Source organism: Microtus oregoni, unplaced genomic scaffold (genome assembly GCF_018167655.1).
Source record: "Microtus oregoni isolate MIOR12 unplaced genomic scaffold, Mior012 000017F_ref0000208, whole genome shotgun sequence".
In the NCBI taxonomy this organism is placed as follows: domain Eukaryota; kingdom Metazoa; phylum Chordata; class Mammalia; order Rodentia; family Cricetidae; genus Microtus; species Microtus oregoni.
In genome coordinates this window covers 41682873-42836305 of record NW_024543076.1, presented here as the reverse complement: position 1 = coordinate 42836305, position 1153433 = coordinate 41682873, and the positions used below count along the sequence as shown (strand labels likewise).

Sequence of the window (1153433 nt, the reverse complement as noted above, 5' to 3'; positions counted from 1 at the left end):
CTTACATGGGTGTTGTCCTCAGTGATGGGACCTTCCCATTAGTTCGTGGGAGCAACCTATGAACCAGAAAACAACCTGGGATGTTTGAGGATTTCCATGTGAGCCTTTGGTGAACAATTCAATTGTATGTAACCTAGTTCCAATGTTGGAATCTTTGTTTGATGACAAAAGATGACCAGCTGGAACTCAGTCTTTCACATTACTTGGATTCTTTGTTAAGATTGCCCTCATATATTTTAGAAAGTTTCTACTGCTCTATATTTCTATTCCATCCCTCTAAGGGCCCTCAATTCTGTCTTTACATGCTTTCCCTCATTCAGTTCCATCTACCTTCTTCCTCCATACCAGATCCTCTGATTCCCATCCCCTCACCCTCACCTCACCCATAAAATCTATTATATTTTACTTTCTCAGGGTAATACTGTATCCTCACAAGACCATTTATCTACACCTAAAATCTGTGGATTTATGGATTATAGATTATTTATAATTTATATCCATATTTATCTTGTTTACCAGTCTACATGGCAGCCTGAACTGGTGAGGTTAGGGCCTAAAAAAGTGACTTTATTTAGAACATCAAACATTTTATACTCTGATGGTTAATAACTGTCACCTGAGTAAAGTATATAATCATGAAGCCAAGCAACATGTGGCAAAAACATGCTTTTTAGTAAAGGAAAATGAATAACAAGAGCTGAAGTAAACTCCCTCCCTCCCACTACACCTGTAAGGAGCAAGAAAGCACATTACAGGCAAATTTGGTGTTTTTAAGAAACTGAGGTCCTCAGACTCCTATCTTATTTATTTATTTTCTTAGAGTATTGTCACAAGCACTCAGAATTCTAACATGACTCCATTCTTGAACTGTATTATGACAATAAGTGAATACATACCATATTTATCTTTCTTGGCCTGGGTCACCTCACTCAAAATGAGATTTTCTAGTTTCATCCATTTGCCTGCAAATTTTCAAATTCTGTTTTTAATCACAGAGTATTACTACATTGTATAAATGCACCACATTGCAGTTTCATTATCTATTCTTCTATTGAGAAACATCTAGCTTGTGTCAAAATTTGGCTACTGTAACTAGAGTACTGTGTCTAGACTTCCTAATTAGCTACTGACCAATCAGAGCTTTTTAAACCAATTCGAGTGATGTCTTTATAGTGTAAAAGAGAATTATTCCACAGCAGTGCTCACCAAAAATGTGATGGAAGAAGGTCATTGGCTAATAAAGGAACTGCCTTGGCCCATTTTATTGGTTAGAGGATAGGTGGGAGGAGTAGACAGAACAGAACGCTGGGAGGAAGAGGAAGTGAGCTCAGACTCAACAGCTCTGCTCGCTGGAGCAGAGATGCCATGCCCCACTCCCGGGATGAAGCTCCGAACCAGGATGGACATAGGCTAGAATCTCCCTGGTAAACGCACCTTGGGGTGCTACACACAGATGATTAGAAATGGGCTAAATTAATATGTGAGAATTAGCCTAGAAGAGAATGGGCCAAGCAGTGTTTAAAAGAATACAGTGTCCGTGTAATTATTTCGGGGCATAAGCTAGCCGAGCAGGCACCCGGGGTGCTGGGGATGCAGCCCCACCGCTCCTATTACTACAAAAATGAGCAAATGTTCTTGTGATAGGAAGAAGCATTCTTTGAGTTTATGTGCAAGAGTAGTATAGGTGGATTTGAGGTGGACCAATTTCCACCTTTTGGAGGACCCATATTGATTTCCATAGCAACTGTACAAATTTTTGCTCCTATTTCAATGAATGAGTCTTTCCCTTGTTCTACATCCTTTCCAGCAGGAGCTATTAATTTTGTTATGACCTTAGACATTCTGACAGGAGTACATCTATCTCTAAGTAGTTTTGATGTGCATTTCCCTGATGGTTAAGGATATAAAATATTTTTTTAAAAAAATATCTCATCCATTTAAGAATTCACTTTTCATATCTGTGTCCAGTTTTTAGTTGTTTTTTTTTAAATATCTAGATTCTTGAGTTCTTTTGTAAATTTTGGATATTAGTCCTCTATTGTATATTTAGTTGGTAAGAATCTTCCCCCACTCTATAGGCTGATTCTTTGTCCAAATGATGATGTCCTGTAATCAGATGCTATCTCCCGCCCTTCTGTTGCCAAATACCTGGCAACTACTTCCCAAATAATTGACTCGAGGTTTAATATTACTTATAAATGCTCAGCCAATAATTCAGGCTTGGTATGAAATAACTCTTACATTTTAAATTAATGCATATTCTTTATTTATTTTCTGCCATATTGTAGTACCTTTATTATAAAGGCATGTCTATCTCCTATTCCCTCTGTGTCTTCTGGTGACTCCTAGCTCTACCCTTTTACTTCCCATCATTCTTAGTTTGATTGCCCTATCTATACTTCCTGCTTTTTAAACCAATTTGAGTGATGTCTTTACAGTGTAAAAGAGAATTGTTCCACAGCAGTGCCCTTCAGCTCACAAAAGTGTTCTTTGTTGAGGCCCACTCATTAATTTTGATCTCAGTGCTTGTGCTAATGGTGTTCTGTTCAGAAAGTCTTATCTGCCTACATATTCAAGGATATTCTCCATTTTTCCCTGTCAAGTTCAGTGTATCTGGTTTTGTGTTGAGTTCTGAGATACCTTTGGAGTTTTGTGCAAGGTGATTAATATATACCTATTTGCATGCTCTAAGCATAGACATCCTCTTTGGTCAGTACCGTTTGGTGGAGGAATTGTCCTTTTCCTAGTGTTTATTATTTCTGAATTATTTATCAAAAATCAGGTATACACAGGCATGTGGATTTATGTCTGGGTCTTCAATTTGATTCTTTTGATGTGTCTGTTTTTATGCTATTATCATGCTGTTTTGATTGATATAGCATTGAAGTACAACTTGAGATTCCTTCAGCATCCATTTATTTATTAGAAATATTTTTATCTATCTTTGCCTTTTCATTTCCATATGAAGCTGAGTATTGTTCTTTCAAGATCTGTGAATAATTGTGTTGTAATTTTGATGGGAAATTGAATTAAATTGCAGATTGTTTTTTGTAGGATTGCCGTTTTTACTTTGTTACTGCTAGCAATCCTAACCTTCATTCATCTTTTAATTTCTTTTTTTTCTTAAACCCATTTGGTAGCTTAGGCACAAAGGGAAAACCATGACTAATTGTCTGTTGACAGTATTGCAAAACACATATAAATTGTTATGAAAGACAAGATCAGTAAAACCCCAAAACTAAAGAGCTACAAGTTCTTGATTGGTCAAAGGGTATGCACACATAATAAAATTAGTGATGAAATGAATCTGAACTTAAATCTGAATAAAAGCAAAATGATACTGCAGATATAGTGATGAATTTCATATTTGAATTTTTAAGAAAATTGTATATAGACCTTCTTGCCAGCACAAGTACAATATTGCTATTTTCAGGGAAGATTAATATTGAAAAACGTTTAGGAAGCAGATTTCTCTCCATAATGAAGAACCTATCCAGAGAGAGAGAGATTAAAAGATAGAAGCAAAGAATGAGAAATTGTGGAAAATGCAGATTGTCTTCTACTTTCTCTCAACCAAATAAAAAATTTGCAGCAGGTACAGAATTTCTAAAACTTAACATATAAACTTTTGAGTGATGTTTAGTGTAACCATGAAATCAATCTTTACTATTTTTTTCTTATTGCAATGATGAATTCAAGAATTCTGTGGCTTTCATAAGATAATTTCATTTGGAGTAGTATTTGACCTGAAAATCTGGGTTCCCTTGCTGGGGGTTTGCTAGGAAGAACTGAGATTTGGCTTTTTGCTCTGATCTTAAATATGAGTAAAATTGTGCTGGGACAATGGTCAGCAAGTGTTTTTGTCTTACCTTCAGAGCACATTTTCATTACCCTCCATATATTACTGAATGTGGATCAAGGTCGTAAGCGTTAAGAATTTTCTATTTTACCTCAACTTCTTTCATACTAACAGTGACTCAAGATCAAGAAAAAAAGAGTTACAATGGGAAAAGCTTTGGAAATCAAATGTTCCTAGCTAGAACCTTAATTTAAACTATTCTAATAACTTCCTTACAGAACACAGGTGCGCAAACTGAACAGAAATACAAGCTGGAGCAATAAATTTTTAGTAAAAACAACAGCACCAATGTTAACATCAATGTCCTTCTGAATAAGTCATGATTTGTCAGCCTAACATTAATTTCTATGTAAAGTAACAAACATACGAGGACATCAAGAAAAGCAGATGCACTCTAGAGAGAACTGAAAGATGATATCTTTAAGCATGCACTTCAAAGCAAAAATGTTTTTAAAAATGATTTTTTCCAAATAAAAAGAGAATGTTCACCCTTTTGTCAGAAGGTATGTGACTATGTCAGGGAACAAGGCCTGAGAGTTTCACAAATGACTCTCCTGATGGCAAGAAACAGGAGATCTTGTCCCACTTGGCAAAGACCTGTGAACAATTCACTGTATTATTCACAGAATGACTCTGAGAACAAATGTGGTATGTATTCTCCTTGATTTCAAAATGCTATATTTACTGCTGTTCTGAATGTGTCACAGTAGGCCATGAAGTTTAATATTACATATCTCCATAACTGTTCTGGAAAGAATGGTTTTAATCTGTTTGGACCAAGGCTTACAACACCTTAGTGTGTAGAAAAATCAAAAGTGAGCTTTAATTTTAGCCTACCAAAACCACAGTAAAGCATTGCCTGCTATGATAATGAGATGTTTACATCTTCTTTCTAGGACCAGCTTAATATGAAATGAAAATATCAGAAATACCAAAGATGCCTGTGTATGAAACACAGATTGTTTGGGTGGAGTGAAAGAAGAAGGTAAAAGAGATTAATACAAATAACAAAGGAGCAAATGCATAATCTATTAGGTTGTATTTTAGTTTAGAATGTTGACAGAAACCTGTGAGGAACAATGACAGAATTTGCATTATCCAAATTGGATTGCTCAATTGAGTGGAGAAAGTCTTCTAACAAGCTACAATTTAACTTTATATTGTATCCGTTTTGTTCTCACATATTTACACAGTAGATCTTTATTAGGCATCTGTTCTTTGTTAGATGAGGATATAGTAAGAATACAAATAGGCAAAAATTAACACCTTCATGAAAAAATAATTTTAGAGTTCTAGTTCCCTGTTGACCAACCTATGCAACATAAAACAAGAGAAAAAAATAATAGAGTAATCAAGAAGTGCTTGGAAGTATTCAAAGAGAATCTGGGTAACTATGGTCTTTATTTTCAGAGAGCTAGGGTTCTTTGGGTGTTCGATTTTAGATGTTTGTTTTATTTCTATATGATGTGGGATTCCTCTCTGTATATTTTATTGCCCTTGGTTAATAAAGAAGCTGCTTTTGGCCAATGGCTTTGCAGAATATAGCCAGGCTGGAAAAGATAGATAAAAAAAAATAAATAAGCAGAGTCAGTGAGAAGCCATGTAGCTGCATCAGGAGACAGAGGGCTTCATTGGAGCCCACATAAAATTTTACTCGTAGGCCATGATGTCATATTGATGCACAGATTAATGGGGGGATTAGTTTAGTATATAGGAGCTAGCTAGAAAATATGCTTGAGCTACTGGCCAAATAAAATTGCCAATAATATAGGTCCTATGTGATTATTTTTGGTCAGAGTGGCCGGGAATGAACAAGACAGATCCACTAACATCTATACTCTTTCTTTATTACCTTTATGTGTTTTATAAATGTTTATATTTTATTAACATGCATTTATGAAGTTTATGTTTAATTTAGCATTGTGTTGCTCAGACTTGATTTCTCTAGAGAGTAAAATAATGAAGCCAATGATGACACTTCTAATATTACAGAGGACAACTGACAGTGTGAGCATAATCATGAAAATGGAGCACTGACTATGTTTACTTTAGCATGGAATTTAAAGGTGACACAAAACTCATTCTAAGTAATTGAAATGAAGTAATAGATATAATGGAAAATCAAGTGTGGATTTTGTAGTTAGAAGAACTGAGTTGCCATTTTAATTTTGACTTGATAAAATTTGGAGAAGTACAAATTGCTAATATTTAAGCATTTCAAAGTTTAACCTACACAATAGATAAAGATTAATGTGGATTTACTTGGCATTTTAGTTGTGACTCTAGTTTTCAACAGCTGATCCATCTTTCCACCCCCTTAGGTGGAGTAATGATGCACAGTGAATAAATCAATCTATAGTGAGAATGGTAGGTAGAAAATACAATGATAAAATTGTTCTCTTTAGCAAAAATACAGAAAAACACTGCACTAAAATATTGGTAATTAATATGGCAATTAGTTAAGTAGTAGCTAATAACAGCAAATATTAAATTTGATATGCTCACTCATGTCTTACTAAAAAAAGTTATCCATGTAAGCCACAGATAAAAGAATACAGATAGTCTAATTTTTAGTAGGCAGTGTTGGACTTCTACTGCCTTACCATAGATAGTATTGATAGTATAGTCAATCCACTATTGTGTGTCTGTATTTGTCCTCAATGAAATAATGCCAGAATAGTTACTATCATCCAGTCAATATGGAAAAAAGATTACTATAATATGCATCATAAATATGTATTGAACTGAAATAACTATTTCATAATAGTGATAGTAACATGATTTAGATAACATTACATATTCAAGGAAGCAGTTTCTCATTATCAGTGGTGTGTGTGCTTCTTGACCAAGCAATTTTGTTGTTGAGTACATATGCAAATAAAAAGAGTACTCACATTGGCCAGTAAAACACAGAAGAATGTACACTGAATTCTTACCTGTCTATGTTTCTTTGGCATTAAGAGTAAATGAAATTATAAGTGTATAAAATGGAATACTGTTTACCATACAATACTATGTGTTTAATACAGTATTAATAAATATAAAAAAATAGTTCCACTGAAATAATCCAGTCATAAGTTCTGAAAATATAAAAAGATTACTAGATATTATTGATAATTATGACTTGAATCCTTTAAGATTTTCCAATGGGTAAGGGTACCTGACATCTCAGATCCATCCCTGTGACCTACATGGTAGAACACAATAACTGATTTCTGCAAATTGCCTTTTGAACCCCACAGGCATGCTGTGGCATTTGATGAAACAATTAATATAAGAACATGAGTAAATAAATTAAAGTAAGAAAGAAGTAAAAAAAGAAGGAAACAGATTTGGCAACAATCACACAGAGAACCTGATAATGCTCTTTATTTTAACCATGGTCATCACACAAGAAAGCACATGCTGTGAAAATACATTGACTATATGCACTTATATGCATATAAAATGTATGCATTCTATAAAATGTTCATACCAGAAATGCTAAAAGATAAAATATAAGATATCATAATTCTAGAGGATACAATCCCTATAATCTTGCTAAACACTAACTACTATCATCTAAAGAGAAAGTCTTAGAACTTGCAAGCAGATAAGCGATATAGTACAGCTCACACATGGAAGATATCTTAGGAACTGCCAGATGCCATGCGATGGATGAGGCCTGGGTCTGCAGAGGACTATGGGGAAGAAGCCTCATGATGGGAAGAGAAAAATATGTAGGTTTAATAGCCAAGGGATTTTAGAATGGGCACAGTACAGTCCTCAGCCAAACAAACTTCAGGCATGATAAATAAAAACAGAATCTGAATTCATATGATCAAAGTAAAACTGCCAAATAGCAGAAAGAGAGTTCTTAGAATCATCCTGGAAAGAGAGAGAGAAATGGCCCACTAAGTAGGGATATCAATTGGCACAATGCCAGAAGAGGTTTGATTCATAGCCTCCCAACAGACGAGAAAGAAGATGTCTACTGAAATCTCCACAACTAATGCAAACCCTCTCCCAAGAAGGTGTTTAGGGCATACATATTGCTCTACAATGGAAGAAGGAGCTGTCAGCACTCTAATCCACCGTCAGTCTCAGCTCTGGGAGCACAACTTCTGGATATTCATATCTCTGAAAAGTAGAATGATAAACTTCTTAAGAGCAACAGTGAAAGCCTGACTCAAAGATATTAAGTCTTTATTATCTATGAATAAAAAGAAAGAAAGAAAAAAGGAAGGATCAATGCAAGAAACATTCCAAGGGACAATTTGAAAAATCCAGGAATACTATATACTACCAACAAAGCCGGGTAAAACTAAAGGATGCAAAGTGCCACACCCGATACATTAAATGTTCCCCGGTTTGTTCTGGTTTAGGAAAAGTATAGATAAAGAGTATGTTTCAAAAATTTGAAAACTGAACATAAAATGATGAATAGTTTACATGAGGAAGTGTTTTAATTCTAAAAAATGCCAAACCACAATTTGGCTATTGGAAAAATATGCTTAATTGATAAATAAGTGCCTAAAAGTTATAAAAAAATTCCAGTGAGAGAAATCAAAGCCAGAGCCCAATGTGTGCCAGGCATGTACTGAGCTTTGTTTCCAGCTCTCAAGTTTATGAAACAAGGTCTCATATTTCTCAGATTAGCCTTGAATTAACTACTGTGAATCTCAGTATAGCCTTGCACTTGTGATCCTCCTGTCTCACTCTTAATGGAAGAATTATAAGCTTGTTCCATCACTACTTGTATAAGAAAACAAAAAAAAATACCTTTATTATTTATTGATTTTTATTGAGCCCCACATTTTTCTCTTCTCCCCTCCTTCCTCTCCCCTCCCCTTCAACCCTCTCCCAAAACCACCTTTTAAAAATTAGTGTGTCTGTGAAGACTGTGTGAGTGCACATGTATATGTCACAGCACTCATTTAATGCCAGAGTCCAAATTTCTTGAATGGGTTCCATCTTCACAGCATGGAGTCCACGGATCCTAAAAGGTCATCCACCCAGCACAGCATTTATTTTTACCTCAGAGCCACTTTGAAGTTCTTCCCATACATTTTAAAAGAAAGTAATTTCCCCTCTAGACAAATAATATGAAGCTTTAAATTATCAGTATATTTCCCAGGAATATCTACGTAGTGCATATTTTGATAAGACTACAATTTGAGACACTAATTTGTCTTCCTCTTTTTCTTGTCCCTGAATGTTGAAATACGGGCAGCGGGGCTGCATTCCCAGCACCCCAGCCACCCACACGGCTAGCTTTACCCAAAATAACAACACACAAACTGTATTCATTTAAACACTGCTTGGCCTTTAGCTCTAGCCCTTACTGGCAAATTCTGATATCCCGATCAACCCATCTCTAATAATCTGTGAGCACCGGTCTTACCGGGAAGATTATAGGTCCATCCTGGGTCAGAGCTGAATTGCATCTGCCCGGGAGAGCAGAGCATGGCGTCTCTCTGAGGCGTCTGCTCCCGAGAGGAGAGCTGTGGAGTCTGAGCTCACTTCCTCTTCATCCCAGTGTTCTGTTCTGTTTACTCCTCCCACCTATCTTCTAATCAGTGAGGGCCAAGCAGTTTCTTTTTATTTAACCAATGACCTTCCTCCATCATTTCCCCTTTTTCGGTTTAAACAAAAAAAAAAAAAAGGCTTTAACTTTAACATAGCAAAATTACATATAACGAAACAGTTATCAAGTAAAAGTTACAATAATCTTTATCATAACTAAGGAAAACTATAACTATAACTATCTATTCTTAACTCCATCAAAGACTCCAGAAAGATACAATACTACCTAAGCAAACAAGAAAAAAGCAACTTTTAAAACTCTAGAAATGACAGAGACATCTCGCTGCCTGGACAGTCACCCAAAGTTCCTCTGTACCGTTGGGGCATCCATCTTCAGCCTTCAGGCCCATGGTATCCAGCAGACATTTCCATAAAGCAGGAAAATTCAAAGTCAGTTCAGTCACTATCTGTTGTGTCCTGCAGAATGTCTCGCAGACTCTTTCATGAATCAGAAACCCCGAAGGATCATCTCACCTTAGACAAGTTCAGTAGTCCTCTCTCTGTGGGTTCTCTGTGTCCAGTTTATGCAATAGTCCAGGCAAGAGCAGTTTCTTGCCCAAATGGCTATCAAACTCCATAACGAGCCTCTTCGATGCCCATCTACCTCTTGAAGTAGATTGGTGCTGCCAGGAGCAGAATGTCCCATTGTCATGAAAAGTCCTAAGTTATTAAAACATTAAATAGCATATTCCGTAGTCTTTGAAAGATATGGAGAATTCCTATCTAACTGAAATATATATCTATATATCTAGAAAATCTAACTAATATGACTACAAACTTGACTATTATCGATGATTATCCATTCACAACCTATATACATTACATTTTTAAATGAACTACACAATCACAATACCTTAATACAAATCAGAAATACATATACATATAACAAAACTGACCTTAAATCTCTATCAATAAAGCAAAATCTATACTAATGCAAATTATTCATATCTATATCATATCCCCCTTTAAATGTAAAAGAACGTTTATAAACCATATTTGGGAACATGGGTGCAGTTTTTTCTCTCCAAACTGCTTCCTGCTCAATGGGGGCGCTGTTAATCAGATCATTTAGGGTGTAACCTGTGTGCCAGGTTTATCTCAGTTGGCAGTTGAGTGAAGTAATTTTTTGAGTGTGTTTTCAGCACCCCTTCAAGAGGGCGTGGTCCATCATACCATATCGGAATAGAAACAATCCACAGACTCTCACCCTCTGTGAAAACAAAATAAGAAACTCCTTTCCAAAGCATCATGTCCTTAGATCCAAATTTTAAAGTCAAGGCATTTTCAAAATATCTATGTTGGATTAGTTCAGCAGCATTTATAAATAAATATCTTTTAGCATCTGTTGCTCCTTCCTCAGCATTTAAATAATTTAAAGAGAGCATAATAGCATACAGTATCAAAATTCTCTGTGTATTTTCCATCTTTGTGCAGCTTTGTTTTAACCTCTATTTTGTTTATTTTTACTTTTAACTCTTTGCTTTTTGAGACAGGTTCTCTGTATCTTTGACCTGAAGTAACTCTGTGGACCAGGCTGTCCTTGAACTCTCAGAGATCTGCCTGTCTCTGCCTCCCAGGCATTGGGATTAAAGGTGTACACTACAGCACCTTGAACTCACAGAGAACTGTTTGTCTCTGCCTTCTAGGCACTGGGATTACAGGCGTGTGCTACCACACCTTGAAGTCACAGAGATCAATCTTCCTCTGCCTTTCAAGTGTTGGGATTAAAGGTGTGTACTACCGCACACAACAACTCTCTTCCTTTTTTTTTGTTTTTTATTTTAAGATTTTAACTTTTGGTCTGCATATATTTTTAACACGCTGTAAATCATTTAAAAATTTTCTTTGTCTTTGACGCTCTCTTTATTGTATCTCTCTCTGTTTTTCTGAACACATGAGTCTTTAATTTACCAAGCAATCTCAGTAGGACTAAAGCCGTGGCTTTGAGGGCTGGATCCAGCCCATTCCTTAGCTTTCCAGCCTCATGGCTGAGGTACTGGCTGTTGCCATGTTTACTGCCACAACTCTATGGCATTTCAAGGTCCCTGCCAGCAAGCGAGCTTCAGCAGCCTGTGCTTGCAAACCGCATGAACCGCCTACGTAAAAGAGTTAGAGTTTGCCCTGGCAGGACAGCCCAGAAAGCCAGTATTTTTAAACGGCACAGCTTTTTTCCTGCTAAGGCTGAAGACCGAAAAGCATGCGTTCAGCTTTTCGTCAACTCCATTTTAGTGTTTCGTGGCAGGACCTCTTAATGAGCTGCAGGGTTTTGCAGCTAAAGCTGAGTCAGGAAGCTTCTCTTAGATGAGAGCGCTTACTTGCCTCTAGCAAGCAGAGTGCCACAAATGCTTTAATGCCAGAGTTCACGCTGGCAGCACAGCCCCAAGAAGCTGTGCTTTAAAATGACACAGCGTTTTTTCTGCTGCTGTTGCCGAATCAGGAAATCTCTCTACAGCACGCCACCAACAAACAGCAAAAATCTGTGTTAAACTCTCTCTCCCTTATATTTAAGCCCTCTCAGGTTTTTTAAGTGGGTTTAGTCTATCACGTCAGGCACTGTTTGTAGTAATATGAGCGGCGGGGCTGTGTCCCCAACACCCCAACAGCCTGCGAGCTTATGCCCGAAATAACAATACACAAACTGTATGCATTTAATCACTGCTTGGCCCATTTCTATCTAGCCTCTTCTGGGCTAATTCCCACATATTAATTTAGCCCATTTCTAATCATCTGTGTAGCACCCCTAGGTGTGCTTACTGGGAAGATTCTAGCCTATGTCCATCCTGGGTCAGAGCTTCATCACGTGCGTCTGCCTGGGAGCTGGGAGCATGGCATCTCTCTGAGGCGTCTGCTCCCGAGAGGAGAGCTGTGGAGTCTGAGTTCACTTCCTCTTCCTCCCAGTGTTCTGTTCTGTTTACCCCTCCCACCTATCTTCTAACCAATGAGGGCCAAGCAGTTTCTTTTTATTTAACCAATGACCTTCCTCCATCACCTGAATCAAAAATCTAGTAGTAGTGTCTGTATTACAGACCTAAGAATTAGAAAGAATGATCAGTGATCTGTATTGAAAGACATTCTGTAGCCTATTTTATCTTTCAGGCTAATTAAAGTTCTCCCAATTTTTTTTGTAGAGGCTTAATTTCTCATCTGTATACAGATACTGTAATCTTACTTATACGTTATTTTATTCCTGATAAGATCGAACATGTTCAAGGTGGTAGTCCCAATGACAAGTTATTTTATTTCTAACCTGTAATAGATTAATATTATTGCAGAAAATCAAAAAAGGTTCAGAAAAATAAAAATAAAGTTTGAAATTACAAATAGTGGTACTCATTTCAGGACATAGCTGAACTGCCTTGCATGGTTAGACACACTTAAGTACTATTTTTTGTTACATGTATTTTTAAACTTTTCAAATTGAATAATTTTTACATTATTTACCAATCCTTTTCTTCACTACACAAGCTATATTTTTGAGAGCTACACTATGAGAGATGGTTTAAGTGATTGTGCAGCTATAGCAAATATTTTTACAGGAGCAGAACAGATTATTTAATAGTGAGAAACTTGGCAACAGTGAACTTTTTGAGCTTGGAAAGACAAGACTTGAGAATTGAGCAGACCTTGCCTTTTGAGAAACCTGTACCAATATGCATTTTGATAATGAGTGCCAAGGCAAGAGGATGTCAGGGCAGTTCATGTCTGTATGTGTTAAATGGAACAGAGATTCTTTGTAGAGATATGTAAATGAGATATAAAATTAATAGATCAAATGGTTAAGGAATGGATGTGTTGGGGATAGATCTAGAAGTCTCTGAAGTTATATAGGTCAGACTGTAGAAGGCTTTCTGAGACCCACTGTAGGTACCTACCTTATAAAATCTAAATCTGGTCCATCAGATAAGGACAGAGTAGAGAAAGTTCTTAAGAATAGTAACATTGCTGGTTCCTATGGGGAAAAGAAGGACCAAGTGAATCCACTTGAACTCATTTTGAAGGAGCAAAGGTGACATCACAGCAGAGACAGGGTTCTCCATAGCAGGATGTGATTGCAGCCCAAGTCACAGTGGCATTCTTTGTAAATAGATCAGTGTACATCACACACTCAGAGAAGAGGCCCATTGTGCCTGTACATGACAGGGCAATGGCCTTCCTAAAATGAAGATAAAATGAGAAAGACAGGTTTGCTGAGGAAGATTTTACAGGTGTAGGACATCCTCTTGCAAGTGAAGCAGAAATAGGATGTTGCAAGACTGAAAATGTTTTCTGACTAGCAATAGGGCAATCTGTTTGCTTAGTCTAATCCCATCCTCAAACAATCACAGAAACACAGTATGTTCTGAATGCATAATGAGGGAGATAGTGTAAAAGAACCTTATCCATAGGCCACCTTCTTGGTGAGTTTCCTTAGTTTGGCAATGAAGCCTTTACAATCCTATTCTGTAAATACTTTCCCTGTGTGGAGAGTAAAAATGCATATCACTGTTGTGCATTTGGGGAAGATGCTGGATGATCTTCAACTTCTAGCTTTATAAATGCTAGCAATACCACAAGACTGGCTTAACTGTGTAGCTCCACATCTTCAATATGCACTTGAGTTTTTCCCAAAATTTTGGGATATTGGTTCATTGAACAGTCTCCTTCAGTATCCTTGAGCTCTACTCTGTGTCAGCCCATCAGTGTCCTTGCATATACCAAGTGAGCACTGGCACACTTAAACCTCTCAAGTTTTATCTTGTTCCCATCTATTTCTATTACCATATCTCTGTGTGATGTGGCTCAGTTCAGATATTGGACACTCATGACTACTTGAATCTCTTCCACTCCCTCCCTTTCCAGTTTTCTATGAAATTATCAAAACTGTGAATTGGGGTGTTGAAACCTTCTTTGTTTATATCCATGTACACAAATAGTACAGAAAGAAAACACACAGAAATCTGAAACCACTGAAGTTAACTATCTTTTTAACCTAAAATGAGTAATGTTTGTAATTATTTTCAGGATATTTTTCATAGATCAGAACTGTCTGGAAAATCAGTATATATTCACTCTAACTATGAACAGCAAAAGAAAAACCTCAATGAATTTACAATATCAAAAGCCTCAGTGAGGATCAAGAAATAACAGATAAATATGAGATAAATGCATTAAGATAAGTCTTAGTCAAAAGTAAAGTTTGCTGGAAATAAATTTATAACACTACAAATGGATATATTACTTCTTTCCAGAATATATTATATCACCAATCAATGCAGAAGATAGGGGTAAATTTTCCTACACTGAAATATGTGAAAAAATATTTCACCATCATCTTCAGCTGAGTATTTCAAGTCTCATTGGTCTACCATCCAATAACTCTAAGATAATATTTCCAATTATACTTACATATCTATAAAGCAGGAAATATAAATTAAAGTATTTAGCAATCTTATTAGCAATAACAACTTACTATTAGATGATCTTTACAACAGTAGAGTAGGCATGTAAATTATACCTAAATTAAAATATATAATATAAAATGACTTGTATAATATAAAATATATGACATAAAATGATATGTTAATTATGTACAGATAAGAGAAACATTACAAGGAAGTCAGATCATAAAGTATATGTTCCCGCCTGGCTATTTCCATAAATATGTCATACTTCTAGATAAAAAAAAGATAAAGGAAACTAAAACATAGAGTAGGAATTATCCAGGATTACTGGAAGTTAGACAAGAGATGAAGACTGCCCAACGACCTTGGCAGCTCTGGGCTGCTGAGTCTATGTATTAATGTAAGAAGTGGTTAAAATAAAATGCTTTACAATTTTTAGCATATCAAAACCTTAACTTTAATGTTTTCTCTCCTAATAATTTACATTAAAATGAAAAAATTAAAGATTTTAGAACTTTCAGCATGGTGGTAGAACCACATGCCTGTAATCTGAGCACTTGGGAGGTAGAAGCAAGTGCATCTCTATGAGTCTGAGAACAGAATGATCTACAGAGTGGGTTCTAGGACACCCAGGACTGTTTCACAGAGAAACACTGTTTCAACTTTTTATGGTATGTATTTTTAAGATAAATCACTTTTATTCTTTTTAAGTTAAAAATAAATTCTTCTTTTGTGCAAGACATCCTCATCACTTACCCACTTCTCCCAGCTCTCCACATCTCCCCTCTCCCCCATATCCACTTATCCTCCTTGTCCCTTCAGAAAAGAGCAGGCCTCTGAGAGACAACAACCAAGGACAATAAAACAAAATAAACTGGGAAGACAAGGTGAAAGCCTTCACACAGATTCTGGATGAGGCTACTCAACAGGTGGAAGCAGAGCCAGGCAGAAAAGTCAGAGAAATAGCCACTCCCATTATTAGGAGTCCAATATAACACCAAACTAATATCCACAACATATACACTGAGGACATGGTGTAGAATCTTGCAGGCTTCTTGCATGTTCTTTCACTCTTTATGAGTCTATGTGCACCCTGCTTAGTTGATTCAGTGAAACATGTTATCCTGTTGTTCTGAACACCCTATAATATTTATGTACCCCTTTTTATGGGATTCCTCAAGTTCTGAAGAAAGGAATCATTTGAATACCTCCAAATTAGACTTCTTCTACGTAATGTCTGGCTGTGGGTCTCTGCACCTGCTCCCACCTGCTCCCAGAGGTATCTTGTCTGGTGATAAGTGAAAAGGGCACCAGTCTATGAGAAGAATATCATTAGGACACATTTCATCAACCTTTTTTTTTTAATGCCAGTCATATTTGGTTCTAAATTAGGTCTCTGGTCCCAGGTCATCCAGGCAGTGTAGTAGGTGCACTCCCTCTCATGGGTTGGGCCTCAAGTTAAATTAGTCATTGGTTGACCACTTCCCCAAGCTCTGTACCAACATTGTACCAATGCATATTGCAGGTATGACAGAAAATAGGTCAAAAGTATGGTGGCTGATTTTGCATCCATGTTTCTATTTTGATACTTCCCTGAACCAAAGAGAATAGAAGGTTAGGGTTCAGACTCTTTGATGGCAGCAGTTCCTACTCTCCACCTTTTTATATGCCATGTGAATGTTGTCCTCAGGAATGGGGCCCTATTGTCAGTTTGCAAAGGGAAATCTTCTGTTGCTGTGGGAACTCCTTCAGCCAAAAATCTAAAAGATACCAGCCCACTTTGGAATGATTTCATATACAATAAATGCAGATAAAAAGTGTGTACAGGCTCCTTGGCTGCTAGATTCTGTTTCATTTAAACACTCACAGAGAGGACTACCCATCTGTGATTCTACTCCTAAATAAATAAACCTTTATTATACTCCATTCTAGGCTAGGGTGGGAATCTTTTATTATAAATTGCAACAGATTGGCAGTCACGTGGAGCATAAGTACATGCTTACCAGGACGTGCCCAGAAAAGTCTGCAGCCTTCTCCCACCCCTGCCCACATGACTTTATCTGAACCATTAAGCAGTTTTTTGCAGAAACTCCTCTGCATCTTCTCTGGATTCAGCCTTTTATAATCAGGCTTAGCTCTCTCTCCAGGGAGAGGCCTCTGGCTTGCATTCCCAATTTGGATCTGTGAATATCTGAGCCACGAGTTTGTGGCTCGTGAATACCTACAAGTTCTACATTCCACTCAGACCTTCTCCGTATGCAGAATTGATTTAATTGCTCTTAATCTGTTAGTATATTTCTTAGTATTTAAGTGACCACCAGCACAGGACCCCGTTCATGTCTTCCTACCCCACGCCCATAACCATGACACCTACTGGCCAATGAGGATAATTACACCTACAATGATTTTCTGAAAACTATAACAGAGGTAAGTCAATTTGATTAATCAATAAGTAAATATGTTTGAAAATTGCAAACTAACCCAAGATAATCTCAGACAATATCAAAATGCAGGAATTTAACAACCTTTTTATTTCTACTGTGGATGGAATTCTGCAAGGATTTTATGAGATTCCTAGTACATACATTTTTGTAATCATGGGGCTGGTTTTATTTTATATCCTTAAAGAAATTATTTGATAACAGAGTTAAGGATAATAAACTTGTAGACTTGTTACTGTTGTTACAGGTTGATAAAGAAAAGCTATCTGAAAGAAGTCATAACTTTGAAAATGAGAAGTTAGCTGAAAAGATCATATAACTGAAAAGGATAAACTTAATTTAATCAACAAAGTTCAATTCATGTTAATGGATTATGAATACCTTACAAAAGGGTACTGAGAGATTATCTTAAGTGATTCATATTGTTGAAATTGATTATCAAATTCTGTTTTAAAATTATGAATAGATAGCAAATAGAACTTTCTCCAGGAATGAAATCTGCATGCCATCCAAAATTAAAAGTCATTATTAATGGAAAAATTAATACTTTGGCATTACATGTGCAGAATGAGGACCAGAAATTATTTGATTTGATGAAATCATTAGAAATATTCACAAGTCAAAGATTCTTGTTTTAGAAAAGATAACGATGTAAAGACCTGAATCAGTTGAGGAAATTGTCAGAAATGATAAGTGAGGAAAAAAAGTACAGGCAAAAGATTTAGCATCATCAAAGAAGTCAGGACCACAAGGGGTGCACCCACCCACGGAGACAGTGGGACTGATCTATTCGGAGCTCACCAAGGCCAGCTGGACTGTGCCTGAAAAAGCATGAGATAAAACCGGACTCTCTGAACATGGTGGACAATGAGGGCTGCTGAGAAGTCAAGGACAATGGCACTGGGTTTTGATCCTACTTCATGTTCTGGCTTTGTGGGAGCCTAGCCAGTTTGCATGTTCATCTTCCTAGACCAGGATGGAGAGGGGAGGACTTTGGACTTTCCACAGGGCAGGAAACCCTGACTGCTCTTCAGACTGGAGAGGGAGGGGGAGAGAAGTGGGGGTAGGGGGAGAGGAGTGGGAGGAGGGGGATGGAAATGGGAGGCTGGGAGGAGGTTGGAAATTTTTTTTTCTCAATAAAAAAAAAAAAGATTTAGCATCACCTTTACCTCTCAGAGTCAGAGATGACTTACTTAGAGTTTTAGTTTCTTTTCCTGTTATTACCTCTGAAAAGCCAGCAAATACTGAATATCCAAATGGATACAAAGTATGTAAATGGAAAATAAGTATAAACGCTATAAAAGAAATTAAGCAAGCAGTAGTATCTTCATTTATTAATTCACGATTTTTAAGGGAGATGGTGAAGTCATTGACTTCAAGCAATAAGGTTACTCCATGTGATTGGCTACAATTAGTCTCAGCAGTCCTTAAAGATGGGCCACAATTATACTAGAAGTGCTATTTGGAGAAAAAAAAGGCCTTAGAATAGCAAGGAAAGTTCAAAGGATTTGAACCTTCTCAAGATAATTTTTTTTTTTTTTTTTGGTTTTTTGAGACAGGGTTTCTCTGTAGCTTTGGTGCTGGTCCCGGAACTAGCTCTTGTAGACCAGGCTGGCCTCGAACTCACAGAGATCCGCCTGCCTCTGCCTCCTGAGTGCTGGGATTAAAGGCATGCGCCACCACCGCCCGGCTAAGATAAAATTCTTGGTGAGGGCTTTCATACACAGAGTCACAATATATATAATTAACACAACTTGTCCCTGTGTCATACAGCAGTCTTTAATGCTTGATACAGGATTCAAGAACCAGGAAGTATTCAACTATATATGAAGGTTAAACAAGGCCCAAGAGAAATACTTAGTGACTTTTTACAAAGATTAACTAAAACTGTAAAAGTAGGGGTAACATATGCAGAACCATGATGAGTCCTTATTGAATCTCTTGCTCTTGAAAATGCCAACTTTGAAGGCCATACAATAATTAGGCCTTTAAAGGTCGGATGATGATCAATGGATGAATGGATCCTGTACACAGTAAATGCTAAGTCATTTGATTATAATATTGAGGCTTGTGTAGGAGAAATGAATTCCAAACGTATGAAGAGACAACAAAATACCAAATGTTTTAGTTGTGATAGAATAGGACGTCTGATAAGGGATGGCAGACAAGGCATTCCTACAAAAATGTTTCTTCAGGTAATAACAAAAATAGAAGGTGTCAGTATTCTGGATTATGTAGAAGATGTGGCAAAGGCCAATATTGGACCAATGAATGTAGATCAACAAGAGACAGACAAGGTAATCTGTTACCATCGGGAAACTCCTTGGGGTGCTACTCACAGGCCCCCAAGTCAAACATGGTCCAGTCATTCCCAATAGATGAGGAAGATAGGTCTTCCCAGGAAAATTTAAAAATCCAATACATTTTGTAAAAAGCCATACTGTTCTGGATGATGGAATAAACATGGAGAACTAGTTACAAATTCCAATAGAAAACAGAAAACATGTATTTTGACAGACTTCTTTAAATGATCAAAGATAAAAGCTGAGAATTCAAATAAACATCACTGTAATGTTAGGATTACTTGACATGGATGTGGCTGTGACTATTATTACTCTAGAATCTTGGGATCCAAAATGGCTTCTTCAGTTTGCAGGTGTTCAGTTGCTAGGAATTGGGACCCTATCTCAAGTAAAACAAAGCATGAGATGGGTTGAATGCATAGAAGGAAGAGGGGAATGATAAGGCCATATGTGGCCAATATAACAGTAAATCTGTTGTTGCAATGAAATAGTCATTCACCTTTCCTTGGAAAATAAGTCTAAAGATCCTGGCAACTGGTGCTTCAACATGGTGCTCAGCTGAGCGGTGATTCAAGGGGAGTTGGGCACCATGATATTACCTATCATGTCAATGTCACACAAAAATGACCCAGTGCTTAAGTCTACTTTTCCTAGGCTTGGAATTGTCAGACCACAATGCTATCCAGGCATGGGAGGATATAATTACCCTGGACCCTAAGTACCCACTGGGATATTTTTCTCATGGGACGCATAGAACTGGATAGAGACTCTGGTATACCCCCACCATTAGGATTCTATCGAACAATTATGGCTCTTAAGGCATGTTTTCACTCTGCTGCTCTGCCTCCCCCAATGGCAGGTAACGGAAATGTCAGAGACCAGGAGCTCTCTAAAGAATCTGAAAATAACCAACTGGCTAGAAGAGCAAGAAAGGAGACAGGCGAGGAGTAGGAAATGGTCAATTATCAGGTGAGGTCTGAAGAATCCAAAAGTAACCAATTAACCAAAAGAACAGTAGAAAATAAGGCAGATGAGGGTGAAGATCAAAAATGAGCACAATTTTCTGAAGAGTGGTCCCAGGGGGAAAGACAAAAAGAAAAGTAGATATTGCCTGTGACAAAGAGTGGGTGCCTCCTTATGTCCCTATCTGCCCTGAAAAGAATAAAATGGGAGAGGGGAATGGGACAAATAAAGGGGCTCCATCATTTCCAGGAGGAAATGCAATGTTCAGCCTCCAGGAGAAACAGCAAAGTTGAGAATCTCACGCAGACGAACATGGGGTGGAACCGCCTGGGGATCCTAACCCTACTTATGCTGAGGACTATAGAGCGTAGGTTTACAAACCCCAAGCTTTCCTGGTCAATGTTGCCCCTGGCCCTAATTGTGCCTAGCCTAGTATCCTTGCGAATCTAAGGACCTAAAAGAATTGAGGAAGGCAGTGAACCAGGATGGCCCCAACTCTCCTTGGGCCATAACCCTCCAGGAGGTAGCCTAACACCTTGTGTCCCCAAGGACTGGAATAATTTGGCTAAAGGCGCCCTAAGGGGATCCCAATATGTAAAATGTACAGTTTTCTTTAAAGAGGCCTGTCGCACTCAGGCAGAGTTCAATAGAGTGGCAGACCCCCCCCCCCCCAATTTCCATCACTTTTCTGATGCTAACTGGTACAGGGGAATGCTTTTCCACTGGGGTCCAACAAGCTGCAATTGCTGCTCCATATTGGGATCAAGTAAGATAAGCTGTCCTGGACGCTTGGGCTAAGCTAGAGGAGGGACCCACAGAATCACCTATAGCTGGCACGGTGCAAGGACCAGGGGAGCCACTTCCAGACTTTATCGTCCATGTGCAGATCAGTCTTGAGAGGAAATTGCTCCCCGCCCCCGTGGCCTTAGAGACCAATTTAATAAACTCCTAGTCTTGGAAGGTATGAACCAAGATACTAGGATGGCTTGTGCTGGCCTTAGGGAAGTATTCATAAGTTGATGGGTTGTGGCATAGAAGAATGTTGGGACCCAGTCACATACCAACCAGACTCTTGTGGCAACACTGCAGGCCCAACCGCAAATTCTATTAGTCAAGCCCTGGAGGCTGGACAACAAAAGCAAAACCTGGGAAATGTTTCCTATGCTGTCAAATGGGGCGTTTTAAGAGGGATTTCCCACAAAAAGGCAATAAGACCCAGGTGCTGAAGGTACCCTCACCATCTCCCTGGCTTTGTTGCCATAAGGAGTACCACTGGGGCTCAGAATGCCCCTCCAAATTTGATATAAATGGGAAACCCATCGCAAATCAACCTTTAAACTGGATGGGAGGGGGCGACTTCCAGCCCCCTTAACCAAAGGAAGGAAAGATGCACCTTCAGTTAACTGGACCATTCCAATGATAGAGGAGTTCTCACCCAATATGTCTATGATCTTTGGGGGACAAAGATTCCAATGCCTGATAGATACTGGAACTGACAGGACAGTCCTCAGCAAAAAGACGTATCAGAAAAAAAAAAAAAAGAGGTACCGACCATCTGGGTTCTCATAACCGGTCCACCTATCACAGGAGTTGGGGGCGTCCCATAATATTGGTTGGGCCAGAAGGAGACAAAGGAGAGTTCAGGTCTCTGATCCTCCTGAGGTTTTCTGCAAACCTCCTGGGACAAGATTTGTTAGGACAAATGGATGCAGTTATTAACACTGACTACTAGCCTTTTGTGATGATAAAATTGAGCAAGGTGTCATCATGCAGAACCTTAACACCTGGATTCACACCCAAAAGTAGAGGCCACTGTCTCCAGGGTCCCCCCATTTGGTGGGCACCTGGTAAGGTTGGACAGTGGCCATTACCTGAACTTAAACTTAAGATGCTCAAGGAAATCACCAGGAATCTGCTTAAAGAAGGATAGATAAGGCCCTCAAAGAACCCCTGGAATAGCACTGTGTTCGTGATACATAAGCCTAATGGGACCTGAATAATGTTACAGGACCTAGGAACAATCAATGCCCATATGGAGCTAGTAGGGGCACCTTTATGGGGCTTACCTTGGGTCCCAGCAATCCCCTTCCAGTTTTACCTCATTGTAAGCAATCTAAAGGACTGCTTCTTCTCAATTCCTCTTCATGAGGAGGATTGTGAAAAGTTCGCCTTTTCCATTCCTACTGTTATCTTCCCTCTACCTGACAAGAGATACTAATGAGCTATTCTCTCACAGGGGATGGTCAATAGTCTGACCTTTTGCCAACATTATTTGTTTAGTATCCTCTCTACTTATTTTGACAAAGATAATACCCTCCTATATACATATATGGATGATCTAATCATTGGACATTTGGAAGAATCAGGGCTAGCTTCCTGGGTAACCACTGTTGTTTATATCTTCCAACAACATGACTTTAATATAGCTCTACATAAGATATGAAAGGTATCCCAATTTCATATATTGGTATCCCAATTAACACTCACTCAAGCTAAAGTGAATAAACCCCAATTAATCCTGCCTGAGCCTCTTACTTTATCAGGGTTACAAAAGATACTTGGGGAAAAAGAACTGAGTAAGTTCCTGGGTTCCTGTAGAAACTGGGAGACTAGGTGTGTTATATGAGCTCCTAAGGGGGGGGCAACCTTAAGAGATGATATTTCTTGCCCCCTGAGGGCCATCCTGCACTCACTGAAATTGTCAAGGATCTCCATCAGGCTTCGTGGTGAGATATAATCCTAGCATTCCAATCTAAGGATGGATATTATTAGGTAAAAAGGCCATGCTGGCTGCCATTGTTCACCAGCCACAACCACTAGAATGGGTACACACCACCCTAGGTGACACTCCCAGAGTATACTCACTAATTGATCAAATAGCTGATATGGTCATAAAAATCAGGCTCACATCCCTCTGACATTGTGGACAAGATCTCTCTAAATTAATAGCTCCATTCAAAATTAAGGATTTATAAAGGGCAGCCAGACATTGTTCTTGATTGAGCTTTGCCCTGGAAGGATTTCTGGGGACTCCCACTTCCAGGAGTCCCAGTTAGTGAGGCTATAGTAAGTCTCTGGTGAGCTACCCTTAGTCTTTTCTTTTAGGCTCCTGCCCCAAGCATTCACAATTTGCACAGATGGCTGGAAGAATGTGGCCACCTTTGTAGTTTTCCCTGCATACCAAGACAGAACTTACCAAAATTTTCCCTTGTGTGGGATCTGCTCAATATAAGGAAATGATGGCAGATATATTGCCCTACAAGTGGTCCCAGAACACTGCAACCTCTATTCAGACAGCTCTTATGTGGTGAACCTACTGCCACACTTACCCTATGCCTGTATCAGATTGGATGCTAATCCTATTTCTGTCTTGATGATACAACTCCGTTCGCTCTTAGAAGGTAGAAAAAAAAAAACATATATATTCAACATATCAGAGGACACCAAAACCTCCCTGACCTCCTTTCCCAAGGGAATGCTGCTGTGAATGCCACAGCTTCAGGGGCCTGTCTTAAAGAGGTCTCAAATCTGTCCATACAAAATGCTACCCAAATGCATGATTTAACTCATGTCAACTAGAGAGGACTCAAATACCAATAACCCCAGATTCCTGCAAAAGATTTAAATAGAATTATTCATGCATACAAGACTTGCTAACAGTTTCTCTGTACCTACCGTTTACAAGGGCAGGGGGTAAACCCATGAGGGTCAAGACCCAATATCATCTGGCAAACAGATGGAACGAATTACCCTCCATTTGGGAAATTAAAATATATGTTTATGACCATAAACACATACTTTAAGGTATCCCGGGCTACTGCCCACTCAGGGGAAAAGACAACTCATACCAAAGGACACTTCTTCCAATATTTTGCTACATCGGGACAACCACAACAGATCAAGACTGAGCTAAGTCCCTGTTTTGTAAGTAAAACATTAAAAAAATTTCTTCCAGAGAAGGAATATATATCCTATACCACCAGGATCTCATGCAACCCTCTGGGTCAAACTATTGTCAAAAGACATCACCAATATTTCAAAGAGGTCCTTATAAAATGAAAAAAAGGAGAAGTTTCTCTCCATCTGCAGCTGTGAAAGGCATTATTAATTTTAAAAAATTAGATGAACAAAATAGATTCCAGAAACATTGGGAATCCCTACCAATGAGGCTCTGCCTAAAGGTTATGTGGAAGGATCCTCTCACTAATCAATGGAGGGGCCCAGATCCCTTGTTGACACAGGGCCAAGGATATGGATGCGTCTTCCCAAACAGAGGGGAAATGCCTATAGGGCTACTTGCTCCTATCTTAAAATTTCTCCCCTTCACCCAGGACAATAGGGAATGCCAAGATGACCAATAAAATAGAAAGAGATTATGAACCTTAAATTCAAACACAAGAAAAGAAAAACAACCACTGCCCAAGGGAGATTAATCCCTGAGGAGATTGTTGACTGTTTATCCATTTCAGTCATCCCTCCTTGTGATAATCATGTTAATTCTTCTCATGGAAACCAAGGTCCAGATGGTAATGTGGATCTTGTCCAGTGCTGGCACTGGAGGGATCCAAAACCTCCAACTTCTCAGATGACAACATCCTGGACATGGTGGCCTGACCTGATGTTTGACCTCTGTGATCTGGGAGTGGGACCTGGGATGTGGGAGACTGAATTCCAGGGATCAAATGGAGGCTCTCAGGGGTGCACCCTACCCCAAGCATCTTACCCTAATGAGCCTTGGAGTTCTCATGTCTTTAGGATACATGTATCCTGCAGACACACCCTTTTATGTATGCCCAGGAAGCAACTGGATTGCCTCCCCTATTAGAAATTGTGGGGAGAGGGGCTCTTGATTACTATTGTTCTTCCTGGGGATGTGAGCAGACTGGTGCTGGACATTGGATAAAACAACATGAAGATAAAATGATCTCCAGAGTCTCCTAGGTACCTTTATTCTAGAACCCCTATATGGAAGCTGTACTCAATTTAGATGTAACCCTCTGATATTAAGGTTTACAGATCAGGGGAAGAAAAGGGACCTATCCTGGTTATCTGGGAAGATGTGGGAATTAAGGCTATATCAAAAGGGATATGATCATGGCCTTATACTCACGGTTTGTATGGAGATACTTCCTGAGGACACACTTCAGATGCTGGGGTCTGCATCCAAGCTAATGTCCATGGGAAACATATCTGTATATACCCCAACTTTGCATGCCCAACTTCCCTCCCATCATCTAAGCCTAATTTATCCTACACCAAGCCACCTGGAGATATAGGGAGATTAGAAGCCTTACCATATTTGATGGAGACCATTAAGATGGCTTTTATGGCTTTAAACCTTACCCACCCTGAAGCCACTGAGACCTATTGGCTTTGCTTACAGCCACTATTACCCTACTTTGAAGCCTTTTTGGTAAATTGTTCTCATGTGATACTAGATAAAGCCGATATTTGTAGATAAAAGAACCCCAAAATGGGAGAGATGTTGGGACTAACTATCCCCCTTCCTCAGATGTCAAAACAACTTGTGTCTCGTATGCCAGACACTCCCTTTGTAACATCACTTGTGATGTGGCTAATGGGTCTATAGCTCCATGGATGGTGCCCCAGATCATGGGTATTTTCTGATCTGCCAAGAGACAGGGGTTTCTCCTTGCCTTCTGACACAGTCATTCAGCATAATGATACTTGTCTGCTTGCATTAATTTTCCCTCACACGCTTTACCATACACAAGAAGAATTTCTGGCCTGAAGGCATAAAACAGAGCCCATAAAGGTCCTGGCTGTCACCACATTGGTTGGGCTAGGCATGGTTAGGACTGCCCTGGGAACCTTATCCCTGGTAATTTTACAAGAAATGGGAATAATTTGCTCACAATTGACAGTGACCTTAGAAAAGACAGAGACTGCATTACATTATTTACAAAGTCCTTGGATTCCTTAGCAAGGGTAACCTTACAAAAGAGTAGAGGCTTGGACTTGTTGTTTGTGGAACAGGGAGAAATTTGCAGGGCACTCGGGAAAGAATGTTGCTTTTTTGAGGACTATCCCAGCATAGTTACAAGACCTGTAGATAACTTAAGAAAAGATATTGATTTGTTTAAGACAAGGATCCCTATGAGACTTGGTTTAATTGGTCCCCATGGCTTACCACATTCATCTCTTCCATAATTGCGCCGATGACTATTTGTTTATTGATTTTTTGGTCCATGCATTCTCCAAAGGCTGAAACAAGCATCCCTAAAACAGATACAACAGGTACAACTCATGGCCCTCCTAGTACATTAATATAGACTCGAAACATTTCACTTCATGGATAAACTCTCAGTATGAGGGTATCCAGGCTGAAACAAGAATGGGGTGGCTCTGACCTGTACTTTCTCTTTAGTGGGCTATTCTGGCTTGGTGACTGGGGTAGGGAGTGAAATATAAAACAAGAAATGGGGAGATTTTGGGCCAAAATTATCTTAGGGCCTGTACCTTGGGGCCTATAGGACAGAGAAAAGCCTGGATCAAGTTTGAAGGATAGTCTCAAACCAATTGAGTGAGTATGAGATAGCAAAATTTAGGTAGATGCCCCACCAGCCAGAGGGAGGGCTTAATTGTCTCATTGGTTGAAGGTACCACTACATCACATTATGTCACTTAACCTATATAAGCTGACAGTCACAGTAATAAATTGAGTTTCTACTTTGACTTGACTCCCTACTGTGTCTGATTGTCCTTCATCAATAAGCTGTGGATCTGATTGTCCTGCATCATGGGGCTGTGGAATGGACAGATAACATATTCACCCTTCCCTTGGCAATAAGGCAGTAAGGCCTGGCATTGTATATTGATACAAAATCAAATTATAAAATTTGTGGACCAATTCAAAACTATTTTGTCATATTGTATGCAAGCATGTTTCTATCTATGCTTAAGATATTTTGTATTGGCTGGGCGGTGGTGGTGCACGCCTTTAATCCCAGCACTTGGGAGGCAGAGGCAGGCGGATCTCTGTGAGTTCGAGACCAGCCTGGTCTACAGAGCTAGTTCCAGGACAGGTTCCAAAGCCACAAAGAAACCCTGTCTCGAAAAACCAAAAAAAAAAAAAAAAAAGATATTTTGTATTTTGATTCAATTTTAAGATATATTTATCATATTGCACAATATATTTCTATCTATGATCAAGATACTTATATATACTGACTACATTTTGAGGTCATTTGCAGCACAGTTATTTAAAATTTGTTTAGTATTTATTATGATGTGTAGAAGGAGCAGTGGGCTGCGTTCCTGCTGTCCAGCTTCTGGCTGCCTGGCTGGCTTATGCCCTGAAATAACACACAAATTGTATTCATTTAAACACTGTTTGGCCCATTAGCTCTATCCTCTTACTGGCTAACTCTCACATCTTGATTAACCCATTTCTATTAATGTGTGTAGCACCACGAGGTGGTGACTTACCGGGAAGATTCTAGCCTACATCCATCTTGGGTTGGAGCGTCATCGCGTCTGACTTCAATTCCTTCTACCCAGCATCCTGTTCTGTTTACTCTGCCTACCTAATTTTCTGTCCTATCAAAGGGCTAAGGCAGTCTCTTTATTAACCAATGGAATCAACACAAATTGAAGATCCTCCACTTTAATGAAGTCTTAGTCTTTAAGGTATATGGGTATTAGAATTATAGGTCAGTAGTAATCCATGTTTGTAATATTTATAGTTACACTAATCAGTTTCTTTAGATACATAGAGATTCCATTCCACATAGATAGCTAATCTTCAACTACACCAAAGAACTATAAAATATTGCATTTAAATAATTTAGGATTCTGTTGACATGAGACACTATTGCTCCTGGCAGCACTGATCTATTCCCAAGAGAATGTTGGGTACTGAAGACACTCCATTTGGAGCTTATTTTCTTCTTGACAAAATTGACCATTGGGCAAAGAACTGCTCCTGCCTTGACCACTGACAAGATGCACAGTGTCCATACTGGGCAAGAAGGATATCAGAAAAAAGACTGTAATACCATGCCAAAACAAGGTAAGATGGTTTTGAAAATTTTTCCACCTCTAAAAATGGTCTGTCTTTTACTCTTGGCCTTAGCCAAAGTTGGTTATCCCAACATTGGAAATGAGATTTTAGGTGATGGCCCTGGTAACTGGTTATCTCTGTCATTTCTTACACATTTTAGAAATTGCTTGATTGTGCTTCCTGTTTGTTCAAGTAATATTATTTCAAATCTCAGGTGGATAATGGGGTTGAAGACTAGATAGTTACTCTCCTTTCATTGACATAGTCAAGATATTTTTAATATGAGATTTGACTCCTCAGATATGATAACTATTGAAACAGCATATATATTTTTGCTTGATATTCTTAATGTTGGTTGTAATTCTAATTTTTAAATAGGCTATTGCCTCTTCTTTTCCCTGGACAATATTTAATATTTGTTCTTATTGTGTATAGTCTTTTTTTTTTTGTTTTTGTTATTTCAAGACAGGGTTTCTCTGTGGCTTTGGTGCTTGTCCTGGAACTAGCTCTTGTAGACCAGGCTAGCCTTGAACTCACGAGATCTGCTTACCTCTGCCTCCCAAGTGCTGGGATTAAAGGCATGTGCAACCACCGCCCAGCTTGTGTATAGTCTTGTATTAGACTTAGAACTTTCTGATTTAGACAAAAGGGGGAGGTGCTGCGGGAGCTCCTTCAGCCAATAACCTTTAAGATACAAGCCCAATTTGAGTGTGGTATCATGTACTATAAATGTAGAGGAAAAGTATGCATAGCCCCTTGGCTGCCAGATTCTGCTCCAGTTTCCCTCTCACAAAGAGGATTGCTGACCACTGCTTTCTCTGTGAGTTTACTCCTAAATAAATAAAACTTTATTTTACTCCATTCTTGGCTAGTATGGAACTTTTTTATTATATATTGCAATACTCTATTTTATCATCATTGTGATTTGTTTTGGGATGTTCATGGGACCCCTTTGGACAGCAGTCATCACAATGAAACCCTGTCCCACCATTGTAAGCCTTGCCTGGATAAAGAGAATGTCAGATCAGATTCTGTATCTGCTTTTACTAGTAGTTCTCATTACATTCTCCTTCATATATTCCCAGAGTTTTCTCTGAACTCTGTTTCCATACCACCCTGGGAAGAGGTGGAAAGAGACGACATGGAGCCACCACCACCAGAGATAGACATGCTGAAGATTTGCCTATAGGCCTTGCCCTTGTGGTGATGCACAGATTAATGGAGATGGGTTAAATTAAGATGAAAGAGTTAGCCAATAAGAAGTTAGAGCTAATGGGCCAAGCAGTGTTTTAATTAATACAGTTTCTGTGTGATTATTTGGGTGTAAGCTAGCCAGGCAGCAGAGAAGAACAATTTCCCTGATGGCCAAAGATATTGAATATTTCTTTATGTGTTTCTCAGCCATTTGAGATTTCTCTACTGAGATTTCTGTTTAAATCTGTACCACATTTTTAATTGTATATATTTTTTATTTCTAGCTTATCAAGTTCTTTATATATTTTGGATATTATCCTTCTATCAGATGTGTGGTTGGGGAAAATTCTTTTCCCATTCTGTAAATTGTCTCTTTGATTTATTTATGGTACCCTTTACCATACAGAAGCTTTTTTAGTTTCATGAGTTCCAATTTTTTAATTGTTGGTCTTAGTGTTTGCACTACTGATTTTCTGCTCAGAAAGTTTTATGTGCCAATTATTTCCAGGCTTTTCCTACTTTTCCTTTTAACAGATTCAGTGTGTTTACATGTTGATGGCTTTAATCCACTTGGCCTTGAGTTTTGTGCAATATGATGAATATGAATCTATATTTTTTACATGAAGTGATCCATTTTTGACTGGTACTATTTGTTGAAGATTCTGACTTTTATTCCAATGTGGTCCTTGTCTTCTGATGAAAAATAAGTTTTCTGTAAGTGTAAGGATATATATCCGGGTCTTCAAATCAATTCCATTGATTAAAATGTCTGTTTTTGTGCTAAATTTTTAAAAATATATCTCTGTACTACAACTTGAAATCAAGGATGGTGATACCACCAACATATCTTTTATTATTCAAGACTGTTTTGACTATAATGAATAATAATAATAATAATAATAATAATTATTATTATTATTATTATTATTATTATTTTGCATTTTTACATACTGCTAAGAATTGTCCTTCAAAGTTTTCTAAAGAATTATATTGCAATTTACTCTCTGATCTTCAGGCAAGCTTTATTTATTAAAATACAAAATAAAATATCACTACATAACTATTTCTGTTTTGATGAAGTGATCTGTTTTTTTATTTAATCTTGATATAACTTGAGTAAGAGGTACCTATCAAGAATATTGTCCATTTCTTTTAGCTTTTCCAATTTCATGGAGTACCAGTTTTTGAAGTAAGTCCTATGATTCCCTGGCTTTCCTTGATGTCTATAATTATTGCTTCCTTTTCATTTCTGATTTTGTCAATTTGAATATTTTTTTCCTTTCAGTTAGCTTGGATAAGGCTTTGTCTAGCCCGTTGACGTTCTCAAAGATCTAATTATTTGTTTCACTATTGTTCTCTCTGATTCTATTTTAATGATTTCAGTCTTCAGTTTAATTATTTCTTGCTGTCTACTCCTCTTGTGTGTACTTACTAGTATTGTTGCTGTTGTTGTTTTTCTAGAGATTTCAAATGTACTGTTCAGTTGCTAGTATATGGGATTCACAAGAGGCATAGATGAGGGTTTAGGGAGGCTGCAACTGCTATTCTCTTGCAGCACTGGGGATTACTATGAGTGATTTGGTCTGGGAAAACAGAGAGTTACAAGCAACATACCTGGTCTTATGATATGTGGTTGAACAGTGGGTGTCCAACAAAGTTGGAGGCTAGGACACAGCAACTAGTTGAGAAAAAATTCCAGGAATGAAAAGTCTATTGAATCCTGAACTTGGGGCAGGATGGCTACAGCTGGTGTTTTATTTCAGTACTAGGGACAACTCTGAGTATCATATCTAGGGAAACAGCGAAATGAGAGAATAGAGAATCTGTCTAGAGCAATGTGGTATGGTTGTTTGTTTAGTTTGTGATCTTTAAAGATTTGCTTTTTTGGGGGTCATGATATGAAAAGAAAACTCTGTCAGAACATTTTTTAACTGGAATAACTCAGAAGTGGCCACTATGCCTCAGAATGAAAATATCAAATATAAAGAAAATAAACCTCGCAGTATCACAGTTTTAAAATGTAAGAAACATCGAGTTAAATAGAAGTATGAAATTATCAATAGTGAATGTGACAAACACCATACAACATTACATATTTTAGTCAGAATTATTGATAATCAAAATATGAAATTAGGGATAGTGGGAGAATCGGGGTTTAAAGGCTTTTTGTTATCAAATTCTCTTACTCAAGTTTTGTCTTTGGAAATCACACATCAGAAGAGAAACAGCCACTGAAATATTATTCTATTATATTCACATATATGTAGATACACACCAAATACACATACACATATACATGTATATACAGACACACATACACATTATATATATATACATATATATACAATTATTCATAGACATATAATAAACATTATCCTACCTGAAAAATGTTTTTAAAAAGTAGGAAATTACATTTTCACATTAGTTTGGTAGTTTTTATATTACATATTGTGCAACACTATAAAAAAGCCTACTCAGAAGAACAATATCCTTTGTAAATGAAAAATTAGGAATAGCCTTACTTAGGCTTTCTATGGCTGTGATGAATCACCATGATCACAGCAACGCCTACAGAAAAAAATGTTTAATTGTGGTGGCTCTATTCCTGTTCAGAGGTCGAGTCCATTATCATTATGGTGGGACATGGCAGCATACAGGCAAACATGGTGCAAGAAAGGTATTGAGAGTTTTACATATTGCAGGCAAAAGGAAGTAAGCTGTCACACTAGGTGGTATCTTGAGCATGTATAAGATCTCAAAGTTGCCTCTACAGTGAAATACTTTCTCAAACAAGGCCATATCTGCTCCAATAAAACCATACCTCCTAATATTGCTACTCCATTTGATGGCCATATTTTTCAAACTACCACAAGAATTATTTTTGAAATGGATGTATTAATCTATTTAACATAGGAAGTTGTTTTTTTTACATCCGAGAAGAAGTGTGGCTCTTATAAAACCTAAAGATCATGTAGTTCTAGATTCTTAAAGGGTGCAAAAATATCTTACCAGGACTCTGACATATATTTGTCTTTCTAATTATTCAATCAACATATGATACCAAAATATGGGATTAGAACTTCTCTTGCTCCAGATCAGTTATTGAATATTTTTAATCCTGCAATTGTCAAAAAATTGTAGCTTGTGCTTTCTGTGAAGGCTCTCTAATTGAGAAACAGTATTCTAGATGTCATGTCTATTCACTGAACTAGACTATTCACAAGGTATGCCAAAGCTGATGAAAATCAGTGCTGATCCTCCCCATATATTAGGGATGTGGTAACATGGTAGGAATATGAAATGACTGGTCCCAGTAGTAAATTTTTCTCATGAGTTTCAGAGATTTCCACTTGTTTACAATCTGGTAATATATGCAGTTAATTTTCTATCAAATGATAAAGTAACATTGCAGAAATAAGCAGTGTATGTTTAAATAGGTAATGGTAACATGACAAAAAAAGCAGAAAATAAATAATAAAGCCATGCTGATGCCATCTCCAAAATAGCTCATTATTAATTCCCCATGACCCTGAAGATACACACAGGTTACAGAATATAACAAATCTGTAAGCATGTAATAAAATATTACCTCTTGGCTTCTAAATATTTCCTCCTTTATACCACAAGTTTCTCATTTATTATATTGCGAGTGAATTCTTTATTTTCAACATGGTTATTAAAACATGCTCATATAATACAGAACTCCTTATTACTGGAAAATTTTAAAAACTCTAAAAATTTCCTCCTCTACATGTAGACAGCAAATAGAGTTGGACAGTAAATTTCTCATCTACCTCCTATTGTAGAAAATCATACTCTTAAGTAAAAAAATGCATGCGTTAAGTGCTCTTATGGTCAAACTGCATACTGTTAGAGTGGACTGTGGAACTTATTACAGAGAGAAGATGTTAAAGTGGTCACTGTGTTGCACTAGTTAGTCTGATATAAAAGATATTTCTTTGTCATCTGTGAACTTTAGGTTTTTTATTTCTATTTATTTAAAATCCATTCTTTTCTCACTTAATACATCCTGATTATGGTTTCTCCTAACTCTCCTTCTCCCAAGTTCTTCCCCACATCTCCTCCCATCTAGATCCATTTCCTTTCTGTCTTTCTTTAGAAAAGAACAAGCTTCTAAGATAAAATAAAATACAGCAAAATAAAAGGTAATAAGAAAAAGCAAAAACAATCACATCAAAGCTAAACAAATAAAACCAATAGAAAGGAAAAGAGCACAAGAAAAACTAAACAAATCAGAGATCAATGTATACAGCACCATGACCTCTTTCTTGGCACCTTCTGTCTAGTCTGATCATCTATCTAGGATAGAAAGTGATGCTTTGCATATACCTGGACTGGAATATATATATATTCCTTCCATGTGTCTTCAGACTCTGAGAACATATCAAGGAATTAAGAAACCATATTAAGAGTTGCTGAGGAATCCCATCTGGACGGGTGAGTGTGTTCTATCCAGGGGCGGACTGTCCCAGAAGAGAGCACAAACCCCCCTCCGCCCGAACCTTCTGCAGGGCTGTCTTTCTTTCGCACGACCCAGCCCCCCAGCACCCCTCCCCAACCCTGCCCTGCTGTATGCTAGGACCAGTGCTCAAGAACAGTTTTAAGCTCCTACACTAAGGCTACCTACCCACCCAGAGTGGTGAGTGCCTGCCTACCAGGCAGGCCTCAGGGTCCCCTGTTAGGGAGCCTGGGCACCTTCAGCTCGGAGCCAGGCTTCCTGTGTGCTCCTGGATTACCCCCCCATCCCCCTTGCTCCATTCAACCGTTTGGCCCTGGATCATTGGGCTACCTGCGGCCCTGTTTAGTTGCTGAGGAATCCCATCTGGACGGGTGAATGTGTGCTATCCAGGGACGGACTGTCCCAGAAGAGAGCACAAACCCCCCTCCCCCAGCTCCTTCTGCAGGACTGTCTTTCTTTCGCACGACCGATCCCCCCAGTACGACCGACCCCCCCAGCACGCCTCCCCAACCCTTCCCTGCTGTATGCTAGGACCAGTGCTCAAGAACAGTTTTAAGCTCCTACACTAAGGCTACCCACCCAGGGCGGTGAGTGCCTGGATACTGGGCAGGCCTCAGGGTCCCCTGTAAGGGAGCCCGGGCACCTTCAGCTTGTGCGCCAGGCTTCCTGTGCGCACCTGGATACCCCCCCCCCCCCCCCTTGCTCCATTCATCCTTTTGGCCCTGGAGCATTGGGCTACCGGTGGCCCTGTTTAGTTGCTGAGGAATCCCATTTGGACGTGTGAGTGTGTGCTATCCAGGGGCACACACATCCCGGAAGAGAGCACAAATCCCCCTCCCCCAGCTCCTTCTGCAGGGCTGTCTCTTTAGCATGACCCAGCCCCCCAGCACCCCTCCCCAACCCCGCCCTGCTGTATGCTAGGACCAGTGCTCAAGAACAGTTTTAAGCTCCTACACTAAGGCTACCCACCCAAAGCGGTGAGTGCCTGCCTACTGGGCAGGCCTCAGGGTCCCCTGTTAGGGAGCCTGGGCACCTTCAGCTCTTGAGCCAGGCTTCCTGTGCTCTTCTGGATACCATTAGTTTTCTTTCAAACCGCACACACTAATAGTAGGAGACTTCAACACTCCTCTCTCACCAATGTAGAGGTCAATCAAACAGAAACCTAACAGAGAAATTAGTGAATTAATGGATGTAATGAAGCAAGTGGACTTAACAGACATCTATAGATTATTCCACCCAAATAGGAGAGAATATACCTTCTTCTCTGCAGCTCATGGAACCTTCTCGAAAATTGACCACATACTCGGTAACAAAGCTAACTTACACAGTTACAAAAAAATATTAGCAACCACATGTGTCTTATCAGAACACCATGGATTAAAGTTAGAATTCAACAACAATGCTACCCCCAGAAAGCCTATAAATTCATGGAAACTGAACAGTCAACTACTGAACCATACCTGGATTAAGGAAGAAATAAAGAAAGAAATTAAAGTCTTCCTTGAATTCAATGAAAATAAAGAAACAACATACTCGAACTTATGGGACACTATGAAAGCAGTGCTAAGAGGAAAGTTCATCGCACTAAGTGCCCACTTAAAGAAAACAGAGAAAACACATATTGGAGACTTAACAGTCCACCTGAAAGCTCTAGAAAAAAAAAAAAAAGAAGCAGACTCACCTAGGAGGAGTAGAAGACTGGAAATAATCAAACTGAGTGCTGAAATCAAAGTAGAAAATAAAAATTCTGACATGGCAATATACTTAAGTAAATGCAACTTAAACTACAAAAATGTGAGAAAATAAATCATAGGACGAAAATACCAGATTTTGTCCAGGAGAAGTAGGCAAAATGAGCCCCACTCTGTCTATTAAATGGAATAGTTAGAAAGCAAAATAAAATGCTTTTATGAGGAAATCCCCAACATCATATATTTTGCTCTAAAAGTGTGAGAGGAAATATGCAAAATTACATAGAACCCCCAAAAGACAACAGTTTGATTAATACAACTAGTACCCTAAAACCTGCAAGGTAAAATAACATTTCTTCTAAATGTTACTAAATTTTAGTAACATATTTTACCAGATTAAATGGTTGTTTGTTCTTGCTTTATTTTTTTAAGACTGTGAACAACCCAAAGAGGGAATGTTTTGCTTTCTTTCATGAATATAATTGGTAGAGTTTGATAACCACGCATAAAAGAGCTTTGTAAAAAATTTCTAGGCACATTCCACTTTGCTGTATTTCTTTAGAGTTTTCAGCTACATTCCAAGGGGAATAAAAAGATGTCCTGCCTCATTTGCATAATGGAAGCAAGGAGTCAGCATAGCTATTGCTCTAGCTATCCTGTCACTGAGAGTTTTAGAGCTTCAACAGAGGTTTAAGAAGAGATCTTAAATGCATTCAAATCAGTTCACTGTAGACATTTAAAAAATTTTCAAATAACAGCCCAATGTTTGAGGTAAATTGATTTCTAGCCCAAGCTAACTTGTTTAAATTGATTGAACCGAAGAAACATGTTGCATGCATCATATTTATTTCAGCCTTTTGCTCAGTTTGAAGGATAGTTTTATAATAAAAATTTTGTTAATATGGAAAAATGCAACATCTCTGCATAAATTTGACCCCAGTCAGTACGGAAAGGGAAATAACTATGTGAATATGCTTATGACAAATTCATTTGCTTAAAAGACTTTGAGAAAAAAAAATGAACAGGCTTAAACTCCCAATATGAAAGGGAAGATGACTCTAAATTCTCATTAAAACCAAGCTTTCTGAAAGTATTTATGAGTTATAGAAGTTCAATGGTAGAAATTTTGGGATTGCTTATGTAAACTATTTTATCATCAGCAAACAGTGAGAGTTTCACTTCTTTTTACCTATTTGTATCCCTTTGATCTCCATTTGTTGTCTTATTCCTCTAGCTAGGACCTCAAGAACTATATCGAATAGATATTGAGAGAATGGACAACATTGTCTTTTTCCTTATTTCAGTGTAATCACTGGGAGTTTCTCTCCATTTAGTTTGATGTTGGCTGTTGGCTTGCTATATATTACCTTTATTATGTTTAGGTATGTTCCTTGTATCCCTGCTCTCTTCAAGACCTTTATTATAAAGGGATGTTGTATTTTGTCAAAAGATTTTTTGACATCTAATAAGATGATAAAGTGGTTTATGTTTTAATTTTGTTTATATGGTGGATTACATTGGCAGATTTTTGTATGTTGAACCATCCCTGCATCGCTGGGATCAAAGTGGATGATGGTTCTGATGTGTTCTTGTAATTGATTTGCCAGTATTTTATTCAGTATTTTTGTATCAATGTTTATGAGTGAGATTGGTCTGTAGTTCTCTTTCTTAGTAATGCCTTTCTGTGGTTTGAGTATCAGGGTACTTGTAACCTCAAAAAAAAAAAGAGTTTGCAAATGTTCCTTCTGTTTCTATTGTGTGGAATAATTTGATGAGTATTGGTATTAGTTCTTTGAAAGTCTTGTAAAATTCAGAGCTGAAACCATCTGGTGCTGGGCTTTTTTTGGTTGGGAGAATTTTGATGAGTGTTTCTATTTCTTCTGCAGTTATAGGTCTGTTCAATTTGATTATATGGTCTTGATTTAATTTTGGAAAATGATCTTTATTCAGAAAGTTGTCCATTTCCTTTAAGTTGTCCAATTTTGTGGAGTACAGGTTTTTGAAATATACCTGGTGATTCTCTGTATATAATTTACATTTGATACCACACACTACTTGATTGTCAGTTAATCATTTTTTATGAAGATATACATAGCCAACTTCCTGGTCATTCATAATTTATCTCTACTGAAAAATAATTTGTCTTCAATTACCTTTAAAAATTGTGAATACTTTCTTGAAACATTTTTAAATTAGTTTCCATGCATTGTTATTTTTATTAAAACTTTAACTTATATTGTGTACATGTGTATGTGAGCATGGAAAAGTCTGCAGAAATTTATAGAAGGTTTTCTGTTCTCCCACTCAGAACTCAGGTCATCTACCTTGGCAGTAAGAAACATTACAGGCTGAGTCATCTCATTGGCTCTGTGTTGGTGTTTATATATTTATTTGTGAATATTTTCTTAAACAGTTTCTTGAAGAAGAATTCTCTTCTCAGTTTCTTTTTATATTAACAATTATTATCAAATAGAAAAAATGGATTAAGATTTGTCTCCAAATTTGTTATTATAGGGAAGAATGACTTTAATAAAGTAAACATTTTGAACTTTAGACTATAAATACTTGTATCATTGTATGTTTGTTATTTACATTTGAATGTACTCTAAAGAATTGAAGGTAGAAGCTAATATATTAGGTTAAAATATAGTTGTCAACAATGACAGTGACATTAATTCAAATATAGAATAGCTATATAGTTTAGTAACATAAAAGATCCAAATAATGAACTTTTATGAAGTAGAATTAATTTTATATGTCTATTTTATAACTCAATTATGCCTAAAACTTTAAATTAATAAAACCAGTGTCGCTGTATATACTAGAATCATAAGCTGAAAGGGCTAAGACACTGAATTTTGGTAGTGTAGTGAAGTTACCTTGATTCAAGAAATAGCCAGGTTAGCTAAATGATAAACAATTATATTTTTGTTTATTATAAAAGGAAAACTCATGAAACTGGAAAGAGAAGTTTAAGCACAGCTGTGTGGCAAGGGAACCACAGAGAGAGCAAACTTGGCCATGTGCCTATTTTTCTCTCGGTCCCAGAAAGCCATAACCTAACTTGGTTCCACCTCTTAAAGATAATTGGTTAACAAGGCTTCACCATCACCCACTCTTTTGTCTAATCAAGAGTAATCCAAACCTAATGCAAAACTATATATAATAGGAACAGATATTAAGTATGAAATTATAAACTACACAAACAATATCAAGCAACACATGACAAATGTTTTAATAAACATTTTACTTTAAAGAGTCTAAGTCTTGGATCAGAAATAAACTTGGCTAAATTATAAGAGAAAGGTAACTATGACTGTCTTATCTTCAACCCCATTGAATACATACAAAGGGAGATAATATTACTTGAGTAGGCAGGAAGTGCAGTCAAGCAGCTTCCAAAGCAAGCAGTATATGATGGAGACAATTGGCAACCTGAGAAATTATCCAAAGTCTCAATTGCAACTCTGAAGCAATCAACTTTGGCTAAAGCCTAGCATAACTGACAGATCATTTTTAGAGGCAGGATTTTTTTTTTTTAGAACCATATTACCCTGTTTTTGCAAGGTTTGACAGTCTTTTTCCTTGCATCCTAATTATCCAGTCCAGATACCAAGTACTTTGTCAGTGGTTGAGAGATGGGCAGTTTCTTGCCCAAAGGTCAATTGTGCCAAGAGGAAAACAAACTCCAAGTGGAGTGTCTTTGGTGCTCAACATTCTCTTGGGAATAGATTGGTATTGTCAGGAGCAATTATGTCCCATGTTAAGAGAACCCTAAATTATTTAAATGCCATATTCTACAGATCCTTGAAGTGGTTGAATATTACCTATCTAGGCAGAATACAATCTCTATGTATCTAAAGAACCTAATCAATCTGACTATATCTATAACAAACATGAATGACTATTGACCTATAATATTCAATACCTGTATAAATTAAAGACTAAGACTTCATGTCAGAATATTAAATAATCTGTATACAAATGTAAAGCAAATGAGGACAATGACCTCAAAATGTAAACAAGGTATAAGTATCTTGATCAAAAGTAACAATAATATATTATGCAATAAGAAAATATATCTTAAAGTTGCATCAATATACAAAATGTCATAAACAGAGTTAGAAACATGCATGTATACAACTGACAGAATAACTTTGCATAGATGTACAAAGATTATAAACAGAAATAACAAATATAATTTGAGCTTGTATCAATATACCAAATTTTATACCAATGTAAATATCTATAAATAAGAGCTCACAAGTATTCACTATATTATCCACTATTATGATTCTTTTTTTTTTTTGAGAGACATTTTATCAGTCAGTCTACTACAACCCTTTGGCAGAGTCTGATTAATATATTTAACAGTAATAGTTGTTTTATATAGTGTTTCAGCACCCTCTGTCCTTGACTGTGTTTTGTTTGTCAAATTAGCTGTATCCTTTTACAGAGTGCTTAATTTTCCTGTTACTTGATCATTAGTGTCTGTAAAGAATGGATCATTTTTAAAAGTGCCTCATTTGACTAGGTTTTGTTTATCAAATTGGATATATCATTCTCCAGAGTGCTGAATTTCCCTTTGAGTTGGTCATTATCAGATTGTAAAGACTATGTAGTGATAAGGCGATCAGGCATGCTTTTCATCCCACCCAGCTTCCACATGGCTAGCTTTACACCTGAAATTACAACACACAAATTGTATTCACTTAAACACTGCCTGGCCCATTAGTTCTAGCCTCTTATTGGCTAACTCTCACATCTTGATTAACCCATTTCTATTAATGTGTATCACCACTTGACTGTGGCTTACCGGCATGAGTCTAACCACTGTCCATCTTGGGTAGGAGAAGCATGGCATCTGCTTGACTCTGCTTCTTTCTCCCAGCATTCTGTTCTGTCTGTTCTGCCTAGCTAAGCTGCTTTCCTATCAAAGGCCAAGGCAGTCTCTCTATTTGACCAATGAAAGTAACACATAGTCGGAAGACCAACCTACACCAACTGTATCATTTCTAAAAGTGTCTCATTCTTGGACCTATTATCAAACCATGATTTTAAGGAAAAAAATATGAATGAAGGACAAAGCTAATTCTGAGAATCAAATAGCAGGATGTAGGAGGAAAATCATATAAACCTTGCATAATATTGTACATGGTATAAGTAAAAAGGGTAGTGAATTCCTGGATGGTTATGTTGTCCATCATCTTGCCCTGTTAAACTATAATTTATAATTTATATTTAAATTTTAAATCTTACCTGTGGTTGAGTTTGAGCTGGAATAGGTGCCATAACCTTTACCTGCCAGTAGGTGTCACGACACACATAGAGCCAAGTGGCTGATTTGAACCTGAATTTTAGCATTAAAACTAAAAGATATGCTTAGATTAAAAACAGTTATTTAGTGTAAATCATGGACTGTGTGCTCCACGGCGGTCCCTGATTAGTCAGCAACCACATGAGCGTAATGCCAAACAGAGAAAACTGCCTGAGCATCTGCAAGCACTGGAAAACTGAACCCAATAGCCAATTGAGACATTTAATTAGAAAATAGGATGGATCACATCTGACGGCTACTCAGCGCTGCTGCATGGAAGTTCTATACCCAAATGAAGGGCGTGGAGCATGACAGTGACTAGCTAGAGCCACTGGAGACCCACACCCCACTTTGGGCACCAACTGTAGAAGTTAACTTGATTCAGGAAATAACCAGGCTAGCTAAAAGATAAAAAACTATAATTTTATTGACTATAAGGGAAAAACTCACAAAACTAAAATGAGAAGTCCAAACTTAGCTGTGCACTGAGGGAACCACATAGAGCACACCTGAGCCATGTGCCCAGTTTTCTTCAGGTCCCAGAAAGCCAAACTCTAACTTTGTCCCACCTCTTAAGGATAATTTATTAACAAGGCTTCACCATCAATGTAGGCAATGTGTGTGTGTGTGTGTGTGTGTGTGTGTGTGTGTTTGTATATAAAACTATGTTAATAAATAGCTGGAGTTAAACAAAATAAAGGGCAATAACTATCCATGTCGTTAAAATTAAAGCATTTTCTTTTTTTTACAACCATATGCTTTTCCATAGAGACAGCATAGGAATATTGGATTTCTAAGGTTATTGTTATAGTAAACACGCTTCAGACACTGATAGCTTACAAAATACAAATGTGAAAACAGAAATTCAACTATTACAAACACATGTAATGTGACAAGTTTTCACTTATAGTTACATTTTTAATCCTGACTATCACTTTCTTCTATTCATCACTAAATAGAAATACACCATTGTGTTGCACTGTGCTTGCCATTTCTTCTGCTTGGTAATAATGTAAATCCCAGAGAGTTTAGGTTCTGCCTCTGCCACTGGTGGAGGACCATCCTACCCACAGTCTAGTACTGCTCCCAAGGAATCCTGTAGGAAGGCGCTATCCTCCATTGGTGTTCCTCACAATGTGTGCTTGTCCTCTGTTGCTGTGTATAGACAAGTTATGTAAATCTTTTAGTACCATAAGCATTTTCCTCTTCTACACCCTAACCACAAGTCTTCCATTTTCTTAGGGTTTATTGTTTCTCTCTCATTGTTTTGAAAAATATTACAACCCTTCTGTTTATTCCCCTATCACTCACTTTAGATCACAATATTCAGTGAAGGCTGACCTATTATTTTTTGACAACCCAGACTTCTCCATTCTTCTAGAATATCCATTTATCCATTGATCTATTGTGAATGTCTGAAAATCTCAATTCTCACTTTAAGAAGTCAGATCTTAGTCCTAGATTAAATGTTGTCCCCAAATGATCCTGGGATTTCTGTGTTTAAACAATGCTTCAGTTCCTCAGATACATACAAACAAATAAAATCAGGACACAGTACTCCCCAAACAGCTACAAATTACTGCTCTTTATAAGTGTTCTTCAAGTTTTTTTCATCCATGTTTAAAAATACTTTATACTTTTCTCTTGATTTGATATTTGGATCCCAAACTGCAAAATTTAATTTTGTTAGCTCAAAGTCAAAATTTATTGGAATTAATTGTTTTGAGAAATTCTTGTAAGTGTATGCCCTTGCAGTCAAATTTGAAATTGCATTTCAAGACATTTTCTGCCCTGGTACTCAGCAATTTCATATGGTTTCTAATTAGATTCTTTTTTAATTCTTTGCTCCCCAGAGAAATGAGACTTTTTCCCTTCTGGTCAGTTATTAGTTGAAGAAAGATTACATGAAGGAATTTAATTACAAAACAGAAAAATAGTACACATGCAGGTGTCAATTAGAACATGCAATTTTGCTAAGTGAAATGACTATATTTGATTTAAAAACCAGAATACTAAAAGTGCACATTTTTTTTGCAATGTAGTCATTTTTTTCCTATCAAAAAAAGTGACAAAGCACAGGTGATTAAGAAAGCAGAATTGTCAGTAATTGTTGTCACACCTCAAAACGTAAGAAGTTCTGACTTGCAGTGAAATGGTAGGGACTCTTATGGCTTACCCAAATAAGAGCTAACAATTTAGAGACCTGTGATCTACTTAATGTCATCAGGTGGATGATCTTAAGAATATAGGAAGTGAGCTAAAGTATTTTAAGTATTTTTTGTAGATCATCTCAGCAGGAGCAATCTATTTCTAAATAATGAAGAAAGAACCATTTTATTTGATACTTTAGCACTGTATCTATGTTTTAAATGTTCAGAGCCTTCAGTGGTTTTGAACTATAAGTATGTTATTTACTATATATAATAGAAGACAAATGCAGAACAATTGCTATCTCAATAATCATGAACATTGACACTGAATACTGTCATTATCATACACAGAGATTCCCATGCCCTGACCTTATCACAGAATATACAGTCTTAGGAGGTATCTAGTTATTTTTCTATTGAATCTCAATATACTCAGTTACTCTCCCCTATGTCCAGATATCATTTAAAAAAAAAACTGTATGCCTTTTTTCTTTATCTGAATATTTCAGCAGAAAGTGAGTCTTCCTTAGCTTTTTCTCTTCATGGTGGATAGTTTCTCTAATGTAGGTGTTGACACTTATCAGGGCACCATTTTTAAAGCCTCACAAGTGGTCAGGACTTAGTACGGAATCTTATCACTTGGGACGTTCTTGTGATCATTCTCCATGGTAACTTCTTTATAGAATCTATTTTCAAGAGAAACACACTTCATGTGCCGTTTTGCATTATTTCATAAATTAAGTGTGCTTATCTTTGAGATTTTATGAATATAAATGAACCACAAAAACATCTGTCTCTAAAGAAAAGTGCATTTCCACCATGTGCAAGGTAAAAGCAGTCTCTCATAGCCCTTCCTTCCTGTGGCTTTGTTTTATATATTACCAGAATCTCTTGAAATGACTATGTAGCAATGATGTGAAAGTCAGACCTTGCTGAATTTGTGGTCACTGTCCTCTTATTTCTTTCCTTACCTTATCCACATTACTTCAAGACATAAGCAATATGTATGTCAATGGTGTTCAATTTTATGCCCACAGCTTAACAACTCCTCTTAATTGTAATGTGAGGTATCTAACAGTCTGTTATCACTACCTTATATTTTATATAAAATCTGAATTTATGTATATGTGTGTATGAATATTAAGAAGAATCATTCATATTTTTCCTTTTCCTCTGAGAACAAACAAAACTTTAGTAAACTAACATCTTTCTCTTATGTAACTGACACCACCCTTCTTTGTTTTATATGGCTCAGCCCTTGATGACGACTTCATTTCTGTCACATTACAGTATATTCATTAGTCAGCATGGTTTATTTGGTTTATTTTACCTAACTCAAGTCAAGTTTCATAGCTCACCTAATCAATTCCATACCTCTTCATCTTGTTAACTAATAGAATTGTGTTAGATACCTTCCTTCTTTTCAGTCTAATCTGTGACTTTCTTTTCTATACATAATAAAAAACGGCCCTTCAAATGCATTGATGAACTCAATCTTGTTTTTTCCTCTTTATTCACTCCAGCTATACTGTAATCTTTGTCAGTGTTCAACACCAAGTAGTACTAGTTTGTTCATTGCGCTTCTTTTTTCACAGACTGATTTCCTCTTAGCTATCTTCATAACTAATTCTTCCTTTGTTCCCTGGCTAAAATATTTTGCTTTAAATCATTGAAGTTGTATATGTTTATTACATTCTAATGAATACCATATTTGTACACAATATTTCTAAAAGCTATGGATTTCTCTCAACAAATCTATTGTGGCTAACTTAGAAGAACTTTAATTCTTATAACATACATGACTGTGAAAATATTATATGACTAATTGAATCATAGAAATAGATGAGTACCAGTGAAATGGGAGAAGTAGCAAGTTCTATCCACTGTATAGCAGATATAAGTATTAATGAATTTCATCAATTTTAAGGACAATTAATTTTACAACAGAAGACAAAGAAAAACTCTGAAGTTATTTGAAATTAGATGCTTAACCATGACTTTTTAAAAGATGACTACAGCATTACAATTATTTTGTGAACTTTAGTAATCACTCAAAAAGTTCATGTAAATTTTATGATACACTTGTCTTTTACCATCAGGGTTATTAATGAAAAATACAATTATCTTAACCAAGATACAAAATCTATGAAAAAAGATGGCTACATTTCACCTGCAAAGTTATGTAAACAATGGACTTTTTGTAGCATATGTTAGTGAAACAAAAATGATAACTCAGGGGATTAATGATCAACAACAGATTTAAGCAACCATTTGTGATATTGTAAGAACCAAATGAGATGAACACGGATTCATATGACTTAGTTAACAGGTATACAATTTTATTTAATTTACACTAGATTATCATTTTTTATGTTTTATACCAAAATGAACACAATGGAGTTCAAAGCATATAGCTAATATATTGACACATAAAATTACAAATGGTGGATTAATTTTTCTTGTGCATTTGAATTTCAGTGTTAGCATTAAGCCTGTATCCAGGACAAATTGATTCAAAAATCAAAGACTGAGATTTTCTTTGGTTTTCATGGTTGTATTATTGACCATTTAAAGTATGGCCAATGATACTGTACTTTTAGACTAATGTTGATTGGAATTCATTCTCTAATTCCATTTGTATAAGGAAATAATTATAATGAACATTAAAATTAGTAAATTAAATGACACATTGACAAGGAAATAAAGAAACCTTGGTACATTACCCTTATTCTTTTGGAATCCCTTTTTTATCACTCAGTATGTTTTGGATATTCTTAGAACTGCATATTTAAATTTAAATCAAGGCTACTCTTGACTGTCTAGAAAACCATAAAAAATTATTATAAGCCATAAATGTCAGTATTTTCAACAAATTGTCAAAGTTTGTATTTAGTTTAAAATACTTTTGAATATCTGCCAATCAATGGAATTAGAAAGAAGTAGTTCATATGTCAAATTTGCTTTTATTTGTGTTAACAGGATATGGTTTTCTGTTTTCTTATAAACAAATTTTAGAGTATTTTCTGTTTAATGTGGAGACCATAAGTACTTAACTATCTTTGGGTTCCATTTAATATACTAATTGAAATTTGGTTTGGGCATGAATCTTATTCTTGAGTAACTGCAAGGTATCATTTTTTTTTTCTGTTTACAAATGGAGATTTATTTCTTCATCAACAATTGCAATATGTTTCTTCATTAGACAATTTGCTAACCCAGTAGTCTTGTTTGAAATTTCAATCACGGGATGTTGCTGTAGGCTCTGTGGGTTCAAAGATGAGAGAAGTCCAGCACAGTGCGAACCCCCCAAGACTCTTCCACGCAGGCAAACACCAAATACCTAGATACACAAGCATTTAACCAAAGAGTTATAAAAAAAGAAATGCAAATGTATGTTCTGGAGAATTGGTGAGAGAAGGATTTCTGGAGGCAGTGATTTTCTGGTAAGCTGAACGCCTAGTAAGAATTGGCAGGTGAAGAGGGTGGTGGGAAGAGCGGCAAGCAAATGCCTACTGAGAACTCAAGAACAATGGCAGTGGGTTTTTTTTTTTTTTTTTTTTTTTTTTTTTTTTTTTTTTTTGATTTTTCGAGACAGGGTTTCTCCGTAGCTTTTGGTTCCTGTCCTGGAACTAGCTCTTGTAGGCCAGGCTGGCCTCGAACTCACAGAGATCCGCCTGCCTCTGCCTCCCGAGTGCTGGGATTAAAGGCGTGCGCCACCACCGCCCGGCTTGGCAGTGGGTTTTTGATCCTACTGCAGGTACTGGCTTTGTGGGAGCCTAGGCAGTTTGGATGCTCACCTTACTAGACCTGGATGGAGGTGGGTGGTCCTTGGACTTCCCACAGGGCAGGGAACCCTGATTGCTCTTTGGGCTGATGAGGAATGGGGACTTGGTTGGGGGAGGGGGAGGGAAATGGGAGGTGGTGGTGGGGAAGAGACAGAAATCTTAAATAAATAAATAAATAAATAAATAAATAAGAAAAAAAAGAAACTGCAAGGTATCTTAAGACTCCTTCCAGGTTTGATTAAGAGCACCACACGCACACACATACACACACATGCACACAAATACACACACACCCATACAGAAAGAGAGAGAGAGATTTAAACAGGATGGCTATGAATTCATAATTTTATTTTTAATAAATGACTATCAAATCTGAGGATATCATTTAATGTGAGAATATTTGTTTAGCATGCAAAAGTCACTGGGTTCAATAAAAATGTACTTTACTAACTAAAATGATTACTCTAAAGTGAACTTCAACAAATTGCATGACACTTGTCTGGTGTTTTCATCATTCCATAAACTATCCTAGTTGCCATTCTCTGACTAAAAAGACAATGTTATAAAAGGAATCAAGCATTCAGATACATTATTCTCTTTTAATATTAATGTGAAGTATTAAAAGTAATGACTTCTTAAATATATGCACTTGACTTCACATATCAGTAATTTAATCATATACTCTTAGTCATCATGATGCATACATAGCATGTAAACCATATGAGTTTACAATGGGTGTCACAGATGATATCCTAAATGTCTTAATTCTGATTCTGATATATTTTCTATAAGTAAACATGAGATTCAGGAACAAATTATCAATTCTAGTTTGGCAAAAGTAGTTGAAAGATATTTAAGGTACAGCATTTTGAGAGTGCTTGGACCATAGAATTAATGTACGTATTAATCTGTTATGTCAACTTCATGTTTAAATGGACAAGTAGAAGGTAGGGCCATTTTGAAGGAAGAAGGTTATTATCCTAACTTAGAAAGGCATAGCTTGTGTTGTACCCTTTCTCCTTGTTTTGTTTCTTGTGTTGAACTGCTTTGCTCAGTACATTCTTCTGGCATTGCACACTGCTTTACCACAGTCCAGACATAATGTAGCCAATATACAGTCTACTGATACCGCAAGTTAAACCACTACACTTCTTTAATGTTCTCAGGTGTATCTTCATGGTGAGAAAACATTGACTAAATCTATGCTAGAATTTAAAGTACCAGCTTAGAAAAATTTATCATGGCAGTCATCTTAGACTCCTAGACTACTATCAACCTAGTGCATTTGTGGTAGAGTCCTCAAGGGTGTGTGCCACTACTATCTGGCAAACAATATATTTTTTATGTTATATTTATTTGCCCAATAACTGGATGGTACACTCTACTTTCAAAGATTAAATTATACTTCAGTACACTGTCCCATGTACTAGTCATCCATGCAACCTCCCTTGTGTGTATTATATATTTGGCTGCTCCTGTAACTCACAAACATCAGAATCCAGATTCTTCATTATTCAACCTTGGGTCCAGGACACTTCCATGTTAGTCTTGTTCTTATCATTCTGAAGAGACGTGACTGATACGATGGGATTCCAAAGTAGAGCCAACTAATGTACACACTCAATGTCAACTTATCAGGTTTCTAACAACTATTTTAAGGCAAAATATTATCTATAATCCAGCATTCTTACCCTCTACTAGAAAAATATGCATAATTTAAGTATCTTACTTAATATTCATTCCATTAATAGCTGATAATAGTTTGTCAAATTTGACCAAAATTTTCTCGCATATAGAACTCAATTCTATAACTATAACTATAATTCTGACTATAACTAGCCAGTCTTTCCTACTGAATGAGCATGTTAGTTATACGTAAGTATATAAACAAATATGAATAGTTCCTAAAAATTTCTTTGTGTTTTGTAGAACTGTAAAAATTAACTGTTAAATATAGTCACCCAAATAATACTGTCTGAGAGGAAAAAAAGATAGATCATATTTGACTTTTGGTAGACTGCAAAGGGCTAAGGAATAAAGGGCTTCCTGCAGACATGGATACCCTGATGAAAGCTACCACACATCACAGGTCCTGAAGTTCTTACTACACATCCTGAAATAACTGATAATGTCCCACTCTTCAAAACGGTTTAGTGGGGGCTCTTATCATTGTTGTGGTTTCTCAAACTATGAGCTTTGGATCAATTATCAACAGCTTTTCAGAGTCTATATATTTTCAATAACCTAGAATAAAATTCTATGCTAATTTGGAAAAAAATCATTCCACTTAATTTTTAAAAGCAGATGATTGATTATTATAATCATTATTGATTTATTCTACTGGGCTGAGATAATTCTAAAGTCATGCATTTTTATTTAAGACATAAGTTTTCATAAAGATACCACAAACTTTGAATACAAAGCTTTCCTATCATTGTGAATGTAAGCAATATATTCAAGTATCACACTAAGTACAAAAACAGTGAAATGAGCAAGGAAGTGAAAATGTAGTCTGCATACTAAATCCTTTATTGTTTTATTACAGTTAGAGACTCATGTTTATTCAGGGTAATTTGCTTTAAAGCTTATAGAACTGAGAACTGAACTAATTCCCCTTGGGTTGTTTGTTTTTCAGTAATTAAGTATTAGTATTTTAGCCCTGCAATAGAAACATATAATCAATTCACCTTTAAAATGAAACTGCTTCACTATGTAATATTTCAAAGAAATAAAAATATTACTAAAGGATTAAAATCTTATATAAAAATTATTCTATTAGAATTAGCTATATTGACATTGACCTCTGTGCCTCTGTGTATCCACAAGAATGCCAACATCATGGTTATGCAAGCCTAGCTCTTTTAACTGACTCATTTTATTTTAATCCTAAAGCCATTCTATAAACATGACTGTTAAAATGTATTTCTTTCTCGCTCTTGTCTGCTTCAGAGTGAAAACTGCATTGTTAACATTGTAGTCAAATGTTTTCTAATCTTATTCTAGGCATTTGAAAATTGACTGGTATAAGAATAAAGAAATGAGTTGAAAATTTGTCTTAAAACTGTGAGGTAACTTACTTTCTTAACCTTGTTTTTCCACACAGTACGCTTAACCATCTCAGCATACAAGTGAAGTATGATAATTACTTTTCTTTCTTAGCTTTGTCTTTGATATTCTTGAACTCTTCCAAAGATCCTATGTAGCCAAAGCATTTTTGAGGAAAAAAATGATGTAAAAACCATCAAAATACTTGATTTCAAAATATGCATCAGATTATCCTTATTTTAAAAGTATAACATTAACTTAAAACAAATACATAGAGGCTAATTTTAATACACAGAATGCAAGAGAATAGATAATCCAACAAAAATTTACCCAGCTACACTCTTCTTATTCTCTATAAGTTGGTAAAATATTTTATTAGAGAAAGATCACCTCTTTAATACATGGATCTGAGAAAACTAGCTAAGCATATGTAAAGAATGATATATGTCTCCCAGTATAAATGTCAAATCAAATGTGTTTATGTGAATATATATATATATATATTCATAATTTAGTATATATATATGTATACATATATTAAAACTTGGAAATTACTAAAAAATGAAAAGAAATAATTTCAAGGTAATACTAATGATTGATTTTCTGAATGTGACTAAAGAAATGAGAACAAGAATATACAAACAAAATGTGTTTAGAATTAAAAAATTCTATACAACAAAGTAATCAATAAATGAATATAACAGCATACAAGTTTCAGAAAATGTTTTTCTGTTCTTTATCTGATAGAGTTTCAGCATCTAGAATACATAAACATCGTGGAAAAGTTAACAACAAAAAAATAACAAGGAATACAGTCAATAAATGGACCAATGACCTAAACACACATTTCTCAAAAGAATGAAAAAAACAAACTGGTAAATAGAGGAGATGGTTCTCAATGCCTTTATTTCTAAGCTTTACCATTAAAGAACTATGTTTCTCTAAAAACAAAACACAAAAATAAACAAATAAACACAACAAAACCCTTTCATTTTGAATTAAGATTTCAAAGAATGACAGATAATAGTGGGGGGTGGAGGATGAGGAGCAATGGGTAATACAGAAGTTTGATATAATTTTAGCATCAGATGAGCATTTGTGTAAGTACTGCAGTGCAACATATTAATAAGTACTACTACAGTGACTTGGTCATTAAGAAGCTAAATAATTTGTCTGTTATAATTTTTATTTTAGTTCTTTAAGAAATTTTTATATTAATAAGAAGAAACTTCTTTTATATGACATGTTTAATGCATTTGTTATGGCAAAATCCAAAAGAATCTATACTTTAAGATATTGGAAATATAAGAAAATCATTATTTTATGCTTAATTTAATAAAGAACATTTTATCCTAGTTAATGTTATAAATTAGTATAATTAATATTTATAAATTATCATAATTTTTATTTGTATAAAGTATAAACAAATATTCACAATAATAAAAACATAATTACTTTAAAAGACATAATCATTATTAGCAGTATTAGTTTTATGTCCTTTAATCCATAGGTAAGAATAATATTTGCCATGACAGAACCAGAGATATATCCAACTCGAATTGACACACTGTATTTTACATACACTTTTCACACGTATCCCCACTAAGATTAATTCAGGATGCTTTTGTTTTATTTCATGGCTAATGAAGGAAGAAATAACAGAAACCACTTTTGAAAATTACTGATTAGCATCAACTTGGTTATATAAAGTCACAACTAGATAAGGAAAGCATGCCTGTAGATCTGTTCATGAAGCCAATTCCTTTGACTACTGACTGACTTTGCTAGGTGCCTTTCATAATCCACAGGTCAAAAGGGATAACAAGATAAAGGGACAGTGCTCTTGAAACTACATAGTGCCATGCACCAGGTCTGCTGCTGCTCTGCTTCTTGTCAGACATGAGGACAAGAAACCCCTTAACTATGTGAGCCTAACAACATGATGTTTCTCCAACATCCAAGGGCTAAAACGCTCAAGGACTGTACTTTCTATAAGTGTAGTCTATAACAACAATTTCCTAATTGTATTTAATTCCAAACATTTCATCAGAGCTGGAAGAAAACTAGAATGAAGTGAATTACCTGGACTAACCTTAATCAGACCTCTAAAGCCTTTGAAATTAGTTTGAGAGAAATTTCAAGGAGTTAGAGAATGAGGCAAAATGAAGCTTAGAAAGTTCCAAGAGGAGCATAGTTGGTGAATATGGTGTGGAAAATATCTTCAGTACTAAAGATGATGAAGTGTTAAAAAAATGAGGGCTAACTTGGGAGTTGGACTGCATATTACCGATACTACAACACAAAAAAGAACTTGTCTAAATTATGTTAATGTCCTGAGGCTTTGATTTGAATCAAAAAGTAACGAACCAATTAATTTAACAAGCAACTTGAAAAAAAACAAACATCCGGCTTTGTTTTCCTCTACTGTTTGTTTTGATCTAGGATTGTAATAAAAATTTGTATACCACTAAGGAAAATTTCAGAATAGATGTAAATATTAAATGTGCCATCACACCTGACAAGAAAAATGAAGAATTTTTATGCGTTGTAAAGTGAAATGTATATCTCACTTTTCACAATATTTTGGTTTCCCGGGCAATGAAATGAATGCAAAAACAAAAAAAGGAGCTGAGCAGTGGTGGAGCATACCTTTAATCCCAGAAGTTGGGAGAAAGAGGTAGGCAATTCTCGGTGAGCTTGAGCCCAGCTTGGTCTGCAAGATGTTGTTCCAGGACAGTAAAAGATATTGCACAGAAAAAAACATGTCTTGAAAAACTAAAAAAAAAAAAGGAATATATTAATAAAGTGTTACTAGTAATATTTCAACTAAATGTTTTCAATTTCACACTGTCCTTTATTATTTAAATATCTGTATATTCTTCATTTGTAGCCAGAAGTAATATGGAAAGTATATTACTCTTATAAAAATAAAAGCATTTAATATTGTATGGAATCTTTTACTATATCATAATTTATATCTTCTCAGATCAAACCCAGTCATAGCTTCTGGCTCCTGTGTCACCATGTCCTGATGTTTTCCATAGCAAAGTCTCTTATTCAAAGAGAAAAAGTTTGAGTCCTATAGCCATTAGCTCAAAATGGTAAAGTAAAAGAAAAGAATGCAATTTCTGTTGGGTAGTAGTCAAATAATCTAAGCTATATTTTAATGTAAACATGAATCCTGGGGAAGTTTGTCAGCATTTAATCTTAAAATTAAGTGTATTTGTTGAATCTTAGAGTAAATGTTACCATATTTACTTTTATATGTGTTTGCTTTTTTACTCATGTTTTTATGCATATGAAGACTACGCCAACATTAATGTGCACCACCTCTGTTCCTGGGCCTATTAGCTCTCAGAAGTAGGATGCAGATTCTTCAGATTGGAAGTATGGAGAGCTCTTCACCACTAGGCGGATTCTGGGGAATAAACCAGGATCCTCTGTGAGAATAAGTGCTTTAGACTGCTGAGCTATCTCTCTAGCCCTTGTGGTTACTATTTACCCACATTTTTTTCTTTTTCTTAGGGAAGCAAAATAATGGAAAGCTTTCATTAGGTCATAGCTGGATCTTTTATTCTGAGTAACTTAACTTAAATATAAATCTCTTTAAATAAATTTCTTTAATGAAACTTTCCATAGGACTATATATAATAAAAACTGTTTTTATTTTATTTATCCTTGTTAAAGAATGTTTTTATTTATATTCTAAATCACTTACCTTTTTCCTTTTCATTTTTCTACAATAATATAAATAAATGAGAGGTATAATGGCTACTATCTATTCCCAAACCCTAACAGATTTTACTGACCAAATTTAAGGGAAAGAGGCCTCAAAGCAAATTCTGCCTTATACATACTATCTCAAGAAAACAAACTTCAGAGAATATTTTTCTCATACTCACTTTTGAATTTTTTCTTTAATCTGTAACCATTATTTGAATTAAAATGAATCTCCATGCATTTCTTTCAAACTAGCTTCATAGTTATTCTACTGTAAGTTATATTGACTAATAGGTTTAGTAATGGCCAGTTTTTAGTGTAGAAATTTTCTTTAGATCTCATATTATTTATTTATTTATTATTTATTTATTTAAGATTTCTGTCTCTTCCCCACCACTGCCTCCCATACCCATCCCCCTCCCCCAAACAACTCCCCCTCTCTCATCAGCCCAAAGAGAAGACCGGGTTCTCTGCCCTATGGGTAGTCCAAGGACCCCCTACCTTCTTCTAGGTCTAGTAAGGTGAACATCCAAACAGCCTAGGCTCCCACAAAGCCAGTACGTGCAGTAGGATCAAAATCCAGTGCCACTGTTCTTGACTTCTCAGCAGTCCTCATTGTCTGCTATGTTCAGCGAGTCCGCTTTTATCCCAGGCTTTTTCAGACCCAGTCCAGCTGGCATTGGTGAGTTCCTGAAAGAGCATCTCCATTGTCTCAGTGTGTGGGTGCACCCCTCATGGCCCTGAGTTCCTTGGTCCTGCTCTCTCTCCTTCTGCTCCTGATTTGGACCTTGGGGTTGTAGTCTGGTGCTCCAATGTGGGACTCTGTCTCTGTCTCCTTTCATCGCCTGATGAAGGTTAATATCCAGGAGGATGTCTATGTTTTTCTTTGGGTTCACCTTCTTATTTAGCTTCTCTATTATCACGAGTTATAGACTCATTGTCTTTTATTTATGGCTAGAAAGCATATATGAGTGAGTACATTCCATGTTCCTCTTTTTGGGTCTGGCTTACCTCACTCAGGATAGTGTTTTCTATTTCCGTCCATTTGCATGCAAAATTCAAGAGTCATTGTTTTTTACTGCTGAGTAGTACTCTAATATGTATACATTCCACACTTCCTTCATCCATTCTTCTATTGAAGGGCATCTAGGCTGTTTCCAGGTTCTGGCTATTACAAACAATGCTGCTGTGAACATAGTTGAACATATACTTTTGTTGCATGATAGGGCATCTCTTGGGTATATTCCCAAGAGTGGTATTGCTGGGTCCAGGAGTAGGTTGATCCCGAATTACCTGAGAAACCGCCACACTGCTTTCCAAAGTGGTTGCACAAGTTTGCATTCCCACCAAAAATGGGTGAGTGTACCCCTTTCTCCACAACCTCTCCAGCAAAGGCTATCATTGGTGTTTTTGATTTTAGCCATTCTGACAGGTGAAGGATGTTATATTAAAGTTGTCTTGATTTGCATTTCCCTGATCGCTAAGGAAGTTGAGCATGACCTTAAGTGTCTTTTGGCCATTTGAACTTCTTCTGTTGGGAATTCTCTGTTCAGCTCATTGCCTCATTTTATAATTAGGTTGATTAGCCTTTTACGGTCTAGTTTCTTGAGTTCTTTATATATTTTGGAGATCGGACCTTTGTCAGTTGCAGGGTTGGTGAAGATCTACTCCCAGTCAGTGGGTTGCCTTTTTGTCTTAGTGACTGTGTCCTTTGCCTTACAGAAGCTTCTCAGTCTTAGGAGGTCCCATTTATTCAATGTTGCCCTTAATGTCTGTGCTGCTGGGGTGTCCTCTTCAATTTCTTTCTTCAATGCCTTAAAGTTCTTTTCAAATAGATCTTTCACTTGCTTGGTTAGAGTTACGCCAAGATAATTTATGCTATTTGTGGCTATCATAAAAGATGAAGTTTCTCTGAATTCCCTCTCTGCTTCTCTATCCTTTCTGTATATGAGGGCTACTGATTTTTTTTTTTGAGTTGATCTTGTAGCCTGCCACTTCACTGAAGTTATTTATCAGCTCTCTGAGTTCTTTGGTGGAGTTTATGGGTATCACTAATGTACACTATCATATTATCTGCAAATAACGAAAGTTTGACTTCTTCCTTTCCGATTCGTATCCCCTTGATCACCTGATGTTGTTTTACTGTTATTGTTAGAACTTCAAGAACTATGTTGAAGAGATATGTTGAGAGTGGACAGAAAGAGAATTACAGACCAATCTCACTCATGAACATTGATGCAAAAATTCTCAATAAAATTTTGGCAAATAGGATCCAAGAACACATTAAAAATATTATTCATTATGATCAAGTAGGCTTCATCCCAGAGATGCAGGGCTGGTTCAACACACAAAAATCTATCAATGAAATCCATCATATAAATAAACTGAAAGAAAAAAAACATATGATTATTTCATTAGATGCGGAAAAAGCATTTGACAAAATTCAACATTCTTTTATGATAAAGGTTTTGGAGAGGTTAGGGATACAAGGATCATACCTAAATATAATAAAAGGAATATATAGCAAGCCAACAGCTAATATCAAATTAAATGGAGAGAAACTCAAAGCCATTCCACTAAATTCAGGAATAAGACAAGGCTGTCCACTCTAAAAGCTTTTTTTTTTAAATTTATTTATTTATTAAGGATTTCTGCCTCGTCCCCAAAACCACTTCCCATTTCCCTCCCCCTCCCCCGATCAAGTCCCCCCCCCCATCTGCTCAAAGAGCAATCAGGGTTCCCTGACCTTTGGGAAGGCCAAGGACTGCCCACCTCTATCCAGGTCTCGTAAGGTGAGCATTCAAACTGCCTAGGCTCCCACAAAGCCAGTACGTGCAGTAGGATCAAAAACCCACTGCAATTGTTCTTGAATTCTCAGTATTCCTCATTGTCCGCTATGTTCAGCTAGTCCGGATTTATCCCATGCTTTTTCAGACCTAGGCCAAAATCCCATCAAAATTCTTCACAGATCTGGAGAAGACAATAATCAACTTTATATGGAAAAACAAAAAACCCAGGATAGCCAAAACAATCTTATACAATAAAGGATTGTCTGGAGGCATTACCATCCCTGACTTCAAACTCTATTACAGAGCTACAGTATTGAAAACAGCTTGATATTGGCATAAAAACAGAGAAGTCGACCAATGGAATCGAATAGAAGACCCTGACATTAACCCACAAACCTATGAACACCTGATCTTCGATAAAGGAGCTAAAAGTATACAATGGAAAAAAGAGAGCATCTTCAACAAATGGTGCTGGCACAACTGGATGTCAATCTGTAGAAGAATGAAAATAGATCCATATCTATCACCATGCACAAAACTCAAATCCAAATGGATTAAAGACCTCAATATCAGTCCGAACACACTGAACCTGATAGAAGAGAAAGTGGGAAGTACTCTACAGCACATGGGCACAGGAGACCACTTCCTATGTATAACCCCAGCAGCACAGACACTGAGGGCATCATTGAATAAATGGGACTTCCTGAGGCTGAGAAGCTTCTGTAAAGCAAAGGACACTATCACTAAGACAAAAAGACAACCCACTGACTGGGAGAAGATCTTCACCAACTCTAAAAGCTTTTTAAAAGCATTGCCATTGTCATTGTGTCTCTTCACAGGAATAGAAAATTGGCTAAGACAACTTTTATGTGAAAACTTAAGTAACTTGGGTTAAAAATATACTACATTGTAGTATTTTATGAAAACTCTGCAATACTCAAAGTAATTTGGCTATTATTTACTTTGATCCCTCAGTACTCATTATTTTCCCCTGCTCTAGGAATTCTTTACATATTTGGAGATCAGACCTTTCTCTGTTGCAGGGTTGGTGAAGATCTACTCCCGTTCAGTAGGTTGCCCTTTTGTCTTAATGACAGTGTCCTTTGCTTTACAGAAGCTTCTCAGTTTTAAGAGGACCCATTTATTCAATGTTGCTCTTATTGTCTGTGCTACGGGGGTCATATGCAGGAAGTGGTCTCCTGTGCCCATGTGTTGTAGAGTACTTCCCACTTTCTCTTCTAACAGGTTCAGTGTGTTCAGATTGATAGTGAGGTCTTTAATCCATTTGGACTTGAGTTTTGTGCATGGTGATAGATGTGGATCTATTTTCATTCTTCAACAGATTGACATCGAGTTATGCCAGCACCTTTTTTTGAAGATGCTTTCTTTCTTCCATTGTATACTTTTAGCTCCTTTGTCAAATATTAGGTGTTCATAGGTTTGTGGGTTAATATCCGTGTCTTCTATTTGATTATATTGGTCAACTTTTCTGTTTTTATGCCAATACCAAGTTGTTTTCATTACTGTAGCTCTGTAATAGAGTTTGAAGTCAGGGATGGTAATGCCTCCAGATGTTCCTTTATTGTATAAGATTGTTTTGGCGATTCTGGGTTTTTTGTTTTTCCATTTAAAGTTGATTATTGTTCTCTCAAGGTCTGTGAAGAATTTTGTTGGGATTTTAATCAACATTGATGGTAGGCCCAAAAGGATAGAAGAAGGTATATGGAAACTTATAGGAATGAATGCTCTAAAAGAAGTTAAGCAAAATATTGTAACTTACAGCTTGCATTCTGCATTTGTTAAGGAGATGGTAAAGACATGGGAGTTTAGAAATAAATGTTTTGTCAGAGTAGATTACAAAGTAGGAAACTAACACCCTGGATAAGTCATTTTTGACAGCTACCATCAATGTTGATTCTTGTCCTTGTACCTTCTTTCCCTGCTCATCAGCTCCAATAAATTTCTCATTTTTTTTTCAAATTTTTTCACTATTGTGTTTTCAATATTTACAGATGATATGATAGTGTAGCACATCTTTTGGCTTTTATTGTGAGGGATGAAGTCTTGCAGAATGATGTGTTCCACTTTGCAGAATTTGGAAAATTAAAATATGTACTCCACACCATTGACACTCAGGTTTTCAGTGGGCAACTGCTTTAAGCTAAGAAAAGACTGATTCAGTAATCACACATTTATTAGAAGTTATGGCCATCATGGGTATACCTACATGAATAAAGACAGATAATGGCCCAGCATATATCACTAAGAAAATAAAACAGTTTTTTGCTTATTATAATATAAAGCACATTACTGGTATACAACACATTCCTACAGGTCAGACAGTTATAGAAAGATCAAATTGTACTATAGAGGATATATTAAACAAACAGAAAGTGATAGAAAATACTCACAGAAAGAGATTACATAATGTTTTATTAACCTTAAATTATCTGGACGCTAATGAGAAAGAGACAACAGCAGCAGAAACATTGGATAATAGAAAAGTCTTCTGAATTAAATCAGCTGGTATATTTAAAAAATGTGTTGACCTCACAATAAAAGCCAGAAGATGTGCTACATTGCAAAGGGATTTTACTCTTGTTTCCACGGAAGGTTAAAATTATGGATACCATCAAAATTAATAAGTATTCACTTTAAGAAAGAGAAATCTCTTGAGAAAGAGAAATCACAGCTCATCTACAATGGTGACATCCATACTGGTAGTAAAAACAGCATGTGTGGTTGGGGCAGGGTTCTGCTCTTTTCTTTACAGGAAAATGCAAATTTTCAAAAATTCAAGAGACCTTGGATGTTTGGATACTGACAGAAAGAAAAATAACTACCCAAATAAGTATCATCAAAAGGAACATGACCTGTAAGGACAGGTAATCAAAATATATACATTTAAATATCTATCTCTATCACTATCCACATCTATATCTATACACACATTTTATAAATATATAGAGCTGGTTTTGGAGTTGGACAACAACTCTGTTCTTCTCTAAATCCAAGCATGTTGTTTAAAGAAAAATTCAGGTATGTAACAAGTATTAAGATTCATAGGTCAGTAGTCATCCATGTTTGCCATACATATGTTAGACTAATAAGGTTCTTTAGATACACAGAGATTGTATCCTGCATAGATAGCTAATCTTTAACCATTTCAAAGAGTTGTAGAATATGGCAATTAAACAACTTAGGGTTTTGTTGACATAAGACGTGAGACACGATTGCTCCTACTAGAACCTATCTATTCCCGAGAGAATATTTAGGACCAAAGACACTCCACTTGGAGATTCTTTTCTTCTTGGAAAACTGGCCTTTGGGCATGTATTGACCATTGACAAAATGCACGATGTCCTAACAGGACTAGCAGGATACAAGAAAAAAGACTGTTAACTCTTGCCAAGACAGAGTAAGATGGTTTTGAAATATTTCCTGCCTCTTAAAACGGTCTGTCAGTTACTCTAAGCTTTAGACAACGTTGGCTGCTCCAACATTTCAAATGAGACTTGAGTGATTTCCCAGAAAGCCAGTTGTTGTATTAGCTGCGGGCCTGCTTTTTGTCACGCCCAGCTCTGGCACGGCTAGTTTTACACCAGAAATAACAACACACAAATTGTATTCTTTTAAATACTGCTTGGCCCATTATATCTAGCCTCTTCTCAGCCAACGCTCGCACCTCGACTAGCCCATTTTTAATAATGTGTGTAGCACCCCAAGGTGCGCTTACCTGGAAGATTCAAGCCTACATCCATCCTGGATAGGAGCTTCATCAATCGCGTCTGCCCGGGAAAGGGGAGCAAGGCCTCTGAGCTCACTTCCTCTTCCTCTCAGCATTCTGTTCTGTTTACTCCACCCACCTATGTTCTAACCAATAAAATGGGCCAAGGCAGTTTCTTTATTTTTTAACCAATGACCTTCCTCCATCATTTCCCCTTTTTCTGTTCAAACAAAAAACAAAAAACAAAAAAAAAAAAAGGAAGGCTTTGAGGCCAGCCAGGCAGTGGTGGCGCACACTCGCCAGATTTATAGGCAAACATTAGCCCGAGGTGAACACACCCCCTAAGGGGCTGGACTTATCCCTACAGCCAGTTGTCTCTGTCATATGTTGCACATTTTGGAAGTTGCTTGATTGCACTTCCTGCTTACTGAAGTAATGTTATTTCCCTTCTTCGATCTTTGTTGGGGTTGAAGACTAGATAATTGTAGTTAGTTTTCTCTCATGACTTGGCAAAGTTATTTATTATACGACTTAAAATCATTAGGATAGAATAATTATTGAAACATTTATTACATATTTCTTGCTTCATATTGATTATACTGATTGTAATTTTAATTTTATTTATTTATTTATTTATTTATTTATTTATTTATTATTTTTTGGTTTTTCGAGACAGGGTTTCTCTGTGGTTTTGGAGCCTGTCCTGGAACTAGCTCTTATAGACCAGGCTGGCCGCGAACTCACAGAGATCCGCCTGCCTCTGCCTCCAGAGTGCTGGGATTAAAGGCGTGCGCCACCATTGCCCGGCTGTAATTTTAATTTTTATACCTAATATTTGGGCTTATGATATATAACTTTGTATTAGGTTTAGAACTTTCTTATTTAAACAAGAGAAAAGGTACTGTAGGAATTCCTTCTGCCAGTAGTCTTTAAGTTACCCGACCACTTGGGTGTGGCCTCTTACACTATATATGGCAATGTAAAGCACATGCACAACCTCTTTTCTGGCTGTGGGATTCAGTTGCTGTTCTCCGTTGTGACAGAGAATTGTGATCTGTGAGTCTACACCTAAATAAATAAGTGTCTATAATATTCAATTGTGAGTTACCATGGGGTTACTTTAAGTATGCTTCTTCATTCCCCATTCAGTTAATACACTTTAGCCATGTGTGCATACCCTGTAATTTGGTAAACCTTTTACTTACTTTTATCTTCTGGGAAAGTTTCCCATTTATCATTCTTGTTTGTTTTATTTCTAGTTTTGTATAGTTATGATCATGTTTTTAAAATCTCTTCTGTAAGGTAAATTTATGAAAACAAAGTAATATAAAACCTCACATCCCACCGTCATATACCCATTTTGTGAAACTGTTGTATTCTGAAAAAGCATGTGCTTCTTCAATTTTACTTTTATCCCTTACCTCATTAAGATTATCTTTTTAAGGATATGCACACACAGGGTTTATAATTTTTATTTTTATTGTTTTTTATTGAGCTATACATTTTTTTCTTTGCTTCCTTTTCTTTTGCCTCTCTCCAATTCTTTTCTCTTCTGTGACTCCCATGTTTCAAATTTTCTCAGTAAATCTTGTATTTTTTTCTTCCTATGTAGATCCATGTATGTTTTTCTTAGGATCCTCTTTGTTGTCTAAGTTCTATGTAGTTTTCGACTGTAGGGTGGATTTTCTTTTCTTTATTTATAAATGTCACTAATGAGTGAATACATACTATATGTGTCTTTCTAGGTCTGGGATACTCAAATTTCAAGATGTCATATTTTAGTGTTGAGTAATACTCTATTGTGTAAATGTACCACATTTTCTTTACTTATTCTTTAATTAAGGAACAGCTAGAATGTTTCCAGGTTCTGACTGTTTTGAATAATGCTACTATGAACATAACTGAGCACATGGACTTATGGTATGATTGAGCATTCTTTGGGTACAACTCAAAAGTGGTATTGCTAGGTTTTGAGGTTGACTGTTTCCTAATTTTCTGAAAAATCACCATACTGACTTCCAAAGCAGTTGTACAAATTTACACTCCTCCCTGCAATGAAGAAGTGTTCCCTTTACTCCATATTCTCTTCAGCATAGGCTGTCATCAGTGTATTTGATCTTGGCTATTCTGACAGGTATAAGATAGTATCTCAGAGTTGTTTAGATTCACATTTCTCTGATGGCTAAGGATATTCAGCATTTTCTTAAGTGTCTTTTAGTCATTTGAGATTTTCCTGTTGATAATTCTCTGTTTAGTTCTGTACACCATTTTTTATTGAATTATTGGTTCTTTTGATGTCAAGTCTCTTGAGTTCTTGTATAGTTTAAAAATCAGTCTGATGTGGAGTTGGTGAAGATCTTTTCCCATTCTGAAGCCTACTGTTTTGCCTTGTTTACCATGCCCTTTGGTTTAGAGAAGCTTCTCAGTTTCAGGAGACCTCATTTATTTATTGTTGAATTCAGTATGCTATTGTTATTATAAAGAAGTGGTTTCCTCAGTCAATGCATTCAAATGTTCTTGCAACTTTCTCTTCTATGAGTTCAAGTGTGGTTAGTTTCATGTTGAGGTCTTTAATCCATCTCGTCTTGAGTGTTATGCATGACAATAGATATGGATCTATTTTCATTCTTCCACATATTGATATCCAGTTATGCCAGCACCATTTGTTGAATATGCTTCCTTTTTCCATTTTATAATTTTAGCTGGTTTGTCAAAAATAAGGTGTTTGTAGGTGTGTGGATTAATAACTGTGTCTTTGATTAGAGACCATTCATCTGCTTCTTTGTTTTTATGCCAAGGTTTACAATCCTTAAAAACAGCTTTAATTGCTCAATAGATTACTGTGAAATGACTTTATTCATAAATATAAATAGCTTTAATAATATTGATAATGCTAAAATTATTAGACAGTGATACATACACACACACATATATTTAATATTCTGAAGATAAGAGGCTCAACAGTTTGCCTTTATTACAGAGAACCTGAATTTCATATATAAGTCCCACAAATTAGAATAAAAAATGTTCTGACATTAACATTTATTCCTTGGCAATAAAATACACAGTGTGTATACATGTGCACACACACACATGTGCACGCACACACACATACACAAAAGAAAAATAAATTGTTTAAAATTAATGTGGAGGTAAACATAATATAACTAAATCATGAGGTCCTGTCCCCTGCTAAGTAACCTAAATCCATCATTTTGGGAATAATATCAGTATGGGAATGGATTCCTTCAAAAACTATTTTGAGAGCCTGTTTTGCTACTCTTACAATCACATGCATGTTTGTGCATCAGTGTGGTAAGAAGAATGTTTTTGAGTTATGGTTCACAAATTATACAACTGAAAAGAAAAAAAAATTCTGTTGTTTATAAATTATCCAGCCTGACCATGTTATTATAGCAGCAAAACTTAAATGAACTATCTATAATACATAACTAAATACTAGTATATAAAAATATATTCATATCAAGACATAATATTTGTTTCAAATTGGAAATACTTGTATATAACTCAACTCAGCATTTTGAGTATGTAATTAGCTTGTACAGGATTGCCATTAACTTGATGACTACCTTAGTATATATAGAGATTTTTGTTATGTTGTTATTGTGTTGCATTATCCTTGTTAATGTCTATTTCCACCAGTCAAAACAATATCAAATTCAGCTATAGGATATTAATAACCACTAGCACACTTACTTGCATGTGATATTTTTATTTTAATAAACAGACCTTTTATTTTTACTACATTTAGGAAGAACTACTAATAATAAATAGAACATATCTTTGAAGGCTGAAAGTATTAAAATTTCTTGGAGGGATATTCATTTCCTGAATGAAAAATTAAGGGAACATTAGCTTACAATCTATGCTGATGCACAGTTTTGGGCAACAATAAAGAGAGTCATTAAAGTAGATGCAATGTGTAAGTTGATACCCTCAATGACTAATCTTCATAATAATAAGCAATAATAAAAGCTCCCAAACAGAAGCTCCCCAAAAACCAATATCATCATTTGCATCTCTAGTGTCTACTCACAAGGATAAACATTAATATCTGACCTTAAACTTATGGGTTTGCTATTTTAATTTCCTCTTTGGCAAAGTCCACTAAATGTTAGACATAGAAATGAGAATGAATGTTATAAACTAGATTCATAAAAATCTTCTATCTGTAAAGAAGCAAAAAAGAAAAAGCTATGTGAAAAATACGCAAAGAAATAAGGCAAAATAATAGAAGACATATATACACAAATGAAAAGTGATAATGAAAATGAGTCTGAAGTTGCTTCATGATAAAAACTAGACTATATATATATATATATATATATATATATATATATATATATCATTATATCATCCTTATTAACTTTAAAATATATTGAAGGAAACTAGTTTCAGGTGTTTCAAAATTACACTTTTCTGAAGAAATTCTACCTATCTTCCTGGAACAATCTGTGAACAATATGTTCATTGTTCTAGACACTAGGGATGAAATTTATGTTCTACTGAAAAGATAAATAAAATCAAACATACAACAGAGAAAATAATTTCTGCTAAGCATAAATGTTTTGAAAATAAGAGAGTTGCAAATAGAATTCTTAGTAGAATACTGGATAAGTATGTTTTACTTTGGTTGCTCAGGAAACATTTGTAAAAAGTAACTTCCAATAAATGCCTGAATTGTAAGAGATTATCAGGGAAAGAAATGTCAGAGAGGACATTTCTTAAAAGTGATAATCATATAAATGCCAGAAGTATTATATAATTGGTTTTAAAACCAGGCATATACCTGTATTTTTATTTGATCGTTTTTCATATGCTGACACAAGCAGCACCCGTGCTTATAAATATAAAAAATATAAACAAAAACATTCCCAAAGAAATTATCACTGTGTGTATCATTTGGTAGTGATGTAAATGCCTGCATTATTTTCTTTCATCATTAATTGTTAAAATAAGACTAACCTGCTGTAATGTGTTTTAATTTAAATATATTTTTATCAGTTTTACATTGTCATTTCCTCCTTCCAGGCCCTTCTGGCTACCCTCACTCAAATGCTTCTTATATCTGCCACTCTCATGTGTAAAGACTCTTTCTCTTTCATTATTATTGTTATATCTATGTGTGTAGGTATAACACATATATAAATATTATATAATGTAATGTCACACACAACCTTCTGAGGATTTTAGTTTCTATGTGATTTCAGAGCTGAATTGTCTGCATTTGAAAACTAATAAGGAAGCACATCCCTGAGAGAAGTTAATTTTCCTTTCCCCAGAAGACACTAATTTCCTGTTGCTCTTCACCTAAGGGTGGGACCCTACAGATCTTACCCCTTCCACATTCACATGTCCCATTTATTAATATTGCATTTGCTCTGGTATTGCTTATTGAGTGATTTCTAGGAAAAATGTTTCAAAGCAGACTTCCTGGTATTACAGCTCTTACAATCATTCCAGGGCATCCTTCTGTTCATGTTCCCTGAGCTTTAGATGCAGGATCTGTGATGTAGATATATCTTCTTGGGCTTGGCTCCCAATAATTTCTTGCTATATACATAATATTCAGGTGTGGTTTTATGTGCTGGTCTCTCCATGTTGTAAAGAGAGACTATTTTGATGAGAGGTGGTAGTTATACTACTCTGTGGGTATAAAAATAGGATTTAAAGAGCAATAATAAATCTTGTTTGTCTAGATAATTAGCAGTAGTAGAATTTTTTCCATAATGCCCATGACTTCACAAGCACTAAAAAGCTGGAAAGGTTTCCATACCTACATTATTTCCATCACATTGAGTTAGCTTTAAGTCCAATTAGAATGAGACAACAGTTGTTTTCAACGACATGTGGGTTCAATTCTTACACCTTTTCAAATACTGGTAACTGTCGTGGCTATAATATTGTGTTTTAATCCTTCAAATAACCAAGTACTTTGAATAAGCTCTTTGAAGCTTCTATGCTAGATTTATTATAATAATCCTGCTTTTTGAAAAAAAAATTCTGATGAATCCCCATAATAAGTTATGTCACATTTTGAAAACCATTTTTGTGTCTTTAAAGCATAAAGAGTGGAAGTACATTGCTCAGATTAAGTAAAACAATACAGACAAATACAAAGCACAAAGTATAAACAAAGTTTTCAATTAATATTGATATTAATTTAAGCCTCTCTCCTTAATAGGTATGTGTACAAATAAAATTTGTACATATGCAAACGGATAAGATTTCTGAATATAGCATATTCATGAAAAATGGGTAATGAATTTAAAATAATAGATTTGATCTGGTTATTTCTCATTAGTTTATCATTAGGCAGGGACACTTGTCTTATTCATTTTATTTTCAGATGCTTGGTATTGGCATTTAAGAAGAATGAAAATGTTTGACAGGAAGGGTGGTTGTTAATTAAATAAAATGCTATAAGTAGAATAGCTGGCATATTTTCTAATGTATTTACATCTAAGAGTCATAAAGATTCTTTTTAAATTTAAGAATCACTTGCACTCAAAATAAGATAAAAAACTCAGGGTAAAGATTTCTTTAAAAAATAGTTGTTAGTTTTCATTATCTAATACTTAGAGGTGAGGTAAACACCATGCCCTTTAACACAGAAATAGTACTAGATACTCTTTTGGTTCATATGGTGGCATACGTAATCATAGGTTCTTTTTCTTGTTAACAGGACTGAGTATGGGTTTCATTTTGTCTCCTAGACTTTAAATCAAACAATAAACCCGTGGGTTACTCCCAAAACAAAACTGCAAATTTTAGTCAGTAAGAATACAGCTTGCAGGTTTATCTCAGCTTTATTTTTATATTACCCTCTGACTACAGTATGTGGTGTCTTCGGCAATAGGGTCTTACTGTCAATTTCTGGAGGGTAACTAAAAGCAATAATAAAATTTATAAAGTTTGGAGTTATCTATGAGATCCCACTGGTCAATAATTTTTTTAAAGGCAAATCATTCCTGGCACAGGGATATTTGTCTGATAACAATAGTGGTTGACAGAGGTATTCTCCTTGTTTTTATGTAAGTTCACTTAATACATTCAAACTGTTACTTATTGGTGTGTGTGTGTGTGTGTATGTGTGTGTGTGTGTGTGTGTGTGTGTGCATGTGCACATGTGTGTGTGGGTGCTTCTGCAGTAGGAAATTGCCATGTGGCATTTTCAAAGTCTTTCATGATATTTATCCTTTCCCATCTCCCAACAAATTGCCTTTTCCTCCTCTGTTATTCCCTCTTTCCATATTGTATAACCTTGCATTCTAGTCCACTCTCTTAAGATCCCATTATGGGCCCTCACAAGTTTGCTGACCTCTATGACATGTAAACTGTTGCATTCTTTCAGCCCCTCTCTTCTGATGTTTCCTGAACTGTACAGGGTGGCATAATTGCCTTGTTTCAAGTCATCCCCTAACCAGTATTTATCCTTGAAATGCCTTAAGTCCCTTTATTCACTACAAAGAAGCTTATCTCTTAAGGCCAGAGTAATCTTTGCATATTGATACAATTATTGATATATATATATATGTATGTATATATATATATATATATGTATGAGGCTATGCCAGTTTAACTAAACAGAAGAAAGATTCTTTTTAAGACATAGAGCTTTGCTAGCCATGTGACTTTATGCACATGGTACTGACATAAGTTCTTGAGTATCATGTATGGCTTCTTTTCTGTGAATAAACGCTCAAATCCAATCATTGAGTGGTTGGTTATACCCATTATCATCCATGGCACTGTTGTCCAAGCGGTCACATACTACTGAATTCACAACTGAGTAAAGCCACTGGTACCTTTTATCCCCTCAGAGCTGTGAAAGCTACCCAGTAGGAAATGAGTCTTCATGCCCATTTAATCTTGTTTTTTTTTCTATATCTTGCAACCAAAGTTTGTTTTGTGTTCAGCAATAGACCTTATTATAACTTCCAAAGTCCACTTCAATTTGCCTTGACGTTTTGACAGTTAGATTAAGTAAATTATAGCTATTATGGAGTGAACAAACACATCTAACAATGTTCTTTTCCTATACTTCCTTTGAACCACAGTGACCACTATGCCAAGCTATTTGAAAAAAATATATGTAAATTATATGTTGGATAGAGTTGCCATTCTGATTCTTTGTATTCTAGTGAACATCCTGAGTCATACGTTTCTTGCTGATTCAGCCAAGGAAAACATAGTATTTGTCAAAAAGTTTCTTAGCAGTGCTCTCTGGGTTCCTAATATTCTCTACTTCCCACTGGCTTCCTAATCTCTCCAGTAACTGACTTTACATGGAAAAATCACATGAAAGAGTAAATAGAATTGTTCAAATTTTCAAGACGTGCAGAAATTATATATGCTAAATCACTGGTGTCTTACAATTCAATAACATGTTTTACTTCAGGATGTTTCTTTTAAATATCCTAGAAATTGTGGCCATTTATTGATAATATTTTTGCCTAAATTAGAACATGGTAAAGTTTGCTGGAATTTTATTTAGAGAATATGCATAATTTAGGTGCATATTGAGTAATGAAAAACTCACAGTCATCTCAAAACAGCTAAGGTACTTTCATGAATTGAAAAGAGATTGTGTTTTGGGGATAGTGAGGACCAGTGAGGGCCATTAAAGATAATTACTTCCATCAAATTTTACATTAAAAAATCCTTGAAGTGAAACTGCTTTCAAATTTTAAAAGAAATCTCCAACAATAAACACATTGGTACCATGCACTGAAAACTAAAAAAAAAAAAAAAAAAAAAAAAAAAAAAAAAAAAGCAAAAAAGAAATATTTAGAAGATGAATTGTTTGTTTGAGATCAGATGGAATGGTGAAAGCCTTTTTCTTCAGAACACTGTGAGGTAGCTCTCTATGTAGTCAAGGATGTTTGGCTTATAGAAATAGTTCTAGGACAGTGAGAGCTAAATAGAGACACCCTGTCTTTAAAAATTTCCAATAATGTTCCAATTCTGGCTGGACTGTGGTGGCAATACCTTTTATCCAAGCACTTGGATAGGAGAGGCAAGTGGATCTCTGGGATTCAAGTCCAGCCTGATCTACAGAGTGAGTTCCAGAACAACCAGGGCTGTTAAAGAGGAAAACCCTGCCTGTGTTGAAAAAACAAAACAAAACAAATAAATGTTCCTGTTTAAACAGAGTATTAATAAGTTACTTACTTAGCATTATAAATTAAATTTATTTGATCTACCTGTTAACCAGAAATAGAAATCACTCTTTTAGGAAAAAGATACAGATTATTAACTAAATAATATGGTTGGTATAGAAAGGAAGAGTTAAAATTTATCACCTTTGAAACCCCATATGCTTTCATACATGGAATATGTACACTGTAGAAAAACAATAATGTTAATATCTAAAGTAATTGTCAGGAACAAGCTTTGAAAAGTACACCACTTATCAGGGTAGGGGCATGGAAATTAGAAAAGTTAGTTAAAAGAATGAGGACATGAGTGAAAATAATAAAACAGAAACACAGTATAGGAGGGAGAGTTCCAGTGAATACTGAAGGTGCCCACATTTAATTTTCCATACACTTTTATACTCCAATACAATGGGCGGGGGGGGGGGGGAGACTGCCTTAACATGATACCAAAGAAAACTAGAAGAGTTACTTGCTTTACTACTTTGAGACATTAAGCCATTAATTCATGAGAAAAGTTTTTGTTGTTTAGGCAGTTAACCCATACTAGAACAAGTATCCAGAAGGCAACCACTTCCTAAATCAAAGCTCTTGATTCAAAAGAAGAGCAGAAGTATGCTAGAATTCTCTAACCTTTTATCAGGGTGGAATGAATATACCTGTATGGATGACATTAATATGCAAAACACCAAGTAACCACTCCCTATATCAGGGAGTTTAGCCACAGTTGTTGTCAACAACTTCGAGCAACCTCAAACACTCTTACCCTCAGACAAACTAGAAATAGGCTCACATTTTTGTATTGCAGCATGTAATTATATTAGAAAGAATCCTGAGAAATAAAAAACATATTGATGTTCACAAGACAATGACATTAATAAAACATCATTTGTCTATTTTATATATGTGCATATACATACAGGTAAGAGTGAGCAAATGATAAATATGTGAAACAAAAGCATTATTTGATAGCACAAAATTAACATATTTGCTTCTGTAAAAGAATCATTAAACTGAGGAGAAATCTATAATCATGACCCAATGACTATAATACATAATATTTAATAAACGATAATTAAAATTTAATAAATAGCTATTCTTAAGCTTTTTCAATGCTCAAGAGTACTATTACCAACTAACTTTCATTCAGTAATAAAATTAAAATAGGTAACTTTCTTAAATTCAAGGAGTACTTTAAATATAGTTAATGCAAGTTGATATAAAAATTTAAAATAACTGCAAAGCTGTAAATATCTCCATTTTATGGAAGTAAAACTTGAAATTTAGAATATCTAAATGGGTTGATTTTTCCATGGTGAGGGAGCTTGAAATTGACACTGAAATTACCTGATGTGAGTAAGGAGGAAACACGGAACATGCAACAATTCGGCGTAGGAGTTTATTAGAGTGAGCATGTACAGGTCTGGGGAAGTCAGTGTGGAGAGAGAGAGAGAGAGAGAGAGAGAGAGAGAGAGAGAGAGAGAGAAGATGGCACACCCAGTTTTTAAAAGCTGTGTAGTCCACTGTGAAAACTTGCAAAAATGGGGCTACCACAATGCCTATGGGGAGACATTTCCCCTCTTTAGGGGGGTGTAAATAGGCAGTAAATACCACAGTACTTGTAGGAGAGCTTTCTCTGCCTACTGATGAGGTGCTAATAACACCTGCCTGGATCCAGTTGGGGTGACTCAGAAGCCAAAGAGGCCAGAGGCTGCTCTGAGCAGCCATTCTTGGTGTATGTGGGGGGGGGGAAGAAAAAGAAAAAAAGAAAGAAAAAATCTATGGGAACCTGGGACCCCAGTTGTGGGAGGACTGAACCCAAGTGGTCCAAACATAATTTTAGCTAAGGGAAGCAATCCAGAGGTGAATGTCAGCAAAGGGCTCAACAGTAGCCATAAGGACTGTGGTTGGGAACTGCCCCCCCCCCCCTCCAATTCTAGGAACACCAGAAGATTTCCAGGAGTTCAATGGTCAATTCATTGTGTTCAGAGAAATGGTTAAGCTGACCAGAATGGGGGAAACTCACCAACTGAAGCCAGTGGTGTCCATAGAAATTGTGCTTAGGCAAATAGAGCATGTGGTTGTTGTGGAAAAAATTCCCAGTTCTGGATCCCGACCCCAGGAGAGGACCTTGGGACAGGAGAGCCTCCCAAGTCTCATGGCACGAGTGAGAAGGAAACACGGAACATGCAACAAACCTGCTTAAGAATTTATTAGAGAGGGCATGTACAGGCCTGGGAAAGTGAGTGTGCACAGAGATAGAGAGGGGAAGATGGTGCATCCAGCTTTTAAAAGCTACCTAGCTCTTATGCACATGGGATTGATGTGGCTATGTCATATGCAGAAGACAGGATTCACGCATGCATGCAAGTGATTAGCTGAGTCATACATGGATGATATAATTCATGCTGCAGGGCTCTTTAACATCCCCAGGGACCATTAGACACATCTGCCTGAGGACTTGTCTGAATATCCATGGTCCCTAGAACCTGGAAGTATCAGCCTTCTTGTGGCTGAAATCATTACAGATACTTTTCTCAATTATAATGTGTTATTCTCATAGCTTAGGTTTCAGAAGAGTAAGTATCTTTGGTATGCTACAGTAATGACTATGACATAAAACCATCTTCCTGACATGAGACCAGTTCAGCTTCTGATTTAACCTCTTTAATTGCCTCTGTGTCATAATTCATATATAGTTTTGTCCTGAACCATGGCTGTTTCCTAAAATTATATTTGTTATCCAGTCATTTATTTCCTCCTAAAATTGAAAAACATATCCACTTACTCACTATCCTTGCTTAGATATAGGGATAATTGGCTCAGTATTTTAAAGAATGCAAATAAAAGAACCTATCTATCTGTTTATATCCATATTCTAAAGTAAAATTCCTTGATTCTATCAGAAAGAAAAGCTGTGAGAATAAGTCTAACAGTATATACATGCATCAATACAAACATGTAGCAAATCATGGTCATGTATATTACTTCTCATTAACTCTGGGATTTTTTTAATACTTTTTATTAAATCCTATAAAATTTTTATTTTTTGTGTATTCATTCCTCAGTTTTCCATATTTACTCACTCTCTTCCACCATCCTACTCATTCTCAACCCAGCTGTAAGATTACTTTCCTTATTTTTCCAACACAGAGTCCAATTTGTATTGCCTAACTAATTATGGGAAAAGAAACGAGACTGTCTGATGTATGTTCAGCCTATCCCTACAAGAAATTAAGTCTTCTTCCAGTAGCTTATCACATGACAATAGCTCTAATCTTGGATTGGTCTCTATTGTAATGATAAAACATTATGACCAAAAGCATTTACAGTAGGAAAAGTTTTTTCACTTATTTGTCCCAATTTTCATCCATTGTGAATATAAGTCGTGGCAGGAACTAAAATCAGCAAACTGGAGGAATAAACTGAGAAGAGTATGTGACAAACTTACTCACCATGGCTTGTTTCATTGATTATACAATTCAAGGGCACCTGCCCATGGATGGCACCAAACCCCTAGTCTGTGATCTTTCACAGCAATAATTAGTCAAGAAAACCCCATAAAAAATTTCCTATAGACAATATGATGGCAATATTCTCGTAGTGGAGGTACCTCTTTCAGGATAACTAGCTTGTATAAAGTTGACACAAATAAAAAAAATCAATCAATAAAAATTAAGTCAACTAGGATAGTTCCTTGGCTAATAGTAGGATTACAATCCTCCTCTATGCTTAGGTTTTGTTTGATTGCAACTTGAAAAGGTCTTGGGCACACTCTTATAACTGCTGTGGATTCAATGTTGTGTCTGGAAAATACTGTTTCTTTGACATTATCCTACAATAATGTGGGCCCTGACAAAATATGCCATTAGTGTAATGTATTGTAGTAACCAACAACTTTCAGATGGGATCAGACCTCCTCTCCTGAAACAAAGCCTGTACCTTGCAAGAGGCAAGGACCTGTGGCTCGACAGGGCTTAGGCTCTGGAGGAAAATTTGATGCAGTTTTTCTCCCAAATTGACATAGTATTCAAAATTATTCCTGTTGACTTACAGTTATACCCATACACCAGAACATCTCTCAAAACTTTTCAGAAAAGTTTCTTCTTACAATAATTTGCAATTAACACACAGTCTCCCACTGAAACAAGCACCAGAACTGACCAATATTCAGAGAACAAAATATTGTAGATTGTTTAGCACTAAGGCATTTATATCAAACCTCTCCTTGTAAGGGTCAGAAATCTTTGTAGGAAAGGGGACAGAAGTTTGTAAGAACTAAAACGTGCTTTTATGTATCAAATAAAAATCTTTTTATACAGTTTCTCTCATTTTCAAAGGTAGTGGTGAAATTTTTCATTCTTTTAGATAAGGATGATATAGAACATACAATCTTGCCTTTATACCACAAGTGAAGAAATTACAGATAACTGCTACCATGTTTGGTTCATGTAGTGATAGGTATCAAACCCAGGAGTTTGTGCATAATAAGCAAGCATTTTATCAATTTATCTAGACACGTGTTTGTCAGCTTTCCCAATTCTATGACCCTTTAATACAATTAATTACTCATGTTGTGGTGTCTCTGAACCATAACATTTTCATCGCTACTTTATAACTGTAATTTTTATAAAGTAATGTAAAAACTTTTAGGAATTATAATGTAATTATCTGACATCTGACATGCAGTATGTATGCTATATGAACACCCCAAAGGGTCATGGCCCACAGGTTGAGAATCTCTGATCTGTCCACTCTCCTCAAATTTAAGAAATAGAGCATGAAGAAATAAATTTTACCTGAAAATATAAATAACTATATCAATATAAATTAGAAATACAGTTGAAATGCTTAGAATTATGTTGAAAAACATATTCAAACATATGATCACCTGTAAAATTATTAATGCATCGATAGCTATTAAAGAATATCATGTGGGCTAAATAAATATTACATGAAAACTGGAAAGAACCTGTTTCAAACCTTGGAACAAGTGAGATAAAGCTATTAAGATGAAAATGGGGCCAGAGTTAGGGGGATAAAACAGATTGAAGTGAAGAGTTACAGAAGGAATAAAGGATTGATGCTGTAGATTAAACCTATTCTTTGGCATGAAATTAAAGATCAGATGGTTTATTAGAAGATGTAAAATGTTGAGCAGTATCTGACATTGTTGGGGTCCTATAACCTGAGTTGTACCTAGAAAGCTTAGTGTGGAACCAGCATAATGATGAAGGGAAAACCTATGGCTACTGAAAAGATGCTTACTCCTGTGCTCGATATAGAATAGAGATCCAGGAACAAAAAGTTTTCAAGGATCGGCATAGAACTCGGGAGATGGCTCTTTTCAGCAAAGTGCTTGACCTGATTTGAGATCTTTAGAATTAACGTAGTAACCTACCCTGACTATGTGGGCCTGTAACTCTGCTTTGGGGGAGAGCAAGCACAGGTAGTTGCCTTGAACTCACTGGCCACCAACCCTAAATGAAGCTATGAATTTTGGGTTCAATGTTTCAAAATATAAAGGTGGAAAATATCTTGGGTCTCTAACCTACAAAAATGTGGACATCTCCCACACATGCGTGCATACACACACACACACACACACACACACACACACAACACACTATTAAAAATCACTTTAAAAATATTAAAGTGTGTCTTGATTTAGGTTCATTTCCCAGTAGGTTAGTTGGTGGAAGGATGGGCTCTCTTTGTAACTATTCTTCCTACCCTGTCCCAAGTCCTCCTGCTAACTCTCTCTGCCTTTTTGCTGTCTTTTACAAACAGATCTGCCCAGTCTTTACACTCCCAACTATACAATTTCATCAGAATCAATGAAGGGATTTTATAGTTTCCTAAGAGGAGATTTTCTGTTTCATTTTATTTTGTATTGTTTTTCTTCCTAATTAATAACTTTGGATCTGATTTGAAAAAAGGTAAATATTTGGTGTTAGAAGTAACTGAACCACAAGGGACTATTACCAAATACATTAAGAAAAGTACATGAAGTAAACACCATCTCTGGTGTAAAAAAATCTCAGCTGTTACTTATATAGAGAGGTATGCTTTTGAGCTACAATAAATTTGGAAAAATGGACTTTTCTAACTTTGCTGCTGAGGTGAAGTAAGTACAGTCAGTAATTCATCAATGGTCTCCTGTGTTTTTCTGATACCCAGTTCACCTTCCCTTCGGAAGCTTTAATCTTAGATCTTCTGGAGAGCTGCCTCATCCTGGGGCACATAATCAGAAAAACAGCAGGTGAAAAGTCTATCCTACAGGCAGTCAAAACATTTCTGTTTCTCCTAACACATTCCGCATCTCCAATTCAGCATGAATAAATATATGGCTTTGAGACAGGGAGGGGAAAGGGAAATCACAGAAGATAAGTAAAATGATTCCACCTGAGAAAATGTCCTTAAGGGTCATTATGTTTAAAAAGACTTGAGCAAAGGAATGAGTCAAGGCAGGCATGATGATAAAAAGTTCCAGTGCCAAGTTCCCAAGTTTCACCTTAATAGAAAATAAAAGAAAATAGAGTATAATCATGTCTAATTGTTCTTGCAGGATCTAAGAGGCAAAATGCGGTATCTAAGAGATGACAAAAATGAGGGGATTGTGGTGTCATCAATCACTGGCAGCACACCCATTCTGAGGAGTAAAGGGAAATTAAAAAGAGAAATGTCTAGACCATACTACTGAATGAACCCATGTGGCAAACAAGATACACACAAAATCTTATGTGTGTATGTGTGTGTGTGTGTGTAATATACATATAGATATCACATGCATCTGTATTTAACACTAATTAAAGAAAAATAAAAAAGTATCATTAATTTGAAAGAGATGAAGGAGTAGAGAACTTAAGGGAGAGTTTAGATGGAGGAATGAGAAAGAGAAATGTTGTAATTATATCATAATCTTCATAATCTCAATTTTATTGAAACCCTAAGCTATGGGTAGGAGAATGTTTCAGCACAATTTGACATTTTCCACAAATAAAGATGTTTTTAGTGCTGCATTGTTCAATTACTCAAAGATACTCAGAGAATGATGTGTTTTGATATTTCTTTGCACTAAGTCTGAGTTCAACAAAGTAGACTAGAGTCTAGGGAACTCACAGACTGATTAGGAGATATACAACAGTGATTGGGAGGTGGGATTTTTAGTCACAAAGAACCAGTGGCAAAGCAGCAGTTGGGGATGTGTAGACAAAGGGATGTTAAAATCAAGTTGCCTTCAGCATTTTTCCAATTCCACCTTCAGCAACTTTTCTACCTTTATTGTTTATATCTTTTCTTTACATTTTATTTTATATTATCTTCTTCTACTTTGCTAATTGATTTCTTTGTCATAATAAAATCTCATGTACCAAATTATATTTCTGTTGTGTCAATATGAGATGAAAGATAAAGAAAATCTCTAAATAAAAGTGCTAGGTCATAGAAATTGAAATATCATTAATAGTGTAAATAATGATAGTAATTAGTATTGGCTGGTATGGTCTATGAAATAGAGTCTAAGAATTGGATCTCAGGGCTAATCACTTTGTGCACTGTAGTCCTTGGTGTTGGAACACATATGTCACAAAAGAACTATTATTATCTTCAATTACATAACCAAGGACACCACTGGCTTTCCGGGATAATCATAGGGTAGTTTTAAGTGGTGAAAGCACCATTCAAACCAAAGTATTTGTACTCATATAGATTAAACTTCTATGCTCTTCTGCTTGCATGAGTACAGACCCTGTCCATTATCACCTTAATCCTTATTCACAGGCAGAAAGCACATGAAAAATAAGCAATCAAGAGAATTACATACAATTTAAATGATTTTCATTAATATAACTTAAGTTAAAGCATATAACTTCAAAATATAATGAAATTTCATAACAGTATTTATGTACTCATTAAGGCTTTTCAGTATTTTGAGCATGTTAGCATGCTTACTGTTTTGTATACTCACTTAGCATTTTTTTCTAGTTGAAGCATTTATTAGGATGATATGAAGACTTTAGAACATTTCTTTAAAGGTATTGTGTCTCCTGTAGGAAATCTCCTAGAAGAAGTCACAACTCCTCTTTACAGTGTCTCCCACTGCACATTTCTCTAAGTGACAGAATTAAAAAAGGAAAACTGTTGTATTATTCCTATTTTGAGAATAAGAATGATAAAACAAACATAAAGCATCCTCAGAAAGACAGAACACAAAATGTGTGCATATAGATCCTGTGGTGTTTACAGTGAACTTTAGAAACAGATCAGCATGATACAAGTTGTTTTGAAGACACTATTTTGTTGGGTAAGTCATCACTTAGTGTTTTTACAATTTTATTGTACTTCATTTTACCTTTTTTATATCATATAAGCTAGGAAACATTATCAAAATTTTGCTGATAAGAAAAATAAATATTCAACATTTGAATATTAAAAGTATTTTTAAGAAATTAATATCAATATTTTAATACATGTAAACCTGATATACTTCTCCATTGACTATTTTATATAAATTGAGATAACTCTAAGCAATATTATTCAAAATACGACAATTAACTCACTCTTTCGTTAATAGCAGAAATGAAAGTTATCCCTGCCACTTTCTGCCAGGAGGAACTCTGATTTAACAGGTTAAGGTCTGCTATTATATCACTTTCTCCAATTTTCTTCCCATATCTGAGAAAACATCTTTTACCATTGGTATCTTAGAGCTTATTTTTTTAGTTCCATGTTAATTCAATAGATATAATGAGAATAGAGAATATATTAAACTTTGAAAAGAAATTCTCTAGTGGCATAGCCCCTCCTGTGAGTTCTATGCCAGCTAGCACAGTTCGTCTCCCAAATATCCTTGCCTCCTGGCTTCCACTTTCTCAACTTGTCCGCCTGGGAGGAGATTTTGTATCTGTTCTTAATACAGTGTAATAGTTTTTTACCATGCTGTTAATCTGATCACTGCTCTTATTGATGGATTAAGTCAACATTTAAAGAGTTCCACAAAAGAAGAAAACACAGGCTCACCTCCAGCCACTTACAATGAGACGCTGTTGTAACAGAAACAAATATCTCCTAAGCGATCCACAAGGAACTGCAATGTTATCAACAACCATGTTACCTCAGTGGAGATGTTACCTTGGTTCATCATTCACAGGTCATCATTCTGAATAAATCATGATTCAATCTATAGTGAGAAATCACGAAGACAGAACCACCCAAACTGTATATTGTTTTTTTGTCTTGATTTTGTTTAGCTTGCTTTGTTATTTAAAGAGACTATACGTAGTGGCCTCCAAGTCATAATCTTACTACTTTATAATCCTATGTGCAGGAATTTTTTTACAGGTATATGTCATCAAGCAAGCACTAATTTACTCCAAACTGTGGAAGCTATGATATATGCCATTTTATGTCAATATGTATGTGGCATTCTACTGCTCAAGAGGAGATAACAAATAGAGGTGTAACCTGTAATAGCCCATTATGATTTTTCTGGCATCCTTAAACTTGAAATTATTATAAGGAGCTAATTTCAATATGCTTGAGTAAACAAGTACCAGCATTTGAAAAAAAAACATAGTTGCTCTACAAGACCATTTATATGATTGTCTAGTCTGATTTTTATAAACCTGACAGATGTTGATTTGCAATGTGTAAAAGAAATATATGATGCAACTGTGCAAAAACAAATTGTTTGGTTCCAGGACTTATTCTATATCCTACAATTTCCCAAGAAGCAGGTCCTTCTCTTTGAAAGATTTTCACCTTAACATGTTCTTCAACTATAAATAGCCACTTCCACTTCTTCTTCAGTGCATCTTTGATATTTCTTTTCTCAAAATATTTCTTTAGTGATGTTTCTGTTCACAGAAACACCTACTACACACCATCTTTGAAAATTCATAGATACTAATTTCATTTAGTGCCTACATACTGAACCCAAATTCCAAGTATACATTTGTCAGTACAAAAGGTCAAGGATCCTGTGCTATCTAAATGACTTTACTGGTGTGAAACTGAATGTATTTCTTTGTTTCTAGTAAGAAATTGGTTTCCAATATGGGCAAGTTGGGTTTATTTCTTCCAATTGAGTGTGAGGACTGCTTTAGTTACTTTTTAAAGACATGGTGTTCTAGTCCTTAATAAAGACATTCCTGGATTTTAAATCTGGCAAGACATTTTATACTTATTTTTTTTCAAATAAATACTTTTAGGAGATGGTCTATCTAAAGAGTAATGAAGAAGTTTATCTAAAATTTATTCAAGTTGATGAGATATTAAGTTATATGGCTTGGGAGTTGTGTCTATTTAGCTTGGCTTTCAAACTCCTTGCTTTTGCTGGACCCACTACAATGAAAATTACTCACAGCTTTTCTCAATGTAAAGGAACTGCAGAAAAAAGAGCCTCTTGTTTTACTCCAATAATCTGTGAACACAGAAACTTCATCCTCAAGTCTTCCAAACAGGACCAGCAGTCTGTCAAAAGCAGAGAACAACTAAACTTCCTAGAAGAAATAGATCAACTGAATTGACTGGAGATGTTCAGACCGTCTGAACCATCTGGACAGAATACTCTAAACAGTTGAGTTGCTACAAGCTGTACAGTGTGTTCCAGGTGCCAAACTATTATAGTCTGTCAACCATTCTGGGATAGGCTTTGGTGATGCAGCTGTCTTTGAGTCATTCCTGATCATGTAAGCAACCTATCACTAGTATTCCTGGAAGTAACCCCATTAAAACTGATTGTTTTAACAAGTTAGACTTTGATGTATCTGTACTCTAGTGAGTTGTGAGCATCTGGCCTGGAGACAGTAAATATGTATTTTTTTTCCAAAAACAAAAATCTGACACATAACATTTTGTCTAATTTTAGGAAAGCACATTGTCAAGTACTGTAGTCTTTAGTATAGTTCAATAACATTGGAACTTGGAAGGGAAGACTTCTATTTCTTTACAGAAAATAGTTTTGATGAATAAATATATGACAAGGATGTATAAACCTAAGCAGCAATGCTTGAATAGTATGTGGATAAGACACAACAGGAATCTAATTGTATACAAGAACTGTAGTTTGGGGGCAAGCAGGCCTGTTTGTCCCAACCGGCTCCCGTATGGCTAGCTTAGCCCCAGAATAATTACAGGGAAACTGTATTCATTTAAACACTGCTTGTCCCATTAGCTCTAACCTCTTGCTGGCTAACTCTCACATCTTGATTAACCCATTTATATTAATGCCAGGAAGATTATAACCTGTGTCTATCTCAGAGAGGAGAGCTATGGCATCTGACTCACTTCCTTTCTTCCCAGCATTCTGTTCTGTCTACACTACCCACCTATGTTTTGACCTATCAGACCAAGCAGTTTCTTTATTAATTAACCAATAAAAGCAAAACATAGAAAGAAGGTCCACCTACATCAAAGAATAAAGCATTTGCAAAAATTAATAGCAATATAATAAGTACAATATGTGTACTATATGTGAAATATGCCTTTGCACTCTAAAAATATGACAAATCTAATACTTTTAGGGTACATATTCTTTAAAAGTTTTATTTCATATACTACAATAGGCTAAGGCTAAGAAAACAAAATCTAACCATGACAGTTTCTGATATTGTGTTTCTCATATAACATCCTCATATAGAGTCCTTTGTCTTATCTATAAACACTCCCTGGAAATTTACATGCCACAAAGGTCATGAAATCAGGTAGGTTATTTTCATTCTTTCTCCTTCTCTTCAATTCTGATACACAGTCTCACCCAGACTTTGAAGACTACCATTTGTGTCCTCTGTGTTCTCTCTTTGTACATCCCCAGAGGTAAATAAAGATGCTAGTAGCACATCCTACTTTTGTTACTATTGTGCACTCCCTCAACTGACCCCTTCTAGCCCATCTCCATTCCAAAGTTTCAGAGCTTCTAATATCTAGAAGTACATTCCAAAATTAACCCACAGTGGGAAAAATGTGAGACTCAGAAGCATTCTCCACTAGACAAATCTCAGCAACCACACTCTCCTAGGGAAAAAAAAGGCAATAGAAACCAAGGAAAAAAACACCCACCCAACAAACATAGGACAAGATATCAGCACATATGGTGTGGGAAGTTCTTCTGTCTATGTGTTGCTTTTGTTGATTAATGAATAAATCTGTTTTGGCCAGTGGCCTAACAGAATAGAGCTAGGTGGGAAAACTAAACTGAATGCTGATAAAAAGAAGGTGGTGCCAGGGAGAAATCATGTAGCCCCACTGGAAACAGATGCCAGATGTTGGATGAAACTTTACCTGGTAAGCCACAACCACATGGCAATATGCAGATTAATAGAAATGGGTTAAATTAAGATTTAAGAGTTAGCCAGAAATATGCTGAACCTACCGGCCAAACAATATTGCAAATAATATAGTCTCTGTGTGATTATTTCAGGAGTCTGGGTAGCCAGGAAATGAACAAGCAGTATCTACTCAACACTATATTACTTTGGTAATATGGTAGTTGTAAGCTGTCCTCTAGAGCCCATGACCTCTCTAGTCACAGGTTATTGGCTAAGCTTACAGTATTTGTCATGAATTCTCAATTCTCTCCAGTTAACTGGACTATATGTACAATTAGATAGAAGTTGGCTATCCCAAGTTAAAAATGCCACTATTGCTCCAATGAGGATATATTGCATATACCATCATTGTAGTGGTTCATAGGTTTTACAACTGGTAGGTTATTAAGTTAGAGCTGTTATCCTTAAGTGTGAGTATCTCTGGTACAGGAAGGTACTGTATACACAACCAAAGAAAAAACATAAACACCAACCCAGATTCAAACCCTTTATCTACAATGCTGCCAAACCTGCAAGATATGCTAGGGTAATGGGGGCACAAATCTTGTAGGAATAACGAACAAATATCAGATTGGATTTAAGGTCAACTCTATGAGATGAAATCCAGATCTGAAAGTACTTATATAAACAAGGACCAGAAACAAGACAGTTCAGGGATCTATGGTAAACCAAAAAAACAACAACAAAAAAAACAAACAAACAAACAAACAAACAAAAACCCAAAAATCCACTTTTCAGAAAAGGTAGGTCGAAAATCACCCTTAATGACGTAGTTCAATGACATGCTCAAGCATCATCAGAGAAGCTTCCTTCTCCAGCAGATGTAATGAAATAGAGACTCATGGCCAGACAATATGTACAAGGTGAGAGACCTTGAAACATTCAGCTCTAATGGATTTCTCCATCAAATCCCTATTCACAGAGCCTAGGAAACCTTTTTGAGGAAGAAAAAGAAAGAACATAAGAACCAGAAGGGATGGAGGACACCAAGAAAGCAAGACCCTTTAAATCCACATGAACAAAGCTCATATGAACTCACAGAAACTGAAGCAGTATGCACAGAGCCTACACAGGTTTGCACCAAGTCCTCTGTGTATATATTATGGCTTCTAATATAGTGTGTTTATTGTACTCATGAGCGATGTAATGAGTGGGTCTGTGAGTGGGTACTTTCCCTTGAGTCTTTGTCTTTTGTTGGTCTGTCTTGTCTAACTTCAATGTAATAGTTTTGGTTTTATCTTATTATATTTTTATTTTGTGATATTTACAAAAAAATGAATACATGAATGAAAACTTAGCCTCTATGGTAAAGGTTAAGATTGGCCTGGTATTTATACCTGCTAGAAGTGAGAAAATACATTTTCTCCAGTGGAGAAACACTGGGTATATCAATCATTCCAGGACTGACATTATGTTCAAGAGAAGTGAGCCAAAATACAATGAATTCAAGTTTGTTTGTGTATCTTTATTTGATTGCAGATTGGTGTGGCTTATTTGTTGGCTTGTGTTTTTCCTTTGGGGTATTATTTTATTTTGTTTTCTTATTTGTGTGTTTTTGTTGTTATATTGAGGTATTTTGTTTGTTTGTTTTGAGAAAGAAGTTAAAGGTGTGTAGGTAGTGCATAGGAGGGGATCTGGAAGGATTTGAGAGAGGAAAATAATTTAAATTCAGATATTGTTTTAAATAATAAAAATATAATAAAAAACAAGGTTAATATAAGATTTTAAACTTATTTATGAAACAAGGTAAATGAATCACTTGGCAGCATCATTTTAATCATGATTGCAATAGTGTTCAAGCTAACTGATGAGAAGTTCTTAAGACTGAGGAGTCTACTTTTTCAGGGACCTCCCCAGCACACACACTGTATGTGTGTGATGTATGTTTATAATGAAAACACACTTGTGGAATGGTGTGCATTGATCCAGTCCTGTCATGTTTTTATAGCAACATTCCTATAGGCTTTAAAAGAAGCCACCTTTTATTACAAACAGAAGGCCACACATGCATACTGAAAACCAAAGTTTACACAATTTATGCTGTGTCTTCACTTCAAGATACATATTTTATTTATTCAGCAAAATATCAGATAATTATAGTTCTGGAGAGTCCTTACTCCCTATATGTGTATGGAAATTGGTACTAAAATAGAAATAGGTTTGAAATTTAAGCTTATTAAATTTAAATGTGCTCTCCAATATGACTAAGGCTTTTAATATCTAAGACTTTAGTACCTACAGTATTTGTAGATATAAACATGTGGGATGAAGCAAGGACATGACTAAAGAATATTTTAGCATTTAACACTGGCTAACACAAAAAAAGTGCCCCAAAACCAACGTGATAGAAACACTGTACATCTTCATATGTGAAACTGAGTTGTCAGAGTATCTAGCATAAAAAAAAAAAAAAGACCACATTCATGACTAGGCAGATGGCATGTAGACACCACACATACTCACACAAGTAGACATGTACACAGCAATAAATATACATATAATCATAATCATATAAAGCACACATATGCATTCATACACACAAATATATATACACATATACTCGAGTAAAATAGACACATAGCTTCATGTGCACACATAATTGGTATTATGTGGAAGAAAGTTATCTATATGATAAAACACTTGAACTAAATAATAATGTATTTTCCTCCTCTAAATAATATTATGAAATCAAAATATTAACTGCTTTACAAGTTTATTGGAATGATTTTTATAATTTGAGATTTCTTTGGTAACTATTCTTTGACAGTAAACTATTTCAATATTTTACAGACATGAAAAGGCTGAAGATGAATAGTTATCATATTTAAATATCTTAATCCCAAAACGCTTTCCTAGAGCTCCCTGTGGAAATCACACAAGAGTGCATGATTTCCCAAAGGGTCTAGACCCATTTTCAGTCACCCAAGGATCCTTTTCTAAGTCCCTGTATTCTCAACATTCAACATTATCATTGTTTCTGCTTCATGAAATTCTAGTCATCTTTTTGTACCTACCATTACCTACTTTTTGTTTCCAGTTTCGGACAAACTTTTATCTTTTTATTACATTATAAATAATACCAATCAAAATTTCCATGTCCTCCCCTCCTCCCACTTCCCCCCACTCCCCCACAAACCCTACCCTCTCCCATTCAGTCCTAAGAGAGGACAAGGTACCCTGCCCCATGGGAAGTCCAAGGCCCTCCTCCTTACATCCAGGCATAGGAAGGTATGTATCCGAATAGAACAGGATTCCCAAAGGCCAATACATGTAGTAGAGACAAATCCCAGTACCATTATCATTGACTTATCAATTTGCACCAATTGTCAGCCACATTCAGAGGGTCCAGTTTGATCCCATGCTTGTTCAGTCCTAGTCAAGCGGGATTTGGTGAGATCCCATTAGCTCAGGCACACTGTCTCAGTGGAACCCTTCGTGGTCCTGACTTCCTTGCTCATACTCTCCCTCCTTCTGCTCTTCAACTGGACCTTGGGAGCTTAGTCCAATGCTCCAATGTGGGTCATTGTCTCTATCTGTTGCCTGAAGAATGTTCTCTGGTGATATTTAAGAGAGTCATCAGTCTGACTATGGAACAAGGCCAGTTCAGACACCCTCTCCTCCATTTCCCAGGGTCCTAGCTGGGTCATCCCCATGGACTCCTGGGAACCCCTCCAGAGCCAAGCCTCTTACCAACACCAAAATGGCTTCCTTAATTAAGATATCTTCTTCACAATGTCAAGTGGTCTTTGACTAGTCAGTAGAAGCAGGGTTATCCTTGCTATGAGTTTGTCTGTGGTGCCCGGACTTCACTACCAGCAGTCCTGGTACTGTGTGTTTTGTCTCTTTCTTCTATTATCGCATGTACTGACACTGGTATTCTTTTCGTTTGTTTGGGTTTTGTTTGTTTTTAAGATCAGGGTTTCTCAGTGGAAGCCTGGCTGTCCTGATATTCAATAGTGCTGGGATTAAAAGTGCCACCACCTCTGGCATATGGTAGTTCTTAAATCCGCATCTGGCCAGATAAGGATGTTAATCCACATCTTAGGTATTGTGAGGCTACTCCACAGAAGAAGGCACATTCAGCTAAGCCCAATTATCTGAGTTCATACCCTGAAACTCACTTGGTAAGATGAGAGAACTAACTCCTCCAAGATTTCCTGTGACCTCCATGCCCACAAATAAATAAATAAATAAATAAATAAATAAATAAATAAAGTGTAAGAAAGGTTTTTAAATGTTCAAAAAAAAAAAACTCAAACAAACAAACAAAAATACCTACCATTATCTTCTACAGAAAATTCCTTTCACTCCATGTGATTGATTACAATATTTGCCCTGATGCTGTACTTAGTGTGGTAGGGGTTAATGAATATTGGATTTATAGATAGATCCATTAAATCATCCTATTTATGATATGAATAGAAACTTGAAAAAGTATGTTATTATTTCTAATGTATTTCTTCACTATGTGTAATGAATTCTGAGCATGCCTAGGGTTGAGAAGGTGGGCACATCCTTAGTTTGTTTCCTTCATATTTATTAATGCCCAGTGAAATGTGCCAGAAACTCCCTGTAGGCTGATAATAGCCTTGCTTTATGATTAGTCATGCTATTTAATTTTTGGAAGTAGCACTGGTATTTTCAATGTGATCTTAAAATCACAAGAAAGTTTTTTTTTTTATTTCTTATTCTACTCTAAAATTCTTTGGACCTGCATTGTTGTAGCTTTATTTGTATTACTTTTGAAACTGTAAAAATTCTAGAAATCTGGTCACACAACTGCTATTCTACTTTTCATTCTAAAATTTTGAAACTTTTAAGCTAATAACCGACTCGTTATGTTATAATATGTTTAAATTCTTGTTAAAGCAATTCAGAATCTACAATATGATAAAGGTTTAACATTTTAATTGATCTACAATATGCTTCTGTAGCAGCCTTGATGGAAACAATGATGCATGGAACAACCATATTAGAAAATTGATCATTAGTAGAAATAATAACCTTCTGAGAGAGAAAACAAAAAGCTGATAGACCAGGAATAAGGTCTTCAATTGTATATTGAGAACTGTTGAATTTTATTTAAAGATGGCATATATTGTCATTAACAGATCATTGGAAAGATAGAGAAAATAAATAGGGAGGAAGATAGATGAATAGATGGATGAGTGTATGGGTGTGTGAGTGAGTAGATAGGCATATATATGTACGTATATATATATATATATATGTGTATATATATACATATATATATGGATAATGACAAACCACAGTATCATATAAGATAATTTTAATAGCTCTACATCTGTCTAAATGTAGAGTGTAACACCATCCATACTGGTCACATTTCCTAAAACAACTCTCAGCTTTCCAAATATACTATCTGGAAAATTTTATAATCAATCTATCATCAACATACCAATCTATATTCACTTTTTATTTATTTTTTTATCATCTACCTATTGATCTCTTCTTGATCCTTTGCCATTTTTAGAAAAAAAAACATTCAGGACTCAATTTATAATTGAAAGAAAATTTACCTCCTGTCACTTCCAGCTCATTCCTGCTATTATACCTTTTCTGTGTTTTCTGCCTCTTAAGGGAGTTTCTATTATATTATCAATGCTCTGCTATTGTAGTTACATGCATTGTTGTTTCTATGACACACATCTTAAAAAATATTTTGTAGATCTATCATGGTATTAAACTTTTATCATAACATATTTATCATGAAAAACATGCTTATTTTCAAATTTAAGTCTTATCAGTTTAGTGAGATATGGGATTCTTGCTATTGCCCTAAGCTTCTGATGTTCAGTTTTTCTTTTGCTTCTCATCATAAGTATCTCTATTATGACAAGTATATCTAGTTGTTTATACTGGAGATACTATCTGGATCTCCTTGGACACATAGTAATGCTGACTGTAGAAGAATATGTAAAGTTGTAAATCATCTTAAAATGTAATGAAAATGTTGTATTCAAGAAAAAGTTTACATGTGATATCTTTGCTACTTTTTGTAAATTAACCTTGGCATTACTACTTTTCTCTATGTATTTTAAAGCAGTTCTACTTAGCATACCATGGTAATAACAGCTGTTCAATTCTCTATTTAAAAAGTATTTTGTGGGGCTGAAGAAATGGCTCAGAAGTTAAAGGTGCTCTTGCAAAGGACTGAAGTTTGATTCCCAGCACCCATATACAGATTCCTGTGGGATCGGATGCATTCTTGTGACCTCTACAGGTGCTACACACATACATGGTAAATAGACAGGTACTCAGGCAAAATGTGTTCATACAATATGAATTTTAAAAGGTAGAAAAACTTAAAAACTAAAATAAATATTTATAATACATATTTGGACCCATGAGTTCGCTCTGTAGATAAAGAAGATGGTGCACTGTTGGGATAATCATTTTTGTTTAACTTGAGATGATGCCTCTGTTTAACCAAGCCCACCAGAGGCACTTTCTGATTAGTTTAATAAAGAGCTTAATGGCTAAATGCTAGGCAGGAGAGGATAGGCAGGAATTCTGGGTAGAGATAAGAACTCTGAAAAAGAATGTAGATTAATACAAATGGGTTAATTTAAGCTTTAAGAGATAGTTTGAAATAATACTAAACTAAGGCCAAGGTTTCATAATCAGTATATAGCCTCCATGTCATTATTTGGGAGCTGACATTCCAAAGCAAGACATGGCATAGTGCAAAGTTCTCCATACCTAAGTTAAAAACATAAAAACTATGAGATGGCAAGAAAAAAGAAACACTAGAGAGTTGACCTTTAACTTCTATTTTGGTGTCCCATCACATGTGTTCCTACAATCACCATAGCACATTTGCAAATACTTAAAATCCTTGGTATATCAGTGAGTTAGTTTTCATGCATAAAACTATCCAACACATGTCATAGGCTTTTAGCAATATTTTTTCTTTCAAATAGAATTCATTCAGTAAATGTAATAATCATGTGGATAAAATACAAAACAGAACACAGGAATAAAGCCCTATTGGTAATATTTTTAGTATTTTTTGAAATTATACTATGGTAATTAAAGATTGATAGGTAGTATGGGGGCAGAATTGGTAATTCTGCCTCTATAATTGGGCAAATTTTCTGCTTTTCCTGTAAAAGGTAAGAAAGAAATGAGTGTAAGTAAATATACACTTGGATAAGGAAAATAATTATATGGATGAATGTATTGCTAAACTTCAGACTTAGTTAAGTTTCAAATTTTTGGTATCAAATTGAATAAGGCTCTCATAAAAGTGGAGGTGGGATTTTAACTCTTTCGCTATATCATATTTTCATCTCTGTTGTAGAACAATGTCTTTTTGGCCTGGCATGGTAATTATCATATTGAATGTCTATGAAGAGAAGGTGTCCTCATATTTCTTAGAGCAAGAATCATGCATTATGCTGGGACAGTGAACTCCACGGGAGCGGGAGAAGATTCAGACCAGGGTCATTTGTGGAAACAAGACTGGGTCAGGAACATAGGCCAGAGCAGGCCTGAGGTGGCAAGCCCCATGGCAATGGAACTGAGTCAGGTATCTAGGCCTAAACGGGCCTGAGATGGAGAGCTCCACAGGAGCTGGAGCGGATCCAGACCAGGGACAATTGTGGAGAAAGGACTAAGCCAGAAACCTGGGTCAGAGCCGACTTGAGACAGCAAACTCCACACTAGAAGTTACAGGGGAACAACTGCTGAGGAAATGGGCCAGAGCCAAAGACCACGGTGGGTCTGGGTGTGAATCTTGGAACTTTGAGGGAGTAGACCTGAGCCAGGATCCTCTGGGTCTGAGCATGAGTCTAGAATCTCCGAGGTACTAGTCCTGAGCCAGGACCTCTGCAAGTCTGGACATGAGTTTGGGACTGCCTAGGGATTATGCAGGAACCAGAGATCTCTGTGGGTCAAGGTGTGAGTCTGGGACCTCTGACAGAGTAGTTCTGAGCCAGGACCTCTGTGGGTCTGGGCATTGGTCTGGTATGTCATAGGGAGTAGGCAGAAACCAGAAACATCTGGAGGTCCAGGTGTGAGTCTAGGACCTCTGAGGGAGTAGGTCTTAGCCAGGTCCTCTATGTGTCTGGGTGTCCTCCAATCTGGGAAGTCTGAGGGAAAAGATCAGAGCCAGAGACCTTGCAGGAACAACCCCAAGGAACAGACCTCTGCAGGAGTAGATCCAGATGAGTTAGATTTACAGAAACACGTCTGAGCCAACAACCTAGGACAGAACAGGCCTGAAACAACAAACTCCATGGGAGCAGAGGAAAGCCTGGGAGTGCTTACTGACTTCCAGGATCACGAAAAGACCAACAGGGTAACTAGAACTGTGATACTGACTGTACCATGAGGAAAAACCATCTGAGCCATAGGTTCACTGGCACCTAGAAGATTAATCACCAGAATCACAACCTCAACCACAACAATTAGAGGAAAAGATGTGTAGACAAGGTAAGAATACACACAATACCACCAAAAGAAACAGGAAATCAGTAAAATTAAGAGACCATACAACAGCAAGACTTAAACAAACAAATATAAATGAAGCAGAAGAAAATAACCTAAAAAAATAACTTCAGGAGAATATTTGAAACACTTACAGCAGAAATGAGAAATTCCCTTAAAGAAATGGAGAAAAATACAAACAAAAATTTGGAAGACATCAGCAAATCCCTTAAAGAAAACCAAGAAAAAGCAATCAAACATATAAAGAAACTATTCAAGACTTGAAAACTGAAATAGAGACAATAAAGAAAATACAAGCTGGGGGAATTATAGAAACAGAAATCATGAGAAAATGATCAAACAAGCATAAAGAGAAGAATACAACATATGGAAGATAGAATCTCAAGTGCTGAAGAGACAACAGAGGAAATAAACTCATCAGTCAAAGAAAACATTAAATATAAGAAGAGCTTAACCCAAAATATCTAGGAATTATGGGACACCATGAAATAAAACAAACCTAAGAATATAGAAGTTCAACTCAAAAACACACAAAATATATTTAACAAAATCATAAAAGAAAACTTTCCCAACATAAAGATGTGCCTATGAAGATACAAAAAGCACAAAGAACATCAAGCAGACTTGATAAAAAAAAAAGTCCTCTTGCCACATATAATCAAAGCACTAAACATAGAGAATAAAGAAAGAATATTAAGAGCTCCAAAAGAAAAAGGCCAAGTAACTTATAAAGGCAAACCTATCAGAATTACACTTAACATCTAACTGGAGAAAATGAAAGCTAGAAGGTCATGGCCAAGCATTTATACAGACATTAAAAGACCACAGACAGCAGCCCAGACTATTATACCCAGCAAAACTTTCAATCACCATAGGCCAAAACAAGATATTTTATGATAAAACCATATTTAATCAATACCTAGCCACAACTTCTCCCTACACAAAATACTAGAAGAAAAACTCCAACCTAAGGAAGCTGGCTACATCAACAAAACCACAGACAATAGATAATCTCATAGCAGCAAATCCCAAAGAAGGAAGAAACAAGCAAATTAACATCACCAAAATGAAAATATTAATTAATAAGAGATAGAAATCACTTGTCATTAATATCCCTTAATATAAATGGACTCAACTAACCTATAAAAAAGCCCAGGCTAACAGATTACATACAAAAACAGAATCCATCCTTCTGCATAAAATAAACACACCTAAACCTCAAAGACAGACATCATCTCAGAGTAAAGGGTTGGAAAAAATATACCAATCAAATGGACCTAAGAAACAAGCTGGTGTAGCTACCAATCATCCACCATGATCAAGCTAGCTTCATCACAGAGATTCAAGGATGGTTCAACATTCGAAAATTTGTCAACATAGTCCACCATATAAACAATCTGAAAAATAAAAACCACATGCTCATCTCATTAGATGCTCAAAAGCTTTTGACAAAATACAACATCCCTTCATGATAAAGGTCTTGGACAGAGCAAGGATACAAGGAATATTCCTAAACATAATAAAAACTATATTAAGCCAAAAGCCAACATCAAACTAAATGGAGAGAAACTCCCAGCGATCCTACTGAAATCAGAAATAAGACAATGTTGTCCACTCTTTCCATATATATTTAGTATAGTTATTGAGATCCTAGCTAGAGCAATAGACACCAAAAGGAGATCAAGGGGATACACAGAAAAGAAGTTAAACTCTCACTATTTGCTGATGATATAATAGTTTACATAAGCGAACACAAAAATTCTATCAAGGAACTTTTATAACTCATAAACACGTTCAGTAATGTAGTGGGATACAAGATTAACTTAAAAAAATCAATAGCCCTTCTGTACACAGATGATAAAATGGCTAAGAAAGAAATCATAAAAACATCATCCTTCACAATAGACACAAAGAGCATAAAATATCTCAGAGCACCTCTAACCGAACAAGTGGAAGACTAGTCTGACAAGAACTTTAAATCTTTGAAGAAAGAAAAAGAAAACACCAGAATGTGGAAAGAACTCCCATGCTCTTGGGTAGGTAGAATAAACATAGTAGAAATGGCAATCTTACCAAAAGCAATCTATAGATTCAATGCAATACCTATAAAATTCCCAGCAAAAATTTTCACAGACCTCAAAAAAATGGTACTCAACATCATATGGAAAAGCAAAAAACCTAGGATAGCCAAAACAATCATGTACAATAAAAGAACTTCTGGAAGCATCACAATCCCTAACTTCAAGCTCTACTACAGAGTTACAGTACTGAAGAAAGTCTGTTCTTGGCATAAAAACAGACAGGAGGACCAATGGAACTAAATAAAAGACCCAGATATTAATTCACTCACCTTTGAACACCTGATTTTTGACAAATAAACAAAACATATAAAATGGAAAAAAGAAAGCATATTTAACAAATGGTGCTGGCATAACTGGATATCAACAGGTGGAAGAATAAAAATAGATCCATATCTATTGCCATGCTTAAATCTCAAGTCCAAATGGATCAAAGACCTCAACATAAAGCCAGCCACACTGACCCTCACAGAGAGAAAGTGGGAAGTACACTTGAACTCATTGGCAGAAAAGACTACTTCCTAAATATATTCCCAGTAGCACAGACACTGAGAAAACAATTAACAAATTGGACTTTCTGAAACTGGAGAGCTTCTGTAAAACAAAGGATGCGGTCAACAAGACAAAATGACAGCCTACAGAGTGGGAAAAAATCTTCATCAGTCCCACATCAGACAGAGGTCTGATCACCAAAATATCTATTAAAAAAAAAAAACTCAAGAAGTTGGTCATCAAAAGAACAAATAATACAATAGAAATATTGAGTGCAAACTTAAACACAGAATTCTAAACAGAGGAATCTGAAGTGGCTGAAAGACACTTAAGGAAATGCTCAGCATCCTTAGTCATCATAGAAATGCATATCAAAACAACTCTGAGATTCCATCTTACACCTGTAAGTTTGGCCAAAGTCAACAAACAATGATGACAACTTATGCTAGAGAGGTTATAGACTAAAGGGAACTGCCCTGAATTGCTGATGGGAGTGTAAGTTGGTACAGTTCCTTTAGATGTCAGTGTGGTGATTTCTCGAAAAATTATAAAACAACTTTCCTCAAGGCCACTTTTGAGTATCTATCCAGTGGATACTCAATTAAGCCACAAGGACTTAAGAACAATCATGTTCATAGCAGCACTGTTTGTCATAGCCAGAACCTTGAAACAACCTAAATGCCCCTCAACTGAAGAATAGATAAAAAAAAAATGTGGTAAATTTACAAAATGTAGTAGCACATAAAAGAAAAAAAATAACATATTGGATTTTGCAGGCAAATGGATGGAGCCAGAAAACATCATTTTGAATGAGGTAACCCAGACCCCAAAAGACAATTATCACACGAACTCAAACATAAGTGGTTTTTAAACATAAAGCAAGGAAAACTAGTCTGCAAATCACAATCCTAGAGAACCTAGACTGGTGTGGGACAAATGTGTATATTCTGTCAATTATATTTTAAATAAATGCTGAATGGCCAGTAGCCAGGCAGGAAGTATATGTAGGACAACCAGACAGGAAGTAGAGGTGGGTCAAGGAGAAGAGGAGAATTCTGGGAAGAAGGAAGCCCATTCCTTTGCAATCCTGGCCCAGCCAGAGAGAAAGCAAGATGTGACTGCCTTGTTGAAAAATTACTGAGCCATGTGGCTAACACAGATAAGAATAATGGGCTAATATAAGTTGTAAGATTTAATAAGAAGCCTGAGATACTAGACCAATAAGTCCAATAAGTTTATAACTAATGTTGACTTCTTGTGTGATTTCTTTGGGACTTAATGACTGAGGGAACAGGGAAAGACAGAAACTCAGACAACACTAAACAACAATGAGGCCCCTAAAAGAGACAAACATAGATCTAATCTACATGGGAAATTTTCTCAATCTGTCCCAAGTAAAGTGGGAACATGAGGACCTTGGGCGAGGGTAGAAGGGGAGGGGAAAGGCAGGGATGGGAGCAGAGAAAAATGTACAGCTAAATAAAAACCAATATAATTTTAAAAAGAACCATCTATCATGACACAGGCCCTCAGAAACCTGAAAACAAGTTGCACACAGGTTGCATAAGGTTTTATCCATCCCAGGATATATAAAAAAATTGTTAATTTCTGAAGAAGGAGGCTCTTCCTTTTAGTGTGCTGACTGTAAGTTGCTCATGCTGTTATAGGCAATGTTCCTGTAAACAACCTAAGCCAAACTCATTAACTCACCCAGAAAATCTTAGAATGAAATTTGAACTTATCACCTCAGGAAAAATTTCCAAAAATATTAAATAAATATTTTACTTTAAAATATTTTAAAGAACTTGAGATATACTTTCTGACATCTTTAATTATCGACACAATGCCCTACAAACCAATAAAAAAAACCATAACAATTCACCTTAAACCAAAAAGTGAAAATGAACAACTGAGAGGCGATATACGTCTAATGTTTGTATGTAAGACTAAACAGGCTTAGAATTTCCTTCAATTTTTAGTTAATGGAAACAGAGAAGTCAGATACTGGACACAAGGCTCTCTGAAATACAGGCTTTCTCCTTTCAGAGTCACCATGTGCATAAACATTCTACTGTAAGTAGTAAATGCACAATTTTCTAGATATAAACATGCATATTTTTAGCAAGTGTTGGCATTATCACTTAAGCCTACACTGATTGCTTTCATTTTTGTAACATCATAGCTCAATTTTTAACAAGTGTAGTAGGAGGAATGGGTAGATATGTTTTAAAACATATACAACTGTTCAATAACCCCTATGAATTACAAATGACACAATATTTTCCCCTTATGGTAACACTCCTTCATTGTTGGTGGGAATGAAAACTTGTACAACCACTCTCCAAATCAGTATGGGGGTTTCACAGAAAAATGGAAATCAACCTACCTCAAGATCCAGAAATATCATTCTTGGGCATACACCCAAAAGATGATAAATTACACTACAAGGACATTTGTTCAGCTATGTTCATAGCAGCATTATTTGTGAAACTCAGAACCTGGAAACTTCCCTGATGCCCCTCAACTGAAGAATGGGTAAAGGAAATGTGGTACATTAACACAATAGGGTACTACTCAGTGGCAGACTGTGGGGTCACTGGCAGTTGCACCAGGATTTATCCCTACTGATAGTACTGGCTTTTGGAAACCTATTCTCTTTGGGTGGATACCTTGATCAGCATAGATATGGTATGGAGGGCGTTGGATTTTCTCCAAATAAATGAGCCTTTCAGTCTCTGAGGAGTAGATGGGGATGGGGTGGGGGTGTAGAACAAGGGAATGGGAGGAGGGAATGGAGTGTGAGGAAGAAAGGGAATGGAAACTGGAATTGGTATATAAAATGAAAGAAAATAGCTTTTTTCTTTTTTAAATAAATAAATAAATACAATTAAATTAAAAAATAAATTATTTATTACTTATTGAAAATAGATTTATTTTTCTCATATAACATTTCTTGATTATGGTTTCAGCTTCTTCTACTTTTCCTGGTTCCTCTTCCCCTTCCCTTTCCTCCCCGGTCATCTATATCCATTCCCTTGCTGTCTCTCATTAAAGAAACATATTTAAGGGATAACAAAAAAATAAAATGCAATTAGATGAAACAAAAACTAATACTTTGGAATTGCTCAAAACAAACAAACTGAAGGAAACAGAGCCCAAAAGAAAGTATGTAATACAGAGACCCACTTGGGAATATATAAAAACATTAAACTGGAAAAAAATGAACAAAGAGGAAGATAAAATAAAATAATAAAATGAATGAAGGGAAAATATTATGAGACATGGAATCTTACAACATGCCATTGGGATTTTTTTTCTGTTGGCTGTCTTCTTCTGGAATACATATAAGTGTAGTTTGTTTTGTCAATGGGATTCCCTTGAAGGAACTAAATGTAAGACATTATCAATTGGAGATAACTTCTGAATTAGGGATGAGGACATTTCTACTTTTCAGATCTAGAACTCCATCTACTGCAAATACTTGCAAGCCCTGTGTATCCAGTCTCAGTTTCTGTGAGTTCATATGTTATTTAATCCTGTTGATTTAGAGGGCCTTGATTTCCTGGTGTTCTCCATCCCCTTCAGGCTCATATACTCTTTTCACCTCCTCTGCCTAAGAATTCTCTGAGTTCTGGGGAGGGCTGTGTGTGTGTGTGTGTGTGTGTGTGTGTGTGTGTGTGTGAGAGAGAGAGAGAGAGAGAGAGAGAGAGACAGACAGACAGACAGAGACAGAGAGAGACAGAGAAAGAGAGAGAGAGGGGTAATTGTCAAAGAAAATGAGTTTTTTAATTAGAGAGGTAGGGGAAATAGGAGGTGTCCAGAAATACTATCTGAGTAGAGGAAATAAAGTGGAAATGTGAAATAGATGTGATTCTATTTCAACTAAAACCATTAAAATACACAACCCAGGAACCACAAATAAAGAAAACAAAATGCAACAATGAAAACATGTCTTAGTTCCTTTCCTGTTGCTAGCAAGATACATCTTGACTAAAGCAATTTATAAGAGAAGTAATTAAATTAGGGGGCTTACTTACAGTTCTATTGGATAAATCAATGACCATTGTCGTGGAGAATTTGGCAGTATGAAGTCATTTTCCTGGATTGGTACTTGAGAGCTTACTTATTATTTACAAAGTAGAGGCGGGAGGGAGGCAGGTGGAGAAAGTGAATGTGTGTGTGTGTGTGTGTGTGTGTGTGTGTGTGTGTGTGTATCTGCCTGTCTTTCAGTCTGCTTGCCTGGGCCTTATGTGAGATTTTGGAAACCTCAAAGTAAACCACTAATGGCACAAAACCTTCAACAAGGTCACACCTTCACATCCTTCCAAACATTTTTCTAACAACTAAGGAACAAGCATTCAAACATAAGAGCCTATAGACATCATTTTCATTCAATCTACCACAACATACAAGACTTTCTTCCTTTCTACATTTAATATATACTAAAAAAAATGATAATTGGTTGGAGGGCTCATTTGAGAAATTGCTTGCCTTATAAGCTTGAAGAACAGAGTTCAAATCTTGATAATTCAGGTAAGGAAAACTGTATCTGTGTTATCCAACTGGAATCCAGCAATCATTTTTATTTTTATTTAATCATAAGTAACAATCAGTAATTTGAGAACCTCATGCATGGGTTTATATCAATATCACTTCTATTACTTATTACCCACCTCAAACTTCTCACTGCCACCTCCTTACTTCTACTGTATTGCACAAAGACATTCACAGAGCACAGGGTCTGTGATTTATACTAAAAAAAATTCTTGATTTGTGTATGTTTTTAGTATTTCACTTAAATTCAGACCTAAAACCAAGCGCATGGATTCAGGTGCACCCCGACACATACTGGCAGGCAATGGTTATTGCACCTACTCCAGCTGATTGAATCACAAGTCACATTTATTATTTTGAATACAATTAATATGTTCCTGATTTAAAAAGGGCAATATGTCAGACAATCTAACCATCCAAGATTTCCATAGCCTTTTCACTTAAACCATATGTGAGATCTTACAAGATGAATATGCTATTTCTAGGGTTCACATTTTTTCCTGTACTCTGTATCTTTTTCTTAAAAATATGGTTTAACAATAGGAAAATGATGCAGTTTTATAGACTGAATCCAGGCTTCTTAGAAAAGAAGTTGGAAATCTAAAAAAGGACATGACCATCTTAACTAATAATTTTCACTTGGCTGAGGTACTTTTAAACACAATACAGATTGATACCAAACTTATCAAAAAAGAGATTGAAGGAGGACACTAGGACTTGATTGAATACAACTCGGTCAACTGAGTTATTTTTGGAAAAGGTACAGTCTAATAGTAATTCATTTAAGGAGAGATTCAACATTCTGAAGAAGGAAATGGCTGATTTGGCACATAAAACCCAGTCCATGACAGTGGGTGCTGAAACATTATTTGAGAGGATTCACACTGTTTAATGTATCAATTGGATGCTGTCAAAGGAGTATGACAGATTGACTGATAGAATGTTTCTCCAAGAAGGTAATTTGCATGCCATGAAGATTATGTCCAAGGGTGAGACATTATCTCTAATGGACAGACTTCATAATTTTGAATCTTCATTAGAGCAGAATACTGGACAGGAGATCCAGACCTTGCAGAACGCAATGGTAAACAGATTTGAAAAGACTGAGGAAATTATCGACTTTGATGACCAGGAGCAAAAGGTAAGGAGGTAAAATTTAAGTTTTTCAGTATGTAAAACTCTCCAGGATAGCTTCCCCAGAGTTCCGCCCGCCTTTCCAGTAATAACATAAGAAAAAGTATCTGACTCCAAATACCCTAAGGTTATCAAGGAATATACATGGGAGCCCATATGTATGAGTGATTTCAAAGAAATCAAACAAGTAATTGTGACTTAAGGACTACATTCATTCTTTGTTAGAGAGATGGTCAAAACCTGGGCTTTCAGAAACAAAGCCCCACCTCACAATTTGGCTCAGTTAATCTCAGCTGTCCTAGAAAGTAGACCTCATCTGCACTGAGGATGCTTTCTTAAAGAGGAAGCAAGAATTTTAAAGCAACAGCAAAGAGCAAAAGGAACTGAGATTTCTCTAGGTTAAATTCCAAGTGACAGACTTTGCTCTGATCCTAAGGACAAGCTCATTATGATGACCACACCCTGTCCATATGTACCACAGCATTTTTAAAGGCTTGGGAAAAGGTTCATAAATCAGGACAGAGAATTGAATCATATCTCAGGGTTAAACAGTGTCAGAGAGAACCTTTTAGTGACTTTTTGCAAAGACTAACTAGGACTGTACGAATAGGGATAACTGTTCCAGAAGCTAAACATGTAATAATTTAATCTTTCGCTTATGAGAATGCCAACATGGAGTGTGAAAGGATCCTGGGGCCTTTAAAGACCAGATCAGCACCCATGGATGAATGGGTCTTGCATACAGTGAATGTTGAGACACTTGACTATGGTACTGAAGTGTGCGTAGAAGAAACAATTTCCAATGGTAAGAGAAGACGCCAAAATATCAAATGTTTTAATTGTGGTAGAAGGGGACATATGAGACGGGATTGTAGACAATGGATTTCCAGGAATAATGCCTCTTCTAGGAATGACAAGAATAGGAGGATTCAGCCTTCAGGTTTATGTAGGAGGTGTGGCAAAGGCTGACATTGGACCAATGAATGTAAGTCAACAAAAGATAGACAAGGCAACCCGATACCATTGGGAAATGCCATGGGCAGCCTCTCACAGGCCCCCATGATGAATGTGGTTCAGTCATTCCCAGTTACTGTGGAGAATGTGTCTCGTCAGGAAAATTAAAAGGTCCCATGCCTGCTGTCAAAAGCAATAAAGGGCTGAATGATGAAATAAATATGGAGAATGAGTCAAGGACTCTGGTGGGACAGAAGAAACATATATTCTGTCAGACTTCAATAAATGAACAAAGACCAAAGCTAAGAGTGTGTATAAATGACATTTTTATTGAAGGCTTATTAGACATGGGTGTGGATGTAAGTATCATTACTCCAGAATCTTGGCATCAAAATTGGCCTCCTCAGGAGGTAGATGTTCAGTTTATGGGAATTGGAACCCTATCTCGGGTAAAACAGAGCACAGGATGGGTTGAATGCATAGGGCCAGAAGGGCAAGTGGGAAAACTAAGGCCATATATAGCCAATATTTCAGTGAATTTGTGGGGTTGTGACCCATTGCAGCAATGAAATACCCAGGCTAACATTCCTGTAGCCCCTAAAGCTTATGTTTCTGAGGAAAATATCAGAAGATATTACAGAACACTGGCCATTCAGGCTGTACAAGAGCACAAAGCAATTGATAACCCTTCAGATATATCAACATCCCTGCATTTAAAATGGTTGACTGAGAAACCAATATGGGTTAAGCAATGGCCCATAACTGAGGAAGAGTTGCAGGCTTTAGAACAGCTGGTATAAGAGCAATTAGATGCTCGACATATAGAAGAATCTACCAGCCCTTGGAATTCTCCTGTATTTGTTGTTAAGAAAAAATCTGGAAAATGGAGAATGGTAACAGATCTTAGAATGTCAACAAGGCTATTCAACCTATGTACCCTCTGAAATCTGGAATTCCTCTGCCCTCTCTGTTACTAAAGGCATGGCCTCTTATAGTTATTGACTTGAATGATTGCTTCTTCACTAGACCTTTACATAAAAATGATAGAGAAAAGTTTGCCTTCACAGTGCCTACTTATAATAATTCTCAGCCTACTAGGAGGTACCAATGGACTATCCTCCCACATGGAATGCTCAATAGCCCACCCTGTTTCAATATTTTGTAAGTCAATCATTGGAAATAATTTGTAAGCTATTTCCTAAGTCTATAATTTACTATTACATGAATAAAGATTTTGCTATCTGATTCAAACATAGATACCTTAGAAAGACTGAAGAAGTAAAGATGGTTTTACCTAAATGGGGATTACAAATTACTCCTGAAAAAAATACAGAAAGGAGATTCCATCAGTTATCTAGGTTATAAAATAGGTTTACAAAAAATTAGGACACAGAAGGCACAAATTAGGAGAGATCAGTTACATAATATTAATGGCTTTCAAAGATTGTTAGGAGACATCTCTAGCCTATGACCAGATGTTGGGATAACACCTAATCTAATAATTCATTTAAACAAAATGTTAGATGGTGATAAAGATTTGAATAGTCCCAGAAAATTAAAAGCTGAAGCAGAAAAGGAAATGACAATGGTTGAGGAAAAATTACAGGAGGCACATGTGGATTGGATGAATCCAAAGCTTAGTTGTATTCTCATCATATTGCCTTCCAGAATTTCTCCTACAGGAATTTTAATGCAGAGGGATGATATTATCTTAGAATGGATCTTTTAACCACATAAACCAAGTAAAAAAATTAAAAACTTATGTGGAAATGGTCTCTGAATTAATTATAAAACGTAAGTTGAGACTTCGTCAACTAGCAGGCATAAACCCAGAAAAAGTTACAGTGTCTTTCACTATGATGAGATAAGAAAGTTATGGGAAGAGAAAGAGCTTGTGCTAATTTTGGGAAAAGAAATTAATAGGAACTATCCCAAAAGCAAATAGGCTTAACCTTATAAAGAAAACTCCTTGGATGCTTCCTGAAGTCATATAACTTCAATTACTGGAGCCTATATATTTTATACTGATGCCAATAAATCAGGGAAGGCAGGTTACAAATCAGATGAATTGAGTAAGGTGGAACAAAACCCTTATAATTCTGTCCAGAAGGTAGAATTATATGCCATTCTTATGGTGCTGAGGGATTTTAAAGAACCTCTTAATATAGTTACTGACTCACAATATGCAGAAAGAGTTATCTTGCACATTGAAACTGTTGAATTTATACCAGATGATACAGAACTGATTTCATTGTTTATCCAGGTGCAAGACATGATCAGGAATAGGCTTTGTCTGATGTACATAACACACATCCGATCCCATATGGTCTGCCAGGTCCTCTAGCACAAGATAATGCAGAAATTGATCAATTATTGATTGGAAATGTGCTGAAGGCCTCTGAATTTCATAAAAAAAGCCATCACATCAATAGCAAAGGTTTAAAGAAAGAGTTTTCTTTAACATTGCAACAAGCTAAGATTATATAGAGATGCCCTACTTGCTTTTTCTATAACCAAAAACCACTACCTACTGGGACTACCCCAAAGGGTACTCAAAGGAATGAAATATAGCAGATGGAAGTGTTCCACTTTGCAGAATTTGGCAAATTAAAATATGTACACTACACCATTGACACTTTTTCAGGTTTTCAGTGGCCAACTGCTTTAAGCTCAAAGAAACCATCTATGCCAGGATGTGGCCAGTGCCTAGCCTTCTCAAGTTCCTTCCCCAAAGACAACACCCACAAATAAGCTGGAAGCAGTCTTGAAAATCTGCCACCCCAATTCCTTCAACCTGTGATGCCTATCCCTTGCTTATTATTATAAAAAAAAGCTGGGAATGTACCGACTATTCTGTCTCTTTAAGAGACAAGCCATACCCACTCCCTTCCTGCTTGCAGCCTCAGGCCCCTACTTTCTCTTTTCCTGCCCCCTTTTTTGGAGAGGCAGCCTCTCTCCCTCTCTCTCTTTTTCTCTTTTTGCTCTTTCTTTTTTCTTTCTCTCTCTCTCTTCCTTCCTTCTCTCCTTTTTCCTTCCCCTCTATAATCTACCTAATATCTAACTTTACTTTGAATGGTATGTTTTTCTGTCTCGCCCACCAGCCACAGTCACATGGAGACTTGCTGCTTGGTCTTGTGTGTCATCCTTGGTACTTGCTGCTTTGGGGACCCTGGCAGCAAACCCATCTGCATGGTGTGCCTATCTGTCTGCCCCTTGCCCACCCACTGCTCACATGGCTAGCTGCTGGGGATGCCGGGGGACCATTCACCTTTGGAGATCTGCTGTGTTGTGTGCCTGGGCCCTGACTGAGACTGGCTGCTCTCGGGACCCGCTGCCCTTTCTGCTCTTGGGACCTGCTGGTCCCTGCCTGCAGGACAGCTGCAAATCCATAACAATGGCTATCATGGGTATACCTGCACTAATAAAAACAGATACTAGTCCAGCTTATATCTCTAAGAAAATGAAATGGTTTTTGCCTATTATACTATTAAACATGTTACAGGTATACCACACAATCCTACAGGTCAAGCAGTTATAGAAAGATCCAATTGAACTATAAAGGATATGTTAAATAAACAGAAATGGGTGGAAAATAGATTACATAATGCTTTATTAACCTTGAATTTTCTTAATGCTAATGAGAAAGGGACAATGGCAGCAGAAAGACACTAGATAATGGAAAAGTCTGCTGAATTAAATCAACTGGTTTATTTCAAGGATGTGCTGACCTTGCAATGGAAGCCAGGAGATGTGTTGCGTTGGGTAAGGGGTTTTGCTCTTGTTTCCACAGGAGAAGAAAAAATGTGGATACCATCAAAATTAATAAAGGTTCGGTTTAAAGAGGAGGAACTCCTTGGAAAGGAGAAATGTCAGCTCATGTGTAATTATGATAATCATACAGGTGGTAAGAAAAACATATAGGATGGGGGCTGCGTTCTGTTTTTATCTCCGCAGGAAAACACATAACTTCCAAAAAATTCTAGGGACCCTGAATGTTTTAATACTGACAGATGGAAACAATTTACAACCCAATAACGATAAGCAAGAAAATCGAATAGGTTCCATAAGTGAAAATATTCAACACACACACATATTTGTATATGTATGTATGTATTTATATTTATAAATATATAGAGCTGGTTTTGGAGTTGGATGCTGGCTCAGTCCCTCTCTAATTCTAAGCCTGTTGTTAAGAGAAAACCCAGAGTTTCTGTCTCATGCCAAGAGCCATGATATGGGACAGAAGAAGGGAAATTAATTTATAAAACTTCCCTTCCTTTTTTCATATTTATTTTTTCTCTTTATCATACCTTTTATTGAATATATATGTCTGTATATGTCTATATAGATAATGCTTAAGTTTTCCATAATGAACAATTAATTTTCCTGCTGTAATCTTTAAAGTTTCCCGGAAGAAGACAGGGCCCCAGAAAAACAACTCCACTTAGTTGATATAATGTCATGATATTGATAGCGCTACTACAAGATCTTTCTTGGGTACCTGTTGCACAAGATGGTTCCAACTTGGCTAGCTGAAATAGTGCACATCTTTTAAATATTCTAGCCAGATCTCCACAAAATACTCAGAGACTATTGCAATTTTACCAGACATTAATCTTGGAACTTAGCCATCATTTTACTTTCACAGGATCCCCTAGAAAGAACGTCACCCCCATGACAGCTGGAAGAAATTTTAGAGGACAATATCCCCTCTCCCAGCAAAGTTTGCCCTCAGGCTTAGGGACATCATTTAGGGGTTGATTATAATTGGTATACGGTTGAGGGATGGGGGAGGAATTTTATAGGCTCGGGGATCTTTTTGGAAAAAAAGAGATAATTGGATGATGGGATAATAGATTGGTATTTTTGAGTTATTATTTTTAGACAATTATATTGATATAGATTCTTGTATATTGATAGAAAGTTAAATTATATTGAACATTTATGCATGTGTGCTTCTACCTCTGTTTAAAACAGTGTTAATGTGTGTATATATATATATATATATTTACCATATTGCAGTGTACATTTCTACCTCTGATTAAGATACTTATACATTGTTTACATTTGGATGTCATTGTCCTCATTTATTGCACAGTTGTTTATTGTCTTAGTCTTTAAGTTAGATAGGTATTGAGAATTATAGATCAATAGTCATCTGTGTTTGTAATGTTTATAATTAGACTAATCAGATTCTTTAGATACATAGAGATTATATTTAGTATAAATAGATAATCTTCAACCTCTTCAAAGAGTTGTAGAAAATGGCATTTAATCTAACTTTAAATTCCGTGGTAGTGAGAAACAATTGCTCCTGGCAACACCGATCTATTCTGGAGAGAATGTTGAGCACCAAAAACACTCCACCTGGAGCTTTTCTTCTTGGCATAACTGGCCTTCGGGCAAAGAAAGTCTCATATCTCAACCACTGACAGAGCTACATAGTGTCCGTAAATGGATAAAACAGGACTGTCATATCCTGCCAAGAGAGGGTAAGATGGTTTTGAAAAGTTTATTGCCTTTGAAAATGGTTACCTTAGGCCTAAGCCAAAGTTGGTTGCTTCAACATTGCAAATGAGACTTTGGGTAGCCAAGTAGCCAGTTGTCTCTGTCATTTGTTGAACATTTTGGAAGTTGCTCGATTGCACTTCCTCTTTACTCAAGTAATATTGTTTCTCTTCTCAGATCTTTGATGGATTTGAAGATTAGATAATAGTTACCTTCCTCATGATTTAGCCAAGCTTAATTGCAATGCAATATTTAGACTCCTTGAAATAGAATGTTTAGTAAAACTTTTGTTATGCGTTCCTTCCTTAATATTAATGTTAATATTGCTTATAATTTTATATTTCGCATCTGTTCCTATAGTATATAGTTGAATTGGGTTTGAATTGCTCTTGTTTAGACAAAAGAGGGAAATGATGGGGAAATTCTGTCAACCAGTCACATCTAGTTAAGAAGTGGCTACCTGGAGCCCAGGAAGAAAAACTCCGAGGAACCAGGTGTAAGCGCTCTCTCTGCGTGAATCCTGCCAGGCAGATAGGAAGTCGCACCTACTACTCTTGTAGCATGAGTTTCCCCTTATAAACATTAAAAATATAATTGTTATCCTTGAGCTGGCCTGGTTATTTATTGTGCTGACCTAATTCGTGACAGAGGTAGTCTGAAGTATTGGATTTAGAGGAATTTTCACTACATGAAGAGGATTTGCAAGCTTTTATTTTCTTTAAAATTTTACTGGGGTCACATGAGAAAAAGAAACTAAATTCTTTTACCCTCTTTCTTTGAACAAATTTTAAAGAAATACAACCACATAAAATTAAAAAAAAAGAATTATGTACTACTATTGCATTGATATTGTTATGTTTGGATTGGTTTCAGAACTGAGTAAAAAAATAAAATAATGAAAAACAATAAAAACTATACAAACTTTCATCATCTTTTTTGAAGTATATTTTATATTACACAAACATAGTGATATTAATTATACAAACAATGTTGCAGTAGTTAATGAAATTTATTCTACAAAGATCACACGCATACATTTTTTAGGGAAGCCAAGTAAAGACTTCAAAGAATGGGTCTGAACCCAGACGCTCTTGGGGTTAAGAACTGGCATTTCTTCTATAGTGTTTATTTTTTTTTTAATTTTTATTTTTGGCTATATAAAAGCACACCGAGTAAAGAGAAAAATGAGTATTCTACTTGTAGCTTTAGAGAAGCTGGTGATTCTAGGACAATATATATCAGATCAACTAGATTTCAGAAAATATAAGCACTTGAGGGGCATACCGGACAGGAAAATAGTCTATTGAGGTCTACTGACTCTTCCTCCTGGAGGTCAAAGAGCAAAGAATTGTTAGAACTGGAACAATGGGAGCAGTGTACAAGGTCTGGATTTCCGGACTGCAAACAATCACAAATTTCAGACAGGACAAAGGAGGTGGTGGACTATGATAAAAGATGAGTGAACTTTACACAGAGTAGAGTAAACAAATTTATTTAGGACACCAGAAGGACATTGGGCTGGGATACAGCGAGAGAACCATCTGCTGTGTATGGCTTCAGAGGGGAATTTCTTTTTTCTTGAAGCCCTTTAGCAGTTAGGATAAGTTACTTTGTATACAGATTCTGAGAATATATTTACTACCCTGTGAATAAGAGCATTTTATATTGGTTAGTATTCTCCTAATCAGCTTAGACCATTTAACCCAATATGGACAAGGTCAACAGAACTGCCATAAACAAGTTGACTATGTGTGCTTCATCGTTGCAAGGGCATACATTTCATTCATGTAAATGACAATATTCAGTTTTGGGAATTGGATGTTTGTTTGAAGCACTACAGATCTCTGATATCAAATAAATCATGCAAAACAGGAATATGCAAATAGTGGCAGTTCAGGTTAATTCCTGGTGGCCCTGGGAAGCAGAGTTGCCATTCTGTGGTGTCAGATGACAAGTACCAGGCTCAAAGTCGGGGCTGGAAGCAATGATTTTTTGTTTGTGATATCTGAACAAGTTTGTGATACCTTATTAATGGAAAGTCATTCTATTTTTCTTATGCTGTACAACCTTTACTATACAATTATCAAAGCTTCAGATTCTAGCTTCTGGAAGCAGTATGAAGAAAGGGTTATAGATTATTGATGGAAAGGCATTTTATTTTTCTTATGCTATACAAACTATACTATACAATGATCAAAGCTTCAGATACTTTATGGAGCCTAGCTTCTGGAAGCAGTATGAAGAAAGGGTTAATTACATCCATTATAAAATTCCACAATGAAAAATGGAAAACCACCATAGAAGGGGTTGTATCATTACAGAAGCTAAAAAAATATGTTATCAATAAAATAGGTACAAAAAGTCACTCACCTTAAAATATAGAGGAAATTTATCAAATCTTAATCATCCATTTTTCAGTTTAAAAGATCTATTTATTTTTCAGTTTCTTGCCTATTGTAAATAGATCAGCAGTATAGATGAATGAACAGGTATCTTTATAAGAGGATATAGAATATTTTGTAATATACTCAAGTGATCTAACAGATACTGTAGATCTATTTTTTGATTTTTGTTTTGAGGAACTTCTATACTAATTTTCATAGTGGCTACACTAGTTTGCTTGTACATCAGGAGTTAGTAAGCCTTTCCCATTTTCTGTATCCACCTCAGTTCTTACCAGATATTATTTTTAAAATCCTAGTTATTATGACCTAGATAAGATGAACCACAAAGTCATTTTAATTTGCTTCTCTGGTGGAAAAGTATGCTGAACATATTTCTCAGCCATGTGTAGGCAGAACTCTCTGTTTAGTATCATTTAATAACTGACTGTTATTCAGGAATTAAAAATGAAATTATGACATTCATATATAAATGTACAGACCTGGAAAACCATCAGTATTTGTGATGTAGTCAGGACCCATAAAGTGACATGCTTGCACTCACCAGTATATTTTGGCTTTGAATCTTCAGATATGCATTTCATTTGATTCGTACAGAGTGACCAATAAATTACTGAGAAAGAATGGAGTAGATAGAATGCACTGCTATAAAGAATTAATGGGCAGTAGTTGGATAGTAAGATTTAAACTGGGTGGAGAAGGGGAGGGAAGGATACAGAAATAAATATGGAAAAAGATAAAAGAACAACACAAAGACCATTCAAAAAAGTCATATGATAACCGCTGTTATAGAATTTTATAGGTATATAAATACATATTTATATATGTATATATACAAGTGTGTGTGGGTTTTTTGTGTGTATACCCTGCCTACATATATGCACATATATAATGGCTAATACAAAAACCAAAAACTTGATAAACTGTTGGGGTGGAGATAGTAACTTTTCTCTAAGATTAAAATATTACCCTCACCATGTTCTAGTGAAAGATTTCAAAATTAAGAATATATGTCCAGCATACATTGGACTCAGTGGGCTTAAACTAAAAGAAAAGAAATAAAAGTGGAGTTCATTGGGAAGACAAAATGGATCAGATGGATCTTGGAGATTCAGGGTGGTATGAATATGAAATTTGTAGTGAAAAAGAGGTAAATAGATAGATAGATAGATAGATGATAGATAGATAGATAGATAGATAGATAGATAGATAGATAGACAGACAGACATATAAGGAGTGAGAGACAGAGAGAGAAGGTGGAAGGGAGGGAGAGGAGCTTACAATTAAGCACATGGAAGATATCATCAAGATATCACTCTGATTCTTTGGTTCCCTGTTGTGACAGTGTTGAACAAGTGCACATAAAGTACTCAGATTGCAGCTGAATTTGTTATAGTGCCAAGTGCAGCAGCTTATGGACAATAGCCAAGGGTACCATTTTGTTGCTCTATAAGGCAGGTTTCTTACTAGTTACTATTACTTTGATGATAGTGTTTTATTAGCTTTAGGGTTTCCCTGAAGTAGCCATTGAGGTCTTTTACATAAAGGAGCATATCACTAATAAGCGAAGATGCTTTTGTTTCTTTCAGATTTGTATCTCTTTTATGTCTTCTCTCATTGCTGTAACTACAACTTCAACATCTATATTGAATAGAAATTGCAAAAATAGGCACTCCTGTCTTCTAGATATCAGTGAGAATTAATCCAGTTTTTCTTCCATTTATTGTAAAGGGCTTATTATAGGCAGCCTTTATTATGCTGAAATATGTTCTGTTCATCCCTAAATCTCCATGTTTTATTCCAAAGACTACTGTAGATTGCTATTTTAACTAATCAAAGATGTGCTACATTTGTTTATGCTGTGGGATATTATTTTAACTGTGTAAAGCTGTGTTACTTTGATTTATGCTGCATTTGTTTAATGATGTAAGGATGTGTGTTTAATTATGTAAAGATGTGTTCCATTTGCTTCACTTTGCATGCACAGTGGACCTGAATGGTCAAACAGAGAACTGCCTGGCAAATAGCTAGGCAGGGCTGGTGGGCAGAAAGAAGAAATAGAAGAAATCTCAGGTCAAGAGAAATAAGAAGGAGGAGGAGAGTATGAGGGAGAGAGGGACATGCCCAAGATCAGAAGCCAGGCTGCTGCCAGACCGACAGACACACACACATGCACACGCACACACACACACACACACACACACACAAACAGTAAAAGTAAGATATTCAAAAGAAAAGACAGGTAAAAATCCTTGAGGCAAATGGTACACAAAGAGAAACAGGATAATATAAGTTAACGGAAAACAATCTAGTCAGAAATGAACCTAGGCTAGACTGAGCATTCATAACTAATAAGTCTCCATGTCATGATTTCAGAGCTAGTTTATGGCCCAAAAGAAAAAGCCTGGTGCAAAAGACATAGTTTTAGTCTTAAAATTCATTCATATTTGGAATGGAGAAAGTGGCAATGTGCCCATGATATTAGGTATTCATGGATGCCAGAATATTCAAATCCCTGGGAGCTAGAATTACAGGCAGTCCTTGGCAAGAGCTGTACAAACTCTTAACCCCTTCATCTCTGGCCAGAGTTTTAGTCATTCAGGTGTGTTCAAAGTGCTACATCAATTGAAATTGCCATGAACCTTCTATCATTGGATCTGCCAATGTGATTCATTACATCTATCATCTATCTATCTATCTATCTATCTATCTATCTATCTATCTATCTATCATCTATCTATCTATCTATCTATCTATCTATCTATCTATCATCTATCTATCTATCATCTATCTATCTATCATTAGCTGTTTATCTTTCTGTCTGTATTAGGCTTTTCTTCTTCTTCTTCTTTTTTTTTTTTTGCTATGAAGAGACACGATAACCATTCTACTATTAAAAAGAAAGCATTTACTTGAGGTGGTGATTATAGTTTCAGAGGTTCAGTCCATTATTAGCATGATGGGGAGTATGGCAGTATGGAAGTAGATGGTGTGCTGGCTACATCTTGACCAGAAGGCAACAAAATGTCTACTGACTGTCACATTGTGGAAAGCTTGAACAAAAGAGTCCTCACAACCCACCCTCACATTGATATATTTCTTCTACAAGGCCATATGTCCTAATTGTGCCCCTCCCTTTAGGAGTCATTTTCTTCCAAATCACCATTCTATCTACATAGAGTATGTATGTATCAGTGTTATACTGTGTCCCTTAAAGAGGCCAACTTAATCATAATGAATGATCATTTAGATGTGCTCTTGAATACATTTTGCCTGAAGTTTTGCTGAGAAATTCTATGGTCATCAGGAAAGTTTGGAATATATTTCTACCTTTGTTAGATTTTAATTTTTTTTTTAGTATAATAGTAACACTGGCTTCTTAAGAAAAATTTGGAAGTATAACTTTGATTTATATGTAATAGAATAATTTGAGTGGTGTTGCTGTGTTTGTTGCTGTATGCGGCCCTAGTAAAATCAATCACTGAATGCACCTGGCCATAGGCTCTTTAGTAAGATAATTAATTACTCCATCTCCCATTGTTGTTAAAGATCTGTTTAAATTATTTATTTCATTTGGTTTACCTTATATAGGCCATGAGATCTATAAATCCATCTATTTATTTTAGATATTTGAATTTCATTTAATTCAAAATACTAAATTGTGTTCTCATAATTCTTTGGTATATGTTGTAATTTCTCCCTTTATTATTTTAAATTTTTAAATTTTCTTTCAAAATTTTATAAATGAGTATTAAATTTATATTAGTCTATTACTCTTCCTCCAAATAATCCTGGTTCGTCTCACTTGCTCTCAAGTCATAAACTTTTCTTATTATTCATTATTGATTCATTATTGATTGACACACATACATATAACCTACTGACCCATTTAATATTGCTCTCTCTCTCTCTCTCTCTCTCTCTCTCTCTCTCTCACACACACACACACACACACACATATATATATATATATATATATATATATATATATATATATATATGTATATATGTATGTATGGCTAACACTGAGGATCTTATAACCTGTAAGGGGCCTTATCACAGGAGAATGCTGATTCTCCCTCTCTCAGAAGTCGTTGATGTATATAACTAGGAGTGAAGGCCAATGAAATTCCCATATTCCCCTCAATTCTCTTTATTTTTGTTAATTTGACAAAAATTTGTCAATTCTTGTTTATCTTCTAAAGGAATCCACTCCTTGTTTTTATTTTTATTTTTCTTTATTTGTATCCTAATCAATTTTTAATCTATCTACTCTTTGGGGAATTGGTTAGTTCTTGTTTTGCCAGTACGTAGTTGAATTGCAAGGTTATTTATTTAAAGTCCCTATTTCTTAGTGTATTTAAAGGTATAAAATCTTATCCTGTCTTAGTTTTATCCAATATAAAACATATATTAGTGTGCATTGCAGACTGATTTAATTATTTAATTCAAACTGATTTAGATATTTAATTTGAAAAATGTGACTTTTCTTCTTTATATCTTAAATGAACCACTCATCAGGACCAATTTTTCTGACTTCCAATAACTCCTGTAGTTCCTTTCTTATTTTTTCCAGGCCATTACTTATGAGGCAACAGGAATTATGTCCTATAAAGCTGGTAATATGTAACTAGCTACTTAACAAAACGACTACTATGAAAACAAAAGAAATAAAAATTGTGATTAGAAATATATCTAGGCAATAAGAAATAAACAATAATATGCATACTTCAAAAGTGATTTTATTCTATTTATAAATACTTAGTGACCACTAGAAGAGTTAAGATGAAAAAAAAAATTGATGCAGTTATTTAAAGAAGAAGAAAGGGTCCTTGAAGAATATGTTTCTTAAAGAAATGATGAGCAAATAGGGAATATGTATGTAAATCTAGTAGTAATTTTACCAATAGAAATTGTTAATAAGAAGAATATTAGCAAAATAATAATGCTTCAAATTATGGGACATTAAAGATGAAGCAAAATGCCCAATTTTTGCAGACTACAGAATGCAAGTTAGCCTCTTTGGCAGATAATTTTTTGCATACTTGGTATTTTGTAAGAAAAAAAAACATGATTTTCAAATGGAAAAACAAACAATAATTGGAAAGCTAAAACATCAGAGTCTCATCATGTGAATGTCTAAGACATTCTTTCTTAGGGTGATGTTTCAACTGCATATTTGTGCAAAGTAGACTCAGCTTCCAAATTCATATTTAATATTTGAACTAAGATTTCAAGCACAAACTTCTAGATAAATACCTGGTTAGAAGAGATTTCTGCTAGTGCTTATTTATTGTTTATGAGTTATAATATAGGCAGTCATTTTTCTTTTTGACAAGGTAAACAAATCTATCTCATAAATAAGGATTAGTTATACAGTGTGTGCCAAATTTTTGCCAGTGGTATAGTGATCAAAACATTAGAATACCATTCCTTAATTTTTTTTTAACTCCAGTATTGTGTCTGTATCCTTTTCACACTTTATCAAATATTAATCCTCAAAATTTGTAGCCACAATATGATCAAAGAACTTAGTATACATCTTCAAATAATGGGATCTTACTATAACTAGGTTAAAGTACAGTTATAGGAGGAATATTATTTAAAGCATTTGAGGTTGAATACAGATTTTTTTAAAGTCTGCAATAAAATGACATAGTTTAGCAATTTAATCAATGGAAAAATAAGAAAATAAATTATTGAATTTTGTTGGGGGTTTTGCTAAATATTTTATTATGTTATTTGATGTAAGTTATTCTGAATCAGTTTGAAATCTAGCTTAAAAATTCTTTTCCCTTTGATAAATTTACATTTATTTTGGTTTGATTACAAATATGCCTTGCATAAGTATACATTTGTTTAATGATAAAATCATATGTGTGATGAACCAATATATGCTTGAATAGACATCTTTTGTGTTAATTAATAATGATTATAAAAATAATAAAACAGTTAGCAGTTGAAGAGCATAAATTATCTTCAGGGTTGACAGCATCATTTTACACAAAAAAAAAATTGTCGTCTTACTCATATATGTTTATATTGAGAAAATGATGACTGAGGGGTATTAAAATATATGTGAAAAAAATGAAAAAAAAATCTATGATATACATATAAATTATTTTGTCCAACATTAGTGTTAATTTCCATGGATAATTATTACACTGAAATGCTGCATATAGAGAATATTTATTAAATTATGTACTTTTGTAAAGTAAATTGATATTGTTAATCCATGAGTATAAATAAAAGGCTCACAGGAAAGGAAATTTTAAAAATAATGCAGTTATTTTTTTGTAAACATTTGTTTATCTTCTATTTATTTATTATTCATTCATTGTGTGTGTGCACTCTCATCATTGCACACATGGATATGGATTTGAGAGGACAAACTGTAAGAACTGGTGTTGGTTTGGGGGCTGGAGATAGTTAACTGAATGTACTGCTCTTCCAGAGCACTAGAGTTTGGTTCTCAGCACCCGTGTTGGGGATACCATTCTCATTTCTTTCCTACATGGACTACTGTGTACAAACCCTGAACTCAGATATACACAGATAAGCATAGTTAAAATGTAAAGTAGTTTTTCCTTCTACTGTGGGCCTGGCCTTACTCACCCTTCCCCACTGAACTATATTCCTGGTTCAAGGAATGGACTTTGAAAGTAAAAATCTTAGTTTTGTTTTGTACTTGTTTCTAAGATCTTGTTAATGAAAAATGAAAATAGAGCTAAAGAGCTATAACAAGATAAGGCCTAACAGAACAAAAGGAGTCAACCTGGAGATTGCCGGATGCTGGCCATGCCTAGCCAATAAGGAGCAGCCAAGCTATGTTTCCTGAGCACGTAGCAACATTAGCTGTCATACATCCTGATTATCCTTAGCCAATGAGAAACAAGCATTAGTTGTCAACTGCCAATGGATGAGAACTCCTGATTGCTGGGAGGGTATATAAGTTTTTCCCTGTTGTTAAATAAAAGAGTCTGCTATAAATCTGCCTGACTCCACGGGTCTGTGGATATTGGCCTTGCTAACACATATCTTAATGTAACCAATTTCTAGTAATCTGTATATTGCCATGTGGCTGTGACTTACTGGGTAAAATTCCCAGTGTCTGTTTTCACTGGGCTACATGGCTTTTTCCTGACTCTGCCTCTTTTCTCCCAGCATTCAGCTTAGTTTTCCCTACCTACCTAAGTTCTGCCCTATTAACAGGCCAAGGCACTTTCTTTATTCACCATGAAATTCACAGAGGGGAATTCCACATCACCTCCCCATTTATGTTTAAATAAAAAAGGAAAATTTTAACTTTAACATAGTAAAATTACATGTACCAAAACAGGTATCAAGTAAGAATCATAAGTTACAATATTTATATGTATTTTATCTTTTATCATAACTAAGGAAACTATATTATTACTATCTACTCTTCAACTCCACCAAAGACTCTAGAAAGATATAATATTATGTAAGTAAACAGGAAGTACATTTTAAGCAACTTCCAAAAGTCTAGAAATAACAGAAACATCTTGCAAACTGGACAATCACTTAAAGGTCTTCTGTATCTTTGGAGCATCCATCTTCAGCCTACAGGCCCATAGTATCCAGCAGACTTTCCCAAGAAGTAGGAAATTTAAAGATCTATTCTGCTTATAATGGCAAAGTCCATCAGTTGCTTTCTTCTGTGTCCTGCAGAATGTCTGGCAGATTTTTTCATGGATCATGAAACCTGAAGGACAGTCTCACCTTAAGGCAAGTTCACCCATATTTCTTTGTGTGTCCTGCCTATCCAGTTGACCCAACATACCATCAAGCAGTCCACACAAGAGTGGTTTCTTGCCCAAATAGCTAACAAACTCTATAAAAAGCCTCTTCAGTGTCCATCATGTTCTTGAAGTAGAGTGGTACTCCCAGGATATATGTGTCTCACTATTATAAAAAATCTTAAGCTCCTAAAACATTTTAAATGCCATATTCTGAAGGTCTCTGAAAGATTTGAAGAATGCCTATTCATCTGAAATATATCTATGTACCATCTACAAAATCTAACTAACATGACTACAAGCTTGACTGTTTTTTTTTAACATCTGTTTTTTTAATTTATTTATTTATTAAGGATTTCTGCCTCGTCCCCACAACCGCTTCCCATTTCCCTCCCCCTCCCCCAATCAAGTCCCCCCCCCCATCTGCTCGAAGAGCAATCAGGGTTCCCTGACCTGTGGGAAGCCCAAGGACTGCCCACCTCTGTATAGATGATTTTCTATTAACCTATATTTCTTTCTTTCTTTCTTTCTTTTTTTTTTTTTTTTTTTTTTTTTTTTTTTTTTTTTTTGGTTTTTCGAGACAGGGTTTCTCTGTGGTTTTGGAGCCAGTCCTGGAACTAGCTCTTGTAGACCAGGCTGGGCTCGAACTCACAGAGATCCATCTGCCTCTGCCTCCCAAGTGCTGGGATTAAAGGCGTGTGCCACCACCACCCGGCTAACCTATATTTCTTAATTATACATTACTTTTTTATTGAGCTGGACAAACACAATAACATAAGCAAGATTAGAAATTATATATATATATATATCAAAATTTTGATTTATATATCAAAATTGATCTTAAATTTGTATCAATAGACAAAAATCTAGACCAATGCAAATCTCTATAGCATACCCCCTTTAAATATAAACAAACATTTATAAACAATTATTTAGGGGATTTTAGCATAAATCTCTCCAACTGCTTCCTGCTGTTTATTGGGTAAAGTAATTTTTTGAAGTGTGTTCAAGGCAACCTTTCTGAGGGTTTTGGTCCATCAAATCACATTAGCCTAGATTAATTCCATAGGTTCTCATTTTCTATGGAAACAAAAGAACGTTTTTTCCAAAGCAACATATCATTAGACTCAAATTTTGAAATCAAGATACCTTTAAAGTGTATATGTTGTTTACTTAGCTCCTTTACAGTCAAAAAATTTAAAGAGAACACAATAATATATATAGCCCAGACTTTCTGTGTATTTTCCAACTTTTCGTGGTTTTATTCATTTTAATCTATGACTGTCTGTACTCTGTCTCTTTAAAGACTTTGTTTCATTTTTTTAAAATTTACTTCTTTTTCAACTCGCTATACTCTTTTCTATTCTCCTCAAGCCTATGTACATTTATCCAACACTGTGACCCATTTAGAGGTCTTTTCCATCTGAATTTGTCATTATAGTATATCTGTAATTCTTTACTGATCAGTGCGGCTTCTTAAAATGCTAAGTGCTTCTTAAAAACTTAAGTTGGATCATTTCTAGAGTAAATATGGCCCTGCCTGCTTGCTCTTCACAGTCCTTGGAATTCTCCCGTGTTTGTTGTAAAAAAGAAATCTGGTAAAAGGAGAATGGTGACAGATCTAAGAGCTGTCAACAAAGTAATTCAACCTATGGGCCAACTACAATCTGGAATTCCTTTGCCTTCTCTGTTACCAAAAGGATGGCCTCTTATAGATATTGATTTGAAAGATTGTTTTTTTCACTATAACATTACAAGAAAAGGATAGAGAAAAATTTGCCTTCACAGTGCCTACTTACAATAATTCTCAGCCTAATAGGAGATATCAATGGACTGTCCTCCCACAGAGTATGCTCAATAGTCCTACATTGTGCCAATATTTTGTAAGTAAGCCATTGGAAATAATTCATAAACAATTCCCCAAGTCCATAATTTATCATTACATGGATGACATCTTGTTATCTGATTCAAATAAAGATACTTTAGAAAGGATGTTTGAAGAAGTAAAGAAAGTCTTGCCTAGGTGGGGATTACAAATTGCCCCTGAAAAGATTCAAAGAGGAAATTCTATTAATTATCTAGGTTACAGAATAGGGTTAGAGAAAATTAAAACACAAAAGGCACAAATTAGGAGAGACCAGGTAAAGACTCTTAATGACTTCCAAAGATTGTTAGGAGATATTTCCAGTCTATGACCAGCTGTTGGGATAACACCTGATCTAATAGTTCATTTAAACAAAACCTTAGATGGTGATAAAGATTTGAATAGTCCAAGAAAACTGACAGCTGAAGCAGAAAAGGAACTGACAATGATTGAGGAAAAATTACAGGATGCACATGTGGATAGGGTGAACCCAAATCTTAGCTGCATCCTAGTCATATTGCCTTCCAGAATTTCTCCTACAGGGATTCTAATGCAGAGGGAAGATATTATTTTAGAGTGGATATTTATACCTAATAAACCAAGTAAAAAATTAAAAACTTATGTGGAAAAAGTCTCTGAATTAATTATAAAAGGTAAGCTGAGACTTTGTCAACTAGCAGGTATCAACCCAGCAGAAATTATAGTGCCTTTTACTACTGAAGAAATAAAAAAGTTATGGGAAGACAATGAACCGTGGCAAAGAGCTTGTGCTAATTTTTTGGGAGAAATTAGTAGCAACTATCCCAAAAGTGGTAGACTTAACCTGATAAAAAGAACTTCTTGGATTCTTCCTAGAATTGTACGTGATGCTCCAATAACTGGAGCTCGTACATTCTATACTGATGCAAATAAATCAGGGAAAGCAGGTTACAAGTCAGATGAATTGAGTAAGGTGGAACAAAACCCTTATAATTCTGTCCAGAAGGCAGAATTATATGCCATTCTTATGGTGCTAAGGGATTTTAAAGAACCTCTTAATATAGTTACAGATTCACAATATGCAGAAAGAGTTATCTTGCATATTGAAACCGCTGAATTTATACCAGATGACACAGAGTTGACCTCATTGTTTATCCAGGTACAAGACATAATCAGGAACAGGCTTTGTCTGATGTACATAACGCACATCCGGTCCCATACAGGTCTGCCTGGTCCTCTAGCCTAAGGCAATGCTGAGATTGATCAATTATTGATTGGAAATGTGTTGCAGGCCTCAGAATTTCATAAGAAGCATCATGTCAATAGTAAAGGTCTAAAGAAAGAATTTTCCATTACTTGGCAACAAGCTAAGGACATAATAAAGAGATGACCTACTTGTTCTTTCTATAAGCAAACACCATTGCTTGCAGGGATTAACACAAAGGGTACTAAGAGAAATGAAATCTGGCCTATGGATGTGTTCCACTTTATGGAATTTGGTAAATTAAAATATGTACACCACACCATAGACACGTATTCAGATTTTCAATGGGCTACTGCCCTGAGATCAGAAAAGGCTGATTCAGTAATCACATATTTATTGGAAGTTATGGCAATCATGGGTATACCTGCGCAAATAAAGACAGGTAATGGTCCAGCATATGTATCTAAGAAAATGAAACGCTTTTTTGATTATTATAATATAAAACACATTACAGGTATACCAAATAATCCTACAGGTCAGGCAGTTATAGAAAGATCAAATCGTACTATAAAGGATATGCTGAACAAACAGAAAGGGACCGAAAATACCCTCAGAAATAGATTACATAATGATTTATTAACCTTGAATTTTCTTAACGCTAATGAGAAAGGAACGGCAGCAGCAGAAAGACATTGGATAATGGAAAAGTCTGCTGAACTAAATCAACCGATTTATTTCAAAGATGTGCTGACCTCTCAGTTGAAGCCAGGAGATGTGCTACGTTGGGGAAGGGGTTTTGCTCTTGTTTCCACAGGAGAAGAAAAATTGTGGATACCATCAAAATTAATAAAGATTCGATTTGAAGAGGAGAAACCTCTTGGAAAGGAGAAATGACAACTCATCCACAATGATGATATTCATACAGGTGGTAAGAAAAACATATAGAATGGGGGCAGGGTTCTGTTCTTATCTCCACAGGAAAACACTCATCTTTGAGAAATTCAAGGGACCCTGGATGTTTGGATACTGACAGATGGAAAAGTACCTGCCCAATAGGAAATATCAAGAAAACTGAATGGGTTGTGTAAGTAATATTAAACCATATTTTTAAATTTATAAAGCTGGTTTTGAAGTTGGACTCTGGCTCAGTCCCTCTCCAATTCCAAGCCTGTTAGTAAGAGAAAAACCCAGAGTTTCTGGAGTTTCTGTCTCATGTCAAGAGCCATGATGTGGGACAGAAAGAAATATGAGTTTAGAAAACATCTTTGCTTTTCTTCATATCTATCATACTTTTCATTGAATATATCTATCATGTCTTTATATATATATATATATATATATATGTCTATATGATTAATGTTTAAGTTTTTCATAATGAACAATGAGTTTTTCCTGAAGTGACATTTGAAGTTTCCAGGAAGAAGATGGGGCCCCATAACAACAACTCCACCTGGTTGATATGACGTCATGATACTGATAGAGCTACTACAAGACCTGCTTTGGGTACCAGCTGCACAAGACAGTTCCAACTTGGTTAGCTGAAATGGTGCACATCTTATAAACATTTTGGCCAGACTTGCACAAAATACTCAGAGAATATTGGCAATTTTAAAAGACATTGATCTTGAAATTTAACTATCATTTTACTTTCAAAGGATCCCCCAGAAAGAACATCGCCCCCATGACAGCTGGAAGTAATTCTAGAGGACGATGTCTCCTCTCCCAGTAAAGTTTGCCCTTGGGTTTAGGGACATCATTTAGGGGTTGGTTATAATTAGTATATGATTGAGGGTTGGGGGAGGAATTTTATAAGCTCAGGGATCATTTTGAAAAAAAAAGAGGGATGATGGGATAATAGATTTGTAATTGTGAGTTACTGTTTTTAGACAAATATATTGGTATAGATTCTTGTATATTGATACAAAGTTAAATTATATTGACTATTGTATGCATGCATGTTTCTACCTCTGTTTAAAACATTTTTATGTATTGACATATATTGTATTGATATATATATATATATATAGTATATATTTACCATATTGCAGTGTACATTTCTACCTCTGATTAAGATACTTATATAATGTTTGTGTATTGATATATATTTACCTACTGCAATGTATATTTCTACATTGTTTATATTTGGAGGTCATTGTCCTCATTTGTTTCACGGTCGTTTATTGTCTTAGTCTTTAAGTTAGATAGATATTGAGAATTATATAGACTAATAGTCATCTAAGTTTGTCATTTATAATTAGACTAATCTGGTTCTTTAGATATATAGAGTTTATGCTCAGTATAGATAGATAATCTTCAACTTCTTCAAAGAGCTGTAGAAAATGGCCTTTAATGTAACTCAGAGTTTTGTGGTAGTGAGACACAATTGCTCCTGGCAACACCACTCTATTCCCGAGAGAATGTTGAGCACCAAAGACACTCCACCTGGAGCCTTTCTATTTGGCAGAACTGGCCTTGGGGCAAAGAAATGCCCATACCTCAACCACTGACAAAGATACAGAGCGTGCATCAATGAATAAAACAGGGCTGTCATATCCTGCCAAGACAGGGTAAGATAGTTTTGAAAAGTTGCTTCCCTTTGAAAATGGTATGTCAGTTATGTTAGGCCTTAGCCAAAGTTGGTTGCTTCAACGCTGCTAATGTGACTTTGGGTGATTGTCTAGGGAGCTAGTTGTCTCTGTGATTTGTTGCATGTTTTGGAAGTTGTTTTACTGAACTTCCTAATTACCCAGGTAACATTATTTCCCTTCTCAGATCTTCGATGGGGTTGAAGACTATATAAATGTAGTTACTTTCTCTCATGACTTGGCCAAGTTATTTATTATACAAGACCTAAGCTAGTTAGAATAGGATATTTGTACTTATTGTATCTAATTTCATAGTAGGTTTAGAACTCTCTTATTTAAACAAAAGGGGGAGGTGTTACGGGAGGTCCTCCCACTCCTCCAGCCTATCATTGCTGAGATACCAGCCCAGTGGGGCATGGTCTCTCTCCCTTTAAAAAAAGCGGCCACTTCCCTCTCCTCTCTCTCTTCACTTCCTGCTCTGCCAGCGACTAGACTCCCTTCCTGGTTGTGCAGAGGGCTGACAGTGATCTGTAAGTTTTTTCCCCTTTAAATAAATACCACCCTATTAATCATAATTCCAAACTGGTGTGGCATTGTTTATGACTTATGCCTTCAGAGATGGGTTAAACTAATATGTGACAGTTAGCCAATAAGAACCTAGAGATAATGGTCCAGGCAGTATTTGAATGAATACAGTTTCTTTGAGGTTATTTTGGGTATAAGCTAGCTGGGCGGTAAGATGCAGCCCACTTCTCCTACTGCACTCTTTTTGCCTCTTTTCTCCAATCATTCAGCTTAATTTTCCCTGACTACCTAAGTTTTGACCTATCAACAGGCCAAGACACTTTATTTACCAGTGGTATTCACAACATACAGACAGGAATTCCACATCATCCCTGAAGTAAATGGTTTATCAGAAACCTTAATTTTGGATATAATATCAAACAATCATTTGCCATAAAACAAGATCTTAGCATGGCTCCCTACATATCTAATAAAAATATGGTCCCAGGAAGCCCCCTCTTCTGCTCCCATCCCTCACATCATACAGGACTTTTCAAATTACAATAAAAGTTCAGAGAACTGTGCAGTGGCACCTATCACATATTAGATTTCACTACCTAAACACCTATGTCTTTAATTCTCAGAAAAGTTGTTGTCCCAATTCAATTAAAAATCAAAGCTGGCTTTGGAGTTGAAGTGTGGCTCTCTCCTTCTCTAAATGAAAGCACATAGTTAGAAGAAAATTCCAGAGTTCTGTCTCAGATCCGATGAGCCACCTGGCGTGGGATAGAAGAAAAGTAAAAATCTAGAGACTGTTGTCAAAACTCAGTTATCTCCATAAATTTCTATTTCTCTCTCTTTTTATTGATTCTTTAATACGTTTATTTGGCTAATCAACTTAAATATATATATTGACAAACTGACAGGTCATAAATAGGTCAATAAAAATAGGTATATAGATGATAGAAAATAGATAGATGATAGCTATATAGATAGATTGATGATTGATGGTAGACAGATATAGATAGGTAAATAATAGATGATAGTAGATGTGACATATTGATTCAGTAGAATATTATTGCATTTTAACATATTCATTGATGGAGGAGGATCATTTGTCTATGTGTTACTTTCATTGGTTAGTAAAGAAAATGCCTTGGCCCTTTGATAGGACAGAAAATTAGGTAGGTTGAGTAGACAGACAGAGTGCTGGGAAGAAGGCAATGAGGCAGACGCTACAGCTCTCCTCTACAAGATGAACGCAGGTTATGATCCTTCTCGGTAAGCCACCACCTCGTGGTGCTACATACATTATTAGAAATGGGTTAATCAAGATGTGAAAGTTAGCTAGTAAGAGGCTAGAGCTAATGGGCCAAGTAGTATTTAAAAGAATACAATTTGTGTGTTGTTATTTTGGGTATAAAGCTAGCCATGCGGGAGCCAGGCCGCAGCCCACCACTGCTCTTATCACTACAATTCATCTTATTTTTAATTATTTGTAAGTATTTATATGTCTGTGTGTTTGCATATTCCTGCCTATTCCTCTCAGCAATTCCATGACTTTCTGGGCTCTTGGAAGATTTTCCATAACACTGACATACCCTAAAATTCACAGGGACAAGCCATTGTGGAAAGGACCAACAGAGCTCTTATGAGGCTTTTGGCCAGGACTATCTTACCAGAGGTTAGAAGATATCCTCATCTGGTCTTAACAGAGGTCCTTTTCCATATGGACTTCCTCAGTTTTGATGATAAGGAGCTCAGCCCAGATTACAAGCACTGGGAATCCCTGCCAAAGAACACATCCATGCCCCTGGTGAGATAGAGAGACTCTATATCCCTCCAAATGCAGCTGCCAGCCTGCTTGCTAACTCATGGGAGACAGTATGCTTGTGTTTTTCCTCAGACTGCCACAGCACCAATGTGCGTTCCAGTGAGAGATGTATGTATAGCCATGGATCAGCCCACTTCCACCAAGGAGGGAATAACCCAGGATAGGTAGTATATATACTACCAGTTCTTGCTCATATTGGCCCCTAACAAATTGATTAATTGAGGACAGAGATTATGGCCTTTGACTTCTCATTTTTTGAAAAAGTTTGGCATAATATAAAAAGACAATTGTATCCCTCCTGGATGCTCACATATGCATTGATTGGTTGGGTGGTTTTGTTAACCCTTTTTCTCCTTAAATATCTCATGCAGTAGACCTGACACTAGTAGACAGTAACTAAGGCAACACTTCAGGTAATCATGGTTCTTAGGCAACCTTCTTGCAGTCTTCCACAGGAGGTCATGCATGCCTGGTAATTGTAATTCAGAAGACTACTGTCTAGAACCCCTGCCCTGGCAGTTCTCCAGGACTGAATACTCTTTGAGAGGCATTAGTCAAAAGATGGGTACGAACTTGTTTGGCAGGCCAACCTAAGGCAGGCACAGTCCAGTTGCTGAATCATTCTGAGGCTGGGTCAACAAGGCCTGAGCAAAGAACTCTGGCTCCCATTGAGCATCCTATGCGATAAATAAAAAAAAGGTAGATATGTAAATAAGTCTTACCAGAACAAAAGGAGCCACCCTGGAGTTTGCTTTCTACCTGACTCCCAGCATCTGTTGTTGTTGACATTGTGCTTTTTTTCCCTCTTCTATGAGGAAGTTATTAGTCAATGTAACAAAGAACATTGACTTATTTTTTCTAACAGTAACACATTTGTCTAAGCAGTCTTACTAGGAAAAGAAAACAAAAAAAATGTTTTCTTAAGCTGCTAAAGTCTCCTATTATCCCTCTCTTGATTCTGTAGTGTTTAAAGTCAAAGGTTAATTGTCTAGTTTGCTCTAACTCTCCAGTTTTTTCTCTAAAGTCTGAATAGTGTTCCAGCAGAAATTTTAACTTTCCCTAAACTTGGGAGAACTGTGAAGTAACATAATGTTTGTATGGTTCTCATGTATAGGCTTCTATGAATTCATGGGTCTTTCATAGTTTGCTCTTGATGGGTTCTCACCATAGATACAAATACTACTTTTTAGCTATGGCTCTGGCTGGTAATGTCTTAAGGCAAGTTAAAGTTAAATTAATACACTTTTTCTCTTTCTTTTTTTGGTATAGTTTTCTTTTCATTGTATGTAAGTACATCCCCACATTTCTCCTTTCCTCTCCTCTTTTGCTCTTATCCCTGAGTCTTTGTTCATCAAACAATGCACAGACAGCACAATAGTGGTATGCTAAGAACAGATAATATGTGCAACTCTGAGTTAAGAGACAGTAGTTCATTGCTAGTGGAACCCACTGTCTTCCTGAGGTGATATCTAGGGTTTGTTTGTTTTTTTTGTAATGAAGTAAAATTTGTTCTCAATATGCTTTTGTTGTAGAAAGACTAGAATAGCACAGTGGCCTTGGGGTTGTGATATCAATTTGACAGATGTTTTTGGTATTTTGTAAATCAAGAAATATTGAATATTTCACCCAAATAATTTTGCTACTGAACATATCTATGTAACAATTACAGTATCATTCTTAATAATGAATTTAGTTTTATATAATTAAAATAGAACAGGAAATAATAATAGAAAAAAGTAGCATACTGTTGAGCAAATCCCTCATTTTTATAAATTTTGCAAAAAAAATTATAGTCTTTATTGCTTTATGACTATGAAGAAACCTAATGCATGGTTAGGGAAAAATTGTTAGATTCCATATAAATGACTTTTTATATTCTGGAAATGTTTTTCAAAAGCCAGGGAATTACTAAGTGGTAAATGGTAAAATGTGATCAAAAACAGGTTAATGGATGCTACGTAAATAAAGTATGTTACAAAATATGATGTATACAGTCTGCACACATTTGCCATTTCTTTGCCTTGAAAATGAGAAAATATTGACTACCTTCATATGTTCTACATCACTTGCCAATTTTTTGGGGGGGCAGTGTTTCAAGACAGGGTTTCACTGTAGTTTTAGAGCCTGTTTTGGAAGTAGCTCTTGTAGACCATGCTGACCTCGATCTCACAGAAATTTGCCTGCCTCTGCCTCCTGAGTGCTGGGATTAAAGGTATATGCTACCACCGTTCAGCTACATAATTTTTAAACTAAAATAAATTATAAATAATTTTCATACTGCCTAAAGTAAGCATAAACTCATGTTACTCTCTCTGTTTCCAAATTTTACCTTTATTTAATTCTAAATTGAAGAATTTTTTCATTCTAAAGCAAAAACTTCTTAAAAGTTGTAACACTGTGTCTTTGAAATTACATAGAGGGTTATATGTGCCTGTAGTGAGAGCTATCTTTCTATATTGTGTTTAAACCTAAAAAATGACCTACTCAAATGCAAAGACAATGGTGTTGGCTCCTTTTTATACCAAGATTTAATATCTATGGTGTTGTTTATGTCAATTTTTTTTAACTCATCAATGTCTTAAAACAGCTGAGAGTTGGGAATTTTTGTGACTTTTAACATTTCTATATATCTTATATTACCTTCAAGTTAGCTGAATTTTTTTAAATATTTGATAATACAAATGGATTCAGCTTTCCTGTTTGCCAAGTAATTACTTAAGGGACAGTATCAGTACAATAAGCATTTCATTCCATTCACACATTATTTGTAATATAAGCTTCTTACAGTTACAGTCCTTACATCAGCAGTTAATTCTGATGTGTTATTTCCATAGCACTGAGAATTATCTCCATATCTCACTGCACTTCTGACCCTACCAAAGAGTTTCATCCTAATAGTTCAAAACAACAGTTTCTAGAAGGGGCTTCTAAGATTCCTGCTTTTAGGATGTGGCCCCAGAACTATGAGTACCATGGCTTACACTTTTTTCAGACAGAGTCTACTTATTAAGTTAGTTCAAGCTATGACAATAAGTCTAGCCAGAAGCATTCTAAAATACCACTCTGAAGAACCACATGTCCAAGTCAAACTCTTTGTGCTGTATCAGGACTGCGGAATGAGCTTTGGATGGAAATGTGCTACTTGCTGCCAAACAGACCTAATTAACTATGACTCTTCTGTGTTTTGACATCTGGTAAGAACAACCTCTGCTTGGTTCTTCCAGGGGTGTATTTATTTTGGCTGCACTCCATATTTGCTCCGTCATAGAAGTTTAGAGTCAGGATAACAGAAAATTAATTGTTTCTTGTTATATTTTCATCAATAAACAAGCTATTTAGATCTATGATATGCTTTATTTGTACTCATCAAATGCATATAACTATATTGAACTCATATTTGCAGCTTTCCCATAGTGTGGCCTCTTCTGTCCTTGTTTGTCTTAGTTTATTTTTTCCTTAAGCTATCTTAACTTCTGAAGTCACACATTAACTTCCACTAATGTATAATGATATTTTATTTATGTTTTAATAAATAAAGCTTGCCTAAAATCAGAAGGGTAAAGCTAAGTCACCAGAGGTCAGACAGTGGTGGCCAATACCTTTAATCCCAGGATATGGGAGACAGAGGCAGATGGAGCACTGTGAGTGAAAGGCCACCCTGGACAACAAAGATCAATGTTGAAATAAATCCAAGTGGTGGTGCCTCATACCTTTATTCCCAGTACTAGGGGAAATATAAAATGGGAAGAGAGGCTCAGTCTGCTTTAGTCTGCTTAATCTGTGGTTACCCGTCCTCGGCAGAGGTAAGAATTCTCTAGTGGCTTGCTTGCTTTGATTTTCTGATTTTTGACCTGAATCTCAATATCTGTCTCTTAGTTTTTACTATTTGTGCTGTATTACTGTGATTTTCATTAGCAGATATTGTCAAAATTCATGACAGTTATTGGTATTTGACATTCTTATAGAAATTACTGTTAAAATTCTATTTCCTAATACTTCAATGTTAACAACAAAGCAAAGCTGGTTTTCCCCTTCTCTGATTTCTGTTTTCCTTCTTTTGCAAGGGCAACCAAGGAAAAACTTGGTTTTTTAAGAAGGTCTCTGCTATGTTAGTACTTTTTAAATTGTAGATAAATATCATTTATATTTTCTAACTAGTTTACCTCTAACTTTAGAGGTAGATTGTTGTTGTTTTGGGTCAATAATCTCATGTTGATTTTAAATTTACTATGTTTGGAAGGTGACTTTGAGCTCCAGATCCTTCTGTATTACGTCCTAATTGCTGGGATGAGGGATATGGACCACTTTATTGAAACACTTTTTAGAAAACTACAAAGTATGGCCTAACATTATAACTTTTTCACAACTCTTAATATGACCATTGCTTCTTTTTTAACTTATTATTTGAGAATTTCATTCATGGAAATATTACATTTTGATTAAATATAAATTTTATCATATTTCATATTAATTAAAAATTAAAATATAACTCATGATTTAGAACCTAATTTCCAATATGTGAGAAAAGTGATATAGGTTTTACAATATGATTAATTGTATGTATTAGCATTTTATTTAGTATTATTTGAAGAATCTTAAAGAACTCATTCTTATAGTCTAAGAAAATAAATTTCTTTTTCTAGCATGTGCTTGTAACATAGCATGTGGTGCACATATGCATTGATGTGTATGCTGACACAGAATTATTTTTTAAGAGTAAATTTCAAAAGACAAAATAGGTATTGATAAAGCATTAAAAGCTGGCTTCTACATGGAAAATAGGCCAGATATGGATGATGGCTAAAAGTTGATAAGAAAACCAACATAGCACAAGCAAATAGCTTATGTAGACAAAAAAAAAGTTCCCTTGACATTTCATCCAAAAGAAAACAGCAGCATCACTGCATATAACTTTTATCTGCATAATTGAAACACTAAAATATAAACAAATAAAATAAATTAAATATGCATGCATGGATTCACACAGGGTGGCAGCAAATATGAGAGGTAGAGCAAGCACATGAATTGAAGGGTTCTGATGCCTCTTACATGCTTAATTTAAATTGACTTCATTTCAAGTACTAACAGAAATTTAGATGAAAGTGATTGTATTGCCACTGGACTTAGTAGGACTTGTCAAAGCAAGAATTCACCTCAAACAAATAACCCTACTCTATCTATTTAACTTACTTATTCCTGGTGATGTGAGCCTTTCGATGATCAACATAAGGGTATGACATCTATACAAATGCCTGATGCATTGCTTAATCTACAGATCACCTAAGGTCTAGGAGATACAATATATCTCATATTCCATTTGCATAAATGGAACTAAATAGCTCAATAGCTCAGTTATAATTCTATATCTAAAAAGTGAATCTGAATGCCAACACATTTTTCCTTCTAATCAGTTACCTTCAGTGATGTAGATTTAGTATAAAATTTTAGTGCAATGTAAGAACAAAGCATAAAATGACTACTTTCCTGAATCTACAATTTTGTGACAAAATATAACAGAGTATGGTATAGGAGAAAATTGCAAATTCAATTGGAATATTTTTCCTCAGAATGCATGTATCTTAGGAGAATGGCTGTGTTTGGAATCTTATCTTCTAAACAAGTGTTCATGTGAACTCTGTGATCTTTTCCATTATGTAGAATAATTTATGTACCATGAAGGCAATTCATTCTATATACTGGTTTGATCAAAATGGCAACCTTAATATACAGTATGTCTAATATGTCATTTGAAAGAATCACTTTCTGGTTTGTATCATTGTTTTCTGATTGTCCTTGTTATGGTTTGCTGTGAAGCAACCCCATGACCATGACAACTCTGTAAAGGAAACATTCGACTATGTTAGCTCACTTACAGTTTAGAGGATTAGTTCATCATGGCACGAAGCATGGCAGCATGAATTCAGATGAGATGCTGGAGATAAGAGTCCTATATCTACTGACTATCACACAGGGTGAATCTTGAGAAAAAGACCTCAAAGTCCACCCCCAGAGTGACACATTTCAAATAAAAGGTGTGGCCAAGATTAAAGGTGTGTACTCCAACCTACATGCTTTGGGTATCAAATACATTCAAACTACAACACTCATATTTTACTAACTTCTTTTTGAATTTTTAAAAATTTATTTGGATCATATTTATTCATTCACTGATGTGGGAGTGATTTTTTTATTAATAAAGAAACTGCCTAGACCCATTTGATAGGCAAACCCTTAGGTAGGCGGAGAAAACAGAACAGAATGCTGGGAGAAAGAAGCTGAATCAGAGTCGCTAAGATTCTCCCACTCCAGGCAGACACAGGTTAAGATCATTCCTGGTAAGCCACCTCGTGGGCTACACAGATTATTAGAAATGGGTTAGGTCAATATGTAAGAGCTAGCCAATAAGAGCCTGGAACTAATGGGCCAAGCATTGTTTAAAAGAATACAGTTTCCGTGTAATTATTTCAGGGCATAAGCTAGCCATGTGGGTGGCCGGGTGCCAGGGACACAGCCCCGCTGCTCTTATCTCAACAATTCACCTACTTCTCTTCTGTCCCTTCCTTTTTTTCCTACTCACCTAACATTGTGCCATAACTTTTGTTTTTAATAACAAGTACAGTTTATGCTGCTCATGTGCTCTCAGGTATGTGATCTTCATTGAAATGTGTTCAATCCACCAGGGCTCCTTTCTTAAAAAGAGTTCACTCTCCCTGTCCAAACTGGTATATCTTGTCAACATCTCCTTAGCAATGGGTAGGACATCTTGCATACCTCCCCTCAACAAAGTCTGAATTTATTTTGGCTTGAACTCAAATTGGGCTTCTGTGTTCTGTCTCAATTGCTGAGAGTTCAAATTCCAGTTTTCCTGTTGTACAGAAAATATCGATTCCTTTGGAGTCATCCACTGTCTTGGCTCCTCCAATCTTTGTGAGCCCTTTTCAGCAATGATCCCTGAACCTTTGCTTGAAAAATTGTAGGTCTTTGTGTTAATTATTTTCTGTTCTAAAAGGAAACTTCTTAGATGAAAGTTTTCATATGCACTAATCTGGGTTCATGGTAGACATGGAACATACCAGAATTGCCTGGAGGTGGAGAATATTCTTTTGTTTTCTGGCCACTCAGGCCAGAAATCACACAAAAAGTATATTAATTACATCACTGTTTGGCTCAGCCATATGCTTATCTAGCTCTTAAATTTTAAATGAACTCATTTCTGTGGCTGTGGCTTACTGGCAAGTTTCTGGCATCTTTTTTCTTCAACAGCTATCTCTGAATTCACCTGCTTTCCTTCTCTACCTCTGCTTGAAATTCCTGCCTTGTTATATTCTGCCTTATCATAGATTAAAATAGCTTCTTTATTAACCAAGATAGAAAACTTATTCGCTACATATAGAGCAGAATCCCACATCAATTGCCTACCTGTTTCTCTCTCTTAATTTTCCCTTCCTATTTCAATGACAATATTTTTATTACAAATATAACAAATTACACATAATTGATAAGCAAGAACTGTTAAAAAATTTGTGTGAGATTACATTTTTCAGTCATTTAATGTACATTACAATCTTAACATAATTAATAATTACTGATATAGTTACTTAGTATTATTTCAACTATTTACTTTAATTTTTTTCTTAATTATTTATTTTATTGTTGCATAATTGGCAGCCATTGTTTTCAGTGTTAAATGCCTTATTTTACACTTCTAAAGTTTTAAGTATCTGATAATGTGAAACTTTAGTATATCTTTATCAATTTTATTTTAACTTGCTATTGAATGGGAATTATAGTTTTGAGAATATAATATAATTACATTTCTTCTTTCCCTATTCCCCTTCCAAACCTTTCCATATAGCCTTCTCCACTCTAATTCAATTTAAAATCCATGTCCTATTTTTTGGTCATTGCTATTGCTTGTATATGTATATATGTATTTAATATATACATATTCTTAAACATGACCTATTCAATCCTTATTATCTTACTGCTATGTATGTATTCCAGACCTGTTATTTGGCACTGAGTAAATAATTAATATGATCTTTCTTTAGAAAAATCTTCTTTCCCACTTCCAGTTGCCAATAGTTTTTTGTAGGGCTGAGACCTGTATCATGTTCTTGGTGTAATCGTCATTCAGATCACATTTGAACACTTACTTTCATGATACCAGAAGTCAGCATGCAATCTTCTGAAGGAGGGAGGAAAGCAGCAGTCCTAACTAACTATGATATCTATAAATCACATCAACAGCTAGCATGGCACGGTAATCCCAAGGGTGAGACAGCAGCTTTCATAGCTTGTCTCTGATAGCACCTGAACTCACCAAAAGGGAAAATACGTCTGATACTGGAAACACACTTAACTACTCAGTGCTAAGGAAGTCATGGCTACTGGAGAAGAGCTCACAACTGTTAATTTCCTGGTATATTTCCAGCATACTTCCCAACAACAATCTATAACAATTTGCCTGTATACCTACAGATAAGTACATCCTTTTCCTCTCATGAAAGGGACTTTTCTTTGTAATAGGCAAAGACAGTTACAGAATACCACATCTAGTCATTAATCAAAATGTCGAAGGTCTGAAACCTAGTCCCAGTAGATGCACTTACAAAACACTTCCAAGTCGAAAGCTCATGGAACATTGTAAGTAAGGAGCAACAAAACAAGAGTCAGAGGATCACAGAATTCCCTCTGATATCATGATTCTAATAATATAAGAAGGTATACCCATGAAATTTTAAGTTGTAATTTTGACAAATTTGTTGAGGCTTAGCTCTTGTGTTTTGCTATTATTTTGTTTTTATTTTTAATTTGAATTTTTAGTATATTTTTACTCTGTGGAATATTTAGTTATCTTTAACACTTTTAATATTAATTTTTCTTTGTGGTGTCTTAAGAGAAGCACATGCATGCCATAGCTTGTGTATGGAAGGTCACAGGACAATTTTGTGGAAACAATTATTTATTTCTACTCTTAAAAATGTTCCAGGATAGAGTGCATATTTCAGAATCAGCAGCTATGCCTTTACCAATTATCCATTTTGCCAGGATTCTTATTTTATTTGTTGTTTATAGAGACAATGTTCAATAGAACTTGCTGAGAAATTGGAGGAATTATTTACTAACACAAGTATAATTTAATACTAATCAATATTTTATTTAATATAATATTAATCAATACTTTTGTTTTATTTAATATTAGTTTAAAAGTTATTGTGCTCTTTTCTCTACTTAATCTGCCAACTAAATTAAACATTGAGCAATTTCAGAAAATGTTATTTTAATGTCAATTTAAATTTCTCAAATATACTTAATTTTCTAGTTTTTGTTTTTTTGTTCATTTTAAAATATTTTTAGAAATTAACTAATATGTTTCTCATTTGCTTTAAATATTAGTCAGGGATGTACTTTGTAGTCTGATCTTTTTAAAGATTTATTGATTTATTATGATTACAGTGCTCTGTCTGCATATATGCCTTCAGGCCAGAATAGGAGGACACTAGATCTCATTATATATGGTTGTGAGACACAATGTGGTTGCTGGAAATTGAACTCAGGACCTCTGGGAGAATAGCCAGGGCTCTTAATCTTGTTTGATATTTTTTGCAGCTTATTTTTTTCCTAATTTTTTCTTCCTATGTTTTTTGTGATATTTGGGTTTGAAACCAGCATAGCAATTGAACACTCAGTAAGACACAGTGAAAAGTTTGTTTTTTTTCTAAAAAATATTTACCCTCCCACATTACCTTTTATTTATATATATATATTTTTTTAGATTATAGAGGTACCAATATATGAAGATGTCATATACTCTCCCATTTATTTTGAGGTTTATGCTTTGACTATCAACCCCTTAGATTCAAATTGTTCCACGTTATATAAAGAACTGTGTCTCAGACAGAAGGATGGTGACCTGCTACTTGAAGTTGTACATTTTGTCCTGTAGCTGCAATTTCTTTCTTTATCAAAAATAGGAACATCATTCACTAGATACAAATAAAAGAGTTCTCCACAGTCTTACAACATTTACTCATTCATTGGCTCTTTTCAGGGGCATTGATTTTTATATTCTGTTCAGAGTTCAAAGCTGAAATCTATGAAAATAATAGTTTCTTAGAAAGCTATTCTTTTTTTAAAGTAGGCCTTTCTGTGATGGAGGAAGGTCATTGGTTAAATAAAGAAACTGCCTTGGCCCTGATAGGATGGAAAATTAGATAGGCGGAGTAAACAGAACATTATGCTGGGAAGAAGGGAAGTGAGCTCAGATGCCATTTCCTCCTCTTTCTGGGGCAGACTCGATGAAGCTCTGACCCAGAATGGATGTAGGCTAGAATCTTCCTGGTAAGCACACCTTTGGGGTGCTACACACATTAATAGAAATGGGTAATCAAGATGTAAGAATTAGCCAGTAAGAAGCTAGAGCTAATGGGCCAGACAGTGTTTAAATGAATACAATTTCTGTGTTGTTATTTTGGGTAAAGCTAGCTGGTGGCTGGGAGCCAGGTGGCAGGAATGCAGCCCGCAGCTCCCACTACATTTCTGGTTATAGTTTTTGATGGAATAGTAATATAGCTGGCATCTAGAAGTATGTATTAGACAAAACATAAATTGAAAATTTAGAGATGTCTAAAATATGAAGAAAATTTCAAGTGTATTTATGATAAATTAATATACTTGAAGGGGAATGTGCTACAGTTATAGAATTGAAGAGATATCCTGACTTATGGAGGAAGCCAGGCTATACTTAGAACCACAATAGGACAACTCTGGAGGATGGAGCCACAATAGGATAGCTCAGCCCTGGAAGACACATGAACTGACTATTGTGAAGTCAGGCTACTGGAAGCTGGGTGGGGTGGGGAATGGTATCCTGGTAGGATATAACAATCATGATCTTCTTCGGGAGAGTCACTACACCTGAATTCTGCTTTGTTCCCTTAAGGGAACTTAATAGCAGTGCTAGCAGCTTCTCCCCCCACCAAGATGTTTCTTCCTGTGACAACACTCTGCTACCTGAAACCCCTGCAGAAATGTAGCTATCTCCTCTGGCTACAATGAAAAGTTGCTGTTTTTTTCTGCTCCACATTGCTTAGCATGGTTCTTCTGTTCTGATCTGCCTTGATGAGGTCCTTTAATGGAGCATCTCAGCAAGGTTTTACAGCTCATTCCCCTTAGGGACATCCCAGCCAGTTCTATTCTGCACTGACGAGTGAAGATTGTCACCCAAGACTCTTTTGAGAAATAGGTTTATTTGGGAAGGAGGAGTCCAGGAGAGTGTCTGCCTCTGCCAAGGAGGGAAAAATGATGGCCTCTAACTTAATGGGCAGAAAGGCTTAGCTTCTTAGGCATGGAGTTTTTCCTGGGAGAACAGGGATTGGTTAGTTTTTCCCTGCTCAGGGATTGATCAGTTTAGTTGGTCAGGGGCAGAGATGACTTTGACTTTATGGCCAAATTGTATTTCTTTCTCTGGTCGTTTTTACCTTTTTGACTCTAATCTTAGGACCAGGACATAATTCTTTCACTGGCTCTGAATGTGGGAACAAAGTGTGTTTCTTTGACAATAGTTTCAGAATCAGGGCACTTGAATTTAGTCCTGGGTTCCTTTCCCTAATCCGGGTCTGAGATCCAAGGTGTGTTATTTCAAAGGCTCAGGGTTCAGAGTCAGTGACTGGTTAGTTTCCTGCTATAGTTGTTCCTTTTATCCTACAATACTAGAACTATTTTTCTAAAGTTTTTATTGATTCTTTATGAATTTCACATCAAGCATTCCAACCCCTCTTATCTTCCTGTCCCTTTGCACCTGACCTTTGCCACTGAAAGTTTTCAAACAAAGCAAATAAAATGAAGAATAAAAGAGAAAAATTCTCACTGTGAGAGTTGCAGTGTGACATAGTAAGTACACAGTACATCCCGATGTCCATAGTGCAATGAGTATTTGGTCTGGTCCTAGGTCTCTGTCTTCTGCTTATCCTTCATTGGGACTCTTCTTGGGCATTCTGCTCTGTCATGCAGATACTCTGTCTTTGGTTCTGCAAGACTGGCCCCTTCACTTGCTCCAGCATATGATAGGTGGAGGAGATGTTAGATTGGGCCAACTCAGAGCCCTGGTTTCATATATGGGTGTTTGACAGATTTGATCGCTCCCCTGCTCTCCCTCATCACCACCACAGGCTCTTCAGCATCACCTCAGCTAGCTCACGCTTTGGAGCAACCAGAAAGGAGTGGGACATTTCTCCTGCTCATTTTTCAAGCCCTCAGGTCTGGGTCACCCACAGCCACACCACCAAATCCAGCTCTATTTTCTTGCCTAGCAAAGTTCAAAAACTTCCCTTCCAAGTGCTGCACTTGGTGAGAGGAAGGGAGGGTTCTCCTACTCACATGCCAACAAGGTCAGATCTCCAGCCTTCTAGGAAGATAGAAGAAAAAGGGTGAGGGCTTCTTTCATTCACCCTCGTCACCGCATGGCAGACGAAGGTGTTAAGGCCAGCTCTCCCCATTTCTTGTTCTCAGCATCAACTTACCTCCATCCAGCTAACAGAGACATCTCTACTCTGTTGCCCAAGTGAGGTACAGAGCCTGTTCTCCCATTTTCATTACCTCAGAGCTGGCTCTCCCACTTGCCACAGGTGGTAAGGTAATGTGGGGAGGGTACCTCTTCCTTGCCCATATTACAGTATGGCAGGTGAGAGGCAGGGAAAGCACTCCCATTCCCAAACTCTCTGGGCTCTCATTCTCACCCTGGCAACAGGGTCATCTCTACTGTGCTGCTGCCCAGCAAGGCATAAGACCTGTTCTCCTGAGTATTGCAGTCTGTGAGGGTCTAGACCTGCTGTACTGCTTTATTGACCTTGGGGCCAATTTTTCTGCCTGCATCAGGCGGCAAGAGCTGCAGGTAAGGGGTAAGGGTGAGGTGTGAGTGGAGCATCTCTCCCTCAACCACATCACTGCCTGCCAGAGGAGTAGTGGAGTCAGCTTCTCCAATTCACTTTCTCAGAGTCTGATCACCTATGCTGCTGTCCCTGTCAACCACAAACTACCAATCAATTTATATCTTAAAGTACCACATATATTAAAATATTATGAAATGTATTTAGAACAAATTATAATTTAATACATGGGGTTACCAAAAATTGCCAACATATTTCTTCATAATTAGTGCATAACCAGAAACAGTCAAAAAGATTGCTTATACAGTTAATAATTTGTAGGAGTCATAGAAATGTATGAGGAATGGATATTTTTGAGAAATGAGATGTATGAGGAATGAATTACAATGTATAAGGAAGAGAACTATCATAATGAACTTAGTACTCCAAAGCACAAAACCAAATATGAACAAGAGTGATTGGGAATAAAAATATAATGGGAAATGGTGAGAATATGGAATGATTCAAATGAGAATGCAACATTAGTGCAGTTGATTTACGGTTGCTATCAAAGCTAATTCAAGGGAGGGACAGACGATTCCATAGTTAAAACACATGCCACTGTAGCTAGGGAACCCGATATGGCTCCTAGTACCAATGTGACCACTGAGAACAATTCCAGAATTCGCTTTGATCCCAAACTATAGTTTCAGGAGATATGTATGACATACTCTCTGATCTCTATTAGCAACCGGCATGAGTGTGGAACACATACATATATAGAAGTGAATACGCTTACTCACAAAATAACATAGGTATGTGTGGTGTTATACACCTTAAGTCTCATAAATCGGGAGTTGGAACTCTATGAGATCAAGATCAACTTTATCTACAAATATGCCAGGAATACACAGTAAGAACCTGTCTCAATGAATAAACCAACAAATAAATAAATATACTTTAAAAGAAGGTAATTCAAATTTTAATGAAACAATGTATATTCTACTTTTATAGGCTAATATCTAACTGGACTAAGATAGATCAAGAAAATGTTAATTTTTTTCAAATTATTTTTTAATTAATGCAAATGATGTCAACACTTAACTGATAAAAGACAACAAATACAACTAATTTTTTAAAACATATATATTTGACAACTACTCACAGAATACACTACAAATGTGTGGATTTCAAGTGTTCTTAACATCATTCAAACATCATCCTCTTTCATTTCTCCAATCATTCATTCCATTCATACTCCATAACAATGTACTAATTGTTATGGAATTTTAATCATAATCTAAATAAAATCTTGAGACATTTAATTACAGTTCAATTAATATTGGCTGTGATGTACTATTTTAAATTGATCATTAATAATGATTAAATAGCCTTCCATTTTTCTTTGGAATTAAATTATAATCAGAATTTTTGAAAAACTTTTTGATCTTATGACCCTGTACCTTTACTTCCTTTGGAAAAAAAATCAAAAGTAACAATTTAATATTTAAGAATGAAGAGAATGTCTCCATTTTAATTATCATTTGGTAATGTCAAATAACATTTGAATTCATTAAACTTAAGATGAATTTAGGGAGGAAATATATAATCTAAACTCATATTATCACAGCATCACACGCCAAGGCTCATAAATTAAAAACTTGTAGGCATGCACCTCTCGCACTCCTGACCTCTTTGCTCATGTTCTCCCTCCTTCTGCTCCTCATTTGGATCTTGGGAGCTCAGTTCATTGCTCCAATGTGGATCTCAGTCTCTATCTCCATCCATCGCTGGATGAAGGTTCTATGGTGATATGCAAGATATTCATCAGTGTGGCTATAGGAAAAGGCCAGTTCAGGTGCCCTCTCCGCTGCTGCCCACGGACCTAGTTGGGGAAATCCCCTTGGACACCTGGGAACCCTTCTATAGCCAAGACTCTATCCAACCCTAAAATGGCTCCCTTGGTTAGGATCACTTCTTCCCTGCTCCCATATCCACCCTTTCTCCATCTCAATTATGCCATTCCTCCAAGCTCTCCCCATCCTCCCCTTCTCCCTTCTCTCTCCCCATCTCCTGTTCCCCCCAATCCACCCCCACCCCCTGCTCCCAACTTTTGCCCGACGATTTTGTCACTGAGACAATGGGACTGATCTAATGGGAGCTCACCAAGGCCAGCTGGACTAGGACTGATGGAGCATGTGATCAAACTGGACTCTCTGAATGTGGCTGACAATGAGGGCTGACTGAGAAACCAAGGACAATGGCACTGGGTTTTGATTCTACTACATGGACTGTCGCTGTGGGAGCCTAGTTTGTTTGGATGCACACCTTCCTGGGCCTGGGTGGAGGGGGAGGACCTTGGATTTCCCACAGGGCAGGGAACCCTGACTGCTCTTAGGACTGGAGAAGGAGGGGAAGAGGGAGTGGGGGGACTGGAAGGAAAATGGGAGGAGGTGAAAATTTTTAATAAACAAAACAAACTCGTAAGTAAAATAAATGAGTAACAAATCATTACTGTTTTTCATGTCTATTATGGCCAAATATATGATTAAGACATTTGAAGAGATTTTTTTTTCTTATCTCAGGAATTTGCCCAGTCTTGCATCCTTTCTGTTTCAGATTCCAATGTTATTTTCATGTCATTATTGTAAAATAAACTCACAAAAGCTGTTTTTCACATAGTCTATTCTCTTCAACATAAAGATAAAAATATTGCAAAATTATATATCTCAATGTCTAGTTGTTCCCTATTTTCTTATTCATATTACCAGAGATAAAATGAAAACATTGGTCTACATACTCTTTTGAACTATTTTTAATAATTAGGTTATAAACACACCCAATTATTCTGTCATTTTTAGTATTCAATCAGTGAAATATATTTATAATCTTCTATTTAAAGATTGCAGCCAAGATTATCTTAACAGGTATAAAATAGTTCCCATATTTTTCAAAAGGCTTTAAGCTTGTTGCTGAGGAATCCCATCTGGACAGGTGAGTGTTTGCTATCCAGGGGCGGATTGTCCCAGAGGAGAGCACAAACCCCAGCTCCTTCTGCAGGGCTGTCTTTCTTTTGCACGACCCAACCCCCCAGCACCCCTCCCCAACCCTGCCCTGCTGTATGCTCGGACCAGTGCTCAAGAACAGTTTTAAGCTCCTACACTAAGGCTACCCACCCAGAGTGGTGAGTGCCTGCCTACCGGACAGGCCTCAGGGACAGGCCTGTAAGGGAGCCCGGGCACCTTCAGCTTGTGCGCCAGGCTTCCTGTGCTCTTCTGGATACCCTCCCCCACTTGCTCCTTTCATCCTTTTGACCCCGGATCATTGGGCTACCAGACGGCCCTGTTTAGTTGCTGAGGAATCCCATCTGGACAGGTGGGTGTGTGCTATCCAGGGGCGGATTTTCCCGGAAGAGAGCACAAACCCCCCTCCTCCAGCTCCTTCTGCAGGGCTGTCTTTCTTACACACGACCCCCACCCCCCCAAGTCTTCGTTTTCTGCAAGGTCCTTTGCTCAGGAACAGTTTCCTGCTCCTACACTTAGGCTACCCACCCAGAGCGGTGAGAGCCTACCTAAGGGGCAGGCCTCAAGGACCCCCAGTAAGGGAGCACATGCACCTTCAGCCTGTGTGGCAGGGTGTCCTGTGTTCTACTCGTCCCCACCCTGCCCCCCAAGCTCCCCCTTTTGTCCTTGGGTCATTGGACAAAACAGGCGTCCATGTTTTGTGTTGAGGAGTTCACCTGGACGGGAACGGTTCCTGCTTCTACACTGAAGAGATACACCCAGAGAATCAATCACAGCAAAGACTGGAGCAAGACACCAGGCCTCTCCTGGCTCCATTTGAAGGAAGAGATGGGAAGGCACCAACGCAAGAATTCCTCCAACAACCTGAAAGGCAACATGACACCACCAGAATCCAGGGATCCCGAAATAAGAAGAATTGTACACCCTACTACAGAAGAATTAGAAGAAACCGACTCAAAAGTGAACTATATGAAAATAATAGAGGACCATAAACAGGAGGTGAAAAACTGCCATAAACAATTAGAGATTATAGCCGGGCGGTGGTGGCACACGCCTTTAATCCCAGCACTCGGGAGGCAGAGGCAGGCGGATCTCTGTGAGTTCGAGGCCAGCCTGGTCTACAAGAGTACAAGAGCTAGTTTCAGGGCAGGAACCAAAAGCTAAGGAGAAACCCTGTCTCAAAAAAATCAAAAAAAAAAAAAAAAAAAAAAAAAAAACCAATTAGAGATTACAAACAAAAAGGTAGAGGAAATGAATAAATCGCTCAAAGACATGCAAGGAAACCAAGAGAAACAAGAAAAAGCAATCAAACAGGTTAGGGAAGCGGTTCAAGACTTGAAGAGTTAAATGAAAGCAATGAAATAAGCACAAACCGAGGGAAGGATGGAGATGGAAAATCTGGGTAAACGAACAGGAACTACAGAGACAAGTACTAACAACAGATTACAAGAGATAGAAGAAAGAATGTCAGACACTGAAGATATCATAGGGAAAATAAACACACTGATCAAAGAAAACAGCAAAACCAACAAATTTTCATCACAAAACATTCAGGAAATCTGGGACACAATAAAAAGACCAAACCTAAGAATAATTGGGATAGAAGAAGGGGAAGAAGTACAGCTCAACGGTCCAGAAAATATATTTAATAAAATTATAGAAGAAAACTTTCCCAGCCTAAAGAAAGATATTCCTTTGAAGATTCAAGAAGCATACAGAACACCAAATAGACTGGACCAAAAAAAAAAAAAAATCTCCATGCCATATAATAATCAAAACACAAAACATACAGAATAAAGAAAGAATATTAAGAGCTGCGAAGGAAAAGGGTCAAGTTACTTGTAAGGGTAAACCTATCAGACTTACACCTGACTTCTCTATGGAAACCATGAAAGCCAGAAGGTACTGGGTAGATGTACTTCAGAAACTAAGAGACCATGGATGCAAGCCCAGACTACTATACCCAGCCAAGCTTTCATTCACTATAAATAAACAAAATCTTCCAGGATAAAAACAAATTTAAACAATACATAGCCACAAATCCAGCATTACAGAAAGTAATAGAAGGAAAATTACAAACCAAGGAGTCCAACAATGACCACAATAACTCAAACATCTAGAGACCCTTCACCAGCACAACTCAAAGAAGGGAAACACACAAACTCTATGACTAAAAAAGAGACCGGAGTTAACAACCACTGGTCATTAATATCACTTAATGTCAATGGACTCAACTCACCAATAAAAAGGCATAGGCTAAAAGATTGGATAAGAAAACAGGATCCAACATTCTGCTGTTTACAAGAAACACACCTCAACCACAAAGACAGGCACCTACTCAGAGTAAAGGGCTGGGAAAAGGCTATTCAAGCAAATGGACCCAAGAAACAAGCAGGTGTGGCCATACTAATTTCTAACAAAGTTGACTTCAAACTTAAATCAATCAGACAAGATAGAGAGGGACATTTTTTACTCATAACAGGAACAATTCATCAGGATGAAGTCTCAATCCTGAATATCTATGCCCCTAATATAAAAGCACCAATGTACGTAAAAGAAACATTACTAAAACACAAGGCTGCCATCAAACCGCACACACTAATAGTAGGAGACTTCAACACTCCCCTCTCACCAATGGACAGGTCAATCAGACAGAAACCTAACAGAGAAATAAGAGAATTAATGGAGGTAATGAATCACATAGACTTAACAGAAATCTATGGAACATTCCACCCAAATAGGAAAGAATATACCTTCTTCTCTGCAGCTCATGGAACGTTCTCCAAAACTGACCACATACTCGGTAACAAAGCAAACTTCCACAGTAACAAAAAAATATTTGTAACCTCCTGCATCTTATCAGACCACCATGGATTAAAGTTAGAATTCAACAACAATGCTACCCACAGAAAGCCTACAAACTCATGGAAACTGAACAGTCAACTTCTGAACCACACTTGGATCAAGAAAGTTATTAGAAAGAAATCAAAGTCTTCCTTGAATTCAATGAAAATAAAGAAACAACCTATTCAAACTTATGGGACACTATGAAAGCAGTCCTGAGAGGAAAGTTCATAGCACTAAGTGCCCACTTAAAGAAAACAGAGAAAGCACACACTGAAGACTTAACAGCCCACCTAACAGCTCTAGAAAAAAAGAAGCAGACTCACCTAGGAGGAGTAGAAGACTGGAAATAATCAAACTGACGGCTGAAATCAACAAAATAGAAACACAGAAAACAATACAAAGGATAAATGAAACAAAAAGCTGGTTCCTGGAGAAAATCAACAAGATTGATAAACCCCTATCCAAACTAATCAAAAGGCAGAGAGAGAATACCCAAATTAATAAGATCAGAAATGAAAAGGGGGACATAACCACAGACACAGAGGAAATTCAGAGAATCATTAGATCTTATTACAAAAGCCTGTATAACACAAACTGGAAAATGTAAAGGAAATGGACACTTTTTTAGATAAATACCATATACCAAAGTTACACCAGGACCAGGTGAACAATCAAAAGAGAACTGTTGGTCGCGAAGAATTAGAAGATGTTATCAAAAACCTCCTCACCAAAAAAAGCCCAGGACCAGATGGTTTCAATGCGGAATTCTACCAGATCTTCCAAGAAGAGCTAATACCTATACTCCTTAATGTATTCCACAATATAGAAACAGAAGGGTCATTACCTAATTCCTTTTATGAAGCTACAGTTACTCTGATACCAAAACCACACAAAGACTCAACCAGGAAAGAGAATTACAGGCCAATCCAATCTCCCTCATGAACATCGACACAAAAATCTTCAACAAAATACTGGCAAACCGTATCCAAGAACACATTAGAAAAACTATCCATTATGATCAAGTAGGCTTCCTCCCAGAGATGCAGGGCTGGTTCAACATAGGAAATTCTATCAATGTAATCCATCATATAAATAAACTGAAAGAAAAAAATCATATGATCATCTCATTAGATGCTGAAAAAGCTTTTGACAAAATTCAACATCCCTTTATGATAAAAGTATTGGAGAGATTAGGGATACAAAGGCTATACCTAAATATAATAAAAGCTATTTACAGCAAACCGACAGCTAACATCAAACTAAACAGAGAGAAACTCAAAGCCATCCCACTAAAATCAGGAACACGGCAAGGCTGTCCACTCTCTCCATACCTCTTCAATATAGTGCTTGAAGTTTTAGCAATAGCAATAAGACAACATAAGGGGATCAAGAGGATTCGAATTTGGAAGGAAGAGGTTAAACTTTCATTATTTGCAGATGATATGATAGTGTACATAAGCAAACCCAAAAACTCCACCAAAGAACTCCTAAAGCTGATAAACAGCTTAGTAATGTGGCAGGATACAAGAACAACTCCAAAAAATCAGTCGCCCTCCTATACACAAAGGATATGGAAGCAGAGAGGGAAATCAGAGAAGAGTCACCTTTCATGATAGCCACAAATAGCATAAAATATCTTGGGGTAACTCTAACCAAGGAAGTGAAAGATCTATTTGACAAGAACTTTAAGGAATTGAAGAAAGAAATTGAAGAGGATACCAGAAAGTGGAAAGATCTCCCTTGCTCTTGGATTGGGAGGATTAACATAGTAAAAATGGCAATTCTACCAAAGGCAATTTATAAATCCAATGCAATCCACATCTAGGTCCCATCAAAATTCTTCACAGATCAACTTTATATGGAAAAACAAAAAACCCAGGAGAGCCAAAACAGTCTTATATAATAAAGGAACTTCTGGAGGCATTACCATCCCTGACTTCAAACTCTTATACAGAGCTACAGTATTGAAAACAGCTTGGTATTGGTATAAAAACAGAGAAGTCGACCAATGGAATCGTATAGAAGACCCAGATTCTAACCCACAAACCTATGAACACCTCATTTTCGATAAAGGAGCTAAAAGTATACAATGGAAGAAAGAAAGCATCTTCAACAAATGGTGCTGGCACAACTGGATGTCAACCTGTAGAAGAATGAAAATTGACCCATATCTATCACCATGCACAAAACTCAAGTCCAAATGGATCAAAGACCTCATTATCAGTCCGAGCACACTGAACCTGATAGAAGAGAAATTGGGAGGTACCCTATGACAGATGGGCACAGGCGATCGCTTCCTATATATAACCCCAGCAGCACAGACATTAAGGGCAACATTGAATAAATGTGACCTACTAAAACTGAGAAGCTTCTGTAAAGCAAAGGACACTGTCACTAAGACAAAAAGGCAACCCACTGACTGGGAACGATCTTCTCCAACCCCGCAACAGACAAAGGTCTGATCTTCAAAATATATAAAAAACTCAAGAAACTAGACTTTAAAATGCTAATTAACCCAATTAAAAAATGGGGCACTGAACTGAACAGAGAATTCTCAACAGAAGATGTTCAAATGGCCAAAAGACACTTAAGGTCATGCTCAACCTCCTTAGCAATCAGGGAAATGCAAATCAAAACAACTTTGAGATATCATCTTACACCTGTCAGAATTGCTAAAATCAAAAACACCAATGATAGCCTCTGCTGGTGGGAATGCAATCTTGTGCAACCACTTTGGAAATCAGTGTTTCAGTTTCTCAGGAAATTCGGGAACAACCTACCCCTGGACCGAGCAATACCACTCTTGGGAATATACCCAAGTGAGGCCCAATCATATAACAAGGGCATTTGTTCAACTATGTTCATAGCAGCATTATTTGTAATAGCCAGAACCTGGAAACAACCTAGATGTCCTTCAATGGAAGAATGGATGAAGAAAGTGTGGAATATATACACATTAGAGTACTACTCAGCGGTAAAAAAACAATGACTTCTCAAATTTTGCATGCAAATGGATGGAAATAGAAAATACTATCTTGAGTGAGGTAACCCAGACCCAAAAAGATGAACATGGGAAGTACTCACTCATAATTGGTTTCTAGCCATAAATAAAGGTCAGTGAGTCTATAATTTGATATCATAATGAAGCTAAATAAGAAGGTGAACCCAAGGAAAAACATATAGCTATCCTCCTGGTAGGGGAAGTAGACAAGATTGCCTGGCAAAAAAATGGGATCTTAAGGGTGGGGTGGGAGGGGGGTAAGGGGAGATGGGGAGAGAAAAGTGAGAAGGGTAGGATGGGGAGAACTTGGGGCAACGGGATGATTGGGATAAAGGAAGGTTGGATAGGGGAGCTGGGAAGCACATATCTTAATTAAGGGAGCCATCTTAGGGTTGGGAAGAGACTTGGACCTAGAGGGGCTTCCAGGTGCCCAAGGCCAGGTCCCCAGTTAGTTCCTGGGGCAACTGAAGATAGGGAACCTGAAATGATCCTATCCTATAGTAATACTGATGAATATTTTGCATATCACCATAGAACCTTCATCTGGCGATGGATGGAGATAGAGACAGAGACCCACACTGGAGCACCAGACTGAGCTCCCAAAGTCCCAATGAGGAACAGAAGGAGGGAGAAGATGAGCAAGGAAGTAAGGACCAAGTGGGGTGCACCCACCAACGGAGACAGTGGGGCTGATCTATTGGGAGCTCACCAAGGCCAGCTGGACTGGGACTGAAAAAGCAGGGGATCAAACCAGACTCTCTGAATATGGCGGAAAATGAGGGCTGCTGAGAAGCCAAGGACAATGGCACTGGGTTTTTATCCTACTACATGTTCTGGCTTTGTGGGAGCCTAGCCAGTTTGGATGTTCACCTTCCTAGACCAGGACGGAGTGGGGAGGTCTTTGGACTTTCCACAGGGCAGGGAACCCTGACTGCTCTTCAGACTTGAGAGGGAGGGGGAGAGGAGTGGCGGGGTGGCGGAGAGGAGTGGGGTGGACCTGGAGAGGAGTGGGGGGAGGGGGGAGGAGTGGGAGGCTGGGAGGAGGCGGAATTTTTTTTTCTCAATAAAAATAAATAAATAAATAAATAAAACACACACAAAAAACTTACTAACAACAGCAACAACAACAAAAGGCTTTAAGCTTAACATGAACTTAGGGGTTGTATCTTGATATTCTGAGGGTTACTCAGAATTTAAAATTAGGAGGGAGAATGAAAAAAAAAACATGGAGATACCTTTAAATTAAAATATCTAAATAGTAGCCAGTACGTTATCTAGGAATTGAAACCCCACAGAAAATCCATCTAATATTGTCACTTTTTAGATTTGTGTTATCAAAAGCAGTTCAAATGCACTGTCCTACTCCTGGAACGACACATACTCCTGGACAGTGTTTTAAACTGATTTTATAAATTATTAGCCCTCTTCTTATAGCTTTGTTGTTCTTGTGAATTTCAAGACTATTAGTCATCTCATGGTCAGCACAGCATTCATTTTTACATACTTCTGTATTAATCTGTTCTTCCTCTATGCTGAATCTTTTCAGCATAGTTTTTAAAAATAATTATAAAGCTATATACATCCTTGAAATTTCCACTTTAATAAAGCGACAACCTTGTATCTTTGCAGTATTATTCCCCTTGGACCAATAACATAAAATATTGTAATTAATGTCTTTAATTGTTAGTAATTTTCACCATCTACATACACTTACCTTAAACATTAACTCTCTGAAACACATTTTCTTGAAGTAATGTTAAAAAGTAATTTTAAAATTCAACTATTTTTCCTAGAAAATCACCACATCAAGGTTTTAATTGTCACTGTCTTTGGAGAAAAAATATTTCACAAAACACACTACAATTCTAATAACTAAACTTATTTTTATTTTCAGTTTTAGATTGGATCAAGAATACAATGATCATTAGGTTCACCTATTGTAGACTCCGTGACCCTTATTTATGGCTAGAAACCAATTATGAGCGAGTACATCCTATGTTCATCTTTTTAGGTCTGGGACACCTCACTCAGGATAGAGTTTTCTATTTCCATCCATTTGCATGCAAAATTCGCGAAGTCATTGTTTTTTTACCGCAGCGTAGTACTCTAGTGTGTATATATTCCATACTTTCTTCATCCATTCTTCCATTGAAGGGCATCTAGGTTGTTTCCAGGTTCTGGCTATTACAAATAATACTGCTATGAACATAGTTGAACAAATGCTTTTGTCATATGATGGAGCATCTCTTGGGTATATTCCCAAGAGTGTTATTGCTGGGTCCAGGGTGAACCTAAAGAAGCAAAGTAAAAAGGTGAACTCAAGGAAAAACATATAGTTATTCTCTTGGCTAAGAGAAGTAGACCAAATTGCCGGGGATAAAATTGGGATCTTGGGGGTGGGGTGGGATGGGGGTAAGGGGAGATGGGGAGAGAAAAGGTAGAAGGGAAGGAGGGGGGACTTGGGGAAACAGGAGGATTGGGATAAAGGAAGGGTGGATAGGGGAGCACGGAACCACAATTCTTAGTTAAGGGAGCCACTTTAGGGTGGGCAAGAGACTTGACCCTAGAGGGGCTCCCAAGAGCCCAAGATGAGGTTCCCAGTTAGTTCCTTGGACAGCTGAGGATAGGGAACCTGAAATGACCCTATCCTAGAGCAATACTGATGAATATCTTGCATATCATCATAGAACCTTCATGTGGTGATGGATGGAGAAAGAGACAGAGACCCACACTGGAGCACTAGACTGAGCTCCCAAGGTCCCAATGAGGAGCAGAAGGAGGGAGAACATGAGCAAAGAAGTCGGGACCACGAGGGGTGCACCCACCCACTGAGACAGTGGAGCTGATCTACTGGGAGCTCACCAAGGCCAGCTGGACTGTGACAGAAAAACCATGGGATAAAACCGGACTCTCTGAACATGGCGAACTATGAGGGCTGATGAGACGCCAAGGACAATGGCACGGGGTTTTGATCCTACTTAATGTGCTGGCTTTGTGGGAGCCTAGCCAGTCTGGATGTTCACCTTCCTAGATATGGACGGAGAGGGGAGGACCTAGGACATACCACAGGGCAGGGAACCCAGACTGCTCTGTGGACTGGAGAGGGAGTGGGAGAGGAGTGGGGGGAGGGGGAGAAGGGTGGGGGGAGGGGGAGAAGGGTGGGAGGAGGGGGAGGGAAATGGGAGGCTGGGAGGAGGTGGAAACTTGTTTTTTTGTTTATGTTTTTTTCTCCTTTTCTCATTAAAAAAATTAAATAAAAAAAAGAATACAATGATCATATATTTTAATTTCTAATTACCTCAGTTCATAGCTCTCAAGGAGATTTTCATAGGCAACAAAGCAAAAAGAAATGTCTTTATTTTCAAGGAAGATAATATTATTAGTTCATGTATGTGAAAATATTGAAATATTCTTCTCCTGTAAGTTTAAATATATAAATATGCCATTATGAAATTAATCATAAATGAGAGGACACCAGCACAATTTATGAAAAACTATCGATTTTTGCACAAATATTAAGCATCATATATGATTTGAACATGTTTGTTGTCAAATAAAAGAAGCATTATATAAATCAATATTTGTTCAAAATACAGTAACTAACTAGGTAACTATGATTTACTTTGAAAATAATCTTCCTAATGTGCAGACCAATGATTGTCTGTTAGATCAGTCAAAACAAGCTTTCCGATGCTTTGATATAAAAATTTGTGGATGATTATCGTATGATTAATATAGTAGCAATGCTCACTATATTGAAATATTTCGTTTTACAGTTTTGCCTCGGTGTTTTACAACAGTATGTTTACAGGTTTGCCTCGGTGTTTTACAACAGTATGTTTATGTAGCAGTTATCCATGCCTTGTGGTGTCTCCATTATTAACCTGATACATTTTATTTGTTTTTCAAAAGACATAGTTCTTCTTTGTGACACATTTTCAGTGACCCATTAATTCAAATTACTAAAGATAGTCAACTGACACTTTTTATGCTTTAAGGCGATTTTATTTAACCTTTTAGTAAATAGTAAGAATTATTTCTTTGCAACTATTTGGATTAGGCAAATATTTTTCTAAGAATATTTATTCTTCCTTAATTAAATTTATGTTATATTTATATTCTTTCCTTCTCAATAAGAAGTTTTAGAATAACAAGACCATCTCTCTAAGCTCTCTTGCCCATGTCTCCTTTCGATTAGCTTTAAATGCTTCATGAATGACCAATTGCTTTCAGTTGATCTTCTTGACTGCAGCAGAACTGTTGTCACTGCAATCAGAAACTTTACTTCACTACTCTCTTAGAAATACCACAGTGCAAGTTCATCCTGAAGTGCAAAGCTAATGAAACTGCTGACAGTTTTACGGAGATGGAAACAGTATCTCTGTATCACTAGAGTATGATCTGATACACCTACTACTTTTCCATATATTTTCTCAAAACTGTGTTATTCTAAGTGAATCTTCGTATATTACTTTCAACTTTTTCCTTTTGCTATGCTCTGTTTTTTAATACACATGCAACAATCCAAAGTTTTCCAATTTTCAATTAACTAGTTGGCTACTTTCTTAAGTTATTTTTGATTACTTTGAAGTCTTTCTTTCCATTCTATTCTCTTATGACTCCACCACAAATGTGTTCTGTTTTGTCCTTTTGCAGTGCTTGCAATGGAACCCAGGGATTCACCTATTTGAGGCAATGAAGTGAGTTACAACTGCAGCTCCTCCATTTTCAGGCTTAGCGTTGGCAAGACTAGTACAGCATACTCCTGCACAACACAATTAGACATAAATTTCATTCTGAATTTTTTGAAGTTACTAACATGGGATGTCTCTCTCAGATTTCTCTACATATTTAGTGAACAAACATTTTTAAATCTATGAAACCTTAACTTAATGCTTGTTTCATTTATTAAAAATATTTTAAACAAAAATTTATACTGTTTACTAAGTTGTTGACATGTGTATAATTGAAAATCAAAATAACCTTTAAATGTTTAGAAATAATGTATCACATCACTGTATATGGAGGAGGAAGAATGCATAAGAAAATACATTCAAGTGTGCAGAGTCTACTATGGTAGCATTTACTAAAGTTTAAATGCCATGGATTCTTCAGTTGCCAAAGAAAAACTGCACCAGATGGAATTAAACAGAAAAGGGAGACTTTATTCAAGAGACATGCAGTAGTGTAGAGCAACTAAATTAAATTCCACTGCAAAAAAAAAAAAATGATGGAAACTTTTTACGCTCAGATGAGCTAATGGAAAAGTACCAGAGAACACTAGAAAAGAGGGTGGTCAGTGTAAGCAGACCACAGGGTTTTCTTACTGTCCTCAAACCTCTATACAGTCTGGGACATTTGGATATGATCTGTAGAGACAATTGCGTTTCAACAAGAAGGCCTAGAAAAAAAAAGAACATTTCAGGATTGCAGAATTGACAAAAGACTTGGAGATTTATATCTTGAAGATGCAGAGGAAGAATTTGTCATTGAAAGCTTTCTTTTTTTAATGTGGATCAAAAATAACTCTAATATATATATATATATATATATATATATATATATGCATGCAGTGGAAATTAAAACACACTTGCCACAAAATTGGATATCATGCTTTTCTCCGAATGTTAGAAAAATGTGCAGGCATTAATTTTATCTACATGAGCATTAGAGTAGAACGAAATGCACCCATAGACAGAATAACCCATTCTGTTCCTGGGGCTTACCGAATTTGTGTTTCTCTCTTCACTCCATAGACACAATAACCCATTCTGTTCCTGGGGCTTACCGAATTTGTGTTTCTCTCTTCACTTCCATCATCTAGAATGCTTAGAATAGAGCTTTTCTTCTGACCACGACAGCGACTTCTAGCTAATTTCTAAAGTCAATATCCTTTTCTTCTTGGAGCAGAGCTCGCTACACTATCCAGCAGCTGTCGTGTGTGTTCAACGTAAAAGGAATAATAAAAGCAATTTCTAGGCCTAGTCAGAAAGATGTCTCAACAGACTGAGCTCTCTCATACTTCAGCAGCTTCATGAGAATAAGAAGAGTAAAAGAATAGCAAATCAAAGTGTAACTTTTTGGTGTGGGTGGTGGATCATCCATGAGACAGCCATTGAGCCTTGAATCAAGTTTTCTAAGTTAAATCTTCAAAGAAAAGGAACTCGGAACCTATACTCGGGAAGAAAACAGCCTCGGGTGGGGGAAATCTGGGGGGGGGGAGCATAGAACTCTAATTGGAATGTACATTGAAATATTGAAGATTAATTCCTAAGAAAATATAAATAATCTTAATCTGTACTCTAGTAAGGTCAGAGTGCACTATGCAGTCACCCACACATTTTATACTAACTTTAGCCCCGCTACCTGTCAGAATTTGATGTGGACACAGGTCTTTTATTTAACCTAGTCTGGTACAGGAAGTTACCACTTAGAATTTGCAAAATATCATTGCATTTTATGCTTCATAGTCATTCAGTCATTCAACTGTCAACTGAGCAAAGGAAACATTTTGTTTTGAGGATGTGTGGTAAGCAGTTCAAGTTGCAATCTGCAACACTACATAATTTTCCAATAATTCAAAAGCTGAAAATAGCCTAAGAAATGCTATCCTTGAGCTATTTATGTCTTTGGCAAAGAAAGTTCTTTTAATGTAATTACCTATTTTCTACATTTTTGCATGGAAAATGGTGTTAAATTCCAAAATGATGTCTCTAAGCAGTAAATTCTAAATTACAGCAAGTAGGTCATTTTGAGAGCTTAGAAAACACTCTTGAGGCCAGCATCAGGCTCTGGGCTACCAGTCATTATTACATATCAGTCCTTCATTCTCTTAATAGTAAGGTATAGAAAGTCTGTAAGATGGATTCCTTGAGAGACTGAGGCAATACTGAAACAATTTCTTCAGAGAGCAGAGTTTAGGATTTCAATGTGCAATCAGTTTTATAAGAGAGAATGTTGTGATATTTGACTATAAATATGTCAAAATTATTTTGAAAAATATACTTTGCAGTGAAAATAACATTGAATTCTCTAGACTAATAATCTTTCAAAGTAAAATTTAAAGTACTGAAACTTATTCTGTTTTTTTTTTTGTGGGGGGGGAAGGGTAGAGGCCTAGCTAAAACTAATTTAACACAGAAAATAAAAAAAAAAAACACAAGCAAATACCACAGGGGAAGGGGCATGCGTGTGTGATATTTGCTTGCATGTGTGATCATGATTTCAATGAAGACCAGAAATACACATTCTATGTCTTCCTCCATCACTCTTTGCCTTAGTTTCTGAGACAGTCTTTCTCACAGAATATGAATCTCAACAATTTGGCTAAGCTGGCCAAGCCCAGGATTTACCTGGCTCTTGATCCCACACTCAGAGATTAGTTTCATGTGGTGTTAGCTATACAAACTCAAATCCCCCTGCTTGTGGTGCAAGTACTGTACCACTACGTCACGTCTAGTGGCCTTGTCAAACTAATATTGATCCCAAGAACAGTAAAGGTAAGCAAACATACATGTATACAAGCTAATGAGAACACGTGTGCACATAAAGTGTGGGAAGCAGGTTTGTTTCAAATCATATATAGTTCTTATAAATAGATCAACCATTTCTATACTGATCTCTACAAGGAGAATTTACTATTTATACTAAAAATGTAAATTATTGGCATGTATTCTCTGGGTGGCTATAAGAATGAATACAGAGCCCTTTATCTCCTGTTTCCAGTATTCCCATTCCTTTATACCTGAGAAAGACAAAATCATTTACAACTCCCTGTAATTATTTGACTAAGAATGGACAACCGTCAAATGCTATAAAAATATCTCAATGTTAAGGACAGGCACTCATTGAAAGTAATCATTTCAAAACTTATTTTCTCTTTACTTTTTGCTGTTTTCCTTCAATTAGCCAAGACAATTGGGGCTACAAAGATTTGACTCCCTCTTTCATAGTGGCTTGCCCCCTGCCTAGTTTCTGATTATTTGTCATGGGACTGTAGGCCAAGGGACATCAGATTTTTGTAGCTATCTGGTCCTCACTCTTAGTCGTTTCGCAGCTGTGTGTAGGATGTAGATGTCTTGAAGATTCAGGACAGCTACCACATGTGCTTGATGCTGAAGCATAAATCTTGCTTCAGAAACCATTGTTCCAGTTACAACTGTTTCAAACACCTTGGACCCAATTTTATTACATCTATTGGCAGACATTCCCATCTATGTTAGAAGGGAGCATTTCCCTCGGTGGTACAGCAGCAACAGCTGACTACTAATTTAACAATAACTGACTTCTATATAAAATGCTGCATTGTGACTAAAACTATCACTCTTGTCACATAACTCTACTCACTTTTGGATACAGCTGAGGCTGGGCACACCCCCTCTTTGCTGTCTTTCCAGAGTCAAGAGTCCTGATTTTTTTTAAATTTCTTCTCTAGAGAATTATTTTACCCCTCACCAAATTTTCATCATCAACATCAGCAGAGAGGAAATTTGAAAAGGAAATGGTGGTGGAAGCAGTGGAGTGGCAGCAGTAGCAAATGTGCAGTAACTGTAATCCTAGTGATTGCAGCAATGGTTTTGCTCAAAGCAGCAGCAGCAGCAGGAGGAAGAGAAGGTGGAGGTGGTGGTGGTGGTGGAAGAGGAGGAGGAGGAGAAGAAGAAGGAGGAGGAGGAGGAGGTGAAGAAGAAGAAGAAGAAGAAGAAGAAGAAGAAGAAGAAGAAGAAGAAGAAGAAGAAGAAGAAGAAGAAGGGCACCTAAAAAGTTACAAATAATAGTTATAGTCTAAAAAGATGGAGGACAGAGAAAAGAGACTGTGCGGTATGTGTTTCAGAAGAATCTTAAGGGCCAAGGATCCATAGGTTCACCTTATACTTGATGTTGAGGTACAGACTTTGCAAGAGGCAAAGGATTCTAACACACTTATCTAACATCTGTGACTCTTGCAACTATAGGAACTGAGGGTCCTACGGAGACTTACCCATGAGTTTTAACACAGGTAGGCATTTACTCCCTCTGCATTTCACTGTTGCTAAAAAACTGATAATTCCAGGCAGACCCCTGGTGGTTAATATCTGGAGCAATAAGACTTCAGCCTGAATAATTGGTGCTATATAATTCTGGTTTCCATTGCAGCCTTAGGTCTCAAAACTTAGAACATGGTGAGTCTGGCTTTGCTGGTCCAGTCCTTAAGCTTCTGCTCACTGATTAATAATTGCTTCCCAGGTAGAATAAAAGTAAATAAAATAAAATAAAACTGATAGTCAAATTGCCTCCTCTACTTTACCTTGCTACCATGTAAGTGGATTATAAATATATCAAACACATCATCTCCAAAGGGCAATGTAGAAAAATCAAATAGAGTTCAAAATAAACATCATAACGGAGTTTTGTAAAACTCGCAACATAGTTTGTTATTAAAATGTGATGAAAGCATAGGAATTGATTAGAAACTGAAAAATATATACTACAGATTTAAGTCTTCGTTGAGATTAAAAATTTTTATTTCTTTATGTTGAGCTGTATTCAATTCAATGCAGATAATGCAGTTCAGTTACGGAACATTTCTATTTTAATTTGATTTTTAAAATTTGTTACTAATTTAGAGATTGTTAGATTTTCTTAAGAATATGAGTGATATTTATACAATGAAATCAGTTTCCACTAAGTTTCTCACATGGTTAGTATTTTTCCACACCTTTGAAGAACGGGTATACGTAACCAGAAGAAACATTGCATGGTAAATTGTATCACAATATTTGTCATGTGCAAGTTATTTTAGAGGTCGTGATTGATGCTGCAGATGGATTTAGAGACAATAAATAAATAAATTACTTGGTTTAGTATTTACATATGATAACATATACTATCAAGTCAAACAAATCAGTGTATATACATGTAGACATTATGACAGCAGTATGTACAGCTGAGATACCTTACTTACTTTATCCCAGCAGAACAGGAAGCAGAATATGGGCGGAAAGTAGAGACAGGATACCAAATCTCAATGGCTCTTCTTAGTCACCCTCCTACTCCAGGGAGGGTCTGTGTCCTAAAAGTTCAACCTCCCAAAGCAGCTCCACCAGAAGGAGACCTAATTTTCAAACACTTGACTCTATGTGTCCATTTACTGTTAAAACAACAATATAAAAGATGAATGGAATGCTGAGAACACTCTGGAAAGACTCACTTTACAGTACAAATCACTTGCAAAAGTTGAGATAAAAAATAACTTAGTTGCACAGCACATTTAAGAGGAAACATTGGACATCTGGGAAGATGATAGAATTTTATGGACTGGAAAAAGTTCAATCTCAAGAATTTCCAACAGAGAAAATATATAAAGATCTGGATGTTTAGAATAAAGGCTTGATGCTCTTAGTCACAGCTATTTCTTATGGAGATTATGGGAGATCTGATGACAGTTAATTTAGACAGCTGGAGACTATGATGCTTGTCAAAGAATTTGTGATGTACCCCAAGGAGTTTGGGCCTTTTAATATTAAAAAGAGATAATTGCTGAATAATGTGAACATCAGATTAATATTAAAAATATAAAGAAAAACAGTTAAATGCTTTAGCAGCAGTTATAGACACTAGGGAAGTTTCAAAATAACCATACATATATTATGTGAAACATGTCTGTTTCACAGATTCCATAAATTAACTGTAGATTGAACAATGGAGTTTAGAGAAAACTAATTCTCATCCATGGAATTATTAACCTGCCAGTTAAAAGGCATTGCATAAGTGGCTAACTCTTTTATGCTGGGAAGATGATTCTGGATGTGCCTGCTTGACCAAAGTAATTGCAAGATTCCTTACAGCAGAAAGACAAGAAAATTGGAGCTGACAAAAGCAAGCTTGTGTTGAAAGAATCCATGGTAGAATTGTGTAGGATGAAACAGGAAGGGGGTTTCATATTAAATAAGTAACTGTGGCCTATAACTATACTCAATTTAAAATGGCTAAAATAAAGTATTATTTACAAAAAAAGAAAAAGAAAAAAAACTTCTTTTAGATTGATAAAGACTTCTAAATATGGCTACTGGTTAACACACCACTTAAAATATGTAATTATACATGCAAAGAAAAAAAAAACGCTGAAAGCCAGAAACTGCTGAGACTGTGAATTCAATCAGTTTGCATTTGGGATAGCAGATTGTGAAAGTGTGGGTGGAATCAAAGTCTCTTGAAGTAATTTGTATCTCTGATCTATAATCCCTTAAAGGGAACAAAGAATGTGAAAAACACTACCTTTTAAATGAGTTGTAAATTTGAACTATTGAAAAAAAAAACATTAGAACAAAGAACATTTTCACTGTGATCCAAATGTACAGTATGCACCAAAATTTATTATTTTGCACATCACAGAACCATTAACAATTAAATGTTTTATCAAATACTGAAGCCACAAGTTAACAATAATACAAAATAATTTATGACCATATGGGTATAACAAATGTTAAAACACTATTTGAAATTATTAATGTTGAAGGAGACATCTAAACATTAAAGAGTATAACTATACATGTCAGGTATTGTTGAGCTAGCAAAATAAAATATAAAATACTATAGTGCTGTGAAAACATGGGTCTTGTTGTGAACTTAAGATGGTTTTCTAAAAAGAACAGGATTTAAGTATCACCTACTTTGGAAATATTTTTATAGATATAATCAAGATTAGAATTTTGAGACAAGTTTATCCCATATTATGTAGACATCTTCTCAATGGTGTCCTTTGCCTTCTTGGTGAAAACTCCTAGTTATTATGTATTTTAGTACATATTTTGTGTTTAGGTGGGTAATCAATACATAACATGTAAATGATCATAGATAAAACTATTAAAATATGCAATATCAATTCGTAATATTGATATAAGAAAAAGAAAACCATTGATATGTTGCCAGGTCACAAAATTTATCGTATTTTAGATAGATAATAAAGTGATCTATATACCTGAGAACGTGGTTTTATTGGTTTTTATAAAATTGACATTGACTACTTCATATGCACAGTAAATCCATATTTTAATTAAACGTGTTCCACAAATGATTTCCTAATAACTCTATTTATAAGAACTAGAAACTACTAAATGTCAACTCTCCTTAAATTGGAGAGGTGATGCAGCAGTTAGCAGCAATTGCCTCTCCTGTGGAGGGACCTGGTTCTTTGCCTAGTACTCACCTGGTGGTTCATATCTCTAACTTCAATTTGAGGAGATCTGAAGCCCTCTTCTGGTATCCAGAGGCCCTTGATCCATGCAACGCAGAGATATATGTGCACGGAAAACACAGAAAGTACAGAAAGTAAAGTCCGCTAACCAGAGAAATAAGTGACATATTATTATGCATGAGGTTTTGTTGTGTGTGTGTGTGTGTGTGTGTGTGTGTGTGTGTGTGTATGGCTGCAGAATGACTGAATCCCAGATACACTGAATACAAAATATCTGGAGGGAAAAGGCACATGTAATATGTGCTTTTTTTACAACCTCCAAACAAGGATTGAAGAAAACAGTAAACATTGCAATAGAAAGACAATCTTCTCTAAGATGATGAAATTAAACACAGCAACAACTCTATTTCACTGAATATTCCTTTTGCTTCCTGTGGTGATTTGATTAAGAATTAAGAAATTTAATTAAGAAATTAAGAATTCTTGGAGAGGTATTATAAAGTGTGGCCTTGTTGTAAGAAAGTTTTCACTGGTGGCAGAGGGGTGGTCTTTGGGGTTTCAAAAGTTCAAGTCAGTGTTGGTGTCTCACTCTTCCTGCTGCCTGTGGGTCCGGATGTAGAACTCTCAGCTACTTCTCCAGTACCATGTCTACCGACATTCCACCATGCTTTCTGTTATGATGACAATACACTAAATCTCTGAAAATGTAAGGAAGCTCCAATTGTATGTTTTCCATTGTGAGTTGAGTTACTGTGGTCATAGTGTATCTTCACAGAGTTAGAAGACTGAGTAAGATACTTCCCATGCAGCTCTATCTGAAAACTGCTGCTTTCTCTTTCTTCCAGGCTCACAGTTGTTAGCAACATGGACTGAAATTGAATTAATTTTTTTGTCTGCTTTATCATACCACTGTTTTTGGATGTTATTACATGACTCACAGTCATGATTATTGCAAGAAGATGCCTTTGTGGAAGTTTTTACATTCTCATTTCCATTTAAGACCTAAAATTATGATTTTTACCATTTGCAATTTTTGCTTTATGGACTAAGTGCTTCAGGAAACGAGATATTATTATTTTATAGATTCATCTACAATGAAAGTAGATTTTTTTAAACATTCCATATTTATGATACATAGTGAAATCATATATACCAGTCTTGGAATGCAGCAAATGAATAAATCTGTGGTTAGAGAAATATGAAATTAACACTTTAATTTATTTGAGCTGTAATGAGTAGTCTGTTTCTGGCCTTTTTCCCATTTTAAATTCAATGGCTCTTAGCTTAATAATATGATATAAAACCTGGGCTTTTTATCTGTCTTTGGGGCTTTTCTGTTATAGTCCATCCATGAAGTGCTACTGCTCAGCCTCTGTGTAATGGCATTCACTACTCTCACTTTTAAAGCACCAGTTGGCAATGATTCTATATCAAAGCAGATCATGAAAACCAATTATTAAAGGGAAATTCCACTATTCCACTACGTAATATGTGTAACTGATGGCACTGGAAAACTAGCAAGACTATTTTATATTGATATAGTATGTTGATAGACAGACAAGCAATGTTGTTATACAATATCAGTTACAGTCCTCAAAAACTTTGCAAGAGCAGTTAAAAACCATATTAAAAATGCATAATGAAATACCTCAAACATCCAAACACCTTGTTCTCAGAATAGTTATGCAGGTATAATCACTGTATTATTTGTATAAACCCAATCTATTTGAAAAAGGTTTTTAACAGCATATTTATAGCATGATCGCAAAACAAATATTTCTGTTTTTAAAAGGTTCATTGATTTTGTGCTCAGAGTTGAAATGATTATCTTATTTATAAGATTTTTGTAATTTTCCAAAAGATTATTCAATTAGATATTTTGAATGTAGCTAAACTGTATTGACCTTAACATAACTTTATTTACATTTAGCATGTTAAGAAATCTAGTAGTATTTTATTGTTTTTTTTGCACATTAAATTGCTAATTAAATTCTGGTTTTATTTTATTTATTTATTTATTTATTTATTTATTTATTTGAGACAGGGTTTCTCTGTGTTTCTTTGGAGCCAGTCTTAGAACTAGCTCTTATAGACTAGGCTGGCCCCAAACTCACAGAGATCTGCCTGCCTTTCCCTCCTGAATGCTGGGATTAAAGGCATGTGCAACCACTGCCCAGCCACAAAAATTCAGGTTTTACCACATATTTTATTAAGATTATTAAGAATCCCAATGTGTTTAAATTATATTGAAAATAGTTTATCAAGAATTACAAGATACAAGCCACCAGTCAAAAGTCTGTGATTAGTAAGTTACCCTAACAACCTTTAACAACTAAAATAGAGACCACCATGCAAGGGTCATCAAGAAGATACATGTTTATAAGTAAAAATCTTCCTTTGTCAATACTCTTGTAAGAGGCCTAAAATTTAAACACTCAGAAATGATGTTAAACTCAAAGCACACTTGCCTTTTGACTGGTAGCAAAACTTAAAAGTTTTCTTTATTTTTGATAATTTTACACAAAAATGCAATAAAATATGATTATATCTGCTCTGTATTTTCAAATACCTGTATATCCTGAACAGCATATCCCTGGGCAAACTTCACTTTTTGCTTGTTTGATAACTAATTTCAATTGTTGTAGCTCACTGGGTCATGGCAACCTTCCAGTTGTCACATTCTCTAAAAAAATGAAGGACACTCCCTTGGCAATTGTCAATTGACAATAGGTACTCAGTAAAGAGTGGGGACTACAAATCATCTACTTCATGTACTGTGGTATTTTTGACAGGTTTGATATTGGCCAGATCTTATGCTGACAAGTACTGTCACTATGAGTTCATGATTATGATAACTAGATCCATAGGACAGTACTTTACACACTCCATCCAATTCTTTTATATTCTCTTTGTCTCTTCTTTAGTGATGTTCCCCAAGCCTTAGTGGTAAAGAGATCAATATAGATGTCTATTTAGGACTAAGAACTCAGTCGCTTATTCTCAGTACTTTGATAAGTTATGCATCTCTCTGCTGATTACTGCCAATTACAAAAATGTGTTACTCTGACCAATATAGAGAGCAGTCTAGAATTTTTAGCATAAACCTAAATATTTGGAAGGTAATTTGACAGTGTGCCAGTTTTACAATAAAAATACTATGTTAAATACTAGTGTCTTATGACCTCAAGAGCCACAGACTTTTTACTAGAATTGTGGTAGCAAGCTTGAAATCTCTCTTTGTGGAGTAGGTTTCCATTCCAAATAGAAAGAAGTACCCACTGTAATACTAATTATATTACTCCAGTGATAATATCTTGACTGCCAGTTCCAGTCCTGGGTAAAACCCACTGGTTTCTTTTCTTCCACGCTGGTCTACATGCTACTTTCAGGTAATATGAAAGCTAAACAGTAAGGAGGCAGCTTCCCAGTTACTTTGATACTAATTTCTTTGTGCCCTTCAACCAAAGGTTGTAGTATCTTCAACAATATGGTCTTATGTATTTCAGGAGGGTAAAAAAATGGAAATAGTGATATAGAATGTTGAATTGTAGACTTGTATTATAGTTTTCATTTAATAACTTATGTTTCTGGGAGCATCATTGTCCATCTGTGAACTCTTTTGTTTTACGTTTTACTTTGTTTTTATTTTATTTAGATTATAATTACAATATTCTCCTTTTCTTTCATTATTACAAACCCTTTCCTATACTTCTTCCAACTCTCCTTCAAATTATTAGCCTCTTTTTAAAAATATTTGCTATTGCATGCATATATATGTATATGTGTATATAAAAATAGGTATATGAATGTATATATATATATATATATATCCTTCTAAGTATGCAAAATGTTACTTGTATTTATATTTTCAAGGCTGATATCTTGGTGCTAGACAATTAATTGTGTTTTAAGCTTTCAGGGGTTTAAAGCAAAGAGAGCAATGACACTAAGAAGAAGTGGACATAGTGTCCCTTCTCTAACAATGAAGCTGTTTGCAATGATACCACCAAGCAAAGGGAAAATTATTTTCTCTAATGGTGTGTCATTGATTACATCAACCATACTCCAAGGCAAGTCCCATGTCCACAAGTAGTTGACATACACAAAATGAGCACCATGTGGGTTTTTTATTGTTGTTTGTTTGCTTACTTTGTTGTTTGTGTTCATTCACATCTTTGTTTTAGCATCTAGTTGTTGTGCTGGACTTTGCAAATTTATTTTAATTTTTGTACTTGCATTATGGACATTTGTTTATTTTCTACAGAGATAAAGTTAGGGGGTAGTAAGATAAAGAAGATGATCTGGGATGAGTTGAAGGAGGGCAATGAACATGGTTGAAAAACACTATATGTTCTCCCTCCTTCTGCTCCTCATTGGGACCGTGGGAGATCAGTCGAGTGCTCCAGTGTGGGTCCCTGTCTCTATCTCCATCCATCACCAGATGAAGGTTCTATGATGATATGCAAGATATTCGTCAGTATTGCTATAGGATAGGGTCATTTCAGGTTCCCTAGGATGGAGATAGAGACAGAGACCCACACTGGAGCACTAGACTGAGCTCCCAAGGTCCCAATGAGGAGCAGAAGGAGGGAGAACATGAGCAAAGAATTCGGGACCACGAGGAGTGCACCCACCCACTGAGACAGTGGAGGTGATCTATTGGGAGCTCACCAAGGCCAGCTGGACTGTGACTGAAAAAGCATGGGATAAAACTGGACTCTCTGAGCATGGCGAACAATGAGGGCTGATGAGAAGCCAAGGACAATGGCACGGGGTTTTGAACCTACGTAATGTGCTGGCTTTGTGGGAGCCTAGCCAGTTTGGATGTTCACCTTCCTAGAAATGGACTGAGAGGGGAGGACGTAGGACTTACCACAGGGCAGGGAACCCTGACTGCTCTTTGGACTGGAGAGGGAGAGGGAGAGGAGTGGGTGGAGAGGGAGAAGGGTGGGAGGAGGGGGAGAATGGTGGGAGGAGGGAAATGGGAGGCTTGGAGGAGGTGGAAACTTGTTTTTTTTTCTCCTTTTCTTAATAAAAAAATGGAAAAAAAAGAAAAAAACTATATGAAATAAAGGAATTGAATTAAGAAGGAAAATCTCAAAAAATGTTAATTGATGGGCTCTTCTGGTACATGTGAAATAAAAGAAGAGGAGACATACTGGAGATTAAGGGAATCAATTCACTTTTGAACAGCAATTAATAAAGCACATTGCTTAGTAATTTTCTTTTTGTAAATTTTTTTCTCTTGTAAAATTTCCATTAATGGTCCTATACAGGTTTGTCTGCTATCAGTCCAGAGTCAGTGAGCTCACACAAGTTCAGCTCAGCTGTTTCTGTGGGTACCACCATCATGGTATTGACCCCTTTGCTCATATTATCTCTCCTCCCTCTCTTGGACTGGTCTCAGGTAGTTCAACCCAGTACTTCACTCTTGGTCTCTGTATCTGCTTCCATCAGTTGCTGGTTGAAGGTTCTATAATGACAATTAACATAGTCATCAGTCTTTTACAGGGGAAAGCCAATTTTCTCTCCTCTGTTGCTTAGAGCCTTACCTGTGGTCATCCTTGAATCTTGGGAATTTTCTCAATAGCCCTTTAATGGCTCCTTCAATCAGGCTATATCTTTCCATTCTTTCCCTCATTGTCCTTTCCCTTTTGATGTGGGAGTGTCATATATCAATCTGTTGATTTCATTGGTTAAGCAATAAAGAAACTGCTTGGCCCTCATAGGTTAAAACATAGGTGGGCGGAGAAAACAGAACAGAAGGCTGGGAGAAAGAGTCAGGGAGTCGCCATGATTCTCCCACTCCAGGCAGACGCAGGTTAAGATCATTCCTGGTAAGCCAGCTCGTGGGCTACACAAATTATAAGAAATGGGCTAGTCCAGATGCGAGAATTAGCCTAGAAGAGGCTAGATAGAAATGGACCAAGCAGTGTTTAAAAGAATACAGTTTCTATGTAATTATTTCGGGCATAAGCTAGAGCTAGCCATGTGGGCCGCCGGGTGCTGGAGATGCAGCCTCGCCGCTCCTATTACAACACCTTTTCTTGAATATTCCACTCCATTGTGTTCTCTTTATCCCTCCCCTTCTCTCCTCCATCTTACTTTCTATCCCTTCCCCCACTCCAATTTTTCTCAGGAGGTCTTGTCTGTTTCTCCTTCCCAGGAGGAGTGATGTATGTGTCCCTTAGGGATCTTCTTGTTACCTAGCTTCACTGGGTTTGTGCACTGTAGGCTGGTTATCCTTTGCATTACATCTAGTATGCACTTACCAGTGGGTACATACCAAATTAGTCCCACTGAATGTGGAGAAAGTTGTGAGACTCGGTCTGTGGGTCCAGTGACTCACAGTGGGCCCAGGATTTATTCCTAGTGCTTAAACTGGTATCTAGGAGCATATTCTTTTAGGAGGGAGACCCTGTTCAGCCTAGATATGGGGAAGATGGCCTTGGTCTTGTCAAAAAGTGAAGTGTCAGACTTTGTTGACTCCTGAGGGAAGCGTTTCCTTTTCTGAGAATCGGATGAGGTGGTGGGGTGGGGAGAAGGTGGAAGAAGCAAAAGGAGGGGGAGAGAGTGGATAGCCATGTAAAATGAGAAATAATTGTGTTTAAAAATTCTTAATAAAATTCCATTAATGGATTCTGTAAAGTGTCCTTCATTACTTTCCCATGAGATGTGTTCTGCAGTATTAAATCACTACAGATGAAAACCATTCTTTATGGATAACAAGCAGGACAGATAGAATAGACAAATAAAATAGACTACAGACTGGGCAGTAATCACAGATAGAAGGAAGAAACAAATAAAGAAGTAGATAATTTAAATTTGTGTTTACTCTTTGTCATATTAATACAAGAGGAAGTGATGTATGTATTGTCTTTCTTTAATGTGATTTCAACATATTTCACCATTCTCTAATGTTATCTCTAACATGTTAATGGATACATGTATACACATACACACATATACACAATTTAAAAATACTTCCCATGCCAGGCAGTGATGATGCATAGCTTTAATCTGAGCACTTACGAGGCAGAGGCAAGAGAATCTCTGAGTTTGAAGGCAGTCTAATCTACAGGATAAAAATTCTAAGTCAGCTAGGATAAATAAAGAAATCCTGTTTCAAAGAAAAAACACACTTAATATGATAAAGTAGCATTATATTTATAATTAACAAGCAACACATCACCAATTTAAATAATTATTTATTATAAAAAGTAAAATCGTAAAAAATATGTATATTTTTCAAAATCTTTATATTCCAGAGATAGTATGGCCTACAAAAATAAGATAAAATTCTTTTCAGCTATTTTATTAATTTCTGTATTTTCTTTAAAATATATTTGTAGATAACAAGTTGAAACAATTAAAATGTTTTGTGATCACATATCACTAAATTGTTTGATCTTTGTAAAGTGTTATGACAAAATACAGTATAATCTCCCAAATTCTTTTGAATAAAAATTAATTAGAAACCTTTTATTTGTTTTTACTTAATTTTGCCTACATTCTCAAACCAGTGAGTAAGCAATTATTCTTATAAGCATCACTAAACCCAATGCTAGAAGTTCAAATGAAACTTTTATTCAATAAAAATTTTCATAAGGAAAGAGCATTTATTTCTTATCCCTTTGTTTTTGAATCTCTGTAGGACATGTGAGAAGTCTGAAGTTTCATCTGCCAAAAGAGAAATCTGAGCATAAAGAAAAGCCAGTCATTGCACATGGTCTGAAAAGGGTGTATGATAAAAACTTCAATAACAGAAAGTACATCTTGAAAAGTTACAAAGATTGACAAAATTAAAGTGCCACGGCCTAGTGTTGTCTTCCACATTCCAGGAACATAATTTAAAGCTTTAAGATAACTTAGATGCACAGATTTCATTTGGAATTATTTTTATTTTTATTATGCCAAGCATATTTAAATGTTAAAACAAATTCAGAACTTATAAAGACATTTGCCTCTTTTGGAAAGTTCATCTTGTCATTATTTTTAGCTTGATTATGTACATCCTAAGCTCTAAATAGAATTTTGGTTTTCATGTGAATATCTTTATCTCAAAAGGCAATACTAATGGAAAGCTGTATCTGGAATTCAGCTGGATATACTAAAAGTCTAGAAGTTGTTAGGGATGTCCTTCACCCCTGGAGTTCCACTGTAACTATCAGTCCTAAGACTCAGAGTGTTTTCCTACCTTAACTTGAGAAATACTTCAGACTACCTTCTCTCCTGTTCATTGCTGCAGTGTAGGTAGTAATATTTTATTATCCTGGCTTTTAGTAAGAATTTATTAAATATTAATTCTTCATTTTACATTTAAACAATGCTTCCAAATGTTATTCATTTATTTTTCAGAGTACTTCAATGTTTATAATTGGTTTTGCAATAAACTCAATGTCAATTACCTTGCTCTGCCAACCTCTGCATTATATGACCTTCTCATTCTGACCTGGATGAGAATGAAGAATGGCATACAATCTCAGTAGTACTACATTCTATCTGGTAACTCAAATCTGCTATTTTTCATAGGCCTTCTTGCTGGGCTATATACATTCTGTGATTTGCTCACTCATCTGAGTGTTTTCTATTACTCTCATTAAATCTAAAATGAGAAAAAAGCAGTGTCAACTATGTAACCAAACAATACTATATCTTGATGGTAAAGGTATATGCAGCTGCCCCAGAAAACTTCCGTGGATAGCAATTCCTCTATCCCAGTTCTGCAGTTGACAAAGTTCAGCACTGAATTATAGTAACAGAGTGTCTGAGGGGGACTCTTTCTTGATCCACTGGATATTCTTTCTTCAGCTCCCTTCACTTAGTGTGATGCAGGAACCAGAAAAAAGATCATTTTCATATAAGAACACTAATATCTTTCATGAAGCTTCTACCACCTAAATATTATCTCCTCTTTACTAGCTCTTCTGCTAATAGCAACATATTGGGGAGTAATAATATATGATTTTTTGAGTGCACAGCATCATTCGATAGTAGTAGAGTGCCATTCACTAATTACTTTTTATGTACTATCTGTATTATATATATATAAGATCTACATACTTTATTATTTTATAAAACCAATATAGTTAATTCTTTTCTATGTTTTTTAAGATTTTATTGATTTCATAGAGCTACACATTTTTCTCTGCTCCCCTCCCCTCATCTACCCTCCCCTTCAACCCTCTTCCAAGTTCCCCATTCTCCCAATTAACTAAGGAGATTTTGGCTTTTTCTATTTTCCATGTAGATTAGATCCATGTATGTCTCTTGTAGAGTCCTCATTTTCTAGGTTCTTTGGGATTGTGAATTGTAGGCTGGTTTTCTTTACTGTATGTCTACAAGCTGCATATGAGTGAGTACATATGACATTTGTCTTTCTGGTTCTGAATTATCTCACTCATTATAATATTTTCTAGATACATCCATTTGCCTGCAAATTTTGGGATTCATTTTTTTTTCTGTGTAGTACTCCATTACGTAAATACACCTTATTTTCCTTATCCATTCTTTAGTCAAGGGCCATTTAGGCTGCTTCCAAGTTCTGGCTATGAGATAAAACTTTGCTATGAACATAGTCGAGCACATGTCTTTGTGCTATGAATGAGCATCCTTTGTGTCTATACCCAAAAGTGTTGTTGCTGGTTCTTGAGAAAGGTTGTTTCCTAATTTTCTGAGAAATCACCGTACTGTTATCCAAAAAAGCAGCTGTACCAGCTTGCATTCCTACCAGCAATGCATAAGTGTTCCATTTACCCCACAACCTCTCTAGCATAAGTTGTCATCAGTGTTTTGATCTTGGCCATTCTAACAGGTCTAAGATAGAATCTCAGAGTTGTTTTGATTTATATTTCTCTGATGGCTAAGGATGTTGAGCATTTCCTTAAGTGTCTTTCAGCTATTTTAGATTTCTTTGTTGAAAGTTCTCTGTTTAGGTCTGTACTCCATTTTTTTTTAAATTGGATTATTAGAATAAGTCAAGCTCTATTTGCTGAAGATATAATAGTTTACATAAGCAACACCAAGAATTCTACCAAGGAAGTTCTACAACTCATAAGCACTTTCAGTAATGTATCAGAATACAAGATTAACAAAAAAAAAAAACCCCACAAAACAGTGGCCCTCCTTTACACGGGTAGTAAATAGGCTGAGAAAGAAATTCGAGAAACAACACCCTTCATGATAGCCACAAATAGAATATAAAATCTTGAAGTAACTCTAACCAAACTAGTGGAATACCTGTTTAACAAGAACTTTAAATCTTTGAAGAAAGAAATTAATGAAAACACAAGAAAATGATAAGATCTCCCATGCTCTTGGGTAGGCAGAATTAACATAGTAAAAATGGCAATCTTACCAAAAGTCATCTGCAAATTCAATGCAGTGACCATCAAAATCCCATCAAAATTCTTCACAGAGCTCAAAAGATCAGTACTCAATATTATAAGGAAAAGAAAAAAAAACAGGATAGCCAAAATAATCCTGTACAATAAAGGAACTTCTGGAGGCATCACAATTCCTGACTTCAAACTCTACTACAGAGCTACAGTACTGAAAAATGCCTGGTATTGGCAAAAAAAAAAAAAATGGAATTGAATCGAAGACCCAGGTATTAATCCACACACCTGATTTAAAATATATATATATATATATATATATATATATATATATATGAACAAACAAAGCATATTTAACAAATGGTGCTGGCATAAGTGGATATCAACATGCAGAAGAATGAAAATAGATCCATATCTATCACCATGCACAAAACTCAAGTCCAAATGGAACAAAGACCTCAACATAATGCCAAACACACTGAACTTCTTAGAAGAGAAAGTGTACACTTGAACGCATAGGCACAAAACACCACTTTCTAAATATAATCCAGTAGCACTGACACTGAGAAAAGCAGTTAATAAATAGGACCTCCTGAAACTGAAAAGCTTTTGTAAAGCAAAGGATATGGTCAACAAGACAAAACAGAAGCCTACAGAATTGGAAAAGATCTTCAACAACCCCACATCAGACAGAGGAAAACAAGTTGTTTACAAGAAATTCAGGATCTTGGGTTCACTGCTCCCAACAGATTATGAAATTGTTTATTACTTATAAAACAACTCAAAATGATAAGTGAATATAACAAAATGAAGAAAAAAAGAAATTAGGAATAAAAAATAATACACACTAAATAATGTGACTATAAGTCAAAATATCATTCTGTGTATGTATGTATATGTGTATGTGTATGCTTTTTAGGTACTGACTAAACATTTATTTTTTTCATTTCCTGCCTAGTATTTGTATATCTAAATTTCTGAGATAAATAGCCTCAATGTTTTTTCTTTCCCTCTATGATCATCTCATGATTGTTTAATGAAATTGTAGAACTCTCAAAACTATTTGTGTACTGTGATATTTTAGAATCCCATTCAATCTTAAGTTCATACACATAACTACCTTTCTTAGCATTTATGTAAAAACCAGGGCACAGTCTTAGTATATATGTAACCCTATGTTGTAGGGCAGAAAGAGATGAATGCAGAGCACTAACTCGCCAGTCTATCTAGCTGAAACAGAAAACTATAGCTGTAATGTAAACCCTTTCTCAAAATCAATGTTTTATGACAAGAAATTGAAGAAGATTGGCCGGGCGGTGGTGGCGCACGCCTTTAATCCCAGCACTCGGGAGGCAGAGACAGGCGGATCTCTGTGAGTTCGAGACCAGCCTGGTCTACAAGAGCTAGTTCCAGGACAGGCTCCAAAACCACAGAGAAACCCTGTCTCGAAAAACCAAAAAAAAAAAAAAAAAAGAAATTGAAGAAGACATGCAGACATCAGCTATTGGTATCCAAATACATCACTATAGGTGAGTACACATGCACATCTTTACATATCACACACACACACACACACACATGAAATCACTTACATACACAATTACATACATACATACACACAGTCACATTCATACACACATGCAAGCATATGCACACAATTTTTATATTCTCTCTCTCATACACACATGCACACACACACACACACACACACATACACACACACACACACACACACACACAATTTAACAGGTAGACATCATCACGTTTCCCTTTTGGCTTCTGGTACCAAATTCAGTAGTAGGCATGATTCTCTGTTCTACATGAGATGGGAAGTCCAGTTACTAATCGTTCACAGACAATTCTTCTGGCACAGACAAAAAATTGTTGATTTCTACTGTTGTTGAGTTCTGTTTATTTGTTTGCTTTTTGTTTCTTTTTTTTTTCTTCTGGGGCCTGAACCTAAAGCTTCCTGCTGTTCTGTGTTCAAGTACTAAAACTTCTGCCATTGACCTATCCATTTAGCATTTAAATCATTTTTCATCTTCAATTTTTGTTCATTTGTTTGCTTGTTCATTTCTTTGAGGCAGGACCTTAACAAACTTTTGCAGCTGTCACCTTCCAGCTTCCTAAGGAAATAGGATCATGGAAAGATATTTTTGAGGATGATGAAGGACAATCCAGATTTCCAAGAGTTGACACATGAGTAAGCAGCCCAACTTTCCCTACTAATCAATCAAACAAAAATATTTTAACTGAATTATGTCAAGTTTGTCTCTTTTTTCCAAGCAGTAAATATGTTTCCAAAGGAAAATAAAAGTAGGTATTGGGGCAATGAGTTGAATTTTTAAGAGTTTTTCTGTTTGTAATATCAGCTGTGTCTACAGGAGAGCCGAATACAATCTACTTTAGAGTTCAGTCACGTAAAATTTTGTAAATTGGGTTGTTTAGTTTTACAAAATCTTACTCACATAGTATCAAACAAAATGCTCCAATAGTTCCTATCATTAATTAAATATGTCAATAATCCTTGGTGCTTGGTTCTTTCCTCGAATCGCGCAATCAGCTTGTTCTTTCACTAGTACATTTATGTAATTGTTTTAGTTAAAAGCCAGGGATTTATAGTGTAGACAGTTAAATGGCATAAAGATGGATTGCCCTGAACTGACATTCACAGCAACTGAAGTGGTATCATTTACAACATGGTCAGAGTATTGCACAACTCTGAGCCCTGGGAACACAACCCCTTCTTCATCCCTTGTAGACAAATTACCTGACTCCTCAGAATATACTGCGCTTTCTATACTATCTGGTGATTTTCATTTTCTGTGAAAGCATGATGAATGCTTTATGTATTAATTCTCACTCCTTCTAGTAAATGCAGGGCATAGCCATTAATTAAAATGTGACCATTCAAGTCTATAAAACATAGCTTCAACCAAACTGGCAGCTGTTAACTTTGTCTCATTTCTCTTTGTTCCAGAAGGCAGCAAGAAGTATAATTAACCTTTATGTCAATGCATCCACAGAATTTTGTATTTCTTTTATAATTTACCACTCATTCTCACACACGTGCTCTGCCAAAAAAAATGCTGGTATTATGTGATTCATATGATCTTTACAGGAAAATGTGTATTTTATTTAATGAATATAATATATGTTTTATTAAATTCTGTGTATTTAAAAATGTAATATTTTGACCAAAATATTTTCAAATATATGAAATCTGTTACTTTTGTTTAATAAACTGAGTCAGTGCAATGCTATGACAGGTGGCAAAAATATGTAGAGGCAAGAAAACTCATCTACCAGAAGGATATTTGATCAACTATGACTATAGAGCCTTTATTCATAATAGCAAGAAACTGGAAATAACCTAGATGTCTCTCAACCAAAGAAAGGATAAAGAAAACATTGTATACTTACACAATGGATTATTATTCAGCTGTTTGAAAAAAATGATTCCATGAAATTTGCAGACAAATGAATGGAAGTAGAAAAAACCATTATGAGGTAGGTAACTCAGATACAGAAAGACAAAGATGTTATGCACTCATTTACAAGTAAATATTATATGTAAATTAAAAGACAATATTGCTATAAGCTACGGACCAAGAGAGCCTAAGTAACAAGAAATGTTCAAGTGGAGACACATGGATCTCTCTGGGAAGGAGAAATAGAATAGATTTTGTGGCAGACTGGATGTCAGTGGAGAAAGGAGCAGGAGGGATCAGATGGGAAAAGGAGAGCAGATGAAGAGAGTAGCTGGCAAGACAAATGGAATAGGGGGCATTCAGGGTACAGTGTGGAAACTTAGTGCAGTGTAAAATTCCTGGAGCCTATGAGGATAGCCTTAGCAGGACTCCTAGAAATGGAGGATATGGAGCCTGAACCAGTCAGATTCTGTAACAAGGCTAGGCTTCCAGGGTTGGACTGGTACATCAAACTTGACACAAAACCTACAACCCACAAAATGCCTTGCCTTCAAGATGAGGTGGGGCAATGGCAGTGCAAGGCCTGTGGATGTGGTCAAGAAATGATTGACTTAAATTGAGACATAAGCAAGAAGAGGAAGACCATGCCTGACCTTTCTTGCCATAAACCCGAGCCTAGATGGCTCCGAGACCTTAGTTAGAACCAAACTCTACTGATAAAAAAAAATAAATAAATGAAATTATTACTAACAAAATTCTACTCTATTTATAGATCAGTGCCTAGCCCAGTTGTCATCAGAGATGCTTCTTCCAGCAGGTGATGGGAGTAGATACTGAGATTCACAGCCAAACTTTAGGTGGAACTCATAGACCCACTGAAGAGGGGAGGAAGTATTATAGGACACACAGGGGTGTAGAACACCTGGAGAAGTTCGCCTGATGTAGGAGGGTCTTCTTTCTATCTGTTGTTTCATTGTTTAATTAATAAAGAAAACTGTTTGGCCTGATAGGTCAGAACATAGGTAGGGGGGAAAGACCGAACAGAATGCTGGGAGGAAGAAGGCAGCGAGGCAGACGCCATAGCTTTCCTCTCTGAGATGGATACAGGTTAGAATCTTCCCGGTAAGCCACCACCTCTTGGTGCTACACACATTAATAGAAATGGGTTAATCAAGATGTGAGAGTTAGCCAATAAGAGGCTACAGATAATGGACCAGGCAGTATTTAAAATAATACAGTTTCCGTGTATTTATGTTGGCTAAAGCTAGCAGGGAGCCACTCCTTCTACATTGGCCCACAGAATCAACTAATCATAGGGGTTCATGGAGACTTTAACTGCAACCTCAGAGTATGTGTGGCTCTGTAATAGGTCTTCTGCACACATGCTGTGTTTGTTAGCTTGTCATTTTGTTGGACTCCTAACAGTGAAAATGGGGGTGGGGTATGCCTCTTCACTTTTGGCCTGCTCTTCCAGCCTTGATATGAGGATTTGTGCCAACTCCTATCGCATCTTTTTATGTCATCTTTGGTTGTTTTAATTGGAAGGAGGCCTGATCTTCTGTGCAGAGAACTGGAATAACAATATATCTTGGGCAAAGAGGAGGTGAGGTAACCTGGAGGAGTGGGGAGAGGGAAGTCTGAAATCAATATGTGCTTTATGAGAGAATAAATTAAAAAAAGAAAATGCCTTCATAAGATTGGGCTACAGGCAAGCCTGCAGAGCCTTAATGATTGATGAGGGAGGACCCAGGCCATTGTGGCTCATGCCATCACTGGGCTGGTAGAACTGGGTTCTAAAAAATAATGCGGTGGTGGCGCACGCCTTTAATACCAGCACTCGGGAGGCAGAGGCAGGAAGATCTCTGTGAGTTCGAGACCAACCTGGTCTACAAGAGCTAGTTCCAGGACAGGCTCCAAAACCACAGAGAAACCCTGTCTCGAAAAAATCAAAAAAAAAAAAAAATAGGCTGAGCAACCATAAGGTGCAAGTCAGTAAATAACATTCTTCCAAACTGGAGATAGCATCCTCTCCTGTCTTCAGTCTCCTGTCTTGCTTGAATTTCTGTCTTGGCTTCCTTTGATGATGAACTATTATGTGGAAATGTAAACTGAATAAACTCTTTACCCTCCATAAAAACTTGAAATTAATTTTTAAAAGTTAAAGAAATCTTAAGTATGTATGTATGAAATCTAGATAATTACATATGTGTACAATTTATTTTCAGGTCTAGGATCAGATAAACTGCAATGGATTCTTTGTTGTAATTTGAACAGTGATTTCACACACATTATTTACAAACTAGTAAAAGATTTGTACTATATGTTACTACAACAGGGGAATTCCTATGACAAAACAGGATTGACTTTCTTTTAAGCTTTTCACTTTGGTTCCTTGTTTATTTTGATACAGGCTCTTATGAAATTTTAGAAGTTGGCTATGTATTTGCAATACTCCTGCCTCCACATTCCAACAACTTGGATTAAGGGTATGTGTTATCACATCTGAATTTAAAGATTTTTACATCAAAAATATTATTCATGACTTTTATATAAACAGTTATGACTAACTTTATAATTACTGACAAATAAGAACTATTTAACACAAGAGAATATAAAATGAATTTGATCCTTTGATACTCGTTATTGTACTTCTAATAGAAATGGACAAAATAAAATTTTGATCAAAAAGTTCTACAACTTTTATAGAATTTTTCATCTTCTTTTATTTCTCCTTAAAAAAAGCTCAATCATTTTAAAAATTCACTAGGAAATTTGGCAGAATATCTGACAGAAGTCTTAAATCAATCATAATATTTCATATTATCCTATATATAACATGAGTCTAGATGGTATTTCATTTGTCTATAAATATAAGTATTAATTATTAAATGGCACTGATCTTACTGAACTTTTTAGTTTAGCTTCCTGTGTACTGGAAGGGAGAAATTTTAAGTACTTACTACCAATGAAGAAAATCACTAATGCAAATTACCTAACAATTAAATAATAATTATATGACTCCTTTTGAAATAGTCTTAAAATGCCCAAAACAACAATGCTGACTATAGAATCATATGTTAGAATATGACTGCCTCTGGAAATGTCAGTTCCCTCAATGGGTCAATCCAGGGTAAGAGATGCATCAATAATTAATGTCTCAGACTTTATCTGACTGACATTTTACAGAGATTTTGTAATTTTACAAAATAAATAATAATCCAGTTTTATTTTTATTTGCATGACTGTCTTAAATTATACAGGTGTATCTTTATTATGCTGTTTTACCAACTTTCTTCCAGTGTTCAAGAATCTGAAACCCCCAATTTTGACTTTCACATGAGGTAGGTACAACTTACAAGTAGTTCCAATTCAAATACTCTTTCCTAAGAAATGACAAAAAGATCTTGAATATGCACACAGAGCCATTCTCTTTCTTGCTTGCTACAGAATACTCTGTTTTCTTACAATCATTCTATTGAACAACTCTCACCTCCATCATCTTGCTAGCATACTCATAATACTGAGCCTGCCTCACAACTGACATCATAGAAACACTCTGAATCATAGGAGGGATTAAAATCTATGTGTATTAGAAGGTTTGGTGAACTGAAACAACTTTATGAGAAAGAATAAACCATGAAGAAGGAGACAATATAGGAAAAAATCTAGAACCAGACATCCTTATTGCTAAATAATACAAATGTTTTACAGTGGTGTGTTTGTGAGTGTGTGTACATTTCATTTATAAGCTGAAAAACTAGACATCAGGATCAGCTAAGCTCTTGTACACATTTGGAATACATTTATTTTGGAAATGAAACACTGTCATCAGTTCATAGTGAAAACAGTATTGGAAGCATGCCATTTGTAACATTCTCCTACTTTATGTGTCTCTTCCTTTGATTAAATTTATATCTACATTTTCTTGTAAAAGAAAAACACCGTGAGGAAAACATAACATATAATATCTAGACAGTGTAATAGAAAATAGATCAAACCAACTTCAATTGAAAGATTTCATGAGATGAAGATAAGAATCAAGCAATATATTAGCATATTTGTTTGGGAAGAGAATACATTTTACTTTGCAATGTGTTATTTAAGACATTCATCAGATATTCTTAAATTTTATGTCTGATTAGATGATGATAAATATGTTGTCATTCTTAGTAAGTTTAAGTAACTGCTTCTCTGATGATTAAAAACTATTGGTTACAGGAAGATTTGGAAAACTTAGTGTGTGTACTTGACCCAAAAGAGAATAACTTTAAAATGTCTGTATTAGCCTCTGTGAAATGGGAGAGGCTTTGCAATAATTACAAACTATTTTTATTATGGGAATATAAAGGAAATGGGATTCAAAGGGAAAACACAAACTCACTGAACCCCAGACAAGGGGGAAACCCCAGTTTCCAACTGCTCTGCCTCAGTGAGATGTGAACAAGCTTGCATCTGCTCCAATCTCCTGAAAGAATGAGCATACATCTCATCTTTCCACTTATCAGTACACACATAGCACCTCAGGCCATGCCCAAAGGGCTGGTGTTGCCAAGGTTTCTATCCTGCCAGGTTCCAGCAATCGTTAAGTCCCAAACAAATCACACAGAGTCTACAATAATGATGGAGGAAGGTCATTGGTTAAGTAATAAAGAAACTGCTTGGCCTCATAGGTTAAAACATAGGTGGGAGGATTAAACAGACAGAATGTTGGGAGCAATAGGAAGTGAGGTAGATGCCTCAGACAGACGCCGTAGCTCAGCTCTCGGAGATGCATGCGATGAAGCAAGCCATCAGGTCAGACATGCTGAATCTTTCCCGATAAGACAGGTGCTACACAGCTTATTAGAGATGGGTTGATCTGGATATCAGAATTAGCCAGGAAGGGCTAGAGCTAATGGGCCAAGCAGTGTTTAAAAGAATACAGTTTGTATGTTGTTATTTTGGGTAAAGTTAGCCAGTGGTGGGAGTCGGGTGGTGGAACACAGCCCACAGCTCCTATTACTACACATTAGGTATAAACTGATTGACCCATTAGCTCAGGCTTCTTATTAACTCTTATAACTTACATTAGCCTATTAGTCTTATCTGTATTAGCTACATGGCTTAGTACCTCTTTCAATGAGGCAGTCACATCTTGCTTCTTCTTTGGCTGGGCTAGGACTGCCGACCAATCTTTCCTCTTCCCAGAATTCTCCTGTTCTCATTGACTCACCTCTACTTCCTGTCTGGTTGTCCTGCCTATACTTTGTTGCCTGATAACTGGCCAATTAGCATATATTTAAAATATAATTGGCAAAATACAGACAATTGTCCCACAGCAGGCTGATACCCTGAAAACTATTGGCTGAATGAATTCCCACAGTTTCCCCTTTTGTATAAATAATAGGGTTGTAAACCTAATATGTACTATATTCATAAGAAAAAAAAATCAAGTATTGTCCAGGAGAAATGAAGGGTAAAAATAAACACAAAAATAAAGCTGCAATTATCATGAACTACATCAAGCAAGAAACATATCCAAATGTCCAGTATATAGGTAATTAGCAAACAACAGATTACTTCAATAGATTTCAAACTTGTGGAGTGTAAGTCTTGTACCTAAAACATCTTAGTTAAGTTATGAGAGGAAATTAACTGTGACTATCTAGTTTTCAAACCTATCAAAGATCTGAGAAGGAAAATAATAAATACTATTACCCATATAAGCAGAAAATTCAACCTAGCAATTTCCAAAAGATACAAGAAATGAGTGAAACAGTTGGCTACCAGGACAGTTACACCAAGTCTCATTTGCAACTTTGGGGCAAACAACTTTGGCTAAGGCCTAGAATATCTAACAGGTCATTTTTAGAAGCTGCAAAATATGAAAGACTGTCCTACTATGTCTTGGCACGTTTCAACAGATGCTTTTCTGCTTCTTCACTTTGGACATCATACATATAGTCAGTAGTTGAGGAAAGAGCAGTTTTTGGTGTGGAGTGACTTCACTGCCCAATATTCTCTTGGGAATAGATCAGTACTGCCAAGAACAACTGTCTCTCTTGTCAACACAATCATGAGTTATTTAAATGTCATCTTCTACAGGTCTTTGATGTATTTGAAGATTATGTATAATGTTGTCCTACTGCTCTGCCTCAGGAAGATGTAAACAAGTTGCCTTAGCAAACGTGAGCAACAGTTTGAGAGTCAATGGTCCTGCTGGCCTTGCCTGGACAGGATTCACCCCCCCATCAGATAATCACTCCTCTGGTAGGTTGATATCTGAATACTAGTTGTCATCTGCTGTAACTCTCTCCCCAGGCTTTCATTAATTTTTCATGATATTATTGCAGTTCTTGTTTTGGTTTTGGACATATTAGGAACCAACACTGTTATTCTTAGGATATTGAAAAAGCTGTATTGGAATTAAATACATTTTCCCTTTGTGTTACTTACTTTTTAATGTTACAGTGGTATTATAAAATATGTGGGTCAGGTGGGTGGTGGTGGCGCATGCCTTTAATTCCAGCACTCAGGAGGCAGAGGCAGGAACTCTGTGAGTTCAAGGCTAGCTTGGTATACAAGATATAGTTCCAGGAAAGGCTCAAAAGCTACAGAGAAGCCCTGTCTCGAAAAAACACACAAAAAAATGTGGGTTACAGTTTCTGAAGAATTTTTTCGATTGTGAGTAAACACTAGATTGATAAAAGTGATTTTAAAAATTGTCTGACTCTTGCTCTTAGAAAGAGTATAGGACTTGTAGTTTCTTCAATGTGGCCTTTCTGTGTTTGGGGATTGTACAGGAAGTTTATACTACTTCACACAAAGACAATGGGCCATGACTAAAATTAAACACTGTATCCTTTAAATTGTTCATCAGAGATATTTGACACAGGGATATAAAAATGACTAACATACAGAGGGATCACCATTTCAATTGCTTTGAAGTTATTTATTTATTTCCTGAACCCAAAATAAAAACACATAAAGCAAACGTGTTTTATCCATTTAATTTTTATTTATCTAAGTATTTATTTTAATGCCTGCAGCTTATGTGTAATTTTAAATATAATAAACCTAAATTGAAATTTCAAATATCTTATTAAATATTACCCAAAACTTCTTCTTATGATTCTTATAGCTATCTTTTCTGGTGTAGGAAGACCTTCTGTATATGTGTTGCTTTAGTTTGTTAATGAATAAAGAAACTTTCTTGGCCTATGATAGGGCAGAATAGAGCTAGGTGGGGAATACTAAACTGAATGCTGGGAGAAAGAAGGCAGAGTCAGTGAGACACCATGAAGCTGCCAGAGGGGAAAGATGCTAGCTGCCAGTTGGAACCTTGCTGGTAGGCCAGAAGCCTCATGGTAATATATAAAATAATGGAAATGGGCAGAATTAATATGTAAGAGCTAGCCCAAAAAAGCTAGAGCTAATAGGCCAAGCAATTATTTAATTAATACAGTTACTGTGTGGTTATGTCGGGAGTCCTGGCAGCTGGAAAATGAAAAAGCACTTTTCTGTTTTTGTCTTGTAGGAAACTCGTTTAGAAATGTAACTATGAGTGTAATGAAAAGCAAGGGAGATCCCTTAAGGGTTCATAAGGTCATAAAAACGTCTACAAGAACCTATGGGCTTAATGCCTCAATTCAAGTTTTTGAAACAGGGCTCCCTTCCTGGATTTTCCCATTGCCCACAAATTACAATGATCCAGCAATATGCCTGTTCCCAGGTGTTCCATCCTTGATCGTAGCCAGCTGACTTCCACAATTCTGAACCCATATACTTTTGTTCATAATAGACTACTCAGTCTCAGGTTGTGAAACAGAGCAGCCCAAAATGGACTATGAAACTTGAGACAACATGGCATGATGCCCTTTTTTAGGAGTTTTCCTTGGTTCTCGCCTTTTTTATTGTAGAATACATTCTAAATTGCTTAGAATAAATGTAAAGTACTTTTTATAATACTTCAGAGTGTTCCTCTTTAAGATGACTGGGAGGTGTGTGGAATAAAGTAAGAAAAAACAAAGAATAACTGGAATTAATCTCATTTACCATGGGCAGAGAAATGAGGTGACATTGGTCATCCTTAGGATTTGTTGACTGTCCTTAACGTCATTAGTTAAATCGAAGTAAGCACTCAAACCCCAAGTAGAAATCTAGGGAAAATTGGATATCTCAGGTGCTCACATTTTTGATTGACAAATGTTAAGGGGACTCCAGACTGCAAGGCCTAAAACAATCATTAATTGTTTTTATACCAACAGTATAACTAAAATTGTACATAAATTTGTGGAAACAAAGCAGGAGTACTCAAATCTCAGCCAAAGAATTGCCCCAATGACATGTGTTTTTAAGTGCATTATTGTCAAGAGCTTTATTTTATTGAAAAAAATTGCTTTGGTTACAAGATAATATAATAAAAAATATGGCTAAAACATTGTTCTTTGAAATTTTGATCTAAAGCAACTTGAAAAAAATTATGGACATTATCAGTTGTAATTTTTCTGAACTAAATACATGAAGATAAACCCTCTTAAATACAGATCTGTTCATGTTTCAGAATCCAACTCCAGATTTTTGGGTATCATCAAGCTGTGTTTGTCTTTACTCCCCTAAGTAATAACATAGCACAGTTAAGATCATAAATATCTATAAGAAGACTAAGTGATGTGAAATTTTCCTCTGTATACTGTGAATATCTTTTATTACTATTGGTTAATAAAGAAACTGCTTTGGCCTACGGCAGGGCAGAATATCACAAGGCAGAAAATTCAAGCAGAGATAGAAGAATTAAGAAGAAAGAGTAAGGAAGATGTCACGAAGGAAAAAGATGCCAGAAGCTTACCAGTAGGCCACAACCTCATTGTGATACATAACTTAATAGAAATGAGTCAATTTAAGATGTATGGGCTAGCACGAAATGCACCTGAACCATCAGCCAGACAGTATTTTAATTAATATAGTTACTGTGTGATAATTTTTGTCGGGGAGGCCTGGAAATAAAAGTGCAGACTCTACCAACAAATTTTGCCCAATATGGGGTATAGATCCCTATAAGACCTAAAAAAGGTTAAGAAAAAAGGAAGGCTTCTAGACCCACAAAAATGGAAGCAAAGTGCAGCTTCTTAATATCCACAATGTGTGTGTATATATATATATATATATATATATATATATATATATATATATATACTTTTTGAGATAGACTCTGATTGCTAGTGGTGAGATATGAGTTAGAGGCTGGCTGGAATCTATAAGGGCAACTTTGGAACCTGCTAGGAATTTAAGAGTGTGGAATGCAGTGAGAGATTTTAAAATTTTTGTGGACTGTTACTGAAGAGGCTTATGAGGGTCTATTCTCTTCCCACTCTTTACTTTGTGGTCACCAGGTGAACAGATTTTTTTTCTCTAAAATTAATTCCATGAGAATATGCTAACTCACTAGGGTCCCAAAGCAAAGGGCAGACCAATTGTAGACCTGAACACCAAAAACTGAAATATAATAGATGTTTAAAGACAGATGATTGCCTATGTTATAAAATGGTAGCTTATTATAATTCAGTTACCACTCATAAATTCTGTGCTACACACACACACACACACACACACACACACTTTCTAAAACACATCTGTGACAAGGTACAGATTGTATAATTTTACTTTGATATGTGTTAGAACATAATAGACACTGAATAAATTTGGTTGACTGCCAAATGAATGATTAGAACATAGCTATACTTTCCAATTTAATTTCAGTATTTTCTTTTAAAATATTCAGCACCCCATATCACAGTATGCCAATTCATCTTCTGAGACAGTTTCTTCTAATCTTAATCCTTCATAAGGGCAATCCTGATTAAATAGGCCAAACCAAATTTTGAAGCAGTTTATTGAGTAGTTAGATAAGAGTAAGTATTGTTTTATTTTGTCATATATTTGCTATTATTTTGAGATAGCAAGAAAACAGTTAAATAGCTCTATGAGAAAAAAAACATGAAAAATGTTCAAGTCTGGAATTTCTACTATGATGGTGCTTTCCAATAACTGATTTTTTATGCCATGTATACAATTTGAGTATCAATACTTAGGTAAAATGAGGAATATAGCACCATTAATTTGTGTATACTTTAAAAATTATTAATTGTACTAAAAGGTAGTAATGCATAGTGATGAAAACTGGTTGATAAGAATATAATTTTAACCTCTGGAAGTGATTTGACTGATGCACAGTTTTTGTCACATAGGAAAACCTTCTAGTAAATGATGAGCAAGGCCAACAGTATGAATGGAGTGTAGGTCACCTACCATTTTGTTTCACCCTTAATTTACATTTAGTCAAATGCTAAATGTTGAAGAGAAAATAGAAATAGTTGTGAATTTTAGAAATATTTAGGATTTGATATTCTTAACTAAAAGCCTGTGGTGGAAAATTGAAAGTATTTACACTTCTGCATATACAGGCTCAATATCCATGTGAGTAAACTTTTCTTTTGAAAGCAATATTGCCATTGTCAACAATAACCACAGCTAGCTATTCATTGCAGTACTCCAATGTGATTGTATCATTGTTTGGAAATATGTTTCTGTCCTTGTGTACATTTCTTTTGTTTTCATTATGAAGAAGCAAACATTGTTTGAATGGCCTTTTACAATGGTCATTTATATCACATAGACACAGGCCTTTAGAGACAACACGTGTTTCAAACTGCCATAGAGAGGGAAGCAATTTCCTAATCTCATAAAGAGTTCTGTATTTTCAAGGACAATCAGATAAAATACTTCTGACCTTCCATTTTTAGTTTTTAAAATGAACCATGATTGAAACGTTTATATATAATACATACTTTATAAAAGACCTTCCTGATAACTGGGTTTCAAAAATTGATGTTTTGAATAAAAACTAGGTTGCCCTTCACTTTCTAACTTTTCAATTCTTTTGAAAGGAAATATTTGGAAAACTTTTATAAACTGCATTTAACAGATCACATGTTTACTAAGTGTATCATCATATTACAATAACTTTGCTGGATAGAAGTAATGCTTGCTCAGTATTGGCAGGTACTGTTAAGCTCAGTAAAAATAGTTATCATGGACAAAATAGGCACAAAGTCAAGCTTTGAGAATACATTGACACACAACTCCTGCCAGTTACTATAGTAGAGCCATAGCTGATTGGCAAGTGACAAGAGAGAATGGAGGATGTTGACTTTGGAGGAAACAAGAACCAGGTTAGATTATTTTACATGAAAAGCATACTTTGAGCAACCAAATGTCTGTAAGACAAGAAAAAAAAAGATGAATCACATTAGTACTCAGGATGAGAGAACTTTTGGTCATGTCCATCAGCATGACCAACCTTCAAAATTACCTTATGTTAATGGGTGGAGGAGCATATAAGTGAGGCTGGAGAGATGAATGAATGGTTAAGATCACTGGTTGCCCTTTTTTAGAACTGACATTTGGTTTTAGCACCCACATGATCACTCACAGTCATCTATAATTTAGGTCATGGAGCTCCAGTGACCTTTTCTGACATCCATAGGCAATTTGTGCAGATATAAAAATTCAGGCAAAATGCTCATGTATGAAAGCTAAAATAAACAAATGTATAAATATAAAGTTAATTATTAGACTAAACTTAGATGTGGAAAACTGACTCTTAAACCTACTTTTCAAGAATCAAAGAACTCATTCACAGTAGTATAGAAAACTGTATCTAGCATAACTATTAGTCATGAACAATGGAACACGTGCTAAGTTCCTAACTTTAGTTGTTCCGCAAGACTATGGTTTTATTGCTAACCATTTTATGATATTGTGTTTGAATACTTCATTTGGTCTTAGACCCATTTTAGCAACTATCATTATAGTATCCCATAGGAAGAAATTTTCCAGAACATAGCTTGGATCTAAGGAAGAATTTCTTGGGTTAGATGTAGCAAGTGGTTTAATCAAATGGGTCAGCCATGATGGCAACAGTTGAATGAGTCTTCAACAGCCACCAATTCAGGGTAGAATATGTGGGTCTGACAAGGGCTGACCAAAACTGTTTTATAAGAAATTTGTCAAGTAGGGATAATAATTTCTTCTAAGAAAGCCTGATTCTCTGCAATTTGAACTATAGGTGTGATAAAAATGGTTTTGTTTAACGGTGAGGATAGTTCTGAGTAAGCAGGGGTGATTAAGCTGTAAGAATATAGTTGTAAGAGCAGACTAGGTAGCATATCTTTCTCTTTTATTCTAATTTTTTTAAATTTATTTTTCATACCAAACACAGTTCCCCCTCGTTTACATCCTCCAGTTTACTTTCCAACTCCCCACAACCCATGTTGGAGCCCACAGTTGTAGATTCATTAACCTTGACCAAAGTTCAGAGAATTCAAGCTTATTCTTGCTTCTTCAAGGTTATTGACATGAGGTTCAATCCAAGGTGTGGTTACTAACAGGATGTTTTGACCTAGGATGGCTCCTTGATGTTTTGGGTGTTTGAGAAGATCATCACATTGGTTTGTTCCTTGCATTTTGGTCTTCCCCCTCCTCTTTGGATTTGAGTATAAAGCCTTTGAAATATAAACATGGGCAGATTCATTATTCACAGGATTGTCCTCCAGACTCTGTACCATGTCTCTGTCTTTTCTTTTGGATCTCTGTTTTTTTTTTTCCTCTGCCTAATATTTCTAGTCCACACACTCTTACCCTGGAATGTACAAACCAATCAAGGAGAACCCTGATACCTCAGAAAAGGTAAGGCCTCCCATGGGGAGTCAATAAAACCTGACATATTGAGACAAGACTTGTCGAGACCACCTCGACCAGCAAGGAAGACACAACACCGGACTCTTCTTTGAGCAGTTTATTCAGGAACCTTGAACATTCTTCTAATACCGGGGAAAGCCAACCAACAGCTGAAGTAGCCCCTGGTTAGCCAGCCCCAGCAAGCTACGTGGAAAGTGTGGATAGGTCTAGGTACACGGAAGCAAGCCACATTCTCAGTTTAGGCCATATATGGGATGGTATGTGACTTAGACCATCTTCTCAGTCTTAGCCATATATGGGATAGTACGTGACTTAGAACACATTCTCATGAGGGGGTGATGGGCGGAAACTAGCGCCACCCTCATGGCACTGCACAATGCAGCTCTCTACAAAGACTAAGTCCCTTCCCTGAATATCAAAGCAGAGCAAGACATCACATCATAGTAAATGGGCCCCAGAGAGTCAGCTCAGGTACACAGGTTAGATACCGGTCCCATATTCAGAGACCCAAACAATCCAAGCTACACAACTGTCACCAACATGCAGAGGGCCTAGTTTGGTCCAATGCTGCCTTCTCAGCTGTTGATCTAGAGTCCTTGAGCTCCCACGAGCCCACATCAGCTGTCTCTGTGATCATGATCTCTGTCTCTCCATCATGATCTTGACCCCCCTTGCTCAGTGAGAGAAGATATCTGTTTGATTTGGTGAAAATATAATGCAGACCATGAATACTTTTTGAAATTATTTAGCATTTTAAAAATATTCATGTTATTATTGTTTGTTGCTTTTCTGTTTGTTTTAATAAAATCAGACTCCAGCATTCTTATTTCATTTGCTGTCATTTGTGCAGTTGTTTTAACTTATCATGTTTTTTATATAGTGAGTAGTGAATAGTAGTCAATCAACCTCTCAATTATATTTTTGTCTTGTTTTGCAAAGCAGGATTTCTCTGTAGCTTTGGATCCTGTCCTGCAACTAGCTCTTGTAGACCAGGCTGACAGTGAACTCACAGAGATCTGCCTGTCTTTACCTCCTGAGTGCCAGAATTAAAGACATGCACCACCAATACCTGGCTCAACATCTCAATTACTAAACTGCTAAACAGTTAAAGGTAAAATGAAAATTTAATTGTTATAGAATTATAAATATTTTATTTTAGATTATAATTTAATTACAAAATTTCCCCTTCTCTTTTCTTTCTCCAAATCCTTCCTTAAACCCATTTCTAGTCTCCTTCAAATTCTTGAAGTTTTAAAATACTAATTGTTATTGTATGCAAATTTGTAGATTAATGCACATGCATATTTCTTCCTCAATTTTATCTGTGGAATCTGTATAATACTACCTGAAGGTGTAGTTTCAAGCCTTGCGATTTAACACTAGAAACAAATTGGTATGCTCTTGGTGGGACAATGGTAAAGGCCACAGACTCAGGGCTATGAGATTGTCTCTCCTAGTAATAGTAAAAGCTTACCCATAACATCTCACCAACATGACTACACAAGCAAGAGCTGAACAAGGATGACAACAATAAACAAGTCGTTGATTATTTTTAAATTTCCCTTTGTTCAGTATCACACTTCTGTGTTGACAGGAGCAAGACCACTACTTCCTCAAAAATAGACAAAATAATCAAAAACATATTTTTTAAAAGTAACAATTGGGGCCGGGCGGTGGTGGCGCACGCCTTTAATCCCAGCACTCGGGAGGTAGAGGCAGAGGCAGGCGGATCTCTGTGAGTTCGAGACCAGCCTGGTCTACAAGAGCTAGTTTCAGGACAGGCTCCAAAACCACAGAGAAACCCTGTCTCGAAAAGCCAAAAAAAAAAAAAAGTAACAATTGGGATTATATGCAGAGTTTATGAAGTAAAATCTAAATGCTGTTTATTACTGAAATATGATAATTTTTATAAGATAAATTATCTATATATCTACCTATCTATTATCTATCTATCTATCTATCTATCTATCTATCTATCATCTATCTATCTATCTATCACCATCTACTTATTCATCTATTTACATTTATAATTTAACCAGGAATGACTATCATTTAGTTAGGATTTCATTTATGTACTTCCTGATTTCCCTCAACTTGTTCTTATGAACTTAATTTTCTTAGTAATCTCAGTGCACAAAGATTGGAATACTTGGAAACATAGATGATTATTAAAAAAAAAACGGACATGGGTATGGATGAGAAAAGAAGGGATTAAGTGGAGGTGGGAGAAGGATAGAGGAAGGGAGTGCTGGGAATGATCATACTAACTGAGGTACATTTGAAAGTGATATAGAAACATAGTGTAGTATAAACCCTGGAATCTATGATCGTGACCATAACAAAGCCTAATAGTAGGACACAGACCCTGAATGGCCATTTTCTGTAACAAAACAAGACTCCCAGTGATGGGACATGACCATTCACCCAACCATATGCCTACAATCTATAATTTGTCTTGTGCTGGGGTAACAGTGGTAGAGAACTGGTGATAGTGGCCAATCAATGCCTCTTCCATCTTGAGGACCACACCAGGAGAGCAAGCCCATGCTTGCCTGTCATAAAAACTTTGATGTTTTTAACTGCTTTGCTGTATTTTCAAATGTAAGATTTCTCTTGTGATCATCAGTAAGAAATAACAGAGTTAGTAATTGTAAGTCTACTAAATACAAACTGTGTTTCCTGTGTTATATTAGTAAAGTTCTTGCTTCCTAGACATGGATGGAGGGGGGAGGACCTTGGACTTTCCACAGAGCGGGGAACCCTGACTGCTCTTTGGACTGGAGAGGGAGGGGGAGAGGAGTGGGGGGAAGGGAAGAAGGGTGGGAGGAGGGGGAGGGAAATGGGAGGCTGGGAGGAGGCTGAAACTTTTTTTTCCTTTTCTCAATAAAAAAAAAATAAAGTTCTTCAACGGTGTTTCATACAGTGCACTCTTGAGTAACACAGATAAATGTCTTTTGTTCCCAATGTATCCATGTTTGGGTGTGCTTTAAATACAGAAAATGGGTACACACAAAAGCTAAAAGAACAACAGAAAACAGAACAGTAAAGGCTTCATCTGCAGTACTCCATAAAATTTTCATGGCTTTCATTTACTAGTCAAGTCTGAGATAATTTTGAATTTGTAGCTGTGTCAGTGAATTATCCAGCCAAGGAACTGTAAACCAAATGAAATCACCAATAATACCATTCCATCAGAGAATTAGCAGTTAGTGCATATTGCTCCCATTTTTCGTGGATACAGAAACCTCACCTATAGGGAGAAAGACGTCTTCTGCTACAGGGAAGTCACATTAATTGATTATATAGACTAATCAAATCTGAAAAGGAATTTATAAATTTTCTTTGACTTAGGATTTATATCATTTAGATACTACACTGACTGGGGTGTCATCATTAGCATACAGGAAGATCTGAGCTGCAATAACTTATATTAAGCTGAAGATTGAAAAGTGTATGTTATAACCACCTATGGAAAGTCGTTTCATACATGAGTGACTATTTCAATGAGGATTATAATCCTTAAAACATTTCCAATAGAAACAAACTCCTTTCAGCATTACCTAAGAGTGTGGAGTGTTTTTGTATAAAAATACTCATGATGGGGACACCCACCGAAACTCACCAAGCACAGCAGGGCAGTGAAGAAACCAGCATAGGACCAAACTAGATCCTCTGAATGTGGGTGACAATGGTATGGCTAGGGCAGACTGTGAGACCACTGCAAGCTGCACCAGGATTTATCCCTACTGGCTTTTTGGGAACTCATTCTCATGGATGCCTTGCTCAGCCTAGATATAATAGGGAGGGCCGTGGACCTGCCCCGAAGCAGTGTGTCTTACCCTCTCTGTGAAGTATATGGGGAGTGGAATGTGGGTATAGGTAAAGAAAATGAAAGGAGGGGGAAGATTGAGAACTGAGATTTTTATGTAAAAAGGAAAAAAAAAAGACAGTATGTTTTCTTTTAAGAAATAAAAAAAACTATAAAAGAGGCAGGCGGATCTCTGTGAGTTCGAGACCAGCCTGGTCTACAAGAGCTAGTTCCAGGAGAGGCTCCAAAACCACAGAGAAACCCTGTCTCGAAAAACCAAAATAAATAAATAAATAAATAAAATAAATAAATAAATAAATAAACTATAAAGCTACTCTATTTACATTTTTTTGATTTTGGTAAATGCTGGGTTTTATCAATTACATCACACTCAACATGTGCATTAAGATTCCAGATATAATGTGGTGGTATCACAGATGAGTATCACATAGACGTTCTTTATAACTCTTTGGAGGCCTGCCACTCAGCTCCCAGGTAAATACACAGGGAAATTTTTCTTACTTATCAATGTCCTGTTAGCTCTGCTTTTTTCTAGCAGGCTCTTCTATCTTAAATCAACCCATTTCTCTTCTATGTTTTGCCTCTGGGATTCTTGCCTCTCTATATATCTTACTTTCCTTTTTTTTTTTTTTTTTTTTTACTTTGGGGCTGTGTGAGTGGCTAGCCCTTGGAATCCTCCTCTCCTCATTTTCTTGCTCCTTGCTCCAATCTCTTCTTCCTATATTTTCCCTCTGTATTCCAGACCCACCTGTTCTCTCTCCCCCATCTAGCTACTGGTCATTAAGCTCTTTATTAGACCAATCAGGTGTTTCACACAGGCAAACTAACACAGTTTAGCAGAGTTAAACAAATGTAACATAAAAGAATGCAACATATCTTTGCATCATTAAACAAGTACTCCACAGCATAAATGAATATACCAAATTTAAAACTAATATTCAATAACTGTTTCATACGAGTTTCTTTAATTAATCATTCACTGATATACAAGGCTAGTGTTAATACATGCAGAAGGATTTCACATCTTCTTTTTTGATTTCTTCTGTGTAATCAGGCAATTTGCTATTGTTTTTCTCACAACTTTGGAATTTTCAGTTAGAATTATGTGTTAGATTTTGAAGGCTTTTGGTTTGGATACTAAGGTATTGAGTAGAAAATAAGGTCGGCCTGCAGATGCTAGTGTATCCTTTTATCCATTGACAAAGTACATAAATTGCCAGTTTTGAAATAATATAATATATATCATATAGACAAAATGAACCTATTTTATTAAAACTATACATGCGTATAATTTATGTATTTGACTATAATTATAATTTAAATATTTATTTGTAATTTTTAAATTTCATCTTCATTGACACATGATAATTAGTTCATTCTTCTAGAAGATGAATTGTCTGTCTTTTTTTATTCATTACTACTTTTAAAAGCAGAATTAAAAATGCAAAAACAACTCTATGAGGAGTTGTATCTGTTCAGGTGGTTTAAGATTATGGAGATGGTTTGCAAGTTCAATCTGTGATAGACTAATTTTAATCTGCAAAGTTTACTGACCTTGATTTATATTTTCCATTTGATTTATTCACTTTTTTCTGTCTACTCTCTATATTTATTTTTTTCTCAGACCACCCTTTATGCAACTTTCTGTCAATTACTTCTACTTAACATAGTTTATTCCTATTTTTCTCCATGATATAGAATATATTTTTGTCAATACACTTTTGTCAGCGTTGTAATAATGTAATTTTCCCCTTATTGCCAGGTTTGATACTGGTATATTTTCATATGCTTTTGTGTGCTTGTAGTTCCATCTTTGAACAACTTATTACTACCTATGTACTGATGTGGGATTTCCCTCTGTATGCTGTGAAGACCATTAGTTAATAAGGAAACTGTCTTGGCCTGTGATAGGGCAAGAGAAGAACTACGTAGGGGAAACTAAACTGAACGCTGGGATAAGGAAGACAGAGTTTACAGATGCCATGTAACCATCACTGGGAACAGATATTCCAGAAACTTACCGATAAGCCAAAGCCATATGACAATACACAGATTAATAAAAATGGGTTAAATTAAGATGTAAGAGTTAGCCAATAAAAAGCTAGAGCTATTGGTCAAACAGCGAATTAAATATTATAGTTTCTGTGTGATTATTTTAAGTCTGGACAACCAAGAAACAAACAAGTGGCCTTATACAACAAGTTGGCATACCAATGTGTATAGCCACAGCCACATGGCAAAGTACAAATTAATAAAATGGGATAAATTGAAATGTAGGCATTAACCAATAAAAGGCTGCAGCTATTGGCCAAACAATGATTTAAATAATATAGTTTCTGTGTGATTATTGCAAGTCTGGGTAGCCAAAATCAAACAAGCAACCTGATACAACAATGTACAACAACAAAAAGCCACAAAACTATTCCATGATTATAGCTCTTCAGTTGTGGAATTGTAAGAAATGTTTATTCAATGTCTGCTTCAAACTTTTATTCCCATGAAACTTATCAAGAAAAATCTGTGTTGTTGACAAGAATACAAATAATCTTAATTATTAGCATCACATTCCATTGTAATTTGATAATTACCTAAAGAATCCAACTCTACCTATTTTTAAAGGGCTGCAAAATTGGAAGATAGAGAACTGAGAAGGTTAACTGAATCCACAGGATACAATCCGCCATAATTATTGTCCAGTTCACCTTTCCATACTATGCCTAAGATGCCTTCAGTTTTTCCAACACTCAGGACTTGATGACTGTTACTTTGTTCTATCTTTCTGTATTTTATTTAATTTACCACATGTAGTATGACACACATAGGAGGTATTTTTTCATGCCTCACAATTTCTCTGAAGATCAAATCCCATGGCTACATCTATCTTTAAATTGTAGATTTTCTTTCTTTCTGAAGCATAAATAAAGTTATTCCATGTATATACATTCTAAATTGCCTATAGCATGACACTTGTTTGCAGAGCACTCAAAATGCTTTCATATACATGGTCAGTATAGTTATGCCATACACAGAGGACAACAATTTTCCCTCAGTCACATTGATTTCTTATCCTATAGGCTTACGTTGCTAGATGATATGAAATAACTGCTTTAAGTTTTTAGGACTCTTTGATATTGTGTTGTTTACAGATTATGAGGTACAAGGTATACTATGGTGGTTGAGTCATCTGCCACTGCTGTGCAATGTGAAATGCTGGTGATTTTAAAGGAGATTTGAGACATGGTCAAGATCTCAATGGCAGCCTGAGAAAGGCTCCAGAGAGAGAGAGAGAGAGAGAGAGAGAGAGAGAGAGAAAGAGAGAGAGAGAGAGAGAGAGAGAGAGAGAGAGAGAGAGAGAAAATACAAAATTGATCTGTGGGCTGTGAATGCAAAATAACTTACACTGACTTACACTGACAATACCTCAGGTGTTGGTTGTGTGAGCCAACTGCACACACAGCCCAGGACAGAAGCAGTTTTAAAGTTAGGCATGCACCAGAGGGCTGCTCCCTTTCTAAATGGGAACTGTGTGTGCACCTAGGAGGATAGCAGCATTAACAGGAGGCACAACTTCTTTTCTATGCACTTTCAATATATATATATATATATATATATATATATATATATATATATATATGATACTTGTATGTCAACCCCAAATGTGAGCTACACTGATAAAGCAGAAACCTTCATTTTCCATAAAAGCTTTAAAAAACTGTTTGGACAATAAATATTTTGTTATTAAAATTTTTAAATAAACTAAGCCTAAGAAAATAAAAATGACATTCTTAAGTCTCTATAGAGCAAAATCAATAAAAATTTATTGAAATATTTTAATATTTCATGGAATGATAAACTCAAAGTTGTGAGTTGATTCCATTTATAGTTTAATCATTATTAATAGCTCAAAACATTTTTAAAAATTTATTGGAGAATATGGCCCATTTAATCAACCAAGCAGTGCTCATGTGCCTCACAGAGACTGAAGTGTCAAACACGTGCCTGTTGTGGTCTGTACTAGGTCTTCTGCATATATATTATGGTAGTTAGATTGTTTATGTTGTTGTTGTTGTTGTTGTTGTTGTTGTTGGAGTCCTAACAGTGGAAACAGGTGTTTCTCTGACTTTTTTTTTGTCTGCTTTTCAGGTCTTTTGTCTTTTATTGGATTGCCTTATCCAGCTTGGATATGTGGAATTTTGCATTGTCTTATTTGACATATTTGGTTGTTGTCTTTTGGAAGCCTGCTCTTCTCTGGAGTGAGTAAGAAGGGCAACGGATTGGGGAAGAGGGAAAGTCTGGGGATCTATAAAGACAGGAGGGAAAGGCAACAGTTGTCCGGATGTACTATATGAGATAATATATTTTAACTTAAAAATATTAATTTTAATAAAATTATGTTCATGGTGATGGAATAAAATATATTGTCTAGAATTCTAATGGAATAGCTGTTAGAATTATATACCATACCAGAGATCTTACTTTCTATTGCATTCTCTATGATAGACAGTGGAGACTCCAGAGAAAGTCATAAAAATATAGAAATTAAAAAATTTTCATGGACTGAGAGGACCCAGATTGTGTTTCCAGATCCCATGTTGTCTTACTGTCTGTTAATTCAGTTCAGGGAATTTGATGAAATTCTTTGCCCTTCCTGAGCACCAGGCATGCAATGGTGCACTTAAATATATGCAAGCATGATGGAGGAAGGTCATTGGTTAAGTAATAAAGAAACTGCTTGGCCTCATAGGTTAAAACATAGGTGGGAGGAGTAAGCAGAACAGAATGCTGGGAGAAAGAAGCTGAGACAGGGAGTCACCATGATTCTCCTACCAGACACAGATGCAGGTTAAGATCTTCCCTGGTAAGACACCTCGTGATGTTGCAGGGATATTAGAAATGGGTTAGATCGATATGTAAGAGCTAGCCAATAAGAGGCCAGGCGGTGTTTAAAAGAATACAGTTTCCGTGTAATTATTTCGGGTAAAGCTAGCCAGGTGGCGGGAAGCACCCCGCCGCTCTTATTACAACACAGGCAAAATATTTATTCACATAAACATAAATAAATATAAAAATATTTTCTTTTATTATGAGCAACCATTATATTACATTACAAAGATTTTAGGTAGATTTTTCAATGTCTTGAAACTTCATGTCAGGTTGCTTACGAACCACATGTCCTTAAGACAGATACTCTTAGCACTATAGTTGCATTCTGTATTTGAACTTCATTTTCAGTGGGCACAACCATTTGTAATTAGCTACAGTGCTGTAAAAATGTATATTGTTATAAAAATAATATACAACTTATGTAAAATTTTAATACTCAATATGTACTGTTTCTGATTATTAAAAATCAATGAGAAAACAAACAAAAATCTTCATTCTATGCCTGTAAGTCAAATCAGATATTGAAGGTGACCTTTAAAACATATTTCAATCATTTTCATTCTTGATATTTATTCAAGCAAATCCTCAAGCACAAAGTCTGTTATACTAGTTTTTAATCAAATAGCACTCACTCTCAAGATTCCATTAGCAGAAATAATAATATTAATTTTATATTTAATTGATATGCATCTTTCTGGGGAAAGAATATTTTCTCCCACATTGGTATTAGTTTATTTTTTGAAAGAACAATTTAATATAATTGGTATATTCAAACACATTATCATGAGATAACTAATATTTTAGATAATTTTCACTTTATTAATTTGAAGTAGTAGGGTAAATTTTTCACATTACAAGATATGATATTAAAACATGAATAGCATATTAATGATAATCATAATAATAGCACATTCTCTCATTTAGTATCCCCACATCCCTTTTTCTACTTGCTATAGTCTTTCTCAAGGGGCATATTTTCTATATACCTATTTGTCTATTATTCATCTATCATTATCAGTTTCTCTATCATATACATATCATTTATCTATACAAAATGCTATATTTCTAAGTCTTATCCAAACTTTTACAGAAGACATCTATAGTAGTGTCTCAGATATGAGATTTATAAAACTATTTTGATAAATTAATATTTTAATTAAAATGCTATGCTATTAATATGTGTAATGGTTTTATACTCAAAGTTATTTCCCTTTAAATTGAACTTTGTTTTAAAATACATTAGTATAATGTTTATAATACTTTATATGTTGGTGTCACAATTATGCTTAAGAATTTTGTAAAAAGTATTTTATCTTTCAATTGTGAACTAGACTTGAGGTGATGAAATTGGAACTAGTGTACAGTTTGTCAGTTTTGGTCTGAAAGACTCCTGGGAACCACACTGAAAGCACTAGAAAAGAATAAAAATCTTGAACTCTAAATTTCCCGGAAAATATCTGGAAGAAAGAAACAAAAAATTCCTAATCTGAGACAGAATTAAGTATTACTTAAAAGAAGAAAAGGAATTATTCTTGCTGTCAGGACCATAAAATTATAGTTCATCATCTGTCTACCTATCTAGCTATCATTCTTCTATCTCTCTCTATTTACTTACTTACTTATCTATCTCCCTATCTATATTCCAATCATCTGTTTATCTATCCATCCATCTATCTATCTATCTATCATCTTCTATCTCTGTCTATCTAATAAGCCTACATATGTATCTTTTATCTACTCAAATGTCTACCTGCCTATCATTTAGTTGTCAGTGCATCAGTCTATTTGCTTGTCTTTTATCTTCAATCTATTATTTCTTGTCTTTTTGTATACTGGCCTGTCATATCATACATCAATCTATTGTATACTTCTGTTTACTTAAGATACTAATCTATTTATTTATCACTTACATATCATGTGTTTCTTATCTATCATCTATCCATTTCATCAATAAGTGCTCATACATTTTTGAGTAGCTCTCAAATAACAAAATGCATCCTGAAATAATCACAACCATGCTGTCAGGTCTGCCCAGTCATCTTGTCAGGAGATTTGAAGGAGATGCTCAGTGCTGTGTGTGAACAATCTAACGCTTTCTTCAGCCAAATAATTACCTAACTTAATGAGAGGACTCTTTTCTCTCAGAGTTCTCCGGTTTTGTCAAATATACTATGTGTCTTATAAAGTTTACAGCTTCACTTTCCAGTTTTGCTGATGATTTTTCCAGGGAGGATAGAAATTTAAAGACTGGTGGAAAATGGACTTCCAGATTTCCTTCCTCAGTGTTTTATGACGTGTCCACAGCTGTCCTCAGCTCTCTGGATTTCTGTGTAAACTGAACAGTCTGTGCTACTCCCTAGCCACCTACTACTCAAGGACAAACATTTCTCTTCCCTTTAAAGACTTTCGTTGCACTTGGCTAAAACTTCTGCATGAGAGTGTGAAATTCTGTTCATCTTCAGAGTTATCGCTACCAAGAAAAGAGGCTTTACTCTTTCCCAACAGAAATGAAGCAAAATCCCTCTTGCGGAGAATATTGTAGATAATTTCTTATCCTCTGCTCATTTTAGAGTAAAGTTCCTTTTTCGTTTAGGTTAAAATATGTGTATGGGATACCAGTTACCATTCACTTGACTCCAGTATGAGAATACATGCCTTATGCTTTGGATTTCCTGTCTCTGGCCACTTAGTTGTCTTGAATTACTATTATTGTACCTACCTCAAATATTATGACACACTCTTGAAACCAGAAAATATTTTATACTTCCTTGTTTTACAAGCACTGTCCCAGGTAATCTCACTTGTTTTTATTTCTATTACTAACACACTTTCTTTTTAAAAAATAAAAAGAATATCAGTTATTTGTTAATGTTTTAACTTTCATTAAACCCACTTGATCAATATTTTTTTCACAACAGGGCTTCACTATATAGCTATGGCTATCCTGAAACTTACTGTATAAATCAAGCTGTTTATGAATCACTATACTCCGAACTTGTTTGTATAGACCACATGGATTTTTGGATTATATTCTCACAATTTACTCCTTTACCAAGCTTTCACATTAACAGCAAACTGCTTTTTTTTAAAATTTGTCTGTTGAGCTAAAGATTTATGTGGTTATCTTAGATGAGTATGTTAATTATCTCCTGATTAAGTATAATGGAACAACTTTCAGAACATTTCAAGAATTTGAAATCTCATTATGTTACCATAATAACACATCTTCTCTTCTATGTTATTATGATATTCTTCTAATTTTTTACACATCTCTACATATAATCATGTGATCATATTATGTTATTCTAAAGGTTTGTTTATGTGTGTGCATGTAAAGAGTCACACACAATATATAACTGCCTAAAACAATGACAGGTATATAGTATTTCACATCCCTCTTAAAATCTTATTTTTTATTTCTCTCAAAATAAAATCCAATGTCCTTAATATGACCGGGCTCCATCATGTTGCTAATATTTTTTCTTCTATACTCTGATTAGCTGACTTATTTCAAGCCAATCACACAGATATCCTGATATAATTAAATAGAGGAAACACACTAGGGATTTTTATTGCTTCTGTCTTTAGTTTTAAAGGTCATCCTTAGATATCCTCATGACTCAGGCCTCCTCAGTTCTTCCAGATCTTTGTTCAAATGTTAAATTATTGGAAAGGTCTTTCTTCCCTGACTGCTGAATACTATCTTGAAAACAGAATGTCCTGCACCTTCTGACACGTTGTCTTTTTTCTTGGAAACATACGATTTGCTATTTCTGGCTAGGCTATGAAATAGAAATCTTTCCCTGTTTACTTTTTCCATAGAGGAACCCATTGCAAAGATACAGTCTACAAACACATTTTAAAGAATAAATAAATATAGATGACAATGTCAACATTTTCTGTGAATGATGATGCCAAGTCTGCAAGGTTCTAGATCACATTGGATAGTGGAATTATAGGATTGTAAAGAGGAGGCTTCAATAAAGACTCAATGGTGGGTGTGGGAGGTACTCTCAGAGCCGGTTTTGGCACTGTGGATCTGCGATTTATAGCTGAACAGTTGCCACGTTCTTGCTACAGTGACTTCTGATCACAATTATTTGATTATATATTCAAAAGCCATATAGAAAATCAATCACATTGGAATCTACTAAATACTCCAAATCTGGCATGGGTCATGTTTAAAATCATGTTTTTACACTAGAGACAGTAATTGTGATGTGTATCCTATTTATTCAGATGGCATTAAAAGGAGCTACGTGGGCTATTCTTAAGCAAGATGTGTAGCAAGCTAATAATTAATTCACTCACCTAAATTTCTTAAATATCTAACTTTGTGTTCCTATATTTATTAAGCACAGTACACAAAGAGAAACATAAAATAATCAAATATTTATATTTGTAAATATATAAATTCATATATATTGGTTAAAAATTGAAAAATAAGCAAAAATAATAAAAATACAATGTATTTACAAAAGTCAAATGAAGAACTGTCAATAATATTATATCAAAAATCAAAATTGAATCATAAGACACTAAACAAATTTTTCTCAAAAAGCTGCTCAAAGGAGATATAATAACAGATTAGCCATTGTTTTTAAATGATAATATAATAGCAAATATATGTATATAGTAAACTAAGTGAAGAGAACACAGGGAGTAAATAAAAAAGAAATTGACATCTGGGTTAGTTTTACTCTGGGAAGTATACTGATATTGAGTTTCCAAATTTATTCTATAATTTCTGATGTTCACAGAGGAAATGAAATATAACTTTTATTCAATATGACATATTTCAAAAAAGTACCTTAACATTCAGAATTTAACTAAATTTTTTGTTTCATATTTTTATTTGCTGATTAATAATACTTTGTGTAATTGCCACATTTTCCTTGTCGTTTCACCCACTAACAATAGCTCAGTTGCTTCAAAGTTCTGAAAATTAGGACTGGAAAAGCAGTGAGCAAGTTTGTGCAAGGGTTTCTCTGGTAGGATAAAGGATTCTTTGGCTACATGACCAATAGTGTTACAGCTCGATCTTGTGATAGTTGGTTGGCATCTTCCTGTGAAAGCACCACATCAATCTCCATAGTGGTTGTACAGGTTTGCAGTTCCACCTGCAGTGGGGGAGTATCCACCTTACTCCACATAATCACCAGCATGGTCTGCCAGTTGTTTTTTTGATCTTAGATATTTCAGCTGGTTTAAGGAAATCTCAAATAGTCATCTTGATCTGCGTTTCCCTGAAGTCTAAGGATGTTGCACATTTCCTTATGTGTTTCTCAGACATTTGAGTTTATTCTTTTGAGAATTTTGTTTGGATTTGTATCTCATTTTTAAATTGAATTGTTTTCTTAATATCCAGGTTATTAAACCCTTATATACTTTGGATACTAGTTGTCTGTCAGATGTAAAGTTGGTAAAAATCTTTTCCCATTCTGTAGGCTGCTCCTTTGTTTGAATACGTGTCAAGCTTTTCAGTTTCTTTAGACTCTTTTTTTCTTTTTTTATATATTGATTTTTATTGAGCTCTACATTTTCTCTGTTCCCCTCCCTGACTGGATCTGTATTAAGCTAATTCATATCCATATGCACTCATACAGCAGTGGTTTGTAAATGCAATTTTGGTATCCACTGTTGATATTTTCCTTTTAGGATTCTGAAAATACCACTTTTAGCAAGTAGAAAAGAAAATTTCTAAAGAAATTGTCAGATAAAACAAATTATCATCTTTATACATTCTTAAATAATCAAAAACCAAAACTACAATAACAATGATCTCTTCCTTCTTTAACCACCTGAACTTTCATAAAGATCCATTATATTGCAAACTAAAGTTCTGCTTTTAACTCTTTATATTTTGTCAGTAATGCTATGCTAGTTCTAGAGCTTTTCTTCCTTTACATTCTGTCGAGTTTCATTGATCTTCTAGAAACTCTACCCTCCTCTACTTCATGAGTTTAGTTCACTATATCTTTCTCTAATGTTTTCTTTTACAAGTACCTATTTTATTTTTCTGTATGTGAGTATTATCTAGGAGATGTCCTTACAACATTCTCTTCATTTTCCTGTGTTCTCTGTATATGCATACGTAATTTTGACCTGTGCCATTTACTAGTATTTTCTTTTTTTAACAAGAATAATGTTCATATTTAAGGGAAACCTTAAAAATCAGAAAGTTCCATTACATTATTATCACTTAATTTCTTTTTAATCTGTTCATATATTCATCATCCTTCCCTAATGCTACTGAAAAATCTATATTTGATCAAACATGTAGTAAATTTCCATTTAAAGTATTAGAATAATGTTCAAATTAACAGGATACTTAACTCTTTTTCAGAGAGTGTTATACTCACTGAATGGAATCAATATCTTTCATTTTTTTATTTTCTAGGTATAATCATTAGTTTGTAAAATACCCTCTCTTCATTTTTATTTCCAAGTTTTAGTTTGCTTTTTCTCCCTAATGATTATCTCTGTGTGAGTGTATATGTATGTGTGTGTGTGGGGGGGGGGTTTAAATACATACAAATATAAGCATCTATTCCTCTCTTATTATTTTCTGATAAAAAGTACTCATTCTCAGCCAGCAGTTAATTAAAAGCACATGCTTTTAATTCTAGCACTCAGAGGCACGCAAATCTCTGTGAGTGGGAGGCCAACCTCATTGACAAAGTGAGTTCCAAGACATTCCGGGCTATACAGAGAAGACTTGTCTAAGAAACAAAAGAAAAGAAAAGCAAACAAAATGAAACACACTGCTCATTTTCTTAATCAATTTCCCACTATTGTCAATGTACTTTCAATTTTGTTAATGACAGATGCACAAAGCAATTGACAATCTTTTTTATTCTGAGGTGAAATAATCTCTAGAAACTTTTCCTTTCATTGAGCTGAGCACATAACTATGAAATATACAAATAATGACATCAATATTGTAGGAGTGCTTTATTTTCTTACATGATTCTTCAACACACTGCAAGACTATTTAATCAGACATTTAAAAGGGTCAACTGGAAAGGATAGTAATAAAAACACATCAGGATCTTTTGACTCAAGCAATAAATAAATTCACATGGAAGACTGTAAAATTTACAATGGGGCTGAAGCAGAGGAAGCATGCATGAGTGATATACAGGCTATAGGGAGAATCAGGGATAAAATTTTAACTACATTTTGAGGTAGATATTGCAATCTAGGGAGCTCATGTAAAAAACTCAATTTACTTTTGTAAATTGAGCTTCCTGTAAAGGAAAATAGGAGATATGAAAAGATTTCCAGACAAGAGATGCTAGAATCAGCAACACAGTATAAAAATGAGGAAATTCTAAAATTATTTATTTAGGTCAAAGGGCTGAAAAATATCTCAGATTTTCAAATCAGGAATTCAGTGCTTAGGTTGATTCTCAGAACAGAACAGCATGTACCCTGCGGAGTGAGAAACTTCTGGGAAATAAATAGTGAAACAGAAATAAAATTATGCTTTATCAAATGAAACAAGAAAGAGCATAATTGAACTCTTGCAATAGTTAAATATTTCTGGAAGCCAAGCTTTGTGGAAGGTTCCAAAGCTATAAGCATTCTTTTCTAATTATCCACATTTTAGACAAGGGAGAATAGAAATACAGTTAATGGAAGTTGTATTTCCAATGTTGTTTTCAAATTTCCATGCATATATGTTTGTTATTTATGTGCGTGTTGATACACAGAAAACATATGGATGCGTATTAGCTATTTACTAGTGTGTGACTTCATGTATTGTGAAGACAGTAAATATCACAAAGTTTACTATTTGTCCATTTATTTATTTATTATTTATTTTTAATCTTGATTTTGAGACATAGACATCCTATCCATCCCAGATAGTTTGGGAACATGATCTCCTTCTGGCAGTATCTTGGATGCTGGCATCACAGGAATGAACCAGAGGGCACAGACTATCATAATATGATTGTTTACGACAATTAAAACAGGCCCCTATAAAAACAAGGTAGTGAGGTTATTTTGATCCCAACTGAACATATTTCTTTTTCTTTTAAGTAGTTGTGTTTCTGAATATATGTTCTGATGAGCTTTAATACAAACTCAGAACTTCTACAGTTTGTAACTTTTAACTTGTTAGCTATTTGAAACTGAAGTCATAACACAATATCATTATTAAATAATTGGACTAATCTCTTATGGTTCTTCTTTTTTAATAAAAAATGCATACGTAAAGTATATACTTACCTAACATACAATTTAAATTCAAGATTAGGATAGTTGTAGAATCCCACAAGTGAGACTAGAAGAAATGCCAATGGAATAACAGTTGAAAGATGAAATAGATTCAGAAACAAATCTCTCTTTCAAAAGACACCACAAACTAAAATTTAAGATTGGGATACTTTATGAGAAACAGAGTTGAATTTACATTCTCTAGAACTACAAACAGTTTTTATAGGGACCTGGTAAGTGTGGGAGAGAAAAGAAGAAATTGTGTGAGGGAATTGTATCAGACTCTAGGACATGTTGGGTGGCAGGAAAGATGGAGGAGTGAAAAGATTTTGAGGTTTTATTGTTGCTGCTGCTGTTGCTTTGTTTTGTTCTTTTGTGGTTTTGTTTTGTTTTTCCTTTCTGTTTTTTGTTTGCTTGGTTGGTTTGGTTTGTTTTGGTTTCGTTATTTTTTAAATTTTCTTTTGGTGTATCTGCTGCAGGGGAAAAGAGGGACAGAAAAGTGAGAGAAATTAGTTTGAATGAAGTGAAATACCCAAAGATTCAGTAAAGAGAACATGAGCAAAGAAGTCGGGACCACGAGGGGTGCACCCACCCACTGAGACAGTGGAGATGATCTATTGGGAGCTCACCAAGGCCAGCTGGACTGTGACTGAAAAAGCATGGGATAAAACTGGACTCTCTGAGCATGGCGAACAATGAGGGCTGATGAGAAGCCAAGGACAATGGCACAGGGTTTTGATCCTACGTAATGTGCTGGCTTTGTGGGAGCCTAGCCAGTTTGGATGTTCACCTTCTTAGAAATGGACGGAGAGGGGAGGACCTAGGACTTACCACAGGGCAGGGAACCCTGACTGCTCTTTGGACTGGAGAGGGAGAGGGAGAGGAGTGGGGGGAGAGGGAGAAGGGTGGGAGGAGGGGGAGAAGGGTGGGAGGAGGGGGAGGGAAATGGGAGGCTGGGAGGAGGTGGAAACTTGTTTTTTTTTCTCCTTTTCTCAATAAAAAATGGAAAAAAAATGTTAAATAGTAAAATATTGAATTGAAAGAATCAAAAAATTGTAGTGAGAATTGCATATTTCATTGGGTTATGTAAAATTACTGAAACTTAACTGTACTGAACTATGACTATAATTTCATATTATCAGACTATGAATATACAAGATGTTTATAAGAAGTCAGGATGAAACCTGGAAGAATAAAATCTTTAACTATCAGAGTAATAAATTTGAATGTTCTTGCCATTGTTTTCATGAGATGAAGTCCGTAAATAGAAAACATACATGACAGAATATTTGAAATTCATCGTTTTCTGAAAATTTGCATATTGTTTTTTCAAAATCAAGACACTTGTGGGCTGAGTCAAGCACATAGGAGGCTGGAGTGGCCAAGTTGGTGCCAAAAGCTTAACAGGTAAAAAAAAAAGGGGGGGGGGGGGTGAAATTCAAAAACAGTGATGTCACAAAGCCCACAAAAAATATTTCCAGCCAAGATGGCACTGAAGGGGAGCAAGGGGGGATGAGAGACTTTTGTTTACAAAAAAGATAATTGGAGTTAAAGATGGGGTATGATGACTTAAAGTGCCTGATGCCCTCGTGATCTCCCTTAGGGACTATAGGAGCCCTGTCTCATGTGGATGTGATTGCTAATGTGACTGGCTAATTCCCCTTCCACTTCTGGGATTTGTGGGTTTTGCTTTGTAAGTTGCATGCTCTAAGGAAATAAATGACTTTCTGCTTGACCCAGCTCCCGGCTGTGTCTAATTGTCTCAAAACAAGGACTTGGGACTGGGGGCAAGCTGCACATTTCCCCTCCTTAGCCAGGGCCAATCCCGGAAGATTGGCTCAATTCTTTTGCAGGGTTTATAGAGCGACCCCGCAGATACCATATTCCTATTTATCCTCAGACCCGAAAGGCACTGTGTCTACCATACTATACACAGTATTTTAGACAAAATTTGTTTAAGTATTGCTTTTATGTAAATTATATTAACAAGTAATATTATGTTCCTTCAATAACAACTTCTAGAAGAAGCATAACGAGGCTCAGATCAAATATACAGAAGTGAGTTTCATGAGGATGGTTGGCATCATGTGAATTAAACTCATAGAGCAGCCACTTCCTGTGAACATCATCATCTAAGCAAGCAGCCCACAATAACCACACAAGACACTTACAACATCAGGCCTGCTAGCATGGGATAAACTGTAAGAGTTAGGAGACCTTAACTAGGTTCACAAAATCACTGTGAGATTCATCCTCTCTTTGACATTCCAATTGCTACTGTACAGACAGAGGTTAATATGGACCTGTGGGGAAGACTGTTATTGTTTTCCTTAAGTAACCACAAGAATTTTTTTGGTGATATTCCTTCATTCCTTCCTTCTTTCCTTCTCTTTCTTTGCTTTCTCATTTTTTCCTTCCTTTTTTTATTTGTTTGCTTCCTACTTTCTTTTCTCCCTTCTTTCCTCCCTCCCTCCCTCCCTCCCTCCCTCCCTCTTTCTTTCCTTTCCTCCCCTCCCTTGTTTTCTTTTTTTCTTTATTTCTTTCCTCAGTTTCAAGAAACAGATTCTCGGCTTGAGCACCTGGGAGCCCCGCTAGGGTCAGGTCTCTTGCCAACCCTAAAGTGGTTCCCTTAACTAAGAATTGTGGTTCCGTGCTCCCCTGTCCAACCTTCCATTATCCCAATCCTCCTGTTTTCCCAAGGCCCGACCTCCTTCCCTTCTAACTTTTCTCTCCCCATCTCCCCTTACCCCCATCCCACCCCACCCCCAAGATCCCAATTTTCTCCCCGGCAATTTTGTCTACTTCCCTTAGCCAAGAGGACAAGCCGAGGTCCCCAGTTAGTTCCTTGGGCAGTTGAGGATAGGGAACCTGAAATGACCCTATCCTAGAGCAATACTGACGAATATCTTGCATATCATCATAGAACCTTCATCTGGTGATGGATGGAGATAGAGACAGAGACCCACACTGGAGCACTGGACTGAGCTCCCAAGGTCCCAATGAGGAGCGGAAGGAAGGAGAAGATGAGCAAGGAAGTCAGGACCACGAGGGGTGCACCCACCCACTGAGACAGTGAGGCTGATCTATTGGGAGCTCACCAAGGCCAGCTGGACTGTGACTGAAAAAGCATGGGATAAAACCGGACTCTCTGAACATGGCGAACAATGATGGCTGATGAGATGCAAAGGACAATGGCACAGGGGTTTGATCCTACTTAATGTGCTGGCTTTGTTGGAGCCTAGCCAGTTTGGATGTTCACCTTCCTAGATATTGACGGAGGGGGAGGTCCTAGGTCTTACCACAGGGCAGAAAACCCTGACTGCTCTTTGGACTGGAGAGGGAGGGGGAAAGGAGTGGGTGAAGGGGGAGAAGGGTGGGAGGAGGGGGCGTAGGGTGGGAGGAGGGGGAGGGAAATGGGAGGCTGGGAGGAGGTGGAAACTTATTTTTTTTTCTTTTTTCTCCTTTTCTCAATAAAAAAATGACAAAGAAAACAAAAAAAAAAAGAAAGAAACAGATTCTCACTATAGCCCTTCAAAGGAAGGGTTTCTGAATGCAAATTCTATTTAAAAAATGCGTATACACACAAACATTAGTAATGATTAATAGAAACTGAAAAGAGAAAGAGAAAATCAGAATGGTAGCCAAGGATGTTACAGTGGAGATAGGTAATTAACTTTGTAATCTTTTTATATTCCCATTTTATCCTATTTAATGTGTTGACTTTACAACTCGATTTATAATCTTAACAGATTTCATTTTGTATCAGTTCTCTAATTTCTGCAGGAGAAAATGCAAAGAGCTAAACGATGAAGGTTTCAAGTTTCTGACAGATTTGTAAACTTTTAGATCAAGAAAAAAGGTAATTTTAGAATGTCCAAAGAGTTTATCTCTATTTTACAAAAAAAAAAAAAAAAAAAAAAAAAAAAAAAAACCACTGGTCTACTACTTTAAAAAGATATTAAACTGGATATAAGATTTGCTTAATCATTGCCAATTAAGAATGAGTTTAATGATGAAAGACTCATAACCAAAATAAAGATATTTTAAAATAATTACTAAAAACAGGACTTAGTGGCTTATGCTACTGAACTTGAAAAAGCTATAAATACTAATTGTGTTACTCCTGGGCAAAGTAAATCAAATGTTTTCTTTGAGACATGGTCACCTGACCAGTGATAATGAAAGAAGTATCAGTAGAGGAAATAGTTTATCTTCTGTTATATTTCATTATTTTCACAATAAAATAAATTTATAGATGGTAGATGACAAAGACACATATAAAAGAAAGGAAACATCTAATGCCTTGGTAATTACAATAAAATGTGCACTATTCTGTGAGACTAAACCATCCTTTGATAAAGTCAAAGGTAGCTATTTTCATTATATAAAAACTTGCACCTCAAACATTTTAGACAACATTTAATGAGATTTTTTTCCTCATCTAGTTCAAGCCTAAAATACTATTAATTGTATCAGTGTTTCAATTTTATCTTTCCATGTTAATTGAATATTAATTTACAGTATAAATATAACTTTTCTAGGTTATCAGTCTTTTGTACTATTAATTCAAGGCCAATTTTTGCAGAAAACATAATAGCTCTTTTGCTATAAATAAACAAAGCTAACTTGGGTACATCTGAATTAATCACCATGGGTATTTCACTTTAGAAGATAGTAGCAAATGTCATGGGAATGTGCTGTAAACATATTTTGAATATCTTTTTATTAATTCAATAAAGATCTTTGAAGTCTGTATTTATATTTTCTGTTAAAAACTTGCCAATGTAAAAATTCTAAAATAACAGAGTAAAAAAATCTTCTGAAAAAATTAATTTATATGTTTTACATTAAGGGTGGATTACAAATAAAAGGATTAAATATTTGGAAAATATGTTTGTATTTTGCACATCTACTATCTTGTGTTCTTTTTGCTCTCTTGCATATCACCTCCTTCAATGAAAATGAAGTAGATTTTCATACAAAAACATTCAGAGGTGAATGAAGTGGTTTAGAATTTTGTTCAGATACTGACTGAAAAATATTACATTGTATTTTCTTCCTGTGAAAAGTAATGTATGGAAAGTGTTCAATATTTGTTACAAATAAATTAATGTTAAGTTTTTCAAAATATTTTTATTTTCCTCCAGGCTTTGGAATTTCTAGAAGTTTTTATCTTACTTAATTTTTTCTTGTGGAAGTAAGCAGAACTAATCGGAATTCATGAGTACATCAGCAAAGTTACATCTAGAAATCATCATTTTGCCACATCATCCATCATCTCAGTATCTTACATTAGTTTCTTTCTTTTCTTGAAACATTCCCTGTATATTGTGGATAGAAAAGCAGATTACTTTATATTTTTCTACAAAGATGAAGAATTGTAGCCATTTATTCTCAGCACTTTGAGAATATGTTACAGAATAATCCCAAACTAGTTCAGAATTACATATAAAAAAGGTTATTTATTTAGGGGTAGACTCACAGATCACAGTCCTCGATCACAGTCTTCTGCATGAATGAGGAACCAGAACCAAATCCAGCAGCCAGAAGGAAGAGAGTGGGGGCACGTTTTATAGCTGTGTTTTATAGTGTAAGAGTTTATAGTATTTATAGGATAAAAGACAACACCCAAGTGGGCTGGTATCTTAAAAGCTATTGGCTGAAGGAACTTCCACAGCACCTTTCCCTTTTGTTTAAATGAAAGAGTTCCAAACCTAATACAAAACTATGTGTACTAGGAACACATTTCAAGTATTAAATTACAGTTACAACCAGCATAAACAATATTAAGCCAGGAACATATGTTAAATGTTTTAATGAACATTCTATTCTAAGAAGTCAAAGTCTTGTATTGGACATGGCTTGACTAGATCATAAGAGGATGATAAATATGACTCTCTAATCTTCAACCATAACAAAGGCTTTTAGGAGGGAGAAGATATTACTTGACTAGGCAAGAAGTGCAATCAAGCAGCTTCCAAAATGTGCAATAGATGACAGAGGAAACTGGCTGCCTGAGCAAACATCAAATGTCTCTTTCACAATGAAGGAAACAACTTTGGCTATGGCCTACAGTAACTGACAAATCATTTTCAGAGGCAAGAAAAATTTCAGAACTGTCTTATCCTGTCTTGGCAAGGTTTGACAGTCTTTTTTCTTATATCTTGCTTGTTCAGTCCAGATATTGTACACTTTGTCAATGGTCAATGCATGACCAGTTTCTTGCCAAAATGCTAGTTGTGCCAAGAAGAAAACAAATTGCAAGTGGAGTGTCTTTGGTGCTCAATGCTTTCTCAGGAATAGATCAGTGCTGTGAGGATCAATCATGTCTAACATCAACAGAATCCTAACTTATTTAAATGCCATGTTTTACAGATCATTGAAATGGTTGAAGATTATCTATCTATGCAGAATACAATCTCTATGTATCTAAAGAACCTAATTATTCTGACTAAAATATAATAAACATGACTATTGACCTATATAATATTTAATACCTATATAACTTAAAGGTTAAGACTTCATATCAGAATAATAAACAATCTTTAAACAACTGTGCAGCAAAGGAAGACAATGACCTCAAAATTTAAGCAATGTGTAAGGATCTTGATCAGATGTAGAAAAATATATGCAATATAATAAATATATCCCCAAATTGTTTCAATACACAAAATGTTTGAACAGATGTAGAAACATGCATGCATACAATCTGACAAGATTAATTTGCATAGGTGTACAAATATTGTAAACAGAAATAGAACATTAAACTTGTGTCAATATACAAAAATCTATACAAATATAAATTGTTCATAAATGATAGCTCACAAGTATTCACTCTATTACTATTATTATTGCTACTGTGAGTAAGTTCACAATAATATACCTATTTTCCCATACAGTTTTCCCTTTTTTGAGATCTCTGGGCTTACATAATTTCTACCCCAACCCTATAACAATTATAATCAACTTCTAAAGATGTCCCTAACCCCAAGGACAAATATTGTTGGGAGAGGATACATCATCTTATAGAATTGCTTCTAGCTGTCACGGGGGCAATGTTCTTTCTATGGGATCCTGTAAAAGTATGATGGTTAAGCTTCAAGATCACTATTTTGTATAATAAATGCAAATAGTCTCTGAATAGTCAATAGGGTTTTTCTGAAACTCTTATTTGGAGTTCTGGCCAGAATGTTTTAAGAAGGTGCTTCATTTCCATAGCTGGTACCCAAAATCTGGTCTCATAGTAGCATGAATCAGCATCATGACATCATATCAACCAGGTGGAATCATTGTTGTGGGGCCTCATCTTCTTCCTGGAAACTTTAAAGGATACTGCAGGCAAATCTACTGTTCATTGTGGAAAACTTAAACATTATTTATATAGACATATATTCCACAAAAGGTATGATATAAACAAAAAAAAACATTTCCTTAAAATCTATCTTCTTTCTGTCCCATACCAGATGGCTCCTAATATAAGACAGAAATTCTGAATTTTCCATTTAGCAATACGCATGTATTTAGAGAAGGATAGCCGTTGTCCAACTCCAAAGTCAGTTCTGATTTTTAAGTAGAGATATATACATATCCAAATAATCAAATTTTACCATGCAGATGATACAGCATCATAAGTCAGATTTCTCTTTGCTTGATGATTCTTTCTCGATATTTAGGTAGATGGCCAAGATCTCTTGACTCTTTAAAAATAAATATTTTTCTGCATAGACAAAAACAGAACCCTGACCCAACCCTTATAATATTTTCTTCCCATCTGTATGATCGTCACTTCTGTAAATGAGCCGTCATTTCTCTTTCTCAAAAGATTTCTTTTTGTCAAACCAAATCTTTGTTAATTTTGATGGTATCCATACTTTTCCTTTCTTGTGGAAACAAGTGCAAAATGCCTTCTCCAATGTAGCACATCTCCTGGTTTTTATTGTGAGCTCAACACATCCTTGAAATATACCAGCTTATTTAGTTCAGAAGGTTTATTTTTTTCTATTATCCAATGTCTCTCTGCTGCTGTTGTTCCTTTCTCATTAGCATTAAAAATATTCAAGGTTAATATCACATTATCAAATCTATTTCTGGGAGAAATTCCCATCAATTTCTGTTCTTTTAAGCATATCCTTTATAGTTTGATTAGATCTTTCTCTAGATGCCTGACCTGTAGGATTGTTTGGTATACCTATAGCATGAATTGTATTTTCATAAGCAAAAATAATTCATTTTCTTAGACACATATGCTGCACCATTGTCTGGCTTTATTTATGCTGCTATACCCATGATGGCCATAATTTCTAATAAATATGTGATTACTGACTCTGCCTTTTCTGAGCTCAAGGTAGTTGCCCTGTGAAAACCTGAATAAGTCTCAATCTACATCTAACCAGTACAATGTTGCATCATCTATTGACCTGGCCTTGAACACTTCTGGGATAGAATCAAGTGCAGAAACAGGCAAAGAACATGTGAGGCATTAGTAAAGGGATTTATGTGATGATGAATACCAAAAGCAGATGTGACTGGTGAAGAATGAACCTAATTAATATGCATAGGACACAAAAAGCATTTTAAAATTAATTGAAGTTCGTTAAGTGGTGCTCTATTAAGGAAAATTAAAGCCTGGAACAATATACATAACCATATTTTTCATTTTGCGATTTAACTAGATTTTGTTGTTGCTGCTGGTTTTTTGTTGCTTTTGTTTTATTTTCTTTTTGGGTGGTTCTGAATAAACCAGGTTCTTTATACCTTTCATGGTGAGAAAATTCTATTAGATGTCTTTTTTTTGGAAAATACATACTAGCATCTTGATGTTAAGGTGTGAGAGTAGATGTTTTTTACAGCTGTTAATATCTGGAATCCCAAAAAAGATAATGGATGAGACATACATCTTAAATGTCACCGTGATGAATCATTACAAAGCGAACATTGCATATGTAATTAGCATTCTATCAAGAAACTCAGCATTTAGGACCAAAGTTTAGAAAATCCTCTTTACACTTTAGAATAGAAGAAAAAAAAATAGGATAAACTTCATCTTTTTAGAAAGTAGTGTTTATCAGATGGAGGGGAGACTAAGTGGTGGATCATTCTAGGTACAGATAATAAAATGAGGTTATGATATGAAAATGAATTCTCAGAAGAAGGAACTGTAAATCTATCCAACTTTTTTAGTAGGTGAAGGAGCTCTGTGCTTTAAAAATCAAAGCTATCTTTCATTTGCTTTCAAATTTTTATATTATGTTTGATATGGTATACTAAGAGCAATTTCAAAAGAATTTTATGTAGGAAAAAGAATTTCTGTAAGTGATGTGCAAGAAAAAATGAAGAATAAGTTGTTTAGAAATATTATGCAGACAACATAATATTCGTACAAGTGCAGTAGGTTGATGCTTTCTGATATTCAACTAGATCATGTGGGTAATTTGCATTTTATGTATTAATATCTATGGCGTATGATACCCTATAAGAGAACTTTTATGCTCTAGCTTTTCTAAATGATCCTATTCAAAATAAAGAATATGTGTGCATGTATTTGGGATTCACTAAGGTTTGAAACAAAACAGATTCTAAGAGGAGTTCACAATAAGTCAATATATGATTCATATATAAATATTAATAAAACTGTTGTGAGAGGTCCTTCCGCTCCTCCAGCCTATAGCTGCTGAGATACCAGCCCATTGGGGCGTGGTCTCTCTCCCTTTAAAAAAGCGGCCACTTCCCTCTCCTCTCTCTCTTCACTTCCTGCTCCACCGGTGACTAGACTCCCTTCCTGGTTGCGCAGAGGGCTGTTGTCTGGGAAGGTTATCTGTAAGTTTTTTCCCCTTTAAATAAATACCACCCTATTAATCATAATTCCAAGCTGGAATTATGTGGCATTGTTTTTTACTTACGCCTTCATAAAACCGTGTGAACAAAGAAGTACTTTATAAATATGTCTTGTATGTTTATAACAAGCAAAACATTTTACCTAAAAGAATTACTCAGACAGACCAACAGTAAGAGCAGGTGCCAAAGTCTATTTTATTTATTTATTTATCTATTGTTTTTCAAGACAGGGTGTCTCTGTAGCTTTGGAGCCTGCCCTGAAACTAGCTCTTGTAGATTAGGCTGGCCTTGAACTCACAGAGATTTTCCTGCCTCTGCCTTCATGCACCACCACTGCCTGGCTGCCAAAATCTTTTTATGTAGTCTTCTGTGTTTTGCTTCATTCTCCTACAGATCAAACTAGAGGCAAATATCTAGATATACTTTAAGAAGTTGAAGAAGTCACTGGAAGAAAGATCCTCATGTGAATCAATTATATTAGATGTAGAGTTTCCATATGCTTGCTTACATTGATTTTGCTGTGCCTGAAAGGGGTAATATGTGTACCTTTTGAAGTAACAGGAACTACCTTGGGATGGAGGTGAAACAAACATATTTCTTCTGTTATGAGTCAGCTTAGTGACTTATCCACCACAATGGGTGGTAAGAATGTTTAGGTTTGGGTTAATTTGTTCAGAAAGAAAATGACTTTGAAGCATCTGTCCACTTGACCTCTAAATTTAAGACATATTTGTAATAAATGGGGTTCAATTACCACATGCCTTTAGGTTTATAAAAATTCTTTGTTAGAGTAGACTATAAATATCCAAAGATATCTGCACTAAACCCAGTATAATAGATCTGATTTTACTGTCTAATATTTTGTGACTACTGTTTGGATTTACCTTCAAGTTATCACAAAACAAGGATATTAACAATGCAAATTCAACTGTAAGATCTTAATATAGAAATTTTTAAAAATCCCCATATCTTAAATGGATACTTCAAACATTTTTAAAATTTTTGTGCATATACATTTTTAAGTAAGAACAAGCACATATTCTGAGACAAAGATTTGGTCTTCAATTTCTTAATAAGGGAACTTTAAAAATTGTCCTATATCTATTTAAAGCAATAAAACAAACACAAGCATTTTACAACACCATCTTCTTTTCTAAACCTCGCTAGAGTTAAGCTCAGTGAGTTAAATCCCACACATTTCCCTCATGATGACCAATGTAAAGATTGTGTCAGAATACCTTTGTAACCAGCAATCCTATTCCTCCTTGTGTCCACCTTCATGGTCCAGTGACCAGAATTCCTTGACAATTTATGAGTTGATGGATACTTTCTTAGATTGCTGTTTTTTTTTTCAAAGAATAGAAGTGCTTCTTGGACTGAAAATGGAATTAAATAAGGTTTCTTGACAAGATAAATATGCAAGTTTCAGCTTTTTGTGTAAAATAATGCAGATCAATTCAACCTAACATTTTCCCCTATAAATGCTGTGAAATGTAATTTTACACTGCTGAGTAAAATCTTATTGGAACACTAAGATCTTAACTGTATAATTTGATTGAATTCTTTTAGAAATTATTAAGCAGAAGTTCAAGAAATGAGTTATTTTGAATATGCATTATAAACAACATAAAACAATAAAGTAGCATGAGGTCCAGATGAGGCTTGAGTTTTTCAGAACATCCTGTGAGCTCTTACTCATCAGTTTCACATTGAGATTTGAAAAACACTTTCAGAATAAGCTGTATTTAGAGATAAAGTAGGCTTCACAAGATTTGAGCACTAAATAGGCTTATTTAGCATTCATGTATATGAGAAATAAAAAGTGTTTTATTACAACTAGAGAAAAAGTTACCATTTAAAATTTTAAGAAGTGGTTGTTGTTTTATTTAATTTTTTATTTATATAAGAGAGGAAAATCTTACAGAAATTTCACATTTACAAGGTGACTGAAGATGAGGTTTGACTTGCTGGATATATTCAGGTAACTTAACAGAAAGCATCTGATATATTAAATAGAATAATCACTGAGTACTGATAAACTACACAATTGTTTAAAAATCTATCTTGAACTACTATGTTGTACCCTTCCACTAGATAAACTAATGTTCATCAATACAGTTTTGTTATACATGTCATGAGCTGTGAAGTTCATGTGCCTTGCAGTGACCTAAAGCAACTGGACAATGTCTAATTTCCTCTTGTGTTTAGGGAGGGTGTAAAGAATGTCTTAGAATCTGAGCTCCATGCAGCAAGTTTATCTTAGCATCGAAGCATTTTTGTCTGGAGGGATTCAAACTTTTCCATTTGAAGGTTCTGTAGGCTACAAAATTGAAATGCCAGTACAAATATGGATAGAGTATATGCAACATAAGTTTATAAGTATATTTAAAAAGGTAGGAGAGACAGCTTAGTATTGTCATAGTAAAAGAAGCATCATGATTACTTTGTTCACTAAACTTTGGGGCAGCTCTGACATTCTAAGACTAATGTGGGTGGCTAAAGTCTAACACAATTGAACATTTTTACTTGTATTTCTAGTACATACAGAAAAAGATACAAGTTGCTTCACATACTTTTTTTGATTTTCTTTTTTTGAGACAGGGTTTCTCTGTGAAATAGTCCTGGCTATCCTGGAACTCACTCTGTAGACCTGGATGACTTCAAACTCAAAGAGATCCACCTGCTTCTGCCTCCTGAGTACTGGGATTAAAGTGTGCACCACCACCACCCAGTCACATACTTTTTATATGTCAAAACATTTTAAACTTTATTGTTTTCTTTTCCCTTTTTAAACATATTTTTCTTTAGTTTTTGAGATTATAGTATAATTACATCACTTATCACATCCATTTTTTCTCTCACTAACCTTTCCATGCACTCCTCCTTGTTCTCTTTCAAATTTATGGACTTTTTTTCATTAACTGTTGTTACCTGCATGTACATACATACATACGTACATAATACATACATTCCCTCTTAAAAGCAGCCTGTTCAGTCTGTATAATGTTACTTGCATTTATGTTTTCAGGGTAGACAAGAGAAAGAAAGGTACATAGTACACTCACTTCAATAAAGTTAGGTAATATTTATGCAAAACATGGAAAACTGTATTGTTTAGGTATAAAATGTTTCTCATGGTCTTTTGTTCTATTCTCATGTTACCCGAGAAGTGATGCTGTACTGTGAGACTATCCAAAATTTCTGAAGTCACTAGAGATGTGACTTTGACACTAATATGCAAACTCTTGATTCTAGCTGCTATTTGTTTCCTGGTCCACAATACTGTAAAGATTCTCTACCACATCATTGACCACTATATATTTTCGCATGCCTTCTCTTACTGGGCTGATCCAAAATACACACTTCTCCCCTTAAATTTTTTAGTCAGGATTTAGTTCATAGTGATAGGAATACAAGTAGAACACAGATGGAAAGTGATTTTCTTCTTGCTGGTAGGAGAAGCCAACTGAGTCCTCATCAGGAATAATTTTCAATAATGTCCATAAGTCAGAACACTCTGATATGCTCTGAGTTATCTACAATACAATGATGCATAATCTAAGAGGGAAGCTATAGAATAATCCTTAAGGGTATGCTATACAAGTTCTATTTTCCATGAGAAACATCTTGTAATCTTTTATTTACCTTTCAATTTTTGATACAACCTCCCTTTATGGAAAAATAATTCAATGAAAGTGAGTTTTTGAATAAAGGCTAAATTTTATCTAATTAGGTTTGCCTTTTTGTGTTTCTCCTGATTGAATCAGATAACTTACTTAGCCAATGTGATTCCTTAAATTTCTTGGCTAAAATATATCTAAAAATTATACAGTTCTTACACACTTTTATAGGCTTCAAATGTTTTTTATATTGATCCCATAATTAAGGAGACTTCTAACTAAAATGTGTATCTACCAGAATTATCTATTTTTACTCCATAGTTTGTGATCTAAGGATGAAGCTCAGTCTGCACATTTCCTGTCACAAATCACCTGAGTTTGGACACAGAGCGTGCCTATAAAGAGTCAAGTGAGACAACATGCATCTCTGATCCCAACACCAGGGATAAGAACAGGAAGGGACCGAGACCTGTTGACCAATAAACTACCTGCTAATCAGTAGGCTCATGGTTTAGTGTGATGTGGGAGTCTTCTGTTTTGTGTTGATTTCATTGATTAAATAAAGAAACTGCCTTAGCACTTTAATAGGACAGAAAATTAGGTAGGCGGAGTAGACAGAACAGAATGCTGGGAGAAAGAAGCCGAGTCAGGCAGTCTTCATGATTCTCCCACTCCAGAGAGATGCAAGATAAGATCTTTCCTGGTAAGCCAGCCTCATGGTGTTATACAGAATATTAGAAATTGGTTAGGTCAATATATAAGAGCTAGACAATAAGAGGCTAGAGCTAATGGGCCAGGCAGTGTTTAAAAGAATACAGTTTCTGTGTAATTATTTTGGGTAAAGCTAGCTGGGTGGCAGGCCGCAGCCCTCCGCTGCCCCTCCGCCGCTCCTTCAACAGAGTGGTGCCCAACGTGATGAACTAAATCCACTTAAAAACCTGAGAGGGCTTTAAAAATAAAGGAGAGAGAGAGAATTTAACACAGCTTTTTGCTGTTTGTGGGTTGTGTGCCACAAAGAAATTGTCCTGACTCAGCAGAAGGAAAAAACTGGCTATTTTAAAATGCTGGCTTTCTGGGCTGTGCCGCCATCACGATCTCTGTCTGGCTCCTGCGGGAGACAGAGCTTTTGAATGGAGCACTTGGAGTAAAGAGTTACGATTTGTTTGATGGCACCTAGACTCACTGTGTGCCTAAAAGGAAGTCATTGCGTGTTGTGGCTCAGAGGCACAAGCAGCTCCACCATGATACTGGTGCAATGTGCAAGGATCAAAGGCACAAGCGGCTCCGCCATGTTGGACCGGGCGGGGCAAGCAGGCAGTACCTGTTTTTGACCTAGGAATGTCACAACTTAGATTCTTAAGTGCTTAGTGATTTAAAGGCTCAAATCAAAAGTGCTTCTGGATAGTAAAAAAAAAAAAATACAGATTCACAATAGGACAGATTCAGACCACCAAATGGATCACAATGTTGGATGAATGTACGTAGGCTTGAGAGAGAGAAAAAAAATATAGAGAATCAAGTTAATGCCTTAAAAAAAAAAGGTAAAGTCTTTAAGGAGACATAATAAAGTGATAGAGTAAAAATAAGCCACGTAAAAATGGAAAATTCACAGAGAGTCTGGATTCTTTGTATTACTGTGTTTTCTTTAAAATTTTTGACAGTGAAGTAGCTAAGCACAGAGAGACATTTCATTAAATGGGCTGCCAAGCTAAAGCAGAATGGATTTCATGAGGGTATTATGACTTCAGAATTTTGGTCTAAGGATATGATGCTTTGGAGAGAGTCTTCTTTTGTTTTCACAGAGGATGACACCCTGTGGATTGCTTCTATCCCAATATGGTATGATAGACCACGCCCTTCTGAAAGGTCACTGTGAACACCCTCAAAAAATTACCAAAAAAAAAATTACTTCACTCAACTGCCAACTGAGATAAAACTGGCACACAGGTTACACCCTAAATGATATGATTAACAGCACCCTCATTCAGCTCGAAGCAGTTTGGAGAGAAATAACTATGCCCATGTTCCCAAATATGGTTTATAAATGTTCTTTTACATTTAAAGGGGGATATGATCTAGATATGAATGATTTGCATTGGTATGGATTTTAAGGTCAATTTTGTTATATGTATATGTATTTCTGATCTTGATTAAGGTATTGTGATTGTGTAGTTCATTTTAAAATGTAATGTTTAATTATGAAATATAGGTTGTTAATAGATAATCATCGATATTAGTAAAGCTTGTAGTCATGTTAGTTAGATTTTCTAGATATATAGAGATATATTTCAGTTAGATAGACATTCTTTATATCTTTCAAAGACTGCAGAATATGGCATTTAAAATGTTTTAATAATTTAGGGCTTTTCATGACAATGAGACACATCTGCTCCTGGCAGCACCAATCTAATTCAAGAGGAAGATGGGCATCGAAGAGGCTCGTTATGGAGTTTGATAGCCATTTCAGCAAGAAACTGCTCTTGCCTGGACTGATGCATAAACTGGACACAAAGAACACAGAGAGAGAGGACTGCTGAACTTGCCAAAAGGTGAGATGGTCCTTTGGGGTTCCTGACTCATGAAAGAGTCTGCGAGACATTCTGCAGAACACAGCAGAAAGTGACTGAACTGTCTTTGGAATTTCCTGCTTGATGAAAATATCTGCTGGATACTATGAGCCTGAAGGCTAAAGATGGATGCCCCAACGGTACAAAAGAACTTTGGGTGACTGTCCAGGCAGTGAGATGTCTCTGTCATTTCTAAAGTTTAAAGTTTCTTATTTCTTGTTTACTTAGATAATATTATATCCTTTTGGAATCTTTGATGGAATTGAAGAATGGATAGTTAGTTATAGTTTTCCTTAGTTATGATAAAGGTTAAAATAGGTATAAAGATTGTAACTGTAATTCTTGCTTGATAACTGTTTTGTTATACGTAATCTTACTATGTTAAAGTTAAAGCCTTTCTTTTTTGTTTAAACAGAAAAAGGGGAAATGATGTGGGAGTCTTCTGTTTTGTGTTGATTTCATTGGTTAAATAAAGAAACTGCCTTAGCACTTTAATAGGACAGAAAATTATGTAGGCGGAGTAGACAGAACAGAATGCTGGGAGAAAGAAGCTGAGTCAGGCAGTCTTCATGATTCTCCCACTCCAGAGAGATGCAAGATAAGATCTTTCCTGGTAAGCCAGCCTCATGGTGTTACAAGGAATATTAGAAATGCGTTAAATCAATATGTAAGAGCTAGCCAATAAGAGGCTAGAGCTAATGGGCCAGGCATTGTTTAAAAGAATACAGTTTCCATGTAATTATTTTGTGTAATGCTAGCTGGGTGGCGGGCCACAGCCCGCCGCCGCTCCTTCAACATTAGTGAGAGACTCTGTCTCAAAAGATGAGGTAGGAAGTAACTGATGAGCATTCCCCAAGGCTCTACATGGACTTTCTGGACTCTACATACACATTTGCACATGCATAAGGACATTTGAATCTATAAACGTGCACATACATACAAACTTATAAAGACATGCATGATAAAACAAAATAAACCAAAACTTACAAAGTGAATGTTAAATGTCACAAATGACTAATGTGTTAGAGTACTGGTTTGCATGTAAACATATCTACATACAAAAAATAATAACATAAAACTTCTAGTGTGATTGTTATATGTTTCCAAAGATCAAAGTATTAGAGGATTGACCCAGAGTCATAATTGGGAACATTTGAAATGGTACAGTCTAGTTAGGGGGTTTTACAAAAATGGACAAGTGCCTATGTATGAGCTTATAAGAAATCAGCCCCTCTTTTTGGGCTCTGTTTGAAAAAGTTCTCTATATGATACATCCCTATAAAGATCAACCACCATCACTGGCTCAGTGCTATAGGGTCTACTGACCATAATCCAAGTCTTCAAAACCTGTAAGTCAAAATAAATGTTTGCTTTTAGGGAAATGTTTGCTCTTTGGGGTTGTAATAGTAATAGGAAGCTGGCTATAATAGTACCCATGAATTTATAATAAAACACCATGACCAAGTAAACTTCTAGAGGAGTTTTGTTTTTTTTTTTTTTTTTTTTTTTTTTGGCTTATAGATCCAGAGTCATCAATGGCAGTCTCAAAGTGGTAAAAGGCAGCTGGAACAGGAACAGACAAATTATATATTCAAATATTCACAGAAAACAGAGAACAAAATGACAGAAAAGTGAAGCTACATGCTCTTAAAGTCTATCCCCACTGACATACTCCCTTCAGCAAGGCTGAATCTCCTGTGCTTCTTCAATTGCCCTCATTGGTGTTGCTGGAGGCTGCTCATTTGTTTCTTGCCACACAGACTCAAAATAACCACACATAGACTGTATAAATTACAATTCTGCTTGGTCTATTAATCGATACATATTTCTAACTAGTTCTTACATATTAAATTAACCCATTTCTATTAATCAGAGTATTGCCATGTGGTTGTGTCCTACTAGTAAGTTTCTGTCCACTGTCTTTCTCCTGCATCTGTCTCCTGTGGTGGCTCCATGACTTCTCATTGACTCTGCCTTCTCTTTCCCAGAATTCAGTTTAGTTTTCCTGCCTAGCTCTATTCTTCCCTGTCATAGGCCAAAGTAGCTTCTTTGTTCATTATTCAATAAAAGCAATACATTTACAGAAAGAATTCCCACATCACACAACGCATCGTATATTAAAATGCACTCCAGGAGGAGGTGGCACACTCCTTTATTCCCAGCACTCGAGAGGCAGAGGCAGGCAGATTTCTGTGAGTTCTAGGCCAGCCTGGTATACAAGAGCTAGTGCCAGGACAGGCTCCAAAGCTACAGAGAAACCCTGTCTCGAAAAACAATACATATATACACACACACACAAACCTATGTTGGGGGAGGCTGCCTGTTAACTTCCCAGCCACCCAGACTTCTGAAATAATCACACAGAAACTATATCATTTAAATCATTTTTTGGCTAGTCAATTAAGTGTATTGCGAACTAGCTCTTATATATTTGGGATATTTCTCATTAAAACCACCAAATTTCATTCCCTGGCACCAAAGGCTCATGGCAAGGTCAAAATGTAAAATGCATATAGTCCAACATAAAAACCAGCATGATGGAGTCTGGAACCACCTGATCAAGGATTTTTGCAGGTCTAGGCACATACAAGTCTGGGACCTCTGAGAGAGTAGACCAGAGCCAGAGACCTTTGAGGGACCAAGTCCAAGCTAGGGACCTATATAGGAGCAGACCCAGACCAGGAAAATTCCATAAGAAACACAACTAAGCCAGTGACTTAGGCCAGAGCGGACCTGAGACTATGGACTTCATAGGAGTAGGTACAAAGGAACAACTGTTGAGGAAGTTGGCTGGATTCAGAGACCATTGCAGGTCAGGGCATGAGTCTGGGACTTCTGAGGGAGTAGGCCTGAGTCAGGAATTTTGCAGGTCTAGGCATGAATTTGGGACACCTGGGAAGTAGACTAGAGCCAAGATCTGATATGAGATTACCCTCTGTCTGTTGTGAATACCATTGATAAATAAAGAAACTGACTTGACCTGTTGATATAGCAGAAAAGAGGTTGATGGGGAAAATGAAACTGAATGCTAAGAGAAAGAAGGGTGGAGTCAAAGAGAAGATATGTAGCCCCACCAGGATCAGACAGAACTTTAACTGGTAAGCCACAGCTTCGTGGCGATACACAGATTAATAGAAATGGATTAAGTTAATATGTAAGAGTCAGCCAATAAGAAGCTAGAGCTAATGGGCCAAGCAGTGATTTAATTAATACAGTTTCTGTGTGATTATTTCAGGTCTGAGGTGCAAAGAGACAAACAAGAGGGTTCTTAAAACAAACTGGCACAAATGTGGTTGACTACATCCAAGTAAAACCTAGGAAAGATTAAAAGGGAAACCTAGACACAAAAGAACAGTGTTAAGCATGGTTTCAGAGTGGCATTTTCTTGTGTGGGCTCTGTTTGCTTGAAAGAGGCATAGGCATGTCTCCTTCAAGAGAAATTTCCCTAATTCAGTGGTAGCAGAAGAAAAGCCCCACCATTTTGAAATGCAGCCTTTTGGGGCCATGCTGCCAGCACAAACTGACTCTTTCAAGAAGCTGAGCATTAAAATGGGATGTGTTACATAATGCTTAATGGCTTGACACAGATCTGCTGCATATTTGGAACTGGGGCAGTGTACATGGCTCAGAGGTAGTGAATGGTCCTCTTCCACCATATGTTGCTTTGGAAAAGATGTTTGCTTTTGTTTCCACAGACGATGAGAACCTGTGGAATACTTCCAGGCTAATATGGTTTGATGCACCAAGACCATCTGAAAGGTCACTGTGAACACACCCCCAAAAATTACTTCATGCAATTATTGACTTAGATGAACCTAGCATGAAATCCCTGATAAACCACACCCAAATCAGCAGGAAGTAGTCTAGAGAACAATACCCATATTTCCAAATATTGTTTAGAAGTGTTTATTTATATTTAAAGGGTAATATGCTATAGAAAAGGATACTCTGAATTGGTAAGGATCTTAGTTTATTGACCCAAATATAAGGTCAATTTTGTTATATGTATATCTCTGTTCTTGATTAAAGTATTGTGTTTATGCACCTCATTTAAAAATATAAAATATAATTAAGAAATAATGGTTTATAGATAGACATCTGTAATAGTCAACCTTGTAGTCAGATTAGTTAGATTTTCTAGATGTACAGAGATTTATTTCAGATGGATAAGAATTCTTCAAATCGTTCAAAGACTACAGAATATGGCATTTAAAGTGTTTTAAGAATTTAGGACTTTTCTTGACAATGAGACACATCTGTTCCTGACTGTACCAATCTATTACAAGAGGATGATGGGCATTAAAGAGGCTCCTTATAAAGTTTGTTAGCCATTTGGGCATTAAACTTCTCTTGCCTGAACTGTTTCATGGCATGCTATGTGAACTGGTCATGCAGTCCTCACAGAGAAATGACTGCTTAACTTGCCTAAAGGTGAGACAATCATTTGGGGTTCCTGCTTCATGGAAGAGTATGATAGACATTCTTCTGGATACAGAAGAAAGTGACTGAAAAACTGCCAATATAGGCAGAACTGTCTTTGAAATTTCCTGCTTCATGAAATAGTCTATGTATACTATGGGCCTATAGGCTGGAAATTAATGTTCCAATGGTACAAAGAACTTTGAGTGACCATCCAGGTAGCAATATGTCTCTGTAAATTCTAGAGTTTTGGAAGTTGCTTACAATGAACTTCCTGTTTACTTAGGTAATATATCTCTCTGGAGTCTTTGGTGGAGATGAATAAAAGATAGTTATTATACAGTTTTCCTTAGTTATGTTAAAAGATAAAGTAGATATAAATATTATAATTGCAATTCTTGCTTGATACCTGTTTTGTTATATATAATATGACTATGTTAAAGTTAAAACATTCCTTTTTGTTTAAACAGTAAAGCAGAGGCAATGTGGAGTTCCCATTTGTATGTTGTGAATACCATTGGTGAATAAAGAAACTTCCTTGGCCTGTTGATAGGGCAGAATAGAGGTAGGCAGAGAAAACTAATCTGAATTCTTGTAGAAAGAAAAGTATAGTCAGAGAGAAGCCACATAGCCCTGCCAGAGCCAGACAAAACTTTAGCCAAAAAGCCACAACCTCATGGTGATACACATTTTATTACAAATGGGTTAAATTGATATGTAAGAGTTAGCCAATAAGAGCCTAGAGCTAATGGGCCAAGAAGGGATTTAATTAATACAGTTTCTGTGTGATTATTTTGGGACTGAGCTGCAACGAAACAAACAAGCAGACTTATACAACAAGAATCTTTGCAGGTCAGGGTGTGAGTCTGGGACCTCCGAGGAAGTCTGAGCCAGGACCTCTGTTGGTCTGAGCATGAGTCTGGGACCTCCAAGGAAGTATGTCTGAGCCAGGACCTCTGTGGGTCCAGAGCACAAATCTGGAACTGCACAGAGAGAGTAGGCCTAAGCCAGGACCTGTCTCAGAGCAAGCCCAAGGCAGCAACCTCAGCAGAAAGAGCTCCAAGCAAGCAATCTCTGTAAGAGCAGGCCTGAACTACCCCTGGTATTATAGAGCAAACCCTGAGAGCATGAAGTAACCTCCAGGAACAAAGATTGATCAACAGGGTGATGGAACCATAGACTTGACTGCACCATGAGGAGCAACCATCTGAGCCTTAGATCCATTGTCACCTGGGAGAATGATTACCAGAGTCACAGACAGTCCCAACTACACCAATCAGAGGAAAAGATGGGTAGACAATGTAAAAACAACTGCAAACCACAAAGAGCAGCATGACACCAGTAAAAAGTAGTGACCCTACAACAGCAAGACTTGACCAACCAAATGAATATAGATGAAGCAGAAGAAAATGACATAAAAATAACTTTAGGAGAATATTGGAGGCCCTTAAAGAAGAAATAAAATATTTCCTCAAAAAAATGGAGGAAAAGACAAACAAAAAATTAGAAGATATCAACAAATCCCTTTTAAAAAACATGAAAAAGCAATCAATCATATGAAAGAAATTATTCAAGTCTTAAAAAATTGAAATAGAGTCAATAAAAAGCACAAACCAAAAGAATTATAGAAACAGAAATCATGAGAATATGATCACAAATTCAAGCATAAACTGCAGAATATAAGAGATGCAAGAGAGAATCTCAAACACTGAAGATACACTAGAGGAAGTAGACTCATCAGTCAAAGAAAACATTACATCTAACAAAAGGTTAACAAAATATCCAGGAAATATGGGATAACATGAAAAGACCAAACCTAAAAATTATAGGTATAGAAGAAGAAGTTCAACTCAAAAGAACAGAAAATATATTAAAAACATCATAGAAGAAAACGTTCCCAACTTAAAGAAAGATATGCTGATGAAGATACAAGAAGCTTACTGAACACCAAATATACTGGATAGAAACACACATTCCCTTGCCACATAACAATCAAAGCACTAAACATACAGAATAAAGAAAGAATATTAAGAACTGCAAAGGAAAAATCCAAGTAACACATAAAGGAAGCTCTATCAGAATTACACCTGATTTCTCCATGAAAACAATGGAAGCTAGAAGGTTCTGGTGAAACATTATGCAGACATTAAGAAACCATGGATGCCAGCACAGACTACTATACCCAACAAAACTTTCAGTCACCATAGAACTATAAAACAAGATATCAATGACAAAACCAGATTTAACCAATACCTGGCCACGAACCCCGCCCTACACAAAATACTAGAAGGAAAACACCAACCCAATAAACACAACAAAGGAAATCATACTAAATGGAGAGAAACTCCAAGTGATCCCACTGAAATCAGGAAAAAGAGAAGCTTACCCACTCTCTCCATATCTATTCTATATAGTTCTTGAGGTCATAACTAGAGCAATAAGACATCAAAAGGAGATCTGGGGGATACAAATTGGGGGAAAAAAAGAAGTCAAACTCTCACTATTTGCTGATTATATGATAGTTTACATAAGCAACCTCAAAAATTCTACCTAGGAACTTCTACAACACATAAATACTTTCAGTAATGTAGCTCAATACAAGATTAATTAAAAAATGTCAGTAGCCCTCCTTTACAAAGAATGAATGCACTGAGAATGAAATCAAAGAAATATCACTTTTCACAATAGCCACAAATAGCATGAAATATCCCAGAGTACCTCTTACCAAACAAGTGGTAGACTTGTATGACAGTAACCTTAAATCTTTGAGGAGAGAAATTGAAGGAAATACCAGAAAGGAGAAAGATCTCCCATGCTCTTGGGTAGGTAGAATTAACATAGTAAAAATGGTAATCTTACTAAAGTCAATCTACAGATTCAATGCAATGCCCAGCAAAAAATTCTTTACAAAGCTCAATAGAATGGTAATCAACTTCATACAAAAAAGCAAAATACCCAGGTTAGCCAAAACAATCCTGTACAATATAGGAACTTCTGGAGGTATCACAATCCCTGAACGCAAACCTTACTACAGATCTACAGTACTAAAAATATCCTGATATTGGCAAAAAAAAAAAAAAAAAAAAAAAAAAAAAAAAAAAAAAACAGATAGGAGGACCAATAGATCTGAATGAAAGACCAAGATATTAAACTACATACCTATGAACACCTGAATTTTGACAAAGAAGCCAAAAACATAAAATGGACAAAAAAAGCATATTTAAAAAATGGTGCTGCATAACTGGATATCAACATGTAGAAAAATAAAAATAGATCCATATTTATCACCATGCACAAAACTCAAGTCGAAATGGATCAAAAATCTCAACATAAAACCAGACACACTAACCTCATAGAAGAGAAAATGGGAAGTACACTTGAATGCATTGACACAATAGGCCACTTCCAAAATATAACCCCAGTAGAACAGTGAGAGGAAAAATTAATAAATGTGACCTCCTAAACTGAAAAGCTTCTGTAAAACAAAGGATATGGTCAACAAGACAAAAGAACAGCCTACAGAATGGGAAAAGATCTTCACCAACCCCATATCAGAGGACTGATCTCTAAAATACACAAAGAACTCAAGAAATTGGCCAACAAAAGAACAAATAATCAAATTAAAAAATGGAGTATAGACTTAAACAGAGAACTCTCAATAGAGAAACCTAAAATGTCTGAAAGATACTTAAGGAAATACTCAACATTTTTTGCCATCAGAGAAATGCATATCAAAACAACTCTGAGATTTCATTTTATAAGTGTAATTATGGCCAAGATCAAAAACACTGATGACAAATGCTGGAGAGAATGTGTGGTAGGAGAACATTCCTGCATTACTGGTGGGAGTCCAAGCTGGTATAACCTCTTTGAATATCAGTATATCAATTTCTCAGAAAATTAGGAAACAATCTTTCTGGAGACCCAGGAATACCAATTTTGGGAATATACCTAAAGGATGCTCAATCATATCACAAAGACATGTGCTCTACTATGTCAGTGGCAGCATTGTTTGACATAACAAGAAATCTGAAAACAACCTACATGCCCCTTGACCAAACAATGGATAAGGAAAATGTGGTACTTTTATACAATGGAGTACTATATAGCAGAAAAAAATAATGACATCTTGAAATTTGCAGGTAAATGAATGGAACAAGAAAACATTACATTTCCTGAGGTAACCCAGACCCAGAAACACAAAAATCATATGTAATCACTTATAAGTGGTTTTTAGACATAAAGCAAAAAATAAAATAAAATCTTACAAATCACCATCCCAGAGAACCTAGACAACAATGAGAGCCCTAAGAGGACATACATGGATCTAATCGACAAGAATCAACAAGGGAAATATAAAAGGACAAGATTTTCTGATTAAATTGGGAGCATGGGGACTATGGGTGAGGGTTGAAGGATGTTGGGCCTTATGAGACCCCGCATGAGGCCCAGTGTAACGTCCTAAGCCTAATATGAGTTGGCGTTAGGCCTAGTGTAACTTCTGATCCTAGCTCGAGTTTGGAGACCTGTCTCTGGCTACCTGTCCTTTTCCTCCCTGTGCTCACCCACCACTAACATGACAGAATATTATTGGCCCTAGTTCCTTGCTCTGCCATGACCCGTTCCAGAATTCACACCACCTATCTCAACCTACATAAGTTCCTGCCTGATGCAATTAATGAGATCCTGCTTCAACAGACTCCCGATTCAGTGGGTGTGTTTCTCCCCAGTGGCCAGGGAAAGGGCTGTGTTGTGCAGCATTCAACATCCCTCTCAGCCCCAGGGAGAGTCCTTTGGGTCCAGCTCTGCCCCTGCTCTTTCTGCCAGAAAGGGAGGGGAGCAGAGAAAAATGTATACCTCAATAAAATCATTAAAAAAAAAAAGCCCACCATAATCTTTAAAATTTTTAATACTTTTTAAACATTTAAAGCCTAAAATCTCTTAGAAGACTTATGGCTATGTCTTGAATATGATTTCCTGTAACTGCAAAACAAATTTACTTATTCCAGCCATGTATAGGGATAAAGTATGTATCACCATTCCCAGCAGGAAGAAAGAGCTCATAGTAAGAAAATGCTAGACAAAAGTTGGATGACATGGTTTGAATACCCAGAAATCACATTGTGGAAGGAGAAAACTGACTCCCCCGAGTGTCTGCTGATTTTCATGTGCTTTCCAAGCATTAATAAGTTAATCAACCAATTAAAATTGGAAAGAAACACTGAAATACAAATTCATACACAAATAAAGAAGGACATAGAAAGCTAGAGAATATGATTTTGTAATCAACCTCCCATTTTCAGGAAAAATGCCTCCTAAGGGCTGAGATTAAAGGCATACACCACCTCCACCTGGCTCCACTTAACTCAATTAACATAGAATCTAAGTAGATAAACAGATGTCAATCAGCACTGTCAACAGTAAGGCATAAATTATCAGATGCAGATTATCAAAATATAAACAGACAATGTAGAGAATGGAAAAAGCAAGTTTAAATCTCTGTACTGGGAGATTTAACCACACACAGAAAACATGCCTTAGCAGTTCCAGTTTGGATGAGGAGTCCTAAGCCCTACAGCATGCTGTTTCTCCATTTCTCCTTGAATTAATAGGCCATAATATTGGAAAATATTCCAATCAAGTAATATCTTTTTCTAAAGTAAAGTTATAACATTAAAATACCCTAAAATATCCAGAGTTGTAGAGCTCAGTCCCAATAAATACATCTACAAAACACTCCAGAATCTAAGGCTTAGCAACCAAGGTGGAAGGAGGCAGAGGATCAGCGAACTTGCTCTTAAGGTGACATATCCTAGTGTCTTAAGAAGCTCCACGCATGAAGTCTCACCAACATGATGCTCACAAATGTGAGCTGAAAAGGATGAGGCAAATGCATGACAAACTGGATGGGGGAAAAGTCCATAAGGACATATCCCCACTGGAAGCACTAGAGGCAACTGAGGAAAGCTAGGAATAGGACAGATCTTCTTTACTAGGGAAGAGCACACCAACTGGCTGTTCAGTGCCAAACTGTCAGTCATGAGAATATATGCAAGGAAATGGACTGAACAGATTTTATTCAGGAATGTAAATATGTGTATACATTTACATATCCACATGCAATAACAGTTTAGTGGAAAAGGAAGACATACATTTGAAGAACAGAGAACATTATAAGAGATGGTTTAAAGGAAAGAAAGGAAAAATGTACTTATAATGTAGAAAGTAAAAAATACGTATACATTTGAAATCTTCTTAATAAGAAAATTGAAGGATATATCCAAAGGTAAAAATGTTTATTAAATTCAAATTTAGTACTTTTGAAAATAGATTATATTGCAGCATTCCATATTAATATTTTATTTTTAATGGATCTTGAAAATTAGTTTTTTTTTCTATTTCTAAGCTTCTAGTTTAGTCCAGTACATTCTTTTGGGATAGTTTTATATATTTTTTGTTTTGCTTTGTTGTTATTTTTGTGAATCTATATATGTTTGATAATATTTTATTATCACTTGTTACAATATTCATGATGGTGATCAAATTAATGTAGGTTTTAAAGTTTTTGACATATTTTATATTCTAGATTCCAGTTAATATGATTATAGCAAAAAGCTTTAGGCATAACTTCTAGCTTATTTTATTCTATGGGACTTTTGTGTATGAGTACTGTATTCTCACCATTTTTGAACCCTCTGACTCTTAACTCCAATTCCCTCCTTAAATTTATTACCTCTTTTTTGTTATTGTTATATAACCGACTACATAACCTACTAAGTCCTTTTACTATTTATATATGTGTGTTTAGGACTAATCACTTGAGTTTGGATACCTATCTGTGGGCTCATCCTTAGAGAACACTGACTCTCCATCTGACTTTCTTAACAGGGGTTGATTAAGAGAAAGCAAAGAAAGATTGTTAGCAAGATGTGCTGGGTTTTCAAGCTGGCCACTTGGCTCTGTCCATATCATTACTCGTTAATCTAGACATTAGGGACTCTATCCAGAACAAACTCTTAGAATTCTCTCCTTATTGCCTATAGAGTCCTCTCCACTCTGGAGAGATGCAAGACTCCTGGTTTCCCAGTCATTTAGGGTCATGCCTTTGTTCTGCTAAGTAGGAAGGAAGCAGAGAAAGAAAAATGGAAAAGACAATTTCACAGTATGCCTCAAAGACACAATATCAGCTAGATCAATTATAGAAAGAGTTCATACAAAAGTTAATGATATGGGTACTGATTGCTTTAAAAATATTGAGTGCCTAAAAATCTTGCTGAATTTCTTTAAGTAGCCTCGGGGGTTCATGTTCTCCAGTTAGAAAACACTCTTTAATGTTTTGCAGGAAAACACAAGGCCAGAGAAATTCCTTGAACTCATTTGATTGTTAGGTCTACAAGCGCTATGGATGGAATATTAATTTTGTTTGTAAGTTTTTTTTTATGAAATTTTGAGAATCAGTAGATTTTGCTTTGTATATGTTTTCTAGCCATTCATTATTTTTACTGTCATTTAATATCCAGCTTCAATTGAGGAAATTTAATATATAAATTTACACTCTTCAAACAGCCTAATAGTTTGATAAGATTTGAGCATTTATTTTGAAGAGTACAATTTTATTTTATAAGATTTCTCTAAACATATCAGTGTAATTAAAGACATGGAAATTACTGAGAAGAGTCTTATAAAGATGATTTTCCAGAGATGGCCCTGATACATATTTTGAGTAGATTCTATTTCAGATGTTTGGAAATTTGTAGAATTATTTCAAACCATGTATAAGAAGTAAAACACTGGAACCAAGGGCAAGAATGAAGCCTAAGGAAAAATACAAAATTAAGTGAAGAAACTGGCTAAGTATAATGAAGAGAAATGTATTACTCCTTTTTAAGAAGTTGAAAATGCTTTCTAAATTGCTATAATTTCTATTGAATTCAAGTAGTAATGGTTTGAAAAAGATAGTTTGAATCTAATTAAATGTGCTATGTACTTTTCAAAAGTGAATATATTCTGAAATGAAATAATTATGGTTAACATTTTTAAAGACTGACCTTAAAATATCATTTCCTTTACTTCTAGTCATCCAAAATGGCAAACTATGCTAGAATGAAAACCACACTTATTAATTACACAGACAGATTCCTTTGAGATGGTACTCATTATTTTCTCCAGTTAATTTATTTCACATGAAAGTCTTTCTGTTTATGTTGATAACACTCAGGGATGTCTATTTGATTCCAGCACATAGAGTCTGTTAGAATGTGAGGTGTTTTGCTGCTGGTTCTTCTTACAGGAGCCTTAAAGGATATTTTACGGGAAAGAGTGGGAATTTAACATAGGAAACACAATATGAAAAGAAATAAGTATATCATTTAGAATACTAGAAATACTGTACGTTACTTAAACACATTTCCAAAAACTTATAATCCTATCACATCTTCATTTTGCAGTTTCAAAGATCATGTCAATGTTTGTCTAACAAAGAAGAACTTACACTTTGCATTCTTAGTTCCTACAATTATCTATTTTCAGTAATGGATTTCTGTCTGCCCTGAATAAATCACTAAGCTAGAGGGACCAGTAAGCCCCTGATTATTCTGAAATTGCTGCAGTAATTGTGTAATTTTCTTCTGAATTAGAAAAATAAGCATTACTGAATCATGATATTCTTCTAAATTGAACATTAGAAACTGTATGTGTATATATATATATATATATATATATATATATATATGTATATATATGTGTGTGTGTGTGTACACACACACTTCATTTCTCCAAGAAATACTCAAATATAATGAAATAGGAAACATTATATGTCTTTAGAATTTATTATAACTAACTAAAGACTCTATTATACTAGATATTATTTTCTACAATAACTTCTGGGTTTCCTCATTTCCATTTGCATTCTGGAAAGCACACTGGTTATAATAACCTATTGTCTATACCATTCTATCTCTTCCCATCAGCAATGAAATAGACATTTTTGTCTTTGAATCACTGATCTTTTAAAACAGCTTTACTTGAGCTTTTGCTTCCTTATCTGTTGCTATTATTCTATTAGCTATGTTCCTCTTCCATTCATTTTATCTCACATATATTATTTTCTTTTATAGTTATTATATTTACATAAATTATCTTTCAAGCATAATGACTGCTTTAGCTTTATGTAAACAGTGACATCACTAAATAATACTTTATAGTAAAACATTAGAAAGATGAAAAAATAAATATAAAAAATGTATATTCATTTCTCTTATTTCATTAATTTTCCTATATTTATCCCACAAATTTCTACCATTTTTAAAGGTTTTTGTAACAAAAATGAAAAGAAGCAATCAAACAATAATTGCTAGGACAGTAAGAGGAAACTGCAATTGAGTGAAATATTGTCACATTTAAAGTCTAGGCTCACTTAAGAACATCCAAAGCATCTACAGTAAGTAATCTTAACTTTATTTGTTCTTTCAACTTGGGTTTAAAATGATATTTACAGAGCTCTAATAAAATGACAGCTGTATCATAAAGCTGAATAAAAATGTTGAAAATGTGATCCATAAAAGGGCAGCTGGAAGATTAAAAATTATAGACAACATCAGAGTTATTATTTTTAGCCTATAATTTGTGTCCAAATGTACACAAAGACCAACTTACTATATCCAGCTAATTAGGTTACTGTTAATCAAATTTGTTAACTATGAAATAGCAACAGTGTTGACTAAATTAATTTCAGTAATAAGTCAATTATAAAATATAGGAAAGCTCTGACAAACTTTTAAGATTTTTGATGGATGAGAAAAAAAGGAGGGAAATGCAGGACTTTCCTTTAACATTTCTCGCTCATACACTGTAAACAAAAAATAAATGGGCTAGATGATTGCTACAGTTTACATAGCCAGATCTTAGTCAGCTGTATCATTTACAAGAGACATTTCTTGATCTTTTAAATTCTGAAACGGAAAATTTTTATCTACCAAAGAAGCTTATTGCAGATCTAGTTAATAAAATCTACATTGGGTGATGCCTGAGGAGTAGTATGCTTGGACTTGTGACAAAATCTTTAGGTGTGCAACCTATTTGTATATTTTTATTTTATTTTGGATCAAATTGTGAATATCACATGTCATAGATATCATAAGAAGTTTATATAATCTATCTCTTAATTTAGTCTAGAAGAATAATATTCTCAGTATGATTAAAGTAACCAGGTGAACTTTGTAAAGCATTGTTTTTACTGCTGCCTTTGAAAATGAAGCCTCTAGAATTGAGTAGAAGGGCAAAACATTATGCCTGGGATCACAGAAGCTTAGAAGGGAACATAGGCTTCTGTGATATCAGGACTTGCTTTTATTTAAGGCTTCTGTGATCTTATGTAACACAGCCAGTTAATCTTAACCTCGACTTTTGACCCACAGAACATTGATAGAATAAACGATAATTGTGGTGATTTTTTAAGTAGCATGGAGATGGATGTATAAAAATATCCCTACCCCAATAAGACTATTACCATTGCTCTTGTTTGCTACCAGTAAATTGAAGGTGTATTCCTACTGCTGAAGAAGATACCACGCACTTTGAACATAGGACTTGGAGGATTCGAGATTCATCTCACCTGATTGCCTCCTTCCTGAGGACTAACTTTTTTTTTTAAATGTTTATTTACTATGTATACAATATTCTGTCTGCGTGTATGCCTGCAGGTCAGAAGAGGGCATCAGACCTCATTACAGATGGTTGTGAGCCACCACGTGTTTGCTGGGAATTGAACTAAGGAACTTTGGAAGAGCAGGCGATGCTCTTAACCACTGAGCCATCTCTCCAACCAAGGACTAACTTTCATAATTCTGGAAGTTGCTATGCAACTTGCCAAGGGAAGAAAGGAAACAATCAATTCTTCTACCCAGCTGTAAAAAACTATGAACTACCTCAGTGACCACTATCTCAAGATAACCCTAAAGGAATAGTAGTGGCACTTATATTCTAGCAATAGCCAACAGTTGTCTAATTAGGCTTAACAATTTCTCAACAGTAGGGACTTCATGTCTGGGATTGGAACTCGGAGCTCATGTGATCTTGTATCTCAGAGGGAATCTACCATTACTACTTTCTGGGGGAAAGGTGTATTTTTAATTGCATTCTAAATGTAGCTTATTTTTATACCTATAGAATAGTGTAGCTCTCATCTCTCATGAAAAAGAAAATCATCTCTTGTCAACAGACAGATATCACTACAGAAAGATAAAACTGCTCAGGAGGCAAAGATCAACCGATCACAAGGCACCAATCCCCAATAGACACACTACATAGCCTCTATTGCTAAGGCTTGCAGCATCACAGGAGAGGGCTTCAAAGACTGTAAGAGCCATAGAACCAGAAAATCTCCTTCAAGATCGTGTTTTCTATAAATGACAGAGAAACTATGTATATGGTACAATATATCTTCTTAAGGCAACATTGAACTATGATGACACCCACAGACACACTAATGTGTAGAGGAACCCACGTTTAGGCAAGAGCTACTGGATAATGACCACTGAGAGAGAGATAAATTGTAGGTTTTATGTTTACTGAGAAAGAAAGGTTTTATTTTGAACCCCTTTATAGAAAATATATTCTTTCCTAATACAATATATCCTAATTACAAATTGCCCTCCCTGTATTGCTATGAGTTCCTCCCTGTGTCCCCTTCCACATGAACTCACTACCTTTCTGTCTCTCCTTACAAAAGAACAGGCTTCTAAGAGGAAACAACAAAATATAACAAAATGAGATTTAACGAAATAAAACAAAAGCCATCAAGTTGAAGTTGGACAGGACAATACAACACAGGGGAAAATGCCCCAAGAAAAGATACAAGAATCAGAGTTCCACCATAGTACTTTCAAGAGTCCCATAAAAGTACTGAACAGAAAGCTGTAATATATGAGAGGAACCTGGTGCACACTTGTGTAGGCCCTGTGCTTGCTGATTTATTCTCTGTGAGTTCACATGAGCTGTCCCCCCAATGATTTAGAGATCCTTGTTTTCCTAATACTCTCTATGCCCTCTGGTTCTTACTCTCTTTCCACCACTTTCACCACAGGGTTCTGAGCCCTGGGTAAAGGATTTGGCATTATACATTTTATGACTTACTCTTGACAGTAATGGCATGGATTATTTGCAAGTTAACCCACACTGCTTTAAAAAAATATTAAGCATTAACATCATTGAGTTTGATATAGCTGCTCACATTGTGTCTATAAAGAGAGAGGGAAAAGTGATGAATGATTGTGCTTTGATATTTTCCTACTTTTGTATGCATTCTAAAAGACAGTAAGCTTAGGAAATGGTGTCACCCAACTTATTAACCTATTCAAAATTAGGTTAACTACCTCCCAGACATGCCAAGAGGCATTTCTCTTGCTTAATTCTACATCCTGCTGACAAGCAATATTAACCATAGCATCTGCATTTTCATATTATTTATTTTCTGCTTTCTTTTTACTTACTATATGAGTAGATTATTTTCTGATTATTTCTCCTGTTCTCAGAAAAATCACTCACTTTGTCTAAAATTATTTTTTACATAAGACAATACAAAATTAAGTATTCTAAACTCTTTCATAATTTTCTCCCAACTTTTTAATTTGAAGTATGATTAATAAAAGCTCATGGTCAGAATGAGACTGTGTGTTGAGAGCTGTTTCCTTTCATTATATAATCCCTCTAGAGCTTGAATTAAAGTTGTGCACCACCTTGATTAAAGGCATGCACTGCATGGTTTCTATGGCTACTAGTGTGTCTACTGGGATTAAAGGTGTGTGTCATTGTAGCTACTGGGATTAAAGGTGTGCGTTATTATCACCTGATCTATAAGGCTGACCAGAAGGACTGTTTTATTTTCATATCATCGGACTGTCTTTTATTTATTAAAATACAATTGAAATGCTACAACATTAATTATTTGATTCATTTCTTTTTGTAACAAAAACAATCTCATAGCATTTATCGTCACCAGATAATAGCATAAGTAACAAACTAGTAAGAATAAATTATTCAAATAGTGATTTCAGGAAAAGACACCTTTAAATAAAAACAGTGGGTTGCCTTCTTAACTTACCCTGTCCTGCATCATTTTTAATAGAAAATAGTTTGTAACAGAAATTTATCACATTTTTGCATGACCCTTTCCAATTTTTTTTTAATCTTTTAGCGAGAATCTTTTCTGTTTTAACTAATGTGAGGTCTATGTACTCATCAAAGACATAAACACAACTCCATCTGGATAGTCACTTGTTCATACAGGAGCACCTGGATTTAGAATTATCTTGAATGCATCTGAAGTTGAAGCTGATAGGCAGCACCATTACTATTTGCACCTTCGACTTCTGGCGAGGGTATGCCTATGGTGGAGTCACAAAGAACTACCTTGATTTACTCTTTAATGACATTTTTCACTACAAGTCATTCCAGAATAGGGACTGGAATTTCTCAAGTGCACACCCTTAGTGATAAACAAATGTCCATGGGAGCTGGCTGCTGTTTAACAGGTTCTCCAAAAGTTTGCTAAGTGTACCATTTGTTACTTTTGTTTGTTTTAAAATAATTTATTCCCTTAGGCCCTAACTTCCAGTAGAGAGCTTTCCTTTACCTATTAGTATGTTAATAGGACTGCAGGATGTCCCCTCCAGACTGAAGAAGAGGAGGAACAAATCTCTCTATGGGAGAACAAAAGGAATTAAGAGTAGAAGTTTTCCACCCATTACCCTAGAAAAACCCAGTGTCTGTGGCTCCTTAGGAATGTGGGTACTGCTTTTCTGTGAAGCACAGTGGTCTCCACCCAATTTTCCCAAGCCTGGAGTTGAATAAAGTTACCACCCCCAAGGATCTGTCTTCTGGGTTGTAAAAGCGCTTAAAATAAGCCTAAAACTCAACACTTGCCCAAACTACAAATAAATTTTCCCCGTCAATAAATAAATAAATAAAATAAATTATTTCTTGTTGACTGTAAAATAAATCTTTTTTCAATTCCAGAATTTTATTGCAGCCTTATATAAATGATGATATATGTTTGTGTACTTGACATTTTTCAAAGTACTCACTATACACATTTGATTGTATATTTTTAATAAGCCTATGGAAGTTTTAGTATCATTATCCAGTTTTGCTTTGTTTTTTTTTTTTGGCACAAGATTGAAAAACAAGGATAACAGGTATCTGAAAAATGAGCAAGGATGTAAGCACTATGATTTTTTTTAAATTCAAAAATAAATATTGTCTTTTTGTTTGAAAGCTATTTTTTGTATGGCTAAATAGCATAAATGAGATATTTCATTTCTATTTCTTACTTCACTAAAAGGTTTGCTGCAGAAAGTGCTACAGCATGGGAATTGTATTAGTCTTCTTAACAACTATTGAACTTGTCACCCACCATTCAACCATCACAATTACAAAATTTTGCATTAGATAAAACAATGAATAGAGAAATTACAGAATATAACTTACATTTTAAAGTAATATAAACCATGTAATTTATTTAACACCACTTATTTCTTACAGATAATTTGGGGTTTCATTAAAGAAATGGAAATAAGTTGGGAACATAGAACATAAGGTGATTTCTTGCATAAAATCTTGCAATTATCAAACCAGGATGAATGAAAATGGCAAGACCTATAAATAATGATTAAGAAAATATACATACAAAATGAGTGTCTTCATTTAGGCAAATGGTACTGAGATTTCTTCATACAAAAGAAAAGAAAATATATCAGCAAATACACATTGAACATAATTCATTTTCAAAGTTCAAATTTTATATTTTATTACTTTTTTAAAATATTTTGTACAAAATATATAGAGAACTCAAGAAACTAGACTTTAAAATGCTAATTAACCCAATTAAAAAATGGGGCACTGAACTGAACAGAGAATTCTCAACAGAAGAAGTTCAAATGGCCAAAAGACACTTAAGGTCGTGCTCAACTTCCTTAGCAATCAGGGAAATGCAAATCAAAACAACTTTGAGATATCATCTTACACATGCCAGAATGGCTAAACTCAAAAACACCAAGGATAACCTTTGCTGGAGAGGCTGTGGAAGAACGGGTACCCGCATCCATTGCTGGTGGGAATGCAATCTTGTGCAACCACTGTGGAAGTCAGTGTTTCGGTTTCTCAGGAAATTCGGGATCAACTTACCCCTGGACCCAGCAATACCACTCTTGGGAATATACCCAAGAGATGCTCTATCAAATGACAAAAGCATTTGTTCAACTATGTTCATAGCAGTATTATTTGTAATAGCCAGAACCTGGAAACAACCTAGATGCCCTTCAACGGAAGAATGGATGAAGAAAGTATGGAATATATACACGCTAGAGTACTACGCTGCGGTAAAAAACAATGACTTCTCGAATTTTGCATGCAAATGGATAGAAATAGAAAACACTATCCTGAGTGAGGTGTCCCAGACCCAAAAAGATGAATATGGGATGTACTCACTCATAATTGGTTTCTAGCCATAAATAAGGACCACGGAGTCTACAATAGGTGAACCTAAAGAAGCTAAGGAAGAAAGGGAACCCAAGGAAAAACATATAGTTGTCCTCTTGGCTAAGGGAAGTAGACCAAATTTCCGGGGAGAAAATGGGATCTTGGGGGGGGGGTGGGATGGGGGTAAGGGGAGATGGGGAGAGAAAAGGTAGAAGGGAAGGAGGGGGGACCTGGGAAACAGGAGAATTGGGATAAAGGAAAGGTGGATAGGGGAGCACGGAACCACAATTCTTAGTTAAGGGAGCCACTTTAGGGTGGGCAAGCGACTTGACCCTAGAGGGGCTCCCTAGTGCCCAAGATGAGGTTCCCAGTTAGTTCCTTGGGCAGCTGAGGATTGGGAACCTGAAATGACCCTATCCTAGAGCAATACTGACGAATATCTTCCATATCATCATAGAATCTTCATCTGGTGATGGATAGAGATAGAGACAGAGACCCACACAGGAGCACTGGACTGAGCTCCCAAGGTCCCAAGGAAGAGCAGAAGGAGGGAGAACATGAGCAAAGAATTCGGGACCACGAGGCATGCATCCACCCACTGAGACAGTGGAGCTGATCTACGGGGAGCTCACCAAGGCCAGCTGGACTGTGACCGAAAAAGCATGGGATAAAACCGGACTCTCTGAACATGGCGAACAATGAGGGCTGATGAGACACCAAGGACAATGGCAGGGGGTTTTGATCCTACTTAATGTGCTGGCTTTGTGGGAGCCTAGCCAGTTTGGATGTTCAACTTCCTAGATATGGACGGAGGGGGGAGGACCTAGGACTTACCACAGGGCAGGGAACCCGGACTGCTCTGTGGACTGGAGAGGGAGGGGGAGAGGAATGGGGGGAGGGGGAGAAGGGTGGGAGGAGGGGGAGAAGGTTGGGAGGAGGGGGAGAAGGGTGGGAGGAGGGGAAGGGAAATGGGAGGCTGGGAGGAGGTGGAAACTTGTTTTTTGTTTATGTTTTTTTTTTCTTTTCGCAATAAAAAAAAATAAAATAAAATATTTTGTACAAATTTAACTCTGATCAGGGAAACAGGTAGGCTAACTTTAGATATTCAGTCTCTCTGAGTGCCTCCAAATTTAGTATCCAGTCTTATTTCCAGCTCTCCAGCAGAACACCTGTTGCAGGCTCCCTTGACCCCTGCACCCATCTCCAGTAGATCACAGAAATCTTCCCCTACAAGCTTACTTTTCCCTCCCCCTTGCTTTGTCCCAGCCTCCAATTCCATCTGGAACTTCCTGGGAATCCACAGGCAACTCGGGCCAGAAACAGAAAGGATAACTGCAGATATTCCACTCTCCTCTGATCCTTCAAATTCAGCCCAGCAGTCTTATTGCCACTTGCATAAAGACATTCTCTTGTGGCTTCCCCTCAATTTCTCCTCCACTCCCCAGGGGAATAACTAAGCAAAATGTGGTGAAAAACTATTCTTTCATTTCATTTGAGGACACCTTCACTCATACCCCAGTCTAAGGGTTGGCACCCAATACCCAGAAAAAAAATTTATCTGCAACTACACCCCTTAGAACAATTTCTTATCAGGCTATATACAGCCATGGAACTCTAAGCAAACCAGATAGAAAACAGAAACCAAGAAATAAAATAGCTACCCAACAAAGACAATACCAGATACTAACACCTAGAATTACAACATTCCAATCCCAAATGCTTAGACACTAGTATAAAAACACATGAATAATAATAGCCAGGATAATTAGTGTCCACTAAGGTTTGGCAATCCTACAACATCAAACCCTGAATATTACAACATAGCTGAGGTACAAGAAAATATTTCTTAAAATAACCTTTATGATTATGATTGATATCCTTAAAAAGAAAAGGAATAAACACCTTAAACAAATCTATGAACACACAAACAGTAGCAAGCAATGAATAAAACTTATCAAGACATGAAAATGTAAATAGAATCAATAGAGAAAACTCTGACTGAGAGAAGTCTGAAAAAGAAAAATAACAGGAACCACGGATATAAAGGCAGATATATTAAAATGACACCTAGTTTCTCAATTGAGACTATAAAGCCAAAAGGCTTGAATAGATGTATTACAAGTTCTAAGAAGCAACAGATACCATGCCAGACTACTATATCCAACAAAAATTTCAATGACCATAGTTGGAAATAATGAGGTATTTTACAGTCAAATTTAAGCAATATTTATCTATTAATCCAGTCTTACAGAGGTGCCAACAGAAAATCTCCAAACTTAGGAGATGATACAGTGATAAAAATATAACCCATAAAAAGCATCATATTATAAATCAAAAGTAGACACACACATACACACACAAGCAGATACTACCATCATAGTAAACACTGAGAGCAACCTCTCAGGGATGATAAAAACCCACGACTGCTTTCTCTCAATATCAATTATTTACATTCCCCAATAAAACGAGACAGTCTAAAATAAACAAAAAGAATGAAAAAAAAAAAACGAGATCCACCTTTCTGTTGCATCCAAGAAATGTTCTTCAACATTGAGGTTAAATATTATTCAGGGTAAAGGGTTGTAAAAACACAGTATAAGAAAAGGAACCTAAGAAGCATGTTAATATAGCTATTTTAATATCTAACAAATGACACTTCAAGCAAAAACAAATCAGAAGTGATATGAAAGAAAACAACATGTTTATCAAAGAAAAAATTCACAAAATATCATTTTAATGTTTAGCATCTATGTTCCAAATGTAAAAAGTTCTACAGTTTATAAAACAAACATTACTGTAACTAATTCCTGTATGGTCCCTCATACACAGATGATGGAAGACTTAAAATATATAACGACTAAAGAAGTAAATGTATTTACAGACCAATTTTCCTTATAAACATAGATACAAAAATTCTAAATGAAATACTTGCAAACTGAATTCCAGAACACACCTGAAATATCAACCACCATGATCAAGTAGGCTTCATCACATAGATATAAGAATGACTCATTATATGAAATTGAAAAGTAATCCTTTTTATAAGCAACTGAAAGACTAAAAACCACATGGTCATCTCAATGGATCTAGAAAATGCCTTTGACAAAATTTAACACCCGGTTGTGATAGATGTCCTGGAAAATTAATGATACAAGAGATGTACACCAACATATAAATACAATTTATAGATATCCCATAGCTAAAATCAACATAAAGTGAGAGGACCTCAAAGCAATTCCACTGCTTTGGAACAAGCAGTTCCACAATCAGGAACAAGTCAACATTCTCCTTACCTACTCAATATAGTACTGTAAGTTTTAGCTAGAACAAGAAGAAATCTCGAGGAAATCAAAGAATTACAAATTGGAAAAAAAAGAATTCAAGGTATAATTATAGGATAGTATAAATATGTGACCTGAAAAATTCCACTTGTGAATTCCTACAGCTACAGCAGATAAGCACTTTCAGAAAAGTAGCTGGATACAAAATAATCTCACAAATATTAGTGGTCTTCCTATATACAAATGAAAAATAGACTGAAATAGAAATCAGGGAAATAGATCAGACCCTGCAAGCTACATGTCCCACTTTGCCCTGAAACTCTCTTACCCACCACAACCTCAGTGAAACTCTGAAACACACCTGGTTACTACACAGAGATTACCACCAGAGAGAAACAAGAGAGGAACTCTGAAACACATGCCTGTGACTACACAGAGTTGATCAATAGAGTGAACCAAGAGAGTAGGCCATAACAGCAGGCCAAGAGAGACATCAGTCTCTCAATGAGACACAGACAGTGACAGTACAGAGCATACAAAGAAAAGTTCCCAAAGATACAGATAGGCACTACAAATATTGTGCCAACAAGTAAAGACACTACCAGTATCAATTGGAGGAAGAGATGGTTAGATGCCAATGCAAGAATTCATTCAACAACCTAAAAAGCAACATGGTAACACCAGAAACCAGTGGTCATACAACAGGAAGACTTGATAATCCTAACACAGATGAAGTAGAAGAAAATGATATGAAATGTAACTTTATGAGGATGGTGGAGATCTTTAAAGAGAAAATTTTTAAAAATCCCTAAACAAATGGAGGAAAGACAAATGAAAAATTAAAAGAACTCAATAAATCTCTCAAATAAAGCCAATAAAAGACAATCAAAGAGACGAAGAAAACAATTCAAGACCTGAAGACTAAAAATAGAAGCAATAAAAAGAATACAAACCAAGGGAATTCTGGTAATGGAAAATCTGTATAAACAAATAGAAATTACAGAGGTAAGCATAACCAACAGAGTAAAAGACATAGAAGAGAGAATCTCAGGTGTTGAAGATACAACACAGACAATTGATTCATTGGTCAAAGAAAACATTAAATCAACAAATTCTTAACACAAAACATCCAGGAAATCTGGGATACCGTGGAAAGAACAAACTTATAATTTTGAATAATAGGGTAAGAAGAAGGAGAACTCCAGCTCAAAGGCACAGAAAATATATTCAAAAAAATAATAGAAGAAAACTTTACCAACCTAAAGAGGGATATCCCTATGAAGGTACAAGAAGCAAACAGAAAACCAAATGGATTAGACCAAAAAAAGTCCCCTTGCCAAATAATAATCAAGATGTAAAACATACAGAATAAAGAAAGATGATTAAGAGCTGCAAAAAATAAAGGTCAAATAACATATAAAGGCAGACCTATCAGAATTACACCTTAGTTTAACAAAACAAGAAAGCCAGAAAGTCCTGGAAGAATATGCTGCAGCCTCTAAGAGAACACTGATGCAAGCTCAGACTATTATATTCAGCAAAACTTTCAATCATCATCGATGGAGAAAACAAGATATTCCATGACAACACCAGATTTAAACAATACCTATCCACAAATCCAGCCTGGCATAAAGTACTGTAAGGAAAACTCTAACGCAGGGAAGGTAACTGCATCCACAAAAACACAGGTAACAAATAACGTCATACCAGCAAACCCTAAAGAAAAGAACCACACAAACACTACCACCAAAAAATAACAGGAATTAATCTTCACTGGTCATTAATATCTCTTAAAATCAATAGACTCAATTCACCTATAAAAAGAAAACATAGGCTAAGAGAATGGATATGAAAGCAGAATCCATCATTCTGCTGTACACAAGAAACACACCTCAACCTCAAAGACAAACACTGTCTCAGAGTAAAGGGTTGGGAAAAGATTTTTTCTATCAAATGGACCTAAGAAATGAGTGCAACCATCCTAATTGCTAACAAAATAGACTTCAAACTAAAATCAATCAGAAGAAATAAAGAACACTTTATACTCATTATAGGAAAATCCATCAAGATGAAGTCTCAGTCCTGAAAAGCTATGCCCCAAACACAAGAGTACTGACATATATGAAATAAACATTACTAAAGCTTAAATCACATATCAAACCACACACACCAATAGTAGAAAACTTCAACAGCACATTCTTCATGATGTACAGGTCAACCAGATAGAAACTTTACAGACCAATAAGAGAACTAACAGTCGTTATGACTAAAATAGACTTGACAAGCATCTATAGAACATTCCAGCCAAACACAAAAGAATATATCTTCTTCTCAGCACCTCAAGGAACATTCTCGAAAACTGCCCAAATATTTAGTAACAAAGCAAACCTCAACAGGTACAAAAAATTGGAATAACCCCCTGTACTTTATCAGATTACCATGATTTAAAGTTAGAGTTTAACAACAACACTAATTTTAGAAAGCCTACAAACTCATGGAAATTGAACTGTGCTCAACTGAACCACCTCTGTGTCAAGGAAGGAATAAAGAAAGAAATTAAAGACTTCCTAGAATTCAACAAAAATGAAAGCACAATGTACTCAAACCTATGGTATACTATGAAAACAGTGCTAAGAAGACAGTTCATATTTTAAGTGCCCACATAAAGAAAGTAAAGAAATTTCAAACTAGTAACAATATGGCACTTGAAATACTGAGATCAAAGGGTAGCAGACTTACCAAGGAGGAGTAGATGGCAGGAAATAATCAAATAAAGGGCTGAAATAAGAAAAAAATATAAACAAAGATAACAATACAAAGAATCAATGAAACAAATACTTGGATCTTTGAGAAAATCAGTAAGATAGACAAACACTGATCCAAACTAATCAAGAGGCAGAGAGAACACTAAAATTAACAAAATCAGAAATGAAAAAGGGGGCATAACAACTGACTCTAAGAAAATCCAGAGAATATTTAGGTCATACTACAAAATCCTGTACTCAACAAAATTGGATAATAAAAAAGAAATGGGGAATTTTCTGGATAGGTACCACATACCAAAATTGAACCAAGACCAAGTGAAAAACTGCAAGGGAATCGAAGGAGTCATGAAAAGCCTCAAAACCAAATAAAGCCCAAGGACAGATGGGCTCAGTGCAGAATTCTACCAGAACTTCAAAGAAAAGCTAATACGTGTATGCCTCAAAGTGTTCCACATAATAGAAACAGAAGGAACATTGCCAAACTCTTTTTTATGAGGCTACAGTTACCCTGATGCCAAACCACCAAAAGACTCAACCAAGAAAGAGAATTACAGACCAATCTTACTCATGAATATAGATGCAAACATAATAAAATACTGGCAAACCAAATTCAGAACACATTAAAAAATTATTCACTATGATGAAGTTGACTTCATATCAGTAATGTAGGGACTGCTCAACATATGAAAAATCTATCCATATAGTCCACTTATATAATAAAAACAGAAAGAAAAATTAAACCAAATAATCATCTAATTATATGTTGAAAAAGACAAAATCCAGCACCCCTAAATTATAAAGGTCTTGGAGAGATCAGGGATGCAAGGAACATATCTAAACATAATAAAGGAAATATAAAACAAGATGACAGACAACATCAAATCAATTGAAAAGAAACTCAAAGTGACTTCACTAAAATCAGGAAAAAATCATGACTGTTCATGCACTCAATAGTACTCCCCATTCTTTTTTTTTTTTTTTTTTTTTTTTTGGACTTTCGAGACAGGGTTTCTCTGTAGCTTTTGGTTCCTGTCCTGGAACTAGCTCTTGTAGACCAGGCTGGCCTCGAACTCACAGAGATCCGCCTGCCTCTGCCTCCCGAGTGCTGGGATTAAAGGCGTGTGCCCCCACCGCCCGGCCAGTACTCCACATTCTGACTAGAGCAATAAGACAACAAAAGGAGACCAAGGAGATTCAAATTGGAAAGCAAGAAGTTAAACTTACACTGTTTATAGATAATATGATAGTCTACATAAATGACCTCAAAACTCTGCAAGGGAACTCCCACAGCAGATAAATACCTCTAATAATGTGACAGGATACAAGATCAACTCAAAAATATCAGTAGCCCTCCTACATACAAATGATAAGCTAAGAAAGGAATTAGAGAAACATCACCATTCACAACAGCCACAATTAACCATAAATATCTTGGGGTTAACACTAACCAAAGAAGTAAAAACCTTGGTCGACAAGAACCTTAAGTCTTTGAAGAAAGAAATTGAAGAAGATACCAGAAAATAGAATGATCTTGGAAAAGTAGGATCAACATAAGAGAAATGACAATGCCACGAGAAGCAATCTATAGATTCAATGCAATCCCCACAAAAATCCAAAAAAGGTTTTCAGGAAACTTGAAAGAACAATATCCAACTTCATATAAAAATGCAAAACCCAGGATAGCCAAAACAATCCTGTGCAATAAAGGAACGTCTGGAGGCACCCCCATCTCTGACATCAAGCTATACTGTAGAGATACAGTAATAAAAACTGATTGATATTGGCATAAAAACAGATAGATTGACCAATGGAATCTAACTGATCCCAGATATATATCCACACACCTATAAACACTCGATTTCTGACAAAGGAACTAAAATTATACAATGGAAAAAAGAAAGCATCTTTAACAAATGGTGCTGGCTTAACTGGAGGATATCAATATGTAGAAAATGAAAATAGATCCATATCTATCCCATGTACAAACTCAACTCCAAATGGATTAAAGACCTCAAAATAAATCCAACCACGTTGAACCTAATAAAAGAGTCATTGGGAAGTATCCTTCAATGCCTAGGCACAGAGACCACTGTCTATATAAAATACTAGTTGCACAGATACTGAGAGAAATAATAAAGAAATGGGACCTCATAAAATTGAGAAGCTTCTGTAAATCAACGGACAATGTCAATAAGAGAAAAATGCAGCCTACTGAATTGGAAAAAAAATCTTCACCAACCGCACATAAGACAGAGGACTGATCTCCAAAATATATAAAGAATCCAAGAAATTAGACACCAAAGTATTAAATGATCCAATTAAAAATGGGGTACAGATCTAAACAAAATTCTCAACAGAAGAATCTCAAATGGCTGAAAGACATTTAAGGAAATGTTCAACATTCTAATCAATAAGAAAATGCAAATCAAAATGACTCTGAGATACCACCTTACACTAGTCAGAATGACTAAGATCAAAAGCAGTAGTGATAGCTTGTGCTGGAGAGGATGCCGAGTAAGGGGAATGCAAACTAATGTACTCCTCTGAAATTCAGTATTGTGGTTTCTCAGATAATTGGAAATCAACCTATCACAGAATCCCACCTTTGGGCATATAACTGAAGGATGTTTAATCATATTACAAGAATATTTGTTCAAATATGTTCATAGCCACAGTATTAGTAATAGCCAGATCCTGGAAACAATCTAGATGCCCCTCAATTGAAGAATGAATGAAGAAACTGTGGTACATAAACACAATGAGGTACTACTCAGTAGTAACAATGACATCTTGATATTTGAATGCAAATGGATGAAACTAGAAAAACCATACTGAGTGAGATAATCTAGATCCAGAAATATGAACATGATATGTACTCACTCATAAGTGGATACTAATTGTAAATCAAAGGATAATGAATCTGTAGCCCATTATCCTAAAGAAGTTAAGTAGCAAGGTGAACCCTAAGAAAAACTTACATTGCCCAACCAGGAAAGGGGAAAAAAAGATAAGATCCCCTAAATCAACAGGACAAAATTCATATACACTCAGAAACCAATTCAACATGGAATGGATGTATGGGTCTGAATGAAAACCTCTGCATATATTCCAGTTTCATAATTTTAAGGAATTCCTGTGTATACAAAATGATGTTTCTCTGAATCTTGTGCTTTGTCTTGTACTTTTTTTCCTCTGTTTATCTTGTCAAACTTCTATGCCATAGTTTTTGTTTCATTATATCTTATTTTATTATTTTCCTTTAGAAGCTCTTGTCTCTCTCTAATGAGAGACAGAATAGGAGTAAATCCAGATGTAAGGCAAGTTTGGGAAGAACTGGGAACAATAGGGTAAGGAGAAGCTTTAATTTGGATATATTATGTGAGGGGAAAATGTAGTGTTTTTGCTCCACTTGGGTTATATGACCCAATAGACATGGTACTTCTTCTCTGCCAACAGACAGAGAAGACAACTCTTTCCCTTTAAAGGAAAGAGTGGGGCAGTAGGCAGTAGTTCCCTCTCTTGCTCTTACGCTACCTTAGATCCTAAGAGTGAAGCAGGATGCTTGTTGTTGTTGCTCTTTCCTCTTAAGCAAAACAGCCACTACAGCATCTAACCTGACCTGTATCAGTGAGTGTTCACCACTATTATACATCTAAATAAATGTTTTGGACTTCTCCCAGGCTCTCATGCTACAGAGAAAACCTATTTTCAATAAAAAGAGAAAATTTAAAAATAAAACTATATCTGGCAATTTCTCCTGAGTCTCCCCAGATCCATATCCTTGACTACCCAAATATGTGTCATCTTAATTTTCCTAAACTCATCAAGACAAAACTTTACTGCCCACATATACCCTTGTGTGTGCCCTAGTAGAAGCCATATTCTTTTTGTTTGTTTGTTTGTTTGTTTTTCTTTTGGTTTTTCAAGACAGAGTTTCTCTGTGTAACGGCTCAGGTTGTCCTGAAACTAGCTCTTATAGACCAAGCTGGCCTCAACCTCACAGAGTTCCTCTGGCATTTGCCTCCCAAGAGCTGGAATAAGAAGTGTGTGCCATCACCACTCAGCCTTGGAGTCATATTCTTAAAGAAAATGGACTCTTCCTATCCCAGTGTATGTCAAATGTTTGTTGCTACTCAGTTAAGTATTAGACTCCACGTTTACCTTCTCTTTCTGTGTTTGGAACTGTTCCGGTTTGAGCTGGTAAAAGTTATGTGTATGCCATCACAACTTCTGCAAGTTCATATGTGCAACTCTCCTGCTCTTTACAGAAAATACCCTTATCTGCTATTCATCCACTACCTCTGAATCTTACAGTTTCTCACACTTTCTTCCAAAAGGATTCCTGAACCTTGTTTGGTAGAGGGCATGATAAATGTATCTAATTTCAGGCTAAATTTACTACTTTTTTTCACTTTGACAGTTACAGGTCTCTGGGTTAATCACCATTTATTGTAGATAAAAGTTTTTCTGATGAGAGATGTTGTAATCTATGAGTCTAATAGCAAATCATTAGTAATTGGCTTAATACCATGTTCAATTTTTAAAATAATATTAGTAATTCTCCCATAAGGCCTATAACCTATCTAGCACAAAACATTAGTACCAACACTGGTCCCATTTATGAGTTCTATCTTGTGGAGTGGTCCTGAAATCTTACCATAAAGTAGTTGGTTACTAACATAACATTTATGCCAGTATCCTACCAGTGGGCATATATTGCCTGGTCAGTCAAAGGTAGGTTACATTGATGATTACTTTTCTTCTCTACCATCATGAATTGCAGCTCCAAGAACAATGAAAGCTATCCAATAGGTATAAAGCTTCCATGTCAGTATGTTTTCCCCATTTTCTTATATTGATAGGTGATAGTGCAGGTATTGGCATTAAGATCAAGAATAAATTGAACTACATGGAGATAAAATACTCCTGTTCAGTATTCTATCGTTTGAATGAAAAACAATCCCACTAAAAGGTAAAACAACTTTACCAGTTATATATCTAACAGAGGTTTAGAATCTAAATTATGCAAATAACTAAAAATACTCTAAACATCTACAAGATAGAATTTAAATTTTACTTTAAAAATGTTCTCTACTACTGTCTCACTTTTAGCTCTGCTTTTTTGTTGCATCAAAGTGTAAAACACGGTTAGACCTCACTTTATACCTTTTTCATATATAGTTGATACATAGGCAGAGAAAATAATGTCTTCATTCTGGAAGTGAACACAATATGAAGATTTTGGTTGAAAAACTAATCCCAGGTGATCTTTTCAGAGTTATTCATTGTTAGCTGTTCCTATCTGCAATCACTCTTCAACCCTGTTTTCATCTCATCCTTTCTGTCTTACAGTCACTTCCCCATCATTTTTCTTTAATACCATGTGCATCTTATCCCCCTTTCTTTGAACCACAACATGGTCTCTAATGCTTTCCTAACAACTACAGGCACTACAGTTTAAACACTAATACTGAAAGACTCACAGTTAGAGTTCACAAATGAGTAAGACTATATGTTGTTAAGTTTTTTGGCCCTGAGTTACTTAAATTCAAAATAATTTCAAGTACCATCCATTTACCTAAGAATTTTATTTTTCTTGTAGTTATATACTCTTGCATTGTATATTAAGCAGTATATTGCATATTTTAGTGTCTATTGACCACATTTTCATTATAAACTCATCAGTTGATGGTTTTCTAAGCTGTTTTCCTTCCCTGGTCACTGTGAATAAAGCATCAATGAAAATGAATGAAAAAGGATCTCTGTAGTAGAACATAGAGTCTGTTGGCAATATTTCCTGCATGGTACAGACGGGTCAGATAGAGTGCTTTTAGAAATCTATACTAAATCTTCTGTAATTTCTCAGTATATTTTAAACCATTATCCCAATATATATTAATATTATTTTTGAATTGCAAAGTACAAATAAAAAGACTGAAATTTATATTCACATTTTAAAAAATTTATATCACAGTTGATCAGATCTTTACTTTGTGCAACTGACAGAAAAATACAAAGATTTGGAAAAGACTTATAAATCTGTTACATTGATTTCAGGAAAGCATTGAATAGCATTTGGATGAAAGGACTTTGGGAAACAATGAGGTTCTACAGAGAAAAACATAAGAATACTAGAAAATGCATCAGTCAAACTCTGTGAAGAAATAACTCATCAGTTTTAGACAATCGTAGGTCTGTTGCAGGGATGTGCCTTGTCACCACTACTCTTTAATGTATTCCTGGAATAATTTCTACAGCCCTGGAGAAGGAGGAGATAGCTTTTCAGATAGGTGGTGTGTGTATCAATAATTTGTATTTCACCAATGATACAGCACTACTTGTTGAAAGTCCAAATGAGTTTCAGACCATGGTAAATAGAGTGGTGGAAGTAAGTGAATATTTTGGTATGAAAGTAAACATGGAGAAGACTGAGATACGACACAAGGGAAAAGCACACAAGGATTTTAACATTGTAATAAAGGATTAGAATCTCAAGCAAACCGTCAACATTGTCGATCTGGGAGGAATCCTCAGTTCAACGGAGGGAACTATTTCAGACATCAAAAGACAGATAGGAATAGAGAGGGCTGCATTCCATGTACTAGGAAAGGTTTGGTTGGCAAGAGACATAACGACAACAACAAAATCACAAGTACTGAGACACTTGTCTTGGGCTGCCTTCTTTACAACTCTGAAACATGGACAATGAAATGTCCCTCAGAACAGTGTTTGAATATGTTTGAGATGTCATGTCTCAGGATTCTAGGTATCACATGAAGAGATAGGCTGTGCATTGATGACATTTGAAACATCTTCATCTACAGAAAGAAGTAAACTACAGAATACATCAATGGTGTTTGAGATACTTCGGCCATGTTATCAGACTGAATGATGGCAGATACCAAATGATGGCACTGTTTAGGAAAATGCACAGAATAAGGCAAAGAGGAAGGACCAAAAAATGCTGATAGACAGTGTAAAGGAAGATTGTAGAAAACTGAGTGTGACAATAACACAAGCATTTAGGACAGCCCAGGATGGGAACAACTGAAGAACCAACATAAATGAGCTGCCCATGCATGCTTAGCATTGCCGGGACATATACAAATAAGTGAATAAATGAATGAATGAATGAATGATCAGTTTTCAAATATATGTCATTGTATAAACTAGCAACAATTATGTATCATGCTTACATACAGACTTTTTTTTTAACTGCTGTTTACTTTATGGTTTCTGGAGCACTGAAACATATTTTTTTTGTTTGTTTGTGATAGGTTTTATCTCTCTGAGGCTGGCCTTGGACAATTTACCTAGCCAATAGCCATGAAACTCTAACTCTACTATAAGTGCTACAGCAGTGTTGATATTACCAGGCTTTCCTACCATTCACTGTAATTGGTTCTAAAGATCAAATGCAGAGTCAGTACATGCTAGGCAGGCATTTTACCAGATGAGCTAAATCCGAAATAAACGACATCTTTCATCCATTGTGCTGTCACATTTCTTCTATTTGGAATCCATAGTAGTATTAATTACATTATTAAACCAGCAACAATTGCATTGTCAACAAAAAAAATTGAAAATTTCTTGTGAAATTTTTTTGCTTTTATTTTCTTGTTGCTTTTGGTAATTAAGTGTACCTCATAGAAAGAGGATTTAAGAGCATGCTACTAAACAACCAAATGTCTATTTACTAGTTTTACCAGCCTTTAATAATTTTTTTTGCTTAAAACTTGTACTCTTGTGGTGGTAAGCAAAAAATTATTTCATAATTCTTAATTGTTTTATGTTTTATATTTTACTGAAGAAGTTTTATTCTCTTTTATATATTTTATATTTATCTTTTACTTTTTGTAGACATTTAATGATTAAAAATACATTATTATATTAGCACTAAATTTGTTGATGCTTGTGAAGTAAAATACTAAATTATAGCATATGTTAGTGATAAAATATTAGTATGTCAGATGATTGCCAAGAGTATACATACAATATTATCATTGCAAGTATAAATCTTTTCTACTCTCAATAAATTATTAAACTTTTAGCATCTATGAAACAAACAAGAATACAATTTAAAACAATGTTTTGATTAAAAACATTTTTTATAAATCTTTCTGAGTGATGTATCCCAGACCAATAAAAACAAGCAAAATATGTGCTCACTCATAAGTAAAAAATAGCAATAAATTAAAGGATAACTATGCTACAATTCATAAATTTACAGAGACTAGATAACAAGGACAGTTTATGTGGGAAGACACAGATCGTTTTTGGAGGGGAAAATAGAGATTTTATGAGGGGACTGAGAGTAGGTGGGAATAGATCATGAATGATCAGGTTAAAGGGAGGGGTAAGAAGGGGAAGAGTTCTGAGTTGATCTCTATCAGCCAGTCCAGCAGAAGCCTGAAGCAGGGAACTTTACCAAGAAACTATGGGGAGGACTCCAGCTTAGACTCCTAGCAGTAGTGGATAAGTAACCAGAAATGGCTATCTACTGTGACCAGAATTGGTGCCTGGCCAAATTGTCATAAGAGAGGCATCATCCCACAACTGATGAAGCAGATGCAGAGACTCAGAGCTAAACATTACTCAGAATTCCGGAATTCTGCAAGGAGGTGAAAAAAAGAGTGTAGAGGCCAAAGGGGTTAAAGACACCACAGGAAGGCTCACACAATCATTTATCCTGGATTCATAGGGGCTCACAGAGATTGGACAGATAACCAAGAATTGTAGGCTGAAAAAAGATGCCCTATCAATGCAGAGGAACTTTGGATGACTGTGCAGGCAGCCAGATGTTTCTGTCATTTCTAACATTTTTTGGAAATCACTTGCTCACACTTTTTTCTTACTCAGTTAATATTTCTTGTTGGCAGAACCTGCTAGCTCATGTCCCAACTGCCCTAACTCAAAATAATCACACAGAAATTAAATTATTTACAATACTATTTGGCCAATATCCTCAGCATATTTTTAGCTAGCTTTATATCCTAAACTAACCTATCTCCATTAATCTGTGTATTGCCACAATGCTGTTGCTTACTGGGTAAAGTTCTATCCAGTGTACCGTGTCTGTCTTGGCTTCTCTCTAACTCTGCCTCTATCTATCTATCCATCTATCTATCTATCTATCTATCTATCTATCCATCTATCATCTATCTATCTATATACCTTTCAGACTGTCTTTACTCTGTACAACTGTCTTTACAACTGGCCAAAACAGCTTCTTTATTAACCAATGACAATAAAACATATTCACAGAATACATAAGGAAATGTTTTAGCTTTTACATAGCATTATTACATATAACAAAACAGGTATCAAACAAGAATTATAGTCACAATATCAAAATCTACTATATCTTTTATCATAACAAAGGAAAACTATAACTATTTATTCTTCAGCTCCATCAAAGACTCCAGAAGGATATTATATTACCTACATAAATATGAAGTGCAACTTCCAAGGATTGTCAGAGACTGCCTGGACAGTCATCCAACATTCTTCTCTAATGTTGTGGTAAATCCATCTTCAGCCTACTGGCCCATAGTATCCAGCAGACCTTTTCATGAAGTAGGAAATTTCAAAGAAAGGTCCATCTATATTGGCATTTTTTCAGATACTTTTTTCTGTGTCTGCAGAATGTCTAGCAGACTCTTTCATGAAGCAGGAACCCAGAAGGACTGTCTCATCTTTAGGCTAGTTCAACAATCATCTCTCTGTGGGTCCCATATGTCGAGCTCACATAAAATAACTTCAAGCTGTCCAGGCAAGAGCAGTCTCTTGCCCAAATGGCCAACAAACTCCATAAAAAGCCTCTTCATTGCCCATCATACTCTTGAAGTAGATTGGTGCTGCCAGGAGCAGATTTTCTTACTGTATTATGAAAAATACTTTCTTTTTAAGACATTTTAAATGCCATATTATGAAGGTCTATGAAAGATTTGAAGAATAACTATCTAACTAAAATATAGCTCTATATAGCAACAAAAGCTAACATCACAAGTTTGACTATTATAGATGATTATCTATTAACCTATATTTCTCATACATTACATTTCTAAATAAAATTCACAAACACAATACCTTAACCAAGAGCAGAAATATATATGTATACATAATATAAATTTATATATATATATATAATATAATTGATGTTAAATTTAAATTTGTATCAATAAATCAAGATCCATACCAGTACAAACTATCCAGCTTTATAGCATATTTCCCTTTAAAAGTAAACAAACATTGGTAAACAATCATTTAAGGAATTTGGGTATAGTTCACCCCAAACTTCTTCCTGCTTATTGTTGGATGAAGTAATTTTTGTGGGTATTTTTGGTGACCATTTGGGGGCTCTTCATCATTAGCCTGAAATGAATCCACAGTTTTTTTTTTTTTATCTTCTCTGGAAACAAAAGAAACAAGTACATAGACCCAAATTTTGAAGTCTAGGTACCTTTAAAATACATATGTTAGATTAGCTTATCAACTGCTACAATGAAGTGTCTTTCTGTACTAAGCTCCTTCACTGTCAAAAATATTAAAGAAAGCACAATAATATACATAATCTATACTCTCTGTGTATTTTCCATCTTTACCTGGTTTATTATTCTGTACTCTTTTAATCTATGACTCTGTACTGTGTCTCTTTAAAGAATTTATTTTATTTTTTAAAGCAATTTACTTCTTTTTTATAACTGTCTATATTCCTGTGTGTGTGTGTGTGTGTGTGTGTCTCAAACCCACATACATTTATCCAACACTGTTACCCATCCAGAGGTCTTTTTTATCTGAATCTGTCTTTATTGCATATCTATAATTATTTTCTGACCAGGAGCACTTTGTCTTTTAATGTTAAGCAGGTGTGGCTAAGACCAACTCCACAGTTCTGCCTGATTGCCCTACACATTCCACAATGGTTGAGGCATGATTGCTGCCTCTGAGAGCCATTCTCTCTACACCAGATTCAGGGACATAGTGGGTATGTGTCACCATTAAGCAATTTGTAGCAACTGCTCACAGACCCCATTTAATTACTTGGCTTCCAGAAGGAGCCAGAGCTGTAGGTGCAACTATCATGAATCAGAAAGCCTGTTTTTAAAGAACTTGCATGGTCTTTTTTTTTCTGCTAATGCTGAAACAGGAAGACCTCTTCAAAATGTTCCATGGCACCAGCAAGCAGAGCCCATCTGAAAAAAAAATGCTGCTAAACTGTTTTTTTTTGTGTGTGCGTCTAGAATCTTTTATAAGCTCTCTCAATTTTCATGTGGATTCACAGAGGCCACTAATTTATTTCTTAACAGTCCTGACTTGAAATAATCACACAAAAACTATATTAATTGCAATACTGTTTGGCCAATAGCTTAAGCATATTTTAACTAGCTCTTATATTCTAAACTAACCTGTCTCCATTAATCTGTGTATTGCCATATGGCTATAGCTTACCAAATAAAGTTCTGTCTGGCAGTCTGGCATGTTTTCAGTGGGGCTACATGACTTCTCTCTGACTCTACCTATTCTCTCTCTCTCTTTCTTTCTCTCTCTCTCTCTCTATATATATATATATATTTCAGATTAATTTATATATATATATATATATATATATATATATATATATATAATACTTTAACTAAAAGCAAAAAAAACCATAATCACAGCATGCATCAACTTCCACATCAATTTCTCCCTTGGGTCTCTGAGAGAGTTGAAGACTAGATAGTTATAATTTTTTTTGTTACCTGATGCTGAAAGCACATTATGATAGAAATTAAATGAGGTACAAGACTTTCAACTCACTAAAATAGGATAGATATGAAATATTTTTCTGAATGTGTCAAATGCAAATGGATTTAATATTTTTGATATATTTATTGCCTATATTATTGTATATAGTCATTGTACTTATTGTATACAGTTTTTCTTATACTAATGATAGCCTTTTCCTTTTAATTTAGACAAAAGGGGAATGTAGTGATATTTCATTTGTATTTTAATAAATAAAGCTTGTCTGAAGATCAGAGAGTAAAACTGTAGAGAGCTGCGTGGAGCCACACCTGATAATCAGTTCTTAATATTGGCTAAGGCCCGACTCATGCTATTATCACGCAATGATTGTCAGCTGCTTGCATATGTGTGGACCTATGGGCAGTGCCCACCTGGCAATCCGGGGTTGGCGGCCTGTGCCTTTTTAAGGGCTGGGAGAGGTTTGTCCGTGGAGAGAGAGAAAGGGAGACAAGGTCCTGAATAAACTGCTAGTGAGAAGAGCTCCGGTGTTGCGTCTTCCTTGCAGGTCGAGGTGGGCATGACATAAAACAGATGCATTGATAGATCAGGCAATGGTGCTATACACCATTAATCCCAGTAGCTACACAGGGTTACTATAGATACTAGGCGATAATGGTACATGCATTTAATCCCAACACTGAAGAGGAATATAAAATGGAAGGAGACAGGTTTCAGATTTAGCAGTCTCAGTCTCATTCTGAGGAGTCCTGGAGGCTGGATTACCATTTCTGGACTGAGGTAGAGTTACGAGCTAGTGGCTGTCTGATTTACATTTCTGGTCTTCAGGTTGAACTCCAATATCTGTCTCTGGCTTTATATTAATTATGCTACAAGGAAGCCTGCACTGGACTGACTTAGTCAATTTGCATAAATGTTACATTCGTGTAGCTTTGTCCTCTGACGGGATTTCTAACAGCTAGAACAGGTGCTACCTTGACTCTTTAATGGCTTCACGGGACCTATTTTACATACTACATCACCTTGCCCTGCAGTAAGACATGGATGTCTTACTGCAACTAGACATGAATTATTTTATTGATTCTCACAGGACACCCTGCCTTTTCTGAATGGAGATGGAAGAGGAAAGGATTGGAAGGTGGTGGCAGGCATTGGGGAGAAGGACTTGGAATGGAGGGCAGGAGGAAATTGCAACCAGAAATGTGGAGATGGAGGAAGGGCGGATATGGGAGCAGGCAAGAAGATATCTACATTAATGGAGCCATTTTAGGGTTGGCAAGAGACTTGGCTTTAGAGGGGATTCCAGGTGTTCACGGGGATGTCCCCACCTAGGTCCTTGAGCAGCAGAGGAGAGGGTGCTTGAACTGTCCTTGCCCAACTATCACACTGATGATTAGCTCGAATATAACCATAGAATCTTTGTCCAACTACGGATGGAGATAGAGACAGAGACCCTCTTCAGAGAAATGAACTGAGCTCGCAAGGTCCAGTTGAAGGGCAGAAAGAGGGAGAAGACCAGTAAGGAAGTCAGTACCTCAAGGGGTTGGTCCACCAACTGTGGCAGTGTGCCTGTTCTAATGGGACCTCACCAAAGCCAGCTGGACTGAGACTGAACGAGCATGTGATCAAACCAGACTCTCTGATTGTGGCTGACAAGGGGGGCTGACTGAGAAGCCATTGATAAAGGCACTGGGACTTGTTTTTATGGCATGTTCTGGCTTTTGGGGACCCTATTCTATATGGATGCACAGCTTCCTAAGCCTGGATGTAGCAGGGAGGGCCTTGGACTTCCTACAGAGCAGGGTAACCTGCCCTCTCTCAAGCAGGGAGGAGGAGAAAGGAGGGTGAGTGGGGGAGCGGGAGGGAATTTGGAAGAGGGGAGGAAGTTTAAATTTTTAAATGGAAAAAAAAATGTGTGTGCTAGTCATGTGGTCAGATTAGAGACAGACATGAAAGTAGAGTGGACAACTTGGGAAGAAGAGGATCAGTAGGAGTGGGAGGGGATAAAGGAGGGCAGTGGGGTGAATGTGATCAAAATACATTTTACACATAGTGATTTAAAATCTGCTATCATGAACCATTAATATATGTCAATAAATACTTGATGAAAGAAAAAAATAAATAAATAGATTAATTTTTTAAAAAGCAAAATATCTTTTTTATTAAACTTTTAGTCTGAAATAAACAATAATAAAAGTTTAAACAATTATTTTGATTAAAATTATTTTCAAGAATATTCTTAAATCATTTTTGTTGATAGAGATATATTAATGAGTTGGAAGCAATATTTTAGGTTTGGTTTCTTGGAAAAAATTAAAATGGAAGGTGTAAAAATTTTTTGAACTGAAGCTTATCAAGTTTCTATTTCTGTAGTCTGGAAGTGATGTTAGTTAGCAATTGTTGAGTTCAATGGATATCTGTGATTTCTGAAGGCCATCATCATTCTCACTTTGATATATCCCTGCTGAGTTTGATGACTTAAAAACAATAAATGATGATGACTAATTAATTCAGCATAGGCAATGTGAGTAGGTATCCTATTTGTTTGAAGTGATAACACTTTAAAGGTTGTGAAAAAGGATTACAGTTATTTAAGTTATATTGCAAAAGTTTCTATTTCTTATAAGTTTTATGTTAGTATGCCAAATATTAAGAGAGTTCTCTCACAGAATTATAAAAGATAAAGGTTTATATATACTTACAATTTTTGCTTTATTATATTTATAATAAAATATTTATCTTAAGATTTAGAAACTCTAGACTATGCAGATATAATTTCATATACAGATATGTTCTGTATTTATTTTCATACCATGAAAATCAACATATCTGTGGTATACAGCATAAAGTTTTATGATAAGCATATAAATCAAGCAAGTTATTTTCCATTTATTCAAATAAATATATTTTTCTTGGTTCCTATTTTGACTTTTATATGCTTCACCTGTAAGGAAGAGCACACATTATTTGACATTTTATGCTGATTTACTTTTTTAATACTTCATTCTCATCCATGCATCACTGGCAGTCTCTTTATAAAGTTGAAAAGTATCACATCATGTATACACCTATCATTTTGATACTGAGATGATTCCATACCCTGGATATTATAAAAAAATAATGTGATAAATCTTACAGTCAAGTGTTTTATGGAAAAAACTGTTTTGATACTCATTGCATACATTCAGTAGCAGGATTTGAGGTAATAGGTGAGTTGTTTATCTTTGAGAGATCTGAACACTTTTCCATAGGGATTACCAATTGATTATAAATTTCTCTTCTTCTCACACATAAATTTTACTTTAAATGACTATCAACTGATATAGGATTCCTTTCTGTATGCTGTGAATTGTGGTGTGGATTTATTCTATTCTCATTGATTAAGAAAGAAGCTTCTATGGCTCATGGAAGGGTAGACTAGAGCTAGGTAGGAAAACAAAACTGAATGCTGGAAGAAAGTAGGTGGAGTAAGGGAGACACCATGTAGCTCCTGGAGGAGAAAGATGTCTGTGTGTCAGTACTGGTAAACCATGAGTCTCATAATAAAATATTAAATAATAGAAATGAGTTAATTTAAGATGTAAAATCTTCCTAGAAATATTCTTAAGCTATTGGTCAAACAATATTGAAATTAATACAGTTTCTGTGGTATTATTTTGGGTCTGATCAGTCAGGAAATGAATGAACAGCCTCTGTCAGCAGAATGGTGCCAATGTGATCAACTACATCCACATAAAACCTGAGAGAGCTTGGGAAGCATTTCTAGCACAAAAGAACAGAGTTAAGCTTAACTTCTTGGTAGCCACAATTTTTTTGGATGGGCTCTGTTTGCTGGTGGTGAACAGGAATACTGTGGCTTTTATTATTATTATTATTGTTGTTATTGTTATTATTATTATTATTTTATTAATTAAAAAAAATCAATCCAAATTTCCACTCCCTCTCCTTCTCCCACTCCCCTCCCACCACCTGCATAGACCATACAACCCCACCCCTAATCCAATGTTAAGAGAGGGCCATTCACCCCACTCTATGGAAAGTCCAAGGCCCTCCCTACTACATCTAGGTTGAGCAAGGCTTACATCTGAAGAGAATAAGATCCCAAGAAGCCAGTACATGGCGTAGAGACAAATACCAGTGTCACTATCTGTGGCCCCTCTCTCTGCCCTGTCAACCTCCTTCAGAGTTGACTCCCAGTCCAGCTGTGGTGCAGACCAGTAGGATTTGCTGAAGGAGGCAGAGGCAGGAGGATCTGGAGTTAAAGGCCAGAGTGAGAGCAGAGGGAAGTGGCCCCCTTTTTTTAAAGGGAGAGAGACCACGCCCCAGTGGGCTGGTATCTCAGCGGCTATTGGCTGAAGGAGCAGAAGGAGCTCTCACAACACCATTGCAATTAATACAGTTTCAGTGTGATTATTTCTGTTGTAGGAGGCCTGGAAACAAATGAACAGCCTCCATCAACGATAAACACTTTCTATCTTACTCCCTTGAATAGTCACTATTCTTATTAGAAAAAAAGAGATATGTCCTTGTCTTTTTATTTGCTTTTCTCTCATAATTAGTGATATTTTTCATTTTTTATATACCTGTGGGTCAATTCCATCCTTCATAAATTGTGATCAGAAGAACAGACTGTAATAATATGATTAACATGTTATGCTTTTCAAATAAGCATTTTTCAAAAATTAATATTGAAGCACAGCACTCACAAGTAAATTTTGCTTCTTAAATCGGTTTTATTTTTTAAAATTCGCTCTGGAGAACAAATTTGATGATATATTTTCTTTTTAAAAATATTAGGCTGTAATAAATTCATTGTATAAAAATACATCTCATGTAAGTTTGAAATCTAAATTTTCAATGCATAATGAGAAAAAATACTTTACACATGGCACCTGATGCTCTGGTTTGATGTTTTGATTAAAGATGCATGGGACAGTGAATAGTACCAAAGTCCATTTCTTCAGCCGACACATCTTCTCCTTCCTCGAATAACTGCATCGAACTGTAGCTAAAACACTAAATGTATGAAAAAGAAGTTAATGAAATTAGAGTTCAAATAAAAATTAGTATGTATCATTTGTATATATTAAAGGGAAAGAGACATTAAGCTTGTGTAGAACATAAACAACAAAATATAAATCTAGATATATGAATGAATAATTAAACAAATATTTGTTTATTAATATTTTAAATTTTGTTATACCAATGTGATTGAATCAAAAATACAACATTTTTCAATGTTCAATATTGGAACACATACTTAATATGAGCCATAAATTATATTAAAGTTTATAGATTGATGTATTGAGCAATAGTGTATCTTTGTTATATTCCATACCCTATATACTTAAAGCTAGGCAAAATATAAGCAAGCATTTAGAAGAAATATGTTTCAATACTCAATATATTTTACTTATCATTTATATTTCTAGAAAATTTTCTGACATATGATGTGACTTTCATGCAATTATTGTTCATTGATTTGTATTTGACATTATTTAAGGTGGAAGTGCATTTCAATGGAGGAGTCTGCCTTAGGGTTGCCAAGGTGCTGTATTCAGGTGAAAAACAAATTGAGAAACATGTTTGTTGATTTTATTCTCTACCAATAGGCAGTATGATTTTACCGAAAACAACAGACAGTAAGAACACAGGATGAATTCTTTGGCTAATGTGACCATAAGTTGGAAGTATGAACAAAAAGCAAGTTATGGAGGACTGGACCTATTTGGCTTACACTTCAACACTGACATTCATTATTAAGGTAGTCGGAACATGGATTCATATAGAGCACAATCCAGGAAGTAGCAGTTGAAGCATATGTCATGGAGAATATTGAGATTTATCAGGGTGCCTGTCCCCTAAACTTCTCAGGATCCAGAAGGAATGCTTACGGCAATCAAAAACTGGCTAAAAGGGTCTATGGGTAAGCAATTAAGCTCATACATTTTCCCTTATGTCTCTTTATTCTTCAAAACACTTCCCATTCCCATAAGGGTTCCAGTTTATATACTTACACAAAGAATTAAGAATTCTTTGACAATAGCAAGGACACCAGAAATGTATTTGACAGAACCAAAGTTATCAGATAAACTGACAAAGCAGGTACCTCTTAGTTTACTTATTCTGGGTGGGTCTGGCTGTGAAGCAACTGGGCATATCTGAAAAGGGTAAATAGAGGAAGGAGCTATGACTTCTAAGAAGGGGAGCAAGAGTTTGTGTGTTAACTACATTTGTGCAGTTACTTGAATTAGAAGTATGTAATTAGTAAATGTAGAGTAAAGGTCAGAACATGCAGCAGTGCTGTGGTTGTGCAGTCTCGAAACACTTTAGTTCCTACAGTGGCTAGTAACACAGCATTTGTGGTAGTCATGGCAACCCTGTAGGCTACAGGAGGAAACCGGATGGTGCTTGGTCCACACTGGTATTTTATCCAAATACTAGCTAATTAAAGGGAATGGAATCACTTAGCCCTAGAGATAACATCTAAGGTGACTAGATCAAAAGGGAAACTGGTAGTGTGAAAACAAGATTCGGCATTTCCAGTTTCCAGGACAAGTGGCAGTTTTGTTCCTGATGATGTCTGAGAGAGAAGCATTTTCCTTCTCTTGGGCCTTTTCTAGAATTCAAGGCCCCAGTATATATTCTGAACATCAGGATTATACAGACTAACAAAAAGTCATGCAGTATAGCAGTATATGAGAGATTTATGTCAATAATTGATTAATACATTGCTGAGAAATTTTGTTAGGATGAGTCCCATTATAGAAATGGGGAGCACTATGACTTCACAAGGGTTTCACATAAATGATGGCGACAAAAAAAGGCAAATATTCCCAAAGCTTTATAATTAGCCTTCTGATTTTGCCAGCTCCACTCTCACTGTATAATGCTGTGCACCACAGCAAAAGATAAGCTGTTTACTTGATTGTTTTTCAAGGCTTGCTCAGTCTACCTTCTTATAGGAACCAGGATCTGCAACCCAGAGGTGGTACCACTCACCATGAACTGAATCCTCCTTCAGTCATCACTAAATGAGAAAATACCTAAGAGCTCAACCACATGAAAACCTTTCCTTAGCTGAGGATTCTTTTTCTGATGACTCTAGCTTGTGTCAAGTTATCACACAAAACCAGCCAGTACAACTGACCACTGTCAACTTCACAAACAAACATATCATAAGCCATATTTCTTCCTTTCTAATTCATTCCCAAAATAACAATTAAAATAAAAATATTTGTACAAACCCCACAATCTTTACAAATTCAAGCACACCTTTAATCCCAGCACTCGGGAAGCAGAGGCAGTTGTATCTCTTTGAGTTTGAGGCCAACCTGGTCTACAAGAGCTAGTTCCAGGACAGGCTCCAAAGCTACAGAGAAACCCTGTCTCGAAAAAAAAAAAAATTTAAGTCTTTTTAAAAGTATCCAATCTCTTTTAAGTACAAGTTTTTCATCTGTGGTATCATTTTTAAAAATCAAAATTAAATACTTTGTTCAAGAGGGAGAACCAGGGCATCTTGACAATTTGAACCAAACAAAACCAATTTCCAACAATATAAATAATTCAATGTTCAACTTTCTGAGATCCATTCACGATTATCTGGAGTCCTACAAAGAAAGGGCTTGATTTCGTTTTTCATTTTGGGCCTCTGCAACACACACGGCTGTTTTGCATGATCATCCCATGGTACTGGCATCTCCAAAATTATAGAGTTTTCTGGGGAAACTGGACTTCATTTTCACCAGTTGCCTCTCATAGCTCTCTTCATGGTGGTAAACTTCAACTTCTTTCCATAACCATTTCAGTCCTGGGCCTTCAATACCACTGTGGATGTACCTTCACCACTGGCCTTTCCTGGTCTCTCATAATGCCACACTTCAGCAGCTCTCCATTGGTGAGGGAGACTGGTCTGTATTCTGTCAATTGTAATTTTAAATAAATGCTGATTGGTCAGTAGCCAGGCAGGAAGTATAGGCAGGGCAACCAGACAGGAAGTAGAGGAGGGTCAATTTGAACAGCAGAATTCTGGGAAGAAGGAAGCCAATTTCTTTGCAGTCCTGTCAGATACAGAAGAAGCAAGATGTGATTGCCTTGCTGAAAATGGCACTGAGAAAAATGGGCTAATATGAGTTGTAAGAGTTAATAAGAAGTCTGAACTAATGGGCCAATCAGTTTAATGTAGTTAATTTAGTTAATGTAGACCTCTGTGTGATTTCTTTGGGACTTAACGACTGAGGGAACCAGGCAGGACAGAAACCCCAACAACACTCCATGACCACTTTTTACTTTCAAAACCAGTACTTCATGGGTAACTCCTACACAATATCAAGCCATATTGCCAGCACAAGGTACAATCTTGACCAACTCTGAAACACAACTTTTCTGTGAACTCAGGAAACACTCCTAGACATTTTCACCTCAGTGATACTTGTCTCTTAACCATCACTAATTTCATAGCTACAGCCGACCAGCATAAAGTAACCCAGCATAGCACACTTTTGCTTTAGTAGTTCTGTTATTTTGTTAATCACAGATAATTTTTCAGCACCAGCTAAACAGAACCACAAGATCTTAATTAAAAATAGGAAACATCCCTGATAGAATCTTTATACTTGCCTCTGAAACTTCTCAAGTCAGAGCACCATCTTAACAATTTTAACTGTTTTTAACAATCTTATCTTCCGACCCTCTGAAAAATATCCTATTGAGTTCTTAACACTCAATGGCTCCTCTAAAAAAAGTTGCAAAGTTCTCCCACAATTCTCACCAAAACATGTCAATTCTGTCACAGAAATATCCCACTATGCTGGTACCAATATCTCTTATTTAGGGTTACTATTACTGTGACAAAACAACATGAACAAAAGCCAAGTTGGGAAGGAAAAAAAATTATTTGATTAACATTCCAGCATTTCTATTCATTATTGAAGGATGCCAGGATAGGAATTCAAACAGGACAGAAACCTGAAGGTAGGAGTTTATGCACAGTTCATGGAGAGGAGCAGCGTACATGGCTTGCTCGGTTCACCTTCTTATAGAACCCAGTATCACTTGCCCAGGGGAGCCACCATCAACAATGGGCTGAGCCTTCATCCATTGATCACTACATGACAAAATGCCTTAAAACTGAATCTCATAGAAGTTTATCCTTAACTGAGTTTCCTTCAACTTGACTCTAGCTTGTGTCAAGTTGACACATAAAATCAGACAGCAGAGATTCAAAGTGATCTGCAAAATGCAAAGGAAACTGCACTCTTCATTGTATTTACTTGACTAAACATTGAGAGAAATTTTATTTACACTTAGTTATGGCCATGTACGCCACTTGATCATCTATTTAGTATGTGTCTAAATACTTTTATTTCAGACAGTTAAAGATTCATGTTGCCTTGAATATTAGATATTGAATACAGTTTCTTAGTTATAATTGATAAATTTAGGAAATCCCTATAGTAGCTTTCAATAAAACCCTGATTCAAGCAAAGCCTAAAGGTACAGCCTTGTTCATCACTTCCTCTCAGCTTGAAAACATCCCCCTAAAATCTATTTGAGTGTATTGACTTATTGGAGAATATTGTAATACTGTTATTGTTAACATCTATTTTTTAATGACATTTGTTTTTTTATTGTCAATATCCACCATTCTGAAATTAGACTGTCATTAATTTAATCTACAAATACACTTTCAAACCAAAACCCATAACAAAAAGATAGAAAGCAAGCCAAGGCAATTCACAGCTAAATAATCTTTGTGAATTATACAAGATGCTTTTAGAAAATTTCACAAAGACCTTAAAGAGGAACTGAAATGTAGGGACAGTCACCAAAATAAGGTTATAAAAATAAGGTGACAGATAGAAGCTTGATGCATTTGTAACTTGTTAATGACATGATTTTCTAAAGGTAAATATAAAGACTCCTCCTAACTAGATTTTATTTTTACCTCATTTTCCTTGAAAAATAATTGATTTACCAACTGTGAGTGAGAATTGATATTTTAGGAACATGATAAGAAAAACAGATTGAGTATTAATATTAATAAGACTTCTTAAGTGTAGAAGCTGTTAATCTATAATAAAATTCTAGTTACGTAGTTTTATTTGTTCAAAAACTTATTAACTCAATTTAAGCACACATGACCTCAGGAGATGAGTTATGTTAGATGTTCTCTCACAGTAAAACAAAGAAGAATAAAGCAAAGGAATGAATGAGCAAAACTCTCTAATTCATCCCACAAGTATTTTGAATTCTATATGGAGATATGAAACCTAAATTTATCAAATATAAGGAATTCCTAGCCTGTATCATAGTTAGCTTATCTCATTAGGAGATCTCTGTAAAGAAGCAGTCTAGTGTTGTTGTCATCCTCTTGGAGAGAGCTGTGGTTGATAATGTCTGCATATACATGCTGGTCTTAACTAAAGGTCGAAGATTCATTAACACTTAAACCAGAAGAAAGTTTTTCTTTTCTTCTTATTTGACCCAGGAAAGATTTTGCCATTCCCATGAGTCTGAGGCATTGCAAGTCTTGATATGATAGTGTTCATGTCAATAATAAATATTTGTTCAGGAATTCATCTGTACCCTACATATATGTGTAAATTTATGCTTCAATGTATGTAAGTATACATGTGTCCACGTTTTAAGAACAGATGATGGATAAACTTAAAAATATGTCTCAGCAAAGACAATAACTTTTTAAAAGGGAGTTCTAAATCAGTTTTCATTAGAAAAGTATTTTCTTAGTCAAGCTGTGGTTGTGCATGCCTTTAATCCCAGGAGAGTCAGAGGGGGTCTCTGAGTTTGCCCCTAAACTGGTCTACAGAGAGAATTATAGGGAAACCGGGGCTGCACAAAGAAACCCTGTCTCAAAGAAAAAATACTTTGTTAAATATTCCAAAAAAATACATTTTATCATTAATAGGACAGCTAAATTGTGATCGCTAGTAGCTATAATAATAAAATAAAAGAATACATGAGCTCTTAACATGGAATCTACATTCTTGGTACAATTTCTTTTAATTCTATGTATATTTATATGGGGTTGTGAATCCATGCACTCTGTCCAATCTCATATGTATACTGGTACCCATGGAGGTCAGAAGGGGGATAGTGTTCCCTATAGCTGAAGTTAGAGGTGATTTGTGAGTCACTTAATATGGGTTTTGAGAACCAAACTCTAGTCATTTGCATGGGCATTACATATTCTTTAAGGTTAAGGTATCTCTCCATGCTTTAGTAATATTTTTATAACATTGTATATTAGAGAATAAATCATTTATATCATTGTTATGCATCACCTTTCCTAGCCTTATATTCATTTTATCTATACAGAAATCTAAACATTTTCTAATGCATTCCATACATTATTTTACTAACCTGATCTATACTGTTTACAACACTTATATATAGAATTATATTCCATGACTGTGGTATCCATCGAAGAAAAAAAAAAGTTTAATTCTATCAATTCAAATATGACCAGAGAAAGATAAAACAAAAAAAAATCCTTTCCTGTTCTTATCAGTTTAAACAAGGATGGTATACAGTCATATTTTATATATATATATATATATTTATATATATATATTACTTTAATATACACACACACACATATATATATATATTACTTTAATATACCCATGGTAATATAATCTTAACATCTTGTAAATACGTTTTCATGTAAACAATCTTCCATACCAGGTGGTGGTGGTGCATGACTTTTTCCCCAACACTCGAAAAGTAAAGACTGGCAGATTTCTGTGAGTTACAGGCCAGTGTGGTCTACAAGAGCTAGTTCCAGTACAGGCACCAGAGAAGCACAGAGAAACCTTGTCTAAAAAAACAAATGAAATATAAAAAAAAAACTTTCAAAAACTGTTATTGGAATGTATTCATGTGTCTTTAACATGTGATTAGACTCTTTCTTCAATTTGATTCTTTATTAATATTTTATGTCATTTATTTTGAAAATTACTGTATTTATGTCTGTTTTATATGTTTTTAAGAGATAAAATCATATACTAACCTATGATGTCAAAATAGATGTATACTTCTTAGTCAGGGTCACTAGAGGAACAGAACCAACACATACATACATATACAATTTCTATGTTATATAACGCATATATTTGTGAGTGGATGATGTGTATATCATATGAGTATTTTTAGGATAAGAACATATATTTATATATGCATATATATATTTTATAAAAATGCATTCATTGAGTTGATTTACAATAGGAGCTGCATAGTGAAAAAATAACTGTTTCTGTATTGGAAAGGCAGAGAACCAGAAACTGCTAGGTACCCTAAACTGCAATCTTCAGCACTTCTAGTCTATGCTAAAGACTGAAATTTTCTCAGAACACTTGCACTCACCTTGAATACCTGAAATGCTGCCATGTGAATTTCATAGATCGCTGCAGCACAGACCCACCCACTCACTCGGTAAGGATGAAGCTTCCATGGAGTGCCTGCTACCTTCTTCTTGCTTTTTATTTCTCTTTAACACATTTAATTCTCAGTTCATTCAAATGTGGTTGTACAGTTTCTCCCTTCCATGGTTACTGTGCCACACATCAGTCAAATTATAAAACTGGTCCAGAAACAACCAAAGTTACATGATATCGGTCATAGACATTTTTAATCTGATCAAGTTATTCAAGATAAATCATAACATTTGAATTATATAATCTTCAAAACCAGCAGATACATGTAACTTCTCAAATATCTAATATAGCATTAAACACAGATGGTGGTCAGGATGATTGGGAACAGGGTCAGGAGAAAAAACAATTGTGGCCCCTGGAAACCAAGCAATAATGAATGTGTGGAATTTCTCTTGGACTTGTGGTCTCTTTTCCCTAAAATTTTCCAGTAAGATGCATCTGGGTTCAACTTGCTGTGCACAGTGAGAGGTTCATGTTAGCTGGAGATCTAACACCCTGTGTGCATCTCAGGATTAATCAGAGTATTGCTGCTGGACTTTTGTTAGATAGTATTTCTAAATATGGGGGCCTTGCCTCCTTTATTTCCTCCTATTTAATCAAATCTTTCACTACTCTCCTTAGTTTTTAAATTTTGAGATTAAAATATAATTGCAACATTTCCTTCCTCTCTGAAAATCTCTCCATGGATCCTTCCTTGTTCAGTGTTCAGCTCCTTTGTCTTGATTGGCTCATTGCTCCTTTCCAAAAGTCAGCAAATTTCATCACCTAAGCATGCACAATGCCAGGTGCAGGTTTGGGCAGCTGCTTCCTGCTCTTCTGTCCTCTCATATTGCTGGAAACTGCATTTCCAATATCTCAGCAAGTTCTTAAATCCTCTTGCAGATTAACTTTTACCAGCCTATATTTTCTAGTGAGTATATTTCAATAGCCTGCAGTGGAGTAAGGTAAATCTAGGCCTCATTGTTTCTGCCCTAGATATGGGGAATTCTTTCCTCTCATTTTTTATTCCTGGTGGTGATTCAGATGATGTTTTGCAGCTTCGCTGTATGACCCAGTTTCTGTTAAAACTCACACACTATATGTATACAACAAATATTATTATTTTTTCAATGTAAATGCTTCATCAATGTGAATGTTTTTCCTAACTGATAAACAGGTTTAGCAGACTGTCTTGAAATTAGTGTTGCCAAAGACTATATAAGGAGAGCTATAAGTTTTATTTTCTTCTTTCTCTTTATTTGAAACAGTTTATCAGTTTATCTATCTCATTTTTTTTTTTTTTTTTTTTTTGCGATAGGGTTTTTCTGTAGCTTTGGGGTCTGTCCTGAAACTTCCTCTTGTAGACCAGGCTGGCTGTGATCTCACAGAGATCTGCTAGGCTCTGCCTCCAGAGTATTGCTGGGATTAAAGGAATGGACCACTACTGCACAGCTATGTGTCCTATTCTAAAGCTGTGCTTTCTCTTGATAATTTGAAAAGAATTATCATAAGCTTAATGTATCAAATACATATTTTTCCAGTATATTATTGTGTTTTCAAAAATATTTGCATAAATATTTGAGTGCCAATTTTGTCATTAAGTATTTGTGCAAAGCAGCAGAATTTCAATGCAGTTTTCATTAACAAAATTCTTAATCTATTGAATATGTAAATAGTATAATAAACCACAGAGTAGACAATATTTTAGAACTACACAATGGTATCACTATGAAAAATTGAACTTCAGTTACGCTCCCTAATGCTCAAAGATCATTATTTGTGTTAAATTGTAATGAAAATACCCAGGATTATTTCCAGAGACAGTTAGGTATGCTTTCATTTTATTTGCATGTTTTTTGCATGCAAAACTGAGTAGTGCCCTAAAGATGCTTCTGGGTTCAACTTCCTGTGCACAGTAAGGTGTTCATGCTATTTAAATATCTAACACCCTGTGTGTATCTCAGAATGCTTCAGAGTAATTGCTGCTTTGATTCTGGTAGATAAGTTTAAAGTTTAATAACGTCTTGATAATTGTGTTTTCTTACTTAAAGAAAGATATATAAATATAAAAATATTTCTATTTGTGATATTAAAATTAATATGCCTGTGAAATAAATATCCATAATTTAGTCTTAAGAAGATTCAATGGGCATATTTAAACTAACATTTTCATTCAATTAGCAATATTCAATGTATAATATAAACACTCAAAATATAGAAAAAAGATTATTTTTCAGTAAATTGTGGGGGATGCCATTTTGGTTCATTGTATTCCATATGAAGTGCCTCATCTATCTCTCTGTCTCACACACACACACACACATACACATATGCTTAGCTTAAACAGTTCGTTATTTGTACTAAAAATTAATGAAAAGAAAGACAGTTTCCCATTAAAAATAACAATCCTAATCATCATGATTACTTTAAACTTTATTTTATTTAGTAAAAAAAAGGATATTTTATTCTTCCTCATGTATTAACATATGAAAATAAAATGAACTTCTATTATATTATGGTGTAATTGCATGAAGTAATGACTCAAATATAGGGTTTGTGGTAATGTAGATGAATTGAATTTCTGAGTAGATGGTTTACACATAGATTTCTGTGCTCATTTCCAAGAGAATTTCCCATGAAAATATAGACTCCTATTACTTTGCTTGTAACAAACACAGAAATAGTTATTACAACTTTTACTAAAGTATTTTATGGGATTTTATTGCACCCTAGGTTATGGCCTGAGGTGTATTTTTTGTTTTTGAAAAGGTGGTTCAGTTTTTGAAATTTTAATCTTGTCAAATGGACAGACATATCTACTAACATACATGCAGTAGGCATAGAATTAGTTCAGAACACAGCTGGATAGGATTCATTTAGAACTTCCAATCTAGTCTTTTTCCCTCTGTACATATCTATACATTGCGTGGCTTTACCTGATAGTCTTGTTAATTAAAGGGTTTAGGGATTACAGTTTTTTATAACAAGACCCCTGCCAGGCAACCAAATAGGCTTTACTCCTCACTCTGTTTCTCTAGAACAAATCTCCAGTCTCATCGCAATCTCTGCAACAGAGTCTCTGCTTCAGCCCTTCCCCATCTCTCTTGGATTTCAAAGATCTTTTCCTCCTAACTACTGGGCCTCAATTTGTTACTTTATACCAACCCCCAAACTCCAAAAGGTACTCTTTACTAATCCCCAGGCCACTCCTGCAAGGAAAATAGATTGAGTGCAGATCTTCAACTCTTCCTCCACATCCAACCTTACAGTCTTACTCCAACTCTGCCCCTGAACACCTCCTACAGTCTTCCCTAGGCCCGTGTCCCTGTTTCTTGTGGATCTCATACATCTTCTGCTCCTAACCTCTACTCTCCACTAGTTGCTTTATCCCAGTCCTCAACCCAAGCAGGCACCCAAAGGACTACACTGACAGGGAATCATATCAGCTGATTGCAGATCTTCACATCTCCTCTGCTCTTACAGATCCAAATACCCAAGTACAATTGCCAGAACAACAGAAAGTAGAGTTTTCCTTTCATCTCTGACTGCAGACCCAATGGATCTGGTAGATACCTATGTTTCCTTTCTTCAACTCATCTTATTATTCTGGCATCCAACACCAGCATTCATTCCTTGGGAGCACAGCAAATAAATAGGTAAGGAAAGCAATTAAGCTAAACAAATACTTTTACCTCTATTTTCTCCTACAAATCCAGTCCCTCAGTCTTATCCTTGGCTCTGCTACAGAGCATTTGCTACAGCATTCCTTTCCTTCCTGCCCACATCATCTCTGGGCCCCTTATAAATCCTCCAAAACACCTTCCACCCACTCAATGCTCTATTCTAGCCTACAACTCTAGCAGGCACTCCCAGCTAAGACACAGCTAGCTCCTGTCATGGAAGCAGATACGTGGAGCTCAGATCTTCCCCTCCCCTCTTTTCCTCCAGATCTGATCTCCCAGTCGCATGCCCAGTTCTATTGTAGACTGTCAGAGGTAACCTGTCTTCACTTTTTACATCCTATATTATGGAGAATGAATAAGTAGATTGTCATTGAACACCCTGCTTTCTTCCCTCTTGAGAACTAGTTCAGACCCCTTTCCTATCTCCATTCCTAAGTGTTAGCATCTAATACCTAAAAACACATTTTACAGAAAATTCTCAGAGGTCACATATATCAAGTGCACAGAAAATTTGCTACAAGGCAACAAAGGCACTACACTTTCCCATATCAAGAAAGGAAACAAACACAAAGACACAAAACAACCAGCCAATAAAGACAAAAATAGATATCAGTACCTAGAACTTTAAACTTCCCCATCCTAGTTACACAATCAATTGGAACTAGTACAAAATTTCTCTCCTAGATCCCAGAAACCTTAACATGGCAGATACCCTTAATATTCCAACATAACTGAAGAACAATAAAAATACTTAAACAGCCTTTATGAGTATGATAGAGGTTCCTAAAGAGAAAATAAATAAATCTCTTAAAGAATTACAGGAAAACACAAACAAAGCTGGAAGGAAGAAGTCTTTTAAAGACCTGAAAATAGAAATAGATGCAATAAAAAAAAACCTAAGCTGAGGTAATTCTAGAAACTAACAATAGCTTATCTGAACAGGTGCTACAGAGAAAAATTTCACAAGCAGAATGCAAGAGACAGAAGGGAAAATCTCAGGCCTTGAGGATGCACCAGAAGAAATTAAGTATACCAGTCAAAGAAAAATATTAAACCTAAAAGGCTCCCATCAAAATAGTCAATTAATGTGGGACATTATGAAATGACAAAAACTAATAATAAAAGGAGGAAGGCAGAGGCAGGCGGATCTCTGTGAGTTTGAGGCCAGCCTGGTCTACAAGAGCTAGTTCCAGGACAGTAACCAAAAGCTACAGAGAAACTCTGTCTCAAAAATAAATAAATAAATAAAGGAATATCCAAAGGAGAAGAAATCTAGGTCAAAGGCCAAGAAAATGTTCTCATTTTCAAGAAAATCATAGAGAAAAGTTTTCCCAATCTAAAGAAGGAAATGACATAAGGTACAAAAATCATAAAAAGATAATAGACTGGACAAGAAAAGGAAGTACCCTCAGGAAAAAATAATCAAAACACTAAATATAAAAAACCAAGAATAAGTATTAATATTTACAATGGAAAAATAAGTAAAATATAAATGGAAATATTAGAATTACTAATGGGTTCTCAATGGAGATTCAAAAACCAAAAATGCCTGGACAGAGGTGCTACCAAGTAAGAAACCACAGATGCTAGCCAAGACTATTACACCCAGAACAACATTCAATCATGATAGATGAAGAAGATAAGACATTACATGATAAAGTAAAATTTAAGCCATTTTAATCTATAAACATAGCCCTACAGAAGGTGCTAGATAGAAAAATCCACCCTAAGGAGTTAACTAAAACCATGAAAACACAAAGAAAGTATTATCACAGACTAGCAAATCAAAAGTGAAACACACACACACACACACACACACACACACACATACATATACCACCACAAGCATCACCACTGACAACAAAATAAAAGAAATAAATCATCATTTATCAGAGTTATTTCTCAATATTTATGGTCAAATTCTCAATCAATAGACACAGAATAACGGAAGACTGCAAAAGATGAAATACATCCTTCTACTGCATCCAAGAAACACACCTCAACTATGATAAATATTATCTCAAGATAAATGGCTGAAAAGATATTTTTCCAAAACTGGAACTAAGAAGTCAACTGATGTAGGAAATTTAATATCTAATAAAATAGATTTCAAACCAAACTAGTCAGACGAGATAGGAAATGACACTACATATTCATCAAAACAAACATCCACCAAGAATACATTTCAAATTTTAACATACATGCCCTAAACACTAAGGGCACAGAAGTATGGAAAAGCAACACTGAGACAAGTTAAATCACATATTGACCCTCACGCAGTGATAGTGGGAGACTAGCAATTCTTTCCATTAATAGGTCATCCAAACAAAACTAAGTGAAAAAAAATTATGAAGCTTACTGATGTTAGAAACCAAATTACTGAACAGATATTCACAAAACATTTTACCCAAACATAAAGAAATATACATTCTTCTTAGCATCTCTTAAAACTTACTTCAAAATTGACTGTATATTTAGAACATGAAGCAAGTCACAACAGACAAAAAACTTGAAATAATTCCTTGTATCCTTTCATACTACCACAGATGAAAGCAGGATATTAATAAAAGAAACAACAGAAAGCTCACAAGCTTATGGAAACTGACCAAGTCACTACCAAATAAAAAATAGTTCAAGACAGAAATTGAGAAAGAAATTAAAGCCTTTATGGAAGTGAATTAAAATGGGTATACAACAATCCCACACTGATAAAACACATGAAGATGATTTTAAGAAGCTTGTTATTATTTATCACTAACAACACACCTGAAAACACCAGAACAACAAGAAGAAATCACATCTAATAGGACCAATTGGAAAGAAATAATAAAACTCAGGGCTGAAATGAATAAAATAAAACAAAGGGAACAGAACAATACAAAGAATTTTTTTTTAAGTTGATTCTTTGTTAAAATCAAGTGGACAACACTTATCAAAGCTAACTTAAAGGAAGAGAGAGACTATTTGAATAAACACAATAAGAAACAAAAGGGGGACATAACAATAGACAAAATATGTGTCTTATGATGATATGTATATAAGCTTATATTAATATTCTTTATATGTATATATACTATATCAATATTTCTATATATAGCATTAACCACAGTAATATAAAGGTGAGATAAGCAATTTTAAAAGACTCAGAGAAATAGAAGCAGTCATTAAAATCTCCCAACCTAAAAAACACACAAACAAAAAAGGACAGGACCAAGTGGATTTAGTGCAGAATTACACCAGACTTTCAAAGAATAGTTAATGCCACTCAATATTTCTCAAATTACTCCACAAAATAAAAATCAGAAAAACCATTGCCTTTTGGGAGACTACAACAACCTTGATATCAAAGCACAAAAAGTTAAAGAAAGAGCATTATAGACAAATTTTATTTATGATAATAGATGCACAAATACTCAATAAAAATCTGTAACCTGAATTGCAGAACACATCAAAGAGACAATATACTATAATATAGTAGGCATCATTCCATAGATGCAAGGAAGACTCAATATACATAAATCATTAAATGTAATACACCAAATAAACAAATTTAAATATGGTATCACATAGTGATCTCATTAGATGCAGGAAAATCCTTTGAAAAATCTATCACCCTTTCATAATAAAAGTTCTGGAGAAACTCGGGATATAAGGGACATACATCAACATAATAAAGAAATTTAACAGAGAGCTCATTGTCAAAATCAACTTAAGATGATAAACACAAAGCAATTACATTCAAATCAGAATAAAGACAAAGTTGTTCACTCTTTTATACTTATTCAATATAGAACTTGAAGACACAGCTCGAAAAACTAGGTATCTAAAAATGATAAAGGAGATACAAATTAGGAAGGAAGAAATAAAAGTTTGGTTATTTTCAGACAATATGTGATATACCCCCAAAAGTTTTCAATGAGGAATTCTCACAGCTTTTAAAGGTTTTCAGCAAAGTAGGTTGGTACAATTTTTTTAAAATCAGTAGCCCTTATACATACAAATGAGAAATGGTCAGAGAATGAATTCAGGGAATAAACACCCTTCACAGGAGCCTTAAATAATATAAAATATCCTGGTGTAATTCTAACCAAGCAAATGAAGTCATGTGTAATAAAATTTTAAGTCTTTGATGAAAGCAATAGAAGAAAATATCAGAAGATGAAATATGTCTCATGCTCATGGACCAGTAGGGTTATCATAGTAAAAATGGTCAGTCTACAAAAAGCAATCTATATATTCAAGGTAATCCCATTATTATTTCCACACGATTCTCAACAGAACATGAAAGAACAATTCTCAGCTTCATAAAAAAACACAGAATAGTTAAAATTATGAGTAATCAAAGAGCTGCTGGAATATATCTAAACATAATAAAAGCAGTATCGAGCATGCCAACAGTTAAATGGAGAAAAACTCAAAGTGATTCCACTAAAATCTCTTTTTCAGGAAGAAGAGAATGCTGTCTCTCCATATATATTCAACATAGTTCTTGAAGTTTTAGCTGGAGCAACAAAAGGAGATCAAGGGGAAATAAATTGGAAAGGAAGAAGTCAAATTTTCACTTTTCACAGATGATATGATAGTATAATAAGTGACTTGAATTCTACCAGGAAATTTCTACAGCTGATAAACACCTTCAATAATGTGGCAGAATACATGATTAACTAAAAAAATCAGTAGCCCTCCTATATAAAAATGATAAATAAGTGGAGAATTTTAACAGAGAATCATTGCCATTCACAATAGCCACAAATAACATAAATATCTTGGGGATAACACTAACCAAAAAAGTGAAAGATTTGTTCGACAAGAACATTAAGACTTTGAAGAAAGAAATTGAAGAAAATATCAGAAAATGGAAAGAACTCCCATGATTTTAGATAGGTAGACTCAATATAAGAAAAATGACTACCCTATAAGAAACAATCTATAGATTCAATATAATCCCCATCAAAATCAACACAATTCTACACAGACCTTAAAAGAACAATATTCAAATTCATATGGAAAGAAAAAAAGGATAGCCCAAACAATTCTACACAATGGAGTTTCCAAAGGCATCATCACACCCGACATCAAACTCTATTATAGACCTACAGTAATGAAAACAGCTTGGTGGCATAAAAACAGACAGGTTGACCAAAGGAATTGAATTAAAGACACAATTATTAATCCACAAATATATGAACATCTGATTTTATCCATTGTGAATCTAAAATTACACAATGGATAAAAGAAAGCATCTTCAACAAACGGTGCTACATAACTGGAGGTAAGCATGTAGAAGAATGCAAATAAATTCATACCTATCAGCATCCACAAAACTCAACTCCAAATGGATTAAAGACCAACCAAACCTCATAGAAGAGAAAGTGGGAAGTAACCTTCAATGCACAGGCACAGGAGATTATTTCCTACATATAATCCCAGTAGTACAGACACTGAGATCAACCACAAAGAAATGGGACCTCCTGAAACTGAGAAGCCTCTGTAAATCAAAGGACACAGTCAATACGACAAAAAGGCAGCCTACTGAATGGGAAAAGATCTTCACCAACCCCACATCAGACAGAGGAGTAATCTCCAAAATATATAAAGAATTCAAGAAATTAGACATCAAAGTATCAAATGATCCAATTAAAAATGGAGTATAGATTTAAACAGAGAATTTTCAACAGAAGAATCTCAAATGGCTGAAAGACACATAAGAAAGTAATCAACATTGAAGGGCCTCTAGAGGTGGGGTTTCCTTGGACTTCCCACAGGACAGGGAACCCTGATTGCTTTTCGGGCTGAGGGGAGGGGGACTTAATTGGGGGAGGGGAAGGGAAATGGGAGGCGGTGGTGGGGAAGAGACAGAAATCTTTAATAAATATATAAATTTAAAAAAAGAAAGTCATCAACATCCTTAGCTATTAGGGAAAAACTAATCAAAATGACTCTGATATATCATCTTTCACCTCTCAGAAGGGTAAAAGTCAAACCACCAATAATAGCTTATGCTGGAGAGGATGCAGAAGTAAGGGGAGCACTCCTCCATTGTTGGTAGAATGAAAACATGTACAACCACTCTGGAAATCAGTATGATGGTTTCTCAGAAAATTGGAAATCAACCTTCTGTAAGACCCAACAGTGCCACTCTTGGGCATATACCCAAAGGATGCTCGTCTATACTGTATTAAGGAGGGGACTACTTGTTCATTTCCCAGCCACCCAGACTCTAGAAATAATCACATAGAAAACATTATTTAAATCACTGCTTGTCCCATTATCTTCAGCTTCTTATTTTTTAACACAACATAATTTAACACGTCTCCATTAATCTGTGTATCACCATGAGGTCATGGCCTACCAGAAAACTTTCAGCATGTCTATCTCCAGCAGCAGCTCCATGGCTTCTCACTGACTCCACCTCTTCCTCCCAGCATTCAGTTTAGTTTTCCACACTTAGCTAAATTCTCCCCTGATATAAGTCCAAAGCAGTTTCTTTATTCATTAATGCTAATCACAGAATACAGAGGGAAATCCCACATTACGTCTCCTTTTCTGTTTAACTAAAAAGGAAGATTTTAACTTTAGCAGAGTAAAATTACATATAACAAAAGAGTTATCAAGCAAGAATTGCAGTTATATATATATATATATATATATATATTTACTTTATCTTTTATAATAACTGAGGAAAACTATAATTAAAACTATAAATTCTTCAATTACATCAAAGGCTCCCAAAGAATATATTACCTAAGTAAACAGGAAGTGAATTGTAAGCAACTTCTAAAACTTTAGAATTGATAGAGACATCTTGCTGCCTGGACAGTCACCCAGAGTTCTTTTGTATAATTGGGGCATGAATCTTCAGCCTACAGGCCCATAGTATCCAGCAGACTTTTCCATGAAGTAGGAAATTTCAAAGACAGTTCTGCGTATATTGGCACTTTGCCAGTCACTTTCTTCTGTATTCTGCAGAATGTCTAGCAGAGTCTTTCATGAAGCAGGAACCCAAAAGATCATCTTAACCTTAGGCAAGATCAGCAGTCATTACTCTGAGGGTCCTGCATGTCCAGTTCATCAAGCAGTCCAGGCAAGAGCAGTTTCTGGCTCAAATGGCTAACCAATTCCATAAGGAGACTCCTCAATGCCCATCTTCCTCTTTAAGTAGATTGGTGCTCCCAGAAGCAAATGTGTCTTACTGTCCAAAAAAGTCCTAAATTCTTAAAACACTTTAAATGCCATACTCTCTACTCTTTGATAGATTTGAAAAAAATCCCTTTCAATCTGATATAAATATCTGTACATCTGGGAAATCTATCATTACTGTAAGCTTGACTAATATGGATGACTCTCTATTTACCTATATTCCTTAATTATGCATTACATTTTAAATGAGTTGCACAATCACAATACCTTAATCAAGACATATATATATATATGTAATATATATATATAGTATAATAAAATTGACATTAAACTAGTATTAATAAACCAAGATACATACCCATGCAAATATCTATAACATATCACCATTTAAATTGTAAAGAAACATTTATAAACAATATTTGGGAATATGGGCAAGTTTCTGTCCAAACTACTTCCTGATGTTCATTGGGTAGAGTATTTTAGGGGGTGTTAATGGAGACCTTTCAGGTCTAGAAGCAATACACAGTTTCTCATCCTCTGAGGAAACAAAAGAATAATCTCTTTGACAAAGCAACATATTCTTAGACCCATATTTTCAAGTCAAGACACCTTTAAGACATATATGTTGGTTTAGCTTAGCAGCCTAGACAATGAAATGTCTCCCTGTATTTAGCTCCTTCATAGTCAAAAAAATTTAAAGAAAACACAATAATATACATAATCCAGACTCTCTCTGTATATTCCATCTTTATGTGGCTTATTTTTTCTTTATTACTTTTTTCTTTTTTATTGATTTTTATTGAGCTCTACATTTTTTTCTACTCCCCTCCCTGTCTCTCCCCTCCCCCTTCAATCCTCCCTCAAGGTCCCCATTCTCCCAATCTTGTATTTTTCTATTTCCCATGTAGATTAGATTTATGTAAGTCTTTCTTAGTGTCCTCATTGTTGTCTAAGTTCTCTGAGATTATGGTTTATAGGCTGCTTTTCTTTGTTTTATGTTTAAAAACCACCTATGAGTGGGTACATGTGATAATTGTCTTTCTGGGTCTATGTTTCCTCACTATAAATAATGTTTTCTAGCTCTATCCATTTTCCTGAAAAATTCAAGATGTTATTTTTTTTTATGCTATGTAGTACTCCAGTATATAAATATGCCGCATTTTCCTTATCCATTCTTCAGTCGAGGGACATTTAGGTTGTTTCTAGGTCCTGGTTATGACAAACAATGCTGCTATGAACATAGTTGAGCACATGTTCTTGTGGCATGATTGAGCATCCTTTATATACGTACACCAAAGTGGTATTACTGGGTCTTGAGGAAGGTTGTTTCCTAATTTTCTGAGAAATTGCCACACTGACATCCAAAGGGGCTGTAGTGTTCCCTTTTCCCCACAACCTTTCCAGTATAAATTGTCATCAATGTTTTTGATCTTGCTCATTCTTATAGGTGTAAGATGGAATCTCAGAGTTGTTTTGATTTGTGTTTCTCTGATGACTAAGGATATTGAACATTTCCTATTACTTTTTCTATATGTTAACTCTGTCTCTTTAAAAATTTAGTTTTACTTTTTTATAAAACATCTATTTCTTTTTATAACTCTCTGTACTCCTTTTCTTCTCTCTCTCCCAAGCCTATGTATATTTATCTAACACTGTGACCCATTTAGAGGTCTTTTTTTTTTTTACCTGAATGTGTCTTAAAATTGTGTATCTATAATTATTTTCTCACCAGAAGTGCTTCTTAAAATGCTAAGAAGCAACTAAGGCTGCTTTGTGTTTTGGATCCACCCCATCTAACACTGTAGAGCACAGGTCTGTTTAGTGAGAGCCATGCTCACAGCCCCCTTTTCAGGCCCACAATGGGTCTATTTTGCCATTAATCAAGCAGTTTGCTCACAGACAACATTCAAATGCACTGTAGCCAGAGCTCCTGAAAAAGTTGGAGCCATTTGTGCTGGTAAACCACAAAGCCACCATTTTTTTAAATGAAGCCACCCATTTTTTACTGAACTCCATGGTGTCTTGCTCACCGCATGCAAATCTAGAAAAAAAAATGTGGCTACCAAGAAACTGTGCTAAACTCTGTTCTTTTATATCTAAAAATTATTCTCAAGCTTTATCTGGTTTTATGTGAATTTAGCTAGTACACGTTGGAGCACCAATTTTTAGTAAGGATAGCCACTTCTCATTTCCTGGCTTCCCAGACTCCTGACATAATAACATAGAAAACATATTATTTAAACCACTGCTTGCACCATTATCTCTAGCTTTTTATTTGCTAACACTTACATCTTAATTTAACCCATCTCCATTAATCTGTACATCACCAAAAGCAGATGGCCTACCAGCAAACTTTCAGCATTTCTGTCTCCAGCAGCAGCTCTATAGTTTCTCACTGACTTTGCCTCCTTCCTTCTAGCATTCAGTTTATTTTTCCCCACCTAACTAAACACTGCCCTGCTATATGTCCAAAGCAGTTTTTTTATTAATCATTGGTAATCATAGCATATAGAGGGAAATCCCACATTATCATACTTCAAGGACATTTGTTCAACTATGTTCATAGCAGCATTATTTGTAATAACCAGAACCTGGAAACAACCTAGATGCTCCTCAACTAAAGAATGGATAAAGAAAATGTGGTGCATTTACACATTATAGTACTACTCAGAGGTAAATAACAATGGCTTCTTGAAATTTGTGTGAAAATGGATGAAACTAAAAAAAAAATAAATAAAAACAACAAAAGTTAAGCATGATATGTACCTAGTCATAGAAGAATACTAGTTATAAAGCAAAGGATAAGGAGCCTATAGTCCATGACCCCAGAGACAATATTTAACAAGGAGAACACTAAGAGAAACATACATAGATCCCTTGGGATGGGGAACTAAACAAGATTTCTGAGAAAATAAGGAGCATTGGGGTGGAGGGGGAAATGGAAGGCATAAAAGGAAAAGAGGAAGGGAGAAGGGTGGGGAAAGAGAACTAGAGGGAATGGAATTATCAAGATGAGGGAAGGACAGAGGTGGAGAACAAGGAAAGAGATATATTGTTTGAGGGAGCCATTATGGGGCTACCAAGAAACCTGGTACTAGAGAAATTCTCAGGAATACACAAGGATGACCCCGACTAAGGACCTAAGTAACAATGGAGAAGGTACGAGAAGTGGTTTTACCCTGCTGTCAAGTGACTATCTTAAATTTTATCGTAGGACCTACATTCAGTGACTGGTGGAAAAAGATGCTTGGAACCACTGTGGAATATTAGGCTGAGCTCCCAAGTTCAGTTGAAGAGAGAGAGGAGTAAGAATACAAACAAAGAGGTCAGACCATGATGGGGATCCTCAATGAAACAGCGTACCTGAGCTAATAGAAGCCTTCCCACTCTGACCTGACAGTGAAGAAACCAGTATAGGACCAAATTGGCCCTCTAAATGTGGGAGACAATTGTGTGGTTGGGGAAGACTGTGGGGACACCGGTATAAGATCAAAATTTATCCCTATCGCTTGTTCTGACTTTTTGTAACCCATTTTCTGTGAGCACATGCCTTGTTCAGCCTAGATATAGTGGGGATACCACACTTTAAAACAATGTGTTAGGCTTTGTTTACTCTCTGAGGAGTGGATGAAGGTGGGAGAGAGAGTGGGTGGGGAGAAGGTGGAGGGAGGAGGAAAAGGGAGGTATTGGGAACTGGATTTGGCATTTAAAATGAGAAAACAGATTTAAAAAAAAAATAAAATAAAAACTTGTATATGTGGATTGGCGACAGTGTGCATTAGCATGTGAGAATCGGGTTGAGAATAGGAGGAGAAATGGTGCTGAGGGAGAAAATTGGAGGAGAGCAGAACTGAGGGGCATTTGAGGGGTGGTTAGTAGTGTAGTGAAAACTTCCTCGAATATGTGAAAGTGATCTTGAAGTCTCCACATAATGAGGGAGATGGAATCAAATCAGGTCATCTCTTGTCATGAAACAAATCTAGAACTGCGACTGGGATCTGCATAATTGAGGTGCTGCTCAAGTGGTTCACATGTAAATCCCCAGAGAAGTCAGGATGTTGCCAAGAAAATAGATTCTCTTCATAAATTTACAGCAAGTACCCATTGTTGAAGACAGAATATTCTAGTGTCTTTGGTATGAGAAAGTTCTATGTAGGCTACAAAAATAAAAGCCTAAACACCTAGTCAGCCACAAAACCTTTGATCTACAATCCTACCCTGTCTGCAAAATATGCCAGGACAATTATGGCACAAAGTGTATGGAAGTAACCACCAATGTTTGATTTGACACAAAGCCCATTCCATGAGCTGAATCCCATATCAGGCACTGCATGTGTGGTCAAGAATCAGAAACTAGATAGCTCAGAAACTTAGGGTAAAACCAAATCTTGCTGGTCAAACGAAAATAACTATAAATGGACTTCTAATGATATTCTGCTATACTGATCTATATCAGTACATTTTTTCAGCCATCATAAAAGAAGATCCCCCCTGCAGCAAGTGGGAACATATACAGAGACACACAGGCAGACATTACAGAGATTAATAGAGAAACCTTGGAACAAATAGCTCTAAATGGGAAGGATTCACCAAATTCCTTCTGTCAGAGGTCAGGTAATCCCTAGGAAGAGGAGACAGGGAGACTGTAAGAAGCAGATGGGTGGAGAACAACAGGAGAGGTAGGCCTGATAAAGTAACTAAGCAAAGCTTGCTTGAACTCACAGAAGCTGAAACAGCAAACACTGGGTTTACATGGGTCTGTAGCAGGTCCTAGGAATATATATTATAGCTTTCAGTTTAGTATTTTTATGGGCCTCCGGAGCATGTGAATAAGTTGGCCTCTGATTCTAGTGCTGTCTATTTGGGCTCTGTTTCTTCAGTTGGTTTGCCTTGTGCAATTTTGATGTGATGGTTTTTGTTTTATCTCATACTTTATTTTGTTTTATTATGTTGTTTTCTCCTACAAGCCTGATGTTTTTTCATCTAAGACAGAAATGAGTACATCCAGATGGGAGGGGAGATGGGGAAAAACTCAGAGGAGTAGAAAGAGAAGAAAGTTTAATTAAGATACATTGTATAAAAATGCATTTTCAATAAAATAATCGATAAAATAAATAAATCTTGAACAAAAAAACTTCAATGTGCTTCTTGTTGATAACAAATAAATGTTTCTCGATCTGTTCAATCTGTGTAAAAAAAAGTTGGAAAAATTAGGTATGACAAGGAAGCTGGCATTTATGAACTTTCAACAATATCTGCAAAAAAACATATAGAAGATTACACTAATTGACATGTCAGCATGATTAGGGGACACTTAACAATTCCCATCCCTTGATGATATGTGAAAGGCTCTCAATGGTTGGTGAAGCAGGTAGAATCAGTTTTCTTCATGGTACATCCTTATGATATCCCAATTGTAAATGTTCATCTCTAAGCAAACAGCCATGTGAGTAATGCTGATCAGACTTTTGCATTTTGTATATATTGTATAAATGTTTGTAATAGTAATACTCATAGCAGTAGAAGTAGTGCATTTTAGAAAGAATGGTAGAGGGAATAATGGAAGAGGCAGAACAGAATGGGGCATAGAAATTTATATATATATATATATATATATATATATATATATATATATATATATATTTCCTCTATATGCAGTGGTTCTCAATCTGTTGGTTGTGACCCATTTGGGAATTGAATGACCCTTACACAGGGTCACCTAAGACCATTGGAAAACAGAGGTATTTATATTATGATTTGTAACAGTAGAATTATTATGACTTAGTAATGAAAATAATTTTATAGTTGGCAGACACCATGACATGAGGAACTGTATTAAAGAGTTGGCATTAGGAAGGCTAAGAATCACTTCTCTTAAGGGAGTATGAAACAGGTCCAACTTAATTATCTTATAGGCTGGGTAGTCTCAGCTATTCTGAGCTTTAATACTTGAATGGCAGTTATACTACCACCTCTGTTGCATGAACTTTGGTATCTGCAGAACATTCTCCAGGTGATGCAAACTTTTCAAAAACCTTAGTCTGTAGGAGTCTTGACAAAATTGGAGCTTGAATGAAGCTCCATGTACCTCAATTCATTGAACTGTGTTTATGAAAGTATAACAATACCTTTCTGTTGGTGTTTTTAAGTTTATTCCTTTAACTGGTATTATATGCTCGACTCATTTCTATGACTAAGCATACAGATGTGTCTAGGATACTACTCATGTTGTAAGAGCATAAAGACAAAGGGAATGTACTACTATTTATATGACAGTTTTATCTTCAAACAACTTAACATTGACATGGTCACTGACATTTGGAAAAATGTTTGAAAGAAGGTAAAAGTAACTTCAGAGAAAGGTATATTTAAAAGTTGCTGCTTCAAGTAAAAAATAAATATTAGATCTATTATTAGGATTATGCTCCGTTTAGTATTGCCACAACTACTTAGTATGCTTGCTTTCATCTGGGCAGTACAGTAATAGATAACACAATATAACTTGTACATTCCCTGTGCAATTTCATTTACTTATCATAAATAAGGAGATGTACAACAAAAGGGTAAAATAATTTCCTAAGATCACAGGAGGAGCAAAAGTTCAAGTTGCATTGATGTAATTTATGCAAATAATGTAAATTAATATTTCCTCAGAAGATTGGATTAAAGGAGTTAATGCAGCTTTATATTTTTAAGCATCACAACATATGAACAATTTTGACCACATGGATAAGGATATGACACACATACATATCATAATAATACTTAAAGCAACACTTTCCTGGAAGTATAAATTAAAAATTAATAAAAATATAAAAATCATCTTCAATTATGCATTTCACAGTTCTATGAAATATAAGCACTCTTTTTAGAGTTTTAATTATTATTATTAAAAAAGAAACTTTAAAATGACCTACCAAACCATCCAAGTAGATGGATTAATTTGGAGGACTGAACCTTCTGATGGAGCTAACAGGCTGTATGGGATTTTGCAGACCATAAGTAAACCTAATTTAAAATGCAGTTAGAAGCCTATGGCCAGGATTCAAAGCATGAATGGAGAAGAACAAATATTTTCCCAGAGCCCGGCTGGTAAACTGTGACAGCTAAGCATCTGGATGGGATAGAAAGCAGGATGTTAAAGTTCTCATTGAAACCAGTCCATGGGAAATAAATAATCCATTCTCTGTAATTAAAACTAAGTACTGCATATTTGTCACAAGCAAAATTAATATAAATCAGTTCAAAAACTTTAGTAGAGACATGCCATGCTGATTTGTGTAGCATGACCCCAAAGAGGACATTTTATTATCAGTATGATTTCAATTTCAGAGAAGAACTATCACTCTGGCAAATGTTGGACAAGACAAGGAAGTATATTCAAGGATAAAGTGATGTGAATTGACACGCTGAGGGCACCTTTTGATGAAAGACTGTTTTCAAAGAGTCAAATACCTTCTTCTATGGAATATCACTCACTTAAGAGTGATAACATTAACTTGAAACCACAAAGTGTTTCATGAACTTTCTTCTTAAAAAAAATGGCATGTTGAACATAAAATGTTAATTGATTTTAAGTGAGAAAGTGCAGACTGAAAGACAAAGGAAATCTTCCTCAGCAAAGCTACCTTTAGCCATTTTTAATGTCAAGAGAATAAGTACCTAACAGAAATCTTATAAAGCAGTGTAACTTCTACCATCTTCATACTCTGATGCTACAAAGTGTCTATGGAGGCAGTTAGACCATAGAAAACAGTCGGACATATGCTTAACTATACAATTCACATTAACTGACTATATACTGTTTTGGAAGGTCTTTGTTTATATTTAACATTCCAGAGTAGTTCTATTACCCTTACAGTTAACCTTCTGGGCACTAACAGTGTGCGGTGATCATGAATGAGGCAAATTTGGAAGAATATATGCTTTATTTCCCTAAGAAATCTTCAAAAAGACATCTGCTAGACTATTGTCACCTACTGATTTGCATTCTAGATTGTCTTTAACTTTCTCTCCATTTTATATCTATGTTTTGACTCATTCTTTTGTGATTCTGCTTTATCTTTATCTTATATTCACTAGTGTCTGTTCAATCTCTGACCACCTTGTGATTAAACAGTGTTACCTCCATCTTTTCTGAATTCCTGCCCCTCATATTCTGTTCTTCCCTTTTGGTTTCCCTTCTAATTTTCCATCTTACATTTCATAACTATTTTTCTTATTAAATAGTTAATTTTGCTAAGATATGGTAGACTAAATAGTTTACATTTATATTAGAGAATATAAAATGTTTCTGTAATGACTACATACAAAAAATAGTAAAAACCGGGCTAATGCACCCATTACTTCTCTTAGCCAACACATTTTTTTTTTTTTTTTTTGATTTTTCGAGACAGGGTTTCTCTGTGGTTTTGGAGCCTGTCCTGGAACTAGCTCTTGTAGACCAGGCTGGTCTCGAACTCACAGAGATTTTAAATCAAGAGCTTATCATATCTGCAGTTAGTATTTTCTAGAACTGCTATATTGTTAACAATGTTCACTACATATTATGGAATAGATCTTTACACATTCTTCATCCTAAATTACTGAATGTTTCCACCACTTGATCAATATTAAATAAGCCTCAATATACCCTTTACCCTTTCCAACCACGATGTTGTGTTTTTCTGTCTGCAAATTAGTGCAGAATAATTCCAGTGGTATTCTAGTACAAGTCTAAGATTCTGAGAACCAAGGAGACAATGGTGCAAATCCATGACCAGAGATAAGAGAGTAGAGATGAAATGCCCCCCAGTTTAGGCAAGAAAGCAAGAAACAAGGGAAGAATTCTCCTCATTTTATTAAATTTTACCCCATCTCTAAATAAATTAGGTGACACCAAATGTCACTGAACAGCAGTCTCTAATTTACTGATCACAGTCATTAACTGTAATACCTACAAATACCTTCATAGACATAATCATAAATAACGCAAGCTGTACCATTAGAATTAATACATAAAATCAATGATCACGCCTCTCTAAATGTTTATAATGCTGGTCATGTTTAGAAATTGCTATTTCATGGTTATTACTTAATAGAAAAAGTTTAGTAATTCAAAATTGTATATTTAGAATAATTTTGACTATTAAATATATAATCTTATTTGCCCACTCATTCTTTTGTTTAAACATTTTGATTATGTTTTACTGTGTGATTATACATTAGTATATGTGTTTATATCAGCATTCACATGCATGCCTGAATGCTGAGGATACCTTATGAAAGTCAGAGGATAACTTGTGTAAATCCATTTACTCCTTCCACCGCGTGAGTGCCGAGTTTGAACTCAGATCTTCAGGCTTGGCATAACTTAATGAGGCATCTCCTTTGCTCCTTCACATTCATTTTTAAAATACTTTATTTTTTCCAACTCGCCAAGACTGCATGTGGAAATGTTCATGTACTAGCAGGAAAATGAAGGAATTAGAAAAGAAGAAACTTTTTCTTCCTTTCTCTTGTCCAAATGACCCAGAGAAAAGTGTGTAAAATATCTGATTTCCAGTTTCTTACTTCATGCTCTCATTTTATCCAGACTTCTCTACATAAGGGTGGCTTATTTGATTACAAAATCTGTAATCCAACTTAAACTATCTTCAAAATGGAAGTGTGAGGAGCTATTTCTAACTATTGAATTTACTATGTGTTTTATATTTCCTAAGGGGAATCAATTCATGATTAACTGCTTGTTTTAATTAGTTACACTAATTAAATAATCAAATATGAAGATGTTGTACTGAAGCTAGAGCACAAAACAATGGTTTGGAATCTTTTAACTGTCTTATACAACAAAGTTATCATTATCTGTCTTTTATTATTAGTCTAAATACTCTTCTCATTAGTCAAATCAACCCTCAGGAATGTAACCAGGAAATTATGTCAAAGATCAGGAAATTCTGCTTCTTATTTCTTTAATATAACTGCCAAGCCTATTAAGGAGAACATATTAAATCCCCTCATAGTAACTTGAAAGAGTCAAAGACACCCAAAAATAAAATGAGAGTTGATGATTGTAGCTTATTGTGATGATGCATTTTACTAGAATTTTTAACTTTTATGATTGATTTAACTTATAAGTGTATACATTCAAGGATCCAAAATTTTTGTTAATTCATGCATAAGATTTCAGTTCTAAATTGTTGAATATAAACAAATGGACTCTCTCTCTCTGTGTGTGCCTCCGTGTGTGTGTGTGTGTGTGTTTAGATTGTTTCATTTTACCTGCAGCCTCTTCCAATTAGTTGAATAAACTTGGCATTTTAATCACTGAGAACAAGTTTTCACAGGTCAAAAAAGGGCTAATGATTGCTCTAGAAGGAAACGCTAACATTTCAGTTAATCTAATTAATGGTTCTTCACTACTCTTGTTCTAACTCATTGCATTCTATTTGTTTTTCTTCACATATTATGCTTCTCTTCATCACTCTCCATAAAACTTGACCTGGTTTGCCAGGGTAAATTTGACATAATGGTGAAAATATGGTATTTGGGAGATACATGTAAGTGAGACTCTCACTTCTGCCAACTATTAGTTTTATGAACATGGGACTCTCTAAAGACCAACTTGTGCCTTTATATTGTCCTTTCAATATTCTAATTGAAAAAAAAACCCACTATGTCTCACAGTAGTATTGTAGATCTCATTTAACATTTGGAATTATGTATAAAAGTGCTATGATATTGTTGTCGATATTGTTTGCTGCTGTGCTAACGGTAAGTCAGGACTTTATGTTTCTTAGAGAAAGAATCTCTCCTTGTGCCTTACTCTGTAAATCTCTGTTGCTAGTTGTTTTTGCTTCTTTCTTTTAGCAGGTGTAGGCATACTTCTATTGTTTGGTTGCAGCCGTTGAGATTCAGATTGTCAAAGTAATTCCAAGATCAGTGCATGTAGACATAAATATATAGAGGGAAAGTTTGCACTTCCAGAGTGATATAATTTGTGGTTAATTGTTGTTGCTATTTTTAATAAGAATTTCCATTGTGTGGTCTTAACAACAATAGATTTTGTTTCTAAAGATAAACAATATATGAACTTTAGAGAATAATTATCCTCAAAGCATTAAATAACCTTTAATTCATCTTTTCCCTCCTTTTAAAATATCTGTCTTTTGAGAAAATTTTTAAACTACCAAAGGGATGAATCTGATCAAATTGGAAAAATCTGATGGACAATAGCAAACTGCAAAGGCTACCCAGAGAATGAGAATATTTATAAAACATATGTGATAAAAAGAGTAATATATACACTATAGAGAGAATTCCTATACTTTTACAACAATAAAAACAAGCCAATCTAAAAATAAAACACTAAGAAAACATGAGTAAATGTATTTCTGAAAAAGGTACACAAATGGTCAAGTAAAATGTGAAAAAGTAAACAGAATCAAGCAACACTAGGAAATGCAAATCACAGTCATATCCAAATGAATTGCCATTGGATATCAATTAGAGTTATTATTGTAAAGGAAAACATAGAAAAAAAAGTTAGGTTAATGAAGACATGTAGAATTTAACCAGCATCATTGTGGGTTGAATGTAAAATGACACAGCAACTGCAAGAAAACAGTATAACAATTCTCCAAAATTATTTTTGGATTATTCTGGTGTTATTATATATAATTATGAGCATATTTATCCCCACAATGAGAGAGCAGAAAGTAAGAATGCCCGTGTATTTGCATTTACAGGAAGGAAAAATGCACAAATTAACATCACCAACAATGAAAACTAAATTAACAGGAGATAACAATCATTGTTCGTTAATATCCCTTAATATAAATGGACTAAACTCACCTATAAAAAGACACAGGCTAGCAGATTGGATATAAAAACAAAATCCATCCTTCTACATATAAGAAACATATCACAACCTTAAAGATAGACATCATCTCAGAGTAAATGGTTCAGAAAAAATATTCCCATCAAATGGACTTAAGACACAAGCTCGTGTAGCTATCCTAATATCTAACAAAATAGACTTCAAGCTAAAATCAGTCAAAAGAGACAATGAAGAACATTTCATATTAGTCACAGGAAAAAAATCTATCAAGAGGAAATTTCAGTACTGAAAACCTATGGCCTAAATATAACAGCACCCTCATATGTAAAAGACATACTTCTAAAGCTTAAATCATACATTAAACACCACACACTAAGAATAGAGACTTCAACTCTCCCCTCTCACCACTGGACAGGTGTTAGACAAAAATTGAACAGAGATAATAAGGGAATTAACAGATGTTATGACTCACTTGGACTTAAAAAAATATCTATAGAATATTCCATCCAAACAGAAAAGAATATACCTTCTTTCAGCACCTCATGGAACCTTCTCAAAAACTGACCACATACATGGTAACAAAACAAACCTCAACAAATACAAAAATATTGGAATAACCTAATGTATCTTACCAGATCACGATGGTTTAAAAATAGAAGTCAACAACAATACTAATTCCAGAAAGGCCACAAACACATTGAAATTAAACAAAGCTCAACTGAATCATCAATGGGTCAGAAATAGGGAAATGTTAAAGACTTCCTAAACTTCTAGTTCCAGGACAGGCTTTAAAGCCACAGAGAAACCCTGTCTCGAAAAACAAAAACAAAAACAAAAAAAAAACAAACAAACAAAAAAAAAAAAGAAAGTAAATGACTACACAACATACCCAAATTTATGGATTTATGAGACACAATGAAAGCAGTGTTAAGAGAAAAGTTCATAGCACTAAATGCCTACATAAAGAAGCTTAAAAAAATCTCACACTAGTAAATTAAGAGAAATTTAAATACTTTAGAACAAAAAGAAGCAAACTCACCAAAGAGAACAAATGGCAGGAAATAATCAAATTGAGAGCTGAAATCAACAAAATAGAAACAAAGAGAATAGTACAAAGAATCAATAAGACAAAGAGTTGGTTCTTTGAGAAAATCAGCAAAATAGGCAAACATTTATCCAAACTAACCAAAAGGCAGAGAGAGAATATCCAAATTAACAAAATCAGAAGTGAAAAGGGGGACATAACAACAGACACAGAGGAAATACAGAGAACCATCAGGTCATATTTCAAAATCTTGTACTCCACAGCATTGGAAAACTTAAAGGAAATGGACAACTTTCTGCATAAATATCACTTACCAAAATAAATCCAGACCAGATAAGCAACAGACCTATAACTGCTGAAGAATTAGAAACAGTCATCAAAATCTCCAAACAAAAGAAGCCCAGGACCAGATGATTTCAGCTCAGACTTCTACAAGAATTTCAAAGGACTAATGTCAATACTCCTCAAATTATTCCACACAAAAGAAACAGAAGGAACATTGTCAAACTCTTTTTATAAGGCTACAATTACCCTGATACCAAAATCACAGAAAGATATTATTAAGAAAGAGAATTACAGACCAATCTCACTCATGAATATTGATACAAAAATACTCAAAATATTGGCAAATTGAATTAAAGAACACATCAGAACCATCATACACCATGATCAAGTAAGCTTCATCCCAGAGATGCAGGGATGGTTCAACATATAAAAATCTGTCAACATAATCCACTATACTAACAAACTGGAAAATAAAAACCACATCATCATCTCATTCAATGCCAAAAAAGCTTTCAACAAAATGCACATCCCTTCATGTTAAAGGTCTTGGAGAGAGCAGGGAATCAAGAAACCTACCTAAACATAATAAAGGCAATATACAGCAAGCCAACAGCCAACGTCAAAATAAATAAAAAACTCCCAACGATCCCACTGAAATCCGGCACAAAACAAGATTGTCCACTCTGTCCATATCTGTTCAATATAGTTCTTGCGGTGCTAGCTAGAGCAATAAGAAACCAAAAGATCAAAGAGATTCAAATCGGAAAAGAAGAAGCCAAACTCTCACTATTTGCTGATGATATGATAGTTTACATAAGTGATCCCAAAAATTCTACCAAGAAATTTCTACAACTCATAAACACTTTCAGTAATGTAACAGGATACAAGATTAACTAAAAAAAATAGTACCCATCTTGTACACAGATGATAAAAGGGATGGGAAAGAAATCAGAGAAATATCACCTTTCACAATAGCCACAAATAGCATAAAATATCTTGGAGTAAGTCTAGCCAAACAAGTGGAAGATTTGTTTGACAAGAACTTTAACTTTAAGAAAGAAATTGAAGAAGACACCAGAAAGTGGAAAAATCTCCCATGGTCTTGAGTAGGCAGAATTACCATAATAAAAATGGCAATCTTACGAAAAGCATTCTACAGATTCAATGCAATGGCCATCAAAATCCCAGCAAAATTCTTCACAGAACTCAAAAGAATGGTACTCAACTACATATGGAAAAGCAAAAAACCCAGGATAGCCAAAACAATCCTGTACAGTAAAAGAACTTCTGGAGGCATCACAATCCCTGATTTCAAACTCTACTGCAGAGCTACAGCACTAAAACAGCCTGGTATTGACATAAAAACAGACTGGAGGACCAATGGAACTGGGATATTAATACACACAGCTTTGAACACCTGATTTTTTACAAAAACGCAAAAAATATCAAATGAGAAAAAAGCATATTTAACAAATGTGCTGACATAACTGGATATCAACATGTAGAAGAATGAAAATAGACTCATGTCTATCACCATGCACAAAACTCAAGTCCTTTTGGATTAAAGACCTCAACATAAAGCCGGCCACACTAAATCTTGTAGAAGAGAAAGTGGGAGGTACACATGAATGCAGTGGCACAGGAGACCACTTCCTAAATTTAACCCTAGCATCACAGATAGTTAGAGAAACAATTAATAAATGGACCTCCTAAAACTGAAAAGCTTAGGTAAAGCATAGGACACAGTCAACAAGACCAAATAATAGCCTACAGAATAGAAAAAGATCTTCACTAACCCCACAACAGACAGAGGTCTGATCTCCAAAATATAAAAAAAGAATTCAAGAAATTGGTTATCAAAAGAACAAATAAACCAATAAAAAAAATTGACTACAGACCTAAACAGACAACTCTCAACAGAGGAATCTAAAATGGTGGAAAGACACTTAGGGAAATTTTCAACATCCTTAGTCATCAGAAAAATGCAAATCAAAACAACTCTGAGATTCCATCTTACACCTGTAAGTATGGCCAAGATCAAAAACGCTTATGACAACTTAAGTTGGAGAGGTTGTGGGGAAAAGGGAACACTTCTGCATTGTTAGTGGTAATGCAAGCTGGTACAACCCCTGTGGATATCAGTGTGGTGATTTCTCAGAAAATTAGGAAACAACCTTCTACAAGATCCAGTAATACCACTTTTGGGTATATATCCAAAGGATGCTCAATCATGCCACAAGGACATGTGCTCAACTATGTTCATTGCAGCATTGTTTGTCATAGCCAGAACCTGGAAACAACCTAAATGCCCTTCTGCCGAAGAATAGATAAGGAAAATGTGGTTGATTTACACAATGGAGTACTATATAGCAGAAAAAATAATGACATCTTGAATTTTGCAGGATGGAGATGGAAAACATCATTTTGAGTGAGGTAACCCAGCCCCAGAAGACAATTATCACATGTACTCACTCATAAGTGGTTTTAATCATAACACAAAGAAAAACAGCCTCCATATCACAATCCCAGAAAATTTAGACAACAATGAGGACACTAAAAGAGAGATACATAGATCTAATCTACATGGGAAGTATAAAAAGACAAGATCTCTGGAGTGAATTTGGAGCATGTGGACCTTGGGAGAGGGTTGAATGGGAGGGGAGAGGCAGGAAGGTGAGCAGAGAAAAATGTAGAGCTCAATAAAAATCAATAAAATGAAAAAAAATGTTTTGAGACTAAGAACTCAAAGAGAATCTTTAATTCAGAAAAGTCAAAAGTTGATAGCTGAGATGTGTTAGGTGTTGGAATCCAAGAAAATGTCATTATTAGATCTAATAACATCTAGTAATCAAATCATAATGACACTGTAGAATATTCCCAGGTCAAATTTTTGATGATAGTGGAAGATGGTCAGGACAAGTACTTTTCGGACCATCTATGAAGCAACTTGTTAATTGGAGTTGGCAGGAAACAGACAAGTTAACAACTTTTATTAGATGCATAATTAACCTGTGTAAAACATTTAGAGATACTAGAAATGTATCTAGCTACTGATGTTGTAACTTCTATATGTTCTTGAGAGATTTAGAATTGATATGGAGAAATATGTCACACAGAAAACATAACCAGAAAAAAAAGGGGATAAAATAAAGTCATTGATTAGGAAGCTCCAATTTCTGAAATTGACTATCATCTATACCCAATATATAAATTTAGATGTAATGATAGTAATACTTGTTCAAGCAGTAGAGAAGCAGACAGAAGCTATTATTTGCTTCAAGTCTTTATTTATTACTTTTCTTTTTTTTCTTTTTTCTATGATACACCCTCAGACAGGCTTACTGATAAATGAAAGGTAAATACAACAGCAGATCATGCCTTTGGCAAGCCTAAAGTTTGATGAGCCATGCACAATATACTCAACTAAGGCTTTTGTCAAGATCTTGACAAGGTCATCATGCAATACAAGGAAACTTTCAGACTCTAACACACTAATGCTCACTTTTTCTTCAGGAAAGTACACAAAAAGGCATAATTTTTGCACATCACCATTATTTCTGACTACATAGTAGACAGTTTTTTCAACTTAAGTGAACTTCTTGCATGCAAATACATCAATCATAAGATAAAATGTTCCAAGTAATAGCAGCAACAAAACACAAAGATTCATTATCTGACCGCCAAGTATGACTGTGGTTCAGAGCAAAAATAGACATTTTTCCAGCATGGTTAGTGTTAGAGACCTTTTATTAAATACAGAGTAAAGATAGAGTTTTCCCTTCTAAGGGTGTGATCCATATGTCAGATGAATAAACAATCCGAACGGAATAAAGGGTACAGGAATAAAGTTACACATTCACAGTTAACAGATTTCTGAAAAATTCTGAAGAATATAAAACAGGAAATACTATCCTTAATAAGCAGCGTTAGAAATATTGCATGTTCATGCATACAGATGTATAAAAAACATAACTGAGTATGTGTATACGTATCTCCAGGACTGTAAGTTCACTAAATACACTAAAAGATTTCAAATTCAATAAAATATGTATGAGGTCACCCATTCCAATATTCAAAACAATAAAAGGACAGTCTAAAGCTTCATATAGAACAAAAAATAAGAAAGGAAAGAAAGAAATATTCCAAATAATGTAACTTCTGTTTATTCCAATCTGTTTAATAATTGAGGCTTTAATATGAAAGAATCCCATGTTGCTCAGAGCAAAATTAGAAAAGTAGCTTACTTTGTCAATGTTTAGAAAATATAAGGAACTAAAATATCAATGTCTCTAACACCATATTTATACAATTATACCATTTATTTTGGTAAACTAATAATTGTTTAAGACAAGCTTTTTGGCATTTATTACATACCTGCCTAAATTTTAATTCCCAATGACACCTTTGTTTTATTTTTGTGTATCTCTTCACATTTTAACTGAAAAATGTTACATAGTTGCCATTAAGTCTACATAATAAGATGAATATTTTCTTAATATGACTATCAAACAATTTATAATAGCACACATTCCTCTACTACTATCCCTGTCACGAAATAATCAGAATAATTATATGGAAAGGTGATGATTATAAATCATATTAATGTACAGCAAGTTTCTCTGTAACGGCAGCCATATCTTTTTCATAGGCTGTAGAGCTTACATGTGAAGGGGGTATAATTTCCTCAAGGCAACAAGTCAGAGACATTATGAAGACATTTTTAATTCAAAACTACATGCTTGTCTTGTACAGAAGTCTCAGATATGGCTACTAGCAAGCAGAACAGAAAATGTAAATTCATAATACATAAGTTCAGTAACTGTTTTGTTACAACTATCATTGGTAACCTAAGCCCATCTAAATTCAGAGAGTAAACAAAATTCTATGAAATGGTTGTAGAATTAATGGAGAAATAATGAAGCAAATTTTGAAATAAAATACATTTTGAATAAAAATAAATTCACAATAAGATAAAACTGATGGGAATCAATTATATCATTCCTAAACAAGAAGAGAACCTACAACAAAAAAAAAATTAGTCTTCAAACAAAATTTAGGCAACAGTGATACAAATGAAATGATAAAATTAAATTTAAAAATTTATCAGATAACAACTAATAATTTATTGAAGAACATGAAGGCATTTAGAAAACAACAACAATAAAGGAAAACAGAAAGATCAAAATTCAAATTAAAAATCAAAAACTATAGAAAGCAGGAATAATTAGCCAAAAGAAAATAGTGAAATAAGAATAAAACAAAAACAATGAACTAATAAATGAGTTAGCTCTTTGAAAAAAAAATGATTAAGATTGAATAACCCTTAACTAACTTAATCCAAATAAATAGAGGACCCAAATCAATAAATTATAAATAAAAGATAGATTTTAAAACAGGTATGTCTTGTATATACTAATTCAATGTCAATTTGATGCAAGCTAGAGTTATCTGAAAAGAGGTAAATTCAGTTGAGAGACTGCTCTCATATGATCCAGTTTTAAAGCACTTTTTAAATTAGCAATTGGTAGAGAAGAGCCCTTTCAGTGAAGCCCTTTCTGGACTTGTGTTCTTGGGTTCTATAAGAAAATAGGCAGAGCAGGCCATGATGAACAAGCCAGTAAGCAGTGTCCCTCCATTGCTTCTCTATTCTCCAGGTTTCTGTCCTGTTTGAGTTTCTGTCCTGACTTCCTTTGGTTATGAACTGATATGGTATTATAGGCCAAATAAACATTTTCCTTGCCAAGTTACTTTGATCATATGTTTACTACTCTAAGTGATGGTGGGACCCGGGAGAATGGAATCAATAAATGAGGCAGACTAAAGTCTTTTTCAATATCCAACTTTATTCAGATAATTTATACTCTAAAGATTAAGAAAAATCACATGAGTAAAGTGTACAATCATGAGGAAAAGGTTTTCTATAGAGGCAAATAGATAGATAACAACAGCCAGATAAATGAACAATCTGAAGTAGACACAGTTTTCCCTACAAGAAGCACACCTCAAGAACACTTTGTATTTTGAAGAAATTGAGGTCACAGTACTTGTCTTCTTTTGTTTGCTTGTTTGTTTTCTTTTTGGTATTTTTCTCACAAGCACTAAGAATTCCCTTTACGTGATTCCTTTATTGTAATGTGTTGTGTTGACAATCATAGTGTTTCAACAAAGCAATAGAATTTCTACCCTGCATACATATAAAACTCAGAAAATGATAAGATCATACTTTTTTAAATTTCTCTATTCTACAAAATTGTAAACTCAGAAAGAAGCATATGAATTCATGATTGTGTATAATATTCAAAATCAAACTAATGAAAATCCAAATCAAACTCAAAATCAAATCAATGAATTAATTTTAAAGGTTCACAAAAAGATATTTGAACTACAGTAAAATTTTTTTCAACTAAAAATGACCCACAAAAATGCACTTACAAAATAATTCTAACAGAACTTCAAAGAAGAATTCATAACCATGGTACTTAAAATATTACATATAATAGAAAAGACAGAAGACTTGCAGATAATTTTGATGATGCCAGTGTCACATTAATACCAAAACTGAACAAAGAAAAAAGAAAGAAAATAAAACTAAACCACAAAATACAATCCATTCTTCCTGATGAAATGAAATCATGTTCATCTAAAGAAAATGTCATTCATTGTGGTCAAGTTGGTTTCACATGAGAAATACAAGAATGGTTCAATAAAACATGCAGTACATATTACCAACATATAAATAGACTGAAAAGGCAAAGTGAAGGATCATTTCATTAGGTATAAAGTCTTTGAAGAAATCCAACATACTTTTATAATAAAAGTTATGAAAGCTCTAGAGATAGGTGCAGCACATATTACTATAATAAAGGCTATATATGTGACACCTATACCATTATTGGGGTAAAAAAATACTCAGAGTTGGTGCTAAATGAGGAAAAATACAAAGGTGTCTACTATCAGAAGTATTGTCTTCTTATATAATATAGATAGAGAAGCGTGAAAAAGAAGAAAGTTAAGGAAATATAAATAGGATAATCAATATATCCATACTTACAGATAATACAACTTTGAATTAGAGATTCTAGAGATTCCACCAAAACACCAGACCTCTGAGAGATGATAGTTTCAACAAAGTAGTAGGTTAAAAAATTATTGTATAATATTCAGTAGTATTCCTATAAGTCAATGACAAAAAAAAGAAAAAAAAAGAAAAATCCTTTCACAATAACAGAGGTGGGGAGGGAAAAAGAGAGGGGGAGAGAGAAAGAGAATTAAAAGCCTGGAAGTAAATATAAGCTTGAGACAAAGGAAGATATGTACAATCAAAACTTTAAGGCATTGAATAAAGCAAAATAAGGATGGCACCAGAAAATGGAAAGACCAATTCTAACAAAAAAGAACAATAAAACCATGACAGGTATTGCCATACCTGATTTCAGGCTATACTACACAGACATAGTAATAAAATAATCATTGCATTAACATAAAATGGATATGTAAATTGCAGAAACAGGATTAAGGAAACATGCTTAAGATCACTAGACTACAGTTACATGATCTTTGACAATAATACCAAAAATATACAACGGAGAAAAAAAAAACATCATCTACCGATAGTGCTGAAAATCATGGACTTCAACTTGCAGAGAAAAGAAGCTACATCCCCATCATCTAACCCTGCACAAAACTCATCTGCAAATGGACCAAGAGCATCAGAAAAACAAAACAAAACAAAAACCAAAAACATCCCTTTGTGAAAAAGGTCTTGGAGATATTAGGGATACAAAGTTCATTCCGAAATATAATAAAAGCAATGACATTTCTAAAGAAAAAAATATGTGGCATATACATCAACCTATAGCCACAGTAAGGATTTTCTAAATGGAACTAAAATAGCATAAGATATTACACTAGAAATTGACAACAGGGATCACTTGAAACTAAAAACTCTGCAATAGTAAGGGAATTTATGAAATGAATGAGTGCACAGAAAAAAATAGAGAAAATTTTGCCATCACATGACTGAAAGGGTTTATGTTTCGTGTGTGTGTGTGTGTGCATGTGTGTTATAAATCATGAATAGATACTTCAAATTGTTATGTGTGCTTCTGAGTTGGCTCAGTGCTTAAGAACACTTGCAACCCATCCAAAGGCTATGGTTCATTCCCCCAGCATCTACATGCCAGGTCAAAGCAAACTATAACTCCCGCTCAAGGGAACCCAATGCATTCAGCCTTCTCAGGCACTTGCATAAACATGAAAATACCACATGCAGAAACACACCTACATAAAACTAATTATTTTTTATATCATACTATGTGCAGTAATTATGTATCAATTGCACCTTAATATAGAACAAAAATGAAAGTAATAAACATCTTTCAAGACATACACATAAAACACAACAAAAATAAATCCATTATGTCACTTTTATTAACTCATTTTCAACATTCCTTTTAGAAAGATATCTAGTACAGTTGTTGAGGATGTAGTTGAGCTGGGAGAGTACATACCCAGCAGGCACAAAGCACTGGATTTGTTCCAGTACCACATTAAATGGATCAATGATGCAGAGCTATACGAATTTAAGAGGTAAATGGGAGGCGATGTCGGGGAAGAGGCAGAAATTTTTAATAAATAAATAAATAAATAATTTAAGGATCAAAAGTTTAAGGTCATTCTAAAGCACGAAGTAATTTCAAGTCTAGTGTGAGGTACATGAAGAACTGTGACAAATTTCTCAAAAATATAAATAGAGAAAGTAAGAAGGAAAGAATGGAGAGAGGGGAAGATGGGGGAGGAAAGAAGGAAAGTAAAAAGTACTATTTGGCTCCGACAGTTATGTGGCAACCAAAAGTATACAACCTCATCTATAGAGACTTAAAATGATTCTACAGTTGGCAGTTGAGATTTACTAGCCATTGAGAATTTTCATATTTTTACACCGAGTCTGAGGAAGTTATATATTGTCCTCATTGAGGCTTCTTCAAGGACATTTAACCTTGGACACTGATATATGAATGATATAAATGGTACATAAATGATATAAAATAATACTCAAATGGAAGAATTTGGGTTTAGATTATTTGATTTCCAAGTTATTTATTTTAAAAGACTAGCAGCAGTTGACTAATTTTATACCAGTGCACTAGAAATGTATTTATAAAGCTACATTGCATATATTCTAAATATCTCATCATGTTTATTTTAGAGATTATTTCTCTATATACTTTAAAACTAGGTTCTGAGTATTGGCAAATATTGAAAAATCACCAAATTATCAAATTTAGCAAGTACATTGTGAGTTCAAAATCCAATTTATTGTGTGTGTGTGTGTGTGTGTGTGAGAGAGAGAGAGAGAGAGAGAGAGTATTTGCATTTAATATAAGACAAACTGTCAATATTATGGTAATAAGCTTTGTAGATTTATAAAAATATGTAGTTTAAAAATATATTCAGATTACATCATTCATTTTAATGGTTCAACAAGTTTGAAATATCAAGTTTTGTCACTATTTTTAAAAAACTGAATCTGGTTGTGTATCCTAGTGTTATCACAAAGTACACCTCAAATTTTTACCAACCAAACCCACTAAATATGAGCTGAACACAATGAACACACCAGTTTGGATAGGGGAAATTCCAAAAGGCCTAAAACCCACACAAAGAAAGTAGGACTGGAATTCATCTGGGAACAGGAGAGATAGTTCCTAGGGCAGAACCCCCAATTAGTTGTCATGTGCTTAACAGTCAGCCCTGAAAGTATATATACTAGTTACAGTACAAGCAACCAACAGATTATTTATGGGAACTATATATGTACATACAAATACATATATACAAGCACAACCAATTGATGAAAAAAGAGGTCATTGTTAGGATTCAGGCATTATGTTGGCCACTGTCCCCTGGCAAGATAAACCCAGGCAGTACCTTGGCCAGCTCAGCATCCTTGGAGATATGTCACTGGCAGATGCAAAGGTCCCTTTAAGAGACAAGCTCTACTCATTCCCAATCTCTTTTTTTTTTTCCTACTGCTCTTCTGAAGATGCTGTTTGCTTCTTGGCTCTTCTTCCTCTTTCTCTCTGTGCTTCTTTCTCTCTTCTCTTTCCTTTACCCTTGTCTCAATAAACTCCGTACTTAAGATTTGCTTGAATGCTATATTTGTCTGCTGCCCACCATGAGGTGTCTGGCTGTCACCTGCCAAGTTCTACCTCATGACAATTTACATTTGGTGCTGTGAAACTTGGCCGGCTCTCCTGGCAGTGCCTCCAACATGCCTGCAGTTTGAGGAACACCAGAACCCTGTAACATCCAATCCAGTAGCTTTTCCAACTAAGCATCATCGGAAGTCTACACCCACCACTGGCAGAATCAGCAGTCCTCTGAGGCCTCTCACCTCCCCTACCTCTTGCTATGTTTCTGTGATTCATCTACGCTGCGGTTTCTCGCATTCACTTTAAAAATTTAGTACTGGGCACACGGTCTCAGGCTTGGAGTCCTGGACCTTGACTAAGGCAGCCTGTGCCAATCATATCTGGTCCTTTCTAGTCTATGGAATGTCAGAGACTATAGGTTAAGGATTTCCTTGCTTCTCTTGTGGAAACTCCACTCCCCTTCCTGCTGCTTTTCTCTGTTCCCAGACTTTCTGTCTCTGGTGGGCCGTGTTTCTCTTTCCCATCAGCTGCAGACTGGCAGCATATGCTCAGATGTATGTGTGAATTGTGTGGCCATATGCATGTGATTTTGAATGTCTGTATCCTTTATTTGTGTCTTACTAAGAGCATATGGATTAGAATATATGAGGTTTCTTGCAATATGTGGGCAGACACCATCCTTGCTTTTGGCAAACACGTGACCACCCCCATTATTTTTAAGGTTAAAGGAGATGCTTCCATGGCATCTGGACAAAGGACGAGAAGGGCAGGTTAGGTGACCTAGAAATTGTCTTTACTATGTGTACTCTTTGAGTCATCTTGACTTTTACTTAGGTTTTCGTCTCTAAATTCCTTTTACTGATTCTGTTGCATGTGACATGTTTGGGCAGTGTTGTGATTTTTGACAGTGCCCACCAAAGCACCCACTTCAGGCAGGGACCGTGTCCACCTGTAACAAATCTGCTTTGCCTTTCATTCGGGGCTGGCAGGTGGGTCTGCAACATGGGAAACAGAAATGGATAAACAAGCTTAGTTTCATTCAGCACACTTGGGTTTTCCCTTTCTACTTATTTAACTCAGCTCCTATTTAATATATATGTGTATACATGTGACTTTTGATTTAACCTTATGTGTGAACATAAGCTAGCTTTAACTATATTTATGAGAGCATGGGTAATGTAAATTTAACTGTGTATATATGTTCATATAATTTTTGCTTAAAAATGTTATAAACAGTTCTAATAAGCTGTTTATTGTATCTCTTAGACAGAAAAAATAAGTTTCAGATATTTTAAATTGGTATGTATTTTTAAATGATGATAAAAATATATGGTTACGTTTGTTACAACATACTGTCTATGTGATTCAACTCTGCTTTAAAATATATTCTACAAGATTATAAAATTTTAAGGTTATAAAGATTTATCTCAGATTAACCAAACCTGCCTTTCATTGCAACAGCTGAAAAGATCTTCTCATATCATGGACAATAGGACATTGGATCAACTGCCTCAGATGCCTAAGACAAAGTCAAATCCTCCCACAGGTCCTTATTCTGCAGAATCCTGTGGGATCTGGAACCTTACAGTACTACCTCTTCCAATAGAAACATGAATATTGCCCTGAGACCTGCCCTCAATGCCTTGGGGGACCCAGGATATCTGTCTAGGTAGCCAATCAAGTAAGTCTCTGTTGTTTTTAAATCAATAACCAGGTAAAATGTACCCTTCTCAAGATCTCCAATGGAGTTTGAGGACCGAAAGCTTTGCCAGATGAATAGCAGGAACCAAGGAAAGTCCAGACACAGTTTACTTTGCTACCAGACTGAAGAAGAGGCACACTCACAAGACCAATTTCTCATAAATGGTAAGATGATATCCTCACACCAGGACCTGATCCCTCAATCACCAGGATGTGAAGAAATATATATATATAATTTTCTAAACTTAACCTTTTCCTCTGCTCTGCCAGCACCTTGCTAGGTCCAAGAAAAGGCAGCAGACATTCCACAGAGCCTGGACAGCAGTGAAACAACTAGCTATCCCAGAAGGTGGCCAGTACACCAGCTTTCTCAGGCCCAAGGTTTCATCATCCACAAATCAGCAGAAAGCAGTCTTAAGAACCTGGGAGCCCTATGTCTGTTCTACTTGCTGTCACTGTTAATTTCTCCACCTTTTTTTTTAATAAGAAAAAGGTGGGAATATTAGTATTCATTCATTATGCTGAACCTGTCAAGCAAGATAAACCTGGCAAGATAAACCCAGGCAGTACCTTGGCCAACCCAGGGTCCTATGGCTATTATCTCACGCAAAGATACAAAGGTCCTGCAATAGAGGAGAGGGGGGCCGATCTTGATATGCCCTGTAGTCAGACTAATGAAAATCTTAAATATCACCATAGAATCTTCATCCAGGAACTGATGGAAACAGAGGCAGAGACCTGCATCAGAGCACTGGACTGAGCTGCCAAAGACCAGTCGAAGAGTAGGAGGAATGAGAATATGAGCAAAGAGGTCAAGACCATGATGGGTTCACCCACTGAAGCAGTTTATCTGAGCTAATGGGAGCTTACCAACTCCAGTCTGACTGAAAAGGAACAAGCATAGGACCAACCTCATCCGTCTGAATGTGCTTGACAGTTGAATTGCTGGGCGAAGACTGAGGGGCCACCGGCAGTGGCACCAGGATTTACCCCTACTGCATGTACTGGATTTTGGGTAACCTATTCTCTTTGAATGTATATACCTTGCTCAGCCTAGATATAGTAGGGAGGGCCTGGGTCCTTCCAGAAAATAATGTGCCTTACCCTCCCTGAGGATTGGAGGGGGTGGGGTGGGAGGGTATGTGGAGGGAATGAGAGGACGGGAGAGAGTGGGTACTTGGATTGGTATTTTTAAAAAAAATCTAAAAATTAAAAGAATATATAAGCGAGAGAGAGAGAGAGAGAGAGAGAAAGAAAGAGAGAGAGAGAGAGAGAGAGAGAGAGAGAAAGGCTTCACACACTCCTGATTTTTCCCCCTGCCCACTGGCTTCTCTTCTGAAGAGGCTGACTGCATCTTGGTTCCTCTTCCTCTTTCTGTATTTGTCTTTCTCCCTTTACCCTTCTCTCAATAAACTCCTTACTTAAGGTGTTCCTGCCGGCTGTGAGGCCTCTAACACTCATGCACCAAGCCCCACTTCAGGCTGTTTTACATCAGCCATGAATTTGAAGGAGAGTAGGGACTTGTCTATGAGAAAACTTGAAAGGGAGAAATTGAAAGGAGAAATTTAATTAAAATCTAACTTCAAAAATAAAAATAGACTGAAGAAATGCATTGTCATGTTTAGTAATTTGAGTAAGAATGTCCCTCATAGGTTTATATATTTGAATACTAAACACCAGGTATCAATCACTATTTGAAAAAATTAGAGGGATTACGAGTTTTTGGAGTGTGTTTCTGGAGGTGGGCTTTGAGGTTTCAAACACCCATTCTAAGCCCAGGTTCTCTGCATCTGTTTACAGATCAAGAGGTAGGCCTCAGTTACTGTCCTTGGACCCACCAGCATGCCACCATGATCCCTGCCATAATGATAATGGACTGAACTGTCAAACCTTTATAAAAGCCCCCAGTTAAATGCTTTCTTTAAAAAGAGTTTCAGTGCTCATCACAGCAACAAAACAGTCATTAAGATAGAAGTTAGTACCAGAGAGTGAAATATTGTTATCATCTGACAATTTTTTGACCTGACCATGGGGCCTGTTTTCCTAATGCGAACTTCTGATTATGAAAACAGTTGAATGCTTTAAGCAGGGTCTAATGGAGCATAACAGAATGATGATAAAAGACAGAGGTGCTGAAAGCAATGTCAAGATGTCACAGAGGAGACGAATTTATTAAGTATCCTAGAGACAATTCTTGGTATATTTTGGCAAAGAATGTAGCTGACTTTTTTCCTTACCCTAAAAATCTGCCTGAGGTTAAACTGAAGGGTTTTGTATTAATGGCTTTGTCAGAGGGGATTTTAAGGCACCGTAGTATTAACTGTGTCTTGTAGCTTGTAAGACTACTAGCCAGTCTTTCCTAGATCTATAAGAAAAAGGAACAAACTGTACAAATATAGATGCAAAAAAATCAAAAAATACAGTTTTAGGAGAAAAGGAGCTCTGGGATGTACTATGAATCTGAACTCAGTGCTCCAGAAGATAAAATGTTTAAAGAAAAACCTGGTGTTGAATAAAGAGAGTGGTGATCTCCAGGGAATACCTCACCCAGATAAGCTCCCAAATTCTGAAATGGAATTAAAGGCAAGCTAAACAATGAAAGAAAACATCAAGGATATAAAAGGTGAAGTAAATGTAATTAAACAAGAAGGTGAAGGACAAGTTCCAGCAAAGAACAGAACTTGGTAGTTTTTGTCAAATGGTTCTGCATTTAGAGCCAAGGATGCAAAAAAAGGTTTTATGTAACTTCTATCCATTGCTAAGGAAATCTGATGAGGCCAGACTGTGTCAGTGCTGACCATTCAAGGAGGCTCAGTGAGGCCATTATGAGAAGCTGCGAAAGTGAAGCTTGAATTGTGTCAAAGAGCGCAAGATGTTGGAGATGCCAGAGTCATGGGATACATGAGAAAAAATCTGGGAGATAAACCAGCCCAAAAGAGAGAAGTGTGTTGCAGTCAGCAATGCTGAGAGGGCTTGGAAATCTGAAGAGTGTTTTGAAATCCAACAGGGAGATGTAGAATTTGGAATTAGTTCTACCGGTTTTTGGTTTCTCTTCACTCCAATATTTCCTAACAGTACTTATTCCCTAGCTTCCTTTTTTATTTAGCAATATATATTTTATGTGATTGTATGTTGGAAGCACGTGAACTTTTTTTAATTTTACAGGAGTTACAGTTAAGAAATTGCCCTGAGTATCATAAGAGAACTTGATCTTGGACTTTAAAACAGCATTGACACTAGAAGTAGTTGAATTGGATGCAATTTACATTATAGTAAGGTAAAAACCTTTGGGAGCCAGGGAGTGCAGTGTGGTTGTTTGAACAATAATGCCCCCAATGTGTCATATATTTGAGTGTTTAATCACCAGGAAGTAGCACTATTTACAAGGATTTGAAAGCTTGGAAGTGTACCTCTGTGGGATGAAGGGTTACTGGGAATTTCAAACATCCATGTTAAGCCCAGAATCTCCTAATTTTATAGTTAATTTGTTTCCACATACTTTCTAGAAGTGTTTATGAGCTGTAGGAGGTTCCCAGTATTATTTTGTGTCTTATATAGCTTGTCATGTTAGCTACAAAAATAAAAAAAAAGATATTATGACTTTTTCTTTGTAGTTTGTATACCCTTGATCTCCTTAAGCTTTGTAATTGCTCTTCTAAGACTGTAAGTATTATATCAATTAGGTGGGTGAAAAGTAGACAGTTTTTTTTTGTTTCTAATTTAATTGGAATTGCTTAGAATTTCTCTACATTTACCTTAATGTTGACTACTTTCTGTAAACTACCCTTATTTTATTGAGATATGTCCCTTGGACCCTAAACTCTCTGGGACTTTAATCATAAATAGATATCTAATTTTGTCAAAGTCATTTTCTTCACCTAATATGATGGTTGTTGGGCCAAAATTATCACAGGGCCTGTAACTTGAGACCTATAGGACAGAAAAAAGCCCGGCTCAACTTTTAGTGAGGAAGAGACAGCAAAAAATTTGGTAGATGCCCCTCCAGCCAGAGGGAGAATTTCGCTGCCTCTCATTGGCTGGCGGTACCCGCATATCACACCATGTGCTTAAGCTATATAAGCTGACACTCACAATAATAAATTGAGTTCCTGCTTGACTGGACTCCTTATTGCATCTGATTTTCCTGTTTTGTGAGATTCGGAATGGGCATCCTGCATTGTAGGGCTGTGGAATGGACAGATAGCACCCCTACCTTTCCCTGGGTATGAATTTGGAGGCTCAAGAAGCCTGGCAACTGAAGGCCAAAGAAGCCATCACTGATATTTTGTTTTTTACCTTCAGTGAGTATAAAATCAATTTATATTGTTAAACCATTTCAGTCAGCATCTGGGGGTTGAAACTTATTTGTTCATCGTACATGATATTTTTGATGTGTTCTTAGATTTGTTAGGCAAGTATACTACTGAATATTTATGTTTCAGTGATTCTTTGTATTTTTGTTTTTGTTAAATTTACTTAGGTCAGTACTTACTTTGATTGTTTCTTTTCTTCTTTTCCTTTTGGTTGTGACTTACTCTTTTTGTTCTAGAGCTTTCTGGTGTGGTATTAAGTTGCTAGTATGTGAGCTTTTCATTTTTTAAATATAGTACTTAGTGCTATGAACTTGCCTCTTAGAAACAACTTCATTGAATCACATCAGTTGGGGTAAATTGTGTCTTCATTTACATTTAGCTATAGAAAATCTTTAATTTCTGTCTTGACCAGTTTTTCTTTCAATAGTGAGTTGTTCAGTTTCAGAAAGCTGTTAATCTTTCTGTTGTTTTTGTTGTTAATAACCAGCTTTAATTTGTGGTGGTCTGATAGGATGCAGGTTATTATATAAATTTTATTGTATCAGTTTAGACTTGCTTTGTGTCCAAGTATATGTTCAATTTTTGTTAAAAATTCCATGCAGTCCTTAGAAGAACATATATTCTCTTGTGTTTGGATGCGATGTTGTATAGATATATTTTAGGTATATTCAGTTTATAATATTAGTTAGTCCTAGAATTCATACAATCAAATGCTATTCTGGCAATATAAAGAATTGAATTTGCAGGTAAATGAATAAAACTAAGAAAAATATCCTCCATGAAGTAACCCAGAAGCATAGAGACAAACATAGCATTCTTTAGGTATTAATCATCAGAAAGCTAGACTATGTACAAACCACAGAAATTAGGTATAAATAAGGAACTAGGGGAGACACATAAATCCCTTTAGGAAAGAGAAATAGAATAAACAGTTATAAATGCAGGAGTGTGGATGTTGGAATAGGAGGAAATAAAAATGCAGACAGATTAAAATAAGGGCATTTTGAGGTGCAGTGTGGAAATCTAATACAGTAGAAGATTATAAATTATATACAAAAATTAAGGCATTCTAAATGGCATCAACTAATAATGGGGAGAGAAAGTCCCAACTGGACGTCTTGTCACCAAATGAAGCTCCTAATTGTTGTGTTGGGATACATCTAATTGAGCTGTTGGTCAGATTCCCATGGGAATCTCCCAAAACCCATGCTGTTGATAAATCTATAGGTGGTTCTCCCCAACTGACTGCAAGAAGTTATTATTATCTTATCCAACTCATTGAACATGGAGATGTTTTTCTGGTACCTACATAAAGCCTTCATCCATACATGCTAGTGTCCTTGCTACAAGAAGGTATATTACAGGTTACCAAAGGAGAACTATAAACTCCAATCCAGATACAAAATCTTTGAACCAAAATGGTGTCTGGTCTCCAAGATATGCTAAGGTAATGATGACAGAATACTGTGGTAGCAACTAGCAATATCTGATTTAATTTAAAGCTCACTCTATAAAATGTCCTGCGTGGCCAAGAATCTGATGCTGGATAGCCTTGGAACCTGAGATAAAGCCAAATAGTATTGCTCTACAAATAGAATATAGCAATAATGATGCTTATTTAAACATCATTCATCATCAGAGAAGTTTCCCCCTGTTTTTAAATGCAGCCAATAAATATAGAGAGCCACAGCTAGATAATATGCAGAGAATGGGAAACCTTGGAAGACAAAGCCTGAAAAGAGATATCTGAACAAAATCCATACTTTAGAGGAGTATGAAGAGAAAACAGAAAAAGTGTTATTACACAATTGGTAATGAAATATACCAAGGAAAAAACATCTAAATCAATAAAATTAATGAACATACGAATTTGCAATGACTGAGGCAGCATGCATTGGGATTACATCATTCTACATGAGATAGAGTCCTAGAGTTGAATGCAGAAGTGGACACATGCCTCCATCCATAACACATTAGTTATCTCCCATTGATAACCACTTTCAAATCAAAATTTAGTTTCCTCCAGGTGAGTTTCACTAGGGAAACAAGATATTCTTGGGTGTAGCCTGCATGACCAACAAATATCCAAAAGAAAATGCACTCAAGGCATTCTTGAATGCTCTTTGTCTTATAATGTCATGTATGGATTTTCTAGTTTATTATTTATATAATTTCCCTATATTTACTCTACAGATACTTTAGGTATATGTTATGACTTCCAGTTTTGTGTTTTTATGGGATCCCCGAATGTCTGAATCTATATACATTTCCTGTCTCTTTTCTTGGGTTATTTTCCTTCTGTTTTTTGTTTGTTTGCTTGTTTTGCACTATTCTGAAGTGTTATATATTTAATAGTATATTATATTATTATATGTATTGTATTTTATTTTACTATACTATATTATGTCACTACATTATTTTTATCCCTTAGAATCCTCTTTGTTTTATAATGAGAGAATGAAAGAGGGTGGTTGTAGGAATAAGTGTTCGCCTCGGGCTAATGTTTACCTATAAATCTGGCAAGCGTGCTCGCAGTGCTTGCTTCTGCTTTCCTGGTCTCCGCAGGAAGGGTGGTTCTGTAAGTCTATTTCTCCATTAAAGCTGTATATATATTTTTGCAATCTGTCTGCATTCGTTTACGCCGTTACAGGTGGTTCTGATGGGAAGAAATATGGAGAGAATCTGAGAGGAGCAAAGAAAAGGGTCACCTCATCGGGGTATATTATGTGAGAAAAATATATATTTTCTATAAAAAGAAAAATGAGTTTAATAAAACATTTCAAATAAAATGTATGGTGACATTAAGAGAAACTTTGAGTCTATTATGTCACTAAGACTGAACATAGTGAGGGTGTGGTTTCTTTAGATAAACTCGTATACTTACTGTACTGGATTATCAGATGCACAAATAGCCTACTCTCTAATAAGAATGTACTCATAGTGAATGGCCTGGCTGCTGGGACTCAGAGATATAAAGCTAAACTGAGGAGTTGTCCAACTGTTTTTATTCTACTCCTATTGATTAAAATGTAATTTTTCCTTGAATTGAATAAACAAAATCTAATATAAAATATTTAAAATGTAGCCTTTAACAACTTAGGAACTGTGAGTAAACCTCATTGTATCGTCTCTGTTACATAAACACATTCTTGAAAATATTCAATCTTTTCAGTACTCAGGACATTTTTCTGCCAACATAGACAATATTGGGTTGGCAATATTTAATAAAAAAGAGAGTGTTATCTTTTTTCTGCTCCCTGACCCTCATCTTCCAGGAAGTACCTGAAAATTTACTTTAGCATAAATAGGAACACTTACATTAAGTGTAAAAAAATTTATCTTACAAGGTAACATATACAACATAGTATATAATATATTGAACACTTGCTTGTAGTACTCTTTACTAAAAATTTCTGATTCATAGAATAGTTTATATACAACTTTATTTTTTTTCTTTCTTTTTCCATTATTAAAGAAAGCATTTACTTGGAACTTTCCTTACAGTTTCAGAGTTTAAATCCACTGTAAACATGGAGAAGCACATGGAGCATGTATTGCAGGCATGGTAATAGAAAAGTAGCTGACAGCTGCATCCTGATATTCAGGCAGAGGTATAGAGGCTATATTATAAAGGCCCATATTTCTACATTGTCTAGTGGACAAGATTCAGGGCAAAATTTGCACCTGCCACACAGAAGGTGATCACATAGCTTTTTGAGACAAGCTGATACCTTCCTAAACAAAGTGTCAGGATATGTTAATGCTGCTTTTCTCTTTCTATTGTAATTTGGGAGATCCCCTGGGGAAGAGGTGTTAATTCAGTCTGTGTGACAGGGCAGCCATAGTTGCCAACCTGACCTAAGTCCCCCTACCCAGGAAACGAATGCTAAAGAATTTCTCTCTCGGTTTACCTTTTGATATTTTGGAGAATAAATGCAGGTGACTTTCAGGATGTGAACTCATTATTTCATGAGGGATCCCTGAAAACACTCTCCCCAAAAAGTCATGTAAATTGTGCCTTTATTTCCACATCTCCACTCTGGACTGAGAAATGATTTATGTTGGGGCTGGACCCTGACACAGAGGGAGAATACCACTGTGCCCATCATGTGCTATTGAAACCCCACAGTCTACTCGCAGTGACATAACTCCTCTAACAAAGCCACAAGCACTCTAACAAGGCTATACCTACCAAAGTCTCCAAACAGTTCTTCAACTGTTTGCCACACATATGAGCCTATGGGAGCTATTCCTATATCAACCTCAATAAACAGGAGTAAAAGTGGGTGGGTGTTAGTTTTCTATCTGCATCACCCTATTTCTTGTCTCTTATCTCCTTGACTCATTGGAAAGCTCAGTTTATAGCCAGATTTTCCACTGTTTCAGAATGATAGTAGACTGTTATCAGCAGCAACTAGGCACAAGAGTAAAATAAAAACATCCATGCCATATGACAGATGCCATGAATCCCTCAGATGCCTACCAAGGACCCATGCCATATGGGTGGTGTTGTATAACCCTGCAATACCCACCTATGAAAAAGAGTGGAACTTATATAAAAAAAAGGCATTACTGCAGTGGGCATGGTTTACCTTTGATTAGAGAAGAAGACTGAGTCTCAAGGCATTTGGCGTGTGAATATACATGGTATAAAGTTTTCAAACATGAAGAAGGTGACCTTTGCTGAGGTCTTGGAATTGACCAGATTGGTAGGCAATGTTGGAGGTGAGAGAATGAATAGATATGGTGGGCCCCACAGGCCTGTAATAATCCCATCAGGTTGTTGAGTCAGCTTGTGTGGCTATAAAGTAAGAGGTCTAGAGTTCTAGAAAAGAAAAAGAGGGAGAAAAACTTGTGACCGGAGGGAGTGGCCAGTTGTCTTGATCTTAATTTTTTCTGAATTCTTTTTTATTTTTTATTAATACAGTTATTTTAAATCTCTAGAATTTTTTTCTAGTTCTCCAGAGATACTTTAATTTATTAAAAAATAGAATATAATAGGATAGAATTAAAGCCAGGATATCAAAGTTAAACAAGGCAAACCAACAGGAGGAAGAAAGCCCCAAGAGAAGGTACAAGAATAAGAAACCCATGTGTTCACACACTTGGGAGTGCCATAAACATACTAATCAAAAAGGTATAATACATACACAGAGGATCTGACTAACCTGTGCTTACTGCCTCAGCCTTTGTGTGTTCATATGAGTTTCACTCAGTTCACTTAGAGGACCTTGTCCTTCTGGTGTCCTCTCTCACCTTTGGTTCATATACTCACTCTTTTTCCTCCTTTTCCTTTAGATTCCCTGAGATCTAAGGGTTGGGATTTTATAGAGAAATCATGATTTCATGCTCTGTGTTCAAGCATATCTCTCTTTCCCTGCATGATGTCTGGCTATCGGTCTCTCTATTTGTTCCTATCTGCTGAAGGATACAGCCTTTTCTGATGAGAACTGAACAATATACTGAGCTATGAGTATAATAGAATATCATTAGTGGTTACCGTTCCTTTTTCTTTTTACAAGGAATATTTGACTTTGCATGAAGTCTCAGGGATATCTGGTCTATGGGTCTCAGTCACTTAAGCAGTGTCTGGTGGGCTTAAGCCAAATTACACATTGGTTGGTTACCCCCACAAGCTTTGTACCACCATTGCTTTGGTATATTTTGCAGGCAGGACAAAACCTTTTTGTTGATTAAAGGTTTTGTGGCTGACTTGGTGTTCATGTTTTATTTTTGGTACCTTACAGAGCATCTTCCAGCATCAAAGGCACTAGATCTTGGGGCTGAAGGTTTTGTGTAGGTACCAGCTATACCTCTCCAAATTCAATTAATTATGTACATGTTTTTCTGGTTTTTGCTTTTGTTGAACAAGTATAAAGAGAATGGAAAAAACCTTAAATTATTCTTGATTTCAGTGAAATTGCTTTTAATTTTTCTCTATTAAATTCATGCTGGGTATGAGATTGCTGAAAACTGCATTAATTATGCTTAGATACGTCAACTGTATTCCTTGTCCCTGTATCCCTGATGCAGGACCTTTATTATGATGGGTGTTGAAATTTGCTAAAGGATTTTTTCATTATCTAATGGGATTATCATGTTGTCATGTCCTTCAGTTTGTTTATATTTCTAATAATATGTAATGCCTGGATTACTCTCTCTGTACGGTACAGTTTGCACTACTGTACTTTTCCTTGAGTGGGGCAAGGGCCTCAAGATTAAAGGAACACACAGGAGACGTGGGTCATTCATGAGAGAGAATGCCGAATGCCTTTATTTAAGCTTAGAAAAAACCTTATATACCTAGCTGCTGCACAATGGAATCTCCCCTAGGCAGGTGGGAAATTAGAACCTTCAAGAGTAAGCAAAACCCCTAAGCTAAATACCAGTGGGAGCAGAAGGAGCACAGGAAGCAACTTGGTGTTTAGCCAGAAATGCAACAAGATGTTTGGCCAGAAACTGCAAACTATTCTCAATATGAACTCCGGGAGGAGGGGTAGATCTGTGGGACCTACAATAACATTTATTGATTTTAATATATTGTATTATCTTAGTATCTCTGTAATGAAACCTTAATCATGGTGAGTGATCTTTTAATGTGTTCTTGAATTTCATTTTCAAGTATTTTTTGAGCATTGAGGTAAATTGGTCTTTATTTGTTGGATTTCTGTGTGGTTTGTGTATCAGGTGAACTTTGACCTCATAAAATAAATTGAAATTTTTCTTCTGTTTCTAGTTTGTTAAATAATTTGAAAAATATTGGCATCAGCTCCATTAAAACTATGGTAAAATTTTGTGCTAAATCTATCTGGCCCTGTTTTTGTTATTGTTGTTTGTTTTATTTTTGTTTTTTGTTTTGCTTTTTTTAAGTTAAGAGATTTTTAGACCAGTTCTATTTCACTAGAAGCCTATTTAAATTGCTTTTCTGATCTTGATTTAACTTTGATAAATAGAATCAATTGAGAAAATGATCTATTTCTTTCATATTTTCCAATTTGTTGGAGGGTTTTTTTATTTTTATTTATTGATTGGTCGATTGATTGATTGATTTTTTTGAGAGAGGGTTTCCCAATGTAATAGTCCTACCTGTCCTGGGATTCATTTTGTGTATCAGGCTGGCTTTAAACTAACAGAGATCTGCTTGCTTCTGCTTCCCAAGTGCTGGAATTATAGACATGTGCCACCAAGTCCTGGCCATTGGAGTTTTTTAAGTATATAAATTTGATTGTCTGGGTTTCTTCTCAGTCTTTTGTTATGCCCCCTTTTAATTTTTGATTTGGTTAATTTGCATAAACTACAGTTCAGAGCAAAGAGTCTCCTCTTACTAAGGCTGACAGTTGTATGTATAGGAACATAAGCATAAATATTTAAAATAAATTTGATATTATGACACCTTAGCTAAACAACAATATTGACTCTCGCATGGGACTTATGATTTCCCCTGTATGCTTTTTGGCCAAGGTTATAGCACCAGGCATGTAATTACTCCTGGGACATGTTTAAAAAATCCAGTCAGAGAGTAGTTGTTGTCTGAGGTTTTCTGTCCTGCCTGGTTTCGGCCCTCCCACCAGGTCCCACAGCGTTTTAGCTTTAAAGAAATTATACAGAGGTATATATTAAATATAAACTGATTGGCCCATTAGGTCAGGCTTCTTATTAACTTTTATAATTTATATTAATCCATTATTCTTGTTTATGCTAGCAACATGGCTCAGTACTTTTTTCAGCAGGGTAGGTCACATCTTGTTTCTTCTGTGTCTGCACAGGACTGCAGAATGAGCTTCCCTCTTCCCAGAATTCTCCTGTTCTCATTGACCCTCCTTTACTTCCTGCCTGGTTGTCCCTCCTATACTTCCTGCAGGGCTCCTGGCCAATCAGCATTTATTTAAAACATAATTGACAAAATATAGACAATTGTTCCACACCAGTTAGTTACTGTTGTGCACAAGTTGAGATCCCCAGAGAGACAGCACCAGAATCTAGTCAAGTCCAGAATTCAAAGGCAACATTTATTCAGTGCACGTGCACAAGTCCAGCTAGCTGGGAGCTCAAAGCCCCCACTCATGACTCAGCACAGTGGGTCCTCCTCATGTGTGGTTGACATATATAGGTGAATACTGCAAGCCAGGTTTACTCAGAGTCAAGAAGGTTGATTTTGCTAAGTACAGTGTATGGATTATTCTGCATACCCTCTCCTCTTTTAAGTGGCACCTTCTGCTTCTGTGCATGCCTCCCACCCTCTCGCCAAGCAGTTATTTTCTGCTCCTGTCTAGACCACAAAGCTGGGTGTCCAGAAGGGGCTAGCTTCTAGGGACAGTTGGTCGGCACTTTTACAATGGTTCCTGCTTCCATCTATCTCTTAATGCTGCAAAGAGCTCAAAGCATGTGTCTTAACCAGCTCCTAACCAAGCAAAGCTTTTTAAAATTTTGTATGTCTTTTAGTACTTCTACAACAGATATGTTAACATTGCACCAGTGAACATATTTTGCCTATCAAGATGATCTCATCCATCACAGGTTTCTCAACTGTATAAGATTATTGATTCAATTTTCCCCCAAGTTGCTGTGTAGTAACTTCCAAGACTATGGAACTATGGAACTATATCATGCAACCAAGATTTTTGACAATTTCAGTAATAATATTCCAATTGGCTTTTGTTAATGATCCAAACAAAGGCAGATTTGGGTAGATAGGAATCTTTTTTTATTGATTATATTGAGCTCTACATTTTACTCTGCTTTCCTTTCCCCTACTCTCCCCTCCCATTCAACCCACTCCCATGGTCCTCATGCTCCCAATTTACTTAGGAGATCTTGCCTTTTTCTACTTTCCATGTAGATTAGATCTATGTAAGTCTCTCTTAGGGTTCTCATTGTTGTCTAGATTCTCAGGGATTGTGCTTTTTGGGATGGTTTTCTTTGCTTAGTGTTTAAAAACTACTTAGGAGTGAGTACATATGATAATTGTCTTTCTGAGTCTTGGTTACCTCACTCAAAATGATGTTTTCTAACTCCATCCATTTGCCTGTAATTTCAAGGTGTTATTATTTTTTCCTGCTGTGGAGTATTCCATTGTGCAAAGGTACCACATTTTCCCTATAATTTTTTTGGTCTAAGGACATTGAGATAGATTTCAGGTTCTGGCTATGACAAAAAAAAAATGATGCTGTTAATATAGCTGAGCACATGTCCTTGTGGCATGGTTGAGCATTCTTTGGATATATAACCAAAAGTGATATTACTGGATCTTGTGGAAGGTTGTTTTCTAATTTTCAACTGGACCTTGGAAGCTCAGTTATTGCTCTAGAATCATGAAGTATAGGCACAATGTCTTTTGTTTATGACTAGTATCCACTTATGAATGAGTACATACCATATTCATTTTCTTGGGTCTGGGTTACCACACTCAGGATAGTGTTTTCTAATTCCATCCATTTATATGCAAAATTCAAGATGTCATTTTTTTTTACCACTGAGTAGTACTATAATTTGTAAATGTGTCACACTTTCATTATTCATTCTTCAGTTGAGGGGCATTTAGGTTGTTTTTAGGTTCTTGCTATTACAAATAATGCTGCTATGAACATAGTTGAACAAATCTCAGGCACTAAAGATACTATAGAGGAGATAAACTCATTATCAAAATTCTTTACACAAAACATTCAGGAAATATGAGATATCATGAAAAGACCAAACCTAAGAATTATAGGTCTGTTATGTTAATTGGTTTCAATTCACAATAGCTAAGAAATAGAAACAACATGATTATTTTTATATGATAAGTGGATAATGAAATAAACCTTTTCTTCCCCGTGTATTTTATCACAGCAGAAGTGATGTGGGATTCCTCTCTGTATGCTTTGATTACCATTAATGAATAAAAAAAAACTGCTTTGGACCTATAGCAGGGCAGAACTTAGTTAGGCAGGGAAAACTAAACTGAATGCTAGGAAGAAGGCAGAGTCAAGAAGAAGCCATGGAGCCACTGCCAGAGACAGACATGGTGAAACCTTGCTGGTAGGCCATGAGCCTTGTAGTGAAAAATAAAATAATGGAAATGGGTTAAATTAAGATGTAAAATCTAGCCAATAAGAAATTAGACCTAGTGGACCAAGCAGCAATTTAATTAATACAGTTACTGTGTGGTTATTTTAGGTGTCTGGGCAGCCTGGTAACAAACAAGCAGCCTCATACTACACAGAAGAAATCAAACTAATATATAAAGGTCATTTATTATATTCCCCACTGTATTTTTATTTCAATATCAAAATTTGCAACAACTGTTAGATAAAATGTTCATATTTTTAAAATATTCTAAATGGTTGTCTCACTTTCAAAACTTGTTCTGTATTTTTTTAAGAATTTATAAAGCAATAATATGATAGCAAAGCTATTGTAAGTTATTGATAGCTATATTTTTATATGACATTATATTTTAAAGACCAATTTTGAAGAATTCAATCCTTGACAATACAATTTAATGCAAATAAGTAAACATTGTTAATTGACTGTATAGTAAAAAAATCTAGATAAAATTGGTGATAATACTTCAATTAATATTATAAAAAATATTGTAACACCTTTAACCTGTGAGAACCAACATTTCCTGGTCTCTTGAATTTTACATATACACAAGCAATGCAGAGAAAAAATAGTGATAGGAACTCTAGAAATCCAAATGAACTTTCATGTAAGACAACAACTGTAAATGTGGCAAAAACAAAATATGTTCACCTGTGCACTCTCTCTTTTAAGGATAAGTGTAAAATATTATATGCATTGAAAACTTGTTAAGAGTCCCATATGCTAATAAGCAACCTGATATTTGCCAGAAATATTTAATTTCAAAATTGAATATACTGTCATGTTTGTATTATGTGCAAAAAAATTAAAGATGAGAAAATTATGAGCTTATATTTCAAAAATATTTTTGTAGAGAATAAATGAAAAACCAAACCAGATTGTTAATAAATCTGCAGGGCACAAAGGAATTATATTTGTTTGGCTTCATTTAAAGGTGCATGTTGAAACAAGGAACTGAGACCATTGTGATACACATGTTCAACTCTATGATTGTGGTTATAATTGGTTATTGTAATAGTGAATTCCCTAATACCTGGAAACAAGGATAAATGCAGGATTTCAGCAAAATAAATAAAATAGACACCAATAAATAAAAATACATTGGTAAATGAACAGCAAGGTTTCATATCATGTTATTTTAAGTAATTTCAACTATGCTAGCTTCACATTTGCTTGTGTTTTTTTTTTAATTTTTAAAATATATCAGGGAATATACATCTCACTTGATACAAGCCCCTACTTACTGAAAAATTATTTTTACCTATAGAAATGAAATTTTAGTTTTGATTTGCCAGATGAATTTTATTAGTTTGTCATTAATCATTGTGAAGGATCTGACACCTGGGAAATGATTTAGTGGAGTTTAGAACATTCACACAAAACAGAAAAAAGGTTCTATTCATATGGCTTTGTGGTTGCTGAAAAATATTTCACTACATAATAGTTTTGATGCTTAATAATTTATTCAGAAATTATGATTATTAATTAAGCATATTTAATAATAAGCATAATTAACCTTACTTTGTTCAATAAACTCATGTTGCTCCCTTGATAATTATTAAATATAGCATAATTTAGTTTTTAAAAAGTCACTGTTCCTTATATAATACTGAGCATTTAAAAAGTGTAGTTTAATTTTCTTTTCCATTATTAATATTTTAACTACCTTTTTCCCAATAGAGAAATTTCCTTTTCATAAATAATTTAAGTGCTAATATTAAATTGTATCTGGATAATAACATTAATATAGTTAACTTTATAACTTTATGTTTTACATATAGAAATGTAAAGACATACTTGGGTTTTTATCATGCATTTTACTGTGATTTTTATGATTAGCAATGACAACTAATTAAATATTATATTGTAAACTGTATGGCATGGCAATAAAATTATAATGAAAATAATATAACAGTAAAAATTTTTTACTTGAATCTGCATTAGCCAAGCCCTCCCAAAGGACTCCCAAAAGAGTTTATCTATGGTACCATTACATGTTATCTATGTACAACACAGTGCTAGCAAACCTCTACTTTGTAATACTGTCTGGTCTTGAGGCGGAGAGGGCAATTACTGACTAAAAGTGTAGAATTGACAGTAATTTTAAACAATACATGCATTAAATTCTAGAAAAGAAACTTAAATATTTTATATACTGACTTCTCCTTACTATCCTGCTATTAAGAGAACCAAATGTTATTACTGGCAATGGCTCAGATTGATCATTCTAACCCCATTGTCACTTTTGTCCTGTATATGTTACTACCAAGTTATGTCCTAATAAATGGCAATTGTTCATCATTCTATTATCTTAATATCCCCACACAAATCGCATTCCAATTCTCAAAGCATGATAACATAGTAATAGAAATAAAGAGTATGAAAATTTTAAAACAGGCTAGCCGTCAGAATAAATCACTGGGCTGCATTTCAAATTTTAATAATAAAACATCTTTAGATTTGTAAAAAATGTCTCTTGCTAAATTACTTTAATATTTATCCATAAACTTTTAAAATGTTTCAATAGTTTTTGAAAATCCCAAACAATATATTTTGATCATATGCCCACAAATTCCCAAACTCCTACCATACCCACCCTCTCCAGCTGTCTCTTCCTACCTTCCCAACTTTGGTTTGGCCTTCTCACCTCTGTCCTACAGAATCCAGTTCACCTGAGATTTGATGTTTTTATTTGGAGACACTATTTTAAATCTAATATTTTGTTAACAAATCTTAGTTGTGGCCTAGGTATTGAGCAGACTTAGATTCTCTTTTAGATTCAGAAAATTAAAAATACACAATTTAAAACTCAGCTGCATCTGAGGTGCCCAAGTACCTGAATTGATTTTGTCTTCCTTAGCTATCTTCTATACTAGCTGCTTCTCATCTGATATTTAATGTTTCTAAATTTTAGTTTCATTTTCTTTGATAGTTTCATACATTTATTTAGAATGCTTTAATGTGATTAATTAGAGTGTATAGATGAATCTACTGCTTCTTGGGGTCTTGGTCACTTGTATTACTGTTTAAGAATATTGTTCTTTTAATAACTATTCCATACTATTTATTAGTATTTTTATCTTATTCCTGTTTATGTATTACTATCTTTTAATTTTGTGTTGTGAAATTATTTTTTATTTATTGCACTAACAAAAGAATAATGGGCTGTTATTGTTTCACTTGTACATCTTTGTTTAATGCCAACATTCTCCTGAATGATTGTAATATTTCATTAATTAATAAAAAAATAAATAAAATACTCTTAACTAAAGTCTGAATTGTGTTGAATTTTATTTCTGTTAGTTTGGTCTTTCAACTTTAGCATCTAGTGCGCTCTAATTCATTGGTGTCTTCTTATGATATGCTCTATGTTTCTCATTTTATTTTAAATTCCTCAAAAGCGATTTGTTATACAGTTTATATCCATTTAATTAATTGGAATTCTGAAAACTACTACTAATTCTTTCTTTCTTTCTTTCTTCTTCTTCTTCTTCTTCTTCTTCTTCTTCTTCTTCTTCTTCTTCTTCTCCTTCTCCTTCTCCTTCTCCTTCCCCTCCTCCTTCTCTTCCTCCTTCTCCTTCTTCTCCTCCTCCTCCACTTCCTCCTTCTTCTTCCTCTTCTCCTCCTCCTCCTCCTCCTCCTTCTTCTTCCTTATAATCTGTATCAATTCCATGAATATGTTTGCTTTCACTTACTTTCTGGATATAGCATTTTTTCTTTAGCACTTACAAACTGATATAAAATAAATGGAAATTTGGCATGAGAACTACTGTACAACAATGAAATAAAAAAGATAATTTAAGTGGGTTAAAGAAAAAGAACTGTTTGCCCATTCTTCTCCCTTATGTTGTTTAAGAAAATAACATATTGCCTATTGAAGACAGAGCAGACCGCCTAGAGAATAACCTTTTAATATTTTCATTAAGGGTGGTATTTCCCTGGAAGAGATTCTGACAGGAAAATAACAATTAAGCTTTCATATCTTGAAATTTTAGTTGCTTACTTCAAAAAAAGAACCAAGGGAAATATTCTTAACTAAATTGTGAATTTTATTGTATTTCTTTTATGTTAGGTTGGTCTTTCAACTTTATCATCTAGTGTGCTCTAAATCTTTGGTGTTTTATTCTTACCTTGTTTTTTAATGACCTTAACATTTTAAAGCCAAGGGATCAGGAATTTTATAGAAATATCTCTTAATTTGGTTTTGCCTGATATTTTCTCATTATTAATGTGGCCTATAGATTTTTGAGACTAATACCTTAGAGCTAAAGGAACCTTTTTATCACATTATGAGAAAAGTTATCTGGTATTGGCATGAATGTTGACTGGTGTCACTAGCCTGATGATATGCTGAAGGCAGTATCTGTAGTTTCTCCAATGGAAGCACTGTCCATATTGTATCAGTGTTAAGCCATTTTTCTTTGAGTTTCTGAGGTGATAGTTCTGAGATTTTTACATACATAAAAATATATAGCTCAATAAAATCAATAAAAATAAAAAATAAAAAAAATGCTTTTAAAACACATTCATTTGCTCGTGCTCCCTCTCCTTCTGCTCCTGATTTGGACCTTGAGATTTCTGTCTGGTGCTCCAATGCAGAAGGAGAGGGAGCACGAGCAAGGAACTCAGAACCGCGAGGGGTGCACCCACACACTGAGACAATGGGGATGTTCTAGCGGGAACTCACCAAGGCCAGCTGGCCTGGGTCTGAAAAAGCATGGGATAAAACCAGACTTGCTGAACATAGCGAACAATGAGGACTACTGAGAACTCAAGAACAATGGCAGTGGGTTTTTGATCCTACTGCACGTACAGCTTTGGGGGAGCCTAGGCAGTTTGGATGCTCACCATACTAGACCTGGATAGAGGTGAGCGGTCCTTGGGCTTCCCACAGGTCAGGGAACCCTGATTGCTCTTCGAGCTGATGAGGGAGGGGGACTTGATGGGGGGAGGGGGAGGGAAATGGGAGGCGGTGGCGGGGAGGAGGCAGAAATCCTTAAATAAATAAATTAATTAAAAACACATTTATTTGTGCTGAGATTGAGTAATACTGTATTGTTTCCTATTTATATAAGGTGAAATTTTGCTATAGGAAGTGTTTCTTTTTCTTCTTCTGATTCATTCACATGCTGGTTTGTAAAGATTTTGGTTTTTCTTTCATTTTGGGATGTATTTTTTAATAAGAATGTGTAAAACTGCTTATCAACTTGCTCTTCCCAATTCTTTGCTACGGTCAGATGATGTTATTCTTCCTTGAATGTGATGCATTGTGAGACTCTTAAACATCTCTGTTTTCCTTCTTTCCCATCAGTGCACACTACTGATCTGATATTTCTCCCTTCTACAATTTCCAGAGAGTGTCACTTTTCCAGCAGAGTCCCCTGAAATTTTAGCATTCTCCCAACTTAAAACAATCTCACCTCCAACCTATTTAATGGATTCATGGGTTTGGTTCTGGTAAGTTGAGTTCATTTTTCTACTCAGTTTGTAATTTTCACTTTTCTGAATTCCTTTTCTAAGACATAAGCGTGGGTATTTGTGTTCCTTTTTCGTGTTTTTCACTGTGATATTATTGTAAAATGTACCAGAAAACTCAGATGTAGAAGACTGCCAGTGTAAGCTTCCTTTACTTATCATCATCCTTTATTTTCTAACAATAGGCAATCTTTGAGGACAGAAGAAGTATTATATTAAAAATAACAATGGCATATTCTGGCATTTTAAAGACAGTAATTATGAAGACAGTAACTTAAAAACAGACTTTAGGGAGCAAATTCAGAGAAAGAAAGTCTGATTTAACCTTGATTATTTTTTATATTTTGAGGTAAATCATTAATGCATTGTGCTTATCTTGTTCAATCAAGATTCTTTATTCATCAGAATTTGTTTGGAGATTTACTGTCAGGATTCAAAAGCTAGTCATGAGACTTGCTAATAAAAACTCTGAATTATCCTGCAGTTCATTTGTTAGGTCACCATACCATCAGGCACTATTGAAGAAGCCTGATTTTGTGTGTTTTGGTATTTATTTCTTTCAATCTAGTGTTCTACAAGTTTGGTTGTTGTGGGAACTCCTAAGTCTATCAAAACTATTATTTGGAAAGAAAATACCTTTCCCCCTTTTAACACTCTATCTGTATTTGTGTAATCAGTGACCATCAAAAGGTCTCAGAAAATAACATTAAGGCTTTGATACACTTGAAGATATCTAGACCTGATTGACAGATGTGCAATGAGCTGGTTCAAGAGTATTTTGGCTTATTAATTACAAAGGGTTATTATACTGTTTATGTTAATTATGGAAAATGTTTTCTAACTTGGGTAGCACAACATATATTTCATTACTAAGGCATTAGATTTCTGTTATTGCTCAAACATAGCATGTTAGAAGTTCCTTTTCCATTTATTTAATGAACATAAACTCAGCATTTTTTCCACTTGCTATAGAAAACATGTTGATGAATAAGACAGTATTCCAAAATACAGGACTAATGAACTCATAATGTTAATGTAAGATGTTTTATGTAGTAATCTATAATATATTAAAAAGAAAATGGAGTTTCAGATATTTCAGTCATATATATGTATATATATGTATATATATATATGTATATATATTCTTGGAAGATACATTTGTTTATTGTGGATTGGACACACTGATAATCACAAACTGAATAATGTTGCTATATAAATAATGAATGACATTGGGCAAAGAACTTACTTCTAAGTGAACTTAGAGAATAAAACTATAGCAGCAGAAGGCCCTAAAAATTGCTATGTCTTCTCAGAGAAGATTTATCAATTCGGGGTATAATCTTTATACAATACTTCCAGGAAGCATAAATGGGTGGTACAAAAGGCTCCTCAGAATAAACAACAAGATACATCTGTTGATGAGACCTCTGAGGAAAGGAAAGTTGAGCTAAGTATGAGTGCCCAGAGAAACAAATCATTTACAGAACATTATAGTTTCAGCTTTACAGGTTGTTTTATATAGGTGGCATTATTATGGAAACAGTGTAGAGTTCCAGGCAACAGACAGTAAATCAAGATTCAAAATGCTCACGAGTAGCAATTTTTACTATATTGAGAAAAGTAGATGAGAGATAGGATATAAATGTAAAAAGTAGAACAATTAAAAATCATCCAGAGAGGTAAGATGCTGTTGACAAATATGTTTAAAAGCAGTATAGATACAAGATTCACAAACTATTTTAAGTATAAAAATCAATTTAACTGACTATATTTACCAAAGTTATGTATGTATAAAATGTAGGAGGTGTGCCACAGTGTGCAACAGAGGTCTTCTGTATGACATGCACTATTTTTCTCATTTTATTTTAAATTCCTCAAAAGTGATTTGTTATATCCAGGTGAATATAATATATTGGGATTCTGAAAACTACTACTAATACTACTTCTCCTCCTCCTCCTCCTCCTCCTCCTCCTCCTCCTCCTCCTCCTCCTCCTCCTTTATTACAATCTACATCAAATTCCCTGAATATGTTTGCTTTTACTTACTTTCTGGAGATAGCATTTTTTTCTTCAGCACTTACAAGATGATATAAAATAAATGGAAGTTTGGCATGAGAACTACTGTACAACAATGAAATAAAAGAAAGTAATTTAAGTGGATTAAAAAAAAAAAGAACTGCTTGCCCATCCTGCTTCCTTGTGTTGTTTGAGAAAATAACATATTGACTGTTGAAGGAAGAGCAGCCCTCCTAGAGAATAGCCTTTTAATTTTTTTCATTAAGGGTGGTGTTTTTCTGGAAGAGATTCTGACAAGAAAATAACAATTAAGGTTTCATATCTTGAAATTTTAGTTGCTTACTTCAAAAAAAAAAAAGAACCAAAAGTAAAGACTGTCAGAGGAATTACTTTAGTTGAATTGTTAACCATTGAAAATAGAAGGGATTTCATTATGTATTCTTATACACTTAAGTACATTTTTTTTCTCGTCACACATTTTCATGGCCTAAGAATTGAAACAATGCAAGACACAGGGAACTGGGATGCAGTGTGACTTTTGTTGAGTCATATGGATCACAGACTGGAAATCACTGAAATTAATCAGAACTGAGTAGATATCTCCCCTGTAAAGAGGGGGGTGTGAGTGCATTTATACTACTTTTCGTTTGTCAGTGGTAGCCGGTAGAGTTCTATACTCAGGCTAGTCATAAAGTTTGCACAGAGCTTTCTGTATATAGAGCATGACTTTCTCAAAGCTAGATGTTAGATCTGCATTCTCTTGCCACAGTTTTCAATAATTACTGAAAAGAAATATGGATTAGGCTTTCAGAGCTTCAAGATATTTTTCTTTCTCTTCTTCTTCTTCTTCTTCTTCTTCTTCTTCTTCTTCTTCTTCTTTCTTCTTTTTCTTTCACATTTTCACCTCCTCCCCTCCTGCCATTTCACTCTCCCCTTCCCTCTCCAGTCCAAAGAGCAGACAGGGTTCCCTGCTCTGTGGGAAGTCCAAGGTCCTCCCCCCTCCATCCAGGTCTAGGAAGTTGAGGATCCAAACAGACTAGGTTCCCACAAAGCCAGTACTTGGAGTAGAATCAAAACCCAGTGCCATTGTCCTTGGCTTCTCAGTCAGCCCTCAATTTCAGCCACATTCAGAGAGTCCAGTTTGATCACATGCTCCATCAGTGCCAGTCCAGCTAGCCTTGGTGAGTTCCCATTAGACCGGCCCCACCATCACAGTGGATGGGTGCACCCCTCTCAGCCCTGACTTCCTTGCTCATATTCTCCCTCTTTCTGCTCCTCATTTGGACCTTGGGAGCTCAGTCCAGTGCTACAATGTGGGTCTTTGTCTCTATCTCCATCTGTCACCAGATGAAGGTTCTATGGTAACATGCAAGACACCCATCAGAGTGGCTATAGTATAGGGTCAGCTCAGGCGCCCTCTCCTCAGCTGCTCAAGGAACAAGCTGGGGACATCTCTTTGGACACCTGTGAACCCCTCTAGAGTCCAGTCTCTTGCCAGCCCTAAAATGGCTCCCTTAATTAAGATGTATACATCCCTGCTCTCATATCCACTCCTCCTCCATCCCAACAGTCCCATTCCCCCAAGCTCTCCTAATCCTCTTCTTCTCATTTCTCTCTCCCCATCTCCCCTTACCCCCATCCCACCCCACCCCCAAGATCTCAATTTTTTGCCTGAAAATCTTGTATACTTCCAATATCCAGGAGGATAAGTACGTTTTTTTTTTGGTTTTTTTTTTTGTTTTTGTGTGTGTGTGTGTCTGTGTGTGTGTGTGTGTGTGTGTGTGTGTGTGTGTGTGTGTACCATCCTATTTAGCTTCTCTAGGATATGAATCATAGGCTCAATGTCCTTTATTTATGGCTAGAATCCACAAATGAGTGAGTATATACCATATTCATCTTTTTGGGTCTGGGTTACCTCACTCTAGATAGTGTTCGATATTTACATTCATTTGCATGCAAAATTCAAAATGTCTTTATTTTTTACCGCTGAGTAGTACACTAATGTACTACTTTCTATATCCATTCTTCCATTGAGGGGCATCTAGGTTGTTTCCAGGTTCTGGGTATTACAAATAATGCTGCTATGAACATAGTTGAACAAATGCTTTTGTAGTATGATAGGGCATCTCTTGGGTATATTCGCAGAGGTGGTATTGTTGGATCCTGGGGTAGGTTGATCCTGAATTTCCTGAGAAACCGCCACACTGATTTCCAAAGTGGTTGCACAAGTTTGCATTCCCACCAGCAATGGATGAGTATTCCCCTTACTCCGCATCCTCTCCAGCAAAGGCTATTGGTGTTTTTGATTTTAGCCATTCTGACAAGTGTAATATGGTATGTCAAAGTTGTTTTGATTTGCATTTCCCTGATCACTAAGGAGGTTGAGCATGACCTTAAGTGTCTTTTAGCCATTTGAACTTTTTCTGTTGAGAAGTCTGTTCAGATCAGTACCCCATTTTTTAATTGGGTTAATTAGCATGTTAAAGTCTAGTTTCTTGAGTTCTTTAAATATTTTGGAGATCAGACCTTTGTCTGTTGCGGAGTTGGTGAAGATCTTCTTCCAGTCAGTGGGTTGCCTTTTTGTTTTAGTGACAATGCCCTTTGCTTTACAGAAGCTTCTCAGTTTTAGAAGGTCCCATTTATTCAATGTTGCCCTTATTGTCTGTGCTACAGGGTTTATACATAGGAAGTGGTCTCCTGTGGCCATATGCTGTAGACTATTTCCCACTTTCTCTTCTATCAGGTTTAGTGTGTTCAGATTGATATTGAGATTTTTAATCCATTTGGACATGAGTTTTGTGCATGGTGATAGATATGGATCTATTTTCATTCTTCTACGTGTTGACAACCAGTTCTGCCGGCACCATTTGTTGAAGATATTTTCTTTCTTCCACTTTTACTTATAGTTTTTTTTTTTGTCAAAAATCAGGTGTTTATAAACTTGTGGGTTAATATCTGGGTCTTCTATTCGATTCCATTGGTCGACTTCTCTGTTTTTATGCCAGTACCAAGCTGTTTTCATTACTTAGCTCTGTATTAGAGTTTGAAGTCAGGGATGGTAATACCTCCAGAAGTTCCATTATTGTATAAGATTGTTTTGACTATCCTGGGTTTTTTGGTTTTCCAAATAAAGTTGATTTTTGTTCTCTCAAGGTCTGTGAAGAATTTTGTTGGGATTTAAATGGGGATTGCATTGAATTTATAGATTGCCTTTTGTAGAATTGCCATTTTTACTATGTTGATCCTCCCAATCCAAGAGCACGGGAGGTCTTTCCATTTTCTTGTATCCTCTTCAGTTTCTTTCTTCAATGCCTTAAAGTTCTTGTCAAATAGATCTTTCACTTACTTGGTTAGAGTTACCCCAAGATACTTTATGCTATTTTTGGCTATCGTGAAAAGTGACATTTCTCTGAATTCCCTTTCTGCTTCTCTATCCTTTGTGTATAGGAGGATTACTGATTTTTTTTGAGTTGATCTTGTAGCCTGCCACTTCACTGAAGTATTTATCAGCTGTAGGAGTTCTTTGGTAGAGGTTTTGGGGTCACTAATGTACACTATCATATCATCTATTCCTCCTGGATGAATCTGCTTTTTTTTTTTTGAACTTTCAGCTGTGCTGTTAAGTTTCTAATGTGAGCATTCTCTGTTTTTTTTTTGTTTTTGTTTATGTTTTTAATGTGGGCACTTAGTATATGAACTTTCCTCTTAGCACTGCTTTCATAGTGCCCCATAGGTTTGGGTATGTTGTGTCTTTATTTTCATTGAATTCGGGAAGACTTTAACTTCTTTCTTTATTTCTTTTTTGACCCAGGGGTGGTTCAGTAGTTGACTGTTCAGCTTCCAAGAGTTTGTAGGCTTTCTGGGGTAGAATTATTGTTAAATTCTAACTTTAATCCATGGTGATCTGATAAGACACAGGTGGTTACTAATATTTTTTGTATCTGTGGAAGTTTGCTTTGTTACCGAGTATGTGGTCAGTTTTCGAGAAGGTTCCATGAGCTGCAGAGAAGAAGGTATATTCTTTCCTTTTGGGGCGATGTGTTCTATAGATGTCTGTTAAGTCTATTTGATTAGACTTTCCATTAATTCTCTTATTTCTCTGTTAGGTTTCTGTCTGATTGACCTGTCCATTGTTGAGAGAGGAGTGTTGGAGTCTTCTACTATTAGCGTGTGTGGTTTGATGGCTGCCCTGAGTTCTAGTAATGTTTCTTTTACGTAAGTGGGTTCTTTTATATTAGGGGCATAGATATTCAGATTGAGACTTCATCCTGATGAATTGTTCCTGTTATGGGTATAAAATGTCCTTCTCCATCTCTTCTGATTGATTTTAGTTTGAAGTCAGTTTTGTTAGAAATTAGTATGGCCACACCTGCTTGTTTCTTAGGACCACTTGCTTGATAACCTTTTCCCAGCCCTTTACTCTGAGTAGATGTCTGTCTTTGTGGTTGAGGTATGTTTCCTGTAAACAGCAGAATGTTGCGTCCTGTTTTTGTATCCAATTTCTTAGCCTATGCCTTGATATAGGTGAATTGAGTCCATTGATTTTAAGTGATATTAAAGACCAGTGGTTGTTAACTCCTGTTATTAATATTATTTTTTGTAGTAGGGTTTGTGTGTTTCCCTTCTTTGAATTGTGTTGGTGAAGGGTCGCTAGATGTCTGAGTTATTGTGGGCATTATTGGATTCCTTGGGTTGTGATTTTCTTTCTATTACTTTCTGTAAGTCTGGATTTGTGACTACTTATTGTTTAAATCTGTTTTTATCTTGGAATATTTTGTTTTCTCCATTGATAGTGAACAATAGCTTGGCTGGGTATAGTAGTCTGGGCTTGCTTCCATGGTCCTTCTGGCTTTCATGGTTTCCATAGAGAAGTCAGGCGTAAGTCTAATAGGTTTACCTTTATAGGTTACTTGCCCTTTTTCCTTTGCAGCTCTTAATATTCTTTCTTTAATCTGTATATTTTGTGTTTTGATTATTATATGGAGAGGGGATTTTTTTTGATCCAATCTGTTTGTTGTTCTGTATGCTTCTTGAATATTCAAAGAAATATCTTTCTTTATGTTGGGAAAGTTTTCTTCCATAATTTTGTTAAAAATATTTTCTGGGCCTTTGAGCTGTGACTCTTCTCCTTCTTCTATCCCTATTATTCTTAGGTTTGGTCTTTTTATTGTGTCCCATAATTCCTGAATGTTTTGTAATGAGAATTTGTTGGCTTTGCAGTTTTCTTTGATAAGTGCATTTATTTTCTCTATGGTGTCCTCAGAATCTGAGATTCTTTCTTCTATCTCTTATATTCTATTGATTATGCTTGTTTCTGTAGTCTCTGCTCATTGACCTAGATTTTCCATATGCAGCTGGTCATCAGTTTGTGTTTTCTTCTTTGCTTCCATTTCAGTTTTCAATCTTAAACTGTTTACATTAGCTGTTTGATTATTTTTCCTTAGTTTCCTAGGATAACATTTACGGATTTACTCATTTCTTCAAACTTTTTGTTATTCTTCTCATCCATTTCTTTAAGGGAGTTTTTCACCTCCGGTTTTAGGGACTCTATCACTTTCATAAAGTCAATTTTTTTCTCCTTCTTCTTGATTAGGGTGTTCAAGTCCTCCTGTTGTTAGTTTGCTGGGTTCTGATGTTTTCATGTTGTTTTTCAGATTGCTGGGTGAATTCTTGCATTGACACCTGCCCATCTCTTCCTCCAAATACTCCCATATGGATCCTTCTGATGGATCTCCTGGTTCAGGATCAGGTCCCCTTGCTGGCCAGGGACACCTCTGATAGATCTTCTTCTAGTTCAGGATCAGGTCCCCTTGCTGGCCAGGCACCTCCCAAGATATTTTTCTTAAGTGATAAAAGAACTACATTATTTAATGGGTTTGGTCTTAGTTCCCTGACCAAATATTTACTCATAGAAATGTAATTATGTTATAGTCTTCATTTGAACTTCAGAAAAGGTAAGAAGTTACATTGTGTTTGTTCTTTTTTCTTTTTTCTTTTTTTTATTGCTTTATAAATAATACCATTCAAAATTTCCACTTCTTGCCCTCCTCCCACTTCCCCACTCACACTTTCCCCTCCCCCTCTAGTCCTAAGAGAGGGCAGGGTACCCTCCCCTGTAGAAGTCCAAGGCCATCCCCCATCCATCCAGGCCGAGGAAGGTATGCATCCAAACAGACTAGGATCCCAAAAAGCCAGTGCATGCAGTAGAGACAAATCCCTGTGCCATTATCATATGTGGGTGTTATAAGGAGTTATTTTCTGTGCAATGACATTAATGAATTCTATTATAGTATATAAAATACTTGTTAATGTACTGCTAAATAAATGAGCTATCTTTTGCTTTTTCTTTAACTCAAAGTACTAAATCAGGGTCTAGCTCAGTTCGTTGTTTTCAACCTTTCTAATTTTGTGACTCTTTAGTACCTTTCCTTAAGTTCTGGTCACCCCTAATCATAAAATTATTTCTTTGATATTTCATAGCCAAAATTGTGCCATGTTTATGAATCTTAATACAAATGTATGGTGTACAGGATATAAGATGTGTGACCACCAAAGTGGTTGCAACTCAACTCAAGTTGAAAACATCCAAGGTAGATGGCTCAGTACTGAGGGAGCTTGCTGACAATATTGAAGACCTGATCTGAGTTCCATTATCAGAATCTAGGTAGTGCAAAGACAGAGTCAGCTCCAGAGAATTCTCTGACTTAAAATTCACACGTAATGATGCACATGGGTATGCCCCCCCCCAACAACACTCAAATAAATGTAAATGAAAGGAATTAAATCATTCATATTCTAACAAACTTTGACATGACTTTGGGTCATTTCTCAGCACTGCACTGAATGCAGATACAACTGCTAGTGAATTTCTGTGCTGGCCAGGAATGGGATTTCAGTTACAGTGTTAAGTTTAGATAGTTCCTAGGAAAGTAGCACAATAGTCTAGACCACGTTATACTGTGCCTACCATCTGCTCATCCCTGAACCAATAGCACAACTCTGGAAAGCATTGTCCATCCACAAGCCTCTGTTAGACACAAGTCATGCGACTTAATTTCATTTGTTTCTAAATTACACATGAAATTTTATTATTTGAAGATTTCAAAAAAATCTCTGAAACAAGGAACTAAAATTATGTAGTGATGGCTTCATTAAATATTTATTTCATATTTATTAAATTCAGATCATTTGGCAAAAGCATTATCTTATTTTGAAACATATGTGAGTATGTGATTCAGTAAATTTTCTGTTGCCGATATATAAGCATATGTATGCATCAGTTAACTTAATCATACAAACTCAAATCTTAGCTTTTACTTTGTTATCATGACAAAATTACAGAAAAGATAATAAAACTAGTAATATCAAAAAATTAAAGTGCTAGAATGTCAATGTGAAACCAGTTTTAGATAGAATCTTAAAATATTTTTTAATTAATATGATAGTAAAACATGTCACAAAACATCGTACATTTTTAAATTTTAAAAAGTAAGAAAAGTTCCATGAAGTTGAAGTTGCCTTCAAAACAATAAATGACAGATAGCTGTAAAGGAGACACAAATTAAATCTATAATTAAATGTGCTTGTCTTTTTTTGGTAGCTTATTTAAATAAAAGAACACTCTATTTTGTCTTCCTGGGAAGAAAGATAAATTGACCTTAAAAGCAACTTTATGTCTAAATATACCAGCTTTGCTAAGAAATGGAATCATTAAATGGAATCAAAATTATAGTAGCTCATTAGATGTGATGTATTTATCTGTTGCCGTCATGAAAGAAAAAATAAGCTGAAAGAGACAAGTTCTGGTTTATGGAAAGTGACTCAGTGACATTAGCAGAAGATTGTGAAGATAAACATGACATTAAGATAGTCCGTGAATATTGATATTCATTTATTTATTTTTTTACAAATGGCTTACCCTTTACATTGTCCCATAAAGTCAATTTTCATTTTATGATGTGGTTATCTCTATTTTTTCTCCCATTAGCAAACTCAAAGAGTAAATATCATTGATAAGCAGTGACTGAGATTTGAGGGACACTCTCCCATGTCTTCCTTACTAGCTCTACGGAGATGTGCTTTCCTCAAGCAATTGCTTAAGGTAAGGATGAAGGTCACTTAAGTCATGGGTTTTAAAAAGTAGCAAGCACTTCATTAAGTATTTAGCCTCATCTTCAATTTGGAATTGTACCACTTTGTTATCACATTGAAAAAATAGTTTAATTTTTAAGGTTGTGAAAGTCATGTAAATGTATAAAGCAGCATGTCTTTTAGAAAACATATATGTGACCAAACTCACTGCAGAGCCAAATGAATGAACAGAATTGTCTACATTCAGACCACCAATAATAATAACAACCCACTGGTGAGTTACCATTGCATCATCTTTTTAAAAATTTTAATTTGGTGCAAGGGACATTTTGAACTAAAGTATGTGGCAAACTGTGTGACATCTTGTTATTTACTTAAGTATTCTAAAATTGCTATACATCATAAAAAGATACTTCTTTCTGTAAAATTATAAAAAAAACAATTAGCTGTCTGTAGATGAGTAGACTTATGTATGAGTCTTCAATTCAATTCTGTTAATCAACAAGCCTGTTTTGTGACAATACCAATCTGATTTTATTACTATATTTTGATAATACAATTTGAAGTTAGGATTGTGATACCTGAAGTAGTTCTTTTATTAGTTATAATTGTTTTAGCTATCCTGACTTCTTGGTGTTTTCATATAATAAAAATTGTTCTTTCAAGACCTGTAAAGAATTTTGCTGGAGATTACATTAAATCTGTAGATTGCTTTTTGTAGGATTGCCATTTTTACTATATTAATCCTTTTGATCAATGATAAGGGGAGATCTTTCAATTTATTTCTTCAAAGTCTTAAAGTGTGTGTGTGTGTGTGTGTGTGTGTGTGTGTGTGTGTGTGTGTGTGTGTACAAGTTCTTAAAGCTTTCTGCTTTAAAACTGTCTGGCTCTAGACCTTTTATATTTTGACTGGAACTCTCCATTACTGCTTCTATTTCTCTGGTGATTATAGATCTACATAAATTGCTTATTTGATTTTGAGCTATCTTTGGTAATTGGTATATATCAAGAAAATTATCCATTTCTATTAGATTTTCTCAATTTGGTAACATATCAGGTTTTAAAGTATGTCCCTATGATTCTGTAGATTTTCATGTTGTCTGTTATGTCTTCTTTCTGTATCTATGTTTTAAATTTGGATCTTTCTCATATGTCTTTTCATTAATTTGGCTAAATGTTCATCAATCTTAATGATTTTCTCAAAAAAAACCCAATTATTTCTAGCATTGACTCTGTGTTATTTTTCTTTCTATTTTATTAATTTAAGAAGCAAGATTGATTATTTCTTACTATCTACTCCTATTAGGCATTATTACTTCTTTTCAGTTTAGAGTTTTCAGGTTTTATTTTAGGTTACTAGTATGAGATCTCTCCAAATTACTTCATGTAATCACTTAATGCTATGAACTTTCTTCTTAGAAACATCTTGATTGTAAATTATAAGTTTGCTAAGGTTCTGTTTCCATTTTCACTCATTTCTAAAAAGTTGTTTTCTTTAAATTTTGTCTTTAACCACATTTCATTTAGTAGTGAATTATGCAATTTCCATAATTTGCAAGCTTTCTGTTTTTTTCTGTATTTATAGATGTCCATCATTAATTTATGGTGCTCAGATAGGATATGGGATGTTCTTTCAATGTTCTTGTATCACTTGAGATTTGCTCTGTGTCCAAGTATGTGGTTTGTTTTGGAGAAAGTTCCATGAGGTGCTAAGAACAAAGTATATTTATTTTTATTTGGGTCAAATGTTTTGTAAATATCTTTTAGGTCTATTTGGTTTATAATGTCATTTAGCTACAGCATTTCTCTGTATTTTGTTTTTCTTTGGATGACCTGCCTATTTGTAAGAGTCAGGTATTGAAGCCCCCTACTATTATTGTATGGTAATCAATATCTTATTTTAGTTATACTAGTGTTTTTCTTATAGACTTTCATGTCTTGTGTTTGTGTCATAGGTGTTATGAATTGCAATATCTTCTTGGTGGATATTTTCCAATGATGTGTCTCTTCCTTGTTAATTTTAATATGAAGTCTACATTGTACGATATTAAAATGGCCACACAAACTTGTTGCTCTTGTCCATTTACTTGGAATATCTTTTTTATCCTTTTACCTCGATCTGTTGTCTATCTCTCATGATAAGGTGTGTTTCCTGGATGTAGTCAGAGAATGGATCCTGTTTCTGTAACCAATCTGCTAGTCTTTGCCTTTATTTTGAAATTGAGATCATTGATGATGAAAGTTTATCAGTGAGCTACTTTTGCTGATTCTTGTTAATTTGCTTTTGGGTTGTGGGGTTCCTCCATCTTTGATTTGATTGTTAGAGATTATTCATTTTTTTGTAGTCTTTGATCTGGTTAAATTCTTCATGTTGAAGTTTTCCTTTTAGGCCTTCTATAGAGCTGGATATATAGAAAAGTGCTGCTTATATTTTGTTTGGTTTTGGAATGTCTTCTATATATTGTGACTAAATACTTTCTTGTGGATAGGGATCTGTACTCTCTTAGAGTTTGTACAACATCTGCTGATGCTCTTGTGGTTTTTATAGTTTATATTAAATTGGCAGTTGTTATTCTAACACACACACACACACACACACACATATATGTCTTTTTGTTGCAGCTTATTTATCTTGTACAATTAGTATTCTGAATATTATGTGCCATTGAGCATATTTATCTTCTGGCACAATCAATTTATTTTTCTGTATGCTTTTTTTGTAACTTGAGAGCAACTGTCTTCTTTAGATTCGGGCATTTTTCTTCTAATTTTTGTTGAAAATATTTATGTGCTTTTGATCTGGGTTTCTTCTCCTCCTCTATTATTTTTATTTTGATCTTTTTGTAGTATCCCTGATTTCCTGGATGTTTTATGCCTTGATTCTTTTAGAGTTACTCTTTTTATTAACTGAGATATCTGTTTTTTTTTTTATTCCTTGTCTTCAACCTGAGATTCTCTCTTCCATTTCTTGTGTTATTTTCATGATGGTTACCTTTGAGTTTCTTACTGAGTTCCAAAATTTTTCATTTTCAGTTTTCACTCAGTTTAGGTTTTGTCACTGATTTAATTTCCACTTTCATATCTTTAACATTATTCTTCATTTTATCTACTGTTTGTGTTTATACATTTCATGGATAGGTTTATTTATATCTTCTTAAATGGCCTTGATCAGAATCTGTGAAATAACCAACCTGATTATCTGCCTGGCTTGGCCAGTGGGTTTCCAAGAAGAGACTGCTATAGGTATTGGGTGAGACTTTGTTTATATCTTCATGTTGTGTGTACATACATGATTTTTACCTAGCATCCTGGAAATGCATAGGAGAGAAGGCAAGGTACTGGTACTGGCTTTTCTAGTGATTTCTCTTTGTATCCATCTCCCTCAAAAATATCATTTAGTTCTTTTATCCACTCCCCTTTTATTGAACATCTAGTTTGGATCTCTAACTTATATATTGTTGATTACATGCTCATTAGTACCAATCTCCAAGTTATACAGTAAAATGTTGAAGTCCTTAAAGCAAAAATGACTTATTTCATGCCCCAAAGTGAAAAAAGAATAGATATATCAGTAAGCCTATCAAGAGTCTCATATAAATACATGCTTCACAAGGATGTATTGCTTTATCCAAGAGAGATAATTCAATGGTGACAAAAGAACAATAGTTAAAATAAGAATTTTAAAGTGTTGAAAGTGTGTTATCCATCTACAATAGGACTAAATCAGAAACAAGTAATAGAAGCAAACTTGGGAATTAAGTATTTATATGAAATAATTGTTATATCAAAATGAAATCACAGTAGAAAAGATAAAATAGCTGTACAAACATTGAAAAGGAACCATTTATGATATTGTTAATTAATACTGCTGCCACATCTTGGTAGCTGTGTTTTCTGATAGCCAGTTTTCTGATTTCTTAAAACATCCTCCAAGTACACCTAGATTTTTCAAATATATAAGAAATTAAGGAGCCAGAGCATTCTCTCAGACATGAGTAGGAATGAAGGTCTATATCTCTTTCAGAAGACCTGGCATCATCATATCACTTGTATTGTGATTTTGATATACTCTATATTGATAGAATTATGGAAAGATATAAAAAGCATGAAAAGATTACCTTAACCCTTAAATATGCCACACTCTTCATGCATGTTTGAAAGTTTTTTGTTTTAAAGCCTAATTCCAGAATCACCTGTGTAGCTCTATACTTTTGACAGGCTCCACTAAACTCTTGGTAGAATGTTTGTTCTCTTTTGCTAAATAAACAACCACTTATACTGTCCATGGCTTATGATTCAATTCTCTCCTTCAAAAAGATAAGGATACAGAGACTGCTAACATATTAGTATTAATTTATGTGCAATTACAGCATAAAAACAAGGCAGAATAAATAGGATAAAGTTGAATGTATAACTTTGGTTGAAATTTATAACTGTATGCATCAGAAATAAAAAGAATAGTGTCAAAGTAGTGACTATGTTCTGGCCGCATAATGTGCACATGTAGAATGCACTATACCCCAGGGTGTGAATCTGTGTAAGGCAGGAATAAACACATAGTTTTTAAATTAGATTTAAACTTACAAACTAATTTTATAGCACCAAGTGTTTTTAAAGAACAAAGAAATTTTTGCTAAACTCAGTTCTGTCTGCCTTATGTCATATCCATATCTATCAATTTTCAAGGAAATGACTGAAAATGAATATTTAATTAATTTGATAAATGAGCTTTCAAATATTTTTACTATATATTTTAGGTATACATGCCAGCTTCTGGGGACCATAGCAGAGATCAGAGACATTGAAGTTTGGTGTGTTACTAAGGGTTACATGTACTTAAAATACAAATATACATGAATACAAGAATGAGGTTTACCTTGTAATTGCTCTATTTATTTACTTCTGAAATTTTCTCCTTTGTTTGTTTAAAAATTTTAACTTAAGATGTACAATTTAAATGTGTCCAAGAGAGCAGGGATTTTGCTGAGAGGAAGATCTTATGTGGCTGGAAATCTGCTCCCTGCCATTGGTGTAATACAACACATTGATAATTTAACACTGAGAAACTTTCACATTTAATATCTTCATTAGGTACTGAAATGGCTTCAAAACTTGTCTTCATCCAATTTAAAGTTGAGAGGTTGTATGAGCAAATTGCTCCAACTCCATCATAACACACAGTAAATTAAATCATATGAGTGTAGATAAAATACCTGTCCACAGCTTCCTCTGTCAGCATTTTAAGAGATTATTGATGAAAGAAATCAAAAGGGAGCTCAAGGAGAGCTGGGAACACAAAATGATAGCCTTAGTGGAAAGGAAAGCTCTCTCAATTCACTTTCCATGATTTAGTGGGTAACTGGAAGCATGTCAACGTTAGATATTATCAAGACAAAAAATTCTCTGCTAGAACTTAAGAGCTCACGTCTACATAAAATGTGTATTTTCTCTACAAGCAGACATTTTTAAGTGAAATAAGTATATATGTGTGTGTGTGTGCTTATATATACATCACTCTTTCCAGTCAGATCTTTTTCAGATATCTATTGCATTTTTGTCTATATATATATATATATATATATATATATATATATATATACACACACGCACACATATATCTTTTTGTCAATGTTTATATATATACATATATACACACATATATCTGGTGGTAAAACATTTAATCATAGCTCTTGATAAGCAGAGCCATGTAAAACTCTAAACATTCCAAATCTGACGAGTAGACATATCAGAGTTGCAGGCAAGGAGCAATCTTTATTGAGACCCGCTCTCAAAAAACAAAAGATCAAATACACAATCCTAATAATATTTTTAAAACCCCTCCATCCTAACATGTTTTAATAATGTTATCTTTGGCCTTTGTTTACATTAATTTCCCCATAATTCTTACTTACTTACTTAATTCTCATTTAATCTCCTCATAATTCTGACTTCAAATTCATATTCACCAGCTTCAAAATTAGCTCTCATATGCAGTGATAAGTTAAAAGTGAGTAAATTTTATTCATGCTTGTTTCTGACAATATATATTTTTAAATCTTTAAATAGTGGATTTATTTATAAGAGGATATAATGGAGAAAATATATATGCATATACATATTTATATGTCTTACATGAGATGATAATATTCATTTTTAAAACTTGCTAGAAAGAAAAATACTCTTTGTACTCTATTTCAAATCTTTTTTTTTTCCAAAAGGTTCTACATTTTATTACTGGAGAAACCACTCCCAACTTAAACATGATCAAGTCTCCAGATTGTAAATGTTGAACTTCATCTTGTAACACTCATCAAGGATCACGATTCATCATTAATTGTTTTGCCATTCATTATTGACTCCTTACAGACCCAGCTTTGTTCTCCTCCAGTGTCTTCTCTTGGAGTTGTACCTGATTTTGTTGCCAGTTTTCATCCGAATCCACTGAGGAATAGGACAATTTTGCTTTTGTTTCTTAGCAAGGAGTCGCTTGATTCTGAAAGTCTTGTGAGAAGACATGGCGAGAAGGCTAGGCGGGCAGGTGGCGCACTATGGAGAAGGAAAGGTGAAGAGTATTTCAAATCTTTTAAAAACCAAAGTTAGTAATGATGTTGATTGAAGGAAATTGCTTCTGCATGATCATTTTATTTTCTAAAGAAACAGGTACTTCCAAATTTTAAGTATCATGCCATATAGCATACTAGAATAATATGAAAATATATTTTAAATTTTTCTTTCTATTTTGTTCCTTCTTTTATTTTCTTCTTTATCTTACTTGAATCATTGAATATTTTGGGTTCCAAAGAAATTATTTCCTTTTGAGGAATATGTGAATAGGATTGACACAAACTGGTTTAAGTATCAAAATCAATGACGCATTCACAAAAATACAATAGATATCTGAACAAGGTCTGACTGGAAAGTATGATGTAAATAAGATTTCTTTCTCTGAAGGAGAAGTTGATGTGTGAATTTATCCAATTTGTCACAATATATCCTGATTCAGAGAAAAGTACAAGACATTGCTGATACATACTCAAATGTATCTCTGTGTCTGGTCCTAGTACATTAGTGGCATTTTTCTACATGCTTCTAATTAGGAGATAGTGATACTCTCTTTAGAGCGTGTAAATTACTGCCTTATAGTAGTTGGTTTAGGATCACTGACTTTGTTGAAGGGACCAGCCTTGATATGGGGAGCCATTTTATTTTTTTTAATGCATATAATTGTGAAAACCACATAAAATATTCCTTTAAAATCATGTAACATCAAAAAAGTTTGTTGAGTGGTCAGTTTTACAACATTGTCACTGTTCTTTAGCAACAAATACTACTTCTTCCATTCTAATCCTTTGAAATTATATGATTTTTAGACATTTCTATCACCATGAAAAACAGATTATATTTAAAAATATTATATAAAGTTTTATATTCTTTTCTTCTATAGCTTCTTTCATGTATATTTTGAAATATATTTGTATCTACTTTAACTTTCTAATTTTCACTTCCCTGTTTTGCTCCAACATGTCACATTCATTTTTTTATTAATCCACTAAGCCCAGTTACTGCTGCATATTCCTATATAGGTGTGAGGACATCTAGTTGAGCATGGGAAACCAACCATTGGTCAAATCCTCCAGTAAGAATGATCCTTCCTTCCCAAGCAGCTCTCCAATGTCAAGAGTTCCTCAGTAAAGAGTAGTGTTGTACTATCATCTACTCAAATTTATTCCAAAATTTTGTTGACTTGATCTTGTGCAGATCTTGTATAGGAAATGCTAGCTTTTATGAGGTTTTTCTTGCCTAGAAATCCAAGTCATGGCCTGAAAACAGCACCAGACATTTCTCCTAGGTCTTCTATCATAGCTCTTCTATGATATCCTCTGAGCCTCTGTGGTTGTGGTACTAATACAGATATCTCATTTAGAAATGAGAAATCATTCTTAGTGGGACAATGTTGACATGTGTCTTATTCTCAGTATCTTCAGTATCCTTCCATCCACTTTTCTTTAATACAAAAATAAGTTTCTCTCTCAAGACTTACAGTAGCCTATATCTATGGGTATAAGCATAGATGTTTAAAAAATGTACTACTCAGGATTCTCTAAAATCACTATATATACTTTCTATAGTATATATAGAAGCAATACACCTTCTGAACACACACACACGTGCTTGTGTGTGTGTGTGTGTGTGTATGTCTGTGTGTCTGTGTAATTAGTTCTGTGATTGATATAATTTATTGGAATTTCAAACAGGGTGCACTCCAGCTAATCCAACAATGGTTAGCTGTGAAACTTAATGTCAAGAATCTTGTTATTACTGGATCCCATAAAGCTGGGTATCTCTACTTCAGCTGCTCTTCTTTATATGTACATATGTAAGAGTACATGAAATCTTAAATAATTTAAATCTGTATTAAGTTAATGACTAAGGAGGGTAAGTACTTTTTAAATGTTGGATAAACATGGTACCACTCACTGTTTTAATTTTATTTTTCCTTTAGCTGTGCAGAATCTTTTTTAATTTTACAATGTCAAGGTTGTCATTTGTTGACCTCAGTTCTTAGACAAGGGAATTCTTGTTTAGAAAGTCTTTCCCTTTACTTATATCAACTACAGCACTGTCTATGTTTTCTTTTTTTTTCTTTTCTTGTTTTTTTTTATTGAGAAAAGAAAAAAAAACATAAACAAAAATCAAGTTTCCACCTCCTCCCAGCCTCCCATTTCCCTCCCCCTCCTCCCACCCTTCTCCCCCTCCTCCCATCCTTCTCTCCCTCCCACCACTCCTCTCCCCCTCCCTCTCCAGTCCACAGAGCAGTCCGGGTTCCCTGCCCTGTGGTAAGTCCTAGGTCCTCCCCCCTCCGTCCATATCTAGGAAGGTGAACATCCAAACTGGCTAGGCTCCCACAAAGCCAGCACATTAAGTAGGATCAAAACCCCGTGCCATTGTCCTTGGCATCTCATCAGCCCTCCTTGTTCGCCATGTTCAGAGAGCCCAGTTTTATCCCATGCTTTTTCTGTCACAGTCCAGCTGGCCTTGGTGAGCTCCCAATAGATCAGCTCCACTGTCTCAGTGGGTGGGTGCACGCCTCGTGGTCCCGACTTCTTTGCTCATGTTCTCCCTCCTTCTGCTCCTCATTGAGACCTTGGGAGCTCAGTCCAGTGCTCCAGTGTGGGTCTCTGTCTCTATCTCCATCCATCACCAGATGAAGGTTCTATGATGATATGCAAGATATTCGTCAGTATTGCTATAGGATAGGGTCATTTCAGGTTCCCAATCCTCAGCTGCCCAAGGAACTAACTGGGAACCTCATCTTGGGCACTTGGGAGCCCCTCTAGGGTCAAGTCTTTTTCTTCTAGCAGTTTCAGATTTCATTTTAGTTCTTTGTTTAAGTTGGACAAATTTTTGTAAAATTTAAAAAGAAGATATCTAATTACATCTGTGCTTGTAGACATACAGTTTCACAGAACCTTTTATTGAAGACACTATTTATCATCCAGTCGGATTTGGCCATCTTTGCTAGATCTGTGGGTTGTATAGGATGTCTAGATGGATAGAGTCAGGCAAGTTCATTAGGTTAGGCCCTGGGAAATGATATAGGATATTTGACTTGGTGGGAAGTCTTCATGTTGTATGGAAGAACTGAATTGGTAATGGTGTTAGAGACTTTTATTATCACTTCAATCTGGTTGATGGCTATGAAGCTGTTTAATTTATTTATTCTGTCTTTTTAAATTTCGGTATGCTATATACTTCTAAGAAGTCTTTCTTTTTTAAGTTTATGGGATATAGGATTTTAAAATATGTCTTTATGAATTTAAAGCTCATTGATATCTTTATGAATGTCTATGTTTTATTTCTATTTTATTAATTACTTTTATTAATTTGGGGGTTCCCTATTTCTTCAATTAATTTGGGTAAGAGATCCTGAAACTTATTTATCTTTTCAAAGAACCAACTCTTCATTTTACAATTTTTTTCTATTGCTTTGGCTTCTTTCTTTTAAATTCACTAATCTCTACTCTGAGTGTAGTTATTGATTGGGGTTTGTTTAATTTGTTCTTTTGCCAAGTCTTCAGGTTCAATATTGAATTATTAACTTGAGATATTTCAAAATTTTAATATAAGTACTTAGAACTAAAACCTTTCCTTAAAAAAGTGTCTTTATTGTGTTTCATAGGTTTTACTATGTTGCATTTTCATTTTAATACAATTTCGAGATTGTTTGAATTTATTTGACTGAGTTATCATTCAAGAGTGTGTGGCACTTTACTTTCTACAGTTATTATTGCTGTTAATAACTAGCAATTTTTTTGATTCTCCATCTTAACCAGATTTAATACAGAATGCTATTCTGTTATCTTATATTTGTTGATATTTTCTTTGTATCCTAATATATTATAAAAATTGACATAGTTCCATAGACTACTAAAAGGAATATATATTCTTGTTATCATTGAATGTTCTGCAGAAGACAGGTATGTCTAGTTTTCCTGTTTAATTTTGCCCAGAAGACCTGTCATTGGTGAGGTGGTATACTGGAATTAACTACCACATAAGCACCGAGGTTAAACTCTGGTGTTCTTTCTAGTAGAATTTTTTTATATTAAATTTATTTATTTATTAAAAATTTCTGCCTCCTCCCCGCCACTGCCTCCCATTTCCCTCCCCCTTCCCAGATCAAGTCCCCCTCCCTCATCAGCTCGAAGAGCAATCAGGGTTCCCTGCCCTGTGGGAAGTCCAAGGACCACCCACCTCCATCCAGGTCTAGTAAGGTGAGCATCCAAACTGCCTAGGCTCCCACAAAGCCAGTACGTGCAGTAGGATTAAAAACCCATTGCCATTGTTCTTGAGTTCTCAGTAGTCCTCACTGTCCACTATGTTCAGCAAGTCCGGTTTTATCCCATCTAGTAGAATTTTGAAGAAAAACTATAAATAAGTTTGTATGTTCTTAGAGTTGAAGCATCATCATGATACATTGTTTCTTTAATAGGTACAGATTATTCCGGGCGGTGGTGGCGCACGCCTGTAATCCCAGCACTCGGGAGGCAGAGGCAGGCAGATCTCTGTGAGTTCGAGAACAGCCTGGTCTACAAGAGCTAGTTCCAGGACAGGCTCCAAAACCACAGAGAAACCCTGTCTCGAAAAACCAAAAAAAAAAAAACAAAAAAAAACAGATTATTCCTTCTTATCTCTTCAAACTGGTATTTGTTTAAAGTTAGTTTTGTTAGAAATCAGTAACGTTAACCTTCTGCTAGAAATAATGTGTATTTTACAAAGCCTCCTTTGAGAATAAAGGCTATTGTGATGTATGCATACCCTCTACACTGTAGATTCACAGTGACCTGGCTAAAGAAGTGCATGCTTAGCTACATGTTAACTGTCAAAAAAATATTCGTAGCAGACTTTTATTTTTTATTAAGAAGAACATAATAGTCAAATTACAGCATTCTGGAGAAAGGGGAAGGTGTATCTCTGTGAGTTTGAGGGTAACCTATTCTACAAGCCAAGTTCAAGGACAGCCAGAAGTGTTACAATGAGAAAATCTGTCAGAAAAAAAAAAAAGAAAGAAAGAAAAGAAAGAAACAAAGAAAGAAAGGAATAGAATTCCTAGGTTGTCTATTTTTTTTCCTTATTCACACTAACCATGACTGTGGTCAGTATGCATTTGCTTAAATAATTATCAATCCAAATGGTAAAATATTTGTTGAAGCTTGACAACTTTTGTAACTGATCATTAATCATTTGTAGTTCCTTAGTTTTACGTACATAATCTTGGTTGATATTTCATTTGCTATATCACTTAGTTTATATTGTTCTAAATTAGTGCCGTGCATATGTCTACTAAATTTTTAATTTCTACTAGATGTTCTTCATGTCTTATAATTTAATTAAATTGCTTATGTAATTCTTTTATATTGGAACCACTTTTTTTTTCTGTTTGATGGTCTATCTATACATTCTGCTTAATGAAGTTCATAGCAACATTGCATATTTTACTCATTTATTAGATGTTAATGCAATATTTACAGAAATGTTGGTATTAAAGCTACTGGATTATAGAAACAATTTAGGAAACATTCTGCAGTGATTAATCATGATGGTGAAATAATTACTTAAGCCATTATGTCATAATTTAAAAACTGAATAGGTCTACATAATTGTTTAACGTTGAGACAAGTGACCACTGATTTATATAAAGAATGTTTGCTAAAACTTTTTATAGCAAAACTGGTAACATAATGAAAAGCAAAAACCCATCCACTGGCAATTGCAACAAAATCTTTAAGGTTAGATTAACAACAAATTTCATTATATAATAGATGCTTCTGAGATAGGAATGTTTTTTTTATAAAATAAATCAAAGGGAATATTGATGAACAGGACAAGTCTGCTTACATCTAGAGTGAATGAGAAGGGATGACTTGGTGCTTATTTGGAAAATATTTCTTCTACCTTTTACATAATCACATAATCAGAGTAAGGAACCAAACATATATATGTATGTATGTAGCAGATTAATGCTTTTCAAGAGGTGCTGTTGCTGTTTTGTAAGTTGTAGTGGTGAACAAAGTGGAATTCACAGGAAGTTCCTCTTTGGGATGATACAATTTCCACAACTACAAAAGGAATCTAATTAGAGAAATGATTTTAACAATCTTAGGGATTTTTGTTACATGGTTGTTTTGTTTTAAAATTAGCATAATATATACAAATTTTAGATTTTACTTCTACCTTCCACAATTAAAAAAATTGTAGTATTTAATAAGCTATAATATGAACTATCTTGAATTTATAATAATTTAGGAGTATTAAAAAAATCTCATCAACAACATAGCTGAGTCCTGTGTTGTACACTTAAATATCAGCACTTTGGACATAGCAAATTCAATGTCAGTAAGAAGTTGTCTCAAAAACAAACAAAAAAATTGACAGAACAAAGACAGAATTATAAGATGAATAAATCTAGCACTGGTAGAAGTCAAAGCATTTCTTCATAATCTTGAATTTGTGCTAACTAAGGTATTTCTGCATTAAAAAAGTTTTCATGATAGAGAAAAGAATTTTTAATAGCCAAAAATGTGTCCTCCCCAAGTTTACAATCCTATGTGAAAAAAGAGAATCAAAACTATAATTGCTATGAGTATAAAACCATGAGTATTCTTACTTATTTTATGCATTGTCATTCTTTTTAACACTGAAATATTTATTACAAAATAAAGAAATCCTACAATGAAAATAAAGGATGGAGTTACGGATTTTACTGCACTGTGTTAGTGACAAAATTATTGTGTCGTCAGATCATAGATGTTTTTACATTATGAACCTTGGGTCAAGGCTGTTCATTTTTTTCTCACAATATCTCCTTATCTATAATCCATGTGGTTATTCTGATTGAAACATACATATCTAAAGCTTAAAGCTAAACTAACATGCACAGATAGGAGAAAGCATGAAATATTTGACTCTGAGGTCCAGGTTGTAGAATAGGAGTATTAAATGGAGAGGGAAAGGAATGATAACATAAAGAAAGTGATATAGGAAGGGACTACTAGTACTGAAGGCTTCCTGGAAACTAATACAGAAACTTACTATGGTAAAACCTTCCTAAATATGTAAACGTATAAAAGAAATTAAAATACATTCACCAAGTAGTGGGAGATACAGTGTTCCAACTTGACATATTATGCCACTAAGTCAAACCCCCAGTGTTATGAATGGCACATCTAGTTGAGATTTTGTCCAAAAGGAATCTATAGACATCCCCAAGCATCTCAGATTCTTGACTATTTTGCTGAGGGTGTTGGTTGCTCTTAACAACCTAAGAGTCAGATAGTTTTGCTAAAGACACAACTTTTTTATCTTGTTGAGCATGGAGAAACCCCAGTTAGGAGTTTTACCCCTGATCACTAACATTGCTGTTGCTGGGTGTTGCTTTACACATACCAGATGAGAAAGATCACCACCTATTTGATCTACACCAGTCAAACTGCCTGAAACATATACTAGTGTCACAGGGGAAAAAATGTTGAATAAGTAACAAATCACATATTGATTGAATTTGAGGAAACTCACTAAAGTGGCAAAGAATCTGAGACTAGATAGGACATGGCCTGAAGGCAAAAGGCTACTACTATTCTGCTAAAGGAACATAGTAATAAAATGACCCCTAATGTAACATAGATCAACTCATCACTCAACCCACATCAGAGACGTTTCTTCTTGTACTAGATAGTAATTAGCACAGTGACTCACAATAGAACAATGTGCAAAGGGTGAGAATTTGGAGAACTCAACCCTAAATGAGATGGCTTCATCAACCCCTTCCAACAAGGCTTGGTAATTTGTGTTGAAAAGGGTTATAAAGAGCCACAGGAGATGAGTGACTCCAAGGAAACAGGACCGTTATGACACAACAGAACTGATAAGTGACTTAATTTACAGACTCATTGTGTGCACAAGTTCAAGCCAGAAAAAATTCTCAGCACATCAAACAAGAAGTAGAGAGAAAATTCAATTCCTAAAACCAAGATGCTATTTGTAATTGATAACTGCTGGGAAAGAAAAAGAACCAGTCTCCTCCAATAAGGTGTCACTGGGTATTACTGGGTATTTCAAGCAATTTTCATGTCATGGGCTATGTGTAGGAGTGTCTGTCCAACACAAAAGGAAATCTACAAAACTGATTTCACTCTGTGTGTGTGTGTGTGTGTGTGTGTGTGTGTGTGTGTGTATGTGTGCACATGTGTGTGCATACATGTGTTTTGTTTTGGATTAGTTTGACTTTTTGATTTTTAGTTTGTTTCTTTGAGTTTTGTTTGTTGATTTTTGTTTTTGAAATTAGAAGATTTAGTGGTTAGAAAGAAAATGGATCCCAAAGGAAGTGGCATTATTAGGAGGTTTGGCTGTGTTGGAGGAAGTGTGTCACAGTCCTGTCAGGCAGACAAGAAGTCTTTTGTTGACCCTCCAAGGAAGGCCTAACTCCCTATGAGGAGTGGGAGGGGACTGGAGCTGGAGAAGATGCGTGGATGGGAGAAGGGAGAACTTGGGTTGGTATGTAAAATAAAAAATCATTTTTTTAAAAAAAAAAGTCTTACTGTAGTCCTCGTGTTTCTTGACAGTAGTAGAAATCTAAAGACAAGTGGGGAGGAAAGAGTCTAAGAGATGTGACGATATGACCAAATCAAAATACCTTTTATGAAAAAAAGTTTTAAAATAAAAACATTTAAATTAAAATATATACATATCATTTATATGACATATTAATATATATGAAATACCATGTATTAAATATCTTTAATATTATATTTTTAAATATAATATTTAATTTAATAATTTTTTAAAATATATTTAATATTAATAAAACATGGTATTAAAGATAACTCAGCCTTTTTTGGCTTACTTTAGTTTAATTATTAAAAGTAATTGTTATAGGAAGAAAACTAAGGCCAAATACAAAGCAGGTAAGACACCAGGATATAAGAGAAAAACTATGTTGTGTAATGATTCTACTTTTAATGCTCTCTTTCTTTAAAAATTGTTCATTTACTACATGCATATATTTGCTGCTGAGTTTTCTGTATTTAACTTCTCCCAATGAGGACTGACTGATGTTTCTAATAGTTAATGTATCCTCATAAGAGATAACAAATTGTCACCTAACAATGCAATTGATATGAAATGTATTTTTGTTGTCTCATGCTAAATAATGGTTATTATTACACTTGATCTCATCCTGTTTTCTTACAGTTTATATATAAGCATGTGATTCAAAATATGCTCTTTTGTAGTCAGGTATATTTAAGGAAAATAAACACATGTATTTGAAGATATTTGAAAGACTTCATTTGACTGTGCTGAAATAAGCTACCATATAACTGTAGAAAATTCACAATATAAAAACATAACACTCTAGATAATTATGCAAATGAGCTGTTGTATTCAGGTATATTATCTTTGCAGATTTTTGGAGGTGTGTTTATTTGTAAAGATAAACAATATAGCAGTAGGACTATTGTCCTCTGTCCATCAAAGCAAATGTTTTAAGAAGTCTAACCATTTGAATTCAATCAACTTGGTTCTGGGAACAGCTGCAATATGCCTTTATAGAACACCATAAATTCAAATTAATTAATCCAAAATGAATTACAAATTATTTTTTGTAAACTGCACATTGATCCTTAAGGTTTATTTCAGCAGCTGAACTGGATGTCATTTGCTCCATCTGCCACAGCAGATGCTTTATTCCAATATGAATATTAGATGAATTCTGAAAGAAGTCTACATAATTGTAAGAAACATTTGCAAAATGGAGAAAAGATGATAGTTTTTCTCATTACTGGAAATAATTTCTTCTTATATTTCATGGTGAAATGCACTAAAATATAAGTCATTACACAAATCTAAATCTAACTTCAGAACACAAAGACTTTAAAGAAGCCATAATAAAGAAATGTTCAGTATTGCTCTCATCCATTGATTAAGCTCCACTTTGCTAATGCACATTAGTTTTTTTTTTGTAAGAGTCCAAAGGAATATAACACTTCTTTTTTTAGTGATGCATTTCGGGCCATAACATATGAGAATTATGTTAAATCTGACTTCAAAACTGTTAGAGAGAGCAAAAGTGTAGCCACGTATGGAATCAAAACTAAGTTAGAAGGTTGATGAGGACTGTTATAAGTATTAATGTCACTATGTGAATTTCTCAGAATTCAGAAAGCAAAAGTTTGAGGCAAAAACACATGCATAAAAACTCATTCACTCCCTCACACACAGACATATATATTCACATACACAGAAACTCACAGAAACACACAATCTTAGAATTTAAAGCACACCATAAACACACACACACATACACACACAAACAACAACAAAAATACGTACAAGATAATATGTAAAAAATGCTATTTTGTATTGGCAATTTGAGGAATATAGATGGTTAGTTGTGAATAATGTATATGAAAGAATAAGGGAGCCAGCATTAATAAAAGCAATGATGAACTGAAGAGGTTTATGAAGGATCTGGTGTTCCCACAATTTGTCAGATACATATTTAGGAGTATACACCTTTGTATCATGTTATCTACATATGGCTTATGATATACAACCAAACAAAAATGTTATTTTAAACAAAATTGATGTCTGAAGTTTATAAGTGATAATCACAAGGGTGTTTTTGAGATGGATTTTGGTTAGTGAGTGTTCATAAACCCTTTCCTTGAAAGAATTCATAATTTCTTACACATGGATTTTCTTATCTCTTATCATACCAGGGTAACCATGTAACTTTATTCTTAGTTTGCATCCAAGGAGTCTGTTGAAAGACTATTGAGAGGTACAGCCTAATTTGAATGCCTAAAAAATATTTATCCTAATAAACTATTACCATTTAGTTTGATAACTACAATATACCACAGACAAACATCAAACAAAACAAAACAAAACTCAACAACAACAACAAAACCTTAAGGGAGCAAAGAGGAACTAACAAAATAAACAGAAAACAAGTATGACAATATTGTGGTCTTACTTATTTGTAACTACTATTAATATGGATAGTATAATTTTATTAGGAAAAAATAATGACAGGGTAAAAAATGATAAGAAAGAAAACAGGCCCATTCATGTACAGCAAACAGGATATATTTCAGTTCTAAAGGTATATATAGACATAAAGTGAAGGATAAGTAATCACACTTTATGAATTGAAAGCAAAGACAGAGATAGCTTGGCTTATGTTTGACAAAAATATTAATACTTAAAGTGAATATTTTAAAAAGTAAATAAATGAAATTATATAAGTCCATTTATCAGGAGGATAGTACTCTTATAAACAAATATACACTGAGCACTGGTACATACAAATATATTAAACAAAAAATCTGAAGAAGATACAATAGCAGCAAGGTACCCTTGCATACCTTCAAATAAATCAATATATTTCAAATAACCAAACATGTAAGAAAACACTGAACTTGAATAATACATTAGAGACAGCGAGCCAAACAAATATCTATAGGGTAGTACAATTTACAGAAACGAAGTATGGATTCCTCTCAAATCCATGCAACAGATTCCAATAATAGAACACAAAAATAAACCTAAAAAGTGTAAAAATTGTGTTTTCTGAACACAATGGTATAAGTTTAGAAGTTAACAAAACAGAGAATGTTTGAAATTTTAAAATTCTTGTAAATGAATAAATGCCCTTGAATAACAAATCATATAAAAAGGAAATGTAACAAGAAATATTAAGACAAGAAACAACAAAATTGTAGTTTGTAATGCTTCTAGGAGATAATAAGTCAATATAAAGAAACGGTATATAGCACTACATTTCAATTTCAAACTCTATAATTTTATCCAAGTAGTAATTAGTTATTTCACAAAGGAAATAAAAAATCAACACAATAGGGACACAAAACTCAATACAGTAGGGACAGCTCACATTGACTGAGTTTAAGAAACCAATGCTGTTTCTCTGCTTCCAAAGCAATAAATACGATATAACAGAGTAGCAGAAGGAACAGGAAACATCTTTTTAACAAATATAAAGAAGGGATCAGCACAATTAAAAACACTCTCAATCATTATAAAATGTATTAGAGGCTGCTAAAGAATGATGAATGAGGAAAAAATATCCTCAATAGTTATCCAATGCCAAATGGACATTTTTGAGCAAACACATTTTAGTAACATTATACAAACAAAGCAGGTTACATTTAGTAATATATGTGCATATAATAAAAATTAATGAAAAGGGTGCCATGTGTTAGAAAGAGAGCAATCAGTAACATACAGGAGACATTTGGGGGAAGAAAGAGAAGGGGAAGTAATATGACAATATTATGGTCTCAAACTTAAAATAGCAATAAAACTAAACAATTTGGAAAAAAAACAGAGAGTAGGAGTCTTCTCACAAAACTGTGTGTTAAAGGAATGAGTATCAACACAGTCAAGTTTCTAAATGATTGATCTAATATACATTTTCTTAAAGCAAATAGGATGAGATTATTCACACCTATTACTTAATAAAATACTAAAATCATAGGTGTAGGTATTGTTGAGAAGTGATAACCTAAAAGACAAATGAATAAAATGAGAAACAAAATTGTCAATTGTTTCATGATATATGAATATATTATATGTAAAATCGGAGGTATATGTGTGTGTGTATGTCTGTGTGTGTAAACATAGTTGGAATTGTGAAAGCCAGTGAAAACTAATAAATACTAGAGTGACGTGGCAAAGTCCAGGTTTACCTCACAAATTAATTTTATTTCTGTACAATATCAGTGAATAAGTCATAAAATAAGTGGGAAAAGCAATAGCATTAAAATGGCCAAAAAAGCAAAATACCCAGAGTTAAATTTAATCAGAGGTCAAAAAATTCTATATATTTAAAATTTAGAAGACTAGTGTGAGAATTTGAACAAGACAAGTCAAATGAAAAGACATTCCACATCAATGGATTTTAAAAGTTAGTACTATCCAATGCTCTCAGTGCAGTCAGAACAAAATGGAATCAAAATGCTAATATAATTTTAAAATAACAGGAAAACTAGTAATTAAAAATTATATGCCACCATGAAATTAAAATAAAACAGAAAATGATCAGATCAGAAAACAAAATGTTTTAATGCTATTAATACAATGATGAATGTCAAATTTGTCCCCAAAGTGATAGCAAGTATCATAAAATAGATACACTGACTAATGAAGCAGAATACACAGCCCAGAAATATACCACCACACCTATGTTCACCTGACATTTTAATTTTTTTTCAAAAATAACATAATGAGAAAATGATAACAAGCATAAATATCAGTAAGAAAACTAGATATCCATCCATATGTAACATGATTAAATACAGTATTTCCTCATATCATGTTAAATATCAAATAGAAATGGGTTGAAAACTTTCATGTGAGATAAGGAACTTTAAAAATATTGATAGAAAATGCAGAGAAAACCATTCAAGTAAGTACTCTGCTTGGTGATTCTCTTCTATATGATTGGGTCATAGAGAAAAGGAGACAAATATAATTTTATCAAACTAACAAGCTTCAGTGCAGCAAATAACACTGTTTAGAGACAATGTAGGATCTGGGAGAAAATATTTACAAAGTGTATTTTTGACAAGGGGTGCATGCACAGATGCACAGACACAGAAGTCACTAGCACATGAAGATCATCTTCGGAAAGACAAGCTGGTCTTCATGTGCTAGTGACTTCTGTGTCTGTGCATCTGTGCATGCACCCCTTGTCAAAAATACACTTTGTAAATATTTTCTCCCAGATCCTACATGATCTTCATGTGCTTGAACAGTTTCATATTTGACATTGTGTTTGACCGTATTGTATTACAGTTTTGCAGTATGTTGTGCATTGGTCTGATACTTTAGTGTGAGTAGAGCACACTTTTCTTTAAGATAGCTGCTTTCTCCTTATTCTTACTCTTATCAAATAGCATTGCTTATATCCCTTCTGGTGAAATACTTAGTTTTCCCAGGCACCTAAAATCAGTTAGGAAGACCTGGTTCCCTTTCTTGAGAAATGAAGGGAGCAATCTAGAGAATGGTGCGCATGCTTGCATGGAGTTCCTGAGATGCTGGTGTGAAATACTGTGGAAGACACTCAGATTTTACAACAATGTTTATTTGCTGCTCCTGTCTTCTTTTGGGGTGACCGCTATCTTCCTGTGATGAAGATGGAGCACCTTGAGGAGGTGCTGGATGGGGAGGGTCTTCTGAACTGGTGTGAGGAGCTGCTTTTGGCTTCCCCCGGCTCCTTGCTGTTTTTGATGATAGGTCCATGTACAGGGCGTTTATGTTTGGTCAGGTAACGTGTTTTTCTGAGAGTTGCGGTTGAATTGTCGTATATTGCTTTTTTTCCTTTTTAAACCCAAAGAGGTGTTTATAGGCTGCAGAAACCTCAGTCTCTTGTATGTACACATTTGTGTTGTTTAGAATGATCATATGATCATCTGCAGCAAAGATAACAATATGTTATCAAAAAACCTTTGTCTATTATGTGGAACCTGTAAAGGAGAAATAAAATACCAATCAGAGCAACTTCAAAAAAAAAAAAAGTCACTAGCATACTTTTTTCCCCCTAGACAAACTTTATTGGAAGCAGCAAGCAACTCACTGTGTGCCTTTGTCCCACAACTGCCCTCCGAAGATGGGAGTATCTTGAACCCGGGTCAAAAGCAGGCACACGTCACAGTGGCACATAAACTTCCTGGAGAGTGCCTGCAGCAGTTTTTTTTTTTCTTTTTCTCAGTTACATTTTTACCTTCTTTAACATACACTTGGGTTTTATCGGAGAAAATAAAACAAATAAAGGAACAACTTGCCACGAGTGAGAATAGAGTTTTCCCTAGAGTTAGGAAATGACACAGTGCCCTTTACTTTGAAGGGATTCTTGTCTTCTTGGATCCCCTTCACCAGAGGATCCTCTCCAGAACGTTCTTCAATATAGTTCTTTATTTCTTCAGAAGATTTAGACACTTCTTTGCGAAGTTGCTCAATGTCCATCTTCAGCTTCCTTTTCCGGCAGATCCTCAATGTGAAGGGCAGGCTTCTTTGCCCCAGAACTGGCCCAGGAGTCACTTGTGCAAGGCAGCCACTTGTCACTAGCATACTTTAACAGTAAGCAAAGAAAAGTTAAGAATAGGCTAGCGATCTCATTATACATTATTTTTAAGGAAAATATGCTAAAGGATAATTAACATACATGAAAAACTAATCAACATGGTTAATCATTAGAAAACTAAGGTTAAAATTGAAAAGACAATATTTTACTCTTGCAGAATATCTAGTGTCAATGTGAGAGAAGCTGACTAATATTTCGGATTCGGAGCATAGACAATACTTGTATACAATCTGGTGGGAATTTAAGTTAGTAAAACTCCGTGTAGACAGCTGATTCATATTTCCTCCCCATAATCAAATGGACCTACTACATGATTCAGTAATCAGTGCGTATATATTTATCCTGAAGATTTGAAATCACTTTGACAATAACCAAGTAATAGTATCTATTAGTAGATAGATAAATGAAGCAAATGTCACTTATGAAAATGCAAACAGTACTACACAGCCTTTACAGAAGAAAAAACAGTCTTTCTTTTCAGAAAACATAGAAGTAACTGACAATCAAAGAAATGAAGTAACCAAAAACAGGAAGAAAGAGACATGATCTCTCTGTTACTTGAACAAACTCAGAAGTATTGATTGTATTCAAGGTTCCTCATGATAATGCAGAAAGGCAATGATGGACAAGAAAATACAGATGCTCAGAAAGTGAGGAAGAGTAATGCCCCTTTGTGAGTTCTACTTTATTTTGACAATATATAGTTAATTATAATGTATGGTATATTTTTGTATTTTTCACTGTTTCTGAGAGTAAATTTCAGATGATTTATAATAAATAACAGATGTTTGAGATAATAGAAATGTGATTAAGTTTGAAATAATCATTCCACATTCCATTCAAGAATCATGACATCATATTTACCACATAAACAGTACAGTTATAATTATAATTTTGCAAAACAATTAAAGTATCTCAAGCACTCTTAAATCTCTCCAGTGTTTCCTTTATTTACTTTAAAAAACAAGTTATATTTTGTAATCCAAACATCATAATAAATTATTATTATAACATCTCTCCCTCAGTTCCTAGAGCTTCCTTAGCTGAAATTCTGTGGGAAGCTTGTATGCTAGTTTCCTGAGGTAGATATGGAGGAACCTATTTGAAAGGACAATCTTAATACCTGCCTCCAAGTGCTTACTGGGAGTAAACTGATTAAGACTAAGTTATGTGAACAAAATGCAAAATCACCCCTATTAGTAATTAAGTGGGAATGTAATACACGGCTAGCAATCAGACAAAGTAAAAACTCTTTAAAATGTGTGAAGGAAAACAGTATTTCAGTGTTCTTTTATATAAAATATCCAGCATGCAATAAAATAATAAGTGTACATATAGAAACAAAACCAACCATACTTGCATGGAAAACTAAATAATTATCAGAAACATAGGCAAAAATAACCCAGATTTTGGAACTTAGAATAATAATTTATACCTACATTTCACTAATTATAATAATTATATAATACTGTAGAAATGGAAATTTCAGCAGATTTAGGGTAACATAGTTAAAATGCATTGGATTATAAAGAAGATGGTGATATAATATTATGAATAACAAAATGCAAAGGACTGGCTATGTAAAATTTATTCAATCCTTGTTGACAAGTTGACTGGTGTGGTTCTCATGCATGTCTTGTTTAGGAAACAAGTGAGCTTCATTGTTATGTTTAGAAGATACTTTCTCTCAGCAAACATATTGGTCTCTGCCTGTTCCAATCTTTCTTCCCTTTCTTCCTTTATGCTCGCTGAGCCTTGGGTTCATTTCTTTTATTGGAGATGTACTAGTTTTCTCTGAAAACTGTACTGTAACTTACACTCTGGATTTTCACAAGTTGTTTCTTTCTATATGATCCTCTCTATCTGCTGCATAAATAAACTTCTTTGTTGTGGTGAGAGCTACAGTTTCTGAGTATAAGGACAAGTATCAAATGCAAATATCCTCCTATTCAGAATGCCTAAGCCCAGTTGGATAACTGCTGGTTAACCTCATTATAAAGTATTATTATTCCATTATAGATGATATTTTGACATGCTGGTCATTGTGATTCATTGCTTCAGAACTGGATAGGATTATTGATTATTTTTTTATCTTAGGATCTTGCACAGCAACTTAAAATCATAACCAGTAATGAGGTCCAGTAATTTGAGGGTTCTTCCAGAGCAGTTATGATTCTATTCATACAGGCCCCATGTCTGAAATATGTGGCATCTTCAGCAATATGTTCTTTACCTACAAGTTCTGAAAGGCAATCAAGGGTAGTGACAATAGCCTGTATTTTTTAGGACTCTCTTGGAAGCTCCTGACCTTGATGGAAATTTTTCGGTCTGGACTTGAGGCTTTTGCTTAATAGTCTATGGTTCATTTTGAGGCTAGAATGAAACCTGGCACCAGGTAAATTCCCAATAATCCACAAGGAACCCCAGAAAAGACCCTGTGCAATAGTGGAGAGTGTGCCTGAGCTGGCCTTTCCCTGTAACCACATCGATGGATACCTTAATTATCATCACAGAACCTTCATCCAGCAACTGGTAGAAGCAAATGCAGTGATTCACAACTAAACACTGGGCCAAGCTTTAAGAGACCAGTTAAAGAGAGGAAGGAGCAATAATATGAGGAAAGGGGTCAAGATCATAATGGGGAAACACACAAAAACAGCTGAACAAAGGTAGTGGGAGCTCATGGCTCTGGATTGATATCTGGGGACCAGCAAAGCACCAAACTAGGACCTCTGAATGCGATTGACAGTTGTATGGCTTGGGAAGTCTATGGGGCCACTGGTTTGAGACCAGGATTTATCCCTAGTGCTTTAACTAGCTTTTTGCAACCAATTCTTTTTTGAGGGATACCTTACTCTACCTAAATATAGGGGTGAGGGACTTGGTCCTGCCTCAAAATTATGCATCAGACTTTGTTGACTCCCCATGGGAAGCATTACTCTCTCTGAGGAGTGGATAAGGGTTGGATGGGGGGGAGAACAGGGGAGGAGAAGGAGTGGGAACTGGGATAGGTGTGTAAAATGAGAAAAGATCATTTTCAAATTAATTAATCAAAATAAAAAGTAGTCTATGGCTATTGGATGGAATATTAGGAACAAATCTGTATATACATTGATAATCCAGTCACAAGTCACTAAACTCATGTGCATAAAACAATATTTAATAGACATATATATATATATATTGTTTATAAGAAAAAAAGGAATCAATTTTGAGAAGGAATGTGAAGCAAGAAAGTGGTTACAATAATGAGGAACAGTAGAAATAATGAATATAGATTAGTTATGTTTAAAATTCTCAAAAATGTATTTAAAAGAAAAGGAATAGAAAGTACATTACTTTAAGTATTCTTATCCTGTCATAACTATCAAGCAGTGTAGTAACAGAATGACGATGGATATAAAGTTTAAAGAAAGAGATTGATGTAAAGTTCATCTTATTTGATATTATCTAGTCAAGTATGTTTCAGCCAAAGAATAACTCATTTTAGTGCTCTTAAAATTGTTTGAAATTGAATCCTGACCATTCAAGCAGTGTTCAGGTTTGGTTCCATTTCATTAAATGGGTCTGAAATTGAATCAGATCTTGGTGGGTTACTCCCACATTCTCAGTACTTCACACACATGTCAGCAGACACAGTAATGCATAAAATATTGTACCACTATTTTACTTGTGCATCTTTCAGGCATTTCATTGCTGTAGATCAATGAATTTGTAGCTATGCTGGTGTTTCCTTTTTCTCTTTTGTTAGCAGCATGTAGAGTACTATTGTGATTCCATTAACACTAGTTCTTGGAGGTGAAGGCTTTAGGTAGGTAGCAGCTCTACTTCTCTGTATTCAATAAGTTTTGAAAGTGTTGTTTTCAGCAATATGTCCTTAACATCAGTTTGTGAAGCACAATCGTTCACTAACTTTGACAATAGATTGGCCATTTTAGGGTACACATGGGACCAGGTTGACCAACAGCATCATTGGCAACCAATGTAGGGCCAAATCAAATACTGTTGATTTGCTAAAGGAATATAGCAATAAAATGACTCCTATTGGCATTCTGCTATATTAATAGATTTTTATTTGATCAACCATTATCAGAAAAGCTTCATCTTGTGGTAGATGGGAACAATTACAGGGACCCACAGCTGGACAATGTACAGCATGTGAATAACCTTGCAACACTAATCTTAAATGGGACATCTCCATCAAATCTCCCTCCCAGTGTTCAGGGAACACTTCAGAAGAAGATAAGGAAAGGCTTTAAGAGTAAGAGAAGACAGAAAACACCAACAAAACAAAGCCTTCTAAACATTTGAGGATCAATATACATATCAGTATATGTATATTGAGAGATTGCATCAGCATCCACCAGACTTTCATAATTCTGGGACAAATAGGATTTTGGAGCTGAGAGGAGAAGTAGAAAAAATCCCTATGCCAGTCCGGATTTATCCCATACTTTTTCAGACCTAGGCCAGCTGGCCTTGGTGAGTTCCCGATAGAACATCCCCATTGTCTCAGTGTGTGGGTGCACCCCTCGTGGTCCTGAGTTCCTTGCTCGTGCTCCGTCTCCTTCTGCTCCTGATTTGGACCTTGAGATTTCTGTCCGGTGCTCCCATGTGGGTCTCTGTCTCTGAAGGAATACTGAGAACTCAAGAACAATCGCAGTGGGTTTTTGATCCTACTGCACGTACTGGCTTTGTGGGAGCCTAGGCAGTTTGGATGCTCACCTTAGGATACCTGGATAGAGATGGACAGTCCTTGGGCTTCCTACAGGTCAGGGAACTCTGATTGCTCTTCGAGCAGATCAGGGAGGGGGACTTAATCGGGGGAGGGAGAGGGAAATGGGAAGCGGTTGCGGGGAGGAGGCAGAAATCCTTAATAAATAAATAAATTTAAAAAAAATCCCTATGCCAACACAGAAACTATATCTGATTGATAACTGCTTGGAAAGGGAAAATAGTTCTTTTTTTTTTTTTTTATGGAATGCCACTGTATATACAAGCCACTCTTAATGAAAGGCCCTCTGCCTAGTTTTGTCTCATAAGGCTTTGTCAGAACATTGTTGTCCTTGTGGGTGTGGGATATTTGTTGGTGTTTTATTTGCTTGTGGTTTGCTTAGGGTTTTGTTTTTATTTTGTTTTTTATTTGTTGCTTTGTTTTATTGTTGTATTTTTTGCTATACCTTATAGATATTTTGTGTATATATTATGATTTCTAGTTTTGTGCATTTATAGGATCTGTGTGTGTATGCATGTGTGTTTCTTTCTCTATATGTATTCCTTGAGATTTCTCTTTTGCTCTTTTGCTTATGTTTCTTTCATTGTTTTGTTCTATTCTAGCTTGTTTGAAGTCTTCAAATCGTGGGACTACAGCAGGATCTCATCATATTTGCTACAGAACCCGAGGTACTGGAATCTCGTTGATGATGAGTAAAGAGAAAATTTCCTACCCCTACTTAAATGTTCTGTGTATCTTTCCCTCTTACTAAAAGTCAAGCAACATCTCTAATTCATGAGGCAATTGTTCAGATTAATTGATCAGGAGCTGATAATGATAAATCAAGCATAGAAAACTTTACCTTGGAGGATATAAATTTAAGGTCAAACTCTCAGACAAAAATAAAACAAAACAACAACAAAAAAACAACCAAACACAAAACAAAACAAAAAATGCTGCTATTTTACTCAGTGTCTGATAGAGAAATGATGAAACACTACAACCCTGATCAGCATTCCTTGTTATTTCTAATTAATCATTTAACAAGACCACCTGAAAATACAGGCAAGAACCAATATTTTTGTCATATTCTCCTCCAGCTTTAAGGGCTGGCCATTCAGATTCCTACCTCTTACAAACCGTTTTCTTTACTATGACTTTTGGAAGGTAAACAGTTAAATTTTGCTCTAAAGCTGTCCTGCAGCCACCTATTACTTATGCTTCTTATTTAAATCACAAAGCAGGTTTTACTGACATGCTTAAAACATGAGACTGCGTGAATAGACTTATTTCAGCTGCTTTACAAATTCTCAATACTTTATAAAGTATTCCTACTGCTTTTCTTCCTACTGCTACACTAAAAATATGCCTTTCTCATTTTATGGATGAGACTACTCCCAGTACTGGTTTGTTTACAAAGAAACATGGCCACATACAGGATCTTCTGGTTAACTTATCTGAAAATAAATTCTGGAGAGAAAATGTTTTTTCAGCAATTTGTAAAAACTATACAGGATTATTTCCGATTTATTGGAGACGTTAAAAAACTAAACATTATATGATAAACTTCAGTTTATAATGTTTATTAACTCAATGTGCCTCTGCCTTTAATAGCTCACACTCTCTACCTTCACTTCAGCCTGTGTCTTCATTTCTCCCCTTCATCCCTCTGCTTTCGAGTGGCCGGTCAAATCAGAATGGACACGCTGCTGCTCCTCCCTTCCAGCCTAAATCCTATAAACTTGATTTAAATCCTAACACTAGAGTCATTTCTTTAGCTTTCTAATTGTCTTATTAAATGTCATTTACCTCACAGGTATAGGTAAAAATACAGCCACAAAATATTTGTCTTTTCTAAGTATTTTTAATCATATCTGAGCTCATATGTTCTCTGTTATCCTGCTGAGAGTTTAAAATACATTTTTAGAAGCCTATTTGATGAGGCATAAAATTTATTGTTATCTGTATTTAACTGAACTCTGGGATATATTGGTTAAGGAAAGTGGAAATTATGCAATCTGTTCCACAATCAGCGGTTTTGCTATGCACAGATGTTTGACTATTTGGACAGTATTACCTAACAACAAGGAGGCATAGCCACATACGCACATATCAAAGTTGTCCTGAATACAATGGATATCAATATCATCAGTTTGCACACGTGCTTTACCATAGTTTGAATTTTCTTCATAGTACACATTCTCTGCCTAGGATTTTAATAATGAAACTCCTGAATTCTCAGCAATTCTTTAACAGAGATTGGATTTTCACTAGAAGTATTTTTCTCAAGTTAATATTAATAACTATCATAGTAATCAAAGGTCAAAGTTGGATATCTGAAAGAAAGGCAATATAAAACTTGATTAGCACCTGTTGATAAATCTACAGGAAAGAAAATCTAAAGGGAAAATTTAGATATGTAAAATAAAAAGTGAGGGCAATAAAAGAAATGAAAGCAGTTTATCAATGAAAGAAATGTTCAAGTAGACTAAAGTAGACTATAGGTTGATTGAAATAGACAGTGCCAACTGTTACTGAGAGATTCCTATTTCCTGTAATGATAAATCAGTGCTAAGATTGACTTTTTAAAGTTTCTTGTAAACTTAGCCCTGAATGTGAATGTGTGTGTGTGTGTGTGTGTGTGTGTGTGTGTTGGCCATATATGGTCAAAGATGGAAGAGCAGTAGTTCTCAGAGATTCTAATGCTTTGACCTCATTTTATGTTGACCTCCAACTATAAAATTATTTTCTTTGCTACTTCATAACTGTAATTTTCAACTGATATAAATAGTAATATAAATATATATTTATAATACATTTATACGAACATAATATAAATATATACAAATACAAATATTAATATAATGTAAATGGTCTTAGATGACCCTTATGAAAGGGTCATTGGACCCCCAAAGCGTTGTGCTCCATGGGTTGAGAACTGCTATGGTAGAAGTTTCCCCAAGAATCAATCTATTAACCTCTTCTTAACTAGCCACTTGATACAGATACTTAGGATATTTAATAAGTTGAAACCTCTAAAATGAAATTAACAACAAAATAAACCACTCTAGTAACTTTTATTTATACAACTGATGTCAAATATTTAAGGGCTTATCTGAGTCTATTTTGTCTTCTATTTGTTACATTTAAGATAGCATATTTTAGTTATAGTTCAACTTAATATTCATTATTTCTCATTATAAAAATATTTTTCCTGAATGCAACCAGGTAAAAGTATCCAATGACACAAGCAATTTTTTTCTATACACATGCATAAACACACAGCTTAAATGTACTCAGTGGGTTCAAATAGGAGTTCAAATGAAGTTGGAGAAAAAAGTGATGTAGAAGGTAGAGAGGAAAATGGATGAGATAAAATAGGGAAGACATTTGAATCCATATTTATATATGAAGTTCTCAGTAAAGTAATTTGAAAATTCATCAATATTTAGAAGATATTGAAAAAGGTAAACATCAACACTAAAATTACAAACAAAACCAAGTAAGAACAGATTCCTTGTAATATACTTATATCTGAGATTGGAGTTTGAAATAATTTAGTAAAGTTTTATTATATTTTCTATAGAGATGACTGATAAAGACAAAAAATAGAGATTAGTAGTCAGACTATCCCACCTCAGTGTATTTTAGCTGAGTGCTTTAAATATATAAACAATTCTCTTTGAGATTTTGACTTAAGAAGGATACAATATACTAAAAATGGCTTAGTGTGATTCACTTTTTCTTTGGAAAAAAATTCAGTTGACTTCTTAGCTATTATCATGATGAATGCTTCAATGCTGAGCTTCTTTTCCAAGCTTAGACTGGGGCAAAAATAAGGTTGTTTATTTTTTCCTACATTTAACTCTAGTGAATTACAGGCTGTGTTATTCACATTAAAATACATAGTACCTGTAAACTGAATTGTCATGCACCAATTAAAGTAACAAGAAAACTTTTATGTATTGGCAATTTATTTCTATTAGTGCTTTAGCTATGAGATTTTTCTAAGGAATGGCACAGTATAAAATAGGACACAGTCATGTGAAAAGAATATTAATGCTACACTCCAAGTGTTATAAAATACACTTAAAAGTATATGAAATTCTCAAATAACTTATTTATATATAAGTTCAAATAAAAGTACTAGAAATGTGACATTTTTTGCAGTTCATATTCTGTAGCCAAATTATATGGAAATTGACTTAATTTTCAAGCAGGACTCTGCTCAATATTCAGAATTTGATACTGACATTGAACATAAAGTTGATATTGAAATGTGTACTAATATGATGTGTGAAATTAGTAAATAATGGAAAATTGCAGAAATAAGGAACTTTTGTAGCTGAGTCTTTGAAAATTAGCTCTGGAACACTTTCTTACCTCTGGGTGTCTTTGCTTCTCATTACCAACAGCATCAGCAAAGGCTATGCATTTCTATCCCAAGCTCTTAAGGAAGTCCACCTCAGTTGTCCTCCCTGAGGCAAATAGGTATACAAATGTGCTCACACTCAGTGCATAGCACCTCCCATGGTCCAAAGTCACCTAGAATTTATGCAGTTTAATTTAATATTTATTTCTTTAATTTACTATTTAATATATTTACTCTTTTTGAGAAAATTATGACTAAAATTCCTTTTTTTTTGTATTAGGAAACATTTTTCTTCTACCTCTCCTTCTTAGTAAGTATGTTTTACAGATGTCTTCTTAAGTCCTCTGATTTCAATAATCATTCTGTCGCATATTTACATGAAGGAAATTTTGACAATGATAATTTAGGATTGAGATGAAAAATAGTTTAAAAATATCCTAGTATTCTCAAACTTCTCATCAATGGAATTCATTCAATTTTATTTTAAGATAGCAAAATCTATTTCAATGTCTTAAGCATTTACTGGTCTGACATTAAAAGTAATATATGATAATTATAAAATACTAAGAATGTATCATCCTGGCTTTTATTATTTTAAGTAAATAATTTTATGATATTCCATTTAAGAATTTATTTTTTCCACTTACTGATTCTTGTGTCAACATCACTAATTATTATTAACATTCTTTATTTTAATTAGGCAATAATGTTCCAGATTGGAATTCTGATGGCTGGCTTTCAATGGTACTGTAATATGCTATTCAGGCAATTGGGTGAGAAAAATCACCAATATACCTAGCTGTAAAGACAATGGTCCCTAATTGTGAGCAGTGTGTTTGTTAGTGCAATAGTGATATGACTTTTACAAGACAACCAACTGATTTCTGATTAAATTAAAGGTCACTCCACAGGAAGAAAGGCAAGAGGGTATGTAGAACGAGTGGATGGATTTCTCTTCCATTTCTAATAGAATATCTGTGTCAAGCAAAATCCTTTTCTAAGCCCCAACAAAAACCTAACAATGGAGGAATTTTCTTTTAATAAATGAATTTCTGTTTTTAAGTATATCAAAATTCTAGGAGTAAATATATATATATATATATATATATATATATATATATATTTTGGTTCTTGTTTTTATTAGCTTGTATGATGGTAAAAAAAAAACGTAGTGAATATTCGTTCATACATGATTCATAATGGAGATGGAGTGATGGGATTGTTGTGTTCATGAACTAATAATAGCTGTGGTTGCCTGCACAACATCAAGGTCTTTAATGTCGAACATGGACACAGGAGTGACTCATATGTAATCATCTCTAATTGAAGAATCATTGGTACTACAAGGCAACCATGGTCTATTCCCATTCATCATGTATCGTCCTATACTTCATGCACATACAGGCATTACTAACTTGTGTCAGTTCATTATTATATCAGGGGAAGGGCACAAAACCAATAAAAATTGTACTAAAATTCTTATAGTTTATTATTTTCTCCTTGGTCTTTTAATATATGTGTGTATGTATGTGTGTGCTTTTTTATATGTGCCTTTATTTTTTTAATATGTGAATTATTATGGAGGTAGAAAATTTTACATTGATTTGTTCCAAGATTTCACTTTTATTATATCATATGTTTATAATTAAATTATTGAAGATTAAGTTTTTTAAGGCTCAATGTATATAGCAATAGTTAATTTAGAAAGATAACCATTTAAGACTGCTTATGTTTTGTATTTACTCATTTAACCATTTCCTTGATAGCATTAAGAAAAATTTCAACTCCATGAACACAAATAATCTTATCATTATATATTAAAAAAGGATATTTGCTTTAAAATTTGTGAGTTTATTTTGGAGGGTAAGTTGCATGTTCTCAGGATCAAGAACATTAATCAAATTACAGTATCAATCATTTTTTAATTTTAATCTTTTCTTTGCTCCTATTTCTAGTTTCATGATTTACAGCTAAAGCATCAAGAATATTTATTATTATTAATTTGAATCTGTGGAAAACATATAGGATTTTATAGATGTAAAATTAATTAACAGAAATGGCAATGTTTTAATATTCATTTTCTATGGTATTTTTCTTTTAAAAAATCAAATTCTGTTTTTAAGTACATTAAAATTCTAGGAGTAATATTAAATATAAATTGCTTTCTGGTTCATGTTTCTATTAGCCTATATGGTAGTATAAATAGGTAGTGAATATGCTTTCACACATGGTGTAAAAATTACTGAATGGGCCTAATTATTTTATAATATTTCTAAGTAAAACATGGAGCCATTACATTATTGAATTATACACATCAATAATATTGGTCAAGCTATCAAATGATTTCTGCCTTCTTTTGCTATGTTTTATAATTATATATTCTTTTCATAGAACTTGTTTTTATATGGTATAAAATTTTGTTTCTCAACTACATCATTTTGTGAAAGATAGAAACTGTTAATACTGAATTAGCTTAATCACTGTTCCTGATATGCAGCAATTTTCCTTACACAAGTCATGACTTATTGCTACAATGCCTTAACCATATACATTGAATGCTAAATTTTATTTTTAGATATTGTGGTTGGTCATCAGCTACATGACTTTTTTTTCTGTATATGTTTATAGTTGGGAGAGGTGATTGGCAAGAAATGAGAGTTCAATGATGTGATAGATGATGTTTGTGCTGATTTTCAACTTGACAGTACCTACAATCACCTTGAAGACAAATATCTGGGTATATCTGTCAGGAATTATTAAGTTAGGGCAGTTGATTTGGTAACATAAACCCTAAATTTTGAAGGTCATGGGAGTTGCAGCAGGTGACAACTAGTATTCAGATGTCAACCCACCAGAGGAATGATTCTCTGATGAAGGATAATCTCATCCAGGAATGGCCTGTGATACTACCAACTCTGGAAACTGTTGCTTTTGTTTGTAATTTCATATGTGCAAAATTAGCTATGGTGGCTTTCTAACACCTGAAATTATAATGTATAGTTTCATGGGATTTGTATATGTAATCTCATGAAGGCATCTCAATCTTATTGACATATATATCCATGGATGGTTGGGAAGATGACCCCCCATTTAGTTGTATAATTTTGATTTAAAGAAAATATACTAGAATTTGCTTCATAACTAGAGCTATTGTCCCAAGAGGACTATAAAATACTTAAAATCTTGCTTTAATCTTTTTACTTCACCTACACATAATTAGCTATATTTACTTCAGAGAAAGTTAAAACTAGACTGAGTTATCCTGTAAATCGATCATAAGTTAAAATCTTTATAGATTTGTACAAAATCAGAGGTGCAGATGTCTAACCAAGGTTATTAACACAAAGCAATGACCCCCCACCAAAATCATAATACTTCTTTACTTGTCAAGTCTGACTGATAAAACCTATGTCTCACATCATGTCTCACTGGGCACTGTGCCCCTAGCCTATGGTTTTAGTCTTTTCCAAAAAACCTTGAAACTTTATGTTGATATGGTAAATTGTTCTGTCCTTATCTTTTATCCAAGGAGATGTAGCTAGTAACATTTTTCTTATTGCTTCAACCCTCCTGTTTAAAAAAAAAAGTTTTTAAGCCAGGTGACTAAAGAAACAAGAGAAAATTAAAACAGAGGAGAACTAGAAAGAATTATAAATTAGAAGAAAAATAAATGAGAGAAAAATAAGGAATATGACCCAAACCACACATGTGTGAATTTGTTCTGTACCCCTCAGATAGAAAACTCTTAAATTCAGTTTCACTATGATGTGGAGCTTTAAAAAAAAAAAAAAACTTGGTTATAGCTTTCAGAGCTGGTCTCTCAGACTACTAATACAAAATGTGGCTAGGTTAAGGTGCCAGACTACAGGAGACAGAGAATAGAGCTAAACAAGCAGACCACCTCTCTCCATTTGCTTGGAGTGGATGTGACACCAACAGTGGCCTCCAGCTCCTCTTTCCATTTCCTCAGTGAAGATGTGCTGTGGGACAATGGTCCGTTCCCTGTCACTTATATTTTAAATAATTACTGATTTGCCAGTAGACCAGGCAGGAAGTAGAGGCAGGAAAATGCGAATTCTGGAAGAGGGAAGCATATTCTGCAGTCATGATCCATCCACAGAAGAAGCTATATGTGACTGCCTCGCCAAATATGGTACTGAGCCAGGTGGCTAACATAGACAAGAATAATCAGCTAATATAAGTTATAAGAGTCAATAAGAAGTCTGAAGCCGGGCGGTGGTGGCGCACGCCTTTAATCCCAGCACTTGGGAGGCAGAGGCAGGCGGATCTCTGTGAGTTCGAGGCCAGCCTGGTCTAACCAAAAGCTACGGAGAAACCCTGTCTCGAAAAATCAAAAAAAAAAAAAAAAAAGAAGTCTGAGATACTAGGTCAATCAGTTTGTACGTAATGTAGACTTCTGTGTGATTTCTTTGGTATTTAAAAGACTGCAGGAACCAGGCAGGACAGAAACCTCAAACAACAAAGATGTGAGAGAGTCACCTGCCTCTAATTTCTGCCCCTATTTCCTTACCTTGATTTGTTATGCCCTAGAAATGTGAGCAGAAAAAAAAATGTCTCTTGTTAGATAGCATAGCATAATAAAATGAAAAATAACAATACAGGTAATATCATGTTCTAGCATAGAATTTTTTATATGTGTTTCAATTAGTATTTTTTTTTAATCTCTATGGTGCAAAGTATGGCCATTAGTGAAATACCAGATTACCAACACATCATTCAGTGAGGTTGAAAAAATATTCTATCTAAAATTCTCCAATAACTTTTTGCCCATCAGTGAGTTTGTGAGGTGATGATTCTATGCAAACTTTGATTATCAGATGATTCAATTTCAATAAATATATACCATTTCTGGAAAAGATACATGCCAAATATAAGTTAGAATTTTCATTTCTGTGATTCAGCAACATGAACAAAAAAAACTAGTGGAGGAAAGATTATATTTTATTTTACAATTGGCCATTGATCACCCAGAAAACACAAGGAAAGAACACAAGCCAGGGTAATGGAGGCAGTAGCTTGTGTGGAGGTCATGGAGGAGTGCTCATTACTAGTTTATGCCTCATGGCTTCCTCAGATTTATAGCTTATAAAAGCTAGAGATAGTAGTGCAGGAGTGGCACCTGTAGCATACGGGCCTGCTTTGGGGTTTCTGTCCTGCCCAGTTTCCGCAGCCGTTTAGCCCCCCAAAATCACATAGAGGTCTCCATAACTTATAAACTGATTGGCCCAATAGCTCAGGCTTCTTATTAGCTCCTGTAGATTACATTAACCCATTATTCTGATCTGTTAGCCACATGGCTCAGTACCTCTTTCAGTGGGACAGATCATATCCTGCTTCTTTGGTGGTCTGGGCAGGACTCTGGAGGAATGGGCTTCCTCCTTCCCAGCATTCTCCTGTTCTCATTGCCACGCCCCTACTTTCTGTCTGGTTGACCGGCCAATACATCCTGCCTGACCAATCAGAGTTTATTTAAAACATAATTGACAGAATACAGACAATTCTCCTGCATGAGGCACCACTCACAGTGGCATTTATTTTCATATCAGGCGTAAAGTAAGAAAATGCAGCACAGATTTGACTGTTGGTCAATATTCCAGAGAAATTTTCTCAACTAATATTCTTTCTTACAAAAATATTTTCATTTTGTGTACAGTTGAGATAAAACTAGTTATCACTTCTCTGAAGGCATTAGTCACAAAAAACTCCTCCATCAGTTTGGAAGTATGATTAAAAAGGGTTATTTAATTAAAGGAAAAATTTGTAGATCACCATCCTAGACAACAGCCTTTTGAGAGAACAGGAACAAAGTCTAGCAGCAGGAAATGGGAACTGGAAACAAGAGAGTGAGATCAGGGCTACCATTGCTTTTAAAAGCAAAGAGAGACCACACCCAAGTGGGCAGGTGTCTTAAAGGCTATTGATTAAATGAGTGGAAGGAGCTAGCTCCAGCAGTGCCTCCCCCTTTTGTTTAAATAAGAGAGTTCCAAACCCAATGCAAAACAATATACACTAGGAACAGATATCAAGTATAAGATTAGAATTACAATCAGTATAAATGATATTAAGCAAGAAATGTTTTAATAAACATTCTATCCTAAGGTGTCTAAATCTTGTATTGGAAATAGCTTGGCTAGATCATAAGAGGATGATAACTATGACTATCTAATCTTCAAACCTATTGAAGACCTGAAAATGGAGAAAATATTACTTGAGCAGGCAGGAAGTACAATCAAGTAGCTTCCAAAGCGAGCAATATATGCAGAGATTATTAGCTACCTGAGCAATTACCCAAAGTCTCATTTTGCAACGTTTAAAGCAACCAACTTTGGCTATGGCCTAGAGTAATTGACAGACTATTTTCAGAGGCAGGAAAATTTTCAAAACTATCTTATCCTGTCTTGGCAAGATTTGACAGTCCTGCTTATCCATTTCCAGCTATCATGTAACTTTTCAGTGATTGAGGCATTGTCAGTTCCTTGCCCAAAGGCCAGTTTTGTCAAGAAGAAAACAAGCTCCAAGTGGAGTGTCTTTAGTGCTCAGCTTCCTCTTGGAAATAGATTGGTCTGTCAGAATCAATCATGTCTCATGTCAACAAAGTCTTAAGTTATTTAAATTCCATGTTCTACAGATCCTTGAAGTGGTTGAAGATTCCCTATCGTGACAAAATAAAATCTTTATATATCTAAAGAACCTAACTGATCTGACTACATGAACAACAAACATGAACAACTATTGACCTATAATAATTAATACCTATAAAACTTAAAGGCTACAACTTCATGTTAGAATATTAAATAATCTGTAAATAAATGTGCAATAAATGAGGATAGTGACCTAAAAATGTAAACAATCTACATGTATTTTGATCATAGGAAGAACTAATATATAATACAATATTAAAATATATCCTAAAAGTTGTATCAATATATAATATGTCCTAAACCAAGATAGAAACATGCATATATATAATCTGACAAAATAACTTTGCATAGGTGTACAAATGTAAGCAAATGTAACAGATATAATTTGAACTTGTATTAATATAAGAAAACTATACCAATGTTAATTATCCATAAATAATAGTTCACAAGTATTCATTCTATTACCCATTATCTCACCCCCCATTTTTCTTTAAACAAACACAGTTTTCACCCCAAACCTCTATCTAGTACAAATAATAATCAATACCCCCTAAACAGTGTTCCCAAACCTATGGACAAACTTTTTTGGGATGGGGGCGTTGTCTTCTAGACACTGTCATGAAGGCAATGTTCTCTTAATGGGATCCTTCAAAAATTAAATGGTGGTTAAGTTCCAGAATTACTGTCTAGTAGAGTTACAAACAATTTCTGAGCAGTCAATAGGTTTTTGTTGTTGTTGTTGTTGTTTTCAAAGTTCTCATTTGGAGTTCTGGCCAGAAAATGAGAAGGTGCACCATTTCAGCAGCTGGTACCCAAAAAGAGTTTTATAATAGTGCTGTCTACATCACGAAGTCATCTAAACTAGGTGGATTTGTTGTTGTGGGACTCCATCTTCTTACTGGAAACTTCAAAAATATTGCAGAAAAATCTGTAGGAAAATCTATGTTCATCATGGAAAACTTAAACATTGTTCATATAAAAATACATTCAATGAAGAATATGATATAGACAAAATAAGCATGGAGAACGTAAAACTTTTCTTAAAGTCTTTCTTCAGTCCCATACCAGATGGCTCCTGATATGAGACAGAAACTCTGAATATTCCTTTTAACAACAAGCTTGGATTTATAGGAGTACAGATCATTGTTGATCCTCAAATCAAGTTGAATATACTAATATGTGTGTATGTGTGTGTGTAAATTTAAGTGTAACCCATACCTGGATTCATAAACTATATTCTGTTTCCTAGATGGTCCTTAATGGATAGTTATTTTCTTCTCTAAGCATTCAAACATCCAGGGTGTCTTGAATTTTTGATGATGTGTATTTTCTTGTAAAGATAAGAGCAGAGCCCTGCCCTAACCCTTATGTATGATTGTCACCATTGTGGATGAGGTATCATTTCTCTTTTTCAAGAGGATTCTCCTTTTCAAAGTGAATCTTTATTAACTTTGATGGCATACATAATTTTCTTCTCCTTTGGAAACAAGAGCAAAACCCCTTCCCCAACATAATATATCTCCTGGTTTCCATTATGAGGTCAACACATCCTTGAAATATACTGGTTGATTCAATTTAGAAGTTTTTTCCCACTATCTAATGTCTCTCTGCTGCTGTTTGATGTGGGAGTCTTCTGTTTTGTGTTGATTTCATTGGTTAAATAAAGAAACTGCCTTGGCCCTTTAATAGGACAGAAAATTAGGTAGACGGAGTAAACAGAACAGAATTCTTGGTGAAAGAAAACCGAGTCAGGCAGTCACCATGACTCTCCTTTTTGAGACAGCCACAGGTTAAGAATCTCCCTGGTAAGTCACCACCTCATGGTGCTTCACACATTATTAGACATGGGTTAATACAGATGTGAGAGTTAGCCAATAAAAGGCTGGAATTAATGGGCCAGGCAGTGTTTTAAAAGAATACAGTTTCCGTGTAATTATTTCGGGTAAAGCTAGCCAAGCCGGTGGCCGGGAGACCTTCTGGGTGGCGGGAAGCAGCCCACTGCTCCTACTACAGCTGTTATTCCTTTCTCATTAGCGTTAAGAAAATTAAAGGATTATGCCATCTATTTCTGGGAGTATTTTCATTCTCTTTCTGTTTTGTCAGCATATCCTTTATAGTATGATTTGAGCTTTCTATAACTGCCTGACCTTTTGGATTATTTGATATACCTGTAATGTGCTATGTATTATAATAAGCAAACAGCATTTCATTTTCTTAGATATATATATATATATATATATATATATATATATATATACTGAACCATTATCTGTATTTATTTGTGCAGCTATACCCATGAAGGCCATAACTTCAAATAAATGTGTGATTACTGAATCAGCCCATTGAAAATCTGAATATGTGTCTATGGTGTGCTGTATGTATTTTAATTTACCAAATTCTGTAAAATGGAACACATCCATGTGCCAGGTTTCATTTCATTGAGTACCGTTTGGGTTACTCCCTGCAGGCAAATGTGTTTGATTAAAGAAAGAGCAAGTAGGACACCTGTTTATAATCTTAGCTTGTTGCCATGTCATAGAAAACTCTTTCTTTAAACCTTTGCTATTGACATGATGTTTTTATGAAATTCAGAGGCCTGTAACACACACTTTCAATCAATAATTGATTAATTTTTGCATTATCTTGTGCTAGAGGACCTGGCAGACTCAATGGTCAGATGTGTTTTATGTATATACAACAAAGCCTATTCCTGATTATGTCTTCAACCTGGATGAATAATGAAGGCAATTTGTACCATCTGGTATAAATTCAGCAGTTTCAATATGCAAGAAAACTCTGCATATTACGGATAAGTATATGAGAGGTTCTTTAAAATTATGGACAGAATTATAAGGACTTTGTTCCATCTTACTAAATTCTTCTGATTTGTAAGCAGGTTTCCCTAATTTATTAGCATCAGTATAAAAATGTATGGGCTCCAGTTATTTGTGCATCATGTACAGTTTGGGGAAGAATCCAAGAAATTTTCTTTATAAGGTTAAGTCTACCACTCTTAGGATAATTGTTATTTATTTCTCCCCAAAAATTAGCACAAGCCCTTTGTCAGGGTTCATTGTCTTCCCATAACTTTTTTATTTCATCAAGAGTAAAAGGCACTATAATCTCTTCTGGGTCTATACCTGCTAAATGATGAAGTCTCAATTTACCTATTATAATTAATTCAGAGACTTTTCTACGTATGTTTTTAATTTTTTACTTGGTTTATGTAGTAAAAAGATCCATTCTAAGATAATATTGTTCCTCTGCATTAAAATTTCTGTAGGAGAAATTCTGGAAGGAAATAGGACTAGAGTACAATTAATATTTAGATTCACCCTATCCACATGTTCCTCGTGTAATTTCTCCAAAACAATCATCAATTCATTTTTCACTTCAGCTGTTAATTTTCTGAGATTATTCAAGTCTTCTTCACCATCTAAGGTTCTTTTTAATTATTAGATCAAGTGTTATCCCAACGGCCAGTCATAGACTGAACATGTCTCCTAATAATCTTTGAAAGTCATTAAGAGTCCACAATCAGTCTCTCCATATTTATACTTTTTGTGTTCTAATTTTTTGTAAGCCTATTCTGTAACCTAAGTAATTAGCAGAATCCCCTCTTTGAATATTTTCAGTAGCAATTTGTAATTCTCATATAGACAAGACTTTCTTTACTTCTTCAAACATCCTTTGTAATGTATCCATATTTGAATCAGATAACAAAATGTTATCCATGCAATGCTGGATTATAGATTTAGGAAATTGCTTACAAATTATTTCCAATGGCTGGCTGACAAAGTATTGGCACAGGGTGGGGCGATTGAGCACCCCCTGTGGGAGGATAATTCATTGATACCTTTTAGTAAGTTGAGAATTATTATAAGTAGACACTGTGAAGGCAAACTTTTCTCTATCCTTTTCTTATAAAGGTATAGTAAAGAAACAATTCTTTAAATCAATAACTATAAGAGGTCATCCTTTTGGTAACAGAGAAGGAAGAGGAATTCCAGATTATAGAGAGCCCATAGGTTGAATGACCTTTTTGATAGCCCTTAGATCTGTCACCAATCTCAATTTTTGAGATTTCTTTTTGACAACAAATACAGGATAATTCCAAGGGATGGTAAATTATTCTATATGTCAGGCATCTAGTTGTTTTTGTACCAGCTGTTCTAAACCTCCAACTTCTCCTCATCTTGAGTTAACTGTTTAACCCATATTGGTTTCAGTTAATCATTTTAAAGGTAGGGCTGTTGGTACCTCTGAAGTTTTATCAATTGCTTTGTGTTCTTGTACAGCCAGAATGGCTGGTGTCTGTCATCTTTAATTTCTTCTAATATTTTCCTTAGAAACATAAGTTTTTGGGACTGCAGGAATGTTAACCTGGGTATTCCATTGCTGCAATAGATCATGACCCCACAAATTCACTGCAATATTGGCTATATATAGCCTTAGTTTTCCTATTTGCTTTTTTGGCCCTATACATTCAACCCATCTTGTGCTTTGTTTTACTGGAGATAGGGTTCCAGTTCCCAGGAAATGAACATCTACGACTTTAAGAGGCCAATTCAGATGTCAAGATTCTGGATCAATGATACTTACATCCACACCCATATCTAGTAAGCCTTAAATAAAAATTCCATTTATACAAACTCTTAGCTTTGGTCTTTGATCATTTATAGAAGTCTGCCAAAATATACATTTCCTCTGTCCTACTGGAGTTTTGACTCCTACACATCTAATCTATCAATCAGACCAGTATTGCTTTTTACAGCAGGCATTGATATTTTAAATTTTCTTGGTGAGACATTTTCTCCACTGTAACTGGTAATGACTGGATCACTTTCATCATGGGGGCCTGTGAGAGTCCCCCCATGGATTTCCCGATGGTATCAGGTTGCCTATTCTATCTTTAGTTAACCTACATTCATTTGTCCTATGTTGGCCTTTGCCATGCCTCCTAGATTCACCTGAAGACTGAGTCCTCCTATTTCTGCCATTCCCAGAGGAGGTATTATTCCATGGAATGCATTGTCTACAATCCCTTCTTACATGTCCCATTCTACCACAATTAAAACATTTAGTATTTTGATGTCTTCTCTTACAATTGGAAATTGCTTCTCTAACCCATGATTCAGTACCATAATTGAGTGTCTCAACATTCATTTTATGCAAGACCCATTCATCCATGGGTGCTGATCTGATCTTTAAAGGCCTAAGGATCCATTTACACTCAATGTTGGTATTCTCATAAGCCAAAGATTCAATTATTATATGTCTAACTGCTGGGTCAGTTACCCTTATTTGTATAGCCCTAGTTAGTCTTTGCAAAAAAATCACTAAAAGTTTCTCTCTGACCCTGTTTAACACGAAGATATGATTCCATTTTCATTCTTAGTTCTTGAATCTTGCCCCAAGCTATTAAAGCTGCTGTGCTACATAGGTACAAGTTGTGGTCATAATAAAGATCTTGATCCTTAGGATCAGAGTAAGGAGGAAGGTCCTTCACCTAGAATTTGATCTAAAGAAATCTCAAGTCCATTTGCTTTTCCTTGATGCTTTAAAATTATTGCCTCCTCTTTTAAAAAGCACCTCCAAAGTAAATGATGTCCATTTTCTAGGACTTCTGAGATTAACTGATACATTGCTTTGTTACTAAAAATCCTAGGTTTCCATCATCTCTCTAACAAAGGATGAATGTAGTCCATTGCTTGTTTAATTTCCTTCAGATCAGTCATATGTGTGGGCTCCCATATATATTCTTTGACAGCCCTAGGGTACTTGGGGCCAGATACATTTTGTGTTGTTATTACTGGAAAGGCAGGCAGAACTCTGGGGAAGTTGTCCCAGAGATTTTTTTGCCTTTGTACCTTTTGTTCCTGGTCATCAAATTTGATAATATCATCATTTTTTTTTCAAATCTGTTTACCATTGCCTTTTTAATGTCTGGATTTCCTGTCCAGTGTTCTCTTCTAATGCCCTCATTGAGGATTGCAAGTTGTGAAGTATGTCCAGTAAAGATAATGTCTCATCCTTGGACATAATCTTTATAGCATACATATTACCTTCCTGTAGAGACATTTTATCAGTCAATCAGTCATACCCCTTTGACAGAGTCTAATTAATACATTCAACAGTGTGAATTCTCTCAAATAATATTTCAGCACTCACTGTCATTTATTGGGTTTTATGTGACAAATCATCTCTTTCCTTCTCCAGAGTGCTTAATCTTCTGCTAAATGAAGTCATATTCTTCTTCATATTTCCAAACTGTTTCTTGAGAAATGTGGTTTCAGTCTGTAAAGACTGCACCATTTCTGAAAATGCCTCATTCTTAGCCCTATTATCAAACCATTTTTTAAGAAAAAAATATTGAGGACAAAACTAATTCTCAGAATAAGGATTGATGATGTAGAAGGGACATCATATAATTCTTGTAAAACCTCACACATGCTGTAAGTAAAGAAGCTATTGAAACCTAGAATGGTTAGGTTGTCTAACATATTGCCCTTTTAAACTAGCAACTTATGATCTATATTTAGGATATTAAGTCTTACCTGTGGTTTAATTAGTTGGATTAGGTGCAATAACCATAACCTTCAAGTAGGTGCCACAGGCCACTTACAAAACTAACCTAGCTGGGCCTGGTGATGCAGTTGGAGTCATATGACTGGTATGAGTCTGATTTTTAGTATGAAATGCTAAAAGATATGCTTAGATAAAAAAAATTGGTTATTAATAGTAATCACAGACTGTGTGTACCTCAGTGGGCCTTGATTGGTCAACAGCTGCAGTAGCACAGAGATAACAAGATAAAAGCAGGCACCCAGGAAAGCCCATATCCCATCTGAATTTCCATGCAGTGTGCAGTGGCAGGAGGACTTGAAATTGCTCTGAAGTGAGTAATGAGATAATATAAAGAACCATGGCCGATCTCCCGCAAGAAAAGCCACCACTTTGTGAGAATTCTATTTCCAAATGAATGCTGGCTCCATGCACAGGCTGTGCTGGCTGAGGGAGAGCCTAGCCAGGTGCACTCCGAGCTTTCACCAGAGGAGTTCTAAAACCAAATATTTGTTGGGTGCCAGATGAAGGCATAAGTCACAAAACAATCCCACACAAGTTTGGAATTATTATTAATAAAAGGGTTATTTATTTAAGGGGAAAACTTAGAGATTTCTGTCCTAAACAACAGCCCACTGAGTGAACAGTAACAGAGTCTAGCAGCTGGAAAAGGGAGCCAGAAGCGAGAGAGCAAGAGCAGCACTACAGCTGCTTTTTAAAGCAAAATAGACCATGCCCAAGTGAGCTGGTATATTAAAGGCTATTGACTGAAGGAGCTGAAGGAGCTCCCACAGCACTTCTCCATTTGTTGAAGTCTTATCTGAGGGTATCTATACTGATCATGCATACATAAAACAGAATAAAAGCAATGTACAGCAATCCAAAAGTCAACATTAAATTAAATGGAGCTAAAATCAAAGTGATTCCACTAAAATCGAGAATAAGACAAGGCTGTCCACTCTCTCCATATCTATTCAATATAGTATTGGGAGCTCTAGCTAGAACAATAAGACAGCAAATTGATAAGGATGAAGTCAAACTTTTGCTATTTGCAGATTATATGATTCTACCAGTGAACTACTACATAGCTAAGAAACACCTTCAGTAATGTTGTGGGATCCTAGATTAATTTAAAAAAAAAAAAAAGAGTACCTTTTGTGAGATTTCCTTCTCCATGCTGTGAAAGTAAAGTGTTTATTGCCATTAATTAATAAAAAAAAAACTGCTTTGGCCTATGGCAGGGAAGAACATAAGTGATGGGAAAACTAAGGGAGAAGGAAGTTCAAGTCAGACTGATGTCATATACCCGCTGAAGGTGAAAGATGCAAGAACCTTACTGGCAAGTAAACCAAGAGCCTCGTCATAAAATATAAAATGATAGAAATAGTTTAATTTAAAATGCAAGAACTAGCTAGGAACACACCTGAATCAGTGGTCAAGCAGCGTTGTAATTAATATAGCTTCTGTGTGATTATTCAGGTCCAGGAAACCAGGAAATAAAAGTGTGTGTTCTGATTACATAATGGCACCCAACATGGGACTTGAACGCTTGACCCTAAAATTAAGAGACTCATACTCTACCTTCTGAGCTAGAAAGTACAATTTCTATTTACAAATGCCACCCACCCTCTGGCATGGATCCACACACGACCTTAAAAAATCTTTTAAAAAGAGGGCTTATAGAACCCCCAAAATTGAAGTTAAGCACAACTTCTTGGTAGTCACAATATTTTCAGATAGGCTCCATTTGTTGTCAGTGAGCAGAGGCATGGATCTTTAAAGAAAAAGCTTCCTGACTCAGTGTGAGCAGCAAAAATTGCATGATTTCTTTAAAAGGCAGCTTCTTGGTTTGTGCTGATGGCACAAATGACTCTGGCTCTTTCATGAGGTTCTGTTACAGAGCACGTGAATGGGGTTTGTGGGTAGTGTGCTGTGGGTTACCTTGTGGCAGCATGGGCCAACTGCTTTTGAGAGTTGGGGTGGCAAATGCAGCTACCAGAACTGGTGGTAACGAAACTTCTGTCTTGTTGGAAAACCGAGCAGTTGACCAACAAATAGAGCATCTGCTCTGGTCCTAGGCATGCCTTCTTAACAATTTAAAGCAGTCAACAAAATAAGGAGTGCAGATATGCAATAAAGACAAATTCAGACAAAATTAAACATCTAGACATGTCATAATGTATTTATTTTATTTTTTTAATTTTTGAGACAGGGTTTCTCTGTAGCTTTTGGTTCCTGTCCTGGAACTAGCTCTTGTAGACCAGGCAGCCCTTGAACTCACAGAGATCCGCCTGACTCTGCCTCCTGAGTGCTGGGATTAAAGGCGTGCACCACCACCGCCTGGCATGTCATAATGTATTTAAAATATATGTCGGTTTGAGTAAAAAATAAAATGGGAATAAGAGGTTATAGAAAGAAATAGTTTTAAACAATAAAACAAAGTCTTTAAAGAGATGGTACAAATAATATAAATGAGTAGAGACAGTTATAGATTAAATATATTATTTAAATACAATAAAAATAAGTATTAAAAGTAAAAGAGTAAAAATAATAAGCCGTGTAAAGATGGAATATACATAGAGAGTCTGGATTTTTTATATTATTGTGGTTATTGGGGTTTTTGATTATTAATGAGCTAACTGCTAAAAAACATTTGAGGGATTACTAATAAAAACTAAATATATTTTAAGTGTATCTTGACTTCAAATTTTGAATCTAAGTTCATGTTACTTTGGAAAAGAGGTTCTGCTTTTGTTTTCATAGATGAAAACCTATGGATTCCTAACGGGCTAATGTGGTTTGATGGAACAAGACCCCATGAAAAGTCTCCGTAAACTCTCAAATTACTTCTTCCAACAAACAGTAGGAAGTAGTTGGAGAAAACTACACAGAGATTCCAAAAATAATTGTTAATAAATGTTTATTTTTGTTTAAAAACTTGGTTATAAATGATTAATGGTCACAGTCAATTTCTTAAAAAATGTAAGGGGTATATGATATAAAAATGAATACCTTGCAATGGTATGGATATTGGTTTATTGATACAAATTTAAGGTCAATTTTGTTATATGAATATTTCTATTCTTTTTAAAGGTATTATGTTTAAACAGCTCATTTTAAAATGTATAAGTAAAATATCAATTAATAGTCATTTATAATAAACAAACTTGTAGTCATGTTTGTTAGGTTTTCTAGATATGCAGAGATACATTTCAGTTGCATAAATTTCAACATGTAAATGCCCACAGAATATGGCATTTAAAATGTTTTAAGAACTTATATTTTTCTCAATAATGAGATATGCCTGCTTCTGGCAGCACCAATTACTTCAGAAATGATGATGGACCTTCAAGAAACTCATTATGGAATTTGCCTTCAATGTGACAAGACTATCCATTTGGGCAAGAAACTTCTCTTGACTAGACTACTTGATGGTATGCTATATGAGCTGGATATGCAGGACCCAGAGACAAGTGACTCTTGCACTTTACAAAAGATGGGATAATTCTTCAGGGTACTTGCTTCATAAAAGAAACTGCCAGACATTCTGCTGGACACAAGAGAAAGTGATCAACAAACTGCCAATATAGACAAAAGCATCTTTCAAGTTTTCTGCTTCATGGAAACGTTTGCCAGACACTATGAGGTGCAGACTGAAATTGGGTGCCCCAATATTGCAGAACTTTGAGTAACTGTGTAGGTAGCACGATGTCTCTATCAATTCTAAAGTTTTTGAATTTGCCTACAATATACTTCCTGCTTACTTAGGCAATATTATATCCTTCTGGGGTCTTTGATAAAGTTGAAGGCTTCTAGTTATAGTTATAATTTTCATGAATTATAATAAAAGATAAATTTTATATGAAACTTTATACTCAAAGAAATATTATAAATATAATTCTTGCTTGATAACTATTTTGTACATGTAATTTTACATGTTAAAGCTAAAACTTTTCTTTTTATTTAGACAGAAATGGGGATATGATATGAGATTACATTCTGTATGTTGCAAATATGTTTTAATACTATTTGTTAATAAAGAAGTTGGTTTGACCTATGGCAGGGTAGACTATAGCAAGGTGGAAAAACTAAACTAAATGCAGAAACAATAAAGGTGGATTCAGGCAGATGCTCTGTAGCTACTTAAGGAGAAAGATGCCAGAAACTTAACAGTAAACCATGAACCTCATGGTGAAATATAAAATAATAGAAATGGGTTAATTGAGGATTTAAGAACTTGTTAGGAATATGCTTGAGCCATTGATCAAGCAGTGTTGTAATTAATATAACCTCTGTGTGATTATTCACATGTGGGAAGTCAGAAAACACAAGCAAAAAATGTTCTTCTATAAACAAAAGATAAGCAGACTGAGTATAAAATCAGAGAATCAATATTCTTTACAATAGCCACAAATAACATAAAATATCTTGGGGTAATGCTAACCAAACAAGTGAAAGACTATATGACAAGAACTTTAAGTCATTAAATAAAAACCCAAGATAGCTAAAACAATTATGGAAAATAAAAGAACTTATGGAGTTATCACCATCCCTGACATCAGGCTATACTCGAGAGCTATAGTAGTAAAACTGCCTGATATTGGCATCAAAAAGTCATTTGGATCAATGGAATGAAACAAAGACCATCTCACTAATCTATACTCTCTATGAACACCTGATTTTTGACAAATAACTCAAAAATATACAATGGAAAAAAGAAATCTTTCAACAAATGGTGCTGGTATAACTGGATATCAACATGTAGGAGGTTGAAAATAGATCCTTATTTATTGCCCTGCACAGATATCAAGTCCAAGTTAATCAAACAAAGATCTCAACATAAATCTAGTTACAATGAACTTGAGAGAAGAAAAAGTGGGAAGTAGCCTTAAACACGAGAAACTACTTCCTGAACATAACACCAGTGGCACAGACATTGAGATCAAGAATTAATAAATAGGTCCTTCTGAAACTGAAAAGCTTCTGTAAAGCAAAGAGGACTGTCAATAAGACAAAACAGCAGTTTAGAGTGGTGAAAAAATTCACTAACCCTACCTGTGATAGAGGACTAATCTCCAAAATATATAAAAGACTCAAAAAGCTAAATGTTAAAATATCAAATAATCCAATTAAAACTGGAGTACAGATCTAAACAGATAATTCTCAATAGAAAAACCTCAAATGGCCAAAAGACTCTTAAAAGCTTATCATCCTTAGTCAACAGGGAAAGTCATCTTACACCTGTCGGAATGGCTAATATAAAAAAAAAAAACACTGATGTCAGCTTATGTCGGAGAGGATGTGAAGTAAAGAGATCACTCATCCATTGCTGGCAGTAGTGCAAACTTGTACAACTTTCGGAAGTTAATGCCAACCTGGAGTCTTTCTGGAGCTGTCAAAGGTCCTGTCTGTCAAATGGTGTTTTCTGAGTGTCTAGCAACAGGTGCTGTCAGAGGTCCTGATTGTGCCTAGCCAATGAGAGAGGAGCATGAAATGTCAACTGTTAATAGAGCAGAACACCTGGGTGCTGGGAGGGTTTATAAGTTTTCGCTGTTGTTAAATAAGTGAGTCTGCTGTAAATCTTCTACTGACTCCTGGCGTCTACGGCTGTTGATGTTTCTTCTTGCCATCTCCTACTCTAAGGAAGATGTTAGGACCCAGCAACATACAACCACTTTGGAAATGAGTCTGGTAGTTCCTTAGAAAATTGAAAATCAATGATCCTTAAGAGACAGCAATACCAGATTTGAGCATATATCTAAAGGATGTACAATCATACCAAAAGGACACTTGCAGAATTATTTGTAATAGCCAGAAACTGGAAACAAGCTAGATGCCCCTTAACAGGAGAATGAACAATAAAAATGTGATACAGTTACACAATTAGCAGTACTCAGTTGTAAAAAATGATTACCTCATGAATTTATTGCCAAATGGATGGAACTAGAAAAAAAAACATCCTTTGAGAGGTAATGCAGACCCAGAAAAACAAACATGGTATGTATTCACTCATAGGTGAATATAGAATATCCAATCTACACTCCACAGTCCCAGAGAGTCTAGATAACAAAGAGGGCCCAAAGAGGGTGCAAGGATTTCCCTAAGGCGGGGTAAGTAGAAAAGATCTCCTATTCTAATGGGAGTAGGTGGGGAGATAGAGGAATGGAAACTAGAGGGAACAAGTTAGGGAGACTGGGGGACACAGGCAAATTTGAGACAAGGTGGAAGAGAAAAATAACCAAAGAGACCTCTTAATTGGTGTCTTTTGGGGTTTGAAAAATCTTGGAGCCAGGGAAACCCCCAGGAACCCATAGGAATGAACTGAATAAAGACTCCTAACAATAGTGGAGAATGTAACCTGAACTGCCCATCTACTAAGGAGATTCAGTGATCTCCATAACTGCTATCAGAGATACTCTGTCTAGTAACAGAGGGAAGCAGAGACAGAGGCTACAGACAAGTAATTCACTTAGCTCCGAGAGTCTTGCAGAGGAAAGGGAGGAGGAACCATGGGAGAACCTACAGATACAGGGGACCTAAGCTCACAAGAACTCATGGACAGAGGAACAATAGGGAGCCTGCAAGGAACTGACCTAGGCCCTCTGCATGGGTGTGACATTTGTGCAGCTTTATCTCTTAATAAGATTTCTTTTTTTATTTTGATATCATTTTACATTTCAACCACCTCCTGCCCAACCCCTCGTCTCTCCTAGAAAACTCCTCACTTACTCCTCCAAAAGTCTGGTGTAACTGTCTCTGTAAATATCTCCTTCATGATTTTGACTTCTCTTGCTCATATATTACCTTTTCCATCTCTTCAACTGGATTTCCAGAGCTTAGTCTGGTGCTTGGATGCAGAACTTTGAATGTGGTTCCATCAATTACTGGATAAAGGCTAACAGTGGGAGTAGGGCCTCTCCTTGGCATCTGGCATCTGGCAGGCTTTTTGTAACGTGTTCCCCATGCTGGGTTACTTCTTTGTAAGAACAGGAGTTCAGTCCTGCTTCAAATTGATGTGCCCTGCTTTGTGTAAACCCACAGGAGGCCTGCCCCTTTCTGAATGAAGATGGAGTATAACTTGGGGAGGAGTGTATATGGGAAAAGGGAGGGACAGGAGGAGAGGAGGGAAAGGAAACTGGTTGGTTTGTAAAATAAATGAAAAGATGTTATTAAAATAAATTTAAAATAATAGAAGATAAAATGAAGTTTTAATAGATTTATTTAAACAGAAGTTTACAAGCAAACTTTCCAGAACTAAAATGACAGGTCTCTATTCTTGTCATCAAGCATATGCATTCCTTTGGTGAAGGAAGTCCTCTTCTCTGTGTGTTGCTTTCATTGATTAATAAAGGAACTGTCTTGGCTTGTTGATAGGGCAGAACTTAGGTAGGCAGAGAAGACAAAACTGAATGCTGGGAGGAAGCAAGAGTCAGAGAGAAGCCATGGATCCTCTGCCTGAGATAGACACTGGTTAGAATCTTCACCAGTAAGCCATTGCCACCTGGCGATATACAAATTAATAAAAATGTGTTAAATTAATATAAGAATTAGCCAATAAGAAGATAGAGCTAATGGGCCAAGAAGTTATTTAATTAATTTATTTTTCTGTGTCATTATTTCAGTTCTGGGAGGCTGTGACAAACAAGCTGCCTTCCTGTTACAGTACTTCCTCTCCTAAATTTTTGTTTTGTTAGTAAGAAGAATAATAAAAGAAATTAGCAATAATTTGTACAATATCAAATCTAGAGCAAAGTATAAAGTTATGCCAATGATCATCAGTAATTTATAGACCATACCAATTTCCACATACATATCCTGAGCTGAATTCAAGCAACCAGCATGCTGTTGTAAAAGAATAGTTTAGAAAATATAGATATATGTACTAATTCATGTACATAAACATTGTGTGCATGCATGTGTGTGTGCATACATGTGTATGTGTGACAACACAGCCATCTAATTAAAACTACAGTCAGGCAAATTTATTTCTGCCTATTTTTCAGAAGTGACATCATGAAGCTGTTGTGTATGTCTTTTAATTCACAAGTATGAACTATGGGAAAAGCTAAAAATGATCCTCACCTGATAAGAAAGTACAGTTAATCAAGGAAAGTCAACTATATCTACTATACTTGATTACAACAAACAATACCTTTTATTAATAATATTTCTCAGAATATATCTTATTCTGTTTATATGGTTATGGCCAAATACCTACACATAGGCGCCTTTTAAAAATGGTATTTATTTTTCAATGTTTTTTACTCTGGTATATTCAGTACCAGTCCTGTTGCTGCAAAAAAGTACCTCAAAAGGTTGCTTACAGAGGGTTTATACTCTTTCTAAATTGCAAGGTTCATTTCACATGGTAGCAAATTCATTACAGTTTGAGAGATTGACAAAACTGTTTGCCTTCATTTAGTCAGTCAAAAAATGATTTGTAATACAGTTGATTTTAAAAGTTCAGGCTAGAAATTTTAACGCACACACTAAAAAATCTTGTTTATTTCTTTCCAGATTATATTCTAAGAAACAAACACAAGATTCTTTTTTCTCTGAGAGTGAGGAAAACTCACATGTACTACTTGGATCACTCCCTATGCTAAACACATGCTATTTTGTTTCATACATTAGGATGAGTGAATGCTATTTTAGACAATTTTATAGTCTATTAGGAAAGGTACTAAACAAACCATTTCACAGATACAATTGTTAATGTGTAGAAAGGGATTAAAAGGCCATTATTGATAATATTAGTGTAACCTTGAAATCTGAAATTCTTAAGTCTAAATACTTCAATTACTAACTACATTAAAATGTTTTCATTAGAAATATGAAATTGTAAAACACACATAATTATTATTATGTGTGAGTGTTATTTTCTTCATGAAGAGCTACATTCTTTGTATCCTGATAAGTGCTTACACACACACATAAACACACACATAAACACACACATAAACACACACACACACACACACACACATATATATATATATATATATATATATATATATATATATATATATATACTTTCCTGTGCCCCAACTGTGTAAGTCTTTTCTTTTGATTCCCTTTAATGTCAGAGGTTCATATATATATATATATATATATATATATATATATATATATATATATATTTGTTTTTGAATAAAAGCTAAAACTAAAAATTTCATAGCATTTTCTCTTCAAACACTTCAAAATAACTCATTAGATTTGTTGGCTCTCTTGGAACAAATAGTAAAAAAATTAGTTCATTCTTTATTCAATTAAAAACATTTCTCAACATATATTCTAAGAATTGGGATGAGTACTAGATATTTTCTATAGTGTTGTGGGGGCTGCGGGCTACATTCCTGGCACCCGGCCACCTGCACGGCTAGCTTTATACCCGAAATAATTACATGGAAACTGTATTCTTTTAAACACTGCCTGGCCCATTAGTTCCAGCTTCGTATTGGCTAGCTCCTTCATATTGATCTAACCCATTTCTAATAATCTGTGTAGCCCACGAGGTGGCTTACCAGGGAAGATCTTAACCTGCTGCTGTGTCGGGTGGAAGAATCATGGCGACTGCCTGACTTGGCTTCTTTCTCCCAGCATTCTGTTCTGTTTACTCAGCCTACCTAATTTTTCTGTCCTATTAAAGGGCCAAGGTAGTCTCTTTATTTAACCAATGAAAAAACACAAAACAGAAGACTCTCCCCCATCACTATAGAAATTTTTATTTGATTTTAATTTTATTGTAAAGATGAAGCAAATACAAATACTGACCCATATTTGTTTAATGGTATTATATAAAAAACTCTTATTAAAGTCAAAATTAGAAAAGTTCAGAATATTGCTGATTTGAACACTGGAGTCTCTATACATGTGTAGAAGGCTGAGTATCACATGACCAGTGTAGAGATAATTTCTAATACAAAGAGAATCAACAAGTTTGCTTGATATATTAGCAATATTTTTTTTTCATTCTGTGTTTTTATTTTTGCTTGACAATCAAACAACAACCACTCTTTCAGATATCCCTTGCTTTGACTTTTTTTTACACTGAAAAAAGTTAGAATAAAAGTTTATATTTAAAATTCAAATAAAATTATAGAAATAAATGTAGCCAAGATAATGAAAAAATTCAGAACAAGCAAAATTTTAAAATACTAATGAAAGAAACTGAAGAAACCTATGTACACAGAGAGGGAGAGAAAGGTAACAAAAAAGCAAGAAACATGTTTATAGATTGAAAGAAATCATTATTTAATAGTCATAGTGTATAAACAGTGATTGATTTACTAGCTCAATTTCAAAATGTCAGTGACATTTTTTGCAAAACTAGAAAAACTGTTAAATTCATATATCGTTAATAAGCAAACAAGTTTTGGTAAATAACAACAACATACAAGCAGGAGGACATTGCTATAATTTTTGCAAGACATAGGGCAGATTCATGGCAACTTAAATATCATGGTAGTAGTCTAAAAATTTACGCAAAGGCCAATGTAACAGAATAGTAATCCCCAAAATATGTCTAAACATCTGTAGCTACTAGATGCTCAGCAAATATGCCTATAATATGGGCTGGAGAAATGAAAGCTTTCCCTAAATGGTCTAAAATAAGCAATATTAACCTTCCTATTCCAAAATGAAATTAATATTTTTTATTATTATTTTTTTGAGCTCTACATTTTTCTCTGCTCCCACCCTTTCCCTCCCTTTCAACCCTCTCCCAAAGTCCCCATGCTCCCAATTTACTCAGGAGATCTTGTTTTTTTCTACTTCGCATGTAGATTAGATCTATGTATGTCTCTCTTAGGTACTCTTTGTTATCTAGGTTCTCTGGGATTATGAGTTGTGGGCTGGTTTTCTTTGCTTTATGTTTAAAAACCACTTATGAGTGAGTACATGTGATAATTGTCTTTCTGTATCTGGGCTACCTCACTCAATGTTTTCTAGCTCCATCCAATTGCCTGGAAAATTCAAGGTGTCTTTTTTTCTGCTGTGTAGTATTTATTTGTGTAAATGTACCACATTTTTCTAATCCATTCTTTAGTCGAAGGGCATTTAGGTTGTTTCCAGATTCTGGCTTTGACAAACAAAGCTGCTATGAACATAGTGGAGCACATGTCTTTGTGGCAAAATTGAGCATCCTTTGAATATATACCCAAAAGTGGTATTACTGTGTCTAGAGGAAGGTTGTTTCCTAGTTTTCTGAATTCCATCTAGAATTTTATATTTTTCTAAATTTAAGCTCTAAAATTGTTGTTTTTCTAAAATACGATTCAGTATAGAAGTTAAATAGCAAACCTTTTCACCAGTTCACCATTCTCTGTTATCATCATCATTTTCTGGACATCAGAGCAAAAACTCTGCTTTCCATATTTGCTTTCTTTATTGATAACAATAAGAATGGAAAGCAAACAGGAAAGTTCTTGAACATCAGGATTCCATAGACAATTCCACCATGAAGATTGGCTAACCACAAATCTTCATCTCTTCCTCCATTCCTCCTAATCCAACTTCCAATTCTTATCCCCAGCTCTGTAGCAGAGCACCTGGTATGACCTCCCCTTGCTCTCCATACCAAGTCCAGTATATTACACAGACTTTCCTCTAAACTTCCTTCTTCCTACTCATGACTTTATCTCAGCTCCCAAATCCTGCATGATTTTCCTGGAAATCCATGTGCCATTCCAGCTAGAGGAGCAGGTACGATTACTGCAGATCCTCACTCTTTCTTCTCTCCTCTAAATCCAGTCACCCAGACTCATCCCAGCTCCATAGCAGACGAATTGATATGACCTCTCCTCACAATCTGTTGCCATTCTCAGGGCAATAAACAAATCCTGGTGGAGCACCCTGCTTTCCTCACTCCTGTGTAAATTCCTTCAAGTTCATCCCCATTACTAAGTGTAAGTCTCAATATGCATAAACACATTTTATCTAGAACCCCTAGTGGCCAAACCTATCAATATTTCAGAAAAATTACATACCAGTCAACAAACAGCCTCATAAAAAAGTGGAGAAAATAGAAAACAAGAAACAAACACCCACCAAACAATGACGAGACAAGATATCAGCATATATAATTATAGTTTACTAAAATACACTTGTCTAGACTCTACTGTAAAAGCGTCAATAATTTTAAGGATAATATGTCTCCTCTAAAACCCAGCAACCCTATCACAGTAGGCTTTGAGAATTGCAACACAGCTGAAGCCCAAGAAAAGACCCTAAAACAGCATTTATAAATAGGATAGAAAACCTTAAAGAGGAAATGAGTAAATCATTTGAAGAAATCTGTGAATATACAAACATTGGAAGGAAATAAATAAGGCAGTCCAATAAAGTAACAATAAAATTAATAAAAAATGTAAATTGAGAAAAATCTAGAAATAAAAAAGGTCTCTCTAGTGGTTGGCCACTCTGCTTCTCTGATTCTTCAGCTTTCACTCCTGATAACTGACTTCAGCATATTCTTATTAAGAACAATTAGAAGCCAGGTGGTAGTGATGGACTCCTTTAATCCCAGCACTCGAGAGGCAGAAGCAGGCAGATCTCTGTGAGTTCGAGGCCAGCCTGGTCTACAAGTGCTAGTTCCCAGAAAGGCTCTGAAAGCTACAGAGAGCCAGGCAGTGGTGGCTCAGGCCTTTAATCCCAGAACTCCGAAGGCAGAGGTAAGTGGATCATTGTGAGTTCGAGGCCAGCCAGAGTACCGGAGAGGTAGGGGAGGTAGGTAGGAGAGGTAGGTAGGAGAGGTAGGTAGGAAAGAAGAAAAGAAAGTGAGTATGACTCCTCATGATAAAGCTTATAAACAGTTATAACCATTAAAATGGACTCTTGTGTCTTCTAATATCATAAACTTACATGTTAAAAACTGGGAATTCTTATCTCATTATCCTGATCGCTGAATAGCTGGAGCTAACTAGCTTCTGCACACTCAGGTCTATACAGCCTAATTCTCACTGGGTGCACCATTGTCCTTCACTTCCTTCTGGAAGCTATAGCCAAGTAAACTCTAATAACATTGGGGAAAAGAAAAATGCAACGTAATATTTGGCCATCAGTCCATTTGTAACTAGAAGGGTGCACCTTTTGAGGTTGCTGGGTCTCACACCTGTGTAACCAAAAGCAGATCTCCACATATCTTTAAGAGTTATGACTCTTTGAATTAAAAAAATATGCATAAGTGTATTTCCTAACTGAATATTTATTCTCCGTTCTGAGACTACTAAATAAGAAGTCAATTTAATCACTATACATGAAATCCCAATTATAAATTTACATTTCTGTAATGACAGTCTGTCTATCCAAATAGTTATTGAAAAACAAATTATACATTACTTGCTTGCACAAAGCTGATCCATAAAACATTATGGGATATTACTCTTGGTGTTTTTCTCTATATGGATAAACTTTCCTCCTACTGACAGCAATTCCTTTAAGATTTTCTTCCAAAATTACTTCTTAGGACTGGATTCAGATACATTACAAGTGATTAAATCTCAAGGAGCAAAAACAGATTTTGAAATATTATAAAACAAATAAAACTCTAAACTGCAATAAAGCACCACAGTTAAGAACTAAACTGACTCGGGCCTTTATAACTGTAAAGGGCTTTTACACCATACTCTAAAAATACAAAGTTAAATTCAGTTGACTTTCATATATCACTCTATATGTTTTAAGTTTAATTATTCTTGCATAAAACAATCATTATCATTCAGTTTTTAAAGATGCATTAAAATATTATTAGAAAAAATAATTCTAGAAAAAATGTTTTATTATATTGTATTTATTCACAATGTATGTGTGTGGGCAGGCATGTGTCTGGGTACACATGTAGAAATCAGAAGACAGCTTGTGGGAATTGGTTCTCTTTTTATTGCTTTGGGGATTCAACTCAGTGGCAAAGTTTGGTGGCAGTAAACTTTACACATTGTGCCATCTTGCCAACAACCAAAAACATTTTAAATTTGCAGGGTATGGATTTGAAAATTTATATAGATTAATATAATGAATCCAATATCAATGACTCATAATTAAAAGACTGGGATTTATTGTTGGTGTCCCTTAATGGTAAACTATGCATATGAAAATATGTTTAAATATTGAGTCTTCCCACTGACAGTCTTGAAAAATCAAAGTCATTTTTTTATTAGTCTTATCTCTTTGTTTTCATTTCAGTAGAGCATTATTATAGGCTTATTACCTTTTACTCTTGACAGCTATTTATATGCTTGCATTTATGAGATGTGCATTTTATATTGTTTTTGACTTTTTGAAGACACTTTTATGTGATAAGTGCTGATACGGGAATTCTGTGGCAGTTTCCTTATAAATCAGATGATATTTCGGCTATGCAGCATGATTCAGCTATCCTCATTCTTCCTAAGCTTGGGCCAATTAGCAGTAAAGAGGTTTTGTAACACTCAGGCCCTGTCACTGATTTCCACTGATTTTTTTTATAGCGTTAGTTTTACCTATACTCAATTAAGGGTTTCTAACAACCACAACAGTTTTATCCTTTTTAAAAGTGCAAAAATTGGATCTTTGTTTAAGTCATAGGAATATGGTGTATGTACGTCTTGTTTTCTTTTTCTACTTTCAGAATTTTAGACTTCAGGTTTTGAAGTAATGAGAATTGAAAACTTCTGCCTTGTAGATATAGTCTGTGAATACTGCTGGCAGGATAAATTCATCAATCTAAAAAAAAAAAACCAAGCAACTATCAATACTAGTAACAGCTGCAGATGAGGCTATCATTAGGTAGAATATCGTAATCTGTGAGAACTGACAGTGGACTCCCCTTGGGCTATTTGAATATTTAATGTACAATGGGCCCAAGAATGGCATTTTACTGAGCACAGGACTTTTCCATTTTGTGAGCAGAAGGAAAACAAACAAACAACCAAAAAAAAACAAAAAACAAAAAACAAAACAAAAAAACAAAAAACAAAAAACGACTACCTGTCTATATGAACTTAAATGGCAGAGGAAAATGGAAAACAACAGACTACTACTGAATCTTCCACAATCTATGACCACAAAAGGCAAGGATGATGGGAAGTGAAGCAGGAGGACCCCTGGTTGAAACCCCATCAGTGCTGGACAGTAAGACACAGGCTCAAAACAAAATGAGGAAGGCTACTGCTAGTGAAAATGTGGCTATCCTTCCTTAAAAATTTGAAGTGGGAGTCAGTATGGGGAGATAAAATGCCAGCCTGTGAACCTGAGTGTAGAAGCTAGCTCGATTAGGGAAATAACCAGGCTAGCTTAAAGATAAACAATTATACTTTTAACTGTTATAAGGGGAAACTCATGCCACAAGAATGGGAAGTTCGAGTTCCACTGTGTCCGGCAGGAATCACCCAGAGTGAGAGCATGCACCTGGTCTGTCCATGTTTTTCTTTCTGGGCTCCATGTAGCCATGCCTTAACTAGGCTCCACTTCTTAAAGGTGATTGGTTAACAGAACTTCCCCCATCACCTGAGCTCAGATCTCCATCCTGCATTCAAAAATATGGTAGTAAAGGCAGATGCCTGTGACTCTAGAGCTGGTGGGACAGTGAAAGAGGATTCCTACAGAAGGATTCCTGGTCAGACAGAATAGACTATTGAAGAATTCTACTTCAGGAAAACATTGTCTCACAATAAATGAAAGAAGATTGGCTATGGTTGTCCATGACTTCATGTCTGTAATCCCATCACTCAGAAGGCATAGACAGAAACAAAGAAATTGCTCAGAGTTCTAGCCCAGCCTGGCCTACAGAGTGAGGTCCACATCAGGAACAAATAGTAAAGCCCTATCTAAAAGTAAATAAATAAATTCAATGAACAAATTAAAATATTTACAAAACAATATAGAAAAGAATTTTTAAAAGAAAAGAAAAAAAAAGCAAAATGAAGATAGAAGATCCCATCTGCTGGCATCTAGCCTTACTTGCATAGTCATGCACAGCCCCCATTCATACAAAAAAAAAAAAAAAAACACGACAAACATGACGAAACCCACTCGTAACAGTGTTCCTTGGGTACAATGCCAGGGTATTTTCAAAAGCTATGTTTACATATTTGTATGTTTTCAGTTTGAAACAGATTATCAACAGTTTCTCTTCTTATCAAAATGACAGATGCATTACTTCTAATGGAATTCAAAGAGATTGTGATTCTTTCTATTTCCCAAAGTGTTGAGGATAGTATAATTTTTGAAACCTGAAATCCCGTATTCCTTACATCTCTTAGAGGGTTTGGCTATGATCTGTAATATATCCTAAGAAGTGTTTCCTATGAAAATATCTATAAAGTGAAAAGTTGCACTTGAATATATCTTTCTGTAGCACCTGTGTTGCTTACATGAATTTTAAAAAGATAGGATTGAAAATATAATGTAAACTTCAGTTTTGGAATGTGCAAATAATTCTTCTAATTTTTCTTTCTCTTCTTGATTCAGATTTTTCCTTTGTGAGACTCTGGGTTCATATTCCATGAATAGAAAAAACTCATAATTCACTTATTTATTTGTTTATTTTCATCTATTTTGTGCAAAGTTCTGCTTGTGTGTATTGATAACATTCCACAGTATTGATTCTCTTCTTCCAACACATGGATTTGGGGAATCAAATTCATTTTGTCAGGTTTAGTGGCAAATAACTTTTCATACTGAGGCATCTCAATGCCTCCTCATTATGAAAGTGAAAGATTAAAAATCAAAAATTAAAAATCAAAAGGAAAATAGCAAGAAAAGGAAAGAATATTAGTTCTTGATTGATATTAGGATGCTGCATTAAAATATAAAGAAGCATATTTTTGTGAAAAATAAATTAATGCAATATAAATATTAAAAGTACTGGCTGCACCTTAAATCTTTATGTGCTTAGGGACTATTATATGTTCTGCAACTAACTAAGGAAAGATGAGAACAACCCCAACTATAAGTAATTGATACTATATAATCTATCAAAAGAAGGACCTAAAGATCAAAGACAGTTTAGTCAAATGTTTTCATATAATTTAATCTGTTAAATGTGCAGGTCTCTCAAACATTGTAACTTTTCATTAAGACTTGAAACAAACAATGTATATTAGAAAATAAGTGATTTTTATGAGCTTTTAAACAATATGATTGTTTTAACTTTTCTGCATTAGGTTTAAGTAGCCAAAGTAGAAACTCAAAACACATTTCTAATCATCAAAATATTTAAGGAGTTAGAATATTAAAAGCCAAAGATATTCTATTATTCTGTTTTTTTTTTTTTTTTTTTTGGTTTTTCGAGACAGGGTTTCTCTGTGGTTTTGGAGCCTGTCCTGGAACTAGCTCTTTTAGACCAGACTGGTCTCGAACTCACAGAGATCCGCCTACCTCTGCCTCCCGAGTGCTGGGATTAAAGGCGTGCGCCACCACCGCCCGGCTTATTATTCTGTTCTTATTTTATGTAACATAGTGATTTGTATTGAAATCATTTTACTGACTTACGGATATTAAAGTAGAAGATAACAGAATAACATGGAGTGAGATGAAAAATTCACAACTAAATACTAGAAAAATTTCAATCTAATAATGTAAGAGTTTGATACAGTTTAAAATTATCCAGAAATATCATTTGTTATATATCATATGGATATAATCATTGAGTAGAAAAGAAGGATAAATCCTTGATTTAAACCAAAATAAAGTTTAAATAATACAATGGCAAGTGACGAGAAATGAGAGTTCATTATCGTGTATAATGAAATTAGAAAAAGAAACGGAGAACATGTTACAAAATCACAAAATTAGAACAACACACAGAAAGTATTGTTTATGTATCCATATTATATATAATATTCTATATATTATTGGCATTTAATTTTATAATGCATATTAACTTAACATGTAAATGCTAAAGTAATATCTGAAGATGCACCTTGACTGGTCAGGCTGGGCTTACAGTAGAAAATAAAGAGCAAATGCCTCCTGTTTTTGTCAATGGAAATTTTTATGTATTTGTATATAAGTATTGTGTCTACAACAATATGAATTTGGGGAACAAATCTGCATTTCACCATCTCAAGGAAGAAATAATATGATTTTATTGCTATTGGTCTTTACTTTTCAGATATGAAGTACCTAACAACATTTATTACTCTGAGTCTGTATTTGACCTTTGTTAGCATTGGTCCAGGAAGGCACCAGTGATGATATTTTCTGTCTTCAGTTTCTTGTACAGATACGTGGCCAGATACAAGCTCCTGTTGGTCAATAACTAACCTCAAAGTTACAAGACACAGCTTTTTATGCACTGCAATTTATTTTGTTTTTGTCTGTAGTTTTATTATTTTAAAGGCATCTGTAATTTATATAAAATTGTATCACTATCCCTCCCTTATTTACTTGTTGTAGCCTTTCTGAGCCTCCTTAAAATCATTCCATTCACTTACACTATCAAATTGATATCCTCTTCTTTTTCTTTGTTATCATTACACACATACACACACATACACACACACATACATGCATGAACATAAACATGCCTTTGTTACTTTTGAATTGGTGTGATAAGTCTCCATGACCAATGTACCTTATAGAAAACAAAATTTATTTGGGGTTTACTGTATCTGAGGTTGTGTTAATTACCATCATGTTGAGGAGCATGGTAGCAGGCAGGTAAGCATAGTACTTGAGAAGTAACTAAGTTTATATATTGAAGGAGCCATAAGCCCTAGGCATAAAAAATTAACAGGGAATGGCATGGGAATTTGAAGGCACAGAGCCCACCCTCATGATACCCCCTCACTTGGATCAAGCATCCAAACATGAGTCTATTGTGGCCATTCTCATTTACTCTATTACATTCTATTTCCTGAACCCCAGAGGTTCATGGTAGCATTAAAATTTTAAATACATTTAGTTCAACTTCAAAAGTTTCCATAATCTTTTATAATCTCGCCACCGTTTCAAATACCAAAAAAAAATCTATTTTGAATCATAATACTTTATGACTGTAAACCTCTGTGAAATCAAAAGCAAATTAAATTCCAGCCTTTCTCAGAATACATTTTAACTTTCTAAAATGGAGGAAAGAAAAATGGTGAGGAAATACTGGACCAAAGCAAGACTGAAACCCAGTATGGAAAATTCCAAATCTTTCAGGAATGGCTACTCAAACCTTCCAAGCAGTGACTCTCCTTAAGGGCTCTCCTTAACAACAGAGAAAGATTCCACAACTGCTTTTCTTTTCTTTTTTTTTTTTTCAAATATTTTTTTTTTATTGAGAAAAGGAGAAAAAAAATACAAGTTTCCACCTCCTCCCAGCCTCCCATTTCCCTCCCCCTCCTCCCATCCTTCTCCCCCTCCTCCCACCCTTCTCCCCCTCCCCCCACTCCTTTCCCCCTCCCTCTCCAGTCCAAAGAGCAGTCAGGGTTCCCTGCCCTGTGGTAAGTCCTAGGTCCTCCCCCCTCCATCCATATCTAGGAAGGTGAATATCCAAACTGGCTAGGCTCCCACAAAGCCAGCACTATGGGAAGTAGACAAAGTTGCCGGGGAGAAAATTGAGATCTTGGGGGTGGGGTGGGATGGGGGTAAGGGGAGATGGGGAGAGAAAAGGGAGAAGGGGAGGAAGAGGGGAACTTGGGGAAAAAGGAGGATTGGGATAAAGGAAGGTTGGATAGGGGAGCACGGAATCACAATTCTTAGTAAAGGGAGCCACCTTAGTGTTGGCAAGAGACTTGAACCTAGAGTAGCTCCCAGGTGCCCAAGCCGAGGTCCCCAGTTAATTCCTTGGGCAGCTGGGGATAGGGAACCTGAAATGACCCTATCCTATAGCAATACTGACGAATATCTTGCATATCATCATAGAACCTTCATCTGGTGAGGGATGGAGATAGAGGCAGAGATCCACACTGGAGCACTGGACTGAGCTCCCAAGGTCCTAATGAGGAGCAGAAGGAGGGAGAACATGAGCAAAGAAGTCTGGACCACGAGAGGTGCACCCACCCACTGAAACAGTGGAGCTGATCTATTGGGAGCTCACCAAGGCCAGCTGGACTGTGACTGAAAAAGCATGGGATAAAACTGGACTCTCTGAACATGGCGAACAATGTGGGCTGATGAGAAGCCAAGGACAATGGCATGGGGTTTTGATCCACAACTGCTTTTCTTCTCTGTCCTTCATGACTTTACCTTCACGACTTCACAGACAGACCCATATGGGTGATCCTTTCATGTTTAGTTACCAGCTTGGAATGAAGCCTGAATTACTCCTTTATATACATTTACAGGAGCTAAGATTTGATGTAATGTTTAGGATCAGGAAATTATAAGTCCTTTCAAAACACAAGATTAACTATGTGGGACCCTCCTGTGAGAGTACCATTCTCTTTATTTCCTTTCTTTTCAGACTTCCACTGATCTGTTTCAACACATAACTTGGTTCCAACTTAAGATTTTTTTGGTGTTTGTTTTTTCCTCAGTTTGTACATTTTGTATTTCTTTTCAGTCTGCTTGGTCTTTTCCATTGTAGATTTGTCTAAGAATTTTTCGTAACAGCTAGGCAGCAGAGTAGATATTATGCTATTGAACACTTCTACCATAAAATTAGCTCCAACTTCTAAATTTTTACTGAGAAAGATTCTTAGAACAATGTATAAACCAGTCACATTATCAATCATAAGATAACAAAAATGATATCTAGAACAGTTTCAAATAATATTTCCTTATGAAACCTCTGGAACCAGGCTTCCATAATCAGTGTTCTCAGCACTGCTTTCTGCTTTTCAAGCTCCAATTAGGATGGCTCACTAAGCCCTACTTATAGCATTCAAGAGCTTTTCTATTTGAATGCCACAGTTTTCAACATTTCTCCTAAAAGCAGCAGAGCCGTATCAGTCACAGCAATACCAAACTCCTGACAACAACTTCTGTCTTGGCTATTTTTCTGTTGTTGTGATAAGATTCCATTACCAAAGCTACTTATAAAACACATAATTTATTTAAAACTAAGAATTTCAGAGTGGGAATCCATGATCATCATTGTGGGACCTACTGCAGGAGGCAAACAGGTATGGCATGGGAGCAGTGCTGAAAACTTAAATATTAATAAATAAGGATGAAACCGAGAGACATAACAGGGAGTAGAGTGGGCATCTGAAATGTCATAACCACCCCTAATGACACATCTTCTCCAATGATAGTAGACATGCTAATGCTTTCCAAAGAGTTCCACCAGCTGGAGACCAGATGAATGCTTGGTGAGCCATCCTAGTTGGAGCCTGGAAAACAGTAAATAGTACTGAGAACAACACAGACTATGGAGGCCTAGTTCAAGGGGTTTCAGTTATGTGAGCCTGTGTTGACTATTTTCATTTAAACCACCATATTATATAAACATAATTAGTTAAGGCTGTTTTAGTTATTTGTTGTATATGTTTTCAAGGGTGAGTGCTCTGCATTAGACCATAAGTAAAATGGTTAATAACCGAGAGAAGCTGATTCTACTTCTCCCAGAAGTCAATAGTTGCTGGTACTTCTTTGATTAGGATCTGAAACAATCAAACAAAATTTTCCCTTTCCATGTTATATTGATATTGCCACAATTTCAGCTTTGTTTATACAGTCATTTCTAGAAAAAACTACTTCATACAAATTTTGTTTTCATTGTCAGGAATGATTTCCCTCCTGTTGATGAAGCCTTAAGTCCAATTAGATAGCTTCTGCTTGACATGAACTTGTCAAAGAAATCCTGAACCGAAAGAATACTGGAGGAATTGCTATGCCAGATGTCAAGATACATTATATACAGCTATAGTGTTAAAAAAATGTGCCTGTTCTGGTACAAAAATAGACATTTTGATCAATGAAATAAAATAAACACCCAAAATAGGTATTCATAAAAATATCCATCTGATGTTTGATAAAAACACAAAATAACATACAATGTAGAAATTGCCACATCTTGAAAAAGTGGTGCTATGGAAATTGGATGCCCACATGCAAATGAATGAAATTAGACACACTGTCTATAACATGATGTGGACTTAATGGATGTATATTAAAAAAGTATTAAAATATAACATTATATAGAGACTATTACATAATGTATATTTATTTTAGAATAAAATAAAATTAGATTATTATTCAAGTGCAGAGTTTGTATAATATGTACATAAGATAGCATAAGCATTGCCCTTTCATAGCTGAAGATATTACTCAGTAGCAGAGGATTTACTTATTTATGAGACTCTAAATTCAATGCCTCATATTTAAAATTATATTTCAAAGATTTTAGAAAGATTCATGGCATGAAACAAATTTTAAAATAGCAATTAAAATGCAAATTTAAAGAATTTGAAGATAGAAAATTTATACAAAACAATTTTGTCCCCATTTTCAATTTGATAAAAACTGTTCCTTGGTTCTACTTGTTACATACATATTTACATGTATATGTACATACCAATTTGTATGCAATAAATGTAATCAATTATATTTGATTTAATAAATATATGTAAAATCTAAAGATTCCATTTTTAATTGTTAGTATATTTCTGGTTTTAAAGCTGACTAGTCCACATTTGAGAACCAATAAGGGAGCACAGTCTGGAAGAGACTAACCCTGCCTCACTTAGCAGTCAATAGTTGCATTATATAAAACGGTTCGATTATATAAACTGAATATTATATGGTTGCACAGATGATTAACACCAATTTTTTTATCTACCTTTGAGACAAACTTATTTAAAACTCATCAGGTAATATAAGTTTATATTTTAACTTAGATTTATAATTTAATTCAGATCCATTTACCCATCATCATTATGTTTCAATGCAAGTTTTTGTGTTATAACAAAGCATAAGAGACAAAATGAAATAGAATATGTTAATAAAATATGGGTTGATCCAACTTTGCTACAAAACATATAGAAATGATCAACTTAATTTATCTATTAATATTACTATATAATATGTAATGATAATTCACTTCTAAAACAACAGATTTTAAATATACATTCTATGAAAAGAATCAGGACATAGTTTACCTATGCAGGGCCTTAAAGATCTATTACATAAGATGACTACCCAGATTAATGGGTTTGCTCTGTCTTTTCAAATAACTACAAAGAAGGCTACTCATGGATTTACCTACTTACACTACCTGAGAATGAAATTAGCTATTGATCATAGCCTCTGTGTTTGGCTATGCTGGATTTTCTTTATGAATTTTACTCACAAAAGTAATGTAGTGTATGCTATATCACCTGAAAGACAACTACATTAAATTTTAATAATAAAAAGATAATTACTCTGTATTTTAAGCTAGTTGTTTCTTTCTATATCAAACAAAATTGATGTTCAAAGAAATAATGTCACCCTACATTGATTAAAAATGTGAAGATACTAAGAGGTAGTATTAGCTGATAGATATGTAAATCAAATGTATTATTACCCTTTAGGAATTGAGTAGTTTATGGCATTGACCTCTTTATAAAATATTCATTATGCTCACATATCCTGTAATCTTTTGAATAAAGATGGGATTCGTGACAAGATGATGAAAAATAACGTAATAAGCAGGATGTTGGTTACAGCAAATAGAAAGCAGATTTAATTATATAGAAAGTGTTCAAGATAGCATCACATGTAAAAGTGGTGCTCATGACTTAAATGATAGGTGACTGTAATTTAAGAGATCTCACAGCTATAGCTGTGAACTATCTTTCAATTGTGTGTACTCAGAGGAAGTACATATTCTATCCATTTTAATGATTATCCTTTGAATGAAATATTTTTTTTATTTTCACAGATATAACTTGCAAATTTATAAGTTCATTTTCCATCATAAGTTATAAAGTGAGATGAAAAAGAAAGCTTAAAAAAATCCCACACTATCTCAGAATTGAGAAATAGATGATTATTTATTTAGAGGTAGAGTCACAAATCAAAATACTCTGCTTAAACGGAGATCAGAATCAGAAATCCGCAACTGGAACAGAGAGGCTGGAAAAGAGGCCAGATGCAGGCTCTGCATCAGCATATATAGTATAAGAGGCCACGCCCCAGTGAGCCGGTAACCACTGGCTGTAATACTATCTACAGCACCTCCCCTTTTTGTTTAAATAAGAGAGTTCTAAGTCTAATACAATATCATATACAATAAAAACAAATATATTCAATAATTATCCTATCCTAACTAGTTTAAGTCTTGGCCAAGTCATGAGAAGAAAGTAACTACAACTATCTAGTCTTCAACCCCATTGAAGCTCCAAGAAGGCAAATTATATTATGTGAGTAAGCAGGAAGTGCAATCAAGCAACTTCCAAAAATGTGCAACAAATGACAAAGAAATCTACCTGGGAAATCACCCAAAGTCTCATTTGTAACATTGAAGCAACCAACTTTGGCTAAGGCCTAGAATAACTAGCAGAACATTTTCAGAGTAACTGTTTTACACAGTCTTGGAAGATTTGACAGTCCTGCTTATCCATTTCTGGATATTCTGTATCTTGTCAGTGGTTGAGGCATGTGCATTATTTCTCTAAAGGCCAGTTTTGCTAAGAAAACAAGCTCCAAGTGGAGTGACTTCCATGCTCAACATTCTCTCTGTAATAAATCAGTGCTACCAGGAGCAATTGTGTCTCATTTCAACATAAACCTAAGTTATTTAAATGCCATATTCTACAGTTCTTTGAAGCATTTGAAGGTTACCTATTTATGCAGAGTATGATCTCTATGTATCTAAAGGACCTGGTTAGTCTACCTATAAGTATGACAAACATAGAGGACTATTGATCTCTCTATATATTTTTTTAATTTTTAAATTTTATTCACAGTTTCTATTTATTTATTTATTTATTAAAGATTTCTGCCTCCTCCCCGCCACCGCATCCCATTTCCCTCCCCCTCCCCCTATATGTTTTTCTTTGGGTTTACCGTCTTATTTAGCTTCTCTAAGATCACGAATTATAGGCTAAATGTCTTTTATTTATGGCTAGAAACCAATTATGAGTGAGTACATCCCATGTTCCTCTTTTTGGGTCTAGCTTACCTCACTCAGGATAGTGTTTTCTATTTCCATCCATTTGTATGAAAAGTTCAAGAAATCATTGTTTTTTACTGCTTAGTAGTACTCTAATATGTATATATTCCATACTTTCTTCATCCATTCTTCCATTGAGGGACATCTAGGTTATTTCCTGGTCCTGGCTATTACAAACAATGCTGCTATGAACATAGTTGAGCATATACTTATGGTGAATGATAGGACATCTCTTGGATATATTCCCAAGAGTAGTATTGCTGGGTCCAGGGGTAGGTTGATCACGAAATTCCTGAGAAACTGCCACACTGATTTCCAAAGTGGTTTCACAAGTTTGCATTCCCACCAGGAATGGATGAGTGTACCCCTTTCTCCAGAACCTCTCCAGCAAAGACTATCATTGGTGATTTCGATTTTAGCCATACTGACAGGTGTAAGATGGCATATTAAGTTGTCTTGATTTGAATATCCCAGATTGCTAAGGAAGTAGAGCATGACCTTAAGTGTCTTTTGGCCATTTGAATTTCTTCTGTTGAGAACTCTCTCTTCAGCTCAGTGCCCCATTTTATAATTGGGTTGATTAGCATTTTACAATCTATTTTCTTGACTTCTTTATATATTTTGGAGATCAGACCTTTGTCAGTTGCGGGGTTAGTAAAGATCTTCTCCCAGTTAGTGGATTGCCTTTTTGTCTTAGTGACAGTGTCCTTTGCTTTACAGATGCTTCTCAGTCTCAGGAGGTCATATTTATTCAATGATGCCCTTATTCTGTGCTTCTAGGGTTATACGTAGGAAGTGGTCTCCTGTGCCCATGAGTTGTAGAGTACTTCCCACTTTCTCTTCTATCAGGTTCAGTGTGTTCAGACTGGTATTGAGGTCTTTAATCCATTTGGACTTGAGTTTTGTGCATGGTGATAGATATGGATCTATTTTCATCCTTCTACAGGTTGACATCCAGTTGTGTCAGCACAATTTGTTGAAGATGCTCTCTTTTTTTCCATTGTATACTTTTAGTTCCTTTATTGAAAATCAGGTGTTCATCGGTTTGTGGGTTAAAAGTCCGGGTCTTCTATTCGATTCCATTGGTCGACTTCTCTGTTTTTAGGCCTATACCAAGCTGTTTTCAATACTTTAGCTCGGTAATAGAGTTTGAAGTCAGGGATGGTAATGCCTCCAGACGATCCTTTGTTGTATAAGATTGTTTTGGCTATCCTGGGCTTTTTGTTTTTCCATATAAAGTTGATTATTGTCTTCTCCAGATCTGTGAAGAATTTTGAGGGGATTTTGATGGGGATTGCATTGAATCCATAGATTGCTTTTGGTAGAATTGCCATTTTTACTATGTTGATCCTCCCAATCCAAGAGCAAGGGAAATTCTTCCATTTTCTGGTGTCCTCTTTAATTTCTTTCTTCAATGCCTTAAAGTTCTTGTCCAATAGATCTTTCACTTCTTTGGTCAGAGTTACTCCAAGATATTTTATGCTATTTGTGGCTATCGTGAAAGGTGATGCTTCTCTGATTTTCCTCTCTGCTTTCTTATCCTTTGTGTATAGGAAGGCAACTGTTTTTTTGGAGTTGATCTTGTATCCTGCCACATTACTAAAGGTGTTTATCAAGTGTAGGAGTTCTTTGGTAGAGTTTTTGGGGTAGCTTAGGTATACTATCATATCATCTGCAAATAATGAAAGCTTAACTTCTTCCTTTCCAATACGTATCCTCCACTTGATCCCCTTATGTTGTCTTATTGCTATTGCTAGAACTTCAAGCACTATATTGAAGAGGTATAGAGAGAGTGGACATCCTTGTTATGTTCCTGATTTTAGTGGGTGGATTTGAGTTTTTCTCCATTTAATTTAATGTTAGCTGTCGGCTTGCTGAAAATAGCTTTTATTTTATTTAGGTATGACCCTTGTATCCCTAATCTCTCCAAGACTTTTATCATAAATAGGTGTTAAATTTTGTCGAATGCTTTTTCCGCATCTAATGAAATAATCATATGTTTTTTTTTTCAGTTTATTTATATGCTGGATTACATTGAGAGATTTGTGTATGTTGAACCAGCCCTGCATCTCTGGGATAAAGCCTACTTGATCATAATGGATAATTTTTCTAATGTGTTCTTGGATTCGGTTTGCCAGTATTTTGTTGAGGATTTTTGCATCAATGTTCATGAGTGAGATAGGCCTGTAATTCTCTTTCTTGGTTGGGCCTTTGTATGGTTTTGTTATTAGGGTAACTGTAGCTTCATAAAAGAAATTTGGCAATGATTCTTCTGTTTCTATATTGTGAAATTCATTAAGTACTATAGGTATTAGCTCTTCTTGGAAGTTCTGGTAGAATTCTGCATTGAAACCATCTGGTCCTGGGCTTTTTTTGGTAAGGAGATTTTTGATAACTGTTTCTAATTCTTCGCGACTAACAAGTTTACAAGTTTACAAGATCATTCACCTGGTCTTGGTTTAGCTTTGGTATATGGTACTTATCTAAAAAAAAATTGTCCATTTCTTTTGCATTTTCCTGTATTGATGCATACAGGCTTTTGTAGTAAGATCTATTGATTCTCTGAATTTCCTCCATGTCTGTGGTTATATCTGCCTTTTCATTTCTCATCTTATTTGTGTGTTCTCTCTCTGTCATTTAATTAGTTTGGATAGGGGTTTATCCATCTTGTTGATTTTCTCCAAGAACCAACTTTTTGTTTCATTGGTTCTTTGTGTTTTTATTTTTTCTTGATTTCTGCCCTCAGTTTGATTATTTCTAGTCTTCTACTCCCCCTGGGCACATCTGCTTCTTTTTTTTTCTAGAGCTTTCAGGTGTGCTGTTAAATCCCCAATGTATGCTTTCTCCATTTTCTTTAAGTGGGCATGTAGTGCTATGAACTTTCCTCTTAGCACTGCTTTCATTGTGTCCCATAGGTTTGAGTATGTTGTTTATTTATTTTCATTAAATTCAAGGAAGACTTTAGTGTCTTTCTTAATTTCTTCCTTGACCCAGGTATGATACAGTAGTTGACTGTTCAGTTTCCATGAGTTTGTCGGCTTTCTGGGGGTAGCATTGTTGTTGCTTCTAACTTTAATCCATGGTGATCCGATAAGAAGCAGGTGAACACTGATTTTTTTTGTATCTGTGAAGGTTTCCTTTGTTTCTGAGTATATGGTCAATTTTCAAGAAGGTTCCATGAGCTGCAGAAAAGAAGGTATATTCTTTCCTATTTGGGTGGAGAGTTCTATAGATGTCAGTTAAGTCCATTTGCTTCATTACTTCCAACAATTCTCCTAATTCTCTATTATGTTTCTGTCTGATTGACCTGCCCATTGGTGAGAGAGGTGTGTTGAAGTCTCCTACTACTAGTGTGTGTGGTTTGATGTCTGCCTTGAGTTTTAGTAATATTTCTTTTACATAAGTGGGTGCTTTTATATTAGCGGCATAGATATTCAGGATTGAGACTTCATCTGATGAATTGTTCCTGTTATGAGTATAAAGTGTCCATCTCGATCTCTTCTGATTGATTTTAGTTTGAAGTCAGTTTTGTTAGAAATTAATATGGCCACACCTGCTTTTTTCTTAGGACCATTTGTTTGAAAGACCTTTTCCCAACCCTTTACTCTGAGTAGATGTCTGTCTTTGTTGTTGAGATGTGTTTCTTGCAAACAGCAGAATGTTAGATCCTGTTTTCGTATCCAATCTCTTTGCTTGTGCCTTTTTATAGGTGGATTGAGACCATTAATATTAAGTGATATTAATGACCAGTGGTTGTTTACGCCGGATATTCTTATTGTTTTTGGAAATAGAATTTGTGCGTCTCCCTTCTTTGAATTGTGCTAGTGAAGGGTCGCTAGATGCCTCAGTTATTGTAGGCAGTGTTGGCAATGTTGGATTCCTTTTTTGCGGTTTTCCTTTTATTAGTTTTCTCTGCTAAACCCAAACAGCTTTATTCATTAACCAATGAAAGCAACATATATACAGAAGGACATCCGTCATCAGTGCAAATTTAAATTCAGCTATTTAACACCTTAAATAGTTCTCAGATTATTCCTAGTATTAAATATATGAATTGAGCCGGATTTGTGGCTACGTATTGTTTAAATTTGTTCTTATCCTGGAATGTCTTGTTTTCTCCATTTATAGTGAACGAAAGCTTGGCTGGGTATAGTAGTCTGTGCTTGCATCCATGGTCTCTTTGCTTCTGCAGTCCTTCTATCCAGGACCTTCTGGCTTTCATTGTTTCCATAGAGAAATCAGGTGTAAGTCTGATCGGTTTACCTTTATAAGTTACTTGGCCTTTTTCCTTTGCAGCTCTTAGTATTCTTTCTTTAACCTGTATATTTTGTGTTTTGATTATGATATGGTTAGGGGATGTTTTTCTTTGGTCCAGTCTGTTTGGTGTTCTGTATGCTTCTTGAATATTCAAAGGAATATCTTTCTTTATGTTGGGAAAGTTTTCTTCCATAATTTTGTTCAAAATATTTTCTGGGCCTTTGAGCTGTGACTCTTCTCCTTCATCTATTCCTATTATTCTTAGGTTTGGTCTTTTTATTGTGTCCCATAATTCCTGAATGTTTTGTGATGAGAATTTGTTGGCTTTGTAGTTTTCTTTGATCAGAGCGTTTATTTTCTCTATGGAGTCCTCAGAATCTGAGATTCTTTCTTCTATTTCTTGTATTCTATTGATTATGCTTGTTTCTGTAGGCTCTGCTCGTTGACTTAGATTTTCCATATCCAGCTGGTCCTCAGTTTATGTTTTCTTTCTTGCTTCCATTTCAGTTTTCAGTTCTTGAACTGTTTCCATTACCTGTTTGATCATTTTTTCTTGGTTTCCCAGGGTATCATTTACGTATTTACTCATTTCTTGAAACTTTTTGTTATACTTCTCATCCATTTCTATAAGGGTATTTTTTACATGTTGTTTAAGGGACTCTATTGCTTTTATAAAGTCAATTTTTTCCACTTCTGTGTTAGGGTCTTCAAGACCTTCTGTTATAAGATCATGGGGTTCGGGTGTTTTCATGTTGTTTTTCAGATTGTTGGGTGAATCTTGCCTTGGCGCTTACCCATCTCCTCCTACTGATGCTATCTAATGGGTCTTTTAAAACAGGATCAGGTTTCCCTGCTGGTCTGGGCCCCCGCTCACAAAATGCCCTAGCTCTGTTTCCTGGTTCCCGCTGCAGGCCAAGATCCCTCTCACCACTCAGGAGGTTCTTTAGGAACAGGATCAGGCTCCTTATTTGCCAGGGACCTTGCCAACAAAAGACCTACCACTCTGCAGGCCAGCCACCCAAACAGAGGAACTCCGACTGCCCTCTGCCCCTAGCTTCCGACCCAGTGCCCAAACAGGCTAAATTGGGTAATCCCGCAGCCCTGAGGAATGGGGGAGAGTGAAGGAGGCCCCTGGGTGCAAGCTGGGATGGGCCATGGAGAGAGAGGTTGCAGCAGAGGAGCAGCCCCCAGGGGGTCGGGTAATGCCCCTGCTTCCTTTCTTGTGTCCTGCTGCAGGCCAGGAACACTCTCCCCACTCAGGAGGGTCTTCAGGGGCAGGACCAAGCTCCCTGTTTGCCAGTGGACCTCGCCAATAAAAGGCAGGCCAGGCCCCCAAAAACCTACTTGATTTAATTGTAGTGGGGCGATCTGCTTTCAGTGTGGGCTTCACTGTTTCATGCTTGGATTATCCTGCATCTGCAGTGTCCGCGCGCCCATTTCCTCTGCAAGCATCTGCACGCCGGTCACCTAATTTATTAATATTTTATTGAAAATTTCCACCTCCTTTTCCTCCTTCCACTTCCCTCCCCTCCCCCCACTACCTCTCTCCCCACTAACCCTCCCCCTTCTTCTCCAGTCAAGGGAGCAGTCAGGGTTCCCTACCCTATAGGAAGTCTAAGGTCCTCCCTGTTTCCCCCAGGTCCAGGAAGGTGAGAATTCAAACAGACTAGGCTCCCACAAAGCCCATCCATGCAGTAGAATCAAAACCCAGCACCATTGTCTTTGGTTTCTCCCTCAGCCTCCACCGTTAGTCACATTTAGAGAGTCCGGTTTGATCACATGTTCCATCAGTTCCAGTCCAACTGGCCTTGGTGATCTCCCATTAGATCAGTCCCGCCATCTCAGTGGGTGGAGGCACCCCTCACGGTCCTGACTTCTTTGTTCATGTTCTCCCTCCTTCTGCTCTTCATATGGAACTTGGGAGTTCAGTTCAGTGCTCCAATGTGGGCCTCTGTCTCTATCTCCATCTATTGCCAGATGAAGGTTCTATGGTGATATGTAAGATTCTAGCCATTAATAAAGGACAATGAGCCTATAATTCGTGATTCTAGAGAAGCTAATTAAGAAGGTGAACCCAAAGAATAACATATAGTTATCCTCCTGTATATTGGAAGTGGACAAGATTGCTGGACAGGGGTTGGGGGCACGGGGGTGGGGGTGGAGTGGGGATAAGGGGAGATGGGGAGAGAAAAAGGAGAAGGGGAAGATGGGGATAGCTTGAGAGAATGGGATGGTTGGGATGGAGGAGGTGTAGATTAAGAAGCAGGGAAGTAGATATCTTAATTAATGGAGCCATTTTAATGTTGGCAAGAGACTTGACTCTGAAGGGGTTCCCAGGTGTCCAAGGAGATGTCCTCAGCTTGTTCCTTGGTCAACAGAGGAGAGGGTGCCTGAATTGATCTATAATTTGAATACCTATATAACTTAAAGACTAAGAGTTCATATTTGAATACATATACAATAAACAACTATGCAACAAATGAGGACAATGACCTCAAAATGTAAACAATGGATAAGTATCATGATAACATGTAGAAATGTACATTGCAATATGATAAATATATAAACATGTTTTAAACAGAGGGAGAAGCATGCATGCATACAATATTGAATAATGTAACTTTCTATCAATATACAAGAATATCTACCAATGTAATTGCCTATAAATAATAACTCAAATGTGTTTACTCTATTACTCACTATTATTATTAGAGTGAATAAGCTCATAGTATTCTATTATCCCATCCAATTTTTTCCTGTTTTTGTTTTCAAAGAGACCGCAGAGCCTATAAAATTCCCCCCACACCCCAAACCCTTTACCAATTATAATCAACCCCTAAATGATGTCCCTAACCCTGAGGACAGACTTTGTTGGGAGAGGTAATGTTGTCTTCTAGAATTACTTCCAGCTATCATGGGTGTGATGTTCTTTCTATGGGATCCTGTGAAAGTAAACGGATGATTAAGTTCCAAGATTAATGTCTGGTATAATTGCAAATAATCTCTGACTATTTGGTAAGATTTTTCTGAGCTTCCTATTTGGAGGACTGTCCAGAATGTTGTAAAAAATTACACCATTTCAGCTAACCAAGTTGGAACCATTTTGAACAGCTAGTACCCAAAACAAGTCTTGTAGTAGCACTATCAACATCATGATGCCATATCAACCAGGTGGAGTTGTTGTTGGGTCCCATCAACTTCCTGGAAACTTCAAAGATTACTGCAGAAAAATTCATTGTTCATTGTAGAAAATTAAACATTATTTATATAGACATACACAGACATATGAAAGGTATGATAGATACAAAAATAAATGTGAATAAAAGTAATTTTTTAATTCTTTTTTCTATCTGTACCATAATATATGGTTCTTGCTTGACATGAGACAGAAACTCTAAATTTTTCTTTTAAAAATATGTTTGGGTTTAGAGAAGGACAGAGCCATTATCCAACTCCAAAATCAGCTCTATATATTCATGCACATATATACATGTTATGTGTGTATTTAAAAGTATGTGTATCAATTACCTGATGTAAGAAATTGTGATCCCTTTTCTCAATGATCCTTAGTGTATAGTTTTTTGGTTTTTTTTTTTTTCATCTGTCGGCATTCCGAACATCCAGGGTCTCTTTAATTTTTCAAGATGAGTACTTTCCTGCAATGACAAGAACAGAACCCTTCTTAAACCCTTATGAGGTTTCCTTACCATCTGTATGGCTGTCACCATTGTAGGTGACCTGTCATTTTCCTTTTTCAAAAGGTATTTCCTTTTCAAACCAAATCTTTATTAATTTTGATGGTATCAATAATTTTTCTTCTCCTGTAGAAACAAGAGCAAAACCCCATCCCCAGCACAGAACATCTCTTGGCTTCCATTGTGAGGTAAGCACGTCCTTGAAATAATCCAGTTGATTTAATTCAGAAGACTTTTCTATTGTCCAATGACTCTCTGTTGCTGTTGTCCCTTTCTCATTAGCATTAATAAAATTCAAGGTTAGTAAAGCATTGTGTAATCTATTTCTGGGGGCATTTTCCATGCCTTTCTGTTTGTTTAACATATCTTTTATAGTTCAATTTGTTCCTTTTATAACTGCTTGACATGTAGATTTGTATGGTATACCTGCAATATATTTAATATTATAATAAACAAAAATTGTTTCATTTTCCTAGAGACATATGCTGGACTGTCATCTGTCTTTATTTGTGCATGTATATCCATGGTGGCCATAACTTTTAATAAGTGTGTGACTACTGAATCAACCTTTTCTGAGCTTAAGGCAGTGTCAATAGTGTGGTGTACATATTTAATTTTCCAAATTCTGCAAAAGTGGAACATATCCATTTGCCAGATTTCATTCCTTTGTGTAACCTTTGCATTAGTCTCTGCAGATAGTGGTATTTGGTTTTAGAAAGAGCAAGTAGGGCATCTCTTTATGATCTCTTTAGTTTATTGCAATATAATAGAAAACTCTTTCCTTAAACCATTGCTATTGACATGATGCTTTTAATGAAATTCTGAGGCCTGCAACATGCTTCCAATCAATAATTGATCAAATTCTGTATTACCTTGTGCTAGAGGACCTGACAGACCTATATGGGAATTATTTCTTTTGTATACTATTGTGAATATTACATTTCATACTATATATTTAAATAAGTCAAAAGAAATAAACAATATAATAATTAAAATATCAATACATGATAATAAAAAGCACTAAATTGAGTGCTTTTGTCCTTTGTCTCCTGTTGAGAAAGCATTATACTGAGAGCAGTGCTAGTGACATTTAAAAACCATTACTGTGACCCTCTGATGACTATGCTATTTCATTTAATTTATCTCATTTCATTATCATTATAGCTACTACATCATTTATTAATAAAACTTAGAAATAACAAAAATAATAGATTTCAAAGTCTACAATTTTAATTTATCCAATTATATATAAAACGTGGGGTAGAAAGATGAGAACCAGCTTGTTACAATACAGAGAGGGGCAACAGGTGAGTGACCAGCCAGCAACCCAGCAGGACACACCACTCTCTAGGCCATCTATATTGGGGCAAAACCCTGGGCCTCTCTCCTAACTATCTCACCTTCTCTAACCAGCCAGCAGGAGAGGTTCCTGCAGGCTGGCTGCTACATTACCTCCCCCCCTCACCAGAATCTACAAACTACTACTTCCATCCTGTACCTAAACTCACCTGTCCTCCTGCAACATCATTGGAACCCTGCAACACAGCTTGCTACTATACTGAGAGTACCAGGATGTGAGTGACCAGCCACATAGCAGGACACCAAACTCTTCAGGTGCTCCACAGTGGGGCAAAACCCTGAACCTTTTCCCTACCTGCCTCAGATTTTATAGCCTGCCAGCAGGAGAATTTCCTGCTGAGAGAACCAAGAGAGGGGGGCAAGGGGGGAACTCTAAAGTACAAGCTGTAACTGCACAGAATGGACCAAGAAAATGAACCAGAAGAAAAAACAAGAGAGCATGCTAAGATAGACCTCAGTAGCTCCCTGAGACACAGATATTGACAGTATAGAACAGACCAAGAACAATTCCCATAGACTCAGCCAGCCACTGCTAGGATTGAACCAAGATGCATAGACACGACTGACATCAAATAGACTGGATCAAAAAAAAAAAAATCTTCCGTATAATAATCAAAACAAAGAACATACAGAATAAAGAAAGAATATTAAGCACTCGGGAGGCAGAGGCAGGCAGATCTCTGTGAGTTCGAGGCCAGCCTGGTCTACAAGAGCTAGTGCCAGGACAGGGCTCCAAAGCTACAGAGAAACCCTGTCTCGAAAAACAAAAAAAAAAAAAAAGAAAGAAAGAAAGAAAGAATATTAAAAGCTGCAAAACATAAAAAGACAGACTTATAAAAATTACAGCTGATGTATCAATGGAAACCATGAAAGCAAGAAAGTCCAGGTAAATGTGCTGAAATATTAAGTCTGGGATGCAAGCCCAGACTACTAAACACAGCAAAGCTTTAAGTTATCATCGATGGAGAAAACAAGATATTCCACAACAAAAACAGATTTAAACACTATGGACCCACAAATCCAGCCCTGAAGAAAGAACTAGAAGGAAAACCCCAACCCAAGAAAGCTAACTTCACCCACAAAAACACAGGCAACAAATAACCTCACACCAGCAAAAAAAAACAAAACAAAACAAAAAAAAAACAAAAAGGGGGAAACACAAACACTACCACTGAAAAATAGCAGGAATTAACAAACTGATCATTTCTCTTAATACCAATGGACTCAATTCACCATTCACCTGACAAAGACACAGGCTAAGAGAATGGATACAAAAAGAAGGATCCAGCCTCCTGATATATATATATATATATATATATATATATATATATATATATATATATACACTTCTCAACCTTAAAAACAGGTATTACCTCAGAGTAAAAAATTGGAAAAAGCTTTTCCTATCAAATGGACATAAGGAAAAAAGCTATCCTAATACCTCGCAACATAGATTTCAAACTAAAATCAGTCAGATGAGATGGAAAAAGACACTTTATACCCATAACAGGAACAATCCATCATGATGAAGTATCAATCATGAACATTTATGCCCCAAATATGAGCATCCACCTATGTAAAAAAACATTACTAATGCTTAAATCACACATCAAATTCCACACACTATTATAAGGACACCTCAACACTCCACTTTCACCAACGGACAGGTCAACTAGACAGAAACTTAACAAAGAAATAAGAGAACTAACAGATTTCATGACTCAAATGGACTTAACAGATTTTGTAGAACAATCCACCCAAACACAAAGTAATATACATTATTCTCAGCAACTCATGGTACCATCTTTAAATTGACCACATATTTAGTATTATAGTAAGCCCCCAACAGATCCAAAAAAAATTGAAGTAGCCCCCTGTATCTTACCATATCACCATGATTGATAGTTAGAAATAATAACAACACTCTCTCAGAAAGACTACCTACTCATGGAAATTTAACAGTGAAATAGTGAACCACCCCTGGGTAAGGAAGAAATAAAGAAATATTATTAAAGACTTCCTAAAATTCAGTGAAGTAGAAGGCACAACATAAATAAATCTATGGAACACTATGTAAGCATTGCTAAAAAAAAAGTTTATAGCACTAAGTGCCCACATAAAGGAAGTGGAGAAAGCTCATATTAGTGACTTATCTGCACACCTGAAAACTCTAGAACAAAAAGAAGCAGACACACCCAGGAGGAGTAGTTGACAGGAAATAATAAAATAGAGACAAAGAAAATGATACAAAGTATCAATGAGACAAAGAGCTGGTTCTTTGAGAAAATCAACATGACAAATAATCCCTTATCCAAACTAATCAAAAGAAAGAGAGAACATCCAAGTTTACAAAATTAGAAATGTGAAGAGGGACATAACATTAGAACCTGAGGAAATCTAGACAATTATCAGGTTATACTAAGAAATCTGTACTCCACAAAATTGGAAAATGTAAAAGAAATGGACCATTTTATGAATAGATATCATATACCAAAATTAAATCAAGATCAGGTGAACAATTAAAATAGACCTATAAACTGCAAGGAAATAGATGCTTTCATCAAAAGCCTCCCAAACCAAAAAAATCCCAGAGCCGGATGGTTTTAGTGCAGAATTCTACCAGAAATTCCAATAAGGGCTAATCCCTATACTCCTTAAATTGTTCCACATGATAGAAACAGAAGGAACTTTGTCAAAGTCTTTTGATGAGGCTACAGTTACCCTGATAGCAAAACAACACAAATACTCAACCAAGAAAGAGAATTACAGAACAATCTTGATGTGGGTTTTCCCTCGGTATGCTGTGATTACCATTAGTAAATAAAGAAACTGCCTTGGCCTGTTGATAGGGAAGAACTTAGGTTTAAGGGGAAAACTAAATGGCATGCTGGCAGAAAGAACTGCAGAGTCAGGGAGAAACCATGTAGCCCAGCCGGAGACAGATGACCAAACTTTAGCCTGTAACCCACAGACAAGTGGTGATGCACAGATTAATAGAAATGTGTTAAATTAATATTAATATGTGTAAGAGTTAGTCAATAAGAAGCTGGAGCTCATGGGCTAAAGAGTGATTTAATTAATACAGTTTCTGTATGATTATTTCAGGGCTGAGTAGCTAGGAACCAACAGGTGGCCCTTCATAGAACACAATCTCACTCATGAACATCGACACAAAAATACTCAACAAAATACTGGCAAACCAAATGCAAAAAAAGAGCGAAAAAAAAAAAAACCTACTATGATCAAGTTGGCTTCATCCTAGAGACTCAGGGATGGTTCAACATACAAAAATCTATCAATATAACCCACCATATAAAAAAACTGAAAGAAAAAAAATACGATCATCTCTTTAGATGCTGAAAAAAGCATTTGACAGATTCCAACACTCCTTCATAATAAAGCTCTTGGAGAATTCAGGGATACAAGGAACATATCTAAGCATAATAAAAGCAATATACAACAGGCTGACAGACTACATAAAATTAAATGGAGAGGACCTCAAAGCGATTTCACTAAAATCAGGAAAAAGACATGGCCCTCCACCCTCTATGTATCTATTCAGCATAGTTCTTGAAGTTCTGGCTTTAGCAATAAGACAACAATAGGAGATTAATGGAACTGAAGAAGTCAAACTTTAATTATTTGCATGTGATATAATAGTATATATAAGTAACCCCCAAAACACTACTAGGGAACTCCTACAGAAGATAAATACCTTCAGTAACGTGGCAGGATACAAGATCAACTCAAAGAAAAAAAAATCAGTAGCTGCCCTATAAACAAATGACAAATAATCTGAGAAAGAAATCAAAGAAATTTTGCCTTTCACAATAGCCATAAATAACATAAAATATCTTGGGGTAACGCTAACCAAAGAAGTGAAAGATTTGTTCGACAAGAACATTAAGGCTTTGATGAAAGAAATTGAAGAAGACATCAGAAAATGATACTTGTTCAACTATGTTCATAGCAGCATTATTTGTAATAGCTAGAACCTATAAACAACCTAGATGCCCCTCAACTGAAGAATTAATAAGAAAAGTGTGGCACATTTACACATTAGAGTAGCTAGAAACAAATAACAACTTGTATTTTGGATGCAAATGGATAGAACTAGTAAATACCATCTTGAGTGAGGTAATACAGACCCAAAAAGATTAATAGGGTATGTATTCACTCATAAGTGGATACCTGCTATGAACAAAGGATATTGAGCCTATTGTTCATGATCCTGGAAAAGGGAAGTGATAAGGTGAACCCTAAGAAAAACATGTGTAGATCCACCTGGAAAATCAAAATAGACAAGATCACCTCTCAAAATTGGGAACATGGGGTAGGGGAGAAGAGTGGTTGGAAGTGGTAGGGGAGGGGAGACAAAGGGGAGCAAGGAGAACTTGAGGGAACAGGATAGTCAAGATGAAGCACAATGATGAGAGCAAGGAAAAAGATATCTTGATTTTGGGAGCCATTATGAGATTAGCAAGAACATGGCTCTAGAGAAATTCCCAGGAATCCAAAGGATGACCCCAGCTAAGAACCTAAATAATAGAAGAGAGTTTGTCCAAAATGGCCTTGCTTTGTAGTGAGATTGATATCACCATAGTACCTTCATCCAGCAACTGATGGAAACAGAGGCTTGGAACACTAAACTGAACTCCCAAAGTCCAATTAAAGAGTGGGAGGAATGAGAATATGAGCAAATAGGTCAAGACCATGATGGATACAACCACTGGAACATTCTACCTGAGCTAATGAGAGCTGACCAAGACCAGATGGACTGGGAAGAAACAAGCATAGTACCAAGCTAGTCCCTCTGAATGTGTTTGACAATTGCATGGCTGGGGCAGACTGAGGGGCGGGCTACTGGCAATGACACCAGGATTTTTCCCTCCTGTTTGTACTGGTGTTTTAAGAATCTATTCTCTTAGGATGGATACTTTGCTCGGCCTAGATAAAGTAAGGAGGGCCTTGGACCTTCACCAAAACAATGTGTCTTACCCTCTCTGAGGAGAGGATGGGCGTGGGGGAGGTAAGTGGAAGGAATGGGAGAGAAGGCGAACTTGGATTGGTTTGTATAATAAAAAAGATAGGTTGTTTTCTTTTTTGAAATAATGAAAGAAATTTTTAAAAAGTTTATGTTGTTGGGTATACTTTGGAACATGTCATTTGTGGTAACCCAGTCTGTTTTTGTGAGACATGGTCACTCATATTTAGCTCAGATTAAAGCTTCTTTTACTCTAAAAAAAAAAAGAAAGTGTTTTTAGTAGTTTATTTTTTTACTGATGACACAATGATATTGCCAATTCTGTCTTACTGTACACTGTGGAAGTCTTTTTACCATTTCTGTACTCTGTCATCTATCACTCCCTATCACAAATCTTTGAAGAATTCATGTAATGTGTCTTGTAGAATATGTCCATTTTCTATATGCTCATAAATAAGATTCTAGATAGATATTTTGGAAGCGATTCTGTACGGGCACTGTCTGCAGTATTTTCTCTCCCAGCAGTTTGTCTATCATCTGCAAGTCTCTATTATGAGACTTGAGAACACAGCATGTAGAAGTAATAGATTAAATACGTCTATTACTTCTGATGTATTTAAAAGGAAGAAAACTTGTATGTTGTTAGGGACTTATTACCATGTTTTCCATAAAAAGTCACTAAAGGATTAAAACATCTATTTTACAACTACAGAAAATATAATTTGGTTGGTTGAAAAACAGTGATTTTTATGTTACCTTTTCATTTCGACTCATTATAAAGTTTTTCTTTTTGCAAATTATAGGCAGTTTCAATTTGTTTTTATAAACTTCTTAGAAAACTGAATGTATGGTTATCACATAACTTGAGAGTTCTACTCCTAAATATTTCCTCAAGATCAAGAAAACTTGTTCATCCAAAAAGTTATTTATTAATAGTACAGCTTTCCTTATTATGACTAAACCATATCAATAAGCACAGTATAAAACAAATTATTAGTAAATTCTTATGTATGTTATCTATCAAGACAACTCAGCATATAAACTGAATATTAATATTCAAACCAGAAAAGATTAATCTCAAAAAAATAATTTTCACTGGAAAATGTCCCAGGATGTAGCAACCTAACAGACAGTAGCAGTCAATTCAAACCACAGTAATAAGAATGTAAGGAAAATGACTTAGGAATACAAGAGCTGCCTAGTCTACCTGTAATCCAATCAGCCCATTCAGAAAGAAAAAGTAAGGATCAGAGAGAGAGAGAGAGAGAGAGAGAGAGAGAGAGAGAGAGAGAGAAACAGAAAGAGACAGAGAAAGAAAGAATCACAGAGATGTAAGGCAATGGTGGTACAGTCTTTAAATCACAGCACTTGGGAGGAAGAGGCAGATGGATCTCTGTTAGTTTGAGGCTAGTCTGGTCTACAGAGCAAGTTTTAGGACAGGCTTTAAAGCTGCAGAGAAACCCTGTCTTGAAATCTGCTCCCCCAACAATAAAAAAAATCACAGAGATCACATAAAATAAGTGTAACTGCATGCAGAATAGGTTCATTTTCATAATTCTCATGAGATTCCAGAATCTCCAAACATGGTAACAAATCAGTAGGTACCTTTGACAAGGTTGATAACAGGAAGGTGATTCATACAAACTGTGGTGATGGTGTTATGATTTTCGGAGCAAAAGTGTATACTAAACTTGCCTACTGTTATATTTTAATATTCACACTTTTGTTGCACTAAAATATACCCAAGAAAGAGAATAAAATCTTGTACTGTGGATACTGTAACTTTTATAGTAGGAAAGCACCTTTCATTAACAGGATTAAGAAATATACTTTGTAATATAGAAGGCATCATTTGTCACTGTTATAAAATAATGTGTCATATAATTACCAGTAAAAAGATGATCAAATGGCTGAGAAACAAACAAAAAAAATGTTCAGCATCCTTATCCATCAGAAAACCTCAAATCAAAGACTACTCTGAGATCTTAAACCTGTCAGAATGACCAAGATAAATAAGACTAGTGACAGCTCATGATTGTAAAGATTTGGAGTTAGGGGAACAATCATTAATTTATAGTAGGAGAGAAAATTTGTACAGCCACTATGAAAATCAATATGGCAGTCCTCAGGAAGATGGGAATATATCTACCTTAAGAATTATTTGTACCACTCATGGATACATACCCAAAAGACGCTTCTTCCTACCTCAGAGACACTTGCTCAATCCAGTTTGCTGATGCTCTACTCACAATTGCCAGAAATTTGAAACTACCTAGATGTCCCTTAACCAAAAAAAAAAAGAATAAAGAAAATGTGGTACATTTACACAATGAATTATTACTCTGCCATTTAAAATAAATAATATTTGAAATTTTTATGTAAATGGAGGTAACTAGAAAAGAAATTCATCCTAGGGGAAGAAACAGACACAGAAAAACAAACATGATATGTATTAATTTATATGTGGAAATTGTCTGTTAAATTAAGAATTACTAAGCAACAATTCATAAAAAATAAAGGTTAGGTACAGAATAAAGAACTAGGGGATACAGGTAGATTTTATTTTGAAAGGGAAATAGTATAGGTATAAGCCAATGGGAGGAACTAAAATAAAAGGATCAATTGGGGTAAAAGACAGGAAATGGAAAAGAGTGAGGGAATACAATATGATAAGACAGCTAAAATTAAGGTCTATTTGAGAAGTAATATGGAAAACTAATAGAGTAGTAACATATATATTTTATATATATATATATATATATATATATATATGTATATGTATGTGTGTGTGTGTGTGTGTGTGTGTGTATTCAGTGAATTTAGCATTCATGTACAGAAATGAATGCTAAATTCACTGGCTAACTGGGGAGACAGCGCCACAACAAAATGCCTTTTATTTAATAAAGTTTCTAGTCCTGGGATTAGACGACATTTAAATGAATTGTTGGACAAAGGTGTTCAATGGGAATCACTCAAAAAGTCAGGCTGTTTCCAAGACTGTAGGTTACTCTTCACAAACTGATCACAAGTTCCCATTGCTAAAGACAGCACCAACACATTTCATTGAACATGGAGAAGTCAAGCTCATGCCTACATAGAGCTTTTAGCTATATTTTCTTGTGTCTTTGGTACAGGAAAATATTCTTCATTCTACCAAAGGGAAACATGAACAGCAACCCAGCCACATTTATTTTATCTGCAAATGGTTTCATGTCTCCAAGATAAGCTAGTATAGCGATAGCACAATGCTTGTGGGAGTTGCCAATCAATAAGTGTTTGGAGATAAGATCCTCTCCATGAGCTGGAACCTATGTATGTATGGTAGAGTTTGAGTGACAAAGAACCAGAAACTAGACATCTCAGGGACCTAGAGTAAAACCAAGAACTACTGCTCTAAAAACAAAACAACCAACCAACAATGAAAACATAGCAATAAAATGATTTCTAATGACATTCTGTTAATCATAGATCAGAACCTGGCTCAGTCATCATCAGAGAATCTTACTCAAACCTAGACCCACAGACAGACATTAAGCAGAGAGTAAGAGACCTTGCAGCCTAAATGGGATGCCTACTTCAAATCCCTTTCCTCACTGCTTAGTGACCCCATGGAAGAGAATGCAGAAAGAGTGTAAGAGCCAGAAGGAATAAAGGAGACTGAGAAAATAGGGACCTCTAAATCAGTATATTCAAAGTTCATATGAACTCACAGAGACTGAAGCAACATACGCAGAGAATGAAGGGCAAGCAAAGGTCGGAATCAGGATCTCTGTGTATATATTGTGATTTTTAGTTTAATGTTTTACGAGATTTCTGACCCTATGGGTCTTCCACTATTCTATTATGATCCCTGAGCCTGATGTATGGGAGTTGTTTTATAGATTATTTTTTGGGAATGAACACCATGATTCTGCATCTTGAATGGTTGTGGTTTACTGAAATGATCACCATATGTTGTAATGAAAAGTTTCCAATGTGTGGGTAGAGGACTACAGTTATGAAGGAATGGGAAAACAAGAGTGACCTGAATAATGACAACAATAAGAAACATGAAAAATTGCATGGGGGAAAGCCCAAACGGCTTTAGCTCTACAAAAGTCTTGATTTCTTAATGGACTTCTTTTTCAAATATTTTTTTAAATAATTTTAAGACTTTTATTAGAATTTAAAATATAATAGCAAGTGTCTCTGAGGTTTGAGAACTATACTTTTCACTGCAGAGAAATGATATAAAGTAAATAATCTGTGTGTCTAATAAAATTATATTATGTTAAATTTGACCTGTGTCTATCATTGTGTTTCTCACTGAATGGTTACACATCATTAGTTAATCAACAATCTCAAGTAAAGTCAAATACAAGTGGTAAGAAAAGAAAATGCAATAATCTTCCTCAGCACAAAGCACAAGAGCACACCAATTGGTTATCCAACACCAACTGATCAGTACTTGTTGTGGGAGCTGTGGGCCTCTTCCCACAGCCCGGCTCCTAGCTGCCGGCTAGCTTTACCAGAAATAACAACACACAAACTGTATTCATTTAAACACTGCCTGGACCATTATATCTAGCCTCTTCTAGGCTAATTCTCATGTATTAATTTAGCCTACTTCTAATAATCTGGGTAGCACCACTAGGTGCGCTTACTGGGAAAGATTCAGCATGTCTGACCTGGTGGCTTGTTTCATCGCGTCTGGCTCTGAGAGGAGCTGCATGATTTCTGAGCTCACTTCCTCTTCCTCCCAGCATTCTGTTCTGTTTACTCCGCCTATCTAAATTCTGCCCAATCAGATGGGCAAAGGCAGTTTCTTTATTTAACCAATGACCTTCCTCCATCATTTCCCCTTTTTCTGTTTAAAAAAAAAGGAAGGAATACTTTAACTTTAACACAGCAAAATTACATACAACAAAACAGTTATCAAGCAATAATTACAGTTACAATATTTATACCTATTTTATCTTTTATCTTAATAAAGAAAAACAACTATAACTTTCTATCTATTCTTCAGCTGCATCAAAGACTCCAGAAGAATATAATATTACCTAAGTAAACAAGAAATAAGCAACTTACAAAACTCTAGAAATCACAGAGACATCTTGCTACAGATGGGCTCTTACTACAGAATGGTGCCCAGATGTGTGGACAGCTGAATCCACTGAAAGCCTGAGAAAGCTTGGGAAAGAGTAAAGCATGTTTTCTTGGTAGCAACAATTTCTCGGGTCTACTCTGCTTGCTAGAGGCAAGCAAGTGCTCTCATCTAAGAGAGGCTTCCTGACTCAGCTTTAGCTGCAAAACCCTGCAGCTCATAAGAGGTCCTGCCACAAAACACTTAAATGGTGTTGATAAAAGCCGACTGAATGCTTGTTTGTTTTCAGCCATAGCAGAAAAAAAGTTGTGCTGTTTTAAAATGCCGGCTTTCTGGGCTGTCTTGCCAGGTCAAACTCTGACTCTTTCATGCAGGCGGTTCGTGTGGTTTGCAAGCACATGATGCTGAAGCTTGCTTGCTGGAGGGACCTTGAAACGGCACAGAGTTGTGGCAATAAAAATGGCTCCAGTGGTTCCTTGCCATGAGGCTGGAAAGCTAAGGAATGGGCTGGATCCAGCTGCCAAAGCCATAGCTTTAGTCTTACCAATATTGCTTGGTAAAATAAAGACTCATGTGGTCAAAAAAGAGACATATACAGTAAAAGAAAGATTCAAAGTCAAAGAAAATGTTTAAATGATTTACAATGTGTTAAAAATATATGCAAGCTAAAAGTTAAAGTTCTTAAAAGTAAAAGATGGAAGAGAGTAGTTGCGTGTGGTAGTACACACCTTTAATCCCAACACTTGGGAGGCAGAGGGAGATTGACCTCTGTGACTTCAAGGAGTGGTAGCACACGCCTTTAATTCCAGTGCCTAAAAGGCAGAGACAAACAGATCTCTGTGAGTTCAAGGTGTAGTAGCATACACCTTTAATTCCAATGCCTGGGAGGCAGAGACAGGTGGATCTCTGAGAGTTCAAGGACAGCCTGGTCTACAGAGTTATTCCAGGACAAAGATATATAGAGAAGGCGTCTCAAAAAATAAAAGTAAAAATAAATGAAATAGAGTTAAAATAAAGCCATACAAAGATGGAAAATAAACAGAGAATTTTGATACAGTTTGCTATTATGCTCTCTTTGAATTGTTTGAATGCTGAGGAAGCAGCAACATCTGCTAAAAGATATTTGTTTATCAATGCTGCTGAACTAATCCAACATAGATATTTTGAAAATGCCTTGACTTTGAAATTTGGATCTAAGGACATGATGCTTTGGAAAGGAGTTTCTTATTTTGTTTTCACAGAAGGTGAGAGTCTGTGGATTGCTTCTCTCCCAATATGGTATGATGAACCACGCCCTCCTGAAGGGTTGCTGTGAACACCTTCAAAAAATTGCTTTGCTCAACTGCCAACTGAGATGAAACTAGCACACAGGTTATAACATGAAAGACCTAATTAACGATGCCCGCATTCAGCAGGAAGGAGTTTAGAGAGAAAAAACTGTGCCACTGTTCTCAAATATGGTTTATAAATGTTCTTTTACATTTAAAGGGGGATATAATATAGGTATGAATAAAATGAAAAAAAAATTGCTTTAGTGATTTAAATTTAAGGTCAATTTTGTTATATGCATATGTATTTCTGATCTTGATTAAGGTATTGTGATTGTGTAGTTCACTTAAAAATGTAATGTATATAGGTTGTTAATAGATAATCATAATAGTCAAGTTTGTAGTCATGTTAGTTAAGATTTTCTAGATGTACATAGATATATTTTAGATTGGCATTCTTCATATCTTTAAAAGATTATAGAATATGGCATTTTAAATGTTTTAATAACTTAGGGTTTTTCATGACAATGAGACACATCTGCTCCTGGCAGCACCAATCTACTTCAGGAAGAAGATGGGCACCGAAGAGGATCCTTATGGAGTTTGATAGCCATTTGGGCAAGAAACTGCTCTTGCCTGGACTGTTGCATAAACTGGACACAAAGAACCCGCAGAGAGAGGACTGCTGAACTTGCCTAAAGGTGAGATGATCTTTCTGGATTCCTGATTCATGAAAGAGTCTGCAAGACATTCTGCAGGACACAACAGATAGTGACTGAACTGCCTTTGAAATTTCCTGCTTCACTGAAATGTCTGCTAGACACTATGGGCCTGTAGGCCAAAGATGGATGCCCCAAAGGTACAGAGGAAATTTGGGTGACTGTCCAGGCAGCGAGATGTCTTTGTGATTTCTAGAGTTTTGTAAGTTGCTTACTTCTCACTTACTTAGGTGTTTGATGGAGTTTAAAAATAGATAGTTATAGTTTTCCTTAGTTATGATAAAGATAAAATAGATATAAATATTGTAATTCTTACTTGATAACTGTTTTGTTATATGTAATTTTGCTATGTTAAGTTAAAGCCTTCCTTCTTTTTTTGTTTAAACAGAAAAAGGGGAAATGATGGTGGAAGGTCATCGGTTAATTATAATAAAGAAACTGCTTGGCCCTCATAGGTTAAAACATAGGTGGGAGGAGTAAACAGAACAGAATGCTGGGAGGAAGAGGAAGTGTTCTCAAAGCCATGCTCCCCTCTCCTGGGCAGACGCCATGAAGCAAGCTGCCAGGTCAGACATGCTGAATCTTTCCCAGTAAGACCAGTGCCACACAGTTTATTAGAGATGGGTTGATCGGGATATCAGAATTAGCCAGTAAGGGTTAGATCTAATGGGCCAAGCAGTGTTTAAAAGAATACAGTTTGTGTGTTGTTATTTCAGGGCATAAGCTAGCCAAGCGGTCAGGCAGCCAGGAGCTGGGGCAGCAGGGAAGCGACCCACAGTTCCCTCCAACAAGTACTGAAAAAATTCCGACAAATAAGATTATACAAACTGAGCAGCTTGTACTTATGTGGTAGGAGTTTGTATATGTGTGTGTGTGTGTGTGTGTGTCTGTGTGTGTGTGTGTTTGTGGCCAGTGACAAGTAGTGACAAAAGAAGCCATAAAGTTGATAAAAACAAGACATATGCAGGTGCATTTAATAGAAGAAAGGAGGAAATTGTTTAGTTTTATTACAATCTTAAAAAAAAAAAAGGAAAGGAAACACTTTTATTGAAGTGTTCAGAAATTTTTCTGCAGTTGTTTTTGGCCATAGAATATACTAAGTAGGAAACATAAGAGACATACTCATATGTACTAATTTACATATTTTGAACACATAAATGCCAGAGAAATATCTAAGTTTTACACATATCACTAGTCAATAATTGCAGATAATTATTTCATGCTTCAAGTTTAGCCCCTTTAATTTCTTTCTAAAAATAATCACATATCATTATGTAAATATTAAATTAAGTATACTTAAAGATATATGTATTTATTTTATGCATATGCATGTTCTAACTACATGAATGGCTTTATGGCAGAATAGAGCATCAGATCACACTATAAATGGTTGTGAGCTACCATATGGTTGCTAGAAATTGAACTCAGGACCTATGGAAGAGCAAGCAGTGTTCTTGACCACTGAGTCATCCCTTTGTCCTCTTAAAATAGCTTACCTAACTGTATATTATACAAATCACTTCATCAGGTCTTAGAAGTCTTAACATTTACCTAAACTAGATCCTCATATCCTAAAGATATATTAGGTTTATCATTTTCTTCATAGTTAACTTTAAACGTGTTTTATCAAAATCTAGGATAGTGTGTTTAATGGATTTTTTTTAGGCTGGATTAATTACATTAGATGCTGTCAAATATTCTCATTAACTGGGGATAATTATTGACAAATCATACATTTTATATGGGTTGTAAGAATATAAGAGGAAATACAAAAAATTGTACTTGTAAAGTTAGTAACAATAAAAAAATCAAGCAACAGACACATTTTTAATAGAAAAAATAATTACATAATCAACACATGTACAGTGTTGGTTTAAGAATGAAACCCATCAGTAAAAATTTCCCTATAACAATAACTCTGCTAAATTTTAATTAAAAATTAGTAGTGGAACAGAAACCTATTGATAGTAATTATCACATAACTACATATATTGACTATGCTCTATATGCAAGAACAACAGTTGTTCACCTTTCACAATCAATAGGCAGGACAAATTTGTGAGTTGAAGGAATATCATTGTCACGTGGTGTTAAAGTAATGTTAGTAGAAAACAATCTCACAGAAGTAGCAAGACAAAGTGATTCACGATGCTCCCAGCTAATTTTATACAGTCATCATGTTATTCTTGACATTTATTAGCATTTATCTTGACAAGCACCTCTTTCTTCATAATTGTATTTGTTCATGAGTGTATATTACTAGTAAATGATAAAATAGACTACTTACATATATTTATGTACTGATTCTACATTTTTATTATTTTCTTTATCTGTGGACTACATGGTATAATGCATTTCATAATGCCATTAAATTTCAACACTTTCCTTCATTTATGCATATACTTCTTCAACTAAATCTATATAATTCCTGGCTCATTTGTTCTTTCAAAGTGCTTTTAATATGCATAGGCGTACACACAAAACATGTTTTAAGAAAGCGTAAGGACTCAATGGCACTTTTTTGTCATAAATGATGTTTTTTTTGTTTTTTTTTGCTTTAAAAAAGCAATGCCTTTTGGGAATTAAGTTTTAAAATTTATTAGTGTTAGATAAAGTTTGATAAATAGCCTAAAGCTTTATCCATGTGCTTTATGAATAAAAACTAATAATGTACTTGTTTCTTTTGCTATTTATTTGCATATACGTAAAGTATCATTAAACACTAATTCACAGTCCAGTTCCTAGGTAAATTATAGTGGTAGGAGCAGGAGATGTGCATCAGTAGTTGATCAGTGGCCTAGCATGTGCTAGGTCCCACAGTCAGTATCCAAGGGTATCACATTTGTAATAAGTTAATATATCTAAAGGTCTTTGTGTAGCAAATCAGGCTTTGTTTGATGCCTTCAGTTGCTTTCTGTTATCTTAACAAAATGCTGCACAGTGTACAAAGGGCAAAGAACAGAGATTTATTTCTTTAAATTCTGAAACAGTAGGGTACATAACTAAGGATGCTTGTCTGGAAGAATCCTCCTAAATGCATCATAAGATGGTTAGAAATTATCATCTGGACAAAAGCATATATACGTCCATGACAAAAAGTTCAAGGAACACAAAGGTGGAGGAAGAGGGAGAATTATGAAAAAGATAATGAATGCAAAAGGGGGGGGTTGCATTATGCTTAGACCTAATAACAATGAGCACAGTAGGTGATGACATGAATCCACACATGACACGACATCATTATGATGTTACTACCTCTTTTAAACATGCTATGTCTGATGCAAACTTAAGTACAAAATTTTTCAAGATATTCTGCAGTTATATGTTACCTGACACTACTAATAATGTTTTCTGTTATTGCATCATTTTATGGTTTACAAAGTAACTTTTCATGCATTACTTCATTGATGCTTTTCAGAAAATCCTGTAAAGAAATAAAATTGCATTTTGGGAGTGTGGTATTCAATTGATACTGCATTTGATTATATATAATAAGAATGTGTAGTGATTTCATTTCTATTTTACTCTTTCAAATCTCAGATAATCTGATGAAATTTAACAGTATCACTATAGTGGAACTAATCCTTTTGCAAACAAAGAGAATCTGATGAAAGATCTTTGTCAGTGTGGTTCCTTTCTTGTTGTCATAGTTACTTAGGGATTTAGTGAGAGGCAAATTCAAAACCTGGTTTGCCTTTGATGATATACTGAGATAATCCAAAGTATAATCTCAAAAATTTGTGACTCAATATATCCCAACTCTTATCTCCTAAATGTGGCCCATTTTAAGTATCTAAGTATCAAAAACAACTGCCTTCAAGCTGTTAAGCTTTAAATAAGGTAGTTGCTGATCTTACGAAGTTAAAATTGCTATGCCTTAAATCTTGAGACATGAATTAAATTGAACCTGTATTTATTTCATCATTGGTAAAAAAAAATATGACAGTATAAGGGAAATCATTATATTCTTAACGATGGCTATGCTATGGAACATTTTCTGTTTACTTTTATCATAAGTAACATATTAGAACATTTTAATTTTAAAGCACATGAACCTGATTTGTTAGTCCACAAAATATCATTTTGAAGGCAGGTTCAGGACATAATTGATGTTTCCCATGAAAATTTATGTATTTTTCATGTAAGTTTGAAAGTGAAAGAATACATGTAAACTCTATGAGCAATAATATTCACCAGACTGTCTAGGGTTATACAATGGTACCATAATAGTACGGAGGCTTTTCAGATAACAAATGACTATCTGATTACATTCAAAGCCCACTCTGTAGGGTGAGGCATATCATAGTATCATAATTCTTGACATGAACCTATGGCCCACGAAGCCATAGTTTAGGAGAGAACTTACTATTATCATTTTGATGAGCTGACATAATATTCAGCTACCTTCTAAATATTTATCCTTATAGCCCAAGATTAGTGCTCTTTACAACCTTGCCAAGAGAATCTGATTTTTCCACTGGATGGCAATTGATGCAAAGACAACCTGTCTCCAGTGCTGTCTCTTTGCTCACCTAAGAGGCAGGAAACCTTGCCTCTGATCCTGAAGAAGTTCAACCACTCTGTTTGATGGGTCCAGCAACACTTCTTACAAAGATGTCTAATTAGGGCCATGAGGAGATCTCTCTTTTTTTGTTTTTTTTTTTTTGTTGTTGTTGTTTATTTATTTATTTATTTGTTTTGCTTTGTTTCAAGACAGGGTTTTTCTGAAGTTTTGGAGCCATTCTTGGAACTAGCTATTGTAGACCAGACTGGACTCAAACTCATAGAGATCCACCTGCCTCTGCCTCCCAAGTGCTGGGATTAAAGGAATGCACCAGAAGTGCACAGGTAATAATCAATATTCTTATAAAACAAACTTCCATGTTTGAAGAGCAGAAGGAGGGAGAACATGAGCAAGGAAGTTAAGACCGCGCCCACCCACTGAGATGGTGGGACTGATCTAATGGGAGCTCATCAAGGCCAGCTGGATGATGGAGCATGTGATCATACTGGACTCCCTGAACGTGGCTGACAAGGAGGGCTGACTGAGAAGCCAAGGACAATGGCACTGATCCTACTGCATGTAATGACTTTATGAGAGCCAGTCTGTGTGGATGCTCACCTTCCTAGACCTGGATGGAGGCGGGAGGACCTTGGACTTCCCACAGGGCAGAGAACCTCAACTGCTCTTTGGACTGGAGAGGGAGGGGAAGGGAGATGGGGGGAGCGGGAGGGAAATGGAGGAGGAAAGGAGGTGGAAATTTTTAATTAAATAATAACAATTAATTAATTAAAAAGAAATAGATCATCCCTGTTTCCAAAACAAAGGAAAAAAGTGAGAGCTCCAACGGAGTGTGTGGTTGCTGGTAGTGGTTACTTCCACTGCCACAACAGAAGACATTCTCCATCCAAACAACATAATTAGCCTAATACCAGTACCAATACCCTGAAGGCAAGGTATCCCACATGGTAGTCAAGCCTTGCCTCTCTACCAACTCTTCCAAAATATAGGTTATGCATTGGAGTGATCTAGTCCTTTTATCATTAAAATCTACTTTTGAACCTGTGTTTGTTATGCATATCCTTTAGAAAGAGAGACAATCTCTACTTTATCTGTCTTAGTGTAAGTTGTCTATTTAACTTAAACAATATGGTCATCCATTGCAGAATGCATGTTTAATCTCAATGGGTAAAAAAATGCCCAACTTAAATATGTGAAGTAGATATTTGAACAAATACAGAATATGATTACACTGAGGGGTCATAGCCTGCAGTGGCTCAGAAACATTACTTTAATGTCCACAGTAGTAATATCTCTGTGTCCTTGATGGTCACTTAGCACAAATCTGTCACCTAGAACCACAGGGAGGTACTCTTAAATCCCTGTACAGAATATGATGTATGGAAGGAAACAAAGCAGAGATTAAACTGGACAGAGAAGCCTTTACTGCATGGTGCTTGCTGCACAGCAGAAAAAAAGAATACCACTGTCAAGGATACCACACAGCAGAAACAGGAAGCAAAGCCAGTTATGGCATGAGGCTCGCCCACATTAAGATAGGCTCTGCTCCCTCTTTTGCTGATGTGAGTGACAATCATCTCTAGGTTATAGTCAGTTATATCTACAAGTTATAGCCAGAAATATGTTCTACAAATTTTCTAAGTATTTCCAAATTAAGTCAACTTTACTACCATGATTAAGATTCATAATACACTGGTCTACAAGAGCTAGTTTTAGGACAGGCTCCAAAACCACAGAGAAACCCTGTCTCGAAAAACAAAAAAACAAAACAAAAAAAAAAGATTCATAATACAAATATTTCACAAATGTTGAAGGAGAGACTTAAACTGAAAACATGTTTAGCTAACTCCAGATTTAATTTGGTATCTTATGAACATAATTAAAGGTAAGCTTACTGCCACTGTGTATCAATGCATTTTTGTTTTGTTTTGTTGGAAGTGGGGTCTCATACATTTCATAATGCCATCAAACATACTCTATAACTAAGAAGGATTTTTAACTCCTAATCCTCCTGATTTCACCTTTCAAGTACTAAAATTGTAGGTTTGTTCCACTTCTCTAATCACTGTGTTTGCATTTTCTTTCTAGAATGCATCCTTCTCCTTTCCTTTCTGGTCATTTTTCCCTTTTATGCCCTCCTTTATTTCCCTAAGGCTCTGTGCCTGCTAAAAAAGTAGGCAAGTGTTTCACTATTAAATTACACCACCAACCATGTCTGTTTTCTGCAGTTTGTTCTTTAACTGACCTTGATGGTGTTTATGATAATCAGAATTATCCTTCTGTAACAGTTCTCCTACATTGGCACACAGGAACATCTATTTGTCACTAGCTCTGCCGAAAATCCTCTCCTCACCCCATGGTAAATTCTGATTTCTGAGCTTGAGAGCAAGTGCTCACCTGGTGAACTTTGGACATCTGTGTAAAATATAGTTTTTTGAGATAAGGGCATGTCTTTTCTCGCTTATGTTTTTTCAATGGGTTCAATAATTTTCACAAGTTGGTGTAAAAACTGTTTCTTTCCGAAAATGTGAAAATCACTCCTGTGAAACAATATTCTATAATTTTTTTCAATAAAATACTTTAAATCTCTATTTTAATAGTTTTGAAGATTATAGTGAAGCTGCATGAATATACAGTAAGATTTTCTTTTGTCTCAAGACAATTATCTCATCTTAACTGAAAAAAATTACCTAAAGTATCATGGTAGTATTCTTATAATAAATATTTTTTTACAATAACAAAATATCACAAGTATATCTGTGGTTACCACACATTTTGCACACAGATATCTGAAATTACTCAGCTTTCTAAGAGCCTATAATCATTAAAAGCACTGTTTATATCTTGATTTTAATGTAGGCATTTATTGTTCTTTCAAATGCAACACAGATGCTGCTCCTTTCCCTTCTTCATTGTTAACCCTGTAGATCAGCAATGATTTGCACTATTGTCTCTGTGATAAACATATTTTACAGCTTAATTGAAGTGAGATGAAGGAAAAGCATTTCTCAATGGAAAACAGTGAAGTTTGGCACTTGACATGTTCTTCATTCTGATCACTGGTAGAGCATTCTGAGTGACATGGTTTTGTCTTCATGTTAATGTTATAGAGATATTTAAAGGCTGCTTTTCAGAACTTTTAGCTCTAAATCCAGAAACCTGTTGTGACTTGGTAACTGGGGTTAGATTGCATTAGGTTTATATCTAAACCTAATAATAGTATGCTATTCTATGACATCAAGCGAAAATATCAAAATCCTAGTTTGAATGGATCAGAGCTACTACACAGTATAAGATGATATGACAAGAATCATCATAGCCATTTGAAGTCGTTAGAGAGTGAAAGATAATGTCAAGGAGATATAAAGTTGAAGTCTCCAATACTTGCTTGTTTGTGATGATATTGAAGCCGTAAGGAAGATAAATTGAAGAGAAGAGTTGGGAAATCCTGAAACATGTAAGTAGCAAGTGTTCTGTGTAAAGACTGCAGAAATCATTTGACTAGCCCTGCACAGCACACATTGATTTCTTACTTCACAGACACTTCTTTGTCCAACTCTACATTTACACCATCTCTTACATTCTGCTTATTTTTAATTTTTCCGGATGTTCAATCAAACTAACAAAAAATAGTGTGTAACATAAGTTTCCTACTTACCTACTTCTACGTTCTATAAGCATTTCTTTTATGTTAGCCAATTAAGTTTTTAGTTTTTCCTCATTATAAATTTTATCATAATGAAATAGGCTTTGGTTATGTTATCAGTATTTTTTTTTCCCCCAGTGGCTAAAGTTTTTTTTTTTTTTTGTTCCTTTAAGTCCTGGTATGAATTTAGCCCAATAGAGTAAATTCACCATTCTGGGATTTAAAAAAAAAAAAAAAGAATAGGATTCAGTGTGTGTGTGTGTGTGGGGGGGTGTTGTCTGATAAACTTGTCCGTATTGGATTTCATGGTCTAAGTTGATGAGGATGACTTATCAGGTCTCTTCCTCAAAAGGGTACCAGATCCCATTACAGATGGTTGTGAGCCACCGTATGGTTGCTAGGAATTGAACTGGGGACCTTCGGAAGAGCAGGCAGTGCTCTTTACCACTGAGCCGTTTTTTTCCAGCCCATGTGTAGATTATTATTCAATAGAAAATGCTGTGTAGGATTTATATTTTTTTTAAAAAAATAGTAATTTTGTTTCTGGGATAACTGTTTTAACTTCTCTGCTAAGGTATGGTTTTCCTTTGGCCTTTAATTATCCTATGAGGTTTACTTCCATTGTCGCTACTGGGAATTTGAGATAGAATTGACCTGTTATGTTCTCAAAATTTTTTTACCTTTAGTTCCCAATTTATTGTTCTCTTTCCAGAAATTCTTTTTTATTGTCTTAAGATTATTGCCCTATACTTTGGAAGAATGGTGTTCTAAAATCTCACCTGTAAACATATTTTCTTTAGTTTTATCTATGTCCTACATATTCCAGCCATCTTAGACTTCTGTCTAGGTTAGGATTATATCTTATAATGGTCTCATGAACTTTTATACTATTTTGAAGAAGCCCTACTATGATGACAAGGAATGAAACTCAGGAATTTTTACCAACTTGACTATGCATGAAGCAGCTACCATTTTTGCAGTATAAACACCCAGACTTATTTGAGCAAATAATAATCAAAGAATAAATATTCTATCTGAGGGAAAAAAATTCATGTATTGTGTATGCAGTAAAGAGAAAAAAGTAGTCAACTAATGTTATGTATACTTCTTCTCACAGGAAATAATGCAGACTGACAGCCTCTGAAGAATAGACCTGAGGTTACCACAGGATGACGAGACCTTTATCTCAGAGAAATCTGGCTGTATGTACTGAATTCTACTGTTTTTCTTCCGTGCCTACCTACTTTCATCACACATGGCACATATCCTAAACGTTGTCAGCAATACATATGTGAATCAGGAGACTGGAAGCTACTAAATGAGAGGGGAGAGTGGACAAACAGCTGAGGCAGTAGTGTCAGCTATTATTACTGAGAGTAGTGGTTTATGATAGGCTTTATTGGGAGTTTCTGCTCCTTATGCAGAATGATTCATAATTCATAAGGAATCATTCTTGCTTACAGGTTGCACAAAATAAAATTTAAAAAATGTACTCAGGAAATTAGAACAAAGGTCCTGTAAAGTGGTTATAAAATAGATGAGCGTCATAGCCTTCAGCAAATTATTTTAAACAAAATGGCTTAGCTAGACAGAATGTGCAGCAATTGATTTCAAGACTGTGTTGATTAAATTTCAATTTAAAATTTTATGCTAAAAGCAGAAAAAAATAGAAAAGCTAGACAAAACCCGAAAATTAGCTGAAAAAAAATTAGTGTTTTTCTAAAATATAAAAAAATCTATAGTGCTAAAAATATAAATTAGACCATTTATTTCATTCTCAATTGTTTGAAAATAATTTTATAATACAGTAATATAATTTAGAACTTTTCGGTGGCTATTTTTTTTTTTTTACCCAAGAAGTTCTGTTTAATGATAATAGCATCAGAAGCTATTTCCCACATGTACTAAGTGGTGCACTTGAAGAAGAACTGTAGTCTTAGAAAACATGGAAGTTCTGCTTAATTAATAGACTTAAGTAGAATCCCGTACTTGGTCATGGACTCTCTCAAATACTCAAATTTAAGTAAACATTTTTGATATGGTCAAACAATTAAATTAAAGTGAAATTCAATTAAATTACAATTAGGAACATAAAGATTCCAATTTACACAATGTGAGGTGCATTTTAATCTTCTTACTGTGGCAGATGTGCCTGTTCAGAATATTAAGCTCTAGTATCTTCCTAATGGAATTTCACCCTCACTTGCAGCACACACGCTGAGTCAGTCAATATTTTAAATAAATCGTATTTCAGTGAGGCAACCTGGAAGTGATAATTGATGTCATTATCAACAAAGGGAAGAAATCAATCTAAGTGAATCTCACCATTCTCTTTTTCTTTACTTAATAGAGTTATAATAAATATTCAGATGTGCTTCACAAAGCATTTTAAGTATGTAAGCTGCTGTCTTTACAACAGAAAATGAAAATTAAAAACATGTTTGTAGTTATGAGGGTTTTTTTGCTTGCTTAAGGGTATATCTTGCATTAAGAAGAATTTACACAAAAGAAAAATACAGAGATCAAATTAAAGACAAAATAGCTGTAAGACTCAAAAGTGTTTCATGATGAAAAATTAAGGTCAAGCATAAGTACTCATTGAACCACAACAACACACCAGTAATAGATTTTTGGGTCAGTGAATCATGTGAACTGATACATGATCTGACTACACACAAATAATTAAAATATGCTTGTATCAAAATTCAATTTTTAACTATTCTATGTTTTTATGTAACATTATGCAGATCATATTACAGGGATAAAAGATTGCATAGTATTAGTAGGTTCCATTATATGAACCTCCAAATGCTCATCTTGAGAATAATGCTATGCTGACAGTAGTTGTTATTATCTCAGTTGTTGAGATATGTGTGAGCCAGGTTATCATTTCTGGAGAGTCTGCTATCAGGAACTGTGAATGAGAACAGAAGTGGCTATCCACTCAGAGAGTGTCATCAAACAGACAAGCATCCAAGACTTTAGAACCTGGGAATCATCCATCATGATACTCACCAATAACTGGGAACCACAAGAAGAAGTCCAGTGCCATGTAGGAAAGGAACATAAATAATAGCACTAAGGTAATTTTTTTTCAAAAACATGGTATAAAAATGTTTATGTAGATGTAGAATGGTCTTTTGCTTCTTGATAAATTACGCTATTTTCAAAGAGTTTTGATACCTCCCTGATGTGTTACCCAGTGTTATTCCATGGACATCCTCTAGTTAAGCAGGCCTGAAACAGTGAAGAGCATGAATGTTATAACTATGACAACTTGTAATGATGCCTCTGACCATTTCTAATTATGGGGCTGTGGTTAACTTCTCTGTGCCTCAATTCAGTCATTAGAAACAGCATATTGTAAGGCATAGAGGCTTACCTGTAGAGGCTTAATAAAATTATGCCAGAGTGAGCAAGCATAGAATAAGCTCTGCCAGTAGGAATTTATTCAGAGGAGTAAAATTTAAAAATATATATAATTACAAACATGATATTATCACTATAATGTTCATAACACTGAAGAATTTATTGTTAATTTCATGTTACAAAATATGTTCTATGATTATTAGAATAAACAAAAATACAATTGAAAGCGGTGAAAGAAGAAGGTAAAAATGATCAATGAACTTTCCCATGAAAAGTTCCCAAGTGCATTTTTGGAGGTGACTAGAATGAGGAACTAGAAATGAGTCCTTTTACTTCTTAGTTCTATGTTGTGAAGCAGGGTTTGTAAATGATATTCTGAAATACTGAAAGTAAGCTTGTTAATGAGGGAGGGCTTTATGCACATTCAGTTCTACTAATACACTAGAGCATGAGGGTGGCAGGGTAGCCTAAAAGGTGCGAGATGTCCTCGAGGCCAGAGCAACCAAGAAGATTATTTTATTATGTCAGGGTATGAGGAGCAACATTAGCAATGAGATTTCCATGCACTTACTATAGCTTATGTCCTGCTGAATCATCTATTCATTGCACCATTACTTTATAGTGCTTTTAATTATTACATGTGGGATAAGGCACATTCTGTTCAGATGTACTGTCTGGCTTTACTCTTATAAGCCATTGGCCCAAAGAGCATTTTTCATTAACCAATAATAGCAACACAAATACAAAAGGACATGCTATATCATCTCCCATTTTCTGTCTAAATAAAAAGAAAGGTTTTAACTTTAACAAAGTAAAATTATATACACAAAACAGTTATCAAGCAAGAATGATAGTCACAATAGTTCAACACTTCAAAGACCTCAGAAGGATATAACATTACCTAAGTAAACAGAAAGTTCATTGTAAGCAATTTCCAAAACTTCAGAATTGACAGGAATATCTTACTGTTGGGATAGTGAACCAAAGTTCTTCTGTAATGTTGGGGTATTTATCTTCAGCCTAAAGGTCCAAAGTATCTGGCAGACTTTTCCATGAAACAGGAAATTTGAAGATCTTTTTTTTTTTTGACTTGTAATGGCAAGGTTCATTAGTTGCTTTCTTCTATGGCCTGAAGAATGTTTGGTAGTTTCTTCTATGAAGCAGGAACCCTGAAAAACCAACCATCTTTTGAAAAGTTCAGCAGTCACTTTTTTGTGAGTCCTGACTATTCAGTTCATATAGCATGTTCAGGCACGAGCGATTTCTTTTACAACTGGCAAGCCTTGTCACATTGAAGGCAAATTTTATAACAAGTTTCTTCAATGCCCATTATCCTCTCTGAAGTAGTTGGTACTGCCAGAAGCAGACATGTCTCACTGTTGAGAAAATCTAAGTTCTTAAAACATTTTAATGCCATATTCTGCTGATATTTGAAAGATTTGAAGAATATCTATCCATCTAAATATAACTCTGTACATTTAGAGAACCTAACATGACTACAATTTGACTCTTATAGATGACTATTTATTAATCTGTGTTTCTTAATTACACATTACATTTTAAATGACCTGCACAAACAAAATACCTTAGACAAGAGCAGAAATGAATATACAGAGTGTAACAAATTCCACCTTAAATTTGTAACAATAGACCAAGATCCACACAAATGCAAAGTATTCATCTCTATATAATATTCCCATTTCTTTTTTTTAAAAGAAATTGACTGTGTTCATTAATCACTTGTGATCTACCCATTTTAAATGAAAACAAATATTTGTAAACAAACATTTTGGGAATCTGGGTGCAGTTTTCTCCAAACTGTTTCCTGATGTCTTTTGCACAAAGTATTTCTGGGGTTCACAGAGACCTTTTGGGTGGTTCTTGGTCCATCAAACCACAATAGTCAGAAAGAAATCCACAGGTTCTCTGCCTCTGTGTAAATAAAAGAAGAATCACTTTTCCAAACAATTTATCCTTAGGTCCAAATTTTGAAGTCACTATGTCTACCTTTAAAATATCTATGCTTAGCAGTCCTCAGAATCAAATATTTCTCTGTTGTCAAAAAATTCAAAGAAAACACAATATTATACATAATCCAGATGTTCTATGTAATTTCCTTCTTTACGTGGCTTATTTTTCTAATTCTTTTAATCTATGACTGTCTGTACTCTGTTTCTTTAATGACTGGTTAATTTTTAAAAAACCATTACTTCCTTTTATAGCTGTCTATTTCTTTTTCCTCTCTCTCTAAAGCCTACATACATTAATTCACCACTGTGACCCATTTAGAGATCTTTTCCATCTAGATTTGTTTTTATTGCATATCTGTAGTACTTTTCTGCTGAGGAGCACTTTTAAAATGATAAGTAGCTTGGTCTCAGGGGCCCTGAATGTTGGCTTCTCCTTTCTCGGGCTTTCAATATAACAGAGGTAGTTCACCACCAGCTCTGGGACTGCCAGGTGGTAGTCATCCTCACCACCTCAATTCTGGGTAGCATCATGCATCATATAAAACCTTTTTATCAGAGTAGAAGCTAAATCTGCCATACAGTACACTGTGAAGCCTGTAAATATTTCTGTGTATGGAGGTGGGAATTCACCACGCTTTCCTGCCTGTGCACTTCTAGCAGACCTGGTCCTGCTGCGTGCTCAAGCAGGGAGTCCTGAGCCATAGGCATGGTTTCGGCTACTTTCCTCTGTACCCCAAGTGGGCACACAAGCATCCAGACCCAAAGTGGGTGGTGTGCATCATGCCCAATCATACATTGGAGAGCATTCTGTAGGTGGGGATTGCTTGTTTCCCAGCTGCCCAGACCCCAAATAAACTATATTAATTATAATACTGTTTGATGAATAGCTTAAGCTTATTTCTAGCTAGTTCTCACATCTTAAATTAACCTGTTTCTATTATGCTGTGTTTTACCACAAGTCCCATGGTTTACTGAAAAGTTCCAGGAATGTCTGTGTCCTCGGGCAGGTACATGAAGTCTCTTTGACTCTCTGTCTACTCTTTCTCTATATGTCTTTTGTATTTCTTGCCTGGCTTTTCTCTGCTAAACCCAAAGAGCTTTATTCATTAACCAATGAAAGCAACATATATACAGAAGGACATCCGACATCAGTGCAAATTTAAATTCAGCTATTTAACACCTTAAATAGTACTCAGATTATTCCTAGTATTAAATATAAGAATTGAGCCAAAGCCAAGGCCTAGCGATTAAGAACACTTGCTGCTGCTCTTTCACAGGCCAATGCTTCCATTCCCAGGCCAGACAGCAGATTACAATTCCAGTTCTAGAGAATTGGATGCTCCTTTCTGGCCTTTGGGGACAGAAGCCACCCAAGGTGTGTATATACAAATATGGAGGCAGTCACGTACATGCACAGAAGTAAACAAATTGAAATAAATAATCTTAAATTGCCTACTGGAGTTCTCAATTTGTATGTCATGATCCCTTTGGTCAACCTTTGCCTTCAAATATATTTGCTTACAACTTAAAACTAGCAAAATTACAACACCGGACAGCGGAGGCGGCCAGAGGACGCCCTCCACAGCCAGCAGGGACTGACTGGGACAGGCTGGGACAGGAGCAGCAGAAGACTACACAGGCTGCAGGCGGCGGGAACCTTCCTGACAGCAGAAGCAGGCTGCAGGGACTGTGCGCAACACCGTGAGCAGATCGCCCCAATACAATTAAATCAAAGAGGTAGGCCTTCGGTTGGGGAGGTCCCTGACAAAGGAGGAGCCGGGTCCTATTCCTGAAGACCACTCTGAGGGGTGAGAGGGATCTTGGCCTCCGGCAGGAACCAGGAAACAGAGCAAGGGCATTTTGTAAGAGATGCCCCTGGCCAGCAGGGAAACCTGATACAGTTTTAAAAGACCCATTAGGTGGCATCAGTAGGAGGAGATGGGCAGGTGCCAAGGCAAGAATTCACCCAATAATCTGAAAAACAGCATGAAAACACCAAAACCAAATGATCTTACAACAGAAGGTCTTCAACACCCTAACACAGAAGAAGTGGAAAAAAAATGACTTTATGAGAGCAATAGAGTCCCTTAAACAACATGTGAAAAATGTCCTTATAGAAATGGATGAGAAGTATAACCAAAAAATTGAAGAAATGAGTAAATACGTACATAATACCCTGGGAAACCAAGAAAAAATGATCAAACAGGTAATGGAAACAGTTCAAGAACTGAAAACTGAAATGGAAGCAAGAAATAAAACACAAACTGAGGACCAGCTGAATATGGAAAATCTAAGTCAACGAGCAGAGCCTACAGAAACAAGCATAATCAATAGAATACAAGAAATAGAAGAAAGAATCTCAGATTCTGAGGACTCCATAGAGAAAATAAACGCTCTGATCAAAGAAAACTACAAAGCCAACAAATTCTCATCACAAAACATTCAGGAATTATGGGACACAATAAAAAGACCAAACCTAAGAATAATAGGAATAGATGAAGGAGAAGAGTCACAGCTCAAAGGCCCAGAAAATATTTTGAACAAAATTATGGAAGAAAACTTTCCCAACATAAAGAAAGATATTCCTTTGAATATTCAAGAAGCATACAGAACATCAAACAGACTGGACCAAAGAAAAACATCCCCTCACCATATAATAATCAAAACACAAAATATACAGGTTAAAGAAAGAATACTAAGAGCTACAAAGGAAAAAGGCCAAGTAACTTATAAAGGTAAACCGATCAGACTTACACCTGATTTCTCTATGGAAACAATGAAAGCCAGAAGGTCCTGGATAGAAGGACTGCCGAAGCAAAGAGACCATGGATGCAAACCCAGACTACTATACCCAGCCAAGCTTTCGTTCAATATAAATGGAGAAAACAAGACATTCCAGGATAAGAACAAATTTAAACAATACGTAGCCACGAATCCAGCTCAATTTTTATATTTAATACTAGGAATAATCTGAGAACTATTTAAGGTGTTAAATAGCTGAATTAAAATTTGCACTGATGTCGGATGTCCTTCTGTATATATGTTGCTTTTTTTTTCTTTCCATTTTTTTATATTGAGAAAAGGAGAAAAAAAAAGTTTCCACCTCCTCCCAGCCTCCCATTTCCCTCCCCCTCCTCCCACCCTTCTCCCCTCCTCCCACCCCTCTCCACCTACTCCCACCCCTCTCCCCCTCCCCCCACTCCTTACCCCTCCCTCTCCAGTCCAAAGAGCAGTCAGGGTTCCCTGCCCTGTGGTAAGTCCTAGGTCCTCCCCTCTCCGTCCATTCCTAGGAAGGTGACCATCCAAACTGGCTAGGCTCCCACAAAGCCAGGATATTACATAGGTTCAAAACCCCGTGCCATTGTCCCTGGCTTCTCATCAGCCCTCATTGTTCGTCATGCTCATTGAGTCCAGTTTTATCCCATGCTTTTTCAGTCACAGTCCAGCTGGCCTTGGTGAGCTCCCAATAGATCAGCTCCACTGTCTCAGTGGGTGGGTGCACCCCTCGTGGTCCCGACTTCTTTGCTCATGTTCTCCCTCCTTCTGCTCCTCATTGAGACCTTGGGAGCTCAGTCCAGTGCTCCAGTGTGGGTCTCTGTCTCTATCTCCATCCATCACCAGATGAAGGTTCTATGATGATATGCAAGATAATTGTCAGTATTGCTATAGGATAGGGTCATTTCAGGTTCCCTATCCTCAGCTGCCCAAGGAACTAACTGGGGACCTTGGCTTGGGCATCTGGGAGCCACTCTAGGTTCAAGTCTCTTGCCAACTCTAAGGTGACTCCCTTAACTAAGAATTGTGCTTCCGTGATCCCCTATCTAACCTTCCTTTATCCCAATCATCCTTTTTCCCCAAGTTCCCCCCATTCTCCCCTTCTCCCTTTTCTCTCCCCATCTCCCCTTACCCCCATCCCACCCCACCCCAAAGAACTCAATTTTCTCCCCGGCAATTTTGTCTACTTCCCATAGCCAAGAGGACAACTATATGTTTTTCCTTTGGTTCACCTTCTTACTTAGCTTCTTTGGGATCACCAATTGTAGACTCTGTGACCCTTGTTTATGGCTACAAAACAATTATGAGTGAGTATATCCTATATTCATCTTTTTGGGTCTGGGTTACCTCACTCAGGATAGTGTTTTCTATTTCCATCCATTTGCATGCAAAATTTGAGAAGTCATTGTTTTTTTTACCGCAGCGTAGTACTTTAATGTGTAGATGTTCCACACTTTCTTCATCTATTCTTCCCTTGAAGGGCATCTAGGTTGTTTCCAGGTTCTGACTATTACAAATAATACTGCTATGAACATAGTTGAACAAATGCTCTTGTCATATGATAGGGCATCTCTTGGGTATATTCCCAGGAGTGGTATTGCTGGGTCCAGGAGTAGGGTGATCCCGAATTTCCTGAGAAACCGCCACACTGCTTTCCAAAATGGTTGCACAAGTTTGCATTCCCACCAGCAATGGATGAGTGTCCCCCTTCCTCCACAGCCTCTCCAACAAAGGCTATCATTGGAGTTTTTTATTTTAGCCATTCTGACAGGTGTAAGATGATATCTCAAAGTTGTTTTGATTTGCATTTTCCTGATCACTAAGGAGGTTGAGCATGACCTTAAGGGTCTTTTGGCCATTTGAACTTCCTCTGCTGAGAATTCTCTGTTCAGTTCAGTGCCCTATTTTTTAATTGGGTTAGTTAGCATTTTAAAGTCTAGTTTCCTGAGTTCTCTATATATATCACCTTGCACAAAACTCAAGTCCAAATGGATTAAAGACCTCACTATCATTCAGAACACATTGAACCTGATAGAAGAGAGAGTGGAAAATACCCTACAGGAGATGGGCACAGGAGATCGCTTCCTATGTGTAACCCCAACAGCACAGACATTAAGGGTAACATTGAATAAATGGGACCTATTAAAACTGAGAAGCTTCTGTAAAGCAAAGGACACTGTCACCAAGACAAAAAGGCAACCTACTGAGTGGGAGATGAACTTCACCAACCCCGCAACAGACAAATGTCTGATCACCAAAATATATGTTGCTTTTATTGGTTAATGAATAAAGCTGTTTGGGTTTAGCAGAGAAAACTAATAAAAGGTAAATCGTAACCCAAGGAATCCAACATTGCCAACACTGCCTACAATAACTGAGGCATCTAGCGACCCTTCACTAACACAATTCAAAGAAGGGAGACGCACAAATTCTACTTCCAAAAACAATGAGAATATCCGGCATAAACAATCACTGGTCATTAATATCACTTAATATTAATGGTCTCAATTCACCTATAAAAAGGCACAAGCAAAGAGATTGGATACGAAAACAGGATCTAACATTCTGCTGTTTGCAAGAAACACATCTCAACAACAAAGACAGACATCTACTCAGAGTAAAGGGTTGGGAAAAGGACTTTCAAACAAATGGTCCTAAGAAAAAAGCAGGTGTGGCCATATTAATTTCTAACAAAACTGACTTCAAACTAAAATCAATCAGAAGAGATCGAGATGGACACTTTATACTCATAACAGGAACAATTTGTCAGGATGACATCTCAATCCTGAATATTTATACCCCTAATATAAAAGCACACACTTATGTAAAAGAAATATTACTAAAACACAAGGCAGATATCAAACCACACACACTAGTAGTAGGAGACTTCAATACACCTCTCTCAGCAATGGACAGGTCAATCAGACAGAAACCTAATAGAGAAGTAAGAGAACTACTGGAGGTAATGAAGCAAATGGACTTAACAGACATCTATAGAACATTCCACCCAAATAGGAAAGAATATACCTTCTTCTCTGCAGCTCATTGAACGTTCTCGAAAATTGACCACATACTCGGAAGCAAAGGAAACCTCCACAGATACAAAAATATATCAGTGTCCACCTGTGTCTTAGCAGATCACCACGGATTAAAGTTAGAATTCAACAACAATCCTACCTCCAGAAAGTCGACAAACTCATGGAAACTGAACAGTCAACTACTGAACCATACCTGGGTCAAGGAAGAAATCAAGAAAGAAATTAAAGATTTCCTTGAATTTAATGAAAATAAAGGGACAACATACTCAAACCTATGAGAAACTATGAAAGCAGTGCTAAGAGGAATGTTCATAGCACTAAGTGCCCACTTAAAGAAAACAGAGAAAGCATACATCGGAGACTTAACAGCACACCTGAAATCTTTAGAAAAAAAAAGAAGCAGACACGGCCAGGAGGAGTAGAAGACTGGAAATAATCAAACTGAGGGCAGAAATCAACAAAATAGAAACACAGAAAACAGTCCAAAGAATCAATGAAACAAAAAGTTGGTTCTTGGAGAAAATCAACAAGATCGACAAAGCCCTATCCAAACGAATTAAACGACAGAGAGAGAACACACAAATAAATAAGATCAGAAATGAAAAGGGGTACATAACCACAGACACAGAGGACATTCAGAGACTCATTAGATCTTACTACAAAAGCCTGTATGCCACAAAACTAGAAAATGCAAAAGAAATGGACATTTTTTTAGATAAGTACCACATACCAAAGCTAAACCAAGACCAGGTGAATGATCTAAATAGAACTGTTAGTTGCAAAGTACTAGAAACCGTTGTCAAAAATCTCCCTTCCAAAAAAAGCCCAGGACCAGATGGTTTCAATGCAGAATTCTACCAGAACTTCCAAGAAGAGCTAATATCTATACTCCTTAATGTATTTCACAATATAGAATCAGGAAAGTCATTCCCAAATTCCTTTTGTGAAGCTACAATTACCCTGATACCAAAGCCACAAAAAGACCCAACCAAGAAAGAGAATTACAGGCCTATCTCACTCAGGAAAATCAATGCAAAATTCTCAAAAAAATACTGGCAAACCGAATCCAAGAACACTTTAGAAAAAAATATCCATCATGATCAAGTAGGCTTTATCCCAGAGATGCAGGGCTGGTTCAACATACGAAAATCTATCAATGTAATCCACCATATAAATAAACTGAAAGAAAAAAGGCATATGATCATTTCATTAGATGCCGAAAAAGCATTTGACAAAATTCAACATCCCTTTATGATAAAAGTCTTGGAGAGATTAGGGATAATAGGGTCATACCTAAATATAATAAAACCTATTTAAAGCAAGCAGACAGCTAACATTAAATTAAATGGAGAAAAACTCAAAGCCATCCCACTACCATCAGGAACATGACAAGGCTGTCCACTCTCTCCATACCTCTTCAATATAGTGCTTGAAGTTCTAGCAATAGCAATAAGACAACATAAGTGGATCAGGGGATTTGTATCGGAAAAGAAGAAGTTAAGCTCTCGTTATTTGCAGATGATATGATAGTATACATAAGCGACCCCAAAAACTCTACCAAAGAACTCCTACACCTGATAAACACCTTTAGTAATGTGGCAGGATACAAGATCAACTCCAAAAAAATCAGTGGCCTTCCTATACACTAAGGATAAGGAAACAGAGTGGTAAATTAGAGAAGCATCACCTTTCACGATAGCCACAAATAGCATAAAATATCTTGGGGTAGCTCTGACCAAGGATGTGAAAGATCTATTTGATAAGAACTTTAAGTCTTTGAAGAAAGAAATTGAAGAGGACACCAGAAAATGGAAGTATCTCACTTGCTCTTGGATTGCGAGGATCAACATAGTAAAAATGGCAATTCTACCAAAAGCAATCTATGGATTCAATGCAATCCCCATCAAAATCCCCTCAAAATTCTTCACAGATCTGGAGAAGACAAAAATCAACCTTATATGGAAAAACAAAAAGCCCAGGATAGCCAAAACAATCTTATACAACAAAGGATCGTCTGGAGGCATTACCATCCCTGACTTCAAACTCTACTACAGAGCTACAGTATTGAAAACAGCTTGGTATTGGCATAAAAACAGAGAAGTCGACCAATGGAATCGAATAGAAGATCCTGACATTAACCCACAAACCTAGGAACACCTGATTTTCGATAAAGGAGCTAAACGTATATAATGGGAAATAGAGAACATCTTCAACAAATTGTGCTGGAACAACTGGATGTCAACCTGTAGAAGGATGAAAATAGATCCATATCTATCACCATGCACAAAACTCAAGTCCAAATGGATTAAAGACCTCAATATCAGTCCGAAAACACTGAACCTGATAGAGGAGAAAGTGGGAAGTACTCTACAACATATGGGCCAGGAGACCACTTCCTACGTATAACCCCAGAAGCACAGACATTAAGGACCTCATTGAATAAATGGGACCTCCTGAGACTGAGAAGCTTCTGTAAAGCAAAGGACACTGTCGCTAAGACACAAAGGCAACCCACTGACTGGGAGAAGATCTTCACCAACCCCACAACTGACAAAGGTCTCATCTCCAAAATATATAAAGATCTCAAGAAACTAGACCGTAAAAGGCTAGTCAACCCAATTATAAAATGGGGCCTTGAGCTGAAGAGAATTCTCAACAGAAGAACTTCAAATGGCCAAAAGACACTTAAGGTCATGCTCAACTTCCTTAGCAATCAGGGAAATGCAAATCAAGACAACTTTAAGATACCATTTTATACCTGTCAGAATTGCTAAAATAAAAAACATCAATGATAGCCTTTGTTGTAGAGGCTGTGGAGAAAGGGGCACACTCATCCGTTGCTGGTGAGAATGCAAACTTGTGCAACCACTTTGGAAAGCAGTGTGGCGGTTTCTCAGGAAATTCGGGATCAACTTACCCCTGGACCCAGCAATACCACTCTTGGGAATATACCGAAGAGTGGCCTTATCATACAACAAAAGTATGATAAGCTCTATGATGTTCATAGCAGCATTGTTTGTGATAGCCAGTACCTGGAAACAACCTAGATGCCCTTCAATGCAAGAGTGGATGAAGAAAGTATGGAATATATACATATTAGTGTACTACTTAGCAGTAAAAAACAAGGGCTTCTTGAATTTTGCAAGCAAATGGATGGAAATAGAAAACACTATCCTGAGTGAGGTACGCCAGACCCTAAAAGAGGAACATGGGATGTACTCACTCATTTTTGGTTTCTAGCCATTAACCAAGGACTTTGAGGCTCTAATTCGTGATCCTAGAGAAGCTGAATAAGGAGAACCCAAAGAAAAACATTTAGGCATCCTCCTGAATATTAACTTTCATCGGGTGATGAAAGGAGACGGAGACAGAGACCCACATTGGAGCACCGGACAGAAATCTTAAGGTCCAAATCAGGAGCAGAAGGAGAGAGAGCACGAGCAAGGAACTCAGGACCGCAAGGGGTGCACCCACACACTGAGACAATGGGGATGTTCTACTGGGATCTCATCAAGGCCAGCTGGCCTGGGTCTGGAAAAGCCTGGGATAAAACCGGACTCTGAACATAGCGGACCATGAGGACTACTGAGAACTCAAGAACAATGGCAGTGGGTTTCTGATCCTCCTGCGTGCACTGGCTTTGTGGGAGCCTAGGCAGTTTGGATGCTCACCTTACTAGACCTTGATGGAGGTGGGGGTTCCTTGGACTTTCCACAGGGCAGGGAACCCTGATTGCTTTTCGGGCTGAGGAGGGGGGGGGCTTTATTGGGGGCGGGGGAGAGAAATGGGAGGCGGTGGCGGGGAAGAGACAAATCTTTAATAAATAAATAAATTAAAGAAAAAACTAGCAAAATTATAATTATAAAGTAACAGTAAAAATAACTTTTTGATTGGGAATCACCACAGCATGAGCAATTGTATTAAATAATCACAACATTAGAAGTGCTGAGATCTACTGGCCTTGTGCCAGACAAAGTGAAGGAGGTGAAGGCAGGTGGATCAGAAAATCAAAGTCCTCGCCAATAAGTCTTCATCAACATAGTAAGTCTGACCTCAGCTTAGCCTACTTTAGAATCTGTCTCAAAATAAATAAATACATAAATAAATAAATAAATAAATAAATAAATAATAGAAATGTTAATTTGCTTTAATATCATTTTAATTTTATTTTTTAATTTTCTTAAATTGTAATATTATTATGTTTCCTCTTTTCTTTCCTTCTTCAGATGCCTTCCATGCAGCCTACATGTTCTCTCCTGAATCCATTCTGTTTTAACACGTTATGCATAAATATACAAATATATTTGGAAATATGCATAAATATACACGTGTATACATACATATATATTTCTAAATACATAAATAAATTTGCTTAGTCCATACAATTTTGCATGTTTGTACATGATCTCAGGGATGACTACTTGGTATTGGGTAACCAATTGGAAACAGCATTTCTCCCATCCTCATCATTCTCCAGTCACCTCTAGTCCTTTCTCTAGGGTTGATGCTGTGCAGTGTTTCCCCTTTCCATGTTTGTGTGCTCATTGGTGTCTTCACTCCTAGTGTCACCATGACCCAGAGCTGTGTCATCTCTAGGCCAGTGATTCTCAACCTATAACAACCTTCAAGAGATCACCAGAAAACAGCGATATTTACCTTACAATTTCATAACTGTAGGAAAATTTCAGTAATGAAAGTAGTAATGATAATAATTTTATAGTTGGGGATCAACACAACATGAGAAACTGTTGTAGTAAAAGGATCACATCATTAGGATGGTAGAGAACCACTGGTATAAACCATAGTTGTCTAAAACTCAAATGATTAAAACAACTTCATTATGAATATATTCATCTTTTAAATTCATATATTTGAATATTTTGTAAGTTGTTACTTATTTGGTGCTAACTTTATTATACTAATTGAAAACTAAATACCCCCAAACAATGTACTTTCTCATGACTGTCAAGCAAATAAAGAAACCCACTATATTTTCCTTCCCTTCCTTTTTATCTTTTTGTTGCCTAGGGGCTATCCCCAAAATTATCAGCCTCTGGCCTCATTCTAATCAACTTATTGGTAACTGCCATTCATCACTATGACTGAGTAGATCTCTCCCTATAAATTTTCTATCATAAAATTGCTTATGGAAAATAATTACACAAAATCATTTTTCAGGCAGACAAATCTACATGGTTAATATAGCCTAGATTTTTTACAATTAGGTGTGAGGAGAGAAGTCAATTTTTACTGTATTAAGCAATAAACTCAAACATTTTAAGTAGAATACAATAGATACTGTTTAGATGCTGTCATAATTTGGCCCAGGTATGCACTGTAGTTGTTTTATAGTATAACCAATGGTCTACCTTCTTTTTCCTTCATTCTGGGACTCAATGGTTGAATATAGGATATTACCATAGCTCTACAGAATAACTATTACTAAGGGAAGAAAATAAAACACATTTTTTGTTCAGGGATGAATTTGTCATTTCTTCCATATTAAAGATTATTAAGTGTATTGCTTGTGGAAAGGAACAAAGGACTAGTTATTTAAAGGCTTCATTCTAATGTCTTTGTACCTGACTACATGGAAAACAACATTTTCTATAAATTGAAGGTTGCTTCCTTTTTGATGCCATTGGTAGATTCAGACAGCTATAATTGTGAAATTCTAGCTTAATAAAACCAACTTGACAGGGTGGTGGCCTATTTCACCCTGTTCACAGGCCTTTTCAGTAGAACTTGAGAGATGAGGCATCTAGCAGTTCTTTCACAATGGAGACACTATAGAACTTTGAAGTTGAGTGAAAGCCTCAGGTCCCTTGTAACAAGGAGGCTGCCTGCTATTTTCTCTACACACTTGTCAGGAGTTATGCCATTTTCCTTATATGTTAATTTACCAATAGCACTGAGTCTCTTTCATGAAGAAAGTTCCTATTGAAAAAATAAATTTTCATGAAAATGTCTAAATTAGAAACAGACAGCAGACTGTTTTGATGTTCCTTGAAGGAACTTTAAAATCACTTCTAGTTATTTGTGTAAAATGGATTCTTCACTGTTTAAAAAAATGGCATGTTTCTAGGATGTTTTATATTATTTATCATAGAAAATATGTTATTTCATTGGCTCAAGGATCATGAGAAAATGTAAGCTAAATCTGACTTCAAGTGAGTAAACAATGCACCTTTTTTCAAGCAATTAAATATTCCTTGTTGGTTTTATTTTGCTTTTTAATGGAAATAAATTTAATTCTATAATTCAAAATTTGGATAAAGAATACCTGTAAGAAAATAAATAGAAGAAAAGACCTGAATCCATGAATAAAATATAAAAATTCACTAGACTCCTGTCACATCATAATAATCATGAAACTTTTGTTACAATGTGTTTTTTACTTTAATAAATTAAATGAATGTTGTGGGAAATCCTACTGCCAATAGCACTTGGGCATGGCCTCTTATACTATTTATGCCAATGTAAAACACACATACACCCTCTATTCCCGCTACGAGATTCAGTTGCTGTTACCTGTTGCAGCAGAGGATTGTGATCTGTGAATCTAACATTAAATACATAACCTTCTATTATACTCACTGAGCTAGTGTGGATTTCTCTTCGGTGTCCTTCTTCAGAAGAAAAAGTAGCTCCTACCAAATTTTTACTATCCGTCTTCCAGGACATGCACACACAACGGAAGTTTTTTTTAAGCTCCCTGTCACAGTGGCTCCATCAGCACAGACATCCTTGCCTGGGTGCTCATTCCTCGTGTGAGTTGTTTTTCTCTATCTGTAATAGTTTGTTTCATTGATTGTTCTGACAAAACGCCTGACAGAAGGAACCTAAAGGAAGAAGAATAAATTTAAGATCAACCTCTCATGACAGAGAAGGCCTGCTGGCAAGAGTTGCCCCATGTTAACAGTAGAATGATGAGGTCCAAGAAGCAGAAAATGTTTTATTAGAACCAGGAGCTCAGTGTAACTTCAAAGGCAATCCCCTAGTGACCTACTTCCAATACTCAAGCCCCACTTCTTAAAGGCTCTCGTGTTAAAAAATAGGTCTGCCAGCTGGGACACAAGTATATGGGTCAATGGGAACACTTGAAATGCACACAGTGACATCACCACACTCTAAATCAGCCATCCCTGCATCCTTAGTGGTTTGTACAGTCTCAGCATTAGCTTTTAGGTTCCATCAATCTCAACTCTACCAATCTCAACTCTACCTGCAGTTTCTGCTATTTTCCTTGACTTAAATTTGTAGAGCAGAGACATTAGTGTATGACAAATCACAACTTTGGCAGGAAATCTTGTGAGAACTGTATTGATCAAAGTAAAAGAAATAATGATTTTATAATGTTTATCCCAATGGTTGAACAAGCAAATACATTTCTTCACATTCTCAAGATTTCACCAGTGGAGGTTTAATCTTTATAATCCCCAAATTGTTTCCAACTGTTACTTCGATTCTGTTATTTGTGATGCTTTGGAAATTATCTTAGTTTGAAATTATTATTAAACTTGTTCTCAAGTTAATATTGAATTTGCATAGTACTATATATATGCATATGAGCCCATGTCCTCTTTTTGAATATTCAAATGTCCTTTAAAGTTCATTTATTCTAAAAGGCATTTTAGTTTTTAATTTTTTAATTTTTATTTTTTGGCTTTGTGAGACAAGGACTTTATTTTTAGATTATAATAGCATCATTTTCTTTGTTACTTTTCATCTCCAAGTCCACCTATATACCACTCCTTGTTCTCTTTCAAATTCATGGCTTCCTTTTTTATTAACAGTTGCTATATACATATAACAATATATCTGTATACATAACATCACACACACACACACACACACACACACACACACACACACACACACATATATATACCTGCACCATATGTATACCTATATGTTTTCTGAGATGATCATTTAGTATTGGATAATCAGTCAGTGTTCTCTTCCCTGGGGAAGACTACTTCCCTTGTCATTTGATACCACAGAACAAATGTGAAGGTGACTCGAAAGCTTTATGACATTCATATATATATATGACATTCATATATATATATGACATTCTGATTATAAAGTTAATTCTTCCTTAGAATCAGAGCCAAATCTAGTTTAATATCTAAATCCATTTTTAAAAGTTCTGAAGCTTTACACACTTAATTTATAATAAACATTTAAATTGTGTAATTGTTATGTACTTTTTATTGTGTCTAGTTTCTCATGCTATAATCATCTTATCATAATGATTCTACACACCAGCTGCCCAAGACTGAACTTGAACATAGGTGTTTTTTAAGATCTCCTATATTTTGCTTGTAATTTCACAGAATGTGTTTTTCGATACTTTGTTTACTTCATCTGTGGTTTAAAACCCATTTATTTAGATGAAATAAACATACAAATTATGTGCACTTTTAACTTCACCTGTGTCCACGTGTAAACATCCAAAGAGGTAATTGTGAGACACAAGGAAAAAATAAGTATGGACTATTTCCATGAAACCTGTACAAACAACGTAATTAAAACTTAACAAATGCTATTTTCCTCTCTGTTTTTTCATGGTAGATCATTGTTTCAAGGTATAATAAAAAGATAAGAACTTTTTAGGAGTTCAAGTCTCTATGGAAACGTTAGATGTGGAGGTCCAATCACATACTCCCGCTGGTTGGTGGATGGACTTACGAACTCTTGCTCTGAGAAAGATCTATGCTAGTCTCTAACAATGGGGGGAACCATGGAAAGGAATCCTGGGCCTGCAAAAATGGGAAAGGCTGGATAGTGGTTTTCAATGCCCTGCTGTAGTGACCCACAGAAGTGGGTCCTCTCCACGTTGGCTGAATGTCTGACTTAAGTCTACTCTTGCTATTTCAAAGTTATTGACATGAAGTCTGACTTAATGAATGACTACAAATAAGATTTTCTGTACTAGTGTGACTGCTTGGTGTTTTGGATGTTAGGATCTCCCATAGAAGTGGTTCTGCTCCACTTTGACCAAAGATCAGAGAATTTAAGCCTGTTCCTGCTCCTTCATTTCTAAGACAAAATGACCCATGGAGTAGCTGCCTACAGGATATTTGGTCTAAGGTGTTGTCACTGAATGTCCTGCCTAAAACACCAGAATACTTACCTCAGCAAATAGTGGCTTGATGTCTCAAGTATTGAATCAAGTAGTTGCTCTGTTTGTATTTTGTGTCATGTTAGAGCAGTCTTTTGCCTTCTTTCCCCTGCCCCTTTATAAGTATATTGAAAATAACTGTGTGTGCCTTCAGTATTCAGTATTCACTGGATGGCCCTCCCAGTTCTATCCTGTGTGTCCACATGAATTTCATATCTCTGCTCCTGTAGCTCTACATTTCTAATCCACATGCCCCAACCTCTATCATGAGAAACTCATGGGCTTCGGACACAGACACCCTGCTTTAATGCAGACTTCCTAATGGAGCATCAACTTATTAACATTACATACACAAAATATGTGTGTGTGTGTATATATATGTATGTGTATATATATATATATATATATATGGTATATATATTTGCCTGTTTGAGTGGGTTATTTTGGTCGTACAGACAGACTTATTTTTGAAGATAGAAACATCCCTTAGTTCCTTAATGTTTGGTTTCTGTGACACTGACATCTCATTAATGTAAGGAAGGGGTGGGTTATCTAGAAACAAAGTATATCTTGTTTAAAAAAGAAAGCCAGGAACACTATTACCCAGATTTACTAATGCTATTTAATTGTATATTGCACCATGTATAAATATATTTTACAATATTATATATATATATCTGAATTTATATGTGAATATATTACATTTATATGCATTTGTATATATATATATGAAATATGCAATATATTTACTAAACCTTTTGACATATTTATAATTATAAAGACACATTTTATTACTTTTGGACGTTTAATGTATTTTATGAATATTTCTAAAAGTTCTACATTGATATTCTTCTGAATAACAAGCAGAGCTACTTTCCAACATTGTTTTCCTCTAAGGCTTTGCCATGATCTCCACTTTCAAGACTGAGAGTTGAATACATATTCCACACAGTATTCTCCTGACCTTATCAACTTCATTGACAGAGTGATATTGATTTTCATTTGGACTATCAAAATTGACTTCTTATTATTTGTAATGATGAGACGTCATATTCATTATCTGGAGTTATTAAGGACATTAACTGAGGTTTACAATTACTATCACAGAAAAATGAAATACACAGAAAATTAATTTATTTTATTCTTAGTACATAGTATGATTTGAGGAAAGAATTCGAGCAGCAGATTTTTTTTTTCATTTGCAGGGTATTGTTTTATACTTAAAGTAAAATTAAACTAAAGGAGACATAATGGATTAAATCGGAGCTATTTTTATTATTGTGATTTCCAGATTTCTAAGATGAGGTGTTTTTATTCATTCCTTTATCTACCCAGTCCACACGGGAGAAGAAATATAAAGAACCCCATCACCTGCATCAGAAATGTCTATGCATGTGAAAAGATAATCTTTTGTAAAAAAAAAAAAGTTATTTGTCCATATGACTCTATAATCTGATAAAAAGGAAAGGCCATTTTCGGTGTCTTTCCACTGTTGTTTAGGGTGTAGGTGGGGTTGTCCTTGCGGTTTCCAGGGAATTTCCCTAGTGACATATTTCACGCATTGTTTTAATTTCTTCTGTTCTTCACTAAATAATTTTCAAAGTATCTTACTAGGATTTTTAAACTTTTATATTACCTATTTTACTATACTACGTCAAATAACTTGACCTCAAATAGGACATCCTCCCTTTCATTACTCAACTTTTTAACTTGTATTTTTTTTTTTATTGTAGTTGTATTGATACTCTTCAAGACCAAATTTCAGTCTAACTGCTTAGGTTGATTTTCAATGATTTAAATTCTGTCTGCTAACTCTTCATTATTAGTCTGTAGAGACTGTATTATTTCTAAAGGTGCCTCATTCTTGACTCTGTAATCAAACCATTTTTTAAGAATATAAATAAGTCCAAATATTACACAAATAAATTTATCAAGAAAAAAACACAAAAACCTTGCAAAATACCATCCATAGTAAAAACAAAATTTTATTAAATTTCTTGGTGCTGATATTGTCTGCAATTATATATCTTTCAAATTTATTGATTTATTTATTAATCAAGTGAACTTATCTCTGTTATTAATATTCAGTAAGTTGTTGTAGGTGTAATAATCTCTTTGAGGGCAGCAGGTGTCACATTGCTGGTGCATGTAAGTGGCATTGGCAAGGCAGCTTCCTGTATCTGAATCATATGAGACTTAATTGTTAAGAAATTTAGTTAACTAGTTAAGAGAAGCATATTCATATATGGAGAAGGATTGAGTTGGCCAGAATATCAAGGAACCCAAAGCTTGCAGGCAGTAGCAAGCCACAAATGCAAACCAGAAAAGTCTGTGCTTCCAGATACCTAAGTCACCATGCGGCTGGGAGAGTAGAGGGTGGGAAGCATATTCAGGCAGGTGGGCCAAGAGTGGGCAGGCCATGGGAAGCATGTGTGGACCTTCTGGGTTGGTCCTGGTAGGTGTGGACCAGGGATCGATGTTAGGCATCAGATGCTGGTGATTACAATTAAGTAGTACCGCACAAACTCAGAACAGAATAGAGTAAAATAAAGGTTTCTTTATTAAGGGGTAGACTCACAGATTAACAGTCTTTACATGAGCAGGGAACGGGAACTGAATTCAGTAGCCAAAAGAGTGTGCATGCTTCTACATCTGTTTATTTGGTACCCAAGGCCACACCAAATGTGGCTCAGCATCTTAAAGGCCATTGGCTGAAGGAGTTCCCTCAGCACACATAATTGCAGCTGTTACGTTTCAAGATTGGCAACAGCTTTTCTGTACTGGAAAGGAGAACGACAGACAGGTTTAGGAAGTACAAATCTGCTTATCTGGGATGCTCCATTCTTTCATCCTTCTCAGGGACACTCATAATGAAGCATGCTCCTGTGTCTGGCTGACAAGATTCAAGAGAAAACTGTTCTTCAGCAGAAAGTATAGGGGAATGGGAGGAGACCACATAGAAGAAAAAGTGAAAGGGCTCTTTTAAAGGGACCAAAATGATAACAGATATCAGATAGGATTATAAGTGGACCTTGGATTTCTTTCACTTTCCAGAATTATTGATATACATTGGCTTACATTCATTGTTTTAAGAATTCTTGTCCCATATGTTTTGGGCTTTTGCTGTGTCAGGAAGGCAATTATACCTGGTCATTAGTAACTCTTCTTAGCCACATGCAGCAGTCCTCTTCAATAGCGTGGATAATTCAGAATCACAAACCTTGATGCGATCTGTTACAGTTTTCACATTCCTTCTTCCAGAAGCCAGTAATTTAGGTAAAGAGACAACTATAATTCAGCATTATGCATACATGAACAAAGAGAACATAAATGTTAGCATTTGTTCAGGAGCATTGTTAATTCATGTGTAAATTTCAAAAAAAAACACTTCTCCACACACAATTTTATTTAATAAATTATTTCCATTCAATTTCCTCTTTAAAAGATAGCTAACAGGTAATAGGGAGGCAGAAAAATTTATATTGAACACACAGAGATTATATGTCAATTTTAATTGCCATCATTTGCTGCAATAGAAAGAATAGACTGCAGATAAAACCCAGTACATTAGTTTTTTTTTCATTTACTTATTTATTTATTTATTAAAGATTTCTGCCTCCTCCCTGCCACTGCCTCCAATTTCCCTCTCCCTCCCACGATCAAGTCCCCCTCCCTCGTCAGTCCAAAGAGCAATCAGGGTTCCCTGCCCTGTGGCAAGTCCAAGGACCACCCACCTCCATCCAGGTCTAGTAAGGTGAGCATCCAAACTGCCTAGGCTCCCACAAAGCCAGTATGTGCAGTAGGACAAAAACCCATTGCCCTTATTCTTGAGTTCTCAGTAGTCCTCACTGTCCGCTATGTTCAGCGAGTCCGGTTTTATCCCATGCTTTTTCAGACCCAGGCCAGCTGGCCTTGGTGAGTTCCCTATAGAACATCCCATTGTCTCACTGTGTGGGTTCATCCCTCGAGGTCCTGACTTCCTTGCTCGTGCTCTCTCTCCTTCTGCTCCTGATTTGGACCTTGAGATTTCAGTCCGGTGCTCCAATGTGGGTCTCTGTCTCCTTTCATCGCCTGATGAAAGTTAATATTCAGGAGGATGCCTATATGTGTTTCTTTGGGTTCACCTTCTTATTTAGCTTCTCTAGGATCACGAATTATAGCCTCAATGTCCTTGGTTTATGGCTAGAAACCAAATATGAGTGAGTACATCCCATGTTCCTCTTTTTGGGTCTGGCATACCTCACTCAGGATAGTGTTTTCTATTTCCATCCATTTGCATGCAAAATTCAAGAAGTCATTGATTTTTACTGCTTAGTAGTACTCTAATATGTATATATTCCATACTTTCTTCATCCATTCTTCCATTGAAGGGCATCTAGGTTGTTTCCAGGTTCAGGCTATTACAAACAATGCTGCTATGAACATAGTTGAGTATATACTTTTGTTGTATGATAGGGCATCTCTTGGGTATATTCCCAAGAGTGGTATTGCTGGGTCCAGGAGTAGGTTGATCCCGAATTTCCTGAGAAACCGCCACACTGCTTTCCAGAGTGGTTGCACAAGTTTGCATTCCCACCAGCAATGGATGAGTGTACCCCTTCCTCCACAACCTCTCCAGCAAAGGCTATCATTGGTGTTTTTGATTTTAGCCATTCTGTCAGGTGTAAGATGATATCTCAAAGTTGTTTTGATTTACGTTTCCCTAATTGCTAAGGAGGTTGAGCATGACCTTAAGTGTCTTTTGGCCATTTGAAGTTATTCTGTTGAGAATTCTCTGTTCAGCTCAGTGCCCCATTTTAGAATTGGGTTGTTTAGCATTTTACGGTCTAGTTTCTTGAGTTCTTTATATATTTTGGAGATCAGACCTTTGTCAGTTGTGGGGTTGGTGAAGATCTTCTCCCAGTCAGTGGGTTGCCTTTTTGTCTTAGTAACTGTGTCCTTTGCTTTACAGAAGCTTCTCAGTCTCAGGAGGTCCCATTTATTCATTGATGCCCTTAATGTCTGTGCTGTGGGGGTTATACATAGGATAGCCAAAACAATCTTATACAATAAAGGATCGTCTGGAGGCATTACCATCCCTGACTTCAAACTCTATTACAGAGATACAGTATTGAAAACAGCTTGGTATTGGCATAAAAACAGAGAAGTCAACCAATGGAATCGAATAGAAGACCCGGACTTTAACCCACAAATCTATGAACACCTGATTTTCGATAAAGGAGCTAAAAGTATACAATGGAAAAAAAAAACGAACATCTTCAACAAATTGTGCTGGCAAAACTGGATGTCAATCTGTAGAAGAATGAAAATATATCCATATCTATCACCATGCACAAAACTCAAGTCCAAATGGATTAAAGACCTCAATATCAGTCTGAACACACTGAACCTGATAGAAGACAAAATGGGAAGTACTCTACAACACATGGGCACAGGAGACCACTCCCAGTACATTAGTTAAAGTTGTCTAAAGACACAGAAATTACAGAATGAATCTCTCTCTCTCTTTCTGTCTGTCTGTCTCTCTCTCTGTCTCTCTGTCTTTCTCTATCTCCATAGATAGAAAGATAGAAAGAAGATAGATAGATAGATAGATAGATAGATAGATAGATAGATGATAGATAGATAGATAGATAGATTAGATAGATGCATTTATTGGAATAACTTACAGGCTGCAGTTCAGCTAATTCAACAGTGGCTGGCTACAAAAAGTCCAAGAATCTAGTAGTTTCTCTGTCCCAAAAGACTTGATGTCTCAGCTGGTCTTCTGTGTATGTTGGAATCCTAAAGAAGTTGGCTCTCATGCCAATAAATAAATGGAGGAGTTTGCAAGGTTGAAGAAGAAGGCAAAGAAAGTGTCCTTCCCTGTCCTTATATTCAACAGAAGGTATTGCCTGAATTAAAGGTGTGTTTTCCTGGTAAAGACCGAGAGCAAAGACCTGTGCTTCCAGACTTAACATCTCTTTCAAAGGCATGTGTCTTCTCTCCTCAAAGGGCCTGACCAGAAGCAGATTTATCCACTTCAAACCAAACAAAAAAATCTCTCACAGGTGAGCCCTATAATTCTGGGTGTAGTACATTACAGATATTGTAAAATTGATAACCAAAATTTTCTGTATTTTTCTTACATTTAGGCACACCATTGAGCTGCTCTGTGAAAAAGATTTTGATCGTAGTGAAGAAGGCAATAGCAATGATAAGATGAGATGCCATAATGACCTGACTTTATAAGCGGCTTTTCAAGCTCTCTTTTCATCACTGGTGTTGGAAAGGAATGCATGAAAAGGTTAAACAATTTAGAGTAATAAGCAGAAAAGATGGACCAGACATAGGTCAGGAGTGCTTACATCTCCAGAATCAATATAGGGGAGATGAGAATTTTTAAGAAGAAAATCATTATTTTTTCAAGATATCTCTGAGAAGATGAAAGACACAGTCCTCAAATTACAGCCTTAGAAACTGGTAGGTCCAATGGTCTTTTGTTGGTGAAGGTGTAAAATGCTAGAAAAGTTACAGGCTGAGCAATGTCATCATTATCTACAGTATGCGCTTATACTGTCCACACACATTTAGAGGAGTATTTACAATTGAATGTAATCTCCTGGGATAGTTTTAGGTAAGTTGTATTGCCATTCTAAATGTTAAATCCCACAGCAATTTATGTGTTTTGCTGTAATAAACTTAGAGAACAAAGATAAGGAAGAGGATATTGCACACACTCATGTCCTTTGTATAATGTTTTAGTCATCAAATATTCTGGGTTCTGAAAATGTAAAGAAAGAATAGTTAGGAGCTCACAATTTAATCATTGAGGATTATCTTCTCTTTAGAGTCACAATCCTACACAAGCTGGAAGTGAGAAATGATTTTGTAAAAGGAAAAGAAACAAAAAGAGAAAGAACATGTAGTGTTTCTCAGTGTACATTTATGGTGTATAGAAGAAAGTCCTGTTTCTTGATCCTAGTGCCTCAAGCACTCTACGCAAGCATTTTGTCACTGAGACATTGCCCTACCCTTATTGTCACATTTTTATTTGTCTGTTATAAGGAGTCTTCCAGTGAGGTTATTGGGGATTGATTTAGTTCCTCAATATCTAACATAGGTTTTTTTCTTATATAATGAGGATGCCTTTACACACCAACATTTCTGTATATAAGTAACTTCCTCTTTTTACTGTTTCTCTGCTTCACCAAAGTAATTCTAAAGCTTTTGATTGTATTTTCTTCTAAAGCTTAAGAATTTCTCTAGAAAATCATAACATCTGGCTTCCTGCCTCATACACAAGATCAGGAGAATTCCAGCTGAAAGTGTTCTAGAAACTTTATATTTAAATGGGCTCATTAAACCTTTCTTTCCTGAAATATTATCTACTTGAGGCTTCTAGGTTTTAGTTGACGAAGTATAGTATTGGAGTATAGCATTTATGAATAATTTATCAGAAAATAAACCACATAAAAATGTATATATACATATACATAAATATGAATATATAAAAATGCAGATATATGTAAATGTGAGTGTGTGCATGTGTGTATGTGTGCGGTACAAACTTTGGAACTCAGATCCAAGAGGTATCTGGAAGTGCCCTCCCCATGCACAGGGAGCAAAGAGTGAAAGCATGATGCTCAGTAGGTTATTCATTCTGTTGACTTTATGCTTCTATGGACTTCTAGAAAAGGAAAAGACTCATTCTACTTTAGATCTCTCTTTATACTTTAAAATTCTTTAATGATAAGCTTTGATGTATTTGATGTTCAAAATGTAGAGTTTATTTGAGAAGAAGAGAGTCATGACTTGCCACTCTAGTTTCAGATTTGGGGGAACAATCAAAGAAAATGATGGAAAGAAAACTTTTATGAGATTATATAGGAGACAAAGAATGTGTATAATTAATTAGAGCCTATTGAAACAACAAAGAAGCAAACTTCCATATTTAAAAGGCTTATAGACAACGTAGAAGTATAGGACATTATTTTCTCCTTTTATTCTTCATCAGTGTTTTAACTACCATATTATTAGATGTTTGCTTCAAGAGATTTTAATAAGAAAATTATTTGCTTAGTGTCAGGAAAGGTGGAAGTTGTATCTACAAGAATTAATGCAATTGCAACAGGAAACTATGGACCTTTTAACTTTAGATGAAAATAAGAAATAGCCTTGGAATAATTGGAAGAGGAGACAACTTCCACCAATAGCACAGACACTAACATCAAGTATTAAATCAGTTTTAGTGTATTTGAATTTATATACTAGCCTTTCATCCACTTGAATTTGAGCTTTGTACAAGGTGATAGATATGAATCTATTGGTGGTCTTCTACATGCGGATATCCAGTTATACCAGCACCATTAATTGAAGATATTTTCTTTTTTTTTTTTTTGGTTTTGTTTTGTTTATTTTTTTTAGTTGTTGAAAAAAATTTCTGCCTCCTCCCCATTTCCCATTTCCCTCCTCCTCCTCCCACACATCGCCCCCTCCCCCCACTCCCCTCCCCCTCTCCCCACTCCTCTCCCTCTCCCCCCCCCCCAGTCCAGCCCCCCTCCCTCTTGAGACTGAAGAGCAGTCCAGGTTCCCTGCCCTGAGGGAAGTTCAAGGTCCTCCCACTTCTATCCAGGTCCAGGAAGGTGAGCATCCAAACAGGCTAGGCTCCCACAAAGCCAGTTCATGTTTTAGGATCGAAACCTAGTGCCATTGTCCTTGGCTTCTCATCAGCCTTCATTGTCTGCCATGTTCAGAGAGTCCGGTCTCATCCCAGGGTTATTCAGTCCCAGTCCCGCTGGCCTTGGGGAGCTCCCTATAGATCAGTTCCACTGTCACAGCGGGTGGGTGCACCCCTCGCCGTCCTGACTTCCTTGCTCATGTTGTCCCTCCTTCTGCTCCTCATTTGGACCTTAGGAGCTCAATCTGGTGCTCCAATTTGGGTCTCTGTCTCTATCTCGATCCATCGCCAGATGAAGGTTCTAAGGTGATATACAAGATATTGATCAGTATGGCTATAGGATAAGGCCATTTCAGGTTCCCTATCCTCAGTTGCCCAAGGTACTATAGGGACATCTCCCTGGACTCCTGCGAGCCCCTTTAGGTTCAAGTCTCTTGCCAACCCTAAGATGGCTCCCTTAATTAGGATATATATTTCTTTGCTCCCATATCCACCCTTCCTTTATCCCAACCATCCCCTTCCTTCAATCTCCTCCCATCCTTTCTTTCTCACGTTTGTCTATCATATGACAAAAGCATTTGTTCAACTATGTTCGTAGCAGCATTATTTGTAATAGCCAGAACCTGGAAACAACCTAGATGCCCTTCAATGGAAGAATGGATGAAGAAAGTGTGGAATATATACATATTAGAGTACTACTCAGCGCTAAAAAGCAATGACATCGTGAATTTTGCATGCAAATTAATGGAAATAAAAAACACTACCCTGAGTGAGGTATGCCAGACCCAAAAAGATGAACATGAGATGTACTCACTCATAATTGGTTTCAAGCCATAAATAAAGGACACTGAGCATATAATTTGTGATCCTAGAGAAGCTAAATAAGAAGGTGAACACAAAGAAAAACATACAGTTATCCTCCTGTATACAGGAAGTAGACAAGATTGCCGGGCAAAAACTGGGAACTTGGGGGTGAGGTGGCATGGAGCTAAAGGGAAATGGGGTGAAGATATTTACTTTTCTCTATTGTATAATTCTAGTTACTTTGTTGAAAATCAGGCATATGTAGGTGTGTAGATTTATGTGTGAATATTCAGTTCCTTTTCATTGATCCAAATGCTTGTTTTAAAGGAAATAGTTGATTATTTACTACTATAGTCATGAAGTAGGGCTTAACATCTGGGGTGATGATATCTCTGGATGTTCTTTTATTTTACAGGATTATTTTAGATATCCTGAGTTTATTGTTTCTATGTATGTGGTTGAATATTGTTCCTTAAAGGTCTGTGAAGAATTACATTGGGACTGTAATGAGCGTTTCATTGAATATGTAGATTGCTTTTGATGAAATGATCATTTTTACTATATTAATCCTCATGACTTCTGATCATGGGTAATACTTCCATCATTTTATATCTTCTCCAATGTTTTTTTTTCTTTTTTTTTCATGCAATAGCCAAATTTATTCAGAGCATCAGACAACTTATACTCTGAGGGTAATGATGAATCACAAGAGTAAAGTTTGCATGAGTTCAAGCTGTATACAATCACAAGGACAAGCCACAGGTGGCAAACAAAACAAAACAAGCAAGCAAACAAACAAAAAAAAAACTCCAATGTTTTTTTCAAAGACTTTAAGTTCTTTCAATTTCTCACTCAGAAGTACAAGATATTTTATATTATTTGTCATTATTCTGAAGGGTGTTGATTCTTTCTCAGCCTACTTATCATTTTTATACTGGAAGGCTAATGATTTTGTTGAGCTAGTCTTCTATCCAGCAATTTCACCAAAGATGTTTACTAGCTGTAAGAATTCCCTGGTAAAATTTTTGAATTCACTTATGTATACTGCCATATTACCTGTGAAAAATGATAGTTTGACATCTCCCTTTCAAATTTGAATCCCCTTGACCTATATTCACTGTCTTATTGCTCTAGCTAGAACTTCAAGTACTTTTTCAATAGACATGAAAAGAATGGACAGTCTTGTTTTCTTTATGATTTTAGAGGAATTGCTTTGAATTTCTCTACATTTAATTCGGTGTTGGCAATTGACTCGCCATATATTACTTTTATTATACTTATGAATGTTCCTTGTATCCCAGTTCCCTCCAAAGTTTTTATCATGAAAGGTTGCTGAATTTTATTCAAAGGCTTTACAACATCTAATGAGATCAAGTGTTTTCTTTTTCTTTTGATTTGTTTATATAGTGTAATACATTGAAAGATTTCATATGTTGAACTATCCCGTCTTCTCTGGAATGAAGTCTACCTGACCATGGTAGATAATCTCTTTGATGTGTTCTTAGAGTTTGTTTAAATACCTTTTTGAGTACATTTGCATCTATGTTCTTGAGGGAGATTAGTCTGCAATTATGTTTCTTTGTTGAGTTTTGGGTGGTATGGGTATAAGAGTGAGTGTGTCCCATTAAAATGAATTTGGAAATGTTCTTTCTGTTTCTATTTTGTGAAACAATTTGAGTAGAAATAACATTGGCTCTTCTTTGAAGGTCTGGCAGAATTCTCCAGTGAAACAATCTGATCCTGGGATTTTTATGGTTGGGAGACTTTTAATGACTTCTTCAATTTTCTTGTAGTTCTGTTTAAATTATTTATCTGATCTTGATTTCACTTTGGTAAATGGTGTCTATAGAGAAAACTGTCCATTCTTTTACTTTCTCCAATTTTGTAGAGTACTTGTTTTTAAAATAGAACCTAATCAGTCTTTGGATTTTCTTACTATCTGCTGTTATGTCCCCTTTTCATTTCTGATTTTGTTAGTTTGGATATTCTCTCTGCCTTTTAGTTACTTTGGGAAAGGGCTTGCCTATCTTGTTTTCTCAAAGAACAAGCTCTCTGTTTTACTGATTCATGGTATTGTTTTCTTTGTTTATTACTGATTTCATCCCTGAGTTTGGTATCTGTTTTGCAGTTGCAGTTGTTCTAGTTCCAGGTACTTTATGTATGCTGTTACAAAACCTCTCTTAGATACATTCTTTCTTCGTTTAGTTTTTGTCTGGACAACCTTGTCTTTGCTGGAAATGGGGTGCTCAAGTCTTCCACTATTAAGGAGTGCAGTTTATTGGGTACTTAAGCTTTAGTATTGTTTATTTTAGAAATGTGGGTGCCCTTGCATTTGGGCATAGATGTTGAAAATTGATACATCATCCTGGTGGATTTTTCTTTGTTCATAAAATGTCTTTATCCATCTCTTTTAATTTTGTTTGAAGTCTCTTATGTTATATATTAGGATAACTATATCTGCTTGCCTTTTAGTTCCATTTGGTTAAAAATATTTTCCTAACACTTTACCCTTAAGTAATATCTATCTTTGATGTTGGAGTTTGTTTCTTGCATGCTGCAGAAAAATGGATCTCTTTTCATGTCCATTCTCTTAGCTTGCACCCTTTTATTGGTGAATTGAGTCCATTGATATTGAAAGATGTCAATGACAAGGTTGTCTGTTCCTGTTACTGTGTTTCTCGTAGTAATAGTGGTAGTACATATTTCTCTTCTTTGGATTTTTATGATTTTATATTTTCTATTGTCTGTGTTTACCTTGGTGTAGTTAATTTTCTTGGATGGGAGTTTTTCTTCTAATTTATACGTAGGACTGGATTCATCACAAATATTGTTTAAAATTTTACTTTGTCAAGAGTTGTCTTATTTTTTTTCCCCTTCTATGGAGAATATTTATGTGAGATTCTTCTCTGCATGCTATGATTGTGTTTTATTGCCAATGTCTAATAAAGAAGCTGCTTTGGTGTTTGGCAGGGCAGAATAAAGCCAGGCAGGAAATCCAAAGAGAGATATATAGAGATAATAGGTTGAGTCAAGGAGACACCATGTAGGTGCTGAGGAGAAAAGATGCTCAGAACCTTTACTGTTAAGCTGGAGCCTAGTGGCAATACACAGATTATTAGAAATTGTTTAATTTAGGATGTTAGAGCTATATAGAAATATGCCTGAATCATCAGCAAAACAGTATATTATAATTAATATAGTTTCTGTATGAATATTTGGGTCTTGGCAGCTAAGAAATGAAATGCCGTATCCATTTACAAATTCTCACCAATGTGTGGCACCTACATTCTCATAAAACCCGAGAGATCTTGGAAGGAATTCTAGACACAAAATAATTGAGTTAAGCTTGGCTTCTTGGTAACAACATTTTCTCAGGTGTAAGCTTGGCTTCTTGGCAACAACATTTTCTCAGGTGTTTGCTATAGGGAAGCAGATGTACGTATTTTGGGCTACTGATAGAAGTTTAAGGTCAACTGTGTCACACTGTATATATGTATTTCTGCTTTTGTTTAAGGTAATATGATTATACAGGTATATGATTATATCATTACATTAAAATGTCATATATAATTAAAATGCAGATTAAATAGATTGTCAGTTATAATAGTCAAACTTGTTATCATGTTAGGTTTTGTAGATATACAGAGATATATTTCAGTTAAATAGATAATCTCCAACACTTTAAAGACCTACAGAAAATGACATTTAAAAGGTTTTAAGAACTTTCACTTTTTCAGCAGTGAAACATGTCTGCTTCTGGCAATACCAATCTATTTCAAGACAATGGGCATTGATGAGGCTCCTTATTGAGTTTATTAGCCGTTTAGACACGAAACTTATCTTGCCTGCACTGCTTAATGGTATACTCTATGACTGGACATTCAAGGCCCACAGATAATGACTGCTGAACTTGCCAAAAGGTGAGAAAGTTGTCTAGGCTCCATAGTTTATGACAGAGTCTGTCAGACATTCTGCAGAATATAGAAGAAAGTGACTGAGAAAGTGCCAATATAGGTGAAAGAGCCTTCCAAATTTCCTGCTTCACAGAAAAGTCTACTGGATACTATAGGCCGGTTGGCTGAAGATGGATGCCCCAACACTGCAAAGAAACTTTGGGTGAGTGTTAAGGAAACAAGATGTCTTTGACAATTATAGAGTTTTAGAAGTTGCTTACAATGTACTTCCTGTTTACATAGGTAATATTATAGCCTTTTGGATGTAGGAGAGACCCAGCCAATCACCTTACTTGTAGGGCGGGGTCCCCCAAGGATATTTTTTACTTATAAAGATTGTGGGTATGCTCCCTGCTGCCCCTTTTGCTTTCCTGTTCTGCGCTGGAAACTCTGGTTCTGTAAGTCTATTTCCCAATTGAAGCTGTATATATTTATTACAATTTCTGTCTGCATTCATTTACGCCGGTACATTTGGGGATGTTGATAGAGTTAAAGAACAGATACAGTTTTCCTTAGTTATAATAAAGCATAAATTAGATATGAAACTTTAGACTCACAAAAATAAAATAAATACAAAGTGAGTAAATGTTGTAATTGTAATTCTTGCTTATACCCAATTTCTTAAAGTTAAAACATTCCTTTTTATTTAGACAGAAAGGAGGAGAATATGTGAGATTTCCTTCTATATGATATGAATATGTTTTACTACCATTGGTTAGTAAAGAAGACACTTTGGCTTATGCAGAGCAGAATAAAACCAGGCAGGAAATCTAAATAGAAAAATAGAGATAGTAGACCATGTAAAGGAGATGCCATGTAGCTGCAAAAGAAGAAAAACTCCCTTTCTTCCATTGTATACTTTTAGCTCCTTTATCGAAAATGAGTTGATCATAGGTTTGTGGGTTAAAATTTGGGTCTTCTATATAATTCCATTGGTCGACTTCTCTGTTTTTATGCCAGTACCACACTGTTTTCATTACTGTAGCTCTGTAATAGAGTTTGAAGTCAGGGATGGTAATGCCTCCAGAAGATCCTTTATTGTATAGGTTTGTTTTGGCTATCCTAGGTTTTTTGTTTTCCCATATGAAGTTGATTATTGTCCTCTCAAGATCTGTGAAGAATATTGATGGGACCTTGATGGGTATTGCATTGAATCTATAAATTGCCTTTCGTAGAATTGCCATTTTTACTATGTTGATCCTCCCAATCTAAGAGCAAGGGAGATCCTTCCATTTTCTGGTATCCTCTTCAATTTCATTCTTCAATGCCTTAAAGTTCTTGTAAAATAGATCTTTCACTTCCTTGGTTAGAGTTACCCCAAGATATCTTTTCCTGTTTGTGGCTATCGTGAAAGGTGCTTCAACAAATGGTGCTGCCACAACTGATTGTCAACCTGTAGAAGAATGAAAATAGACCCATATATATCGCCATGCACAAAACTCAAGTCCAAATGGTTCAAAGACCTCAATATCAATCTGAACAAACTGAACGTGATAGAAGAGAAAGTGGGAAGTACCTTACAACATAAGGGCACAGGAGATTGCTTCCTATGTATAACCCCAGCAGCACAGACACTAAGAGAAACATTGATTAATGGGACCTACTAATACGGAGAAGCTTCTGTAAAGCACAGGAGAATGTCACTAAGACATAAAGGCAACCTACTGACTGGGAGAAGATCTTCACCAACCCCGCAACAGACACTATCCTGAGTGAGGTAACCCAGATCCAAAAAGATGAACATGGGATGTACTCACTCATAATTGGTTTCTAGCCATAAATAAAGGAAATTGAGTCTCTCTGAACTCCAAAATATATAAAAAACTATATAAAATATATAAAAATGCTAATTACCCAATTAAAAAAAAATTGGGTACTGAACTGAACAGAGAATTCGCAACAGAAGAACATCAAATGGCCAAAAGACACTTAAGGTCATGCTCAACCTCCTTAGCAATCAAGGAAATGCAAATCAAAACAACTTTGAGATATCATCTTACACCTGATAGAATGGCTAAAATCAAAAATACGAATGATAGCCTTTGCTGGAGAGGCTGTGGAGGAAGGCCTACACTCATCCATTGCTGGTGGGAATGCAAACTTGTGTAACCACTTTGGAAATCAGTGTGGCAGTTTCTCAGGAAATTCGGGATCAATCTACTCCTGGACCCAGCAATACCACTCTTGGGAATATACCCAAGAGATGCCCTATCATATTACAAAAGCATTTGTTCAACTATGTTCATAGCAGCATTATTTGAACCTGGAAACAACCTAGATGCCCTTCAATGGAAGAATGGATGAAGAAAGTGTGGAATATATACACATTAGAGTACTACTTAGAGGTAAAAAAAAAAAAAAAAAAAAAAAAAAAAAAAAAAAAACAAAAACAATGACATCGTGAATTTTGCATGCAAATGGATGGAAATAGAAAACACTATACTGAGTGAGGTAACCCAGACCCAAAAAGATGAACATGAGATGTACTTACTCATAATTGATTTCTAGCCATAAATAAAGGACATTGAGAATATAATTTGTGATCCTAGAGAAGCTAAATAAGAAGTTAAACCCAAAGGAAAACATATAGTTATCTTCCTTGATATGGGAAATAGACAAGATTGACGGGCAAGAAAGTAGGTTCTTGGGGCTGGGGTGGGATGAGGGTAAGGAGAGATGGGGAGAGAAAAGTGAGAAGGGAGGATGGGGGGAACTTGGGGAAATGGAATGGTTGGGATAAAGGAAGGGTTGATTTGGGAGCAGGGAAGCATATATCTTAATTAAGGGAGCCATCTTAGGGTTGGCAAGAGACTTGAACCTAAAAGGGCTCCCAGGTGCCCAGGGCGATGTCCCCAGTCAGTTCCTTGGGCAGCTGAGGATAGGTAACCTGAAATGGCTCTATCCTATAGCCATACTGATGAATATCTTGCATATCACCATAGAACCTTCATTTGGCGATGGATGGAGATAGAGGCAGATACCCACATTGGAACACCGGAATGAGCTCCCAAGGTCCCAATGAGGAGCAGAAGAAGGGAGAACATGAGCAAGGAAGTCAGGACCGCGAGGGGTGTAGAAACCCATTGAGACAGTGGGGCTGATTTATTGGGAGCTCACCAAGGCCAGCTGGAATGGGACTGAAAAAGCATGGGATAAAACCGGACTCTGAACATGGAGGACAATGAGGGCTGATGTGAACCCAAGGACAATGGCACTGGGTTTTGTTCCTACTTCATGTTCTGGCTTTGTGGGAGCCTAGCCAGTTTGGATGCTCACCTTCCTAGACCTGGTTGGAGCGGGGAGAACCTTGGACTTTCCACAGGGCAGGGTACCCTGACTGCTCTTCGGACTGGAGAGGGAGGGGGAGAGGAGTGGGGGGAGAGGGAGAGGAGTTGGAGGAGGAGGAGTGAAATGGGAGGCTGGGAGGAGGCAGACTTTTTTTTTCAGTAAAAAATACATTAATTAATTAAAAACAATAAAGAAAGCATATAAGTAAAAGTATTGACATACTTGAGTGATGGAAATAAAAGAATTTAAAACCACCAAAAAAAAAAAAGAAGAAAAACTCCCAGAACATATACTGGTAAGCAACACCCTAGTATCAATTTATAGATTAATAGAAATGGGTTAATTTAAGATGTAAGAGCTAGGTAGAAATATAACTGTGTCAGCATCCAAAAGGTTTTGTAATTAATATAGTTTCGATTTGATTATTTAGGCCTAGGCAGCCAGGAAATAAATGAGCAGTCTCCTTTTACAGAAAATTTTGCTGAGATTATTAATCTGTGCTGGCATCCAAGGTCTTCTACATTTTGCAAGATATCATTCCAGGCCCTTCCGGATTTAAAGTGTCCATTGAGAAGTTGGGTATGATTCTAATAGGTCTGCCTTTATATATTACTTGTTTTATTTTCCCTTGAAGTTTTTAATATTATTTCTTTGTTCTCTATGTTTGAAGTTTTGATTATTATTTGATATAGTTACTTTCTTTTCTGATTCAATCTGTTTGGTATTCTTTAAGTTACTTGTATGTTATAGTCATATCCGTCTTTCGGTTAGGTATCTGACCTGAGATTCTGTTCCTTCTATTCCTATTATTCTTAATTTTGGTCTTTTTATTGTATCTCAGATTTTCTGGATGTTTCATGTTAGACGTTTTCTAAATCTATCATTTTCTTTGGCTGATGAATCTATTTCTTTTATTGTGCTTTCAAAATCTGAGATTCTTTCTTCAATCTCTTAAAATCTGTTGGTGAAGCTTGATTCTATAGTTCATGTTTACTTACCAAGATTTTGCATTTCTTGAATTCCCTCAATATCTGTTTTCTTTAATGTTTCTATTTCCATTTGCAGTTCTTGCATAGTTTCCTCCACCTGTTTGGCTTTCCTTTGCTTTTTTGACATTCTTTAAGGGATTTGCTGATTTAGTCTAATTTTTGGTTCTCCTTTTCTCAATCTCTTTAAGGTACTTTTTGTTTCCTTTCTTAGGACCTCTATCATCATCCTAAATTTTGTTTTAATATTGTTTTCTTAGGTTTGTGTTTCATTAGAATATTCAGTGTTTGCTGTAGTAGGATTGCTGGACTCCATTGGTGACATATTGGTCAGAATGTTGTTGCGCTCATTCTTAAACTTACATTTAAGCATCTGGATTTGAAGTGTTTATAGGAATAGGTGCCAATTTCTGGATATGTCTTTGTTGGATGGGTATTTTCATCCTTAATTTATATTTCCTGTATGATTTTCTGGTTTCCATACCCTGTGATTGAGTGGAGGGTTTCTGTTAACTTTGGGGGCTGAACTTATGATGGAATTGGTGGATGCTGGTCAAGCAGTAGGTTGCTTCCCAAGTTTGGGGCTAAAGTTCATATATATACATATAGTGTATATATATATATATATATATATATATATATATATATATATATAAGCATACATATATGCTTGTATGTGTGTGTGTATATATGTATATATATACACATATATATACACAATACAATGAGTCTGTTTCCATTGTTTCTGTGTATAATATGCTTTTAGTACTGATCACTGTGTATGTGATAAGCATTGAAAAAGAATCTAGGGAACCCTGACTGCTCCTTGGACAGGAGAGGGAGGGGATGGGGATTGGGGGTAAGGAGAGGAAAGTGGGAGGTGGGGAGGAGATAGAAATTTTCAATAAAAAAGGCAGTTTGTATGCTCATCTAACTAGACCTGGAAGGAGGTGGGTGGTCCTTGGATTTCCCACAGGGCAGGGAACCCTGACTGCTCTTTGGGCTGATGAGGGAGGGGACTTGATTGGGGGAGGGGGAAATGGGAGGCGATGGTGGGAAGGAGGCAGAAATCTTTAATAAATAAATAAATAAAAAATAAAATAAAGAAAATAAAGAAATTCTGTCTTACAAAAATTGATTTTATTGGACTATCATTGGAATATAACTAAATCATGTTTTTTGAAGTTATAGAGTTATTATTGGCCCAAATTTTATAAACAAAAATTAGAATGGAAATAGTATTGCTACGGAATATTTGATTGGATTTTATATTATTTATATAAATAAATACAGTATTTTAGTGATGTTTTCATAAAAAAAAGAATCTAAAAAGACAGAGGCTAATTATCCCTCTCACAATAGTCATTATTTGCCTATGATTTTGTCAAGGGGTAGAATCTCATGAAGTATTCTGCCTTCTATATTAATATATCCATTGCCATTGTCATTGTTCTACTCTTAGCTATGCAGCTGTAAGAGTGCATGCTCATCATCAGATTTCCTGATATCTTGGATCTTATAATCTTTCCATGGCCTCTTGTGTGATATAACCTGAGCCATAAGTTTGGGAGATTTGATTGATATATAGCTATTGGGGCAGGGTTTCTAGCAATCTATTGATCTATGCATGCATCCACTTGTAATTTTCTATGATTTTCACCCCTTAGATATTTAAAAGAAAGTTTCTTTCGGAAAGATGCTAGCTATACTAATCTGTGAGCTTAAAGATAAACTTTAAGATATAATTATAATTATTCTTGTCTAGAAAAGTGGCAGTCAAAGATTATATACTAAGTTTCATGATCTCACTAGCTCCTAGAAGTTGGCTATGATTCCAAAACTAGGCATGATGCTGTAGATAGTACGGCGGGCTGCTTCCTGCTGCCCAGGAGGGATCCCGGCCACCGGCTAGCTTTACCCAAAATAATTAGATGGAAACTGTATTCTTTTAAACACTGCTTTGCCCATTACCTGTATCCTCCTACTGGCTAACTCTCACATCTTGCTTAACCCATTTCTATTAATGACAAATTGTATTCTTTTAAACACTGCTTGGTCCATTAGCTCTATCCTCTTACTGGCTAACTCTCACATCTTGCTTAACCCATTTCTATTAATGAGTGTAGCACCACGAGGTGGTATCTTTCTGAGAAGGATCTTAGCCTGCATCCATCTTGAAGAGGAGAGCTATAGTGTCTGCCTCATTGCCTTTTTCCTTCCAGCATTCTGTTCTGTTTACTCTGCCTACCTAATTTTCTGTCCTATCAAAGGGCCAAGGCAGTTTCTTTATCATGATGATCCTCATATTTATTGGACCTGAAGACCAATTAGACAGCATTTTGTTACTACTAACATATGAATGCCATTTGTTGAACATTTACAGATGTGTTTCTATGACAGTAATTTTGTGGTTCATAGATGATGCAGCTTGGTGGTACTATTTCTGCTCCTTTTTCTTGGAAGCCTGAACAGTATTTTGTGAAACTTTGGAAGTTAAACCACATGAAACAGGTTTTAAAGTTAGATTAGCTTCAATCACTTGAATTCTGTTCAAAATTTGTGGTGTCTTCATCTATAAGAACTTACCTTCAACCTCTGAGAGTCAAATAAGGATTATATCAATAGTCTATAGTGTGTTTGAACTCTGCCAGTAGATTTTAAGTTACCTGCCCACTTGAGCATGGCCTCTTATACTATAATATGTAAATATTGATAAAAAGTGCATGTCTGGCCTTTCTTCAGGCTGCTGTTCCCTGTTCAAGCAGAGGACTATAGTTTTTGAGTCTACCACCAAATAAATAACCCTCTATTATACTCAGTTCTTTTAAGTGGGATTTCTTTTAAGTGCCATCTTCATCTGGTGCCCACATGGATCCAGACTCCACAACTACTGGGTGGAATCAGCTTAAAGGCCTAACCAGTCCATAGCCCAGAATGTCTCCCACCCGTGCCCATCTGGCTTTGTTTTACCTAAGCAGTTTTTTGTAAAAACCCTGCCACAATGGAACTAACTGCCTGTGGCAATTTGGAAATTTCCCGAGCTTATGCAGATCACCTCCCCCACTGTCACATTGTAGGAGGAGGGCCCTCTTGTTTGTACCAGCCACCCACAACCAAAATAACCACAAAGATAATATATTAATTAAATCACTTCTTGGCTAATTAGCTCTGAAATTTTTATTTGCTAATGTTTATATCTTAATTTAACCCATCTCCATTAATCTGTGCATTATCACATGGCAGTGGATTATCAGGTAAAATTTCTAATGTCTATCGCTGGCAGCTCTACAGCTTCTCTCTAACTCTGCATCTTTTCTCCCAGCATGCCATTGAGTTGTCCCTGCTTACCTAAGTTCTGCCCTATCAACAAGCATGGCAGTTTTCTTTATTCATTTGCCAATGAAAGCAACACATAGACAGAAGGACCTCTCACATCATTTCCCCTTTTCTGTTTAAACAAAAAGGAAAGAATTAACATAGTAAAATTTTAGGAAGAGTTCCAGTTACAATATTTATATATACTTAATCTTTTAACATAACTAAGGGAAACTATAACTATAAATTCTTCAACTCCATCAAAGACACCAGAAAGATATAATATTACCTAAGTAAACAGGATGTATATTGTAAGCAACTTCCAAAACTCTAGAATTGACAGAGACATCTTATTGCTTGAACAGTCACCCAAACTTCTTTTGGCCCATTGAAGTATCCATCTTTAGCCTACAGGCCCATAGTATCCAGCAGACTTTTCCATGAAGCAAGAAATTTCAAAGAGAGTTCAATCACTTTTTTTGTGTATCCTGCATAATGTTTACAGACTCTTTCATGAAGAAGGAACCCAAAGGATCATCTCACATCTTTAGGCAAGTTCAGTAGTCATTTTTCTGCAGTTCCTGCATGCCCAGAGAAGCAGTCCAGGCAAGAGCAGTTTCTCACCCAAATGGCTATCCAACTTCATAAGATCCTCTTCAACACCCATCTTCCTCTTGAAGTAGATTGGTGCTGCCAGGAGCAGATGTGTCTCATTGTCATGAAAAGTCCTGAGTTATTAAAAATTTTTAAATGCCATATTCTGAAGGGCTCTGAAAGATTTGAAGAATGCCTATTCAACTAAAATATATCTCTATACATATAGAAAATCTAACTAACATGACTACAAGCTTGACTATTACAGATGACTCTCTAGTCACTTATATTTCTTAATTATACATTACATTTTTAAATGAACTACACAATCACAATGCCTTAATCAAAAATATTTTGTCATATTCTAAGCATGCATGCTTCTATCTCTGCTTAAAACATTTTGTATATTGATACAGTTTTAGGATATGTTTATCGTATTGCAATATATATGTCTGCCTCTGACCAAAATACTTATACATTGCTTACATTTTGTGGTCATTGTCCTCATTTGTTGCACAGTTGTTTAAAGAATATTTAATATTATAATATGAAGTCTTTAAGTTATATCAGTATTAAGATTTATAGGTGTTTGTTATACTTATAGTTAGACTAATCAGGGTTTTTACATACACAAATATTATATTCTGCATAGATAGGCAATTTTCAACCACTTCAAAATGATGCAGAATGTAGCATTTAAATAACTTATTGTTCTGTTGATGTGAGACAGAATTGCTCCTGGCATCATAGATACATTCCCAAGAGAATGGTGACCACCAAAGATATGCCATTTGGAGCTTGTTTTATTCTTGGCAAAACGGCCTTTGGGCAAGGAATTGCTATGCATCGACCACTGAGGAAATGCCTGATACCTAAACAGGACAAACAGGATCCAAAAAGAAAAAAGACTGTCAAATCTTGCCAAGACAGGGTAAGATGGTTTTGAAAAATTTCCTGCCTCTGAAAATGGTCTGTCAATTACTCTAGGCCTTAGCCAAAGTTGGTTGCTCCAACATTGCAAATGAGACTTTGGGTGATTGCCCAGGTAGCCAATTGTCTCTGTTATTTGTTGCACATTTTGGAAAGTTGCTTGATTGTACTCCTGCTTACTCAAGAAATAATATTTCCCTTCTCAGGTCTTTGATGAAATTGATGACTAGACAGCATTAGTTAACTATCCTTTAATGACTTGGCCAAGTTAATTATTATAGAAGACTTAAAATCACAGGATAATTATTGAAAAATTTATCATGTTTCTTGCTTGATATTGTTAATGATGGTTGAAATTCTAATTTTTATACCTGATATTTGTTGTTACTGAATATAATTTTGTATTAGGCTTAGAACTTTCTTATTTAAACAAAAGGGGGTGGTGCTGTAAGAAATCATACCATCAGTAGCCTTTAAGTTACCTGCCCCCCACTTGGGCATGGCCTCTTATACTACAAATGCTGATGTAAAGCATGCATCTGGCCTTGTTTCCGGCTGCAGGATTTGGTTGCTCTTCCCCATTCAAGCAGAGGACTGTAATCTGTGAGTCTACCCTTAAATAAATAACCCTTTATTATCCTCAGACTACCTGAACAACCATATACAAGAAGACTTCTATTGTCTGTTACTAAATTTTTTGTTAGTCTTTGATTCTTACAGGATATATTTTTAAAAATTAAAACACAAATAATTGTTTCTTCATTATGTTAGTTTTATAATTCTATATAGCAATCCTGATAATGTGTTCATTTCTTCATTACCTCACCTGACTGTGCTACTGTAGTGATAAAAGAATACAATTTAGATTTAATCAATCAGCACAGCAGTAAGAATTAAGTCAATTAATCCACTAACAGATATTTCAAAGACTGACCCTTCCTGGATTAAATACATCTTCCCTTTTTCTACAAGGGTAATAGGCAAGTCACTCTAGTTCATTTCCTTCAGTTGATATAGTGGGCTGTCACTCTCTCAGCTGCACTCACAGTTTTTTTGTCTTCTCTACATGTATCATGTATTTCGGAACCTGAATAACTGGCTCATGCTATTCAAACCATATTAAAACATTGTCAGAAAAATGATGCCTGATGGAAAATGTCTTGGGGATCTTTAAAAGAGGCCCCAAATAGCAACAGATCTTTTACTTCAGGTGTAATGTGTTCCCTGGAATGTCCTTGGATGTGATTTTGTGCCTTCTGTGTTAAATATTCACATTCAAATTATAAAACATGTTTATTCTGGTTGAATAAAAGAATTTAACTATAGAACTCAGTCTGGTCTATGTGCCCTGAATCAGGATATTGCCTTCTGCCTTACTTCCATGCTTTCTCCGATATACTCTATAGTATTTTTCAGAAAATTATCTTTAAATTAGTCTTCCCTGAGAAAGTTCTTGGAAAGGGCTGTTTGTTAATATTTAGTATGCATTTACTGGCATTTATTTTATCTTTTTTTTTCTGAACTCAAACCTTCCTTGTATCATTGCTTTATTCATTACATTGTTTGTATATAAATATACTAAAACGGAAGCAAGATTTTCTACAGCATTAGGTTATAGTCTGACTCATTTATTTAGGTCTTCAGATCCCAGGTCTAGCAGTCAAGATCTGCACAGGTCATCTGAAAATTTGACAGAGGCATGATTGATATTGGTATGAAAAGCCTTGAACAATAAATGGGTAATTTAAAATTTTATTTAAAGTATTATTTCTATAGTAAATAGTGTTATTTGATCTCATAATTACAATTTGCCATTCATATGAATTTAGAAATCCAAAAATGAACTGTTATAAAATATTATGATAACATATTTTTCTGGATTTATTTTTATTAGTTCATTAGGATATTATTTTTACTGTGAGTACACTAATTAAAGGAAGGTTAATTCTATGAATTGTGAATATAAGAAAGTCCTTTCTAAAAAATACTTAGCAAAATAATGTTAGAGATGAGGAATATTAATCTTTCTTTCAAATTAATAACTTATAACATGGAACAGGAAATGTTGGCAGTAGTACTCTTTTTGCCTTTTTCCTGGGCTTCCAAGAATACACACATTTATTTATTTATTTATTTATTTATTTATTTATTTATTTATTTATTGCTTTTTCGAGACAGGGTTTCTCTGTGGTTTTGGAGCCTGTCCTATAACTAGCTTTTGTAGACCAGGCTGGTCTCGAACTCACAGAGATCTGCCTGCCTCTGCCTCCCAAGTGCTGGGATTAAAGGCGTGCGCCACCACCACCTGGCTACACATATTTATTTAAACAACTCTATAAATAAACACAAAGTACTAATCCATAAAAGTGTTTTGCATGCAATACAGCTGGGTATTATAATAATCCACATAGTTCTGATATGCTATATGCCCACTTAAATATCTGTAAAATTTATTATATGTTAAATTTTTAGATGTTTTCATTCATTTTATCATTCATTTTTATTACTAAAATTTTTATTACTAAAATATTTGACAGTGTTGCAACTATAGTATAGAAAAAATTCTTCTGTGACAATAGTAGTAATGAATCCTTCCATTTTTAGCAGAATATTATAACTTTAAAAGCATTTGTATTTCAAATAAATTTGTGTTCTTATATTTTTAATATTAAATGCATTTGTATATAATTCTCATATAATACATGAAATTATTAAAACTCAGTTGTGTCCACCATTCATTTTATTCTGTTCATTTGTTCTATTACTCTTATTTTAAAGTGCAATTTTATCTTATACATTACTTATGTAATTTAAAAGAGCAGATATAGGTGTCCAATATTATGAATTTGTCAGAAGGCATACTGTTTATAATTTTGTCTTTCTTCTTCCTTTCCTTTGTATTTTGTATTAGCAACTGGCTTTATACTCTAGTTCTATACTCCTATTCACTGATTTATATTCTTTTGTCTGAGCATCTTGCTGACATTTCCTATCACAGACATTTTGCTCCTTTTCCTTTATATGCATTCAAGCTTTCTGTCAAAAGCTATGGATCTCTGATCTTAGATTTAGTCTTAGGCATTTGCTTTTAAATATATTTGAGTTTCCCTTTGCTTTAAGGTATTTTCTTTAGTCTCTTGAGGACCTCAGTGTCTGCCTTCTCCTGTCAGTCATTTCTAGTTCTTTAACTTTACTTGTCATTCACACATATTTGAGAGGAGAAAGGATGCTATAATGCCTGTTGTTCTAGGTAGTTAACTTTTGAATTACTATTATTATGTTTCTGATTTGTGTTGTTAATGAAATCAATTTAAAAGAAAAAACACTTCAGTTAAGTTCTCATATCTCTTTTCCATATAAAAATAAGTAAATAACAAATTTATTACATTAAATATCTTTACATTGAATTGTTTGGTTTTTTTCAATCTCACAATTTAAGTGTTTCTGTAGTTCATAAAAACTAATGGGGACACTTGGTGCAAAAGACAACAAATTTTTAGCACAGTTAGAACTGTTCAGTGGATCATGGGTTAATCAAATAAACATGAATTTTCCTCATTACTAGTTTTTATCATGTTATAAAATTTCTTTAGATCACTTCTCTGCATATAATTTTGAAAGATATCTCTTATTCTAAGGTCATTTTCATCTTCATTTAAAATTATGATAACATAATTAAATAGATTTCACTTTACCTTATCTAACTTTTTATGTATAAATATCCAATATCTTTGTCAACATTTCTATTACCTTTAATACTATTAATAAATAAGATTGATAAAAGTTCCATATTACTGTCATATGATAAACTTCATACTCTGTTTAAAATAATTTGTGTATTTATTGAATATTTACAGTTACAAATTGCATATAATTATTCAACAATAATTTTATTCAGTTAATTCAAATTTAAATTCAAACTACCTTGATATATCACCTAACACAATAGAATGACAATAAATATTGGTGAAGATGGGAGATAAAACAACCCTCATTCATTGTTGATGGTAGTAAAATTTAATACAACAAATGTGAAAAACAGTTTGAATATTTCTCAAATTTAAAACGAGTGTTATCACAAAAATCAAATATTTACCCTTGGCCACAATCCCAGAAATTCCCACATGTTATCAAAGAGATATTTGTACCTTCCTGTTAATTGCTGCTTTATTAATTATAGCTAGAAACTATAATCAATCTCACTGTCCATCAAGAGAAAAATAGATTATGAAAATTTTATATATGCATATATGTATATTTCATATGTATGGAATTCATTTCTATATATAAATGAATATATATATATATTTATTGCATATATAAATTTACAATCCCAAGTCCAACCACAAGTATTGTAATCTGTTTCTGCTTAAATAAAATTCATCTGATTGAAATTCAACAGAGTTCATATTCAACAGAGTTCATATGGTCATTCAGTGATCTCAAACCACAAAACATACAATTTTAATCTTGTTAATTAAAGAATTGTAGAATGAACTCACAAGTTATTTCAGTAAAAGGTTTCTTAAATCTTGAAACATACAATCAAACAACTACAACAAAAACTTGGCAGGCACATTGTAAATCTCTGCAGGTGCCTAGAGGATGGTGATAGAAAAGAGAAAGTAAAAAAAAGCCTTGCTTTTTCAGACATGTAAGTAAGTTTAGGCAGCAAGCAACCACAAAGCAAAAGAGAGATTAGCCATTTGGCAAAGGAGTGCATCTTCAGTAAAATATAAAATAAAAAAAGCCCAAAGTACAAAGGAATAAATACTGATGGTCTTGCTGCATACAAAATAAGGAAACAGAAAATTAGACACAGGAAACTTATTTTACAAAGAAAAACAGGCATCCCTCACCAAATCCTCATAATGGTTCTGTAGTGACTGTACAGAGATTAGAGATTATGCAAAGGAAAGTACATGATTCCAATGATTTGATAACTACTCCTCTCAACTCTTTAGCAAGGCATTAAGTGAATTTGCCTTCCTGCTGGTGGTTTCCTCACCAACTGTTTGAATGGTCTGAAAGGATCTAGTGGTTTGAATGGAAATGACTCACATATACTCATGTGTCTAAATACTTGGCTTATTGGAAGTGTCTCTATCAGCAGGTGTGGCCTTGTCTGATAAGTGTGTAACTGTGGAGGTGGGCTTTGAGACCGGAAATTCTCATGCTAGGCTTAGTGGGGCAGTCTCCAGCCTTTGCCAGCAGATCAAGATGTACAACCACCAGCTTCTTTTCCAATACCACGTCTGCCTGCATGCTGCCATGTTTCCTGCTAATATGATAATGAACTGAACCCAGGAACTGTAAGTCAGTCCCAATTATGTATTTTCCTTTATAAGGAATGCTGTGGTCATGGTGTTTCTTCACAGCAATTAAATCCAAATGAAGACACTGGATAAAACTGCATGTATTAGACATCTTAGAGTGTATATTTAGTTTCCCCATCCCAGAAGTACTTTTCATTCTTTTAACTAAAAAGCAGTATCTTTTTTTAAGGGACCTGCAATACTCTCCCCTAATCCATGTAAAGTGCTAATGCCATGGCAAGACTCTTACTACTTTAGAAATGATCTTTGTTTTTTGTTAATATGTTTTCTTCTTATTTATTTTTTATTTGTTGCTGCTGTGTTATTAATTGTCATATTATTTAGATCAAATTTGGGAGTACAACAAGTGAAAGCTAAAGGTATAGAAACACATACATTCTTGCATTTTTGACAGTGTCTTTAATGGAACCAAAATGTGTGAATGTAGTGAAACCAAAGTTACTAATTTTTTGTAGCTTGTAGTTATAATGAAAATCATCATCAAATTTGAGATTTTGTATATTTTATTATATTACCTTGTTTTATAGCACTGTATTTACGGTTATATGTAAGGTTATATGAACTTAACCATGACAGGTAAAATGCATGTTGTTTTCCTTTTTTGTTGTTTTTTGGTTTTATTTTTCAAGACTTTTATGTAGCTTCAGATCCCGTCCTGCAACTCACTCTGTATACAAGGCTTGCTTTTAATTCATGGAGTCTTACTTGTGTCAATTTCTTGAGTGCTGGGATTAAAGTCATGTACCATCACCACCCAACCCATTTTCCTTTTTTCAAACTCTTAGTGTTAATATTATTATTGTTACTGTTGTTGCTGTTTTGTTACTATTAATGATTATTATGCCTGTAGATGACCAATTTTCCAAAACTGCATTTTAAAAGGGTTTCTCTTTTGCAAGCCAATAAATAAAGCTAAGACTTTCTTTAGACTGCCAGCTCCCTAATAATGAAACAGAGACTTCTTATTAAGTATAAAAGCATGACCTTATCTTATAATTGTCCCCAACTAGCTTTTATAACTTAAATTAACCTGTTTATAGTGATCTATATTCTGCAAGGTGGCTCATTATTTGTCCTCCATATTATACATCTAACTGCCTCTGCATCTTGCTGGTAAATTCCACATTGCTTCTTCCCAGATTTCTTATCTCTACCTGGAAGTACTGCCTATACTCTCCTGCCTAGCAATCAAGTGATCAGTTATTTATTAAATCAATCAGAAGGTACTTGGCAGAGCCACATCTTCACAGTGTATAAAAAGACTATCTTACAACAAACCATAATCAATGCTCACACTTTTATGGACTCTGAACATTTTCTATAAAATTTATAGGGCTTTTTGGTCTCCATCCACCAGCTTCGCTACTTTAGTGATAACAGGACAACAGGAGTGGAAGTGGAACTATTCCTTCTATACAGGGAAGACTAAATTATTTGAGATAAATATTTCTCTTCTTCTTCTTCTTCTTCTTCTTCTTCTTCTTTTTCTTTCTTTCTTTCTTTCTTTCTTTTTAGGCTGTGAACAAACGCAAACAAGTTAAGTTCAGGGCCAAACTAACTATGACAATTACAGACCTTTAAAATGGTTGATTTGGTCAAAATGGAGATATTTTAACTACTACATTCCCCACTTGCTTTGATTTCTGATGTGGGATTTCCCTCTATATGCTGTGAATCTGTTTTCCTATTAGTGGTTAATAAAAAGTTGTTTTGGACTATGGCAGGCCAGAATACAGGTATGTGGGAAAACTAAACCGAATGTATGGAGATAGAAGGCAGAGACAGATAGATGGCAAGTAGCTGCCAAAGGAAAAAGACACCAGAACCTTAGCAGTAAGCCACAGCCTCATGGCAATATACAAATTAAATGAAATGGGTAAATTTAACATATACGAACTAACTAAAAATACAACGGAGACACAGGTGAAACAATGCTGTGATTAATATTGTTTGTGTGTGATTATTTGGGTGTGGGTGGATCAGGGAATGCAAGTACAGTATCCATTTACAGGGTCCTATAGATTCATATTTGTAGGGATAAGTCCCGCCACTTAGGGCACGTGTTCACCTCGGACTAATGTTTACCTATAAATCTGGTGAGCATGCTCGCCAGTGCTTGCTTCTGCTTTCCTGGTCTCCGCGGGAACGGTGGTTCTATAAGTCTATTTCACCATTAAAGCTGTATATATTTTTACAATCTGTCTGCATTCGTTTACGCCGTTACATTTTGGTGCCCAATGTGGGGCTATTTTGCCCCTGACTCAAGCGCGTAGCCCTCTAGCTAACACAGCATGCTCCCAAATGCCATATTTTAGTTCGTGACTCACAATTAACCCCTCCCTACCTGCCTTGGCTAAGTTTGCAGCAGAACCCCACTGCCTGAATTAGCAGAAGCTCAAGTACTTGCGGTTTTGTAACAAGCAGCCACAGCAGCAGATTTGGTCTGATACAAAGTGACTTGGCCAGGCGGTGGTGGCACACGCCTTTAATCCCAGCACTTAGGAGGCAGAGGCAGGCGGATCTCTGTGAGTTTGAGGCCAGCCTGGTCTACAAGAGCTAGTTCCAGGTCAGACTCTAAAACCACAGAGACCACCACTGGCAGGAACCTGTCACTGCAGGTAAAAACAAAAATGTCTTTTATAAATAAAATGTCTGAACACGTTACCATTCAAGAATTTAACAGTTTTTTTTTTTAATTGTACCATGTGGGAGATTTTACAAGAGGTGTCTATCACCACAAATCTATGGATCCTTCTGGGCTTTGTAGTTTTCATTGGCACTAAATGGTTTGATAATAGAAATATGATAAAGTCTTTACGAGACGAATCCAGGATTCTTTTTTTTTTTTTTTTTTTTTGGTTTTTTGAGACAGGGTTTCTCTGTGGTTTTGGAGCCTGTCCTGGAACTAGCTCTTGTAGACCAGGCTGGTCTCAAACTCACAGAGATCCGCCTGCCTCTGCCTCCCGAGTGCTGGGATTAAAGGCGTGCACCACCACCCCCCAGCTGAATCCAGGATTCTTAAGACAGAGATTGAATGCTTAAAAACAATTGAGAATGACAACAATCTTCTCAAGAATCAGTTTGAAGTTTTCCAGGAAGAGAAAAGATCTTTGTTTAACATTACTCGATCAACTGAGCAAAATTTAAAAAAGGTACAGGCTGATGTTAAGGAGAAATTCATTACTATGGAAGAGGGAACAGCTGATTTGGATCGTAAGCTTCAGTCCCTTTCTGTAGGAAATGAAACATTAACTGAGAGAATCAAAACTGCTGACTGTGACAATCGGATTTTGTTTAAAGCTTATGACAGATTGGCGGAAAGATTGTCAATACAAGAAGGCATGGTTTATGCCATAAAAATTATGTCCAAAGATAAGATGTTATCTCTAATGGACAAACTTCTTACTTTAGAATCCTCAATGAAGGCTTTGGAACATAATTCTGGACAGGAGATTCAGACATTGCAGAAGGCAATGGTGAATAGAATTGAAAAGATTGAGGAATTTCTAAATTCGGATGAAGAAGAACAAAGGGTAGAAAGGCAAATTTTAACTACATTTGTAGGTAAATCTCTCCAGGACAATTTCCACAAAGCTCTACCTACAGCTCTACCTACCTTTCCAGTAATAACAACAGAGAAGGTGATTGGTTCCAGAAACCATAGGGTCATCAAGGAGGATATATGGGAGCCTGTCCATATGAATGATCTCAAAGAAATTAAACATGCTGTCATGACATTTGGGATGCACGCCTCTTTTGTTAAAGAGATGCTAAAATCTTGGCCCATGACAAGCAGAGCAACCCCCTCGGACTGGCTCCAGCTGAGCTCTGCTGTACTTGAGAGTGGACTGCAATTTTAATGGAAATGCTTATTCAGGCAAGAGGCTAGACTTTTAGAACAGCAGGAATTTTATAAGCTCAGGGATCATTTTGAAAAAAAAAAAAGAGGGAATGATGGGATAATAGATAATAGATTTATAATTGTGAGTTACTGTTTTTAGACAAATATATTGGTATCAATTCTTGTATATTGATACAAAGTTAAATTATATTGCATGCATGTTTCTACCTCTACTTAAAACATTTTTATGTATTGACATATAATATATATATATAATTTACCATATTGCAGTGTACATTTCTACCTCTGATTAAGATACTTATATAATGTTTGTGTATTGATATATATTTACCATATTACAATGTATATTTGTACAGTGTTTATATTTGGAGGTCATTATCCTCATTTGTTACACAGTTCTTTATTGTATAAGTCTTTAAGTTAGATATTGAAAATTATATACATCAATAGTCATCTAAGTTTGTCATTTATAATTAGACTAATCAGGTTCTTTAGATATATAGAGATTATCCTCAGTATAGATAGATAGATAGATAGTCTTCAACCTCTTCAAAGAACTGTAGAAAATGGCCTTTAATCTAACACAGAGTTTTGTTATAGTGAGACACAATTGCTCCTGGCAACACTGCTCTATTCCCGAGAGAATGTTGAGCACCAAAGACACTCCACCTGGAGCCTTTCTTTTTGGCAGAACTGGCCTTTGGGCAAAGAAATGCCCATAACTCAACCACTGACAGAGATACAGAGCATGCATCAATGGATAAAACAGGACTGTCATATCCTGTCAAGACAGAGTAAGATAGTTTTGAAAAGTTCCTTGCCTTTAATAATGGTATGTCAGTTATGTTAGGCCTTAGCCAAAGTTTGTTGACTCAACCTTGCAAACGAGACTTTGGGTGATTGCCCAGGTAGTCAGTTGTCTCTGTCAATTGTTGTACATTTTGGATATATCTCGTTTGTTACGTAATATTTATTCTCTTCTCAGATCTTTGACGGAGTTGAAGATTATATAATTGTAGTTACCCTCTACATTATTTAGACTCCTTGAGATAGAATGTTTAGCAAAACTTTTGTTCTCAATATTGTTTGTTATATTTATTATTTGTTATTATTTTATATAGTTGTATTTGGTTTAGTTTTGTCTTATTTAGACAAAAAGGTGAGATGTAGGGATAAGTCCCGTCCCTTAGGGGGCGTGTTCGCCTCAGGCTAGTGTTTACCTATAAATCTGGCCAGCGTGCTCTTGCTTCTGCCTTCCTGGTCTCTGCAGGAATGGTGGTTCTGTAAGTCTATTTCACCATTAAAGCTGTATATATTTTTACAATCTGTCTGCATTCGTTTACGCTGTTACACATATTCATGTTGACTTAAAGTTTGATTGTTGACAGAAGTTTCTGCCTTGTCCAGTCCCACAGTCATTCATCCCAAAGAAACACACAAACGTCTATATTAATTATAAACTGGTTGGCCTACTAGCTTAGGCTTCTTATTAATTAATTCTTACATCTTAACCCATAATTCTTGTCTGTGTTAGCCATGTGGTTTGGTACATTTCATAAGCAAGACATTCTCTTCTGCATCTTCTACATCTGCGTGATTATTTCAGACTGAATCTTTCCTTTTCCCAGAATTCTCCTGCTGTCATCACACTGCCTATACTTCCTGCTTGGCTACTGGCTAATCAGCATTTTATTAAAAATACCAAAATAACAGGACAAAAGACCATTTTCCCACAGCACTTCCCACTCTTTTTGTAAAGATCTCTGAATCTAATATCCTTTGTTTAGCTTTTTATCCAAACCATTATCCATTACATCTTGTAAACTACACTCTAATCAAAGATAAATATCCATAATCCATTTTTTTGGAGTGTGGGTATAGTTTTGAGGCTACTTCCTCATGATCAGGGGTACTGATAATCTTACGAGGTCCTAAAGAAAATTTAGAGTTATGATCAAGTCCTGACTGGAGTATTCTGTGATTCTTAATCATCTCAGCCAGCAGTCTTGGAATTGTTCTGGATGTAGAACTCAGACATCCAGGCCATTTGATCCTATTGGAGATTTTTCAGGGGTTCTACCTTGATCACACATCATTTTTCTCAGCCCAGAATGAGCCCACAACCTCTCATTTCTGGGGAAATAAAAGCAAAACCTCTTCTCCAAAAGAACATATATTTTAACTTATATTTTAAAGTCAAGGCATTTTCAAAATATATATGTTGGATTAATACAGCATCATTTATTTTCAAATGTCTTTTAGAAGCTGTTGTTCCTTCCTTGGCATTCAAACAAGTCATGGCAATACGATAATGTACAGCATCCAGACTCTCTGTGTGTTTTTCATCTTTATGTGGCTTTGTTTTGAACTCAATTCCTTTTCTTTTTCTTTTTAATTTTTGTGTTTTTTTTTTTTTTTTTTTTTTTTTTTTTTTTTTTTTTTTTTTAGAATAAGTTTCTCTGTGTATCTTTGGCTGTCCTGGCACTCACTCTGTAGACCAGATGGCCCTTAAACTCACAGAGATCTGCCTGCTACTGTCTCCCAAGTATTGGGATTAAAGGTGTGTGCTACAATCCCCAACTATTCTCCTTTCTTTTTTTTTTATTTTAAGGATTCTGTCCTTTTATTTTCTCTCCTATGCCTACATGCATAGTTAAACACACTGTAAACCATTTAGAGGGTTTTTTTTTATCTGAATCTATTAATACTATATTTTTTACTCTTTTTAAGACCACATGTGTCTTTAATTTGCCAATCAATATGGCTAGGATTAAAGCTGTGGCTTTGTTTGTTGGATCCAGCCCATTCCTTAGTGTTCTGAGAGTCTAGCCTCAAAGGCAGGGGTATTGGCTGGAGCTATGTTTAGTGCCAAAATGCTGTAGAGTTTCATAGTCCATGCCACCACCAAGAAACATGCTTTTGGCTACTAATAAACACCATTTAAATGCTTGGTTGTGGGGCCCCTGAAAAGAGCTGCAAGGTCATGAAGCCTCTCTTTAATAAGGTGCATTTGCCTCTAGCAAGCAGTGGCCACCTGAGAAAATATTACCAAAAAGACCTGCTAAACTCTGTTCTTTTCTGTCTAGAATTGTTTCCCAAAATCTGTCAGGTTTTTAGTGGCTTTAACTCTCTACGTTGGTGCCATCTGTTGGCAGAAGTTTCTGTCCCTCCTGGTTTGGCAGCTGTTCAGTCCCAAAGAAAAACACAAAAGTCTACACTAATTAAAAACTATTAATTAATTAAAACTTATTAATTAATTCTTACATCTTACCCCATAATTCTTGTATGTGTTAGCCATGTGGCTGGGTATCTTTTATTAACAGGGCATTCTCTTCTGCATTCCCTATGTCTGGGAAATGACTGCAGGCTGAATCTTTCCTCTTCTCAGAATTCTCTTGTTCTCAATGCCCTGCCGCTGCTTCCTGCCTGGTCACCCCGCCTATACTTTCTGCCTGGCTACTGACCAATCAGTGTTTTATTAAAAATAATACAAGTGACAGAATAAAATACCATTGTCCCATAGCAATTTATATTGAGCCTATTGGGCATACAAGGTTGATTTATTTTACATTTTTGAAATTCATTTGTTTATTAATTTTTTTTCTGCTCCCCTCCCTTTCTCTACTCTCCCCATGGTACACATACTCCCAATTTACTGAGGAGATCTTCCCTTTTTCTACTTCCCATGTAGATTAAATCCATGCATGTCTCTCTTAGGGTCCTCATTATTGTCTAGGTTCTCTAGGATTATGAATTGCAGGCCAGTGCTCTTTGCTTTATGTCTAAAAGCCACTTATGAGTGAGAACATACAATAATTGTCTTTCTGAGTCTGAGTTACCTTGCTCAGTATGATGTTTTCTAGCTTCAGTCTTTTGTCTGCAAATCTCAAGATGTCATTATTTTTTTCTGCTGTATAGTACTCCATGTGTAAATGTACCCCATTTTCCTTATGCATTCTACATTCAAGGGGTAATTTGGTCGAGGACCAATTCACTTCCATTGGTCTTCCTGTCAGTTTGAATGCCAATAGCAGGCTTCTTTCAGTACTGTAGCTCTGTAGTAATGTTTGAAGTCATGAATTTGATGTCCCCAGTCATTCTTTACTGTATTAGACTCTTTTGGCTATACTGGGATTTGCCCTTCCATATGAAGGTGGGTACTGTGGAGTAATGTTAATTCAAGATCAGTGAAGAATTTTGCTGGAATTTTGCTGGGCATTTCATTAAATTTGGAGATTGCTTTTGGTAAGATTGCCATTTTTTACTCTGTTAATTATACCACCTAAGATTATGGAATATCTTTCCATTTTCTGCTATCCTCTTCAATTTCTTTCTCCAAAGTTTTAAAGTTCTTTTCATACAGGTCTTCTACTTGTTTGGTTAGAGTTACTCTGAGATATTTTATGCTATTTGTAAGTATTGTGAAAAATGATGTTTCTCTGATTTCTTTTTGAGCCCATTCATCATCTGTGTAAAGGAGGGCTACTCATTTTTTAAAATAATCTTATATCTTGCTACATTTTTTAAAGTGTTTTTGAGTTTTAAATATTCCTTGGTAAAATTCTTTTGGGTTGCTTATGTAAACTATCATATCATCAGCAAACAGTGAGAGCTTGACTTCTTTTTAGATTTGTATTAACTTGATCTCCATTTATAGCCTTATTGCTCTAGTTAAAACATCAAGAACTATATTGAATAGATATGAAGAGAATGGAAAACCTCATATTTCTGATTTTAGTGGGATTATTGTCAGTTTTTTTTTATTTAATTTGATGTTGGCTGTTGGCTTTCTGTATATTGGCTTTATTATATTTAGGCATGTTCCTTGTAACTGTGCTATCTCTAAGACCTTTATCATAAACGCATGTTGCATTCTGTTAAAGCATTTTTCATCATTTAATGAGATGATCATGTGGTTATTTTACAGTTTGTTTATAAGGTGGATTACATTGACAGATTTTCATGTGTTGAACCATCCCTGAATCTCTGGGATGAAACTGACTTGATCATGCTGGGTAATTTTTCTGATGTGTTCATAGACTGAATGTGGTCTTGGATTCAATTGTTGAGTGGTTTTGCCTCAATGTTTATGAGTGAGATTGGTCTTAATTCTCTTTCTTAGTAATGTCTTTATGTAGTTTGGGTAACAGGGTAATTGTAGCTTCATAAAAAAAGTTTAGCAATTTTTCTTTGTTTCTATGGTATGGGCAATTTGAGGAGTATTGATATTAGTTATTCTTTGGAAATCTTGTAGTATTCTGAGCTGAATCATCTGGTCTGGGATTTTATTTTTTGGTTGAGAGACTTTTGATGACTGTTTCTATTTTTAGCTTTTATTGGTCTATTTAATTTGCTTATTTAGTCTTAATTTAACTTTAGTAAGTGATATTTATCCAGAAAGTTGTTCATTTCCTTTAAGTTTTCAATTTTGTGGAGTACATGTTTTTGAAATACGACCTAGTGATTCTCTGTATTTCATCTGTATCTGTTGTTATGTCCTCTTTTTCATTTCTGATTTTGTTAACTTGGATATTCTCTCTGCGTTTTGGTTAGTTCAAATAAAATTTGTCCATTTTGTTGATTTTTTTTGAAGAACCAACTCTTTGTCTCATTGATTCTTTATATTGTTTTTTTCTGTTTCTATTTTATTGATTTCAGCTCTCAATTTTATTATTTCCAAAGTTCTCTTTGGTAAGTTGGCTTCTTTTTGTTCTAGAGTTTTCAAATGTCCTCTTAACTCACTGGTGTGGGATTTTTCCAGCATTTTTATGTAGGCATTTAGGGTTTTGAACTTTTCTCTTATCACCACTTTTTGATTGTGTTCCATAAATTTGAGTATGTTGTGTGTAACTTTCTTTGAATTCAAGACATCTTTAATTTCTTCCTTTACTTCTTCCTTGACCCATTGAGAATTCAAGTGAGCTTTGTTGATTTATACATAATTGTGGGCTTTCTAGAATTAGTGTTGCAGTTAAATTCTAATTTAGGCTGTGGTGATCCGATAATATATATTGCATTATTTCAATTTTTATATCTGTTGAGGTTGTCTTTGTTAACTAGTATATGGTGAATTTTTGAGAAGGTTCCATGAGGTGCTGAGAAAAAGGTATATTCATTTTTTTTTCGTTTTGTATTGATATTTATTGAGCTCTACAGTTCTGTTATCCTCCCTGCCTTTCCCCTCCCCACTTCAGTCCCCCCACAAAGTCCCCAAGCTCCCAATTTACTCAGGAAATCTTGTCTTTTCCTACTTTCTAATTCCCATGTAGATTAGATCTAAGTAAGTCTCACTTAGGGTCCTCATTGTCTAAATTCTCTGGGATTGTGTTTTGTAGGTTGCTTTTCTATACTTTATGTTTAAAAACTACCTATGAGTGAGTACATGTGGTAAATGTCTGTCTGTGTCTGGGTTATCTCATTCAAAATAATGTTATCTAGCTCAATCCATTTTGCTGAAAAATCCAAGATTTCTTTATTTTTTCTGCTGTGTAATTTTCTATTGTGTAAATGTACCACATTTTCCTTATCCACTTTTGGTTGAGGGGTGTCTAGTTTGCTTCCATGTTCTGGCTACGACAAACAAAGCAGCTATGAACATAGTTGAGCACAGGTCCTTGTGGTATGATTGAGCATCCTTTGGATATATACCCAAAAGTGGTATTACTGGGTCTTGAGGAAGGTTGTTTCCTAATTTTCTGAGAAATCGCCACACTGACATCCGAAAAGGTTGTACCAGCTTCCATTCCCACCAGCAATGAAGAAGTGTTCCCTTTTCCCCACAACCTCTCCAGCATAAGTTGTCATCAGTGTTTTTGATCTTGGCCATTCTTACAGGTGTAAGATGGAATCTCAGAGTTGTTTTGATTTGCATTTTCTGATGAATAAGTACGTTGAATATTTCCTTAAATATCTTTCAGGCTTTTTAGATTCCTCTGTTGAGAGTTCTCTGTTTAGGTCTGTACTCCATTTTTTTTTTTTAGGACTATGTGTTCTTTTGGTAACCAATTACTTGAGTACTTTGTATATTTTGGAGATCATTTGATATTTTTGGCTTCTTTGACAAAAATCGGGTGGTCAAAGATGTGTGGATTGATATCCAGGTCTTCTATTTGGTTTCAATGGTCCTCCTGATGGTTCTAATGCCAATACAGACTGTTTTCAGTACTGTAGCTCTGTAGTAGAGTTTTAAGTTAGGGGTTGTGATACCTCCAAAAGTTCTTTTATTGTACAGGATTGTTTTGTGGTACAGGAGAATTGTCTGTATTCTATCAATCATGTTTTAAATAAATGCTACTTGGCCAGACAGGAAGTATAGGCAAGTCAACAAGACAGGAAGTAGTGGTAGGAGCATTCTAGGAAGGAGGAAGTCCATTCCTCCCAGTCCTGCCCAGATCACCGAAGAAGCAGGATGTGACCTACCCCACTGAAAAAGGTACTGAGCCATGTGTCTAACATAGATAAAACAATTGGTTAATATAAGTTATAAGAATTAACAAGAAGCCTGGGCTAAAGGGTCAATTAGTTTATAACTTATGGAGACCTCTGTGTGACTTTCTTTGGGGGCTTATCAGCTGTGGAAACTGGGCAGGACTGAAACCCCAACAAGCACGACCTCATGTTAAAGAATAGCACCCAACATTACAGAAAATTATTTTGGGCATAAGCTAGCTGGGCAGCGGGACACAGCCTGCGCTCTCCATACAACAGAGTGTGGCACATAAAAACTGAGTGGCACCCAACATGGTGGTCTTGAGAAAGAATTCTAGACACAAATATAAAGTTTAGCACAGCTGGTGGCATATCATAGCTCCTTTAAGAGAAAAATTCCTGTTCAGCAGCCGTACAAAAAAAAAATAAAGCCATGTGGTTTTAAAATGCAGCTGCCTGGGACCTGCCACAGGTGCAAACTCTGGCTATGGAGCATTTGTGGGCCTGGGTGTTTGTGTGTCCACTCGGGATCAGGAGGAAAGCAGCTGAGACCATGCCAATGGCTCAGCTCTTCCCACCTGGGGAGACAAACAAATCAGGCTTGGGCAGGTGGGAGAGCATGGTGGATTCCTGTCACCATACAGAGAGATGTTTCCAGGCTGCACAGTGCTCTGCATAGCAGATTTGGCTGTAACTCAGAAAGAAAGAGTTTATGTGCCACACTCTCAGTCTCTCTCAGAGTTAAAATGCTGAATGTCGCTCTTGCTGGCAGCCCCAGAGCTAGCAGAAATTGTGTGTCCACCATTTTGAAATTGGAGAGAGGTGGAGCTAACATCCAGAGCAGCCACAACCAAGCTGCTTAGCATTTTAAAAGCTCTTCAAGACAGTAGAGAATTACAGATAGTGCAATAGGAAAGATTCAGAGATAAACGACCTCTAAATGGGTCATCGTGTTAGACATACGTAGGCTTGGGATAGAGGAGAAAAAGAGTATTAAAAAGTCATAAAGTTAATGCTTTAAAAAAGGGTAAAGTCTTTAAAGAGACAGAGTATGGAGAGATATAGATTTTAAAAAAAGCCACGTAAAAATGGAAAATTAACAGAGTCTGGATTATGTGTATTATTATATTTTCATTCATTTTTTTTTGACTGTGAAGAAGCTAAGTACAGAGAGACATCTCATTATATGGGCTGCGAAGCTAAACCAGAATGGATATTATAAAGGTATTATGTATTTAGAGTTTGGGTCTAAGGATATGATGCTTTGGAAAAGATGTTCTTCCTTTGTTTTCACAGAAGACGAGAACCTGTGGATTGCTTCCAGACCAATAATATTGTTTCATGGGCCCCGCCCTCCTGAAAGGTTCCTGTGAACACCGTAAAAAAATTACTTTGCTCAACTGCTGACTGATAGTAAACAGGATACACCATGAAAGACCTGGTTAACAGTGCCCCCATACAGCAGGAAGCAGTTTGGAGAGAAAAAAAACTGTGCCCATAATCCCAAATATTATTTATAAATGTTCTTTTACATTTAAAGGAGTATATGATATAGATATAAATTGTATCGGCGCAAATAAATGCAATGCAGATACTAAAGAATATTCACACTTTAATGATAAACTTACAGAACCGGAGTTCCCGCGTGGCACAGGAGGTAGGAAGGAAAAGGGGCCACGCCGCCTCTCCGCGCACCCATTTATTGGCAGGCATTCGCCCGAGGCAAACCCCGCCCCCTAAAGGGGCTGTCTTAACCCTACAATAAATAATTTGCATTGGTATGGATTTTGCTTTATTGATAGAAATTTAAGGTCAATTTTATTATATGTGTGTGTGTGTGTGTGTGTGTTTGTGTGTGTGTGTGTATTTCTGATCTTGATTAAGGTATTGTGATCGTGAAATTCATTTAAAAATGTAATGTTTAGTTAGGAAATATAGGTTATTAATGGATAATCATGGATAAAAGTCAAGCTTATAGTCATGTTAGTTAAATTTTCCAGATATATAGGGATATATTTCAGTTAGATAAGCATTCTTCATATCTTTCAAAGACTACAGGATATGGCATTTAAAATGTTTTAATTACTTAGGGATTTTGATGACAATGAGACACATCTGCTCCTGGCAGCACTAATCTACTTCAAGAGGAAGATGGGCATCGAAGAGACTCCTTATGGAATTGGTTAGCCATTGCGTAAGAAACTGCTCTTGCTTGGACTGTTTCATAAAATGGAGACAAAGAACCCACAGAGAGAGGACTGCTAAACTTGCCAAAAGGTGAGATGATCCTTTGGGGTTCCTAATTCATGAAAGAGTCTGTGAGACATTCTGCAGGGTACCAAAAAGAGCGACTGAAATGTCTTTAAAATTTCCTGCTTCATGGAAATGTCTGCTGGATAGTATAGGTCTGAAGGCCAAAGATGGATACTCCAACGGTACAAAAGAACTTTGGGGACTTTCAGGCAGTGAAATGTCTCTGTCATTTCTAGAGTTTTGGAAATTGCTTACTTCTTGTTTACTTAGGTAATATTATATCCTTCTGGAGTCTTTGATGGCGTTGAAGAATAGATAGATAGTTATAGTTTTCCTTTGTTATGATAAAAAATAAAATAGATATAAATAATATAACTATAATTCTTGCTTGATAATTATTTTGTTATATGTAATATTAATATGTTAAAGTGAAAGCCTTTCTTTTTTGTTTAAACAGAAAAGGGGAAATGGTGTAGGAGGATCCTTCTGTAATCGTGCTGATTTCACTGGTTGAATAAAGAAGCTGCCTTGGTCTTTTGGTATGGCAGAAACTTAAGTAGGTAGCAAAGACAGAATAGAATTCTGGGAGGGGGAAGGCAGGGAGAGAGCTGCCATGAAGTCGCTAGAAAGAGACATGCTGAAATACCCTGAATAGAAATATGGACCTATATCCTATAATTTATCACATTAAGGCCATGGACTCTCCTTATACACAATCTTCTGGGAAAAATATCAACAATATAAATTGTTCTGTTACAGTGTCTTATGTAATAACATTCTCATATACTCTACACATATGTACCTCACTTTGTCTTCTAATGCTACCCACCTGTCAAAGCTTACCACCAATGAATTTTTCCTAGCACCCTCAGAGTCTGGCATGGCTATGGAAGTATTCTGACTAGTGGCCTGTGATCCCAGTGAACAGTAGTATTTTGGAGCTAATTTACATAAAAACAAGGACACTCTCCTCCAGCTTTTTTTTTTTTATTTTCTGATGATGAAGATGTCATGTGTATTTTGGTAAATACACAAAATCAAATATAAGGAACCTTCTGCAGGTCTCTCTGAATGACAATATTTCATAATCCATTATCCATATATACTGATACACAGGTGGTGTGTATTTTTGATTGAGATGGGGTAAAATGCATAAGCTTTTGCCTTTGAAGAATAATCAAATCTATCCTGTTATTACTTGCCTAGAGCCTTTACTGAAGTAAGTTTAATAATTATTTCCATGTGTAACCCATTCAAAAAACTGAAGAGATTGGTTCCCTAAATGCCTTGTTTACCAAGTACATAGTCTTAAGACAGTAGTCAAATTTGACTACAATATGTTGCCATAACAAATATATGATCCTAAAGTTTGCTTTCTATACACCCAATAATTTTGGTGTTATCAATTCTGATGCATGGATGTTACCCGCTGAGTAAATAAACTCTTTAGGAAAAGTATGGCTAAGGAAAACCAAACTGGGGAAATGAAACACTTAATTTTAAATTACTGCTGATGAGTATCTCTTGTATTTTGCACAGGTCATCTTCAGAGCTCAAAAGCTAATTTTGAAGTAAATGGTATAAAGAATATAAGCCTTTCAGAAACAAGTACAAAAATAATTGGGAATAATAACAAAATATGCTATACTTCATTCCTTTAATCATTTCTTTCTTTGGCACATTGCCTAGCATTATCCTTGGAACACAGTGGTAAATACTTTGAGTTAATGACTTTTGTCTCTAAGCTTCTGCTTACTCAAATGTTATTGTTCCTTAACATTTTGCCTCTTTTAAAAACTAATGCAATTTAGGAGCCATTGTACTTTGGAATGAATGTCCTTGCTAGAGGACAATACCATAAGCTTATAAAATTACCTTCTTGATGTACACTATTTTACTGAATGCAGTTTCAGATTGTGTTAACATTTTCATTACTCTATCAATTTACTAATATAAAATAAGTCAAATTTAATATGGAATAATTTTTGCATACATATTTTTCACACAGAAAATATTAGGTTTTATGGATAGAATGTAGCATTCATCCATTTTTAAATCAAATTCATTCAGATTGAGTTGATTTACCCAGATGGTGTCAGTTTTTTGACAGTGAACATTTGAGTCTGGATTAATTTACTCGGGATGGTTATTTTCTAGTTTCATCCATTTGCATGCAAGTTTTGAGATATCATTGTTTATTACCATTGAGTAATATTCCATTGTATAAATGTACCATACTTTTTAATCCATTCTTTGAATAAGGGCTATATGGGCTGTTTTCAGATTCTGGCTATTGTTACTAGTGCTGCTATGAACATAATTGAGCAAATGTCCTTGAGTTATGAGTGTTCATCTTTTTGGGTATATGCTGAAGAGTGGCATTGATTCCCAATTTTCTGAGAAACTGTCATACTGATTTCAAAAGCAGCTGTACAGATTTGCGTTCCCACCAACAATGGAGGAGTGTTTCTCTTACTCTATAGACTCTCCAGCATAAGCTGTCATCAGTGTTTTTTATCTTTGCTATTCTGATTGGTGCAAAATGATATCTTAGAGATGATTGATTTGCATTTCATGGATGGCTAAGGATGTTGAATAATTCCTTAAGTGTCTTTTAACCATTTGAGATTCCTCTATTGAGAATTGTTTTTAGATCTGCACCCTATTTTTAAATTGTATTGTTTTGTATTTTTATGTCTAGGCTTGAGTACTTAATATATATTGAAGATCAGTCTTCTGTCAGATGTGGTGTTGCTGAAGATCTTTACCCATTCTGTAGGCTTTCATTTTGCTTTATTGACCATGTCCTTTGCCTTACAGAAGCTTCTCAGTTTCATGACGTTCCATTTATTAATTATTTCTCTCAGTGTCTGTGCTACTAGTGTAATATTTAGGAAGTAGTCTCCTGTGTCAATGCATTCTTCTACATGTCAACATTCAGTTATGCAAGCACCATTTGTTAAAACGTTTTCTTTCTTCCATTGTATAATTTCAGCTTCTTTGTCAAAAATCAGGTGTTCATGGGTGTGTGGATTAATATCAGGGTCTTCAATTCGATTTCATTGGTCTACCTGTTTTTATGTCAATACCAAGTTGTTTTATTTTCTATAGCTCCAGAGTAGAACTGGGAGTCAGGGATGATGATGGTGAGGCAAACTTTGAAATTGCTTGTCCAGTAGGCTTTTTTAGGGGCTCATCTTCCCTTTGCACTGTTTTTCTTTAATCCTTGTTGATAACATCAGACTTTTTCCTTGTCATTTTGTACAAAACCCAAATGAATGATTCTTCAAGAGAAATTATGCCTTCTTGATTCTAAAACTCAGGAATATGAAACAATTTTATTTTGTTAAAATTTTGCTCTTTTAAAATATTTGCATTAATGGTAATTTCATTTTCACAATAGAAGGAAATCATAAAGCAGAGAAACTGCCATATATAATTGTGCTGTGTGCATTTATAAATCTGACTGAATCACATAGTAGAATAAATGGTGCTATAAGAGAATTCTATATTTGAAAAAATATTTGAATCACTATTTATTGTTACTTAAATACTTTAAGTGAACATCAAATTTTCTCATGATATTTCCCAAAAGTCTTTTATAAATAGTGCCAAATTATGAAATGTATTAAATATTCATAGTACTCTTAGCCACATAAATGATATTTTATTGAGTAGAGAAGCAAAACTTGAATAAAGCCTGGTTGATTAAATAAGTGCCAAGTCCTGCTATATTATAAAGCAATTAATTTTACTTTATGAGTAATTGAAAAAGTATAGCACACATCATAACTAAATGTAGTTTATGCATGAAGAATATAAAGATTACATCTCATATGATTATTAGTATCATGTATAACAATTCTATTAGCAATACTATCAGGAGAAATTTAAATACAGAGATTTCATGGATTATCTAAAATAAAATTTTATATACAAAGTGACTTCTTACTTAGAAGATATATTTTTGCTCATTTATAAATTAACTGATAGAAATAACAGAACTGTCACTTATTCATCTCTCTATTTTTGTAGAAAAAACATGTTACATGCTGTATGGTTGATTACTTTATGTCATTTCTAAAGCAGCTAGACAATTAGGATATCTGTTTCTCTGTCATACAGGAAGCAAATAAAAAACATAAAGGAAAGAGAGCATTCCCCAGAGTGTTAAGTCAGTCCTGAGATTTTTGCCGGTGATCATGTAAGTTAGATCTCAAAAACCTGTGCTTCATTAAAATTTCCCTCAAAACCGAATAGTCAAGTATTTAAAAATGGTCTTTTGGTGGAATATATCAAGAGTTTTGGGTCATATAACTAGTCATGAAAATTATATGTACAAATATTGTTCTCCTTTTAGCTGATAATATATATGAAATGACATAGTTTTATTTATCCACTGATTTTTGACTTGACTTACAGTTTAGTAAATAGAAATCTACTTTATTTATTAATGAAATAGGAAAAGAAAATTTTTTTATAAATAATTATGTTATTTTCCTAAATTTTTAAAAGAAATCGTGCCTTTTAGAACTAATTCTAAATGTTTAAAAAAATTTCTAATTCCAGCAAAAGAGTATAAAACAAACCTTCAGGTTTATGGAATTAATTTATTATGAACTCTGAGTAGCAACTTATTGCCTGGACAGAGGCAATGATAGAAAATCCATACATACTAATAGCTTCTCTGCATTTAAATTTTTGTGGTGAGCCATTAAATTGAACTTTAAAAATATCAATTACAGTTGTTACTTAGGCTATTGTTTAATTTTTTTCTGTGTGTTTTATGTGCTACTCATTCTACTTCCCTATTCTAATATCTAAATATGAAATTATTTTGTCTCTCTGCTTATAAAAATAAATACATATGGACAAATTTATAAACAAACATTTATACTATTTTTCCAAATAATTAAATAGTATTTTATGTCATCTATCCAAATGTTTCAAACAACATTGTTCCTTGCTATATGGGCCGGCCTGGCTGGCCTGTGAGCTTCTGAAGATTCTCCTCTTCCTCTCCTTTCACTACAAAAGTACTGGGGTTACAGTCATAGGAGCCTATGCTAACTTTTGTTTGATTGTAGAAATCTGAACTCAGGTCCTAAAAACTGTGTAGCAATTACTTTACCCAAGAGGCCATCTAGCAAATATCACTGAAGAAAAGTCTTCTGTGTCAGATTCTCTCACTCATTCAAGCCCTTTCTTGGACATTTCTGGAGCTGGATGGTTTTAAAATTAAAATGCTTCGAAGATTTAAAGTTCTTGTCATGCAAGGTCTTCCAACTGTTTGGTTAAAGTTACTTCAATATAGTTTATGCTATTTGTTGCTATTGTGAAGGATGTTGTTTCTCTGATTTCTTTCCCAGACCTTTTATCATCTGTGTGCAGGAGGGCTACTGATAATTTTTTGAGTTAATCTTGTATCCCGCTACATTACTGAAACTGTTTATGAGATGTAGAAGTTCCTTGGTAGAATTTTTGGAATTGCTTATGTAAACTATTATATCATCAGCAAACAGTGAGTGTTTGATTTTTTCTTTTCCGATTTGTATCCCTTTGATCTCCTTTTGGTGTTTTATTATTCTAACTAGGACCTCAAGAACTATTGAAGAAGACACCTGAAAGTGGAAAGATCTCCCATGCTCTTAGGTAGGCAGAATTACATAGTAAAAATGGCAATCTTACCAAAATCAGTCTACAGAATCGTTGCAATACCCATGAAAATCCCAGAAAAATTCTTCAAAGACCTTGAAGGATGATACTCAAAAAATAAATAAATAAATAAATAAATAAATAAATGAATAAAAATCAGGATAGCCAAAACAATCTTGTACAATAAAAGAACTTCTGGAGGCATCACAGTCCCTGACTTCAAACTCTTCTACAGAGCTACATCACTGAAAACAGCCTGGTATTGGCATAAGAACAGACAGGAGGACCAAGTGAACTGAAGAGAAGACAGGAATATTAATCCACACATCTTAAACATTTGAGTTTTCACAAAGAAACAAAAAATATCAAATGGAAAAAATAAAGGATATTTAACAAGTTGTGCTGGCATAACTGGATATTAGCATGAAGCATCCATATCTATCACCATGCACATAACTCAAGTCCAAATGGATAAAAGACTTCAACATAAAGCCAGTCACACTGACACTTATAGAAGAGAAATTGGGAAGTCCACTTAAACTCATCGGCACAAGAGACAACTTCCTAAATATAACCCCAGCAGCACAGACACTGAGATGAACAATTAATAAATGACACTACGTGAAACTGAAAAGCTTCTGTAAAGCAAAGGACATGGTCAGCAAGACAAAACCACAGCCTACAGAATGGGAAAAGTTCTTCACCAACCCCACTTCAGACAGAGGTCTGATCTCCAACATATACAAAAAAAACTAAAGAAATTTGTCATCAAAAGGACAAATGATACAATAAAAAAAAAAATGGAGTACAGACCTTGGCAGGGAACTCTTAGTACAGAAATCTGGAATGGCTGAAAGACACTTAAGGAAATATTCAACATCCTTAGTCATCAGAGAAATGCAAATCAAAACAACTCTGAGATTCCATCTTACACCTGTAAGAATGGCCAAGATCAAAAACACTGATGACAACTTATGCTGGAGAGGTTGAAGGGAAAGGAAACACCTCTGCATTGCTGGTGGGAATGCAAGCTGGTACAGCCCCTTTGGATGTCAGGGTAGTGATTTCTCAGCAAATTAGGAAGAAACCTTCCTGAAGATCCAGTAATACTACTTTTGGGTATATTTACAAAAGATGGTCAATCGTGCCACAAAGACATGTGCTCAACTATGTTCATAACAACTTTGTTTGTCATAGCCAGAACCTGGAAACAACCTACATGCGTCTAGACTGAAGAATGGATAAGAAAAATGTGGTATATTTACACAATGGAGTACTACACAGCAGAAAAAAAATAATGTCATCTTGAATTTTTCAGCAAAATGGGTGGAGCTAGAAAACATTATTTTGAATGAGGTATTCTAAACACAGAAAAAAAATTATCATATATACTTACTCATAAGTGATTTATAAACATAAACAAAGAAAAGCAGCCTGCATATCACAATCCCAGAGAACTTAGACAACAACGAGGACAGTAAGAGAAACTTACATAGATCTAATCTACATGGGAAGTAGAAAAACACAAGATCTCCTGAGTAAATTGGGAGCATGGGAACCTTGGTGGGAGGGTTAAAGGCAGGGGAGATGAGGGAGTGTTGAGCCAAGAAAAATATAGACCTCAATAAAAATCAATTAAAAAAATTAAATTAAAATAAAATGCAACTACATATACCATACTTTTCCTATTGTTGAATAGGTTGGCAAATTGTACTTCAGTGGGTCCATTAAGATAATCTAGAATTTAATTATTGGTGTGTCAAAATGGCCTTGTAATTTTTAAAGTTGGGTGTTAATTTTTTTTCCTATTCTTTAATAAAATGAAAAACTAGGTCTGGTATGAAAGCAGAAAGAATTTGGTATCTTTTTTGCTATTTAGAAAATAATTACCCACAGACTTTAAATTGTATCAATTTAGGAATAAAAAGATATTCACATTCTTCTGACCTTTGGAGTTGGAATCATCTATCACCACTGATAATTTTAACACTGTGCTAGCAGTAGATGTTTTTGATTCTGTCCATATTATTATGCTTTATATCCCCAAATATTTACCACCACTCATGTGCAATTGAAATTTCATTGTAACAAGATTAAAAGCATAGATATTAAGCAATACTTTTTTTGTCTGCCCCATACTAAATTCTCAGTAGCAACTCTCACTCTTCAAGACAGAAGTGGCAGTGCTGTCACAATTGTGCTGGGGTGACAACCTGTCACTAAGAAAGATAAGGTGTTATTTTAAATTCATAATTCCACAATATTTCATGCATTGGCCTCAGAAAAACTTGCATGTATATCATTTTCTTGACACTGCAAAACAAATATACATCCAATTAAATATTTTAGACTGAATTTTGTTTCATAAAAATCAGAAAATACTTGTGACACATGTTGCCTCAGTAAATGTTTCTTTCTTGTGAACTTTGAATATGGGAAATTTGGATTTATTTTATAATGATGTAGGACCTCATGGTAACCAGACTATTTATTTAACAAGGAGATCGTGTAGGGAAAGTTTGCAAATCAGTATTGGAGGATGAACACATTCATAAGGCCCTGGCTTCAGTTTCAGTAAGTGAAAAACTTTTAAGAAATATATTTATTTTTACTTTCAATAAATTAATGAATAAGTTTTGGGTATATTAATTAATATACTATATGTGAATTTTTCTTAAGAAAATGATTTTCATTTGATTTTTAGACTGCATATTACTTTATAAATTTATTTTACTCTGTACCTAAAATAGGCTACAATCTTTTAATTCTCTTCCCTCATTATTCTCGATGCTGGGATTACACTTATGAGCCTGTATGCCTGGTTTATGTGTTACTTTAAAATTTGTGTATTGTTATTCTGCAAACTGATTGGTTCCATTATGAGATTATCTATCAGGTACTGTGCCCATACTCACCCCCAATGATAATGTCTTGTTCCTGCTGTCTTGTTCCTCTTCCTCACCCCTGTCATCTCTTTCCAAATCTTCTCTTCTCGTTCCATAAGAGGTAACTGATGATACCTCTTTTCCAAATGATTCAACTTTTCCAAATGATGAGTTGTACAAATGACAGAAACAGACATAGAAGCGCCAAGGAAAAAAAAGAACCATTGGAAATAGATGCAGACAAAGGAGGCCATCGGGAAGCCATGGACTTGCATCAAGTGCAGGAAACCTGAAGTATAAAAGAAGAGATCTTTCCCAAATCTATAGTACTGGAGGCACACAGACTGATCATATACATCCACATCCCTGAAGGCACACAATGTGCATCTATATCCATTGCACTGAAGGCAGCGCACACCATGCATCTACATACAAAGCACTCCTGGCACACAGACCGTGCATCTACATTCATAGCACTGCAAGCACACACCATGTGCATCTAATACACAACACTGCAGGCACATAGACCCTGTATTTATATTTACAACACTGCTGGAAAACAAACCACATATCTACATTCATAGCACTGCAGACATGCACCATACATCTACATTCATAGCACTGCAGGTACACAGACCATGCATCTATATCCATGACAGTGTAGACACATTTGAAAAAAAAGGTTTTATTTATTTTGTAGCATGTGTTACTTCAGGAACACACACATGTCCATCTATAACAATAAAACTGCAGGCACTGTTGGTTGGTTCCCAGTTGTCCAGCCATTGTTCGGTTGTGCATTTCCATTAATGTTGCCAAGTGTTAGAGGATAAGTCCCAGTGAAGTAGAATCATCACTATAAATATCCTACTAGTCTTTGGAAGGGCTGTCTTCTGGGTGTGGCCTTTGTAATATCCACTAGCCTCATCCTGAACAGGAGTTGGACAGAGAAGAGGACGGATGAGGGAAGACCTCTTAACTAGGGCTACCATATCTAGAAAACAATTTCAACTGTACCCAGGGATCCATATATGCATTTCTGGGAAAATACTTTTGTTTATTGTGCACAAAGTTCACTACACAACATCTGAACTTGACCTAAAGGAGAGAATATGTTTAAAGGTTTAGCTTGACAGATTGACAGAAAATGTTCCTCTTAAACATGGAATTGTTGAGCCATGTCTGGACAGTGTGAGTTAATTCATATTGCTAGGTTGACTGCGGAGGGACAGAGAGAGGCGCATGCGGTGAGATCTGCAGCACTGCACTGTGTTGAGATTAACATCCTGAGAACTCCTGCCATAGGTACATCTTCAGTACTCCATAGGAAAACATTTATTGAGCAGGAACATGCCTTCATATTTTATTATATAGATCTGATAATAAACTTAGGAATTCTGTACTTAGTGTAGTCTGTTGCTTTGTATTTTCCTGTAATCTGAGCATTGAGGGAATGCAGAATTTTAACTGTAACTTCACCAGTACTTTTATCAAGAGGCCAGCTGCCATTTATGTCTTCTAAGAAATTTTTGTTGCCAAGGAATACAGGATTCCAGCTTTGTCTGACAGATTGAGATGGTGTATTCTTGGTTATCAACATACTCATGTAGCATGGGATTTTAGAAGGTGAATGTTCATAATATGGGGGCAAGCATGGCACATACTGTATAACCTCAATTACCGAAGTGTATGCATACTTGCAGCATCCAGAGGGACACATCAAGTTGAGCTGCATGTGATAGGATGACTGTTCTTGGCTTCTTGTGTTTTGTTTCCTGTAATGTACATGCTACAAAATAAATAAAAGCTTCTTTTCAAAGTTAAAAAAAGAACTGTAGGCACACAAACTGTTCACCTACATTCATAGCACTGCAGGCACACCAACTGTGCATCTACATCCACAGCACTGCAAGCACACAAACTGTGCATCTACGTCCATACATCCACAGCACAGCAGGAACACAAACTGTGCATCACAACTATACATCCATAGCACTGCAGTCACAAAAACTGTGAATCTACATCTATATATCCGCAGAACTGCAAGCACACAAACTGTGCATCTACATCCATACATCCGCAGCACTGCAGGAACACAAACTGTGCATCACATGCATATCCATAGCACTGCAGTCACACAAACTGTGCATCTGCATCCAGAGCATTACAGGTACACACAGTGTGCATGTCCTCCTAGAGCTGTGAGAAAGTATGTTCCTGTTGTTTCAAACTGGGTTCTTGTGGTCATTTATTTTTTTCAGTTTTGGAAATCAGTACACATACTGATAATCAAGAAACTGGAGAAGATAAATTTGACAAAGTAATAAATAAGGGCAATTGTCAAATGATGATCCCCCCAAAAGATGACCCAACGGCTTTTTGGGGGGTCCATGCAAATGCTACCATTAACCAAAGTATTATCTGTTAAAGGCAGGAAGGAAATCTCATTCAGCACAACATAATCAGCTGGGTGAACACTGACTATACTACGTTTTAGGTATTTAAGTACAGTACAAATTTTGAAAAAGGTTTACTGATAACAATTTTCTCAATACCATATGCATAGTAAACCTTAAGTACATTTAAAGGTCTAGGGAAGGATCTAGTATGGTCGCCATAATGCAGACAGTTTAGTCGTCACCAAGCTTTAATGTACATGTCGCATCTCCTCTATGGGAGAAAGAATGTTCAAGGTAAAGGCCTAAGGAATGAAAGCCTGGGATAAAGATGGTGGGGGATTCGAAACAGGAGTAGCCTGGCCCTACAGACTGCAAATGTCCCCCGATTATTGAATGCATCCACTCATAGCCTTCTGGGTGTAAAACAGATATACACACCTCTTTTGCTGGCGAGACAAGCTTGGGAGCTCAACTTTCCTGGTTTTCCTAGTACTATTCCATGAGCCCAAAGATGTATGACCTCTAGAATCTAGGCAGAGAATAGTTTTGAGACTTTTATGAAACATTTTAACCCTTTCAGATACTTGAAACGCCTAAAATACACATTTTCAAATTAGAAACACTGAAGTGAATACATCTACCCTTTTCTTTGGGTAGTCTCTAGAGTCAGTGCCTATTCCACAATTCTCTCCAGGAAATACCTCATTGTAAATAGTACCTTTATTAGTGCTGCCAGTGTTAGAATCACCTTCAATATATAAATTATTGCTAAGGCTTATGCAACAAAAATAGTCACATTCTTTATTTTTTATAATTTCTTTTTCAAAATGGGCCATGAACAAATCTGTATGGACTTCAACTTGGAGGGGACTTTATCTGACAGGGTTTGTTATGGATAATGAAGTAGTCCCAACCATCCTACATTTAATCCAAATAGATGCTGCCAGGCCTGATAGTGATTCTTGTCTGTGATATTATATTGATCATTTTTTTTTAGTATTGAAGATAAGACATGTTTGTGCTCATCACAAATACGAAAGTGCAATATGGCCAGAAAATGTTAAACAGAAATTAATAAAAAGCTACAATCAATAGAATAATAACAGATTGTAAAATTCAATGCTGTCTGCTTTTCAAAAAAATTATTCAGCACAACCACCTTCTAAATTTAGAATGCTTTGTGAAAATTGCAATATTGATTTTTCAAATTGTTGGAAAATGTGGATGACCTGGGAGGACCAAGATAGACTCAAAGAAAATTTGATAGACTCAACCTGATTTCTAGACTTCTTAAAAAGCTGAAGTAGTATACTGTGTTTCAGCTAAAATAAAGAAAACATGATTAGAGTAGAAAAGAAAATGTAAAAATAATTGAATATATACTTTAAAAATTTTAAAACAATATTTTGTATGATATATTTTGATTACATTCCTTTCTTTCTCCAAATTTGTTAAGGTACAATATAATAAGAAGAATGCATTTTTAAAATAAGTATGCAATATCTTTGAATCTGTATTTATAGAAGTATGAAACAAAAATAAAACCTTCAACATATGCAATTTAAATGTTAAAAATTAATTTATTGTGTTATTCAAGAGAATCATCAGTCTGACTACATGTCAAGTCAAGATTGGGCCTCCTATCTTCTATTGCTTAGGGTATTAGGCATGGTCATCTTTGTGGACTCCTGGGAATTTCTCTAGAGCCAAGTTTCTGCTAACCCTATAATGGCTCCCTCAATCAGGATATCTCTTTCCTTGCTCTCATCTCTGTTCTTTTCCCATCCACATTATTCCACTACCTCAAGTTCTCCTCAACCCTCCCCTTCTCACCTCCTCTTTCTGTTCTACCCTTCCATCTACCCCCACCTTCGTCCAACAACAGATGTAAACAGAGGCAGAGACCCACATTGGAGCACTGAACTGAGCTCCCAAGGTCCAGTTGAAGAGTGGAAGGAATGAGAATAGGAGCAAAGAGATCAAGACCATGAAGGGTTCATCCACTGAATCAATTTACTAAGCTAATGAGAGCTCCCCAGCCTCAGCTGGACTGGGGAGGTCCAAGCATTGAACCAAACTAGTCCCTCTGAATATGGTTGACAGTTGAATGGCTGGGGCAGACAGAGGGGCCACTGGCAGTAGCACCAGAATTTATCTCTACTGCATGTACTGGCTTTTTGGGATCCTATTCTCTTTGGATGCATACCTTGCTCTGTCTGGATATAGTAGGGAGGGCCTTGGACCTTCTACAAAGCAATGTGCCTTACCCTGTTTTAGGATTAGATGGCATGGGGTGCGAGGGTGGGTGGATGAAATGGGAGGAGGGGAAGGAGTGGAAATTTGGATTGGTATATTTTAAAAATATAACAAATTAAAAAAATAAAAGAAAAAAATAATGTATTGTAAATCATAAACTTTAAAATGAAACTGTAAAGCAACCAAATCCGTGCATGACCTTTGACTAGGCACAATCTCACAGTTAAAAAAGAAAACTTGGCAAATGAAAGCATAAGTTATATATAGGCCTCTAGATACTCAATGGACAAACATTTCCATATCAATACCCCCACCAAAAACAGAAAAAAATAATCTCAATATAAATCATCTAATAATATTTTGGACCTGCCCCTTTGCTACTGACCTCAGAGGTCAGGTTTGTGTGACATGACCTTTTGGTACAGCATTTGTAAGGAAGGCTTCATGGACAGTGGCTTTATCAAAACAGGGTTGACAGGTGAAAGCTGACTATTAGACACTGTGTGATGGCCTGATGATTCACCCTATAACACTAGATTTGTCTGAGAGAAAAGAGTACAGAACCAGGAGCACTAAGATTTGAAGACTTAATGTGGCTCTCTATAGATCCATACATGTGAAGACCCAGGAAGGAGAGCAGGGTGGAGCATGCATTGATTTCCTATGGCACTTCCAATGTTTCTCACTACTGTTTCTGGACCAGGGTCCTGGGTCACTTTTCTTTCCCAATGATATTATATTAACCTTAGTATTCTTTCAACCATGAATGTTTCCATCATGAGCTATTACACAGGTTATCAAACTGAGCTCCCTCTGTAGAACAAACATACTGGACCCATCTTCCAAGGAGACTCGTCATACATATTCAGTTTTTAACAAAATAAACTCTGCATATGGTTATCACTATTCATCTTCTAGTGTATTTGGATAACCACAAATTGTAAGACTTCCTACAGCATTTTCTTTTTTTTTTTTTAAGAGTTTCTTTGAACAACCCTGGCTGACTGTCCTGAAACTTGCTTTGTAGACCTAACTGCCTCAGACTCACAGAAGTCCTCCTACCTCTTCCTCCTGAGTCGTGCAATCAAAGGTATGAGTCCGATCTAGCTACTACTTCCTTAATTTCAATAGCTCTGAGGCAGTGGGGGAGGCCAGTGTTTGTATTCTCTTTCCCTAAGACATAAAGAAAGAGAAGATAAAAGATTCATAGCCACTAATTTCCATTTTGTATTAAGTAATATGCAGTTTTTAAATGAGAAGCAATTGATTGCTTCTCATAGACAGCAAATATTCAAAGAGAGTTTTTAACTTGGAGATATATTGACAGCCAGCTTACTGAAATAGGTCCACATTTTGAAGTTATAAAATTATTGTTAAAGTTTTTAACAATTTTTGAATTCGAGAAAGGAATTCATCTTTACTACAATAATTACATTATTTTCTCCTCTTCCAAACTAGAAAACCAACCCAAACATCTTAGTCTATACATCAAGCAGAGTGGGCAGTAAAAATATTTAAAGGTGCTAAATTCATACATAAATGTGTCCTTGCAGCTGTGTATACATGAAGAAGACTGGAAAGTGAGCACTGCTCGCTGATACTCTTAGAAATGAGAAACATTATCTTTCTGTGAATCTCTCTCTCTCTCTCTCTCTCTCTCATTTCTTTTCTCTTTTTATTTATTCTTTCCTCATACAATACATACTGACTGCAGTTTCTTCTCCCTCCTTTCATCTCTGTCCCACAGTTCCACTCCTCTCATTTCTTTCCAATAAAAGCAGGCCTCCCAACTTCTTTGCTCATGTTCTCCCTCCTTCCGCTCCTCATTGGGACCTTGGGAGCTCAGTCCAGTGTTCCAGTGTGGGTTGCTGTCTCTATCTCCATCCATCACCAGATGAAGGTTCTATGATGATATGAAAGATATTCGTCATTATTGCTCTAGGATAGGGTCATTTCAGGTTCCCTATCCTCAGCTGCCCAAGGAACTAACTGGGGACCTCGGCTTGGGCACCAGGGAGCCCCTCTAGGGTCAGGTCTCCTGCCAACCCTAAAGTGGCTCCCTTAACTAAGAATTTGTGGTTCCTTGCTCCCCTGTCCAACCTTCCTTTATCCCAATCCTCCTGTTTCCGCAAGGCACCCCCTCCTTCCCTTCTAACTTTTCTCTCCCCATCTCCCCTTACCCCCATCCCACCCCACCCCCAAGATCCCAATTTTCTCCCTGGCAGTTTTGTCTACTTCCCTTAGCCAAGAGGATAACTATATGTTTTTCCATCACCCAATGAGACAGTGGAGCTGATCTATTGGGTGCTCACCAAGGCCAGCTGGACTGTGACTGAAAAAGCATGGGATAAAACTGGACTCTCTGAACATGGCAAACAATGGGGGCTGATGAGAAGCAAAGGACAATGGCACGGGGTTTTGATCCTGCTTAATGTGCTGGCTTTGTGGGAGCATAGCCAGTTTGGATGTTAACCTTCCTAAATATGGACGGAGCGGGGAGGACTTAGGACTTACCACAGGGCAGAAAACCCTGACAGCTCTTTGGACTGGAGAGGGAGGGGGAAAGGAGTGGGGGGAGGGGGAGAAGGGTGGGAGGAGGGGGAGGGAAATGGGAGGCTGGGAGGAGGTGGAAACTTGTTTTTTTTTTTCTCCTTTTCTCAATAAAAATAAATAAATAAAAAATAAAAAAAAGCAGGCCTCCCAGGGATATCAGTCTAAGACAGGATAACAAGATGCAGTAAGACTAAGAAAAAAAAAAAAAAAACCTTCATATCAAGGTGGGAGGAGGAACCCAGTAGGAGGAAAAGGGATCCAAGAACAGGCAAAGAGTGAAAGACAAACCCCACCCCCATGTTAAGAGTTCCACAAGTACACCAAGTTATACAACCATAGCTTAGTTGCAGAAGACCTAGTGCAGACCCATAAAGGCTCTGTAATACATCAGTCTCTGTGAGCCCCTATGAGCCCTGTTTATTTGAGACTGTGGGACATGTTCTCAGGGTGTCCTAGAATTCCTTTTACTACTACAATCCTTCCCTCTCTTCTGTAAATTCTCAGAGCTCTCCCTAGGATTACCTTTGGATCTTGGCATCTCCTCCCCTCAGTTGCTAGATAAAGCCTCTCTGATGAAAATTAGGCTAGGCACTAATCTACAAGTATAGCAGAATATCATTAAGAATCATTTTAGTGACATTTTTCCTTCTTTTTTCCTTTTCCTTTTCCTTTTTCTTTTTAGTAGTCATATTTGTTTCTACTCTAGATTTCTGAGCTATTCAGCTTCTGGTTCCTTGTTATCCAGGCAGTGTCAGGAATGGGTTTCTTCTTTTTAACACACCTCTCAGTAAGTATTTATTAAGGTTTCACAACACTGCTATCTTATGAGAATATTGCCACATATTTTTATTATTAATGTTAAACAATATTAAATGTGTGATGTGCCTTATGTGGCAAATACAGGAGTCAATAACAACAACACATAAAAGCAGCAGAAGTAGCAGCTGGCCCTCACACTTCCTTACACACATGGTAAATCAATGCAAAGCTCACATTGAGGTTCATTTAATAACTCCCACCTTCAGCAGGCATTTCCCCTTACAGGTCCACTTCATTTCACTATCTTCATTGACTTTGGAGTATACCTATCATACCATAAGTTGGACTTTAAGTATGAAAACTTAAAGTACTTTAACTTTATGGTTATATTTTATTTGTATTCAGTATCTTGTTTCATCTTGGACTAAACTCATACATTTCAGAAAGTTAGCGCCCATGCCTGATTGTCTAATATGCTGCCAAGATAACCTACAAGTCATTTCCCTCCTCAGTAAGATGAAGTTCAACTGGCCCAATTTGTGTTCATTTTGTATATTGCTTTGATAGATAATGTGTTATTCTCCAAGTTTATCCCTATAATTTAAGAATGTTAAAACAGAATTTTTGATACATAAGCAGCAAAACTATGTGAACAAAAATATTTTAAAGTAATAAGTTCTAGCTTTCTATTAAATAATATTTATCCTTATTATCCATTAAAACTAAAAATAGTTTAATATTTCCTTTTATATAGTAGGTCTATGCTTTAAAATGATCATTGTGACTGCAAATTTGTACATTCTTTGGGAATGTATGTATTAATAAGAAATTTTTATTAAAATTTTGCTATATGGAGCAATTATTATAAAATCTATTTTCCAAATATTGGAAGGTTTTCACATAATTATTATAGTCTAATGAACTCTTAAGTTTGTGAGAAATACAATAGTCATCAGTGAGATATAAGGTTGAAGGTGTGACACTTCCATGAACTCTAGAGAGGTCTACAAAAGCTGCCATTATCAAGTGTTGACTGAGATCTGAAACAGCTAGAATAGCAAGGTATTATTTGTAGGATGACAAAGTAATAAAATATATTGGAGAACTTTATGGAGATTTGTTGAAAATGTTAATCATTTATCAGTCAATGATTCAGCTTTTCAATTTTACATATTTTCTTTGAGAAATTGAATATTCCAAAAATATTATAGCTTTATTCATATTAATTCATACAAAAAACTAATAATAAAATGAGATTTAGATAAATATGTATGCTAGTGTGCTTAAGAAATACCAATATACAAGAATGACTTATTCATATAGGACAATAGCATGAGTTAATCTCCAAATTATTACACTTGGTAGACAAAATGATAGAAACTATAATTTATCTTGTCAATTTCCATTTTGACTCCTAAAAAAAGCCAGAACTACTTTGCAAGGCCAGGATCATAAAGCAGTGTTGTCTTGGGTCAGATCTGTGTAAGAACTGACTGAAAGAAAATGTACAAGACTTTTCTGGGTGGTGAAAATAATATATACACTTTATTAGTTTATAATTTTGTGGCCTTAGAGAATCAGAAAAGAATATTAAGTGGAAAATTTAAAAACCACATTTTATTGCATAAAAATGTAACTCAATGTAAAAAGTAAAAGAGTAGAATCAATGTTTATTATAATAAAATATTGAAGTTCAGCACATGATTCAATCAACAAGTGTAGAGAGCAAGAAAAATAGTTATATCCCTTTATGCTTACCTGAAAAGACTAATTTTATTAAAGTAAATGATATGCAATGGGATTGGGTTCTATGCACTTGTCCAAATGACCATAAAGTGATTCAATATCCTGAAATACAATACTATTACCCTCAAGACAAAATTGGGTTTGTATTATCTTTTCTTTTTTAACTTGTTTGAAATTTATATTTCATCACAGTCTTGTCATAATTTCTACCCTTTCACTTCTCCAATTATTTTAGTATTTATCTTCCCATTCACTTTCAATATCATAGCCTCTTCCTTAAATATTATTGCAACACACACACACACACACACACACACACACACACACACAAAGTTCCTAAGTTTATTTAAAGTTTCTGTTATGTGTATGTGTTTGGCATTGGATAACTATTTCAGAGGGGCCATAACAGAGAACACTGATCTGATTCCTCCCTTCCTTAGCAGATGTTGATTATCTGAAGCTTTTACCTAGGGAATGGGCCTTATGGATTTTCCCTATCAATGTCAGCTTACTGACTAATATGATCATTACACAGATGCTGACTACACTAAAGATAAAATGTCACTACCATACCATAGTGGATGTCTTACCAGGCAGATCATACTTCAGGTTATAGGCCTCAGCTGGGTTAGAATATTGTATATCCTTGTTTTTGTCATTCACAAGTCAATTAAGAGCTCTAGAACTGATCTATCCAGTGCATTTATGCCTATGGTTTTTCTAATTTTGCTATTCAGATTGCTATTAAATTATTTTAGATGTGTATAAAATATATATTTCAAGAGGATTATCAAAAGGCACATGCATATATTTAATTATGGATATAAGTGTATGTAAACATGTATGTATGTATGTATGTATGGCAATATAGTGGCTTAATTCTTCAAGTATCAAAACATATATCAGAGGATTCATGCTACTATTTTTGCACTGTCATATTATTTTTTAGTTATTCAAGGGCTTCAGTACAATGACCAGTGAGGCACATTAGGGTTTAAATAACAATTGTTCCCTGATGTGGGAAAGTCTACCAAATGTGACCAGTGTGGAACATTAGGTCTGAAACAAAAACCTTTCCATTTAGAAAAGAAACCTGTTTATGCAGGCACATTGTAATTAAAATTAAGTAAAATGAAGTATAATTCTAATAGATATATGTGAATGAGCATATAGGTGTTAATGATTATAATAAAATAGTCCAACAATAGCTCAGAATGGAATATATTAAAGGTTACTTTATTTAATGGTAGACTCACAGATCAACAGTTCTCTGCATGAGAGGGGAACTGGAACTGAATCCAGCAGTCAAGGTGCCATGAATATTTTTATATCTGTATATATAGTACATTTGATCGTGTCCAAAGTGGGACAATATCTTAAGGAATATTGGCTGAAGGAGTTCCCACAGAAACTCCCCCTTTTGTCTAAAATAAAAGAATTCTAAGCCTAACACAAATCTATATACAATAAGAACAAATATCAAGTATAAAAATGAAAATTACAACCAGCAGAAACATATGCTAAATATTTTAATAGTTACCTTATTTTAAGGAATCTAAATTTTGTATTAGAAATAGCTTGACTAAGTAATGGGAGGAAGTGACTATTTCTATCTAGTCTTTAACCCCACTGGAGAAGAGAAAAAATATAACTTGAGTAAACAGGTAGAGCATCAAGCAACTTCAAAACGGTGCAATAAATGACAGCTATAACTGGCTACCTGAGCAATCACCCAAAGTCTCATTTGTAACTGAGAAATCAACTTTGGCTAAGACCTAGAATAACTGAGAGTTTATTTTTAGAGGCAGGGAAATTTCAAAACCATCTAACCCTCTCTTGGAAAGGTTTGGCAGTCATTTTTCTTGTATCCTGTTTGTCCAGTCTTGACACTGTGCATTTCTCACTGTTTGAGGCTTGGGTAATTGTTTGCCAAGAAGAAAACAAGCCTCAAGTGGAATGTCTTTGGTGCTCAACATTCTCTCAGGACTAGATTGATACTGATAGGAGCAATCATGTCTCACATCAACAGAACCCTAAGTTATTTAATGCCATATTTTACAGTTTTTTGAAGTGGTATAAGTTTACCTAAGTATGCAGAATATAACCTCTATGCATCTAAAGATCCTGATTAGTCTCACTATAAGTATGACAAACATGGATGACTATTAACCTACAATTCTTAATGTCTATGAAATTTATTAAATAAAGGTTTATATTTGAATACTAAATATTTTGTGTCTGTTGTAAATGTACGGAAAAAGTAATTATATTGATACAACCAGGATAAGTATATTTTCTTATGGTATTTATGCAAGAAATGTTCTGGTCACTTTCTACCTTAATGGTTTGTAATTTTAGAGTACTTGCTGATTTGTAATGAAAACGTTGTACTGAATAAAAGGTTAGTTATATTGAATAAAAGCCTCATTTACACATAATTATCAATTGTTTGCTTTTCAATTTAAGCCAAACACAGATTTTCCAGGCATAAGGTATTTAAATATATGCATATATATTGTACATAAAATGTTGATAAATATATCTTCAGTTTATATGGGCTATTTGTTCCTTTTTCAAATTTAACATGACCATTACTTTTCAAAGGGAGAGTAAACTATAATGAGTATGCATGAGCCACATGAGATAATTGTAATATAAATAAAGGCAAAATTAAATGCCTTTCTAAAATAGCATATCTCTGAATGATGTATTTTCCACATATTGGGCATTGAATAAGAAGTCCATTGAAGCTCATAAGAGTAAAATTGCATCTTCAAGTATAAGCAATTCTGACCTCAGCAGTAATTTTGCTGAAGTTTTTTTTTTTCTGTAGCTAAGAATAGATGTATTCCCAGGAGTGATATACTCTGCTTTTTTGAAATATTGCAGGTTAACTAAAAAATAAAATCAGTAGCCTTCCTGTACACAAATGATAAAAGGGCTTGGAAAGATTTCAGAGAAACAACACCCTTCCCAATAGCCACAAATGGCAAAAAATATTTCGGAGTAACTCTGGCCAAACAGGTGGAAGTATTGACAAGAACTTTAAATCTTTGAAGAAATAAATTGAAGAAGACACCAGAAAGTGGAAAGATCTTCATGCTCTTGGGTAGGCAGAATTAACATAGTAAAAATGGCAATCTTACCAAAATCAATCTAGAGATTCAATGCAAACCCATCAAAATCCCAGCAGAATTATTTACATCCTCCAAAGAATGGTACTCAACTTCATATGGAAAAGCATAAGAACCAGGATAGCCAAAACAATCCAGTACAATAAAAGAACTTCTGGAGTCATCACAATCCCTGACTTTAAACTCTACTACAAAGCTATAGTACTGAAAACAGTCTGGTATTGGCATAAAAACACAGGAAGACCAATGGAACCGAATGGAAGACCCGAATATTAATCGACACACCTTTGAACACCTGATTTTTCACAAAGAAACAAAAATATCAAATGGAAATAAAAAAGCATATTTAACAAATGTTGCTGGCATAACTGGATATCAACATGTAGAAGAATGAAAATAGAGCCATATCTATCACCATGCACAAAACTCAAGTCCAAATGGGTCAAAGACCTCAAAATAAATCCAGTCACATTGAAACTTATAGAAGAGAAAGTGGGAACTACACTTGAACGCATAGGCACAGGAGACTATTTCCTAAATATAATCCCAGCAGCACAGACACTGAGAGAAACAGTTAATAAATGGGACCTCCTGAAACTGAAAAGTTCTGTAAAGCAAAGGACATGGTCAACAAGACAAAATGACAGCCTACAAAATAGGAAAAGATCTTTACTAACCCCACATCAGACAGAGGTCTGATCTCCAAAATATGCAAAGAATGCAAGAAACTGGTCACCAAAAGAACAAATAGTCCAATAAAAATATTGGAGTACAGACCTAAACAAAGAAATCTCAACAGGGAATCCAAAATGGCTGAAAGACACATAAGGACATGTCCAACATCATTTCAGAGAAATCATATCAGAAAAATGCAAATCAAAACAACTCTGAGATTTCATCTTACACCAGTAAGAATGGCCAAGATCAAAAACACTGATGACAACTTATGCTGGAGAGGTTGAAGGGAAAGGAAACACCTCTGCATTGCTGGTGGGAATGCAAGCTGGTACAGCCCCTTTGGATGTCAGGGTAGTGATTTCTCAGCAAATTAGGAAGAAACCTTCCTGAAGATCCAGTAATACTACTTTTGGGTATATTTACAAAAGATGGTCAATCGTGCCACAAAGACATGTGCTCAACTATGTTCATAGAAGAATTATTTGTAATAGCCAAAACCTGGAAACAACCTTAATACCCCTCAACTGAAGAATGGATGAGGAAAATGTGGTACATTTATGCAATGGAGTACTACACAGAAAAAGAACAAAACAAAAACAAACCAAAAAAAAAATATCTGACATCTTGAATTTTGTAGGAAAATAGATGGAGCTATGAAACATCACTTTGAGTGAGGTAACCCAGACACAGAAAGACAGTTATCACATTTACTCTCACATAAGTTGTTTTTAAACATAAACAAAGAAAACCAGCCTACATATTGTAATCCCAGAGAACTTAGACAACAATAAGGATAGCAAGAGAGACTTATATAGATCTAATCTACATGGGAAGTAGAAAAATATAAGATCCCCTGAGTAAATTGGGACTGTAGGGACCTTGGGAGATGGTTGAAGGGAAGGTGAGAGGCAGGAAGCAGAGCAGAGAAAAATGTAGAGCTCAATAAAAATCAATTAATAAAAAAAATATTGCAGAGGTGAGCTTTGTTCTAGAAAATAACACCCAGCACAAACTGAGGGCTATTGGATCCTCCATGTCTGTCTTTATTTGGTGCAAGTGATTTCTACACAACATTCAGTCACCATAGCTCCCTTGGAACTTGCCAAATACAAAATAAATTCCTTTAGAATAACTGACTACAGACCCACATTGAAGCACTGGACTGAGCTCCCAAGGTCCAAATGAGGAGCAGAAGGAGAGAGAGACCACGAGCAAGGAAGTCAGGGCTGCAAGAGGTGCACCCACCTACTGTGATGGTGTGGCTGATCTAATGGGAACTCACCAAGGCCAGCTGGACTGGGACTGATGGAGCATGTGATCAAACAGAACTCTCTGAACGTGGCTGACATGGAGGGCTGACTGAGAAGCCAAGAACAATGGCACTGGGTTTTGATTCTACTGCATGTACTGGCTTTGTGGGAACCTAGTCTGTTGGGATCCTCACTTTCTAGACCTGGATGGAGGGGGGAGGACATTGGACTTCCCACAGGGCAGGGAACCCTGACTGCTCTTTGGACTGGAGAGGGAGGGGGAGGGGGAATAGTGGAAGGGAGAGGTAAATAGTAGGAGGGGAGGAGGTGAAAATTTGTAATAATAATAATAATAATAATAATAATAATAATAATAATAATAATAAAAAGAATAACTGACTACAGTAGGTACAGAAAATAAAAGTCCAACGTGGATTGTTTTGATGTGAAGCAATGTCATATAAACTCAAATATAGGCAGAATACCCTGGATAACTTTTCACTATGTCCTAACAATTGTAATTGTAATTTGTTTCAACTGAATATTCTAATTGTGCTGCTGTGCCTGCAACAGCTTTACTGTAAACACATAAATAAATTCATTGCACGAGTGGTTCTAGTTTAGCATGTAGCAATCTGTTCACCAGACAGTAACAATTAGACTAACTAGAACTCAGAAATTATGATCCCAAGATACCATGTGCCTACTTTCTGCTGTCGTTGTTTATTTGCTTGTTTGTTTTCAAGACAGAGTCCCTCTATGTAGCTCTGGCAGTCTTGGAACTTCCTTTGTAGACCAGGCTGACCTTGAACTTCTCCTGACTATGAGTTTATCAGAATTACAACATTATCACTTTTATAGCAAGCTTTGACTTATTCTTCAGGTGAAAGCTTAACCTTGATTATATCTCTTTGTCCTGTTTTAATATATGTATGTATTTTCACATTACAATTTTCCTCTATAAGATAATACTTTCCTTAAGTATACATCAAACAGATACTTTTTATTAGTGTTCACTGAAGTATTAAATAAAATTATATAAAAACAAGAACAATGGCAATGGGATTTTGATCCTACTCCACGTACTGGCTTTGGGGGAGCCTAGGCAGTTTGGATGCTCACCTTACTAAACCTGGATGGAGGTGGGTGGTCCTTGGACTTCCCACAGGGCAGGGAACCCTGATTGCTCTTTGGGCTGACAAGGGAGGGGGACTTGGTTGGGAGAGGGGGAGGGAAATGGGAGGCGGTGACGGGGAAGAGACAGAAATCTTTAATAAATAAATAAATTTTAAAAAAATATTACATTTATTCACTGTAAGGGCTTTGACCAGGATCAGTTTTCTCTGTATAGTAAATACAGTGATTAAGGTCCATGAAGGTTTTAAGACACAAATTGTTTCAATTTTAAGTTCTTTTTTTTTTTCCTTCATCATTTCCTACAATATATTTTGTATTTTGATCATGTTTTCCCCCTTCAAGATCTTCTTCACTTCACTACCTATCAAATTCTTTCTCCCTTCCTCCATCCCTATCTCTATCTCAAAAAAAAAGCTAGGTTCAAACCAAAATGACAATTTTAACTTTCAAATAACAAAGAGATATTAATGAATAGTAAAACTTCAAAAAAGAAGAAGAAATATATACAATATCTGGAGTCCATGAGAATCTAATTTTTGTTCCTGAACATAATCTACTACTTTACACAGATGAGGAGGTAGGAGCCTATTTCATCCCCATCATCCATATATAAGTGGATAAAAAATGAGATACAATGAGATTTTCAGGAGTAAAATATTAGATTAGTTGGTTTACACCCACACAGGCTGGTTGGAGGCATTTAAGTTCTTACAGAGCTTCGGGATGTTGTAGACTTCTGGAAAGCAAAGCTCATAGAGGAAACAGTGTGATACGAAATTAGACCAGGAATGCCTGTTACAATAGAACAAAAAGGCCTATCTGTAGCTTGCAATGGATTGGCATTTTGGTTTGATAAATTTCTTTATCCTTGCCTAATAAAAATTGAAGTTTAATCTAATGTTATATTAATAGTACATAAAGTATTGTCTTGTGAATTTTCTTCTGAAGAGCAATTAAATATCATACAAAAATATATCCATTTTTTCCCATGAGGGAGAGGAAGAGATGTTTAATAAATGTGCTGACAAAGTAGAATCAATAGCCATGAATGGCCTTCTCCCTACTGCTTTGAAGAGCTAGTTCCTCACATGTACCTGTGCTTTCTTTGTTTAGACAGGGAGAATAATTTTTATTTAGAAATCTAAAGGGTAATATTAAACCCAGTGATTCAAAGAGAAGTGTAAAATCGGAGACTAGAACTAACACATTCTCCTTTTTGGCCCAACAGTGACTACTGGATCTGAATGTTTATTTTCAAAGCACACATCATGCTGAACACCTTCCAATGTCATGCATAAGGTCACTGCTGAGACGGGAAGCCTGCACTTGGGGAAAGGGATTTTCTTAATGATATGGGGGGACCTCAGGAGCATTTGTACCATGCAAGAACTCTGATGAGTTAAGAGAGCTACATAATCATAACCTGCCCATAGTCAGAAACATATTGGAGATGATAAAGTCTAAAATATCCAGACTGGGTTTGCAGAGTCCTTCTCCCATTCAGGATAGAATGGAAAAGACAAGAAATGCTATCACTTCACACATCTAAACATACACATCTTTCTTATGTGGGCCTAACAGCCCAGGATTCTTCATGTACAATATGAATGCTTCTCACCTGTAAAAAAAACAGAGTTACTTTCATTTCTGTCTCCCTCTCCTTCAAATATTAGAAGGTATTTGATTAAATTGATATCTCCAAGCCAGTGATTTCATCCTCATTCTTTTACATGTATTATCCTATTCCGAACTGTATTTACTTACATCTCACTATATACTTTTTCTTTAGTAAAGGAACATTGATCATAATATGTTTAGACTCGCCCTTCTGTATATTTCTATAAATATATACATATTTTTTCTTAAATATATGTATGGGCTTACACACATATACATACACATACATATATGTGTAGAGGGAGAGAGTCTAAACATGAGACAAAGATACGTAAGAACAATCCATTTCCCAAATATGCATTGATATAAGTATATATAATATATATAGTATAATGTATAATATAGATACATATTCTGGATAAGAATTAGTTTGTATTTTATCACCCTTGCAAATATACATACATACATACATACATACATACATACATACATAGTGTACATATGTATTCATTCTGAATATACTGCTGGAGAATAAGTTAGATTGGGTAGTATGTGTCAGCACATGTGAAACAAATTGAGAAGTATACATTAGAACTTCATATGAAATGTAAACAAACTCTAACAAGTCACAGACCATCAGATATAGAACTATGGTTTCCTTCTACATTCTTCAGCACTGCCTGAAACATTTTTAAATCGAGACAACACTCATATACACTCTTCTGCTTTAAACTCAATAATAAATGATGATGATTCCTTGAACTGGAGGGAGAGGCAGGTAGATCTCTGTGAGTTTGAGGCCAGCTTGGTCTACAGGAGCGAGTTCCAGCACAGGCTCAAAAAGCTATAGAGAAAACCTTTCTCGATAAACAACAACAAAACAAAATATACAACAAAAGTATATGCTCAACTATGTTCATAGCAGCATTGTTTGTAATAGCCAGAACCTGGAAACAACCTAGATGCCCTTCAATGGAAGAATGGATGAAGAAAGTATGGAATATATATATATATATATATATATATATATATATATATGAGTATTACTCAGCAGTAAAAACAAGGACTTCTTGAATTTTGCATACAAATGGATGGAAACAGAAAACCCTATCCTGAGTGAGGTAAGCCAGACCCAAAAAGAGGAACATGGGATGTACTCACTCATATTTGGTTTCTAGCCATAAATAAAGGACATTCAGCTTATAATTTACGTTTCTAGAGAAGCTAAATAAGAAGGTGTATCCAAAGGCAAACATATAGTCATCCTCCTGAATATTAACCTTCATCAGGCAATGAAATGAGACAGAGACAGAGACCCACATTGGAGCACCTGACAGCAATCTCAAGGTCCAAATCAGGAGCATAAGGAGAGGGAGCATGAGCAAGGAACTCAGGACCACCAGGGGTACACCCACACACTGAGACAATGGAGATGTTCTATCGGGAACTCACCAAGGCCAGCTGGCCTGGGTCTGAAAAAGCATGGGATAAAACCAGACTTGCTGAACATAGCGGACAATGAGGACTACTGAGAACTCAAGAACAATGGCAATGGGTTTTTGATCCTACTGCACGTACTGGCTTTGGGGGATCCTAGGCAGTTTGGATGCTCACCTTACTAGACTTGGATAGAGGTGGGCGGTCCTTGGGCTTCCCACAGGTAAGGGAACCCTGATTGCTCTTCGAGCTGATGAGGGAGGGGGACTTGATCGGGGGACGGGGAGGGAAATGGGAGGCAGTGGCGTGGAGGAGGCAGAAATCCTTAAATAAATTAATTAATTAAAAAATAAAAACTTTATCACAATTAAAAAAAAACGAAGTGGGAGTGAAAAGATTGAAGAGTGAAAGGATTAGAGTGTTTGCTATGAGATTGTCTTCTAGTAATATCAGAAGTTATACCAATGTGAATTCCCAAATGTGAAATGAAAAAGATGCCAGCCATGAACTTTCCTCAATGTCCTCTAGCTTACAAGTCTTCCAGTCTACACAAAGAACTAAAGACAATTGAGGAATATTAGAAACAAGAGAGGTAAAATTCATAAGGAAAAGCACACTAATTGGGTATCCAGTGTCAAATTTTCAGTCCTGAAAACATGCATACAGGTAGCAATATACAGAATTAACAGGTTATAGTTAGGAATATATAAGCATATACGCATTGTGTAAAATAGCAATTAATGAAAAACAAGAGCTGCTGAGATACCAGGCCATTGGAGCATGGCCTCTCTCTCTTTAAAAAAGCAGCAACTGCCCTCAGCTCGCTCTCTTGTTTCTGGCAACTAGGCTCTTTTCCTGATTGCACAGAGGTCTGTGGTTTGGGACGGTGATCTGTAAGTTTTCCCCTTAAAATATATAACTATTCTATTAATCATCACTCCGAACAGGGGTGGGATAACTAACGCCTTCAGCAGTGGGGATATAACAGGGAGAAATGTTATATTAAACTATAACCTCATTTTTTTAGATTTTTTTTTATTGAGAAAAGGAAAAAAAAAGCTTCTGCCTCCTCCCAGCCTCCCATTTCCCTCCCCCATCTCGCCACCCTTCTTCCCCTCCCCCCACTCCTCTCTCCCTCCCTCTCCAGTCCAAAGAGCAGTCAGGGTTCCCTGCCCTGTGGAAAGTCCAAGGTCCCCCCCCCCCCTTTCATATCTAGGAATGTGAGCATCCAAACTGGCCAGGCTTCCACAAAGCCAGAACATGAAGTAGGATCAAAACCCCATGCCATTGTCCTTGGCTTCTCATTGGCCCTCATTGCTCGCCATGTTCAGAGAGTCCAGTTTTATCCCATGTTTTTTTAGTCCCAGTCCAGCTGGCCTTGTTGAGCTCCCAATAGATCAGCCCCACTGTCTCAGTGTGTGGATGCACCCCTCATGGTCCTGACTTCCTTGCTCATGTTCTCCCTCCTTCCGCTCCTCATTGGGACCTTGGGAGCTCAGTTCAGTGCTCCAGTGTGGGCCTCTGTCTCTATCTCCATCCATCACCAGATGGTGATATGCAAGATATTCTCAGTATTGCTCTAGGATAGGGTCATTTTAGGTTCCCTATCCTCAGCTACCCAAGGAACTAACTGGGGACATCACCTAGGGCTCCTAGGAGCCACTCTAGGTTCAAATCTCTTGTCAACCCTAAGGTGGCTCCCTTAACTAAGAATTTTGCTTCTGTGTTCCCCTATCCAATCTTCCTTTATCCCAATCCTCCTGTTTCCCCAAGTTCCCCCCCATCCTCCCCTTCTCACTTTTCTCTCCCCATCTCCCCTTACCCCCATCCCACCCCACCCCCAAGATCCCAATTTTCTCCCTGGCAATTTTGTCTACTTCCCATAGGCAAGAGGATAACTATATGTTTTTCCTTGGGTTCACCTTCATATTTAGCTTCTTTGGGTTCACCAATTGTAGACTCCATGAACCTTTTTTATGGCTAGAAACCAATTATGAGTGAGGACATCCCATGTTCATCTTTTTGGGTCTGGGTTACCTCACTCAAAGAAAGCCAGAAGGTCCTGGATAGATGTACTGCAGAAACTAAGTGACCATGGATGAAAGCCCAGACTATGATACCCAGCCAAGCTTTTGTTCACTATAAATGGAGAAAATAAAATTTTCCAGGATAAAAACAAATTTAAACAATACGTAGCCACAAATCCAGCCTTACAGAAAGTAATAGAAGGAAAATCACTAACCAAGGAGTCCAACAATAACCACAATAACTCAGACATCTAGAGGCCCTTCACCAGCACAACTCAAAGAAGGGAAACACACCACCTCTACTACTAAAAAAGTGACCGGAGTTAACAACCACTGGTCATTAATATGACTTAATGTCAATGGACTCAACTCACCTATAAAAAGGCACAGGCTAAGAAATTGGATATGAAAACAGGATCCAACATTCTGCTGTTTACAAGAAACACACCTTAACCAAAAAGACAGGCACCTACTCAAAGTAAAGGGATGGGAAATGGTTTATCAAGCAAATGGACCTAAGAAACAAGCAGGTGTGTATAACGGCGTAAACGAATGCAGACAGATTGTAAATATATATATATATATATATATATATATATATATATATATATATACAGCTTTAATGGCGAAATAAACTTACAGAACCACCGTTCTAGTGGAGACCAGGAAAGCAGAAGGGACAGCTGGGAGCACGCTAGACAAATTTATAGGCAAACATTAGTCCGAGGCGAACACGCCCCCCATGGGGTGGGACTTATCCCTACACCCCCCTTTTTTGTCTAAATAAGACAGAACCAAACCAAATACAACTATATACAATAACAACAAATAATAAATATAACAAACAATATTGAGAACAAAAGCTTTGCTAAACATTCTATCTCAAAGAGTCCAAATAATGTAGAGTGTAACTACAATAATATAACCTTCAACTCCGTCAAAGATCTGAGAAGGGAATAAATATTACATAACAAACGAGATATATCCAAAATGTGCAACAATTGACAGAGACAACTGACTACCTGGGCAATCACCCAAAGTCTCGTTTGCAATGTTGAGTCAACCAATTTTGGCTAAGGCCTAACATAACTGACATACCATTATTTTTTTTTTTTTTGTTTTGTTTTTTTTTTTTTTTTTTGTTTTTCGAGACAGGGTTTCTCTGTGGTTTTGGAGCCTGTCCTGGAACTAGCTCTTGTAGACCAGGCTGGTCTCGAACTCACAGAGATCCGCCTGCCTCTGCCTCCCGAGTGCTGACATACCATTATTAAAGGCAAGGAACTTTTCAAAACTATCTTACTCTGTCTTGGCAGGATATGACAGTCCTGTTTTATCCACTGATGCATGATCTGTATCTCTGTCAGTGGTTGAGGTATGGGCATTTCTTTGCCCAAAGGCCAGTTCTGCCAAATAGAAAGGCTCCAGGTGGAGTGTCTTTGGTGCTCAACATTCTCTTGGGAATAGAGCGGTGTTGCCAGGAGCAATTGTGTCTCACTATCACGAAACTCTGAGTTAGAATAAAGGCCATTTTCTACAGCTCTTTGAAGAGGTCGAAGATTATCTATCTATAATGAGTATAATCTCAATATATCTAAAGAACCTGATTAGTCTAATTATAAATGACAAACTTAGATAACTATTTATCTATATAATTCTCAATATCTATCTAACTTAAAGACTAAGACAATAAACAACTGTGTAACAAATGAGGATAATGACCTCCAAATATAAACACTGTACAAATATACATTGCAATATGGTAAATATATATCAATACACAAACATTATGTAAGTATCTTAATCAGAGGTAGAATTGTACACTGCAAAATGGTAAATATATACAATATATATTTATCAATACAATATATGTCAATACATAAAAAATGTTTTAAACATTGATAGAAACATGCATGCATACAATAGTCAATATAATTTAACTTTGTATCAATATACAAGAATGAATACCAAGATATTTGTCTAAAAGCAGTAACTCACAATTATAAATCTATTATCCCATCATTCCCTCTTTTTTTTTCAAAATGATCCCTGAGCTTATAAAATTCCTCCCCCAACCTCCCAACCCCTAAATTATGTCCCTAAACCCAGGGGTAAACTTTACTTGGAGAGGGGATGTTGTCCTCTAGAATTAGAGGACTTCCTGCTGTCATGGGGGCGACGTTCTTTCTGGGGGATCCTGTGAAAGTAAAATGATGGTTAAATTTCAAGATCAATGTCTTTTAAAATTGCAAATAGTCTCTTAGTATTTTGTGGAGGTCTGGCCAGAATGTTGTACAAGATGTGCACCATTTCAGCTAACCAAGTTGGAACTGTCTTGTGCAGCTGGTATCCAAAACAGGTCTTGTAGTAGTGCTATCAGTATCATGACGTCATATCAACCAGGTAGAGTTGTTGTTGTGGGGCCCCATCTTCTTCCTGGAAACTTCAAATGTCACTTCAGGAAAAACTCATTGTTCATTGTGAAAAACTTAAACATTAATCATATAGACATATATAGACATACATATATATTCAATGAAAGGCATGATAGATATATTCAATGAAAAGTATGATAGATATGAAGAAAAGCAAAGATGTTTTCTAAACTCATATTTCTTTCTGTCCCATATCATGGCTCTTGACATGAAACAGAAACTCCAGAAACTCTGGGTTTTTCTCTTACTAACAGGCTTGGAATTGGAGAGGGACTGAGCCAGAGTCCAACTTCAAAACCAGCTCTACATATTTATAAAGAAATGTTTAATAAGACATATATATATATATGTAAATTAATACTTACAAAATGTGTCCATCCATCAGTAATTAAATATTCAGGGTCCCTTAATTTCTTTGAAGATGAGTATTTTCTTGTGGAGATAAGAAAAGAACCCTGCCCCCAACCTATCTGTATTTCTTACCATCAGTATGCTTGCCATCCTTATGAAAGAATTGTTATTTATCTTTTCCAAGTGGCTTCTCTTCTTCAAACCAAACCTTTATTAATTTTGATGGTATCCACAAATTTTCCTCACCTTTGGAGATAAGAGCAAAACCCCTTCCCCAACGTAGCACATCTCCTGGCTTCCACTGTGATGTCAGCACACCCTTGAAATAAACTGGTTGACTTAGTTCAGTAGACTTTTCCATTATCCAATGTCTTTCCTTAGCTGTTGTTCCCTTCTCATTAGCGTTGAGAAAATTCAAGGTTAACAAAGCATTATGTAACCTATTTGTGGGTGTGTTTTCCACCCCTTTCTGTTTGTTCAACATATCCTTTATAGTTCGATTTGATCTTTCTATGACTGCTTGACCTGTAGGACTGTATGGTATACCTGTAACATGCTTGATATTGTAATAATCAAAAAACCGTTTCATTTTCCTAGAGACATAAGCAGGACCATTATCCGTCTTTATTTGTGTAGGTATAACCATGATAGCCATGACTTCTAATAAATGAGTGATTACTGAATCAGCTTCTTCTGAACTTAAAGCAGTTGCCCACTGAAAGCCTGAATAAGTGTCAATGGTGTGATGAACATATTTAAATTTGCCAAATTCTGCAAAGTGGAACACATCCATCTACCAGATTTCATTCCTTTGGGTGCCCTTTGGATTAGTCCCTGCAGGCAGTGGTGTTTCGTTATAGAAAGAACAAGTATGGCATTGCTTTACAATCTCCTTAGCTTGTTGCCATGTAATTGAAAATTCTTTCTTCAAACCTTTGCAATTAACATGAATTTTTTTATGAAATTCAGAGGCTTGTAGCACACTACCAATCAATAATTGAACAATTTCTGCATTACCTTGTGCTAGAGGACCTGGCAGACCCGTATGGGATCAGATGTGTGTTATGTACATAGGGCAAAGGCTGTTCCTGAATAAATCTTCAACCTGGAGAAACAATGAGGTTAGTTCTGTATCATCAGGTATAAATTCAGCAGTTTCAAGATGTAAAATAACTCTTTCTGCGTATTGTGAATCATTGACTATATTAATAGGTTCTTTAAAATCCCTTAGTACCATAACAATGGCATATAATTCCACCTTCTGGACAGAATTATAAGGACTTTGTTCCACCTTACCCAAGCCTTCTGATTTGTAACCTGCCTTCCCTGATTTATTGGCATCAGTATAGAATGTACGGGCTCCAGTTATTGGAGCATCATGGACGATTCGAGGAAGAATCCAAGAAGTTCTCTTTATTAAGTTAAGCCTCTTGCTTTTTGGATAGTTGTTATTAATGTCTCCCAAAAAATTAGCACAAGCTTTTTGCCATGGTTCATTATCTTCCAATAATTTCTTTAGTTCATCAGCAGTGAAAGGCACTATAATTTCTGCTGGGTCTATGCCTGCTAGTTGACAAAGTCTCAGCTTGCCATGTATAATTAACTCAGAGACTTTTTCCACATAAGCTTTCAGTTTCTTACTTGGTTTATGTGGTAAAAAGATCCATTCCAAAATAATATCAACTCTATGCATTAAAATTCCAGTAGGAGAAATTTTTGACGGTAGTATGACGAGAATACAATTGAGCTCTGGATTCACCCTGTCCACATGTGCCTGTTGTAATTTTTCCTCAATCATTGTCAGTTCCTTTTCTGCTTCAGCTGTTATTCTCTGGGACTGTTTAAATCTTTATCACCATCCAAGGTTTTGTTCAAATGAATTATTAGATCAGGTTTTATTCCAATAGCTGTTCGTAGACTTGAAATGTCTCCTTACAGTCTTTGAAAGTCATTAAGAGTCCGTAGACGATCTCTACTAGTTTGTGATTTTTGTGTCTTAATTTTTTGCCAACCTATTTTAAAACCTAAATAATTAACAGAATCTCCCTTCTGAATCTTTTTAGGAGTGATTTGCAATACCCATTTAGGTAGAAGGATCTTTATTTCTTCAAACAGTCTGTTCAAGTTCTCCATGTTTGAATCGGAAAACAAAATGTCGTCTATGTAATGGTATACTATAGATTTGGGAAATTTCTTGTGTATTATTTGTAATGGTTGGTTCACAAAATATTGGCACAGGGAGGGGCTATTTAACATACCCTGGGGGAGGACGGTCCAGTGGTACCTCCTCGAAGTTTGAGAATTGATATAAGTAGGCACTGTGAAGGCAAATTTTTCTCTATCTTCTTTTTGCAAAGGTATAGTGAAAAAACAATCCTTTAAATCTATAACTATGAGAGGCCATCCTTTTGGTAATAAAGAGGGCAAAGGAATTCCAGATTGCAGAGGGCCCATAGGTTGAATAACCTTGTTGATGGCCCTGAGATCTGTCACCATTCTCCATTTACCTGATTTTTTCTTAACCACAAATACAGGAGAATTCCAAGGGCTGGTAGATTCTTCTATATGTCCAGCATCTAATTGTTCTTGTACCAGCTGTTCTAAGGCCTATAACTTTTCCTCAGCTAAAGGCCATTGCTTTGTCCATATTGGTTTCTCAGTCAACCATATTAGAGGCAAGGCTGTTGGTATCTCTGAAGGGACATCAATTGCTTGTTCTTGTACAGCCTGAATGGCCGGTTTTCTCCGTTTGTAATATCTTTTAATATAATTCTCAGAAATATAGGCTCTAGAAGTAGCAGGAATGTTAATTTCGATATTCCATTGTTGTAATAGGTCACAACCCCATAAATTCATTCCAATATTGGCTACATATGGCCTTAATTTTCCTATTTGTCCCTCTGGCCCTATACATTCAACCCACCTCGTGCTCTGCCTTACTCGAGATAGGGTTCCAATTCCCAGGAGCTGAACATTTACATTCTGAAGAGGCCAATACGGATGCCAAGATTCTGGGGTAATGATACTTACATCAGCTCCTGTGTCCAGCAGGCCAGTAATAAAAATGCCATTTACACACACTCTCAGTTTAGGTCTTTGATCATTTATAGAAGTTTGCCAAAACACACGTAACTTATCCTTCTGATCATTATTGCTTGTAACAGTAGGCATAAGGCTACCTAATTGTCCTGACGATTCACGTTCTCTGCAGAAACTGGAAATGACTGAACCATGTTTGCCATGGGGGCCTGTGAGGCCCCCCTCTCACGTTTCCTGTCTGTATCAGGTTGCCTTGTCTATCTCTTATAGACCTACATTCATTCGTCCAATGTCTGCCTTTTCCACATCTTCTACATAAACCTGAAGGCTGAGTCCTCCTATTCCTGTTATTTCTAGAAGATGCATTATTATTATTTCTGAAAGATGCATTATTATTATTATTATTATTATTATTATTATTATTATTATTATTTCTGAAAATCCGTTGTCTACAATTCCTTTTCATATGACCCATTTTGCCACAATTAAAACATTTGGTATTCTGGTGTCTCCTTTTACCATTGGAAATTGCTTCTTCTAACCATGCTTCAGTGCCATAATCAAATGTATCAACATTGAGTGTATGCAAGACCCATTTTTCCAAGGGTGCTGATCTGAGCTTTAAAGGGCTCAAAATCCTTTTGCATTCCACATTTGCATTTTCATAAGCCAAAGACTAAATCATTATACGTCTTGCTTCTGGGTCAAATATCCCTATTTGTACAGCCTTAGTTAATCTTTGTAAAAAGTCACTAAAGGGTTCTCTCTGACCCTGTTTAATGCTGACAAATGATTCCATTCTCTGTCCTGGGTCTTGTACCCTGTCCCAAGCCCTTAAGGCTGCTGTGGTACATGTGGAGAATGTGTTTTCATCAAAATTAGCTTGCTCCTGAGGGTCGGAAAAGAGACCTTCACCTAGAATTTTATCTAGGAAATGTCAATTCCGTTTGCTTTTTCCTGCTGTTCTAAGAGTCTAGACTCTTGCCTAAATAAGCATTTCCATTTCAATTGTGGTCCACTCTCAAGTACTGCAGAGCTCAGCTGGAGCCAGTCCGAGGGGTTGCTCTGCTTGTTTTGGCCCAAGTTCTTAGCATCTCTTTAACAAAAGAGCTTGCATCCCAAAAGTCATGACAGCCTGTCTTATTTCCTTGAGATCATTCATACGGACAGGCTCCCATGTATCCTCCTTGATGACCCTAGGGATTTTGGAACCAATCACCTTCTCTGTTACTGGAAATGCAGGTAGAGCTGTAGGTAGAGCTTTGTGGAAATTGTCCCAGAGATATTTACCCACAGATGTAGTTAAAATTTGCCTTTCTACCCTTTGCTTTTCTTCATCAGAATTTAGAAATCCCTCAATCTTTTCAATTCTATTCATCATTGCCTTCTGCAATGTCTGAATCTCCTGTCCAGAATTATGTTCCAAAGCCTTCATTGAGGATTCTAAAGTATGAACTTTGTCCATTAGAGATAACTTGTCATCTTTGGACATAATTTTTATGGCATAAACCGTGCCTTCTTGTCTTGACAATCTTTCCGTCAATCGGTCATAAGCTTTAGACAAAATCCGATTTTCACATTCAGCACTTTTGATTCTCTCAGTTAATGTTTCATTTCCTACAGAAAGGGACTGAAGCTTACGATCCAAATCAGCTGTTCCCTCTTCCATAGTAATGAATTTCTCCTTAACATCAGCCTGGAGAACTTCAAACTGATTCTTGAGAAGATTGTTGTCATTCTCAATTGTTTTTAAGCATTCAATCTCTGCCTTAAGAATCCTGGATTCGTCTCATAAAGACTTTATCATATTTCTATTATCAAACCATTTAGTGCCAATAAAAACTAAGAATCCGAGAAGGATCCATAGATGTGGGGTGATAGACACCTCTTGTAAAATCTCCCACCTGGTACAATTAAAAAAAAAACTGTTAAATTTTTGAACAGTAACGTGTTCAGACATTCTATTTATAAAAGAAAAAAAATTTACCTGCAATGATCGGTTCCTGCCAGTGGTGGTCTCTGTGTTTTTGGAGCCTGTCCTAGAACTAGCTCTTGTAGACCAGGCTGGCCTCGAACTCACAGAGATCTGCCTGTCTCTGCCTCCCAAGTCCTGGGATTAAAGGCATGCTCTACCACCACCTGGCCGGTCTCAAACTCACAGAGATCTGCCTGCCTCTGCTTCGCAAGTGCTGGTATCAAAGGCCTGTGACACCACCGCCTGGCCAAGTCACTTTGTATCAGACCAAATCTGCCGCTGTGGCAGCTTTTGTTGCAAAACCGCAGGTACTTGAGTTTCTGCTAATTCAGGCAGTAGGGTTCCGCTCCAAACTTAGGCAAGGCAGGCATGGAGGGGTTAATTACTCTGGCTTGCAGGCGGGGCAGAATGGGCCTGTGTGGCCCAGTGTGTCTCGGACTGGGCACTGGGGTCCGAGTAACGAACTAAAAAACAGCACCCAGGAGGGTGCTGTGTTAGCTAGCAGGCTACACGCTTGAGTCGGGGGCAAAATAGCCCCACGTTGGGCACCAAAATGTAACGGTGTAAATGAATGCAGACAGATTGTAAAAATATATATACAGCTTTAATGGTGAAATAGACTTACAGAACCACCATTCCTGCAGAGACCAGGAAAGCAGAAGGGACGGCTGGGAGCACGCTTGCCAAATTTATAGGCAACATTAGCCCAAGGTGAACACGCCCCTCAAGGGGCAGGACTTATCTCTAAAGCTGTGGCCATATTAATTTCTAACAAAGTTGACTTCAAACTTAAATCAATCAGAAGAGATGGAGAGGGACATTTTATACTCATAAGAGGAACAATTCATCAGGATGTAGTCTTAATCCTAAATATCTATGCCCCTATTATAAAAGCACCCATGTACATAAACATTACTAAAACTCAAGGCTGCCATCAAACCGCACACACTAATAGTAGGAGACTTCAACACTCTTCTCTCACCAATGGACACGTCAATCAGACAGAAACCTAACAGAGAAATAAGAGAATTAATGGAGGTAATTAATCAAATACACTTAACAGACATCTGTAGAACATTCCACCCAAATAGGAAAGAATATACCTTCTTCTCTGCAGCTCATGGAACCTTCTCGAAAATTGACCACATTCTCGGTTACAAAGCAAACTTCCACTGTTACAAAAAAAAATATTTGTAACCTCTTGTGTCTTATCAGATCACCATGGATTAAAGTTAGAATTCAACAACAAGGCTACCCCCAGAAAGCCTACAAACTCATGGAAACTGAACAGTCAACTACTGAACCACCTCTGGGTCAAGGAAGAAATTAAGAAAGAATTTTTTTTTTTTAGATTTTTAAAGAGAAGAGGTACCAAGTAAATTGGTGTCTTCAGTTCTCTGCTACAGTTCTCTAACCTAGGCCATGCCTGTGCTCTGCTAAGGTGACTCTCCGCTATGAAGAGGATTAAAAGATGCCTCTTTTAACAGTGATTAATGTTTCCAAATGAGACTTATCGGAGTTTATCCTTTTTGACATTTCCATGATAATCCTGTCTTATGGGCCTTCTGGTTGAGAGACTGAAAACTGAATACGTGATGAAACTTCTGGTTATTTATGTTCATTATTGACAACCTGTGTGTCCGGTTTTTTTTAGATGTGTTCATAAACTTCTGCTGTTTATGTGGATAGCTTTATCTGTGTTTTTCCTGCTCTTCTACCACTTCATATTTTCTCTACTATCCACTGAGTATTATTTCTGACATCACCTATCATCTTTTCTCTCTCACTAAATGTTTAATCGTTGCCTTTTGTCTAATTCCATTAGATTTATGCAGGATGTATGCAGTCTTCATAAGGAAGGATATTGTCTCTATTGCTCCACATGCCACTAGTGGCTGTTACACTGCAGCCCCTATTATTAAAAATGAATAAATTAAAGCAATACAGATTTCAGTGTATCTTTAGTACATGTTATTTTTCTCTTCCTAAATGTAAGAAATTTCATTTTCTCTGCCAAACCAATATCTTTAGCCACACATATGGATCCTATAAAAAAAAGGTATGGAAAAGAATTTCAACTGTATTTATTTTTGTTTGACCTTTCATCTTTTAATAACTGTTTCATTAACAAGGTCATGTTCTGCAACTATCAGATACATATAATACTAATGTCATTTCTTTGTTCCTTTTATACTACTTATAATGACTTGCCCAAATAATTAATGGAAATTTTGTTTTTCTTAACACTATAAGTAGGTGTCATTGTACTTCATACAATGAATGTGTGGAAATAACATCTTTATACAAAGGCCTCTTCAGAAAACACATCTGTATAATAGTAAAATATTTTAAAGTCACATAAGATAAAATTTAGATTTAACATAAAAAGTATGTTCATGAAATATATTTAAATTATATCTAATATATTATTTTAAAAACAATTTATTAGACTGTAGAGATTGCTCAGGGGTTAAGAGCACTTGATCTATGAGGACCCAGGTTCAATTCAGGCATCTATGTGACAACTCCCCAAAGTCCATATCTCCTGTTTTAGAAGATTCTGTTAACTCACTGACCTCCACACCATTGTTACATAGACATTGATATGAGAAAAACCTTTACATACATGCATTTATTTAATACATATACCTGTCATGCCTACATGTATATCTGTGTACAACAGATTTACCTGGTGCCTGGGATATCAGAAAATATCATCAATCACCCTGGGCTGAAGTACCAAAGGTTGTGATATGCCTTGTAGGTGCTGGGGATTGAACAGAAGTCTTCCAGAAGAGCCGTCAGTGCTCTTTAACCACTGAGTCATCATCCTCCATCCCTCAATGTTTTCTTTTAGTGTTGGTTATACCGACTCATATGTTTATTCTTCATGTTTAAATCATTAATTTAACTGTGTTGGTATTGTGCCTAAGGGATGTAAATTTAAGTTTTATTAGTTTCGATAAAATTTCCCCCTCAAACCCTCAAGTGCTTTTAATATCACAGATACTGGAAAAAATGACTTTTATAGCTTTTTTGGCACTGTCATACAAAAATAAATTACTTTTCCAGTATTTCAACTTGGATTTGTTTTATCATTAATGATGCAGATATTTATTTTGAATATTCATCTGTATACTACTGTTATGGGGCACTTATAAATTGCTAAATACTAAGCTTTACATAGATTATCTCAGTTTTCTCAACTGTATAAGATAGTCACTATTCTTTCTTCAATTTAGTAATAGGTAAAGTGTGTCTAGTCTTTTGTTCAAAGTTATACTATTGGACTTAGAACATCTGGGTCATGATCTAAGACATTCTAAAATAGTAAAATACTTCAACTGGGAAGAAGTATTTTCCATATTTTGATTTCATTCATTTTTTCTCACTTATATATTTGATAAAAAATGTTTCTTATAATATAGAAGTATAATATTGTAATAATTTCAAATTTAAGCCTGTCTAGTAATGAATTTCTCTTGCTCATACCACAGCCATAATGTTATTTTATATATTTATTTTTTGTAGTGACATTTCATTTATATTTTAATAAACAAAGCTTGCCTCATGACCAGGGAAGCAAAACAGCAGTCACTGGTTCTCAGTACAAAATGGTGAATCTGCTTCCAGGAATCTTAGAATGAGATTGAGAACTGTCTCCTCTCATTTTATAATCTTCTCTAGTTTTGGCATTAAGGGCATGCACCATTACTGTCTGGTTTCTACAGAGAGCTAGTGTGGCTACTGGGATTAAATATGTGTGTCATTATAGCTACTGGGATTACAGGTGTGTGTCATTGCTTCCTGGTATATAAGGCTGGCCACTGTGGCTGTCTCTTTTGAATTTCAGGCAAGCTTTATTTATTAAACACCAGTAAAATGTCACTAAAGTTTGTTTTTACAAGAAAACAGAAGCAAATTAGTACATAAAAGAAGCAGCATTGAGCTTCCGGTTTCCTGCTGGCTAATTTCTGGATTTTATTGTTGCTATTTTAGGGTCCAATGATCACTTGTAAATAAACTCTCAGAACTTGCAGCTTACAAGGTGCTAGAAATTATTCAGAAACAGAAATTTGCAAAAAATACATGTAAGTTTTTCTGAAGATAAAAGCAAACTTTCACATCTCAGTATTCTAATGAAATGGAACAATAATTTTATACCACTAAATTTGTTATCATTGGTGTTATTTCGTGATCATCTTAACAGTATAAAAATAGATTACAACATATCACAAGCCAGAAGCAAGCTTAGTGTGATGGCCATCTTTGGGCATTTCACAACTTGGAAATCCCACAAGGAATGAAACTAGCTACTCCTTAACATCTTATCTTGCACTAAATTTATGAGAACATTCTGAAAGCTGGGTTTATAGCACCTAATATTAACACAATTCCAGAAGTCCTGCTCAGGGAGAATAGGTAGGAACAAAGTTAGTCACAAAGGAAAGTCAGTAATATCAAATCTCTTCATAATTTTACCCAGCATTGACAAACACAGTGCTTTTTCACATCACCTCTGAATAGCATCATATTGTTTTCTCCATCTTGCAAGAAATTTCTTTCTTCAAAGACAACACAACTCCTTCAAAATTTTTCTGCTGTCTTCACTCTTTATGTAAAGTTTTATTTTTTCCAATTATTTCCCTGATTTGCATTTTGGAATACTCTGACACAGTGTAATATATAGTCTACTGTAATATCTTTGTGATAATATTTATGATATGGATGTCTCATTGCATGTAAGATTCAACATAGTTTTTTAATGACTTTCTATGCAATACTGAAATTTTAAATTAGTGTTTTAGAATACATAAAGATCTACTAAGGACAGTAGATCTTCAATATCATACCAGTACTGGTACCTAAATGTACTGGTCACTTTTTAGGCATTATAATCCATGTAGCAAATGTAGTCAACAATACATTTTATAGGGCACCATTATTGTAATTCTCATTCTATTCAAGTAAATATATGACTCATTTAGACCAAAAAAAAAGAAAGAAAAAGAAAGAAAAGAAAAGAAAAACAGCAAATGGTAATTTACTTGAACTTTTTATTTGCCTTAACAACCTTGTTTTTTAAAACTGAATGATAATAAAATTTTGCATTTGAGTGTAACAAAGAATGTGGGAGAAACTTGTTAGAGTCATGTGACAGTAATTGCTTGATGTGAATTTTACTTATTCTAAAAGCATAAGACATCTGTGCTGATATATGTGTACAAACATCTATTTGAATTATACATATTGTTGCATCTCTCCAGTAAGACAGGTAATTGAGAAGAGGCACACATATTTAAAGACTCTTTTTAAAGTGTGCTGAAATCTAATGATGAGACTGAACTATCAGAAAATTCACTTATTTAATAACTCATTAAAATAACCCTACCATGACTTTTCCTTTTGGCCTTTGTGTCAAGGGAAATAGAAAAGGAAGACTGTCTAGTTAACAGAGGAGTGCAAATTCACTGGAGAACAAATTGTAAATTTACAGATAATTAGCATTCTATTGTTGTGCTAAATGAAATGCATCATTAATTCCAATGAACATTAAGAGGAAATAAAGTTGACTGATGACTGAGCAATGAATAATTTGAAGACTATGGCCTCTATCCTGAATAATTGCTCAATAGAGAACTAGGGACAAATTTGAGTAGTACATTGGATGAATGACATTTCATGATTTATTTAATTATATTGTATATAGATATATCTATGTGCATAAGTACATAAATATATGTAAATCTTATTCATTTATATTTAAAAGTTTCAAAATTAATAAAAATTTCTGTTTTATGACTCTACATTTTTATGCTACAAAATTCTTCACACTGTACACAAGAATAGAGAAAAACACTTTGAAAATATATGAATGTTTCTATTAGGCAGTCATCTCTATTACCCCCAATTCTGAAACCTTACAAAGATCATAAGCAGTAAATATCTTCACATGTACTTGATAAAAACAAGACAGAGGCAAATTTCTTTACCTTTACTCTATGCCTCAAATAATTCCTTCATGCCATTTACATTAAACAGAGTGGATAAGTTGTAGAGAGGTAATGAGAATTTTCTGATAAAATGTAAAAATAATATGAAAGTAAACTAAATTTAGTTTCATAAGTGATTAGTAATAATGACTCAAGGTTTCATAACCAGAATTACCTTGTATTTCTAGTCTAAGCAATGCACAGATATGGAGCAAAGGAAGACGCATACCTCTAAATAACATCTGTTCTTACATCACCTTCACTTTCATTGTAATAGCAGGTGTTAAAGGTATAATTTGATGATAGATGCAAGATTTTGGCATGGTAAAACCTGGGGTGTAAGTCTATTCAAAGAATTGTGTAAACTCCAACATTCTCAAGTTCCATTTTCATTTCTACCCAAAATGATCTCCATCCATTTTGGAAAGCAGTCGATCCTTCCCACTTTTTCTGTCCTTGGAGAACATTAATCAGCTTTCTGCTTAAAAAAAAATGGTCTATGCCGGGCGGTGGTGGCGCACGCCTTTAATCCCAGCACTCGGGAGGCAGAGGCAGGCGGATCTCTGTGAGTTCGAGACCAGCCTGGTCTACAGAGCTAGTTCCAGGACAAGCTCCAAAGCCACAAAGAAACCCTGTCTCGAAAAAACCAAAAAAAAAAAAAAATGGTCTACTTTTCACATAGTACTGTGTAGCTCTTAGGATTTCTTAATTCTTGTTAGTATATCATATAAAAATAAGTATTTTCTTATTCCCAATGCAGGTAAATTTTTTCCTGTTATTTTGCTTAATTTCCTGGAAATAAATATAATTTAATTAGCAGTCCTATAAAAGTTTTAAATTGAAAGTTATATTTACAGACGACCTAGTACAGACCTGTTTAGGCTCTAAGATTGCTACTTTAGTCACTGTGAGTTTTGTTGTTCTCCTGGTGTCTTCTATTCCCTCTGGATCTTACACTCTTTCTGCTTCCACTTCTGCAAGATTTTCTGAGCTCTGAGGAGAGGAATTTGATGGAGATATCACATTTGTAGCTATATTTTCCAAGGACACTCACTGTAGGGACCTTCAGCCAGATATTATGCTATGAGGAAGCTAATGCAGGAGGAAGTTTCTTTGATAAAGACTAAATAAGGAATTGATAAATGCGTATAGTAGAATATCATTAAAAGCTGCTTTATTGCTGCCTTTTTTTTTGTTTTTAGGCCTATAGTGTTTGATTTTTACTTGGGTTTCTGGAAAGTCTACAGTCTGGTTCTTGTTTATCCATGCAGCATCAGATAAGAGTTCTATCTCATGGAGGTGGCTTCAGTCAAAGCAAACATTTGTTGACTACTCCCACAAATCTGTGCAACCATTGCTCTAGTATACCTTACATGCAGGACAGATTGTAGATCAAAGGTTTTTTGGCTGGCTTAAGTTTCTCTTTTGATAGCTTGCAAGTTACCTTCCCACAGCAAAGACATTAGACTGTAGGGGCAAAGGGTACATGCAGACACAAGCTTGACTTCTACATATGTGGTGTGTTGTTCGGATGTTGTCCTCAGTAATACGGCACCACTATCTGTTTACAGAGAGAAACCCATTGTTTTAGAAAAAGCCTAGGCTATTTGGGGTTTTCTATGGAACCTCCTTGGCAAACAATTCAATTGAATTCAACCCAGTCCCTCTACCGGGAGCCTCATTTGGTGGCAAGAGTTGGACAGTTGGAACTTCAGGTCCCCCATTATTAGAGATCTCATTAGAATTACCTTCAGATATTTTTAGGAAAATTCCACTACACTATGAATTTCTATATCATCCCTCAGTTCCATCTCTTTTTCCTGAAATTTCCTCCCTCAGTATCACCCCCCCTCTGCTTCTTATCTGAACCTCCATTCCCATATCCAATCCCCAATTCACCATAAAATCTATTCAATTTCCCCCTCAAAGGGAGATTTTTATGTCCTCCTCCCAGTTCCTTTCTCTACATCCAAATTCTTTGGGTCTCTGTTATTTATTTAATGGCTAATATCCAGCTATAAGAGAATACATGCCATAATTATCACTCTGGGTCTCGGTGACCTCACACAAGATAATTTTTTTTCTAGTTACATCTATTTTTCTGCAAATTTTATAATGTCTTTTTTTAACAGCTAAGTAATACTCCATTGTGTAAATATAACACATTTTCCTTTTTGTTCTTCAACTGAGGGACATCTAGGTTGTTTGTAGTTTCTGGCTATTATGTATCAAACAGCAAGGAACATTGTAAATCAAGCATCCTTGTAGTAAAATAAAGTGTCCTTGGGTATATTATCAAGAGTGATATAGCAGGATCTTAAGGTAGATACTTAAAAATTTGCTCTTATTGTGAATTCTGTTTAGATCTGTACCCAATATTTGATAATGTAATTCTTTAGGAATTCCACACACCATGCACCCAAATCCAGCTCACCTTCTATCTCTTCTATATCTGCCCCTCACCCTTGTCACATCTTCCGAAGACAAAAGAACCAACAGAAAACCACCTCACTTTTCTGTCATTCTCTGCTCTCCAACACCTCTTGATTCATCCCATTGGCATGGGGAACTGTCAAGTATCACTTGGTAGATCATTTTGTGCAAATAGTAACACCCATAAATGTTCATTCAGTGAGTCAATCTGGTTCAAGTCCTTGGCCTTCAGCATAAGATCATCACTGGACCTTCACCTTTCAGATATCTTGCTATTGCTCAGAGTCACATATATCCTGAAGCCATAGTTCAACTGAACCTGTCACTGAACATGCTCCACCTGGTCATAGGTGGGTCTACATCACACTTTAAGTGCATTGTTTTTCTGTCTAGTTTGTTAAGTTCTTTATATATTTGGGATATTAGTCCTATAACAGATGTAGAGATGGTGGGAAAAACTTTTCCTACCTGTAGGCTGATGCTTTTGACAGCATCCTTTGCCTCACAGAAGCTTTCTAGTTTAATGAGGTTTCATTTATTAGTTATTGATCTAAATTCTTATGCTATCCTTGTTCTGTTCAGCAAGTTCCCTCCTATGCCAATTCACTCAAGGCTTTCCCCCACTTTCTATTCTAGGTTGTTTGTGTCTGTTTTTATTTTAAAGACTTTGATCCATTTGTAAGTGAGTTTTGTTTAGTATGATAGTATGAATCCATTTGTATTCTTCTACATTTAGCCAATCAGTTTGAAAAGTACAATTGTTAAAGTTGTCTTTTATTTTCCTTTGTGTGTGTGTATTTCTGGATTCTTTATCAAAAATCAGGTCTAAAAGTGTGTGCTTATTTCTGGGTTTTCAATTTGATCCCTTTGATCAATGCATTTGTTTTTGTGAAAAATATATGGTTTTTAGTACTATAGCTCTGTTGTACAATTTGAAATCAGGAAGAGTAAGACCTCATGTAGTTGCTTTCCTATTTAAGATTCTACTAGCTATCTCAAGTGAAGGCGTAAGTCACAAACAATGCCATACAAGTTTGGAATTATGATTAATAGGGTGGTATTTATTTAAAGGGGAAAAAACTTACAGATCACTGTCAGTCCTCTGTGCAACCAGGAAGGGAGTCTAGTCACCAGCGGAGCAGGAAGTGGAGAGAGGAGAGGGAAGTGGCTGCATTTTTAAAGGGAGAGAGACCACGCCCCAATGGGCTGGGATCTCAGTGGCTATTGGCTGGAGGAGTGGGAGGACCTCCCGCAACACATCCCCCTTTTATTTAAATAAGAGAGTTCTAAACCTACTATGAAATTATATACAATAAGTACAAATATCCTATTCTAACTAGCTTAGGTCTTGTATAATAAATAACTTCGCCAAGTCACGAGAAAAAAGTAACTACATCTATATAGTCTTCAACCCCATCGAAGGTCTGAGAAGGGAAATAATGTTACCTGGGTAATTAGGAAGTTCAGTAAAACAACTTCCAAAACATGCAACAAATCACAGAGACAACTAGCTACCTGGGCAATCACCCAAAGTCACATTAGCAGCGTTGAAACAACCAACTTTGTCTAAGGCCTAACATAACTGACATACCATTTTCTAAGGCAAGCAACTTTTCAAAACTATCTTACCCTGTCTTGGCAGGATATGACAGTCCTGTTTTATTCATTAATGCACGCTCTGTATCTCTGTCAGTGGTTGAGGTACGGGCATTTCTTTGCCCAAAGGCCAGTTCTGCCAAATAGAAAGACTCCAGGTGGAGTGTCTTTGGTGCTCAAAATTCTCTCGGGAATAGAGCAGTGTTGCCAGGAGCAATTGTGTCTCACTACCACAAAATTCTGAGTTAGATTAAAGGCTGTTTTCTACAGCTCTTTGAAGAAGTTGAAGATTATCTATCTATACTGAGTATAATCTCTATATGTCTAAAGAACCAGATTAGTCTAATTATAAATGACAAACTTAGATGACTATTAATCTATATAATTCTCAAATTCTATCTAACTTAAAAACTAAGACAATAAACGACTGTGAAACAAATGAGGACAATGACCTCCAAATATAAACAGTGTACAAATATACATTGCAGTAGGTAAATATATATCAATACACAAACATTATGTAAGTATCTTAATCAGAGGTAGAAATATACACTGCAATATGGTAAATATATATAATATATATTTATCAATACAATATATGTCAATACATAAAAAATGTAATAAACAGAGGAAGAAACATGTATGCATACAATAGTCAATATAATTTAACTTTGTATCAATATACAAGAATGAATACCAATATATTTGTCTAAAAACAGTAACTCACAATTATAAATCTATTATCACATCATCCCTATTTTTTTTTCAAAATGATACCTGAGCTTTTAAAATTCCTCCCCCAACCCTCAATCATATACTAATTATAATCAACCCCTAATTGATGTCCCTAAACCAAAGAGCAATCTTTACTGGGAGAGGGGATGTTGTCCTCTAGAATTACTTCCAGCTGTCATGGGTGCGACGTTCTTTCTGGGGATTCCTGTGAAAGTAAAATGATGGTTAAATTTCAAGATCAATATATTTTAAAATTGCAAATAGTCTCTGAGTATTTTGTGCAGGTCTGGCCAAAATGTTGTATAAGATGTACACCATTTCAGCTAACCAAGTTGGAACTGTCTTGTGCAGCTGGTACCCAAAGCAGGTCTTGTAGTAGCGCTATCAGTATCGTGACGTCATATCAACCAGGTGGAGTTGTTGTTATGGGGCCCCAAATTCTTCCTGGAAACTTCAAATGTCACTTCAGGAAAACCACATTGTTCATTGTGAAAAACTTAAACATTAATCATATATATATATATTCACTGAAAGACATGATAGATATATTCAATGAAAAGTATGATAGATATGAAGAAAAGCAAAGATGTTTTCTAAACTCATATTTCTTTCTGTCCCATATCATGGCTCTTGACATGAGACAGAAACTCCAGAAACTCTGGGTTTTTCTCTTACTAACAGGCTTGGAATTGGAGAGGGACTGAGCCAGAGTCCAACATCAAAACCAGCTTTATAAATTTAGAAATATGGTTTAATATTAGACAACCCATTCAGTTTTCTTGATATTTCCTATTGTGCAGGTATTTTTCCATCTGTCAGTATCCAAACATCCAAGGTCCCTTGAATTTTTCAAAAATTAGTGTTTTCCTGTGGAGATAAGAACAGAAAACTGCCCCCATTCTATATGTTTTTCTTAACACCTGTATGAATATCATCATTGTGGATGAGTTGCCATTTCTCCTTTCCAAGAGGTTTCTCCTCTTCAAATCGAAACTTTATTAATTTTGATGGTATCCACAATTTTTCTTCTCCTGTGGAAACAAGAACAAAACCCCTTCCCCAACATAGCACATCTCCTGGCTTCCACTGAGAGGTCAGCACATATTTGAAATAAATCGGTTGATTTAGTTCAGCAGACTTTTCCATTATCCAGTGTCTTCCTGCTGCTGTCATTCTTTCTCATTAGCGTTAAGAAAATTCAAGGTTAATAAAGCATTATATAATCTATTTCTGGGGGTATTTTCAGTCCCTTTCTGTTTGTTCAGCATATCCTTTATAGTATGATTTGATCTTTCTATAACTGCCTGACCTGTAGGATTATTTGGTATACCAGTAAAGTGTTTTATATTATAATAATCAAAAAAGCGTTTCATTTTCTTATATACATATGCTGGACAATTATCTGTCTTTATTTGTGCAGGTATAACCATGACGGCCATAACTTCCAATAAATGTGTAATTACTGAATCAGCCTTTTCTGAGCTCAGGGCAGTAGCCCATTGAAAACCTGAATACGTGTCTATGGTGTGGTGTACATATTTTAATTTACCAAATTCCATAAAGTGGAACACATCCAGCTGCCAGATTTCATTTCTCTTAGTGCCCTTTGGGTTACTCCCTGCAGGCAACGGTGTTGGATTATAGAAAGAACAAGTAGGACATCTCTTTATAATGTTCTTAGCTTGTTGCCAAGAAATGGAAAATTCTTTCTTTAGGCCTTTACTATTGACATGATTCTTCTTATGAAATTCTGAGGCCTGCAACACACGTCTAATCAATAATTCACCAATCTCCGCGTTGCCTTGGGCTAGAGGACCAGGCAGACCTATATGGGACCGGATGTGAGTTATGTACATCGGACAAAGCCTATTCCTGATTATGTCTTGTACCTGGATAAACAATGAAATCAACTCTGTGTGATCTGATATAAATTCAGTGGTTTCAATATTCAAGATAACTCTTTCTGCATATTGTGAGTCTGTAACTATATTAAGAGGTTCTTTAAAATCCCTTAGCACTATAAGAATGGCATATAATTCTGCCTTCTGGACAGAATTATAAGGGCTTTGTTCCACTTTACTCAATTCATCTGACTTGTAACCTGCTTTCCCTGATTTATTTGCATCACTATAGAACGTACAGCCTCCAGTTATTGGAGCCTCACGTACAATTCTAGGAAGAATCCAAGAAATTCTTTTTATAAGGTTAAGTCTACCACTTTTGGGATAGTTGCTATTAATTTCTCCCAAAAAATTAGCACAAGCTCTTTGCCATGGTTCATTGTCTTCCCATAACTTTTTTATTTCTTCAGTAGTAAAAGGCACTATTATTTCTGCTGGGTCTATACCTGCTAGTTGATGCAGTCTCAGCTTACCCTTTATAATTAATTCAGAGACTTTTTCCACATAAGTTTTTAATTTTTTACTTGGTTTATTAGGTATAAATATCCACTCTAAAATAATACCTTCCCTCAGCATTAGAATCCCTGTAGGAGAAATTCTGGAAGGCAATATGACTATGATGCAGCTAAGATTTGGGTTCACCCTATCCACATGTGCCTCCTGTGATTTTTCCTCAATCATTGTCAGTTCCTTTTCTGCTTCAGCTGTCAGTTCTCTTGGACTATTCAAATCTTTATCACCATCTAAGGTTTTGTTTAAATGAACTATTAGATCAGGTGTTATCACAACAGCTGTTCGTAGACTGGAAATGTCTCCTAACAATCATTGGAAGTCAAGAGTCTTTAACCAGTCTCTCCTAATTTGTGCCTTTTACGTTTTAATTTTCTCTAACCCTATTCTGTAACCTAGGTAATTAATAGAATTTCCTCTTTGAATCTTTTCAGGGGCAATTTGTAATCTCCACCTAGGCAAGACTTTCTTTACTTCTTCAAACATCCTTTCTAAAGTATCTTTATTTGAATCAGATAACAAGATGTCATCCATGTAATGATAAATTATGGACTTGGGGAATTGTTTACGAATTATTTCCAATGGCTAACTTACAAAATATTGACAAAATGTAGGACTATTGAGCATACCCTGTGGGAGGATAGTCCATTGATATCTCCTATTAGGCTGAGAATTATTATAAGTAGGCACTGTGAAGGCAAATTTTTCTCTCCTTTTCTTGTAACGGTATAGTGAAAAAACAATCTTTCAAATCAATAACTATAAGAGGCCATCCTTTTGATAACAGAGAAGGCAAAGGAATTCCAGATTGTAGTGGGACCATAGGTTGAATTACTTTGTTGATAGCTCTTAGATCTGTCATCATTCTCCATTTACCATATTTTTTTTTACAACAAACACAGGAGAATTCCAAGGGCTGGTTGATTCTTCAATATGGTGAGCATCTAGTTGCTCTTGCACCAGCTGTTCCAATGCCTGTAGTTTATCTTCAGCTAGAGGCCACTGTTTGATCCATATTGGCTTCTCAGTTAGCCATTTTAAAGGTAGGGCTGTTGCTACCTCTAAAGGTTTGGTATTTGCTGTATGTTCTTGTACAGCCTGAATGGCTGGTGACGTTTTTCCATAACACCTCATCATATCCTTCACAGAATTATCAGTTCCTGGAACTACAGGAATGTTAATCTGGGTATTCCATTGCTGTAGCAGGTCATGGCCCCATAAATTTATGGCAATATTGGCTATATATGGCCTTAGTCTTCCTATTTGTCCTTCGGGCCCTATGCATTCAGCTCATCTTGTGCTTTGTTTTACACGATATAAGGTTCCAATTGCCAGGAACTGAACCTCTACCTCTTGAAGAGGCCAATTTGGATGCCAAGATTCTGGGGTAATAATACTTATATCCGCACCTGTGTCTACTAAGCCTTCAATAAAAGTGCCATTTATACAGACTCTTAGCTTTGGTTTTTGATCGTTACTAGAAGTCTGCCAAAATATATGTTTACTCTGTCCTACTGGGTTTTTTGACTCATCCTCCATGCGTAATTCATCATTTAGACCAGTATTATTTTTTCAGCAGAAATTGGACCTTTTAATTTTCTTGGTGATGCACATTCTCCACTGTGACTGGGAATGACTGGGCCACTGTTGGCTTGGGGGCCTGCCAAGGAGTTTCCCGATGGTATCGGGTTGCCTTGTTTGTCTCTTGTTGACCTGCATTCATTGGACCAATGTCTGCCTTTTCCGCATCTCCTACATATACCTGAAGGCCTAGGTCTCATTTTTTTGTCATTCCCAGAGGAGATATTATTCCTAGAAATTCTGTGCCTGCAATCCCTTTTCAGATGTCCTAATTTACCACAATTAAAACACCTGGCAGTTTGGTGTCTACCCAAGATTCATCGTTATAGCTAAATGTCTCAACATTCATCGTATGCTGAATACATTCATCCATAGGTGCTGTTCTAGACTGTAAAGGCCTAATTATCTTTTTGCATTCTATGTTTGCATTCTCAAAAGCTAGAGATTCAAGAAGTATTCGTCTAGCTTCTGGGTCTGTTACCCCTATGTCCAGAGCCTTAATCTTTGCAAAAAGTCAATAAAGGGTTCCCTCTGTCCCTGCCTATTTCTGGTATATGATTCAACCCTTTTTTCTGGGTCTTGTATCCTATTCCAAGCATTTAAAGCTGCTTGGTGACATAGACACAGTACTTCATCGTCATAAAGGACTTGGACCTCTGGATCAGCATATTCTCCTGCACCAAGAATTTGATCTTGGGAAACCTCGACACCTTTTGCTCTTCCTATCTGTTCCATATGTTTGGATTCTTCTCTGAAATAAATTCCAAATATCAAGGAAGGTCCATTATCTAAAACTGCAGACACTAACTGATGGAAATCATGGGGGATAGCTCTAGCATTAGAAGCCCAAATCCTTATCATTTCCTTTACATATGCAGAGTGCAAGCCAAAATTAACAATAGCTTGCTTAATTTCTTTTAGATCATTCATTGCTATTGGCCTCCATCGAGCTTCTCTGACTCCCTTTGAGCCTTTAGAAGTTGACACTTTGTCAGAATTAAGTATAGGGTATGCCGCTAAAACCTTGGGTAAGCCAGTTCTAATAGCTGGTGCTGGCATTGTATCCTGTCCTTGTGCCTTATTACTCTGTTCACCAGCTCCAATCATTTCTTCAATCATTTCAAGTCTTTTTATTATTGTCTTTATTATTGTTTCTTTTGAATCCTGAATCTCCTGACCTGCATGAGTTTCTAGTAAAGATTGTATGGTTCTTAGGAGTGCTATGATCTTCCTAAATGATAGAATATGCAAAAGAATACTGAAACCTAGTAACCAGTAAATTATGTTATCCCCATAGTCATATAAACCTTGCATGATATAACCCATTGTATTGGTAACCAGAACAGTAAAATTTGCGTTGGAAACGAAAACTGCCATATTAACTATTTTCCAGCAGGTGGCGCTGTTGTCAAGTCACGACGAAAACAGGGTCCTGTTTTAGAGTCTGCCTAGTATTTGTTAAAAACTAGAAAATGTAAGTTGCTCAACAAAGTAAATGTAATTAAATCAATTCCAGAAACGGAACCAGAAACCCAGAATCCAGGGGTAGAGAAGAGCAACCTGGAAGCCGCTTATGTCTCCACGTGACAGAGTCACCCTGAGGGGTTGCAGCTTTCAGCAACCATGTGCTCTGGTTCGCTCCACTTAAGAGCTGTGCTTGCAAGGGCGATTTAAAAATGACTCAGAAAAGAGCAAACCACGCGGGCGGAGACTACACATGCCTTTGGAGTTTAAATCTACGTGGGGAGGCAGACAATAGGGTACGTGGGGACTGGAAGTCAATCTGAGGTGTCTAAAGAGAAAATATAAAGAACCGCAGCAATAAAAGCCAGTGCATGATGATTTATATTAAGCTGCTGGCTCCACACACAAGACACAGGCCATAAGGCCGCCTGCCGGCCGCGGCAGCTGAGGAAGGGAGGCTCACGCCAAGCCAAACTCCCAGCCGGCAGCCGAGCAGGGGAAGGAGAGGTCCTAACACCAAACGTTGGGTGCCAACTGAAGGTGTAAGTCTCAATGCCACACCAGTTTGGAAATATGATTAATAGGGTGGTATTTATTTAAAGGGGAAAAAACTTACAGATCACCGTCAGCCCTCTGCGCAACCAGGAAGGGAGTCTAGTCGCCGGTGGAACAGGAAGCGAAGAGAGAGAGGAGAGGGAAGTGGCTGCATTTTTAAAGGGAGAGAGACCATGCCCCAATGGGCTGGTTTCTCAGTGGCTATTGGCTGGACGACCTCCCGCAATACTCAAGTGTTTTTGTGTTTACATCTGAAAAATTATAATTTTAATATCTGTAAAAAGTTGAACTTTGATAAAAAATTACATTGGATCTGTAAATTTCTTTTGGTATGATGGCCATTTTTACTTTTGAGGAGATGACCATTTTTACTCTTAATCTTGCCAACCCACACTTTCTTTTTCTTTCAGTTTGTTTAGATGGTTGATTGATTTTTGTGTATTGATCATTCACTACATCTCTGCAATGAAGCCCACAGGATCATGGTGGATAATATTTTTTGAAGTCTTTATGGACTCATTTTGCAGGGATTTTACTGCATATTTTTCACCAATGTTAATAAGACAAATTTTTCTGTAATAATCTTTTGGAAAATCCTGATTGGTTCCCAGCTGCCCAGCTAGCTTAGACCCAAAATAATCACATAGAAACTATATTAATTAAAACACTGCTTGGACCAAATAGCTCTAACTTCTTATTGGCTAACTCTTACATTTTAATTTAAGCCATTTCTAATAATCTCTGTATCAACACAAGGTTGTAACCTACCAGCAAAGTTTCATCGTGTCTATCTCTAGTGACAGCTCCATGCCATCTTCTTCTCACTCTGCCCTTCTTCCTCCCAGCATTTAGTTTAGCTTTCCTCAGCTACCTATGTTCTACCATATCAATAGGCCAAGGCACTTTCTTTATTCATTGACCAATAAAAGCAACACATACACAGAATGACCTTCCACATCATTTTCCCTTTTTGATTTAAATATATAGGGAGGTTTTAACTTTAACATAGTAAAATTACATATAACAAAACAGATATCAAACAAGAATTACAATTACTATATATATGTATAATTTTTACCATAACTAAGGAAAAATATAACTATAAATATAAATTTTTAACACTATCGAAGACTCCAGAAGGATATGATATTACCTAAGTAAACAAGAAGTACATTGTAATCAACTTCCAAAACTCTAGAATTGACAGAGACTTCTTGCTGCCTGTACAGTCTTCAAAGATTTTCTGTATTGTTGGAGCATCGAATCGTCAGCATATTGTCCCATAGTATCCAGCAGACATTTCCATGAAGCAAGAAATTTCAAAGACAGGTCTGCCTATATTGGCAGTTTGCCAGGCACTTTCTTCTGTATTCTGCAAAATGTCTTGTAGACTCTTCCATGAAGCAGGAACCCTGAAGGATAATCTCACATTTAGGTAAATTCAGCAGTCATTTCTCTGTGGATCCTGCATGCCAAGTTCATCTAACAAACTCCATAAAGGGCCTCTTTGAAGTCCATCTTCCTCTTGAAGAAGATTGGTGCTGCCAGGAGCAGGTGTGAAGCACTGTTATGAAAAGTCCTAAATGTTTTAAACATTTTAAATGCCTTATTCTGAAGGTTTCTGAAAGATCTGAAAAATATGTAGCTAACTAAAACATATCTCTTTATGTCTAGAAAACCTAACTAACATAACTACAAAGTTGACTATTATAGATGACTATCTATTAACCCATATTTCTTAAATAAATACATTCCATTTTTAAATGAACTACATAAACACAATACATTAATCAAGGGCAGAAATATAAATATACAGTATAACAAAATTTACATTAAGTTTGTATCAATAAACTAAGATCTATATCAAAGCTAATTATTTATCTCTATAGCATATCCCCCTTTAAATGTAAACAAACAATTATAAAGATATTTGGAAATATGGACCTAGTTCTGTCCATACTACTTCTTCTCTTTGGGGGTACTGTTAATCATGTCTTCATGGTATATCCTGTATGCTAGGTTCATCTCAGTCAGCAGTTGGGTGAAGTAATTTTTTGAGGGTGTTCATGACAACCTTTCAGGAGGTCATGCTCTACCAAACCATATTAGCTTGGAATGAATACATAGGTTCTCATCCTCTGTGGAAATAAGAGAATAACCTCTTCCAAAACAACATATCCTTTGACCCAAATTTGGAAGTCATGATACCTTTATAAAATACATTCTGGTTTATCTTAGCAGCCCATACAATAAAATGTCTCTGTATTTAGCTCATTCACAGTCAAAAAAAAATTAAAGATAACACAATAGTATACATAATCCATACTTTCTGTGTATATTCCATCTTTACATGGCTTGTTTTTACCTCATTACTTTTTGATATTTATTTTATTATCTTTATTCCTTTAATCAATGATTGTCTGTACTCTGTCTTTTTAAAGACTTTACTTTTTAAAAACCATTTACTTCTTTTCCAACTCTATACTCTTTTTCTTCCCTGTTTCAAGCCTACATACATTTATTCAACATGGTGACTCATCTGGATTTGTCTTTATTGCTTATCTGTAATTATTTACTGTCCAGGAGTGCTTTTTAAAGTGCTAAGTGCATCTTAAAACTTAAGCTGTACCATTTGCTGGGTGAAATACAATACTCTCTGCTTGCCTGCCCAATCTAAAACTTAAACTGCACCAATACTATGGCATAATGGTACTTCCTGCTTGCTTGCGCAATCCAGCATAGTGGAGCTCCTTATGCCTCTGAGAGCCATGCACACCACCCCATTGCACACAGCCCATCCATGTCACCATTAAGCAAGACCTAGCAGTCTTCTCATAAACCCCACTCAAATGATCTGTAGCCGAACCTCTTGTCTGAAAGAGCCAGTGGTTGCACTGGCAGGATGGCTCAGAAAACTGGCATTTCAAAATAGCTTTTTTTCTGCTATGGCTGAATGAGGAAAATCTCTCTTAAAGGAGCTACAACCAGCTGCCAGAAGAAAAAAATGTGGCTAAACATTGTTATTGTGTGTTTGTGTGTATGTCAAGAGTTCCTTTTTAAGTTCTCTCAGGTTTTACATGCATTTAGTTCACCATGTTGGCACACCAATTTGTTGATGAAGGGCCACTTATTTGTCCCCAGTTGAATGGCTAGCTTAGACATGAAATAATTACACAAAAACTATATTGCTAAAAATACTGCTTGGCCTATTAGCTCTAACTTCATTTTTGCTAACTCTTACATGTTAATTTAACCAATATCTAGTAATATTTGCATCAACACAAGGTCATGGCTTACCAGTAAAGTTTCAGCATTTCTAACTCCAGCAGCTCCATGATGTGCTCTTCTGTCTTTGCCCTTCTTAGTTCCAGCATTCAGTTTAGTCCCCCCCCCCCGCCTACCTAAGTTCTGTCTTATCAACAGGCCAATGCAGTTTCTTTATTCACTAACCAATAAAAGCAACACATAGACAGAAGGACCTCTCACATCAATATTATTTGTTTGTTGGGTCTTTTTGTGGCTTCAATATTAAGATAACATTGGTCTCATAGAATAAATTTGGTAGTGTTTAAACTACTTCTTTTGTGTAAAAAAAATTAAATTAATTATTTGATCTTGATTTAACTGTATTACATAAGATCTATAAGGAAAATTATCCTTTTCTTTTATATTTTCCAAGTTTTTGAAAATACTAAAGGCTTTTGTAGCATGCCATTTTGATTCTCTGGATTTCTTCTGTGTCATTTTTTATATTGCCTCTTCCATTTCTGATTTTGTTAATTTTGTTAGTTTGTACATTAACTCCCCGTATTTTAGTTAATTTTGATAAGGGCTTATGAATTTAATGATGTTCTCAAAGAATCAACACTTTGTTTCCTTGATTCTATGTATTTCTTTCTTTCTATTTTTTTTAATTTTAGCTCTGAATTTGATTATTTCTTGTCACCTGCTCCTTGGGTGTGATACTTCTATTTTTCTATAGCTTTCAGATGTGTTAACAGATAGCTAGTTAACAGTCTCCTATGTTCTCATTTTTTAAAATGGAGACATGTACTGCTCAGAATTTGTTTCTTATAAACAATTTCAATGTGTTCCTTATATTGGGTTATGTATTTATTTTCACTAAAATCTAGAAATACTTTAATTTTTTTTTCTTTATTTATATCCTGACCTATTTTTCAAGAGTCCTTGAGTTTCAATGAATTTGTAAACTGTCTCTTGTTATTGATATCCAGCTTTATTTCATTTTTGTCTGATGGGTTCATGCATCAATTTCAATTTTGTTGTGCTGTTAAGGTTTGTCTTGTGGGTGACTAATTGGACAGTTTTAGAGAAGGTTCCATGAGGTATACAGGAGGTATATTCTTTTGGGTTTGAATAAAATGTTTTGCAAATATCTATTAGATCCATGTGATTTAAAATTCTGATAGTTTTAAGGTTTCTCTGCTTCTGTTTATTTTTTTGTCTTTATAAGCATTCCATTGATGAGAACAGGCTATTTAACTCTCCCACTATTATTGTGTACAGGTCAATATGTGATTTAAGCTTTAATAGTATTTGTTTTACAAACTTGTGTCATGTTGTGTTTGGGGCATAGATGTTGAGAGTTGAAAAGTCACCTTGATGGTTTTTTTTTTTTCTTTAAGGAATAGGTAGTTTGCTTCCAATCTCTTTTGATAAATTTTGGTTTAAAGTCTATTTGGTTAAATATAAAAATTTCTCTACCAGTTGCTTCCTAGTCCCATTTGCTTAGAATATCTTCTTTCAACCAACCCCTTACCATAAAGTAATGTCTATCCTTGATGTTGAGGTTTGTGTCTTGGATGCATTAGAAAGACAAATCATATTTTTGATTTGTATTTGAGAGCTGTATTTCCCTATCTTTATTCCTTTCTAGGTCTGGAATGAAAGTCATGCATGATTGGGAATCAAGGCATTCACCACCCAATTTCTACAGCAACTACTGTGTCCACTGGGATTAAAGGTGCCTGTCATTGTGACTACTGGGATTAAAGGCTTATTTTACCATAATGTGGTCTATAAGACTGACCAATGGGACTGTTTTACTCTAAGTTCTTCAGGCAGTATTTATTTATAATACACAATTGAAATGACACTACAGATTCTATTTCCAATTTCATGTCTTGATCAATTTTATGGCTATGTTGCAGAGATAGGGGTGAGACTGGAGATTTAGGTTTGGAGGAGAAAAGGAGTAGTGAAGGTCTCATTTAGTTTACCTATTGCCTGGGCCCTTGGGTAAGTCAACAGAGATGGGCTGGAACAAGAGAAACAAGAGATGGAGACAAGACAGGATTCTGATCAACTCTCATTTAGTTAAGGAAATAATCCAGGTAAATATAGGGTAAGGGAAACCAGGAAGTTCTTCTTGTGTATATGTGTAACTAAACAACTTACTAGGAAACCTAACAATGGTCTAATGGTCAGGAAAAAAAGTCCCTAACTACATCATGACAAAAAGTCAGAATGTTCAGAACATAGGAACAATAGAGCAGAGTTAATATTTGATAGATAAGAACAGCAAGAGAAACCAAGCCCAACAGGGTGGGCAAAACTCATCCAGGGAGCAGTAAGTCACCCACAGGTCCCACTTTTTATTTTTATTAATTTTTAAAATTCTGAAAGTCACTTGAGGGGGCTATGCCTGTCTTAGGTTGAGAGGAGCACCCATAGTCCTGCCCTTACCCATCATAGGAAAACAAAACTGCTTTTAGTTCTGTTCCTTTCTTAGGTGGCATGTTTAATATAGGTATACATTTTCTCATTATCTGTCTTTGCCTAACCAGCCCATTGCATCAGGTCTTTCACCCCAATAGCAAGACATAGCCTCACTTTATTAAAACTCATTTATAGCCTACCTTTGGGCTTTATCCTTTCTAAAGACTGTCACTGCTTCTTGTAAAATTTGCCAAACTTCTAATCCTACCTTGAGGCATTAGAGTCTTCCTTTCCCCACTCACTAAGCCTGGGGATACCTACAAGAATCAGACTGGAATTTCTTCTTCTCCCACATGCCCCCAGATAAATTTTTCAGATACCTTTTGGTCCTACTAGATACATTCTCAGGATGGGTAGAAGATTTCCATATTACTAATGAAATATCAGAGACAGTTTCTGACCTTTTTTTCAGGGAGATCATCCTCCATTTTGGAGTTCCAACCTCCCTTCCATCAGATAATGATCCTGAATTTACCTCTCAAGTTTCTCAAACTCTAGTCAAACCATTTAACATCCCAAGACATTCCTATATTGGCAGTCTTTCCCTTCCATCAGATAATGATCCTGAATTTACCTCTCAAGTTTCTCAAACTCTAGTCAAACCATTTAACATCCCAAGACATTCCTATATTGGCAGTCTTGAGACAAGGTTGAACAAACCAATCTACCTCTCCAAAACATTCTTATCAAACTCTCCCAAGAACTCTATACTGATTGGATAAAACTCCTGTCATTTACCCCCCTGTGAGTAAGATCCTTTCCAGAGCAACCCTTCCTCATTTCCCCCTCTTGATCTCATGTTTGGAAAATTTATTATGCCATCTGGTTTCACATCCCAGACATCACCATTCGCTGATCACTTGCTTATTTCTTTGTTATACTATCTTCACACTCTTTTTGAGACTTCACTCATCATCATTTTTCTCAGCCTCCCTTAGGTCCCCTTCTCTCTCCAAACAGCATCAGACACTTGGTTCCTCTCTCTTTTTCAGGTAACAATCTTCCTCTCTCTTCAAACTGATAACTCCTTCAGGTTGCTACCTACCCCAACTGCTCCTGAGATCAAGGGTTTCCCTCACTGGATTTATCTTTCTCACCTCAAACCTTATATACTACCAACTCAAGAAAATTCCCCTTACATTTTAACTACAACTGGACCTTGCCTTGTTAAATTTCAGTAAATATCAAAGTTGACCAGTCTGCTTCTGGTCTCAGATGAATGAATCTTAAACTCCTGCCAAGACTTGAGTCTAACCCTACTGGTCATGACCTACTTCTTTTCATTCTACTACTTCCTTCTCACCTGCAACAGTAGTAAATTCTTGTGTACAAAGATTTGAAGTTCAAAAAAACCTATACCAAAAAGTTAAAAAAAAAGCCATTCAGTTCCCCCCTCAAAAGATATTTATCCCTGTAATACTAAAATCAATTTGTCTATCCCCTATTCTAACTTTCTATATGATTAAACTAGGGATTTACTATTCACAATGGCCAGAAATCTATGGAGGCTATCCTTATTGTTCCCACAGGAATCATAAGACATGCTCAGTAAGTCAGTTTGCCTTTTATTAAGAATGGGATTTTTTTACATCCTAATTAAGGACTCATGACACCCCAGATGGGAGTGAGAATCATTAGTAAGCTTTACTAGAGCAGAACTGCTTTCTGCTTTCTGTTGGGCAAAGTGTTTTGAGGGGTTTACAAGGACATTTCTGGGGGTCTTGTTCCACCAAACATTAGTGTGGAAGGAACTCACAGATATCCATGCTCTGTGAAACAAAAGCAGAACCTTTCTTTCCCCAAAGCAACATATCCTTAGACCCAAATTTTGAAGTCAAGATATCTTTAAAATATTCATGTTGTTTTAGCTTATAAGTCCCCAGAATCAAGTATTAGCTCATTCACAATCAAAAATTTAAAGATAGCATAACATACATAATCAAGACTCTCTGTGTATTTTCCATCTTTACGTGGCTTATTATATTTTTACTCCTATGATCTATGACTGTCTGTACTTTATCTCTTTAAAAACTTTATTCATTTCTTTAAACCATTTACTTCTTTTTATAAACATTTCTCTTCTCTCCCAAGCCTACATACATTTATCCAACACTGTGACACATTTAGACCTCATTTTCATCTTAATTCATCTTCATTTCCTATCCATAATTATTTTCTGACCATGAGTGCTTTAAAATGGTAAGCGATGTGGTTCAGAAAGCTCTGGAAGCTGGCACCATGCCTTTTAGACATTAAGTATGGTGGAGGTAATTCACCCCTGGCTCTCAGACTGATGGGTGGCTGCCATCCTCACTACCTCAACTCTGGGTTGCAGCACCAGGGACTGCTGGTTTGGAATAGTCCCCACCACTACCACTCTTGTTAGCATCTTGCAGCATATAAAGCCTTTTTATCTGAGTAAAAGCTAAATCTGCCATGCAGCACTGCATAACCTGGAACTATTTCTATGTATGGCAGTGGAATCCACCATGCTCTCTCATATGTACAGTATGGCAGTCAAATCTGCCATGCTCTCCCATTTGCACAGTACTAACAGGCCTGATCTGGGTGCCTCCAGGCTGAGAACACAAAGACACAGGCCTGGTCCCAGCTACTTTCCTCCTGAACCCTGACTACCAAGAAGTAGTACTCAACTCTGTTATTTTGTGTCTAGAATTTCTTACAAAGCTCTTTCAGGTTTTAGGTGGATGTAGTCAACCCCCACTGGTGTGCCAACTGTAAGTGGAGGCTGCTGATTCATTTCCTGGCTTCCCAGAACTGAAATAAGCACTCTGAAACCATATTAATTGCAACCCTGCTTGGCCAATGACTCTAGTGTATTTCTAGCTAGCTCTTACATCTTAAATTAGCCCATTTCTATTAATCTACATACCACCATATGGTTGTAGCCCACTGGTAAGGTTCTGTCTGGTGTCTGATGTCTGGTTTCTGCATTGGCAACATGTCTTATCCCTGATTCTGCCTTCTTTCTTCTTCTATGTACTTGGAATTCCTAACTTGCTCTATTCTGCTAAGCAACTGGCTGAAACAGTTTCATTGATTAACCAAAAATGAAATACATAGACAGAAGGACTTCCCACATCACTTTGATTAGCTGAATTATTTAAGGAAATTTATAAGATATACACCAACATGAATGAGAGCATATAATGAAGTAATATAGTTTGTTTTAAAATTTAGACCACTATCTACATTTTAAATGACAAAACATTTATCAAATTAGGAAATCAGTTCATCTAAGCTGAAGAAATTCTTATTTTCTTTCTTCCTTTTTCTTTTTTTGAATTTGATATAAAACCTAATGATATTTAGAAAAATTTCTATACAAAATATTCTTGCAATGGGAGGGATAACAAAATTTTATCAATTCAAATAATTTTGAAACCTGAACCCTGTTGAAACTTTGTAAGGTTAATAGTGAAACCATATTTTTACCTTAATATATCTGTCTCAGTCTCTCCCAGGGTGTTCAACAGTTTACTGTGTAAAGAATAGAAAAGTCTGGGTCCTCATTAGGATTAAGGATTTTCTGTGTGTCATAATAGTGACTTACCATTTAGCTCTTCAATAGCCTGCATAATATTTAACATTAAAAAACAATCTTTGAACTTATAATTGATAAATTTCTGAGTCGTGCTATTTCATGTGATAAGCACATACTTCTCTCACACATGACTCATGCATTTTGAGATAAAATAAAAAAATCATAAGGTTTATAACCCAAGGACATGCAGAATAGATTAAAAAGCTGTGGGTTGGTGACAGGGAGGAAGATCATAAGAATTGTTAGAGCTCTGATTGAAAACTGAAAATGGAAAAGAGAATAGAATGCTGAAAGAAATAGAAGAGAAAAAAGCCTGAAGACAAATTTTGCATATTTTACATGAACATCTATATGAGGAAAAACTCAAAATTATTTCTTAGTTTAGGGCAGTGGATGTAGCATATTAACACAGTATTTAACATATTGAAGTATGTTTTTAAATTGTATTTATTAAATTCTTAAATATTTTATTATTTTTAACAAAATTCATGTATTTCTATGTGTTTCCGTGTGACAATACATACACAAGTGTTAGAATCATTGAAAATGTAGTGGTTGGGCTACCTGATGTAGGGGATTGGAATTGAACTCAGCTCTCTTGCAGAGCAGAGCAAATTCTTAATCACTGAGAAATATCCAGCTATGAAGTAAGTTTCAGCATCTTTAGAGAGTCCTGTAGATGCTACTAGGATACCAGAAATTATATTTTCTTACCATCAGCTATAAAACAGTAAATACAACACTAAGGCTAGGCTAGTAAGTAAAATCTTTGGTATGATGATTGGCAAATAGGTATTCACTGTAAGATGTAATTTAAAAGCTACAATAAAATACAATGAACTTATGAAGAGATAGAATTGACATTCCAAGTGGAAGCTGTCAAGGATTACATTAAATTCCCTGGACCCAGCATTACAACACTTGGGAATATACCCAAGAGAGGCCCTATTATACAACAAAAGTATATGCTCAACTATGTTCATAGCAGCATTGTTCGTAAATAGCCAGAACCTGGAAACAACCTAGATGTCCTTCAATGGAAGAATGGAAGAAAAAACTATGGAATACATACATATTAGAGTACTACTCAGCAGTAAAAAACAAGGACTTCTTGAATTTTGCATACAAATGGATGTAAATAGAAAACACTATCCTGAGTGAAGTAAGCCAGACCAAAAAAGAGGAACATGGGATGTACTCACTCATATTTGGTTTCTAGCCATAAATAAAGGACATTGAGCCTATAATTTGCGATCCTAGAGAAGCTAAATAAGAAGGTGAATCCAAAGACAAACATATACGCATCCTCCTGAATATTAACCTTCATCAGATGATGAAAGGAGACAGAGACAGAGACCCACATTGGAGCACCTGACAGCAATCTCAAGGTCCAAATCAGGAGCAGAAGGAGAGAGAGCACGAGCATAGAACTCAGGACCGCGAGGTGTGCACCCACACACTGAGTCAACGGGGATGTTCTATCGGGAACCCACCAAGGCCAGCTGGCCTGGGTCTGAAAAAGCATGGGATAAATCCGGACTTGCTGAACATAGTGGACAATGAGGACTACTGGGAACTCAACAACAATGGCAATGGGTTTTTTATCCTACTGCACGTACTGGCTTTGTGGGAGCCTAGGCAGTTTGGATGCTCACCTTACTAGACCTGGATGGAGGTGGGTGGTCCTTGGACTTGCCACAGGGCAGGGAACCCTGATTGCTCTTTGGGCTGACGAGGGAGGGGGACTTGATTAGGGGAAGGGGAGGGAAATGGGAGGCGGTGGTGGGGAGGAGGCAGAAATCTTTAATTAATAAATAAATAAATTAAAAAATAGCTCATCAGGAAAAAAAATAAAATATAATGAACTTATGAAGAGATAGAATTGTGATTCCAAGTGGAAGCAGTCAAGGATTACATTAAATTTTATCCTTTCAGTATCAAATATATTTTATGTACTCATTTATTACTAAAGCAAAAAACTTCTATTCTTTAATTTAATAAAAATTAAAACCAGAAAGCAATGATATTTATTTTCTTTCTATAACTCTTGCCCATTTTCTGAATTCACTCCTTCTTCATTCCCTCTTTTTTGCATTCCTTGCTGTTTTATTTCATGTTATACAATACCCACATGTACATCTGAATAAATATATACATGTATTATTGGCTAAACTCCATAGATGAGAGAGAACATGTAGTTTCTTTTTGAGGCTATGTATCCTTGTTTGATATATTGTATGCATCCACCATTTCTCTGAATTTTCCTCAAATTCATTATCTCTTGCAAAGAACAATATTCCATTTAATACATGTACAGATTTTAATTATTTATTCATCAGTGGAAGGATAATAATATTTGTTTCAATTGGTTGTTATATTGAATAAAAAAGCAATAAGCACAGGTATGACACTATCTCTATGGTGAATTCTCTGAGAATATTTTCAGGAGTTGAATAGATGGGATGTACAATAATTCTACCTCTTTTTCTTTTGAGCAGCCCTATTACAACAAATTGGCACCGATGTGGTTGGATAAAATCCACTTAAAACCTGAGAGCATTTAGAAACAAATTCTAGCCAAAAATTACAGAGTTTAACACAGCTTCTTGCTCTTCGCTGGTGGTGTTCTGCAGCTCCTTAAAGAGAGGTTTTTCTGACTCAGCAACAGCAGAAAAAATGCTGTGCCATTTTGAAATGCTGGCTTTCTGGGGCATGCTGCCAGTGCTACCTCGGGCTCTTTCAGGAGACCAAGCATCTGAATGGGGTTTGTGAGCAATGTGCTACAGCTTGTGTGTTGGCAACATGGACTAGCTGGATGCATAGAAATGGGGCATTGTATGTGACTCTCGGAGGCAGTGGGAAGCTCTGTCATGCTGGGTTGGTTGAAGCAAGCAGGAGGTGCCTTATTTGCCCTAGCAATGGTGCAGATTAAGTTCATAAGAAGCGCTTAGCATTTTAAGAAGTGTGACTGAACAGTAAAAGATCACAGATACACAATAAAGACAAATCCAAATGGAAAAGCCCTCAAATAAGTCAGTGTTGGATAAATGTATGTAGGCTTGGGAGAGAAAAAACTATGTACCATTATAAAAAGAAGTATTTAAAAAAAATAAAAGGTAAGTCTTTGAAGAGACAGACTACAGAGTGTCATAGATTAAAAGAAGTAAAAAAAGAATAGGCCATGTAAAGATGGAATATACACACAGAGTCTAGATTTTATATATTATTGTGTTTTATTTGAATTTTTTGACTTCAGAGAGACATTTGATTCTGGGAATTGCTGATATATATAATTAATATATAAATAACTTTATATATATATATATATATATATATATATATATTTAAAGGTGTCTTGAAATCAAATTATGGGTCTAAGGATATGTTACTTTGGAAAAGAGGTTCTTCTTTTGTTTCACAAGAGGATGAGAATTAGTCTTGATTGCTTCCAGACTAATATGGTTTGATGTACCAAGTCCCCTGAAAAGTTGCCTTGAACATCCTTCAAAAAATTACTTCACCCAATAAACAGCAAGAAGCAGTTTGGAGAAAACTACATCCATATTCCCAAATATTGTTTACATTTAAAGAGGAATATGCTGTAGAGATTTGCATTGGTATGGATCTTGGTTTATTGAAACAAATTTATGGTCAGTTTTGTTTGATGTATATTTCTGCTCTTGATTAAGGTATTATGGTTATGCAGCTCATTAAAAATGTAATGCATAATTAAGGAATATATGGTAATATAGAGTCATCTATAATAGTCAAGTTTGTAGTCATGTTAAGTCACATTTTCTAGACATAAAGAGATGCATTTTAGATGGCTAGGGCTTCTTCAAATCTTTCAAAAACTTCCTAATAAGTCATTTAAGATGTTTGAGAACTTAGGAATTTTCATAACAGTGAAGCACATCTGTTCCTAGCAGCTCCAAGTTACTTCAAGAGCATGATGAGCAATGAAAAGGCTCCTTATGGAGTTGGCTGACCATTTGGCAAGAACCTCTCTTTTTTCTCGATTGCTTGATGAACTGGATATGCAAGACCTGCAGAGAAATCATGGCTAAATTTGCCTAAAGTTGAGACCATATTTCATGGTTCCTACTTCATGGAAAAGTGTGCTAGACATTCTGCAGGACACACAAAAAAAGTAACTGACAAATTGCCAATGTAGGCTGAAATGTCTTTGAAATTCCCTGCTTCCTGGAAAAGTCTGCTAGATACTATGCACCTGCAGAGTGAACATGGATGTCCCAATGATACAAAAGAACTTTGGGTGACTGTCCAGGTAGCCAGATGTCTCTATCAATTCTAGAGTTTTGGAAGTTACTTACAACGCACTTTCTGCTTACTTATGTAATATTATAACCCTCTAGAGTCTTTGATAGAGTTGAAGAAATTATAGTTATAATTTTCATTAGTTATGATAAGAAATAGAGTACAGGTAAGTATTGTAACTTCAATTCTTACTTCTTACCGGTTTTGTTATATGTAATTTTACTATGTTAAAGTTAAAACCTTCCTTTTCATTTAAACAAAAGGGGGGGGGGGTTGTGATGTGAGATTTCCCTCTGTATGCTATGAATATCATTGGTTAACAAAGAAACTTCTCACCTTCTTATAGAACCCAGAAGTCCAGGGATGACTCTACCCAATATTGGCCCTCTACTATCGACCACTAAATGGAAAAATGCATTACAGTTTGATATCATTGAGGAATTTCCTCAACTGAGGATCATTCCTCTGATGGATGACTCTAGCTCATATCAATTTGACCCCAAAAGACTCCAAAACCAGCAAGGTATGTATGTATGTATGTATGTATGTATGTATGTATGTATGTATTTGTCTGATGATTCTATGACTCTATTAGATAAGTCCAATAAATTATTTGACTGACCTAATCACATGTATCTACACAGAAAAAATAATATATACACACACACACACACACACACACACACACGTAGTAATAGGAGCAGTGGGGCTGTGTCCCCAGCACCCTGGCCACCTGCTAGCTTATGCCACGAAATAACAACAAATTGTATTCTTTTAAACATTGCTTGGCCCATTATATCTAGCCTCTTCTCAGCTAACTCTCGCACCTGGACTAGCCCATTTCTAATAATGTGTGTAGCCCACGAGGTGGCTTACCAGGGAGATTCTAGCCTACGTCCATCCTTGGTCGGAGCTTTATTGCGTGTGTCTCAGAGAGCAGAGCTATCACGTGTGCCCAGGAGAGGGGAGCATGGCGTCTCTGAGCTCACTTCCTCTTCCTCCCCGCATTCTGTTCTGTTTACTCCACCCACCTATGTTCTAACCTATCAGGGCAAGCAGTTTCTTTATTTAATTAACCAATGACCTTCCTCTATTACACATATATTATATATATATATATATATATATATATATATATATATATATATTACTTGTAATAGCCAGAACCTGGAAACAATCTAGATGCCCTTCAATGGAAGAATGGATGAAGAAAGTATGGAATATATACACGCTAGAGTACTACGCTGCGGTAAAAAACAATGACTTCTCGAATTTTGCATGCAAATGGATGGAAATAGAAAACACTATCCTGAGTGAGGTGTCCCAGACCCAAAAAGAATCTTCATCTGGTGATGGATAGAGATCGAGACAGTGACCCACACAGGAGCACTGGACTGAGCTCCCAAGGTCCCAAGGAGGAGCAGAAGGAGGGAGAACATGAGCAAAGAATTCGGGACCACGAGGCGTGCATCCACCCACTGAGACAGAGGAGCTGATCTACGGGGAGCTCACCAAGGCCAGCTGGACTGTGACCGAAAAAGCATGGGATAAAACTGGACTCTATGGCGAACAATGAGGGCTGATGAGACACCAAGGACAATGGCAGGGGGTTTTGATCCTACTTAATGTGCTGGCTTTGTGGGAGCCTAGCCAGTTTGGATGTTCACCTTCCTAGATATGGACTGAGAGGACCTAGGACTTAACACAGGGCAGGGAACCCGGACTGCTCTGTGGACTGGAGAGGGAGGGGGAGAGGAGTGGGGGGAGGGGGAGAAGGGTCGGAGGAGGGGGAGAAGGGTGGGAGGAGGGGAAGGGAAATGGGAGGCTGGGAGGAGGTGGAAACTTGTTTTTGTTTATGTTTTTTTTCTTCTTTTCGCAATAAAAAAAACAAGTAGCTACATTTCAAATTTAAATAAAAAATAATTAAATTTATAAATATTTGAAGAAGCTACTCTCGTAAACATTAAAAATTAATGACATACTGGGTTTTGGTGGGTCATTTTCTGATTTTTCTTTTCTTCTTTGTGGTTTTACCATATTTCCACAAAGGCAATGACATGTATTATTAGTTTTTTCCCTCTCTATGTTTCATAGTTTTAACAGGAGGAGAGAAAAGAGAATAAAGAAAACATATGACATCAAAACAGAATGGAAGACTATCTGGGGGAAGTGGATCAGAATACCTGCAAACTCCACACTACCCTGGTACCTATCTACTGTGAAACAATCCCTGTAAAGTCTTGAATTGTGAAGTCCCATTTTGATGATGTTGTGTATCCATAAAACTCAATTTCTTGAGCATCATTTTGGGACATTTGAAACTTTCACAATCATTAAGATACAAAATACCATTCTGCTTAAACTAATTGCTTAAGGTCCATGCATTATGAATCTCTTTGAACTGGAAGCTCCATGGATGCCTACTTTTCCTACTTCTAGCTTTCTTTTACACATGGCAAGACATCTTCAACCATGAAACAAATGGTTATTTTACTATACAAAAATCAAAACTTCATTATACCAAGGGAAAAAGTAAGTCAAGATATACCAAGTTTAAGGACCAACGACTTATTTGAGTCAAGATGAATTACTACCCAAGGAAATAATGCTTTCTGGGACTGGGTTTTATGGAAGAATAACAACAACATCAAAAAAGCAAAAATGATACAGCAAGACATTTGTTACAGTTGCATCATTCATATTTGCCACCTGACCATACATGCATAAAATATTCTAATATGCAGGAACAATAAAGACCGTTTTCCAAATTTATGCTACTTTTTAGTAATATCAGTCCATTCATAAAAAAATAAAGTGACTAAAGATTAAACTGGAACAGAAGTGGGACTTCATATTCCATCAGTTTACAGTAATTTTTCCACAACCAGAGCTGTATGGAGTTCACAGATCTGTTTTCTGTATTAATGTCTTTGACACTTGCATCATGTTTGACTTTTTATGGAAATGTGTCTAAATTTAGAAAAATTAATATACAATGTTGTGCTAAATTAAAAATGTCATTATTAGTAAGAGAAATCAGTAAATATTTTTCTGTTTATATATATTTGTTGTGATTGAGACAAAAATCTTACTAAAACATAGCATAACAACCCTCCTGCTTTAGCTTCCCTGTTGTGATTGCTGGTGTAACTAACCAAACTTTCCTCAAAACACTTATTCTCTAAAATATTTATTTATGAAATTGTCCTCATTCATAAAAATATGATTTCATGAGAAAATAATTTGAACACATTAACTTTTCTGCAGAATTTCAACAAGTGGCAAGTCTTCCTCTCCTTTTTATTCTATATTAACCTTAATAACAAAAACATAAAGCTGACGTTTCACATATTTCCCTTCCTCCTAGGAAGTTATTTGTTATCAACTCACAGCAATGGTACACTTTCTTTGTAGAGACACACTTGTCTGTTAATGATGTACAGCATGAAGCAGCTTTATAAAATGAGGCATTCATGTTCTGATGATCTGTTTCCTCTCTATTGACAACCAAAAAAGGCTAAAGTTCTGCAGCTGCGTCATTCATATGATGCATGTATTTTTACCTTTATAAAAATCCAGTGATGTTTCCTTTTAGTATGCATAAAGCTCAGGAGACAGGCATACAATATAGTTTCTAAGACCTTCTCTGAATATTTTTCTAGCCTCACTTCTCTGTAAGTCTGGCTGTTTTGGGAAGAAAAAAAGAAATAAATGGATGATTCATGAGGGTTGAACATTGCCAGCTGATACTTTATACTAGCTGCAGATGGAGCAGTTTCATTTTAAAGGCAAAGTTCAAGTCTTCTCACAAACAACAATTTAAAAAGTTAAGGAGACTCATTTTATTGAAACAATTTTAAATCAGCTGTCAGGAAACTCAGCCCTTGAGTGTATTATGAGACAATTGTATTTAATTACATGTTGGTGCCACAGTGAACAGCTGAATGTATTCTATTTTCTATCATTAATTCATTTGTGTGGATTTTTGTCATGTTCACTTTTTTATCACCTTCTAACTTTGGTTTTTGCATTTTGTATTTATCAACTTCATAGACCATGCCTCACTAATATGTATTAAAGAAGTATGGAATGAATGTCTATTGTGTCCTGATGACTGTTTCAAATCAAAGAAATATAACAATATCACTTAATGTGTCCAAAAAGATGATAAGGATATCTTTAAGACTCCATGGTGTTAGGGTTGCACAAAAGTAAAGAAAAAAATCAAGATTACATCATCATCATCATTAGCATCTGTATATTTCTTAAGTAAGTACCATGGTTCTCATTCTTACATTATAATATATATATATATATATATATATATATATATATATATATATATATTTGTGTGTATTACATATATAATTATATAATTGTATATAAATTACATATAAAACTTTGCATATATATGTAAATATAAAATGGTTTAGTACAGTCATTTTTAACCTCAAGGTCATGACAACTTTGGGAGAAAAATTACCCTTCCACAGGTAATAGATCCTGCACATCAGATATTTACATCACAATTCATCATAATAACAAAATTAGTTATGAAGTAGCAATGAAAACAATTTTCTGGCTGGGGTTCACTACAACATGACAAACTGCATTAAAGGAACACAGCATTAGGAAGGATGAGAACCACTGGTTTAGTGTATTCAAAGAAGTGACACACTGCCTGCGGAAGAAAAGATCATTAACTCTTAAATGGCAAGGGACTGATAGTATCTGCTGTGTTGTTCCACATTGGAATGACATGTTTCTGGGTCCAGCCTCATTGAGTTCATATATTACAGGGTAGTAGCATGTGGATTAGAAATTTTAGGAAGAAATAACAGACACCAATGAAGTGGAGAGAGACACAAAATAGAATTTCGAGGGAAACCCAGTAAATAGTCAATTTGATTGTACTTATTTTTCAAATGCTTTACATACCACTATCCTAAAGGGGGGAAGAAAGCAAGACTTCTTTACATTGATACAAACAAGGAACAAAGAAAGTACCTCTTCAATACCTGAAATATCAAGTAACTATATCCAAAGTTATGTATTTCTTGTTCAGGCAGGACATACAGGCCAAGCATCCTGTAGGCAGCCACACCCTGGGTCAAACCTCCTGTCATGAACTTGAAGAAGAAAGAATAGGCTTGAACTTTCTGACATTTGTTTGGGATAGAATGAATTCAGTAATGTGCACACTGACACTGCTGTAGATATTTAAGGAACAAAGAACAGAAGGAAAGGATACTGGGGAAGTAAAAATTAAATACTCTTGCTTTTCTTTTAGCTCATAACAAAAAGAGACACTATGATTTTCACTTTGTATTTATCTGTGGTTCATTTGAACTTTACCATCTATGCATAAACTATATTTCCTATTAATTATTTTTATTCTATGAAATGTGCTTAGAGTAATTTTTTATTTTATAACTTTGAGCATTAAAGGACAAACCCAATAAATTACAAAACCATAAAGTTTATGATTCTTATATTCAGAGACAAGAAGCTAATTTATTACTTAAAGTCTTCAGACATCTGTTCTTTTTACATTTGATTTTTATTTAAGTGTAGAATAGATTTTATTACCTTATTTTCATTTCGGTAATATAACCTAGTTTGGTCAAGTTTCTTCCCTTATTAGGCCTACTACTTCTTATTCACCAGTTGTTCTTATTTTAATTTTCTATCAGTTTTTTTGTAGATTCACATATTAATTCAGTAATTGATTTCTTAGTGCACTTAAATTTGCCTAACATGATGATCTCTGATTTCTTCCATCTTACCACAGATCATATACGTTGGTACTTCTTCATAGCTTAACAATACTGTGGTGTAGACGCTCAAGCATCTTTCTCAATTTTTCCATAAATGGGTACCTAGGCAGATGATTACTAGTCTTCAGTGAATACTGCTTTAATAAAATGACATGCAAATATTCCTATGATACGTTGAGTTGGAGCCCTTGGGAAATAAAGCAAGCAATCCTATAGCTGGATTATATAGTATCTATAATTTTAGGGTTTTTATGCTTTAGAACATCATGTACATTTTGGAGTGACTGGTCCTTTCACATTCCTAACCACAGGACATAAATGTTTCTTTTGCTCCTCAATATCCTAAAATTTATTTCTTTTATTTCCTTATGGTAATTATATTTGTTGGCTTTTGTTTTTGTTAATTTTTAAAATTTAGAATAAAATCACAACATTTCACCCTTTCCTGTCCTGCCTCCAAGCCCTCCAATGTCCCTTCCATCAAACCCATCTCATGTGCTCTGTACTACATCTCAAATTATATCCATACACACATGTGGACTCATGTGCATGCACACGTGAGCGTGCACACACACACACACTCACACACACACATGGTCATAATTTGAGAAATAATCCTACATAGCAACAATCATATAATTTGAACAATTGTTTAAATTTAAAACATTGAAGAAAAGATAATCTTCTTGAATAGTACTTCCTGGAAAATCATCTACAGCCATCTACATTTAAAGAATGAAATTAGATTCTTACCTCATACCTTATAAAATTCAGCTCAAATTGGATAAAAGACCCTCCTTGAAGATGTGAAACTTTTAAAGAACTATATGAAAATATTGGAAGAACACTCCATAAATTATCAGGCTTGATAGAATTCATAGAGTTCAGGACATATTAGCAATACTTAACAATTGGGATATTATGAAACTGTATACATCTCTCAAAGGAAGTGAAGCAATAGGAAGCAGATGCAGTCAGAAAAATGTCAATTCTTAGGCAGACTTCATGTGACAGGATGCATAAACATATGTAATATTATTACTTTTAGTCTAAGACTTTCTGTGTATTTCAGTCTGACATGGAGTACAGGTAAGGTTGACCTTGAACTCATGTTCTTCCTGCCTCAGAATCACCAGTGCTAGGTATATATATATATATATATATATATATATATATATATATATATATATATATAAATATGACTTTCTTTGGCTTTGTAGCACAATTGCTGTGTAAGTTTCAATCAACCTTGTAAATCATTTTCCAAATTGTGTAACTCATATTAAAACACAAAGCTAGAGGTTTTAGCATTAGGTTTAGGTTCATTGGAAAACAAATTTATGGTTGGGTTCTACTTTTTAATTACAGGAAAATTTTTCATTTGCCTTAATACATGCAATGTCTCCATAGTCTCTATCTGACAACTATTTCCAATGGTTTGATTTTCAATGTATCAGTACATGAAACCAGCAAATATTAAAATTCTGAAATTATAAATGTTTCTGTCAAATTTATGTATTTCATTGAAACAAACAGAAAGGCAGGGCTTATTTTTTATGGTTTATTTATAAGGTGGTAAAATAGATTCATCCAGAATAGAGTTTAGTAAAACTGAGATCAAGAAAAGTTGAATCCAAAGGGATAGGATCAAAATTGCAACATTCTTTAAAGAGAGTGAATAGCTTGGAACTTTAGAAGGGTTGACAAGAACAACTCTACAAGAATACAAGTACTGAGGTGGAGAGGTGTTAAGAGTATCATTAATACAAACTAAAACCTGAGGTTCATTGAAAACTCTGATATAAAGACAGGATTTACTAACTTCTACAGATGACTGTCAAAATCTATTTCTTCCATTCTCTTTCTGTCTTTCTTCATTTATTTCTTCATTTTATTTACCTTTATAAACTATTTTCTTAGACTTGTAGATTATACTATAATTATAACATTTCTCTCTTTCTTTCAACTCCCCAAACCTACAATATATACAATATCTACTTGTGTGCTCTCTTCCAAAAAATTGTCACTTTTTACATTGTTATTGCATGTATGCATATATCTATATATCTATATAGATATAGTCCCCAAGTCTACACAAACCGATACACACACAGAGATACACACATATGTATGTGTGTGTATGTGTATATATATATATATATATATATATATATATATATATATATAGAGAGAGAGAGAGAGAGAGATTTGGGATCAGATTCTGTGTAGCAAAAAGAGAATACAGAGTTAATCTATTGCAATTTGGCATGCTTGAATAATCATGTAGCTTAACCTAATAGATCCTTTCAAAAAGCACTGCCAAGGGGAGATAATCATTATTTCATTACAATCCTTCTAGAGTGGGTGATAAAGTTCTTAGTGACAAGAATTCCTGGGTTAAAATTTTTCTTATAATACAAAGCAGCCTTCATCTTCAGGCAGTTACATTTGTTGGTTTCTGAAAAGAAGGAGGCTTATTATGCCCAGTCGTACACACGCATTTTCTCTTCATTTTGAGGTTCTGAGTCACATGGAAATGGGATGTTACTGAAAATAGGGAAAGTATGAATGCTAGGTTCTTTTCAGGCTTATACTCTCCAAAACATTTTCTTGTCTGTCTCAGCATTTGAAAGACAGTTTAGTCCCAATTAACTGAACTGAATTGGGTCCTAAATGCTGTAATGCTTGAAAAAATTCATTTCAAGCTTGGTAAGAGAATTAATTACTAATTTGAAATAAAGCATTGACTTAATCAGAGAGTGGCAAAAATTAATTTTCTACCCATGCTTTAGAAAATGAGAAAAAGTAATTAAAACAAATAATGACTGAAAAAATATCATAAGTATACACTTGAAAAAACACCTCCCAAAAATAATAAAAAAAAACAAATTCTGTGAAAAAAGAACTGGCAACAATGACAAGGAAATGAATATATGTTCTGAGCCATGAAATGCTTTTATTAGCCAATGACTATGTATCACTCAAGAGAGAATCTCAAAAATCAGTGATATTCTCCATGGCTAATAAACAATACTCAGAGCTACTGATCTTATTTAAGGCTTAGTTAAAGCCACAATCATGAAAACTATAAATCAAGTTATCACTAAGTAAGCAAATTGGAACTGTAGAGACAAACTTTGTCAACAGACTATAAGAAAGGGAAAAAAATTTAGGTCTTGAAGATAAAATAGAAGAAATAGATATAAAGGTTAAAGAAGGTATTAAATTAAAAAAATTGACACAGATAATCCAAAAGAGTGAGATACAATTAAAAAGATTAAATCTAAGTGCAACAGTAGTAGAGGAAGGAAGAGACTCCAAACTCAAAGGCCCAGAAAATATTTTTCAGAAAAGTTATAGGAGATAATTTCCATAACCTAAACGAGGAAATGCCTATAAACGTGTAAAAACAAACAGCAGACCAAACAGATTGGACCAGAAAGTTTAACACATAATAATCAAAATGATAAATATACAGAAAAAGAAAGAATATTAAAAGCTCAGGGGATAAACAAGAAATAACATATAAAGACAGACATATTAGAATATACAAGACTTCTCAACGGCGATTCTAAAAGCCAGAAGGGCCTGAACAGCTGTCCTACAGACTCTGAGAGACCACAGATGCCATCCCAGAATACTATGCCAAACAAAATTTCCAATGACTATAAATGGATAAAGCAAGATATTCCATGATAAAGTCGAATTTAAGGTATATCTAAAAATCAAACCCTACCGAACATACTAGAAGAAACACTTCAACCCAAGAATATTAACTACACCTAGGAACACACAGGAAATAAATAATCCCACACAAGTAAAACCAAAAGAAAGGAAACACACACACCAGTCTCAGCACCACTACCACCAAGACCACCGAAAACAACAACACCAGCAACAAAAATAACAATAAAATATCAGGAATAAACAATCATTATTCATTGCTATCTCTCAATATAAAAGAACTAAATTACCCCAATAAAAAGACAGTCATAGCAAAAGAGATGTGAAAACATGATCCATCCTTTTGCTGCATCTAAGAACCACACCTCTGCATGAGAGAGATATTATTTCAGATTAAATGGTTTGAAAGATATTTTCCATGCATATGGACCTAAGACACAAGCAGGTGTAGCCATTCTAATATCTAACAAAATAGACTCCAAACAAAATTAAATCAGAAGAGTCAGAGAAGGACATTTCCTATTCACCAAAGGAAAAATGTACCAAAATTCTTAACATCTGTGCCACAAGCACAAGGGCCCTCGTGTGTTTAAAAGAAACATTATCTTAAAACACATACTGACTCTCAGACATTGATAATGGGAAACTTCTTTTATTATTATTTTATTACTTCAAAAAATACCAATCCAAATTCCCCCCTCCCCCCCACTTCCCTCTCACTCAGTCTACACACCTTCCCCAACTCCTTCGAATCTTTTTTTTAATTGAGAAAAGGAAAAAAAAAGTTTCCCCCTCCTCCCAGCCTCCCATTTCCCTCCCCCTCCTACCACCCTTCTCCCCCTCCCCCCACTCCTCTCCCCCTCCCTCTCCAGTCCAAAGAGCAGTCAGGGTTCCCTGCCCTGTGGAAAGTCCAAGGTACTCCCCCCTCCGTCCATGTCTAGGAAGGTGAACATCCAAACTGGCTAGGCTCCCACAAAGCCAGAACATGAAGTAGGATCAAAACCCCGTGCATTGTCTTTGGCTTCTCATCAGCCCTCATTGTTCACCATGATCAGAGAGTCCGGTTTTATTCCATGCTTTTTCAGTCATAGTCCAGCTGGCCTTGGTGAGCTCCCAATAGATCAGCCCCACTGTCTCAGTGGGTGGGTGCACCCCTCGTGGTCCTGACTTCCTTGCTCATCTTTTCCCTCCTTCCGCTCCTCATTGGGATCTTGGGAGCTCAGTCCAGTGCTCCAGTGTGGGTCTCTGTCTCTATCTCCATCTATCACCAGATGATGGTTCTATGGTGATATGCAAGATATTCGTCAGGTTGTGGAGGAAGGGGTACACTCATCCATTGCTGGTGGGAATGCAATCTTGTGCAACCACTTTGGAAATCAGTGTGGCGATTTCTCAGGAAATTCAGGATCAACCTACCCCTGGACCCAGCAATACCACTCTTGGGAATATACCCAAGAGATGCCCGATCATATGACAAACGCATTTGTTCAACTATGTTCATAGCAGTATTATTTGTAATACCAGAACCTGGAAACAACCTAGATGCCCTTCAATGGAAGAATGGATGAAGAAAGTGTGGAATATCTACACATTAGAGTACTACGCTGCGGTAAAAAACAATGACTTCTCAAATTTTGCATGCAAATGGATGGAAATATAAAACACTATCCTGAGTGAGGTAACCCAGACCCAAAAAGATGAACATGGGATGTACTCACTCATAATTGGTTTCTAGCCATAAATAAGGGTCACGGAGTCTACAATTGGTGAACCTAAAGAAGCTAAATAAGAAGGTGAACCCAAGGAAAAACATATAGTTGTCCTCTTGCCTATGGGAAGTAGACAAAATTGCCGGGGAGAAAATTGGGATCTTGGGGGTGGGGTGGGTTGGGGGTAAGGGAAGATGGGGAGAGAAAAGTGAGAAGGGGAGGATGGAGGGAACTTGGGGAAACAGGAGGATTGGGATAAAGGAAGGTTGGATAGGGGCGCACGGAAGCACAATTCTTAGTTAAGGGAGCCACCTCAGGGCTGGCAAGAGACTTGAACCTAGAGTGGCTCCCAGGAGCCAAATGCGATATCCACAGTTAGCTCCTTGGGCAGATGAGGATAGGGAACCTGAAATGACCCTATCCTATAGCAATACTGACGAATATCTTGCATCTCACCATAGAACCTTCAAATTCCTCGAATCTTAAGAGAAGGACGAATCTTAAGAGAGGGCAAGGCACCCTGTCCTGTGGAAAGTCCAAGGCCCTCCCCACTACATCCAGGTTGAGGAACCAAAGAGAATAGTATCCACCAAAGCCAGTATATGCAGTAGAGACAAATCCCAGTGCCATTGTCATTGGTCCCTCAGTCTGCCCCAACTGTTAAACACATTCACAGGGACTATTTTGATCCCACGCTCATTCATTCCCAGTCCAGTTGGAGTAGCCTAGCTTTCATTAGCTCAGGCACATTGTCTCAGTGGATGAACTCCTCATGGTTTTGACTTCCTTGCTCATACTCTCCCTTCTTCCACTCTTCAACTGGACCTTGAAAGCTCAGTCCAGTGCTCCGATGTGGATATCTGTTTCTGTTTCTATCTGAGGTTGGACTAAGGTTCTATGGTAATATTTAAGATAGTCATCAGACTACAGGGCAATCCTATCTATTGCTTATGGTCTTAGATGGGGTTATCCTTGTGGATTTTTGGGAATTTTTCTAGAGCCAGGTTTCTTGCTAAACCCAAAATGGCTCCCTCAATAAAGATATCTATTTCCATACTCTTATATCTGTCCATCCTCCATTTCAACTATCCCATTCCCTCAAGATATCTCCAACCCTCCCCTACTCTTTTCATCTTTGCTTTCTCTCCTTCCTTCTACTCCCTGCCTCATATGCCCAAATTTTATCAAGCAATCCTGTCTGCTTCCAATTTTTGGAGGGGGGTTTACCTTATTGCTTAGCTTCTCTAGGATCAAGAACTAAAGTTTCAATGTCCTTTGTTTATTGCTAGTATTTACTAATGAGTGACTAAATACCATATTCATATTTTTGGGTCTGGGTTATCTCACTCCAGGATAGCATTTTCTAATTTCATCCATTTGCATGCAAAATTCAAGATGTCATTGTTTTTTTACTGCTGAGTAGTACTCTAAAGTATGCCACACTTTTTCCATTCTTCCATTGAGGGGCATCTAAATTGTTTCCAGATTATGGCTATTACAAATAAATGCTGCTATGAATATAGTTGAACAAATGCTTTTGTAGTATGATTGACCATCTTTTGTGTATATTCCTAAAAGTGGTATTAGTAGATCCTGAGGTAAGTTGACTCCCAATCTTCTGAGAAACCATCATACTTATTTCCAAAGTAGTTGCACAAATTTGCATTCCAACCAGCAATGGGTAAGTGTTCTCCTTACTCCACATCTCTTCAGCATAAGCTATTATTAGTGTTTTTGATTTTATCTGATAATGGGAAATTTAAATACCCATTTTCACCAAGGGATAGATCATTCAAGCAAAATCAAAACAGATAAATACTATAGCTTACAGACATACACCAAATACACCTAACAGAACATTGAACCAGAACACAAAAAATATACTTCCTTCTCAATAAAAAATGAAACTTTCTCAAAAATGATCACATACTCAATAATAAAGCAAGTATCAACAATTAAAACAAATTGAAATATTAACCACAACAGAAAATAAGAAAGCCTACAGACTCATAGACACTGAAAAACTCTCTACTGAATAAAAACTGAATGAAGACAGTTGTTATTTTCTATAAATCAATGAAAATGAATACACAAAATATCCAGACTAATGGGATACTATATAAGCAATGCTAAGAAGAAAGTTAATAACACTAAGTGCCTATAATAAAAGGAATAGTTGGAGACATCTAATAACAGCCAATTCAAAGCACACCTGAAATCTCTAGAGCAAAAAAAGTAAGTAAGCACACACAAGAAAAGTACATGGCAGGAAGTACTGCTTAGGTATCAGAGTTGAAGAAAGATCAACAATAGATGTGTTGTGGTAATGAGAATTTTTTTTTACTGATATAGACAAGAAGTATAGATTACTCATGAAGAGTAATCAGTGGTTATCAAGTATGAATGAGGCAAACATCTACTGAATCCTGCCTTTTCTCTTGATGACACCCAAATAATCTAAGGACCTCTGAATATGACCTCTTATTCTATCTCTATTTAGTAATAAGTTATCTGATGATGCCAGAAGTCTCTGGGTTATCAACTTAAAGAGAGAAAATGTTTTTTTTTTTTTAAATTCATATTGGTATCTCAGTCAACCATTTTCAAGGCAGGGCCAATAGTACCTCAGATGGTTTACTAGTTGCCTTGTGTTCTTTTATGACCTGAATGGATGTTTACCATTGTTTATAATAACTTATAATATCCTTCCAAAGAACATGAGTTTTTGGGACTGCAGTAATGTTAATCTGTATATTCCATTGCTGCAACAGGTCATAAACCCACAAATTCACTGCAGTATTAGCTGCATATGGCCTCAGCCTTCCTTTATGTCCTTCTGACCCTATGCATTCAAACAATCTAGTGCTTTATTTTACTTAAGACAGGGTACTAATTTCTAGAAATTAAATGTCTGCCTCTTGAAGAGGCCAATTCAGATCCCAAATTTCTAGAGTAATGATATTCACATCTGCACCTGTGCTAGTAATCCCTCAATTACAATGTTCTTCATATGCACTCTGAGCTTTGGCCTACGATCATTTATAGAAGTCTGCCAAAATATATGTAGTATATATACTACATATAAGTAGTATATACTGGAGTTTTTGATTCATCCTACATGTCTATTCCATCATCCAAAACAGTATATTTTTTTTACAGAACACACTGGATTTCTTTTTTACTTTTCCTAGAAGCCATTTTCTCCACAGTGACATGAATGATTGGATCATGGTTGACATGGGGGCTTCCAAGAGGCCTTCCATGTAGTTTCCCAATGGTATGGGGTTGCCTTGTCTGTCTTTTGTCAATCTACATTCATTGGTCTACTGTTGACCTTTGCCACACCTCCTACATATTCTAGGATGTTGGGACCAACTATTTTTGCAATTCCCAGTGGAGATATTATTTCTAGGAATTTCTTATCTTCAATCCCCTTTCAGATGTCCTTTTCTACCACAATTAAAACATTTGGCATTTTGATGTTTCCTCATTTTTTTTTTGAAATTGTTTCTCCCACCCAAGTTTCGGTATTATAGTCAATGTTTCAATATTCATTGTATTCTGGATCCAGTCAACCATTGGTGCTGATCTAACCTTTAAAGAACCAAGTTTCTTTTTGCATTCTATGTTGGAATTTCCAAAGGCCGGAGATTCAATAAGTACACATTTAGCTTCTGAGTCTGTTACTCCTACTTGTACAGTCTTAGTTAATCTCTGTAAAACATCATCGTAGGGTTCTCTCTGGACCTGTTTAACCCTGATATATGATTCAATTCTATTTTTTTCTGATTTCTGAATCTTGTCTCAAGTATTTAAAGCTGCTGTAGGAATTTGATCTTTGGAAGCCTCAAATCCTTTTGCTTTTCCCTCTTATTTTAAAATTTTGCCTCTATCCATCAATAGCATTTCCTTAGTAGCTACACCTCTCTCATTAATGTCTCTATTTTTGCAGCAGTTGACACAGTTCTGGTGATGCTTCCTAGCCAATGTTGTTTTCTCACATATAACAGTGACATAGAGAATTTTTTTAAATATGTAAATGAAAGTACATTAATCACTACTGTGTTGCATTGGATGTTTGCAAACACCTGTGGATATACAAAGCAGATAAAGTCACCTGCAAACTCTCAAAGGATTGCTGACCTGTTTTTATTGAGTTTTTTGTCATACAATCACACAGTATAAATACAATCTTCGTGATTTTTATTGAAGCATAAAATGTTCTACTATTATGTTCTACTATTAGGTTCTTGACTTTAGAATTTTATTCAAATTATTTTATATTAAATATCTTATAATATTTTGCTTGAATTTCATATAATTACAACTACATAATCTAGTGGAAATCAATAAAATTTTTATGAACTACAGATTTTTTTCATTTCTAATTGTAAGTTTATAGTGAATTTTCTTAAGACTATAAACAGAGTTCAATTATTGTAAAAATTAAAATAACTCCTATTAGAAATTGTTAACATTGTCAAGAACAGACTTTTTGGTGGGTGTTTATCACTCTCCATAAATGTGTAATTTCCAAAGCAATTATGATATTTAACTTCATTTTTATCTATTTAAATGTAGAAATTCAGTCAACATTCAGTTATTTAAGATTTACTTTGCTTTGATCTGTTATCAAATATGAAAAATATAATAAAACGACAGAATTAGTATTTATGTTGTCTTTCATCTACACTGGCAATTTTTTCAGTATATCTAATAAGTTTCAAAATAGTTATAAATATATATGAAAACAGTGAAGAATATGCTATTTATCTCTTATTTTAGAAGTCTTCAAAACTAAGTAACATTTCAATTAGGTGCTTAAATTTGCACAGACATTTGTCAAAAAAGTGAAATTTTGAGTGGCAAATAGACTATGGTTAAAAAAAAATTAGTACTGGTAGTCTAGGGTCAGATTGAAGTGTATATTGAATTAATTCAACATTTTACCTGAAAACAAGAAAGACTATCTCTGATCTTAATAAATAAAATATGGAATATAAGAATTTTGCATGGATAGAATTGTTCTGCAATATAAATCAGGCACAAAACTTCACTCTATTCTCACAGATTTCTTCTCTATGATGATATATCTATTGAAGCCTGGAACATGGCTGTCTCTTGCTTCAGGAAACATGTAGTTATATATTAGTTGTGAGCTAGAAAGTAAGAGGCCTAGGGCCAAAACAAATTCTATTTCTGTGTCCTACAGTTATGTTTAAAGTCTATATCATGTATTTACTGAGGGCACTTACTTTAAATCTTGGAGTTTTACTTTCAAATGGAGGATTCCTACTTCCATGTAGTAATAAGGGCAGCAGGGCCGCGTCCTCAGCACCCCGGCTGCCTGGCTAGCTTATGCCTGAAATAACAACACACAAACTGTATTCATTTAATTACTGCTTGGCCCATTTCTAATCATCTGTGTAGCGCCCCTAGGTGCAGTTACCGGGAAGATTCTAGCCTATGTCCATCCTGGGTCGGAGCTTCATCGCGTGCGTCTGCCTGGGAGCTGGGAGCATGGCGTCTCTCTGAGGCATCTGCTCCCGAGAGGAGAGCTGTGGAGTCTGAGCTCACTTCCTCTTCCTCCCAGCGTTCTGTTCTGTTTACTCCTCCCACCTATCTTCTAACCAATGAGGGCCAAGCAGTTTCTTTTTATTTAACCAATGACCTTCCTCCATCATTTCCCCTTTTTCGGTTTAAACAACAACAACAAAAACAAAAAAAGGCTTTAACTTTAACATAGCAAAATTACATGTAACGAAACAGTTATCACGTAAAAGTTACAATAATCTTTATCATAACTAAGGAAAACTATAACTATAACTAACTATTCTTAACTCCATCAAAGACTCCAGAAAGATACCTTACTACCTAAGCAAACAAGAAAAAAGCAACTTTTAAAACTCTAGAAATGACAGAGACATCTCGCTGCCTCGACTGTCTCCCAAAGTTCCTCTGTACCATTGGGGCATCCATCTTCAGCTTTCAGGCCCATGGTATCCAGCAGACATTTCCATAAAGCAGGAAAATTCAAAGTCAGTTCAGTCACTGTTGTGTCCTGCAGAATGTCTCACAGACTCTTTCATGAATCAGGAACCCCAAAAGATCATCTCACCTTAGGCAAGTTGAGTAGTCCTCTCTCTGTGGGTTCTCTGTGTCCAGTTTATGCAATAGTCCAGGCAAGAGCAGTTTCTTGCCCAAATGTCAATCAAACTCCACAAGGCGCCTCTTCGATTCCCATCTTCTTCTTGAAGTAGATTGGTGCTGCCAGGAGCAGAGTGTCTCATTGTCATGAAAAGTCCTCAGTTATTAAAACATTAAATGTCCTATTCTGTAATCTTTGAAAGACATGAAGAATGTCTATCTAAAATATATCTCTATATATTTAGAAAATCTAACTAACATGACTGCAAGCTTTACTATTATCGATGATTATCCATTAACAACCAATATTTCTTAATTATACAGTACATATTTAAATGAATTACACAATCACAATACCTTAATCAAAATCAGAAATACTTATATATATATATATAACAAAATTGGCCTTAAATCTCTATCAATAAAGCAAAATCTATACTAATGCAAATTATTCATATCTATATCATATCCCCCTTTAAATGTAAAAGGACGTTTATAAACCATATTTGGGAACATGGGCGCAGTTTTTTCTCTCCAAACTGCTTCCTGCTGAATTGGGGTGTTGTTAGTTAGGTCTTTCACAATATAACCTGTGTGCTAGTTTCATCTCAGTTGGCAGTTGAGTGAAGCAATTTTCTGAAGATGTTCACAGCAACCCTTCAGGAGGGCGTGGTCCATCATACCAAATCAGAATAAAAGAAATGAACAGGGTCTCATCCTCTGTGAAAACAAAATAAGAAACTCCTTTCCAAAGCATCATGTCCTTAGATCAAAATTACAAAGTCAAGGCATCAAAATATCTATGTTGGATTAGTTCAGCAGCATTTATAAATAAATATCTTTTAGCATCTGTTGCTCCTTCCTCAGCATTTAATAATTTAAAGAGAGCATAATATCATACAGTATCAAATTTCTCTGTGTATTTTCCATCTTTGTGCAGCTTTGTTTTAACCTCTATTTCGTTTATTTTTACTTTTAACTCTTTGCTTTTTGAGACAGGTTCTCTGTATCTTTGACCTGAAGTAACTCTGTAGACCAGGCTGTCTTTGAACTCTCAGAGATCTGCCTCTCTCTGCCTCCCAGGCATTGGGATTAAAGGTGTATGCTACTACACCTTGAACTCACAGAGATCTGTTTGCCTCTGCCTTCTAGGCACTGGGATTAAAGGCATGTACTACCACACCTTGAAGTCACAGAGGTCAATCTCCCTCTGCCTCCCAAGTGTTGGGATTAAAGGTGTGTACTACCACACACAACAACTCTCTTCGTTTTTTTTTTTTTGTTTTTTACTTTAAGAATTTCAACTTTTAGTCTGCATATATTTTTAACACACTGTAAACCATTTAGAAATTTTCTTTGTCTTTAACACTCTCTTTACTGTACTCTGTTTTTCTGACCACATGAGTCTTTAATTTACCAAGCAATATCAGTAGGACTAAAGTCGTGGCTTTGATGGCTGGATCGAGCCCATTCCTTAGCTTTCCAGGCTCATGGCTGAGGTACTGGCTGTGTAGCCATGTTTACTGCCACAACTCTATGGCATTTCAAGGTCCCTGCCAGCAAGCAAGCTTCAGCAGCCTGTGCTTGCAAACCTCACAAACCGCCTGCATAAAAGAGTCAGAGTTTGACCTGGCAGGACAGCCCAGAAAGCCGGCATTTTTAAACGGCACAGCTTTTTTCCTGCTATGGCTAAAAACCGAAAAGCATGCGTTCAGCTTTTCGTCAACACCATTTAAGTGTTTCGTGGCAGGACCTCTCAATGAGCTGCAAGGTTTGCAGCTAAAGCTGAGTCAGGAAGCTTCTCTTAGATGAGAGTGCTTGCTTGCCTCTAGCAAGCAGAGTGCCACAAATGCTTTAAAGCCAGAGTTCAGGCTGGCAGCACAGCCCCAAGAAGCTGCACTTTAAAATCACACAGTGTTTTTTTCTGCTGCTGTTGCCAGATCAGGAAATCTCTCTACAGCACGCCACCAACAAACAGCAAAAATCTGTGTTAAACTCTCTCTCCCTTATTTTTAAGCCTTCTCAGGTTTTTTAAGTGGGTTTAGTCCATCACGTTGGGTGCCATTTGTAGTAATAAGAGCTGAGGGGCTGCATCCCCAGCACCCTGGCTGCCTGGCTAGCTTATGCCCGAAATAACAACACACAAACTGTATTCATTTAATCACTGCTTGGCCCATTTCTAATCATCTGTGTAGCACCCCTAGGTGTGCTTACCGGGAAGATTCTAGCCTATGTCCATCCTGGGTCGGAGCTTCATCGTGTGCGTCTTCCTGGGAGCTGGAAGCATGGCGTCTCTCTGAGGCATCTGCTCCCGAGAGGAGAGCTGTGGAGTCTGAGCTCACTTCCTCTTCCTCCCAGCGTTCTATTCTGTTTAATCCTCCCACCTTTCTTCTAATCAATGAGGGCCAAGCAGTTTCTTTTTATTTAACCAATGACCTTCCTCCATCACTTCCATATGATCACATACATTTAAACACGCACATATTTATACTGACACACAAATTATATATACTTGTATGTTTGCACATGCTGTGATTTAACATTTATGCTCCTGGAAAAAGAATAAGTTCACATTGAACAAAAATTATTAATATATGAAAAACATTTGAAATGATATATGGTTTATAATAAATAAGTTTCTGTCGTTAATGTTTGGTAGATTATTTAATAAAAAATTAAAGTTTTTCTTTTACAAAACTACATTGCATTTTCTTTCCTAAGTTACATTTTTACACATAAGAAAATACTGTTATGTAAAATTTCAAAAATCATGTTAGGATGCAGTCCATATATCCACTTACTCTTTAAAATTAAACTCATAAAATATATATTTCAAATTTCATAATTAACTAATATATTAAGTATTTGGCAGCTATTTTAGAGTTAAGACTGTTTATATATAGTTATATTTAAGATTTTTAAGGGCAAGTGGGGAAAGATATAATCATGTGATAAATGCTAGGACAAATAATCCAAACAGATACCAATGAAGCCTAGATGCTTAGAGAAGTAACTAAAAGATAGAAAAATAAAGTCATGTTGTTGATAATAATGTATTTAAGTGAATGTTTATTTTTAACACTTATCTATAATTTTTCAAGTACCTATAATATGCTTGCCAAAAATATTACTTGATTTTATATAAATTATTAATGGCACTTTTACAATTAAATATATAAGAAAACAACGTAATTTGATTAAACATAGCATTTTATAATTGCCTTTCTTATAATTTATTTATTGACTGATCACTTTACATCCGTACGTAATGTAATTCAACTGGAATCTTTGCTACAGCTCAATGGGCAGTTCATGCAATAGGTAATCAATATAGAGATGGGGGCTGTCATGTCCATGAAGTAACATTAATATGTGTTAGTATTGACATATATAATATGACATTTGAATAACTTAAACCATAATAAAATGTCTTCTTAGTAGCACCATGGTTAAATTGGTCATTAGGAATGGGACCAAATATCAAATGTCATAAGAGATTTTCTATTGATTCAATATTCACAAGCTGTACAAATATTAAAAGTCCCACAACATATAAAACAGGTGGGGGTCAACCCCAAAGGTGGCATGGCAGCCATCGTGTGTCTTACTTTTGCTGCAGTATTTGCCAGGCAGCTGTCCTGGCTTTAAGACTTTTGCCATTTCCATCAGATCTGACTGTGTTTTTCTAACATGACTTCATTTTCAAGTTGACATCCACTTTGTCTGTAATTATTATTGTTACTGTTATTACTATTGCACATCTGAATGTATGCTGATATGTATACATGTATGAATATGTACATACATGTGGATATTCATGAATGAATATAAATGCAATCTACTGAGTTCCTTTCTTTTTTGGTATTATGTATATGACTTTGTGGGTGACCACTCTGTCTTAGATAACTAAAAAGGTACTTCTTAAGATAAGCAGATTCTCCTTCTAGTTGTCATTAGTTGCCTTCATTTCTTTGTCTAAGCATAGAACTGCACAACATTTCCCTCCTTCAACATTAACGTGCCAATTGATATTGCCATTGTTGTATTGTCTTTGTAGTCATTTCTAAAATAGACTTTATTTTCACAGCTTCTGGCTTTTATAAGACATTATCTTAGCCATATATCAGGAGACGTGATATAGATGTATCCATTGGAAATAGGCTCCCCTCTGATTCCTGCGTTATGTACAATTGCAGTTTACTGTTATGTCCTCCATTTACTGTAAAGACAGACTTCTCTGATGAAAGGTGGTGGCCACATCATCTGTTGTTATAAGGACAGATTTTAGAAGGTGTTAGCTTGGTCTAGCAAAGTAATGTTAGTAGATTTTTCTACATAGTCCATAAGAAGCTGTCCCCAGAAGCTGCCTAGGTCTTCCAGTGCATGGCACTATTTCCTTCCTGTTCATTTGGACCTATGTACAATTAGACAGTTGTATCTTCACTGAATGACCATATTTCTGATCAACAAAGTTGTAAGTTAACACTGTGGTCTTAAGATATGTAGTTTAAGACAGTAAAAAGAGGAAGACTACCAACAAATTATAGATAATTATTCAATTCTTAGGTAAACAGGTATGAAATCCACAAAGGAAAGTAGTGGAGAACACTTAACACTGAAAGTATTTTATAATGAAACATGATAAAATTTCACTTGAATAAGCACACTAGTTTTTATAATATTTTTATTATTTAAATTTTTTAAATTTAAATAAATTTTGACCATAATCTTCACCTCTGACAAGTCATTCCAAATATGCATAGTCTTACTCCATTGGGGAAGACTGATTTTTCCTCTCCAGGCAAGTATAATGACAGTTCAGTCTCTATCCTTTACTGTAAACAGTAAATTTGCTTTTGTTTTCCAGATACCTAGACCAGAATAATCACACAGAAACTATATTAATCACAATACTGTTTGGCCAGTGGCTCAGGAATATTTCTAGCTAGCTCTTACATCTTAAATTAAAACATTTCTATTATTTTATATTTTACTATGAGGTTTGTTACCTCATATCTTGCTTCTTGGGAGGCTACATGGCATATCCCTGACTCGTCTTTCTTTCTCTCTGCACTCAGTTTTGTTTGGTGGCCTATTTCTATTCTGCCCTGCTGTAGGTCAAAGTACCTTCTTTATTACCCAATGGTAATAAAACATATTCACAGTATACAGAGGGGGGACCTGCATCACTTTGCCCTACTAGTGAAGTAGTCATTCATTCATTCATTGTTAAAATAACAAAATAAAATATAAGATAAAACAAAATTTATCACATCAATTTAGGAGAAGAGAAAGCAACAGAAGGAAAAGCCCCCAAAAGAAGGCACAAAACTCAGAGACCCACAGTCCACACACTCAGAGATAACATTAATGCAGTAAACTGGACGTCATAGTACGCACACAGAGGATCTGATCCAGATATGTGCATGCCCTGTGCATGCTGCGTTTCTCTGTGATTTCATATTACTCATATTCAATTACTCATATTGATTTCAATGGTCATGTTTACTTGATAACTTTTACTCTGACTCTTGCAGTCTTTCTGCCTCCTCTTCTAAGAAGTTCTCTGAGCTCTGTGGAGAGATATTTAATAAAGACATTCCATTTATGGATAAATATACCTAAGTTTCTCATTCCCTGCATAATACCAGCCTGTGAGTCTCAATAATGGTTTCTATCTGCTGGGAAATGAAGCTTCTATGAGGATGACTGAGCAAGACACTGATCAATGAGCATAGCAAAATATTACTAACAGTCATTTTATGAGTTTTTTTTTAAAGACAGGTAGTATTTGGTTTTACCCTATGTCTCTTGGCTATCTAGTCTCTGGTTCTAGATTTTCCAAGCAGTGTGTGGTGTAAGTTTTATCTCGTGGAGTGAGCCTTAACTCAAATCAGATGTTGGTTTGTTATTTCCCCAAGTTTTATGCCACCATTGCACCAGCATATTTTGTAAGCAGTACAGCATTGTAGTTCACAGGGTTAGCACATTGGTTTTTAAATGTGCTTAAAATACAGCAAAAATTAGTGGATTTGACTTTGAAGTTAGATTCTAAGGTCCTGAAGTAATAGCTTATGTTCCATTTTTATTCCTTGCTTTGCCACAGGTACATCTGCCTCTGTGTTTTTCTTACCAAGCTTAGAACAAATTGGGAATATGGGGAGTGAGTCAGCATGCAAACATGGTTTGGGGAGAAGAGTAAGATTTATCAAAGCATTGAGCTGAAGGGAAACTGACTAGACAGAAGGTGTAAAGGCAGTGATGCATAGCAGACAGAACACTGCCAGGGTACAGGGAGTTTGAGCGGAGGTTGCTAAATGATGAGGCTGAAGAACTAATCACCAGGCAGATTATGATGACTCTATCATGCAGCACTGAGAGGTTTGGACTTGATCCTTAAGGTATCAGCTAGTCACTTACGTGGCATAGTGCAGGACACTGTATGAATTGTAAATAAGGGAAAGCAAAGAATAAGGAAAGAAAATGGGTATGGAAATGGCTGATCAAGTATCCCCCTTTTTTTAGTTAATAATCATAGTAATTGACTTTTGAATGCTAAGGCAGTCTTTATTGCATTCTTTGCTTTGCACTTTTACTTATAGAAGCTTCCACAGAATGATGCAGTAAAACATGAAAGGATATTTGGTAATTCATAGCTGCATGAACATACCAGAACATAAGTGTAAGAAGGCCCTGTGGAGGTGGCTTGAAAAGGGAAATATTCAATAAGCTGCCTCTGGAACATTCATCAGAAATGAGCATCATTCTTAGTAGGTGGACTTTGAAAGATCAATGCTGTATAGCTTTACCAGGAGTGGGCTCAGAACCAGGATGGTTTACTGCTTGGAAAGTGTGAGTTACCAGCTAATTACTCAAATCTGTTCCAGTCCAACAATCATGACAAGAGATATCTCTCTTCTGCAGTAATATAATTGAGTGGCTCTATAATTTCAGGAATTTACTGAATACTCATATCTTTTAATGTTAACTTTTGTTGCATAGACTGTGTGGAAGAAGTAAAGTTCATGATGATAACATGGGAACAAAAACAAGAATTTTATCCCAAATGCTTGATGAGACAGTGTCTTCTATTTACCACAAGAAAGATGCACAACTGAAACCTCAACAATACAGATGCCTAAACAAGACTGAATAATGACACCAGATAAACTAAATAGTTGCCAGAAATCTTTTAAAGCCTTATTTCTAGAGAGTTATAAGTTTATAGTGGCTGCGGAGATTGGGAGAACCAATTCTTTACAGTAATGAACTTTGGATGAGGATACTCAGTCCCCAGTAGTCAGCACATATCAATATGAGCAACACTAAATTAACTCAAAAGATTGTATGTGTGTGCATATATATATATATATATGTGTGTGTGTGTGTGTGTGTGTGTATACATATATAATACATATGAATATATGTGTGTGTAACAATAATAATTTAATACAAAGGACATGAATTTGAGATGAAGAGGAATAGAAGAAACTGGAGTGGGGAATAAGAGGGTGGATAAAGGATGTAAATACTAAATTCATTTATGAAGTTCTCAGGAGAATAATTTATAGTAATAGTAAATTTGAATCGTAACTCTTTTATGTATTGACATTACAATCTTAGACAGGATAATGTTTCATCACCATAATCCAATCATTCTTACTTCAGTTATATCTGTCTTCATATTGTCTGCCTTTTTCTCTTACCTTTGCTTTTCCTTGCCTTTTATTCATCTCTTTCTTTCTTTTGCTCTTTCTGTGAGGGCAAGCCACAGCACATTCATGCATGTCAGAGGACAGCTTGTGGAAACAAGGTTACTCACCTTTCACCATTTGGGTCTTTGAAGTCCAACTTATTATCAAGTTTGGTGACAAACTCCTTGGCCAGCTGAACCATCTCAGTGGTGCACATTACCTATATTTCTTGGCAGAGAATTGAATCAATGTTACCCATTAATGTTATTGTGAAGTCTATGGTATATGAGCATGTGCATGCTCATGTTTGTGTTTGTAAATACCCTGATTAATAATACATTTAATAAGAATTAATTATTTAAACATTTATTAAATATACATTGAATAACAGACAGTGTTTATGTGTTAAACAGTATAACAGTGAGATCCTTGAATGCTGTGGAAACAAAATACAGCTTTATTCAAATACAGAGATCACAAACATCCCCTAGTGATTTTCTAAAATATTTAGTCACATTGTAAAGATTAGAATAAGAATATTACATGGAGAAAATCTACAAGGATAGTGATAAAGGGAAAATATATTTTAAAGTATTGAAGAATTGCTACAAATGAAAGGTTTACTGTGTACTGTATTTATTATTCCCATACAAGTTACTGTTGTCAGTACAAAATAGAATTGGATAGATTTGATCTTACCATGGGTAACCACCTTCCGAAAACAAAATGTGCATCCATGTGAGATTAATTACAACAAGGTACAACTTAGCAAATCCCTTCTTCATGGGCATTGACTGGAACCCCTGAAGAAAAATAAAATTCCCACATTATTGTGTTCTCAAATTGTTTTTTGTAGGAGTAGTATAAAAAAACAAACTGTGTGTTCTATGTATTACTTTCTTTTTTCATTATAAAATGACCCACAGTGTTATGCTGGCTTACATCATTAATCTTCAATCAATTTAAAAATGGATAGACAATAGATGGATGGATAGATAAATGGATAGATAAATTATAGATAGATGATAGATAGGTAGATAGAAAGATGATAGATAGATAGATAGATAGATATATAGATATGATATGATATACAGAAAATGGGCATTGTTTTATTGCTAATAGGTATTAATGTGGTCACAGAGAGAAGAAAACATATGCTGTGAGTCAAATTAGTTATTAATCACAGCCGATTCTATACCAGTCCTAGAGTATACCTCTCTCAAAAATAGCTATGTGAACCTGATATATTTACTCCTCAAACTAAATGTATACACCGACTACTGCTCATTTTTCAATCTAACATATTTCGTTTGAAAGAGCTTTTCACAGTACTTGAAGAGGGTGGGAATTTTTCAAAGGCACAAGATGAAAGATCTGGGCCATTAAAATGGAATGAGGGTGGCTTTCCAGGCAGCATGATTCTTCTAAATACACAACATGATGGAATGCAGAAATCCTTTTGTAGCCATATTTTAATGATCAAAATAAAGCATACAAAGTGCTGTAACTAACAAATGCTGGAAATATGACAGACTTGTTAAACAATATGAAAAAAACTCAAAGTGAATTTATGTATACATTTCTCGTATTGTGACTTATGATTGTCTTCCAACATGACTGATTTGTCTCTACTTTAATAATAAGCTTTGATACATTGGATGCATTTTGCAAACCCCAGACAATGGTACATTATTCCCATTCTTACTATAGATTTAGCATTAGAATATTTTTTCACAGTAACATCTTTCTGGGATCTACACAGAAGGATTTATTTAGAGTTCCTTTGTTACATATATAAAGCATAAAATCCCTCCTTTCATTCAAAGATTTGTAACTTTATAGTCACATTTATGACACACTCTATATAAGAATTAGCAGAAATCAAGCTCTCTATTTTTGTGTGAGTTATATTAGCGTAAAATTTCCTTCTATGCACCAATCAGCCATAATTTTGTAGTTTATATTTTAAATGTACCAGTGTGGTAGCTTGTTACAGATGTCTCTCTTGTATTATTTTTGGCAACTAAATCACACAATAATAAAAAGATTTGCAAACATCATTTTTCCACATTGATCTTTTCAGTCTCCCTCCCACAACAACCACCTTCTTAATTTATTTTCAAAACTGCACTCAGCGTGAAAGGATAAATGCAAAAGACATTTTATGAAGCATATTATTGACAGCTATTTGTCATCACAGATAGCACTGGTAACAACAGTCTGAATAATTGATAATTTTTAGTACCCAAAAAGCATGAATTATTTATCATTGTGTTGGATAAAATTAATTTAGATTGCCAACTTTGACATAAGTTTAGAGCAAAAACACAGGTTCCTTGATGCTGTTGGTTTTCTTGTGATGTCATTGACACCACTGGCTCCTACAATTCTTCCTCACTCACTTTACAAAGATTCCTGGAACTTTGTTTAATGTTTGACTAGCTCAACTGTCTTCAGAGAGGCTTCATGCAGCAATTGGTAGAAACAGATACAGGAACACTGATATGCTTTTAAGAAACATTTACATTATTATTTCAAGGATGCTACTTAGTTGGGATCATTTGAGATTTCACTATTTCTTTGAAGTCTTTTGGCAAAATTACCACAAAGGGGCATGATAACATATGATAAAAAGATTTTTTTTTATATAATTTATGTTCATTTAATCATTCTTAAAAATGTCTTCTAATTAAGTTACTGATTCCAACCTTATAATTAATAACCATCTTAAGGTACATATTTCATTGCTTTTCAGCATTTGGAAATCAGGCCTAAGGTTTTTCACAGGCTAGTGTTCAAGCACTGAGCTGAACCACATATTCAGATAGTGTAAAATTATCATTTTTCCCATCATGAAAAATGGTGATGAGAAAGTGGTGCCTTCTCTTAATCAGGTGGTTTATACAGTTGTTTATATAAATAACAATTCCATTATTTGCTTTATAGTAAGTTTATGTTAAAATACATGGGTATTTTATTTGGTAGCCAAAATCATTCCTGCATTGGCCTTCTAGAACACTTTCTGCTTAGTGTTCATGTACTTTCTCCATAATTCAGATATTTTTAACCTTCTCACCACAGTAATATTCCAAACTTCTTTGGCTATTTTTTCCACAATACAGGAATCATGACTTTCCATTGGAGTTGTAGTTCCTGTCTCTGGGGAACAGTTTTCACAAATCAGGATCAGACATGTTATGTGCTCTTAGATGCTAAGGTGTCCCTGTTAATGAACTAAACTTATGATGTGTACAGAAGCTAAGATGTATACTTGATTATTTATTATGACATCATAAAAATGCATGCAAACTCACATATTCATGTATATATGTGATCTCACAGAGACTGTGCCAACATACACAGTCCCTGCACAGTTCGAAGGCAGATGAGTTCCCAGCACTAAGAGGGGAAGTGTGCTAGCTTCACTCCCTAACCCAGTGTTATCTTCAACTGACAACTGTATAACAAGAGAAAAGTTAGCTTTCTTCAATGATGTCTCAATGTGTATTTAAATCACTCCAGGGGCAGACCCCCTACCCAGTAATAGATGACCAGCACAAAATTAATTCAATGATATTTTTGGAAGATTTTCTGTCCCATTATACTTGTTGTTAGAATTTAGTTGACTTACAGGTCTTTTACAGATATAGTACATATGATTTCTGATTTGTGTTTTTAAGAAATTCAGTGTGTGTGTGTGTGTGTGTGTGGTCTGTGTGTCTGTGTTTGTACATGTTAGTTTTAGTTCTTAGGTTCCTTTTTCTTTCTGTTTGTTTTTTGTTTTGCTCTATTCTGCTCTTTTTTTTTTCTTCATTTAGCTACCTGTTTCTTTCCTAATGAGAAAAAGAAAGGGTGTGAATTTGGGTGGTTGGGGAAGTAAGGAGGATCTGGAAGGCATCTGTGGAGGAGAAATTATGACAAGAATAAATTTCATGACAAAAACCAATTTCCAGTTAATAAATTATAAATACAAAGGAAAATGATTTCTCAATGATGTTGACTTTAATTCAACACATATTGAATTCCATATTTATTTCTGTTTTTAAAAAATGTTTCCCATCATAAGGGATTATTCCATTTACTATTTTGTTGTGTTATTTTATTCAACAATACTTTGATTTCCTAATTATTAATTAATTATTTATTTCCTGTCAATAAGAAAAAGGTAGCCTCTAATCAGTCTTAAGTATAATTTGACATAATGTATATATTAAATGGTATATAATTATAGAAGAAATTTTGGCTATTTTTTATATGACTAGTTATTAATTGATAGAGGAAGGTCATTGGTTAAATAAAAAGAAACTGCTTGGCTCTCATTGGTTAGAGATAGGTGGGAGGAGTAAACAGAACAGAATGCTGGGAGGAAGAGGAAGTGAGCTCAGATTCCACAGCCCTCCTCTCGGGAGCAGACGCCAGAGAGAGAGACGCCATGCTCCGCTCTCCCAGGCAGACAGACGCACGTGATGAAGCAAGCCGCCAGGTTAGACATGCTCAACCTTTCCTGGTAAGACCGGTGCTCACAGATTATAAGAGATAGGTTGATAGGGATGTGAGAGTTAGCCTGTAAGGGCTAGAGCTAAAGGGCCAAGCAGTGATTAAATGAATACAGTTTGTGTGTTGTTATTTTGGAGCATAAGCTAGCCATGTCAGGCAGCAGGGGTGCTGGGGACGCAGCCCCACCGCCCCTAATTATTACAAATGGCGCCCAGACGTGTGGATAACTGAGTCCACAGAAAGCCTGAGAAAGCTTGGAAAAGAATAGAGTAAAGCATGTTTCTTGTGGCAATGTCTTGGGTCTGCTCTGCTTGCTAGAGGCAAGCAAGTGCTCTCATCTAAGAGAGGCTTCCTGACTCAGCTTTAGCTGCAAACCTTGCAGCTCTTTTAAGAGGTCCTGCAACGAAACACTTAAATGGTGTTGACGAAAAGCTGAACGCATGCTTTTCGGTTTTTAGCCATAGCAGGAAAAAAGCTGTGCCGTTTAAAAATGCCGGCTTTCTGGGCTGTCCTGCCAGGTCAAACTCTGACTCTTTTACGCAGGCGGTTTGGGCGGTTTGCAAGCACAGGCTGCTGAAGCTTGCTTGCTGGCAGGGACCTTGAAATGCCATAGAGTTGTGGCAGTAAACATAGCTACAGCCAGTTCCTCAGCCATGAGGCTAGAGAGCTAAGGAATGGGCTACATCTAGCCGGCAAAGCCATGCCTTTAATCCTACGGATATTGCTTGGTAAATTAAAGACTCATGTGGTCAGAAAAAGAGAGATATACAGTAAAGAGAGTGTCAAAGACAAAGAAAATTTCTAAATGGTTTACAGTGTGTTAAAAATATATGCAGACTAAAAGTTGAAATTCTTAAAGTAAAAAACAAATAAAAAGGAAGAGAGTTGTTGTGTGTGGTAGTACACACCTTTAATCCCAACACTTGGGAGGCAGAGGGAGATTGACCTCTGTGACTTCAAGGTGTGGTAGCACACGCCTTTAATCCCAGTGCCTAGAAGGCAGAGGCAAACAGATCTCTGTGAGTTCAAGGTGTAGTAGTTTACACCTTTAATCCCAATGCCTGGGAGGCAGAGACAGGCGGATCTCTGAGAGTTTAAGGACAGCCTGGTCTACAGAGTTATTCCATGTCAAAGATATACAGAGAATATAAAAATAGAAGTAAAAAGAAACGAAATAGAGGTTAAAACAAAAATGCACAAAGATGGAAAAAAAAACAGAGAATTTTGATACTGTATGCTATTATGCTCTCTTTGAATAGTTTGAATGCTGAGGAAAGATGAAAAGCTACTAAAAAATATTTGTTTATAAATGCTGCTGAACTAATCCAACATAGATATTTTGAATTTGGATCTAAGGATATGATACTTTGGAAAAGAGATTCTTCTTTTGTTTTCACAGAGGACCAGACCCGGTGGATTGCATCTATCCCGATATGGTATGATAGACCACGGCCTCCTGAAAAGTTTCTGTGATAAACCTGGCACACAGGTTAAACCCTAAATGATCTGATTAACAGTGCCCCCTTCAGCAGGAAGCAGTTTGGAGAGAAAAAACTGCGCCCATGTTCCCAAATATGGTTTATAAAAGTTCTTTTACATTTAAAGGGGGATATGATATAGATATGAATAATTTGCATTAGTATAGATGTTGCTTTATTGATAGAGATTTAAGGTCAAATATTTATATGTATGAGTGTTTCTGATTTTGATTAAGGTATTGTGATTGTGTAGTTCATTTAAATATGTACTGTATAATTAAGAAATATAGGTTGTTAATGGATAATCATCGATAATAGTAAAGCTTGCAGTCATGTTAGTTAGATTTTCTAGATATATAGAGATATATTTTAGATAGACATTCTTCATGTCTTTCAAAGATTACAGAATAGGATATTTAATATTTTAATAACTGAGGACTTTTCATGACAATGAGACACTCTGCTCCTGGCAGCACCAATCTACTTCAAGAAGAAGATGGGCATCGAAGAGGCGCCTTGTGGAGTTTGATTGACATTTGGGCAAGAAACTGCTCTTGCCTGGACTATTGTATAAACTGGACACAGAGAACCCACAGAGAGAGGACTACTCAACTTGCCTAAGGTGAGATGATCTTTTGGGGTTCCTGATTCATGAAAGAGTTTGTGAGATATTCTGCAGGACACAACAGATAGTGACTGAACTGACTTTGAACTTTCCTGCTTTATGGAAATGTCTGCTGGTTACCATGGGCCTGAAGGCTGAAGATGGATGCCCCAATGGTACAGAGGAACTTTGGGTGACTGTCGAGGCAGCGAGATGTCTCTGTCATTTCTAGAGTTTTAAAAGTTGCTTTTTTCTTGTTTGCTTAGGTAGTATTGTATCTTTATGGAGTCTTTGATGGATTTAAGAATAGTTATAGTTATAATTTTCCTTAGTTATGATAAAGATTATTGTAACTTTTACTTGATAACTGTTTCATTATATGTAATTTTGCTATGTTAAAGTTAAAGCCTTTTTGTTGTTGTTGTTTAAACCGAAAAAGGGGAAATGATGAGGGAAGGTCATTGGCTAAGTAGAAAGAAACTGTTTGGCCCTCATTGGTTAGAGATAGGTGGGTGGAGTAAACAGAACAGAATGCTGGGAGGAAGAGGAAGTGAGCTCAGACTCCACAGCTCTCCTCTCGGGAGCAGACGCCAGAGAGAGAGACGCCATGCTCTGCTCTCCCGGGCAGACAGACGCACGTGATGAAGCAAGCCGCCAGGTTAGACATTCTGAACCTTTCCCGGTAAGACCGGTGCTCACAGATTATTAGAGATGGGTTGATAGGGATGTGAGAGTTAGCCTGTAAGGGCTAGAGCTAAAGGGCCAAGCAGTGATTAAATGAATACAGTTTGTGTGTTGTTATTTCGGAGCATAAGCTAGCCATGTCAGGCAGCAGGGGTGCTGGGGACGCAGCCCCGCTGCCCCTAATTACTACAATTAATTATATCTATCTACTAAAAATTTTATATATAAATTAACCAGACAACATATTAACCTATTTAGTATGATGGATCTGGAAAATATAATAATTTTGTCTTTTGCATGTTGTAATTCTTTTAAAAGCACACACAAACACAAATACATAAATACACATTCATACACACATCACATTCATAACTATGAAAAATCCATATATAACTCATGATAGAAGTTGTTCCTAATGTAAGTATCACACACACACACACACACACACACACTCACACACACACACACACTCACACACACACACACACACATGCACACACACACACACACACATATATATATATATATATATATATATATATATATATATATATAATTGGTCATAAATAATAACATGGTCTTTAAAATCAGGTAAAATTTATTTATTTATTTATTTATTTATTTTTATTGAACTCTACATTTTTCTCTGTTCCCCTCCCTATCTCCTCCTTCCCTTCAACCCTCTTCCAAGGTCCTCATGCTCCTAATTTACTCAGGTGATCTTGTCTTCCTTTACTTCCCATGTAGTTTAGATCAATGTATGACTCTCCCTAGGGTCCTCATTGTTGTCTAGGTTCTCTGTGATTGTGATTTGTGGGCTGGCTTTCTTTGCTTAATGTTTAAAAATCACTTATGAGTAAGTACATATGATAATTTTCTTTCTGTATCTGGATTACCTCACTCAAAATGATGTTTTTTAGTTCCATCCATTTCCTGCAAAATTCAAGATGTTATTTTTTTTTCTGCTGTGTAGTACTCAACTGTGTAAATGTACCACATTTTACATATCCATTCTTCAGTCGAAGGACATTTAGGTTGTTTCCAGTTTCTGACTATGACAAACAATGCTACTGTGAACATAGTTGAGCACATGTCTTCATGGCACGATTGAGCATCCTTTGGATATATACCCAAAAGTGGTATTACTTGGTTTGAAGAATATTGTGTCCTAATTTTCTGAGAAATAACCACACTGATATCCAAAGGGGCTCTACCAGCTTTTATTCCCACCAGGGATACAGGAGTGTTCCCTTTACCCCACAACCTCTCCAGAATACGTTGTCATCAGTGTTTTTGATCTTGGCCATTGTTACAGGTATAAGATGGAATCGCAAAGGGTTTTGATGTGCATTTCTCTGATGACTAAGGATGTTGAACATTTTGTTAAGTGCCTTTAAGCCATTTTAGCTTCCTCTGTTGAGAGTTCTCTGTTTAGTTCTGTACTTCATTTTTTTATTTGATTGTTTGTTCTTTTAATGACCTGACTTCTTTGTACATTTTGGAGATCAGACCTCTGTCTGATGTGGGGCTAGTGAATATTTTTTCCCATTCTACAGGCTGTGGTTTTTATCTTGGTGACTGTGTCCTTTGATTTACAGAAGCTTTTCAGTTTCATGAGGTCCCATTTATTAATTGTTTCTCTCAGTGTCTGTGCTGCTGGGGTTATATTTAGGAAGTGATCTGCTGTGTCTATGAGTTCAAGTGTACTTTCCACTTTCTCTTCTATAAGGTTCAGTGTGGCTGGCTTTATGTTGAGGTCTTTGATCCTTTTGGACCTGAGTTTTGTGCATGGTGATAGATATGGGTCTATTTTCATTCTTCTACATGTTGATATCCAGTTATGCTAGCACCATTTGTTGAATATGCTTCCTTTTTTCTATTTGATATTTTTTGCTTCTTTGTCAAAATCAGGTGTTCGAAGGTGAGTGGATTAATATCCGAGTACTCGAATCAGTTCACTTGGTTCTCCTGTCTCTTTTTTTATGTCAGTGCCAAGGTGTTTTCAGTACTGTATCTCTGTAGTGGAATTTGAAGTCAGGGATTGTAATGCCTCCAGGAGTTCTTTTATTGTACAGGACTGTTTTGGCTATCCTGGATTTCTTGCTTTTCCATATGAAGTTGAGTACTTTCAAGGTCTGTGAAGAATTTTGCTGGGATTTTAATAGGCATTGCATTGAATCTGCAGATTACTTTTGATAAGATTTCCATTTTACTATGTATAATTATACTTCCCAAGAGCATGGGAGATCTTTCCAATTTTTGGTGTTTTTCTCAATTTCTTTCTTCAAAGATTTCAAGTTCTTGTTAAACAAGTCTCCCAGTTTTTTGGTTTGAGTTACTCCTACATATTTTATGCTATTTGTGGCTATTGTGAAGTGTGATATTTCTCTGCTTTCTTTTTCAATCCATTTGTCATCTGAGAACAGGAGGACTACTGATTTTTTTGAGTTATTCCTGTATCATTCTACATTACTGAAGGTGTTTATGAGTTGTAGAAGTTCCTTGGTAAAATTTTTTTTGGGTTGCTTATATAAACTATCATATCATCAGCCAACAGTGAGAGTTTGACTTCTTCTTTTTCGATTTGTATACCCTTGATCTCCTTTTGGTGTCTCTTTTTTCCTAGCTAAGACCTCAAGAACTATATCGAATAGCTATGGAGAGAGTGGGCAACCTTGTCTTGTTCCTGATTCCAGTGGGATCACTGAGAGTTTTCTCTATTTAGTTTGATGTTGGCTATTGGCTTGCTGTATATTGCCTTTATTATGTTTAGGTATGCACCTTGTATCTCTGCTCTTTCAAAGACCTTTATCATAAAGGGATATTGTGTTTTATTGAAAGCTTTCTTGGCATCTGATGAGATGATCATATGATTTTTATATTTCAGATTTTTTTATGTGGTGGATTACATTGACAGATTTTCTTATATTAAAACATCCTTGTATCTATGGGATGAAGCCAACTTGGGCATCGTGGATGGTGGTTCTAATGTGGTCTTGGGTTTGATTTGCCAGTAATTTACTGAGTATTATTGCATCAGTGTTCAGGAGTGAGATTGGACTGCAATTATCTTTCTCAGTAATGTCTTTCTGCTGTTTGTGTATCAGGGTAATTGTAGCCAAAAAAAAAAGAGTCTGGCAGAGTTCCTTCTGTTTCTATTGTGTGGAATAGTTTGAGGAGTAATGGTATTAGTTCTTCTTAGAAAATCTTGTAGATTCTGAGCTGAAACCATCTGGTCTCTTTTTTGGTTGGGATTCTTTAGCAGTTAGAGATTATTGAATTTGCTTACATGGTCTTGCTTTAGTTTTGGTAAGTGATGTTTATCCAGAAGTTTTTCATTTCTTTTAAGTTTTCTAATTTTGTGAAGTACAGGTTTTTCAAAATATCACCTGATTATTCTTTGTACTCCCTCATGTCTGTTGTCATGTCTCCCTATTCATTTCTGATTTTGTTAATTTGCATATTCTCTATGTGTCTTTCGATTCGTTTGGATACAAGTTTGTCTATTTTCTTGATTTTCTCGAACTAATTCTTTGTCTCATTGATTCTTTGCATTGTTTTCTTTGTTTCTATTTTGTTGATTTCAGCTCTCAATTTGATTATTTCCTGTTTTCTAGTTCTCTTGGGTGAGTTTGCTTCTTTTTGCTTGAAAGTTTTCAAATGTCGTTAATTCACTAGTGTGGGATTTTTCCAGCTTCTTTATTTAGGCATTTAGTGCTTTGAACTTTCACTTTAACACTGCTTTCATTCTGTCCCATTAATATGGGTTTGTTAGTGGTCATTATTACTAAATTTTAGGAAGTCTATAACTTCTATATTTCTTCCATGACACATTGTTGATTCAGTTGAGGATTTTTTTTTTAATTTCCATGTAGTTGTTGGCTTTCTGTAATTAGTATTGCTGTTGCCTTATTATTTTGAACCATGTTGATCTGATAAGATTCATTGGGTTATTATTATTTTTTTGTATATATTGAAGCTTGTTTTGTTACCAAGAATGTACTCAAATTTTGAGAAGGTAACATGAGGTGCTGAGAAGAAGGTATATTCTTTTTTGTTTGGATTGAATATTCTATAAATGCCTGTTAAGTACATTTACTAGTTCCCTTATTTCTCTGCTTATTTTTTGTCTAACTGACCTGTCCAGTGGTGAGGGTGGAGTGTTGAAGTCTCCCACTATTAGTGTGTAAGGTTTAATGCATGATTAAAGTTTTAGAAGGGTTTTTTGTTCATATGAGGGTGCCCTTAAATTTGGAGCATAGATGTTCACTATTGAGATTTCCTTTTGGTAGATTTTTCCTGTGATTAATATCAAATGCCCTTGTTTGTCTCTTTTGACAGATTTTAGTTTGAAGTCTATTTTGTTAGATATTAGGATAGCTACACCTGCTTGTTTCTTAGGTCCATTTGATTGGAATATTTTTCTGAATCCTTTACTCTGAGATGATGTCTGTCTTTAACGTTGAAATGTGTTTCTTATATGCAGAAGAAGGATGGATTCTGTTTGCATATCTAATCTGTCAGCCTGTGTCTTTTTATACGTGACTGTCATCGATTCTGTTGATTAATTTTCTAGGCGCCAGTGAATCCAAGGCTCAGATGGTTGTTCCTCATGGTACAGTTAGTGCCTTAGTTCTAGTTACCTCTTTGGTCACTCCATGTTCCTGAGGCTCTCAGACTTTGCTCCACTCCCTTGGAGTTTGCTGTCTCAGGCCTTCTCCAGCCTAAGTTGTCATCTTTGACCTGTTTCTGTAAATCCTGGTCTGGATCCACTCCTGCAGTGGTCCCTGGCTTGGAGTTGGTCCTGCAAAGGTCTGTGGCTCTGGTGTACTCCCTTGGAGTTCTCAGGCTCGGGTGCCATCCAGACCCACAGATGACCTGGCTCAGGCTTACAACCTCAGAGGTCCCAGACTCACGCTCAGACCCACAGAGGATTCTGGTTCCTCCCTATTTCCTTTGATATAACAGATAAACCCCAGGACCTACAGAGGTCCTGGCTCAAGCCTACTCCTTCTGAGGTTCCTGACTCATGCCTGGTCCTGCAGAGGTTACTGGTTCCTGCCTAGTCCCTCGGAGGTTCCAGATTCATGCCCAGACCCACAAGGGACCTGAATCAGGACTAGTTCCTCAGAAGTCCTAGGCTCAAGCCCAGACCCACAAAGGTCCTGGCTTAGGTCTAATCCCTTAGTCTCAGATTCACATCCAGGTACTTTGTGTCAGTGGTCTCTGTGTCTGGCTCACTCACTTAGCAGTTGCTTCCCTGTACCTGTTCCTGTAGAGTTCCCTGTCTGAGGTATGCTCTGGCCCATGTACCTAGCTCAGTCCTGATCTGCCAATGTCCCTGAAGTGGATCTGCTCCTAATCCCACGGAGCTTGCTTCCTCAGGCCCACTCCAGTTTAGGTAGCTGGTTCATTCCCACTCCTGTGGAATTTGTTGCCTCAGGTCTGCTCCTGCCCAAGGTCAAGATTTTTTTTTTTTTGGTATGGTCTGTCTTCACTCCACTGATTGTGTTCTTTTCTATAAAGAAACTTTGTTATTTTATTTGTCCGTTGTTTCTCTACATTCTAGCACTAATGGAGCCCTGTTTTGAAGATGTTTTGATGTATGTATAGATTGATGTATATTTATCTCATTCTGGTTATCAGGCTTCAGGTAGAGGTATTTTTAATTTGGGGTTGAGTTTTATTTGGGAGATAAGAGTCTTATTCTTCTATATGCAGTGCTTAAGTTTGTCCAAAACCATTCTTGGCATGTACGGTCATTATGCTAAAGTGCACTTTTGCCCTTTTGAAAAAAGTCTCGTTGATATAAGAGTGTGGGTTATATCTGTATCTACGGTTTTGTTTCACTTACAATGTATCAGTTATTCATGTGAGTACCAAGCTTTTTATACTAGATATTATGTTATCATGTATAGGTTAACTTGAAGTCAGGAATGGTGATGCCTCCAAAAGTGATTTTACTGTTTGAAATTTTGGAGTATTGTTAGTTTTTTGTGTTTTCACATTAATTTTAAGGGTTTTTTTTAATTTTCTTGTTTTAAATTCTGTGAGATTTTATCTGAATTTTTGCTGTGTATTTTATTGTATATGTGTATTGCTCTTGGTAGGATGGCAATTATAGAGTTACCAATGTATGAGTATGTGAGATCTTTCTATTTGCCAATATTTTCTCTTTTCAGTGTTTGCAGGTTTTCATTTTACAAGTCCATTACTATCATGATGGGAAGCATAGTGACAAACAGGCAGACATGGTGCTAGAGAAGGAGCTGAGAGTTTTACATCTAGATTGGTAGTCAACAGGAAGAGAATGTCATACTGAGTGTGGCTTTAGCATATGAGACCTCAAAGCTCCCAGTCAAATGACATTCTTTCTACAACAAAGCCACACTTACTCCAACAACTGTTGTGGAATATTATTTTAACTTAGAAAAATATGCTACAATTATTTATGCTGCAGAATATTACATTAACCATATAAAGATGTGTTTGCATATATTTTGGCTGCCTTTGTTAATGATCTAAAGATGTGTTATATTTGTTTATGTGATATTTCTTAAACATGTAAAGATGTTTTGTATTTGTTTTGCCTTCCCTACATAAGGCACCTGATTGTTCTAATAAAAAGTTGAATGGACAAGTAAAGATGCCAATGTGAAAGGGAGGAATTTTGGGAGGTCTCCCACCTAGAAGGAACAAGAGGAGAAATAGTCTTTCCCAGGTAATAGCCGTTCCCTCAATTATTTATGCAGTACCCAGTGTTCAGTCTTCAAAATTATATACATACAAGTCATTCAAATAACATCATATGAATGATCAGATTATATATTCAATTTATTATTAATTATGTATATGTTATCAATTAATAATATATTAATTATATATGTATCTATATATTGTATCATATATATATGAAACAAAGAAAATAGGCAATGATAAAAGAGAATAGGAAGGTGTTGGGTTGGACAGAGAAAAGAAAAGCAGAAAATGTTATAATTGCAAGATCGAAAACTGAAAAGTTGTTTCATTTATTTTATTATTTCTCTTAAAAGATTTTATGCAATCTTCTCTATTGATGATTTGTTTTTAATTTATTTTTAAAGGGAAGTGTAAATATATAAGAAGTTGATTGCATTGTATTCTGAGTATATTTTTCAATGTACATTTTATAAAAATATTTGATACACATATTAAAGCACAGTGTCTTTCTATGTGGTGCTTACAATACACATGGAATATTGAACACACCAAGTAACAAGAGCAGCAGCAGCAGCAAAGATAGATGGAAAATTATTAGTTCTCTCTGGATATCAGCCAACCAGGACATAGCATTCTCCTGCCTCTAGAATCTCAGATTTCTTCCCTGAGTCTCCAGCTTGTTTAATGTACATCCTGGGACATTATAGCTTGATATTCATGCAATGCCACTGCTTGTTTTAGTTCCTTTGCTCTCCTCTCTCATCTCTGCTTTGTTCTTTTATTGATTATATTTCTCTCAAGATTGTTGCCCAGTATACCCACTTTATATCCATGTAGGGAAGATTTCTTCATAATTTATCTAAAGTATGGTGTGGAAACATAACAGGCAAGATCACATGTAATATGTGACTGTCAGATTTTAAGCTAAGTTTAAGAGAATTTACAAACAATCTTTTAAACACACCTCAGTGTTGCTTGTATATTATTTTCACATGGATTGAGTTTATTATAAGTGTTCATAATTTTAAGCATGTTTGTTTTTATATTTAATATTTGGTATCCTAAATACTGTCAAATATAAACCAAATTTTAAAAAATGACTGCATGTTTGATGGGTTTCAATTGTTTAAAGAGATATAAATTTGGGACATAAAACAACAACATATTGGACCTCGGTAGTCTCAGGTTTCACACTAATCTACCTGGAGAGGAAGATTAGGAAATCTGAGGAGCAGAAGTAGGAACATATCATTCCCCAGGTAGGTAAGAGCCAGGAAGATCTGAACGATACTTTGTGGTACTTATGTAAATAACTGAATATTTATTTCATTGTAAAAGTATTTTAAGTTCTGTTTATCTTCTCCATCTATATACCTCTACTATATATATGATGTATATGAGTATATGATATATGAACACACACACATATAAATTTCACACACACTTTAAATTTCAAAAAGATCAATTATTGAACCACATTATCATCTTTCTTACAAGAGTTTTCAACAGCATACAGGAAACAACTTTTATATGTAAAACTTAGAGCCAAATATTAGACAAATTTAGATAATAGTTCCCAGAACCAACATATCTACTGTTATCTTATTAAAACCTGTTTCTGAATTGTGATCATTCTGAATGTACAACAATTGATCTGCCCCTTCAAGTAAGTGTTTAAGGTTTTGTCCTTAGAATTGAGTAAAGATAAAGATACATCTTTGATAATTTTTGTCTGAAAATCCAAATAATAGTTTTTCACCCTTCATATTTACTGTTCAAAAAATTAGTCAACATAAACATATTAGATAGAGAAAAAATAAGACATCCTGTACAAAACTAATATTCCACTTTTCTTTATGCCTGTCCTTTATTTTCCCAGTGAAATACATAGGCATGTAAGGCATTCAATACAATAGAACATCTTCTAAGATATTTTGTCACAATATAAGTAAACTATCTTATTGTAAATATTAATAGCAAATTAGTAAACTTAATATTAATAATTATTAATAATAGTATTTAATAAAATTTTAGTAATTATTACTGTTAAAAGTAATAATTACTACTAATTAAGTAATAAATGGTAAACTTCCACAATCAAATAGTTTCAAAAACTGAGAAAAACTAGTTAATACTGTCAAACGAAAACAACAAAAGTCACCTGATGTCCTACAAGTATAATAAAATTGACATGCTTCAGAACTCATGTAGGCAATATATTTACACCTAAAAAATATTATTTTGGCTTATTGCTTATCCACTCATTGAAAAATAAGTATAAAAGAAAACGAAAGAAGTTAAAGCACAACATTTTCAAACAAATGAATTGGATGATATAGTAAACATTACATACACCAAGTAACAGCACTTTTAAATAGAAAGGGGACTGAAATTAGAAATCAGTGAGAAAACACACATATGCAAGACATATGTATATTTCATCAAGCTATGTAACTACAATATTTTCTTTAGTCCTTGTGGTGTTTTGAATAACAATAAACCCCATATGCTCAAATATTTTAATGCATAGTCATCTGTGATTGACACTATTTGTAAATGATTAAAATGTGTATTTTGGTAGGAAGTAGTATGCCACTAAAGATAGGTTTTCAAGTTACAAAAGACTCTGTGCATAGTGGTTCCCACCATGGTGATGTTGTGGTTGATGATCTCTAAAACTTTAAGTGATCCACTAATTAGATGCTTTCTGTTAAAGAGTTGTCTTGGACATGGTTTCACATTGCTGCAATAAACACTGTCCTTAGTCTATATCTCCACCTTTGTCATTCATGTTTATGTTTTTTTCATTCTAGTTTGTAAGTAAGCTAACGTTGTGCAGGGTTAGGAATCTAAGTCTGTAGGCATGCCATAAAGAGAATGGGAAATAGGTTAAATTTGGAAAGCAACACCAGGAATTAGAACAGATTAAAAAATTAGCCTGGCTGGACAGTGGTGGCACATGCCTTTAATCCCAGCACTTGGGAAATAGAGGCAGGTGGATCTTTGTGAGTTCAAGGCCAGCCTAGTCTACAAGAGTTACTTCCAGAACAGGTTCCAAAGCTACAGAGAAACCCTGTCTTGGAAAAAAAAAAAAAAAAAAAAAAAAAAAACAAAAAAAAAACAGACTGAAAGAAGAATTTTTACTGTTTTTATAATGATTCAAATGTGGAGTGTTTCCTAGTTTCTACACTTCACAGCAAATTTATCAGCAGAGCAATGGGCTGTGTCAAAAATAAGCCTAATCAGGTGAATAGCACAATACAAACTATAACCCTGCTTCACGGCTTTTCTTGACTTATTTCTCTCTGTTCTATTTTTTTCACCTTCATTATTTTGGACTTCCGGAACTCAAATATATTGTTAGCATATTAATTATTAGTTTATATTTTTAACAAACAGGAGAAAAGTAATAACTGCTCCATTTCATGGCCGTGATAGGTTTTCTGGAGCTATCAATATTATATATATAGACACACACACACACACACACACACACACACACACACACAGATTTATATAGATATATAGAGAGACACATATATAGATATATAGATATGAATATATACAAAGATAGCTCCAAAATATATGAATATGTATATGTGTGTGTATATATATATAATATATGTCACATATATATCATAATTTATTTTATGAAACCTATTTTCAACTTTTATAAGAGTCAAAAGTTGCCAATCAAAACTAATCAATAATGTGTCATTCAAGCATGCACACATATACACACACAACTGAAACAATTTTACTTTAGCTAACTACTCCTGAGCATGGGGCCTCTCCTGGAGTTGGTTGATACACACAGTAGCATTTCATTGAGGAAAACTGATTTTTTTTCCTTTCCTAGCATATATCAATTTTAAATAGCTTTGTGATCAGTGATATGATTTTGTGTCTTCTCAGCCCTGGAGTTTTACAGGCTATAAAAACAATGGCTCATTTGTTGGAAGATATGTTAGAATGGTCTGAGAGGAATTGAATGAATGAGTGGTTGATATAATCAAAACTCTTTTCATACATATGTGATATAATAAAAATCAGTAAAATATAAAAGTTCAACCTAATCTAAAACATTCTTTAACAGAATTCCCAACTATGCTTCACTAAAATTGATATAAAAACACCTCAGAGAGAAGTCCAGGAGACAGAGCACAGACATTCCTCAACCCCCTATATTCCTAGTCAGTCTTCAGGGGAGACCCTCCCCAGCTACTGCCTCTCTCTTCCTATCAAATCCCAGCTTGCACCCAGGCTATCCCTCCCATCTTCCTCCCTTCTTCGGGACTATAACATCCCCCAGCTCAGCCTGTTTGGGCGTGGAACTGGGTAGTGAGTGCAACCCAGCAGGAGTTCCTTTGTTTCCATAGCCTGCCTGCAGCAAGGTAGGCCTTTTGTCTGAAAGGTCCCTGCAAGCTAGGGGCCTTGATATTGCACCAGAAGATCCATGGGGAACATTTGGAGGAAGAGATGGGCAGGCGACAATGCAAGAATTCCTCCAGCAATCTGAAAATCAACATGAAAACACCAGAACGCAGCGAACTGACAACAGGAGGACTTGAACACCTAATCCAGAAGAGTAGAAAAAATTGACATTATGAAGGTGATAGAGTCCCTTAAACAGGAGGTAAAAAACTCCCTTAAAGAAGTGGATGAGAAGAATAACAAAAAATTTGAAGAAATGAGTAAATCTGTAAATAATACCCTAGGAAACCAAGAAAAATTCATCAAACAGACAATGAAAACAGTTCAAGACTTGAAAACTGAAATGGAGACAAGAAAGAAAACACAAACCAAGGGCCAGCTGGAAATGGAAAATCTAGGTAAACAAACAGAGACAACAAAAACAAGAATAACCAACAGAATATAAGAGATAGAAGAAAGAATCTCTGAATATGAAGACACCATAGAGAAAATAAACACTCTGATCAAAGAAAACAGCTAATCCAAAAAAATTCTCAACACAAAACATTCAGTAAATCTGGGACACAATAGAAGACCGAAACTAAGAATAATAGGGGTAGAAGAAGGAGAAGAATTACAGCTCAAAGACCAAGAAAATATATTCAACAAAATTATAGAAGAAAACTTTCCCAACCTAAAGAAAGATATTCAAATGAAGGTTCAAGAAGTATAGAAAACACCAAATAGACTGAATCAAAAGAAAACCGTCACCATATAATAATCAAAACACAAAACATACAGAATAAAGAAAGAATATTAAGAGCTGCAAAGGAAAAAGGTCAAGTAACTTATAAAGGTAAACCTATCAGAATTACAGCTGACTTCTCTATGGAAACCATAAAAGCATGAAGGTCCTGGATAGATATACTGCAGAAACTAAGGGACAATGGATGCAAGCCCAGACTACTAACACAGCAAAGATTTTATTCACTATCAATAAAGAAAACAAAATATTCCAGGATAAAAACAAATTTAAACAACACGTAGCCACAAATCCAACCTTACAGAAAGTAATAGAAGTAAAAGCACATCCCAAGGAATCCAACATTTCCAACAGTGCCTACAATAACTTAGACATCAAGTGACCCTTCACTAGCACAACTCAAAGAAGGGAGACACACAAACTCTACTACCAAAAGAATAATAATAACCGGAGTCAACAACCACTGGTCATTAATATCACTTAATATCAATGGACTCAATTCACCTATAAAAAGGCACAGGCTATTGTTCTTGAGTTCTCAGTATTCCTCATTTTCCGCTATGTTCAGAGAGTCCAATTTTATCCCAGGCTTTTCCGGACCCAGGACAGCTGGTCTTGGTGAGTTCCCAGTAGAACATGCTCATTGTCTCAGTGCGTGGGTGCACCCCTTGCGGTCCTGAGTTCCTTGCTCGTGCTCTCTCTCCTTCTGCTCCTGATTTGGACCTTGAGATTTATGTCCGGTGCTCCAATGTGGGTCTCTGTCTCCGTCTCCTTTCATTGCTTGCTGAAGGTTAATATTCAGGAGGATGCCTATGGCAATGGGTTTCTGATCCTACTGCACACACTGGCTTTGTGGGAGCCTAGGCAGTTTGGATGCTCAACTTACTAGACCTGGATGGAGGTGGGGGATCCTTGGACTTCCCACAGGACAGGGAACCCTGATTGCTTTTCGGGCTGAGGGGGGGGGGGACTTAATTGGGGGAGGGGGACAGAAATGGGAGGCGGTGGCGGGGAAGAGACAGAAATCTTAAATAAATAAATAAATAAATAAATAAATAATAAAATGATCCTTGACACATTTCTAGGTTTATGTACCTGCAATCTACTGCTACTCCCACTAGGTGGCAATCATGTTGCAACTGCCATGAATACTTTCCATATTGACTAAAATAAATACTCAAAAGGCATTAAGAATTGAAATATAATGATATTTCTACAAACAAGACACAATTTTGACCTTATTATATACTTATTTTACTACGTAAAATATGAAAGTATCTGTAATAAAATTATTACTATACTAAAAAAAGGCACAGGCTAAGAGATAGGATATGAAAACAGGATCCAACATTCTGCTGCTTACAAGAAAAACACCTCAGCCACAGAGACAGACATCTACTAAGAGTAAAGGGTTGGGAAAGAGTTTTTCAAGAAAATAAACCAAAGAAACAAGTGGGTGTGGCCATACTAATTTCTAACAAAACTGACTTCAAACTAAAATTAATCAGAAGAGATGGAGAGGGACATTCTATATTCATAACAGGAACAATTCATCAGGATGAAGTCTCAATCCTGAATATCTATGTCCCTAATATAAAATCACGCACTTATGTAAAAGAAATACTACTAGAAATCAAGGCAGACATCAAACCACACACAATAATAGTAGGAGACTTCAGCACTCCTCTCTCACCAATGGACAGGTCAATCAGACAGAAACCTAACAGAGAAATAAAAGAATTAATGGAGGTAATGAATCAAATGGACTTAACAGACATCTATAAAACATTACACCCAAATAGGAAAGAATATACCTTCTTCTCTGCAGCTCATGGAACCTTCTTGGAAATTGACCACATCTCGGTAACAAAGCAAATTTCCAAAGATACAAAAAAATATTAGTAACCACCTGAGTCTTATCAGATCACCATGGATTAAAGTTAGAATTCAACAACAATACTAACCCCAGAAAGCCTACAAACTCATGGAAACTAAACAGTCAACTACTGAACCACCTCTGGGTCAAGGAAGAAATAAAAAAAGAAATTAAAGTCTTCCTTGAATTTACTGAAAATAAAGACACAACATACTCAAACCTATGGGACACTATGAAAGCACTGCAAAGAGGAAAGTTCACAGCACTAATTGCCCACTTAAAGAAAAAAGAGAAAGCACACATTGTAAACTTAACAGCATACCGGAAAGCTCTAGAAAAAAAGAAGCAGACTCAACGAGGAGGAGTGGAAGACTGGAAATAATCAAACTGAGGGCTGAAATCCACAAAATAGAAACACAGAAAACAATCCAAAGAATCAATGAAACAAAAAGCTGGTTCCTGGAGAATATCAACAAGATTGACAAACCCCTATCCAAACTAATCAAACGGCAGAGAGGGAACACGCAAATTAATAAGATCAGAAATGAAAAAAAGGGACATAACCACAGACACAGAGGAAATTCAGACTCATTAGATCTTACTACAAAAGCCTGTATGTGACAAAACTGGAAAATGTAAAAGAAATGGACATCTTTTTAGATAACTACCATATACCAAGACCAGGTGAACAATCTAAATAGAACTGTTAGTCGAAAAGTATTGGAAACTGTTATCAAAAACCTTCCTACCAAAAAAAGCCAAGGACCTGATGGTTTCAATGCAGAATTCTACCAGAACTTCCAAGAAGTGCTAATACCTATATGCCTTAATGTATTTCACAATATAGAAACAGAAGAGTCATTGCCAAATTCCTTTTATGAAGCTACAGTTACCCTGATATCAAAACCACACAAACACTAAACCAAGAAAGAGAATTACAGGCCAATCTCACTCACGAACAAAGACGCAAAAATTCTCAATAAAATACTGGCAAACCAAATCCAAGAACACATTAGAATAATTATCCATTATGATGAAGTAGGCTTCATCCCAGAGATGCAGGGCTGGTTCAACATACACAAATCTATCAATGTAATCCATCATATAAATAAACTGAAAGAAAAAAGCCATATGATCATTTCATTAGATGCTGAAAAAGCATTTGACAAAATTCAACATCCCTTTATGATAAAAGTCTTAGAGATTAGGGATACAAGCATCATACCTAAATATAATAAAAGCTATTTACAGGAAGCCGACAGCTAACATCAAATTAAATGGAGAGAAACTCAAAGCCATTCCACTAAAATTAGGAACATGACAAGGCTGTCCACTATCTCCATACCTCTTCAATATAGTGCTTGAAGTTCTAGCGATAGCAATAAGACAACATAAGGGGAAAAGGCGATTCAAATTGGAAAGGAAGAAGTTAAAATTTCGTTATTTGCAGATGATGTGATACTGTACATAAGTGACCAAAAAAACTCAACCAAAGAACTCCTACAGCTGATAAACACCTTTATTAATGTGGCAGGATACAAGATCAACTCCAAAAATCAGTTGCCCTCTTACACACAAAGTATAAACAAGCAGAGAGAGAAATTAGAGAAGCATCACCTTTCATGATAGCCACAAATAGCATAAAATATCTTGGGGGTAACTCTAACCAAGGAAGTGAAAGATATATTTGACAAGAACTTTAAGTCTTTGAAGAAAGACATTGAAGAGGATACCAGAAAATGGAAGGATCTCCCTTGCTCTTGGACTGGGAGGATCAACATAGTAAAAATGACAATTCTACCTAAAACAATCTATAGATTCAATGCAATCCCCATGAAAATCGTGTCAAAATTCTCCACAGATCTTGAGAGAAAAATAATCAAATTTATATGTAAAAACAAAAAACCCAGGATAGAGAAAACAATCTTATACAATAAATGAAATTCTGTAGGCATTACCATCCCTGACTTCAAACTCTTATTACAGAGCTACAGTATTCAAAACAGCTTGGTATTGGCATAAAAACAGAGAAGTCGACCAATGGAATTGAATAGAAGACCCAGATATTAACCCAAAAACCTATGAACACCTGATTTACGATAAAGGAGCTAAGAGTATACAATGGAAGAAAGAAAGCATCTTCAACAAATGATGCTGGCATAACTGGATGTCAGCCTGTAGAAGAATGAAAATAGATCCGTATCTATCACCATGAACAAAACTCAAGTACAAATGGATTAAAGACCTCAATATTAATTGGAACACACTGAATCTGATAGAAGAGAAAGTGGGACGCAGTCTACAACATATGGGCACAGGAGACCACTTCCTACATATAACCCAAGAAGTACAGATATTAAGGACAACATTGAATAAATGGGGCATTCTGAAACTGAGAAGATTCTGTAAAGCAAAGGACACTGTCACTAAGACAAAAAGGCAACCCACTGAGTGGGAGAAGATCTTCATCAACCCCACAACAGACAAAAGTCTGATATCCAAAATATATAATGAACTCAAGAAACTAGACTTTAAATTGCTAATTAACCCAATTAAAAAAAATTGGACACTGAACTGAACAGAGAATTCCCAACAGAAGAAGTTCAAATGGCCAAAAGACACTTAAGGTCATGCTCAACCTCCTTAGCAATCAAGGAAATGCATATCAAGACAACTTTGAGATACCATCTTACACCTGTCAAAATGGCTAAAATCAAAAACACCAGTGATAGCATTTGCTGGAGAAGATGTGGAGAAAGGGGTACACTCATCCATTGCTGGTGGGAATGCAAACTTGTGCAATCACTTTGGAAATCAGTGTGGCGGTGTCTCAGGAAACTCGGGATTAACCTACCCCAGGATCTAGCAATATCACTCTTGGGAATATACCCAAAAGATGCCCTATCATACTATGAAAGCATTTGTTCAACTATGTTCATAGCAGCATTATTTGTAATAGCCAGAACCTGGAAACAGCCTAGATGCTCTTCAATGGAAGACTGGATGAAGAAAGTATAGATTATATACATATTAGAGTACTAAACAGTGGTAAAAAACAATGACATCTTGAATTTTGCATGCAAATGGATGGAAATAGAAAACATTATCCTGTGTGTGGTAACCCAGACCCAAAAAGATGAACATGGTTTGTACTCATAATTGGTTTCTAGCCTTAAATAAAGCGCATTGAGCCTATAATTTGTGATCCTAGAGAAGCTAAATAAGGTGAACCCAAAGAGTAACATATAGTTATTCTCCTGAATATTTGAAGTAGATAATATTGCCAGGCAAAAAATGGGAACTTGGGGGTAGGGATGGGATTCTGGTAAGGAGAAATGGGGAGAGAAAAGTGAGAAGGGAAGGATGGTGAGAGCTTGGGGGAATGGGATTGTTGGGATGGAGGAAGGGTGGATATGGGAGCAGGGAAGTATATATCTTAATTAAGGGAGCCACTTTAGGGTTGGCAATAGACTTGACTCTAGAGGGGTTCCCAGTTGTCCATAGAGATGTCCTCAGCTAGTTTCTTGTGCTGCTGAGGAGAGGGAGCCTGAAATGGCCCAATCCTATAGCCATACTGATGAATATCTTGTATATCACCATAGAACCTTCATGAGACAGAGACCCACATTGGAGCACCGGACTGAGCTCCCAAGGTCTAAATGAGTAGCAGTAGAAGGGAGAACATGAGCAAGGAAGTCAAGACCGAGAGGGGTGTGCCCACCCACTGAGAAGGTGGGGCTGGTCTAATTGGGGCTCACCAAGGCCACCTGGCCTGGGACTGAAAAAGCGTGGGATCAACCGGACTCTCTGAATGTGGCTGACAAAAAGGGCTGACTGAGAAGCAAAGGACAATGGCACTGGGTTTTTGATCCTACTGCATATGCTGGCTTTATGGGAGCCTAGTGTGTTCAGATGCGCACCTTCCTAGACCTGGATGGAGGGTTGAGGACCTTTGACTTCCTACAGGGCAGGGAACCCTGACTGCTTTTGGACTGGAGAGGGAGGGGAAGAGGGATGGGGGAGGGGGAGGGAAATGGGAGGTGGGGAGGAGGCAGTTTTTTTTTATTATAAAACAAACAAAAAACAACAACAAAATAAAACTGCTTGAATACAAAAAACACTCTAGAAAGAAAAATAATTGCAAATTTAGTACTATTTATTGTATTAATTCATAGACGTATTACAAACACCTGTTTAAAATATTAATCAGAATCCTGCCAATATATTTAACTAGCAAAGATGATAGCTGCCCTTTTGTTTTAGAAGTAGAGAAGTTTTATACATTTGTTTTTCTTTAAAGATATTTTAAACTGGGATGGAGTAGGCCTGAGGGTGTGAACTCCACTGACCTCTTAGGAAAGGCTGGAGCCTGATACCTCTGCAGATCCAGACTTGAGGCCTGGACCACTGGGACCTCCAAGGGAATAGGCCTGAGCCGGAGAAGTCTGTGGGACCCAGCCCAAGCCAGAAACCTCTACAGGAGCAGGCCTAAACCAGGAACCTCTGCAGGAGTGAGCCAATGCTAGGGACATCTACAGAACCAGGCCTGAGCCAGCAACCTCTGCATGAGCAGACCTGAAGGACTAGGTACAAGGGTGCTGTGAGGGAGCAGGCCCATGTCAGAGACTTCTGTAGGAACAGGTAAAAGGAATCCACTGTTGAGGGAGCAGGCCTCAACCAGAGTTCAACACCTGAGCAGGCCTGAACCAGTGATTTCTGCTAGAGCAGTCCCAAGGAAGCAATCATAACAGAAACAGTTCCAAGCAAAAAAACCTCCGTGGGAGAGGACTGAACAACCACAGGTATCGTAGAGCATCTCTTGGGAGTGCTGAGCAACCTCCAGGATTACAGAATTACCAACAGGGTAACTGGAACATGAGGAGCAACCATCTGAGCCTTGGATCCACTGGTCGCTGTAAGATTGATCACCAGAGCCACAGAGAATCCTAACTACACCAATCAGAGGAAAAGATTGTTAGACAAGGTAAGAATACATACAACACCACAAAGATCAACACGACACCAATAAAAACTAGTGACCCTAAAACAGTAAGGTTTGAACAACCAAATATAGGTGAAGCAGAAGAAAATAACTTAAAAAATAACTTTAGGAGAATGCTTGAGGACCTTAAAGAGGAAACAAACTACTCCCTTAAAGAAATGGAGGAAAAGATAAATTAAAAATTGGAACAATTAAAACAATCCCTGAAAATAAAAATAAAAAAACAAAGAGCAATCAAACATATTCAAGAAACTATTCAAGACTTGAAAACTGAAATAAAGACAATAAAGAAATCCAAGGAAATTATAGAAGCAGAAATGATGAGAAAGCAATCAGAAACCACAAATGCAAACATAAATAGCAGAATAGAAGAAATGGAAGAGAAAATCTCATTTGTTGAATATACAATAGAGAAAATAGACTCATCAGTCAATGAAAACATTAAATCTAACAAATGCTTAAAACAAAATATCCAGGAGATATGGAATACCAGGAAAAATATTATATTGTTATATATTTATACTATATTTAGAACATATATTTATTATAATATGATAAATATTATATTATTCTTATACCTAAGAATAGTAGATAGTATAAGGCAAGATCTATTATGTAAATTGGGAGCATGTAGCCCATGGGGGAGGACAGAAGAGAAGAGAAAAGGAAGGGAGGGGAGCATAGAAAAATAATAGATAGATAGATAGATAGATAGATAGATAGATAGATAGATAGATAGATTAAACTAAAGAACCAGGTGGTAGGAAGTAGGCCATGCAACTTGCATCTAGCTTAATAATTTTCAATACTGATCCTTTTATTATAAGTAAACAAGGAGATGGAGGGAAGGAGAGAGGTAGGGATAAATGAAGGTGTGAATAACAGAAAATTACATACCCATCAAGAATTTTCCTTGGTAAATTATCGGATGAGTTATATTTCCTGTGACTTTGATAAAATTTTAATTATATAATTAATCTCTGTTCTTTTGAAAGCAAAGTTCTTGGTATTAAGGTAGATTTTATTTCTACATGTGTATTCAAAGTTAAATAATTCACTGCATTTTAATTATATTTTATATTATGTATTCACTCCTTGCACTGCAATATTTTAAGCATTTTAACACAAATTATTTTGGGCATTACCAGAATGAGCATCATGTAATATTAATAATATCATTAAAAATACAATAAATCATTTAAATAACTCCAGAAGAGATGAAATGAGCAAAAATGCATCTTTTTAAAAATCCTAATTATGAAGGATAAGACACCCATAAAATTATAGGTTATTATGCAAAGGGTTGATGACAGTGCTAGAGGGTCAACTTCTTAATTACATTTTTGTAATATTAATATTAAAATCAATTTACATTTTTAGAGAACTTATCAACCAGTGGTGAAGAAAAGTGACCTTAACCAGTGTAGTTTTTGAGTAATGTCAAACTGAGACAGTAATTTGCTAAGAATAATTAATAAGAAAATCAAGAATTGAAAGCATTTTGCAAATTAATTGAAAACATTAAGCTCTCCATGGTGATTTTCAAACAGTATATGGATTAAATATTCAGTGTGCTTAACTTATTGCTGCTAGTACTTTATTTCAAAGTATTAAATGATTTTTAGAATTCCAGTCCAACTCTTCAAAATATTAAATGATTTTTACATTCTTGTCCAACTCTTCAAAATAATTTGGGCATTTATGAAATGTATCATCTCACCCCTGGGGTTTACAAGAGGAAAATTTTTGTATGTACATGTGTATAAATATGTATTTATTTTAATTCATTGAGAAGCATATTTTTACAAATATCCTTACAGCTTCTTATTCTTTATTTTGAGGTTCTAAGTGACTTTATGGCACATGCAACATTTTTTAATAATCTTCTATATGAGACTATAAATTTAATTTTAATAAAATTTGTATTCAGTATTTTTCTGGCTCTATTAACTTTAATGTTTGTAAGAATTTATAATGTTATATTTTTCTTTGATTAAGTTCTACTGTAGTTAGTAGTGATTTTTTTTCCTCTGTGTCTTTCACTTTTTTTATGTTATTTTTGTTGAATCATTCTACACTCTGAAAACACTATAAATGAATGGATTCTCTTTGATTTAAGACAGAGTTTCCTTTAACACACGGTATCTCCTTGAACACACAGGTGTCCTTCTCTATTTATTATGTTCTTTTTTTTTCAAACTTGCTGTCTTGCTTTAATCAAAATATTTTTATCAATTAAGACAAATCTTGTGAGCTTCAGCTCTATGTCTCTGTGATTAGTTTCTCTTACTTTGAAGAATATAGTCTCATGGAATATTATGAAGTTATCTTGAAAATAATATCTGGAAATATGCATGAGGGTACATGCTTTCTATCACCATATTAGGTTAATAATATGATTATATAATCTAATTATATTAGAATTCTTGTGTTAAAGCCGGTTGCATGTGGCACAGTCTTTGTGTAAGTCAGAGTCCTTTCGGAAACTACTGAGAACGAGAGCCAAGAGATTATGCTATATGTAGACATATATTAAAATAATTGAATCACGACAATACAGAAGATATGAAGTTCCATCATTTTCTATGTCCAAATTGGAGACTTGGGCATGTTTTGCATACGGGCAGAAATTTCCAGACTCAGTAAGCTGAAGTGACATACATTTTGAGTGTAAATGGCAAGAATTGCCATTGGTCAGAGCAAGAGAAGATTCATACTTTTCATTAGTCTGATGCAATGCTGATGAATGACTTTGTCCTCCACTGTTCTGTTTCATTTAGGGCACTGACAAAAGAAGTTGAGGTACACTTTGGGGGTGACAAATTATTTATCACAACCTACTGAAATAGGAGCAGAACCCTTAATGGTGTGTTTCACAGACAAGCCAAAAATTCATGCTTACACACCTATTCAGAAACTTCATGATCCAGTCAAGTTGACACATACAATTAACTCTCACAGTTGTTTTCAGGACTCTAGTGACACATTGAGGACTCTGCTGCTAAAGTAAATTTTGAATTTTGGGATTTGAGTGGTTCTGTTGCTAAGAGCTGTTACAATCTTCTCATTAACCAAAAATATAAATTCAGGTAAATATATACCGTGCCATTTGTCTTTATATTGATTGTGCAAAGTATGTAGGTGAAATTTTCAATGTGGAGATCCATAAAGGTCATACCTAGAAAGAATTATAACTTTGATCAAATTTTCCTTCTTTTTATCTCATATCCAGAACATTTACAAATTTCTAGTTCCTAAATAATCATTCCAGTTTGGTTAGCTTTCCCTTGCAATGTTTTTTGTTTAACTTATTGGTGTAGGAGAATTTTCTGTATTCTGACAATAATGTTTTAAAGAAATGCTGATTGGCCAGGCAGGAAGTAAAGGCAAGTCAATCAGACAGGAAGTAGAAGTGGGGCTATGAAAACAGAAGAATTCAAGGAAGGAGGAAGCCCATTCCTCCCACTCCTGTCCAGACACCAAAGAAGCAGGATGTCACCTACATTGCTGGAAAAGGTACTGAGCCATGTGGCTAACATAAATAAGAATAATGGGTTAAGATAAGCTACAAGAGCTAATAAGTAGCCTGAGTTAATGGGCCAATCAGTTTTATAATTTATGGAGATCTCTGTGTGATTTTCTTTGGGGCTTGCCATCTGTGGGGTACTGAGCAGGACAGAAAGCCCAACAAGCAAGCCCAGCCTTCATGTTACAACTTATTTAATACTGTTCTCCTTTCATGACACCAAATTAATGTATACTTTCCTATGGCTTTCTAATATTTAAATATTATTTTTTAATTTGAAATGGCAATTGTGTTAGGTGTAATTTTTTTTCTCTTTAATTGAAGCAAAATATATGAAATAATATTTTTTCCAAGATTAATTTCTATCCTGAAACCATTTGGTAACTCAGTTGCATTGTCAATAAAGACCTTAACTGTCTTGAATAATCCATTGCTCAGCAAAATTTAAACAAATATTATTTAAACAGTGAAAGTTTTCTTGGCAGAATATTTTATTAGAAGGTATATAGTGTAACAGTACTTTCCACTAAGTGAGAAAGTTCTTTACCCCTGTGAGACTTCAGATCATATGAATTCATGATTTCTTAACTCTCTCTAACAAGTAACAATTTTTCTACCAGAGATGAAGAAGAATTAAAAAACAGAAAAGACCTGTAATAAATAACAGTAAGGTGAAGACATTAGAGATCCATAAATTCTGTACAAATTATACTATTTTGAACAATACTGCTCTCAGAAGATGTCTTTTCTATGCCTACTTCATTTAAATAGCATAATCAATAAACAAGTTTCATACACTTGAAAAAAATAACACATTTTAATTGTCATATTCTATCAATTTCCTGACACTGTTGTTTTCTTTAAAAGGATCAGAAAGTCAACTGTGAGACTGTACCTTCTAGCTATGACATGAAAGCTACATGACTTCATAATAAGAATTAAACAAGATTACATTAAAATATATAATAAGCTGGAAGAGGGAAATCTCAAAGGAATCACCCTTCAATAAAAAGCTACAAGCAATTAAGTATGTCTGGTAAAAGGAGAATTCATCTTTCCCAACAGCATGCTGCCTGTTTGGTTATTGGTTACTTAGTATTGGTTACTCCATACTGAATAGAAACCTACATAGAGACAACACTGATTGGATTCAGTGGGTTGTATTTAAAATTATTCTTTTATATGTATGTGCAGCAGAAATGTTCAAAGAAGAGGAGTCAGTGTATAGACATGGGACGGAGAAGAAATGGAGAAAGTAGAAAAGAGGACAGATGGAGTTAGATTATATAATTAGATTTTAATTAAAAATTTCAAAGGGTGTTTTTGTATACCAAGATTTCATGGCACTTTTGTCTAAATTGATAAAGGTTGTGTTTGGTATAGTTTGAAAAGAACAAAAATATGTAACCAAAAACTCTTTTTCCAGCCTCATGGGACTGAGCAGCTACTAGATTCTTGGACTTTCTATTCACAACTAGCCATTGTTGGTATGCAGCCTGTAAGTAATTCCAATAAATTCATATATATGAAATATATATATATATATATATATATATATATATATATATGAGAGAGACAGCTTTCCAACATGGCAGAGATCTATGTATCAGCAACTCTGGGAGGCATATTTACGACTCCAACTAAGAGAAACAGTTGGCCAATGCTACCACCAAGAAACTTGCAGCGTGCTCACCACAAACCCCAATCAAGTACCCTGTAAGAGAACCTCAGAAAAGAGCCAGAGCCACTTGTGCCACCAGCACAAACCAGGAAGCTGTCTCTTAAACAAGCCATGCAGTTTTTGCTGCTAACACTGAGTCAGGAAGCCTTCTCTTAAAGCATCTGTACTCTGCTTCAGTCCATCTGAAAATATCTGTCCATCAACAAGCTCCGATTGGCTCCAATTATGTGGGTCAATTGCTGAACATTGGGTGCAATTTTTAGATGGAAATTTATTTCCTTCCCAGTTATACAACCATTCAACACCAACAAAATACACAAAGGCTTATATTAATTCTAAACTGTTTGGCCTTTTAGTTCAAGCTTAATATTACCTAGCTCTTACAACTTAATTTAACCCATAACTTCTGTCTATGTTAGCCCCTTGTCTTGGTATCTTTATCAGTGATGCATTCTCATCTTGCATCCTCTCTGTCTGGGTGGCAACTGCAGATTGTACGTTTTCTCTACCCCAAATTCTCCCAGTCTGGTTGCCCTGCCCATAAGGAACTATAGGCAAATAAGCAAAGCTGGCAACAGGAAAGATAGCCTTCTCCAGGGAAGAACACAACAGGTGGTTGCCCAGTGAAAATTGTCATTCTTGAAAGTATATGTACAAATAACGTTATTCAGACTCCACAGGTTTTATCTAGGAGTATGTGTTTATTAGGAATGTAGTTCTGTGTACCATATCATTTGTGAGTGTATGCCCCCTTTTATGGTCAGGCATTTTGACATAGTAACAAATCCTTGTTTCAGCACCATTAGGGGTAATGCATTTTTTCACAGTTATGGAAGTTTCACTCAAAGGCTGAAAACATTCATTACTGGGAACTGGAAGTAAGAAGCTAAAGGTTAGAGCAATGGAGTAATTTGGAGAAATAGGCTTCTCAGTTCTTTTAAAAATGATGTAGAAAGATAGGGAACAGTCATTCTCTATATGAAGCTTTAATATTTATATCTAATTATTGGTCTGGGAAATATTCTTCCCCAAAGATCAAATTGGAAGCAGTTTGCTTTAGCTTACAATAGTCACTATGAATTTACAATTACCCAAAGATCACAGAATTTCTCCTGTTCTGTGTTACAATTCTTTCCCCGGATACCTTAAACATTTAATATTCCTTGCATATCAAATTGATACATTATAATGTAATTATAATTAATCAGATAAACAGAAAGATAGGTCTCTTTATTCTCTTACAAAGCTTTTAGAAGCTAAATGGTGAAGAACTAACTCATATAATGTCAAACCACAGTGATGTTTCTAAGAGGATTATTGAAATTCAGATGTTAAAATAATCCTCCAATGAGGAAGCAAGATAACAGGTAAAGAAGCTTGCACCCAAGGCTGATTGCAACCTTGGATTTCTACATACTTTCACTTGTTGCCCTACAATCTACGCAGAAGCACTTTGGCCAGTATGCATGCCTATGTACACTAGCACACATGAGCTATTGTGAACAAACTAACATGAATAATAATGATAGTAAATAGTAATAATAATCACACAAAAATAAGCAAATAAATGCAATATGCACACATCTGTGTGTGTTTTAAAAGCATGACTAAAAATAACTTGGAGATCATTTTACAGATTACAGTCCATCCTTATGGGGTGTCAAAACAGAAACTCCAGCAGGACAGAAACTTAAATCATAGAGGAATACTGATTATTGTGTTGTTTCTGAGTTCATGTTCCACTGCCTTTCTTATACAGCATGGGCCCAACTGTACAGGAATCATACTATTCAAAGTGGAATAGATGCTCCTATAAATTAACAATCTGGAATATGCTTGACAAATGTTTCTAAAGGCCACTCTGATGAAGGCCATTCTTAAACTGAGGTTTACTCTTCCCATATCGTCCAAGTTTAGTCATCACACACTCAGTAAGTTGTTCTCTGTATTCTGAGCAGTTCAACGTTAATTGTATATCTATGCCTCAAAATCAAACTTTTTACTGAAAGGGAACTCTTATCAGCAGTTACACCAATATTAATCTTGAATGTGGTTAGAACTTGCACTAATTTGAGAATGTGTCAGTAATGGTTCCCCCCTAGGGTCTATGCCCTGGTCAGCTTACTGGGTGTTCCTCACATATTTCTTTATTCCCAGATCTCAGGAAACAGAGGCAGAAAATCTTTGAGTTCAAGGCCAGCTTGGTATACAGAGTAAGCTCCAGGACAGCCAGTTTAAATAAAGAAACTCTGTCTTGAAAACCCAATAATAATAATGTTGTTGATGATTATGATGTTGTTGATGACACTGATGTAGGATTGAGACCTCATGGCCCTTTCCCAGTCTACTTTTTATGTGCATTGGTGTCTTTCTTGTTTGACTCATGTTAGGAGAGTCATATTGGAAAGACCTTATGGATGTAGCTTTTGATATTACTAGTAAATACAGAGACCACTAGTCAAAACTATAACTGATAAAATTTGTGAAGTCAAATCTCAAAGGATATGTCTAAAAACATTTCCATACATAAGGTTGTTCTTGCTGCTGCTGCTGATGATGATGACATAGGCTACTTACTTTGCTTTTATGTGTCTTCCTTTCATAATATAAAGTTTAGACCATATTGCTAAAATCATCAAATATTACAGACTCAGAATTTGTCAGAATATCTGGGAATTCACTTGCAACTCTCTTCTCTAAGGATACACTCATATAGTAAATAAAGTTGCTATATAACCTGCCAAAACAGAAAAGCATTCAACTATCCAACCTATCTATAAAGCTTGCAACACACCAATGACTGGATCTGAAATATGTTTGCAAGAATTAACTAGTGGCATTTATTTCTTGTAAACAACACCTATCTCATTGAATGTAAGGCTTGCTTTGTAGAGAGAATGCATGTTTGGTATTGTAAACCCAGCCAGTTATCACATTATTGATCAGGGCATAGACCCTAAGTCAGGATGGATTTACAGGGAGTTCTGGAATTCCCCTGCATTTAATTTTCAATTGCTTTAAGTACCCCGGAATCCAAAATGTATAAGTAAGACATAAAACTGCATTAACATGACATGAGAAAATGAACATACCAATTGAAAATTGTGGGCCACATTTATAGTTAGACATTCTGTTGCTAGAGCAAAACAAGTCATGCTCAAACCCTAGACCAAAATATTGTGTAGGCAAATCACTCCCTGAGTAGAATCCAAAGTTATCTCCTTAAGGGATCTGGAACTAAGTTGGCTTTATAGACTTTTGTTTGAGTTAGAAAGATATCATGATATTTTTTTCCTTCTCACCCTGTAGCATAATGTTGTAGTTTAGGATCATTGCTTCAGGTACACCTGTTCTTGGCCTGCATCATGGTGTTATACGTAGGTTATTGTAACAGGCTCAGAAATCTCTTTTTGCCTCTTATATGGAGTCATCATTACTGTGATGTCATCAGGGCTGGTACTCCTCTGCAGTATATGCAGACATCTCTTCCAGCTTTATTTTTTTCCTGTGAAAATAGCGCAGACTTATACTTGACTCAAAATTAATTCAGGGTCTGTTCCTTTCCATAATCTAGTGCAAGGGTCTTTTCACCTTCCTTAGCAAATGTCACTTTAGAGCCATAATGTCAAAATCTGTCTGCAGCAGATTGCTCATGGACATCCACACTCATAAAGTTTAGCTAAAAAAAAAATAACTGCATGGTGAAAGGCATTATATGCTGTTTGAGGATATAATTCTACTGTTTTTATTTTTTGAAGTTGTGTTTGCAAGAAGCCATGGGCATATTCCACAATTCTTTGTCCTTGAGGATTACAAGGAATACCTATCTTATAATCCATATTCCATTTGGAACAAAATTGCTGAAATGTTTTACTAAAATATCTGGACCTATTATCTGTATTTATGATTCTTGGGGTTCCCATACATGAGAAGCATTTTAAGTAATGAGTTATCATATGTTCTGTTGATTCCCCAGTTTGTGCAGTGACCATCAAGAATCCTGAATTGTATTGACTGTCACATGCACATATCTTAATTTGCCAAATTCTGCAATATGAGTAACATCCATTTGCCATAAAGGATTAGGAAGCAGTCCTGGCAGAGTTACCCCCAAATGAAGCACAGGTAAATATTGTGAGTATATATCATATTGATTAACAATTTGGTGAGCAGCTTCCCATGTTAATCTAAATCGTTTTCTTAAACTTATACTATTTTGATGATGCAGAGAATGCAATTGTTGGATAAGCTCATCCCCAGATAAAGCAATTATTTTTTTTCAAGTTGATCAGCAAAAGCATTACCTTCAGCTAAAATACCAGAAAGATTTGAAAGCACACTGATATGCCCATGGCATTTTAAATTTGCTGAAACAGTGTCAAAACTTGTTTATTACTAGTCACAATATATGAGGTTTCTAGGACTTGAAAAGCATTAAAATATATATTGTCTGTCAGTATATAGACTAAATGCCTCATTTGCAAACAATTGAAATACTATAGCAACAGCTCCCAGCTCAACTATTTGAGATGAGTCCAGTTCTGTTTATACTATGTGTTCTTTACAATTAACCACATACACAGTTCTTCCATTGAAAGAGACATCTGTTAAAATTAACATAGCACCCTTTAAAGAATCTTTTGCTACAACTTTACAAAAGGTAAAGGATAGTAGTTACATGAGTTGCAGCAACAGATCATCTGGAAAAAGATTATTAATCTGGCCTTCAATTTGAGCCAACACAATTGCTCAAGAATCACTATTTTGAAATAATCAATTAATTTGTATAAGGAACATTCATCATAGCAGGTTCTCTGTCATAATGTCACCTAGATTTCATCATGTTCTTATGTGTTAATCAAGCTACTGCCTCAAAATAAGTGTTTGAAAACTTAACCAGAAAAACGGGAAGGTGCAACCATGGACTCTTTTGCCATGATATTTCTATAGGAGTAAATTTTGTAGGTAATAAACATGTTTTCCAAGTCTGATCATAATTAATATAATGTGCCTGCTGTTTTTGAATAACACACTCAACCTGGAAGAGTACCTGGCAGCTTCTGTAAGCTGTCTTGTGGAATTTAGAACAATGCTCCCTTTAAGAATCTCACTTAGTGGTTCAAGGTCTCCCGTAGGATATTTTAAGTAAGGTCTAAGCCACTGGATGTTTCTCAACAACTTTTGAAAATCATTCAGGGTCTTACAACCATCCTTTCTAATTTCTAATCTTTGAAGCTTAATTTCTTTAGAATGTAATATATGACCTAAATACTGGAAAAGTGGGTATCTTGGTACTTTCTCTGGAGCAATAATTAACCTGCATGACTAATACTCTATTGAAGTAGTCCTTATGTCTCAAGTAAGAGTCCTTCATCTTTATGGGCAAGTAAAATATCATCCATATAATGGACAATATAAACCTGTGGATATTGATCTCTAACATTTTGTATAATCTACTTACAAATTTCTGGCACAAGGTAACACTGTTTGGAATACCTTGAGATAAGATGCACCATTGATATCTTTTCATTGGCTCTTTAAAATTATTTGAGAGAATATTAAATGCAAATCTCTTACAATCTTGTGGTGCCAAGAGGATGGTATATAAATAATCTTTTAAGTCTAAAATACTTTTATTGTTGCCTTTTTGTATATCCATAGGAGAAGGCAATCCTGGTTGTAATGCACCCATTGGTTGCATGGTCCCATTAACTTCTCTCAGGTCCTGAATTAATCTCCACTTTCCTGATTTTTTTTTCAATTCCAAAAAATAGGAGAATTCCAGGGGGAAATGGAAGGCATAATGTGACCACTAACCATCTATTCCTGCAATAACTGCTGTGCAGCTAGTAATTCTTCTTCTCTTAGAGGCCACTGACTTACCCATACACACTTGTCACTTTTCCAGATAATTGGGTCTGCAAGGAGTAAAGATTTTTTAGTGACCACTCCCAATCCTGCCATGGGAGCCCTTTTACTAGGTATCATAGGAATATTTTTTTCCTTATTATTATTATTTTTTGCTTAGACCTTGATTGGGTAAGAGTCCTTGCTAAAGATTTGATTAGCAATAACAGTGTTGGAGGAATAAAAATATACCACCATCTAGCTCATAATATCTTGGCCCCATAAATTTACAGGTAAATGAGGAAAAATATATGACTGAAATGTTTCTTATGACCCTCTCCATCCTTCCAGTATTGATTGTTACTACTTTGTTCAAGATTTCAAGTCTGACCAATCTTTTGTAGCTTTGTCTCCATTTGGGGCCATTTACAAGCTCATTGACTGGAAGTTATGACAGAAATATCTGTGCCTGCATCCAAAAGGCCAGAAAACCATTCTACATATATAAACAGGGTGAGTTCTGGTAGCTCTGGACTTATTACTTGTAGCTAATAGGCATCAGATGAACCAAATCCTGCCTTTCGTCTCTTAGCTCTCTTGACTTGATTTTTGGTATGAACAGCAGGATGCACAGTTAATTGCACAAGCCTCTCACCTGCCTTTACCACAGAAACTTCATTAGGAGAGTGAGACATAACTTTGATTTCTCTTTCAAAATAAGCATCAATGACTCCAGGGACAAAAAGAATTCCTTGTATAGTGGTGCTACTTCTCTCCAATAGCCCTATAGTGACCTCCAGCAAGGGTCCATAAATCCCAGTTGGGAGAGCTTGCATCTTCATTTTGAGAGTCAAAACTGTGTGTATGGAAGAGCTGTACTGCCTGGGGTTGCTCTGCAAATGTACTGAATGGATTTCTTAATGGGAGAACAGGTTGCTAGTTTGCCACCAAAATTGTTTGGGGGCCAGAAAGGATGGCCCCTGTGTCCATTTCCCGAAATGGCGGGGGTCCCTTAGTTATCTCTCTTTGACGTGAACTTCCTAGTCCAAGTTTTCTTCTCCTGCATCTCTTGCACAGTCCTGCTTCCTTTCCCCTTGTTGGGCTTACTCTCCTATAAGGACATTTCCTGATCTGAAGCCTCATAAGATCTCACCCAAAGCAACTTCCAGGAGGTCCTGTAGCCCTCATTCTCCCTAGGTTTTGATTTCTGTGTTGGGAGAGAACTTCGTTAACTGTCTTTCCCTATAAAGCAGCAGCTATGGCCAGTCCCTGAGAATATGAGTGGTCAATATCACAACGAATCAGAATATATTCAGCAATGTTACTTCTCTTTCTATAAGGTCTCAAAGCAACCTTGCATACAGCATTAGCATTCTCAAAGGCTAGCTGTTTAATTATCAAAGGTCCTGCTTCTTAGTTTCCAATAAACCTGTTTGATGCCTGTCAGTCTTGAAACAATTTTTTCTGGTTCCTGTCTTATACTAGACCATTCCTCAGCCTACTCTTTAGAAGATAGAAGTCTATTCTAGGCCTTTTTGGCAGCTGCATTAATTAGGGCATATGCTGCCATGTCAAAATTTAACTATTGGTCTGTCCCTGTATAAGGTTCCTCACCTATAAGCATTTCATAAGAAATAGGAACTTGTTGGCCCTTTTTCTCTCAGCTGTGGCCTGACATTCTTGTACTCACTCGATCTTCCATAATAGATAGTGACCTTTTGACAGGCAAGCTTTGGCCCACTTCTTCCAGTCTCCTCTAGGCAGAGCTTCTAGAGACACACTTTGTAGTAGTATCTGTGTAAAAGGAGCCATGGGACCATATTGAGCACAAGCTGCCTTTAATTCTGTGAGTAAATTGTATGGTATGGGAGTATGTATCCTGAGTAGATTTCCTTGAGTGTATCTTTGCTCCACTAGAAGAAACAAGTGAAATCCTTGGATATCTTCCCCTCTGACATCAGCCTCTCTAATGCTAGTTTGCAAGGGAGACTCATGATTAACGTTAAGTGTCTGTCTTGCTCTTGAAGTGCATTGTACTGTAGGGGAATCTAAACCAGCTATTATGGTAGGGACAGAATTGCTCTTCTAATAAGAGGAGTTCTGGAGAGTTTCTAGTTTCTGTGAAAGTGATAATACTAAATCTTTCAAGCCTCTTAACTCCTACCAAATTTTATCATCATGTTTCTGTCTCTTGGCATTGCTAGGCATGGAGGGAGGTGAAAACTCCTAATCACAGTCCTCTGAGTCATCAGGTTCTGACTGATTATAATCATGTAGTCATGTAAATGCATCTAGCAGCTCCTCTAATGGTGCTAGGGTTCTTTTATTCTTTTAGCCAGTTCAGGGGAAATTACCTCCCACTGTTCAGGATTTAAATGCAAACTTTCCTGTATTAGCAACCCAAAATGAAGTTTATTTTTAGGGACACTTTCTGGTCCATATTTAAAATAATGTCGTTGGATTTTTATCTCAATATCTTTCCATATTGCAGCATCCAAGTCCTGTGCTCAGAAAACCAAGGACATAGCTGCTCTATAAATTCAAAAAGTTTTTGTATTTGCTGTTGCTGTACTCAAACTCCCGTATTCTTTAAAATATCTCCAAGTTACTGTCCAAGCATTCAAATACTTTTTTCCTTTCCCATAACTACAGTAATTATTTACATGTTTTAACCTCGATTTTTTGCCCCACTTTTCCCTTTTGTTTTTTTATATCTTCTATTTATTTCTGAGTGCTCATTACTTCCATCTCCACCTGTGGTGCAATTTTCTTATGGGTCCCTCACATAATGCATTGTACATCTGGCCGCACTTTTGTGCATCTGGGGGTTCACCAGTCAGCCCCACATTTTGGCACAATTTGATGGGAATCATCCTCAAAAAATACCTCTTGCCAGGGTAGCAGCATGGGGACATAGAGAATATTAGTAAAAATATGAAGATGCAAATAAAAATAATAAAATGAGCCCTATAACCTCAGTGGAACTCTGGAAACACACCCTGATACTACACAGAGAGGACAAAAAGATGAGTGATAAATCGATTGGCAAGACACCTGCATAATGAGGCAAAACCCTGGGCCCCTCTCTCACATGCCCTGGTTTCTATAATCAGGCAGCAGGTGAGAATCCTGCAGGGGGGCTGCTCCAAAACCACTGAGACACAGAAAGTGACAGTTCAGAGCAGACCAAAAACAGTTCCTAAGACACTGACAACCACTGCAAGGATTGGATAAAGAGGCAAAGACAGTGCTAGCATCAACTGAAAGAAGAGATGGGTAGGAGCCAATAAAAGAATTCATCCAACAACCAAAAAGCAGCATGGTAACACCAGAACTTTGTGTTCATACAACAGGAAGACTTGATCATCCTAACCAGAAGAAGCAGAAGAAAACAATTTTAACCATAAACTTTCTGAAGATGATGGAGAATGTTAAAGAGGAAATGAAAACCTCCCTCAAAGAAATGGAGGAAAAGATATACAAAAAAAATGGAAGAAATGAATAAATCCTTCAAAGAAAACGAAGAAAAAAACAATCAAACTGGTGAATCAAACTGTTCAATATTGAAGTCTGAAATAGAGGCAATAAAAAAAATACAAACTGAGGGAATTCTGTATATGGAAAATCTGGGTAAACAAATGGAAACTAGGGAGGCAAGCATAATCAACAAAATCCAAGGAATGGAAGAGAGAATCTCAGAGGTTAAAGATACTATAGAGGAAATAGATTCACTGGTGAAGGAAACATTAAATCCAACAAATTCTTAACATGAAACATTCAGGAAATCTGGGACACCACGAAAAGACCAAACCTAAGAGTTATAGGGATAGAAGAAACAGAAGAACTCCGGCTCAAAGGCACAGAAAATATATTCAACAAGTCATAGAAGAAAACCTACCCTATCTAAAGAAGGATATCCCTATGAAGGTACAGAACACCAAATAGACTAGATCAAAAAAGGAGTCTCCTCATCATATATTAATCAAAATGCAAAACTTACAGAATGAGGAAAGAATATTAATAGCTGCAAAAGAAAAAGGTTAAGTATCATATAAAGGTACACCTATCATAATTACTCCCAACTTCTCAATGGAAACCATGAAATCCAGAAGGTCCTGGGCAGATGTGCTGCAGACAGTTAAAAACCACAGATGCAAGCCCAGACTACTATACCCAACCAAGTTTCATTCACCATTGATGGATAGTCCATGAAAAAAATAAGATTAAAAAATACTTATCCACAAATCCAGTCCTATAGAAAGGACTAGAAGACAAACCCCAAACCAAGGAAGCTAACTACACATACAGAAATTGCAGACAAGAGATAATCTCACACTAACAAAACGCAAAGGATGGAAACACACACTACCACTAAAAATTAAAATGAATTAACCACCACTGGTCATGTAATAGATCTTAAAGTCAATGGAATCAATTCACCTATTAAAGGACACATGCTAAAAGAATGGATATGAAAGCATAATTCACCATTCTGCTATACACCAGAAACACACTTCAACCTCAGACATTACCTCAGTTTGAAAGGTATGGAAAATATTTTTCAAACAAATGGACCTAAGAAACAAGTGGGTGTAGCTATCCTATTATTTAACAAAATAATATTTAACTTCAAACTAAAATCAATCAAAGGAGGTAGATAAGGACACTTTATACTCATTACAGAAACAATCCATTAAGATGAAGTCTCAATCCTGAATACCTATGTCCCAAATAAAATATCACCCACATCTGTGAAAGAAACATTACTGAAGTTTTAATCACACACCAAAACACACACTAATAGTAGAGGACTTTAACACTCCAATTTCCCAATGGCAGGTCAAACAGAAAGAAATATAAGAGAGAAATAAGAGAACAGATACCATGACTCAAATGGAATTGACAGAAATCTACAGGACATTCCACCCAAACACAAAAGAATATACTTTATTCTCAGCACTTCATGGAATCTTCTCTATAATTGGCCACTCACTTGGGAACAAAGAAAACCTTAACAGATACGAAGAAAAATAGAGTAACTCCCTGAATCTTATTGGATCATGATGGCTTAAAATTAGAATTCACCAGCAACACTAATTGCAGAAAACCCACAAACACATAAAAAATAAACCTTAACCACCCCTAAGTCTAGTAAGAAACGAAGAAAAAAATTAAAGACTTCCTTGAATTCAATGAAAATCAAGGTACAAGGTACACAAACCTATGGGACATTATGATATCAATACTAAGAGGAAAGTTTGTATCACTAAGTGCCCACATAAAGTAGAGAAATCTCACACTAGTGACTTAACAGCACACCTGAAAGCTCTAAAACAAAAAGGAGCAGACTCACCCAGCAGGAGTAGAAGACAGGAAATAATCTATTTGAGGGCTGGAATCAATAACATAGAAAAAAAGAAGGCAATACAAAGAATCAATGAAACAAAGAGATGGTTCTCCGAGTAAATCAGCAAGAAAGACAAACTCTTATCTAAACAAATAAAAGATAAAGCTTCAAAATAAAAAAAAAACCAGAAATGAAAGGGGTGACAAAATAACAGACACTGAGGAAACCCAGAGACCCAATAGGTCTTACTGTGAAAAACTGCAATCCACAAAATTGAAGAATGTAAAAGAAATGGATAATTTTCTGGTTAGATATCACATACCAAAATTAGATCAAGACAAGGAGAACAATTTAATAGACCTATAAACAGCAAGGACATAAAAGTTATCATCAAAAGCTTCCCACCCAAAAAGAGCCCAGGCCTAGTAAGTTGCAGTAAAGAATTCTATCAGAACATCAAAGAAGAGCTAATAACTATACTCCTCAAAGTATTCCACATACTATATACAGAAAAAATATTGCCAAAACTATTTTAGGAGGCTATAAATACCCTGGTACCAAAATAACATCAAGACTCAACCAAGAAAGAAAATTGCAGACCAAACTCACTCATAAACATAGGTGAAAAATTACTTGATGGAGGTGGGTCTTGTATCTTATCTGTTGCTTTCATTGGTTAAATAATAAAGAAAACTGCCTAGGCCCATTTGATAGGCCAACCCTTAGGTGGGTGGAGTAAACAGAACAGAATGCTGGGAGAAAGAAGCCAAGTCAAGGAGTAGCCATGATTCTCCCACTCCAGACAGATGCAGGTTAAAATTTTTCCTGGTAAGCCAATTCGTGGTGCTACACAGAATATTAGAAATGAGTTAGATCAATATATAAGAGCTAGCCAATAAGAGGCTGGGACTAATGGGCCAAGCAGTGTTTAAAAGAATACAGTTTCCATGTAATTATTTTGGGTATAAAGCTAGCCGGGTGGCAGGAACGCAGCCCACCCCCACTCCGCTCCTCACAACGGCATGGCCTTTTATACTATAAATGCCCATGTAAAACACATGCTTTCTCTCTCTCTCTCTCTCTCTCTCTCTCTCTCTCTCTCTCTCTCTCTCTCACACACACACACACACACACACACACACACACCTGCTGAATTTGGTTGCCGACCTCCTTTCAAGCTGAGAAAAGCTGGATTTGAAGTTGGACAACAGCTGTATCCTTCTCTAATTCCCAGCATGTTGTTAAAAGAAAAATTCAGTTTCTTTTTAATGTCAGGAGCTGTTTGGTATGGGAGAGAAAAAGAAAAAAAATTAGAAAAAAAATTAATTTTCTTCATACCTATTTTTGTCTCTATCATACCTTTCATTGAATACATGTCTATATAAATAATATTTAAGTGTTCCATAATGAACAATTTAGGAGCCTCAGAAAAACCCCACTGAATACTCAGAGATTTTTGCAATTATACCGGAGCGTAATCTTGAAACTTAACCATAATTTTAATTTCAAAAGATCCCATGGAAAGAACATCAGCCCCCATGACAGCTGGAAGTAATTATAGAAGATGACATCTCCTTTCCCAACAAAGTTTCTCCTCAGGGTTAGGGACATCAATTAGGGACTGATTATAATTGGTATAAGACTGGAGGTTGGGGTAAAAATTATATAGACTTAAGGATCTCTTTGAAAAAAATGAGGAAAATTGTATGGGATAATAGAGTAGTATGAGCTTACTCACAACAATAATAATAGTAATAGAGTGAATACTTGTTAGCTATTATGTATACGCAATCTACATTAGTTTAGATTCTTTTTTTTTATTGAGAAAAGGAGAAAAAAAAACAAGTTTCCACCTCCTCCCAGCCTCCCATTTCCCTCCCCCTCCTCCCCCCCTACGCCCCCTCCTCCCACCCTTCTCCCCCTCCCCCCACTCCTTTCCCCCTCCCTCTCCAGTCCAAAGAGCAGTCAGGGTTTTCTGCCCTGTGGTAAGACCTAGGACCTCCCACCTCCGTCCATATCTAGGAAGGTGAACATCCAAACTGGCTGGGCTCCCACAAAGCCATCACATTACTTAGGATCAAACCCCCGTGCCATTTTCCTTTGCGTCTCATCAGCCCTCATAGTTCGCCATGTTCAGAGAGTCCAGTTTTATCCCATGCTTTTTCAGTCACAGTCCAGCTGGTCTTGGTGAGCTCTCAATAAATCAGCTCCACTGTCTCAGTGGGTGGGTGCATCCCTCGTGGTCCCGACTTCTTTGCTCATGTTCTCCCTCCTTCTGCTCCTCATTGGGACTTTGGGAGCTCAGTCCAGTGCTCCAGTGTGGGTCTCTGTCTCTATCTCCATCCATCACCAGATGAAGGTTCTATGATGATATGCAAGATATTCGTCAGTATTGCTCAAGGATAGGGTCATTTCAGGTTCCCTATTGCCAACTGCCCAAGGAACTAACTGGGGACCTCAGCTTGGGCACCTGGGAGCCCCTCTAGGGTCAGGTCTCTTGCCAACCCTAAAGTGGTTCCCTTAACTAAGAATTGTGGTTCCGTGCTCCCCTGTCCAACCTTCCTTTGTCCCAATCCTCCTGCTTTCCCAAGGGGTGACCTCCTTCCCTTCTAACTTTTCTCTCCCCATCTCCCCTTACCCCCAACCCACCCCACCCCAAGATCCCAATTTTCTCCCCGGCAATTTTGTCTACTTCCCTTAACCAAGAGGATAACTATATGTTTTCCCTTGGGTTCCCCATCTTACTTAGCTTCTTTAGATTCACCTATTGTAGACTCCGTGACCCTTATTTATGGCTAGAAACCAATTATGAGTGAGTACAACCCATGTTCATCTTTTTGGGTCTGGGATACCTCACTCAGGATAGTGTTTTCTATTTCCATCCATTTGCATGCAAAATTCGAGAAGTCATTGTTTTTTACCGCAGCATAGTACTCTAATGTGTAGATATTCCATACTTTCTTCATCCTTTCTTCCATTGAAGGGCATCTAGGTTGTTTCCAGGTTCTGGCTATTACAAATAATACTGCTATGAACATAGTTGAACAAATGCGTTTGTCATATATTCGGGCATTTCTTGGGTATATTCCCAAGAGTGGTATTGCTGGGTCCAGGGGTAGGTTGATCCCGAATTTCCTAAAAAACCGAAACACTGACTTCCATAGTGGTTGCAAAAGATTGCATTCCCACCAGCAATGGATGAGGGTACCCCTTCCTCCACAACCTCTCCAGCAAAGGTTATTGTTGGTGTTTTTGACTTTAGCCATTCTCACAGGTGTAAGATGATATCTCAAAGTTGTTTTGATTTGCATTTCCCTGATTGCTAAGGAAGTTGAGCATGACCTTAAGTGTCTTTTGGCCATTTGAACTTCTTCTGTTGAGAATTCTCTGTTCAGATCAGTGCCCCATTTTTTAATTGGGTTAATTAGCATTTTAAAGTCTAGTTTCTTGAGTTCTCTATATATTTTGGAGATCAGACCTTTGTCTGTTGTGGGGTTGGTGAAGATCTTCTCCCAGTCAGTAGGTTGCCTTTGTGTCTTAGTGACAGTGTCCTTTGCTTTGCAGAAGCTTCTTAGTTTTAGTAGGTCCCATTTATTCAATGTTGCTCTTAATGTCTGTGCTTCTGGGGTTATACATAGGAAGCGATCTCCTGTGCCCATCTGTTGTAGGGTATTTCCCACTTTCTCTTCTATCCTTTTCAGTGTGTTCGGGCTGATATTGAGGTCTTTAATCCATTTGGACTTGAGTTTTGTGCACGGTGAAAGATGTGGGTCTATTTTCATTCTTCTACAGGTTAACATCCAGTTGTGCCAGCACCATTTGTTGAAGATGCTTTCTTTCTTCCATTGTATACTTTTAGCTCCTTTATCAAAAATGAGGTGTTCATAGGTTTGTGGGTTAAAATCCGGGTCTTCTATACGATTCCATTGGTCGACTTCTCTGTTTTTATGCCAGTACCACACTGTTTTCATTACTGTAGCTCTGTAATAGAGTTTGAAGTCAGGGATGGTAATGCCTCCAGAAGATCCTTTATTGTATAGGATTGTTTTGGCTATGCTGGGTTTTTTGTTTTTCCAGATAGAGTTGATTATTGTCCTCTCCAGATCTGTGAAGAATTTTGATGGGATCTTGATGGGGATTGCATTGAATCTATAAATTGCCTTAGGTAGAATTGCCATTTTTACTATGTTGATCCTCCCAATCCAAGAGCAAGGTAGATCCATCCATTTTTTGGTATCCTCTTCAATTTCTTTCTTCAATGCCTTAAAGTTCTTGTCAAATAGAACTTTCACTTCCTTGGTTAGATTTACCCCAAGATATTTAATGCTGTTTGTGGCTATCGTGAATGGTGAAGCTTCTCTGATTTCCCTCTCTGCTTCCCTATCCTTTGTGTATAAGAGGGCGACTGATTTTTTGGAGTTGATCTTGTATCCTGCCACATTACTAAAGCTGTTTATCAGCTGTAAAAGTTCTTTGGTAGAGTTTTGGGGGTCGCTTAAGTACACTATCATATCATCTGCGAATAACGAAAATTTAACTTCTTCCTTTCCTATTCAAATCCCCTTGATCCCATTATGTTGTCTTATTGCTATTGCTAGAACTTCAAGTACTATATTGAAGAGGTATGGAGAGAGTGGACATCCTTGTCGTGTTCCTGAGTTAAGCGGGATGGCTTTGAGTTTCTCTCCGTTTAATTTGATGTTAGCTGTCGGCTTGCTGTATATAGCTTTTATTATATTTCGGTATGACCCTTGTATCCCTAATCTCTCCAAGACTTTTAACATAAATGGATGTTGAATTTTGTCGAATGCTTTTTCAACATCTAATGAGATGATCATATGGTTATTTTCCTTCAGTTTATTTATATGCTGGATTACATTGATAGATTTACGTATGTTGAACCAGCCCTGCATCTCAGGAATGAAGCCTACTTGATCATAATGGATAATTTTCCTAATGTGTTCTTGGATTCGGTTTGCCAGTATTTTGTTGAGGATTTTTGCGTCGATGTTCATGAGTGAGATTGGCCTGTAATTCTCTTTCTTGGTTGAGTCTTTGTGTGGTTTTGGTATCAGATTGACTGTAGCTTCATAAAAGGAATTAGGTAATGACCCTTCTGTTTCTATATTGTGGAATACATTAAGGAGTATGGGTATTAGCTCTTCTTGGAAGTTCTGGTAGAATTCCGCATTGAAACCATCTGGTCCTGGGCTTTTTTTGGTAGGGAGGTTTTTGATAACAGCTTCTAATTCTTTGCGACCAACAGGTCTGTTTAGATTGTTCACCTGGTCCTGGTGTAACTTTGGTATATGGTATTTATCTAAAAAAGTGTCCATTTCTTTTACATTTTCCAGTTTTGTGTTATACAGGCTTTTGTAATATGATCTGATGATTCTCTGAATTTCCTCTGTGTCTGTGGTTATGTCCCCCTTTTCATTTCTGATCTTATTAATTTGCGTATTCTCTCTCTGCCGTTTGATTAGTTTGGCTAGGGGTTTATCAATCTTGTTGATTTTCTCCAAGAACCAGCTTTTTGTTTCATTGATTCTTTGGATTGTTTTCTGTGTTTCTATTTTGTTGATTTCAGCCCTCATTTTGATTATTTCCAATCTTCTACTCCTCCTAGGTGAGTCTGCTTCTTTTTTTCTAGAGCTTTCAGGTGGGCTGTTAAGTCTTCAATATGTGCTTTCTCTGTTTTCTTTAAGTGGGCACTTAGTGCGATGAACTTTCCTCTTAGCACTGCTTTCATAGTGTCCCATAAGTTCGAGTATGTTGTTTCTTTATTTTCATTGAATTCAAGGAAGACTTTAATTTCTTTCTTTATTTCTTCCTTAATCCAGGTATGGTTCTGAAGTTGACTGTTCAGTTTCCATGAGTTTGTAGGCTTTCTGGGGGTAGCATTGTTGTTGAATTCTAACTTTAATCCATGGTGATCTGATAAGACACAGGTGGTTACTAATATTTTTTTGTAACTGTGTAAGTTAGCTTTGTTACCGAGTATGTGCTCAATTTTCGAGAAGGTTCCATGAGCTGCAGAGAAGAAGGTATATTCTTTCCTCTTCGGGTGGAATAATCTATAGATGTCTGTTAAGTCCATTTGCTTCATTACCTCCATTAATTCTCTAATTTCTCTGTTAGGTTTCTGTTTGATTGACCTGTCCATTGGTGAGAGAGGAGTGTTGAAGTCTCCTACTATTAGTGTGTGTGGTTTGATGGCTGCCTTGAGTTTTAGTAATGTTTCTTTTACATACGTGGGTGCTTTTATATTCGGGGCATAGATATTCAGGATTGAGACTTCATCCTGATGAACTGTTCCTGTTATGAGTATAAAATGTCCCTCTCCATCTCTTCTGATTGATTTGAGTTTGAAGTCAACTTTGTTAGAAATTAGTATGGCCACACCTGCTTGTTTCTTAGGACCATTTGCTTGATAAGCCTTTTCCCAGCCCTTTACTCTGAGTAGGTGCCTGTCTTTGTGGTTGAGGTGTGTTTCTTGTAGACAACAGAACGTTGGATTCTGTTTTCGTATCCAATCCCTTAGCCTGTGCCTTTTTATAGGTGAGTTGAGCCCATTGACATTAAGTGATATTAATGACCAGTGGTTGTTAACTCTGGTCACTTTTTTAGTAGTAGGGATTGTGTGTTTCCCTTCTTTGAGTTGCGCTGGTGAAAGGTCTCTAGATGACTGAGTTATTGTGTTCATTGTTGGACTCCTTGGTTAGTGATTTTCCTTCTATAATTTTCTGTAAGGCTGGATTTGTGGCTACGTATTGTTTGAATTTGTTTTTATCCTGGAAAATTTTGTTTTCTCCATTTATAGTGAACGAAAGCTTGGCTGGATATAGTAGTCTGGGCTTGCATCCATGATCTCTTAGTTTTTGCAGTACATCTATCCAGGACCTTCTGGCTTTCATGGTTTCCATAGAGAAGTCAGGTGTAAGTCTGATAGGTTTACCTTTTTAAGTAACTTGGCCTTTTTCCTTTGCGGCTCTTAATATTCTTTCTTTATTCTGTGTATTTTGTGTTTTGATTATTATATGGCGAGGGGATGTTTTTTTTTGATCCAGCCTATTTGGTGTTCTGTATGCTTCTTGAACCTTCATAGGTACCTCTTTCTTCAGGTTGGGAACGTTTTCTTCTATAATTTTATTAAGTATATTTTCTGTACCGTTGAGCTGCACTTCTTCTTCTTCTAATCCAATTATTCTTAGGTTTGGTCTTTTTATTGTGTCCCAAATTTCCTGAATGTTTTGTGATGAGAATTTGTTGGTTTTGCTGTTTTCTTTGATCAGTGTGTTTATTTTTTCTATGGTATCTTCAATGTCTGATATTCTCTCTTCTCTCTCTTGTAATCTGTTGTTAGTACTTGTTTCTGTCATTCCTTTTCGTTTACCCAGATTTTCCATCTCCATTCTTCCCTCAGTTTGTGCTTTCTTCATTGCTTCCATTTTCATTCTTCATGTCTTGAACCGCTTCCCTAACCTGATTGATTGCTTTTTCCTGTTTCTCTTGGTTTTTTTGCGTGTCTTTGAGCGATTTATTCATTTCCTCTACCTTTTTGTTTGTAATCTCTAATTGTTTATGGCAGTTTTTCACCTCCTGTTTAAGGTCCTCTATTATTTTCATATAGTTCACTTTTGAGTCGATTTCTTCTATTTCTTCAGGAGTAGGGTGTACAATTCTTCTTATTTCGGAATCCCTGGTTTCTGGTGGTGTCATGTTGCCTTTCAGATTGTTAGAGGAATTCTTGTATTGGCGCCTTCCCATCTCTTCCTTCAAATGGAGCCAGGAGAGGCCTGGTCTCTTGGTCCAGACATTGCTGTGATTGACTCTCAGGGTATATCTCTTCAGTGTAGAAGCAGGAACCATTCCTGTCCAGATGGGATTCCTCCGCAACCGTCCCATCCTGATGGGATTCCTCAGCAACTAAACAGGGCTGCCGGTAGCCCAATGATCCAGGGCCAACAGGATGAATGGAGCAGGGGGCGGGGTGGTATCCAGGAGCGCGCAGGAAGCCTGGTGCCGGAGCTGAAGGTGCCCGGCTCCCTTACAGGGGACCCTGAGGCCTGCCCGGCTGGCAGGCACTCACCGCTCTGGGTGGGTCGCCTTAGTTTAGGAGCTTAAGACTGTAGTTGAGCACTGGTCCTAGCATACAGCGGGGCATGGTTGTGGAGGGGTGCTGGGTCGTGCGAAAGAAAGACAGCCCTGCAGAAGGAGTTGGGGGAGGGGGTTTGTGCTCTTTTCCGGGACAGTCCGCCCGCCCCTGGGTAGCACACACTCACCCGTCCTGATGGGATTCCTCAGCAACTAAACAGGGCCGCCGGTAGCCCAATGATCCAGGGCCAACAGGATCAAGTTTAGATTCTTGTATATTGATACAAGTTTAAACTATATTGAATAAGTTCCTATTTTTGTCTACAATATTTGTACACCTAGGTAAAGTTATTTTGTCAGATTGTACGCATGCATGCTTCTACCTTTGCTTAAGACATTTTTGGGTATTGATACAACTTTAGGATATGCTTATCATGTTGCAATATATATTTCTACCTCTGATCAAGATACTTATACATTGATTGCATTTTGAGGTTATTGTCTTCATTTGTGCACAGTTGTTTAAATACTGTTTAATGTTCAATATGAAGTCTTATTCTTTAAGTTATTGGTATTAAGAATTATAGGTCAATAGTCATCCATATTTATCATACTTATAATTAGACTAATCAGGTTTTTTAAATACATAGAGATTGTATCTACATATATAGGTAATCTTCAACCACTTCAAAGGGTGTAGAATATGGCATTTAAATAACTTAGGGTTCTGATGGTATGAGCCATGATTGCTCCTGAGACACAATTGTTCCTGGCAGCACCGATCTATTTCTGAGAGAATGTTGAGCACCAAAACCACTCCTCTTGTAGCAGGTTTTCTACTTGGCAAAACTGGCCTTTGGGTGAGGAACTACCCATGTATTGACCATTGACAAAATGCATGATGTCCAGACAGGAAAACAGGAAAAAAAACTGTCAAATCTTTCCAAGACGGGGTAAAACAGTTTTAGGGTTTTTCTTTTTTTTTTTTCCTTCCTCTAAAAATGGTCTGTCAGTTGCTCTAGGCCTTAGGCAAAGTTGGTTGCACCAAAGTTGCAAATGAGACTTTGTTGATTGCCCAGGTAGCCAGCTGTCTCTGTCATTTGTTGCAAATTTTGGACGTTGCTTGATTACACGTTCTGCTTACTCATGTAATATTATTTCCCAGCTCGGGTCTTCAATGGGGTTGAAGACTATATAGTCATAGTTACTTTCCTCTCATGACTTGGCCAAGTGATTTATAATGCAAGACTTAGATTCCTTAGGATAGGATAATTATTGAAACATTTGTCACATGTTAACTGCTTGATATTATTTATGCTGGCTGTAATTCTAATTTTTATACCTGATATTTGTTCTTTTTGTATTTAATTTTGCTTCGGGCTTAGAACTCTCTTATTTAAACAAAAGAAGGAGGTGTTGTAAGGAATTCCTTTATCCAGTAGCCTTTAACCCTCCCACTTGTGCATGACATTTTATACTTTAAAAGCTGATGTAAAGCTCTCTCTCTTTCTTTCTCTCTCTCTCTCTCTCTCTCTCTCTCTCTCTCTCTCTGTTTCAGCTGCTGGATTCGGTTGCTGTTTTCCATTTGAGCAGAGGACTGTGATCTGTGAGTCTACCCCTAAATAAATAACCCTTTATTATTCTGAATTCTGAGCTACTGTGGGATTTCTTTTTAGCTTCCTTCTTCTGTTCGAGTGTCTAAATCTTTATATAAAAAAGCTACATCACTGTTAAACTGATGATTGTGATGAACTCTATGATAATTGAAAAATATTAAATGCTCTCTAATGTTCTAAATTAATTCTTAATTCAATTTCAAATTGACTAAATAGGAGTATCTGATGAAATAAACATCTTATATTCTTAAATGTTTACAAAATGTTTTCTTTTGTTTACCTTCTATATATTTCTCTACATTATATTAGCTTACAAAAAATTGAATAAAATAGAAAATCACCATAACCAATTTAAAATATACATGTGGAGTCAAGTTAAAAAAATTAAGATACATGATTTAATATATGATCTCCAAAATGTTGGCTTATTTGATACTATATGTACAAAAAGAATAAATTGAAAGTAATGTTTTATACTTGTCAATATACATTGTATGTAACTAGATATTTTCCCCTTATTTGTCAACATAAATAATATACTATGACACTTCCTCATTCAATATCATACAAAAAGTATAATTTAACATTTTGGAATGCATGACTTTGAAATATATCTCTAGAAATTAATTCATTCTCATTATGAGTTTACTTAAAACTAAAAAAAGTTAATTATAGTAATTTGTATTGAACATGCATATTTTTACTTGAGACAGAAAAGTTAATTTATGTGAACATATTTTCAACTTTTAATTAGGTATTTCCACTAACATCTTATTCAGAACTGTATTATGTCTAGTTCTCAGATCTTCAGAATACACAGAATTCCACATCAAACCTAATGAAACGGGGGTTATAAAGCCCCAATTAAAATTGTTAACTTGATTAGTTATTTGGAAATGAGATATTTTACTAAAATTATTCTGAAATATTTCACCATTTTTCAATACATTGCTGATATATTTAGTAGTTTAATACATTAAAGACTTTTTAATGTGCAATGATGTATATGATGGAGGAGGGTCATTTGTCTATGTATTATTTCATTTGTTAGTAAAAAACACTGCCTTGGCCCTTTGATAGGACAGAAACTTAGATTGACGGAGTAGACAGAACAGAATGCTGGGAAGAATGGAAGTGAGACACAGACACTATAGCGCTTCTCTCCAAGATGGACACAGGTTAAGATTCTTCCTGGTAAACCACCACCTTGTGTGCTACACACATTAATAGAAATGGGTTAATCAAGATATGAGAGTTAGCCAGTAAGAGGCTGAAGCTAATGGGCCAAGCAGTGTTTAAAAGACTACAGTTTCTGTGTAATTATTTTGGGTGTAAAGCTAGCTGGGTGGCGGGACACAGTCTGCAGCTCCTTCTACATGTATACAAGTAAATTGAATATAGAGTCTTTTTTAACAGGTAATTCTTCTACATGCAATTTTTGAAAGTGTTTATTTATGTCAATAAATCACCAAGTTAAAATATTAAACAATTATAGAAATACTGTAAAAATAATTGAACCCCTAATGGAACAATCTAACTCAATAATATTAATATGCCAATGAAAAATGAGAAATCTATTCCTTATTTGTTAACTCTGAGCTAACTAAAGCTACACAATATGTTTATAAATATTTCTCAGAATTAACCATATACCTTGCACACTTCGCCAAATATTATGTGCACTAGCATAATACTCCAAACAAAATACAACACTATGGTATATTTTTAACTAAACTATCATTACAGTTAGTTTAAATTTCACTACATATTATTATTTTTCTATGAATGAAAGTTTTATTTATTCCAGGATTATAATTAGGATCTTTGAATTTACTTATGATTTCTTTATAATTTCTCCTAGACCACAATACTATTTAAATCTTTACTTGTCTTTCATGATGCTAACACTTTGAGAAAATAATATTTACAGGTTGACATACTTCAATTTGTATTTAATTGATCTGATAATTTTCAATGATTTGAATCAGGCTATGCAGTTTTAGCAATATAGTCACAAATCTGTAGTTGGACTCTTCTTAGAATAACCTGTTTGGGGATTCCTGATAAAAATATGTCTTCCTATTGAAAATACTTTTCAATTTGTTAAGGCATTTTCTGGGAACTTCACTGTAAGGTTCTCACTTTAATTTTGGTATTTAGTAAATATTTTAGAGATTATTATTGTGATTTCTGCTCTGTCCATTGTTTTAATCTATGAGTATAATGAAAAGTCATAAAGATTTCCTTTATTATATAATTATTTTGCAGAGTAATAACAGTGCATTTTTCTGTAGTATCTAGGATCTCTTTAGTAACAGATTCTAAGACTAACAATGGTGGCAATTTATGAAATTGAACTCATACCAACTAGAATGTTGTTGATTACTTCCATGAAGAACATAACACTACGGCATCTCTACTTTGAACACACACACACAACTCTGTTTGGGGTTTTAGTAGGTTATGATTAACAAGGAGACCAACTAGTAACCAAGGTACAGAGAATAAGAGATTTCAGAATACTCAGAGCTAAATTATGTACAAACACACACACACTCATGCATGCATCACAGAAATGTCTCTCTGACTACAGAACCCACAAAGGGCTCTGTGACCATTATAAAAAATGGGGAATAAAGGTTGTAAGAGCCACAAGGGCTGGATGACTTCAAAGAAACCTTGGCATATGCTTATTTTGCACCTGTGGATGATGCTTGTTAAGGCATCTGTTGGTTAATCAATGTTTTAGCTCATTTTCAACTCAATATGTTTACATTATTATGTCCTCTAAATTGTTTTGGTGCTGTGGATAATGATTGTCCTGTGTCTTTACTAATGTATATTCTCATTTTATGGCTACATTTCTTGATTCTCCTGTAAGTGATTTTTCCCAGATCATGACTGACTTAAAGCAATTGCTCAAACTATACTTGTTAATAAAAGAGAGTATAAAAGTAAAAAAATAAGAAAAGAAAATTCTGCCTTTCAGCAGTTATATTTTGATACAATATCTTTAAAAAAAATCAGTGCTAAACACATGATAATGCATGTTTTTATTTTTTAGTGATTATATATTTTGTTCTAGTTTGAGTTGATACTTGTTGCACATAAGGCTTGTATGTAAACTTTTTCATGTGATGATATCATTTTTTTTATTTTTTATTGAAAAAAAATTCTGCCTCCTCTCAGCCTCCCATTTCCCTTCCCCTCCTCCCACTCCTCTCCCCCTCATCCCAATCCTCTCCCCCTCCCCCACTCCTCTCCCCCTCCCTCTCCAGTCCAAAGAGCAGTCAGGGTTCCTCTCCCCTCTATCCAGGTCTAAGAAGGTGAGTATCCAAACTGGCTAGGCTCCCACAAAGCCAGAACATGAAGTAGGATCAAAACCCCGTTCCATTGTCCTTGGCTTCTCATCAGCCCTCATTGTCCGCCATGTTCAGAGAGTCCGGTTTTATCCCATGCTTTTTTAGTCCCAGTCCAGCTGGCCTTGGTGAGCTCCCAATAGATCAGCCCCGCTGTCTCAGTGGGTGGGTACACTGAGCAAGGTCCTGACTTCCTTGCTCATGTTCTCCCTTCTTCTGCTCCTCATTGGGACCTTGGGAGCTCAGTCCGGTGCTCCATTGTGGGTCTCTGTCTCTATCTCCATCCATCGCCAGATGAAGGTTCTATGGTGATATGCAAGATATTCATCAGTATGGCTATAGGATAGGGTCATTTCATGTTCCCTATCCTTAGCTGCCCAAGGCAGTACAGACATTAAGGGCAAAATTGAATAAATGGGACCTACTGAAACTGAGAAGCTTCTGTAAAGCAAAGGACACTGTCAATAAGACAAAAAGGCAACCTACTGACTGGGAGAAGATCTTCACCAACCCCACAACACAGTATGCACCATGCTTGCCCCCACATTGTGATTATTCACCATCTTAAACCCCACACTACATGAGTATGTTGATAACCAAGAATACACCACGCCATCTCAATCTGTGAGACAAAGCTGTAATCCTGTCTTCCTTGGCAACAAAAATTTCATAGAAGACAAAAATGGCAGCAGGCCTCTCGATAGAAGTACTGGCGAAGTTACAATTAAAATTCTGCATTCCCTCAATGCTCAGGTTACAGGGAAACACAAAGCAACAGAGCACACTAAGCACAGCATTCCTAAGTTTATCTTCAGATCTATACACTAAAATGTGAAAGCATGTTCCTGCTCAATAAATGTATTCCTATGAGCACTGAAGATGCACCTACGGCAAGGGTTCTCAGGATGTCAATCTCAACAGTGCAGTGTTGCAGGCCTTGCCCTGTGAGCCTCCCTGTCTCTCCAGTCAACCTAGCAATATGTCCAGACACGGCTCAATTCCATGTTCATGAGGCACCTTTTCTGTCAAGCTATACCTTTAACCATATCCACTCCTTTAGGTCATTTATGAAGTTCAGATATTGTGGAATGAACTTTGAGCACAATAAACACAAGTATCTTCCCAGCAATGCATATATGTATCCCTGGGTACAGTTGAAATTGTCTTCTAGATGTGGTGGTCCTAGCCAAGAGCTCTTCCCTCATCCATCCTCTTCTCTGTCCAACTCCAGTTCAGGATGATGCTAGTGAAAGTATGACAAAGGCCACCTCCAGAAGACGGCCTTTCCAGAAGACTAGCAGGACATGTATAATGACCATTCTACTTCTAACACCCTTTGGGCACTGGGACTTATCCTGTAATACTTGGCAACATTAACGGAAATGCATGTGGGGACAATGGCAGGACAACCGGGAACCAACCAATAGGCACAGCACCTCACTCTGCACTTTTCTTTCCCCTGCCCATCTCCACCACCTGGGAACAGCATCTGCTCAAAGAACACGTCTAACAGTTCCATTCCAGTGTAACCATTCCTATGAAATAACAATCCTTAAAAGGTGCTGTTAACCCTCTATTTTCACCGTGTGTGCATTTTTTTACAATTATGGATTAACACATGCATGCCACTTTGTATGGAGGCTAGAAGACAATTTGTGGATCAGTTTCCTCTTACGTGGATCCTGGAGATCACATTCGGGTCACCAGTTTGTGACAAGCACCTTTTCCTGCTGAGCAACCTACCAGTCCATTATGCACATTTTCTTACTGTGTGAGACAAAGCCCCGGCTTGTAGCCCTGGCTGGCCTGGGACTCACAAGATCCACCAGCTTCAGCCTAGGATTAAAAGCGTGCAAACTACACCAAGTTATTATGCACTGAAAAGCTTAAAGACAAGATGTTTCCAGTAACACTTCCATTTTCCCAGCATATGTACAGTGCGGGGCAAAGAATAAACTGCACATCCGTAATAGACCCGAAAGCAACGCTCTGTTCTAGAACCTCCAGACCTCTCTTTAACCCAAGGGTCAGGTTTATGAATCTGTCATGGTTTCGTGGAGATAACAACCTCACTTCCTACATGGTTTTAAGAGTTCTTTCCTATGAATTTTAACACAGCTTTCAAACACTACTCTACTCTGTCACATACTGGCAGCCTCTTTCCCTTCTAGAAGACTAGGTGCTGCATATCCGACTCATCCATCGTCTGTGCACATGATATACTGCAAAATAAGAAGCACAGAGAAAAGGGATAATGGCTAATCTTGCATCACCAAAACTTACATTAGTATTAGGCCTTCATACATTTTCTTTCTTCCTCCCTGCCAATCTAGCACAAGTCTGTATTGCTCAGAAGTGATGTTTTCATTCCATTTCCAAAAGACGGCATTTCCCCACGAGTTTAAACAGGAGAATCTACAACATGTATTATTTACTACATCTACCTTTAACATACTTTGTGCACTTCTAAACACCTAGAAGGACTAGATGTTTCAGATGAGGACATAAATTTGTCCCCTATATACACAGTAGTGTGGAAACCACACACATGTAACAATGGTTAGATCTCAATTTGTCTTCTGCTGAGAGCATTCTGGTCTCTGACCTTTTTCTTCGGCCCCTCCCCTGTATCACAAGACACAGCCACCTGTCACTTGGACGATACTTTCACAACTCTTCAGAAGACAACCTTGCTGTGAATTTTAACACTGAGTACACAGAAGGTGTTAGTTTACTAACTCTACTTTTGGCATTTGCTAGCAATTTAATACCTAGAAACTAGGTATCATAAATGAAGACCCCTTTGTACAGTATGTGCAGTATGTACAGTGTAGCAAAGTTAAGTGTATATAACATACAGGGTGGTGGGAAGCTAAAAACGTCTAGAACACTAATGGGATCTTTTTGTAGTTCCTTCCCTCCACCTCCTCAATCCACTGGACAAGTCCAGCCTGTACACTGTTCTCGGACGTGGGTTAGCAATTCTGCTTCTAAACATAGTATCTCCAGTTTTTCAAAACTATTTACATAAAGTATTATTCTACTACTTCTACTTTTAAATGTATCAAACACTGAAAATACCTAGACAGACCAGGTATCTCATGTAAGAACTTATCTGCTATACACACTACACTGGCAAATAAAACTGTATGCAAAGCAATGGTTATTATCTGAGGTATCCTCTAAATATAACCATCTGGGCTTTGACCCACTGTCTTCTCCCTTCTCTGCCTTCAAGCCAGTAGAGAAATAGAGACATAGGCAATGCTCAGAAATAGCTGAACAAATTTATATCCCCAAATCATGTACAGAGCAACCTTTCCTACAAATTAACAATGTGCTAATTTTATTACTTTGTCATACATTGGCAACCTCTTTACCACCTAGAGATGAGAAGCTGAAAATTTTAGGCATGTGTCCATTATATACAGACTACACACAGCAAAACAAAATGCAAATATATAGCAATGATATCTGAAAAGGTCCCGTATAAACACACTAGTACATGACCGCGCTGCTTCCCATTTACTTCCTCCAGACCACTGAGCAAGTGCAGACAGTGCTTACAGAGGGCTCCATAATTCTACTCCCAAAAGACAGCGTTTCATGCATTTTAGCAAAAAGATATTTAGAAAGTGATATTTTACTACCTCTGCATTTAATATGCGTTGGGCACTTCTAAACATCTGGATAGACCAGATGTTTCAAGTAAGGACTGTTGTCCACTGTGGACACAGCAGTCCAGTAAATAGCACACATGGAACAAGAGTAGTAATTAAAACAATTTTAACACAAAAAGAAAACCTTAACATAAAAAATACAAAATGTATTCTACTACCTCTACTTTGTCATACATTGGTGACCTCTTTGACACCTGGAGTGACTAAATGTTGTAAATTAGGACTCCTTTGTCCTTTATATATGCTATGTATATGGCAAAGTCAAACACAATGGAGCACAATGGCTCAGAGCTCTGCCTTCCCCTGGGAACAGGGGCACAAACACAATGTGGTCAACTCAGGAATGGTTTAGTTCTGCCTCCCCAAACAATATTTCAAATGAATCCTAACAAAAACATATTTACATGATGTGTTGTTTTTCTACCACTACTTATAAAATATGTCAGGCACTTTAGAGCATCTAGAAAGATAGTTCCAAAAAACACTGGGCATTGACACACACACACAAACGGGGAGTGGGGGTTGAGAAATGAACAAAATGTGTACACAATACAACAGGAAAAAAAAAGACGTCTTCTTCACATGATCAATCTGGCTCCGGACCTCTTCTTCCTCCTGCTGGGTCCTCTAACCTACTGAATAAACAAGGACGAATATCGCTCCAGGGGTCTAAACAATTCCACTTCAAAGTCACTTCTAGAAGACAGTCTATGGCCTTTAAAGATAACTGCATATGCCCATGTGATTTCCTACTTCTACCCTGCATTGCTAATCTCTACAGCTACTAGTCCAGAGTTAGCCAAGGTCTCTCTAAAAGGGTCGGGGGGGGGGAGGTTGAGAGCAGCTTTTTCATATTATTGAAAGACCCCAGCTTAGCCCCTGTAATGCCATTTTGCAAAGCTTTCACACAAACAAATGTAAGTTCAAGGTAAAGTTGGTACTCCTAGGCAGCCAAAACAGGATATCTGTGGTCAGACACCAGGCCTAGGAGGGAAACGGACAGTTCTGGGAAAAACTACATGTGCCCTAGATAGAGCCAAGTCAGCTATTATCATATCTTCATGTCCCCGAGGAGCTTGTCCCCATGTGAACCCATCGCCCCATCCGAACTGACCAATGGGATTCCTGTAACCATGCTTCTACTTCTGTATGCCTGCTCTGCCCCCCCCCCCTTTTCCGTATAAAAGACCCCCTGCCCAGCCTGAGGGCGCACAAGTCTTCCAAAGAGACTTTGCCGCCCACAGGTACCTGTGCACACCCAATAAACTTTTTGCTAATTGCAGCCAGTGGTCTCGACTGTTCCTTGGGTTCATGGGTCTCCTCCTGAGGGAAGGACCACTCTGAGGGTCTTTCAATTATATACAAGGCCTTCTACTGTGGTGGGGAAATCTTCCAGCATTTCAGACTGGCCGCTTGCTATGTCATGTCCCGTCTTCTCTAGGGTGGAAAAGGGACCCCACAGCCCTACAATTGTTCCTCCAGCTATGCTGGACTCGGCTCACCTTGCCCCAGGGCCTTTGAGGCCTCTGTTCATCCAAGACCGAGGGCTCAACAGGGCGGTCCTCTCCCAGTGATGGCCAAGTGTTCCTGCGCAGACCCGCTGCCTCAGGCTGCAGAGGCCCTAAAGCGCCAATCTTGGCCTTCTGGTGGCCGCCATTCTTTCCATCACACCATGCTTGCCAACAGCTAGAGATGTCTTCAAAGGCCTGGCTGGGGCTTTTCCATGGGCCCGGCCCTGGAGAGCAGGGGGCCAGTGGATGGAGGAGGCAGTACGCAGAGGCCACCGACATCTAGGCCCTTTTTTGACAGGGAAAGGGGCGCTTGCAGGATCACAGCTCGGCTGGATTGGCGACTGCTGTGAGGGCTCGGGCTCCTGGGGTCCGCAGGATGGAGACCAAGGCTGCTCCCGGGACACCCCCCCCCCAGCTCACCCGGCGGGGGACAGAGTCTGTGGGGGCCTGGAGGAAGAGGCTGCACACCCTAGCTCTCCATGCTCTCTGCTGGAAATGACTTGGCAGTTTGGTAGCACATATCTTTTTTTTTTTTTATTGAGAAAAGGAGAAAAAAAAACAAGTTTCCTCCTCCTCCCAGCCTCCCATTCCCCTCCCCCTCCTCCCACCCTTCTCCCCCTCCTCCCACCATTCTCCCCCTCCCCCCACTCCTCTCCCCCTCCTTCTCCAGTCCAAAGAGCAGTCAGGGTTCCCTGCCCTGTGGTAAGTAGTAGGTCCTCTCCCCTCCGTCCATTTCTAGGAAGGTGAACATCCAAACTGGCTAGGCTCCCACAAAGCCAGAACATGAAGTAGGATCAAAACCTTGTGCCATTGTCCTTGGCTTCTCATCAGCCCTCATTGTTCGCCATGCTCAGAGAGTACAGTTTTATCCCATGCTTTTTCAGTCACAGTCCAGCTGGCCTTGGTGAGCTCCCAATAGATCAGCTCCACTGTCTCATTGGGTGGGTGCACCCCTCGTGGTCCCGACTTCTTTGCTCATGTTCTCCCTCCTTCTGCTCCTCATTGGGACCTCGGGAGCTCAGTCCAGTTCTTCCATGTGGGTCTCTGTCTCCATCACCAGATGAAGGATCTATGATGATATGCAAGATATTCGTTAGTATTGCAACAGGATAGGATCATTTCAGGTTCCCTATCCTCAGCTGCCCAAGGAACTAACTGGGGACCTCGGCTTGCGCATCTGGGAGCCACTCTAAGTTCAAGTCTCTTGCCAACCCTAAGGTGGCTCCCTTAACGAAGAATTGTGCTTCCATGCTCCCCTATCCAACCTTCCTTTATCCCAATCCTCCTTTTTCCCCAAGTTCCCCCCATTCTCCCCTTCTCCCTATTATCTCCCCATCTCCCCTTACCCCCATCCCACCCCACCCTCAAGATCTCAATTTTCTCCCCGGCTATTTTGTCTACTTCCCATAGCCAAGAGTACAACTATATGTTTTTCCTTTGGTTCACATTCTTACTTAGCTTCTTTGGGATCACCAATTGTAGACGCCGTGACCCTTATTTATGGCTAGAAACCAATTATGAGTGAGTACATCCCATGTTCATCTTTTTGGGTCTGGGTTACCTCACTCAGTATAGTGTTTTCTATTTCCATCCATTTGCATGCAAAATTTGAGAAGTCATTTTTTTTTTTTTTACCGCAGCGTAGTACTCTAATGTGTAGATATTCCACAATTTCTTCATCCATTCTTCCATTGAAGGACATCTAGGTTGTTTCCAGGTTCTGGCTATTACAAATAATACTGCTATGAACATAGTTGAACAAATGCTCTTGTCATATGAGAGGACATCTCTTGGGTATATTCCCAAGAGTGGTATTGCTAGGTCCAGGGGTAGGTTGATCCCGAATTTCCTGAGAAACCAAAACACCGATTTCCAATGTGGTTGCACAAGATTGCATTCCCATCAGCAATGGATGAGTGTACCCCTTCCTCCACAGCCTCTACAGCAAAGGCTATCATTGGAGTTTTTTATTTTAGCCATTCTCACAGGTGTAAGATGATATCTCAAAGTTGTTTTGATTTGCATTTCCCTGATCGCTAAGGAGGTTGAGCATGACCTTAAGTGTCTTTTGGCCATATGAACTTCTTCTTTTGAGAATTCTCTGTTCAGTTCAGTGCCCCATTTTTTAATTGGGTTAATTAGCATTTTAAAGTCGAGTTTCCTGAGTTCTCTATATATTTTGGAGATCAGACCTTTGTCTGTTGCGGGGTTGGTGAAGATCTTCCCTCAGTCAGTAGGTTGCCTTTTTGTCTTGGTGACAGTGTCCTTTGCTTTACAGAAGCTTCTCAGTTTTAGTAGGTCCCATTTATTCCATGTTGCCCTTAATGTCTATGCTGCTGGGGTTAAACATAGGAAGCTATCTCCTGTGCCCATCTGCTGTAGGGTACTTCCCACTTTCTCTTCTATCAGGTTCAATGTGTTCTGACTGATAGTGAGGTCTTTAATCCATTTGGACTTGAGTTTTGTGCATGGTGATAGATATGGATCTATTTTCATTCTTCTACAGGTTGACATCCAGTTATGCCAGCACCATTTGTTGAAGATTCAAACTCTATTACAGAGCTACAGTGATGAAAACAGTGTCGTACTGGCATAAAAAGAGAGAAGTCGACCAATGGAATCGTATTGAAGACCCGAATTTTAACCCACAAACCTATGAACACCTCATTTTTAATAAAGGAGCCAAAAGTATACAATGGTAGCACATATCTTAATTAAGGGAGCCATCTGAGGGTTGACAAGAGATTTGAACCTAGAGGGGCTCCCAGGTGCCCAGGGCGATGATGATATCATTTTTAAGAAGAATTTATTTAAAATATTACTTTTTCTGTATCACATCGGTATTAAGCCTTTGCAAATGACCAGTTGATTCATAGTTATTGTAGTTAAGTTTTCTATTGCTATCATTAAATACTGTGAATAAAAACAACTTGGTGAGGAGGTTTCTTTAGCCTCTACTTCTATATCATAGCTTGTTCAGCTTGATTTATTTATACAACCTGGGATCATCTGCCTAGGAATGGCATAAGGTTGTCATGAGCTATTATGAGCTTGTCCCTCCCATATCAATTATGAATCAAGGCAGTGCCAGGCAGACTTGCCTGCAGGCCAATCTAATAGAAATATTTTTTTTTTCTCTTGAGATTCTCTCTCCCCAGATATGACTAGTTTTGTGTCAGACAGACAAAATGAACCATCACGTTATCTATTTCTGGTCTTTCTGTCCTGTCCCCTACATCAAATTTTCCAATTTTTGCCAATATCAAACTGACATACTCTCATACTACCTTTATAGGCACCCTTTAAAGACTCTGTTATCCCATTATCTGGTTGCTTGGTTTGCCTTTTATTTCACTTATTCAGTCAATTCAGTGAACTTTACATTATTGTCATGGAAGAGCTTATATTTAACTGGGAATTATTGTATGGTAAAAATATGTTAATATTGTATGCTAAAAAACTAAAAATAACTGAAAACAGTACTATAACCTAACAAACAAATACCTTAGACAACCCAAGGTGAATAATGTATATGTAAAATAAAATATATTTTTATATTTTAGGTAAAAATGCAGAACAAAATTTTGATAACTCATACTATTACATTTAACGTCAACCATCCATGAATTATAGTCAGTCCAGTAGATAGCCTTGCCTGAAGAATTGTTCTGTTTTTCTCAATTGGTGTAAGAAGAATCTCCCTGAATGTGAAGGCACAATGGGTTAGCAGCCAAGATTTTGAAAAGAAGATTAGTCTTCTCTTGCTTGATGGGTCTCCTCACTTGCAGATTAATCAACAGCCCTTTGTTCCTGATTCCTTGAATGATATCAGAATCAATGTTTTTGGATTTTGATCATAGACCAAGAACCATAGCTAACCAGCAAACTTCTACAGTTTTGACATCAGCTGAGGATTTCTGAAGCACTCATCTTTGTAAAGGGAACAATAACCAGACTGTCTTGTTTTCAGTCTCTCCAGTGTGAGGCAGTACATACTTCAGTGTAATTGACAATCACTGTTAGTTAATATGACAATACATAATTTTTCTAAGACAGGCTCATTCTATGTATATTTGAATGCCCTAGAATTTAGTATGTAAACCATATCTTCTTGCATCTGGCTTCTGAGTTGTGACATTAAAACTATAAGTCCAGCAGATGCTTTTTAGGTGAAAATTTTGTACAATTGATAAATATGCTTATTATTAACTAATATAGAGTCTGTGATATTTAACTGAATTTAGTAAGATTGAGTTGCTTTCCCATTTAACCAGAAATTTTGTATAAGTTATATGATATTTATTATAGGTCATACATACAAATTAAGTTATATCTTAGCTTACAAACAATTTTTGCTTACAAATTTGCTACTTTTCCTAAGACAGCAACTGAAGTACACAGATTTAAAATAATGTTTAAAACAAATAAATAGCGAAGTAACACTATATTTTTTATTTGAAAGTCACACAGGCTAAAGAAAGAGAAGAATCTAATTTCATTTTACTCCAAACAAGTAGTGCATATATCATCATATAGAGGACATTTCTAATAGAGATTTAAGACTATTGAATAGCACTATGGTAATACTAGTCACTAAAATCCAAATCTTATGTTTTACCTGATTGTTTCAATGCAAAGAATTAAGATTTACTAGTAATAAATATTTATAACTTTCCATATTTTATTATTTTTCAGATGGCAAAGTAATAAATTCCTCAAATCTTTGGAAAGAGGTTGCGTTGATTATATTTTATCAGATATAAGAATTCTTATATATTTTGTTTAATAAACTATCTGCAATTGGGAAAATATTAACAAAAGAATAGCTAATAAGATTTAAATACAGATTAGAATTTAACCATATATTTATGGATCCTTAATATAAATATTACATCATGGTAGAAAAAAAATGTCATATTTGTGGTGCTACAAAATGATCTACCACTCTGACTGAACACAAATCTGTGCATTAGTTATGACATGCATGAAATAAATTCCAGAAAGACAAAGCAAATTTTAGCTTAAAAAATCAGAGAGGAAGGTGGTGAGATGACTCAACTGAAAACTGTTCCTGCTATTTCAGAGGCAAAATTCAGCTCTCAGCAGCAGCATCAGGTGACTAGAGCTGTAACCCTAGCCTGGCCTTTGTGAGCACATGCACACATGTGACAGTCTCTCAGATAAACCTGAATTCACATACATAAACATTTTTAAAATGTATAAATTCAAATAAAATATATTCAACACATTTGAAAAAAAATATGGAAAATTTAAAATACCTCAGCTGTACAACATTTTCCTGCATTGTATGTTTTCATACTGTTTTCCACAGGATTTTGATGTGCTCATCTTTCTTTATGGGAAAGTCTTATTTATAGTAAATCTGATACTTACAGTTCTAGATTGTGTGCTTTGGGTGATTTCCTCTTCATTTTATTATTATTATATTTTATTCCCACTCCCTTCCCTACTCCCACTCCTTTTCCATTCTGTCCACACATCCTCCCCATCCTCACTCCCTCTTCCCCCACCACCACCAATCCTAAAAGAGGGCAATGCACCCTTCCCTGTGGAAAGTCCAAAGCCCTCCCTTCTACATCTAGGTTGAGCAAGGTATACATCCAAAAAGAATAAGGAGCCCCAAAAGCTAGTACATGCATTAGAGACCAATTCCAGTACCACCGTCCTTGGCCCCACAGTCTGCCCCAGATGTTAACCACATTCAGAGGGACTGGTTTAATCCCATGCTCTTTCACTCCCAGTCCAGATGAAGTTGGTGAACACCTATTAGCTCAGGCAAACTCTCTCAGTGGGTGAACCCCTCATGGTCTTGACTACTTTCCTCATACTCTCACTCCTTCCATTCTTCAATTGGACCTTGGGAGCTCAGTCCAATGCTGCAATGTGAGTCTCTGCCTCTGCTTCCATCTGTTGTTCAATGAAGATTCTATGGTGATATTTAAGATAATCATCATTCTGACTACAGGAGAAGGCCATTTAATCACCCTTTCCTCTATTGCTTAGGGTTGTAGCTGGGGTCATCTTGGTGGATTCCTTGGAAGGTTTCTCGAGCCAGGTTTCTTGCTAACCGTATAATGGCTCCCTCAATCAAGATATCACTTTCTAAATAACCCAGTTTAAAAAAAAATGGTGTACTGAATGAAACAGAGAATTCTCAATAAAAATTTCAAATGGCAAAAAAATATATAAGAAAATGTTCAACTTCCTTAGCTATCAGGAAAGTTGAAATTAAAAAAAAAAACTCTGAGATACCTATTTGTGCCTGTCAGAATGGCTATGATCAAAAACACTAATGATAGCTTATGCTGGAGAGGATGTGGAGTAAGGGGAACACTCATCCATTGTTGGTGGGAATTCAAACTTGTGCAAACACTTTGGAAAGCAGTATGGAAGTTTCACAGAATAAACCTACCTCAGGATCCAGCAATACCACTCTTGGTAATATACCCAAAAGATGTTCAATCATATTACAAAAGTATTTGTTTAACTATGTTCATAGCAGCATTATTTGTAATAGCCAGAACCTGGAAACAACCTAGATGCCCTTCAACTAAAGAATGGATAAAGAAAGTGTGGCGCTGGGAGAGCCAACATTGGGGTGAGTTTCTGACCCCGCGGCGCCAGCCCGGGACAGGGAACTCAGGGGTTCCGCAGCCCCCTATCCTTGTTGGGCTCTCTGCAGGGCCTCTACTCCCTGCATACTGCCACTTTCTTCCTCTCCCACCCAGCTTGCATCCAGAACCCTCCCCACTTCGGCCCCACCGCCCTCTTTAGGCAAATAACATCACCCAGCCCAGCCTGTCTGGGCACTGGGTCCGAATCCACAGGGCACCCAAGCGGGCAGGAGTTCCTTTGTTTATATAGCCTGCCTGCACCAAGCAGGGTAGGCGCTTTGTTTAGGAGCTACCCAACCAGCACGGAGACCTGATCTCTTGGCGCCAGGAGAGCCAACATTGGGGTGAGTTGCTTACCCTGTGGCGCCAGCCGAGGACAGGGAACTCTGAAGTTCCTCAACCCCCTATCCTTCTTGGGCTTTCTGCAGGGCCTCTACTCCCTGGATACTGCCTCTTTCTTCCTATCCCACCCAGCTTGCATCCAGAACCCTCCCCACTTCGGCCCCACTGCCCTCTTTCAGAACATAACACCCATTGGGAGAGCCAGCATTGGGGAGAGCCATCATTGGGCATGGAGATCTGATCTCGGTACCAGGAGAGCCATCACTGGGAAGGTACATCAGTAGGCAAGAAGACCTGATCCAGTAAAAGAAGATCCATAAGGAAGCATTTGGAAGAAGATATGGGCAGACACCAAGGCAAGAATTCACCCAACAAGCTGAAAAGCAACATGAAGCCACCAGAAACCAGAGACCTCACAACGGGAGGACATGAACACCTTAATCAAGAAGAAGTAGAAAAGATTGACTTCATGAAAGTGATTGACGCCCTTAAACAGCATGTAAAAAATACCCTTATAGAAATGGATGAGAAATATAACAAAGTTTGAAGAATTGAATATATCAGTGAATGATACCCTAGAAAACAAAGGAAAAACAATCAAACAGATAATGGAAACAGTTCAAGACTTGAAAACTGAAATGGAGGCAAAGAAGAAAATACAAACAGAGGGCTGGCTGGACATGGAAAATCTAGGTAAACAAACATAGTCTACAGAAACAAGCATAACCAACAGAATACAAGAGTTAGAAGAAAGAATCTCAGATTCTGAAGATACCATAGAAAAAATAAACACACTGATCAAAGAAAACAGCAAGTCCAACAAACTCTCATCACAAAACATTCAGGAAATCTGGGACACAATAAAAAGACAAAACCTAAGAATAATAGGAGTAGAAGAACGAGAAGAAGTGCAGCTCAATGGTCCAGAAATTATATTTAATAAAATTATAGAAGAAAACTTTCCGAATCTAAAGAAAAATATACATATGAAGGTTCAAGAAGCATACAGAACACCGAATAGACTGGATCAAAAAGACCATCCCCTCGCCATATAATAATTAAAACACAAAGCATACAGAATAAGGAAAGAATTTTAAGAGCTGCAAAGGAAAAAGGCCAAGTCACATATAAAGGTAAACCTATCAGACTTACACCTGACTTCTCCATGGAAACCAGGAAAGCCAGAAGGTCCTGGATAGATGTACTGCAGAAACTGAGAGACCATGGATGAAAGTCCAGACTACGATACCCAGCCAAGCTTTCGTTCACTATAAATGGAGAAAATAAAATTTTGCAGGATAAAAACAAATTTAAACAATATGCAGCCACAAATCCAGCCTTACAGAAAGTAATAGAAGGAAAATCACTAACCAAGGATTCCAACAATGACCACAATAACTCAGATATCTAGAGACCCTTCACCAAGACAACTCAAAGAAGGGAAACACACAATCCCTACTACTAAAAAAGTGACCGGAGTTAACAACCACTGGTCATTAATATCACTTAATGTCAATGGACTCAACTCACCTATAAAAAGGCACAGGCTAAGAGATTGTATAAGAAAACAGGATCCAACATTCTGCTGTCTACAAGAAACACACCTCAACCACAAAGACAGGCACCTACTCAGAGTAAAAAGCTGGGAAAAGGCTTATCAAGCAAATGGACCTAAGAAACAAGCAGGTGTGGCCATACTAATTTCTAACAAAGTTGACTTCAAACTTAAATCAATGAGAAGAGATGGAGAGGGGCATTTTATACTCATAACAGGAACAGTTCATCAGGATGAAGTCTCAATCCTGAACATCTATGCCCCTAATATAAAAGCACCCACGTATGTAAAAGAAACATTACTAAAACTCAAGGCAGCCACCAAACCGCACACACTAATAGTAGGAGACTTCAACACTCCTCTCTCACCAATGGACAGGTCAATCAGACAGAAACCTAACAGAGAAATAAGAGAATTAATGAAGGTAATGAATCAAATGGACTTAACAAACATCTATAGAACATTCCACCCAAATAGGAAAGAATATGCCTTCTTCTCTGCAGCTCATGGAACCTTCTCGAAAATCGACCACATAGTCGGTAACAAAGCAAACATCCACAGTTACAAAAAAATAGTAGTAACCACCTGTGTCTTATCAGATCACCATGGATTAAAGTTAGAGTTCAACAACAATCCTACCCCCAGAAAGCCTACAAATTCATGGAAACTGAACAGTCAACTACTGAACAATACCTGGATTAAGGAAGAAATGAAGAAAGAAATTAAAGTCTTCTTGGAATTCAATGAAAATAAAGAAACAACATACTCAAACTTATGGGACACTATGAAAGCAGTCCTAAGAGGAAACTTCGTAGCACTAAGTGCCTACTTAAAGAAAACAGAGAAAGCTCACATTGGAGACTTAACAGCCCACCTGAAAGCTCTAGAAAAAAAAAAAGAATCAGACTCACCTAGGAGGAGTAGAAGACTGGAAATAATCAAACTGAGGGCTGAAATCAACAAAATAGAAACACAGAAAACAATCCAAAGAATCAATGTAACAAAAGCTGGTTCCTGGAGAAATTCATCAAGATTGACAAATCCCTATCCAAACTAATCAAACGGCAGAGAGAGAATTTGCAAATTAATAAGATCAGAAATGAAAAGGGGGACATAACCACAGGCACAGAGGAAATTCAGAGAATTATTAGATCTTAATACAAAAGCCTAAATGCCACAAAACTGGAAAATGTAAAGGAAATAGACACATTTTTAGATAAATACCATATACCGAAGTTAAACCAGGACCAGGTGAACAATCTAAATAGATCTGTTAGTCGTGAAGAATTAGAAGCAGTTATCAAAAACCTCCCTACCAAAAAAATCCCAGGACCAGATGGTTTCAATGCAGAATTCTACCAGAACTTCCAAGAAGACCTAATACCTATACTCCTTAATGTATTTCACAATATAGAAACAGAAGAAGCATTGCCAAATTGCTTTTATGAAGCTACAGTTACTCTGATACCAAAACCACACAAAGACTCAACCAAGAAAGAGAATTATAGGCCAATCTCACTCATGAATATCGACACAAAAGTCCTCAACAAAATACTGGCAAACCGAATCCAAGAACACATTAGAAAAATTATCCATTATGATCAAGTAGGCTTCATCCCAGAGATACAGGGCTGGTTCAACATACAAAAATCTATCAATGTAATCCATCATATAAATTAACTGAATGAAAAAAACCATAAGATAATTTCATTAGATGCTGAAAAAGCATTTGACAAAATTCAACATCCCTTTATAATAAAAGTATTGGAGAGATTAGGAATACAAGGGTCATACCTAAATATAGTAAATGCTATATACAGCAAGCTGACAGCTAACTTTAAATTAAATTTAGAGAAACTCAAAGCCATCCCATTAAAATCAGGAACACGACAAGGCTGTCCACTCTCTCCATACCTCTTCAATATAGTGCTTGAAGTTTTAGCTATAGCAATAAGACAATATAATTGGATCAAGTGGATCCGAATTGGAAAGGGAGAATTTAAATTTTCATTATTTGCGGATGATATGATAGTCTACATAAGCGAACACCAAAACTCCACTAAAGAATTTTACAGCTGATAAACAGCTTTAGTAATGTGGCAGGATACAAGATCAACTCCAAAAAAATCAGTCGCCCTCTTATACACAAAAGATATGGAAGCAGAGAGGGATATCAGAGAAGCTTCACCTTTCACGATAGCCACAAACAGCATAAAATATCTTGGGGTAACTCTAACCAAGGAAGTGAAAGATCTATTTGACAAGAACTTTAAGGTATTGAAGAAAGAAATTGAGGAGGATACCAGAAAATGAAAGGACCTCCCTTGCTCTTGGATTGGGAGGATCAACATAGTAAAAATGGCAATTCTACCAAAGGCAAATTATAGATTCAATGCAATCCCAATCAAGGTCCCATCAAAATTCTTCACAGATCTTGAGAGGACAACAATCAACTTTATATGGAAAAACAAAAAACCCAGGATAGCCAAAACAATCCTATACAGTAAAGGATCTTCTGGAGGGATTACCATCCCTGACTTGAAACTCTATTACAGAGTTACAGTCATGAAAACAGTGTGGTACTGGCATAAAAACAGAGAAGTCGACCAATGGAATCGTATAGAAGACCCGAATTTTAATCCACAAACCTATGAACACCTCATTTTCGATAAAGGAGCTAAAAGTATACAATGGAAGAAAGAAAGCATCTTCAACAAATGGTGCTGGCGTAACTGGATGTCAACCTGTAGAAAAATGAAAATAGACCCATATCTATCACCATGCACAAAACTCAAGTCCAAATGGATTAAAGACCTCACTATCAGTCAGAACACATTGAAACTGATAGAAGAGAAAGTAGGAAGTACCCTACAACATAAGGGCACAGGAGATTGCTTCCTATGTGTAACCCCAGCAGCACAGACATTAATGGCAACATTGAATAAATGGGACCTACTAAAACTGAGAAGCTTCTGTAAAGCAAAGGACACTGTCACCAAGACAAAAAGGCAACCTACTGACTGAGGGAAGATCTTCACCAACCCCGCAACAGACAAAGGTCTGATCTCCAAAATATATAAAGAACTCAAGAAACTAGACTTTAAAATGCTAATTAACCCAATTAAAAAATGGGGCACTGAACTGAACAGAGAATTCTCAAAAGAAGAAGTTCATATGGCCAAAAGACACTTAAGGTCATGCTCAACCTCCTTAGCAATCAGGGAAATGCAAATCAAAACAACTTTGAGATATCATCTTACACCTGTCAGAATGGCTAAAATAAAAAACACCAATGATAGCCTCTGCTGGAGAGGCTGTGGAGGAAGGGGTACCCTCATCCATTGCTGGTGGGAATGCAATCTTGTGCAACCACTTTGGAAATCGGTGTTTCGGTTTCTCAGGAAATTCGGGATCAACCTACCCCTGGACCCAGCAATACCACTCTTGGGAATATATCCAAGAGATGTCCTCTCATATGACAAGAGCATTAATTCAACTATGTTCATAGCAGTATTATTTGTAATAGCCAGAACCTGGAAACAACCTAGATGTCCTTCAATGGAAGAATGGATGAAGAAAGTGTGGAATATCTACACATTAGAGTACTACGCTGCAGGAAAAAAAAATGACTTCTCAAATTTTGCATGCAAATGGATGGAAATAGAAAACACTATACTGAGTGAGGTAACCCAGTCCCAAAAAGATGAACATGGGATGTACTCACTCATAATTGGTTTCTAGCCATAAACAAGGGTCACGGAGTCTACAATTGGTGAACCTAAAGAAGCTAAGTAAGAATGTGAACCCAAGGAAAAACATAGTTATCCTCTTTCCTATGCAAAATATACATAATTTCCAGGGAGAATATTGGGATCTTGGGGGTGGGGTGCGATGGGGGTAAGGGGAGATGGGGAGAGAAAAGGAAGAATGGGAGGATTGGGGAAACTTGGGGAAAAAGGATGGTTGGGATAAAGGAAGGTTGGGAGCACAGAAGCACAATTCGTAGTTTAGGGGGCCACCTTAGGGTTGGCAAGAGACTTGAACCTAGAGTGGCTCCCAGGAGCCCACGGCGATGTCCCCAGTTAGTTCCTTGGGCAGCTGAGGATAGGGAACCTGAAATGATCCTATCCTATTGCAATACTAACGAATATCTTGCATATCACCATAGAACCTTCATCTGGTGATGGATGGAGATAGAGACAGAGATCCACACTGGAGCACTGTATTGAGCTCCTGAGGTCCCAATGAGGAGCGAAAGGAGGGAGAAGATGAGCAAGAAAGTCAGTACTACGAGGGGTGCACCCACCCAATGAGACAGTGGAGCTGATCTATTGGGAGCTCACCAAGGCCAGCTGGACTGTGACTGAAAAAGCATGGGATGAAACTGGACTCTCTGAACATGGCGAACAATGAGGGCTGATGAGAAGCCAAGGACAATGGTACGGGGTTTTGATCCTACTTAATGTGCTGGCGTTGTGGGAGCCTAGCCAGTTTGGATGTTCACCTTCCTAGACATGGACGGATTGGGGAGGACCTAGGACTTACCACAGGGCAGGGAACCCTGACTGCTCTTGGACTGGGGAGGGAGGGGGAGAGTAGTGGGGGGAGGGAGAGAAAGGTTGGAGGAGGGGGAGAAGGGTGGGAGAAGGGCGAGGGTAATGGGAGGCTGGGAGGATGTGGAAACTTATTTTTTTTCCTTTTCTCAATAAAAAAAATTGTAAAAAAAGGAAATAATAAATACTGATTGAAAACACATTTTTTATGAAAAAAAAAGAAAGTGTGGCAATCTCCATATTAGAATACTACTCAGAGGTAAAAAAATGACATCTTGAATTTTGTATGCAAATGGGTAGAATTAGAAAATACTATCCTAAGTGAGGTAAACCAGATCCAGAAAAATGAATATGGAATATACTCACTCCTAAGTGAATACTAGCCATAAGCAAAGGACATTGAGCCTATAATTCATGATTCTTGAGAAGCTAAGTAATAAAATGAAACCAAAGGAAAACCTGGAAATTGGAAACAGACAAGATCGCCTGACAAAATTTGGGAGCATGAAAGTGGGGGAAGAAGAAAGGTGAGCAGGGGAAGAGAAGGGGAGATGCGGAAAGTTGGGAAGAACATGAGGGAATGGGATAGTCAAGATGGAGGAAGGACAGATATGGATGATTTCCTTTTCATTCTGAACAACAAAAAGTTACCACCTTGTATCTTATTACCATTCTTTGTGATAATTTTATATGTGAGCACTATTATATGGTTTGTTCATCTTACCTTCTATATAACAAATATGTTTGTAGATATAGTGTGCCAAGTTGATAAGAGGTATTGTTTAAATTTGAATTATCAACCTCTACATTAATTTTTCGAAAACAAGTGAATATTATGTTATTCTCACTGTTTCATTGGAATTAAGCACTCAATAAAATATTACATGAGTTGGAATGATCTAAATTTATCCCACATGTACATATCATTTCACATGATCAGTAATTATATTTTCCAGGAACTTTTTTATTGTTTGTTTCAGAAAAAAAAATGGGTCGTTTGGATTTTGAAAACTAAATGTAAGTTTAAAAACTGCAAAGTACTACTGCACGTAGTGGCTTTGTGGGAGATTAGGAAGTTGGAATGCTCACCTTACTAGACCTGGATGGAGGTGGGTGGTCCTTGGACTTCCCACAGGTCAGAAAACCCTGATTGCTCTTCAGGCTGATGAGGGAGGGGGACTTGATCGGGGGAGGGGGAGTGAAATGGGAGGCGGTGGCGGGGAGGAGGCAGAAATCTTTAATAAATAAATAAATTTAAAAAACCTGCAAAGTAAATGCTAATTCTTTTTATGATTCAGTGAATATGTAAATTCAAAAACTACTAGGAAAAAGTTTAATTAGAATAATGTAATCAGTCTTCATGTTCCAAAAGTAATTATCTCAGCATGCTGCTACTCAGCTGTTGATTAAAAGTATATATTAATATATTTGTAATTATTATATTTGCTACTGTCCTTTAACGTTCAAAGAAACCTAAAGATAGTTTTTGAGTTTTCTAGGATTTTATGATGGAGAGGGAAAACAGAGTTTACAAAATGTCCAGTTAATCCAAATAAGTTATTGTCAACACAGAAGAATCTAATGATTTGTTGGATGATTTTAGTGATGAAATCAACATACGGGTATTCAAGATTCAATATATATTTATATTAATTATTCTTTAAATAACATAAAACTTACTGGAAAAATAAAATTATCAAAGTTTCATTACAGTGAATAAGATTGAAAGACAAAAAAAAAGATTGAAAGACTACAAAACAATGGGCAGACCTAGATTAGCCATTGTCTAAATTTATTTGTACTGCATATATCATGAGAAAATGGTTCCAAATATGCATTATAAAAGAAATTTTTTTTTTTTTGGTTTTTCTTTTTTGGTTTTTCGAGACAGGGTTTCTCTGTTGTTTTGGAGACTGTCCTGGAACTAGCTCTTGTAGACCAGGCTGGTCTCCAACTCACAGAGATCCGCCTGCCTCTGCCTCCCAAGTGCTGGGATTAAAGGCGTGCGCCACCACCGCACGGCTTAAAAGAAAATTTTAAGAAAAATGGTGGCAAGACTCTTTGTGCATCATTTATTCTTTTATATTTATCTGAAAGACATTATCCCTAATAGCTAACAATATTCATCCTATCCAAGGGGAGCCATATTATAGATGTGGGTTCTCTTTGCTTATCACTTCATTATTCCCATGTTCAAATAAGCAAAAATGAGTTATTTACAAAATTTTAAGAGAGACACCAAGATTTTCTACAGTAGAAACTCACAAATGTAATAAGAATTAAGGACATTTTCTTTCTAAGATACACAATAGAAAATACATTCAATATTTGCTATACTATTTGCAATATGAAAAGACTGAAATTTTGACAAGGTGAACTATGTGTAAAATTTTAACTAAATTTTTTTCTCTTCATAATTTCTCATAGCTGCATATATATATAAATATATATATATATATAGTACATACACATACATACACATGTATATAGATGAATGTATATGTATACTCACATACACATGTGGGTGTATAGATATGTATACATATTTATGTGTATGTATGCATGTGTGTATGTATAAACTATTATACATACATAAATTCATGTATATATGAGAGGTAGGTTTCATTTAACTGACTCAGATTTCTAACCATTATGGCAAAGAAGTTGTAAAAAAAATAGAGTAATTAGCTGGGCGGTGGTGGTGCATGCCTTTAATCCCAGCACTTGAAAGGCAGAGGCGGAGGCAGTCAGATCTCTGTTAATTTGAGACAAATCTGGTCTACAGGAGCTAGTTCCAGGACAGGCTCCAAAGCTATAGAAAAACGCTTTCTCAAAAATCCAATATATATATATATATAACATAGAGTAATTGACATCATGAAAACTTGTAGCAGAGTGGATGGAAAGATGGAAGAGATGGAGAGAGAGAGAGAGAGAGAGAGAGAGAGAGAGAGAACACCTAAGTTCTGACTAGTTTGGATATATTGTCACCTGCATTCAGGATTGATCTTCCTTTCTTTAATTAGTACTTTCTGGAAAGTGATGGAAACATTCTCCTTACAGACCCACACAACACTATACTTTGCAAGTCTCCTACGTGTTTCTCATGCCTATCTAGTTGATATACAATATTTATTATTTGCATGAGTCGTTAAGTTAGATGTAGATATAATATGTCAAATAATCAGAATAAAACATAACAGGTGTGTAATGTAAGACAGACAATGGTGAAAGAGAAACCAATGATTTGGAAAACAAAACTTAGAGAAGCAGTACCAAATCAATGGAAATTTCATATATAAAGAATGAATCTATAAAAAATAGAGAGATAAAAGTTGTACCTAATTCATATGCTATAAAAAATTAGGTTGAAGTTACGGTAAAAAGTAATTGACTAAAGAGGGATATAAAAAATGGAAAGGTAGAAAATAGGAACATAATATATATTCATAACTAGAAGAAAATCTATTAGACAATTTTGTGCATCTTCAGAAACATTTCCTGATGTGTCCTAAGTACCAGTTTATGTCCTTAGGGATGGTGGGGTTCAATATCTTTATGTTTGTGCCATCTCATTAACCCTATGGTGGTAATATATCTGATTTATACTATGATATTAGAGACATAACCTTTGAATATTGTTTTTGTTATATACTTTAAAGTTTTTGAGTATCATATAAACCTTTCAGATTTTTTTAAAAACCAGTTGGGCTTCTTAGGCTTCTGTGAGAATTCTCATGGTCATGAATAGCTGTTTTCTCTTTGTGTAAGGACTGCCTGTTAAATAGTGGTAATATTGGTTTAAATTACATGCAAACACGCACTTCATATTCTGTTAATTTATAAATATAGACTATTTCCTAGTGAATTCATACTTTTCATTGCTCTCGTTTATTTATTAATTAAACATTTTTTATTTGTTCTACATTACAATTGTAATTCCCCTCAATTCTTTCTTCCCTTCCATTCCCAAGCCTCCCCTTCATTCTGCCATCTACTCTTCCTCTATCTTTTTTCAGAAAGGGGAAGGCTTCCCAAGGGTGTCAACAAAGAATGGCACAACAAATTGAGGAAGGACCAAGCTTCTCCGCCTATATCAAAGCTAGGTGAGGCACATAAAACATACCTTAAAATTTTTGTTGTGGAAATATTTTATTTACCTAAGTGTTTTCTAATATTTTCTAATCTATATTATAAGGAATTTACTCTTTAAAGTTTTATTCTGGATATTTAATTATTGTGTGATATCAAAATTAATGTTTCTATTCTGATTCTGTATTTCCTGATTAAATTTGTTCATTTTTCCAATAGTTTTGTTGAAAGAAATTATATATATATACATATACATATATTATATTATATATGTACATATAATATATATCTATGTCTACATATATATCTGACATTTGCAAACAAGGATCATTTAGTTGTTATTGTTTTTAAAGTTCCTTTGTTTCTCTTTTTTTCTGCCCATATTGTTCTATTGGAATTCATGACATTAGAGCAAAAAGCCACTGATTACCAAGTTTTAGCATTGAGATTTTATTTGGGACTCAAATTTACAAAATATTTCTTCTTATGTTTAATTTTAATATTTTAATGAAACTGTACTGAATTTCATAAATATTTTTCTCTGTATATTTTAAAATGCTGTATATATTATTTTGTCTATAATATTTCCAAACTGCTTTTCTTCATAATTAGCAGAAATGCTCAATCAGAGTAAGCTTCATATTATCATGGATTGTGATCCTTTTTTCATGTTTTTATTTATTTTAAAACAATCTTTTCTCATTTTAGTTGCCAATCCCAGTTCCCACTCCTTTTGTTACTCCTGCTTCCCTCACCTCTTCCTCACACTACCACCCCTACTCACACATCAGGGAGGGTAAAGGTTTATATGGGGAGTGAGCAAAGTCTGCCACATCACTCTGAGGTATGACCAAGGCCCTTCCCCTGTATCTAGGCTGAACAAGGCATCTCTTCATAGAGAATAGGCTCCATAAAGCCAGCTCATGCAATAGGAAAAAATGCAGATCCCACTGCCAGTAGTCCCACAGATTGCCCAAGTCATGCAAACATCACCTACATTCAGAGGGCCTAATTTGTTCCTATGCAGGTTTCCCTGCTATAAGTCTGAAGTCAGTAAGCTCCCCGTAGCTCATGTCAGACATTCAGACATTTCTGTGATGGTCTTGAGCCCATTGCTCATATTATCACTCCTTTCTCTCTACAACTGAACTCAGAACGCTGTCCAGTTCCTAGCTGTGAATCTCTGAATCTGCTTTTATCAGTTGCTAAAGGTCCTATGATTATAATTCATGTAGGCATCAATCTAATTACAGGAGAAGGCTAATTTAGGCACCTTCTCCACTACTGCTTAGGGTCATAGCTGGGGTTATATTTGTAGATTCCTGGGAATTTCCCCTAGTTCCAGGTTTCTCACTAACACTATAATGGCTCCCTCAATCATGATCTCTCTTTCCTTGTTCTCCCTCTCTGTCCTTCTCTGTTCTGAATCATCCCATTCCTTCATGATCTCCTCCCCTTCTCCTACTTTCCTCCCCATCTCATTCTGCCCTCCCTTCTGCCATCCCCCTCCAGCTTCCAGTTTTTGCAGGAAGCCTTGTCTATTTCCCCCTGCCAGGGAGATCCATGGATCTCTCTCTTGTGGTATTCCTTGTTATACAGATTCTCTGGGGTTATGGACTATAGGTTGGGTATCCTTTGTTTTACATCTAATATCCACTTAGGAGTGAGTACATACTGTGTATTTCTTTCTGAGTCTTCATTATCTCATTCAGGATATTTTTTTTTAAGTTCCATTTATTTGCTTGCAAATTTCAAGATGTCATTGTATTTTTTTAACCACTACATAATTCTCCATTGAAGATGGATACTAAAAAGAAATCCCACACCAGTTAAGAATTAAGTATAATAACAGGTTATTATTTAGGGGTACACTCAAATCATAATCCTCTGCTGGAATGGGGAACAGCAACCAAATCCTGCATTTGGAAAAGAGGCTGGACATGTATTTTACATCTGCATATATAGTATAAAAGCCCACGTCCAAGTGTGTGGGTAACTTAAAGGCTACTGGTAGTAGAAATTCCTACAGCATCTCCCCCCGTTTGTTTAAATAAGGGAGTTCTAAACCTAATACAAAGTTGTATATAATAAGAGCAAATATCAGGTATAAAAATTAGAATTACAGCCAGAATAAATAATATCAAGTAAGAAACATGTAATAAATGCTTCAATAATTATCCTATCCTAATGAGTTTAAGTCTTATATAATAAATAACTTTGCCAAAACATGAAAGAAAGTAACTGTAACTATCTAGTCTTCAACCTCAATGAAGACCTAAGAAGGGAAATATTACTTGTGTACGCAGGAAGTGCAATCAAGCAATTTCCAAAATGTGCAACAAATGACAGAGACAACTGCTACCTGGGAAATCACCCAAAGTCTCCTTTGCAATGTTGGAACAACTTTGGCTAAGGCCTAAAGTAACAGAAAGACCATTCTTAGAGGCAGGAACTTTTTCAAAAGCATTTTACCATGTCTTGATAAAAATCCGACAGTCTTTTTTTTCTTGTATCCTACTTGTCCTGTTCAGACATCGTTCATTTTGTTGGTGGTCAATGCATTTGCAGTTCTTGCCCAAAGACAAGTTTTATCAAGAAGAAAACAAGTTCCAAGTAGAGTGTCTTCCATGTTAAACATGCACCAATTTGTTGTATGGAGGCTGCTTTTCTGTTTCCAGCTGCTCAGCCCCCAAATAATCACACAGGAACTATATTATCTAAAACACTACTTGGCCCATTAACTCTAGCTTCTTATTGGCTAACTCTTACATCTTAATTTAACCCATTTCTAGCAATCTGTGTATTCCCACGATGCTGGACTTACTGGGTAAAGTTCCATCCAGTGTCTGTTTCTGGCCAGGACTCCATGGCTTCTTTCCAATTCTACCTTTCTTCTCCCAGCATTCAGTTTATTTTCCCCACTTGACTCTGTTTTCCTATAGCTCTACTATAGGCCCAAAGCAGTTTCTTGATTAACCAATTGTATTCACAACACACAGAGGGGAATCCAACATCATTCCATAGAGTAAATGTCCCACATTTTCTTTTCCCATTCTTCGGTTGTTTGTTTCCAAATTTTGGCTATTGCAAATAATGCTACTATTAACATAGTTGAACAAATTTCTTGTGGTATGGGTATGCATCCTTTGGAAACATACCCAAGAGTTTTATTTTTTGACTTTGAAGTAGATTGAATCCCAACTTTCTATGAAACTGACATACTGATTTCCAAAGTGGCAGTACAAGTTTGCACTGCAACCATGATGGAGGAGTGCTCCCTTTATTCCACACCCTCTCCAGCATGAACTGCCATAAATGATTTTGATTTTACCCATTCTGACAGTTTGAGATGGTATCTCAGAGTCATTTTGAATACATTTTCCTGATGGCTAAATATGTTGAGCAATTCCTGTAGTGAGGAGTGGCAGGCTGTGTTCTTGCCCAGCTCCTGCATAGCTAGCTTTATATCCAAAATAACAACACACAAATTGTATTCTTTTTAACACTGCTTGGTCAGTGATCTGTAGCTTCTTAATGGCTAATTCTCATATCTTGATTAACCCATTTCTAATAATCTGTGTAGCACCATGAGGTGGTGGCTTACCAGGAAAGATCTTAATCTGCATCCATCTCAGAGAGGAGAGGCATGGCGTCTGCCTGAATCTGCTTCTTTCTCCCAGAATTCTGTTCTGTCTACTCCATCCACCTATGTTCTGACCTATCAGGCCAAGCAGTTTCTTTATTAATTAACCAATGAAAACAACAGATAGACAGATTACCCTCCTCCATCAGATTCCTTAAGTATCTTTTCTGCATTTGAAATTCTTTTGAGAATTCTCTCTTTTCATTTGTACCCCGTTTTTAAATTGGATTATTTGGTATTTTGATGTCTAGATTCTTGAATACTTTATATATTTTGGAGTTCAGCCCTCTTTCCAAGGAGGGGTTGGTGAAGATTTTTTGCCATTATGTGGACTTCTGTTTTGCCTTAATGACTGTGCCCTTTGCCTTACAGAACCATCTCAGTTTAGGAGTTTCCATTTATTAATTGTTGCTCTCAGTGTCTCTACTACTGGTGTTATATTTAGCAAATGGCCACCCTGAAAACACCCAATTTCATCTGATTCTGGTCTTTTTAACACACTGCTGTGTTACTAACCTGATGATTTTGTGTACAAATTAATTATATACATTATATATGTAAATTAAAATAATACATATAAAACCTGTGTTTTCTTTCCTATAATTGAATCATTTTCTTATACCATGTATGTCAGCCAGGTCAAAAAGTACAAAACATTTGAGCATAAAACATAAAATTGTACAATGTCGAGAAGTAGCATGTGAAGAGATTCATAATATAGGGCTATGATACCAAGCACAAAATGATTTATGTAGGAAAGAAAACATCAGTGTATACAGGTAACTTACAGGATGTGAGAACATATTTAAGAACCAGATATCTTGTAAAACTTTATTCTAAGTCACAGAACTACTGCATTCAAACCAAAATAAAACAAAATATATCACTACAATAGCCAAAGATTTAAATAAAATTAGACATAACACTTGAAGATATAGCATCCAGATGTAAGTTTCAAATAGCTAACATAAAAAGTTATTCAGTGCCAACTGGTGGTGGTGTACACCTATAATCCCAAGGCTTAGGAGGCGGAAAGGTGGATTTCCGTGACTCCAAGGCCAGTCTGGTTTACAAGAGGCTGTTCCAGAGCAGGCTCCAAAGCTAGAGTAACCCTGTCTCAAAAAAGTTATATTTACATATATAATTTTATGGACTATATGTTGGTTCCATCTCTATGGAAAATGATATAATTTTCTCAAAAACATTAGAATAATGAAGTACAACATGATGTAGCAATAAAATTGCTGGATATCTATACCGAAAATTTAATTAAGACCTCAAAAACATATCTGTATTGCCATGCTAATTTTAGATTTATTAACAATGTTCAATACATTGTGGAATGTTACTTAATGTCATTAAGATGAATGAATGAAGCAAATATGATATATTATTCTTTAAAAATAATGAAACTCAAGATGGTGAATTTAAAGTTTCCCTCTGTAACTTCATGAATTAAAAAGTGTTAAGGTAACCATGAAGACAATATAAGTTTCAGAAACATAAAGGATAGCTGGAATCCAAGGAAGTCATAGAACGATGGTGAAAAAGCCCTTCAAATTAGAGATATTGTAGAGAAATGTACGATCCCCTCTTCAACTCTATTGTTGGATTCACTTTTAAATGAGATGCTATCATAGTCACCTGGAAACCTTGGAGTATGCTGGTATTACTGGTGACAACAAACTGATAATTAAGGTATAGAACAAACCCACAATGTTATTAATTTTACATGCAATATTAGGATGTGGTGTGATAGCTTCAACTCTTGCATGGTAGGCAGGAATTTGAGAAGGAACAAGATTACCTCCCTACTTCCTCAGCCTTTAAGTGTTATATCCAAAAATCATTTTAAGAAGTCAAATAAAAGGGCTCATTCTAATCACCTTAAATATAGAAACTCTCAAGTCCTAGATTTTAGACACTTGCTAAAGTACTGCACCTATAAGGATAGCTATGTATAGAGGGAAGGGAGGAGCAGCAATGACCCAATGAGGAGTTTAGGATACAGAAGGTTGTGTTGCAAAGGGCAAAGTGACTGATGAGCCTGGCCTTTACTTAGGATGTGCTCTACTCCCTACAGAATTCTTCAAAGTAGAAAAACTCCAAGTTGGTGGTCAGCACAGCTTCAGTCTTTGGGCTTTGTCACTAGGAAGGACTGAGGTATCTGAAATCAGTTCCACTAACTAATTTCTATAAAGTCATCACTTCTCCAAGAAAGTTTATTGCTGAATAAAAGGACCTCAAAGAACTAAGACTATCAGGCTGAGGAGCCTGATTTCTATTTTTTCCCATCATATGAAAATCTTATTACTTTTGCTGTCTTATTGTTTCACTATTCTATATTACTGAATACAATTCTCCCTTTTAAATTTATCGACCCTGGAAATACAAATTGAGAGAGGGAAATCTGGCATGAGGGAACCACCTGTCCCAGAGGCCATTAGTCTTTTTACAGTTAATAACATCTACAGACCAAAAAGAAAGAGACATCTAAAATGAACACAGTCTTGCCATTATAAAGGTACTTAACTGGTCTGATCCTCAGAAAGTACATAGAATTAAAAAGTAACGTTTACAATTAAATTTTCCATAAATCATTCTTATGAGACTTAATCAATCTCCTCAGAGAATTGCATCCTCGCAGTTCTATAATGCACATTCAACTTAGGAGCCAATAGATCACTGTTCATAAAATAGGTCACATATACTAAATAAAACAAATCTTAACAAATGCAAGAAGTTTTGTGTAACTTTCTTAGTGTTTCTTATGAAGTCTTAAGACATTAAAATAAAACTCAATATCCAACTAAAGAAACAATATAATTTCTTGGAGATTGAATGATATACTTATGAATAATCAGTTGGTCATCTAACAAATCAGAGTGCAAGTCGAAACAATTCAAAATAGGAGTAGGTAGGTAAGGAGAAAAATGACAATAAATGAGGAAAGGAAAGAAACAATGACTGAAGTGGATCAATGAACACTGATCAAAATCTTGGTCTTAGATTGGAAAAATACTCATGGCCATATTTCATTTTTACTGGCCATTGGTACAGTCTTGGTGAGGTTATCATCTTCAGTTGTGTCCTCATGGTTGAGCCACACAAACTACAATGGGTAGCTTGAAACCAATGGTCGCCAGAAAACATCACTAAACCCACTGGGTCAGGAGGCAATAGCAACAAAAATAAAAAGATATGAACATGAGAATTCAAGTTTTGGGGAAGAAAGGAACTGACAGTGTAAGAGGGATATAGGATATGGTAAAGGAAAAAAGAAAGAACCATGCATTTTATGCCTTAAGAAATTGTCAAAGGACAAACTTATAGAAGTTAAAAAAAGCTTATACATAAACATTTAGACACATGTGTGTATATATAGACGTGTATATATACATATTTTCTTCACATATACATGTACACATACATGGAGAGCTAGAGGCAGACAGGCAGGAAGACATGCACACATACAATAACTGAATGAGTGTTAAGTGTGTCACATGAATACAATATTGTTTGAAAAATGAAATTACTAAAGAGAACCAAGTTAATAAAAAATGAGATTAAGTTAAAGCTGCATGTTTATTTTCTCATATATAAAATATGGATATTGAAATAAAATCAAGAAAGTAGAATACAGAGTATTATGGAAGAAGAAAGGGAGCAAGGAGATTATAGGGCACTGGAACTGGATGCAATAGCCAAATGAATATAATTTTACTACTACAATAAAATATAAATACATTTCAGTATTGATTCTGTATATTTATAAAATTGGTAACACATATAAAATTTTATAAATGCCACTTTGTTATAGATCAAAATTTAGAAAAATATTTTTATGACAGTTTAGTATTTGTAGAACTTAAGTGTTCCTTTGGAGTAGTCACAGAGGCCTTGGGATGGTTATTAATTGGATGATAAGAAAGTGAATGGAATGAAGGTCTGCAAAATGGAGATTGCAAGAGTGGACATTCTCTACTCAAAATCGTGGTTGGAATGTGAACTTCAAGGGTAGGTTGTATTTGCAGGTAAATACATTCAAGAAATTTAATTTTCTCCCAAAAATCAGCATTCCATTAGTGTTAACATTTATTAAGCTAGGTTTGAATTTATTATCAATTCTCTCACATGAAGAGGCTATATCATTTTAAATATCATCCATATTTTATTTTCCATGCCTCATCTTGATGCAAATCATATTAAAAAATTGCATGATCATATTTCCTTTGAATTAAAAAAATGCATTGCTACAGTGAAGGAAAATGTACAAACTTCTAGATAATATTAATATAATTCCCATTAGAAAAAATGATTTTCACCTCAAAAAAATAAATGGTTTGTCAACAGTAATTCTTCTTTGAGATGTATTATTTTCAGGTTGCAAAGAAGCTAGCCAGTATTAACTTAGTTTTCTAATTCAATAATAATTTATTTATTTATTTTTTATTTTTTTAAATCTTTTTTTTATTGAGAAAATGAGAAAAAAAACAAGTTTCCACCTCCTCCCAGCCTCCCATTTCCCTCCCCCTCCTCCCACCCTTCTCCCCCTCCTCCCACCCTTCTACCCCTCCCCCCACTCCTTTCCCCCTCCCTCTCCAGTCCAAAGAGCAGTCAGGGTTCCCTGCCCTGTGGTAAGTCCTAGGTCCTCCCCCCTCCGTCCATGTCTAGGAAGGTGAACATCCAAACTGGCTAGGCTCCCGCAAAGCCAGCACATTACGTAGGATCAAAACCCCTTGCCATTGTCCTTGGCGTCTCATCAGCTCTCATTGTTCGCCATGTTCAGAGAGTCCGGTTTTATCCCACGCTTTTTCAGTCACAGCTATACTGAGTGAGGTAACCCAGACCCAAAAAGATGAATATGGGACGTACTCACTCATAATTGGTTTCTAGCCATAAATAAGGGACACGGAGCCTACAATTGGTGATCCTAAAGAAGCTAAGTAAGAAGGTGAACCAAAGGAAAAACATATAGTTATCCTCTTGGCTATTGGAAGTAGGAACTTTGTATGTCATTAAAATAACTTACTTTGGATTTTTTTATTCTGTACCTTTTAGGACCCATGTATCTTGAATCAAATCACATAAAAATAAACAACCTTATATTTTGTAAAATAGTGGGACTCAATACACTACAACAAAGCATGTGTCAAATAATTTTTTTGCCATGAGTTTTGAATAGAGTCCACAATGAACCATTTTTAAAATACACAGTGTTAAGATATTATCACTTTATCTAGTAAAAATAAAATATTTCAGACTTTACTCACTCCATCCTAAAATATGAATATCTGCCATTTTTTTAGAAAAGAGTATGAAAGTGAAAATTTTATGACCTTTATTATTTCTAAAGTAGTTTATATTCATAGGAGTAGAGGAAAAGGGACAGATTTATGTTTTATTACAAAGCAAACACCTGGGTCAGCACTAAATTGGGACTGCTACTTCCAACTCTAAAATCTTTCTCATATTTTCTCATCACCTATCATTCTCACAATACTGCATCTTGATTTTATATCATTATGTTTTATTTATTTCCTTATGAATTGGCATCTATATATTCAATTAATTTTATTGATTTTCAAAACATCCTGTAAATGAAATCACACAAAATGATTCATATTTTATCAGTCTTTTCCCCACTAGTTCATTTTTCTCAATTATTTTATTCCTATAAATTATTCATGGAGCAATTCAATTTTTAAGGAATTTGATGATAAAGTAAATATATCTGGTTTACAAATAGGCTTTTCCCAATATAATAGTGGACATAATTAAGGAAATGTCTTAGTTGTGCTTATATGAAATATTTAGTCATTTACCCACAATAGGATAAATAAGAGGCAATCTGCTACGACAAAAGAATGTTTGTTTTCACATGGGATGGGGGTAAGGGGAGATGGGGAGAGAAAAGGTAGAAGGGAAGGAGGGTGGACTTGGGGAATCAGGAGAATTGGGATAAAGGAAAGGTGGATAGGGGAGCACGGAACCACAATTCTTAGTTAAGGGAACCACTTTAGGGTGAGCAAGAGATTTGACCCTAGAGGGGCTCCCAAGTGCCCAACATGAGGTTCCCAGTTAGTTCCTTGCGTAGCTGAGGATTGGGAACCTGAAATGACCCTATCCAAGAGCAATACTGACGAATATCTTGCATATCAGCATAGAACCTTCATCTGGTGATGGATCAAGACAGAGACAGAGACCCACACTGGAGCACTGGACTGAGCTCCCAAGGTCCCAATGAGGAGCAGAAGGAGGGAGAACATGAGCAAAGAAGTCGGGACCACGAGGCGTGCACCCACCCACTGAGACAGTGGAGCTGATCTACTGGGAGCTCACCAAGGCCAGCTGGACTGTGACCGAAAAAGCATGGGATAAAACCGGACTCTCTGAACATGGCGAACAATGAGGGCTGATGAGACGCCAAGGACAATGGCACGGGGTTTTGATCCTACTTAATGTGCTGGCTTTGTGGAAGCCTAGCCAGTTTGGATGTTCACCTTCCTAGATATGGACGGAGGGGGGAGGACCTAGGACTTACCACAGGGCAGGGAACCTGGACTGCTCTTTGGACTGGAGAGGGAGGGGGAGAGGAGTGGGGGGAGGGGTAGAAGGGTGGGAGGAGGGGGAGAAGGGTGGGAGGAGGGGGAGGGAAATGGGAGGCTGGGAGGAGGTGGAAACTTGTTTTTTGTTTATGTTTTTTTTCTTCTTTTCTTAATAAAAAATAAAAAATAAAAAAAAGAATGTTTGTATTTATAATGTCAGTAGAAAATTCCAGTGTCACAAAATCCATACAAAAAAGTACAGTCATCCAAATGTGTTTGAAAATTGCTGCAACACATATTCTTTCTACTCAACAGTTAATGATGTAATTCACTTTCTTTCCAACTCCTATTTTTCTTATTCCATTTTTCTATCATTTTTCTTCCATCCCTAATTTCTTCTATCTCCATCTCTTTCTTTATTTCTTCTTCCTTCTTTCCTTCCTCACTCTTTGTATTTTTTTTTCATTTCTTCAGTCCTGAGGAAGATAGTGGACATTATTATCATATTGAAGCATTGATATTTTGCTATTAAATAATAATCAAATGTCCATTTGGATATCCATTCAATTTCCATACCCACTGAAGATCTTCAACTGCTGTTTTTCATATTTGTTTATCTTTCATTACATTTAGTTAGTGCTATTTTACTGCAAATATTTATGATGTAGTTTTATCTTTTTGAATAGCAAGTTGGATTCAACATGTAATTTTGGAGTTCTTTCATTCTCTGTTTTCATTTTGCTACTGTTTTTAATGGTGGCAATTTATTTAAGCTTTTCCTTTACAAAAATCTTTTTTTTATTAAAATTTTTTATTAAATATTTCCTCCTCCTCCCTGCCTCCTTTTTCCCTCCCCCTCCTCCCACTCCCCAAGCCCCACTCTCTTCCCCCTCTTTTTCCAGTCCGAAGAGCAGTCAGGGTTCCTCCCCCTCCATCCAGGTCTAGGAAGGTGAGCATCCAAACTGCCTAGGCTCCCACAAAGGCAGTACATGCAGCAGGATCAAAACCCAGTGCCATTGTCCTTGGCTTCTCAGCAGCCCTCATTGTCCACCATATTCAGAGTCCGGTTTCATCCTATGTATTTTCAGTCCCAGTCCAGCTGGCCTTGGAGAGCTCCCAATAGATCAGCCCAAAATCTTGAGTGATATTAGCCTACATTTTTCTAATGTTGTAGAAAATTTTGTTTATCTAGAAATAGTTTACATGGCATTTATTTTTATGTATAGTATTGATTAATGGTCTCCTTTTTTTTTCTTCTACAAAATGGGAACTGACTGATTCACAGGTTTGTAAACATTCTTATTTTTAAATCTGTTTTTTTTTCAGTATACCAACCTGTGTACAAATTTGTCCTATTACTTTTATATTTTTACTTATTTTCCTTTCTTCTGGCAGTACCATGATATTATCTCTCACTCTGATTAATAAGTATTGAAATTAAATAATTTTCTATTCCTTGATTCAAACTATTTAAACCAAAAATACCATTAATGCTGTTATTAGAAGTATAGAATTTCCCTTAGATGACATTTTGATAATAATTTTGCAGAGTGGGATTCTTAGATCAAAATATATATTTAAAATTTTAATTAAAAGTTTATTCTGAAAGATTTTACTGTCTGACATAAGGTCATTTATATAATGGTATCATTTCTGTACATTTCATTTTTTATTTCTTTTTTATTGTTTCTATTGATCTATTGTTGAAGGAGGCCATGAATTAGTTCCTAGCCACTTAGCCGCAAAATAATCAAACAGAAACTTTATTAATTAAACCACTGCTTGGCCCCTTAGCTCTAGCTTCTTATTGGAAAACTCTTACATATAAAGTTAACCCATTTCTATTAATCTTTATATCTCCTTGTGGCTGAGGCTTACTGTCTAAAGTTTCAGCATCTGTCTCTAGTGGGGCTACATGGCTTCTCTCTTATTCTGTGTATTGGTATGTGGCTGGGGCTTGCCTGATAAAGTTCTGGCATCCTTGTCTGGTGGTGCTACATGGCTTCTCTCACACTGTCTTTTTTACCCCAGGATTCAGTATAGTTTTCCCAACCGAGCTAAGTTCTGCCCTATCTAAAGGCCAATACAGTTTCTTCATTCACCCATGGTATTTATAGCATACAGAAGGAATTCCACATCATATCTCCTTTTCTGTTTAAATAAAAAGAAAGGCTTTATATTTAACATAGTATAATTACATATAACAAAACAGGTATCAAGCAAGAATTATAATTACAGTATTCATATCATATCTACTTTATCTTTTATCATAACTAAGAAAAACTATAATTATAACTATCTATTCTTCAATGCCCAACAGACTCCAGAAGGATAAAATATTATCCAACAGTATGTGCATTATAAGTAACTTCCAAATCTCTAGAAATGACAGAGTCATCTTGCTGCCTGGACAGTAATCCAAAGTTCTTCTGAACATTGGGCACCTGTCTTCAGCCTACAGGCCCAACATATCAAGCAAAAATTTCCATTAAGCAGGAAATTTCAAAGACAGTTCCACCAATATTGGAAGTTTGTCAGTCATTTTCTTGTCTACTGCAAATTTCCTAGCAGACCCTTTTATGAATATGGAACCCCAAAGAATCATCTCACCTTTAAGCAAGTTAAGCAGTCATTTCTCTGTGGGTCCTGCATGTCCAGTTCATGTAGCATACCATCAAGCAGTTCAGGCAAGAGCAGTTTCTTGAACAAATGGCTAGAAAACTCTATGAGGAGACTCTTCAATACTTATACTTATACTCTTGAAGTAATTGCTGCTGCCAGGAGCAGTGTGTCTCACTCTCATGAAAAGTCTTAAGTTCTGAAAATATTATAAATGCCATAATCTGAAGTCTTTGAAAGGTTTGAAGAATGCCTATCAATCTGATATACATCTCTGTACATCTAGAAATTCTAACTAACATGATTACAAGTTGACTATTTAGATAATTATCTATTTACCTATATTTTCAGTTATGCATTACATTTTTAAATTGAGCTACACAAACCCAATACCTTAATCAAAATCAGAAATATCATATAAAAGAATAGACCTTGAAATTTGTATCAATAAATCAAGATCTATACCAATGCAAATCTCTGTAGCATATTCCCATTTAAACTATACATTTTTTCCAGTTCCCTTCCTTTTTCCCTTCTCCCCTTCCACTTCCCCACTGTTTCCCATGCTCTCAATTTCCTCAGGAGAGCTTGTCTTTTAAGAAGACTTCCTAGATGATTCCTAGATGACTCTTCGGGTCGTCTTTGTTGTCTAGTTTCTCCGGCATCTTGGAATTTTCAGGCAAATGGATAAAACTAGAAAAATACTATACTGGGTGGTGGTGGCATGTGCCTTTAATCCCAGCACTAGGGAGGCAGATGTAGGTGGATCTCTGTGAGTTTGAGACCAGACCAGCCTAGTCTACAAAATCTTGTTCTGGGACAGGCTCCAAAGCTACAGAGAAACCTTGTCTCAAAAAAAAAAGAAAAAGAAAAATACTATACTGAATGAGGTAAGTCAGACCCAGAAAGATAAATACAATATGCATTCACTTATGAGTAGATATTAGACAGAAAGCAAAGGATAACCAGCCTACCGCCTACTTTTCCATTTTTGTGATGATCGTTGGATTAGGATTTATGCATATAGGAAAGTTTGACATATTATTGTGTCAAATTGAATTTCTATAAATTGCTCATCTATCTTTTTCAGTGAATTGTCTGGCATTATTCTAATAGTTGAAGTATTTTTCCTTTTCTATTTTAGTAATTCTACAATTCTACATACACTATGAGAATTACAATTTTACATGGTATATAAATTACACACACTGTGGTGGTTAATTCCTTGTAAAAACAGCCTCAATTTCTTGTCACTTTATCCATCCATACTTTTTGACATCAGGTTTTTTGATTTCTGTCATGATTGGAGTATTTTCTGCTTAATTTGTATCTGAGTCCACTTAATATGTTCATTTTTATTAAATAAATTGGTTATTTAAAAGATTCATACATATATATAGGGTTTCTTCTTTTAGTCAGGATATTTCGTTGAAAAAGAGATACCACTTTTATTTCTCTAGCTACTTGCCACCACTTAAATAACCTCAAAGTACCTTATTGGATTAAGATATGTTCAACCCCCAGGGAAGCCTGCTACTTCAGCTCTGTCAGACTGTCTACTGAAGTGCAAACGATGACACTTAGTGGCTCCTAGGATCATGCAATATTTGACAACAGGTACATAAAGTAGTTTAGGAAAAATTAATTAATTCTTCATTAGAGCAATAGAAATAAGAGGGAGCATTTTATTTTGGAAAAATAATGTTTTAAAAATAAAATGTAAAAGTTTTTACACAAACATAAGTGACTACAATAATTTCCAATTTTGATTGCATATATACATACATTAATATTTAATATATAGATCTTCTTTTTAAAGTCCAGTCTGCTACTCAACGTTCTTTAAAGTAACATTCTGTTTATTTTAAATCTTAAAAGTATGTCACAAATACATCTGGATTTTGTTTTAGAGATTCATAATTATTTTCAATATTGAAACCAACTCAAAGTCACTAGTGAATTGTATTAAAATGAATGGAAACTGTACCAATGTGCTAGTTAATTTATATCACCTTGACATGAGCTAAAGTCAACCAGGAAGACAGTACCGCAATTACCCTTTTGTCGAATACATATTAATTTATGTATAATAAAAAATAAAATTTATAGAAAATAATATCTTGCATTTATATTATGAAAATGTGTTTTACTCTGCAGAAGAGTGAGGAAATGGCTGTTGTTTGGAGTGTGAGGGCTTCAAAGCAGTAAGGTTTCCCAAAAAGTCTGGCAATGTTGAAAAATTTTATCATTCAATTCTCAAGAAGGTAAATTTGTTGTAGGAAGACTTTCAGCAAGTGGTTACCCACCTAATGGGCCATGCCCTCTTATACTATATAGGCTGATGTAGAAGATGTGTTTAGCCTCTTTTTCTGACCACTGTGTTCTGGTTGTAAATTTCAGTTTCTGATCTCCATTCCAACAGAGGATTCTGATTTGGGAGTCTACACCTACATAAATAACCGTATATTTCTCAATTCTAAGCTAGTGTGGGATTTCTTTTAAGTGTCCCTTTTCATTTGGCTTTCACATGGATTCGGACTCCACACCTACCAGGTGGATGGCCTAGCAACCTAGCCGGTTGATGGCCCAGACAATCTCCCAACCCTCCCCACTTAGCTTGCTTTTACCTAAGAGATTTTTGGAGAATTCCCACCACAGCAGAGTTTACTTTGTGTGGCAACTTGGAAATGGATAAGCAGGGCTGTCAAATCTTCCAAGACAGGGTAAAAATGTTTTGAAAATGTTCCTCCCTCTGAAAATGGTCTTTATGTTTATCTAGGCATTAGCCAAATTTGGTTGATTCAATGTTGCAAATGAGAGTTTGGGTGATTTCCCAGGTAGCCAGTTATCTCTGTCATTTGTTGCACATTTTTGGAAGTTGCTTGATTGCACTTTCGGCTTACTCAAGTAATATCATTTACCTTCTTGGATCTTCATTGGGGTTGAAGATTAGATAGTTGTCGCTATTCTTCTCATGACTTGGCCAAGACTTAAACTAGTTAGGATAGGATAACTATTGAATATATTTGTTCTTATTGTATATAATTTTGTATTAGACTTAGAACTCTCTTATTTAAACAGAAGAGCAAGGAGCTGTAGGAAGTCTTACAGCCAGTGGTTACCCACCCACTGGGGCATGGCCTCTTATACTATATATGCTGATGTAGAGCATGCAAATCCTCTTTTCTAGCCTCTCTGTTCTGGTTGACGATTTTAGTTTTTGATCTCCTTTTAAGCAGAGGATTCCGATTTGTGAGTCTACCCCTAAATAAATAACTATTTCTCATTCTGAGCTAGTATGGGATTTCTTTTAAGCATCCTTGTTCAATAAAGGAGTCCACGTTTATTTGCTTGAACCCAGATGATCTGCATCAGTAATAATACAGATTAAGTGACAAAACATAAGACAAAATTTTCAAGAGGTAATACAGAGAATGAGATGCTCAAACCCTGAAGAAAAGATACTCATTCAGGAACACTTGCTATATTAATATTTTAGAAAATGAGAAGAAAATGGTTCCAAATTTAAGAATTTATTATGGAAGGACTCTAAATTTTGAAATATACTAATTCTACACAAAGGACGGAGAGATAAAATGGACATGTATCTACAATACAAACCAACATTTCTCTTTTTGAAATACATTTGTTCCCTTGAACATTCAATTAAAGGAGAACTTAACAATGAACAACTCATATTTTTCAAAACAGTCAACAATTCCATTATGAAGAATTTAAGAATATGACTGTAAAATTTAAGTATAATAAGAAAATAATGATTATTATGTTGAAACTGTCTCAGTTTGTGAGAAGTAGGTGTGTGATAGCTGAAAAAAAAAGGATTCTAAGTCACATAAGACATTGCTTGTGTTAACTGAGAAAAGTAAAATATCATTAGTTATTGTAAATTTTTCCCAATTTTCAAATGTTCTTTCAACTTCTGAGTGGTTTGTCCAATATACAAAATTGCTTTCACAACTGGAGCCAATGTGATTTATTAAAATTTCTACAGAGAAGGATCATAATTTCACAAAATATAAGGAGCAATGAGTATGTGCTTATGGTCATTATAACTGCTTCTAAATAACTAAAATTATACATTCCCCATCTTTCATTCATAGAAATTTTGCACTAAAAATGTTTTTGAATAGGCAATATGTTCGCAGATATAATAGATAGCTTTACAGAAAGAGTGAATAAAGGGATGATATTATGAATAATTTTCCAAAACAAAGTTACAACATGTAAACTAATTTAAAATGGCTGTTGCCTAAAGTAAAATAAAGAAATAATTAGATAGATTTGAAAAGAAAACTTGTGAGCTACTTAAAGCTGTGTAAAAAATTAAAAGCAGAGAGTTTTAAGTGCATGCTTTCCTCCCATTTTGCTATCATTCAACATCATTGTATATGCTTTAGTTTAGTATTAGTTTAATACTAGTGATATTGAAAATAATGGGATGATGGGGATTGCATTGAATCTATAAATTGACTTCGGTAGAATTGCAATTTTTACTATGTTGATCCTCCCAATCCAAGAGCAGGGGGGTTTCCTTCCATTTTCTGGTATCCTCTTCAATTTCTTTCTTCAATGCCTTAAAGTTCTTGTCATATAGATCTTTCACTTCCTTGGTTAGAGTTACCCCAAGATATTTTATGCTGTTTGTGGCTATTGTGAAAGGTGATGCTTCTCTGATTTCCCCCTCTGCTTCCATATCCTTTGTGTATAAGAAGGCAACTGATTTTTTGGAGTTGATCTTGTATCCTGCCACATTACTAAAGCTGTTTATCAGCTGTAGGATTTCTTTGGTGGAGTTTTTGGGGTCGCTTATGTACACTATCATATCATCTGCAAATAACGAAAGTTTAACTTCTTCCTTTCCAATTCGGATCCCCTTGATCCCCTTATTTTGTCTTATTGCTAATGCTAAAACTTCAAGCACTAAATTGAAGAGGTATGGCGAGAGTGGACAGCCTTGTCGTGTTCCTGATGGTAGTGGGATGGCTTTGAGTTTCTCTCCGTTTAATTTAAAGTTAGCTGTCGGCTTGTTGTAAATAGCTTTTATTATATTTAGGTATGATGCTTGTATCCCTAATCTCTAAGACTTTTATCATAAAAGGATGTTGAATTTTGTCAAATGCTTTTTCAGCATCTAATTAAATGATCATATGGCTTTTTTCTTTCAGGTTATTTATATGATGGATTACATTAATAGATTATCATATGTTGAACCAGCCCTGAAATTCTGGGATGAAGCCTACGCAGATCTTGAAAAGACAATAATCAACTTTACATGGAAAAACAAAAAAACCAGGATAGCCAAAACAATCCAATTCAATAAAGGAACTTCTGGAGGCATTACCATCCCTGACATCAAACTCTATTACAGAGCTACAGTGATGAAAACAGCATGGTACTGGCATAAAAACAGAGAAGGCGACCAATAGAATCATATAGAAGACCCGGATTTTAAACGACAAACCTATGAAAAACTCATTTTTGATAAAGGAGCTAAAAGTATGCAATGGAAGAATGAGAGCATCTTCAACAAATGTGCTGGCACAACTGGATGTCAACCTGTAGAAGAATGAAAATAGACCCATATCTATCACCATGCACAAAACTCAAGTCCAAATGGATCAAAGACCCCAATATCAATCTGAACACACTGAACCTGATAAGAGAAAATGGGAAGTACCCTACAACATATGGACACAGGAGATTGCTTCCTATGTATAACTCCAGCAGCACAAATATTAAGGGCAACATTGAATAAATGGGACCTACTAAAACTGAGAAGCTTCTGTAAAGCAAAGGACACTGTTACTAAGACAAAAATGCAACCTACTGACTGGGAGAAGATCTTCACCAACCCCACAACAGACAAAGGTCTTATCTCCAAAATATATAAAGAACTCAAGAAACTAGACTTTAAAATGCTAAATAACCCAATTAAAAAATGGGGCACTGATCTGAACAGAGAATTCTCAACAGAAGAAGTGCAAATGGCCAAAAGACACTTAAGGTCATGCTCAACCTCCTTAGCGATCAGGGAAATGCAAATCAAAACAACTTTGAGATATCATCTTACACCTGTCAGAATGGCTAAATTCAAAAAACCAATGATAGCTTTGCTGGAGAGGTTGTGGTGTAAGGGGTACACTCATCCATTGCTGGTGGGAATGCAAACTTGTGCAACCATTTTGGAAATCAGTGTGGCGATTCCTCAGGAAATTTGGGATCAACCTACCCCTGGACCCAGCATTAACACTCTTGGGAATATACCCAAGAGATGCCCTATCATATGACAAAATCATTTGTTCAACTATGTTCATAGCAGCATTATTTGTAATAGCCAGAACCTGGAGACAACCTAGATGTCCTTCAATGGAAGAATTTATCAAGAAAGTGTGGAATATATAAACATTAGAGTACTACTCTGCGGTAAGAAAACAATGACTTCTCGAATTTTGCATGCAAATGGATGAAAATAGAAAACACTATCCTAAGTGAGGTAACCCAGACCCAAAAAGATTAACATGGGATGTACTCACTCATAATTGTTTTCTAGCCATAAATAAAGGTCACTAAGTCTATAATTTGTGATCCTAAAGAAGCTAAATAAGAAGGTGAACCCAAAGAGAAACATATAGTTATCTTCTTGGCTATGGGAAGTAGACAAGATAGCCAGGCAAAAAAAACTGGGATCTTGGGCGTGGTGCGGGATGGCGGTAAGGGGAGATGGGGAGAGAAAAGTGAGAAGGGGAGGATGGGGGGAACTTGGGGAAACGGGATGATTGGGATATAGGAGGATTGGATAGGGGTGCAGGAAAGCACATATCTTAGTTAAGGGAGCCAACTTAGGGTTGGCAAGAGTCTCGAACCTAGAGTGGCTCCCAGGTGCCCTGGGCGATGTCCCCAGTTAGTTCCTTGGGCAGCTGAAGATAGGGAACCTGAAATGACCCTATCCTATAGCCATACTGATGAATATCTTGCATATCACCATAGAACCTTCATCTGGTGATGGATGGAGATAGAGACAGAGACCCACACTGGAGCACCAGACTGAGCTCCCAAGGTCCCAATGAGGAGCAGAAAGAGGGAGAACATGAGTAAAGAAGTCGGGACCACGAGGGCTGCACCCACCCACTGAGACAGTGGGGCTGATCTGTTGGGAGCTCACCAAGGCCAGCTGGACTGTGACTGAAAAAGCATGCGATAAAACTGGACTCTGAACATGGCGAACAATGAGGGCTGATGAGAAGCCAAGGATAATGGCATGGGGTTTTAATCCTACTTAGTGTGCTGGCTTTGTGGGAGCCTAACCAGTTTGGATGTTCACCTTCCTAGACCTGAATGGAGGGGAGAGGACCTTGGATTTTCCACAGGGCAGGGAACCCTTAATGCTCTTCGGACTGGAGAGGGAGGAGGAGAAATGTGGGGGGAGGGGGAGAGGGGCGGGAGGAGGGGGAGGGAAATGGGAGGCTGGGAGGAGGCGGAATTTTTTTTTTCTTTTCAATAAAAAAATTTAAAAAAAGAAAATAATGAGATGAAAAATTAATTGAAAAGAGGCAATTTCCTTTGCCTCATAGTCTTTAAACATGAGCTCAGTTTTGTTAGAAAAATTGAGTCAGGTTATGCGGAAACATGATTAACCTAACCTGCAAGTGAATCTTCTTTCTCTAACAGCCATGCTTTTAATAAATTTTATGTTGCAAAATATATTATTAGTGAAGTAAAACATGCTCATTAAGGGCAGATTTTCCTCAAATGCTAGAAATATTTTCATTTTTTCTATGTTTTTCTTCTCACTACAATAATACCACCCTCTTGCTTGAAAAGGGAAGCTAGGTAAGTATGAATCACTCACAGTAAATAAAACATGATTCTATTCATTCAGTTTAAAATAGTTCCACCACACTAAAATAGAAGCATTGTCATGAGCAGAACAGCAATTAACAAATGTCTGTAGCTAATTTAAATGCTTGAATTTAGTAAAACATGAAATAGGATATGTTATAAAATTGGTAGCATTAAACCTCCATTTCTTCTAAAAGTTGCTATTTTAGAGTGAATTTTATTTACTTATATCTTTAAATATTTCTAGACATAATGCATATATGTATACAATATACTTATATTCATATATGATACATTGTGAATATACATAGTGCTTATTATGAAATCTGCAGATCAAGTATAAATATCCATGGCTCTATTAGGTGTACATATATACTCACTTCATTTCCCACTCTTCAACATTCATTCTATCAAATGATGATTGATTTACATTAGTATTGATGTACTCTCTATTCTGACATTTGTAACAATCCAATCTCATTATCATTTATTTTCTTTAATCTAGTCTTTTGTAAGGTTGCTAAGCCAGATGCCTGTGTCACTTTGTCATGTTTTTGAGGTTTTTTTTTTTTAATCCTGATCATATAGCCTTGTCCTATAGTTCACCTGCCACCTGTCCTAACCCTTGATTGTCATTTTATCTCATTATTCCCACTTCCTTTTCTTGAAGCACTGTAATTTAAAACTGGGTCTTGCGTGTCAGAAATGTCATGTGTTTAAAAAGTTGTTAAATGTTTTCAGCAGAATCAGCTAGGATATTAGTAATGTTTGCACTAACATATATGCATGTGACCAGTGCTTATTTCTGTAACTACCAATCTATACTTATTAAAAGTCATTATTAACATAAAAATATGACTTATTATTCAACTGTCACAGTATTAATTTAAGCTGTTTTTCTTTCTTATTGATTACATATATATATATATATATATATCATACTGAATACACACACATATATATATATATATTTATATTTATATACACACACACTGTCTTAGTCAGTATTCTATTGCTGTGAAGAGTAATCATGGCCACACAATGCATATAAAAGAGAACATTTAATTAGAGTAATTTCAGAAGCTTATACTATTAATATCATGATGAGAAGTATGGTGACACATAGACAAACTTGATGCTTGAGATGTAGCTGAGAGTTTTACTTCCAAATCGAAAAACCAGCAGAAAAAAAAAAAACGCTCAAAGCTCACTCCAGTGGCACATTTCCTCCAACAGAAACACACTTGGTATTCCTTTCAAATAGTGCCACTCCCTGGAGACAAATATTCAAATCTATAAGAGTATGGAGAAGACCATTTCTCCCTCTATCAGTAATTGTTAATCCATCTATGGGTTGATGTGGAGATTTTATCCATCCACCCTGGGAAGTCAAATGTAGTTGGCATTGTCAGGTCTTGATTTGTCTTCTATGCTGTTGCTATTTTTTGGGACTATCCATGTTATGACTAAAAGTCATAATCTCAAAGAAGACTTTATGCTATTGGAATTTTTCCATCCCATTTCATGCCGTGATGCCACTGGGGACTGGGCACCCTAACATATGTTGTTTTCTACATTTTCACTAATTGTGAGTTTCTATAACATTCTACTTTAACTCCAAAAAAAAAAAATCTTCCTTGATGAAGAGTGAAAGCTATACTTAACAGCCTGATCCAGAGCACAGGCTGTATTTATAGAGCTATGTCTGTAGGGTGGATACAGGATGGGGCATGCGGTGTGATGGTCTAGTGGCCAAAGGCTGCTGTACGGGCTGATGATCTTCTTTAAATGTCTTATAGAATTTATCAGTTAAATCAACTTGTTGCAAAGCTTTGTTTGTAAAGTGCCCCTATTCTTGTTTTGGGGCTGATGGTGGAACTATGAATGAACTTCACTGAAATATACCTCTACATTATGTAGATATTCCTTTAAATAATCTGATTTTATTAAAAGAATAAGGAATGTAGATCACATATTTCTTTTAAAAACATAGTCTCAACAATTTATATATAATAAATTCATGCTATTGAACATGTTGTGTTATTTATACATGAATATATGTGAAACACAAAAAATAGTGAAGATGCCATTACTTTAGTTAGTTTTCTCATGCTCAATTATGTTTCTGAGCCTGCCCTAATTATTGGAACTAAGTTCCCTCTGGAGTTTTCCAGACCTGGCTGTCCCTACCGCTATGATATTGCCTAGATCTTTATTAGTTTTTATGTCACTTCACATACAGAACACTAAACAATACCTTAAAATAGGTTACATTCAATACCTTCTCTGTCCCTTTCATAGATTCCTGTAATCTTATTTCATCATTTTTGTGTATGTGCATTATGTGAGTATGTACTATGTTTATGTGATATATATATATACATATATATATATATATGTATATATATATCAAAGGAGAATATAGATTATTTTGTTCTGTCACATGCTGCCTTATTTATTTAAGACATAGTTGCTCATGGACCAAGGAGCATTGTTCTCATTCTGTAGTCTCAGTGTCCCTCCTCTCTGTCTTCCACAGTGTTATGACTAGAGATACAGATATAGTTTAAAACAGGATAATTTTTAGGATGCTGATGATTTGAACTGAGGACCTCACATTTGTGTGGCAATTTCTCTTACCCCCTGAATATTGCTCATACAGCCTTGTTTTTTCCTGATTATCCACTTTTCTTTTGATTTATCCACCTGAAAAAAAAAACGTTGTCTGCTATTCTTCTATTTGTCCATAATTTAGTAGAATTATTATGGTCAGTCATATTCAGATTCTACTTCAATGTAGGTTTCTTTATTCTCTCCTGATGCAAGAATGGGAGCTTCAAAATGGATTTATAGAAAAATATATCAATATCATCTGTTACACTTCTCCTGTTGATTTCTCTAACTATAAAATAAACATTATATTGTGCTCACAAGATAAGAATGTATGTCTCATGTTATTAGATAGCAAATTATACTTAAAGAGTCTGTTATAGCTGATACAATAGCATTGTATCAATAGCATTGTCTCCTTTTTATTATAAATGGAACTCCTTGCCAGAATCAATGCTCTGAAATATGACATGACATAGAATGAGTTTCAGATATTTTTTGTTGTTCTTTCAAAGCAATGCTTTGATCACAAAGAAAACCAAACATAGAAAATAATCATTTCCAAGGATTTTTGGTGCCTTTGAGGATTTCCATTGACTTCAGAAACTAAAGGAAAAATTAGAAGACTTTGCAGACAGTAGTTGTCATGTAGCAGTACTCACCAAGTATACTTTACATGGATGATTTTATGCAACTTCTACATGTAGACCCTACGTTTATGGCATCAATAGTTTCCCTTTGGGTAGACTCAAGATAAATCTCACTTACCTTTGGCAGTTCTTAAAGAATTACTTAGGAACTCACATTTTCCATAGTAAGGTTTCAATAGTTTATAACATATTTATACATATTATTGACATTTAAAATAACTTGAATGAAGTGTTTTATAGACACTTTTAATAATCCAGGAAAAAGGTTTTGAAGATATTTCCATAAATTTCTCATAGAATTTCTTTTAAGAATCCTTGTATAGACGAACTGATTCAAGTATGGTGCCTGGACACCATCAAAACTAACTTTCTGGGTTGTGGGTGGAACTCAGTGGTAGAACTTTTGCTTAATAATCATAAAGACTTAGATTTGATATTCAACATTGGAAAATTAAGAAAATAAGCATAATTGAGAACAGAGTGAAAATAAAGCAAAAGTAAGAGAATATGCCTAAATATCTTTAATTGATGAATAAAGATAATCATTGTTTGCTTGATCCTTTTGCTTAATTTTTTTGTGCTTTTGTTTGTGTACTTTGGAGAGTTATCCACAAATTTTGATATGTATCACTACTTTTAGGGCACCCTGGATCTCAGTATTCCCTCACTACATTCTTGTATTGTATATTACATTTCCTTTTGCTCCTTGAAGTTTTGATTATCTTCTTAAGAATGAAACAATTATTACAAATTGTAGATTTGAAAAATTGCTTCTACCTGATAAAATATCATGTTTCTAACTCTAATTATGAAGTATTTTAAAATGAGTATCACCTTCAAAATTTATATTAAAAGTTTAGTAAAAAAGTAGAATCTTTGTTTTATATTGATTTTGTAATAATTTTATATTTACAAAAATTCTGAGAGGTGAGTAATAAGTGCTCATATCTTTAATGTGAATTCTTCCTTTTGTTTTGTCCTTACACTTCTATTTATGCTTTTCCAAGATGAGCTATTAATAGTGACACATTATATGAACAAAAATTCATAATTCATAATGCTTCCCTAGGTTTTATCCAATATTATATTCTCCTCCAACATCCTTCTGAGATATCACATTATATTAAGTTGTCATATAGCTTCAGGATTCTCTTGGCAGCAAGAATTATTAAAGAATTTTCCATGGGTATTGACACTAATCAAAGTATTTATCACTATAATTATTAAGGGAGATTCTTTTGTCCTCTTCAGTGGATACAATTAATGAATAAGCTAATGAATTACCCACATATAACTTCCAAGTGGACAGAGACTGGGTGTGTGATGTACTCAACCAAGCAGAGAAGGTGAATCATTTTCTAGTCATCACCCTAGCACAATCTACAGAAACTCATTCATGGGAACTCAGCAAGATTTTAACTTCTATTCCTTGATAGTTTATTTATCACTAATAAAATTTTTCACCACCTAGTCATTAGAGTTTATTAATATAGATTTTACCTTAGTTAATTAAGAAATTTTTCTGAGATTGACTTTATATCATCCAAAATGTGCTGTGGAGATCTTAAATGATGAAGATGTCTTATTGAGATAAGACCTAAGGAAAACTGCTATTTTATTAAAGATGGATTAGTGACATTAGTCAAATTTAGCCAGGGCATCTGTGAGTGTTTTTAATTTGTAATAAGAACTTGTATGGAAATAGGATTTTGCACTCTTGTTTGAGAGCAAGACCAGGAACACTCCACAAAGTGGATGAAAGGATGCTCACTCACCAGCCCTCCATTACCCTGGCATGATTGCAAAGGATAATAGGTGATGACTAATGGATTTGTCTGAGGAGTTGCTTTGGATCATCAACACAGCAGAGAAAATTGGAAAGTGAATATGCAATAATGAATTGTGAGGATAAAAATCACTCTATTATAATTTCTATATCTTTCTTTCTTTTAGTACACAATGAAAAAAACTGGAACCAGTTATTATTTTTATCTCTGTAATTCATCACCTCAATCCAAAATATCTTTCTGCAAGTAATGACTCTTGTTACTCATAAAACTTACACTTTTTTTCTTATGTTCATTTCTAATGTGGACACATACTGTAAAATCATTTTTGTAGATCATCTGATAATACTATAGCAGAATATTTGTAAGCAGGCATTTCTAAAAGGCAAATACTTAGTTTACAAAGTCTAGGAGTCTGGAAGGCCCAAAATCAAGGCAACGGTAGGTTCAAAATTTGGTAACACTGATTTCTTTTCCCAGGATGGCAGCAGGAGTAGCTCTATACTCCCATAGCTGAATAATAGATGAGAACCAAACCATAATTCTGTTATCAATATATAACCACAGCTTTTATCTTAAATACAATAAGAGAATGTTTATTCTAGAGCCATTTTGAGTATTAATAGTCTGAAAATATGGATTTAGTTTGCCCAAGATGTCATGTTCCAATGTGGAAACAGTTTCACAGAGACTTTATAGTTTTATAGAAAAAAGCAATTCGTAAATCAAGGCAAGTTTCAAAAACATTGGTGGGAACAACAAAAAACAAATGTATTAAGATGAGGGCAGCCTTTCTATAGGCCTAATGTGCTATCTGATGACATTAAGGGCTCTCCAATTGGTGGAACCTAGAGTTCTGCTAAGTTAATAGCAGTCAAGATATGTTTATTTATTATCACTACATGGTAGTTCTGAGTTAGAGGCTTCTAAGAGGGTTTTATTTATTATTAAATAAATAAGTGCAGATACAGATTGGAGCAAGGAATGGCTGTTCCAGAAGGTTAAATCTGGCCAAGGATAAAGCAATTAGCCACTGAACCCATGGAAATTCTGATTTCTCACAGTACTGAAATTCCAATGAATCCATCAGTCTTTGAAGACTCCTATCAGGAGTTTTGTTCCCAGACAGACACAACTTTTTTTCAGGAATTTTTGTTCACACTTTCTACTGCATTAATCCACTCATGGAGGTGAGGCCCACATTATCAAACAGCATCACGCTGGAGATTTAAGTTTAGCATACATTTTGTAAGAATCAAAATTGTTGGACTACAGCTAAAGGATTTCAGGAATACTTCTCTCAATCTTAAGCATGCTGACAAGGATCAGAGTATCACAAGCTCTGGAGCAGCTGGACATCTGTACTTCCTAAGGTTCAGTCATGTAAGGTCCCCAGCAAAGGAATGAGAGAAAACAATGCCTTTTGGATAACCAAATTTTGTGGCTCATTCTCATTTAAACCAGATTATGTGTGAATTATAAGCAAACAACACACTGAGATTTTTGTTTGATTCTTTGTTTATGTTGTTGGTTTTATTGTTGTTTTATTTTTTTTTTATTGTTCTAGAACCTGAATGTCTTTTCAGAATTTCATGAACACAAAAGACTGTTTCACCTAGCATTCATACACCACACCTCAGGACTGATTTGTTTTATGACTGAATGTCCTACATCTGTGGATCCCTTACTCCAAAGTTTGTCTATTCTCTTGCTCTTGAAATCAACCAGAATATAGAAAACATCTCACAGATATCAACAAGTCTATTAGATTATCCCATCAATGTACATTAAATGAAATTCTATGCTCAAGATCTAAGCTGAAGAAAATGTGCTGAGTCTTCTATAAAACACCATTGGGAGAATTGAATTATTCAGTCTATCCTGCTAGTTCTGGCTCCTCAAATCACAGCAGTGTTCAGGAGTTTAGGGGTTATAGCCTGCCACACTGTAGGAATTTTGTAGAATCATGTTCTGCTCCTGGAATTACAGCCATACCATAACCTATGCTAGTGAAGATAATATTTTCCATCTCTAGTATTTTTGCCTTAAGTATTGGACTCGATGTCACTAATTGAATTGTGGTTATAAATCAAGTAGATTTTCTGCAAAAGAGGTATGATAAGTATATTATTAGTCTCCCGAGGTTTTCAGTTCAAAATATCTTTCCAGAATGGGTCAGGAAGGAGGTTGTATCTGGCTTAAGGGATTGCTAAACTATATTAGTTAATCATAGAACTAGGCAATAATGGGCAAGAACTGCCTAAATTGAATTATGATCAAATGGTAGAAGCTTCCAGAACCAATAAAGGTTGTTTCTTGGATCAATCACAATAAATACTTTAAAATTTTACTGTGTGTTTATTGGGAGGGCCTATATTACTGGCAAAGTGGCTTTGCTTTGCTAAGTACTATGCTACTGTCAGCACGACAAAGAAGATCCTAAGACCCCAGTATATCTTCTGGGTTCAGAAGTGGCTTTAGTAAACATCAGTCTCTCCATCTGACCCCGCACCATGGTGGACCCAAGCTTAGGATCCACAACTCTTTTTTTTTATTTACTAAATAATTTCTGATACTTTCAAAAATTTAATCCATAGACTTCTTTATTAGAGGTTTTTTTTTTTCTTCTCTTAGTTAACTAGGAATTCATTTTGGTTCAGTGAAGCTTACTAAATGATATAATTTGAATTAAGTTCCCCCTTTCTAATCAGTAAATAAAAAATAAAATACTCAAAAGATAGCTGGTCAATATATATATATATATATATATATATATATATATCCATAAGAAGGAGAATGGTTCAGCAGAGCTGTCAATGACAAACACTTCATAATGTGTAGCTAACATAGCATGTCATTGCTGTATATTATATGAAAGTGTAGATTTAGGTTCATGTTTTCAGTTTTCTTGGGTTGCAATGGTAGATAGATTTTATATGGACAGTGTTGTAATGTTGCTATAAGTTCAGTATTATTTTATTGTTGACAAGAATTATCTTAGAACTTTGAAAAAAGCTCTGAAGAATGGCCCATACTCTAGTTAGTTGGAAGATAGGTTAGATTTTACTTTAAAATTTCTCACCCATTAAGGAAAGGTACTGGGTAGTACTTTCTAAACTGTATAAGTTTCTAAAGTAAAATATCATTTTATTTGAATTATTATAATAAGAAGAAAATTGCAAAACATATAACACTTAGGGCATATCCTATTTCTACTTTATAACTGTTATTTTGCTTGAAATAAGAACAGACTGATTTTTCAACAAGCAAGAGGCCAAGGAAATATTTCTCATTTGCTTTCAGTATGACCATTTCCTCTTAACACCATTTCATATTCATGCCTGCTCTGTTGACTATCACTAACACCTGCTTGCTCTGATTTCCCAGAATGTAACGCAGACATACTGGCTGGTAAGCTTTATTTCCCTGCATATACTATTGCCTGAATAACTTCTGTTGGCTGTGAATATCAGGTGTATGGTTAAATGACTCACCCTGTTGAATACACCTCCCAGGATGTACTGTTAATTAACTGATAGCTACTTGTTGTAGTTTCCTAGTCAGCATCTCTCAGCTTCCCATTACACTCAACCATGGCCCTCTAAATGGGAGGGTTGAAGTAAATAGCAAAATGAGAGGCTGTCTCTCCTCTCTCTTCCATTTGAGAAACATCTCTGAAAGTTTCCTTAAATTGATTTTAATAGTTAATCATTCAATAGTGGCAATTCAATGAGAGTTCATATTTGTTGTGATCCAGCTGCCCTCACTCCCCCTGACTGACAGCGGAACTTCCTTGTGGTCTGTAATTTACAAGGATGTTTGTGTTCTTTCTGGCCAGTGGGTCTCCACAGAAGGAGTAGAGATATAAATGGTTGCTGGGCAAAATAAAGGTTGCTGTTCTTCCACCTGAAAAGAAGCCTCTGTGTCTCAATCCCGGCACCCCTGCCAGTCTTGGCATAGCCAAGGCTGTGCTGGCCACAGCACATATTAAATTGATTAATAAACTATGTAGCACAGTAATCTAATTTCTAGCCCTGATTATACAAATGTGGGCTCTTTATAAAAATATCAAACTTTAACCAAATTGCAATGTTTATAAAGTATTAATTATCTTTATAAAATTGACTTTCTGAATGAACATCTTATTTTTAACCTCACTATATACCAAACTTTGATCATTAATATCATAATGGTGGTAAGAATGAGATTCAGACTGAGACCTGTCTCCTTCTACTTTATAATCCTCAAAAATGAATGTCTGTTTTGTTTAGTGGGTTGGTTACAAATTGATTTGGATGAATGGTCAGAATAAAACATAAACAAAGGGGGACTGCTGCGGGATAATGCTTTTGTACACTGTAAATATTTGTCACTCATATTGGTTTAATAAACTCCTGGTTGACCAGTAGTTGGGCAGGAAGTATAGGTTGATCAAATTGACTAGGAGAGTTCTGGAAATAGGATAGGCAGAGAAACAGTCATCAGCCAGAGGCAGAGGAAGCAAGATGAGAATTCTTTACTGAGAAAAATTACCAAGCCATGTGACTAAATATAGACAGAAATTATGGATTAATTTATTTTATAGGAGCTACTTAATAATAATAAACAGTTTATAATTAATATAAGTCACTGTGTGTTTCATTAGAATTAAACAGCTGTGTAACTGGGTGAGATGAATACTTCCATCTACACCACTGTGTTCTCTAACCTATTTCTTTAACTGAGAGATGGCTGTTCTCATGGGTTATCAAATGAACACTGCCATTCTTGTGGCCCCTAATGTACATTTTATCTGTTATTAAGAGCACACGAAGGGCAGGAAGTCCAGGGTCTTCACATGGGCACTTCTCTTGTTAACGGGGATTTACTCAGTGACATAATTATTTCTAAGACTGTCACATAAGGCCTTAGAATTTCAAAACATGGACATTACCTTATCGTCCTTTAGCAACATACTTAAAGCAAGAAATCAGTGGTAGGCTGGGGGAGCAGTTGGTACCAGCATCTGAAGTCAATCAACTCACAGAATATGAAAATTTAGATTTTCAGCTGTATTTAGTATTATTGGACATTAATGCTTGAGCAAGGCTTTTGCAATGACTCACTTCAGCTAACAACCACGCATAACAGAAACATCAAATTCTTAAAAATGAGAAAAAAATCTCCTTGATAGTAACAGAATTAAAGCTACTAAAATAACATTTATTTTATTTGTCACTCTCAGAGATTTCTTTCCCTAAACAAAGCATCTCACACTGTGAAGTGTACTTATATAGCATGTGTGCGGTTATGTTTCTTTGAATTAGTAAGAATACAGCTTATGTGTGAATATGCCACAATAGTTATGAGTTGTTATGAATGGAGAAAAATACATAATGATATTGACACATGAGATTTCTGGTATTCAGGCATGGTATAAACTAGAGGGAATAAATAGTACTGCCTCAAAGAACCTATCCTTGTTGAAGATTGAGCTTATTTTGACCAACTGGTTAGACCTAAGTGTTATTGACCAGGATAATATTTTCAATCATGGGAATGAAAGAATAGAATACTACCAAGAAAAATAGTCAAATGACAAATAAAAGTAATATAAATCATATACCTACTTACAGTATCAAAATTGCAAGATTTAGAGTAGCTACTATAATTTTTGAGATAGTGCTAAATTTGACTTTAATACTTTTATAATTTGCATCAAAGATGAAGCCACAGATACTATTGATACTACTGTGTCTTGCTATTAAAAACTGTAATAGCTTGTGGTAATTTGTAGACATCATGTTTAAAATACATTTTATTTTACAATCCATTTTTCTGCTTTAATTTAATATATACAATAGTCTTGTCTCTTATGTTGTCAAACAAGATTATCCTAAATATTAAGAAATACTTTGTTTTTTGATATTTGATGATGAATTCTCCTTTAGAATTCTTTTAAGAGAATAATAAATAATGTTGCATATAAAGGTTGTGCCTTTTGAAATGGTTATTCTTCATATAAAAGCAAAGTAGTCAGGCTTGAGTAGTACTTTTGTAAATGTTCAGTAAACACTGTTTATTTGTTATTCATATTTATATTTATACTACCTTTATTTGTGAAATATTGGGTGATTCACCTACTCAAGAGTGAAATAATAAACTGTGATTTACTTACATCAATAATAGTGAAGTCACAATCTGGGCATATATAATGGCTTTTCTCCTTTTCTAAGGTATTTTATTAACTTATAATTTTATTTTTTAACTTGTTTTTATTTAATGTGCATTCATCTTTTGCCTGCAAGTATGTCTGTGAAGGTGCAAGATCTCATGGAACTGGAACTACAGACAGTTGTGACCTGCTGTGTGTGTATTGGGAGATGAACCCAGGTCCTCTGGAAGGGCAGCCAGTGCTCTTAACTACTAAGTCATCTCTCCAGCCTTATTGAAAATAATTTTTTTGATAAAATGTATTCTGCCCATAGCATTCCTTCCCCAACCTCTGATAATTAACTATTCCTCTAATAGGTGCAAAATGAAGATCTTTGAAGTGTAGTGTAGGAACTAAGCAAAACACTTCAACTTAGATGCATGCTGTCAGCGAAGATCAACAGTTTTGTCATGCGCACAAATGTAAAATATGAAAACAAATTTAGCATTTTGCCACTTAGTCATATCAATTCATTATACCATATTTTTAAAACTTTTGGTAAGCCATTTATTTTCTATCTATCTGGACTTTCTGTAAGATTTGTGGGCAAAATCATAATTCAAAGAAAAGTATAGGAAATAGGAAACTTTAGCTGCATGCAAACTATGTTCGAATCACATTTGTTTTACTTGACATAATCACTTCACCTGAACATATGACCTTAAGGTTTTATAAACAAAAATTTTTGGAAAATTGCAGCTAAGTTAATAGAAATTATTCTGTGAGTGAATTATTTTTTGAAGGCATTAGGTTCCTGTAATTTGTGGAGTTTGGCCTTGTTTGCTTTAATTTATGAGCTACTAGGCATTCCACACTAGAAATGTAATGTCTATTATCAAGACCCACATGCATTTGAGAGAAAAGGCATTCATTCCTGCATAAATGATATTATGCAGTTTCTGGACAACCACAGGGTAAATAAATACAATATCTTACATTTATATGCTTTCTAGTATACTTAGGGGAATTAAAAGGTGATATGAGCCTGACTGAGTCCTTACAATATTTAATTAGATAAAGGGAGAATGAAAACCATTTGTTCATATGAACACATTTGAAATATTTAAATACTTAATAACCAAACATGATATATGCAATAATATCCCACATTATTTGTTAAATATTTCCAGAATTCATCTCTTTAGTATATATTTAACTTATTTTAGAATTTATAAACCTTTCACAACATTTAGGATGAGAGACATGTAAGATAATATGTTTTATGTATGATGATTTTTGTCAGTAATAATTCACAAATAATTGACAATTTTATGTAATGACTCTGGAATATAGTGTTATGATGTATCATTTAGAAATTTGCATCTTTCATATATTTAATATGAGATCATGTTATTTATTGTGGTAGTTTAAATGAAAATAGCTCCATAGGAATGTGAGGCCTTGTTGGAATAGGTGTGATGTTGTTGGAGGAAATGTATCACTGGGGCTCGGCTTTTATGTCTCAGAAGCTGAAGCTACTTCTAGTCTATTACAGTCTCTTCCTGCTGCCTGCAGATAGAAATGTAGAACTCAGTTCCTTTTCCAGTTAAATATCTGCCGGCATCATCATAATGCTCTTTACCATGATGATAATGGACTAAAGCTTTTGTTGTTGTTGTTGTTCTTGTTGTTTTTTTTTGTTTTTTGTTTGTTTCTTTTTCGAGACAGGGTTTCTCTGTGGCTTTGAAGCCTGTCCTGGAACTAGCTTTGTAGACCAGGCTGGTCTCGAACTCACAGAGATCCGCCTGTCTCTGCCTCCCAAGTGCTGGGATTAAAGGCGTGCGCCAACATTGCCCGGCTGGACTAAAGCTTTGAACTGTAAGTCAGTACCAATTAAATGTTTACCTTTGTAAGCGTTTCCATGGTCATAGATTATCTTCACACCAATAAATATGCTAAATAGGACATTTAGATATTAATCTAAAAGAAAGAAAAGAAAACCTACTAGTAATGGATATCGAGATTTATTAGAGAGTTTCCTTAATTAAATTATTTTAACTTTATAATACTGTTAGGTAAAGACATTAGAATAAACTAGAAACTTCAAATACAGAATCACTTATTTACTATCAAATGATTTTCAATTAGAGCATAAGTATTGAAAAGCATAAACTTTAAGCCAACATTGTTATGATAATTGTTCAAACTTCTATGCTAAAACATGTTTGCTTATCCCATTATATATAAAAAGCATATCATAAGGAATTTTTCTGTTCTTTAGTTTTTGTGAAGGTACTTGATTTATAATTTCATAAATATATATGTATATATAATATATTGCTGTTATTCTTTTCCCTGCAAACTCCCCCGTTCCATGTCTATAAACTCTCTTCTCCTTCCTACCACTCCCATTCCAAGTTTCAAGACTTTGGGAATATTGTGTGATACTCATAATCTGATCAGGGTCAATTCTGTTTCTATTTTATTAAAACTAGACTGAAGTCTTGAAAGGGCAGTGCAAGTATTAAAGCTCTCCTGAACTTTTCCATAAGAAGTTGTTTACTAGAGAAGGAACAGATCCCCTTAATGTCTGCTCCATCCTTAACAGAATGGCAATGGGCCCAATCTCATTTAGCAAATTTTAGCGTTCCCTTATGTTAATGTATACATGAGAAATTCACTTATTTTTATGGTTTAAAATAAGCCATTGAGTACCTGATAGTATTTTTTAACCCATCCATCATCTTCTTACATTTAAATTACTTCTATATTTTGATATTATGAGTGACTAAGTGATGCTAGTATAGCCATTTGAAGGCTTATATTTGCAAGAATTTTGTGTATATCTCAAGTAAACATTTTATTTTTGCTTGCTTGTCACATTATGATTTTTTATTTTACTCTTTGTCTTTTGGAGAAAATGTAAAACTTTTCATGGTGTCTGCTGCAATTGATAGTTACAACAATGATGCATGAGCATTCTACTTCCTATCTATTATGAAAGAGGGTCGGAGAGATCCCATTACTCATTAAGTGTAATCTTCTTGTGGGTTGATTTGTTTTTATCTGGTTAGTAATCACAATCACTCCTTTTGGGCTTATTAGCCTTTTGTCTACCTTACTGACTGAGTTATTCACATTTTTTTCAATTAATTTTTTCATTTGTTGTATTGAGTCATGGGAGTTCTTTATATGCACCGAGTTTCATGCTCTTACATTTTCTGTGTCTCTATGTTCTTTAATATATACAATTCTCAAATTTCATGAAGTCTAATTTACCTCACTTTGATTCCCTAGCTTTTAATTTTATATCTAAGAAGCCATTACTAAGTTCAAGTTCTTAAATATTTTCTCCTGTTTTGTTAGAGCTTTAAACTACTACCTCCTAAAGTTGTGTTTTGTTTAATTTGGCCTTATTTTACATGTGGTATAAGATCAAGATACATGTTTGCTATTTGAATAACCAATGTTCATTTTAACAATAAACAAAAGTAATAAGCATTTCCCTATAGAAAAATTTTAATACTTGTTGAAAATCAGTTTGTTATATTTGTAATGGTTCATATCTGAACCTTCAAGTAAATTCTCTTAGTCTTGTATTTTTCCATATACATGGAATAATTGGTCTGTAGTAAGTTTTAAGTTGTAAACTGTTAAGCTTAAAACCTAGGACAAATGGCTGGGGGTTACTATTCAATGTGGGTCTATCTGTCAAGTTCTCTTAACATTCCTCAGTCCATACTTATTACAGGGTATGGCTAGCATACCTGACGATCTATCCTGAACTTTCCAGACAAGGAGCTTGGCTTCCCTTAACCTAAAGGTCCTATTCTATATAATCTAGACATTTGGTTACCTGCCCCATTTTGTACCTTTGGCTGCCTATCTCCTATACCTGATTCCCCTCACTCCCAGCACACTCATCCATCATGATTCAGCTCAGTCTAGTTCTGTCCTCTTCCAGATGTCCTACCTCTACCTATAATCTACCTTTTATCTAGAATAAACATTCTCCTCTACCACACCTAGAAGCAGTCATGTGCTTTCCATTTTTAATTTATTTTTTCATAAAGCAAAATGCATTTGTTAATTTTTAAGTTATTTTGGCTAATAAGTATCATTTAAATTTCATTTAACAATTAGTATGGGTATTTTCATATCTACCAGTAATACGACTCAGAATTTGAACATTTCCTTGAGTTGGCTCTTTAGTTTGCATGTGTCTATCCTGAATACCTAGGCTTAAGTATTACTGCCTTCTTTCATCTTTGCTTTGTGTTTATTTATGGTTTTCTTTGTGTGTGTGTGTGTGTGTGTGTGTATTGCAGGGCATTTTCTACTTTCTGAAATAGTACAGATCTTTAGAATATGATCTTTAAAATACATCTTAAAATATCTGTTGAATGTGGTCAGGTGGTGGTGGCACACACCTTTAATCCCAGCATATAATCCACTAAAAAAAAAAAATGGAGTACAGACCTAAACAGAGAACTCTCAACAGAGGAATCTAAAATGGCTGAAAGACACTTAAGGAAATGTTCAACATCCTTAGTCATCAGAGGAATGCAACTCAAAACAACTCTGAGATTCTTCTTACACCTGTAAGAATGGCCAAAATCAAAACACTGATGACAGCTAATGCTGGAGAGGTTGTGGGGGAAAGGGAACACTTCTGCATTGCTGGTGGGAATGCAAGCTGGTATAACTCTTTTGGATGTCAGTGTGGTGATTTCTCAGAAAATTAGGAAACAACCTTCCTCAAGACCCAGTAATACCACTTTTGGGTATATATCCAAACGATGCTCAATCGTGCCACAAGGATATGTGCTCAACTATGTTCATTGCAGCTTTCTTTGTCATAGCCAGAACCTGGAAACAACCTAAATGCCCCTCAACCGAAGAATGGATAAAAAAAAAAAAAATGTGGTACATTTACACAATGGGGTACTACACAGCTGAAAAAAATAACGACATCTTGAATTTTGCAGGAAAATGGATGGAGCTAGAAAACATTATTTTGAGTGAGGTAACCCAGACATAGAAAGACAATTATCACATGTACTCACTCATAGTTGGTTTTTAAACATAAATCAAAGAAAGTCAGCCTACAAACCACAATCCCAGAGAATTTAGACAACAATGCGAACACTAAGAGAGACTTACATAGATATAATCTACATGGGAAATAGAAAGTATAAAAAGACAAGATCTCCTGAGTAATGGGGACCTTAGGAGAGAGTTGAAAAGGGGAGGGAAGAGGCAGAGAGGGGACCAGAGAAAAATGTAGAGCCCAATAAATATGGAAAAAAAATAAAATAAAAATTTATCTAAAAAAACAAAAAACAAAAACAAAAAGAAGAAAGTGTACTTTGATTTTTTTTCTAATTGATGTACTTTTAAAACTGGAGAGAAAAATCAATATTTTCATATTTTAAAACAAAATTCCAAATTTTCATTTGAGTCATGTATATTATAAATGATATAGAAATTTTATTTATCTGAAATTATTTTTTTCTGTTCTCATTTCTTTCCTGATGGCAGTATCATATCAATCTCTATTATATGAAGAATATTATACCTAAAGTGAATGGTTGGGTCAGTCTTCTGAACCCTACTAGAATAAAAAGAGCAAATAATCCCATTAGATGTATCTAAATCATGTTAATAAATGTCTGCCTGTTCACTACTGAAATAACATTTCTTTTGTAGACTACCATGGAAAGATTGTTTGTTTAACCTGTAATTTAATGTGTGACATAACTTTCCTTGCAAATTTAGTCAACAAAGATTTATGGATATACTAAGAAAAAAGACTATTTGGGTATGCTCAAATTTAAAAAGAAATGTGAGAATGTATAATGACAAAAATAGAATGTGTTTATAAATTCTTACAGAAAAAATGAATACTAAAATTTGACCAATAGTTGATTTAATATATTACATTATTAAATATCCCAGTAGTACTTAGTAGTAAAGGGTTAAAAATAGGCACCTGTTTTAGAATTATTCCTATGAATATTTTTGTCAAGTTTTTGGAGAAAGCTCTTACTTTTTTATGTATTTCTCTGATCTCTAGATATTTATTTAAAGTCTACATGGTTGGGTTAAATAATGTATTTAAAACACAAAGTAGTGTATTTGAGTTATTTTTTTTCAGTGTACATTAAGAGTATTTGGACTGTCTGTATTTTAGCTTTGGACTAGGCTAAAGTAATGTATCTTTTTTGATACATTGATAGTTTAAGCCTTATCCTTTAGGACATCTGTTAGCATTTCCTGCTCTTTCATGCATTAGACAGAGCTCAATGAGTAAACTTTGGATTTCAAAAGAAAACTCATAATAAATTTGTTATTACTAGACTATTAGGCACAATGTATGCCTTGTGCAACTGGCTCAAAATGGGAAGCAATAAAGGGAACAGGAGCTTGGCAATTATCCTGGCTCCTATTCAGGAGTAAAGTATATCTTTCTCCCATCTGAAGCATTTAGCAAAATTTTCCTCAGTAGTTGATAAATCTGGCAAGGGAGAAAGAGAAATTGGAAGAAAATCATAAAATAAGAAGAGCAAATGTCAAACTGACAAGATTTTATATAACAAAACACCCATAGAGGAAAGCTGTTTTGTCTTACTGAATCTTTCAGTATAACACACATATTTTTTCAATGTGCACTGTAAACCTAGAATAGGAGTAAAGCTAACACTAACTACACAATATAATTAAATCTTTTAGTGAAAAGTGTACTATCAAAATTTCAATTATAATTGCTTATTCAGTGTGGTATCAGGAATTCCATATGAAGTAACTTAATAAGGGTGAAATAAGACTTGACTTTCAAACTAGAAATATAGTATTTTTATTTTTACCTTTATTTTTATTTGCTTTTTATTTTGAATGTGTTATTAATTGAAATAAAATTATGTGACATTTTCTCTCCCTTACTTCACTCACGCTATCCACAATTACTATAGATGAATAAAAATCCCGGAACCAACCAGGAAAAATCCCCTTTAGAATGGTTGGTTGGTCTGGGTAGTTCAAATAAATTACAAAACAATATAGATTATATATTTATCCCATCTTACACCTCATTGTTTGAGGGTGGTCCACAATTGCCAAATATATCTATCAGACATGAACTTTTAGAATACAGCTTGGACTGTTAATTATTCACACAGCTTCTTAACTAAAAGTGCCATTTCTGTATTCTAGCTTCCAGGTATTTACAAAATACTGTACAGGCTGCTAGGGAAGGAAGCAATTAAACTGTCTTACTCAGCTGTAGCATGAACCATGACAATGACCAGCATGGAAAGATATTTAAAAAGGTCTAATAGTGACACTCATTTGTCTGTGACAAATAAGAACTGTCTAAATTCACTTATGAACCACTCAACCAGAAGTAAATTATGTATGATACTGGATACCTAGGCAGCATTTTGGGGGTCATCATGTCATGGACCTTTCAAAGAATCTACTACTGTCCCTTTGCCAGACAAGCTAATTTCTTATTATTTTCTGGATTTTCTTTAACATGGTATCTTGAAATATTCTGAAAAGAATTCAAGATTTGACTTCCAAAACCAAAGCGCAGTCTGTCATGATAACAAAACCATGTAAGTAAAAATTCTAAAAGTTAAAGAATGAATATTATCCAAAAATATCTCAGTGTATAACCAACTTATTATATATCTAATCAATAAGATCAAATTACAAATGAACCACTCAGGCAAAATTTAGTGGCATCAAACTTGGCCATGTTTTCTAGAAAGTCATAATCCTTAAAATCTAGTAGTGCAATTATCTCTTGCTCATATGTGTCAGAAACCTATCCTAAATACTTGGTAGATATTTAGTAATATTGTTTCATCACTAATTTTTTTAGTTTTCTTGTAGCTCCAAGATATTACTGAAAGATATGACTTAGAGAAATGACTCATTCTCACAGTAAACAGTAATGGAAAAGACATGACATATGCATGAAATTACTTAGTTTATTTTAATATCATTTCTTTTTTCAAAGCAAAATGAATCAGTGAATAAATTCTCAGAAATTTCTCTGTCTTTAGAATCTACTAACAATTGTGTTATCTAATGTTAAAGAACTGTTATAAGTGATATAAAATACATAGTACAGATTTGTAGAAACTCAAAGATTTGTTATTTTCTTCTTAGCAAATTCAGGACTGCTTGAGATTTTTTCTTGAATAAAAAATTTAAAAGTACATGGCTTCTGATAAAAGAAAAAGATAAAATGATGTGGGATGCCCTTCTGTGTATGCATTGCTTTTCTTTATTGATTAATAAAGCTTTATTTGTTAGCAGAGTAGAGCCAGGTGAAAAATCCAAACAGAGATATAGATATAGAGTAGACAGAGTCAAGGAGAGGCCATGTAGCTACTAAAGGAGAAGGATGACCATTTATTACCAATAAAACACAGCCTTGTGATGATTCAAAGAATAATAAAAGTGGGTTAATTTAAGAAGAAAGAGCTAGCTAGGAGTATTTCTGAGCCATTGGACAAAAGGTGTTGTAATTAATACAGTTTCTTAATGTGGGAAGTCCTTCTGTATATGTGTTGCATTTATTGGTTGATGAAAAAAAAAACTCTTTGAGCCAAGGGCTTAGCTGAGAAAATTCAAGCAAGAAATCTAAACAGAAATATATAGAGAGAGTAGGCAGAGTCAGGGAGATGCCATGTAGCTGCCAATGGAGAAAGAACTGTGCCTGCAGAATCTTTTCTAGAAGCCACAGCCTCATAGAAGCACATAGATTAATAGAAGTGGGTTGATTTAAGATGTAAGAGTTATCTATAAATATACCTGAATCATTGGCCAAGCAGTGTTGTAATTAATATCATTTCCTGTTAGTCAGGTCTGGGCAGCCAGGCAACAAATAAGCAGTCTCCACTTACAAAATGACATTGAACTACACTCACATAAAACCTGAGAGAGATTGGGAAGAACTTCTAAACACAAAATAACAGAAGTAAGCATGGCCTCTTTGTAGCAGCCTTTTCTAGGGTGGCCTATGTTTGCTTGGGCCAAGCAGAGGCATGATTATTTTAGGAGAAGGCTTTAAAATTCAGAATTATCAACAAAAATGACTTGGCTACTTTAAGAGCTGGCTTCCTGGTTCATGCTGATGTAGGTATGTAACACTTAAATAGGGTCTGTGAGCAGCATGTTAAAAATTGTGAAAGATCCTCCGGGAGGACCTTCTCTCAGGAGGAGACCCCTAGACCCAAGAAACAGTCTGAGACCACTGGTTGCAAAAGGCACTAGGTTTCTTTATTGAGAGTACACAGGTACCTGAAGGTGGCAGAGTCTATTCAAAGACTTGTGTGCCCTCAGGCTAGGCAGGGGGTCTTTTATATGGAATTGGGCTGGCAGCAGAAGCAGGCATACAGAAGCAGATGCATGGTTACGGGGATCCCATTGGGCAAGGGGATTACTTGAGGACAAACCCCCTGGCTCTTGGCTGGGGACACAAACATCTGATAACAGCCAACTAGGCTCTATCTAGGGCATATGCGATCTTCCCCTGAACTCTTCATTCCCCTCCTAGGCCAGATATCTGACTGCAGATATCCTGTTTGGCAGCCTAGGAGTACTGACCTTACCCTGAACTTTACTTGTTTGTTTTAAAGCCTTACAAAATGGTGTTACAGCAGCTAAGCTGGGGTCTTTCAGTTGCTTGATGGTGACATAGACCTACTGCATCCCTGAAGCAGTGAACATAGCTTGCAGAAGTGGTGAACATGCCTCTGCCATATTACACTGGGGGGAGCAAACAGGAAGGGCCATTGAGTTGGTCCTAGCCATGCATGCTTACCATTCTTATTTTTTAAAAAAAACCACTCCTGCTTCCACAAAAAAAAATATTTAGTAGAATGATAGAATTAGACAAAACTTGGAAAATAGAAAATATATTTGCAACAATGTTTAGTATCTACCATTTCTGGTTTTGGTATTTAGTATTAAATTAAACCCAAGTAAATGTGAATGCAAATTTACTTAATGAACTAATTTTGCACATGTTGATCCCACTTCATTTTGGTTTTAATTAATTATTTGAATATTTCATAATATATTTTGATCATATCCATCCCCAATTCATGCTAGGATTCCCAACTAACTCCATGCCCTTTCTTCATTTGTGTATAACCTATTGAGCACTCATAGTGCTGCTGGTATATACATGATGTCAGACTGTCCACTGGAACATGGGCAACCTGTCACAGGTCACACCTAGAAGAAAAAGTGACATTACCACAGCAGGTACCGTCAGTATTATTTTTCAGCTAGGGGTGGGCTTCATTAGCCTCTCCTGTATCCACACTAGAATTTTAACTAAATTTATATTACACAGTCTATCCTTTTAATTTAGGAGAATTCTCCTAGAGACTTAATTTGGTCATTGAATGGCTGTTTTTTTTTTTTGTTGTTGTTGTTCTGATCAAGCTGAACTTATATGTTCAACACTCAGAAAAAAAAACCACTTCACTCTAATACTACCTGTGTTTAACCACAAAAAGAGTGCCTGAACTAACTCCTAATATAGAGCAAGCTCACATACAGCTACTGTTTCTGAACCTAGGATGTGACATAAATTTCAAACATTAAGGCCTCATTTCCGTATATGAAAGTTAAAAGAATTTTCTTTTTTCGAATAAATAACATGAAAAAGGTTTTCATAAAATGAGCATGCTTAAATCACTCTAACCTGAAGGAGTTTGTGCTTCTGTAACTAAAATCTAACTACTTTATTAACCATACAAATTTAAATAACCATAAGCCTAGGTAGGTATCAGAGTGTTTCTTCAGATTTATATTAATATGATTTCTCAAGATTTATTCAATATTACTTAGCAAACTTCGGAATCAACTGTTATTTTTGAGTTCAAAAGTATTCGGTCGCTGCCATTTATTAAAGCACAATTTTATGAATAAGGTCCCTATGAAATTTTTCAATGTTGTAATAATCAGATGGCTATATGTAATAGAATATGTAAGATATTAAGCAATTTTAACTGAAAGAAAGACAAAAGATATATAAGAGGAAAGTAAACTTTGATGAAGGTGATTAAGATCATCGAATGTTATCACTATTATAAAAATGAAAATACAGAGTGTCATAAAAATAACACTCCTAGCATGTGATATTGTGATACACACAGTACTTTTATATATGATAGTTTTGATTGGCTTATTTATCTAAAATTTCAAAATACCCCTAGAAGAAAAGAGTTTTAGATGCATTTCAGAGAAGTAAACATGATGGATAAAGGACCCCAAGAGTCTGACACTGAATCCTTCAACATATGGGGAATGACTGGTGATAAGAAAGAGAAAGTAACATCAGAGAAACACAATTTACAACTTCAATGTCATGTAATACTTGAACTTGGTGACATTTTAGTAAAATCATTGAAGTAATATAGGCAAAGAGAGTTTTCAAGAACAAATGTGTCTTTTAGAAATCAAAAGTCTGCAGCAAGGCATGTTAAGTAGTGTAGACTAGAAAAGGAACAAAAGAGAGATATAGAGAATCATAGAGAAGTTGGTTATCTGGATATGCAAATAGCACATGTTAGAGATATGTGTATAAATAGAAGGGCTAAAATCATAAAAATAAGAGAAATGCCTCATGTTATTATGTGTGAATGGTTTGAACATATTATTCACCAATAGTGTCTTGGTGTCATATTCAGAAAGAAATCAAACCACTTCCTCCTTGATGTAATATAACAAATAAAAAAGGCAGTTTTGAATTCTCTTGTTTTCTCTTCCTGTGTCTTATGTTATTCTTGTCTGTCTGCTTATGAGTCTGAATCTTTGTCTATCTAAAGACTGTCTTGTGTGTCTGTCCCTGTATGTCTGCTATGAACATAGCATTTTGAACTATGCTCTCTTAAGTAACACATAAAAGTCCATATGGGGGAAGGAATGAAGGGTACTTTAAAGGAATCTTTAAGGGATTTTTACATGGACTTAAGTCACTAAAACTAAAGCCAGTAGACCCAGCTAAAAAAAAATATTTAATAATGTCTGAATGTTGCTTTCACCATTTATGGCAAATTTTCAGTCTGGGCAGACACTTCTGTGTTCATCAAATAATTTTCTTAACACACATGCATTACTCTCATATGAGTACATAATTGTGATGGCAACTATGTATTAACTTATGTTGTAAATACTGATTACACAGGGAATCTAAAGCAAGTAAGATTGGTGATGACATTGTTCTTGTAAAAATAGTTTAAACACACAGCCTGAGTGCACAGTAGGACAGCAGTCTGAATTTTTAAGTGACTTTATATGTGTTATTAACTTTGACTGTAAAGTACAATGACAGTTCCAGTTTCTTAGAATGTAAGGGGTATTTTCAAAGTGTTTTATTGCCACAAGTAATTCTACAATATGTGAGAGTTAAAAACTAAGGAGCAAAAGACAAAACGCATGTGAAAGAGAATAATTCAGAAAAGACACTTGTCTTTGTAGTGACAGTAGAAAAGAAGGAACGAATCACAGAAAACAAATCAGAAGAAATCTCCTTAAAAAGAATCCACAGTATTAAAGCAGACAGCTGCTGACTGCGGATCAACTGTTGCTGCTTGAAAACATGGAAACACTGATGAGTATGGAAAAGAAACTGAAATGAAGAGTTGAAGATGAATGTTGATTCACAGACTACTAAGGAACCAAATGGTCAATTTAAAACCACCTTCAACACATGTAAATATTTTTCTAGTAGAAAAAACAAATCAGGAATCATGGGAAAAGTTTTTGGCATTGGATCAAAAGAACTATGTTGGAAAAAATGCAATAAGATGAATTGCCTTCTATTATGCTGAAAATAAACTCAGAGAACATCCAGTGCTCAATAATACTCTCTAGAATTAAATAGAATTTAGGAGTAAACTGTTTGGCAATAAAGTTTTCACTATTGGCACCACCTGTGCCAAACCTTGCTCTGTTTTACACCCCTCTAAAGTTAATGAATGAGGATGTGGTGTGTACATGAGTGGGTACAATTTGTACCTATGTACAGTCTCTCACTGATAACAAGATCCACCTGCCATACAGCTCCTGTAATTAGTCTTCAGGCCTCCACATACCACCAGCTGCACTTAGGAACTTGATCATTTAATAAAACTGATAATGAACATTAAAAAAATCACTTGTTATTTGACAAATTACTTAAGAGTATATATATAGCCTAAGGGGTAAAATTCAAAATCAGAACATATTAAAGGCAGAAGCAAAGTAGATAAAGATATATTTGAACTGTTGATTTATTTCTTATGATATGAATTGACATTTAATTCATACCCAATAATTTCTGCAAAAGAATGTTTAAAATTATTATATGACTTTTAATATCTTTCATACTTTAGAAACATTTTAAAATTTTATTTTATCTTTTAATAATGTTTTTATAAATTCTTGAGAATTTTAAACAATGTGTTTGTTGTTTAATAGCTTTTCCTAGATTGATACATTCTTTCCTCCTTGTAAACTCCTTAAGAGAGAAAGCAAATAATTTGTAACTTCTTCAGGAAATCCCCAAAACTAACCAAATTCACTTGGTCAGTCTCTTCCAAGAGTACACAGTAAAGATTGCTGACACCACTTCCTGGATGAAACAGACATCAGCCCAACTGGGTGACAGAGTTTTAGATCAACAGAGTCACTTTCCAACCTGCTGTGAGCTTTGGTGATACAGTCATTTCTGCTTCTATCAGTAATCTCTCACTCAAATTTCTATAGCTCACCTCGGTAAAACTCATTGGCTCACCAAGTTGAACTTCAGTAGTACCTATAATTTGGTCTGTCATGGGCTCCCCATCTCAGTGAATAGATGCTAGTGTGTTGTGTTTCCCCAGAAAAAGTCTGTCATATAACAGTGTTTTAGTGTTTTGATCTGTAAGACCCTCATCCCTTATACTCAAAGGAACGAGAAGGAAATACTTAGCAGAGTGTGTTAAAATCAAAAACCCCAGACTAGCTTCATGTTCTCAGAAAAGACATCACCCCCCCCCCCGCCAACTCTGGAAATTCCAAAGCACAGAGTTAGGGTACCAGGCCACCTGGTGGAGATTGGTAAAGATGTCCTGACTCAGGGACAGGGTGACCTTGCTCTTTAGACAAAAACAAGCTGACAAAACAGAATGGAAAAGTGCAAAGACTTTTCACCCATCCCCCCATTCCTCCCCCTGCCCCCCGCCAGGGCCCTGAAGAGATTGTAGCTTTTACCTTTAAAATGCTAACCCCATACAGAGACTAACTCCTCCCTACCTTGCTAAGACAGTGCCAGTGCTGGAGAAGAGTTTTGTGCTAGCTAGCTAGTATTACACTTATAATAATAATAAACCTTGTTTGTTGCAGTCTGGACTTCTCTGGTTTCTGGTGGTCTCTCTGGGGGTCATAACGTGGTCACAACAGATCCAATTTCTCCCCCTACAAACTGCTATCTCTCCCTCCTCTCTCTCTCTCTCTCTCTCTCTCTCTCTCTCTCTCTCTCTCTCTCTCACACACACACACACACACACACACACACACACAAGTTTGGTTTATATGGGCTTACTCTCCTGGGCATAGGGCCTGCTCTGGAGTGTGTTTCATATGCCAGGTATCACATCACTGAAGCAGACAGAAGGAATCAAATGTCAAACTCCTCATCCAGCAGTGAGGATACGTAATCATTTCACCTTATCCATGGTGTTTGTCCAGTTTTAGCTTATGCAGATACTGTGATTCCTGTCATGTTCCCTGGGTTGATATGGTTATTCATTCTGTGCCTGAAAAAATGCTATTTTCTTAGAGTTACCCACCACCTCTGACTGTTATAATCTTCCCACCTCCTCTTCATAGATCTCTGAGCATTGAAGGAAAAGGTGTACCAATTTATGGCCAAAAAACATATTCTCTGTGTGTCTCTGATCATTGTAATCAACTGCAGCAACTCTGCAATGAGGGTTTGTTGTAGGAGACAGCTAGTTCATTTCCCGACCATCAGGCTGAGCTCAGCCCGGAAATAATCACACTGAAACTATATTATTTAAATCACTGCTTGGCCAATGACTCTAGCATATTCCTAGCAAGCTCTTACATATTAAATAAACCAATTTATATTCTTTTATATTTTACCGTGAGGCTCGTGGCCTACAGCAAGGTTCCAGCTGGCGGCTTGCATCTTTCCTCTGTTGCAGCTCCATTGTGTCTCCCTGACTCTACCTTCATTCTCCCAGCATTCGGTTTAGTTTTCACTGCCTAGCTCTATTTTACTGTATGATAGGCCCCAAACAGCTTCTTTATTAAAAAAAAAATTGTTATTCACAGCTTACAGAGGGGAATCCCACATTACCTCCTTTTTCTGTCTAAATGAAAAGGAAGGTTTTAACTTTAAAATAGTAAAATTATTTGTTGTATGAGGTCACTTATTTTTTTCTCCAGCTTCTCAGCCCCAAGTAATCACATAGAAGCCACATTCTTTGCAATACTGTTTGGCCAATAGCTTAAGCATATTTCTGGCTAACTCATATCTAATTAACCTATCTCCATTAATCTGTGTATCGTCACAAGGCTGTGGCTTGCTGGGAAAAGTCCTGGCATCTGTCTCTGGTGGGGCTACATGGCTTATCCCTGACTCTGCTTCCTTTCTTGCACCATTCAGTTTAGTTTTCCCCAACTAGCCAAGTTCTGCTTTGCTATAAGCCCAAACAGTTGCTTTATTCATTAACCAATAAAAACAACATATAGACAGAAGGGCCTTCTACACTAAGGGTTGAGTGATGCACTGATCTATGGCCTTAGTAAGGTGTCTTTAGGTGTGTGCGTGTGTTAGTGTTTGTGAAAGTTAGTACTAAGTATGATGGAGGGTAGCAGATAGAGTCAGATATCACTGAAACCACAGTTATACGCAATCATGAGCTATCCCACATTTGTGTCCTGAATGTTTACCACAGAAATACTTGCAAATGTACTTGGGTTATGTGTTAAAACAACAGTTACTCATAATAATTTAACCATCTCCCAGGGACAGTTTGAAAAAAAAAACTGGAAAGATAATAACGAGAAAAACAAAACCAAGTCTTTACTTTCAGCACTTGGGAGACAGAGGCAGATAGACTCACAGTTTGGCATACAGCAACTTCCAGGAAAGCTAGAACTACATAATAATAGGACCCTGTAAAAATACTGTAAGGACTAATCCTATTTTTAATGAGTAAGTATAAAAACTGGCCATCATATTGACTTATTTTAATGTTTATAAAAGGCTTCATAGGCATTCTGGGAAAAATTAACAGGACATTGTACCATGCTTTCTTGGAATTTTATAAATATAGTATAAACATGTTTCATATATGAGTTTAAAATACTTTTTGTCATGAAAAGATTTTTTTTTGTTGTCCATTCAAAAACCATGTATTTTCTAGTTACTTTATCATAGGAAAAATCACTTAATGGAGTCATGATTCAAACAAACCTTAATGAAATAACACCTCTCAAATATTCATAATATATTAAAATTTACATGACTTAAAATGTAAGGAAGCAGCATCAGGGGCAGGACTCAAGCAAAGTCCAAGGTTTCTAGCCCCCAGCCTGTGGGAAAACTCAAGCAACAGCTCTGCACCAACCGAGAGCCCTGATGAGCCAACCCTGAGGGTATGAGAAGGGCAAGCAGGCTCCACCTCCCTCGTCTGTGGTATGGTAGCAGGTAAGAAGGAAAGATGGCACCTAAGCCTTGCCATCTGTGGTGAATGAGAGAGCTGGCCCTGAGGTGTTAAGACCAGGCAAGCTATCCCTGACCCTCATCAGCTAAGGCATTCAGGAGAGTGCCCACTGCACCTCCCTGGGAAGCAGAGTAGAACTCACCCTGAAGGTGTATGTGTGAGAGAACCATGAGGAGATGAAAGCAGGAGATATTGGCCCCACCCATTGCTCATACTGTATAGGATGAACTAGCTGGGGCAAGCATGAAAGCTTGCCCTGGTGGTAAGGACGGGGTAGAGCTGGTAGACTGACAAAGCCTGAAACTATCTAGGCCGAGAGCCAGGGTTATAAATTGGCCCACTTGAAAATCCACCCAAGCTGTGATCTTCGGAAGCACGTGAAGAGGCCGCTTCTGCAGACAGAAAGCTATAGGATATCCATAACACAGAGCAACAATAGGCGACAAGAAGCCCAAAGAGAGCTCACCTTTGATAGTGTAACAGAAACCAATGACTCTTTGCAAGTAACACTTGCAATTAAAGATAAATGAGCCTTTGGTTCATGTATGACTCGCTGTGTTATACTACATCTTCCATAATAAGAATTTTCTGTATCGGCGTAAATAAATGCAAGGCAGATATTAAAGAATATATACAGCTTTAATGTTTAAAGAAATTTACAGAACCAAGGTTCCCGCGTAGCCGTTTCACAGGAGGCAGGAAAAGGGACCAGCTGCCTCCCATGCTCCCGATTTATCCATATGCATTCGCCTGAGGCAAACCCGCCCCCTAAAGGGGCTGGCTTAACCCTACATCACCCCTTTTGTCTAAATAAGACAGAACTAAACCAAATATAACTATAAACAATAATAACAAATGATAAATATAACAAACAATATTGAGAACAAAAGTTTTGCTAGACATTCTATCTCAAGGAGTCTAAATAATGTAGAGAGTAACTACAATTAAATAATCTTCAACTCCATCAAAGATCCGAGAAGGGAATAAATATTACTTAACAAATGAGAGATATCCAAAATGTGCAACAAATGACAGAGACAACTGACTACTTGGGCAATCACCCAAAGTCTCGTTTGCAATGTTGAGTCAACCAACTTTGGCTAAGGCCTAACATAACTGACATACCATTATCAAATGCAAGGAACTTTCTTAGAATTATCCTACCCTGTCTTGGCAAGATAAGACAATCCTGTTTCATATCTTAGTCAGTAGTTGAGGTATGGGTTTTTCTTAACCCAAAGGCCAGTTCTGCCAAGAAGACAATCTCCCAGTGGAGTGTCTTTAGTGCTCAACGTTCTCTCGGGAGTAGAGTGGTGTTGCCAGGAGTAATTGTGTCTCGTTGGCACAGAATTCTAGGTTAGATTAAAGGCCATTTTCTACAGTTCTTCAAAGAGGCTGAAGATTATACTATCTATACTAAATATAATCTCTATGTATCTAAAAGACCTGATTAACATAAAAATAAATATGACAAACATTTAATTATCAATACTTATCTAATTTGAAAACTAAGAGAATAAACAACTGTGCAATATATGAAGACAATGATCTTCACCTGTAAACAATGTCATTACATATCAAATGTAAACAATGTTATTACATAAATAGTATCAGAGGTAGAAATGTACATTGTGATATGATAGATGTATCCATACAATATAAGCATACTCTTATACAAAAATAGAGGTAGGAACACTCACATTCAATATTCAATATATCAATATACAAGAAACAGTACCATTATAATTTTCTAAAAACAGTAAGTCACAAATACCAATCATCCCATCAAACCAGTTAATCACCCTTTTTTTTTGAATATACCCCTAATTCCATACAATAACTCCCCATCCCCTCAATCCTAAACCAACCACTAAAAGATGTCCCTAACCCTCTGGGCAAACTCTGTTGGGAGAGGGGACATCGTCCTCTTAGATTGCTTCTAGCTGACATAAGGGCGACATTCTTCTTTGGGGCCCCTGAGAAAGCAAATGATAGTAAAATTCCCAAATTAACATTTGACCTAAGAAAATTATAACTAGTCTCTGAGCATTTTGAGAAGGTCTGGCCAGAGTGTTGTCAACAATATGCATCATTCGAAACTGTCTCCTGCAGTTGGTACCAAAAAACAGGTCTAATATTAGCGCTTAAAAAAAAATTCATGACATCATAAAAACCAGATTGGGTTGACGTTGTGGGGCTCCATCTTCATCCTGGAAACTTCAAAGATTACTGTAGTAAAATATGTTGATTGTTATGGGAAATTTAAACATTAACAACAAGGACATATACTGACATATAAAGAAAGACACAGATATGAGGAAAGGCAAAGAAAGTTTATCAAGTATAAAATTATTCTTGTTCTGTCCCATTACATGGCTCCTGACCTAAGACAGAAACTCTGAAATATCTCTTCCCCAATGCAGCACATCTCCTGGCTTCCATTGTGAGGTCAGCACATCCTTGAAATAAACTGGTTGATTTAGTTCAGCAGACTTTTCCATTATCCAATGTCTTTCTGCAGCCTTCGTTCCCTTCTCATTAGCGTTGAGAAAATGCAAGGTTAACAAAGCATTATGTAATCTATTTCTGGGGGTGTTTTCCACCTCTTACTGTTTGCTCAACATATCCTTTATAGTTCGATTTGATCTTTCTATGACTGCTTGACCTGTAGGATTGTTTGGAATACCTGTAACATGCTTGATATTGTAATAATCAAAAAACCGTTTCATTTTCCTAGAGACATAAGCAGGACCATTATCTGTCTTTATTTGTGTAGGTATATCCATGATAGCCATGACTTCTAATAAATGAGTGATTACTGAATCAGCTTTTTCTGAACTTAAAGCCGTTGCCCACTGAAAGCCTGAATAAGTGTCAATGGTGTGATGAACATACTTCAATTTGCCAAATTCTGCAAAGTGGAATAGATCTATCTGCCAGATCTCATTGCTATCAGTGCCCTTCGGATTAGCCCCTGCTGGCAGTGGCATTTGGTTATTGAAAGAGCAGGTAGGGCATTTCTTTACAATCTCCTTAGCTTGTTGCCATGTAATAGAAAACTCTTTCTTCAAACCTTTGCTATTAACATGATGTTTTTTAAGAAATTCAGAGGCTTGTAGCACACTGCCAATCAATAATTGATCAATTTCTGCATTACCTTGTGCTAGAGGACCTGGCAGACCCGTATGGGATCGGATATGTGTTATGTACATAGGGCAAAGCCTGTTCCTGATCAAATCTTGAACCTGGAGAAACAATGAGGTTTGTTCTGTATCATCAGGTATAAATTCAGCAGTCTCAATATGTAAAATAACTCTTTCTGCGTATTGTGAATCAGTAACTATATTAATAGGTTCTTTAAAATCTCTTAGTACCATAAGAATGGCATATAATACTGCCTTCTGGACAGGATCATAAGGACTTTGTTCCACCTTACCCAAGTCTTTTGATTTGTAACCTGCCTTCCCTGATTTTTTTTAATTTTTTTTTAATTTTTTTAAATTTATTTATTTATTAAGGATGTCTGCCTCCTCCCCGCAACCGCTTCCCATTTCCCTCCCCCTCCCCCGATCAAGTCTCCCTCCCTCATCTGCTCTAAGAGCAATCAGGGTTCCCTGACCTGTGGGAAGCCCAAGGACCTATCGAGGTCTCCTAAGGTGAGCATCCAAACTGCCTAGGCTCCGACAAAGCCAGTAGGTGCAGTAGGATCAAAAACCCATTGCCATTGTTCTTGAGTTCTCAGTATTCCTCATTGTCCGCTATGTTCAGCTAGTCCGGATTTATCCCATGCTTTTTCAGACCTAGGCCAGCTGGCTTTGGTGAGTTCCTGATAGAACATCCCCATTGTCTTAGTTCGTGGGTGAACCCCTCCTGGTCCTGAGTTCCTTGCTCGTGCTCCGTCTCCTTCTGGTCCTGATTTGGACCTTGAGATTTCTGTGCTCTCATGTGGGTCTCTGTCTCTTTCTCCTTTCATCGCCTGATGAATTTAATATTCAGGAGAATGCCTATGTGTTCTGCATTTGGATTCACCTTCTTATTTAGCTTCTCTAGGAACATGAATTATTAGCTCAATGTCCTTTATTTATGGCTAGAAACCAAATATGAGTGAGTACATCCCATGTTCCTCTTTTTGGGTCTGGCTTAGCTCACTCAGGATAGTGTTTTCTATTTCCATCCATGTGTATGCAAAATTCAAGAAGTCCTTGTTTTTTACTGCTGAGTAATACTCTAATATGTATATATTCCATACTTTCTTCATCCATTCTTCCGTTGAAGGGCATCTAGGTTGTTTCCAGGCTCTGGCTATTACTAACAATGCTGCCATGAACATAGTTGAGCATATACTTTTGTTGTATGATAGGGCCTCTCTTGGGTATATTCCCAAGAGTGGTATTGCTGGATCCAGGGGTAGGTTGATCCCGAATTTCCTGAGAAACCAAAACACTGCTTTTCAGGGTGGTTGCACAAGTTTGCATTCCCACCAGCAATGGGTGAGTGTACCCCTTTCTCCACAACCTCTCCAGCAAAGGCTATCATTGGTGTTTTTTATTTTAGCCATTCTGACAGGTATAAGATGGTATCTTAATGTTGTCTTGATTTGCATTTCCCTGAGAAGTATAGAATGTACGGGCTCCAGTTATTGGAGCATCACGGACGATTTGAGGAAGGATCCTAGAAGTTCTCTTTATGAAGTTAACCTGCTTGCTTTTTGGATAGTTGTTATTAATGTCTCCCAAAAATTAGCAAGAGCTCTTTGCCATGGTTCATTATATTCCCATAATTTCTTTAGTTCATCAGCAGTGAAAGGCACTATAATTTCTGCTGGGTCTATGCCTGCTAGTTGACGAAGTCTCAGCTTGCCTTTTATAATTAACTCAGAGACTTTTTCCACATAAGTTTTCAGTTTCTTACTTGGTTTATGTGGTAAAAAGATCCATTCCAAGATAATATCATTTCTCTGCATTAAAATTCATGTAGGAGAAAATTTTGATGGTAATATGACGAGAATACAATCGAGCTCTGGATTCACCCTGTCCACATGTGCCTGTTGTAATTTTTCCTCAATCATTGTCAGTTCCTTTTCTGCTTCAGCTGTTATTCTCTGGGACTGTTTAAATCTTTATCACCATCCAAGGTTTTGTTCAAATGAATTATTAGATCAGGTGTTATCCCAATAGCTGGTTCGTAGACTGGAAATGTCTTCTAACAGTCTTTGAAAGTCATTATGAGTCCCTAGGCAATCTCTCCGAATTTGTGACTTTTTTGTCTTAATTTTTTGCAAACCTATTCTATAACCTAAATAATTAACAGAATCTCCCTTCTGAATCTTTTCAGGAGCAATTTGCAATCCCCATTTGGGTAAAAGTATCTGTATTTCTTCAAATAGTCTGTTCAAGGCATCTATGTTTGAATAGGATAACAAAATGTCGTCCATGTAATGGTATACTATAGATTTGGGAAATTTCTTGCGTATTATTTGCAATGGTTGGTTCACAAAATATTGGCACAGGGAGGGGCTATTTAACATACCCTGAGGGAGGACGGCCCAATAGTACCTCCTCGAAGGTTGAGAATTGTTATAAGTAGGCACTGTGAAGGCAAATTTTTCTCTATCTTTTTTTGCAAAGGTATAGTGAAAAAACAATCCTTAAATCAATAACTATGAGAGGTCATCCTTTTGGTAACGAAGAGGGCAAAGGAATTCCGATTGCATAGGGCCCATAGGTTGAATAACCTTGTTGATGGCCCTGAGATCTGTCACCATTCTCCATTTACCTGATTTTTTCTTAACCACAAATACGGGAGAATTCCAAGGGCTGGTAGATTCTTCTATATGTCCAGCATCTAGTTGTTCTTGTACCAGCTGTTCTAAAGCCTGTAACTTTTCCTCAGCTAAAGGCCATTGCTTTGTCCATATGGGTTTCTCAGTCAACCATTTTAGAGGCAAGGCTGTTGGTATCTCTGAAGGGACATCAATTGCTTGTTCTTGCACAGCTCTAATGGCTGGTTTTCTCCGTTTGTAATATATTTTAATATTATTCTCAGAAATATAGGCTCTAGAAGTAGCAGGAATGTTAATTTTGGTATTCCATTATTGTAATAGGTCACGACCCCATAAATTCATTTCAATTTTGGCTGCATATGGCCTTAATTTTTCTATTTGTCCCTCTGGCCTTATACATTCAACCCATCTCTTGCTCTGCGTTACTCGAGATAGGGTTCCAATTTCCAGGAGCTGAACATTTACATTCTGAAGAGGCCAATATGGATGCCAAGATTCTGGGGTAATGATACTTACATCAGCTCCTGTGTCCAGCAGGCCAGTAATAAAAATGCCATTTACACACACTTTCAGCTTAGGTCTTTGATCATTTATAGAAGTTTGCCAAAACACACGTAACTCATCTTTCTGATCACTATTGCTTGTAACAGTAGGCATGTGGCTTCCTAATTGTCCTGACGAGGCATGTTCTCTGCAGAAACTGGAAATGACTGAACCATGTTTGCCATGGGGGCCTGAGAGGGCCCCCCTCTCATGTTTCCCATCTGTATCAGGTTGCCTTGTCTATCTCTTGTAGACCTGCATTCATTCCTCCAATGTCTGCCTTTTCCACATCTTCTACATAAACCTGAAGGCTGAGTCCTTATCTATTTCTGTTATTTCTAGAAGAAGCTTATTATTATTTCTGAAAATCCATTGTCTACAATTCCTTTTCATATGACCCATTTTACCACAATTAAAACATTTGGTATTCTGGTGTCTCCTTTTACCATTGGAAATTGCTTCTTCTACCCATGCTTCCTTGCCAAGTCAAATGTGGCAACATTCAGTGTATGCAAGACCCATTCTTCCAAGGGCACTGATCTGAACTTTAAAGGCCCCAAGATCTTTTTGCATTCAACATTTGCATTTTCGTAAGCCAAAGACTCAATCATTATACGTCTTGCTTCTGGGTCAGATATCCCTATTTGTACAGCCTTAGTTAGTCTTTGTAAAAAGTCACTAAAGGGTTCTCTTTGACCGTGTTTAACTGTGACAAATGATTCCATTCTCTGTCCTGGGTCTTGTACCCTGTCCCAAGCCCTTAAGGCTGCTGTAGTACACATGGAGAGTGTGTTTTCATCCAAATTAGCTTGTTCCTGAGGGTCGGAAAAGAGCCCTTCACCTAGAATTTTATCTAGGGAAATGTCAATTCCCTTCGCCTTTTCCTGCTGTTCTAAAAGTCTAGCCTCTTGCCTGAATAAGCATTTCCATTTCAATTGCTGTCCACTCTCAAGTTCAGCTGGAGCCAGTCTGAGGGGGTTGCTCTGCTTGTTGTGGCCCAAGATTTAGCATCTCTTTAACAAAAGAGGTGTGCATCCTAAAAGTCATGACAGTGTGTTTAATTTCTTTGAGATCATTCATATGGACAGGCTCCCATGTCCTTGATGACCCTAGGATTTCTGGAACCAATCACCTTTTCTGTTGTTATTACTGGAAAGGCATGTAGAGCTGTAGGTAGAGCTTTGTGGAAATTTTCCTGGAGAGATTTACCTACAGATGTAGTTAAAATTTGCCTTTCTACCCTTTGCTCTTCTTCATCAGAATTTAGAAATTCCTCAAACTTTTCAGTTCTATTCACCATTGCTTTTTGCAATGTCTGAATCTCCTGTCCAGAATTATGTTCCAAAGCCTTCATTGAGGATTCTAAAGTATGAAGTTTGTCCATTAGAGATAACTTGTCATCTTTGGACATAATTTTTATGGCATAAACCATGCCTTCTTGTATTGACAATCTTTCAGACAATCTGTCATAAGCTTTAGACAAAATTCGATTGTCACATTCAGCAGTTTTGATTCTCTCAGTTAATGTTTTAGTTCCCACAGAAATGGACTGTTGGAACTTATGATCCAATTAAGTTGTTCCTTCTTCCATAGTAATGAATTTCTCCTTAACATCAGCCTGTACCTTTTCTAAATTTTGCTCGGTTAACCAAGTCATGTTAAACAAAGATCTGTTTTCTTCCTGGAGAACTTCAAACTGATTCTTGAGAAGATTGTTGTCATTCTCAATAGTTTTTAAACGTTCAACCTCTGCCTTAAGAGACTTTATCATTTTCCAATTGTCAAACCATATAGTGCTAAGGAAAATTACGAATTCCAGAAATATCCATAGATGTGGGGTGATAGACACCTTTTGTAAAATCTCCCACATGGTACTCTCAAAAAAGCTGTTAAAATATAAAACAGTCATGTTCTCAGACATTTTATGTATAAAAGAAAAAATTCTTTTACCTCCAATGACCGGTTCCTGCCAGTGGAGGCGAAAGTGTCCAGTTGAGTCCACGTGGCCTAAGTCTGAAATACATGACTCAAAAACAAAAATTGGAGCAAACACCAGGCTGATAAATAGCAATTGGGCCAGAAAGGGAACATAGAGAAAAGCCGCCACAGTGAACAAATCAAAGAGATGCCGGCGTGTTTGAGCCCACTCGCGGGGCCGCTGTCACGTGACCCGAACAGAGACTGAGCACGCTGTTACAGAGCCCCTTGTGCCACTGTCAGGCAGGGCGGGGCCGGGGAATGCTAATACTCCCGCCCCGTTTGACATTTTAGCAGGCACCAGGAAAGATCGAGTAGCTCAGAATCTCAGCTGCGTCCGCATCCCTAGTCGGACCAGCAAGGCACAGTCCGCGCAGGCGCCAAATGTATCGATGTAAATAAATGCAAGGCAGATATTAAAGAATATATACAGCTTTAATGTTTAAATAAACTTACAGAACTGAGGTTCCCACGTAGCCATTTCACAGGAGGCAGGAAAAGGGACCAGCTGCCTCCTGTGCGCTGGATTTATCCGTATGCATTTGCCTGAGGCAAACCCACCCCCTAAAGGGGCTGGCTTAACCCTACAATTTTCCTTTTATCGTAAATGCTATTTTATCTTGGATGGGTGTTGCAAAGGTTGGGGGCAAATAATAAAGGGACAGCAAAATAGATGGAATCAATATGCATGGTGTGAAAGATACAAAGAATAAATAAAAAGAAAGTTATTAGAAATATAAGGAAGCATTAGATTATAGATATTTATGGTATTTTATGGTAATCTGTAATATATATAGCAATCAATTCAATTCCCAAGTTGTCAGTATACTCAAAACATTGACAAGTAGATGAATCACATATTTTTATTCATCATCTGCCAACTTAGAATCACTGAAAATATCAATGAAGCTCTCATTTTATCCTCTGCTAAGGGCCCCGTCTGCATTCAGTGATCCTCACACCACAGACCCTGAACCACTAAGATACCTGTTCTTATAGGAAGCACAGATCTCCTTCTGTAGTTCATATGCATCAGTCAGCATGTGAATCACACAGATTTCCACGTTGTCTCATTATCTCCAACTAAGCATCTGTGTTTTGCATTTAATACATGTGGACAATATAAGACCCTCCTCCAATGAAGATAAAAAGCACTGAGCAATCAATTAGTGGTTATCTACTACATATTTCTGCCTTAGTTGTATTCCCAAGGGTGTGACTAAATTTGTGGAAAAATTATCAGTAGATACAAAGCGCTGATAATCAGATAAGAAATGAAAATATCCAATTTGTACTTCTTATCATTTGCAAGCCTATGTTTTCTAAAATTAGGAGTACTTGTGTGGTACAGAGTTTGGCGATATGGTAGAAGAGTCGCATGAAATGAAATGACAACTGATGCTTCCTAATTTCATTTCATTTAAAATGAATCTACACAGTGTTTTCTGAGGACATATTTCTTCATGTAGTTCCTACACTTTCAGGCTCATTGCCTTAGCAATATTCTTGCTTCTTCACTGGCCAGAGGATGGCAAAGAAAAGGGAGTTTTTAGGGGAAAGCACACAATGTCTAGCTCTCTCAGATAGATGTGTATAGTTGGTGGTGTTCCGTGTCCGTCAGTGGTAATGTTGACATAAAATAGCACTTGATGCTGAGGAGTTTGGGGGTGAGAATTTGCTTTAGCAGTAATTTTAAAATCAAAATTTCTAGAGATCAGACCTAAAAGTTTACACACACACACATACACAACACACACACACACACACACACACACACACCCTTTAGGGTATATATTCACACACCCCTGTAGTGACTTCCAAGATTTCTCAGTAAAAGCTATCATCCTTGTGGTGCTGAGTAAGTCATACTCACTTTCTGTGACAAATATCTGACATAAACAGCTTAAAAGAAAGATGATTTATTTTGCTCAGGATTTCACACGTTCCCATCAATGTCTGCTGACTCCATTGTTTCTGGGCCAGTGGCAGGGCAGAACTTTATCATGAAAAGGTCTGCCTGAGCAGAGATATTCACTTGGTGGCAGCCCCAAAGAAGAGAAAACAAGGGAGCTGCTTAACATATGCCCTCATCCTGTGTGTGGCTCTATGCCAGGGAGCTCTGATCAAAATCACCTGAGGGTAACCTTCACCCACAAGGCTCTGACTGAGGATGTCAAAGATTCAGTGACATTATCAGATTTAGTGATGTGTACTAGCCCAGACAGCTGCTGCTTCTGCTGACATTCTTGTACTTCTTTCATAAAAGAATGAGCAAATGAAAGAAAATCACCTTGACATGTCTATTTTAGCAATTCCATTGAATACCAGGAAGATGTTCTTCCATTACCTTTGTAAGGTACAAGGTGGTTAGAAGGTGATGTATACATATTTCCATGTTCTCACTCAAGGTGTAAGAATTGTTTGTTAGCACAATACAGACACAAAAATAAGGTATGAAAAGCATACAGTGGATTTTTTTTTTATTCCTATCATTTTGGGGTTGTTTCTATGCACACAGAAAGCTCTATGCAAACTGTGTTATAGTTTCAAAAGTTGAAATGAAATATGCATTGCTCTGATAACATTAAAAAGTATGAATTTGAACTTGTAAAAATGAATTGTTCTGTGAAGTAAATCAAATTCATTTCAGGATTTATCAAAATAGCCAGTATTCTAGAGTTTGAAGGTATATTACATACATATCATATTTTCATAACAAATAATGAATATATATATGTTACTATAAATGGTTATTTTATTTTTTAATTACTAGACAATATTAACATAGCCAACTGAGATTTGTATTAATTTCAATATTAATATAGTATAAGAAAAGCAAATAATTTTCATTTTACCAAATAATAGTTGTTGATAGGTATGCAAGCCATATTTAATTCTAAGTAGTTTATAAAGAGATGATAGTTCACACTCTGAGAGGATCATCAATGCCATATTTAATTCTAACAAGTTTATAAAGAGATGATAGTTTACACTCTGAGAGGATCATCAAGCTATATTTAGGTATGCATGCCGTATTTAATTCTAAGTAGTTTATAAAGAGATGACAGTTCACACTCGGAGAGGATCATCAAACTATATTTAGGTATGCATGCCATATTTAATTCTAACCAGTTTATAAAGAGATGATAGTTCACACTCGGAGAGGATCATCAAGCTATATGTTGTGCATTTCAAAACCCAAAATGCAAAATCATTTCCATGATTTTTTCTTCTACTAAGAGAGTTTTTGTCAAATAAAGTCATTAGTTATTGTAAGAAGGCAAGGTTAGGTAGAGTTTAGTGTTCAGATTCTTTTATAATAATCAGGGCAAAGACTCAATGATGAAAAGTTCTAGTGTAAGGCAACAGCCTGGCTTATTTTAAATGGAGGACTCCCAGAAAACTTAAATCTGTACTGCTAAGAATGGTACCATTTTCATTCATTAATATTTCATAGTTATACCATTTGGGGTTAAGACAAAGAAATAATAAATATAATTTCAAATAAATAAAAGTTTCTAGGAAAGATGGTGGGCTACCAAAAAACAAACCGTAGCTCATTGTGTGCCTGGGACAATCTCAATCACTTTGGAAAGCAAACCTGGTCATTTCATTTAAAGCTTTGTTTATTTCTACAAAGATAAGGTATGGGATAATTTTCAAACATAGATAGATTATGATTTAATTTCTTGTAGCAAAAGCAGAGGCAAGAAGAAGACAGGTGAGAATAAATCCTTCCCTTTTAAAGGTATCATTGCAGCAACTCTCAGTCTCAGACTTGTTATTCTACTTACTCCAGGAGCTGAAGCAGATAGCTGCAACTTTGCAGACAGCCTAAAATCCACACTGAGTTTGATGCTATTCAGGTGAACTTTGTAAGACCTTGACTTAAAACAAAAATTAAAAGGAGAGCTAGGCAGCATGTAGTTTAGTGGTGGAGCACTTGCCTATCAATCAGCAAGCTCGAATTTCAATACAATAATATATGATTAAATATCAGTAGAAGAAAATGTTTCTGTATTTTATAGATTTCTACAGTGATTTTTTGTCACTATTGTTATTTTTCTTAAGATCTGCAGTTAATTCATTAAAATTGTTTAAAGAGTATTAAGAACACAAAGTTATCAGTTTTTTATTAATCAAGAACAATGTTAACACAAATGTTTATCATGTTTTCCTTTTACAAGTGCTAGGATAGAAACATGGGAACACTGTTAATCTCATGCCCAAAATTCAAGAGGTATATACCTCTATAACAATGGTCCATAGTTCACCAAAAGATAGAGACAATTTTGTGGATGTTCAGAACTGATGCTGATTATGAAATGGCTATCATGAATTTGCAAATATTAATATTCCATTAGTTCTTGAGTCTAATTCTGTTATATATATATATATATATATATATATATATATATATATGACATGTGTGCATATGTGTATGCATGTGTATATGTACGTGTGCAATCTTATCTGTGTGTACTATCCATGAAGAAATGCTAGCTAGGTACCAGAACAACTAATGTGGGCCTCAGTATGATTCTCAATTTTCCTTAGACTTCTAAAACAATTTACCAAGTTCATCAGTCCAATGTGTATAGTCTAGACAGTGTACCCTAAAATATGCTGAAGCCTGTGAAAGGTTAGGGAAGCTTACAATGCTAGCACTGAACTGAGTTCTAAATTTTTATATTTATGCTTTAAGACTAAAACTTTAACTCAATAGTACGTGTGTAATATCACTAATAAACCATAAAGTCATGAATGTGTTAAACAATTCTATTATAACTTGGAATGAATGCCATTGAAAATCTGAGCCATGTTTTTCATTTTAATTTATTTTCTTATGATTTTATTTTAACTTTTTATTTGTTTTACATAGCAACCACAGTTTCCACTCCTTCTTCTCCTGTTCCCTCCCTCTACCTCCTCTCTACCTCTCCCCCATGTAGAGAATCAGGCCCTTAAGCCAGGGCTTAGCTTCTTATTATATTCCTACCTAGCTTGTGTTTGAATTGTATGCATATATACTTTGCCTGAAAGATTTTCCTAGGCATCAGAGGGTTTTGAAGAAAGTGAGTTAATTTGCTTATTAGGCTGAGGAGGCTCAAATTATGTAGTTATAGATAAGTCTCACTTCTCATTTATCCAAAAAGTAGTCTCATTTAGAACACTGATGCCAGTTAATCCAGACCAAAGGAGACACCCTTTATTCTAAAACACATTCATCACAGCAGCATTATTTTTATTTTCTTCTTTATAAGTTGCCAAAATATATAATAATCTAATTAGGTTTAGCATATGTTTTCTTTAATCCAGGAAATGGAGTGGACTTTTTGTTTTCCATTGTTTGATATTTGCTATCTTAATTATTTACTACTTTTGTAGGCAGAATAAGTTAGAAATTAACAACTATCCTCTAGTGAGAGGACTAAAAATTAATTAGCCTCCTTTCATAAAGCAACAAAGTAATTCTAGTCCTTTTGTCAATACACAGACTTGATGACATAAAAATTAATCCCTTTCCATCTCTTTTAAAAAGAAATATAGTCCCGGTTTGTTGGCTTTAGTCAATAGAATATCCTGATTTTTGTGATAAATTGGCCAATTACACTATCCAATCTCAAGGGGAAAATTAGGAAAAACTTCTATTTTATCTGGTCTTGATTCTGATGATTTGCATTAGGAAACAGTCAACAGCCTGTGTACAACCAATAGGCTGCATGCAGTGTGATTTTAATGAATTTTCGGGTTGATGAAACACAATAAAATAAGCCAGCAAGACATTGTCTGAGTTATGGGATTAACTTGTTCAGTTTAAACCTCGATGAACTCTAAGATTTTTTTGCCTCCCAGGTAATTGTGACTTTTGACTTTATATAAATGTTTATACAAGAATTATATTTGTTCCAATTTGCTTTCTGTTGTGGTGATAAAACACTCTGACCAAAACAACTTCAGGCAGAAATGATTTATTTCTTCTTAATGAATCATACTCTTACTCTGTCATAGAGGGAGAGAAGGCAACGAAAGAACTCAAAGCTTAAAAAACAGAAATAGAAACTATAGAATAAAGCTATTTACCGGTAGGTTCCTGTTGGCCTCCTCAGCTAGTTTTCTATACACCTCAGGCCCACCTGCCTAGGAATGGGATTTCCAACAGCAGAGGAGTCCTTTTCACATCAATTAACAGTTATGAAAAATCTTCACACACATCGGACAGGCAAATCTGATCGAGGCAATTCTTCAACTCAGGTTTCCTCTTCTCAGGTATGTCATTTTGACAACTGAAGGTGACTATGACAACATTTCACCCAGTTATAATGACACATTTCAAATGAAAGATGACATAAACTATTTTCATCCACCCCTAAAACTTTGTTTAACATTCCTGTCTTGTGTGGTGGTGGGCAGGAATGCAGTGGCACATCCATGGTTTTTAGCATTAACCTGGTTCTGGAATTCCTTGTAACTCTGGAGAAAATTGATCTGGTAAGTTGGTGATCTTGTGCATGCAAATTATACTAAAACAGAATACCTGTGCTAAAAATTCCAATGCTAAATTGAAAAATATTCCAATATTCAACCTTTTTTTACATACTTCTCTAGGGTTCAAAATTATACCTATACTATAGCACAGGCAATCAAAGATGAAGTAAAAACTGAAATGTTAGAGCTTTCTGTATTTTACTGAGTCCAGAATGTCTCCTATTACTTTTCTTAGACTACAGCTGGAAGCATCATGTGACACGTGTCAGGCTCATCAGTTCATGGTAATTTGATGCAATTTCTACACTTCAACAAACCCTTAGGGATGCTGACTCACATTAAAAATTTAAAAAATTTTAAGGTATTTTACATGATTCCACATGACTGGCCTCAGGCAATATTTTTATATTATTTATATTAACACAATATAATTGTGTTAAAAGACTAACAGTAAATGAAACTATTTTTCTTAGCAAAGAATAAGAAAGTTCTCATATAACAGCTATTATGTCTATATTATATAGAGATATGATAATATATTAATAAAATGTGAAAAATTAACAAATTGGCTCTAAGAAGACCAATATACACATTCTGTATACTTTTCTCTCCTTAATAGGAAACAAGAACACAAAATCAAATATTATCATTTCTAAGTAAATAAAACTGCTATTTAATATTGATGCAATACAACATATAGGTGGATAAAATCTTCAAAATTCTTCTCTGAAAATTATGAAACAATAGTGAATATATTTTCTTTTCTTTTCTTTTTTTTTTTTTTTTTTTTTTGGTTTTTCGAGACAGGGTTTCTTCGTGGTTTTTGGAGCCCGTCCTGGAACTAGCTCTTGTAGACCAGGCTGGTCTCGAACTCACAGAGATCCGCCTGCCTCTGCCTCCCGAGTGCTGGGATTACAGGCGTGCGCCACCACCGCCCGGCTATGTTTTCATTTATTTATTTATTTATTTATTTATTTTTACTTTTTTATTATTGAGAAAAGGAGAAAAAAAAACATAAACAAAAAAAACAAGTTTCCACCTCCTCCCAGCCTCCCATTTCCCTCCCCCTCCTCCCACCCTTCTCCCCCTCCCCCCACTCCTCTGCCACTCCCTCTCCAGTCCACAGAGCAGTCTGGGTTAAGTCCTAGGTCCTCCCCCCTCCGTCCATATCTAGGAAGGTGAACATCCAAACTGGCTAGGCTCCCACAAAGCCAGCACATTAAGTAGGATCAAAACCCCGTGCCACTGTCCTTGGCGTCTCATCAGCCCTCATTGTTCGCCATAGAGTCCGGTTTTATTCCATGGTTTTTGGGTCACAGTCTAGCTGGCCTTGGTGAGCTCCCAGTAGATCAGCTCCACTGTCTCAGTGGGTGGGTGCACCCCTCGTGGTCCCGAATTCTTTGCTCATGTTCTCCCTCCTTCTGCTCCTCCTTGGGACCTTGGGAGCTCAGTCCAGTGCTCCTGTGTGGGTCTCTGTCTCTATCTCTATCCATCACCAGATGAAGGTTCTATGATGATATGCAAGATATTCGTCAGTATTGCTCTAGGATAGGGTCATTTCGGGTTCCCAATCCTCAGCTGCCCAAGGAACTAACTGGGAACCTCATCTTGGGCACTTGGGAGCCCCTCTAGGGTCAAGTCTCTTGCCCACCCTAAAGTGGCTCCCTTAACTAAGAATTGTGGTTCCGTGTTCCCTTATCCACCCTTCCTTTATCCAAATCCTCCTGTTTCCCCAAGTCCCCCCTCCTTCCCTTCTACCTTTTATCTCCCCATCTCCCCTGACCGCCATCCCACCCCACCCCCAAGATCCCAATTTTCTCCCCGGCAATTTGATCTACTTCCCTTAGCCAAGAGGATAACTATATGTTTTTCCTTGGGTTCACCTTCTTACTTAGCTTCTTTAGGTTCACCTATTGTAGACTCCGTGACCCTTATTTATGGCTAGAAACCAATTATGAGTGAGTACATCCCATGTTCATCTTTTTGGGTCTGGGACACCTCACTCAGGATAGTGTTTTCTATTTCCATCCATTTGCATGCAATATTCGCGAAGTCATTGTTTTTTACCGCAGCATAGTACTCTAGTGTGTATATATTCCATACTTTCTTCATCCATTCTTCCATTGAAGGGCATCTAGGTTGTTTCCAGGTTCTGGCTATTACAAATAATACTGCTATGAACATAGTTGAACAAATGCTTTTGTCATATGATAGAGCATCTCTTGGGTATATTCCCAGGAGTGGTATTGCTGGGTCCAGGTGTAGGTTGATCCCGAATTTCCTGAGAAACCGAAACACTGACTTCCACAGTGGTTGCACAAGATTGCATTCCCACCAGCAATGGATGAGTGTACCCATTACTCCACAGCCTCTCCAGCAAAGGCTATCCTTGGCGTTTTTGATTTTAGCCATTCTGACAGGTGTAAGATGATATCTCAAAGTTGTTTTGATTAGCATTTCCCTGATTGCTAAGGAAGTTCAGCATGACCTTAAGTGTCTTTTGGCCATTTGAACTTCTTCTGTTGAGAATTCTCTGTTCAGTTCAGTGCCCCATTTTTTAATTGGGTTAATTAGCATTTTAAAGTCTATTTTCTAGAGTTCACTATATATTTTGGAGATCAGACCTTTGTCTGTTGCGGGATTGGTGAAGATCTTCTCCCAGTCAGTAGGTTGCCTTTTTGTCTTGGTGACAGTGTCCTTTGCTTTACAGAAGCTTCTCAGTTTAAGTAGGTCCCATTTATTCAATGTTGCCCTTAATGTCTGTGCTTCTGGGTTTATACATAGGAAGCAATCTCCTGTGCCCATCTGTTGTAGGATATTTCCCACTTTCTTTCTATCAGGTTCAGTGTGTTCGGGCTGATATTGAGGTCTTTAATCAATTTGGACTTGAGTTTTTTGCACTGTGATAGATATGGGTCTATTTTCATTCTTCTACAGGTTGACATCCAGTTGTGCCAGCACTATTTGTTGAAGATGCTTTCTTTCTTCCAATGTATACTTTTAGCTCTTTATCAAAAATGAGGTGTTCATAGGTTTGTGGGATAAAATCCGGGTCGTCTATATGATTCCATTGGTCGACTTCTCTGTTTTTATGCCAGTACCATGCTGTTTTCATTACTGTAGCTCTGTAATAGAGTTTGAAGTCAGGGATGGTAATGCCTCCAGAAGATCCTTTATTGTATAGGATTGTTTTGGCTATCCTGGGTTTTTTGTTTTTTCATATTTAGTTGATTATTTTCCTCTCCAGATCTGTGAAGAATTTTGATGGGATCTTGATGGAGATTGCATTGAATCTATAAATTGCCTTAGGTAGAATTGCCATTTTTACTATGTTGATCCTCCTAATCCAAGAGCAAGGGAGGTCCATCCATTTTTTGGTATCCTCTTCAATTTTTTTCTTCAATGCCTTAAAGTTCTTGTCAAATAGATCTTTCACTTCCTTGGTTAAAATTACCCCAAGATATTTTATGCTGTTTGTGGCTATCGTGAATGGTGAAGCTTCTCTGATTTCCCTCTCTGCTTCCCTATCCTTTGTGTATAAGAGGGCGACTGATTTTTTGGAGTTGATCTTGTATCCTGCCACATTACTAAAGCTGTTTATCAGCTGTAAAAGTTCTTTGGTGGAGTTTTGGGGGTCGCTTATGTACACTATCATATCATCTGCAAATAACGAAAGTTTAACTTCTTCCTTTCAAATTCGAATCCCCTTGATCCCATTATGTTGTCTTATTGCTATTGCTAGAACTTCAAGCACTATATTGAAGAGCTATGGCGAGAGTGGACAGCCTTGTCGTGTTCCTGAGTTAAGTGGGATGGCTTTGTGTTTCTCTCCGTTTAATTTGATGTTAGCTGTCGGCTTGCTGTATATAGCTTTTATTATATTTCGGTATGACCCTTGTATCCCTAATCTCTCCAAGACTTTTAACATTAATGCATGTTGAATTTTGTCAAATGCTTTTTCAGCATCTAATGAAATGATCATATGGTTTTTTTCTTTCAGTTTATTTATATGCTGGATTACATTGATAGATTTTCGTATGTTGAACCAGCCCTGCATCTCAGGTATGAAGTCTACTTGATCATAATGGATAATTTTTCGGATGTGTTCATGGATTCGGTTTGCCAGTATTTTGTTGAGGATTTTTGCTTCAATATTCATGAGTGTGATTGGCCTGTAGTTTTCTTTCCTGGTTGAGTCTTTGAGTGGTTTTGGTATCAGAGTAACTGTGGCTTCATAAAAGGAATTAGGTAATGACCCTTCTGTTTCTATATTGTGGAATACATTAAGGAGTATAGGTATTAGGTCTTCTTGGAAGTTCTGGTAGAATTCCGCATTGAAACCATCTGATCCTGGGCTTTTTTTGGTAGGGAGGTTTTTGATAACAGCTTCTAATTCTTTGCGACCAACAGGTCTGTTTAGATTGTTCACCTGGTCCTTGTTTAATTTTGGTAAATGGTATTTATCTAATAAACTGTCCATTTCTTTAACATTTTCCAGTTTTGTGGCATACAGGCTTTTGTAGTAAGATCTAATGACTCTCTGAATTTCCTCTGTGTCTGTGGTTATGTCCCCCTTTTCATTTCTGATCTTATTAATTTTTGTGTTCTCTCTCTGTCGTTTGATTAGTTTGGATAGGGGTTTATCAATCTTGTTGATTTTCTCCAGGAACCAGCTTTTTGTTTCATTGATTTTTTGGATTGTTTTCTGTGTTTCTATTTTGTTGATTTCAGCCCTCAGTTTGATTATTTCCAGTCTTCTACTCCTCCTAGGTGAGTCTGCTTCTTTTTTTTTTCTAGAGCTTTCAGGTGGGCTGTTAAGTCTCCAATATGTGCTTTCTCTGTTTTCTTTAGGTGGGCACTTAGTGCTATGAACTTTCCTCTCAGGACTGCTTTCATAGTGTCCCATAAGTTCGAGTATGTTGTTTCTTTATTTTCATTGAATTCAAGGAAGACTTTAATTTCTTTCTTTATTTCTTCCTTAATCCAGGTATGGTTCAGTAGTTGACTGTTCAGTTTCCATGAGTTTGTAGGCTTTCTGGGGGTAGCATTGTTGAATTCTAACTTTAATCCATGGTGATCTGATAAGACACAGGTGGTTACTAATATTTTTTTGTAACTGTGTAAGTTAGCTTTGTTACCGAGTATGTGCTCAATTTTCGAGAAGGTTCCATGAGCTGCAGAGAAGAAGGTATATTCTTTCCTCTTTGGGTAGAATAATCTATAGATGTCTGTTAAGTCCATTTGCTTCATTGCCTCCATTAATTCTCTAATTTCTCTGTTAGGTTTCTGTCTGATTGACCTGTCCATTGGTGAAGTCTCCTACTATTAGTGTGTGCGGTTTGATGACTGCCTTGAGTTTTAGTAATGTTTCTTTCACGTATGTGGGTGGTTTTATATTAGGGGCATAGATATTCAGGATTGAGACTTCTTCCTGATGAATTGTTCCTGTTATGAGTATAAAATGTCCCTCTCCATCTCTTCTGATTGATTTGAGTTTGAAGTCAACTTTGTTAGAAATTAGTATGGCCACACCTGCTTGTTTCTTAGGTCCATTTGCTTGATAAGCCTTTTCCCAGCCCTTTACTCTGAGTCGGTGCCTGTCTTTGTGGTTGAGGTGTGTTTCTTGTAGACAGCAGAATGTTGGATCCTGTTTTCTTATCCAATCTCTTAGCCTGTGCCTTTTTATAGGTGAGTTGAGCCCATTGATATTAAGTGATATTAATGACCAGTGGTTGTTAACTCCGGTCACTTTTTTAATAGTAGAGATTGTGTGTTTTTCTTCTTTGATTTGCGCTGGTGAAGGGTCTCTTGATGTCTGAGTTATTGTGGTCATTGTTGGACTCCTTGGATAGTGATTTTCCTTCTATTACTTTCTGTAAGGCTGGATTTGTGGCTACGTATTGTTTAAATTTGTTTTTATCCTGGAAAATTTTGTTTTCTCCATTTATAGTGAACGAACGTTTGGCTGGATATAGTAGTCTGGGCTTGCATCCATGGTCTCTTAGTTTTTGGAGTACATGTTTTCATTTTTTAATTATTGTTATTGAGCTATATAGTTTTTTTTCCGTTCCCCTCCCTTCTGCCCCCCTTACCTTTTACCTACTTTCATGGTCCCTAGGCTTCCAATTTACTCAGGAGAACCTTTTTCTACTTCCCATGTATACTGGATCTATGTATGTTTCTCTTAGGGTCCTCTTAGTTGTCTATGTTTTCTGAGACTGTGAATTGTAGACTGAGTTTTCTTTGCTTTATGTCAAAAAGCCACTTATGAGTGAGTACATATGAGTTCATATGATACATGTCTTTCTGGTTCTGGGTTACCTCACTCAATATGGTGTTTTCTAGATCCATTCATTTACCTGCAAATATCAAGATGTCATTACTTTATTTTCTGCTCTGTAGTACTCTATTTTGTAAATGTACCACATTTTTCTTTATCTATTCTTTGGTAGAGGGGCATTTAGGTTGCTTCTAGGTTCTGTCTATGACAAAGAGTGCTGATTTGACACAGTTGAGCACATGTCCTCGTGGCATGATTGATCATCCTTTTGGTATATACCCAAAAGTGCTATTGCTGGGTCTTGATGTAGGTTGTTGCTGTAGGGAGGTGGGGGCTGCTTCTTGGTCCCAGTCACCCAGAACTGAAATAATCACACAAAAATTGTATTAATTAAATCACTGCTTGGCCTATTAGCTCTAACTTATAGGCTAACTCTTACACTAATTTCAACCCATTTCTATTAATCTATAATCTGTGTACTGCCACATGGCTATGGCTTATTGGCTATATTTCCAGCATCTGTCTCTGGCAGGGATACATGGTTTCTCTCTGACTTCACCTTCTGCCTTTTAGAATTGAATTTAGTTTTTTTTTCCTAACTCTGTTCTACACTATCAGGCCAGAAAGCTTCTTTATTTATTAACCAATAAAAGCAACACAGAGACAAAAGAATCTCCCACACCAGGTTGTTTCCTAATTCTTTATGAAATTGCCATATTGATATACAAAGCAGCTGTACCAGTTTGCACCTCCACCAGCAATGCAGAATTGTTCTCTTTACCCCATATCCTCTCCAGCATAAGTTGACATCAGTGTTTTTGATCTTGCCATTCTTACAGTTTTAAGGTGGAATCTCAGAATTGTTTTAATTTACATTTCTCTGGTGGCTAAGGGTATTGAGAATTTCCTCAAGTGTCTTTCTGCCATTGTAGATTTCTCTGTTGAGAGTTATCTGTTTAGGGCTGTACCCCCGTTTTAAAAAATTGGATTGTTTGTTCTTTTGATGACCAGTTTCTTGAGTTCTTTGTATATTTTGAAAATCAGTCCTCTGTCTGATTTGGGCTTGGTGAAGATTTTTTTCCATTCTGTAAGCTGCCATTTTATGTTGTTGACCATATCCTTTGCTTTGCAGAAGCTTCTCAGTTTCAGTAGGTCTCAATTATTAATTGTTTCTCTCAAGGTCTATTCCACTGTGGTTACATTTAGGAAGTGGTCTCCTTTGCCAATGTGTTCAAGTGTACTTCCTACTTTCTCTTCTATGAGGTTCAGTGTGGTTTGTTTTATGTTGAGGTCTTTGGTCCATTTGGACTCAAGTGTTGTGCATGGTGATAAATATGGGTCTATTTTCATTCTTCTATTCAATTCCATTTGTCTTCCTGTCCATTTTTATGCCAATACCAGAATGTTTTCAGTACTGTGCCTCTGCAGTAGAGTTTGAAATCAGGGATTCAGTTGCCTCTAGATGTTCCTTTTTTGTATAGAATTATTTTGACTATCCTGGGTTTTTTGTTTTTCCTCATGAAGTTGAGTATTGTTCTTTTAAGGTTTGTGGGATTTTGATTGGCATCGCATTGAATCTGTATATTGCTTTTGGTAAGACTGCCATTCTTGCTATGTTAATTCTCCCTACTCAAGAACATGGGAGATCCTTCCATTTTCTGGTGTCCTCTTCATTTTTTTTTTCCTCAACAACTTAAAGTATATTTTTTACAGGTCTTCCCCTTGTTCGGTTAGAGTTACTCTAAGATATTTTATGTTATTTGTGGCTATTGTGAAGGGTGATATTTTTCTGATTTCTTTCTCATACCATTTATCATCTGTGTAAAGGAGGGTTACTAATGTTTTGAGTTAATCTTGTATCCTGGTATATTATTTAAGGTGTTAATGAGTTGTAGAAGTTCCCTGGTAGAATTTTGGGGATCACTTATGTAATATCATATCATCAGCAAATAGTGAGAATTTGACTTCTTTCTTAATTTATATCCCCTTGATCTCCCTTTGGTGTTATATTGCTCTAGTTAGGACCTCAAGAACTATATTGAAGAAATATGGAGCGAGTGGACAACCTTGTCTTGTTCCTGATTTCGGTGGGATTGTTGTTAGTTTCTCTCCATTTAGTTTGATGTTGGTTGTTGACTTGTTGTATATTGCAATATTTTGTTTAGGTATTTTCCTTGTATCCCTGCTCTCTCCAAGGTTTTATCATGAAGAGATGTTGTATTTTGTTGAAGTTTTTTTCAGCATCTAATAAGATGATCATGCAGCTTTTTTTTTCAGTTTGTTTATCTGGTAGATTACATTGACATATTTTTGTAAACATCCCTGCATCTCTGGTATGAATCCAACTTGATCCTGGTGGATGATTTTTCTGATGTGTTCTTGGATTCAGTTTGCCAGTATTTTATTGAACATTTTTGTATTGATGTTCATGAGTAAGATTGGTCACTAATTCTTTTTTAGTAATTTTTTGAGTGGTTTGGGTATCAGGGTAATTATAGCTTCATAAAAAGATTTTGGCAATGTTCCTTTTGTTTCTCTTGTGTTGTAACAATTTAAGGAGTATTGGGATTAGTTCTTCTTTGAAAGTCTTGTAGAATTCTGTGTTGAAATCATCTGGCCCTGGACTTTTTTTGGTTGGGAGAATTTGGTGATTGTTTCTATTTCTTTAGTAGTTATAGGTCATTTAATTTGCTTATCTGGTGTTGATTTAATTTTGGTAAGTGATACTTATTCAGAAAATTGTCCACTTCCATTAGGTTTTCCAAATTTCTGGAGTACAGGCTTTCAAATTATGACCTAGTGATTCTCTGGATTTGCTTCATTTCTGTTGTTATGCCCTCCTTTACATTTCTGAATTTGTCAATTTGGATATTCTCTCTCTGCCTTTTGGTTAGTTTCGGTAAAGCTTTGTCTATTTTGTTGATTTTCTCAAAGAACCAACTCTTTGTATCATTGATTCTTTGTATTGTTTTCTTTGTTTCTATCTTCTTGATTTCAACTCTCAATTTGATTATTTCTTTTCATCTAATACTTTTGTGTGAGTTTGTTTCTTTTTCTTCTAGAGTTTGCAGGTATTCTGTTAACTCACTAGTGTGGGATTTTTCCAGCTTCTTTATGCAGCCAGTTAGTTTCTTCCTAACACTGCTTTCATTTGTGTGCCATAAATTTGAGTATGTTGTGTGGTCATTTTCATTGAATTTTAGGAAGTCTTTAATTTCTTACCTTATTTCTTCCTTGACCCATTGATGATTCAGGTGAGCATTGTTTAATTTCTATCCACATGTGGGCTTTCTGAAATTAGTGTTTTTTTGTTGAAATCTAATTTTAAGCCATGGTGCTCTAATTAAATACATGGGGTTATTCCAATTGTTTTGTATCTATTGAGGTTTGCTTTGTTACCTAGTATGTGGTCACTGTTTTAGAAAGTTCCAAAAGGAGTTCAGAAGAAGGTATATTTTTTTGATTTTTGAATGGAATGTTCTATATATGTCTGTTAAGTCCACTTGAGTCATAATATTTGTTCATCCCCTTTTTCCTCTGTTAATTTTCTGTCTGACAGACCTGTCTAGTTGTGAGAGTGGGGTGTAGAATTAATCCACTATTAGTGTGTTGGGTTTAATGTGTTGTTTAAACTTTAGTAGTGTCTCTTTTACATATGAGAGGGCCCGTATTTGGGCCATAGGCCTCCCGTATTGAGATTTCCTCTTGATGGATTTTTCCTGTGACTAATAAGAAATGTCTTTCTTGATTGATTTTAGTTTAAAGTCCATTTTGTTAGATATTAGCTAACTATACCAGCTTGTTTCTTATGTTCATTTGACTGGAAAAAATTTTTCCCAACCTTTTCTCTTAGGTAATGTCTGTCTTTGAGGTTGAGCTGAGATTTCTGTATGCAGCAGAACGATGAATTCTGTTTTTCTATCCAATCTGTAAGCCTTTATCTTTTTATAGGTGAGTTAAGTTCATTTATATTAAAGAGTATTAATGACCAGTAGTTGTTCACTCCTGTTATTTTATTTATTTATTTATTTATTTATTTATTTATTTATTAAAAAATACCAACCCAAATTCTCACTCCCCCCCTCCTCTTTTTCCCTCCACACACTCTCCCAACCTACCCCCACTCATTCTAGGAGAGCATAAGGCACTCTGCTTTGTGGAAGGTCCAAGGCCCTCCCTACTACATCTAGGCTGAGCAAGGTATACATTCAAAGAGAATAGGATCCCAAAAAGCCAGGACATGTAGTAGAGATAAATCCCAGTGCCACTGTCAGTGACACCTCAGTCTGTTCCAACTGTCAACCACATTCAGATGGAACAAGCATAGCACCACACTAGTCCCTCCGAATGAGCTCCTGCCATTTTAGCTTTGGGTGTTGGTGATGTTATTGTGTGTGTTTTTCCCTTCTTTGGCATTTGTTGCTGTGAGATCGTCTATTGTCTATGTTTTGGGGGATGTTACTAACTTTCTTGAGTTGGAGTATTCCTTCTAGTATTTTGTGTAGGACTGGATTTGTGGCTAGGTATTGATTAAATCTACTTTTGTCATGGCATATCTTGTTTTGTCCATCTATGGTGATTGAAAGTTTTGCTGGGTAGAGTAGTTTGGGCTGGCACCTTTGTCTCTTACTGTCTGCATGCTTGACCAGGATTTTCTGGCTTTCATTGTTTCCATTGAGAAGTCAGGTGTAATACTGATAGGTTTGTCTTCATATGTTACTTGGTCTTTTTCCTTTGCAGCTCTTAATACTATTTCTTTATTTTGTATGTTTAATGTATTGAATATTATGTGGCAAAGAGACTTTATTTTGGATCCAGTCTGTTTGGTGTTCTGTAAGCTTCTGTTCCTTACTATGCATATCTTTCTTTAGATTGGAAAAGTTTTTTTTTTTCTATGATTTTGTTGAATACATTTTCTGTGCCTTTGAGTTGGATTTTTTTTTTTTTTTTTTTTTTTTTTTTTTTTTTGGTTTTTCGAGACAGGGTTTCTCTGTGGCTTTGGAGCCAGTCCTGGAACTAACTCTGTAGACCAGGCTGGTCTTGAACTCACAGAGATCCGCCTTCCTCTGCCTCCCGAGTGCTGGGATTAAAGGCATGCGCCACCATCGCCCAGCTGGACTTCTTTTCTTTCTTCTGTCTCTATTATTCTTAAATTTGGTCTTTTCATGGTGTCCCATACTTCCTGGATATTTTGTGTTAAGTTTTTCTTAAATTTAATGTTTTCTTTGACAGATGAGTCTATTTCCTCTAGTGTATCTTCAGTGCTTAAAATATTCTCTTCCATCGCTTGTATTTTGCTGTTTATGCTTGCATTTGTGGTTCCTGGTTGTTGTCTCACGTTTTCCATTTACACTACTCCCTCATTTTATTTTATTTTTTTATTGTTGCTCATCACTCCCAGGTGTTGCTCTGAAACCCCAGAGATCATTAGGGCCTACTCCTACAGAGATTGCTTGCTTGAGACTGCTCCCACTGAGGTCACTGTCTTTGCCGTGTTCTAGCAGAGGTTACTTGTTAAAGCTTGATCCCACAGATATCCCTGGTTTGGTTCTGCTCCTGCAGAGGTCACTGGCTTGAGCCAGTCACAGAGAGGTCTCTGGATTGGGGCCGCTCCTTCAGAAGTCCCTGACTTGCACCCAGATTCTAAGAGGTCTCTCTCTCTCTCTCTCTCTCTCTCTCTCTCTCTCTCTCTCTCCAACTTGAACCTGTTCCCTCAGTGGTCATTCCTTTGTAGCTGCTCCTGTGGAGGTCATTTGCCTTGGGCCTGTTCCTACATATATCCCTGGCTTGGGCCTGCTCCCATGAAGGGCACTGTGTTGGGCCTATATCTTGGGTCTGGTAACACAGGGGTCTCTGGCTTAGGCCTGCTCCCTGTGTGGTCACCCCCTTGTACCTCTGAAATATGTTTTTAAAAAGTAGATTTGTTTGACATGTAGAGTCCATGTATAGGAAATATTACCAAAAGGAATAACACTTTCTGAAAATTATGCTATACACCCAATGCATTTCTCATAAATTCCATACAGAGTCATTATGACTTGATAAAGGGAGTTGTAAACTGTACTTAATTGAAAAAAGCAATAATTACTAGAATTAATCGAAAATAGGTCATAGTTTATTATGAATCTTTAGTAAACATATATTAGTTGATATTCTACTTTCAGTGATGAATTAACAAAAGCAAATTAAGGGAAAGGACTTATTTTGGCTCATAGTTCAGAGTTCAAGCCATCTTGACAGAAATGTCAGGGTTAAAGGAGCATAAAGCAGCTGGTCACATTATGTCAGAAAAGCTGCATAAAGCTAGCTTCAGCATTTTTCTCCATTTACAGACCAGGATCTCAGTCTAGAAATCTTTCCACATTCAGAAATGTTATCAAAGCACAGCCACGTCTTGCAGGTAGATGCTGGATTCAATCAAGTTAATAATGGATATTAACCATGTCAAAATAATATGTTATGTGTAAAAGCTACAAGTTATTTAAAATAAATTATTGAAAAGTTGTTAAAGAAATATACACACAGAAGAAATATTTATATATGACAGATATCAAAGCACATCACTAAAATTAAAACAGACTACTCTAACCAATGCTGCTTATTAGGGATATACTGAATAAAGAAGGACACATGGAAAGGAAGCAAAAAGAGCAAGGAAGGGGAAGCAAGAATGTAAGACATCTTAAAGTAGCAGGAAATATGAAGAGAATATCTTCATCTCCTCAAATCAATATAATTTAATCAGAATTAATATCAAAGTGCTCATATATAAGTATGTACATCCATATCCATCTATATTCAGATGCATTGGATTTGAGAACCCATGCTTATTAAAATATATTCTAAAACACAGGATAATATATTCAAAAAAACAGGAAGTTATAGACTGGAAAACAATATCAACATAGCTATGGTAAAGGGCATATAAAATAGTGGATATCATCCATTTAGATAGCTCAGTGGGGGTAAAGGCCAAGTCAGATGACCTGAATTAAAACCATACATCCTTCATGATAACAGACTAGAACTGACTCTGAAAGTTGCCATTTAATTTGCTTTCATGGGTCATAGTATTATTACCTTACACACATATACATGTATACTTAAACAATAAGTAAAATTAAATTGAAAATAAAATAACAGACACTATTAGAGTATGAGCACAGACAAATAAATTTAGAATTCACCTGTGAACCAACCATGTGGTTCATGAATTTTATATTGGTCTATTCAGAGTCAACAACAAATTAGCATTGAGATGAAGAGCAGGGCATAGAGAATGGATGAAAAGCAAACACTCCCTGCTGAAACAGGAGATGGAAGTTCTATCCCTAGCATAACGCCATGTTACCCATAACTGCCTTTAACTCTAGCTCCAGGTGATCCAACTCTATGGTCTTTCCAGGTCATACATATGTCCCATAGATATGTGAGTTCACACACACACACACACACACACACACATACACACACACAATTAAACACAAACCCTTGGAAAAAGCCCATCAAACAATTTGAAAAAAATGAAATGGTGGGAAAAATGTGAAAATTTGACAAATTATAATGCATAGAAAATTAAGCTAATATTGTTTTAACATCTCTCCAGCACCAAATATTTTAAAGTACATAAACAATAACATTATAGTAAACTGAAACGTATCACTAAACAGAAATATGTAAATTAAAATTGTATTAATTGTTTGTGGATTTCACATCATTCTTTCTGATCTCACTTTTCCTCAAGTCCTCTTTCATCTGCCCTTTGTCTTTGCAACCTCGCTTCAAAACAAAACAAAAATTTAAAAACCCAAAACTAAACAAAGCAAAGAAAAAGAAAGGAAGGATGGAAGAAAAGAAGAAGAAAGAATCTAGTTGTGTCACGGAAGCTGTAGTGTGCCCTGTTGAGTCATAGTTTACCCTTTAGTTGCTTCATTTTTATTTGCAAGTGTTCACTGCTGGACGTCATTGATGTGGCTCCAGGCCTCTGGCTTCTCCTACACTATCAATAATGGTCTCTCACTGAGGTGTCTCTTGGATATCCTGTTGGAAATCCTGCTGCCTTGGGGCTGTAGGTTCGTTCCCTTCACATACTCCAACAGTTCCTATATGAGGCTTATGTTGTGGTGAGATAACCCACAACCTTGGTTCTGGGTTTGGGTGGTAGCCTGGGTTTGGTTGGCCTGCCTCATCAACACTTGGCTGGCAGGCTGTCCAGTATAGCCTCAGCAGGCTCGCAGTGTAGCCTACAACAAAGAACAGACTGTATTCCTACTCTCAGGTTTTCAGATCCAGCTCACCCATATTCACACCACTAGGGCTAGCTCTACTGTTCTGCTCAGCTGAAGTACAGGGCACATCTCCCAGACTCCTGCCCTCAGGAATGACTCACCTACTCCACAGACAACAGGGTCAGCTCTCACCTGGCCTGTCAAATGTGGCAAGGGGCAGAGTGGCAAGGGCATCCTTCCCTCACCTATGCCAACATATAGCAGAGAATGGGGGCAGGATCAACTCTGCTGTTCTCTCACCCTCAGGTCTGGCCACCAGCGTCCCCACCTACAGCAGGGTTAGCTCAAGTGTGTTGCTAAAGTGAAGTGCATGCCTGTGGTGAGTGGCGGGGAGTCTTTCCCCAGTGCTGTAGGAGCATGGGAGAAGGGCAGAGGGGTGGAAGAGAGAATCGAGAGAGGTGGAAGGGGTAGCACTCTCCTAAAGAGTGGATCCAGTTCTCCAACTGCAGTGTCCACAGAGGGGCAGGGCCAGCAGAGCCAAAGAAGGATGTGTTTAACTCAGCACAGCATGGTTCCAATGACCCCTGTGCTTACTTGGGCATGACAGGGGCATCATCACTGACGCTACCTAGCAGGACCACAGACTGCTAACTAAAATGACTTTATGCAGAAAATGGTACTTTCTACTAATGAAGTTGGAAAGAAACAGAGAAGTGACAACAATCAGTTCATAGAGGACAAGTATTTATTTTAGGGAACAGAAAAAGAAACATTAGGATGCAAAAAGTACAAACTGTAAAAAGATAAAGCTGTCATAGTTATTACTACAAGATGTACATGGAAATCAAACCTTGCACAAAGAATGGGCATAGAAATTAATAGAACAATAGTGATTAAAGGTTGGAAACTCAAATATTATTATGTCTAAAAATAATTTTAGTATATGCACACATTGGAAAAATACAGAAAACTGACAATGCACAATGGTTTTATAGAATAGTATAGATATATTATGAATATAAATCTGATTGGGAAGTTTTCAAATAGATAATTATTTCTAAATCTTACAAAAATATGTCATATTTACGTGCAAAAGTGCATGCCTATGTGTACCAATAAAATATCAGCAATGGAGCCCAGCATGTATGAGTTTCTGTTCTATGAATGTTCTCAACAAAGAAAAATGGAACCGAGATGTAGAAAACACATTACTGGCTAACACACCAGTGATTTCCTTTCCTAATATCACTGGAATTTAACACAAAGCCCAGTAATCTTCTGGAGAGGTGTAAGAAGAAGAAGAAGAAGTTTTTTATTTATTTTAATGGTTGAATTAGTTTACTTTGATATTTATATGTTTCCGTTCTTTATATACACTGTATATTAGACACTATCAGGTAAATACATGGTTAAGATATTATCCAATTGTGGAGTCTTTGTCTTTGCTCTAGTTACTGTTTTTTTCAGTACATATTTTTTAGAAAGATATTTGTTTATATTTCCTGAGCTATAAGATTCATATTTAGAAAATCATTGTCTATGTATATCATGATAGTTTTTGCCAGAGCTGTTTCTAGGCATTAAAGTAACTTGATCTGTTTTCACTTGAAATTGATTGGGGTTTAGGATCCTATTTTCTATGTCTTGTATCTGGATGAATAATTATCTCTGATACAGTTATTGAAAAGATTATCTCTCCTCTATCATGTGTTTGTCTACTTTATTAATGTTCACATTGCTGTAGATGTCTGAGTCATTTTAAGAGTATTGTGTTCTGATTCAAAAATTTCCTATTTGTGCTCACAATATACTATATTGATTACTCTAGCTCTGTAAAGGAACTTAATTCATTCATTTTCATACCTTTAGCATGATGATTTGGGTAAAGATCGCTCTGTCTGTTTCTGGTCTTTTGTGCTTCTTTGTGAATTTTTAGGCTTGTTTCCAAGGTTTTATCATTTTACTGATTTCTTTCTGTGTGTTCATTGCCGGTGTATAGGGAAGGTACTGAATCCTCTATAATGATTCTGTATGTTCCTATTTTATGAATGTGTTTGCAAGTTCTAAGAGTCTATTTGGGAAAGCTGTCTTACAAATAGGCATGAAATGATAAACTCATATCACAAAAAATTATGATAACTTGACATATTTCCTATGTATATTCCTTTCCCTTTTCTAAGTGAAAATCAGATGAAGAGCACATACAATTTAATAAAACAAATATAAAACAGTAAGTTGTGTGCAGGATAATATAGTTAAATTTTCTAAAGGGAGTTAACTGAATTGGGAAGTGGAAACAGTGTTTCAAATCTGCTAAAACTGTTGAAATACAAAGAATAGTCATTAACTATATAAAATGTGTACCTTCCAGAAAGAGACAATAGGGCTGTTACTGTTCCTACCTGGAATCATCTTGATACTTTTATGATTGATGTTTCTCATAGCCACAAAGTCAGATATTATGCACTGATGCTGGCAGACAAACTATAGACCCAGAACAGTCATGCCAGTTTAGGTTGTATGATCTTAAAGAGTTCTAAGGTGTCCTTGATGTTGGGTGGGAAGCCGTGAGGTCTTTCAGCTGGCATGGTAACTTGATCCTCTTAGTGATTTCAAGGAAGGAGATTTAGCATCAGATTGTAAGAATATCTGTGGTCTGCTCCATCTGTTTTTGGAAGCAGTAAGGATCCAGTGAGCAGGTAGAATGATTGAGAAGAAAACTCAACAAGCAAATGAGGTAGGTGAGGAGTTGGTTTGAATCTAAAAATTTCTTATTTTGGCAAATAAATAATGATTATATAAATAACAACAGCAAACAAAATCCAACCAACTAAACAAACAAACAAAAAATGACAGGCAAGATAGAGAAGTTCACTCATATGGAAGACAGCGCTGGTACACTACTTTGAAGATACCCTGAGTCTAAAGAAGAACTGTGCAAACCTGATAGTTGACAACCTCTTAACATATGGAGATCCCTTTTTCCTGTGACATTCCACAGGGAATGTGCTATTTTAGTTCTTCATGCTGTTACAGCTTGTAGTATCTTAGGATTAGCCTTTTGAAATCTGAACAAATACTTCACATCTCTACACAGCTGTTGTTGTCAGCTCTGAAAGAACAGTCTGTCAACTTCGAATAGTCTGTAAACTAAATGACAAATATGAGGAGAGCCAAACTCTGCTACTTTTATTTCACTAAAATTAAAGACAAATAGTCTTCAACCAATCAAAACAGATTATGTAATTGATATGGGTTCTTTAAAATTAAATTTAGTAAGTTAAGAAAAGTTGATATGATTTTAAGATGTTTTCAAATTTATAGTCAAAGTAATCATCTCTATTAGAATTCCATTTTTTTATACTCTCTCCTATAATCTAACATTATACATGCTGTTCTTTCCCATTTTGTACTCATTAACTGGTACATATGAAAAGATATATTGCTGATGCTAAGTTGTTCAAATACTTTATGTGACCATAACGTGCTGTTTGACAGTTCAAAAACATAGCAAGTCCTATGTAAAAGCCTTGGTAGTGGTCATGAGATAAGAAACAGAAGCTGAAGCTTGTGTGACTGTGACATTCCACATTAACTTATGTTTTGAGTGTATCTACTGAATTAATGATCATATGCACAGTTAATGTTTTAAATATGAGCCATCCGAAGTGAAATCCTGTCAACATAATATTAACAGTAAAATGTGAACATTTTAAGATATAATGTTCTGTATTGTGAGCTGTATTATATTATCAGCTAAAATTAGAACTTTTATACTTTAAGTGATACCTTCAGCAATATTTCACAATGCCTAGAAAAAGTGGGCCCATGTATTTCATCTGTACTGAAGAGTTCATGATTAACCATAATAGGTAATTTTAGGACTCTTTCCTCCAATGACTGAGCAATGATACACTTGAGCAAAAGTCATTTTGCTAGATTACTAAATATCTCTTCCCTTTTATCAATTTTAGATTTAAATGTTTATGATTTCCATAGGAATACTTTGTTTAAAATAAAAGCTATATTTTTAATTTCAAGGACAAATTTTCTAGATGGAAATTTTTAATCTTTGTAGTCCTGTTTAATGCTTCTGGTTTGCTTCTTTGTTGCTGACTTAAAACACTGACCAAAAGTGACTCGGGAAGGAATGGGTTTATTTGATTTACATATTGCAGACCATCAGTCGAGGAAACTGGGACAGAAACTCAAGGCAGGATCTTGGAGGCATGAACTAAAGCCAAAAATATGGAGAAAAGGTGAATAATAACTGAATCAGCTATTATTATTATTATTGCAAGCTCACTTGCAATTTATATCACATGCTTTTCTTGAGCATCCAAACAACTATGTATGTAGCTTTGTGCAAAATTTAAGCTGTTAACAGTGAAAAAAAGACAAGATAATGTTGTGATTCTGAAAAGTTTTCGTGTTGTTGTATCACCTACTGTGAGACAGGCCCACCTATTTCAATGAGCAATTAAGAAAATGGACCAATCTTTGGAGGTGGTGTGAGTTGATGTCTCCTCTTTCCATGTACCTATAGGTTTTGATCAACTTGACAGCTGAAGCAAACTCTGACACCCACAAATATATATGATAATATTGGATGCCTTACTTTTTTTCCCCAGGAGTTGTTGAGGAACTGTATTTTAGTATAACATTATTCGGAGCAAAAAGTTGCTTCTCACCTAAGAGTGCATTCTCATAGTTTTAGTTATTATAAGAATGTCTTTAGAAATACAGAGAAAAGCTCTATTTTATTAATGGCTTAATGAAATGTCATGTGATGTAACAGGTAGGAGTTATAAATTTAATGCCGCATGTAATAATATTCCATCTGCCAACAATGGCACCTTTGTTTGCTGCCCTTTGTCAAGACAAGGGGTTCTTGGTAACTTTATAACAGTTTTACTGTTTTAACCTAGATACATTTTTCATAACCAGTTATGTTTTTAACAAGAGTACCCTGAACACATGTGTTTTTTAGAGAATTTAAATCTGTGTGGCTTAATGACTTGCAAGGCATAGTGCTTTTTATTTTTACAAGATGTGATTAGAATTTATGCCTTTAATTTTCCAGTACTCTTGCTTCTACCTAAATAGGTAAGTGTCTTATCACCTTTTAAGTTGTTCATTATAAATTCATGCACACTAAATTACTTTTCAAACTGAATTTAGAAATTGCCCAATTGATAAGCATGGTAAATTAATGCACAATGAAGCAGGTTGTCATCTACAATGCTGGTTGTTTATGGATGCTTTTCTTTGCACATATAAAGAGTTAGTTTACTCATCTGTCACTCTAACTGCTAAAGCACTACAGGGTAAATGCTGTATGTCATTTCTACACTGTTGAATTTTCTTGTTTGAAGAACTGTGATCATTTTTTTTTCTATTTTGCCCCTAAAGCAAATGTAATACACTCCTTCAAATGCCAGATGGAAAACTAATTATCTCAACAGCAAATACAGCTGTAACTAAAGTATTATTACCTTGATAAGTAGTGTGTCTTAGTCTGGCCTGAAGGAGTGTACCTAGCGTCAACAATCAAGTGTAATATTTCCATGTCTAGTTTGTCATCTGAGACTGCAGTTAGTGAAGTGCACCATAGGGAAGCCATGAAGAGACTCATTCAGACAAAAGCACAGAGATTCCAATGTTATACCTTGGCCAAGAGTTCTGATTGCTCCGGTTTTGGGTTATATTTCAAGGAGATTTCAAATGTTTATGTTTTTATGTCATCTCAGCGGAGTAAATGTGAACTCCACCAAAGACTGATGGCTATTTTTTGTGTTTTACTGAACTTTAAAGATGTAAATTAATAATACATGAATTATATCACATGCTTTTCTTGAGCATCTACACAACTATGTATGTAGTTTTGTGCAAAATTTACGCTGTCAACAGTGAAAAAAGACAAGATAATGTTGTGATTCTGTAAAGTTTTCATGGCAGCTGGAGTATATGGTCAATTTAGAAAGATAAGGGAAGACTGGTTAAAAAATTTGAAGAGGATGGCACAAAAGGCCTCGTGGATAAACTTTTAAATACAAAAAGTCCTTAAGAATGCTAGAAAGCAAGCAAAGACAGCATACAAATTTTGCTTGTTATTTTCAGTCATTTTGAAAATGTTGTAAATGAGTAATTTAGAAAACAGTGAGAAGATTTAGCTAAAAAGTCTGTGTATTTGCATATGGATGTAAACTACACTGACCTAATAGGCCATTGGTAGTCATGCCCTGTGATTGAGTTGTTAGAAAACTCTGACACTAGGCCTGTCTAGCTCTCTAAATTCCTTTTTAGTGATACATCCTTTTTTCCCATCACATGATCCCCTTGCTAAATTTTCCATGAGATGATTCTGTGCAAATGCTTATACCAAGTAGCTTATATATTGAGCCTTTAAACTGAGCTAAGTGAATACATTTTTTTATGATTTAATCATTATATTTCACTGTAGTGATCAGAAGCAAACTAATATAAAGAATGCCAAGGCCTAAATGGTATTATGAAAAATCAGTCTAAGTACCTTTGTGAGATTATTTTGAAGCCAAGATACAAGACAGGGGCAGCTTTTGTTACCCAGAGGATAGACGCCAGTATCTCTTTGCTCTAGCATACTGGTTCTCAGCCTTCCTAATGTTAAGACCCTTTAATACAGTTCCAAATGTTTTGGTGGCCCCCCAACTGATGTGTAATTCCCCTCTGTATGTTATGAATATGTTTTATTGCCACTGGTTAATAAAGAATCTGCTTTAGCAGTGAAGAATATAACAAGGTGAGTAATCCAAGCAGAGATAAAGGATGATAGAAGGTGGAGTCAGAGAAATGCCATGAAGCTGCTGAAAAAGAAAGACACCAGAATAGTACGAGAAGGCCCCAGACTCATGGTGATACACAGATTAATAGAAATGGGTTAAGTTATGATATAAGAGATAGCTAGGAACATGGCTGAACTGTTGTGCGATTAGTCGGGTCTGGGTGGCTTGGAAACGAAAGGACAGTCTCCAGTTACATTTAATGATCAAAATTATTTTGTTGCTACTTCATAACTGTAATTTTCTATGGTTATGAATCATAATGTAAATAAATTACATTCAGAATATCTCATATCTGACCCCCAACTGTGTCACAACCCACAGACTGAGAACTACTTCTCCAGAGTGATGTTCACAGGCACAGTAAAAACAGTGAGTATATTAGAATAACACTCTCATTAAAGGACACAGGAGAAAATTTAAAGGACATGGATCAAGTGTGTTCTTCTACCACTGTTGCCATGCATTTAAAACACAGTGGTACTGTATTTCTGGAACAAAAGCATTACTTCAGGTAACACACCTAAGGGCCAGATCTGTGTCACAACACCCCGAGCACAGTTTCAAATGCTTCTCAAAAGTCAACATGCCTCTTGTTAAAACTTTTATATAGTCCTTACTTCTTGTATTTTGACAGTTTAGCAGAGTTTAATAAATGACTAAGCCTAAACATAGAAGTGGAAGCAATGAGGCTTATTTGTTTTATCACTGAATTAATATTTTCTCAGGTTACTCACATATAAATTATAATGTAATTTCAGAACAGGATTATACTTAGCATATTTTAATATACAATGTTTGTGGTATCAGTTTTCTGAAACATATAATTATAATTCTCTAAGTTCATTTAGAATTGTATTAGTGACAATTTGTAAATTTGTTATTTGTCAGTAGGAAATACTGTCCTATGGTTTAAATTAAAAATCTTTCAAGTGTTGAAATCATTAGTTAAATTTGCAAAACAAAATTATTTAAGATAATTACATCAATTAATATCACACAAAAATGTATTCAAATATATATATATTCACATTTAATGATTCTAAGAATTTAACAAGAGCTTAGTTTGGAAAGACACTAGGACAGATCACAGGGTCCCAAATCTTCCTAAAGACATTTGACTAGAGACTAAATGCTAACAATAGTGGTAAATATGTTAGTTTCAAATTAGGTTTTATTATAAATACTCCAGATATTATAAATAAGCATTTTAAGATAAGTATTCTCTGTGGATGACCAGTTTTTGATTGGCTCCTAACAATCCTGTACTTCCCTTTCTACTTACTTGCTTGAGAGTAAAGGATAAACCAAGTTATCAAATTTTTGGCAACAGTCCATACTGTCCTTAGGCATTATGACTAGTTAAAGGACTCTGGAGTTACTCTATGATAACTCTAACAACAGAGAACAAATAGCCACAGGTACAGCTAGTCTTGTGGTATCTGCAGACATGTGTTGTACAGAAAGGATCCAAGATGACATCATCTCTTTGAATAATTTCAATAAGTATACAAAGAACACAAAAATAATAAAAGTAGCAGAAAGGTGGGGGAGAGGGAAATGATAGACCAGATCAGACACATTATTCTGCCAAAACTGACTGTGGTAGTCTCTGACCAGGGTAAACAAAAGCAAACTCTATATAGTCAGCTCAACGATTATGAGGAATATTGGTCCGTAATAATCTTTGCTGAGCCTTTGGGTGATTTGGATAACAGGGTAAGTGTGGCCTCCTAAAATGAATTTGGCAATGATCCTTCTCTTTCTATTTTGTAAACTAATTTGAGTAATATTGGCATTAGCTCTTTTTTAAATGTCTGTGAGAATTTTGCACTAAAACTTTCTAGTCTTGAAATTTTGGCTTATGGGCAGGGACAGGGGAGCTTGGAAGACTTCTAAAGACTGCTTCTATATCCTTAGGGGTTATGTGTCTGTTTAAATTGCTGACCTGATCTTGGATTATCTTTAATAAGTGGTACCTATCAAAAAGATGTCTAAGAAGAAAAACAAATATGACAACTCTTGCTGGTGAGAATGTGGAACAAGGGGAACATTCCTTAACTGTTGGTGGGAGTGTAAACTTGTAGAATCACTATGGAAAACAATGTGTCAGTTTCTCAGAAATTTTGAAATTCATCTACCTCATGACCCACCTATCCATTCCTGGGCACAGACCTAAAGGATGTTACTTACTATCACAGGACACTCGGTCAACTATGTTCATAGCAGCTTTATTCCTAATAGTCAGAAAATGCAAGCAACCTAGATTTTTCTCAATCTAAGTGTAGATAAAAAGTATGGTACAGTATCACTCATTACAAAAAAAAAATGGAATCATGAAATGTGTGGGGAAATGGATGGAACTAAAAAAATCATCCTCAGTGAGGTAACCCAAACCCAGAAAGACCAACATGGCATGTCCTCACTAATGAGTGAATATTATTGGTAAAGTAAGGGAAATCCATGCTATAATCACAGACCTAAGAAGTTAAGAAACAAGTGGACCTCTAGGTAGATGAATAAATATCACTGTAACACCGAAATAGAATAGATATTGTGGGTGGGGGAGGGGGTGGGGGAGTGAGAACATTTTAGTTTTGGTAGAGAGGGTTATGGAGGGAGAGACTACTAGGAGAGACAACAGGAAATGGTTAATTTGGTGCAATGTAAATTCCAGGAATATATGAAAGTGATTCTAGATAAAACTGTTAACAATGTGAAATTCTCCTCTGTATGCTGTGAATACCATTGGTTATTAATGAGCTGGCTTGGCATGATAGGGTAGAACAAAGTTAGGTAGGGAAAACTGAATGCTGGGAATAAAGGAGTCAGAGTCAGGGAAAAGCCATGGAGCTGACACGAGAGGCAGATATAATGAAACCTTGCTGATAGGCCACAAGCCTTATGGTAAAATATAAAATAATGGAAGTGGGTTAAATTAAGATGTAAGAGTTACCAGTTTCTGGCTATTACAAATAATGCTGCTATGAACACAGTTGAACAAATGCTTTTATAGTATGACAGAGCATCTCTTGAGTATATTCCCAAGAGTGGTATTGTGGATCCTGGGGTATGTTGATTCCGAATTTCCTGAGAAACTGCCACACTGATTTCCAAATTGGTTGCACAAGTTTGCATTCCCACCAGAGGAATTACTCCACAACCTCTCCAGCAAAGGCTATCATTGGTGTTATTGATGTTAGCCATTCTGACAGGTGTAAGATGGTATCTCAAAGTTGTTTTGATTTGCATTTCCCTGATCACTAAGGAGGTTGAGTGTCTTTTGGCCATTTGAAATTGTTCTGGTTAGAATTCTCTGCTCAGTTCAGTGCACCATTTTTTGATTGGGTTAATTAGTATTTTAATGTATAGTTTCATGAGTTCTTTATATATTTTGGAAATCAGACTTTGTCTGTTGCAGGGTTGGTGAAGATCTTCCCCCAGTCAGTAAGTTGCCTTTTTGTCTTAATGACGGTGTCCTTTGCTTCTCACTTTTAGGAGGTCCCATTTATTCAATGTTGTCCTTATTGTCTGTTCTACTGGGTTTATACGTAGGAAGTGGTTTCCTGTGACCATGTGTTGTAGAGTACTTCACACTTTCTCTTCTATCAGGTTCGGTGTGTTCAAACTGATATTGAGGTCTTAATCTATTTGGACTTGAGTTTTGTGAATGGTGATAGATATGGATCTAATTTCATTCTTTTACAGGTTGATATCCAGTTATGCCAGCACCATTTGTTGAAGATGCTTTCTTTTTCCATTGTATACTTTTAGCTGCTTTGTTGAAAATCAGGTGTTCATAAGTTTGTGGGTTAAAATCCGGGTCTTCTATTCGATTCCATTGGTCAACATCTCTGTTTTTGTGCCAATACCAAGCTGTTTTCATTACTGTAGTTCTGTAATAGAGTTTGAAGTCAGGGATGATAATGCCTCTGGAAGTACATTTATTGTATGGGATTGTTTTGGCTGTCCTGGGTTTTTTGATTTTCCATATAAAGTTGATTATTGTTCTCTCAAGGTGTGTGAAGAAATTTGTTGGGATTTTGATGGGGATTGATTTGAATCTATAGATTGCTTTTGGTAGAATTGCCATTTTTACTATGTTGATCCTCCCAATCCAATTGCAAGGAGATCCTTCCATTTTCTGGTATCCTCTTCAATTTCTTTCTTCAAAGATTTAAAGTTCTTGTCAAATAGATCTTTCACTTCCTTAGTTATTGTTACACCAATATATTTTATGCTATTTGTGGCTATCGTGAAAGGTGATGCTTCTCTGATTTCCCTCTTGTGTGTAGGAGGGCAACTGATTTTTTGGAGATGATCTTGTATCCTGCCACATTACTAAAGATGTTTATCAGCTGTAGGTGTTCTATGGTAGAGTTTTTGGGGTCGCTTATGTACAGTATCGTATCATCTGCTAATAATGAAAGTTTGACTTCTTTTTTTCCAATTCGAATCCCCTTGATCGCCTTATGCTGTCTTATTGCTATATTCAAGCACTATATTGAAGAGTTATGGAGAGAGTGGACAGCCTTGTCTTGTTCCTGATTTTAGTGGAATGGCTTTGAGTTTCTCTCCATTTAAATTAATGTTAGCTGTCGGCTTGCTGTATATTGCTTTTATTATATTTAGGAATGAATGTTATATCCCTAGTCTCTTCAAGACCTATATCATAAAGGCATGTTGAATTTTGTCAAATGCTTTTTCCGCATCTAAGTAAATATTCATATGTTTTTTTTTTCCTTCAGATTATTTATATGATGGATTACATTGATAGATTTTCATATATTGTACCAGCCATGCCTCTCTAGGATGAAGCCTACTTGATCATAATGAATAATTTTTTGGCTGTGTTCTTGGATTAGGTTTGCCAGTATTTTATTGAGAATTGTTGTGTCGATGTTCATGAGTGAGATTTTTCTGTAATTCTCTTTCTTGGTTAAGTCTTTGTGTGGTTTTGATGTCAGGGTGACTGTAGCATCATAAAAGGAGTTTGACAATGACTATTCTGTTTCTATTTTGTGAAACACATCAAGGAGTACAGGTATTAGCTCTTCTTGGAAATTCTGGTAGAATTCTGCAATGAAACCATCTGGTCCAGGGCTTTTTTTTTTTTTTTTTTTTGGTAGGGAGGTTTCTGTTGACTGTTGGGGACCAAGAAAACCCCCGACCAAAAGTACTGGCCAATCTTTCTCATCCTCTCTGCAAGAACAGCTTGCTGCTGAAAGCATAATCATCTGTGACACAGTGCTCAGAACGGTTTAACCACAAGATGTTCCAAAAAGATATAATAAGAACAAAAACAACTATTACAAAAACAACTACTTCTTCCTTAGCCTACGGCGCAATAGTTTCCATTCTCCTCTAACCTTACCGCTCCCTGCCAGAACAACCCTATAAGAATGAAATCCTGCTTGCAATAAATGGAGCCTTGATGCATCTCGGACTGACTCTGTCGTTCTTTTTGCACTTGGTTCCCTTTCTCTTTCCCCCCATTCCTACTCAGGTGATTCCTCCTCGAGGCCCACAAATTACCTGGCTTGCTGGACGGGTCAAATGACAGCTTCCAATTCCTCAAGACTTACAGGTCTATTTAAATTCTTCAGCTGGTCTTGATTTAATTTTGTTATAAGGTAATTATCTAAAAAAGTATCCATTTCTTTCACATTTTCCAATTTTGTGGCATACAGGCTTTTGTAGTAAGATCTAATGATTCTCTGAATTTCCTCTGCATCTCTGGTTATGTCCCCATTTTCATTTCTGATCTTATTAATTTGCATATTCCCTCTTTGCCATTTGATTAGTTTGGATAGGGGTTTGCCAATCTTGTTGATTTTCTCCAGGAACCGCCTTTTGTTTCATTGATTCTTTGGATTGTTTTGTGTGATTCTATTTTGTTGATTTCAGCCCTCAGTTTGATCATTTCCAGTCTTCTATTCCTCCTGGGTGATCTGCTTCTTTTTTTTTTTCTAGAGCTTTCAACTGTACTGTTAAGTCTCTAATGTGTGCTTTCTCCATTTTCTTTATGTGGGCACTTAGTGCTATGAGCTTTCCTCTTAGCACTGCCTTCATAGTGTCCCATAGGTTTGGGTATGATGTGTCTTTATTTTCAATGAATTCAAGGAAGACTTTAATTTCTTTCTTTATTTCTTCCTTGATCCAGAGGTGGTTCAGTAGTTGACTGTTCAATTTCCATGAGTTTGTAGGCTTTCTGGGGTTAGAATTGTTGTTAAATTCTAAGTTTATTCCATGGTGATCTGATAGTACACAGGTGGTTACTACAATTTCTTTGTATCTATGGATGTTTGCTTTGTTAACAATTATGTGATCAATTTTTGAGAAGGTTCCATGTGATGCTGAGAAGAAGGTATATTCTTTTCTGTTTGGGTGGAATGTTCTATAGATGTCTGTTAAGTCAATTTGGTCCATTACATCTGATAGTTCTCTAATTTCTCTGTTAAGTTTCTGTCTGGTTGACCTGTCCATTGGTGAGAGCAGAGTGTTGAAATCTCCTACTAATAGAGTGTGGGATTTGATGTATGCTTTGAGTTCTAGTAATGTTCCTTTTACATAAGTGGATGCTTTTTTATGATGGACATTGATATTCAGGATAGAGACTTCCTCCTGGTGAATTTTGCCTGTTATGAGTATAAAGTGTCCATCTCCATCTCTTCTGATTGATTTTAGTTAGAAATCAATCTTGTTAGATATTAGCATAGCCACACCTGCTTGTTTCTTTGCTCCATTTGATTGGAAAACCTTTTCCCATCCCTTTACTCTGAGGTAGTATCTGTCTTTGAGTTTGAGGTATGTGTCTTGTAAGCAGCAGAATGCCGGATAGCGATTTCGCATCCATTCTCTTAACCTGTGCCTTTTTATAGGTGAATTGAGTCCATTGATTTTGAGTGATATTAGTGACCAGTTGTTGTTAGCTCCAGTTACTGTTTTGGTGGTAGAGTTTGTGTGTTTCCCTTCTTTGAGTTGTGCTGGTGGAAGGTTGTCAGATGCTTGTGTTATTATCGGTGTTGTTGGCTTCCTTGGTTTGTTATTTTCCTTCTAGTATTTTCTGTAAGGCTGTTTTTGTCCTGGAATATCTTGTTTTCTCCATCAATGGTGAATGCAAGCTTTGTTGGGTATAGTAGTCTGGGCTTGCATCCATGGTCTCTTAGTGTTTGTAGCACATCTATCCAAGACCTTCTGGCTTTCATGGTTTCCATTGAGAAGTCAGGTGTAGCCGGGCGGTGGTGGCGCACGCCTTTAATCCCAGCACTCGGGAGGCAGAGGCAGGCGGATCTCTGTGAGTTCGAGGCCAGCCTGGTCTACAAGAGAAGTCAGGTGTAATTCTGATAAGTTTTCCTTTATATGTTCCTTGACCTTTTTCCTTTGCAGCTCTTAATATCTGTTCTTTATTCAATATGTTTTGTGTTTTGATTATTTTATGGCTTGGGGATGCTTTCTTTTGATCCAGTCTATTTAATGTTCTGTATGCTTCTTGTACCTTCATAGGAGTATCCTTCTTTAGGTTGGGAAAGTTTTCTTCTATAATTTGTTGAATATATTTTCTGGGCCTTTGAGCTGTAATTCTTCTCCTTCTTCTACCCCTATTATTCTTAGGTTTGGTCTTTTCATTGTGTCCCAGATTTCCTGGATGTTTTGTGTTAAGAATTTGTTAGAATTGTTTTGTTCTTTAATCAGTGAGTTAATTTCCTCTATAGTATCTTCAGTGTCTGAGATTCTTTCTTCTATCTCTTGTATTCTGTTGGTAATACTTATCTCTGTATTTTCTGTTCATTTACCCAGAATTTCCATATCCAGCCTTCCCTCGGATTGTGTTTTCTTCATTACCTCTATTTCATTTTTCAAGTCTTGAACTGTTTCCCTTACCTGTTTGCTTGCTTTTTCTTGTTTTTCTTGGGTATCTTTGAGAGGTTTATTAATTTTGTCTACCTTTTCATTTGTCATCTCTATTTATTTATGGCAGTTTTTCACCTCCTATTTAAGGTCCTCAATTATTTTCATAAAGTTCCATTTAAAGTCTATATCTTCTATTTCTTCTGGAGTAGGGTGTTCAATTCTTCTTCTTTCGGGATCCCTGGATTCTGGTGATGTCATGTTGCCTTTCAGGAATTCTTGCATTGGCGCCTGCCCTTCTCTTCCTTCAAATGGAGCCAGGAGAGTCTTGGTGTCTTGGTCCAGTCCTTACTGTGACTGACTCTCTGGGTGGATCTCCTCAGTGCAAGAGCAGGAACTGTTCCTGTCCATCCAGATGGAATTCCTCAGCACCATCCAGATGGAACTCTCCAGCACTGAAACAGGGATGCCTGGTATCCCAAGGGCATCACGGAAAAAAGGGCAAATATGGGGGCAGGTCAGGGTCAAGTAGAACACAGCAGACCCTGCAGCACAAGCTGAAGTTGCCGTACTCCCTTGAAGGGACCTTCAGGCCTGCCTGGGAGGCAGACACTCAACCCTCTGGGTAGATGGCCTTAGTCCAGGAGCAGGAAACTGTCCCGGAGCCAAGGACCTTGCAGACAATAGGGCAGGCTTTGGGGCAGGCAGGGTCCTGTGTTACAAAGACATACCTGCAGCAGGAGCTGGGGGAGGATGGGCTGTGCTCTCTTCTGGGACAGGCCGCCCTGGGATAGCACACACTCACCCCTCCGAATGGAAGTCCTCAGCACTGAAACAGGGATGCCTGGTATCCCAAGGGCACCGCGGAAAAAGGGGGCAAATGTGGGGGCAGGGAAGGGTCGAGTAGAACACAGCAGACCCTGCAGCGCAAGCTGAAGGTGCCCGCACTCCCTTGTGGGAATCTTCAGGCTGCCTGGGAGGCAGACACTCACCTCTCTGGGTGGATCTTGGCTAACTCTTACATCTCAATTTTACCCATCTCTATTAATCTATGCATCATCATGAGGTTGGGACCTACCAGCAAAGTTTCAGCTTATCTCTCTCTAGCAGCAGCTCCATGGATTCTCTCTGACTCTGCCCTTCTTCTTCCCAACATTTGGTTTAATTTTTCCTGCCTAGTTCTGTTCTGCCCTTGCCATAGGCTCAAAGCAGTTCTTTATGCATTAACCAATAATAGCAACACATAGATAGAAGGACCTCCCACACAATTTGCCCTTTTCTGTTTAAACAAAAAGGAAGGTTTTAACTTTAACATAGTAAAATTTCATATGACAATACAGGAATTACAAGCAAGAATTACAGTTACAATATTTATTTTATCTTTTATCATAACTAATGAAAACTATAACTATACTTTTTTCAACTCCATCAATGACTCCAGAAGGATATAATTTTACCTAAGTAAACAGGAAGTACATTGTAAACAACTTCTAAAACTATAGAATTGACAGAGACATCTTGCTGCTTGGATAGTCACCCAATGTTCTTCTGTACCATTGGGGCATCCATCTTCAGCCCACAGGCCCATAGTATCCAGAAGAATTTTCCATGAATCAGGAAATTTTAAGACAGTTCCACCTATATAGGCAGATTGTCAGTCACTTTCTTCTGTGTTCTGCAGAACATCTAGCAGACTCTTTCATATAGCAGGAATCCCGAAGGACCATATCACTTTTAGAAAAGCTCAGTAATCATTTTTCTGTGGCTCCTGCATGTCCAGTTCAGCAGTCCTGGCAGAAACAGTTTCTTGTCCAAATGGCTAGTAAACTCCATAAGGAGCCCCTTCGATGCCCATCTTCCTCTTGAAGTAATTGGTGCTGCCAAAAGAAGATGTCTCTTATTGTCTAGAAAATTCCTAAGTTGTTAAAATATTTTAAATGCCATACTCTGAAGGTCTCTGAAAGATTTGAAGAATACCTGTCCATCTGAAATACATGTCTTTATATCTAGAAAATCTAAGTAACATAACTACAATCTTGACTATTATAGATGATTATCTATTAACCTATATTTCTTAATTATATATAACATTTTAAAATGAACTACACAACACAATACCTTAATCAAAAGCAGAAATATACATATACAGTATAACAAAATTTACCTTAATTTTGTATCAATAAACCAAGATCAATACCAAAACAAATTATTCACCTTTATAGCATATCCCCCTTTAAATGTAAACAAACAATAATCACAATATTTGGGAATATAGTCATAGTTTTACTCAAACTGCTACCTGCTGTTTGGGGGCAGTGTTAATCAGGTCTTTCATGGTATATCCTGTGTGCTAGATTTATCTCAGTCAGCAGTTGGGTGAAGTAATTTTTTGCAGGTGTCAACCTTTCAGGAGCTAGTTTTAGGACAGCCTCCAGATCTACAGAGAAACATATCTTGAAAAACTAAGAAAACAACAAAAAAAAAATTACTTCTCTTATACCTTACCTATTTTTGTCTCTGTGGTACTTTTCATTGAATATATGTCTCTCTGAATAATGTTTAAGGTTGCCACAATGAACAATAAATTTTTATGCATTTATCTTTGAAGTTTCTATTAAGAAGATGGGGCCTCACAACAACAAAACCACCTAGTTGATATGATGTCATTATGCTGATAGTACCACTTTAAGATTTGTTTTGGGTTACAAATTGCTCATGAGGATTAAACTTAGCTAACAGAGATGGTTCAGCTTCTTAAAATGTTCTGGCCAGAATTTAAATAAGAACTTCAGAAAAATCTTACCGACACTCAGAGACTATCTGCAATTATACCTGACAGTAATTCTGAAACTTAATCATTATTTTAGCTTTTACAGGATCCCATAGAAATAACATTGCCCCTATGACAGCTTAAAGTAATATAGAAAATGGCATCCCCCTATGAACAAAGTTTGTCCTCTATGTTAGGGACATTTCTTAGGGTTGGTAATAACTGCTATGAGGTTGGGTATGGAAATAAAGTAGGCTCAGGCATTTCTTTTGAGAAAACAATTAAGAGGAATGGATGGGATGGGATAATAGGTAGATTAGTGTGAGTTTACTCACACTAATGATAATGGTGAGTAATTTTGAGATTACTTATGAGCTATTATTTATAGATAATTTACATTAGTATAGATTAGTATACATTGAAACAAATTCAAATTATATTTGTTATACTGGATATGCTCCTATTTCTGTTTACAATATTTGTACAACTATGCAAAGTTATTTTGTCTTATTATATGTGTTCATGTTTTTACTTCTGACTAAGATACTATGTATATTGATGCAATTTTAGGATAAATTTCTCATATGGCATTGTAAATTTCTAACTCTGATAAAGATATTTGTATATTTCTTATCTTTTGAGTTCATTATACTCATTTGCTGCACATTTGTTTAAATATTGTTTAAAATTTTAATATGAATCCTTAGTCCTTAATCTATGTAGGTATTAAGAATTACAGGCCAAGTCATCTGTGTTTGTCACACTTATAGTTAGACTAATCAGGTTCTTTAGATGCATAGAGATTGTATTCCATATACATGAGTAATCTTCAAACACTTTATAGAATTGTAGAATATGTTGGATATTATTGACATAAGACATGATTGCTCCTGACAGCAACACTGCCCAGTTAGGTTTATTCTGTACAGTGAAATTGAAAATTCTTTTGACAATCTATATCTTTATACCTAGAAATATCATGTATCCTGGAATAGTATTTGTATGTCGAAGAAATAAAGGCTTTAAGAGTTTTCTTGTGTCCAAACTTTATATTACCAATAAACAATCTGGGAAGATGGTAGAGTAGGAAACACAAGGTATCTGTTTTTTCAGACAGTGTTTGAATTGGTAGAAACTGACATATGTAACAATTTTGTTTCTGGAAATCTACTGAAGAGATGGTGGCAGCCAAAAAACAAAACAAAACAAAAAAACCCCGGCTTACTTGCAGAGTTAACTCCTAGTAGTTAATTTTAGCTGTTGGTACAAGAGAGGATGCCCATGTATCAACTCAGAACACCTATATGTATCCTGGAGCAGATGGTGGAAGCTTGTGAAGAGTAGGAATACCCTTTTCCTAAGGGAAGACATTTTGCTCTGAGTAGCAATGATAGTAGTAGTAGTACCTGTGATCAGCAAAATGCAAAGCTGTGATGTGTGTATTTACTTTTGTTTCAAGCCCCTTCCCTCTGGAAGAAATGAGTTCTGGTATATGAAGTCCAGTATATATTTTTTCTTTCATCTTTGATTTTTGTCTTTTTTCTCTTTTGAGAGCCAGTGACTAAAGACTAAAGCTCTTGGAAGTGGATGAATATAAAAGGAAATCATCTTTAAAAAAACTCTCCACACTAATTTCAAGAGACAAAAAAAAAAGTTATAACTAAGTCTCTTATATGACCCAAGTATATAATACTCCTTGTCATATTCCCAGAAGCATCCTACCTGACAGATATTTGATCATCCACACCTTGCCACACTATTCAAAATAGGAAATAGAAACAAACTAAAAGTCCTTCCTTCATCTGATGAATGAATAATGAGGCATGCATATCAGAAATGTTAAATCATAAAATGTGCAAGGAATTGCATGGAATTAGAAAAATATCATTTGAGTTAGAACCAGGACCAGAAAAATAAACTATCATGTCTCTAATCTTTGATTTCTATCTCCAAATATCTAGAAGTAATTATATAATCTGGAATAAACACAGAAATCATTGAAGTACGAGGTGAGTAGGAGTGCTAAAGATGTCAAGTATTATGAAGAAAGTTAATGGGAGAATTGGGGAGGTCTCAAATGATAATGGAAAAGAGGCCAATACAGAAGAAATAGTAGAGAAGAGGGAAAACACTAAAGATGCTTGGAAAAATCCACAAGTAATCACATTTTTTTAATTTGGCTAAAATTATATATGTGTACGTGTGTGTGTGCATGTGTGTATGTAGTCATGCTACTTGGGATGAAAAGTCTGCTAAGAGTGCCATAGACTCATAGATTATCTAGCAAAAACACAGTAATAGCCTTAAAAATTCCCCTTGTTACTTAGCGAAATCTAAGAGATTCCACAAAGCAGTATGGGTTATTTTTCTTGCCTTTAGTTTCCTTCCAGAGTTTGAAAGTAAATGCCAATTGCTGAGGACACCATCCACTCCCAACACAGGACTCAAAGGATCTGAACTGGATCTGGTCCGAAAGCCTCTTCCTTGAGTACTAAATTTTATAGTACCAGATGTTGTATGCCAGCTGTCAATGGGTGGGGTGGCAGATAGCACATAATCCTACCTAGTTGTTCTGTTGACTAAACTACAGCAATGATGAACAAGGCAAGATATTACTACTGCAATACTGTCATCATAACTGACAGTAACCAACAGTGATTTAATTGTATTTAAGATCTGGTTTAACTAGGTAGTAAGAGAAGGGGTGTAGCAAGAGTTCTCTCTCTCTCTCTCTCTCTCTCTCTCTCTCTCTCTCTCTCTTTCTCTGAAATAGGGATTCTTACTGTAGCCTGCCTGTCCTGGAACTCACTCTGCAGACCAGGCTGTCTTCGAACTCGCAGAGATTCATCTGCCCCTGCCTCTCAAGTGCTGGGATTAAAGGCCACAACCACCTTGAACTAGAAACATAGTCATATATCAGGAGGTTAGTGAGGTCATGGATCTTAGAGGAGAATTTTCTAATACCCCCTTACTAAACCAGCACAATTACTAAACGTATCTTAAATATTTATCCTTATGACCTCAGATACGTGTAGCTTTCAACCCTCATCAAGTAAATTCTCCCTGCTATTGTAGGAGAGCATTATAAAATACCACAACTCTGGTTAAAATACAGAGGACAAATGATCATGATGTGCCCAGCCCCAACAGGTATGTATGAGACATAATATTTGTACCTAGGCCTCAGGGAACATTGTAGAAAAGGGAGTGGAATGATTGTTAAGAATCAGAGGACAAAGAAGCCTCCTGGGGATCTTAATTGTTTAGAAATAACAGGGAGATATATCCATGACGCATCATCAATATGTCTGCCTAAACTGGATGTTTTTATATAGTTATGCATTTATATATCTATATAATAATAACAAAGAAAAAGAAACCATGGGAGTAGTATAATCAAGGATAGGAGTGAGGATAGAAAAGTGAGGAGTTAATGTAATTTTAATTTAATTTTAAAACATAAGTAGCTAGTTCCAGGACAGGCTCCAAAGCTATAGAGAAACCCTGTCTCAAAAAGACAAAAAAAGAAAAAAAGAAACATAAGTAATAAATTTAAATTAAAATACAAAATTATCAGTTCACTGCACATGTTCAGACTTAATACGGAGAGAAAAAGATCTTAAACTTATACACCACAGGGAGAACCTTGGCAGAGAAAAAGCCCATAATAGTTAAAAAGTGACAAATTTCACTAAGGGTGAGAAATCCATTCAAGACTCACCATACACCAGATACAAATGTCCAGTTTTGAATAAAACTAAAAATCTGACAAAGAAACAAGAAAAAACAAACATTCAAAGGATAAAAAGAAGCTAATCCTGAGAAAGAAGTAATGGAAAACTTACTTCCAAAATATTTTAAAATAAGTATAAGGTTGCTCAAAAAAGATAGATGATGTGAAGAAGGATAAAGGAGGAAACATCAGGAGGGATAGCTAATAACAAAGGACATTTGAAAAATCATATGGAGAGCCACTACTATGCAAGATTTCGAAAATATGTACATAATAAAAAGCACAAAAAAGAGTCATCAAATAATAGGGTAAAGTATTCCCCAATAGACATCGTATGCCGCCACGTAAAACCTCTAGTGGCAGGTGGGCTACATCTTGTTGAATGCCCTGCATCTTGTTGAGTCATTGGACAAACGGACCAATGGAAATCCAAAACACCATTAGCCAAGGCTATTGATACTTTCTACAACTACTTACAAAGTCTTATTAACTGAGCATAGCATTTATGTCATGAAACACAGAGAAATATAGCTGCTGCCTTTCTAGAACCTTCATTTCTACTAACTAGAATTCAGAATCATTCTCAAAATAATATGTATGGAAGAATATCAAGAACTGTGGCCAAACAGAACTAACTTTCATAATGTAAAGGTATCTCAACATATTTAAATTAACTGTTTAGATAAAAATCATTAACATAAAGAAAGGAAATTAAAGCAAAGATTCCTCTCAACCAATGAACTAAAATAAATCATATTTGACAAATTTCAACATTCCTTCATCAGCTAAGGAGAGAGAGGCTATGTTAGAAACCAGGTAATACTGTCTCTTTTGGGCATTGGTTTAAATACAGTATTAGAAATTCTAGGCGAAACAATTATGCAAAGAAAAATGTTAAAGATACTCATATAAAGCATAAAGTAACTTTGTTTTCATATTACATGATGCAGTATAAAAAAGTAAACTAAAAACAAATCGCTATAGAAGTAGTCTTTAAGTTTCTCATACAGGATAATAAATTTAACACAAAATTGCCAGCTATGCATTTTATTGTATCAATATGCATCTACAACAACTTGAAGATATTAATAATTTGAATTCAAGTAATTTAAATATTATAACTTACGATCATCAAAAGACTTTTTGAAAAGCTTCACAAAGTTTTAATGGAATACTGAGATAACACTAAAAAAATAAAAATTAAGATTCACCATTATTAATTTCAAAATGCTCTAGATAATTACAAAAATCAAAACACTGTAGCTCTACATACAGATACTTAAGTGCAGCCAGCCATAAACTCGTAACAACATGATCAAAAGATTTTCTTCAAGGATACCAGGATGGATCAAAGCAATATTTTCAGGAGATGATGCTGAAAAGATGTATATGCAGGTACAGAATAATGAAGTTGAACACTGTATTGATTAGTGTATATTTATCAAGTTTTGCAGCATTTTTTTCTTTTTTTTTATTGAGTAAAGGAATAAAAACAAGTTTCCGCCTCCTCCCAGCCTCTCATTTCCCTCCCCCTCCTCCCACCCTTCTCTCCCTCCTCCCACCATTCTCTCCCTCCTCCCACTCCTCTCCCCCTTCCGCTCCAGTCCAAAGAGCAGTCAGGGTTCCCTGCCCTGTGGTAAGTCCTAGGTCCTCTCCCCTCCGTCCATTTCTATAGGAAGGTGAACATCCAAACTGGCTAGGCTCCCACAAAGCCAGCACATTAAGTAGGATCAAAACCCCGTGCCATTGTCCTTGGCTTCTCATCAGCCCTCATTGTTCGCCATGTTCAGAGAGTCCGGTTTTATCCCATGCTTTTTCAGTCACAGTCCAAGGGGAGATGGGGAGAGAAAAGGGAGAAGGGGAGGATGGGGGGGGAACTTGGGGAAAAAAGAATGATTGGGATAAAGGAAGGTTGGATAGGGGAGCACGGAAGCACAATTCTTAGTTAAGGGAGCCACCTTAGGGTTGGCAAGAGACTTGAACCTAGAGTGGCTCCCAGGAGCCCAAGGCGATGTCCCCAGTTAGTTCCTTGGGCAGCTGAGGATAAGGAACCTGAAATGACCCTATCCTATAGGAATACTGACTAATACCTTGCATATCACCATAGAACCTTCATCTGGTGATGGATGGAGATAGAGACAGAGACCCACACTGAAGCACTGGACTGAGCTCCCAAGGTCCCAATGAGGAGCAGAAGGACGGAGAACATGAGGAAAGTTTTGCAGTATTCAAGTCTTATATTGGAATATTAGCAATGCTCACAAATTAGTATAAATGCAAATGCCATTGAACTATACAATTAAGAATTTTAACATAGTATGTTTATTTTACCACTGAAAATATAAAGAGAAAACCTTAATTAGAGACTTAGAGAAAATAAGTGTGTGTGCCCCCTATAATCCTAAATCTGCTTCAAAAAGTATCGAAGCTGTTTCTTATGAAAACAATGGCAACTGACCAATAAAAGCAAATGAACCATATAAATGATATTTATAAAATAAAATTAATAAATATTTTTGGATAATTTTAATAAAGGAAATAATTAGGGATAAAAATATGAAATGCAATTGGTAAAATAACTTTGTCTTCACATGACATATAATAAAATTAATATCTATCATCACCTATTTTGGGAAATCTAATTTACAAAACTGGAAGACACTACTAAAGAGATAGAAGAGATTAAAATAAGTTGCCATGTTTAAATTCTCTGACAGAGCTCATACCTAGTATGACAGGGTACTGTGCCAACCAAACTTGGGTAACATTTCTTCTAAGTCTGAAAGTTGGGGAGTGCTTTCTGTTCCCTGTTCACTATATGACTTATTTGTCATTTGGTACTAGCATATCACTTAACTAGGTAAATATATAATGAAAAATAAATACTTAAAGCAGTCAGCTCCTACACAAAATGTCTCAAAACATAAAGAAGTTGTCAAAATAAATACCATACTTTTGAGATATTTCAATATGGATTATATTTTTCCAGTCATTTAAAACTTTTTCTTGAGCAGCGAAACAGTCAGATATATCTTCTAACTTTAATTCCAAGAAAAAAATTCCTGCAAATGTATAGACAAACTATCACAAAATCCAGGAAAGTAAAAGCTAGCATCCAGAGAAAACAAATATTATGTGAATGATTGTGTGTTATATCTATGCAATGTTATCAAATGGTAGTGTTTAGTTTCTCAAAAGTTAATAAAAATAGAAATAAACACTATTTGGATTAATTAAACTATCAATCAATAAATGTGCTTCAATTTGTTACCAAAACATAGTCAAATTGTATGGTTTGATTTCCTATCATTCTCACTGGTTTACAGATTAATCTAAAATTAATAAGCACAACATGTTTCTAATGAATTGATTATATTACAGTTTCAAAATAATTTATTCTGCTTTATAAAAAGATAACATTTATCAAATTAAAATGAAACAGAGAAAGTATTATGAACTTTTAATAAATGTAAAATCTGAACATTGCATTTCTATATCCTAAGACTGAATAGAAGAGAAAATTCAATTAATTTATCCACTAAGAAGCACAGATATCATAACATTTCTAGCAAAATAAAAGCATAGCTCATAAGAATGTTGTCTTAGGTAGGAAGAGTATTTTCTTCTTTTAACAAAATGTTCTTCTACCTAAAGGAAAAATATTCTGTCTGAAAAATTTTATTTTGTATATCAAACGTATGCTTAATGTTTTTGTCAGTTGCTCTCATGAACTTAGGGACATTGCTCACCTATGACAAAATCCCCAATACTATATGAAATTAGGGGAAAAGATAGATTTGGACTGCTTCCATTTTATTCTTTGATCATCAACCTTTAACTAAGGACTGGGGCAATTTTCCTTTTCCATACTAAAGGAGGAGCTTGATCATTGAGTTTGTGATCAAGTTGTACTTAAATTTCCATTGTATGAGTATATATGTACAGTCTACAACATGAAATGAGACAGTTTGTAGGGATGAAGACTTAAACTTCTTGGGAATAATTTGATTCTAACTGTAAGAATTTCAAGAATAGAAGAAAAATATTGAACAAGCAGTTTCTGCTGTTTAATCGTAGGAGTATTGAGGATAGCTTCAAGTATGATGGCTTATATATAGAAATGAGGAGCTTTGAGTAAAAATCAAACTAACAAAAAAATACCAGAACAGTATAATCATCCGTCTTGGAAAAGCCTCATTTCTCCTATGGATTCTTCTGGTATTTTTTTCTGAAAGACAAAATATTTAACATTTACACTGATGGAACAAATGAAGATGTGCAATCTTAGGCTTCCTTCATATATATATATATATATATATATATATATATATATATATATATATATATATAATTTGTAGATGGAATTGTGTTCTCTCTTGTTCTTTTGTCTTTTGGTATCCCTTAGACCTAGAGTATTGCCCCCCCCCTGTCAAATATGACAAGGAAACAGTGCACAATGTCATTAAGTGAATTGTAACCAAGCTATAATCATAGACCCAGGGAAGTTGGGTGTACACTAAGGGACTGGGTAAGACACATGAATTTTCCAAAAAGGGAAAATAGATTAGATTTTATGGGTGATCTGGAGTTTTGGAAAAATTCAAAAGGGGAGATCAAGTGGGGAAAAGGGAGAGAACATGAGTGACAGCAAGAATTGAGGAGAATTTGAAGGACAGTATGGAAACCTAGTGCAGTGGAAACTTCCTAAAAATATGAAGGTGATCCAAATGATGTCTCAAAATAGTGGGGAAGATGGAATCCCTGCTGGCCTTCTCTTTTCAACAAACTAGACTTCTAGTATAGCCTGTCAAATAAGAAGCACAAACCCCAACAAAAACATAAAATCTTGAGCTACAATGATTTCCTATCTGCAAAATACGCTCAAGCAATGGTGGAACAAAGCTTGTAGGAGTAACCAACCAACATTTGATTTGATTCAAGGCCCACTCCACAAGATAGAACCCATATCTCCACTGCTTAGGTGGCCCAGAACCAGAGGCTAGATAGCCCAGGGACTTGCAGTAAAACCAAGTATTACCAGTATAATAATGGAATATAGCAATACAATAGATCTAATGACATTCTGGAAACTCATTCCTGAGTCATCATCAGAGAAGCATACTCCTACCGCATATGCATATAAATTTAGAATCCCATAGCTAGAAAATATGCACTGAGAGACCTAGGAATACACAGCTTTTGTGGAATACTATTTTGGCTAGGCAAAGAAGTAATATATTTCTCTAAGTTGAATTTGTTTAATTATGTGTTGTGGAAGGTCCTTCCACTCATCCAGCCAATAGCCACTGAGATACCAGCCCATTGGGGTGTGGTCTCTCTCCCTTTAAAAAAGCGGCCACTTCCCTTCTCGCTCTCTCTTACTTCCTGCTCGGCTTCCAGCGACTAGACTCCCTTCCTGGTTGCACAGAGGGCTGTTGTCTGGGACCGTGATCTGCAAGTTTTTTCCCCTTTGAATAAATAACCATTCCATTAATCATAATTCTAAACTGGTGTGGGATTGTTTTTGACTTATGCCTTCGCCTTCATCTGGTGCCCAACGTTTGGTTTTAGGACCCCTCCTTCCCGCGCTCAGCTGCCTGCCACAGTTCGACTTGGTGCGAGCCCTCCCTCCCTCAGCAGCAGCCTGTCCCTTGAGGCCTGTGCCTTGCGGACTGTGCCTTGCGGCCTGTGCCTTGTGCATGGAGCCAGCAGTTTAATATAAATTATCATGAAGTGGCTTTTCTTGCTCCAGTTCTTTATATTTTCCCCTTAGACACCTCAGATTGACTTCAAGTCCCCACGTACCCTATCGTTTGCCTCCCCACGTGGATTTAAACTTCACAGGCCTCCGTAGTCTCTGCCTGCGTGGTTTGCTCTTTTCTGAGTCATTTTCTGATGGAGGAAGGTCATTGGTTAAGTAATAAAGAAACTGCTCAGCCTCATAGGTTAAAACATAGGTGGCAGGAGTAAACAGAACAGAATGCTGGGAGGAAGAGGAAGTGAGCTCAGAGGCCATGCTCCCCTCTTCCGGGCAGACGTGATGAAGCAAGCCGCCAGGTCAGACATGCTGAATCTTTTCTGGTAAGGCTGTTGCTACACAGATTAGAGATGATTCGATCGGGATATGAGAATTAGCTGGTAAGGTTAAAGCTAATGGGCCAAGCAGTGTTTAAAAGAATAAAGTTATTTCGGGTAATGCTAGCCGGTGGCAGGAGCTGGGTGGCGGAATGCAACCCGCAGTTCCTACTAAAGTTTTCAAATCTCCCTTGCAAGTGCAGCTCTTAAGCGGTGCGAACCAGAGCATGCGGTTGCCGGTTGCCGAAAGCTGCAACTCCTCGGGGTGATTCTGTCACGTGGAGGCATACACGGCTTCCGGGTTACTCTTCTCTACCCGTGGATTCTGGGTTTTTGGTTCCGTGTACGGAATTGATTCAATTACATTTACTTTGTTGAGCAACTTGCATTTCCCAGTTTTTAACAAATATTAGGTGGAAACTGAAACAGGACCCCATTTTCCTCGTGCCTTGACAACAGTGCCACCTGCTAGATCATAGGTAATATGGTGGTTTTCGTTTCCAACACAGATTTTACTGTTTTGTTCGCTAATACAATGGATCATATCATGTAAGGTTTATATGACTATGGGGATAACTTAATTTACTGGTTACTAGGTTTCAGTATTCTTTTGAATATTCTATCATTTAGGAAGAATATGGCACTCATAAGAACCATACAATCTTTACTAGAAACTCATGCAGGTCGGGAGATTCAGGATTCAAATGAGACAATAATAAAAAGACTTGAAATGATTGAAGAAATGATTGGAGCTGGTGAACAGAGTAAGAAGGCACAAGGACAGGATACAATGCCAACACCAGCTATTAGAACTGGCTTACCCAGTGTTTTAGCGGCATACTCTGTAAATTATTCTGACAAAGCATCAACTTCTAAAGGTTCAAAGGGAGTCAGAGAAGCTAGATGGATGCCAATAGCAATGAATGATCTAAAAGAAATTAAGCAAGCTATTGTTAATTTTGGCTTGCACTCTGCATATGTTAAGGAAATGATAAGGACTTGGGCTTCTAATGCTAGAGCTACCCCCCATGATTTCCATCAGTTAGTGTCTGCAATTTTAGATAATGGACCTTCCTTGATGTTTGGAATTTATTTCAGAGAAGAATCCAAGCATATGGAACAGCATGGAAGAACAAAAGGTGTGGAGGTTTCCCAAGATCAAATTCTTGGTGTAGGAGAATATGCTGATCCACAGGTCCAAGCTCTTTATGATGATGAAGTACTGTGTCTATATCATCAAGCAGTTTTAAATGCTTGGAATAGGCTACAAGATCCAGCAAAAAGGGTTGAATCATATACCAGAATTAGGCAGAGACAGAGAGAACCCTTTATTGACTTTTTGCAAAGATTAATTAAGGCTCTGGACATAGGGGTAACAGACCCAGAAGCTAGACGAATACTTCTTGAATCTCTAGCTTTTGAGAATGCAAACATAGAATGCGAAAAGATAATTGGGCCTTTAAAGTCTAGATCAGCACCTATGGATGAATGGATTCAGCATACGATGAATGTTGAGACGTTTAGCTATAATGATGAATCTTGGGTAGGAGAAGCAATTTTCAAAGCAATGAGGAGACATCAAACTGCCAGGTGTTTTAATTGTGGTAAATTGGGACATTTGCAAAGGGATTGCAGGCAAAGAATTTCTAGGAATAATATCTCTTCTGGGAATGACAAAAATAGGAGTCCTCGGCCTTCAGGTGTATGTAGGAGATGCAGTAAAGGCTGGCATTGGTCCATCGAATGTAGGTCAACAACAGATAGATGCGGCAATCCGATTCCATCGGGAAACTCCTTGAGGGGCCTCTCGCAGGCCCCCAAGCCAACAGTGGCCCAGTCATTCCCAGTCACAGTGGAAAACATGCCTCACCTAAAAAATTAAAAGCTCCAATTTCTGCTGTAAAAAGTAATACTGGTCTAAATGATGAATTACACGTGGAGGATGAGTCACAAATCCCAGTAGAACAGAGTAAACGTGTATTTTGGCAGACTTCTATTAATGATCAATGACCAAAGCTAAGAGTCTGCATAAATGGCACTTTTATTGAAGGCTTATTAGACACATGTGCAGACTCCAGAATTTGGCATCTGAATTGACCTCTTCAAGTGGTAGATGTTCAGTTCCTGCGAATTGGAACCCTATCTTGTGTAAAACAAAGCACAAGATGGGTTGAATGTATAGATCCCGAAGGGCAAATAGGAAGACTAAGGCCATATATAACCAATATTGCAATAAATTTATGGGGCCGTGACCTGCTATAGCAATGGAATACCCAGATTAACATTCCTGTAGTTCCAGAAACTCATAATTCTGGGAAAGATATGATGAGGTATTATGGAAAAAGGTCACCAGCCATTCAGGCTATACAAAGACATACAGCAAATACCAAACCGTTAGAGGTACTACAGCCATTCCTTAAAATGGCTAACTGAGAAGCCAATATGGATCAAACAGTGGCCTCTAGCTGAAGATAAATTACAGGCATTGGAACAGCTGGTGCAAGAGCAATTAGATGCTCACCATATTGAAGAATCAACCAGCCCTTGGAATTCTCCTGTGTTTGTTGTAAAAAAGAAATCTGGTAAATGGAGAACGGTGACAGATTTAAGAGCTGTCAACAAGGTAATTCAACCTATGGGCCCACTACAATCTGGAATTCCTTTGCCTTCTCTATTATCAAAAGGATGGCCTCTTATAGTTATTGATTTGAAAGATTGTTTTTTCACTATACCGTTACATAAAAAGGATAGAGAAAAATTTGCCTTCACAGTGCCTACTTATAATAATTCTCAGCCTAATAGGAGATAGCAATGGGCTATCCTTCCACAGGGTATCCTCAATAGTCCTACTTTGTGCCAGTATTTTGTAAGTAAGCCATTGGAAATAATTAGTAAACAATTCCCAAAGTCCATAATTTATCATTACATGGATGACATCTTGTTATCTGATTCAAATAAAGATACTTTAGAAAGGATGTTTGACGAAGTAAAGAAAGTCTTGCCTAGGTGGAGATTACAAATTGCCCCTGAAAAGATTCAAAGAGAAAACTCTATTAATTATCTAGATTACAGAATAGGGTTAGAGAAAATTAAAACACAATAGGCACAAATTCGAGAGACCGGTTAAAGACTCTTAATGACTTCCAAAGATTGTTAGGAGACATTTCCAGTCTACAACCAGCTGTTGGGATAACACCTGATCTAATAGTTCATTTAAACAAAACCTTAGATGGTGATAAAGATTTGAATAGTCCAAGAAAACTAACAGCAGAAGCAGAAAAGGAACTGACAATGATTGAGGAAAAATTACAGGAGGCACATGTGGATAGGGTGAACCCAAATCTTAGCTGCATCATAGTCATATTGCCTTCCAGAATTTCTCCTACAGGGATTCTAATGCAGAGGGAAGATATTATTTTAGAGTGGATATTTATACCTAATAAACCAAGTAAAACCTTAAAAACTTATTTGGAGAAAGTCTCTGAATTAATTATAAAAGGTAAGCTGAGACTGCATCAACTAGCAGGTATAGACCCAGTAGAAATTATAGTGCCTTTTACTACTGAAGAAATAAAAAAGTTATGGGAAGACAATGAACCATGGCAAAGAGCTTGTGCTAATTTTTTGGGAGAGATTAATAGCAACTATCCCAAAAGTGGTAGACTTAACCTCATAAAGAGAACTTCTTGGATTCTTCCTAGAACTATATGTGATGCTCCAATACCTGGAGCCTGTACGTTCTATATTGATGCAAATAAATCAGGGAAAGCAGGTTACAAGTCAGATGAATTGAGTAAGATGGAACAAAGCCCTTATAATTCTGTCCAGAAGGCAGAATTATATGCCATTCTTATGGTGCTAAGGGATTTTAAAGAACCCCTTAATATAGTTACAGATTCACAAAATGCAGAAAGAGTTATCTTGCATATTGAAACCGCTGAATTTATACCAGATGACACAGAGTTGAATTCATTGTTTATCCAGGTACAAGACATAATCGGGAACAGGCTTTGTCCAATGTACATAACACACATCCGGTCCCATACAGGTCTGCCTGGTCCTCTAGCACCAGGCAACACTGAGATTGATCAATTATTGATTGGAAGCGTGTTGCAGGACTCAGAATTTCATAAGAAGCATCATGTCAATAGTAAAGGCCTAAAGAAAGAATTTTCCATTACTTGGCAACAAGCTAAGGACATTATAAAGAAATGTCCTACTTGTTCTTTCTATAATCAAACACATTTGCCTGCAGGGAGTAACCCAAAGGGTACTAAGAGAAATGAAATCTGGCAGATGGATGTGTTCCACTTTATGGAATTTGGTAAATTAAAATATGTACACCACACCATGTACATGTATTCCGGTTTTCAATGGGCTACTTCCCTGAGCTCAGAAAAGGCTGATTCAGTAATCACACATTTATTGGAAGCTATGGACATCATGGGTATACATGCACAAATAAAGACAGATAGTGGTCCAGCATATGTATCTAAGAAAATGAAATGCTTTTTTGAATATTATAATATAAAACACATTACCGGTATACCAAATAATCCTACAGGTCAGGCAGTTATAGAAAGATCAAATCGTACTATAAAGGATATGCTGAACAGACAGAAAGGGACTGAAAATACCCCCAGAAATATATTACATAATGCTTTATTAACCTTGAATTTTCTTAACGCTAACGAGAAAGGAACGACAACAGCAGAAAAACATTGGATAATGGAAAAGTTTGCTGAACTAAATCAAACAATTTATTTCAAAGATGTGCTGACCTCTCAAGGGAAGCCAGAAGATGTGCTACGTTGGGGAAGGGTTTTTGCTCTTGTTTCCATGGGAGAAGAAATGTTGTGGATACCATCAAAATTAATAAAGGTTCGATTTGAAGAGGAGAAACCTCTTGGAAAGGAGACTAGACAACTCATCCACAATGATGATATTCATATAGGTGGCAAGAAAAATATATAGAATGGGGCAGGGTTCTGTTCCTATCTCCACAGGAAAACACTCATCTTTGAAAAATTCAAGGGACCCTGGATGTTTGGAAAAATACCTGCCCAATAGGAAATATCAAGAAAACTGAATAGGTTTTGTAAGTAAAATATATTAAACCATATTTCTAAATTTATAGAGCTGGTTTGAAGTTGGACTCTGGTTCAGTCCCTCTACAATTCCAAGCCTGTTAGTAAGAGAAAAACTCAGAGTTTCTGGAGTTTCTGTCTCATGTCAAGAGCCATGATATGGGACAGAAAGAAATATGAGTTTAGAAAACATCTTTGCTTTTCTTCATATCTATCATACTTTTCATTGAATATATTTATCATGCCTTTCATTGAATATATATATATATGTCTATATGATTAATATTATATGATATATGTCTATATGATTAAGTTTTTCACAATGAACAATGAGTTTTTCCTGAAGTGACTTTTGAAGTTTCCAGGAAGAAGATGGGGCCCCATAACAACAACTCCACCTAGTTGATATGACGTCATGATACTGATAGCGCTACTACAAGACCTGTTTTGGGTACCAGCTGCACAAGACAATCCCAACTTGGTTAGCTCAAATGGTGCACATCTTATACAACATTCTGGCCAGACCTGCACAAAATTACTCAGAGACTATTTGCAATTTTAAAAGACATTGATCTTGAAATTTAACCATCTTTTTACTTTCACAGGATCCCCCAGAAAAAAAAAAAAAAACATCGCACCCCATGACAGCTGGAAGTAATTCTAGAGGATGACGTCCCCTCTCCCAGTAAAGTTTGTCTTTGGGTTTAGGGATATCATTTACGGGTTGGGAGATTGGGGGAGGAATTTTATAAGCTCAGGGATCATTTTGAAAAAAAAAAAAGAGGGATGATGGGATAATAGATTTGTAATTGTGAGTTAGTTTTTAGACAAATATATTGGTATCGATTCTTGTATATTGATACAAAGTTAAATTATATTGACTATTGTATGCATGCATGTTTCTACCTCTGTTTAAAACATTTTTATGTATTGACATATATTGTGTATATATATATATGTATATATATATAGTATATATTTACCATATTGCAGTGTACATTTCTACCTCTGATTCAGATACTTATATATTGTTTATGTATTGATATATATTTACCATACTGCAATGTATATTTGTACATTGTTTATATTTGGAGGTCATTGTCCTCATTTGTTTCACAGTCGTTTATTGTCTTAGTCTTTAAGTTAGATAGGTATTGAGAATTATATAGATCAATAGTATTTTAATTTTGTCATTTATAATTAGACTAATCAGGTTCTTTTGATACATAGAGATTATATTCAGTATAGATAGAAAACCTTCAACCTCTTCAAAGTGCTGTAGAAAATGGCCTTTAATCTAACTCAGAGTTTTGTGGTAGTGAGACACAATTGCTCCTGGCAACACTGCTCTATTCCCAAGAGAATGTTGAGCACCAAAGACACTCCAACTGGAGCCTTTCTTTTTGGCAGAACTGGCCTTTGGGCAAAGAAATGCCCATATTTCAACCACTGACAGAGATACAGAGCATGCATCAATGGATAAAACAGGACTGTCATATCCTGCCAAGACAGGGTAAGATAGTTTTGAAAAGTTGTCTGCCTTTGAAAATGGTATGTCAGTTATGTTAGGCCTTATCCAAATTTGGTTGCTTCAACGCTGCAAACGTGACTTTGGGTGATTGCCCAGGTAGCTAGTCGTCTCTGTGATTTATTGCATGTTTTGGAAGTTGTTTGATTGCACTTCCTAATTAATCAAGTAACATTATTTCCCTTATCAGATCTTCGATGGTGTTGAAGACTATATAAATGTTGTTACTTTCCACTCATGTCTTGGCCAAGCTATTTATTATACAAGACCTAAGCTAGTTAGAATAGGATATTTGTACTTATTGTATATTATTTGTATATTATTTCGTAGTAGGTTTAGAACTCTCTTACTTAAACCAAAGGGGGAGGTATTGCGGGAGATCCTTCCGCTCATCCAGCCAATAGCCACTGAGATACCAGCCCATTGGGGCATGGTCTCTCTCCCTTTAAAAAAGTGACCACTTCCCTTCTCACTCTCTCTTACTTCCTGCTCTGCTTCTGGTGACTAGACTCCCTTCCTGGTTGTGCAGAGGGCTGTTGTCTGGGACAGTGATCTGTAAGTTTTTTCCCCTCTAAATTAATAACCCTTCTCTTAATCATAATTCTAAACTGGTGTGGGATTGTTTTTGACTTATGCTTTCTCCTTCAATTATGTAAAGATGTGTTGCTTTGTGTTTCACCTTTCCTGCCTAATGCAACTGTTTTAGCTAAAAAAATGTTAAGCAACCATTAACTAGTCATACGACGGGTAGATGGTGTTGGTGGGAAGAGGGAATAAATTGGAGAGAATGAGAGGAAAAGAGAGAGAAGAATGAGAAAGAAAGAGAGGGACATACCGAGGGCCAGAAGCTAGGCAGTCACCAGCAAGATATGAAGACAGAGGCAAAGTAAGATATTCAGAATGAGAGAAAGTTTAAAAGCCCTGAGACAAAAACAAAGATAAAGAGAAACAGGTTGTTATAAGAACTAGCAAGAAACAGGCCTAACCTAAGGCCAATCATTCATAACTAATAATAAGTCTCCATTTTGTGATGTGGGAGCTGGTTGGTGGCCCAACAGAGCCTAAGTAAGTTGTATTCTTCAAACTTCTGTCCTCGTGGCTCAGAGAAACCTACTGAAGAGGAGGGAAAAATTATATAAAACCTATAGACAATGGATGACACCAAGATAACATGTCCCCATAAATTAATAGGGTCAACATATTTATGAAGTCAGAGAGACTATGGTGGCAAGCATTGAGCCTGTCTGCACCAGATTGGAACCTAGTGCTGAAAGGGGAAGTGAACACAGTCCCCATCTTAATTCAGAAGGTATTTTCCTTGATAAACACTTGAAATTAATTTTTAGCTTTCTGAAATGTAGTATCACTGGGGAAACACACTACTCTTAATAGTAGGGTATGCACCCCACTGTAGTGGCCAACAGAAAACAAACTCAATGGGATCCTTGGAAGTTCCTTGTCTCATAATCTTTTGTCAGTGATATTTTAATTTTTTTTCTTTTAAATGTTTTGTTTTATTTACATATTTCTCTCTCTCTCTTTTAACCCTTCAGGCCCTATATTATGGCTTCCAGTTTTGCATTTTAATTGGGTTTCTGAGTATGTAATCAAGTGTGATCTTGTATCTAAATCCATTTCTTGGGCAATTTCATGGGTTCTTTTCCTTTTGTATATTTGTATTGTCCTATTATAATCTGTTATTTTTCATTTCATCTTATTATATTTTATTATTTTCTGATGAGATAAAGAAAAGGGGTGAATTTAGATGAGAAGTTGGAAGGAACAGTCTGGAGCATAGTTAAAGGAGCCTGTAGTTAGGATATACTATATGTGAAAAACATGTATTTTCTATAAAAGAAATGTAAATATGAAATATAATTGGTCAACAAGGGAGATCATCTTTTAAATGTTTTACCTTATTGGATTTATATATTTCTGCTGATATATCTAGGGCTTCTGTAGAAAAAAAAAAGGCACCATCAACAACTAGGAGCCATGGATTACTACATATTTCACAACTAAGGCACAAGAGGATTTTATCTTGTAAAAAATCTTACCATTAGAATATCAGAGAAAGCTATAAAAACTTCACTGTTAGTATGTCTTTTGCTAGAACATGAAAATTAAATGGTAAATTAATTAATAATATGATTCTCAAAAGAATAATCAGCATTTTCATCTGATAGTTATACTCACATGTAAAATTAATTGTTTGTGTAATTTTTTACAGTTGGTATGCAATAAAATTTTCTGCAAAATAATTAATTGTCCAAATGACTTTTACATGGATAAATGTTCAGATAATCAACAACTCTTATAAAATTACATCGCCTTTTTAACATTAATATGGCAGACAGAACTTTTCCTGCTTTCTCCTTACAGTCTTTGTTCTAGTTAAACAGTACTGAAACAAATAGTGAAAACTAACACTGAATGACAACGAGAATGCTAACCCCAGTTCTCTATGGTTCTCCACTGCTGAAGTTCTACAACTAACATAACACCCCAGGAGTAGGTGGTCTCTGTTGTCTTGCAGTGTTAGTTATTTCTATTACTATAAGGAGTACTTTGGCTTACAGCTTTGGAAACTCTCATAATGATAAGTGGTCATTTCCATGAAGTGAGTTGTACAGAAGTGATTTATAGTAGTCATGTGTATTGAAGCACACCCCTTGACTTTATGACAGAATAAGCAAAGACAGATGGGATGTAGCTGTCTCCCTCTGTTCCCAAGGTCTACTCACTACTTTCTAGCACTGGCTCTAAATATTTTTAAACTTCATTGCTTTCCACCAAAAGTAAATACATGAACAAGAAACAAAAACAACAAAACAAAAGCAGAAATAAAACAGACAGGAGACTCATGGAGGAACTCCTTCAAGTACTAAGGATAGTCAGAGAATAAAAATATTACACTTACAATTATTCTCTGTGATTCCTATTTCTATTTATTTGGACTGTGGTTCCATATTTTCAAGTTTTTTCATCAATAGAAATCTTATGTTAGTGGATTTAGGTGGCTTTTTGCTATTGCTGTCACTGAAGTAGATACACAGCTCATTCAGTAGTGGAATACCCTGGAAAATACATTTCCCTGGGTCTTGAATACATACAGCAATGCACTGCTATTTCCAGTTCTTTAGTAATTCAACTTGGTGTGGTATTCTCCTCAGTACACCTGAACTTTGAAAAAATATGTAAGCCAGGTACATAGTATTTTAAAGTTAATTTGCTGACAAAATTCATTAGTTTGCAATGGATTATTATAGAGCCACAATTGCTTATCAAGAGTTAGTAAGAAAATAATGTTACTGTAATAAGATCAGAGATAAGTAAAATGAAATGAAGTGAGTATGAGATTTACTTGAAAGCTGAAGAAACCAATAAGCATTTAATTTGACTTCATGTTACATTTGGTTGTTTGATTTTTATTTTAGAAGTTCTCACAGGAATTTTGTAGACACATATATGAGTAGGATACCTCTCCTACCTACCTCCTCTCCTACCTAACCTCCTCTCCTCTCCTACCTACCTCCTCTCCTACCTACCTCCTCTCCTACAGGAATTTTCATCCTCCTCTAACTGTAACTCTTCAGTAACATCTCTGTAATGAGGTGAATCGACATCAGATGTTTGACCTTGTAAGTAGTAGACACAAATATGAGTAGGATACCTCTCCTACCTACCTACCTCTCCTACCTCTCCTACCTCTCCTACCTACCCTGGCTGGCCTCGAACTCACAATGATCCACTTACCTCTGCCTCCGGAGTGCTGGATTAAAGGCCTGGGCCACCACTGCCTGGCTCCCTGTAGCTTTCAGAGCTTCTCCTGGAACTAGCTCTTGTAGACCAGGCTGGCCTCGAACTCACAGAAATCTGCCTGCTTCTGCCTCTCGAGTGCTGGGATTAAAGGCATCCATCACTACCACCTGGCTTCTAATTGTTGTTAATAAGAATAAGATGAAGTCAGTTATCAGGAGTGAAAGCTCATCACCTGTAACTCAAGCGCTAAGGGGTAAACATCCTTAGAAACATTGCTGAAAACAACAGATTGTTCCTGTTTTTGTTCCTGTTTTCAACCAACCGCAAGAGTGCAAAACAGATCAAGTGGGGTGCAAAGGCCTGTCCTCTAGGGACCCAACACACACCTACTACAGCAAGGCCACACCTAATCTTTCTCTAATATTGCCACTTCCTGAACACTAAGCATTCAAATATACAAGTTTTTGTGGGGTCATTTTTATTCAAACCACTGTAGAGGTCAAGTTCACTTCTGCCTCTCAATTCTGGGACCCCCATCTGGCTTTAACCTGTACATATTTAGTGAATGCTGTCACACTTTTTCTGAGTTATTTATTCATCATTCGTGTTGATTCTAGAAGACATTGTTTACTTGGAGTCATTTACTTTCTTGATGCAGTGTTGAGAAATAGCAGAGAGGCATTTTTTCCACTCTGACTGTTATCATCAACACCAGTGACATGCATTTTCTAAATACCACGATACAGATTTGTTTATCTGCACTCAAAAGTGCCAATCAACATTACGGATTAACATTCAAACCCTTCAATTATTTACAACATAACTGACAAACTATGCCTTAAAATATGATTTTTTATTTCCCTTCTGCTTCTCAGACTGGAAAATCACAAACTATTACCTTTCTTTTGTTACATGTTGTGAAAATAGGTTATGGTGCTCTTCAAACTGGTTGGACACTTAAAGATAAGGGTGATGTCTTAAGGCTGTGTGCTTATGAAAATGCTAAAACCAAGGAGAAAGACATCATTCTAACTAAATGCTTCAAGCTGAATTTCTTGAGTTAGGCTGAATTGAAAAGCAGAATACTTTCCCCTTTCTTTCATTAATTACTTCTCTGCCTTCAACTAAGTAACACATTAAAATATTTAATAGTACCCATCAGAATAGTTAATATTTCATTTGTGATTTTTTGCATGAAATTTATCTAGAAAAGATAAATATTAAATTTGTATATTTACTTTTAAAATATTATGCCAATTATCCTGAGCAAATTATTCTACCTATTCATTATAGTTTGAATCTGATCTCTCTGAAAATGTCTTGTTTCAATGGTGTGGCTGTAAGATTGCAGGCTTATACCAGGTGATAGAATCTTGATGGACCTGATTTAATTAGGTTACTAATTCTCTGATGAGAAAGATGACAATATTATGGAAAGGTGATTAATATGAGGAAAAAGGGCCTAATTGGAGAAACTTGTTATCTGGGGTTGTGCCTGGATGGGAAGAGATGTACTTTGAGAGGAAGCTAGATGATGTATAGTACATATAGTACAAATACATAAAATATTAAAAATAAATTACAAAACTATGAGCTTCCAAATATAAGTTAAAGAGAAATTAGTAATATGGGTTATACTAGGGCTAAATATTGGAGAATCATTTTAAATCAATATTTTAAAGTATCTATGTATTTATGCTAACTATACAAAGTGTTAAATTTACTCTTTGCTAAGGTTTAAAAAGTACATCGTAAATATATCCTCCTCATTCTTCCTAATGTTTACTGCATGCATATGAGCTTAGGGATAATCACATGGTGTTGGTGAAACAAATGAATGCTTTTTCCATGGCAAGATATTTTCTCTCATGCCTGGTCTTATTCAGTTACTGTACTTCTTTGACTAGGGTTGAAGTCGTCCTGAGATTTCCCTTTCTATGTTGACATGTCCGTTGATTTCTTCTCTAGGAAGTCATTCTGGTTAGAACAATTTTGTGTAGTCATTCTAACATTACAAGGAGATAGAATTTCACAGTGCATTCCTTGGTCCTTGGGGTCTTTCAATCTTTATAATGCCTCTTCTCATATATGCAATTACATGAAAGCAGGTTGTTGAGTCTGAACGCATACAAGGGGTTGCATTGGAAATTTTGGAAGAAAGAAAAAGTAAAAGGAAATGATGTAATTATATTGCAAATTCAAGAAATAAAAATATGTTATATATAAAGTAGATAAGCAAAAGAATTTTCAACTCAATTAGCTACCAATGAGTTTTCAAATAAATGTATATAACATATATTAATAACACATTAAGATAATTAATAGAGATGGATAATTTTTCTGTTTTTATTTTCTGTAAGAACAAAACTTAGAAGGTAGATAAAACACCAAGTAAATGAAAATGAGTGTGATATTACAGACCATTAGTTTAATCAGAGCAAAGTACATGAAATGTAATTTAAAACCACCAAAAATCTCTTATACTTTTTGGGCCAGAAGTTCACAGTTAGTGTGCCATGAGGTAATTGTTTATTCTGAGTGCTGTGTGCTTGATCAGAATGTTTTCTTTGCCCTGTGTCTTTACCTGGGTGTAGTAATTAGGGCGGCGGGGCTGCATCCCCAGCACCCCGGCTGCCTGCTCGACTAGCTTATGCCCCTGAAATAACAACACACAAACTGTATTCATTTAATCACTGATTGGCCCATTTCTATCTAGCCTCTTCTAGGCTAATTCTCACATATTAATTTAGCCCATTTCTAATCATCTGTGTTGCGCCCCTAGGTGCGCTTACCGGGAAGATTCTAGCCTATGTCCATCCTGGGTCGGAGCTTCATAGCGTGCGTCTGCCCAGGAGCCAGGAGCATGGCGTCTCTCTGAGGTGTCTGCTCCCGAGAGGAGAGCTGCCTAGTCTGAGCTCACTTCCTGTTCCTCCCAGGGTTCTGTTCTGTTTACTCCTCCCACCTATCTTCTAACCAATAAAATGGGCCAAGGCAGTTCCTTTATTAGCCAATGACCTTCCTCCATCACCTGGGTTTCTTGTGTCTTCATCTCCTTTCTGTAAGAGGTATCTTTCATGATAGATTTGGGTACATGGCAATATTTCCATCTTACCTCCTCAAATATCTTGTGTCAGTGAAATCACACTCTGAAAAACTAGATGCTGGGTTTTCAATGTAATATTTGGGATTACACTCAGCAAAAAAAGTCCTTTAGATTTTAGTAAGCAACAGGGAATAGCATGAGCATTAATGTGACTTCGCAGCTACCTGAAGCAACACACTTAAGTGGAGTTACAATGTATGTGCTACAGGGACAAAAGCAATTGAAGCACTTATAAACACTGATTATAAGCACCTTGAAAGCTTTCTTTTTTTTTTTTTTTTAGTCTGAACACAGGTGCCGTCCTAAGTATATAAACATATTTTTGTTTTGTTTTGTTTTTTGAGACAGTGTTTCTCTGTAGCTTTTGGAGCCTGTCCTGGAACCAGCTCTTATAGACCAGGCTGACCTAGAACTCATAGAGATCCACCTGCTTCTGATTCCCAAGTGCTTGGATTAAAGTTGTGCACCACCACTGCCCGTCCAAGTATATGAACATGATTATTTATGGGAACATAACTAACTTGAATTTAAGGTTAGAAAGGTGCAAATGTCCATCTAAATTGAAATTGGGCAAAACAAAGTAAAAAACACAAAGTTCGAAGCATTCATCAAATACAATATTTTACGTCAAATGAGAAAAGTACACAAACATGTTCATCAGTACAAATCATTCTTAATGAAGCAGTGGTACAAGCTCTGTACCTCTGCTTTGATTGTATTACAACTCAGCCTGTACCTAGTTGTCAAAGCTGCCATTCTTCATGTGTATTAGGAGACAGAAAGATTATATATATTTCTTGGGTACTGACAAAGTTCTTTTTCATGAAAATGTGCTTACCAAGATTCCATGATGATGAGGAACAATACATGTTTCATTAATAAGTCTTATTTCATAATATCTATTGTAATGTGTAATTCCATTTTATTAGTGATACCTACACTTCTAGACATAAATTTATTTCATAATAAATATTTATATGTAATCATGTTTTGTTAGTATATTTTCTTCTATGTAATATCTTTAATAGATTTATGATCATGGACTTTGCATTGGACCAGACTGTCTCTGTAGTAAAACAGATGCCATGTGGAAACTATATTTCCTAGAATTTCTTTTAAAAATCACATCATAGGAGATTTTTATAAAATTTTCCTAACTTTAAACTACTTCACTTCTTGTTTATACTACTCTTCTATGTATATTTGTACATTTATATATTTTCTTTTTCTACATTTATTTCCCAGCACATGTTTACATAGAGCAAAATAACATTTCCTGGTATATTTGAGGAAGTTCTTTATTGAGATATTCCATGTAGCATGTATATTTTGATCTATTTTTATTATAACGGTAGAATGCCATATATGAGCACAGTAAAGGTAAAAACAATCGACATTTGACAGTGGAACTGAAGATTTTATTTTATTGAAGTAAATGGCTTAGAATGTAAAGGAGCCTGCTATATATCTGACAACATGAGTGTGAATCTTTGACCACCATAGGGGAAGGAGACAACCAACTTCTTCAGTTGCCTCTAATTTCTACATGTGCATATGCACACTGCTGTAGGAAATCCTACAGCCAGTAGCCTTTAAGTTACCCACCCACTGGGGCATGGCATCTTATATTATTTATGCTAATGTAAAGCATGCATCCAGCCCCCTTTCTGGCTGTAGGATTCGGTTGTTTTCTTCATTCCAGCAGAGGATTCTAATTTGTGAGTCTACACTTAAATAAATATTTAACTATATATTATTCTCAGTTCTGAGCTAATATTTCTTTAAAGTGTCCTTCTTCATCTGGCACCTAATGTACTGCCCAATGTGGGGCGTGATGTAGGAGTTCCTTCTGTCTATGTGTTGATTTTATTGGTTAATGAATAAAAAAAAAACTGGCTTGGTCTATAGCATGGGAGGAGGAAGGCACAGTTAGAGCAAGCCATGGAGCCACTGGAGCAGAGGTGCTGGAACTTTGCTGGTAGGCATGACCTCGTGGTGATGCACAGATTAATGAAGATGGGTTAAATTAATATGTAAGAGTTATCTAGTAGGAAGCTAGAGCTAATGGGCCAAGAAGTGATTGAAATAATACAGTTTATGAGTGTTTATTTCTGTTCTGGGCAGTAGGAACCAACAAGTGGCCACCTCCTACAGCACAAATACATAAAATTACAATGAATGAAACAATCAATAGATACTTGAAAAAAAATAAAATTAAAATGAAGCTTATTCCTGGCTTGTGACAGAAGGAACCTAGGACGATGTATCATGGAAATTCATGTAGTTATTATTCATGTGTTTGTTATAGCACCATTCATATTAGCCAAATTATGCAATGAACACAGGTTCATTCATCAATATTCTTCAATAGATGAATAGACAGATTTAATGTGATATATGTTCATTCAGTAAAGTACTACTTAGCAATAATTAATAAAATTGTGTCATATATTTAACTTACTTTTTAATTTTATTTATTTATTAAATGCCGAAATTTTTAAATAAATTTTATTTATTTATTAAAACACACATTTTCGTGTCTTGCCTGCCTTTATTTTCATGTACCATGTCTACACTAGTGCTTGTCAGAAGAGGGAGTGTGTTCTCATTGAACTAGAGTTACAGATAGCTGCTACCACCATGTATTTTATGAGAACTGAACTGCAGTCTTCTGAAAGTGCAGTCAGTATGTCACGAAGACCTATCTCCAACCCTATGCATTTTACCACATTCTTTTTAAAACCTTCATAGTAAAATGTTTCCATTGTGCTACATTCTTGTCAATAATAGTGTGGAGAGTTTCTTCCAATATATGGCCTCTTAGCTCTTGACAGACAGAATCTCTTTCTGGGTTTCAGATTTCACTTCCCTTATGGCTCCAATGCTAAATGGTACTGAATATCTTTGCATAGTCTTATTTGCTATTGATGTATTTTATTTTTTTCTGTCTTTATTATAAGAAAATGAGTAATTTCAAGGAAATTTTCTAATACCATGATACGTGGACAGGGATGCTTATAATTTAGACATCATAGTGTTAATATATGCCACAGCACAGGAAAATATGTTGAAGGTAGCAAAACAGAAAAAGTGTAGGAAGAAATTATGTGGTAAGAAGAGTTGACCAGACGCATATGCTGAATGTAAAAAGAAATGTTGCTTTGTTCTTACACTGCTTGACCAAACCTCAATTGAAGTCGAACAGTATTATGTGTGACAGATTCTGCTATTAGAGTTTTAGATTATAGCATCATTTTCCAGCAAAAAGCACAGGGTTCTTTGCAAAACAGATGGTTTTATTACTTGGGGCAGAAAAATGCTAATGAGTCTGAAATGGTTTAATGTTGTAAGAATCATAGACAGTTATTAATCATATTACTGCTATCTCTGAATTCCTCAAACATGTTCTTTATACTCAGATTATTTTTCTCCTTAGCATAACAATAAGGTCGAAAATATTTGTATATTATTGTAGCATGTTGCCTCAAATACATATATTAACTGTGACTGATATTGAAACTGACAATATAGTTTATTTTTCTGGAAAACTGTACTGGATACAAAAACATGATTAAGCCATTATCATCCCAGTTAGAAATGTACTACTCCTGGATCCTCCTCTTCTTCACTTGTTGAATAAGTAATTAATATTGTACAGGCCTAGCCTGCATGGTGAAATAGTTTCGTGCAAATAATTTTCACCAAAGATGATGCCACATTACCATAATATACCTTTGATTTTGACAGATAATTCTGACAGTGGCTTGCTTGTGCTGGGAGATGTAGACAATCGTCCCATTCAGAAGTCAGTTGTTTTCTTCAATATGTCATTTTTAATGTAATGTTTTGTTAATTTATCCTATGTAATTTGATCATGGTCTTCCACTATTCCTCCCTCTAACTCTTCTCCGCTCTACCCCCAACCCCCTATTTGCTCTCAAATTTATCCCTGTTACATGTACTGGCTTTTTGGGAACCTATTCTCTTTGGATGGATAGCTTGCGCAGCCTGGATACAGTGGGGAGTGCCTTGCACCTTCCCCAAAACAATGTGTCTTGCCTTCTCTGAGGAGTGGATGAGAGATGGTAAGTGGAGGTAATGAAAGAGGAGGGAGTGGGAACTTGTTTTGGTAAGGAGATAGTTTGTTTCCTTTCGGAAAAAAATAAAAATAAATAAAATTAAAAAAAGGAAGTGGATAAAAAATTTATCGTCCAATTTGTGGTATACATATATGCATAGGTGTCGGAACATTGACAACTGCAATTTCAACCTACTAGGGGGCACACTCTTAAACAAAACTGGCTCTTACTTCCCAACAAGCTATCAACTGTTGATAAGTCTTCAGTTAGTGTTGGAGGATCATGAACTCTTCCTGTCTCCATGCTAGAATATTGGCAGACTTAATTTTTATTATTTATTATACATTCTGATGACAGCCTCCCCTTCCTCCTTTCCTCTCACTTTACCCTCCCCTCTTCACCACTAAACCCCTTATTCATCCTTCCTCTGTAATCACTCAGAAAAGGGCAGACATCCAATGGGTTTCAGCAAAACATGGCATATCAAACTACCATAAAACCAAATATCACCCCCTGTGTCAAGACTGGGCAAGGCAATTGAGCATGAGAAATAGGTTCCCAAGAAAACTAGCTTGACCTTAAGCAATTCTTTTTAGGAATCCACAGATATTGTGAGTTTATTATTACAAAGTTTCCAGAAAATACTGTTTTATCTCAGTCCTCCCCAACTCTTACAATCTTCCCTGTTTCCATCCCTGGTTTTTCTGAGATAATCTCATGGTGAAACATAGCAGATGTCCCATTTGTGGGTAAGCACTCCATTGATGCTTATTATTTTCCCTTTCTTCAGCTGTGAGATTCTAAATTAACCATTATAAAGAAACTTTTCTGATGAGGTCTCAGAGCTGCTCTACTCAGTGGGCATAGAGATAGATATTTAGATGGCAGTTGATACTACGTCTATTTAGCAGTATCATAGTGAGTAAGTGCACACAGAGGGCCTCTGAGATTTGCAAACATGGGTTCTTGAACGCATCTATTGTTCCTTTAAAGAAAAATTGATGTCAATACTATTCATATTATTCTGAAAAATAGAAAATAGAGAAGTCATTCCAAACTCATTTCATTAAACCAGTGTTATCTTGATAGCAAAATTAGATAAATATCCAGCAAGAGAAAAAAAGAATCAGACTAAATAAAAGTGTCAATTACTTTAATGAACATAGATCCCAATTTTTTCAATTAAATACTGGTATATCATGAAGGGCTGTTGAAATTTATGAAAGGCTTTTTAGACACCTAGTGTTGCTTTTCATTTGTTTGTTTGTTTTGTTTGTGTTTCTTTCATGTTTCATATAGAAGAATATAGTCTATGATTTTCATATGTTGAGCCAACCTTCCATGTCTTGAATGAAGCTCACTGGATCATGATGGATGACCATTTGATGTGCTCTTGGATTTGTTTGTGAGGATTTTATGGGGTACTTTTGTATCTAGGTTCATAAAGGACACTGGTCTGTAATTTTCTTTCTTCATGAAGTGAATTTGGCAAAGCTCCTTCTGTTTCTATTTGTGGAATAATTTGATGAGTATTGACATTAACTCTTCTTTGAAATTCTGGTACAATTCTGCAGTAAAACACCTGCTGAGTGCTTTTTGGTTGGGGAATGTTTAATTATTGATTCTATTTCAGTAAAAGGGATAGGTCTATTTAAGTTATTTATCTTACTTTGATTTAGCTTTGGTATATGGTGCCCATTAAGAAAATTGTCCATTTCTTTTAAATTTTCCAATTTTGTTGAGTACAAGTTATAAACTTCTATTTTGGTGATCCTTGGATTTCCTTTGTGTATGATATTGTATCCCCCTTTAATTGCATATTTTGTTAATTTTAATATTCTCTCTGTTTCTTTTAGATAATTTGAATAAGTTTTGTATTGCTTGTTGATTCCTCAAGCAACCAACCTGTTGTTTCATTGATGTTTGTATTATTCTCTTAGTTTCTTTTATATTTATTTCAGCCTCCACTTTTATTATTTCCTGTCATCTATTCATATTGGCTATTCCTTCATGGTAAAAGTCTTGGAGGGACTAGCAATAAATGTGGCATATATAGTATAAGAAAGGCAATTTATAACAAGCTTATAGCCAACATAAAATTAAAGGAAAGAAACTCAAACCAATTCCACTAAAATCATAAAACAAGGATCTCTACATATCTATTCAATAATGCTTGAAGTTCTAACTGGAACAATAAGACAACTGAAGGAGAAAAATAGGGATATAATAGTAAAATAAGTCAAAATATCATTATTTGCTGTTGATATTGCTGGATACATAAGTTATTTAAAAATTTCTACCATACAATTCACGTAGCTGGTAAACACCTTTAACAACGAGACTGAATAAAAGAATAACTAAAAAAAAAAAATCAGTTGCCCTACTTTATGCAAATGATAAACAGACTGAAAAAGAAATCAGAGAATCAACTCCCTTTACAATAGTCATAAACAATATAAAATATCTTGCTGTAACCCAAACCAAACACGTGAAAAACTTGTATGTCAAATATTCAAGTATTTAAAAGATACATTGAAGAAGATACCAGAAGATGGAAAGATATCCTATGTTCATGATTCTGTATAACTAGCAGAGAAACAAATGGCAATTCTACCAAAAAGAACCAAAGATTCAAAGCAATCCCCATCAGGGTCAAAATCAGGAGCAGAAGGAGAGAGAGCACGAGCAAGGAACTCAGGACCACGAGGGGTGCACCCACACACTGAGACAATGGGGATGTTCTATCGGGAACTCACCAAGGCCAACTGGCCTGGGTCTGAAAAAGCATGGAATAAAACCAGACTCGCTGAACATAGCGGACAATGAGGACTACTGAGAACTCAAGAACAATGACAAAGAGTTTTTGATCCTACCGCATGTACTGGCTTTGTGGGAGCCTAGGCAGTTTGGATGCTCACCTTACTAGACCCGGATGGAGGTGGGTGGTCCTTGGACTTCCCACAAGGCAGGGAACCCTGATTGCTCTTTGGGCTGACAAGGAGGGGGACTTGATTGAGGGAGGGGGAGGTAAATGGGAGGCGGCGGCGGGGAGGAGGCAGAAATGTTAAATAAATAAATAAGTAATTAAATAAATAAATAAAAAATTCCAACACAACTCTTTACAGACATTGAAATGACAGCAATATCATAAAGAACAACAGAAATCCTGGTACAGCCAAAGCAATCATGAGCATTAAAAGAACTTCCTTAGGCAGCACCATCCCTGATTTCAATGTCTACTACAGAGGAATAATAATAAAAACTGCATGATCTTGTCATTAGAAAAACAGATACATCAATCAATGCAATCAGATTTAGAGCCCAAACAAAAATACACATACCTATAGACACCTGATTTTTGACAAAGAAATCAGAAATTCTCAAAGGAAAGCTGAAAACATCTTCAACAAATAGTACTAGTCTAACTGAATATTTCCACATACAGGAGTGCAATCAGATCCTTATTTTCACCTTTAACAAAACTCAAGTCTACATGGATCAAAGATCTAAAGAGAAAACCAGACACACTTAACTGAAAGAAGAGAAAGTGAGAAATATCTTTAAAAGCATTGACACAGGAGTCAACTTTCTAAACAATATCTTAATAACAAAGTAACTGAGATGAAGAGTTAGTAATTGAAGCACTGTGAAACTGAATAGTTTCTGTACGTCAAAGAGCACCATTGATAGAATGAAATAACAGACTAGAAAATCCAAAAGATTTTTGTCAAGTCCATTTTCAACAGAGTTAATATCAAAAATATAGAAATAACTCAAGAATTAGCCACCAATAAAATAAATAATCTAATTTAAAAATGGGGTGCAGATTTAAAAAGAGAATTCTCATAATAGGAATTTCAAGAGACTGAGAATTACTTAAAGGTTCAAATTCCTTAGCCATTAGGGAAATGCAAATCAAAATTATTTTGAGATTCCATCTTAATACTTGTCAGAATGGCTAACATCAAAAGCACAAGTGGCAGCTCATTCTGGTGATAATGTTGCAAGAGGAGAGCTCTCCTTCATTGCTGGTGTGAGCAAAAATTTGTAAAGCTACTATGGAAATCAACATGCCAATTTCTCAGAAAATTGGGTATCAGTCTACCTCAAGACCCAGCTATATTACTATTTGACATATACCCAAAAGGCACTCTATCCTACCACAAGAATCTTTTCTCAACTACGGTCATAGCAGTTTTATTCATAACAGTGATAAACTAGAAACAACCTAGATGTCCCTCAATCAAAGAATGAATAAAGAGAATGTAATACATTTACATGATTAATTATTATTATTATTATTATTTGTTAAAAAATTCAGCCTAAGTGGGGAAAACCTGATATGTCTTCAATCAAGTGGATATTACCTCTTAAATAATCAAACTACAGACCCAGAGAGGTTAAGTAACAAGGAGGGCTCTATGGAATACTCATACATATCTCTGAGTAGGGGAAATAAAATTAATTTTTGGGATGACTGGGTATAGGTGTAAATTGGAACAGAGTGAATTAGCTGGGGAAAAAGGGGAAAGAGAGAATACAGAGAACATCAACTAGAATTCGGTGACATTTGAGGTGGGATGTGAAATTCAAGTGTAGTGGAAACTTCCTGGAACTTCGGAGGGTGACTTAGCAAGTATTCCTAATATGGAGGAGATGAAATTTGAACTGACCATCTTTTGTAACCAGACAAGGCTTCCAGGGGTGTGACTGGGACATCAATTCAGGCACAAAACCTTCGACTTGCAACCTGTCTTGCCTGTAAGATATGTTGGCGTAATGGTTGCATAGAAATTGTGGTAGCTGACAACCCATAACTGGATTAACTTGACGTCATTGCTATGAGTTCAAGCCCATGTCTGACTCTACTTCTATTGTCAGCAATGAGAAGCTGAATGGCTTAGAGACTTGGGGTAGAGTCAAACATGTTGGGGGAAAAATGTCAATGAAATGATTCCTAAGGGTGTTCTACTATTTGACTTAGTCCAATTTTTCAACAAAGAAGCTTACCAGAAGCTGATGGAAGAAGATGCAGACACCAACAGACAAACATTAGGTAGAACTTGGGAACCCTGAGGATAAAGGCCAAAGAATTGTAGGAGCCAGACATTGATGACATTGGAAGAACAGAGCCCTTAGAATTAACCTAAGCAGGGCTCATATAGCCTACATGGGTCTGGGCTGTTCTCTGCATATATATTATGGGCTGTTTAGCTTGGGGCTTTTGTGGTACTCCTAACAGTCAAAGTGGGGCATCACTGACACCTTTCCCTATTTTTTGGATGGTTTTCCTCCTAATGGCATGTCTTGTCCATTCTTGATATGATGGTTTTTGCCTAGTATTATTGTATCTTGTTATACAGTGTTCAATTGCTATCTCTGGGAGGCCTGATCTTTTCTGAAGAGAAAGGATGAGCAATGCATCCTGGGGGGAGGGGATGGGAGTAACTGAGGAGTGGAGGGAGCAGAGGCCATGGTTGGAATGAGAGAAGAAAAATAAAACTTGTAGAATATATTCAAAACATATTAAAATTTTGTTCACTAAATCAAGTGTTTATCATTTCAGGCATGCAGGATGATTCAGCATACAGAAATCAATAAACATAATCAATTACAATAAAATGATTCAAAAATAAAAATCACTAATTTCACTTGATTAGAATAAGACTGACAAATTCAAAAAAAATTTATTATCAAAATTTAATTTAAGTCATGCTGTGGTTGTCCATTCCTATAATCCCAAAACTCAGGAGGCAGAGGCAGGCAAGTCTCTTCAGTTTGAGGCCAGCTTGTACTACATAATGAGTTCCAGGACAGCCAGCGCTACATGTGAAAACCATGTGTTGAAAAATAAAACAATAAAATTTACTTTAAGACTAGTTTGTTACAGTAAAGTAATCACCTAAGGTATGTTTCATATTTACTATTCAAAATGCAAAATGCTTGCCGGGTGGTGGTGGCACATGCCTTTAATCCCAGCACTCGGGAGGCAGAGGCAGGCAGATCTCTGTGAGTTTGAGGCCAGCCTGGTCTAGAAGAGCTAGTTCCAGGACAGGAACCAAAAGCTACGGAGAAACCCTGCCTCAAAAAAAAAAAAAAAATCAAAAAAAAAATCTAAAATTCAAAGTGTTAGACTACTACTATGTTGATGCTCTTCTTAAGAAACTTTAACTTCACATGATATTATTTCTGCATAAATTATTCATGTGAATTCCCAGTTTACCTGAATGGCTTGAATCACGTCAGAGCCAAAGCTACGAAATCTTGACCTATACATATCATGTGATCCATTTCTTCCCAGCTATTTTCTTGACATTTCCTTTTATAGCAAACCAACAATCCCTAGTTGAGAAGATCTTCTTTTGAGAAGATCCTTCGAAGAAACTGAGGAAATGAAAAATATAATAACCAGGAAAGAAGGAAACTTCCTAAAATGTATTCATATGAATATTTTATTTACCAATTGGACAAGAGATGATGTGTATGCATTTATTAAAAAGCTTATAAGAAAGTGATGAAGCAATTATCCCAAGACACAGGATAATGCTTATATTGAGTTCTTTTGAATGTGACAAGCATGTTTTAAATTTAACAACTTTCACATGGGCTTCTACAATATTCTCTATTTTGTCTTTTTGTAAAATATGGTAATGTCTCAAGACAGGAGTCTAAATATTTAATAACCTATTGTTTGTAACTAAGAAGAAAGTTCATTTTTAAGATTTTATTTAAACCTAAATATAAATATCTACTTTATATTTTAAACCTTAAACTGACCTCATTCATCAACACACATGCATACAAACATACCATACATACTGTTAATATATATATATATATATAGTAAATAGATAGATAGATAGATAGATAGATAGATAGATAGATAGATGATAGATAAAATGTTAATCTTGTAAGATATTGGAAGTAAACAGAATGTGCTAATGTTTTCCATGATTGATTCTATTAATTAATTTACTTTATATACTTCTGCTTTGTGTGCATCCAAGTGTGTGCATCATGTGCATGTCTACTGCCCTAGAGGCTAAAAGAAGGTGTCTGACTCCAAGAAGTGGAGTTTCAGATTTTTGTGAGCTAATTTTGGGCTCTTGCAACTGGACCATGGTTTCTGAAAGAATAACATGTGCTTTTGGTTGCTAAACCATCTATCAAGTCCTTGTGCTCATGTTTATGAAAATGAATTTTCCTGGGTTTGTGACTGTGTGAAAAGTCATGAATGTCAAGGAGAACTAAGTTTAGACTTGGAGTTACTAATTGTATTAATTTATTTCTTAGGAACATATGACACTTAGTATAAAGAAAAATAGAGTTACATGAAGAATAAGGAGAGAGAAAAACCAATTTCTTATATAAATCAGCAAATAAAAATCAACTCGTTTTATTTTCTCAGCATATGGAAAAATCTTATTTAAGTGTAGGGGTGCTGAACTGGCAGTGTGAATGAAGACAGCCAGGACTAGATGGGAAAGATGTTGCATCATTCCTCACCATACCTCTAGAAAAAGCCACTATGAAGTGTGAAAATTGACCCTAAGACCTTTCATTTTCTATGTCCTCTTTGCTATTTTTGTTAGCATATCTTTCCAGTAATTGTATTTGTGTTTCTAATTGTCTTGCCTTATTTTAAAGCTATCCATTTATATAAACACCCTAACTGCCTATTGGTGCAAATATGCATATCTGTGTTCTTCTGCTTTTATGCTGCCCAAGTAAAAAGTGCAGGATACTACCTAAGAGCTAACAATTTTGGCTGACAAATTGTCTTTTCTAACTCTCTATTAATAAAATATCTATATCATATCTACCTAAATTTTCTTTTTTCCTTCAACCCCGAAGTATATATGTATAAACAACTATATCATAATTATACTGTGAAATTCAATTGATTAGCATATATTAAGAATGGACATAGTGACAAATAGATGAACATTAACTCTTACTTTGAAATTCCAGAGTTTAAGTCAAGGTCACTAAGATATACATGGTAGAAACATCAATAATGGCATCCCTCAGAAACAAATGATCAGCATCTTTGTATCTAAATAATGAAATATAAAGCTGATTGTTTTAAAAGTTAAAGATTTTAAAGTATGAGTACCATTAAGGAAAAAAAATTCTATTTTTGCAGTGTGTTTTAGAGACTTTCCTTCCAAATTAATAATTGAAAGTCAAGCTTTCAATTAATAGAATTAATTGATAGAAATTTAAATATTTGGCATATTCTAGGTATATGAAAGACCATGGATTGCTCATAGACAGGTGTATCTACTAGAAAACTGAATTTCTACTGATCACAGAGTTTTGAGCTCTGTGATTTGGAAATCAGTTTAAGTTACCAGTATCCAGATGTGAAAGACCATTGATAAAGATTCTTTGGCCAAAATTCACATAAGAATCTAATCAACTCTCCAGTTTAACAGCTCTCTAGCAAATCCTCTTCTATAGCTTTTATGCTCATGTCATCCCCAGGAGAAGATTAAATCTGTCTAACTAAAATGTATGTACAATTTCCAAACCTCACATAAAGTTTATTAGATGAGTTAAATTATGTTTGATTTTGCAGTGTGACAAATTTCCCAGAAGAAAATTATTTTCTGTGAATGTTTTATGCTCTATTGGCTTTCAATCACTTGTACTTTTATATTTAAATTTCAGATCAGGAAAACTCAATAAGACACTAGAAAAATATTCCTGATTCCAGCTTTACTTACATGCAATATGGAATAAAAAAGATATGTTTTCTATTGTCATATAGATGTAAAATCCCCAAATATCTCATAATTCCCATACAGTGAAATTCAGTTTCAGTCAATGGTTATAGAAAGCATATCATTCTGACTTTATAATGTAATTCAATGGACATCTAACTCATAGCTTTTAAGGAATGAAAATGAAATGAGATTCAGGCGTGAACATTTATCAAACACTTTTTATTAATATAAGTAGTTGCTGAATATCTGCCTATGTTACATAAGTGACTCTCTGTCTTAATTTCTTATCTGCAGTTGGTGCAATAACTGATGAGCAATTTCTTCAGAGGTGATAACACATAAAATAGGATGTTTTCCCCTTCATGAACATTGGGTGTATACTTTATGAATCTGGTATGTTAGAAAATAATAAACAAACATAGCAGATTTAATGAAACAGTTCAAGTCCTTTTCAGGTACATAATTTGGCCTATGTAGGACATGTGAAGAAATTCAAAATTTTTACTGAACATCATAATGAATCCTGCACTATTTCATAAAGGACAGTTTAATAAAATATTTGTATTTCTAAAAGAAACTGTAAGAAGACTAAAATGTTCTCATTTTAATAATTATGTGAGTATTTTTTCTTACCTGCCATCACCTGAGTCAGTCTTTCTCTGGTACCCTGATGACACAATGGCCAAGGAATCAGAAAGTGATTTCCATTCTCCTTTACACCCTTCAATTCTAATTCTCCAGAATTATCCTTTGCTCTGTAGAGGAACAACTGTAGCAGCCTATAAGCTCAGTTTTTCCCTACTGTCAGAGAACTAAGCAAATCGTCTTCTATATCTCTTATTCCTCATGTTATTTCATTGGCTCACCTAACAATATTTAGATACTCTTTTCTTAAAAACACACTGGTCACAAAAGCCAGGAAATAAAATCTTCATGGCAGACCCAGATTTCCTCCCTTATATGAACCTTCTCATACTGACCCCTCCTTCTAGCAATTCCCATTCTACATATAATTTGCAGTACCTAGAAGCTAGATCTCCCCTGAATCCTCAGTGGCCAACATGTGAGGACACAGAATATCTCTCTACCAAGCAATTCATAGTCACAACATGAGCCTAAGGTTCATAGAGGACAACAGAAAGCAAGGAGTGAAAACACAGCCAGCAAAGACAATGAAAAAATACCAACACCTAGAATTACAGTAATCCAAAAGCCCAGATGCCTTGACACCAGAACAGGAATGTAATCAGTGACACCCAGGACAATATATCTCTACTAAAGTCCAGTAACCCTACTAAAATAGTACCCGAGAAATGTAGTATATAGAAAATGCACAAGGTAAGGAGTCAATCATCTATTAAGAAAATAACCAAGGATATGTAAAACATATGAATAAACACATTACTAAAATCGATGAATGCCCAAACAAACATTGGGATGAAATGAAGAAAACAGTTCAAGGCATGAAAGTCGAAACAGAATCAATAAAGAAACCCTCAACACAGGGAGAGCTGGAAATGTAAAACTTAAGAACTGGAACAGAAATACCAGAGGCAAGCCTTTCCAAAAGAGTACAAGAGATGGGAGAAAGAATCTCAGGTACTGAAGACAAGAAAGAAGTGAATACTGTGGTCACAGAAATGGCAAATGTGAAATAATCAAGGCACCAAAAAAAAAAAAAATCCAGGAAATCTGGGACACTATTGTTGAAAGGAGCAGGTGGGCTGCTTATCATCCCAGCAGCCCAAGAGGAGCACAGGCCCTTTGTTCCATCCCACTGGGCTAGCATACACCTGAAATAATCACATATAAATTATATTAATTAAATTACTGCCTGCCCCATTATATCTATCCTCTTCTTGTCTAACTCTCACATCTTGATTAACCCATTTCCATTAAATCTGTATATCACCACATAACTATGGTTTACCAGCAAAATTCTATGTCCGTCTCAGGCCGGAGATTCATGGCCTCTACCACACTTCCCTTCTTCCCAACATTCTGTTCTGTCTACTCTGCCCACCTAAGGGCTGCCCTATCAATAGGCCAAGGCAGTTTCTTTATTAAACCAATGAAAGCAATGCAAATACAGAAGGATATCCTACTGAAAGTCTTTCTTTTTCTGTTTAAACAGAAAAAGGGGAATTGGTGTAGGAGATTCTTCTGTTTGTGTGTACAGCTCTAAAAAATAGAAGAATAATGGAGCCTGAAGAAGCCTACCATACCAAAGAAAACACAAGGAACAAATTACTTCACAAACAAAGAGAGAACAAAATACCAACCAAAATAGCAGGAATCAACAAAAACTACTCACTGATAATACTCAATATCAATGGTCTAAATTCCCTAATAAAACTACATAGACTAAAAGGTTGCATATTAAAACAGGACCCATCTTTCTGATGAATTAAAGATGCATATCTTATTATGGATAGACAGCATGTCAGGTATGAGGGAGACAAAGTTATTCCAAACAAAAGGACCCAATAAAAAATCCAGCTTAATATTTTAGTATCTGACTAAACAGACTTCAAAACAAAACCAATCCAAAGACCTAGGGAAAAAATCATATACTCAAAAAGAAAATCACTCAGAGAATACTGCAATCCTAAACAACTCTGAACAACCAACCAACCAAATAAATAAATAAATAAATAAATAAATAAACATGTACCTGATTTCATAAAGGGAACACTGCTGTAGTTAAGATCACATAGTGGGCAAATTCAATATCCCTCCTTCTTATATACAGGACAGTCAGATGAAAACTAAACATAGAAAGAAATTCTGGAGTTAAATTATATCATAAACTGAACGGGCATAAAGATATTTGCAGAATATTTCAACCACACAGAAAAGAATATACCTTCTTCCATGAAGTTCATGGAACCGTCTCAAAAATTGACTACATACTTGAACACAAAGTGAGTCTCAATAGATATAATAAAATTGAAATAATACCCTGCATCCAATCATACCATCACAACTTAAAGCTGAATATCAACAACAACAAACTTTCAAACTAACAGAAATCGAACAATTTACTACTGAATTAAAAATGGGTCAAAGTAGAAATTACAAAAGAAATTTAAATATTTCTAGAATTGAAAAAAAATGAAAATACAACAAACCCAAGCCTATGGGACACAAGAAAAGTAATTCTCAGAGATAAGTTTATATCATGAGTTTGACATATTATGAGTTTGATATATTACCTATAAAAGTTAAACCAGGATCAGATAAAAAAAAATAAAAAGATGAAAAAGCCTTAGTGAAAAAAAAAGCACCAATAAAAAGTCTCACAAAGAAACAAACAAAAAATGCCCAGAACTTCTGGTTGTAGCACAGAATTTTATCACACTATCAAAAATTAGTGCTAATAATCTTTAAATTATTTCTCAAATCAGAAACAAAAGGATCATTGCCCATTCTTTTTATGAGTTCAAGGTTACCCTGATAACTAAACCAGATAAGAACACTATAAACAAATAGAATTACAAACAGTTTTCATTTATGAATATATATGCCAAAATCTTCAACAAATACTGCTCTAAAATAATGCTCTTGTATGCTGGAAAGATTTGTCTCTTATCTTAGTTTTTTAAAACTTTGGTTAGCCAGTAGCCAGACAGGAAGTTCAGGTAGGGCAACCAGAATAAGAGAATTGTGGAAAGAGAAAAGGCAGAAAGTGAGTCACCAGCCAGATGTTAAGGAATCAAAATGAGAATGCCTTAATGATAAAAGTCACACAGCTAAACATAGACAAGTATTATGGGTTAATTTAAGTTGTAAGACCTAGTTATAATAAACCAGAACTGATAGGACAAACAGTTTATAATTAATATAAAACTGTGTGTTTCTTTGGGATGGAATGATGGCACGCCTGGGCAGGACAGAAATTTCAGCCTACAAATTGTGCCCAAACATAGGCAAGATTTTCCAAATAAAGCCTGAGAAAGCATTTTTTAAAAGTGAGATAAACAAGAACAGAGTGAAACACAGCTTCTTCATAACCATCTTTATCCTCCTAAGTTCTGTTTGAGGGCAGCTAGGAGAGGTTCAGCTCTTTTAGGGAAGGTTTCCTCACTCAGCATTAGCAACAAAAAGCACATGGTGGCTTTCTTAAGAAGCACTGTCATCAAACACTTAAATGGTGTCTGTGAGCAACTGGAAATATGCCTCTTGGTGGTGGCATGAGCCTAGAAACTCTTCTGAGTTTTAGCAATGAACTTGGTTCCCCAATACTTCCACCATGAAAGTAGACTCTCAGGAATATAAGGAATGCGATGAATCAGCCACCAAAGCTGCTGCTTTTAATCCTAGCCATGCTGATAAGCAGTTAAAAACTCATGTGGTCAGAAAAAAAAAAAAAGATATACAGTAAAGACAGTTCAAAAGAAAATCTAAATGGTTTACACATGTAGTTATGCCCAAATCCATGGGTCCTCACAAACCATAAAAGCCAACAAAGGAGACCAAGTCCCATATGTAAAAGCAAAGAGCCTTTATTTTAATTGTTTGCAAACTCGGTCCCTCCACATGTCTAACGTATTAGAATATCTGGAGAGCCCCAAGCTCAATTAGAATTAGGTTTTTATAGAAGTAAAAGTGGGGGTGAGGGGTCTCTGAGTAAAAGGACTCCTGATTGGCTGATATATGTCTAGGGGTGTCCTGGTAAAGTGCTTGCAGGTTTCTATTTACAGTGCTTGGAATGCCAGTAATTTCCTTTGGATGGTCTGCCCTAAAATGGGGGTCAGGTAATCTCGGCCTGCCAGGCATTGTCTCAGGGTAAACTATTTAGACTCCAGACTCTATTTAAATTTATCAATGGCCAGAGTCCCCGGTGATAATGGTTGGAAGTAAAGAAACTTCCTTTGGATGACCTGCCCAGACTTAGCTTATAATGGCTGACCCTCACATTTCCCCGTTCACAAGCAACCATGACAGTACCCAATCTTGGGTAAACTTGCCCCTGGTTTTAAGGAGGCATGGAACTATTTAAATGATTAAATTTATTAATTGACAACTCTGGACCTAGTATATTAACAGATATTATAGATAGCTATTTTGTCGTGTGTGTGTGTGTGTGTGTGTGTGTGTGTGTGTGTGTTTGTGTGTGTGTGTGTGTTTGGGAGAGAAAAGAAAAACGATATAGAAAGTTCTTAAAACTGGAAATAGAGTAGCAGGTTGAGATGGCACATGCTTTTAATTCCAGCACTTGGGGGTCAGAGGCAGGCAGATCTCTGTGAGTTCAATGTCACTCTGGATCAACCAAAGAAAACAGAGTAACCGTGTATCAAAAAAAAATGAAAGAAATAGAGTAAAAAGAACACTTAAAGATGAAATATGCACAGAGAATCTGTATACTGTATGTTAATGTGTTGGCTTTGAATTGCTTGCCTGCTGAGAAAAAAACAGTGGCTGCTAAAAGACATTTGATTATAAATGCTGTTGGATTAATACAACCAATATGTTTTGAAAATGCTTTGACTTCAAAATTTAAGTAAAAAGATTTGTTATATTGGAGAAGAAGTTTTGCTTTTATTTCCACAGGAAATGAGAGGCTGTGGATTCATTCTTGGGTAAGAAAAATAAAGTTTGATTGAGGAAGACTTACTGAAAAAATCTCCACTAGGAATGGATGTCCCAGATGATCCAACATGTTATAACACCTCTGTTGCAGTTTTCTCTGTGGTCTAATCCCAAACAGCCTCGACACTGCTGACTGAGATGATCCAGCCTCAACCAATACTCTAGTCAGCACTTAATCATAATCCTCAATTATTTTTGGATCCCCATAAGATTATAAGTGCCCCAATCAGCAGAAAGTAGCCTAGAAAATTATGCCCACATTCTTTCAACAACAAAAAAAAAAGGATTATGGATGTTTGTCTTTGCTTGGAGTGCTGATTACAAGTTGTTATGTAAATAGGTCAGAAAAAAAATTAAACAAAGGGGATTAGATTCAGATTTCTTGTTTTGAAAAGAAAAAAGGCAAAGTGCTGTGGAATAATATTTTTGTACATTGCATAATTTGTCACTCGTCTCAATTTAATAAAACTCTGATTGACCAGTGTCCAGGAAGGGAACTCTTGGAAGAAGAAGAAAAGAGAGTGAGTCACCAGACAGGTTTCAACATCACAGATGTCAATTTATACTGCAGAACTATAGGAATAACAACAGCATGGTATTAGCAGAAAATATGCTGGTCAATGGAATCAAACTGAAGAGCCAGACATAAATTCATATATCTATAGAGAGCTGATTTATAATAAAAGGTTAGAAATATACACTGGAAACAAGACTTCTCCTTCTCCTCCTCCATCTTCTCTTCTTTTCTTACTTTAAAGGTGTGTTTCTTATATAACATGTTTTCTGATTTTGTGTGCTATAAGACTTCAGTGTTTGCCACTTTGTGTGCCTTTGTGTCTGTATGTATTTCTCTTGCTTTTTATTTTACTTTTTGTTTTTCTGCTCATTCCTTGTTTGTCCTTTTTGGTTCATTTGATTTGATTTACTTTATTTTTAGGTGCCTTCTTGGTTTCTGATGAGGGAGAACATGACAAGGTGTGGACATATGTATAGGTGGGGGATGGGCAATATCTACTAGGAGTTGGGGTAAAGGGCCCAAAATCAGAATGTAGTGTGAGAAAAAAAAATCTATCTTAATAAAAATGGAAGTTCTGGAATGAATAAATATAAAACTTTAGAAAACTAATGAAGATTAAATTTTAAAATATTATTCCTAAAATGAGATTACAATTTACTTTTAAAAACAACCTCACCCACTTTTATATGAAAGATAAACTACTGTAGTAGCAAGAATGAAAAGAATTACTTAAAGGTATGTGATTGTATCAGTGGGAGAAACAGTTTTAAAACAAAGTGCTCTGAGCAGATTCTACATAAAAAACAGAGGAGTAGATTGGGAGAGGCAGAAGGTGGAGGGAAGGAATGGGAGAAGAAGATGGAGGTGAAACTGTCGCAGGGAATGTCAAATAAATGAATAAATTCAATTAATAATTATAATAATATTAAAGTGAAGAAATAATTGTTACAAAATTGTGAAAGAGTTTGAAACCTAAACCTAATGATTTCAAGGTAACTTGAATTAAGAAAGAGATAATAAAAATTTATTTGTACTTTCAAGAGCTTTAGGATTCAAAGGCCCTGGAAAATCATGATGAAGTCCAGAGGAAGAGTACCAAAAAGGAAGTGAAGAGAGTCTCTCAGTACGTTGATTACCAGTAGAAAAGTGATAAAGTAAGTAACTGGTGCTAATGGCCGAATTTAGCCATTTAGTCCAAATGACTAAAATGTTCCTATCTTCGTTTTCTTTCTTATGAATTTCTTTCTAGTTCCGTCAAATTTTCAGGAAACATACTCTTTATTTTTTTCTGTGACTGTCTATAAACATTTCTTTTTCTTTAAGTTTATGCACATCACTAAATACATTGAACTGGTTTAATTGTTTTTCTTCTATCCTAACCTGCTTTACTGAGTATCTGTGAACTTTTCTGTGTGTCTTAACGAGCAAAAGCTTAAACCTGCCAAATATTTTAGCTCAGGATGCACTATCAACTCAATTTTCTGAGCCACAGCATGAGTGACATAGACTAGGAAGCCACATTTAGTTCTGTTTTTGTGAATTTTAATTTTTTTAAAATGATTTCTCAGGTTAATGTGGATATATGTGGTGAGACATTAGGTGCCATTTGTAAAAAGTTTTTCACTGTCACATCGGCCAGCTCCCTAATCATGACATTAAGTCTTTCTATTAATTATGAAAGCTTGGCCAATAGCTTAGTTTTGTTTCTAGCTAGTTCTTATAACTTACAAAACCCTTATCTTTTTAAAACCCATGATGCGTATTCTACATCCCTGGGATCTCCTTGTGACTTCTCCTTCTTCTTCCCAGCATCCTCTCTGCCCTGAAAATCCTGCCTAATTATTGACTGTTTAACATGTATTAAACCAATCACAGTAACATATCTTCATACAATGTAAAAAAATTCACAACATGTGTTTCTTTCTTTATATAATTTATTTTAACCCCTTGTCATTCAGATCCAAGAATGTCAAGATTTCTTTATTTTTGTAGCTCAGCATTCCACCCCATGTGTGTTATCACAATTTCTCTCCCCATTTATATGCAGAAAGATAATTTGAACTTTACCTGTTGGAAATGCCGGCATAATACTTATGATAGGGCAGGAATTTACTAAAATATTTATTTTGCTCTCTTCAAACATATACTGAGAAAGTATTCCAGGATAGTGTGCTAGTTCTAGATTAGAATTTTTGTAGTAAACCCTAGACTATCATTTCTAGATATTATAAGAAAAATCTGGGTAGGGTAAGAACTTTTGGTAAACATATGAAAAAAAGCATCTGACATGGTTCTTGGAACTCAATTGCTGTTTAAGTCCAAGGATGACTGTGGATAATTGTTATCCTGATAAATTTCTTTTTGATTTGTAAACCAAATTTTATGTAAAGTAAAGGAATTGTACAAAAATAATTGATGATATTTTCACTACTGTGAGGAATTGATTTTTAATATCTATTAAACTTTCTCATAACTTCATTCAGTATTCAGAAAATCCTATTAAATTTTGTTATATATTCTACAATTAATGTAAAAAGTAGTTGAATCTCTATAAATAAGAGACACAGTCTATGTAATATTTTTGGAATTTATTTGGAGAACTTTAAGCTATTTGGGGGAGTATGACTCATATGTATTGAGATTACTTGTCCAAATACTTCCAAGCATCTCAACATACTTCCAACTGGAGAATGGGCTTAACCTTCAAAAAGATGTAACTATAATCTAAAAATTACAATATTCAACCATGCTTCTAGGGAAGCAGACTATCAAAAATCTCTTTCTTCTTGATTAATTAATAAAATAGTTTTATCGTTAAAAAGGTGAGAACAATTAAGGAACTAAGCAAAATTTCTTGAGATTTTTTTCAATATGACTCTTTGTTAATATTAAAAACAGTTTGAAAAACTTCTCACCCACAAGGTATAGGGCTACATGATAATAATTTAATGATAAAGAAATGCATAGACTTACAAATTAGGGTAAGTAGTTTAGCCCGGACTTTCATTTACAGATGTGCTAGTCCTTTATGAGCATCATTTAAACATCAGCCACAACTGTTTTGTGTGATGAGTCAAATAATGCATTATTTGTGGTAAACACTTTTTAATATGTTTGTTTATTCAGTAATATTACTCTAAATATAAACCTTATTAATTAACTTTGATGTTGGATGGAATTTGGAGTTATGTACTGCCTTTTATGTTAAAAAAATAAATGTCATTGAATGAAGTAATATATAATTACTTTAATTTTTAACAAAGGTTTTTAAGAGAAAATAATTACAAAATATTTGGGATTGTTTAAGAATCCATACAGTATTTGAAGGAGCAGAATTGATGTTTATTTAAGCTATAAAGGCAGATACATAACAGATGACATTATTACACATATATGAGATGGATAATATCAATGAATGACATGAAAGCTTGAAAGTACATAGTTATAAATGGATTTAATAGGTCCAAGTTAGAGAAGAGGAAATTTACAAAAGTATAATGGAGATTAGAGCATGAGACAAGACTAAAGGTAAGAGGTAGTATTAAAAATAAAAATATACTGACAGGGAAATTGCTCATGCAATAACTATATTTGCATATGTATAGGAATTGGAGGTAAGTTGCTTAATAAACTTTTGAATAAATAAGATGAAATGTACAGAGACAAGAAAAAAAATGTCTACTGACCAGAGATATGGTCCGGATGGCAAAGCATTCTGTTACAGCCCTACAACAACTGTATTAGGGTCACTCAAAGGCAGCTTTGCCATTTAGAAGGCCATCCTAGGATGGGCAAGTTCTCATGACAGCTTCATTTTGGGAGTTATTGGATGACTTCTTTAGGTCCATGGGTCACAGTATCCTCCATTGAGTTCTATGGATCAGATGATTTCTTCTCCTAATCGAATAATTGCCACTTCATAATTGTGAGGAGAGACATGGCAAATTTTAAGATCCACTTTTCCACACATTTAGTTTCTGATCATTTCCCTTTTCTTTAGGAGAGAAAGTCCCAGTTGCAAAGAAACTGATACATAGCATTGTCCTCCAGATTACTGAAAATCATATCTTTTACAAAATACATCATAGCATATTGTTTTGTGAAAACTGCTATGATGTATTTTTAAAAAGAAGTGATTATCAGTAATCTGTCAGACAATGCAGTGTGTCAGACTTTGTTGACTCTCCATAGGAGGCTTACCTTCTTGGACGAGTAAATGAGGGGGTTGGGGAAAAGGAGAGGGAAATGGAATTGGTAGGTAAAATAAGAAAAAATAATTTTTGTTAATAAAATTTTTGTTAATAAAATATAAAAGAAAAATATATATCATAGAAATTCATGAAAGGGGGAAATTAGTAATGATTTTGTCTTAGAAAAATAAAGGCTTAAGATACAAATCTTCACACACACACACACTGATGTGTGCACACTCATTCACATGTTTTTATGATTCGTTATAAAATTTCTATCAGCAAATGAGTGAAAACCCGTGACTTCTGTCTTGCCAAGCCTAGGTTACTTCCCATGATCTCAGGTTCTGCTCACTCAGCAGTTTCTAGGTGTGACTCATCAGGATGTTCTCTTATGCTTAAAACTACGTATGCAATATTCATGTCATTGTAAGCATATCTTTGTTCTATGTATGCAATACTCCTACAATTGTAAGCACATCTATGTTCTTTTTATACCACAATAACAGAATGACAATATTATCTGGCTCATGCCAATGTCTTTCGTTTTTCTATATGTAGCTTGATCAATGAAATTAACATTTTTGGGTACGGTGCATCTCCTTGAATAAAAACTCTCTGAACAAAGGAATGCACTCCTAGTGGAAGTTCATGTTCAACAAATGCTGAATCAATAAAAGAACTAGCTAACAAGGGGTAACAACAGAATTTCCAGAAAAGGAGTGCTGTTCAATTATTTTACAGATTTAAATATAGGTTATGAAACTGCAAATGGTTTAGCTTTAATGTAAATAGGTGAATTTTTCTCAAAAGGGAAATTTTTTTAAAAGTCATTGAACACAAGATTAAGGAATTAGTAAGGATTATCAGGTTAATAAAGTAAAAAGAATTTAAATTAAGGCAGCATAAACATGACATTTGTACCTATATATTCCAAATGCCTGCCTGAACTTGTTATATAATAGGATCATAATTTCCAGTTTTCATGTTGTTTTATGGAAAGCATAGGCTATATTGCATCATTGAAAGCATTTTGATTTAGTATTTGTACCATTGGATATTTTTAAAGTTTTGAATTCAGTAGAGAGGAGTCCATCATCAAAAATCATTGAAATCAAAACATAGGCAAATCATCTGCTAGAATGAGATGTTTTCTTTCCATATTCAAGGAAGTGTAATATAATATTTAATGTCAGAAATATTAAAAGAAATATTATATCCATGACAACTTTTTCTGTATAGTCTACAATTTCAAATTATTTTCCTAAAATCTGAAGTCACAGAATTTATTTGAAAGTTTTGTGTTTTTATTGTTTGCTTTGTTGACAGAAATAACTAGAACAATGTAGCATTAATTGTAAAATCAGTATTTCAGAAGTCTGTAATCAAATTTATAAATTAGAAATTTTTATTATTTTATATATTTTCAGAGTTAAAAATGGTTAAAAACTTAAATAAAATCAAACTTATTTCTTATAGTAATGCCCTACTAAGAATCAAAACCAAATATATTGCTATATTTTACTTTCTTTGTACTTTTGCTACCTTCCATTATAGGAATTAAATATATGATATTTTAAACAAATGACAATTGAACATTTAGACAGAAATCAAGTTTACGGATTCTATTTCTTACCTAGAAAATGTAGACCTGTATTCAAGTATGTAAAATAATTTCATCCTCAGTATGTATTTCAGAATTCCATTATGCATTTTTTTCTGTTCTATAACAATAAAATAATACTATACAAAGAATCTGAGAAGAGAAATATACTCCTGATGAAACTTTGTGTTCAAGAAGCATTCAAGAATAAATAACAAATTACTGGAAAGCAAAAATTTATGTTTTATAAAATGAGATAAAAATTGAGAATTGAGACTCCACACAGTTCTAATATACATAAAATATACTTATGTCTGAGAAGCAGTTCTGTACACTAGAATAATGGGAGCGCTCCATGTAAGTTAATTAGTTTTCATTTCCTGGCATGTAGGTGTCCTGTTAAATGAGTTTTACTATATGTGAATGAGTGTTTATTAATATATGCATTTGGATATTTTGATACACAAGTTTTTTTTTCCGTTCACTCCTGATATTTTCATTGCAATGTTCCCACATTTAAACTCAACCTTGTACATTTATACAGGGGAAAAGGTTATACTTAAATTACAGTGCAGGAAATCTTCAATGCCAAAATTAAACAACGATTTTTCAAGTTGTGTCTCTACATTGGATAGATGGAAGGTTTTTGAAGTTCTGATGAATAAAGGATAGCATTAGATAATTCAGAAAAAGCAAAAGATTATACAGAAAGTAGAGACAGAGTATTAAAGTATCTGACAGTCAGTCCATGACAGCAATAGCTGCTGCTTCTTATATTAAATCAGCTGCTCTAGTATCTGCTCTGCTTTCCTGTGTCTATCCTCAGGCCAGATTTTAAGCCTCATGATTTCTGTGAGACTATGAGGGTCTTGCCCTTACAAGACATATGAAAGGTACAGACATTGCATCTGCCTCGAAGTACTAATATTGTAGTACCATGGCTTATATTGAACTTGTAGGACAGTAGATGTCATTCATATTTGTTTGCTAGAGCTTTCATACAAATACATAGACAAAATAACTTAACCAAAATAAATGTACCACATTATGGTTCTAGAGACTTGAAGTATCAGTTCAAGGTACCAGTAAGGTCATAAGTATCCTTTCCTTGACTTATAGGCATATCTGCCTCCTCACTATGTCTTAGTGTACATAAAAGCCTGTTTTCCCACAGATTATGCATGCATGCTTCCTATTTTATGAGTATTCATCATTAGAAGTTCACTTTACCTTAATTACAAAATTAAATACCTCTCTAAAATACAGACGCATTACAGATGAAAACATTGACATGCTGATTTGGGAATAAACTTCAGCTCATTCCTCATTCATATCACCTGCGAATGAGCCCCAGGGAAATAAATTGGTGTCAAGGATCATCATCAGAATGGGAGCGTGTTATAAATAAGAGTTGCTGAATGCTGAACAAGATCGCTTGGGCAGAAAAAGGAATAGACTTCCTAAATGAAACACTATTATGAGAAAATCTGCATGTTTATCATGACATTATTGTTTAAACAGAATAAGCATTCACATGGGGGAAACTGTATGTTTATCAGGTCATAAGAGTTTATAATACCTCCTTTTCTTAACCAGTACAGTCTTAATTACTGGATTCTAAAAGTCTAAAAGTTGGTTCTTTTTCTGAGTTGGTTCAGAATATTTTCATAAATGAGCGTCCTTTCATTTTGGGAGTCATTTGGCTTTAATGGCATATTTAGTTCACTTTATATCATCAAAGAAAACATGCTTATTTGTGGAATGTTTAAGTATTTACTACTCAGTGACTTCCTTATTTTCCCTATAACTTGTGAACTTGTAACACAAAATTCATTCCTTCAAGGAGTAAATGTTTAATTTCTATCATACTGTTGTAACAGATCAGTAGCTAAATACTTCAACTGCAGAATTACTGAACATGCAGGAGGATTATCCTCTCAAAAATAAATCCAAACCTGGAGGTCTTGATAAAGGGAATGAAGTGTGCTTCCTGTGAATAACTCCAATCAAATGTCAAAAAGGTAGTGGATGAATTGTGTTGCTAGGAGATTAAACACATTGTTGCTTGCTGAACTCTGCTCAGTGAATTCTTGTTTTCTTGTTAAGCATGTTCATCAATGTCAGATTTCATTATGTTGCTGACAGGTGAAGTCAGTAAAATCCAAAATGTATTATAATAAGGAAGTACATACAACTCAGATTGTGCTAAACTCATTGTTTGTAAGTGTAGTTCCAAAGAAAAACTAATGACAGGGAATAGAATTTTTTTTTTTGTGCTGAAAAGCTTGTTTTCCCCTGTTGGAAAATGAGGCCTTTCATTACTTATTGCTAAGATTTTAAAACTGAGGCATTTCACAACCAGGCTTCTGGCCATCCTGTATAAAAACACCTGATGGCCTTGGTAACAAACACAAACAAATAAGAGCTTTCAACATTACTTATTGTATGTAAGCAAGTGAAAAATCACTCAAAGACATCTTCATATCTCATACTTCCATCTGTTAAAAACACTGTTTGAAGGACAGGTAACCTATACAGGACAAATAAAATAATTCAGTGTATAGAAAATCTTACGAGTCATTGAGCCAGTTTAAAATAGCATCTATGAAGGAAGATAGGAATGAGTTTCTCTCTTTTGTACCATTTTTTCCTTCTGTTATAGAATAGTATATAACTTCAGAACACAGAAAGTAAAATGGTCAACTGCTAGATCCGTTGTTAAGAATTACATGACAACACTTACTCAAAGCTGATTAAATTTGATAAAGAAATTAAATTCCATTTCTGTTGGGAGCAGTGAACCCCCCAGATCCTGAATTTCTTGTAAACAACTTGTTTTCCTCTGCTCTGAGACAGCCTGCAGCTTCCCTGAGCACAAGAACCTCAGGAGTTCCTGATGTCAGGAGATTGATTTCTGGTGGGTTTGTCTGGGACATGGCTATCAGTTAAAGATCCTTATATAAACAGCTCTGGTACACAATAACGAGGGCATTCTTGGGGCATTCCTGTTTCAAGAATGACTCCTGTCTCTGTCTGTGTGTCTTTGTGTGTTTAAATCTCCAGGCCTTGCCCTTCTCACGAATAGTCCTGTAGTACAGGCACCACACTACAGGCGTAGTACTGTAGTATACATAGTAGTGTACAGGCACCACACATTTCTATAAAATATATAATTTGAAGAAAGAAAAATATCATCCCAACTTAAAACAGCTCTGGATGAAAGAGGTAAAGGGAGATCAACATATGTGAATTGAAGATGGTAAATTGGCCTTGGTAGAGGGTAAACATCAACAGTGACAGTCTTTTTCCTATAAATTTATTCTTTATAAATGCTTCAGTCTCATTTATCTGCATAATTGCTGAGATCTGGAACTATAACTGTATCTTTGCAGTGTCTATAGCTCTCTAATTCAAGGGAATTCTGAAACTGTTTGTCATGTAAATATTTATATGTACATAAACAAAATTATTTAATGGTTACTCCCACTCCAAAAGACTTATGTCTATCTTTATGAAATTGAATCAACTTTAATTGTTTTGGGTTTTCTGTTTGCTTGCATTCTCCCATCCCAGGTATCAAATTTCATTGTATATCATTGTTACTCTTTTCATCTACCACCATTAGTCTACCCAGTGAAATTTTTGCAATTCCTCTTGTACATGTTAAAACTTCATTTTAAGATTACTCTTTGAAAACTTCATATATGTATATAATACATCATGAACACACACACACACACACACACACCTATTATCTTGCTCCAAACCCTACCACTCCCTCCTCCTGAAAAGTCCTCATCAATTTCATGCCATTCTTTCTTGTTTCTGTGTATGTTTTGTGACCCACAGATTTAATCAGGGCTGTCTGAATAGACTTGGATGTGGAACTATGCACTAGAGAATGAGCAACTCACCATGGGCTACACCACTAAAGGTAAAGACTTCCTCCACACCTAACAAACCTCAAATGCTAATATCTTCCCTGCTCTGGCCTCATGAGACCTTTTCACATTTAACTCTGAATCTCTGAATGCTATGGGCTCTCTCCTTTTAAGTAGGGTTACAGTTTATATAAAGTTCAGATTAATGTCACATGTGCAATTTATGCTTCAGTCTTTCAAATTCTGGGATTTCAGGTGTGTACCATATTGCCTGTAGCAACTTTAACTTAAAAAAAGTCTTAAGAAATATGGCAACTACCTATCAAAACTAACCTGTCAAAAATATATTTAATGAATGCAATGTACTTTATCTTAGGCCATTTAAATACTAAGTGTAGCTTATAAAATAGACTCTAGATTACTGAAGTGATAATGCCTACTTCGTGCCTCGCTCCTTTCTTTAACATGAGGGACAGACAGTTCTTTCAAGGCTCTTGGTGTGTGGTTTGTTACATGGTAATCCTTTGTTTTCACTAGCCTATATGTTAAAATATTTTATTCATTTTTCCTTGTGTTATTTATTTTTATTATCCAATATTGTGTGCATTTTTATTTTATATTAAGAAATTTTCAGAACTAAAGGTTTGTCAAGTGTTTTCTCATCTGTGATACTTTTTTCAAAGAGTAGTAATATGTGATGTCTACAATCTCAAGTTAATAAGCTTTATATTAACTTTTATGTATACAAAGTATGAAATAGAACAGAAATTCTCATATTTGTTCAATAATTCTACCATCATTTTCAGGAAAAATTAATGTTGTCAATATGAATGATGTTTAAAGACTTTTTCTTGATTATTATATTCTGAACTCTTTTGAAATTCCTATTATTTTTTTTCCAATTTTTTACATTTTATTTTTTTAAAAAAACATTTTATTTTATATAGTAAGCCCAGTTCCTTCCCCCTTCCATGCTCCTGCTCCTCCCATCTTCTCCCAACCCATTCCCCATCCTCCATCCACTCCTCAGAGTGGGTGAGGTATCCCATAGGCAGTTACCAAAGTCTGTCACCTCACTTATGGCAAGACTAAGGCCCTTTCCCATGTATATGGGCTGATCAAGGTATCCCTCCATAGAGAATGGGCTCCAAAAAGCCAGTTCATGCACTAGGAATAAATATCAGTTCCACTGACAGTGGCCCAACAGACTTTTCAAGCCTTACAACTGTCACCTACATACAGAGGGGCTAGTTTGGGTCTATGCAGACTTCTGCTATTTGTCCTGAGTCAGTGAGCTCCCACTTGCTGGGGCCAACTATTTCTGTGGATTAACCCAGTGTATTCTTGACCCATTTGCTCATATTATCACACCTCCATCTCTATTACTGGTGAGGAGCTTGACCCAGTGCTTAGCTGTGGATTTCTGCATCTCCTTCCATCAGTTACATGATGTAGCTTCTGTAATGACAATTAAGGTAGTCATCAATCTGCTTACAGGGGAAGGGCAGTTAAGGCACTTTCTCCACTATTGCTTAGGAAATTATTTAGAGTCATCCTTGTAGATTCTGGGGAATTTCCCTAGTGCCAGGTTTCTTACTAATGCCACAATGGCTCCGACTATCAAGATATCTCTTTCTTTGCTCTCCCTCTTTGACCTTGACCCAACTCAACATTCTAGATCCCTCACATTCTCCTTCCCACTCTCCTTTTCCCATAATACCCTCCCCCTCTTTTGTTCTACTCTCTACCCTTTGACTAGGCTTCCAATTTACTCAGGAGATCTTGTCTACTTCACCTTCCCAGGGGAATTCATGATTGTATCAAAGGATGCGCACTCATATCACATGGGCATTTTCACAGCTATGTTCTTAGAATCATTATTAATAATAGTTATAACCTGGAAGCAACCTAGATGTCCTTAAGCCAGAGAATGGATAAAGAAAACCTGGTATATTTACACAATGGAGTGCTACTCAGAGCTAAAAAAATAATGACATCTTGAAATTTGCAAGCAAATTAATGAAACTAGAGAAAAAAAAATCCTAAGTGAGGTAACCTAGACTCAGACTCAGAAACACAAACATGGTATATATTCACTCATAAGTCAATGCTAGATGTAAATAAAGCAAAGTATAACCAGGCTAAGCCCCATAACCTCAGAAAACCCAAATATTTCTAAAAATTCTCATTTACATGATCTTCCTTATTAATTTCCAACTATAATTGTTTGTTTAGAGACAGGATCTCTCTACATAGACTTGGATGTCATGGAAATTACTGTGTAGACAAAGCTAATCTCAAACTCAAAAGATCCCCCTGTTTCTAAATCCTGAGCACTGAATTAAAGGCATATATCACCATTCCCAGTTTGACCTTTAAATTTCTATAACACAATAACATCTGTAAACATCCCTGGAGAACTGGTTCCAGGAATTTGTTTCTACTGAAACATTTGGCAATGTTTACCTTTTTGGATAAAAAGATGTTTTATTTATGGTTTATGGATATAATTCTTTATGTGACATTTTAATTATGTGACAATATATAATATGAATTATATATTATTATTTATGACAGGTGGGAATGATGATCTTCCAGAACATGTGTAGATTCAGAGGAAAACATGTAGGGTCAGTTCTATTCTTCCACCACACTGTCCTAGAGATTGAAGGTCATCAGACGTGTCACAAGTGCTTTAACTACTTGACCTCTGCTCCCAGGTACTCCTAAGCATTTAAAATAACATCTAGGTTATCTATAACACAAATTACAATACCCATATTATGCCCGTTGTTATAAAGTTATAATTTTAGTTGAATGTTGGAAGACCAGAAAAGAGTCCATGTTGTTCCATGGGATGCAGAATTAATATTATTAAATTGATTTTAGTGTCTGTGACTGAACTGAGAATGCTATGCTAAAGGATGGACATTATCAGCCAAAATGCAAACTCTATCTCTAAATATTTTGGAATCCCTATTGATTAAATAAAAATACCATTTTATTAATTTTATTGAGCTATACATTTTTCTGCTCCCCTCCTTCAACCCTCTCCCATGGTCTCCATGATCCCAATTTACTCAGGAGATCTTGTCTTTTTCTACTTCCCATGTATATTGGATCCATATATGTCTCTCTTAGTGTCCTCTTAGTTGTCAAAGTTCTCTGAGATTGTGAATTGTAGGCCGGTTTTCTTTGCTTTATGTCTAAAAGCCACTTTTGAGTACATATTATATTTGTCTTTCTGGGTCTGGTTTACCTCAGTAAATTTGATGTTTTCTAGATCTATCCATTTGCCGGTAAATTTCAAGATGCCATTTTTTTTTCTGCTGTGTAGTACTCCATTGTGTAAATGTACCACATTTTCTTCATCTCTTCCTTGATCGAGGGGCATTTCAATTGTTTTCAGCTTCTGGCTATGGCAAAAAAATTCTGCTATGAAGATAATTGAGCACAGGTCCTTTTCAGGTACAATTCAGCATCCTTTGAGTTTATACTGAAAAGTGGTATTACTTGGTCTTGAGGTAGGTTGTTTTCTAATTTTATGAAAAATCACCATACTGATATTCAATGGGCGCTATATCAATTTGCACTTCCACCAGCAATATAGGAGTGTTCCCTTTACCCCACCTCTTCCCCAGTATAAGTTGTAATCAATATATTTGATCTTGGCCATTCTTACAGGTGTAAAATGGAGTCTCAGAGTTGTTCTTATTTGCATTTCTCTGATGACTAAGGATGTTGAACATTACCCTAAGTGTCTTTCTGCCATTTTAGAATGAGAACTCCTGAAACTGAAAAGCTTCTATCAAGCAAAGGACATGCTAAACAAGACAAAGCAGCAGCGTACAGAATAGGAAAAGATATTAAACAACTCCACATCAGATAGAGGACTGATCTCCAAAATGTACAAAGAACTCAAAAAATTCATCATAAAAAGAACAAATAATCCAATAAAAAATGTGTACAGACCTAAACAGAGGACTCTCAACTAGGAAAAAAAAATACTACTTTCGATTACAAACCCTAGGTTTTCCTTTGAAACCTAATTGTGCTCTTTTTTTTTTTTTTTCTAAATTGGCATTAGGGTATTTCTTTGAATATGTAATGAACATCAGGGTTTAGTGCAGTTTCTATAAATAGTTAATTTCAATAAACAAGTGGGTATTCTTGCTGCTCCGGAAGCTGATGTAGGTAGACATACAACTTAAGATTCTAGGGAAACACAAGAAGGAAATATGCTGGTTGGCAGCAAGTAATGACAAATGTGGCTGAGTACTGTAGAAGACAAAAAGAGAAACTGTGGGTACTTAAGAATCTTCCCCAAGAATGACATCACATATGCCCACTTTGTCTATAATTTATTCTTTGTATAAAATCAAATTTAGACTCAGTAATGTAGCCAAATCTGATTACTGAGCTTTCAGAATAAATTGTGGCTGAGCTAATAGTACATGTATAAGGTTAAAAAAGTCTGGCTGGGTAGTTTGTAACTTATGTTAGAGATATTGAAAAATATACCCCACAGTATTAATATTCAATACAAGGCGATATCCAATAAGAATTGAAGAGGGAGGTGATATAAGTCTAAGTTTATTAACCATTTACATTTTCCTGGAAGAAAGTGCCCTTCTTGAGGGATTGGTGTCATTATACATACTAGTGAATAAAGACAAATATCTACTATTGGAGAAGGCCAACATGAAAGCTGTATAAAAATTAATTATGGAGCCGGGCGGTGGTGGTGCACGCCTTTAATCCCAGCACTCGGGAGGCAGAGGCAGGCGGATCTCTGTGAGTTCGAGACCAGCCTGGTCTACAAGAGCTAGTTCCAGGACAGGCTCCAAAGACACAGAGAAACCCTGTCTCGAAAAACAAAAACAAAAACAAAAAAAAATTAATTATGGTTACATTTCACTAGAGTAAAACAGAAATTCCCTATTCTCAAAAGTGGAGATATTGAAAATAAAGAGATTAAATAGAAGAGTTAATGAACTAACCTTTTCTGTATTCTATCTGCTTCTTTTTATGTTTAGTTTTTCCTTCTTAATAGGCTTATATAACATGCACAATCCATGATCATAAATTGTGTGTAATATATTTTCTTTCCAGAATGAGTTTAGCAGCTGTCCTAATATTTTATGTTTTATAATGCTTTTCAAAAACAGTTTAGGGAGTCTTGAATAGTTTCTCCATCCAAGCATGTTGATTACCTCTTTGCCTGAAATAAACAGTACCTGATTTTAGTTCTCTAAGAAAATCCAATTTCATTCCCTGAATATACACATAAACTCTAAAGAAGATGGATTTAATTTAAATATAAATACATATTTTGGTATACTTTGCTGTGTAAGTGTTGATACATCTCATAAGCAAACAAAGTAGATAGCATGGTTCAGGATGAAGAATTGTTTTGTTGCAGCTTCCCTTGTCTTTATTACTGGAGATTAGGTTAACTTGCAGGAGAAAAGGACATACATTAACTCAAAAGCCTATATTTTTGAGTGTTAGATAATCTAAAATGTTATGTGCTATTCAATATTGGATATTAAAGCATAGACTTCAAAATAACTTGTTAAAAACTATAATAACAGCTGAATATATTTGGAAAATAGTTCCCATTTAGTTAAAAGTAGCATAAGTTTTAGGTTATGCTGCATTTACTCTAGACTTGGGGGGCTATAAATATTACTGTTAACTAATAGTTTGTCACAAAAATATGTGATTTAATTATCAATTTCTTATTAATCAATGGCTTGTCTCAATTTTATTAAAATTTTTCAGATTATTTTTAGTGTGCATACACATTCATGCTTTTAGATAAAATCTTTGTAAAGATAGTCTGAGTCATGTGCCTGGTAGATTCTGTTCTTAAACTAAATTTTCCAATGCATCTCCAGTATCTAATATTTGTCCTACCAGGGCTAATCCTGCTGTTGCAGTCTACTAAATAAATTATATAGACATGATGGTGACATGCCCTAATTTGTTTATTTTTTCTTCCAATTTGCAGGCTATCCTAGTTACTAATGATAATAAAATATTCAAGAACACAGTTTCTGTTATCACAAACTTATTGTGTCTGGCAGTAGACATCAGTACACAAATAAAACCATGCCAAGAAAAATAGCTATGAAAATGAAGTGAAATTAAGGGGAACTAGAGATATTAGAACAAGTAGTAAGAGAAAATCCTTGAGTCCCTAGTATTTAAGCTGTTACCAAAATAAGAGAGTATAAGACATGAGATTTAAAGGACTGAACACCTGGGTTAAGGGAAGATCTAATAAAACTGAGTCTAAAAAGTATTGAGGTTTTTAAGAATCAGCATGAACCCTAACTTGTCTGGAGACTGAAGTATGGAACTGTGAAAAGAAAGGACACACAGCTGAAGTAGAAGACATAGATAGACATATGTAGGACTCTAAAGACATTATATCCAACAACAAGTGTATATTCTATGTATGATGAAGATAGAGAGACGACAGGAAGCAGCAACACCTTTTAGGAGATTAGTCAGTAGGCTTTTGTGGTGATAATCTATTCTAGAGATTATGGCTATTAGCAGTTATGGATGGGAAAACATTTGAGGGAATAAGTTGTTCTACTGCAGAAAACTGTTGCTGAGACTGGATTAACAACAGATAAAAGAAAAGATACCCCTGGATACCCTAATCCTACGGGAATACTAAGAAGCACATGACTGTAAATGGTGACCTCAGAAGCAATGTAAATGCTTACAAGTAACCCAAGGAATCCTGCCTTCACAAGGGACACTGGAAATCATTAAATGTTGTGATCTCTTCAGAGGAAAAAAAATAGAAAATGGAGACTATAAATTTGCATATATCAATACTTCATTTTGCAATGGGGAGGCTAAAAAGTACATTCAAAGACAGATTTAGTGAGTTGAAGAGTGAAATGCAGAGTAGAATCTCTAAGTCTAAGTCAATAAATGTTTTAATATTTTTAAACATTTATTTATTTATTATGTACACAGTGTTCAGCCTCCATGTATGCCAGAAGAAGGCACCAGACCTCATTATAGATTGTGTTGTGAGCCACCATGTGGTTGCTGGGAATTGAACTCAGGACCTCCAGAAGAGCAGTCAGTGCTCTTAACCTCTGATCCATCTCTCCAGCCCCCCTCATAAATGTTTTGAATAAACAAAGGATAAATTCTGTGGAAAAAAAAATCCTGTGTTACTAGACCTGGGAACTGACCATTATGTATGTAAATCTGTCAGTTCTGGAAAACTTTTCAACAAGCTTCCGAGAAATAAAATAGATTAAAAGAAAAAGGAGAAAAGTAATAACATGAAAGTAATATTGAAGAACTTGGGACCAATAAATATGAAGTTCATCATAAAGGAAATGGGAAAGTTAAAATTATGCAGAATAAGTAATAAAATGAAATTTTCTTTGTAATTATAGGAGATAAAGTTTGTATCAGATTGAAAACATAGTAATGGAGAAGAACCAGTGATCAATAGAAAGAATAAAGTTTAATCATCATTTGATGGTGAATGCAAGCTTTGCTGGGTATAGTAGTCTGGGATTGCATGATGTGGGAGTGTCATATATCAATCTGTTGATTTCATTGGTTAAGCAATAAAGAAACTGCTTGGCCCTGATAGGTTAAAACATAGGTGGGAGGAGTAAACAGAACAGAATGCTGGGAGGAAGAGGAAGTGAGCTCAGAGATTCTATGCTCCCCTCTCCCAGGCAGATGCACGTGATGAAGCAAGCCGCCAGGTCAGACATGCTGAATCTTTCCCAGTAAGACCGGGGCTACACAGATTATTAGAGATGGGTTGATCGGGATATCAGAATTAGCCAGTAAGGGCTAGAGCTAAAGGGCCAAGCAGTGTTTAAATGAATACAATTTGTGTGTTGTTATTTCGGGGCATAAGCTAGCCAGGCGGCCAGGGTGCCAGGGACGCAGCCCCGCCACTCCTACTACTACAATTGCATCCATGGTCTCTTAGTGTCTGCAGAACATCTATCCAAGATCTTCTGGTTTTCATGGTTTCCATTGAGAAGTCAAGTGTAATTCTGATAGATTTCCCTTGACTTTTTCCTTTGCAGCTCTTAATATTTGTTCTTTATTCCGTATGTTTTGTGTTTTGATTATTATAAGTCGAGGGGAGGCTTTTTTTTTTTGATCCAGTCTATTTGGAGTTCTGTATGCTTCTTGTACCTTCATAGGAGTATCCTTCTTTAGGTTGGGAATGTTTTCTGCTATAATTTGTTGAATATATTTTTCTGGGTCTTTGAGCTGTAATTTTTCTTCTTCTATCCCTATTATACCTTGGTTTGGTCTTTTCATTGTGTCCCAGATATCCTGGATGTTTTGTGTTAAGAATTTGTTGGATTTGTGTTGTGTTTTAATCAGTGAGTTTATTTCCTCTATAGTATCTTCAGTGTCTGAGATTCTTTCTTCTATCTCTTGTATTCTGTTGGTAATACTTGTCTCCTTAGTTCCTGTTCATTTACCCAGATTTTCCATCTCCAGCCTTGCCTCAGTTTGTGTTTCTTCATTACCTCCATTTCATTTTTCAAGTCTTGAACTGTTTCCCTTACCCTGTTTGATTGCTTTTTCTTGGGCATCTTTGAGAGATTTATTCATTTCGTCTACCTTTTTGTTTGTCATTTCTATTTATTTATGGCAGTTTTTCACCTCCTGTTTAAGTTCCTCTATATTTTCATAATGTTCCATTTAATGTCATTTTTTTCTGGAATAGGGTGTTTAATTTTTCTTTTTTCCGGATCCCTGGATTCTGGTGATGTCATGTTGCCTTTCAGGTTGTGGGAGGAATTCTTGCAATGGCTCCTGCCCATCTCTTCCTTCTAATGGAGCCAGGATAGTCTTGGTGTCTTGGTCCAGTCTTTGCTGTGACTGACTCTCTGAGTGGATCTCCTCAGTGCAGGAGCAGGAACTGTTCCTCAACACTGAAACAGGGTCTCCTGGTAATCCAAGGACACTGCAGCAAAAGTGTGAACGTGGGGGCAGGGCAGGGCAGGGAGGAGTGGAACACAGGAGACCCTGCAGCAGGATTTGGGGGGTGGGGCTATGTTGTCTTCCTGGACAGTCCGCCCCAAGATAGCACACACTCACCCCTCTGGATGGAACTCCTCAGACCTGAAACAGGAATACCTGGTAGTCCAAGGACACCGCAGACAAAAGCTAGAGATAGAAATTTAACAGAAATAATATCACCAATTATTCTAGCCCATATATCATGAATGTTTGTCGAAAAAAGGAAAATGTGAAATAATATCAATGAATGTGTGTATATATATACATATATATATATATGCTAAATTAATATGACATTCATATTAAGATGTCACACATTAGGGTAATAAATGAAATCAGTAAACCTGTGGTGAAGATGTGGCTAGGAAGGCACAGTAAGTAAACTTTGTTGACAGAGGCAAGTAGACTTCCAAAAATGGAATTCCGGAAAATTAGTTGAAAATAAGAGTATTTGAAGTATTGATCTTACAAAATTCTTCTTGTAAAAATTTATTAAAGACCTAAAGGAAGAAAACTGTTAGAATATAAGCATTCATAATTTTAATTTATGCACAAAATATTATATACATATAATTATCCCTAAAAAACTCTAAGTCAACAGTTATGAAATTTGTCTTAACAGTTTATTGTTAAATATTAAAATTAATAATATTTAGTATTACTGTTTTCATAAAGCATATACTATATATTGTGACTAATTATAAATATTGGAATAAGTAGTCAGAAACTTGAAAGTTGAGTTTTTGTTGTGAATATCACTAATAAACAGTGGCTGGAAGCTTTAGTAATTATTCTAAAAGAAGAAAGAAATAGCTTTGCCTTTGATTTTTCTTAACTTTTAAATTATTAGATATCTAATCCATAATTATGAAACAATGTTAACATTTTTGGTTACAGTGGCTCAAAGAATTATGATATTGTTCATCCTTTCTAAATATAACCCACATGTCATGAATTTAAACTCTTACTTCATTTAACCTCCATTATTATACAATAAGGTGCATACTGTTGTTATCCATTTTCACCAAGATACACGGCACTAGAGAATCTAATGATGTCACATTCTTGGATCATAAGGGTATTTATGCCTATTATCATATGGCAAAACAAAGATTAATGTTTTTAGAGAAAATTGTCTATAACAATATTAACAATATTAACAATGAGTTAATTTGATTAATTCTTAGATTTAAATATATTTTAGCTAAAATTTGATTACATTAAATATATCAGGTCTTTTTCTCATTTTCCTTTTTAGAATATTCTTATTGTTTTATTTTACTCCAGTAAATATGAAAAATATTCTTAAAATAGATATTTGTTACCAAGTTGAAGAAAGTATACTATGTACAGGTAGGATGGATGTACTGATAGTAAGGTTTTCTGTCATTAGATTTGGTTCAAAGCTATATATTCTTTAATATTGCAAAGTTCTATTATCACTTTGAAGCATTTAATCATAGCAGTTTTTATTTTAATATAAATAAAGTGTGGCATGCAAAGGAAGCATGAATAATAATTTTTCTGTTTCTTTTTATCAATTTTATTAACCTCTGACTTCCTTGAATATAGTAGCAAAAGACTAAATACAATTGCTCTTTAGGAAAGAAAATATTAAAATGTAATCTGATGCAGAATATCCTTCTGTTCTGCTTTTGTTTCCACAGAGGATAAAAAGCTGTGGATTCCTTCCAGACTAATGTGGTTTGATCTAACAAGACCCCCTGAAGCAATGGCCCAGATGGTCCAACATTTGTGACAGCTTCAGGATTGCTGACTGAGATGGACCTACCACACAGGATACCCCATAAAACACCTGTTTAACAGCACCCCAAATTGGCAGGAAATAGTCAAAAAAAAAACACCCAAACACCTTAAATAATTTTTATATAAATGTTTATTTACATTTAAAGGGGATATGTAATAGTGATAAATATTTTACATTGATATAAATATTCATTTATTTATACAAATTTAAGGTCAATTTTGTTGTGTGTATATTTCTGCTCATGATTGAGGGATTGTGTTTCTGTAGCTCATTTAAAAATGTAATGTATCATTAAGAAATACAAGTTAATAGATAGTCATCTGTAATAGTCAAGCTTGTAGTCCTGTTAGTTAGGTTTTCTAGATGTACAGATATATATTTCTGATGGATAAATATTTTTCAAATCTCTCAAAGTCTTAGAAAATATGACATTTTAAATTTTTTGAGAACTTTGGACTTTCATGAAAATGAGACACATCTGCTCATAACAGCACCAATCTTCTTCAAGAGGATGATGGAGACTGAAGAGGCTCCTTACAAAGTTTGTTAGTCATTTGAGTAAGAAACTGCTCTTGCCTGGATTGCGTGATGATATGCTATATAAACTGGACATACAGGACCCACAAAAAAGAAATGCCTGATAAAGTTACTTAAAAAAAAGATGAGACAGTCTTTTAGAATTTCTGCTTCATGAAAGAGTCTGCCAGACATTCTGCAGAACACAAAATAAAGTGACTGACAATCTGCCAGTATAGGTAGAACTATCTTTGAAAGTTCCTGCTTCATGGAAAAGCCTACCAGATACTATGGGATTGTAGCCTGAAAAACGATGCCCCAATGTGTTGTGGGATCTGCGGGCCTGCTTTTCGTCCCACTAGGCACCCGCATGGCTAGCTCTACACCAGAAATAACAACACACAAACTGTATTCTTTTAAACACTGCTTGGCCCATTAGCTCTAGCCCTTACTGGCTAATTCTGATATACTGATCAACCCATCTCTAATAAGCACCGGTCTTACCGGGAAAGATTCAACATGTCTGACCTGGTGGCTTGCTTCATCATGTCTGCCCAGGAGAGGGGAGCATGGCCTCTGAGCTCACTTCCTCTTCCTCCCAGCATTCTGTTCGGTTTACTCCTCCCACCTATGCTTTAACCTATCAGGGCCAAGCAGTTTCTTTATTTTTTAACCAAAGACCTTCCTCCATCATTTCCCCTTTTTCTGTTTAAACAAAAAAACAAAAGGAAGGGCTTAACTTAACATAGCAAAATTACATATAACAAAACAGTTATCAAGTAAAAATTACAATATTTACATCTATTTTATCTTTTATCATAACTAAGGAAAACTATTACTATAACTGACTATTCTTCAACTCCATCAAAGACTCCAGATACAATATTACCTAAGCAAACAAGAAATAAGCAACTTTCAAACTCTAAAAATGACAGAGACATCTCGCTGCCTGGGGAGTCACTCAAAATTCCTCTGTACCGTTGGGGCATCCATCTTTGGCCTACAGGCCCATAGTATCCAGCAGACATTTCCATGAAGCAGGAAATTTCAAAGGCAGTCACTATTTGCTTGTCCTGAAGAATGTCTTGCAGACTCTTTCATGAATCAGGAACCCCGAAAGATCATCTCACTTTAGGCAAGTTCAGTAGTCCTCTCTCTGCGGGTTCTCTGTGTCAGTCACTATCTGCTTGTCCTGAAGAATGTCTTGCAGACTCTTTCATGAATCAGGAACCCCGAAAGATCATCTCACCTTTAGGCAAGTTCAGTAGTCCTCTCTCTGCGGGTTCTCTGTGTAAAGTTTATGCAATAGTCCAGTTTTCTTGCCCAAATGGCTATCAAACTCCATTAGGATCCTCTTCGATGTCCATCTTCTTCTTGAAGTAGATTGGTGCTGCCAGGAGCAGACATATCTCATTGTCATGAAAAACTCTAAGTTATTAAAACATTAAATAGTATATTCCGTAGTCTTTGAAAGATATGAAGAATGCCTGTCTAACTGAAATATATATCTATATATCTAGAAAATCTAACTAACATGCTACAAACAACTATTATTAATGATTATCCATTAACAACCTATATACATTACATTTTTAAATGAACTACACAATCACAATACCTTAATCAAGATCAGAAACACATATACATATAACAAAATAGAACTTAAATTTAAATCACTAAAGTAAAATCCATATCAATGTAAATTATTCATATCTATATCATATTCCCTTTAAATGTAAAAGAACATTTATAAACAATATTTGGGAATGTGGGCGCAGTTTTTTCTCTCCAAACTGCTTCCTGCTGAATGGGGGCTCTGTTATTTAGGCATTTCAGGGTATAAACTGTCTGCTAGGTTCATCTCAGTCGGCAGTTGAATAAGGTAATTTTTTGAGGGTGTTTACAGCAACCTTTCAGGAGGATGTGGCCTATCATACCACATTGGGATGGAAGCAATCCACAGGGTGTCATCATCTGTGAAAACAAAAGAACAATCTCTTTTCCAAAGTATTGTATCCTTAGATCCAAATTCTGAAGTCAAGGTATTTTCAAAATATCTATGTTGGATTAGTTCAGCAGCATTGATAAACAAATATCTTTTAGCATCTGTTGCTCCTTCCTCAGCATTCAAACAATTCAAAGAGAGCATAATAGCATGCAGTATCAAAATTCTCTGTGTATTTTCCATCTTTGTGTGCTTTATTTTAACCTCTATTTTGTTTATTTTTACTTTTTTTTTGAGATGCCTTCTCTTTATATCTTTGTCCTGGAATAACTCTGTAGACCAGGCTGTCCTTTACCTCTCAGAGATCTGCCTGTCTCTGCCTCTCAGGCATTCGGATTAAAGGTGTATGCTACTACACCTTGAACTCACAGAGATCTGTTTGTCTCTGCCTTCTAGGCACTGGGATTAAAGGCGTGTGCTACCACACCTTGAAGTCACAGAGGTCAATCTCCCTCGCCTCCCAAGTGTTGGGATTAAAGGTGTGTACTACCACACCCAACTACTTTCTTCCTATTTTTACTTTTAAGAACTTTTACCTTGCATATATTTTTAACACACTATAAATTATTTAAAGTTTTTTTTGTTTGTTTTTGAATCTCTCTTTTTCTGAACACAAGAGCCTTTAAATTACTGAGCAACATGGGTAGGATTAAAGCCGTGGTTTTGCCAGCTAGATCCACTCCATTCCTTTGCTTTCCAACTTCATGGCAGAGATACAGGCTGTAGCCATGTTTATAGCCACAACTCTATGGTGCTTCAAGCAAGCTGCAACAGACAACACTCAAGTCCTCTCTCTGTAGTCGGCCCTCCTGCCTCAAACAGTCAGAGTTTGCCCTGGCAGGACGGCCCAGAAAGCCAGCATTTTAAAACAGCACAACTTTTTTCCTGATACAGCTGAAAACAAGCATTCAGTCAGCTTTTATAAACACCATTTAAATGTTTTGTGGCAGAACCTCTTAAGAGCTGCAGGGTTTTGCAGCTGAAGCTGAGTCAGGAAGCCTCTCTTAGATGAGAGCGCTTGCTTGCTTCTAGCAAGCAGAGCAGACCCGAGAAATTGCTGCTATCAAGAAAACATGCTTTATTCTTCCCCAAGCTTCCTCAGGCTTTCTGTGGATACAGTTGTCCACACGTTGGGCAGCCATTTTCTTGTGGGATCTGCGGGCCTGCTTTTCATCCCGCCTGGCTCCCGCATGGCTAGCACTACACCAGAAATAACAACACACAAACTGTATTCTTTTAAACACTGCTTGGCCCATTAGCTCTAGCCCTTACTGGCTAATTCTGATATCCTGATCAACCCATCTTTAATAAGTACCAGTTTTACTGGGAAAGATTCAGCATGTCTGACCTGTCGGCTTACTTCATCATGTCTGCCCAGGAGAGGGGAGCATGGCCTCTGAGCTCACTTCCTCTTCCTCCCAGCATACTGTTCTGTTTACTCCTCCCACCGATGTTTTAACCTATCAGGGCCAAGCAGTTTCTTTATTTTTTAACCAATGACCTTCCTCCATCACCAATGTAACAAAACAACTTTGCCTAACTGTCCAGGAAGTGAGAGATCTCTGTCAATTCTAGAGTTTTGGAAGTTGTTACAATGCACTTCTCATTTCCTTAGGTAATATTAAAACATTCTAGAGTCATTGATGGAGTTTTTAAAAAGGAAATTATAATTATAAAAGACAGATTAGTCACAAAGATAGGACAGATGATAGAGATTCTCCTTAATTTGGCAAATGTAAATGGACTAAATATTGTAACTATAATTCTTGTTTGATAACTGTTTTGTTATATGTAATCTTGCTAGGTTAAAGTTAAAATCTTTTTTTTTTCCATCTAGACAATAAAAGGGATGTGATGTGGGATTACTCTCTGTATGATGCAGATATATTTTATCACCATTGGGTAATAAAGAAGCTGCTTTTTGGCCTATGGCAGCGTAGAATAGAACAAGAGGGAATTCCAAGCAGAAAAAGAGGAGAAAAGACGACAGAGTCGGCGAGATGCTGTAGAGCTGCCAAAGGAGACAGATGCAAATGAAACTTCCTAACAAACCACAAGCTTTGTGGTAAAATATAAAATAATAGGCATGGGTTAATTTAAGATATAAAAGTTAGTTAATAAGATGCCTAAGCTATAGGTCAAGCAGTGTTGTAATTAATATATTTTTTGTTCTATCATTTGGGTCTGGGTGCCTGGGATAATTATCTCTCCTTTGAAAGAATTTTATTAGGATATCTTGCATTATGTTGTTGACAGAAAGCATGTTGTTATGATGAGAATATGATCTCCAGTACTATTGGAAATATTTAGCCTCACCATTATTTCCATATATTATCTGAGCAGATCCATTTATGAAAACAAACATTTTATTCTCTTTTAATCTTTATTATTTAGTGAGAATATTTAGGAGACTACTCTGGTTTCCTTAATTTCTTAGTACCTATCAGCATGCATTCATGTGACAAGGTTGAGATGGCAATTTACTCTTTTAAAAATTATCCCAAATTTATCTGAAATTAAAAAGCTAATGTGCAAATATACCAAGTGCAGTCTCAATTTACATAAAATTACATTCTGTGACACAAATAAAATAATGATTTACTAAAAAAATATTATTCATTGAATGTGTTACACAAAAATGACTCATATTGGGCAGATGATGAATAATAGGGAAAGAGTTTTCCATTAAGAACAGACATCAGTGAAAATCTGCTTTAAGGGATCTAACTCTGGCAACATGGTCTGAAAACTTAGAACAATCCCCTTTTATATTCCACATATTTGTGAGGTTCAATTAGAGCAAGGGGAAATTCTGTTGATCTGTATGATAGTTTATTCCTGTCCAAAGTGTGTAAGCTACTATTGCTTTGCTTATTTTTGTTTGTTTAGTGTGTGTGTGTGTGTGTGTGTGTGTGTGTGTGTGGTGCATTGTTTGCAGAACTGGTTCTAGCTCTCATCAAAGCAGATGGTAAAATGTATTCTCCAACCCCACATCAGACAAAGGGCTGATCTCCAAAATATTTATAGAACTCAAGACACTAGACATGAAAAAAAAAATAAAATAATCCAAATAAAAGATGATTTATAAAGCTAAACAGAGAACTCTCACCAGAAGACTGAAAGACATTTAAGGTATTGCTCAACATCCTTAATCATCAGGGCAATGCAAATCAAAATGACTCAGAGATGCCATCTTATACCTGTCAGAAAGCCTAAGATCATAAATACTGAGGACAGTTTATCTTGAAAAGGATGTAGAATCAGGTAAACATTCCTCAACAAGACTTCTACAACCACTTTGGAAATCAGTATTGTGATTTTTCAGAAAACTGGGAATCAATCTACCTCAGGACAACATTTGCGCATATACAAAATGATGGTCAATCATACCACAAGGTCACTTACTCAACAGTGCTCATAGTAGCAATATTTGCAATAGTCAGAACCTGTAAAAACAAACAAACAAAAAAAAACAAAAAAAGAACACATATAAGAACAAAAATAAACAAGCAAATTACCTTCCCTCAACTGAAGAGTGAAAAAAAAAAGAAAGAAAATGTGGTATATTTACATAATGGAGTATTACTCAGATGTAGAAAACATGAAACTTGAAAGCAAATGGGTGGAACTAGAAAAAAGCATCCTGAGTGAGATAACACAGATGCAGAAAGGCAAAATCTGCTCACTCATAAGCATATATTAGATATAAAGCAAAGGATAACCACTCTACAATCCACAGCTCCAGAGAAACTAGCTAACAAGGAAGATGCCAAGAGTGACACATGGTTCACCATGGGAAAGGGAATTAGATGAGATCTCCTGAGTAAATTGGGTGTGGGTGGTGATGGTAAAGGAGAGGGGGTGGAGTGAGAACTTGAAAGAACGGAATAGTGGAATGGTGAAGGAAACTGGAATGACAGAGCAATGAAAGAGATATCTTGATAGAGAGAGCTAATATGGGGTTACGGAGAAACCTGGTGCAAGGGAAATGTCCAATAATTCACAAGGATGACCCCAGTTAAGATACCTGGCAATAGTGGAAAGGGTGACTGAACTGCCCTTCTTCTGTAATCAGATGTGTAAATACCCCAACTACCTTCATAGAGTCTTCATCCAGTAATTGATGGAACTAAATGCAGAAATCCATATTCAAGCACCAGGATGAGCTTCTGGAGTCCAGTTTAAAAGAGAAAGGAGGAAATATATAAGCAAGAGAGGTCCAGATCATGATGGAGAAATCTACAGAGATAGCTGATCCAAGCTCGTGGAATCTTATCAGCTCTGGCCCGACATCTGTGGAGCCTCCATGAGACCAAGCTAGGCCCTCCATATGTGGGAGACATTGGTGAAACTTGGATTGTCTGAGGGGCCCCTGGCAGGAGGACCAAGATCTATTGCTGGTACATGTGCTAGCTTGTTGGAGCCCATTCTCTATAATGGGATGCTGTGCTCAGCCTTAATGCAGGAGTGAGGGGCTTGGTTCTGCCTAAACTTAATGAGCCAGACTTTGTTGAGCCTTTACACATTGGGAGGAGTGGATGGGAGGCAGGATGGGAGGAAGCAAGGGGGAGCAGGAGGAGGGGTACTGTGGGTTGCTGGGGAAACTACATCCACATAAAACTGAGAGAGAATGAGAAGGGATTTTAGACTAGGAGAACAGAGTTCAACATGACTTATTAGTAGAAGCATTTTCTGAAGAATAAGGGCTTGCTCCTTCAAGGTATACTTTATACATGTACGAAACTTTCAAGTATTTTTAAAAAGTGGCATATAAGAAGGGCATGTGGTAGTATTTGTAGCTAAAAATGTAGATGATACTTATGGATGAAAACACATAATCAATATTCATTTATTATTTATAACATCTTTCTGTCTTTACTAAAATCTCATGTTTCTTGAATACTCTTTGTAAGTGATGGTGTGTGCATGGATTTGTGGTGCACATGGCTATCACCTGAGAAACATACATGTGTGCATGTGAGAAAGATTATGCATGTTAGTGTGTGCATGTGAAGATTTGATACTGGGTGTCTTCCTCAATCACTTTCCCATTTTGGTCTTTGATTCTGGGGATAGCCTAAAATTTAGAGGTCACATATTCTAACTAGTCTATTTTAGTCAGCTTGACCCAGGTTCACCCTCCATCTTTGCTTCCTGGGTGCTGTGGTTATAAAATGTCTTCCAAGTATGCGTGGTACTTATATGGGTTCTGGTTATCATAACTCTGGTCCTCACATTTGTAGAGCAGGTGCTTTATCTGCTGAGCCATCTCTTAGGTTCTTTTACTTGAATCAGACAGCTAAATGATTAATTTATGAAAGAGATTGTCATTGGTTAATATTAAGAATTAAAGGATGACACATTATATTGAAAGATCTACTTTAGCCAGATTGACTATGGAACCATAAAAATGGGAGAAAAACACAAGGAATCTAATTCTAGTATATTCTGAGGATCTCATTTTTGTTCTTAATTTTAATTTTTTGTTTAGTTTTTTTCCCAACATTTAATCAGGCTCTATGAAGGTTCATGTGTTTTGTGTATTAGATTGATATTAAGTAGTGTGCTTTTCTCTTTTTATGGTTAATCAATACAAGTGAAGATATTATCAAACAATTGGAGATTGTCTACAGAACAGAGAAAGTGTTAAAACCATTGCTAAAAGCTAGAGACATTTTCAGTTTTTATTCTTTTATTTGCTAATTAATACTTTGATTACATGGGTTTACCAGAAACCCATCCCATAATGATCAGATTGCCCTTTGGTTCAATAAAACAAGACAGGAATCCATGTGTACACCTGATTGTATCAACCATTCACTCTCTTGTGTATTTAATCAAACATATTTTGAGGTGCATCACTGTATTTAAATAAATCAAAATCTTTGAATTGCTAGAGGTAAAAGTATTTGCATAAATATCAATCCATATTTAGCATATTAATTTTAATATAATTCATTTTTCTATGTCAAGACCTAATACATGCTTCCTAATTTGTATTCAATTATTGGAGCAGATACTCAGAAAGAAACTTCCAAATTGCTGTTTAATATGCAAGTCAACCTGTTAGTTTCAGAGGGATTTCGCTTAATTTCCTTATGTGCTTTCAATTGAATTAGATATATCAGAATCATATGAGATTATGTTTATAATACAATTTTTTATCTTTTGTGTCATAAGTGAGTTTGAGAGTAATGTATATCATAAATGTATGTTATATGAGAGAGACGATGAGAGATGGAGAGATTGAAGACATAAAAGCATGATGGATCAGACGAGATTGGGCGCTTTCAGGGTGGTATGGCCGTAGTTCAACAAACGAAAATCTATCAATGTAATCCATCATACAAATAAAATGAAAGAAAAAAACCATATGATCATTTCATTAGATGCTGAAAAAGCATTTGACAAAATTCAACATCCCTTTATGATAAAAGTATTGGAGAGATTAGGGATACAAGGGTCATACCTAAATATAATAAAGCTATATACAGCAAGCCAACAGCTAACATCAAATTAAATGGAGAGAAACTTAAAGCCATCCCACTAAACTCAGGAACACGATAAGGCTGTCCACTCTCGCCATACCTCTTCAATATAGTGCTTGAAGTTCTAGCAATAGCAATAAGACAAGATAAGGAGATCAAGGGGATTCGAATTTGAAAGGAAGAAGTGAAAATTTTGTTATTTGCAAATGATATGACAGTGTACATAAGCGACCACAAAAACTCCACCAAAGAACATTTACTGCTGATAAACACCTTTAGCTATGTGGCAGGATACAAGATCAACTCCAAAAAATCAGTCGCCCTCTTATACACAAAGGATATGGCAGCAGAGAGGGAAATCAGAGAAGCTTCATATTTCACGATAGCCACAAACAGCATAAAATATAATGGGGTAAATCTAAAGAAGGAAGTGAAAGATCTATTTGACAAGAACTTTAAGGCATTGAAAAAAGAAATTGAGGAGGATACCAGTAAATTGAAGGACCTTCCTTGCTCTTGGATTGGGAGGATCAGCATAGTAAAACTGGCAATTCTACCAAAGGCAATTTATAGATTCAATGCAATCCCCATCAAGGTCCCATCAAAATTCTTCACAGATCTTGAGAGGACAATAATCAACTTTATATGGAAAAACAAAAAACCCAGAATAGCCAAAACAATCCTATACAATAAAGGATCTTCTGGAGGCATTACCATCCCTGAATTCAAACTCTATTACAGAGCTACAGTGATGAAAACAGTGTGGTACTGGCACAAAAACAGAGAAGTCGACCAATGGAATCGTATAGAAGACCCGAATATTAACCCACAAACCTATGAACACCTCATTTTTGATAAAAGAGCTAAAAGTATACAATGGAAGAAAGAAAGCATCTTCAACAAATGGTGCTGGCATAACTGGATGTCAACCTGTAGAAGAAAGAAAATAGACCCATATCTATCACCATGGACAAAACTTAAGTCCAAATGGATTAAAGACCTCAATATCAGTCAGAACACATTGAACCTGATAGAAGAGAAAGTGGGAAGTACCCTACAACAGATGGGCACAGGAGATTGCTTCCTATGTGTAACCACAGCAGCACAGACATTAAGGGCAACATTGAATAAATGGGACCTACTAAAACTGAGAAGCTTCTGTAAAGCAAAGGACACTCTCACTAAGACAAAAAGGCAACCTACTGACTTGGAGAAGATCTTCACCAACCCCACAACAGACAAAGGTCTGATCTCCAAAATATATAGAGAACTCAGGAAACTAGATTTTAAAATGCTAATTAACCCAATTAAAAAATGGGGCACTGAACTGAACAGAGAATTCTCAAAAGAAGAAGTACAAATGGCCAAAAGACACTTAAGTAATGCTCAACCTCCTGAGCGATCAGGGAAATGCATATCAAAACATCTTTGAGATATCATCTTACACCTGTCAGAATGGCTAAAATAAAAAAACACCAAGGATAGCCTTTGCTGGAGAGGTTGTGGAGTAATGGGTACCCTCATCCATTGCTGGTGGGAATGCAATCTTGTGCAACCACTGTGGAAATCAGTGTTTCGGTTTCTCAGGAAATTCGGGATCAACCTACCCCTGGACCCAGCAATACCACTCTTGGGAATCTACCCAAGAGATGCCCTATCATATGACAAGAGCATTTGTTCAACTATGTTCATAGCAGTATTATTTGTAGTAGCCAGAACCTGGAAACAACCTAGATGCCCTTCAATGGAAGAATGGATGAAGAAAGTATGGAATATCTACACTTTAGAGTACTACACGGAGGTAAAAAACAATGACTTCTCGAATTTTGCATGCAAATGGATTGAAATAGAAAACAGTATACTGAGTGTGGTAACCCAGACCCAAAAATATGAACATGGGATGTACTCACTCATAATTGGTTTCTAGCCATAAATAAGGGTCACGGAGTCTACAATTGGTGAACCTAAAGAAGCTGAGTAAGAAGGTGAACCCAAGGAAAAACATATAGTTATCCTCTTGGCTATGGGAAGTAGACCAAATTGCCGGGGAGAAAATTGGGATCTTGGGGGTGGGGTGGGATGGGGTTAAGGGGAGAAGGGGAGAGAAAAGGGAGAAGGAGAGGATGGGGGGAACTTGGGGAAAAAAGATGATTGGGATAATGGAAGGTTGGATAGGGGAGCACGGAAGCAAAATTCTTAGTTAAGGCAGCCACCCTGGGCTTGGCAAGAGACTTGAACCTAGAGTGGCTCCCAGGAGCCCAAGGCGATGTCCCCAGTTAGTTTTTTGGGCAGCTGAGAATAGGGAACCGGAAATGACCCTATCCTATAGCAATACTGTCGAATATCTTGCATATCACCATAGAACCTTCATCTTTCGATGGATGGAGATAGAGACAGAGACCCACACTGGAGCACTGGACTGAGCTCCCAAGGTCCCAATGATGAGCAGAAGGAGGGAGAACATGAGCAGAGAAGTCCTGTCTACGAGGGATGCACCCACCCACTGAGACAGTGGAGCTCACCAAGGCCAGCTGGACTGTGACTGAAAAAGCTTGGGATAGGGCCGTTCTCTCTGAACATGGCTAACAATGAGGGCTCATGAGAAGCCAAGGACAATGGCACTACTTCATGTTCTGGCTTTTTTAGGAGCCTAGCCAATTTGAATGTTCACCTTCCTAGATATGGACGGAGGGTGGGGGGGCTAGGACTTACCACAGGGCAGGGAACCCTGACTGCTCTTTGGACTGGAGAGGGAGGGGGATAGGAGTGGGGGGAGAGAGAGAAGGGTGGGAGGAGGGGGAGGGAAATGGGAGATTGGGAGGAGGCAGAAACTTGTTTTTTTTTTCCTTTTCTCAATAAAAAAAAAAATGAAAAAGAAAGCATGATGGATTGATTCTACAGAAAGGTATATTGAGGATACAGTATATACTGATACAGCATATATCAGATTTTCATGTTTGAAACTGAATTTGAATTAATTCATATTTATTCCACCTAATTATAAAACAGAGAGAAACACAAATTACAAAGTTAATGTTTATTTTTCAATTGCAAACATTCATAGAGTAGAAGTTTCCAATATTTTTTTTAATTAGTTAAAAAGAATTTACCTTATCTGCTTGGGAGAAGGCTCTGTAGTTAAAGTTTCTTCTGCTCTTGCTCTGAATTTAGTTCCCAGTACCTGCTTTATGCAGCATACATCATATGTGATTTTATATCTGGTTATCTGAAACTCTCTTATGGCTTCTTCAACCTACTATATACATGTGCACAGATGATTAAACAGATCACATATATACGCATTATAAAAATAGAATAAATCTTCTAAAAAGAAGAATAATTTGCCTCATACAAACACTCATGTTTTGTGGTAATGTACATGTATGTGGTACGTGTGTATATGGCATGTTTTGTAAGTCTGCAGAAAAAGTAAAATTAACTTCAAGGAGATAAGTGAAAATAAGGAGATATTTTCTGATAAGTGGTAATTGATGCACTGATCTGCAAATGGTAATTAAAACAAAGACCCACAAATGGACAAGGTGTAGAGAGCCATTGATTTGGAGCACTCCACCCTCTCTTCCCTTAAGGCAAATGGTAAAGAAGTGGCAGAAAGATTGCAAGAGCCAGAAATTGTATATTACTACCAGAAAATAGCATTTTTCAGACACAACAGGGCTGACACACATATGAACTCACAAAGAATGTGGCACCATGTACAAAAACTGTACATATTCAGGAAAGATAAATTTTTTGCAAGGGAGAAAAGATGTTGGCATAATGTACCACATCTAACCTAGATTCTATTTGCAAAAGATAGCTCTTGAGAAAGGAAAATAAATATTCAATGCACAATTCATGGTTTATCAACAATATTTCAGGGTAGACCTCATGCAGAGGAATAGATGACAAACAAATAAAATATGGACTTCACATGTGTGGGTGTTTGGTGTTGTTCTGTTTTGTTTTGTTTTTGCTTTCATTTTCGGTTTGTTTCTCAAGGTTAGCTTTGTATAGCCCTGTCTATCCTGGAAATCAATCTGTAGACCAGGCTGTTGTCAAACTCACAGAGATTCCCCTTCCTCTGCCTCCCAACTGTTGGGATTAAAGGTGTGTGCTGTCACCACCCAGCACAGTGTTTTTTAGTGAGAAAGAAGTTGGGTAGTTAGGAGGGGAATCTGGGAGAACTTTGAGGAGAGAAAAAATATTATCAAAATATATACAAAAAAATGTAAAGTAAAATAGATTAAAAGTATAATCAACAATTACCAAATTATATAAAACTTGAAGAAACTCTGTTTTTCTAATGTGCCTTTTGAGGGAGTCTTACAGTACCCAGACTATCCTCCTCTGGGCTCCAGCAACACGTCTAGTGTTCTATATCAGATTATACTAAATCATGTTTTGGGGTGTGGACTAGGGAAAAGAATTATTCTCCTACCCTTTAGACACACGTACAGATAATGAGCCACCATTTGTGGACTGAGTTGTTCCTAATTAGCTTTCAGTTTTGCCCAAGGACATAATGAAGTGCTTCCCAACCAAAATCTGTGAAAATTCTACATGCCAGTAGGTCTACAGAACTTTATTTTATGTGACCTTAGAAGAGAAACATGTGTCTGCATTATCTGATTTGGTAGAAACATATCTGTTTTCAAAACAAAATATTTTGTTTCTAAAAGATTATAAAAGGTTCATTTTCTACCATCTTTTGATTCTAGAACACTTTAGTTAATCTAAAAGAATTAGCATTGATTAACAGAAAAATATATTGGAAAATTATGCCTTATACTATAGTTTAAGAAGATCTGAGAGCAGAATAAAACTCTTGGCTCAGTTATGATACTTCTTGAAATGATTTTTTCTGATGGGCTCATTCTATATGTCTCTTAAAGCTATTTTTCCATACCACAAGTTAAAGTTTCACTTAAGTAATTTTGGAGGTTAGTGTACCTTTTTACATCTTAAACTCAGAAATCCAATTAAGGACTTAATCCTTTTATATGATAAGAGATGATTTCATTTTAATTTAGTTTTTGGAACAATTACATTAGGATTTGAATAAATCATACTCCTGACAATGGACTATGATCCTGTGTGAGCCCTTCTTATACAGGGTGCTGGTTCAATGAAGTAAGCTATTCTTTCATTTTATCAAGCAAAGACATTTGCACTATAAAGTAATAGAAATAAGGCTTCAAATTGATAAGGAACATCTGGTTTCTTTATTTGTAACCCATTTTGTAGAACAATTTGATTTAGAAAGTAAAGAAACAAAGCTATGAAAAATAAGTACTTTATAAATAAAAAATATCTATCTGATTTCAATATTTGCATGTGCTCTGGGGCACAGGTCATTTGTAGAATGCTTGTGCAGCATTGCAAGAAAGGCCCTTGGTTCAACAGTAAGCATTACAAAATACAACAAAAACAACAAAAAGAAATCTTAAAAAGACCCCTGTGAAGCATAATTTTCAACCTCTGCTAGAAGAGTTGATAAGATTACCCAATAGGTTTTTAGAAGGCTTGAGTGTAAGAGAGAGTTTAAATTGCTTAGCATGGTGAGTAGCAGAGAATGATTGCTTAAATTGCTAACTACACACCTGTTCTAACATTTTGAAATAGAATCACCATCGACTGTACTCAAATCTAGATCATTCTTCTCTGAGCCAGCTGTTTCACGACTTAAAGTGCTTTAAAAAAGAAATATAGTAAAGATCTGATTGGCTCCCTCCTCATTCCTGGCACCAGTCAAAATCTGGGAGGGTTGTTTTCACAGGCATATTTGAGGAGCAATACCCACTCAAAGGATAGCGTGGGTTCTCAAGTTTCTGTCTTTTTAATTTTGCAATATTTCTTGAGGCTAAAGCAATTATATTGGATTTACACTAGGGCTATATTCCTAGAAAAAATATACCACATACACCTGTGTGTGTTCTGGAAAGATAACAAAAATACTACTATATAGTGTACGTATATGTACATATACGTATATACGTACACATATACAGTTATCTTTCCAGAACTTTATTGTTGTGCTGTGAAATGAAGCCAAGAAAAGGAAACACATATCAAAGGAGAGGTGAAATGGCAGTAAACTCTTTTCTCAATAGGTATAAATCTGTTAAATAAGGTGATACAAATATCTTTTTACTAATATCAATAAATAATGGAGTTCTAGTCTGCATGAAATAGCATTTCATGCATGTGTATAGCATAATTTCTGTGATGTTGCTATTTTACAAATACGTTAGAATTTAAATTATGAGCTTAGCTTTCTGCACAAATTCACATTTTTATTTTCATGGAGTAAGACTTATTTTTCTTCTCTGGTGACTAACTTTGCTATACTTATAAATAATTGATATTTATGCTCTTTTACTGTTGTTATACTTTCAAATTCATTTCAAATAAAAGTGCACTGTTAATAGCAAAAATCAGAAAAAAAAAGAAGAAATGTGAGAGGACTTGGGGGAGGGCAGAAGACCATTACCTCCCACCTGGGCATCATTGATTTCTCCTGCTGACAAGTAAATCAATAATTTGAACAAATGACTGGAGACTGATATACACAGGAAATGTACATATGTCCTGAAAATCACATGGAAGGCTATAAACATGTCTTATGCAACATTCCAGAGATTAGGCACACCATTGGTACCTTTCAAGATCTGCATATAGCAAAAAAAAAATATGGTCATTTTAGCTTAGTTTTTACTTTTTTTCTTTTTATCCACATTCTTCCTTCCTATGTAAACTGGCACAGTTGCCTCATAAACTAAATTATTTCATTCATGTAAGTGCTCAATAGAATAAGAAAATGGATAGGTCAACACACTTTGAATTCCTTTCACAATTAATTACAAAGTATACTTCTACGTAGTTGGCTGTATAAACTACAAACCACGATTCCCAAGCACTACTGCAATACTTGGGAGCATTTCTCCCACATCTCACCATCCTCATTTGTTGGTTCTTATGGTTAACCACAAGGGGCCCTAATTTGGCTTCACTCTGACTCTTCAATTCTCTCTCAGCTAAGTGGAGACCTCATTTATATTTTGTTGAAGCTCCTGGGGATAACTCCTATGTTAAACAGCTATAAACTATACACTTGAATGTGACAGAGTTGGTTGGTGTCTACTAATGAGAGTCAATCCTTAAGGGTTGGTATCTTGCATATCTGATAAAGTTGTTAAAATTTTCTAATCATGGAAGTAGCACAGGAGTGAGAACATAAGGACTTATGATCAAAGATTTATTTATTTTTTACTGAGAAAAGGAAAAAAAAAGTATCTGCCTCCTCCCAGCCTTCCATTTCCCTCCCCCTCCTTCCACCCTTCTCTCCTTCCCCCCTCTTCTCTCCCCCTCCCTCCCGAAACCAAAGAGCAGTTAGGGTTCCATGCACTGTGGAAAGTCCAAGGTCCGCCCCACTCTGTCCAAGTCTAGGAAGGTGAACATCCAAAATGGCTAGGCTCCTAAAAAAGCCAGAACATGAAGTAGGGTCAAAACCCCGTGCCATTGTCCTTGGCTTCTCATCAGCCCTCATTGTTTGCCATGTTCAGAGAGTCCATTTTTATCCCATGCTTTTTCAGTCACAGACAAGCTGGCCTTGGTGAGCTCCCAATAGATCAGCCCCATTGTCTCAGTGGATGGGTGCACCGCTCGTGGTCCTGACTTCCTTGTTGATCTTCTCCCTCCTTCCGCTCCTCATTGGGACCTTGGGAGCTCAGTCCAGTGCTCCAGTGTGGGTCTCTGTCTCTATCTCCATCCATCACCAGATGAAGGTTCTATGGTGATATGCAAGATATTCGTCAGTATTGCTATAGGATAGGGTCATTTTAGGTTCCCTATCCTCAGCTGCCCAAGGACTAACTGGGGACATCACCATGGGCTCCTGGGAGCCATTCTAGGGTCAAGTCTCTTGCCAACCCTAAGGTATCTCCCTTAACTAAGAATTGTGCTTCCTTGCTCCCCTATCCAACCTTCCTTTATCCCAATCATCCTGTTTCCCCAAGTTCCCCCCATCCTCCCCTTCTCACTTTTCTCTCAGCATCTCCTCTTAACCCCATCCCACCCCACCCCCAAGATCCCAAGTTTCTCCCAGGCAATTTTGTTTACTTCCCATAGCCAAGAGGATAACTATATGTTTTTCCTTGGGTTCACCTTCTTATTTAGCTTCTTTAGGTTCACCAATTGTAGTCTCCGTGACCCTTATTTATGGCTAGAAACCAATTATGAGTGAGTACATCCCATAATCATCTTTTTGGGTCAGGGATACCTCACTCAGTATAGTGTTTTCTATTTCCATCCATTTGCATGCAAAATTCGAGAAGTCATTTTTTTTTTACCTCCGTGTAGTACTCTAATGTGTATATATTCCATACTTTCTTCATCCATTCTTCCATTGAAGGGCATCTAGGTTGTTTCCAGGTTCTGGCTATTACAAATAACAATGCTATGAACATAGTTGAACAAAAGCTTTTGTCACATGATTAGGCATCTCTTGGGTATATTCCCAAGAGTGGTATTGCTGGGTCCAGGGGTAGGTTGATCCCGAATTTCCTGAGAAACCGAAACACTGATTTCCACAGTGGTTGCACAAGTTTGCATTCCCACCAGCAATGGATGAGGGTACCCATTACTCCACAGCCTCTCCAACAAAGGCTATACTTGGTGTTTTTTATTTTAGCCATTCTGACAGGTGTAAGATGATATCTCAAAGTTGTTTTGATTTGCATTTCCCTGATCGCTAAGGAGGATGAGCATGACCTTAAGGGTCTTTTACCCAATGAACTTCTTCTTTTGAGAATTCTCTGTTCAGTTCAATGCCCCATTTTTAATTGGGTTAATTAGCATTTTAAAGTCTAGTTTCCTGAGTTCTCTATATATTTTGGAGATCAGACCTTTATCTGTTGTGGGGTTGGTGAAGATCTTCTCCAAGTCAGTAGGTTGCCTTTTTGTCTTAGTGAGAGTGTCCTTTGTTTTACAGAAGCTTCTCAGTTTTAGTAGGTCCCAATTATTCAATGTTGCCCTTAATGTCTGTGCTGCTGGGGTTACACATAGGAAGCTATCTCCTGTGCCCATCTGTTGTAGGGTACTTCCCACTTTCTTTTCTATCAGGTTCAGTTTGTTCTGAATGATATTGAGGTCTTTAATCCATTTGAACTTGAGTTTTGTACACAGTGATAGATATAGGTCTATTTTCATTCTTCTACGGGTTGACATCCAGTTGTGCCAGCACCATTTGTTGAAGATGCTTTCTTTTTTCCACTGTACACTTTTAGCGCTTTTATCAAAAATGAGTTGATCATAGGTTTGTGGGTTAAAATTTGTGTCTTCTATATAATTCCATTGGTCGACTTTTCTGTTTTTGTGCCAGTACCACACTGTTTTCTTTACTGTAGCTCTGTAATAGAGTTTGAATTCAGGGATGGTAATGCCTCCAGAAGATCCTTTATTGTATAGGATTGTTTTGGCTATTCTGGGTTTTTGTTTTTCCATATAAAGTTGATTATTGTCCTCTCAAGATCTGTGAAGAATTTTGATCAATCTTAATGGGGATTGCATTGAATCTATAAATTGCCTTTGGTAGAATTGCCATTTTTACTATGCTGATCCTCCCAATCCAAGAGCAAGGGAGGTCCTTCCATTTTCTGGTATCCTTTTCAACTTCTTTTTTCAATGCCTTAAAGTTCTTGTTAAATACATCTTTCACTTCCTTGGTTAGATTTACCCCAAGATATTTTATGCTGTTTGTGAGTATCGTGAAAGGTGAAGTTTCTCTGATTTCCCTCTCTGCTTCCATATCCTTTGTGTATAAGAGGGCGAATGATTTTTGGAGTTGATCTTGTATCCTGCCACATAGCTAAAGGTGTTTATCAGCAGGAAATGTTCTTTGGTGGAGTTTTTGGGGTTGCTTATGTACACGGTCATATCATTTGCAAATAACGAAAGTTTCACTTCTTCCTTTCCAATTCGAATCCCCTTGATCCCCTTATCTTGTCTTATTGCTATTGCTAGAACTTCAAGCACTATATTGAAGAGGTATGTCGAGATGGACAGCCTTGTCGTGTTCCTGAGTTTAGTGGGATGGCTTTGTGTTTCTTTCCGTTTAATTTGATGTTAGCTGTCGGCTTGCTGTACATAGTTTTATTATATTTAGGTATGACCCTTGTATCCCTAATCTCTCCAATACTTTTATCATAAAGGGATGTTGAATTTTGTCAAATGCTTTTTCAGCATCTAATGAAATGATCATATGGTTTTTTCTTTCATTTTATTTATATGATGGATTACATTGATAGATTTGATATGTTGATCCAGCCCTGCATCTCTGGGATTAAGCCTACTTGATCATAATGGATAATTTTCTAATGTGTTCTTGGATTCGGTTTGCTAGTATTTTGTTGAGGATTTTTGCTTCGATGTTCATGAGTGAGATTGGCCTGTAATTCTCTTTCCTGGTTGAGTCTTTGTGTGGTTTTGGTATCAGAGTAACTGTACTTCATAAAAGGAATTTGGTAATGACTCTTCTGTTTCTATATTGTGGAATTCATTAAAGAGTATAGGTATTAGCTCTTCTTGGAAGTTCTGGTAGAATTCCACATTGAAACCATCTGGTCTTGGGCTTTTTTTGGTAGGGAGGTTTTTGATAACAGCTTCTAATTCATTGCGACTAACAGGTCTATTTAGATTGTTCACCTGGTCCTGGTTTAACTTTGGTATATGGTATTTATCTAAAAAAGTGTTCATTTCTTTTACATTTTCCAGTTTTGTGGCATACAGGCTTTTGTAGTAAGATCTGATGATTCTTTGAATTTCCTCTATGTCAATGGTTATGTCCCCCTTTTCATTTCTGATCTTATTAATTTGCGTATTCTCTCTCTGCTGTTTGATTAATTTGGATAGGGGTTTATCAATCTTGTTGATTTTCTCCAGGAACCAGCTTTTTGTTTCATTGATTCTTTGGATTGTTTTCTGTGTTTCTATTTTGTTGATTTCTGCCCTCAGTTTGATTATTTCCAGTCTTCTACTCCTCCTCGGTGAGTCTGCGTCTTTTTTTTTTTTAAAGCTTTCAGGTGGGCTGTTAAGTCTCCAATATGTGCTTTCTCTGTTTTTTTTAAGTCGGCACTTAGAGCTATGAACTTTCCTCTTAGGACTGTTTTCATTGTGTCCCATAAGTTTGAGTATGTTGTTTCTTTATTTTCATTGAATTTAAGAAAGACTTTAATTTCTTTCTTTATTTCTTCCTTAATCCAGGTATGGTTCAGTAGTTGACTGTTCAGTTTCCATGAGTCTGTAGGCTTTCTGGGGGTAGCATTGTTGTTGAATTCTAACTTTAATCCATGGTGATCTGATAAGATACAGGTAGTTACTAATATATTTTTGTAATTGTGTAAGTAAGCTTTGTTACTGAGTATGTGGTCAGTTTTCGAGAATGTTCCATGTGCTGCAGAGAAGAAGGTATATTCTTTCATCTTTGGGTGCAATGTTCTATAGAAGTCTGTTAAGTCCATTTGATTCATTACCTCAATTAATTCCCTAAAATCTCTGTTAGGTTTCTGACTGACATTGGTGAAAGAGGAGTGTTGAAGTCTCCTACTATTAGTGTGTGCGGTTTGATGGCTGCCGTGAGTTTTAGTAATGTTTCTTTTGCGTACGTGGGTGCTTTTATATTAGGGGCATAGATATTCAGGATTGAGACTTCATCCTGATGAATTGTTCCTGTTATGAGTATAAAATGTCCCTCTCCATCTCTTCTGATTGATTTAAGTTTGAAGTCAACTTTGATAGAAATTAGTATGGCCACACCTGCTTGTTTCTTAGGACCATTTGCTTGATAAGCCTTTTCCCAGCTCTTTACTCTGAGTAGGTGCCTGTCTTTGTGGTTGAGGTGTGTTTCTTGTAAACAGCAGAATGTTGGATCCTGTTTTTGTATCCAATCTCTTAGCCTGTGCCTTTTAATAGGTGAGTTGAGCCTATTAATTTTAAGTGATATTAATGACCAGTGGTTGTTAACTCCGGTCACTTTTTTAGTAGTAGAGTTTGTGTGTTTCCCTTCTTTGAGTTGCGCTGGTGAAGGGTCTCTAGATGTCTGAGTTATTGTGGTCATTGTTGGACTCATTGGTTAGTGATTTTCCTTCTATTATTTTCTGTAAGGCTGTGTTTGTGGCTACGTATTGTTTAAATTTGTTTTTATCCTGAAAAAGTTTGTTTTCTCCATTTATAGTGAATAAAAGCTTGGCTGGGTGTAGTAGTCTGGGCTTTCATCCATGGTTCTTCGTTTCTTCAGTACATCTATCCAGGACCTTCTGGCTTTCATGGTTTCCAAAGAGAAGTCAGGTGTAATTCTGATAGTTTTGCCTGTATAAGTAACTTGGCCTCTTTCCTTTGTGGCTCTTAATATTCTTTCTTTATTCTGTATGCTTTGTGTTTTGATTATTATATGGCGAGGGGATGTTTTGTTTTGTTTTTTTTTGTTTTTTTTTTGTTTTGTTTTGTTTTGATCCTGCCTATTTGGTGTTCTGTATGATTCTTGCACCTTCATAGGTACATCTTTCTTCAGGTTGGGAAAGTTTTCTTCTATAATTTTATTAAGTATATTTTCTGGACCGTTGAGCTGCACTTCTTCTCCTTTTCTACTCCAATTATTCTTAGGTTTGGTCTTTTTATTGTGTCCCATATTTACTGAATATTTTGTGATGAAAGTTTGTTGGACTTGCTGTTTTCTTTGATCAGTGTGTTTATTTTCTCTATGGTATCTTCAGAATCTGAGATTCTTTCTTCTATCTCTTGTATTCTGCTGGTTATGCTTATTTCTGTAGTCTCTATTTGTTTACCTAGATTATCCATGTCCAGCCGGCCCTCTGTTTGTGTTTTCTTCTTTGCCTCCATTTCAGTTTTCAAGTCTTGAACTGTTTCCATTATCTGCTTGATTGTTTTTCCTTGGTTTCCTAGGGTATCATTCACTGATTTACTCAATTCCTCAAACTTTCTGTTATACTTCTCATCCATTTCTATAAAGGTGTTTTTTACATGCTGTTTAAGGGCCTCTATCACTTCATAAAGTCAGTTTTTTCTACCTCTTCTTGATTAAGTTGTTCATGTCCTCCTGTTGTGAGGTCGCTAGGTTCTGGTGGTTTCATGTTGTTTTGCAGATTGTTGGGTGAATTCTTGCATTGTTGCCTGCCCATCTCTTCCTCCGAATGTTCCCCTATGGATCTTCTTTTACATGATCAGGTCTTCTTTCCCACTGATGTACCTTCCCAGTGATGTCACTCCCCAGTGATGACTCTCCTGGTGTCCAGATCGGATCTCCCTGCTACTTGGGTAGCTCTCAAACAAAGGGCCTACCTTGCTTGCTGCAGGCAGGCTATTGAGACAAAGGAACTACTGCCCTCCTGTTTGCCCTCCCGATTCGGGTTCGGTCCCAGCGCCCGAGCAGGCTGAGCTGGGGGATGTTATGCTGCCACAGAGGGGAGGAAGGGAGGGAGACGGGGGGTGTTCTGGATATAAGCTGGGTGTGATAGGAAGAGAGAGGAGGTATCGGGTAGTATAGCCCCTGCAAGATGACCAGGAAGTGTAGGAGGGATGATCCAAAGATTTAATTTTGGTAAGTGATATTAATCCAGAAAGTTGTTCAGTTCCTTTACATTTTACAATGTTGTAGAGTATAGGTTTTCAAAATATAACTTGATGATTCTCTGTATTTTCTCCATGTCTGTTGTTATGTCCCACTTTTCATTTCTGAATTTTTTCATTTGGATGATCTCTCTCTGCCTTTTGGTTAGTTTGGATAAAGATTTGTCTATTTTGTTGATTTTCTTGAAGAAGCAACTCTTTGTCTCATTGATTCTTTGTGTTGTTTTCTTTGTTTCTTTTTTTTATTTCAGCTCTCAATTTGATTATTTCCTGAAGTCTAGTTCTTTTAGGTGAGTTTGTTTCTTTTTGTTCTGAAGTTTTCAAATGTTCTGTTAATTCACACCAAAAGGAGATCAAAGGGGTATAAATTGGAAAAGAAGTCAATCTCTTACTATTTTCTGATGATATGATAGTTTACATAAGCAATCCCAAAAATCCTTCAGAGGAACTTCTACAGCTCATAAACAGGATACAAGAATAACTCAAAATAACTCAAAAGAAATCAGTATCCCTCCTGTACACAGATGATAAAAGGTCTGGAGAAGAAGTCATAGAATCAACACACTTCACAATAGCCACAAATAGCATAAAACATCTCAGAGTAACTCTAACCAACCAAGTGGAAAACTTGTATGTCAAGAACATTAAATCTGTGAACAAAGACATTAAAGAACACACAGAAAGAGAAAAGATCTCCCATGCTCTTGGGTAGGCAGAATTAACATAGTAAAATGGTAATCTTACCAAAAGCAATCTACAGATTCAACACAATGTCCATCAAAATCCCAGCAAAATTCTTCACAGATCTCGAAAGAATGGTCCTCAAATTCATATGTAAAAACAAAAACCCAGGATAGCCAAAACAGTCCTGTACAATAAAAGAACTTCTTGAGACATCACAATCCCTGAATTCAAACTCTACAATAGAACCACAGTACTGAAAGTAGCCTGGTATTAGCATAAGAACAGACAGGAGGACCAATGGAACTGTATAGAAGACCCGAAAGTAAATCCACACATCTTCAAACACCTGATTTTTGAGAAAGAAGCAAAAATATCAAATGGAAAAAAGAGAAAGCAAATTTAATAAGTGGTGCTGGCATAACTGGATATCAACATGTAGAAACATGAAAATAGACTCATATCAATCACCATGCACAAAACTCAAGTCCAAATGGATAAAAGACCTCAACATAAAGCCAGCCACACTGAACTTTGTAGAAGAGAAAGTGGGAAATATACTTGAACGCATTAGCACAGGTGACCACTTCCTACTATAACCAAAGAAGTACAGACACTGAGAGAAATAATTGATAACTGGAACCTCCTGAAACTGAAAAGTTTCTGTAAGGCAAAAGACATGGTCAACAAGACAAAATGATAGCCTACAGAATGGGAAAAGATCTTCACTAGCCCCACATCAGACAGAGGTCTGATCTCAAAAATATACACAAAACTCAATAAATTGGTCACCAAAAGAACACATAATCCAATTAAAAAATGGAGTACAGACCTAAACAGAAAACTCTCAACAGAGGAGTCTAAAATGACTTAAAGACACTTAAGGAAATGTTCAACATCCTTAGGTCATCAGAGAAATGCAAATCAAAACAACTCTTAGATTCCATCTTACACCTGTAAGAATGGACAAGACCAAAACACTGATGACAACTTATGGTGTAGAGGTTGTGGGGAAAAGGGAAGACTTCTGCATTGCTGGAGAGAATGCAAGATGGTACAGCCCCTTTGGATATCAGTGTGGCGATTTCTCAGAAAATTATGAAACAACCTTCCTCAAGATCCAGTAATACCCCTTTGTGGTATATATCCAAAGATTGTTCAATTGTGACACAAGAACATGTGCTCAACTATGTTCATAGCAGCATTGTTTGTCATAGCTAGAACCTGGAAACAACCTAAATGCCCCTCAACTGAAGAATGGATAAGGAAAATGTGGTACATTTACACAATGGTGTACTATACAGCAGAAAATAATAATAGCATCTTGAATTTCGCAGGAAAATACATGGAGCTAGGAAACATTATTTTGAGTGAGGTAACCCAGACACAGAAAGACAAGTATCACATGTACTCACTCATAGGTGGTTTTTTTTTAAACATAAAGCAAAGAAAAGCAGCCTACAAACCATAATCCCAGAGAACTTAGACAACAATGAGGACACTAAGAGAGACTTACTGAGATCTAATCTACATGGGAAGTGGAAAAAGACAAGATCGAAGAGGGGAGGAAAGCAGAGAAAAATGTAGTGCTCAATTAAAACAACTCTGAGATTCCATCTTACACCTTTAAGAGCGGTCAAAATCAAAAACACTGATGACAGCTTATGTTGGAGAGGATATAGAGTAAAGGAACACTCCTTCACTGCTAGTGGGAGTGCAAACTTGTCCAGCCACTTTGGAAATCAGTATGACGATTTCTCCAAAAATTATAAAACTTTCTCAAGACCCAGAAATACCACTTTTGGGTGCACATCCAAAGGATGCCCAGTCATACCATAAGGACATGTGCACAAATATGTTCATAGCAGCATTGTTTGTAGTAGCCAGAACCTGGAAACAATCTAAATGCCCCTCATCTGAAAAATGGGTAAAGAAAATGTGGTATAGTAACACAATGGAGTACTACACAGCAGAAAAAGAATAATGACATGTTGAAATTGGTGAACCTAGCAAACACCATATTGACAAATGTAATATGTACTTACTCCTAAGTGGATTTTTGACATAAAGCAAAGAAAAATCAACCTGCAGTCCACATCCCCTGAGGACCTAGACAACAAAAACGACCATTAGAGAAATGATCATGGAATTATATAGTGTTGTTTATAGATTTTCTTTTAATTTCCAGCCCCCCATTGTTAGGAAAGTAACAACAGCATCAATATCATTATCATGTGCATATAAATCTAAACCTATTCAAAAATGTTAAGTATTGTCTCAGTAGTTATTAAGACCGTCTTATCACACACACATGCACACAAGCACACATTTACAAACATTTTTGCTTTGTTAGCTTCATGATACTGACCTACCAGAAGTATACACTTGTCTAAGAGTGGTGATTGGACTGGATGTCCTGGTGAATATCTATTACCAATTGCTATCCTGCCATAAAAGATTTTGAAATAAGAAATGTTCTGATCCATTTGGTGTTTTCCAGATAAAATTCTTCATAATTTCATTCATTAAGATTATATTGCTTTATGTATTTTAATTCCCAGGGAGTGGAGAGATGTAATTTATAAACAGGTCACAGGTTACTTCTAAAATTTCTAACTTCTCTATGTGTGTGTGTGTGTGTGTGTGTGTGTGTGTGTGTGTGTGTATGTGTGTGTATGTCTGGGGGTATGTGTGTGCTGATATATACACTGTTTGTTGCTGCCTTTAAAGGCAAGAAGATGTTAGGTACCCTCGAGTTGGAGCTACAAGTGCCTATGAGCATCCTGGTATGACTCCTGGGAAGAAACTCCAGTCTTTTGAAGAAACAACCAGTGCTTTTAACCCCTGAGCCATATTTATAGTTCCAAGGTTTTCTTTTAAAAATTGGAGCCTCTCTATGTAATATAACAATAAATGGATAAGTCTTATTATACATTAGTCACAACCCTCAGAGTATTCAATGACAAGAGCAAACCATAATATTACAAGTGATACTCTACTATGGAGTATATTGTCATGTACAGCAAAGTTATTGCTATGTTTAAAGTATGTCCCATATTTTTCAGGAATTGTTTCATAATATATTTTTTATTGTCAGTGGAATATAACTTTAACTATGCAGGGTGTATAACATTTGCTTATGCTATACTTGTTTAGTGGTGCAAAGATGTGTTGATTGGTCTAATAGGAAGCTGAACGGCCAGTAGTTAGGCAGTAGAGGGATAGACGGTGCTGGTAGATAGAGAGAATGACAGAGAAGAGAATGACGGAGAAAAAGCAGGAGACATCTGAGACCAGACAGCCAAACAAGGAGGAAGCTGTGAAGGTAAGACATACAGAATAAAAGAAAGGTAAAAACCTACAAGGCAAAACATAGATGATGAGAAACAGGATAAATTAAATTATAAGAGCTAGAGGGACAAGCATAAGAAAAGGTTGAACATTTATAACTAAAAATAAGTCTCTGTGTCATGATTTGGGACCTGATAGCAGCCTCTCCTTGCAAAAGAAAAAGAGCTCTACTACAATTAAAAGGATTTCTTCCTTTTCTCACTTTCGCTTTTAATTATTTTATTATGAAATAAAATATTTCAAAAAGCCCTCACACCCTGATTTAATTGTTTAGAAAAATATTACCAAACTAGAATGTTCTTTCATAAGACAAAGCAAGTACATTATCATAATTTAGAATGTTTCTTTTTACATTTGTTTATGAGGGTTTTGTTCCTCTTCTAAGTTACAACATTTAAAAACAAAACAGAAGGGGACTCTCCTATATCCTAGTGACTTGTCTTTCTAGAATTTCTTAAAATGTTGTTCAGTAGCTAAGTCACATAGAAACAGGAAAGCAAAATCTTTCAAAAGATTTTGTTAGAAGAAATAAAAAGCGAGGAATTGAAAAGATGACTCAGCTGTTAAGAGCACAGGCTTTGTTCACTAATAACTTGGGTTTGGGTCTCCAAAGAAACGTGTCAGCCCACAACCTTTCATAACTCCAGTTCCAGGAGATCTGATGTCATCCCGTGACCTCTTTGCGCACCAGGAACGCAAGCTGTGTATATGTAGACATGCAGAGAAGCACTTACACACATAAAATAAAAAGAAATCTTAAAATAAAAATTAAGTTGAATACTAGTTGAAGGCATAGAATACTGTTAAAACAAATAATGTTATGTCCAGATTACAATCCCCAGAGAGACCACCAGCAACCAGAGAAGTCCAGACTGCAAAAAAAAAAAAAAAAAAAAAAGTGTATTGTTAATGTGAGCTAACTGGGAACCTGTCTCCAACACCCCGCCACAGCAAGGTAAGGAGGTAAGAGTTCCTTTGTGGTGTTAGCATTTTTAAAGGCAAAAATCACAAGCAGCCCTTCGGGGCAGTAACAGGGGGTTGACACGGGTCTTTGCTCTTTCTCCCATCTTATTTAGTCACTTTGTCTTTATAGCAAGGTCATCCTGTCCCTGAGTCAGGACATCTTTATTAGAGTCTCCACCAGGTGGCCTGGCACCTCAACTTTGTTCTTTGGAATTTCCTGGGAGTGGGGGCACTAACTTTTCTGGGAACATAAAGCTATTCTGGGGTTTTTCATTTTAAAACACTCTGCTAGGAAATTTCTTTTTGTTCCTTTGAGAATGAGGGTTTTACAATAATAGTTAACTTTATTCCATGTTTATTTGTTGTTGGTGCTTAGAATGGTCCCCACTTCCTAAGGACTGTGGTGGCAGACAACTTGACTCCAGTGGGCTTCTTACAGATGCTAAACTGGATTAGACCGAGAATGAAACCAGGGGTCACCGGACTCACTGACTCCTTCATTTTCATACATCATGCACTCTGTTTCCAGAGTTTGTCAGTGTTTGTATGTCCACTTCATAAAAGGAGACAAATAATATTTTCTATAAAATTGTGTTCTGTTTGTATTTGATTTAAGAGAAAAATATTTAATTGAGAATAAAATCCATATTTTGTATGATAACTGAAACATTTGGGAAACTTCATAAACATAATTAATAACAGAAATCATATTATATGTCACAAGACTCTAATTTGACAAAATAAATTTTTACCATTTGAGTCTGGATATGTGTATTATGTATGTATTTTATCTGACATATATCATATGCAATCTCATATGCATATAATTTCACCCATGCACACATGATTGAGACCTACCCTTTACATTTTGTGGAGACTTGAAAATGCAATGTCTGTTACACATAAAATAATACAAAAAAACAGTCCCTAACACAGTGTATTATCGTTGAATACCTTTTTAATAAATGAGTAAGTGAATAAAGAATAAACAAATGATATTTTTAATTTTCAAATATATTGAACAGTTTAGTGAGGAGGCTTAACTTAATATCAATGCAGTCAAGACAGGCTACAGGCTAGCAATACTGGAACTGGGTCTTACCCATACAATGGCCCACATCCAGGGACCAGTCAGAGTTGAGACAAACAAGTACATGATATTCCAGAACACTAAAGATGTATAAAACTTGTACATTTCCTTGCAGCAGCGTCAGCACCAATCCCTGTTTGACAAGGCTTCTTTTGCCCCACTCCTGCCCAAACAGAAATTCAAACCCCATCTGAATCTGGAATTTCCTTACTCCGGCTCCATCCTTTCCTTCTTAAATACCCTGCCATAACTGAGCTCAGCACTTTCTGATCCAACTCTTGTGTCAAAAGGGCAGAGAGTTCAAGCTCAAACTTGCAACAAACAAGCCCTTTGCTTTTGCATACAATCTTGAACTCCTGGTGGTCTCTGAGGGAGCACATTTCATGACACAGGCATAACATTTTCTCTTAAAGGAGATATCAGATTCATGTTTTGCTACTCTTGTATATAATAATATTTAGAAAGAAAAACATTTTGCAGAATATATCTGAATTGAGTTAGCTAATCAATGTTGTATAAAATAAGGGACATATAATGAATGAAATACATTTCAGTGAACTTTTACTATAGATTTAGCATCAAAATAGATTTTGATTCAATTATAATATTTTGTTCTGAACACCAAATATCACTTTGTTGTTTAAACATTTTTGAGAATTACTAGAGTTGCATAATTTCCCTTCATTGTTCTCCATTCAAATTCTCCCATGGAACCCTCTTGCTCAATATTAAAATCAGAGCCTCTTTTACCTATAATTTGTTTTTATATACATAATTATGTATATAAAGTGTGTATATGTATTTGTGTGTTTGTGCGTTATTCTTCATAGAGAGAAGAGAAAGCTGGAGAGAGAGAGGTATGACTAAATACATAGCAATACATAAAACATAAATCAGTCTATGATTTCTGGGATGATCCTTTCATATTGGATAATCAGATGGTGTGCTTTTCTTTGGGGGAGACTATTTATCATGCATTCAGCGTTCACTAGTTGCCTGTATTTCTTTGTGTAGGGTTGAGGACTTGTCAGCTCCCTCTACCTCAGTCCACATTTTCATGATATTGGCTTCCTCTTTGTTCAGGTCATATTTGCTTGCTATATTGATGAGACTTCTTGGTTGTAACTTCTGATATTCTTAGAACAGTAACACACTATTGCTGAAAACACCATACACATGAGACAGAGAGCTTCTTAGAAACCACTGCCTGAGGAATAGTTTTCATTGTATCAGAAAAACAACCAACAGTCCTACCTAGCTATGATGCCATGTTACATTCACAGTTTCAGTGAATACTTCACACCTAGGGGAAATAATGTTCAGGGAATTAATTTTATTTATTTGTCAAAAGCAATCTGGAGAACCTACTGTAGCTGGGAAAGGCCACCCCTTCCATTCCCAGCTTTTCTTAGTTGCCCAAAGTTCATTGTCTATAATTGAGATTACATGGCATTTTACTAGACACTTTCACTGGTATCCTAGTTCAGTTAATGTTTAGTCTGTTACATTGCTGAGTTTTCTACATCTAGCTTCTGATGTTCCTTAGGAGACACAAACTCTCTAATACTCTGGGTCTTACAATCTCTGTGCCCTCTCTACAGTGTGTATCAAGCTTCAATTGTACAAGTGTTTTGCCCATGGATTAATTTGAACTATTTTCCACTACTCTGCATTTCGATTAGCTGTTGTTTATTACAGCTGTCTATATGGTGCAAAGACAAAGCTCCTTGATAAAGAATGAAATACACTTTGATTGTTCAGTGTTGCAATAAAAATTAATGAATAAAGAGGCCATGAATTTGAAGGAGAAAAGTACAGTGTTTGTATGGAGAAGGAGAATGGAAAAAATATTGTTAATTGTGTTATAATCATATAAAGATAAATAAAGATGCATACTGAGATGTACCACCAGAAGAAATTCTGTGATAGTACTTTCTGAGACAAAGGTGGCATTTAGAGCAGGAATTTCTATTAATTCTGCCCCGTATATCTAAGAGCTACAGTGAATTGAGTATGAATTCTACAATATTTGTATTCTCAATGATAACTCACATATTCTTAAGGAAAGTAGAGTTATTTCATAATTCCCTACACATTTGTACTTTATGAAAAATAAACACACCTGACCTATTTCTTTACTTTTCATATTATGTGTTCTTCTGAGGAAAATATAATTTAATAATTTAATATAGATGAGCCCTTTTATTCAATGTTCTTAAATGAATATAAAAATTTGAACATTGTCTTACCATTCATTGCTTTGGAGAAAACATTTATCATAATCTTGATATATATTTGAATAAATGTAAGTTTTAAATAGAAAGATAAGCAAACCCTTCTCAAAGAATCTGTCTAGAAGTTTATAGAAGTATGTGCTTTTGTGGAAATATTTTAGAATACCTGATAATCTTGGGGCTTGTTTATTTTCTATTCTGCCAGTGGGATAATTTTTACTACTGGATGCAGAATCAAGCTATTTTATAAATTCATAACTGAAATATGGAATACATGATGTTTACATATCTAATTAATGTAGCTTCATATTGTTGGATTTCCTTGTAAGAATTGACTTTGCAAAATGTGTCAAATTGTAGGATTATGATGACAAATATCTTAGTTAAAGCATAGGTACAAAGTATACATAGATTGTTCTTTTGTTAAATATTTGTAACTTTCATATCCATATAAAAACTTGTCACACATTCTTTTTTTCTGAAGATAGAGGAAGAAGAAAGGTAGAGTCAAAGCAAGGAAGAAGAGTAAATAAAGGAGACAGTAAAGGAGGAAGAATGAGAAAGAGGGAGGGAGGGAGAAAGAGAGAGAGACTGCAATTGGGATGTCGGTAGCAGTTCATGTGTTTCCTAATGCTCTCCCACTTATTAATGACCATACAATAAGGGAAATTTTGCTTCCCTACCACTATCCTATCCTATACAAAGCTAAAAAACAATCATGGTGAGCACAGAGTACAAGTATTTGTCCTCTTTTTCTTGAAAACATGCATGCCTGCAGGATATATTTTACCCAAAGTGCTCCCCAGAATGTGCTACATGATTTTGTTTCTACTCTAATTGTACATTTCTTCATATATATTTGCATTTCCCTGGAATCAAAACATATATAATGTGGATTGTTTTTGCAAATGAATACTGATAATTCTTCTGCTCAGAAAAAGATTTTTCTCTACATCCATTTTTACAGGGGTTCTTAGTATACTATGTGGTCACTCCATATTTGAAAGTGTGTCTGATATCTTATGAACTATACTATGTAGAGATTTTCACAGTTTGCAAGAAGCCTGATAAAATGTGTTCTTAATCCCACTGATGCCAGAGTAGAGCAAAGTATTCTCAGGGTAGTCACAGCAGCAGCTGAGATGGGCAGAGGAATGCAAGAGTGACTGGTGGCATAAGTATGTAATTGCAGGTGTCATAATAAAATAAGGTGCAATGGCATTTTCATAATATTTCTACTAGTATAAACTACAAACTTACTTAAGAAACTGAAATAATAGTCACAATTCCATAATTGTCACTGGAATTGTGTTTACATTGAAGCAGCTGTTTAGCTGTTTTTTTTTTTTTGCTCAGATAAACTGTTTGATTTCTACTTCTGTAACCTAAAATGGGTTCTTGATGGAAAGTACTTTGTAATAATCCAGTAGACAGTTAAGATATGCATGTCATAATGTAAATAATCCAATTACTCACTTATACCCCAAACAGAGTAAACCTGTAGAAAATGGATGAAGTGAATCAAAAGTCCTCAAAACCCATGGAAACTTTGTTAGCATTCTCTATGCATTTTTTTTTTGGTAGCATCACACTCTGGTAGTGTCAGTTAGGAACTAAATATTCCCTTTCTCTGATAAACCAGAGAAACTATATACTTATTGGCTAGAAATGACTACTTAGTATCTGCATATTGGGAACCTATGATCTCCTCATTCACTAGATTTTGTTTTGTGTTTTATTTTGTTTGTTTAGTGTTAGTTTGGTTAGGTTCTGTTTTTATTTTGTTTTGCTTTGGAGGGGATTATTCTCTTACCAAGACTGAGAGTGATTTTGTCTATGGAATATAAACACAGATAATTAGAAGGCAGTTCAGTGCTGTGTGGAACTGGCTAAAAATTGGTTTAAAAGTTCCTTAGCCTACAACCTCTCTATTTCTAGATGTCTATTCGGGTTTACAATGCAAGGCATGGTCTCTCCTGCCCTCTATTCTGGGAGCAATCCTCAGATCCAGATTGGAGTTTATTATACACTCCAGTGCCCAACATCAAAGGCTTAAGTGAACATGTCTAGTTCAGTTGGTTTGCTTTCTTGTTCTTAAGATTCACAGTTGGACTAGACCAAAGATGCCTTCTCCTGTATCCCAGCTTGTTTATCCCTTGAGAGTAGTTTGAATATGAGCCAGCATCAGGAAAGTTTCTACCTCTTTTTATGTCTGCTTTCTCTATATCTTACAATCAAAATGTGTGGTGTCTTCTATGTTACGATCTTATCTTCTAGTTTTGGTGGGCAGTCAAGAGGAAAATTTAATATTACATTATTTATCAATTAAGTTTGATACTTGATTCAAATGCTGATTTTAGGTGGTAGAAATACAAGTCATTGTCCAATCAAGAAAATACATAAACACTATTTTGTAGAAAATGTTGCCGAGAAGAGAAATGCTTTTATGAATACTGACAAGCCTGCTGTGGTAGCTCACTAATGCAAATCTATGCAAAGTCACTCATTTCTTCCTAATGTAATAGATCGTCTTTCCTGTACACAGGGTTCCCAGAGAGATGAGAAAATGCAGACTACAGATGAGTAAATTCCAAAAGTACAGAATAGACATTTTGCTTTCCATTGCATAATAAACAAATAGAAAATAAATAATCCTGTCAATGGATAAAGGAAAATAAGGATAACATAAAAATGTTTGAACCTTTTTCTTATTTTGACTATTTTTTAAAATTCATATAAAATTGAAATATTGATTAAATATCCAATAAAGCTTTGTTTATAAACTTTGTCAGTAAGTGTATGTAGTTTACTGTTATCACATGATAAAATTTAGAATTTAAGTTAAGAATTTTTTAGTATGTGTTGTTGATCATACCTACAAAAGAGTTTCAATGTGTTCAGAGGTCATGAAGATAGCTAAAATATTTCATTTTTTCTGAGGTTAAAATGTCAAATGAAAAATCCATCTCAAGTGTTTGTGCTGTTTAGCTATCATTCTTCCCTTGGAAGTCTTCCATATCCAGGAAAAGCAGAGTCATGGTAATTGGCTCCTAATAATAACTTGTGAAAAACTCTTATTGAAGTTATATATCACAAAATTTCTCATGAAATTCATTATAGGCAAAAAATATGCCATGATTAATGTACACATCACATGCAAATGTTAATGAAAATTTAAAGATTATCAAATTATCTTTGTTTCATATGATAGGCCAGGAAATATTTATTGGAGTAAACAAATAGCAAGATTTGTTAATTTGTAATTTATGACTGTGAAAAATAAAGTGAATAACTCTCAAGAAGAAGTCTGTGCCATATATAAATACTATTTTATAATTAAAATACTCAATTTTTAAAATTGGGGCTACAGAGTAGTCATAGCAAAAAAAAAAATACTGAACATGCCACCAAACCCATGGTATGAAGGGTTGACTCTATGCTTGGCCCTTATAGGAGTGGTAAGACTTTTACATTAGGTTATCGAGGTATATTAAGTTCTTGAATTCCTCTTGTCTCCTTATTTCTTTACTACCAGGAACTGAGCAACTTCCTCTGTCATGTGCTCTCTCACCATGGTGTGCTGCTTCCCACAAGCCCCACAATATCAAATCCTCTGATTCTCTGACTCCAAATAAGCCAATCTGCCTTAGGAAGATCATACATTTTGCCTCAGAGATAAAAAGCACACTGATACAAGTAGCTTCCGTACATTGTAAAACCTTATACAATTAACAATTATCATAACAACTCAGGCCCGTTAATCATTTACTGGGTCAGGAGGTTTTACTAAGAGTATAAAGAGTTCTAGTTAGGGATCTTATCTTTTTAGTACACTTTAATCTATGATTAACAGTTTCATTCTCAGGTTGGTGCTTCTGGGATATGGTGGAATTTTGAAAGGTGGGATCTAGTGGGAGTGTGGGAAGTGTTTTTGCTTGGTACCCAAGGTTTTGTTATTGAAATGTTTTAGAAATAGGTTGTTGTATTAAGAAAAACTGAACCTTTGAAAATACTGTGGAGGCCTTGCTTTTTCTTCCTTATCCTTTTGCCTTCTGGCTTCTACATCTACTGTTGTTTTATTCTCTGAGTGATAGTCTGCCTCTAAACTTGCCAAAACCAATGTCATCAATTAATTATATCCTGAAACTTTGGAAGTTTATATATTTTTGGAATATTTATATATTTCAGGATAAATCAAAAATAGACATTATATCTTTATAATTTAATTTTCTCAGGTTTATTTCTATAGTTACTGAGTGGCTAACACACATTGTGCTGGTTTGAGTGAGAAATGATCCTTCATAGTCTCAGGCATCTAAACACTTGCTCAATGATGGTGCTATTTTGCAAGGATTAGATAGTGTAACCTTACTTACCAGAGGAATTACATCACTGGGATATGTCTTAAAGATTATAATCTTTACACTATTTTTTTTCATCCTGCCTTGTGACTCAAGATATGAACTCTCAGATTTCTGGTCTAGGAAACATGACACACAGCTTGCTGCATTCTCCTCTCCGTAAAGATCCCATACATCTGTTGAACCATAAGTCCAAATATATTCTTTCTTCCATAAGTTTCTTTGGTCATAGTTTTTAGCAACACCAATAGAAAATAATTACATTTGTGATGTACTCAGTTGAACTAAAATACAACTGACTCTATCTTTAGTCTACTTTCTAAATTTGAGTTCAATCTGTCTGATCTAGAAATTTGGATCTAATGTTGAAATATATCATATTCAAAAATTTGTATAATAAAATATTAAAGTCATTAGTCAAAATTTCTGGATATTTATAATCACAAGCTACATTATATAATACAATGAGTTACTTATGAAAATCAAGTAATACATATTAAGCCATATATTCTATGAGTTCTGAATTAGCTAGGGTGATTATCTAAGGAACTGGCAGAATTGTTACTTTTCTTTCTGCAGAGTGAAACCAATTATGAAATAGTAAATTTTTTTGCCTTATATTGTTTAGCTGCTATAGCTATCACTAACTATTTTTAAACAGTGCACTAAGCAGTGATGGATACAGATCAAATGTGACTTTCATATTCTGATGTGATCAAGCAGATAACACCATAACATCATAATTTCCTAACATTCCCAATTTTAATAAGTCCCTTTGAAAATCCAGACAGCAGGGCATCTTGAATAAAGCTGAAAGCTACTGACAACCCCATTAAACTGGTCGATTGCTCCTGCATTTTGTTTGCAGAATTCAATTTCAATAAAATTGATTTTTTTTTTGTAACAAAGGACTTGCTAGACTTTGATGTAATGTGTTTACAGTAAACTTCCAAATTTTCAATTATTGAAAAGGTGAAGGATCAGACATCTCTAAATTTTAATAAAAACTCTGAGCTTTCAGCAAACATCCAGTAAAGTGGATAGGAAACATAAATATTTCAGAGGGATTCTTTGGTCTTTGAAAAAAATCATCAAAGCAAATCAATATTTTTATACTTCAGGAACTAAATAAAGACATTTTTTTTTCTGTACAGGCTTTACAGGAAAGGTTAGAGGTCAAATGAAAAGCCTCATGTGGCTATTTGCCATTCACAAGCAGTGCTTTCCTGTTCATGCTAAGGACATATCTCTTAATGTTGATTTATAGGTGCACTTACAAAGAGCAATTGAACAAGGTGCTCTTCGGGGTGAACACTAGCCATGGAGGAACATGAAGGGAGAAGCTCATAGTGTCAGGAAATGCAGCTATTTCCATCTGAGCATTTGTAGCTATAGATTTCAATTTAAGAACCACAGTGCTGCAGCTATTTTTCTTCTCCATTTTATTCCTTCCATACATTGAAAAATATTGTTAAGATGAATAGCTTTTAATATATACATTTGAGTGTGATCAGTGAATATAACAAACTGATGTGTTATTTAGTTAGCCTTGCTACTGCTATATTCTTAATAGAAAAATCAAGAACTTAAGTTCCATTATGAAAAAAATACACAATTTTTGGTTTAATACTTATACTAATCCTCTATTTTATTAGCAAAAATTGAATGTTTTCTATTTTTATTTTTTAAAAAAATGTCTTTCACAAGAAAGAACACTTAGTAAGTTTTAAAACCAAAACAAATTTAGCAAAAAAGAAAAATATACTTATGTATAACCTTGAAAAAATATCAGTTATGTTGAGAATTTTGCACATAGAAATTTATTTAAATAAAGATAGTTTGGGTGACAAAACCAAGTATTACCCATCCTGTCCCCTCCTTTCTCCTCCAGCGCTTTCAGAATGTCAGGCATCTCTGGGACTTCTTGAGTCCTTTGAAGGAGACATTTGTTCAGCAAGAGCAGAAGGTTCCAGCTTCATTCTACCTGTCATCATCATGGTATGAGCACCATCAGTTGGTGATGGCATCTTTTCTTCATTGTGTATTGACTTTCTAGTCAGTAATCAGGGGGTTCTAGAAATGACAGCTTGCATATGGGTTCTTAATTCTATTCCATTTATCATGTTGTCTCTTTTAATATTCTGTACTATGCTGTCTTAAATATTACAGTACTGTAATATAACAAAAAATCTGGGATAGTAACATCTTCAACATTTTGAGGTAGGCTGGGGTTCGGGATTCATTCATTTGGCTATCCTGGGTCCTTTGTGTTTCTGAGAAGGATCCTGATAGCACAGACATTGAACCACATAATAAATAAATGATCTCTTTTTTTAAATTTATTTATTTATTAAAGATTTCTGTCTCTTCCCAACCACCGCCTCCCATTTCCCTCCCCCTCCCCCAATCAAGTCCCCCTCCCTCGTCAGCCCAAAGAGCAATCAGGGTTCCCTGCCCTGTGGGAAGTCCAAGCATCCAGGTCTAGTAAGGTAAACATCCAAACTGCCTAGGCTCCCACAAAGCCAGTACGTGCAGTAGGTCAGCAGTAAAAAACAAGGACTTCTTGAATTTTGCATGCAAATGGATGGAAATAGAAAACACTATCCTGAGTGAGGTAAACCAGACCCAAAAAGAGGAACATGGAATGTACTCACTCATATTTGGTTTCTAGCCATAAATAAAGGACATTGAGCCTATAATTAGTGATCCTAGAGAAGCTAAACAAGGAGAACCCAAAGACAAACATATAGGCATCCTCCTGAATAATAAATGATCTCTTATAAAACTAAAAAGATTTTGTGCAGTAAAGAATACCATCATTTAAGTTACAAATGCAGCTTAAGGAAAAAAATTAAAATTTGGGCATGAGGTTAAATAAAATGTTCTCAAAAGGTAAGGAACAAATGGCTAAGAAACATTTTTCAACTGGGTGGTGGTAGAACATGCCTTTAATCCCTGCATTCAGAAGGCTGAGACAGACAGATCTCTGTCAGTTTGAGGCCACCCTGGTCCACAGAACTAGTTTCAGGACAGTCTCTAAAGCTACAGAAAAACCCTGTCTCAAAAAAAAAAAAAGGAAAAAGAAAAGAAAACAGGTTGAAAGTGTTCAGTGCCCTTAGACATCATGGATGTACAAATCACAACTGCACTGAGATTTCACCCTACCCTGTTAAACTTGTCAAAGCTAATAATAACCTATAAGAGGAAAACATCAAACATGCTCAGCTAATATGACTTTCTTCCCTGTGTCTATTAATCTTCAGAGTCTACAAGGTCCTCAAAAATCTTTCCACATTTCATTCATACATTTAAATGTGTGTTTATCATATTATTCCCTCAGTATTCTCTTATCGCCTTTCAAGACCCATTGAATCTATTTCTCCTCCCAACATGTCCCCTTCTATTTTATGTCTTTTTGTGTGGTGGGAGAAGATTTCTTAAATTAAGGAGAGTGGTTTGCATGCATTTGGATGGGAAATTGTTTACCATATCATGGACATGTATTATGTGCTGAAGAAGATAGTTTTTATATCCCTGAGCAAATGTTGAATACCATTATCTCCTCAGTCCAAGGTAAGGACTACAAGTCAATCATCTGTGCATGACAGCATGCTGACAGGCCTGTCTTGTCCATGTCGTACAGAAGATCCCACAGATGCTATTAGTTTACGAGTGTGATGGATAGAATGACAGTGACTGAAGGGAAGGAACCATTGCCCTGCTCCAGAGTCAACATTCCTTCAGGCCCCACTCCATTTCCAAAGTGATCTCTGAACCTACTGATTCAGAATGCTATCACTGTGTTATGGAATCAGCAGGTAACCATCCTTATTTTCTTTACTTCAACAAGTAAATCTCTGTAGGCATGCGGCAAATGGCAAAAGAAAAACAAGCTTTTCTGACATGGCAGCAGAGGATATAAATATATATATATATATATATATATATATATATATATATATATTTGACAACATGTTCATTTAGAAAAATGACCAATAGTACATATACTTCTTTTTATGAACAACATTACATATGTTGGTTGTTAACCTAAAACAGCATTATACTGAGTAACAAGCAGGATGTACTTCCTAAAGACACTGCATGATGAACTTCAAGATCAATATTTCATGAAGGTTCATTTCTTCAGAAGGTTGGATCTTTTCCAAATCTAGAGATAACTTTTCTAATAAGTCACATGATTTACCTTTTAGCTGCCTGTGTCCTATTGTCCAGATGCCTTGGATGATGTCTGTCTTGTGATCTCATTTAACCTGAACGATTCCCTTAAACAATCAGAATGATCTTTTTTCAATGAGTCACATATGAAGAAACATGGAATTAGACCTCAGAATGTGTTTCATGAGGTGATACAAACCAGCACAGTTCAAGTAGAGAATGAACAACTGCTGTAGGAAATCCTTCAGACAATAGCTTACAAGTTATCAGTCCACTTGGGTGTTGCCTCTTATACTATAAACTCCGATGTAAAGTGTGTGTGCTCTCTCTCTCTCTCTTCCTTCTACTGAATTCAGTTGCTGTTCACTGTTGGAGCAGAGGACCGTGATCTGTGAGTCTACCCCTAAATAAATAATCCTTTATTATACTCAATTCTGAGCTAATGTGGGATTTCGTTTTGGCGTCCTTCTTCATCTGGCACCCACGTGGATACCACCTCCACACCCACTGGGTGGACTGGATTAAAAGACCCAAAATGTCCAGAGCCCAGAAGGTCTTCCACCCCTGCCTTCCTAGCTTGTATTGAACTATTCATCTACTAAAGGGGTTTTTATAAAACTCCACCACAGCAGAGCTAAGTGTGGTGACTTGTAAATTTCCCAGGCTCACGGGCATCCCCCACCACAGACAGTGGCACATTCCCTGCCACTCGGTGACTTGGGCAGCTTTCGGTTTATGCACCCTGCTTGTGAGTTCTGGTCTCCTTGTTCTATGTACAGAATTGATTTAATTGCTTTTAATTTTTCAAGCAAAGCATATTTGTCAGTATTTAACCAGGAACCAGGCAGAAAACCAAAGAAGCACAGAACTGTTTGTGCCACCGCCCATTGCAACCATTTGCCACATGGCTACAACCGCAACACCTACTGGACAATTAGTATTAGTACACCTAAAATAATTTACCAAAATCTCATAAAAGGTAACTATTTGGTTAATAAATAAATCAATAAACTTAAAAGTTATATAATTTCAGACAATGTTACCATGCAGAAATTAAATAACCTTTTTGCTGATACTATGGATTGTGTTCTGCAAAGCTATATGGTTATTGTGGTACATCCATTTATCGAATATTGGGACTCAGTTTTTTTCTTCATATTATATCCTTAGGAAAATGGTTTGATAACAGAGCCAAGAATGAGGCACTTTTAGAAAAGGTAGTCTTTACAAACTGATAATGAACAGCTAGCTTGCAGGATTAATACCATCAAAAATCAAAAGTTACCTTAATAATAATATTATTGAAAAGGATAACATTAATTTGACAAATAAAATTCAACAAATGGGATGTACTCACTCATATTTGGTTTCTAGCCATAAATAAAGGACATTGAGCCTATAATTCATGTTCCTAGAGAAGCTAAATAAGGTGAATCCAAAGACAAACACATAGGCATCCTCAGGCATATTAACCTTCATCAGGCGATGAAAGGAGACAGACAGAGACCCACACGGGAGCACCGGACAGAAATCTCAAGGTCCAAATCAGGAGCAGAAGGAGACGGAGCACGAGCAAGGAACTCAGGACCACGAGGGGTGCACCCACACACTAAGACAATGGGGATGTTCTATTGGGATCTCACCAAGGCCAGCTGGCCTAGGTCTGAAAAAGCATGGGATAAATCCGGACTAGCTGAACATAGCGGACAATGAGGAATACTGAGAATTCAAGAACAATTGCAGTGGGTTTTTGATCCTACTGCACGTACTGGCTTTGTGGGAGCCTAGGCAGTTTGAATGCTCACCTTATGAGACCTGGATAGAGGTGGGCAGTCCTTGGGCTTCCCACAGGTCAGGGAACCCTGATTGCTCTTCGAGCAGATGAGGGGGGGGGGACTTGATCGGGGGAGGGGGAGGGAAATGGGAAGCGGTTGTGGGGACGAGGCAGAAATCCTTAATAAATAAATAAACTAAAAAAATTCAATAAATGTCAAAGAGTAATGAAAAAATATTTGAAAGAATTAATAGTGTTGAATTTGACATGATAGGTTAGCAGATAAAGCATCTTTCCAGGAAGGCAATCTGCAAGCTATCCAAATAATGTCCAAGGATGAAATGTTACTATAAAGGAAAAACTTCAGACTGTGGAATGGCATATGCAGAATGAAGACAAGAGGCTAGGTGCCTCAATGAAATCATTAAAAATATAAGCAGGCCAGGAAATTTAGGCTTTACAAAAGCAGCAGTAAAAATTTTTAAAATGATCAAGGTTTTCAGGAACACATTATATGTTTAATGAATGATGGAAGAATTAAAGCTAGGCTTCCATAAAATAGAGATACAAGAACAAATAAAAAAAAGAGTTGTTTTATTTTTGAAATTCTAACTTAGAATATGTTGACAAAATGAGAAAATATTTTTTAAAGAGGCCAAGAGACAAACTGTGAACCTTATAATGTCCATGGCCTTACACAGCTCATAGCACATTATGCTTTTTCTGATAAATTGTTTTCTTTGAAAATAATATGTCTCCATCACTCTCTCAGCAGTGGCTGAAATGCGACTTTCTAATGTGCCTTGTGTGAAACTAGATCTCTACTGTCCTGTGAAATGCAAATGAAGACAGATAAGCTTTATGTGCACTGAAAGAACAGAAAGAGCTGGGTCCCAGTTTACCAACCAGTATACACATTCTGGCTGTATATACTATTATCTGTTTTTTCTAATAAACTAACAAATTAATTAATTAATTAAATCGTGTGTGTGTGTGTACATGTGCGTGCATGTGTGTGTGTGTGTGTGTGTCTGTATGTGTGTAAGGATATCTTGCTAAATTTTGTACTATGAATATAAACACTGAAGTCAAACATAGTCTTCTTTGTAAAGTTTATAGGCATGTTGGTGTGTCTAAGTATTTTTTCTCAAATATATTTTTCTTTTTCTTTTCATATATAAATAGAAAATGAGTTTTATTTTATGCAGTACATGATGTAAGCTAGTCTAAATCATCTTGTTTTGTCAACATAAGGGTCAAATAAATGATAAATAACAATGAAAATGAATCATGATCATATACATCTTGAGTTGTAAGAAAACATACAAATATATTAACATTAATGTTGATGTCACATTTATTGACCAGAAGCGTAGCCAATAATTAATGTTATCCCATTTTATTTTCAAATTTTAGTTTCTAAACAATTATAATCTAGCCATATATTTTATTTCAGAAAATATATCAGAAACTGTAACTGACCAGTTAAAATACACTAGCTCCTACTAGGATGATTGTTTAAAGTACAAATAAAATATCTGTAATTGATTATATTATTATCACCCTGATTGAGACCTCTAGATGTATTTGAATAATGCAAGGTTTTCCTGATAAATAAATTCTCAGCAAATTTGTCTTTCATATTACTTTCTGATTTGGAGGAGGTAGATTGTTTTCCCAAGACTGCCTAGAAATATGTTTTTCAATTTGAGACTATTGCATCTGCTATAAAAAGCAAATCAGGTTTTCACACTCAGATATTCTGTTTTCTTTTATGCAAAGCTAACAACATCTCTGACCTAATGTTGCAGTCCTTCATCTATATGAACAAAACAGAAATGGCATGGTGTAAAGAGGACTGTATATGAAACATTCCACTTTCACGTTGACAAATCTGTCACAATGTATATATAGGAACTTCACTACACAGTTTTTAAAAAGTTTTGAATCAAACTTTTAATTTTCTAATTAAGAAATTTTCAGATGAAGTGCTAAAATCATAAAATCATTTTCCTTCATAATTTAAAACATGTATTGGATCAAATATTTTCTTGCAAGTTTTCAGTGTAAAAACATTATAAAAAGACTATCAACAATGGTCAGTTTCATTGGCATTTTGAGTTAGCTCAATGACATAGTGACTTGAAAGGTATTCTTTGGGGAAATATGTTTTGTAACAATTCATTTTTGTTTGTTTTCTCTCAATAAGTTGATTTAGCTTCACACTAGCATCCATGTAAAATGTCTCCTTCCCAACTGCAAGAGTTATGGGTCTATCACTTTAAGATTCAGAGGGAAAAATTGGCAGATATTATTGTGCTGGCAGTGTGAAGCTAAATTGATGCCTAGCTATTACCTCCGGCTTATCTTGAAATATGAAGTAGTATAAACAGTATTTAATAAGGACCAATTTGGGTTGAATATCATTTGTTGTGTTTTTTCACTTTTCTTATATTTGTATGTAGAGAATGTCAACAACATAAACTTTTAAATCTACCCAGTTCAGTATAATAGATTATTCAAGAACTCTCTGTGCTCATAACTAATGCACTTTCATAATCCAGCCTGCTGTGCTGTGCATTTCTACCTATTTACTCAAAGAATAAGAGATACCGTGAAGTTTTATTACATTAGAGATTACATGGTTCAAATTTTCTGCATTGAGTATAGCTATATTAATGTCTATGCTTTATACTTCCAAGGAGAAGATCTTGTTATTCTAAACAGCTGTCCGGTCACGTATTTTAGCAATATTTATAATGCATACATGTGATAAATATTTGTTTAGTGTATTAATTTTTTCTAAACTGCAGTCTTATTATATGATATTCTTATCTTTTCCACTTTTAAATATGCAAAGGAAATACTAAGAAATGTGCTTGTTAGACAGCCTGACAAATCAGTGTGACTTCTAAAACCTATTTGTGTACTTACAGAGGCCACAGCTTGAAGCATTACCCAGTCTGGATCATTAGTTATTGAGAATTTTTGTTTATTCTGACTTTGAAGCTACCTTTAATATTTCATTTTATTTCCATTCTGTGGAGCATTGCTGTTAGTCTCTAACTTTTTCTGAGTACCAGTCTCAAAGTTAATAGCTCATATCTTAGCTAATATAAACATATATCCTACTATTTTTATTAGTGTTCTCATGCTGCGCCCTTGAACCTATGCCACATTTCATTACTTGACTTAAGATAAGGCACAATAATTAACTATATATGTATATATATATATATATATATACAGTAAAAAAGTTATAATTTTTATTAGCTCTCTAGAAATCTAGGATCGCTTTATAAAAAGTACAAATTTTGAAGATCCAGTTGATCAGAGAGGAGGTGGGAAGAGCTGGGAGAAGTTGCAAGAGGAAAGAATCACGACCAAAATATTTGTAATTTTTTAATAAAAAGAAAATATAACCAGGTAGAAATAGATCTTACAAATTCAAATGACTGCCAGATCCTCTGTAATAAACTTGAAAATCAAATTATGTAGTATCTTAAATTATGAATTTTAATTGTTTTCTATAATTCATAGTAGTGACTTCTTTCTAAAAGCAATAAAATAAATTGCATTATTTAAAACTTATATATTTATTAGAACTTTCCAATTAGTAACCTATATTTTAAATATTTCCTTGATTTGTCATTAGCAGAGTTTTATGTATTTATAAGTTTAAGTAAAATATTGAGAAATGAGATTTAATTTTAAATTGAACTAACTCTTAGATTTTAGTTGTAGAACATTGATTGACTCGGGAGCTACTGAACATTGTCAGCTCATGTGATTTCTAAAGTTCTTTTTTTTAAATTTTATTTATTTATTAAAAATTTCTACCTCTCCCATCCTCCCATTTTCCTCCCCCTTCCCATCCCCCTCGCTCTCCAATCCTAAGAGGAGTCAGGGTTCCCTGCCCTGTGAAAAGTGCAAGGCCTCCCCCGCTCCATCCAGGTCTAGGAAGGTGTGCATCCAAACAGACTAGGCTCCCAAAAAGCCACCACATGCAGTAGAATCAAACCCGGTGTCATTATCATTGGCTTCTCAGTCAGCCCTCCTTGCCAGCCACGTTCAGAGAGTCCGGTTTGATCACAGGCTCGTTCAGTCCCAGTCCAGCTGTCCTTGGTGAGTTCCCATTAGATCAATCCCACCTTCTCAGTGGGTGGGTGCACCCGTCGCAGTCCTGACTTCCTTGCTCTTGTTCTCCCTCCTTCTGCTCTTCATCTTGACCTTGGGAGCTCAGTCCAGTGCTCCGGTGTGGGTTTCTGTCTCTATCTCCATCCATCGCCAGATGAAGGTAAAGTCTGGACTGATCTCTTCAGAACAGAAACCAGGGCTCCTGGTAGTCTAAGGACCCCGAAGACAAAAGGGCAAACTTGGAGGGGGGGCAGGTCGTGTGGAACAGTTTTCTAAAGTTTTTGAACCTTATATTATTATTTCCTAGTTTTCAGAGGAAGAATGGGACTGCAGGAATTTTGGGTAAATTGGTTTTTTTATATTCTAGTTTTGTTGTTGTTTCAATGACCTCAGAGAAAGCCCCACATATATATTTAATTTAATTATGCAAAATAGAAAATAAATTAGACATTCTAGATTGAGTTTTGAGTATTAATTATTTTTTTTTTTTTGAGAAAGGGTTTATCTGTAGCTTGGGAGCCTGTCCTGGAACTAGCTATTGTAGCCCAGGCTGGCCTTGAACTCACAGAGATCTGCCTACCTCTGCCTAATATCTTAACAAATGTTACCATATTATTCTAATCAAAATTCCCTTTTAGTGTAAAAAAAAGTGCTATTATTTTCAACTTGTTATTAATCTTCATTTCAGAAAAGGATTCTTGATGGAAATTTCACCTATTAAAAGTCTTTAGACTGCTAAGTTTCCATTTCACTTGTCCCATTTATGCTAATTCCATCATGAATTTCCATCAGAGTGTATACAAAATACTTCAAAAGAGACATCCACTTTGCTATATTCTGCCTGCCTGTTATTCTCCTTTTTATTAGCATCCATGTGTTTACACTATTACAGAATATGACAAAGTGATGATTGACAGGATGAAGATCTGGTCCTTCATGAAAGGTAGTTTTGTAGAAAAAGATAATAAGGAAAAGGTAAATTTAATTTAGTGACCCAATACAGATAGAATTTATTTCCAAGGGAAGTTCTTCGAAGGGCATAATCAACAGCCTTCATGGGAGAAAGCATTTTGCCTCTGGCACAGAATCAGAAGATTGGTCCCACTAATAAACTACAGTCAGCACTTTACTTAGGCAAGTGTCCTCTATAACATAAATACAGCAAAAGTTCAGACTTACAATATTAAAAATAAACATGCTTACTTTAAGAAACAAGGATTTCAAAAGATGGGAGATGGCTACAAATTTTAAGCAACAATTAAAGAACAAATTATAGGAAATATAATTTGGCATAGCCAAAAGTGACAACAATGCAGGCAGAGAACAGCTGATGACTCTTAGAAGTTTCTTTAAAATCCATCCTTACTGGGATGTGGACACTGCAAGCTTTCAATTGTTCACAGTGACAACAGAGACTCTACTTTACTATTGACTTAGTAATTATAAAACGTGTATCAAGATTTTTTACTTTGCAAAATGTAAAATCACTTCAAACTGTGGGCTATTTGATGACTATATGGTGGTTAAATATACTATAGTCTAGTAGTTGATTTCAAAACTGAACAGAAGGAAACACCATGGATCTGATGATAGAGCAGAGGAAATACTTTCTTTGGTTGAGTTCGATAAACTACCCGGCAAGGGTACAGGTGTTACATGGGTCATTTTCCCTGTACTTTTTTTTGGGGGGGGGGGTATGTTAGTTTGTAGACCTTATTTCCTGACTTCAAAATCCATTAAGTACCATAATAATATAGCTGTATCAGAGGCAATATGCCTAGGATAAGGAGTAATGTATTTCTAATAGCATGAGCAATAAATCCTTCATTTACAGATACTGATATTGTCTGATAGCATCATTTTTGATAACTCCACATATTTTTCAACTATATGTGTTACCCAAGAATTGATAGTAATTTTACTCTTTCTTAATTATACTAGCAATTCTTGGGTAACACATATAGTCAAATATACATAAATATATAGAGAGTCAAATATATATAAATATATATAGTCAAAGACACTATAAATTATAGAAGCTATTTCACTATGTGCACACAGACTATTTTATAAAATACGTATTCTAACAAATTCTTCATATTAACTTTATCTTTTCTTAAGAATTATTCCTACGCAGGTGGTAGTGACACACGCACACCTTTAATTCCCAGCACTTCAAAGAAAGAGGCAGACATATCCCTGGAGTTTCAGGACAGCCTGGTGAATAAAGCAAGCTCCAGGGCAACCAAGGCTACACAGAGAAATCATACCTTGAAAAAAATAAAAAAACAAACAAATAAAATCTTCTTTATCTTTAGTACGTCTTTCTACCACCTTTTCTCTTATGTTTGAATAATGAGAGCATTATGAATTTGTCCTTCAATGCTTTCGGTGTTGTTCTGTGGCACTTGGACTATCTTTTAATTTTCCATTGCCTTTCCCTATTTTTTTTAATCTTCAGCATGACTCTGTTTGTATGTCATTGAAAGCTTTGGTAATGATTTAAAGAAAACACAAAAAACATGAAAAATTTATACTATTGGATTTTTAATTTCTCAGAAATAAGACCATAACCACAGCTTCCTTCTAACAGAAGTTTCTTGACAGATTGCACTGTAATTCATCATTTTTCATCATTTTAAGATTGATTGCTCATATTACCTTTGAGATCTAGCTTCTCTATAAAGAGAGTTTGCATCTAATTTTAACCCCTCTGGAATACATTATCTATGAATTCATCACACTCAGTTCCATAATTGTTTAAACAGATTTATTTCTAGTAGAGTAGAATAGGGAATTTAAAAATATAAGAAAAACAAAAAAAAATAAAAAAAATATAAGAAAAACAATGTTCAAAAAAAATTCATCTCCAATGTTAAAAAGACACCAAATGACCCCAAGTACACAAGTGTCACAATAATATTTTCTGTAGGATTTTGTTCCTAAGATTAAGGCTTTGCCTTACATGAGCTACATTTTACTTATTTTAAGTTCTAAAAAAAAAAATGGAATTTTTATATAGGGGGCCTTCCTTTTATTCCTTTTACTGAGAAGCTATTGTGGGTAGTTTCGGAGGAAGAAGAACTCATATTTGAGGATGTGGCCACTGGTAATTTTCCCACACACTAGTAAATGATCCTTTGCACATCTGAGAGGCTCTAACTGAATTTGATGGATTATCAAAAACAATGACAAGGACATAAAGTTGGGAGGGGGACATGTTGGAAGTCAAGTGAGAATAGTTAGAGTTGGAAATTGGCAGTAGATTGTATGCATATATGATATTCTCAAAAATAAATATACATTTTAAAGACTTGAAAGCAGAGAGGCAAAGGATTACTATGAATGAAAGAGAGATATCCCTAAGAAAACCTCATATATGCACAATTGTGCTGTTTTTCTCATTAATGCTACCTAGAAATTGAATCACCTGACTTTACTGCCTTCAGTCCATTCCAGTTCTTGAAGATAATCATGAATTATAGGAACAGAGAAATTGGGAAGCAGGATATGTGTGAAACAGAAATGGGAGAGAGAAAGCAAACAAGACAATGCTTAAGCTCCTACAAATGGCAAGCATATGCTGGGAAGTGGCTGCATTCACATTTTAAAGCTTTGAAGGCATTGATAAGGAACCAAAGAACAAAGTTCTACTGAATTTAGTAATTGTTGAAGTTAATATTATATTATTTGTTTATGTAACACAATAGACTGCCCAGTAGGAGCAGCCAGGAACAGGCACAAACATTTAAATCAAAACAAGGCACTCATGCAGACCACAAGGTTTCATACTAGTCAAGATCACATTAGGTAGCAAAGCAACAAATGTCTATTCGAATCACAGAGGGCAGGAGGAAACTATGATGTCCATCTTTCATACAGAGTTGCTATGGATTGTAAATGTCAAAGCAATTTTTCTATGACTGGAAAATTTATCATCTGTTCTATTTGTTCCTCTCTCCCCACCTCTCCACTTTGTGAGAAACTCATGAGAAGAACTGATGCATGGTAAGAAATGGGGCAGAACCTGAGTGTTTTGTGAAAGGGAACAAATCAGGAAGAACATTGCTGGAGGTCAGTGCCCAGAGTGTTCATTATTTCTAGATCTTCGATGTAAGCTGGCAGGCAGAAGGGATTGCTTCATGGAGTACCAAGTGAACCTTATTAAGATGGACAAGCAAAAGTATTTGCAATAGAAACCCTAATATTATACCATCTGCCATGTTTCATTTATATGAACATGAGAAAAATATAGTAGCATTAGAACATAGCTTTTTTAGAATAAACATAATATTTGATGCCACTTTTTGCCAAACACAAGATGGAAAATAAACTAGAACTATTCTTGAAATCAGCAATATAACAGGTAGAATTTTCACCTCAGAATCACCAGCTTGAATCAAAACTTGTGTGATATTAATATAAAACATTAATTTGCAGTGTGATTACATTTCTTTAGCATTATTAGTTAAGTGGTTAGTTTTTTGTAGAATAAAATATCTCCATTAAATATTAAAAATTAAAATTTAACAACTAAAACTTCTTCTTGTCATCAGTGGTGATTTTGTTAACTCTGAACTTCTGTGACTTAGAAGCTGTCTTTATATATTTCTTATGTCTCATATCAGAATATTTTTGTACATTATCAAATGGTATAAATCCATTTTTACTTTCTTGCAGGAAGTAAGTTTGAAAATTTATTAAATTTGAAGCAAATAATGTTTAAAAATCACTAAAAGTGAACCATTGACTCTGTCAGATACTGAAGAGGGCATGGGACTGTAGGGTAGTGACAACCAGTGTTTAACCAATAGTCGACCCAATTGGGGATTCCCATTTGGCAAAGCCATGGGATTATTGACTGGATGGCTGGTTGTTCTGGTCTGTGACTCTCTCTGGTAACACTGCTTTATATCAGGTGCAAGATACTTTAGGAAAATAGAGTATTTTTACTTGGTTGAATCATATGAAGGACATGAGGGTCTTTAAGAAAGAACATGGATGTATGCCAAGTTCTATATGGCACCTTTTTCATTGCTCTTCTGTGAAAATCTACATTTATCAGCTACAATTGAGTTGGAAAGGAAATCCAGTGGTCCAGTGGTAAATAGCACTGACTGTTCTTCCTGATGACCCAAATTCAATTCCCAGCATGCACATAGCAGTTCCAAACTGTATGTAACTTCAGTTTCAGGAAATCCGATATCATCACAAAGACATGCATGCAGGCAAAACACCAATGCACATAGAATAAAGATAAATTTAAAAAAAAGGAAACCTTTGTGCTTTCTCGCTCTGTAAGTTCAATTTTCCTTAATTCATGTCAGAATTTGTGGTCACTGGATTTCTTGATGATGATGACTTCAACTTGTATGAGATGGAATTATCAAGTAGTTTAATCTGCTTTTCTCTAAGAGTTAAGACTGTTGAACACTTATCAAAGTGTTTAATAGCTGTGTATTTCTGGCTTTGAGAACTTTCTCTTCAGTTACATAGACTGTCTTTGCTGGGTTGTTGTTGTCTTTTTCTTGTTTAGTTTTATAAGTTCATTGTAAAGAAGTATCTTGTCCAGTGCAAAACTGGAAAGAAATTTTCTCCCATCCTGTAGACTGCTCTTCACTTTATTGACAGCTACCATTGCTATATAAATTCTTGAAATTTTGTGAATTTGCATCAGCTACTTGCTAGTCTTACTTCTTGTACTACAGGAGTACTATTCATACAGTACATACCTGTTTCTGTAATTTTTTGTATTTCCTACTTTATCATCTATCAGATTTGATGTATCAACTCTTTTGTTAAAGTCCTTGATCCATTTAGAGTTGAGTTTTATTTAGGATGGTAGGTAAGGGTCTCTTTTTTGTTTTGCTACAGTGAATTGTCCAGTTTAAGCAGAAAACTTGGTGAAAAAGTGTCTTTTGAGAGTGTGTGATTTGGTCTTTCTGTGAAACTTCAGAATGTGTTTATGTCTGAATCTTCAATTCAGTCTCACTGTTCAATACATCTGTTTTTTATGGCAGGACCTTGTTGTTTTCATTGCTTTATCTCTGTAGGATAGCTCGAAATCTGTGGTGATGATGATAACTCAAGTGTTTTCTGTTTGTTTGTTTTATGTTAAGGATTATTTTGGCTATCAAGGGTCTTTTGTTTTTCCATACTGGATGTTTTGTACAATTTATGTGAAGAATTGCCTTTGAAATTTAATGAGGATTTCAATGTGTCTATAGATTGTTCTTGGTAGGATATACACACTTGTGTGCAAATTGGTAGCACTAATCTAACTCAGAAATTGTTAATGTAAAAAAACAAAATTTTAGATCATATGAATACATGAAGGGGCTGCAACGGTAGGCACTAAGAAAAGATAGGGACGTTATTCATGGATATGAGCAACATGTGTCATAGAAATATATAGAACTTTCAATGCTTAAAATTTTTTAAGTCATGTGGTGGTGGTACACCAGCACTCAAGAGGCAGAGGTGGGCAGATCTCTATGAGTTCTAGGTCAGTCTGGTCTACAAGGCTAGTTCCAGGATAGGCTCCAAAGCTACAGAGAAACCCAATCTCAAAAAATCAGTGATAATAATAATAATAACAATAATAATAATTTTTAAAAAGAAAAAAATGAGTGTAAAATTAGGATAGCATGGCCATCAAAATTTATCTATATGCTGGATTTTTTTTTTACCTTGAATAGAAGTTGCACTTGTCCCCTGTCATAAGATGGTAAGGGCCTATCCTATAGTGGCAACACGTCATCTGTCAGTTGTCCTCCAAATTCATTGATATTGTTCAGTGTGTGTTAAGTTAGACTTTTCCAAGACAGGTAGTGGTGGCACATGCCTTTAATCCCAGCACTGGGAAGGCAGTGGCAAGTGGATCTCTGTGAGTTTGAGGCCAGCCAGTCTAATCTACAGAGTGACCTCCAGGACAACCAGTGCTGTTTACACAGAGAAACCCTATCTCCAAAAACCAAAAAGTAAAATGAAAGAAAGAAAGAAAGAAAGGAAGGAAGGAAGGAAGGAAGAAAGAGAGAAAGAAAGGGAGAAAATAAGCTTTGTGTGTAGTAATGGGGGCGGCGGGGCTGTGTTCCCAGCACCCACGCCACCTGCTTGGCTAGCTTATGCCCCAAAATAATTACACAGACACTGTATTCTTTTAAGCACTGCTTGGCCCTTTAGCTCTAGCACTTACAGGCTAATTCTCACATCCCGATCAACCCATCTCTAATAATCTGTGAGAACCGATCTTACCGGGAAGATTCTAGCCTAGTCCACCCTGGGTCGGAGCTTCATCCCGGGAGCGGGGCATGGCGTCTCTCTCAGGCGTCTGCTCCCGAGAGGAGAGATGTCGAGACTCTGACCTCACTTCCTCTTCCTCCCAGCATTTTGTTCTGTCTACTCCTCCCACCTATCTTCCAACCAATAAAATGGGCCAAGGCAGTTCCTTTATTAGCCAATGACCTTCCTCCATCATTAGTGAGATGAGGATGCACTGGATGTGGTTGGTAGTTTATACTCTTCACCTATGCTGTGAAAATACAGGTGAGTTTTCACTGTGGCACTGTGAGAACATCAGGCGAGCTTCCATGGTGACCACAGGAGATTTCAAGGGTACCTGAGGAGAGTGACAAGGCATGTATAAGGTGAGGTTTGGAAATAGGAGAGCTAGGTTCTACAGCCTGTATTTCACCAAAGCAAGTCATAGATATACTGTTTTGTTGCCTGAAGAATAATGCTCCTGGATGTTAATTTAGTTCTGTTTGTGCTGGGACACATAGGAGAATGCCAGGAATGGAGTCTGGGGTCTTTCTGTGTGCTAAAGACCAGCCTCAACAAAACTTGTACATTCCAGGGTAGGAGCATGAGGATTAGAATTATTGAACAAAAGGAAAAGAGAAGTAAGAGACAGAAACACAGAGCTGCATCAGGAGGGACATTCGGTGAATATTGTATCTGCTTTGTTTATTTTCCACATGCTTATAAACTTCACTCCAAAAGGGGAGGGAGGAGGCAACAGACTTCATTAATATGCTATAAGGAATAGACTTGAATTCTCTGACCTTTAGTCCAGATAGAGCAAATCCACCTCTATATCCAAAATACTAATTAATCACACTCTAAGTCAAAATCTTTTGTTTATAGCCACATCTGTTGTCAATAACTTTGAGAAAAAGAAAGTAAGCTCAAACTTTCGGACCTCCAGACAAGGTGAGACATGTTCTCTCATTTGTTGGTCCCCACATTTGTGGGCCTTGGGTATGATACTTAGTCATCTAACCGAGTAACCTTGAATTTGAGTTTCTGTTTTGGTGAGACAGACATTAAATCTATAAGACCAACATATACCAGCAGCCTCTTAAAGATTCCAACTTCATGACTTTGTGACATAGACTTGCAGGATCGAGACTATCATCTTTCCTTGTAAAACGCTGACCTGGGTTAAATGTTGAACCCCATTTTGTCACTAAGTTTTCCTTTTCTTTGATCACTTTTCTCTTTCCCATTCTCAACCTATCCTTCCTCAATAATCTGTTTTTTCTTACACACCTCTTTACCTTCTATTCTTTCTCTCTTTAGCTCTTTCCATCTATATACTAGTCTTCTCTCTGCCCTCTGGATCAGCAGGGAACTGTGGTGTTGGTGATAAGAGTGAGGGTGGAGGTCCAGTGGTGGCAGTTGTAGCTCCTTCAGTCTTTAAGTAATTCAGTCTCGAGGAGCTCCCTTTGGAGCTCGGCTCTTGCTCCAGCTCATGAGTCCATATAGGCAAACAATATTCAGTGAGTTCTAGTTGAGTGCTTCCTGGGAATCAGCATTTTCACAGAGAAAATAAATTCCAAAAATCAACAGAAATTATCTCCATTAAAATGCTTTGGTTTAAGTAATAAGGAACTCTGCCAGTGCCTTGGTGTTTTAAGTTATAAAATAAACAAGACACATATTCTAAAAGGAAACAGCATAGAGATATAGAATCAAACAAGAGAGCTAGAATCAATAAAATAAGATTAATTTCAAATGACGATAAAAATAAAAAGTTGATTTGAATAATGTAAAAATAATATACGTATATACATATATTATATACATATATACTATACATGTATATATTATATATGATGTATACTTATAACTCCAGTCATGTATATGTATATGTGTGTATATATATATATATATATATTACCACTAGCCTGAATGTGCTATTTTATTATTCCCATTGTCTACAGAAGTTCATAGAGGCAAAATAACTCATTAAAGGTCCAGAGTATAATATGGAACAAAATTTGATTTAGAAAATTTGATTTTTAAACTCTATTTTATATAGACAAAGAGCAGGAAAAAAAATCAAATTCTGGGGGACTTCATTGCTCAAAAGGTTAGAGAAATTCTCATATGAAAAGAACTTGATTTATATCTAAACTCTGAAGATTTATATGCATTCAGTTAACATTCATAGGAAAGTTTGAATGAAAATGAGTCTTTAAAAAAACCAAAGCACATTTTTCCTGATCAAAGAAAGTTATGTTCATAGCCTAATACAAAAAAATTATGGTGTTTTATTCATGGAGCATAAAGATTCAGATATATGAATGTGTATATGAATAAACATGAATGTGAATGTGTGTGTGTGTAAACCAAAATAAATTGTGTCTACCTTACACTTTATGGGTGCTTTGTAGTTAGCTAAATGAGGACAAGATCATCTAGGACACTGCAATTCTTAACCTTAGCAAAAATATTTCTAATTATATCACTTCAAAATGTCAAATAAGTGCCACTTTTAATTTGCTTTAGTGAAAATGCAAACTTGCATTAGAAAATAAAGGTAATATGAGAAATGGTTCTTCAGCATGCTAAAGTCTCTTGTTTGATTTTGATAATAAGGCTTTATGTGAGACATATGAGAATACTGAGTAACTCTACAACTGCACACAGGCTTTGGTGTGTATGTCCCATCACAATAGTCTTCCATAAATCATCTACCCATGGAAACAATTGTGGAAATAAGAAAGAATAAAGGTATGGGGAGAAAACTATATTTGTTCAAAAAAAGGGGGATAGTTATGATGTGGGAACGGGGCAGGGACAGAAAACTCAGTCAACAGAGATAATTGATGACTTTCTAACTAACATAAATTAAATGTTAATCCATGCTCTTATGAAATATGCCAAATGTAGATTGAAGAAATACTTGTAACAACATATTGGATCTTAGATATTATGTTCTAGAGATAGGGTTAGTAAGTTATTGATGCTATAAAACATTCCCACACCAGTTCAGAATTAGGATGAAAAGAGGGCTATTTATTTAAGGGGAAAACTGACAGATGGCCATTGTAAACAATAGTCCTCTGAGCACAAACAGGAACAGAGTTTAGCAGCCTGAATGGGAGCCGGAAGCAAGAGAGCAGGCACACAGTTCCTGCTGCTTTTTAAACTAGAAGAGATCATGCCCAAGTGGGCTAGTATCATAAAGGCTATCAGCTGAAGGAGCAGAATGTGCTCCCACAGCACCTCCCCTCTTTGTTTAAAAAAGAAAGTTCCAAACCCAATACAAAACTATATATATTAGGAACAGATTTCAAGTATAATTAGAATTATAACCAGCAAAACAATATTAAGCAAAGAACATATGCTAAATGTTTTAATAAACATTGTATCCTATGGAGTCTAAGTCTTGGATAGGAAGTGGCTTGGTTAGATCATAAAGTAAAGTAACTATGACTATCTAATCTTCAACCCCATTGAAGGCCTGAGAAGGGATATAATGTTACTTGAATAGGCAAGGAATACAATCAAATAGCTTCCAAAGTGAGCAATATATGACTGAGACAATTAGATACCTGAGCAATCACCCAAAGACTTATTTTGCAACATTGAAGCAACCAACTTTGGCTAAAGCCTAGTATAACTGACATACCATTTTCAAAGGCAGGAACTTTTTCAAAAACATTTTATTCTATCTTGGCAAGATATGACATTCCTGCTTATCCATTTCTGGATATCATGTATCTTGTCGATGGTTGATGCATTGTCAGTTTCTTTCCTAAAGGGCAGTTTTGCCAAGAAGAAAACAAGCTTCAAGTGGAGTGTCTTCGGTGCTCAACATTCTCTCGGGAATAAATTGGTGCTATCAGAAGCAATCATGTGCCATGTCAACAGAACCCTAATTTATTTAAATGCCATGTTTCACAGATCCTTGAAGTCGTTAAAGAATACATATCCAGAGCCGGGCGGTGGTGGCGCACGTCTTTAATCCCAGCACTCGGGAGGCAGAGGCAGGCGGATCTCTGTGAGTTCGAGACCAGTCTGGTCTACAAGAGCTAGTTCCAGGACAGGCTCCAAAGCCACAGAGAAACCCTGTCTCGAAACCCCCACCCCCCAAAAAAGAATATGTATCTAAACAGAATACAATTACTATGTATCTAAAGAACCTAATTAATCTGACTGTATGTACAACAAACATGAAGAACTATTGACCTATAATAATTAATACGTATATTAAAACTTCATGTAAAAATACTAAATAATCTGTAAACAAATGTGCAACAAATGAGTACAATGACCTCAAAATGTAAACAATGTATAAGTATCTTGATCAGAGGTAGGAGTAATATATAACGCAATATGAAAATATACCCTAAAAGTTGTATCAGTATACAAAATGTCCTAAACCAAGGTAGAAACATGCATATATATGATCTGAAAAAATAATTTTGTATATATGTACAAATAATGTAAACAAAAGTAACAAATATAATTTGTACTTGATCAATATACAAAAACTATTCCAATATAAATTATACATAAATAACAGCTCACAAGTATTCTCTCTATTACCCACTATTACTATTCCCTCACCCCCTTTTTTTGAACAAACATAGTTTTTTTCCCAAACCCTCTATCTAATACAAGTAATAATCAACAACCCCTAAATAGTGTTCCCAACCCTATTGACAAACTTCTTTAGATAGGGGGCACCATCTTCTAGAATTGCTTCTCCATATATTGGGGGCAATGTTTTTTTTTTTTTTAATGGGATCCTGTCTAGTATAGTTGCAAAAATTTCCAGTCAATAGTTTTGTTTTTTTTTTTATTTTCAAAGTTCTCGTTTGGTGTTCTGAACAGATATGAGAAGGTGCACCATTTCAGCAACTGGTACCACAAATGGTCTTATCGTAGCGCTGTCTACATCATGATGTCATTTCAACTAGGTGGAGTGGTTTCTGTGGGACACTATCTTCCTGGAAATTTCACAGATTACTGTAGGAAAAGGAACTGTAAGAAAATCTATTGTTCATCATGGAAATCATTCATGACATTCATATAAAAATACATAAAATGAAGAATATGATATAGACAAAATAGGCATGGAAAAAGTAATTTTTTCCTAAAGTCTTCCTCTGTCCCATCCATACCAGATGGCTCCTGATAAGAGACAAAATCTCCAAATGTTCCTTTTAACAGCAAGCTTGGATTTAGAGAAGTACAGAGCCATTGTCCAACTCAAAAATCATATATATATATATATATATATATATATATATATATATATATGTATATATATATATAGTGTATGTGTGTGTATATAAATGTAAGTGTGAACAGTTCCTGGATTAATAAACCATATCCTGTTTTCTAGATGCTCCTTAGTGGATAATTTTTTTTTTCTCTGTCAGCATTCAAATATTCAGGGTCTCTTGAATTTTTGATGATGTGGAATTTTTCTGAAAAGATAAGAGCAGAACCCTGCCCCAACCCTATATGTCTTTCCTTACCACATGTATGGTTGTCACTGTAGTAGATGAGCTGTTATTTCTCTGTTTCAATAGGTTTCTCCTTTTCAAAAAAAAATCTTTATTAATTTTGATGGTATCCATGTTTTTTTTTCTCCTCTGGAAACAATTGGACAACATAGCACATCTTCTGGTTTCCATTGTGAGGTCAACACATCCTTGAAATATATTGGTTGATTTAATGAAGAAGTTTTTTTTTTCATTATCCGATACCTCTCTGATGCTGTTGTTTCTTTTCATTAGCATTAAGAAAATTCAAGGTTAATAAAGCATTTTGCAATCTATTTCTGGGTTATTTTTCATCCCTTTCTGTTTGTTCAGCATATTCTTAATAGTACAATTTGACCTTTCTATAACTCCCTGACCTGAAGCATTATTTGGTATACTTGTAATGTGCTTCATATTATAATAAGCAAAAAACATTTCATTTTCTTAGATACATATGTTGGGCCATTGTCTGTATTTATTTGTGCAGAAATTCCCATGATGACCATAACTCCTAATAAATGTGTGATTAATGAATCAGCCTTTTCTGAGCTCAAGGCAGTTGCCCATTGAAACCTGAATATATGTCTATGGTGTGGTGTACATATATCAATTTACCAAATTCCATAAAGTGGAAGATATCCATCTGCCAGATTTCATTCCTTTGAGTACCCTTAGAGTTATTCCCTGCAGTCAGTGGTGTTTGATTATAGAAAGAACAAGCATGACACTTCTTTATAATATCCTTAACTTGATGCCATGGAATAGAAAACTCTTTCTTTAAACCTTTGCTATTGACATGATGTTTTCTTATGAAATTCAGAAGCTTGTAACACACTTTCAATCAATAATTGATCAATTTCTGCATTACCTTGTGCTAGAAGACCAGGCAGACCTGTATGGGATCAGACATGTGCTATGTATATAGGACAAAGTCTATTCCTGATTATGTCTTATACCCGGATGAACAATTAAGTCAATTCTGTATCATCTGGTATAAATTCAGCAGTTTCAATACATAAAACAACTCTTTCTGAATATTGTGAATCATAAATTATATTGAGAGGTTCTTTAAAATCTTTTTGTACCACAAGAATACTATATAATTCTGCCTTCTGGGCAGAATTATAAGGGCTTTGTTCCACCTTATTCAGTTCTTCTGATTTGTAACCTGCCTTCCCTGTTTTATTTGCATTCATATGAAATATACAGAATCTAGTTATAGGTACATTGCATACAATTCAGGAAGAATCCAAGAAGTTCTCTTTATAAGGTTAAGTCTATCACTTTTGGGATAATTGCTACTAATTTCTCCCAAATATTAGCACAAGCCCTTTGCCAGGGTTCATTGTCCTCCCATAACTTTTTTATTTCATCAGCAGTAAAAGGCACTATAATCTCTGCTGGGTCTATACCTGCTAATTGATGAAGTCTCAATTTACCTTTTATAATTAATACAGAGACTTTTCCCATATAAATTTTTAATTTTTTTACTTGGGTTATGAAGTAAAAAGATCCATTCTGAAATAATATATCCCTTTGCATTAAAATTCCTGTAGGATAAATTGTGGAGGGCAATATGACTAGAATACAATTAAGATTTGGATTCACCCTATGCACATGCCCCCCCTGTATTTTCTCCTAAACAATCATTAATTTCTTTTACAATTCAGCTGTTGATTCTCTTGGATTATTCAAGTCTTTATCACCATCTAAGGTTTTGTTTAAATTAAATTAGATCAGGTTTATCCCAACAGCTGGTCATAGACTGGAAATGTCTCCCAATAATCTCTGAAAGTCATTAAAAGTCCACAAACAGTCTCCTAGTTTGTGTTTTATTTCTTGTGTCCTAATTTTCTGTAAGCCTATTCTGAAACCTAGGTAATAAACATAATCTCCTCTTTTAATCTTTTCAGAAAAAATTTGTAATCTCCATTTGGGCAAGACTTTCTTTACTTCTTCAAACATCCTTTCAAAAGTATCTTTATTTGAATCAGATAACAAGTTGTCATCCATGTAATGGTAGATATTAGACTTAGGGAATTGCTTACATATTATTTCCAATGTGTGGCTGACAAAGTATTGGCACAGGGTGGGGATATTGAGCATTCCCTGTGGGAGGATGGTCCATTGATATCTTCTAGTAGGCTGTGAATTATTATAAGTAGACACTGTGTAGGTAAACTTTTCTCTATCCTTTTCTTGTAAAGGTATAGTGAAGAAACAATCCTTTAAATCAATAACTATGAAAGGCCATCCCCTTGGTAACAGAGAAGGCAGGGGAATTCCAGAATGTACAGGGCCCATAGGTTGAATAACCTTGTTGATAGCCCTTAGATCTGTCACCATTCTCCATTTTCCAGATTTCTTTCTAACAACAAATACAGGAGAATTCCAAGGGCTGATAGATTCTTCTATATGTTGAGCATCTAGTTGTTCTTGGACCAGCTGTTCTAAAACCTGTAACTTTTCCTTACCAAGAGGCCACTGCTTAACCCATATTGGTTTCTCAGTTAACCATTTTAAAGGTAGGACTGTTGGTACCTCTGAAGGTTTATCAATTGCTTTGTGTTCTTGTTCAGCACAAATGGCTGGTGTCTGTCATCTGTAATGTCTTCTCATATTTTTTTCATAAACAAAAGTTTTTGAGGCTGCAGGAATGTTAATCTGGAAATTCCATTGCTGCAATAGCTCACAACCTCACAAACTCACTGCAATATTGGCTATATATGGTCTAAGTCTTCCTATTTGCACTTCTGGTCCTATACATTCAACATATCTCATGCTTTATTTTACCTGAGATAGGGTTCCAATTCTCAAGAACTGAACATCTACCTCTTGAAGAGGCCATTTTAGATGCCAAGATTATGGAGTAATGATACATCCACACCTGTGTCTAATAAGCCTTTAATAAAAATGTCATTTATACAAACTCTTAGCTTTGGTCTTTGATCATTTATAGAAGTCTGCCAAAATATACATTTTCTCATCATACTGGAGTTTTTGATAAATCCTCCATATCTAACCCATCATTCAGACCAATATTGCTTTTTACAGAAGGAATTGGATTTTTTTTAATTTTCCTGATGAGACACATTCTCCACAGTAACTGGGAATGACTGGACCACATTTGTCATGGGAGCCTGTGAAAAGCTCCCCATGGTATTTCCTGATGGTATCGGCTTGCCTTGTCTATCTTTCATTGAACTAGATTCATTGGTTCCAATGTCAACTTTGCCAGACCTCCTACATATACCTGAAGGCTGAGTTCTCCTATTTCTGCCATTCTCCTATTTCATTATTCCTAAGAATCAATTGTCTGTAATCACTTCTCAGATGTCCTATTCTACCACAATAAAAACATTTGATATTCTGATGTCTTCTCTTATCATTAGAAATTGCTTCTCCTAGCTATGCTTCAGTAGCATAGTCAAATGCTTCGATATTTATTGTATGCAAGACCCATTTGTCCATGACTTCAGATCTGATCTTTAAAGGCCCAAGGACTATTTGCGCTCAATGTTGGCATTCTCATAAGCCAAAGATTCAATTATTATATGTGTAGCTTCTAGGTCACTTATCTCTATTTGTACAGTCTTGTTAGTCTTGCAAAAAATCACTAAAAGGCTCTTTCTGACCCTGTTTAACCCTAAAATATGATTCAACTTTATTTTCCTAGTTTCTGAATCCTGTCCCAAGCTTCTGTGATACATAGGTACAAGGCGTGGTCATCATAAAGAGCTTGATCCTGAGGATCAGAGTAAAGTCCTTCACCAGAATTTGATCTAGGGAAATCTCAAGTACATTTGCTTTTTCTTGTTGCTCCAAAATTCTCACTTTCTCTTTTAAAATACACCACGAAACGATTGAAGTCCACTTTTTAGTACTGATGAGATTAACTGAGCCCAAACTTGAGGTGTGGCTTTGCTACTGAAAGCCTACATTTTGACCATTTACCTAATAAAGGACAAATGTGATCTGTAAGCTAGAATTGCTTGTTTAATTTCTTTTAGATTGTTCATACATATGGGCTACCATGTATATTCCTTGACAACCTTAGGGTACTTGGAGCCAGATACTTTATCTGATGTTATTACTGGAAAGCAGGCAAAACTCTGGGGAAACTATCCCAGAGATTTTTATGTATCAACTAGTTTAAATTTTGCTTTTTTACCTTTGGTTCCTGGTAATAAAATTTGATAATTTCCTCAATCTTTTCAAATCTGTTTGCACTGCCTTTTGTAACATCTGGATCTCCAGTCTAGTGCTCTGCTCTAATGCCCTTACTGAAAGTTCCAAAGTATGAAGTCTGTCTAGTAGAGATAATGTCTCATCCTTGGACATAATCTTTATAGCATGCATATTACCTTCCTGGAGAGACATTCTATCAATCCATCTGTCATACCCCTTTGATAGAGTCCAATTAATACACTAAACAATGAGAATTATCTCAAATAATGTTTCAGCACCCACTTTCATTCATTGGGTTTTATGTTCCAAATTGACTGCTTCTTTTTGTAGAGTGCTGAATCTTCCTTTAAATAAATTACTATCACTCTGTACCATTTCCAAAAGTATCTCAGTTGACCAAGTTTTGTTAGTTAAATTGATCATATCCTTCTTCAGATTTCCAACCTCTTTCCTGAGAAGTGTGGTTTCCGTCTGAAAAGGCTGCACCATTTCTAAAAAGGCCTCATTCTTAGCCCTATTGTCAAACCATATTTTTATGAAAAAAATATTGAGTACAAAACTAATTCCCAGAAACAAAAATAGTGATGTAAAAGGGGCATCATATAAGTCTTGTAAAAACTAGCATATGTTGTAAGTAAAGAGGCTATTAAAACCTTTGATGATTATATTGTCTGACAAATTGTCCTTTTAAATTAGCAACTTATGATCTATAATTAAGATATTAAGTCTTACATGTGGTTTAATTAGCTGGATTAGGTACAATAACCATAACCTGCCAATAGGGCCACCTACAAAACTAACACAGCAGGGCATGGCAGTGCATGTAAATTCACCTATGGCCAGTCTGCAATCCGAGCTTAGAACACAATTCTGAAAGACAAATCATAGACTGTGTGCTCTGCAAATGTCTCTAGGGTAATGGAATAGGCAAACGCAAACAAATCATTAGAAAGAAGCAGAATAGCTGGCTTAGATCAGGGAAGCCCTTGTCTCACCTCACCTCACCTCACCTGGCAGGAGGCAGGTGACATGAAGCCAATCTGAAGTGTGTAAAGAGAAAATATAAAGAACTGCAGCTGATCTGTAGCAAGAAAGGCTGCTTTGCAAAATTCTATATTGAACTATTGGATCCACACAGAGCTGCAATCTGCTGAGGGAGGGCTCATGCCAAGCTGGGAGCACTCTGAGCTGGCAGTGGGCAGCAGAGCTCGGGTATTCCAAAACCAAACATTGGGTGCCAGTTGATGCTGTAAAACAATCCCACACCAGTCCAGAATTTGGACTATAAGTCAAAATCAATTCATTTAAGGGGGGAACTTACAGATCACTGTCCTAAATAATAGTACTCTGAGCGTAAACAGTAACAGAGTTTAGCAGCTGGAATGGAAGCTGGAAGCAAGAGAGTAGCTGCATGGTTCCCACCGCTTTTTAAACTTTAAGGGACCATGCCCAAGTGGGTATCTTAAAGGCTATTTGCTGAGGAGCAGAATGTGCTCCCACAGCAAGTTATTGAGTTCATGTTGACTTTAGTCACAGTAGCTTATTAAAAAAATAAATGCCACTCAAGATTTGATCTAAATTTATGGCTCATACAGTGATTTAAGAGATACTATTCATTGTCTCTTAAAAGTGTGATGCTAGTACCAGTGAACCATTGCTAATAACTTTGATGGGTAACCTTTACTTTGAACTTAATTGGATTTAGAATCATCTAGGAGATACGATTCTAGTTGTTTCTGTGGGGCCATTTCCAGAGATTAAAGTGGGAAGATGATACCCACCCTGAAAGTAGATGACAGCATCCTATGGGCCAGGGCCCCATCATGTATTAAAATTTAGTAGCTGGGAGAAAAATCAATGAATCACCATGATTGACTTACATCAGCCTCCTGGCTGAGGATCAAATAAAACCAGCCAGCTGATGTTCCAACCATCATGCTTATTCCATCGTGATGGAGCATCCCTTCAAACTATAAGTCAAAATCAATTCATTCATTGACATTTATGTTCAATATAATAACACTCAGAAGTTTTTCACAGAAGGGGCAATTTTCAGAAGTGCCTCTCCTTCTTGGATAAATTAAATCGTTATAAAAGAGGTTAGTATTTGCTTCATTCCCATTTTTCGTTCATCATACGAGGACAAGGTGTGCCTCCCCTCCAGAGAACATAGTTAAAAACTCCTCTCTAAGAAACATAAAATAACCCTCACCAGATACAACAGTGTAGACTTTGGAATTTCCAAACTCCAGAAGTGTATAGAATAAACATTACTTCAGTATTAATTGCAGAACTATGAATAATATTACTAAAGCAAAGTCAAAAGAATAGAGTTTTCCTTTATACTATATGGAATTTGCTATGACAGTAGGAAAAACCCTTAGGAATTCATAGATGAGCCAAAGAATAATATTCATAAAGTAAGTTCAAAGTCAGAATTGAACCGGTTTCTCATCCCAATATGGATTTATGAAGTCTTGACATTTTTCTCTTAGAAAATAGTGTGACTGTCTACACAAAGTTATTATGTAGAAGATAATGATTGTTGCTTTGAAATACAAGAGTGAGGAAAGCAGAATTTTAAAATCATCCTCTGACATATCTACTATGTTCCTACCTAAACAAAAGCCTCTATATCTCCTCTTGATACAGAGTTCTCACTCCAGGGATTTAGTTTATTGCCGAATACAAAAGACCTCAAAAATAATTTTAATAGAGTTTATTAATTCCATGGAAACAATAAACACGGGTTTTACTGTCCATTGTAGAATCATGCCTCATACTGACAGGAGAGATCCATAAGTAATGCTGTGAAGAGAAACTCTATAATGAGACATGAATAAAGTGTGATGTGCCCTGCTGGCCTCCCATGTCCAAACCACCTCTTCCCAGACTAGTACATGATATAAGATTTTCTTCTATGCAGTGAAAATTTTTAAATTAGTAACCCGTGGTTCTATTAAAAGTAACCCCAGAAGTTTTATAGCTTGTAACAAAAGATGGCTCAGCATCTGCAGAAGCCTCCTCACCTTGATCATGTTACCCATGCATTTATAAACACAAAAGTGTGCCTCTAATAGATAAAGATACAATTACTTGTGTAGAACATACGTGCCTCTTTCTGTTTACATTTTTTTTCTAGTTTGTATTTAGGGAAACAGAGTCCAAGAAGAAAACATAATTTGGTGATTTTTCCTCATAAGATAGAGTTTCCTTCTTCTTAAATGTAGGTTTTACTTAAATCAGTGCTGTGCCAACCTGGTCTGCTTCTTAGAGGCTATGGCACCACTGCCATTGTTTTAAGAACTACATATACATTCCAAGGCTAAATTGTCTTTTGTGATAAAAAGACACACAATGGTCTTTCACTACTAACAAGCATATCCCAACTAGTATTTTCATTTGACTCCTAGTAAATAGAATGTAGAATAAAATTTTGACTAAAGACAAGTAAACTAAAAAATATGTATTTTTCTTTGGCTGTTTTCATAATAACATTAACTATTAATCTACCATTCAAAGCTTTCCTATAATCTTTGCTCCACTGTAAATTTTAAAATTATATCACGTTGATGTTATATTAATTTATTAACCACTCAATCAGGGTCTTTCATCCTCTATGCATCTACATCCTGTCACTGAATGGAAAAATTAGTGACCATAATCATTTATGAATCTCCTGGATCACAATCAAATTAAAAACCAGAAATCACAAAAATTCCATTCCTTCTTTCTATAAGTTTTTATACTCCATTTGTTAATTAATTTTCTATATAGCACATAAATGGGTATCCCAGTGATAATACAAATGTGGTATACACAGAAAAACTATGTGAACTCAATAGTGAAACAGTGAGAGATTTCATAAGCTAGTCAATATTTGGTTGATAGACTGAAACTAGTCATGGTATGAGTGCTAACTGTAGGTACATTAGCAGTGTTGTACATTAGTATACAGTGTGTTTTCCCTACGTACTTATAAGAATGCTCCAAACATCCATCTATGTGGCTGCATTTGTATGTATATGTATATCTATGGATGTTCATACATGCATCTATAGTGACATAATGATTCTCCAGAAATTTGTATTATAACTTTTCAGAAAAATACAAAAAGCATTTTAGGACTCACTGTCACTGAACAATCATTGCTACTTTTCATAACCTTAGCAGTTACTAAAATTCTTAGAAAAACATGATACTGAAGAACTCTTTTGGTTGGGCAGTGGCAGTGCACCCCTTTAGTCCCAACACTTGGCAGGCAGAAGCAAGTGGATCTCTGGGCTCAGCCTAGTCTACAGAGTGAGTGCCAGGGAAGCTCCTAAGTTCCAAAAAGAAATTCTGTCTCAAATTAAGACCAAAGAATTCTTTCACTAAAAGAATTTTATATGATACAATAGTATGCAAATATGTAAATATTTTATATATATTTATAATTACACTTAATTATTTTTGCTTTAGATTCATAGGTACATAAAAACTCATGTGGTCCTGCCTGAACTTTTTACCACAAAAGAAAATCCATAAATAGAATAATTTCCCCTTTTCAATAAAATAAGTAAATATTATTCTAATAATAAAAGCAGCTACAGACAAAACAGGATATTTATGGCACAAATACTTTTAAAATAAATATAATTTTAATCTACAGTATGAAAGCTCATGATATACTATTAAACATCAACAGTATGGGAGAAATGAGACAAATCAGGTTCCACATTTCAGTGATATGAAACAAATTAAAATTATGCAATATTTTCAAATTTTGGCTGCATTTCAAACACTGATATTCTGCTATTTATCTTTCTTAAGGACAGAAAAATGGATTCATTTTCCTTGTTACTGATTCAAGAATAAGCATCTTCTCCAAAACTTGGGATTCAATAATTGTTTATGCAATCAAGTCATGGATTAAACTTTAAATTGATTTTTTTATTCCTATTTAGAAAATTCATGAAGTTCTCTTTAGAGTATTCTCTTGAAGTGAAGCTGAAGAGTGTGTAATGTCTCATCACTGATGACATTTTCTTAAGTGTGGAACAAAGCTACATAGCCTACAAGAATGGCTCCTCTAATATCCTTAATGATCACTAATACCCTTGGAGAAATGTGATACTCGTGGCCATAAAGAAATAGCACAGCCTCCTTCCTTCAGGGACAAAAACGATACAAATAATTCAAGATACCTTCATAAATAAGAAGAGATTGAGTTAAAACAACACAGTCAAAAACAGCCTACTGCTTAAATACCTTACATTCTCTCTTGTCTGAATAGATCTAAAGGAAATAGTGAAGAAACAAATTTAATATTTCAGAGATTCCCATTCTTTGTCCAGTCAATTTCTGCTATATTTTCCTTTTCTTTTGAACAGAATGAGGTGACTTAATGGGTTCCTGGGCTTAGATGTAAGTTGAACACTCTTCTTTACATTTTTCCTTCCTTGTCTCCTTTTCTACTTTTTCTTGGTTTGTTTTCTCTTTCTGTATTTGTTTGATTGGATCTATGCTCATTTGTTTACTTGTTTGTTTTCTAAAGAATGGCAAAAAGAAGGCCTGGAATTGAATGGATAGTGATTTGGGGATGACCTGAGAGCACCTGATGGAGGAGAAACCATAATCAGAATATATTAAAATGATTTTTCAATAAACAAATATAAAAATAAACTTAGCACATATTGAACCTATTTTTGTCCAAGGTCATCCTTGCAATCTAAAGTATTTGAATAAATAAAAGCGACAATGATTTTAGACACATTACAAACAAAATTGTTAGCTGTTGGTCCGAGAAGAGTTTGCAAATGTCCAAAAGTTTATTCTTAGTTACTCATATTAGTTTCTTTGGCCTCTGTACAAAGAGGAGCACCTCAAAAACTTATACATATGATGAATGAATAGTATGATAGAATTGCAAATCTTTGAAAATAAATTAGTTGAAAATCAGTTGCATAATTTCTATGACTTTTCTAAGCATATAAATTGGTAACAATAGATGATTTTATAAAATTTTTATAAAAATGCTCTCAAGTGAACATGTGACAGGAGACATGTTTTCTCTCTATGCATAGTTGTAAAGATATTTAGTCTTCAGAAGTAGATTTTTATTTAAGCACAAAGTGGGACAATGCCGGTATCTGATTGTGGTCTGTGTTGAGTGACAACCTTTTCACAGGATAATTTATGTACAACTCCCTCACATACTCAACAGATGATGCATTTATCTTTGTGAGAAGAAATCATTGGTCATATGATGTGCTTTCTCTTAACTCAAGAAATGTTTCATATGCTAAAACAGTTTCCTTTTTGAGTATAACCCAATAGATAATCTAGAATTGTAGATTATATGATTGTGAACATATCTTTTCTTTTCATTCAGAGTAGTTCCCAATGGTTGATAAACTATTGTATCTGTGAACTGTGCTTCTGGGCTCGAGTCCTTCAGCACTCAATCTCACTGCTAATCTTTCCTACCATGCTTTGTTGCTTTCCTAACTATGTAGTCACCAAATATGGAATTACTGCTGACTCTGTGTTGGATACGTGAAAGTAGAGAAATATTTGAGAAAGTAGAGAAATAGCCTGGAGTTGGAGTTCTTGCCGGTACATATCATACCAATGTTTTGTTTATAGAGTGTGAAAGAAAAAGTAATGAAGTTAAGGTAGCATAGAGCAAAACTGTCTCCCTACTACAAAAACAGACTCAAGGTCTAGGTAAACTCTACAAAAGCTTTTACTCATGTTAACTAGACCCTATATGTTTGCTGAAGTCTTCTTTTGGTAATATGTAAAATACAGTTAAACTCTGCCTTTCCTCTTCATAATTTGAAAATAAAATATTCTCTAATGAACTTAATCATATCTAGATTAAATAAAAGCATTCTGAGTGAATATATACTATCACAAGGAGCAAATTTTATATGTGTGCATATTGTGTAATGGACTAACAAAATATTCACTTAATCTTGGTAGACATTAATGAACAAATAAAAACTAGACAGCATATTTAGCATGTATTTTATTGTGGTTATGGATTATAATATGTTGTATAATTTTATTATAAACTACTCTATTCTGTTGTTGAAATATGAGAATGAGAGGATTTATTTTACTATTTCTCATGACCATAATGTTCATTATGGTGATGATTGGAATCTTCTAGGTCCAATGAATTAAAACATCATATCAACTCATGTCAAGAAGTTTCTTCTTTCAGTTGTTAGTATTTTCAAAGAAAACAGCTATTCAATATTACACTTAAAGGGAGATATTTTAGTGATCACTATGAAACAGTTTCTGATATCTAGAAATCATCTAGAAAGCATCTCTAATAGATGATAATAATTTTCCACTTACTTAAAAAGAATTTTGATATATGTTTTCTTATTAAGACAAAAACTGATAATACAATATGCAAGAGCATATAGGAAAAACAAATCAAATATCTATTCACATAGTCTAAAGGCAATCTTTTTAATATTCAAATTATAGATGTAACTAAGGGTTTGGAATACTTGGATATTTTCTGTAGTTTTTACATTGTCATCTTTCTCTTCTTCCTAAACGAGCCACCCCAAACCCCACACAAATTAATCCTCTCCCCTTTTTAGGAATTTTAGGCAGTGATTCCTAACACCATTGCATTAATGAATAACATGCTACTCTGATTATTCCAAAGAACATTCTTTTTATCAATATACAATGCATTTATCATAATAAAGTTTCTTGGTAAACATGTCAAGATAAAGAACCTTTGTAATAAAGGGGAACAATTACATTGATAACCATGAAAATGGCTCAAGAACATATTCTAGTATAATGAAATTTCAGGTACCTGTTACATTTGGGGTGATTCTCATGAAATAAAGGTTTTATTTACCATCAAGTAAAATAAAAAGAGAATAACAATGAACAACCAAAGCAAAGAAAGTTATTTATTTATTATTGGTAGCTATGTTGAAATAATAACTTCCATGTGCAAGGAAAGCCAATTTTTATATTCAGGTGGACAGAAAATGTTCAGTACACATTCCTAATTATAACTTGCATTTGCTTATATTTGAATAAATATTTAGCAAAGCGTTGATGCTACTGATAATGAGGACAAAGTTTCTTCTTTGCTGTGTGACTATTATCATCTTGATCCAGTAGGGGATTCATTTCTAAAGCCAGCTACAATCAAGTCCTATCTGTAGTGCAACCCATATCCTTTGGTCACATTTTTACACCTCAGGTAGTCACATGAAGTGGCTGCAAGTATGGAGTTACTAGCACCAGTGAGTGACTCTCCAGATCACAGGCGATGAGTCTATGTTAACAGAAAAGATGAGGGAATTCTCCATTGGAAATGCATTGCATCATAATGATCATGAATCTGAACAGAGACAAAAATATAAGAAATAATATGAAAAAATTAATCAGCCTCATTTACAACAAAATAACCACAAAGCTTATATTACTTAGTAAATTCTGACCTAAGAATCATTGCCATTTACAAATTAAAAGGCAAAGACAATTGGAGCCCATCAGAATGAGTATTGTTTTGAGTGTGATAAGAGACATAAGAGGATTCTAAAATTTTAGGCAACATTTTAAAGTAGTACAGCATATTGTCTTTCTTTTTTTGTTTGTATCTTTCAGAATTAATGTGTAGTATAGTTTGTACACATGTGTGTGATGCATTTCACAATGCATGAAGGAACAGGTCAAAGTTAATAGTTTTATGCTGTTACTCTAGATTATTTAGTTAGTTATTTTTGTGTTTATTTATTTATTTTTACCGAATTTATCTTCAGTTTACATTTTATAACACCAGTTCCCCCTCTTTCCCCTTTTCCTGCTCCTCACTCACTCCTCAGTGTGGATAAATCTTCTCTTGGGGAGTCAACAAAGTCTTGCATACAAAGTTGAGGATTTCTCATTGAACACAGGGGATCATGCTCATACAAATTTAGCTACTCCTCAATCTGGAGGACTCCTAATGCTAAGTTTCAAACCCTAGACAAATGATTGAGATGACTACTTGACTTATCAAAGCAGACCTGGTCATCAGGTTCTCCCAGCATTCCTCAGTCTTTACATGTTACAGTCTATGGTAGCAAAGGACTACAGTCTATGGTACCCTCTACTCTAAAGTTTTCAGTTCAGGGGCTGGACTGCCATTATCATGGAGACTATTCCCTTTATAATCTAGACATTTTGGTTACTGACCCTTCTTTTGTACCTTTCGCCTGCTGGTCCCCTCTATCCCTTCTCCTTTTTTCTCTTTTTCTCCACACTTGGCCCTGATCAGTCAAGCCATGTCCACTGTGGACTCTGCCAGATGTTTCTTCCTCTGCCCATGCTCTTCTTTTTATCTAAAATAAGCTTTCTCCTCCACCATACCTAGGTACAGTTATGTTGTTTCTTTTATTTCTTCTTTCATTCAACCACCAGATTTTATTGTCTTCCATCTTTGTCCATCAACTTTGTTTTACATAAAATTTCCCAATAAGGATAACTGTGGTATGGGTTAAAAAGCTTTACCTTTTTGACCATTACTTATTCAAACATTATCTTCTAAGTTCATCATATTTAGAATTTAGCATACATTAATGGCCTGAAACAATCATCATTCTACGTGTGACCCTCCCTGACTTGCTGCATGAGTTGGGAATCTCTTCAGGAAGCTAAACATTGAAAGCTTGTGAAAAAATCACTATTATTTACAGTGTTAACATCTTTTTAAATGAAGAAAGTAGGTTTTAATTTAGTACACCAAATTGTTTGAAACACATCTGCTATGCAACATTCTGAGAGCTAGTTACAATATAATTTCCACACTGGCACATTCTGACTTTGCTCCTTCCAACAGTACCAAGTCTACGTGCAGTACAACATCTAGAGTGACCCTGAGGTTGATTAATGAGAGTCAGAAAGGAGGTCATAGTTCAGCAAACTGCAACAAACCAATGTTGCTTCATTATTTATGACAGTGTGCCATGATAACATGAGGTGGCAATACCACAAAAAATAGGTGAAAAGTACTTCACAATGCTCTATGCTATTTACAGATAAAATAATTTCTAAGTATTATAGAATTTAAGGTGATAAGTGACTAAATTTATAACAATATTATAAACCTTTAGGTAGATTGATGGAAAAGGCAGAAACTGACAAGGTTAATAGTCTTGCTTTTCTTTAGCTAACCTTTTATACTGTCCAGCAACTCTCCTCAAGGCAGCAAGAATATTTTACAGAAAAAAAAAATATGTCACCCACAATATGAAACAGTAATTTCATTCTTAATACAGAGCTTTGTATTTAAAAGTATGATTAAAGAGTCCGGTTTAATCCCATGCTTTTTCAGTCACAGTCCAGCTGGCCTTGGTGAGCTCCCAATTGGCGAACAATGAGAGCTGATGAGAAGCCAAGGACTTCAAGGATCCTACTTCATGTTCTGGCTTTGTGGGAGCCTAGCCAGTTTGGATGTTCACCTTCCTAGACCTGGATGGAGAGGGGAGGACCATGGACTTTCCACAGGGCAGGGAACCCTGACTGCTCTTTGGACTGGAGAGGGAGGGGGAGAGGAGTGGGGGGAGGGGGAGACGGGCAGGAGGAGGGGGAGGGAAATGGGAGGCTGGGAGGAGGCAGAAACTTTTTTTTTCAATAAAAGTAAATAAATAAAAAAAGTATGATTAAAGTGATACAGGTAAAAAATCAAGAGAAAAATATGAAGCTTCATGATTTTCAGAGTTCCTTTGATAAAGCTGTTGTGCTGACTAGTTATATGTCTGCCTGACAAAAGCTAAAGTTATCTGTAAGAAGGTAATTTCAATTGAGAAATGCTTCCATAATTAGTAATTAGCATTTTCTTAAATAGTGATTGATGAGAGAGGCCCCAGGACAAAGTGGGTGATGCTTTTCCTGGGTTGCCCTGGGTTCTGTAAGAAAGCAGGCTAAGCAAACCATGGGGAACAAGCTAATAAGTAGCCCCCTTTCACTGTTCTATTGTCAACTTCTGCATCCAGGTTCCTGTTTTTACTTCCTTCTGTGATGAAGAGTGATATGGATGTGGAAGCCAAATGAATGTTTTCCTCCTTGAATTTTGGTCGTGGTGTATTGTCACAGCAATGGAACTATACATAAGAGAGGTGGGTTTTCTTTTTTATTAGATTTACAAAATAAAAAACAATCCAAGTTCCAACTCTCTCCCCTGCTCCCATTCCCTCCACAACCCTCCCATACTACCCACTTCTAATCCCTAGAGAGGGTAAGACACATTGCCTTGTGGAAGGTCCAAGGGCCTCCGTACTATATCTAGACTGAGCAAAGAGAATAGGATCCCAAAAAGCCAGTAAATGCAGTAGGGATAAATCCTGGTGCCACTGCCAGGAACCCCTCAGTCTGCTCCAGCCATGCAACTGTCAACCACATTCTGGTCCTACCCTTGTTCCTTCTCAGTCTGGCTAGAGTTGGTAACCTCCTATTAGCTCAGGCAAACTGTTTTAGTGGATGAACCCATCATGGTCTTGACATCCTTGTTCATATTCTCATTCTTTCCACTCTTCAACTGGCTTTAAGAGCTCAATCTAGTGTTTCAATGTGGGTCTGTACCTCTACCTCCATCAGTTCTGTACGAAGGCTCTTTGGTGGTATTTAAGATAATCATCAGTCTGACTACAGGTCAAGTCAAGTTTGGGCCTGCTCTCCTCTATTTTCCAGAGTCCTAGATGGGGTCATCTTTTTGGATTCCTGGGAATCTCTCTAGAGCCAGGTTTCTGGTAAACCTATAATGGTTCCCTCAATCAAGATATCTCTCTCCTTGATCTCATCTCTGTCCTTCATACATCTTGACCATCCCATTCCCTCATTCTCTTCTCCCCCCCTTACCTTTTCTCTTCTCTTTCTACCCTCCTCTCTCCCCACACCCTATGCTCCCAATCTTACCAGTCAATCCTGCAAGTTTCCAATTTTCAGGTGGGTCTATATATATTTTTCTTTTGGTTCACCTTATTACTTAGCATCTCTAGGATCATGAACTATAGGTTCAATTTCCTTTGTTTATAGCTAGTATCTACTTATGAGTGAGTACACGACAACTGTTTTTTTTTTTTTACAGGAACCTTATTTTCTATCTATTGGAAAAAGAACTGGACACATCTGTTGAAATAAAATGACTTTTGAAGAGAGCAAGCAAGAAAGATGGCTTTCTTCTGGAGAGATAATAATGCAATCATAAACTATTTTCATCCAGTTAGCACCCATTGTTTTTAAAATTAAAATGAACCCACTTAGAGGTATTCATGTATTCTTCTTTTTATCTCATCTAATACCTACTCTTAATTGCTGCTAACATTTTACTAATTACTTTTGCCACACTTATTCACTGCAGGGAATCATCAATTTTGAAAGTATCTAAAAGATAAAAGTACTCAAAAATGCTTATCGTGAAATTTCTACCCATTTTATTAATTTACTATTCATTTATATAAATCCTGACTCATTCTATATAATATTAAAACTCATATGTTTATATGTACATATAGGGATGCATATATTCACAAATAAAAGCATGTAAAACTGAATATACAAAGAATAAAAGAAACAAACCAAATTAATAGAGAACACAGAAAGTATAGTCAACAAAAAAAGTTATAAAAATAGTTCTATAATTTTTCTGGTATTTATTCACTTGCTATGTGTGAAACAAAACAATTGTTTCTAAAATTTCTAATGGCATAAACAAATGTAGTCACAGCATTCTACAGTATCCATGGGATCAATCAGTTCTTTCCCTACTTCACTTATATCTATATTTGGCTGCGTATAAGGTATGCTATAAGACACACTTTCTAGTCTCTTATGCTTCTTCACATCATTTCATATAACCAACACCAACAGATTACATTTTTCCATTTGATATCTAATAGAATAGACTATCTACTATAGTAATTCACATATAGGAGACATTACTATGAAATTATTTATCATTTTTAAGTGGTAATATATTTTAACTTTTTATCTTGAAGAAATGTTGAGAATAAAAAATTCTACTTCCAGAACATAGAAAACATCACCATAATGATTAATAATGGCATTTTCCTTTAAAAGTTTACTCTTTACAAAACATTTCCCTTAGTTTATTTTTCTATTTTACTCTTTGCAATAACTTCACGAGCAAGTTATGATCATAAGCTAAGTTAGGAAAAGAACTGATTAATTAACTAAAATGTGGAAATTACTCCCACAGTATGTGAACATATCAGATTGGGCATTTCCTTAAATGAAATCCAAATATTTTTTTCTGCCTTGAGGAGGACCAAATAAAGACTGAAGGCAGAGTCATGAGTAGTTTTAATAAGGCAGTTTGTCTATGAGATTATCCTTAAGTAAAAACAACTTTCAAAGCAGAAAAGGGTTTGAAGGATACAGACAGTAAACATTAAAGAGTGACAAATACTTTAGGATTTCAAATCTAAATTTAAAAAAACAGCTTTTCTACATTTTTCAGAACATAAATTTTTCATTCAGTGTATTTTAAATATAGTTTTCATTTCTCCATGTCCTTCCAGATCCTCCTTACCTATCTACCCAACCAAATCTGGTGGTGGAAGTCCTTCTGTATATGAGTTACTTTTATTGGTTAATAAAAAAGCTCTTTTGGCAAATGGCATAACAGAATATAGCAAGGCTGGAAGAGATATGTATAGAGTAGGAAGAATCCATAAGAAGCCATGCAACCACTTATAGGGACAGACATGCTGGAACTTTTCCAGTAAGTCACAACTATGTGGCGATACACAGATTAATAGAAGTGGGTTCATTTAAGATATAAGAGTAAGCGAAGCCGGACGGTGGTGGTACACACCTTTATTCCCAGCACTTGGGACGCAGAGGCAGGCGGATCTCTGTGAGTTCGAGGCCAGCCTGGTCTACAAGAGCTAGTTCCAGGACAGGAACCAAAAACTACAGAGAAACCCTGTCTCGAAAAATCACCCCCCCCAAAAAATAGAAAAGAAAAAGAAGAGTAAGCTAAAAATGTACATAAGCTATAGGCCAAAAAGTGTTATAAATAATTCAGTTTCTGTTTAATTATTTCATGGTCTCTGCAGCCAGGAACAAACAAGCAGCCTCTAACTACACAAATCTACATCCTTTCTTGCTTTCTCTCATTAGAAAACAAGCATCTAAATATAAGATAATAGAAATAGTAATAAAATCATACAAATGAACCATGAAGAAGGAACTGAAGAGAAAGCACAAGAAATAGATATAGGCAGAGAGGCTTACATTCACACATATGAAAATCCTATATAAATACAAAACCAGAAAAGATATTATATAAGCTAAAGACATATAAAATTTAAGAGAAAAAGAAAAGAAAGCAAAGCATTATGGAGAATAAAAACAAAAGCAAAAAAAAAAACAAAAAAGAAACATCACAAGAACAAAAAATAAACCTCCAATAATATCATTGAATTTGTTTAGTGTTGTACATTTACTGCTAGGCATATAGGTATTGGTCTTTCTATTATTTTATTTAATTGCATTTGTCTATACCTATATTTTTAAATATGTCTATAGATTTGTATTTTCCTCCATCTGCTTTCAACTTCTCCTCATCATTCTGCCATATCACCTTTCCAACTTCATATTCTTTTTCTTTGTGACAAACTGATTCTAATTGTTTCTGTCCGTAGGAACATGGATAGAGAGCTAATAGAGTATTGGTAATCTAGTACTGGCCTCACAATGAAGAGAAATATTTATTTTATTTTTTTTAACTTTTTTTTTTATTGAGAAAAGGAGAAAAAAAAACAAGTTTCCACTTCCTCCCAGGCTCCCATTTCCCTCCCCCTCCTCCCACCCTTCTCCCTCTCCCCCCACTCCTCTCCCCCTCCCTCTCCAGTCCAAAGAACAGTCAGGGTTCCCTGCCCTGTGGTAAGTCCTAGGTCCTCCCCCCTCCGTCCATATCTAGGAAGGCGAACATCCAAACTGGCTAGGCTCCCACAAAGCCAAAACATTACATAGGTTCAAAACCTCGTGCCATTGTCCTTGGCTTCTCATCAGCCCTCATTGTTCGCCATGCTCAGAGAGTTCAGTTTTATCCCATGCTTTTCAGTCACAGTCCAGCTGGCCTTGGTGAGCTCCCAATAGATCAGCTCCACTGTCTCAGTGGGTGGGTGCACTCCTCGTGATCCCGACTTCTTTGCTCATGTTCTCCCTCCTTCTGCTCCTCAATGGGACCTTGGGAGCTCAGTCCAGTGCTCCAGTGTGCGTCTCTGTCTCTATCTCCATCCATCACCAGATGAAGTTTCTATGATGATATGCAAGATATTTGTCAGTATTGCTATAGGATAAGGTCATTTCAGGTTCCCGATCCTCAGCTGCCCAAGGAACTAACTGGGGACCTCGGCTTGGGCTCCTGGGAGCCACTCTAGGTTCAAGTCTCTTGCCAACCCTAAGGTGGCTCCCTTAACTAAGAATTGTGGTTCCGTGCTCCCCTATCCAACCTTCCTTTATCCCAATCCTCCTTTTTCCCCAAGTTCCCCCCCATCCTCCCCTTCTCCCTTTTCTCTCCCCATCTCCCCTTACCCCCATCCCACCCCACCCCCAAGATCCCAATTTTCTCCCCGGGAATTTTGTCTACTACCCATAGCCAAGAGGACAACTATATGTTTTTCCTTTGATTCACCTTCTTACTTAGCTTCTTTGGGATCACCAATTGGAGAAATATTTAAAAGTTAATTAATTCATACTAGATGTTTGTCAAAAGGTATCTTTTGAGAAAATTAAAAATGTACTTTGTGTAATTAGACAATGTGCGTATTTCCCTACTAAGATAATTTATACATTCTACTTTTAAGAATTCTTCATCTATTGTAAATTTCTTCCTCAAATTAAAATAAGACAAATGCTTAAATTTTTGCTCTGCCATATTGTCTCAGAAAAATAAAACAACTAATCACCCCACGTAGCATTATCCTGCATCATGTCACACTTTTAAAGCTCATAATTCTAAAGTAAGGAAATTCTTTATTTCTTTTTTTTATAGCAATAGCAATAGGACAACATAAGGGGATCAAGGGGATTCAAATTGGAAAGGAAGAAGTTAAACTTTTGTTATATGCAGATGATATGATAGTGTGCATAAGCGACCCCAAAAGCTCTACCAAAGAACTCCTACAGCTGATAAACACCTTTAGTGATGTGGCAGGATACAAGATCAACTCCAAAAAATCAGTTGCCCTCCTATACACTAAGGATAAGGACGCAGAGAGAGAATTCAGAGAAGCATCACCTTTCACGATAGACACAAATAGCATAAAATATCTTGGAGTAACTCTGACCAAGGAAGTGAAAGGTCTATTTGACAAGAATTTTAAGTCTTTGAAGAAAGAAATTGAAGAGGATACCAGAAAATGGAAGGATCTCCCTTGCTCTTGGATTGGGAGGATCAACATAGTAAAAATGGCAATTATCCCAAAAGCAATCTATAGATTCAATGCAATCCCCATCAAAATCCCATCAAAATTCTTCACAGACCTTGTGAGGACAATAATCAACTTTATATGGAAAAACAAAAAACCCAGGATAGCCAAAACAATCTTATACACTAAAAGAACGTCTGGAGGCATTACCATCCCTGACTTCAAACTCTATTACAGATCTTCAGTATTGAAAACAGCTTAGTATTGGCATAAAAACAGAGAAGTCGATCATCTAGAAAATCTAACTAACATGATTCCAATTTTGACTCTGATCCATGCTGAGCTTATGCACCGCCCTTCTTCCAGGCACATAGCAAGTTCACATTGCCATTAAACTCTGCTCACAAACCCAACTTAAATGTTATGTAGCTGGAACCCCTGCCTGAAAGAGTCAGTGTTGGCACTGGCAGCCTGGCCTAGAATATGAGCATTTAAAAACCACCACTTTTTTCCTGCTATGGCTGCTGAGTAAGGAAAATCTCTCTTAAAGTAGCTACAGCATGTTGCCATTAACAGCAAAAAGCTGTGTTAAATTTCTCTAATGTTTTTTGTCTTCTAGTATTCCTTTTTCAAACCCTATCTGGTTTTATGTGGATTTTGTTGATTATGTTGGAGTGCCAACTGTTTCAATGAGAGGCTGCTTATTCATCCTGGTTCCTCGTCTAGCTTAGCCCCAAAATAACCACACAGAAATTTTATTAGTTAAATCACTGCTTGGCCCATTAGCTCTAACTTCTTATTGACTAATGTTTACATATTAATTTAATCCATTTCTATTAATCTGTGTATGGCTGTGTGGCAGTGGCTTACCAGGTAAAATTCCCAGCATCTGTATCCATGGCTCCATGGCATCTCTTTGACTCTGTTTCTTCCTCCTAGCATTCAGTTCTGTTTTCCCCACCTATCTAAGTTCTTCCCTATCAAAAGGCTAAGGCAGTTTCTTTATTCATTAACCAAATGAAAGCAACACATAGACAGAAGGTCCTTCTAACCAACAAACTTCTACAGCTGCTGTGGAAATCAGTATGGTGACTTCTCAGAAAAATAGTTATCAAGCTACCTTAAGACCCAGCAATACCACCCTTCTGCATATACCCAAAGGAGGCACACATTCAAGGGCCTTTGCTTGATCAATTATGTTCATAAAAGCATTATTTGTAATAACCATAACCAGAAAACAACCTAGTTGCCCCTCAACTAAAGAATGGATAAAGAAAATGTACATTTACGCAATGGAATATTACTCAGTGTCAAAAAAATAAATGACATCTTGAAATTTGCAAGCAAATGGATGAAAAGAGAAAAAAGCCATCCCGAGTGAAGTAGCCCATACCCAGAAAGATAAATATAGTATATTAATTAAATCACTGCTTGGCCAATTATACTCACTCATAGGTGGATAACAGACATTAAAGCAAAGGATAACCAGCCTACAGTCCACAACCCCAGAGAAGCTAGGACCCTCATCCCAAAACAGATGAAAGCAAGGACTTCACTGCTCAGAGTCACCTCGAGTCATTTTCTCCTTTGTAAGCATAATGGAGTAAATGATTCTACAATAATTTTATGCACTGATGAATTCTCAAGACCAGATGGTATAAAAAAATTAAGATCCAGAGGGGGTTGAGGACATCATGAAAACATGGTGTGATAGATAGGTGTGTTAGGGGCTAAAAGAGATTGAAGTGATAATCGTGGACCTTGTATGAATCTGACCTAGTTCCTCTGCAAATATGTCAAGGTTGTGTAGCTCGGTTTTCTTGTGGGACTTTTAATAGTTGGAGTGTGTGGTGTCTGACTCTTGTAACTTCTCTGGGGACAATTTACCTCCTACTGTGTTGCCTCATCTAGCCTTTATATAAAGGTTTTACCCACTGTGCCTAGTCTTATTGTAAGACTTATTACCACATTTGGTTTATATCCCTGGGAGGCCTGTTCTTGTTTTTAAGGAACACAGAAGAAGAGAGATGTGGGGCAAAGGATGTGGGGGAGATGGACTGAAAGGAGTGAGGAATGGGAAACTGCTGTAGAATGTATGTATGTGAAAAGAATACAAAAAAATCATGAAAGGTGATAAAGATAAACTCATTCTCTGTTATTGATGAATGTATGAATTTATAAAGGCTAATATAGAAGCAACAAGTTTTATTGGATCTTATTTTTTTTCTACATCGTAGATATTATTTGTTTCCTTCTTCTCTTAGGAAAGGTAGTTAATGTTCCCATTCTAAGATTCAATTCACAAAGTTCAGTAAGGGAGCAAAATCTAGTCTGCCCTTAGAAAAGACTCTTTTTGTAACCAAAAGACATTACTAAGTCACATAAAATACATGTGAACTGAACTCTAATAACATTTTCTTTAGGAAAGTCAACAGTTTTCCTTTTTTCTTTTAACATTGAGTAAGATATACTATATCCCCTTGATGCATATGCCTGTAAACCAAACTTTTGTCAGTTTCTCACGTTGTCACTATAGCCTAAGTATATTGTAGGTAAAGTTAGATAGGATTGAAAATATTGCTCTCATGCTAATTAAATATTAGTTTAGAATCATGTTAGATATAGCATTGTCAGAAGATACAGGTTTTATTCACTATCTAAGGATTTTCAACAGTGTCACAAAGCATTATGCTATTGTTTGAAATCTTCAAGAACAAGTAAGGTTAATTTCAATCTATTCAATGTTAGAAGAAATTGACTGGCATATGTCCACGAGTTTTTCTGAGAACTAAGTATTTGACAGTTTACATTTATAAACACCACAAATTGCTTTAGTAAGACATGCAGAAAACAAATAATTCAAACATCAAGCATTATATTGAATGATTCAAACATCAAACACCAAACATCATATTTAAAAGTGATATATTCATTTGAAAATCAGGTGATCATTTTTATCCAATCAGAAATATCTGAATAAATTACAAATTCATTTAAAATGCATATTTCTCCTGCTTTCCCACAAGTGAATGATCCTGTTTTAAAATTATCATATAAGATTCAAGCTTTTGTAAATTATTTTCTGTCAGCAGCTGTTATCCAGATCAAGGGTTGAACATCATTACTCTTAGCACTCCTTCAAGTCTTTTTTGTTTGTTTGTTTGTTTTTATACACATTGAGCTAGACCTAGGAAAATATTTTCAATTCTTCCTGTGTTTCTACATAATGACTCACTTTGTCAACTACTGTGATACAATTGTATTTCTTGAATAATATTTTGAAAGGTATGCTTGGTAATTTTTTTGAAAATGTACATCTAATTTTAAGATTATAACTGTGCTCCAAGCTAGCAACAAGAGAAACAGTGTGTTGTCACTTGTATGTTATTGTTTTAAATATAAAAATATAAAATGATATTGTTTTGATTAATGTTTAACAACTTAGATGCAAAATAACTACTGTGTTCATTAATAATCAAGAGGATGTATTTTCTGTTTCTGCCTATAGCTTGTCCTTTCACCTGAAACACTAGTCTGATGAAAACTTAATTTGTATTTCAGGTTCAATTCCTTTATTTTTTATACAGTACAACTATCACTATAAATTCTTCATAGCTGCAATTCTGTAATGATGCTGGCACAAAATACTTGGAAAGGAAAACAACAAAAATAAATAGCAATAAAACCAGGCCATAACTTAGTTTCTGAATGTTAAAGCATGCAAAATTGTGAGAGACGTGACATGAATACCAACTTTATTTGGGTCATCTTTAGGTGAAATGTGTTAATTCCTTGTAATCATTCTGTTAACTCAAAAGGCAATACCATGCAATTAATAAAAATATACATTAGTTCAAAACCTGATTATTTACTTTGACTTTTAAACAAAGAAATGAAAATGGAATTTTTCCTTCTCAACTATGAAATCTTTACATAGAGACTGTTATGATTGTTCCATCATATCTTTACATAGAGACTGTTATGATTGTTCTGTCATTTTAAGAAACAAGTCACGCCCACTCCCTGCAGCCCCTCCCCTCCTCTTGCCATCTTGCCTCCTCTCACAGTCCCTTTTCCCTCTCCCCTTCTCCTTTCTCTCTCACTCTGTCCTCTTCTCCTTTTTCCCCCTCCTCTCTTTCCCCTTTCTCCCCTTTCCTTACCATTTTATATTTTAACTAATAAACATCCAATTCTCTTCTGTACGATATGTCTATACATGTCCCTGTCTCCTTCCTGCCTGCCATGTGCCTCTCTGCCTGGGAGCCACTACTCGGGGACTGGCAGCCATCTCTTCCTGGGACTGGCTGCACCCAAAGCCCACTGCCTGCCACCACATGGCTCGCTACCACCATTTGGGGACCTATAGCATTTCTGCTGCCTATTGCCAGTGGATATCTTGCAGAAATTTAAAAAATATCATAACAGAGACTAGCTATGTTTTAAGTGTCAGAAAGACCTCTGTAGTGGGGAGACTCTCACTCAATTCTCAGGAAAACATGAACTCCCAGGAACTCATGAGAGACTGTCCTTGATGCAATCACATGAGGTTTATTGACAGGACAGGAACCAGTGCACTGGGGCTAAAACTCATTTCTCAGGCAGGGGTAGAGAGTTTGACCCCAAATAGCTGGGAGAAACTGTATTTAATGGAAGAAACCACAACCCAGTAATGCAAAGGTAGGGAGGGCGTCATTGAAAAATTCCAAAAATACCAGTGATCATTGAAAAATTCCAAAAATACCAGTGATCATAATAAGGGGGTAACTCCCTGTTTCTCAAAATTATTTTCAAGATTATAATCTAACTTTATCTTCAACTACTTCCTGAAACAGAGTCACTGATTCGGCGAACCTAGATTTTTGGCTCTTCTCTTCCTGCTAGATTTTTGGCTCTATTTTTCCTGCTAGAGGGATCTGTATTTATCCGGGTCTTTCAATATAATGGTGGAAATACAAATATCCTAAAGTCAATACCTTCTTGAGTATGGGTTGTGTAAAGTAAATTCCTTGCAAATAACATGGTGTGGAAAAGTGGACACAGCCACCAAACTGTTCAGACAATTAAGGTTAATGGCAGCAATGAAAAATTGTGATTTTCTTTTGGACCCTTTATGTGATGTTATAAGAATGGCACCTTTGTTGTTGTGATATTTCCCCTGAGGATTTATAACCTTAGTTATAAAGACAGAAGCTAGAAGCCATAAAGTACCTGTTTAGTTCTCAGCAAAGGCCATTAGAAACAAGGGTACTATGGAAAGCCCACAATCAATAGGAGGTCAAAAGAAACACATGGACTAAATGTAAGATATCCTGAATGAAAATTTATAAATAAATAATGCAAAGTCAAATAATGCATCACATGAATAATAATGTATTTAATGTAGTTAATGTTAACATATCAACCTCAATGGTTGAAAGCATATACTCATGTAAACAATGATAATCATAACTCATATGGTTATAGAGTGAAATTCTCTGAACAATAATCCAAATTTTACTGTAAATCAGCTATTCTAAAATCAAAATTTTATCTATCAATTTCAGATAAAATAATCAATGGAAGCCAATGACTCCCATAAAGCCCCCCCCCCAAAAAAATTACATGTTCTACATGGGCACTTGGAAATATCTGAGTCTTCCTTTAACCCTTCATTCTAATGGCATTCATGAATAAATAGTGTGATCTAGAAAGGCATTAATATTCGCTTATAATCTCTTTCTTCAGTCAGGTGAAATCTAGTAACAGATTGATCAAGTGGTATAAGAACACTGCCAGTGACGTTTCTGAAAGATTGGAGTGAATTCTGAGTGGGAGAAGGATACACAGTACACAGATTATTCAAGTGGTAAGGGAACAGCTAAAATACAGGAAAACAGAGAAGAATGGCACCAGACCATGGGTGTGATACTGTCACTGAGCAATTTCTACTTCTTTACTTTGATGATTGTTTTCTCTTTCTGGAACTAAAATTAATTAATACTCTGACTTAAAAAAATATCTTCTTTCTTTATCTCTTCTTAATCTCCTTCTGTCCCCACTTTCTTCTGTCATTTCTAGACTTGGTCATCCATTACCTTTGATATCTCTCATCCATTCCATGCCCATCTCTTTCTTCTTCTCCTCCCCCTTGGCTTCCTGATTCTTCCCTCTCTCTCTCCCTCCTCCTGCTGCTCCTTCATTTCATTTGTTCTGAGGACCCACATGAGTGATAGTTTGGATGTGTGACCATAATAAGTTTTTCAGTATCTTTAGCTGCATTTGAGGTAAGCACCTTGCCTTCCACTGGGCAGATTCACCTATTGGCCTTATCTCCCTTTGGATCTGATGATCAATATAAACCCTTTAAAATTCATAAAAATACTGATGAAAAATGAGAAATATTGAATTTAAAATAAAACTCAAAACTCAGATACACAAGGTTATAAGCAGATTTTATTTCGAACTGTTTCTTGACTTCTAACCATTTTCCCATTACTTAGTAACATAATGACTGTCACTGTGGCCTTTAATAACTGCAAACATATTTAGTGACATTTCATCTGTATTTTAATAAATAAAGCTTGCCTGAGAATCAGAAAAGTAAAACAGCCACACTGGCCAGCCTTACAGACCAGGCAGTGGTAACACACACCTTTATTCCCAGTCGCCATACTCATTTGCCATAGAAACCAAGCAGTGCATGCCTTTAATCAAAGTGGTGCACACCTTTAATCCTAGCCCTAGAGAAAATTATAAAACGGGAGGAAACAGCTCAGTTTAAGTCTCATTCTAAGATTCCTGGAGGCAGGGTCGCCATTTTCAGACTGTGGTCAAGGTAAGAGTCAGTGACTCTTGTTATTTTTGGCCTTTAGGTTGAACCCCAATTTCTGTCTCTGAGTTTCTATTAATCATGGCAGTGACACTTTTTCATATCTAAACTTTTCCCTTGCTGGAATGCAAACATTTTTATGTAATGTTTTCAGTCGCTCTATTACCCAGATCTCTATGTAGCACACTTTATACCAGACTATTGTCAAAAATAACTATTCTTTGAATAAATATAATAGAATTTATGATATATTGTATTAAATAATCTCATACCGTTATGATCATTAAGAATCAAAAATATCTCCCCAAACTTCTGAACTAACATTTAGAAAAGCCAAAGATTTGTGAGGATCAGCATCTTTAGCTGGCTAGTGCTGGCAGTGTGAGCAGATGTCCACATATGCTGTGTGTGCTACTCTGTAATCTGACCACTCACCAGGGGACCCAATGTCAGATTGCCTTGATGAGCTCTGAGTACTTGAGTCTTAGGGAGAAGATACTTTTCATGTTTATTACACTGTTTCACCTTGTGGATAATTTAATATTCAAGCTGTGTAAGCCTAAATAGCTCAGCACAGCCGGTGGGGAGTCTTGCTATTTCTTGCTTTTCTTCTTATCTGTGAAAGTTTAATAATTGGGAGTCTAAAAGCAATATGGTAAATGGATAATATTATTCAAGGAATCCACAAATTTGGCACATTTCAATGAGTAGCTTAAATCAGTTTTTCTGAACTATAGGTTATGGTGCTATCTAAATGGAACATCGGAGTTAAAGCTAATTCATTGCATGTCTACCTCTATAATTATGAGACACAAAGTAGATGGGATTGTTCAATGCCTGTGTTTTACAGCGTGAGTGATTCTAATAAATTTTTATTTAGTCAAGGAACACTGTCTCCTCTCTTATTATGAAGAACTAAACATTTCAATAAAATAATTTTCTATTTTGACATGGAAAGAAACAATAAATTATGTCAAATGTGTTCTTTGTACCTTGCCTTCTGAACTTCTGAAATGTGTCATATATGTGTGTGTGTGTGTGTGTGTGTGTGTGTGTGTGTGTGTGTGTGTGATTTACCTAAACACAGTGTCTATACAGCTTCATGGTCAATCCAGGGATGTCATAACACATGTTTATTATAAGACTAACTTCACTAGACTTTATTTCTTAAACATACCTTAAATATTTTTTATTAAGAATTAAAACTCAGATGGATAGGCACATCTTTAATCCTAGCATTCAATAGGCAGAGGCATGTGAAGTTCTGAGTTCAAATCCAGTCTGGTCAAAAGAGATTACAGTACAGCCAGGACTATGCAGAGAAAATCTGTCTAGAGAAACAACAACAAAACAAATTAATTAAAACTCTCATTTGATATACCAGACTTTGTATACAAAAAAGTAAAGAATATATAATAAATGAAAAGTTATTATATTGGTAACATGATTCAAGGTAAATGCAACATATTTCTATGCATTGTTTTTAATTATAAAATTAAACGATACCTTCTAAGAAACATTCCAATTTCTCCAGTGTTTACATTGCAGTAACTTACAGAGATTTAATCTGAATTTGCAAATGAAGACCAGCACATGTTTATGTTGGCTGTCCACAACAGTAATGTATCATTTAAACAGCCATTTCCAGGTTTATTTTCATGTAAATTGCATGTTAACTGATATTTTTTGAGAGGGGAGCACATTCCATGTGTATCCTTATTTTGAAAATGATCTGCCCTCTAAGATGCCAATTCCCACAGTCGAAGGAGAATGGATACATTCCTACATGGATTCATCCAAATGAAACTGTAGATGTAAGAGACCTGCTGTATTAAATTCCTCCTTTTATTAGTCTTCAGGTCAGCAATAATAGTCTACATGACATACTCTAATTTTTGTTAGCACTCTGAGTGATTCCATCCAGTTATTCCTATTATATCTATGTAGCTCCTATATGCCACACCTACATAGCTCAGTTTCAATGATATTCTTACAGTTCACTGGGAATGAATTTCCAGATAAGTAGAGTGGATCTTGTCAACCTATAACCATCACTTTAAATTTTTCAACTAAAATATATTTGCTCACTGGCCAAAATGACCAAAATATGTATATATGAATACACACACACACACACACACACACACACACACACACACACAGAGCTTCTGTGGGCATCTAAGTTCTCATCTGGTTTCCCACTCTTCTGCTTTATCTGCTGTTTGAAGCAATAACCACTTTGTATATTTGGCAGAAAATTATTGGGGAATTATGAAAACAATATGGAAGACAACTCCTATTATAATGAAAATAGAAATGAGCATTATGTTTTATTTTCTTCACGTGTTTCTCACCAAATTAAAATTTCCAAAAAGAAAAAAAAAAGATAGGCAAAGGAAATATTACTGTGAATTGCTACTCCAACATAATTGTGGGTTGTGTAGTGGTATGAATTAGAATGACTCCCGAGATTCTTATGTCTGAATGCTTGGTCCTCAGCCCATGGGACTGCTTGGTGAGGATGAGGAGGTGGCCTCGTCTGAGAAGTTGTGTCACCAGGGCCAGGCTATGCAATTCTGAAGTTCATGCTATTTCTAGTTAGCTCTCTTTGCCCCTTGTTCATGTCTCAAGCTGTGATTACTCAGTTATAAGCCAAGCACCATGCCTGCCTGCCTACTACCATTTTCCCCATGATGCTCATTACTGTACCTCTTTGAAACTATAAGTCCCAAATAAACTCTTTCTTACATAAATTACCTTGATCATGGAGTTTTATCACAGTAGAAAAGTAACTAAGAAAGAATTAATTGATAATCCATATCACATTTTCACATGTGAAATTACTTTCCACTGTCACCCTTCATTTTCCTTGGTTTATACAACTGTTTCCCTCTCTAAGCTAGAAACTTGTGATTGCAAGACTTTTACAATGTTCCTCACAAAAAAATGGGAGGTAGGCTTGATTTTTATAAGAAAAAAAAAGATAATTGCAAATAATTTCATCATTTTCCAGCACATAAATTCATCCATGGGAAAGCAATGTTTTCCTGCACTTTCAAATGGGGCTCGCTCTCTCTCTCTCTCTCTCTCTCTCTCTCTCTCTCTCTCTCTCTCTTGTTTGCATTCTAATACCGATGAACTCTCATTTGATTAACTGATTAATTAAAAATCAACCATCTTACTTGTTAGTTTGTTTCATCTTTTGGTTTCTTTGTTTCATGTTCTGAAAGCAAATGATGGCATATATATATATGCTAATATTTAATAACAATGAGATTCTGAAATGTATTTTGTGACCCTTCAAGATTTAGAAAATTTAATTCATTTTGTAAATTACCATTCACAAAAGGTACATATAGCTTTCTGTAAAGAGGTTAGGTTATTTCTTAACTTCTTCACACATCTTTGATATAGAGAGGCCTGACCACTGAATTTCAAGTCACCTAAGCAGAACAGATAACCTTAGGTATTTCTCCTTAAGTCAAGACAATGCAATTACATAAAAATACACAGATTAGACCTTAACAACTTAGAAAAGAATACATTCAAAGTTTATTAATATTTAACATCTGAATCAGTCACATTTCTTTGCTATAAAGCTAATTAATTTTCCCAATTTATCTTTTATAAATGTATTTATACAGTTTCCTGATTAGATGTTTTATACATTCTTGTATTTTAATTTCATAAAAATTTATGAAACTATATAATAGCTACATATCAATCTTTTGTTCATTTTTAACACTGAATTTTCAATGTTTAGCTTAGAATAAAGGACCAACATGTAACTTGTACCTCAATAAATATTGAAAAGTTCATTAACTAAACATCATTTTATTCTTTATATTAAGATAGCAGAGTAATTATCAGCAAGATACTTTAGATTAATATTTTTTGCATATGAATACTTACATATTGTTATAGTGTGAATCTTCATTTGTTGTGTGCTTTAAAAAACCGTTTTATTTTATTTCCTAGTCTGGCCTAAAATTGTAAACCAACATTGCCCTCCAATTCATAACAATTCAGCCTCCTCACCTTATAGGATGAAGATGTGTGTCATTGTACCTGGATTTATAGTTTGGATCAAGAATGTCCCTCATAAGCACAAGTGAAATCCAGGAAATTGCACTTTGAATTTGTTGGAAAGTAGAAGCTGAGGTGTGATCTTTAGCCCCTTAAGAGAATGCTTGTGGACACCATTTTCTCTCTGCTGCTTCTTATTGGCTTGGAGGTGAAGTTTTGGGTTTTGTGCTTTCTTGTTACAGTTTTGAAGCAGAAATCCTAATAGACTAACTATGTCTGGAGCCTCTAACACCATGAGCCAAACAAATATTGCTCTTTAGAGATCATGTTGTAATATTTTTAGGCATAATATATTCACTTCTTTTGAGATTTCTGAATGGAGATTAGCTTGGTTTCTTAACAACAGCAACTAATTGAGCAGCCAACTAGAGTAATAGCCAAGTCTTGGCCTGGCAACAGGATCACTGAAACTACCCAGAAGATGAAGCAAGAAGAAAGTAACAGTATTCATTAGGATTAAAATCCTTATCCCATCCTTCCATACTAGCTGGTAAAGTGAACTGAGAAAGGAACTCTATGACGTCACTGCCATGTAGTCGCCATCCATGATGGGTGGAACTTCGTGGGAAAGCATTTATTTAAAGGTCACTCACAATCCTTCAAGTAAGCATAATGCATTAATTCATTGATTTGCAAAGTTGTGGTTTGTAGAAATCACTACTTTTATCCGTTGTTTGTACTCCAACACAAAATCAAATTGTTCCTGGCTTCTCAGGAAAAGTTAACCTAAGAGCCAAAATGGTTAGTTCAGATATTTTCATATAGTAATGGAAATTACTAACAAATGCATATTACATTTTTGCAATATTTTCAAGAAAAAAAAATTGAGGGGCTAGAAAAAACTGGTTCTGTGCTTAACAACATTTACTACTCTTAGAGAAGACCTGAGTTCAGTTCCCAGCACCCACGTGGTGGCGCACAACCTTTTTTTTTTTTTTTCTTGGACAAACGCATTGCATTATTTAGTTAGATGTTGAAGCTTTTACACTAGATTTTACAAGCTGGTAAACACTGACAGATTATTTCTCTCACATACTATAAGCACACATTCCCAGACAGTATAAATATATGGTTGAACTAACATTAATATTCATTACCACTTTATTGAATACATAATAAAACAAATGATCAAGTATCCAATTATTCAGTTGAACAGCTAAAAAGTCATATAAAATATGTCTACTCAGTTCATTAGCAGATCCCATGTCTTCTTATTTTGCAAGAGAGGTTGGTAAGAGAATGGGAAAACCATAATTCATGCAAGTTGGAAAACAACTTCTAATAGGTATGGAAAAAAGAATTTCAGAAATTTTGATTAAGAATTGGCTAGCTATAACAATGTATAGATAACTTTGAAAAATATTTACTAAATTAAAGAGCATATTCTATATGTTCTGCATGAGACAAAGGCAACATTTTAATAAAAATATTAATAGCCTCCTCCCATTCTTTACCAGGCCTCCCCTGTAAGTTGTACTTTTGAGTTCAAACATTAAATTAACTAAGGCTTTTTGTCTGGAGAAATTATTGAAGATATGTGCTTCTGTAACAAAGTCAAATAGATGTTTCCCATAATATCACAAAGAAAGACAAAAAGAGAGCATAAGACTTACTAAAAAAATAAAAATATTGATGGCTAGGCAAACCTCATATATACTGGTATGAGTGTGGGAGATGTAAACATAGAGTGAGCAGGCAGATAACAAGAAGCCCTGAAGTGTTTGAGATATCAGAAGGAATAAACCATGGAAGGTCTAGAGTGTTCTTAGTTCCTGGAATTTTGGTTCTGTAGGATGTTAAAAATATACAGGTATTGTGATGGACATTTTGGCACCTAATCTTTCTAAATTCCTACATACTAATAATACTCTGGCACAGGGTACATATAAGGACATAACTCAATACCATATTTTAGGAAAGGTCAATTGGTACAAATAATAAGCACATTTTAATTGCTGAACAGCAAAGATCTTTTTCTAAGTGTTCAAACAGGTTGATCATAACCGAAATAAAGAGAATGCAAGTCTATCAAGTTTGTGGCCTCGTAAGACTGGTTTTCAATATTTCTGTGGAAGCTTCAGCAGACATATTCAATAAGCCAACACGTTGGCTAATTATGTATGACAAATAAGGTTCCATCTGAAGTTTCACTTCCAAGGCAATGGCATCAGGCATGCCAGTTTTATTGAATACAACAGTTGTTTCTATGACCATTGGATTCCTTGAGGCACTGCCGCATCTTAGGATGGTACTTCTCTAGATACGGAATTTGCTTGCTGTTAAAAGCTTCACACTGCTTTTGTCTTATGATGTACTGCATCTTCTTATTTCATTCCACCTTCAATTAATTCTAGGGCAACAAGCACTGGAGCTCTGCCAAGTCCTGCAACACAATGGATAGCAATACAGCAGGCAGGTTCTTCACAAAATTTAATCTTTACAAGACATAACTAGTCATCAACAATCTGGTATAATGGTGGTGCACCATCATCAAAAGGCCAGCCAAGAACACAAATATCTTCTTTCTTGACACAAGTAGCATCATAAGTTGCTTTACACACTCTTACTATTGTGGTAACTTCATACTTCTTAAGTTCCTGTATAAATTTGTTTAAGGTCACATTGGTTGTACTGTATGTATGTAATAAGGAATCTTGTGTTCTTGTATATGACTTCCACAGGAGCAGGGCAGTTCATTCGAGCTGTGTTAATTTAGTTTCCTGCAGAGAAAGTACAATGGGAATGGGGTGGGGGGACCACTCAATAGGGATATGAAAGAATTTTAAAAAATGAATACAGAAGTGAATTACAAAAAATTAAAAACAAACAAAAAGAAAACAACCTGAAGTCTACTTCAATATTCAATATACTCCACCTGAAATTCTCAGCGCTTTGAGTATGAAAATGGGGGGAATGGGGAATGAAATGAACCTCCCAACAAGAAGCAGTGATTCTTCAATCCAGTAATACCAAGGCAATACAAAGCAAGTGCACTGAGGTTTATCCCATCCAGGTCTGAGCTGTTGTAAAAGCTCTGCAGATTTCAATTCAACATGTCTGTGTCCAGGTATCCAATTTGATGGGGGCTTCTTGGTGGAGTAGTAAAGAATTTCTACAGTTCACTTGTCTGCATAGAGGTATTTATGTGCATGGCAGTAATCTCCACTGCCATTCAGAAACCCCATAAATATGCCACCGAGAAGACCACAGAACTGGGAAATATGTCTACTCATTGAAGATTGTGGCCTACTCACACAGCAGGTCCCAAGGCGGCACAGACAGCAGCAACGATGCAGGCATTGGAGGCACCAGATGACTATGCAGTTAGCTGCTCAAGGAGCATCGCAGAGCTGGCTGCAGCCCAGAGCCAATTCGTATGCCTAGAACAGCTCACAGCCTTTTTTAACTCCTGTTCTAGGGCTCTAACACCCTCTATTTTCTTCCTTGGACACTGCACACAAGTATTGCACATAAATGCAACCAGGCATTTACACTCATGCACACATTCACACACTAAAGTAAGTAAATATTTTTTAAACATTTCAAAAAAGAAAGTGAAGTGTATTGTCTGAGTTAACTCATTCAGAATTCTTTCTGAAATAACAATAGCAGCCACAAAATAATAGAAATTGAGTTAAACAGCAGTTTACTCAATGTTTGACTAACATATATTGTTTTATGATATTACCCATAGCATAATCTCAAAGCCCACTACTCATAAGACTTTATTATTTCACAGCTAACTGACTTATCCTGGCTGTCATTTATCCAGTGATACCAGCCTTATTGCCTATGCTACTCAGCTGTGGTGGGTGGTGTGAAGCCTTCAGAGAAATATTGTCATGAATCCCCTGATCAAGTCTTCAGGTTTATCCATGCAGCATTATTTACTCTCTAGTACTACCTGTGAGGGATTGTGTTAATTGGGTTATTGTGGGATTCAGACAAAAAAAGACCCCTAAATGGGTCACAGTGTTAGATAAATGTATGTAGTCTTGGGAGAGGGAAGTAAAGGAGTACAGAAAGTTATAGAAAGAAGTAAATTGTTTTTTAATAAAAATAAAACAAAGTCTTTAAAAATGCAGAGTACAGATAGTCATAGATTAAAGGAGTAAAGAAAATTAAATAAATATGAAACTTGTAAAAAGAGTAATACAGTGAAAACAAGCCATGTAAAGATGGAAAATTCACAGATAAATGACTGCTGAACTTGCCTGATGGTGAGTTCCTGCTTCATGAAAGAGTCTGCTAGATATTCTGCAGGACACAGAAAAAGGTGACTGACAAACTGCCAACAAAGATGGGACTAGCTCTGAAATTTCCTGTTTTGTGAAAAAGTGTGCTGGACACTATGGGCCTATAGGCTGAAGATGGATGCTCCAATGATACTGAAGAACTTTGTGTGACTGTCCAGGCAGCAATATGTCTCTGTCCATTGTAGAGTTTTGAAAGTTGCTTACAATGCACTTGCTGTTTAGATAATATTATATCCTTCTGGAATCTTTGATAGAATTGAAGAATTTACAGCTATTGATATATTTTCTTTAATTATGATAAAAGATAAAATAAATATAAATATTGTAACTGTGATTCTTGCTTCATATCTGTTTTGTTATATGTAATTTTACTATGTTAAATTTCAAACCCTCATTTTTTATTTAAACAGAAAAGGGGAGGTGATGAGGGATTTCCCTCTGTATGCTGTGATATCATTAATGAATAAAGAAACTGTTTTGGACCTATAGCAGGGCAGAAATACCTAGGTGGGGAAAACTAAACTGAATGCTGGGAGAAAGGAGGGCAAAATGATGGGAATGCCTTGTAACCCTGCTGGAGACATATGCTGGTTGAAATCTTCTGATAAGCCACAGCCACCTGGTGATACACATATTAATAGAAATAAGTTAAATTAATTTGTAAGAGCAATAAGAAGCTAGAGCTAAGGGACCAAGCAATGATTTAATTAATACAGTTTCTGTGTGGTTAGTTCAGTTCTGGGGGCCAGGAAAAACAAACAGCTCCTTACAAAAGGTGGTGTGAATACTTCAGATAAATCTTGTCAAAATCATCTGGTCAAGTCTCCAGATATATCCATGCAGCATTATTTACTCTATGTAACTGCCTGCGAGTGATTTTGTTAATTGGGTTAATTATTGTGGTAGACTCACACTAACAAAACACCATTCCCTGTGTTTGAATCCTGTGAACTGTTAGCCAAACATTTCTTTTTTCCTTTAGATTGCTTGGACATGTTATTCTATCAGACCATCTAGAAAAGAAACTCTGATACCAATTAACTATATCAGAACAAAAGAACTGTTAAGTTTCTGACACACAAATATGCATCGTTACACAACAGTTTTAAGAAATAGTTTCTGGCCTAAATTCCTTATTTTTGTCAGAATTTGAAAATAAGTGTAGAGCACAAATATCACAATCTTACTTTTAATTTTCACAAGAACGTCCAGGATCAGTTTATGTTTCCAAGTTTCTTTTTTTTTCCATTTTTTTTATTGAGAAAAGGAGAAAAAAAAAACAAGTTTCCACCTCCTCCCAGCCTCCCATTTCCCTCCCCATCCTCCCACCCTTCTCCCCCTCCTCCCACCCTTCTTCCCCTCCCCCCACTCCTCTCCCCCTCCCTCTCCAGTCCAAAGAGCAGTCAGGGATCCCTGCCCTGTGGTAAGTCCTAGGTCCTCCCCTCTCCATCCATTTCTAGGAAGGTAAACATCCAAACTGGCTAGGCTCCCACAAAGCCAGCACATTACGTAGGTTCAAAACCCCGTGCCATTGTCCTTGGCTTCTCATCAGCCCTCATTGTTTGCCATGTTCAGAGAGTCCAGTTTTATCCCATGCTTTTTCAGTCACAGTCCAGCTGGCCTTGGTGAGCTCCCAATAGATCAGCTCCACTGTCTCAGTGGGTGGGTGCACCCCTCGTGGCCCCGACTTCTTTGCTCATGTTCTCCCTCCTTCTGCTCCTCATTGGGACCTTGGGAGCTCAGTCCAGTGCTCCAGTGTGGGTCTCTGTCTCTATCTCCATCCATCACCAGATGAAGGTTCTATGATGATAAGCAAGATATTCTTAAGTATTGCTATAGGATAGGGTCATTTCAGGTTCCCGATCCTCAGCTGCCCAAGGAACTAACTGGGTACCTCAGCTTGGGCATCTGGGAGCCACTCTAGGTTCAAGTCTCTTGCCAACTCTAAGGTGGCTCCCTTAACTAAGAATTGTGGTTCCGTGCTCCCCTATCCAACCTTCCTTTATCCCAATCCTCCTTTTTCCCCAAGTTCCCCCCATTCTCTCCTTCTCCCTTTTCTCTCCCCATCTCCCCTTACCCACATCCCACCCCACCGCCAAGATTTCAATTTTCTCCCCGGCAATTTTGTCTACTTCCCATAGCCAAGAGGACAACTATATGTTTTTCCTTTGGTTCACCTTCTTACTTAGCTTCTTTGGGATCACCAATTGTAGACTCCGTGACCCTTGTTTATGGCTAGAAACCAATTATGAGTGAGTACATCCCATATTCAATTTTTGGGTCTGGGTTACCTCACTCAGGATAGTGTTTTCTATTTCCATCCACTTGCATGGAAAATTTGAGAAGTCATTGTTTTTTACCGCTTCCATTGAAGGGCATCTAGGTTGTTTCCAGGTTCTGGCTGTTACAAATAATACTGCTATGAACATAGTTGAACAAATGCTCTTGTCATGTGATAGGGCATCTCTTGTGTATATTCCCAGGAGTGGTATTGCTGGGTCCAGGGTTAGGTTGATCCCGAATTTCCTGAGAAACCGAAACACTGATTTCCAAAGTGGTTGCACAAGATTGCATTCCCACCAGCAATGGATGAGTGTACCCCTTCCTCCACAACTTCTCCAGCAGAGGCTATCATTGGAGTTTTTTATTTTAGCCATTCTGACAGGTGCAAGATGATATCTCAAAGTTGTTTTGATTTGCATTTCCCTGATTGCTAAGGAAGTTGAGCATGACCTTAAGTGTCTTTTGGCCATTTGAACTTCCTCTGCTGAGAATTCTCTGTTCAGTTCAGTGCCCCATTTTTTAATTGGGTTAATAAGCTTTTTAAAGTCTAGTTTCCTGAGTTCTCTATATATTTTGGAGATCAGACCTTTGTCTGTTGTGGGGTTAGTGAAGATCTTCTCCCAGTCAGTAGGTTGCCTTTTTGTCTTGGTGACAGTGTCCTTTGCTTTACAGAAGCTTCTCAGTTTTAGTAGGTCCCATTTATTCAATGTTGCCCTTAATGTCTGTGCTGTTGGGGTTACACATAGGAAACGATCTCCTGTGCCCATCTCCTGTAGGGTACTTCCCACTTTCTCTTCTATCAGGTTCAATGTGTTCTGACTGATAGTGAGGTCTTTAATCCATTTGGGCTTGTGTTTTGTGCATGGTGATAGATATGGGTCTATTTTCATTCTTCTACAGGTTGACATCCAGTTGTTCCAGCACCATTTGTTGAAGATGCTTTCTTTCTTCCATTGTATACTTTTGGCTCCTTTATCGAAAATGAGGTGTTCATAGGTTTGTGGGTTAAAATTCGGGTCTTCGATACGATTCCATTGGTTGACTTCTCTGTTTTTATGCCAGTACCACATTGTTTCCATCACTGTAGCTCTGTAATAGAGTTTGAAGTCAGGGATGGTAATGCCTCCAGACAATCCTTTATTGTATAGGATTGTTTTGGCTATCCTGGGTTTTTTGTTTTTCCATATAAAGTTGATTATTGTCCTCTCAAGATCTGTGAAGAATTTTGATGGGACCTTGATGGGGATTGCATTGACTCTATAAATTGCCATTGGTAGAATTGCCATTTTTACTATGTTGATCCTCCCAATCCAAGAGCAAGGGAGGTCCTTCCATTTTCTGGTATACTCCTCAGTTTCTTTCTTCAATGCCTTAAAGTTCTTGTCAAATAGATCTTTCACTTCCTTGGTTAGAGTTACCCCAAGATATTTTATGATGTTTGTGGCTATCCTGAAAGGTGAAGCTTCTCTGATTTCCCTCTCTGCTTCCATATCCTTAGTGTATAAGAGGGCAACTGATTTTTTGGAGTTGATCTTGTATCCTGCCACATTACTAAAGGTGTTTATCAGCTGTAAAATTTCTTTGGTGGAGTTTTGGGGGTCGCTTATGTACACTATCATATCATCTGCAAATAACGAAAGTTTCACTTCTTCCTTTCCAATTCGAATTCCCTTGATCCCCTTACATTGTCTTATTGCTATTGCTAGAACTTCAAGCACTATATTGAAGAGGTATGGCGAGAGTGGACAGCCTTGTCGTGTTCCTGAGTTTAGTGGGATGGCTTTAAGTTTCTCTCCATTTAATTTGATGTTAGCTGTCAGCTTGCTGTATATAGCTTTTATTATATTTAGGTATGACCCTTGTATCCCTAATCTCTCCAATACTTTTATCATAAAGGGATGTTGAATTTTGTCAAATGCTTTTTCAGCATCTAATGAAATGATCATATGTTTTTTTCTTTCAATTTATTTGTATGATGGATTACATTGATAGATTCTTTGTATTGTTTTCTGTGTTTCTATTTTGTTGATTTCAGCCCTCAGTTTGATTATTTCCAGTCTTCTACTCCTCCTAAGTGAGTCTGTTTCTTTTTTTTCTAGAGCTTTCAGGTGGGCTGTTAAGTCTCTAATGTGAGCTTTCTCTGTTTTCTTCAAGTGAGCATTTAGTGCTATGAACTTTCCTCTTAGGACTGCTTTCATAGTGTCCCATAAGTTTAAGTATGTTGTTTCTTTATTTTCATTGAATTCCAGGAAGACTTTAATTTCTTTCTTAATTTCTTCCTTAATCCAGGTATGGTTCAGTAGTTGACTGTTCATTTTCCATGAATTTGTAGGCTTTCTGGGGGTAGGATTGTTGTTGAATTCGAACTTTAATCCATGGTGATCTGATAAGACACAGGTGGTTACTAATATTTTTTTGTAACTGTGTATGTTTGCTTTGTTACCGACTATGTGGTTGATTTTTGAGAAGGTTCCATGAGCTGCAGAGAAGAAGGTATATTCTTTCCTATTTAGGTGGAATGTTCTATAAATGTCTGTTAAGTCCATTTGATTCATTACCTCCATTAATTCTCTTATTTCTCTGTTAGGTTTCTGTCTGATTGACCTGTCCATTGGTGAGAGAGGAGTGTTGAAGTCTCCTACTATCAGTGTGTGCGGTTTGATGGCTGCCTTGAGTTTTAGCAATGTTTCTTTTATGTACGTGGGTGCTTTTATATTAGGGGCATAGATATTCAGGATCGAGACTTCTTCCTGATGAACTGTTCCTGTTATAAGTATAAAATGCCTTTTTCCATCTCTTCTGATTGATTTAAGTTTGAAGTCAACTTTGTTAGAGATTAGTATGGCCACACCTGCTTGTTTCTTAGGCCCATTTGCTTGATAAGCCTTTTCCCAGCCCTTTACTCTGAGTAGGTGCCTGTCTTTGTGGTTGAGGTGTGTTTCTTGTAAACGACAGAATGTTGGATCCTGTTTTTGTATCCAATCTCTTAGCCTGTGCCTTTTAATAGGTGAGTGGAGCCCATTGACATTAAGTGATATTAATGAGCAGTGGTTGTTAACTCCGGTCACTTTTTTAGTAGTAGGGTTTGTGTGTTTCCCTTCTTTGATTTGTGTTGGTGAAGGGTCTCTAATTGTCTGGGTTATTGTGGTCATTGTTGGACTCCTTGGTTAGTGATTATCCTTCTATTACTTTCTGTAAGGCTGGATTTGTGGCTGTGTATTGTTTAAATTTGTTTTTATCCTGGAAAATTTTATTTTCTCCATTTATAGTGAACGAAAGCTTGGCTGGGTATAGTAGTCTGGGCTCGCATCCCTGGTCTCTTAGTTTCTGAAGTACATCTATCCAGGACATTCTGGCTTTCATGGTTTCCAGGGAGAAGTCGGGTATAAGTCTGATAGGTTTACCTTTGTAAGTAATTTGGCCTTTTTCCTTTGCAGCTCTTAAAATTCTTTCCTTATACTTTATGCTTTGTGTTTTGCTTATTATATGGTGAGGGGATCTTTTTTTTTTTTGATCCAGCCTATTCGGTGTTCTGTATGCTTCTTGAACCTTCATAGGTATATCTTTCTTTAGGTTGGGAAAGTTTTCTTCTATAATTTTATTAAATAGATTTTCTGGACCATTGAGCTGCACTTCTTCTCCTTCTTCTACTCCTATTATTCTTTGGTGTGGTCTTTTTATTGTGTCCCATATTTCCTGAATATTTTGTGATGAGAGTTTGTTGGACTTGCTGTTTTCTTTGATCAGTGTGTTTATTTTCTCTATGGTATCTTCAGAATCTGAGATTCTTTCTTCTTACTCTTGTATTCTGTTGATTATGCTTGTTTCTGTAGACTCTATTTGTTTACTTAAATTTTCCATGTCCTGCCGGCCCTCTGTTTGTGTTTTCTTCTTTGCCTCCATTTCAGTTTTCAAGTCTTGAACTGTTTCCATTATCTGTTTGATTGTTTTTCCTTGGTTTTCTAGGGTATCATTCACTGATTTATTCAATTCTTCAAACTTTCTGTTATATTTCTCATCCATTTCTATAAGGGCATTTTTTACATGCTGTTTAAGGGTATCAATCACTTTCATGAAGTCAATCTTTTCTACTTCTTCTTGATTAAGGTGTTCATGTCCTCCCATTGCGAGGTCGCTGGTTTCTGGTAGCTTCATGTTGCTTTTCAGCTTGTTGGGCGAATTCTTGCCTTGGCGTCTGCCCATCTCTTCTTCCAAATGCTCCCTTATGAATCTTCTTTTACCAGATCAGGTCTCCTTGCCTACCCAATGCTGGCTCTCCCCAACGTTGGCTCTCCTGGAGCCGAGAGATCAGGTCTCCGTGCTGGTTGGGCAGATTGCAAACAAAGCGCCTACCCTGCTTGGTGCAGGCAGGCGATAGAAACAAAGGGACCCCCGCCCGCTTGGGTGCCCCGAGGATTTGGACCCAGTGACCACACAGGCTGGGCTGGGTGATGTTATGTGCCCAAAGAGGGCGGTAGGGCCGAAGTGGGGAGGGTTCTGGATGGGAGCTGGGTGGGCTAGGAAGAAAGAGGCGGTATGCAGTGAGTGGAGACCCTGCAGAGAGCCCAAGAAGGATAGGGGGCCAAGGAACCTCTGAGCTCCCCTTCCCAGGCTGGCACCGCGGGGCCAGAAACTCACCCCAATGCTGTCTCTCCTGGCGCCTCCATGCTGGTGGGCAGGTCGCAAAAAAAGCCTTCAAGTTTCTTAAATATAATTATTCTTTGTTTTTTCTGATATGATCTTTTATTTTCACAACTCTGTAATTTTGCTTATCCATTCTTCAGTTGAGAAATAGGCAATAACTATAAAGCTAAGCCCAGAAGAATCTGTAACAATTATGATGCCATGAATTATGTCATTATGTAATGTTTTAATATGAAAACATATTTATATTTGAGACCTCCTCACATTGGGATGAAAATTATCAGACAGAGGAATGCAAGCAAGATAGTGACAATAAAAAGAGAGAAATTGCTGTAATTTTTATCTCTTCTCTGTCGAACAATAATTAAACGAACCAGCCCCAGCTAATCTTTATCCTAATATGTATAAATTTAATGCAGACATTTCCAGGAGCTATTAATCAATTGAATGCATAATGGATAATATTTAGAATGAAAAGTGGCCAAAATCTCTGTTCTAATTTCTTAGTTGCAGTTCTCTAACAAGAGAAAACATTAATTCTTAAATATTACTTTCTGTATACTTTTAACCAATTGACTTTTGTTTTTTAAGCAATATTTTTTAAATATAAAATTGCATCTTCCTTAAAATAAAAATTTAAGAAAAGTAGTGCTTATTTTCTTGTCCTTCAGCACTATACATAAAATATATACAAATAATCATTAGACTCTAATTTTTGAATCTTTATTTTCCTTTCTTGTTAATTTTTCATTAATTTATAACCAATCCTGTAAATAGTTAATATGTAAGCCAATTTTTATGTAGACAACTTATGACAAAATTTACTGTAAGAGTTTGGAGTTTGGATAAAAGACCTATTAATCACTGAATGATGGCTGCTTCTAATGATGGTAGTGATTCCTTGACAATTTCTGCTGACTAATATTAAGAGAGTAGTTAAAGAAAGGCTTTGTTTAAAGCCACAAATGCTTGATGATAGAAGCGGTGAGTTGTGTTGCAAAGGAAAGTTACAAGTCAATGGCAAGGGATATATATATATATATATATATATAACTATATATATGGTAAATGACAAAGACTGAATATAAGCTTGCAAGAATTGCAACAGTTTTCAATACTACTGGGTCTAAAAAGAAAGGTTTCTCCAATTTATATATAAAATATTGACAATTTATTTAGTTTCCCTACAAACCTCTTTTTTTTTTGATTCAACTCCTTCCTCAATTTTAACTGAAAGGGATATTTTTTTATTTATACTATATTATCTCTTCATTTTTAGTCTGTGGTAGACTTAAGTTCATAAAACAATGTCTGAAATGTATAATTCAAGTATGGTTGTCCATTTAACAGTGAAATTTTTGTGAAGAGACAAATAGCTCTTTAAATTTACCTTAGAAACATCATGAGTCAAATCTGTTTTGGGATCCATACCTCTTTGGTCATGATATTGAGATCATTCTATTTGTGTAAATATAAAAAGGGCTATTTATTACAAAACTATTGATATCTATGGAGGTGTCTTACTTTGTAATATTTTAATTTTAATTTGTAATATTTTAATTTTTAAAAGTGTTTGAAACATTTATATGGAATCTTTTGGTTGCATTTATTTCAAATAAATAACCTAGACAAAAAATCCTAAAATGAGATACTTTATTTTGGAACATTTTATCCTCATGGGAGTATATAATAATGTATTTAAATAAAAATTCATTTTATTAAAATACAAGAATAAACATTAATGTTTAATTACTTATGAGAAAATGTTTACAAGACAATTTTCCAGAAATTGCTATCAATGCTCTATCAGTATTTTGCATATCAGCCTTCTATAATTAGTAGGTATTTTTGAACATTCTGCAGTTGCTGCTTAAATTTGCTGAAGTCAATTTAGATACATAGAATGAAATACTTCCAACAAAAATAAAGGGGTCTGGAGAACTGGCTCAGTAATTGAAAGCTTGTTGTTTCTCCAAAGGACCTGAGTTGGTTCCCAACACTCACAATGGGAACATGATCTTCTGGAACTACAGCTGCAAGGTACCTGACAACATATTCTGGCCTCCGTGGGCACCCATCACATATAAGACACACATAGACAAAATCATCTACAAAGAAACCAAAATACCTCATTATGCATACTATTATAGGAGATGTATCTGAGGACAGTATGTCTGGTTGCAGCCCTCACCTTTGTCCTTTACTAATGAATAATCTCACTTGAAATAATCATAACACCTTCTAGTCTCCAATTCTCAGTGGAGCTGTGGATGAGTTTTCCGTGCTTGATTAAAGAAGAGCAGTGTGATATGACCAATACCATTGGGTTATGGTTGGAAACTACTTGTGGTTGTCATTCAAATTTATTATTGTAATAGCCTAGGGTCTCCTGACATCATTTCTTTTCTGCACTCAGGAGGATGAGGAAGGAGTGTAGTGAGCTTTAGCATAGCCAGATATAAATAGCAAGACACTGTCCTTAAAAAAGAAAAAGATAAAGAATGGACCTCATAGGAACTAGGCCTCATGTCACATAATAACCAAAACACTAAACAAACAAAGTAAAGAAAGAAAATTAAGAGCTGCTAAAAGAAAAGGCCAAGCAACATGTAAAGGAAGACCTATCAGAATTAAACCTGACTTCTCATTGGAGACCATGAAAGTCAGAGGTTGTGGTTAAGTGTTATATAGAAATTAAAAGATCACAGATGCCAGCCCAGACTACTATACCCAGCAAAACTGTCGATCACCATAGAAGGACAAAACAAGATATTCCATGACAAATCTAGATTTTACCAATACCTAGTCACAAACCCAGCCCTGCACAAAATGCTAGAAGGAAAACTCCAATGCAAGGAAGTTTGCTACAAAACACACACACACACACACACACACACACAAAACCCACAGACAATTGATGGTCCCATAGCAGCAGATCCCAACAATAAAAACTAAATTAACATGAGATATCAATCACTGGACATTGATATCCTTTAATATAAATGGACTCAACTCACCTATGAATAGACACAGGCAAACAGATTGGATATGAAAAAAAAATCCAGCCATCTTCTGCTTACAATAAACACCCCTCAAACTCAAAGACAGATATTGTCTCAGAGAAAAGGCTTGGGAAAAATATACCAATTCAATGGATCTAATAAACAATCAGCTATAGCTATCCTAATATCTAACAAAATAGTCTTCAAGCTAAAATCAGTCAAAAGAGACAAAGAAAGTCATTTCATGTTACTCACAAGAAAAATTTATCAAGACAAAATCTCAACACTGAACATCTATGTCCCAAATACAAGAGTACCACTTCTAAAGCTTAAATCATATATTAAACCCCACACACTAAAAGTGGGATACTTCAACACTCCCCTATCACCACTGGACAGGTCAGTCAGACAAAAAAAAATGAATAGAGAAATAAATAGCTAACAGATGCTATAACTCAAAAGAACTTAACAGACATATATATAGAATATTCCATCCAAAAAAGAAAAGAATATACCTTCTTCTCAGCACCTCATAGAACCTTCTCAAAACTGACCACACACTCAGTAACAAAATAAACCTCAACAAAAACTAAAAAAAAAAAAAAAAGGAATAACCCCAATGTACCTTATCAGATCACCATGGCATAAAACCAGAAGTAAACAGCAATACTAATTCCAGAAAATCCACAAACACATGGAAATTCAACAATGCTCACCTGAATCATAAGTGGGTCAAGGAAGAAATACAGGGAGAAATTAAAGACATTCTAAAATTAAATGAAAATGATCAAACAACATACCCAAATTTATGGAACACAATGAAAGCAATGTTAAGAGGAAAGTTCAAAGCACTAAATGCCTACATAAAGAAGTTGGAAAAATTCCATACTAGTGCATTAACAGAACATTTAAAAACTTTAGATTAAAAAGAAGCAAACTCACCTAAAATAACTAGATGGCAGGAAAAAATCAAATTGAAAGCTGAAACAAAATAGATACAAAGAAAACAAAACAGAGAATCAATGACACAGAGTTGGTTCTTTGATTAAAATAAAAAAAAAAACATCCAAACTAACCAAAGGCAGAGAGAGAATATCCAAATTAACAAAATCAGAAATGAAAAGGGAGGCATAACAACAGAAATGGAGGAAATATAGAAAATCATCAGGTCATATTTTGAAAACCTGTACTCTACAAAATTAGAAAACTTAAAGAAAATGGAAAACTTTTTGGATAAATATCACTTTCCAAAATTAAATCAATACCAGATAAGCAAATTAAACAGACCTATAATTGCTGACGAAATAGAAATAGTCATCATTTGACGCCCAATGGAAAAAAAATGCCTTGGGCAAGATGGTTTCAGCTCAGAATGCTAAAAGTCTTTCAAATAACTAATACCAATATTCCTCAAATTATTCCATATATTAGAAACAGAAAGAACATTGTCAAACTCTTTTTATGAGGCTACAATTACCCTGATACCCAAACCATGGAAGGGCATTACTAAGAAAGAGAATTACAGTCCAATCTCACTCATGAACATTGATGCAAAAGTGTTAAATGAAATACTACCAATTTGAATTCAAGAACACATCATACACCATGATCAAGTTGGCTTTATCCCAGAGATGCAGGGATGGCTCAACATAGGAAAATCTGTCAGCATAATGCACCATATAAACAAACTGAAAAATAAAAACCACATGATCGTCTCATTAGATGCAAAAAAAAAACCTTTGGACAAAATACAACATATTTTCATGATAAAGGAATTAGAGCAGGGATACAAGAAACATACCTAAGCATAATACAGCCAATATATAGCAAGCCAACAGCCAACATCAAACTAAATGGAGAGAAACTCCCAGCAATTCCACTGAAATCAGGAACAAGACAAGGTTGTCCACTCTCTTCATATCTATTCAATATAGTTCTTAAGGTCCTAGCTAGAGCAATAAGACAAAAAAGGGAAATCAAAGGGGTACAAATCAAAAAAGAAGAAATCAAACTCTCACTGTTTGCTGATGATATGATAGTTTACATAAGAAACCCCAAAATTTCTACTATGGAACATCTACAACTCATAAACACTTTCAGTAATGTAAAAGATACAAGATTAACTAAAAAAAATCAGTAGCCCTCTTATACACATATAATAAAAAGGCTAGGAAAGAAATCAGAGAATGCCCTTCAGAATAGCCACAAATAGCATAAAATATCTTGGAGTAACTCTAACCAAACAAGTGGAAGATTTGTATAATAAGAGCTTTAAATATTTAAAGAAAGAAGTTGAAAAAGACACCAGAAAGTGGAAAGATCTCCCATGCTCTTGGGTAGGCAGAATTAACATTGTAAAAATAGCAATCATACCAAAAGCAGTCTACAGATTCAACGCAACGCCCATCAAAATCCCAGCAAAATTTTTCACTGACCTTGAAAAATAGTACTCAACTTCATATAGAAAAGTAAAAAACCCAGGATAGCCAAAACAATCCTGTACAATAAAAGAACTTCTGAAGGCACCACAATCCCGGACTTCAAACTCTACTACAGAGCTACAGTACTGAAAACAGCCTGCTATTGGCAAAAGAACAGACAGGAAGACCAAGGGAACCAAATAGAAGACCCAAATATTAATCCACACTGCTTTGAACACCTGATTTTTGACAATGAAGCAAAATATTTCAAATGACAAAAAGAAAGCTTATTTAACAAATAGTGCTAGCATAACTGGATATCAACATATAGAAGAATGAAAATAGACCCATATCTATCACCATGCACAAAACTCAAGTCCAAAGGGATCAAAGCCCTCAACATAAAGCCAGCCACACTGAACCTTATAGAAGAGAAAGTGGGAAGGACATTTGAATGCATTGGAACAGGAGGCCACTTCCTAAATATAACCTAAGCAGCACAGACACTGAGAGAGACAATTTATAAATAGGACCTCCTGAAACTGTAAAGCTTCTGTAAAGCAAAAGACATGGTCAACAAAACAAGATGACACCCTATAGAATGGGAAAAGATCTTCATTAACCCCACATCAGACAAAGGCCTGATCTCCAAAATATACAAAGAACTCAAGAAACTGGTCATCAAAGAACAAATAATTCAATAAAAAACAATGGAGTACAAACCTAAAGAGAGAACTCTCAACAGAGGAATCTAAAATGGCTTAAAAACACTTAACAAAATGTTCAACATCCTTATTCATCAGAGAAATGAAAATTAAAACAACTCCGACTTTTCATTTTCCACCTGCAAGAATGGCCAAGATCAAAAACACTGATGACAACTTATTTTGGAGATGTTGTGGAGTAAAGGGAACACTTCTGCATTGTTGGTGGGAATGCAAGCTGGTACAGCCTCTTTGGATGTCAATGTGGTGATTTCTCAGAAAATTAGGAAACAACATTCCTCAAGACCCAGTAATACCACATTTGGGTATATATCCAAAGGATGCTCAACAATACCATACGGACATGTGTTCAACTATGTTCATAGCAGCATTGTTTGTCATAGCCAGAACCTGAAAACAATCTAAATGCCCCTCAGCTGAAGAATAGATAAGAAAAATGTAGTACATTTACACAATGGAGTACTACAAAGCAGAAAAAAAATAATTACATCTTAAATTTTACAGAAAAATACATGAGCTAGAAAACACTATTTTGAGTGAGGTAACCCAGACACAGAAAGACAATTGTTACATGTACTCACCCATAGGTGGTTTTTAAACATAAAGAAAAAAAGAAAAAAACAGCCTATAAACCACAATCCCAGAGATCTTAAACAGCAATGAGGACACTAAGAGAGACTTACATATTCCTAATGTACATGGGAAGTAGAAAAAGACAAGATCTCTTGAGTAATTTGGAAGCACGGGGACCTTGGGGAGGGTGGAAGAGGGGAGGGAAGAGGTAGGGAGGGGAGTAAAAATATGTAGAGCTCAATAAAAATCCATTTAAACCCCCCCCAGAAAAAAAGAAAGAAAGAAAGAAAGAAGGAAGGAAAGAAAGAAAGAAAGAAAAAGAAAGAAAGAAAGAAAAGAAAACTACAAACAAGGGCCATGGAGAATTCTCACTTGTTTCAAAGTCTGAGTTCCCAAATTTTATCTTTGGCACAAACTATGAAAAAGTATATGAAATCCTTATACAAGATGTATTCTACAGATATACAAAGGCATGCCTCCAAATTAATTAATTAAAGAGTAATACAGAGAAGTGTTGGCTGGAAATCTAAGAGTAAGAACCACCCATACATGTGATTTGCTCAGTTGTACTTTCTGAGACAACTTCTTAAAATAAAATTAGTGCTTTATATAACAAAATGACAATAGAATTAAGGAAATGTTTACTAATACTGAAGGATTAGTCATTGAACAGAATCTGCACTATCTCTGATCATTGCCAACAAAATGACTTTGTATTTGAGAAAGTATCTATTGCTGTTTATTTTAGTGATAATAGAATAAGGCTACCATGTTAAACAGTCATACATCCTGGGTTTAATAGTCAAACCAAGAATGTAAAGATGATTAGATCTTTCTGGTTGATTTCAGGTTTTTAAAAGATTTATTTATTTTAATTTGGTGCATATGACTATTTTACCATTGTGTATATTTATCAGAAAACAATGACAGAGTCACTGGAACTGGAGTTGCTTATGATTATTGACCACTCTGTGAGTGCCTGAAACTGAACTCTAGGTCCTCTGCAAGAGCAATAATTTTCTTCTTCTGTTAAGCCAACCCTCTAAACACTACTGTCAAGTTTTTGTATAATAACTATATAATTCATTATTTGAACATTTTAAGTATTGGTATGATATATTTATACATTTGTACATACACATACATATGTGTGTGAGTGTGTGTGTGTGTAATAATACTAATTAGGAATTTAAGGATATCACCTTGAGAATAGGTGGGAAATTAAAGATGTTGGGGAGAATGTGCCTAGGTGAAGGTTGGGGAAGAAAAATGTGAGGATGAAGCTACATAGTTATATTTTAATCAAAATGAATATAAAAATTCAGAATAAATAAAAATATATAAATTATATGTGCATGTTGAAATTACCTGGCATGAGTGAGAAGGAAATACAGAACACAAACAAACTCACTTAGGAGTTTATTTGAGGGGGTGCATACAGGCCTGGAAATCGGTGTGCACAGAGAGAGAGAGAGAGAGAGAGAGAGAGAGAGAGAGAGAGAGAGTGCATCCAGCTTTTACAAGCTGCCTAGCACATGCGCACAGAAGGTTTGGCGTGACTATGTTATAAACTGGTGGTACAGATGGGCAAATCACACATGCACGCAAGGGTTTTAGCTGAGTCATATGTGGATGTAACCACGCAAGCACGCATGTGGGTCATGTGGGGCCCTTTGTGCCTGAGGGCCTGTCTGCACATGCCTGCCTTTAGAACCTGGAAGTGCGGTCTTATCTGTGGCTGAATAATTATATTCCACCCTTTTGTTTTTTATGAAAATTTGGGGTGTTTCGGTATCTTATTGGGTGGAAATGGGGTCTCTTGTAACTGCTTCACACTGACTTTGTGGGCATCAAGGCATTGAGATGTTTGACCATGTTGTGGGGTGGCTGCTTACTATTGTATTTTCTAGGATCAGAGGAACTGGCCAGCTGGCAGCTTGGACCTTGCAAGATGCTGAAAAGGAAGAAAATTATGTCTGGAAAAAAATTTTAGATCCTGGTGATTAACAGAGGAGAATCCTAAGATGGAAGATAGAGGGGTTTTTTTTGGGGGGGGGGGGGATTGGAAGAGGGAATTTCTCATGGGTTCTCGAGACCAGGAATGATAAGGGAAGAATTAAATGATAGTTATTCTCAGCGAATCTGGTCCATTTCGGTAGGTCCAATTGACTTCCTGGAGCTTATAAAAATGTTTAAAAGAAATAAATTTTAGAAATATTAAAAGTTTATGATTACAGTGATAGAATGGGGATGGTTGCGGGGAAGGAAGAGATTATTGAAAAGGATCCTTACTAGACCCTTTAATGGTTTATTTGAAGTAAATCCTTTTGCATCATGGTACTACCTTAACATCCAGGAAACTCTGCTGCAGTCAGTGATAAACCTGTTATGTTAAAGTCTATTTTGTGAGGTTTTTTGAAATTTGGGGCTATAAACTTGTTATTGTTTCTTACCACCTGGGCGTTTGACAGTCCTTGTACCTCTGGCTCTATATTTAATGACTGTCCCTGTAAATACAGGTGAATGGTTAACTGAAAATTTAAGCATGGCATTGGAGATATGGAGAAGTTGGTAAGGCAGATAGAAGAAAGAGGAAGAGGGAGGGTATATGGAGTTTTGGCACAAGAGAGTTAAGTAAAGGTGGGAGTTTTATTTTCTGGAACTGGAGAAAGAATGACTGATCTTGGTGCCCTCTGGAACTTAAGGAAACAGGCTCCTGTTTGAGTTACCATATATGAAGGAGTATCTTGAGCTGGATGTGAGTGTTGTTTGGAGAAATTGATCTCAGGCATATGGAACACATAGTTGTGAAGAATTCCCTAGTTCTGGATCCCAACCCTGGGAGAGAGGCTCAGGGTGGGAGAACCTCTACAAGTCACAGCACAAATGAAATTACCTGGCGTGAGTGAGAAGGAAATACAGAATGCAAACAAACCCTCTTAGGAGTTTATTAGAGGGGGTGTGTACAGGCCTGGGGATCGGTGTGCAGAGAGAGACACAGAGACAGAGACAGAGAGAGATGGTGTGTCCAGCCTTTAAAAGCTGCCTAGCACTTGCACACAGGGGTTTGGCGTGACTACATTATACACTGATGATGCAGATGGGCGACTTATGCATGTGTGCAAGGGTTTTCGCTGAGTCATATGTGGATGTAACCGCACATGCTCACATGTGGGTCATGCGGGGGGGGGGGGGGGGGGATTGTTCCCGAGGGCCTGTCCGCACATGCCTGCCTTTAGAACCTGCAAGTGCAGCCTATCTGTGGCTGAACAATTACACATGTGAGGTATATATACATAAGTTCAGGTGCCTCTGGGGGCCTGGTAGAGAGTCAGATTGCTAAGGGTAGCAGTTACAAGTGGATATGAACCTTTCTATAGAGTTCTAGCCACTGAACTCATGGCTGAAGAAAAGCAGTAAATGCTGTTAACCACAGGACTATGTCTCCAACCCCCTTTCATCTCTGTTTTGCCAATAAATAATCCCATTAGATAATGAGGTTTCATAAGTATTAGTGAACAACAAAGGTGTCGGAAGTATATATTCCCAGGATTTCTATGCATGAATATTATTTCTCAAATAATATAGCACTGTCATCTGGGTATTTGGTATTGATTCAAATCTGAATATAATAAACAATACATACTATTTTTAATAAAATCTATGTATAAATTTAAAACTAATTTTGCTTGAGATATGGAAATGAAACCTTCAAATTGTTGATTCTTCATAATCTACTGTTACTGTTTTGTGGTGTGTGGTTGACCAAAACATTGAAACAAATTAAGTTTTTGAAACAACAATAAAAATACAGCCCTAATCATCAGTGGTCAAGGCATATACAACAATTCAGGCTGACTAGTGATTTTTTTCTGAGAAATCTGAATATGCTATTTTAATGCAGTGTAATAAATATAAAAGTTAATACTTTTTAAAACTATTACCACTTATCTGGTTCTAAATCTTTCCTTTTGTATATCTACTTGTGTATTTTAGTCTCATCCAATCATCACTTAATTAAGCATTAAATTGTATTATCCATTCAGATATGAATTAAGGTATTTCCATGAGTTGAAGAGCTTATAAGAGCAAACTGATGTGTTTAATAAACTGAATGATTTTGGATGCAGGCTCAATGACTGTAAAAGAGGTATAAAGTTGAGTTCTGGACTATTTTATGAGGTAAACACAAGTATGAATTGTGTGAATTGTGTGTGTGTCACATGTTCATATAGTTGTAATAAAGTTAAACACAAAATGCTTAACAATAACAGTATTTGGGCTCACATATATAGTGTCCTAACACTAGTGGAAATTTTGGCAAAGCAATGACATATGGTAAGTTCATGAGATTTCTACCCCATTTTGGCCATAGTACTTTCACATGTAGACTAATAATTGCAATAATGTGAGTTACCTTCAGTTCAAGGTGCAGGAGCATCAAGGGAAAACTGTTTCAGAGAATTTAATTTAACTAAATGAGCAGTTATAATGATATTTCATTAAAACAGAATTGACCGTTTCAATGAAATATGCATTTACTATTAACTCCACTCTGATGTCTAAAAATCTGTGTAGATTGTGGGCCCCAATAGGCCTCAAAATGATTCTGGATTAAATTGAATTTGTGGACTAAAATATATGTGTACATTTTCTTATGTTAGTCTATTACCATCCTGAACTTATCATGTCATACAAGCATTCTACCCTGAGTGACCTACCAAAGCCTTTTACTTTGCTCAGAATGAAATGAGTAAAATATTTATGACTGAGGCAAAACACATTATTTAGGAACCGTTTCAATGTTCCTTTAACTTCTTCTTAAAGAATATGGAAGAACTAAGTTAAATTTTATATTTAGTAAACAACCACACATACATAGAGAATTTTGAAACTAATATTGATTAAAATAACAAATCTCTCAGTATATCTGTTTCTATTTTGTTTACATGAAGTAATGCATATACATTTACTAATCAACCTACACATCAATTAAGTATTTAGCATACATTTGTTAACCATGCTATCAAACAATAATATTTTGTTAAGTAACTATGAATGAGCCAATAGTCTGTACTAAAATCAATGTTTTCAAAACTTGCACCTCTAAGAACTTTACAAGTTTCTTAAATTTTCTCAGCTTTTGATTTACTTTTAAAAATGTATTTTTTAATATTATCCTACAAAATTAAAATATTTTTTAACATTTTACATGCATATATAGCATGTAAAAGTGAGGTTTACTGCTCTACATATTTCCCCTCCTTAGGGTTTTTCTTGGTAATTCTCAATCCCACCTTAGCAGAATGTAGCAAAAATGGATAAAATAAGTAAAAGCACTTATCTTCTCCATTTCATAAGCAGCAGTTTTTAATTAAAAGTTTATCATGAATTTGATTTTAATAACAGTTTTGACATAATATAAGAATTCCTATTTATTTTGATGGAGCATTTTTGAACATTATTAAATATGCTAAAGTAATTTTTTCTTTTGTAAATACAAATCTTACATATGCAACACACTGTGATTACAATCACTAATGTATCCCTGTGTGAGGATTTCTTTTTCTGCACCTAATGCATTATGCATTTGTTTTCAATAATGGGCACTTGTAAAGTAATATCAAAAATTAATTTTGCAGTATTCATTATACCTATTTATTAAAATCAAATGTTTCTGAAATACAGATTGCAATTTCTCTACCTAAGGCAGAATGTTTCATTCTCAATTTCTTTGATAACTTGGACAGAAAAAAGAAAATGCTTATTCAAAGAAGGTATATGAGTAATGCCTTTTGGGGGAAACATACATTCCCAATTTTCAGTCTTTAGTACAATTTCAGAAAAAAAAAACATTGCAAAGTTACATGCACAAGTTAATAACCACATTTCAACAAAACAAGAGTTGTTTTCAAATGTGTTTTGTTGGGAAGCTAGCCCTGTTCTAGCTGAATGGTGACAGACACAAAATCATAAGGGTAACTAACGTTGTAAGAGGAGTATATTGTACTCAATTTCTTTTTCTTTCTGTATTATAGCCAAAGAACAGTATGTGATGGAATTATTGAAATTGTATTATTTTGAATATGTGTACTCACATTTAGATTCATACTAAGTATATGTTTTATTTGTAATGATGTCTATTATTATTATTTTTCCAATCAAAATCTGTGCCTGAAATACAGGACATTCTAGCTGCTCCACTTTCTCGAGTTTCTCGTTTAAGAGTTTCTCCTAGTGTTTCACCTGCTATCAATGAAGAGGGTGGGTTAATTCTAGTCCCCTGGCAAATATTATGCTTGAAATGTGTGCACAGGAACCTTGCATTCTGGGGAACCGTGTCCATATTACCATGGGTAGCTTCATTCCATTCATTGTTTTGCTTTCTTATAGAACCTTGAGCTGACATAAGGGCAGAGAAAGGGGCAGCACTGTCTGCTGCATGAAGTTCCCATCCCTTTTCTTTTATTCCTCCATGTCTATGTTTTGTGCATGTCCACTTTCTATTTTAGCCATTGTTATCCCCTTTGCTAGTTTTTCTGACAGCCTCTTCAATATTCGGTTGGGGATGATTTTCCATCTTTCTGTGCCCTTTGTTGTCAGCATCCCAGCCATGCTTTTATCTCCTTGTCTCCCCTCCTTGTTTCTTCTCCTGTCTTCCAGCTTCCACTATCTATCTCCCTGTGCTGACACTATGTTACTCAGTATGCAACTCACATCAATCTGGCTGGTGTATGGAGAGCATGCTTTCATTTAGAGTAAATAAATGCAGTTATCTAAATGATATTCTGTGTAGAAAACTATGTTTGGCTTCATCTGCCATTACTTGCTCCTCTTTGGAGATTGTGTAGAAGAAATAATCTCTTTAGAATTTGATAATTAATCATTTCTTCACCAAGGCAGCTATTTTCAATATGAAGGGAATTATTGATAAAACTCAAACAATTCTGCATTTCTTTTTTTCTTTTTTATTTTTTTTATTGAAAAAAATTTCCGCCTCCTCCCAGCCTCCCATTTCCCTCCCCCTCCTCCCACTCCTCTCTCCCTCCCCCCACTCCTCTCCCCCTCCCTCTCCAGACTGAAGAGCAGTCAGGGTTCCCTGCCCTGAGGAAAGTCCAAGGTCCTCCCCCCTCCATCCTGGTCTAGGAAGGTGAATATCCAACCCAAGGTCCCAATGAGGAGCAGAAGGAGGGAGAACATGAGCAAAGAAGTCAGGACCACAAGGGGTGCACTCACCCACTGAGACAGTGGGGCTGATATATTGGGAGCTCACCAAGGCCAGCTGGACTGTGACTGAAAAAGCATGGGATAAAACCGGACTCTCTGAATATGGCGGACAATGAGGGCTGCTGAGAAGCCAAGGACAATGGCACTGGGTTTTGATCCTACTTCATGTTCTGGCTTTGTGGGAGCCTAGCCAGTTTGGATGTTCTGCACTTAATTTTAAATAATTTTTTTCGGTTCATTGTGTGTGCTCACGTGTGCGCATTACAATTTCTCAGTCATACAAAAGAATGGAAAGGAAACCTGAGCCCCAGAGTGATATCTAAGCCAAGGGATGAAGCAGTATTACTTGTGAAGCGGGTCCTCAGCCTCTTTAATTGAGCTCATATTTGTTTCTCGATTGTTCTTTGTTATAGCCTGATAGCTTTCCTCCTAACTGTTTTGTTTCTCTCCTATTCTCATTTATAGTGTCAACTCACATTTAGGGTAGTGAGAGTTAACTAGCTCACAGTGACATGGCAATCAATTAATCACCTTTAGATTTCCTCCCTTCATTCCTATTGGTCAGATTATAATTGAGCCATGGGCAAAAGTCATTTCCAGCTACTGCCTGTCAGCTTTTTCAGCAGTTCATTTATTAGCTTGATAAGACAACCTTTTCACAGTAATGTCTAATCAAAAACACCCATTTTCACCTACAGTGGAATTACTTAGATGCATACATCAGGATTCTACTTGACCCAGAAATAGTGGGCAGAGAATTATTTTGGGGGACATAGACACTTAGGATGTAGTCCCTTGGTCATCAGACATCCAGAGATAAATGTTAATAAATACCATAGAGTATGAGGTTGATGACAGCTAAGTACATCAAAGACAGAAATATGATTTACCTTAGTCTTAAATTTTAATACATAAACCTAAATTCACTAAGTGATGGATATTTATGGTTTTTATTAAAGCACTATATTTTGTGAAGAGTTTCATCTTTGTATTTCATGCTGTTTATATCTAGTAAAAGTATCAAATTATCCTGTTTCTCTCTTATATAACTAAACAACCATGTTGGCAAAATGCCTCATTTTCTTCAAATAGAGAGAAGGATAAATCTTCCCTATAAAATTGGTTTTTTTCTTTCTTTTTTCTTTTTTTCTGGAAAGTTGGGATTCACATGCCCTTAGGGATACATTTCCAATACTCCAGTGCAAACTACCAATACAAAAGGAGTTTTTGCTCTTCTTGGCCTATCCCAGTACAGCCACAGCAGAATAGAATGACATTACATGTTCTTTGATAACCTGGTCTGACATCTCCCTTCCAAAAAGCGAGGGTTATTTTTCCATATATGAATGTAAATGTCACTTATTTTATAAACTGGGGGTATAATTTAAGAGTAGGCTTATTTTATTCTTCGTGGGTACAAATATCCATTGTTTGTACCAGGGAGGTATTAATAAAGAGAAAAGGAAGTTGTGGTAGAAAGGGTCACACTTTCCTTTTCCTCACTTTGAAATATCTTTGTCATAATATCTCACTTCAAGAAATACTTGAGTTGTTTGTGGCAGGAACTGCTGGCAGGAAAGCTTCTGCTGATGGTACCCTCAGAGAGAATCTTCACTGTGATTTACTGTGATCCCCCAGGGGTACCTCTGGTGATACCCAACAAGAAATGATAAGTATTTTCTTCTAGCTTATGGAGGAAACGGTTTTTGTTGTTGTCCTCTGTTCCTTTTTCCCTATGACTTTGAAAGAATTGAAGTTTGCACAATATTGTCTCTATATTCTACAATGTGGACTTCTTTGATTACGTGGTAGGAGATAACAAATATTCCCTTGCAACTTCAAAAAAGAGTCAATTGTTGAAATTTGTCAATCATCTCATTTTCTAAATATTTTCTTCTTATGTGCTTCTCCATAATCCTGGACCAAAGGCAGTAGAGTGCTACATGTACATATTTTAGGAATGTTAGAAGGTGTTATATATAATTATATATGATAAATGTGCTAGATATATCTTCAAATATATGACATAAATACATTTATAACCTCCTAAAATACTAAAGAATACTAATAGTATTGCCTGAATCACATACAGTATCTGCCAATGTTAATGTGCATCACAGAGGATGAGGTCTGAAGACATGTGTCTTCTGTAAACAACTTAACAGTTAGATGTGATTTTCTCTGTTCATCTAGGTTTTATGAGGAATGAAACCATAAATATGTAATGTGAATTTTTTATTATATTTATTTGAAGATAAGAAGACATTGCATGTCATGGGTTTTTATTGTTATTGTTTTTATTGCTTTACTAAACATTATAGATTTAGTATATGTCTGTAAGTATAAAACAAAAAAATCATGATAGTTGTATCTGTTGGAGTTAATATTGAAAGTGTACTCCAAAAATGCCCAACTAGAATCTTCTGCTACATGTGTGATTTATTTCAATTTCAATGTATTGTTTGATGTAGAAGTTTTCCAAATGGCTGTCAGATGATTTATATCCCAGATAAATGCTCTGATGTTAAAAGCTTGAAATTTATCTTCTTTGTCTTTTGTCGGTATTTTCTTATTATTACCACAAAACAGTTCATTCATTTTCTTCTCACCAAACTCGAGCAGCAACTGAAGAAATTTTGCTGATAGTATTTCACAAATACTTCCATTTACATGGTTTTTTATTTAATTTCATATTCAACAGTGTCTTCTAAAAATAGTGTGCTTCATTCCATTTCATTCTACAATTTTATGCAGTATTAGAATTCACAGTTACCTTGGAAACCAGTATTGAATTATGCTGTTTCAACACAGGGAAACTGAGGTGAGGCACTTCCCACAATCACCTAATTCTCTCCAGAAACAGCTGACTCTGAAACCCTAAATCTTCTTCTACGTTGTTGTGGGTCATTGTATTAAGCACAGTTTACTCCTCAGTGCATGTATTACTCCCTCTCACCACAAAAATCCTCAAGAGGAACCAACAAGCTTTCTTGAACTTGAATGCAAGAATATTTTTAGTTAAATGCATTGATAACTTGTAAAACTGCCATACCATAAGGCCTGTGTCCACAATCACCCCTTCCTTACCCAGCCCTAATAAGCAGACAAGAAGCAGGTTTTCTGTTCACTGAGAGTGATATGCTAAAAGGACATTTTCTTATTATTGAAAAATAAGACAACACCCAGGAAAGACAAAGGACATTAGAAATAGAACACAGTTCAACATATGCTAAGATACAACCTTGTTATTTCCATGCCCACCTTCTCTCCACTAGAGAGTTTCCCTGCCCTACAATGTACATGTATTACCCAAGGAATATTTGCTCATTAAAAAGTCAAAAGCAGACCATCTCTTTTAATGTCAAGCGTGAGATTTAAATATGAATTCTGCCTGTTTGCAATCGCATGGTCTATTGATTTTTCTGGGGAATCTTAACCAAAATTAGAGACTCACTCTTTGATGATGTAAAACTAATATATGGGAATTGGATGACCCACAGCAATTCTCAGAAATGAATGGACATTATGATCACTACTTTAGGTCACCATTAACGCCCTGTTAACAGTGAGTGAGCTCTGGTGAAGGCCTTCTCGATTTTCTTAAATTTTTTGGATTTCCCTTTACCGTGCTTATTAAATGAGAGTGATAATTCTACCCTTACTCTATTAGATTGTGTTAAGTATTAAATAAATACTTCAATCCTAGTGAGCTATTGGTATAGACTCTCTATACCCAACTAGAATATAGTATAGACTCTCTATACCCAACTAGAATATTCACTATTAGTATAGACTCTCTAAACCCAACTAGAATATTCACTATTAGTATAGACTCTCTAAACCCAACTAGAATATTCACTATTAGTATCGACTTTCTATACCCAACTAGAATATTCACTATTAGTATAGACTCTCTATACCCAACTAGAATATTCACTATTAGTATAGACTCTCTATACCCAACTAGAATATTCACTGAGTGGTGTGTTTCAGTGGTCCAAAAAACATAAGATACTAGACTTAAGACTAAGTACTAATGTCAGCAATAAATTATCAAAAGAATAATAAAAACAATTGAATATATTCACTGAATTTTAGTGTTATCCCTTTTCATTTATAGTTAAATTCTAATTTCATTTTATGACAAGATATGATTTTAAAAGCAATATAAATAAAGCCTAGAACTCTTCTATGTAAAATCTTGACTATGTAATTTGTAAATGCATTACATGCCTCACTGAGCAAATATATCTCATACAAACAAGTGTATTCAAGCACTTGAGAATTATATAAAAAATGGAACTTGGAGCAGAAAGGAACTCTGAAAGCTGCACCATGAAACTATGAGTGCATAAAGTGCAGTTTTGAATAGAGAGGCAGCTCTCTGTCTGCAGTTAAAACTTAATCTACCATTGTAACTCAAACTGAAGGTCTATTAGGAAAGAAGAGGGGCTGAGCTGTGAGAGTGAGTCTTTTATTCATATACAAAAAACCATTGAAAAATACAATACAATTATGTAAAGATTCCAGCCACAATAAACAAAGGCTCTCCTGTAAAACCCGCCTCATTGTGAAGGTGATATTTTAACATTCTGCTCTCCGCTTTGCAAATGGACTTTCTTACGTGTCCTACATTTTTTTTAACCAAACAACTGCATTTAAAAAAGTAAGTCATTTCAATTGCCAAGCACTTAGTATTAGTATCTACCCTATTTGAAAGAGTCAAAACAAGGTTAATGCAGGTGTATTGATGTCTCAATGATTCCTGACAAGCTAAGAGCTCCTTAGCCTGCACTTCTCTGAAGAGAAGAAGGAAGAGATGGGGAGGAGATGGATGGGGGAGGGAGTGAGAGGCTGGAAGAAGAGGAGAGTGGGAGGGGAGACTATAATCTTTTGTGAAAAACAATTAATTAATAAAAAGGTGTCTCAAGACCATAAAATAAAGAAAGAAAAAACTGCAGAGGGGAAGGAGCTGCAGAGTACACTGCAACTGAGCAAGCAGCAGAAGCTTGGATCACATTCTTTTGCCCTTCAAGTTTAATGGAGATAAATAAGAAAAAAGACATTTAAGAGAAATGATCTTACCAAAATCACGTGCAACATTAACCCTTGAACAAACTAGAAGTAATGTTCTTAATAAAACATCTACAATAATGTTGAGCAGTGTATTGAGTTCTGAGCCTGTCACACATGTTTAAAATGTTAAATTAATTTCAGTAGGATGATTTAAAGAGTAGATGTGTATTTCATAATGTGTAATAATAATGATGATTTATCACTGTTTTTTATTTTCATTGTGTCGGTGTGTGGGTTTTTGAGTATGTGTGTATGCAGGCACATGTGTACATGTGTAATTCAGAGAACTACTTTTGCAAGTCAGTTCTTCCTTTCTGCCATGGTTTACAATGATCAAACACAAGTAGTCGTGTGCCACAAACACAGTTACACAAATCATTGTGTACAAAACACAGTTATCGAGTAGTCGTGTGCAGCACACAATTACACGAGTACTCATGTGCAGCACACACAGTAACCCAAGTAGTCGTGTGCAGCACACAAAATTACCCGAGTAGTCATGTGCAGCACACACAGTAACCCGAGTAGTCATGTGCAGCACACAGTTACATGAGTACTCATGTGCAGCACACACAGTTACCCGAGTAGTCATGTGCAGCACACACAGTTACCCGAGTAGTCAAGTGCAGCACACACAGTAACCCGAGTAGTCATATGCAGCACACACAATTACCCGAGTAGTCATGTGCAGCACACAGAGTAACCCGAGTAGTCATGTGCAGCACACAGAGTAACCCGAGTAGTCATGTGCAGCACACACAGTTACCCGAGTACTCATATGCAGCACACACAGTTACACGAGTAGTCATGTGCAGCACACACAGTTTTCTTGCTAAGCCATCATACTGGTCTTATGTTTTATTTTTATCACAATTTAATAAGCTATAAGATGAAAAAATAAATACTGCAGGATGTCAAGAAGTCTGACCACAATGGCAGCAAGGGACAGAAGTGCTCAAACTGCCAACTTCACTCAAATCCCATCTCATAGACTGAGTTTTTTTTTTTTCATTTGTTATATATGTGAATCTGTTCTAAAAATTTCACTTCACACTACATATTTTGTTTCCTTTTATAGATAAATAAGAGTAGAATTTCTTGTTCATTAGGCAGATGAATGTGAAGATTTATAGGACACTAACAATATACTCTCTAAACTTGTCTTTTTTTGCATTGATACAACTAGAATGTTAAAATTCAAACTACTTCATTCTATCCCTATCATTTTATACTGTGCTTTTAATTTATTTTGCTTATTGTACTGAGTAAAACATAGCAATTCAATAAGGTTCTAGCTTGGTGGTGACTAATGATATTGAACACTTTTCTTATTAACTGGCTGAGTATAATGTATTTATTTTCCCAGCAGTTGAATGTCTACTGTTTACATTTCATAAAGCATGTTCTGTAACAGATTGGCAAATTTTAATTGCAATAAATTTGTCATTTTAACTATTAAAAATATTGTCAGAAGTATTTTATATAATTAACAGTCTCTCTTTAATGACATTTACTGTTGTATTTATCATCTCTTGAGAATGAACTCTAGAGCAAGAATCTTGATAGCTTTGCAAATATCTTTTGTATAATCACATATTCACAAAATCCTATAAAAATTTGCAGTTAGATCATGTGTGCTTTATTCCATTTTAATGCACATAAAAGACTTCTACAGAATTATAAAATAAAAAAAAACAAGATTGAAACCTATAGTATCTCCAAACTTAATTCAGTTTAACTTATACATGTCCCTGTGAATATCTTTTGTGCAGTTGTATCAAGTGTCCATTTGTGTCATCATTATGTTAAGTATCCATGTTCATCGGTAATGGTGTCATTCTTGCCTTATTGATATTGGTAACTAGAATTAGTTTCCTCTTTCTCCTCTCTTGAAACATTGTTGGTAAATATTTAACACCATTGTTGTTTATTTATTAGCTTATAGTAAGTGCACTAAGTAAAGATTCTCATTATATCATTGATCATATGTTCACCTTGTTCATTCTTAGCTTCACTCTCATTTATACCTCCTTAATGCCTTTCCATGTGTGTGTGAGTGTGAGTGCATCTGTGGGTGTGTGCAAATAAACTCAGAACCTTGGCAATATCAGATAGTTGTTCTACCATTAAAGTATATCCATAAAATTGTGTATGTGTGTGTTTGCATTGTGTGTGTGTGTGCACATGCACGTGTATACACAGGCACATGGGCATTGGGTTTGGTGTTGATCTTAAAATCCTTCCTTCACCTCTACTCTTAAGTAGACCAACAGTTCTAATTTCTTTATGTTCAATATTTACCTTCAGGAGTCCTTTAACTAATGCCCTCATACCTTTTTAAGTTTTCTTTTGAAATTTAGTATATCATTTATGTAAATCAATTGTATCTTCAATTATTATTATATTTCTTCACAAAAGTAATATAGTTTTCTCAGTTCTGGAGATACCTCTGCCTCATCTGTCAGCTTCATCCACTGTGGGACAATTATTTTTGCTAAATAGTGCCACTACCCTTGATTTCTGATCAAAGCACACAATAACTTTGCTGGCAAAGAAGGGTGACTAATTTCCCTTAGTCATTTTTCTTTAATTTACTACTTGGACCCCAAATTTACACTTCTTGAAATCACAAGGTACTTTGGAAACCAAGATTTTACTTCCATTTCTCTGGATTTCAGAAACTCTACTTTCTTATGCTATGGATAAGCCCAGATGTTTCAGAAGACACACTCTTATCTTCAGTCATGAATGTACTTACATTGCAATCCCCATGAAAATTACTTTGAAATGTGGAAAGTTATTGCAGACTATCTGTGGCATGGGTTGCCCCGATTTCCATCTTATGCCAAGCAACAGGTGGCTATCTATGCATTGAAGATCAGCCTTCTTTCTCTTTAAGTCATTCATTAAAAGTTGTATTCATTATGACAGACACTATGAAAACATTATACAAGGGAAAAGATGTATGCATTCATATCCTATAAAGGTTGAGTTAATCTTTAGAATGTAGTCTCCAGGTATGTTTTTGCACTTTCAGTTAGTTTGGATTAATTACAATTATCCAACTACTTTTAATTGGAATCTTACTCTCCCTGTTCATATAAGTGTATCAATCACTAGCTTCTGTCTATGCTGTTCCTCAGAACTGTGTGTAGACTTTTACCTACCAAGATACTTTATGCTTTCTCAGCATTTCTAAAACTAAGCTGAAATTTAATTATTTGATTGGGTAAATTCTGCTAAGTTTATTTTGTCCCTTCTCTTTGCTCTCTGAAACAATCGTCTTTCTCATCATGCACAATAGTATGCTGGTCTTCTAGGTATGAACCTCATTGCACATGCATCCTTTCCAAATGTTGTTACCTACACTGAACAATTTCTAACAGACATTCTCCTGGCAACACAACCCATTTCCTTCACTTAAGAAAAAACATATAAAACAAGAAAAAAAGGAAAGAAAATTTAGTTTATCCATCCATTCACTCACTAATTCCTTCATTGAGAAAGTGTATCATATGGTCTTATATTTACCATCGCGTGTGTCCACCAGAAGTTCTCAATAAAGTAGTTATTGTCAAGTGAGGAGAAGAGAAAAGGAGCTGATACACAATGCTACTTGCATTTAGAAGTGTTCCATCGCAGAACTGGCCCAAGCCTTTTATCAAAGATCTATAAAATTTTACCTGCTGAACCATGCCCTATATCTGTTCATATGACACTTAGGACAGAGTTCAAGCCTAACATTTTGTTCGTTCTACAAGTTCTCATTCCTGTCTTCCTCATTGTCCACTATTTCATCTCCCAATTAAAGCTATTGCAATATGGAGGGCTATTTTCTGTCTCTATTTTCTACTTACTAGAAGAATACAGAGGTAATCAGAGGATTCAGGTTAGAGTGTTCTCCAACACATCCCAATGTTAGGAGTTTTCAAACTCTCTCCAAGTATGTGAATATAAGCTTTTTATCCTCAAAAGTAAAGACAGTATCATTAAAATCTGTATAATTACATAATCCAGGTAGAGGAGCCCTAGATAGGAAGCAGTGCAAGAACTAATACAGACTGACTGACCAGTCTCCTAGTATTTCCTGAGTTCACATCACATCCTTTCTCATGATAATGTGTTCTTACAACCATCACAGATGGAGGCAAGCCCTGGGGGAGGCCAGTGCCAAGAGGGTGAATGGAGAGATGGTCAATGAGGTCAGAGTGCACCTTCCATGCTATAAGGCAGCCAGCCCAAAAGAAGAGAAAAGGCTTATAGATGAGATGGAAACAAAAAGAGACATGCACCAAAGCAAATTAGCTATGAGACCACATCACAGGAATTTTTGTCTGACATGATTATAATGCTATAATTTATGATTTCTGTAAGGATTAAGCATTACTGACTGATTGCCCTTAAATTCCCTTTTTTTCTCCAAAAAATAAATTTGTTAAACCTTTCTACTATTTTCAAATAATGATTAATAATAATAGCAAAGCTAGCTAGAATTTCTATAGTCTTAATCTCTTTCTCTGTCTTTTATATATATTCAATTCACCAGCCCTTATTTAATTCACACAATATTTTTGCAAAATGTTTTTCAGGAATAAACATATAAACTTGCATATATGCATATATGAATAAATAAGTGCACATTGTAAAACACACACATAAATTCTTGCTAAGTTCTATAAGCCATGGACTATGCATATTTAGATAAAATTAACTTTTCATCTCTAGGCTGAGTGTCTGACACATACTTCATGCTCAATAAATACTAGTTTGATTGAATCCTATGGCCTTTAGAAGATAGATATTAAAATAACTCAGAGTATTTTTTTTTATTTTTTGTTGTTGTTTTGTTTTGTTTTTTGTTTTTCCAGACAGAGTTTCTCTGTAGCTTTGGTGCCTGTCCCAGAACTAGCTCTTGTAGAACAGGCTGTCCTCAAACTCCCAGAGATCTGCCTGCCTCTGCCTCCTGAGTGCTGGGATTAAAGGTGTGTGCCACCACCGCCTGGCAATTCAGAGTATTTATAATATAATAATTGGTAAAAGTAAATATGGTTTGAAAATACATCAGAAAAAGACATATTGAGGAAAATGTATTCATGGAAATCTAATTCATCTTACTGATAATTTCCTCTTAAGCTTGAATATAATCTTTAAAATTAGAACACATGTTATTATTTCATATTACCACTAAATAAAATACTTTCCCTTCCTTTTATCTACTAAAATCAATAATCTGAAAGTTTAACACATACTTTTTTGCATGGTAACAAAAGTAAACACACTGGCAACATTTCAATATCAAAACACACACTGGAGAAATGCTGAAACTCAGAGCCACAGAAATAAAACTGAGGCAGTGACACAATACAAAATTACTGCTATCAAGTTAAACATAGTGGAAAAAATAAAATATATTGTAGCTTCTTAGAAGAAGAATCTTAGATATAGACAAATTCACCTGGGCACCCTAATTGCGACAAGTATTAGTCCTTTTCGGGATTTATTTATTTATGTGTGTGTGTGTGTGTGTGTGTGTGTGTGTGTGTGTGTGTGTGTGTGCAGTTTGCTTGGTTTTTGGTTTTGGGCTTTTTTGTTTCTTTTTCAGTCAGCATTCATTAACAGATATGTTCTCAATCTTATCATGGTAATATGGGTGTCAATATAAAATCTGTATTCTATAATAAATAAATATGTGATCATTAGCATTTATAAGCACATGTGATATTTTTAAAATTGCAATTTAGTTCTATAATGCCACACTTTAATTTCTTCAGATTTTTATAAATAGCTTTCCTTAGACTTTTAGATTTTATAAGATTACTATAATTGTTTTAATCTGTGTTTTTGGCTCAATTATTTTTCTCTTCTCTGTATGTATGTGTTCTTAACAAGTGAATACATTACCTTATAAATGCTAAGTGACCTCTCTGACTGAAAAACAGCTTAGTGTCCTTCCTTGTCTTTGAAGAAGGCATTACTATGCAACTCTCTTCATGGTATGTATTTCTGTATGTATATGAGAATGCATATGGCTATATGAAGGGAGCTTGACTTCTGATATACCACACTACCACTCACTGTAGAAAAAAATACCCATTTACTTCATGGAATCATGCTCTACATTATTCTAATAATTTCCAGACCCTACTCCACATATCACATGTTCCTTTATAATTATGTGATTCAAAAAAATTTCTCAGATCATTCAGAAATAAAGAAACAAAAATACAAGAATTGATATTGTTTTTGACAGTTTATTAGTTTAAAATATTTTATTTAACATTTATTTTTGCATATACCTTTGGATCCAAACTAGCCCATTTCATCCCTTAAAGTTCTCCCTCCTTGTTCCATTCTCAATTTACCCTCATCCTTAATGTGCTCACTTTGTCCCTCTTTTTATCTAATAACTATCGAGTCCACTTAGTATTGCCTTTATGAGTATAGGTGCGGGACCAGCTATTGGAGCGCAGCTAGCCTCTCAGGGCCAACAGCCAAGAATGAAAATGACTCTCCCTCCTTCAGTAGCTCTCAAGAGCTAACAGCTCCTCAGACAGTAGCACTACTTCATTAACCTTCCCCTAGACGTGTTTGGATTATCATTGATTTGATCTTGCCCCAGCCTTTGTGAGTTCCCACGTGCATCTGTACTTCTATGTGACAGGCAAAGAGTAAGATTGTGAGGTATTCTCATCTCTAAGTGGGCCATCTATATCACATTTCTCCACACAAGTTTCAGGGATAATGGAAGAGGAGATAGAAAGATGACAAAAGTCATTTGATTAGTTGTCTGTTTAGAAACCAAATTAGAAATTACAGTTTTCCCAAAAATGCATTGTAAGTATATTGATTAATATATTATTAAAATATTCCATAGAAAATTAAAATAAGTCATTGAGTACTTAACAAACAAGACATTAACTCATACCTCATAAAGTATTGTTAGTTGGTACAGGAATAAATGCATTTGGGAACTCATGTGTAAATAAGTGGATAGATTAGTGAATGAGACATATATCAAGATCATAGCAACTTAGAATTTTAATTGCATTTCTGCATTGAGTGACTTTGCAAAAGATGTATGTGTCTTCACTAAGAGCATACCTTATACTTGTACATTGGATGTGGATAGAACAGAATTTACACTAAAGGAAGAAGTACTTTTCCAAAGAGGACTTTCACTAAAATTAGAGGAACTAAAGGAAATATTAAGTAGTTCATTCACGCAGCACCAAGCATGCAGAATGGCAATAGATTTTACCTGACTTTTTAATACAATGATTCCATGAAGTGGTAATAATGTTTTCATGGCTACGTTATTTCAAATGAGAAAATAGAAACCACTTAGGATTCACTAACAAGCAGTGGATAGAGTAGAGTTCCATGTAATGCTATGAACCTATAATATTCCAGCGTGGAATTCTTTTTTCTCTGACTGAAATTTCTTTTAGGGTATTTGGATAAATAAATATGGGAGACAGGAAACAATATAGTAGCTGAATAATATTACAAAGTGGCTGAAATAAAAGAAATATTTATAATGTGTCCCAGCCAAATATTAAAAAAAATAAAGTAACAAAAATGGGTACTAAAAGAGGTAGAACTAGTCAGATTCTGGATAATTCTAAAAGAAAAGCCAGTACAATCTAGAGATGAATTAGGTAGATATAAACTAATCTAGCTATTAAGAATATAAAAAATCCAGACATCCACCATGTAAGTATTTGTCTTGAAGATTCCAAGTCAACACATCACAGAGACACCTGCACATCCATGGTTACTACAGCTTTGTTACTGAAAACTAAGTGACAGAACCAAATTCTCCAATAACACAGGAATGGAGACGAGATAGATGTATATGTACTCAGGGGAACTGTTTTCAAACTTAAAGAAGAATAAAATCATGTCATTTGCAAGGAAATAGGTGCAACAGGAGATAATAGCATCAAGTCAAGTCCATCCAATCTCAGGAAGACAAATACCATGTTTTTTTGTGGTTCCTAGATTTTCTTTAGTTACATAAAATAAAAAATATATCTATAAAACTGCATTATAAGTAAAAGCAGGTAGGTTAAGTGCAGTTTTTCATTTCCTTCTCCACTTTCACCCTCAGCTTCCTACCAGAATACTAGCAGAAGAATCTATCCACATCATCTCTAGTGAATCCCAAAGGCTTCCCCCCACAACCTCCCAACCCGAACCCACCCTGCTAGTTGCTATCCCAAACAGCAGCTCCAGCCTCCTCCTCTTGGGAACCTATAGGTCAGGAAAGCAGCTAGGCTAACAGCAGACCTTCTCTTCTCTCTTCTTCTTTTCCTCTAATTGCAACCCTCCAGTCCCATCCCCAGCTCTGCAGCAGAACACCAGCAGCAACCTCCCTACCAAGATCTCCAGTTACTCCCACAGTTTCTCCCCCTCTTAACCTCCTTTACCTCCACTGGTTGTATTGTCATGCTCCATAATCCATGAGGCAATCCATTGAAACCCCCAGGTCATCTAGAAAGGGAAACAGGTGAGCTAATTGCAGATCCTTCACCTCTCTCTCTGCTGCTCAACAAACATATTCCAAGTTCAGAAACAAAACACTTGCTGCAGCCACCCTTCATCTCCTGAAACAATCTCCAGTAGTTTACACAGATCTTCGCTTCCAAACTTCCTTTCCCACACTCACTGCTTTGTCTCAGGCTGAAGCTCAAGAGATCACTCCCTGGCGACCCACAGGCTACACTGAACTAACTTCAGATCTTCACCTCTCCCACCATTCATGTAAAGCCAATTCCCGAGTTTCATCCCAGCTCTGTAGCAGACCTTCTGCTATGGCCTCTTTTCCCTGTCTGTTCTATTGCAGGGAGACTAAGCAGATGATAGTGAAACACCCCACTTTCCTCCCATTTGTGAAGCCCCTCCACAGCCCCAAACCCATCTCCATTCCTAAATTTCAATTCCCAATAATAAGAAACACATTTTACTTGGAATCTCCAGGGCCCTTACCTATCAGGACCCAGAAAACACACAGTCACCACACTCTCCTAACAACTAGAGAAGAAGAAGAAACCAAAGAACAAAATACCCACCTAACATATCAAGACCAGATACTAGCACCTAGAATTACAGCCTCCAAACCCCAGATGCCTAGACACCAGCATCAAGAACACAATCAAGAACAGTCAGGACAATATATCTCCACTAGAGCCCAGCAATCTTACCACAGCAGGACTGTGAGTATTGCAAAATAGCTGAAGCACATGTAAAAGACATTGAAATATCCTACATAAATATGTAGAGATCCTTAAAGAAGAAATTAATAAATCCTTAATAGAAATCCAGAAAATATAAAGAGTGAAAAGAAATGAATAAAACTGTTCACAACCTGAAAGTGGAAATAAACTCAATAAAAAAAAATGATGGAGCTCTAGAAAGGAAAACTTTAAGAACTATAGCATGATCCACAGAGGCAAGCAAATGCAAGGGATGAAAGAAAGAATCTCAGGCTCGGACAACCTAAAAGAAGGAAAGAATCTGTCAAAAAAAAATGTTAAATCTAAAAACCTCCTAACACAAAACATCCAGAAAATATGGGCACTATGAAAAGATAAAATCTTAGGATAATAGGGATAGAGAAAGGAAAAGAAACACAGGCCAAATTCATAGAAAATATTTTCAATTAAATCATACAGAGAAATATACCCTAACATAAGAAGATGGCTATTAAAGTTCAAGAAGCATAAAGAACACCAAATAATTGGGTCAGAAAATAAAGTTCCTTTGGAACATAATTTTTAAACACTAAATAAACAGATAAACAGCAAGAACAACAAATAATATTAAAAGCTACCAGAGAAAAAGACCAAGTGATATATAAAGGCATACCTATTACACCTGACTTCTCAAACGAGACCTTTAAACCAGAAGCCTGAATAGATGTGACCGAACAAATGCCAGGCACCTGACCAGACTACTATGCTGAGGAAAACTTTCAATCATGAAAATAAGACATCCCACAATAAAACCAAATTTGAGCAATATCTATCTATAAATTTATACATTCTCATGTTTTTTTGTCTTCCTTTTCTTGGCTTGCCTTGTTCTAGTTAGTTATGATGGATTTTGATTTATCTTATTATATTTTGATTGTTTGTTTTCTTAGAACTTTTTTTCTAATGAGAGACAGAAAAGGAGTAGGTTCAAATGGGAGGGAAGAGAGTTAGTAAAGATCTTAGCAGAGTAGAGGGAGGGGAAACCACAATCAGTATATGTAATATGAGAAAACAGCCAATTTTGAATAGAAGGACAAAAACATATTACATATTTTATAAGGGCCCAGAAGTATGTTGTACAATATTTTAATATTTCAACATATAAGAGACATTATCCTGAAGATGGGGACAGGGAAATAAAAGAAACAATAAAGCAAACAGGAACTATTACTTAAGAAAATACTTCTGTATTTTCCAATAAAAGTAATGTTTGTAGAATGAATGTAGCAAAATCCTTAGGGTTCATTATAGTTTGTCATTCTTGGCACTGAATCAAACTATATTTACCCAGGCACTATGATATTATTTGAGTCTTCTTATTCATTACTTAGTGTAATAAATTAAAATTAAGTATACCTTATATACAATAACTCACATTTATTTAGGGACACGTGTATTTTCTTAATTGCTAACCATAAATAGTAAAATATTAAATGCAGAATTCAAAAATGATGGAGGACTAATTGGACCTTAATTCATCCAGGATATATATATTTTTTCATAGAATACGTAAAACAAATTAAAAATTTCATTCATGAATGGAGAAGGGAAAAAGGAAAAAAGGAAAGAAGGGATGAAGAAAGGAAGAAAGAAAGAAAGGAAGGAAGGAAGGAAGGAAGAAAGGAAGGAAGGAAAGTAAAAAAGACAGGAAAGTAAGAAGGAAGTTTGAAAGGGAGGAAGGAAGAAAGGAAAAAAGGGAGGAAGAAAGGGAGAAAAGAAGGAAAGAAGGAAAATGGGATATAACAATATACATACACACTGAGGAAATATAAAGAATCAAGAGGCCTTGCTTTAAAAACATACAACCTATCAAATTGAAAAATCTAACAGAACTTACAAAAGTTAAATTAAGATTAGATATGCAACTTAAACAGACCTATCATTCCTAATGAAATAGAAACAGTCACTAAAACTTTCCAAAGCAAAACCAGCCAAGGGGCAGATTGTTTTAGAAAAGAGTTCTACCTGATATTCCAAGAAGAGTTAATGGCAATGTTCCTCAAACTAGAAAATAACAAAAAAATAGAAAGATTAATGAATGCCCAATTCATTCTATGAGGCCATAATCATCCTGATACACAAATCCACACGCTGATAGCAAGGTCCTATTGCTGAAGACAACACCTATATAACTCATTGAATGTGGAGAAATCAAGCTGATACCTACAGAGAACTTTCACCTATATATTCCAATGTCTTTTGCATATGAATGCTCTCTGAAAACTATCAACAGAGAAGCATAAACTCCAAGCTAGCCTCAAACCATTTGTCTACATTGGTATACTGCCTAGAGATATGCTTGGACAATGGTGGCACAAGCTTGTGGGAGTAACAACCAATATTTGAAATAAGGCCCATTCCATGAGATAGACCCATACCTGACTCTTCTTGGGTGACCGAGAACTGAGCACAAGATATTTTAAGGACCTATGATAAAAAAAATAATATTGGTTTAAAAACAGAAAAATATGTAGCTATAAAATGACATGTCATGATATTATACTATATTCATAAATCAGTGACCTTTTTCAGCCATCATCAAAAAAGCTCCCTTCTGCAACAGGTGGGAACAAGCAAGGTGACCCATTGCCAGACATTACACAGGGAATGAGCAACCTTAGAACACTCAGTCTAATTAGAATGTCACCATCTAATCATTCCCCTCAGCTCTCCGAGAACCCAACTGAAGAGGAGGTTGAAAGATTGTAAGAGCCAGAAGGAGATGGAGGACACCAAAAAAATAAAGCTTTCCTTATTAACATGAGCAAAGATTATATGAACTCATAGAGGGAATGAGGCAACATTCACAAGGCCTGCAGCGGTCTGTACCAAGTCGACTGTGCATATATTATGATTTCCAGTTTAGTGTTTATAATTGACTCAACATGTGAATGAGTATGTCTCTGATTCTTGTGCCTTGTCTTGGTTCTATCATTTGTGTGTGTGTGTGTGTGTGTGTGTGTGTGTGTGTGTGTGTGTGTGTGTCTTGTCCATCTTTGATGTCATATTTTTGTTTTATTATATCTTATTTTTTAAATTTCAGAAATGAATGAAAGAACAAATGAAAACACAGCCACTAGGGCGAAGGTTTACAACTGACCTCTCATTTTTACCTGCTAGGAGAGAAAAACATTAGTTTTCCCCCAATGTTGTGACACTGAGTATATCAACTCCTCCAGGATAGACCTCATATTCAACAGTAGTAGACAAACAAGGACTACAATTTTTTGTGTGTGTGTGTGTGTCCTTTTATTTTGTTACAGTCTTTTTAAAAATATTTCTTTCTCAGTTTTCTTGTTCTGTTTTCCTGGTTTGTGGTTTTCTTTTGTTTTTGGTTTCTTATATTGTATTTTGTCTTTTCATTCAGAAAGAACTGAAAGATAGGGTGGGTAGTGAAGGGAAAAGACTTGGAAGTATTTTAGGAGGAGAAGAATATGATCAAAATATATTTAAATTTAAAAATTGTTTTAAATAAGAAAAATAAATCAAATGGATAAATATATAAAATAAAAATGTAAATTAAAAGAAAATATTAATGAATAAAAATATAAAAATCAAGTTCTATATGTTACTCTATTAAAAATAGGTAATAAAATATTTATATAAAAGATAAATGAATAGGTGCATGCATAAGGCCAAGTTTTAATGACAAGTGTTCTGGAAAGTAGTTTTTAAATGTTTGAGAGAACCAGCGATAATTTAAAGCTAGAGTGCTCTAATTCTAGATACCTACTAGAGCAATGAAAAAGAAACTAAAAAAAGTTGTTCAAGGTTAGAGAACACTGCTTGTTGATTTAATATTACTGCAAATGCTAATGAAATTCAATAATTTGCTATGTTTTTTTTCCATAGCACTAGTTATTCATGAGGGCGTGACATCAGTTTCCTTTGTATTTGTATGTGTTTCTGGGCATTTATATGTATCTATAGAGTGTACATTCACATTTTTAATATCCAGATATCAATTTTTTTGTAGTCTACTTAACCTTAACTTTTAAGATAAAAATCTTTCACTGCATGTGATGCTCAAAGGTCATTATAATTGCTAGGCAACAGGCCTCAAGAATCTTCCTTCCAGTGTCAGTTTCTCCTGTCCTGCCATTATAGACCGATGCTCTCTTGCTCAAGTTCTGTGTAGGTGCAGGTGATGGAAGTCCAGTTCTCATGCTTACATACCAAGAGCTGTACCTACTAGGTCATCTCCCTGCCTTTGTATGCCGCATGAAGTTTGCAAAGCATGTAAATGAATAGATTTGTTAAATGCAGAATGGAAATTGTGAAATCTTTTTAACATAGTAGTTTAAATTTTGTGACCTAATTTCTTGGAATAAAAATAAGATATAAAATTTCAATAAAATATTATCAGACTCCATGAGAACAATATATGAAAATTATTAGAGGGGGGAGTGCTTGTTAGACCAGGCCAATTGGCTAGCTTAGCCCCAAAATAATCACACAGAAACCATATTCATTAAAACACTGCTTGCCCCATTAGCTCTAGCTTCTTATTGACTAACACTTAAATTAGTTTAACCTATTTCTAGTAATCTGTATATCACCACATGGCAGTGGCTTTCCCAGTGTCTGTATCTGGCAGCTCCATGGGATTCCTCTCCAACTCTGCCTCCTTTCTCCCAGCATGCCATTTATATTTCCCTGCCGACCTAAGTTGTGCCCTATCAACAGAGCAAGGCAGTTTCTTTATTCATTAAGCAATGAAAGCAACACAAACCAAGAAGCACCTCCCACTCCATTTCCCTTTTTCTGTTTAAACAAAAAGGAAGGTTTTAACATAATAAAACTACATAAACAAAACAGTTATCAAACAATAATTACAGTTAAAATATTTATATCTACTTTATCTTTTATCATAACTAAGAAAAACTGTAACTATAAATAATTCAACTCCATCAAAGACTCCAGAGGATATAATATTAGCTAAGTAAATAGGAAGTGCATTGTAAACAACTTCCAAAACTCTAGAAATGACAGAGACATCTCACTGCCTGGACAGTCACCCAAAGTTCTTCTGTACCATTGAGGCAACCTACAGGCCCATAGTATTAGGCAACATTTTATGAAGCAGGGAATTTCAAAGACAGGTCTGCCTATATTGGCAGTTTGCCAGTTATTTTCTTCTGTATCCTGCAGAATGTCTTGCAGACTCTTTCATGAAGCAGGAACCCCAAAGGATCATCTCACCTTTAGGCAAGTTCAGCAGTCATTTCTCTGTGGGTCCTGCATGTCCAGTGAAGCAGTACAGGCAAGAACAGTTTCTTGTCCAAATGGCTAACCAACTCTATAAGGAGCCTCTTCAATGTCCATTATCCTTTTGAAGTAGATTGGTGCTGCCAAGAACAGATGTGTCTCATTTTCATGAAAAGTTCTAAATTTTTAAAACATTTAAATGCCATATTCTGAAGGTCTCTGGAAGATTTGAAGAATACCTAACTAACTTAAATATATTTCTATATCTAGAAAACCTAACTAACATGACTACAATCTTGACTATTATAGATAACTATCTATTAACCTATATTTCTTTATTATACTTTACATTTTAAAAGAACTACACAATCACAATACCTTAATCAAGACCAGAAATATACATATACATATCACAAAATTGATGTTAAATTTGTATCAATAGAGCAAGACCCAGACTAATGCAAAGTATCATCTCTATAGCATACCCCCTTTAAATGTAAACAAATATTTATAGATAATATTTGGGAATATGGGCGTAGATTTTTACATATTGCTTGCTGTTTTGGGGGGCACTGTTAATCAGGTCTTTCGTGGTGTATCCTGTGTGCTAGGTTCTTCTCAGCCAGCAGCTGGACAAAGTAATTTTTGAGGGTGTTTACAGTGACCTCACAGGAAGCCTTGGTCCATGAAACCATATTCACCTGGAAGCAATCCACAGGTTCTCATCTTCTGTGAAAACAAAAGAAAAATCTCTTTCCCAAAGCAACATGTCCTCAGACCCAAATTCTGAATTCAAGATACCTTTACAATATACATGCTGGTTTAGCTTAGCATCCCATACAATGAAATGTCTTTCTGTACTTAGCTCCTTCACAGTCAAAAATTTCAAAGAAAACACAATAATATACATAATTCAGATTCTGTGTATATTCCATCTTTACATGGCTTATTTTTCTTTACTCCTTTTAATCTATGACTATTTGTACTCTGTCTCTTTAAAGACTTTTTAAGTTAAAAGCATTAACTTTATTTATGACTTTCTATGCTCTTTTCTTCTCTCTCCAAAGCCTACATACATTTATCCAACATGTGATCCATTTAGAGTTCCTTTATATCTGAATCTGTCCTTATTGTGTTTTCTGTAATTCTCTACTATCTTGAAAAGCTTTTAAAATGGTAACCAGCTTGGTTGCAGTGACTCTGGATACTGGTTCCACCTCTCTCTACTTTTAAAATGGTGGAAGCACCACAAGTTTTAGCTCTGGGGCCGCCAGGCAGAGGCCACGCTCAGGACTTCAACCCAGAGAATGAGTGTGCAGAACATAAGTGCTTTTTATCTGAATAACAGCCATATCTGCCATGCAGAGCACTTCGTAGCCTGGAAACAACGCTGTGTATGGTAGCAGGAATCTGCCATGCTCTTCTGCCTGTGCAAGCCTAGTAGACCTGATCCTATTTCCTGCCCACGCAGGGAGCACCGAGCCACAGGCATGGTCTCAGCTACTTTTCTCCCCACCCCAAGTGGGCACACAAACCCTCAGGCCCACCAATGCCATGGAAATGCTTCATAGGTGGAAACACAGCCCAGGAAGCTGCATTTTAAATCTTTGCAGCTTTTTTTTTTCTGCTACGGCTGAATCAGGAAAATCTTTTCCAAAGGAGCTGTGGCATGCTGCCAGCAAAAAAAAAAAAAAAAAGAAGCTGTGTTAAACTGTGTATTTTTGTGTCTAGAATTAAACTCTTAGGTTTTTATGTAGATTTTGTTACCCACATTGGCACACCAGTTTGTAAGAGGAAGGCCCACTTTTTCTTCCTGGCCACCTGGTTAGCTTATCCCTGAAATAATCAACAGAAACCATATTCATTAAAACACTGCTTGGCGAATTAACTCTAGCTTCTTATTGGCTAACTCTTATATTAACTTAACCCATTTCTAGTGATCTGTGTAACACCATGTGGCAGTGGCTAACTGGGTAAAATTCCTAATGTCTATCTCTGGCAACTCTATGGTGTTCTTCTCCTACTCTCCTTTCTCCCAGCATGCCATTTATTTTTCCCCGCCTACCTAAGTTCTGCCCTAAAAACAGGCCAAGGCAGTTTCTTTATTCATTAACCAATAAAAGCAACACATACACAGAAGGATCTCCCATACCAAAAAGGCTCACTACAAATAAAATATAGCAAAACAATAACCACAACTTTCCTCTATGCTAAACACATAGGTTGATTTTAAGGGCTTTGTATATGCATGTATATAAATTCCATTTTATATGGAAGAAAAAACATTAAATGTTGCAGACAGTACTGTGGAGTTCAGAAGCAGATACAGACAAAATTTAAAGGTGTGTCTGCTTTGGGATCACTATACAACCCTCACAAGACAAACTTTTATTGTTCAGTGGTCACAGTCACACTTTCTTTATGACTGCTATAAAATGACATCATCTAAATTATAGAGCATCGGAATTAATGTTGAAATATCAACATAAATGAATTAATAAAGATGTTAAAGTTCTAAGAGATATTACACTGAAAACTATCACCAGTATTAATTTTTGAAAATTCTTGAGATACAGGGGTAACATCCTCTACTAAAATTGGATTCAGCCATGTGAATCAGCTAATTTACTGCACACAGAACAACCCTCTGTTTTTGCATATAATAGCCATTTATTACGTTCATAATTTTTTATATTTATATGGGGTTATGCTAGTTGAGCACTTCTGGGTTTGTTTAGCTCTATTAAGTACTTTAATCAGCAGACAGCCTCACAGGGAACATTTCTTCTTGGCTAAATGTGACACATCAGTTCCTGCCACACTTTGTTTTCTAGAACTCATCTTTAGACTTTGCTAAGATAGAAAAGTTCTATAATTCATTTCAATAAACTGGATATTACACACTTCAAATGCATTTTGTCTGTCTGATTACTTGATATTTTAGTTTTATTAATTTTAATAATCATATTTGTAAGACAAGATGGCTCAAGAAATAGTACTCATCACACAGATCTATTCATTACAGATGGAGTGTGATAGAGCAGAAAAATTCAAAAATGTACTCCCTACCTGTATCCACAGCTTTTGCAACAGCTTCTCAACAGCTCTCAGTAAGCAATGAATTTTCTGCATCTGCCTTTGAAAGGATGCCTTGCTCAGCCTGGATATAGTTGTGAGGGTGTTGGACCTTCCTCAATGCAATGTGACTGACCCTCTCTGAGGAGTGAACGGGTGGTGAGGTGCAGGGTAAGTGGAGGGAATTGGAGTGAGTGGGAACTTGAATTGGTATGTATAATAAAAAAGGATGGTTTGGTTACTTTTTAAATAAATTATTAAAATGAGATTATGACAGCTTTTTTACTGAAAGAATATGGAAAAAATTAGACAGTGCTATATTCAACCTCCCTCGTTTAGAATCTGCCCATCCATTGACTTCGTTGCTTGGTCTCTGGTGAGAAGCATAACCTTTTCATATTGAATAGGAGTGAATACCTAAGTCTTAATGCATACAAAATATGCAACACAACATTCATTATATTTGAAAAATTATTATCTATATCATTAAACTTCAGGAATGTATCATCATTATACCTTATTATGGCCAGTACAGTTTATAACTCCACCATGACTATGTTTTTTCTTCTGTACTAATGTGTAGCTAATATAAATATTTATAAGTAAATAAGAGGATATAAATTGGAGTAAAATAAATTATTATGGGTATTGACAGATTGTCCACATTTCAAATTAAAAAATTAAGACAAGAACCAATAGACATTCTATTTAGTACCTTGTTCAACAGAAAATTAGTATGTCTCTGATAGTTAGGAATATGTGAAATCTCCACCACAAACTTCAGAATGTTTTTATTTAAACTCCCTGTGCCTCATTGTTTTATATGTAAAAGAAAAGAATGGTGCTTCCTTTAGCAGATAATCATTATTATTAAATTTCACAATTTAAGAATGTAGAGTTCTTAATATGCTGAAGAGTTTGGGTGATTAACCAAGGAATATTAAGTTTTTCAATAAATGCTCATGTATCTATTAACATATGCTCTAGTTTGTGATATCCCAGTTGACTTGGATATCTTTGTATCTATTACTAAAAGATCAAAAATCATTTAATAAATTTACTCAAAGAAGAGATTTTTCACTACTTATCTTTAATCTATTTTCAAATCCATCTAATATAAGAAAGCATTGCTAAGATACAAATACCAGATATGTCCTGAAAACTCATCTTGTAATTATGCGAAGTATCTTGCACATAATTCAATCACTGGTACAGAAAAAAAAATCAACAAAATTTTTAAATACATTAAAATTCAATGTATCTTTCCTGGGAATTTTTTTTTATCATTTCGAAGGAGACATTTGCTCTGAATCATTTTTGCAAACAGTCTTTCGCTTTGTTGTCTGTCCACTATATCTCCTTAAAATGATGTTAGAATTTTCATCTGTAAGAAAACCCAGAATGTTGCCTTCAGCATTCTCATAGTGGTGGACATGTTAGTTTAACTTCAAATCTGAATCTCTTGTTAGCCGAATTTGAGGACTATTGGATGCTGTGGCAAAGTTTCTTAAAATCACTCTGCCCAGATATCTAGAGTTTCCTATGTACCTTTTCTTCTTAAGTCATTATTTTCATTCCTCACTGTGACTGACTAGAGGCTATCCTGTAGGTCACTGGAAATTCATTTTTACTGCTGTGTTCTCAGTTTGAAAACTTTTACAAAATTTAACAGAAGAAATTTTACGTAATTTGAGATGACTCTTGTAGATAGAAATCAAGTGCATTAAGGAAGATGATACTTTTAATAAAACCATCTGGCAATCTCATTATACCTTGAGAGAACACACTATAGGTGAGAATAGCAGCCTGGTCACTGGAACATAATGCTGACTTCCTGACAGGTAGTATTGCTCTATTTTTCTTATGTCTTCTCACTATTTCTAAAGTGAGAAGTCTACAAACAAGCAGGAAAAAGCCTGAATATGAGAATGAAGAGTGTGGAGACTGAAATAGGAAGTAGAGAAGTACTTATTGTTGGGCGGTGGTGGCGCACGCCATTAATCCCAGCACTTGGGAGGCAGAGGCAGGGGATCTCTGTGAGTTCGAGGCCAGCCTGACCTACAAGAGCTAGTTCAAGGACAGGCTCCAAAGCTACAGAGAAACCCTGTCTTGAAAAAACCAAACGCACAAACAACAACAACAACAACAGAAACACTTATCACATTTCTTCACAAAGCACTGTCATCTGCCCCTTTTCCTACATTCAATTTTTAATTGTAATTTTTTGTTTGATTCATGCTACTGATTATAAAACATGATTTTTTTTATAATGGATGACTAGTAACTTCTTATTCCCTTTGATTGATTTGACACTAGGTAATTATCTATTATGGTGTAAACAGAATTTTCTGCTAGGTCTCATAATAATAAAATGTCATTAAATTTTACTATTATTCTTTAGTTTAAAATAAAGTCCAGGTTCCTCAATAATGATAAAAATAATGCAAGAACCATAATGCTATATGAATTGGATTGGTTGTGTGGTCTAAGTCTGTATTGCTGTGGTTATTTCATACCCAAATAAATAAATGATATGGCATTTGCTTAGGCAACCACAGTGTTAAATCAGTCAGGGTCTTGGCAATAATCAGAAGACACACAGATTAGTAATTTGAGAGAGTATTTACAGAGCCATAAACAGGGTTCTGGATGACAGCAAATGGAGTGCACTGAAATGCAGAGCTAGCAATGGCTGGAAATTGGCTCCACTTTAAAGCTCAAGCAGCAAGGAGATAGAGCAATTTCCAAAGCCAAAAAGGTGGCACTGAGTGACTGACCTAGGAAGAGCTTTGGCCTCCAGGAAGGGAAGGCAGTGTTCTAACATGAATCTACAGGGAGGCGGCTCAGGCACACAACAGTGGGTGAACTTAGACTCTTCCTGCTCACTGGCTCTACTGCTTAGGTTCCCATTGGCCACACAAGTCGCAAGAGAGAGGCCAGAGATTCTTATGTAATACTTAAAGGTCAAATTCCCAGGACACAGAGGAAGATGAAGAAGAGAAGACTGACTAAAAGGGGAAAGAGATACTCTTTTCTTTATATTTTTATTGATTTTTATTGAGCTCTACATTTTTCTCTGCTCCCCTCCCTGTCTCTCCCTTCAACCATTTGACAATCTCCCAAGGTCCCCAATGTACTTGGAAGATCTTGCCTTTTTCCACTTCCCGTGTAGATTAGGTCTATATAAATCTCTCTTAGTGTCCTCATTGCTGTCTAAGTTCTCTGGATTGTGGTTTGTAGTCTGGTTTTCTTTGATTTATGTTTAAAAACCATCTATGAGTGAGTACATGTGATACTTGTCTTTCTGTGTCTGGGTTACCTCACTCAAAATAATGTTTTCTAGCTCCATCTATTTGTGTGCAAAATTCAAGATGTTATTATTTTTTCTGCCGTGTAGTACTCCGTTCTGTAAATGTATCACATTTTCCTTATCCACTCTTTGGTCGAGGAGAATTTAGGTTGTTTGCAAGTTCTGACTATGACAAACAAAGCTCCTATGAATATAGTTGAGCACATGTCCTTGTGGCACAATTGAGCATCTGTTGGATATATACCCAAAAGTGGTATTACTGGGTCGTGAGGAAGGTTGTTTCCTAATTTTCTGAGAAATCGCCACACTGACATCCAAAGGGGCTGTACCAGCTTGCATTTCCACCAGTAATGCAGGAGTGTTCCCCTTTCCCCACAACCTCTCCAGCATAAGTTTTCATCAGTGGTTTTGATCTTGGCCATTCTAAGAGTTGTTTTGATTTGCATTTCTCTGATGATTAAGGATGTTGACCATTTTCTTAAGTGTCTTTTAGCCATTTTAGATTCCTCTGTTGAGAGTTCTCTGTTTAGGTCTGTACTCCATTTTTTTTTAATTGGATTATTTGTTCTTTTGATGACCAATTTCTTGAGTTCTTTGAATATTTTGATGATCAGGCCTCTGTCTGATGTAAGATTAGTGGAGATCTTTTCCCATTCTGTAGGCTGTCATTTTGACTTGTTAACCATGTTCTTTGCTTTACAGAAGCTTTTCAGTTTACCCCAGCAGCACAGAAATTGAGAGACAATATTTCAACAGGCAACCTATGGCAAATTTCACATCTGGGAATAGGTACCTGCTCCCACAACTCATGGGATGGTTTCACATATCTAATATAACATCATGTTTAATTTTGAATCATGTTTCTTTCATATTAAGTTATTTAAACTACTCTTTCCCCCATATTCATGATGCTATTTCAAATGAACTGACTTTTAAAGTTTACTTTATTATTGTTTCTCTGTACAGTGTGCGTGTGTGTATGTGTGTGTGTGTGTGTAAATGCAAGCATACACATTCCACTTCACATATATATGTGGAAGTCTAAAACAATGTGTAGAAGTTTTGTTGTTGTTGCTGTTGTCCGTTTTTTTGTTTTTTGTTTTTTTCCCACTGTGCAGGATCCAGGAATCAAACTCAGTAATCAGCCTTATCATCAAGGAGTTTTTTTTTTTTTTGAAGGCACAGTTTAATATATTTTATTATTTTTTTAGAGAATTCCATACAGTGTATCTTGATCACATTATGGTTTTCCCACTCCTCTAAGATTTCGCCTTTTTTCTCCTTTGTGTATTTTTTTAAAGAAGCAATCTTATAGCAACTGCCTTGTTTTTCAGGCTCTTAAGATTTTCCTGCCATTTCTTTTGTTATGTTCCCCAGCCTTAAGTGTAGGAGGTATGTTATAAATGTATCAACTGTGATCAATGGTCAGTTGATCTTTGCATTTTGAGCAGTTGCATTTTTCTTTCTTTTTTTTTATTTTTTTTATTTTTTTTTATTGAGAAAAGGAGGAAAAAAAAAACAAGTTTCCACCTCCTCCCAGCCTCCCATTTCCCTCCCCCTCCTCCCACCCTTCCCCCCCTCCCCCCACTCCTTTCCCCCTCCCTCTCCAGTCCAAAGAGCAGTCAGGGTTTTCTGCCCTGTGGTAAGTCCTAGGTCCTCCCCCCTCCGTCCATATCTAGGAAGGTGAACATCCAAACTGGCTAGGCTCCCACCAAGCCAGCACATTAAGCAGGATCAAAACCCCGTGCCATTGTCCTTTGCGTCTCAAAATGGATGGAAATAGAAAACACTATCCTGAGTGAGGTAACCCAGACCCAAAAAGATGAACATGGGATGTACTCACTCATAATTGGTTTCTAGCCATAAATAAGGGTCACAGAGTCTACAATAGGTGAATCTAAAGCAGCTAACTAAGAAGGTGAACCCAAGGAAAAACATATAGTTATCCTCTTGGCTAAGGGAAGTAGACAAAATTACCGGGGAGAAAATTGGAATCTTGGGGGTGGGGTGGGATGTGGGTAAGGGGAGATGGGGAGAGAAAAGTTAGAAGGGAAGGAGGGGGGGCCTTGGGGAAACAGGAAGATTGGGATAAAGGAAGGTTGGATAGGGGAGCACGGAAGCACAATTTTTAGTTAAGGGAGCCACCTTAGGGTTGGCAAGAGACTTGAACCTAGAATGGCTCCCAGGAGCCCAAGGCAATGTCCTCAGTTAGTTCCTTGGGCAGCTGAGGATAGGGAACCTGAAATGACCCTATCCTATATTAATACTGACGAATATCTTGCATATCACCATAGAACCTTCATCTGGTGATGGATGGAGATAGAGACAGAGACCCACACTGGAGCACTGGACTGAGCTCCCAAGGTCCCAATGAGGAGCAGAAGGAGGGAGAACATGAGCAAAGAAATCGGGACCACGAGGGGTGCACCCACCCACTGAGACAGTGGGGCTGATCTACTGGGAGCTCACCAAGGCCAGTTGGACTGTGACTGAAAAAGCATGGGATAAAACTGGACTCTCTGATCATCAAGGAGTTTTATGTACTAAATCATCTCTCCTGTCCTCAAATGAATTGTTAAGTAATAGTCATCATCCCTTTAGACAATACCTTACTTTCGAAACAATTTTAATTGTTGAAAGAATTATTTAACTTGGTTTTGTTGGTTTGATCATTTTTAAATTTATAATCAATATTTTTTCCACATTAGCTCTTTAGAACGTTGTAACATCTTATCATAAAATCAAGAACATTGATTTATTAAGGTACATGCAATAAAATATTCTTGAAAGCAGGTTTATTTTTTAAAGACACTTTCTATTTCCTCAAATTCATGACAGTTGGTTTTGCAATTTGCCTGTCTTTTGATTTTATATTCTAACTTACTAATGACAAGATGCATTATCTCTTCAAAATCAAAAGACAGGCAAATTGCTCCAAAGTATATCGTACCAAATGTTTTCAGGAGAAATTATGATCTAAATATGGCATTGATTTTCTCTTTGTTCATTATTTACTTAAATTTTTATTTTAGATAGTGAAGAAGTTAGGAGAGACACAGGCATAGAAATATGTTTTATACACTTGTGCAGATATTACAATGGGATGTGAAAGCATTATACACTTTATTGAACAATAGCAACAATAGCAAAAAGCTATTTAGCTACTGTAAATAGCTAAAGTGGGAATCACTTGAACTGTAAATGAGGGGAAATCACATTGTGTTTCTAAACGGCTATGAAGTCAGACTCTGCCCACTCCAAAAACGTAGTTCAGAAGCAAGGTAGCTAGACTCTCAGAAAAATGACATGTCTGGTACTGTCCTGTGCAATTATGCCTGCTATGACTATTCAAACTCCAGAGACTGTCATGACTGCCCATATGGTGGCAGAAAACATGAGAGATATGCTTGTTGTACTGCTGCTGCCTGTTGCCCACATGTGTAGTGGCTGCTGCCTCCTTCATAGTGGGTTTTCTCGTTTCTTCTTTACATTATTCAATATATATATATATATATATATATATATATATATATATATATATATGATGGATCTCATTGTCAGGAACAAGTTGTTATGTGTAGGCTTACTGTGCTGGAAATATTGGAAAAATAAATACAGCTGACCTTCCACAGCCCAGGGCTCTCTTTCCACAGATTCAACCAAGTGCACATGGAAATACTTTTAAAGATAAATAGTCACTGTGTTAACCATGAAAGATCACTTTCTTATTTCCTGCAGTTCAGTAGATGAATGTATTTACATAGCATTTTTATTGAATTAGAGACCATAAGTGTCTAACGAAGTATTCAAAATAAATATGTGGGTGTATACAGATTATACAAATACTGTCCCATTTCATATAAGACATAGAAGAGCAACTGTGTATTCTGGTATCTGAAGATAATCTGATCGATAACAGGGGACAACCAGAATCAGAGCAGCTGCAACAGGAATGTGAAATGACCCCAGCATAATAGTGATTCCTTCTGCAAAAACCTGCCCATCTCTTAGGCAAATCCATGTTTTCTGCAAGAACCTAAGAGCTTTTAAAACAAGCACATTCTCCAAATGTATTCATATAAAGAGTTAGATTTAATATCCAAAACCTACTAATTAAATATCTTATGAAGATAAAAATAACATGTAAAAATGCACTCATTCAAAGTATAATTTTTTCATTTATATGATAAGTTTTAAGTGTGTTAATTATGTGCCTAGCAATTAGATTTTGTCTCATATCAGTAATAGAATAGAGATATTTATTAAGGTGAAATTGTAATTTTATATACTTAATTAAATTTATATTTGTTAAAAGTAGGAAAGTTAAAGTCCAGTGGTGGTGGCACAGGCCTTTAATACCAGCACCCGGGAGACAGAGGCAGGTGGATCTCTATGAGTTTGAGGCCAGTGTGGTCTAGAAGAGCCATTTCCAGAACAGGATCCAAAGCTACAGAGAAATCCTGTCTCAAAGAGAGAGAGAGAGAGAGAGAGAGAGAGAGAGAAGGAAAGTAGCTAAGAAAGCAAAACAATAGAAAGGAGTCATTTTGTTTATATTTTTGTTTTTTTTTTTTCCATCAGGATTTGTCATGGTACAACTTGCCAAGATCTGATTCATGTAAACTTAAAAAATATATTTAATATGTACTTCATGTATATATCTAATCTTCATGAATAGAAAACAAATCACACTGAATGGTAAAATGATACAGCATATGAACACTAGGTACATATGTAATATAAAACATTTAATGCTATAATTTCATAATATCAAATATGTATATGGTGTATATGGGAGTTAGTGATTGTTTCCACTGTTTTCACTTTGGTAAGAATAGTTTTGAACATCTATGTATTGAAGTAGAGAGCATCCTTAATAAGCAACTATGAAAGCAAGATATCTGTGGGGACTTGTAGACTTGTCAGATTTTATTATTCACACATGACAAGACACGGTTTTTTAATGTAGGGAGAAGATCAGCATGAGAAAATTAGTTCCAGACAGAAAAATATTTTAGGATATTAACGTAACATGACAGTAGCTAAGGTGAATTAAACAAAATATCCAATATTAGATAAAAAAACTAAATTATTCAACTTGGAAACAGGGTTATGGAGACATGCCTATAACCCTATCACTTACTAGATTGAGAAAGAAGGTAATTAGCTCAAGCTTGCTCTGGCTATATACCAAGTTTGGGTCAAGAAGTGCTATATAATGAGTTAAAAGACAACCTGAGCTACTTAGGGAGGCCCTGTCTCAAGTTCACAACAATGCAATTTCCTTTGACAAAACACAGAAGTTTTATTATTTACTATTTACTGCTTTCAATGCCCAAACAGCAGTTCTCTCTTTTTTTTTTTTACTTATTTATGTTTTTATTTCTTTTCAACAAAGGAAATAATCCACACAGGAAGCATATAACCCAAGAAATGGAAGAAAACACTTGCAAACTAGAAATTTGATCAAGGATTGATTCCCAGAATGTTTCAGGAACACAGATCCTCATAGTCAAAACATAATAATAATGGTCAGCAAATTTCTAAGAATATATAAAAGTTTCATTCTAATAAACATATAAGCATCATAATTATTAAAGCTTATCTGAGTTCATTAAGTAGTAGAGACTTGGGTCTGGCTAATTAGATGCATATTGTTTTATTTCTTTTTTATTATTATTTTATTTTATTACTTTAAAAAATACCAATCAAAATTCCCACTCCCTCCCTTCCTCCCACTCCCTTCCTACCTCCTCCCACTCCACCCTCACCAATCCTGAGAGGGCAAGGCACCCTTCTCTGTGGAAAGTCCAAGACCCTCGCTACTACATCTAGGTTGAGCAAGGTATATATTCAAAGACAATAGGATCCCAAAAAGCCAGTACATGGATTAGAGACAAATCCCAGAGCCATTTTCACTGACGCCTCAACTGCCCCAACTGTCAACCATATTCAGAGGGACTAGTTTGATCCCATGCTTGTTCACTCCCAGTCCAGCTGGAGTTGGTGAGCTCCCATTAGCTCTGGCAAGCTGTCTCAGTGGGTGAACCGCTCATGGTCTTGACTTCTTGCTCATACTCTCACTCCTTCCACTCTTCAACTGGACTTTGGAAGCTCATTTCATTGCTCTGATGTGGGTCTCTTCCTTTGTTTCCATCTGTTGTTGGGTAAAGGTTCTATAATGATATTTAAGATAATCATCAGTCTGACTGCAGGGCAAAACCAGTTCAGACACCCTCTCCTCAATTGCTTAGGGTCTTATCTGGGGTCATTCTTGTGGATTTCTGGGCATCCAACAATACCACTCTTAGGAGTATACCCAAACGATACTCAGTCATACTACAAAAGCAGTTGTTAAACTATGGTCATAGCAGCATTATTTTTAATAGCCAGAACCTGGAAATAACATAGATTCCCCTCAACTGAAGAATGGATAAAGAAAGTGTGGCACATTTAAGCATTAGAATACTACTCAGAGGTAAAAAAAAAAATGACATCTTGAATTATGCATACAAATAAATGGAATTAGAATACACCATCCTGAGTGAGGTAACCCAGATCCCCAAAAATGAATATGGTATGTACTTACTCATTAGTGGATACTAGTCATAAACAAAGGACATTGAGCCTATAGTTTATGATCCTAGAAAAGCTAATTTCCAGTAAGCTTTGGTAATAAGGTGAGCCCAAGGAAAACCAGATATAGACCCATATAGAAATTTGTAACAGACAAGATTGCCTGACAAACTTTGGTAGCATGAGGGTGGAAGGTAATAGGGAGGGAAGAAGGGGAGGGTTGAGGAGAACTTGAGGGAATGGGATAGTCGAGATGGAGAAAGGATAGGTCTGAGAGAAAGGAAAGAGATATCTTGATTGAGGGAGCCATTATGGAGTTAGCAAAAAACATGATTCTACAAACAGCAGTTCTTATTCAAGTACAAAAGTAGAAAAGAAAACATTTCAATCTCCTTATGAGAAGATGTCAGTATTTGACATTTTTTTTGACATTTTACATTCTAGAAACATACAAACATACATTTTTTATAAATTCAAAGATAGCTGTGTGGGTGTTTTCACATTATACTATCCAATATCCAGCACCATGCGGCAATAAAATGAATCAGTGAATTTAAGATGATAAAATAAAACTAAGAATATTTCTTCAAAATTAGTATAATCTACATAGATATATAATGTGACAAATGCATGGAATTCTTAATTTGTATTAGCATTCATTCAACAATGCACTAATCATTCATTTAATGAACATGAAGAGCTTACGGTATAGTAGTGAATGCTTGTGCAAGCAATGGATGGGATACTCTGTCATCTTTAAGGAATGGACAGTTTATTTGGCAACGATTACTGTGGTAGTCTGAATGTAATTGACCCCTAATCTCAGGAAACGGCACCATTAGGAGGTGTGGCTTTGTTGGAGTAGATATAGCCTTATTGGAGAAAGTGTGTCACTGTGGGGGTTGGCTTTGAGGTTTCTTATGTGCAGAATATTGCCCAGATAGTCAGTTGACTTCCTGTGGCCTTCAAGATGTAGGACAATTGGCTATTTCTTCAGCACCATATCTGCCTGTATGCTGCCATGCTCTCCACCACGATGATAATGGACTAAACCTCTGGTAAATGTGCACCCTCAATTAAATGTTTTCATTTATGAGTTGCCATGGTCATGGTGACTCTTTATAGCAATAGGAATCTTAACTAAGACAATTTCCTTCCATTATTAAGTCATTTGGGAGTGAAAAGGAAGATCGCATAACTAGACCAGGGCATATAATTTATGGTACCAGTCATTAGGGAGAATACTTATCTTGCAATCTCCATAGTTGATCATGTCTATATAGTTAATAATGTAATATTTTAAGAACTTGACTTCAACCCCAATTTTCATGGTATTATGTAGCTAGACAATAATTGCAATTAAATATTAGCTATATATAAACTTATTTCCTAACATGGGCACCTATAAGTAGATTTGTATACCATGTAATATTTTTTAATTATCTATTGTCTTAAATTTAGGATAACACTAGATTTAAAAGTAAAGAATCACATTCAGGTGAACAGGTACATTGATATGAGAATATTATTCAAACAAACCTTTAGAGAATAGGCTTTTAAGCAAAACAGCAAGGTTAGTTTAGAAGAGGGGAGAACATGGAAAAGTATATTTTGGTGGAAAAATATAAAATGATCTGTGTGGGCTCTTGCTTCCCTTCACTGACTCTCTATTCATAGGTGGAACTCTAAGTGAAATTCACCTTCCCATCACTTCTACATGTCTATTCTATACACCAGAGATTACACTCAATTAAAAACATTTTCTGGAATTCAGGTAAAAATGCTTCTATCCTTGTATGTAAAGAACTTGAACTGAAGGTACAGGCCTTAGAATCCTTCTGAATCTTTCTACCACATTTAATTATGAGAAAAACAAGTAGAAAAAAATGTAAAATCACATACTCATCATTTATTGACATAATTATTCTGTATACGTTTATAAGTACTGCTACATTAAACATGGAAGAGAGCTATTTCACAGCTGATGGTGCAGTAAATAAATAATCAATAGCTTTGATATTCTTTACTGTACAGATCATATAAAGGGCTCATCATTGTACCTGAAAAATAATCAATTGAAATAATCAATAATCAATTTAAAATGTAACAACTTAAGAAAATGAGTGTTTATTTTGACTTTGTAGTCTGAGAGTTCATTCCATTATAGACAGTCAGACTTGTGGCAGTGTGGGAGGAACCTTGTCATGTGTGGCAGTGGGAAAATGGAGGTTCTCTATTTCTCCATTTTATCTGTCTGGACAACCTGATTCATGGAATACTGCTGCCCATACTAAAAGTGGTCCTTCCCACCATTCCTCTAGCAAGTTAATCTTGCTAGAATAATACTCATAGATGTACTACTCATTTGTGTGTTTCCTAGGGACATTTTTAAGTCACATAAAGTTGGTCATCAGATTCACCTTAGCAAGTACACACCTTGTCAATTTGACACTAAACATTGTTTTAAAACAGTTGCATTCCTTGCTCTGAACCCACAACAGTTCATGACTATCCCATCAATAAAATTACATCAAGACTATTTCCCATATTCTCATAGCCTTACATTTGTAACACTCTTTAAAAGTCCAAAGTCCCTCTGGAATGAAAGCAATCTCCTAATTATGAAAATCTGTATTCAAACCAATCTCCTACTTCCTTGAGTATATAACTCAAGACACAAGTTATACATTTCCAGTATACTATGAAGCATAATCTCTATCATTTAAAAGAGAGGAAAAAGAAAAAGGGGGAGATATTTAACTAATGTAGGACCTAAACTCAAAAGAGAAAACACAAAATTGTGCATATTTATGTGAGATAACTGTGACTCCCTGTAGTATGATCTAGTCCCTTGATTTTTCAGGGCCCATGTCTTCAAGTTCTATCACATAGCCCTTCCTCTTGCTCTTTTGACAATTTTTTTACTGGACATTTCTTACATCCTAGAGTCTAAATTCTAACTTAAGCTTCACCCTCATAGTTCCATGTTCTTATTTCATGGTTCCTTGCAAGGAACATAATCTTGACACATATTGCATGACCTCTGCAGTCAGGCAATTCCTAGAATACCCCATAACTCATTCAATTCACATGGATGCAAAATCACCATCATGTAGATCCCCCTGTCAAGTTCTGGTATGTGTTTCTGATGGAGTATGGCTCCCTTCTGCCAAAATTATAAGGGTTCTTCTGTACACTTCAGCTGCTGAACTATATCAGTTTTATTAGTTCACTTTTATCACTGAGACAAAAATCTTAACAGAAACAACTTAATTATGATAAAAATATTTGCGTTCACTGTTTGAGAATGAAGAGCTGTTCACAGGAGTGACCCTTTGTTATTGCAGAAGCAGTATGAAGCAAATGGGCCCATTACTTCAGGATGCTGGGAGTGATGAATGCTGGTGAACATCTGCCTTTCTTTTTCTTCTTTTACTATTTTTATTCAGTATAGGATCCATATCCATAGCATAGTGTCACTTACATTCAAGGGGGATCTTCCCTCCATGACCGAATCACTTTGGAATCACTTGAGCAAATACATCTAGAGTTCTCTCTCTCTCTCTCTCTCTCTCTCTCTCTCTCTCTCTCTCTCAAAAGAATACAGGGTTTCTCTGTAGCTTTGAAACCTTTCCTGGAACAAGCTCTTGTAGAACAAAGTGGCTTTGAACTCAGAGAGATCCACCTGCCTCTGCTTCCCAAGTGCTGGGATTAAGGACTTGCACCACCACTGCCCAGGTAGAGTTTCTTCTCTTAAGGAATTCTAATTCCAGCCAATCAAGTTAACAGTGAAGATTAACAACTGCATAAACAGATATTCAGGAATATTAAGACGATGTTGACTCTGCCTTTGGAAGGAAAGTCCGATAGGTATGATAATGTCAGGAGATCCTCAAAGCACTTTCTCTTGTGTCAAGAATGAACTAAGATTTGGGTTCTCTATTTCACTTTCACTGTGTCTTCCACTGTTCACCTCCTTCTGTTAAGTCTGAAACTGCCTGCCTGATGGTGTCTGTGAATGTCTGAGTGTTCCTAGCAAAGGGCTTTGTCTCCCCTGTCATTGTGCACAGAAAGAATCACACAGGGAAGGGATGAGGAATAATTTATAAATTTTTATCAGTTTACAAAGCTTTAAGTCACTGACACCAACTGATCCTAACTGACCCAAATCAAACAAAGAGTGTTGCAAACATAATTTACCAAAAATATCTGAATGGTGATTTTAATATTTAAGGTAGATAATCATTTTATGAGTTTGCTTTCTATATATAATTTTTTTGATTTCCAAAAATGATTATCATAATGCAGACAGAAATGTACATGGTCAGTGCCATGAAGGAGTACATAACAAGATTTATATTAAGCTTATACATTAGTTTAGGTTGTAAATGTTGATTACATGGAAAATTCAAGGCAAGTAAGGTTGGTTGTTATACTTTTCTCCTGAAGCAGGTTAAACAAATAGACTAAATACAGAGTAGAATACAGGCTCCAGTGACCTCAACCTGTATTATTAACTCTGGTCTGAGGTCCAGAAAAATTCCAGTCTCTCTGAGTGTAAGCAATATTTTTGTAGTATTTCATTGTCACAGTTGATAAAAATAGATATGTATAGTTTATCTTGGTTAAAACAATGTATGCCAAACAGTTTCTATATGCAGGTTATTAATATTTTTGCATTTATTTATTGTGTATGTGTGCATGTAAGATGCAGGCACATGTTCAGTCACAGGAAAACCACCCTCCACTATATGGATCATGAGTATTGAACTAAGAATGTCCTGCTGTCAGCAAGTGTCTTCACCTGCCCAACCATCTTCTCAACTGTTAATAAACTTTCAATAATTAGTGAAGCAAAATAGTAGAATGTAGTAAAATAATAGCCTAGACTTAAATTTGTTTTAGGTAGGACATGTATTTTGCTAAAAATAATTTGTTATAGCTTCCTTGATTTTTAAAATTTTTTTGCTGAAATTTTACAAAAGAGTAAACATATACAGAATGAGAATTTAAGAAATTATTTATTGCCGGGCGGTGGTGGCGCACGCCTTTAATCCCAGCACTCGGGAGGCAGAGGCAGGCGGATCTCTGTGAGTTCGAGACCAGCCTGGTCTACAAGAGCTAGTTCCAGGACAGGCTCCAAAACCACAGAGAAACCCTGTCTCGAAAAACCAAAAAAAAAAAAAAAGAAAGAAATTATTTATTATTGAGTAACATGTTTTTTTGTTTATCACTTCTTAGGAATATATATATATATATATATATATATATATATATATATATTTGTTTTGTATTTTGCTAAAGTTTTATAAGAATAATGGAAAAATATATCCTTATTAAGTGGAATAAAGTAAGGAATTAGCCAGGATTTGTGGAAGAATTACAAATAATTACTTATAAAATTATACTCATGGCATTTATTTTGAAAATACCTTTTCTTTTATTATTTAAAAAATTTATGATGTTTTGAGACAGGACTTCTTTATGTAGCTTCATCTGCTTTAATACTCATAATCATCCTCTTGCTCAGGTGCTAAAATTACTGGTGTTCACCAGCATTTAAAATTTTTGCTTTTCTTTGAAAAGAAAGCTAAGCTATCAATATCTATTTTTTCCTAACACCATAGAAATAACTAGGAAAAAATTATAGGCTGAAGAAATACATATTTTAAATGTTTGGAAAATGTGCGGGTGAAAATTTTATACATGCTTTGGAATTGAACCTTTGCTTTAGGCCATGAATGGTATTTATGTAATATTCTCTGGACAGCTCTCAGATTCCTCAGCACTACACATTGAGAATTGAGGGCTTTGCTTGGTTGAAAGGCACACATCTCTGTTATTTAGGCTATAACTGATTACATAAATATGATCACCTGCACTTAAGATTTAAATCATACCATCCTTTTGAAACATAAATTACCCCTTTAAGCAACATAAGATGATTAACAAAACAAAATTGTTAATTTCTCTCATTAAATTGAAATCTTAGACTTTTAATTAACAATCTGTGCCAAGTCTTTCTTAGAGGTGAATAATGTAGCAAAATCATGTCTATTGTGTCTTATATTTCTGTATACTCCTTATTTTAAATATTTAATATATCTAAGTTACTCTCAGTACTGAGTTTTTTCACACATAGAAAACATTTATGTTTATGACTGCCCTAAAACAGTGCTTCTTTTTCATGAAGGTGTAATTTGATTTTGAAAACATTGTCAATTTTAAAAGTAAAATCAACATATTTACTGCAAATATATATTAGGATCACAACACAAATTTTCCTTTCATTTGTCACATTTTCTTTTCCAATTGATCATAAATAGAAGATCATTCCAGATTTGCGGTCATTCTTCTAAAATACACATGCACAAGCACATTTAAATGAAATTTTTCATCTAACAATGAGTCTCTAAGTCAACTAATATGTATTTAATATGATATTTATGTGGCTTTTATTGGAGGCAACTTCTTCACACAGTTTTTCTAGGACATATCCACCACATCGATTATGGCTCTACAAAGATAAGCACATGCTTATAAGACCCATTCGAAAGAGGTTTAAGGTAATTAAGGACAAATGAGTAAACATGATCATAGTAAACCTTAAGGAAAATATAAGAGTCAAAAACGCAGAATTATTTAACTGTATAAGTTCAGGAAAAATGAGTGATATTCACATATTTATTTGGGCTGAGACTTCCTAAAAAGAAAAATCATTTCTTTTCTCTCTTACTATTCTTGTCTGTATTCTGTCAATCATGTTTTAAATAAATGCTGATTGGCCAGGCAGGAAGTATAGGCAGGAAAACCAGACAGGAAATAGTAATGATGCAATGAGAACAAGAGAATTCTGGGAAGGAGGAAGTTGATTCCCCCCAGTCCTGCGCAGACCACCAAGGAAGCAAGATGTGATCTGCCTCACTGAAAAAGGTACTGAGCCACATGGCTAACATAGATCAGAATAATGAGTAAATATAAGCTACAAGAGCTAATGTATAACTTATAGAGATCTCTGTGTGATTTTCTTTGGGGTTTGCTGGCTGTGGGGAATCTGGCGGGACAGAAAACCACAACAAGCAGGACACTCATGTTACAATAAGTCCTGATCCCATTTAAATTTCAGAAAAATATTTAATATTTTGCACCTGTAAAATGGATGTTGACTGAAGAAAAGTATATATTGATTAAAGTTTAATTATGGTTGAGGATGCAGATGACTTGCGGGACACTAGCTAATATGCAAATATGCACATAGCCTTATATTGAGTTATAGCAGTACAGTATAAATAAATAAGTGGATTAATTAGTATCAAAATGAAGAAAAATCTTATTTCCATTAAAAATGTCTCCCATTATTTCTGAACCTATAAAGATTGAATTTTATTTATTTTCAGATTTTTGTAGTGTGTGTGTGTGTGTGTGTGTGTGTGTGTGTGTGTTTGGTAGGGCTACATGATCACCTGTGTTGCATCTTTTCATGCCCTCATTTGTGCCTGTAACTGTGGATGCTAGAAGTCAAATTCAGGTGTTTGCCACTCTCTTTTTCTGTCTTATGTTCAGAGTAAGAACCTCTCATTGAGCATGGAGTTCAGGGGATCTGCCATTTTCTGCTCCATTGCCAGCTGCAGGATTATAGACATGTGTCCCAAGGCCTGTTTTTTAGTAAGGGTCAGAGATGAGAACATTCACAGAAGAAATATAATTGTTTGAACATCTCCCAAGCTCTCAATTTTAAGTATTTTCATATATGGCATGGGCAATATGAAAGTTTTATGTAACCACTAACAAAAATGTTGCAGAATTTAGCACTTTTTTCTATAGTCAGTTCTAACTATTTTAGTTAATATATTTTCACATTTAGATAGAAATAGACTTTTATTGAAAATGAATCTTTTTTTTTCTTTTTCTGGGACAAAAACAACAATGATAAAATGCTAAGTGTATCCTACCCAAGTTAAAGGTAGTTGATGTTTTCATATTAGTGTCTCTCCAGTCTCCAGCACTTATTAAATCCCCATTACAATATCCATTCTGGATATTGAATTAATAGCAATAACCCTGGAACTGGGACATTTGAAAGACTTTTGCCAAGTTTCAGCTGGTTAGGTCATGAACAAGTGACAGATGCATGTTTCTATTGATAAATCTGTAATAGTCATGAACCATAATTCTAAGAATAAAATGACTTCACCTTTATTCATTTTGCCATTAGAATGAATAAAGGCACTTAAGATTGCCTTTTGCAATTAGACCTTGAAATAAAATATGACTTACTTATATTTCTAGTCCTTTTAAATTTAGCTTCAGTAAGTAAATGAGTTAACTGAATATCTTTTAATTCACTTTTTGTAATGCAACTAATAATTCCTACTTTAAGTAATTTTATAACAATATATTGAAAACTCCTGGTATATACATAAATTCAGTACCTCTCATCTCTTTGAAATATCGTGTTAAGTTTAGTAATTTATAAATTATGAATAGCAACATAAGTGAAATATGAACAACCAGTATGAGTTTGGTCACATGTATTACAGAAAGCTGTGCTAGGGCCATATAGAGAAAAGAGAACCTAAACCTACTTGTTTCTAAGCATATGTGTGTTGTTTAATTTTGTTCAAGCTTGACACAAAATGGAGCCATCATGGTAGATGGAAAAAAATCTCACTTTAAAAAGTGCTTCCACTCTGGGCGGTGGTGGTGCATGCCTTTAATCCCAGCACTGGAGAGGCAGAGGCAGGCGGATCTCTGTGAGTTCGAGACCAGCCTCGTCTACAAGAGCTAGTTCCAGGACAGGCTCCAAAACCACTGAGAAACCCTGTCTCGAGAAAACCAAAAAAAAAAAAAAGTGCTTCCTTGAGATTGACCTGTAGGCGATTCTATGGGACACTTTTCTTTATTCTTGATCTGTGAGGGCCTAGACCAGAGTAGCCTTTGTCACTTTGGCTCCTGTTGTCCTATGAAGTATAGGAAAGGAGGATGAGCCTGAACTTGAGCATGAAGAGCAGTTGGTAAGACAAATTTTTCATGGCCTCTGCTTAAGTTCCTACCTCCAGTTTCCTGTCCTGCTTGAGTCCTGCATTGGCTTCTACTGAAAATGTACTATAAAGTATGATGAGATAAACTCTTTTCTTATATGTTGATTTTTGTCACGCTGTTTCTTATAGAAATATAAAGCAAGCTAAGACATTTGTACAGAAATGCTGTAGCTCACACTGGTAATCAACTAGTCAATTTTTACCCACAGATATTATCTTATGGCAAACTTAATACTGTGTAGTACAGATGGAATCAAGGAAGCTGACAGACAAAGGGAAATTTGACACATCCTATAAGGATGCTTATGTTCTGCCATTGTTCTTCAGACACACTGTGATAACTAGCATAGTAGCCAACTTATCCAAGGGAATTTTTGCAATATGCACAAATATTATAGAACATTGAAGATGCTGAGATTTTCCATTTTTCATAATTGTTGTTCTTTTGGGATGAAAAGACCACACATGCGCAGAGGATACAGCAGAGGATACAATTCCCAAAAGCATTCAGTGTTCGATGAAAAAGCCACAGATGCGCAGAGCATATTTCCCGACCCACCTAGCTCCCCCTTAAAAACGGGGAACGCCATAACTCGCGCTCCTTTTTTCTCTTCACTCCCATCCCTCACTTGTCGTTACCCCCCCCCATTAAAGTTTACCCACGTGGGGACCGCAGTGCATCTCGTGTTTCCTTTCCAACCCTGTGGAAAAAGCAACAATAGTCACATAAACCACTGCACATTTTTGGAGAAGAGAGAAAATATTCTATATAAAGTACATTTATGAACCATAAATAATTTTAAATTGATGTTTTGAGTTAAAAATATCCAAAGCCAATGACTTGTCATATATAAAACATGGTGCCGCATGCCTTTAATCCCAGCACTTGGGAGGCAGAGGCAGGCGGATCTCTGTGAGTTCGAGACCAGCCTGGTCTACAAGAGCTAGTTCCAGGACAGGCTCCAAAACCACAGAGAAATCCTGTCTCGGAAAACAAATAAATAAATAAATAAATAAGTAAATAAATAAGCAAGTTTACCAAAAGCATAGTTATTATTATATTGCACAAGACTTTTTAAACATTTTTATCTTTCTCCATGGACATCTGCCTCCATCAGTCAGTGAGGAATAATCAGTGTCCCCACTGATTTAGTGACTTCATCTATATTATGATTTCAATATGTTAATCCTGTACCATACCACTCCTACATATTACTATTATTTTCTCCCTAGAACATCAAAATAGCTTTTCAAATTTGATGTGCATGAGTTTTACCTTCATGTGCATATATGTGCATCATCTGAATGCAGTGCCTACTGAGATTAGAAGAGAATGCCAGATTACCTGGTACTGTATTGATGGATGAGGGTAAATTACCATAAAGGCGCTAAGAATCAGACCTAAGTCCTCTGCAAAAGCAGCAAATGCTGCTGTCTTCCAAACCATCTCCTTAGTCCTTTCTCCCTGAGACATTTTAAACAAAACAATGACTAACATACCTTAACTAAGCTGCTAATTTTTCACGCAGAGAGTCATTCTGTAGAAGATGAATTGTAGCCACCTCACTTCTAATCACTTTACAGCTGAGTAACTAAGGTTCATGTCGGGCAGATGTGGGCTTGCCTGTGGTTGATTCCAGTTTGGAATTTAACTCTGTAGGCAATGGGGAACTTTTGAATTCATCTTTGAGACAGAATGAAACATGATCTCATAATAGTTAGCAAGAACAATTCAAAGATAAAGTAGAAATCATACGAGTTGTAGCATCAAAGTCATTATTAATTTTGTCAAGTATTTTAGATGAATATTCCAAGTAGATGAATAATTTAATAATTGGTTAGAGTATGATGACATTGTTAAACAAAGGTGGACACCGTATATACAGAAAAGACATTTCTTTTAGATATATTGTGGGAATTTTGAATGAACATTGAAAACATTAGTTTAAATATGAATTTGTGACATATATTATTTTAAATTCTTTCTTTCACATGCTTATTTTAAGCATTGGATTATTCTTTTAAGTAACAAATATTTCTAAGTCAGAAGAATTAAGCAGATTGTTGGTTTCTCTAGGATGAACCGAAATGAAAATAGAGTTCATGAGAGAAGAGCTTTTGGCTAATGCTTTCTTTATTCCTTGTTGCTAGGCTCCATAAGCCACTTTCTAAGTTGAGCTTAATGAAAATGAATTTCTGTATTATGTCCCATTCTGACAATAACACAATTGAAATGCCTTTGAATCAAGAGAACTCAATTAAAGAAGAACTAATATGAAATACAAAAGTAATGTTATTTTGGAAAGGAATAAGACATAAGTACTATAATTTCTTTTACAATGTAATTGAAATTGTATCTTTTGGCATAATTTTCCACATACTTTTTTTTTGAAAATTAAATCTTTCACTCTATATCTGAAGATTTTAGGATAAACAATCCCTAAGATCAGATAAGAGAGACTGCTTATACTTGTCTGTGTAGTTCTAAGATGCTAAGAAAGTGAATCAAAAAAGTAAGATGAAATTTGAAACCATATATTGCTTGTTCTCATTATACAGTACGTAAAAGCCACGTGAAAATCATTGAGATTCATATTTATCACTAATATGGCATTCAAATTTCATCATGGATAGCACTAACTGGCTTTCACTTTTGCATCTAGTTTGGAAGAGTAACTGGAATAAAGTCACTGGCTAAGAAACTCACTTATGTATCCACACACATAGGTGTCAAGACAGGCTGTTCACTCTGTGCTTCTACAGCAAGGAGACTATTGGTTAGTTTTCTAAATATTGTCACAGGAAATAGAAAAATTACTCATACAATTGTACTCAAGGGAATGATAGATTTTTATATAAATTTCTTCAAAAGCTCATTGTTCTTAAAAATGTATAGTGACAGAATTATCTCTAACTGAAAAGTTATCAAATGCAAATAAACAATGAGGATAAATTCACTCAAAGTTCTCCCCATGTTTGACCTCTAAAATGACATTGAAAATCGGTCCACAAAAATAACTAACAAAAGGCAGACGTAGGAAAATGGTGCTGCCATGTAGAATAAATAAGATATTTGTCTTTCTACAAACAATATTTGGTAATAGTTCACCCACTAACATAGTTTTAATCTTTCTTCAGCATGACAAGAGTGATTACAAATATGAAATCTGTGCCATTCACCTGATTTATAGGTAGCTGTTACAGAGTTAAGCAGCAAGAATAGATGAGGAAATCTTAAAACTCAGGATGCTGAAACACATGATAATTACGAGTTCAAGGCTAGGCAGGGTCACTAAACAATTTCATTGGTAAACAGGGATTATAGGGGGATATCACAACACAAAAATTGTGAAGAAACTAATTCATAAAGAAAAATGATGAAGAATAAAAGATAATGCTGCATTGCTGTAAATGGAGAATGAAACCATGTTGCAACTTTGATTCTGACAAAAGTAAAATATTAGGGAATATTTCAGCACAACAATCCAGTACTAAAACCAAGTAATTCTATTGCTTAAGAACCATTTGTTTGTGTGTCTTCTAGGAAAGCCAGATGAGAGCAGACTCAAATATAAAATTAAATATGCAATTTTCTATTTTAGTTAGATTTTTGAAAATTATTAGAATAATTAATGTTCAATGGAAAATTTAAGCAGTTCAAAAAATGCAAGATTTATAGAAATAGAAAACGTTTATCTTTCATGTTATGTTTGCTGGTAGTTTTCCACATGTTTAATATTCAGCCAGCTTTTGCACTGGCTCAATTATTAACACAATGTTTAATTGGACTTCTTTGATTATGTATGAGGAGCTGTGGACCGTCTTGGTTTTGTTTTCAACTAAACCTTTTCTGTAAAAATTAATGATCAGGCTTTTCATCAGAATATAAGTAGAGGATTCAAATGCCAACCAAAGAATGAAGGTCCCAGCATGGAATGTTAAATGGTCTTCAGCCAAGAAAGGCAATGAAAGACCAGGCTGCTTGACAAGGCAATCTTTCTATCAGGAAATGAGACTCAAACTGCAATGTGTTTGTATAACTGCTGTGCTGGGGCCTTCAGTATTTTTAAAAGTTTAGTGTGGTCAATTAAAAGTATTTGTAGAAAATGTCAGCATGTCTGAGCATGCTCCAGTTATACCCTCTGTATCAAAATTAGTCTGAGGGTATTTGAGACACTCGGTGCATAAAACTGAGGACTCAGTTGTTATATTATAATCAACAAATACATGGAAGAATCCAGAAGCACAGGCTTTAGAAACCCAGGGAGTTTCCTGAAAACTAGCCATGTATTATGACTTGCATAGAAGTCAATTCTGGTCTGGGTTTAATTTAAAAGTTCATATTTTAGTAGACATCCTACTCGTAGTAATTGCAGGAGGGAAAGAGAGTGGCCTCAGAAATAAGAGAATAAGGCATGGGGAATGGATCTCCTTAGGAACAGGCTGAAATGAGAGGAGAAAACAGGGAGAGGAAAGAGGAGAGCAAAGGACAAGCTATGGTGAGGGACAGCTAAAACTAAGGGCCATTTAGGAAGTCATGTGGAAACAGTACAGTAAAATCTTCCTAAAATACATACATACATGGAGGTGATCTAGATTCAATTGCCAAGTGATACAGGAGATAGAGCTACAACAGAGGATCTCTCGCCATCAAATGATGCATCAAGTATTGGAAATAGTTTACATCTAATCAACTTTTCCTTGGGAAAAGGAGTACAATGGGAATCAACAAAGAACTCAAGCTATTGTCAAGACTATTGGTGGTTCTCCACAAATTGAAGGCCTAATGCTGAACACAATACCTACACAACTCACTGAACATGGATAAGTCAAGCTGGAGCCTACATCCACCCTTCACTTCCTCAGACTAGTGTTCATGGTACTGAAAGGTAGTCTGTGAACTGCCAAAGAATAATGTAAACACCAACCCAGCTACAATCCCTTATCTCCAATGGTGACCTGTCTAACAACCTATATCTGATTTGACTTAACAATCATTTTATGAGAAGGAACCCATGCTCAATGTTGTTTGGGTGGCCTAGAACCTAATACTAGATATCCCATGGACCTAGGGTAAAGTCCTACTTTGCTAAATAAATGTAACAATAAAATAGGCCCTAATGACATTATACAATACTCATAGATCAATACTTTGCTCAGCCATCAAGAGAGGCTTTCTCCTGCAACAAATGGGAACAAATGCAGAGAACCACAGTCAAGTAATATGGAGAGAATGAGAGACAATCGGCCATTAATTGGATGTGTCCATTAAATTCCTTGCCACAATGCTCAGGAAACTGTGGAAGATGAGGCAGTAAGACTGAAAGACATCAACGAAATGAAAGACACCAGAGAAAACAAGTCCTTCTAGGCATCAAGACTAGCAAATGTGAACTCGAGTACACAGACTTTGGCTGCATTCAAGTGCATCCTGGGTCCGTACCTGAAGGGTCCTAGAGATTAATGGAAGCTTGAACAACTCATGTTCCCAGTCTTATCCCAGAAGGTATTTTCAATCGATAGACACTTGTGAATGAAAAGTTAGATTTCTTCAAGGGAGTCTCCCTGAGGAACCCCTGTGCACAGTAAGTAGTAGAAGACCAAACTCATTGGCATTTTTGGAGGTTCTTTTTCTCATGATGTTACATCAAGGTAGTATTTTAATTTTATAAATCCCTTCAGTATATATTATGGATCCAATCTTGTTTTGTGGTATTTTTTAAACAATATTTTTTGTATTTTACCAATGCCAGTTACCACTTTCACTCCTCCTTTAGTCCCCCCCAACACACACACTTCTTCCCAGAAGGAGTCAACAATGTTTGCCACATCACTTTGAGGCAGAACTAAAGTCCTCCTCTCTATATCTAGGTTTAACAAGGTATCCCACTAAAGAGAATGGGCTCAAAAATCCAGTTCAAGCACTGGGGATAAATCGTGATCCTACTATCAGTGACCTCACAGATGGCCTAAGTCACACAAATGTCACCCACATTCAGAAAGCCTAGATTAGTCTATGTAGATTCCTTTGCTGTCAGTCCACAGTCAGTGAGTTCCCACCAGCTCAGATCAGGTATTTCCATCAATGTCTTGACCCCCATGCTCATATATCACTTCTCCTTCTCTTTGACTGGGACTCACTCTATGTGTGCTCATAGCAGCATTATTCATAATAGCCAGAACCTGACAACAACCTAGATACCCTTCAATCGAAGAATGGTTTAAAAATATGTGCCACATTTATACAATGGAGTTCTAATCAGGAGTAAAAAGCAATGACATTTTGGAATTTGCATATGAAAAAATGAAACTAGAAGAAAAAAATACACCATGAGTGGGGTAACCCAGACCCAGAAAGACAAACATGGTGTGTACTAATCCATAAGTGGAAATTAAACATAAAACAATGAATAACCAACCTATAGGCCCTGACCCTAGAGAAGCTAGGTAACAAGGAAAACCCGTACAGGGACCCCTGGGGCCTAAAGAAGTGAAAGAGAGATCTCCTGAGAAAATTAGGAGCATGGCAGGGAGAAGAAGGGAGGATGGAAGAGGAAGAAGCGGGTAGAAGGGAGGAGGGTAGGAGACTATGAGGGAACAGGATGGTCTACATGAGGGAACGACAGAATAGAAACAAGGAAAAAGATATCTTGATCAAGGGAGTCATTGTGGGGCTAGCAAGAAACCTGGCACTATGGAAATTCCCAGGAATCAAATTAAGATGTAAGTCTTAGCCAACCAGAAGCTAGAGCTAATGGGCCAAGCAGTGATTCAATTAATACAGTTTCTGTATGGTTATTTTGGGGCTAAGCTTGAAGGGTGGCTGGGATAAACAAGCCGCCTCCCCCTGCAACAAACTTGGAACAGGAAACTCTATTATTAATCATTTATGTGATGCCAGAAAATTATCAAGGCATCAGTATAGAGAATTTGAATCTTGAATGTAACCTACTTGTGAAATGCTGTGGTTGGCAAGAAGAAAGCTGAGTCTCAAATAGGATTTGTAGTTAAAACAAATTTTGCATAGGTCAGTATAGTGGATGCATGAACCTGGTCCAGGATATTTGATTCTAGAAACCAAACCATCAAGTACCACAGTTTATGTATATTGTTGGATCTATTTAGGGAACCTAAAAACTTTCTTAAAAGTTTTAATAATTGATTATTAAATTGTTTGATAAGTCAGGATACAAATATAGCTATCATTGATATAATAAACATAATTACCTAGAAAAGAAGCAAAAGATTATTTATTATTGGTGTGCAATAAATGCCTTCAGTAACTATTTTGCTTGAAAATGATTTAGGAATAAATAAATTTTAAAACTTAATTACTACATTTTGTGTTTCATAGGCTTATAACACTGTTTTATATTCTTTATTAATTATTTATAAATTTTTGGCTATAGTTTTATATGCATTATTCAGCTACATTTTAATATTATCTCAGCTATGAAGTACATCATATGAGGGAAACTGACTTTTATTTTAATTTACAGAGTTTTGAAGTAATATCCATTACTGTCCAGGTAACATTCCGGCTAAGCACATCTATCTCCAGCAGCAGATCCAGGGCATCTCTCATTCTGTCCTTCTTCCTCCCAGCATTCAGTCCAGTTTTCCCAGCCTACCTAAGTTCTGCCCTATCAACAGGCCAAGGATGTTTCTTTGTTCATTAACCAATAAAAGCAACACAACAGAAGGACCTCCCACACCACAAGTTCTTGCTAACAATCTCTTTCCACCCTTAGACATATCTAGTGATTCAAAATCCTGCAAAACAAGGAGGGGTTATAAATAAGGACAAAGAAAAGAGAAGAGCAAAAACTTTGCAATTCTATTGTAATTATATTTTAATTAGGCATTATTTCAATGCTATGAAACATGCAATTGTATTTTCCTTTGATTTTAAAATTTTGACAGGATAATATTTAAAGGCAACAACAATAAAACCATTTTGAAACAAAAAAAAAAAAAAAGGAAATTCCCAGGAATCCACAAGGATGATTTAAGCTAACAGCCTAAGCAATAGCAGAGAGGGTGCCTGAACTGTCCTTCCAGTGTAATGAGATTAATGACTACCTTGATTGTATCATAGAACCTTCAGCCAGCACCTGACGGAAGCAGATACAGAGATCCACAGCTAAGCATTGTGTTTTATTTTTATGAGATACCTATGTATGCAGACATGTATGAATCTACATCTATATGTAATTCTTAGGCTTTTTATTCGTCTTTTCTTGTTTTGTTCTACTCTAATTGTTTCATTTGTTTTATCTTATTTTATTTTATTTAATATCATTCCTTAAATGTCTGTTTTCTAAGGAGAGGCAGAAAGGGTGTTGATCCAAATGCAAGGGGAAAAGTATTGGGAGGGAAAATATAATCCCAATATACTATACTAAAAAAATTATTTCCAATGAAAGAAACAAAGTCATCAAAGTTAAGTAAGTTTTTATTATCACTGAGTTAAATTTTAATCTGAATTATATTTTGAACTAGAGAATAAAAAGAGGCAATCTGGAATGAGGAGATTCAAGCACTGTTCTATGTTTTTCATTATAATTGGTTCAGCATCCATTTTCTACAAAACTCTCTAAGAAATGTATATATTAAATAGAACTTAAATAAAAAACCAACAAAATTTAAAAGTATATACATACCTTTGCTTGTAATTTGGAGACACACTCTCCCTACAATAAATAAAGCAAGTTGCTAAAAATCAGTAGTGACAATAATCCAGCACAGCCGACTTTGTAAACATACATTTTTAAATGTAAGAAAATACATATGTGCTATGAAAACAAATCTGTTAAATTTAACAAGGACTATTATAGTGTGAACCATAAAGTCAAACTCAAACATTTCAAAAAACTCATTTAAAGTATGTCCTTTTGGGAATTAAAGTAGAAGACAATGTAAAGTTAAATTATAGATAGACCTTGAAAATATCAAGTATTTACAAGCAAAGCATATATTTATGTGACTCATAAAGTGCTATTGAATTTTAAAACTTACTTGTAATAATATGAAAATAAAAAATATGAGAACATGAAAGACAGAATATAGAGCAGTTAAGGGCACTGCGTGCTCTTGTAGAAGACCTGGGTTTAGTTTCAACACCCACATGGCATCTGGCAACCACATGTAACATCAGTTCCAACATATCCAGTGACTTTTCCGGCCTCTACAGGCACCACAAATACACACAATTGTTCATACATTTGTAAATAAATTCTTTAAAATAAAAAAACAGGTAAGGCTAGGTGGTGGTGGAGCACAGCTTTAATCCCAGCCCTCAGGATGCAAAGACAGGCAGATCTCTGTGAGTTCAAGGCCCGCCTGGTCTACAAGAGCTAGTTCCAAGACAGGCTCCAAAGCTACAGGTAAATCCTATCTCAAACAAACAAACAAACAAACATAAATAAAATAATAAGGGTATGAAGCACAAATGTGTGCAATGATAAGAGGAAATTTGTAGCATTATTTCAAATTTAAGGGAGAAAATTTCCCAAACTAGCAACCCATTATATCTCAATTGCTAGGAAAAGAACTGAACACAGTGCACACACATTTACCCTAACATTCAGGAGGCTAAGTTACAGGTAACATCTTGAATTTATGGCTAGTCTCCTAGGTTACACTGTCAGTCCATGGTCATCTGTGCCTAGGATGCACAGTGAGAACATATTAAAAATAACAAAAATCATTGAAAATGAAAAGAACAAAATGGAAAGGGAAAAAGGCAAAATGTAACATATCAAAAAGATTATACACATGGTGTGAGGTAATTGGCAATTGTTAGCTCCTGGGAAAATCTCTATGGCTGTAGCCCCTCTTATATTGGTCATCTTCCACATGACCACATTACCAATAGCAGAGGCACAATTGGTCTTAAATACAAAAAAAAAAAAAAGACAAAATTGGATAGGTGTGGAAAAACTGGGGAATCTTGGAAGAATTATGAGGATGAATTTAATCAGAACACATTGCATAAATCTTGAAGTTAATAAAACTAAAGTTAAAATTAACACATTTCCTGACAGGATCAAATTCACCTCATTCTAGAGATGCAGGATTGGTTAGTTGTAAATAAAGTAATAAATAGGATTCAATAACTATAAAAGAGATATCTAAATTACATCCTCTCACTTTCCTCTCTCAAGGATCATTGAAGAAAATAGGTGCCAAAAGATTGTAGGAGCAAGACGTAGTGGACATCTGCAGTCATTGAAGAAAATAGGTGCCAAAAGATTGTAGGAGCAAGACGTAGTGGACATCTGCAGTCAAACAGTGCTTGTTGCATATGACCAAGCCTTGCACACATATCAATTTCTGTGACTGTGTGGTCAAAACTGGAAATAGATTAGGACATTCCAACTCAACTTAAGTTGAAATAACCAGGCTAACTAAGGATAAAACAATTATATTTTATTTATTATAAGGGAAAAACTCATGAAGCAGGAAATGAGAAATTCAAGAACAGCAGTGTCACCACAGAAAAGGCACAGAGAGGGGACACATAGAGGTGCACACCTTTTACCTGGGTCCCTGTGAAGCCATGCCTTAACTAAGATCCATCTCTTAAAGATTACTGGTTGACAGGGCTTTCCCCATCATCTCCCTTCTTGTCTAAACATGAGTGATTCAAACTCAATACAAAACTATATACAATAGAAACAAATATCAAGTATAAAGTTACAAACATGAGAAATATTAAGCAAGAAATACATAACAAATGTTTTAATAAACATTATATTCAAAGAGTCTAAATCTTGTATTGGAAATAAGCTTGGCTAAATCATAAAAGGAATAGAGCTACAATTATCTAATCTTAAATCCCATCAAAGGCCGCAGAAGGAAGTAACATTACTTGAGCATGCAGGAGTGATTACCAGATGTTTCTATGCAAAACCTAAGCTTTGACCCAGATTTTAAGATTATTTCAAGGTGGATCAAAATCCTGTTTACAAAGTCACACAGTTTATTTCTGGAGGATCACAGTTCTTTAATTTAAATTTTATTTTGTTTTTTGAAATTCAGTTAAAATGCTGCGTATCATCTTGTTTTCTCTGAATGGCATCTAAAATGAACAAAAATTGAAACAACAAAACTAAGGCTAAGCATTGAACATGAAGGGATAGCAAGGGAAAGTTTGAATTGGTGTGAGTGATCCAATCTAATATGGTAGTGAATACACACATCCTATGTATGTCAGGAGCTACAAAACTGTACCAACTAAAGTCTACATTTTGCTTTTGCATATAAAGTGATAGTGACAATAATGATGGCACTTTGTACTAGTGAGACCATGTCAATAAGAAGCATATCAAAGCTGTTTTTTTTTACCCCAAAGGAAGGCAAGCAATCCAAGACAGAGACTATATCTAGTTATATATTGAATCACTGAATCTTATCTCAGAATTTGCTGATTCTGACATTTCAGTCAGCTAGCTTTCTCTATAAAAATCTGTTTTTGAATACTAAGAGTACAGACAGATAGCATGCCCATGGAGTTAATTTTTGCATGTAATTTGACTTCTGAATTGTACCTTTATTATAAGTCATATAAATGTTTTATTGTATGTTCTTTAAAGTTTTTCTTCTATAGTTTTGAATTGCTTACAGAACATATGTATTCAGTAATTTGCCAAAATATTTTTATATTCCAAAGTGTTTTTCAGTGTAAAAGAATCAGTTTATATACTGCTGCTTCCAGAAATAGCTTTTTCATTGTAACATATACTTTACCATTCACAACCCATATCTTTATAAATATCATTAAATTATTCATCAGAGTGCCATAGTCAAATGACTTTTATCATATTATTAAAAGCAGACTGAGGCTTGATGATGTTTTGTTTAATCACTTAGAAGGTAAGATAATGAAATCATTTTTCTTTTCACAAAACTCATTATTTAATGCAGTACTGTGGTAATAATAAATTATTGTTTCTCTCATTTCCTCTTTGAAATTATTTTATACAACTTAACAATATGTACCATATCTAATTTTGAACCTACAATCTTCAATCCTATTTTACCTAATTTTTGTCAAATGAATCTTAATGTGAGTTGCCAACTCATATTTTAATAATATTTATAAGATACCATAATGGCTTGACAATTCATATTAAGAGAGTGAAGTAGGGAAGGAAAACTCACATTTTAAATTCAGTCTAACTACATGTACTTCACAATATATCTTATGAGAATCATTTTGATAACAATCTCATTATGTGAGAGTATTGTTCTTTTATTTTCATGCCTACCTTTGGTGTGTGTGATTGTTTGTGTAAGTGTGTGTGCGTGTAAATTTTTTGCTTAAGAAAAGTTATCTTCTGTTTAGCCTCTGTTTTTCACAAATTCATACCTTACTAGCTCTTCTCCATTAGCTTCAGAAACTCTTAAACAATGACAATTACATATGAAATGGGATTCTGAAATACATTCCTTACATCTATATTAAACCCATGTATGTCAATAAAGACAATGTACCCAACTAAAACAATGATATCCACAAAAAAGGCTTATGCTTGTTCTTATCAATATTTACTATTAGCATTTCATTTTTATTGCTAATTATGAAAATAAGGTCATGATAATATCCTGATAATTTAGGCAAGAAATAGGTGACATTATTCTAGAAACCATCAAGATTAGGATGATGAAATACTTGAAGCATACAAAATGACTTCTGAAGCATAAATTCTGTTGTAAAGAATTAAAGAGATCTACACCCAATTTTTTCTTATCATAGATATTAACAATAAATTTTCATAATAGAATGTCAAGACATGGAAATTGGTATTTTTTGAAATTAACCTAGAAAGAAAAGGACAAAGAACGTATTTATCCTTTCCTGGCAACCGAGGAGAGTTCACAGCACAAGATCTATAAATATTAGCAGTGGGGAGGCTGGAGAGAATGATGGCTCATTCTCAGCATTCACATTCCATCATGTAGAGTCATATTTAGGGACTGGACCATTGCAAGTTATGGTTTGGGGCAGCTTTTAACCTTCAGATTCTTGACATTATAGACAACTACGGTGTATTTATAACCTTTAAAGTCACTGATCATGGATATGATGGAGCATTATGCTTCCTGAGAGCTTCTGTTGTTGCAGCAATTGGTTGATGAAGAGTATATCCTACACTGCCATCCTATATATATCAAGTCCAACTGCCCAATATCCTCATGAAAGAACTCGCTGTGCATACTCATGCTAAAATCAGTGGGACGAACAGGAAGCTGCTTCTGTGGCACTATCACACTTGTAAATCTAAAGATGCCCTTTTTAGTGTTATGCCTACAGTTATCAAGTGTTAACAAATTATTACGTAACTTTATAAGCCTGATCATTTTAATTTTGATTCTCAATGTTAAATATTTGTTTATTTTGTTCAGGTTATGTTTTCTTTTCTATTTATTTATTTTTCCATTCAACTATTTACACTTCCTTCCTTCCTCCGAATCCCCTCCTGCTCTCACACACCCCTTCCTCCCTCTCCCACCCTGCTTGAGAGAGGGCAGGGAACCCTGCTCTGTGGGAAGTCCAAGTCCCTTCCCCCTAAATCCAGGCCTAGAGAGCTTGCATCCATATAGACTAGGGTCCCAAAAAGCCAGAACATGCCGTAGAAACAAGTCCCAGTGCCTTTATCAATGGCTTCTCATTCAGCCCCCATTGTCATCCACAATCAGAGAGTCAGCCTATAGTTCACAAGCCCAGAGAAGCTAAATAACAAGGTAAACCCAAAGAAAAACATTTATAGATCCTCCTGGAAATTGGAAGCAAACAAGATTGCAGGACAAAAGTTGTGAGCATGGGGGTGGGAGCAGGGGTGGAGATGAGGTTGAGGGTAGGGAAGGAGGTGGAGAGAAGGGAGAAGGGAAGGACTGGCAACAGCTTGGGGAATTGGGAGGGTAGAGATGGAGGAAGGGCAGATATAGGAGCAGGGAAGAAGATACCTACATTAAGGGATCCATTTTAGGGTTGGCAAGAGACTTGGCTCTAGAGGGGATCCCAGGTGTCCACAGGGATGTCCCCAGCTAGGTCCTTGGACAGCAGAGGAGAGGGTGCCTGAACAGCCCCTGCCCCACTATCACGCTGAAGATTATCTTCAATATCATCATAGAATCTTCATCCGGCGACAGATGGAGATAGAGACAGAGACCCTCATCAGAGCAACGGAATGAGCTCCCAAGGTCCAGTTGAAAGGCAGAAGCAGAGAGAAGACGAGAAAGGAAGTCTGAACCGCGAGGGGTTGGTCCACCAACTGAGGCAGTGTACCTGTTCTAATGGGAGCTCACCAAATCCAGATGGACCGGGTCTGAATGGGCAGGTTATGTTTTTTTAGACTTCTCACCTTTGAGAGAAATAGCAAACTATAATTAAAAAGTAATTGAAAAGAAAATTTTGTTGATCTTCTTTCAAAGTAATTGTATTTGAAGTGCTATTATTCCACGCCATTATTTTCATTACCTCTTGCTGTATTTTAACTATATTTTCTTCGATATACCTAAGAAACTAAATGAAAAATAATATAGAGTTTCCAAATAACTTTCTCCAAGCTTGTAACAAAATGTTTTATGTTAGGGTTCTAAAGAAGTCCCAAAAAACACCATCATCCATGTATGCTAAGCAATCAGCAAGAATGTTATTTCAGCATGCTGGATCCAAGCATTCTACACAGAGGCAAGATGGCTCTGATCCCAAGCAAAGCTAACAGACTCTTTTTAAGCATAGCCAAGGGAGGTCCTAAGGCAAGTAGGTCATTTCAGATATGATTATCTTAAGCAAGTAACAATCATAGTAGTGTGTTCTAATTGATTAGGGCTAGTTAGTGACTGATCAGGGCCACATTTTTCCATTTTCAGCAAGCATGAACAATTCTCAGGTTCTGTTCTTGAGCTGCTGTGGAGGATAAACGGCCTAGTAAGTATTGACTCTAGGAATGGCTCAGCCCCACATGACATATCAAGCCTCCTCGTCCTTGCTGTCAGGGTATTGGAGATTGATTGTTCTTCATTTTTGTGATATCTTGTTTGTGTTTTAACAAAAAAAGCTTGCCTGAAGATTAAGCCACTAGAGTCCAGGAGTGGTGGGACACAACTTTAATCCCAGCACATGGGAGAAAGAGACAGACAGATCTCTGTTAGTTCAAGGCTATCCTGGACTACATGAAAATGATCCAGTCTAAAAGAGAAACAGAATTCACACAGAGGTAATCCAAGCACTTGGGATCACATACCTTTAATCCTAGTACATGGGAGTAATATGGCCAGGCAGAAAGAGGAATATAGTATGGGAAGAGACAGGAGCTCAGTGCAGACTGGGGCAGCAATCTGGAGTTGCAGTCTGAGTATACAATCAGTGGATGAAGTCTGAGGAGAGGATCACCCTTTTGGTCTGAGGATTCAGTAGAGATAAAAGGTCTTTCTAGTGACTAACTGCACTGCTTCTCTCATCTCTTTGCTTTCACACCCTAATATCTGACTCCGGGATTTTATTAAGAATAATTAGAATTAGTGCTATGCTTTGTTTGCGGTTCACTCGCCAGTTGTTTTGAAATCCATACTGGCTAGCATACTGCTTTTTGTTGAGTGAAGTATTTTGGGGGTGTTTATAGTGACCTTTCTGACAGTCTCAGTCTATCAAACCACAGTAGTCAGGAATTAACCATAGGTTATCATTTTCTGTGGAAATGAAAAAAGAAGCTCTTTTCCAAAGCAACATATCTCTAGACCCATATTTTGAAGTCAAGACACCTTTAAAATATATATGTTGGTTTAGTTTAGCAACCTGTAAAATAAAATGACTATCTGTAATTAGCTCATTCACCATCAGAAATTCAATGAAACACAATTAAATAAATAAGAAAGACTCTCTTTGAATTTTCCATCTTTATGTAGCTCATTTTTACTCTATCACTTTTTAATATTTATTTTATTATCTTACTCCTTTTAAAGACTTTGTTTTAATTTTTTCTTTTTTTTCTCTCTCCCAAGCCTACATACATTTTTTAAACAAACCATAACTCATTTAAAGTTTTTTTTTATCTGAAATTTTCTCTATGTGCATATATTTAATTATTTTCTGACCAGAACTACTTCTTAAAATGCTAAGCACATCTTAAAAATCTAAGCTACTGCATTGTTAGAGTTTATACGGAACTTCTTGCCTGACCTGCCCAGTCCAGCATGGCAGAACTGTTCACTGCCTTTGAGAGCCATCTAAACAGACCCAATTTTAGGCACACAGTGGGTTTATGCTGTCATTAAGCAAATTGTAGCAGCACTTGCTATTTAAAGTGTGGTATACTTATAAAATGTTTTATGCTATAATAAGCAGAAAACTGTTTCATTTTCTTAAAGACATATGCTGGACCATTATCTGAGTTTATTTGTGCATGTGTACATATTATGGCCATAACTTCTAATAAATGTGTGATGTGCATGTGTACATATTATGGCCATAACTTCTAATAAATGTGTGATTGCTTAATCAACCTTGTTTGAGCTCAAAGTGGTTGCCTATTGAAAACCTGAATAAGTGTCAATAGTGTGGTGTGGATATTTTAATTTTCCAAATTCTGCAAAATGGAACACATCCATCTGCCAGGTTTCATTTTTGTGAGTACCCTTTGAGTTAGTCCCTGCAGGTAGCAGTGTTTTGTTATAGAAAGAACAAGTAGGACATTTCTTTATAATCTCCTTAACTTGTTGTCATGTAATTGTTATGTAATTAGATTTTTTTTCTTTCAACCTTTGCTATTGACATGTTGTTTCTTATGAAATTCTGAGGCCTTCAACACATTTTCAATCAATAATCTATATATGTCTTCATTACCTTGTGCTAGAGGACCTGACAGACCCATATGGATTGGTGTGTGTTGTATATGGGACAGAGTCTATTCCTGATTATATCTTGACACTGTATGAGAATAATGAAGTCAAGTCTGTATCATCTGGGATAAATTCAGTGGTTTCAATATGCAGGACAACTCTTTCTTCATATTTTGAATCAGTAACTATATTAAGAGGTTCTTTAAAATCCCTGAATACCATGAGACTAGCATAGAATTCTGCCTTTTGACATAATAATAATGGCTTTGTTCCATTTTACTTAAATCTTAGGATTTGTAAACTGCTTTTCCTGATTCATTTGCATCAGTATAGAATGTACATCTCCAGTTAGTGGTATGTCCCATACAAGGCAGGAAAGGATCTAAGTAATTCTCTTCTTAAGGTTAATTCTATCAATTTTGGGATAATTGCAATTAATCTCTCCCAAAAAATTAGCAGAAGCTCTTTGCCAAGGTTCATTGTCTTCCTATAATTTTTAATTTCATCAGAAGTAAAAGACACTATAATCTTTGCTGTGTCTATACCTGCTAGTTAACAAAGTCACAATTTCCTTTTATAATTAATTCAGAGACTTTTTCCATATAAGTTTTTAAATTTACTTGGTTTATGTGGTGAAAAGATCCATTATCTTCCCTTTGCATTAAAATTCCTGTGGGGGAAATTGTGGAAGGCAATATGACTAGAATACAATTAAGATTTGGATTCACTTTATACACATGTGCAGCCTGTAATTTTTCTTCAATAACAATCAATTCATTTTCTGCTTCAGCTGTTAGTTCTCTGGGACTATTTAAGTCTTTGTTACCATCTAAGGTTCTGTCTAAATGAACTATTATATCAGCTGTTATTCCATCATATGGTCATAGGCTGGAAATATCTCCTAACAAACTTTGAATGTCATTAAAAGTCTACAGTTGATCTCTCCTAATTCATGCCTTTTATTTCATAATTTTCTATAAACCTATTTATAACCTAGGTAACTGACAAAATCCCCTTTCTTATTTTCAGGAGCAATTTATAATCCCCATTTTGGCAAAACTTTACTTCTTCAAAAATTCTTTCTAAAGTATCAATGATTAAATCAGATAGCAAAGTGTCATCCATGTACTGTTAAACTATAGACTTAGAATTTTTTTACATATTATTTCCAATGACTGACTTACAAAGTATTGGCATAGGATGGGTCTATTGAGCATTCCCTGTGGAGGATGGTCCATGGTAACTCCTAGTAGGTTGAGAATTTAAGTAGGCACTGTGAAGAAAAATTTTTCTCTGTCCTTTTCTTGTAAAGGTATAGCGAAGAAACAATCCTTTAAATCAATAACTATAAGAGTCCATCTTATTGGTAATAGAGAAGGTAGAGCTGTTCCAGATTGTAGAGGGCCCATAGGTTAAATTACTTTGTTTATACCTCTTATATCTGTCACCATTCTCCATTTACCAGATTTCTCTTTAACAACAAATACAGGAGAATTCCTAGGGCTGGTTGATTCTTCAATTTGGTGAGATCTAGTTGCTCCTTTAACAGCTGTTCTAAAGCCTATAGTTTGTTTTCCGTTAATGGCTACTATTTAATGTCTTGGTTTCTCAGTTAACCATTTGAGCAAACCTCTAAAAGTTTGCTAGTAGCTTTGTGTTCTTATACAGTCTGAATGCCTGGTGACCTTTGTGTATAGTACCTTATAATATCTTTCCCAGAATTGTGAGTTTCTGGTACAGCAGGAATGTTAATCTGGATATTCCATTGCTGCAGCAGATCATGACCCCATAAATTCAATGCAATATTAGCCACATATGGCTTCAGCTTTCCTCTCTGTCCTTCTGGCTCTATGTATTAAACCCATCTCATGCTTTCTTTCATTTGAGATAGAGTTCTAGTTCCTAGGACTTGAATGGCTGCCTCTTGAAGAGGCCAATTTGAATGCCAGGATTTTGCAGTAATGATACTCAAGTCTGCACCCATGTCAATCAAACCCACAATTACAATGCTATTTATATGCACTCTTAGCATTGGTCTTTGATCATTTATAGAATTCTGGCAGAATATGCATTTCCTATTTCCTATTGGAGTTTTTGATTTATCCTCCATGCTTATTTTATCATCCAGAACAGTATTTCTTTTGGAGAAGACTCTGGATTTTTTTAATTTTCCTGGTGAGACATGTCCTTCACAGTGACTAGAAATGACTGGACTACTTTTGACTTGGGGGCCTGCAAGAGGTCTCTCAAGGAGTTTCCCCATTGTATCAAGTTGCCTTGTCTGTCTTTTGTTGATCTGCATTAATTGGTTCAATGTAGGCTTTTGCCACACCTTCTACTTATACCTGAAGGCTGTGTCCTCCTATTCTTACCATTTCCAGAGGAGATATTATTCCTAGGAATTTCTTGTTTACAATCCTTTCTCAGATGTCTTATTATACCACTATTAAAACATTTGATGTTTCCCCATTCCTTTGGAAATTGTATCTCCTACCCAAGATTTAGTATTACTGTCAAAATGGCTAATGTTCATGGTATGCAGGATCCATTCATCCATTGGTATTGATCTAATCTTTAAAGGCCCAAGTATATTTTGCATTCTAAGTTGGCTTTCCAACTTTGTCCTTCCCCCATCTGGATCATTCTGGTCCCTCAAGTTCTCTTCCCCCTCTCCTTCTACACAATAGAGTATACTCAGCAATAAAAAACATGTCATATTGAAATTTGCATGTAAATAAATGGAACTAGAAAAAAAAACATGTTGAGTGAGGTAATTTAGACCCAGAAAAATGAGCATGATATATACTCACTCATAAGTTGATACTAGTTATAAAGCAAAAAATTATTAATCTATAGTCCATGAATCCAGAGAAGTTAAGTAACAAGGAGAACCCTAAAATATGCATACATAGATCCCACTAGGAATGGGAAATAGACAAGATCTCCTGAAAAAAATAGGGAGTATGGTGGTTGGGGGAGAAGTGGAGATAGAAATTGAGACAGCAAACTCAACATTTTAGTTCTGAACACCTGTTCCCTAAACACAAGTGCATACACTTGTAAAAAAAAAATTACAAAAGCTCAAATCTCACACTGACCATCACAAATCCATAGTGGGTTACTTCAATAAACTACTTTCACCAATGTGTAGGTCATCTAGACAAAAAACTAAGCAGAGAAATACTAGAGTTAATAGACATTATGAACAAAATTACCTAATAGACGTTTAACACAAACACAAAAGAACATACCTTCTTCTAAGTACCTCACACAACATTCTTCAAAGTTGACCACATACTCAGTCTCAAAGCAAATCTCAACAGTTACAGAAAATTGAAGTAAAGCCCTGGATTCTATCAGACCATCATAGATTAAAGCTGAGTTTCAACAACAGCAAAAACTACAGAAATCCTTCAAATTTATATAAACAGAATAACTATTGAACACCGTTGGGTCAAGGCATAAATAAAGAAATTAAAGACTTCATAGAATTCAATAAAAATAATGCCCAAACTTACAGGGCATGTTGAAAGCAGTGCTAACAGGAGAGTTCAAAGTAAGTAACTTGACAAAAAACTTAAAGAGACATTATACTAATGATGTAACAGAAAGCTTGCAAGCCCTAGAACAAAAAGAAGCAAGCATGCCTGTAGGTGGATGATGCTTGTTCATTTCCCAGCTGCTCAGACCCAAAATAATTACACAGAATCTACATAATTTAAAACACTGTTTGGTCAATAGCTTGCTTATGCATATTTTTAGATATCTCTTATATCTTAAATTAAACCATTTTTATTAATCTGTGTATCACCACATGGGGGTGGCTTACCAGGCAAAGTTCTGGCATCTGGCTCCTGTGGCAGCTACATGGCCTATCTCTGACTCTGCATTCTTTCCTCCTCTATTTGCTTGGAATTTCTGCCTCGTCCTATACTGCTAAGCCACTGGCTGGAACAGCTTTATTCATTAACAAATAAAAACAACACATATGCAGAAGGACTTCCCACACCACATGTCCAATAGAAATGGACAGCAGGAAATGACCAACCTGAGAAATGGAATTAATATAATAGAAACAAATAGAACAACATAAAGAATCAATGAAACAAATGATTGGTTCTTTGAGAAAATCAACAAGATAGACAACTCTTTAACCGAACTAACTAAAAGACACACAGAGAGAATGCACACATTAACAAAATCAGAAACAAAAGGGGGAGAATAACTATTTATACCAAGGAAATCCAAAGAAACATTAGGTTATAATTTAAAAACATATACTCATCAAAGTTGAAAAATCAAAAAGAAATGGATAATTTTCTTGATATATTCTACTTACTTTCAAAGGTAACATACATAGCTGTATTAATACAACTAAGAACTGAGCATTGTACACAAGCCAGGCAAAAATGAATTTTTGGTTTATGTTTGAGCAGGTAAAATATATGTTACCTGTCTTATAGTTTTGAGGGTTTATTTCTTTATAGCTATAGCCAGGATTTTTAGGGTATGCCCCTGATCCAACAAAATAGCTATCAATCTTGAGTGAATCCTCAGCCTTTCATTTTCTATGGAAAAAAAAAAACTATAACCTCTTTCTCAAAAAAAAACATTGTTTTTATTTATTTTTTAAAGTTAAGATATCCCTACACTATCTAGGTTGATTCAATTTAGCAGTCTTTGTTACAACCTCATATATCCTGGCAGCTGTCTTTTGCACATCAGCATTTAAAAAATTAAAAGGAAACACAACAAAATGTAGGATGCAGACTCCCTATGTATTCCCCATCTTTACATGAATTTTTTGTTTGCATTTCTTTACTCTCTCTTTAAAACTGTATTTTTGAGCTATTGTTCTATGACTATCTATATTCTTCTTTTTTTCTTATGCCTACATAAATTTGTAAAAACACTGTAACCTGTTTGGAGTTTTCTCTTCTGAACCTGCTTTACTGTGTATCTGTAACCTTTTCTGTCTGCATGAGCTAATCTTAAGCCGCTGGAAGGCATAGCTCATGGTGTGTTTTGCAGCTGGCTCCACTCCTCCTCTTTTCCCTGAGAGCCTTGCCTCATGGTTTCTCAGTTCTGGGGAGCTTCTGGGTCCACATTGCTGTGGGTGGTTCTACCTAGTCCCATGCCACCAAGTAGTGTGCCACACACTGTTCATGAACACTATTAAAGTATTCAGTACTAGGACCTCTTAAAAGAGCCACACCTCTGTATGCTGCTACTGAGCTTACCTGAATGAATACTGTCACCAAAAACTCATATCTGACTCTGTGTTCTGAATTTTTTTAAATCTTTCTAAAGCCTTTTATAGATGTATGTGACTGAATGCTGGGTGACATATGCAGTTGAACTTTTTCTACAGGACCATAGGCTTTCTAAAAATGGCAAAGAGACTTAAAATAAAAGAGTCAAAACAATCTTTGTTTGGATATTATATAATTTATATTAAAAAAGCACATGAAAAAATCTGCAATAAAGCTTAAAAAGCTGATAAATATTTCTGACATCTAGCAAGATAAAAAATTAACTCATAAAATCAATAGCCTTCATATGTAAAAACCACAAAGAGACAAAGAAATCAAGAGGAAATATTTTACAGTAGCCTCAAACTGTATCTTTAAATAAGTTATATCAAGCTGTGAAAGACTTTATAACATTTTCAAGACTTTGAAGAAATAAATTGAAGTAGATATGAAAACCCAGCAAGACCTCTTCTACTCATGAATGCCTAGTATTAATACTGTGAAAATGATATCCTGCAAAAAGCAATCTACAAATTCAATGCAATCCCTACAGAATTCCAATATAATTCTTCATGGGAATTTACAAAGTAATATTAAGCTACATATGAAAATACAAAAATACAGGATTGCCTAAACAATCCAGAAAAATGAAAGAATTGCTGAAGGATCAGCATCCTAGATTTCAAGTTTACTTCAGAACTATACTAACAAAAATAGTCTGGTATTGGCATAAAAACAGACACTTTGGCTAATGGAACATAACTTTATACTTGATATCTGTTCCTAATGTACAGAGTTTTGTATTGGATTTGAGACTCTCTTATTTAAACAAAAGTGGGAGGTGCTGTACCAGCTCCTTAGCTCCTTTCTGCCCTTTAAGCCAATAGCCTTTAAGATACTAGCCCATGGCATGGTCTCATACTATAAATGAGTTTGTGAAGTATGAGCTTACTCTTTCTCTTCCGGAGGGGCTGCTAGACTTGGTTCTTGTTTCCCATTTGTGCAGAGGACTATGATCTAGGACTGTGATCTATGTGTCTAACACTCAATAAATAACCCTTTATTTTATGTAATTCTGAACTAGTGTGGGATTATTTTGTAACTTCCATCATCTTGCATCTGAGAGAGAAGGAAGGTGGGGAGGAGCTGGGAGGAGTTAAGGGAGGATAAACTGTAGTCAGGATGTACTATAAAAGAATAATTTATTTTCAAAACAAGAATAAAAACATTAATGTTGCTCTGTACAAAAATAAGTTTCAAATGGGTTAAGGGCCTTGAAATAATTTGAAATATTCTGACTGTGATAGGAAAGAATTGGGTAATAGACTTAGAATCATCAGCACAGGACTTTCTGTTTAGGACTAAAATAAGCCAGTTATTAATATATACAATTCATAAATCAGACAACATCAAGGTAAAATTCTTTGCACAAAATGAATACCATCACTCAAACAAAGTGGTTTTCTGCAGAATAATTTTATCAATTATTGATCCAATACACAGATAATATGTATAATATATAATGGACTAATGAGAATAACAAGCAAAGAAATAAAATTTACAACTGGCATATAGAACAAAACATTTCCCAAATATGAAACTATGGGTGAGAAACACTTTAAAATAATTTAACATACTTAGCAACCATGGAAATGCAAACTACTAAATAAAACTACTGTGAGATTCCATCTTACCCCAGTCAGAATGTCCAAAACCAATAAAATAAATGACAGTTCATGCTGGTGATGATGTGTGGAAAGAAAAATACTTATTCTTATTCATTGCTATTGGAACTTCAAATTGGTACATCCACTAGGGAAATCAATGTAGAGGTTTCTTAGGAAACTGAGAATTGATCAGTCTCAAGATCCAACTATATCACTCTTGGACTTAATACCAAAAAAACTCTGAATCTTATTACAGAGATTGCTTGTTCCTTCAAGTTCATTATGCCTTTCTTCATAATTTCTAGACATTGGAAACAGCCTGAATGTCAATCAACTGATGAGTGGATAATGAAAATGTGATTAGTTAATACAATGAAATATTATTCAGCCACTAAAAAATAATGTTATAAAATTTGCATGGAAATGGAAGGAGATAGGAACAATTATGCAAAGCATGGTAACTCATACTAGAAGATAAGCATTTCGTATTTTCCTTTATATTTGGATTTTTGATTTTAAGTGTTAGTGTGTTTCATTTAGAATATTGATATTGGTTATAAAAGTACTAGGAGCCAGTGGAAAGAGGAGATAGTTTATAGAAGGAAGAAATAGATTATAGTTTTATAAAGAGAAAATTGGGATTTTAGAACAAGGGAGTAAATGGGAAGTAGAAATTGGAAGAAAAAATGAGAGGAAATATTGGGTGGGATAACTAACACTAGTTCTAGTTTTATAGAAACTTACTACTGTAGAAGCTTCCTAAATAAATACACATATATAAAAGTTTATATAAGTTGTTGAATAATGAGGGTAAAGATACACCAACTAGACATTACATGCAACTAAAAAAAGCATCGGAAATGTTACATATTTTTAAGCTGTTGGTAAAAGAAGTCTTATAGAATCTCCCCAAAAATACAGACTGCTGCATATTCTAACAGTTACCAACTACCCTTCAAAATCTGATGGTGTAGGAGGTCCTTCTTTCTGTGTGTTGCTTGTATTGGTTAATGGATAAAAAAAAAAACTCTCTTGGCCTTTTGATAGGGCAGAAATTAGGTAGGCAGAGGGAAAACAGAACTGAGTGCTGGGAAGAAGAAGGGCAGAGAGAGAGAAGCCATGGTTCCTCAGCCTGAGATGGACACACCCTGTTAGAATCTTTTCCGGTAAGCCACTACTACTGGCGATATACAACAGATTAATAAATATGGGTTAAATCAAGATGTGGAGTTATCCAATAAGAGGCTAGAGCAAATGGGTCAAGCAGTGTTTTAATTAATGCAATTTCTGTGTGGTTATTTCGGGGTTAACCTAGCCGGGTGGCCAGGACAAATACGCACCCTCTCTACTACAACAATCTGATAGTAAGCCTCTACTTGATTAAGACATGCATAATCATGCCATCAATGTTGAAGATAACACATACTCTTTCATCAGTACTAAAGACACTGCGTACTCATTTTACCAAACATGGAATAATCAAGTCCTGCTCGACTTGCACTAGGACTAGCATTTTAGTGGTAGAAGTAACTTTAAATGATACAGAAACAGAAAAGTAATCATCACCTTACCAAGATAAGAACCCTATAATACTTATAATTGTGGCCTGTCTATTGTATATGTCCACTGCTACAAAAATATTTCAAATGATATGGGAATAGCCAACCACTTCTAAACATTGGGTTTAAGGCCAATTCAAGGAGGTAGAATCAATACCTGACAGTAATGAGGCCAAAAACTTGATATAATGTATATTATGGGTTCTGAGGGACAACCTAGTACTATTATTCTGCTAAGTGAAAATAGAAACAAAATTATTCCTAATGACATATTACTGTATCCACAGATAAATGTACATCTTTCAACCATAATCAGATAATCTTTTTATTGCTGTCAATGATAATTAACACAAAGAACCACACTGGAGAACATATAGAGAATGAGAGACTTTGGGGCACTCATACCTAAACAGGATACTTTTATTACTCTCATATATACCTTTCAAGGCTCAGAGATATAAGCAGAAGAAGGGGTGGCAATATTGTAAGAGCCATAACTGGTAGAGAACTCCACGGATTCAGGGATACACCAGATACTGTAGGATTGATGCAAATATGATCTCACAAGAGTGGGACACTATACAGAAGATATTCACATGTTCAAGATAAAAAAAAAGTATAGCATGGAGAAATGATGAGGCTATGAGTACTCACTTCTAGCTAAAAAGCTACTTGCCAACACCTGTGAAGAGTGAGAAAATCAGTGTTCTTTAATGTAGTGACACTAGAAAAATCAACCACAACCCAGGCAACTCCTTTTTCTCAGGAATACCTACCTAACACATTTTGGAATTACTTTTATTGTATTGCTTTACTGTTCTTTAGTTTTGGTCTTAGTTTCAATTATTTTAAGAGAAAGAAATTAAAGGTTGGTTTAGGAAGGAATCTGGAGAAGGTGGGGGAAGGAAATAATTCTATCAAATATATTGTATAAATTTTTAAATTGAAATAGAAAAAGAAAAAGTGGACTACTACTTCTATTTTAGTATTGCACAACTTTCATTGGGATAATTTTTGCAAATAAATTTTTATTCAGGATTGAAAAATGGAGATATTTTTCAAATGATGGAATCTAAGCTTAAACTTTTAGAACTAAGAAAAGACAAATAATTGCAACTCAATGAAGAATTAACACAGGGGGAGGACACAACTCTGTCTTCTATCTCTACATTAATCATATATGAGGGAAGTAAATCATAGACAAAATTAAAATCCCAGGGATGTTCTATCAGAAATTAAATTTCTTCAGTCTAACAAAGGGCATGCATCTCATATTTTTAAAGGACTGAAATGTTTCCCCATAAACAACAGTGGGAATTTCTTGTGACTTTCCTTGACTCATCTGCCCAGGGGAGATTTTGAGCTGTGGAGTTCATACATTTGCTCTTTTAATAAACAGTGAAGTATTACAGGTTTCATTTCACATTTACATATCAATGGAGTTAGAAACACAGGGTGATTAGACTGAACTGTTGGAAACAAGAGCTGCTGTTGTCTCTGCTGTATAGGACATCTGAAGTTCAGGTGGCCCATTTACCAAGGCTTAGGACCACACCTTGGAAAAAACCCCAGGGACTCTTTCTTTACCTGTTGTCTCTATTCATTCTTTCTTTCTCACAAACATGAATGCCTTTAAAATAGAATAGCCTTTTAACATTCATTTTATCAATATTTCATTTCGTTATTATTTGTGTTTATATGATATATTTGGGACTATAAGTGGGCATGTGCCACAACATGTGTGTGATGGTCAAACACTGCCAACATTCATGTATTTTTTTTCCCCTCTGGCCATGGATTCTGTCTATTTGATTCAGATTATCAGCCTAGCACTGGGAATTTTTTTTTTTTTTTACCTGTCTGGATATGTTGTTGGCCCCAGTACAAGTTTTATTTTTTTTCAGTACAAGTTTTAAAAAACATATTCCTGTTCCAGATATCAGTGATCTATAAACCTTTATTATCTATTGTTGCAGTCCTTTTTCATTGCAAGATTCTTTCAGCCCTTTAAGTATCTTATGTGATTTTATAAACCAACTGCACTCCAGTAAAGAAAAACTAAATGGGCATATTTTGTTTCTCAGAGCCGTTCTCTGTTCTGTGCCCTGTATGAGGCTCCTGGAGGACATCACACAGGGTCAACACAGAATCTCTAGATGTCAACTCAAAGGGTCATCAAAGCTAATCTCCCCAAAAATGTCGCCTTATTGAAGTGGTCTGTTACATGCCTCTGTAAACTCTTCTGAGGGTCAAATGGATTTTACAAGTAAATCCATGTCTTCATTTTGGACAAAGACTCCTTTGCTGAGAGCTGTGACATCTTCTTTAACCCCAGAACATTTCCACATAGAAAACTGTTGCTCAGAGAGTCAGATGATACACATCAATGTATACTCACTCAGCTGACCTGTCTCCTTGATATTTCCTCTGCATTCTGCAGGAAAATAGAAAAAAATTCTTTTCACAGGTCTTACCTGTATTTTATGAATCTCAGCTAAATTAACCCCATAGAAGCCTCTATATTTCAGAAATATTCTCAATCTTAGCAATGCATACATTAAACATATTTTCTGGTCCTTACACTGTCACTAAAGAAAATATTATTAAGACTCATACCACAATTCAACTGATTTTTGTCTACGGCTTCCATTTTTTTTTTTTTTGTTCCCACTTTCCTTTAAAGTTTCAACAATCACACTGAAAGCAGTCAGGCTTTGAATATTCTCTTCCTGACTTTTCAGCTGCTTCTTTATAAAACTATATCAAGTAAATTAAGTTTTTTTTATGTAAATGATTCACTCTTACTACAAAATGTTGTTGTTTATTACCAAGTCCCATAGTCCACATTTCAAAACCTAACTCTTTCAAACAATGCCTTTAGTCTTACAAAGTCTATTGATTAGAGCTATAAACAGCATTAACTGAGAACTTAATTTTCATTCTATGGATTTGTCAGCTGAGAGGGTCATCTGAAGATTCAAGACATCAAATGCAAACATATTTCACATGTCAGAGAGATGGTTACACACACACACACACACACACACATCCATCCATTCTATATGAAAAATGCTCAAAAATTAAAAGTTACATTTAAAAACAAAACAATAGAGGAATTTGGAATGCTAGAGTCAAATATCAATGGCAAATGAATTTTTAATATGTGGTTACTACAACATAGTAGGTTTTGCATAATTAAGGTTATGAACTAATTTTATATTAAGAGATAGTTTTACCAATATACAGATAGCATAGAAGGCAATGTTAAAATGCATGCACTCAATAACAACGATTAAAAAAAATTCCTGGGAAAACATCCTTGGAAATACAAATTGAAAGAACATAAATACCTCATTCAAATTAATAAACAGGGGAGTTAAGTGAAAAAGAGCAGTAAAGATAACATTATAAACTAATAAATATAAAACAAGAAAAACATATACTCTTTTAAATGAAAAACAATATGAGGTCATATTAAAAATATATTTGACAGGGTTAAAAAATAAAGAAAAGGGAAAAATACATAATATTGCAGCTTAAAGTTTAAAACGTGTTTTTGATTTTAGCCATTCTGACAGGAGTAAGATGATACCTCAAAGTTGTTTTGATTTGCATTTCCCTGATTGCTAAGGAGGTTGAGCATGACCTTAAGTGTCTTTTGGCCATTTGAACTTCTGTTGAGAATTCTCTGTTCAGTTCAGTGCCCCATTTTTTAATTGGGTTAATTAGCATTTTAAAGTCGAGTTTCTTGAGTTCTCTATATATTTTGGAGATCAGACCTTTGTCTGTTGTGGGGTTGGTGAAGATCTTCTCCCAATCAGTAGGTTGCCTTTTTGTCTTAGTGACAATGTCCTTTGCTTTACAGAAGCTTCTCAGTTTTAGTAGGTCCCATTTATTCAATGTTGCCTTTAATGTCAGTGCTGCTGGGGTTATACCTAGGAAGCGATCTCCTGTGCCCATCTGTTGTAGGGTACTTCCCACTTTGTCTTCTATCAGGTTCAGTGTGTTAGGACTGATATTGAGGTCTTTAATCCATTTGGACTTGAGTTTTGTGCATGGTGATAGATATGGGTCTATTTTCATTCTTCTACAGGTTGACATACAGTTGTGCCAGCACCATTTGTTGAAGATGCTTTCTTTCTTCCATTGTACACTTTTAGCTCCTTTATCGAAAATGAGGTGTTCATAGGTTTGTGGGTTAAAATCCGGGTCTTCTATATGATTCCATTGGTCGACTTCTCTGTTTTTATGCCAGTACCACACTGTTTTCATGACTGTAGCTCTGTAATAGAGTTTGAAGTCAGGGATGGTAATGCCTCCAGACGATTCTTTGTTGTATAAGACTGTTTTGGCTATCCTGGGTTTTTTTTTTTTGTTTTTCCATATAAAGTTGATTATTTTCCTCTCAAGACCTGTGAAGAATTTTGATGGGACCTTGATGGGGATTGCGTTGAATCTATAAATTGCCCTTGGTAGAATTGCCATTTTTACCATGCTGATCCTCCCAATCCAAGAGCAAGGGAGGTCCTTCCATTTTTTGGTATCCTCTTCAATTTCTTTTGTCAATGCCTTAAAGTTCTTGTCAAATAGATCTTTCACTTCGTTGGTTAGAGTTACCCAAAGATATTTTATGCTGTTTCTGGCTATTGTGAAAAGTGAAGCTTCTCTGATTTCGCTCTCTGCTTCAATATCCTTTGTGTTTAAGAGGGAGACTGATTTTTTGGAGAGGCTGTGGAGGAACGCGAACCCTCATCCATTGCTGGTGGGAATGCAATCTTGTGCAACCACTTTGGAAATCAGTGTTTCGGTTTCTCTGGAAATTCGGGATCAACCTACCCCTAGTCCCAGCAATACCACTCTTGGGAATATTCCCAAGAGATGCCCTATCATATGACAAAAGCATTTGTTCAACTATGTTCATGGCAGTATTATTTGTAATAGCCAGAACCTGGAAACAACCTAGATGCCCTTCAATGGAAGAATGGATGAAGAAAGTGTGGAATATATACACATTAGAGTACTACGCTGCAGTAAAAAACAATGACTTATCGAATTTTGCATGCAAATGGATGGAAATAGAAAACACTATCCTGAGTGAGGTAACCCAGACCCAAAAAGATGAACATAGGATGTACTCACTCATAATTGGTTTCTAGCCATAAATAAGGGTCACAGAGTCTACAATTGGTGAACCTAAAGAAGCTAAATAAGAAGGTGAACCCAAGGAAAAACATATAGTTATCCTCTTGGCTATGGGAAGTAGACAAAATTGCCGGGGAGAAAATTGGGATCTTGGGGATGGGGTGGGATAGGGGTAAGGGGAGATGGGGAGAGAAAAGTGAGAAGGGGAGGATGGTGGGAACTTGGGGAAACAGGGTGATTGCCATAAAGGAAGGTTGGATAGGGGAGCATGGAAGCACAATTTTTAGTTAAGGGAGCCACCTTAGGGTTGGCAAGAGACTTGAACCTAGATTGGCTCCCAGAAGCCCAAGGCGATGTCCCCAGTTAGTTCCTTGGGCAGCTGAGGATAGGGAACCTGAAATGACCCTATCCTATAGCAATCAATACTGACGAATATCTTGCATATCACCATAGAACCTTCATCTGGTGATGGATGGAGATAGAGACAGACACCCACACTGGAGTACTGGACTGAGCTCCCAAGGTCCCAACAAGGAGCAGAAGGAGGGAGAACATGAGCAAAGAAGTCGGGACCACGAGGGGTGCACCCACCCACTGAGACAGTGGAGCTGATCTACTGGGAGCTCACCAAGGCCAGCTGGACTGTGACTGAAAAAGCATGGGATAAAACCGGACTCTCTGAACATGGCGAACAATGAGGGCTGATGAGACGCCAAGGACAATGGCACGGGGTTTTGATCCTACTTCATGTTCTGGCTTTGTGGGAGCCTAGCCAGTTTGGATGTTCATCTTCCTAGACATGGACAGAGCGGGGAGGACCTTGGACTTTCCACAGGGCAGGGAACCCTGGCTGCTCTTTGGACTGGAGAGAAAGGGGGAGAGGAATGGGGGGAGGGGGAGAAGTGTGGGAGGAGGGGGAGAGAAATGGGAGGCTGGGAGGAGGCTGAAACTTTTTTTTCCTTTTCTCAATAAAAAAAAAATCACAAAAAAAGTTTAAAACGTGTACATTTGAAAGCTAATTTGTTTTGTTTTTTGTTTTTGTTTTCCTAGACAGTGATTTTCTGAGTAGCTCTGGCTGTTTTGGAGAATCTCTACATACCAGGCTAGCCTCAAACTCACAGGTGTCCTCCTAACTGTTCCTCCTGAGTGCTGAGATTAAAGGATTAAACAAGTATACCACCACTGCCCAACCCAATAATTTGTTTTACAAACCAATAAATTAGAAAACTTACATAAATTATATTTCTGGAAAAATATAATATAATAAAAATGTCAATGGTCAATATAAATTATAACCTATATAGTTATATAATTATATATTTTTTGATTTTACAGTGTTTACTATTCAAATTTAGAAATAAATTTGTTCCAAATTTCCATGTATATATAAAACATCTCTCTCACATGTTTTATAGCAAATGTACATAAGAGTAAGGTATCCTACTTTATCTTTACACCTATTGTTCAAAAGTACTCACAAAGAGTTCATGAAAACATCATGTCACAAATTCTGGAGTTCAGCAGTTAAAAACATACTCTGTTTGGTTTAAGGATGATTCAGTTTTGGTTCACAGCACCTTGGTTAAATGGCTCACAATTATCTTTAACTCCAGGTGCATGGGGATCCAATGTCTCTGTCCTCAGCCAGCACTCATGCACAAAATTTAAAAATAATAAAAATAAATATTAAACAATGTATTAAAAGTCCATTTCTCATCTGAAGTTAAGGCAAAGTGGCATGTGCAGATAGCTAAAGCAGACATAAAACATAACTTCCAGTCAGTTACATTATCAATTATTACAAAAATTGAAGGAAAGAAAAGGATTTAAAGCAAAATAGCTTGGATAGTTGTAACAAAATCTCAGTCAGTACATTTCGTTAATATTCTAGAAATCTTGTCATTGAAATAAATCCAAAATCAGGTATCTTTCAAGATATAAATTCTCTTTCTGCTTAAAACAAGTCATATGTTATTTCTTAGTAAGAGCAGTATTTTTGTAAAGTGTACAATGAAGGGAAAAGTAGAGAAGAAGCATTAGGAGCAATGAAAATTTGTAACAGATACCATTTGTAATTGGATATGAGTTTCAGACAGTATACCTGTTTCCAGAGGTCAGCATAATAAAATGCATAGAGTTGTCTGAAAGTTGTATTTCCTATAATTCTTAAGGCTGAGGGTATATAACAAGGTGTTAGCATGGTAAGGTTGTTCTTAGTATTCCCTGTTTTGATAACAGATAACTCCTTTCACATTGTGTTATCTTTTTATTAATAAATTAGTTAATTTATTCTTTTTTCTGCTCAATCACCATTTTCTCTCCCTCCTCTACTCTCAATCCCTTCCCCCAACCTCTGGTACTTGCCCCTATCCACTCCTCCTTATTTCTTTTGTGAAAAGGGCAGGCCTCTAATGGATATCAGCCAAACACTGTATATAATGTTGCAGTAATGCTACGTGCCTCCTATCCTATCCTATATAGGCTAAATAAATAAACCCATAGGAGAAAAAGGTCCCAAAAGCAGGTAACAGAATCAGAGACAGTCCTTGCTCCCACTGTTAGAAGTCCCACAAGAAGATTGAGCTGCACAACTGTAGTTTATATGGAGTCTGCCTCATGCAAGCTTTCTGATTGGCAGTTCAGACTCTATGAGCCCCTATGAGCTGTGGAGTTTTTTTTTTTTCATTGTGTTCTAATATAGAAAGAGGAGAGAGAAAGAGAAGGGCGAGGGACAGGGAGAGAATAAACCGGAGAGTTGAATTACCTTGTCTTACCCACTGTCTCCATCATGGGGTAGTGGGTCTCACCATTGTGACCTCATTCAATTCTAACTCATAAATGCTGCATTTGAAAAAAACTATCAAATCAGGAATGAGAAAGTTATCAAAAAATTAATAGCACAAAATTCAGACCATAGTCTAGAGTTTGTTTTATGGTGGGCAACGAAGTTCTTTTTTATAGTTATTAATCGGTTTTCTGGTTTCATCTAAGAGATGTGGACATGATTGCCTGGATTAAAAGTAGCTAAACTAGCACAGTTTCATAATAGAAGCTTGTCTGATCTTCACTGTACCTGGAAATATTCCTCCAGAAGAGCACTTCAAATTTAAACTGTACTTAAGAATACCCTCTTAGGAGAAATGTGTAAACATAATACAAGAATATTCTGCAAAGAACTAGAAGAAAGCCTGTTAATTATTAGCCCCACATCTTATACCTAAGTACTGAAACTATAAGAATATCAACTCTTGAGTCTGTAGTACCTTATCATATACTCTCGGGTAAGAGCTGATTCTGTTATTTACATTTATATGGCATTACCAAGAAGTCCTTCTATATTTTTATATCAAGGTTTCTATCTTAACACTTTTAGTAACACCTTAGTATATTGAATTTCAAAATACACAACTTCACTTATTATGTGCGAAAGTGCCCCTAAGCCAATTCACAGTAGCTAGCTGGTTTCTCTAGTCCACTTTCTACTGGGCATCTACCTTTTCACTACTTATTTGGTATTGTGATTTATGTTTATATTCATTATGTGATAAGTACCTTAACAAGGACTGACTGGATGCAAACTTCTTACTTATACAAATACATTATGACATGAAAAAGAAAACAACCTGAATATAGTATATAGAAATTTCTTTAAATCGCAACTCCTTGGCCTCACAGATTTTTTTTTGTTTTGTTTTTTTTTTTGTTTTGTTTTGTTTTGTTTTTGGAAACAGGGCTTCTCTGTAGCTTTGGAGCATGTCCTGGAACTCCCTTTGTAGACCAGGCTGGCCTCAAACTCACAGAGATCCGCCTGCCTCTGCCTCCGAGTGCTGGGATTAAAGGCGTGCGCCACCACCACCTGGCTTTCACAGATATATTTTAACCCTGTTTCTTAAACATCTTAGACCTTCAAATCAATATTATCTCATAGTGGGACCTTATAGTAGCTGCTGGCAACATTTTGCCTGTTGCAATAGTAGAAATATGTCCAATTTTATAAAAACAAAGTAAAAATTTTAACTATTAATTAATAATGTCGACATAATAATGAATGCTGGCTCTATTACATGACACAGGCTTATGCAAACAGAACATGGTTTACCTTTCTAGTGACACGTTTCATATTCCTGGTCACATACCGCTGGTGTACATACTTCAGATAGATCTGGAGATTACCATGGAGTTTCTCAGCAGGTGGATATGTGTGTGTCTCTGCATCTAAATGTGTTTCTTATGATTTTTCTTTGACTCCTTTTCTCCTGGAAGGTAGTTTGTTTCATCCTCTTCAGGTTTGTTTGTCTTTATTTTATCATAAACTGCATTTTAAATTTTAGATGCCTTCTTGTATTCTAATAAAAGATAAAAAGAATGGGCATAAATTTATGTGTGTAGTTGGGGAAGAATGTGAAGGAGTTAGTAGAAGAAAACCCATAATCAGAATATATTTTATGAAAAATTTCTATTTTTGTAGATGGAGACTGCTCATTTGTTTCCCAGCTTCTCAGACCATAATAATAACACAGAAACTATATTAATTACAACACTGTTCAGTTTATTAGCTCAGATTTCTTATTAACAAACTCTTCTATCTTAAATTAAGCTATTTTTATTAATCTGTGTATCACCACAAGGGTGTGGCCTACCAGTAAGATTCCAGGGTATCTGTCACCCTCAACAGCAACATGGTGTCTCCCTGACTCTGCCTGCTTTCTTTCTATATTTCTGTATGAATTTCCTGCTTCACTCTACTCTGCCAATCTTGAATAAAAGAGCTTTATCCATTAGCCAATAAAAACAACTCATATGTGGAAGGACATCCAACATCGTTTCTCCTTTTCTGTCTAATTAAAAAGTAAAGTTTTAACTTTAACATAATAAAATTACATATACAAAAGAGTTATCAAGAAAGAATTATAGTTGCAATATTTAGTCCATTTGCATTTGGCAAATTAAATACTCTATCTATTCTTTGTGATTCTAAAATTTTATATCTAATTTGTCTTTTATCATAAGTAAGGAAAACTATAACTACCTGTCTTCAACTCTGCAAAGACCCCAGAAGAATATAATGTTACCTAAGTAAACAGGAAGTGCATTGTAACCAACTTCCAAATATCTAGAATTAACAGAGACAATCTCTCTGACTAGACAGTCACCCAAAGTTCTTCTGTAATGTTGGGACATCCATATTTAGCCTACAGACCCATAATATGCAGCAGACTTTCCAATGAAACAGGTTATTTGAAGATCTGTTCTGCCTTGTAATGGCAAATTCATGAGTCACTTTCTTCTGTGTCCTCCAGAATGTCTGGTAGACTCTTTCATGAAGCAGGAACTCTAAAAGACCATCCCATATTTTGAAAAGTTCAGCCATCACTTTTCTGTGGGTTCTGCACATCCAGTTTATATATCACACCATCAAACAGTACAGAAATTTGCAGTTTCTTGCCTATATGGCTAGCCTTGTCACATTTAAGGCAAATTTCACAACTTGCTTCAACGCCCATTGACCTCACTGAAGTAATTAGCTCTGCCAGAAGCAGACATGTCTCACTTTTGAGAAAAAACTAAGTCCTTAAAACATGATAAATGCCACATTCTGTAGGTCTTTAGAAAGTTTGAAGAATACTTAACCATGTGAAATATATTTCTGTACATCTAAAAAACCTAATGAACTTGACTACAGTTTGACTATTATAGATGAGTATCTATTAATTTTAATTATATATTACACTTTTAAATAAGCTGTGCAAACGCAATACCTTTTTAAAAATCAGAAATGCATATACACAGTACAGCAAATTGACCTTACATTTGTATCAATAGACCAAAGTCCATACCAATGTAAAATATTCATCTCTATATGTCATACACCCTGTAAATGAAGACAAACATTTATAAGCAATCGTTTTGGGGATTTGGGCATTGTTTTCTCCAAACTACTCCCTGCTTTTTGTTGAGCAAAGTAATTTTAGGGTTTATGGAGACCTTTTGTGGGATCTTATTTCATCAAACCATATCAGCCTGAAAGGAATCCACAGGTTCTCATCTTCTCTGGAAACAAAAGCAACATATCCTTAGACGCAAATTCTTAATAAAAAAAAATACCTTTATGTTAGTTTAACTTAGCAGCCCCTAGAATCAAATGTCTCACTTCATTTAAAATATTCAAAGGAAATACAATAATATAGATAATGCAGACTCTCTGTGGATATTCCATTTTTATGTGGCTTATTTTTCTTTACTCCTTCAACCTATGACTGTACTCCTTTGTATTACTTTTACTCTCCCTTTAAAGACTTTCTTTTTTTGAGACAGGGTTTCTCTGTAGCTTTGGAGCCTGTTCTGGAACTAGCTCTTGTAGACCAGATTGGTCTCGAACTCACGGAGATCTGCCTGCCTGTTCCTCCCAAGTGCTGAAATTAAAGGCGTTCACCACCATTGCCCAGTGATTTTATTTCTTTTAATAACTGTCTATACTCTTTTCCTTCTTTGTCCCAAGCCTATGTACATCTTTAAACATACTATGTCTCATTTAGAGATCTTTTATGTCTGAATCTGTCCTATTGTGTATCTGAAATCCTTTTCTGACAAGGAGCATTTTAAAATGGTAAGCAGTGTGGTTGAGCAGCCCTAGATTTTGGCTCTATCTCCTTTGGACTTTTAATGTGTCAGAGGTATGTTCACCACTCTCTGTGAGCCATGATCACTGCATTAACTCCAGGGATGCAGTGAGTCTATGTTTTCATTATGCAAATTGTAGCATACTGCTCACAAACCCCATTTAAGTCCAGGAGCTTCCTAAAAAGCCAGAGTCATGCTATCAGCACGAACCAGGAAGTTGCCATTTTTTAAGGAAACTGCACAGTTTTTGCTACTTATGCTGACTCAGGAAGCCTTAGAGTAGCCCCATCGTTGCTCGCTACCAGCAAACAGATCCTATTTGGAAAAAAAAGAAAAAAATGTGTCTACCAAGAATCTGTTCTTAACTCAGTTCCTTTGTGTCTAAAATTCCTTCCCAAGCTCTCTCAGTTTTTACATGGATGTAGTTGCCCCACATTGGTGTGCCATGTTGTAGATGGAGAGTGCTTGTTCGTTTCCTGACCACCCAGACCCTAATTATCACACAGAAACTATATTAATTACAACACTGTTTGGCTTATTAGATCAGGATTCTTATTAACTAACTCTTACATATTAAATTAAATTAACCTGTGTATCCCCAAGAGTCTGTGACCTACCGGTAATTTTTCAGGTCATCTGTATCCTTCAGCAACTGCATAGCGACTCCCTGACTCTGTCTACTTTCTCTCAGTATCTCTGTTTGGATTTCCCACCTGGTTTTACATCGCTAATCCTTTGCTGAAACAGTTTTATTCATTAGCCAATAAAAGCAACACATACAAAAGAATATCTCGCATCATATTCCAATTTAAAAATTAATCTACCCTACTAGTAAATATGTTTTAATAACTTCTATGTTCCGAAAATTTCAGTCTGAATGGAAAATAGTAATTTTTTCTCAGTCAAATCTCCCTAGGTTTACATGTTATAAAATAATTGTTTGAAAAGTCAAGTAATAGTTGAGTTTTTTAGGAAGTCACTATATTAAGAACATACTATTATTTTTTTTAGTTAAACAAAATACAAACCTAGATTTGTATCTAAGCACATATGAAAAAATACTGCTAAAATTAAGAGGAAAAACCTTAATCCAAACCATTGGAAAAATGTTAATCATAAAAATGAAGAAAACACATCAAGATGAAGGCAAGTGTTTTCTGAATAAAAGTTTTTTTCACTCAGGAAATAACACAAACAATTGGCTACTGGGACATCATGAAACCAAAGTATCTCATGCAACAAAGGAGATAATTGAATTGAAATAAAGTCTACAGAAAGGAAGAAAGCTTTGCTAATTACATTTCTGACAGAAGTTTGATATCTAGAATACCAACTGTCTCAGAACTAAAAACTACTAAATATCATCAGAACAACCCAATAATTTACCTAATGAAATGGCCAGACATTTTTTTTTAAATATGGAAAAGGTAAACATAAGAAAGAATGTTCAGTGTTAACAGCAATTGGAGAAAAGCGAATTAAAACTATATTCGGGTTCTATTGCAATCCAGTTGCTAAGGCAATCATTGACAAATCAAAACAAAGTTGATGAAGATATGGAGAAATGTGACGCATTTCACATTGCTGATGGCAATGTAATTCAAATCATCACACCAATTGCTCAAAAACACTAAAATACAGCTTCAATGTGACTCAGTGATATCACTTCTGAGAACCCATTTGACTTTAATCTATGTATCATAAGGATACTTTCACATTCATGTTTATTAATCTCAATTGCTATTTCTCATCTAAAATATATATTCACCAGAAAAGGAATAGATAAAAAATGTGGCAAGCACACAATGAAATTTTATGTTACTACAAAGAAATGTGAGAATATGTTGTGCTGCACAAAAATAAGTACAGCTGGTGATATCATACAAAGTGAATTAATTTGCACGAAAACAAATATTACATTTTTTCAATGTACATTCTAGATCTTATATAGGTACATAATAGTCTGAATACCTTTATGTCATGAAAGCAGAAGTACAACATCCTAGGGAAATGAGGGGAATTCACAGAGGGCTAATGGAGAGAAATGGGAAGCAAGGGGTATCTAGTGTAATACATTTAAATAACTCTATAATGTATTTATGTAGCTATGAAAAATTGATAGTTTTCAATAAATAAGAAAGAAATAAATTCATTTCTTACTTTAGATGAAATGGAATTTAAGATCAGTTAACAGCATTGACTTCCTTTCTTTCTTCCTTTCTTTTTGAAATCTTTTATTAATAAAGCACTTTTTAATCTTTGCCCCCTTTCCTTTACTTCCTCCAATCATTCCCATATATCCTTCTCCATTCTCTTTCAAAGTCAAGATCTTTTTCCTTTATTTATTTGTATATATATATATATATATATATATCCCTAAACATAACTTGTTCAATTCATATAATATCATTTCTTTAAATGTTTTTAAGTATTGGACAATGAATTGTTGTGCTCTTCTTTTGGGGAGACTCCTGCTCCCAGGTTTCCTAGGTTGCCAATAGTTTGTGTATGTTTGAAACCACATGGGCTTTTCCTCATCTAGTTTGCCATGTTCATTGGTGTTCAGCTTGTCATTTACTAAGTCATTCTGGTGAGAATTTATGAGTATTTTCAATAATAAGCCAACAATTGGTAAGATGAAAGGTATCATCATATTACCTTTTATTATTTAAATAATATTATTTTCATTTATTTTACATACCAACCAGTTTCCCTTCCCTCCTTTTCTCCCATTCCCTAACCTTTCCCATCTATCTCCCACCCTATACACTCCTCCCCCATCTTCATTCAGAAAGGGACAGGCCTCCCATGTGCTTGGTATAAAACAGGTTACATCAGGTTGAGGCAGAACCGAGCTCCTCCCTTATGCTGAAGTAGAGCCATGTAATGCAGCATGGGGAGCACTTTAACTAAGTGTCAGGGAGAGGTCCTGCTCTCACTGTTAGAAGCTTTACTAAGAGACCAAGCTACAAGTTTGTTACACATATGCAGGGGATTTAGGTGGGTTCATTGCAGGTTCTCTGACTGTTGGTTCAGCTTCCATGAGCTCCTGCAAGCTATGATCAGCTGTCTCTGTAGGCTCCCCTATCAGGACCCCACCACCTCAATGGTACAATTCTTCCTCCATTTCTCTGCAAGACTCTCAGTGCAGTGCTTATCTATGAATCTCTGCCTCTACTTTCATCAATTACTGGATACCACATCTCTGATGGCAATTAGCGAAGTCAGCAATCTCTTTGTAGTAGATGGCAGTAGATAACTTCACTATTGTTAGATGCCTTAGTTGAAGTCATCTTTTCCGGTTTCTGGAATTTTCCCTGGAACCAGATTTCTCCCTAACTCTGAAATGGCCCCCATCAAGATACTTCTTTTGTTATTCTCCACCCCTTGTTGAGAATTCTCTGTTTAGCTCAGTACACCACTTTTTAATTGGGTTATTTAGAATTTTAATGTTTAATTTCTTGAGTTCTTTATATATTTTGGAGATCAATCCTTTGTCTTATGTGGAGTTGGTGAAGATTTTTTCCCATTCAATAGGCTGCCTTTTTGTCTTATTAACTGTGTCCTTTGCTTTACATAAGAGTCTCAGTTTCAGGAGGTCCCATTTATTTATTGTTGCCTATTATTGTCTGTGCTACTGGGGTTATATTTAGGAAGTGGTCTCCTGTACCCATGCATTGAAGGTTAGTTCTCACTTTCTCCTCTATCAGGTTCAGTGTGGTCAGATTTATATTGAGATCCTTAATCCACTTGTACTTGATTTTTGTGCATGGTGACAGACATGGATCTATTTTCATTCTTCTACAGGTTGACATCCAGTTATGTCAGCACCATTTATTGAAGATGCTTTCTTTTTTCCATTGTAAAAAAAAATTGTTTCTTTGTCAAAAATCAGGTGTTCACAGGTGTGTGGATTAATATCTGGGTCTTTAATTCGATTCTATTCGTCAACACCTCTATTTTTATGACAATACCAAGCTGTTTTTATTACTTTACCTCTGTAATAGAGCTTGATGTCAGGGATAGTAATGCCTCCAGCAGTTCCTTTATTGTACAGGATTGTTTTGGCTATCCTGCAATTTTGGTTTTTCCATATGAAGTTGATTATTGTTTTTTTAAGGTCTGTGACAAATTGTGTTGGGATTTTGATGGGGATTGCATTGAATCTATAGATTGCCTTTGGTAAGATTGCCATTTTTATTATGTTAAACCTTCCTATCCAAGAGCATGAAAGATCTTTTTATTTTCTGGTATCTTCTTCAATTTCTTTCTTCAGAGACATAAATTTCTTATCAAATAGGTCTTTCACATCCTTTATTAGTGTTAACCCCAGATATTTTATGTGATTTATAACTATTGTGAAAGGTGATGTTTCTCTGATTTCCTTCTCAGCTTCCTTATCCTTAGTGTATAGGAAGGCTACTAATTTTTTAGTTGATCTTGTATCCTGCCACTTCACTGAAGGTATTTATCAACTGTACAAGGTCTCCAGTAGAGTTTTGGGGATCACTTATATACACTATCATATCATCAACAAATAACGAATGTTTAACTTCTTCCTTTCCAATTTGAATCCCCTTGATCTCTTTATGTTGTCTTGTTGCTTTGCTAAGACTTCAAGAACTATGTTGAAGAGATATGGAGAGAGCAGACAGCCTTGTCTTGTTCATGATTTTAGTGGAATCGCTTTGAGTTCCTCTCCATTTAATTTGATGTTAGCTCTCGGCTTGCTGTATATTGCTTTTATTATATTTAGATATGATCCTTGTAACCCTAACCTCGCCAAGACATTTATCATAAATGGGTGTTGAATTTTGTCAAATGCTTTTTCTGTATCTAATGAAATGATCATATCATTTTTCCCTTTCAGTTTATTTAGATGATGGATTACATTGATAGATTTTTATATGTTGAACCTTCCCTGCATCTCTGTGATGAAGCCTACTTGCTCATGGTGTATGATTTTTTTTTGATGTGTTCTTGGATTCGGTTTGCCAGAATTTTTTGAGAATTTTTGTATCCATGTTCATGAGTGCCCTGCCCTCATCCCGCTTGTAGTACCTAGCCTGCCTAACACACTGTATTTAGTTCCCATCTCTTTATCCTCCCAACCATGCCCCCAATTTACCCAGGAGATCTTTTCTCTTTCACGATCAGAGTGAGATCTATGTATCCTTCTTTTGACCCTTGTGGCTAAAGTTCCTACTGCCACATCATTGAGACACCATCATCATGTGAAATACTGGTATGGCATATCATCAGAAATGCTGACAGTATGAATTTGAAGGGTAAGTTTCTTCTCCCCAATCCCTTTTTTCCTAAATTTTCTGCAATTCTTATAATCAGGGCCATAACCTGGCAAAATCCTAGATGTCCATCAACCAAAGAACGTTTAAAGAAAATGTGGTACATTTACACAAAGGAGTATTACTCATCTTTTTAAAAAAATGACATCATGAAATTTGTCAGCAAGTGGATTCAAGTAGAAAAGATCTTTCTGAGTAAGGTGACCTAGATCCAGAAAAAAAAGCATAGTATGCACTCACTTTCAAGTGGCTATTTACTGTAAAATAAAGGATAAAAATGCTACAAACCATGGATCCAAAGAATCTAAGCTGAGTAACAAAGAAGGTTCAAAGGGGAACACATGAATCTCACTGTGAAATAGAAATAGAAAAGTAACACAGCAGATGAAGGTTCTATGATGATATGCAAGATATTCGTCAGTATTGCTATAGGATAGGGTCATTTCAGGTTCCCTATCCCCAGCTGCCCAAGGAATTAACGGGGGGCCTCGGCCTGGGCACCTGGGAGCCACTCTAGGTTCAAGTCTCTTGCCAACCCTAAGGTGGTTCCCTTAACTAAGAATTGTGCTTCCATGCTCCCCTATCCAACCTTTCTTTATCTCAATCCTCATTTTTTCCCCAAGTTCCCCCTTCCTCCCCTTCTCCCTTTTCTCTCCCCATCTCCCCTTACCCCCATCCCACCCCACCCCCAAGATCTCAATTTTCTCCCCGGCAACTTTGTCTACTTCCCATAGCCAAGAGGATAACTATATGTTTTTCCTTTGGTTCACCTTCTTACTTAGCTTTTTTAGGAGATAGAGACAGAGATCCACACTGGAGCACTGGACTGAGCTCCCAAGGTCCTAATGAGGAGCAGAAGGAGGGAGAACATGAGCAAAGAAGTCAAGACCACGAGGGGTGCACCCACCCACTGAGACAGTGGAGCTGATCTATTGGGAGCTCACCAAGGCCAGCTGGACTGTGACTGAAAAAGCATGGGATAAAACTGGACTCTCTGAACATGGCAAACAATGAGGGCTGATGAGAAGCCAAGGACAATGGCAAGGGGTTTTGATCCTATGCAATGTGCTGGCTTTGTGGGAGCCTAGCCAGTTTGGATATTCACCTTCCTAGATATGGACGGAGGGGGGAGGACCTAGGACTTACCACAGGGCAGGGAACCCTGACTGCTCTTTGGACTGGAGAGGGAGGGGGAAAGGAGTGGGGGGAGGGGGAGAAGAGTGGGAGGAGAGGGAGAAGGGTGGGAGGAGGGGGAGGGAAATGGGAGGCTGGGAGGAGGTGGAAACTTGTTTTTTTTTCTCATTTTCTCAATAAAAAAAAAAGAAAAGTAACACAGGTGGATGGAAGGAAGGGTGTGGGCAGGATGTGGCATGAGAACAATAAGGATCAGGTGTGGAGAGGATGGGGGAAGAGAGTGCTGGAAAAAAAAGGGGGCATGAGGAACATCTCTGGGATGAACTAGAAATTTAGTGCAATGGAAACTTCCAGAAATCTATATGGCAACCTTAGCTAAGAGCTCTAGCAATGGGCAATAAGGAGTATGAACCAGCTATCTCCTATAACCAAGCAAGACATACAGGGGAGGGCTTGGAACCTCAAATTAGCCACAAAACCTTAACTGACCTATAATTTTTTCCTGCCTATGTGATATGCTGGGGTAAAAGTGGTACAGGAATTACGGTAGTAGTCAACTGATGACTGGTGTAGCTTGAAATCCCATACCATGAGTGTGAGCTAATACCTGATATTTCTGGAGGGTCAGCCCAGAGACCTAGGCTAGAATCAAATGCGACCAGCAATAAATAAATAAATAAATAAATAAATAAATAAATAAAGTCAATGAAATGATTCCTAATGATAGTCTGCTATATTCACAGATCATTGCTAGCCAAATTGTCATCAGAGAGGCTTGACCCAACAGCTGGTGGAAACAAATGCAAAGACCCATAACCAAACATCAGGCAGAGATTAGGGAAACCTGTGCAAGTGGGGGAGGAAGGATTAAGAGAGCTAGAGAGACCAAGGATATCACAAGAAAAGCCAGAGAATCAACTAACTTGGCCTCACAGAGACTGAACCACCTATAGAGCACTTGCATGAAAGTGAAATCGGCCGTCTGCACATGTGTTACAGTGTGTTTTTTGTCTTCTTTGGGATCCTTGCAGTCAGATCAGGGGCTGTCTCTGGCTCTGTTTTTGGGACCATTTCCTCCTACTTACTTGCCTAGTCCAGCCAGAACTTGATTTGCCATGGCTAGTTGATATGCATGAGAGTCTGTTTTTATGAGGAGGAGTGCTGGAGGAGGAGGGAAGTAGAAAGGATGGGAAGAGGGGCTGGGAGAAGAGAAGGAAGGAAGAGGACAGTATGATCAGGCTGGGAAAAATTACAAAATTTATTAATAAATATCAGAGTTTCATCTGAGCCTCAAAATGATTTTTAACTGTGTTTTACAGAATAAAAATCTGGTTACATAGTTTCAATATATAAGAAAATAAATGAATAAATTAAAGGACTGGTGATAGGCTTAGTTGGTAAAACTCTTGGACAGCATACACAAAATTCTGTGTTTGGATGTCAAAATTGGGTAATAACAGTGTGTTCCTGTGATACCAAGATTTGGAATATACACACAAAAGATCAGAATTTTAATCTCTTCTTTCAGTCTTATACAGTAATTTTGAGACCCTTCTCTTCAAGTTCCTCCCCAAGTTTTGCTTCCACAAAATAATTGGTGACTTATAACCTGAATATTCTGAACTACAAAACAAATGTAATTTACAAAGAGAAGCCACAATTTTGTATGTAAATAATAAATTGCATGAGTGCTTCAATAGTAACAAAATTAATTATTAGTGTTCCTAAACCGGTTCCATTTGGCTTAATAGAACCGTATGTAACTCTTTATTTTTATTCTCCTTTTAAACAAACTAAAAGTTCTATTAATTTTTCCCAATTGGTACTACAAACATTTTCTCCAGCATTACTCTCTGCCCCCCTAAATCTAAGAGAATGACATTTTATACTCAGCCAAACCAGAGCATATCATTCACCAGTCCCACATTTACTTGCATTTCCCTTTAGACCTAGAAGGGCTGCTGCACATTATGATTTCTCTATGGGCATTGAGAGAAGGAATTTTGGTGTGGAGTAAAATCTCTTAGCTGCCTACTAGATCACATTATAATTTGGTTTCCATTTTGTCAGTTTTGCAACAGCATTTTGAGTTCTGCCAGGATATATAATATCTGTGCTTTTTTCTGAGCTATCTGGCCCCTTGGAAAATGTCAAAATAAGTATTATTTGGAAAAGTCAGTCAGGATTGTGTGACTGAAAGCCTGCACTGCACAGCTAAACAAATTGACTTACCAGAAAGCCCATTCCATATCTAAGACATACATACATCTCAAGGTAGCTTTGAGAAGCTGTTTTACACAAATGGAAATTCAAATACAGCTTGGACAACTCTGAATAAAATCCTAGTAACACTTCAATACATTTAAGATGCATCTGGTTGCTAATTTGTAGGGAAAGAAAATGTTCCTTATTTAAGTATTGCTGTGCTATTAAAGCTCATAAATTATTTACAGTTGCTGTTAGCTTTGGGCTTTATTATTCCAGCAAATTATTAAGAACAGGCTATCTCATGCCATTCTAAATTCAAATTAGAAGCTCACAATCACTGTATATGTTTCTAGTGGGAATAGTACATGGTTGCCATAGTTCTACCTTCACCTGACTGTACCATAACACTCTAAATGAACCACACTGATTCAGAAGAAAAGAGAAGCTTTCACAGAGAATGAAACTTCTCTACTGTAGCTGTCATAGGATTTGAAGAAATATAAATGATGGAGTCTATTTAGGTGTTAAATATAATACATATATAAAATATTTTATATATTATACTCCTATTTATATATTACTTTAATCAATAGACTATTTACTAATATTTTTCTTGAGTTATAAAATAAAATAGAATATATTATATACATTTAACTATATATTATTTCACTCAAATAACATTTACATATGTATATTCTTTTACTTAAATAACTCAAGAAAATCATTAGTAATGTATTCCTGTTCCATTTATTTTTCTGTAAATATTGTCATTGATTTCCTTACCAAATAATAGGAACACACCCACATATACTTATCTGTTGTGGGACATCTATGCTGGTTCTATATCCTAACTATAGTGAATTCTGATACAATAAATATATAGGTACAATTATCTATGATATGGTGACTCAAGAGTCTAATGGTCCATACTGAGGAGTAGTAGCTGAGATCTATAGACTTCTATTTTAAAATACTGGTTTCCATGGCCACTGCACCAATTTACATTCTCACACATAGTAAATGAGATTATTCCCTTTTCACATATCTGTACCAGTATTTGCTGTTATTTTCTTGATGATAGCCATGCTGTGTTAAGATAAAATTGCAATTCAGTGTTTTAACTGATTATGAATTCTGTACATATACTGTACATATAGAATATCCTCAAATTATATCCTATTCTTTTGCATCTAATTCTTACACTGTCATTCTACCATTCTCTCTCTCTCTCTCTCTCGTTGCTCTCGTTGAGTATCAAACCCATACTAATTTAATATATTTGTTAAAACTAAGTAGTTAATAGTAATTAACTTTATTGAGTAAAGTCTATCAATTACATCAAGATTCACTATATTTGCATAGTTCACTTTTCAAAATGCAAATTGATAATTGTAGCATTTTAATGTATAGAAAATTCTATTTCACATACCTATCCCCCCTTTCATTCCATTATGATTTTGCAACCAATAAAGATTGCTGCCTGTATCCTTTTGCCATTTCCTGACTGTAATTGGAATTGCACCAGAGTGATTTATTTCACCCAATAAAATTTATTTAAACTAATGTGTTGTCAAGCTTGAAAGCATGTATGTTCTTCTTGCCTAAAATTATTCCATTGCTTTGAAGTAGCAAAGTATTTTTCTCTGAAGTCAGAAAGATTTAATGACAATATTTCTTAATATTTCAGATATTTTACAGTTTCATTATGTACTTCTTGTTCTTCTAAATTATACTCAAAGATACTTTCATTGGCTGCCTAATGGAAATCATGGTTAAATGTCCCTTCTCTGAAACATTTCAGTTTGAATAGGTACTTTATAACGCTCAGATTTTCTATCTTTCTATAACAGCAATTCTCAATCTTTGTGTCATGACACTTTGGTGGTGGTGGGGTCAAACAACTCTTCAACATGTTGTGACTAAGACCATCAGTAAACACAGATATTTGCATTACATTTAGTGACAGTAGCAAAAATACAGTTACGAAGTAGCAATAAAGGTAATTTTATAGTTGGTGGTCACCACTCCATGAGAAATTCTATTAAAGGGACATAACGTTAGGAAGGTTGAGAACAACTGTGCTAGAGGAAGTTGATTTTATCTAATGATTACATCTTGGCTTATATAAAATTGGAGAACCATAGAATGGCAGCTTCTCTTATTAAAACAAATTCATCACTATTTTTCAGATGAAAATGAACTAGTTATACAAAAGAAAATATGAAAGACATAAAAGAGGCTGAAATAAATGAAAGCTTTATCAGATTTCATGGAAATCCTTTTCAAGAAATGTGAAATATACCATGAGATTCAAGAATGAAATACTGGAAAAGTGCAAAGTTCTTCCTGTCTTTTTATCTTTTCAGGGGAGTTCCAAAGGATCTAATGTGGTATGGAAATGTACTTAATATGTTTATATATCACTATGATTTCATCAAGAAACTTTGTTCATGAGGTTTCCTTACAGAAAATATTCAGCATGTTATTTTTGAATGTGTCTTACATATATACCTTAATATTTTCTAATCACATCAATATTGTAAAAATATATCTCATATTAATTTGATGTTATATTTAAATAAAAAAATAAAGTGGTATGTTTTACCAAGATTGAGAAGTTTAGCTTGTGGTATTAATTTAAATCATGTTAAATTTTAAAAATAGATTTTATTAAAATAACATCACAAGCTCTTTTTTTTTCAGTGATACTGTAGAATTGCTCTTTTAGTAAAAAGATTAAGGAATAATTCTAATCCAAATAAGTCTGTAGAAATCTAAAGTAATTAATTATTTAGCTTCAAATCTTATTATCTTCAGACAACTAGTAACAACTAAATTATTTTCTTTCTTTCTTTTCCTTTGTAACTATCATATCAAAAACTTAATAAAAATAGTGAAAGTTCATCTTCCTACTAACTATTCTCTATCTTATTTGCATTTATAAAATAATGCAAATGTTATAAAGTAAAACAGGGGTTATTGTTGGAGGTATGACTTGGCATTCAGAGGGATTGCTGCTCTTCTGGACGACCAAGCTCAGTTCCCATCACAAATGATCAAAGCAACGGTTAAAGAATTAAAAGTCATGAATTTACAAGATAGCAAGGCAGTGGTGGTGCCTGCCTTTTATCCCAGTACTCTGGAGGAAGAAGCAGATAGATGTCTGTGAGTTCATAACATGGAGGATCAAGAGAACAAGGAGAGAAGGACATCAGGGGCCAGTCACCCAGCTACACAGCAAGCCATGGAGAAAGAAGTTAAGAAAGATGTACTGAAATAGAGAAAGATAAAAGCCCACAGGTATATGTAAGCAGGATAATGTAAGTTAAGAAAAACTAGCAAGAAACAAGCCAAGGTAACGCCTGGCATTCCTAATTAAGAATAAGCCTCTGTGTGTTATTTATTTAGAAACTGGGTGACTGGCCCCTCAAAAAGCCAAAAGGGTAAAACATCACACAACAACTATGCATGATTACGTTGTATCAGTTATCTATCTTAACTCTTTAGGATCCAGCAAAAAGACTTAAAGTAAACTAAAAATCTAGCAAAATAACTGGATTATAAAGATCACAGTGAGTATCCAATCACAATAGATAATGCAAGCAGGGGAATCTCTGCATGTTAGAGGCAGTGAAATCCAAACTGCTTGGACTATGGTGTAAGACCTTATCTCAGATAGAAAAAAGAAAATAACAAAACAGATAGAAGGAAAAAAGGAAATAAACTTAGAATATAAGAAAATGAGGAACCATTGAAGCTTAAACTTTGTATCTTATATTTCTTTCATATTTGTAATATATTTTATTAACATCTTCAATAATAAAATTGCACTTGTCAATAAAACAATTCTGTTTTGCAGAGGGGAAAAAAGAACGGCAAGATTAAGCATACCTAAAATACAGATTGTCTCCTGAATGTTACTTTGTTAATCATAAAATGAAAAAAAATCCTATTTTAGGATTACCTAAATTCCAAAATATTAGTACAATGATTACTATGCATTAGTATTGTAAAAAAAGATAGCTTATGAAATTTACACTTAAATGTAAACTACTATTAATTGACAAAATAAATGTTAATTAAAAAAATAGTGTAGCACGAGATCCTGAAATTCATCTGTATTTATTCTTAAGATTATATACAGAGGTCCAATGGTGATATGCAAAATATTCATCAGTATGGCTATAGGATAGGATCATTTCAGGTTCCCTATCTTCAGCTGCCCCAGGAACTAACTGGGGACCTCGCCTTGGGCACCTGGAAGCCCCTCTAGGTCCAAGACTCTTCCCAACCCTAAGATGGCTCCCTTAATTAAGATATGTGCTTCCCTGCTCCCCTATCCAACCTTCCTTTATCCCAATCATCCCGTTGCCCCAAGTTCTCCCCATCCTATTGCATATCACCATAGAACCTCCATCTGGCGATGGATGGAGATAGAGACAGAGACCCACACTGGAGTACTGGACTGAGCTCCCTAAGTCCCAATGAGGAACAGAAGGAGGGAGAAGTCGAGCAAGGAAGTCAGGACCAAGAGGGGTGCACCCACCCACGGAGACAGTGGGGCTGATCTATTGGGAGCTCACCAAGGCCAGCTGGACTGTGACTGAAAAAGCATGGGATAAAACCGGACTCTCTGAATATGACGGACAATGAGGGCTGCTGAGAAGCCAAGGACAATGGCACTGGGTTTTGATCCTACTTCAGGTTCTGGCTTTGTGGGAGCCTAGCCAGTTTGGATGTTCACCTTCCTAGACCAGGATGGTGGGGGGGACTTTGGACTTTCCACAGGGCAAGGAACCCTGACTGCTCTTCAGACTTGAGAGGGAGGGGGAGAAGAGTGGGGGGGGAGGGAGAGGAGTGGGGGGACGGGGAGAGGAGTGGGGGGGAGGAGTGGGAGGCTGGGAGGAGGCGGAAATTGTTTTTTTTTTTCTCAATAAAACAAAAAGAAAGTTAAAAAAAAAGATTATATACAGAGGTCATCATAGTTTGATAAATGACCACACGTGTGGATTAGTGTGGGCAAAAATTCTATTTTCAGTTTTAGTATTAAATTTATTATTTATTAATTTACTCACAATAATACCCAATTCAAATAGGAATAGCTCCTCTGCTCTGGTTCACAGAGGACAAAATCTAAATAAAAACTGGAAGGTCCTTCTGAAAGGAACTTCCAAAAACCTACGAAATGTTCTCAAGAATATATATTCTATATACTTAATCATTACTCAGTGAGAAAGATTAGATCATCGTAACAGCAAAATAAAAACACAACTAAGAAAGATTTCTTCTCTGTGATATTCCAGATTCCCAGAACAATTCCCAGCACATACTGTCTGCTCAGACATTGTGAAAAGAGGAAAAACACATGATATCCATTGACTTAATTTTTGTGTTTTTTTTTCATTTGTTTGAATTAATTGAAGAGCATTCAACCTAGCTTTACATTTGACTGGAAATGGATGACAACCTCTGTGAGCATACACTTATTTTTAATCAAGCAAGGATGGCCTTCCTTAAGAAAAGATCTTAATATATTTTTAAGCTGGCCATTAGCAGGAAGAGAGAAATACACAAGTCAAGGACATGTGAACACCTAAGACACAGATGTTTGCTTCTCAGGATAGTTAGTAAATGCTGTTACTTTCATTTTTCTTTTGAAAATTAACTCTACTCTCTGGAAATTCTTCTGGAATTTCTCTGAAAATTTTCAAAATTTAAGTTTTTGTTTAAGACTGTGTGCATTTGTACATGTGTATGTGATATGGTTAAGGGTACTTGTAGAGGAAGAGTTTGGATGGAGGGAGGTCCTGTTTTTCATCCCGGCCACCTCAAGCAGCTGAAATAATCACACAGAAACTATATTCATTTAAACACTGTTTAGCATTGTTTAAAAGAATGTTTAGCCTCTTATTGGCTAAATCTCCCATCTAGATTCAACTCATTTCTAATAATCTGTGTGTCACCACGAGGTCGTGGCTTAAAGGGAAAGATTCAGCATGTCTGACCTAGCAGCTCCATGGCAGCTCTCTCTCTGCCTTCTTCCTAGCATTCAGTTCTGTCTACTCCACCTATCTAACTTCCACCCTATCAAAAGGCCTAGGAAGTTTCTTTATTCAACTAATTACAGGAACAAATAGACAGAAGAACCTCCTACACCATTTCCTGTTTTTCTGTTTAAACAAAAAGAAAGGCTTTAACTTTAACATAGTAATATTACATATAATAAAAGTTATCAAGCAATAATTACAGTTACAATATTTAATCTACTTTATCTTTTATCATAACTAAGGAAAACTATATCTATAAATTCTTCAACTCCATCAAAGACTCCAGAAGGAAATAATTTTACTTAAGTAAACAGGAAGTGCATTATAAGCAACTTCCAAAATTCTAAAACTGACAGAAACATCTCACTTCCTGGACAGTCACACAAAGTTGTTCTGTACCATTGGGACATCCATCTTCAGCCTACAGGCCCACAGTATCCAGCAAACATTTCCTTGAAGCTGGGAATTTTAAAGACATTTCAGTCACTTTCTTCTGTGTCATACAGAATGTCTCACAGACCCTTTCATGAAGCAGGAACCCTGAAGGACCATCTCACACTTAGGCAAGTTCAGCAGTCATGTCCCTTTGGGTACTGCATGTCCAGTGAAGCAGTCCAGGCAAGAGCAGTTTCTTGCCCAAATGGCTAACCAACTCCATAAGGAGCCTCTTCGATTCCCATGTTCCTCAGGAAGTAGCTTGGTGCTGCCCAGAACAGACATGTCATGAAAAGCCCTAAGTTATTAAAACATCTTAAATGTAGTCTTTGAAAGACATGAAGAATGTCTATCTGAAATATATCTATGCACATCTAGAAAATCTAACTAATATGACTATAAACTTGACTATTATAGATTATCCATTAACCTATATTTCCTAATTATACATTACATTTTTAAATGAACTACGCAATCACAATAACTTAATCAAGAGCAGAGAAATATATATAACAAAAGTGACCTTAAATTTATATAAATAATGCAAAATCCATACCAATGCAAATTATCCGTATCTATATCATATACCCCTTTAAATGTAAAAGAACATTTATAAGCAATATTTGGGTGTATGGGCATGTTTTTTTTTCTCTCCAAACTTCTTCCTTCTGTATGGAGGTAATATTAGTTAGGTCTTTTATGGTATATCCTGTGTGCTAGATTCATCTCAGTCAGCAGTTGGATGAAATAAATTTTTGAGGGTATTTATGGCAACCTTTCAGGAGGGTATGGTCTATCAAACTGTATTGGTCTAGAATCAATCCACTGGGTTTCATCCTCTGTGAAAACAAAAGAAGAACCTCTTTTTCAAAGCATCATATCCTTAGACCCAATTTTTGAAGTCATAATACCTTTATAATATCCATGCTTGTTTAGCTTAGCCCATACAATGAAATGTCTCTGTACATAGCTCCTTTGAAGTCAAAAAATTAAAGAAAACACAATAATACACATAATCTAAACTCTCTGTGAATTTTCCATTTTTACATGGCTTATTTTTCTTTATTTTTTAATCTATGACTACCTGTACTCTGTCTCTTTAAAGACTTTACCCCTTTTTAAAGCATTTACTTTATTTTATGATTTCATATACTCTTTTTCTTGTCTCTCTCAAGCCTCTGTACATTTATTTAACATTGTGACCCATTTAGAGGTTGCTTACATCTGAATCTGTCCTGTTGCAAATCTGTAATTCTTTACTGTTCAGGAATACTTTTGCTTTGTGCTTTTAAGGTGCTAAGCTCTTAAGAATCTAAGATGTGACAATCCCAAGTCAAATACAGGTACTGTCTGCTTGCCCTGCCCAGTACACCATGGCAGAACTGCTTGTGCCTCTGAGCCATGGGTGCACAATGCCCTCCTTCCAGGCACACCATAGCACTTTACTCACAAACCACATCGAAATGCTCTGTCTCCCGCAAGAGACAGAGGTAGTGCTAGGAGCATAGCCCAGAAAGCCGGCATTTTAAAACTGCACAACTTTTTTTTTTCACTACAGCTGAATCATGAAAATCTCTCTTAAAGCAGCTGTGAAAAGCCACCAGCAAACAGCAAAAAGCTGTGTTAAATTCTGATTTTTCTGTGTGTCTATAATTGCTTTTCAAGCCCTCTCAGGTTTTAAATGGAGTTAGTCACCACATTGAGGTGCCAATGGTGATGGAGGGAGGCCCTGCTTTTTGTCCCGGTTACCCCGAGTAGCTTAACCCTTGAAATATTCACACAGAAACTGTCTTTACTTAAACACTGCCTGGCCCATCAGATCTAGCCTCCTAGTGGCTGACTCTCACATCTTGATTCAACCCATTTCTAATAATCCGTATGTCACCATGAAGTGGTGGCTTACCAGGAAAGATTCAGCATGTCTGACCTGGTAGCTTCATGGTGGCTCTCTCTCTCTGCCTTCACTCAGCATTCAGTTCTGTCTACTCTGCCTACCTATGCCTGCCCTATCAAAAGGCCAAGGCAGTTTCTTTATTCAAACAATGAAAACAACACATAGACAAAAGAACCTCATATACCAAAGAGCATGTTTGATCCCCTAGGGCTGGAGTTAAAGACTGTTGTCAACCAATGCATGGATATTGGCAGCCATATTTTAGTCATCTGCAACAGCTACAGTCATTTGTAGCCCTACAGGTTCATTTCTACTTTCTCTACACAATTTTAGTATGACATTATTTATAAGAATAAACCAGATGATAGAATTTTTGTTTTTTTTTTTTTTTGGACTGAGTTGTTCATTTTCATTTATGTATCTTTGCATGTGTATACTAAAACTAAAGAAAATGGAATGATCTCGGATATTTTTGTTTAGTCTATTTGTGAAGTTTGTCTCACAGAATAACTTATTTAAAACTAGTCTTTAGTTAGTATTCATATTGCATCCTGAATATCTTTTATATTCTAAAATATTAGTAATAACATTAGCCATTAACATGAATATTTATCGTTGATATGTATATATGATAACAGAATACTTGGAATTATATCAGTAGCATCACAGGTAAAGTTTAACTTCATAACTTTACTCTTTAGGCATGTGTTTGTGATTTTAATTATGCCTATGAAACTAGCCAAATTCTTTAAGGCTAGGTAGAACAGCTAACATATTGTGGCAGCAGTTAGATTTAAGGAAGTTCATATTTTGTTAATCCTGTAACCAGCCACATGATATGGAGACAGTTGTCATCACATTCTTAGCTATCATGGAATTGCAAATCTAAACAGTTCAGAGAAACCATATTATACCTGTCAGACTGGCTAAGATTAAAAAAAAAAAATACTAATGACAATGTATGCTGGAGAGGATGTGGAGTGAGGAAAACACCTCTCTATTGCTAGTGGGGTTACAAAAACTGTCACTGTGGAAATCATATGGTGGTTTCCTGGAAAATTGGAATTCAATCTACCTCAAGACACAGCAATACCAGTCTTCAGAATATATCCATAAAATACACACTCATGCCATAAGGAGATTTGCTCAATTATGTTCATAGTAGCATGGAGTGAGGAAAACGCTTCTCCATTGCTAGTGAGATTGCAAAATTGTACAGCCACTTTGGAAATAATATGGCAGCTTCTTGGATAATTGGAATTCAATCTACCTGAAGACACAGCAACACCACTCTTCAGAATATATCCAAAGAATGTACACTCATGCCATAAGGAGATTTGCTCAATTATGTTCATAGTAGCATTATTTGTAATACCCAGAATGTGGAAACAACCTAAACACTCCTTATCTGAAGAATAGATAAAGAAAATGTGGTACATTTAAATAATGGAGTACTACTAAGTCAAACGAAAACAATGACACCTTGAAATTTGTAGGCAAATGGATGGAACTAGAAAAAAAAAAACATCCTAAGTGATGTAACCCAGACACAGAAAGACAAACATGGTGTGCACTCACTCATAAGTTGATATTAGATATAAAGCAAAGTATAACCAGTCTACAGTTCATAATCCCAAAGAAATCTGGAAACAAGCAAGACACTACGACAGACATACATGAAATATTTTTAAATTACACTTTACTTTTATAATTTAGGTGTCTTTAAATTTTGGAAACAATTTTTGATTTCTCAACAATGCAATAAAATATATTCTTTTTCAAGCAGTTATTATAATACCTTTTAAATTTACATTCTCATCAAATCAAGATACAGATGTAGCCATCAGTGACAATGTCTTCATGAAATTTTGTAGTACTTATGTGACTTTCAAAACCAACACACTCACTATTGATTTTTAATCAATATGTATTTATTAATTCTTTTTATTTTGTACTTTACCAAGTAAATTATACAATAGAATACAATTAAATACAGCCTCTTGGCTCAAAAACATTTTGAAATGCTTTATTACAATGTGTTTACAAATTCACACTTTATTGCTGTGGGACAATGGTTTCTACCCTGTCAATTGTATTTTAATAAAACACTGATTGGCCAGTAGCCAGGCAGAATGTATAGGCAGAAAAACCAGACAGGAAGTAGAGGCAAATAAATGAGAACAGGAGAATTCTGTGAAGAAGGAGTCCTGGTCCACAGCCCTGACTCAGCCACAGAGCAAGCAAGATGTAACTGCCTCACCAAAAAAGGTACCAAGCCACGTGGCTAACATAGACAAGAATTATTGGCTAATATATGTTATGTGTTAATAAGAAGCTTGAGCTAATGGGCCAGTTAATAGTTAATATAGATCTCTGTGTGATTTCTTCAGGACTTAATGACTGTGGAAACCATGCAGGACAGAAAACTTAGTCAACACTTTATTGTTGATTGTGTAAATACAGTCTTTACAACTTTTATCTATTTTCTTGCTGATTTAGCTTTGCTTTCTTTCATATTTTGAGTTGTTATGAAAAAGCACTTCTCCCTTCCTATACTGAAAATAAATGTTATTTCTCCATAGAACTTGCTGCAGAATCATGCATGTCTTGCGTATGCTGCTTCACTTTTTGTTAAACATCTTGCTTATTTGATTTGGAGGGTCTTGTTCTCCTGGTGTTTTCTGCCTCCTCTGGCTTTTAAATTCTTCCCACCTCCTCTTCTTAGGGCTCATTGAGCTCTGAGTTGAGTCATTTGAAGGAGAAGTTACATTTAGAGCTGTGTGTTCCAAGCTACCTCTTTTGTTGCTTAATGCTCAGCTATGGGTCTCTGATTCTATTCTTATCTGCTGCAGGAGGAAGTTTCTCTGATGATAGCTGAAAAAGACACTGATTTACGGGTATAACAGAGTATCATTAGGAATCATTTTATCACTACATTTTTCTCATGAAGACCAGTAGTATTTGTTTTGATCTTAGATCTCTGAACTGTCCAGTTTCTGGTTCTTGGTCACTAAAGCAGTGTTGGGTATGGATTCCATTTTGTGGAATGTGCCTTAAGTCGAATTATTTATTAGTTGGTTACTCTCACAGGTTTGGGGCCACTATTGCCTTTTTTGCAGAACAGACAGCATTGTGGATCAAAGGCTTTGTGGAAAGGTTGGTGTTTCAGTTCCTCTTTTTGTAGCCTGCCGATACCTTCCCATACTAAAGAAACTATAATAAAGGTTCTATGTAGGCACCAGTTTGATTTCTCCATGTTCAATGAGTATGGGTGTTATCTTTAGAATGGAGCCTTGTGGAGAGCAATCTATTGACTTGGTAACTGCCTGGGTAGTTTGGGGATTTCAAAGAAAACTTTGGCTAACAACTCACTGAATGTAACCCAGTCCCTGTACTGGCAACTTTATTTGGAGACAAGATATGTCCAGTTGGGACTCCATATCCCTCATTACTTCTGGGTTTCATTATGCTTGCTTTTGTATATTTTAGGAAGGTGCACTGCACAGTTTTCACACTGCATATCCAATGACCCACAATTCAAGCTGACTCTCCCCTCATTCAATCCCTCTCCTCACCTCACTTGCGCTCCAAGTTAAAAAATTAAATTAAACAGATAATTCTTTAAATATATATCACCTAACAAGTTAAAACAAAATTAGACTAACAATTTAATAGACCTTTAACTCCTAGTGAAATAAAAGTAATAGAAAAGACAGCTAACCAAAATTTTCCAGGGCCAGAAGATTTTAGTGCAGATTTTTACCAGACTTTCAAACAATAGTTAATGCCAAATACTTCTTAAAATATTTCACAAAATAGAAACAGAAGTAACTTTGGCAAATTTATTTTATTAGACCACAGTTACTCTGGTACTCAAACTACATGAGGTTACATGAAGACCCAACATAGAAAAAAAATACAGATCAGTTCACCTATGAACTTAAATGCAAAAATATTTAAAAATGCAAATTTTTAATGTTTACATTTTGCTTATTATTGAGTAACTATATAGTTATCTGGTTGTTGGATCCTTTGTAATAAATTGCCAAACTGATTTCTGAACTGTTGTGTTCCTGTTTTCTGTGTAAATCTTTTAAAAATGTATCTGTCCAAAAAAAGTGGAAGTATCATCATGCTTCTTTAAAAGTTTAAAGTTCAAAATAAATCATATTAATTATTTGAAGACTATCAAATTAAAGTATGTGAGGCCAATGAGTTGGCTAAGTAGGTAATGGTTCTTGCAACCAGACTGAAACTTTAGTTCATCCCTGAGAATCTACCTAGTGAAATCAGAGAACTGATTTCCATGAGTCATCATATGACTTCCAAACTCATATTGCACGTACATAAACACACACCACCACACTCCATATAAAAAGATTAATTAATTTATGAAAAATAATAGTTAAGATAAATGTAGAACTTGACAAAGTCATTATAACCGAAAATTATAAGCTTAATATAGCAGATTCCATTCACATTTTACACAAGTGAGCAGTTAATAATTACTTCATTGATAAAAATAGAATTTTTTATATATTCTGTATTTATATTAATATATATAAACACATACTTGTTTCCTAATGTTGGTCTTGTCTTTTGATTTTCATTATGAGCCCTTTAAAAATTAAATTGACATTATTATCAGTTGATGTTTGCAGCTGTAATTCAAAACAGCTCCTAGAATTTTACAGGAATTGTATGACATCTACAGATTTTTCTTAAGATCCATAAATGTTGAGACATTGTTTGAAAAATGTTCAGGCTTTTAAAATTTCTTTCATAGTGGTCTATAGCTAAAGCTATACTTTCACATACATGTTCTTGTAAATATAGCCCTAAGAATACCATTGTGTTGATACCACTGTATTAAGAAGGCATACATTTTGAATGTTAACTGTAGTATATACTTTATATTTTATCTAACAAATTTCATCTTCTGATATCTGTAAGAACATATAGTAGTTGTAGTATCAGTTACCATAGATTCTTTTATATTTTAGACAAACAGCCAAGATGTATGTAAATATGAACACACACACATACACATAACTTTATTTCCAGTATTAAAGAGTGAGCCCTCATGTTTTATAGACAGATATTCTACATTATGCAAATGTGTTCCTGGGCCAGCACCATTGGTCAGGGGTATAGCATATCCTTGTCTGGGGAAAGCGCTTGGCATTCTTATCATTAAAAACAGAATGTAGTTTCTTTCTATCTTGTTTGTAAGTAATATTATAATGAATGAAAGTAGAGCGTTATCAAATACTTTCACTATATCTGTTGGAACTGTGTGTTTTTCCTTTTTCTGTTTTGTTTGTAATATGATTAAATATAATGTCTGAGTTTAGAAAGTTGACTACCCATAGTAGGATTTACCCTTTGTGGGGAGCAGATGGGGTTGGAGTCATGGAAGGTAGGGGGTGTGAACGGAGGTGGTGAGTGTGTACTGTGGTTGGAATGTAAGAGGAATAAAATATAAATAAACAAAAAAGAAAGTAAACAAACATTGAACATGGCAAAATAACTTACTGTGCAATAATACATTACATTTTGTAATATTTTATTTATAAATTTGGCAACTAAAATTCTATTTTATTTTCTATAAATTTATTCATGCTAAAGATGTTCATATCAAATATTCAAGCTTGTATGAGAATTAAGGACATCAGAGAAGTTAAGGGTTGACTGGAAAGATGAGAAGACTGCCCTAGGTTACTTGAAAGAAACAAGTTTAACCACAGAGTCCTGAGAGGTAGAAAACTTTTCTCATGGACCTCAAGCAGATGAGGCCTGAGGACTTATCTTGGTGATTCAATATTTGTATGAGGAGATAGGGTTCTTGAACAGTGGGTGCTGCTCAAAGTTAAATAAAGCTTATAAGGAGCTAGAAAATGAGGATTTGGGTCTCATAATTGAAAGGAACTAAATTCTTTTATCAATGAAAACAAATGGAAACTCAATTCTCACAGATTTATTTTTCTGCTCAGGAAATAATGAATACTAGGTATACATCATAAAAGAATTCCACCTAACAAATTAATAAAAATGATAGATAGATACATCCTCATTTCCTCATCAATAGAATTAATGATCGCTAAATTCCATTGATACAAATATCACAGTAGAGATATTAGAGTTTCATTAGAGTAGCCATATATTGCTGACAAATTTATCTTAAAAAATTAAAATAAATATGTGGGCGAGTAATCAAATTACATATGAATAATTTTTAAGATACAAAAATGAGAGAAAAACAAAATCAAGATTATTTAACCTCTATCGAATAAATAGAATACTTTCTTCATAAACTAAACTGGAAAAAATGAACAGATAAGGGAGATCAACTACAAGCTAAAACAAAGTCAAAAGAAGATAGATGGGAGCATTGTGTTTGTATTTTGCACCAAACAAATGGTCACATAGGATAATGAAAAGACATGATTAAATCAACATTAAATAGATTAAATGTATAATCAATGCAATAATGGTATTTTGATGATAATAAAAACACTTAGTAACTTCTAAATTAAGTGACAGTTTACAATTATAAGGACAAATGTAAAATATGAATTGTTTCATTAATATAAAATAAAAAAGGAAATATTCAATTCAGTTAAGAAAATTACAAAAAAAATATTTGGCAAATTTGAGTAAAAACATACTGTTTTAAAAATTAATAAATTTTTGTTAGATATAGGTGCACTGGTAACATGAGAAGTTTCAGGGGAGTAATAACAATGCAGGGCAATGTAGGGATTCTGAGTGTTTTTAGAATCTTTCATCTGGAAAGAGGTTAAAGTTTGAAACTATTAAGGTTTTGTTGGTCAAAGGGGTATGTTCTAATGTTTTTCAGTTTGACATTTTTCAGTTAAGAATGATCAGTCCTCTCCTCAGTAGGCTGGGAACTCCTAGACCAAGCCCAACCACACATGTAGTGTATACATGTGGAATGTAACAAACTAAAAATATACTAATAGAAAAACTCATCCTTTTAAGCTAAGTTATATTGCTCATTTTGCATTATACAAGACTTATCATTTGACTCTGATTACATACCAGTTGTTGGAATTTTAAATTTTCAGTGCATAGCTAGTCTATTCAGTTAGTATAATCCACTTAAAAAATTTTTAATACCATGTTCTTTTATTCTTGTTTAACATTTTTTCTTTCTTTTCTTCTTTCTTTCTTTCTTTCTTCTTCTTCTTCTTCTTCTTCTTCTTCTTTTTATTTTTTCAGAAATGCTTTCTACCTCATGGTCATAACGATATTCTTTTAGGTTAGCTTTGTCTTGTCTTTCAAAGTAGATATGTCAACAGCGGTGCTTGCCCTCCTGGAACATGGTTTGTCACTAATCAAGACTGCTGAGTCTATCTACTGGTTCACCAATTACTTACCAAATCCCTAATTTGTACAACATGTAATTTTAAACATTGGAGCCAGTGCAGTAACAAATCACAGGGACATTTGTGCAGTTTATAAGTATAGAGTTATTTCAGTATTGGAGAAAGGAAAAAGACAACGTTTAGAGAATTAAATAAGTGTAGTATGAAGTTGCTGGCTTCTTGAGCCTCCATATTCCCCTAGTCCTTGCTAGGCCTTCTTACTCCCCAGGAAAAGGTGAGTGTGCTACCCACCCATTCTGCAGACCCACAATGAAAGACAATCAGATGAGATAGGGAGTCAAGTCAAGTAGGAATTCAGTTTATTATTTATTATGAGCATCAGCTTATTTAGCTTAAGTGACATGGTGTGATGTGGGGGTACCTTCATCCAATGAGAGGCAGCCAAACCCTCCCTCTGACAGGAGGGGAATCTACCTAATTTTTGCTATCTCATCCTCACTCAAACTCAACCCAGGCTTTTTTTTTTCCTATAGAACTCGAGGGACAGGACCTGAGATAATTTTGGCCCAACGTGAAGTCATGCGAAATTCTAAGAGAAATATAAAACAAAAGAGAGAGAAAGTGCTGGTTCAGATGAATGGCTAGCAAAGGTGTCCCCAAAGAGATGAGAGCCAATCCGAGGTTTGAAATGGTAAGGAAATAAAGCATCTTTTGCTGCTGTTGCTGTTGTTGTTGTTGTTAACCATGTAGTGTTATCCATTTGCTCATGATTATGAGGCTGTATATTGTGGTATGAGCAACCTAGGAGCAGTCACAATTCTGGCTAAGAGATTGGTGCTAACTTCTGAGATAGAAAAGAAGAATACATTGATAAAGTGCTGTCTATCAATATTGGAGATACACTTAGATACTAAAATAAAATTGGATGTATTAGACATTTTACATTTTAGCTTCATTTCACTGACATCAAAAATAATGATTTTAATGATTATCATTTGAAATACACTTTGATTTACTTCTTCCTAAGTTTAAAAAGTTAGTTTTAAAAAAGATACTCATGATGGAATTAAGTGAGAATTAAAAATTATGACTCAGGTCAGGTGGGTGGAAGTTATCCACAATCCATCATGGGTCTTCAAGGCCTAGGCTGCCTAAAGAAATTCAAAGCACCCCCGGGCACCTCACGATGAGCAAATGTGTGGCAGTAGAACAAAGGAAGTGAAGGCATTGAGAAGCAGGATGATATGGGTAACATCCTTGCCAACCAGGGCCAAGCTGCTGCCAAACACCAAACCTAGGAGTGCTGTTCTACTGCAGCAATAATCTGTTTGATGCCCATGGCTGTTGTCAGAGGACACTAGCTCATTTCCCGACCACCCTGACTTGAAATAATCTCTCAGAAACCATATTATTTAAATAACTGCTTGGCCAATCACTTAAGTCTATTGCTAGCTAGCACTTATATCTTAAATTAACCAATTTCTATTATTTTATATTTTACTATAAGGCTCTTGGCCTACCAGTGAGGTGCCAGTACATCTGTCTCCAGTGGTGGCTATACGGCTTCTCATTGACTGTGTCTACTCTGTACATATAGACATATACACACACACAAACACCCACACATACACATATGTGTGTATATATGTGTATGTATGGGTGTGTTTGTATGTATATATCTTTTCCAGCCTGGCGATATTCTGTGAAGCCATTGGCCAAAAGCAGTTTCTTTATTAACCAATTAAAGCAAGACATATACAGAAGGACTTCCCACACCATTTCTCCTTTTCTGTTTAAATAAAAAGGAAGGTTTTAACTTTAATAATAAAATTGCATATAACAAAACAGGTATCAATCAAGAATTATAGTTACAGCATTTATATCTATTATCTTTTGTCATAATTAAGGAAAACTATAATTATAACTATCTATTTTATAATTCCATCGAAGACCCCAGAAGGATATAATATTACCTAAGTAAACAGGAAGTGCATTGTAGGCAATTTCTAAAACTTTAGAATTGACAGAGACATCTCAGTGTCTGGACAGTCACACAAATTTCTTCTGTACCATTGGGCTACCCAATCTTCAGCCTATGGGCCCATAGTATCTGGCAAACTTTTCTATTCATCAAAAATTTTCAAAGACAGTTCCACCTATTTTGGCAGTTTTTCAGTAAATTTCTTCTGTATTCTGCGGAATGTCTGACAGACTCTTTCATGAAGCAGGAACCCCAAAAAACTATCTCACCTTCTTTAGGCAACTTCAGCAGTCATTTTTTCTGTGGGTTTTGCAAATCTAGTCATACAGTTTAAGCAAGAGCAGTTTCTTGCCCAAATGGCTAACAAACTCTATGAGGAGACTCTTATATGCTTGCCATCATCTCTTGAAGTAGATTGGTGCTGCCAGGAGCAAATATGTTTCACTGTCATGAAAAGTCTCAAGTTCTTAAAACATTTTAAATGCCATATTCTGAAGGATTTTGAAAGATTTGAGGAATACCTATTTAACTGAAATGTATATCTATGTATTTAGGAAACCTAACTAACATGACTATAAGTTTGACTATTACTGATGACTCTCTATTAACGTATATTTCTTAATTATACATTACATTTTAAAATTAGCAGGACAAACACAATACATTAAACAAGAGCAGAAATATACATATAACAAAATTGATTTTAAATTTGTGTCAATAAACAAAGATCCATACAAATACAAAGTATTCATTTCTATATCATATCCCCCTTTAAATGTAAACAAACATTTATAAACAATATTTGGAAATTTGGGTGTAGTTTTCTGCAAATTGCTTCCTGCTTTTTGTTGGGCAAAGTAATTTTTGAGGGTGTTCACAGAGGCTATTGGTTCATCAAACCATATTAATCTGGAAGGAATCCATAGGTTCTCATCTTCTGTAGAAACAAAAGAAGAATCTCTTTTCCAAAGCAACAAATTCTTAGACCCAAATTTTGAAATCATGATACTTTAAAAATATATATGTTGATTTAGCTTAGCAGCCCGTACAATAAAATGTCTCTCTGTACTTAGCTCCTTCACAGTCCAAAAATTCAAAGAAAACACAATAATATCCATAACCCAGACTCTGATGTTACCTGAGTATGGACCACTACCTGTGGCCATGTTGGTGTCCTGGGTCCATGCTATAGCTAGGTACAATGGCATTTCACTTTTTTATTTTAATAAATAAAGCTTGCCTGAAGTTCAGAGAATAAAATAGTCACACTGGCCAGTTTTATAGACCAGGCAGTGGTATCATACACCTTTAAACCCAGTTACCACACTAGTTTGCCATAGAAACCAGGTGGCACATGCCTTCTTAGTGCTGTAATCCCAGATGTAGAGAGTATTATAAAATAGGAGGAGACAGGTCTCAGACAGTCTCCTTCTGAGGTTTTTGAAGGCAGGATCACCAATTCAGACTGAGGTCAAGGTAAGAGCCAGTGGCTGGCTGTTTTGCTTGATGCATGATTAATCAAAACAAAGAGAGAGAAATTGGGGGTTCAACTTGAATATCCAAAAAACAAAGCAGCCAACCACTGACTCTTACCTCAAACTCAGTCCAGTCTGAAAATGGTGTTCAAGGGCCTTGCTGTCACTGTGGCTATGCCAATTTAAGTGGCCTACACTGCCAGCTGGGGCCATGGTGACATATAGGAAAGGCTGATGCTAAAGGCAATGTCTGTCTGTGTCCCTCCAGCAGCCAGGGTCTGAGCTGATGTTCATGACTCCTGTTTCTAGCAAAGATCGTTAGGATACCTGGGGTATGTACGGTCACCTGAGACCATGTTGGTGTCCGAGAATCAATCTGGTACCAGGGCCAGACTGATCTGGGTGACCTGAGCTGCCACAGTGGCCACCTGAGGGGCCATGGTGACATCCAGCCTGAACTGATGCTGAGGTTCATGTCTAGGGATGTAGTCCAGCTACAGCTGGAGTCTGTGTTAATGTCTCTGGCATGTGTTTCCATGGGGGGGGTATAAGATTCATGAATGATGATCTGAGGGCCAGGCTAAGCTAACCCTGACCTTCACTTGCCTTGGGAAAGCTGACCCTGTCCCTCACTAGACACTACAGCAAGAGAGTTGGCTCTGACCCTCAGAGAAGAACTGCACTTGAGAGAGATGGCCCCTAATGTTGTGGGCATAGGAGAGCTGGCTCAACTGCACACATGGGAGAAAGGCAGCAGCCAGATATAGTCACCTGTACTATCAGCCAGGTCCTTAAATTGGCCCACCCTAACATTTACCCTATGACCTACTGGAACATGTGAAGGGACTTGTCTTGCTAAATGATCCACAGGATCTCTATAACTCAGGGTGGCTATGAGATATCTATGATGAGTTTGGTTAAGATTCAAGTGATGATGGTGTGACAGAAACCAGTGTCCTTGAAACAGACCAGTGATTCATTGCAATGAACATTTGCAAGTTACGTTGACTGGACAAAGGTGTGTACTGCATGACACAATGAAGCTCCTAATGCCAATAAGAGGAATGTAGATGTTTTGGAAGGATGAGAAAGCCAGAGGAACAAAGTGGTTTTTGTTTGTTTCAGTGGTTGGTTGGTTGGTTGGTGGCTCAGTTTTAATTCTTCTTTTAATTTTCTTTGTTTGGTAGTTAGTGTAAGGGAGAAGAACAGATATGGAAGGAAAAGAAAATGAGTGGAATTGGGTACTATGATTTGAAATTCCCAAAGAATCAAAAAAATATGTTAAAACAAAGGAAATGAAAGAATCAAAAGTTATGTTATCAATGGATAGATGATCATTTCAGCTATGCTAATTAATATTATAATTTAAAAGGTGAGGTAAAGAAGAAATGTCTCTCAGAACATAATATTTGGAGATGAGTGATTTGAAAAAGAAAGAGGAATCTTTTTTAAAAAATTATTTGTGAGATTATAATTACATTTCTCTATTCCCATTCCTCCCTCCAAACCCTCCTATATCTCATTCCTTTTTTCTTAAATATTACTATCAGTGAGGAATATAGTAAGAAAACTAGACAAAAGCAATGAATGTTACCCCTCCACAGCACAGGCTGCTGGAAAGTCAAGAAAAATTAAAGTACATACTCTCAAGTACAAAGTAAGATACAGATTTGTTAATCATATTTTAGGTTAATTTTACTGAAGTCATAAAATCCAGGTTATATATATGTATATAATTTAAAGTATGCTTTGATTTACTTCATCCTAGCAAGTGAGCCTCTGTAAGACATTAATTACATTTCTCTGATTCTATATTCCATGTGTATAGTTTATCATTCTTTTGAATATAATTCTAATGAAACTTATTATGAATTAGTACTTTTCCAATTTCTAAAAGAATTTTGAATTCCAAAAGAATTTTGAATTCTTTGAATTTTGTGGCTTGAAAACTGTGTTGTCATGCACTGCCATTCCTTAATTTAATTTTTTCATATGTTTACCTTTCTCTTTTGACCTTCACCAACTCTACTATTTCAATACTTCCCGGTAAGACAATTCTGAAATAGCTTAAAAATCTAAATGACATTAAAAAGGAGTTATGATTACAAAGTGATTTTAATTTTACTCTTTCAGAAAGACCTTTCTTATACCTTTACTTTTTTGGCTATTTTATCTTGACACAGATATTTGAAATAAATAGTTGTTTTACCCTACATTTTAATGACTGATCTGTTTTTATTTTATTTCATTTTTATTTTTATTTTTTTAGGTTTACTGGGCAAGAATTTTAATTAGATTTGCACACATCTCAAAAAATTCTATTGTGTGACTTCCTGGTCATGGAGCTAAGTCAATAGGAGAAGAGTCAAACATGAGTCACAGATGAGGTAAGAGAAACTTCTGAGGTTTTCCTTGAGCCTCAGCATTGGGGTCACTCCTTTGGCAAGATCGGTAGTTTCTGATGGATCCCGATCTCTGTGGAGTAGCTGTCTCTGATTTGGCTTCTGTAATTTCATCATCAATACTATGGAAATCCAATAAGTAAGTCCGACTGTCCACTTGGTATAGCTGTAGACTCATTTTGGAAAATGTGCTTGTCACAGGATTCTTCCTTCGTACATGCAAATAATAAGGATTTACAACCTTCCATTCATAATCCAATTGCTTGATTGGTCTACAAACTTCTGCCATGATATCATTTGGTCGACTTTGACTTCTAATTCTCAAATGCTATTTTGCTTTCCGTACACCTTGGTGTTTGGATTTCTGCGGGTTTAATTCATCAAGGGTATGCCTTGCCCTTGGTGTTTCAGCAACCAAGAATGATACTCTTTCAGGATGCGGCCGAGTTAAATGGTGATCATCGAGGAAAGAATCAAGGGGGCTTGTTGCCAAGTAGAAATCTTTGGCTTCGTTCATTATTCTCTTGTTGTCTATTATGAGATGGTAAGCAACCGCCAGTGGGTCCTGGTGATTTCTGTTGTACCGGCAGCTGAGAATCTCCTCTTCTGAGCATTCAAACTTCTCACACACTTCTTTTAAGGCTTCATAATCAATCATGGTTGAACTGCATGATGAATCCTCAGAAAAGAGATATTTTGGAAGATCCTGTTTAAACCATTCATGTTCCCTGATATCTTTTATTGTGGCCCTCTTCATGACATCTACCTGTAGCATATGCTTCAAAAGGCTGATTACAGAGGGAGTTAAATACTGAGGGGTGTAAAATATCCCATCACATATCTTCTTAAACAGAGTTGGCACATGGTCGTCATCAAAGGGGAGGATTCCACATAACAGGGCATAGAGGATGACCCCACTGCTCCAGATATCCACCTCAGGACCTGCGTACAATCTTCCTGAAATTACTTCTGCTGACATGTAGCCTACATGGTGACTATCTGTGTGCAGAGTGTAAAAGTCAGGTGAGTTGGCTTTGGTTGGAGTTCCTGCAGTTTTCTAATATTATTTTATTTTTGATAGATCACTGGTATAGTTTTGATAACACTCACTGGAGTCCATCTTTGCTACATTGTGAACTCAGTTTTTCTTGCTCCTGTATCTATTGCCTATGAAAGGCTTCCTTCTACAGTCCTGTGACTTTAAGGGCTTCTGACCTTTTGCTATCAGAAGTACATAACTTTTAAAGATGCTTCTAGATGCAACATGCCAAACTTTGAGCTCTTCTTTCACTTCTTCAAATCCTTTCTTCTATGCCCAACATGCTTTGGAACCTCCAATTCTGTTTTGCCTTTATTTCTGGGCAAAAGTTATTACTGTCACTACCTGCTGCAATGTCCCTTCACAGAGGTCTTTGTCTATCTCTAAACCCCAAGTTTAGTCTGAAATCTGTACTCAAACTATGAGGCTCTGATATTGCATAATTTAGGAAATGACAGTTTCTCTTACGGATGAGGACAAAATATCTTATTTTGGGAAATTGTCATCTTGTGCAGTTCTGCTTCTCAAGATCTCCTGCATAGAGTCAAGCATGTGTGTTACAATTCCAGGACCACAGGAGGGTGACTAGAAGTTTCATCTAAAATCTCATATTCATAAATTGCTTTTTATATCTGTATGAAGATGATGCCAAAGAATGTTTCAGGATGCCAATTTATTTTTCTGTCAATGAGCCTGAGAGAATTTGCTTTAGACTATTTATGTACTCCCATTAACTAAAAATTAGGGCAAAGCCTTTAAAACTTCAGAGCACAGAACAAAAGTTTTATATTTAATATTCCTCAGTACTACAGGAAAATTTATTCATCTGAATACTGTTAACTTACTCACAGAGCATTTGATTCAACAGAATATGCTTGAATCCTGAGGATTTTTGCTGAATATGTGGTAATGCAGATTCTTTATTCAAAGGAACAGACTTTTAAAATCACTGCCAATGTTGAAAACAATTAAATATGGTAAATGTCAAATGAAAAGAGGAAAGGGAAGTGAGATATATTTTAATGTTTAGTAATGATCATAATTTTGTGCTCAACTAGACTACTGTGATATTTTGTAAGATGGGAAAATAAAGATGGAAAAATAAACCCACGGGTATGTTCTTTGTAAGGAAAGACAAGGTTATTAATGACAGAACAAGACCCAGAGATGTGTTCTATTGATTTTAGTCTAGTTTCTTTCTGCTCAGTGTCAGTACAAAAATGTTTTCCAAAATGCTATTAATCAGTCAATAACTTTTAGCAAGAAGACATTGATGAGTAGAGATTGTGATTGATATTAAATACCAATTTATTAGGAGGGCTAATTGTGCCATCAATGAAAAGTCTGAATTTCTAAAAGAGTCTCAATATCTAAAAGATATTTCTAAAAGACTCAAAACTGTTAGTAATTGAAGTTACAATTAATTGATTAAGATAAACATGGATATTCGAGGATAATACTTGACAATTTTCTCTAGCTATCGCATTAGCAACAGTAGGATCTTGCTCCTGATAAAAATGTTTTTTTAACATTTATCCAAACTATGTACATGGATGTGTCTTTGGAATAATTTTAAGCAAATGAACAAAGAAAATTGATATTATGAACTCAGGATTTTTCATCTTTTGTTTCTGAGCTCCCCTTTGCATGCCTATTGTGGAGAGCACAGCCATGCATTAATAAGGTCAATGTTGAGCTGTTCCAACATTCAATGGCCAGTGTACAGCAGGCTGAAAAAGCGTTGAACTAACTAAAGCTCGCTTCTGAATTTCTGCAGAGTTGGGTGTTGAAAACAAGGATGTGGTCAGACTGAGCAGTACTTTCCATTTTGGAGAGGCTGATCTGCTCAGCAAAAGAAGCCAATCCTATTCCTGAAAGTCATACCATCCTGTCCTAATCTCCTCCAAAGCTGCACTTCCCAGCACCATAACTTTGCAGATACATTCTGGATGAATATAATGATACAGGACATAACAATAATTCTTTCAAGAGCAGAACGGTTACTGACCATTTGACATTTAATAGATGTGTCAGGTCTCTACAAGATCTCCTGAGTAAATTGGGAGCATAGGGACCTTGGGAAGATGGTTGAAGGGGGAGGGGAGAGGCAGGAAGGTTAGCAGAGAAAAATGTAGAGCTCAGTAAAAAAAAAAAAGTGTCAGGTGTCTAGTGCATTACAGATGTTTCTATGCATGGCAGTGTACAACTTTAATCCCACCATTCAGGAGGAAGAGGCAGGCAGATCTTTATGAATAAAAGGTTAGTATGGTCTACGTGGTAAACTACAAAATCTGCTAAAAAACTACAAAATTCAAAAATAAAATAAAATATAAATTACGAAGTTATCACCTAAAAATCTTACAAGACATGATAAAAAAATACTATTGAAAAGAGAATTCTTACAAGAATGTTCTGGTGATCTTTATCCATGTGGCTCACATATTTAATTTAACTAAAACTGCTCAGATTAATTTGAATACCTAAAACTGACGCCAAATTCCACTTCAATCAGTTAATTGAACAATTCATTGAAATATTGTTTCTAGAATGAAAACTAAATCTCAGAAACATAGGAAAACATATCTTTAAATATTTACATTCAATGAATTCATACTGTTATTTTATAATTAATACACCTATCACTATAGTTATTTAGTATGACACATAAATCTCTTCATAAATTCATTTAAAATGTGCCAGGTATATATAATTTGATAGAATTGACATGCCAACTACAGAATGCTAAAAATGACGCAGAAGAAAGAGCTGTTAAAGATTCTCCACTTAAATGCCACCCTTTGCAATATGTTAGTTTTATGGTACTTAGTATTCCAGGCAATGCAGAAGTTAAATATGGAATAGCTCTTGTAATTTTAATATTCTGGAAGTTAATTTAAAAAATTTTAAATAACATAGATTTAGGTGTTCAGTGCTAGAAGCATCTATACAGTTTACCTAATCTCAGTTCTCAGTATGCTGGGTAATGTTGAATTTTCATCTTCTGAGGGACATTGAATGATTAGGAGGTTTTGCTCTGGTAGTGTTGGTATGTTCCCACAGATAACTAGCATGTGCTATAGCAACTAGAAGAGAAAGAACCATCCTGAATCTAGGCAGCATTATCTTAAAACCCAAGATCAAGAAGGCAAAAGGGAAAAAGGGAAGAGAACATGGTGTTGAATTCCATGAGGTGAGCACCTCTGTCCCATCACATAGTTCCCACACAGTGACCTGTTCCTCATGGGCAGAAAGCTTTGAGGATGTGGAAAAAAGCCAAATCCTTCATGTTTAAATATTATTTATTTATTTATTTATTTATTTATTTATTTATTTATTTAAGATTTCTCTCTCCTCCCTGCCACTGCCTCCCATTTCCCTCCCCGTCCTCCAATCAACTCCCCCTCCCTCATCAGCCTGAAGAGCAGTCAGGGTTCCCTGCCCTTTGGGAAGTCCAAAGACCACCCACCTCCTTCCAGGTCTAGTTAGGTGAACACCCAAACAGCCTAGGCTCCCATAAAGCCAGTACGTGCAGTAGGATCAAAACCCAGTGCCATTGTTCTTGACTTCTCAACAGTCCTCGTTGTCCGCTATGTTCAGCGAGTCTGGTTTTATAACATGCTTTTTCAGACCCAGGCCAGCTGGTTTTGGTGAGTTCCTGATAGAACATCCCATTGTCTCAGTGTGTGGGTGTACCCCTCGGGGTTCTGAGTTTCTTGTTCGTGCTCTCTCTCCTTCTGCTCCTGATTTGGACCTTGGGGTTTCAGTCCAGTGCTCCAATGTGGGATTCTGTCTCTGTCTCCTTTCATCGCCTGCTGAAGGTTAATATCCAGGAGGATGCCTATATGTTTTTCTTTGGGTTCACCTTCTTATTTATCTTTTCTTGGATCACGAATAATAGGCTCAATGTCCTTTATTTATGGCTAGAAACCAATTATGAGTTAGTACATCACATCCCATGTTCCTCTTTTTGGGTCTGGCTTACCTCACTCAGGATAGTGTTTTCTATTTCTGTCCATTTGCATGCAAAATTCAAGAAGTTCAAATGGCTAAATATTCTTTCAGAATATGTCACACCAACAGGAAAGGAAACTAATAGACTTGTTTGTCAGCTGATACCAAACATCCCAGAGAAATTAAATAGTTTTTATCAAAGTTTCACACCTATTTGCATCAAAGACGGAAAATAGTTTAATTCCTCTGTTCTTAATACCTATTCTCTTTCTCAATGATTGCATAATAATATAGATTATTTCTTTTTGTAAACTTAACTGACTCTGTGTCTTTTTGAAAATTTCAGTTTTGATATATTATAATTTTAAGATGCATGTTTTAACTCCTTAAACATAAATTACTCTCAAAACTCTGATTTAGATATATCAGATATGGAACAATATACAGTCAAAAATAGAACAATTATGTATGTAATTTGAAGGTAATAGTTATTCTTATGAAATTTGGAAAATTTTAAGATTTGTCTGTTACACACAAGATTATGAATTCTAGACTGAAGCCAAAGCCTTGCCTTTACATCTGATTAATTCTTAGTCTTCTAAGTATGTTAACCCAATAGTTTCCTGTAAAATCAAGACGAAGCCAGTAATGAAATCTTGGAACCACAAAACCTAACGTAATGAAACACCTTCCCTAAGAGGGTGTTCTAATCCTTCCCAAGCAGTGCACCAACTCAGAAACAAACATTCAAACATATGAGCCGGTGGGACCATTTCCATTCAAACAGTCATATGTTCTACATTTGCAGATCAGTTTTGCTGGTGAAAAAGCAACAATCAATAATTGCAAATAAGGAATTTATAGATTTCATGGCTTCTCAGAATTTTTTGCTGTGACAAAGTACAAAATCTCCTTGATCTTTTAGCTCTACCCTTACAAAGAATATGCTTTATTTTTTTCCCCATTTGATATCTTTTGACTTTTTTGCCAAAAACAGGTGTTCAGAGGTGTGTGGATTACTATCTGGGTACTCAACTCAGTTCACTTGGTCCTCCTGTCTGTCTTTATGCCAGTACCAGGCTATTTTACAGTACTATAGCTCTGTAATAGAGTTTGAAGACAGGGACCGTGATACCTCCAGAAGTTTTTTTTTTATAATGTACAGGATTGTTTTGGCTATCCTGTGTTTTTTGCTTTTCCTCATTAAGTTGAGTACCATTCTTTTGAGGTCTGTGAAAATTTTGCTGGGATTTCAACGAACATTACACTGAATCTGTAGATTGCTTTTTTTGTAAGATTGGCATTTTTACTATGTTAATTCTACCTCCCCAAGAGCATGAGAGATCTTTTACTTTCTAGTGTATTCTTCAATTTCTGTTTTCAAAGATTTAAAGTTATTGTCATAAAAGTCTTCCACTTATTTGGTTAGCATATTTAATAATTGGTGCTGGCGTAACTGGCTATCAACATGTCGAAGAATGAAAATAGACCCATATCTATCACCATGCACAAAACTCAAGTCCAAATGGATCAAAGACCTCAACAAAAAGCCACCCACACTGAACCGTATAGAAGAGAAACTGGCAAATACACTTGAATGCATTGGCACAGGAGACCACTTCCTAAATATAACCCCAGCAGCACAGACACTTAGTGAAACAATTAATAAATGAAACCTCCTAAAACTGAATGCCTTCTGTAAAGCAAAGGATACAGTCAACAAGACAAAATGACAACCTATAGAATGGGAAAAGGTCTTCATTAACCCCACATCAGAAAGAGGTCTGATCTCCAAAATAAACAAAGAACTCAAGAAATTGGTCTTCAAAAGAACAAATAATACAATAAAAAAATGGAATACAGGAGTTTCTGGCCCACAGCGCCAGCCTGGGACGGGGAGCTCGGGGGTTTCTTGGCCCCCTGTCCTGCTTGGGCTCTCTGCAGGGCCTCTACTCCCCGGGTGCTGCCTCTTTCTTCCTGGCCCACCCAGCTTCCGTCCAGAGCCCTCCCCACTTCGCCCCCACTGCCCTCTTTTGGCGCGTGGCATCGCCCAGCCCAGCCTATCTGGGCGCTGAGTCCGAGTACCCGGGGCTCCCGGGGGGCAGCAGTTCCTTTGTTTCTGTGGCCTGCCTGCACCAAGCAGGGTAGGCGCTTTGTCTGCGAGCTGCCCAACCAGCACGGAGGCCTGATCTTTCGGCGCCAGGAAACCCAGCATTGGGGTGAGTTTCTGGCCCACGGCGCCAGCCTGGGACGGGGAGCTCGGGGGTTTCTTGGCCCCCTGTCCTGCTTGGGCTCTCTGCAGGGCCTCTACTCCCCGGGTGCTGCCTCTTTCTTCCTGGCCCACCCAGCTTCCGTCCAGAGCCCTCCCCACTTCGCCCCCACTGCCCTCTTTTGGCGCGTGGCATCGCCCAGCCCAGCCTATCTGGGCGCTGAGTCCGAGTACCCGGGGCTCCCGGGGGGCAGCAGTTCCTTTGTTTCTGTGGCCTGCCTGGACCAAGCGGGGTAGGCGCTTTGTCTGCGAGCTGCCCAACCAGCACGGAGGCCTGATCTTTCGGCGCCAGGAGACCCAGCATTGGGGTGAGTTTCTGGCCCACGGCGCCAGCCTGGGACGGGGAGCTCGGGGGTTTCTTGGCCCCCTGTCCTGCTTGGGCTCTCTGCAGGGCCTCTACTCCCCGGGTGCTGCCTCTTTCTTCCTGGCCCAACCAGCTTCCGTCCAGAGCCCTCCCCACTTCGCCCCCACTGCCCTCTTTAGGCACGTGGCATCGCCCAGCCCAACCTATCTGGGCGCTGGGTCCGAGTATCCGGGGCTCCCGGGCGGGCAGCAGTTCCTTTGTTTCTGTGGCCTGCCTGCACCAAGCGTGGTTGGCGCTTTGTCTGCGAGCTGCCCAACAAGCAGGGAGGCCTGATCTTTTGGCGCCAGGAGACCCAGCATTGGGAGAGCCAACACTGGGGAGAGACAGCGTTTGGTAGGCAAGGAGTCCTAATCCGGTAAAAGAAGATCCATAGGGAGCATTTGGAAGAAGAGATGGGCCGACGTCAAGGCAAGAATTCGCACAACAAGCTGAAAAGCAACATGAAGCTACCAGAAACAAGCGACCTCACAACGGGAGGACAAGAAGCCCTTAATCAAGAGGAAGGAGAAAAGATTGACTTCATGAAAGTGATTGACACCCTTAAACAGCATGAAAAAAACACCCTTATAGAAATGGATGAGAAATATAACAGAAAGTTTGAAGAATTGAATAAATCAGTGAATGATACCATAGAAAACCAAGGAAAAACAATCAAACAGATAATGGAAACAGTTCAAGACCTGAAAACTGAAATGGAGGCAAAGAAGAAAACACAAACAGAGGGCCGTCTGGACATGGAAAATCTAGGTAAACGAATAGAGACTACAGAAACAAGCATAACCAGCAGAATACAAGAGATAGAAGAAAGACTCTCGGATTCTGAAGATACCATAGAGAAAATAAACACACTGATCAAAGAAAACAGCAAGTCCAACAAACTCTCATCACAAAACATTCAGGAAATATGGGACACAATAAAAAGACCAAACCTAAGAATAATAGGAGTAGAAGAAGGAGAAGAAGGGCAGCTCAATGGTCCAGAAAATCTATTTAATAAAATTATAGAAGAAAACTTTCCCAACCTAAGGAAAGATTTTCCTATGAAGGTGCAAGAAGCATACAGAACACTGAATAGGCTGGATCAAAAAAAAACATCCCCTCGCCATATAATTATCAAAACACAAAGCATACAGAATAAGGAAAGAATATTAAGAGCTGCAAAGGAAAAAGGCCAAATTACTTATAAAGGTAAACCTATCAGACTTACACCTGACTTCTCCATGGAAACCATGAAAGCCAGAAGGTCCTGGATAGATGTACTGCAGAAACTGAGAGACCATGGGTGCAAGCCCAGATTACTATACCCAGCCAAGCTTTCGTTCACTATAAATGGAGAAAATAAAATCTTCCAGGATAAAAACAAATTTAAACAATACGCAGCCACAAATCCAGCCTTACAGAAAGTAATTGAAGGAAAATCACTAACCAAGGAGTCCAACAATGACCACAATAACTCAGACATCTAGAGACCCTTCACCAACACAAAACAAAGAAGGGAAACACACAAACTCTACGACTAAAAAAAAATGACCGGAGTTAACAACCACTGGTCATTAATATCACTTAATGTCAATGGACTCAACTCACCTATAAAAAGGCACAGGCTAAGAGATTGGATAAGAAAACAGGATCCAACATTCTGCTGTTTACAAGAAACACACCTCAACCACAAAGACAGGCACCTACTCAGAGTAAAGGGCTGGGAAAAGGCCTATCAAGCAAATGGACCTAAGAAACAGGCAGGTGTGGCCATACTAATCTCTAACAAAGTTGACTTTAAACTTAAATCAATCAGAACAGATGGAGAGGGACATTTTATACTCATAACAGGAACAGTTCATCAGGATGAAGTCTCAATCCTGAACATCTATGCCCCTAATATAAAAGCACCCACGTACATAAAAGAAACATTGCTAAAATTCAAGGCAGCCATCAAACCGCACACACTAATAGTAGGAGACTTCAACACTCCTCTCTCACCAATGGACAGGTCAATCAGACAGGAACCTAACAGAGAAATAAGAGAATTAGTGGAGGTAATGAATCAAATGGACTTAACAGACATCTATAGAACATTCCATCCAAATAGGAAAGAATATAACTTCTTCTCTGCAGCTCATGGAACCTTCTCGAAAATCGACCACATAGTCGGTAACAAAGCAAACATCCACAGTTACAAAAAAATATTAGTAACCACCTGTGTCTTATCAGATCACCATGGATTAAAGTTAGAATTCAACAATAATGCTACCCCCAGAAAGCATACAAAGTCATGGAAACTGAACAGTCAACTATTGAACCATAGCTGGATTAAGGAAGAAATAAAGAAAGAAATTAAAGTCTTCCTGGAATTCAATGAAAATAAAGAAACAACATACTCAAACTTATGGGACACTATGAAAGCAGTCCTAAGAGGAAAGTTCATAGCACTAAGTGCCCACTTAAAGAAAACAGAGAAAGCTCACATTGGAGACTTAACAGCCCACCTGAAAGCTCTAGAAAAAAAAGAAGCAGACTCACCTAGGAGGAGTAGAAGACTGGAAATAATCAAAATGAGGGCTGAAATCAACAAAATAGAAACACAGAAAACAATACAAAAAATCAATGAAACAAAAAGCTGGTTCCTGGAGAAAATCAACAAGATTGACAAACCACTATCCAAGCTAATCAAACGGCAGAGAGAGAATTTGCAAATTAATAAGATCAGAAATGAAAAGGGGGACATAACCACAGACACAGAGGAAATTCAGAGAATCATTAGATCTTACTACAAAAGCCTATATGCCACAAAATTGGAAAATGTAAAGGAAATGGATACTTTTTTAGATAAATATCATATACCAAAGTTAAATCAGGACCTGGTGAACAATCTAAATAGACCTGTTAGTCGCGAAGAATTAGAAGAGGTTATCAAAAACCTCCCTACCAAAAAAAGCCCAGGACCAGATGGTTTCAATGCGGAATTCTACCAGATCTTCCAAGAAGATCTAATACCTATACTCCTTAATGTATTCCACAAGATAGAAACAGAAGGGTCATTACCAAACTCCTTTTATGAAGCCACAATTACTCTGATACCAAAACCACTCAAAGACTCAACCAGGAAAGAGAACTACAGGCCAATCTCACTCATGAATATCGACGCAAAAATCCTCAACAAAATACTGGCAAATCGAATCCAAGAACACATCCGAAAAATTATCCATTATGATCAAGTAGGCTTCATTCCTGAGATGCAGGGCTGGTTCAACATACGAAAATCTATCAATATAATCCAGCATATAAATAAACTGAAAGAAAAAAACCATATGATCATTTCATTAGATGCTGAAAAAGCATTTGACAAAATTCAACATCCATTTATGTTAAAAGTCTTGGAGAGATTAGGGATACAAGGGTCATACCTAAATATAATAAAAGCTATATACAGCAAGCCGACAGCTAACATCAAATTAAACGGAGAGAAACTCAAAGCCATCCCACTTAACTCAGGAACAAGACAAGGCTGTCCACTCTCCCCATACCTCTTCAATATAGTGCTTGAAGTTCTAGCAATAGCAATAAGACAACATAATGGAATCAAGGGGATTCGAATTGGAAAGGAAGAAGTTAAACTTTCGTTATTTGCAGATGATATGATAGTGTACATAAGCGACCCCAAAAACTCCACCAAAGAACTCCTACAGCTGATAAACAGCTTTAGTAATGTGGCAGGATACAAGATCAACTCCAAAAAATCAGTCGCCCTCTTATACACAAAGGATATGGAAGCAGAGAGGGAAATCAGAGAAGCTTCACCATTCACAATAGCCAAAAACAGCATAAAATATCTTGGGGTACATCTAACCAAGGAAGTGAAAGATCTATTTGACAAGAACTTTAAGGCATTGAAGAAAGAAATTGAAGAGGATACCAAAAAATGGATGGACCTCCCTTGCTCTTGGATTGGGAGGATCAACATAGTAAAAATGGCAATTCTACCAAAGGCAATTTATAGATTCAATGCAATCCCCATCAAGATCCCATCAAAAATCTTCACAGATCTGGAGAGGACAATAATCAACTTTATATGGAAAAACAAAAAACCCAGGATAGCCAAAACAATCCTATACAATAAAGGATCTTCTGGAGGCATTACCATCCCTGACTTCAAACTCTATTACAGAGCTACAGTAATGAAAACAGTGTGGTACTGGCATAAAAACAGAGAAGTCGACCAATGGAATCGTATAGAAGACCCGGATTTTATCCCACAAACCTATGAACACCTGATTTTCGATAAAGGAGCTAAAAGTATAAAATGGAAGAAAGAAAGCATCTTCAACAAATGGTGCTGGCACAACTGGATGTCATCTTGTAGAAGAATGAAAATAGACCCTTATCTATCACCGTGCACAAAACTCAAGTCCAAATGGATTAAAGACCTCAATATCAGCCCGAACACACTGAACCTGATAGAAGAGAAAGTGGGAAGTACCCTACAGGAGCTGGGCACAGGAGATCGCTTCCTATGTATAACCCCAGAATCACAGACATTAAGGGCAACATTGAATAAATGGGACCTACTTAAACTGAGAAGCTTCTGTAAAGCAAAGGACATAGTCAATAAGACACAAAGGCAACCTACTGATTGGGAGAAGATCTTCACCAACCCCACAACAGACAAAGGTCTGATCTCCAAAATATATAAAGAACTCAAGAAACTAGACTTTAAAATGCTAATTAACCCAATTAACAAATGGGGCACTGAACTGAACAGAGAATTCTCAGCAGAGGATGTTCAAATGGCCAAAAGACACTTAAAGTCGTGCTCAACTTCCTTAGCAATCAGGGAAATGCAAATCAAAACAACTTTGAGATATCATCTTACACCTGTCAGAATGGCTAAAGTCAAAAACACCAAGGATAACCTTTGCTGGAGAGGCTGTGGAGGAACGGGTACCCTCATCCATTGCTGGTGGGAATGCCATCTTGTGCAACCACTGTGGAAGTCAGTGTTTCGGTTTCTCAGGAAATTCGGGATCAACTTACCCCTGGACCCAGCAATACCACTCCTGGGAATATACCCAAGAGATGCTCTATCATATGACAAAAGCATTTGTTCAACTATGTTCATAGCAGTATTATTTGTAATAGCCAGAACCTGGAAACAACCTAGATGCCCTTCAATGGAAGAATGGATGAAGAAAGTATGGAATATATACACACTAGAGTACTACGCTGCGGTAAAAAACAATGACTTCTCGAATTTTGCAGGCAAATGGATGGAAATAGAAAACACTATCCTGAGTGAGGTGTCCCAGACCCAAAAAGATGAACTTGGGATGTACTCGCTCATAATTGGTTTCTAGCCATCAATTAGGGCCACGGAGTCTACAATAGGTGAACCTAAAGAAGCTAAGTAAGAAGGTGAACCCAAGGAAAAACATATAGTTATCCTCTTGGCTAAGGGAAGTAGACCCAATTGCCGGGGAGAAAATTAGGATCTTGGGGGTGGGGTGGGATGGGGGTAAGGGGAGATGGGGAGAGAAAAGGTAGAAGGGAAGGAGGGGGGATTTGGGGAATCAGGAGAATTGGGATAAAGGAAAGGTGGATAGGGGAGCACGGAACCACAATTCTTAGTTAAGGGAACCACTTTAGGGTGAGCAAGAGATTTGACCCTAGAGGGGCTCCCAAGTGCCCAACATGAGGTTCCCAGTTAGTTCCTTGGGTAGCTGAGGATTGGGAACCTGAAATGACCCTATCCGAGAGCAATACTGACGAATATCTTGCATATCATCATAGAACCTTCATCTGGTGATGGATGGAGACAGAGACAGAGACCCACACTGGAGCACTGGACTGAGCTCCCAAGGTCCCAATGAGGAGCAGAAGGAGGGAGAACATGAGCAAAGAAGTCGGGACCACGAGGCGTGCACCCACCCACTGAGACAGTGGAGCTGATCTACTGGGAGCTCACCAAGGCCAGCTGGACTGTGACCGAAAAAGCATGGGATAAAACCGGACTCTCTGAACATGGCGAACAATGAGGGCTAATGAGACGCCAAGGACAATGGCACGGGGTTTTGATCCTACTTAATGTGCTGGCTTTGTGTAAGCCTAGCCAGTTTGGATGTTCACCTTCCTAGATATGGACGGAGGGGGGAGGACCTAGGACTTACCACAGGGCAGGGAACCTGGACTGCTCTGTGGACTGGAGAGGGAGGGGGAGAGGAGTGGGGGGAGGGGTAGAAGGGTGGGAGGAGGGGGAGAAGGGTGGGAGGAGGGGGGGGGAAATGGGAGGCTGGGAGGAGGTGGAAACTTGTTTTTTGTTTATGTTTTTTTTTCTTCTTTTCTTAATAAAAAAATTATTAAAAAAAATGGAATACAGACTTAAACAGAGAACTCTCAACAGAGGAATCTAAAATGGCTGAAAGACACTTAACAAAATGTTCAACATCCTTAGTCATCAGAGAAACAACTCTGAGATTCCATCTGACACCTATAAGAATAGCCAAGATAAAAAACACTGATGACAATTTCTGCTGGAGAGGTTGTAGGGTAATGGAAACACTCCTGCATTGCTGGTGGGAATGCAAGCTGGCACAGCATCTTTGGATGTCAGTGTGGCAATTTCTCAGAAAATTAAGAAACAACCTTTCTCAAGACCCAATAATACCACTTTTGGGTATATATTCAAAGGGTGCTCAATCGTGCCACAAGGACATGTGCTCAAATATGTTCATAGCAGCATTGTTTTTCATAGCCAGAACTTGGAAACAAACTTAATGTCCCTCGACTGAAAAATGGTTAACGAAAATATGGTACATTTACACAATGGATTACCACACAGCAGAAAAAAAAAAAAAAACAACATCTTAAATTTTGCAGGCAAATAGATGGAGCTAGAAAATATCATTTCAAATGAGGTAAACCAGACCCAGAAAAACAGTTATCACATATACTCATTCTTAACTCGTTTTAAACATAAAACAAAGAAAACCAGCCCACAAATCACAATCCCAGAGAACCTAGACAATAATGGGGACCCTAGGAGAGGCATACATAGATCAAATCTATATAGGAAGTAGAAAAAGTCAAGATCTCCTGAGTAAATTGTGAGCATGGAGACCATGGAAAAGAGCTGAAGGGGAGGTGAGAGGTAGGGAGGAGAGCAGAGAAAAATGTACACCTTAATAAAAGTCAATAAAAGAAAAAAAGAAGAATATAAATACTTTGAAACAGAGCATCAAACGAAAAATTCAAAAATATGTAGCCTTTCTTATTATAGGTAAATTGCCTTGGAAGAAACAGACATTATATATTTAAAATAACTAACATGTTAAAAAGGATGAGTCATATAAAGAGCTATCCAGATTCTTAATTTTATAATAGACTAGCAAAAACAAAGCCTGAGAAAACAATCCGGGCGGGCCCTAGGTCATTATTTAGAATAAACACTTCATGTACACAGTGGCCATTATTATGTTCCCTTTACTTTGTCTCCCAAGTACCTAAAAGCATGTCTTTTCTGTAGTAGTTGTCTACTATCAAAAACTGATTAATGAATGAATGGATAAAATAGCATGATATATTTGAGAAGAAAACATGTTTTAAATGTCAGGAAGTGTATTCAAATTTAAGTAAAAAAAAACTGCTAGCTAGTCATGTTTTTCCATGTGTAATAAAATATATTTATCAATTTTATTGACCTTCAATATATATTATTAATTTATTTTTTAATTTTAATATTTTTTTTGGTTTTTCAAGACAGGATTTCTCGGTAGCTTTGTAACCTGTCCTGGAACTAGCTCTTGTAGACCAAGCTGGCCTTGAACTCACAGAGATTCACCTGCCTCTGCCTCTCCGGTGATAGGATTAAAGGCATGCACCACCACCACCTGGCATTTTAATTTTTAAAGTATAATTAAACAGTATTAGAAACTGAAGATTCTGCAATTAATATTTTCTTCCAGATAAAGGACTATCCACTTTAATTGACTATACTAACGTGTGTTCTACCATAATTAACAATCTTTAAAGATAAAATGTTAAAGTTTCATATAAAGTAATAACATATGAGATTATTTTTGATGAAAGAGACAATTAGATGACTTATTTAAAATCTAACCATATTATCATTAAAATATGACGTATATGTCATTTTTCATTGCTGCTTTTGTTCAAGAACTATTTAGATATTAAGCTACGAGAAAATTTCAGATACAATGGTGACATTCACACACATTTAACATTTCATTATAGCGACATAAATATTAGGAAGAAAATAATTATAATGAGGAAAGAACATTACTTGAATATTAGACATTTCAAGAAATTTCTTCTGGACCCTGTGAGGTTGTGATCAATTGATAGAAGTCAACTCTAATTTGCTAAATAAACTGTAGGCAGCAATATATTTAATGAGAAATGAGCAGCATTAATGGCATTACTTTGAGGTACCAGGAAATCTCTTTTGAGCTGAAATGCATTAACACTTTTACTTTTTCCAACACTCTGAAGGAGGTATTATTACAAAAAAAGGAACATAAAAATTAAGTTCCTTATCCCATAAACTCACATTGCTACTAATTTTCAGAGGTAGGATTAAAGCCTGGGTAATCTGGACCCACTGCCAACATTTTAAGCTTCTCACTTTCTTGTCCCATACTCTGATGATTCAACAAATTGTGACATGTTTATGCACTTTGGTTCTACAGAGGCATTAAAGGATAATTTGGAAGAATATTTATTAGTGTTATAGTTAAGCATAATTCAGGGTTAACTAGGAAGAACCAAAATTAGTGGGAATGAATGCATGCATCCCATTACACTTAATGAGAGCTGTTAAATTTCACTTATTTTTGAGAAAACTCATGCAATACTCTTTAATTCTGTCTCCATACTAGTAAGCTTGTGAGAAAACCTCATTATTGTTTTCCTACATGAATGGGATTTGGCTATAGTTGTGATATTTAGTCGCATGCTTTCTTATTTGGAAGGCTGAAATCTGTGTGTGAAAGGTCTGCACGCAAACTCTGGACCGATGAGACATATGGAGTGATGCAGAAATCTGTGTGTGGAAGGACTGCACGCAAACTCCGGACCGATGAGACATATGGAGTGATGCAGAACTGCTGCACACGTGAGAACACGGCTGAGGAGACAAATCCAGGAAATATGTGTGAAATGTTCGTGTAATTAAACACTCTTACGATTCTACACTGAAGAAACGTGTCTGGATACTTAAGGAGAAGTCAAATTCAAGATAAGACATGGTTGTGGTGGAACAATTCCTAGACATTTAGAAAGGTATATTTTAAATCGAAAAATATCAGTGGTTCTCAATGCATAGATTATTATCACTTTATTTCAAAGAAAATCTATACTAAACAACCTAAACTACAATCACTGCAAGCATGTAATAAAAATGAGAATTACACTATATAAAATAAAAATAACTGATGTGACAAAATGGCAGAAACCTAAGGTTCAATCTAAAATTTGAACAAGTGAATAAGATATGACAGGCCCTGTATAAAATATCACCTAGAATTCTTTCAATAGACTACACTATTCATTTGCTTTTGGCCCCACATGTGACAACCAAGCAGACAAGTGTTCAGTCTTTCACTTCTGTGCTACACGCCTCCAAGTTCATTCTATTTTAACATTGTGGTGCTTGGGTCTAAGCTGTCAGACTTGTATTTAAATCTAGACAAGTCCTGACCTTGTTAATGATCTTCCTTCCTTACCTTCCTAACTATCTGGGATCATAGGCCTAAATAAACCAGTCAGTAATAAATTTAAAAACACACACTTGTGTCATCCATGAGGACATTGTAAAGCATAAAATAAGAATTAATTTTTTTAAATTATCTAACCGAACATACCAACCATGAACATTCACAAAGGAGATTCCTATTAGAAACTCTGCTTGACACATTAGTCATGAAAGAACAGCTTACCACCATGGCTGTCATATGCATACAATTATATCAACTAATTAATATGTACAATTTCTAAGAGAAATAATTTAACCCACATCCTAACAGATAGTTTTTCATAGAATAATTACTCAGCAATTTTGCATAATGAATGCAAAGTCTCATCCACTCCTCAGAAAAGGTAAGGCCTCCCGTGGAGTCAAGGAAGCCTGGCATATTAAGTTGAGGCAAGCCCCTACCCCCTGCATCAAGTTGAGCAATGCATCCACCAGCCGGAATATGAAATAATTGAAAATCATAGAAAAAAACAGAATTTGTAAAATGACTTGAATTGACGAAAATAAACTATTCAGTGTTCTCAAGAACAACACTTGATATACAAACTTTAAGGAGGTAGCAAGTTCAAAATGGGACTCATGGTGCATAACAGAATATCAACAAAACAGTTGATTCTCTGAGAGTAAGGAGCCAGTACAATGACACACTCATAATATGAAGAGGGAAAGAACAAAATGAAGGTTAAGGGTTTATCTAATGTGTCTATAATACATGTATGTGAACATATATTCCAAAAAATAATAGGATTCTGAGTTAATTGTAGGTCAAGGATGCTTACAGATAAATAAAGTCAGAAGAAATTAATAATAACATTTCTTCTTATATTGTATACTATAGAAATTCTGGGAAATAAAAAATGAAGGCAGATTCAAAACAAAATATAAATCATCACCAATGCTAAATATAACAGGTAATACAAAGAAACTATGATGGTAATTAATTTACTGTCTTGAAACACTGATGTTACAAGATAGGGCAAAGTGCCATTAGTATCAGATATTATTGGATATATGTCATATATTTGGAAAACAACATGGTGTCTAGTGAGGGAATAGACAACTTCAATAAATTTTTATATTTCATATAAGTTAATTTAAGTAGTCTGTGATTTGTTAGATCATCCTTTAATAAGCCAATGAGAATATAAAATATAAAAATGTATAATAGAATAATTATGCCACTAGCATAGAAATTATTTATTTTTTCCATATAGCATTGAAATAGAAACAGAAGAATAAAACGACAAACATGAATACTTACCTGAGTAACCTTTTCATGTATACATATAAGAAAGTAAGCAAATAACATATAAATACAATAATTGACACAAATAAAGATATTCTGGAAATGTCAATTAAAAAGAACATATTCCTGGACTGTATAAAACATAGAATTAAATATAAATTTAATGAAATCAAAAGGTTGGAACTATAGGCATCTTACGTTATACAAACTGGACCTATAAGAGAGTTTGCATGATGATATTACTAATTGAGTAGACTTTAAGAGAAACATGGCTAGAGACATGAAGGAATATTTCATCATAGCAAACAAGCCGTAAGTATATGACATAAACCTAAATAGAAAAATAACTTTCACAAGTTGTCCTCTGAGAGTATTTGTGAAGACTCTCTTTCTTTCTCTCTCTCTGTCTCTCTCTCTCTGTCTCTCTCTCTCTCTTGCACACACTCACACACATACAACCATACATGCACAGATGCCATTGCACATACTAAACACATAAATATACATATTTTTAAAGTCAAGGAAATTTCAAACATTTGGAAATTTAAAAATAATTGTTGAGTAGCCCTGGAAAACAAATGTAAGCTGTTATTTATCTACACAGCCTACAATTGTTGATGATTCAATTTGTGGTATTCTTCTCATTTAAAAACAAAGTGAAAAAATGTGACTTCACTGGAATTGAATTAAATTTTGATTCTTTTCCAAAGCTAGCTACATGTCTCACAAATTCCCTTTAGTGGGACTGGGTAGCTACTGCAAGTGGAAGATTGTATAGCTCAGAATTCAATATGCAGTGTGCTGTGGAGTTATGTCACAAATTCTGTGTTAGCTATATTAAATGATTTTTTTTTACTTTAGATATTTTCACTTTATGATGGATCCATCAGGATGTAATCCCATGGTAAATCAAAGGGAATCTGTATTAAATTCAGTAGACCATAGAGACCTATAAAATTCCATATCTCACATTGTACACATATAGCTCTTGAGCACTTAAAATGAAACAAGTCAAAATTGAGCTGTAGTACCAATATAAATTATGGAATTTCAAGATTTCCAATATTTAGTTCAGTAGAAAGATAAGAAAGTTCATTTATACCGTATGTTGATAAAATGTTGGAACAATATACTAAAATAATTCTCATATATCCTAAATTATTAAAAATAGATATGTTACAAAATTCTTCAAATTTATCTACCTCTCAAGCTGACTGTCATAAGTGTGGAATCTATGGGAAAGCTAGAAATATTAGAAATAAAATGACATGAGAGAACAGGTAGAAGGGACAGTTAGAAGATACAGACTTACAGATCCAGAGTGTCCTGGATGGTGTTCAAACTGCAACCTGGCTTCTGACACACCAGAAATCCTGCCTCTAGCCAATGAAAGAAGAATCCATTATGTTATCTATCTTTAGGAAGAAATCGGAGACTGACTCTCCACCCCAGCAGTCAGTCAAGGTAAGTTGGAGACTATCAGCATTCTTTTTTCTTGATACTGTCAGGTCTGGGAATGATTGCAGCACAGTGAAAACACCATTGCATTTTCCTCCAATTTGCCATTATAGTCTAGGACCACGTTGAAATGAGTTAACAGCATCTCTTATCTCTGAGTATATTAACTCCTTCTCCATTAGCTCCTTACAACTGGGGTGCGGGGAGGAGTGAGAATTAAAATTTTGCTTTTGGAGAAGAAAGTACAAGCACTAAATTTCTTATTCCCATTCCTTCTGAAACAGAAGAAAAGTAGTCTTTTCCAGAATGAGTCTTGTCCCAAGGTTAGGTTAATATTATAAAGAAAGTAAAATGCACTGAACACACTCTAATAATAATGACAAACAAATAAATAACGACAAATAACAGCATATAAATGAAATTCACCAATATTTTCTAAATGTTCATTTTTTATTAAAAATGATATGCTAACTAAAAACTGATTTTCTCTTTCACTACATAAAGATGTTTGAATTATGAAATTACAATTTGCTTCAAATAATCCCTGAGAAAAATTCATTTCCCTCACATAAATATGAGTCAGTTAAAGTCTAGAAATAATGAGACTGAATCCATTATGTTTTTTATTTAATTGATTTATTTAATGTGTACTACTTATTTGGAAAGTAAACATAGCAAGCAAAGTGTAAGATCATATATCTCAAGGAAGAAAGGAGAATTCAGGAGTATAAATAAAGATTATAAAGATATATTACGAGTGTGAAGTGCAGGACAGAGTATCCTGTGCTTCAATTTGCTGTGGTTTGCACAAACTGTACAAGTGTATGCAGACACGTGTCCACACACACCCCACACTCAGGCATACACACATTCTCACGTATATGGTTTATGTTTTCAAAAAAACATGCTTATATGGTTGAGTGTTGGTGAGTAGAGTAGCTCTTAGTGTAGCAAGCTGAAAAGCCAACTCTAAAACTTCCCTGTGGCAGAGCTTTAATTGAGAATGTACCCCTGCAGACTTTTGTATTTGGACACTTGGCCCTTAATATTGGTGCTATTGGGAAAGTTTAAGAAGTTGTACTTTGCTAGAAAAACTATATTACTTGGGGCATGCTTTCAGAGACAAAATTTGCTGCCACCTTTGTTTTCTCTCTTTATTTCAAGCTTGTGATTGAAGATGATTCTCAGTCCTGCAGGAAATACCTTCCAGTTGTTGTCATGCTCTCTCTACTATTATGATGTCCAAGAATAAGACATAGTACTCTTTCTGTAAGTAGTAATGGTATTTTACCACATAACAGAAAAGGAACTTATACCCCATCCACGGGTAATTTGTTCATAGAGAAGGTAATTTTATATGGGAACTAATGACCCATTCATTATACTTAATTAAAAAATTTGATATTAAATAATTAAGTTGTCAGATTTGAAATATTAATAATTTCCTACAGTAAAAAGACAGGCAGGGTGAGAAGACATTGCAGTTTAAAATATTAATGACAGAATAGTATTTATAGGAAGGAAGGAAGGCCCATAGGAGAAGTGAGTGAGTGGGATTCAGCCTGAGGTGCAGGGAACTATAGATGGAAGATCTAGGTTGGTGCTGAAGTGAATCTCCTGCCACAAATACTTCATCATCTTTCAAGTATTAGTCACAAGAAAAATTTATTTTCTACAGGAACCAGATTTGTGTACTTGTAAACCTATAGTTTGTTCTGTGTATTTTTTTCTATTTTTATTGAGCCTTATATTTTTCTCTGCTCTCCTTCCTTCCCCTCCCCTTCTATCCTCTCCCATGATCCCCATGTTCCCAATTTACTCAGAAGATCTTTCTTTTTTTTAATTCCCATGTAGAATAGATCCATGTATGTCTCTCTTAGGGTCTTTTTTGTTGTCTGGGTTCTCTGGGATTATGAATTGTAGACTGTTTTTTCTTTACTTTATGTCTAAAAGCCACTTACGGGTGTGTACATATTACATTTGTTTGTCTGGGTTACCTCTCTCAGTAAAATATAGTCTAGATCCATTCATTTACCCTAAAACTTTAAGATGTCATTATTTTTTACTGTTGTGTAGTACTCCAATCGTGTAAATGTAACACATTTGTTTCCAGGTTCTGCCCATGACAAATAATGCTGCTATGAACATAGTTGGATACATGTCCTTGTGAAATGATTGTGAATCCTTTGGGTATATACCTAAAAGTGGTATTGATGGGTCTTGAGACAGGTTGTTTCCTAATTTTCTAAGAAATAACCACATTCATTTGCAAAGCAGCTGTATCGGTTTGCATTTCCACAAGCAATAGCAGAGAGTTCCCTCTACCCCACATCCTCTTCAGCATAAGCCATCATCAGTGTTTTTGATCTTGGCCATTCTGACAGATGTAAAATGGAATCTCAGTGTTTTTTTGATTTGCATTTCTCTGATGGCTAAGGATGTTCAGCATTTCCTTAAGTGTCTTTCAGCCATTTTAAATACATCTGTTGAGAGTTCATTGTTTAGATCTGTACCCCATTTTTTATGAGATTATTTGCTCTTTTGAACAATGTAGCACATCTCCTGGTTTCCATTCTGAGGTCAACACATCCTTCAAGTACATGGCTGATTTAATTCAGAAGGTTTTTCTATTGTCCTATGTCTCTCATAGCTATTGTTCCTTTCTCATTAGTATTAATTTCCTGCCCCACCTGTCCATCTGGCTAACTCAGTAGGTTTAAGTAGGTTAAGCCATGGGTTTAAGCCCACATTGGGCACCAAATGCACCATGATTAATAAAAACCCAGGGACAGATATTGGGGTTTAACCTCAAGGCCAGTAAGGCAAAGCAGCAAGCCACTGATTTTTATCTCTACCGCCATCCAAAAATGGTAATCCTGCCTCCAGAAATCCTCAGAATAAAACTGTCTGAGAACTGTCTCCTCCTGTCTTATATTCCTCTCTAGTGATAGGATTAAAGATATGTACCACTACTGCCCAATTTCTAGGGAAAACTAGTGTCGCTCCTGGGATAAAGGTGTGTGTCACCACTGCCTAGTCTATAATGCTGACCAGTACAGCTGTTTTGCTATCTAATCATCAGGCAGTATTTTATTTATTGAAATACAAGCAAAATATTGCTGCAGGTAGTAAGTTTATGCATTTGTTATATCGTCTCATATTTATTGATATTTTTCATATCAAAAATGTATGACATTTTCTTAAATATCATAATCCCATATTTAATAGTGTACTCAAAAAAGAAGTGGAACCTCTAAAAAGAAAGAAAGAAGCATGGAAAGGCAAGATAGCAGTTGTATAAAGCAAGAAATTCATAATGAAGTAATGAATTTTACTCAGATGTCTCAGAGTTGAATACTTTCTCTACTACAATGAGTATCTGATTTTAAAGAATGCCCACATAAAATGTCAGATGTGGCCAGATTTATTTGCAATTACAGAGTGATGTAGATGATTAGACACAGTATGGCTAGGGCTTGCTGGCTGCAAGCTTAGCTCCATGATAAGTCAGAGACCCTTTCTCAAGGGAATAGGAAGGAGAGTAAATGAAAAGGGTACCTGATGGCTTACTCTAGCCTCCACAAAAAACATGCACCGTTATATGTGCTTAACACACATAAACTCATTGATAATAGAAACTGAATAAAAACCAGACAGAACTTATCACAAGTGAATAATGAGTTTATTGTTTATATATGTAATATTTGTTATCTCATGGTTAGGTATATTTATGCTATCTCTATTGATAAAATAGTTAACCTAAGAGTCATGCCCCTTTATTATAACATATGAAATTATACCTGTATAGATCATTGTGTTGGTTTGAAAGAAAATGGCCCCCAAGGGAAATGGCACTATTAGGAGGAATCCCTTTGCTGGAGTTGATGTGATGTGTCACTATGGAGGCAGGCTTTAAGATCTCACATATACTCAAGATTCAGTCCAGTGTTATAGACTACCCCTGGTGCCTGCAAAAGGTAGGATTCTCAGCTACTTTTTGAGCACCATGTCTTTCTGCATGCTGCCATGTCCATCCACGATGATGATAAATTGTAAGCCACCATCTCAATTAAATGTTTTTCTTTGTACGCATTGCCATGGTCATGATGATGTCTCTTTAACATAATATAAAGTCTAATTAAAGAATCATTAATTTCAGGAAAAACAAAACTTCCACTTGATGTTCTTGCTAATATGTGTCTCAAAAAGATGTTAAAGTTTATATGTACATATTTAACTAATTTCAGTATCAAGTACTCACAAAATATCAATAACAGATTAAGTATTATAAATAGACAGATTAATCACGCGGCTTTATAGACCCTAGATTATAATAAGAGTGGTTCATTTCTATATTAGAATCATACTGTGTTTTAGAAATCCCAAGAAATGGAAAGGTTAATGATTCTTAATGCAGAAGGCATTTAGGAAATGCACACATGTAAATCTTGACTTAAAATCCTGAAATATAGAGAATAAAAATTTTGAGATAAAATTAAAGACTACTTGAGTGTTGTTGGTGTCAGGTAAAGTAAAAAGCAAGGTGAAGAGCTATGCAAAGACCATGAGAGAGATGATTAAGCAAATTGCTGTAGCTAAGGTTTATAGACTGGAATTGTAATTAGATATTTTAGCAGAATCTAATATGTAGAAATGAGTCATTATGTAAATTATTAGTTGTATGACGTAATATTTTTCAATTGTTAAAGCAATAGATGTCATTTTTAATGCATTTGACACACAACTTAGAAGGGTAGAAGTCAAGTCAGACTCAAATATGTCTCAATGTTCAAGACTGAGTTGACTTTAGAAGTGTAGGAGAATGGTTTATTCCATAGTATTATCAGCTCCTCTGTAGTCTTTATCAGATGAAAGACAGCATAAAATATTCTTCATAAAAAATTAAATACTTGCTTAGTTATTACATATCATTTGATGTTCTATATTTTATAATATTTAAATTGATATATATATATAATGTTTTAAAACATGATTTCCCATGTTATGCAATCATATTGTTTGACGTTGTGAAATAAAGAAACCTCTTTTCACATTATATTCCATAGCTAGAATATTCTTAAGCCCCTCCTGTGACAAGTGATAATTGACTGACATACAGAGTACCATGTGATCTTGATGCTTTTTGTGGTTTCTGAAGCACTGTCAGGAACTGAGGACAATGGACATGATTGAGCTTCTATATTTGGGGTAAATTAATCTTTCATCAGATTCTAAACCTGTAGGCCTGACAGCTCTTTTCCATTTGTGTTCCTTTTTCCTCATATGGAAAAACAGTAATTATTCACTCCAATTTAGCAATATGAATTCCAATTGACAGCTACCTGGTTCTTTATCAGTAGATGTGGAAGAGAATGGAGATTTATGATGAGTTAATTAAGTTCTAAGATCAAACAAGTACTACTAAGGTGATAGGACTTTTAATCATCCACATTTAACTTTCTGGTCACTTACAGTAAGCTTCTCATTTGGAGAAGTCGTGCTCTTCCTGGAAAATATGCATTGCATTGTGTTTAAATACTAAAAATAGTATGGCTCTTTGTTACTTTTGTCTCTGGAATAAAGCTATAATATAATAATGCTAAAATAAAATTAGATAATAGGAATTTAGTGATCTTATTTTTCAAAGAAAATATTTCTTAGAATTTTTGTTTAAATATTACTTTGATAGAATCATTATAATTCCTCAATGTTGACTTCATGCCTACCATCCACAATCTTTGTCATTGTCAAAATTGAAGAGTTATCTGTCAATCAAAGTTTATTCTCAAGCACTATAGTTGAAATTCTTGGCTTAATAAACTGAAGGTACATGTTTTTATTCTCAACAATAATTCTTTTTTAGGGAACACAATGAATATGAAAATTAAATATGTGTGTTCCATTGACATTTATAAAACTATAGTAATTCATCATTCATGAAATGCTGGCACAGTGCATAATTCTAGAGGAAGTCAATCATGCGAGAATATATAGGACTAGAACTTCATGTTAGCTCTTTCTCATGCCCCATTATCTATCACAGCAGTAGCAATGTTAAAATCCTGCCATTCTAACAATACCTGATAACCATGGGGGTACAAATAAGTCAGCCAGGCATTGCCTTAGTGTTGTTTCCCACATATAACATGAATTGTATATCGATAATATTCTGGCTTGTATCCCTTCAACATTCAATCATATTGATGAACAAAACAAAGCATTAAATTGTGGTTGTGATAATAATTTTATTTATATTTATCTCCAAAAAAAATAAATATCATTTTAAATAAAATTTTAAATGTAAAGTCCTAATATTATACTCTCAAACTTCTGTTTTCAGCATTTAGTGCAGCAATGCAGTACTAGTGATGCATAAATTTATAGCCATCATGAAAAAACAAACAGTTCAAATTTAAAAAATGTAATTGAGATGGCTATGTTGTCATAAGTCCTACATGACTAGACACTTGGAGTAAATTTTAACAGTACAGAGAAATATATAATAAATGCAATATTTGAAGTAGTAATATATATACCTGAGTGATACAATAATTTTCGTAAAAATGGAAATTATCACTTATTCATGTAGGAGTAATCAAAACCTTATTGCATTTGAATGCCTTCACAGATGCAAAAAAACTAATCTCTAAAAAATTTCAAAATGAAATGTATGTATTTTAAGAAAGTCTATAATGCATTTTCTCTTAAACTTTATAACCTTTTTAAATGATTATAACCAAATGAAGAAAGCAAAATGTAACTTGAATTAGTATGGCAAGTGAAGCAAAGCACTTACAGTCTTTGAAATAGTATTCTCCTGTAGTGCTTGGTTGTTCATCATAATAAAAAAGGCGAGTTGATGCGATATCATCGTGTGTTTAACTTACATGACGAGAGTAGAAATCTGCACTCTTATTTTATTGCATCTCATATTTCCATATTATAACTTTAGAATCTCATATCAATCTAGTTCTATACAATTTTCATCTAAAGAAAAGGAATTATGGTAATGTTTAAGTTATTTGAAAATCCAAGTGCAAAATTGCCACACAGTACAAGGCGTTCCTTTATAAGACTCTGAACAGTGACTCTGAGGTTTGGGTTGAGCACTGCATGTTTAGGCATTTCATGTTAATGTCTCTCCAGCTAATTTTTCTGGCAGCACAGCATTTGCCTGTTTTCTGTCTTTCTGATAAATGGCATACCCCTACTTTTCCTGTACTCTATAATTTGTGTTATTGAAAATGTAAATCTTCTGTGAAAGTGTCTCATCATTGACTTTGCCAAATCTTTCAAAATTCTTATCTACATGATTTGACGTTATTATTAAACTTAGCAAAGTCAAAGTTGTTATTTCTGCCAAATTATATTTAAGATATTTACCAATTGAGACAGCCACTAATGGTTTTACATTTTTTCTTGTTTTATTAAGTTGGCCATCTGAGTTTTGTAGATTTAACATGTGTTTAAGTTAACTTTTCAAATTAGAATAGTCCCCCAAACAAACTGGTCAGTAGGCCTTTTCCAAAGACCATATCTGATGATTTATGTACATCATCGCTTGATATTGACAGAGTGAACAAGCTCTTAACTAATTTTCAAAATTACCATTGTCCAAGGAGTAGCCATAAATATCATCTGCTTCTTTGACAAACTAGAGAGATAAACATAACCTTTAAAAACTTTTAATTATGAAATGTTCTTCTTTGTCTCTTTTGATTGATTTTAGCTTGAAGTCTGTTTTGTTAGATATTAGGATAGGTACACCTGCTTGTTTCTTAGCTCTATTTGACTGGAATATTTTCTCCCAACCCTTTACTCAGGCAATGTCTGTGTTTCTTGTATGCAGAAAAAGGATGGATTGTGTTTTCATATCCAATCTGTTAGCCTGTGCATTTTTATAAGTGACTTAAGTCCATTTACATTAAGGAATATTAATGGCCAGTGATTGGTATCACCTGTTAATTTAGTTTTCATTGTTGATGATGTTAATTTGTGCATTTTTCCCCTTCTTTGGGATTTGCTGCTATGAGACCATCAATTGTCTGTGTTTTTGTTGGTGTAGCCAACTTCCTTGGGTTGAAGCTTTCCTTTTAGTATTTTGTGTAGGGCTGGGTTTGTGGCTAGGTATTGGTTAAATCTAGTTATATCAGGGAATATCTTGTTTTGCCCTTCTATGGCAATTGAAAGTTTTTTTGGGTATAGTAGTCTGGGCTGTCACCCATGGTATCTTAATGTCTGCATAACACTTAACCACGATCTTCTGACTTTCATGGTCTCCAATGAGAAGTCAGATGTAATTCTGATAGATCTACATTTATATGTTGCTTGGCCTTTTTCTTTGGAATTCTTAGTATTCTTTCTTTACTCATTATGTTTAGTTTTTTTGAGTGTTATGTGATGAGGGGACTTTTTTTGGATCCAATCTATTTGGTGTTCTGTAAGCTTCTTGTATTTTCATAGGCATATCTTTCTTTAGGTTGGGAAAGTTTTCTATGACTTTGTTAAATATATTTTCTGTGCTTTTGAGTTGAACTGCTTCTCCTTCTCCAAACCTATTATTCTGAGGTTTTGCCTTTTCATGGTGTCCCATATTTCCTGAATATTTAGGAAGCATTTGCTAGAATTAATGTTTTCTTTGACTGATGAGTGTATTTCCTCTATTGTATGTTCCGTGCTTGAGATTCTCTCTTCCATCTCTGTATTCTGCTGTTTATGCTTGCATTTGTGGTTCCTGATTATATTCTCATGATTTCTGTTTCTATAATTCCCTCGACTTCTGTTTTCTTTTTCATCTCTATTTGTACCTGATTTTTGGCAAAGCACCAAAAAATATCAAATGGAAAAAAGAAAGTATATTTAACAAGTGGTGCTGACATAACTGGATATCAACATGTCGAAGAATGAAAATAGACCCATATCTATCACCATGCACAAAACTCAAGTCCAAATGGATCAAGGATCTCAACATGAAGCCAGCCACACTGAACTTTATAGAAGAGAAAGTGGGAAGTACACTTGAACACATTGGCACAGGAGACTTTCTAAATATAAGCACAGCAGCACAGACACTGAGAGAAACAATTAATAAATTGGACCTACTGAAACTGTAAAGCTTCTGTAAAGCAAAGGAAAGAATCAACAAGAGAGAATGACAGCCTACAGAATGGGAAAAGATCTTTACTAACCCCACATCAGACAGACGTCTGATCTCCAAATTAAACAAATTACTCAAGAAATTGGTCATCAAAAGAACAAATAATCCAATAAAAAAAAATGCAGTACAGGCCTAAACAGAGAACTCTCAACAGAGGAATCTAAATGGCTGAAAGACACTTAAGGAAATGTTCAACATTCTTAGTCATTAGAGAAATGCAAATTAAAACAACTCTGAGATTCCAGCTTACACCTGTAAGACGGCCAAGATCAAAAACACTGATGACAACTTATGCAGGAGAGATTGTGGGTTAAAGGGAACATTGTGGGTGGGAATGCAAGCTGGTACGTACCCCTTTGGATGTCAGTGTGGTGATTTCTCAGAAAATTAAGAAACAACCTTCCTCAAGACCCAGCAATACCACTTTTGGGTATACATCCAAAGGATGCTCAATCATGCCACAAGGACATGTGCCCAACTATGTTCATAGCAGCATTGTTTGTTACAGCCAGAATCTGGAAACAACCTAAATGTCCTTTGACCAATGAATGGAAGGAAAATGTGGTACATTTACACAATGGAGTACCACACACACAGAAAAAAATAATGACATCTTGAATTTTTCAGACAGTTGGATGGAGCTAGAAAACATCATTTTGAGTGAGGTAACCCAGACACAGAAAGACAATTATCACATGTACTCACTCATAAAGTGGTTTTTAAACATAAATAAAAGAAAACCAGCTTACAGATCAAAATTCCAGAGAACTTAGACAAGAATGAGGATACTAAGAGAAACATAGATAAATGTAATCTACATGGGAAGTAGAAAAAGACAGGATCTCCTGAGTAAATTGGGAGCATTCAACCCATTGGGGGAGGGTTGAAGGGGAGGGGAGATGTAGGGAGGGGAGCAGAGAAAAATATAGAGCTCAATAAAAATCAATTTAAAAAAAGAAGTTCTATCTTAGAAGATAGAACTAAAGGACCTAGATATGGAAAGAAGAATAGTGAAACAGGAAAAATTAATCAGGTTGGGGATTGGAGTACCGGTGGATGATGGAATGGGGGGAGGCTTTTCTAAAAAGTTGTACTGTATCCTAGTATGGTAGAAACTTCATAAAGCATGAATATGTAAAAAAAAAAAACAACTTTTAATTAAACATAAATCTAATTTACTAATAATAATGAAGGAGGGATTCTAATATATTTTTAATATTTTTCATGAATTCTCTTAAAAAATCAATTATCACTGCTTCACATTGGCCTTGACAGTAACAGAACAGGCACTACCAATTCACTCAGTATCATTTGTCAACTTCTTATTATAATGTGCTACATACATTTCATAATGTGCTTTTATTTATGGAGATACATTAACAACCCAGTATATTAGTACAGGTTCTTGTAGTTTTAGGGCTGTTCAAATAATGAATTTTCATTATTTTTTTGATATTTCATTTGTAATTTTATCATTTCTTTTATTTTGAGTTTTAATAAGAAAAAAAACTATCTTTTTTTTTCATTTTACAGACCAATTCCAGTTCCCACTTTCTCTTCTCTTCCCATTTCTTCAACCTACCCTCTACCCCATCCCCCATCAACTCCTCAGAGAGGGTAAGGCACTTTGCTCTGGGAAAGGTCCAAGGCCCTCCCTATTATATCTATGCTGAGCACAGTGTCCATCTAAAGAGTATAGGTTCCCAAAAACCCAGTTCAAGCACTATGGATAAATTCTGGTGCCAGTGACAATGGCCCCATAGACTGTCCCAGCCATACAATTGTCACCCACATTTAGAGAGCCTAGTTTATACTTATGCTGGATCCTTCCCTATCTAGCTGGAGTTGGTGAGTTCCCATTAACTCACATAAGCTATATCAGTGGGTGTCCCCATCATGGTCTTGACCTCTTTGCTCATATTCTCACTCCTCCAAGACTTCAACTGGACTTTGGGAGCTCAGGCCAGAGCTCCACTGCAGGTCTTTGCCTCTGTTTCCATCAATTTCTAAATAAAGGTTCAAGATATCCATTGCTTAGGGTCTCATTATGGGGCTAGCAAGAAATCTGGCACTAGAGAAATTCCCAGGATCCTACAAGAATGACCCCAGCTAACACCCTAATCAATAGAAGAGAGGTTGCCCAAAGTGGCCTTGCCCTGTAATCAAACAATGGATTTTCATGGAAGAGCTTAGATATTCTGAAAATATTTCATTTAATCACTGAGTTGGAGTAAGTTACACTGGAGAAGCAAGTATCTCAGTAAGTTAAGAACAAGAAGGGTTTGCTTTTTATTACATAGTCCTTTTGGGTTGTTTGGAAAAGGTAGACAGGTTCTGAAACTGGTCATTTCAGTCACTAATGGAGAAATCACAGGGGCAGCTACAAAACTCTCGGAGAAAAGAGGGATGTGGAAGGTTTTAACTACAGTAATGTGACATAAACAGCAGCACTGGGACCAGATACACATCAGGGTTTAGAAAATTGTTTTAAATGTTCCTTTGAGTGGCATATTTGTGTCATTGAGATCTTTACAGACTTTTATTTCTATAACTTAAAGCTTTTTTGAGGAGTGATGATAAATGTAGAGTTCATATATGTGTATGTGTGTATGTATATATATATATATATGTATGTATGTACATATTCGTATACACACATTATATATATATATATATATATTCCTTTTATTTAAAACAGAGTTTTTTCTGACTGCTAATGATTTTCTTTCTGCTATAATTATTGAGCAGTTCCTTATTCAGCCATAGTTAGAAATATTACACACGCACATACACAGACACACACAGAGAGATAGAGATAGAGATAGAGAGAGAGAGAGAGAGAGAGAGAGAGAGAGAGAGAGATTTGAATGCATAGCTCTAAATGGGATGTATCCATGTAATCTCTTTCCCCAGAGTCCAGGGAACCCCAGGTCCTTTACAAATATATTATTGATTTCTGTTCAGTGCTTTCATGTTTCTCCTAAGTATGCTAAAAAATAGTTTTCTCATTCTTAGTCCCTCTGGGCTCTTTTCCTTCTGTTCATTTGTCTTATCCAATTTTGATTTATTGTTTCTTTTTGCATATGATTATATTTTATTTTGTTAAGTTTTGTTATTATTTCTTAGAAGTCCCATTTAAATGTTTTTAATGAGACACAGAAAGGGTATTGACCAAGACCTGATGGAATGGGGAAGGAACTTTAATCAGGATATATTGTATGGAAAAATAATCTATTTTCAATAAAAGGAAGAAAATAATCATATTTTAGAAAAAAAGAAATAAAATATATTTTCACACACACATACACAGACACACACACACACACACACACACACACACATATATATATATATTCTGATTCCTTTTTCTAATATTTTTAAAATTATAATTGCATTATTTCCTCCTTTCTTTTTCCTCCAAACTACTCCATGTACCACCTTGGTTTGCTTTCTTAAATTCATGGCATTAGAAATATAGAAGTGAACTTAGTCTGTATAATGTTATACGAATGCATGTTTTCAGTGATGCACACAGAATGTTGGATATTAGAGTGTTCTTCTCTTGGGAAGTCTATTTCTCCTGCTGTAGGCCCATATTTCTTTACGGTGTGGCAGCCAGGCTCTGAAGCCATAGACCCAATTGAGGTGGTCAGGTGGACCTGCAGACAGCCTCAACAATATCCAGGATGTGCTGCTGCTTCTCTTTTGTTATAAATGTAGACCGCCTGGGGAGAGGTGTTGGCTGAAGCTGATGACTTAATGGCAGATGCTGTCCCTAGCCGCATGTTCCCTGGAAAGAGAATATTAATGAGGTATCCACCTCGGTTGAGAAGGGGATTAAGAGATATTTGATGATAAACTAAATGAGGGTAGATCTTCAGTAGAGGGAGAAGCCTGAGATGCCATTCCGTGATGACTGTGTAAGCTGTGTCTGGTTATTCCTTGAGCCTCAGTACCAGTTCGGTTAGGGAAAAGAGTTTCCTATGTTAGGGCCCAACGGGCCCTAACATCCTGCTCTCAGCATTCTGTAGTTGCCTGTAGTTCTCCATTTAGGGTTGTGGCCAGTGAGTTTCCAATTTTCGTGTTATTATGTCTATTGATGTAATACTTTTTGTGGTCTTATTTAGGCAATGGATACACAGATTAATAGAAATGGGTTTAATTAATATGTAAGAGCTAGCCAATAAGAAGCAATAGGCCAAGCAGTGATTTAATTAATATAGTTTCTGTGTGATTATGTCGGTAGTCTGAGCAGCTGGAAAATGGACTAGCAGCCTCCCTACTAAATTTAAGTATAAAAAAATGTAAATGAAATCAGAAAATTGTTGTTAAATGGATGGACCTAGAAAAGATCATATTGAGTGCAGTAACCCAGACCAAGAAAGACAAAATGCTGAGTGTTTTCTCTAAATTGTGATTCCAAGGTTTCTGTCTTCACATGTGAGCCTGTAACGTGGAATAAGTGCAGGAACAAGTAAAGTAAATGGGAACTGTAAGGGAAAGGAGAGGAGCAATAGAGAGCAAAATAGCAGGGTACAAGTAATTTGAAAAGAGAAAAAGGGAAAAAGGGGGAGACTTTAATTAAGAGTGGGAAGGGAGGAAAAAATACACAAGGAAAGAGGAAAGTAAAATAAGAGCAGGAATATGAAAATCATTAGGAACCATTTTAGTATCTATCTACCTAAAATTTATATAATACACACAGAGTGTGTGCACATATACATAAATAAATTAGGTGAAATAGTCCCATCTTTTATAACAGTGATCTCCCCAGTAGCCAAAGATTATTTAACAAGACCCAAAACCAAGCATGAGAAGCTCTCTTTGGCTGTGTTGTTCAGGTTGTACAACACACGCACACACATGCACACACAAACAAACAATTTATGGTATTGCTGTCCTTGGTTGTACGCAGAGGTGTAAAGCAAGTCCCAACTGCTAAAATAATCACAAACTACATAAATTATTTGCCATTTTGTTTTTGTTGTTTTCTTTCTTGAGCAACTTGAGTAGCCATATAAAGTAACATCTATGCCTTTATATTAAAATGTTTCCCTGTTCTCATCTGTGAAGATTCCAAGTTTTAGACTTACATTATAAGGTCTTTGATGAATTTTAAATAGTTGTTAGTATCATGTGAAGTACAAGATTCAATCTTCTGTGTGGATATCCAATTTTCTTAGAAACATTTGTTGAGTGAACTTGAGTATATAGTGTATGTTTTTGTCTCCTTTGTTCAAATCACAGTTCTTTGCTTTGTTTGTATACATTTTTTCACAGCTCATGCCAATTACCTTCATATAAATATTAAGTTTAATATTTCTGTAATCTTAATGGAGATTACATTTGAGTGTATAGATAGATTTTGTTACTGTGACCATTTTCATAATATTATTTCTGCATACCAAAACAGATTTGATTGTTGGTCATGTATCCTGCTACTTTGCTAGAAATGTTTATTAGACCTAAGAATTTTCTGGTGGTGAATTCAGAATGTCTTAATAATGGAATCATTTTTCCAAATTGAGAAAGTAGAATTTATTTCCTTATTTTTATCTTTTCTGTTTCTTTCTCTTTTCTGAGTTCTCAAGGTAAAACTTCAAACATCATGTTGAATAAGAGAGGTAAAAGAAGATATACCATTACTGATTTTAAGGCAATGATTTTAATTTAATCTATTTATTTTATGCTTTTTAAAAACCTTGTCATATATAAAATTTATTATTTTTAGATTTTTTCTTTTTATTTATAGTTTCTTGTTTAATTTTTTCATGAAGAGATGTTGCCCTTTTCAAAGAGCTTACCTACATTTAACAAGAGCGTATAATTTCTGTTCCTTGGGCTATATTTATTTATCATTTATTCTTTCAAAAAGACCAATTTTTTTAACCTTTAAATGTGTACTTGAACTTGGTTTGAAAGTATGTTGTGGAACAAATGTTGTTTCTATGTTTATCAATGAGAAGAACCTGTGGATTTCACAGTTTAGTACTACATGCTTGTTTGGGTCTCTTATCTAGATCTTATTGTATTCATTGTTCTATTTTATTAGCACTCATCTTTTTTGTTTGTGGAAAACATCAAAGACCACTTGTGTGTGCTCTTTTTTAAAATATCTGGTAGATTTGTCTGTGACTTCATTTGGTCCAGAATTTTCCTTGTTTGGAGGACTAACTCTTGCAATCTCATTGTGAATTATAGTTTTATCTTAATGTCATAGGGCATTGTAATTTCATTTGGGGAGATCACATGTGTAGATACTTGTCTCTTTCATTGGGTTTTCTGTCTTTATTACGTGTAGGTTTTCTCTTTTTTTATTTAAAAAACATTTTTTATTTATTTTACTTACTAACCAGTTTCTCCTCCGTCTACTCCTCCCGTCCCCTCCCCTATTTAATCTACCCTGCTGCCCATCTACTTGTCCTACATCTCCACTCAGATTCTACCTGGGAGCTCTTACAACTGATAAACAACTTCAGTAATATGGCAGGATGCAAGAGTAATTAGAAGAAATCAGTAGTCCTCTGATATACAAATGATAAAACTGAAAAAGAAATCAGAAACAATACTCCTTACAATAGCAACAAATAACATAAAATACCTTGGGGTAACTTTAACCAAAAAAGTGAAAGACCTGTGAGACAAGAACTTTAAGTCTTTCAAAAATCTTTAAAGAAATAAATTGAAAAAGATATCAAAAATGGAAAGAGTTTCCATGCTTATGGATAGATAGCATCAACATAATAAATATGTCAATCTTACCAAACATGATCTACAAATTCAACGCAATCCCCATCAAAATCCCAACACAATTCTTCACAAACTTCAAAAGAAAAATACTCAACTTAATATGGGAAAAAAAAAGACCCAAGAAAGCTGAAGCATCCTGTATAATACAGAAACTTCTAGAAGTATCTCCAGCCCTGACTTCAAACTCTATTATAGAGCTTTAATAATAAAATAGGCTGGGTATTGGCATAAAACAAGACATTTGGATCAATAGAGTCAAATGGAAAAGCCTGGCATAAATCTATACACCTATGAACAGCTGATTTTTGACAAAGAAACCAAAATTATGCAATGGAAAAAGGAAAGCATCTTGAACAAATGGTGCTGGCATCACTGAATGCTGACATATAAAAGAATGCAAATAGACCCATATCTATCTCCAAGCACAAAACTCAGATCCAAGTGGATCAAAGAACTGAATATAAATCAAATTACACTGAACCCGAGAGAAGAGAAAGTGAAAAGTATCCTTGAAAGCATGGGCAGAGGAGACCACTTCTGAATATAACACCAACAGCACAGATATTGATTTCAGCAATTAATAAATGAGACCTCTTATGTCATGTGCTCAATTGTTTTCATAGCAGCATTATTTGCCATAGCCAGAACCTGAATGCAACCTAAGTGCCCCTCGACCGAAGAATGGATAAAGAAAATGTGCTACATTTACACAATGGAGTAATATACGGCAGGAAAAAATAAGGACATCTTGAATTTTGCAGGAAAATGCATGAAGCTAGAAAACATTATTTTGAGTGAGGTAACCCAGACAAAGAAAGACAATTATCAAATGTACTCACTCATAAGTGGTTTTTAAGCATAAAACAAAGAAAGCCAGACTACAAACCACAATCCCAGAGAACTTAGACAACAACGAGGACACTAAGAAACTTACATAGATCTAATCTACATGGGAAGTAGAAAAACACAAGATTTCCTGAATAAATTGGGAGCATGGAGACCTTGTGGGAGGGTTGAAGTGGGGAGGGGAGAGGCAGAGGGGAACAGAGAAAAATGTAGAGCTCAATAAAAAAATAAAGAAAAAATAAACGGGAGTTCTTGAAATTGGAACGTTTCTGTAATGTAAAGGACAAGGTCAATAAGAGTGCAGATTTTTCAAAGGATATTTTAAAATGTCCTCTCAACTTCATTAGTATCTGTTATATCTTCTCTTTAACTACAAATATATTAATTTAAGTATTTTTTTTCCTTTAATGCCCAGTTAGGATTTCTGATTTTGTTTATTTTCAAATGATATACTCTGTGTCTTGGTGATCCTTCATGTTGTCCTTTCTCTGTCATTTCATTAGATTCTTTCTTTCTAGCTCTGTTTTGTTTTGTTCTTCTTTTTATAAGAATTTAAAGTATACCACAAAATAATCTATTTGAGATGCCCAAATAAATAAATTTTCTAAAAAAATTATTTATTTACAGTTATTATTCATTTTACATACTAACTATAGTCCTCTCTCCCCTCCTCCTCCTCTCCCCAGCTATCACAAACCCACTCCCATCAACTTAAGGCCTCCCATGAGGAGTAAGCAAAGACTGGCATATGAAATTAAAGCAGTATCAAAGCCCTCCCCTGAGCAAGATATCCCAGTGTAGGAAGTAGACTCCAAACAGCTGGCTCATGCACCAGAAATACATGTTTAGTAGGTTTAATTTGTATGATATTCATTTTGCAGAAATCACATCAAATTTCATAGAGGTTGTATTGGATAAGAAACTTGCAATGTGAGATTTAGTTTTTGATCAAATAACTTATTTGAACTCTGAAATTTGACTTCACTTTCTCTAAATTATATAAGACATTTTGAAAATAATAGTGACAGATATAATGTTCATTGGAAAGCTGACAGTCAAATAAATTGAGACCCTTTGCTAAGTGGTTTCAGAGAGCTTTTAAAGTCACAGTGTACATTTGCCCTTCTATAGGTTATTATTTAATTATATGTGGTATATGTTAACATATGAAACGTATTTTAATTAAAATAAATTTAAGATTTTAATATAAAAAAACAATAATTAGGATCATTTTAACAATTTCTTTCAAGCCATTGTTTCAATGAGAAAGCAATCTAGAGAACTATAAGACATAAACCTGACACAAATTTAACACTAACTAAAGATATAAATTGTGCATTCTGTTACTCCTAAAATCTCAGAAAATAGTCATGCTTATATAAACTACCTCTAAGCCAGGTATGATGGCTATATATATAAAACTGGTCCTCAGAATACTGAGGCAGGAGGACCATGAGGTCCATACTACTTGGGATTAAGGCTCTGTCTCAATTAATTTTAAGTAATAAAAATCATAAACTAAATTTTTGACACTAATAGAAAGGTATTCAAGAAGATTGGGTTAATAATACTATCTATTAATTATAAGGTAAGTTCCATCTCCATTTTCTTTGTGATTTTTAAAAAAAGCAAATTTTAGAAGATTAGATGGGATACTCAGACAGAAATACTATACTGTGATGAGGTGGTAGGAAGAGGAGAGAAAGACTGTGTTTTATTAGGTATTTGAGGAAAGATTTCTGTCATATGACAAAATTTTACTCACGGATTTCAAAAGTTTTAATTAAAAATGGTATAACTTGAAGACACTAGAGAAATTTAGAACAAGAATTCTTAGCATAATGAAAGGGTCAAAACTCTGCTGATAAGCAACATTTATAGCCAGGGCCTTCATATCCAAGCAGGCATTACCAAGGGTCTTGCTTCTTCACAAGTGCATCCTGTGTAGTTAGGTTCTAGACACAATGAATCTGCCTATAATCAATAAGACAAGCACATTTACTGCATATTACAAGTTCCTCCATTTGTTTTCCTGTCTAAATCATTGCCTTTAGGCATCAACACATAAAGCAGTCCCTGGATGAAGACAGTGTCCTGAAGACCGGTACCTACCTCATTTGGTTCCCTTCATTCAAAATGCATGAGTATTTGGAGGCTGGACGAACCCTAGTCCTGATTTTTCACTCGTATGCAAGAATCCTTACATAAACATGTTCTAATTCACCTACTACCAGATTTAAAACCAATTAAACCAGGTGTTAAAAGATATTTGAGGTTTATCAGTACCCAGAATTTATTTATAACAAGTTGACGTCTCAGGCCTAAAACTCCAGAAAAGTAAAGTTAGGTTGTTTTACTCAAGATTTCTCATTGAGTTTACTATTCCAAGCATATTTTAGCTTATCTGCCTAGAGTTATAAAAAGGGCAATTTCAATAATAAGTTTTCTGACTGCTATAGCATCAAGAAACAATTTTATTTAGGAATTACCTGACAAGTAAATGGAAAATAGCCTCAGTTCATCCTAATCCTTTAATAAAGAGCAATGTAAGTGGAAAATCTGCTTCCCTGCTATTATCTGAGTGCTTTGACTAAAAGAAAAAGAAAAAAAAAAGAAAAGAATAAACATGTTGACAGTTGACTGGCAACAAATATGTTTTGTTTTGTTTTTTTTTAATTCCGGCTTCATTATTTCCCATGGAGATGGATTCCAGAGTGACAGGTTGTGCTGAATCTGATTCAGCTGCACTGACTTACTGACTTATGCAATGTATCAAATTCTTCTCATATGATGAGAAAGAACAAAACTAAATAAGACAATGTACGATGCAGCAAAGAGACACTTGCATAACAGACAAGGATTCTTGAAGATAAAGTAGTATTGAAGGTCCCCTGAAAATGTCTTAGATGTTCTTCATTCTAGTTTGCTGATCTGTATTCCTAACCTGTCACAGCTTATTAATAACAACCACAATTTACAGGCTTCCAGACCTACATTCATGTGTCTTACCACTCCATCTCCTCCCACTCTTCCCAAGAACATGACATGGAGGAGACCCTTATACAACTTACCATAGACAGTTGACACAGGGTTTGAAGCAACCTCGATCCTCCTCCTGCTTAAAACTTGTCAGCCACCTGTCAGCATATTCTAGCATATCTCTTGTTTGTTAAATATTCTTGACAGGACCTCACAGATAGAATTAATCTTTTTAATTTGAAAAGTTTAAACAGCTTGACATTTTAGAGGTTATCACTTAATTTGCTGGCATAATTGTTACCAGTGTCCATAAGTACATGTTAATGTGTGCATTAACAAAAGAAACGTTAGAGATTTTTCTTCTACAACGTTATTTCAGTGTAATTTTTAAAATAATGCACAATGAGATAAAAAGTAGGTGACATAATTATGACTTCCATTTTTTACCTATAATTATTATTCTATGCTTATTCCTCTGTAATGCATGATAAAGCTTTGATGAAATTGTGGTTAAAAGTCTGAACATAAGAACAAAAAGATAAAGTAGCAAAAATATTACAAGAGTTGACTTCTTTTCTAACATGAGGCAGGGATGATTTCTGATTAAAATCACACAGTATGGAAGCTGCCGCTATGAACTCACAGTAGCTGTGCCAGCATGTGGAAGACAGGAAGCTCAAGCTACACAGAATGCCAGAATGTACAGGGGAGGTGGGAGTGCGATCCTGGGCCAGCTGAGGAACGATTAACAATTAATAGCTATTGGGAAAAGGAGAGCTTGTTTTCCTTCAATTTGAGACTCCTGATAGATTAACCATCCTCCCATGAATGATCTCACATACAAGAGTATTTGAGAAACACAAATTGGACATGGTAGGTTTCTAAAAGAGAGAGATCCCAGTGATGGATAGATCAGGAGAGAGGTATGTTTGAAATGAGTTAGGGAGTGAGTGGATATGATCAAAATACATTGTACAATATTGTCAGATCACTAACAAAAGAATGAGCAAAAAAGTAAGGTCATATTCATAATAAAAGTAAATGAACTTAGGATAATATTTAAGATTCCCTGGCCCATCATCATAACAGTAATTTCAGATCAGCTGAAGTGTGAGGATGAAATGACAATAACACTACTGAAAATATATATATATTTCTAAATATAAGATCATCAATTACAGCTTTGAAGCAAAGGAATGTTTAGAGGATTATTACTTATGTTTAATCACATATATTTTAGAGTTGAATAAAAGCTATGAAATGAATCTGAATATAGGAACTTGCATCTTTCAATGAGTAAACAATGTGTTCTTAAATGTTTCTGATAAGGAGAAAAGACCAGAAATACAAGAATTGATGCTAGACACAGCTGTGCTTTTAAAACTATCTCTTCAGGTTGAAGCCATAGCTACTACCCCAAATCCATGTTTATAGTCATAGTAGCAAACTGACTCTATAAAAACCATTCATGCACATCCCCAGTGACCATAAATAAACATGGTAAAGGGAAATATCGGTTCTTCAAATGTATTTAACCATGGTTAATGTTTTTTTTTAAAGAAGTACATTGCTGTGGACCATCAGGTATTTATGATCCAACCACATAGCATAAGAACCTAAGAATATCCCACAGGGCAGGGAACACTGACTGCTCTTCGGACTGGAGAGGGAGGGGGAAAGGGGTGGGGGCAGAGGGAGGGAAATGGGAGGCAGGGAGGAGGCAGAAAATTTTTCAATAAAAAAAGAGAAAAATAAAGAACCTAAGAATAACAGGAATAGAAGAAGGGGAAGAATCCTTGTTCTAAGGGCCAGAAAGTGTTTTCAACAAAGACATAGAAAAAATTTCTTTACCCAAAGAAAGGTATGCCTATAAAGTTACAAGGTACTTATAGAGCACCAGATAAATTGGACATGAAAAGAAAGTCTTCTTGCCAAATAATAATCAAAACCCTAAAGATACAGAGCAAAATTATTAAAAGTTTCAATGGAAAAAGACTAAGTAATATAAAAAGTCATACCTAGTAGAATTATACCCAACATTTCAGTGGTTACTCTAAATGCCAGAAAGGCCTGGAGCAATGTCCTACAGACCCTATGAAACCACAGATAGATGCCAGGCCAGACAGCTATACCGAGCAAAATTGTTAGTCATCATACATGGAGGAAACAAGATACTCCATGATAGTGTCAAACCTAAAAATATCTATCGACAAATGGAGCCCTACAAAATGTAGTAGAAGGAAGACTCCAACTCAAGGAGGTTAACTACGACCTTTAAAATAGGAAGAAAAAATAATCTCATACCAGCAAAAGTAAAAGAAGGAAAAAACAAAAGAACAGAAGCACACGCGCACACACACACACACACACAAAATCATCAACACCACCACTACTACCAAGAAAAACAAAAAAGAAAGCCAGGATTAGTAATAATATTGATAATAGTATTAATCATTGGCATCTCTCAACATCACTGAATTCAAGAACCTAAGAAAAAGACACAGAGTAACAGAGTGGATGCATAAACAGGATTCATTGTTCTGTTGCATCCAAGAAACATACCTCAATATCAAAGGTAGATATTACTTCACAGTAAAGGGTTGGAAAAATATTTTCTAGGCAGATAGACCTAAGAAATAAAGTGTAGTATCTATCTTAATATCTAAGACTTCAAACCAAAATTAATAAAGAAAAGATATATGGAGGGACACTTTAGACACATCAAAGGAAAAATTCACTTAGATGTTTCAGTTCTTAGCATTTATGACCAAAATACAAAGTCCCACATTTGTAAAAGAGACATCTCTAAAGTTTAAATCACACACTGACCCTCACACATTGACAGCGGGAGTCTTCAATACCCCTCTTTCATCAATGGACCAGTCATCCAGAAAAAAAAAAAAAATCAGAGACATAGTCTGGTGCTAATAGACTTATTAAGCAAATGCATTTAATAGATATTTATAGAACATTTTCTCAAAATACAAATGAATATATCCTCTTTTCAGTACCCCATGAAAATTTCTCCAAAACTAACTATATACTTGATTACAAAGCAAGTCTCAACAGATGTAAGAAAACTGATATAACCTCCTGCTTCATATAGGATTGAAGATGGATTTTAATAAGCAAAAGAAACAATCAAAGCCTACAAACTCATGGAAACTGAAAACCTCTGTACTGAATAATAACTGGAATAATAAATAAATAAATAAGGAAATTAAGGACTTTCTAGAATTCAATGAAAATGAAGATACAACATTCCCAAACTTAAGGGGTTATCTGAAAGTTCTGGAACAAAAAGAAGCCATCATACACAAGAGGAACAGAAACTTGAAAATAAAGAAACTGAAGGTGAAAGTAAGTAAAATAGAAACAATGAACAATACAAAGGTTTAAAGAATCAAAGAACTGCTCTTTGAGAAAATCAACATAGACAAATCCTTATCAAAACCAGTTAAAGTCAGAGAAGAATGACCAAATTATCAAAATCAGAAACGAAAATAAGGACATAACCACAGACACCAAGGAAAATCCAAATAATAAGTAGGTCACATTTTAAAATCCTGTACTATACAAAATTGGAAAATATAAAAGAATTGGAAATTTTCTCTATAAATTCCACTCATGAAAGTTTAATCAAGAAAAGATAAACAATTTAAGTGAATCTATGTATTCTAAAGAAATATAAGCAGACAGTAAAAGTCTCCCAAACAAAATAAATAAATAAATAAAAAAGCATAGAGACAGTTTTAGTGTAGAATTTGGCAATCTTTAAAAGAAGAGTTAATGCCAATGCTCCTCAAATTATTCCATAACATAGAAACAAAGGGAATATTGTCCAGTTCTTATGAGGTCAAAATCACCCGTATCCCAAAATCACAATAAGATTCATCAAGAAAAAATGGTGTTGGCCATGCCAGAGGAGCAGCAATTGCTGCTCCAGGTGTAAGCCCACCAGAAGGGCCTCCTTTCATGGGCCAGTCTGGTTTAGACAAAGCCATGGGACTACAGACACCGGGATATCTTTCCTTGTGTTGTGCTTTTGCGTGTTTGCCACAGCTCTCTTTCTCTGGTATCCAGCATGGTGTGAGTGGACACCTGAAATATTGTATGTTTTTCTTTTGGAAGCTTCCCATTCTACTGGGCATTTTAACCAGTGTATTATCAAGAATATGAACCCTCCCTAAGCTGTACTTTATATTGAAAAATAAATGTTAGCTTATACAGATTTTTGATAAATTAAAATAAATACAAGAAAATGTTTTAAGCCAGGGTCTTTGAGTTATACCTACGGAACTGCATGGATTCTAGCTCAAGTTAATGGCTAACAATTGAGCTTCAATAGCCCAGCTACTTTATTTTCTTTTAACCTTAATATTAGAAGATGTGTTTACAGGTCTCAGAGTGAATCACAGCTGAAACGAAGCATTCAAGATAATAAAGTTAAACTAAGATGTTTTTGTTAAATAATGTTGAGGTTAAAAAGAAACCCAAGAAAATAATCCAATGTTTTAGCAAGGCACATAGTTGAATATGGAACTCTTTAAGGTCAGGGAACAAGTACCGGCTGATATGCTCTCCTTGGTAGGTTTGGTTGATAATAAAAGGTGGTAATTTATTCCTTATGCACATGTCTGTCTTCAATGTTTAGATGTAAAAAACTATTATTGAATGGATATATGCCCTAAAGATTTAAAAATAGAGCAGAGTGCTGGGTGATGGTGGCACACACCTTTAATCCCAGTACTCGGGAAACAGAGGCAGGTGGATTTCTGGGAGCTCGAGGCCAGCCTGGTCTACAAGAGCTAGTTCTGGGACAGACACCAAAGCTACAGAGACACCCTGTCTTGAAAAAACAAACAAAAAAAAACAAAAAAAAAATAGAGCTGAGTGATTCTTTTTCATATATAAAGTTTAGGTTTGTGATTTCTTTAAGATTCCTTATAAGATAACATTTCAAGTTAAGTAATGAAATAATTGGCCCTTTTTTTATAACTGCAAAATGCAACTTGCCAAAAAAGACCTGACAAAAAAATATCTTGCTTGCCACATGGTAATTCTATAACAAGTTGCTTTTAAGTATGAATGTATACGGGTTCATAGGATAATTTTTCAACTGTAATACATAAAATATTTAATCAAGGGAGGGAGATGAAAAACATGTTTTTGCCTCTAATCATTCACTTGAAAATGGAATGCAACCATTTGGATTCTTGTACTGCCTGAAAGATTCTGTTGGGGTATAAAAGCTGAAAACAACATGACATAGAGGACAGAGAATAAAGAGAGAAAATAAAGAGGGAGATAATGAAGTAAACCATCAAGAGAGATTGCCAGGTGTAAGATGGTATCTTAACGTTGTCTTGATTTTAATTTCCCTGATCCCTAAGGAAGTTGAGCATGACCTTAACTGTCTTTTGGCCATTTGAAGTTCTGTTGAGAATTCTCGGTTCAGCTCAGTGTCCCATTTTATAATTGGGTTGATTAGCATTTTACAGTCTAGTTTCTTGAGTTCTTTATATATTTTGGAGATCAGACCTTTGTCAGTTGCGGGGTTGGTGAAGATCTTCTCCCAGTCAGTGAGTCAGCTTTTTTGTCTCAGTGACAGTGTCCTTTGCTTTACAGAAGCTTCTCAGTTTCAGGAGGTCCCATTTATTCAATGTTGCCCTTAATGTCTGTGCTGCTGGGGTTATACAGAGGAAGTGGTCTCCTGTGCCCATGTGTTGTAGAGTACTTCCCACTTTCTCTTCTATCAGGTTCAGTGTGTTCGGACTGATACTGAGGTCTTTAATCCATTTGGACTTGAGTTTTGTGCATGATCATAGATACGGATCTATTTTCTTTCTTCTACAGATTGGCATCCAATTATGCCAGCATAATTTGTTGAAGATGCTGGAAACAACCTAGATGCCCTTCAATGGAAGAACGGATGAAGAAAGTATGGAATATATACATATTAGAGTACTACTCAGCAGTAAAAAACAATGACTTCTTGAATTTTGCATGCAAATGGATGAAAATAGAAAACACTATCCTGAGTGAGGTAAGCCAGACCCAAAAAGAGGAAGATGGAATGTACTCATTCATAATTGGTTTCTAGCCATAAATAAAGGACATTGAGCCTATAATTCGTGATCCTAGAGAAGCTAAATAAGAAGGTAAATCCAAAGACAAACATATAGGCATCCTCCTGAATATTAACCTTCATCAGGCGATGAAAGGAGACAGAGACAGAGACCCACATGGGAGCACCAGACTGAAACTCCAAGGTCCAAATCAGGAGCAGAAGGAGAGAGAGCACAAGCAAGGGACTCAGAACTGCGAGGGGCGCACCCACACACTGAGACAATGGGGATGTTCTATCGGGAACTCACCAAAGCCAGCTGGCCTGGGTCTGAAAAAGCATGTGATAAAACTGGACTCGCTGACATTGAGAACTACTGAGAAGTCAAGAACAATGGCACTGGGTTTTGATCCTACTGCAAGTACTGGCTTTGTGGGAGCCTAGGCAGTTTGGGTGCTCACCTAACTAGACCTGGATAGAGGTGGGTGGTCCTTGGACTTCCCACAGGGCAGGGAACCCTGATTGCTCTTTGGGCTGATGAGGGAGGGGGACTTGATTGGAGGAGCAGGAGGGAAATGGGAGGCAGTGGCAGGGAGGAGACAGAAATCTTTAATAAATAAATAAATTAATTAATTAATTAAAATAAAAGAGAGAGAGAGAGATTGCCAGTTCCTTTTTCTCTAACCCCCCTCAGAGAGAAAAGATTAGCTTGCCAATTCTGTGGATTTTTATCAAAGTCCTGTGCTGTTGGAGGCTCGTTCCCCAGACAGTGGTAGAAAGAGAATTACAGACCAGTTTGCCTTATGAACATAGATGCAAAAATACTTAGAGTTGTATAATTTAATCTATTTTAGGTACCCCTAAATAGTACCAGGATCTGGTGTATGAGCTGACTTGGTAGACCCCATATGATATGGAGGAATGCCATGCTCAGTCTTAATGTAGTGGGGAGAGGCTTGATTGCCTCAACTCAGTGGGCTTGGCTTTGTTGCCATCCCATGGGAGTCCTTACCTTTAGGATGCATGGATGGAGTTTGGACTGGGGGGAAGCAAGAGGCAGGAGGAGGAATGGGTAAGAGAACTATGGTTGGAATGTAAAATGAAATTTAAAACATAAAAAATATTAAAAATACTCATAAACTAAGTTCAAAACACATCAAAAAGATCATCAATCACAACAAAGCAGATTTCATTACAGAGAAGTAGGGATGGTTGAACATACAAAAATTGGTCAATGTAATGCACCATAATATAAACAAATTGAAAAAAAAGCCCACATGATCATCTCATTAGATGCTGGAAAACCCTCTGACAAAATTCAGCACACTTTTATGATAAAAGTCTTGGAGACAACAGGGATACAAGGAACATTTCTAAAAATAATAAAGGTAATTTATAGCAAGTCTACAGTCAACATCAAATTAAAAAGAATAAGTTTAAAGCAATCATTGTAAACTAAAAAATAAGTCAAGGCTTATTTCTCTCTATATATGTATTTAATATAGTACTTGAAATTTTAGCTAGAACAATAAGACAACTAAAGGAAACCAAGAGGATAAATCTTGGAAAGGTAGAAATCAAAGTATTGCTATTTGTAGATGTTATGATAATATTCATAAAGCCCCACAAATTCTACCAGAGAACTCCTTCAGGTGTTAAACACCTTCAGTGAAGTGACAGGATACAAGATTAACTCAAAAAAAAAAAAAAAACAAAAAAAAAAAAAAACAGTAACTCTCTTATATACAAATAACAAATGAACTAAGGAGTAGATTTAGAAAACATTACCCTTCACAATAGCTACAAATAATAAAAATAAAATCTTGTAACTCTAACCAAGTGAGTGAAAGACCTGTATAACAAGAACTTCAAATCTTGAAGAAACTGGTGATGATTTCAGAAGATGGAAACACCTCTCATGCTCATGGATTTGGAGAATCAACTTAATGAAAATAACTATCCTACCTAAAACTATATATTCAATGCAATCTCTATCAAAATTTCAACAAAGTTATTTATAGACCTTCAAACTGCAGTATTTAATATCATAGGAGTAAAAATAAAAACAAAAAGCATAATTGCTAATGCAATTCTGAACAAAAGAATTTCCAGAGGTTTCACTACCCCTGATTTCCATTTGTACCATAGAGCTATAGTGATAAAAAGTAGCATAGTATTGGCATAAAAACACTCATATTAATTAATGCAATCAATTACAAGACCCAGATTAACACCACACATTTATGGACAACTGATTTTTTATTTAAAATAAGTCATAAAGACAAAATGGAAAAAAGAAAGCATATTCAACAATTGATGCTTGTCTAACTGAATGTCTGCAGGTAGAAGAATGCAAATACAGTTATATTTATTACCCTACACAATGCTAAAGTCAAAGCTGGTCAAACACCTGAGCATAAAACCAGATTCAGTCAGCATATCTGAGGATAAAGTGCCTTGAATGCAATTGGTACAGGAGCCAACTTGCTGAATAGAGAATGAACAGCATAGGCACTAAGATCAACAGTTAATAAATTGAACCTAATGAAACAAAAATTCCTCAAGACAAAAGATACCTTCAATAGGACTAAACAGTTCACAGAATGCTAAAACAATATTTTACCAACTCTACATGCAATTCAGGGAAAATTTCCAAAACATACAAAGAATCCAAGAAACCATACATTAATTAACCAAATAATCCAATTTAAAAATGTGATACAGTTTTGTGCACAGGGATAGATATGGATCTATTTGCCTTCTTCTATATGTTGACATTCAGTTATGCCAGGACCATTTGTTGAAGATGCTTGCTTTTCTCCATTGTAACTTTTTAGCTTCTTTCTCAAAAATTAGGTGTTCATAGGTGTGTGGATTAAAATACAGGTCTTCAATTCGATTCCATTGGTCAATCTGTCTATTTTTATGCCGATAACAAGTTGTTTTCATTACTGAAGCTCTATAATAGTGCTTGATGTCAGGGATGGTGTTGCCTCCAGATGTTCCTTTATTGTACAGGATTGTTTTGGTTATCCTGGGTTTTTTGTTTTTCCATATGAAGTTAATTATTGTTCTTTCAAGGTCTGTAAAGAACTGGGTTGGAATTTTGATGGGCATTGCATTGAATCTATAGATTGCATTGATAGAATTGCCCATTTTATCTTGATCCTAATTAAAGACCTCAATATTAATCAGACCACGCTGAACCTGATACACAAGAAAGTGGGATGTAGCCTTCAATTCATGGGCACAGGAGACCACTTCATAAATATAACACCGGTATCACAGACACTGAGAGCAACAATAAATAAATGGGACCTCCTGAAACTGAGTAACTTCTGTATGGCAAAGGACACAATCAAAAGAGAAAAAAAAGCAACCTACTGAATGGAAAAAGATCTTCACCAACCCCACATCAGATAGTAGACTGATCTCCAAAATATATAAAGAACTCAAGAAGTTAGATATCAAAATTTCAAATAATCCAATTAAAAATTGGGTACAGAAATAAACAGATAATTCTCAACAGAAGAATCTCAAATGGCCAAAAAACACTTAAGGAAATGTTCAACATTCTTAGTCATCAGAGAAATGAAAAGAGTCAAACACACAGATATTATTGAAATACTGAGTGCAGAACAGTTTTGCTATCTTAACATGCTATTTATAAATAGCTGTAATACTATAGCAATACAATACAATCCAAGATTCTTTGGATCTATATTCTCTGATACTGTGTAATAGATATCTATAACCAGATTCCCAGTGCCTAGGATTATTACAAATTGTTACAAATGTTTTAACGTCTTCCCATTATCCTTACATTTACCAAGTGTTAACATTTGATTAATTGAAATAGTCTTTCATTACTAATTGGTGTGAGTTAATCTCTCTGTCCCTCTCCAGTATTGCCAATGACAATCCTTATCTGTGGTACTCCATAATGAACACAGTGACTCAAAAATGAGCAAACAAGAACTTAACATGATGTTACTTTGTGTGGAAAGTTATAACAATAAAAGGTTTTTCAGACTTTTATATAGTTGATTAAACTTAGTGGTCAATTTATATATTTAAGAATTTCTCATTCACACAGTTAATTGACTGTAGAGTTGAGCTGGTCCCTGTGTGGAGCCTTCACCACTATACTCTAATCTCTATGGCCAGAGAAGATAATCTGTAGGCTACAGAAAGAGAAACCCAGCCACAAAATCCTTGACCAACAAGATCCTGACAGCAAAATGTATGGGGTCAATGGTTGTTCAGACCTCATGGGAGAGGCCAAACAAATGAATGGTTTATTTTGATGCCCTGCTATGAGAGGGAGTCCCTGCCCTATACTGCCTAAGGAATTCATAACCTCAGACTGGGTAGTTTCGAACCAAACACTTCTAAAAAAATCAAGGAAATGATTGTTAATAATATTCTTCTTACTCATGAATAGCTGCCAATCATCATTACAGAGTCTTCTTCTGGCAGAAGATGGGAGTGGGTGGAAAGAACCACAGTTATACTGAATGCACGTATGTGTGTGTGTGTGTGTGTGTGTGTGAGAGAGAGAGAGAGAGAGAGAGAGAGAGAGAGAGAGAGAGAGAGAGAGTCTAAATTGGAGGTCTCTCCTAGCTCTCTCCTCAGATATCAGGGAACTCCACAGAAAGGGAGGAAAGACTGTAGAAGATAGAGGGAATGGAGGACACCAGGAGAACATGCCTGGTAGAATTAACTAGCAATGTTTGTGTGAATAAAAGTAGCAGGAACAGGGCCTGAATGCTTCTGCACTGGATCTTTTACATATGTTATGGCTGTTGGCTTGGTGTTTTGTCAGAGGGAACCAGTGTATCTCTGACTCTGCCTGCTCTTGAGACGCTTATTCCTACTGGGTTGTCTTATCCAGACTAGATAAGAGGACTTTCATCTTGAGTTATTGCACCTTGCTTTGTTCTCTTTGGCTGTCATTTCTTGGAGGCCTGCTCCTTTCTAAAGAGGAAATGGGATGAGGAGTAGATCTTATGCAAGGATGTAAAATTGTGGCCTGGATGTATTGTATGAGAGAACTATCTATTATCAATAATATTACAATAAAAAGCACTTCTCACCTAAAATAATTCCCCTAAATGTGTTTTGTACTTTTGAAAATTAAAAAAAAAAAGTTTATAACATCAGAAATTATACCATAGATGTGTGCACATGGGTATGACAAAAACGTGAAATACAGAAGCCTCAAGTCTTTGATGATTTTTCTCCTTAAAAATTTGTTCTGCTAACCAACCAATAAAAAACTATTTGAATGATTATATGGTCTAACCCAAAGAAATATGATTGTATTTCAATAGATTTTAAAAAAATACAAACCAATCAAATAAACTATACACTATTATGATAAGCATACTTCAATATAGAAATATTATTTCTAAAATTAAAAACTTCTTAGGAATATTATTAACCTGCATAACTGATAATCATGCATTATGTAAGACATTGGTCCCTTAAGCTTGCAATTAGCTAAAAATGACAATAGCCAATGATATGGTTGCCCCCATCTTATCATAGCACAGCACTTTTCAGTTAACTGTCACTGTTGAAAAATAATCATTTGAAATAGTCTACTTCAAAAGGGAGTGACTTATTAGTCTCAGAGTTTTCAGTCTATAATTGTTTGGCTATGCGGTTCTTGACTGGTTTTAGCATAGCACATCGTGTTGGCAGTGTGGCGCAGAAAGAAATTTCACCTCTTTCCAGAGACAAATCTGAGGCAGAAGGGAATGGGTCAGTGTTCTAGAAGCCCCTTAAGTTAAGCAAGGACTCACATTTCTTACATTATGTCCCACACCCTAAGAGTTCCACTTCATCTCAAAAACCATCTCTGACTGACAAACAAGCCTTCAGCCTTGCAAGGGCATACCAGATCCAGCAGTACCAAGAAGTCATTGTTCACATCTTTGTGGCAATTCTACTGTTACTAGTAATCAATTGCTTATATTGTCCAGTGTATGAACATGAAGACACAGTTATAGAATAAAGACCAATAGAACTCAGTCATACAGGGTTTATGTGGAGAACAATTGTAGGTAATGTTATATCTAGAGAAACTGTCAGGCTAGATTGAGAAGGACCGGAGGTGGCAAAATAAAAGAAAGTCTGCCATGTTCTGGATTTGTGCACAGAAAAGAAATACAGTGATTTGACTGTGAGTATATGCTAAATTTCAAAACAAGAATAATGATTTAAAAGGCAGATGCATAAATGCATGAACAAGAGCCTGAGGACATTCATGGAGCAGAGGCATGACCTGTGAATATCCAGAGGGTAGAGTGTCAATCATAGAGAATTATTTCAGGTCTTTGGGACAAGAGGTTTTGATTTCCTTAGAACCAAACACCCTCTATTCTCATTTCTGCTTTTCAGAAGTGCAGTGTTTCCTGATTTGTCCCTTATTCTGTTAGAGCACACACCTTGTTTTAAATTCTACAGCTTAATTGGAGGACAATAATCCTGCCCCGGAGTGGTTCACTCTCAGTATATCACCCATTCCTATGAGGATGATTTCACTGGTATTTGGAACTTTGAGAATTAAGAATTTGGGTTGATATTTTGCATTTAATGGGACAATGCAGTAACTTCTTGGGGATGTTGGGATACATATATTTGTTTTCATATGTGATAGGAATGAATTATTGTGAGGCAGAACGGTTTCAAAGCCGGTTCAGTTTTCCCAAAAAAAACCTCATTTCTTCAGGTTACCCCATTTATCTGTCTACTTGTAGGATATAATAGTCTAGTAAGTGCTGCAGCATAGAAGATATGGGGACATCAGTGACCTCAGCTACCTTCTTTGCTATCTAATATTTGTAGGATGTTATTTTATCCTCAAAAGTTTTTGTTAATGTGCATTCTTCTATGTATCGTCATCACTGAGTTTGACTATCATTGTTCTCTTTCCTTTTTGCTTGTTTTCTTCATGTTATCTTTTCAGACATTCAAACATAATCATTTCATTTACTACTACACGCAATAAAAAATGATAGCTGTGTAAAATTGTTCCATCTTAATTGGGTCATCTAATGGTTAAGAGGTCATTATGTCTATATGTTGCTTTTATTGGTTAATGAATAAAGAAACTGTTTTGGCCTATAGCATGGGAGGGGGAAGACAAAGTTAGGAGGAGATGCCATGGAGCCACTGGAGACAGACACTGGGAATTTTACCCGGTAAGCAACAGCCATGTGGCGATATACAGATTAATAGTAAAGGGTTAAATTTATATTAGACTTAGCCAATAAGAAGCTAGAGCTAATGAGCCAAGCAATGATTTAATAATACAGTTTCTGTGTGATTATTTTGGGTCTAAGCTAGCCGAGCGGCCTGGATGAACAAGCAGCTCCTCCCCCAAAAATCTGATTATCTTGATACTTTACGTCCAATCGATACACTATCTAAAAAACAAACAAACAAACAAACAAACAAAAACCTGTGTACCATAGATGCAGTAGCTGCCAATCTCACCGGTCATTGACCATGAAACTAAATAAAGCATTCCCAATGTGGTCAGTGGTCAAGGGAATGAAGGCAGAAAACAGAAAAGAAAGCCAAATAATACATACCAAGAAGTTTTCTTGCTTTTTCTTTTTGTTTTTCTTGTTGATGATAAACATCATGCTTTTTCTTTCTTTATCTTCCTTCCCTTAATTCATATCCCTACATTATTCAATTTATATATTTTGCTAGTTGCATTTTATGGAAAGAAATTTGCTCTATCAATAATATGACTAAGTGGATTTATTAATTTCTTCAAAGTAGGGTATCAATTGAGAAATGGATAAAAACAGTAAATATAATATATTCTGATGACTTGTCATTTATAATAACATATAGTATTGCTTTTTAATATTTATAACTTTATCAAATTCCAATCAAGGGCTAATATACAAAATATATAAAGAACTCAAAAAATTAGATATTAACAAACTAAATAATACAATTTAAAAATTGGGTACAGATTTAAACAGAGAATTTTTAAAATAAGAATCTCAAATGGCTGAGATAAAAATTAAAAAATTGTTCAACATTCTTGGCCATTAGTGAAATGCAAATCAAAACTACATTGAAACTTAAACTTACACATGTTAGAATGGCTAAAATCAGAAATATAAGTGATAGCTCATGCTGGTGAGTATGTGGAGCAAGAAAAGTACTCTTTCATTGCTAGTGGGACTACAAACTTGTACAACTACTATGAAAATCAAGTTACAAGATACACCCCAAGAACCAGGTCTACCACTCTATGTTCATTCTGGCTTTATTTATAGAATAGGAAAAAAAAAAGAATAGGGAAACTGGGAAGACCCTAGTTTGTTGTAATAGGAGCAGCAGGGCTGCGTCCCCAGCACTCTGGCCACCTGCTTGGCTAGCTTATGCCCCGAAAAAATTACACGGAAACTGTATTCTTTTAAGCACTGCTTGGCCCATTAGTTCCAGCCTCTTATTGGCTATCTAGAAAAACCAAAACAAAAAACAAAACAAAACAAAAAAAATCTAACCCATTTCTAATAATCTGTGTAGCTCCACGAGCTGGCTTACCAGGTAAGATCTTAACTTGTGTCTGTCTGGAGTGGGAGAACCATGGCGACTCCCTGACTCAGCTTCTTTCTCCCAGAATTCTGTTCTGTTTACTCCTCCCTCCTATGTTTTAACCTATCAAGGCCAAGCAGTTTCTTTATTGCTTAACCAATGAAATCAACAGATTGATACTCCCACATCACTAGTTTGAAGAAGGGAATTAAAAAATGTGATACATTTATACCAGAATTACTCAGTTTTTAAAATTAATTTCATCATGAAACTTTCAGGCAAATGAATGAAACTAGAAAAAAAAATTGCACTAAATGAGGTAACCCAGACCCAGAAGACTAGAATGGAATGTACTGACTTAAAAATTGATGTTAACCGTTAAGTTAATGATGATAATGATACAATCATCTACAGACCCAGTTAGACTAAGTAACAAAGAGGACTCCAAGGGAAACCCATGAATCTCCCTAGGAAAGTGAAATAGACAGAGTTTGAGGGTGGTCTGGGAGCTGGTACAAATGGGAACAGAAAGATCAGGTGTGTGTTTTGCAGAGAGGCAGAGTACAGGGATTTACAAATAGGACACGGTAGTATTTGCGCGGGGGTGTGATGTGGAAACCTAGTTCAGTATAAATTTCCAAGATTCATTGAGGGTGAACCTAGGAGAACCCCAAGTTAGTAGGATTAGATTCCTGATCCAACTATGATCTGGAATCAGGCTACATATCCAGTGGTGGAACTAGGTCACCAATTCTTCCTCAAAACCTTCAGCCACTAATCCATCCCGCCTGTAAGATGTGCTGGGACAATGGAGGTGCATAACTTGTGGGAGTGACCAAACAATTACTGCTCTAATTTGAGGCTCATGCCAAGAGAGGAGTTCATGCTTGGCACTGGCTGGATAGTCCAGGAATGCAGAATAGAAAACAAAACAACAATGAAATGACTCCTAATGATATTCTGTTTTCTCATAGATCAGTGTCTAGTCCAATCATCATCCCAGAGTCTTCCTCTAACAGCTGAAGTGAGCAGATGCAGGGAACCAGAGTCAAACTAGGCAGAGAGAGAGCCCACATTGGAGATCTCAACTGGGTCCCTCTCATGGAGCTTTAGGAACCCTGTTGAAGAGGCTAAGGATGAATTGTAGGAGAGAGGGTATTGAAGACACCAGAACATGACACACCAGCATCAAATAAGCATGTTTCATAGGTAATCACAGAAACTGAACCAGCAATTGTGGAGCCTGCATGTACTAGGTCCTTTGTACATATGTTGTGTTTTTTTTAGCTAGAAATTTTGTGGGATTCCTAACAGTGGAAATGGAGTTACCTAGTAGTGATTGTTTCTGGATTATTGGGTGCTCTTAGGACTCTTTCTGTGTTGCCTCATCCTGAATTGATATGAGGATTTCTATCTGGTCTTCTTATACTATGTTCAGTTGATATCCCTGGGAGGCCTGCTATTTTCTGAAGGGAAACAAAGGAGTAGTGGATATGGGGGTGAGGGTCTGGCAGGAGTGGAGGGAAGAGAATCTGAGTTCAGGATGTATTGAAAGCAAGATATAAAAAAATCCCTCATAACTCAGTACATTAAACCTTTCTATTGTTAACAGCAATTTAATTTACTGAGTCAATTATAATTTAAAATTAATGAATACAAAAAGTGTGGCTTTAGTCATTAAATAGTAAAGAACTCAGATTTATAAAATGTACTATCTAATAATAATACTGATTGTCTACATTGAAGATAAAGTAATTGAATAGCAGTTGTGGTAGTTTGAATAAAAATGTAACCTGTATGGAGTAGGACGCTAAAAAGAAATCCCACAGAATTGGGGTTTATTTATATTCAGAACTGAGTATAATAAAGGGTTATTTATTTAGGGCTAGACTCACAGATCACAATCATCTGCACAAATGGGGAACAGGAACTGAATCACACCACCAGAAGAGAGGCCCTATGCCTGCTTTACATTGGCATATATAGTATAAGAAGCCATGCCCAAGTGGGTGGGTAACTTAAATGCTACTGGCTATAGGAATTCCTACAGCACCTGAGCTGATATATTTGAATGCTCAGTCACCTGGGGCTGAACTATTTGAAAGTACTTACAGGATTAGAAGGTATGCTCCTGTTAAAAGAAGTGTGTCATTTTGGGTGAATTTTTGAGGTTTGAAAAGCTCATGCCAAGTCCAGAGTGTCTCTCTCTCTCTCTCTCTCTCTCTCTCTCTCTCTCTCTCTCTCTCCCTACATATCAGGATACAGCTCTCAGTTATTGCTCCAGAACCAGCCTGCATTCCACCATGGTCCTCTCTGATGAAATGTACTAAACTGCTGACATTGCAAGCAAGACCCTATTTACAACCTGGTCTACAGAGCATGTGTCAGGAAAGGCTACAAAGCTACACAGAGAAACCTTGCCTCCCAAAAAAACTAAGAAGAAATTGATTTCTGTTATAAGAGCTACCTTGGTCATGGTGTCTCTTCACAGCAACGAAACAGTGACTAAGAAAATAGTCTATCTGTAAGTAATCTCAATTTGAAATGTGTGAAAAAGTTACTAAAAAACTATGCAACATTTAAGAAGAAATTATAAATTTAAAGATAAATAATTCATCAATGATGCTGTTAAGTGTTTTTGATTTTATAATTAATCAGAGCTATTTTTTTACAAAAATATCCAAATCATACCCAAATATAATGTATAATTATATTTCAGAGTAATGACAGCAGAAGATAATACTTCATTTTGCTATCAATAACCTATTTTAAATGTGAGACTGTAAATGATGTTTTGTGTATTTTGGGAAAATGCAACAAAATAAAACCTTTTCAATTCCTCTTACTAAGTATTTATTTGCTTGTTTCGATCTTTGTGCCATCAACATGCATCAACATGCAGAAATGGAGACAAGATGTCATTCTGAGAGAGGGAGTCAACCACTATATCCCAGTGTCCTACAGAGCTCTCTCCTTAGAATTCATTTATTGATTCCTAGCCTCCAACCATCTTTTTATTACTGAATTCTTTCTTGGATGCAACACTTGACCTTATTTTTATGGCTACAACTTAATGAAATACCTCCACTGTATAGGGTCACTCAAATCTTAAAATAGATGAAGCCAAATTTCAAATAATGACACCTTGTTAACTAAACAGACACTGGGCATTTTATCAATTATAGCAAAATTATCATAATTCACATTGTGAATTTTTGAATGGAACTATTAACCACAATATCAAAACACAAGAATAATAACTATAAAAGAGATCATTTGTTATATATCTGGGACTGATGTGTTTTTATTAACTAAGACAAAGTTAAATGGGAATTAAGTTCAACTCAGTTTCTGAAAACATTGTAGCTAATTAAGAATTTAGAATATCAGAAATTGAAAAACAAAAGTATAAATGAGGATAGAGTTGTAGTGAAGAGTCCATTTTGTTTGAAGAACAGACAATATATCTTACCTCTTTATGGCTTAATTCAGTTTTAGATAGATAGATAGATAGATAGATAGATAGATAGATAGATAGACATAGACATATATATATATATATAGATAGATAGATAGATAGATAGATATAGATATAGATATATCAATGAAAAGATTAACTTTCTTCCAGAACCTAATGACTAATGATAATGAAGTTCAGTGGCTTCCTTCACAGTGCCTAGAGGTTTGGCACAGTTCCTGAGCCAGAGTCTGAGTAAATGGAAATTAGTATGCCCATACATATAATGTTCTGAGCCTATTCCAACCATACACTATCTTGAATGGACTGCCTACTTTGTCTTTATTACCTGTGGAATAAAATATATGTATAATTAACTCTAGTTTAATTATGCTAAAGGTGACCTACAAAAATATCATAAATTTCAATTGCCTCAGCTGTGTGCTCCAGCAGTTAAATATCCCTTCTAGCCAAGCCAAGATAAGTCAGCAAATAAGCTGATAAATAGTGACCCTCTGATGTACTTCTAAAAGTCCTCAAAGTCACTCTGCCATGTTTCACTTTTGCCAATAACATCAAGATGATGAGTCAGGTCTCACAAGAGCTAAACAGTGGAAAGCCCAGGGGCCTTAATCTTGACCAGTCAACTGCCTTTATTGAAGAAAACATGGCTTGGCAGATAATTCTCAGTATCTTACGTCCTAAAATGTAATCATTCTTAGCTAACAGATTCTAGGAAAAAAGTCAGTGAGAAATTGTTATGTTAGATATAGATATGTCTGTATGCCTGTGTATGTGTAACATTTTTCAGTTTTAAGTTCTAAATAGAAAATAACTGAAATATTGGTTTTTTTTGTTTGTTTTTCTTATACATATGGGTCAAGATTCACAAGAAAAAAATGGGGAAAAAAGAGGGAGGGGTGAAAGACAGAGAATTAACCCTCTCATTCTCTGTTTAATATTTAATGTATCAAATGATAAAATGACAAAGCTTATCTATTGTTAAGTGCTAGTGTTTCTTTGTACACACATTAATCTGAACAGGCTTGGATAAAGAGCCAGGAGAACAGACATCTTCAAGGCAGAGACAAGGTCATTTCTACCTCCTGTATAGAAGAGAAACTGATTTACATCTTTCAAATCTACATGTGAAAAGCTATTCAAAGTATTGTCATGAACTCCGTTAATAATAGTCATTATTGTTATTGTGCATTGAAGGCAGACACTTTACAAGCAAGTGCCTTGAGGAAATTAAAATTATTTCTCTTTTTCATGTAACAAGCAAAATGATCAAAAAGTTCAAATAACTTTTGCAAGAACACATTTATCAAGCTCTGAAGCCAAAACTCTAATATCACCTGACCTACATAGACTTTTCTGCATTTTCTGCATTTCTATTCTTATTCTGGGGTAGGTCAGATACTGCTCCCTCCACCCCAATTCTTTGTGGTTTCTTTAGAGGTCAATATTTGCTGCTTAGCTGCAGGGCCCTGTTCTGGGGCATCACAGCCTGTTACTGAAACTGCATCAGATTCCCACTTTACAGAGCCTTCTCCCAAGCTGGGAAACTAAGTCAGGACTCCGGAACCAGAGTACCTCCTAGAGGGCCGCTTTGAAATTAATTTATGATATAATGGTTTTTCACTTTTAAAGGTTTTTTTAAATACATCAATATTTATGCATCCCTGTATGTGCTTTATTTCCAAGTGATTACATTTCCTGTGAAATGCTTTTATGTCTTCTAAGATGAATTACCTCAGTCCTCATAGTCTATGTTGAAAGACAGATTAAAATATACTTCAAAATTTAGTTCACAAAATTTAATTTTGCTGTACATTGTATAGAATGACTTGATCCACTTTTGTCGATTTTATGGCATATTTAACAGTCTTACTTAATGTCCTAACAGATTAATATTTTGAATTATTTTATTGAGTGTATCTATACTTCTCTAAATGGGTTCAACAAACACTAGCACAATAAATGACTGAATTGGCAACTACAGAACAAATAATAAAATTAATGGTACAATCATCAGAAAGTAGAGATTATCATGATCATAATGTATGTCCTCCCAAATCCCGTGTTTGAAATCCTGAGCACTAATGGGATATAGTGGGAGGTACACCTTTCTTTATGTTATTAGGTTCTGTAGTCCAGCAATCACAGATAGCTAGAGGTTTGGTGGAAATCTCAAGATGACCCCTCATGCCCAAAACCATGTGAAGAAAGAGTCACATACTTTAAATATAGTAAGTATATGTGTGCATGTGTATGTTTGTAAACTTCCACACATGGTAAAGAAAACACAGTTGTCCTATATAATACATGCATTTAAGCTCTCATTTATTTGATGTTTCAAGATTTTTTTCTCTCAGATTATATATGGACATCATGTGTTCTAACCCTTTAGTACTAAATATTGAATTTACTATGCCTCTTTCAACAGATATAGTTTACAGAGGAATAAAAATGAAGGTGGTTGATAGAAGGAGATATTTTATTTTTATATGTTTTGAAAATAGCTTTAGAGTTTTATTTGTAGTCATGTTTCTTGTAATTAAAAATAATATTTAATATATATATATACCTGTATATACAATTATACATTTAATTCTACATAGATCTATTTATTAGAGAATTTTAAAATATACAGAGATATATGTGTATGTTCTCTATATCTATTTATAGCTATGTAATTAACTATATTTATATATTTATAAATATGTTAATGATATATATGGAGGGAGAAAAAGAATTAGAAAATGAAACTAAATACATATAATAAAAAAATATAACATTTTCTGATATGCTTCCTGGTTTTATGCCTATTTCATATGTGACCTGGTTCACATTCAATTAATACTTAAAACACAAATTTATATGCCCTAAAATCCCTTCCAAAGAGATTAGTAATCCCCAAGGGACAATACTGAACAATAGTGAAGCTCCATAGAAGTTATACTGTTATAGGAATATATTGCTATATTGGTATGGGAGTATATTGTTCCTAGGATTTCTCATTAATAAAAAGCTATAAGAAAGCAAATATCTAATGAAAGTGATTCTCATGATAGTACACAGATTAACATGATGATCTTTTGTTAGGTTATCATCACTATTATCATTATAAAAACTGAACCAAACTTTTACATGCATTTTCATCATGTCACTGAAGTTCAAACTGAATGTATTAAACAAAATTGCCTTATTGAAATAAGTTTTAAGCAAGAGTCCTGCCAGGAAACTGCTTTTCAGGTATGACTAACAGTTGTTACTGTACTCAGTCAAATACTTTGAAAGTATTTAAATAAGGAAAAAAGACACCATTTATACTTACTTGTGTTTACACTATTTGTGTTTATTATTTGCATGAGTTTCATTAATCATTATTCATAGCTCAGAAATTTTCCATGTATTTTCTTAATTCCAGAGAATTAAGAGCCGAATAAATATAAGAAGTTTAAGAGTCCTCCATTTTCTTATTAATCACATTGACACTAAAGCTTATCTACATAGTAGAAATGTAGTTGCTCAAATAATATCATTAAGAGAACTATGAAAATTTTTGTAACAATCATTTCTGCTGTCATACAACATAAATATTTGTGAGTTTTATGTTAATCAAATGGATAACTCTATCAAGTTCCATTTAATATATTTTGAAAGTATGATATGGTTGAGAAGAAATCCAATAAAATTGTGTACTTGGGACATTAGAATAATCCAAAACTGAATGTATAAGTAATAAACAGTAATTTTCTCCCATCACTTAATCTGCAGTTTAAATTTATGAAAATCTCGGTGGTGTTCTAAATTATGGGCTTTACTATAGTCAGATTGAATTCTTAAAATTTGCATTATAAGATGAGCAGGTAATCTGATTGTTATGGATTAGTACCTGGGTAGATGCAAATTTTTATCAGGACACTGCTGGAAGCTTAAAACCTAAGGCAATTTTAGCTGCACCATTGTATAATATAAATTACTATCTTAATATTAAAATTTTCTTGTGTGGAGATATAAAAGATATGTGTCTATATATGTTATATAAGGAGGTGATAGATATATTTTGCAGTTTTAATTCTTTGGAGTACACTGTCTTGATGGACTATCTTTTCTTTAATTTTCCTTTTATGTTATGGGACTCCATGAACCCTTGGAATAAAGGCTTCAAGGAAAATAGTACTAATCACTGAGTAAGATAATTATTTCTGACTTTGGAAGGAATGGAAGTGTATATATCAGAAGAATCTCAAGAGTTAAAATCCTCATCATTTCTAATTATTAACTAAGGCCACAGGTAAAAGAAATTTGGAGAGTCCGGATCTGGTTTCCAGTTACATTTCTAACTTTTATTTGACCTGTAAATATAGAAGAATATGAAAACACCAAGAATCAGCTAGATTTTCACTCTTACCGGGTGATAAACAGAACAACTTGGGTTGTTTGAAACAGTTTTTAGATTGTGTTGCTTAGCATAAGGTTCAAAGAAAATGTTATTTGTACAGCTACCGTTTGTCATTGATGTAAGGCATACCTTAATTTTTAATCTAATCTAATCGGCTTGGTAGTTTAGGCATTATTAAAAAGGCAGGCCACCATCCAAGCAGTACTAACTATAAGATGATCAACAAATGTTTCATACTAATGAATGGCAAATTCCATTTACTTACATTCTAATGTTAATGGAAACACTACAAATGAATAAAATTGGATTTAAATATATACACAATTCTTTTTTACTATTTATTCAAAAAGAATGACGCAGAACTGATTAAAACAAACTCAGATATTCTTTGAATAATGCTTAATGATAAAATATTCAGAGCTTCTTCTCTCTCCCCACCGTTCCTCTGAAGAGGTTGCTCTTTGTCTTTCCAACTCTCTTTTCTCTCCTCCTCTCTCTTTATCTCTCTCTGTCTCTCTCCCTTTCTGTCTGTCTGTCTCTGTATCTTTTGCTTCTTTTTCCTATACTCCCAATACCCTCTTCCTAAGGTTTTCCTAAAGAAAACTTCATATTCACCCCAAAACCAAAAGAATGCACAGAACTTTATCGTCCAAATCTAAGAACCTCAGTCTTTCCTGGTGAGTCCTCCTGAATTTTTCCCTACTTTGGGCACTAAACTAACTTCCAGTACTATCTCTGGATATGTATGTTGCACTATCCTTTCCTAGTTATCCAGAACTTCTGTAGTCTCCACAACCCCAGGTATATATATGTATACACACACACTCACATATATATGTGTATACACACACACACACATTATATATTCTTCTACTACGCCTATTTGTGATCTGGAAATGAAGCAGTAACAAGATAATGAAAGAAGCTGATTTCAAATCTTGTGGAGACTGTGAGGAATTTTGCCTTTCAGGCAAAGGAACTGGGATATGAGTGGATTCTTACAGTCTTACGATAGAACTTTAATGAGTGACACTTGAATTTCACAGATGAGAATACCTTTTAAAAATAGGTTGTTGCTAAATGTAGAACCCAATCCTGTTGGAAATTATGTGACATTGTTGAAGTAACAGTAGGTTGACCAGATGTTTATAAACAAGCATCTGCTTTGTAAAAATTTATTACTATGTTTAAATAAATTTATTTGTGGGTAAACTTCTGCCTTCAAATAGCATGCAGTAGAGAAATCCTGTTTATAGCTGTTTTAGCAGCCACCACCTAATTAATAGACACCATCAATGTAATGAATGGCGAAGTTCTCCACTGCAAAAAGAACAGTCATTGGAAGCTCTGATGATTACTAGCATATTTAGCAGTACAATACATTAAAGTAATGTGTTGATTTGAGACACAAACTATTACATACCCAGACAGACAGCTGAGTAGTATGAAAATTTAATATGCACTAGAAAACAAAACATAAATATAAATGATTTTTATAATGTTTGTTTTCCTTGCATGAGTAGGATAAGAAAGTGTAGTCTGTGAAATCTGCAATGAAAATTTACAGAATTATTACAACTTCAAATTAGCTAACAAATATCCTAACTGTGAGATGATAGAACTATTCAAACTCAGTTATCCAAGATATTAAAAATACTATCAAAGTGGTCTTAGCATTAAACAAATATGTCCCATAATCTTCCTCAAAATTTTAATTAATAAAGTGATTTATTTTTTACAGATTTGCTTTCAAATTAAAAACTGCTGTATCATTGTTCACCTTTTGAAATATATGTGGAAAGTGTCTATACAGTTTTAATACAAACAAGAAAATACTTCACTTTGAAGTGAGCTAGTTTGTTCATATTCATGATATTTGAGTATTTGAATTCTTAAAGTAATATCTTTTATTAATTCATCATGAGATACATCATGAATAATTTTAACAAATAGTTTCAATGTATTGCAATGGTTTTCATAGTTTGTATGATGAAATATGGAATTAACTTTTAAGACTGTGACATTTCATAGGGATTGAATATGTATGATGATATTTCACAAGTAATGGCTGATTCATGTGCAGCCTGACTCTCTGAAAGAACTTTATATTATTCACCACCTCTTTAATATATTAAAACTTGAATCTTATTTTTTCAGTGAACAATTAATAAAATTCAAAATGGGCCATAGTGGGACATAGTGATATAAAACATATAGTGATTGATTAATATGCATACATTTCATTCATTATTGATTTATTTTCCATTTTGAAAAAAACACATATCATTATACTAACATAATTTAAAAATGCAAAATGCCAGCTAAAAATATATATAAATACATTTTATCTATCTGATGAACTATGTTCAATTAAATTATTTCTACGAGTACATGAAAGAATTGATTATTTATAAAAATAAGTTTAGTTTTTCTACAAATAGTTTGGCTGTATGAATCAATATACAAAATATCCTGTCATCTAGTTTGTAGCATGATTATACAAAGACAACTCCATATTTATATAAAATTTTGTATTGATAAACTTAATCTGTATTAGAAAAATGACAATAAGACAAGATGCCATGAATATAAAAGCAAATTATGTCTCTAAAATACAATTAAGTGTGTAATCACAGGATTTTGTATATGTATTTGTTTTGATTATTATATACATACAGTAAACACGTCAGTGCATGTCAATGTCTAAAAAAATTCATTCCTTGCAATTTAAATGTATGCTTTCATAAAAAAAGTCAGCCCTCAAAACATCCATAAGAGTAGCATTATACAGATTAAGCAGGTTATTTTTAAAATAATACGTTGTGGGTATTCTTGCAGCCTTTTTCATACCAGACAGTTTTGGCATGAACAAGAAGCTTGCATAGCCTTTTTTTGCTGGATTCAGTTCCCGGCATCTGGCATCCACAGAGGACCACAGATCTCAACCCTTATTGTGATTTTTATGCCCAAATAATTAAGCCTTTGTTATACTCCAATCCAGGCTATTGCGGACCTCTTTAACACACCTACATTCTGGTACACAATATGGGGCTTAACCCCATGACCTTGAAATTAAAACTCTCATGCTCTACTGACTGAGCTAACTGGGTGCCTGTTGACTGAGGCCTGCTGTCCTGCCTGGTTCCTGCAATCATTAATTCCCAAATGAATCACACAGAGGTCTACATTAGTTATAAACTTATTGGCCCATTATCTCAGGCTTCTTATTAACTCTTATAACTTACATTAGCCCATTATTCTTATCTGTGTTAACCACATGGCTCAGTACCTTTTTTAGTGGCGTAGTCACATCTTGCTTCTTCTGTGTCTGGAAAGGACTGCAGAGGGAGCTTCCCCATTCCCAGAATTCTCCTGTTCTCATTGACGTGCCTCTACTGTTTATTTAGAACATAATTGACAGAATGTAGACAATTGTCCCACATCAGGTGGCCAACAAAGTACACGTGTCCTCTCCAGTTTAGCTCCCTGCCATTCATCCACGCCCAGCCCAATGTTGGGGCATATATGGATATATCTATAGCTATATGCATGTAATATTTAAAAGAGGCCAAAATTTGAAAAAGAGCATGGACTGGATTTGTACACCATCAAAAATATCTTTCATTATACTCAATAACATTCAAGTTGAAGTTAGTAATCATAAAGCAAGAATCTAGCAAATACTACCTTCACCATACAACAAAGGTACATATCCCTAATTGTAAAGTAGTGGAATAATAAATCCCTAATAGGATTCCTTGAGAGAAAATGTATACCTATTCTATTCTTAGGCCAAATGCATGAATACATTGCTGGGGAGACATCAACAAGACTTAAGCTGAGGGCACTAAGGGCATGGGTGATAATCATCAAGTATGTCAGAAGCATCATTTCCAACCTAACCAAAGTATGAATAAACAATACAAGGCAACTAAAGGGATACAGAGACAAATAAAGTGAGAAACCCTCAAAGAAAATAGTTTGAAAGAAAAATTAATGCCATGGCTCAGTGAACAGTGTTTAGTCGATGTTAATGTTGTGATTTTTATGTAAATGACATGGCTTGATAAAATGTTAAAATTTAGATTAACAAGAGAGATATATTTTTAAATCTGAAGTTAGTATAAATAAAGAAAAAATAAAGCTGACATGTAGCTAAAATTATAAAATGTCTCCCTGAAAAATAATCAGTTAAAGAATATGCCTTTCAATAATTAGGAGAGTGTCCCAGATAAGGCTCAGTGGATAAAGAAGGAGTTTTGCAAGCCCAGTGTCAAGAATCTGATCCCCAGAATCCATGGAAAGGTTAAGGTAGTGAAACTATTCCAAAAGTTGTCTTATTAGCCCCCGTTCACTCAGTAGAATAGTGGACCACACATCCATCTTTATTCACACATTCAAAGTAAGATTTTTTGATTTTAAAATAATATGGAAGGAAGTGGTCTTAATGGGACATAATTTCTATAATGAACCAGGAAATTAACATATATCATGATTCTTATTTTAATTCACAATTTTCTTCAATCTTTCATCTGTCTCTTTTCCATTACTAACATTCCCTGACTCTCCAAGCACCATTCTGGCAGACATTATTTTCTTTACATTGGTATCCAAGATGCAAATGTCTTGTGATCAGGTTCAGAATGGTACCGACACCATGACTAAGAATGACACTTAGTCATGTTGAGCATGAGTTATGTCAGTGATTTCAAATGCCATTGACAACTCTTGACTTAAAGCCTGTTATGGAGCTCATAAAAAAAGAAAAAAAAAACAACTTCATGTCCCTGTTCAGAAACCATAAATGCCCTTCATGGGATCTGAGAACTGGAAATTATGAGAAGATTCATAGTGTGAAAAAGAGGAGAACATGGCAAAAGCAATACATGATACCTCACAGGTATTACCTTTAATAGTATAAAAGTGAAAAATCTGTAAACCAACCTGCTGATGGGGCATTTAAAATGCTCCAGTGCAAGACACTGTGGCAATCGGGAAATATTCAGTGTCTAAGCTGATAGAATTGTGTAAGACTTTTATAGGAGCAACAACAGAGTCTGTTTTAGACCGATTCCTGAGGCTATGGAATTGGGAGCATATGGAGTCAAATTGTGGAGGCTGGAAAGCTGAGTGATATAGCTGCCAATATCTCTTTCAGACAACTGCTGGATGACCTCAGACAATATCACAGAAATCAGCCTCTAATGGATAGGCTTACCAAAGCTACTAGGAGCACTGGGCTATCTCTGTATGAATTCCCCAGGAATGTTCAGGAAAGGAAAACAACAGAGGGAATGAGGTAGAAAAGTAAAGTTCTGTGTGGTCCTCGAATTCCTGTGCCACACAGAACTATTTTCATAGGAGAATTAAGAAAACAGTTGTTTCTACAGGGAGGGTGAGGTAAGTATGAGGCTTTATTGACTTTGCTGAGCCCATGGTAGGATGGGATCTTTATTAGGAAGAGGGGCCTTGGCAAATTTCAGTGATCTAGACTGTTGTATAAGATCAAAATGTGCTAAAACACATGGAAAGAGATGTGGAGAACAGTAAATAGGCCTTTCTGAGTCACCTGAAGGCAATATGCCTAGACTTTTGTTGAGCTAGTGTTCCTAGAGAAAATATTGATAGAAAGCCAACTTCTGTTCTTATGAGTCTTTGGATGAATTTAAGACCTTAACAAAACAGTAGTTCAACAAATGTTTGAAAGAAGCACAAGATATTGGGGGTGGAAACGGGTCCTATGGCATCTTCTATTGAAAAAGAAGGTGTCCCAGGGTGGGAGACACCAAGGTCCTTATTCTGACAGGGTGCCAAATTTGCCTACAAGTGAGGTCCCTACCTGGAGACTGCATATTGAGTTATTGATCTATTATTTCCCAACTGGTGTTTAAAATACTTGGGCTTTTGCAGCAGGTGTTTTTTTGTTTTTGTTTTTTGTTTTTGTTTTTTTTTTTTTTTTGTCAGACATTTTTGGTCCACCAACCCCCAAATAATGACACAGTGGCTTGTTATTAATTATGAAATCTTGGAAACTATCTTAGGCTTATTCAAAACTAATTCTTCTAACTTAAATTAACCTGTCTCTATTAATCTACTCTCTGCAATGTTATTTTGTTTTTGCCTCTCCTCAATTCCAGAAGTCAAACTTGCCCCACGTCTCAGTTCATATCACTTTCCTGGGTGGAAGTGATGCCCCTTGGGAACTGCCCTCTACATTTTTGTTTATGTCCTTAGATCAACATTGCTGTCAGCCTCAACTCATAACCACTGGTGAAGTTCCTCAGAGCAGGTGACTGTTGGTTTGTCTAAGTGGCCTAATTCTTATCCAGAGATGAGCATCTGTAGTCCCTCTTTCAAGGCTAACAGATTATTGTAGAAGAGGAGGCAGAAAGAAAGTAAGAGAAAGGGGACTGAGTAGAGAGTTGTGTATCTACTTCCTAAGAGATTGGAACATTTTATCTTGTGGAGAAGCTCCTTAACAAGAATGTAAACAACTCAAGATAACGTCAGAAGTTCCCTGAAATTGACCAGATTCTCTAGGACCCTCCTTCCTAAAATTCAGATAAGCAAAGTAGTAAATGACTCTGAGGCCAGCACTGCTGCCTGGCAGAGGTTTAGACCAGTGAGTCACATTGGAAAGGCACACATGTTGAGCTTCCCGAGGCAGTGCAAGACCGCTCTTAATGTCCACCTTTTGTGCCTTGTCACCTGTGCTGGGTGGGCTTTCGTGATGTAGCTGTCTTTGAGACACCTCTGCTTCTCACCCATATTCCTATAAGTAACCACAATGAAACTCATGGTTAACGAGGTTGGACACCAGTAGTTCTGTTGTGGGCTCTCCATCTGGAATGAGTAGATATGTGTGTGACAGCTCCCTAGGAACAGTTTTGTCATCCAACAGGAAGTTGGCAAGTTTACTCTGTAGTTTCTTCAACCCTAGCTTCTTTAGTCATTTGCCTCTGCTAGCTGGTTTTCTGGACACTAGTGATCTCCTCTGTCTGGGGCTCAGATTATATTTACAATGCATAGAACTCTATGTGTTTATGTACCAAACATGTACCCTTTATCTAGATATTTTATCCAGATGTCTTATAATACTTGTCTTTGGTTCTAAGAGTGAGCTATGTGGGAAGAAGCCTTAGCCTTTGAAGTGGCCTGATTTACAGTCAAGCAGATCTCATATTTTAAAATACTATCTTTCCACTGATCCACTGAAGTGGCTGAAGAGGATTTTCCCAGCATCTGGATGGTATGCAGAATCCAAGGTTTCAATATGCTCTTCTCTATAGCTGTAGCCCTAACAGTCAGTATAGCTTTTGCATTACCTTCTTCCATTCCTTCCTTAAAATTATCTGATATTGAAAACAAGGTATGAACTTCATGTCACTCTTTTCCTTCAGCTGTAGTTCTGGTCTTCTGCAGGTATACTCTGGCTGAACCTCCAGTGTGGTTACTCTCTTCTTCTGTTCCCTTGCTAAGAACAAATAGGACATCCTGGACCATGTGATAATGAGTAAGTCATGGATTATAGAAAAGTGTAGATTGAAGATGAGCTTAAGTATGATGTGTAAAAGTTGTTGGAAATCAATGTCTTTTCCTTTTTATTGAGCTCTACATTTTTCTCTGCTTCCTTCTCTTCCTCTCCCTTCCCCACCACTCCCCTCCCTTTCAGTACTCTCCCAAGGTCCCCATGCTCCCAATTTACTCAGTAGATCTTGTCTTTTTATACTTCCCATATAGATCTTAGGATCTTAGGGTCCTCATTGCTGTCTAGATTCTCTGGGATTGTGATTTGTGGGCTGGTTTTCTTTGCTTTATGTTTAAAACAACTTATAAGTGAGTACATGTGATAATTGTCTTTCTGGGTCTGGGTTACCTCACTCAAAATGATATTTTCTAGCCCCTTCCATTTACCTGCAAAATTCAAGCTGTCATTATTTGTTGTTGTTGTTGTGTAGTACTTCATTGTGTAAATGTACCACATTTTCCTATTCCATTCTTCCGTCAAAGGGCATTTAGGTTGTTTCCAGGTTCTGGCTATGACAAAAAATGCTGCTAATGAACATGTCTTTTTATTGCTAATTTGATGTAATTAAAACAATCAGCTTTTAAGATAAAAGCCCTCACTGAAATTTAATACCTGTTTTAATACTGATCATTATATAATTTAGCATGCATAGAAAAAGCTTTATTGAAATCATAATTTTTTTATTGTTAAATGTTCTGTTTTGGAATATGTGCCACTTGTGTACAGTCTTACCCCACATTAAAATGATGACTTATTTGTGGAATAATCTTTTGTTGCACCATGAAGAATCATCACTCAGATCCGTTAATAAATAGTTGAATGGCAACAGCTAGGCAGAATTTTTACAGAAGAGAGAATGCTAGAAAAAAGAAGGGTAGAAATGGAGGAAGTCCTCAGCCAGATGGAAAGGAAGCACAATGGGCAATACAGAGTAAGGTAATAAAGTCACAAGACAAAAAGTAGGTTGATAAAAATAAGTTAGTTGATGTTCTAAGAGCTAGTTAGTAACAAACCTATGCTACTGGCTGATATTTTTTAATTAGTAATAACTCTTCATGTCATGATTCCTGAGCTAGTTAAGTAGGACATAAAAAGTCTGATTACACTTTGTATGAATGCAGACAATTGATTGTTTTTATTTAAATAAAAATTACAACAGCCAATTCCAAGTATGCAGAAGTCATATAATCTATTTATGGATGATTATAATTTTATAATTCATTTTTAAAGAACTTGACAATTTATGCAAATATATAAAACTTATGTCAAATATGGATCTTAAAATTGTTTCATGACTCAAGAATTAGTAATAGTTTTTATGTACAAATGACCCAAATGATCCTTGCTACTAACAAATGTGATAATCTTTTAAACTCATATTTATACATCTATCTCTCATAATTTATCTATTTATGTATAGACAACTGTATAAATATAATTCATACATACATTCTCTTCCAAATCATTAGACATATGGAAGTAAAGTGTAATTATATAATTATCAAATCCCAGGTTTGAGTCTCTTGAGGCAACATAGAACACAGAGGTGCAAAGTAAAGCATACCTTGGCCCAATTTCATGCCAGTTCCTTTGAAATGAATATCCTCTAGCCACAGACAATATTAATCACACTTCCTCGGGAAGTCCCTTGCCACTTAGTCCTGGCAAATTACACTCTACTCAGCCACATGAAGGAACGACTCTTCCATTAGACTGCATATTCTTCTGAATAAGGGGCCATTAGTCTTCATTTTCTCAGCATTTAGCCAGTTCATGGTACTCTGTGAGCCAGCAGTACTGTTTATCAACCCCACTGGGAGGTAAAATAGAAATGAAATTAATGCACAGCACAAAATTTGTTAAATGAAAGTCCTTCCACAGTTCCTCCGAAAGCTACACACCACAAACAATGTCAAAGAAGAATAGAACAAATTACAATAATTTAAAGATTTAGATCATGAATGAGATAACTTTCATAGGAAAGATGGCAGATATGATTGTATTTCACTGTATATTTGTGCTAATGTTAAAAATAAGTGAAGGGAGAAAAACAGGAACAAATATTTTCTAATAGTTTCTCTCATATGGATATTACATATATACCTATAAACTGCATTATATGCTACAGCCTATGAGCATTATATGTGGCTGAAGTACAAAGAGGTCTGTGTAAATCTAGGAAACTGGCAAGCATTTTAGATAACACTGAGTTACAGTATATTTACACAAAGATTCTTTTTATTCACTACAGTTAGAGCTTCTCTGGTTCTATTTTTAAGAGTCACATTTCATTTGTTTTGTAGTTATTTTAAGCTTACATAAACTGCATCACAATACAAGTTTATTTACTAAGAATAAACTCCACTGTGTTTCTTTCATTTAATGATTGTGCCAGTATAAAGTGAAAAAGATAATGGTGGCACATTTTTTAGATGACTGTAAAACCTTTACAAATATTCATATATTCAAATCCACATATCTATGTAATGTTACATGGATATTATCTAAAAATATTGTACTGTAAGAAAAATATGCTACATTAATATTTTATTCTATATATCTGTTTATATACAGTATATAACAGGTATATCTTTATATACAGTGATAAATCACACATGAAAATATAAAATTTGAAAGGTTTAAATTTTTTGAAAATTGTTAGAATGGCTTGAACAGTATAAAATTAAAAAGACCTCACAAAGACACCAAAGGTTTCTTGTTGTTTATCTTCAATTCTATAAATTAAAAGTATGGGAACTTCTTTCCAGATTATTGAATTTAAAAATTCTATTCTGCATTTCTTGATTTTTATAACTTATTAAATCATTCTCTTGATTATTATAAATAAGTAAAACAAAGAACTAATTTGCTTTTTATGAGAATCAGTTTGCTTGATTTGGTTTAGATTAAATCAGGATTTGGAAATATTTTAGAAATGTTTTATTCTATAGTTTTGAATCACCAAGTTATATATACATGCTATTACCTGGAAAACAAGAAAGTCCACATTTCAAAAGGGCTTTTGAAAGCAGTTACACTACGGATATGTTATTTCTAATTTTCTGCAGGAGTAAGCTCTAATGTCTTGATCAAAAACTAGTGAGGGTTTAATACCATGGCTTTCTCTTTTGAAGAGGATTGCCTTTAAGTCCCTATTCCAGATTCAATGTCTGCAGATGAGAGAGACCTGCAAAAGCCAGCAGGAAGAGAGGATAGTGAGCAAAAACGAGAAAGCCATTTAAAGGTCAACAGAAAAAGATAAATCTTGTTACAATGCATGAAAAATAGCTTCAGCTCATGCATAAATGCCAACATTTGAAGATTGTTATTGGTATTATCAAAGGGGAAGACTTCTTTTGCTCCTTTCAAGGTACTGATCTTGAAGTTTCTTAGTAAAGAATACACTGTTTGTTTGTTTTTTTTTTTAAATTAAGACGGCATGAAACCTGGAAGATTTTATGTTTCAATGTCTCTAGGTAATTCTTGACAAACTATAACATATGTGACAAACTTATTCACAATTTAATACTACTTACAGATATATTTTTTTAACTTTGGGTGGAAGATGCTACTGTAAACAAAGTTCAATATTCCTGAGCTTTTTAACTATATATGTCAAATGAAGAGTATGTTCAATGTTATCTCTCACCTTCTTTCTTTCATGTTTATTAGATCAGACCTAGGCTATGGTTTGAACAGGGACATGGAGTTCACACATCATAAAGAAAGGAATAATTGTATTAGAATTCCCCTGTGTGTGTTCCTCACTCAGCTTTTCCAGCCTCAGTTGCATGTCTTGATCCCTCAAGACTAGGCACTCACTCCCGCAACATACACTAATATTTGATTTTTGCCATATCCCTATTTTGGTTCTTATTACATTGTGTGACAAAACTTTTCCTGGGGAGATGCAGCATAGATGTCTACTTAACCCAGATAGCAAATCACAAATGACAGAACAAAGAACAGATACCACAAAAGTCCACCTTGGTGAAGCATTAGTTTTATTAGAGTCACTTACAGGAATCTGAGCGAGGGGTTACTTACAGTAGCAAAAATATCTCAAAGATAGCTGCATCTTCAAAACCAAGCCAAACATGAGTAATATCTCACAAACCTGGGAAAATAGAGCAAACTATATACCCTGTAGGCAGTTCAAGAGGTTGGGGAATATCCTTTCCAAATGGCTCACTTTGTCTAAACTTCTTCTGGACACCTTGGCTAGTTTCTGTTTCTTCTAGGCAGCAAATCTTGTCTCAGAGTCTTTTTTGCAGCTTGGCTTGTCTGAGAGTGACTCTCAGCAGCTTGGCTTGTTTTCTCTGGGAAGGAGGAGACTATTAAATTTTGTCAGTTTCAAGGACTTCCTGAAGCTATTTTGAATTGTCTAGCTTAATGCGTAATGAATTTCCATGCATTATAAAATTCATCAATCTCAGAGAAAAATGTTACACAAGACATCCATATCGACTCCCTAAAGACTGAAAAACATCTAGATTTTAACACCGTGTCTGGAGAACACACTCTCTGAAAGGTTGGGAACACAGAACTCCTCACAGGAAACAAAAATTCCTCAAGTTTCTGCTTGTCATTGGAAGATATCAACCTAATAAATCTTGAAAATGAAAAGCTAGATGACAGAGAGACTAGACCGCTATCTTCAAAAAATATTTAGATTACAATTTTTAACAGTAATCAAATTATAATTATAGATGCAAAAATAATTTTATGCTATTTATGTTTTTATAATGTTGTGGGGGTCAGCACAACATGAGGAATTGTATTGAACTTCTTGTATCTGTTGAGACTTGTTTTATGACCAGATATATGGTCAATTTAGGATAAGGTTGAGAGGAAACTATATTCTTTTGTGTTTGGATTAAATGTTCTGTATATATCCGTTAGGTCCATTTTATTCATAATGTTTGTCAATTCAATTATTTCTGTGTTTATTCTGTTAGTTTTTGTCTGTATGACCTTTCCATTGGTGAGAAGGGTTGCATTAATAATTTGTGGGGTTTGATGTGTGATCTGTTAGAGTATATAAGACATCTGTTTAGGACCTCCAGGCTTTTAGAGGTTCTGTTATAAGTCAGGTATAATTCTAATATGTTACTTGACTTTTCCCCCTTACAGTTTTTGTTATTATTTCTTTTTCCCTGTATGTTTAGTACTTTGATTTTTATGCGTTGTGGGGACTTTTTTTTTTTTCTGGTTCAATTGATTTGGTGTTCTTTAGCTTCTTGTACCTTTATAGGCATGTCTTTCTTTAGGTAAGGGAATTTTTATTCTAGAATTTTGTTAAATATATTTTCTGTGTTTCTGAGCTGGTATTCTTCTCCTTTTTCTATCCTTATTATTCTTAGGCTTGATCTTTTCATTTTTTGTCCCAGATTCCCTGAATACATTGTGTTAGGGATTTTTTACATTTAACATTGTCTTTGAACAATGAATCTATTTCTTCCTTTGTGCCTTCAAAGACTAAGATTCTGCCTTCCATTTCATGAATTATGTTGCTATCTAAAGTTCCAGTTAACTTACCTGGATTTTCTAGGTTCAGAATTCCCTATATGTGTTTTCTTTATATGAAATACTATGACTATATTTATTAGGTCAAAAAATAAAATGAAATTTAAATAACATGCACTTTATTTTTCCATGAAATTATACCATTCCGTTTTATATTTGCAACTACTTAAAAATATAAAAGCCATTTGAATTTTCTGCTCTGAGCCTGAAGCATGAACACATTTTGATGACCTTTGATCTAGTTGAATTATAAAAACCATTGGTTTCTTTTATTAAACATTTCTTATTCTTCTATGGGCAATTAAAGAGAAAGAATTTTAGTACTCACTTACATTTTTATTGTTACTATATCCTGCAATTAAAGACTATATTGATGAGGAAAACTATGCCCATTGAGTATTCAGGGATAACCCATATTTGTCAGTAACTACAGAACTAAAGAATATGTCATGTCAGTATAGTTCAGGCTTTTGCTTTTCCAGAATAATTTCAAGGAATTAAATTGTATTAATAAAAGAGCTTCCTCTTAATAAAAAAATTTAGAAACATTTCCAAGAACAGAAAAGATTTTAGCTCAACACAAATGAGTCAACAGATTTGCAATGATTCTCTGCATTGATTTGCCTAACTTCTTAGAACCTAACAATTTAATTCTTTCAGGTCATTAAATAGCTATTTTGCATTTTTTCCAGCCTTTTCACAGGGAAAAATATGCTAAATATGTGAGAGAAATAATGGTTGGAATCTAATCATCTACCTGACTCTTTAATTCTTTGATATTCTAATACAAAGGAGAACAATAGCATATGCCTGATGCTTTTTACCATTTTATAAATGCTATTATGTTCTTAGTTTAGCTTTTGTCTTTCTTGAAATATTTCTATTTAACACATTTTCCTTCTTTGTAATGGCTTACATATTAAATGTATTTCTTCTTATTATTCAATAGATATTAAACTGAGTTGAGGAAAAAATAAATAACCTTTGTAGGCATCTCTTACCCTTAGACACTCACTCTGTTATGACATAAATATGACATAAATTGACAACCATGATTGAGTTTCCAATAACACTATTTGTGTGCCTGAAATTTCTACAGCAATGGTTTTTATGTTGAAAACATTTCTGAGTATATACCTACTATATAGTTTTTGTTGAAAAGAAAGCATAAATAGCACAGAGACAAGTGCCATGCCCTCCAATCTTATATATTCTGCTCTGGTTGAAATATTTTCAGATCCCTGTGCTAAATGTTATGTGTCATCACTAATTCATTATTATTCACTAATACCTTCTCACAAAAAAGGAAATATTCATAACTTTTGATTTATAATGCATCTGTAATTTTATAGGACCTTGTAATATACTTTTTAGATGACTTTCTAATTAAAATTATGAATTTTAAAGCATTGTGCTTGATATTATTCTACCATGGAGGTGAGAGCGCCAAGAGACTTAGGCATAGCCATATAATTTTACATGTCTCCAAAGATTTCCAGACCTAAAATAAATCAAACTCATAAAACATCCTCAGAGACATGGCCATGCTTTCTGATTACCTATGGTTCCCAGAATAAAACCACAATAAAGCTAATTATAGGAATGTCCCACATTAATCGTATTCAGAAGAGAAAGTGACAATACTTGGCTTTCAGGCAAGTGTCCTGATTTTTCAGTTTACTTTCTGTTTCTCTCTTAATACTTTCTATTCTCTGGAATTTCTGTAACCCTGAATCTGATCTTACTTCAGTAACTTTATTAAATGTGTTTTACATCTTTTTCAAAACTAATTTGACAAAGTTTTGTTTTTGTTTTAGCACTGGGTATCACCTGGCATTATATACCGTTTACTTTGTGTTTTTCATTCCTCTTGTTTGTAAAATTAAGCAGATTCTGTGCTGCCTTCTTTGTAATTGTATATATTTAAAATACAAATTAAAATTAGATGTTAATATATAAAGTGGAGTTTCAATTTAACTAGGACTTTTTCCAAAAACTGGGGATGTTTTTATTTGCTTTCCCCTGGTCCAGGATAAATGGGATATAAGTCATTATCAGTGATCATACATCTTCTTCTTTCTAACACTGTCCACATTCCCTTATTGTTTCCTTGGCATTTTCACATGTCTCTCTCTCTTACTTCTGAGAACCATGAATTACTAGATCTTTCATATAGGGAAGGAATGTAAATTATTTTATTTTCCTCCTGGTAAATCCATATGGTAATTCTCATTTTTATTGAACATTAAATTTATGGTTTCCTAGTTTCTAAGAAGTTAATTCCTTCTTTATTTTATATACTATCATGTAGGTCTCAACGTGGTGATATTAGAATAGGAATTGACCAAGATGCAATTAGATCAATACAATAAAAGGGTCATGGACAGAACTGGAGTCCTTTAGTAAAAAGGTCTCATTTCACTGGGCATGAATTCAGAAAGAAGTACCTTTTGTCTGGGTTTCTGTCCTACCTGGTTTCTTTCCTCCCACAAGATCAACAGCTGTTTAGTCCCAAAGAAATCACACAGAGGTCTATATTAATGATAAACTGATTGACCCATTAGATCAGGCTTCTTATTAACTCTTATAACTTACATTAGCCCATTATCTTATACGTGTTAGCCACATGGCTCAGTACTTTTTTCAGTGGCATAGTCACATCTTGCTTCTTCTGTGTCTGGACAGGACTGCAGAGGGAACTTCCCTCTTCCCAGAATTCTCTTTTTCTCATTGACCCACCTCTACTTCTGTCTGGTTGTCCTGTCTAAACTTCCTGCCTGGCTACTGGATAATCAGCGTTTATTTAAAACATAACTGACAGAATATAGACAATTGTCCTGTACCACATACCCAATTTACAACCTACAAGGAACCTCTCATTAGAACTTGACCACACTCACATTTTAGTATAGGATTTCAATCTCCAGAATTATGAGAAACAAACACTTGCTGACTTTAAGTACTATTTTTTTAAAGATATTGTAGCTTAGTTGTCTGGATTATGATAGGCCAAAAACTGCTTGCCAATGCACACAGATTCTATTCTTCACTTAAAATTCTGATTTTAAGGAATTTATCCCCCAAAAGATGTGCCATAATAACTGTAACATGCAGCTAGAAACATTTAACTTGGCTCTTTGACATCTATGTTGACAATTTAAAATTCAAATTAACTTATTTTCAACATTATTTGAGTCATATATTTTAAGCAAGTGAAGAATTCCTAAGCCTGTGAGAAATTGTAAAAAATACTAATCCCTTTAAGGGACAAAACATATTATATTTATTATTAAACTATGGACTTAGAATATTCACATTTTCATATAAAGAACACTACACGATATTCACTTATGCTATTAATTATGCAATATTTCTACATTATTTTAAATTAGGTTCAACTTTTATTATGTAAAATATTATTCAAAGTAAATAATTAAGTTCCATTTTGTATGTTTGACTGTCATTCAACCACCAGAATTATTACCAAAACACTGTCATCACCTACCACATTACTGATTATCTACCTATTAAAGAGTTACATGCTTTGCCTTCTTTTATGCCTCTGAAAGCCAGAATACACACTTACATACATACATACATACATACATACATACATACGTGTCTTCAAATACTTTATGTTGTGATGAGCTTCAGGTAGGCCTGCTTTTTATCCTGCCCAGGTCCCACAAGGCTAGATTTACATCAGAACTAAAAACACACAAATTGTATTCATTTAAACACTGTTTGGCCCATTAGCTCTATCCTCTTACTGGCTAACTCTCATATCTTGACTAACCCATTTCTAATAATCTGTGTAGCACCACGAGGTGGTAGGTTACCTGGAAAGATTCAGCATGTTTGACCTGGTGGCTGGATCCATGGCATCTGCCTCACTTCCCTTCTTCCCAGCATTCTGTTCTGTCTTCCCCGCCTACCTATGTTCTGACCTATCAGGCCAAGCAGTTTTCTTTATTAATTAACCAATGAAAGCAACAGATAGATAGAAAACACTCCTACATCAACTTTATATGAATTACGTGACTGAATTATTTATATGAACACACAATTATCCAAATATATTTTAAAATCAATTTTTGTTATTTTTCACAATGAGTCCATGCCAGAATGACTATTTTTTACTCCATCATCTTGTGTGGGATCATTGAATAATTTGATATAAATAATTGCATTAAAGTTTTTTAAAGATTTCAAAATAGCCTATTCCTATTCTGTTAATTTTACTTTCCAAAGATCAAGAGAGATCTTTCCATTTTCAGATGTCTTATTTAATTTCTTTCTTTAAATATTTAATGTTCTAATCACACATGTCTTCCATTTGTTTGAATAGAGTTACTCCAAAATATTTTATTTTATTTGGGATTCTTGTGAAGAGTGAAGTTTCTCTGATTTCTTTTTCAGTCTATTTATCATCTCTATAAAGGAGGACTACTGATTTGTTTTCTTATTGTTAATCTTGTATCATGCTATATTACTGAAAAAGTTTATAAGTTCTTTCTAGGAGTTCCTTGGTAGAATTTTTGGGATAATTTATGCAAACTATCATATCATCAGCAAATAGTGAAAGTTTGATTTCCTTTCTAATTATTATTTCCTTGATCCTCTTTTGTCATCTTATTGCTCTAGCTAGAACTTCAAGTACTATATTAAATAGAGAATGGACAACACTGTCTTGTTCCTGATTTCAGTGCCATCAATTTGTTTCTCTTCATTTAGTTTGTTGTTGGGTGTTGACTGTCGGCCTGCTGTATATTGCCTTAATTATGTTTAGGTATGATCCTTGTACCCTGCTCTCTCCAAGACCTATATTATGGAGAGATATTGTATTTTGTTGAAAGTTTTTCAGCATCTAAGGAGCTGATCATGTGGGTTTTTTTTTTTTCAGTTTCTTTATATGGTGGATTACGTTGACAGACATTCATATACTGAACCATCCAAGGATCTCTGGGATAAAATCATGGTAAATGATTTTTCTGATGTGTTCTTGAATTTAGTTTGCCAGAATTTTATTATTTTTGCATCACTGCTCACAAGGGAGATTGGTCTGTAATTCTATTTTTTAGTAATGACTTTGTGTGGGTTAAGTATAAGGGTAATTGTAGCCTCATAAAAAGAGTTTGGTAATGATCCTTCTGTTTCTAATGCATGGAATAATTTGAGGAATATTGGTATTAGTTCTTTTTTGAAAATCTTGCAGAATTCTATGCTGAAACCACTAGTCCAGATTTTTATTTTTGGTTGGGAGTTTTTTAATGACTGTTTGCTGTAAGAACTTTTAAAGCCAGTAGCTTTGTTCATTAACCAGTAAAAGCAACACATAGGCAGAATGACTTCCTACACCAAATGTTTCTATTTCTTTGTTGGTTATAGGTTTATTTAATTTGTTTATCTGGTCTTGATTTAATTATGGGTAGTGATATTTATTCAGAAAAGTGTCCATTTCTTTAAGTTTTACAATTTTGTGTACAAAAGTATTTGAAGTATGACCTGATGATTCTCTGTATTTCCTCCATCTCTGTTGTTATGTCTCCCCATTTGTTTCTGATTTTTTTAATTTGAATATTCTCTCTCTGCCCCATCGACAAAGAATGGATAAGGAAATTATGGTACATTTACACAATGGAGTTCTACACGGTGAAAGGAAAAAAAAAGACATTTTGAAATTTGCAAGCAAATGGATAGATCTAGAAAACACCATATTGAGTGAGGTAATGCAGACCAAGAAAAAAAATTTACTTACTCACACATAAATAACTTTTATTCATAAACTAAAGAAAAACCAGCCTACAACTCAGAACTTCAGAAAACTTAGACAACAAAGTGGACCCTAAGAGAGATATATGTGGATATAATCTACAAAGGAAGTAGAATGGTATGGGAGGTTCTTATGTATATGTGTTGCTTTTATTGGTTAAAGAATAAGGAAGCTGCCTTGGACTGTGATAGGGCAGAATAGACTATGTGTTGGGGAAAAGTAGGCAAAGTCAGGAGAAGCCATGTAGCCATCACCAGAGACAGAGGCAGCAAAACCTTGCTGGTAGGCCATGACCTTGTAGTGATGCACAGATAAATGGAGATTGGTTAGTTTAGGATATAAGAGCAAGATAGAAATATGCTTAAGCTATTCGCTAAACAATATTGCAAATAATATGATTTCTGTGTGATTATTTTGGGGCTGAGCAGCCAGGAATAAATGAACAGCCTTTCACCTACAGTAAAATAAAACAAAATCTCCAGAGTAAATGGGAGCATGGAGATCATGGGAGAGGGCAGAAGGGGAGGGGAAAAGAAGGAAGGGGAGCAGAGAAAACCATATAGCTCAATAAAAAAACAAAAAATGAGTACAAATAAGGACCTAATATTACATGGACTCAGCTCCATGTCGAGGTAAAACTGAATGAGTTGTATCCATAGACACACCAGACATTAGATGCCTGGCCATGGGTTTATGATTCAAATGACAATGTTTGGTTATTGGAAGTAACTGATATGGGTTTCTTAGACTGTGGAGTCAAGTATTTGAAATGGAAAGGGAAAAATATAAATACCAACTACATACACAGTCCTTACTGATTCACTAGATGATGAACCAAAACCAATCATTTCTTTATCATGAGGGTATTAAAAATTCTTTCTTTTTACTCTTTTGAAATATAAAATATAATGTTGATAATCTTCAAACATCAGCATGTGACCCTTCCTCTGACATGTACCTGTTGGCTATTCCCCATTGGCACCATTGCCTCTAGCAATACATTTTACTTGCTTTAGGTTTTACTTATTTGAGATATGCATTTTCATATGTTTATGACTTTCAGCCAATACTCTTTCTACTTGTGTGCCATTTATGTGCCTAGTTTCTTCACTTAACATTTTATCCTCAAGTGTCATATTTGTTGCTGTATATTACAAAACTTTCTTGGTTTTATGCTTGAAAAGTATTCCATTGTGCATATATACCATATCATTGACCTATCATACTCTGATGTATCTTGAGGTTGAGTTAAAATTTTATTGTGAATGATTCCTCAATAAATGTGGGGGTGCTGAAGAATCATATCCAGACTGAATGTAATGACTTTGGAATTATTACCAACAGTGAGACTTCACGATAATATGTCTGTTTTGTTTTCAATATTGGATGAAACTCCATATTGTTTCTACAATGGCAATATTAATTTACATCTACACCAACTTTACGTAAAAATCCCATTTCTTAACACCCATGCCATCAATTCATATTATTTGTAAAAGAGCCATTTTAATCAGGGTAAGGCGTGATCTCACGATAGCTTCATTTTGATTTTGTTTTTAAGCTTCTTTTTAGTTTGTTTAACAAAATTTTCAAATTTAAAAAATAGCATATTCCTATTAATAAAAAGTATTTGTAAATAACAAGCCACTATAACTCAGTATAATTAATATAATACATTAAAAATACTATTATATTATTTTTTTCTATTTCTGGGTCAGAAAAGTGATTGAAAGAAAACATTCTGATTGCTCCCTTCAATTAAGTATCATTATTTAAGAAAATCTGTTTTCTAAGATTCCTTTGTCAGAAAGGATACATTGTGTTCAGAACTCCTGCAGATGTTCCTACAGAACTATGTTAAGGTTTCCAGAAGTAATATTGGTAATTCTAGATTTTGAAACCTCATTGAGCTCACACAGTGAAAATGAATCCAAACTCATATCTTCCAGAAATTATGGGGGAACTTGGCAACACTTTTTTGTTACCCAGTGGCAACACTTAGGTACATGCAGAGAGGCGATGCAAAAACAGCTGTGACCATGCACAAAGCATCTTTCTCTATAGGATCATTTTTATTCTCAAATTTTCTGAACAATAAATCATATTGAATTTCAATCAGAACAAAGTAATGAGATTGACAGTAACCCACTGATACTAACACTCAAGAGTGCTTACCAATGGAGGTGAATGTACATGCAAGCATGCAAGAAGCATAACAATTTCTCCTAACTCCTTCACTTGATATTTCACAAGATTATGCGAAAGCAAAACTATTACAAAAGGTTGGTTCTATGTAATATTCATATACATGGTGTTGGCATTTATGTCAACACTAACATCCATAAATTAAAGGGAACATGAGACTTTTGTTTTTCTGAGTCTGGATTATACCACCCAAAATAATTGTTTCCAAATCCATACATTTACTAATAAATTTATTTTTCCTTTTTTATAATTGTATTTTGTAGCAGTTTTTCAAAATTTCATACATTGAGATTTGACTGTTTTCTCACTCTCCCAAAGTCACTCTAGATCCCTCAAGCTCTTTTCTACCGACTCAATTTTTATTCTGTTTTTTTTTTCACCTGCCAATTCTAATTTGTGCTGCCCATATGTCCAAGATATTCACATATGTATGGCCTACCACTGGAGCATGATCAGCCTACAAAGGACCATATACTTAAAGTAAACCAACTGTCCTTTTCCAAAAACTTGTCTCATCAGTTGCTAAGAGCTGCTGAGATAGGGGCAGGACTTCATTTTCACCCATTACATAATGCCAAGATATGGTCTTACTTAGTATTGCATGGGGAATGTGCATGCTGTCATAACCACTGACGATTTGTGTGTGTACCTTCCTATCATTTCTGGAGGCCACTGTTTCCTTGCATTTATTCACCACCTCTAATATCTGTAATCTATCATCTTACTTTTCCACAATGATCCCTGAGTATATACAGCTGAGCATTAATTATTCTCTGCACCTTGTTGACTTGTGACTCTGTGTTAATCACCATTTACTTCTCTGATAAAGGTTGAGAGGTGAATTAATCTGTGGGTATAAAGATAAGTCATTGGGAATCAGTATAGTATGATGTTGATTTAGTGAAATAATAGCAATAGGTTTTCCTCTGGTATCTTTGCCTTGAATAACCATATGCTCTTAGCCCAACAATGGTTTAGGATATAAATTACATCTTGTTGAATGGGTTTTAAGTCAAATCAGAAAATGGTTGGTTGCTCCCAAGATATTCATACCACTATTATATTTCAACTTTTGGAAGTTTTTGTTTAGTTCCATGTCACACTATACATATATTTATCAAATAGTGGTTTTGCTCAAGTGTGTATTGTTAGACTTTTGTTAAAGCTTAGAAGATAAATATGTATATTTATTTTTATATAATATATATTTTATAATAATTTATAATATATAAATATATTTCTCATATATCTATATAGATGATAAATATATACAATTAATATAATTAAATGTACAGACAAAATTATATTCATTGATCCAAAAGTCTCTTTTTAAGGTAATTCCAACATATTTTATTATTATAATGCTGAAGAATATCTAGAAATCTGGGATATATTTCAGCATATGCTGTTATTGTTGTTTAAAAACGTTTATCTTGAGTCTTTTGTATTTCCATATGAAATTAAATTTTTTCTTCAATTTCTATAAGAACTATGTTGGAATTTTTATGGCTATTGCATTGAATGTGTAGCTTGCCTTTGATGGGAAATCATTTTTACAATATTAATTTGCCAAATACATGAGAATAGAAGGTGTTATAAACATTTTTTCTCAAAGATTGAGTCAGTCTATCCCCTAAGGAAGTTCTTTAAACAACTCAAAACAGCTTCAGGAAGTTCCTAAAACTGACCAGATTCAATGGGCCCCACCTTCCCAAGAGTAAACAATAATATTTCCTTATGACTTTTTCAACCATCCTTAGTGCCTAGTATTCTTTGTTCTTTATCCTTCATTTGTCACTCTCTTTTTGCATTGTCATCCTTCCCTCCCACAGATAAAACTCTACAATTTCTTCCAGTTTTTTCTTTAAAGCACCTGTATCTTAACATAGACATCTCTAGAACTGTACTTCCTGTATCTCCACTGTCCCTTTCTACTCTGCCACTTTCTGTACTTAGCCCAGGTTTTATAATATAGACAAGTGTCTATAGAGTAGACAACAAATCCATTCGGCATTTAGCTCCTTGAGAATTCTTCATATTGATTTATATAGTGGCTGCATCAATTTGCATGTCCAAAACCATGAGCAAAGTTTCCCCTTTCTACACAACCTCACCAGTATTGTTTACCCATTATTTTATTGATGTTAGACATTCTTCTTACAAAAATTAAATTTCCAAGTAGTTATAGTTTTTCTCCTATAATTAAGGGTGTAAAAAAGCTTTTAATATATTTTGCAGCCACTTATATATATTCTTGTGTGAACTCTATGATTAGATCCATAGGCCATTATTTGATCAGGTGCTTTTTTGTCTTAATTCCTTGTTTCTTTAGTTCTTTGTATTATCTGAATTTTGATCTTCTATCAGATGCATAGCTACAAAGATTTTCTTCCGTTTTTTATCTTACTTTTACTTCATTGATTCTTTAGTCATACAGAAGGTTGTTAGTTTTATGAGGTACATATATCAATGAGCTGCCACATTGCAATTCCGAGTCCTTTATTACATGTGTAAGGTGAAGTATATGTCCTACTTTTCCTACTAGCAGTTTCAGTTTCAGCATTTTTCATCTTGATTTTTTATGTTTTTGTTTGCAGTAGGAAAATCCTACAGCCAGTAGCCTTCAAGTCACCTACCCACCGGGGCATGGCCTCTTATTCTATTTATACTGATGTAAAGCCATGCATCTGCTCTCCTTTCTTGCTGTGGGATTCAGTTTCTGTTCTTCCTAGCAGAGGATTCTGATTTGTGAGTCTACCCCTAAATAATTAAGCATCTATTATTCCCAATTCTTAGCTAGTGTGGGATTTCTTTTAAGCATCCTTCTTCATTTGTTTTGTATTGTTTTTATATTTGGATTTAATTTTAAGCATCTTTCTCAAATACGAAGAGTCTATAATCATGTATACTTATGCTTGAGTCTCCTAATTTCTTCCACTTTTCTTTATATCTAGTTTTGTGCAGGTAGCATATGGATTTTTTTTCTTTTTGCTAAAAATTTATAACTCAGCTTGAATTAAATTTCAATCATTGCTTTTGCTAAGCAATGATTTAGTTATATGGGAGTAGATTTATTAATCAATGTGAATTTGAAGATGTCTTTTTATTTCTAGGAAGAAGGCCATGAGATTTTTGACTAAGGTGACAATGATTCTGTAAATCGCTCTTGGTAGAATGGCAACTTTTACATTAATTCTACCATCCAAGAGCATAGGAGTTGTACACGTCTAATAGTGTCTGTTGTGCCTAAATTGCGACCACCAGGAAGACCATCAAAAACCAGACAGACCGGACTGCAATTAGTGAGGTTTTATTGCCAGTGTAGTAGGAATTAGTTTGGAACTCATCTCCAACATCCTGTTGCAGCAAGGTAACTCTTCGTTAAGAGTTCCTTTGTAGGGTTTGCTTATTTTAAAGGCAAGAATCACAAGCAACCCTTCTGGGTGGTCAACACCGGTGCAAGCTCTTTGCTTTATTCTATCCGGCTTTATTAGCAAGCAAGGCCATGCCGTCCCTGAGTCAGGACATTCTTATGGCCAGATGGTTAGGTAGGCATTCTGACTCTTTCCGGTTGGGGGTCACTATCCTTCCTGGGTATATGATGCTAGTCTGGGGTTTCTAATTATAAAACATTCTTCTAGAAAATTTCCTCTCTTCCCTTAGAGAATGAGGGGTGAGGGTCTCACAGTGTCTTCACAAATCTTTTTTAGAAAGAATTATGTTCCCATTGTAGTTGTCTTTTATCTCCTTGTATAAGTTTATTCCTAGATACATTTTTTTGTTGTTATTGTGAATAGGAATATGTCTAATACCTTTTTCTCAATCACTACTGAGAAAGGCTACTTGTGTTTGCAATTTGCTTTTTTACAATGCCATCTTGATGGAGAAAACCTCAAAACAACACCATGAAAATCAGAATGAGACATTGTCCCTAATCCTTTTCTCTTTTTTTGTTTTTAATTTTTTCCTCTATTTTATTTTTTTTTACAAAAGAAAAAAAAAACTAACTTTTTTCATTTTATATACCAATCCCAGTTCCCATTCCCTCCCTTTCTCCCATTTCCTTTTTCTCCTGTGCCTCATCCACTCCTTGGAGAGGGTAGGACACATTGATCTGAGGAAATACCAAGGCCCTCCCTACCATATCCAGATTGAGCAAGGTTTCCATCCAAAGAGAAGAGGTCCCAAAAAGTCAGCAAAGCAGGAGGGATAGTGGCCCCCTGTCTGCCCCAGCCATACAACTGTCACCCACATTTAGAGGGTCTAGTTTGGCCCAATACTGGTTCCTTCCCTGTCCAGTTGGAGTTGGTGAACTCCAATTAGCTCAAGTAAGCTGTTTCAGTGGGTATCCATATCATGGTCTTGACCTCTTTGCTCATATTCTCATTCTTCTCACTCTTCAACTGGACTTTGGGAGATCAGCCCAGTGTTCCACTCTGGGCCTCTGCCTCTGTCTCCACTAGTTGCTGGTTGTGTTTTTTTCACATATAGTTTTTACTATAGTATACACATCATCCAGTACTTCTTCTACTAGAACTTTGACCATATAGGCATGCTGAATTTTGTAAAAGTCCTCTGCATCTATTGAACTGACCATATGACATTTGTTTTTAAATCAATTTATATGTGGGGCTGGAGAGATGGCTCAGTGGTTAAGAGCATTGCCTGCTCTTCCAACGGTCCTGAGTTCAATTCCCGGCAACCACATGGTGGCTCACAACCATCTGTAAAGAGGTCTGGTGCCCTCTTCCGGCCTGCAGACATGCACACAGTCAGAATATTGTATACATAATAAATTAAAAAAAATCAATTTATATGCTTTATTATGTTTATGGGCATAATAAGTATTTTGAGCCATATCTATGTCTCCAGGATAAATCCAATTTGGTCATAGTGGGTGGATTTTTGTTTGGCTTACAATAATTCTAGTAAGGATTTTTACATCTATGTTCTTCAGGGATATTGGCTTGTAGGGTTAATTTTTGTTTTTTATACTTGAGAAGTACTAGCTCTGTAGAAGAAGTGTGGAAATTCAGCTCATTTTAATTTTTATAATAGTTTAAGAATTAATTATTGTCGATATTCTTTAAAAGTTTGTTCAAATTCTGCTATAGATCAGTCTGTACCTGTTTTTTGTTTGTGTTTGTTTTGTTTTGGGCTTTGTTTCTTTGTTTCAATCTCTTTATATTTTATGGCTTTTTTAAAAAAATTATTGATCTCTTCTTAGTTTAACTTTGGTAATTTGGATAAATTTACAAACTTGTTCACTTTTCTAACTTAGTGAAATATGTTAACATGTTCCCTTTTAATATTCTGAGGTTTTTTTTTTTGCATCTGTTTTGATATCCTTTCCCATTCTGTTAATTTTGGTCATGTCTTTTTTAAAGTTAAATAGCACCAGATTCTGTTTATTTCCCAAAGAATGTGCTCTTAGATCTGTTAATTTATTGTTTTGTCTTTAGCTCACAAATTTCTGCCCTTATTGTTCTTATTCCTTACACTGTAGATTTGTGTAACTTTTTTGTCCCTATAAATTCTGCTACATCATAAGTCATTTTATTCTTTCTATTTTTGATGTAAGTAGTAAAATTTATAAATTTCCCTCTTTTGGTTATTTTTAATTTACCAGAGTTTTCTTGTATTGCATTATTATTTTCACTATTTCTAGGAATTTTGTGATTACTTTCTCAATTTCTTCTTTGTCTCATTTTTCACTCAGTATGTGTTATTTAATCTCAGTTTATGTACTTGCTAGAGATTCATTTGTTACTTAATTTAAGCTTCACTTCACTGTGGTATAATAGGATACATGAAGTTCTTTAAATTTTTCTAACTTTTAAATGATTTTTCAATTATCATTTCCTTCATTTATTTTACGTACCAACCTCAGTTTCCCTCCCTTTCCCCCCACTCCCATCTACCCACCTCCCCAATTACTCCTCATCTATCTACATCAGAAAGGGGCAGGCCTCCCAGGGGCTTGAACAAAGCATAGGACTACAAATTGAGGTGGGACCTACTTCCTCCCTCTGCATCAAAGCTGGGTGAGGTAACCAAGCTTGGGGAACAGGTTCCCAAAAGCTAGCTAAACTCCAGGTCATGACCTCACTGCTAGGAGCCTTACCAACAGACCAAGCTTCTTGACTTTTAACACACATGCAGAGAGCCTAGGTCCGTTTCATTCAGGCTCTCTAGAGTCCGTGTGCTCCCGCAGCTCAGGTCAGCTGTGTCTGCTGACTACCCTGGCATGACCTTGACTTCCCTTGCTCTTACAGTTCCTCCTCCCTTTCTTGAGAAGGACTTCCTGAGCTCAGCCCTGTGCTTAGCTGTGGATCTCAGCATCTACTTTGACTAGATAAAGGCTCTCTGTTGACAATTAGAATAGTCACCAATGTGATTATAGGAGATGACCTCTTCAGGCACCCTCTCCACTACTGCTAGTAGTCTTACCTGGGGTCATTCTTGTGGGCTCCTGGGAGTTGTCTTGCACAGATTTCTACCTAACCCTGAAATGCACCCTCAATTCAAAAACATCTCTTTAGTTACTGTCCCTCCACCCCCCCTGCAGTCCTGTCCCCAAGCCACCTCCCATGCCCAGCCCTCCTGACCTGCTCTGTCAAGGTTGCATCACAGTATGTGGTCTGTAACAGACGTGTTTCTTTCAGTGCTCAGTGGAGCAAATACCTTTTGGTGTTTGTGTGGAAGATTTTGTAAGGTCTCTCTTAAATCCTTTTGATTTAATGTCATTTAATGTTATTTCTGTTTATTTTTCATTCAAGTGAATTTTCTACTGGGGAAATTGAGGTGTCCAAATCATTTATTACTGAACTGGATCTGATATTTTTCTTCAAGCCTCATAATATGCTTTTTATGAAAATAAGTGTGCTAGAATTTGAAACATATGTGCTTAGGATTGTAATGTCTTCTTGGTTAAGTTTTTAGAATTATGTCCCTTTATTAGATTATGTACCCTTTATTATAATTGCACTCCCTTCTTTATTTTGATTCATTTCTATTTGGTTTATTTTGGCAGAGGTTAGGATGTTTGCTTTTGCTTGTTTCCTTGTTCCATTTTCTTAAAATCCTTTTTTCCAACCTTTAACGAGGAGATGGTTTCTGTGTGAAGGTTAGATGATTCTCCTGTGGCAACAAAGGATTGATTTTGTTTCTTAATCAGCTCATTGACATTTAACGTTAATATTGAAAGGTGAATGTTGATTGCCACCACATTTTTTTCTGTATGTGATCTCAGTCACATTTTCTGTTTAGCAATGATAGCCTCACTTGTTTTCTTTCTGCAACACCTCAGCTAGGCTTATACACTCTCCAGTCTGCCCCTCCATTCAGTATTTTCAGCAATACCAGTATAGTAGCACTACTTCCTTTAGCCTGCTTAAATATTGGAATTTTTATCTTTCTTTTTTATCAGTTGCAAAGTTTCTCTATGTATAGTATTCTAGGTTGGCATCTATGGGCTTTTAAAATCTAAAATAAATTACTTCAGGACTTTTGGATTTTAAATTTTCTATTGAGAAATCAGCAGCTATTTTGATAGGTTTTTCTTTTATATGTAACTTATAATTTTCTCTTGCATGTTTCTTCATCTTCTCTTTTTGTATATTCAGTGTTTTAAGCATAATATGTTATGCGGAGGTTATTTTCTGTACTTTTATTTTTGACGTTCTGTGTATCTTATATCTATATAAGTATGGCATACCTTAACTTAATTTACTACTTTGATTTTTTTTAACTAAACAGTCACAATAGTTGTATATGGTGCAGGCAGGCTAGACTTGATGGAACTCACCCCTCCAGCTGGCTCACAGAATCTGCAATGCTGAAGAGGCCTGGGAGTAGGATATAGCCAGATCAAGTTAGGATATGAAGGATACCTAACTGCCGGGTCCAAAGAGTGTAGGACTGTGCCAATCTAGACAGCAGGAAATGGCCCAAGAGAGTCAAGGTTTGTTAGCCTCATCAGACACAGCCAGTGCATAGTACTTGTGACTGGAGATACATATGGAGTAATATTTGACTGACTAGGACACACACCAGAACAGGATGTAAAGGCTGGGTGTTGCAATGGTAGGCTAGGCTCAAGCATAAAAAGTAGAATTCTGTGCAGTATAATGGATATGAAGCCTGATTTAGGTCTAGGGATTGGGGAGAGAGAAGGTGGGCCAGGGTATAGGGACCTCAACAGACCTGACCAAAGCACAGGGTGTGAGGACAGAAACAAGCCTGGGGATTTGAAACACTACAATAAGACACTGTTAATTTGAGATGTAATGTCACTTTCAATCTTAGCATCTAAATCCAATGTATTTTTCTCAAGTTTAAAGAAGGTGTAATACATCAATGAAATTTCTATCGTTTTTCTATTTTTTAAAAATTTGATACAGATTGCTAGATTTTTTCCATTCTAATTGCTTTAATTGATTTAAACCTTCTAAAGGCACCCTGTATGTCATAAATATACTTTGCCCCTCCTTTATAGATGCCTACAAAATCATTCTGTTGAGCTTATCAAAATCCTACTTTATAATTGTTTCTCTGACACATAATTTGAAGTCAAAGTGAAAAGGATGATTAAAGCTATAATTCAACCACAGATTTACATAATTTAATTGGTATAGTAATTGCCTTAGAGTATTCTCTAAAGATGAGAGGTTTGTCTGCATAGCCCCTCACACCACATAGCTAATCATAGAATAACATTATAAATTAAAAATAAGTCATTCATAAAAGCTGCAACTTTGAAAAAATACTCAAAATTTCACTGGTTTATAACACATGGTATAGGCAAATAATTCATGAATAATCATTCTGGTAAATAGTATAACTATATGAAACTTCATATAGTTTTGCAAAAATATTAATGGTAAATTAACTAAATATTAATGTTTTAGAATAACAATTATTGTCTCATTATTACATAATCTATTTGAAATTCTTGATCTTTTAATGACAAAAATAATAAAGGCCTGTTAGCTTATCTTACTAAAATTACCACTAAGTAGTTTATTAAATTTACTCAGTTCCAAAAAGTAGTGTTTAAGACTGTGTAAATGCTTCACTGAATAAAGTTTTGCTTAGCAAGCATGGAAGTGCTAGATCAGCAACCCTGTAAACGAGTTGGGAACAATGGTGTTCACCTGTAACCTATCCCAGGACGTGGATGGGTAGGTTATCCTGAGGACTTGCTGGTGCGGGAGTATTGTCTGTATTTTGTCAATCATGTATTTTAATAAAATGCCAATTGGCCAGGCAGGAAGTATAGGCGAGTCAACCAAAAAGGAAGTAGAGGTGCGGTGATGAGAAAAGGAGAATGCTGGAAAGGAGAAAGCCCATTCCTCCCACTCCTGCACAAGACCACTCAAGAAGCAGGATGTAATCTGCCTGGCTGAGCCATGTGGCTAACATAGATAAGAATAATGGGTTATATAAGCTACGAGAGTTAATAAGAAGACTGAGCTATTGAGCCAATCAGTTCATAACCTAATGTAGACTCTCCGTGTGATTTTCTTTGGGGATTGCCAGCTGTGGGGTACTGGGCGGGACAGAAACCACAACAAGCTGGCCCTCATGTTACAACTTGCTAACCAGCTGGTATAGCTTAAACAATGAGATTCTGATTTAATGAGAGATATTGTCTCAATAAATAAAGGAGGAGATTACAGAGGGAAAATGTCTTGACAAAAACTGATTTTCACATACACCCACATGGACAAGTGCAACCACATATATGGATATAAATAATACACATGTACAAGCAAGGACACTCATACATACAGTTAAAATAATTAAAATTAATGTATATCTGTCCATATTAGCATCTCTTCTAGTAATTTGCTTTTTAATGCTGTCAATCAACAGCATGTTGTATTTCATAAATACTCTTGGATTTTTGACAGCATGACTATAAATATATACTTGAGTATAAGTGAATTTAATTTCTAATAGTAGTCAGAGGACAGTTGATGTTTTTACAAGTCAGCCTAAATGTAAAACTAATAGCCTGTGCCTATAACAGTCACTTTTTTATTACAGTAGTTACCACCTATATTATATTTCATTTACTAAACTAAATTCCCTGACCTGGGGTCATACACAAGCTATGGTCATATAAGATGTGATGCCGATTATGAAATTCAGTACATGACAGTCACTACGAATAAGCTAATTTACTTTCAATTTTTGCCCAACTTAATTCAAACTTTTGGATAAACCAGACAATATTACTTGAGATCTGCCCAAGCAGGGGCAGCTATTTTAAATTTGTGATTAAGATAAACAAATTCATATAAATATTAAAATAGGCAAATGTCTGTAAAAATATTAATGCTTAAGTATTATTTAGTGTATTCATCTCTAATAATGAAAGAGCTACCTTTGCAAGAAATGTTTCAATCACTGGCACTAAAGATACAGAACCTTGTGTTTACTGATGCCATTGTTGAACCACACTGCTGTTGAGAGCAGGAGCTTCAGATAAAGCCAACCTTTCAGGGTCATGAGTCTGCAGGATTTCTGTGTTGTAAGTGTATTACAGTCAGGTCTGTCTTCTCAGTCATTGTCAGGCACAGACAAATCTGGAGTCATTGCCAAGAATAACAGATTATGAACAGATAGTAAATTTCTCAAGAAAATGTTATGCAAATCAGACGAATCCAAAAGATTTTAATCTGTACATTTCTAGTTTCCATTGTTGTCATTCAAAGAAAAAGTGGGATGACAGTGGTTGATGTCTAAAGGGTGACACTTGGAATATCATGGATACACATAAAACTGAATATATAAAAACAGTATGTTTTTGGAACTTTATTAATGTAGGAATCCAGGTGAATAAAGTTAATTTATTGATTGACTGATCAATTTTGCTGGGTATTGATCTCAGAAATTCATGCATAATCATAGTCAATTTCATATTCAATTTTTGTGGCATTGCCTTATTACAAGTTTTAAGCCAAACTGTGCAAACATACTGCCAGATGACGTAGAAGTCTCAGGTTTCTTTATAGTGTGTTACTTCAATTCACCTAGACTGAATAGTGCTTCCGTAAATTCCTTTCCTAAACAGTGACATATTTTATGAGATTTGGAAGATAAGAGAGAAAGAGGAAAGTTTGTTTTTCAATATGTCCATAATTTAAAGTTTTGACTTCACTGTCAAATAGCGGAAATAATTGTACTCATACCCAACTTAGTTCCTGGAGTTATGAGGTGTTGAATACCTTGAAATATTTACCAATACCAATTCATTATTAATTCATTAGTAATTCTTTTGCTCTGTAAAGAGGTATATCCTGACAGTCAGCCACAGTACCATCTACTGTACATTTCAAAATTCTAAAGCTTTTCTGACTTGGCTTCAAAATAAATATAATAAGTCTGGGAATAAAATTGATTATTGTATTTGTTTATTCTAGTTTCATGAATATATCATGTTAATAAAGCATCTTTGCTATAGATACAAAGGAATTTACATACACCCCATTAGAGCTCACATTACTTTGTGGCCCATGACCTTACCAGAACTGACAATGTGTGAGAGCACTAATAACGTTCAGGAGAAAACTTAACCAAACAAATGGGAAATCCTGTATAATTCTCCCTGTTATGTGAATCAGTTTTGAGTTACAACAAATATTGCTCTCCTACAGTGTCTTTTTCAGTCCATTTCCTCTAGACACTTCAGCCAATGAGTAATTATGATTACTGATTTATAATTTTTTAATACAAGTCACTTTAAATGATTTAATTTCTCTAGAAATTTTTTTGGAAAATAAAGTAAAACAAATCAAGAACATCTTATTTTATGTTTTATGGATTACACAAAATTTCTGCTGTTAGGAAAGTTATTTTATTTATTTATTTATTTAGTGCTTTTACTGAAAATAGATTTTTTTTGTCATACAAGATAGTTTGAATATGGTTTACCCTCCCCTACTTTTCCCAGCTACTGCCTACCTCCACTCCAATCTGGATTCATATCTTTTTGGTGGGTCTCTTGTTAGCAGTCATATATAGGGTAAAATAAAAAAAAATTAAAGACAAATTAAAACCAAAGAAATATGAATATGACAAAACAATCAAACAGAAAAAAAAACAAAGAAACAACATAAGAAGTGCATATGGATGAATTATCTCTTTTTGTTACAGTGGGAAAAAAACCCAGGGCCTAGCACAAACTAGGCAGAGACTATATGCCTAAACTGTTTCTCCAATTACAAGAATATGTTTAGTAACACATAAGTTAAAACTTCCATCACAGTCAAGTTATTTTTCATTTTATTTTCCAAAATATGTTTAAGTTGCTATTCTAACATTGGGGTGTAGTAATATTTGAAATCACTAGCATGGATAAAATAAATTGTATTCAGTTTGCTATAGCTCTTATTGTATAGGGGGAGATTTTAACACTCTCCATTGCACAAAAAAAAATCAGTTGACAGAGGTCTTGATTTCAGCATTTATGAGGCATTAATTAGGTAACATTTCATGATAATGAGATTAAAAGATGGTAATAAAATGCACTACTATTTCCACTTGGCAATGTATAAAGTATTAAATTCTGCAATTTTTATAGATTGAAATAATGTCAACTATAATGTAAGCACATTTTTTATTAATTCAAACTCTTGATATAAAATGATCACAAAGCCTTGCAGAGGTGCCCTGTGACAGATAAATAATATCCATCAAGTTTATACATATTTTTCTGGATCTGCCTTCTCAAAGTTCAGATTAATGTACTGTTTATATTGATGTTTCAATAACAAAAGAATGAAAAAAATCCTTTATGCTACTTCTTTGTTTGTTTTTCTAGACAGGGTTTTGCCGTAGCTTTAGAGTCTGTCCTGGAATTAGCTCTTGTAGACCATGCTGGCCTCAAACTCACAGAGATCTTCCTGCTTCTGCCTCCCAAGTGCTGGGATTAAAGGCGTGCTGTAGTACTCTTAAAATGAAGTATAAAAAACCTTTGTCTTTCCTTTTCAACATTTCATTAAAATATTGAGATTGAATTTTAGTGAGAATTCAGATAACTTAAAATCTGTTGAACTGGACTTGTGTGTGTGTGTGTGTGTGTGTGTGTGTGTATGTGTGTGTGTGTGTGTGTGTGTGTATGCATGCATGTGCTTGTGTCTGTCCTGCCTTTCTGTATTATTATTCACTAAATAAAGAAAAATAGATGTTCCCAATGTTCTAAGCATTAATGCTTTTAGACTTTATTTCCTTTGTAAGGTCCCCATTTAATAAACCTGATAATCAGAACTATACAGGAATATCTTTCTTCCTAGAAAGAGTGTGAAACTCATCACATTAGCATTAAAATTCAAAACCTTTTGAAATATATTAAAGTATCTGTCTTTACTCTGTAATTAATCAATACTGTTTATTTCCTGAACCTCCCCAAGAAAACAGGGCTAATGGAGTCTTACATTGTATCTTAAATTTCAGAATTGAAACTATTTTATAGTACAAATGAAGGTATCAACAAGCATAACTGCACATATCCTCAGATGACGGTTTATATCATTTATCATTAAAAATATTTACTTTATAACACAACTCTCTATCTGTAGTGGATTTTAATTATATTGTAATAAATGAAGACTGCCTGAAGATTTCAGAGTAAAACGGTCCCACTGGTTAACCTTACAGACCAGATTATGATAATAAAAACCCATAATGATTTACACTTTTAATCCAGTAGCTACACTAATTGCCATTGAAACTTGGCAGTGCATACCTTTAATGATGACAGTGCATACCTTTAATCCCAGCCCTATCGAAGATCATAAAATGGGAGGAAAGACTTCTCAGACATGTAGTTTCCTTCTGAGATTCCAGGAGGCATGTTTTGTTACATGAACGGGGGCCTGCTTGTTGGTTTCTGCCCTGCCCAGCTCCCCACAACTGTTTAGCCCCAAAGAAAATCACACTTATGTCTCCATAAGTTATAAGCTTATTGGCCCATTAGCTCTAGTATCTCACTGGCTAACTCTCACATCTTGATTGACCCGTTTTTCTGATCTATGTTAGCCATGTGGCTCGGTACCTTTTTCAGTGAGGCAGATTACATCCTGCTGCTTCATTGGTCTGGGCAGGAGTGGGAAGAATCAACTTCCTCCTTCCCAGAATTCTCTTGTTCTCATTACATCATTTCTACTTCCTGTCTGATTTTCCTGCCTATATTTCCTGCCAGGCCAATCAACATTTATTTATAACATGATTGACAGAATACAGACAATTTTCCTGCACCAATGTTTCATCTATCCATGATCCATCGATGTGTGACGAAGTTGATTAAATTTCTTATTTATTGTAAATAAAACAGCAATGGGTACAGATATAGAATACATCTGTTGTAAGACAGGAGGAAATACAAGGTTGATATTGTGAGTCCCAGTCAAAAACCCATGTTAGTGTAGGTTTTAAACTCCTGGAGGGATGTCACTACAAATTTAAAACTCAATCGACATGATGTCAAACTGAAGTCTAAGAATCTATTTCTTAAAATCATAGAGAAATGGTACTCTCATCCTTATTCAAAGAGGCTTCTTCTTGGCAGTGAATGGATTTGAATACAGAGACTCATGGGTGTTCATGATGTTTAGAATAAATGATATTTTGGTGTTCATCCCTAAGCATGACATTTATTCTGCATTACAGTAGAGAGAGCCTAAGAACATAAGAGTCAGAAAAAGAAAAGTGATATGACATGCTGTCTTTAGGGCACAAACGCTCATTGCAAACATTAGCATACAGGAGATAAAAATGCCTGCAAAAGTCTGGGCCTGTCAGTAGCCAATAATGGCTCACGGAGGAGCTCACAGTGTTTTATTTATTCATGAATAGCAATTGACTGATTCAGGGAGAAAGACAGCCATTGCCTTCAGTTGTGTATTAGGCAGGTGAGCCCACTGATCTCCATCGGTTTTTCCAAACACATGTCTACATGGATGGTCCTGGTTAAAATCAGAGGGTCACAAAAATAAACAAAAGGATAACTGTGTAAAAGGAGCCTATAGGTCCAAAAGATAGCAGAGATGAGAACTGTAGATAAGGGTAGGTAGGTACAGAAGGTAACAGAATGTACCATTTATACATATTAAATTAAACAAAACAAATTTAATCAGGAAAAAATAAAATAGATAAATATAACAGTAATTAGATAAACCATTTATGTTTTCTTGATTGTTATTAAATTTGTGCAACACTTAGATATTTTGCTGATAAAAGTCTACCAAGTACATCCTCCTTACTTAATTGACTTTTTTTCTTGTCAGTACATTAGTGTTTTATTCTTTGTCATATCAAAGTGTCTTTCTGTCACCAGTGAATGCCTATATCTATGACAATATGTGCCAAGTGTGAAATTCTCCCATTTCCAATTTTAATGCCTCGTTTTACACACCACTTGTGCTTCCTTTTTTGAATTATAGTGCCTGAGCCTGTTCCCAAATAGCCCATAATCTCATCCTCATATATTTCCCATGCTAAAATGCTATAATATTTTCAGTGCTAGTCTGAGCATGATGACCTATTTTAAAATCCAACCATGGCTTTTGTTATTGTTAATAAAGTCCCAAGACCACAAAGTCATTCAAAATGGCTAAGACCTTCTTTTTTTTAATTGATTTATTTATTAAAGATTTCTGTCTCTTCCCCGCCGCCACCTCCCATTTCCCTCCCCCTCTCCAATCAAGTCTCCCTCCCTCCTCAGCCTGAAGAGCAATCAGGGTTCCCTGACCTGTGGGAAGTCCAACCGCCCCCCCCCCCCCCTCCATCCAGGTCTAGTAAGGTGGGCATCCAAACTGTCTAGGCTCGCACAAAGCCAGTACGTGCAGTAGGATCAGAAACCCATTGCCATTGTTCTTGAGTTCTCAGTAGTCCTCATTGTCCGCTATGTTCAGCTAGTCCTGTTTTATCCCAGGCTTATTCAGACGCAGGCCAGCTGGCCTTGGTGAGTTCCCGATAGAACATCCCCATTGTCTCAGTGTGTGGGTGCACCCCTCACGGACCTGAGTTCCTTGTTCGTGCTCTCTCTCCTTCTGCTCCTGATTTGGACCTTGAGATTTCTGTCCAGTACTCCAATGTGGGTCTCTGTCTCTGTCTCCTTTCATCGCCTGATGAAGGTTAATATTCAGGAGGATGCCTCTATGTTTTTCTTTGGGTTCTCCTTATTTAGCTTCTCTAGGAAAACTAATGATAGGCTCAATGTCCTTTGTTTATGGCTAGAAACCAAAAATGAGTGAGTACATTCCATGCTCCTCTTTTTGGGTCTGCCTTACCTCACTCAGGATAGTGTTTTCTATTTACATCCATTTGCATGCAAAATTCAAGAAGCCCTTGTTTTTTACTGCTGAGTAGTACTCTAATATGTATATATTCCATACTTTCTTCATCCATTCTTCCATTGAAGGGCATCTAGGCTTTTTCCAGGTTCTGGCTATTACAAACAATGCTGCTGTGAACATAGGAGAGCATATACTTTTGTTGTATGATAAGGCCTGTCTTGGGTATATTCCCAAGGGTGGTATTTCTGGGTCCAGAGGTAAGTTGATACGGAATTTCCTGAGAAACCACCACACTGCTTTCCAAAGTGGTTGCACAAGTTTGCATTCCCACCAGCAATGGGTGAGTGTACCCCTTTCTCCACAACCTCTCCAGCAAAGGCTATCATTGGTGACATTCTGACAGAAGTAAGATGGTATCTTAAAGTTGTCTTGATTTGCATTTCCCTGATCGCTAAGGAAGTTGAGCATGACCTTAAGTGTCGTTTGGCCATTTGAAGTTCTTCTGTTGAGAATTCTCTGTTCAGCTCAGTGCCCAATTTGATAATTAGGTTGATTAGCCTTTTACGGTCTAGTTTCTTGAGTTCTTTATATATTTTGGAGATCAGACCTTTGTAAGTTGCAGAGTTGTTGAAGATCTTCTACCAGTCAGTGGGTTGCCTTTGTGTCTTAGTGACAGTGTCCTTTGCTTTACAGAAGCATCTCAGTCTCAGGAGGTCCCATTTATTCAATGAGGTCCTTAATTGCTGTGCTGCTGGGGTTATAAATAGGAAGTGGTCTCCTGTGCCCATGTGTTGTAGAGTACTTCCCACTTTCTCTTCTATCAGGTTCAGTGTGTTCAGACTGATAATGAGGTCTTTAATCCATTTGGACTTGAGTTTTGTGCATGGTGATAGATATGGATCTATTTTCATTCTTCTACAGATTGACATCAAGTTTTGCCAGCACAATTCGTTGAAGATGCTCGCTTTTTTCCATTGTATACTTTTAGCTCCTTTATTGAAAATCAGGTGTTCATAGGTGTGTGGGTTAATGTCAGGGTCTTCTATTCGATTCCACTGGTCGACTTCTCTGTTTTTATGCCAATACCAAGCTGTTTTCAATACTGTAGCTCTGTAGTAGTGTTTGAAGTCAGGGATTGTAATGCCTCCAGAAGATCCTTTGTTGTATAAGACTGTTTTGGCTATCTTGGGTTTTTTGTTTTTCCATTTAAAGTTGATTATTGTCTTCTCCAGATCTGTGAAGAATTTTGATGGGATTTTGATGGGGATTGCATTGAATTTATAGATTGCTTTTGGTAGAATTGCCATTTTTACTATGTTGATCCTCCCAATCCAGGAGCAAGGGAGATCCTTCCATTTTCTGGTGTCCTCTTCAATTTCTTTCTTCAAAGACTTAAAGTTCTTGTCAAATGATCTTTCACATCCTTGGTCAGAGTTACCCCAAGATAGTTTATGCTATTTGTGGATATCGTGAAAGGTGATGCTTCTCTGATTTCCTTCTCTGCTGCCTTATCCTTAGTGTATAGGAAGGCCACTGATTTTTTGGAGTTGATCTTGTATCCTGCCACATTACTAAAGGTGTTTATCAGCTGTAGGATTCCTTTGGTAGAGTTTTTGGGGTCGCTTATGTATACTAGCATATCATCTGCAAATAACGAGAGCTTAACTTCTTCTTTTCTGATACGAATCCCCTTGATCCCCTTATGTTGTCTTATTGCTATTGCTAGAACTTCAAGCACTATATTGAAGAGGTATGGAGAGAGTGGACATCCTTGTCGTGTTCCTGATTTTAGTGGGATGGCTTTGAGTTTTTCTCCTTTTAATTTAATGTTATCTGTTGGCTTGCTGTAAATAGTTTTTATTATATTTATGTATGACCCTTCTATCCCTAATCTCTCCAACACTTTTATCATAAAGGGGTGTTGAATTTTGTCAAATGCTTTTTCAGCATCTAATGAAATGATCATATGTTTTTTTTCTTTCAGTTTATTTATATGGTGGATTACATTGATAGATTTGCATATGTTGAACCAGCCCTGCATCTCAGGAATGAAGCCTACTTGATCATGATGGATAATTTTTCTAATGTGTTCTTGGATTCGGTTTGCCAGTATTTTATTGAGAATTTTTGCATCGATATTCATGAATGAGAGAGGCCTGTAATTTTCTTTCTTGGTTGGATCTTTGTGTGCTTTTGGTATCAGTGTAACTGTAGCTTCATAAAAGGAATTTGGCAATGACTCTTCTGTTTCTATATTGTGGAATACATTTAAAGTATAGGTATTAGTTCTTCTTGGAAGTTCTGGTAGAATTCTGCATTGAAACCATCTGGTCCTGGGCATTTTTTCGAAGGGAGATTTTTGATAACAGTTTCTAGTTCTTTGCGACTAACAGGTCTATTTAGATCATTTACCTGGTCTTGGTTTAGGTTTGGTATATGGTACTTATCTAAAAAAATGTCCATTTCTTTTGCATTTTCTAATTTTGTGGCATACAGGCTTTTGTAGTAAGATCTAATGAGTCTCTGAATTTCCTCTGTGTCTGTGGTTTTGTCCCCCTTTTCATTTCTGATCTTATTAATTTGCGTATTCTCTCTCTGCCTTTTGATTAGTTTGGATAGCGGTGTATCAATCTTGTTGATTTCCTCAGGAACCAACTTTTTGTTTCATTGATTCTTTGGACTGTTTTCTGTGTTTCTATTTTGTTGATTTCCACCCGCAATTTGATTATTTCCAGTCTTCTACTCCTCCTGGGTGTGTCTGCTTCTTTTTTTTCTAAAGGTTTCAGGTGTGCTGTTAAGTCTCCGATATATGCTTTCTCCGTTTTCTTTAAGTGGGCACTTAGTGCTATGAACTTTCCTCTTAGCACTGCTTTCATTGTGTCCCATAGGTTTGAGTATGTTGTCCCTTTATTTTCATTAAATTCAAGGAAGACTTTAATTTCTTCCTTGATTTCTTCCTTGACCCAGGTGTGGTTCAGTAGTTGACTGTTCAGTTTCCATGAGTTTGTCGGCTTTCTGGGGGTAGTGTGGTTGTTGCCTTCTAACTTTAATCCGTGGTGATCTGATAAGACACAGGTGGACACTGATATTTTTTTTTGTATCTGTGGAGGTTTCCTTTGTTTCCGAGTATGTGGTCAATTTCGAGAAGGTTGCATGAGCTGCAGAGAAGAAGGTATATTCTTTCCTATTTGGGTGGAATGTTCTATAGATGTCTGTTAAGTCCATTTGCTTCATTACCTCCAGTAGTTCTCTTAATTCTCTATTAAGTTTCTGTCTGATTGACCTGTCCATTGCTGAGAGAGGCGTATTGAAGTCTCCTACTACTAGTGTGTGTGGTTTGATATCTGCCTTGAGTTTTAGTAATATTTCTTTTAAATAAGTGGGTGCTTTTACATTCGGGGTGTAGATATTCAGGATTGAGACGTCATCCTGATGAATTGTTCCTGGTATGAGTATAAAGTGTCCATCTTGATCTCTTCTGATTGATTTTAGTTTGAAGTCAGTTTTGTTAGAAATTAGTATGGCCACACCTGCTTTTTTCTTAGGACCATTTGCTTGAAAGATCTTTTCCCAACCCTTTACTCTGAGTAGATGCCTGTCTTTGTGGTTGAGATGTGTTTCTTGCAAACAGCAGAATGTTGGATCCTGTTTTTGTATCCAATCTCTTAGCCTGTGCCTTTTTATAGGTGAATTGAGACCATTAATATTAAGTGATATTAATGACCAGTGTTTGTTTACTAAGGATATTCTAATTCTTTTTGGAAGTAGAATTTGTGTGTCTCCCTTCTTTGAGTTGTGCTGGTGAAGGGTTGCTAGATGCCTCAGTTATTGTAGGCAGTGTTGGCAATGTTGGATTCCTTGGGTAGCGATTTTCCTTCTATTACTTTCTGTAGGGCTGGATTTGTGGCTATGTATTGTTTAAATTTGTTCTTATCCTGGAATGTCTTGTTTTCTCCATTTAGAGTGAATGAAAGCTTGGCTGGGTATAGTAGTCTGGGCTTGCATCCATGGTCTCTTAGCTTCTGCAGTACTTCTATCCAGGACCTTCTGGCTTTCATTGTTTCCATAGAGAAGTCAGGTGTAAGTCTGATCTGTTTTCCTTTATAAGTTACTTGCCCTTTTTCCTTTGCAGCTCTTAATATTATTTCTTTAACCTGTATATTTTGTGTTTTGATTATTATATGGTGAGGGGATGTTTTTCTTTGACCCAGTCTGTTTGGTGTTCTGTATGCTTCTTGAATATTCAAAGGAATATCTATCTTTATGTTGGGAAAGTTTTCTTCCATAATTTTGTTAAAAATATTTTCTGGGCCTTTGAGCTGTGACTCTTCTCCTTCTTCTATACCTAATATTCTTTGGTTTGGTCTTTTTTATTGTGTCCCATAATTCCTGAATGTTTTGTGATGAGAATTTGTTTGCTTTGCATTTTTCTTTGATCAGTGCGTTTATTTTCTCTATGGTGTCCTCAGAATCTGAGATTCTTGCTTCTATTTCTTGTATTCTATTGATTATGCTTGTTTCTGTAGGCTTTGCTCGTTGACCTAGATTTTCCATTTCCAGCTGGTCCTCAGTTTGTGTTTTCTTCCTTACTTCCATTTTATTTTTCAATTCTTGAACTGTTTCCATTACCTGTTTGATCATTCTTTCTTGGTTTTCCAGGGTATTATGTACGTATTTACTCATTTCTTCACACCTTTGGTTATATTTATCATCCATTTCTATAAGGGCATTTTTCACATGTTGTTTAAGGGACTCTATTGCTTTCATAAAGTCAATTTTTACACTTCTTCTGTGTTAGGGTGTTGAAGACCTTCTGTTGTAAGATCATTGGGTTCTGGTGTTTTCATGCTGTTTTTCAGATTATTGGGTGAATTCTTGCCTTGGCGCCTGCCCATCTCCACCTATCGATGCTATCTAATGGGTCTTTTAAAACTGGTTCAGGTTTCCCTGATGGCCAGGGGCTCCTCTTACAAAATGCCCTTGCTCTGTTTCCTGGTTCCTGCCAGGGGGCCAAGATCCCTCTCACCCCTCAGAAGGGTCTTCAGGAATAGGACCCAGCTCCTCCTTTGCCAGGGAGCTCACCAACCAAAGGCCTACCTCTTTGATTTAATTGTAGTGGGGTGATCTGCTCTCGGTGTTGCGCACCGGTCCCTGCAGCCTGCGTCTGCTACCATGACGGTTTCTGCCGCCTGCAGCCAGCGTTCTCTGCTGCCACTGCGGTGCCAGCTGGTCCCCAGTGGAGGGCATCCTCCATCCGCCTCCGCTGTCCGGGTTCCGTCCGCCTCCGCCGTCTGGGTTCCGTCTGCCTCTGCCGTCCGGGTTCCGTCCACCCGGGCTAAGACCTTCTAATTACACTGCTCTTCTTCATTCTCATCCCAGCTGGTTTTTGTGGAATCTCTAGCCTGCCATTTGCTTCCATGCCCCCAAAGTCTCTTGTTACAACCCCTTTCCAGCTCCAAAATTGGCCTTTCTGAAAGTCTCCCCTTCTCTCTGACTTTCATTCATAACACTTCCACATTCCTAGAATTTTGTTCTACGTGTCATTTCTCATTCATTCTGTGATTACCTAATTGCTCTTGCAATTGCCTCCAAGTGTGTGCTATGTATTCACTAAGAATGGAAGCAGGGTCTGTTTGGTTAATCCTTGACTTAGTCTCAGACATATGAAGTCTGGCACATGGTCAATGTTTGGTGTAATAAATGAATGAGTGTTCAACACAATACAGTAGATGGTCAAATCTTGTCAAACAGTGTGTCTCCTGAAAAAATTTGGTAGAGATTTACATGCAAGCTTTCATATTATCTTTCATAGGAAGGGGTAACATTTAACTCCATATGCACTTAGATATAATTTCAAAAACTAAAAGGCCTGAAATCAAAATTGCTTTAGCATGAAACATTTGCTTAGAAGACCAACAGTAAACTGATATGAAATAACATCTGCTCTCTGTTGTCTCTTATTCAGAGGAACCATCATGCACAGGATGCAAAAAAAAATCGGCTTATTTAAATCCTAGGAATTGCTTTCCTTTTGTAAAACAAAGAAAAGTACTTTTCATTCCAATTAACCCAACTTGTATTCCGACATTATAGAAATATATTTTGGGCCAAAATTACCATTTTTTAATGGTTAGATACCTATTGTCTAAGCGTCTGTTTTCATATCTCCAATGAATATTCAGGAATATATACCATTGGGAATTAAATTGAAGACATAACTCTGGAAATATGGGGTCAGAACAAGGAGGTAGGCACAATAGAAAGAGTGAAATTTTAGCTCCTCCCTTTTGTATCCAGGAGATTGGTAGAGACGAGTGTTCCCAGATGCTCCAATGTTTGATTAGCAGAGATCTTTAGACACTGAGTCCCTTACACAGAATAATCTGTTATTCTGAGATGACCTATACTTTTGACAACTATTAATTAATTTTACAGAACATAAGTATTATAATAGGCCTCTATGGTTTAGATGGGTTTCCATTCATTAGGTATCTTCTTTGTATAAAATTTTGATGGTTTTTATCATTTATGTTTTCCTTAATTGATTTCTGATAAAATATGTAGTAGCATGACTTTTGTTTACAATTTTAAAAGATTAGGATATAAAAAAACATGATTGTTTTTGCTATCACACAGAATATTTTTTGGAACAGAAAGAATTCTGACTTCAAAGTCATCCTACTGAAATCAGAGCAATTTTTTTTCCTTCAGTGTTGACAAAAGAAGAAATGCTTCTTTGCAATCTTGGAAACTCCAGTTGAGCCAAACTGGAAAATTTTTTAACCTCAATGGAAATATCCATGTTACATGTATCAAATAGATATGTAAAGAAAACGCTATTCCAAGGAACACACACTAGCTGACCTGTTATCAAAGTGTTGTTTTCTTTTGTAATTGTCACTGCCTTTTAAGCCAGGGCTATCCTAGTCAGCAACTGAAGCTCTGCTGCTTACCAGCCGTGGTTCAGTGGCAAGAGCAACAGCCAGAGGAAATTCTGTTCCCTGAGGAAATTCTGTTCCCTTGGGCACCAATTCCTGTCCCCTCCCCCTCCAAAAAAACCAAAACCTCAATATTCAAAGGTTGGGGTAGAATTCTGCTTCCTAGAGAGGCTGAGTAGCGCAGAAAATCTCTGTGAGTTCGAGGTCAGGACAGTCTCCAAAGCTACAGAGAAACCCTGTCTTGAAAACTAAAACCAAACCATCCAGAGAGATGGCTCAGCAGTTAAGAGCACTTGTTGCCTGGTTGCCCTCCCTTCCTTCCTTCCTTCCTTCCTTCCTTCCTTCCTTCCTTCCTTCCTTCCAAAGGTCCAGAGTTCGATTCCCAGCACCCACACGGTTGCTCACAGCCATCTGTCTTGAGGTCTAGTGCCCCCTTGTGGCCTGGGAAAAAAAAAGAAAACCAAAACCAACCAAACAATAAATAAATAACCAACCCTAAAAAGAGAACACAAAAACTTCCACCTACAAAACTTATTGTCAGTTAGTTGCTGACTCAGCCTTCTGACCACAGGTGACTTTATTTAATCAAGCACATTTTTGAATCATTAAACAAATGTTACAGAGCATAAACAGAAGTAACACACCTTAAAATAATATTCTATAGACAACACCAAAGTCCATGGCGAGTTCAGAGCTGTATGAGAAGTTATCTAACTTAGCTGAAGACATATCAACCTATAAGGAAAGATCCTACCAGCTTTTCTATATGGTATATATTTTAGTGTCAAAATATGAAGCTCTTAATTTCACATTGGCTGCTTTCAACCTGTTCACCATCTACCGAGATACATTTTTGTCCAGCTTCCTTATTTGTGAATGGAGTGACAAGTATCTCCACATCATGTGAGCTGATTTCAGGATTAATAAAATATGAAGTCCCTAAAATCTAATCAGTACCTCAGTATATTTGTTGTTCTACCATGCCTTTAGTGAATTTGGCTAGTTTCTTAGGTATAATTAAAATCATAACACATGCCTACTGAGCAAAGTAATGACATTAAACCTTATCTGTAGTGCTATTGATATAAATCCAAGTATTCTGTTATCATATAAATGTATCAATGATAAATATTTATTTAATACTAATATTTAGAATGTAAAGATATTCAAGATACAATATGAATACTAAGTAAAAACTAGTTTTAACTAAGTTATTCTGTGAGACAAACATCACAAACAAACGAAACAAACTAGCCAGGATCATTGCATTTTCTTTAGTTCTAGTTTATACATACAAACAAAAATACATACACATACATGAACAAAAATAAACAACTCAATCTAATAAAAGAAAAAATGCCTAACATCTGATTTATTCCCATATAATGTCATATTAAAACTGCCACTCCCCCTCCTTTCACCCTTTCCCATGGTCCCCATGCTACCAATTTACTCAGGAGATCTTGTCTTTTTCTACTTCCCATGTAGATTACATCCCTGTATGTCTCTCTTAGGGTCCTCATTGTTGTCTAGGTTCTCTGGGATTATGATTTGTAGGCTGGTGTTCTTTGCTTTATGTCTTTCTGAGTCTGAGTTACCTCACTCAATATGATGGTTTCTAGCTCCATACATTTGCCTGCAAATTTCAAGATGTCATAGAGAAATGCAAATCAAAACAACTCTGAGATTCCATCTTACACCTATAAGAATGGCCAAGATCAAAATATGCTGAAGAGGTTGTTGGGTAAAGGTATTGCATTGCTGCATTGCTGGTAAGAGTACAAGCTTGTACAGCCCCTTTGGATATCAGTATGGAGATTTCTCAG

The 1153433-nt window shown here is 35.7% G+C and overlaps 1 protein-coding gene and 3 pseudogenes across 1 annotated transcript; all 4 read right to left on the bottom strand.

Annotated features, from left to right (window-relative positions):
• Positions 1–338925: 338925 nt before the first annotated feature.
• On the bottom strand, positions 338926–339081 carry LOC121458202 (60S ribosomal protein L39-like). The gene has a single exon (XM_041667309.1). The coding sequence runs from the start codon at positions 339079–339081 to the stop codon at positions 338926–338928; it is 156 nt and encodes a 51-aa protein (XP_041523243.1).
• Positions 339082–353959: 14878 nt separating this feature from the next.
• Positions 353960–354271, bottom strand: LOC121458320 (annotated as a pseudogene).
• Positions 354272–913203: 558932 nt separating this feature from the next.
• LOC121458517 lies at positions 913204–913718 on the bottom strand (annotated as a pseudogene).
• A 131159-nt stretch (positions 913719–1044877) lies between these two features.
• On the bottom strand, positions 1044878–1045896 carry LOC121458500 (annotated as a pseudogene).
• Positions 1045897–1153433: the final 107537 nt, after the last annotated feature.

What these genes read in the sequence shown, in the direction of transcription:
- LOC121458202 (XM_041667309.1), bottom strand. Translation starts at nt 339,081, where the DNA reads ATGTCTTCTCACAAGACTTTCAGAATCAAGCGACTCCTTGCTAAGAAA.